General features: G+C 46.2%; 3 protein-coding genes across 4 annotated transcripts; all 3 read left to right on the forward strand.

Annotated features, from left to right (window-relative positions):
* Positions 1-212,799: 212,799 nt before the first annotated feature.
* On the forward strand, positions 212,800-813,279 carry TEX55 (testis expressed 55). 2 transcript variants are annotated; one of them, XM_086935533.1, is made up of 15 exons: positions 212,801-212,904; positions 262,816-263,397; positions 332,103-332,165; positions 365,764-365,826; positions 378,896-378,958; positions 381,131-381,187; positions 398,602-398,658; positions 423,818-423,874; positions 466,981-467,043; positions 574,871-574,930; positions 580,774-580,824; positions 675,928-675,972; positions 778,963-779,097; positions 785,587-785,649; positions 810,302-810,483. In XM_086935533.1, exons 2-15 carry the CDS (start codon positions 262,828-262,830, stop codon positions 810,332-810,334), a joined length of 1,380 nt encoding a protein of 459 aa, XP_086791659.1. In that variant the 5' UTR covers positions 212,801-212,904; positions 262,816-262,827; the 3' UTR covers positions 810,335-810,483. The 2 variants fall into 2 exon arrangements, with proteins under 2 accessions (XP_086791660.1, XP_086791659.1); XM_086935534.1 differs by lacking the exon at positions 423,818-423,874 and having other exon boundaries at positions 212,800-212,904; positions 810,302-813,279.
* Positions 443,190-452,450, forward strand: LOC147698925 (uncharacterized). Its single transcript, XM_086933598.1, is given in 3 exon segments — positions 443,190-444,075; positions 444,078-445,247; positions 451,963-452,450. Coding segments are annotated over 3 exon segments (2,544 nt in total).
* A 186,665-nt stretch (positions 813,280-999,944) lies between the features above and the next one.
* On the forward strand, positions 999,945-1,014,184 carry UPK1B (uroplakin 1B). Its single transcript, XM_086935535.1, has 8 exons — positions 999,945-1,000,020; positions 1,006,735-1,006,818; positions 1,007,114-1,007,314; positions 1,007,524-1,007,598; positions 1,008,646-1,008,768; positions 1,009,595-1,009,774; positions 1,013,125-1,013,208; positions 1,013,514-1,014,184. Exons 2-8 carry the CDS (start codon positions 1,006,753-1,006,755, stop codon positions 1,013,562-1,013,564), a joined length of 780 nt encoding a protein of 259 aa, XP_086791661.1. The 5' UTR covers positions 999,945-1,000,020; positions 1,006,735-1,006,752; the 3' UTR covers positions 1,013,565-1,014,184.
* The last annotated feature ends 139,249 nt before the right edge of the window (positions 1,014,185-1,153,433 follow it).

Raw genomic sequence — 1,153,433 nt, forward strand, 5'->3', positions numbered from 1 at the left:
TTCAATATGCATGGCATCTATAGGAGAGATGGTGTACATTTTACAGATGAGGGGAACAGAGTGTTTCTCATAAACTTAAGACTCTGCATTGGTACTTACTTGTAGGTACTAAAATCTTGCAATAAACACAAAGGCTCATTTTAGACCCACACAACACATAAATAAATACACTTCATAAATATCTAAAATTATTTTTAGTTTTCTTGGTTATGTATGCGTTTGTGACGACTTTCAACATTACAGCTATACGTCATCCATACGTGGTTGGTACACGTACAATAAATGAACCACCCCGTGAGCAACACTATAGGTTGAGAATGTTTCTATCGTGGTCCCTTTCCTTATTTCGTCTATACAAAGGTTGTCGTGCTGTTCCTCATGGAAGAAAAAAATTAATACAGTATGTGATGCAGGTGGATTAGAACAGGGTAGCCTGAGGGTAACCCTGGGAATCCATTTTGTTGGATTTAATGCCCTCACACACGGAGATCTTTTTCCAACTGCCGTATGGATGAAGTGCGGGTATGGGGCCAGAACTAAGGGTAGACGTGATTTAGTGGGTTAAAATAAAGCTAGTGCCCCTCCCACGCCCGCCCTGCCTGCCCCATCACAAGTCCCTCCACGGGCCGCGGCTGAAAGACGCGGTTGCGATCTATTCATTTACCACAGAGTTGTGGGGAATCCTTGGTGAGGCGCGCGCTCACTAACGAGTGCGCACTTCACCAAAGACGTTCCAGAGTTCAGACTCATTTTCAATTGCTCCGTAGACATTCTTGAAGAGAAAGTGGAAATATTTCTGTGCGAGTTAAAGATTGTTGGTTGACAAGTTAGTGAGTAAGTAAACTTACCTGACATTATAGTCTCTATTGAATGTAGTCAGTCGATGTATTTTCTCTAACTTAAAAGAAGAATCAATACAATTTGTGATAAGCAAGGTCTTAAGGGAAAAGAACACATTGAATTAGGAATAGATGAAAGACTTTTGAATTAAGAAGGTACATTATTGAAAAACACAAGATATTGAAGGATTGAGAGAATAGATAACAAGCAACTGCATAAAGAAAATTTAGTAGAAGAACACAAGGACATTTTTAATATAAAAATTAGACAATAAAGTGAGAGGCCAAGGTTAATGAATGTTACATAATTATAGGTTAAAAGCAGTGAGAAAAATAAAGAACTGTAAGTTACAAGGTTGCAGATAAATACTAGAGGAGAGGCTAGTTCTAAATTGGAAGGGGTCTGTAGTTAGTAGGGTTACACTAAGTTATAGATGAGGAATAGAGATAGAGTAAACACATGAAGCATTCAAAAAGTAGTGTGATAATGATGTCTAAATATACACAGATAGACAGTGTTGTTCAGGACAATGAATACTATCTTTTCCATTATAGTAAAACACATTTACTATTTTGGAAAGGGTAAGGTGAATAGACATATTCCAGATTTGTTAGTAGTGTATTTTACTATACCAGCCTGAGTCTTTTCCTATAGTCATAAGGAGGGATTGCTTTCAAAATTTAAGAAAAGCTAAGAACAGGATATTCTTATAAGTAATTATAGTTGTATACTTTTGGAAAGGAGTGCAACTGTACTAATGGAATGTTATTAGAAAATTGTATTTATATAGTATTTTTTGTAGGCCAAAATAGGTGAAAACTGTAGTTTTGTATTATATCTTACGAAAAGTGATAAGGAGCAAAAACATAAAGGAAAAATTATGGAAAGAGAACAGCCTCATACTCAGGAGATTTTGGATATTATTTTGAGTATAATTGAAGAACTAATCGTATCTGTCACAGGCAATGAGAGTGAAGAAGGGGAAATTAGTGCTGCAGACATCAATTGTGATTTTGAAGACGAAAGCTGTGATGCAGATTTCGTTGATGTTTTAAATTATATTGACATTTTAGAACACATTAAATCAGAACCTGCTGACGAGGAAATTGATCTGTATGACATATCTGATGAAGTTGTATTGGAATGTCTGTTAAATTATGAGATGTTAGAAGAATAAATGTATTGTTGAAAAATAATAAAGGTTTGAGCAGTATCTACTAATGTATTTATTGTACTAAAAGTGAAGCAGTTATGGATTCAGTTATATATTCTTTAAATGTTTGTATTGATTTAAAATTTGCAAAGTGGGTTTGAGGGTATCGATTTTTTAAAAATCCGTATGGAGTATACATGCTGTCTTGTATGCAGGTGCAAACTTGTGTTTTATGCCTTCAATTCCCCAGTTGGTATCCTTAGACTTCCACCAAACACCCTGCCACTGGCCCAAATCCATCGTTTTTTTAATTTATTTAATTTGCATATGGTCATGTCTGAACTGGGGTGGTGTGGAGTGCAAAAAAACTATGGATTTAGGCCCAGATCTCTGTACTGGGCCTACAGATCTCTGTACAGTGTCTGCATTCTGTCCATCAATTGTTGTTTTTGTATTTGTCACCCAGAGTGGGATGGGTATGCTCAGACGTGAGTCCCAGGCTCTCCACACTACTGGAGTCCAGCTATCCTGGCTGAAGACGGCTGATAGCCAGAAACCTGTCCTAGGATGCTTGATTCCGGTCCAGGAAAGACATGGCTTGGCAGTTCGGGCTGGACTGTTCTCATGAGGCACAGGGTCAAGGCTGATTTGCATATGGCCATGTCTGAACTGGGGTGGTGTGGAGTGCAAAAAAACAATGGATTTAGGCCCAGATCTCTGTACTGGGGTGAATGTATGACATTGTTCTGCATTCTGTCCATCAATTATTGTTTTTGCATTTGTCACCCCGAGTGGGATAGGAATGCTCAGACGTGAGTCCCATGCTCTCCACACCACTGGAGTCAAGCTATCTTGGTTGAAGACGGTTGATAGCCAGAAACTGGTCCTAGCATGCTTGATTCCGGTCCAGGAAAGACATGGCTTGGCAGTTCGGGCTGGACTGTTCCTATGAGGCACAGGGTCAAGGCTGATTTGCATATGGCAATGTCTGAACTGGGGGGGTGTGGAGTGCAAAAAAACAATGGATTTAGGCCCAGATCTCTGTACTGGGTGAATGTATGACATTGTTCTGCATTCTGTCCATCAATTGTTGTTTTTGCACATATACAATAACTGGCATATCCCCATGAATATGTCAGTTATTGTGCTCCGTGATACTATCACCATGGATGCGCCGTGTTTTCAATGCGGTGTACCATGGGATAAAAATGGCACATATATGTAATGTCTGTGCTGTAAACGTGGTGCATTGTTTGAGTTATGTTGGAAATGCAACGTATCTCCAGCAATGGTCTGGGGCCCCTATGCTCAGTGGCGGTTCGTCCATTGGGGGCGTTGGGGCGTTGCCCCACATGGACGACCGTCACTGCATACATACAATTACCGAGTGAGTCATCATAACGCATTTCCTGCTTGAGGTCGATCAGAGTCACTAACTATAGTGACGTCGCTCATCGCGGAGGTGTGGGGGGCGGTCCTGCACCGGCAGTGAGTGGCAGGTGATGGGCTGGCAGATAGCAGCAGCGTGACAGGGAGGGCAGGGGGCAGCAGCAGTGTGTGCGCATATAGGACAAGTCATTTTTTTGACTTGCCCACGCATGCGCACACACGCAGTAGCCCCTTCCCTCCTCCTCCTCTCCTTGCACTCAAACAGGCAGAGACCCGGGGGAGCCGGGTCTCATTATGGGCAGTATTAGCCCTGCTCGATGTAGTTAGTGATTGGCCGGCGCTGTTGGGACGTCACCACGCCCTGGCGTGGACAGCTTCAAGACGAAAACCAGAGTCACGAGGAGAGTGATGGCACGCGCTCCCCCTTCTTCTAGAAAAAGAGCGGTTAGTGATTTTACTGATGGCGCTCGCCCTGAACTGAGCATTTTGCTGCCCGGGCCTTTCAAGCTCTCGGTCCACCTGCCTCGGACTGAAGTGTCGGCCTGAGCTGCTCTGCCACCACGGGAGCTACAACAGATTACTAGCCTTCCGAATTCTACAAGAGGAGCCAATTGCAGAGTTGTGACTTGGCAAAAATCGCGCGCATTCCAGGCTTCCTACCCTCCCTGGCCTACCATGGTCTGCCGGTTGCCGCACTACAAGTGAGGTAGGCGGTAATGAATTAGTAATAATACAATGTATGGGGCATCCGCCGTCTAAATAATTCCTTTATTCAACCTAGTACTTTCACTGTTCCTTGTCACGCATGTTACACGATTACTCTCATTTATCCGTGAAACGATTTGCTCAAAAAACCCATTTGCACTTAGACAGACTGAACTCGATTGAGCAGCCTGATGTGTAATTCGCTAGCAGGGCGAATACAGTTTCTGTGTCATGACGCTATCGCTGTCTTCGCAGGTGCAATCAACACACGCCTTCATGCACTTCCTAGTTTCATCGTTATGGACTTTGCCGGTTTTATTCGCCGGTAATTGGAAGTAGTTCTAGCTTTAAACGTTTATATGCATGGTTCTCCATTTAAAAAAAAGCCAATATAAGTTTGTTGATTCTTTTTGATCCAGTTAGACATAGACGCTAGATTGGCTTCATAATGCAACCAGCGTCACGCTGATTGCATTGTGCATTCTGACAGCGTGCACCTCATGGGAATAGAAACTGTTTCTTGTTTTTTTTTTTGGAAGTCCGTGACACATTACTAAAGAGACATTTTAATACTATCCTTTCCTGTCAAGGCTGTAATAATATTCTTTCCGCCTAAAAAATGCTTACGAGGCGATGGATTAAATTTGAGCCAAAAAAGAGAATTATAAAACGTTGGGTTCCTCTTGAGGGAACCGTCATAACATTAATGTAGTGGCGCTGCCAACACTCGGAACAACAGTATTGATGTGGCATACCACAGTTTCAATTATGTTTTTAACAGACATGGTATCTGCACTTTTCTTTCTTGAGGCCTTGAGCCAAATAGAAAGAGGAGGTTAAGTTGAGCTCTTCACCTCGCTCTTTCACCGGAGTCACAGAAACAGAATGACAGATTTTCAATGGTGTGACGTAGTCAGACCCCATGTAGCAAACATCCGAATAAGAGACAACATGACCACATCCTTAGCTGTCAAACAAAAGCCAGGTTTATAACTAACTGGTTGCCACACCCGGAAGCTTTGGAGGCTTAGATTTGTTTTGCAAGCCATGCCTGTCTCTGTTTGAATAGGTGTCTGAGGCTTGGCTGAAAGGTGGAGTCTTTTTTTTCTCTCATATCTGGAGATGAATTAAAACCCATTAAGGAGCGGTGGAGGTGCAAATGATGGAATGAAATCCGGCAGCATTTTGTTTACCAAGATATAAGCGACGCTTAGTGTGAAACTCAAAGTAATGAGGAAATATGAATTACTCTGTAAAACTGCCTTTGTCTAAACGTTGTGGTTGCATGCCTGCATGGGGGAAATTACAGCCTCAATGGCAAGCATGCATGATTTACTTCCTCTGCGCTACTACATACTCGCGCTAGCCAGGCTTTAATTGAGAGGAGGTGCGAATGGGAAAGATCGACTGTGGTGGTGACTGCAGAAGTCTTAGAGTAGCGCGCGTGTACAGTACTTTCAGAAATTCCCGAATGTGGCTTGGGTGGTTTAATTTATAGATTTGTGCGCGTGCGGAGTTGAGCTTTGGCTGCCAAAAGGAGGCATCAGGCATTGTTTCTGTTTGGCAGAAGTCTGTTGAACCTTCCCGAGCCCCCCCCTCCCCCTCCTCCCACCACCGGGCACTCAACTCGGACGGACATCCACGCCCCACAACCTTCAAATGTCACCAGCCGCCACTGCCTATGCTCAGACTGCTGTGCCAATTCTTACACCTGTTTCAAGGTAGTTCAGGGTTTTGACACAGCATGAGCCCAAAAGTGACAAAGTGAAATCTTGTAGATTGTAGTCAGCCATTTTTAGGAGGTGTTTCTGCGCAGGAACGCCCCCCCACCCCCCATATAGGAATGTGTCCTTCTGGTACAGGGATTTACAATGTAACCTTCGCCCCAGATACGTCACATTCTAAATAGCACATATCGTGGTGCATCTTTTGCACCACTGCTTCGACAGAAAAGTGAAGCAACGGTGGTGTAAAAGAGGCACAAGGGTGTTGTAAATCTGCCTCTAACAAACACTTACAAATTCACCAAGGCGTTTCACTAGCACTGCATTCTTTTTGAATTTACTTTTGTTATTATTTTAGATTAAAAATATGAAATGTAATTTTAAAAATAAAATAAATATAAGTATTTATAATAAAAATGTAGGAAATTACCATAAAAAGAAAGAAATATAATAATTTGTATATTTCAAAATTATCATTTACAAATCCTTTGAAATTCCCTGCAAATACCATAGGTTTCACACACGTTATAGTTAGGAAAAAGCATTTAAGAAACCTTAGAAATTCACTGAAAAAAACCATAGGTTTCACACATATTATAGTTAGGAATTAGCATTTAAAAAACCTTAGACATTCACTGAAAAAACCATTGGTTCACCCATGTTATAGTTAGCTGGTCATTTCTCTCATACAAAACCATTGGAATTCCACCGTTATAGTTAGTTCAACTAACTATAACTTGCACGCCCGCAATGCACTGCTGATGATGTCACATATTACATCACTCATCACATGGTCAGATGACATCTCAAATGACATCATTGATGACATCACTGATGACATCATCCATGTAAAAGAGTGGCAGACCTCCTCTCACCCTAATATAATCTAAAATACACACATTCAAAAATAGATACTAATATTTTCAAAAAAATGGAGATACCAATACCAGTTACAACAACCTATTCAGTAATTCCAACATCTACATACACATACACTCATCCACCAACAGTTCTATGTAGTCAATTAAACATGTACTCACTCGTCATATGTATTCATACATCTATACATCCTGTTACACACCGATACTCATCCATACAGTTACTCACACACATACTCACACATGCAAATAAACTATTAAACATCCATTTGTTTGCTTATACAGTTATATACACACACCACTAAACTTAGTTTTACAGAAACGTACACATACTTACTCTCTTAAACAATCAGTTATAGAAACACATACTTATTTATACAGGAACTTTTTCAATCTGTCACTGTCATATATCCTTACTTATATACATCAATACTCACATATACTAGTTTAAAACATATGTACTTTCTCATAAAGACAAGTTTGAGGCAGCCATTCAGTTAGTAACACACCCATACAGACATTCATCCACCTTTACCGTCCTGCACACATGCTGTCTTCAAAACATATACAACACTGAGTCAGTCATTCATGCATCTGTGCCCTAAGTAATACCCGCCACAAACCATACAGATACTCATTCTGATAGTCAAAAAACCAACTAGTAACCCATATAGACACTCGTGTAGCTACTCACCAACCCATGCAGCCACTTATACAGAAAGTGGGACACTGACACAGATATTTATATATTTAAACATTACTCACTAATACATGTACTCACTAAGATACACTTAATAAGTCAGTTATACAATGAAATTTACAGCAAAAAAACATCCATTTAGATACTTATTTACCCATTTATTCTTCCATCGACCTTTAGATATACATATATAAAAATATTTATTTTTTAGAAAGACACACATTCACTGAATGATGTCATCAGTGATGTCATTTGAGATGTCATCAGTGATGAGTGAAGTAATATGTGACATCAGCAGCAGTGCATTGCGGGCGCGCAAGTTATAGTTAGCTGAACTAACTATAACGGTGAAATTTCAATGGTTTTGTATGAGAGAAATGTCCAGCTAACTATAACATGGGTGAAACCTCTGTTTTTTTCAGTGAATTTCTAAGGTTTTTTAAATGCTATTCCTAACTATAACGTGTGTAAAACCGATGGTTTTTTCAGTGAAAACAAATGGCGATTATGTTTCAACAGTAACTGACACTGACGAAGCTTTGATAGCGAAACGCGTCTGTCTAGGGTGAGGGGGGTTTGCAATTAAAATTCCATCAAATCGGACACCTGTGTGCTTGCCGTTTTTTCGACTTCATCAAGTTGATATGTTGATATGTGCTGCAATATATATATCTGTCCCCAGCAATCCACTTGGCAACAAAGGCGGTTTACTAACTGTAATAGCAGTAACCTTATCTATTTGATCACATGTCCTTGCCAGCTCAAATATGTTGGGATGACAACGAGAAAAATAAAAACACGGATCTCTGAACATAAGAGTACTATACGATGTAAAAAACAAGCAACCGGTTTGACTAATCACTTCCTGGAAGTAGGACACAAACCTACAGATTTTATCTGGACAGTATTAGAACAACCCTACATCCCTTCTCATGTGACAGACATCTCTAAACATCTATTTAAGATAGAACAGAAATGGGTCTATCGGCTCAACACGGACAAAGAAGGTCTTAACGAAGACATACCGTGGATGTCACTAGAACTTTAAACCTAACATACACTACACACTCTGAACACTGTCAAATGAAGGTTTTGTACTTTATGGATATGTACACTCAATAGAGGTGTCACTACAGTACACCGATCATCAATGCACTATATGCCTCCTGGTAATTAGCATGTCCATTACTTTGTTTTAAAAAAATGGAATACATGATGTTTATCTCTCATTAGATCATTATCTATAACTCGACCTGAACAACCTGTTGGTTACCTATTCTAAATCATAGACACTTTTCTAATCAATGAGGTGGCATCTGTCTCTTAGATTAAGATAGAGACTCTATGACAAAGACTCCTTGATTGGTCGTGCATTCTCATAGACACTTCCAGTCAATACCTCTTTAGTGGTAGGCAGTTACCAAGCCTGATCTTAATTATTGACCACCAAGCTAAATTTAATATCAAGATATATAAACATTGTGCTTGGCACCAGAACCAATTGAACACTTGCCATCAGAGCAATACCTTTATTGTTGCCGCAGACGATCGTTATGACAATATGTACACATGACATAAAAATACACCCACGATATGACGTTGCTGATATTCAATGGGGGTTTCTTTTTCCTTTAGATTTTGCTATGTTATACATTTTCGAATTTCCTTCGTAAAAGCAAATGACTTATAAACCGCTTTTGAGCGCGTTAATGTATATAACAAACAAGAAACTACATTCCCCGCGTTTCTCCTTGGTCGCGTCATTATGATGTGATACTTAGTAGTTTTTGTATCCCTCTTAAACTACATCTCCCATCACCCCAGACGACGCCCAGTGATGATTGCACATCTAACCAATGAATGAGCGTGCAGCCAAAAACAAATATGGCCGCAGGACCTGTTCCGGTACCTCCCCACCAGCTCAGATGCTGGTTTGCTGTACCGACGGACAGGTGAGCGCTTTCTACCCTTCCTTGTTTGTCTTGACCTCTGTACATACCGGATGTATCGAAGTTTTCCATGCTTTGCCTCATACGCTTCCAGAAAAATCATTCTGGGTAATATTATATATACTTTCTTCGAGTGTGTATTTCACTGTGCCTTGGCCGGACCTGGCGGCGCATGGTCGGCGCCCCTCGGTGCACCACCTCACTCCGTTAAAATATCCACTGTTTAAATATCCACTCTAATAGACACGTGCCTTGTAACTAGTCCGTGATATATGTGTGACTGTCTCTTCAGCAACCGGACCAAAAGAAAGTGTATGCTTACTTGATATATACGATACTCAATTAACCTAACGTTACTGAGGTTACTTGATTTTGCCTAGGACAAGTGTGATCTGTTTTCTTAGACTGAGTGCCAATGTTTATTCGAATACATCCGTCTTTAGACATGCGATGACAAGGTTTGCCTCCGTGTCTTAGAAGAATGAATGTATATTCTTGCTAAAACATAAATATGAATTGAATTTTTAAAGCTAGTCTAGTTAACATCTCAATACAACTAGACAAATCGCATTCACATTCCAGAGTGCTTTTCTATTCAAACAAAAAACTTAATCTCTTGTATTAGTGGTCGTGAAGCTTTATTTCTCCATCCTCCTTTTTCCCCCTTACCAAACAGAGCGGTGCTCCCTGATCCTGAGCTGTAGCCAGGTGAGGTGATGAATATGCCTCTCACACTTAAGGTGAGTTACAGCATGGTCCGTCAAATATGGACTAGGTTATTATAACTTTTGTAAAAATAACCTGGAAGGCGCTTAGAACAATTTAGCCTCCACAAGTTGGCTAACCATATCTAATATGTTATGTGTTATCTCTTGTCTGTTTTTTCTCTCCCTGCTTTCTATGGACTCCTTCTGTTCCTCTTGTTAATCTCCTGCCAACATAACATCCATCAACATGGACAAAGGAGTGAGAGGACTTGATGAGGTGATATAAAATTAATTGTTACTTCTCACCTTTTGTTTTTCTTTATGTACACTATATGTTAGCAGTAGCAAAGATAGTACACGGGCCTGAGGAAGCAGTAGATACCAGCTGGATCAATAAATCTGCAGAAACATGTCGACCTAATATCTTATACAGTAGATATTTGTTAGAAACTACTGTTTCTTTGCACACATTTATGTTTTAATATTTGGGAGTAGATGGCTCACGAATAAAGTTGTTGTTGCATCTATTACCTAAATTTTAATAGAGCACTTTTTTTCACTCATATTATTTTGAATCTTGCACTGCTTTTTCAGTTACTATACACACAGAAAGAGTCCCTTTTACAGCTAGCCAGACACTACATGAAGCAAAATCTGTTGGTGTCTGCGACGGGGACTCTTAGCTCTGTGCAGCTGACCCAAATGATGATAAAAGGGCGGCACAGTTCACGTAACTGATGGGAATCTTTTCGCACGGATGAGAGTCCTGTTGTAGCCTATACACACTACATAGAAGACACTAGTTAGCAGGTTAGAACGAACATATTAGTTCCATAGTTATCCTATAGTAGTACATTGTCAGTTTTGGGGATTATAACTGTGCTGGTCTTTAAACTTTCCCTAGGACCCCCCTTTCTTTTGAAATCTTAATGTGTTTGTGAAGAAATATGTGACATCAGCAGCAGTGTATTGCGGGCGCGCAAGTTATAGTTAGCTGAACTAAGTATAACGGTGGAATTTCAATGGTTTTGTATGAGAGAAATGTCCAGCTAACTATAACATGGGTGAAACCTCTGTTTTTTTCAGTGAATTTCTAAGGTTTTTTAAATGTTATTCCTAACTATAATGTGTGTAAAACTGATGGTTTTTTCAGTGAAAACAAATGGCGATTATGTTTCAACACTAACTGACACTGACGAAGCTTTGATAGCGAAGCGCGTCTGTCTGGGGTGAGGGGGGTTTGCAATTAAAATTCCATCAAATCGGACACCTGTGTGCTTGCCGTTTTTTCGACTTCATCAAGTTGATATGTTGATATGTGCTGCAATATATATATCTGTCCCCAGCAATCCAAGATGGGGGGACAGATTACTTTGGCTCCGTAGACTGGAGTCGAGATATATCATTGATATGCACACCAAGTATCCTTTGGGTTTAAATAGCAGTGAAGAACTTGTAATACACCTGGGAGAATAACTTGATGGAACTTATATCGACTGTTTAGGCTATGTATACAGTCCTGGATATGCTGTGAGAGGTGATTAATATGATCCCGGCACGTCAACTTACTGTATATGTAATTTCAGTTCTAGCCTGATTTCTGTAATGTATAGATGTATATATGTATATAGAAACCTTTATCTCTATTTTCTCCCCGTAAATCTTCCAGGTCGCCCTCTTTCTTGAGTGGTTCTGACATTCTCTTCCTTTCTTCTTGGTTGTATATATTTGTGAATATGATGTAGTGATGGTCTACATTAGACACAAGCCTTGTACCTTTATTGCATGCCCATACAGGGCAGGATTTGTGTGCTTTCACTGCATGCCCATACAGGGCAGGATTAGTATGCTTTGATTTATCACAGCTTTAATTGTATATACAACTGTTTTTGAACGCCGGGTATATATTATGCATATCCATAACGAGCCCATCTATGGGCATTATTGAACTTTATTTCATTGACTTGGCTGTTTAAAAATGGCGCTCCATTTGTAATGACTCTTTTTGTATTTCTGAGTCCTTCGTTGATTGCGATAATATGCACATGTGGTTAAAATTGTGTCTAAGATGGCGCTACGGTAAACATAGATGAAGGTTCTTTACCGAAACACGTCTGGTGATAAAGTGTCTGTTTGTTGGTGAAAAATAAATAAGCCAAACGACCCCAGTGAGTGCTTTTTTACCGTAGGATGGAAGTCCTAAGTCACGGAATTTGGAGCGAGCATTGATTTGTGGGTGCACCCAACATTGAAAAGCACCCGCCTGCGAGTGCCCTGCCCATGTGTTCTTGGAGCGTGATATATATACATATATATATATATATATATATATATATATATATATATATATATATATATATATATATATATATATATATATATATATATATATATATATATATATATATATATATATGTGTGTATATATACATATATATATATATATATATATATATACACACACACACACCTGCATGATGCATATATGTGGAATCTTTATGGTATGTAGATATAGAGTTATAATAGTAAATCTATACTTCCCTTTATGCACTAACCTTTTGATAGTTTGTATTCTGTTGTGGATATTCTTCCACCACAAGGTTCTGGGCATTGATATTTAGTAGTACAGTCCCATAGGAAGGGCTCTTCACTTGTTGGCAGGAGGGATTTTGCTCTGCTGGAGCCTGAAGCTGCACTTTGTACAAAGGGCCCAATCTATATTGGAGGAAGGCAGGATCGTCACACACATACTCTGTAGTAAGAACATCACGCTGTAAACATTGCTGCCTCTACTCTCAGGTAATTCCTGCATCTTTGAACTTGTGTTCACCAGGCATTGGGACTCTTTCGGCTTTAGGAAAAGCTATGGTGGGAGTTGGCAGCAACTGGGGCATTGAAGTAATGGTCTATAGGCTACAATGCAGAAGTCTGCTTATCGCTAATCAGAGTGACCCTGTACCAGTGAGAATATTCGAAGCCTAATATGTTTTTGCTTATTTACCCTGAAATATATGCTATGAACCCCTGAACCATTGGCCTATTCCTTGGTGTAGTATTTGCTTTGGTATGCTAAAGTACTTCTGTTTTATGAAGGAGAAGTACTGTATTGGATAATCAGTATTGCGTGTTTGTTGACCTCCCTGAGAAGCTCCGGACTGCTCGTCCCACTACCCTATGGGTCAAGTGATGAAAGAGTGTACTTCATGTTCAGGTTGCAGTGCCAAAGTAAATCAGGCACTGGGTGAGCAATGGTAATTGGCCTCAACTTCCATGGTTGAGGCCTAGGAACCCATGCTTACACGTGGACCCCTAAAGAGTTCTGACAATGTCTGAATGAATAAGGTACACGTATAGCTCAGAAATATGCAACAATATCTGATGTATTTTAAAAATGATACTTATGTATGATGATTTATGGAAAGTTACCACATAAAACTATTTGAATTAGCAAATTGTACTTGTATATATGAATTAGCAAATTGTACTTGTATATATGCATTGTTATAGTAAGGTCAGTATTTCTATAGGAAATGTGTTTTTTCTGTGGCTAATAACTTCAATTCAATTCAATTCAATTCAGTGATTTATATAGCGCGCTACATACCCAGAGGGTCTCAAGGCGCTTGGAGAAGGGTGGGGAGTTACTTGTCGAATATCCAGGTTTTAAGTTGTTTTCTGAATGCTAGGTGGTTCTGGGTGAGGCGAAGGTGAGTGGGAAGTGAGTTCCAGGTTTTAGCCGCCAGGTAGGAGAAGGATCTTCCTCCCATGGTGGTTTTGTTGATGCGAGGTACAGCAGCAAGGGCTTGGTGGGAGGAGCGTAGCTGGCGGGAGGGGGTGTAGAAGGAAAGTCGTGTGTTGAGGCATTCGGGTCCAAGTTCGTAAAGTGCTTTGTGTGCGTGGGTTAGAAGGCGGAATGCTCTCCTATTATTGATGGGAAGCCAGTTGAGGTTTTTCAGGTGACCAGAAATGTGATCTTTACGCGGAATGTCTAGAATGAGTCTGGCTGGTGCGTTCTGGATGCGTTGGAGTTTTTTCTGAAGTTTTGCGGTGGTACCGGCGTATAGGGTGTTTCCGTAGTCTAGGCGGCTTGTAACCAGTGCGTGGGTGACCGTTTTTCTAGTCTCAGTGGGGATCCAGCGAAATGTTTTTTTGAGCATGCGAAGAATATTGAAGCAAGATGATGAAACTGCGTTGACTTGTCTGGTCATCGAGAGTGAGGAATCCAGAATGACGTCCAGGTTTCGTGCATGGTCTGTTGGGATGGGTGCTTTTCCAAGGGATTCTGGCCACCACAAGTCATCCCAGGCGGAGGGGGAGGTACCTAAGATAAGGACTTCTGTTTTGTCGGAATTCAGTTTCAGGCGGCTATGCTTCATCCATTCGGCTACTTTGGCACTGTTTGACGAAACTTCCCAAAAAAGTGCTCTTTTTGCCTTGTTTGTGCATGGAAAGTTTAGAGGTGATCCGTCAAGAGGGGGCCGAGAACAGAGGGAGGTCCCAAAACACAATATCGCCAAGAATTTACCACAGTCTTTTTTAAGAAGTGGCACTGCAAAAAGTGCTGAACGGAATGACACCAAAATCTGCGGAAAGCTAGATGTTGGTCCACAGACTGTGCTTTTTGTAATTTGGTGTAAATCCATCCAGTAGTTTTTGAGACATTAAGGTTTAAAAATATTTATATATCTGGATGGTTGGGACTGCAAGAGTCTCGTGGGAGTGCCAGTTTGAAAATTAAAGCATTCTGATTTGCCTAAGAAGTTTTTCTTTTACGAGTCATCTTGCTCCTACAGGAGTCAGACTCCCACGGGAGCGGGTACTCTGATTAGGTGCCAGTAACATGAGAAACATGATGCTATACAGGATTCAGGGACTTTGTCCACTCCCTACCTGCCGCCCTATGCCCCGTTGGGGAGGGATTCAGAAAAGGGGGTGGTGATGAACAGAGTGTCTGAATTAGGCAGACCACTCTTACCCAGTCCAAAGATCAGGGCTTGATCCATCACCGTTATTTATCTCACTGCACCATCCCAGCTCAGAACCTGGCTATATGCAAATCAGTCTGTCCCTGGCCCAGTGCATCATGGGAACAGGGCAGACTAAACTACCAAGCCAATTCTTCACCAGAAAGGAGACAAGCTACCGGGGACCGGTTTCTGGGATTTCAACAGTCTTCGGCCCGGCTTGCATGAATCCTGATGGTGCAGTGAGAAGGGGACTCATGTCTGAGTATACCCTGCCACACCTATAGTGGCCAAAAACGATTCAGAAAAGGGGGTGGTGATGAACAGAGTGTCTGAATTAAGCAGACCACTCTTACCCAGTCCAAAGATCAGGGCTTGATCCATCACCGTTATTTATCTCAATGCACCATCCCAGCTCAGAACCTGGCTATATGCAAATCAGTCTGTCCCTGGCCCAGTGCATCATGGGAACAGGGCAGACTAAACTACCAAGCCAATTCTTCACCAGAAAGGAGACAAGCTACCGGGGACCGGTTTCTGGGATTTCAGCCGTCTTCGGCCCGGCTTGCTTGAATCCTGATGGTGCAGTGAGAAAGGGACTCATGTCTGAGTATACCCTGCCACACCTATAGTGGCCAAAAACGATTCAGAAAAGGGGGTGGTGATGAACAGAGTGTCTGAATTAAGCAGACCACTCTTACCCAGTCCAAAGATCAGGGCTTGATCCATCACCGTTATTTATCTCAATGCACCATCCCAGCTCAGAACCTGGCTATATGCAAATCAGTCTGTCCCTGGCCCAGTGCATCATGGGAACAGGGCAGACTAAACTACCAAGCCAATTCTTCACCAGAAAGGAGACAAGCTACCGGGGACCGGTTTCTGGCATTTCAGCCGTCTTCGGCCCGGCTTGCTTGAATCCTGATGGTGCAGTGAGAAAGGGACTCATGTCTGAGTATACCCTGCCACACCTATAGTCCCCATTGGGGAGGGGGCCAGAGGGACCCCTCCCGGGATCAAAATTGAAAAATATTGGCAATTTATGTTGTGATCCTATGGTATAGCGGCAAAAAAAAAAGAATGGTGGCCCCATTCTGCCCCCCCTACCCCCTTCACGAGCCGTGTTCGACCCAGGGGACCCAATCCACTAGGGCCTAATTTAAGTATTTTGGGGAAATGGGTGAGCGGCCCCCTCGGCAAGCCATATTTGGCCCCAGGAACCCCATCCCATGCAGTCTTGTGTATTTAAAGAGTAGGGGAACCAAGCTGCCTCCTTCCTGAGAAAGGGACTTGGGACCTCATTCCCCCAGGGCCGTCAATTTAGATGAAGGGGAGGGTGGTAGCGCTGCCTCCCTCTCTCTGGAACTCCATCCCCCAGGGCTGGTTTACTTACTGGGTTCCGGGGAGACCACTCATGGGACACCGTGGTTTCCTTTCACGTACCGGCATGGACAGGGAAACTTGAGTTTGCTCCTCTCTGTCGGGTGGATTTTCATATCTCCTGCCAAACTTGAGCAAACACAAAGTACGGTCTCAGCAGGCAGGAGATTTAAAATTGCTCCAGCCGCCTGGGAGCAGCCTTTTGTTCTGTTTCCTGCCCACAGATATGCTGGCAGGGAAACAGAACAGCAGCTTGCTGATGCCCGCTTGAGCAGCATAAATAGCTGCTCCTTCTGGGCTGGAGCCACGGGGCCTTGGGGCTCATTCCACGACCCCCAACGTGTGCTTGGTGGATGCCCTGGGTGAGAACCAGGGCACCCACCTATTACAGATGCAGGCACTGGGGTATGGAAACCCTGGGCAAAAATGTGCACGAGGACGGGGGCTGTGTGGCCCCCTCTGCTTTATTGCACATTTTGGCCTGGGGGATGAGCTCCACAGACCTAGAATGGCTAGGGGAGGAGGGACGCTTGCCCTTACCCCATAATTAGTAAATTGGGCTCTAGGGGAGTGGCTCCCTGGGGGCAAAAACTGCTTGAGGAGGGGGGACAAGCCCCCCATCTGTTTAGTAAATAGATTAGGTCCCGGAGGATGGGGTCACTGGAGCTGAAATCAGCTAAGGGAGGGTGGCCCGTGCCCCCTCCCCTTAAATATACCCACTCCCTTGGGCCCTAAATGGGCTGAGAAAGAGGGGTTCTACTGACGCCCACTCCCCAAATATATTTTATAAAATGGATACCCCCATGTTTGTTTTACATTCCTATCTTTTGGGGGCCCTATGAGAATTCCCTCCCTTTAGTCTGGGGGTCAGGGTGTGCTCATACGGCCCACTTATGTGGCCATGGCTGTTTATTGTTTTTTTAGTCATGGGGAACTGTGGGGCACAGAGAAGCACATTCAAATTTGAAAACAGACCAAAAGAGAGTCAGTCAGTTGCAGTTCACTGAAGTTACTTCCATATCTGCTGCATTAGTACTACATCCCAAACAGGCTCCAGTCGATACAATCAAAGTTTTGGAGTAAGTCACACACCACACACGGCCACTCACAGGTGCTACAAGGCAAGCACACAAAAAAAATCGATAAAGGCAGTACCAGCACAAAACCTAACTCCTAAATTAAAATTAAAATAAATAAATCAAAGAAACATGTAACTTTAACTGTCCAATGTTGCCTTAATTTCCAAGTTGGTATTTGTGGCCTCCATATGCGTTTTATTCCGAAGAGTTCCATTTCAGAATCTCTTGCATTCTTGTTCACTTTTGTCACTGCATTCCAAAAATGATTTAGGGCAGCACCAGTAGCCCACATATAACAAACAGCCTTGATTGCTCATACTTAGGACACATAATCAATGGAAAACTCATAAAAAGCTTCACTTATTTTGTATCCCCTTTCTCTGGTCCCCACTAATCACTGTATCACAAACCCAGCCTTGGTCCAAATTCTCTCTAGACAGGTGGGCTCAAGAACTTGAAAAGACCAAGCCGAACCCTGAATCTAACCCAGTTGCAATTAATGAAAGATTCTGCAACTGGATTGAGATATCACTGAACGTGGTGCTCCCCCAAAAATTGATTCAGAAGAAGGGTGGACGGAAAAAGACCGCCTGGTTTCCCCTAAATTACATACCCTAAAACAACAATGTAAAACAATAAGAAACTGGAATACAGGGCGGCCATTGGAATGTATAAGGCAGAAATAAAAAAAAGCCCAGGCCTCCTATTACGAGGAAAAGATCTCGCTAGCTGCTAATTCCCCTACACAAACCTTTCTCATTGCAAAACAGTTACTTAAAGTTCCCGCCCCTCCGGCTGTACCGAACAGCTTGGGTCATCGATGCAATGAACATGCAGAGTACTTCTTTACCAAAGTACAAAACATCCTCAAGTGTCTGCTCCATAAAGATAGTGACATTATAATAGAGCATGCAGATTCGGGTAAGCATAAAACTGAACATTCTTTCGATACCTTCACCCTGTTGACCCAAGAATCACTTCTAACCATCCTGTCATCGGTCAAAAGTGGGTCATCAATAGACCCTGCACCACCTAACATCCTGAAACTGGTAGCATTGACAGTTGCTGCCACTATTACTGGCCTGATCAATGCCTCACTTTCCACAGGTACGGTCCCCCCCGAGTGAAAAAGGGCAATGGTGAAAGCTGCTGAAAAAATCAATCTGGACCCTTCCAACTTGGGCAACTATCACCCTATTATACTCCTCCCTGGAGTCAGTAAGATTGCGGAGAAATATGTTAACCACACGCTCTCCACGTTCCTTGAGTCCCATGATCTGCTCCACCCTTCTCAAATGGACTTCTGCCCACACTAAGGTACTGAAACAGCATTGTTAGCGGTGGTGGAAGAATCTAGAAATAATCTTGATTCAGGAGGGTCATCAGCCATAATCCTTCTTGACTTGAGCGCGGCCTTCGATACAGTGGACCATTGAATTTTGGTTCACTGTCTCAGGAGCGCAGGAGTGACCGGCACAGCTTTACTATGGCTGCAATCTTTTCTTAAAGAAAGACTCTTCCAGGTATTTGAAGGTGACCCCGTCTCAAAACCTATCTCCTTACAGTGTGGAGTTCCTCAGGGTTCATCGTTGAGACGCACTCTTTTTAATGTCTATATGGCCCCATTGGCGGATATTGTATCCCATTCGGGATCCATATAGTAACATACGTTGATGATACACAGCTGGTTGTAGCATTGAACCATGCCGACCAGATGTCCAACGGCCTCCACTCCTGTCTCGAGGAAGTTGCCAAGTGGATGAGTCTGTCACACTCAAAACTTAATGGTGAAAAAAACGAACTCATGATTCTCAGCAACCCTTTAGGCTTTAAAGCAAGTACTATGTGGCCAGCATGTATGGGCCGGTGCCAGCCCCAAAAACCGAGTTAAAAAGTCTGGGCATCTGGCTCGATCAGGACCTCACCTTTAAAGCTCATGCCAGGAAGTCTGCTGCTTCATGCTACGGCCTGCTTAGAATGACCCGCAATGTGTTTCCCCTTCTACCCTTTGAAGCAAAAAGACTGTTGATTCAGGCACTAATTCTTTCGAGGATAGACTATGGCAATGCCCTATATTTTGGCGCCCCAAACCCAGTGGTTGCGAAACTGCAGACTGTACAAAATTGTGCTGCAAGATTGCTTACGGGGATCCCCAATCGTTGTTCAGCAAGGACTCCCTCCATTGGCTTCCAGTATAGGAGAGAATCAACTTTAAAGCCCTCTGTGTTGTGCATAAGTCTCTGGAAGGGAGCAGGCCACCTATCAATACAGTTAAGATTCGCCCTTATAGGTCGAACAGAAAACTCTGCTCAGATAATCTCCACCCAATAGTGGTTCTCAGGATCAAGAAAGCCAGAATTAGCGGCCAGTTTTTTCGTATAATACCGCCAGGTTTTGGAATACCCTACCTCTGTATCTTCGTAGGGAATCCAACCATCTTACCTTCCGAAAACAGCTAAAGACCCAGCTCTTCCCTTAGGATGTTTGTCTGCTCTACTTTCTGCTTCAGCATTGGGATGCTGCCGCGTAGCCAAGCGCTATATAAATGCCATTTCATTCATTCATTCACTTTGCCTTAGTTCAGTGCTTACTATTAACAAAGTGTTTCTGTTTTTCACTGATCCACTATTTTCCAGAGATTTCATGATTCTTAAAACTTGTCCACAAGTCACGCTTGATGAGGGTGACTGGTTATGGTCAGCCACCAATACGAAGCACACTGGGCTCGTAGGCCTGTACTCCTGAAGCTAAAATGATACTACATGTGTCGGCTTGTAGTTTAAAAGGGCGAGTAACAAAAAATAGAGACAAAACACTGAAACATAAATAGTTAGGCTAAAAAATCGAAACGTAGCAAACAATTCATGGTTAGGGAGAAGTTTAGTGTTAGGTTTAGATTACATTTAGTGCTTTTGGCTAGAGTAAGGTATAGTATGAGGGAAGAGAAATAGTACGATCTACTGGTTACAGTTTTGGTAGGATTAAGGGTTAGGTATGAGGTGAGGAATTTGGTTATGTTAACTTCAGGCGTTAGAGGAAGACTAATAGATGGTATAAGGGAACGTTGTATGGTTACGGTCGGAGTAAGGGTTGGTGATTGGCTTGAGGGAAGGGTTAGGGTTTAGGTTCAGGGCAGGGTAAAGGTCTAGTGAGAGGTTGGGTTAGTGTTTGTATAAAGAAAAAGTAAGGAAAGGTGTAAGTGCGCTATAAGTCTGGGCAGGTGAAGGGTGGCACTGGAGGTAGTATGGGATGCAGGATCCCCCCTCCTCAATACAGAGGCAATAGCTACAGGAACAAAAGGTTTGAGATAGAATTATGAGGCGAGAGTGATAGGGATTAGGTTGAAGTTTAACATGTAATGGAAAGTAAATATTGACATTTCTTGCTCCACATTATTGTATTTTCCACAGACATACATGTTATCCACAACATTATAGCCTCTTCCTTTTTACCTCTGCATTTGTGCGCTCTACTTTTTTACTCTGCTCCCAAGAGTCTATATCCCAGCTGGTCTAGTGCTATTAGCTGACATCCCTTTGGTCATGTGACCGGTAGACATCTAGTCATTGGTATTGCTACTTTCTGCGTCATGTCCGGGAAACATACTTTAGGATGAAGCGGGAATCACGCTGTGCCTTCACAGCGCCGGCAACAGATCGAATGCTTCTTCAGCACACATTCATTCTGCACCCAAGTTGTTACAACAACTTGCTCTAGGGGCCATGTTAGAACTGGGGGTCTCTAGGTAGGTACCTTAGACCAAATAGGGACCCTTGCTTCTACGTCAGAGTAAGAAAACATACACGCTGGTCCATAACCTCCACTCACTCCCTATGTAGCATGGCTCGAGCAGACAGGCTTATCTTCAAAGGCAATGCGTGAAGTATTTGTACAAACACTCACAGTAATATAGTGATGACGCCACAAACGGACTCCACACCGATTTAGAAAAATAAAGTATCTTTACTAAACTTTTACAAGACCAAAACGGTAAAAAGGTTTCACATAAATAAGGATACTTGGTTGAAAAAGGTTCTTCTTAGAATTTTTGTTGCAAATCAAGATTACGTAGTAGCCACCGGCATCTCCCCTGGGGCTACACCTGCGTCAACAACACCCACGAGTCCAAAGTTTAACATGGCCGGCAGTACTGTCAGTGGCTGGTGCAGTCTCACATGGACCCTCGACAACAGTACCTTGAACAGAGATGGTGATGAAGGTGCACGGCGTCAGGGGAGAGCGATGTCGTCTCCGGCCTCTTGCGACTTCGGCAGTTCCTTTGATAAAAAAAGAACGCGGATTCTGCTCCTCTTGTGCTTGCACAGCTCCTCGATGACAAAAAAGCCTCACTCTCAGCTTCAGACCCTCCGCATGACGGGAATTCCCAGCAAGGAAGTCCAGGGATCCCTTTTGGGCCTGGGACTTCGTAACAGGAGACCAGCTCTACTCTGGTCCTTGGAGACGCTTTTCCTTCAGCCGGACACTGCACTTCAGCAAAGTCCATCTTCACGTAGGGGGACACAACTCAAAGCTGAGTCCCTTCGTCCGCTCCTCAATGGCAACAACAAACTGCAGTCCAACCCCAGACACAGAGCAAGGGCAGTCTTCTCCTGAGTCTCTTCAGCTGTTCCTCTTCGGCAGGGATTGTCTAATTCTCGCGGGTTTCGGTTGATGTACTTATACCCCATAAAGGCTTTGATCTCTTTGTGTGAGGGGTCCATGACCCAGTTCGAACCAGTTTGGGGGGTGCCCTCGGCCATGGCCCATCAGTGTCTCTTTGTGCAGGTGTGCCAGGGTCCGCAGGAGGTGGAGCCAGCTCGGGGGGAGGTAGGCACAGACCTATTCAGTCCCGGGAGCTACTCCTCCCACCATTCTAGGTTTCGATTGGCCTGTTCAGCCCACCATCGGCTCGCCTGCCCTCCCAGGGGGTCACGCACTTCACAACAGACCCTGTCACTCACAAACCCAGACGGTCAACACACACAACAGGCCGAGGCACATGGAACGGCTGAACACGAGAACAACCACCTTCTAAAAATGTTGTCCTCAAACACAGAATTCAAAAAACATCCAGCCTAAAAGATGAGTTATTGAATTCAGGGGTACCAGACTCTGACTCTGTATCTTGCTTCTATGGGAAGATAGGCGGGTAACCATTATAGGCAGCCTTCCCCATTCTAACCTATTGGGCAAGATAGCCCCTCAATAGTGAAAAGATCGTTTTGGGGGCCTTTCACTATCAGGACACATCTCCCACACTTAGGACCGGTCCTGCCTTCCTCATGCACTGCACCCTGCCCAGGGGGGTATCTCGGGCCTACTATAAGGGCGACTAACCTGCACGAGAATGGAGGGTCATGCCTGGCGGGTGTGGACACTGGCCAGTTCATCTGTGCAGTCGACAGACTGCGCACTGGCACGGCGATGGCCAGCCCAAGACATTGTTTCCACGTTACTTGTGTGGGTGGCACAACCAGTGCTGCAAGCCCACTAGTAGCATTTGAGTTACCAGCCCTGGCATACGTAGCGCACTCTACTAGGGACCTATGGGTAACACAAATCAGCCAATCATGGATAATAAATCACATACAATTTCTCCAGGGAGCACTCGCACTTTGGCACTGATCAGCAGTTGCAAAGTATCCAAAGCATCTAAACCAGCAAAAACGTAATCCGGCACAGAGTCAGAAATACAGGAGTTAGGGGTAACCACGCCAAAAGATGTCAAGTCTAACAGGCCACATTGGTGGAGTGGTGTTGGAATTAAAGTCCAAAACCTTCCCTACTGTTGAGCAGAATGGAGTTGGAATAGTAAATTAAACTATTCCAATATCCAGGTCCCCCTAAGGCAAGTCGTTTAAACGACTTGCATGGAGAATAAATGCGTGCTAAAGATGCATTTGTTCAAACGACGGAGTTCCGAAAGCATGCCTGATAAACGTATTCAGAATTTTATCATGCATTCGGCATTTCCGTGTTCCCAAAGCGCTGTACAGTGATACTGTTGTAATAAAATGTAGTCCAGTCCATGTTGATTCTTATGTATATGTATTCCAGGTATGTTGGTACAGATCAGAGCCCCACCAGGTTGGTACAGATCAGAGCCCCACCGGGGGCAGCCTTACTGCTGCTCAGCCCCTCATCCAACTGACACTCTCACACACGAACATTCCAATCAGCAGCATTCTCACACACAGTCACCCAGGCTAAGCAGCAGCTGTACAACAGATACCCTACAGTTTTTGAGAGGTAGCACTGTTTAACTTCCGTACCAGTGACCCGTTAAAATGCTATGCAGTGACAGTGTAATAATGACCCTAAGGCTTTCATTTAGATTTGGGTGGATGAAAAAATGTTGCCCATGCTTTAACTCTGTCATCACCTTGCGGGGAACGGGATTTTGATATCAATTTATGAGTATGATAAATTTAATAAAGAATCCCATTCGTCTGTTTGGACCGCTTTTATCTGTCATTGAGGAAAGGACCACCCTCACATTGGTTAGACAAACCCCATTAACTGACGCCACTCTGAAGAACCACTTACAACTGATGAAGTTTTAAGAGTTTATATAAAGATTAATTTGAATGCGATACAATCCACTCAGGATAAAATCTCAAAGTATACAAAATACAAAATCAGTTAAAATCTCAGTTGCTTTAAGCTTCGGTGTGAAGTGGTTTCTTCTGCGTCATCTGCAGTAAGACAAAAACAATCATCAAGTTAATCTGTCCCTACTCTATGCTATGTGACAACCCTACTTCGCAAGTTCTTCCCTAAAAAGGTGTCAGCAGTTTGTCTCCCTAAGAAGTCAAACTCTTTTTAGCCTCTAAAGGAAATCTTAAGTTTCAGAAGCAGTACCCTATCTGCCTACCCATCTGCTCTCTAAGGGTCCTCGGCCTACTGCTCCCTTGCGCTTTGATGTCTCAGCGCATCTGCTCAAGGCATCTACCCTCGCCCTTGCTCTGAGCAATTCGCCCTTCTCTGATTGCCCTCTCCTGCTTGCCAATTGCTACCTCCTCCCCGGGGTGCTGTCCCTAAAGTACGCAATCAACGTGTGAGTGGAACGCCCCTTGACGCCCACCACGGACTTCCCCCGATGATGTCAACTTCCTGCTTCTTCCATTGGTCCACTCTTCACGTCGTCCGTTAAGTTGACCCTTCTCCTTTGGATGTCATCTTCATCATTTCATCGTTGACATTTATTGATTCTTTCAGATCATGTAACATAGAACCTTAGACAAGGCCTTAACTCCATATCTCTTAACTTGACCCTGCTAGGTCCTGTGAATGGTCTTGTCAAAACATAGTCTACATTCAGAGTGTCTTTCCTCACGTTCGAGCAATAAGCTCCGTCCGGCATTGTCACCTTAAATCTAACAAGTGCTAGACTTCTCGGCTCTCATGTCCACATCAAGCTATTTACGACCTTCACAAGACCACTAAATTTCATTTCATGTGACTATGCTCCTTTGAGCTCTTGGTCAGTCAGGTTAGAAACACAAATGACCTAAACTCTTCCAACATTCTTACAAAAAGCCCTTTACACAGCATAACCTTTGGCATACATTTCTATTCGTATTTTAGCAAAGCCCTAGTTATACTTAAACATTCTACATCAAATATATGAAATATATTGAATACGACTACATAGAACATAACTTATGCATTTTCCTTGGTTACATCTTTATGTGAGTTCTCTTTATACATTTTCCCACGTTTACGTCTTTCCACATTATTTTCTCTCCGCTTCTCCCAATGTAAAGTTACACATTTAAAGTTACACACGTACACGAACTCTACTGTGCACGCTCTACATTTCATAAGCATTGATACATATTTCTATATTTTTACCCTTCATATATACGGGGTTTCTAAACTTAATACATTTTAACGTGTGAATACATTTACATTTCCTATAACATGTTATCACATTCATTGGCCCTTATGCTATGGTTGCCAACTTTACATTACGATGTGCGTTTCATTCCTACGTTTATAACATATAAGTCTAAATATGGCTACTATATACTTTTCATTCAAATTGCGCTCTCTCAGTTCCCCCCTTTGATGACTTTTAGGAGTCATCACTAAAAGCAATTTGAATACATAGTTTATACTGAACTAGTTACATCAGTTCCTCTTTTTATTGATTCAAGTGTTCTCAGACTTTTATACTGCTGATCTTGTAAAACAGCTAGTCTCCTTTCTTGGTCTCTCATCGATCTTTGTAACTTGTTCGACCTATACCATTTATACAATTTTACTAATCCTAATAATATAATTATACAAATTACTACTATTAATACAGGCTTTAAAATGTACCAGACTATACTTTTGCCTATATTAGCAAACCAACTTCCAACCTTGCCTACTCCAGTTCCTACTTTTTCCCAAACATTTATTTTTGATAAATCTTCAATTTCTTGATGAATCTGTGTAATGTTCTGTATGACTTTCTCAAGTGGTTTTGAATTATCAGGAATATAAGTACAACATTCCTGAACTTTCAAAGCCTTACAAACTCCGCCTTCCTTTGCTAATATTACATCTAACGCAAGTCTGTTCTGTAATACCATTGCTCTAATCGACTGCATCTCACCTTCTACTAACATTAAAGATCTTGCAGTGCTGGCAGACAATCTATCCACGACTGTCGCTAACCTTCTAATCTTAACGTCGTTAAGAATCAAACCTAACAATGGAAACATCGCTCCAAATACATCTCCTACTACTTCTGCATCTCCTACTTCCCTTTTCGTTCTCCTCGAAGCCTTTCCTTCTATTATCGCCAAATCCTTTGCATGATATATTTTGGGGAAGACAATTGCCAAGTAACACGAACCATACCAATTATCTGGAAGTTTTACGTAGGCATTTCTCCCACATACAAAATATACATTCGGAATAGCTTGCATCCCTTTCATAAAATCCTTTGTGTAGTACTCTAACCTAAAAGAGTGCTCACAACTAACTTCACCTACAAATTCACTCTCATAATACGTTTTGCTTCGAGTTAAACATAACTTTCCTTTCTGCGTTCTATCCAATGCTATTGGACCATTGCTACCTTTCTTTTTATGTGCCTTCTCTTCTTCTGTCCAATCTACTTTCCATTGTCCTGACATCTTTAGAATCTTCTGCCGTCTGCATCGATCATCTACTTGTGCTATAAACCTTTTCTCTACTTCTGATACTTTGCAAGTCAGATTATTTCTACGTGCATATGATGTATCTAACGTATCCCAAGGAAGAAAGAATTTAGCCAGTCTATCCTCCTTTTTGTAATAGTCCCACTTATTCATTTGCTTATAATTCGGAACTTCAGGCAGTACCGAATCATAATTCGAAAAGTAGTACTCAAATCCCTCTCTACCATAAAATATACTAAGCAGTAAACTACATGTGATCCCATAAGTCAATGGGAGATGATGATACCTAATGCCTTCGTCTACAGAAGCCGGCAATTGCATACAAACGTAGCAATCTTTGGCCTCCATGGCATCGATATATTCGTACAATAACTTTGCATATGCATTTGACCTAAAGTTTCCCTGTGACTCGTCTATGTGCAATCTACGAGCTTCATCTGCAAGTAACGCCTTTTCACGTATAACATTGCTCTCCTCCTTCCTTCCCACAAGAGCAGGTTTCAAAGTCGTTACAATTTTTACATTCGCTATTCTTTTATCGTTTTCGTAGCCTGTCATGTAAGATATCGTTACTACTGTAATTATGAGAAATATCACTATCGCTATAAGTGTACCTACTATACATCTAGCTTTTCTGTTTAGGTTGCCGTTCTCCATGTTATCAAAACAGCGTCCCTCGTTCTCCAGCGAAAGTTCTCTTTCCAGTCTTTGGTTACTTGTTTGCGTTCACAGTCTTTAAAGTGCTTTTTATCAACAGGTATCTTTTTCACCACAATGTCTTTTCTCTTCTTAGCAGCAGACAACCCTAGCCCTTCTCCGTCCTCTAAATGTAATCCCTAATTTTATTCTTCTTTCCACTCGGCGCTAGGTTATCTTCTTCTTTACAACATACGTACAAAAAGTCTTTTATGCATCAACAATTATTGTCGGACCTGCAGCTTTCACAACAATAATTAACAGTTCAAAACGAATAACTTTTTCTTCTGCTTCCGTCATTTGCTGACCAACTGTTGGAAATTGTAGTCTTTTTAACACCAAATCTTGGATTTTACTCAAACGTGGGGGTCGGGGAAGTGTGAAAGTCAGTAACCCCTCAGTCTCAAGCCCAGGCGCCAACATCCATATCTCCACTGTCACGACTGGATCGAGAGTGGTTACCTTCACACTCTTCACTCTCCCAGATTTCTGTCCCCAATACATCTGCTAGATAAGTCCACTCTGGGGTGGCGTACCTTCTGCAGGGCACACGTACCCTTCTTGATCTTCGTGGACTCTCAGTTCCTGAATCTGTCGTTTCTTCCTCCTGATCCGACTCTTCAGCGATCGGGACAAGAGTTCTTTCTTGCTTTCCTTCTGAATTTGGCCTTTTTCTTCTTTCCGGCCAAACGGCTTTGTCGTTTCCCGTCTTTCTGCTCCTTGTTCCAGGACCCGTCTCTTGGTCACTCCCAGTTTGTTCAGTTTCCGATTCAGTCTCCCAGTTACTGTCTTCTCCTGAGACGGCTTCGGTCTCGCTAGTGTCCTGACCTTCGTCGTCCTGTTCCAACACAGTTTCAGCTTCTTCGATCACCTCCACAGCTTGGCTTTCCCCCTCTATGGCTTCTCCGCTTCCCGCCGGATTCTCATCCGAGAGAGGAGCTGTGTCTTCTGGAGGTGTTTGCACTCTTCGGGTGTGTGAAGCATGTATCCAGTTTGGCAGCCCTCCACACTTCACTGCAGTATTCGTTACAAGTATGACTTGAAACGGTCCTCGCCAACGCACGTCTAAGCAGTTCTTCCTGACGTGTTTCTTCACCAGGACCCAGTCTCCTGGACTCAGGTCATGGCACAAATCTTGTATTGACGGAACCTCTGCAGCCTGGACCTGGAGGGACACAGAATTTACGGCATCAGATAGTCCCTTGCAGTAGTCCAAAATCAAATCGTCTGTGATGTTCACTAGCGCTGCAGTTGGAACCGATGGCAACCTCATAGCTCTCCCCATTAGCACTTCATGTGGAGAGAGGCCTGTTCTTCTATCAGGTGTGCTACGTATGCTCATGAGAACTACTGGTAGTGCGTCTGGCCAACTCAGGGATGTCGATGAACAAACTTTAGCCAGTCTGGACTTGATAGTGCTGTTAATTTGCTCTACGATCCCTGAAGCTTCTGGTCGATAGCTGCAGTGTAACTTCTGATCGATGTTTAAAGCTGAACATAGCATCTTTACCACTTCGCTATTGAAATGAGTTCCTCTGTCCGATTCCAAAGAGGATGGCACCCCAAACCTCGGTATCAACTCTCTAAGTAACAATTTTGCTACTGTAAGTGTATCGCATCTACGTGTAGGGTAAGCCTCGACCCATCTAGAAAATATGCAAACGATCACTAGCACGTATCTAAGTCTGTTGCATGGAGGCATTTCTATGAAGTCAATCTGCATCCTATTGAAAGGCCCCCCAGACCTTCCTATATGACTCAAGGTAACTGGTGTTCTCTTACCCACATTTAGTTGCTGACAGATCGTACATCGCTGACACACTGCTTCTGCCGCTACTCTAAATTTAGGGTTAAACCACGTTTGTCTGAATACTCTCACCATAGCATCTCTTCCTATGTGAGCTGATCCATGCAATTTTCTTGCCATTGGACTAATGAGTTCATTTGGTAATACTGCCCTTCCGTCGGCAGACACCCAAAAATTCATTTCACTTTTCTCGCACCCAGCTGTTCCCCAGCCCTTTTTCTCCTCATCTGGTGCATTTTCCTGTACTGCTCTCAATTCGTCCCATGTATCTACGGTATCTAATAACATGGTCAATTCAGTCATTTCCTGGATTCCCCCCACTTTTGCATCAGTGTGAGAATATCCCTGCTCTGCGCAGTAACGCGCTACCTCATCGGCATATTTATTTCCTAATGATACAAAATCCGTATTCTTCGTATGAGCTACACATTTGACCACAGCTATGGCCATTGGTTTTTGCAAAGCTTCTAACAAAAGTTTCACGAATTCTCCATTCCTAATCGGAGAACCCGAGGAGGTCATGTAACCTCTTTGAGACCACAACTGCCCGTAATCATGAACTACGCCAACTCCATACTGACTATCGGTGTATATAGTGACTCGAAGTCTGTCGCCTGCTAGGCAAGCACGAGTCAAAGCCACAATTTCAGCTACCTGTGCGGAGTGTACTCCTTCCAGGCAAGCGGCTTCTATAACTCTGGTAATCGTGCATACTGCATAAGCTGCTCTCAGCTGACCGACATCGTTTCTTACGCATGAACCATCAACGAAGAAAATTTCGTCTGGGTCTGTCAATGGCTCATCTACGATATCAGGTCTCGGTTTGGTACATAGTTCAGTCACATCGAGGCAGTCATGTTCTGTACAGTTTTCGTCTTCCACTTCGTTCGGAAGTGGCATCAAGGTTGCAGGATTCAAGACAGAGCATCTTTTTAGGGTCACATTCTCGGCGGCCAATATGACCTGCTCGTAGCGTGTGAGCCTGCTATTCGTCAGATGCTGAGTCTTCGTCCTTGTCATTAACAGTTCTACAGAATGTGGTACATACACTTCTAACGGATGACCCATGACTACGCTCTCAGATCGTTCAATGCTGACACCCGTTGCAGCTACGGATTTCAGACATCCGGGCAACGCTGCGGCTACTGGATCTAATGTAGCCGAAAAGTACGCCACTGGCCTGCGCGCATCTCCATGGACCTGTGCTAATACCGCTAAAGCGCATCCCTCTCTCTCGCAGCAGTAAAGCAAAAAAGGTTTAGTGTAATCTGGCATCCCTAAAGCCGGGGCACGGCATAAGTCCTCCCTCAGCTGCAAAAATGCCATCAAACAATCTTTGTCCCATGGTACCGGATCACTTACTCCTTTGTGCGTCAGTTGTAATAAAGGTTTGGCCTTCAGTGAAAAGTTTGCTATCCACTGTCGACAATAACCAACCATGCCTAAAAACATCCTGACTTCTCTTTGTGTCGTAGGCGCGTTCATTTTCATAATCGCCTCAATTCTGTCTGGAGACACCTTCCGCTTTCCCTTCTCAATCCTGTGGCCCAAGTATTGCACCTCAGTCTTACAATATTGCAACTTACTTGGAGACACCTTGTGTCCGTTCTCAGCCAAGTGATTTAACAAGGTGATGGTGTCTTCTCTGCAAGCTTCCTCAGTTTCTGACGCAACAAGGAGGTCGTCTATGTACTGGACCAGAACTGAATTCTTGGGCAGTACTAGACTCTCAAGATTTTTCTTTAAAAGCTGGTTAAAAATCGATGGGCTTTCTGTATACCCCTGAGGGATACGACACCATGTTAAAACGCGATCTTCCAGCTTAAAAGCGAAAAGATACTGGCTCTCTTCGTCTAACGGTATCGAAAAGAAAGCCTGACACAAATCTATCACTGTGAACCATTCAGCTTGGAACGGTATCTGAAACAATATCACTGATGGATTCGGTACCACTGGACAACACGAGACAACAATGTTATTAATCTTTCGAAGATCCTGTACTATTCTGTATTTTCCACTAGGTTTCTGCAAACCCATGATCGGGGAGTTACATGGACTTCCCACGATCTCCTTCAGTATTCCCTGCTTAATCATGGATTCGATCACGGGCTTTATTCCTGCGATCGTCTCCGGTGTCAACTTGTATTGTGGTGTTCTTGGATACTCAGCATTGAGTCTTACCAAGATTTTTACCGGTTCTACTCCTTTGATCAATCCTATTTCTTCTCCAGTAAAATCCCACACCTCGGCTGACACTTTCTCCCTCAAGTCCTGTGGGAGCTCCTCCACTGTTAAGGTAGGATAAAGTTCCACGCATTCCTGCGACTTCATGACTTTAAAGTCAGCGTCCTCATCATTGGTCTGCACTTCTACTCCTTCTGGTGTGCAATGTATCGTGCAATTCAGTTTGCACAGCAGATCTCTCCCTAATAAGCACACGGGACTAGAATCGCAGATCACGAACTGATGTTCGTCACTGTAATTCCCTATCCTCACCGACACTGGTTCGGTCAAGGGATTTGTCATCCTTTTGTTCGCAACTCCTACCACCTGTACCGTTTCTCCTGACATTGGCAGACCCGGGACTACCGCAGATCTCAACGTAGATCGAGTGGCCCCTGTATCCACCAAAAAGGTTGTAGGACATCCCGCTATTTCAGCCTCTACGTATGGTCCTCTCTGATCTACTTCCAAGGCGGCTCCTAGAGTACAGTCTTCGTCCCTACTAGCCCGCTGCCCTGTAAGAGGATCAACGTAGTAACATTCCTCTCCCCCTACAAACAATGGCATCTGTCTGTAGGTTTTTCCTCCGTTCGTGATGCGAGGTGGTTGAGGAAACGGGGCTCGAGGAGTCTGAGTCCCCCCTTTGACAAACTTGCCCTTCGGGACTGTGGCTCCCTTAACCACGTTGTTCTGAACCTCTTCCTCCTCCTGCTCTAATTCCCCTGTCTCAACGTTGTAAGGACACTCGCGTCGCCAGTGTCCCACCTCGTTACACTGATGGCATCTTGTCTTCTTTTTCAGCGCCTCGATATCCATTCTCGGTCTCAGTCTTTCTTCCTCGTCTCTGCTCTGATTATTCTGTTTCTTTGCCTGCGTCCCTGTTCCCTGCTGTCGCTGTTTATCCTTTCCAGCAGCTTGCATTTGCACTAACATTAGCTTTTCTTTAAGCTTCTTCGCCTTCGAGTCTATCTCGTCACTACAATACCTTGCATACCTCAGAATCTCGTCTAAAGGTTTGTTCTGCCAACAGATCAGATGCTGTTGGATCATTAGGCATATTTCTGGTCTTAATCCTAAGACAAACTTTGAAACAAACTGTCCTATGTCCTTGGGATCCATCACATCTAACCCGCTGTATTGCTTGAATGCTTTCAGCAACCTCTCGTAAAACTCATGCACTGTCTCTTTCGGCTCTTGGGTAGTCCGATCTATCTTTACCCAGTCTATGTCTTGCACCGGCACTTTCTCTTTTAGCCACGTTATTACCCTCTCGTACTTTTCCATGACTCTATGAGATGGACCATTCGTCCTGGCTTCTCTCGTTGGCTCACAAGTGGGCCAATCAACACTAAGCTTGCACGCTGTCCATAAGTCTCCGGGTACCACGATGTCGAACAGAGTGTTCAAATCGACCCACAGTACCTTTGAGATCTTCACGAATCTTTCTACCTGCTTATACCATTCGACAGGATTATCTCTAAGCTTTGGGAAGGAATTGGTGAATGCCGCCAAATCCCCCCTAGTCCAGGGCACATGGACGTAGCTTCCATTCGCGACCTCTCGCAAAGGGAAGGCTTCCATTCGCATCAAATCTGTGTCCTGGGAACCCTCAAGTACACTCCGTCTAACGGAGCCCTTTCTGGACCATCTTTCCTCCCATCTATCTAGATCTCTCCATATTCTGATACTTACGATCAATTCCCTTATGTGTACTTTCAGCGCGATCGTTCTGCGATCATCCAAATCCTGATCGGTGCAAGTTAGCCTGTGGTTACTCTGTAAAGCCTTAGTTCGTGACAGGTCTACCATGTACCTGTTTGCTAAATTAGATAAGTTCTCATGAACTGACCTCGCTCTTCGAGTAATATCCTTGGATAGAAACAGTATCTCAGCTGGTGTATATGAGTTTAATCTCTCTAGTTGCACTGTACCATCAATCAATTCATCCAGATCTGCCTTCAAACTCATCACATCAAGCCGTTTCGCTTTTATTTCAGCTTTCAGCATCTCAGTTCTATGTTCTTCTCTCATATCCCTCTCACCTCCACTATGCGCCCTACGCCTGAGCACAGGTGAGTTATGAGGAGCTCTGCTTCCTTCTCTTCGTTCCCACCCTTCGAGATCCCAAGCCTTTCCATCTCCACGTGGGGTATGGTGGAATAACGCTCCGTCCCCCAACCCTACATTCCGATTTCTAAGCTCGGTTTCTCCAGATGTGAGATAGGATCCACCGTTCGATTCTAACCCATTATAACTTGTTTTTTGTCTGGTGTCACTTAATAGACGATAGGGTCCGTCACGGCCCTCCATGTTCCCGTGATCTCTTTCGTGATCACCGGAAGAATGGCGAGACGTTTCGCGACTTCCTATGTTTTCGTGACTCTGACCACTATCTCCGGACGTATGTCGAGATGCTTCGCGACTCTCCATATTTCCGTGACTCCAATGTCTTGCATTCTCACCTGGGGCATGGTGTGTGCACCTGAAGGTATTCCTATACTCCTGTGTCCTATGTTCCCCTTCACTAAAGGTGACACGAGGCACTTCGCCACACCCTGCACTTCTGTCTTCGCACATTTGCCTATTGCTGCTCTCAGTAGGATAGGTATCTCTTCTGCTCTCTTGGCTTCTTCCCTCCCACTCGGCGCTGCTTTCGCCAGCTCCACAATGAGAGAGAATCCTGTTATCCTGTTCTCTCCACTCGGATCCTGTTTCTAAACTTTTATTCCGAGCTTCTTCGGCAGCGTCCCATTCTCTCAGGTACTCCCTTAGTTCCTTATAGGTTTTCGGTTTAGGACCCCTCAAATCCATTGACCCTCTTCGACCTCGCTGTTCTACTCTGGGACCCGTTGCGGAATCAAATGGGGTACTCCGACTTATTGGTGCTCGTATCTGCCTGTGGGAATTCATTGTGGCATTCCTATTGTCCTCTTCTGCTCTTTCATTATCCCACCGTGCCTGTTCATCCTGCTGGACCCCTTCTGGGTTATAGATTGACACAATAGGACCTATGGTGACCGGAACCTGTAAAGCGTCCGGCATCTGGTATGACCTAGCGCATTGCGTCTCTGGCACGTTCTGGACCACAAGCCTTCCCACTACTCTCTGTTCCGGACTAGTTTGGGGTATCTCTACGGTCTTAGTAGCGTCCCACTCTGATACCGGGATCGACTTATACTCTCCCCACCTAGTTCCGTCTACTTGCGGTAATATGGGACTCGCAAGTTCCCCACTGTATGGAGGTGGTCTGTCTGTCAATAGCCTCTCTAGCAGTTCCTCCTCTGTCTCGCTTTCCTCATCTTCCTGTTCTAGAGGTTTCTTTTCTCCCGTAGCCTCTATCATGGTGAACAATTTGTCTGCTTCTATCTTTTGCACCCTCCATTTCTTGGCTTCATCGTCCCATTTAGCATCCTGCATTGCCTTTACCGATCTTCTCACCCTTTCTTGTCGCCTCTTTACGCCCCTTTCGTGTGCTGTTCTAAACCACACACCAAGAGCTTCAAATTGTGTTGGCCTCGGTAGAGGTCTCATTGAAAGCATCGTCGCCTTCAGTTGGTTCAACACTTCTAATTTAAACGTTCCAAATCTTGGAAACGCCAGCTCTTTTTGCCCTTCTGTTAGCCTATGCCACTCAGAAATCCACAGTATTGAATGTAAGCCTACATTTACTGCCATATGATATGCTGGTGTGCCTTCTGGTGGAGCTTCTTCTCCGGCATATAAATTTCTCCTTTTCTTTTTAAAGATTTTCCCTAAACCCTTAAAACACTTCATTTTGATCTTACTTATTTGCCCTTAATAACAACCACCAATCCCTGTGCGACTCTCGCTAATCAGCCTATCCCAGCACGGTTCTACGCTGACGTCACTTGTATCCTCTTCAGCAGCTTCCCTCGTTTCTTAACTCGTCTCACGATTTCGCCTGCGTTTTCATTCATACATTGAAAAATGACTACTTCCGTCCAAGCGATCACTTTTCTCTGACTGTACGGCCACAGTCTAACTGTAATTGCTACCTCAACTGGCACAGCGTCTTTCCTCTTACGGTCGGACACTTGCCTCAACTGATAGGTTACTTACGCACAGTAGACGTACGACCAGCGTTCGCTACTCATTCACTCACACATACACTCCCCCTATCATCGGTCTGTCGGGAAATCAACGGTACCTCATGACCCCCTTTCAATGGTAGACAAATTACTCTAGGTGTTCGATACACCCGAACCACTTAAGTCCTCTGGACATAAGATTTCATCCAGTTGCGCGCGCTCACAACCTTCCCTCAATCACACTACAGGCATTCAACTCCGCTTGACATTACAACACAGGAACAACATAAAACACCGCAATCTTACAACGCATGACCCTTATACTCACTCTCGACCGATTCTGCTGCTTTTCTCTCGACGCACCGTCAGCACCGTCTTCGGCTGCAATTCTTCTTCTGGTCGACGATGACTAGGGACCTTGGGGTAAACTAACCTGGCCTAGGTCGTCTTCCTCAAGAAGATAACCATCAAACTCTGCTACCAACTGCGGGGAACGGGATTTTGATATCAATTTATGAGTATGATAAATTTAATAAAGAATCCCATTCGTCTGTTTGGACCGCTTTTATCTGTCATTGAGGAAAGGACCACCCTCACATTGGTTAGACAAACCCCATTAACTGACGCCACTCTGAAGAACCACTTACAACTGATGAAGTTTTAAGAGTTTATATAAAGATTAATTTGAATGCGATACAATCCACTCAGGATAAAATCTCAAAGTATACAAAATACAAAATCAGTTAAAATCTCAGTTGCTTTAAGCTTCGGTGTGAAGTGGTTTCTTCTGCGTCATCTGCAGTAAGACAAAAACAATCATCAAGTTAATCTGTCCCTACTCTATGCTATGTGACAACCCTACTTCGCAAGTTCTTCCCTAAAAAGGTGTCAGCAGTTTGTCTCCCTAAGAAGTCAAACTCTTTTTAGCCTCTAAAGGAAATCTTAAGTTTCAGAAGCAGTACCCTATCTGCCTACCCATCTGCTCTCTAAGGGTCCTCGGCCTACTGCTCCCTTGCGCTTTGATGTCTCAGCGCATCTGCTCAAGGCATCTACCCTCGCCCTTGCTCTGAGCAATTCGCCCTTCTCTGATTGCCCTCTCCTGCTTGCCAATTGCTACCTCCTCCCCGGGGTGCTGTCCCTAAAGTACGCAATCAACGTGTGAGTGGAACGCCCCTTGACGCCCACCACGGACTTCCCCCGATGATGTCAACTTCCTGCTTCTTCCATTGGTCCACTCTTCACGTCGTCCGTTAAGTTGACCCTTCTCCTTTGGATGTCATCTTCATCATTTCATCGTTGACATTTATTGATTCTTTCAGATCATGTAACATAGAACCTTAGACAAGGCCTTAACTCCATATCTCTTAACTTGACCCTGCTAGGTCCTGTGAATGGTCTTGTCAAAACATAGTCTACATTCAGAGTGTCTTTCCTCACGTTCGAGCAATAAGCTCCGTCCGGCATTGTCACCTTAAATCTAACAAGTGCTAGACTTCTCGGCTCTCATGTCCACATCAAGCTATTTACGACCTTCACAAGACCACTAAATTTCATTTCATGTGACTATGCTCCTTTGAGCTCTTGGTCAGTCAGGTTAGAAACACAAATGACCTAAACTCTTCCAACATTCTTACAAAAAGCCCTTTACACAGCATAACCTTTGGCATACATTTCTATTCGTATTTTAGCAAAGCCCTAGTTATACTTAAACATTCTACATCAAATATATGAAATATATTGAATACGACTACATAGAACATAACTTATGCATTTTCCTTGGTTACATCTTTATGTGAGTTCTCTTTATACATTTTCCCACGTTTACGTCTTTCCACATTATTTTCTCTCCGCTTCTCCCAATGTAAAGTTACACATTTAAAGTTACACACGTACACGAACTCTACTGTGCACGCTCTACATTTCATAAGCATTGATACATATTTCTATATTTTTACCCTTCATATATACGGGGTTTCTAAACTTAATACATTTTAACGTGTGAATACATTTACATTTCCTATAACATGTTATCACATTCATTGGCCCTTATGCTATGGTTGCCAACTTTACATTACGATGTGCGTTTCATTCCTACGTTTATAACATATAAGTCTAAATATGGCTACTATATACTTTTCATTCAAATTGCGCTCTCTCAACCTCCACCACAGTCCCTGGCAATAATACCAGGGCAATAGAGGGGTGGGTCGGCCGTGGCAGAGCAGTGCCAGAAACCGGCACAGAAGGGCAAGAACCACCATGCTGATGTCAGTTATTTATGAAGCGCGACTACTCACCTGTAAGGGGCTCAAGGCTCTCTGGGATTCTTGTGCACGATGAACTGGGAGGAGTGGTTGTATTTACCTGGGGGTTCAAATGCACCATGGCATTAGGACTATGGTTCCCGGGGTGCACACATTTCACAGATAAAGGACTGTTTTTTGCTCGTGCCTGAGGTAGGCATTTGTGTGGATTCTCCATTTGGTGGGATTGTTGGTGCACAGAAGAAATATGCATGTGCTCGATTATTGGCAAAGGAATCTGTAGGATTTTCCTCTTTTCAGTGGCAGGAGTGATGCTTCTGTGCCCCAAAGAACGACATTTTTTAATGCACCCATGTACTTGCGATATTGGCATGCGAATTTGCAGGATTAGAGGTGCAATCATTGAAATATAATGCTTGGGATTATCAAGATGTCTTGAGTTGACAGGATGTCAGCAGACAACTCTCCTCCTTCCCTTGGTCTACGGATTCTCCCTCACTCAACACCCTCTCTCTTCGTTATACTGCATATGAGTGGAGTCATCCGCTGGGCCCAGGGAGTGACTGCCACCCGGAGGTGGTGGATCGCTAATGCCACCCAATCACCATTACCTGTCGACCATGTAAGGACTGCGTGGAGAATACTGCTACCTCATCATTACATGGCAGGGGTTACAGTACTTTTTGCTGTGCGGGAGGCAAGGGCTCTGTCATTTGACTGGTGTTGGAGGGCCCTGTGTTTGTACATGATGTTGGTTTTGGCGTTGCACAGTTCCTGTGATGGGGATATTCGTGGAGCAGGCAGCGGGGAGCATGAATTCTTTTACTATAGCAAGGATATCCTTTGCATTGGAGTGGTTTTCAATCAGTTCGGTGATTGCAGCACAGTTGTTATGTTTGTTATGTTATGTTATGCGTTCTTTTATAGCGCACAAATCACCTGGGGGCATCTCAGCGCTTGGCTAGAACTAATCCTGTGATTGGAAGAGGACCGAATGAATTAGAAAAGGAAGGCTTTTAGCTGTTTCCTAAATGTGCCATAATTGTCAATTTTACGCAAGGGATCTGGTAACTCATTCCAGTATCTTGGCGCTTCCTTTTCCTGGAACGCCGCAAAAGCCTGGAATTTCCTGCCTACTACCCTTCGCAGTGAACCCAACCTTCTGAAATTTCGGAAGGAACTAAAAACTCTCCTTTTTATCTAAACCTGTTTTCTCATCTCATACTAGTCTGACTATACACAGCGCTACGAGGCCTCCGGGTTGCTTACGCTTAACAAAACACAATTAATAATAATAATAATAATAAGAGAAAGCTTTTCCCCCCAAACGACTTACAGGTACATGCATCAATCTCGGCATTTGCGATTCCTTAATTGCGATTTTTAAGGAATCGCAATTAAGGAATTGCAAATGCCTATGCATTAAGAAATCGCTAAATAAATTGCGATTTCTTAGAATTCCTTAATTGCGATTAGCATTTTGCGAATCGCAATTAAGGAATCCCTTCCCATTCATTCCTATGGGCCTAGAGGCCCATAGGAATGAATGGGAAGACAATCTCAATTTACGATTCGCAATTAGCTAATCGCAAATTGAGATTGCGATTTCAAGGGTGCAGGGGTGTCCAAAGGACACCCTGTTGCACCCCTGAAATCAAACAATGCACATATGTTGTGTACACACATGCCCTAAGGGCATGTGTGTGCACAACATGAAAGTTAAAAAAATGCACAAAATTGCATATTTCTGACATTTCGCAAAATTACCATGAGGTCCAACATCATGGTAAGTTTTTCTCTCTAATTGCGAAATCGCAATTTTTTTCAGTTTCATGCATTGCTTTTAAGGAATCGCAAAATTGCGATTCCTTAAAAGCAATCGCACTTTAAAAAATCGCAAAAATAGCGATTTCTTCACTTTTAGGATAATGCATCCCAAATAGTGATTTGGGAATCGCAAACGGCCGAATTTTGCGATTCGCACCGTTTGCGATTCCTAAATCGCTTGATGCATGTGCCTGTTAGTCTTATACGTGTTATTTGTAGGAGACCACACATACCAGACCTCAAGTTCCTATTAGGGACATGTTTGATAAGTATTTTTTGAAGGTATTTAGGACCTCTTCCATTGAGTGCTGTGTATGTAAGACTAGAAAACAACTAGGGGTTGGCTCTAATCAGCAAGGCTGAGCCTCAATATCAAAAAACAAAAGTGGGTTGCCAGTACTGATGTGGATAAATTGAATAAACAACTAACCTAACAGAACTTGAAAGCATTCAAGAACGGGAATTGCTAATTAATAGCTTTTTATTTTAGCATTTTTTGGAAAAAATCATACTTTTTAATTTTTCATACGAAATTGCATATTCAAGAAGGACACATAATACATGAAAGAAGGGGGAAAGGGATTCATAAGTCATTCATTATATCATACATATCACATACATACAAAAGCATTCAACCAGTCAGGGGAAGGAGCTACAAAAACATATAAAACAAACTATGTACTTTATGTACAATCTATTACAAAAGAAGAAGAAGGAAGCCACCGTCTGCAGAACAATTTTACAGTAATATTAGAGAAAAATAGTTTTTACTAAGTACATTCCTATATATTAAATCAAATGATCAGGAAAATCTTTCTAAAATTATTAGCTATAGGTAATGTACACCAATGAGCGGCAAGGAAGATTTCATTTAATAGCTTGTCGCTCTTGCAGACACGATGTGGCAGGAGCCTACGCGTTTCGAATCCCACTATGTCTCTTGGGATTCTCTTTAGGGCCTCAAGTAGTATCTAAACCAGGAGAGAAGAAAAAGAAAAAAGAAAAAAAGACAAGTAAGAAACTGAGGTTAAGTAAGTTTAAAAAGGAAAATCACTGGACCAAACCATCAGGCAGCCTGTCACAGGACCCAATCCATCCCCCAACAGCTTACCGAAGAGCAAGAATGCCAGATGGACGGGAGGGCGTCAGAGTCTAAGACCAAGCGCTTGTGTCCGAATCTGAAGTTAAAAAGTATACAGCGGTGTCAATTTGAGATGGAATGCAAGTCAAAAAGAAGGTTTAAAGGGGAGAAGATCCCCCTTATTACTTACCTCGTATGTAGAGAATGGGAGTGGCTCCGTAACGGGTCAATGAACCAAAAAACAGGGGCAGTGCGTGCACGTCCCTGTTGGAAAGAAGAAATCTGTTTTAGACTAAAATGTATCTATGACCTCTTTTAAGGACTGGAAGGAAAATGGTTCTCACCCTAACAGTAGTACCCTCAGGTTTCGGTACACGTGGCAGAATGGAACGATTTTGACAGGGACGATCATCTGAACAACAATGAAAGGGATGGGTTACTGGGGAGCAGAGAAGGGCATATTTTGTAATGAGGCGAAGCAGCGTTTGGAAATCTTATCCGATTTATGCGTTTCCGGTTACCTGTAGTCTAATCACTTTCAGATATTGGGCTGCTTTTCAATTCTGAAATACGCAAAAGATAAAGGAAACCCATATCAACCAACAGCGGTAGTTTCGGGAGCCGCAGCATCGCAAAGAAACGTCTGGGGTTGCGCAAGGGAATTTACATCGGCTTACCGCATTTATAAACGTTTACACAGTGAAGACGAGCCAAGGATGATGCATCGTTCAAGGAACCTAGAACGACAAGTTAAAAATGTGTCTTAGCGATTTCAGTCTAAAGGGTGTCGGGGCTTCGTTAATGTTTCTAGTATTAAGGCTTACCGCCATTGGTGCGGGAGAGGAAAAACGAACTGTTAATTAGGGATGCCAAGCTGCGGACTGAAAAAATAAGGAGACAAACCTTGTCATACTGCTTTTCTTGGCAGACTTAATATATTACAAAAACGAGGCAGTGGTGGTTCGAAACCGTGCACTTACTTGCTGTTTACGGGCAGCTGTTCAACCGGTGGCGTTCTAGTCAGCACTACACCTGGGCGCATGCGTGGTTGCAGGCCAGGGCGAGGCTTATTCGGATCTTTTATCTAACTTGGTGAGCAAGGCGCCGCCTTCAATCGGACGGGGGAAAGGTGGAAACCGAAACTTGGGCCGGAGTGGGGGAGTGGAATGCCGAATATAGAGAGACAGTTGTTTACAAGTGATCTGGGGGTGATTACAAAATGATGAAACAGAGTTAGACACTTACAAACGGTAGTGTTAGTATGGAGATATATGTGACCACTTATAGATTAGTATACAAGTGGGGGTCACAACCATCTTTACAAACGGACTTGCGAGGAGATAGGCAGACTACTTTTGACTTGCATTGACAGCACAAATGAGGAATCACAGTGTAAAGATTTCGCTCAATTCATTGAGCCCTGATGTCGCCGTGTCGAATTTTACTATGAGAAATGCTTCTCTTTTGGACATTTGTAAATTCAAGTCGCCTCCTCGCGGGTCTTTTTCGACTCGTGATATCACTGTCCATCTGAGGTCACTTACTTCATGTTGCATGCGTGTCCAATGCTGCACCAGTGGGGCGTTTTCAACTTTCTTTTTCAATCTGGATTTGTGTTGGGAGATACGTTGACGTACCTCTTGATTGGTTTTACCTATATATAGGTGTTGGCATGGGCATATAATGCCATAAACAACGAACTTAGTTTTGCAATTGCTGAATGCATTGTGCTTCCAGGAGATACCATTATGTTGAAAAAGGGAACGCTCAAGAATCGACTCGCAACAAAGGCAAGTACCACATTTGTGGTGTCCTATTACGGGAGGCATTCCCATCATTTGACGTAACGTTGCAGGTTTGGGAGCTGGCATAGCCGCTCGGACAATGTGATTGGCATTATTATTTTCCTTTTTGAACGCGAACAAGGGTAATTCTGTAAGACTCTCATCTAAGTTCTTTACTAGGTGCCAATTTTGTCCTATGACCCGTTTGAGCTGGTTAGCATTGGGGCAAAAAGTGGTGACACATACTTGTCGCTTCAACTCAGGCTTATCTTTCCGTTCCAGGAGTGTCTCTCGTGGGGTCCACTGAGCTCTCTTCATACAGTTCTTTACTAGTTTTTTCGGGTACCCCCTATCACAAAGCTTCAATATCAAATTTCCAGAGTGGTAGTGGAAGTCTTCTTTATACGTGCAATTTCTGCATACCCGCAGAAACTGCCCGTACGGGAGATTTTCTTTAAGGCTTCTAGGGTGGTTGCTGTCAAACATCAGAGATTTATTTCGATCAGTAGGTTTGACAAACAAGGTGGTCGCTAGTTTACCTTCTTGTGGGAAGACCTCTACATCAAGGAATGCAATCATGGTTGTTGACTGAGTTAGGCTGAACTTTATATCAGCAGTCCTAGAGTTTAGCCATTGATGGAATTGGGACAAAGTATCACTGTCTCCTGTCCATACCATAAACACATCATCAATAAATCGGAGCCAAGCTCCGATGTATTGGTGGAATGGATTATTGTTGTGTATGTAAGTGTTCTCATACATTGACATAAAAAGTACTGCCAATTCCGGTGCAAAGGGGCAGCCCATGGCTACCCCTTTGACCTGGTAGTAGAACTCGTTGTTGAAACAGAAATAATTTTTCTTTAGTGCAAACGTCGCAAGGTCTACGAGAAATTTTGTGGTTACTCGCATTGGCCGGGGTCTGGAGTCTAAAAAATAGGATAGTACTGCTACAGCTTCATCTTGGGGGATCTGAGTATACAGAGACGTCACGTCTAAGGTAACTAGACAGTCCCTGTTCTCACAGAAGTTTATATTCTCCAATTTCTTGATAAAATCTGTAGTGTCCTGTAAGTAGGATGTCACCTGGCTCATGAATTCCTTGAGGAAACAATCCACGTATTTAGCAGCCGGCTCAAGCAAAGAACCACATCCTGCCACGATGGGTCTGCCTGGCGGATGGTCTGGGTTCTTATGAATTTTGGGTAATACATAGAACATCGGTATTTTGGGATGTTGGATTTTTAAGTATTCGAGTTCTTTAGGACCAACAAATCCTTGATCGAAACCTTCCTGTATTAGAACAAAAAGTTCATTCTGAAGTTCTGTAGTGGGATCCTTACCTATCTTTCGATAGCAACTAGGGTCATCTAGCTGCTTCATTACTTCCGTAGTGTAGTCATTAATGTCCCACACTACTATAGCACCGCCTTTATCGGCCTGCTTAATTATCACAGAGGTGTCATTTTTTAGATTATTTAACGCGGTCATCTGTTTTTTGGTGGTATTAAATTTTACAAATTTTCTCTCTTTTTCCATGGCCGAAATAGCAGACAAGACACTTTTTTCAAAGGTCACAAGTTCTTTTGGAATTTTACTGGCTGGGGGGCAAAAGGTGGATCTGTTTCTTAGGCCGGTAACTTCCACCGCGTGGTGGGTAGGGTTTTCACTAAAGAACAGAGTCAGTCTTAATTTTCTGCAGAATTCGATGAATTCAGATTTCATTTTGACAATGTCAATTCTTTTTGAAGGGACAAATGATAGGCCCTTTGCCAGGATACTATCTTCTTCTAGGGTGAGTACCTTTTTAGATAGGTTGAAGATTGGATCGCTTTCAATTTTTGTAATGCTGGCGTCGTGTTTTCATTTCCCATGGGGTTGTATATCTCACCCTGCCCCTGGGACGTGTCTGACCTCTCTCTAAAAAATGAGAATTGGATGGTTGATTTTGCTGTTGTTGATTGGTATTCCAATTCCGGGTCCTGTTAGGGCGATTATAATTGCCACTAGTGTCACTATCTGTCCCTGAAGATGACGTATCTGAGAAAGAGATGAACTGTTTCCGGGATCTCCCCTGATTACCTGGGAGAAAACGTCGTGATTCTGCTTTCGAGTAGAAGTCTACCTGTAGATATGGATATATATTATCTAGTGAGAAACCTTTTTTGTCTTTCTCGAATTGGTTGGTCTTCTGTGTTATAGTGTAGTCTTTAAACTCTTGTATCTCTTTAGCTACTTTTTCCAGCAGTGCCTTTGCATCAGCTATCGTAGGGTTGGTGCTTATTTCAGCCTCTAATTTTGCGATTTCTGCTAGTTCTTCCTTAGAGATTCTGACCGCTGTCTCGACTGTTAGGACCATAAAGTCTTTACTACATTTAGTTTCTATTAGAGAGAAACCTTTTTTAAAAATCGGGTCTTCTGTGAAAATTACTGGTATATTTTTGATTTGTAACCCACCTGGGATGGTGCCTTCTCGGAGGTGTTGCAACAAGAAATGCCCATGAAGATCGGTCCTAATTTGTTTCTTTTTTAGGCGAATCAGCTTATCAGATTCATTAGATGATGTCGCTGTCTCACTCAGGGTGACCGAAGAGAAAATGGGAGGGTCACTGAGCAAGCTCCTGATGTGGTCCTCAGTATAGGCAAAAGTGTCCTTTTCTGCCATTACTTAGAAGACAGGAAAGAAAGAGAGAAAAATTATAGCACTAAACGAAATTTAAATGACATCAACAAAGAAAAATGTGAATAAACACTTAATCAACGAAGGAAGAGTTAATTCAACCTTCACTTCAGAGTGAATGAAGTACAAGAAGAACCTCGCGGGCATTCGCCCGCTATATTAACTAGAAAACAACTAGGGGTTGGCTCTAATCAGCAAGGCTGAGCCTCAATATCAAAAAACAAAAGTGGGTTGCCAGTACTGATGTGGATAAATTGAATAAACAACTAACCTAACAGAACTTGAAGGAGCATTCAAGAACGGGAATTGCTAATTAATAGCTTTTTATTTTAGCATTTTTTTGAAAAAATCATACTTTTTAATTTTTCATACGAAATTGCATATTCAAGAAGGACACATAATACATGAAAGAAGGGGGAAAGGGATTCATAAGTCATTCATTATATCATACATATCACATACATACAAAAGCATTCAACCAGTCAGGGGAAGGAGCTACAAAAACATATAAAACAATCTATATACTCTATATACAATCTATTACAAAAGAAGAAGAAGGAAGCCACCGTCTGCAGAACAATTTTACAGTAAAATTTGAGACAAATAGTTTTTACTAAGTACATTCCTATATATTAAATCAAATGATCAGGAAAATCTTTCTAAAATTATTAGCTATAGGTAATGTACACCAATGAGCGGCAAGGGAGATTTCATTTAATAGCTTGTCGCTCTTGCAGACACGATGTGGCAGGAGCCTACGCGTTTCGAATCCCACTATGTCTCTTGGGATTCTCTTCAGGGCCTCAAGTAGTATCTAAACCAGGAGAGAAGAAAAAGAAAAAAGAAAAAAAGACAAGTAAGAAACTGAGGTTTAGTAAGTTCTAAAAGGAAAATCACTGGACCAAACCATCAGGCAGCCTGTCACAGGACCCAATCCATCCCCCAACAGCTTACCGAAGAGCAAGAATGCCAGATGGACGGGAGGGCGTCAGAGTCTAAGACCAAGCGCTTGTGTCCGAATCTGAAGTTAAAAAGTATACAGCGATGTCAATTTGAGATGGAATGCAAGTCAAAAAGAAGGTTTAAAGGGGAGAAGATCCCCCTTATTACTTACCTCGTATGTAGAGAATGGGAGTGTCTCCGTAACGGGTCAATGAACCAAAAAACGGGGGCAGTGCGTGCACGTGCCTCTTGGAAAGAAGAAATCTGTTTTAGACTAAAATTTATCTATGACCTCTTTTAAGGACTGGAAGGAAAATGGTTCTCACCCTAACAGTAGTACCCTCAGGTTTCGGTACACGTGGCAGAATGGAACGATTTTGACAGGGACGATCATCTGAACAACAATGAAAGGGATGGGTTACTGGGGAGCAGAGAAGGGCATATTTTGTAATGAGCCGAAGCAGCGTTTGGAAATCTTACCCGATTTATGCGTTTCCGGTTACCTGTAGTCTAATCACTTTCAGATATTGGGTTGCTTTTCAATTCTGAAATACGCAAAAGATAAAGGAAACCCATATCAACCAACAGCGGTAGTTTCGGGAGCCGCAGCATCGCAAAGAAACGTCTGGGGTTGCGCAAGAGAATTTACATTGGCTTACCGCATTTATAAAAATTTACACAGTGAAGACGAGCCAAAGATGATGCATCGTTCAAGGAACCTAGAACAACAAGTTAAAAATGTGTCTTAGCGATTTCGGTCTAAAGGGTGTAGGGCTTTGTTAATGTTTCTAGTATTAAGGCTTACCGCCATTGGTGCGGGAGAGGAAAAACGAACTGTTAATTAGGGATGCCAAGCTGCGGACTGAAAAAATAAGGAGACAAACCTTGTCATACTGCTTTTCTTGGCAGACTTAATATATTACAAAAACGAGGCGGGGGTGGTTCGAAACCGTGCACTTACTTTCTGTTTACGGGCAGCTGTTCAACCAGTGGCGTTCTAGTCAGCACTACACCTGGGCGCATGCGTGGTTGCAGGCCAGGGCGAGGCTTAGTCGGATCTTTTATCTAACTTGGTGAGCAAGGCGCCGCCTTCAATCGGACGGGGGAAAGGTGGAAACCGAAACCTGGGCCGGAGTGGGGGAGTGGAATGCCGAATATAGAGAGACAGTTGTTTACAAGTGATCTGGGGGTGATTACAAAATGATGAAACAGAGGTAAACACTAACAAACGGTGGTGTTAGTATGGAGATATATGTGACCACTTATAGATTAGTATACAAGTGGGGGTCACAACCATCTTTACAAACGGACTTGCGAGGAGATAGGCAGAGTACTTTTGACTTGCATTGACAGCACAAATGAGGAATCACAGTTTAAAGATTTTGCTCAATTCATTGAGCCCTGATGTCGCCGTATCGAATTTTACTATGAGAAATGCTTCTCTTTTGGACAGTTGTAAATTCAAGTCGCCTCCTCGCGGGTCTTTTTCGACTCGTGATATCACTGTCCATCTGAGGTCACTTACTTCATGTTGCATGCGTGTCCAATGCTGCACCAGTGGGGCATTTTCAACTTTCTTTTTTAATCTGGATTTGTGTTGGGAGATACGTTGACGTACCTCTTGATTGGTTTTACCTATATATAGGTGTTGGCATGGGCATATAATGCCATAAACAACAAACTTAGTTTTGCAATTGCTGAATGCATTGTGCTTCCAGGAGATACCATTATGTTGAAAAAGGGAACCCTCAAGAGTAGTACATAGAGTATATAGATTGTTTTATATGCTTTTGTATGTATGTGATATGTATGATATAATTAGGGCTCCCGGTTTTCCGTTTTTACGGATTTTTACATATAAATACAGACGGAAAACAAGTTTTCCTTTATCTGTGTTTATATATAAAAACGGGAAAATACTAGTGGGCTAAGAGGAGTCAGCCCGGGCTGAGACAGCTTCCGGGCACACACAGAGCTGCCAGCGCACCCGAGTACTTCACAGGTCTATAACAGACCATTTACTTGTTGATGAGTCCTTGTTGTTCTTTCACCCCTTCTAAGAGGCCCAGCCAGAGTCAGATTAGGAGCCTCTATTTACACCATTGTTGCGAGACTGAAGAAACGCAGCTCGCTCCAGGAAGTCTCTTGGAGGGAGTGCGTTATACCCTGGGACACCATGAACACCCGCGTGGAAAGCCTGAGACCACTGCGGTGGAGGATAAAGAATGCGTGACATCATGGATTGTAATAATGTGCTAAAAAATATTTTCTATTTACTTACCATTTTCTTACACTCTCCCTGTGTCCCATTAGAGTTTTTTCTGATCTCTCTCCTCTGGGGCTGCACAACGAAGTCTGTTAAAATGCTCTAGTCTGCACTTCACTCCCGTGGCTGGCAGCAGAGGTGTGATTAAACGGGAGGGCAGCAGAGGTGTGATTAAACGGGAGGGCAGCAGAGGTGTGATTATTAGCATCCTTCTCTGATCTTAGCAAGCCGAGGGACCACATAGAGAGGGGGCAGGGGGAGAGTGGGGCGGAGGAGGGGAGGGGGGCTATCTCTGGAATTACCTCACCACGAGGAGTCAGAGACAACACGCTGACACCTGGCACGTGACCTGCTTAGCAACTCGTGGCAATCTGGAAACATGATCACACCTGGCGTGCCCAATTTAATGCAGTTACGATTGGCAGAAGGCAGGACGATTGCAACGGGGCAAGCCCCCTTCAAGCTGGCCACACATTTTATCCGGGGAACAAGGTAAACCCTGTTGATGTAACCTCCAACCAGGCTACACATGGCAGTCAGACAACACGATCACACATGGCATGTGCCATACTAAGCAGCACCTAGTCCTCACGCAATAAGACGAACTTCCAGCTGGGGCAGCATAAAGCATAACATACAGGCATCTGCACTGTAACAGATCCTTTGTTGTTAAATTCAATTGCTTGAATCGACCTCACTCAGATGAAAGGCTGAGTGGACCAGCCAGAATAGGAACCCGTAATAGCAGTCTGAACATAGATTTCAGCAGCTGGCGCTTAACCGTATGAGCTATTTCAGCAGCAAGGACGTGAGGGAATCAGAGGATATTTTAATAATGTATTATCCTTGGCTGCAGATATCTGCATGGCAGCCGAAGAATTCAGCCATTTTTCACCACGACGTTCTCAATCCCCAGAACGGGCTGGGCAGGATAACAAGTGAACAAGATCACACCTGGCTAGGTTCAACTGGCTGCATCTGTCATCCACAGTTCAAAACCACACCTGGCCAGACTACGATTCTGTCACTTCACTTGCAGTCCAGCTATTTACTGCAACATATAACGTTGAAGGAAAACAAGCACTGGCAAAGTCAATAGGTCTGACTCTGGCAAACTGGTGCAACAGATTTTTTATTTTTTAATACAAATGTATATGCCACAAAAACTAAAAAAAAACAAAAAACTTGCTAACACTGAAGGATGATCAAATGCTTGTTACTATATTGGTGTTACTCAATTCTCTCCCTGTGTAGTAGTTAGAGTGCAGTGTCACTTTAAATAAATGTGGAAAAATACTAGCTGTACCGTTGTATTTTGCTTGTGGCAAAAATAAATGTGGATAAATACAGAAATAATGTCCCAAAAATAAATATGGATAAATACATACAGAAATGGCAAAAAAATAAATACCATAAAACCGGGAGCCCTAGATATAATGAATGACTTATGAATCCCTTTCCCCCTTTCCCCCTTCTTTCATGTATTATGTGTCCTTCTTGAATATGCAATTTCGTATGCAAAATTAAAAAGTATGATTTTTTCCAAAAAATGCTAAAATAAAAAGCTAATAATTAGCAATTCCCGTTCGTGTATGTAAGACAGCAGATCTTAAAAAAGGATCTTTTCCTCACCGGTAGCAAGGGGAGTTCTCCCAACAGGGGCGCCGATGCGGAGCCCGATGGGTGATTCAGAACCATCCAGGCTGCACTGTTCTGAATCACCTGCAACCTGTCTAACAGGGTCTCTCCTACTCCAGCCAGTAAAGTATTGCCGTAATCCAGTCGACTAATAACCATTGCTTGGATCAAGGTTTTGCGATGAGCGGTAGGCATGAAGGGGAGGATCTTTTGCAGCAGACGCATGCTATAGTAGCAAGAACGAGTCATGGTGGCGATATGGTCTTTCATTGCTAGGGACTGATCTAATTTTATCCCTAGGTTTTTCACACAATGAGTTGGCACTGGGGCTGCTCCCAACTGGGCGGGCCACCAGTCATCAGACCAGCTTACCGAGGCTTTGCCCATTAGCATTAATTCAGTTTTACCAGGGTTCAGCTGGAGACAATTTTGCGTCATCCAGCTGGAGATCTCAAGTGTGCCTCTGGGAAACCTTGCTTTCTCTGCAACTAGGTCTGTACCAAACGAGAACATGAGCTGAGTATCATCAGCATACAAGATGATCTCAAAGCCCAGTTTTCTGCTCTCCTAGCTAGTGGGGCCATATAAACATTAAACAGGGTAGGACTTAGGCAGGATCCCTGAGGAACACCTATGTCTAAATTATTTGCCTCAGACCTGTATGGGCCAAGCATGATTGTTTGTGTCCTATCGGACAAAAAATTAGGCAGCCACTTTAGGGCTGTTCCTTTGATGCCACTGGACTCCAGTCTCTCCGCTAGCATTTCATGAGAGATGGTATCAAATGCCGCGGAGAGTTCTAGTAGTATCAGGATTGCCAAGCCGCCCTTGTCTATTTGTAGCCTGAGTGAGTCAGTGACTGCTAAAATGGCTGTCTCCGTACTAAAGTCCTGTCGGAATCCAGATTGAGATGGATCTAATAGTTTGTTTTTCTCCAGATAGCGACTCAATTGTTTGTTAATCATGCTTTCCAGCGTCTTGCCCAATAGTGGTAGGAGGGAAATCGGACGGTAGTTACCCAATTCTCGTGGGTCGGCCGTAGGTTTCTTCAGAATCGGCCGTACAAAAGCTTCCTTCCACATTCTTGGGATTTCCCCCAATTGAATAGATGCATTAAACAGTTGGTGGATGGCTGGCACACAGCTATTGGCTAAAAGGGCCATCATCTTGGGGGGGGCACAGATCAGAGGGGGAGCCTGATTTAGCAGAGAGAAGAGCTTTTGCAACTTCTTCGAGGGTGATAGGATCAAAGTAATCTAAGGTGCTACCTATCCTTTTTTTGGGCTCCAAGGGCTAGATGTAGGTAAATCTAATTTACCGATTCATAAATACCGAATTTTACCGATTCGGTATTTATGAATCGGTAAATTAGAAGGAGGCAGATGTAGGTAATTTTTCAAACACAATTACCGAATCTGTAAGATTCGATATTTACCGATTCCGTAAATACCGAATCGGTATTTCCCATTGATTCCTATGGGCCTTGAAGCCCATAGGAATCAATGGGAAATACCGATTTGGTATTTACCGAATCAGTAAATACCGAATCCTGCAAGGGTGCAGGAGGTGTCACTTTGACACCCTCTAGCACCCCAAGTACAGGCTTATGTGACATGTGGCACACATGCATGCCCTAAGGGCATGTCTGTGTGTCACATGGCACAGGTGTGCATGCAGAGATGTGCATGCACACCTGAATTCGGTATTTTACCACACAATAGGATTGTGTGGTAAAATACCGACTCTTAAGGGCCTGTGGCACTCTTAGGAGTGCCAGCTACATATGGATTTACCGATTCGGTAAATATACCGATTCAGTATTTTACCGAATCGGTATATTTACCGAATCGGTAAAATTACCGAATAGGCCCCCTACATCTCAAAAGCCAAATACCGGTCGGTAACGGCCGAAATCGCCCGCTACCGGCCGGTATTAGGGCTCCTACATCTGGCCCCAAGTGTTTACTGAGATACTCAGCAACCTGTGCAGTGTTGGATGGAAAGTTGGCATAGATTCTGATGATCTTATACTGGAAATAGTTGGCTAGCTGGTTACAGAAATCTTGAGTTTCTAAGGGGGATTGTCTGCATGCGAGATGCGACACAAATTCATTTACTATGTTGAAGAGGGTTTTAGGAGCATTGGCGGTGTTCTCAATTTGATTAAAAATAAATTGGCGTCTTGCTAGTCTTAAATTTAGATGGTAGGTGGACAGGGTTTGTTTATACTGCGTTCTATCTAGTGCACATGCACGGCAATAAATTCGATCAGCTTATCCACAAAATAATTTTTGGGCCCGGAGGGCGGTATAATAATAATAATCCATTCCAACTATCAGTAGGAGAGTTTGTGACTTTAAAGATTCCTAATTCCATGCTGTCCTTACTTAGAGAGGAGATCCAGTTTACTGAGAGATGATTCTTAAAAGCGATCGCTATCCCCCCACCCGTGTTGCCCTCCCTGTCCAGATGTAAAAAGGAGTAGTTCTCAGGAATAGCCACTGCAATCAGGGGATGGTTAGTAGCTTTAACCCCTTCGACGCTGATGACGAGCTGGGCTCGTCATGGCGTAGCCTCCTCGCACGCTGATGACGAGCCCAGCTCGTCACGTAAAGTGCGTTTTTTAAAAACCCAGCGTGTGAGCAGAATAACGCTAGCGCGCATGCGGTTAAGCCATGTTTCTGTGAAGAAGCATATGTCTGGAGCATGCGAAGAAATCATATCCCAGATTCCGAAAGGGTGCCTAACAAGTGATCTGACATTAACTAATATGTACTTTACACTGCAAATATTTTGTTCCAAAAGGTAGTTTCTTGTCTCAGGACCGGCACACATCTGGGAGCTTTGGAATTTACATAGGCTACAAGCCACGTGGCCTTCCAATGCGCTTGGAAATTTTTGCTGGCAGCATAAGTGTTTGAGGTGATTACCTGGCTCCCTGGTTCTGAGCCTCAGTAATGCATTAGCCGAGTAGGAGATACGAGGAATGATGGAAGAATTTACCTCTAATCGGGCAGGGTTTATGGCCTCTGGGCTTGGTCGGGCGCGGACGGCCGCAGACGGGCTTGTCTTTGGCACGCCTTTGGCGCACCGACGGCGCGCCCGCTGCGCGCGTCAGCTGCGCGTGTGCCTAGGTACGCTCATTTTATAGCATGTAAATTGGTTCCACAACTAGCCCGCCACCCTTCCCTACCCGCAAGATGGCTGCTCGCTCCACCGGCCGCCTCTGGGGTAGTAGGGTGATTCTCACCGCCCAGCGCCTGGATCGGCTGAGTGGGGTGAGCGGGTGGGATAAATGAAAGTCAGCCTGCCGCTTGTGAAAGTTTTAAAAACAAATACCACAGAAACGAGTAAGGTGCAAATAAGTGAAAAGACACAATTAAAAGCACTTCTCCCGGCTTTCCGCCTCAGGAGTTTCTAGACAGCGCGTGCGCACTGACACAGCCTTTTATAGCATGTAAATTGGGTCTACAACTAGCCCGTCACCCTTCCCTACCCGCAAGATGGCTGCTCGCTCCACCGGCCGCCTCTGGGGTAGTAGGGTGATTCTCACCGCCCAGCGCCTGGATCGGCTGAGTGCGGTGAGTGAGGGGATAAATGAAAGTCAGCCTGCTGCTTGTGAAAGTTTTAAAAACAAATACCACAGAAACGAGTAAGGTGCAAATAAGTGAAAAGCAACAATTAAAAGCACTTCTCCCGGCTTTCCGCCTCAGGAGTTTCTGCTGTAGCTGACGTATTTCCTGTTGCTCCCTTTTATTGTATGATGTTCCAGTCATTATTAAAGTGCATATACATTTGAATGGACATGTTGACAATGTTTAGCTGTCACAAGGCCCTATTTCACTTGGTGGCCCCAGTTCATTGATGGTAGATCTAGAGGGCTGATCAGTGCATGTCTCTGTGGGTGTCTCCATCAGCGCTCCAGCTATTTGCAGCGGTGTTTAGAGAGAGGGAGAGCGATCTTCCCTGTTCCCGGATGTCTGTGGCTTGGTCCGTGCTATGGGCACGGTCTTGGGCACTGGCTCCAAGGGTGTCTATGTAGGAGGTGGTCTGGGTGTTTGAGATGGAGACTGTGCATTTGTTGTGGTGTGGTGGCTGTTGGAATCCGAGCTCTGGGATCCAGACTTCCTCTAGGATCTTGTTCCATTTGCGTCAGGAAGTCTTGTTGAGCGTCTTTCTGTGTTTATTAGGTAGGTGTGGGCTGAATCGGATGAGGGTGTGGCCAATCCTGGTGTTGGGACTCAATTTGTCGACTATGATGTCTGCAAAGTTGGTAACGAAAGGGTTGAGGGGGTTTCCAGCTGCCTGGGTGGGTTTGCTTACTCCTTGGCTAAGTCCCATTATGTTTAGTTCTTCCAGGAGGATGGTGTTGTTGGTGAGGTCCTCTTACTGAAAGTTGAGGTCGCTAAGGAGGATGAAGAAGCTGAGGTGAGCACCAGAGGGGTTATGAGGTCCGCAAGGTTGGTCCAAAGTTTGTTATGGATCAGGATGGTTGGTAGAATAGGGCCCTTGAGTAGGTGATATTGCCAGAGGTACTGATCTTGAAGGCCATGTGCTCGAGGTGGTCGCTGGCATTGGCTGGAAAGATGGAGCGGGAGCAGATGATGTTTTCTTCATGTGTGATGGCAAGTCCTCCTCCAGGTTTGCTAGTTCTGTCCTGTTTTGCCATCTTGTAATTGGGAGGAATGGCTACCATGATGTTCCCAGCAGAAGACTAATCCAGATTTCAGTGAGAAAGAAGAGGTTCGATGAGAGACTTTAATGGTGTGTTTGATGAGCGAAGAGGTGTTAAGGAGAGCACAGGCCAGGGCTAGTGAGTGTTGTGCATGGTGGTGACTTGTGAGGTATGGTTGTCTGTGTGGTGAGCGGGAGATGTGGTACGTGATGCAGGAAAATGCACATTCACTGCTGGTAGGGGAAGCCAGACTGCAACACGAGGATAAGCGTCTGCGTTTATGGTGCGGAGAGCTGTGGCAGAGTAGCGTTTCTGGCTGCGGTGGGTAGGTGGTGGACCAGGGGTCCTGGCACTGAGCATGGGTGGGGCATTGACAGCTGCAGATAGGATTACCTTTGCCATTCCCATGGCATAATTAAACAACAAGGGGTGGTGATGGACAGAGTTTCTGAATTAAGATTGGATTAAGCCCTGATCTCTTGACTGGGTGAGAGTATTCTGCTTAATTCAGAAACTCTGTCCATCACCACCCCCTGTTGTTTAATTATTCCCATGGCATGGCAGTGGTGCACCTCCAGTACGGCTGCCATTAAGAAGGTCCAGGAGGGAAGGAGGAGATCCTGAGACCGGTGGGCAGGGCAGAAGCGATACATATGAGTCAGATAATCGTACAGCACAAAAAGATGGCAAAAGAGAGCTAAAAAGCAGTAAATGGAGGTGCGAAAACAAGAAAAAAATGCAAAAGAGGCAAAAATGTGATGAAGCAGATGGCAAAAAGAAGAAAAGAGATGGCCACAGGGGTCAATGTAAAGAAGCGTGAAAGGCGGAAAAAAAGTGGAAAGAGAGACAGAAGGAAGCAGTGCTAAAGTCGAAGTGGGGTAAAGTGTGTGTTGAGTGGAAAAGAGAAAGCAAAGGAGGACTGAGTAGAGAGTCTATTGGGTGAGAGAACAAGCATTTACAATGCAATAGGTCTCGCACTGACATTATTTTGAGCTATTGACATTGTAAATTACGTTGTTTTTTTGTTTTGTTTTTCTTTTGTAAAACATAAATAAAATGCATTGTAATTTAATATGGCAATTGCTAAAAAAAAGATTAAATGAGAAACCTATTGCATTGCATTTACACTAGTGTGAGCTATTGGCATTGTAAACTGTACTGGCTTTTATTATTGTGATTGTAATATATGTAATATAGAGAGGAAAACAAACACCAACAGAAAACCAGTGAAACGTACATGACAAATGTGGAAACAGCAGCAAACGGAAGAACACATACACACAACAGTTTCTCCCTCTCTCACTCAGGCACGCCCAGATACACAGGCTAGCGCACATAGGTTCCTGCATGTATCAGCTGCGCAGGATCAGGAAGGTGGCCTATCTCCTGACTCCCGAAGCCCTGATCCAAGTCATCATGGCTCTTGTCCTCTCCCGCTTGGATTTCTCGAACTCTATCTATCATGGTCTGCCTAAATCCTTTCTCCTCAGACTACAAATTGTTCAGAACCAAGCGGCAAGACTGGCCTTCGGGATCCCGAAATGGCAATCCGCCAAACATCTCCTCACCAAATTGCATTGGCTTCCTGTCATCTCGAGGGCAGCCTTCAAGATCGGCTGCCTCACCTTCAAATCTTTAACCGGTCCCTGCCCTGCCTTCCTGAAATCCCTTATCAGTCCCTACTGCCCTTCACGTAACCTCAGATCTTCTCACCTCCACCTCCTGGTTGTCCCCTCTATCAAACTCTGTAGATCTGGAGGTCGGAGATTCGCACATTTGGCCCCTAAACTCTGGAATTCTCTCCCCACCCTGCTCAAATCCTCCAATTCCCTCATTCAATTTCGTAAATCTCTAAAAACATGGCTTTTCCCACAATCCAGCTAAATCCCTTTGCCCCCTCAGCATCAGATCAGCGCCAGGAAACCCACGGTGACAATGCGCTTTATAAGCCTACCTTAACATAACATAACATAACATAGGTAGGCCCACGGTAACTTCATTTTTTCGCCACACACATTACAGAGGGCCACAAAATTGTCAGTCAGGCCCCAGATAAACACTTCTACGCAGCTCAGACATGTTGTAGGCCTACTTTAGAAAAGTGGTGTTTGTGCTAGCCGGCGCTACAATAGAAGCAGTACTACAAATGAACTGCTGTGGAGGGAAGTGACAACTCGTTTCTTGAAAATAAAGCAGTGGCTGCGCTCACAAGATCACAGCCTGTGTTGGGGAGAGTAAATTGATAGCGTGGAAAAGGAAACAAACATCAAAGAAATCTGTGAGCGGCAGAGAAGAACAGCGAAGGTGTTCACCGGTATTGGGCTTGGGATACTTTTCTCACATATGAGTCAATGCAACTGATCCATGAAAAATTACCAAGTGCAATATAAAAACATTAAAAAAGTGACAGGGAACCCATGGAATGTAATTGGTGCCCGCGCAGAAATGATCTAACGGAAATAATACGGTCTGATAGTCAGGGGCGCATGGAAACTTACCGCGTATTATCAAACATAACGGATATGTTCAAGATTTGAACATCGGAATTCATATGAAACACTGCACCCAGCACATATTCGTTATGAGTTCAATAACTTATTTAAACTCTCTCCAGTGGGCTATTCTCAGGTCTTCCAGTAGCCACTTTGAGTCAAGCTGGGTTGGTTCATCTGTGCCTTCCCACAGATGCTTAGTTATAGAACTGCAGTCATTAGTTCATTGACTGAAATCTTTCGAGTTGGAATGTGGGATCCGCAGCTTGGCTCCAGATCTGATAAGCAGTTGTACTATATTTCCTAATATAGTAGTGTCTCTGCTGTACTGTAGGGCTGGGGCAGTGTCCGTCAACCGTGAGTGGACCCCATGTCAGAGAGAACCCTCCTGGTGGACCTACTGGAGGCACGCTGATGGAAGCGGTGTGAAACAGATACTTTGACCGCGGTCTCCTGACTGCATGATGCGGCAGGGCCCTGTCCCTCACCCAGTGCCCTTGAGTTGGCCAGCCCGGGCTGCTCTGAAATAAAATTGCCGGTGGGTGGCATTGCTGTTATTAGTTCCTCCAAGGGGTGGTGAGGGACAGAGTCTCTGAATTAAGCAGAATACTCTCACCCAGTCAAGAGATCAGGGCTAGGTCCAACACCGTTTTTTAGCTCACTGCACCATCCCAGTTTCAGAACCTGGCTGTATGCAAATTAGTCTGTTCCTGTCCCAGTGCATGATGGGAACAGGGCAAACCAAACTACAAAAGCCAATTCTTACACTGGGAAGGAAACAAGCTACCGGGGACCGGTTTCTGGCATTTCAGCCGTCTTCGGCCCGGCTTGCTTGAATCCTGATGGTGCAATGAGCAAGGGACTCACATCTGAGTATACCCTTCCACGCTTAGGGTGGACAAAAATATTTACAACAAGGGGTGGTGCGGGACAGAGTCTCTGAATTAAGCAGAATACTCTCACCCAGTCAAGAGATCAGGGCTAGGTCCAACACCGTTTTTTAGCTCACTGCACCATCCCAGTTTCAGAACCTGGCTGTATGCAAATTAGTCTGTTCCTGTCCCAGTGCATGATGGGAACAGGGCAAACCAAACTACAAAAGCCAATTCTTACACTGGGAAGGAAACAAGCTACCGGGGACCGGTTTCTGGCATTTCAGCCGTCTTCGGCCCGGCTTGCTTGAATCCTGATGGTGCAATGAGCAAGGGACTCACATCTGAGTATACCCTTCCACGCTTAGGGTGGACAAAAATATTTACAACAAGGGGTGGTGAGGGACAGAGTCTCTGAATTAAGCAGAATACTCTCACCCAGTCAAGAGATCAGGGCTAGGTCCAACACCGTTTTTTAGCTCACTGCACCATCCCAGTTTCAGAACCTGGCTGTATGCAAATTAGTCTGTTCCTGTCCCAGTGCATGATGGGAACAGGGCAAACCAAACTACAAAAGCCAATTCTTACACTGGGAAGGAAACAAGCTACCGGGGACCGGTTTCTGGCATTTCAGCCGTCTTCGGCCCGGCTTGCTTGAATCCTGATGGTGCAATGAGCAAGGGACTCACATCTGAGTATACCCTTCCCCGCTTAGGGTGGACAAAAATATTTACAACAAGGGGTGGTGAGGGACAGAGTCTCTGAATTAAGCAGAATACTCTCACCCAGTCAAGAGATCAGGGCTAGGTCCAACACCGTTTTTTAGCTGTGGCAGGGTATACTCAGACATCAGTCCCTTTCTCACTGCTCCATCAGGATTCAAGCAAGCCGGGCCGAAGAAGGCTGAAATGCCAGAAACCGGTCCCCGGTAGCTTGTCTCCTTTCTGGTGAAGAATTGGCTTGGTAGTTTAGTCTGCCCTGTTCCCATGATGCACTGGGCCAGGGACAGACTGATTTGCATATAGCCAGGTTCTGAGCTGGGATGGGGCAGTGAGATAAATAACGGTGATGGATCAAGCCCTGATCTTTGGACTGGGTAAGAGTGGTCTGTTTAACTCAGACACTCTGTTCATCACCACCCCCTTTTTGTAAATCGTTATTAGTTCCTCGGCCTGTCCTGTCCCAGCGTGGGCCGGGAAAGAAAATAGGAGCGGCATTGAATGAAAGTGGGAAAGTGAAAGAGCAAGCACGTCAAGCGCGTTGTCGTGCGGGTCATACGTGTGCACATCGTCTGTCCGGGCATGTGCGTGCACGCTTATCCAGGCGCATGCGTGCACGCCTGTCCGGGCGCGTGCACATCTCCTGTCCCCCTTCGCTAGTAAAATCGACGACAATAGGTCTCGCCAAGGCGAGCAACGCATGCGCTGCATCTCTAGGTGAGACCTAAAAACGGGTAGACAAAAGGAAGAAGGTGCACCAGACAATGGAATAGAAGCAGGGGAGAAGGCACAGAGAGCAAGCCAGGTCGAGGTAAAAGATGCTAGAGAGACAACAATGTGAAAAGGAAAGGGGTGAAAAGTAAGAGAAAAAGAGGCAAAAATAGTTTGGAAAGGGGAAAAACGGCGGGAGGCTGGGCTGACTCAAACTGGTGCAGCTGAGCGAAAGTAGGGTCCGACACGCCTGGTCGGAGGACCAAGACAGGATGGAGGTGGTCTCGCAAGGCCAGACAGCGCCTTCTTAATGGCTGCTCTGTTTTGAGGACGCCATTAAGAAGATTCAGAAGTGGGGTAGAGATCATGGGGGGGTGGGCAGCAGGGCAGGGCAGGAGGAGCAGCAGGTGGGTGGTGGGAGGTGGGAAGCAGCAGGTAAGTGCATGGCGCAAAAAGGTAGCAAAAGGCAGCAAGTAGAAAGGCGTCAAAGGGAAGCGCGGACACAGCCAAAAGAGGCAAAAAGGTGAAAAACACAAAAGGCAAAAACAGGAAAAGTGAAAGCCACGGAGGTTTACCTCCACTTGTAGAATATTTTGGAGACAGTGCAACTCTCCCCCAAACCGTCCAGGAAGCTTATTTAGTATTCTAATTCCACTCCTTTCCTTTAGGAAAAGTGAAAAATTACCCAAGTATTTTAATAAAGTGTTGTAAAGTAGTAATTTTGCATTTCAGAAAATGCAGCCTTGAGGTCGTCTAGAAAAGCAAAAAGCTAGAAATAATAGTCTGGTGAGAATTGCTATGCTCAGCTTAATTTCCTTAGCATACTGGGACTTGTAGTCCTCCAATTACAATCGGGAAACAAAAAAATTAGTACTAAAAAAAAGGACAAGAATTAAACCAGAGCTCTTTAATTTTTCATAAGCCTCTCTTAGTAGCGTATCCAGTTCAGACTGCTGCATCTAGTCCTGTTGATTCTATGTTGGAATAAACAGGACTACATGTTCCAGACTGAAAAAAGGGAAAACCTGGACTAGGTGATCTAATCACGATGTTACCTATGAACCTAAAGAGCTCTGCGATATGCTCTCACATCTTCCCATTTCCAGACCGTTCCACACAAATGCCAACAGTAACACTAGATGACATGGAACCTCTGTTCAATGCTCTGTCAGATCACTAATCGTTCTTTGCTGCCATCTTGCGGCAGCAACCCTAAATTGCATATTCCATTTCTGAGAAGTGTCAACAGACCTCATTGAAAGCGAAAACAGATACTTTACGCCTCAAGTCCCGTAGTAGTTTTACTATTACTCCTATCATCATTAATAATACTAAAATACATGGGATTCTGTAATCCCTGTATAACCGCCCGTATCTAATTTCTTTATAATCGGTGACTTGCAGAAGTGGTAATTTTAAGGGGGGGGGGGGGGGGGGCACACATACTCATCACTTACACACCCATGCGTTCACACATGCCCACACACCCATTCACAACACTCATTAACAAATACACATGCATTCATACATACACGCAAACATTAAAAAAAAAACTGAGTTCATCTTTCATGCATCTCCGAAAGGAAAGCCTCGAAAGTCCCAGGAGGTTTGGGAGGACAGCTGTCTTACCTTATTGGTCTATGAGGGAAGGCAGCAGTCCTAATCCTCGTAGGTCCCGGGAGGGTTGGGACAGCTGCCTTCCCTCATTGGCTCACCTTAGGGCAGCCAATGAGAGAAGGCAGCAGTCTCTCACTCATCACAGAGTTGGATGGGGTCACTGAGACCACTGACCCCACCCCACTCTGTGACGAGGTGTCACTGATTTCTGATTCAGAAATACTTTATTTCTAAGATATATATTCTTATAGAAAGATTACACACATTTCCAGTTCATACAAAAAAAATAAAAAAATAAAAAAATGTGTACCCAAAACAGAGCATTGTTATATTCTTCTGCCATGACTACTTATAGATGATACAGTTTCACCTATATTGACTGATTGACACTCTGCTCCCAGGTCTGAGGCAATGGGTGACACACACCCTTATCACAAGGGGGAGGGCCTTGAGGCATATTTGCCAGACTGATGAGGCCACAGGAAATCCTCAGCCTGGTGATCCAGCAGAAGCATTGCTAAAATGTTTCTTCCCACTATTTACTCTTTATTATTTAACCCTAATGGGCCATTTATAGTTAGACGAATTGTCGATTGCTTTTACCACAGAGGCGGATAGTCCTCTGATGGATCTTTCTCCGCAGACTAGAGGGATGGGAATTAGGGCTTCCAAAATTCAACATTAGCCACCCAATGAGGCTAACACCCAATGAGGTTGACTAAGTTACAAGTTCGAGATAAGGTTCAAATACACCACTCCCAGCACCATGCTATAGAAATAAAGTATTGTAATGGGAAGACCTAACCTCCTAAAGAAGTTAAGTCTAAGCAGAGTTATGCACACAATGTCTGCCACAGCAACACAGAATAAAAAGCAGAACTTGATACTCTGAAAAGATTCTCTGATTCTCTCTATTGCACATTTATAACTAAATAGAAAAATAGCACAGTTCAATGAAAGAACATCAGGGCACAATAATAGACTCAGACAAGTTAGATACTTTGGTTATTGTATTAATGATCCAAATTCAATAAATATAAGCAATCATTTAAGCATTTTGGCCAAGAAGGTTACAACATGCAGTATGAAACTACACATTTAGTCAAAGTTCAACCTCAGATACAAGGTTCTAACCATCATTGAAGGCAGAAGATGGTTTTCAGGAACTTACATCAGCTACAAGTTAGAAATTCCTACCACCATTAAAGGCAGAAGGATGGTTTGTTTCTCCGACAGCATCAAAAAGGTTCTAAAGCAAAAGGGGTAAATGAGGCAAGTTAAAGTCCACTAAGGGCGAGTCCATAAGCAAGGGCAAAGATGGGAAATAAGGCAAGATCAAGTAGTTCGACAAAGAAGGAATCCAGACCAACTGTCTATAGGCAGCAGTACCGGCAAAAGGCAGGCCAAAAATAGGAGATCAGAATCATAGGAAAGCGTTTAATACTTTCACAATGAAAAAAAAGCATGGTGTTACTCCATCTCTCAAGGAAAAGGAAAAAACATGGTGTTGCCCCTCCCTTGGGGTGTCTTCTTCTATAAGCTTTATGAGGCTATTGGTGATGTAGTATCACTCCACAATGGTAAGTCTATCACATGGTTAGTTTACGTATGATATCACCAGCTACATTTTAGTTATTCCTGCATGCTTTTCCAGGCAGATCATGAGAAAGAACTAGCTTTCCGGGCCTCACAGGTTTGTCAACAGTAAGAAGTATACAGTGCAGCAGTTCATGGCATCTGGCTATAGTTCACTTTCCCACTAGACCATTACACAGTGAACTCTAAAGGAATGTCCTTAAAGAGCAAGAAGTTACATGTACAGAACAAATAAAACAACATTTGCAGAAATGCAAAAGGTCCATTGTATTTGACTAAGGAAAAATTGCAGATTAGGAAAGAACATTTAAAGGTCTTAAAAAGCATATGTCAACGTTCAATTAATTGAACTCAATTAGAATCAAAGATAATGAATTAAATCAAGCATTTCATAATAAGGTAAAAATAGTAGTGCTTCACCAATGCAGTTTTACACAAAAGTGATTCACGTTAACTATGGCCTACTGCCACAAATGTTCAACACTCATACATGTAAATTATTCCTAAAAAACATTTTATTATTAATTCACATTAGTAGAGCACATACTTATCTCCCCTAAGGGTATCCAGGCACTGGAAGGCCGTGGGGGGGAAATGGGGGGGGGGGTGATTTTGAAATAAAAGAGCGGCTTCTCAGAGTCACATGATGCTAAGCTGAGCTACAGCCGAGAATCGAACCGTGCGTAACGCGCTACAGAGTCAGCCGCTCTGGCCAATGCGCCACACCTCTACCTTTTACTAAAATAATTTTTGGTTTTCTATAATCATCTACTATCATGATTGAAAGTTTCAGCTTCCTAACCAATTATATTGCACAATTGCACCATATTCTGTCATGATAGATTACAATGAAAGGCAATAAAAATGCTAAGCTACATCATTAGAGTCATTAGTATTTCATCAATAAATGAATAACAAAACTTTTTTTTCATAAGTAATCTTGTTATGGAAACCCACTAATAATCGTTATGATAATTTTGCATTTAATTTCGCTTTTCTTACACTTTTCAAGCACACATTTAGGGTGCTGTTACTTCACTTGTCTCAATTGCTGTGCCATTTCATTCAACATGTGCAATGTGCACATTCAGGTTTCTGTGTCTAAATCAGGAAATGTTTTGTGTAAAGTATTTTGAAATATTTTGCGTCGTCACATAAAGTTCAGCTCAGGCAGCCAGGAGCCTTCCGCATTTAGGGCATAGCTAGCTCCTGGCTGCCTGAACTGAACAAGAAGGGTGTCTGCTAGGCTGAACCTTGTTCTGCCTGACAAACACTCTTCCTGCCTGGATAAAGGTGGGGGGCGTGGTCCGTCAGCCCGATTGGATGGGCTGCTGCTGGTGACTTGTGACGGGAAACATCACTTACAACGCATTCATTACAACGCACTACCATTACAACGCAACCATTACAACGCAAACCATTACAACGCATTGCGCTGGGGGGCGCTCTAGGATAGGGAATATATTTAATTTACTATCCAACACCTTCCCTACTATCCACGGGGACTGGAGTTGGAATAGTAAATTAAATAATTCACTATCCAGCGCTTAAAAGCACTATGCGTTGTAATGGTATGCGATGTAAAAACTGCGTTGTAACAGCAGGCGTTGTAATAGCCGGCGTTGTAACGTCACCAATCCCTTGTGACGCACCCAGACTTCGATTAATAAAGAAAAGACTTCAGAACTCAACTATGATAAGTTGTTACAGTTGAGTTTTGATGTCACAATGCCTCCTGAACAAAGCAGCTGTTTAAAGCAACTAAAAGAAATGCTGCTTCTCTTTCTTCTGCTTTTAATAGTTTACAATGGCCAGCAGAGGTAATATGTTTATTTTTTGTATTTCTTAGATAGAGAAAATGTAGCATCTTTTCAGAGCTACTACAGCTTTTTTTTTAAAAACTGAGTTGTATTGAACTGTTTCTAATATATGTTTGCGGCAAATATCTAACAGGTTTTTGTTGTGTTTAATTTTGCACTAGAGGTTTTATGTTTATTCTTCCTGATCGCAAACTTGCCTGATCTTTCGTTTGAAAGAGCTACGCACCAACGTTTTAAGTGGATTGTGGGAAAGATGATGGTCTGACTATGTATTATATGGGATAAAGTAAGTCCTGGCATACTAAATAAGGATATTGCAGGGCACCTTGGAGTTCCATAACCTTCTAAAGAAACTCCTCAGTGACTTTCAATATCCATATAATGTCCGGCAGGGGGTACTTTATACCTTATATAATAAATGAGATTCTGTAATTCCTGTTTAAACATCTGTATCTAATTTATTTACAATCAGTGACTTGTGATACACAGAGTCACAGATTACAAAGAAAAGACGTTAGAGCTCGACTATTATAAGTTATGACAGTCAAGCTTTGACATCACAATGCCAGTCCTGCCAGACCCAGCAGCCCGGATGAAAGCAGCAGCGACCAGTGTAGGTAAGCACGGTGGAGCTGGCGGGAGGTTGGGGGAAGTCGACAGAAGACGTAATAGGGAAAATTAAATAAATTAATCTTATTCCATCGTCTGTCGACATCTCCCCACGCTGCCCCACTGCCCTTATCTGCACCAATCGCTGCTGGATGAAAGGCAGGTCAGGTCACGGAGCAAGCAACAATAAGGAAAAGTTGCTTTTTTTTGCTTCTGATCTTTTTTTAACTTACAATGACAAGCAGAGAACATTTTTTTTTGCATTCCTTAGTTAGAGAAAAGCTAGAATCTTCCTGCATGTTTCTACACATGTTGAGCTAATGGAGTTTTTTTTAACACTGACTTCTAGTGAACTGTTTCTAATTTCTCTTTTCAACAAATAGCGAACTGGTTTTTGATGGGTTTAATTTTGCACTAGAAGTTTTCTTTTTAAATTTGTATTTTCATTGTAGGAGGCTGGCTCTCTGTAAAGTGAAGTACACTATGTAGAGAGCCCAAGAATCCCCACAAATTGGTTCAGTGGTAAAATAGATAGTAATAACACTCTATTTTTGTGGTAGTGTGGGCGAGCATTTAGGCTTATCCCGGGGCATTGCTAATCATTTGTTGTTACGCACAAAGGCAATAAACAAGACACACACTCAAGAATAAATCTGAGGCCAATGATGTATACAAATAGCACAATCTTTATATATATTGGAAAAGCAAGACTTCAAAGTGGAATACACTTTTTTACAGTGGAGAATACTTCAATACATTCTTTGGACTGTATGAATTGGAAAAAAGACAATGCAGTTAATAGTATGCAGTACTGTCAGTATCTACACCTCGGGGATCGACACGGTCAAATATTTACCAATGCGGTTGGTGCAGAAAGCAAAGGAGAAGTATGGAAAGGGAAGACCACTCGGTCCCCCCGAACGTATGGATGGGTGCCCCGATCCCCCCGGGAAGCCGTTGTGGGCGGGGGCGTGTTTCGGCTGGTATGCCCAAAGCGGCGTAGCCGGAGCACGCCCTTCCCGCCCAGAAGGGGTTGTCCTAGATACCCGCCCGGAAGTCCGCGCTCGGAGGGGCGTACCTGAGGCGGGCCCCCGCCCTCCCGCAGATGGATAAATAGAGCGGGAATCCAACGAAGCTTCCTCTTGTTCTAGTGCTCTGAAGGCTGCACCACTCATCGCTCGTGAGCCCTCGAAGGAACAACCAGCAATTTTGAGAACTTGTAATCTTTGTTGTTTCTCTTTCAGTGTCAGGCGTGTAGAAGATCTAGTACCTTGTGGATCGAGTTGGACGGAGTAACCAAGATATGTCTGGCAAGAAAGCGGGAAAGAGCTCCGAGATGGAGAAGATGCTACGCACCCTGGTGAACCGAGTAGTGGTGATGGACCGAAAAATGGGTAAAGTGGATGCGATCGGTCGGGGCTTAGCGGATGTCAAGAAGCAGATAGCAGCGCAGAACAACCTCTCGGGCGGCCTAAAAAAGTCATATGGCCGGCCTTGCCGGATGTCGCCCCAGAGGGTATGGGGAAGAGGAATAAGAGGAGGGCAGGTTCCAGGGAGGGCCCAGCCCCAGAGGTGCCCCCAGTGAGCCCGGGCACAATCAACCCAGTCGCACCGGTGGATAGCCCGGTACCAGGTCCGGACGTGGGTTTACCAATCCCCGTGGTGATAACGCCAATTGAGGATGACCAGATGCCCCCAGAACTGGCCCTTCAGTTAGCTGCAGTGTTACCCTGGCTAAAGAAGAAAGCAGGGGGAGCAGTGGCTGCGGGGGATCCGGCCGAGGAAGCCAGACTAATAATTGAGCAGTTGCGGCAGTCAAGGGAGGCCGGGACAGCGAATGTTCCTTATATTCCCCCACAGGTAGCAACGGGGGTCACAACGGATGGTCGAGCGAAGACAACGGACACAGCGGCTGAACCCGGTAAGAGTCCATTACCATTAGTGGGGGAGAGTTCAGTGCCTTCAAGGCGGGAAAGGTTGTCTCAGCACATTCCGGCGGCCACGAAGGAAATTATATTGGGGGACAAATATATTAATATGTTTTCACTGTTGACCGACCATCGTGAGATAGAATATGCGAAGACCCAGAAAGATTTGTGGCACCCCAACGTATGGCGGGCCAAGATGGCGGAATTTAGGGTCGATGAGACCATGGTGAACTGGGTCAAGGCCTTTTCTATTTTTACAGCAGTAATGGGGGAGCGTAAACCTGAAGTGTTGCCCGACTTATCATGTTACCAGAACAGGATCATGAATTTTTATGCAATGTACGGGGGAAATGAATGGAAGGGTTATGACGTTAACTTTCGAAAAGCAAAAGAGTTTAACGAGGCTTTAACATGGGATTGTCTGGACACGGTGTCGTGGCATAATCAGCTTTTGCCGGGACCGGCGGGTACGTCGGCGCCAAGCACGAGCGGGTCTGGGACATTCCAGCAGAGACCGGCACAACCCTTTCAGGCGAGCGCCGGGGGGGAGTCACAACCCAAGTCCGGCGGAAATGGAGGCAAGCGTCGGGTTTGTTGGGGTTTAGACAAAGGAAACTGTAACAGGCCTCAAGGAACATGTAGGTTCCGGCATGCTTGTTCGGGCTGTGGGAACTCCTCACACCCAGAACTTAGCTGTAGATCCAAGTCCAATAGTGCGGGAGGAAAGGGGGGCTCCAAGCCGGATTGAAGTGGTGCCTTGGAAGCAAACATCTTCGCCCATCGATATCTTAGCTTTGACCCCCTGGCTGAACCAATACCCAGATCATGTATCCGCCAGGGTTTTGAGGAATGGCTTCCTGTATGGCTTCAACATCCCGGTGGGGAATTTTCGGGGGAGCCCCTTCTGTAAGAACCAACTATCTGTTCAGCATAACCCGGCGGTGGCCGCCAAGAAAATTGCCAAAGAGGTCAGCTTGGGACGGGTAGCGGGGCCGTTTGCCTGCCCGCCAGTTGCGGAATTTGTGTGTTCACCTCTAGGAGTGGTTCCGAAGAAGGACCCGGGGGAGTATAGACTCATTCACAATCTGTCGGCCCCGAAGGGGGCCTCGGTGAATGAGGCTATTGACCCTGAGGTATGTTCAGTTCGATACGCATCGTTCGACGATGCCGTCGATCTACTGAATCGCCTGGGCCCCGGTGCATTGATGGCGAAATCAGACATCGAGTCGGCATTCAGGTTGCTCCCGGTACACCCTTGGGACCAGCGCTTGCTGGGATTCACGTTCCAAGGGAAGTATTACATGGATAAATGCATGCCCATGGGTTGTTCAATTTCATGTGCCTATTTTGAAATGTTCAGCTCCTTTTTGGAATGGGAGTTCACCGAGGCCACTGGGCATAGACAGGTGATGCACTATTTAGATGGCTTCCTTTTCTTGGGTCCGGCAAACACTACGGAATGTGCACAAACACTGCAGGACTTCTGCACACTCATGCGGGAGTTTGGGGTCCCATCGGCCCCAGGTAAGACGGTGGGGCCATCTACCTCACTGGAGTTTCTGGGAATTGAGCTCGACTCAGTGGAGGGGTGTTTCCGTCTGCCAATGGAGAAGGTGGCCAAGTTCAGGGCTTCCTTAATACAATGTCTCGGTAGGGACAAGGTGACCCTACACCAGTTACAACAAACAGTGGGCCAGCTTAATTTTGCCCTAAAAGTGATACCGATGGCTCGCCCCTTCTCACGTTCCATTGCACAAGTGATGGTAGGCCTCAAGGAAGGACACCACCGCACGAGACTGTCGGCAGAGGTTCGCCAGGACATGCGCATTTGGTTGGCATTCCTGGCGGACTTCAACGGTCGAGTGGCGTGGAACAAACCCCCGGCATCGTCTGACGAACTGGGTTTGTGGACCGACTCAGCTGGGAGTGTGGGATTTGGCGCAATCTTTGGTAACCGATGGTCGGCGCAAGTATGGCCAATGTGGTGGCACTCCAGTGGCTTAACAGGTAACATTGGGTTATTGGAGCTATTTCCCATTTGGGTGGCTCTGTTGGCATGGCCGGAAGACTTTAGGGACCGCTCAGTGGTGTTTTGGTCAGACAACATGACGGTGGTCGAGTGCATTAATCACCAGGCAGCACGCTGCAAGTGGATCTTGAGACTGTTGAAAGAAATTGTATTGCGATGCATGAGATTGAATGTACAATTCAGGGCAAAACATATGCCAGGTGTACTGAATAATGCAGCTGATGCACTCTCTTGTTCACACATGCAGGCTTTCAGGGGTTATCTACCCACAGCGGAACTAGTGGCGGCACCGTTCCCCGAAGCACTATGGCAGATCGGTGCCCCGGATTACAAGACCTCGTGGCAGCCAGCTTAGCGCCCAGGACGAGGTAAGCTTATGAGGGAGCATTTCGTTCATACTGCGCCTTTTTAGGGCCGGTAGGGAGACATAGCTGGGGGCGGGAAGAATCCTTCCTAGGGTTCTTGGTGGCGCTTCATAAGGAAGGCCGATCAGCCGCAACTGCCAACAGACATAGGGCGGCCATATCATTCATGGCACAGCTCCACGGGATACGGGACCCGACGGGTTCCTTCTTAGTCAGGAAGGCGCTCCACGGTTGGCAGCGCCTGGAAGGTCGCAGACAAGATACAAGGCACCCAATTGGTTTAGAAAGATTGTCCTTGCTACTAGCAAAACTTGATGAGACATGCTCCTCCCCTTCCGAGGTAATTCTGTTCCGAGCGGCTTTCACATTGGCATTCCATGGGGCCATGCGGGTAAGTGAACTCGTAGCAAGAAACAAGAAGGATGTGGAGGGAGGTTTATGCAGGGATCATGTTCAAATATGGGGTGATTCTATGTTGATCTCGATAGCCAAGTCCAAGACAGACCAGGAAGCTTTGGGGAGTAGTGTTGTTTTGCAGCGCGCCCGAGGGAGCCCCAGTTGTCCCATAAGGTATTTGGAGGACTACCTGGCACAGAGGTCAGCGACATGGGGGGGGAGCCTACTTAGACACAAGGACAGCACCCCGTTGACGAAATTCCAGTTTCAGAGGGTACTGGCAATTACGATTGCTGCGGCGGGCTTGAACCCGTGCGATTTTGGGGCCCACTCATTCAGAATAGGGGCCGCTACTGAGGCTACGGCTCGGGGTCTGGGTGCGGAAGAAGTGAAACAGTTAGGCCGTTGGTCCTCGAACTGTTTCAAGAGGTATGTGCGTCTGCACATGTGGTAAAAGACTGATGAAATGCACTCACGCTTGTTGTCTTTTGTTTGGATTACATTTTCGCAAGCCTGTGATGCGGGGCGGAATTTGGGATCGACCCAACACCAGAGGACCAGCGGTCAAGGATCACCGACTGGAGATCAAGTGGTATGGGTCGTGGGCCACTCATGCGTGAGGCGCGCTGGGGACGTATTCATTACAAAAAACAATTTGATGGACAGAATGTAGATCAATGTCTTACATTCACCCCAGTCCAAGGATCTGGGCCTAAATCCATTGTTTTTTGCACTCCACACTACCCTGGGTTAGATACTGGCTTTATGCAAATCAGCTCTGACCCTATTGCCCCATGGGAACAGTCCAGTCCGAATTACACAGCCATATCTTTCCCAGACCGGAATCAAGCATCCAAGGACCGGTTTCTGGCTATCAGCCTTCTTCAGCCTGGATAGCTTGACTCCAGTGGTGTGAGAGGTGTTACCTCGAAACCGGTCCGGTCCTCGGATGCTTGATTCCGGTCTGGGAAAGATATGGCTGTGTAGTTCGGACTGGACTGTTCCCATGGGGCACAGGGTCAGAGCTGATTTGCATAAAGCTATTATCTAACCCAGGGTGGTGTGGAGTGGAAAAAACGATGGATTTAGGCCCAGATCCTTGTACTGGGGTGAATGTAAGACATTGATCTACATTCTGTCCATCAAATTGTTTTTTGTAATTTTCTCCCTGAGTGTACTGGGGTAGCTCAGACGTGGGTCCCAGAGCCTCCACACCACTGGAGTCAAGCTAGCCGGGCTGATGAGAGGTGTTACCTCGAAACCGGTCCGGTCCTCGGATGCTTGATTCCGGTCTGGGAAAGATATGGCTGTGTAGTTCGGACTGGACTGTTCCCATGGGGCACAGGCTCAGAGCTGATTTGCATAAAGCCATTATCTAACCCAGGGTGGTGTAGAGTGCAAAAAACGATGGATTTAGGCCCAGATCCTTGTACTGGGGTGAATGTAAGACATTGATCTACATTCTGTCCATCAAATTGTTTTTTGTAATTTTCTCCCTGAGTGTACTGGGGTAGCTCAGACGTGGGTCCCAGAGCCTCCACACCACTGGAGTCAAGCTAGCCGGGCTGATGAGAGGTGTTACCTCGAAACCGGTCCGGTCCTCGGATGCTTGATTCCGGTCTGGGAAAGATATGGCTGTGTAGTTCGGACTGGACTGTTCCCATGGGGCACAGGGTCAGAGCTGATTTGCATAAAGCCATTATCTAACCCAGGGTGGTGTGGAGTGCAAAAAACGATGGATTTAGGCCCAGATCCTTGTACTGGGGTGAATGTAAGACATTGATCTACATTCTGTCCATCAAATTGTTTTTTGTAATTTTCTCCCTGAGTGTACTGGGGTAGCTCAGACGTGGGTCCCAGAGCCTCCACACCACTGGAGTCAAGCTAGCCGGGCTGATTAGAGGTGTTACCTCGAAACCGGTCCGGTCCTCGGATGCTTGATTCCGGTCTGGGAAAGATATGGCTGTGTAGTTCGGACTGGACTGTTCCCATGGGGCACAGGGTAAGAGCTGATTTGTATAAAGCCATTATCTAACCCAGGGTGGTGTGGAGTGCAAAAAACGATGGATTTAGGCCCAGATCCTTGTACTGGGGTGAATGTAAGACATTGATCTACATTCTGTCTATCAAATTGTTTTTTGTAATTTTCTCCCTGAGTGTACTGGGGTAGCTCAGACGTGGGTCCCAGAGCCTCCACACCACTGGAGTCAAGCTAGCCGGGCTGATGAGAGGTGTTACCTCGAAACCGGTCCGGTCCTCGCATGCTTGATTCCGGTCTGGGAAAGATATGGCTGTGTAGTTCGGACTGGACTGTTCCCATGGGGCACAGGGTCAGAGCTGATTTGCATAAAGCCATTATCTAACCCAGGGTGGTGTGGAGTGCAAAAAACGATGGATTTAGGCCCAGATCCTTGTACTGTGGTGAATGTAAGACATTGATCTACATTCTGTCCATCAAATTGTTTTTTGTAATTTTCTCCCTGAGTGTACTGGGGTAGCTCAGACGTGGGTCCCAGAGCCTCCACACCACTGGAGTCAAGCTAGCCGGGCTGATGAGAAGTGTTACCTCGAAACCGGTCCGGTCCTCGGATGCTTGATTCCGGTCTGGGAAAGATATGGCTGTGTAGTTCGGACTGGACTGTTCCCATGGGGCACAGGGTCAGAGCTGATTTGCATAAAGCCATTATCTAACCCAGGGTGGTGTGGAGTGCAAAAAACGATGGATTTAGGCCCAGATCCTTGTACTGGGGTGAATGTAAGACATTGATCTACATTCTGTCCATCAAATTGTTTTTTGTAATTTTCTCCTTGGGACGTATTCATGGCAGGTGACGCGACTCACGCATCTGGGGAATACGGGTTCAGAGTGACCTTCCATGGGAAGGGAGGCCTCTGTTTTGACCAATTTCAAACCTTTGTGGAGGGACTCTTAGGGCGGCAAAGGTCACCGCCATCTGTAATCATAGTGCACCTGGGAGGCAATGACTTGGTAAGACTGGGAAGACGGGTGTTAGTTGAACACATATTGTCGGCAGTCAGCTGGTTGGCTAATAGGCTCCCGAGGTGTACGATTGCATGGTCCCACATGATCCCCAGGAGAATCTGGTGGGGGGGTATCTCGGTAACGGCGTGGAACCACTCAGTAAAGAGGGTCAACAACAAAATTGAGAAGTTGTTTCGCTCCGCGCATTTGCAAAGCATTCCCCATGGGTGTATTCGGGGCGAACACTGTTACTTGAATGATGGGGTTCACCTGTCCAGGGCTGGGAATGATTTACTCATAGGAGACTTCATAGCATGGCTGGTGGGATTAAGGAGACATGACCTTTAGGAGGTGTGGGGGGTCGGATAGTCGGTCAACTATCCGGCCTGTGGCGGTAAGGTCATGATCGGTGAGCAGTGATTTCAAGGTCCCTAGGGGGGCGCCACCCTGTACGGATGGGAGTGCCCGGGGGGAGGCGGCCATTGGCCCCTCCCACGGGGAGGCGGCACCCACTACGGATGGGTCGCCTAGGGGGAGACGGCCATAGGCCCCTCCCAGGGGGGAGACGGCTATATGCCCCTCCTACGAATTTCCCGGGGGCCGGATATCCGCTCCGGCGGAAGAGAGTGTGGGGAAGGGGGGGAGTCCACCCTGTCCTTCTTACGGATACCTCGCACGGGAACTCGGACGACCTTTAAGAAGGTGTCGAGTGAAAGGGGGCCCCCACGACAAGGGAAGTTACAGTTGGCAACGAGGGTAAAGTCCTCTGCGCATGCGCGACTCATACCGTGAGGGCGGGAATTTGGTAGTAGGGATCTGACACCGGTTAAGACCTTGCCGTTGGCCCTTAATGCTAGGATGTACAATTTTATTTTAGAATGTTATGCATTTTCAGGATGCTAGACTCGGCTAGGAAACCTTTGTATTAGAGATCTGTTAAGGTTAGCCAAAGAACTTGTCTTCATCAAAATGTAATGGAAGTAAAATTGTACATAATTCATGAAACGTTTTAATTTAAAGTTTTACATTTTGTTTCATATTTTAATAAATACGGCCGGGGGGGTAACTCCCCCCCGCCTTCCAAAAGCTCAAACTTGTGTCTGTCTCCTCCCATGGGGAATTGGTGTTGGGAGGGGGTGGCGGGCATCCCGGCCCATATAGACTTTATTGGAGTTCAGCAAACCACCAATACAGTCACCGTTGTGGTTGCCAGCAGCAGTTGCTGGAGTGAGGATGCAGGCTTGGTTGGTGGAGTACTGCCAATCCAGCGGTCGTGGTTCCTGGAATGAGGACTCCGCTAGGAAGTTTCGGATGACCACGTTACCTGGAAAGGCTGGATGTCTTCCTCATCGGCTGGATGAAGATGCTCCGAGGTCCAGGATTTGGGTACCACTGGAGAAGATGTGGGCCTGTTGCAAGAGCCCAGGAGTCAAGGAGGCTGGTTGTTATGGTTTCACCTGCAGGGGACAGGCCACAGGTGAGTTTATAGGGCAGTCCGTCACAGGGAAGAGGTGGTCGTGCTGGCGTTGTGGATGTAGGTCGTTGGGGCCACTGGAAGGGGGGTACAGGCTCACAGGGACCGGGATGTTATCAGCATCAGTCGTCATGCTGCGAGGATCCCTCAAGTTGATAAATGTCTTGGGCTGCAATATTTCATTGGCAGTGGGGAGTTGCATCTATACAAATGCCGGTCCTCAACCGCTACAGATTCTATACTGGCGGATGCCAAGGACTAGAGCCTGTAGCCCAAAGGGTGGTCCGGGACAACTGGCAGAGGCTGGAATAGGTCCGGGGGCTCTTGGACCTCAGAAAGGACAGCAGGTACAGTTGTTGAGCCTTTTACAGTTGGCAGGGTTGTCAACAGTTTCTTCTGCAGGTTCACTTCCTGGTCCGTCAGCGGTCTTCTTCCATTGTCTTCTTTGGTCCGTCGAATCTGAAGTCAAGTTCTCTGGGAGCCACCTAAATACTGCATTTAGGGGCATTTTAGGGAAGGCCAGGCAGTAACAAATGGGTTGCCTACATGTAGAGTGCCTACACCCTCTTTATGCTCACCCAATGTGGGGGTGGGCATACCCTGACGCCTAATAGGCTACTATCCCCATTCTCATAGTGAAAAGTGAAGTCTACCTCTCCTGTCGCACCTGAGGGGTGGTGTAGAGGGGCGGTAATTTACCTTACTTTCCCTCCAGTCCTCCCGCCAAAAGTGGAGCAGGACTGGGGGTCGCTATCCGCTTCCAACAGCAGAGGCCCTGCGGCAGCATGACCTTTGAAGCTCCCACTTCTGCTAAGGCAGAGCCAGCAGGGGGGAGTTGTGACCACCTCCACCCAGAGCAGGCATTGTTTCTGAATCCGGAGAGCTCTGGCTCTCCACCCAGGGGTCCAGAAACATGTCTGGACATGGCAGGCTGGCTACAACTAGACAGGAACTACACCAGTGGTCAGTCGGTTTCAGGGGACCCTCTAGAAGGATCTCCTGTTGTGAAATTAATAATAAATCCAACACTGGGGTCAGCTATGATTTATTAAGATGAGATGGTTGGTACCAAACATCCCTACTTACAGTGAAGCCATGATGAAGCTATGAGACTCATGTTGGCAGGTATCAAGCCCATGTAGTCCTTATGGCTTCACTGTGCACTTAATACCCCAGAATGGACTGGATTAGTAGGGGCACCCCTGCTCCTGCAGGTGTGTCCACACCTGAGATATAGTGAACCTTTCCTTAGGGCTATTAAGGCCTTCTATAGGGGTGACTTACCTATATTCAAGCAGTGTTTCGGAGGCATGGCACACAGGGCTGTGCGCCATGTTGACTCTTTGGTTTTTTCCTGCAACAGGACACACAGTCTGCGATGGCAGCTCTGCCTTATCGGGGTGAGGGGTCCCTAGGGGAACTTCTTTTGCCCCCCTGCCCTTGGTACAGGGGGACCATTTACTAGGGACTTATAGGGGAAGCAGATGCTGTGCCAATCATGTACATTTTAGGGAAAGAGATCCGGCGCTGGGGTTCTGGATGGCCGGGCCGCTGCACACGTACAGTTTGAAGTCACATTAACGTCAAGCAAAAAATGGGGACCAAACATGCAAAGAGAGGCACTTTTTTACATTCATGCTTGCAAAAAATGCTTGCTCTTTCACATGAAAGAGCAAAGCACCAAAGTTTTTGTAGTTTGTGGGAAAGTTGATGGTGTGATCATGTATCAAATGGGATAAAGTGCCCCCTGGCATACATGATAAGGTTATTGCAAGTCACCTCGGAATTCCATAATCTTGTAAAGGAGCTCGAACTACGGCCTCGTTCCCAGGGGTGTAGGTTAGAGAGGGGGTGCTTGGGGTGTGACCCCACCTAAATAAATGCATACTTGGCTTGGTAGTTGGGTTGTGGGTCCCAGAGTCTGGTCTGCCATGACTGTAAGGTTTTTCTTGCTATCCTTTTACTGAGACTTTTCAACTTCTTAATTATTTAGATCTGAAACTTAAATATATATATAGTAACTGGTTTACCAAAAAAGTAGGAAATCTGCACCCACAGTAGTGTTTGTTGAATGTGTGCAAGTATACTACTTTTTGGAATTCACCAACTTTTGTAGTAGTAGGCTTAAAAAGCCCTGCCATTACCAAGTTTAGCGCGGTAGCGCACTGGGACGCATTAGATTGAATTCATTGCCTAGTAAGCATACATCTCCATAGCTTCAGACGAAGTACGGCACTTCACTCTTGCATGGGAGTTTAAGGTTGCTATGTCTCACGCTTCATTTGTCATTTGTCCTCAGCTCATTATCACACCTAGGGGTCGCATGCACTATAACCACTTGTATTTCCATTCTTAACCTGTCATCCTTGGTGGTTGGACAGAACACATTAACCTACTTGTTTTCTAGAGAGCTTCGTTTCCTCTTACGTTGATTTACCATTTAAACACAAGTTGTTTTTCTCTTCCTTTTGTTTCTCTCTCTTTACCTGGCGGCACTCCTTAGTCTCTTGAATACAAGCATGTAATCATGTGAATACAAACATGTAATTTTTGATTCACATGTAAAATAGACCTTTTGTTGCTGTTTTTGTAGGTCCGGAATAATCTACATCATTGAAAGTCAACACCTGCAATGCACTAACTTTTTCCTTTTACTTATATATCCCCTGACGAAGGGTTGAGTTTAAACCCGAAATGCATTGGGATTGTTGAGATCATGTTATGAACTTTGGTCGCTAATTACATTGAAGCAAGAAATGTCATATTGAAACTGTGATTTCTAACAAGTGCCTTCAGTTAAATTGCGAATGTATGATTGATACATAACATTATGGATATTGTTTGAATGACTTATCGTTTCTGTTACCCTGAAGAATATTCTATGATAAACAAAATAATTATAGAATACTAGCACAAGCATTGATAAATACGTGTTTACATTAATAGAAGGCGGTTTGCCTCACAGCAGTGCCACCAGTAGCTCAGGGTTTTCCTTGGGCTCATACTTACTAAATTACCAGGTTTCCAGGCATACTACTGGCAATCAGATACCCAAAAGGTGATGGAACAAATGCTTGGAAATCGTGTAACCACTGGCAATCACGTTGTACACTTACAACTAGACCTGGCTTAATTTAAATTACATCACTTTAATTTCAAATTTTTTTAATTGCTCTTGTTACTGTAAAAGTCCCAATATTACATTATTACACTGCTTTGCGTAATCATGCGGCATTCTCTGTTAAAATGTGCAGCAAATTATTCAATTTGTGCTAACAATTGAATGCGAGTGATGTAATTAGCTTTAAAATGTACCAGGTAACGAATGGGTACAACAGAACATGAGTGGCTATGGTGCTCGATGCTCTTGTTTAAATGTATCCATGCGCCCAAATTTGACGCAAGGATGCATTTCCTACTAAAATATAGAGCAAAGCTACAGATTTGTGTCTCACATAATTACATATAATTTTGCTGTAATTTTACATAATTAGGCGAAAGCAAATTGAGTAGATTTTGCACACCCATTGTTTTCGCCCACTATGCCACTTTAGACAGAGGTCCACATAATGCAAGCCAGTACTGACTCTGTTCCTCATTTGAACAGTCCATCCTGAACCTTTGGCATCTCATCCCTCAGCACTTTGCATCTTATTTGCTGGGAAATTTGAGATTCACACTCCCCGAATCTCACTGACTTAGCTACGCCCCTGCTCGTTCCACTATATGATTATGGAACTCCTCTGTGACTTGCAGTATGCTTATAATGTACAGCAGTGGGTAATTTATCCCTTATTTAGTACAAGGGAGCCTGAAATATCTGTAAAAAACCTATCCCTAATTTTCTCATTATGGTCCATTTGTGGCATCACTAATGATCTGTAGTAAAATGGCATAGCTACTCCATTGTAATAAGTCATTACAGTAGAATTGTGGTTACAATGCTTGCTGCAAAATCCAGCAGACAATGTGAAAGGCAGGTGAAAGAGCAAAAGCATAAGCGCTTCTTAAAAGGAAGACTTATTCTGAACATTTCCCCTTAAAATCATGCTTAGCTGATAAGAAGACATTTATGATAGTTTGTTTACAACAGTGCAGGAGTGCATTACAATAAAGCAGGAATGTTATCAGCAAGTTACCATACATTTTGGAAAGTGAGGGCGGAATTCATGTGATTACAAACTATGTATTTTTTCACACCACAGATTTCATGTGGGCTATATTAACCTGATGCAGAGAAGGTCTTTCTTTAGAAGGAACAAGAAAGGAAGGGGCATATTCTCAAGGACTCATCGCTGAGTTGTCAGCACTTCAGTGCAGCAAAAGTGGCAAAAGAATTATCGCCTCATTCACAGGCTGGTGCAAACCGCCCATATCGCCAGTTTTCCAGCGATAGCTCCAGCAAAAAACATTGCCACTGATGAGAGCGACAACTAACGCTAATGATATGCAGAATAGGCGTTCCCGTGCAAAAAAACATGAAAACGCCACCATGCGACATTCTCAAGGACCAGCCAGATCTGCGATGCGACCCAAAACCAGGCGAGAAGGCGCAATAGCAGCAGGGATTTAACACCTGCCTTCTACTGGTGTTAAGCAGGACTACTACCTGCAGTATGAAAGGGAGCCCAGCCCAGAGCCACATCTGAAGACCAACACATGTCATGGAGCCAATGATCATGCAGCTTGGAGACACAAGAGTGCCACAACACCCACTGCCACCACCGCCAGGACCACCCCCACCCCCTGCCCTTCCACCCCCGGACTACCACCGAGGCAGCGTAGAACAGGACAGCGGACGTCCCGAAAATGGCATGGCCCCTCAGCCACACACTAGCAGAATGTGGGGAAAGGTGGGAACCAAGAATGTGTGAAGGAAGCAAGTCACCCATGAATAAGAATGCACACTATGCCAAGTGTGGCGGTGATGTGCTGGACAGACCTCAGTATGCAGAGCACAGACCTGTCCGTGTGGACATATACTGCTGGTGTTTGTAGTGTTGTGTACAGCGGACCCACCCATGTTACCTCAGGCAGTGGGGAAGAGCTTGGACATGTAGATAAGTCCCCCCTCTGTAAGCGAAAATGTTGCAATGTAGCATGCACCCGGATGGCGGGCTCGCACAAACGGAGTAATGAAGGAGCGCATGACAGCTGGGGGTCCTGGGTAATACATGCCAAGTGTTGTCTGTATCTGTAGTGCCGCAGCATGAGCCAAATGCCTAGATACATTAGCTGCACCAGTTCAGCCAGGCATGTACTATACATCTGTGTCCACCCTATCCTTACCATAGGCCTACACTCACGTGGCCCACCACCTACAACGGCCAACATCACAGTGTCGTTGTCAGGCTTGTGGACATGTGCAGACAGGTATGACAATGGTATGTCTTAGGAGTGCAAGTGATGCAACCGCGCAGCACACACAAGTTAATAGGCTTGGGAGGATTGGGGAGCAGCTGTGAGGCTAAGTAACACACAGTGATGCCGCTCATGTGCGATATGCAAGACATGTCAAACATGAATCCCAAAGTTGCACACATCCCAAACCCCACCCCCAACAAGCCACATTACATTTCCTGAATGCAAGCAGTTGACAAATTAGGGATGAAAGCTCCTTTAATTGAACTTTCAGGCGGGAGCACATCTGCACCTCTGACCTCGGTATTGCATGTGCCTGGCACCCCCTGACAGATACCGTAGCAGCTGATGCCGACTCCCACACTATGCACAGCCTAAAGAAGGAACAATGTTTACACACCCCACAGACAGAAGTCCTTGCTCAAAGTTATCTTGCATGGAATGGCCTTCACACTTACTCCCACACCATCCCAGTGATACAATCGGTGCACACTGACACAACTCATTGATCCGAGCTGTGGCATTTTATCGACAGGACTGGCACTGGTCAGATCAGTGCCTGCTACAACCAGAGCCACTGAATCAATGGCCGAACATCCGGAACACATGCATAACCCCTATCACGTGGAACTGTACCGTGCACGTATGCTGCATTTACTAGGAGCACTGGCATTGGCAGTGATGCAGATCAGTTAACAGCTAAGTTTCTGCCTTGCCAACGACACCTGCGTTCAGCCTGGGTTGCATTGTCGATCGTGCATATTAGAGTGGTGCATTGATGTCTGCCTATCCAATAGGACAGTGGATGAACTGGATTTTGACGTGTGTGTGCACCCCCTGTTGGCCCATGACCAGGAGTGTCACTGTGATACCCGTTTATGGGATGCCTTGATACGATGGCTTAAATGCTGACAGCTGGACCTGTGAGTTTGCACAAATCCTCATGTTCAGTGACCACATTGAACCGCTCCCCTATTGGGCTGTAGTACAAGTTGGTGAAAGGGGATGGACGCATCACATCTGTCCGAACCTGGTAATGGATGGACTTGCCGTCCAGTTTGATGAAGTCGACAATGACCTCATGTTGGAAATGTTAGCCTACTAAGCTGCAATCGCTTTCATGGACGAGTAACTACGTACCTGTTGCCACAATAGATTGGAACACATTGCACATGTCCTAACACCTTGTTGCATCTTGGTGATCTGGTCACATATCACACGAAAACAGTGGACATAGCTGCATTTGCCTGGACTCCAAATACATGAGCAGACAACAGCGCGGCTTAACACACACCTGTGAAAGGTGAGGCACTCCCCCGGAGTGGACAGCAGCGCTTGGCAACGTTCCTCATTCTGACATACTGCTGTATTGGTCTGCATGTTGTGGCACTTATCTTGCCCGTGCTGACACGCATATGCTAATAAAGTCTACGCACCTTCACTTGTATTCAACTGTGATGAGTGTTGATTTGAATGACAATGTGTGTCTCAATGCCTGTCTGGGTCATGGCTATACATGCGCATTGATAGCAGTACAGTGGGAGTACCTTTTTGTGGAATCACGTCCCCACATTCATCCATACTTTCATTCTTGATCGATCATGGTAATAACACATCTGTGTGCATTGGAAATGTTTTATTCACATTTAGTGGAGTGTTGTAGCTGGACCAGTACAGGGCCATGCAAACCCCACTTTACATTGTTGGCCCGTGGAGGGCCAGGCAGAGTCCTTTCGGGATTGACAAGTTCATAGGGTGTGGAAGACTACAGTCCGCAGTGTGATTGCTGTGTCATTGGTGACCAAATCAAATATGGCAGTCCATGCCGAGGTCCAAGGTGAGTGTCGCTCAGTGTATAGGGAACAGTGGGAGGTGTAATTGCAGGGCATGAGGCATAGGGCAGATCCAAGCTAAACGCTGCCATATGGCGGAGATGAATGCTACCACTTCATTCTAGCCACAAAGCAAGATTAATTATCAACTTCGTCCTCTGATGTGTCAGGTGCCTCACATGCGGGTGGTGGTGTTTTGTCTGCATCACTGTGTGGCACTGACACTTCAGGGGGAGGAGATGCGGATGTAGTAGAATCACCAGCATCCATCCGCGCCAGGCCTTGTGGTGGCAATGCCATGACGAGGATCAGCAGGGCAAGGAAGATCACAGCTACATCTCGCTAGTGTGCAGCCGTGGCAGCCATTTCTGAGGCTTGCATCCGCTTATTGTTCTCCATGATCATTTGCATGTGACGCAACTCCTTGCTGACATCACTGGGGCCACTCTGACTAGGCAGTTGTTCTTGGCACAGAGTCATGACTCCAGCGATGTCAGTCAGGGCTTGTTGTAGAGCAAGGAGCGGATAGTGGGTGTCCGTTTGGGACTGTGAGTTTTCCCTGATGGGACTTAGACACCCACGTATGGTATCTAGTTTGGCTGCCATGCAGTCGAACCCCACCCGCAGCTGGTCAGACATCTCCTTCTGGCACCCTAGCACACGGCGTTGGAATGCCATGGGTTGGTCATGGAGGTCCTGGGAGACAGCTGTGGTGGTGGGTGCTTTCAGCTGTGTGGTCTGTGCAGAGGGTGGGGTCTCATGGATACAGCTGGGCTGCCCTGCTCCTGGAGGTGGGGTGCCAGAGCTGTCCCTGAGCTGTTGGAGTGCGTCGGTCTAGATGTTGGGGAGGTCCTCTTCATCATCAGTGCTGGATATATATGTCTGCTCTACAGGTGGTGTTGATTCTCCCTCTGCAATGTGAAGTGGAAATGCAGATTGGCATTGTGTTCACATGTATGTTCACGCATTGAACAAGTTTACTGTGAGACTGCATGGCAATGTACATTGTGACTGCTTATGAGGAGATGTCTATTTGAAGCAGGACACTTGGCATTTCTATGCCATCAGGGATGTGAGGTTGTAGTTGTACATTGTCATCTCACAGTTTCCTGCTATGCCAAATGTGAATGACCATGTTCTGAACACAAGTGGCAGTAGTTGTGTCCTCTGTTCTGTTGTGAAAGTGTTGCAGTTTGTACTGCATTGTTGTGAATGTTGGGGTGATCTGCATCTTGTGTGTGTGCTGCATTGTGGGTGAGTTGCCCCTTCAGCTCTGATTTGGCTGGCCCCTATCCTTTCAGGTGGTGTTCCTTTCAGTTCTGTGCTTATGCAGTGCTGAGATGTTGCAGACTTGGGTAAATTGGGCTCTTGCTCATAGTTGTGACTCTTGGGCATGGTTTGTTCGCAGATGTGCTATACTTACTTGTGCATGTGTGCTATTGTGCCCATCTCCTCCCGTCCCTCCAGTCCATGGTTGTTACTCACCCAGTTGCTGTTGGCTCAGGTCATGGTATGCAGTGTCCGGTCCCCCTACTCCTGCCACCGTCTCCCCAATGATTGTCCCACATTGGTCCTCCATGGGGGTTCTGGTTGTCCTCTGTACTTTCTCCGGCTACGTCCATGGTGATTCACAGTTGTATGTGTTTTGTTTGTGTTTTTTGTTGCCGCTTTTATAGAGATTTTCGCCACCTGACTTGTGGGACTTGCAGGCGTGGAAATGCTTATCTCTGCATTTTGTATCGCAGTTGGGCCCATCGCAGATTTTTTCACGTTCAGGTGCAGAATTTTATCTCCATCCCTGTGATTTTATCACAGACATTTGACGCGTTATTGGGAGACTATCGCATGTTACAGCCGTGTTGTGAATAGGACGTTGACACAGAGTTATTTTCCTGCGATAGACTGAGATATGAGGGATTGCGATGACCGATTTTGGCGATGATTATCAAGCGTTCTTGGGAATATCCCCCGAAGTGTTTAAAGAAGAGGCAGGGAGGAGGTAGGAGTTGGGAGGGGAGTTCAGGGGGGGCGGGGTGTTGGAGCATGAGAGTGAGTGTGTGTGTAATATATATATATATATATATATATATATATATATATATATATATATATATATATATATATATATATATATATATATATATATATACACATACTAACAACGTTGTGGAGTTCTCTACCCTTACTATAGAATTCAGCCTTCATCGTTGTTCCTGTGTGACAGGGAACACCATTGTGACCTGCAATATCCATGCGACCACTGTGGCCTACAGCTTGCATGCATGTGCCCGGGCACGCGCTTCCGTCATGGCTCATTAAGTGCATCACGAGCAAGCTCCCTTCCAGCCTGCAATCGCGATCACTTTCACTTTGACGGCCGCGTCGCGTGCGCCCCCCCCAATCTCCCAGGCTTGTTTGCATTGCAGTCTGGTGCAATGGCTGTTTTCAATATAACGCACTTTATTTTTTTAATAAAGTAAACTCTTTTTAGAAACTCTACAACAGCCATTCCCACAGCACTGGTTCACTCCCTAGCTGACACTCTGAAAAGCAACAGAAGTGTCAAGTGTTTTCGAGTTAGGGCAGCATGACGACTGGCAAAGGTTTCCTCTTCCAAACAATTAAAAAAGCAGCAGCAAGAGACCTGCATCGGCTGCATAATTACAGGCCAATCAATTGTGATTTCCAATGATGCTTTGCGAAACCTTCAGTCCGACTCCAAGCACGCAACTCCGGATGGTGTCATCAGTGATGTCATGAGTGATGTCACTGACCATGTCGTGAATGATGTAATATGTGACGTCATCAGCAGTGCATTGCAGGCGCGCAAGTCATAGTGAGTTCAACTAACTATAACGTGGGAATTTCAATGGTTTTATGTCAGTTAAATTTCCAGCTAACTATAACTGGTGTGAAACCTATGGTTTTTTCAGTGAATTTAATAGGTTTTTTAAATGCTAATTCCTAACTATAACTGGTGTGAAACCTATGGTTTTTTCAGTGAATTTCATAGGGTTTTGAAAATGCTAATTCCTAACTATATATAGGGCCTCAAACCTATGCTTTTTTCAGTGAATTTCAAAGTTTTTTTAATAGCAAATTTCTATTGCTATCAAATATAATATTTTTTATAATAAATCCTATATTGTATATTTATGTAATACTATTTTTTATATGTATATATATATATATTTTTTTGCCCTTGAGCACTCCCAGTGCGCGTACTGGTGAGCGCACCGGTAAGCGCAGTCTTGCGGCGCGTCCCGGTGTGTGTACCGGTGAGCGTCCCGTTAGCGCTATTGCAGCGAACGAAAACATCATTGTGACGTATCGCGTAGCCGCGTCCGCGTGATATGCACGGCGTAAGCACACCCGGAAGCACCCGAGCGCATACGATCGCGCTACGTAAGCACCCCGGGGCGCGTAGCGTAAGCGCGTCGGGTCATGTGACCTAAAAATAACACTTTTTATTGGTTCAGGACAGTTTTGGTTTCCAAATGATGAAAGCCCTGGTCATGTGACCTGAAAATAACACTTTTCATTGGTCAGGACAGTTTTGTTTTCCTAATGATGAAAGCCCCCACCTTTTTTCCTCATTCTCACTTTGTACTTTGAGTGAGGAAGACCTGTTTCCAGACCTATTTGTACCTATTTGTACTGAGAAATGGCTACAGTAGCAGCAGCAGCAGGAGCATCTCAGCCACCACCACCACCACCACCACAAGGACCACCACAACACCACAGTGGTGGAGATGAAGAAGAGGAGGAGGAGGAGGAGGAGGAGGAGGAGGAGAGGCGCTACCTGCCAGAAGGTACTGCCCCCTACAACCCAAAGGAGCACATTGTCTGGGAGTTTTTTAAAATCCCAAGGGGCCTCAAGAAAGTTAATGCGCCAAAGGTTACTTGTCTGATCTGTGGCACTGTACTTTCCAGGGGGAACCCTGCCAAAAAATATTCTTTTGTCAACAACACCATGATTCGCCACAAGCAACGCCGGCACCCTAACAACTATAGTGCGGCAGAGGTCAGAGAACTGACCAGACACCCTCCCCAATCTTCTCCCAGCACCTCCCAAAGTACCCAACCCACTCCATCGGGACCAGAGACAAGGGAGATGGTCCCAAACATCCAAACCCAGTGTGGAAATTTCAAATTAGTTTGCATATTTTGTGGGCGTACAATTTGCTATGGTGAGCAAAGTGTTAAACTCATCAACCGTGCTGGTGACAACCACAAGTGCCCAAAGAAACCTTAATTTTTTCCTGATTTTTTTTGCTCCAGTTGAGCCGTTTACAATTCCCTGTTTTTTGTTTGTCCCCATAAAAATTCCCCAAAAAATATAAAATTGTTCATAAAAGCCAAAAAAAGTACAAAATGTTCCAAAAAACAATAAAAAATATAAAACAACAAAAATAGTAAAAAAACAGTTCTTTTTAGAACTACCTCCAATTTATAAAAAAATGCTACATTTTTTTTAAAATCCGTCATTATTTTTTCCCCATGGTACGCTCCCTGGTACGCTCCACGATGCGCGTACTGGGCGCTCCCCCCGCGCAAATCGAAAAAACCAAATTTCTTTTTTTTTTGCCCCGTGGGGCCCTTTTATGGCCCCTACATCAAACCTAGGAGGTCAGGGGGGGTCTAACCTGCCCCTTTTTGGTCATTTCCCCCTTTGTTTTTGCCACCTCTTGTGTCTCGATCCTACCGAGACACAAGATGGAGGCCGCTCCAGACTGTTTGGAATGTTGACAGACACCCGAGAGCCAATCAGCTTTCCGCTCGCAAACTGGAGCGCGTCCCGGGCGCGCTTATAGATATATATAATTTTTTGGAACCTAAATCACTCAAAATCCACTGGAGCACATATCTTGAGACATAGCAAAGGCACATTGGGCTACCAGTCCCTACAATTTTGCCAAGTTTGGAGGAAATCCATTCAGCCGTTCGGGCTAAAAGTGAGTCCAACCGCCCTAAGGAAATTCACATGGGGAAAACACGTTTTGGGACCCCCCTTTTATCTCGGCCCCCGCTTGACGAATCCCCCCCAAACTTTCAGGGAAGGAGCAGAGCGCAGCGAGGCAAATTTCAGGAAAATTACAGGCAGATCCCTCAATCGACGCCAAAGTTATTCCCAATAGAATGTTGCGGTTTCCCTATAGGAAATAATCCTAACTATAACTACCTACTGGCGACCGCCAGTAGGTAATATATATATATCTATACTACTATTATAAAGAGAGAACACAAACCTTTTGGCAAGGTAAACTTGGGAACCACAGCGCCAATCCACACACCCAATACATTGTTGTAATCCTCAGAGTGTGCAGATGGACATAGGCTATAGAAAATTTTAAAAAACGTAAATTTAAAAATATAACTTAAAAAAAAGTAGTGCCCTGAAAGTAGCGCCGGCCGCGACGCTGACGGCCACGACGTAGCGCTGGCCGCAACGTACGTGATGACGAGGAGGAGCAGCGGTGAAGTGCGGAGCTCGGTGTGGAGCGGCGGCTCAAGTAAGGCTCTGGGGGACGGGAGGGAGCCGGTGTGGGAGGTTGGCCCGGAACAACTGCGGTAAGCCTCAGGGTCTGGGGGCAGTATTTCAGGGACACGGGATGGGAGGGAGTCGGTGCGGGAGGTTGGCCCGGAACTGCGGTAAGGCTCAGGGTCAGTAAGGCTCAGGGTCTCGGGGCAGCATTTCAGGGACACGGGACGGGAGGGAGCCGGTGCGGGTGCCGGTGTGGGAGGTTGCCCCGGAACAACTGTGGTAAGGCTCAGGGTCTGGGGGCAGCATTTCAGGCTTGCGTGCACTCCCGCCCCGGACCCTGCCCACCACAACATTGTCCGGGACACAGACAATGTCGGGGCGGGAGGGGGCCAGGGCGGGAGTGCACGTAAGCCTGAAATGCTGCCCCCAGCCCCCTTCTGCCCCAGGCAATGCTGGGGCGGGCTGCTAGTATATATATATTCTTTCAATCCTTCTCCACAACATACAAAAAAGGCACCGACTCCGTGAGATAGGTATCAAGGATTATTGTTTATTCCATACCGTAGACGCGTTTCGTTGGCCACACCAAAAGGACGGCGGCTTGCTGCTTCGGCATCCTGCGCAATCTGCGCCCTGCCCTTAAATACTTCGATGCCGCAACTCGTCAATTGGTGGTGCAAGCAACGGTTTTGGCGCGGTTGGACTATGCCAGCTCCCTTTTTATAGGATTAAACCAGGCTGAGTTAACCCGACTTCAAAGAGTGCAGAAGGCTGCGGCCAGAGCGATCGTAGGTCTTCCTAGGTTTTGCTCGGCCGGTCCATCTTTGCGAGCCTTGCATTGGTTACCCGTTAGGCAGCGGATCCACTTTAAATTTTTGTGCCTTTCCTTCAAAATTCTGAAAGGCCTATCACCTCCCTTACTGCACCAACTCTTGCGCCCTTACATCCCGGGCCGCACTCTGCGCTCGCTAGACCAAGAATTAGCGGTAGCCCCTCGGTTCAAACTCAGTTGGGTGGGGGGTCGCTCTTTTAAGGTGCGGGCAGCCGCACTCTGGAACGCTCTCCCTTTGAAACTCCGGACCTTTGGTGACCTGCTCTCCTTCCGCAAGGCCGCTAAAACTCATTTATTTTCTGAGCTTTGTTAAATCCTTCACTCCCCATTTTCTTAATAATTATTTCTGTTCCCCAGTTGTGTTGTGTTCGCCACCTTGTCGGTGCGCCGGGACGCTCCTTCGCTGGAGCAGCCGTGCGCAATACAAATAGCACTAACATAACATAACATAACATAACCCAGCCGCCTTGGTCACTATATATATATATATACTAGCAGCCTGTCCCGACCTTGTCCGGGAGCAACAGGCTTTCCCGACCCCCGCCCGCCCCGACATTGTCCAGCAGCCCGGCCCCCACGTTTTATTTTTTTATTTATATAGCCTATAACCATCTACACACCCTGACGATTCTAACGGTGTATCGGGTGTGTGGATTGGCGCTGTGGTTCCCGAGTTTACCCACCTCAAAGGCTGAAAGTTCTACCTTTATTATAGTAGTATAGATTTAAATTGTTTATTCCAAATCAACACTACTTTTTTTTAAAGAAAAGACATGATTAATTTTACCCAGTTTTTGTAGTTCTCTCGCTTCTAAGACATTCATGTTGCCTGTTGCCTGACTGTCGGTCACAGTTGATGCCACCAGTCATGCATTTGAGGACAGCAGGAAACGTGTCTCATTGCTTGTTAAACATTTAATTTATTTTGTCCCTCTACTAGCATGTTTTCTCACCTTTAAGACTCCGTATTTTTGCATAATTCGGTTTCTGCTATTAATAGTTGAATAAATTGAACTGCCCTTGATTCGGTCAACATTTTGTTAGGTTCTGTTTATTTTCATATTATTGAGCTGAACGTCACATGAACCATTTCACCTTCAACGTCTTACCTTTGCACAGAACAGTACACTACAGAGAGAAGTATGTAAACTTAAAGCCAAGTGCATGAACTATCTAGTTTTTAAAGCGCTGTGTAAGTGTGGGAAGGGTTTACGTGAGTGTGGGATAAGTTTAGTGGATCCTAGGGTGGGGGTGGGGTACTTCAGATGTGAGCTTCAAGTTGTAAGTGATATGTGGGTGGACTGATGCATGCCAATGGTTTTCTTTGTGAATAAAGGGTTTAAATTAAACACGGGGTGGAAGTATCTCATATGTTGTGGAGTCCTGGGCACTGCTAGAGAATTCATAGCTTTGTCTTGATTTTGTTCGGCAACTAGCAATACTTGGGATTCTTCACTGTTGATCTGTGCTCTTGTATTTCAGCCTCAGTTGCCTTTAGTGTCCATGCAAAATATGTGCATTCAGACAGTGATCCGCCCCCCCTCCCTCCCCAATTGCATTGGTTTGACTTGTGTAACCTGTGGTTGCCTCGTGCTCAACCAGATTTCCATTTGTAGACCACATAAAAAAAAGAATCAAAGTTGTCCTCCTTCAGTGTTACATACATACGTAGAAACATCTTAACTACTGTAAAGGCTGTTAGTCTCCGGTAATATTGTTAAGTATTTAAGATGAACAAGCTAAAAACAGAAATGGCTAGAAAGGAGCCTCAATATATCAACAAGCATTGCCATAGCCAATAGATCTCGCCTTTGGGACCTTATAAGTGTTTAGCATGCAACAGTTGATGTTGTTGCACCAAGGATATTGTGCTGCATAACTAAATAATTATAAGGTCCAAAAGTGAGACCTATTGGCTATGGCAATTCTTGTTGTCCTTGTTTTCGCCAAACACCAACAACATATCTAGACACAAATCCACAAGTTGACTACATTCATCCATGTAATTGATGATCTAATGTAGACACCCAGGAGCCCTATTCTCAAGGCAGCGTTAAGCCATCTAACGTGGGGTTAACACTGCCTTGTGAATAGGACTCCCTATTTTTAAAATGTTAATGTTTGTTTACATCGTCTCTATGCGCTATTATAATAAATGTATTCACCTCACAATGTAATTGTATTGGTTGAATTGTGGTCAATGAGTTAAAGACTAGTTCCCTAATTCTGTACACCATATTTTTAGGTTTCGACTTGCCGAAAGCTGCGCAGCACCATTTCGCGCAAGGCGAAATCTTTTGAAAACAGTATGTTGGCTTAGTCCCGCCTCTGTCTTCCATTGGCTAGCTCCATAAACAGATCTGTCCGTCAATGCCGGAACAGATTCGGGGGCGTTCCGGCGATTTTTAGGCATTCAGCCCCTTTGGTAATGTCATTGCGGTGGTGGGCGGTTCCTATTTATTTTTTTGGGGGGGGAAGGTTTGTTTTGGTCATTGCAGGCCGACCGGCGCCGGAAGAAGTCCAGGTGAGTGCTTTTTCCAGCCTTCTGCTTTGCCTTTCTTGCCGTTTGCTGTTCCCGCCCCCCCTCCCGCTGTCAGTGCCTTTAACGCCCCCCCTCCCGCTGTCCGTGCCTTACCTTCCCCCCTCTCCCGCTGTCCGTGCCTTTCCTTGTCTAAAATAAGATTCTACATTTACTTTTGCATTACAACAAGAAGTGATCAAAGGCACACGGTGCAAGCATTTACGGTGCGAACATTTAGGTAGGTTTCAAAAGCTCAGTATCTGATCCGGGAAATGCTTACATGTGTTTAATTATTCAGACTGCGTGCTCAGATGGCTACAGTATACAAATGAAATATGCGTCTCTGCTGGAAAAACTGGCTTGCACAACCCTGCATGATCCAGAGTTACATGCAGCGTGATGCAGAAGCAAAGGATATTTCAATTTATTTTTAGGTAAAAGGAGGTTATTTTTTTCAATGGTCAGCGCCGGTGAGAGAGAATTCCTCTTAGCAGGATGAAGGTTTCCCCAACATCTGAGCAGCTGTGTCTGTGTAGGCCTGTCTAGTCTGTCCTTCCCTTGCGTGCCCTTCCACTGCCCGCTCCGAGCACTTTAAGCGGTCTCCAGTCACCTCTCTTTTCTATCAATGCTATTTCTTGTGCGTGAGACACTACACTTGTATCCCTAATGTGCTTGGTCTTCAGCTTTGGCCTCTCTTTCGGAATTCCCTCCTCTGTATTGCCCCCTCCTCACCTCCCCCTCTGTTTCTGCCCAAGGCCTTTTTGAAATCATTCCGATTGATAGAAAGCCAAGAGGCCCTCCGAGATTAATACATTATTCAAATTAAGAGCTGACCTTTCCCACGGAGTTTCCCGTGACCTGTGAAATATTTCTACCTGCTGCAGGGGATTGCTGTGGGGTGGGGGTGGTGGCCTCGGGGGTCGGGCCCGTTTTTCCTGTCGCCCTTTGGTCCGGGGGAGATTGTTGGCGCCTTGGCCAGGAGCCGGAGGGCACTCTGCTGGGTGCTGGCTGGCACGCCACTAATTCAGGGCACTCTGCTTGCCCTTGGGCTAGCCTCGGATTCTGGCTTCAGTTGAGCATACAAATTCACCAAGCCTGGGAAATCCTTGCTGGAAGGAAACAGCTTACCTGGAGATGTGCACGTAAAATCGTGGGTTATGAAGCTGAATGGAACAATGCACGTGCTGCACAAATCTATCTGCAAGCAGCAAATCACAGATTTAAATCTCACGGTAGTAGGGGGGGGGTAAGGCAGCAGCTTTGGGGGTTCGGGGGCACTATGTGAAAATGTCGAGCTAGGACTGGCCAGGAACCCGGAGTTTAGGCAGCTCTGGCTGTTACGCCACATCATCTCCCCTGTATGATTTGTGCCGGGGGACACAGGCATCTGCTGATCAGTAATGCCCTCTAGCTTTAAGAGAGGCTTATCGGGACGAACAGAAGGGTCTTCTTCGGAGAAAGGTGATGGTACAGCCATTTAATGAGAACGACGGGGGCAAAATCAAACGACCAAGACAGCCTTACAGCCTGAGACCAAAGACAGAGCTGGACACCAAGTAGGATTCTGTTTCAGAACATATTTTAACCATTCTTAAAACGGTCTGCCCAATGTTCCAAGCCCCTTATTTATGAGGCCTTGCGTCAGTTTTGCGCCGCCGGTGCGTCACTTTTTGGGACGCACCAGCGGCGTACAAAATGCGCCTTGTTGCGCCATATTTAAAAAGTGACGCATCTAGGTAGATGCGTCACTTTTTAAACCCCTGCGCCACATTATACCTGCGTCAGGTATAATGTATGCAGAGGGGGCGTTCCCCCGCAAAAAGCCTCGTAATAGTGACGCAGTGAAATCTATGAGATTTCACTGCGTCACTTTTAGGATGCTGTTGCGTCAAAATCTTGCGCCTGCCTCACAGCAGGCGTAAGACTGACGCAAGCCCTTTCACATGGGGCTTTCCCCATGTGAAAGGACGCATTGCTGGAGTTGCGTCACTTTTGTGACACACTCCAGCAATGCGTCACTTTTGCGCTTACAGATGCATCAGAAATACTGACGTATCTGTAAGTCCTTGCGACATGATGCGCCATACATTAAATATGACGCATCATTGGTGTCGCAAGGAGTGCGCAGTGAAAAGTGACGCATCGCTGTTTTCACGCAGCGATGCGTCACTTTTCATAAATGAGGCCCCAAGTCTTTTCAATTGTAAACCCTATAACATGATTATGTTGTGCAAATATGTGGCATTGTTTTATCAATTTTGAGGCTGTAAGTGTATATGCAACTCCAGTTTTACAAGCCATTGCATTTACGCAAGTTTGAGCTATTGCCGATGTAAATGACAATGCCATTTCTTTATCTGTTTTCAAAACCAACACATAAATACAAATGTTGTCATTTACAATGCCAATAGGTCTAACTTTTCCAAAGGCGAAACCGTTGCATTTTAAATGCTTGTTTCTTTTTTACTTTACATTTCTCTTTCCTGCATCTGATTTCACAACAATTGCTGCATTTTCTAACTTCATCGTTCTTTTTCTGGAAATAGTCACATATACCATTGTGTTATGATCCGATGCAGACCCTCGCAAACCAGTTCCTTATATAATCGCGGTTGTGAAATGACAGCAGCGGAGGCGCTACCTCTGAAGGACCCCTGCTGGTGAGTGCCTGGCGGTGTCTGCGCGTGATTAATTGGCTGAATCCGGGTGACGTGCGGGGGCCTTTAATTAAAGGCTCTGCTTGACAAGGTGGAGCAGGCATCTGATCGGCTAATTACCACGTTTGTACAAGGAACGGCCCCGATACTTGGAAACTAATTTGTATATCTGGCGCGGGGGCACCTGACGTGGGCTGACAGCTTCACCGCACGTCACACGAGGCATATTGACGAATCAGGCTTCAAGTATTCACTTTTAATACATACGTCCCCAGGCTACACATTTGGAATGGATTTTTCTGCTAATATCTTGTATCGCTGGCAGGTGGATTTCTGTCATGTATGACACCTCCAGCCAGTGCTGACTGTATAGACAAAGTTGCATTCTGGGCCTTGTAGTTTTGTTTTAGGTCAGCCTTGAAAGAAGCTGTGTGTGACCAGACCTTATGTGTTCAACAAATAAATTAGTTTATAGCAGCCATTCTGCGAGGGTGTCTATGGCTCCTCCAAAATGTTGGCTTTTCTGACAAAAATATTGATTGGGTGGAAGTTGAAAAGAGTTCCTGTACTTGCACTTTTTGACATGTGGAAAAGCCGATGATCAGGAGAGCAGGACTCAGTTGACTATAGTGACAAGCCGCTGATCAAGATTATAGGCCTAATCTGTTTATAATGATAAATTACAACAAAAAAAGGTGATAGCCCTGTCTTATTTATTGTGAAAGACATGAGTTAAAGCAAAAAGGCTATAAAGAGTGGACTTCCATTACACGGTTGTTAGCCTGAGTTGGTTATGGAGATGAGCCAATGAATGAGGGTGCACACCTTGCTGTTATTTTTTTTTTGGGGGGGGTTGGGGGATGAGGTGGGGGTTTATATGGCGCAAACTCGACCTGAAGGAATCAGTGCACGGTACATGAGCACCAGTTGCGTTGCAGACGGACACATTCATTTTGTTAGGTACAGAGAGATTCAGTGATTTGCCCAGAATCACAGGATGTTGAGCGTCCCCGCCGAGACTCTAACCTGGGGGCATATTACCAAGCAATAGCGATAATTATCGCTATTGCTTGGTTAGAGACAAAAATGTACCGCTGAACTGCGCCGATTTTTACCGCAAATAAACCTTGGTATTACCAAGGTTTATCGCAAATGCGATAAAAATCGCCGCAATGCATGAATATCGCTGAAAAGCCAGCGATATTCATGCATTACCGAGCTAATGCTCTTAGCCATGTTATCCACCTACCATTGGATGACATGGCTAAGAACTGCTCAGGGCAGGTGCTAGCTTTTGGAGATATTCGCGCTTAGCGCAAATATCTCCAAAAGTTGGTAGTAGGAGATAGCGATGTTAGCGACTGTTTTCAGTCGCTAACATCTTGGCACGCCCACTTTCCATGTCATTAGTGATAAATATCACTGACATGCAAAGTGGGGCCCAAGATGGTCGCTATCTCCTACTAGCTGTCGCTAACTGGTGTTAGCGACAGCTAGGTAATAGGGAGATAATTTTATCTCCGCTTTCTTGGCTTTTAAAGCCAAAAAAGCGGAGATAAACCCCCTTGATAATATGCCCCCTGGTTCCCCAGCTTTGATGTCGACAGGGTCTATGTATATCATATGCTATAGGTCTCATCTGGTTATTGTGAAAAATGTAAGCATAGGCAATAGGCCTGACTTATTTGTGAAAATCATATGTTAAAGCCACCAAAAGCCCTTCACGATAGACTGTTATAATACTTGGTTAGCGCCTGTAGACTGGTATTTACTTGTATGGAATGTCACAGATTACTGTAGTAAGCAGCAACTTTGGTGTCGGTTACCTCCATGGTAAAGCCCTGGGAATAGAAGACCTGCACTCTGATACTCTTTGCTTAGACCCTCTTAGGAGCTACAGTTAGGTGTGATTCTTTGCCTGACAGGGTTTATAAATACATGAATAAACTCTACATACACATACCCATATGCAGGGTCTTAGCTAATTGTCTGTACAGAGTGGTTGGGTCTGATCTACATTTTTATCTGTTCAAGTGTTCTGTTCCTCCCCATGATATTAAAGTGCATGTGGCAATATGTTAGCTGATTTCAGCCATTGGCTCTAGTGCCCTGTGAGAAAGGGCATTTTTGCCACATATTTTAACAGATCAACAAAATAATCATGAGAATGTATTTCTCCACATTGACTTCAATTGAAGCAGTGCAATTTCAGATGGGAGACAGCCAAAATAAAGCCTTTTTTTACCTCAAAAAACGCAATTCTCCCACCTGAATTGGGTCTATTGGCATGTATGCTGATTACATCTTGAAATCTGCCCGAAAATGAGTATGCTTCAGTGTTTCAATTTTTGACATTTTTTAGGTCACCTTTCATTTCTTCTTTTTTTTCAGCCCTCTGCAGTTTTCCACATATTTTTATTGGACTGCTCACTTGCTTCTCATTTCCTCCACTTACAGTGCAGCTGCTGCTTCTAAATGGGGAGCCATCTTGGAACTTCATTGTCCATTGTGTATCATAGTTCTACTGTTCAAAGATATCCTCCATGTTGAGAAGCATTATGTTGGTCACCTTGGATTAGAATAGCAGCGCCACACTATACACTTCTGCATTCAAAGATGAATGCCCAGTGCCCTGTATACCGAGTGGCCATTGAATGGTAATGTGCTTGTAATATCATTTTTTTTTGTTTTTGGCTTTAAGATGTCTAACGTTGCTTCTAAATGTGGTACCTATGTTCAAAATTTGGAAAATGATTGTTACAAAGTCATCCTGTGCCCTGGGCGCCCCCAACGTTTTGCTGACTGGAACTGGTGGTAACTGACTCTGACTGACCCTGGGCTCTGTTTAACCAGACCCAGGGCCAGGGCCAAGCTAAAAGGAACACATTAGAACACAGTTAAGACTTAACATACACTAGGGTACACTATAGTATGGTGGGGTACCCCTGTAGTTGGCATGACCCATCACCTAAGCCCCTAGTATGTAATAGGGCAGGGGACTGAAACTACCTAGAAGTCTCCAGTATCCTGGGGCATGGCAGTTTAGGGGCCAGCAGATTCTCTGCACCAGCATGTGTGCAGTGCTGAAGCCTGAGGTCAGTTTGAAAGCTGCACTGGTGGCCAGGACATCTTTTAAATCTTAAAGTGTGCCCAAACTCGCCTTTGGGGGTAGGGGCCCTTAAAAATTATAAACCTACCATGTTTTTGCATATTAGGGACCACCTGGGTCACCCCTAGGTATCCCAGGGGTGGGGGTCAGTTATCTTTAAGGAGCGCCCTTATAAAATGAGTTTTTAGAAGCCTGGGTAAAGTGACATTTTACATTTCACTCCCCACATTGTCTTAAAGAGGTGCTCAAATTAGACTTTGTTGCTGGAAGACTTGGGTAAGGGTGATCTGCAATATTTCTGCAGATTCAGAACCCCTGAAGTCTCCCCTAGTTGCACAGGGGGTGGGGGTCCGGTAGGAATTAGAGAAATACTTATAAAATATGGTTTTATAAGCCTGGGTGCTATAAAAGTGGCGCAAGTCATTTTCCCCATTGCAAACCCCATGGCCCATAGGTTAACATGGTAGGAAGTGATTGATTAATAAATATTGATAGGAGAGGACTAGCCGGACCATTCAAAGACTTCCCAGAATGGTTGTAGTAAATCCAACGATATTATATTGTTGAATTTCTCCTAAAGTGTACATACAATAAGTTATGAGACTTTCTTGTTTGTAAGTCCAAATTCAGCCTTTCATTGGTCTGCCCTGATTGGTCAGAGTTAAGTGGATTAGCCAGGCTGCTGGGAGGGCAGTGATCTGTTCTATAGGAATGCCAGGCCAGGAGGTGGCGTCGTAAACTACGCTCTTCAAAGGCAAGAGGGGAGGCCTGGGTTTTAGTCCACTATGACAGTCGTGACCCAGAGTCAGGACTAGGCTTAAGAAAGATATTTGCAGATGGTACGGGGATGGTCCATGGAAATGAGATATCCCAGGGGGTGTGTTTAGCCAGCTCTTACCTCCTTGCTGGAAAATCAGCCATTATGGATTTGGAAGGATGATGCACTCTGGGACAAACTAATGCCACACTCCACAGGATGTGGTCATAACTATAAGGAGTTGCCCTGCTCTCATTGGTCAGCAGTGACCTGGTGCTTGACCCAGAGAATTTTGAATAAGTATCTGAGAGAGGCAGAGCCCTCCAGATCTGCTGCTTGAAACTGAATGAAGCAAGAAGTGCCCTGCTGATGATTTTGCTGTCAAAGTCAAAGTCAAAGTCAAAAGATTTATATAGCGCACTACATACCCGGAGGGTCTCAAGGCGCTTGAAGAGGGTGGGGAATTACTTGTCGAATATCCAAGTTTTAAGTTGCTTTCTGAATGCTAGGTGGTTCTGAGTGAGACGAAGGTGAGTGGGGAGTGAGTTCCAGGTTTTAGCTGCTAGGTAGGAGAAGGATCTACCTCCCATGGTGGTTTTGTTGATGCGAGGTACGGTAGCAAGGGCTTGGTTGGAGGATCGTAGCTGGCGGGAGGGGGTGTAGAAGGAAAGTCGTGTGTTGAGGCATTCGGGTCCAAGTTCGTAGAGTGCTTTGTGTGCGTGGGTTAGGAGGCGGAAAGTGATCCTCTTATTGACGGGAAGCCAGTGAAGGTCTTTCAGGTGACTAGAGATGTGGTCTTTACGCGGGATGTCTAGTATGAGTCTGGCTGATGCGTTCTGGATGCGTTGGAGTTTTTTCTGGAGTTTAGCGGTGGTACCGGCATAAAGGGTGTTTCCGTAGTCCAGGCGGCTTGTAACCAGTGCATGGGTGACCGTTTTTCTGGTTTCGGTGGGGATCCAGCGAAATGTTTTTTTGAGCATGCGAAGAATGTTGAAGCAAGATGATGAAACGGCGTTGACTTGTCTGTTCATGGAGAGTGAGGAGTCGAGGATGACGCCCAGGTTCCGTGCGTGGTCCGTCGGGGTGGGTGCTTTTCCAAGGGCCTCAGGCCACCACGAGTCATCCCAGGAGGAGGGGGAGGTACCTAAGATAAGGACTTCTGTTTTGTCTGAGTTTAGTTTCAGACGGCTGTGCTTCATCCACTCGGCCACTTCTTTCATTCCTTCATGTAGGTTGGTTTTGGCAGTGTTAGGGTCTTTGGTGAGTGAGAGGATCAGTTGAGTGTCGTCGGCGTAGGAGATGATGTTGAGGTTATGTTGGCGTGCGATGGCCGCGAAGGGGCTCATGTATACGTTGAAGAGGGTGGGGCTGAGTGAGGATCCTTGTGGTACGCCGCAGATGACTTCAGTGGCCTCTGACTTGAATGGTGGGAGGCGGACACTCTGGGTTCTTCCGGTGAGGAACGAGGTGATCCATTCCAGTGCTTTTCCTTGGATTCCGATGTTTCTGAGGCGCTGTAGAAGGGTGCTATGGCAGACTGTGTCAAAGGCTGCAGAGAGGTCAAGGAGGATGAGGGCGACAGTGTCTCCGTTGTCCAGTAGAGTTCGAATGTCGTCTGTTGCTGCGATGAGGGCGGTCTCCGTGCTGTGTTTGGCTCGGAAGCCGGACTGTGAGGAGTCGAGGGATTTGTTGGTTTCGAGGAAGGCGGCGAGCTGGTTGTTGACAGCTTTCTCGATGACTTTGGCCGGGAATGGAAGGAGCGAGATGGGGCGGTAGTTTTTGAGTTCGGTGGGGTCCGCTGTGGGTTTTTTCAGAAGGGCGCTAAGTTCTGCGTGTTTCCAGCTTTCCGGGAAGGTGGCGGAGTTGAGGGAGCAGTTGATGACGTCTCGGAGGTGCGGTGCTATGATGGACTCAGCTTTGTTGAAGATGTGGTGAGGGCAAGGGTCTGTGGGGGATCCTGAGTGGATGGAGTTCATCAGGCGGATGGTGTCCTCAGTGGAGATTGGGTTCCAGCTATTAAGGATGTTCAATGGGGGTGAAGGTCCTGCAGAAGGTTGGGTGGGTTGGTCTCCGGGTCGGTTGTCGAAGCTGTTGTGGATGTCTGCGATTTTGTTGTGGAAGAACGAAGCTAGGGAGTCGCAGAGGGCTTGAGAGGGGGTGATGTCGTTGGAGTTGGCTGAGGGGTTGGTAAATTCTTTGACGATGTGGAACTCTAAGGCCTGACCTATGAAGACTGCACCATCTGAAACTACAGCACTGTGGATTACCTTGCTGCCAAAAGACTCAAGAGTGGAAACTCCCTGCAAGCTACAGGTTAACAGAGCTCACCTGAACAGCCCCACAAAGAATTCAAAGCCTGGAGTACCAGTGGATTTGTAAGGGTTTTGTTCAAGTGGATTGCGAAATTGAAGTTTCACACTTTCAAGGACCCTCTTGGAGATTCCAGAACCTTGGATTGTGTGTTGCATACTTTGGTACCTGCAAGCAGAACGCCAGGAAGGTGTTCTAACTGGAACCCGCTTGCTGAAGAAGGCAGCCCACTACAGTGGTGAGAATTCTTCAGAACAATTTATAAAGGTTTGTCCCTGACAGAGAAACCGAAATGACTTAAGTGGCACTGTTGGTTTCTAAGCACTAGAAAGTGACTAATCTTTAAAAATGTATATCTCTGGTTCCCTACAGCGGATTATTTTCGTTTTGGTGTCATTTAAAAGATAACAATATTACCTATTGTTATAAATTGGTGGTGGATTTTTATTTTGTGTTGTGTCTTAATTATTTACTGCAATGGTGTTTTTAAATGCTTTACATACCTGTCTTTGAAGTTAAGCCTGTTTGCTCGCAGCCACGTTACCAAGGGTTGAGCAAAGGAATACTTTTCTAAGACCTATGCTGAGTCCTAACATGTGTTAGTGGCCTTATTGCCAGTGGCAGACCTACATTTGCCCCTACCAATAACCCACTTTCCAACATTTGGTGTTCAGCGGTGTGGATGAGGACTTGCGTTTAAAAAGTACACCTTTCAGTGAATATTTTAAGATTATAAAAATCCTCTAAATTGCCTTAGAACAAAACTTTTAAGTGTGATTTTTGGAATTTGGACTAAACTGTTTTAATCAATTGTTTTGATTTTTCCAAATTGTTTTAAGTCCATTTTGCCTAGTTTTTTTGTGACCCAAAACTAGGGAACCATGGAGCGGGACCTGGCTAAACTGTCCCAGTTTAAGATGGCTGATCTTAGGGAGCAGTGTAGGCTTAGGGGGCTGCATGCTGCCAAGAAGATGAGGAAGGCAGGGTTGCTTGAGTCCCTAAAGGCCTGGGCCAGGGCAGCTGAGGAGAACCCAAGGAGGTGGGAAGATGTTCCCCCCAACCTCACCGAGAGGGGGGTGAGGATGAGACCTTTCCCATTGTTACTAGTGTTAGCCAGGTGAATCAAGGTGGTGGTGGGAGAGGGTTTAGGGTCCCTTACTCAGGTTGCACTTCTGTCCCTTGCAGAGAGACAGCTTCAGGCTCAATTAGAGTTGATTGCCTTGGAGAAGGAGAAATTCGAATTGGCTAAGAGAAAATGAGAGAGGGAGGAGAAAAGGAATGGTGCCAGCGAAAGTGAAGAAGATGCTGTGATGTCCAGGGGTGGTAGATTTGAACCTAAACTTCCCAAAGGCATAGTACCCAAGTACACTGAGGGGGATGACATTGAGAAGTGGCTAGCAGCTTTTGAGAGGGCCCTTAAAATGAGTAGGGTTCACTTTAGGTATTGGGGTGCACTCCTGTGGGAGTTGATTCCAGTAGCTGGGTGGGATAGGCTCCTGACCCTGAAGGGAGAGGATGCAGAATCCTACCAGCAGATGAAGGCATGCTTAGTCAAGAGATTTGGTCTGACTCCAGAACAGTACAGGGTGAAGTTTAGAGGCACACAGAAATTGAGTTCAAAGTCTTGGGTAGACTTTGTGGACGTTTCAGTAAAGGCACTGGAAGGCTGGATTGTCTGTAACAAAGTTGACACATATGAGGGATTGTATAATTTGTTTTTGAAAGAACACATTTTGACTCATTGTGCAGAAGAGAAGTTACACCAGTATCTAGTGGACTCTAAGCTGACAGACCCCAGAGAGCTGGGGGAATCAGCTGATGAGTGGGTGAGAACCCGGGTTTCAATTCAGCATCAGGGGGGTGACCAGAAGAAAGGAGGAAAGGTCCCTACCCAGGGGAAAGCCCAGGAAAATGAAGGTCAAAATCCTAAGGAGTCCTCCAAAGACCCACAACAACCTGCACAAGGAGGGGGGCCTGAGCCAACCCAAATTCAAAGGGAGGAGGTTTCAGGGAAAGCCTGGTAGGTTCTTTGACCCCTCAAAGGTGGGTACGTGCTTTGACTGTAACCAGCCAGGGCATAAGCAGGGAGATGCTGTCTGCACCAAGAAGCTCCCCCTAAGGGGCCATCCACAGGGATTGCCAGTGTCAGATCAGAGGACGAGCGTGGTGTGTAGAACAGGCAGGTGGTGGAAGCAACCTTAGTGTCCCTGGGTGAGTGAGTATGGCCATCCTTGCTGCCTTACCTCCAAACATGGACAAGTACAGGCAGAGGCCTAAAGTGAATGGGACTGAGATTGAGGCTTTCAGAGACACTGGGGCTAGTGTAACTATGGTCCTGGATAAACTGGTGGCGTCAGAGAGCTTGTTACCTGGTGAATTTCACCAGGTGACATATGCAGACAGCACTACCAAACTCCATCCCATGGCTGTGGTGGATTTGGAATGGGGAGGTGTGACAGGCCCTATGAAGGTAGCTGTGTCAAGGGTGCTCCCAGTTCAGTGTTTACGGGGCAATGATCTTGAAGCCTCTGCGTGGTCAGAGGTGGCGAGAGGGCTCCATATGAAAATATTGGAGCTCCCTGAGTGGGTATGTGCTGTGACTAGGTCACAGACTATCCAGAAGGGAGGGGCTGTACACTTGGACCCTGGAACAAAGGGCCAAGCATCCAAGGACAAGGGCACTGGGCCTGGTGAGCCAGCCCAGGGAACTCCAGAGGAACAGGAAGAATCTAACCCTGATGGGGAGGATTTGGCCTCTGGGGGAGGGACTCCATCCCTGCCAGAGCTGTCAGATTTAGCAAAACAAAAGGGGTTGATGGACGGAGCGTTTGAGCAAATCAAACACTCACCCCCAGTCAACTGATCTGGGTTTAATCCATCACCATTCTTTAGCTCACTCAGCCACCCCAGTTCAGACATGGCTATATGCAAATCAGTCTGACCCTGTGCCTCATGGGAACAGTCCAGCCCGAACTGCCAAGCCATGTCTTCCCTGGACTGGAAACAAGCATCCTGGGACCGGTTTCGGATTCATAGTCCTCATCAGCCAGGCTATCTTGAATCCAGTGGCCAAGTGAGCAAGGGACTCACGTCTGAGCATACCCTGCCAACTTAGGACGAACAAAGCGAAACAAAAGGGGATGATGGACGGAGCGTTTGAGCAAATCAAACACTCACCCCCAGTCAACTGATCTGGGTTTAATCCATCACCATTCTTTAGCTCACTCAGCCACCCCAGTTCAGACATGGCCATATGCAAATCAGTCTGACCCTGTGCCTCATGGGAACAGTCCAGCCCGAACTGCCAAGCCATGTCTTCCCTGGACCGGAAGCAAGCATCCTGGAACCGGTTTCGGATTCATAATTCTCATCAGCCAGGCTATCTTGAATCCAGTGGCCAAGTAAGCAAGGGACTCACGTCTGAGCATACCCTGCCAACTTAGGGCGAACAAAGCGAAACAAAAGGGGATGATGGACGGAGCGTTTGAGCAAATCAAACACTCACCCCCAGTCAACTGATCTGGGTTTAATCCATCACCATTCTTTAGCTCACTCTGCCACCCCAGTTCAGACATGGCCATATGCAAATCAGTCTGACCCTGTGCCTCATGGGAACAGTCCAGCCCGAACTGCCAAGCCATGCTCCGTCCATTTTTGTACTACTTTTGACCGCCATAAGTGTGGCAGGGTATGCTCAGATGTGAGTCCCTTGCTCAGTTTGCCACTGGATTCAAGCAAGCCTGGCTGAAGACGGCTGGAATGCCAGAAACTGGTCCTCGGAAGCTTGTTTCTGGTCCAGGGAAGACATTGCTTGGCAGTTCGGGCTGGACTGTTCCCATGAGGCCAGCCAGGAGCTCATGAAGCACTGGTATGATCAAAAGGCTACTATGCCTGAGTATACTCCAGGACAGTTGGTGTGGGTGTTGGAGCCTGTGGCTCCCAGGGCCCTCCATGACAAGTGGAGTGGGCCCTATCCAATCTTAGAAAAGAAGGGTGAGGTTACCTATTTGGTTGACCTTGGCACCCCAGGAACCCTCACAGGGTCCTGCATGTGAATAGATTGAAACCACACCATGACAGGGCAGACATGACCATGTTACTGGCCACTGATGAGGGTGTGGAGGAGGAAACTGAGCCTGTGCCCGACCTCCTCTCTACCAATGTGCAAGATGGGTCAGTGGAGGGAGTTGTGCTCTCTCCCAAGTTGACAGACCAGCAGCACAGAGACTGTAAGCAGGTGCTGGAGCAGTTTTCTGGCCTGTTCTCTCTGACCCCAGGCATCACTGAGTGGTGTGTGCACCACATTGACACTGGTGACAGCCGACCTGTCAAAAATAAAATGTACAGGTCGTCTGACCATGTCAGAGCCAGCAATAAAGCTGATGTTGCTAAGATGCTGCAGCTGGGGGTAATTGAACCATCTGAGAGACCATGGGCCAGTCCAGTGGTACTGGTACCTAAACCTAATCCTCAGGGTGGACCCAAGGAGTTGAGGTTTTGTGTGGACTACAGAGGTTTGAATAAAGTCACAAAGACGGACGCTCACCCTATACCTAGAGCTGATGAGCTCATTGATAGGTTAGGGGCTGCTAAGTACCTGAGTACTTTTGATTTGACTTCAGGTTACTGGCAGATTGCCCTCACTGATGGAGCAAAGGAGAGGTCAGCATTCTCCACACCAGAGGGACATTATCAGTTCAAGGAAATGCCCTTTGGATTAAAGAATGCACCTGCCACCTTCCAAAGGTTGGTGAACAGGGTCTTGTCTGGGTTTGAACAGTTCAGTGCAGCTTACCTGGATGATATAGCTGTATACATTTCTACCTGGGGGATCACTTAAACCACCTAAGGGAAGTGCTTCAGGCCATGCAGCAGGCAGGCCTGACTATTAAGGCAAGTAAGGGCCAAATAGGGCAGAGTTCTGTGGTGTACCTGGGCCACCTGATAGGTGGGGGGAATTTACAGCCTTTCCAAGCTAAAATCCAAACTATTTTTGATTGGACAGCTCCTGTTACCCAGACTCAGGTCAGGGCATTCCTTGGACTGACAAGGTACTATAGAAGGTTTTTTCAAAATTATGGGACCATTGTGGGGCCCCTAACAGAACTGACTTCTAAAAAGAGGACCAAAAAGGTGATTTGGACCCCAGAGTGTCAGAAGGCTTTTGACACTCTGAAAGCTGCTATATGTTCAGCCCCAGTGTTACTGGCCCCTGACTACACAAAATAATTTGTAGTTCATACTTATGCTTCAGAGCAAGGGATTGGTGCAGTTTTTTCACAGCTGAATGAAGGGAGCCTTGACCAGCCAGTTGCCTTTATTAGCAGGAGGCTTCTTCCCAGAGAGCAGAGGTGGAGTGCCATTGAGAGAGAGGCTTTTGCTGTGGTGTGGTCACTGAAAAAGTTGAGACCATATTTGTTTGGGACTCACTTTCGTGTTCAAACTGACCACAGGCCTCTCAGGTGGCTCATGCAGATGAGAGGGGAGAATCCCAAGCTGTTAAGGTGGTCAATTTCCCTACAGGGAATGGACTTTACAGTGGAACACAGACCTGGGGTTGCCCATGCCAATGCAGATGGACTTTCCAGGTTTTTCCACTTAGCCGATGAGGACTACCAGGGTGTAGGTTAGTAACCCATCACCTTTTGTTTTTTTGGGGGGGGGGGCTATGTTGCAAAGTCATCCTGTACCCTGGGTACCCTCAACTTTTTGCTGACTGGAACTGGTGGTAACTGACTCTGACTGACCCTGGGCTCTGTTTAACCAGACCCAGGGCCAGGGCCAAGCTAAAAGGAACACATTAGAACACAGTTAAGACTTAACATACACTAGGGTACACTATAGTATGGTGGGGTACCGCTGTAGTTGGCATGACCTACACCTAAGCCCCTAGTATGTAATAGGGCAGGGGACTGAAACTACCTAGAAGTCTCCAGTATCCTGGGGCATGGCAGTTTAGGGGCCAGCAGATTCTCTGCACCAGCATGTGTGCAGTGCTGAAGCCTGAGGTCAGTTTGAAAGCTGCACTGGTGGCCAGGACATCTTTTAAATCTTAAAGTGTGCCCAAACTCGCCTTTGGGGGTAGGGGCCCTTAAAAATTATAAACCTACCATGTTTTTGCATATTAGGGACCCCCAGGGTCACCCTAGGTATCCCAGGGGTGGGGGTCAGTTATCTTTAAGGAGCGCCCTTATAAAATGAGTTTTTAGAAGCCTGGGTAAAGTGACATTTTACATTTCACTCCCCACATTGTCTTAAAGAGGTGCTCAAATTCGACTTTGTTGCTGGAAGACTTGGGTAAGGGTGATCTGCAATATTTCTGCAGATTCAGAACCCCTGAGGTCTCCCCTAGTTGCACAGGGGGTGGGGGTCCGGTAGAAATGAGGGAAATACTTATAAAATATGGTTTTATAAGCCCTGGTGCTACAAAAGTGGCGCAAGTCATTTTCCCCATTGCAAACCCCATGGCCCATAGGTTAACATGGTAGGAAGTGATTGATTAATAAATATTGATAGGAGAGGACTAGCCGGACCATTCAAAGACTTCCCAGAATGGTTGTAGTAAATCCAACGATATTATATTGTTCAATTTCTCCTAAAGTGTACATAAAATAAGTTATGAGACTTTCTTGTTTGTAAGTCCAAATTCAGCCTTTCAGTGGTCTGCCCTGATTGGTCAGAGTTAAGTGGATTAGCCAGGCTGCTGGGAGGGCAGTGATCTGTTCTATAGGAATGCCAGGCCAGGAGGTGGCGTCGTAAACTACGCTCTTCAAAGGCAAGAGGGGATGCCTGGGTTTTAGTCCACTATGACAGTTGTGACCCAGAGTCAGGACTAGGCTTAAGAAAGGTATTTGCAGATGGTACGGGGATGGTCCATGGAAATGAGATATCCCAGGGGATGTATGTTTAGCCCTCCTTGCTGGAAAATCAGCCATTATGGATTTGGAAGGATGATGCACTCTGGGACAAACTAATGCCATACTCCACAGGATGTGGTCATAACTATGAGGAGTTGCCCTGCTCTCATTGGTCAGCAGTGACCTGGTGCTTGACCCACAGAATTTTGAATACGTATCTGAGAGGGGCAGAGCCCTCCAGATCTGCTGCTTGAAACTGAATGAAGCAAGAAGTGCCCTGCTGATGGTTTTGCTGTGTGCAAGGAACTCTAAGGCCTGACCTATGAAGACTGCACCATCTGAAACTACAGCCCTGTGGATTACCTTGCTGCCAAAAGACTCAAGAGTGGAAACTCCCTGCAAGCTACAGGTTAACAGAACTCACCTGAACAGCCCCACAAAGAATTCAAAGCCTGGAGAACCAGTGGATTTGTAAGGGGTTTGTTCAAGTGGATTGGGGAATTGAAGTTTCACATTTTCAAGGACCCTCTTGGAGATTCCAGAACCTTGGATTGTGTGTTGCATACTTTGGTACCTGCAAGCAGAACGCCAGGAAGGTGTTCTAACTGGACCCCGCTTACTGAAGAAGGCGGCTAACTACAGTGGTGAGAATTCTTCAGAACAATTTATAAAGGTGTGTCCCTGACAGAGAAACCGAAATGACTTAAGGGGCACTGTTGGTTTCTTAGCACTAGAAAGTGACTAATCTTTAACAATTCATATCTCTGGTTCCCTACAGTGGATTATTTTCGTTTTGGTGTCATTTAATTGATAAAAATATTACCAATTATTTTAAATTGGTGTTGGATTTTTATTTTGTGTTGTGTCTTAATTATTTTCTGAAATGGTGTTTTTAAATGCTTTACATACCTGTCTTTGAAGTTAAGCCTGTCTGCTCGCAGCCACGTTACCAAGGGTTGAGCAAAGAAATACTCTTCTAAGACCTATGCTGAGTCCTATCATGTGTTAGTGGCCTTATTGCCAGTGGCAGACCTACATTTGCCCCTACCAATAACCCACTTTCCAACAATGATACAATCTGTACAATATCATTCCAAAACGGGCACCCGCTCTTATATTTAAGTTTCTTTCTGTAGAACAAGCATATGCCCACCAAAGTAAAGTATCATATAAAAGTCAACATCCGCGAGCACTGAGGGACGGCCTGCCGTTCAGCCAATTTCTGAGAATTCGTCGGAATTGTGCCCGACGAGAGGACTACATGAAGGAATCAGAAGTTTTGAAAAATAAACTAATACTAAGAGGATATCCCAATAGATTAGTGCATAGATCACTCAAACGGGCATGGTATTGCCCACGAGAGGAACTACTGATCACTAGACCAAAGAAAGAGATGAATAAAATTGTGTGTGTTACAACTTTTGGGGTCAATACTAACAAGATTCGTAAAACAATTACAAAGAATTGGAAAATAATCCAAAGTATTGACCCCGAAATGGATGTACCTTTGTTCGCACATAAAAGGGCAAACAATCTAAAGGATCATTTAGTGAGGTCATCCACTGAAAAAACATCTCAGAAAATCAGCAGCCTTGAAACAGCCTGGAATCTCCCCCCTCTCCTTGGTCACTATCCATGTGGCAACTGTGTGATCTGCCCACTAACTTGCAAAACCACCAGCTTTAGACATGGTAATTGTGATCACAAATTAGATTTCTTTTCGAATTGCAATACACGGAATGTTGTGTATTGCATATGGTGTCCGTGCGGGCTACCCTACATTGGCCAAACTCAACAATTGATAAAAGCCAGAATAGGGCAACATCGTAGCCGCATAAGGAAGTCTGTCCTAACAGCGCCCCTCGTGGCACATTTCCAAGAATTCAAACATACAGCAGATGAAATGCGATGGCAAGTGATAGATATTGCAACATTACCTGAGAGAGGTGGCGATATTACTCAGATTTTACAGCGCTGAGAATGCCATTGGATAGATAAAATCAATTCAATTAATGAAGGTTTGAATTCTGCTGACGAATGGAGAGGTTTTGTATCGACATTGACCTAACTCATGATTGCTTAGACCTTCAATTTGGGGCATACTCTACTGTAATATCAGAACTGCATATTACCTCAGTTACAGAGAGAGAGGTTTTGTCTCCACATGGACTTATTTTATGATTGCTTAGATTTTCAATTTGGGGGCACACTGTACTGTAGTATCAGAAACTGCATATTACCTTGGTCACAGAGATCGAAGAGATGTTATATATGTTTGTTAATGATATTATAATGTGTATTAGCAGCACAGATTGTTCAGTTAATGTGTTGTAACATTCAAGTGATATGTACCCCATGTGATCACAATATTAATGTATAAATTAAGATGAAGTAGACAATGATGAAATGAGGTTATATTGTAAAAATCATGGATTATTTAACGTTGTTTTTCAACACAATAACGGTACAGGAAATATATGGAATTGTAAATAAGACTCCTCCAAACCCTGCCCCTATATTCCTTCTAGTACTTCCTTTATTCTGTATTAGGCGTGTACTTTGCTCTTTATGATAACGATACCCTTGCGTGAACAATACCAGGCTCCGCAAAACATAAACATTGGAACATAGTCCCCTTTCTATTGCAACCACGTGCGCTACGCCGGGCGTGTTATAACGCTGTGACGAATTGTAAATAAGACTCCTCCAAACCCTGTCCCTATATTCCTTCCTGTACTTCTTTTATTCTGTATTAGGCGTGTATTTTGCTCTGTAAGATAATGATAACCTTGCGTGAACAATACCAGGCTCCGCAAAACATAAACATTGGAACATAGTCCCCTTTCTATTGCAACCACGTGCGCTACGCCGGGCGTGTTATAACGCTGTGACGAATTGTAAATAAGACTCCTCCAAACCCTGTCCCTATATTCCTTCCTGTACTTCTTTTATTCTGTATTAGGCGTGTATTTTGCTCTGTAAGATAATGATAACCTTGCGTGAACAATACCAGGCTCCGCAAAACATAAACATTGGAACATAGTCCCCTTTCTATTGCAACCACGCACGCTACGCCGGGCGTGTTATAATGCTGTGACGTCACCCGCCAGCCACCACACTATTCCGGGAAGGCGGCGATCGAGCGAGTGGTTCCAGCGCCTAGGTAGGCATTGGGATTGCAAACCAAAATATATATCTAGTAGTGTTGGGCTACTACCAACCCATGCTAAACGTAGATTCCATTTACAATTGCAGATATCGTCTGGCTTATTCGCGCACTGACTGCACCGTCCGTTTGCACGGCAATCCCATTATTGAAACTAGCGATTGCGCTAGCATACATCGTGCTCAGGTAGGCATCACAATGTGATAAGTATTCAGCACTTACACATAATTAGATATTGCCTATTTACCAATTACTGAGACCCCAATTGTTACATTCACAGAACCTTGAGTGATTCTGCCAAACAGCGTCATCGTCCGTTTTTTGATACAGAAACACTACAACCACTAAAGTGTCTATGACAGTGGTAAGTTGTTGATTCTGTGTCACTCTAGATACGTATCCCTGTTGTTTCTTGGCTCAGTGGCTAACTCAATGCCTTTACTTGTCTGCCCCCTGACAGTGCCCGGCCGGGTTCACTGTAAGTAAAATCATTTACTTAAACACGCATGGGTTTTACATCTATTGGCCCTTTCTAAGGTAAATCACTTCACCTTTCCAAGAATATTTACTAATATTCAAGGCGACTACATATAATTATAATTCCACAATATATATTATGTTTTTTAGACGTCCCACACCCCTTGTCCTGATGAGACCCTCACTCTAAGGGTCGAAACGCCGTTGACGTACTGGAGGCGAATGTGACTCATACAGTGCTTATGATTGTGTAGCAACTGTTCTACGATTGATTTAAATAATCTTTTTTGAGTTATGCCTCTTTCCTTGTAAATAATCACAATTGTAACCTGTATAGCTCACCTGTATGTACACACGTTGTTTCTTTGGTTACTTCACAAGTCACTGGGGACACATTGCACTTTTTTTATATATTGTAGTATATGTTGTAGTCGAAAGCATTGTTGATTTTTTTCAAACAAAAATTTACATAAAAGAATGGTTTGATACGGACCCAATTGTGTCTTTTCTCTTTGCCACCCTATTTCTAATAGTGTGATAGGCATTAGGTGCCCAATTTATTATAAATTTATTTAGTGATATGCCACTGGAGCCATTGTTTTTCTGGATAAACACTTCACCCTGGTTCCGTTGTGAGTAGGGTCTCCCTTGTTCTTCCTTTTCGCACCAAAGTAAGGTGGCAGAACCTTTTTTTAAACGTGTATTCCTTTAATGTATCTTCCATATACTGGTTGAGTTTGAGTGTCTGTTTTATTTTGGATGGGTAAGTGGGTGAATGCATGAGTGAGTCAGTCACTTTCCAGGTTCTTTTCCCCCTTATTTAATTTTTCCTGATTCTTAACCTTGTTTTCTTTTGCAGGCTCCTTCACCCGTTTGCATCCATCGGCGCCTGAACTGTGCCTAGCAGCAGGGCCCCATGGCCCCTGCCTACCCACAGCTACACCAGCACCAAGCATGTAGCCCTTAATTCAGGCCCATGCAGCAACTACTACAACCGTGCATCTCCTTGATCAACAGCAGGACCTTTCTCCTGCCGTCACTGTTCCTTCCACTGTAATATAGAGGCACCTGCTCCTGAGCCCCCAGCTACCGCCACCAGGAATGGACAAGTCGACGGCCTGCTAATCAACACCCGATCACTCCAGAAACACACCATCGAGATCAGGGACACCATCAACCCCCTCACACTGGATGTTGCGTTTCTCATCAAAACTTGGCTCAACCCGTCATCAGCAGCAGACATCGTCACAGCCACATCAAACAGCATACAAGATGATTTACCGGGACAGCATCAACAAACACAGAGGTGGAATAGCCATCATCCACAAAGAATCCCTCAGCTGCACAGCCACCACATACAGCACTACCCCTATATTGGAACACCTCAACTTTCAAATCAACACCAATGGCAAAACAACAGTCTGAGGTAACTTGCCTGCAGACCCCCAGGACCATGCCCCGCTTTCTGGAAGGCCATCCCTGACTTTATCACCCCTCTGGCCTTCAACCCGAAATACTTCATCTTCCTTCTCTGGGACCTCAACGTTAACCTCAATGACCCCAACGATTCCAACACAACCAACCTCCTTGAGAGCATGGACATCCTTGGACTCTCGCAACTAGTCACCGACCCCACGCACATCGCTGGGCATACACTCGACCCCATATTTTCAGCAAGTGACAGAATCTGGTACAGCCACACCTCTGAAACCATCCGATCCAGCCATGCGATCATCCACTTCTACATCACAACCACCCTCGACATCACCACCAACCAGCCCAGCACCCCCCACAGGAGTTGGAGCAAAGTAACTGAAAACCATTGGACCAACGCCCTTAGTACCTCTCCCCTCCCTAGACACCACCTCCAACCTTGAGTTGGCCATCGAAAACTTCAACATATAGATCATCGAATGTGGGCACATAGTTAAACCCCTCAAACCTGCCAAATCAGACAGACCCTCCAAACACTCCAGTAGGTACACCTCAGAACGTAGATATACCAAACGCAACTCCAAACGACTGGAAAGGGTCAGGCACACTAGCAAATTACCCAATGACCGAGCCAACTTCAGACTAGCTCTCAACGAAACCCACCAACACCTGAAAAATGTCCAGAGCACTTGCCTCTAAGCCAGCTCCAGCTCCAACCACAACAAGGAACAAGGAACTCTTAGGCATCATCAAAGATTTCTTCAACCCTACAGCAACTGAGAACACAATACCCCAACTCATCCTTGAAGACCTCTTCTACAGCAAACTCACCACCATCTATGAACACTTCGACCCCAAGCTACCCATCGCCGCTTTTAACAGACTCCTCAACCTTACCGACTCCAACAAACATGCAAAAATAACTATGTGGTACCTACTTCTATGCAGACCACTGCCACAATCATGAGCTCCATCCACTCAGGAGCATCCAGAGACCCCTACCCCAAACCACATGTTCAACCTGGGGAACAGCACTATTAGCAAGGCACTTGTCCATTACCTCTGACTCCTTCCCAGAAGGAGGGGAACATGCAGAAGTCAAACCTCGCTTCAAAATACTCACCTTAGACCCGAAAGAACTCAAGAACTACTGGCCAATATCTCTACTCCTTTCCCGTGCTAAAGTTCTGGAGCAATAACCCACAAACTCACCAACCACTTAGAAAACAACCACCTCCTGGACCCATCCCAATCTGTGATCTGCTCTAATCACAGCACAGAAACCGCCCGAATTGCAGCCACCAATGGCATCAGGTCTCTCCTAGACAGGGTAGAAACCGCAGCCATAATCCTCCTCGACCTCTCTGAAGCCTTCAACATCATGTCCCACTACACCCTCCTACACAGACTCCATCAGATTGGTATCCATGGTAAAGCCCTCAAATGGATTACATCCTACCTCACCGGAAGTACCTAGAGGGCCCGCCTTCCACCCTATGCCTTGAGATCGAGCCGTAGATCATCATCTACGGCGTTCCCCAAGGGTCCTCACTGAACCCAACTCTGTTCAACACATATATGGCCCCTCTGGCATCCCTGGTCCGAGCCTATGGAATGAACATCATATCATGCACTGAAGATACTCCGCTCATCCTCCCCCTATCCTCAGACCCCACAAACACCAAAACCAACTTCTACAAGTATATGACTAGCATCGCCAGCTGAAGGCAGAATATGTGCCCCAAACTTAACATCGACAAACAAGAGATACTCATATTTGGAAGCAACCCATCCCAATGGGACAACTCCTGGTGGCCAGCTGAATTTGGCCCCTCACCCACACCCACAGAGCATGCAAGGATCATACTCGAAAGCAAGCTCACAATGAAGAAGCCGATAAACACATTTTCATCAATCTGCTTCCTCACTCCCCGCATGCTCTGGAATATCTTCAAGTGGCTCCCCATCAGCACCAGACGCATAGTCACCCAGGCCCTTATTACCAGCTGCCTGGACCATGGCATTTCCCTCTATGTGGGGATCACCTCACAAATGCTAAATGAACTTTAGACCATTCAGAACGCAGCAGCCAAGCTCATCCTCAACCTACCCAGAAGAGCCTACATCACCCCTCCCCTAAAATCACTACACTGGCTCATCAGCAAAAGGTGCCAGTTCAAAATGGTAACCCACACATACAAGGCCCTGCACAACATAGGACTTGCCTACCTTAACCGCAGAGGGAAATTCCACCAAACCGTCAAACAACTGTGCTCCGCCTCCCTCTCCCGCATGCCCCTCATCCACGCCTTCAAATACCTGGCCGCAAAACAGCCTTCCCCTCCTCCTGCAGGCATTCAGAAACGGCCTAAAAACCTGGCTGTTTGACCTATGACCCACAGCAGCATCACCCCTCCTCCCAGCACTTGGATACCCTCACAGGTGATAAGCAGCACTGTAAGAATCCGGATTGATTGAGTGGGTGGATGATTTATAAGTGCAAACATGAGTAAAGGTGCATGTATGCTGACTTATTGAGTACGTAAACTCTTCAGTGACTTCAGATAAAACTCAGACCTATTGGCATTGCGGATGCTTATTAACAATGTCTATGAAAGCTGAAATTCAAGCTTGCAAGGTGCCATTGACATAGCTTTAAAGTAGATACCATCAGTCACTTGTGTTTTGTTACCGCACCATATGTTGCACTCTGGAACTTGTAGCTCTGCCTTGAACATTGCAAGAACGAGCTCAAAAGACCCAGAAAGCATAGTGTTTTAATCTAAACAGCCAAAACTGGCTAATGGTGTCACACATGACACAGGGCTGCTTTGCTGCTATGTGTTCACTGTAGGTCCGGACAGCCTAAAGGTGCCCGGAAGGACATGGCCAGATACATCAGCAGCCCATCACTGATTGCTTAGGCGATGGGCAACCCTTGCAGTCCCATATGTTACCAATAATACCTCTTCCTCATCCTAAGAACAAGAAAAGTGATTTCCTAAATGCTTAAATTAATCTCAGACACTGGTAATTACTTGAAGCTGCATTCCATTCAATACAAAGTCACTCCAGACAGATACTACCCATATACAAATCAGTCTTGCTAAGCCTATGAGCAGTGCAGCTCCAATACCCAGGCAGGTCAGAACCACTTCAGATGTGAGCACAACCCAGACCAGTTTCAGTGTTGTCAGGCCTTGTCAGTGAGATGCCGCTTCCATCCTTTGGTACAGTAGTGCGGGACCCACGTCTGGACATACTTATCACTTAGCTTGCCTCACTGAGATAAATAAAAATGTTCTGATTTGAATTATTTAATTAATCTCAGCCACTGGTGATTACTTGGGGCCGCATACATTCTGACATTTCTTCTGTCCATTATGTCACTCTACAGAGGAGATACGTTACATTATTTCTTGGGAGAGGAACGTGGATCAACTGAGTAGAAACCAATTCAACAAATCTTTACCTCATATTCTGTGGGGACTTCAGCAAGTTGTTGACGTTTTTTTCTTTCATAAATTAGACTAGATTAACCCCAAATCAAAAGATCCAACTAGAAAACAGAGAAATAAAGCGCATATGCATCCTTCTGTTGTGTCGCCAATATTCTATTGTTTATTTATTTTAAAAAAATGAAGTCCAGTTAAACACACAACAATCTATTTTCGGAGTCCAAGCTGATGAAGTCTGTTTACTCTTTCTTTTTTTGAAGAAAGCTTAGTGGGTACAGTGTGCTTGCTACACCTCATTCCCTCTGGGCTTGCCTTGCTTTCCTCAGCCAGTCCTTTAGCTTCAGTTTCTTTAATTCAGGTGTGGACTTAGACAGCCATCAAATCAGCCTGGATGGGAAAGTATTTAATGAGCCATCTTGTCTCTGTGAAACCAGACACCTTTAATTGAACAATATTGTGACAAGAATTGCATCATCAGAGTGCAAGAATAACTTGCTTACTTCAGGATTCTGGTACGGTTTATTATTTTAAGAACATTCCAGTAACGTTGCAGATGACTGAAAATGCAGTCCTTTTTTGTCATGCTGTTCTGCCCATGCAGAACAGATAAAGGTATGTAGGCAGTGTATCTAATACAACAACCTCCTAGATTTTTAGAATGTGAATGATCAAGACATCAAGGGCCCGATTTTGGTATTCACAGAAGGCACTTACTCATTTCGGTATTCACAGAAGTTAGGAGTCCCACCTTTAGGACTCCTAAATGCCTTCTGTGAATACCGAAAGTCTTAAAGTTAGAATTTTTCTCAGTTTAGGAGTAGTAAAGTTAGGCCTCCTAACTTTAGGACTCCAAAATGCCTTCTGTGAATACCAAAATGTTTTTTGTCTTAAGTTAGTTCTCTGAATCCGGCCCCAAGACACCAACCGGTTTGAGTTGTCTAAACACCTGGAATGGCACCTCCCCAGCGCACTGAACCGTCCTGGGAGAAGACTACATTGGCACCTCCTTCTCAATTCCCACTCATCTGCTGCCTTGTTGTGTTATGTTATAAGGATCTTATGTTACACACAAAAGTGTCGGGATGCTGAAGCTAGAACACTACCATTATTGGAAAGCTCACTTACTAACACATGAAAAAAGTACAAGTTTGAGCCTTTTCTTAATCACTGAGAGTCAAGGTATTAATCTACGAAAAGTTGGTACTGGCTGATTCCATTCTTTAACCCCTTCGCTGCGGCGGCTATTCCGCCGCAGCGCTAGGGTGCAGGCGGGGCCGCGCGGCGCTCCCGTGCTCTGACGGAACCGTTCCGTCACCAGCTCAGCCCACCCGAGGCTCGTGACGGAACGGTTCCATCACGAGCATGGGAGGGGTTAAAAGCAAGCACTGAGAAGGATCTTCCGCCTCGTCTAGTTATTTTAAAACAAGGACTGTGTAAAGTATTTGAGTTAGAAGAGTGCAATCATTGTTGAGTAGGTTGAAATGTGATGTGCTTTTTCAAAGCGGCAGCAGGTGATCCATGTATACACATGAATAATGCACAATACTTTGAAAGTAATCATTTTGCTAATTGGAGGCCAGTGGAGCCTAGCAAGCAGTGCAGTGATGCCTAACTTTAATCAGTACCTTAAGAAATAGTGAGGGGTCACTTGAGAATCTATTTCAAGGTCCTTCTCTTGTCCAGTCCTACACTTAGATGAATACATGCAGGATTTTTAACTTCATGAGCGCAAGACTATATCTGGTGTTCGATAAAGACAAATGGTATGTTTAGCTATGCTATGCAGAGCTTTAGAGTGCACTATCACCTGTGCGGGTAGCCTGGCACTGAGCAGGTGTGCGTCTAGGTACACCTAGGACCTAGTGGGACTACTCAAAAAGCCAGATCTTCAGCTTCTTGTGAAATTCAAGAAGTGAGAAGGAGGCTCCTGTGTTTAGAGGCTGGTCATTCCATGCTTTAGAAGCAATGCAGGAGAAGACCTGAACACCAGATCTGGTTTTCTGTATGCGTGGGATTTGTGCAAGAAGGAGTCTGGATAGCGGAGGTGTCTGGAAAGTTTATGAAAACAGATGCAATTATTGGATGTTAGAAAGTAACCCTTTTTGGCCAGTTCCCCTCCATTTTTTGGTGCTGAGTGGAACTGGTGTTAGCTGACTTCGACTATATCTGGGCCCTGCTAGTCGGGCCCAGGGCCAGTGCTATGTTAAACACAAACACATACATTGATGTGCACTTATAATGGCCATGACCTACCCTATAAGTCCCTTGTAGATAATAGAGCCAGTGGATTAAAACTACCTATAAATCCTTAGTATATAATAGGGTGTGGCAGTTTAGAGGCCAGCAGCCTATGTAGCATTTGCATTTGTGTGCTGCTGCCTGAGGACATTTTAAAAGCAGCCCTGTGTTGAAGCACTATTTTTAAAAGTAAAATTCACTGCAAACTCTACTTTGGTGGTATGGGCACTTTAAAAGTGATAATCTAGCTTATTTTTTAATTGTGGGTATCCCCAAGGTCTCCCCTAGGCTGTTTCTTCAGGTAAGTGAACATCGCACCCCCTGCCCTATCACAGCATCTCAGAGCACTGCTATCAAACAGCTGAAGTCAGGTGAGTATCGGTCTATGGCGGGCAGTGCTAGAGCCAGGACATCCTGAATCAGGCGTTCTCCTGCATTTCACTTTCAGAATGAATTATTATTCTCTACAATTGATGGAATTGTGAGTCCCTGCAACAGAACATTTGAGTACATTTCACCTACTTGATGTCTGTGTTTATTAGGACAGTATATATACATATTAGTTTTCCACTTTCCCCGGCACATCTGGAAATGGTGAGTATTTTGGCCAAAAAAAGTATTTGTTGGATTGAAGTCGTTTGTATACCAGGCAATGAACCTTCAGCCTCTTTTTACCTTCAATTAGGAGCAATGGAGTTCTTTCAGACTGAAGGAGCTGGGTGTGGGCTTTTTGTGGAAGAGATGAGAATCACCAAGAGTGTAAAACAAGTTTGAAAAGGGAGAATATAACTTATTATGTAGGGCATTTTTTAAAAACAGACAGTAAATAAAGTTTGATTTGCTGGTCTCAAGTGGGCCGAAGAGAGATTTGTAAAAGTTTTGGAGAAAGTGAAGAAAGAAATCTGTTGATCTGGGCAATTGATATGGAGAATGAGTGAAAAGGTTTGATCCGAAAGACTTCAACTGGGAGGAGAGAGAGGATAAAAAATCTCCACATTGAGTTTGATAATCAATAATTATTTGAGCTGTTTTTTGTGCTGAGGAGTGGAAAGAAAGAATTCACTCTTTTGTGGATTGAGCACTCGTGAACGTTTTATATATTAAATGTTTACCTTACAACGACAGTAACACATAGACATGCTAATGCTTTTTGTAGAGCTATATTATGTTTATTCATGTTGAGATATAGTAATGCTAATGTATGCCTGGATTTCTTCAAATTTTCTAATGTTGTTTGCCATCTTATTTTGTGACACATGAACATTTTATTGCTAGGCAAACTGGAGTTCTAATTTTCTAACACAATGTTCTTTTTCCGTCTTTCCCATATGAAGAAATGTTGTTTTCTTTGTGATTATCGTGGAATGTTGTTTTACTGACTAGTGCATTCAAGGGAAACCTGAAGTATGAGTAGCCCATACATCTTATTTTGTGACGGATAGTGTACGTTTCAAGAGCACAGTAGAAGCTTGTATTTTGAGAAACCTTGAGAACCTATCAAGTATGTCATTGTATAATTTTGATTTAACCTGATTGTACAGTCCTTTGAGAACTGACTGTAGGTGTGCAAAATGTTATTTGTGTGTCTTCAGAAGAGATCAGAGCATAATAGAGCAGAGTAGAGCAGAGTAGGGGATTCTTGTAGTGCTCTCTCAGAGAGAGAACTAACTTTTCCTGTGCCTGGTGCTGATTTGGTCTCATTTGATTGCTTATTATTTGAAGCAAACACATTCTGATTATAGATTGCTGCTTGCCTAAGTTTTGTAATCTATAAAGAATTAAAGTGCAATAAACCTCCATGGGTTGATACTAAAATATTAGGGGATTAAGACTGCTAACAATCCATCTGATAGCGCTTTATAGTCTTTGAATTCATCACACAGAAAAGCGCTAACAGCATCAAGAAATGTAATAAGATCCAAGATTGTAATTTTGAAAGGCAATTATGGAGTCTTAGAATATCCTGGAGCAATAACATTTCAGTCAGAGTTGTGTGTCATCTCCATATTGGTGAATAGCATATGCTGTTCCTTCCATTAATGTGCTCAACAGACCCAGATGCAGGTTGGAAGGGTGGAGAAAGGTATGGAACTCCTTTATTCTAATGCACCTACCTACCAATGGAACTGTGCTAAAGCCTGCAGCTGGGCGTGGCTTGTGCTATACAAAAACACGAATAAATAAAAATAAAGAAACTGAACCTGGCGAATACCTGAGAGCAGTGTGTCCCAATAACAACCAACTGGGCTAGTTGAGAGAAATTGTTGTGCTTAACTCGTCTTGTCACTGCAAGCCACTGCACTGCACTGGAGTGTTTGTAAGTGCTCGGTGATCAACTGAATGAAAAGATGCTGAGAGATCAAGGAGTCAGGAGCACCTGGGAAAATGTACTGCACGTCATCAAAACACAGGGATACTGTTAGATGTCTGGGATGGGACGTGACCCCTCTCCTGGACAGGTCACCCCAAATATAAGCAGGGCAGCCACTAGCAGCGAAGCAGCCCTATATGATAGATATGTGGAGCACTTCGTGCCAATATATTTTTGAGCCTCCAGCTACAATGTGAAAGCGAAACTACAAGTCACAGAAGGGAAGCTTTGGGTTGCTATAACTCCAGGCAACTCCTCGGTGGCTGTACAGGAAAGGATAGCACTAGAAACGCTCGAAATGTCAAATACGAATAAATCAAAGTGAGATATGAATATTGTATCTGCGGGGAATGAAATGAATACACCATACCAGGTTTTGTAGATCGGCTCCTTTATTAGGTCTGGCCTTTAAGACCGCTTTAGCTGCCTTGCCACACTACTGTTCCTTCTAAAAAGGTCACAAATATTATACATACAAATAGCAGCTTTTGGCAAGTCTTCATCCATTGGTCTGCTAAATTGTAAATTGCATTTTGCTTCCGCTGACCACCGCATCCAGCCTGGGGCAGTGATCCGCCATGGGCTGAGCTCTGTGTGATTGCCTGCATTTTGTTTGTGTACAATGTGATCATCCGCGCAGAAAAGAGTGTACTTCAACGCCAAGTCTTTTGGGACAATGTTTAATATTATTTTATAATTGTTGTTATGCCACATCCATGACTGCTCTCCCAGAGTACGTCTTAACTTTAATCCCCAGCACTGATGAAATATAAGAATAGCAAGGCAAAACAGAGCACGTAGAATAGACAATAAAGAAGGTCCCCCATCACAAACTGCTGATTGCTTGGCCAGCTCTCAGGGCAATGAGGTCTGGTGCTACAAAAGTGAACAGTTTTCTGGCAGTGCGAGGGGTCTCTTCGCCAGCTCTGCTCAAAGACCTCACACTGTCAGGCGCAAGAGATGGTGCTTTAAATGGGCAGGTACTCACGAGTACTGAGTACTTGAACGTTTTAAATCTGAAGAGGGGGGGTCTGCAATTCTCTGCAAGGGTGCAGTACTTTTAGCGGGGGACTACTGGCACTTGTCAGTTGCAAACAAACACTTTACCACTTGCACTTTTATATTTCCATTTCAAGCGCTGGTAACAGACGTTGCCTTCCACCTTCTTCTATTATCTCTTGCTGGAATGCAATGGAAAGCCTTAGCATGAATGCCAGACATTGAATACCTCATAAATAGCTCATATTAGCAGGTCATAGTAACATCACTACTACAAGCATTGCAACCACCTCCACTTCTACGACTAGTACCAGAACCATAATCACCTCTATAAAATGACACCACTAACAACACATACATGCCAACATTTTGGAGCAGGCAAGTGGGAGATTTAAAATAAGATAGTCGGAGAATGTATTTTCCCCATTGACTTAGACTGACGCAGAGGTAATCTGTCTGAATCAGTCCATTGGCATGTATGGTGGCAGACAATCAGCATTTTGTTTTTGGCAGTTTAATAATATAGCACAAACAAAAACAGAGTTCTAAACCCATTCTTTTTGTATGTGCTATGTAAAACTGCCAAAAAACAAATGTCGATACCTGTCACATCCTCTTATCTCCCCCTCCAAGAATTAAGGGTAAAGCGTTCTGGCTCAGTACATATATTTCCAAGCTCAAGCAGCCTTGTTGCCTGCAGATCACGATTCTGCAATCGGATTCGGGTTGCTGCATGGAGGAACCAGGAGGCGGAAGACTAACCTTGAAATTGTTAGTCTACATCCTAAAGCGGGAGGGTTGGGATATGTGCTAGCACCATTGTGATCACTGCTTTCACTACTTCCGCTACGCATCCATCACCACTTATACCATCCCCACCATTATCATCATCACCTCTATTGCCATCACCACTAAAACACCATCACCATGACTACCACTACCATGAATACAATACCTACTAAGTACGACTATCACCTCCATTATCAATACTTTCATTGTCACTAGTACCACATTAACACCATCACCACTACATTATCATTTTTGTGTGTGTAATTGCAATGTGATTTTGATGGTGTTGTATGTGTGTGAGAAGGATGATATGGGCATTGTAGCTTCCTCCCCAGCCGGGGTACCCGCCAAAGACCATCCCACACACGGAGCTTAGTATTACACATCTTTATTCATCTGCCTGCAACTGCGATCTCCACATTCTAAGCCAGCCTTCATTGCATTCCACTCACACTTACATCACGGTTCTACAAAGTCCATCAGGAGATAAAAGGGTTCCATCATTTCTAATTCGCAAGACACTATATCTCCCTCTCTGTTAAATAAAAAAAGAAAAGTTATCAGAAATAAATAACTAGCTAGACCTATACAGTTAAATCTCTTCAATCAATCTTTTTTGTACTGTAATTGTTCAGTTCAACTGGATCTTGTTCTTGGAAACTGGGAACTGTCATCACCAATGTCCACTAACTCATTGTCAGTGAAATTGCTCTCCCTCCCTCGCAGCTCCACCATTAAGTGAGGCCCTCCTGCAGTATGTGTTGGTGTCTGAGGCCCTCCTTCACCCGTAGGTTATACCTGCGGGTCCAGTGGACCTCTGAGTCTTTCTCTTATTCCGATTTATCCTCTACTTTCTGCTCCGTTTTCCTCGTTTTTCACTCTTCATTTTTATGTTCACCCTTTCACTCTCTTTTATTTTCACACTTTCTTTCACTTTTCCTGTTTTCCCACTTTTACGCCAGTTTTTCTTCCCGCCGCTGCTGCCCCCGCTGCCCCTCCCCCCAGCGCGACCAGCCCAAGTCAGTTTCCTCTCCCCGCCTCCCAGCTGTTCAGCCTTCCCTCGCCGTCACGCGTATCACTGACCAGGCTGAGCGGTGGGTACGCCTGCCCCTCTCCCTGGCGGATAGAATAGCAGTCGTTAGGATGGACTTCCTACATAAACTGCTTTACTTTTTCATCAATATCCCTATCAAATTGAATAAAAAGCGCTATTCAAAACTCTTTAATCAGCATTGCAAACATTTGTTTGGGGTGGTAAGAGGCCCAGGTGTAGGTGGGATCTTTTGGTGCAGCCATTTGAACGGGGAGTGTTTGAGGCTCCGGATTTAAGATTGTAATACCTCTGTGCGCAGGCGCAGTTTGCGCATTATTGGCACTACCTGCAGAGATTTCAGCCACATATGGCGATAGAATCTGATGCGGTCCTCCCGTTGCCAGTGCAGGCGGCAACTCTGTCGGGGGGCACAGGTGGACCGCGGACTGAAATAAACCCTGTTCAATGTACAGCGTGGGCCTGGCGTATGCTGGCGGAGCAAGCCCAGCTACCCTACCTATATGTTCCATCATTGTCACTGCTATTGCATCCTGATATATCTGTGGCACGCGTGATGGAAGGTTCGTACTGAGCTGGATAAAGTGGGTATCTCGCGACTGGGAGATCTGTATACGAGTGGTTGTTTTAAAACCCTGCAAGAGCCACAGAAGGGCACAGACCGCAGCTTTATGTTTGGCTTCACCTATGTCCGAGTGCGACAAGCTGTTAGGAATGTTTATCCGGACTATCCTGCGGAACCTACTACTCTACGGACATTGCAGGCAATGCTGGCGGGAGAAGAGCGTCACAGACTAGTAACTTGGGGCCAGATGTAGATATCCAAATACCGGTCGGTAACGGCCGTAAATACCGATTTTCTGCCGTTACCGACCGGTATTTGGATACTGAGATGTAGGGCATCTTAAAATACAGATTCAGTAATTTTACCGAATCGGTACGTTTACTGATTCGGTAAAATTACAGATTCAGTAAACTTACCAAATTTGTATTTGAAGATGTAGGTGGCGCTGTAAACAGTGCCACAGGGCTTTAAGGATTCGTTATTTACCACCAACTATTAGTTAGTGGTAAATAACGAATACCTGTGTATATGCAAATCTGTGCATGTACACCTGTGCCCATGTGGCACACATACATGCCCTTAGGGGATGTATGTGTGACACATGGCACACAAGTCCTAATCAGGGGTGCAACAGTGTGTCAAAGTGCCACCCTGCCACCCTTGAATTATTCGGTATTTACCAAATCGGTAATTACCGATTCGGTAATAGACATTCATTCCTATGGGCCTACAAGGCCCATAGGAATGAATGGCAATTACCAAATCGGTAATTACCGATTCGGTAATTGACATTCATTCCTATGGGCCTACAAGGCCCATAGGAATGAATGGCAATTACCAAATCGGTAATTACCGATTCGGTAATTGACATTCATTCCTATGGGCCTACAAGGCCCATAGGAATGAATGGCAATTACCAAATCGGTAAATACCGATTCGGTAATTACCAAATCTTACAGATTTGGTCAAAAGTACCGAAAATTTACCTCCATCAGATTTACCGATTATAAAATTACGAATCGGTAAAATTCTGTATTTTAGAATCGGTAAAAATGATTTACCTACATCTAACCCTAAACTCTTTAATGCGTCCTTGCGAGAAAGGGAGCAGAGTAACCACCCCTCCTGTGCTGGATGGCAGGCGGCTCTAGGGACCATCCTCACTCCGGAAGTATGGACGGCGTGTTGCGACCTTACAGGTCGCCTCACGGCTAATGCCAACCTCAGAATAATTCATTTCAAATTTTTGCACCAACTATATTATACTCCTGCACAGTTACATAGATATGGCTTGCGTGAAACTGCTAATTATGTGAGGTGTGGAGTGGCAGACGCAGATTTTTTGCATGTGGAATGGCAGTGTACGGGCGTAATTGCCTTTTGGTCTGACTTGACGAAACTACCTACTGATATAATATTGGAACCTGTGCAGTGCGCCCCCGATATCTGTCTGTTGGGCTATGTAAAACGCCTCAAGCCCTGTAATAGACGTATAGCTGCTTTGTCTACCTTGTTTGCCAAGAGGCTGTGGCGCAATGTTGGGGTGCGAAACACACTCCGGCAATAAAGAAATGACTGCGTGAATTGTTGTATTGTAAAACTCAATTATTGACGTACGAGGAGGAGTTACCTGAAACTTCCTGCCCAAAGGACTTTTGGGCTCCGCTCACTGCATACTTGCTGACCAGGCTGGACTTGCAGTGAACTTATATATGAAATGCACTACCCCAAGTATTCACTGACCTGCTACCGATTGATTTAATTTGCTATCCAGGATGTATGGCTAATAATGGTGTCACCCGATGGGTTTTCACCGGTAGCTTATAATAGTAACCCTATTGGGGGGAATTTGTAAAATGCAGTCATTGCTATTATTTTTTGCATATGTGTAGTTGTTGAATCACATGTAATTTATCAATGCACCGAACCTCTGATTTTTCTGCCTGGGGGAGGTGGGAGGGGGGTTAGGGGAGGGGTTGGTTTCCTATTGTTCCATTGTGATAGAACTTGGATCTTTGATGTCATTGCTTTGACTGAAACTAATAAATAAAGTTTTAAAAAAAGAAAAAGATATACGGCAACAGCAGCTAGGTCTGGGTCAATGTCCTGTAGGAGGACAGGGTAAGCAAATTGTGCGATGTGGCGTGCCAATGTGTAGTGTCTTGCACAATAATGAAAGACACTTACTTATGTTTTATGGAGCTTTATTCAGTGCCTCCTTACTCGTCCCTGTCCCTACTTTAACTGCCCCTTTCCTGTCCTTGCTCCTTCTCTTCCTCCAACCCCTTAGCTCCACCCACGCCCAACTACTAGAATGCACACATCATTACACAAGGTATGAAACCTGATTGTTCAGGCCGCACCAAAAAAGTCATTAAGAGGCTGAGGCGATTTGCTGGTACCTTAGCGAGAATTTTGGCATCCCAGTTAATAAGAGATAGGGCCGGTAGAACTCACAATACTCCGCTGGTTTGCCTCGTTAGAGTAAGGCAATTATCATCGCCTCCCTCATTGAAGGTGGGAGCAGCTCTATGTCCTCAGCCTCATTGTAAACTGATTGAAAGAGTGGGACTAGTGTGCCAATATATGTCTTAAAAAAATCCTCCGGTAAGCCATCAGGGCCGGGTACCTAACCAGATTGTATCTGCATTATGGCCTCTCGGATTTCACCCCCTCTATATCTGTCGATAGAAATTCATTCAGCGCATCATTCAACCATCCCTACGCCAGATCTCCAAGGTATATCAACACTTTGCAGCCTGCGAGAAGCATGAAAATTGTTATAGAATTTCGAAAAGACCCTTAATATTTCCAACATATCACGAAAACAGTGTGCCACTTTTATCTCTAATCGCAAGAACAGCATTCGTGCACCAAGACGTGCATGTTATTGTGGCTAATGCATGTTCCGGTCTCTCCCTCTTTGTACTTCCTTGCTCTAAAATATTTGCACTGCAACAGACATTCGCGCTCTGCATTTTCCTGATAATCCGTGAGGGCCTCCACGATTCAGCCTTTAATACCAGGCCTGCTGGATCTCTGAGGCTTCCCTCTAATCTTTTGATATCTTCCTTTATTTCCTGAAGACGATCCCTGACAGAGAGCAGGATCCCACACTGTTGGCCAAACAAATCCACGAGCGGTAAACTTAAAGCCCTCCCATACTGTGCTACTCTCCTGGACCGAGTCCTTGTTCCTATCGAAAAATCCTCAATCTCCTTCTTCAGTTCCCCATGGAATGTGTCATCCAGGAGTAATGTAGGAGAGCGCCTCCAGGACGCATATAAGGAGGGGACATCAGGAGGGCACAGCACCAGCCCAGGGAGAAGTGTGGCTCAATGATTAGAGCAGCAGACCCTGATGCAGAGGTCTATCCTGGGACCAGGGTTCAATTCCCGCCTGATAATTCCACAGTCCTGATAATTCTCGCCTCGGTGCCTATTCCAATCATGGAGTCCCACTCTGCAACTCTGGGCAATAGCTTGCTTAATCTCCACATCAGCCTCCACAACGCTAAGGATGCCTGGCCTCCACCTTGGGGGTGCCCAGGAGTGGACGCCTCACAGGGAAAGCCAGGATGGGTTCCACAGCGGTATTCGTACAAGCGCCTTGAGACCCTTGTGGGTGAGTAGTGCGCTATACAAGTATCAATTTACATTTTGCACTTTACACCAGCAGTACTGGGGAATGATCTGAGTATGTGAACACTAGATGGTTACTCCATGTATCCAAGTACCCAATCTTCAAGATATGAGCCAGTATTCTAGTCTGGAACAGCTATTGTGCACTCCAGAGTGGAGGGTGCCCTCCCTCGCCCGTGGTTGCATTGGACTCCATGAATCTAATAAATTATGTTCTTCAATAACGGTCTGAATGTGTCAGCTTGCAGTGGCATGGAATGGAGATAGTGTGTGAGACCTGTCCCAATTAGCATTAAGCACAACATTGAAATCTCCTCCCCAAATATTGGGGCCGATTATGATCGCGGATGGACTTGCGTCCGTCCGCGATCACTGAGGAGGAGGGGACGTCCGCATGGGCTGCGGAGTCCCCTCCTGTGCGATTAGGATGTGACCGCCACCCTGGCGGTCACATCCTCTATTTGTAACATTGCGGCGGGTGCGGCTTCAAGCTGCACCCGCGGCAATGTTAAAAATGCAGTCATTGCATTTGCATGCGGAAAGAGGCAGGCACCTCGTGGTGCCTGCCGCTTTCTGCATAAAATGCAGGGGGGTACCATAGGTACCCCCCATGTGCACCCCCCACACCCCCTTCACCTAGGGGGCCCGCAACGGGCCCCCGCAGTGAAGTTACACATGCTTTTCCACGGCGGAAAAGCTGCCGCGGAAAAGCATGTTTTACATCCCATCCTAATCTGCCTGACGGTGTCTGAGAGACACCGTCACCAGATTAGAGCTTTTCCACCGCGGTTGTAAGCCAACCGCGGCGGAAAAGCTGCGGACGGAAACCAGGACCCACCAGCCATCCTAATGTGGCGGTGGGTCTTTGGTCAGTCCGCTGTGGTTTTTCCGCATCCTCTGGGCCGGTGGTGGTGGCTTCCGCCGGCCCGAGGATGCGGAAAAACCGCAATCCTAATGAGCCCCTAAGTGTGGTGCTGATGTCCAACATCTTCCCACACAGACTATAATAAAAACAGCATTGTCAGTGTTTGGGCCATAGCAATTAACAATAGTGATGGATGCAGAGGCCAACCTTCCCCACATCAGGGTGTTGAATCCCTGTGGGTTCTTAGGAAAGCCCTGCTGAGCAAATGGTGTGCCCTTACGGATAAGCCTTGCATATGTAGAGTATGTTGTGAAGTACCTGTGTGATGCCCAGCCGGTAGCAAAGGTAGTGCGCTCAGAATCTCATGTATATGCGTTTTTTGCAATAAGGTGCAATGAATGTTATGCCTGTCCAGGTATGCTAGTATGTGGTGACGTTTGCATGGATTACCAAGCCCTCTGACGTTCCAAGTTAGACAAATATATCTATCCAGTGCATTGACCTTTTGTGTCGTCTGGGGTTAGCCATACCGATTCAAGTGTTGCTTCTCCACTGTAGTGTTGTAATTTTCCCAATACCATGGTAGCAGGTTCAGCAGGTGCGACATTGGTATGATAAGTGGATGTGCACACAAAAACAAACATAACAATACCCATCCCACCCTCCTCCCAATCTGGCGGCCCAATCCTACCAAGAAGTAGTTTTATCCCCCTCAGCAAACAGCCGTGAAACTGACTTGGTATCATTCAATGGCTCTATGAGATGTTTCAGTATAAAAAATGAATAAAGAGAAAAACAAAAAAGCAACAGGCTATAGCAACTAACAGCCAGATTCATCAAGCGAAATGCGCTCGCAAAAGGGCCAGATCCTGAGAATCTGGCCCTTTGCGAGTGCAATTTTTGCATTTGGGATTCATCATCCCAAATGCAAAAATCGCTAATAAAGAATTCGCAAATTTGCGAGGATTAGCATTTAAGGAATCTCTATTAGAGATTCCTTAAATGCTATTCATGAAACATTTAAAAATTGCGAATTCGCAATTTAGGAGCGCTATTTACCACAAAGTCAAACCTCGTGGTAAATAGCGAAAACTTAGAAAAATGTATTTAAATGCATTTTTCAAAGTTGCATGTTACACACACACATGTCCTTAGGACATGTGTGTGCTCAACATCAGTGTAAATTCACATTTCAGGGGTGCTAAAGGGTGTCCTTTGGACACCCCTGGCACTCTTGAAATCGCATCCTTATTTGCGATTAGCAAATTGCTAATCGGAAATAAGGAATAGCTCCCCATTCATTCCTATAGGGATTCCTTTGGCCCATAGGAATGAATGAGGAGTCATTCCTTATTTGCGATTAGCAATTTGCTAATCGCAAATAAGGAGGCTGTAGGAATCGCAATTTATTTTGCGATTTCTACATGAATCCCGATTTGCAAGTCCTTAATAGCGATTCCTTAATAATCGCTATTAAGGACTCGCAAATCGGGACTTTGATGAATCTAGCTGTAAGAGAAAGAGTGATTAGAGGTCGCAAACCAGTGGGAGAACAGGAAGAAATCAGGAGACGGTGAAAAGGTAGGAGTAGACTTAGATAAGTCAGAGGTAAAGTGTTACAGTGAAAGACAATATACAAAAAGTAAAGTAAGCGGTGTATGCTGCTAAAATTGAACTGCAATCATTTTTATTGATTTTATTTTACCTTACTGCTGATAAACCTACTGTTGTGTGCTAGACCCCCCGGTCCACCGCGAGCGTTGCTCGTTTGATGTGGAGGGAGTCTTTCTTTTTAAAACTTTTTTCTTTGCTGCTATTGTCACTCATTTCCGGGGGAAGGAGGTTGGCGCTCGAGTGCTCCAACCTCCCCCATAGAAACCAGATGCTGCAAGCGACGCACAGCGGGCACGCCGGCAGCACGCCAAAGGCAAGCCCGTCTGCGTCCGTCCGTGCCAGGACAGCGCCAGAAGCCAGGACCCCTGGTCGAGCTGCTACAGCTGTGAATACCGTAAGCAGCATCAAGTGTTACTCTAGACAGGAATTTCTTGATTTTAGGAATACTAACTCATCATACTGCCAATATGATTTTTTACCACTAGTTGAAGGACCTTTTTCATGTAGAAATTGCCATTATCAGAGCAATGGTGTTGATATAAGGCAGACTTGGGTAACATCTGCCCACCAGTTATCAAATAAGGCACCCTACTATATAAATCCAAAGCCAGCGAAAATGGAAAACATACTTTTCAATGTCCGTTCCCTTCTCAAACACTCTATTGAAATTTGGGATTTATTTTCTTTAATACAGCCGGAGCTGGGGTTTCTCACGGAAACCTGGCTCAAACCCCATTCTACGCCTTCTATCACCTTGGCAATACCAGAGGGCTACAAGTTTATTCGAATGGATAGACCAGTTAAGATGGGGGGAGGGCTTGCCATCATACACAAAGATAGTATTAACCTTTGTGTTCTGGATGAATACTGAGACTCAAAGATGGAAGCTCTCATTTTCCGAATTGATTTATCAGCCCAAGTCAGATGGAAAGGGGCCTTGAAATATCGTCCTCCTGGCCCCATAGCAGAATTTTCAAACGTACTCACTGAACTTATAGCTCCTCACGTACTCGCCAGTACTAACTTTGTGTTGTCATATAGATGCTGCTTTTCTATATACTGTGTTAAGTTAGCATGAGTTTATTAAATGTTTAAACAACATATTTTCCTTTGGTTTCAGTTTGCACACGACACATAATTGTTATTGTAGCTTTCAACCTAGACGAAAGATGTGATTTATTTGAGAATAATATGTTATTGCTCTGATATCAGTCGTGCTTGGTACACTGTCTGAACAGTGAGTGCTGAACCCTCTAAGAATAACTTAACACAAGGTTGCTGGGAGCTCTGATCCTCGCACCACTAGACATAACACAAATACAGTTGCTGCCAACATTGGGCTCTAAGCGAGTTTAAGATAGAGTTACTGAGAATGCAAAAACACACTTGATGGTGCTTCGCATGCAGGGAGCTGGTAGCTGATGATGTGATCCTCTCCTCCTGACATTTAGAGGTATGGGCCCGCCCTGCTAAAACCCAAATGAGACCTTCTTAGATATAATATAGTATGCTAAATAGGGAGCGCGAAAAATAGGTGATACAAATTTCTATTGATTTTTGCATTATAATATGCTATCACCGTTTGCTTATTATGGATTAGTGACTATGCTGATAACTCTGATTTTTATAATATGTATTCTCGTTTGAGAACCTTGCATTGAATAACAAATATTTCAAAATTGCACGTGTCCTCTTTTACTCCACGTTCTGGTTTGAAATGATTATAGAGCGAAAGAGTGTTCATGTGTTCCACGATACCTGAGGTAACCTAATGTTCTATGTTCTGGTTTGTCTAAGTCATTGGTAGTTTGGTATGACCAATGAGACACTGTAGCTAGCTCGGTAAGGGGATTTTGGATACTGAGGTGAGTTTTGGGTCACCCTAATTCACTGAGGTTCCTGATCTCTATGCACAGTTCTGTAAGAGAACGGAATCCCTGCTACATGGCGCCCATACGTTGTTGGCCTTATATCATGACACTCGAGTAGTATATCATTCAAACCTTGACCCCTTCATTCCCGTTTCCGGAAAACGGTGGTGTCGGAAAAACCTACCTATTTTTGAAATAGGTCTTTTCAAGCTTGAATCTATCTAAAACGGTTTCCTTGAATTACTACCCAGTTGTGCTACATAGTAATCTTTGCTTTTTCACTTTCCTGTGCAGTCATGGCTCAAGCCATGGACATTCCGCTTCATAGTCGCATTGCGGTGCGTGATCATTTGCAGGCTTATAATGTTCCTTTGGAGGGCTTGGCTGTGATAATGGTGGTTAGTGCGGAACACGCTTATCCATACGAATTGTTTTATTCGTGGGTGACGTTTCCGGCGGTGGAAGCAAATTCTGGAGTGTTCCACACATACACTGCCACTCCTGTGTCTGCTGAGTATGCTCCGTTCAGGGCACAGGAAGTATCTATTGATGTTTGGCAGCATGGAGTTTGGTTTGGTGACGCCCTATCCCATTCTTTGACCGCTCCGAGATTAGGTCCTTTGTCCATTCCAGGCGCAAATTGGCCTGCTTTGGCTGGATTTACACCTCACCCTAATCACGGCAATTGTACTTAGCTGAAATTAGGCGACTTCATGTTGCCGCTATTGCCGTGATTAGAGCATTAGTACATTACATGAGCCGTAATGTTCAGGGTGCAGCCCCTGGAGGTGCGGCGCTTCCAGCAGGGCAGGCTGGTCTGAAAATCAGTCCTGTCATGGTTAATTCCGTAATGGGCAAAAAGCCCGAAGATAAGGATGATTTTCCTTTCTGGCTTGCGGAGAAATTTGACCAACTGGAAGCAGTGTTTCCTAATACAACTCCTGGTGAAAAACACCGGATTCTTACGCTTAGTTTGCCGAAAGATTTGGCCCCTGAGCTTGTTTACTGTGAGACCTGGGGTAAGACTTTTGCAGCGGTCTATTCGAGGTGCTTTGGCACCCCGTCTGTGTCCAATCTGTCTACGGGCCTTAAAAGTGTTCAAGATGATCACGGACCGGAGTCTGCGGTTGAGTTGGGTATGCGCCTGTGTGGCTCCTTTGATGTAGTTTGCGATCTGATCCTTGCGAATGTCAAGGGGGATGCAGTGAACTTTCAGGTGGCTAACGCTTTGGCGGTGGTTCCCAATGCAGAGAAACCCCGACAGTTACCGAGGATAATTGTGGCGGCTTATAAATCAGTTGGCCGCAATGCCAAGGGTCTTAAGCCTTTTTCTGATAAAGAGAAAAAGCAGCCCCAGGGACAGTCTTCGGTAGCGAGTGTTCAGCCCAGTTCCAATAAGAAACAAAATTGGCCTAAAAAACAGAAGCAGGGTAAGCAACAGCAACAACAACAAACACAGGTTTCTCGTCCTGAGTCTCCGTTGCCTGCGCAGTCAGAACGTGTTTATGATTTGTGCGACCGAGCGATGATTAAATCACCTGATCGGTTTCAGGTTTCTGACCAATGCTCTCCTCGTTCCTTTCAGGACTCATAGGCTCCGTCAACCAGTGGTGGAGGGGGCGGCAGGGGCCAGGGTGGCCAGCAAGGACGTGGTCAGCCCCGCCCGCGCAACGGTGCAGACAAGCAGGAGGGCTCTACGCTTCAGAGACCGCAGTTTGCCAAGAAGAAAGTCGCAGCCTTAACGGCGCATCAATATGCCCCAGATTATGAGAACGCGGCTTCGGAATCTGACGTGGGCTCTGACCTTGCTGGACAGCGCGGCGGAGATTACCATAGTGAGAGAGGCCCTCCGTCCACTACTGAAGGTGACAGCGACTGATACTTATGTTGTCATTGAAACAGCTGATACACAAGTTGCTCCCCCTGATAGACTTTTTGAAATTGTCCTGTTGATAGAAGGTGACATACAGCGTACCATAAAAGGGGTATTTTGGGAAAATCTTTCATCTACGTATGACATTTTGCTTTCGGAGGCTAACTGGCCCCCACCTTTTGTTCTCGCAGCTCCGAGAGGGGAGGAGGTAATCCTCCCCAGTTTCGCGAGCACTGTTTCGCGAGTGGAAGCGCTGCACTTTGCAGAAGAGTGGGCTCTTGCGCTTGCACCGGCTGTGTACCGCAATCAATGTGGCTGGGATAAATTGTCCCCAAGCCACGAGATTCCTTTACGATCTCAGCCGCAGCCGCAGCCTCAACCTCAATATCCCATACGACGTGAAGCCAAAGCTTCAGTCACAGCGATCCTTGAACAATTGGAATATCAAGGTGTGATTGAAACGTGTGTGTCACCGATGAATAACCCCCTCTTTACTGTTAACAAGCCGGACGGTTCATATCGTTTGGTTTTGGATTTCCGGCATTTAAACTCGCATTGCCGTAACTGTGCAGTACAGAATACTCACGGCTCTGCCCTTGTAAATAGTCTTGTGCGTAAGTGGTTCAAAACCACGCTTGACATTTCCAATGGTTTTTATGCCCATACATTGGACAGTCTAAGTTCCCAATGGACTTCCTTCACATGCGGCGGTGTCCAAAAAATGTTTCGGCGTCTCCCAATGGGCTATAAGAATAGTCCTGGAGTTTTTTCCGCCCGCATTGTCTCTCTGTTGGAGAGAATTGACCCGGATGCTTGTTCGTATGTGGATGACATTTATCTCACAGACGAGGAGCTTTGGGAGCATCTGTGTCGAGTGAATAGTATTATTTGTAACTTTGCAGACATGGGTTACAAGTTTAACTTTGCAAAATCGCACATTGCAGAGTACACAGTGTTGTTTCTAGGCTATGAACTCAACAATGAAGGAAAAGGCTTGGCTCCTCACTTCCTGGGGAAATGCGCACAGTTGCACTCTCCGACAACACTGAAAAAATTACAATCTTTACTGGGCTTTTTAAATTTCGGAAGAACATACATTCCGGAATATGCCCAGCGTATCAAGCCTTTGTATGCTTTGATACAACCATCTTTTTCCAAATCATGCTGGCTGCCAGAGCATTCAGCTATTCTGCAGTATTTGCAAGCTGATTTGCTCGCTTCTGAATATTTACAGACTCGTGATAACCAGACCAACCTGGTGATAAGAATTGTCCCTGGGACGGTAGGTTTCACGTACCTAACTTTTAATGAAGGAGATACAGTAACTATTGCTTACAAGTCACACTTGTACACTTCGGCTGAAATGCGCTTTTCCACTGTGGAGAAAGTTTTGACGGCTGTGCAGATGGCAATTCTCAAGGAACGTGCCCTGTCACAGGGAAAACGCATGTTGGTTGTTACCCCGTGTCCTGCCTTGGAGGCAGTTACGAAAGCCAGTGTACCAAATTCCGAAGCTTTGCACCCTCGGTGGATTCAATGGGCTGCATACTTGACATCCCAGGATGTCACGTTTATTTTTGACGCCACTTTACGGTCGCAGGAGTATTTACAGTATGAATTTGTTCATCCAGCTCCTTTAGCAATGCGGCCGTTGGAGGATTTCCATTGTATCATTTACACTGATGGTTCGGCGCAGGTGGAGCATGGCTCTAAACATGCCTACGTTTCCGCATGCGCCATTGTGGTCGGTGCCATGGTGAACGATGAGTTCAAGTCCAGTGTCGTGCACACGCAGACACTTGGGGACTGCACCGCACAATTAGCAGAGCTTCGTGCTCTGATGCTTGCATTGGAGTATGCAGATCCTAGTGTGACGACTTTGATCGTGACTCTTACTACTGTGTCCAGTATTACAATGAAAACTTGTTCTTTTGGATTCAGAATGAATTCCGTGATTCCAAGGGTAGCACAATAAAACATAAAATGATCTGGGTCCGAGTGGCGGAACTTAAAGAAAAGTTACCACTCGTGTTTGTGATTCATACTCTTGGCCATCAGCGCGTGGGAGTCCACGCTGTCGGTAATTCGCTTGCTGATGAAGCAGCGAAGTCAGCAGTATCAAAATATTTAGTTACAGCAGTTACACGGTCCAAAAGTAAGATAGATGATGACATCTTGGCAGCTGTTGCTGCCACTGAGAAGGGAGGTAAATATCCTGCGGGGTTCCCTTCGAAGTACACATACCACTTAAGTCCCGATAAGGTTCCTTATGTGAAAATACCTGATGTTGGCGAACGTTTAATTCCCAACTTGGATTGCAGAGCTACTTTGATTACAGCGGCTCATGAAGGTGTGGCGTCTGCGCATGCCGGTGTCTCAGCCACTGTAACTCAGCTACAACAGAGGTTCTGGTGGCGGGGACTGTACAAACAGACGCGCGATTATGTCCTTCAATGTGACATTTGCCAGCAGATTAAGCCTTCAACTGCTGCGCGTCCGCCTCAGACACAGTTGTACATTTCTAATAAACCACTTGGGTGCGTTTATTTAGATCACTGCGGTCCTTTTTCTTCTGATACTGCGTACAAGTACATCTTAGTAGCAGTTGATTCATGCACACGCTTTGTGTGGGTATGGCCCCATCGGAGCGCTGATTCACGGACTGTCATTAAGGATTTGCGAATCTTTGTAGGGATTTTTGCCTGTGGTACCTTCCATTCGGATCAGGGTCCTGCTTTCGCCTCTAAGGCGTATAAGGATGCTATGGTTTCGTTGGGGGTCCAAGTCAAGTTTTCGTCTCCATACAGACCTGAGGGTAACTTAAAGCAATCTTTGACAGCTCAAGTTATAGGCACTGGCAGAAACTGGTTGGACCATCTTAATGGCGTGCAGCGTGTGCTTAATAATCTCCCTAGAAGGTCTCTGGGTGGGTGGACCCCATACGAAATGCTCTTTGGTATCAAGATGTACGTCCCTGACCTCGACGGTCTAGACTGCAAGGCCCAGGCCGCGGCCTTTGACGTAGATGAACATTGCAATGTTTTACAGGATCTACAAAAGACCAGAGACAGTCTAGCTAAGGAACATTTGCCCTCCACATTGGATGATGCGTTGCAGATCCCGGTAGTTGGCTGGCTACCCCAAGTTGGAGAACTGGTTCGAGAGAAGATCGATAACAAGAAAGAGTTTGGTCCCTCATATCGTGCACCGGTTCGAATTCTTGGAGTGAAGGGCACGAGAACAGTCATATTACCACCACTTCCAGGTCGTAAGGAAAACAGATTTATCTAAATTGACAATGTCAAGACACACAGGGTGGCCGATTCTTCATAGCTTGACACCGGCGGTATCCTGTCCTTCCATGGTGAGGCACTCTGTGTTGGCCATTACTTCTGGTGGTGAGCCGGAGTTGTCCCTCGAGATGCCTGCTATTTCCAGTCCTTCATTACATACTATACCTGTTACTAACACTGAAGAGCTGAACTACACCTATCCAACTGATTTATCAATGCCGGATTTGCAGACTCATTTTGCCGGCCAGTCCAGATTCTCTTTTGACTCTGTTTCAGAACATTCAAAGAAACCCTCAACTATTGCAAAATATGCCACTTTATTTAAAAAAACATTTTTTAATTCCCCCTTGGACATACATTTGGATGATTTTAGTTTCATTTTATCTTTTTATGTCAATTGGTTTTGTGTTTTATTTTTTCCATCTGATCGATGGCCACTATGCCAAAGAAAGAACAGGAATTCAGCACCTTAATGGAACATTGGCCCCTCTTTCCTCTTCACATTCAGCATACAGACTGAAAAGAGATTTGAATACAGTTAACATTACTGCATGGCCTGTTCTTGATGGGATTGTGTGGGATGCGGTTAGGTTTCAAATACATGGCCCCACTGAAGTGATTAATGTTCCGAATGTGCTAGAGTGAACATGGGGGATGTTGTGGAAAAAGGTAGGGCCGATGACCTTTTTCTAAGTTGCCCGGCGTTAACCGCCTCTTTAACCACTCAAATTACCAAACAAAGAGGCAGGCGCTGGTGACTGGAAGGCAGGAAACAGAAGTTTTATTCCGACGGAGCAGAACACATCAAATCAGACAACAGGGTATCTTCTCGAGGTGCTCTAACCGCATCTCTGAGGCCTGGCCTCTTATACACGAGTTTATTGCTTTATTGTATGAAACACATCTCTGTCAATACTTTGATGTACGGAAAGACATCCTCGGAATCCCCCCTTCAGGCCCGTTCCCACACACATTTACAGTTGGAGTCCACACCCCGGTCACAACAGGTGATGATTATCGCGCAGCTGGATATTCCGCCGATTCACGGAATGTGTGGGGTTGATCGGATCTCATAGGGTGGGGGCTTTGATCAACTCGAGGGTCCTTTGATGGGGGAAGCTTCCTACTGTACAGGGGGGCAATAAACAGTATCCACAGGGCCAGGTGGCGGCCTGGGAACGAGTAAGACAAACGGGCACACAGGAAAAGGGGGTTTTATCAAAGGACCCGGGACCATGAAAGGAATGAAGGGAGGTGTCGCGCTGGGAACAGGATGGGGTTCCGAGGCAGAACTGCGCTGAAGAGGGGTTTATGACCCAAGGCATGTGAGAGCGGGGGCTGTCAGCGTGCGGGGGATGCTTGCGAGGTCAGGAGAGAGAGAGAGAGAGAGAGAGAGAGACGTGCTGGCTATCAGCGAGGGGCAGAGAGGCCATGGTACTCAAAATGGCTGCCGCTTACGCGCACGAATGGGCTCGAAAGGGGGCAAGATGGCGCCGATAATGTTGACGCTGCAGCCTAAGTTTTAACAGTCCTCCCTTTTCAACATATCTAGCCAGCTTGTCTACTCGATGTCGATCTTCATCAAATCCCTAACCTCGGCATCATATAATGCTCCCATGCGTTCATTTCCAAAGTCCACAGTCTTAGGGCAAATACAATTCATACATAAGGAACACAAAGGCGGCAGGCATTGAATTCCTAAGCACAACCCACATATAACAACTACAGGAATCAGGATAATGGTAAACAGTCTCCAGCCCCAGTTCTTAACGGTGTTCCAGAACCAACCACCAAGCGACCATTCTTCCTGTTCCTGGTGGACTTCTGAAGAGAGTCTGTGGAGGTGTTCGATGGCCTTGTATACTGAGGGTGAATTGTCCGGTATATATGTACAACAGCTGGACCCAATAATGCGGCATGCTCCACCACGGTCCGCAAGAACCACATCTAGAACCAGGCGGTTCTGGAGAGCCACCAGGCGGACCGCTTGAAGTTCGCCTGCGTTGTTAGCAAGAATACCAGCTGTGATGTTCATTGTTGTCTCGACTGCCTGAGTCAGATGTCGGATGGCACGGCTGTTTGTCATCGGGCCCCAGAGTGGAACAAGTCCCTTCATAGCATCGAGGAACTGTGCTCCTGTTGAGTGGGCTTGTTCAATATCCTTGGCTCGTTTTTGTCTATGGTGATTTGCTGGGGCCACATAGGTCGGAGGAAGGATGAAGGAGATGAAACAAGTGCCCCCCCAGCCTTTGGGGAGCCAGGTGTAAGCCTTTGTGCCACAAACGAAGTACATATTTGGAGAGGATACAAAGGAAGGTGGATCGGTAGAGTCCAAAGTTCTGGTGAAACGGCAAGCACTGCGGCCTACCAGCTGTGTCCCAAGACCTTCTATGCACAAGTGGCCTGTGACGTTGATGACAGACAGGGCCACAGTCAGAGTGGCAGCCGTTCGTTTCCGCAGGTAGGAGAAGGTGGGTCTGGTTGGATTGTTGAACACCTGCATTTCAATTCGTTCTTTAGCAGGGATGTCCATGTGGATAGAGTCGTTGGAGGTCTGCGGGCAGAAATGTGTCTTTGTTTTGTTTCGCCAGACCTCATGAAAGAAGTGCGTCATGGTTTTGCTGGAGGTGGCATTGTCCTTATAGCTTTCTTGCAGGAGGATCAGCCAAGCAAGGCAGGAGCCGTGAATTGAGAAGGGTGAAGGGATGAAAGGTATCGAATGTCCAGTGGCGTGGGGTAGCAACCCACAGATCCAGCAGTTGGTGGCATTGGTGGCGAGATTGTGCTGGTGGAGTAGCTGCACAAAAGAGTTGTTCCAGAACTCCTTTCGCCTTTCTCTGAGTTGAGGAGAGAGTGAGATCAAATAATGTTCTTTCATGGTGGTAGGCTGTGCAGTGGTTAACAGTATCTGATGAGCAGGTGTGCTTTCCTCCAAGATCCAGAAGGAAGTCATGAGGAGGAGGCAAAAGAGGAAGACAATGAAGAAGGCAATTGTCTTTGATTTGTGCATATTGTCAGTCTTTGGGTTCCTGTAGTGGGTATTTCCTGTTGCTTCCATCATCTTCTTATCTGGCGCTTCCATCATCTTCTTATCTGGCGCTTCCATCATCTTCAAGGTGCTCGGTAGCGGGCAGAACCACAGACTTTGTTTAGCTTCTCTCCGGGTAACCCTTGGTAGTGTTTAGGTCACCGTTCTGAGATTTAACTCAGTCCGTGGTCTACTTAGCCGAAGCTCCCTCCTTTCGACGCAGGAAATACCCTTCTCTGGTTGGCACAGTGGGATCAGAGAATTTGGCAAGTTCAAGTGCCTCGGTGTCAGGATAGCAGTTCAGTGATGGTCGATCCTTACTCAGGAGCTCTTCTTGGTTGTCGATGTTTTCTGTCGTGGCCAGGGTCGAGGAGACCTTCTTGCCGTGGTGTGCGTGCAGCCAGTGCCGTTTCCCCTCCACTCGAAGCGCCGTCCGGGTGGTGATCAGTACTTGCCAGGGGCCCGTCCACCGGGGTTCCAAACTCTTCGCCCGCTGAAAATTCCGGACTAGTACATAGTCCCCCGGTTGGATGTCTTGGCCCGGACCCCTGGAAGCATCGGGGATGGCCTGCTGGCTGCTGCACCTGCTGATGAATGACAGACAGAGTTTCAGTTAACTTGTACAAATAATCAGACATTAGGACGTCCGGGACGTCATGAATGGAGGTTGGTTTAGGTGCAGACCAGACGCTCATGGGCCGGCCGAAAACGACCTCGTATGGTGTCAGGTGGTGTTTGGTGGGGGTGGAACGCATTGATAGCAATGCCAGTGGGAGAGCGTCTGGCCATTTCAGTCCTGTGGTAGCCACTATCTTGGCTAATTTTAACTTCAGTGTGGCATTGTGTCGCTCGACTAGTCAAGCAGACTGGGGGTGGAAGACTGCGTGGAACTTTTGTGTGATACCCAGCCCCTTTAAGATGAGCTGGATGACTTCGGCCGTGAAGTGGGGGCCATTGTCGCTCCATAAAATTCGACAAAGGCCGTAGCGAGGGAAGAATTCTTTTAGCAGTACTTTTGCAGTGGCCATAGCAGTGTTATCACGGGTTGGGTATGCCTCCACCCACTTGCTAAATGCACACACCACTACAAGCACATATTTCAGGCCTTGGCATCTGTCTAGTTGGATGTAGTCCATCTGTAGGACTTCAAATGGGTGATTGGGAACCCCAAACCCTCCCCGGGGGACCACAGTTCCTTTCCCAGGGTTATGCTGCAGGCATATCAGGCATTGTTGGACCAGACGTTTGGCAGGGGCCGTGATTTTATCGTTGTGCCAAACTCTGGAGACAAGTTCAATCATGGGGGCTGATCCTATGTGAGCAGGGGAGTGTGCCATAGTCAGTATGGGAGTCAGGTATGAGTCAGGTAACAACCATTTGTTTGCGTCTTTTGTCCGCCAGCAGCCTTCATCGTCCTTTAATCCCACCCGTGCCCATTCAGTCAATTCGCGTTGTGTGCTAGCCATTTGAATGTCCCTAACAGTGTCCCTAGCGTCGGTCCATTTTTCTGCTTGTGACCTGGTCACGTACATGCGTTTTGTCGTCCTATTTTCAGCTGTCGTTCGAGCAGTGAGGTCCGCTAGCGCATTTCCCTGTCCGATAATGTCTGTCACTTTCTTGTGTGCCTGGCATTTGATGACCGCAAGTCTTTTGGGGAGAAGGACAGCTTCGATCAAGGCAGAGACTAAATCTCCATGCAAGATAGGGGTGCCGTGTGAGGTCAAGAATCCCCTTTCCTTCCAAAGGAGCCCAAAATGGTGAACCACCCCGAAGGCATACTGGCTGTCGGTGTAAATGTTCGCTGTGGTTCCTGCTGCTAGGATGCATGCTCGTGTCAGGGCAATCAGTTCCGCTGCCTGGGCAGATCGTTGTGTGATGCGGGCTGTCTCGACTACAGTTCGAGCCGTGGTGACTGCGTAGGCAGCTGAAGTGGTGCCATCGGGGAGTTTGATGCAAGAGCCGTCCACCCACAGCTCTCCGTCAGGGTCAGGAAAAGCTGTGTCTCTGAGGTCAACCCTACTTCTAGTCTGTTCGTCCTTGAGAGTCACACAGTCGTGTACAGGGGGCACATTGGGATCGTTCTCTGGTAGGGGTAGCAAAGTTGCCGGGTTCAGTGTGGTGCATCTTTTCAGGGTGATATGGGGTGCAAGCAAAGTCAGTTCGTATCCAGTCAGTCGTGCGCTCGTCAGGTGTTGCGTCTTGGTTTGGTTCAGGAGGGTGTCAACTGCATGGGGCACTAGTACCGTGAGGGAATTCGAAAGCACGATCCCCTCACTCTGTCGGATAGAGATAGCAGCGGCAGCTACGGCTCGAAGGCAGGCAGGTAAGGCTCTGGCTACAGGGTCAAGAGTGGCAGAGAAGTAAGCGCACGGTCGTTGCTTTGGGCCAATGGACTGGGTTAGGACAGATAAACCGCACCCCTCCCTTTCGTGAGTGTAGAGGGAGAAGGGCTTTGTGTAATCGGGGGTACCTAGGACAGGGCCGAACAAAGGGCATCTCGTAGTTCCGTGAAGGAGGTTTGGCACTCGGGGGTCCAAGGGAGTGGGAAGGGGACATCTTTAGCTAGCAGAGAAAGCAGCGGTTTCACAATGAGGCTGAAGTTTGGTAACCACTGTCGGCAGAAGGAGGTGAGGCCTAGTAGGGAGCGGACCTGTTTCTGAGTCTTAGGGACAGGGGTTTCAAGAATGGTTTGGATCCGGTCGGGAGTAAGTTTCCTTCTGTCTTTGGACAGGAGGTGGCCTAAGTAAGTGACCTGGGGTTGGCAGAATTGCGACTTCTTTTTGGAGACCTTGTGGCCATTTTCTGCAAGGAAGTGCAGGGGTTGAATGGTGGCTGTGGTGTCGGCCGCTAAAAGGATGTCATCGACGTATTGTACTAACACCACTCCATCGGGTAACTGGACCTGATCCAGTTGTCTCTTGAGGGCCTGACTGTAGATACTGGGGCTTTCAGTGTAGCCTTGGGGTGCTCGGCAGAACCTATATGAGCGGGCTTTTAGGGTGAAGCCGAAGAGATATCGGCTGTCTGGGTGGATGGGGATAGAGAAAAATGCGTTTTTGAGGTCAATGACAGTGAAGGTGGTGGCAGTGGAAGGAATCAAGGTCAGGATAGTGGTGATGTCTGAGACCACGGGGTACTGGGGTACAACCACTTTGTTGATCTCTCGAAGGTCGATGATAAAGCGGTATGCTTTCTCATCCCCCTCTCCTTGTTTCTTGATGATGGGCAAGATAGGACTGTTGCAAACGTTGCTAACCACTTCCTCTACCACTCCTGCGTCTATCAGTGACTGAATAATCTTTACCAATGCCTTCTCGCCCTCGGGCGATATCCGATATTGTGGAAGTTTTGGGAGTATTGCGTCTGGTCGGACAGTAATGTGCACTGGGTCAATCATCATGCGCCCTACGTCCGAATCCGTCTTGGCCCACAGATACGGAGGCAGAGTGTCAAGCAGGGATGTGTCAGCGTCATTGATAGAAAACATGCGTCGGGAAGGGCAATGTCTAAGCAGAATGGGGTTGTCGTACAGGAAAACTCGAACTCCGTCTTGGGAACATCTAATGGTCGCTCGGAAGTGTTTCAGTAAGTCAAGTCCCATAATGGCATTAGGAGTATTGGAGGAAAGCAAAAACGTCGTGTCAGTGGTATTGTTTTCTAAGTCAAAGGGGATCGGAGCGGACAAAGGGTTAGTGGAGGGCGTTCCATCGAAACCTATCGATGTCACAAGTGAGCCAGACAAGGGTGCCCTTGGAATCAGTCGTTTAGATAACGCACTACGTGTTGCGCCAGTGTCTACCAGAAATGGAGACTTCGTACCCAGGACCTTAGCAGTGACATAAGGACCTTGCTGGTCAACATAGAGCTCGACTGGATCCCTCCCTTGCCCTTGGCAGTCCTATGCAAAGTCGTGGGCATCGTCGCAGTCAGACTGTTGGTACTGATTCTGTCTGGGTCGGTCAAATGTATTCGGTCTGTTTGATCTATCGTTAGTCATGTCATTTGTGGGCCCTCGTTGCTGTCCTCTATTTCTTGGTCCACCCGCTACGTCCTTGGGGTCCCTATTTCTGTTCATCTCTGAAAGAACCGGGCACTGGGATGTCCAATGGCCGAATCCTTTACAGAAGGCGCACTGGTCCTCTCTAATGTCTGTACGTCCAATGTGGGGTGTCGAGGTGCGGTCTTTAGGAGGTGCGTTGTTAGGGACATTCGTCTGATAGTTTCCTTTGTATTGCTCTCGTCCTATAGTCACCCCTTGCAATTGCGCAATCATCACCCTCTCTTTTAAGTCTTTCTTCTTTTTCTCTGTCGCTCTATCATTTTCGTTTTTCTGGTGTTCGTAATATTGGGCCATCTGAAGGATAGCCGCAGGTTTGGAGGCTGCCCAACTATTCTCGCTGGCCTGTAGTTTCTGGGAGACCTCCGGTGACAAACCTTTAACATAATTTTGGACAAACAGATGGTGTCCGGTTGCAGTGGTCATGTCCTGGCCGCTGTAATCGGAGAACACCGTTTCAAACCGGGAGAAGTATTCCGATACATCCTCCTGGGGTTTCTGACGACAAGCCGTTACTATCGACCAGTCCACTTTCTTTTCTGGAATCAGGGTTTTCAATTTCTGTACGATTTTATCTGGGAGGTCTAAAATGGATTTCAAAGGTTTCTGTCCAGGTTCTCGTTGCCTATCTATGTCATCGAGTTGTGACCAGGTATGTCCGAACAGCTCAAGGTGGTCGACTTTCCGGATTTGCTTCCACACATCAGCTGGTAGACATAACCCGAAAAACAAATCGATGTCAGCCAGGGTCATAATCGTTGAACCTAGGGCTGTACCTAATTCAGTATAGAAGGCAGTGGGGTTTTTACGTAAATCAGGCAGAGATTTCCGGAACGTCAGAATATCCTGCCGATCCCATGGTTGGTAGACCCAGTTGTACACTACCCTCCCTCTTGCATTTTGTGGTTGACGTCATCGTGAGTTCCTAGACCTCGTGGAGGAACCCAGTAGAGGGCAGCCTCTCTTATTGGCATCATGGTGCAAGCTCGCTCAGTTTGGGGTTCGGTTGCTACAGGTGTCGGGGGTTTAGCTTCCGATTCCTGTTCAGTGAGGTGGCGGAAAACCTCAAGCGTACGCGCAAGGAGGTCCGTCACATCACACTCACCCTCATCCCCGATATCGACCTTCCTGTACAGAGTCGTTAGGCTCTCGGGACCTTTTTCTCGATATCGGTCCTCGTACGCATTCAAGATGTGGTAACACAGTTGTACGGTAAAATGTCGTCTGTGGCTCCCTGTATACGTGTTGAACATGTCCGTGACGTGCTCTTCACTTTCCTTTCTTTCTACCAATGTCCTCACTACCTTGTCAATCCCTGCTCGCTCATCCTTGCTTAATCTGTTTGTTCTTGCAGAATCAGCCTTCCGGGTCTCTGGGTCATTTAACACTGTCGCTTGTGCTGTACCTAATACAAGGGGTTCGGCCGGCACAGAGGCCACGGGGGCCGAAGCTCTGGTACTACTCTCGTCTGTGCTTGGGGGTGGTGGGTGCTGCGCTAAGGGTTGGGAGGGGGCATATGGAGGGGGCATGTAGATGATCGGAGGACCTAACAACAGATCATCGTTGGCTCGCTGTTTCAAGGGCAATTCAGGATAGAGCGTAGAGGGCGTTCTAACCGGACACTGGCTTGATGTTTCCACCTCTAGTTTCTGTTTGGCTTCCTCTCTTTCCTTAATCTCTTCTTCTAGTTTCTGAGCAGCTAGGTGGGCTGCCTTTCGCAGCTCTTTTCCCAACCTACTCTCAGTTCTCTTTTTACGTTGTTCGGTTTCTTTGCGCCACATGCCGAGACTATCAAGCATAGTGGGCGTTGTCTTTTGTTTACCAAGGGCTGTTTCTAGCGCGCTTATTTTATCCTCATCGAAGGATCCTATCAGTGGCCACTGACTTTCTCGATCCTTTTTCGTATATTTATGCCACAGCTTGCTATAAGCTATAGCGATCAATCCATGCTTCATGAACATGTCCTTATTAGGGGTGCCTTCCAGAGGAGCTGGATGGTTCATCTCTAATAAGCGGTCCGGGCTAAACAGGCTACCAATCAGTGGGGAGAAGACAGGCATGACGGATTACAACGGGGACAAAAGTCTGCACTACCTATCTTATCACTGCGTGCAAAGACTAGACAGAATATTTCTATTCTTCGTTGTTTGCAGGCGGTGAATACCTCAAAAAGAGCCAATATCGAACAGTCAATGTTCGGTCAATCAAACAATCAATGGGGAGAATAAGTAGGCACGACGGGTTACAACGGGGACAAAAGTCTGCGTTACCTACCCTTTCACTACCTGCAAAGAGAGAACCTGTTCTTCCCTGTTTGCAGACAGAGAATCTCCAGAGAACAATCCACGAACAGCAGTTCGGGTCAAACAATCAATCAGTGGGGGAGGAAGATAGGCACGACGGATTACAATGGGGACAAAAGTCTGCGTTACCTATCCTTCACTGCTTGCAAAGAGAGAGCCTGCTGTTTCTCCGTTTGCAGACAGTGAATCTCCAAACAAATCAACAAAAGAGAAATACTAGTATTTTCCAAACAATCAAACAATCCTTTCGCAATTCGTCGTGTTTACACGACCTTACCCGGACCGCATGGACAGTTTCTTGTCTTCCGAATCCAGCGCCCGATCGTCCTCTATTCTTCGTGATCCTCGCGGCACTCCTGATGGTTCCCAGTCAGGACCGTAGATCACTCGAGAGAGGTCTGTTCAGAACCGGTGAAGTTCGGATGATCGGCTGTCAGACGAGGGTCTATCGGACAGGAGCTCTCCCGATCGTTGCAGTCGTTCACTCTGTCATCGGAACCTCTCCCACTGGATCCACGAGTCGCTGATGGGCCCCACGTTTGGGACGCCAATTGTGGAAAAAGGTAGGGCCGATGACCTTTTTCTAAGTTGCCCGGCGTTAACCGCCTCTTTACCCACTCAAATTACCAAACAAAGAGGCAGGCGCTGGAGACTGGAAGGCAGGAAACAGAAGTTTTATTCCGACGGAGCAGAACACATCAAATCAGACAACAGGGTATCTTCTCGAGGTGCTCTAACCGCATCTCTGAGGCCTGGCCTCTTATACACAAGTTTATTGCTTTATTGTATGAAACACATCTCTGTCAATACTTTGATGTACGGAAAGACATCCTCGGAATCCCCCCTTCAGGCCCGTTCCTACACACATTTACAGTTGGAGTCCCCACCCCGGTCACAACAGGTGATGATTATCGCGCAGCTGGATATTCCGCCGATTCACGGAATGTGTGGGGTTGATCGGATCTCATAGGGTGGGGGCTTTGATCAACTCGAGGGTCCTTTGATGGGGGAAGCTTCCTACTGTACAGGGGGGCAATAAACAGTATCCGCAGGGCCAGGTGGTGGCCTGGGAACGAGTAAGACAAACGGGCACACAGGAAAAGGGGGTTTTGTCAAAGGACCCGGGACCATGAAAGGAATGAAGGGAGGTGTTGCGCTGGGAACAGGATGGGGTTCCGAGGCAGAGCTGCGCTGAAGAGGGCTTTATGACCCAAGGCATGTGAGAGCGGGGGCTGTCAGCGTGTGGGGGATGCTTGCGAGGTCAGGAGAGAGAGAGAGAGAGAGAGAGAGAGAGAGAGAGAGAGACGTGCTGGCTATCAGCGAGGGGCAGAGAGGCCATGGTACTCAAAATGGCTGCCGCTTACGAGCAACGAATGGGCTCGAAAGGGGGCAAGATGGCGCCGATAATGTTGATGCTGCAGCCTAAGTTTTAACAGGATGTGGTTAAACAAAATATACGTTCTGATGATTGGGATATTCAGGCCGTAGAAGCATTATTCTCTGATTTGAAATATTATGCTGCCTTTGATGCTGAGGATTTATACTTAGATTCTGTTAATTATGGTGATTTGTTTTGCTTCCAACATTATGGTAACCATTATCTGCATAAAACAAATTCCAGGAGGATTGCTGTAAATTACACACAGTGGGAACATTGCCCAGCTCCATTGGGAGGCAGCTCCAGTACATTTCTGAAAAAATTCACTTATTTTACAGACTTTAATCAATCAAATCCTGAGTCATTTTATTTCAAAATGACACAAAAGTCCATGTCCAAAGTTAGACTTACCGATACAAAATTGCTGTATTCGAAGTCCTTTCTAGACAAGTTAGCTGTAGATGGCTACGAGTTATGGAAAGGAACAATTGACCTTAAATCGGTTTGGGGTACCAAAGATTGGCAGGTACAAGGCACTGAGGCTTTGCACCGTGCATGTCTCATCCCGAATCACATGTTGTTTCTAAATTCTACTATTTCCCCAACAACATGCTTTGGATTGGCTACTTCTAAAAAATTAAATACACCAATTATCCCCGAATTGGAAGAATATTCAGGTTAGGGTAATTATACTGAATTGTCCATTCGTGAGTTACAAACTCTATTGCATAATTCATCCTTTAATGTATCCAGTTTGGATCCGAGGGTTGGCTGATGTGGCATAGAAGTGCTGATTCTTGCCAACGTTGTTTTCTGGGTTTGGCTGAAGGGTTTACACAAGTCAGACCTGATCCCCGTTTTGAAACTGATTATACTGTCACAACTTACTCTGTGGGGAAACTGTGCCAGAATTGGTTGCAACATTCCACGTTAGCTGCAGTTAAACTACATCTGTCTCAGTTAAATGATAATGTGAATTTAAATGATTTTATAAAAGCCCGGCTAATGGTAGATCTAAACGGTGGATTTATGCGGTTTACAATGAAATTTGGAAATTTTCACAAATTGAGGCTGCTAAGCGCCCAAGAGCGATTGACCAAGCAAATTTGGAAAAAGTGCTTGCAGTTGTCGATAACAGTATTAACATGCTTTCTTCCCGAATTTACACGTTGAATAATATTGTTTCTTCTGTAGTTGACATTGTGAATGATGAGGTGTCTGTATTGTACCATGGTCAAAATCAATTGCGTTCTGTAATGCAGTTTGCGTGGACACTACAGACTCTTAAGGCGGGCCGCGAGCCCTGGAGTTACATGAACGTGTCCTCCCTATTTGCCCCATTTAATTTGACTGACAAGCAGCGCATGCTTTCCATGCGAGATGCATCGTTTTCTATGTTACATATTGAAAAGTTAGAATCTTTACCGTTTTCTGTAGCTGAAGCTGCTGCTGCAACATGGCTTATCCATGGAGTTATTACGTTACCATTTGCTTTGTACAAATTTACTAATTGAATGCGGTATATTGCAATAGGGCGATATGAACCACTAGGCAGTGCATTTCTCCATGAGGCATGGTCTTTACCATACACGTACAGATGTCTGAAAGATGGAATGGAAGTGAATCTAAATGGTGAAGAATGCACACAGTCGCCTGACCGTTCACTGATATGCAGACACATCCAGTTGCATGGTTCTTGTAATCAGGAACGGCCTAATTTAGCTTGTGTTTTGAAAGGCACGCCAGTTCCAGCAATAGTTCCCACATTTACATTATTGACAAATGGTAGTTATTTGCTTTTGAATAACGAAGAGTGTTGTGGGTTAATGGTCGGTATCGCTTATGTGGTTACTGTATCAGAATGTGTGGTGTGTTGCAAAAATGTGCTATATCCTCCCACACATGGGAATTCTGATGTTTCCATCTGGCCGCGCATCCCAACCTTGAAAGCGGAGTTCAATGGTATGAGCAGAATAAGAGCTCTTTTGTCTCAAAAGGAAGTGCCCCTAAGCTCAGCCCGTGAAACTTATGTCCTTCACATAGCTAACACACGCACAGAGGTGCAGGCACTTTTAAATACTGACTTGCCATTTCATTTCTGCGAATTAGTTCATCAAATCTTTAATGCCTCCTCCACGTCTGGCTTAGCTCATTTTTTTAAATTGGTTAGCAGTGGTCTCGTGACTACATTTGAAAAGATTTTTGGTGTCATCCCCGCTTTCTTCCATTCTATATTTTCGAGTTTGTTTGGCGGATTCCATGTTTTGCTGGCTTTGGCTGCAGGCGTTTTGATATTATTCTGCTTCCTAAAATATGGATGCCCATCCTGCGCAAGAAGCCGCTCAGTTCCTTCTGACACTGTTTCGCAACCGGATGCTTGATTATTATGGCACCCTGCCGCTTGCGACTTTAAACACGGCATTTGGATTATCGTTTCGATTTTCCTATTTCACATGTGTCCAGCCTGTGTTTCATTGCCTGAGCTGCGATTTCGACTGGGCCATTGATTTGTGTCTCTGCTTGCCGATATCTCCTGAAGTCGATTTTAATCACCTGATGGGCCCGGTAGTTGCTCACGAGTTGGTTTGTTCTGGCGAAAGGATTATGGCCTTGGCAGCAATGCATGGACTAATGGGTCAGTGGGACATACCCGCAGCGGCGCATGAGTTTCTGGCACATAGCCTTCTTGAGAACCCACCGAGTTGTCCTCTGATGTTGCTAGAGGGTCCGGTGCTGGAGGAGCACGTATGTTCTTTCCCATTGCTTAATTGGATGGCTGAACTGTTTTCGGATGATGACAGTGATTTCATGTTGGAAGCTGTTGCTACCTATTTTGCATATTCTATCCACCCATGAGTTGCTTTGGAGACTTTCATTATAATGGCACGTGACTTTTTAGTAATTCTGAATGGTGCCTTTTTCTTACGAACATTCAACTTTATATGATCTAGGCCTATGATTTTATATTTGGCCTCGAGTTCAAGACTTGATATTTCATTTTTGTTTGGCCACTATAGGCATTCGTACATATTTTTATATATATTTTATATACACTTTTAGCTTGGCTCAATATTGTTGAACTCTGCTTTCATGTTATGCCTCTATTTTAGTATTGGCTTATGTTTTTTTTTACCGTCCTCGGATCAATGGGGGGGGTGTCATATAGATGCTGCTTTTCTATATACTGTGTTAAGTTAGCATGAGTTTATTAAATGTTTAAACGACATATTTTCCTTTGGTTTCAGTTTGCACACGACACATAATTGTTATTGTAGCTTTCAACCTAGACGAAAGATGTGATTTATTTGAGAATAATATGTTATTGCTCTGATATCAGTCGTGCTTGGTACACTGTCTGAACAGTGAGTGCTGAACCCTCTAAGAATAACCTAACACAAGGTTGCTGGAAGCTCTGATCCTCGCACCACTAGACATAACACAAATACAGTTGCTGCCAACATTGGGCTCTAAGCGAGTTTAAAATAGAGTTACTGAGAATGCAAAAACACACTTGATGGTGCTTCGCATGCAGAGAGCTGGTAGCTGATGATGTGATCCTCTCCTCCTGACATTTAGAGGTATGGGCCCGCCCTGCTAAAACCCAAATGAGACCTTCTTAGATATAATATAGTATGCTAAATAGGGAGGCGAAAAATAGGTGATACAAATTTCTATTGATTTTTGCATTATAATATGCTATCACCGTTTGCTTATTATGGATTAGTGACTATGCTGATAACTCTGATTTTTATAATATGTCTTCTCGTATTATATAAGATACTGCGTTTGAGAACCTTGCATTGAATAATAAATATTTCAAAATTGCACATGTCCTCTTTTACTCCACGTTCTGGTTTGAAATGATTATAGAGCGAAAGAGTGTTCATGTGTTCCACCATACCTGAGGTAACCTAAGTTCATGTTCTGGTTTGTCTAAGTCATTGGTAGTTTGTTATGACCAATGAGACACTGTAGCTAGCTCGGTAAGGGGATTTTGGATACTGAGGTGAGTTTTGGGTCACCCTAATTCACTGAGGTTCCTGATCTCTATGCACAGTTCTGTAAGAGAACGGAATCCCTGCTACACTGTTACTAGACGATTCTAACATTCACAGTGAATGTTCTAATAATATGGAGCCATTAGCCTTTCTGAATAATCTTGCACTTTTAGGCTGAAATAAATTGAATAAAGGTCTCATCCATATGACAGGCCACACATTGGATATTGTTCAGACCAACTCCCCTAACATACAGTGTGAGCAACCAGTGCAACTCACATGGACTGACCATGCCTTAATTGAATTTATCATTAAGAGCCATAAAGTTGAACACACTGGCATGACCCATAGGCAATGGCAGAAAGTCTCTTCGGAGAACTTCCAAGCTTCCTTGAAAGTACCACGAAACAAACCTTTAGATAACCTAGAAAAAGCGCTCACTAAGTACAACTCTGCATTAACTAAAACTATTGACCATCTTGCGCCAGCGAAACGCTTCTCTATGTACCCAAAACGTCAGCAAGCTGTCTGGTTTACCGCCCAGCTACTTACTCAAAAGACAATTATGTAGAAAACATGAGAGGAAATGGCGTACCACTCATGAGGAGAGCGATAAAATCCAGTTTCTAACCTCTCTGTCAAGCTATCACAGTAGTATTAAGCTCGCACAAAAGAATTACATCTCCACCCAATTTACATTGGCCGGTAATGCGCCGAAGGTTTTATATAACATCCTTCAGTCGTTTACGAAACCTAAGGCATATGAGAATGCAGAAGCACCCTCACAAACACTTTGTGATAACTTCGCATCTTATTTCTCACAAAAAAATTGAATCAATGTATGATAACATTGTTTCTTCGGGTAGTTCACATCTAAATCAAACTGTGACAAAAGATGCAGCAGGATTGACTTCTTCTATGATGCTTGAGAACTTCCCTCCGCTTACTACTACAGATGTAGAAGCTTTAATGCACCAAGCGAAGATCGGCTCTCCGTGGGAGTTGATCCCTGCAAGAATAGCTAACACTCTTATTCCTCAACTTGCCCCATTGATCGAACATCTTTTTAATCTTTCTCTAAAAGAAGGTTATGTTCCATCGGAATGGAAAGCAGCTCAGATAATGCCTATCCGAAAGAACACAAAGGCCCCTCTGACTGATCTGACCAATCTTCGTCCTATCTCACTCTTGCCATTTCTGAATAAAATACTAGAGAGGTATGTCAACAAACACCTCTCTAGTTATGTCGAATTGTCAGGCAACCTAGACCCTTCTCAGTCAGGTTTTAGGGCCAAATATAGCACTGAATCAGCCTTGCTAGTGGTCACAGATAACATCAGAATGACCCTAGACAAAGGCCACTCTATGATTCTGGTGCTATTGGACCTATCCGCACATTCAACACTGTTCATCAAATACTACTCAGAAGGCTGAAGGAGATAGGACTAAGAGATTCTGCCCTTCGTTGGATGGCATGTTTTCTATCTGGTCGGACTCAGGCAGTGAATCTGGGCCCGTATCGTTCGGCACCCATGGAACTTACCAAGGGAGTTCCACAGGTCTCTTGCCTGAGCTCTACCTTATTTAACATCTACGTGGCTCCCTTGGCTAATGTTCTAAGGACATATGGGTTTATTCCAATATCATATGCTGACAATACACAGCTACTCTTACCCTTCGATGAACTAACTCATACAATTCAGGAGACCTTCTCTTTGGGCATGAATGCCATTTCACAATGGATTAGGAATAACTTTCTTCAGTGCAATGTCGGGGAGACCGAGCTCCTACTTTTTGGGGAAGCCCCCATGTTCTGGTCCCCCAATTGGTGGCCCATTAATCTTGGAAAGCCTCCTAATCCCAAAACTTCTGTTAAAAACTTGGGAGTCCGGTTAGAGCATGCCCTTACTTTTAAAGAGCATGTTGGCCAGACAGTTGGTATATGCTTCCATACTTTGGGCTTACTTCGGCGAGTCTTTCTTTTACTTCCAGACTCTGGAAGAAAGACTCTGACTCCGGCTCTTATACTGAGTCGCCTAGACTATTGCAACAGTTTATTGCTTTCTGCTAATGAAGCATCAATCAATAAACTACAGGTGGTTCAGAACACTGCGGCGCGACTGGTTTTAAACATGCCGCCCAGAACTGCCTCCTGTCCTCTTCTCCTAAAACTACACTGGCTGCCAATACGCCAACGGTTAAAATTTAGGATTTGCTGTACCATCCACAAAGCACTATTCAATCTTGGTCCGTCCCAGCTATTTGTGAGAAAAATTCACTCTATATCACCCCCCGAGATCTTTGCGTTCTAGCACTAAACATCTACTAGCATTTACTGACACTGAAACGCTGCTTGCAGACGCGCTGCTGGACCACGCTAGCACGCTATTGCTTTTTACTTGCAATTTTCAAATTTTAAAATCGCCGCTTTACTGCTGTAAATGACCATTATTTGCACGGTATAATTTTAACTATTGTGGGCATATTAGCAAAGTCACCTTCCTGTGTAGATATCACCGCTTACCTCCCCGTTCCACCGCAGCTTGTGCTGTTTGTTGTGGAGGGAGTGTCTAACGCGGTACAGAGGGAGCCCTTTCACCCTCACTTCCGGGGGCCATCTTGGAGAGCTGACGGTCTAGTGGTTGTACTAGGACCATCAGCAGCCTCCTATTTAGGGCGAGCATTTCCTGCCGCGCTAGAATCTAGCATTTACTGACACTGAAACGCTGCTTGCAGACGCGCTGCTGGACCACGCTAGCACGCTATTGCTTTTTACTTGCAATTTTCAAATTTTAAAATCGCCGCTTTACTGCTGTAAATGACCATTATTTGCACGGTATAATTTTAACTATTGTGGGCATATTAGCAAAGTCACCTTCCTGTGTAGATATCACCGCTTACCTCCCCGTTCCACCGCAGCTTGTGCTGTTTGTTGTGGAGGGAGTGTCTAACGCGGTACAGAGGGAGCCCTTTCACCCTCACTTCCGGGGGCCATCTTGGAGAGCTGACGGTCTAGTGGTTGTACTAGGACCATCAGCAGCCTCCTATTTAGGGCGAGCATTTCCTGCCGCGCTAGAATCTAGCATTTACTGACACTGAAACGCTGCTTGCAGACGCGCTGCTGGACCACGCTAGCACGCTATTGCTTTTTACTTGCAATTTTCAAATTTTAAAATCGCCGCTTTACTGCTGTAAATGACCATTATTTGCACGGTATAATTTTAACTATTGTGGGCATATTAGCAAAGTCACCTTCCTGTGTAGATATCACCGCTTACCTCCCCGTTCCACCGCAGCTTGTGCTGTTTGTTGTGGAGGGAGTGACTAACGCGGTACAGAGGGAGCCCTTTCACCCTCACTTCCGGGGGCCATCTTGGAGAGCTGACGGTCTAGTGGTTGTACTAGGACCATCAGCAGCCTCCTATTTAAAGCTCACATGGAGCAAACGCGCAGCGGTTACGCGCAGCGGGCGCGCCATAGGTGCGCCGGAGGTTCGCCAGAGGTGAGCCCATCTTTGCCCATCCGTGACCATCCGGGGCCTGGGGCCAGAACCCCTGGCCAGAATGTGGTGTACTCAAGGGGTGACTTACTGCAGCTTAACCTGGGTAGGTCCCATCTGGAGCCGGCTACCATACATCGGCTGGGTTGTGAGGGCCTGCTAATCTCACCTAGGAGCATTAGAGGGCGACAGTGCACTTCCAACACACATACCCTGAGCTACGGTCTATTGAATACCCGCTCTCTGCAGAGCCATAGGTTGGAGGTCTTCACACTTCTGGAAGACGGGGAGTTAGACGTCCTCGCGCTCACCGAAACATGGCTGGAGGATTGCTCAGCACCAGATTTAGTGGCGGCCCTTCCAGATAACTATTTGGCAATTCATTTCAACAGGGAGGGAGCCAAGAGAGGAGGAGGAGTAGCCCTTCTATATCAGTCATGCCTCCGTGCCGATAGGTTCCTCTCTGAAACCCTTGGAGGAGCAGAGGTCATGGGGGTTAAGCTCAGGAGGGGAGCGGTCTGTGTGGTGTTCTTGGTGGTATATCGGCCACCTTGGGCGTCGCCAGACTTCCCCACTCTCTTCGTAAGATTGGTCCAGGACCTGTGCACAAGATATGATAAAATGGTGATCGTTGGGGACTTCAACTATCATTGGGAAAAATCCCCCAAAGAAGGACAAGCATTACAGATCGAGGAGGCGGTCTCCTCCTTAGGTCTTACTCAACAGGTCAAGGGACCGACACATGAGAAAGGTCATGTGCTCGACTTAGTCTGGACCACCATGCCAGCCCAGGGCATTACGGAAATTCTCCCCTGTGCTTGGTCTGACCATTCTCTAATAGAGGGTAGACTCATATTGAGGGGCCCCCTGTCCAAACCTGGGGAGGGCTGGAAAACGGCCCGCAAATGGAGAAATCTTGATGGGGAGAAATTGGTCCACCTCTTAGAACACCACCCTTCAGCAAAAGAGCAGGATGTCAACGTTGATGCTCTATGTGGACACCTCCAGCATAAACTGGGGAGTGCCATTGATGTGGTGGCACCTCTTCGCAGGGTGAAGAAGGTGGCGAGAGGAGCTGGGGCGCCTTGGTATAATGATTCCCTAAGGGAGATGAAACATGGGGTGAGGAAGAAAGAACGGGCATGGCGTAAAAAATATGACGCCATCTCCAAACAAGAATACGTCTCATCCTTAGCCCATTATAAACTAGCCATACAATCTAGGAAGGCTGCTTTCTTCGAGGAAAGAATAGCTGCCGCAAGAAATCCGCAAAAAGAAATCTTTCGGGTCCTGGCGGAGCTCAGGGTGAACAAAGAGCAAAGTCCCGAGTTCACTCAGGAGGACTGTCAGAGGTTTCAGGATTTCTTCGTAAAGAAGATATCCGATATCTTGGACGAAATTGCGGAAACCGCACCCCTCGAATGTCCTCGCCTACCGGACCTTATCGCCCCGTTAAACATCCCACCATTAGCTGAGTTCTCCTCTATCTCCAAACAGGAATTACTTAAAATCATAGGCCGAGTTAAATCGGGTTCCTTGGTGGACCCTTGCCCTCCTGACATATTCAAGGTGGCAATGCCAGGAATAGAGGTAGAGGTTCTGCATTTATTGAACACTTCTCTTCGCACAGGACAGATCCCTCTAGCTTTTAAAGAGGCTCGCCTGATCCCCTTACTGAAGAAACCTGGTGCAGACACAAAATGTCTGAAAATTTCCGGCCCATCTCTCAGTTGCCTTTTTTGGCTAAAGTGGTTGAGCAGCATGTGTTAGCTCTACTATCGGGCCATCTAGAGAGTAACAACCTGCTGGAAACCAATCAGGCAGGGTTCCGTGCTAATCATAGCACGGAACTAGTTATGTTATCCATTCTAGATGAGCTAAGAACGCGGGCTGATGTAAAAACACCGAGCGCCCTGATACTACTGGATCTCTCCGCGGCGTTTGATACCGTGTGTCACAAACAGCTTCTGTCGCGGTTGAGATCCTTTGGCGTCATGGGTACAGCACATGCATGGCTTACATCATTTTTGCAGGGTAGGACACAACGAGTGCAGCTGGGTGATCTACTTTCCACCCCTGCTCCGATCACCTGTGGGGTCCCACAGGGCTCTGCCTTGTCACCCCTACTCTTCAACATCTACCTGCAGCCACTAATTGCTCTCCTGAACAGGATGGATTGCCTAGTGTATAACTATGCCGATGACACCCAGATAATCATCCGGCTGGATGATGGTCCGGGAGCATCCACTAGGCTACAGGACATACTGAAAACCACAGTCAATTGGATGTCCGAGAACTCTTTGAAAGTCAATCCGGATAAGACGGAAGTGTTGCCCATCTCTATCGCGGGTAACCCTTGGAGCGAGAAATTTTGGCCTAGGGAGCTGGGCGCACCACCAAAACCGGCAGTCGCAGTCAAAAGCTTAGGCCTATATGTGGATAACAAATTATCCATGGAAAAACAAGTTACCACCGTAGTGGGCACCTGTATAGGCCTCCTAAGACAACTAAGGAAGATCTCTGCCCTACTTTCATTCCCTACTTTGAGACACGTGGTCTCAGCCACAATTTTGGCTAGGCTGGACTACGGGAACTCCCTATATTTAGGTTTGCCACAGCGGCTGCTGGACAAACTACAGGGAGTTATGAATGATGCAGCTGGGCTGATATTTAAAAAACCCAGGACTGCTCATGCCTCTCCCCTGATGCAGGAGCTGCACTGGCTCCCAATTCGTCAGAGAATTGTCTTCAAAGGACTGTGTATCGCTCACAAGGCTCTGTATGGCAAAGCACCAAAATACCTGAAATCCCGACTATCCCCCTACACACCGGGTAGGACTTTGCGTTCGTCGGACGCCACTCTTCTGTCCCAATCCCGCTTCAAATTGACCACGGTGGGGGGCCGTGCGTTTTCCAACACGCTCCCAGCTTTATGGAACAAATTGGATCCAGAGCTCAGGAAGGAAAGTAACTTACTTTTCTTCAGAAAAAAACTAAAAACTGTATTGTTTAAACAAGCATGGAGCAGATCTTAGGTGCACAGTTGGTTTCAAGTGAATGTAACATCTTATCACGTAAATCTGGACAGACAGCGCTTAGAGACCCCTGTGGTTATAACGCGCCATATAAATCAAATAAATAAATAAAATAAATACTGACGGTCACTACAATTAAGAGAGCGAGACTAGGAGGGAAATCTTTATCATACCTCGGACCGAAATACTGGAACAAACTTTCCTTTTCTCAAAGAGAATGCTCAAATCATCTAGCTTTTAGGAAATTGTTTAAAACCAATCTGTTTTACTTCTAATAAAAAATACCCCATAGACTCTGCTGCACAGTTGATATGCCTACACAAAAGCGCAGAGATACTCCTTGGAGTCGATTCTGGCGCTATACAAACCCTTAAATTAATAAATAAATAAAGTGAGTTAGGGATATTATTTTAGGTGGTCAATCAGAGTGTCAGACGGGGTCCTCCTTGAGCAAATAAGGGTGTCCAGGGTGAAGGCGTAAGTGTCCCAAATGCTTCATCATTGCTGCAGCGGACATCTTAGTATTGTTCAGTACACAAGCATGATCGCGTCCTCCAGGGCAGTGCTGATATGGAAATTCAGTTATAGTGCAAAAGATATATGGTTTTAACCAGCATTCTCCACTTATATCAATTTAAGACCCCTTGTGTCCCAGATTCAGATCAGTTAATCCACCAACCATCCACTTAAGGCAGGACTACCCCACCTCCGACAGTGGCAAGGAGGGTCTGGACATTTGTGACGTGCGGTCCGCCAGGGAACTACGACCCACGTTGTGCTTCAGAAATTTGCAAACCTGTTGTGGATTGTACAAAACTTGTACCTTGCCCTGGTGGGTAACACCAGGGCAAGGTAATTATAGGAAATACATTTCCTATAAGCTTCCTGAAAGAAGTGGTAAAGTCCGGATATAAGGCTACCACGTTACCTTTGAAATATAACATGCGGTTTTCCCTTGTCAGCCTGAGAGCAGGGTCCCTTTCTTGATAGTTAAGTAATCTGGCAATAATCGGTCGGGAAGGCGCAACTGGCAGTGGGCAGTTCATCAATGTGCGGTGGGCTACTCCACAATTAGCATCTTGGAGAAGGAATCAGCATCAAAGAACAAGGTAAGCAGGCATTCCGCAAACTCCTCCATTTTGTCCACATTGGCAGTTTCAGGGATCTCATTATTGCCAAGTTATTCCACGGGGATCTCGCCTCCAAATCCTCGTTCTTGGTAGAGATTATTGAGTACTTTTTCCATGTTAAGGAGTTGTTCACTGCTGTTTGAGACATTGTCCTCAACTGCAGATATCCTGTGCTCTGTTTCAGTGACGCAGCCATCATGTTTCACCAACTTTTGCATGATTGAGTCCATCCTGGTACACATGGTGTCCATTTTGGATTCAATGGAGGCAAGGCTCTGCCACATAGCAAAAAGTAACTAGTCTATTTCTTGTAAGCAGCTTCAGTCAAATCTTTCATATTAGAGTCTTCTGAGCCATTATGGTCCGTACTGCCACTTGGTGCCCGAGCGGATCTGCTGGTGTCACACTGCAATTTGGCCTGCATGCTGTCAGTTTTCCCCATACTGTTATCAAGTGGCGCCACCTGGTATCTTATACACAGGTGGGATGTAGCGTGGCAACAGTTTCAGATGGAGTAGCAGCTCCTGCACCAATCTATGTCAGTATTCACTTATATCTCAACCACTCAGCAGTGGCGGAGGTAGGCGCCCGTCTCCTCAGAGTCCCACCAGCTCTACTGAACAAGGTTTATTTTTCTTATGTGTATGGCAGACCAAGAGCTCGCAGTGAAGAGCAAAAAGTGTGCCCCCAGAGAGAGTGTGCTATTTTTTTAGGGCGGCACTAGAACAAAGCATCTGTAGAGGCATCTGGGGGGATCGCCAACACCATTGAGTGTGTGGGGGTAGTCTTTGTCCGCCACATCACACAACCCGCAACAGTGATCCATTTGCTCCAGGCCCTCACCCACGTCCCCAGGCAGGGGACCGATTATGCACTGCCCTTTTTGGGGCCGATTCGCCGCAGTCAGGGCCAAAGTCCAAAAAGCGGCGAACGCTTCTTAATCTTCATTAGCCTTCAGGTGGCAGATGACCCTCGTGACTTGTCCCTGTTCGCTCTAAGTAGGCTTCTCTCCTCACCAGAGGTCGCCGCCTACGACTGTCGGTCCGGGTTGGAGACAATACAGGGGAGAATCTAAAAGGAGCACGCACCCCAGTCCTCCATCAGGTGTCCGGGCCTCCAATCCCAGTTGCCGCCTCTCCCAGCCTGCACCACGGAAGGCCACCAGCAGTGTCATCCAGGCTCTCCCCAGCACCCCCTCCGCTCTGCTCTGTGTGAGGATTGCAATGGGGAGAAGTAGTCCCCCAATCAAGAAGGGGGGCGGTGAGCAAGCTTGCCGCGACAGGGCTCCCAGCGCCCATCAACTCTGTCAATCACCAGTCTACATTGTGGCCACCATGACAGTCATGTGGCCTCTGAGTTTGGCCAGCAGGACCACGAGTCTCTAACTGCAGTTAAGGTCCTCTTTTTTACTCAGAATCGGTGGCAAACAGCACTCCGCGGTGTCTAGGAGTCTCACAGCAGATATTATGGCATGATGTGGTCATTTGAGGTAGGATATTGTTGGATGAATGCCCCGGACAGCAGGAGCCTCACATCACTGCAGCTATTTTGCTTGCCGGCTCTCTAGCTCTCCCCTACAAATGTACCTTGACTTTTTAAGGGTGTCGATGCAGTTCATATATACACTTTGGTATTCGATGGAGTAAGTTGGGGCAATGGAAATAGTTCATCATTTTTCTCCTCCGGCATAATGTTTATCGAGGCACCACTGTCGATAATGAACGGGATCGAACACCCATTTACTTTCAGTGTAATCTTCGGACAAGGTTTGAATGACTTTAGATCTTTGGCATGTCGATCTTGCTTTGACTGACATTTTCTTTACAAGCGGCCAAACCAACAAGTGTACACTTTTCTGAGGTAAACATCAACATGGCACATCCATTTTCATCACTTTCACTTGATATGGATACATAAGAACTGAGAAGAATTGACGAAGATTTAGATGATGATCTACTTTGTTCAATGGCGATTTGTCTTAACTGATGTCACTCCTTGGTTTTGTGGGTGTGCGTCAAAACCTTGCTTCTGGAGCATTCTGACGGCCATTTTGTCTTCGGGCTGTGACACACTTACTTTTTCCTTCGCTTTGCAAACCATCATAAAATGGTTATCATTCCCACAGCCTTTACATATCTGTCCAAGAGCGGGACATTTACCTTTGTGTGGAAACACAAATCCACAACTACTTTTTACTTGTAGACATCACTTTGTGTCCCTCAGTCTTTTGTTTTGGCTTACTTTTCACACTCATGATGGATTCGTTCTGGGCACCCTGGCCTCCAGGTCAGCAGCTTGTCTAACAGCATGCTCTTCAGCTATGGAAGCCTTTAAAAGGTTTCTCTCAGCATTATTCTTCTGAATGAATCTTGCAAGCATCCATTACTAACTCTCAGTCGCAAAGCTACTTCAACATTAAATCCATTGAACTTACAATGTTTGATGAGTGTGTCGAGTCTCCACAAAAATTATCAATGCTTTCACCAAATTTCTGGAATTCTTGGTTGAAGATGTAGCGTTCATAATTAATATTTGGCACTGGATTAAATTTGAGATTCAACCCTTCTTTTATCTGACAATATGTGACTTCTTCATCAGTTCTCAGCATTTTCTTTATGACTTCTGTTACACCATCACCAGCAAGATTTTTAAGATATTTGATAATCTTTTTGTTGTCAGTCTCTTCAAGTGCATCAATAAAATCATCAAATGTCTCTATCCAAGCTGTCCATCTATCACTAATATTTTGCTTTTTTGGCGGTATGGAGCGGTGGTGGTGGTTTCAGGAAAGTGGCAGCATTGTAGCCATTCATGGAAGGTGGAGCTCTCTCCGGCTCACTCTGCTGTTCATTTTAAACCTGTTAGTTTGAACTTTCTCTAAGGCCTTGAGATGTGCTGGCCTTTGGATCATCCATGATGACTATTGGAAAAACTGCATCAGTTTTTGCCTTCATTCTCTCAGCCTTCCACAGTTCTGTAGACATCTACGGTCACTTTAGATTGTCACCAGCTTGGTAAGCACATTCCCTGTGCTTTGCCTGAGTTGCGGCACCTGGCACTGAGGTCGTACTGGCTCACTTTACTCAGGTTCTCGTGAGTAAATAACTGTTTTATTCTTTGGCGTCTCTTTGCGTGCGTGTTGTCTTTACCACTTTCTAATTGTAATGTTATGTTGAAATTGGTAATTGTCAATGGCTGCTCTTTGAAAATGCATTTGTATCTGCCTTCAGCCTTAAAAGCTCCTTATTATGTATGACAGAATATTGCTTGGCGGCGCGCTACTTTTATGCACAGTCTGAGCAGCAGGTTCTTGGTCACCATCATGTAGATTTCTCTGCAATGCTTTAGTGATTTTCAATTTCTTTACAGTGGCTGGAGTTGTGCCTTGACTACCTGTGTGTTAAGATTTGGTTCTGTACTTTGACTGCAACACACGTAGCAGGCACAAGGCAGTTTGTGTGGATCACAGCACACTCCCTGTGAGAGCACTGCCAAACTTTGAGTTACTTATCCCATCCTCGTCACCAGTTGTAGCGTCCTCCGCAGCCTAGGTATCCAGGATGGATATAGCCCTGCAGCAGGCCACCAGCAGTGTCATCCAGGCTCTCCCTAGCGCCCCCTCCACTCTGCTCCGTGCGAGGATTGGAATGGGGGAGAAGTAGTCCCCCAATCAAGCCGGGGGGCAGTCAGCAAGCCTGCCTCTACATGGTTCCCAGCGCCCATCAATTCTGTCAATCACCAGTCCGCATCGTGGCCACCATGACATTCACGTGGCCTCTGAGTCGGGCAACAGGGCCACGAGTCTTTAACTGCAGTTAAGGTAATCTTTTTCACTCAGGATCAGTGGCAAACAGCACTCCGCGGTGTCTTGGAGTCTCGCAGCAGATATTATGGCATGATGTGGTCATTTGAGGTAGGATGTTCTCGGATGTATGCCCCGGACAGCAGGAGCCTCACATCACTGCAGCTATCTTGCTTGCTGGCTCTCTAGCACTCCCCTACAAATGAACCTTGACTTTTTAAGGGTGTCGATGCAGCCCATATATACACTTTGGTTTTCGAAGGCGTAAGTTGCGGCAATGGAAATAGTTCATCATATTTCTCCTCAGACATTATGTTTATCGAGGCACCACTGTCGATAATGAAGGGTATCGAACACCCATTTACTTTCAGTGTAATCTTCGGACAATGTTTGAATGACTTTAGATCTTTGGCATGTCGATCTTGCTTTGACTGACATTTTTCTTTACAAGCGGCCAAACCAACACGTGCACACTTTTCTGATGTAAACATCAAAATGGCACAACCATTTTCATCACTTTCACTTGATATGGATACATAAGAACTGAGAAGAATTGATGAAGATTTAGATGATGATCTACTTTGTTCAATGGCGATTTGTCTTAACTGATGTAGCTCCATGGTTTTGTGGGTGTGCGTCAAAACGCTGCTTCTGGAGCGTTCTGACGTCCCTTTTGTCTTCGAACTGTGACACACTTATTTTTTTCTTCGCTTTGCAAACCATCATAAAATGGTTATTCTTCCCACAGCCTTTATATATCTGTCCAAGAGCGGGACGTTTATCTTTGTGTGGAGAAAAAACAACCCACAGCTACCTTTTACTTGTAGACATCACTGTGTCCTTCAGTCTTTTGTTTTGGCTTACTTTTCACACTCATGATGGATTCCTTCTGGGCACCCCTGGCCTCCATGTCAGCAACTTGTCTAACAGCATGCTCTTCAGCTATGGCAGCCATTAAAATGTGCTCCAGAATAAGAGTTTCCCTCAACTTTATGCTTCTGAATACATCTTGCAAGCATCCGTTAATAGGTCTCCGATGCATAGCTTCTTCATCATTAAATGCATTGAACTAACAATGTTTGACAAGTGTGTCGAGTCTCCATAAAAATTATCAATGCTTTCACTAAATTTCTGGTATTCCTGGTTGAAGATGTAGCGTTCATAATTAATATTTGGCACTGGATTAAACATGAGATTCAACACTTCTTTAATCTGACAATACGTGACTTCTTCATCAGTTCTCAGCATTTTCTTTATGACTTCTGTTACACCATCACCAGCAAGATTTTTAAGATACTTGATAATCTTTTTGTTATCAGTCATTTCAAGTGCATCAATGAAATCATCAAATGTCTCAATCCAAGCTGTCCATATATCACTAATATTTTGCTTTTTGGCGGTATGGAGCAGTGGTGGTGGTTTTAGGAAAGTGGCAGTATTGGAGCCATTTATGGAAGTGGTTGACATGGAAGGTGGAACTCTCTCTGGCTCCCTCAACTGCTCATTTTAAACCTGTTAGTGTGAGCCATCTCTAATGCCTTGAGATTTGCTGGCCTTTGGATTATCCATGATGACTATTGGAGAAACAACATCGGATTTTACCTTCATTCTCTCACCATTCAACAGTTCCGGAGACATCTTTGGTCACTTTGGATTGTCACCAGCTTGGTAAGCACATTCCCTGTACTATGCCTGAGTTGCGGCGCCTGGCACGGAGGTCGTACTGGCTCACTGTATTCAGGTTCCGGTGAGTAAATAACTGTTTTATTCTTTGGCATGTCTTTGCCAGCTTTTTGTCTTCACCACTTTCTAATTGTAATGTTATCTTGAAATTGGTGATTGTCAATAGCTGCTCTTTGAAAATCAGTTTGTATCTGCCTTCAGCCTTAAACGCTCCTTATTAAGTAAGACAGTATATTGCTTGGCGGCCCGCTACCTTTATGCGCGGTCTGGCCAGCAGGTTCTTGTTCACCAATATGTAGATTTCTTTGCAATGTTTTCTTTATTTTCAATTTCTTTATAGCGGATGGAGTTGTGCTTTGACTCTACATGGGTTAAGATTTGGTTCTGTACTTTGACTGCAACACACGTAGCAAGCACAAGGCAGTTTGTGTGGATCACAGCAAACTCTCTGTGAGAGGGCTGTCAATCTTTGAGTTACTTATCCCATCCTCATCACCAGTTGTAGCGTCCTCCGCAGCCTGGGTATCCACGATGACTACTGCCCTGCCAGGTAACACGCATCATGGGTTAGACGAACACATTTTTGTGCTCGTGGCCGCATCACCGGACTAAAATTCATTACTCACGCATTATTGCGCCCCTTGGCACCCTCCACAATGAGGCATATACTCATCGAGGCAGCTGCACTAATAAACAGCCAGTGCGCTAAAATTGCCTTAGTCTGCAGCCTTGGCAAAAATGGTCTCTGAGTCAATGTTATCACCACAAATCTGCATTGCATTAATTAAATGACAAGCGCGCTGGGATCTACCACTAATACTGAGAAGTATTAGTAAAGGTGGGCCTGGGCTTATGATTTATGAAGCTGAGCCCTGCCTGGCCTGGCTCCTAGTCCCTCTCCGACCATGTGGTCTCTCTCAGCTATGCTCTCTCAAACTACAGCAGGGAGAGGCTCTGCTGCAGCATGGGGATGACGCTGGGTGGCACCCTGCTTGCGTGTTGTAGTCTGGCAAAAGAACCACCTGCTATAAGGACTGGCCACAACACTAAACAAATGTTTGGAGCATCACTCGGACCCTCTTGGAGACCTTTCTAAACTGGCATTTACCTCTGCAGAGAGCCGACACGCTAGTCATTCACATTTAGCCGGCTGAGCCTATTGAGAATCTGCACTCATCATGTCCCTGCTTCTCCACCCCATGTTAAGCTGCAGCCACTCAGGTTACTTGAGAAAATATGTTTTGAACTGCTACGAGCTGTTATGCCCATGTGGAAAACATGTAATATTTTACTTGGCATAAGCTACAGCCGTTTTGGCTGTGGTATCCATTTAGATTTCCTTCATAATTCCTTCATCCTTTCACTCTGCTTGTGCTATCTATTTTAGTTGACTTTCCGACTCAGCTAAAAGCTATGTGCATTCTGAGAGTTGTAGCTGCCAGTACATCTGCTAAATGTCAATCATTTACTGCTGCCATAAGCACTCCTGTTCCCCTTCCCACTTTGCTGACCAGGTACTTTTCATCTGTCCCTGTTTGCTGATTTGTGAAGCCAGTGTACTACCTCATACAGCACTTGAGAGTGCTGTGTGGAAGTGGTCTCACTCATGAGTGTTTAATAAACTTGTTTTTTATTCCTACTCCATTGCTGATCTCTACTTTGTTGCTTTTTGAACCCTTGGACAAAAGGGTGACTCTGCACCAGTGTACCCCCAAAAAAGTGGTACATTTCCACACCCATTTTCAAAGGGGAAGAAAGTAGCTTTTTTAGCAGGTTCAAAACGTTTTAGAAAAAAAGCACATAATATATCAAGGATTCATCGTTCTCACAAAACTGTGAAGATGGCCTTTCACTTCTTCCATGCAGCTTTAGTCAGCAGCTGCTAGATAGAGTTTGGAATCCAATCCCTTCCTCTTTCCATGCTATACTTGATTACAGGAATCCAAGCCTACTACCCCAACCACACAGTGGATTTCCTCTGTCCATGATCTGGCTGGGCTGCAGTGAGCTCGGTTTCTGCTGGATCAAACACCTCTGCACACTGTCAGGATCCATAACTCTGCGGTCACACTCTCCAACCCTAGTCTTTCTCATGTTTTTGATAGCAGTGTTTAAAAACAGGTGCTCCTGGACATGTAAATTCTTCATGCTGCTCAGTATCTTCGTTGGGGATGTCGACTATCTCTTTCCCATTCAGAAAGTCCCATTCTGCCTTTATTTCGATTCTGCTAGAACTACCCAAACATGCACTATATCATCAGAGGTAGTCCATCACTGTCAGAATTTGTGAAGAATACCCTGGGAGGTCACACAAGCCCCTTAGGAGGTCAGCTAACCCCTGTCACAAAGCAAGGTTAGGTGTTTCATGTGTCATAGGTGCCAAGAGACAGTGTCACATTTGACTCATTTTGCCAGTTGTCAGCATAGCTTTTTAGCAAACATCAGTTTGCACATTTGGCATTTATACTGCAGCTCGAAAAATGAAACTGTGAATACCAAAATGCAACATGATGCAGGGCACAAAGTCAGAACTAGAAGAAGTGTAACACATGATAATGGGCTGTGTAGAAGCAACACCTTAAATTACAGGAATTCTTTCAAATTGAAAGAGGCAGGAACAATAAATGAGCACATGAGTCACCAGGATTTGGGAGAAGTGGGAGAGAGAAACTGGTGTAAGGTGTAAGGTGGAGGGGCGAAAGGCGGAGGGTGAGAACTTTGAAGGGTCAAGATGAGAAATGGGATTGAGAGAAGAGACAAAGCGTTGTAGGAGAGCTGGCCCTTTTTTCAGGGTTATTCCAAAATGTATTTTAGCTTTCCGCCTGTACTTTTTCTGACCTGTTTTTGTTGGTTTTCTGACTCTCTGCATTTTACCACTGCTGATCAGTGCTAACGTGCATGTGATCTCTCTTGCAAACTTGGTAAGATTGGCCTACGCCTATTTGGTATATTTAATTTATCTTTAAGTCCCTTGTACAGTGGTATCCTATATACCCAAGGCCTGTAAATTAAATGCTACAAGTGGACCTACAGAATATAATAGCTTTTGCCTAAGAATCTTGCTTTACCTTCTGTCCACTCTGCTAACCATGGCAATCTGTAAATGTTTGGGTACAGGCTTGTGCCCATCTCTAAGAAATTGTGGAAGGTATTCTTTCTGGAAATTATTGTTGAAAATTAAATATTGGACCGCTGCCCGGCTGGGCAAGTCAATATATATAATATAGCTTCCATTGTGTCTATATTGAATCTTGCTTTGAAATTCCTCTATGCATGGGACCACTGTTGCTCACACTACAAGTGGACCTGAAGCGCTGCTTGTACCACCTACCAAAGTAGCCTTTCAAACCATTCTAAGGCCTCTGCTGCTAAAGGGCCTGCCTGGATAGTTTACAGCAGCAGTCACCTGGCACTTAAAGTGTTTGCTATGTCTGAAACTCCCCTTTTACTGCATATAGATCACCCCAAAGGTACGCCCTAGGAAGCCCTCACGGGCAGGGTGCTGTGTAGGTAAAAGGTAGGAGATATGCCTTATTTATGTGGCATGGCCTGGTAGTGACAAACAGGACATTTCGATTCTCACTGCTGTGAGTCTGCCCTTGCATTGGATATTTCCTGATATGTGCTTCAGTGGTAACTTATGATATGAAAGGGGTAGCGTGGCCATATTTGGTATGTTTGGAATAGTAGTAATAAATCCTGCTTACTGGTGAAAGCGGATTTGTTATTACTATTTTAGAAATGCCCCTTTTAGAAGTAGGCATTTCTGTGTGCTTATAACACTTTGTCCCCTGCTTGGTTGTGTATTCACTGTCTGGTTTAAACTGACAGGAGGAAAAGGGGATGTGCATTCATTCTAGACAGTCACAAGGGGGGGGGGGCGAGGTGTGTCCTGCCTTTCCTGGGAGACTCTGCGCTGAGCTGAATAGACCTTGGCTGCATTCAGCGTGGTGGGGGGATCTTCCCTTGCACCTGAATAGGGCTGTGCCTGATTATCACAATGCTGTCTCCGCCCCCTGTAGTGTGTCTGCAGCCCAGGCTTGGGATTGAATGGGGGTGCTGTACCCTTCTGTTGCAAAGTCATCCCATGCCCTGGGCACACACCAACTTTTTGCTGACTGGTAATGGTGGTAACTGACTCTGACTGACCCTGGGCTCTGCCTAAACAGGCCCAGGGCCAGTGCCATGCTGAGACACCTAGAATACAGTGGAAACACCTACATACACTAGGGTACACTATGGGTTGGGGTACCCCTTTGATTGGCATGACCTACCCTATCAGACCCTAGTACATAATAGGGCAGGGGGTTGAAACTATCTATCAGACCCTAGTACATAACAGGGCATGGCAGTTTAGAGGCCAGCAGCCTTTTCTGCACTTGCATGTGTGTCCTGCTGAAACCTGAGGTCAGTTTGAAAGCAGCCCTGTGTGGCAGGATTGCTTTTAAAAAGTAAATTGTGCCCGATCTCGACTTTGGTGTTTGGGACACTTAAACATGGATAACTTACACTGTTTTGGCATATTAGGAACCCCTAAGGTATTCCCTAGGTGTCCCTGGGGTGGGGGCCAGGTATTTATAAGGTGGACCCTTATAAAATGAGTTTTATATGCCCTGGGTTAAGTGAAATTTCACATTTCACTCCCCACATTGTGGTAAAGTGCTCACCAAATTCGACTTTGATGCTAGGAGCACTGTGGAGGGAGGATCTATAATATTTCTACATATTCCGAACCCCTAAAGTTTCCCCTAGGTGTTCCTGGAGTGGGGGTAATGTAGATATATGTAGCTTACTTATAAAATATGTTTTTAAAAGCCCAGGTGCTGGAAAATGGCCTAAGTCACTTTTCCCATTGCAAATCCCATGCTATAGGTTAACATTGGAAAATATTATTAGTTAATAACGGGAGAAAAAAAGCCATAAAACTAGGTTTAAAGGACTCAGTAGAATGGTAATGATAAATCCAACAATATTGTATTGTTGATTTATTGTAAACAGACAAGAAGTTATAAGACTTTTTTTTGTCTGTAAGCCAAAATTCAACCCTGTGCTGCTTTGTCCTGATTTGTCAGAGATAGGTGGGCGAGCCTGGCTTCTTTCAAGAGGTGATAAATGACCCCTGGGATTAGGAAGCCTCTCAGGGATGTGAGGTTGCTGGCCAGAGGAATGCCAGAGTAGGGGGAGGAGTCGTAAACCATGGACTTCAAGAGTAAGGGGAGGACCCCAGTGTCATTTACAACTTTACCCTGTTCACCTACAGCCAGATGCTAGGCTTAAGAAAGGAATGAGCAGATGCAAGGTAGAGAGACTATGGAAACTATGTAGATTAGCCATCCTAGGTGTGTGTTTAGCCAGTTCTTCTCTACCTGCCGAAAATCCTGACATATTGAATTTTGGAAGAATAATGGTTTCTGGGTTAGCATTTTGTCACACTCTGCAGGAAGTGGTCAGACCTTTGGGTGTGACTCAGCAGCTCATTGGACAGAAATGCTGGACCCCAGAGAACACTGAATAAGTATCTGAGAGGGGTGCTGCCTCTCGGATCTGCTACTTGAAACTTAAGAAAGCAAGACAGGCCATGCTGGAAGTTTGATGTGCATTTCCAAAGGCCTACACTCTGAAGACCGCACCTTCTGCACCATCTACAACTACAGCATGTGGATTACTTTGCTGTAAAAGGACTAAAGAGTGGACTCTCTGTAAACTACAGGTTAACAGAGCTCACCTTGAACATCACTACAAGAATCCCCAGCCTGGCGTACTACCAGTGGATTTGTAAGGGTTTTGTTCAAGTAGATTGTGAAAATTGAAGTCTCACACTTTCAAGGACCCTCTTGGAGATTTCAGAACCTTGGGTTGTGTGTTGGATACTTTGTGACCCGCAAGAAGGACTTCGGGAAGGAGTTCTAACTAGACCGAGCCTGCTGGAGAGGGCTGCACAGGACTGGTGACCGATCCTCCTGAACAATTGCTAAAGGTGAATGGGTCCCTGTCAGAGTAAAAGAAATGAGTAAAGGGAGCACTGTTGGTTTCTAAGCACTAGAAAATGACTAATCCTAAAAAATGCATATCTCTGGTTCCCTACAGTAATTTATTTTCTTCTTGGTGTCATTTAAAAGTTAACAATATTTCCTATTTTTATAAATTGGTGTTGGATTTTTATTTTGTGTTATGTCTTAATTATTCACTGAATTTGGTATTTTTAAATGCTTTACATACCTGTCTTTGAAGTTAAGCCTGCCTGCTAGCAGCCACGTTACCAAGAGTTGAGCATAGGATTAATGTTCTAGTAGCTCGCGGAGACCCCGGGAGTAGCTCGTGTAGCCCTTCAGTAGTATTTAGTGGTATTTTGGGCTATTAGGCTTTCCGGCTCCATTTGCCCGCCCACACCCAAACCAGCCGCTCTGATTGGAGCCATGCTGGGGTGGGGGCGGGCGAAGAGGATGACACTCCTCTCTTGGAGCTGCAGACTCCTCTCGTGAGAGATGACTTTTGTGACATCATCGTCGGGTGCCAGCGCGGAGCAGTGGGAGACTTGACTTTCACCGCAGGTTAGCTCAATGGTGGAATTAGGGATCCCATGGGAGGGATGGCTGAAAAGGCGTCAGAGAGCGCCGGTTAGGAAGGAAAAACTAGTGGAACAGAGGGCAGAAAGGCACCAAAAACGAGTGGAACAGAGGGCAGAAGGGCACAAAAAACAGGAAAAAACGAGTGGTACAGATGGCAGACGGGCACATAAAACAAAGCAAAAACGAGTGGAACAGAGGGCAGAAAGGCACAAAAAACGAGTGGAACAGAGGGCAGAAAGGCACAAAAGACAAAAGGGAAAACGAGTGTAAAAGAGGGCAGGAGGGCACAAAAAACGAAGCAAAAACGAGTGGAACAGAGGGCAGAAAGGCACAAAAAACGAGTGGAACAGAGGGCAGAAAGGCACAAAAAACAAGCTGAAAACGAGTGGAACAGAGGCAGAAAGGCACAAAAGACAAAAGGGAAAACGAGTGTAAAAGATGGCAGGAGGGCAAAAAAAAACAAAGCAAAAACGAGTGGAACAGAGGGCAGAAAGGCACCAAAAATGAGTTGAACAGAGGGCAGAAGGGCACAAAAAACGAGTGGAACAGAGGGCAGAAAGGCACCAAATACGAGTGGAACAGAGGGCAGAAGGGCACAAAAAACGAAGCAAAAACGAGTGGAACAGAGGGCAGAAGGGCCCAAAAAACAGGGAAAAATGAGTGGCACAGAGGGCAGACGGGCACAAAAAACGAAGGAAAAATGAGTGGAACAGAGGGCAGAAAGGCACAAAAAATGAGTGGAACAGAGGGCAGAAGGGCACAAAAAACTAAGGAAAAACAAGTGGAACAGAGGGCAGAAAGGCACAAAAAACAGGCAAAAACAAGTTGCACAGAGGGCAGACGGGCACAAAAAACGAAGGAAAAAGAAGTGGAACAGAGGGCAGAAAGGCACAAAAAACGAGTGGAACACAGGGCAGAAGGGCACAAAAAACGAAGCAAAAACTAGTGGAACAGAGGGCAGAAGGGCACAAAAAACAGGAAAAAACAAGTGGTACAGATGGCAGACGGGCACATAAAACAAAGCAAAAACGAGTGGAACAGAGGGCAGAAAGGCACAAAAAACGAGTGGAACAGAGGGCAGAAAGGCACAAAAAACAAGGGGAAAACGAGTAGAACAGAGGGCAGAAAGGCACAAAAGATAAAAGTGAAAATGAGTGTAAAAGAGGGCAGGAGGGCACAAAAAACGAAGCAAAAACGAGTGGAACAGAGGGCAGAAAGGCACAAAAAACGAGTGGAACAGAGGGCAGAAAGGCAGAAAAAACAAGGGGAAAACGAGTGGAACAGAGGCAGAAAGGCACAAAAGACAAAAGGGAAAACGAGTGTAAAAGATGGCAGGAGGGCAAAAAAAAATGAAGCAAAAACGAGTGGAACAGAGGGCAGAAAGGCACCAAAAATGAGTTGAACAGAGGGCAGAAGGGCCCAAAAACGAAGCAAAAACGAGTGGAACAGAGGGCAGAAAGGCACAACAAAACGAGTGGAACAGAGGGTAGAAAGGCACAAAAAACGAGTAGCAGAAGGGCACAAAAACAGGGAAAAACGAGTGGCGCAGACGGGCACAAAAAATGAATTGCACTGAGGCAAAATACAGAATACAGAAATATAGGGGCAGCTAAGAACTGAAGGCAGAATGGGTACAGAGGCACGGGGTAGCGAGGGGAACAGAAGGGAAAACCGGGCAGAGACACGGGGCAGTGAGGGGTACAGAAGGAAAGACCGGGGCGAGAGAGCACGGGGAAAGCGAGGGGAACAGAGGGAAGAAAAAGGGGCACGGACCACGTACAGGCAGCGGGGGAAGACAGACAACAGCAGTCACAGACACAACAATGATAATACAGGCAATACAATAAAAGCAATAAAACGTTAAAAGGCACATGTGTATAGCTTACCGTTACTTGGCAGGCAGGTAAAAATAGATACAGCCAGGATCAGCAGTAGGATTTTCGTGCTGCTGTCTGATTGCTCACTTTCCACAAGCCCTTGGGTACCACTGCCTCTTACATCTCTGCAGTTATCTGTGTCCAGTAGTCAAGGCCAAGCTCATGATGAGGCGGGGGGAGTAGTGGGGTATGGGGGGCATGGGATTGAGGGGGCATGACTGTTAAGTCATGGTTCAGGGCCACTGGTATTATGTGGCACTGGGGGACCAAATTATGCAGCAAGTTTAACAAAATCATGCAGCAAAAAAGACAAATTATATGGTGTATTGCAGCTAATTTTGTGTTAGTACTACTTTATCGTTTTGTAATTTGTACACGTTAGCAGTGTCTCTGAAATTTTGGACCCTAATTTTGGACCTATTAATTGAAATGTCTTAAAGCGTCGCAAATCCAAAGTCATAGTACTGAAGTGAGTCTCCACTAATGTAGGGCTCAGCTTCCTCCAATCACTATCCACCATGTATGCCTTTCTTTCCATGACTGAGTTGCACTGTGCTCTCAGGGTCAACCTCTGGCTGCCTACAGCTGGAGACTGGGTCCCTTTTGTTGGACCACTGGAGAGACAGGTCAGGTTTGGGGCCACTAGGTCCCAGGTTTGCCTGTGCCCAACAGAGTCCATTTGGGGGACGCTCCTACCTAAGGGTATGGGAGATCCCTCAGAGGTTTGAGGAATTTTCACCTGGCTAGGGCTGCTAAACTGGGTGCCCCTAATCTGCTGATAGGGGGGTTCCTTTGGACAGCGGGCCCTTTGGGGTCTACTGGCTTCCCTGACCTCTACAGTCCTGGGCTGACTGAGGCAGGGTAGAGAGGGGCAGGTTACCTGCTCCCAACTGGGTACCACCTTGGAATGGTCCACTGACATCAGGGGTTCTGCCAGGCCAGGCCTGACTACCTCTGGGGCAGTTCCTTCACAAGGAGTAGGGTCAGTTTCCTGAGGAGGCTGACCCTCATTTAATGTCTGGTGGGAGAGAGACTTTTCTTCCTCCCCAATGCTCTCTGTCTGAGTGGAGTGATCCATAGTTTCAGGCTTCACAACACAAAAATCTGTTTGAGTTTGGGCTGTGACCATCATAGCCCTACCAACCTTTTCAGGAAGGCCTACCATTTTGGAATAGATTTCTTTTTCTATCTCAACCCAGGCTGAGATCTCTAGATCATTGCCCAGTTAACAATCCACAGGCAAGTTGTAGACACTGCCACCTCCCAAGCTGATATGTATTACTGCCATGGCATGATCTTTCTGCACTCCATCAATATTGCTCACCTGGTATGTGAACCCAGGTAAAAGCTGTTTTGAGGGGACTAGTCTCTCAGTCACCATAGTGATGCTAGCCCCTGTGTCCCTATAGGCCTCAGCTTTCTGACCATTGATGTGGGGCTCATGTCTGTACTTGCACAAGGTATTGGGATAAGCAGTAAAGTTGGCAAACCCCATGCAATTCTCAAAGACTAGAGTTGCTGTAGTAGGGGACCTGGTTAGGCCAGAGTCCACCTGAGTTCCCCAAGTAAACCCAGCCAAATTGTTGGGGGCGCTCCCACCACCTGGGGGTTTACTACTAGTAGTAACAGGAGGTTTTACTTGGAGGAATATTTTCCTTAATGTAGGCTTTTGGGAAACTATTGTTAGTTTTCCAATGGCCAGGTTGCTTACATATATGACAATAAGGTTTCTTAACATTAGAGGAAGGAGTTTGGGACACACCACCCTCAGAGGATTTTTGGGGCCCTATAGTGGATTTGTCCTTAGATTTATCCCCACCTTTCTCTTGAGGTTTGGTAGAATCTTTCTTCTGGTCACCACCCTGATTTTTAGGCCTCACTCTGGTTCTGACCCATTTGTCTGCCTTCTTTCCCAATTCTTGGGGAGAGGTCAGATCAGAGTCCACCAGGTGCTGATGTAGAAGCTGGTTTTGACAATTGTTAAGGATCTGCTCCCTCATAATCAAATTATACAGTCCTACATAGTCATGTACTTTGCTGCCCAGTAACCAGCCCTCCAGACCCTTAGTAGCACAATCTACAAAATCAGTCCAGTCCTGAGTCTGTGTCTTTTAGGTGTCTCTGAACAGCAACCTATACTGGTCAGTGGTTAAGCCAAGCCCATCTATTAGAGTACTCTTCAGGACAGTGTAGTTGTTAGCATCCTCATCACTAACTGTGAGGAGCTTATCTCTGCCGCTATCTGAAAAGGAGAGCCACAAGATTGCTGCCCACTGACTTTGGGGTACCTGCTGTACTTTGCAGGCCCTCTCCAAAGCAGTTATCCATGTGTGGATGTCATCCCCAATCTGATAAGGAGGGACAATCTTGCTCAGGTTTCTATGGTCATAAGACCTTTCCCTATCTCTAGAAATATTGCTGACACCAGTGGGTTCTAACTAAGCATGGGCTGAAAATTCGTTCCGCTCATGGAATTTGCGGATTTTCCGCGGTTTCACGATCCGCGAATCTCGCGAAATCGCGGTAAAATCTTGGAATCAGCGGGGACGAATTTTCAATCATGCACTGACAGGGTTACAGCAGCAGGTGCAAAATTTGAAGCTAATTTTTTGTAACCTTTTACAAAAGGGTTACAAAGAAATTAACTTCAACTTGGGCACCTGCTGCTGTAAGCCTGTAAGTGCTTCCTGGCGCCTCGTTGCGTCACGCATCTGGGCCGTAAAAGCAGCGCATTGCTGGAGCTGCGTCGCAAGCACGGTGCAGCTCCAGCAATGCTCCCGGGGGCCCTATCTCCCCAATGCTGCGTCAAGCCTTGCACCTGCTTCAAGCAGGCGCAGGGTTTTGATGCAGCATTGGCCTAAAAGTGACTGAGTGAAATCTTGGAGATTTCACTCAGCCACTTTTAGGACGCATTCCTGCGCAGGAACGCCCTCCCCTGCGCCGGAACGCCTCCTGATGGCGCAGGGCATTGATATACATGTAATGAACAAGCGGATAGTATCATTATTCGCGTTGTCATAATAATGATATGAATTTTTCTCTTTTAATAACGCTAAAACTGCATAAGATTATTTAACCTAAAAAAATGCGATCTGTCCCTTTAAGAGAGGGTGTTGCAAACCCTTGTGCACCAATCAAAAGACTGCATATATATACAGGCTGGGTTTGAATTCACAAACCTTTCCTTTTCGGACGATACCCCAGACGCCATCGACAACGCCTGTTCAGAATTTTTTAATAAGGTATGTGCGTGCGCAAGTGCAATCTCGCCTGTCAACTTAGAATGCCTAGAGTTAGTTCTGGCATATTTCCGTTTTTGGGTATATAAAGGTAAATGTGGTTGAAATGCCACGTTAGCCTGTAAGATACCGCCATATCGCAAAGACGTTTCTTTGATAGAGTCCCCGTTTTCATATGTATGCGAGTTAAAAACTTATGTCTGTCCTCAAAAGACGATCAGAGTTAGACCTGGCGCATTCCGCCTTTTGTGTGCACGAAAACAAAATGTGGTCGAAATGTTATGCTAGCCCGTAAAACAGTGCAACGCTGTATAGCCATTTTTTATAAAGTCCTTTTCGATAAAGTTTTTTACTTTCGTATGTATATTAGTTAAAATGTCTGTCCTTTACAAGATAAAGGCCGAAGAGTGTTGTAAACAATCTAACTAGAAAAGAATTAGTAATACTCGCATACTATCTTTATTGGCAGCATTTGCTCATCAGAAACACCTGTTAGGCGACTCAAGTGAAATTGATGCACCGCTGTGATTTAATCAGAAATCTACAAGCGGTTTACAGACGCATTCGTATATATCAGTCCAAGTTGTTAGGTAAGATTTCACAGAGAAATAGTAATAATCCAGAATACCGTAACTAATTATCACGCCGCTAAAACGTTTGATTTATTATTGTCAGCAGATCAACGAATCGGTGAATACTATTACCTACTCAACGCCGACAGGATCGTTTCAAGCAAATCTATTCCAACTGAAACTATGCCATATCGTCCTTTTGAATAACTTTTTCTTTTAAAAGGTAAGACTATTGAATTTAAGGACGGTTACATTTCAATCGTCATTCATCTTTGTGGATACCCACATGCAATATTGTTCTGTATACATTACTCTTTAGACTGTTTTTACGAAATTGGATGCGCGCCACCAATAAAGCTAGGTATAGTTGAATATCAGACACAAGGCCTCAAAATATCAAAGATAACGTGAAAATTATTATTATTATCCATCTAAATGGGATTAGAATGAAAAGACAAATAAGTAATTTAAATACCTTTACTAATTTCGTAACAGGTTTTAAAATAGAAATCCTGCTCTTGCTGGAGGAGAACGTGTCTTATCGCTTTATATTCTGAAAAAAGAATCATTTATGAAACATCTTAAAGGTGAGATTCAATATGCCTCCATGTTAGAAATCTTAGAGGAAGTTACATTAATTAATTAAGAAGTTTCATAGGAAATAGAAACCTTAGAGTTTAAGACTTCCACCCAATTTAGTATAAATCTATAGAAATGAGGAAATGGTTGCCGAATATAACAGATGTAGAACAAGTTCAATTCTGGTTTATAAAAAGTTTATTTGAGGCAAAGATAGGAAGCTACAGTAAATAAAAAGATTGTGGGGTATCCAGGATCCAAGAAACCCCAACCCCCCCCTTCCCCCCTCCCCCCTTCCTAACCCCCCCCCCCCAAAAAAAAGTACCATGGCACTAAGACCTATCTATCTCTTTTATCTTCTTCTTTTCCTTCATCTGTGATTAAATATTTTTCACTATGTCTAAAAAAAAATTCCATCTCACATTTTATAATTCCCTTGTACTGTGTTGTATATATTGCTTTATTGTACATAATATGCTTTCTCTTGAGTAATGATTGTCAATATTTTTTTCTCTCTTGGTAAAAAGAATTTGTGTTATTTGTCCTAATCTAGCGGTGTATCAGAGTGTTGTATCAGTTATCTGGCAAAAAGCTATGTAGAATGATCGCAATCTACTGTAAATGTTTATCATTAAAACACAAGATTAAGTAACCCAATATAATATACTCTTAATTTTTAGAATCATGATGAAATTGTCCTGATGAAGACACATTTTATGTGTCGAAACGCGTCGACAGTCAACAGCACTTTTAATAAGTTCTGGGAATCATCAATGCTTTGAAAAAATCTTTTTTCTCTCCCCGAACATTATATATTGTCATGATTGAATAATTTTTTCATTTTTTAACTTATTTTATAATACAATTTCTGTATGATGTACATGTCCATATCAACTTTTATCATTATAATTAATAAAATTTTCTATATTATCATAATATGTGGTTACTCTCATTACTTTTTTCTTGTGTATGTTTTATTATATCACACTATAATTTTTGCCAGATACTTATGTTGTTTTTGCCTGGGTATTTACCTTTGCCATAAACAGCATCCCCAGGGATGTGCCAGTTATTGTGCACCGCAGCTCCGCCACCCATGGTGCGCCGCATTTACAATGCGGCGCACCATGTGGCAAAAACGGCACAGATGCGTCACGCATCTGGGCCGTAAAAGCAGCGCATTGCAGAAGCTGCGTCGCAAGCGTGACGCAGCTCCAACAATGCTCTCGGGGGCCCTATCTCCCCAATGCTGCGTCAAGCCTTGCGCCTGCTTCAAGCAGGCACAGGGTTTTGACGCAGCATTGGCCTAAAAGTGACTGAGTGAAATCTTGTAGATTTCACTCAGCCACTTTTAGGAGGCATTCCTGCGCAGGAACGCCCTCCCCTGCGCCGGAACGCCTCCTGATGGCGCAGGGCATTGATATACATGTAATGAACAAGCGGATAGTATCATTATTCGCGTTGTCATAATAATGATATGAACTTTTCTCTTTTAATAACGCTAAAACTGCATAACATTATTTAACCTAAAAAAATACGATCTGTCCCGCAAGCGCGACGCAGCTCCAGCAATGCTCTCGGGGGCCCTATCTCCCCAATGCTGCGTCAAGCCTTGCGCCTGCTTCAAGCAGGCACAGGGTTTTGACGCAGCATTGGCCTAAAAGTGACTGAGTGAAATCTTGTACTCAGCCACTTTTAGGAGGCATTCCTGCTCAGGAACGCCCTCCCCTGCGCCGGAACGCCTCCTGATGGCGCAGGGCTTTACAATGTGATGCATCTCTCAGATGCGTCACGTTGTTAATACCCAGCAACTTGGCGCATCTTTTGTGCTGCCGCTGCGTCACAAAAGTGACGCAACTGCGGCGCAAAAGAGGCGCAAGCAGCTTGTAAATCTGCCCCATAGTGCTTTTACTACACTGTAGCTGCGAAAGGGCCAGAAGATGTGTCTCCAGTGACCATGTGTGCCTGTGCCTGTGTTACGGGCACACATGGTCACTGGAGACACATCTTCTGGCCCTTTACGTAGCTGCAGTGTAGTAAAAGCACTATACATTTACCCAATGAGGGAGCACTTACCTGATTAGCCAGTAGAAAGTACACCAGGGCAAATCGCAAAAAAATCTGCGATTTCGCAGGAAAATTCACGAATTCGCGGATTATTTTTGCGATTTTGCGGGGAAATCTACGAATTGGCGGAACGCGAATTCGCAAATTTCGCCCATGCTTAGTTCTAACCCACACAACTTTTTCTCTCTTTCAAGAGCCAGGGTCTCTTTTGCAAAGGCAACTTCTTGATCCTAAGATTTACTTCCTTCATCCTAGCGTTGTGCTCTCTCCTCTGAGGGGAAGTCATCCTCCTAGCAGAGGCACTGGACCCTACTGAGGAATCAGAATGACCAGAACCACTGGACAGTGATGTGTTCCTTCTGTTTCCACGGTTAGGCCTACTTGGGGGCCTACCATGGCCCTCTCCACCTCCAGATAGTCCTGTGTTGCCCAGGTCAGGTTCATCTACTGCATCCTGATCATCATCCCCATCAGAGACCACTGGATCTTCTCCAGTTGGATTTTCCTCTGTTGATGGATGGCCCCCCTCCCAACTACCTAAGTTCCCTGGGTCTGATGCATTCTCTACATCATGAGCCACTAAGAGAGCTATCAGGTGGGTAAGGGTTGGACTCTGTCCTTGTTTCAACTTTCTGACTGCACACAGGCTTCTAAGTTCATTAAAAGTGAATGAGTCATACTTAGAAGGCACCCTCTGGGTATCTTCTGGAAGAGGTTCACTAGGGCCTCCTTCAAAGGACATTTTCCAATGAGGTGTGGTGTGTGCACCTACCTACACTAAACGGTTTCCTACTAGAACCTCTCTAGGAGCTGTAGTCAGGGTGTGCTAAGCCCTTTCCTCTACAACTGCTAAGTTCAGTAGAACTTAAAGTATTATAAGAACTTGATTTATATTTACCTACAGGTACCTTAATGTGATCTTTCAAATGATATCTTAAGATTATATGGTAAAACAACAGCAAGCTCTTATCCCATCCACTGCACACCAATGTGAGAAGTTAGCCTGGCATATGATGTCCACTATTCTAGTGGGCACCTTGCACTAGTCTAAACTACCCTTATTGATGGTGGTTGTAAAGTCAACCTTATAGACAAGCTACCCTAGTGGTAGCATGGACCAGCAGTCTTAGGCTAAAACTTCAGAGAGCATGTGAAGCAAGCTGTTTTACCAATTATAATCCCTTGAATACCAAATGAAAGGACACCACACAAGGTATATATCAAATATATATGTATTTATTTCTAACACAACCCCTCTGAACTCTTTATGAGGTCAGAGATCGAAGTACATCACAAGTTACTCAATTAGCATACGATAAGTTGCACAAATACAGTTTTGCCCTAGGGGCCTCACAAACCATATACTAAGTAAGTGGTACAAGAACCACTTCAGAATTAGTGAATAGGCCTAGGGACTAGGGAATCGCTGGGGCTACACTAAACAACCAAAGGTTAGGAAGTAGGAGACCCATGGGAGACGCGTGCAGTGTCTAAACACAGCCGCTAGTTACCCATGACTTATAATGGAGAACGAAGAAGTTACAAAGTTACTGTTAAAGGGCACTTCCGGATGGACTACGACAAAACCCCTTTAAACTAGGACACTTGGAGAGTCAATATCCACGGGAGCACCAGAGTACTCGAGTTACCTCACCCAGGGAAGCCGGGTGCATAGGTGTCTTTTCGTGTCGGGTTTCATCGATTCTTTCAATGGAGATCTGCAAAAGAAGTGCTGCAGGCGGCCAGTGGAAAAGTGTCCGGGTGGATCCAAGGGTGGATCGAAGAAGGGAAGAACCTGAAAGTAGAGGGGACAGTGTCTGGGTCACTAGCCAGTGACCAGGAAGGAACCAAGCGATGTCGCGATGATCTTAGTTGAAAAGGTGAAGCTTGTCTCTGCAGCCACGAGGACCAAGAGGCGTCGACGGCGACCAGGACCTGGATTCGCGCTGTCCCACAAAGGATCTAGTTGACTGTGGTGTTGGTATCCATATTGGACCAACAAGCCTTGGCAAACGCAATCCACGCAGGAAGTGAAGGTTGGCTTCGGGTCAGACCAGCAAGGTCTGAGGAGCTTCTCCTTTACAGGGAAGCTGAAGCAAACTTGGAGCAACCAGGAAAGCAGCTTGGTTTCAAAGGTTTGTCTTCAGGGGGCTCACTAGCCAGCGGGCTAGCAACTGGGAAGACGCGTTGAGCTGAAATACAAGAGTGGGCCCCACGCGGCACTCGTGGAGTGTGGAGGGCTGAGCTTCAGTGCAAATGGAGCTCGGGTCTGGGGCTTCTCGCACCCCAATGCACAACTGCGAGGGTGCCTCAGTAGTTGCACTGTTAGCAAAATGCAGGATGTCCAGGGTGTCTAGTCCCACATTTCTCGTGTCCGCCACGGGTCTCAGCTTTGCTGTGGATGTAGGCCGGAGTCAGAGAAGTCTGAGAGTCCAGTTCCTGTGTCGCTGAGTCTTCGGGTTCTGGCGGGAGCGTCGACAAAGCAGACCGGCAAGTTACTGGTGGTGCCTGTTTGCACAGGGTGGTCACTCCTTGACCACAAGGGAGATGTCTTCAGTCTTCTAGTCAGAATAGAACGTCGAAGGTCCAAGAGTTTCGTATCAGAGTTTCGTTCCAGGATACTCTAAAATCTGTGGACACAGCTCCTATCTTTATACTAAGAAAATGGGCTGGATTACCGGCTAGGTCCCTCCTATGGGTGGACCGGGGAAGGGGGTGGTTACACCCCTTTCCCTTTGTCCAGTTTCACGCCAGAGCGGGGCTGGAGTGCCCCAGTAATTGGTTTGAACTGGGCTATGCATGGAGCACCTTGTGTGCCCCAGGCAGTGTCTGGAAAAGCACCTTTCCATTCAACCCGCCCTGCCCCAATACACTACAGGCTGTCTGGGGAGGTGCTTGCACCTCCCTCGACAGGAAACCTATTGTCCAGGCCTCCCTTGCTGGAGTTTCCCCCAGCAGAAGGAGGTCAGACTTGTGTCAGTGGCAGCAGCATCCATTTTGTGATGCTGAGGCTCTGTTTAACTTTAACCGGGTAAAGCTGTAACATACATGTCTTTTCCCTCCAGAAGGGTGGAATGCTACCCCCGCCGCCAGGACTGGCGGGGGGGGGGGGTAGTATTCCAAAGTGTTTGACACCTTACACGACATGTTTTGATAAAGGCAAACCAAAGTTAGCATTAACCGCGAGGATTATAAGGCACTTAAGAGTATATGGTATGGTTAGATCATAGAACAGTTATAAGGAGATGGTTCCGAAAGCTGCAGAGGGGCTCAGCTCATGCTAGGGCACCTTCTCACATAAAACCATGCACTCTGCCTCCAGGATTGTTAAGGCCTGCCATAGGAGTGACTTATAGGTTACTATGTGTCTATATATAAGGTAGATATAGATATGATATATCAGGGGTGATTACACCACCTTACCCAAGCTGAGTGATCAGCCTGTGGTGTAAGTTTGGATGGCCAGCCAGGGGTGACATAATACATGCTGCAGCCCCTGGTAGGCCTTGGATGCACCTATGCCCTGGGTACCTATGGTACACTATACAGGGGCTCACAGAGGTGACCCAATACCCAATCAGGTATGTACATGGAGTCCATTTTATAGGGAGAGAAGATAGCCTAAGTCAAAAACCAGCAAAACACTAGGCAAAAAGTTGGGGTAACCATATAGTCAGATATGCACCTTCCTACCCACACACCGAAAGACCTTTCTTGGGTCAGAGTCTCCTAATGAGACCCTACTCTCTAACTCATCCCCGCAGGCAGTGGCCTGATCATGTGGCTTGCTCCATTGGAAATGTGTTATTTATGGACACACTCAGTGAGTGGCTGGTAAACAAGAAGTAGTATTTTTAACTTACTGTTCTAATTCATTCAGCCAGGCAGCGCTGGATGACTGGTGCGCCGGTTACTCAAGGCAGGTGGCAATCCACCTTAGTCAGTCCAGGTGGCTACTAGCAGTAAGTCCTCCGTGAATCCTATAAGCCACTACAACTGTGACTCTGTGCGTTCCGTCCCACTGCACTTTCCTTCAGCCGGACCGGATTTAAATTATATTTGAAATCAATTCAGTTGCGGGTGGGCGGCCATTAAAGCCCACAGCCACCACAGGGACAGTGCGGGTGGCTGGGCCGGTGCGAACTGCAGCGCTGCGGACCTAGCACCATTTGTGGCCATCCCTGTCTGTAAACAGATGACCTCGCACCACTGTAGGACCCTCTCAGCAGACCCGGCAGCAAGAAAGCCCCCTGGTTCACCGACAAACTCAAGACCTCCAAGAAGAACTGCTGCACCCTCGAGAAAGCCTGGCGCCTCGACCAGACCACGGACAACATGACGGTCTTCAAGCACGCCATCCACAAACACCACAGGCTGATCCGCACCACCAAGAAGACACTTCAAAGAACGACTGGACAACAACGCCCACAACAGCAAGGAACTCTTCAGCATCGTCAAAAAGTTCTCTAACCCCAGCGCCAGAAACAACGATATCACTCCCTCGCAAGACCTCTGCGACTCACTCGCCTCGTTCTTCCACCGCAAGATCATCGATATACACAGCAGCTTCGGCGCACCAACCACACACCCAACAACCGAACCAACGCCCCCACCACCACCCTCTGCGCCTGGACCCCGATCAGCACCGAAGACACCACCTACACGATGAACACCATCCACTCCGGATCACCTACCGACTCCTGCCTCCACCCCGTCTTCAACAAGGCCGACTTCATCATCGCACTCCAACTCCGGGACATGATCAACACCTCCTTCAACACCGCCACCTTCCCGGAGACCTGGAAGCATGCCGAGCTCAGCGCCCTCCTGAAAAAACCAACAGCGGACCCCACCGACCTCAAGAACTACCGCCCCATCTCGCTCCTCCCTTTTCCTGCGAAAGTCATTGAGAAGACCGTCAACAAACAGCTTGCGGCCTTCCTCGAGAAAAACGGATCCCTCGACCCTTCGCAGTCCGGTTTCCGAGCCAACCACAGCACCGAGACTGCCCTCATCGCAGCCACTGACAACATCCGATCCCTGCTCGACAACGGGGAAACAGCGGCCCTCATCCTCCTGGACCTCTCTGCAGTGTTCGACACTGTCTGCCACCGCACCCTAGTACAGCGCCTCAGCAACATCGGAATCCGAGAGAAGGCACTGGAGTAGATCATCTCGTTCCTCGCCAGAAGATCCCAGAGAGTCCGCCTCCCCCCGTTCAGATCTGAAGCCACCGAAGTCATCTGCGGCGTACCACAAGGGTCATTACTCAGCCCAACCGTCTTCAACGTGTACATGAGCCCTCTCGCAGCCATCGCCCGCAAATACAACCTCAACATCATCTCCTATGCCGACGACACCCAGCTAATCCTCTCCCTCACCAACGACCCCTCCACCGCCAGAACCAGCCTACACGAAGGGATGAAAGACATCGCCAAATGGATGAAGAACAGCTGCCTGAAACTGAACTCAGACAAGACGGAAGTCCTCATCCTGGGACCATCGCCATCCGCCTGGGACTACTCCTGGTGGCCCCCTGCCCTGGGCACCACCCCCAAACCAACGGACCATGCTCGCAACCTGGGCTTCATCCTGGACTCCTCCCTATCGATGACCAGACAAGTCAACGCTGTCACGTCATCATGTTCAACACCCTGCGCATGCTCGTAAGATCTTCCGATGGATCCCCACCGAAACCAGGAAGACGGTCACCCAGGCACTCGTCACCAGCCGACTGGACTACGGAAACACCCTCTACGCCGGAACCACAGCCAAACTTCAGAAAAGACTCCAGCGCATCAAGAACGCCTCTGCACGACTCGTCCTGGACATCCCCCGACACAGCCACATCTCCGGCCATCTGCGAGACCTGCACTGGCTCCCCGTCAGCAAGAGGATCACGTTCAGGCTCCTCACCCACGTACACAAGGCCCTCCACGACCTGGGCCCCAAGTACCTCCTACTTTTATACCCAGTTTCTTTTGTTCTTACAGGCCAGGGGGGCCTTTGCATAACTGCTCTCAGTCCCTGAGCACTTGTGGTGGGTACTTCTGCTTCTGCATTCAGTGTGAGGGCAGGCACATCAGCCGCTCCCCAGGGGGGCGGAGCCAGCATTGTGAAGACAGGGGCAGCCTGAGCACTTTGTTGACAAGCTTCGGTCCTTCCTGGGCCAGGTGCAGGCTGAGTCATCAGTCGCTCCCCAGGAGGGCGGAGCCAGCATTGTGGAGGCAGAGCACAGCCTGATGCATCATTCAGGGAAACTCCCACCTCCCACTAAGGTGTCATCCTGCTATTCACCACCTGTCAACTCCCAGCCCTGTCACTCACACAACTCAGACAGTCAGATACCCACAAAAGCAGAGGCGGGCTGAAATGGTTAGACAAGCAAATGCTAGCTTTCTAAAAGTAGCATTTGCAAACCCAGGATATTAAAATAAACTTTACTAAAAGAAGTATTTTATTATTCTGAGTTCAGGCATACTAAACATTATTTTCTACCATGCTCCCTGAGCCTGCTGGGATTATAGAGTGTAATAATTCCAGCAGCCCATTCTGGCCTAAAGGGAGCAGGTAGCCTTGCAATAGTGAAAAACGAATTTGGCAGTAATTCACTATTAGAACATGCCACACACATCAGGGCATGTCCTACCTTACACTTACAATGCACCCTGCCCTCAGGCCTACCATAGGGGTGACTAATATGAAGTTAAGGGAAGGTTTAGGGGTGGGCAAGTGGGTGCACTTGCCCAGCCAGCATGACAGTACCAGACTGCACGCAGGTTCTGCAGTGGCAGACCCTAGACACATTTTAAGGCTGCTTCTGTGGGTGGCGCAACCAGCGCTGCAGGCCCACTAGCAGTATTGGCATTTACAAACCCTGGCACTCCTGGTGCACTCTACTGGGGACTGATAGTAAATCCAATGACCCAATCAGGAATATCAATTACAGATACACTTTGTACAGGGAGAGCATATGCACGTTAGCACTGGTCAGCAGTGGTAAAGTGCCCAGAGTCCTAAACCAACAAAAACAGGTCAGAGGAAATATAGGAGGAAAAAGGCAAAAAGTTTAGGGATGACCCAGCAGGAAGGGCCAAGTCCAACACATAGCCACCGCCGGTGGAAGATCCTTCTCCTACCTGGCAGCCAAGACATCCATCTCCGGCTGACCCAGGATCATCTCTCCTTCAGGAAGCTCTTCGAGCAGTAGCGAACCCCTCCACCCCAGCGCCTTCAGACCCTTCCGGGTGAGTAGCGCTCTATACAAATGCCCATGATTGATTGATTGATAAACCAGTGGGCTGTTTTCGTTAGTTCCTCACACAAATTCCCCATGCGCAGGGACGTGACGTTCCCCCATGGAGCCAATCCGGTCACACGTGTGTCTCAAGCAACCTGACTGGACCCTGGGCTGTCTTGGCAGTAGCTATTAATCACTACCCCGGCGGTGAGGTCAGGCAGGCTCGGCCACAAGGCGCAGCGGGAATTCTATTACAGGAAAGAAGGCTTCTGATTATGCTTCTCTTTCTTTTTATTTGGCACTCACAGCAGCTAATGAAAACGTTTTGTATGCAAATAAAAACTACATTTCCCATGATGCTTAGTATACATCACATCCTGCATGACCCTATAAGAGCCCCCATATCCTGTTGCCGAGCCTCTTTCTTTGCTGCACACGCAGGCGATAAGTTGATTACATTTATTAATACTTGAATTGTGATTGATTCAGAGCACTTGTTAATGCATGCATTTGATGTAATAGAGCATGACGCGCTATAGTCTTTGAAGGCCCGCACGGGCAGAGTGTATTTGAGTCTCCCACTGGGAATTTACGTGTGATACATATGCTCAAGCCTAATTGATTGCGCGCTTCCACTGGGAGCTTTACCACTGATGTTTGGCTCGGCCGCTTGGGCTTCATGGTGGTCTCTTGCTCCCGCTGGGAGCTTACAGGGATGTTAGGACGCCCGCTGGGGCTTAATTGAACTTCAAAGCTCCCGCTCGGGGCTCAGAGCACCGCGGTGCTCTTGGCAGCGTTTGCAGGCTGAATTACTGCGCGGACATTGCCCTGACCGTGGTGGCTTCCCTAATGTGCCGGGCGGATGAGAGCTTCACTCACTACGATGTGCGTAGCCCAATTAGGCTACTTTTTAGTAGATTTTGGGCTACGCACGTTGCGCACGCCCTTGGTAGCTTCGAGGCTCATTAGCCTTGAGATATTTGGTTTATTCTGATGCCTGAATGGACTGCAAGAGTTGTCTGTTCCTGGAGTGAGCACACTCTAAATTCTAGTTTTTGTTCTCCTTACGCCCTGTGGGCTGCAAGAATTTTATACAGCACCGCTGAGAAGCTAGGTACTTAGTTTATATTGTGTGCATTGGCTTAGCGCCCCCTCTACTCCTCTAAGCTATATATACCGCCTGTATAACATGGATGACTGGGTTAGGTATGAGGAGGATGGTTTGTATCAAGAAGAAACTTCTTTGGAGGACAATATTGTTGAGGCTCTGGATGCCTTCCTCCAATAGTCGGTCAATCGGGCCATTGAAAAGGCAGTACCTGGTACTGTGCAGCAGGTATAGGCCGCTGCGTTGAAACCCATCACTTAACAATTGGAGAAGTTTGGCAAGTGGCATGGGTTTAACGCAGAACCTCAGAAGGATGATGCATCTGGCGAGCCTAAAGCGAACGCATGGCCTCACTCCGGCACCCTAGCGACACTACCTATAGCTTCTACCCCGCACCGCATGGGTGAGAAGGCTAAGCGTCATGAGTGTAGGGACACTGACACTGATACTAGTACGGATACTACAGGGACAGACACCCCCGAGGAGGTGGCTCCCCCAAGAAACGGTCAAGGAAAACGAAACATGTGGAGCAAGACCTATCCCAGACTTTGAATACCCCCTTTACTTTTAATCCGGCCGACATTGTACACCCTAGGTCATTGGATTGGGCTCCGGCCCTGAAGGTGGCAGCATATCTCCACGACAACCTGTGCAAGAGCTTCGATAAAGACGTGAGTAATAGGTTGCGACCAGAATGCCCCAGGCCTGATATTCCAAATAAGGTGGCAGAGACTCCGGACATAGACATAAGCCTCCCTACATTCCTAAAGAAGTTTGCTAAAGATCAAAAGAAGGGAATAGATCGTGTAAGGACAAGCTCCTGGATGAGGCGGGCCACTGGCCAGGCCTTGGAGGCAAAAGAGTCTGGTGCTCCCTTAGATGCCGACGTCTTGGCTAGGTGGACCCAAAAAGCAATCGGCTTACTGGGAAACACCAATTGTGCTATTTCCACTGAGAGGCGCAAGTCACTCCTCATGAGAATGGATTCTAACTTGACAGAACTGGCTGCAGCGGAACCAGGTCATCTGGCAGAGGGTAACCTCTTCGGCGAACGCTTCATGAAAGACTTTTCCAAATATGTTGGTACATTCACGTCCCTTGACAAGGCCCAATCAGGCATCAATCGAGTTTTCCAAGCTGGCCTTTTTGATCAGGCCGGGCAAGGCAGAGGACGCTCGCCAGGCCGTCAGTACCATCAAGGTCCTCACCGAGGAGACTAAGGCCGTGGTCGAGGCGAGTGGGACTCCACTCATGGGGGTACCTTCTATCCCACCAGACAGCACTTAAACAGAAGGTGCTTCAACAGAGGTGGACATCGAGCGGGCTTCCAAGCTTCAGAGTCTGCAGGTAAGAGTTTCCGACAACTTTCAGTTACCCTTGGGGGGGTCGTACTCAATGTTTCTATCGCAATTGGGCTCTGATATCACTGGATGCGTGGGTCCTACAGACAATTCAGGGGTTTCACCTGGATTTCTATAAGGCTCCCTTTCAGGAGGTTCCACCCCAACAACTCTCTTTTTCCCAACTAGAGTTCGAGTTTTTAGATGCAGAACTCGACGCATTGCTGCAGAAACACGTGATTGCGTATTGCCACCATGGTCCTCGCGGTTTCTGCAGCAATATCTTCTTGGTTCCGAAGAAAGGCAGAGGTCACAGGTTGGTACTGAATTTAAGGGAATTCAACCATTTCATGACATACAACCATTTCAAGATGGAGGGTATCCATATTTTGGCAGATTTGCTGAAGGAAGGAGACTGGATGGTCCGGTTGGACCTGAAGGACGCCTACCTGACGATCCCTATATTTCCTCCTCACTGCTGTTTTCTGCAGTTCCAGTGGCGGAACAAGTGGTTCGAATATTTGGTCCTTCCTTTCAGACTTTTCTCGGCACCGTGGTGCTTCACCAAGGTGATGAAGCCAGTGATAGCGCACTTACGAGAACAGGGCGTCCGCACGATATTCTTAACATGGCTCACAACAGCATAACTTGCACATGACCATGTCTATTCTTCAAAACTTGGGGTTCGTCATCAACATATCCAAATAAGCCCTTTGCCCTGCTCAGACCATGGACTTTCTGGGGTTCGTCATCAATTCACAGATGGCCCAGTTGAGCCTTCCTTGCTCCAAATGGAAAGACATCAAGAAGGAGCTTTCCACACTGCTGTCCAAACAGACGGTTTCATTGAGGGTGATTGACAGAATAGTAGGTCTTCTAGCCTCCTTGATACAGGCGATATTTCCGGCTCCTCTTCACTACCGGGCCCTTCAGAGATTGGAGATTCAACACCTCCAGACGGGTCTGTCCTACACAGGCCGGGATCCCCTTTCTAACTAGGTGCGAGAGGAGATTCAATGGTGGCTGGCCCACGTGGATGCGTGGTACGGCAGAGACATCTTCAGCTCTCAACCAGAAGTTGTCATAGAGTCAGACGCCAGCCGTTGGGGCTGGGGAGCACGCTGCGGAGATATCCTCACCGGAGGTCGGTGGTCCCTGCGCGAGCTCGAGCTGCATACCGTTGGTCTAGAACTCTTAGCAGGGTCATTTGCGATACGTACGCTCTCTCCCAAACAGGTCTCATTCTGCATCCTTCTGCGAATGGACAATATCTCAGCAGTGAGGTATAGCAACAAGTTGGGATGCATGAAGTCGTCGTTACTAGCAGAGAGAGCGAAGGATTCCTGGCATTACTGCCTGAGTCATCAGATTTCGGTCATAGCAGAATACCTTCTCGGACAATCCAACGTAGTAACAGATTGGAACTCACGATACCTCAAGGATTACAGCGACTGTCAACTCCAGCCCCAGATATTCAGTTGGTTGCAAGCTGTATGGGGCACCTGCGAGATAGATCTCTTTGCATCCAGACTGAATCATCAAGTACAGGCGTTTTTCAGCTGTAGACCGGATCTGTTAGTGAGCGCGGTGGATGCCTTTTTTCCAGGACTGGCCTAAAGGTATGAACCATGCCTTTCCACCCTTCATCTTGATTCCGAGGGTGACAACGCTCATAACCTGGCAGCGTGCAGAGATTAATCTGATAACCCCACTGAGGAAGTCGCAGCCCTGGTTCCCAAAAGTATTGGAGATGAGCTGCGACTTCCCTAGGATGATTCCTTGGTCCTAGACGATGCTCCGAGGCCCTCATGGAGATGTGCATCCGATGGTAGTGTCAGGACATTTGTCCCTTATGGCCTGGAGGCTTTCAGGCAACAATGGAAAATGCCAGGATTTTCGGGCAAGGCTCCGGCCTTCATTAACCAGGCCTGGGCCCCTTCCACCAGGAAGCAATATTCTTCAGCCTGGAAGGGCTAGGTTCGTTGGTGCGTGGAACAAAATATGGATCCTGTGGGGGCCGAGTTATCCCATGTTGTGAATTTCTTATCGGAGAAAGCATCCAAGGGTTTGGCGTACTGTTCCGTTAATAATTTTAGGTCCGCTATTTCCGCTAGTCATTCCCAAATAGATGGCAAACCCGTGGGCATGCACCCGGTCATTTGTAAGTTTTTAAAAGGTATCCGCGTTGCGAATCTTCCCAAACCAAAATATTCTTCCTTGTGAGACGTTTCCTTAGTTCTTTCCCTATTTGATAGATGGTCAGATAATTGCATTACAAAAACCTCATAAACCTGTGTATGCAGCTACCATGGTTAAAATCAGTCATGCAAGAAGCTGGTATTGATACACAGGTGTTTAGGGCACAATCTGTTCATGTGTGCAATGGCATCAAAGACTTTTTTTTATGTTGGGTTCTACCATTCAAGATATTATGCGTTCTGCTGACTGGTCTTCTGAGTCTACATTTAAACAATTTTATTATAAACCGGTGGGTGATATAGCTTCAGTTGTGTTTGATAAGCGTTAAACTAGCATAATCAGAAGCCTTCGGTCCTGTAATAGAATAAAAAATTAGCTAGCATTCGCACCAAGAATTTTCACTTCTATTAAGGACACAGAGGTGAGGATTATCCCACCCGGTTATATTACAATGTTTGGAATGTTTGCCCACATGTATGTATTTTATATTCTGTTTAAGCAGAAGTTACAGGTTTTTCCTGTGTTTCCTTCCTTTCTGGTTCTGAAAAGAAGATGGGTTAGAAGTACTTCTGTTAAATATTGGAGGGGTTTGTTAGCATGAGCTGGCAGCTATTTTAGTTAGCCATGTGCTGACAGATGCTCGCCATGTGCTCTGTCCTCCCTCAGTGTTGACTGCTCTTGTAATCTGCCTAGAAACTAACTATATTCAGCACCTTCCAACTTCGCACATGCTCAGATGAGCTTGCAGCTGTCCTTGCAACTGTTTCTAGTCTGTAAATGTCAGGATGTATTTGCCAAAAACAGCCACTGTTAGCTCCTCCCACTTTGTTGAGCAAACAGATCTTGCATGCCCATATTAGTCATTTTGCATGCTTACATGAGCCAGGACTGCCCCTTGGTCTTATGCTGACTATGTAACCCTAAGCATATATAAGGCCCCAGTTTTCTGTACTCCTTAGACTGCCTCATTCATTTGCTGAGGCTTCTGTGTGACGTATTCTCCATCATCTGAGGTTTATTAAATATGTATTTTATATTACAGCTTCTGTGCCAATTTCTCCTTTGTTGGTTTAAAAGGACCAAGTATCAGTGGGACCCCTAAGAAGGTTTGTTGTTTTCTTCAAATGGCGCTCCAACCTGAACCTCATCAGAGAAGTGGCTATCTGAGGGAGTGATCTTGTCAGGAGACAGAAATCTACTGAGGAGGACAGGACAGGATTCTACTAGGGAGGGACTCTGTGCACGGAGATTCTGGGGATTCTCTGTCTCTGCAGTCCAGTATATTTCTGATCTTCCTGATTTTGATCCTCCACATGATGTCATCCCTGACTCAGAACCTTTTTCGCGTGAGTATTCTAAAAAGACCATTCGATTATTCAGAACTTGGCAGTTAGAATTTGGACAACCATTTGTTTGGTAAGAGTCGTTCTGCAGCACTTGCTGTTGGTTTGATGCCTTCAATCAATCAATCAATCATAGCATTTGTAAGGCGCACTCCATACCTGTGAGGGTCTCAAGGCGCTGGGGGAGAGGGTGCTGCTACTGTTCTAAGAGGCTGGTCTTGAGGAGTCTCCTGAAGGTTAGAAGGTCTTTGGTCTGCCGTAGGTGGATGGGGAGGGTGTTCCACATCTTGTCAGCGAGGTGGGAGAATGATCTGCCACTGGCGGTCATTCTTCGGATGTGGGAGACGGTGGCCAGGGCGTGGTCTGCGGAGCTGGTGGGCGGGGGTTTAGAGGCTGAGTCGTCTGTTGAGGTACGCTGGTCCGGTGTTGTGGAGACCCTTGTGTGCGTGGATGAGGAGCTTCAAGGTTATCCTCTTGTTGATGGGGAGCCAGTGCAGGTCTTTCAGATGGGGTGTGATGTGGCTGTGGCGGGAGATGTCGAGGATCAGGCGTGCTGAGGCGTTCTGGATACGTTGGAGTGTTTCAGGAGTTTGGCCGGGGCTCTTGCGTAGAGTGCATTGCCGTAGTCCAGTCTGCTGCTGACGAGGGCCTGGCTGACCGTCCTTCTAGTTTCGGTGGGGATGCCTTGGATTGGTAAGGTAGTTTAGTAACACTTACTGTGGCTTTGGAATTTTGGAATTTGTGTTGGCCAACTTTGGATTTGTATGGGATAGATATACGAATTGCAATTTGTGTAGGCAGGTAATGAGGAGATGTTTCCCTACTTTGTATAAGATTTGAATGGCGCAACGTATGAAGAGTACCTAAAGCACTACTTTGATTATAATACTGCATATTCTGCACTATTTTTGGCATGCCTGTTTCAAGCACACGTCGAAGAATATGTTGCTTTTTGGGGGTACCATAGTGAGATGTGAATTAAATTAGCCGGTTCCCCTGAGGGAATACCTAAATAGGTTTAGGTATAAAAATATATTTCTTCCTTGGTGATTCTGTATCCCCAGGGAATTAAAATATGACAAAATACAAACAAGGATCCGGTGTGCGAGACCTGTAGATGACCCTCAGCCGAGTCGGGTATAGCAGAGCGTATTGAAGCTTGAGGCCCCGGAGGCGTGCCTTCGCCACAAGGAAGGATTGTCGCTACTGCTGCACTAGGCGTGTATAGTCCGGGAAGATAAGGATGGTTGCGTTATCGCAAGTGAGGGAGACCTTGACCCTCGCCTGCCTCAGGATAGTGTCGCGATCCGAATAGTTCAGAAATTTGGCAATGATCGGCCGCGGGCATGCCCCGGGGGGCTTCTGCATCAGAGGCCTGTGGGCCCGCTCCACTATGAAGCTGCGAGAGTGCACATCTGGGAGGAGCCAACCCTCCAGCCACTGAGTAAGGAAGCGCTCCACATTATCTCCCTCACAGCCCTCTGGAAATCCCACGAAGCGTAGGTTATTCCCTCATCGGAGGTTTAATAAATATGTATTTTATATTACAGCTTCTGTGCCAATTTCTTCTTTGTTAGTTTAAAAAGACCAAGTATCAGTGGGACCCCTGAGGAGGTTTGTTGTTTTCTTCACTTCTGGTTAAGAAGACGTATGTTTCCAGTTTGGTTCTGGTTCTTCCACGTTGGAGGATGGTTGTTTGGACTTCAGTTCTAGTTCTTGATCTAAAATGTTATTGTTATTGCACTGAAATGTTCGAGAAAACAAAGAGGCTCAGCAACAGGATATGGTGGCTCTTATAGAGTCATGCAGGATGTGATGTATACTAAGCATCATGGGAAATGTCGTTTGTATTTGGCATACAAATGTTTTCATTGGCTGCTGTGAGTGGCAAATAAAAAGAAAGAGAAGCATAATCCTCGCCTCCGTGTCCTTAATAGAATTGAAAATTCTTGGCGCGAATGCTAGCTAATTTTTTATCCTTGGTGAAGAGATTCATTGTAGCTAACTAAGCCTGCAGGTCTTAGCTCAGCTAGTGATGCGGGAGCAGTGATGGAGCGCAGGTAGGCCACAGGCAGCGCACTGCCAGCCAGCTGAGTTGCCGCACACACACACACTTTGCAGCGATTCAGTCACAGTGATAGCTGAGACACTAAGCATTATGCATGACAATGCATTTCAGTACGGTGATGCGGAGCACCTCACTGAAATGCGTTTGTCTAACGCCCGATGCGTGATACTTGGCAGGACTGACGGCATGTCCTGGGCCCTGAGTTGCGCTGCCTGGACAGGAAAGCACGAGACCCGGCGAGGTCTCCTCATCAGCGGAGACCACTTTGGCCACAGCAGCAGCCCCTCGGTGCAATTGCAGGCTGCACGGCTGCAACCCAGTCTGGCACGTGGGGAGGACAAGGCGAGGCCCCCCTGCCAATTTGTCATATCTTTGGAGGCACAGTATCTTCTTGTAGAGAACTGGGTGCAACCTCGACAGAGGCCCCTGGTGCTTAGTTCCCACATTATCATTGTTCCCTAATATGAAGGTTATAGTGCCTGCACCCACATTAGGAACTGGAATTTCCATACAACCTGTAAGGGAAGCGCAAGTGCGCTATATCTAGGGGAGGACTTCACTAGTATGGTGATTTCCTGTGGTTCATGTTCTGCTTGTTATATTGAGTGATGTATGGCAACCCATGTGTTTCCTCTTTCTGATTAACATACTTCATGTTATTCCCTGATGTGATGATTTATGTCATGTATGCCTTACAATGAAAGGATAAAGAATACCAGAGTGCACATTACATGCACAGTGATGGTGTTATTTTTATAACGTGTACAGTATATAAATATTTATTTTATGCACTTACTGTGATGTTTTGATAATTGCCTGGTTGGCAAAATGATTTTATGATGTATGTGACGTCATGACAATTGCCTAGTTGACAAAGTGATTTATGTGATTATGGTCTAAAGTGTCTTATGGAGAATACAAAGGATATTTTATATGACCTTGTGTGGAGACCCTTTTTGTGGTGCGCCTAGTGTGTCACTGGTGTGTGTGTAGTACGTAAACGCTGTACACATTGCCTCTGGGATAAGCCTGACTGTTTTGACAAGCTACCAAGGGGGTGAGCAGGGGTTATCTTGTGGGTGTAACTCCCTTACCCTGACTAGAGTGGTGGGATCTGCCTGGCTTGGGTGCATACCCTAGGCAACCAGAAACCCCATTTCTAACAATGAGGTTGGAGACTTAGTGGGTAAGAGATAGACAATGGAGAAGAGTTAGCAGGGGGAAAGTACATCAAACTGGAACAGTGAGGCAAGAGACAGTAAGAGCTAGGAGGGATAGAAATCTGTGGAGAGAACAAAGAAAAGTAAAGGGTAAGATTGAACGAGGGAAATGGGTAGACAAATGAAGGAGGGGCAGGAGAAGAGAATGGGGAGGGTGGTTCAAGTGGAGGAAAGAATAAGACAAGAGGAGTGTGCACATGAGGGGGAGAGGGAAAGAAAAAGATGCATAAAAGGAATGAGGGGCAAGGAGGGGGAGACAATAGGAAGGAGAGAACGAGCAGCAACAGGAGAGACTCCCAGGTTCAACTTACAAATACTGTGTGGCTCATAGGATCAGATCTGATAAACCACTATCCATATCACCTGACTTTAATGGTTTTAGGCTGTTGTACACTATCACCTAATACAATAGGGTATAATTCACTGCTGATGTTATCGTAACTGTGCATATAACTAGAAGTATTGCCTTTGAAATAATTTTTTAATATCATGGTTGCACATTTGTTTAACAGTACGATCAGGTTACAACAGAGGTAGGTTAGTGCACTTCCATTTCTAGTGCTTTGCAGCAGTTTTAAGATCTTCGAGTTCCTCGTTGCTCAAATGGATGTAATTTCTGATATGTATATGTTTCCCCCATCTTCATTGCTTGATTTGGCTTGAGAGAAAGTTTCACTCATAGTTGTTCACTGTCAGTCATTTTTACACTGAAATTATGAAAATGTCACACATCAATCTGCAACCTTGGTAGTTCTGTGACAATGCCACATATGGAGCTTATTGGAGGCAGGGGAAACCCAATAGACCCTTGTAGGCTTGGCAATGAATATTTGAAAACACTGTGTGCTACAAGGGATTCATTTAAAGACACATTAAATCATAGTTGTGAGTCGTACATATGTATCGAACTCCGGTGCATCAAAAGACTATCACATTCAATCAAAAAAGGAGTTAATCAATGGGAGGAAGTACACGGAGATATCGACATATATTTATGGAATATGTTTCTATATATTTGATGATGAGAAAATCTATTAATATCTTGGGAGACAGATACATAAGAATAAATCTAAGCAAAAATCTAAGAACAGAGGTATAAATAATAATAATACTTTAGTTCGCAGCTAAACTGATGGAGCAAGGATTCGCATGTAAAGCGACTTGCTCTTAATCAAGAACCTCGCCTAACTTGTAATAATATTAATTCAACCTGTCCGTCATTTATTTAGCATTTTCCCCAACACGCGGGTGTTCCTAGGAGGCTTGCCTGTGTGTCTTTTCATCCTAACCATGCTTGCACTACGGAAATGGCTGCTTCGCAGAAATCCAGTCTGCGCATGCGTCGGTCATACCCATGTGATGTGACGCACTCGCATTTTGGAGGGATACTGTTGCACATGCGCATTGTTGCAAACATGGCCGCTTCTCTCTAACCATGCTCTCTGCTTGCCACCGCTGCTTCTGCCTATCTGTCTTTTTGCACTAAACCTTAATGCTATAGATATTATAAAGTAAGGGGTGCAGTGAAGCTTTTAACGGTATACAGTGTAATCATTTTTACGTATGATTCTAATTTGTTTTCGCTTACTTTTCATGTACCGCGTATCTATGGGCCTGGGGACGGGGAGCCGCACCATATTGAAGCTCTTCTAAACCCTGTCACGTGACATGGGAGAAACCCCACTGCGCAGAAGCTGAAACAAGCCAGCTGGCTCCCGAAGCTCGATGCGCCTGGGAACCCACCTAGAAGATGCTGCAGTTCACCTTGCTAAATGCAACAATGTTTCTATATACTGTACACTCTCATTGTCTTCTATATTCCTATGCCTGGGAACGTGAACCCCAGGGGCGGGTATGCAAAATTTAATATTCATGATGAGAACACTGAATTATAGGTGGTGACAATGACAAAGTCACCTCTCCTGACCAATCATAACGTGGGAATTTTGTCACTTGCAACATTTGTGGGTGGTCTAGGGGTCCCAAAACAGTATAACTAGCCTAGTTTAGCTTAGAGAAATTGTCCGACTTGTCCGAGTAGCAGACCTGTCACTGACCCTACGAACTCTATAGGTGATTGAAACTGAGTGCTGCGGAGCACTCTGTCCATACTTTCCACAAACTCCAAGGGGTGGAAATAGTCCTAAGTGCTGGCGGAGCACTTTGCTGGGGAAATTCGAAAACCCAATCGGGGTTACTGGCGGATTACTTGCAGAGAGGGGGTAACGCAGGCGTTGCATCCGAAGCTGTGGGTGTTGGTCGTACCTTGGTGAGCCCAGTCCTGATCCAAACCTGAGGGGTATCCTGTCCTGACTGTCCTCGAGCTGTACCTGCTCGCTTTCTGGTATTCCAATCCTTGAGGGTCTTTGTCCCCGTCTTGTCCCAACTGACCCGTGGCCAGGGTTAGTCATCATTTTCGTTCTAGGTAAATATCCTCTGGGGGTGTCTGACTGACTATACTCTTTCTTCTCTTCTTAATAAAGCTCTTTGCCTGTGATATTGCTCTATCACCTCTGAAAGTAAATTATATGCAGTTGTTTATTAGTGATGTTCCACTTTTCTCCCTACCTATAGGATATTATTGAACTGTCATATTATTTTAGTGTGTTCCATTTTACCCTTCCCTTTAGCATGATTGCCGTGAACTTAGTAAGAATAGCATAAGATCTAGGGATTAGGTTTAAGAATATTAGTGCACATATTAGGTCCTCCTCACGTCCCTTTTCTTTAGTTTAAAACTCGTGCTGCATAGCGTGTTTTCTAAATGCTCATACCCTGTAGTGTTCCCAAATACTCTAATGGTACTTGCCCTGATCCATAGTTACATTGTGGCTTTAATATTAATAATTGATGTGTTGATTTGTATTTGCCTCATTATTCTGGCATATTCCTTTTGACATCTTCTTTATATAAAGCTTTAAAACCCATCAGGTGTCTGTGGTCATTTTACAAAGTAAATGTCATTTAAAGTATTAAATGTGAAAGGTATTCTACTTTTTTAGTAATCTTGTTACCTGTCCACTGCTAGCTCCTGATCCATCAGGAGTAATGTGCCTGTGGTAAGTCAGGTACATGTATAGTATGTGGTGTAAGTGACACCCCCCGAATAGTAGCGTGGTAAAGGTTTCACCTGGTTCATGAAAAATCTCGGTCATTACATGCACACCAGGGCCCAGTGCGTGGAAATTGGTAATCTAATGATCCGGGTGACCTACGCGCTCTATCAGTAATTCTCTGGTAGCAGAGTTATGGTTAGGACTAGTTAAGATAGGTAGACAAGATAGTTAATAAACAAACCGTGAAAATAAAATGTGCTGCTAAAATCTTTTTATTGATTATATGTCTTCAAATATTGCGCAAATGTTTTAAAGGGTTTGATATATATATATATGAATTTTGCATTGCTGCTATAAGTGTTCTATGTTACACTAACAGAAATTGTTTGTAAGTGTTCAGTGTAGTCCGAATCCCCGGGGAAATCTATAGCTAACGGTGAGCAGAATCCGGTTAGCTGATGAGGTCGCATGTCGTGAGTTATTAGTGCATGGTTAGGAAGGACCGGAAGCACTAATTAGGGTCTTTATACCTGAGTAAATGATAGCAACGAGTCCTTTAGTGAAACTTTCATTGTGATATCTCCTAACAAGGGACACATACGGAAGGAGTAATAGGGTCTCCGAGGCTTGACTGGTAAGCAAGGTAGTCCGCTGGTGAAAGCCTGACTTAGTATATATCCCGGAAAGAAGTGGATGAGTCAGAGGAGTAGCAGGTTCTATATTACTCGTGTGAGAGGTTAGACAGAGGAGTCTATCCGGAGTGAATGAAAAGTAGACAGAAGAGGTTTACTTGTAGTGAGAGGAAAATGTTCTTTCTATTTAGAACGCTCAGACACTGTGGCGAACGTTGCGTGTTAGTAACTAAAATTTGCACTCGCACTTTAGGAAAAATTCAAAGTTTCCGTTACCTTGTGAAGGAGGGAGTCAGTCGGAAGACTGCCCTGACGTCACTCCGTGCCGCGCTGGTATTGGTCAAGACAGCGGGCGTGTAGTGGAACTGAAATTGTGAGGGAGGGGTGAGTGCCGGAGCGTGGGACCTCGTCTTGCGAAAGGCCGCGCACCCATTGGACAAGGATTTTTGTAGTCACAGGGTTGATTGGTTACAGCCCGACAGAAGTCGCATTAGCATTGGAAGCACAAAGGTAAACAAAATTAATCAACAGGAGCTTGAGAAGAGTTTGGAAAGGTGTATGTGGTATCCTGAGTTTATACCTAATCCACAGTACTTAGGCTTCTATAAGGAACAGATTTTACGAGGTAGACCAAACAAAATGTACGGAGTTAAGAGGAAGATGTCTCTTGCTGACAAAATTAAGAATTATTTCAAGAAAGACCAGCCTATTAGGACTAGGGAGGGAGTGATCATTCCTCCACCAGATACACCCGCCTCTTTCATGATGTTTGATAAGGGGTATCATACTTGCGTATGGTTAGAAAACTGGGTAAAGTATACTGCAGATGACGGAGTCCTAGCCTTTCCTATTAATGGTTCCTTAAATGGCAGAATCCTGTTCAACTTATGAAACCGGATGAATGAATTGCATCCTAGACCCAGATTAACACAGTACGAGGCACTAGAGGAATGGGAGATTGAGGCTCTGGAAAGAGACAGGCCCAGAATGGATAAGGGTTTGAGTAGATGGTATCCAAAATTGCCAAAAGAAACCAAAGAGCAGAAAATGAAACAGTGGAGGCAGAATATGATGGTTGAGGGATTGTTCCCAATGATGGGGGTACTCGAACAAGGGAAAGGGAAACGTACAGAGAAAACCCATCACTTAATGGCCGTGGGGGACTCTGAAGATGAACACCTAGAGGATTTGTTGATGAAAAACCCCCCTCCCTATGTTGCAGAGTCAGAGCCTTTGAGTTCAACAAACCCGTTTTTCTAAATATCCTAGATGTCGGAGGGATAGTGAAACAGATGGAACGGGTACGGATAGTAAAACCAGTGATGGGGACGGGTTTTGCAGACCTAGTTCTACAGTCCCGAATTACCGTCCGTTCGGAGAAGACCCACCTCGGTTGGTTACTCCAACAGCCCCAAATATTTACCCTCCCTTGGTACCCCAAGTGGTGCATGACAATTCCGCAGAAAGGGCTTTGCGTGAGCGAGAGAAGGAAGCCCTATCCAGACAGCGAGATGACTTAATTCGGACCATAGCCCAGATACATCCCCATCCAGATTCACTGACTATCCCAGTAACTATAGGTCCAGCTATTCCCCTTTACGGGGATAGACTGGCCAGTCCACGGACTCCTGTTATAACCCCGAATATGCCAACTCCTAGTGTTCCACTCCCGAGAAAAGAGACGCTCATAGATGATGATCAAGAAAGCGAATGTGAGTCAGTGGTCTTAATGGATCTGCCCATAAGGGAACCTAGAACCAGTGTGCCAAGGGCAAGAAGTCAGAGTAGGATAAAAGAGGTAATGATCGAAAGCACCTCTGGGGTCAGGAGTGCCACAGTAGTATCTCCAGAGGAATTGGACAGATGGACCAAAGAGTTGGAAAAGGAGACCACACCCCAACCGAAACCCTTAGAAATCTATAGACTAAGGATAGAAATAGAGGAACTAGTGGCTGGTAATGTAGGATTAGACCGGTTAAACTCCTTTAGTGAAGACGAGTTACTGTTTATCAGCAAAAACCTTACCCGAAGCACTAGATTGCTACATGAGAGACTGATGGACACAGCCACTGACATGGGAATCGATATTAGTCGATCCAAAGTCCTTAAGAAACCTTACAGAGCAGATTTTTCTGACAAAGACTTAGAGAATATGAATATGGCAGGAAAACAGACCCAGATAAAAGAATTACTGAAAGTCCTCCAGAATTGGGGAAATGTAGAAAAATGAAAAACCCGATGGGCGAAAAAGAAAGAAGAGAGTAAGGCAAATCCAAAGTGATCAGAATACTTACTGAAAGAGGTAGAGCCAGCAGAAAAATTATGTCCCAAGAGAGAGGTACCGGGGGGGAAATATGTCCATGTCCCTTGGTCCCGCCAAGACATTGTGTCATTTACTAATGACTTTCCAAAATTGAGGGAAAAACCAGTCGACTGGTACAGACAGGTTGAGCGCTTCATCAAAGTTCAGAAATGCCTTCTGAAGGACCTGGATGGGTTTTTCGACATTGTGGTGCCTGTAGATTTGTGGACCGATTGCAAAATTGAAATTGATTGCCCCAATGATGAATATGCGAGAGACCCTAGAACCGGAGCTCCCTCACCTGAAGTAATGAGGAAGTATGAGAAAACCATACAATACCTGAAGAAAAAGGTGCCCGCAAAAGAAACTGATTGGACCCGGATAGATAGGACTACCCAAGAGCGCGATGAAACTGTTCATTCCTTCTATGAAAGGTTACTACAGGTGTTCAAAACTTACAGTGGAATTGATAATGTGGACATGAAAGACATGACCCATTTCAGTTACAGATTCGTGTTAGGATTAAGGCCTGAAATATCCCAGTGGATTCGAGATAATAAAATCAGTTGGCAAGGCAAGCCCATAGATGAGGTCCTCAAGTACGCCAAGTACTGTGAGGATGAGATAGAAAATAAGAAAAAAGCCCTAAAGGAGAAGGTGATGTGGGCACAAGTGAAATTGGCTGAACAGCAAGAAAAACAGTTAAGTAAAATGAATAATGCTAATAATGCCCAAAATCCCAATGCTGGGGGAGGAGGGAAGCCCCGGGTAAAAATGAGTCGGGAAGAGGCTATGAAGAAGTTCCCCTGCCACGGGTGCGGTCAGATAGGGCATTGGAGAGACGAGTGTCCACATCTGCAGGCTGGTAATGCCCCTGTCAATGGTTTAAATTCACAGGTGCAGAAAGAGGGGATACGAAAGAACCAGCAACAGGTAAAGCTACCTCCAGTGCCTCGCGCTCCTAGACCGAATTATAAGAATCAGGGTCAGCAGAATGAAAGGGCCGAGATATGGGAGGGAGAGAATGAAAGAAATGCAGCGATTCCACAGTTTTTGTTAAATGACTCCTTCCTCTGTGAAGATCAAGATTGACGGGGCCTGAGAGGGGAGGACAAGGAGTGCGTGCTTGGCGCCTCCTTACCGGTAGACCAGACTGGACCATATATTGAAGGAAAGGTTGAGGGAAAAGACGTCACCTTTCTGTTGGACACTGGTGCTACCCGTTCTACTGTGAGAACAGTGGATGTTCCTAACCTACCCCTCTCAGGAGAAGCAATCCAAGTAGTGGGTGTTTCAAATCAGATAATCAGTACTCCGGTAACTGAACCAATGGAGATTTCCATAGGAAACTTCAAGGAAATGCACAGATTCGTGGTCTGTGACTCCAGTCCTGTGAACCTGTTAGGACGAGATTTGCTGTGCAAAATGAATTGCACCATATTTTGCACACCAAATGGCGTCGAAATTCAGACCCCTGAGGAAGATGGCCTGTACAAATTGATGCTGCTAAGGCCAGATACAGAAGTTAGACCCCTGTCCATTGAAGACCTTCCTGAAGAATTACAGTCAAAAGTGGTACCTGAAGTTTGGGATTTCACTGTAAGAGATGTCGGTTTAATGGCAAATGTAGACCCAGTTAAAATAGCAATAAAAGCAAATGCTGTTTATCCAAAAACCCGGCAGTACAAGATGAGTGCAGAAGTGAAGGCTGGAGTCGCAACTGAAGTAAAACGGTTGCTCGAAGCAAACATAATACAGGAAGTAATGAGCAGTCCCTGTAATTCACCCATAATTGGAATTAAGAAGCCTAGCGGAAAGTACCGGGTAGTGCAGGATCTGCGCAAGGTAAACCAAATTGTTGTACCTTGCTGTCCCATTGTGCCCAACCCCACAGTGATACTATATCAAATTCCTTGGGATGCAGAATGGTTCACTGTCATTGACCTGTGCCATGCATTCTTTTCCATCCCATTGCATCCAGAAAGCAAGTTCCTTTTTAGTTTTGAATTTGACAGCCATGTCTATGTCTGGAATCGTGTCCCCCAGGGGTACACCGAAAGTCCATCGATTTTCAACCAGATCCTAAAAAGATGCCTTGAGTCGTTAATACTGCCAAGAGAGTCTGTTCTGGTACAATACATAGACGACCTTCTGGTGGCGTCTAAAAATCAAACTGACTGCGTCACTGATACTATTGCCTTGTTAAATCACCTAGGAAAGGGAGGACATAAGGTCTCACCTGACAAATTGCAGTTCTGCAGAAACTCTGTAAAATATCTGGGGCACCAGATAGAGAAAGGGATTCGAAAAGTCACTACAGAAAGGATCAAGATAATTCAAAATATGGGCCTACCCGTGACCCAGAAAGAAGTGAGAATGTTCCTAGGAGTTGTAGGATACTGCAGACAATGGATTGTAGGATTCGCAGCTCTAGCCAAACCTTTGATAAAAATGACCAAGAAGGGGATGGATGATCCAGTGAAGTGGGATGATGAAAGCATGTCCGCTTGGGTAAAATTGCGAAATTGTCTGTGCTCAGCTCCTGCATTAGGAATGCCTGACTATTCCAAGAACTTCGAATTGTTCTGTGACAGAAGAGACAATTGTGCGCTCTCAGTCCTAACCCAGGAACATGGGCTGATCAGGCGTCCTGTGGCCTATTTTTCGGCCACTTTAGATCCAGTGGCTGCTGGATTACCAGGATGTCTGAAAGCAGTAGCTGCTACTTGTGTAAGTCTAGAACAGAGTGAGAACATTGTCATGGGACATCCTGTCACTGTATATGTTCCTCATTCTGTTGTGATCTTACTGACCCGAACAAAGACCCAGTATCTCACCCCTAGTCGGCTGACTAAATATGAGAGAATCCTAGTTGGTGCCGAGAATGTAATTATTTCCCGGTGCAATATCTTGAACCCTGCAACCCTGTTGCCTATTCCTCTGGATGTAGAAGCCGAGGATGAAATGGAGCATAACTGCGTAGACTTAACAGAGTATAGCACCAAGCCACGTCCTGATATCAGAGAAATAGCCTTACTTGATGAGGATATTATGATGTTTGTGGATGGCTCATGTTTAAGACATGAGGATGGAGGTCTGAGTGCTGCCTATGCCGTAGTCACATTGACCACAACCCTGGAAGCATCTTACCTATGCAAAGTGAAATCTGCCCAAGTAGCAGAACTAATCGCATTGACAAGAGCTTGTAAACGAGGGAAAAACAAAAGAGTAACTGTTTATACCGACAGCCAGTACTGTTATGGGGTTGTTCATGACTTCGGCCAACTATGGTTACAAAGAGAATTCATGACTTCCTCAGGTACCCCTATCAGAAATGGAAAGGTGGTACAGAACTTACTGGAAGCAATTCAATTGCCCCAAGAATTGGCTGTGGTCAAGTGTGCGGCTCACAGATCTGGAAATGATGATGTGACAGCCGGAAACCGATACGCTGACCAAATTGCCCAGTTTTGTGCCCGACACAAAATGTCCCTCCAAATTGGATTATGGGGTGGTGGAAACAGCTGCCAACTGATGTTGTTTGAAAGTTTGTCTACATGGGAGGAATTGAGAAACTTGCAACAGACAGGGAAGAAAAGGGCAGATGGAGGGCGAACGAATGCAGAATCAGGAATGATGGTGTGGTAGTGAGCCAAACTGGTATGCCTGTACTGCCAGACAGCCTGGTAGACCCCATGGTCAGGATGATACATGAACCAACACATATGGGAAGGGATGCAATGTGTCGTGTGTTTGACAAAGTGTTCTATAATTCAAAATTCAGGAACCAAGCAGAAAGACTTTGCCAGAGGTGCCTAGTGTGCCAGCAATTCAATGCAGGGAAGAGGACTGTAGTAGAACAAAGTACAATTGGAAAGGCAGAAGGTCCCTTTGTCAGGATGCAGGCGGACTTTATAACTTTGCCCAAGTGCAAGGGATATAGATATGTCCTGGTCATAGTTTGCCTGTTTTCCAGGTGGGTGGAGGCTTACCCAGCAAAGAAAAATGATGCCATAACTGTAGTTAAACTATTACTGAGGGAACTGATACCTAGGTATGGAATTCCAGAGACTATTGAAACAGACCAAGGTGGGCATTTCTCAAACGAAATCCTAAAGGAACTCTGTACAGCATTTAAAATGGAGCAAAGGCTGCACTGTGCCTATCATCCAGAGGCTTCTGGAATAGTTGAACAGATAAATGGTACGATCAAGTCCAGACTGGCGAAGATGTGTGATTCCACCAAAATGAACTGGATAGAAGCTTTGCCCCTAGTGCTGATGAGTCTGAGAAGCATTCCAAACCGAAAAACAGGCCTGAGCCCCCATGAAGTGCTAATGGGGAGAGTGATGCGACAGGCATGGGTACCTGGACACAAACTGCTAAGTATTTCTGATGATTTGGTACTAGAATACTGGAAGCAGCTGGGTGACCAAGTGCGTTCTATCTCTCACCAGACTGCTGACGATTGGCCCAAGACTCCAGCACATAAACTGCAACCAGGTGATTGGGTGGTGTTAAAGAAACACACCCGGAAGAGTTGCCTTGGACCAAAGTGGGGAAAGCCAAGACAAGTGATCCTTGTCACCACAACTGCTGTAAAGTGTGCTGGCATACCGAAGTGGATCCATGCCAGCCACACGAAGCGGGTAACCGGAGAAAACGCGACTGAAGCTGAAGGTAGTCCAGCTGAGGAGACTCCCGAAGAGGGTCCGGATCTCGCTGACATCGAACTACCGAGCACAAGTCAAGACGTTGATTGGTTCCCTGCCGACGACCAGGTTCTTGATCCAATACGAACCAGAAAATATTCCTACCTAGATAGTGAGTGGGATAGTGCAGATGAGACAGAATTAGAGGACGAAGGTCAGGTCATCGAGACTCACATCAAACCTGATCAGGAAATAGGCCAAGTAGGGACAGATCAAGTCATCGACACTCCTCCTGAAACTCCAGGATCTGGAAAGGGTCAGATAGTGATAAAAGTTGAATTTCATGCGGAAGAAAATGAAGGGGTTGAAGTGCATGAACAGGAACAGATAGATATAGACGAACGTGTTCAGGAAGCAGAATCCAGATCGCCTGAAAATAAAGAACAAATACAAATCCAACCTGAACAAGGCCAGCTTAGCAACCAGGCAGAAGAAATAGATGAAAGACCTGGAACTAGTCAGACAGGAAGGGAAATAGACACTGCCAAAACAAAAGTGCCACAACAAAGCGAAATCAAAAGAAGGCACGAGGAAGGCTAAGTTTCCTCGACCACTGAAAGCCACCAAAATAAGGGTGAACCCCGATACATCAAAAGACTGAGACTCCGAATAAAGACAGTTGAAGAAAAACTAAAAGACCGAAAAAGGGCTGAAAGTGAAAGGAAAGAAGCCCGAGGCAAGTCTCTCAGAAAAGGCGACAGAGTAAAGAAACAGAACAGATTGTATCGGAGCCCTGAATGGACTTACTTGGTGTTGGAAGAAATTGATGAGCCCAACCACAGTGGCAAAAGTGACGAAGAGTCCATTGCTGATCGGAGCTCTGACGAAGACCCTCCCTGAAACACACCCAAGTGAGCCTCTGGTGTAAAGTAACAAAGAGGGGTTGAAAAGCCACCTGTAAGCCATAATGTCTGATTCAAGTGTCAATGGAAGATCCAGATTTAGTTGTTGCAAAACCTGCTGTAAAATATGCTTATGTAGTGTAGCAATGTTGATAGTGATATGGATAGGACTAACAGTCTTTATACCTTTTATGATAAATAAAGATCCTAACTTGTCACCTACTGAACCAGAGACGCTAGACACAAACGTTGTACAGACTGAAGAAACACCACGAAGTTTAGAAAAACGTGACAATACAGTTAGTATGAGACATACACGACCTAAATTAGAAGCATCAGATGAGGGTGGACTTCATTTTCACAAGATGAGAAACAGGACACATTTAAATGTTTTCGCTAACCTTTTAGTGCATTATGTAGAGGCTATGGAAATAGAAGATTGTTATGTCTGCATGAAGCTACCCACTTCTGTAGCTGAAGGTGTGACATATCACCATTTACCCCTAACCTATGGAATTTCCTGTAGTATATTAGCTAGCTTGTTTTATAGAAGCACTTTACAGTACTACTACTCAAACACTGACGTAATCTTTTCCGAACTCCCTATTCGAGGAAACCTGAACCTTGTACATATTAGAAGTGAGGTGACCCGCTACATGGGAGAATATTTCCTGACCATAGGTGAAATAGACTTAAATGAAGCAAGACAAGCTAATCTGACCTGTTCCTTACAAGAGCAGGAAAAGATGTTTATAAAAATGGCAGATAGAAGGAGAGAAAAGTTTCAGAAAAAGGCAAATGACGAAAAGGAAAGAATCCCTAGGTGGGCAGAACATATGGACAACACCTCACAAGGCGAAGCTACTCCTGCATTGTTGCTGGATTTTGAACGGAAAGGGAAACTTTGTCTCCATAGAGAAAGGACAGATTACTATAACAATGTATTCATCGGTTCCAGCGAGTGTGAACATAATTACAAGGTAATTGGAGGTTGGGGTTTCAAAAATGGGTCAGAACCTGTGTTTCCCGGAATTTATTATATATGTGGAAACAAGGCTTATTTCAAATTGCCGGATCACTGGTATGGAAGCTGCTATTTTGGCATTGTTTTCCCGAAAATATACCATGTGAATAACGCTGCTGGAAACAATGAAGAAACGAATGGCTTAGCGCGTAGAAAACGTGAAAGTGTAGGAGAAATTGTAGGTGATATTTTTAGTGCACTGATACCTGGAATGGGGGTAGTTCTGAATACTCACAGAATCTGCAAATTGTCTACAGTAGTGGATCGGTTATCAACTGACACTGCTGCCGGATTTCTGCTGGTCAATACTGAAATGGTTGCGATCAGATCAATGGTTTTAAAGAATCGCCTTGCTCTTGACACCTTATTGGCAAAAGAGGGCGGAGTCTGTAGAATGCTGAAGGCGCAACATTGTTGCACCTACATACCTGACAAAAGTTTCGATCTTAAGAAATATGTAAGGAACATACCTAATTTGGAAAAAGAACTCAAACCATTAGAGGTTGACAGTGCCTGGACGAGACTGACTGGAGGTCTCTCCTCTATAGGTAGTTGGTTTTCTAACTTAGGTAAAAGTCTTCTGTGGAAAATACTGATGCCAATAGCTGGAATAGGTGTGGTTGTACTGATCATCTTTATCTGTTGTAAATGTCAAAAATGCAAAAAGTACAATGTGAATAAGAGAGGAGTGAAGCGAAATATTGATGAGTTAGAATTAGAAGAATTGAGGAACCAAATCTATAAAAAGGCTAAGAATCACCACTCTCATAGAGAAGCTGAAAGAAAATTAAACAATAAGTCTGTTGAAATTGAGATGGAAGATATGGAAGAATGAAGTTGGCATCTGTTTCCTTTTTAGTGATGATAGTAAATATCATCAAAGAGGGGATTGATGGAGCAAGGATTCGCATGTAAAGCGACTTGCTCTTAATCAAGAACCTCGCCTAACTTGTAATAATATTAATTCAACCTGTCTGTCATTTATTTAGCATTTTCCCCAACACGCGGGTGTCCCTAGGAGGCTTGCCTGTGTGTCTTTTCATCCTAACCATGCTTGCACTACGGAAATGGCTGCTTCGCAGAAATCCAGTCTGCGCATGCGTCGGTCATACCCATGTGATGTGACGCACTCGCATTTTGGAGGGATACTGTTGCACATGCGCATTGTTGCAAACATGGCCGCTTGTCTCTAACCATGCTCTCTGCTTGCCACCGCTGCTTCTGCCTATCTGTCTTTTTGCACTAAACCTTAATGCTATAGATATTATAAAGTAAGGGGTGCAGTGAAGCTTTTAACGGTATACAGTGTAATCATTTTTACGTATGATTCTAATTTGTTTTCGCTTACTTTTCATGTACCGCGTATCTATGGGCCTGGGGACGGGGAGCCGCACCATATTGAAGCTCTTCTAAACCCTGTCACGTGACATGGGAGAAACCCCACTGCGCAGAAGCTGAAACAAGCCAGCTGGCTCCCGAAGCTCGATGCGCCTGGGAACCCACCTAGAAGATGCTGCAGTTCACCTTGCTAAATGCAACAATGTTTCTATATACTGTACACTCTCATTGTCTTCTATATTCCTATGCCTGGGAACGTGAACCCCAGGGGCGGGTATGCAAAATTTAATATTCATGATGAGAACACTGAATTATAGGTGGTGACAATGACAAAGTCACCTCTCCTGACCAATCATAACGTGGGAATGTTGTCACTTGCAACATTTGTGGGTGGTCTAGGGGTCCCAAAACAGTATAACTAGCCTAGTTTAGCTTAGAGAAATTGTCCGACTTGTCCGAGTAGCAGACCTGTCACTGACCCTACGAACTCTATAGGTGATTGAAACTGAGTGCTGCGGAGCACTCTGTCCATACTTTCCACAAACTCCAAGGGGTGGAAATAGTCCTAAGTGCTGGCGGAGCACTTTGCTGGGGAAATTCGAAAACCCAATCGGGGTTACTGGCGGATTACTTGCAGAGAGGGGGTAACGCAGGCGTTGCATCCGAAGCTGTGGGTGTTGGTCGTACCTTGGTGAGCCCAGTCCTGATCCAAACCTGAGGGGTATCCTGTCCTGACTGTCATCGAGCTGTACCTGCTCGCTTTCTGGTATTCCAATCCTTGAGGGTCTTTGTCCCCGTCTTGTCCCAACTGACCCGTGGCCAGGGTTAGTCATCATTTTCGTTCTAGGTAAATATCCTCTGGGGGTGTCTGACTGACTATACTCTTTCTTCTCTTCTTAATAGAGCTCTCTTGCCTGTGATATTGCTCTATCACCTCTGAAAGTAAATTATATGCAGTTGTTTATTAGTGATGTTCCACTTTTCTCCCTACCTATAGGATATTATTGAACTGTCATATTATTTTAGTGTGTTCCATTTTACCCTTCCCTTTAGCATGATTGCCGTGAATTTAGTAAGAATAGCATAAGATCTAGGGATTAGGTTTAAGAATATTAGTGCACATATTAGGTCCTCCTCACGTCCCTTTTCTTTAGTTTAAAACTCGTGCTGCATAGCGTGTTTTCTAAATGCTCATACCCTGTAGTGTTCCCAACTACTCTAATGGTACTTGCCCTGATCCATAGTTACATTGTGGCTTTAATATTAATAATTGATGTGTTGATTTGTATTTGCCTCATTATTCTGGCATATTCCTTTTGACATCTTCTTTATATAAAGCTTTAAAACCCATCAGGTGTCTGTGGTCATTTTACAAAGTAAATGTCATTTAAAGTATTAAATGTGAAAGGTATTCTACTTTTTTAGGAATCTTGTTACCTGTCCACTGCTAGCTCCTGATCCATCAGGAGTAATGTGCCTGTGGTAAGTCAGGTACATGTATAGTATGTGGTGTAAGTGACACCCCCCGAATTACTCATAGTAGCGTGGTAAAGGTTTCACCTGGTTCATGAAAAATCTCGGCCATTACATGCACACCAGAGCCAGGGCCCAGTGCGTGGAAATTGGTAATCTAATGATACGGGTGACCTACGCGCTCTATCAAAACCATCAACTCCTGATAAGTATATCAAACAACCAAATATAATTAATAAACAAAGGTCGTCAGTTGGTAACAATGCAACGTTTTGGAGATGATGGGAGTGTCGACGTTTCGGTCTTTTAGGCAGTCGTCATGAAGACCATCTTCAGGACAGAGCATTTCATTGCTGTGACAAACTCCCTGAAATTTCAAGCAAAATAATTTCCAATCAGGATGAGCGGCAAGGGCATCAAGATGATTCAATCAAATATTTGGTGTATCACTATAGAGAGAGCCTTCCCCTGAACAGTTGTAAAATCAATTGGATCAACAGCGTAGCTTTATGTATTTCAATATCGAAGGTACAGGAATCGAGAATGTAGCGTCTCTGGTCAGCATGCCGGGTCACCAACTGACGACCTTTGTTTATTAATTATATTTGGTTGTTTGATATACTTATCAGGAGTTGATGGTTTAGCTGCGAACTGAAGTGTTATTATTATTTATACCTCTGTTCTTACTTTTTGCTTAGATTTATTCTTATGTATCTGTCTCCCAAGATATTAATTGATTTCCTCATCATCAAATATATATAAACATATTCCATAAATATATGTCGATATCTCCGTGTACTTCCTTCCATTGATTAACTCCTTTTTTGTTGAATGTGATAGTCTGTTGATACACGGGAGTTTGATACATATGTACGACTCACAACTATGATTTAATGTGTCTTTAAATGAATCCCTTGTAGCACACAGTGTTTTCAAACATATGGAACTTAGCATTATGTGTCTTTATTCGTCTGACTGTAAACAAAGTCCACCCAGAGCCAAAAGGGTTTCAACATTTCCAAACTGGAAAAGCACTACATCTGTGTGTGTGAAAGATATTTTTGCTACCAGCTTTATACATACACTAGCAGCCCGTCCCGACGTTGTCCGGGCACTTACATGCCACACACCACGTCAGTGTCTGCTCCCGCCTGTCCCGACGTTGTCCGGGCACTTACACACCACACACTGCGTCAGTGTCCGCTCCCGCCGACCCTAGACGCACACAAACATGCGGGGCACTTACACACCACACACCGCGTCAGTGTCCCTTCCCGCCGACGCCCCGACGTGATAGAACGCTATCCTGACGCCGATGCTGCAGGCGTGAGTATCAGACCACACGCCCACAACGCTAAACGACACGCCCAAAACGCTATTTCCGACGTGATAGAACGCTATCCTGACGCCGATGCTGCAGGCGTGAGTATCAGACCGCACACGCCCACAACGCTAAACGACACGCCAAAAACGTTATTTGCACGCTGTATAATGGCTTTTCACACGCCCACCTGAGCTGGTGCCACTCCTACGGACTACTTTGCCCCACAATGTTTTTTCCCCTTACAAAGTATATGTTGGGCTGCTGTATAGCCTATGTCCATCTGCTGCAACTCCCCTTTACAATGCTGTATTGGGTGTTGTGATTGGTGCTGTACTTCTTGAGCTTACCTGCCTCACAGGTTTCAGCTCTCTCTTAGTTATAATAGTAGTATATAATAATAATAGATAATAATGTATTGCCCTTGCCAATGCTTGTTGTAAATGTTTCTTACGCTAATTCAATCGTCACTCAGATATTTTCTTCTCTTTGTCTTTCCCGAACTGACCTTTTCTTTCCATTTACTGTGAGTCCCTGTCCCTCCAGAATGGGAAATGGTGTCCCACTGGTATGCTGGGTTTGCTGACCCTGCTAAGCGTCACTTGAGAAGCTGGGAATAAGAACAATCACGTCTGCATGACTAATATACACTGTCCAATGAAATGGTAGAAATGCTACGTAAAACCGCTTCGTAAAGGGCAATCGTGACGCCTTTTTAGAAGGGTAAATGTTTGCCCTTCACGAAAATAAAAGAAATGTATATGATGGCAATTTGTTTTATCACAAACTATCTTGAGGCTGGTCTCAGTTTTAATATACCTGCTAATTTCAAATGTATTGTAACAAATGACGATTTGCCAAAAATACCAATTTTAACAGAAAGCCTATTATTTTTCAAAATTTTTATTGTGGAACCCTGCAAGCATTCAATATTCTAAAACGAATAGCTACCTAACCTAAACGAACGTGAAATTATATTCTCTATCCGTATGGCCACTGGTTGTTTTCGGTTTCGATTCCCGGATGGTTATTCTGTTTTCTGTTTCCATTCAGTCGGCGTTCACCGCGTCCATGGTAACAATGCGTGGATCTCACACCCACTACGCTACTACATGACAGCACACTGTTTTCGTCGTATGGTACGCGGTTGCCATGGCGACTATTCTCAGCGTCCTATGGCGGCCTCTGGGGGACAGTGCTTGAAGAGTCACGCGGCTGTGGGAGCTGGGGAGCTTTGCTTTGCTGCTGCTGGAGGGAATTCCGAACATCTGCCGCCACCAGGTAAAAGCAGGGAGCGCCCCCACACCCACCTCAGAATGGAGATATCAGACTCCGCCCTCTCGGTAGGAGGACATCTATTGGTTTGACCATTCTGCCATCAATACTGTTATCCCCCCAGGGCAACACTCCACTGCATCTCTCGATACACCTAGGCTCTCCTTTCAAGTTCACAACGAGAAATAAAGTTTACCTTTAGGGTTCTGAGCTTTTGCCAATAATGGTACAATAGTAACACACTCCCACTGGAATTATATATCGTCTATAAATTGATGCATCTTATATTTATTTGATCCTATGCAGGAATCCAATCCCAGACAACTTTTACAGAGACAAACAGACATTTTTGTTCTACTGAACTAGATACGTTTTCCGTAAAAATCAGCAGTTTCTTAAAATATATTCCTTCTTTCTACCAAATGTGGTTTCAGATCTCCGCATTCTTCACATTCATTCCGAACGATTGATCAGTGATTGGTGAGAAGACTTATGCTAAGTCTATCAAACAAGCATTGGAAATGCAATAGGTCTCGCAGTAGGAAAGTTTGAGCTATAGGTGTTATTTTTTTATTTTTTTTATTTATGTGTTGTTTTTTTTTTTCTAAATAGCTAAATTAATAGCTTTCTTCTTTACAAAGCCAATAGTTATAATTTTTGTAAATGGGACACCTCTAGCATTTGTAAAGCAACATGTTTAGTATTTACGTGACTTATATGTATTGATATGAAAAAAATCAATGGCTTTAAATTTTTTTAATAATTAATACGTAAACAAAATCGATTTTATTTTATATTGCTAATAGCTTAAACTTTATTAAATATATTTAGTGAAGATGATGTTTATTTTATTGTTGCGAAAATCCAAGAACAGAAGTGAATTTTTAAGATTTAGTTTGACATTTTGAATACATTTTGAAACATTGAGAAAACATATTTGAACTAGTGATGCTGTATTGGCGCTGAGTGATGCTGTGGTGCTGAGTGATGCTGTGGCTCTGAGTGATGCTGTGGCGCTGAGTGATGCTGTGGCGCTGAGTGACGCTATAGCGCTTAGTGATGCTGTGGTGTTGGGTTACGCTGTGGCGCTGATTGATGCTGTTGCTCTGAGTGACGCTGAGTGATGCTGTTGCGCTGAGTGATGCTGTGGCGCTGTGTGATGCTGTGGCGCTGAGTGACGATGTGACGCTGAGTGTTGATGTGGTATTGAGTGTTGCTGTTGTATTTAATTGTTTTGTTGCGTTGACTGTTGCTGTGGCGTTGAGTGGTGCTGAGTGATGCTGTGGCGTTGTTTTTTTGTGGCATTGTTTGATGCTGTGCTATTGAGTGTTGCTGTGGCATAGAGTGATGCTGTTGTATTAAGTGATGCTGTGGCATTGAGTGATGTTGTAGCATTGAGTAATGCTGTGGCATTGTGTGGTGCAGTGTCATTTATTGTTGCTGTGGCATTTAGAGGTGCTGTGGCATTGAGTGGTGCTGTGGCGTTAGGTTGTGTTTGAGGGTGGAGTTGGAGGATGTAGTTGTTGGTGGGGAGTTGAGGAAATGAGTGTTTGTGTTGTTTAGGATGTGTAATGGTGAGTGTGCTAGAGCGTTTTTAGTGTGTGAGGGAGAGTGAGGATGTGTGAGGGTGAGTGTATATGGTGAGTGAGGGTGTGTGAGGATGAGGTGTTGAGGGTGTGAGGGTGTGAAGGTGTGAAGGTGTGAGGGTGTGAATGTGAGTGAGGGTGTGTGAGGGAGTTTGTGGGTGTGAAGGTAGGTGAGTGTGAGTGGTTGAGTGAGGTTTTGAGGAAATTAGTGTTTGTGTTGTTTAGGATGTGTGAGTGTGAGTGCGCTAGAGCGTTTTTAGTGTGTGAGGGTGAGTGAGGATGTGTGAGGGTGAGTGAGAATAGGTGAGGGTGTAAGGCTGAGGTGTTATGAGGATGTGAGGGTGAGGTGTTTGAGTGTTTGACGGTGTCTGAGTGATTGATGGTGTGTGAGGGTGACTGGTGTGTGAGGGTGATGGTGTGAGAGGGTGATGGTGTGAGAGTGTGATGGGGTGTTAGGCCGATGGTTTGATGGTGAGTGATGCTTTGTGTTTATGTGACTTAGATGTAGTGATATTTTAATTATCAATGGATTTTAAGTTTTTTAAAATAATTAATACTTAAATAAAAGTGATTGTAATTTATAATGCCAATAGCTTAAATTTTTGTAAATAACTTTAGTGAAGATTATGTTCAGTGTATTTTAGTGTGACGAAAATCCAAGAACAGAAGTGAAATATTAACATCTTTTTTGACATTTGTAATAAAGCTTGAAACATTGAGAGAACATATTTGAACCATTGACGCTCTGGTGATGCTGAGTTATGCTGTGGTTGCGCTGAGTGATGCTGTAGTTTGCGCTGAGTGATGCTGTGGTTGCACTGAGTGATGCTGTGGTTGTGCTGAGTGATGCTGTGTTTGCGCTGAGTGATGCTGTTGTTGCGCTGAGTGATGCTGTTGTTGCGCTGAGTGATGCTGTTGTTGCGCTGAGTGATGCTGTTGTTGCACTGAGTGATGCTGTGGTGGTGCTGAGTGGTGCTGTGGTGGTGCTGTTTGATGTTGTGGTGGTGCTGATTGATGCTGTGGTGGTGCTGAGTGATGCTCTGGTGGTGTTGAGTGATGCTCTGGTGGTGTTGAGTGATGCTGTGGTGGTGCTGAGTGATGCTGTGGTGGTGCTGAGTGATGCTGTGCCGTTGAGTGATGCTGTGTGTGGAGTGATGCTGTGGCTTTTGTTGTTTCTGTGTCGTTGATTGATGCTGTGGCATTTTTTTTTGGCGTTGATGGATGCTGTGCACTGAGTGGTGGTGTGGCGTTGAGTGGTGCAGTGGCGTTATGGGGTGCTGTGACATTTTGTGGTGCTGAGTGATTTTGTGGCGCTGAGTGATGCTGTGGCATTGAGTGGTTCTGTTGCGTTGAGTGTTGCTGTGGTGTTGAGTGGTGCTGTGGTGTTGAGTGACGCTGTGGCATTGAGTGAAGTGTGTGAGGGTGATGGGGTGTGAGGGTGATGGGGTGTGAGGGTGATGGGGTGATGGTGAGTGATGGTGTGTGAGGGTAATTGGGTGAGGGTAAGTGAGTGTGTGTGATGGTTATTGTGTGAGTGATTGATGGTGTGTGAGGGTGAGTGGTGTGTGAGGGTGATGGGGTGTGAGGGTGATGGGGTGTGAGGGTGATGGGGTGATGGTGAGTGATGGTGTGTGAGGGTAATTGTGTGAGGGTGAGTGAGGGTGTGAGTGTGAGTGAGTGGGGGTGACTGTAAGTGTGTTGTAAGTGTGTGTGTTGTTGTGTTGTTGTGAGCTTGTGTGTGTTTGGCTGTATGAGTTTGTATGTGTGTGCATTTTGAGTACGGAATTTGGCATAGTCCTATAATTAGTCCCTTTTCCCTTTTTTTTCGCGTAAAAATGGCGGACGCTACCCTGTGCCATAACGCTACCTATGTTTTTTAGGTTAGTGTTCTAGTTTATTTTGCTGATTTACCTTGCATTTTGATTGACGTGCATTCCGTCCAATCAAATTGCAACGTTTTCTTACGTAGCGTTGCAATTGCGTCACGTAAATTGGGAAACTTCCAGATCCTTCAGGAACCGGCGTATGTGTAAGGCGCGTCGTGCTTCCTGCGTTGTAGCCGCGTCGTTTGACAGGTAAGTTGTCAATCTAATATTTTTTTTGTGTTGTTTACCTAGTGTTTCTCTACTATATATATATTTAGTAAGTTTTGTAATGTTTAGTCATTTTTTTAAAGAATTTACTTTGCGATCGTACTTGGCTTGTGTATGTACCTATTGTACTTTTATGGAATGTTTCTAATTTTCTTTTTTAATGTATTTTTGCGTACTTTTATGTAATGTAAAAGTTTTGGGATGTACTCTTTCCACATGTTGCTATATTTGTTTAGTTGACAATGTGTTATTTAGACAGTACTTTATTTTATTTTTCCTTGTGTTTTTGTGTTGCTTAAATTGTATTTATGTTTTTTTTTTCCGTATACTTTATGAATTTCGACCGCCTTTAAATATTCTTATTTATTGTAATGGCACGTAAACGGTATATTTGCTGTATATTTTGAAACCTACATGTTTTGATGCTTTTGAGCAGCAATTCTTTATCTATGGTTTTTTAAGTACTATAACATTTTAAAGCAATACTTATGGAGTGTAAGCTTATACTTTTTAAAACATGTATTTTTTTATACAAAAGAAATGTTATGTTTTCAATCCCGTTTGAATGACTATAAAGTAGTATGTATGTTAATTAATGGCAAAGTATACGTATGAAGCCACCTTTATTAATTGTTTTGATTTTTTTGGTTAGTTTGAGTGGAATACTTTATTGTAGTTTTGGAAGAATTGCAATTAGGCTATGAAGTCTCGTGCTCTTGTGATTACGCACTTTCTTTGTTTTGTTGAAATTTTCCGCCATTGTTTAATGGTTTATTTATTTTCCCTTACTTTAGTAAGTGCGTTCTGTTGTGAATTTGTGTCCTTTAGATGGCTTTGTCCCTTTTAAATTGTTGTATTACTCGCTGTGTATTCAGATGTTTCCCTATTTTGTTTGCATTTATGTTTTTTAAAAAAAAATGTTTTATTTTACAACCCTTTCTGCATGTTTATGTATTAATTGCTGCACTCTCCTCGCGATGCATTAAGTTTTCATTTTTGAATACCTACAAGTGTGTAATTCGATTTTTAGTTATTGAAATAAATGTTGCCTACGCTATTTACGTGTGGAGTTGAAGGGTGGATTAGTAGTTTGAGGGTGGAGTTGTAGTTGGAGGGTGGAGTTGGAGGGTGAACTTGGACGTTGTGAGTGTGGGGGTGAGTGGATGTGAGGGTCCGGGGGTGTGAGGGTGTGTGATGGTGTGTGAGGGTGATCGAGGGTGACGGTCTGAGTATGAGTGAGGGTGTGAGGGTTGTGAGGGTGTGTGAGGATGAGGGGGTGAGTGTATGGGGGTGTGAGAGTGTATGATGATAGGTGTTGGTGAGTGAGGCTGAGAGTTTGAGGGTGAGTGTTGTGAGGGTGTGAAGGTGGGTGAGGGTGTGCGAGTTTGAAGGTTGAGTGTGTGACTGTGGGTGAGGGTGAGGGTGTGTGAGGGGGTGTGAGGGTGAGGGGGTGATGTTGAGTGATGGTGTGTGAGGGTGAGTGAGGGTGTGTGAGGGTGAGGGGGTTGAGGTTGTGAGTGAGGGTGAGGGTGTGTTGGTGAGTGATGGTGTGTGAGGGTGTGAGTGTGATTGAGGGTGTGAGGGTGTGTGAGGTTGTGAGAGTGTGTGAGGGTGTGATGTAGGGTGAGGATGAGTGAGGGTGTGTGAGGCTGAGGGTGAGGGTGGGTGAGGGTGTGAGTGGGTGTGAGTGTGAGTGGTTGTGATGATGCCTATAAGTGATCCTTTTTTCTCCGTGAATATTGTACACTTCATATGTTTTAATGTTGTGAAGCGTTGTTTCAGAAACTAATCGAGACCTATGTAATGTTGATTGATGCTGTTGTTAGCGCTGAATCAAAAAACAAACACATCAGTAACTTTTTTTATATTATGCATGTAAAAAGTTATCATTTTTTTGTAAGGTACACATCAATTCGCACTGCAAAAGCTTGGCTTGCATTAACATAGATGCACAGTCATTTTGTCTGTGTTTGCTCATTAGAGACAATGTTTACCTCCTTTTAAATTTTCGACTACAGATGCGTATTAATTGTGGCAAAGTATACGTATGAAGCCACCTTTAAATTTTTTTTTGTGTAGTTTGAGCGGAATACTTTATTGTACTTCTGGAAGAATTGCAATTAGGATGTGAGGTCTCGTGCTCTTGTGATTACACACTTTCTTTGTTTTGTGGATTCTTCCCGTCATTGTTTAATGGTTTTTTATTTTTCCTTACTTTAGTAACTGCTTTATGTTGTGAATTTGTGTCCTTTAGATGTCTTTGTACCCTTTTAAATTGGTCTATTACTCGCTGTGTATTCAGATGTTTCCCTATTCTGTTTGGATTTATTGTTTTAGTAAAAAAATGTTATATTTTACAATCCCTTTCTGCATTTTTATGTATTAATTTGCGCACTGTCCTCGCGATGCATTAAGTTTTCATTTTTGAATACCTACAAGTGTGTAATCCGATGTTTAGTTTTTGAATTAAATGTTGCCTAACGCTATTTATGTGTGGAGTTGGAGGGTGGATTAGTAGTTGGAGGGTGGAGTAGTAGTTGGAGGGTGGAGTTGTAGGGTGGTGTTGTAGGGAGGAGTTGGAGGGTGGACTTGGATGGTGTGAGTGTGAGGGTGAGTGGATGTGAGGATCAGGGGGTGTGAGGGTGTGTGATGGTGTGTGAGGGTGAGTGAGGGTGACGGTGTGAGTATGAGTGAGGGTGTGAGGGTTGTGAGGGTGAGGGGGTGAGGGTGTCTGAAGATTAGGGGGTGAGGGTAATGGGGTGTGGGTGAGTGAGGGTGAGAGTTTGAGGGTGAGTGAGGGTGAGTGTTGTGAGGGTGAGAGTGTGTGAAGGTGAGTGAGGGTGTGCGAGTTTGAAGATTGAGTGTGTGACTGTGGGTGAGGGTGTGTGAGGGTGGAGGTGTGTGAGGGGGTGTGAGGGTGAGGTGGTGATGTTGAGTGATGGTAAGTGAGGGTGAGTGGGTGAGGGGGTGAGGGTGATTGAGGGTGTGTGAGGGTGATTGAGGGTGTGTGAGGGTGAGGGTGTTGAGGTTGTGGGTGAGGGTGTGTTGGTGAGTGATGGTGTGTGAGGGTGTGAGGGAGGGTGAGGATGAGTGAGGGTGTTTGAGGCTGAGGGTGAAGTTGGGTGAGGGTGTGAGTGGGTGTGAGTGTGAGTTGTTGTGATGATGCCTATAAGTGTTCATTTTTTCTCCCTGAATATTGTACACTTCAAATGTATTAATGTTGTGAAGCGTTGTTTCAGAAGCTAATAGAGACCTATGTAATGTTGATTGATGCTGTTGTTAGCGCTGAATCAAAAAACAAACACATCAGTAAAAAAATTTTATATTCTCCATGTAAAAAGTTTTCATTTTTTTTGTAAGGTACACATCAATTTGCACTGCAAAAGCTTCGCTTGCATTAACATAGATGTGCAGTAATTTTGGAGGGTGGAGTTGTAGGGTGGTGGTGTAGGGTGGAGTTGGAGGGTGGACTTGGACGGTGTGAGTGTGAGGGTGAGTGGATGTGAGGGTCAGGGGTGTGAGGGTGTGTGATGGTGTGTGAGGGTGAGTGAAGGTGACGGTGTGAGTATGAGTGAGGGTGAGGGGGTGAGGGTGTGTGAAGATGAGGGGGTGAGGGTAATGGGGTGTGAGAGTGTGTGATGATAGGTGTGGGTGAGTGAGGGTGAGAGTTTGAGGGTGAGTGATGCTTTGTGTTTATGTGACTTAGATGTAGTGATATTTTAATTATCAATGGATTTTAAGTTTTTTAAAATAATTAATACTTAAATAAAAGTGATTGTAATTTATAATGCCAATAGCTTAAATTTTTGTAAATAACTTTAGTGAAGATTATGTTCAGTGTATTTTAGTGTGACGAAAATCCAAGAACAGAAGTGAAATATTAACATCTTTTTTGACATTTGTAATAAAGCTTGAAACATTGAGAGAACATATTTGAACCATTGACGCTCTGGTGATGCTGAGTTATGCTGTGGTTGCGCTGAGTGATGCTGTAGTTTGCGCTGAGTGATGCTGTGGTTGCACTGAGTGATGCTGTGGTTGTGCTGAGTGATGCTGTGTTTGGGCTGAGTGATGCTGTTGTTGCGCTGAGTGATGCTGTTGTTGCGCTGAGTGATGCTGTTGTTGCGCTGAGTGATGCTGTTGTTGCACTGAGTGATGCTGTGGTGGTGCTGAGTGGTGCTGTGGTGGTGCTGTTTGATGTTGTGGTGGTGCTGATTGATGCTGTGGTGGTGCTGAGTGATGCTCTGGTGGTGTTGAGTGATGCTCTGGTGGTGTTGAGTGATGCTGTGGTGGTGCTGAGTGATGCTGTGGTGGTGCTGAGTGATGCTGTGCCGTTGAGTGATGCTGTGTGTGGAGTGATGCTGTGGCTTTTGTTGTTTCTGTGTCGTTGATTGATGCTGTGGCATTTTTTTTGGGCGTTGATGGATGCTGTGCACTGAGTGGTGGTGTGGCGTTGAGTGGTGCAGTGGCGTTATGGGGTGCTGTGACATTTTGTGGTGCTGAGTGATTTTGTGGCGCTGAGTGATGCTGTGGCATTGAGTGGTTCTGTTGCGTTGAGTGTTGCTGTGGTGTTGAGTGGTGCTGTGGTGTTGAGTGACGCTGTGGCATTGAGTGAAGTGTGTGAGGGTGATGGGGTGTGAGGGTGATGGGGTGTGAGGGTGATGGGGTGATGGTGAGTGATGGTGTGTGAGGGTAATTGGGTGAGGGTAAGTGAGTGTGTGTGATGGTTATTGTGTGAGTGATTGATGGTGTGTGAGGGTGAGTGGTGTGTGAGGGTGATGGGGTGTGAGGGTGATGGGGTGTGAGGGTGATGGGGTGATGGTGAGTGATGGTGTGTGAGGGTAATTGTGTGAGGGTGAGTGAGGGTGTGAGTGTGAGTGAGTGGGGGTGACTGTAAGTGTGTTGTAAGTGTGTGTGTTGTTGTGTTGTTGTGAGCTTGTGTGTGTTTGGCTGTATGAGTTTGTATGTGTGTGCATTTTGAGTACGGAATTTGGCATAGTCCTATAATTAGTCCCTTTTCCCTTTTTTTTCGCGTAAAAATGGCGGACGCTACCCTGTGCCATAACGCTACCTATGTTTTTTAGGTTAGTGTTCTAGTTTATTTTGCTGATTTACCTTGCATTTTGATTGACGTGCATTCCGTCCAATCAAATTGCAACGTTTTCTTACGTAGCGTTGCAATTGCGTCACGTAAATTGGGAAACTTCCAGATCCTTCAGGAACCGGCGTATGTGTAAGGCGCGTCGTGCTTCCTGCGTTGTAGCCGCGTCGTTTGACAGGTAAGTTGTCAATCTAATATTTTTTTTGTGTTGTTTACCTAGTGTTTCTCTACTATATATATATTTAGTAAGTTTTGTAATGTTTAGTCATTTTTTTAAAGAATTTACTTTGCGATCGTACTTGGCTTGTGTATGTACCTATTGTACTTTTATGGAATGTTTCTAATTTTCTTTTTTAATGTATTTTTGCGTACTTTTATGTAATGTAAAAGTTTTGGGATGTACTCTTTCCACATGTTGCTATATTTGTTTAGTTGACAATGTGTTATTTAGACAGTACTTTATTTTATTTTTCCTTGTGTTTTTGTGTTGCTTAAATTGTATTTATGTTTTTTTTTTCCGTATACTTTATGAATTTCGGCCGCCTTTAAATATTCTTATTTATTGTAATGGCACGTAAACGGTATATTTGCTGTATATTTTGAAACCTACATGTTTTGATGCTTTTGAGCAGCAATTCTTTATCTATGGTTTTTTAAGTACTATAACATTTTAAAGCAATACTTATGGAGTGTAAGCTTATACTTTTTAAAACATGTATTTTTTTATACAAAAGAAATGTTATGTTTTCAATCCCGTTTGAATGACTATAAAGTAGTATGTATGTTAATTAATGGCAAAGTATACGTATGAAGCCACCTTTATTAATTGTTTTGATTTTTTTGGTTAGTTTGAGTGGAATACTTTATTGTAGTTTTGGAAGAATTGCAATTAGGCTATGAAGTCTCGTGCTCTTGTGATTACGCACTTTCTTTGTTTTGTTGAAATTTTCCGCCATTGTTTAATGGTTTATTTATTTTCCCTTACTTTAGTAAGTGCGTTCTGTTGTGAATTTGTGTCCTTTAGATGGCTTTGTCCCTTTTAAATTGTTGTATTACTCGCTGTGTATTCAGATGTTTCCCTATTTTGTTTGCATTTATGTTTTTTAAAAAAAAATGTTTTATTTTACAACCCTTTCTGCATGTTTATGTATTAATTGCTGCACTCTCCTCGCGATGCATTAAGTTTTCATTTTTGAATACCTACAAGTGTGTAATTCGATTTTTAGTTATTGAAATAAATGTTGCCTACGCTATTTACGTGTGGAGTTGAAGGGTGGATTAGTAGTTTGAGGGTGGAGTTGTAGTTGGAGGGTGGAGTTGGAGGGTGAACTTGGACGTTGTGAGTGTGGGGGTGAGTGGATGTGAGGGTCCGGGGGTGTGAGGGTGTGTGATGGTGTGTGAGGGTGATCGAGGGTGACGGTCTGAGTATGAGTGAGGGTGTGAGGGTTGTGAGGGTGTGTGAGGATGAGGGGGTGAGTGTATGGGGGTGTGAGAGTGTATGATGATAGGTGTTGGTGAGTGAGGCTGAGAGTTTGAGGGTGAGTGTTGTGAGGGTGTGAAGGTGGGTGAGGGTGTGCGAGTTTGAAGGTTGAGTGTGTGACTGTGGGTGAGGGTGAGGGTGTGTGAGGGGGTGTGAGGGTGAGGGGGTGATGTTGAGTGATGGTGTGTGAGGGTGAGTGAGGGTGTGTGAGGGTGAGGGGGTTGAGGTTGTGAGTGAGGGTGAGGGTGTGTTGGTGAGTGATGGTGTGTGAGGGTGTGAGTGTGATTGAGGGTGTGAGGGTGTGTGAGGTTGTGAGAGTGTGTGAGGGTGTGATGTAGGGTGAGGATGAGTGAGGGTGTGTGAGGCTGAGGGTGAGGGTGGGTGAGGGTGTGAGTGGGTGTGAGTGTGAGTGGTTGTGATGATGCCTATAAGTGATCCTTTTTTCTCCGTGAATATTGTACACTTCATATGTTTTAATGTTGTGAAGCGTTGTTTCAGAAACTAATCGAGACCTATGTAATGTTGATTGATGCTGTTGTTAGCGCTGAATCAAAAAACAAACACATCAGTAACTTTTTTTATATTATGCATGTAAAAAGTTATCATTTTTTTGTAAGGTACACATCAATTCGCACTGCAAAAGCTTGGCTTGCATTAACATAGATGCACAGTCATTTTGTCTGTGTTTGCTCATTAGAGACAATGTTTACCTCCTTTTAAATTTTCGACTACAGATGCGTATTAATTGTGGCAAAGTATACGTATGAAGCCACCTTTAAATTTTTTTTTGTGTAGTTTGAGCGGAATACTTTATTGTACTTCTGGAAGAATTGCAATTAGGATGTGAGGTCTCGTGCTCTTGTGATTACACACTTTCTTTGTTTTGTGGATTCTTCCCGTCATTGTTTAATGGTTTTTTATTTTTCCTTACTTTAGTAACTGCTTTATGTTGTGAATTTGTGTCCTTTAGATGTCTTTGTACCCTTTTAAATTGGTCTATTACTCGCTGTGTATTCAGATGTTTCCCTATTCTGTTTGGATTTATTGTTTTAGTAAAAAAATGTTATATTTTACAATCCCTTTCTGCATTTTTATGTATTAATTTGCGCACTGTCCTCGCGATGCATTAAGTTTTCATTTTTGAATACCTACAAGTGTGTAATCCGATGTTTAGTTTTTGAATTAAATGTTGCCTAACGCTATTTATGTGTGGAGTTGGAGGGTGGATTAGTAGTTGGAGGGTGGAGTAGTAGTTGGAGGGTGGAGTTGTAGGGTGGTGTTGTAGGGAGGAGTTGGAGGGTGGACTTGGATGGTGTGAGTGTGAGGGTGAGTGGATGTGAGGATCAGGGGGTGTGAGGGTGTGTGATGGTGTGTGAGGGTGAGTGAGGGTGATGGTGTGAGTATGAGTGAGGGTGTGAGGGTTGTGAGGGTGAGGGGGTGAGGGTGTCTGAAGATTAGGGGGTGAGGGTAATGGGGTGTGGGTGAGTGAGGGTGAGAGTTTGAGGGTGAGTGAGGGTGAGTGTTGTGAGGGTGAGAGTGTGTGAAGGTGAGTGAGGGTGTGCGAGTTTGAAGATTGAGTGTGTGACTGTGGGTGAGGGTGTGTGAGGGTGGAGGTGTGTGAGGGGGTGTGAGGGTGAGGTGGTGATGTTGAGTGATGGTAAGTGAGGGTGAGTGGGTGAGGGGGTGAGGGTGATTGAGGGTGTGTGAGGGTGATTGAGGGTGTGTGAGGGTGAGGGTGTTGAGGTTGTGGGTGAGGGTGTGTTGGTGAGTGATGGTGTGTGAGGGTGTGAGGGAGGGTGAGGATGAGTGAGGGTGTTTGAGGCTGAGGGTGAAGTTGGGTGAGGGTGTGAGTGGGTGTGAGTGTGAGTTGTTGTGATGATGCCTATAAGTGTTCATTTTTTCTCCCTGAATATTGTACACTTCAAATGTATTAATGTTGTGAAGCGTTGTTTCAGAAGCTAATAGAGACCTATGTAATGTTGATTGATGCTGTTGTTAGCGCTGAATCAAAAAACAAACACATCAGTAAAAAAATTTTATATTCTCCATGTAAAAAGTTTTCATTTTTTTTGTAAGGTACACATCAATTTGCACTGCAAAAGCTTCGCTTGCATTAACATAGATGCGCAGTCATTTTGGAGGGTGGAGTTGTAGGGTGGTGGTGTAGGGTGGAGTTGGAGGGTGGACTTGGACGGTGTGAGTGTGAGGGTGAGTGGATGTGAGGGTCAGGGGTGTGAGGGTGTGTGATGGTGTGTGAGGGTGAGTGAAGGTGACGGTGTGAGTATGAGTGAGGGTGAGGGGGTGAGGGTGTGTGAAGATGAGGGGGTGAGGGTAATGGGGTGTGAGAGTGTGTGATGATAGGTGTGGGTGAGTGAGGGTGAGAGTTTGAGGGTGAGTGATGCTTTGTGTTTATGTGACTTAGATGTAGTGATATTTTAATTATCAATGGATTTTAAGTTTTTAAAAATAATTAATACTTAAATAAAAGTGATTGTAATTTATAATGCCAATAGCTTAAATTTTTGTAAATAACTTTAGTGAAGATTATGTTCAGTGTATTTTAGTGTGACGAAAATCCAAGAACAGAAGTGAAATATTAACATCTTTTTTGACATTTGTAATAAAGCTTGAAACATTGAGAGAACATATTTGAACCATTGACGCTCTGGTGATGCTGAGTTATGCTGTGGTTGCGCTGAGTGATGCTGTAGTTTGCGCTGAGTGATGCTGTGGTTGCACTGAGTGATGCTGTGGTTGTGCTGAGTGATGCTGTGTTTGCGCTGAGTGATGCTGTTGTTGCGCTGAGTGATGCTGTTGTTGCGCTGAGTGATGCTGTTGTTGCGCTGAGTGATGCTGTTGTTGCACTGAGTGATGCTGTGGTGGTGCTGAGTGGTGCTGTGGTGGTGCTGTTTGATGTTGTGGTGGTGCTGATTGATGCTGTGGTGGTGCTGAGTGATGCTCTGGTGGTGTTGAGTGATGCTCTGGTGGTGTTGAGTGATGCTGTGGTGGTGCTGAGTGATGCTGTGGTGGTGCTGAGTGATGCTGTGCCGTTGAGTGATGCTGTGTGTGGAGTGATGCTGTGGCTTTTGTTGTTTCTGTGTCGTTGATTGATGCTGTGGCATTTTTTTTTGGCGTTGATGGATGCTGTGCACTGAGTGGTGGTGTGGCGTTGAGTGGTGCAGTGGCGTTATGGGGTGCTGTGACATTTTGTGGTGCTGAGTGATTTTGTGGCGCTGAGTGATGCTGTGGCATTGAGTGGTTCTGTTGCGTTGAGTGTTGCTGTGGTGTTGAGTGGTGCTGTGGTGTTGAGTGACGCTGTGGCATTGAGTGAAGTGTGTGAGGGTGATGGGGTGTGAGGGTGATGGGGTGTGAGGGTGATGGGGTGATGGTGAGTGATGGTGTGTGAGGGTAATTGGGTGAGGGTAAGTGAGTGTGTGTGATGGTTATTGTGTGAGTGATTGATGGTGTGTGAGGGTGAGTGGTGTGTGAGGGTGATGGGGTGTGAGGGTGATGGGGTGTGAGGGTGATGGGGTGATGGTGAGTGATGGTGTGTGAGGGTAATTGTGTGAGGGTGAGTGAGGGTGTGAGTGTGAGTGAGTGGGGGTGACTGTAAGTGTGTTGTAAGTGTGTGTGTTGTTGTGTTGTTGTGAGCTTGTGTGTGTTTGGCTGTATGAGTTTGTATGTGTGTGCATTTTGAGTACGGAATTTGGCATAGTCCTATAATTAGTCCCTTTTCCCTTTTTTTTCGCGTAAAAATGGCGGACGCTACCCTGTGCCATAACGCTACCTATGTTTTTTAGGTTAGTGTTCTAGTTTATTTTGCTGATTTACCTTGCATTTTGATTGACGTGCATTCCGTCCAATCAAATTGCAACGTTTTCTTACGTAGCGTTGCAATTGCGTCACGTAAATTGGGAAACTTCCAGATCCTTCAGGAACCGGCGTATGTGTAAGGCGCGTCGTGCTTCCTGCGTTGTAGCCGCGTCGTTTGACAGGTAAGTTGTCAATCTAATATTTTTTTTGTGTTGTTTACCTAGTGTTTCTCTACTATATATATATTTAGTAAGTTTTGTAATGTTTAGTCATTTTTTTAAAGAATTTACTTTGCGATCGTACTTGGCTTGTGTATGTACCTATTGTACTTTTATGGAATGTTTCTAATTTTCTTTTTTAATGTATTTTTGCGTACTTTTATGTAATGTAAAAGTTTTGGGATGTACTCTTTCCACATGTTGCTATATTTGTTTAGTTGACAATGTGTTATTTAGACAGTACTTTATTTTATTTTTCCTTGTGTTTTTGTGTTGCTTAAATTGTATTTATGTTTTTTTTTTCCGTATACTTTATGAATTTCGGCCGCCTTTAAATATTCTTATTTATTGTAATGGCACGTAAACGGTATATTTGCTGTATATTTTGAAACCTACATGTTTTGATGCTTTTGAGCAGCAATTCTTTATCTATGGTTTTTTAAGTACTATAACATTTTAAAGCAATACTTATGGAGTGTAAGCTTATACTTTTTAAAACATGTATTTTTTTATACAAAAGAAATGTTATGTTTTCAATCCCGTTTGAATGACTATAAAGTAGTATGTATGTTAATTAATGGCAAAGTATACGTATGAAGCCACCTTTATTAATTGTTTTGATTTTTTTGGTTAGTTTGAGTGGAATACTTTATTGTAGTTTTGGAAGAATTGCAATTAGGCTATGAAGTCTCGTGCTCTTGTGATTACGCACTTTCTTTGTTTTGTTGAAATTTTCCGCCATTGTTTAATGGTTTATTTATTTTCCCTTACTTTAGTAAGTGCGTTCTGTTGTGAATTTGTGTCCTTTAGATGGCTTTGTCCCTTTTAAATTGTTGTATTACTCGCTGTGTATTCAGATGTTTCCCTATTTTGTTTGCATTTATGTTTTTTAAAAAAAAATGTTTTATTTTACAACCCTTTCTGCATGTTTATGTATTAATTGCTGCACTCTCCTCGCGATGCATTAAGTTTTCATTTTTGAATACCTACAAGTGTGTAATTCGATTTTTAGTTATTGAAATAAATGTTGCCTACGCTATTTACGTGTGGAGTTGAAGGGTGGATTAGTAGTTTGAGGGTGGAGTTGTAGTTGGAGGGTGGAGTTGGAGGGTGAACTTGGACGTTGTGAGTGTGGGGGTGAGTGGATGTGAGGGTCCGGGGGTGTGAGGGTGTGTGATGGTGTGTGAGGGTGATCGAGGGTGACGGTCTGAGTATGAGTGAGGGTGTGAGGGTTGTGAGGGTGTGTGAGGATGAGGGGGTGAGTGTATGGGGGTGTGAGAGTGTATGATGATAGGTGTTGGTGAGTGAGGCTGAGAGTTTGAGGGTGAGTGTTGTGAGGGTGTGAAGGTGGGTGAGGGTGTGCGAGTTTGAAGGTTGAGTGTGTGACTGTGGGTGAAGGTGAGGGTGTGTGAGGGGGTGTGAGGGTGAGGGGGTGATGTTGAGTGATGGTGTGTGAGGGTGAGTGAGGGTGTGTGAGGGTGAGGGGGTTGAGGTTGTGAGTGAGGGTGAGGGTGTGTTGGTGAGTGATGGTGTGTGAGGGTGTGAGTGTGATTGAGGGTGTGAGGGTGTGTGAGGTTGTGAGAGTGTGTGAGGGTGTGATGTAGGGTGAGGATGAGTGAGGGTGTGTGAGGCTGAGGGTGAGGGTGGGTGAGGGTGTGAGTGGGTGTGAGTGTGAGTGGTTGTGATGATGCCTATAAGTGATCCTTTTTTCTCCGTGAATATTGTACACTTCATATGTTTTAATGTTGTGAAGCGTTGTTTCAGAAACTAATCGAGACCTATGTAATGTTGATTGATGCTGTTGTTAGCGCTGAATCAAAAAACAAACACATCAGTAACTTTTTTTATATTATGCATGTAAAAAGTTATCATTTTTTTGTAAGGTACACATCAATTCGCACTGCAAAAGCTTGGCTTGCATTAACATAGATGCACAGTCATTTTGTCTGTGTTTGCTCATTAGAGACAATGTTTACCTCCTTTTAAATTTTCGACTACAGATGCGTATTAATTGTGGCAAAGTATACGTATGAAGCCACCTTTAAATTTTTTTTTGTGTAGTTTGAGCGGAATACTTTATTGTACTTCTGGAAGAATTGCAATTAGGATGTGAGGTCTCGTGCTCTTGTGATTACACACTTTCTTTGTTTTGTGGATTCTTCCCGTCATTGTTTAATGGTTTTTTATTTTTCCTTACTTTAGTAACTGCTTTATGTTGTGAATTTGTGTCCTTTAGATGTCTTTGTACCCTTTTAAATTGGTCTATTACTCGCTGTGTATTCAGATGTTTCCCTATTCTGTTTGGATTTATTGTTTTAGTAAAAAAATGTTATATTTTACAATCCCTTTCTGCATTTTTATGTATTAATTTGCGCACTGTCCTCGCGATGCATTAAGTTTTCATTTTTGAATACCTACAAGTGTGTAATCCGATGTTTAGTTTTTGAATTAAATGTTGCCTAACGCTATTTATGTGTGGAGTTGGAGGGTGGATTAGTAGTTGGAGGGTGGAGTAGTAGTTGGAGGGTGGAGTTGTAGGGTGGTGTTGTAGGGAGGAGTTGGAGGGTGGACTTGGATGGTGTGAGTGTGAGGGTGAGTGGATGTGAGGATCAGGGGGTGTGAGGGTGTGTGATGGTGTGTGAGGGTGAGTGAGGGTGATGGTGTGAGTATGAGTGAGGGTGTGAGGGTTGTGAGGGTGAGGGGGTGAGGGTGTCTGAAGATTAGGGGGTGAGGGTAATGGGGTGTGGGTGAGTGAGGGTGAGAGTTTGAGGGTGAGTGAGGGTGAGTGTTGTGAGGGTGAGAGTGTGTGAAGGTGAGTGAGGGTGTGCGAGTTTGAAGATTGAGTGTGTGACTGTGGGTGAGGGTGTGTGAGGGTGGAGGTGTGTGAGGGGGTGTGAGGGTGAGGTGGTGATGTTGAGTGATGGTAAGTGAGGGTGAGTGGGTGAGGGGGTGAGGGTGATTGAGGGTGTGTGAGGGTGATTGAGGGTGTGTGAGGGTGAGGGTGTTGAGGTTGTGGGTGAGGGTGTGTTGGTGAGTGATGGTGTGTGAGGGTGTGAGGGAGGGTGAGGATGAGTGAGGGTGTTTGAGGCTGAGGGTGAAGTTGGGTGAGGGTGTGAGTGGGTGTGAGTGTGAGTTGTTGTGATGATGCCTATAAGTGTTCATTTTTTCTCCCTGAATATTGTACACTTCAAATGTATTAATGTTGTGAAGCGTTGTTTCAGAAGCTAATAGAGACCTATGTAATGTTGATTGATGCTGTTGTTAGCGCTGAATCAAAAAACAAACACATCAGTAAAAAAATTTTATATTCTCCATGTAAAAAGTTTTCATTTTTTTTGTAAGGTACACATCAATTTGCACTGCAAAAGCTTCGCTTGCATTAACATAGATGCGCAGTCATTTTGGAGGGTGGAGTTGTAGGGTGGTGGTGTAGGGTGGAGTTGGAGGGTGGACTTGGACGGTGTGAGTGTGAGGGTGAGTGGATGTGAGGGTCAGGGGTGTGAGGGTGTGTGATGGTGTGTGAGGGTGAGTGAAGGTGACGGTGTGAGTATGAGTGAGGGTGAGGGGGTGAGGGTGTGTGAAGATGAGGGGGTGAGGGTAATGGGGTGTGAGAGTGTGTGATGATAGGTGTGGGTGAGTGAGGGTGAGAGTTTGAGGGTGAGTGAGGGTGTGAAGGTGAGTGAGGGTGTGCGAGTTTGAAGGTTGAGTGTGCGACTGTGGGTGAGACTGAGGGTGTGTGAGGGGGTGTGAGGGTGAGGGGGTGAGGGGGTGATGTTGGGTGATGGTGTGTGAGGGTGAGTGGGTGAGGGGGTGAGGGTGTGAGGATGAGTGAGGGTGTGTGAGGGTGAGGGGGTGTGAGGGTGAGGGTGTGTTGGTGAGTGATGGTGTGTGAGGGAGGGTGAGGATGAGTGAGGGTGTGTGAGGCTGAGGGTGAGGGTGGGTGAGGGTGTGATTGGGTGTGAGTGTGAGTTGTTGTGATGATGCCTATAAGTGTTCATTTTTTCTCCATGAATATTGTACACTTCAAATGTATTAATGTTGTGAAGCGTTGTTTCCGAAGCTAAGAGACCTATGTAATGTTGATTGATGCTGTTGTTAGCGCTGAATCAAAAATCAAACACTTCAATAACTTTTTTATATTATCCATGTAAAAAGTTTTCATTTTTTTTGTAAGGTACACATTAATTCGCACTGCAAAAGCTTCGCTTGCATTAACATAGATGCGCAGTCATTTTGGAGGGTGGAGTTGTAGGGTGGTGTTGTAGGGTGGAGTTGGAGGGTGGACTTGGACGGTTCGAGTGTGAGGGTGAGTGGATGTGAGGGTCAGGGGGTGTGAGGGTGTGTGATGGTGTGTGAGGGTGAGTGAGGGTGACGGTGTGAGTATGAGTTAGGGTGTGAGGGTGGACTTGGACGGTGTGAGTGTGAGGGTGAGTGGATGTGAGGGTCAGGGGGTGTGAGGGTGTGTGAGGGTGAGTGAGGGTGACGGTGTGAGTATGAATGAGGGTGTGAGGGTTGTGAGGGTGAGGAGGTGAGGGTGTATGAAGATGAGGGGGTGAGGGTAATGGGGTGTGAGAGTGTGTGATGATAGGTGTGGGTGAGTGAGGGTGAGAGTTTGAGGGTGAGTGAGGGTGAGTGTTGTGAGGGTGTGAGGGTGTGAAGGTGAGTGAGGGTGTGCGAGTTTTAAGGTTGAGTGTGTGACTGTGGGTGAGGGTGTGTGAGGGGATGAGGGGGTGATGTTGAGTGATGGTGTGTGAGGGTGAGGGGGTGAGGGGATGAGGGGGTGAGGGTGATTGAGGGTGTGTGAGGGTGAGGGTGTTGAGGTTGTGGGTGAGGGTGTGTTGGTGAGTGATGGTGTGTGAGTGTGATTGAGGGTGTGAGGGTGTGTGAGGTTGTGAGAGTGTGTGAAGGCGGCTGAGGAGGGGGAGGAGAAATGCGAGCCTGGCTGTGTGCGTGGAGAGAGAGGGGAGGTGCTGTCGGCTGGGGGCTGGAAACAGATGGCGAAGGCTGGCGAATTGAGTTGTCCAGGCTCGCTTGGAGTCGTGGAGTTTTGCAAGTTGCAGCCCGTCCCTTTCTGCTGCTACTCCGTTTGTACTGATTGTCGAGGCTGCATAGTTAAGACCAGGGCTTCAAACTGAGCCTGCAAAGGGAAGCCGCATTCAAAGCCCCCTCAGCCCATCACCCTATCAAGGCACATGAAACAGATAGAGGGCTGCTGTTTTATTTTGATTTTGTTGGGCTCACCAGCATTGGAACGCTGCCGTTCACTACCACACATCTAGGGTAGTGTATTTATTGTTTTCGGTACAAGGCTAATTAATGTGTGTTAGTTATTAAAATTTCTTTTAAGAACATGAGGCTTCCAACATCTTTTAGTATTCAATGCGAAGATGTCAAATGCGGGTTTAAGACGAGACACGGCCGTGAAACTGCAGGGAGAGAGAGGGGAGGTGCTGGCGGCTGGGGAGTGGGAGGAGAAATGCGAGCCTGGCTTTGTGCAGGGAGAGAGAGGGGAGGTGCTGGCGTCTGGGGAGAGGGAGGAGAAATGCGAGCCTGGCTGTGTGCGGGGAGAGAGAGGGGAGGTGCTGGCGGCTGGGGAACAGATGGCGAAGGCAGGCGAATGTTGTTTAAAAAATAGTCTGTTTCACTGGGCAAAAAATGAGTGGTGCAGGATGAGGCGGTGGCGCTTGGAGTCGTGGAGTTTTGCAAGTTGCAGCCCGTTCCTTTCTGCTAAATGAGTTGTGCAGGCTGAGGCGGTGGTTTTAGTATTGAATGCGAAGATCTCAAATGCGGGTTTAAGACGAGACACAGCCGTGAAACTGCAGGGAGAGAGAGGGGAGGTGCTGGCGGCTGAGGAGGGGGAGGAGAAATGCGAGCCTGGCTGTGTGCAGGGAGAGAGAGGGGAGGTGCTGGCGGCTGGGGAGCGGGAGGAGAAATTCGAGCCTGGCTGTGTGCGGTAAGAGAGAGGGGAGATGCTGGCGGCTGGGGGTGGGGATAGCCATGGGAGGGAGACTTGTCGCTTTCATGTGCACGCGCTTTTAATGTCAATGCGCTTGCGCATTGAGCTTCAATTTGACGGGCACTGCAAGGAATCGCCATGGAATCGCAAGTTGGTTAAAGTCTGTTTAAGCCCCCATAGTCTCCCAAGCTCAATGCGCATGCGCATTGACAGGCGAGACCTAAAAAGGAGGTTTGGATGGTGGGGTGCCCGGATACTGACTAGTGGTGGGCATAAGTCACGTAATTCTGTCTAACGTAGTCACGCATAATTCCCCAAAAATTCGGAGATTTTAATTTCATATATTTTATTATATTTTATTAGCACAAAAATGTCCCCTCCATCCAAATGGACATGATGTTGCATTTTGCGTAAGAAATAGTGGCAAATGCAATACATAAATAGTGAGTGCGAGCAGACGCTCATGCTCGGTAAATATGCACTTGATGGAGGGATTCCCCCAATCACTCCTGGCATTTAGCGCTATTTTCTTGGTGCAAAATGCACCCTTGCATCTAAAATAGACACAAGCATGTGTTTTCCTCTAGGAAATAGCCCTAAATGCTACAGAACACAAAAAGTGAGCAGGCTCTTGCTTAATGTTCTCTCACAGTAGTATTTCCCCTCAAATTACTCTTAATTACGTGAGCATGTGATACCTTCCCCTTGATTCCCAGCTCACAAAGACTAAATGGGTTCATCTATTTCCTTATTTTTAGCACAGTTACACTAATCACATCATTATCAATAATTCCATGTCCAACAGTAATGCCGGACCAAAATTACTATGATTACTCCCGCCTAATTTAAATTCCGCCCATTCCTAACACTGACTCACCTTATGAGAATTTGCAGTCAACCCTTGAAGTCAGCCAGCCCCCAGCATGCCCTATGTAAACACTAGAGGTCAGTGGTCTTCAAACATTTTACTACCACACCCTCAAAGACCACCATCCAGTTTGAAGACCTCTGGTATATACATATTTGCCTTGAATGCAAATAAGCATGTATGTGCACACATCTTCACCAAAAAAGCTGTAATCCAACAGACAACAAAATAAAACAAATTAATGCTCAAGGAGCATTAGAAAACAGCACTATGGCAGTGTGGCAGGTTAAAGCATCCAAACACCCTCTGTTGCTGCCCTGCTGTTTCTGCCCCTGTTGTCTGGGGCTTGGAGCTCATTGCCATCATCACGCTGATCCTAACGGAGGACCGGAGCACCGCGGATCTACCCGGCCACAGCGCATCACAGCACCCACAGCGCTGCTTTATCGCAACGAGGACTACAAGTCCCAGCGTCCCCAGCCCCACGCTAGGTGCCGCCGGTTAGAGGGAGGAGGGGCCATCGCGCTTATAGCGCTGCCTCACCCACCGCGGTGCGGGGTGCGCCTGGGCGGCGCCCGTGCCCCTCCGTGGCAGGAAGAGGCAGGGCAGGGCCACCTCTCTTTCATTTTCTTTTTGTTTCGTTTACTTGGCCCAGCTGTGGAGTCGATGTTGAGACCTCGTGGAGACTATCACAAATTTCCAAGGTACTGTCTACACCCTACTGACTTTGTCTAAACGATCAAGCCTTGGACGATACTGTCTGTTTGAAATAGTTGGCCTTAACATTTATCTTGCAATATTTCCCCCTTCTGGTTGTTACACTAAAGACATTGCTCATAAGGCATCATCATTCTGAAATAGTTGGCCCTAATATTTGTTGTGCAATATTTCCCCCTTTTGGTTGCTACACTAGTGATAGTGCTTGTAAGGCATCATCATATTGAGGCGAAGTTGTAGTACTCACGCTAGGTGAATTGTTTGTCTGAAGGGGTTACACTATCTAACCTGTAACGACCAGCTATGGGGAAAAGAAAGTTACCTGGTGGAAGTGGGGATGGGGATGGAGGCAATGGAACAAATCAGGGCAGTAGGGGTAAAAAGGCAAGGATGCTCCAATTGCACACAGGAAGTAACTGCGTATTAGATCGGATTGATACTTTGATAGGAGAGTGCAAGGGTATTTTGGAGTCTGCGCCCATCACACAACCCACTTGTATTACAACTCCCCCTAGATTGTCCTCACGTACAAATTCCTCTACTCCCACCATCCCTGTAATGTCCCATAAAACTCTTAAAAAGAAATTGTCTAATAATAATGACAACAGAGATAGGGCTAATGAGAGTGCAGCTAATTTAGATCACATTGTTTCCTCTGTAGACTGTACTAACAGATTTCTGCCACTGTTAGACATATCCTATAACGAAAAAAGGGAAGAAGGAGGGTTACAGACAACACAGATGACACAGACTTCACCTGTGCAGAGAACGGACGTAGGGCCAGGCATGACTAAGGAGCACCAAGATTTGGTTCAGCAAGTGATTCGATTAAGACAGGAAATGGGATCAGTCAGAAGCGAGATAGAGGAGTTAACATCGATGGTTAAGCTATTAACATCTGCTCCATCACTAACTGCGGATGTAAGGGAGCGGAGCTGCCCTGGTTGCTTACAGGGTATAACTCCAGCCATCCAGGTAACATCTAAGGCTACACTAGTCAATGCCCCCCAAGTAACAAATACTCCTGTAGAAAAGGAACCATCCAGATTAGGATGGCCCAGGTTAGATAATGAGGCCACTTCCACCACAGCATAGACCCACTCCACACCCTACTGCTAGTTACATTGACAACTCCTATAAAGCAGCTCTTATGAGGGTTCCGACACACCATGCTGAAAATCTCGTAGTACATCCTATTCAGCCAGAGGCTGGGCAGAGACATAGGCAATCAGTTCATCATTTTGCAGACTCACGCAGCACTCATAGAATTTTTATGGTGAACGTACCAAAGCTTGATGTAAGTAAAAACCCAGAAATCGAGGACTCCTTAATATAGAAAACCATTCACTGGATACGGCATGTCAGGGGATGCGGATCGGTGATTAGGGAAGATATAGCAAAAGCTCGTAGGTTGCTTTTACCAGCTAATCATTTGGATTGTATCGAGCTCACCATGACTAGGGCAGATCTAGCAGATAATCTATTCGCTCTAGAGTTTCGTACAAGCCCGCCAGGACTGTCAGCCATTCAGTTTAGACACTCCCCTCTGAGTAGTGAAAATGCCTGCCCTCTCACCCACAAACTAGCTAGGATGCAGGGAAGCTCTACTTTAGAAAATATAGACTGACTAGAGGCAGATTTGCTAAGAAAGCAGCAGGAACATCAATTAGCTAATACCATCCAAAGGGACAGTCCATCAAGTATTGAACATTTACCTATAGAGCTAGGACAAACCTCAGAAGCTGAACCCCTCCTAACCAGACAAAACGATGGAGAATGGCAGGAGGATAGCCCAATTTTCTCTGCTCTAAGTGGTCATCTGGCTGCTTGCACAATACCCTTAAAGAAAACCCTGTTGTCCTGGAACATTGCAGGATTAGGTACTAAACTGGGATCCCCCGAGTGGCATGCTTTTATTGAGGGTTTTGAGATCTGTCTCTTTCAAGAGACTTGGGCAGAAGTCCCCCTCTTTTGCGTGGGATATTTAAATGTTTACATTCCGGCCACTAAAGGCGTAAAAGGGAGGCCATCAGGGGTCTTGGCAATCTGGGTGAGACAGGACCTAGGGCTAGACATCCACGCACTCTCAACTTTTAATCAGGATATCCAAGCTGTTAGATTGTCTAGGGCACCAGGGGGGAAAAGTCTGGAGTTTTAGCGGCTCTTGACGATATTCTTGATGTCAGCCAGATAGACACAAATGTCATTGTCGCGGGGGATTTGAAGGCGACGTTTGAGCCTCTAATGAGTGAGGAGGGCAATTTGTTAGAAGAGGAAGACCTTAAGTGGGGTATTCCAAAGCTGGATCTTGACCCAATAAAAAGATGGTCTGATGCGGTGATTCAAATTAATTCTATCTGCGTGGAGAAGGGATTGCAGGCAGATAATGGCCGTACATCGTCAGATAAAACGGGGTCCAACACCTTTGACAATGGCTATAGTGCAGTAGGATAGACTACGTATTGGTTAGCTTAGCACTATGTCATGCTGTAAAGGATATGAGGGTTCAAGACAGATTTGGAAAGTGACCATAATCCTTTATGTGGATTTGGTCCTGATACGGTTCAAGGTTCTGCATGAACCACGGAATACATACTCCACCGCCGATGTGGTTCCATCGAATGACTTGAGGCGGCTTAAATGGGCTTAGATAATCGAGCTACCCGAAGTTTTAGCTAACATCAAAAAGGATAAGGATCAGGCCATAAATGAGCTCCAGGCCAGTATAGTAAACCCGACGGCCTTAGAGCAACCTACTTGCATACACAACAACTTTTATGGCCCGTTACGTATGTATTTTATCAAAAAGTTTAGAACTAAAAAGGCAGCCTTTCCTTAAACACAGAAATGGTACAACAAAGAATGTAAAAAGGCACGTGCAGTCCTAGGAGAGGCTATTAAAGAAGGCGTCCCCACTGTGGTACAAGCAGCAAGCGCAAGCTATCGAGGGGCCCAAGCAAAGGCAAAGAAAGAATGGGATAATAAAAGGTGGGAGGAACTTAGGGAGGTATGTGTTAGGAAAAACTCCAAACAGTTCTGGAATGTACACAAATGGGGCAGGCCTGCCAGCCCCAAAACCATGTCTCACAGTGGGAGTGGGTAAACCATTTTAAGCCACAGTACTCCGCAAATGTGTACGAAATAGAGGGCGGCATTGCCGAACATTTTTTCCAGGAGGCAGTCTTTAGCACGGCAGGTGTCGAGGTGGCACTTGAATCCATTTTGGCTGAAAAGGCACCTGGCCCAGATGGAATACCGGGGGATGTATTCCTCTATGATAAAGAGAGATGGTGTATGTACATTCGCCTATTGACAAATGCCATTGCCCAGGGTGCTCCGGTACCAGACTCCTGGAAAGGAGCAGACATTATACCAGTCTTTAAGAAAGGGGACAAATCGTGCCTCTGGGAATTACAGGCCGATCAGCCTAATAGATTCTTTGCAAAAAGTAATGGGTAGGCTGCTGCTCAGCAAAGTTCAAGATTGTATTGATTAATTTAGCATTTTATTGTCATTACAAGCAGGGTTTTGAGCCTATACTAGCACTATTGACCAAGTGTTTAGGTTTATTTAGCTTTTTGGGAAAACGGTATCCCTGGGTAAGGGTAGTTTGTGCGCCGTGTTTGTTCAGCATTCGACCTTGTACCACAGGCTAAACTTTGGAAGACATTACAAGAAATGGGGTTACCACCTGACCTGTGACACTTATTATTAGGATGTACAAGGACAAGAAGGCTAATATCCGATGGGGCAAGCAGGGCGAAGTTACGGAATCGTTCCCTGTTGAGAAGGGAGCTCGACAAGGATGTGTGAAGGCTCCAACACTATTTTCCTTGTTTATTAATGGAATAGTGGATTGCATGAGGTAAACCCCTACGGATGCCCCTACACTAGCAGGTGAAAAAGTCCCCATACTAATGTTCGCAGATAACACATTGATTATTTCCAAGACACCCGAGTGGCCTCCAGAGAGCTTTAACAATCTTGAGGAGTTCTGCTCGAGGTGTGGATTGGAGGTCAATGTGTCAAAAATGAAACGGCTAGCCTTTAACCAATGTAGGGCCTTCAGGGAGGGCATTCAAATGAACAACCTTCTGCTAGAGAAAATCAAGGAGCTCACATATTTAGGGGTAAACCTCCAGAAGGGGCTAAATTGGACACACCATGTAAAACACCGACAACTGGCGAGGGTGCTGCACAAGGAATATAATACATCATTCTCTAAGACAATCAGCCCGGTAATCAAGATCTATAACATGAAAGTCATTAGCTCTCCCTTTTACGGCGCTGAGCTTTGGGGACATGAGAACTTAGCTAAACTCACACTTTCAAAAAATAAGTTCTTTAGAAATATTACCAACTTGCCACAGATCACCCCGACATGCCCGTTATTGAACGATCTTGGAGAAAGCCAATCGTAGACACTGCTAAACTACGTCTCCTTTTGTACTGGCGTAGACTCTGGTCTACCCCAGAGCTTACAGAGTATGTAGCTGGTTTTCTAGACATAATAAGGGTAGACATGTCGCACCATATAAAACGGCAAGCTCGGAGCTATCTTATCGAACATCAGCTTGAATTCACTGTGGGTGGATCCTAAAAATACTATCTTTCCCACAAAAACGTTTTTGAAAGCCAAATACTGGGAATCGATCCAGATTAATACTTTGAGAAGTTGTGAGTCCTCTTCTTTAACAGAGCTATTCATAGACTGTAAACCCATCCCTATGCTGGAACAATATTGGGATTTTATTACAAAGCGCCACAAGCGAAAATTATATTTCCAATTTAGGGTGGGTACATTGCCACTAAGAGTTTTTACTAGTAAATGGTTGAAACCCAGTAACGATTTGTGTCCGGTATGCCAGCATAGCAAAGAATCACTGGCCCACCTTTTGTTTGAATGTATTGGATACAATGCCCCACACCGTGTCTGGTTGTCACCTATTTGCAAGCTCTTGGGAACAAGAAGGACAAGTGAAGCTGAAAGAATCCTAAGAACCACACAGCAGAGGTGATTGTCATAGCAATGGCAAAATACCTGGGGTGGGCGTGGGCCATAAGAGTATGTTTCCTCAATTAAGCAGCAGATTAAATGAGATTATGTTACGCTGTAATTTGCTTTAGTGGAAACATTTGCCTGTTTCTATAACCACTTTGCTCTGAAACCTGTAGCTCGTTTTATGGAACAACTACAAAGTTTTTACCATTACATTTTTTTATTGTATTTTTGTACTTGTACATAGCGTTTTTAGGATATTTGTATTTATTCATCCATATGGGCGTGTATCATATTTGATAAGGTGTTTTATGAATTGTTTTAGATGTCTTATGAACTGATTTAGATGTACTTTTGTGTGCTTTTACGACTTAACACGTCGTATAAAGCTTTTTTGGAATAGAATGGCCTCCAAACAGCAGGCACTTTATTATAATAATAATAATAATAATACTGTCATTTCTAGAGCACGAACAGCTACCTCCTAAGAGGTGTACCGGCGCTGTAGCAACTAGTGGTGTGCTAGGCATCCTGCGTTACACAGAGCGTCCAAGGGATTACTCCTGGTTAAAAAGCCAGGTTTTGGCTGCCCTCCTAAAAATGGTTTCAGAGGTGATTTGTCACAAAGCGTTTGGCAAGGCATTCCAAAGCATGACAACCGTAAGCGAAAAGCATCTGCCCCCTAGCTGAGCTTTCCTAACTCGTGGGGTGCATAGCAGGTTCTGGGGAACCTGAATGGAGAGAGCGAGGCTGCTTATCTGCGCCAAGCCTCTGCTTCAAATAGCAGGAGCAGGATCGTTGGAATGCCCGAAAGGCTAGGGTTAGGGCCTTAAATTTAATTCTGTTTTTGACCGGCAGCCAATGCAGTTCCTTGAGATGCGGAGGTGATATGCTGCTTGAATGGAACCTGTTTAATCAATCTCGCAGCCGCATTGTATGTATGTATGTAAATGTATAGGCATTTATATAGCGCACTACTTACCCGTAGGGTCCCAAGGCGCTTCGACCGCTGCGAAACCCTTCCTGGCTTCCCTGAGAGATGGTCCCTTAATGGGTATCTCCAGGGTGAGACCAGGCATCCCCGGCGGTCTGGTGGGGCCGTTAGTGAAGATGAGGCAAGCTAATGCCCAGAGTTGCCGAGTGTGATCACTGATCAGAGTGGGCACCGAGGCGAGAGAATTATCGAGTCTCTGACCCTTGTCCAGAAACCTGCCGCGCCGGGAATCGAACCCTGGTCCCGGGCCGTCCTCTGCTCTCGGGTCTGCCGCCTCTATTTCTGGACCATCTGCAATTTTAACTGGTACGCCCAAATACAGGCCATTCGCGTAATCCAGACGGGAGGTTACTGAGGCATGGACGACAGACCGGCGACAGTACTCTGGCAGAAGATGTAAAATTTTACGCAGGTTTGTTAGACTGCCAAAGCATGCACCTGTCACCTGTTGAATTTGAGCCGAAAATGATAGGTCCGTCTGCCGCTTTACACCCAGGTTTTTTGCGCAGCCTGCGGGAGGGCAGCCCATTTCCTCAGGCCACCAAAGGTCTGCGGCAGGGGGTTGGCTGTTACGGAAGAGCAGCACCAACATTTTGTCGGCATTCAGCTTGAGTCTGCTGTTGTTCATCCATTGTGCTATATCTTTTAAGCAGATTTTAAAATTCTCAAAAGAGGAACTCAACACATCTTTAAAAGGAAATACCAACTGGGTATCATCAGTGTAGGAAATCGCCTCCCCCCCCAGTTGACAATCAATGAAAATAAAGGGGCCTAATAAATGTTGAAGAGCAATGGACTTAGGGCCGAACCCTGAGGAACCCCACACCATAGGAACTTGTGATTGGATGGATGTGGTTGAAGTGCCACTCTCTGCGTGCGCTTATGAAGAAAAGATTTAAACCATTGCAAAGCTGTGCCCTCGATCCCCATGTCCTGGAGGCACTGGATCAGGATGGAGTGCTCAACCGTATCAAATGCTACAGTTGGATACGGGAGCACCAGCCTGACTGATGCCCCTGAATCCAGCTCCAGCCTGACTGAGCCCGCCACCTCAATTAGCGCCGTTTCCGTGCTAATCCCCACACGGAACCCAGGTTGTGTATCGTGCAAGATATTGTGGCTCTCGATATAGTTGGCCAGTTGTTTCTGCACTATTTTTTCAAGCATCTTAGCTGGTGCTGGTAATAAAGAAATCTGTCTATAATTATCGAGTTCGCCTGAATCTACATCACAATCTGGATTTCTTCTTAAGAGGGAGGAGCGTTGGGGGCGTGGCTTGGATGCCGGGAAAATGGCGGCGTAACCCGATTGCTTCTCCAAGCAGGACCGGTTTATGAATGCTGGGAGCTGTATTTTGGATGTATTCCCCGACTTAAAAGGAAGAATCAAGAGCCGGAGTGTTCCCCCCAGCTACAGAGCAAGTTTGAACCGAATTCGAAGTCGGATGGAGAAGTGAGCGACCTTCTCGTCTTGACCGCTGGCGAGTACGGGAGAGACGGAGCTCGGCGGCGGCTAGAGCGACGTGATTCCTGGAGCGGCGGAACATCGGTCGCAGCTGACCTCCTCACTCAACCTGATGAATATGAGACCCTGAAACAACAACACGCAACGCAACCGCAAGTATATAATCCTGGCCAGCAAGAAATAAACTTGTTGTTATGCGGCGCTAAACTGTGAAACGGAATAAATGGCGCAAAATCTTATCTTTAAAATGGCGGCATGAGCGTTCTCCCCGTCTGATGTCCCTTTTGCAGCCAGTGCCCTCGCTCATGAAACCCTGGCTTGGGGGTGATTGTTGACCAAAACTTTGACCAAATATCTGCCGAAGGTCACTGCCACCCAGTAAGGTGAAACGCGAGTGTTGGGAATTGAATGTTCGCAAATAACACACAGGAGACGCTGAGAACATTTAGCTGCGGAAAGTTATAAAAGCAGTTGTGCAGGCGCCCGATCACTATATCCGGCAAGTGATGGCTTGGGGAGGCAACATAATGGTCGAAAAGTTTGCCAATACTATTATCTCATGGAACCAGTAACAGGACACTTGTAAATTGCAACGAATAGCTCAACACTGCACCGAGATCATGCCACGCAGTCAAGCATTCAAGGCAACGAGAGCAGGCTAGTAATTGAGACTCTGTCAACAAGTGAGCTAGTGAATAATGAAGACAACGCTGTATGTTCCTTGCGCTAGATCCTGACACGAGGCTCTTACAAAATGGCGGCTAATGTTGTAACACCCTCAAGGCTAAACACAAGAGCTGACTAACTGCGCAATACTAGTCACGTGTCTCCTGACCAGACTTGCCTGTCTGGTGCATAAAACGAGTACTTGGGGGCCTGATAACATATAAGAGTGATATAGAACCAAACTTCTTCCCATCGTCTTGTCCTTAAAATGGGGCATAAAGAAAACGGGAAGACTTCTAAGCGGCTGAAAGCAGAACCACCATTGCCGCTCTCACCTTTCAAAGGGAAGAAGGAATTTGGCGAGGCTATGGAACTCATTCTAAGCAGACTAGAGGAAGTCAAGGATCTGGCCAAATCCACTAAAGAGGAAGTAGTTGCGGTCAGACAAGACATTAGAGATATCAACTCTAGGCTGGCAGAAACTGAGAGTAGAATAAGTAAGTTACAGGATACTGAAAACAATACCTGCGGAGCCATTAAAAATCTCACCCTATGCTCTGACCACCTCTCCAGAAAACTGACGGAATTGGAAGATAGAAACAGGAGGGGGAACCTGAGAATTTTTGGTATTCCAGAGAATTCAGAAGACTCCCATGGCACATGCGTAGCCTTTCTCGAACAATGGTTTACACAGGCCACAAACCTTACTTTTGCCCAGCCACTGGAGTTCGACAGGGCGCACAGAGTTCCCGGGAGACTAACAAAAGATCAAAAAGGCCCAAGAGCGATTTATATGTAAACCCCTGAGGTTCCAGCACGTCGAACAAATTCTTACATTTGTCCGTAAACATAACCATGTTTTATGGAAAGGGCACAAAATATACATATCGCAAGACTATAGTAAAGAGACTATGGATATCAGGAAAGCATTCCTTGCGTTGAGACCGCAACTGAAATCATTGCGTCACCAATATGGGTTCATTGGCCCTGCGAAATTCAAAGTGACAATTAACGGTGCAACCCATGTTTTCTCTGACCCACAAAAACTCAGACACCTAATATATAACCAAGACGACGGAAGCATGGAAATTACCTCACCGGAGCTGGTGGGGGCGACTGCATCTGACTACAAGTGATCACCTGCCACTGGAACCTTAGAACTCATACTAACACTGACTCTACACTATCCTCATGCGCTCTGGTCTCCAGTTACCCGATAACAGTTGCATATATTCTACACACAGTTGTCTTCGTCCTGTGTTCTGGTCCTTTAACTCTGATCACTATTTGCTATGCCTAAGCTACTGTGTTCACATTGTGATTCTCCATTGCTAAACAGTATGCTCGGTTCTCCACTCGTTGCGTTATGCTCTAAGTTTATATGAACGTTGCAAATCTTGTTGACCTAAAGTATGGTTTGCCTGCAAGTTAGTACAGATATACCTGACACTTATAAGAGGTTTGTCTACGCAGTCTGTTGACAAGATTCATATGTTGGCTCCTTGATGAGGTATGGTTTGTCGGCAAGTTAGTACAGATATACCTGACACTTATTAGAGGTTTGTCTACGCAGTCTGTTGACAAGATTCAAATGTTGGCTCCTTGATGAGGCTGTTAAGGGTCCCTTTTGCTTCTCTAATGTTCAGAAATGTAAGTGCAGTTCCTAAAAATAATTTGATACAGTGAGTTGCTTGGAGGCGGTCTTGTGGTCGTTCCCGAGTCGCCATGTTCGTTTTCTACATTTGGGGTGGGAGGGGAGGGTTGAGGGAGAGGGTGGGGTTGGGGGGGAGGGCCCAGGGACAGGGGATGGGGGGGAATGTTGTGTATTGCTTTCGTTTACACTCTCTTTATTGTTTGCGATATTTTTTGCTGTGTTTCACGAATCTACTAGTGCTCTTTCATACTCTGATGCCAATATCTATGCATTGTTACAGGTGCTCTGCGCACAAACAATCCACCTACTAATACAGTTCGGACTACCTCACGTAGCTATTGTTGTTGTGGTCTTGTCTACGGAAATCAAGTTCGGAACCCTACTCCTACTATGGGGCTCCTTAGTTGTAATGTATCGTAGGCTGCTGGGTTCAATCTGTTCTCCTAAATGATCTGCCTGTGCTACATGATGGCAGCCCCCATTGACACACCTATAGGGACAACGAGAGTGGGAAATCTTAAAATTCTCTCATTAAATGTGAAAGGCTTAAATCAACCGATTAAAAGACAGAAAATATTAGACTACCTACGCAGACAGAAAGGAGACATAGCCTTACTACAGGAAACGAAGCTAGAGGCTAAACACTTCCATACACTACATAACAAATTCTACACAGAAGTTGTGGAATCTGATGCCATTGCTAAGAAAAACAGGGATTCTAAGTGTAATTTCCGACCCAACAAAGCCCATAAAGACTTTACCAGATTTAACATGATAGATACATGGAGACTACAAAACCCCGCTGGTAGGGACTATTCTTTTTACTCCCCACCACATGATTCTTTCTCTCAATTCGATTACTTATTCATTACCAAAAATGCTATAGCCAGGATCGAGGACACAAGTATTGAACCAAGGGTGGTCTCAGACCACTCATGTATCTCGCTCACTATAACAAATGTAAAACCAATGTTACGTCAGTCAATGTGGCGACTTAATGACGCCATCCTTAATGATGGGAAAAACAGGGACACCATAGAAACGGCCATTAAAGAATACTTGATAGTCAATAAAAAGGGTGACACCACTGATTCCATTAGATGGGAGGCTCTTAAGAGTACCATTAGGGGCCTCATAATAAAAATAACGTCTGCCGCAAATAGGAATCACAATGCTGCTCTACTAAAACTGGAAGAAGACATCTCACAATTCCAAACTGAGTATCTAAAAGATAGATCTGCTGCAACGCTTAATAAATTAACAAACCAAAAGTATACTTACAATAAACTGATAAGTGAAAGAGCAGGAGTCTGGTTGATAGAAGAAAGAGGCTTAAAAACTGCGAGTCTAGCAAGGCAGGGAAGGGGTTAGCAGTATACCTTCAATTTAAAATACAAAAAAACATAATCAACTCCCTGATGGACGACAAAGGAGTGCCCAATTCAGACCCCCTCAAAATTGCGGAATTGTTTAAAGAATTCTATGAGAAACTTTATGCCAAAAATAACAATGTAGGGAAAGAGAAGGTGGGACACTACCTCACGAAGTGTGATTTACCATCACTTTCTACGGTGGAGCGAGAGACCCTTAATAAGCCGATTTCTGAATCTGATGTCTCAAGTGCGATCAGATCACTTAAATGTGGGAAAGCTTCAGGACCTGACGGGTTTACAGCAAGGATTTATAAATGTTTCTCTGACTCACTCACGTCACCAATATTAAACATGTTCCATGAAATAGGCGAGACAGGGGAAGCGACAGGAACACTAGCTGAAGCAGTCATAGCCGTTATCCCTAAAGAAGGGAAAGATCCTAAGCTCCCAAAGAACTATAGACCTATCTCGCTAATTAACCTAGACTGTAAGCTTCTGGCCTCAATATTGGCTCAACGGATACAGAAAATCCTTCCTACACTAATACACCCCTCACAAGCCGGTTTCCTTAAAAACAGGCTATCAAGTGACAATACTAGAATCCTAGCACATGTTATTGAAAAGGCAAAATTTCTATCTACACCTACTACAGCGGTAACACTTGATGCAGAGAAAGCATTTGATAAAGTAGACTGGTCATATCTAGAGGCTGTCCTGCACAAGTTTGGCTTGGGTCCCTTTTTCATCAAAATGGTAATGTTAATATATGCCTGCCCTATGGCGAAGGTAAGAGCAGGAGGGGCCTTTTCATCACCATTCAAACTACAACAAGGGACTAGGCAAGGCTGCCCCTTGTCTCCTTCTCTGTTCCTATTGGCGATTGAGCCTTTTCTTTATCAAATCCGCAACAATGATAACATTCCAGGGATTCTCTTTAATGACTGCTTTATAAAACTCACAGCTTATGCTGATGAAGTCTTAGTGCTCACTGAAAGAGCTGAAGAAGCGATACCTGCCCTGCTATCCACCATACAGGAATTTTCCGATGTGTCTGGCTACTCCTTGAATAAAGACAAGACTGAGGTCAAGTTATTGAATAATATGGGTAGTAAAGACATATTAGGCGATTCCGGGCTTACCTGGCAACCCAAGAGTTTTAAGTACTTGGGCTTAGACTTTGAAAAAGACCTAATCACGACCCTAAAAATTAATGAAGAGCAACTTCTTAAGAAAATAAACAAACTTCTCGATGGATGGTCTCCAAAATATTTATTGTGGTGGGGAAGGGCGGAAACACTAAAAATGATGATTACTCCCCTAATTAATTACTTAGCAAGTATGCTCCCAATGACTTTTTCAGAAGATTTCCTACAAAAGATAAACAAATTATTTAGTTTGTTCTTATGGCAAGGGAAGAAACACAGGGTGGCTATGAAAAAACTACAATTGGCTAAGTTACAAGGTGGCCTAGGCCTTCCCAATTTTAAGAACTACCAAACCGCCTTTTTGTGCTAACAGGGGGTATACTAGTTTGTTGAAAACTCAAGTTACACACCACTTTGGATTGAAATAGAGAAATCCATCATAGGCAATGCCCCTCTCCCGACGATACTCACCATGGACCTGTCACACCGTACACATTCCAAGTACATTATTCTTAACACTAGAAGAGCACTCCTTAGATTAGACCAAACACATAAAACTGGCCTGCAGATAAAAAAAGACGACCTCTTCATTCCTTACGGCATAACCATACATCCGGATCAATGGGAAATCACCCTTCTGGAATCACTGGTCAGATAGCGGCATCAACATGGTCTCAGACTTGTACGAGGGCCAACTACCACTACTGTACTCCATGATCCAAGCTAAATATAGCCTTCAACCAATAGACTTTTACGCCTTTCTGAAATTAAAATCGGCCTTGTCCACCCGATCGTTTGCACCCTCAGACCCTTGGCTGAAATCAACACTCCCACGCCTACAATATACAGGTCACTTTGTCTCGAAAGCTTATAAAATGCTTTTACCAACGCTAGGCAAAGCCCATAGAAGGAACGAAGTTAAATGGGAAGAGGAACCTAATAATACGGGGATAGACCTTGACTGAGATAAAATTAATGCTTCAGCTCTTACACATAAAGTCTCTCTGATTCTCTCACAAACAAAGTACATGCTGATCAACAGAGTTTTCTGGACCCCCCAAAGACTATTCAGATTGAAACTGAGAGACACCCCTACATGCTGGAATTGTTCCCGAGCTGACGGGGATCTACCACACATGCTCTTCCACTGCCCCTTACTACAAAAATATTGGTCCAACGTCTTTGACTGCATTGAACACATATTTAAGATTAAACCAACGAGAGAATTTCTTTATGTTCTACTAGGTGCCATAGAGCCAACACTTGCAAGGGATCATGACCGCCAACTTCTTGACCTACTACTCACTCTAGCGTGCAAAGTTGTCCTGTGCAATTGGAAAAGTACCTCAGAGGTCTCATTCAAACAATGGAAAGAATGGGTGTCTTGCATCAGAGGGTCTGATAACCCTGCTTTACACTCTTCCCCATGGCGTGTATCCACCAAAAAATTGTGGAATGCACTTGACGCTTCTTCCTTCTCGTTTGAACCACTGTGATAAGCTTACTATACTGTCTGTATGCCTGACAATCTCCTCAATACTGATCTACGTAACAAGAGCACTACTGTAACTTCCTATTGTAACTTTATACAGTAAACCGGACTGACACCTATGGCATCAACACCTGAAGTAGAGGCACCTTGCAACGCCGTATGCATTGCATTATCATATGTTACTCACTAAGACTACACCTGATGAAACTCAGTGTATGTTATGTTATGCTACTGTTATCATTTTCCTTTTCCTTAGCCCGCATATGCTTGTCCTAATGACTCCCATGAGGTCGCTCCTCACGCTCCCTGGTCTCTTGGGTATCGTAGTGCTACATTGCTCATTGCTCACTGCTGCCAAGAACTAATTGCACATTGCACGCATTGCTTTAAAAAACTATTTGTGCCAGTTTAATATCGTAGCGCTCTATCACTCGCATTGCTCTTTAAATCATTTGTGCCTGCTCAGTATCGTATCGCTCTATCACTCGCATTGCTCACATTGCTTTTTAAATCATTTGTGCCTGCTCAGTATCGTAACGCTCTATTGCTCGCATTGCTAGGTAAAAAATAATTAGTGCCTGAATGTGCCAGTGCCACTGCCCATAGCGATATTACACATTGTGCCCCAATCTCGTCCTGTTTCGCTTTTGCTTTTGCTGCCATTTTGTTGTTGTGCCTCCTAGCCCGTCTCTCCACCCCGCTCCCGCCTCCCAGCTGCTCCTCCCTCGCTCCGCCCCCCTACACTATCCACTTACGACGAAGGCTTTTTCGCGCAGCGTTGACGCGCAGCGAACGCGCCCTATGCGCGCCAAATGTGCGCCAAAGGTAAGCCCGTCTACGCCCGTCCGCGCCTGGACCGCGCCCAGCGCCAGACCCTCTGAACCCCGCAATACCAAGTCCACCCGCATAACGTACGACGCCGCTTCCCTCTTTGCACTCAACACAAGACGTCTCCCAAATTGCCACCAAGCCGCCCCAGGACACACCCATGGACCTTTCACCTGCCACTCCTGCAAGTTCGACTGCATCAGGTCCCTCACTAAACCCACAAGCGCCAAACATAGTCCAGACACTAACCACCTGAAATGCATCTTGCTCAACACCCGCTCGGTCCACAAATACGCCATTGAACTATGGAACCTATTAGACACCACACTGCCGGACGTTGCCTTTCTTACAGAAACCTGGATGAACGCCTCATCAGCGCCCGACATCGCCATAGCTATCCCAGACGGCTACAAAATCATCTGAAAGGACCGCATCAACCAAACAGGAGGAGGCATCGCCATCGTCCACAAGAACTCCATCCGCATCACGACCAATTCCGACGACAACCTTGCATCCGCCGAACACCTTCACTTCCAGATTCACACCGACCCTAAGACCACACTCAGAGGCACCCTCATCTATAGACCACCAGTCAATTTAGCGAAGACATCACAGACTTCATCAGCCCACACGCCCTTCCCTCCAAGGACGACATTCTATTAGGAGACCTCAACTTCCACCTGGAGAAGAACAACAACAGCAACACCACCACCCTTCTGGACAACCTCGCCAATCTCGGACTCAAACAACTAGTAAACACCCCCACCCACTACGCCGGACACACACTCGACCCAGTCTTCTCCTCCAGCAAGTACATCTCCTTCAATCACCCCACAGGACTACATTGGACGGACCACAGCTGCATCCACTTCAACTACCGAAAAGCCACGACCCACCACCACCCACAACAAATGCCCCGTAGAAACTGGAACAAAATTACCACCGACCAGCTCACCACATCGCTAAACCAAAACCCCCCCACCAAATCATTGGGCCCAAATCAAGCAGCCATCCACCTATCACAATGGATCACCCACAGCGCTGACGAATTAGCACCCTTGAAAAACCATCAAAACAAGGCAGGTAACAAAAAAGCCCCCTGGTTCAATAACGACCTTAAAATCTCCAAAAAGAACTGCCGCACCCTCGAAGGCCTGGCGAAAAAACCCAACCACAAACAACATGACCACCCTCATGGACGCTACCCGCAAACACCACCAGCTGATCAGATCCTCCAAGAAATCATCATTTAAGGATCGACTCGACAAAAATGCCCACAACAGCAAGGAACTCTTCAGCATCGTCAAAGAGTTTACCAATCCCAGCGCCGACATCACTCTCTCTCAAGACCTCTGCGACTCCCTAGCCTCGTTCGTCCACAGCAAAATAGCCGACATACATAACAGCTTCGGCGACCAGTCCAGCCCCTTACCTCAGAAATGAAGCCACCCACCGCCTTCCTTGACGCCTGGAACCCAATCAGCACTGAAGAAACCATCCGCTTAATGAACTCCATCCACTCCAGATCGCCAACCGACCCATGCCCCCACCACATCTACAATAAAGCCAATTCCATCATCGCACCCCATCTCCGAGATATCATCAACTGCTCCCTCAACACCGCTACCTTCCTGGAAAGCTGGAAACATGCCGAACTCAGCGCCCTCCTGAAGAAACCGACAGCAGACCACACCGAACTCAAGAACTACCGCCCCATTTCGCTCTTCCCATTCCCTGCCAAAGTCATTGAGAAAACAGTCAACAGTCAGCTCGCCGCCTTCCTCGAGTCCAACGGCTCCCTCGACCCTTCACAGTCCGGCTTCCGAGCTAAACACAGCACCGAGACCGCCCTCATCACAGCCACAGACGACATTCGAACACTACTCGACAACGGAGAAACAGCTGCCCTCATCCTACTACGCCTCTTTGCAGCGTTCGACGCAGTCTGCCATACCACTCTTATACAACGCCTCAGCAACGTCGGGATACATGGAAAAGCATTGGACTGGATAATTTCGTTCCTCGCCGGAAGAACCCAGAGAGTCCGCCTCCCCCCTTTCAGATCAGAGGCCACCAAAGTCATCTGTGGCGTACCACAAGGATCATCGCTCAGCCCCACCCTCTTCAACGTCTACATGAGCCCCCTCGCATCCATCGTGCGCCAACACAACCTCAACATCATTTCCTACGCTGACGACACACAGCTGATCCTCTCCCTCACCAAAGACCCAAACACCGCCAAAACAAACCTACACGAAGGGATGAAAGACGTTGCCGAATGGATGAAGAACAGTTGTCTAAAACTGAATTCAGACAAAACGGAAGTCCTTATCCTAGGATCATCCCCCTCAGCTTGGGACGACTCATGGTGGCCACCGGCCTTGGGCAGCGCAGCCGAACCAACGGACCACGCACGCAATTTGGGCTTCATCCTGGACTCCTCCCTCTCAATGACCAGACAAGTCAACGTCATCTCATCATCATGCTTTAACATCCTACGTATGCTCAAAAAGATCTTCCGCTGGATCCCCACCGAAACAAGAAAGACGGTCACCCAAGCACTTGTCACTAGTCGATTGGACTACGGAAACACCCTTTACGCAGGAACCACAGCCAAATTGCAGAAAAAACTCCAACACATTCAGAACGCCTCAGCCAGACTCATCTTAGACATCCCCCGCCACAATCACATATCCTGTCACCTGAGAGACCTCCACTGGCTCCCCGTCAACAAGAGAATAACGTTCCGTCTCCTCACCCACGCACACAAAGCCCTCTACGACCTAGGACCCAAATACCTCAACACACGCCTGACCTTTTACACCCCCACACGCCAACTACGATCGTCCAATCAAGCCCTCGCCGCGATCCCACGCATCCAAAGATCCACCATGGGAGGAAGATCTTTCTCCTACTTAGCAGCCAAAACCTGGAATTCTCTCCCCACCCACCTCCGCCTCACACAGAACCACCTCTCCTTCAGAAAACAACTCAAAACTCGGTTATTTGATAAGTAACTAACAACCCCTCCCCCAAGCGCCTTGAGACCCTCTGGGTGAGTAGCGCGCTATATAAATCTTAACTTGACTTGACTTGACTTATACTAGATACTGCCACTCTGATTGCAGACGTTCTACATGTATAGTTCATTGTACTTTTAATGCTAGATCATATATGTACTTTATTCATAATTATGCCATCTGTCTTATATGCGCTATGTGGACTCGACTTTAATCCTTTGTGTCTTACATATGTATTGTGTATTTCGTATTGTGCCACATTACTTTACTTACTTGAATATGGAATGACCAATGTATGTATGTTTCATTGTTTGTACCTAATTTTATTTTTTCCTTTTTTACATTCCTTGTTTAATAAAAAACGATTTGAACACAAAAAAGAGGGAGGAGCGTTGCATGCTTCCATAAATCTGGAAAGATGCCTGTAGACAGGGAGGTGTTCCATATTTCAGACAGCACTTGAGAGGCGGAGTTAGCTAACTCCTTCCATAATTTCGGAGGGCACGGGTCTTCTGGTGAACCTGATTTGCAGAACTTGATAGCCGTCAGAGCCTCCTTCTGTGAGATCAGAGTGAAATTTGAGAGGAGGGGTCTGGAGTTTTTCTTTTTTCTTCATTGATTTATGCATTTCTTTTAAAGATTTTTATATGCAGCTTTCGCTAGGCTTTCATAATCCACTCTCCACAGCCTCTCAAGCTGCTTACATCTGCTTTTCATGTTCATCAGCTTCTCCGAGAACCATAGGGTGGAGGGTGATTTTCTAAAAGATTTAATAATTTTGCTGGAGCAGTGGACTCCACAGCCTCCGCAATCCACTTATGAAAAGACGCGGAGTCAGCATTGAGGTCCCTAGAAAGAGCAGCTTGGCTGTCCACCAGCACAGGGCTTTTTCCAGGTTCTTTTCACAAAATAGCGAGAGTTATCTGAAGAAGGGGATATGGCCAGATCCAAGGAGAAGGGCACAAGAAAGTGGTCAGACCACACCAGCTGTCTTGGGGTTTTGCTTTTTAGAGACGGTATGTTAGAAAAGACATGGTCCAAGATATGTCCTGCTTTGTCAGTGGGAATGCGTCCATAACTTAGCAATTAGTATGAGAAATACTTTTTTTCAGGCTATAGGCCATTAAAGTAGCACAATAAAACAATTTAAAAAACAGTACATTAACTTTGCAAAAACAGTACATTGATCTTACATAAAAGTGTTCATAGAGCACTCCACTATTGGCCTGAATACACAAAGAATACACAAACACAGACGATAGACAAAAACCTAAAGTGGTCCGCCATGTCAAGAGGTACAGTTGATACATATTGCAGTATAGTAATAACTGGGGTTGGATGCACTGAGTACAGAGGGGCTGTTACTTCAACTATTTGAGCATTTCAGGAGGCCAGTCCGGGGCAGAATTTATATTAAATAGGATTATTTTGTTTAGAGACTTGGCAAATACTTTTATTACAGAGCGTCTTGAACCTTCACTATCGCATACAAGAGCTCCTTCATATATGACATCAGGTTGTCTGTTGATCAAGTCTGGTTTTAGAGTTGTGCTGTGTGTTCAGCAGTTTTAAGGCAACAGTAAAATGTCAAAAGCTCTCTAAGTGGTAGCTGTGGAGAGCAGCCTTCAGGCTTAGTCCAGAAGGAGTATTAAACAGCTTGTTTTACCAGAATGTAATCTTATAGGATAGATTAAGTGAAAAAGAACCACACAAGGTATTTATAAGACTATGTATTTATTATATAATAATCTCCAAAACGTTTAGATATCTCCTACACGGACATAAATACAATGCACACTATACTTTGCATAGAAATACAGTAAATTGTGCAAAATACACAGTGGGCCCCAGGGGGGGAGACAAAACCATAAACTAAGAAAGTGGTGTAAGAACTACAACTCAGGTCAAGACAATGTCTAGAGGTCGTAGAAGTGCTGGGGACCCAAGGAAGCACCCAAGGTGAGTGACTGGAAACCCCACGGAGAGCGTGTGCAGTGTGGGAACACAACTGCGTGCTCCGGACAACTCTACGTGTAAGTCGCAGTTGGATTTTTAAAGATTAAGGACCCTTCCCAGTGGACCCTGAAGAAACTCTGTGGAAGACAGAAGGTTGGAGAGCCACCCCACCATGGATACCCCTGAACCCACGTTACCTACACCAGGGAAGCCGGGTGCATACGTGTGAAGTGGTGTCGGAAACCACTGTCGAACCCAATGGAGGACTTCAGTAAAGGGCTGCTGCTAAAGATGGAGAAAGTCTCTGGTGGAATCCGAAGGTGGATTTTAGTTGAGAGGTACCTGCAAGCAGAGGGGACAGAGTCTATGTCACTCAGGGGTGACCAGGAGACTTGGAAGACGAATGCCCTCCGATGTCGAGTTTTGCAGGATGGGTGACAATGACATTGACCCAGCAGCTGTGAGGGCCAGGCAATGCTGAGGAGGACCAGGAGCCGTGCACAAGCTGCCCACGAAGGATGTTGAGTGCTGAGGGGTCGGTGTCCGGTGGGAGCACCAACAAGCCTTGGCAAATGCAACCAATGCAGGAAGTGAAGAAGGAGCAACGTCGGGACCAGGAATGTAAAGGGAACTGAACAACATGCAGGAGAGTCAGGGCAGGCCCGAGTAATCAAGGGAGCCCAAAAAACAAGTGTGCCCCTCAAATGGACTCAAAGGCTGTAGACAATGGAGTAACGAGAGGACCTCAAGCAGCTCACTAAAAGATGCAAGTCACGATGCACATGATGCACTGTGGCTGAAGATTCTGGTCACTGGTTGTGCTCGAGGTTGGAGCTACTTAGAGCCTGAAGATCTTCTTGGAAGGAAGCCAACACTCCTTTGCAATTACAAATTAATGTAGTCACAGGGGTTTGGTTATTGCAACCCCCACAAGGGATACTGGCCTCCAAATTGATGAGAAAGCAGGGCAGGCCTCGGAAGCTGTGGAAAACCACCACCTGTGTTGCTGCCATACGAAGTCCAGAAGACCTCAGGATCAGCAGACCGGTCGACTTAGTTGCGGTGCCTGCAAATGAAGAGGAGTGCCTCCTTCACTCCAAGGGAGATCCCTTCTGGTGTCTTTGATGACCACAGGCCTTGGAAGGTTCCTGTATGGTGCACAGGCACAGATTATGTAGCAGACTGAAAGGGAGACGAAGTCGAGCCCAAATGAAGTCCAGCGAAGTCCAGTGTGCCCAGACGGTAGAATAAGTGGTGTCTGATCTGAATCTTGTCCCACAACAAATCTAGGGACCTACACCCATGCAAGCCCTTAAGTACCCTAGGGAAGGGGTTTGGAAGATTTAGGGGACCCTTGCCGGGGATGGTCTGGACAGGGGGGAGGTTACTCCCATGTCCGTTGTCCAGTTTCGCGCCAGAGTGGGAGCCAAAGGCTCCCAGGACTAGGTTGAACTGGACTAACCACTGGGACTCTCCAAAAAAGAGAGAGGGATCCTACTCTCCAAAAGGATAGGACACCAAGTTGACACAATGTCTAAAATAAATTCCCTTTGGGAAACAACAATAGCATACCCAACTATTCACTCATCACCTTCAAAATCAATCACCTAGAGAATATAACAGTAGCCAAAAAGTCCAATTTAGGAATGTTTATTCATTGAGTCAATACAATTGTTAAAAATAATTTTAAAAGAATTTATCCACTCTGATATGAAAACCACAATTTCATCAACATTTTTCCAAATACAGAGCAAAAAATAAAACAAAGTGCAAATCAAATGTATAATTCCAAAACCAACAATGATGGTCAATTCAATGTGTTAGTAATATTCTTTTCTTATTATGTCTTGAAGAACACCATATGGTATATACAAAATTTATTTTTAAAGAAGACCAAGAAGCAACGTGTTTTGGTGGTATCAGCAGGTCCAACCGCCTTCTTTGGGCTTTAAGTTAAAAAGTATCCCAGCACTTTAACTTTATATGAAAAAGATATATGTATATATATATATAAAAACAGACACATTTCAAATGTGTTCACTTTTATGTACTATTAAAACATATTTTGTTTATTTTTAACAAAACATACACATTTTTCACCTTAATAAAAACATCCATATTAAACTATTGGCTCTGTCAAATAATTCTCTCCTTTATTGCAACCGATGCACATTCATTCTTCATGAAAAGAAGTTTACAAAAGATATCTATGCTCATACCCACTCATTCAGCGAAAGGGCATATCTCGCATTCATCCCCAGGCTATATAAATAGCTCTGATCAAATAGTTAAATGTAGTGCATAAAAATACGCACACGTTGTATAATAGTTTAAATACATTCTTAGAGGACCAAATCTCTTCAATAATAACTCTGCTATAAAAATAGCTCATGGTCAAACGTTATCTCTCAATAATAACTCTGCTATAAAGATAGCCTATGGCCAAATCGTTATCACTAGTGCATTATATGCTCGCACTTGTTATTTTAGACTTAGACTAAGCACAGGGACACCAAATGTGCCCTTCATGCAGAGTTTGTGGCGCTGGCAAGTGCACCCACCCGGTCCCAATACACTAAATTCTGTCTGTGAGGTGGTCACACCTCCATGTGACAGGATACCTATTGTGCCGCCTTCCTCTGTTCGAGCTTGGCTCAGTAGCAGGAGGGCAGAAATGTGTCTCTGATCAGCAGCAACCATTTTGTGCTGTCCAGGTCAAGAAGGCTAGTACGGAACACTGAGAGCCTTACGGAGGGCTCTTCCAATGCTTGGAATCATACCTCCCACACTGTTTAAGGTGTGGGAGGTATGATTCCAACACGTTTGATACCAAACATGATAGGATTTGTTGCAGTCAGTTTCAAGATGATCCTCATGTCATTACGCGGTTCCATTCTATATAGTATATGGCTGCTTCACTGACAACCTGGGCGAATGGACGCCGTAGGCTGTAAGGGTGTTCTGCTCATGCAGGAACACCCTATCACTTAGAACCAAGCACCCTGCCTTCAGGATTGCAAAGGCCTGCTATAGGGTGACTTATAGGTTTTAAGTGCAGTGACTCTAGATATAGGAAACCTATATCTTTAGTAAGTGGTGCAAGCACCAACTTACACAGGCTGCAATTGCAGGCCTGTAGTTCTATTTTGAATGGTCTCTATCATGGGTGGTATAATGCATGCTTTAGCCCATAGGGGGCCTTTGGTGTATCTATGCCATGGGTACATTGGAACTATATACTAGAGACTTATAAGGGTACGCCAGTATCCAATCTGGGGTGTACCTAAGTATTGAGCATAACAATTTAGGGAGAAAGCAGATAGACTAGGGTCATGGTTAGCAGGATCCCAGTCAGACTAGTCAAATACAGCTTAGCACTGGGCATAAAGTGGGGGTAACCAAAGAAGCAGATTGTACTTTCCTACATGCGCCACTGCAGGTGCTATGAAAGTACCGTGTTTCTCATTGTAGAGACATGCCATATACACTATGTGCGCTATTTTTGACAGTGCTGCTGTTTAAGGATTTGCCTAGTCTCATTTCCATTAATAAGTCAGTAGGCGTTTTAAAAAAAACAAAATGTACTTAAACACTTTGCAAAGGTTCTAATTGTTCCCCAATAATTGATAGCTGAATTCTTCAAATATATGATTTTTTTAATCAAAAAATATAATTTTTTAAATATTGAATAACTGTTTTTATTTTAAATGTAAAATTATCACTGTAATTGGTGTTGATCCAGGTTGGGCCCTGCACTTCTCTCAGCAGCCGCAGCTAGGGCTGGAAAAGCACAGCTCCAATACCTGTTTGTGCTGTGGGCCTCTGTTTGGAAGGGGCCGGGAGGTGTGATCAGTTAATGTTGAAAAATGAGTGTTTTGCCTGAAATCTAAATCATGTTTCCAAAAACAGTCGCCCAGAGGAACAGGAGTCTAGTCCATGTCAGTCAAGAATTCCAGATTCCTTCCCTAGTACTATTTTTAGCTGATATCACCGAAGAGGGAATAAATACAGCTGTGCAGTATTTAACACCTTGGCTGCTAGGCGTTTTCCCCCTCCTGTGCTGGACATTGATATAGTACACTATTCATGACTAGCTCAGCTCGTCATCAGCACACGACACCCGTGGGTGATGACGAGCTGAGCTCGTCATCAGCATCGAAAGGGTTAAAACAATGGTTTTAAATACTGCACAGCTGTATTGTATTGTATATTGTATAGTATATTTGATTTATATAGCGCTTATCACCCAGGGGTCTCTAAGCGCTTGCCTTGGGAACCCGTCCTGGCTTTTCCCTGTGAGATAGCCCCTACAGGGCATCCCCAAGGTGAAAGCCAGGCATCCCGCCGCGGGGGGCCGTTGTGGAGATTACGCAAGCTTAATGCCCAGAGTTGCAGAGTGTGAACCCATGATTAGGTCAGGCACCGAAGCGAGAATTATCGAGTCCGTGGACATTTGAGCTCAAGACCCTGCCGCGTCGGGAATTGAACCCTGGTCCCGGGTCTGACCTCTGCTTCAGGGTCTGCCTGCTCTAACCAGTGAGCCACACTTCTCCACTTTATTAATGGAATTGATTTTGGAAAAAGATATAAAGACTACCGGAAGTTGGTAGAATAAAATTGTTTATTCTCCACTATAACAATCTGGGTTGTTGCATGTTTAGTTTACATGTTTGTATTGAATACTTTGAGCAAGTAAAGTTAGCTCACATCTAGGAACTCATAATTTTGAGCTTGATTGAATCAAAAACTATCTCTGGTCAGGGACCATTGTTTTTGATACCGTACTATACCCAGGTCCAGGACTACTTTGGGTCAACCCATTTTTGATAATGGTGCAGTATTTAAGGCCACAAGGCAATAGTTGAGTAGGGCTGATTTGGCAGGCCCAGCTTAGAGTACCCCTAATATTTCTAATCCACTGATGAGGCTCCAGTCTCAGCCTCTCTCCTAAGGGTGCCTCGGTTGAGCCCCGCCTCACTCTCTTACCCCTTTCCCCCTGTCAGCAGCATCTCGCTCGTGCACTACCTTTCCTCCACTCCTCGGAGTCCGTCATACTCAAGGGCATCATGGAGGGGCTAGGGAGAGGATACATGGGTGTGGCATTGGAAAGAGTTTCAGCCTCCAGAACCAGGCCTGCAGAGAGCAGGTTGGGGAGAGCTCTATTCTTGGGATAGTGAGCTGGATTAAGAAGAATTATGGGCTCAGGATGTAAGGCAAGTCTTTCATCCTTCTGAGGTTGATAGACTGAGCACCAATGAGTTGGGTGACAGTTCCTCAAGGTGTAGCTTTTAGCTGTATGCTTTTGCTAGTGTCATGAGAATGGATGGCCTAACATTCCCATGTGAAATTGAGTTCAGAGAATCAGTCTACTCTTACTAGCGGGCGGGTGTCAGCACTGGAGGTAGAGGTTTGAAGACTGAGTCTCAGAGAGGGGCATGTCAGCACATGGGGAGAGGTGAAGGACTTATAGATTGACTTGCAGGGTTGGCAGATAAGAAGCGTGTCAGTTCTGTGGAGCACTCTGAGTGACTGGGGACATCAGCACTGGGCTCTGGTGGGCCCAGTGAAGGAACATTATCACAGTTGGATGGAGTTAGAGCTCTGTGACAAGGGGAATCTCTGTACATGGGTCCTGACGGCTGCTTTGCACTCTTACACACAGCCTTTCATGTATTCCATCTCATGAAATGCAGGGCTTGCATATGCCTGCAGTGAGGCCTACTCAGGTAGAGGTACCTTCCGAGGCTTGGCACATGCTGAGGGTGGCCGCAGATGCATTGTGGCCAACGGGAGCCATCTTGCAACCTAGTCCCTATATTCCTAGAATAGTTGGAAGCAGGCAACCTGGGGTCAGAAGGTGCAAGAGTGTGGGCCATGCCATGTAAGAGTGGCTACCCATCAGAAACGTTCCCTCACTGGGTTTGTGTAGGAGCTTGTCATGAGGTAGAAAACAAAAGAGGACAAGCAGACAGGGTGGAACTTGACAGATGAGGTGAAAAGGCAATGGAAATCAAGAAAAACAGTAGTATGGAACGGAATAGAACTGGATAGAAAGAGGTTGGGAGGAGGAGTGGGCAACTATGGAGGAGAGGAATGTTGGAGGGACATAGAAGAGTAGGTGAGAATGGGACACGAAGTAGAGGGAGAATTAAGGCAGGGGAGTCACTGCATTATAAAATTCACAAAGGATGTAGGAGAGACATAATGAAAGTAAAGATGGGACAGTAGAGAAAAGGAGAGAAGATAAGAATGGGGACTGGAAAGAAAATAAAGGTGCAGGATAGAAAAACAGAATAATAGGAAAGACAGAAATAATAGAAAGATGAATAGAGAAGATTTGGAGGAGAGGGCGAGGGGAAAGGGGAGATTTGAGTGTAGAGAGAAAAGGGGGCATGAATGGAGGTGATAAACTAAGGGAGTGAGACAGTAAAAAGGAAGAAATTAATAAGCAAGAAATGCTGAGGAAAAAAGAGGAAAAAAGGGTTGTGAAACATAGAAAGAAGAGAAAAAAGGAAGGAAGGTGATAAGAATAAACAAAAGGCGATAGGTCTCAAGAGGGGAGGGAAAAGGATTAAAAGAGACAATTAGAATACTGTTGGGACAACACCAGACACACTTGGTCAATGGGTTAATCTAGGGAATGAATTTCATTAGCACAGTAGCCAAGTGGCTTTACACATGATTGCTGGGTAATAGCTGTCATCAGAATGAGGGTGGTTTGTTTTGTAGTTGTGTTCTTTAAATGCAACAAATTGAAAATTTGAATAAAACAAATGTAAAAAAAAAATGGGATCGGTAGAGAAAGGTGACAATTGAGGTCTGAAATAATAAACGAGCCGAATAGTAGAGAAGCATAGGGCCAGATGTATCAAGATACACTTTTGCGATTCTCAAATAGAGATTTTTAAGGAATCGCTATTTGAGAATTGCAAAATGATATGTATGTAGAAATTTGCTATTTTTTAGCGATTTCTTAAAATTCCTTAATTGCGATTAGCAAATTGCTAATCTCAATTAAGGAATAATTTCCCATTCATTTCTATGGGCCAGGAGACCCATAGGAATGAATGTGAAATTATTCTCAATTTGCGATTCGCAATTTGCTAATCGCAAATTGAGAATAATTTCAAGGCTGCTACCGTGTCCAAATGACACCCTGTTGCACCCCTGAAATAAGCATGGGTGCACATGTGGTGCACATACATGCCCTAAGGGCATGTATGTGCATCGGTAAACAACCTTTACCACAAAGTTTTTACCATGCGGTACCTTTACCACGCGGCCGTTACAACGCAAGTCGTTACCACGACTTGCGCTGGAGGGCGCTGTGGGATAAGGAATTTTATAAATTTATATTCCAACACCTTCCCTACTGTTACGGGGACTGGTGTTGGAATATAAAATTATAAAAATCCTAAATCCGCGCCCTCCAACGCAAGTCGTGGTAACGACTTGCGATGTAGCGGCTGCGTGGTAAAGGTATGCGTTGTTACAACCTGCGTTGAAACTACGTACATCGATGTACATCAAATGAAACTTTAAAAAATGCAAAAATTAGCATTTTTCAAGAAATTCGCAAATTACCACCAACTTGAAGCTGGTGGTAATTTGCGATTCCTTACATGCAATCGTAAAATAAGGAATCGCAAGTTTGCGATTCCTTATTTTGCAGTGAAATTTGCTACATACACACCATTTTGCTCAAATGAGTGCAAATTTCGGCGTTTGCAAACCCATTTGAGCTTCATACATTTGGCCCATAGTGATGACATAGATTTGATAGAGAAAGGGTAGAATTAGAGAGAGGAAAGGGAGATTAGACAGACAGAGACTCCTGTTCCTAGTGTGCACAATAAAAGCATCTCATGGGCCCGCTCACTGCCCGAGTAGCTCTTCCATAAGTTAAACCCCTGGACAAAAACCGTCCTCTGTGCTCGTCCAACCTAAACATAGTAAGAACTCTTACTACAAATATGTTAAAAATTGAGAGTAATTGCACCATTCAGCCCTTCAAATACTTGAATAGACTCCATGCACTTAAGGGAGAGTCTTTTGCTAATGTCCTTCACAAAAGCTGAAAATGTTCTAAAAAACACAGATCTGACTACCCATCCCTGCTCTGATGTTCACCTACTCTAGACCATGTCAAATGCTGCTTCTCATCACCTGCTGGTAGCCCCAACTTTTTGCAGTCAACCGAGAGTTGTGACAAGAAATACCAACCCATCCACCCCACTATTGCTTCAGTGTACGAGAACATTTCAGGGTATATGTAGCGAGCCTTGTTGATTGTCATAGTAGCAATCTAAAATGCCTTGAGACTTTTTTGTTCCTAGCGTGCACAATAAAAGTGTAATAAATCAGAAATGTTGATAGCCCTATTCAATACTGAGTAAACAAAGTTTTGGTAGCGCGTCTGTGTTTTGTATGTGTACCTAAAGATTACGCTGCAAGACTCTTTTATACTTAGTAATTTTCTCTCACTTTGTCACAGGTGGTTTAAAATATGGATAAACCAGAGCATACCGGTGATCAATCATCATCACCATCACCATCTAAATCTAAATCTAATGTAGTGAAAACAAGCAGTGATCCTGCAACATCCCAAGAGGAAGAGGTGAAAACTAATGAAGAGCCAGCGCTGATTGAGGAAGGAGTGAGAGCCGGAGATGAACCAGCAGAGGAAGCAGTTGAAAGCAGCGATGAACCAGCAGTGCCTCAAGGTGAACCAACAGTATCTCAAGAGGAGCCCCATGAGCCGGAGGCACTCAGTGAGCCTCCACCACCCCAGAATGAGGATACTCAACCATCCCAGGAGGAAGGGGACATGACCAGCAGGCACGATCAGCCAGCTCCCCACGAGGAAGGTGACACAACCAGCAGAGACGATCAACCGGCACCTGAGGAGGAAGGGGTCATAACCAGCAGTGACCATCGGCCAGCATCTCTGGAGGAGCTACGAGCAAGTGATCATCCACTTGAGGTAGAGGGGCTTACAACCAGTGAAGACCAAACACCAGGCCAGGAGGAGCAGGAGAAGTTAAGAAGCGAATCCACACTCTTTCAAGAAGAGAAGGTATTTCATGGCTTATAAACACTTGTAATATGCTACAATAGTCAGAGTCTTCAGGTATATGGTCAAATAGTCCAAAACTGCTCCCATGACCCATACATTCAGGGATCTACTTACCGAGAGGCTGTTGATTTTTGTGCTATATTTGGTCAGAAATGTTTTTAGTGGAAAACCCTGTATTTTGCAGAGCATCAGCAGTATTTAAGTTTAAAAAATGTAATTTTCTTAAGGCTAGAATATACAGTATTGTCACTGAGGTGACTCTGGCCCGCAGTGTTACGTTTGCCTCCCGATCTCGGCTGACACTAAGAGGTGCTGCTGGTACTAATTTGGCCCTGTGCTTAGTATGGACCTTTACTCCAGCTACAAATAGATGAGAATGTTAGTGACACAAAATACAAGCACTAGCCAAGCCAATTGGTCTTGATTGCTATTTATGCTGTACGTAGTAATTGTTAATTTTGTTAAAACAATTACTAAAACAGAAGGATCTGATTTGTATTTATTTGTACAACATATTTGAATTGTAATTTATATACGCACTTAAAACATTAGAATATACATAATACAAAAGAATTGCAAGACTTTTAAAAGGAATTGAAAGCAAATTAAGATTTATTTTTAATTATATACTATGTAGGTATATACTTGTTATCTTTCATTGTACCCATATTCATGTATGATAAGGGGGCTAGTAAGATATGTATGGTAGGTAGGTATGGTTTGTTTTCTATAGTAAGATGTTTGTTATGGTGGGTTAGGTAGTTATGGTAAGTAGGAATTGCAGGTAGTTCGGCAGGTTTGGTATGGTAAGTAAAATATGGATGGTGGGTTGGGTAGGTGTGGTAGGGAGGCATACGTAAGTGTGGTAGGTATGTTAGGTTAGGTATGGTGGGTTGAAGTGGTAGGTGGAAGGGATGGTATGGTAGGGAGCTAGGTATGATAAATATGTAGACAGGTAGGTGAGCATTGTCAGATAGGGTTGGTATTTTTTGTAGGTTAGATATGGTAGGTTATGTTCAGTACTAGGATAGGTATTCATTTCATTTATTTAGTTAGTGTTTTTCTATAATGCTTCTTCTTGACCAAGTGGTATTAGATCCCTGTAAAATGTAACAAGGATACATAGTACCTAAGATAATATGTGTACAAGTAGCTTCATACTAAACAGCAGGCAGAACATACAGTGAGGGAATGGGTTTGGAGGTACTGGGAGCGGTACAAGTGAGTGGGTAACTGATGCAACAATATAGTGGTTCACTGTTGTACATACGGAGAAGAGGAACACTGGCAAAGTTTGAGAAAGGGGCAGATCAACTGAAACAGTGATAGACATTTTATTTTTATAGCAAAGCCTTGAAAAGCTTTCTGAAGGAGACAATGTGAGGAGCTAATTGTAATTTCTAATATCAAAGACAAAAAAAGAGAGGGAGAGGAGAGAGAGAGTGTATGCTTTTGTTTTGATGATGATGTTGACGATCATGATGATTTGAGAATGGTCCACGAATGCTGGAAGTCTCTCACAAAATCTATGAGTGAGTTCTTAGGGGCCGATTGGGATAGTGGAAGGACCACCACCGCCGGGCCGGCGATGGCGGTCCTTCCGCCATCACACAGTGATATTCCCACCGCCAAATTAGGATGGCAGTGGGAATCCCAATCAGTCCGCGGCTGACGGAAAGTCAGTCCGCCACTGGTCCATCAGAAGCAATCAGTCTGATTGCTTGGTGGATGGACAATGGGGCATGAAATGGCGGTGGAGCCTAGCAGGCAGATTACAATGCTGGCGTCAGCCAGCCTTTCCATGGTGGTGGAACTGCCATGGAAAGGCTGGCGGAGGCTGGATTCGGGGGCCCGTTGTGGGCCCCCTCTGTGTTGGGTGTGGTGCACTGGGGGGGGTACCCATGGTACCCCCTCTGCATTTCCATGCACTAAGTGCAAGAAACCACCTGGTGCCTGCCACGTAGTACAGGGAAATGCAGTGCATGCCATATTAACATTACGTACTGTGCTGCAGCCAGCAGCACCAGCCGTAATGATAAATACCCTGGATGCGCATGCCAGTATGGCGGGCACATCCTAATTGCAGTAGTGCGACCGCTGCATGTCTGGCGGGCAGTCCCGAACAATGCAACGATGGCGGGCGGACTTGCAATGAGCCCCTTAGTCAATCCAATCAATCAATCAAAGAATTTGTACTGCGTGCAGCTTACCCGTGAGGGTCTCAAGGCGCTGGGGGGAGGGGGGGGGTGAAGGGGGGCGGTGCTGCTACTGCTCGAAGGGCCAGGTCTTGAGGAGCCTCCTGAAGGTGAGCAGGTCTTGGGTCTGCTGCAGATGGGTGGGGAGGGTATTCCAGGTCTTGGCGGCGAGGAAAGAGAAGGATCTGCCGCCGGAGTTTGTATGTTGGATGCGTGGGACAGCGGCAAGGGCGAGCTAGTGGAGCGGAGCTGGCGGGCAGGGGTGTAGAAGTTGAGTCTGTTGTTCAGGTAGGCTGGTCCGGTGTTGTGGAGCGCTTTGTGTGCGTGTGTGAGGATCTTGAAGGTGATCCTCTTGTTGACGGGGAGCCAGTACAGGTCTCTTAGGTGGGAGGTGGTGTGGCTGTGGCAGGGGACGTTGAGGATCGGTCGGGCGGAGGCATTTTGGATGCTCTGTAGTCGTCGCAGGTGTTTGGCCGGGATCCCTGCGTAGAGTGCATTGCCGTAGTCCAGTCTGCTTTTGACAGGGGCTTTGGTCACTGTTCTTCTTGTTTCGGTCAGGATCCACTTGTAAATCCTGTGAAGCATGCAGAGGGTGTTGTAGCAGGAGGAGGAGATGGAGTTGACCTGCTTTGACATGGAGAGGGAGGAGTCGAGGGTGAATCCTAGGTTGCGTGCGTGGTACGCGGGGTTTGGAGCTGCTCCCAGTGAAGTCCGCCACCTGGAATCGTCCCACGCAGATCGGGTGGGACCTATGATGAGGACCTCAGTCTTGTCCGAGTTCAGCTTCAGATGGCTGCTCCTCATCTACTCAGCGACAGCCTTCATTCCCTCATGGAGGTTGGGTTTGGCGATGTGCAGGTTCTTGTTGAGGGAGAGGATGAGCTGGGTGTCGTCGGCGTATGAGATGATGTTCAGGTCATACTTGCGGGCCACTTGTGCGAGGGGGGCCATGTAGACGTGGAACAGGGTCGGGCTGAGGGATGAGCCCAGAAGGACGCCACAGATGATGTCGGAGGCTTCAGATCGGAAGGGTGGGAGGCGGACTCTCTGGGTTATGCCGGAGAGGAAGGACGTGGTCCAGTCCAGGGCCTTTTGCTGGATTCCGGCTTCTTGGAGGCGTGTTTTAGTGTGCGGTGGCAGACCGTGTTGAAAGCGGCTGACAGGTCCAGGAGGATGAGGGCTGAGGTCTCGCCGTTGTCTAGCTGGCGCCTGATGTCGTCTGTGGCGACAATGAGGGCAGTCTCGGTGCTGTGGTTGCGTCTGAATCCAGATTGGGATGGGTCTAGGATGTTGTTGTCCTCGAGGTGGTGGGTCAGCTGCATGTTGGCGATTTTCTCGATGACCTTTGCCGGGAAGGGCAGCAGGGAGATGGGCCAGAAGTTCTTGAGGTCTTTGGGGTCCACCATGGGATTCTTGAGAAGGGCGTTTAATTTGGCGGGCTTCCAGCTTTCTGGGAATGTCGCTGTGTCGAAGGAGATGTTGATGACCTTCCGTAGTTGGGGTGCGATGGTTGCGTCAGCTTTGTTGAAAATGTGAAGTGGGCAGGGGTCTGACAGGGATCCTGAGTGGATGGAGTTCATGACCTTGCGTGTCTCTTCGTCGTTGACATTGGACCAGGAGGTCAGCTGGTTGGTGCAGGTGTCGTTCGGGGTAGGGTCTGTTGCAGTTCGGGAGTTGAAGCTGTCGTGGATGTCGGCGTCAGGTTTCTATTCGTCCAAACTTCTCTCCTACTAATGTGTAAACTCCACAGGGAGTTTTTTTTAGAGGTACCTGTTTGTCTTTCTCCACAGGGGGGTGGCTATATTGACAACTCTGGGTGGCAGGTAAACCTAACTCCCAAATCAGGGTACACAACACAACTTTCAGGAATGCCAATATATTTATTAGGAAACAAATAACCACTCTGCAGGCTATTTTGAAACCCAAATATTTATGAGGTGAATCTCTGGAACCATCTTGCATAATAATGTCTCTGAGTCGCTATTCATACGAGGTGGGAAAGCAGCAGGGAGATCTAGTAGAATGAGGATGGAACATTACAAACAGATTAGCCTACTCTTCAGTTTGTGGGCAAAGCCATCCAGTCAGAAAGCTGGCTAAGTGGTACAGTCTCCTGAAATACATCACTAAGGCCAACTTGAAGCCCCCAAAGGTCAGGCAGGAATATGTTCATACACTGGAGAGCTGAGATATCTGACCTATATAATCACTGGCCACATTGGAATTTGCAGCCTATTTTGGTGAATTTTAGGAAGGCTTGAGTAATAGCATGCCCTATGTAAATTTCAAGCCGCAGATCACGAAAGGGGAAAGAAACCTCAAAGTAAGATTTGAATCAAAAAGTTATAACGCCCTTAAGAAGCTAAAGAGAATTTATAGGGGCCAGAAAACAGCCTATAGAGACCAGTGTTGGGGACAATAGCTAGAAGCAATAGAAACGAAAAACTCAAAATGTTTTAGGAAATTAGTACAAGAAGGGTCAGGAAGAAAGTGTGGTGGAAGAAGAGGCTTGAAAGAAATATCTGGAGGAGATATATGGTAAAAAAGAGGAGTCAGTAAGAAGAAGACCAATTCTCTGGGAGAAAGTGGATGAGGTCCCAATTTTCATATGCAATATTAGAAGTATCATTGTAGGTTTAACCTTGACTTGCGCAGCCAGTCCCGATAAGCTCCCTGCAATAATTATGAAAAACCCACCCAGAGTGGTGGGCAGACCTTCTGTATAAGATGTTTTCTGAGATTTTATATACAGGGGAGATCCCTGAAATTTGGAGAGGTGCAATTATTAGACTCATCCAAAAAAGGGAGATATACACCCTCGCCCCTCCACCCTCCCCACCCCCCCAAGTTATTGGTTTTTCAATCTTTTAGAATAATAACAATAATTATCTTGGGGATGTTGAAAGAATGGGTTGATTTGAATCATGTTGTGCCCCCAGAACAGGGGGGGTTCAAGGAATATTAACCATTGTTTTGCGCTCTGGACTATAGTGCGGAAGTCTGTCGAATATAGGGGGAATTTATTCTGCTGTTTTGAAGACTTCCATGCAGCCTTTGATTTGGTAGACCGGGATTGTCTGTGGGAAGCATTGGTATAATACAATATTCCAAAGTACCTCTTATGGCTAATTCAGGAGCTACACAAGAGTAATTGGGCTCAGGTCATTATGGATATGGAGGGGACATTGACACACAAAATAAACATTTATAACAGGCTGAGGCAGGTGTTTGTATTAGCCCCCTTACTCTTTTCTTTATTTGTGGCGGATCTGTCCACTGTACTATCGAATGCCAAAGGGTTTAGCCCCAGAGTAAATTGTAAACACATGGCATGCCTCCTGTATGCAGATCATCTTGTAATTCTAGATCAGACAGAAATAGGTCTGAAAAGGAAACTGGACGCGTTTAGGTAATAGTGTCACTATAAAAATCTAATGGTAACTATGGACAAAACCAGTGTGCTGTGCGTTGGTAAGCAAGAAAGTAATTCAGATGCTATTTAGGACCTACTAAGCTAGAACCAGTTAATGAATATATGTTTCTTGGGGCCTGGTTAGAGAGGTCCCTGGAATGGAAGACACATATGAAATCCTAGAGGTCAGGGCAGGGGCCTCGTGAGTGGCCTGAAACAAAATTCAATAAGGACTTTGGAGAAATGTCATATTGACCCATTCTAAAAGCCTGTGTAACTGCAATATTGATCCAAGCTGCTATATATTAGTGGCAAGAAGAGGTGGGAAGTTGAGGAGGGGAAATGTTTGAAGACATTTCTGTCCCTTCCCAGCTCCGCCATGATTCAAGTGGTAAGAATGGAAACCGGTATGATATCATTGATTATACTAGCCCAAGTGGCTCTTATAAGATTCTCAAAAAGATTGGGTGCGGGTAGGAACAGAATGTTTCTTAGAGATGTAAAAACGAAATTCTGCAAAGTGATCTGAATTGGGAAAAAGTGTCAGAATTCATTTTTGAGGTAGTCTGTGAGGATATGAAGGTGAAGTATTTAAGTGGGGAATAATCGGTACAATTTATGTTAAAATCTTGGCAGAATAAATAACCATTTGATAAAAAGTTAATTATTGAGAATGAGGATCTGAATCAATCCCTGTCATATAAACGACATGATAAAACTCAAGATGTTCCGACCAGGAGGTAACTGCACCTGTGATCTAATACCAAATGCAATATTGTGCACATTTTATTGGCCTATTTAAAGATTACACAGCAGCAAAGACAATTTTTACGCCCAATATTTTTTAAATATGGAATTATGTGCCATTAGCAAGCTGTAGAACTTGTAAATGATATGCGTTTTCTGGATATAGCTTGTGCCATAGGGAGGTTTATGATGGCAGTTAAAAATGTTATGTTATGTTAGTGTTCTAAGCACCATATAAGATTGTATAATAAGGTTCAGCATTTTATTTGAAAGCATATTTTAATGAATGGGCCTTAATAAGATTTTATTAGATGAAATTTAATGATGGATATTAATGTCTTTTAAAATGAAAGGAATATATATACAGTGATTATGGTTATAAAGTTGTGATTCGTTTAAAGACCTTCGATCTAAAGTAACATGAATTTCGACTGACTGACTGACTAATAGCATGCTTAATGTGCAACGAACAGGTGCCAGTTAGCTGCATATATTTTGCAATCTACAGCTCCCCATACTTTCTGACAAACTGAAGTACTAGTATTGCCAACATAGTTAGTGTGGCTACAGATGTAGGCAGCCCTTTTGTATTTTTTGGTATACTGAGTCGGTATTTGTATTTGGCAGTCAGTAAATACAATTTGGACCCAGTGTAGGTGGCTCATTACCGGTCGGTAAACCCAAAATTCTGTAAATTTCAGGCTTACCGACCGGTATTGAGGCATTTGCCATGTAGGTGATGATTCGGTAAATACCGAATCGGTATTTACCGATTCTGTATTTACCGAATCATTATTTACCAATTCGGTATTGTAAATGGCACATAAGCACTTTTAAGAGTGCTTATGTGCTTTAAGGATTCGTTATTTACCACCAACTATAAGTTGGTGGTAAATTCTGAATACCTTTGAAAATGCAGTTCTGTGCATTTTCAACAGTGCATTGTGGCAGACATACATGCCCTTAGGGCATGTATGTGTGCCACTTGTGCACACAAGCACTATTCAGGGGTGCAACATTGTTTCAATGTGACACCCTGCGACCCTTGAATGAGTTCCCCCTATTACCGATTAGGTATTTACCGAGTCAGTAATAGTGAATGGCTTCCCATTCATTCCTACGGGCCTCCAGGCCCTTAGGAATGAATGGGAATTACCGAATCGGTAAATACTGATTCTAAAATACCGAATCCTACCGATTCGGTAACATTTTCCAAATTATTATCTACATTCCATTTACCGATTCTAAAATACCGAATCGGTAAAATTCGGTATTTTAGAATAGGTAAAAATGGATTACCTACATACGGCCCTTAGTATTTTATTTAATACTAAAAGCTTGACAATAAATCTACAGGTATTAGATAAAAAAAGCCGCAGCCGAGCGATGAGAGCAGACCGCCGGGACAGACTAGTCTAAATAATAATTTTGCGCTGAGAACTGTGGACTAATAGAGAAGCACTTGAAGGTGCACTGGGGATCCCGGAGCCATGGCGCTGGTCGCCCGTGAATAAGTAGGCTCCTGCCGGACATTGCCCATAAATACGGGTCCCCTAACAGATCTTCACTATCCTTCTTCACATCGCACCGCTACACAGAACCCTGAACAGCGTGAGGCCATCTATTTTACTGCAACTACGTATCAGTGATATTCACCTGCCGTGCCCAGTTACGGCTCCATCCAGTCCGTGTCCTGAGGAGAACCCATACTAACGTTGTGGTTCGAAACTCGTTGACCCTAAGCCTTGGAAAAAAGAACAAGGGTGCCACTAGGGCCGTTTAAATCTATACAGTGTTATCCCTAGTTTTGTAACCCCCTAATTAATTTCTGTATCCTTGGTTTAGTAAGACAGGCAGGCAGTGCCATTGAACGGTTAGTCCGCCTGTCTTCTTGTGTTTAATACAAAGGACTGGTTCCCAATGTCAATTTACTGTTAGGTATTTGATTCATGATTTTTGGTGTTGCCTGTATAAACTGACTATATGTATATATATATTTTATTACTTGTATAGCACTTGTACATTACTGCACACTTCACTTGTCTGTATGTATTTTTTCACTGCTCGCTGACTGTTCGTTTGATGACATATATAATCAAATGGTTCAATGTTTTTCTAAAAATACTAAAAAACTAAAATAAAATAGATGACCGTCCAGAAATAAATCGCTGGGTGGGATCAGAAATCTTCTAAAAAACAAATCTGTCTGGCCCCTTTGTTTGTTGAGCATATTAGAGTGGTCCAAGCCAGTTCAGATACAGGACCCAAACCTTTGTTCTTGCCCTACTTGTGCACACAAGCACTATTCAGGGGTGCAACATTGTTTCAATGTGACACCATGCGACCCTTGAATGAGTTCCCCTTATTACCGATTCGGTATTTACTGAATCGGTAATAGTGAATGGCTTCCCATTCATTCCTATGGGCCTCCAGGCCCTTAGGAATGAATGGGAATTACCGAATCGGTAAATACTGATTCTAAAATACCGAATCCTACCGATTCGGTAAAATTTTCCGAATTATTATCTACATTCCATTTACCGATTCTAAAATACCGAATCGGTAAAATTCGGTATTTTAGAATAGGTAAAAATGGATTACCTACATACGGCCCTTAGTATTTTATTTAATACTAAAAGCTTGACAATAAATCTACAGGCATTAGATAAAAAAAGCTCTGCCCTAGGTGAGACACTGGGTACAGGCTAATAAAATACGTCCAATTTCGATACTAGTTCAAGACAATGCAATGTTCAAACGTTAACAACCATGGTGAATGGTTATAACCACTCTATTTTGGCAAAAAGAATGGCTACAAATATAATTTAATTATGCCTCATTTATAGATAAATCTCTTGGGACTATACCATAAAACAACTTTCCATTCAACGAAGTGGCTCAGGAATCTGGACGGTTGATAGATTACGATTCCATAGAGAGCATCTGAAATTCATATGAGGACCCCCCAAAAATTCCTACACACTAAGGGGCTTTTACTCCCAGATGATAATAATGTCCATACAATCAAGTCCAAGGCTGTGTCAACAGCTTAAACACTACATGCTTGGCTGGATCTGATCTGAAAAGTATAGATGGGACTGGTGCATTTTGGGTAACCACGTTGGAGCGAAGACCAAGATTGGTGAGACCATGCTTGGAGATATTTTTGATTATGCCACATAGACTGGCTGCCCGTACCTCAGCTGTTACACGATTCCCTTCCACTACATGGCAAAATAAAGGGCTATAATATGCTGTGGGTGCACAGTCCCTGTTTGTGCCAAAGCACACCTTTAACTAGGTGCACCAGGCACAACAGGAACAGTGCACCTTAATGCTGATAATGTGTTCACCCCAAGGCATCCGCAAACTTGCACCTACGCTGAGGGCAGCTCATAAGTGAAAGGCAGATAGGATGTTTGAAGAAGCCAGTCCTTAAGCCAGTCCTTACGTCTCAGTACAGGTGGCATCCGACCTACACTTTCAAGGAGGACAGTGATCCTACTGCTGGTCGATCCAGTGAGTAATTGCACCCAACCACAGAAGGATGTTTGATGGTCTTCTTAGAATCACTTTTGCCACTTTCAGAGAGCGACATCAGAGAGGGACAGATTGACTGTGCGCCTCCTCTTTGTGACGCACAGTCATTGCCCATTCTTACAACCTCTTTGCCTCTTTGTTTGCGTCTGAATATAGCATGGGTGAAGATAGGCAAAGTGTTTCTCTCTTTTGCATGAGGCCAAACCCTCACACAAATGAGGAAATACTGCTTTAGGACTTCGTCAAAAGTATATGTGCTTTAGCTCTATCTGTATTATAGAAGGGCCTGCAGAAGTGTTGGCACGGCTGCTTCTCTGATACCAAAGTGCCATTGTGGTGCAGAAAGCATCCAAACACACCCTTTGCACCCACTGGGCACTTTATATCATACAGTTCCAATTCAACAGCTTAACTAAGATCATCTAAACATTTTTATGTGAGATGTGGATTTGGTTTCTAATTAAATTAAATTGGCGGAGAAACTTCTTTCGCTCACTTACGAGGAGCTTGACCTACTGCCATTGTTCTCTAATTCTTGCCCCATTTGTACATGCAGTTTAGAGCATTCATCTTCTGGGGTATACGTGGCCTGCTTTGTAAATTCGCCATAGAGACATAGCACTAATGAAAGTGTACGCGGCCAGGGGCCTGACATTAGTGATCTGATTGTCAGGGTTGGAGGGAATGTCAAGGACTATGGAAATGTATTCAATGCCCTCCCCTGGATCTTAATCTTGAGGCAGGTCCTGTGGTCAAACGCAGTAAAAAGTCCCAAAAATCCAAACCCTTGGAGCCGGAGTCTAAACCTGTAACACGTATGAGGGCGAAGGCAGTTATTACGACTGTGAATGAAATTGTACTTCCTTTTGACCTCTGGAATAGTATGAGTACTCACCTAAGTGAGCTGTTGGATGCCAAACTATGACAGGTATATGACCGGCTTGCCAACATTGAAGCTACCTTGGCAAAGTTGGTCATAAGTAGGAAAGTGGATCTGTCAGCGCCCAGAAGTCTCAGTTTACCTTAGCTACGGGGCCCAACCCTCCACTCAATCCTGTGACATGGACCTTGTTACATCTGGCTGGTAATTCAGGGGATAGAGCTGTCATTAATACTCATCACCTGGTTACAGCTACTGGATCAGATTTAGCCATGACTGCGCAGATTAAAGGCAATCACGTTCTTCCAGCTCCCCCTTTTACAGGTAGGAAGGAGAAATTGCAGATTAGACTGATTGATCAACCCCAAGCATCATGCCCTTATGTTGTTGTGTTTGCCAACGTAGCAAGGAAACTAGCTGATAGACCGGAATCTACAAGGTCTCTCATGAACAAAGTTATTCTCTGGTTGAACATAAACTGTGTGCGTTCATTGACACTTTTGTCAAGAGATCTTTTTTTCCCAACTGGCATAGGGTATTGGCCATTAAGAAAATTAATTTAATGATGATGTTATAGTGATACATTTTCAGAATCTTATGGTTGTGGGGAAAGTATTGTGTTTAGCCTGGGCAGGAATGATAAAATAAAGCCAGATTAAGAATTTGAAATTGGGTTTCTTTTACAGACACATGTCATTAGCCTCTCCTAGGCCTGGTGGGCCCCAGGTCTCGAACCAGTCCCCTAACATGCCTCTTTTACAACCATCGATTTCTCTACAAAATAGATTTGCAGTCCTTGAAAGATTGGAAGATATTGATTGACAGCCCGGTAGGGAGAGTGTCTGTTTAGTTGATGATATAGTTTGAAGAGCCTCTTGGGAGGCTCTCACTGTCTGTAGCCCCTGGTCTAATGCTTCTAGAATCTGTTCTAGATCAGGGAGTGAAGTCTGTTTCAAGTGTTACCTATGTTGTGTTTATATTTAGTACCCTAATTCAATATTTCCGATTTATGCCCTTGTGCGGTTGTAATCAATAATATCCTGATAAAGGCATAAGAATCAGATCCATATTCAGTAATAGCCCATGCAGTCCAAAGCACAGCACGGCTACTCCCATCGACTCCTAGAAAGCACAACGCGTTCTTTAAACAAACCAAGCCTACAGCAGCCCGGGAAAATCCCCCCTGCTTTTGTTTTGATTTGAAAAAGAACTCCTGAAGTCCAGAAAGAACTGTTAGTTCTTAGTGACGTCTTATGTCCAACCTTACGTCAAACCCGGCACCTTCCAGGTATAAAAAACCAACAGTTGCCTTAAGCAAAGACACAGTGGTTTGGAGCAGAGCGGCCATCTACTTGCCCGAGAGCCCAGCTGATGCGAGAGCCCACGGAAGCCGCCCCTCCCGTTTGACGCACTGAGAGAGACGCTGTCTTTTTCTCCAGCCGAGAAAATCCAGCTCCGGTGTTTCCAGCCTACCCTTGCGGGTTGCTGGGGGATCGAGTCCTGAGGAAAGAGATACCAGACCTCCCACATTCTATTACCAAGGTACAGAGATGACTAAACCCTTAAGAGAATTCTTGATGCAGATTCTTGGCAAAACAATCTTAACCAACTTAACTTAAACTGCTACTTACCCATCCCTTCTCAAGTATTAGACTTAGGTCAGGTACACCGGGGTAGGCTTAGTTAGAAGCACCAGTTGAGTACGTTAGTCAATGTATTTATGTATGTATATATTTTATCCATTTTAAAGTATCATATGGCTAAGAAACCATATCAATGCTTTTACAGTATTATTTACTAATACTACTTTTACTGTACGCACTTTACTTTACTTTAAGTATTGCAATTGTGGCAATTAATTTCTCTTGCATGAGAAAGAAGACTGCTCAATAAATAACACCTTTTATTGAAAACGCCCGTCTCTCTATTTCTCTGCACTCTGGTGAAACTAAGTATGCACGGGTGACTGTCTATTGTTTTCACACGACTCTAGAGATACACTCTTATTCTGAGGGAGCAAAGTTGTCATGTTTATGCGGTTGTCGGAAACTGAATCCCTACTTGTCTGAGCCAGGGAAGTTCATCCCTCCCTATTCATTCAAGAAAGTTTCCAGTGACCTCTGAGCTAGCGGGCGCAAACCTAAATTAAGTGTAACTAGTCAGTAGAGACCTAGATGACCTCAGTCCTACGTCTGTCTACACTGCTGTTGATGTTATTCCAATGCGCAGAGCCTATTGGGAAAATAGGAACTACACTACACCTACAGGGGCTCGTTACCTGTAAGAGTTCTCAGGGTTATGTCCTGGAACATCAGGTTTACAGGAGAAACTTTCTGATTCTGATTGTTCCAAGACCCCTGCCATGTATAATATTACATCATTACAGGAGAGTTGGGACACAAGGAGGAGGGCTTTACTTGGATGGTTCTGTCTCATTCTCCATCAAGGCTTCCTCTTCACCCAGTGGAAGAGTTAGTGGGGGCTTTGTGACTCTTGTTAAATTGGATTTGGCCTATAAAGTGAAAGAGATTATGGATTTTTCTGCTGATATTATTGGCATCTTCTATCTTTTAATAACAGCACCAGAATTCTGTGTATACATGTTTATAGCGCAGTTCACAGGAGGGGTTCTGAGAATGTGATGTTTTCACTTAGTAACTTTCTGTGCTCCTTTGCTTTGGGTTGTTGAAGTTTCCACATTAATTTGCTGATCCATGGGTGTCTTAATGTACACCACTGTAGTGGCTGTTCTTTATATAGGGGATGGAATTTTAATGAAGATGATCACCAGGACCAAATTCATCTTAAGCATACTCCACAGGGAGATATAATGAATGATTTGTCTTTGGAATTTTATGAGCTTAGAGAGCCTGAGCACAGGGGATAGTGCCCCTACTTCCAAGGGTTCTGGCAAGGGATCTTATATTGATCATATCTATGTATCAGCGGGGCTGTTCTCATCTCTTAACTTTTTCTCACTATACTGGAATGTAGCCAGCGACCGTAACCCACTTCTTGCTAGCTTCCACTGGAAAGCAGGGCTGATAGAATCCTATTCTTACTTTAAATCTCAGGTTAAGGCAGTTGATCAGGAGCGCAGACTACCAAAAATGATCCCAGAGACTTTCCTCACTCAGTTAGTTACACCTGCCTGTTAAAAATTCAGACCTGCTTGTATACAAAGGCCTCCTGTCATAGTAGCCTTCTAGTATAGGATAAGATTGGGTCTTGTATTGATACTGCCCATTCAAGGCCAGCTGAGAAGAACATGTTGGCACCTTGTCACTGGCTTGATAATAACTGTACTCATGCACGTAAGGCACTTTTAGCAAAGCTAAAACACAATCCTAGGGATAGTGGGGAGGTAAGAGAACACTGGGCATTGTATAAATCAGCTGTTAATACCAGAAAGAAGGAACTAAATACAGAGCTGGGGGAGGACCTTCTCTTGGCAAGCACCTCCAAAGATAGCACCCAGTTCTGGAAAGTGGTCAACCACCCTTTTGCTAGGGAGGATAAGGTGCTTGACAATATATTATTGATGCTATCAGTTGTTCCCTCCTAGAGTCATAGCGTAATTCTGTCATTATACCCATGTTCTAAAAAGAGAATGGGACTGACCCTCCCTATTATAGACCCATTTCTCTAATCGAGATAGATAGTACGCAACTTTAAACTTAAAACTAGGGGTGGGAAGAGATTGGCGGTCCGATGGACCAAAGCCTGGAACTCCTTGCCAACACAAATTAGACACACACAAACAGAACTCAATTTTAGGAAGTTCTTAAAAACCTGGATCTTTGAGATCCCAGATAACGCTGTTTTGTCTCTTATCTAAAGCTCTGACATCTTAGTCTGCGCCAGCTCTTCTCCTATCAGGTGCCCTTTTCTCTGCATACAGCGCCAAGATACTCCTTGGAGTGAACGTTATGCTATATAAATGCTCTTCATTATTTTTTTTTAATAGTTAAGATCATAGGTAGGGTCATACTGAAACGCTTTAGCCAGTGGGCTGAGGAATCGCACATACTGACTGACATTCTATATAGGTTTCGCCTGGGGAGGGGCACTGTGGAGCAGAAACGTAATATCTATCTTTTAACCAACAAATATGATCGGTCAAAAAAGGGATCCCTCCATTTATCGTTCATGGACCTCAGTTCTCCGTTCGATATGGTTAACAGAGAGAATGTCTGGGCAGAGCTGGGGGCCATTCTGGTGGATGTGACACGGGTAAGCTTTCTCAGGGATCTCCATCGTGGGCTGATGGCTTTGGTCTGCTATGGTAGCAACGGGGACTGCACTAAGCACTTTGCTCTTAGAAGGGGGTCCGGTAAGGTTGTATTTTGGCTCCCTTTCTTTTTATCCTGTACGTTAATCGGCTAGTGAATGCACTCCTTGTCCCGGGCATAGACCTGCCAAGAGCCAGAGGCAGATTGCTCCTGGATCTTTTGTATGCTGATGATTCTGTTTTATTCGCTTGCACTGCTAGAAGCCTGCAACGGCTTTTGGATGCTTTTGATGATTTTATGAGTAGCATGGATTTGCGTACTAATTTTAACAAATCACATGTGATGATCCTGTGGCTTAAAAGCACAAAAAGTGCTACACTTTCTGCTCAAGGATGTACTATAAGCAAGTTTGATAACTATACATGTTTAGATATTTTAACCCCTTGGGCGCGGCCGCGATTCTGCTCCTGTGCGGCGCTTTTAATGAGTGGGCAGGTTCATGACGGCCCCCAGCTGTCATCAGCAGACGAGCACTGGGATGCATGATGGCTGGGGGCCGTCATCAGCACTGAAGGGGTTAATAGACTCAAGATTGAGCTGGCAACCCCTAATAAAAAAAACTGTAATCTCAAGAGAGCTTGTGCCGGAGTAAATAACTGGCACAAGCTTTTAATGGCTTATGACAACGGGTCTTAAGCCATTAAAAATCATGCTGGAGGTTTATGAAGCCAAATGTATGCCCATCTCTACCTTTGGGTGTGAGATTTGGGGATATGTGATGCTAGATCCTCTAAGGTTAGCAGAGAATAAATACCTTAGGAGTCTTTTAGGGCTGGAACAATACACCCCAAGTGAAATGATACATGAAGAGCTAGGTATGCGTTATTGTAAATAACATCCAGCTGCGACCTCTCTTGTTATGGTGTGCTGTTGGCAAAAGGTTGCTGTACATCTGAACAGGGTACTTATTTTAGATTGTATGAAATTGGACAGCATGTATAACTTTGCCTGGTTGGTATACATTAGGGAGAATTTTAGAGTTTTGGGGAGGCCAGAGTTATATTATAATCCTCTAATTATTACTAAGAAAGATGTTGCATGATTAAAAGAATCAGCGGAATAACAGCGGAAAGAAAATCTTTAGCATTATCCAAGCCTCTTTACCAAAAATTTGTTTTGGTCAAAACAGTACCTAGGAAAGAGCTAAATCTTCTTTTTGAAATGCCTACCCATCAGCGTTGTCGCTTGACTTTTTTCAGATTGGGTTTGTTTTATCAGCTGTTCTATCCCAAGAGTAATTGCTATAAGTATTCTGATCCACCTACATGTATTTGTGATCTTTTTTCTAAATGTGACAACTTGCACATTGTATTGATATGTCCTTTTTATAAATTTCTTCAGCACTAGTTTTTAAAACCTCTTTTTTATCCTTGGACTTTTATCAGGCTAGGCCTGCTCTTCTATATCAACAATTTGTTGGTTCTCATGAATCTGTTATAGTGTATCAATGTTTCTCATGGGGGTTTATAGATCAGCTCAACAGGGGTAGTTATTAGTGATCAGGCTCTTGATGTTTTTATATAATTTTATGTCAATATTTACATTTCTTGTATGCTTTGTTGTATAATTGTAATATTTTCCATTTTTCTGCTGTACTTATATGATTTTATTTTTAAAATCAAATAAAGTTTTGATTAGGATGATGACTACATCTAATACAGCAAATAGTCACCTTCATGGTATGAAGAAAAAATACCCCATTCCTCGCAAAGAATGGCAAGTGGCTAGATATTGCTGCTTTATATGATGATGGTTAAGCTCTGTAATTACATTTTATTTGTGCCTTCTTCCCTATATTCTGCATGAAATACAATCAATTGAACACCAGGCAGCCAGACGTGAAATGCTCTTCAAATTCTGTAATGCCAAGCCTCTGTAAGCCTCATGTCAGTGTCTCCACAGCACAGGAATGAATGTTGTTCAAATAGAAGAACGGGGAGACTGGGGCAAGATGGCGGATGCGTGCGCATCCGAGTGAGAAGTTCGTGGAGTGTTTTACCTCTGTTCACTCCTCTCCTACCTGACGGCGTTTTTGCTTTCTCACGAGAATCGAAAGGCGAAAGGGTCAAGTAACCGGGGATGATTTTGGATTGGGTTCGCTTTCATCAGCAATCTCTCCGCAGCGTATGGTGTTTCTCGCACCTCACCGTTAGGAGCTCCACAGGTGTGCGTAGCGGAGGATCGAGGCAGGCTGTATCCGGACTAAACGTCTTGTTGAAGGCGGCGCCCTGCCATGACTGTTCGAACGCCGAGAGTTTTGCAAGCGCTGGGAGCGCTGTGAATGCTGAGAAAAGCCGTGAAACGAATTAATCGGCGTGTTGGTCGTGTGCTGGTCGGCGGGGAGGAAATTTAAATATGCCACCAAAGAATACCAATTCAAATGTACAACCTAAAGGGGGGATACCACAGACACAAGCAGTTGTAGCCGCAACAGAGATCACAACGGAGAGCGCGGGTGAAAATACTTCTGCGCAAGAAAGCATAACACAGCATAAGACCACTGGAGCGGCTGTGGAGTCTATTAACCCTCAAATGAAGCTTCCAATGTCTGAGACAGACTCCAGAAGAACGGGGACGGGAGAAGGGGCCACCCCGAAAATCCTGAGGATGTTTAAAAAGAAAAACTTACCCAAAGGTAAGCAACAATTGCCTGATAATTTAAAAATATCTAAGAACTTAAATGGGGAGGCAAGTGCCAAAACTGATGCAGCCTTAGCTCCTCAAACAATTCAAGTTGCAGCATTACATTCTAGAGCTGTGGACCCTCCAGGCTCGGAAATGGCTTTATATATAAGTAATACACGGGACATTTCAGATTCTCATGATGGAAATTTGCGTTCTGTTGGATCTGAGGAGCAGATAACTCCTGCAGAAACCGTGGTAGAATGTATTGGAGACACAGAGTCCATTGATTCTGCAGGTAATTTCTATTCAATGTCAGACCTCTCTAATGCTCTAGAGACGGAGAGAATAGAGGGGGAAGAAGAATGGAGGGATGATAGAAGCTTGGTTAGTACTACGGGTTCTATACAAGAAGAAGAGGATGATGAGGACGTTACATCATCAAAGAGGGAGGAATGGCCCTTCGAGGAAGGCACAGTGCGTAAAATTGTGAGTGATCATCTTCCTACTACGTTGCCTGATAGTGCTGAAAATGCAGGATCACCAATACAGAATCACACCACAGAAACCACTAAAAACGTTGATGTCACATTAGAAACCATCTACCAAGTAATGCTACAGCACCGCGAAGATACTAAGCTGGAAAATCTGCGAACACAAGGTGCGGTTCGTTGGCTTCAAAACACGGTGCGAAGAGTAGCCAAAACCTGTAATGAATTGGTTTCTAGAGTGGTAGAGGCAGAAGGAAGGATCTCATCAATTGAAGATGAAATGATTCAGCATAAAATGCAGATTTCTTCTCTAATGACCCTACGGGAAGATATTGATTGGAAACTTGTCGACTTGGTGAACAGGTCCAGAAGAAACAACTTCCGTGTCCTGGGTATCCCGGAGGGAAGTGAGGGAAAAAATATACGCCAGTATATTACGACCTTTTCAAAGTTCAAAGTTAACCCAGTGGCAGTGGGACGTAGAAGTCCAAAGGGCTCATAGATTTCCATTTCATCTGAAAGACCCTAGAGGAACTATGAATGCAAAGCTAATAGCTATATTGATATGCTTGAATAACTTTCTTGCACGTGAAGCATTGTACGACCTAGCTAGACGTGATCGAAAGCGGAAGGGGAAAGGAATAGAATTTTTCGTGAGACCTGACTATTGTCAAGTGACAGTACAGCAGAGATGGCAATTGTGCCAGCTCATTCCTCTCTTTCAGGCCAAAGGGGCACAGGCATTTTTGCTTAAGCCTGCTAAGCTTAAGATCATATATAAGGAGAAAACACAATTTCTTACTTCTGAGAGTAGGGCTAAGGAGTACCTGGCTTCTCTGTAATTGTTAGATAGTTTAATATAGTTATAAAATTAATTATACACACCCATCCCCTATATATTAGTCCCTATTTTAGAGGGAAACAGGCTTTTATTATCCATGGAGGCCCCCTAATTGTCTTTTTCTTTGCTAAATGCCTGTGTCTTATTCATGATATAACACAGGGGGATTGGGTATGTATAGAATGGGAATGCAGGAGTCAGGGACGTCATGTTTGTCTTTTTTTTCTAGTTATGGCAATTGCTTCTACTTTCTGTTTCTCCTGCTTTTTTTTTTTCTTTTGCTGTCAGGGGACCGGATGTGAACAGAGAGACACACACCATGCCTATCTACCCATCACATACAGGGACTATTTTGTCCCTTTGCCTTTTGTGGGAGGGAATCTGGGTGGGTGAGAGTGATTTATGGGTTGAGGGTGGGGGGAAGAACAAGAGCAGAGCAGAATCTATATTAACAAACAGATGTATCAAGATGATGATCAAATATATATGCATTTTGGAGAATAGCAGTGTGATTTTTAGAAGAAACTTTATATGTTACTAGCAGCCCGTCCCGACATTGTCCGGGAGCAAAAGGCTGCTTCTAGGCCCCCGCCCGCCCCGACGTTAAGGCTGCTTCTGGGCCCCTGCCCACCCCGACGTTAAGGCTGCTTCAAGGCCCTGCCCGCCCGACGTTAAGGCTGCTTCAGGCCCCTGAGCAGTGGGAGTCTTTCTTACCTGCTCCTGAGTTCTCCGCTCTGCCGCTCCTCGCCGGTCGTCACCCCACCCGCTCCGACGTTAAGGCTGCTTCAGGGCCCCGCCCGCCCGCCCCGACGTTAAGCCTGCTTCAGGGCTCCTGAGCAGTGGGAGTCTTTCTTATCTGCTCCTGAGTTCCCCGCTCTGCCGCTCCTCACCGGTCGTCACCTCTCCTCCCCGCTTGTCCGCCAGTCCTCTCCGCGCTCACATCCCCCGCTCTTCCTCTTGCTCCTGTACTCCGCTCCTCCCCGCGCTCGTGATGTCAGCACGCATGTCGCGGCCGGCGCTTCTTCCTAGGGACTACTTTTTTTTATATTAATTTTTTAAAGAACTTATTTTTTTTTAATATAGCCTATGTCCATCTGCTTGCCCTGACGTTTTCAAGGATGTTTTGGGTGTTTGGATTGGTGGTGTAGTTTTCGAGTTTACCTGGCTCAAAGGACACACTTCTCTCTTTATAATAGTAGTATATATGGATATATACTGTCAAATTATATGATTTTTGATAATGATTAAGTTAAGTATTTGTTCGTGGAAAGTCTGTGGATTAAATGACAGGAAAAAAAGGAATAGCGGCACAAATTATACAGGTCTTGAAATGTGATGTTCTATGCCTACAAGAAACCCACTTGCCATGGAGTAATAGACATCTGCTCATGGACTTAGGTATGGCTTGGTAGGGTCCTCCAGACAAGGCTCTACAACTAGAGGAGTAGTAATATTGAAGAAGTAAACGACTAAAAACTGATCCCTTTGGAAGGTGGGTGATTACGGAATTTTGGATAGGGGATAAATCTTGGACTATTTGTGCTATTTATGGCTCAAACTAGGGCGATCCGGAAATATTAAACTTTCTTAGTATCAAGCTTGCCGGATGGTCTTCCCCGCTTATACTATGTGGAGACTTTAATATTCATCTGGAGGGACAATTTGACGTAACTAGTGATGTAGGATATTCAGGCAGGAACGTTAAAGTTTATGAAGTTTTAAGAGGACTGGTTAGGGAATTCGGTCTGGTAGATGTCGGCTATGCTAAAAATATGGGTGCCCCTGGATATATGTTTATTTCGGCTCCCCATCAGAAATTTGTACGTTTAGATTATTTTTTTATAACTCCTAGAGTTATCACGGACCTTAATTATTATATTCATCCTAAAATAATATTGGATCATAATCCTAATATGATAGAATTGGTGATAGACGGTATAGGTACTGTTGCACGAAATTCATGGACATTTGAACGGAAACTACTAGCAGACAAGCGCTATATAGAACACATGGGGAATGGATAAACGATTTTTTAGAATATAATCGCGGTTCCACTTCACCGCAAATGGTCTGGAATGCATTTAAGTTGGGGGTACGGGGTGAGACATTGTCATATTCCGTAAATAATCAAAAACAATCCCGAGATCATATGGCTTTACAATTTAAAAAGCTACAGGAATGCGTATTTAAGTTCATAACAGCTATGAGACTCTCTCAAGACACTGAAGATATAATGTCCGACTTAGCCATTTATAAATCAAGATTATATGAGAATTTTGCGGAGAAAATTGCAGAACCGATAGCCGTTAATCAGGCGAAAGTCTATGAGGTGGGAGAAAACATAGGCCGAATCTTAGCTAAGAAAATTTGTCAAAAGGAGGCTACTAACTTAATAAAATGTATTAAGGATCCGACAGGACAAAGTTTTGAAAAAATAGATGAGATATTGGAGGTCTTTAGACAGTATTATAGTAACTTATACAAGGAGGAAACAACTAATTACTCATCAGAATGCTTCTTGAACTTTAATAATAATAGAACTATGACTAAGCTAACAACAGAGCAGATCGTATCCCTTGAGAAAGATATAACCTGGGAGGGAACAGAAGCTGCAATTCTATCCCTTGCACTAGGAAAGGTTACGGGACCTGATGGCATCCCATTAGAGTTTTATAGGATGTTTCGACATATATTGAAACAAGATATACTGCTCACATTCTCAGAAGCACAGAAAGGCAGAGCACCAGAGTCATGGAGACACTCAATAATTATGGCATTCCTGAAGAAAGATAAACCACCCACTTTACCGGCCTTTTATAGGCCAATATCTTTTATTTATGCCGATAGTAAGATCTGTTTGAAGATTCTAGCTTCTAGGATATTGGCATAATACCATCTATTGTCTCAAATTTTCAACATGGATTCATCCCTAATAGGGATACTACAGATCATATTCATCGGCTTATCCCTCTTATGGACTGGGCCCAGGTGACTAAGACGACCATGAGAATTACCCTATAGGATGCTGAAAAGGCATTCGACAGGGTAGCATGGCCGTATCTGTGGGATGTGTTAAGCCAGAATGGTTTTGGCCCAAAGATGATTTTGGCGCTGAAAGCGCTATATATTTCTCCAACAGCATCCATTAAATTAGCAGGGCAGGAGTCTGTCTCCTTTTCGATACTTCGAGGAACCCGGCATGTTACCCACTATTATTTGTCCTGTATATTGATGTATTTTTAAATAAATTGAATAGCGCTGATAACATAAAGCCAGTTCAAGTTTCCCGGATGGATTATAGAGCATTGGCATATGCTGACGATATTGTAGTAGTAACAACAGATATCCATAGGACAATCCCGACAATTGAAGATTTAGCAACTAAATTTGGACCTTTTTCAGGCTATAAACTGAACATTTCAAAAACACAAACACTATATTTAGCACAAGATCTCCCGCCCCCCCCCCCACACACACACACATAACAACAATGACAGAGGCCATATATTTAGGTATTAAAATAGGAATCCCATTATCTAAATTACAGACTTAAATTTTAATGCAGTTCTAAAAAAGACAAATTCAATGTTGGAAAGAATAGATCATCTTCATTTCTCACTAACAGGTCGGGCTAATATTTTAAAAATGGCGGTTCTCCCCAAGTTCTTATACATGTTTCGCGCTTTACCGCTTGAATTTCCTCTTAGTTAGACAGAATGTCTGCAAGGTTCTTATGGAGCTACAAGCGACATAGACGTGCGTATAAAAAATGATATTGTCTAAAGAAAGAGGAGGTTGGGGCATACCCTATTTTTTGTATTATTATTTGGCCTCTGTCTTACAAAATTTCTCCCCTTAAGTGATTGGTGAAAAGGCAAGATTATTTACGAATCACTCGCCTTCTACTTATGAATTTGCTTTGGGAGCGGACTGTAGGGGCTGCCTGATCAAAATAATTGAGCCTAGCTATTTAAAAAAACTAGATTCAAGATATTAAAATCAGCGTATACTGCATGGAGATTAAGTAAACGGCATATAGGAATCCCAAAAGTAACACTGTATACACCTTTTAATGCACCAGATATTCTACCATCAATTTGTTGCGATAAAGTGATATATAGATGGCGTATGAAGGGTATTTACTGCTTAGGTGATTTAATTTGCGATGGATCTCTTCTTTCCTTTTGTGCCCTTCAAGAAAAAATGTATTTATCTGGCTCTGATTATTTCAAGTACTTACAGATCCATAGCTATATTAATAAATTAGAATCACACTTAAAGAGAATCCCTATTATTGATTCTATGTTTAGGAAAACGTCAATTGGAATATATTACAAAATTTTGTTGGCATCATGTCAGGACGATATGGAGATATATCAAAGTAAATGGGCAGCAAAACTAGACCGGGATTTAGTTAATATACAGGAATCAATTAGATTAGCTAATGAAATTTTAACGACCGGTCGCTCAAGAGCACAACACTATATGGCAATATTTGATCTTTATTATACCCCCGGTTAAATCTCGAAGTGGGGGACAATGGTGGGCTCAACTTGCAGCAGATGTGGGGAGTACTCTGCAGATCCGTACATATGTTTTTCTCATGCCCAAAATTGAAGGAAATATTCTCCTCTATTGAAAATTTTTTGACCATCTTGCTGCAGACGGTAGTATGAATTACTGGGGAAATGGTACTGATCGGGGTAACATCAGATGCAGCTCCTGAAAAGAGGAAACAGTTTTTGTTTATCTGTATGGCGGTTACACGCTCTTGTATTACGCGTGATTGGATCAGCATTGCCCCCCCCCCCTTTTTTGAGACCTGGTGGGCGGGGTTACTTGCTAAATACAATCTTGAGCTGGCTATAAACCGGACCAAGGGTAGTAGGAAAAGGAACATGGGAATGAAAATATGGGCACCTGTGATGGAATGGTGTAAAGCGTAAAACTTGTTATCGCTTCTTTCTTTTTAGGTTTCGCCTGGCGTCCACTACGCAGCAGTGTTCGCGCAGATGAAATCTTTTGTTAGGCAGTACGGGGCTTTGTCCCGCCTGTCTCTTCCATTGGCTAGCTCCATAAATGGAGGCTAGCCATTGGAAAAGAGATCTGTCCGTTATTCTCTGACCAGATTCGTGGGAGTTCCGTAGATATTTTCTCATCCCGCCCCTTTTAGAACGTCATGCGGCGGTGGGCGGTGTTTTTTAAATTTTTGTTAAAGGTTTGTTTTGGTCATTTCTCCGAAGATGGCGCCCGGGCAGTAGCTTACTTGCGAAGCTGCTCTGCAGTGCCGGCTTTTTTTTGGTGCGTGCGGTTTTATCATTGTTGCCTCGTTCTCCTTGCTGGGCTCGCGTTTTTTTTCACCCCGCGTTTTGTTTCACCCCGCCCCCCTGTTGCTTGTTTTCTCACCCCCGCCCCCCTGTTGCTTGTTTTCCCTAGCTGCGCTTGTCTTTTTCGTGTTGGTTTATTTGTGCACTGTTTTGAGAAAAGTGCGTCATGAAGGACGTGGTAACTATGAGCTAATAGATTAGCAGCCTGCAAAAAAGACGAGAGGTCCAGCAAAGTGTGATGTGACCCGTGCAGGAAAGGTTTCAGCGTGGAAGTGTGGGGAGGCGGGATACCACTATTTACATATTATGAGGAGAGGCCGTCGCCCGAGTGAAGAAAGCTTTGCAGCGTCAGTCTCCCCCGCTGTCCTCCTGTCGTCTCCTATCACCAGCCTTTGTTTCTGGTCAGGATCACCCCTCCCCTTGCTGCCTCATCATTACTGGTCTGGGGACAGGCGGTGTGGAGTGGGGGCTTCCCTTTTGGGTTCCTGAGAGCTCCAAGCTGATTTTTCTGTCCCTCGTATCATACTGTCTCCGCATCGGCAGCCTACTTCCGGTTCAGGGCCCAGTACAGTATCCCTGATACCAGAGATGTGTGTGCATGTTATGTGCAGGTCATGGTTGTGTTATGGGGCAGGGCTGTGCATGCACTAGGTATACGCAGGTGAGTGTTGAAGCACACTAGCACTGTGTGCAGTGTTTAAACAGTTTGTTAATTACCCTAGCAGAACTGTATAGGCACAGGGCATGGGCAAGCGATGGTTGGCGTGCATTGATACACTATGTGCACAGGTGGCACGCAGATCCTGGTTCTTGTATCCTGGCAGAGCTGTGCACCCACTGGGTATGTATATATCAGGGTTCACGCAAATGACAAATAATAAAATGCTAAGAAAACTTCCTATAATAAAACACTGGATACATTAAGGTTTTAGTTTCTGATAATAAAAACGAAATGTGACATAAAAAGAAAAAGAGATTAAGGTAATGTTTAGGACTAGGTAGTAAGAGGCTTCTGAGTCCAGTAAGGTTACTGTGGATTGATAGACTTCTCTAATGTGACATACGTGGCCTTTGTGGGAAATGAGGCCTCTTTGTTGGGGGTGAAAGGCTTTTCAATGGGAAAGGAGCAGCCTTTCTGCAAAAAGTGAGAGGGTGCGATATGGGAAGTGAGAGGCTGTTCTTTTCTCCGCCTGTGAGATGGCTGCTACCTTACCTATTGTTATGCTACACTTAGCTGAAGCTCAGGAGAGGCCTGCACTGTGGGGGATGAATGAAACACCAGAAATTCCTCGCTGACCACCTTCGTCTCTCACCAGTCCTCACCACAGACCTTGCCTGTCCTCATCCATTTACCCTTTCCTCCCCCGACCAGGGCTACTTTCTGATCTGTTAGGTTATTTCAATAAATGACCTCTCTGAGGCGTACCTGAGGGGCTAGGGGTGGTAGTGTTTGTGTGCCTCATATTGTGGCAGGTTTGGAAGACCTATTGCCATTTTAAGCATGACAATGAGCTGTTTAGCTTTGTGTTGTTCGGACTAACACTCTGTCTCAATGGGTACTCCTCACCCTGAAAGGCAGTGACATTTTAGGTTGTGTACCAGAAATCCGCCAGCCCTGGCTGGTGGAGGCACTTCATCAATGGGAATCTAACCAGCCCTCTTTTTCTCCTTCTCCGCCCTCTCCCTGGCTCTCTGCCCCCGTTGTTCCATCCTCTTAACTCGCCTTCTACCCAGTGACTACCTGTCCCCGCCTCACCGCCTGCTGTCCCACCCCCTTCTAGCCTCCCCTCCGTCTCACGCCTCTGTCCTCCTATTTGCCTGCTATCCACTTTCAATACACCACATCACTTTCTCGCTCTAGGTCTCATCTGCCAGCCACTCCATCAGCGTGTCGGTGCACGTAACTGGTTGCAGTTTTTTTTTACCGTTCTAGTGCACGTTTTTTGGGAATTCTATGGGTTTTCCTCTGATTGCAGACCTACCTGCACATAGTAAACTCCCATTTGCTACATGCCTCTTGCTTTTGAAGCACGGTGTTTCAGCTGTTGGTGGCTCTGCAGAAACTCAGTTGAAGAGATGAGCACGCACGCGAGGTAGTCGCCCAGGGAGCTGGAGTGAGAGGCGGCTTGTGCAATGTGTGGGGTGACCACTCAGACCCACGCAGGTGGGCAGCTGGAGGGCCCAGGGAACGGCCATGTCGCCTGCGCCGTGAAAGTTGTGCATGCACGCGCCGAGAATCACAGGGTTACCTCAAGAGATTCTGCAACAAGGCTGGAAGCTCCTGAGCACAGCAGCTCTACCGAGAAGCCGCAGAGGTAGGACAGAGTGCAACATTAGCATGTCTGGGGGGTTGGAATCTTTATTAGACTTTAATTACCTTACTCTAGTGAAGTTATTCAGTGCTTCTTTCACATTAACCTAAAATTGTACTATAGCAAACAAGGTTTAATTTTGGAATTTCACTCTGGTTTGCGTGTCAAAATGGCTCACCCGTCTATATTAGAATGATTATTTTACATGTTTTGTCCCGTCACTCAAAGACAAAGGCCACAAGGCTCCAGTGAGTAGACCTGATAAGGCAGTCCTACCTTACAGAACTTTGTTTTTTCTTAGCTATATTTACTGAATACACTTCCATGAGCTGCATCTCCACCCATCTGATCGTTTTATGAAACCAAGGGATTGGTTCAGTGGCGCAAATCCAAGAAGCCATCTCAAAGTCCCCCGTTCTGGTTGTTTGTTGTTAATGACACTGACACATCCCTGCAAACCCATCAAGGCCCCATTTTTCGTAAATACAAGCCCACGGCCTGCTTTCGCCTCCACTTCCTTCTATGTGTTTTATACCATCATCACAAGTCCTGTGTTCAGGAGCAAAGCTATTAATGAGCGGCAGGTTCAGTGGCACCGGGGTCGAGACTGTCCTTTTTTTGCACCAGGGTCCCACTAGTTTGTGTTTTTACCCACGCCTTTGACCCTGCACCCACTCCCTCCCCCCCACACTTCCCGTACTTTTCAATGCACTTCGACCTTTGATTACATGGTAGGCGCATCCTTCGTCACATGGCTTCTCAGTGCTAGCACATCCCGCTGGTCTGCTCTCCCACGAAGCAGACGCGTTCCTGCATGTTTATCAATCCCCGGAGGCGGTGCCTGTGAGAGCCGGGATGAGCTGGAAACAACCCACACCTGCAGTGTGAGAGACAGTGTGTATGAGAGACAGCAGTGTGTGTATGAAAGACAGCAGTGTGTGAGAAACAGCAGTGTGTGTGAGAGAGACAGCAGTGGGTGTTTTCAAGGCAGAGTCAGCAGTGCGAGAGAGACAGCAGTGTGAGACCTTTTATTTATGTTTTGGTTTTTAAAACATAAATAAAACAAATTATTTGCAATGTCAATAGTACAAACTTGCGTAAATACGTGACCTATTGCATTGAAAATGCAATAGGTCTCGCATTTGCGAGAGATTAGGCTATTGCCATTGTAAATGACAATGCTATTTATTTATCTGTTTTCAAAACCAACACATAAATAAAAAGTTTGTCATTTACAATGCCAATAGCTCAAACTTTTGCAAAGGCAAAGGCGAAACCGTTGCATTGTAAATGCTTGTTATTTCTCCTCTCAATTCCTCTTACTTACTTTAGGGTCTTTTTTTATCCTGATTGATCTCTTAATATTCCACATCATGTAAATATATCGAATTTCTTGTTTTGTTATAATGTATAATATGCTGCTCTGGTTCTTCTTTTTTTTCTTCTGTTTCTCCTGTGTATGCTTATGTCATAAGCTGCTCTGCCTGTTAGTTGTCTGCATAAAATCAGAAAATTACTCAATAAAAATATTTTAAAAAATGAATGTTGGTCAAGGTGTAGTCTACTTGTAGAGCTTTTATCCATTTTGTTCACCTGTAGAGCTTTTATCCATTTTGTTCACCTTAGGACCATTTTGACTTGGCAAAGTAAACCTTTTGCCCAGCCTAAACCTTCATTTTTAGGTCTCGCCTGTCAATGCGCATGCGCATTGAGCTTGCGAGACTATGGGGGCTTAAACAGACTTTAACCAACTTGCAAGGAATCGATGGCGATCTCTCTCATTGTCACCCAGTTCGTAGTCATCTACTCCATTTTATGGCTTATCTCTCGGGTTGTTAACCAGATAGCACGTCAGTGGAGCCCATCTATAATTAGGTCTAGAAGATACTGGTAGTAATTCCGCATATACAGCTAGCCTCTCCTGACACATTATTAGGGCGTCCAGCCACGTCTTGGCGCCCTTCCTCTACCCCACTTGCTGGCCAACCTCCTTTTGGCCATTAAAAGCGCTATCGCCATGAATCTACGGTGTTCAGCTCTTATTGGTTTAACATATCCTAGTAAGGCCAGCAGTGGGTCAGGTTCCAAAGGGGCATATATTATTTTCTGCAATGCATTAAACACTTAAGACCAGTATCACTTAACACTCGGGCAATCCCACGCTAAATGCAGAAAATCAGCTCCCTCAGCTTTACATCTATCACATCTATCCTCCGTTCTAAGCTTGTATCCATACATCTTAGCTGGCGTGTAATATATCCTGTGCGAAAACTTATAGTGTATAATTCGGAGTCTGCTACTCGCTGATACTTTCTCCATCTGTAAGCAACATGTCTCCCATTGATCATTGGTCGGGGCAGTCCCTAGTTCCTCCCCCCATTTCTCACGAGCCCGTGCAGCGGGCAGCTCTCTCTGTGCATGCACTGTTTTGTATATCAGGGAGACTAACCTCATGGGTTTGGCCTTTTCCAGTATAAGGTGTAAGGGAGACAGTACCTCAGGTTCCTGCTTGAACCCTGGAATTAGTGATCTTATACTTTGTCTTAGTCTAATGTACAGAAAGACATCCAGCGGGGTCCTCTGTGTTGACGGTAACATATGGTCAATGGCTCAAAATTTGTTCTCATAATACAGGTCTCCCCAAGTGGCTATATTAGCCTTCCATTTAAAATTATGAAATATCTCTTCCTGCAGCAGTGGGATGTCAGGGTGATATGTTAATGGCAATAGCGGTGAATACAACCATGGCACCTCCAGCATGTGTGCAATACTCTGCCAGGCTTTGATCTCATGTATAGTGCTCCATCTATAGGTATAGGGTGTGCCAACCAATGTTCTGCTGTCAATTGCGGCATATAGCGTGGTTGCTTAATCCAATACCATACAAAGTGCCTTGCGCTGCGTTAAAGTAGAGTTCAAAATCTGGGATTCCGAACCCACCCTGTGAGTAAGGTCTTGTCATTACTTCCCATTGCTGTCTGGGCTGTTTGCCACCCCATACAAGTCGTATCATCTCTGACTTGAGTGTTTTAAAAAAAATGCGAACCTGGGTAGTATGGGATATTCAGAAAAAGATATAGAAGCTGTGGCAGAATCACCATTTTTATTAAAGACGCGCGTCCAGCCATGGACAAAGGTAAAGCCACCCACCTTGTCACATTCTCCGCCATTTTAGCCATGGTCGTGCCATAATTCAATCTCAGAAGTTCCCCTATGTCTTTTGTGATCCTGATCCCTAAGTATTTTAAGTCGTCTGCACACCATTCCAATGGGTAATCCAACACGAAGCGCTGTGTGGCGTCCGTGAGTGGGAAGAGGCTAGACTTCCCCCAGTTAATCTGTACCCCAGAGTCTCCCAAAGACTACGAATTCCCTCAATATCGGGTTCAGGTTCTGTTGTGGGTATCTGACATACAAAGTGATGTCATCTGCATATAGGGATAAGAGGATTTGGCGCTGATAACACTGCAGTGCCTTTGTGCCATTGCCGCAGTTTCACCGTAAGCGGTTCCACAGCCAGTGCAAATAATAAAGATGACAATGGGCACCCCTCTCTAGTGCCTCTCGTTATATATCGAATGTTTGTGACACGTGTCCATTAATAAGGATTTTTGCTACCGGTTCAGTATGAAGCAATCTGATCCATGATAAAAACAAAGGCGGGAACCCCATTCTCTTCATAACTCCAAAGATATACCTCCATTCCACGGAGTCGAACGCCTTGGTGGCATCTAGGAAAATCGCCGCCATAGGGAGGTCCGGAGACACCATTTTCAAGATAGCAAAAAGCGTTCTCAGATTTTAAGATGTGGCCCTTCCAGGGACAAAGCCTGATTGGTCTGGTAAAACCAGGTTTTCCATGAGGAGGCTCGGTCTCGTTGCAATGAGTTTGGCCAATATTTTAACATCGTAATTAAGAAGCGATAGCGGCCTATAAGAATTGCAGAGGTCCGGTGCCTTACCCGGTTTCAACGGCGATATTATGAGGGCCTCTTTCATAGTAGGGGGTAGATGTCCCACTTCCAGCGCCTCTTCATATACTTCCCTAAGCACGGGTGCCATGATGTCAATGTAGGTCTTATAGAATTCATCTGGTATCCCATCCGTACCCGTAGCCTTGCCTGACTGCATACTCATGATCGCCTCTCGCACCTCATCCAGTTCGAATGGCGCACATAAAAAAGCCCTCTGCCCATCACTAAGCCAACCCAGGGCCACATCTCCAAGAAAGTCATCCAATTCCATATTTTCTTGCCCTGTTGTGGTATATAGTGTGCTGTAATGCTCCAGGAATGCATTTAGTATAGTGTGCGTATCCCGGCAGACCTCCCCACACGCGCTTCTCCCTTCTGTTATGTACGTGGTGCAGCGTAGCTGCCTCACCTTTTGTGCTAGTATCCGGTCAGGTCTATCTCCCTCCCCAAAATTCCTAGCCACCCAGTGTTTACTTTTAAATCTCGCTTCCCTCTGCGCTTCCTCCATGTACAGAGTAAGTTTTTCTCGGAAGGCCGCCTGTGCCATTCCGCTTGGTGTCACTGTGAGTTCAGCTTCCAGCCATTTCAGATCCTCACCCAGCGTACATATTGTGGACTTATATATCCTTAAGAACACCTGACCCTTTCGCTATCCAGTACCCTCGCATCGTCACCTTAATTGCCTCCCAGACCACTTCCACACTGGCAACCGAGTCCTTATTGTGCCTAAAAAAATCACTGATCTCCTCTCTTAATTCCTCCTGGAAGACTGTATCAAGTAGGATAGGACCATAAAGCCTCCAGGGGCTACGGGGTATATTAGAATCCGCCGAGGAGAGCGTCAGTAGCACTGGTGCATGATCTGAATACGTTCTAGCTAGGTGTCGTGTGTCAGCTATTGCAGGGGCAAGACCCCTAGTTACCAAGAAATAGTCCAGCCTAGCCCATGTTTGTGCGTGTGCAGTGAAGTGTGTACCCTCTCATTGTTGTGGATGTACATGTCTCCATGCGTCTATCAACCGATATATCGTCTTAATTTCCTTCACCACTGCCTGAGCTTTAGTGTAGTGGTGCGGTGATGAATGGGATCTGTCCATGCTGGGACCATATGTGACATTGAAATATCCTCCCCAAATGACATGTGTAGATTCTGTCTCAAAAATCTTAGCCCAAAATACATCAAAGAACCCTGGTACGTCCAGGTTTGGCCCATAACAACAGGCCAATGTGACTGATCCCAGCTGCCCCCACGCTATACCTGCCTTCCGAGTCCCATGAAGCACCTGCCATCTGAAAGGGGGACTGTTTCTTAATCAATATCGCAGTTCCTCTAGCATATGTAGAGTAGGAAGAGAAGATTCTAGTCTTCACCCATTTACTAGCAAAGGTTATTGGCGCATTTCGCGGACAGTGTGTCTCCTGTAGCATAGCGATGTGCACATTATGCCTATCTAGATAAGACAAGACCTGCCTTCTCTTTCTGGGATCCCCCAGGTCCCGCACATTCCGTGTAAGGATGTTTAGCGTATGCACCGCTGTATCAGCCATATTTTCCAATTGTATGCCTTGTAAGGAGTATCATCTTGGGATGACATCCCTTCCCTATTGCATGTTTACCTTTCTGAGCTGTAGTGCAATGTATAGGCTGTACATATTGTCTTTTCCGAACCCCATCATCGTTACTAATGTGTACCATGAACTCAACACAACTCCACCAAACAACACCCCCCTTACCCCTCCCCTTACCCACCTCCCACTGAAGCAACCCAATCTTGCCAGTATCCCTCGCCCTCCCCCCCTCCCACCACCCTTACAAACTGAACAAAAAAGTCTCTGGTTTCACAGCAGTTCCAGTTCAGGGGTACGCCCTCTGGGGGGCATATCTAGAGGCCTACTCAGACAAGCCTCCCCTATTAGGCCCTCTTTGATGTAACTCGCTAGGACCTTGTTTCAGGGGGGAGACGGGCCTGGCTCTCAACTACTTTATACAACTGGTGTATCTTATAGAGTCTCACCTACGCATCTCTACAATACTCATATGTGCTCTCCATGTCCAGAACAACATCTGTTCCTTGCTCTCATCGCTGTCATTGCAGGTTTTCCTCATCTCGTGCAGGGGAGGATCTTTGAGAATTGCTACGACCTTCTCCATCTCTTTGCATTCTTTTTACAGTGCTAAGAAATTCCTCCACTTGGTGAGGGTTAGCGAAGAATCTTTGTTTGCCTTTGTGCGTGACCCTTAACTTCGTCGGGTATAGTAGGGCGTAGTTTTTTTGCGCCACGCGCAGCTATTTCTTTACTTCAATACATTTCCTATGTTCCTCCTGCACTATGGGTGTAAAGTCCGGATAGACCGAAAATGTATTACCTTCAAAGTTCATGGACTGTTGGATCCTGGCTGCCCCTAGTGCCACATCTCTGTCACGGTAGTTCAATAATCGCACGATTATGGGCCTAGGTGGAGCTCCAGGTGCTTGTCTTGGTCCAAGTGATCTGTGGGCCCGTTCAACAAGAAACTGCGATGAAAACGCCTCTGCCCCTACAGTAGCCTTCAACAGTTTCTCCACGTATTCCTCCATTTCACCAGTGTTGGTTGTCTCCGGAATTCCTACTACCTGTATGTTGTTTCGGCGGCTGTGGGCTTCCAAATCCTCATTCTTTGCTGCTATTATTCTCAGAATTTTATCCATCCGCGTGAGTTGTGCTGTGTGGCCTGCCGCGGTGTCATCATTGTCGGATATTCGCCTTTCCGTATCTGCTATACGCTCCTCATGCGCATCCAGTTTGTGTGCTATGTCGTCCATTCTGGAGGACATGCGATCAACTTTTCCCACCACGGTCGCAAAGCCCTTCCTCATTTCTTGCAATATGTTAAGCATGTCAACGTTTTGCTATGTGTTGCCGCCATTGCCACAATCTTCCGCCTCAGGCTCCTGTTCACTTTGCTTGTGCGTGTTTACATACTTGGCTGACTCAAAGTTGAGCTTCGGCTGTCGAGTATCAGGTTTCCACATTCTGCCACCAGGTTTCCTGCTACTATGGGGTACAACGTGGTCCCTCCTTCGTAGTCGCCCCTCGCTAGTGTCGCAGGAGTTTACAACGGTCTAAAAATGGCACTGCCCAGCGGAATCCGACTCTGTCTCCAGTCCCACTCCGCAGGGCGCCGCAGGAAAGTCCTATAACAAACAACAGGAGCATAACCCATCAACCCTGTTGGGATTGGGGTCAGAAGTAATATAAACAACAGATATCCCAACTGGTATCATTCATAGGCAAATATTAAGGATATGCAAGCAACATTATCCACAAGGAAAAACAAGGAGCCTCTATTTAGGTCTAGTATGTGCTCTTGGCATCATTTATAGAAACAATTTAAGGTAAATTGGTAAGGAAACAAGGTGGATAATACAGTTATAACAGCACTGTAGTACATAAATGAAAGTAATTGGATTAACCCAAGTGGCACAAGGTGCTCGTGGTTTGTGAGTGAAAACCAAGGTAGCAGTTCTGGTGACAGTGTGAGCAGCGTGAACGGCGCAACGTGACTAGTGTAGAGATATATACAGTGAGTAGTTATCACAGTGTGGTTCTGATAGATTGAGCAGGTCCGGTTATATCACAATTCTATTTCATTGTTCATGAACCACTTTGTGAAGAAGCGCCTATGATTGCGCTGGTGTGTCGACTGCGTTTCGATCCACAAAACTCAGGATCATCTTCAGGACAAGGATGGATTGAAGACGGTGCGGTGGCAACAATGGTCCACTGTGGAGTCCAATGGCAGCGGAGGTTCGCTGTGGACAATCCGGTGCGTATCTCAAAGGCCCGTTGTGGCTGGCCGGTAGAGGATGATCGCGGTCCGGCGCTTGGAGGAAGTCGATCCCGAAGTGATCGGTCTCAGGGGAGTGAATCTCTCCTCTGCTTGTAATCGGCTGAAAGTCCTAAGCAGGCCTCTGCACCACCACGTGTATCCTGAGTCTGACGCTGCCCGTCATCTAAATGTTATGGAGACCGGCTTTAACCGCTGTCACCAAGGTCATCCTTCACCATATCATCAATACTTCGCCTGGCCAGTCATGTTACAGTGCAATTTTTGTAGTGCAAGCGGCCCAGGTCCCACTGCGTACTGCACCCCTCCGCATGGACCTCACACTTCTGGCTTCCGCTATGCAGGACACCACCGGTCATGTAGCACTATTGCCTCCGAATGGGCAAGCAATCCTCTTGTCTGTGGGGGGCCTTCACTTCTACCCTGTCTCTAATACAGGTCTGTCACCATCTCCTTTGCCGCACGTTTCAATATCACATGCACCCTCTGACTCGGGGAGGCTGTACGTGGTTTTTCGCCCCCAAATTCAGGCCCACAGCACACATTCCAGATTCCCACAGACTATGGGCTGCCTCTCCAGTTCATGGCCCACTCAGCACGCTCTTGTGAGCACCCTTGTTGTTGTGCACCTCCACTATCATGTAGCGCTGCTGCAGATCGTCTCTCTGGGTGGGCGAGGGGGGACAGTGGGGGGGGGGGAAGCAGGGTCTACCTCCACCAGCTGGGCCAGCGGAGCCCGCCTTTTCTCTATGCTGCCACTGTCCCCGTAGTCACCAATGTGGCGGACTAAGACCACCGCCTCAGTTGGGCCCCTGGCTCACCGCACGTTATGTCCCGGTTTTCGTGTTGCGCAGCGTTCTTCACCACAATGTCCCGCTATTTGTCCTCTGCCCCTCCGATACACTCCCGGATACCAGCGCTGCTTTCACGCTCCGTTGCTGCTGACTGTTGACACAGTCCGCTACACTTCTCACGCGATGGGGCTCTTGTTCATACTGCTGCCTCCACTCACTGCCTTCACGGCGGAACCTGCCCACTTTATGGACTCTGGATACTGATTTGCCCGCCTTAGTGGCTCCGCAGTGCAGTGCCTCCGTGGACCGAGCCGCCGCAGCTGTCTCTTCTCGTGTGCTGCACCCTCCCGTTTCCTCCACAGCTCAGTCCCCGGCCTTGCCTGGAATGCTTCCCCGCACTCCGCCGCCACCGCTCAGCAGGGCAGTCACCGGGCTGAATTTGACCCGGTCGGCGATTGCACACACCTCCTCCTTTCAATCTCAAAGTTGCACCGAGTGTGTATCATACCTAATAGGGCAGCTTAGCGGTGTTACAGACTCTCGGCACACCAGTTGTAAAGGATAATTAAAGGATTAATGGTCCAGGCAGCAGGAGCCTCACTTACAAGCGGCCATACTTTGTGTGCGACCCTAGCGCCCCCCTCGTAAATTAGGATTTTAATTCGCAATTCTGAAAATACCACTTTTAGGGCCAGATGTAGGTCGCCTAATACCGGTCGATAACGGCCGAAATTACCAAATTTCGTCCGTTACCGACCAGTATTTGGCTACTGAGATGTAGGTGGCCTAAATAGCAAATTCAGTAATTTACCGTTTCGGTATTTTAAGGAATTGGTAAATTACCGATTCTTTAAAATACCGAATCGGCAAATTACTGAATTTGCAATGTAGGGAGCACTCAAATGAGTGCTTTTCCCGTTTTAGGATTCGTTATTTACCACCAACTATAAGTTGGTGGTAAATAACGAATACCTTTAAAAATGCAAATCTGTGCATTTTCAACTGTGCCATGTGGCAGAAATACATGCCCTTAGGGCATGTATGTGTGCCACATCTGCACACAAGCACGATTCAGGGGTGCAACAGGGTGTCAAAGTGACACCCTGGCACCCTTGAATGTTTCCCCCATTTTACCGAATCGGAATTTACCGATTCGGTAATTGCCATTCATTCCTATGGGCCTCCTGATTCTAATTTCTAATTTCTAATTTAGGTTTAAAGCATTTTTATTAAAACAAAAGAAACATGGGGAAGGGAAGTAGGAGGTCAAGGTTACATACAATACAGTGTAAAGAAAAAAGACGAGTGGCTGCAGTGCTGGTCAAAAAGGGGAGGTCGGCGGTCCAGGAGGGGAAGGGAAGACATCAATTGTAAGGCAATAAGGCAGTGCGCACAACCCTCCCATATTCCCCAACCCCCCAACCAAAGCTAAGCGCAAGTAGCTTCCAGCAATACAGTAAGACACAACGCAGTCCCTCCGAACCCCCGGTCCCCAGAAAAAAGGAAAAAGAAGGAAACAATACCCCAACAACCCCATCCAATAGCCCGTAATAGAAAAATCCGCCCCAAACAGCCTACCCCCATCCCCAATCCCCCCATCCCCATTCATCCTAATCCGCCGGGGCCATTGGTGGCGTCAGCCTAAGAAGGCGCAGGTACCTCGGGCATGTGAGCTCCCGGAATTCTGTGGACAGTAGTGCCAGGAAGGGGTGCCATAGCTCCTCGAACTGATCTACATTTCCAGCGACTGTAAGCGACATCTTCTCCATACCCAGTACCTGCCAGAGTCTATGTAACCAACCAGTGATAGAGGGGGCAGTGGAGGTGCGCCAGTGGACAAGGATATTTTGGACCGCTGAGCCTAGCGCAATAGCAATCTGTCTACCCCTGCGGGACTTCAGCGGGTACATTAGGTCGTTGGGAAGGCCTAGCAAAACATACGCCGGGAAGCGCGGCAGTTCAATCTCAAAATGTCTGTCCACCTCATCCAAGACCTCTTTCCAGTAAGCAGTCAGTACCGGGCAATCCCAAAGAATGTGCGATAGAGTACCCTCCTGTCCGCAGCCCCGCCAACATCCCTTGTCGGTGAGCTTGTGCATTTCGTAGAGCCTCTCCGGGGTGTAATACCAGTAGGTGGACACCTTAGTAAAGGTCTCCGTTAGCCCAGTGTGGTACGCAGAGTGCCTCGCCCGATATGCGATCTTGTCCCACTCCTTGTGACTCAGGGTCCTGCCCAACTCTCTATGCCAGCGCTCCCTCCCCGGGTTATGATAGTGAAACGTCGGGGGTTGGAGAAATTTGTACAGATCGGTAATGAGCTTGGCGTCCGAGGTCCGGGTCACTAGCCACCGCTCATAAGGTGTGATTTGACGGGCCGCAAAGTCGCGCACTTAGGGTTGGAGAGCCCAGTGGCGGACCTGCATGTAGCGCAATCTGTCTGCCTCCGTCAAGCCAAACTCCTGTCGGAGTTGCTGGAAAGGAAGCACGCCTTCCGGCCCGTAAATCTGAAAAAGTGCCCTGCAACCTGCACTCACCCAGTGGGAAAAAGCTCCCGGCTCTAAGCCCGGAGTAAAGTCCGGGTTACCAACTATGGGCGTAAACGGTGATGGGAAGGTAGTTAATTCGCGGGGCTCGCAAACCGCATCCCACACCCGCAGGGGGACCCGGGTGACAAAGGAGGCGTAAAGATTAGCTGGGCGATGCGCGCGCCGCAGGAATGGAACCTCCTGAAGGGTACGGCCCGCCTCCGCCTGATCCTGAAAGAGCCAGTGCTTATCAGATTCCCACCTGCTCCATTCCACCAAATATCGGAGTTGCGCTGCCTGAAAATACTTCCGGAGATCCGGGATACCAAGACCCCCCGCCTCCGGAGCAAGCGTGGAGAGAACCCTCTTCATCCGAGGCCTGCGGCCTTGCCAAACAAAACGGGAGATGTCAGCCTGCGCTTGCTGTATCCAACCCACAGGGGGCTGGAGAGGTAGGGCGCGAAAAAGGTATAGGATCTGAGGCAGCACCGTCATCTTCACCGCTGCGATACAGCCCAGCCACGAAAGCAGGCCCTTGCTCCATCGGCCGAGTTCCTCCTTAATCTTCTTGCTAAGGGAAGAATAGTTAGCATTAACCATTTCAGGCAGCGAAGGCGCTAGCAGGATCCCCAGGTATGGCACCGTGGACGAGGACCACTGCATGGGGAAGAGACGCTGGAGGTCTCTCCTGGTGTCCGCGGCGAGCGACACGTCCAGGGCAGCCGATTTGGCCATATTCATTTTAAAGCCGGCCACGTGTGCAAAGGCGTTCAGTTCCTGGACGCAAGCAGGGAGTGACCTCCTGGGGTCGTCCAGGGTCAGCAGGACATCGTCCGCATAAAGGCTAACAGTATGGGTATACTGACCCATCTTAACCCCAATAGCGTCCGGATTATCGCGAATCCTCTGGGCGAACGGCTCCATGTAGAGGGCGAACAAAAGCGGCGAGAGGGGGCAGCCCTGTCTCGTGCCGCGCTCAATGACAAAACTACCAGAGCTGTGCCCATTGACCCGTACCGATGCTGATGGTCTTTTATAACAATTGAAGACCATGGTGCGGAACTTCTCGCCGATTCCCAGTTTCCTGAGAACCAGCTCAAGGTACGGCCAATGAACTCTATCAAAGGCCTTCTCCGCATCGACCGACAGCAACATCCGCTCCCCCGGGACGCGCGAGGCCTTTTCTAATATGTGCGTCACTCTCTTGGTGTTGTCAACTGTCTGTCTACCGGGTACAAAGCCAGCCTGGTCCGCCTCCACCAGGCCCGGTAGGTGCAGTCCAAGCCTGGACGCCAGAATCCCCGTATAGAGCTTAAGATCCACATTCAGAAGCGAAATAGGCCTATACGAACCACACAAGGTCCGATCCTTTCCGGGTTTCGGAATAACCGACACAGTCGCGGAAAGAAGGTCCGGCGGGATAGCGCCCGGTTCGGAGAAGGAGTTGAACAGGCGAGCCAGGATTGGTGCCACAGTGGAGCAGAAGGTCTTGTAGAACAAGGCCGTGTAACCATCCGGGCCCGGGGCCTTACCATGTTTCAATCGCGCTATAGCGGAGATGACTTCTTCCACATGGATATACCTCTCCAGGTGGTCCTCCTGGGCGGGCTCTAGCAATGGGAGGGTCACAGACTCCAGATAGTCCTCAGCGTCCCTCGGCGAGGAGGGCTCCGCGGCATATAACGCTTCGTAGAAGCTACGGAAGGAGTCCGCCACCTCCGCGTCACCGGAAACAGTAACCCCGTCTGCCCCCACTAGCTCCTTCACCACATTGCGTTGCTGTGCAGCCCTGAGCCGATGGGCCAGGAGCCTACCACATCTGTCCCCGCCCGTGTAAAAGGCATGCTTCAGACGCAACGCAGCATATTCCGCCCGATCTAGGTCCAGCGCAGAAAGGAGTTTCCTCGCCGCCTTCAGCTGCCTCCAAACTCGAGGAGCCCCTGTACGGCGGTGAACCTGCTCAAGTTCCCTGACCTGCGCAGTCAGTTCGTCCCTCTTACTTTGCCGCTCCCTGTTCTCGGCCGAGGAAATGGAGATAAATTCCCCCCTGAGGACCGCCTTCAAGGCTGCCCACTGCGTCGCTTGAGACGTGTCGGAGTTGCCATTGTGGACCAAATAATCCTGAATGACCTCCCCCACTCGCCTCACAACCAACTTCTTATGTAGAAGAGTATCACGAAGCCGCCACATCCCTCGAGAGGGGGAGGCCGCCGGCCATGCAAAGACGCCAGAAACCGGCGCATGATCGGACAGAGACAGGACCCCGATGTCCGCCGCCGTGGCGGCTGTGCGTAGCGGGCCACTCACCAGGAGGTAGTCCAACCGCGAATAAGTGCGGTGCGCATGGGAGAAATAGGAATAGTCCCTATCGGTAGGGTGCATAGCGCGCCAGAGGTCGTGCAGATCCATCTCTGCAATCCGGTCTTGTACCGCGCGGGAAAGCTCCCCCGCCTGTGGGGAGCGCTGTCCAGACCTATCCATAGCCGAGTCAAAGACAATGTTCAGGTCTCCCCCCAAGACAATATGGCGATCGGGCGAGGCAGTGACGTCCACCAACACTGAATCCAGGAAGCGATCCTGGTGATCATTCGGACTATAAACGGAGCCAACCGTGAAGGCAATACCCCCCAGTCGCATGCGATATGCTAGGAGCCTCCCCTTTTGTTCGGCATATTTGTACAACACCTCGCCCCTGAAGGAGCTAGCTAAAAGAATGGCTACGCCTGCAGTCTTGGACGCTGCCGAAGAGAAGAATTGGGTGGGGAACTTGGCAGAGCGCAGCCTATGACAATCTTTGGGTAGCAGATGAGTTTCCTGCAGAAGGCATATGTCCGCTTGCGTCCCCTCTAACAGGGATAGGATCGCTCTGCGCTTCACAGGGTTGTTCAGTTCACTTGTTCAGAGTGTAGCAAGCGAGGGATCAGCGGAGGGGGCGCGTGGGGCAGGCGCGCGGGGAAGGCCAAGACAGGCCACGCGTGTGCTTGGGCAATGTCGGACGGGACCCCACCAACAGCAAAACAACTCTCAAGCCCACCCAAAACCAACCCCTGGCAACTAGCCAAAACCACAAACAAATAAAAACACCCCATTGTCTCAGTCCAGCCCGAACGGGCAAGTCCGTAGAAACCAATCAAGTGGACGTTCAGCCACTCACCTCCAGCCGCTCCCTCCCAACCCCCAGCCCCAACCCAGCATCGTAGAGGCTAAGAATCTCTCCCCCCGGAGTGAAGTTAGGCCGTCATGGCCACACCGTTGGAGTCAGGCAAGGTCCTGGCCGCCGTTCTCAGAGCTTCCGCCATATCCGCCCTGATGGTAGGGGAATCAGGGCGACTCGCATTCGCCGGTGATTGTCTCCTGGTCGATCTCCGCCGGCTCCGTCTCTCTGAGCGTCTCCATGTGGGCGTCGCGCCGTCTTCTTCCGTGGCCGTGAGTCCCAACACTCCGCAGATGTCTTGGAGGGAGCGCAGCTGGTGTAGCACTCCATTCCATCTAAAGATCAGACGGAAGGGGTGTCCCCAGGAGTAGGGCGTCTCATGTTCCCGCAGAAAGTCTGTGGCGATCCTGAAGGACCTGCGCTTCTGCAGCGTGATGGCGGACAGGTCCTGGTAGAGCGCCACAGGCCGCTCTCTGAAAGTTAAAGGCTGCTTCCTGCGGGCCTCTGCCATGATGCGCTCCTTCAAGGGAGAGTCGGGCAAGAACGCCAGAATGTCCGGAGGGGGTGCTGATGACTGGCGCTGTCGGCCCACTCTATGCGCTCTGTCTATGCGGATCGGGAAATCTGCATCTTCCCCCAAAATCTCCCGGAACAACTCCTGTAGATAGGCCACTAAATCTGTCCCCTCGTCTGCGGACGGGACACCCCGCACCCGGATGTTGTTCCGTCTGGACCTGTTCTCGAGATCCTCAGAGTGGGCCTGGAGCTCGACACACTGCTCCCGGAGGCGGAGAACGTCCTGTTGGAGATGCACTATCTCCTCATCTCGGCGCTGGCCCGCTGTTTCCACCGTATCAACACGCTCGCCAAGGCCCTCCACTTCCCTGCGCACTTCTCGGACCTCGCTGGCCACTTCCTTCTTTAGTGTCTGGAAGTCTTCCTTGAGGGAGCTAAATAAGTCCTCCATAAAGGACCTCATGACCGGCGGTTCGCCTCCAGGTGCGTCCGCCGAGGCCCGGGAGGATCCCGGCGACGGTTGTGTTCTGTACCGCAGCTGCTGGGCCCTGCTGAGCATGTCCGGCAGGGTGCGATCTCCCCTCTTCGAGCCTCCCCTCCCCGTCATCGTGGCCGCTGCAGTGGGCAAGGCTCGGGGCCGGCCGCCGCAGATGCGTCCAGTCGTCCGTGGGCACCAGATGTGGAGACCCCGCCGAAGACAAGGGTGCTGCGTCACAGGCGACAAAATGGCGGCCCAGGCCGGGGCGAGACAGTCGTGGTTCCGACCAGGGTGGCGACCGGGGGCCAAAGGCAGGGTCTCTCAGCAGTGCACCCCTCGGGGAATTAGTTCAGAAGTCAAGGCGAAAGTAGGCACCCGCCCGCAAGAGGCACGGGTGGAGGTCGCCAACTCCAGCTCTTCAGGGATAAGATGGCGGCAGGGCGGGGCCAGGGAGAGCGGCCCGGGCCGGCGACACCACCGGCGGTCCCCGGGGCACAATAATCAAGGAAAGTCCGCAGCCAGTGTCCCACAGTTGCACCGGAGGGCCCACTCAGGCCGGCTGCCGTGTGGATGCCTCCGGCCTTCGCCACCAGATCCGGGGTCCGCGCCGCACCATCGTCGGTAGTGAAGGGCCAAAGCGACAGCTAAGGTCCAAAGTCCGCTGTGTATCGGCGACACCGGTCGCGTAGGCTTCGGCCGGAGGGCTCCGGTATTCCTCGGAGCGCGGCAGGTCCGATCCCTCGGGATCGCAAGCTTTCAGCACCAGGCCCAGCCGAGGCGCCTGGACAGCACTGCAATTCGCTCCGCCTCCTAGGCTCTCCTCCGTGCTCCGATCTTTGAGCAAACTTTCGAGGTACTTCCTCCGGGGCGATAGGAGTCAAAGTAGGATCAAACGGGGCTCGAGCTGAGCCGGGCCGGAGGAGCTACGGGAGGAAGCGTCCGCTCACCCCGCCATCTTGGCCACGCCCCCCTAATTTCTAATTTAAAACATTTCTAGAGCGCAGCGTACACCTTGCGGTTTCTTGGCGCTAGTGGGGGTTCGGCAGCTGAGGGAAAAGACCAGAGGGAAAGGTATGGAAAATTAAGCGGGGAAGGCCTATTTGAAGAGGAAAGTTTTCAGGTCTTTGCGAAAGGAGAGATACTGGGTAGCAGAATGGAGATGGTCAGGGAGGGAGTTCCAAAATGTTGGAGCCAGGGTGGAAAAGTTGGACCCACCCCACTTTTTGCGTGTAAAGCGTGGGATCTGAAGAAGGGACTTAGAGGAAGACCGGAGCTCTCTTGTGGGAACATAAGGTTTTATTAATGAAGAGATGAAGGCGGGGGCAGTGCCCTGGCGGGCCTGGAAGACCATGCAGCCGGTCTTGAAAAGGGAGCGTTCTTTTACGGGAAGCCAGTGAAGCTCCCTGAGAAGGGGGGTGGAGTGGTGATAACGTGGGAGGCCATAGACCAGCCGGGCCGCCTGGTTCTGGATCGTCTGGAGTCTTCGCAGGCTGTAAGCTGGGATGCCATGATAGAGAGCGTTGGCGTAGTCCAGCCGCGATATCACCAAGGCGGCCATGATAATCTTAAGTGCCTGAGGGGAGAAGAAGCGGGAGACAGAGCGGATGGTTCGGAGAATGAGGAAACAGGAGGAGACCACGGAACTGATTTGTGAATGGAGGGTGAGCTGATTATTCATTTTGACACCCAGTGTTTTGACCGTGGTTGCGGGGGAGGGTGCAGGACCAAGAGAAGGGGGCCAGAAGAGGGAGTTCCAGGGGCTGGATGAACCACCGGTGAGAACCAATTCGGTTTTATCCGGGTTCAGCTTAAGGTGGTTGTGGTTCATCCAGTCCCTGATGAATGTCATTGTTGACTGGAAGTTAGAGACAGAGAGGGAAGAAGAGGACAGATCAAAGATGAGCTGGAGATCATCCGCGTAGTTGTACACGGTGACCTCCAGCTGCTGGAGTGCGAAGATAAGAGGAAAGATATAAAGATTGAAAAGTAAGGGAGAGAGAGAGGATCCCTGGGGAACACCACAAGTGACAGGGAGAGGAGTGGTAGTGAAGTCGCCTAGCCGGACCGCCTGGGTGCGGTCCCTCAGAAAGGAGGAGAGCCAAACCAGAGCTGATCCCCCGATTCCGGCCGCCTTGACACGGGAAAGTAAGATGGTATGGTCCACCGTGTCAAAGGCGGCGGAAAGATCAAGGAGGACCAGTGCCTGGTATTTGTTATCATCCATACCCTTTCTGAGGTTGTCTAAGACTGAGACCACAACCGATTCGGTCGAATGCCTGGGACGGAAGCCGGCCTGGCGGGATGCCAGCCCCCCGTTCGCCTCAATATGGGCGCTGAGTACCGCGGTGACGTGACGTTCCATCACCTTGCCCAGAAAGGGCAGCAGGGAGATGGGGCGGTAGTTGGCCGAGATGGAAGGGTCCGCGCCAGGTTTCTTCAAGATGGGCACTATGGTGGCTGCCTTTAGCACAGGGGTCACTACACCCTGTGCTAGGGCACTATTGAGGAAAGCGATGGGGGGTTCAGGACAGCCGGAGTAAATTTGCTGCAGGATTCGTGCCGGGCAGACGTCCGCCGGAGACCCCGACTTCACTTTGGGGAGTATCTCCAGAAATGATTCCTGAGTGAGGGGGGAATGGAGGTGAGAAGGCATTGAACGGTGGGGGGGGGGGATCAACAAAAGCAGACGAGGGTGGTGGGATGTTGGCCTTGATGGTCACGATCTTGTCCAAGAAATAGGTGTTGAGTTGATCACAAAGAGGCTGGGATGGAGGGATTTGGGGTGAGGTTCGATCTGAGAATGCCAGGTCATTCACTATGCCAAAGATTTCCCTGGGTTTGTTTACAGCAGACGTTATTTTTGTTGAGAAGTAGGTGGTTTTTGCGGCGAGGATTGCTGTTTTGTATTTGGCCAGTGATGTGAGAAAGTGGGTTTTTGATAAGGGACAGTAATGTTTCCTCCATTGCCTCTCCGCTCGTCGGGCGCTCAGTTTAAGCTCTTTCAGGTGGTCGTTAAACCATCGGTAATGTTTACTGATTTTTTTGCTACATGGCATATACCGATTCTAAAATACCAAATCGGTAAAATTCAGTATTTTAGAATCCGTAAATTTACTTTACCTACATCTGGCCCTTAGAAAGGTAGCATTTGCTTGACCTAACCATCTGTTCCTTCTGCAAATGTCCTGGGTCACATGGCTGTGAACGGCTCTCTGTTGGGGTTTGCATATTCTTCCTGACAGTAACATAAAGGGGGCTTGGGTGTTGACAGGATGGGCCATTCTGACGGGAGGACTGGGAAGAGGTTTTTCCCAGTCCCACTTACACTTCAAAGAGCTTTAACTCCTGCACACTAAGAAATGTGACACGAGGCGTGCCCTACCTTTTGTCTCCCACTGATAGTTTGGAGCCTTGACTGGGGACACGGAAGAACATTCTATAACCAGATGAGGGATAGAACAGGGAGTCCACCTACACAAAAGCTGGAAACAGGTATAAATATTGGCATAAAGTAACAGATCTGCTGAAGTTACAGAAGAAGTACTGTCCTGCTGCTTTAAGAACTGCCTTGCTGTCTGAAAAAGAAGACAGGACCTGCTGCCTTCATCCCAGGCTACCCAGAGTCACTCCAAGGGTCCAAGGCTGAACTTCTGTGTGAGCTACAGGGTCACAACAAGCTTCAGAGGCCTCCCTGCAACTGCCTAGTTGACCTCGATACTATTGCAACTGAACCTGCTTTGACCTCCAACTGGACCTGCCTGAGCCCTGCTGCTGGCCTCTCCCGGAGTGAGTCCTGATCCCGAAGAAGTGCCTTCCAGGTCCTGGGCTCTTGACTTGCATTAGTTGAAGCTCCTCCTGAACAAAAAGGTGACATTCCTAAAGTTTGGGCTCCTTGTCATGCAAACGTACCTGTTCTCGAAGACTCCGCCACCTGTGACGATATTCAACGTGCAGCTACAGCAACGATTGTCCACAAAGCTCGACCAGCTCTTTGCACTACAACACTGACCATCCCTGACACTGAGCCTGCTCCTCGTGGCCTCCTGCAAAGAGAACAGAAACCTTTGTGCCGGACTTATAAGGTAACTTTTCAGCATGGCTAACCTTGCCCCTGTATCTGACACGCGCTCCATCAGGGATGGCCGGAACCTATGACTTTCCCCCATTTTAGTGCAAACCGTTAACCACAAGAAGTGCTTTGTGCTTTTAGGCACTGTTTTCACTGAAAACTTCTAAAGGAAATATCTCTGGTTCTGCTGATTGGATTTTTGTCATTGTGGGACCAGTTTATGTATTAAAATTTAGTCTATTTTCTTAATTGGTTTGGGATTTTTCTTGTACTGTGTTTTCACTTTATTACTTTTGATGTGCTGCATGAATACTATATAGTTTGCCTACAAGTTAAACCTGACTTCTTATGTAGCAAGCTACTAAAGGGTTAACCACAGGTTAATTTAGTCACTATTTGTGGTTCACCCTGACAAGGATTGTGGTTTTAGCCTTAATAGTGCATCCACCCCCCTCAACCAATAACCCAATTTCTTTACTACCATACCTACCAATCCCTCCTAACCTGCTTACCACACCTAACCCACGAACCACATCTAGCGATCTACCATATCTAGCTAAGCTACAATACATAACCTACTATCGGTACTTAACGTGACATCTATAAAATCTCGCAACAAGTTTCCCTACAGCTAGAATTTCCTATTTTCAAAACATCACTTACTCAAAGGCAATCATTCTCCGGTTTTGCTCCCACAATCTGGAACTCTTTTCTCAGCCAATTATCCTTAACATTAGAATGTTGGAAGCTCTACTGAAAACAATGACGCGACTCAGGGCATATAATCGCTGGTATAAGACTTCTGCTCCAATGTTCCAGTGTTCGTCTTTATGTGTCTCCCTTTTTAATTTTTGAATATTATACCCTCAGTGAGTGGAACATTCTAATCACCTTATAGGTCTTCTGCCACGGGCTGTGAAGGCTCCATCCGTCGTTATAAGCCCTCACTTACGGCTTTGGCCTATAATATGGGTTGAGGACCTTTAACAATCAATATATAACTCTCAGCGCAGACTATAAATATATATTTATTATATTGTATTTTAGTGTAGCACATCTAGATTAGAGGTGACGGACATAAGCAAAAACATGAATATACTACACTTAATAACAAATCCGAAAACCCTATCCTACATATTTCTCATTCGCTTCCAGGCTTAGTAATGAAAAATATTTCGAGGCCAAAATGGGTGATAAGACCGAAGATTTCGATCAAGTGTTTAACTAAAGACTGTTCATTGACTAGTGCAAATTCAATCTATTTTCACAGTCGTTATATTTTTTTCTTGTAATGTCTAATCGCAATTAGTTATTTTCTTCTGGAGGATTATATTGATGGATGTAATAGCATGGTAGATTTGGTTCTGATGTTTCCAGTGGTTTAGTTTATTAATTTAAGGCCGGGGGAGAGTGGGGATGCGATAGCTCCTCTACAGTCGATTGTCAGTGGATTAATTGTTTCTTTATGCAATCTTATTTAAACTAATGATATGATATTTTATTGATGTTTATTTGATTAAAACCATTACACAACATACCACATAAATATGAGTTAAAAATCAGTCCATCAGGCAGAATATCTTATCAGTAATCTTCAATCACTCAAAATCATTACATTAATGTACCTATAATTATGCTTAAATTCATTACCCCAGGGTGAATCTGATAATCCCCGTAAATTATATTCTTCTGCCTTCCCTGCAGCTAAACCCCTAAATGCGCATTACTACCTACATCTTACTGTGCCCCAGTGGGTCACAGTTTCTCAGTAGCCACCAAGGCCGAAAGTGCTACATGGCGAAAGTGCTTTGTGAGAGTGGACAATGATTCAGGATGTTGCCCGACTTCCCTTACAAAGTCCAACAGTAAAGTACTTTCCATGCCAATACCCTATGGTAGTAGTAGTTTAAAAATTAGGAAATAAAACCATAAATAGTTGAATCTGTGATTATTGAAACCTCTTACAATCTGTACAAATACTATAGACAATAAATAAAGCAAATAGTTTGTAGCAGCTGTTGCTCAAGAGTAGGATCTAACAATGTGGTTCCGGGATTGGGGGTGTGCAATTGCTGCATTACGCACATGTACGGTATCCGCTGGCAAGCCCACTTCCTAACTTCGATGAAATTGGCTCCAAACAATGTCCTTCAATGGAAAGCAAGGAGAGATACCCATTTTGTAAATTTATTCTTAGTAGTTGCCCATGCGTGCGATCAATTGCATTTGCAGGAGAAAGGCACTGCCTAAGTATACTGGCAAATTTGGCCCAACTTGCTAGAACCCACTGGCCAATGCTCTTGAGACAGATAAAAGATACCACCTGGTAGGTTTTCGCCCCAAAAGCCAGGAAGACTAGTCTAATTAGTAGTCTCCTCTCCAGGTCTAACACAAGATAACAGCATAACAGATACATCCATGATTCTGATTGGCAAGAACAAAATCCGCATTTATTTTTATCACCCCCTCGGCCGGATTAAAGTCTTTTATGGGCATTACCAGTAATTTCATGTACCATATCTGCCGTTGAGTAAAACCATTTATGGCTTCATTGAGGTACATTTATGGTTTTCCTGGAAGATGATAGTTATTTAGGGGTTGGACCAATGCTGAGTTGTCTACGGATAGTAAGTCGTGCTCCCTTGAGGCCTCTTTTTACTTGCTGGTTAATGGCCTTCTTCCAGGTGTTAAATGGGACATCCCTAGTTTGGAGCACTGTTTCTTCGATCTTGTGTGACTTAATTGCATCTCTTGTTTGGGATTGCCAAAGGTTGCCAGGAATTTTAAAGATACATTTTAGGCGACTTTTTAATGATTCAGACTGTGCCCTCGTGATCCTGCTGCAATATTTCAACATGGAGGCTTGGCAGTCCAGTTTTTTGATCGCCTGGCCCAGTTCCAGCCTTTGCCTGGACCAACGAGCATAACATGGTTGTTGAAAGATGTTTCTATATGCTCTACCGTTCTACTGTTCCAAAGTTGAATCTAGGGCACCCTGGTAGGCATGATGACCATATTGTGCAGCTGGCAAAAGAGTCACCTTAATTACACTTAATATTGCTTCTGTAATACATCCCTCTGTTTCGATAGGTCATTAGCCTGGGCCAGTGAGATGCTGTTTTCGCTGAACCTCACACCCAGGTAATTATACTTTCTTGCTGTGATGATCGTGTTGCTGACCAGATGCCAGAATGCATTTTTTTTGTTCTTGTGCCTGCCAAATATTAAGACCTTTGTTTTGTCCAGGTTCACCTCGAGATAGTTGGGCAGGTTAAAGGAGTTCAGAGCATTTAATACCTGTTTCAGCCCAGTTTTCATGCAATCCATGATCACTATATTGTCTGTGTATTGAATTATTTGGAGCTTGATGTTACTTTGTTGGGCAGAACCAGGCTGCAAATGCCAAGGTTTTACCTATTTCGCCTGTGTACAGATTGAAAAGCAATTGGGCCAAGACACAATCCTGCTTTAGGCCACGATTTGTGCTAATTTTGCAAGGACCAAGCAAAGGGCCTCTTCGCACTTGGACCCATGGGTCAGTATACAGCCAGAATATGGCTCTCAGCAGCATGGGGGTAAACCCCATTCGTCCAGCTTCCTCCATAAGGTTGCTTATGAACTCTATCAATGCCGCACTGTAATTGATAGAGCAACAAATTAGCGGGAGGTTGTTCTTTTGAGCGGCCTGATTCCTTAGATAAGATACAGCAATGATATTGTCCTCAGTAGAGGCCCCGGCCCTAAAGCCCGTTTGAAAAAATGATAACATTTCCTGCTCTAGCACCCACATATCTAGCTACTCCAACAGAATACAGGTGTAGGCTTTAGCTTCCACGTCGAGGAGTGCAACTAGACTGTAATTTGCAGCCAGCCACTGGTCTCCCTTTTTAGGTCTCGTCTGAGCTAGCGCATGGGCTGCTCTGGCAAGACTTTTAGTCAGGGGGCAGTTACGCGCACAGGCTCCATCTGGCTTTCCTCTCTTGTCATGGCTCATTAAGCGCATCGCTCACGGGCACCTTTACAGCGCGCACACATCGCACACCACTCGCCAGACGTGCCTCCTTGTTTGTTTTTGTTCTGTATATTAGTGCCCAACATGACCCTGTAGTCTCCACAATACCTTGGTACAGCATAATCCCCACTCAATAGCATTCCGTAAACATTGTGCAATTTGTTATAACTGCTGCCAAGGTCCGTCGACGCGTGTGCATACTAGTTACCAACATGCCAGGGACGAATAAATAAAGGCATTACAATAACCAAGCATTGTGTTGAACGTGTACATGAGGGTTTGGCACAAAAGCTGGTTGCACACATCCCTGTTATGGCTGGAAGCGCTGTTGCATCCGTGAAGGTGGGGAGATGTGTGGTCGGCAGAGCACAGCCTTTGCCTCCCTGAATCAGAGCTGACGGCCTGCATTTCAGTACCATCTAGCTGCCTGCCAGAGGATTCTCGACATGGAGCAGTGCTGTGAAGAGAGGGTGGGGGAGTCCAGGCTCATTTAACAAGTCCTACTGGTAGGGTTCGTCTGATGCCTTGTTTGTTTCACACACGTTCTAATCGACCTTGGTCCGTGGGTCGGTTGTTGTCTGATTTGTGAATAATGGGTCAATTTCAGTCTGGTTCAAGCTTGAAGTGTTCTTGCAAATCACTACCAGTTCTCTTTATTACATACCCCTTGTTTGTTTTATTTAGCATTTGAGCCGATCAAAAATCACTCAGGTGCCTGTAGACTTAACCAATGCTGCCAGTTTATCTCAAACCTAGGCCCTGCTTCTATCCGTCGCACTCATTTAATTCACAACACTCTGCTAAGCACTGCGTCATACCCAGTGCTAACGCAACACTTCCAACCTCACATCCTGCACGATGTATAGCAGCATGCTACCTGCATGCCAGCACGTCAGCAACCCACCTGTGGTTTAAGTACTATATAAATACTACAGTAACTTACATTTATGGTACAACCTGCTTTGTTCTTGTTTATGAGGTTGAGAACGCCACTAACAGTTGTGTTTTATTTAAACTACCGTGCAGTGTCAAATAATAAATCTCATCTGTTGTCTGGCAGTTATGTAAAAAGACAATGACCGTGGCTGAATAACTCATTGGACTGTCCATGTCTCGAATATTCCAGAACAAGCAGGAGATGAGGTGGCGATATGATGGTTAACATATCAAAGGTCATCTGATAATGGTATTTACTGACCCTCTCTGACAAGCGAACGCGATTGTTGGGTCAGCAGAGAACGTGTGTGCGGAGGAGCACTTAAGGGTGGTCATTGTTTTTTATCGCCCTCATTTGTTTGCGCTTCCAATAATTGAGTCAATGGGCTCTTTTTTACAGCAGCGGTGACGTCAGCTCAGAGGGGTTCAGCTGTAATCTCCTCGCCTTCTGAAGGCCCTCCTTTGCCCATCTTTCCATCCATGAGCAGGACTTCTTTGTATATGTATTTAAACTCCATACGTGTCACATGTATGCATCTACTTAGACTTCCTTATTGCCTCTCCTGTTTATTTACACCCCTCCCAAACAGGGCCGGACTGGGATCCACAACCGGCCCTGAAAAATGTGCTCGGCCGGCCCCCCCTCCCCACTCGGGAGGGGGGGGGGGGAGGATAATTGGAGGTGCTGCCGAGCTCTTTGCCGGGGCGGTTGTCGGCCGATTTTGGTACAGGGCCGATTTTGCAGCTATGCTGCAAAAACGGTTCTGTAACAAAAACGGCCCCCAGGGGCCCAATACCACCCCTACCTGTGTGGCGCACCAGGGGATTGCCCGTGCCCCCTATGGCCAGTCCGGCCCTGCTCCCAGAGGCCGTACATTGTAAATAGTCATATCTTGAAAGGACTGCATGGGTGCATCAGTCCCGCCCCTCCGCTGCGACTGAAACAAGCATTGACATAGCCAATAGGTCTCGCCTTTGGGACCTTATAACTGTTTAGCCATGCAATAGTTAATTTTGTTGCACCAAGGATATTATGCTGCATAACTAAATACTTATAAGGTCCCAAAGGCGAGACCTATTGGCTATGCCAATGCTTGATGAATATAGGGCAGACAATCGAACCTCTCCAGGCTTCTGGAACCGTCACTGTTTGTAAAGTGCAGTTTTCAGGTATCTGGTGCACATGTGAACACGCTTGCAATTAGATAATTTGGACCAGGGGCTCCATCTTTTCTCAATTGCCTGATGATAGTTAGTTTGACCTTCTTGTAGCTTATTTGACCCGCAACTGTGCACTTGTCCTCCTCGGAGTGAGATATTGATGGCATCCTTATATTGGCACTTCTCAGCGTGCCGGTGGATGACTCTTAAGTAGGTATTATCTCTGTAAAGATTTGCCTATCAACTGGTGCTTCATGGTGGATGATTACCAGCTGGGCTGCCTGATTACCTATCTAAAGTTCTAATTACTGTCTTATCTAGGCTGTTTCTGGAATGCCATTCACTCTAGTTCCCTTGCTGTTCTTCATATGGCTAACATACTCCCAGAATCCTGCTTCATTCTGATCTCCTAACAGATGGAATAAGATTGTCTATTCCTTTTGATTTCTTGCCCGCTAATGGTCCCAGTTTTTTGTGGATTGAGCGCATTTGTTTTCACGTCACGCCTGCGAGTGCTGTTAGGTTTTCCTTGTAGGACCGCTCGGCTCTGCGGAGGTCCTTCCTAGAGGCCCTCGTGGCTTTATCAAATTGAGTCCCTGAACGTCTGCCGCCTCCTAGTTGCTTTGCGGCAGGCCTGAATCCATCCTGCATGAAGAGCAATATGAGCTTATCCACACAGCCCTTCCACCACTGGTATACTGAGACTAGATGCCCGCTTTTAAAGCCAGCTCTTGTTTGCTTATCCAAGCTCTGATTGATGTTGTGTACCCTACTTCTGACTAGTTCAACCTTTTCTTCCCCTGTCGACCTGCCCGTGTGTCTGCATTCCATGCACAATTGAAATAGCAAGTTAAGGAAGGGCACACTTTAGGGGATTGTGATTGCTTTCAGGCCTTTCAGGCCTTTCTTCCATGTCAAAGATAGCTAGCTGCGAGGCTAGGCACTTGGAAAGAAAGACTTGGTTGATTGTTGAGTGGCCTTTGCAGGTGGGGGGAAACCAAGTTTATAAGTTGACATCAATTCCTGAATTAGGTGCCCTGCTTGCTCCTGATTGCCACTATCAGGCAGTGCCCCCTGTCACGAGTGTGAAAACCCCCACTATTACGAAGACGTGGCCGGTGTGGTCTAACATAAGTGATTCCAAGCTGTCCAGCAGCTCGCTGGCTGTTGACATCTTGGCATTCTAGGCAAACCTGAGATAACAGTTAACCAGTATTAGATTGGCAGTTCTCTGATTGAGTTTCAAGCCGGTGATAGAGGCCGATTGGGTAGTGAGGCTGGTAATGACCGGTGGTGCAGCCAATAAATTGCTTGAGTCATAGCCCACCTGAAGGGCGACCAGACTTGGTCGTAATGCTTCTTTAAAAATCTCAAAGCCTGACAGAGTGATGGGGGCGAGTTTCCTGGAGACACAGGATGTCACATGATTCCAAATACATAATTGCTTCCTTATTCGGTATGATACTTCTGAGAACTACTACATTCTAAGAGATGACTGTTAGCAAAGACTTGGAACCTGAGACTGAATCTTTAAGGCATCGCATGATGTTATGGGTGATAGCACTGTCTGTTGGGCTTGACCAGCAGCTGCCGCCCCTGAATGCCGTGTACCTTCCTGTTATGTCAGAACATACCTCCCTCTGGCCATGCCTTAAGTGAATTGTAAGGGCGCTATGGCACCTAGTGCAGAGGCCCAGGCGTGGTTACCCCCAAATGTCGCCATTCTACACGCCGGTTGGTGTTTCAGCCTAATGTGGTATTGAGAGAACAAACAGATATTTCACTGGAGCGGGGATGTGACATTCGATACCCCATTCTTCAAAAGTGGCTATTTTGGCCCATACACCGTTCCGATGTCCCATTCTTTTCCAGATTATCATAGTAACATCCCCAGTTGAATTTAACAGAGGTGGCCCGAATTTAACTCAGTCCAAGTCATCTGAGGTTATGCTCTTTAATGCAGAGATATGAGTAAACAGCCACAACAAGTTCCCTCTGTTTAGGGTGTCCTTGGGGCCCTACTGGTGTATCGGGGAATAAAGAGCAGTTTTAGCTTTGTACGCTCCTACTCCTCACACTTATGCTAGCTGGTGACTTGCTGCTCCTCCAGCTGGGCTGTAGAGAGGCCTCTTTGGAATCCCTGGGCTGAGCTGATAGGCAAGCACAAAAGTACTGTAGGTAATAGCCAATCTGCTGCTGACAAAATAAGACTTCCCAGCAAGTGGAGTCCAATTGGGGCCCTATGTTTTCCATGTACCATTGTGGTCTCTTACGTCCGACCACTGGGGGTGTAGCTATGCTCCAGCACGGTTGTGGTCTCTCCCTTCTGACCACTTGGAGTTCTGCTGTGCTCCTGCAAGTTGATGGGCTCCTTTTAGGACCCAGTGGATTGGAATCTGGTATTTCCTGGGACTCCTATTAGGATTGGATACCTTGGTCCATTCTTACACTCTGTGTGCCTGGCATCCCACCCGCTCCTATTGGATCACCTCCCCGGTTAAGGGTGGAGGCCCTTGTCCCACCTCTTCACACTCCAAAGAGTTCAACTTTTCGAATTGTATTTTGCACCATCTGGCTGGCAATTTCCGGGGCTCCACTGTTTGGGAGTATCTCGTCCCCTTCGGAGAGTGCAGGTACGGCTATAGAACCAGCGGTGGATGTACTAATGGAGAATGGGGACTGAGATTTTGTCTGTATCGGAGCTGCCAATAGATTGGAAAGAGTTTGCCAGGATTCTTGGCTTCTTCCTCTTTATTGCTCTTGGCTGGCTTATGTGATGGTGTAACTTTGTTTACTAAACAGTGCTGTTTTGTTTGTTTTTTTAACCTATTTTTGTCCTTCTTGTCAGGCTGGATTTTGAGAGAGGCTCGGTAGCTGTTCCGATTTCGGATGACATGTGTGGCCCTTCTTGCTTTTTCCGCCATGTCTCATGTCAAAGTGGTCTTCCTATGTTGATCCATTGGCTTGGTAACTGGAGAAATACAGATAGCCTGTTTCTGTATGTTGGGTGGTTGATGAGAAACTTCTGAGGGGGTAGCTGTTTTAGTTATGCCATAATTCATTTGATACTTTGGAAATTGGGATTGATGCACAGCTCCTGTATGTGAATAATTTTGTTGTAGTTCATAGGTTAAGGTGCTGCTGTTGGGTGACGCTCTCCCTTCCGTGGCGCCCTTTAACAATAACTAAACGTGTAGCCAATGGGTCATTGGTTACATCCCCTCCAGGCATACTTGTGTTGGTTCCTCTCAAATGAGGGGCGAGGGAACATTTCAACCGAAACACAGGTCAGTGATAACCTCCCAGCATTGGGACACATTAGCATGCCAGCAGTCAGTACGAACATTGAACTGACAGACATCTAATTTTTTTACAGCGTTCGGAGTCTTTACATTCAGCAGCTCACACGTAAGTGCGTCGCTCATAATACATTGCTATACCGACACGGGACTAATCACAGGTTATATACACTGCACATTGCGCTGCATCCACCCCGACTAACACAAGCACAATGATGAGATTTATGCATGGTTTGAACCCCACCATATGATGTTATTATGTAATACATGTACACAATGATTGTAGATTGTGATTATGGTTATATTTTACGTTCTCAACAGATTTTGCTCCCTGAGGAAGGGCAAACAATGCCCGAAATGCATTGGAGCTCACAAAGCAAAATGTACCTGTGAATGAATTATGTTTAAACAAACACCTGAAGAATATACGTAAATAATGAAAGAGAAATCACGATGAGAATAATCGTTAAAAAGCAAAAGCAAAAGCACAACTAATAAAAGTACAGAATTAAGAAACACAGTTGGAGTCTTCATTTGAGAGGAACCAACACAAGTGTGCCTGGAGGGGATGTAACCAATGACCCATTGGCTACACGTTTAGGCATAATTCATTTGATAGACATCCTCCACTGTAGTGGCATTTAATATCTTAGCCTGTGGTACTTTACTTATTGTGTGTTCCTTGATTGCACCCACAAGTGTTCCCAACATCTCAGGTCCCCAGTCATCAATAGGTTAAGCACCTTAACTTGTTGATGACTGGGGACTATGGGCAGGGTTTGTCTTTCTCAAGGAGTTTTACCTCAGATACCAGAAGGTTAAATTTGGATCCAATTTTTGCCTGGTGAGTTGCCAGTGATTGAAACAGGTCTAATTGTAGTTCCATTTTGCTTGACTGCCTGAAATCAGTCAAGCCTTGTTCGAAAGCATGCAAACACTATTCAAAAAAGATTTCCATGAAGAGTCCTTGTTTAGAAAAATCCATAGATAATTCTTCAGGGTGTTCAGAACAGCTACCTTTAGGTTTGCACAGTAAGTTAAATAGCTTGCTTTTAGCATAAGGTTTTGTCTCCTTAGAGTAAATTCTGTACTTAGGTGTGATTGGCCAGTGGAATCTGAGAGCATAAAAGGAGCCGGTACGTATTGTACTGGACTTTATTAAGCCATTTGCTAAGGCGGTTGCTAAACGTTACCATTCCATATGGCAGTGTCGGCATTCATTTGCATCCTATAACTTTACTTATCAATAACATGTCTGGTCCCATCACATTCCTCAAAAGGCAGAGGAACGCAATATTTGAAGACTGTATGGTATTCTTGAGATGCTTTTATGCGCCCCAATGTGTGCCATCTTTCATCAAATCAAACTCCTAGATATTTGTGGGAGGTTACCCTTTCTATTTCCACATTGTGAATGTGCCATCTTCCTTTTTTGTTTATTTTGTGGCCAAAGATCATGATCTTAGATTTTTCTATATTTATTTGGATGGAATTGATGTGGCTGTATGTAGCCAGTACATTCAATGACCTTTGCAATCTGATTGCTATTTGTTCAATAAGATGGTGTTATCAGCATATGCCTTTGTTGGTGTGGATTTTTTGTCTTTGATGTTAGTTTGATTTTGACCCAGGTGTGTTGGGATCTATGCTTCTTGGAATTGTGGGCATGTTGCTAGGAGGTTGGACTGTTGTGATATGAATAGCAGACAGTACAGAGGAAGCTGTGGAAGGAGCTGGAGGTCTCTTTACTTCTAACTAATAAAGATCAACTTTATCTATCTATCCTGCATTGAATTTATCTTTACATTGGCGACGAGGATGGGATCCAACACTCTGGCAGGGGCAGAGACTGAAATTGACCTCCACCCCTGGATGATACTACTACTGGAATTGACTGTAGTATACAATTTACTCCTCCAACTTGGTTTCATACTTTTCTTCCCAAGGCGGCAGCAACCTTGTGGTATGTACATTTTATTTTAATTACTGCTCTCTATCTGAATTCTGGAGAAGATAGAGCTTTATTCGAATTTCGGATTCTTTGCCTGCCATCTGTGCGACAGGAATTTACATTTTGTTATTCTTGCCACATTTGCGCTTTATTCCTCACCATTTCTGAGGCGTTTTAACTTAAAATCGCTGACGCTGGGCATTTTATACTGGATTTGACAATTTGATGTAATCATCTACATCCTTCCAAAAATCGCATCTTTTGAATTAGCCTTGCTTACTTGCTCGCGCGATCCTTTGGATTTTGAAACCGCCGCCTTGGAAGCCGCCGCCTCGGAACCTTTGGACATCACCAGCGGGATTGCGCACCTGCGTGATGTTAAAAACGTCACTTGCGTGATCCAATGTGGGGGCCATCTTGGCTTGGGATCATTCACGTTTTGGTTAAGCATCAACGTGAGAGCGTCACTTGCGTGATCCAACGTGGGGGCCATCTTGGTTGTCCGGAAAACTTCATTCACGTAATTCGATGTGGGAGACCATCCTTCTTGTGGTTCTTTGCCGATTGTAGTTTGGTTACCGCGTTATCGTTTTGAAGGTCCTTCTTCAACAGTCAACTGCTGAACACTCACCTCAACTGCTGAACACTCACCTCAACTGCTGAACACTTCAGATTCGTTTCTTGCGTGTAGGATTGGAATGCTGCAACGTTTTTGCCTCTGACTTGAGTAATTTTACAATAGACATTTTTCTTTTATTTACATATATGCTATATTAATTTTGACTGTTCTACAAAAGTGTGTTATTGATACAATGGGTGATCAAACCTTTTCTACTCCTCCTTCCTTCCTACCTACTCCTGGTGAACCTGCAATACCTTGGAAAGAATGGAAAAAGTTATTCCTCACTTATATTGTAGCATCTGGTGCGGACAAATATTGTCCTGTTTGCAAACAAGCCATTCTTCTTCATAATTTGGGAGTGGAAGGTAGAAGGTTGTACGAAGATTTGCCTGATATATCTTTAGGTGTGGGAGACGGTCATGCTGCAAATGTCTTTGATATGAGTATGTTAATGTTGGAGAAAAGGTTCATTACAAAAATTAATACTCTTTTAGAGAGGCATAAGTTTTTCTGTCACGTTCAAAAGGTTGATGAGGATGTTGCAACTTATGTGCCAGCCTTACGGGGATTGTCACTTAATTGTCAATTTAAGGATTTGACAGATTCTCTGATTCGTGATCAAATCGTCAGGTGCACTAATAATAAAAGAGTGCGAGAGAAGTTACTTAGTAAGGATTGTAATTTAGAAGAGGCTATTGAGATTGTTAAAGCTATAGAAAATACTGACTTATGGATAAAAGAGATGGATACATGCTCTGGTTCTATAATATCAAAAGATAATGTAGTAAAAGAATCGGAGTCTAGTATAAAATCCCAAACACAAGCATGTGGATTTTTCATGAGAAGGTTGCGTTGTTTAGACCACAGGCCAATGGCCTTGTGGAAAGGATCAATAGATTGTTGATGGAGAACATTCAGTTATCCTTAGCGAATGGTTTGGTGTGGGCTGAGGAGCTTAAGAAGATGGTCTGGTCTTATAGAATAACTCCACATTCGGTCACTGGTATCTCTCCATTTGTTTCTCTTAAAGGGCGTGAGCCAGGTTTGAAGGAAGTTCCGGGTTGGCTGAAGAATAAGGAATGTGTGTGGGTTGACCGATCGAGTGTGAAAGATAGTGTTGTCAGTAGACAGCGTGATTCTACACATTTGTACAATCTAAGGATGAGGGTGAAAGATTCGAATATACATGTTGGTGATTGGGTTGTGACAAAGAAATGTGGTATTGTAACTAAGGGAGAAAGTAAATATTCTCAGCCTAAACAAGTAAAGTTTGTGAAGAAAAATTTTCTTATCCTAAATGATGGTTCTGCTTGGAGCTGTGGCAATGTTGCAAAGTGTAATGCTCCATAGATTGTATTTGCTCCTGTTTGTTTCATTTTTATTTGCTTCATTTGCATATATTCTTGTGATATTGTAATGGGGGGAGATGTGTTGGGATCTATGATTCTTGGAATTGTGGGCATGTTGCTAGGAGGTTGGAATGTTGTGATATGAATAGCAGACAGTACAGAGGAAGCTGTGGAAGGAGCTGGAGGTCTCTTTACTTCTAACTAATAAAGATCAACTTTATCTTTCTATCCTGCATTAAATTCATCTTTACAAGGTGCCAATGTAGACACTCCTAATAGCTCCTAATGGGAGAAGAGGAATGTCACAATGTGGTGATGCTGTATAGGTTGACGCATGCATATATAGGAACTAAATTTGGCACTCAGCCAAACTACCTAAAGACATGATATTAATATGTCTAAGCATTATTTCAATCTATAACGCCTTATGTTAATTGGATATTGACGTACTAAACACCAATCTAATGCACATATCAAGGTTAAATCCTTGGGTCAACATCCTAAAATAAAATAATGCAAAGCGCCAAACAGCGACATTACTACACAGTGACCATGCTAACAACATTAACAAGTAATCAATTTGCCTACTGTTCCCACAATGCATCATAATGTGCTCACTGGGTTAAACAGTATAAATATGCAACATAAACAAAGGACAAATGTTTGTAAACAGTGATTAGGGACTTGTAACAATCCGAAACGCGTAGGTGGGGTAAAACCTACAGGAGAATAAACAAATCAACGTAATCCAAAGTGGTGTGCGGCGTCTTCTTTACTGAAGAATTATTTGCTCCAGCAAGTAACAGCGAGGATGTCCCGATCCTCACGCGCAAGCACAGGCTTCAAGTTGCTCCCCCCGCTTTGTGACATTTGCTCGTGAGTTTTACTACACGGGGGAGAGTCTGGCATCACCAACATTGACAGCGAGACAGCGCGAACGTGTTTTGAAATTTGGAGCACGTATTTTGAAAAGCCCCGAGAGAAGCGGCAAAACGGAACTGTTCTTAAATGCAAGCCGCCATCTGTGACACACCCGGACGATTCGCAGCTTGATGTTGAAACAACAATTGGAGGTGTAATTGACTTCGAACCTGCCGGTCGAGCGCCGACTGAAAGTGCCGGAGGGCACGAACAGTGACGGGAGTCTCCCGGTAAGTTAATACGACGCAGCTTTCGTTTCTCATTCACCTCCTCTTTTGTGTAATGCTGCAGCAAGTGTCTTTCAAACCTTTGTTTTTCACAATACCAATCAAATGGTAGGAAAGGGACTCTGTTCGCAGCTCGCGCCCTTGCGCTGGCATCAATTCCTACCTGTAAGTGCTTCCCCACCTAGCGGCAACTTTTTCTTTCCATTTTTTGCGGCCTGCCCGGTCGCGGGGTTGCACTACCGCTTACAACTGCGGGTCCACAGCTGCCTTACTTGGGCAGCTTTCTGTGGTACAGGAGGTACCTTTACTTGCGGGGTGCTTGCGGGGACATTGGCAATCCCTTTAACAACATTTTTTTTTTGCATGCGAATGGCGGCGGTGACCCATTTGGGTTTTACGGAATCACCAGTCCCAGAGCGCATTGCTTCAGGTTTTACACCGGTGCATAATTACTGAGGGTATTTACTGGTGCCTGCAGCTTGCCGTCATGTCACATGTGCTGCCACTGAAGAGGGCGTTGGCCTGAAACGCATCTGGTAGGAAAGGGACTCTGTTCGCAGCTCGCGCCCTTGCGCTGGCATCAATTCCTACCTGTAAGTGCTTCCCCACCTAGCGGCAACTTTTTCTTTCCATTTTTTGCGGCCTTGTAAAGGCTCTGGGGTTGCACTACCGCTTACAACTGCGGGTCCACGGCTGCCTTACTTGGGCAGCTTTCTGTGGTACAGGAGGTGCCTTTACTTGCGGGGTGCTTGCGGGGACATTGGCAATCCCTTTAACAACATTTTTTTTTTGCATGCGAATGGCGGCGGCGACCCACTTGGGTTTTACGGAACCACCAGTCCCAGAGAGCATTGCTTCAGGTTTTACACCGGTGCATAATTACTGAGGGTATTTACTGGTGCCTGCAGCTTGCCGTCATGTCACATGTGCTGCCACTGAAGAGGGCGTTGGCCCGAAACGCGTCCGGTAGGAAAGGGACTCTGTTCGCAGCTAGTGCCCTTGCGCTGCCATCAATTCCTACCTGTAAGTGCTTCCCCACCTAGCGGCAACTTTTTCTTTCCATTTTTTGCGGCCTGCCTGGTCGCGGGGTTGCACTACCGCTTACAACTGCGGGTCCACAGCTGCCTTACTTGGGCAGCTTTCTGTGGTACAGGAGGTGCCTTTACTTGTGGGGTGCTTGCGGGGACATTGGCAATTCCTTTAACAACATTTGTTTTTTGCATGCGAATGGCGGCGGTGACCCACTTGGGTTTTACGGAACCACCAGTCCCAGAGAGCATTGCTTCAGGTTTTACACCGGTGCATAATTACTGAGGGTATTTACTGGTGCCTGCAGCTTGCTGTCATGTCAAATGTGCTGCCACTGAAGAGGGCGTTGGCCTGAAACGCGTCTGGTAGGAAAGGGACTCTGTTCGCAGCTCGCGCCCTTGCGCGGCAACTTTTTCTTTCCATATATATATATATATATATGTATATGGAAAGAAAAAGTTGCCGCTAGGTGGGGAAGCACTTACAGGTAGGAATTGATGCCAGCGCAAGGGCGTGAGCTGCGAATATATATATATATTTGGTGACCAAGGCCTCTGTGAAGGCCGAAACGTTATGCTGAGGTGCGCCTTCATCACGATTGAATAAACTACTGCTCACCTGCACCTGGGTCTCCTCTCTATTTCTGCGCCGTCGGTATCCGTGATTGGGCTCCAGGCGAGAGAAAGCTGAGATTGTTTTATATATATATATATATATATATATATATATATATATATATATATATATATATATATATATATTTCAACAAAAGTGCCCGCTGCTTAAGGACGCCACTCCACGAAAAATAAGTTCACAGAACCATTTATTTTCTGAAACCAGCTCAGCTTTCCAATTGTTCACTACCTTCCCTGACGCGTTTCAAAGCAACATGCTTCTTTTTCAAAGGGAAAACACAGTCTGTCAGCCACAGATCAGCACAGCACACCCTCCAGCCTTCAGTTCGTTTTTTTCTTTTTCAATTAACCTCTCCAGAGGCCTCACTTAAACAGGTGTGGAAATTCGTGTGCATTCTGGGGTTTGAAGTTTTTGTGCTGTGCCCAATTCTTCCCCTCCAGTGGGGTCTGTGTAATTTGCTTGCAGATGAAATATTTTAAAACCGTGTTCATTTTCCGGTTATTTTAAGCCCTCCATTGGGCCTCAGAAAGACATGCCAGTTCCTTTTCTTTATTTTATTCCTCACCGTGGAGGATGCACCGCCATTAAATGATGGGTCTGCAAGGTTTGGAACTGTGCTTAACCTGTCTGCAGCACGAGGAATAAAATAAAGAAAAGGAACTGGCATGTCTTTCTGAGGCCCAATGGAGGGCTTAAAATAACCGGAAAATGAACACTGTTTTAAAATATTTCATCTGCAAGCACATTACACGGACCCCACTGGAGTGGAAGAATTGGGCACAGCACAAAAACTTCAAACCCCAGAATGCACACGAATTTCCACACCTGTTTAAGTGAGGCCTCTGGAGAGGTTAATTGAAAAAGAAAAAAACGAACTGAAGGCTGGAGGGTGTGCTGTGCTGATCTGTGGCTGACAGACTGTGTTTTCCCTTTGAAAAAGAAGCATGTTGCTTTGAAACGCATCAGGGAAGGTAGTGAACAATTGGAAAGCTGAGCTGGTTTCAGAAAATAAATGGTTCTGTGAACTTATTTTTCGTGGAGTGGCGTCCTTAAGCAGCGGGCACTTTTGTTGGAATATATATATATATATTCACTGAAAAAACCATAGGTTATAGACCATATATAGTTAGGAATTCACATTTACAAAACCTTATTTTACTCACACAAAACCATTGAAATTCCATATATAGTTAGTTGCACTAACTATATATCGCGCACCCGCAGTCCACTGCTGATGATGTCACATATTACATCATTCATGACATGGTCAGTGACATCACTGATGACATCACTGATGACATCTCAAATGACATCACTGATGACATCTCAAATGACATCACTGATGACATCACTGATGACATCTCATTTGACATTACTGATCACATCACTGATGATATCATTCATGTGATAATACGATGAACCTCTTCAGACTCTAATATAACCTTAGATACAATCAGTGTAAACAGACACTCACAGACTGTCACTCATCCATGGAGTTACTCACACACCTAGTCAGTCATGCAAAGAATCAATCACACCTCCATTTCCTCAACTATACAGTTATACAAACTTTACTTATTCAAACATATACTAACACATATTTACTCTCTTATACAATCCCTGATACAAGTTCACAATGATCCATACAGCCACTCACACATTCACTGGCTCTTATGCACAGTTATTTATATATGTCAACTCTCACATGTACTGTGTTTTACATATGTACTTACTTTGACATGTAGCACTGAGATATCCATTCACTCACCAATACACTCATGCACACAGTCAACCGCCCATACAGCTGTTTCCACATGCACTTTTGAAACCATACATCTAGTGAATCAACTGCTCACACATCTATGCACAGAGTCATACACCTCCCAGCCACCCACACACACACTCAGTCTCCCATACAAATACTTGGGCAACCAATCAATAACCCATATAGTTACTCATATAGCTACTTATCAACACATGCAACAGTTTACAGAACAACAGACATAATGATGCACAAATTAAGACAGTTTAGTCACTAACCCATGCACTCAGTGAGACACATTTAATCACTCACTCATACAGTCAGTCATGCACCTACTAAATCCTTCATCCAGACACTTATACATCCACTCATTCTTCAATATGTAAGACATATTTTAACTTTACAGAAACATACAGTCACTGGATGTTGTCATCAGTGATGTCATCAGTGATGTCATTTGAGATGTCATCAGTGATGTCATCAGTGATGTCACTGACCATCTCATGAATGATGTAATATGTGACATCATCAGCAGTGGATTGCGGGTGCGCGATATATAGTTAGTACAACTAACTATATATGGACTTTCAATGGTTTTGTGTGAGTAAAATAAGGTTTTGTAAATGCGAATTCCTAACTATATATGGTCTATAACCTATGGTTTTTTCAGTGAATTTTCAAGGTTTTGTAAATGCTAATTCCTAACTATATATGGTCTATAACCTATGGTTTTTTCAGTGAATTTTCAAGGTTTTGTAAAAGCTAATTCCTAACTATATATGGTCTATAGCCTATGGTTTTTTCAGTGAATATATATATATTCATACATATATAAACATATATCATCTGTATATCTATATAAATACAAACATAAATGCATGCATACATATACTTATATGCATACAGATGCATGTTATTTACATGAAAGTTGAAAAAACACTAATAAAAGCAAAGCTAAAAAGCCACCTCATTACAAACAGAATGGCTTTAACTTAAACGAGGGCGAGATCTATTGCATTTTCAATGCTTGTTTACTTTGGTTCCATCAAGAAGGCATTCAGATGTGTCACACATTTGCCATAAATTCTGAATGTTAGCACTCTAGTTGCACATTAGATCACTGTAGTAAAGCTACTGCTCACCAGGGACGTCTGCTGCTGGTATTCAAAGTGCATGTTTCAGTCTGCATGTCAGAATTTTTTTAATGAAATAGAAGAGGATTTGAGAAGTCACTCAAAATGATCCCTAATTTTTCTTTCTGAAGCACTAATCATACTTTCTATGGCAAAATTAACCCCCTCATGTTGTTCCTTTTTAAATTGAGTGTTTTCAGACTTACCACTTCATTCCAATCAAGATGGCTTCTGGTGTGCCATACTTTTGTCATAAGTAAGACTGTTAGCGCTCTAGTTGTTCTTTAGAACACTCTGGGACATTCTGTCATTGGGCTATACTTGGGGTACATCTGGGTGATATTTGGGCTACATTTAGGCTCTTTTGTCTCTGGTGGCCATCTTGGGAGACTGTATGTCAGAATTTTTTTATGAAATTGAAGAGGGTTTGAGAAGTCACTCAAAATGTGCCCTAATTTTTCTTTCTGCAGCACTAATCATAATTCATATGGCAAAATATACCCCCTCATTTTGTTCCTTTTTAAATTAAATGTTTTAAGAGTTACCACTTTATTCCAATCAAGATGGCTTCAGGTGTGCCATACCTTTGTAATAAGTAGGACTGTTAGCGCTCTAGTTGTTCTTTAGAACACTCTGGGACATTCTGTCATTGGGCTATACTTGGGCTACATCTGGGTGATATTTGGGCTACATTTGGGCTCTTTTGTCTCTGGTGGCCATTTTGGGAGACTGCATGTCAGAATTTTTTAATGAAATAGAAGAGGATTTGAATAGTCACTCAAAATGTGCCCTAATTTTTCTTTCTGCAGCACTAATAATACCTTCTATTGCATAATATACCCCCTCATTTTGTTCCTTTTTAAATTAAATGTTTTAGGAGTTACCACTTTATTCCCATCACGATGGCTCCAGGTGTGCTATACCTTTGTAATAAGTAGGACTGTTAGCGCTCTAGTTGTTCTTTAGAACACTCTGGGACATTCTGTCATTGGGCTATACTTGGGCTACATCTGGGTGATATTTGGGCTACATTTGGGCTCTTTTGTCTCTGGTGGCCATTTTGGGAGACTGCATGTCAGAATGTTTTAATGAAATAGAAAAGGATTTGAGAAGTCACTCAAAATGTGCCCTAATTTTTCATTCTGCAGCACTAATCATACTTTCTATGGCAAAATATACCCCCTCATGTTGTTTCTTTTTAAATTAAATGTTTTAAGAGTTACTACTTTATTCCAATCAAGATGGCTTCAGGTGTGCCATACCTTTGTAATAAGTAGGACTGTTAGCGCTCTAGTTGTTCTTTAGAATACTCTGGGACATTCTGTCATTGGGCTATACTTGGGCTGCATCTGGGTGATATTTGGGCTACATTTGGGCTCTTTTGTCTCTGGTGGCCATTTTGGAAGACTGCATGTCAGAATGTTTTAATGAAATAGAAAAGGATTTGAGAAGTCACTCAAAATGTGCCCTAATTTTTCATTCTGCAGCACTAATCATACTTTCTATGGCAAAATATACCCCCTCATGTTGTTTCTTTTTAAATTAAATGTTTTAAGAGTTACCACTTTATTCCAATCAAGATGGCTTCAGGTGTGCCATACCTTTGTAATAAGTAGGACTGTTAGCGCTCTAATTGTTCTTTAGAACACTCTAGGAGGCTGCAGTAGAACACAAAGGAATCAACTGACAGTCTCTGTCCTTGTTGGATGTACATGTTTTACTGAGAATGTCAGACTTCATTTTCACATGACTGAGAAAGATAATGTGAATTTACAGAAAATATGCTTTCAGTTTAGCTTATAGATCCCCTTCCAAACCACTGTGGGAAAATCATGAGATATTAGTTTTCTTTCAAACAATATTCATGATATCACAGCAGAAGGTTTTTTCACATGGTAAAATCACCTTAGAACCCACCACAATTCCTAAAACGAGTATGGTACCATCAACAAATGATTTATAATGTAACTAAAGTCCTAAAACCCTCTATTAACTACAATGCTTTTTAATGAGGTGCTATCATGTATATTGGTCCCAAGATGGCTGCCAACACTTCTTGGATGAAGTGCTGACAGCCAATCAGATCAGATGTGTGGTTAGGCTCCGCCCAGATATATATCTTTTTTTGAACCTAAATTACTCAAAATCCACTGGAGCACATATATTGAGACCTAGCAAAGGCACATCGGGCTAACAGTCCCTACAATTTTGCCAAGTTTCGTGCAAATCCATTCAGCCGTTCGAGCTAAAAGTGAGGCCAACCGCCCTATGGAAATTAACATGGGAAAAACGCGTATTGGGACCCCCCTTTTTTCTCGCCCCCCCCTTGATGAAACCCCCCCAAACTGTCAGGGGCTGCTCAGAAACAAAATGTTCCATTTTCCTGAAAATTTCAGCCAATTCCGTCCACAAACGCCAAAGTTATTAGACATAGAATTTTCAAAAATCCCATAGAGAAAAAATCCTAACTATATATGCCTACTGGCGACCGCCAGTAGGTAATATATATATATATATATATATATATATATATATATATATATATATATATATATATATATATATATATATATATATATATATATATATGATGAAACTGATTTAGGAGTCCTGAATTTTCTGTTGAGTGTCCATTTTCAAGCACCTAACGAGAATTAAGTGTTCCAATTAAATTGTGCTATAGAATTTATTCTAAGTAATTGCATAACATTCAGATTTATAAGCGTAGAGCTCGAAACAAGTGAGGCCCGCGATACACTTGTGATGTACTGATCCTGGACCTTCCCTGGCAGTTAGGCTCTGTGCAGCTTCAAGCCTTTCACACTTCACCAGGGATTGTTAGAGCATGGTTCTATCGGGGCATCAGGTCATGGTGTGTCTCTAGACACTGCTCATTTAATGCCTTTTTCTGTCTGCCTGTAACCAACCCCTCATTCTCTAGCTTGGTCATATTCTGTGTGGAAGATGTCCAAAACCAATCATAACACATTGTCTCTCTACACCCCAATGAGCAGCTGCAAACATTAACTCTTTCTGTAGTCACCTGAATCCTTACTGCTTAGAATGTATCTAATTGATTTTAAAAAGTATGTGAAACTGGAGCAGGGTAAAGGGACAATAGCTCATTTCTATATTTCACATTTAAACTTTTTTGACTACTAATGGTTGTAGTCCAGTGTTGACACACTAGATACTGAAAGTCTGAGACAATATCTCTGCTAAGCTAGGTTGATGATGACACTGACAAAAGAGTAGAGTGAAAAATGTGATGCCCCAGCTAAAGGGAAGACCACTGATCTGCTAGCCTTCTTGCAGAATTGCATCAAACTTATATGGACCTATTGGAACCCTGAATGCAGGAGTTGTTTTCAGCTGCCAAACAGAAAGGCTATCTTCCACAGGTACATCATTCATAAGGTACAGTGGGTAATCCTTGAACAGAGTCCACTTTAGGAGGCCAGATCTTGCATCTCAGATGATTTTTCAGATTTCATGATCTTTATATTGCTACTTAAACCGGCATGTATTACAAGCTGAGGGTGGTTACTGTGAAGTGCTGTGAATTAAACGTGATCAACTACTAAATTCACACGCATCTTTACCATATGAGAGTATATGACATATGTCTTATGGTTTCTTAAGTAATATTTGTCTCCTTCCTTTTCTCAGGCCTCTGACTTCGACACTATTGTAAAGGAAGACTCTGTACCGCTAGTAACTGCATACGAACAGGTGAGTAGCACGTTTGCAAAACTACCATGGTGGATGCAATACATGTGACTCTTGGAACATAGAGAGAATTTTGTAAAGTAAATGCATTACCTTTCTGTATAAAATAGGGTATCAATTAAAACATCATCAGCGGTGGCAAAATCCTTTAATGCAAGTTAAGCACAATTCTGAACACCTTATTCCTAGTACTCTGTGTCATTGTCTGTCTCTTGGTAGTGGTACTCCAATCAAAGCAAAACCAAAGCCCTGTGCTTGGCGCATAAAGCACTGCACAGAATCGGTCCTGTGTACCTAATAAACAAATTTAGTTGGTACTCCCCAAAAAGACCTTTGCGAGCCGCAATTGTAAGACCAGTGATTATCCCCAGAATAAAGAAAGCATCTTGGGGAGGTCGCAGCTTTGTTTACAATGCTAGTCAATTCTGCAACAAAATACCCAAACATCTCAGAAGCCAGTTGAATTTGTTATGCTTCACAAGCAGCTAAAATCCTGGCTGTTTTCACTTTCCTTATAGGCCTTTGCAGCATTTTGGACTAGAATGAGGCTTGACAGGTGGATTCACTAGCACCAAGATGCCTTTGGGCATTCACAAGATGCACAAGATTCACACATTTAGCAACACCTTCTGTTTTTCACTATAAAGACGTTAACTGTTGGTCTATAAAGGATGATGCTAGAACATATGGATAGAGCATATTCGAAGACTTGTCTCCAATTGTTTCATACCGGTGGTCCTTCATAATCAACCCTCGTGATAAAACACTGTCCAACTGACTCCACATTGGAGCATCATGTTTTAGAGGTACAAGGTTTATGATCTAATAGGCTGTCTCTTTCAAATTGGTCTACTTCCTAGGCCTTACCCACCCATTTCTCTCTTTTTCTCTCTCTCTCACATGCTGTTTCTCTCTTAAATTTTAGCAATGACTGACCAACGTTACTCCGGGCTAAAAACATGACAGTAAAGAATGTGGTAAAATAAGGCTTGAGCATTGTTTTGGTAATTACCTCTTTACCATCGTTTCTAATGCAGCGAGGGAGGCAATGAAGTTACTCCTTCAATAGATGGATAGAAGAGTGCTTAGCCACAGTACAATATATTTAATAATTGCAAGAAACCAGTCCCTGAATAGCCATGCCTGATGCACACTGCCGTTTAAGGATAGCATAGGAACATTGAGACTAGAATGAGAGAGGGGGCCTGAGCCATGGTTGTCTATTCTAGAGTGAATCCCTGGACCCTTGGCTGGCAGAAGAATTCAGTCCTCTAGAAACAAAGGTGAAATCCTGAAGTTTTGGGCCCTTTGCAATTGCAAACAGGCCCATATACTCCAAGATTCTGCCGCACAGGATGACCTCCACCGCAAAACTCCGGTGAGCACGACTCTTTGAGATATGTGAACTGCCAGCGAGGACCGTCAACACAAGATAAGCACTTCACGGTTGAGCAATAGCAGCTTCAGTGACCATCAACTCGAAGCACCAACAATGACTGTTGTGATGCCCGACTAGATCTTTGAGCAACAGCAACAACCATCTGCCACAATCTCCCTGCTCCTTGCTGCCTCCTACATTGTGAACAGAACTCTTCGTGCCATACTATGAAAAGGTAACTTTTTCAGTGGGACTAATCTGTTGCCTAAATGCCATGCTCCATCGCAGTTGGACAGAACCTGTGTTTTTTCCCTGGTCTAGCATGATTAGATGACTGCCAGTGGGCTTTGTACTTTTACGCGCTATACTCACCTAAAAGTTTGAAATTGCATTTCTCCGGTGCTAATGATTGGACCTTTTTTGCTCTGGTATTGTTTTTTTAATTTAAATGTACTCTATTCTTCTAAATTGGTGTGGGATTTTTGGAGTGTTGTGTTTTAACTTTATTACTGTTTGCTTGCTGCATAAATACTTTACACATTGCCTCTAAGTAAAGCCTGAAAAACTTTGTGTCAAGCTACCAGAGATTTAAGCACAGGTTCATTTGGTGACTTTTGTGGTTCACCCTGACAGGGATCGTGGATGCTGCTTGAAAAGAGTCTTCACCCTCCTCTACCAAAAACCCAATATCCTACAAATGTATCTCAGGTACTTTGTTAAGACCTCAATCAAAACCCATTCACAGTGCCATTTGAGTGTTGTAGGAAAGTGCCCCTTTTTTTACATGGTCACCTCTTTTTGCCTGGTATTTAATGTAATTTCGACTGGGAGTGCACTGGGTTACTGATAACCAGGTTCCCAGTGCTAGACCTCTTTCCCAAAACTGTACAATTGTTTCCCCAATCGGCAATATCTTTAACACCCACTGTAAATCCCTAGTAAATGGTACCCCTTGTACCTTTGGCCTGAGGTACTAAAGAGGGTCCCCTGAGGGCTGCAGCACGAATTGTGCCACCCTAAGGGACCCCTCACCAAACGCATGCAGCTTGACATCGCAGGCTGCGTGTTTTGGTGCAGACAAAAGTGAAACCACAACATGACACACATCCCTGTGTGCCATGTCCCCATACCCTGTAATAATTGTAAGCCACCCCTACACCAGGCTTTACAGCCCTAAGCTTTATATGACATGTAAGGACATAGATATGCCCCTGTGCTGGTCAGTTCCATTACTGCCATTGCAAGTGAACAGGGAAGCCACTTTAGAACATGTGCTGGATAATGGTGAAAACGAGTTTGTCAGCAACAAGATGGCCTCACTGAGAATAGGGATGTTTAATATCAAACATCTCATATTAATAAACCCACATTGATTCCAATGATGGATTTATTAATACCTGCACCCAGAGGGCACATTAGAGGTGCCCCCTGAAAACCTACCAGCCTCTGATGTGTTGGCTGGCCACCCAAGACAAGTTTCTGACCTCCCTAGGATGAGAGCCTTTTGATCTCAGGAGGTCAGGAACCAAGCCTGTCCGGGAAGAGGCTGTCACACCCCCTCCCACTGGATGGCCTTCCTAGGCCGGCTAGCTTCAAAGAAGTGCCAACTTTGAAATGTGAATCTCGCTCCCTTCACTGGAGAGGAAGCTGACTCCCTTTGTCCAGAGCCCTTTAGCACCTGCACAGGTGGGAAAAACTAGCTAGTTAGGTAGGCGTGCCCACCCCCAGGCTAGTACCTCTCCTAAGGTGGCCTAAACTGATGTGGGTGTGAATCTTCAGAGGTGGCCATCTCTGTGTTGGCACACTTAGGAACTCTGGGACAGGGTATGCCTACTTCTCACAGGAAGTGGTCATATAGGGGGCGTAGTGACCCCAGAAGTAGGTAGCTCATTGGCTACAACACTACACTCCCCTAACTTCAGCATTTAGGGGAGTATTTGACACCAGAAAATCATCCCCTACCAACCTGAAAGAAGAAAATGGGTGTGAAGAGTCACAACAGCAAGAACAGATGATCCAGCAACTGACTTGGCACCAACCTTGCCGGCCTGTCTACTGACTTTGACAATAGCCCAGAAAGACAACTTGCCCTTCAGCTGCTGAGTCCTCAGAGTCTGGGAGACCTGCCAGCACTTCACCCAGACACCAAGAACTCCTGAGGACTAGTGGACCTGCTTCGCTTCATCCTGCAGGCATCCAAAGACTCCTGAGAGGACTTTGTAACAGCAGAAACCAGATGCCTGAAGACATCACTGCACCTGTCACTCCAAGCCTTAGTTGAAGTAGGCCTACTGTGTCAGCGTGGTCCACCACCTCTCCAGAGACCGAGAACATTGTGGTGTCATCTCTTGTGGACTCCCGGACAGCGCCTGCAGCCTCTGCACGCAGGCCCCATCCACTACGACTGCTCCCAGTAAAGAAACCCCAACACCTAAGGACACTTCTGCACCCGTCACCCCAGGACCATGGAGAAGAGGACCAAAGGTGTTCCTACACCCCCAGGCATCATGAGGCCTGAGCCCCCCTGTTGGTTAATCCCGACTGGCCTGCCAGTGCGAGCCCGCAGCCTCTTTATGCAAAGACTGATCCAGATAGAGTAACATTTGGCACCCGATGCTGTTTTGCACCCTTGCTCCCGGCCGCCCCAGTGCAGTTGGGTGTGTTCTACTGGTGCTGCCTTGGGCCTTGCCTACCACTCATCTTGACTCCTGGAGATTGGTTCCGTAAGTCTCTGTACTGTACCTGAATGCCACATTTTCTTTTTCTCCCACAGGATAACATGGCCGCTTCTAGAAATTGCACTGTGCTGACTTTTTTAACCAAAAGTATTTCTTTTGAAAAACATACTTGGCTGAATGAATTGATTCTGGCGCCTAACATATATAACGATACTGGTTATTTTTAATAAGTGGTAAGGATCTCCTTCTTGAGTCGTATGTATCATTTATTGACTATTGTGTGTATTTGCAAAGTCCTGCACTCCTCTATGATAAGCCTAAGGCTGCTCGACCACACTATCCCCTAGAAGAGTACCTTTGGTTTGCTAGAGCGAGCCCCTGTCCACTTATACGGGAACCCCTGGACTTTTTACATGATATATCTCATTTTGATACTTCATATAAAGAGCTAGCCTTCTACACGTGTGTGTTCAACATATATGTGCAAATGGATGAATTTACAGATGCTGATTCACATTTTGTATTAACATTCATAGATCCATCTACTGTCTTGTGATATTGCACCAGAATGGTGGCCCTCCAACCAGTAGCTCGTGAGCTACCTCTGAGTAGCTCACCTGTGTGCAGCCTAGTTGATTAAATTAGAAATCTTTTGCTTGGTTGAATTAAAATACATATTACAAAATTGAAATTATACAACGCTAGTATTATAAGTAGCTTTCAATGCGTTTCAGTGAACATAAGAATCTCTCAGTACAGAAAAGGTTGGAGGCCCCTTATGTGAGAGTGCATCGGGTTCAGTGGGCTGGAAGGGGGCGTTTTAAGGTTTTAAGGTTAGCACCCTCACAAACATGTGAGTTTGTGGGCAATCACACTCTATTTCTCTGCCCATTCCCTCCTTGAAAACAAATGGAAAATTACTCATGCTAAGGATAGTAATTAATCCATTTCCAGAGTCTATGGGCGGGAGTACCCTCAAAATTGGCTGGTGTGTAGGGGAAGAGGTTTTCCATAGGGAAGCATAATTCTTCTGAGGAGGAAAATATAGCATGTAAAAGGCTCTTTTGATAAGCATTTACACATACCTAAATGACACCACTTGCACTTACCCAACACATGTGGAACCACTTCGTGATTGTGAGTATTCCTGAAAATCTGTGACTGTTGCAGCATCCCAGATGCAGTCCTGGAATTGTTTCACAATACATACAAATTATAACCTTAAACCAAAACGTAGGTATAGATAGGTGTATATTTACAATTACTTTTTTGATTCATGCTCACAAGTGAAAAGCTTTCTATTGCTATATGTATTAGAGTGCACATAAAGTATTATGTACAGTATGTTGGCACATTTTCTGATTGGTTTTGGGGATGCAACATTTAAATCCCTCCTTCAGCCAGTAGAAATAGGCATCATGGGAGAACCAAAGTATGTGACAGTGCTTTCTAAATTCTCCAACATTAGATCATTTATATATTCACATGCTTAAATCGTCGTCAGGCTGGGAAACCACTTTATATTAAAATAGCATATACTGTGTGAAAATATACAACATATTGTATATAATGCAAAAAGGCCATAGGCCTGAAACAACACAGTATCTTTAGTAACATATACCCCTCATTTGAAGGAACCCAAATTTCATACAAAGGGGTGACAGCCTAAGCACCCCTACTCCCACTAGAGGCCACCATAGCTCAGATTTCTACTAATTTGGTCTGCCTTGGATTTGAACCAGACCTTTTTTTTTTAGCTCTACTGTACTGTGCGTTGTTTTTAGGGAAAGAGTGTTGCAATTTCTGAACCATGGAGATCTTTGGTCTGACAAGCAACTGTCCCCATGGTTGACAAAGGGAAGAGATCTCTTTTTAAAACCTGTTTATCTTGTAGCAGTAAAAGAAGATTTACACTGATAATCCAAACTCTGTGTATTTATTGCCTTTATCCTAAACATAAATCAGCAAATTTCAAGATGTGTCAGTCTTTCTCCACTAAGACTCTTAAGGACAGAGTACTGAGCTTGGCATTATTTCTGATGAATAAAGAGAATTTTCCTCCTTCGAAAGGTGATGCCCCCTCTTCAGGGGAAGATTCCATGAGAAGTGTCCTCCCATGCACTTCCATGAAGGCAGCGCACTAGAGGAGACTTCTACAGTTTCCTGAGCATGATTTATTTGGTATAGCTCTTGCAGCCACCTCCTCTGCTGACAAACCTGAGTCTAAGCGCTCCGCAGGAAATATAGTCTACTTCCAGACCACCAACAGCAAAGTCTTTGGCTTCATCATCAACGTCGGAGATGTCGATGATGGGTTCACCGTCGACGCCAACAACACTGTCGACGTCGAGCCTTCATTCGATAAAGGCACAGTTGACGGCGAAGACCATGCCATCAACGACCACTATTTCAGCGACTGCTAAGACCATTTTGTGGATGACAACCATATCGTTGAATACAACCATTCCGTCGACGACAACCATAGCGTCGATGATGACGACCCTGCTTTTGAGGATGATGACTATACTGTCCACAACAATGGCCATACCGTCGAGGACCATAATATTAATTGCGATGAGCATACCGTCAAAGAAACTCAGTTGGGAAGGCTTTTCCATCAGCAGATAGAATAAGAAAGTTACCGTCAATGTCAAAGACTTGCTGGAAAGCAATCAATCAAAGTGATGCAATATAAGTCCCTAATAGGTCTGATGCCATCTTGTTTAGGTCTCATTCCATATTGCAGGCTTCATATGAGACCTGTTCAGCAAGAGCTGGAATTACAATGGAGGCAGGTGGAAAGCTCATGGGAAGATATGATCGGCGCCACAAGGAAACAAGTTCTGATCTGGTAGAGAATTCTAGAAAACATAACTGCAAGTCTCTCTTTTCTTCCAATAACAGAAAGGCTATTTATTACTCACCACGGATGCATCCATGGACGGAGGGGGAGCCCACCTGCAAGAGCTTTCAACAAGAGGCCTTTGGTCAAATGCAGAGAAGAAAAGCTCCTCAACAATCTGTTGGAACTCCATGCCATAAGAATGGGTTTACAAGTGTTCCTTCCCAGATTAGCAGGTCAGCTGGTCCTAGTCAGAACAGACAATACAACATCCATGTTCTACATAGCCAAGCAAGGAGGAACCCGGTTTAGGATCATTTTAGAAGAATCTCAACTGTAGTAAAACTGGGCCATTTCTCACAGTATAGACATTGCTGTGGAACATCTGACGGACTGCCAGAACAATCAGGTGGATGACCTTAGCCTGGAAATGACAGATTGCCACGTGTGGAGAATGGAACAGAAACAGGTGGATTACATTTTCAACCAGTGAGGTCACCCCACAATCAACCTGTTTGCCACTAGGAACAACAAAAAAATGACCATGATTCTGGCATCCAGAAATTATGGGCAATGCTCTTTCGATCTTTTGGTCCAATCATTTTTTTTTAACTTTATTTTGTAAAAGGACACAAAAGAGAAGAAAACATGCGACATTCCCGCTCAACTTCCCACGCAGGGGGCAATCATAGAGGCAGGAAACAGGAAGGCAGAAGGTTAGAGAGCTATCACAATCTAGCCCGAAAGAGCAGTCCAAATAAGCAGTAAGACATTCCCAGTTCATGGTTGAAGAGGAGCCACAGATCAAGAGTCAAGGTTGGGTGGGTAGCTCATTGAGGCCAGAATTAGCAAAACGGACACGTATCGCATGTTGCGTTGGGTCTCTTTGTGCCTCAGCTATTGTTTAGGAAGTCACTAGAACACAAATCAAAGAAGAAAAAATAACACCCTCCTCCCATCCCTCCCCCCAGTGGTGGTGACAACATCCTCTCAGTCAATCTTCCAGATCGCAACACTCAAACCTGAAATAGATGGAGAGCTCGCACCTTGGATGGGTAAACTGCGGACGGTAGAACCCTGGAAAGGAAGCGGACCAAAGGGCCCCAGCGGAACATAAAGTTTTTGAAATTGCCCAAAAAAATGTCCTCCATGCGTTCCATGCTCAACAGTTTCCACAGTCTCGCATGCCACAGGGAGATCGCTGGAGCCTCTGGTTTCCTCCAAGCTGCAGCTAGAGTGAGTTTGGCCGCTCCGATACACAGCCACCAGATCTTTTTGTCCGATCGAGTCTGGTGCTCAAGCTCTGGGTCCCGAAGACCCAGCAGGACATGGGCCATTGAGTCAGCTATCGGGTATCCCAAAATCTCTTTGATATGGGACAGGATCTCCTCCCAATATGGGCGGATGACCGGGCAGTCCTACCAGATGTGGCGGAAATCCCCCAGCAGGCCACAGCCCCTCCAGCATCTATCAGAGGAGGTCGGGAAGATTCGATGTAATTTGGCAGGGTACAAGTACCAGTCCATGAGGGTCTTAAGATGGGCCTCCCGTAGCTCCACCGAGTGATTATGCGCAGCGATGTCCCGCCACAGGTGCGACCACTCCACATCCGAAATGTCTCGCCCGAGGAACTCCTCCCAGATACCCATATAACGAGGACGCGGTTACACAGCGGAATCAAGTAGGAGGTTATAAATGAAGGAGATAGCACCCCTCATGGTGGAGGTCCGCAAGAGGAAGGCCTCGAAGGGGGCGGGAGGCCTCGTGGCCGCATCGCCGACCGCGGGCGATAAGGCCCAATGGAGCAGTTGTACGTGGTGGAATCGTTCAGACAGTGGGACTCCGTAGTCCCGCATACAGTTGTCAAAGGTGAGCGGGGTATGGCCATGAAACAAGTGTGTGAGGGCACGGCAACCCCCTTCTCTCCAGACATCGAAAGGGCCCTCCTGTAGCGCCGGCGGAAAGGCTGGGTTAAAGTAGATTGGCGAAAAGGGAGACGGGAACGAAGTCCATCACTCATCACCAGACACCGAGTCCCAGACCTTCAGGGTAGTGCCGGTGGGGGTACTAATGTACGCGTTCCGGGACCTGTCTCCCTTAGGTTTCCACGGCAAATCCCATATCGTTCTCCCCGCCACACTTCTGTCCATATGCAGCCAGTGTTTCTCCGAGGTCTGTTGGGACCACTCCACCAAGACCCGTAACTGTGCGGCTTTGTAGTATAGATGCATGTTGGGGAGGCCCACTCCCCCCTCCCTCCGCGGCCGAAGGAGAGTAGTAAAGGAAAAACGCGCCCGACCCCCCTGTCAGACGTAATGAAGTAGCTGTGTTTTGAGACGCCGGAAGAAGTCCATCTCCAAGTGTATAGGGAGCGCCTGGAAGAGGTATAAGAACTTGGGGAGAAGAACCATTTTAAGCGCATGAATTCTACCCAGCCACGATATGTACTTTGGCTTCCAGCGCTCCAGGTCTCCCCGAATCTTCCCCAGTAATGGGGGGAAGTTCGCGGAGTACAATTTCCCTATCGTAGGGGTCAGATGGATCCCCAGGTACAGGATGGAGTTGGAGGTCCATGGCAGGGGAGTGAGCGGCCGCAGTCGGTTCACCTCCGCCGAAGAGAGCGTGAGGTTGAGAACGTAAGATTTATCATAGTTAACCCTGAAGCCGGCCACCTTCTCGAAGCGCAACAGGACCTCCTGGACGTGAGGGAGAGAGTGAGCTGGATCCGTAATAGAGTCATCAGTAAATAGGGTAATCTTGTGCTGCTCCCCCATAAAGGGAAGACCATGAATCCCCTCGTGCTCCCGTGCAGCCAGCACCAATGGCTCAATACTCAGAGCGAAGAGCAGGGGGGAGAGGGGGCAGCCCTGTCTGGTGCCTCGGGAATGCGAGAAAAATGCTGACAGGTGGCCATTAATCGTCACTCTAGATCGGGGGCTGCTGTAGTTCGCTCTCACCATCGATAGAAATTTAGCCGAGAAGCCAAAGGCGGCCAAGGTATGAAACTGGAAGCCCCAGTCCACCCGGTCAAAGGCTTTTTCTGCATCAAGGCCCACCAGGACTGCCGGGATTCTGAATCTATTAGCCTTCTCTAATAAATGTATGACTCTCCTGGTATTATCATGGGTCTGACGCCCCTTAATGAACCCAGATTGGTCTGGATGAATGAGCGCCGGCTTGAGGTCTTGGAGCCTGCCTGCAATGATGAAGGAATACAGCTTGGCGTCTATATTGAGGTCTATATGAGGAGCATTTGGACGGGTCTTTCCCCGACTTGGGGATAATCGAAATCACGGCCTCGGCCATTGAACCCGACGTTATCCCGGATTCTGCCATGTCATTAAAAAGGCAAACCAGATAGTCGCTCACCTCGGTCGCGAAGGTCTGGTAGAAAAGAGCTGTATAGCCATCCGGCCCAGGAGCCTTATGGGGCTTCAGAGCTCTAATGGCGTCCAAGACTTCAGCTCTGGTAAATGGGGCAGCGAGTAACTTATTCCACTCCTTCTTAGAGACCTGGGGCAGAGGAAGGCCGCCTAGGTAGTCTCGTTGTTTCTCAGGATCAAGGGCCTCTCCTGCATAGAGTGCGGCATAGAAACGTCCAAAGAGATCAGTTTTGGCCTTGTTCCGATGCTGAATAGACCCCATTCCATCTCGAATACCCCCTATATATTCCTTCTCCCTCTTGTGCCGGAGATGTTGAGCTAGGTGTCTTCCCACTTTGTTCCCCTGGGAGTAGGATAGGTGCCGCAGTTTCAGCAGAGTAAATTCCGCTCTGTTGTTATAGTGGGCCCTAAGCTTCCCCCTAACCACTGTCAATGGGCGAAGGGTTAATCTGGTAGGGTTCTGTTTATGCGCTTGCTCAAGAGTGGCGAGCTGCCCTTCCAGCTCCTCCCGCTCCCTCCGCCGCAGCTTATTGAGGTTAGCATTGAGGGCTAAGCAGGTGCCCCTCACCGATGCCTTAAAAGCGTCCCATGTTGTGAATACCGACGTATCGGTTATTGGGTTGAGATCAAAAAATTCCCGGACGGCCTTACGCAGCTCCTTACATGAGGGCTCATCCCGGATCAGTGAGGCCGGGAAGTACCACTTGCGCTGGCCGTCTCCCCTCGCCGACCAGCGTAGACAGAGCACGAGTAGGCTATGATCAGAAACAGAGAGCGGGAATATACTGGCATCACGGACATCTCCTCTAAGGGCTTGACTTAAAAATATGTGGTCCAGGCGGGAATAGGAGTGATGGACATGGGAGAAGAAGGTAAAGTCACCACCCATCCACCAGACCCAAGTCTCCCACCAGTCGCTGTGTCTCAGCGGAGAACAAACCAGTATTGGATCTCTGATGATGAGAGCTATCCTGCTCCCTATGCTATACCAAGTTAAAATCCCCCATCAAAAACAGGACACCCTCAACAAAGTCCTCCACCTTCCGCAGCAGGTCCTGGATGTAGCTATTTTGGCCTGCATTCGGGGCATAGAGAACTACAAAGGTGCACAGTTTACCATGCATCAGACCCTTGACCATCAACCGACGACCTTCCTTGTCGCTTCGCATACCCATGGGCTGGAAGTGGAGGGCAGAGCGAAAGAGAAGGGCCAACCCACTATGCTTCGTGGAAGTGGACGATCTATAGATAAGGGGGAAGTGCTTATGTTTTAGGCGAGTCTCATCCCTGTGCGCCAAATGAGTCTCCTGAAGACCCACCACATCCAGTTGGTGGTCGTTTATATACTTCCAAACTTTCTGGCGTTTCTGCGGTGAGTTTAAACCTTTCACATTCCATGTCCCTATGCTGAGTGGCATTACGAAGTAGAGACCCTCCCCTCTGCTACTGGCATACCGTCAAGAAACCTTTCAATCTCCCCCACCATAAATTGCCAATGTTCAAGTCGTGTCAGTGTACCACAGTGAATATTGCCATAGGAAACAGTTGCCCGGAGAACGCACCCCAGCCAACATCTCGTAGTTCCCCCTCCCTGGACCCCAAGCCTCACACCCCTCCCCTCACACCCTCCCCGACCCAACCCCGAGCATTCGAGAGTCCCACCCCGCCTCCCCGCCTCCAAGCGTACCAGGACTCCAACCCCGCACTGCCATCAACACAGCGAAGTCATCATTGCAGGCACACAGTTCCCCAGCGCTCAGCCCTGACCAGCCAGAAGGCAAAGATACATCGCCCCACATGCCGGAAGCTGCACAGAACCATACAACTTGGTCACCACCACTGCCCCCCCCACTCCCCAACTCCCCCAACCCCCCATTAGACCACCCAGACCCCCTCCCCTCTCAGGACCCAAGAACTTTACCAAAACGCCAACAGAATCAAAAGCAACAGATAGAAAAAAACACACAATAAAGAATATAGGGTCTGACAGTCCCAATATGTGGACGGCTGAAGGCACCCCCAGGGGACGAGGGTCGTGGCAACAGTTAACGTCTCCCCAGAGGTCAGGTCTGGGGTGTCTTCCCAAAAGTACATAAGAACCCACGCTACCTGAAAGGGAGGTGTCCCTCCGACGCCAACTAACCGTCCTCCCAGGACTTAAGCCGCTCCAGAGCTATCCTGCGACGGTGCATCTGTCACTGATGTGACAGAGGCAACTGCAGCACCTCTCTCCTGCAGGCTAGTCGCAGGGTCCGGCCTTCTCGATGCAGTCGCCTGGCCCACTCTTTGCCAAGACGGGGAGCGCTGTCTCCTCCTCGACGGGGAGCTCCCGCCTCTCGGAGAGGGGGCAGCGTCATCCATGCCCAGGAGATCTTTGGCGGCTTGCAGGGATCTGACCTGAACCAACTTGTTTTGCCATCTGAAGATAAGGCGAAAGTGATGGCCCCAGGAGTAGGCCACATTCTGGTCACGCAAGAAGGCGGTCACAGGCCGAAACTCACGCCTCTTCTGGAGTGTCGAAGTCGCCAGGTCCTGGAACAGCTGGGGATGATGGCCCCGAAATTGCAGGGAGGAAATCCTTTGGGCTTTTCGAAGTATGCGTTCCTTCAGCTGGAAATCATGGACGCAAACCAGGATATCAGGGGGTGGATCCCCACCGCATCTTGGCAGACCAACTCTATGGACCCTATCCATACGGATCTCGCTGAGGTCCTCCTTTCCCAGGATCTGCAGGAAGAGGGCCTCCACGTAGCCCCTCAAGTCTCCAGGCTCCCCGTCCCAGGGCACGGCTCGGATGCGGATATTGTTCCGGCGGGATCTGTCTTCCAAGTCCTCTGCGTGGGCCTGGAGATCTAAGTTCTGCTCCGTGAGCCGGATCACATCTTGTTGGAGCTGGTGCACCTCGTCCGCCATACCCAAGCCATGTTCTTCCAGTGTGGCCACTCGCTCTCCGATGCCATCCACGTCTCTCCTCACCTCGCGGAGATCCGAAGCAAGCTGGTAGCGGAGCTCCGAAATGTCCTCCTTAATGGCCGAGAAAAGTTCCAGCATGAAGGCCTTAGCGGCGGGCGCCTCATCATCTCTCAATTTGGGTGAGACACTGGGACCGGGGGATGTCGCCTGCTGGGCCCCCTCGAAGGGCCATCTTTGCCCTGCTTGTCTTTACGGAGTTTGGTGATCATTGCGCCTTCCTTAACCGCCCCCCTGCACCTGATGGAGCGTCAGAGTCGAGCCTACACTGCAGGCGTGGGTCGCCAAGGGCCACCCCGGAGCTTCGCGCTGGGGCTGGTGTGGTGCAGGCCACCTCAGGCGGTGGGGCCAGCCAACCCCCGCCTAGACGTGCTCTGGAAGCAGGGAGTCCTAGTGCGCCATCAATGTTGTGTCGAAGCCAGTGCGGTGTGGGCCCAGCCGATGCGGAGCCAGGGTGGACCCCACAGGGTGATCTAGGGATCGGCTCAGCTCCCCCATGACCTAGAAGACTCCAGTCGCGGCCGGCAACACCGCCAGAGCCCACCGGACCCAAAGTCCACTGGAGCGCTGTCTTCCGGCCTCAACCGCCACCCCTCAAAGTAAATGCCGCACAGCCAGACCGGCCAGCACGGCCAGGGTCGTGGCGGCAGCAGACACAGGCAGCAAAGATGGCGGTAGCAGCCTCACCCGTCCACCCGGAGGTCTCGGTGCGCGGCGCCGCAGTCCAGGGTGTCGGCGCCTCAGGCCCAATGTCCTTTCAAGGCGAAGAAGGGGGTGGGTCAGGAGACCGGAGCTGATGCTGGGCACTCTGGCAGCGAGGAGGGGGGGGGATACGGCCAATAAAGGCACTCCAATCGCCTCACCTAGCAGAAGTCGGCACCGTCGTTGCAGGCTCAACTGCAGGAAAGGGGTCCCACTCCGAAACACCCAGGCCCACAGGCCTCACCTTACAGATGCCAACGCCGTGCAGGGTCACCGACTCGCTCTTTCCCAAGGCAACACTGTGGCTCCCACGAGGCAATGTGCTGTGGCCAGTCAATTTGCCTCACTCTAGCTCTGAAGGTCGCCGGGGACACCCCTCTCGTAGAATGCGCCAAGAGCGCTTAGATCAGGGCGCTGCCACACCTCTCCAACGGCTGCTAGGGCGCCTCTGCTCAGCGTCCTTCACTACCAGTTCTTGCTGCCGCAAGTCATGTGGGGCCGACGTCCCCGTCCCACTGCCTCAGGCCAGATCCTCCACAGGAGAAAAACGCCCGACAGGCTCACCACGTGTCACGGGGCTCTTGTCTTACCGGCCCGTCTCCGCCTCTGTACACTCGGCAGTCTGGAGCGGAGGTCCCGTCAGGCGATCGCCGGGGAACCGTTGCTGTCTTGTCCGCAAGAGCTCCGTAGGCCCCGGAGCCTCTGGCTCACCTAGGCCCCGCCGCCGCTCCTCCTCCACGCTGACTCGGGCCGTTGTCCGCACCCCGCCTGGTGCACCTTCTCCCCACGGGTCACCTCCGTCACGGGCGCTGCTGTGCTGCAGGAACTTTATCGCCGCGGGGCACCAAGGGTGTGTGCACCTCTGCAGGGAGACCCAGCTCGGCCTTCGTCACAGCTCTCCGCCCGCCCAGCCGCGACCAGGCCTCCGTTAGCAAGGCCGGTCGTTTCTCCGATCTCGGTGCCCCGGGCCCGGGGAGTCACACAAAGCCACCGGAAGGACGCCCACAGTAACGGTGAGCTATCGGCAGGGTTTACCGTGCTGGTCACGTCCCGGCGATGGTGCAAGGCAACGCTATATAAAACGTGGCACCGTAGGGACTCGGAGACACGTCCTAGTCCGCCGCCATCTTGGGCACGCCCCCTGGTCCAATAATTTTGCCTAGGCCTTTCCTCCTTTGCCCCTGATCTGCAAGCTGTTGAAGAAAGCAAAGATAGACCATTGCAATCTGATCCTCATTTCTCCGGTGTGGCCTCGCCAGAATTGGTATAGCGAGGCGTTTCTGAGCACATCCAGCCATTCCCATGAAGTTGCCTCCCAGGATATTGTCCCGGCATCAAGGAGAGATTTTTACCACAATCCCAAGTCTCTGACATTGACAGCATGGTACCTGACCACCAGAATTTGTCCATCTGGATCTTCCACAAGAATGTAACCACATTCTGGTGCAGACTTGTGCTCCACCTACCAATAAGACTTACAACTCTAAGTGGAAGTGTTTTTGTGTCTGGTGCAGGAATGAAGGTCATCATCTGCTTCAATAAAGCCTTCTCGGATCCTGCCATATTTGTTAAGCTTTGCCAAAAGAGGTCTCAAATATTCTTCAGTTAGAGTTCATCTGGCTTCTATCTCCAGATTTAGTTGAACTGACAGTTCGAGGTCTACTCTTTTTTTCCAAAGGATCATTAAACAATTTATAAGAGGTCTCTTCTGAGTGTTTCCACCGCTTTGACTTCCTCAGGTTCCCTGGCAACACTAAGACAGTCCTCAGTCAATTGATGTTACCTCATTTTGAGCCTATCCATAAAGCAGACTTAAACCTTGTTTCTTGGAAAGCAGCTCTTCTCCTGGCTCTAACATCTGCCAGGAGAATGTGAGAGATTCAAGTATTCACCATCAGGGAACATTTTCTTCGGTTCATGGAGGACAGGGAGATTCTCAAAACCAACCCTAAATTTATTTCAAAGGTTCCAACTGATTTTTCGCTGATTGAGCCTGTCATTCTAATATGTTTCTTTCCAAACCCATCTACATCTGCAGAAGGATTGTTACATTCTTTAGACTCATGGAGATATCTCAAATTACATCTAGACAAGCCAATGGTCATACACACATCAGACCAGCTGTTTGTGTTGTTTCGTCAACCAAGAAAAGGTCCAGCCCTGCACAAACTGGGTGTAACCCACTGACTCTCAGCCTGCATCGCTTTCTGTCATGCCAAGGCCAACCGTCCTCTCCATGGAAAGGTGAGAGTGTAGTCCACCAGGGGTTTGGCTTCAACTGCAGCCCTCTATGCTGAGGGGATGTATGTCGTTACAACGCATACTTTTACTCCGCATACCATTACAACACGGTATTTACAACGCATACCGCTACAACGCATAGCGCTTTGGGGTGCTGGATAGTGGTAAGTATAATTTACTATTCTAACTCCAGTCCCCGTGGACCCTAGGGAAGGTGTTGGATAGTAAATTAAACTTACCTCTTATCCTAGAGCGCCCCCCAGCGCAATGCGTTGTAACGGTATGCGTTGTAATGCCTGCGTTGTAGTGGTAGTGCGGAGTAAAAAATGCGTTGTAACAGGTGCATACCATGCTGAGGTGCCCTTGAAGGACATCTGCCATGCAGCCAGTTGGAGGATCAGGCATACGTTCACAAACCACTACTGTCTATATATGGACACAGAGGCTGACGCAGCAATGAGACAGGCAGTCATAAGGAACCTGTTTCATTTAATGGTGAGCCTACTTCTCGCTTTGTTGTATTTCATAATTTATACTGCTTGCTAGGCTGATTCAAGCATGCAAATGTATAAAAGATCCAATGTTGGAGAGGAAATTCGTTACTTACCTGTAACTCCAGTTCTCCAAAACTGGTATCTTTTAAATATTCATGTTAATGGTCAAAAGGGTTCTAGGATACACACCTGTTTTATCCAAAGTATTCTAATCTTTTCATCACAAGAATGCGTGCGTAGCTGGAGTAAGTGCCTTGCCCAATCAACACTGCGACTTTTAACACATATTTCAAAATGTGGGGTGCATGTCGCCCCACCCCAGCCGCACTGCTGACATGCGCTACTTATTTTACGCGCTTATGTATTCCAACTTTCTTCTGTTAATCCATATATTCAAGTTTCATAATGTTTCACTTTTTAATCACTTTTAGTTCAATCCGGATGTCAGCAGTGCGGCTGGGGGTGGGGCGACATGCGCCCCACATTTTGAAATATCTTTTAGATATTCACATGCAACCCTCCCTCCTCCCGGTTAGACGCTCATTGTATTTTATTCTCACATTTATGGTGGTCTCTAGGTAGAGGAGGGGTGCTTAAGCATTATACACTACAAGTTGTCTATTTTTACACTGTATACTGCTATTTTAGTGCACCAGGGATGACCAGTCTGACGACAGGGAATGATTGAAGGATTTGAATATATAAAAGATGCCAGTGTTGGAAAACTGGGGTTACAGTAAGTAAACAATTTCTTATGTGGCTAGAAAAGTAAAGTTTGGCTGCATAATGTAGGAGATTTTGAGATAGTATTACTTCCTTATTCCTTATTCCTTAAGAATTCGCCTCATTAGTAGAAGCATAACACTCAAATACTCAAATACAGCTATAAACAACAGATTACCAGGCTATCAGGCAACCTATGTGAATAAACTTACACTGTGCCACAACGACTGCTCCGTTTTTAGTAACTTTTGATCCATGTGAGCAAGAATAATTTTTTTCCCAAAGTCTGCAGATTACGCAGAAGATGATGGATGGTGTGGAAAATGCAGAACATCCATAATTATGTGGAAAAACGCTGTGGCAGTGTTAGAACCGGCTGTCTCTAGTTGGCAAAGGTATACACTTCTGACAAATAGGGACACACCTTTTCTAGTCAGGGCAAGGGGATCACACCCTTTGATAACCCCTGCTCACCCCCTTGGTAGCTTGGCAGAGCAGACAGGCTTATCTCAGAGGCTGTGCGTTAAGCATTTATGACCACATACAGTAATAAAGTGAATACACTACAAATGGACACGACACAGTAGTATTATAAAAATAAGGATTTTTATATAAGGCTTAGCACAAGACCAAATAACGACAAAAATATACACAATCTTAATAAATACTCTTGGAAGGGAAAATAATAGTTCAAAGGTAGTTTCTTCTTAGCCCAAAAGTTTTTCGTATCAAAAGCAACTCTTCTTCCTGGGAACACAGTTCTTGGCAACAATGTAACCCACACGGGAGTCACACGACGTCGAGGCAAAGTTAATCCAAAAGGTTCGGCGTCGACCGCGAGGAGCGCTACGTCGAGCCCAGAGTCACACTGACCCCCCAACAACACAGTACCTTAGGAAAATGAAGCACACGATGATCAGCGGCGTCGAGCAATCCGGCGTCGCGTCGTCGGTGTCGATCAGGCCTCAGTAGTCGTCGATGTCGATGATGCTGTTGCAAGAGTGAGCAGCACTCACGGCGCCGAGAGGGCTTCGAAGTCGATGCGATCAGCAGCGGTGCAGACATGAGGTCCCTTGGAGCTGGAGCCGAACTCACTACTCACTGGCGTTGCTGCTGGCGTCGATCGGGCACGGCGGCCGCGTCGAGGAAGCGGGACACTGGAGCTGTTACTCACGATGTCGAGCTGGATTCGGCGACGTCCGTCGGCGTCGAGATTGCTGGTTCTTTCAGAGGTGCTGGATTCACAGGTTCCAGCAAATAGCACTTTAAGCAGATGAAGTCCTTTAGCCCTGTGACTTCAACAGGAGACTGGCACTCTTCCAGTCCTTGGAGATTTTCTTAGCAAAGCGTGAGAGTACACACACAGTTCCTCTCTCCTGGTTACTTGGCAAAAATAAAGAAGCAATGCAGGATTCCCCCCAGCAAACAGCACACTGGCAGAAGGGGTAGGCAAGTCCTTGCATCAGCAGGCTTCTTGTCCTTGGTTTCAGGGTTCCTTGTCAGAAGTGATCTAAATTCTTGGTTCAGGGGTCCTTCTCTTATACCCCTTTTTGGCTTTGATCCCCTTTGTCCATGCAGGGGGATTTCCCAACATCCTGGGTCTGTTGTGGGTGGAGCCAGGCAGAGGCACCTGGCCTATTCACTGAGCAGGGCTGGGTCCTCAGATGCCCAGCAGGAGGTGGAGCCAGCATTGTCACTGGCAGGAGCAGAGCTATCGGCCTCCTGGTAGGAGGTGGGGCCAGGATCGTCCATGGCAGGCACAGAGCCATCAGTCGCCCGGCAGGAGGTGGAGCCAGCATTGTATCAGGCAGGGCAGGCTATCAGCAACTACTCTCCCCCTACTCTCAACGCAATGTCCCACTCATCCCACACTGACTCATCAGATCTCTGGAGCCACCCAGCTCCTGTCACACACACACCAAAGCAGCAGAAACCAGAAATAGTTAGACAAGAAAATAGCCACTTTCTAAAAGTGCTATTTTCAAACCCAGAGCCCAAAAACCATCCACACAAACGGATGCGTAATTAAACTCCGAGTTCAGGGATGCCAAACTCGACATTGCACCATGCTCCCCGAGCCAGCTAGGATTATAGCATTAATAATCCCGGCAGCCCATTCTACCTAATGGAGAGCAGGTTACCTCGCAATAGTGAAAACGTATATGGCGGTGATTCACTATTAGGACATGCCAACTTGGTCAGGCCTGTCCTACCTTATACTTACAACGCACCCTGCCCGTGGGCCTACCATTGGGGTGACTAACGTGAAGTTAAGGGAAGGTTTAGGGACTGGCAAGTAGGTGTATTTGCGCAGTCAGCGTGACAGTACTAGACTGCACGTGGGTCTGGCAACGGCAGACCCTCAGACATACTTTTACTAGGCCGCTCTTGTGGGTGGCACAACATGTGCTGCAAGCCCACGAGCGGCATTTGCATTTACACGCCCTGGCACTCCTGGTGCACTAGACTAGGGACTGACAGTAAACCAAATAAGCCAAACATGGAATTCAATCAATACAGTAATTTAACATAGGGAGCACTTGCACTGTGGCACTGATCAGCAGTGGCACAGTGCCCAAAGCATTTACCAGCAAAACATTGTAAAACAGTGGAGGCAAACAGAAAAAATGGAGGAGAGACTCAAGCCAATGATGTCAGGTCTAACACGTGTCCCCTCCAGCTGAAATGGGGGGAGAACTACCCTTGACCTAGGGAGTCCTCATCACTAAGGCGGAAAAATCTGGACAGACCATCAGCATTGGCGTGATCTGTACCAGGGCGGTGTTCCACCGTAAAGTCCATCCCCTGTAGGGAAATGGACCACCTCAACAGTTTTGGATTCTCACCCCTCATCTGCATCAACCATCTGAGGGGCCTGTGGTCTGTCTGAACCCGGAAGTGAGTCCCAAACAGGTAGGGTCTTAGCTTCTTCAGCGCCCAGACCACAGCAAATGCTTTTCGCTCTATCGCACTCCACCTCGTTTCCCTGGGAAGTAACCTCCGGCTGATGAAGGCTACAGGCAAGTCTCGGCCCTCTTCATTCACCTGAGCTAGAACAGCCCCCACGCCATGCTCTGAAGCGTCCGTCTGGACAATACATTCTTTAGAAAAGTCAGGTGCCTGGAGTATAGGTGCTGTGCACATTGCAGTTTTCAGGGTGTCAAAGGCCGTTTGACAGGCGTCAGTCCAGATCACATTTCGTGGCTGCTTCCTGGAAGTCAGCGAAGTCAAGGGGTGCACAATGTTACCATAATCCTTGACAAACCTCCTGTAGTAACCCGTGAGACCTAAGAAGGCTCTCACCTGAGTTTGGGTCTTGGGCGGCGCCCAAGCCAGGATGGTATCAATCTTGGGTTGCAGGGGGGCAACCTTGCCGCTCCCTACTTGGTGCCCCAAGTACACCACAGAACCCTGCCCAATCTGGCACTTACTGGCTTTGATTGTGAGGCCTGCTCTGCGCAGGGCCAACAACACCTCCTGGAGGTGGCGCAAGTGTTCCTCCCAGCTGGCGCTGAACACTGCGATATCGTCCAGGTAGGCGGCACTGAAATCCTCCAGCCCAGCCAAGACCTGGTTGACCAACCTCTGGAAGGTGGCAGGGGCATTCTTCATCCCAAAGGGCATCACCCGGAACTGGTATAGCCCATCTGGTGTGGAGAATGCTGACCTCTCCTTTGCCCCATCAGTTAAGGCGATCTGCCAGTACCCAGGCGTTAGATCAAACGTGCTAAGGTACCGAGCAGCCCCCAACCGATCGATGAGCTCATCCGCTCTGGGGATGGGGTGCGCGTCAGTCTTGGTGACTGAATTGAGTCCTCGGTAATCCACACAGAACCGAAGCTCTGGTGAAGCACCAGGCGCTGCAGCCTTCGGGACCAAGACCACTGGGCTGGCCCAAGGACTGCTAGAGGACTCAACCACCCCTAAGGCAAACATTTTGGAGACCTCCTCCTTAATGTATGCTCTGACCTTGTCAGTCACCCTGTAAGCCTTGTGCTTCACAGGAGGGCTGTCTCCGGTGTCAACATCATGGACACACCAATGAGTGACACCCGGAACCAAGGAAAACAGATCAGGGAATTGTCCCAACAGTTGGCGACAATCCTGCTTCTGCTCAAGGGTCAGTGTGTCAGAGAGGACAACACCATCCACTGACCCATCTTGCTCTTTAGCACACAGGAGGTCAGGAAGAGGCTCACTCTCCTCCTCCATTCCAGCATCTGTAGCTAGGAGCATGCCCACTTCGGACCTTTCTAAGTGGGGCTTCAACCGGTTGACATGCAGGACCCTCAAGGGGTTTCTGGGAGATTTCAAGTCCACCAAGTAGGTGACATCGCTCTTCTTCTCCACAACCTTAAACGGTCCAGTCCACCTGTCCTTGAGCGCACAAGGTTCCACAGGGGACATGACCCAAACTTCCTGACCAGGCTGAAGCTCTACCAGAGTGGCATTCCGGTCGTACCAACGCTTCATCTCTTCCTGGCTGGCCTCCAGATTTGCCTGAGCAAGATCTCTGAAGCGCCTAGTCTGGTTCCTGAAGGCCAGCATGTAACTGTATACATCCTGGGGAGGTTTCCTGGGAGATTGCTCCCAGCCTTCTTTGACCAGACTCAAAGGTCCTCTTACCGGGTGACCATACAAAAGCTCAAAGGGGCTGAACCCTAGAGATTTCTGCGGCACCTCTCGGTAAGCAAACAGCAGGCATGGCAAGAGGACGTCCCATTTACGCCTCATTGGTTCTTCAAGACCCATGATCATGCCTTTAAGGGTCCGGTTGAATCTCTCAACCAGCCCATTACCTTGAGGGTGGTAAGGAGTGGTGAACTTGTAGGTTACCCCACACTCCTTCCACAGAGACTTCATGTAATTGGAAATGAAGTTGGTGCCCCGGTCTGACACCACCTCTCTGGGGAACCCCATCCGGGAGAAAACAACCATCAGTGCCCGTCCCACCACGGGGGCCGTCACTGTTCGGAGAGGGATGGCTTCCGGGTACCGTGTGGCATGGTCCACCAAGACCAGGATAAACCTGTTGCCCAGGGCTGTCTTGGGGTCCAGGGGCCCAACAATGTCAATCCCCACCCGGTCAAAGGGGGTACTGACCACTGGAAAAGGTTGGAGGGGAGCCTTCTGCTTCCTTCCGCTTTTCCCACTTGCCTGGCAAGTGTGACAAGTCTTACAATCGATGTCTACATCCCTTCGCATCTGGGGCCAATAAAAATGGGTGACAAGCCTGTCATAGGTCTTGTCCTGCCCCAGATGTCCAGCTAACGGAACGTCATGAGCCAAACCCAGTAGGAAGGCTCTGAAGCGCTGGGGTACCACCAGCACACGGGCTGACCCAGGCTCAGCAGCCTTAGGCTCGCTATACAGGAGGTCGTTCTCCCAGTAAACAAAATGTGACCCTGACTGATCACCTGAAATTTGGGCTGAGGCCTGCTGCCTCATACCCACAAGAGAAGGGCACACTTTCTGTTCCGCACAGAATTCCTCCCTGGAGGGACCACCAGCCTGCTGCCAGTGGGTCAGCTCGGGCAGGTCTCCCAGTTCGGCCACTTGTTCCCCTGTGGGCTCCAGGGCATCCCCCTCAGGGTCTACCTCCTCCTGGACCACGGGAACTATGGAGGCCGGTTTCCCGCGCCTCCTGCCTCTTCTCTTCACAGCTGGGTCCTGGGCCATACTTTCAGGCTCCGGGACCCCATCAACACCCTTACTTGCTGTCATGGATCAAGTGGTTGCACACACCCACTCTGGCACACCCAACATTTTCACGTGGGTCTCCCTCTCCACCTTAGCCCAAGGGGAGTCTTCTAAATCATTGCCCAGGAGACAATCAACAGGCATGGCGGGCCTTACAGCAACTTGAAGAGTACCTGAAACTCCCCCCCCATTCAAAGGAAACCTGAGCTACCTCACACTCTTTCTGGGAGTTGTCAGCAGCTATCACAGGGTAGAATGCGTGGGGAACCACCTGCTCTCTGGACACCAAGTGACACTTGACAGCTGTCACACTCGCTCCGGTGTCTCTGAGAGCTTCCACTCTATGGCCATTAATGGTCACCCACTGCCTATATTTCTTAATGTTACTAGGCAGAGGGGGTGGAGGGACCATTTCCATGTCTCCTAGGGAGACCAGGGACATTTCTGCGGGACCCCTCCCACCAGGTACAACCATCTCCTCCCCACCCAGGGCTACACTCGCCAACTGACGGGGGGTGCACGCGGCGGTGCATTTGAATTCTTGGTGGGACACTGGGGGTCATAATACCGGTGTCCCACCTGCCCACAAACGTAGCAGGTCAGGGGGCCCATATGAACAGGTTTACCCGTCGGGGCCCCTGGCTTCTTCTCAAGTTGAGGCTGGGAACCCTTCCCTTGGTTCCCTTGGGGATTACTTTGGGGCCCTTTCTGGGACTCCTTCTGTTTACCCTTGTCCCCCCCACTCTTCTGCTGGGGACCCTGCCCACCTTTGGCTGAGTCTCCCACTGGACCCTTGTGGACCCTTGTACTGACCCAGCGGTCCGCCTCCTCAGCAAGTTTTCTAGGGTTAGATATCTTGCTATCGATAAGGTGCTGGCGCAGCTCTGGAAAACAGTTATTAGACAAATGCTCCCAAGCAAACAAATCATAAAGAGCATCATAACTTTCCACTTTGCTGCCCTTTACCCAACCATCCATGGCTCTGCAAAAATAAGACACATATTCAACCCACGTCGTACCAGGCAACTTCTTACATTCTCTAAAAGCTTGTCTGTACTTCTCGGGGGTTAGGCCATACCGCAACATTAAAGCATCTTTCATATGAGCATAAGACATCCTATCCTCAAAAGGCATGTCTAACAGGGTATCTCTCCCTTCATTCACAAAGCGACCCCACAACCCCGCTCCCCAATCCTTCTCAGGGACCCGGTGGGCCAACAATGCTAACTCATATGCTTTAAACCATTGACCAATATCTTCATTCCTATGATAATCTTTTATCACATCTTTAGGGAAATTAAACCTACTTTCTGCAGGCTCAGAGGGGATGCTGCCACCAGAGGGATTCAATTCTAACTTCTTAGCTTGGATCTCCAACTCCCTCAACTTGGTATCACGCTCCAAAGCTAACTTCTCTCTTTCAAAATCCAACCTTTTGGTCTCCAAATCAGCTTCTCTCCTACCTCTTGCATTTTCTAACTCCAACTGCCCATTTATCTTAAGCCTTGCCATTTCCATGTTGTATGCTCGCTCTCTCGCCCTTTCTTCTCTTTCTTCAGGGGAAAGACCTTTGGAGGAAACACTGCTACCAGGAGAGGACACAGGCCCATTCACTGGCATCTCCTCAGCCCCTTCCACTGGCGGTACCACCACCGGATCAGTGGGATCTCTAGACTCCAACCAGGCCTTCAATGCTTTGAGATAGTTTTCCTTAATCTTGAGGCATTTGGTAGGAACTTTAAACTGCTTGCAAAAGGATTTCAGCTGATTTAACGTGTAATCCTCGATCTTGCTTCTATCGAATTCCTCCACAACAACAACAGGGGCAGTGACTCCGGTGTCACTCATGGTCAAAACTGGCAGTGTTCAAAAAATCAAGTTTCAGAAAAGCGGAGAACAAAAATAGGATCCTTCCAAATTAGATTGTGGCTGCGCTATGGTCTGCTTTCACTATGTAGTGCACACTAACCACTGCACATGGGTCATAAATGCAAAGTTCAAATCCCACCGCTGCCACCAGTGTTAGAACCAGCTGTCTCTAGTTGGCAGAGGTATACACTTCTGACAAATAGGGACACACCTTTTCTAGTCAGGGCAAGGGGGTCACACCCTTTGATAACCCCTGCTCACCCCCTTGGTAGCTTGGCAGAGCAGACAGGCTTATCTCAGAGGCTGTGCGTTAAGCATTTATGACCACATACAGTAATAAAGTGAATACACTACAAATGGACACGACAAAGTAGTATTATAAAAATAAGGATTTTTATATAAGGCTTAGCACAAGACCAAATAACGACAAAAATATACACAATCTTAATAAATACTCTTGGAAGGGAAAATATTAGTTCAAAGGTAGTTTCTTCTTAGCACAAAAGTTTTTCGAATCAAAAGCAACTCTTCTTCCTGGGAACACAGTTCTTGGCAACAATGTAACCCACACGGGAGTCACACGACGTCGAGGCAAAGTTAATCCAAAAGGTTCGGCGTCGACCGCGAGGAGCGCTACGTCGAGCCCAGAGTCACACGGACCCCCCAACAACACAGTACCTTAGGAAAATGAAGCACACGATGATCAGCGGCGTCGAGCAATCCGGTGTCGCGTCGTCGGTGTCGATCAGGCCTCAGTAGTCGTCGATGTCGATGATGCTGTTGCAAGAGTGAGCAGCGCTCACGGCGTCGAGAGGGCTTCGAAGTCGATGCGATCAGCAGCGGTGCAGACACGAGGTCCCTTGGAGCTGGAGCCGAACTCACTACTCACTGGCGTTGCTGCTGGCGTCGATCGGGCCCGGCGGCCGGCATCGAGGAAGCGGGACACTGGAGCCGTTACTCACGATGTCGAGTTGGATTCGGCGACGTCCGTCGGCGTCGAGATTGCTGGTTCTTTCAGAGGTGCTGGATTCACAGGTTCCAGCAAATAGCACTTTAAGCAGATGAAGTCCTTTAGCCCTGTGACTTCAACAGGAGACTGGCACTCTTCCAGTCCTTGGAGATTTTCTTAGCAAAGCGTGAGAGTACACACACAGTTCCTCTCTCCTGGTTCCTTGGCAAAAATAAAGAAGCAATGCAGGATTCCCCCCAGCAAACAGCAAACTGGCAGAAGGGGTAGGCAAGTCCTTGGATCAGCAGGCTTCTTGTCCTTGGTTTCAGGGTTCCTTGTCAGAAGTGATCTAAATTCTTGGTTCAGGGGTCCTTCTCTTATACCCCTTTTTGGCTTTGATCCCCTTTGTCCATGCAGGGGGATTTCCCAACATCCTGGGTCTGTTGTGGGTGGAGCCAGGCAGAGGCACCTGGCCTATTCACTGAGCAGGGCTGGGTCCTCAGACGCCCAGCAGGAGGTGGAGCCAGCATTGTCACTGGCAGGAACAGAGCTATCGGCCTCCTGGTAGGAGGTGGGGCCAGGATCGTCCATGGCAGGCACAGAGCCATCAGTCGCCCGGCAGGAGGTGGAGCCAGCATTGTATCAGGCAGGGCAGGCTATCAGCAACTTCTCTCCCCCTACTCTCAACGCAATGTCCCACTCATCCCACACTGACTCATCAGATCTCTGGAGCCACCCAGCTCCTGTCACACACACACACACCAAACCAGCAGAAACCAGAAATAGTTAGACAAGAAAATAGCCACTTTCTAAAAGTGCTATTTTCAAACCCAGAGTCCAAAAACCATCCACACAAACGGATGTGTAATTAAACTCCGAGTTCAGGGATACCAAACTCGACATTGCACCATGCTCCCCGAGCCAGCTAGGATTATAGCATAAAAAATCCCGGCAGCCCATTCTAACTAATGGAGAGCAGGTTACCTCGCAATAGTGAAAACTAATATGGCGGTGATTCACTATTAGGACATGCCAACTTGGTCAGGCCTGTCCTACCTTATACTTACAATGCACCCTGCCCGTAGGCCTACCATAGGGGTGACTAACGTGAAGTTAAGGGAAGGTTTAGGGACTGGCAAGTAGGTGTATTTGCGCAGTCAGCGTGACAGTACTAGACTGCACGTGGGTCTGGCAACGGCAGACGCTCAGACATACTTTTACTAGGCCGCTCTTGTGGGTGGCACAACATGTGCTGCAAGCCCACGAGCGGCATTTGCATTTACACGCCCTGGCACTCCTGGTGCACTAGACTAGGGACTGACAGTAAACCAAATAAGCCAAACATGGAATTCAATCAATACAGTAATTTAACATAGGGAGCACTTGCACTGTGGCACTGATCAGCAGTGGCACAGTGCCCAAAGCATTTACCAGCAAAACATCGTAAAACAGTGGAGGCAAACAGAAAAAATGGAGGAGAGACTCAAGCCAATGATGTCAGGTCTAACACGCAGCAAAATCACATAATTCCAGTGGCCCTGTTCATAGGTGGAGTAAAAACGCTTTGCAATAATATTTAGCAGTTGATGGAATAGAACTCCCCCCCTTTCCCACCTCTTGAGAATCATCGGGAACTGTTACGAGGGAAGTTCCTGAAAGATTGTTTATGGAGGACAACTCATGGAAGCCTTGGAAGGGAGGACAGGAGTCACGGGTTTGTCTGCTCTCGCCTTTTCTCTTTCTGCTGGCCATTGACAGGATCATGAAGAAATTGCCAACAAGGAAAAGAAATGCGATCCAGTGGATACCTTTGACGCAGCTTGATGACTTGGACTTTGCAGACGACCTGGCCCTACTTTCTCATACCCATCTGCAGATGCAAGAGAAGACTGTGAAAGTGAACGTAGAGGCCTTAGAAAAACACACATTTCACTAGACTGGAACTCGATACTGATGGAGTTTGAAACATACGCCAAAGCACACTTTGAGTGAGTATCTAAGGTAGAAAAAGGTATCTGGAACTTTGCACCCAAGCTCAATACCCTATGGCATCTTTGTATTGGTAACGAAGAACACGTACCCGGTTCACTTACAGGACGGGATGCGGAACCTGTTAGCATGATAAATAACATACGTAATGTAAGGAGAGGAAGGTTGTCAGTTATGAAAATTGTACGGATATAAAGACATGGGACATTGCCTGAAAGACTAAGAATTGTGTGCTCAGTAAGTGCTGAGGAGGGAGGGTGGGAGGGAGTTAATATAAGTTTTAGTTATGAGAAGAAAAGAAGATAAAAGTGAAAATTGCACTGTTCTGCTTTTTCTGTTCAAACCAAAGAAATGACACGTTGTACAATAATGTGGTACTGTTTATATGTCTATATTTGGAACAACAATGCAACAATAAAAACAATAAAAAAAAAACAAGCATGTTAGAAGAAAAAAAAAGAGAAGACTGTGAAAGTGGCAGTCTCATCAGCACAAGTTGGCCTCAAAATCCACAGGGGAAAAACTAAGATCATGAAGGCTAACACGGGCAGCACAACTGCAGTCATTCGTGAAAGCCATGCACTAGAAGAGGTTGAGACCTTCTTCTACCTGGCCAGTGTCATAGATAAGTAGGGCGGCACAGATGCTGACGTCAAGGCAGGAATTGGCAAAGCAAGGGCTGCCTTCAATCAGCTAAAGAAGATATGGAGCTCCAAGGACCTAAGGCAACAAAAACACCATGGTAAAATCGGTCCTTCTCTATGAAGAAGAACATTGCAAGACAACAGTGACCTCCACTAAAAAAGCCCAAACTGTCAAACACTATTAGCAACAACAACCTATGACAGCAGACTTTCCAACTCCCTGCTCAGGAAGAAATCATGAAAAGATGCTAGGGTGGATATGTAACCTCCGCAAGGTCACATCAAACAACACCATGCATACCCTCACCTGGAACCCTCAAGGGAAAAGGAAAAGAGGAATCCCAAGAAACACCTGGCATCGAGGACCCCTGGCTGACTGCAAGGATATGGGTTACACCTTGAGTCAGACTGAAATAAAATCCAGGACAGATATGGCTGGAGAGCCCTAGTTGATGGCCCATACCCCAGGAGGGGTAGTAGGCGTAATCAAGTAAAAACTCAGAATGAAACCCAAGCTATGAGCTCTATTCAAGAGAGTACTTTCAGAGCAGCTGCTGCTACTGAGAGGTGCTGGTGCCCTTTTTCATAACATGGTTGTTACAAATACCTGGAAGAGATGCAGAGCCTTCTGTTTATTGTTCATTTTTTTAATGGAATATCATTTGATACAGTACCAAAATGTAAAAAACTTTGTAGCACATAGTCAAGACAAAAACACATTGCACCGGGACCGATCCAGTGAATGGGTTCCCTCAGGGATTTCCATCTCCTCAATTCTGGAGCTGCTCCATAGCACAGTCCACCAGCCCAGACACAGTTGCTTACAGCTAAGCCGCCCCCAGCGGAGAAGGGAGTAAAACATTATATTATCACTGCAATTTCCTCTCATTGCCGCCCTCCAGCAGCCCCCGCCACTCTAGTTTGCCAAGCGCTCCATCCTTCTCGTGTTACAGTTATGTGAAAAGACTTCAGGAGTCCCCAAATGTGTTTGATGCTAGCTATATGTTTCATTCTTTACGTAAAACCCTAAACTGTAGGCAGTGGTTCATTTGTAAATAAATTAATGCCCGTGCCCAAAGCTGTGCTTAGAAGCCCGCAGTTGGCGTAGTTTTATGTTGATACACAAGTTACCAAGGCTGCAAAGTCTTGAAAGCTTCTTGGGCCTCTTTAATCCTCCACCAGACACTTATTGCCCCTTTGTGTCACTCTTGCAGGTTACTGCTTTCTCCCTTTATGATGGTTTTCCCATCTTTCTCTTCCTCTGTCTTTTCACTTTGTGTTTTTCCCTCTCTTGTTATCAGTAGATGTCTAGTCCCCAAAAATAAGTGATGATGCCCCACACCAGCAACCACCGGCACAAATTACGCACTATCTGTAGGGTGATGATCTTATGTATTCTTGTCCATCTGGGACTGTTTAGGATGCTAGTGAATTCACATTGAAGGCATAAGTAGAAACAACTGCATTCGTAGGGCATAAGGAAAAGTCTTACATGTGGAAGTCAGGTGAGGCAAACGTCCCTTGAAATGCATGCTCCTGTTTTATTGATGATCAGCCTGTACTACACTTTAAATTAATATTTATGGGCTTTAAAGTAACCTTGGAATAGTTAGAAGCCACAAACTAGGTCATGAAGGAAGACAACTGCAACTGGTGCCACAAAGATCTGCTATGCCATGAAAGCCACTTATCTGTGGAATTCACTGAACTTCTCAAAGGCATGAACCTCTCACAACACATTCACTCCCCCACCCATCTGAAAGGTCACACGCTAGACCAACTCTGGACTTCCAACCTCGACATCTCACCCCCCTCAGTCTCCCCATGCTCTTGGTCAGATCACCATTTCATCTCTTTTCACCTTCATCTTCACACCCTGTGTCCTCTCACCCGCACTAAGAACAAGATGGCTCGCAATTGGAAAAGGGCTAACCTTCTCGACTTTCACACCTCACTGGCAGCCTCGGCACCATTGCCGCTATTTTCAGTAGAGAATCAGGCTGAGAAACTCAATGAATGGCTACGCCGGGCCAGCGATACAGCTGCCCCCCTGAAAAAAATCAAAACAATGCGCCCCCACGATGCTCAACGCTGGTATACGGACCAACTTAAAGCAGACAAACTCGCCTTGCGGCAAACCGAGCGCCGCTGGCGTCGCCACTACGACCCTCAACTCAAACTCATATACACTGAGTCCTTAAAAACCTATAAAAAATCTATTCTGGAAGCCAAGACAGCTTATTTCTCACAAAAAATTCTAAATTCAAATAACAAAACAAAAGACATCTTCTCTATCGTAAATGAGCTCTCCCTCCCTGATCGAGTCACTCCTCAACCTTTGCCGTCACAAGCTTTATGCGACTCACTCAATTCCTATTTTACAGAAAAAATAATAACCATAAAGCATAACATCCCTACCCCTGCATCTCCTATGCCTCCCCCTCTGCCTCCCCCCAACACCAGTACCTTGACCACATTCCCACCGATTTCTCTACAAGAATTCTCATCACTCCTCCACAAAGTAAGTTCGGGATCCCCTAATGACTGCTGCCCCCCGCAGGTCCTCAAAGGAGCCTTTCTTGCTTGCCCAGGTCCCCCGCTTGCACTACTTAATAACTCTCTTGCTACCGGAGTGGTACCATCTTCCTTCAAGCAAGCTGCCGTTCTACCTATTTTGAAGAAACCTAATGCTGACCCTACCATCCTCAGCAATTATAGACCCATTTCCCTCCTTCCCTACCTAGGCAAGATTCTGGAAACTTATGTGACCCGCTGTCTGAGCTCCTTCATAGAACAATCACTGTTCCTAGACCCTCAACAAGCTGGATTTAGACCCCTCCACTCCACTGAGGCGGTCATAGTGGCAGTCATGGACACCCTCAGGAAAGGAGCTGACAAGAACATCGCCCAAGCCCTTGTCCTTTTGGATCTCTCTGCGGCATTCGACACGGTCGATCACTCCATCTTGATCGACCGTGTCGCCAACGCCGGGATCCAAGGAGTGGCCCTTGACTGGCTCAAATCCTTCTTATACCAGCGCTCACAGTCCGTCCACCTTTCCACCTTCTCTGCGCCCTATTCTCCCCTTCACTGTGGTGTCCCTCAAGGCTCGGCACTATCCCCTCTTCTTTTTAATTTATATCTCCAACCATTGCTTGTCACTCTCCGCAACTTCCCGGTCACAACTTACAATTATGCTGATGATCTGCAGTTAATTTTCCCTGTCGACTCCCTCCCCTCCTCCTGCACTAACTTTCAGTCCACCATGCTAACCATAGCTGAGTGGATGTACCATAGTCACCTAAAACTAAACCCCACCAAAACTGAGCTCGTCTTGGTGGGTGGCCCCAATCACCCATGGAACGCTTCCTTTTGGCCTGCATCTCTGGGGACGGCACCAACTCCCGTGAGCTCTGTCAAAAGCCTGGGGGTGACCATTTCTCAAGATCTCTCTATGAGACCCCACATCAACGCGGTAACTTCTGCCTGCTTCTTCCATCTTAGGCGTATTCGCAAGATCAATAGGTTTCTGAATAAAGAAGCCCTGACCCAAGTAGTCATTGCCCTCATCACCTCCAGGCTCGACTACGCCAACATCTTGTATGCAGGTATTCCCGCATGTCACCTTCATCGACTTCAGTTGGTGCAGAATCAAGCTGCTCGCTTGATCTTCTGCCAGCCCAGACACCAACATGTCTCTCCCCTACTCCGCAGTTTACACTGGCTCCCTGTCTCAAAACGGTGTATTTTTAAACTGGCATGCACCACCTTTAAGGCCTTAGAAGACGCAGCCCCTAAGTTCATTACATCAGCTGTGTCCCGTCATGTTCCTGCCAGAGCTCTGCGCTCGGCATCTCTGAACCTTCTTGAGGTCCCCAGATTTAAAAGGAAAAAGCACGGAGGCCTGAGCTTCTCTGTTTTGGCTCCCTCTACTTGGAACTCCCTGCCCCTATCTCTCCGTCTGTGTTCTAAGTACGATAGTTTCCGTACTCTCCTGAAAACTCTGCTCTTTCAAGATGCATACGACTAATCCACCCCTGGACCTCCGCTATCTTTATCAAGAGCGCCAAGAAACCGACGGTGATAGTGCGCTGTATAAATATTTTTAATAGAATAGAATAGAATATGCTCATTCAAAACACAATTAAATATACTGAGATCCCTGGCTTGAGGAAGCAAGCTATCCAGCATCAAAGAAGTGACCTGTTAGCTTATCTACAGAGATGCTCCTCTTTATTTAAAGGAATATAAAATGATAATGCAAACTAAGGTTACAGTTAGTTTGGAAATCAATGAAATGTTTTAAATTTCTGCTTAGGTTTCAAGATTTCTGCCAGACTGGCTTCATTTTATTCCACTGAAACAACCTTCTTTTAGGGCACACCTTCTTATGTACAGGTCTGCTGTGCCATTTCTGTTACTTTTATTTTCCGATGTATTATGTTGGACTCTTCAGTCTGGCATTAACCAAGATTTGTTTGCATGCTAGGGGGTGGTGTGGGGTAAAACTGCTTGTGCAGACAGTACATGTATCACTCATAATACATGTAGGGTGCAAAGCATGTTTCAAGATTTGTATTATTAGTAAGACAGTATACTTAGTTACTTTAAGAAGTTTTATTAAACAATTATTTGTGTCCTCAAGGTGTGTGTGTAAATATACTACAATATCTGGGCCCATAGACATGCAAATGAATTCTACAGAGGTACATGAGTTACCCCTGATGCCTTTTGTAAATATAGACATTTCAAATGAAGCGCGGATATCCTTGCTGAAGACCAAATGCTAGGTGGGGCCCTGCAGGACAGCACGGCGGAGGCAGCCACAATGTCACCAGTGCAGGTCCATTGCTGGCTGTTTACAGACAGGAACCTTACACTCTCCACTAACGTTCATGACCAAAGACTACAGAAAAATATAATAGCCTGCAGTGTCACAAGAGAATCAGACAAGAAACTGATGTGTGGTGGTCACTGTGAGAACATTGTCGCAGGCAGCTTCTCTGTTCTTGCATTTAACTTTAAACTTTTACTTTCAGACTGGGGAAGTTACAGCAGAAGAAAATGTAGATGGTTTGCCTTGGCTGCCCCTGGAGGTTGAAGTGAGTATAATTAACAATTTACTACTTTCCTAAAAAGATTGTCTTACTGAGTTTATCTTTGCTGTGCTTAACGTTGAAGCAGAGTTTTGAAGAGTACAGATGAGTTTTCCTTATATTGGTTTCCAGGATAATTCCCCTTCAGGGATACCCTTGGCACAATAGAAATGCAGATTGATGTCAGAAACTTTCAAACCATTATATTTGATATCCTGTACAAATTTAACAATCAAATACATGTGAAATATCCATCTATTTGGTAGCACACACCAATCAATCAATCAATCAAAGACATTTATAGAGCGCACTACTTACCCGTAGGGTCTCAAGGCGCTGGGGGGAGGGGGGTGCCGTTACTCCTCGAACAGCCAGGTATTCAGCTTCTTCCTGAAGGAGAGGTGGTCTTGGGTCAGGCGCAGGTCGGTCGGGAGGGAGTTCCAGGTCTTGGCGGCCAGGTAGGAGAAGGACCTTCCTCCTGTTGTCGCTCTTCGGATGCGGGGGATGGCGGCGAGGGCGTGGTTGGCTGATCGGAGGTGGCGTTTGGGACCGTAGAAGTTGATTCGGTTGTTGAGGTAGCTCGGGCCTTGGTCGTGTAGGGCTTTGTGTGCGTGGGTGAGGAGGCGGAAGGTGATTCTTTTGTTGACGGGGAGCCAATGCAGGTCTCTCAGATGTCCGGAGATGTGGCTGGTTTGTGGGATGTCGAGGATGAGTCTGGCTGAGGCGTTCTGGATCCGCTGGAGTCTCTTCTGGAGCTTGGCGGTGGTACCGGCGTAGAGGGCGTTGCCGTAGTCCAGTCGGCTGGTGACGAGGGCCTGGGTGACGGTCTTCCTGGTCTCGGTGGGGATCCACCAGAAGATCTTCCGTAGCATGCGTAGGATGTTGAAGCATGCCGAGGAGACGTTGTTGACTTGCCTGGTCATGGAGAGGGAGGAGTCCAGGATGAAGCCCAGGTTGCGTGCGTGGTCTGTCGGTTTGGGTGCGGTGCCCAGGGCGGGAGGCCACCAGGAGTCGTCCCAGGCGGAGGGTGAAGAGCCCAGGATGAGGACCTCCGTCTTGTCTGAGTTCAGTTTCAGGCGGCTGGTCGTCATCCACTCGGCTACCTCTTTCATCCCTTCGTGCAGGTTGGCTCTGGCGGCGGCGGGGTCGTTGGTCAGGGAGAGGATCAGCTGGGTGTCGTCGGCGTAGGAGATTATGTTGAGGTTGTGTTGGTGTGCGATGGCCGCGAGGGGGCTCATGTAGACGTTGAAGAGGGTGGGGCTCAGCGAGGATCCTTGAGGGACGCCGCAGATGACTTCGGTGGCCTCTGACTTGTACGGTGGTAGGCGGACTCTCTGTGTTCTTCCGTCGAGGAAGGAGATGATCCATTCCAGAGCCTTCTCCTGGATTCCGACGTTGCTGAGGCGCTGTACTAGGGTGCGGTGGCAGACAGTGTCGAATGCCGCGGAGAGGTCTAGGAGGATGAGGGCCGCTGTTTCTCCGTTGTCCATCAGGGCTCGGATGTCATCGGTGGCGGCGATGAGGGCGGTCTCGGTGCTGTGGTTGGCTCGGAAGCCAGACTGTGATGGGTCGAGGGATCCATTCGTCTCAAGGAAGGCGGCCAGCTGCTTGTTGACGGTCTTCTCGATGACTTTGGCTGGAAACGGGAGGAGCGAGATGGGGCGGTAATTCTTGAGTTCGGTGGGGTCCGCTGTGGGTTTCTTGAGAAGAGCGCTGAGTTCGGCGTGCTTCCAGCTCTCAGGGAAGGTGGCGGTGTCGAAGGAGGTGTTGATGATGTCTCGCAGGTGGGGTGCGATGACAGCGTCGGCCTTGTTGAATAATGTAACCCTAGTATACTAGGGTCAGAACACCATTTGTTTTCCCAAGGAAGCAGCAAGTTAAATTTGAAAATACATTTCAAATGTACATGCAAAATTCAGATTGCCAAAGGCAGAATATGCAGATTTTTATATGTCCAAATATCTGCTACAGGATAATTATGCTATAGTAAGATACAAAAGTGTGAGTAATTGAGTGTTCCACCGGAGGTTCGGGGGAGTAGAGTGCAAGCAGTGTGAGCACCCACAATGTTGCAATTTGGAGCCTTAGTTACTTCATGGAAGGCTCTACTCCAATCCCCTAAAGCAACGAAAGGATGTACTCAGTTGTCCTGGTGCACTACAGCCTGTCATATTTAGAGACTTCCGCTTGCCTGATGAAGATCTTTGAGCAGAAGATGCCACTACAGCTGCTCTGCGGAAGGCACTGTACTTTACTGTGCTGACCCCATGTTAGATGCACCTGCGTAGCAAAGTTTTCTATTTTACAAACAAAGACTCCCAGAGAGAGAATGTGTTGTTGTAAAACAAAATAGAGTATCCCTTACAATCTGGTACATGTTTCTTAGCATGTTGGGGACACCGCCGCTTGGTGGGCTTGGTTCCCGGGGTGGGCGCCATACTTGTTAGGGGCAGAGCAGCTTCCTTTGCCAGCGCGTGACTGCGCATGTGTGTGTGAGGGGACGCCTACTAAAGGCGAGTCCCTGGCGTTTCCCTGCTGACAAGGTAGCGAGCGCTGTGTTGCTGAAGCACGCTGCGTGTTTTACCGCGTTTTTAAAAATTTGCTAGCTGTAAATTGTTTTGTGTTGCGCGCAGACAGGTGGGTAGTTTAAAATCAGTCCTCTTACCCTCACCGTAAATTGTGCCCCCCACCGCGGCTTGGCGGGCTTGGTTCCCGGGGTGGGCGCCATACTTGTTAGGGGCAGAGCAGCTTCCTTTGCCAGCGCGTGACTGCGCATGTGTGTGTGAGGGGACGCCTACTAAAGGCGAGTCCCTGGCGTTTCCCTGCTGACAAGGTAGCGAGCGCTGTGTTGCTGAAGCGCGCTGCGTGTTTTACAGCGTTTTACCGCGTTTTAAAAAATTTGCTAGCTGTAAATTGTTTTGTGTTGCGCGCAGACAGGTGGGTAGTTTAAAATCAGTCCTCTTACCCTCACCGTAAATTGTGCCCCCCACCGCCGCTTGGCGGGCTTGGTTCCCGGGGTGGGCGCCATACTTGTTAGGGGCAGAGCAGCTTCCTTTGCCAGCGCGTGACTGCGCATGTGTGTGTGAGGGGACGCCTACTAAAGGCGAGTCCCTGGCGTTTCCCTGCTGACAAGGTAGCGAGCGCTGTGTTGCTGAAGCGCGCTGCGTGTTTTACCGCGTTTTTAAAAATTTGCTAGCTGTAAATTGTTTTGTGTTGCGCGCAGACAGGTGGGTAGTTTAAAATCAGTCCTCTTACCCTCACCGTAAATTGTGCCCCCCACCGCCGCTTGGCGGGCTTGGTTCCCGGGGTGGGCGCCATACTTGTTAGGGGCAGAGCAGCTTCCTTTGCCAGCGCGTGACTGCGCATGTGTGTGTGAGGGGACGCCTACTAAAGGCGAGTCTCTGGCGTTTCCCTGCTGACAAGGTAGCGAGCGCTGTGTTGCTGAAGCGCGCTGCGTGTTTTACCGCGTTTTTAAAAATTTGCTAGCTGTAAATTGTTTTGTGTTGCGCGCAGACAGGTGGGTAGTTTAAAATCAGTCCTCTTACCCTCACCGTAAATTGTGCCCCCCACCGCCGCTTGGCGGGCTTGGTTCCCGGGGTGGGCGCCATACTTGTTAGGGGCAGAGCAGCTTCCTTTGCCAGCGCGTGACTGCGCATGTGTGTGTGAGGGGACGCCTACTAAATGCTCTTCCCTTCCGGAGCGGGATCGCGGAGCGGGCGCGTCCTCGCGTGGCCGGAGTCGTGCCAGAGTCCTGCCCGTCTGCGCCCGTCCGCGACAGGACGTGCTGGACGTGGCTGGGCTCTGACCCCCTTCCTGGCCGTACTATTTTACATCATGCGGTGCTATACCAGAGACAGTCTGGTTGCCATTAACAGGTCCTGGTCGACCTGTACTACATCCAGGGTGGACCCCCTATGCGGCCCGTTTTCGTGTGGTTGCGGATGCTTCACCTTGTCCGCCCCCGTAAGCAGGAGCTGCAGGGATGCCCCTCGTGCGCCCCCAAGCCCACTGCCTAGTATTTGTGTATGGAATCTTAATGCTAGGTCGCTTGTTAAGCACCATCTTGACATTTACGATCTGCTAGGTGGGGAGTTGCCTGACCTATTCTGTGTGACAGAGACCAGGCTGCAGGATGCCGACTCGGCCATTGTCAATCTGGCCTTCCCGCCGGAATACTCGGTATTCACCTTGAACCGTACTTCAAGAGGCGGTGGGATAGCTCTCGCTGTCAAATCCTGCTATTCCTGCACGTGGCATGGGCAAAAAATCCCGGGTTGCGAAAGCGCTTTGTTTAAGGTTGCCATTACATCTAACTTCACCCTGTCGGGACTACTGATCTATCGGCCCCCGGGGAGCGAAGTGGCCTTTAGAGCAGCGCTACCTGACGCCATTAGTGAATTGGCTACGGGGTGCTCCAATTTTTCCATCATTGGAGACTTAAATCTGCATTTTGACAACTCCATCAGTCCCTCAGTATCCAGTTTCTTGGCAGACCTCGAGGCGCTCCAGCTGAATCAGCTGGTGGCACAGCCCACCCATTCAGGGGGTCATACCCTTGATCCGTTTTTCACTAATCTTACGGAAGCCTGCGTCACCAGCTACACACCTCTGGCATGGACTGATCATTATTTGATACAGATCCACTGCCCTATTGTGGCTATTCAACCTAAGCCAGTGGTGTGCTCGGTTCCAAGACGACGCTGGAACAAACTTAAGCTGGATGAGTTTTTCCACCTCCTATCGGCTGACCCGCTTGACATCTTGGGATCGCCTGATCAGGTCTATGACAGGTTTTGCAACTGGGTCTCCAGGGCTTTGGACACCCTTATTCCCTTGGTAACCTGTAAAACTGGAGCTGGTAAGGCCAGCCCCTGGTACGACGACTCACTGCGAGCTCTGAAGGTCTCCTGCAGGCGCGCAGAGCGGGCGTGGCGTAAAGCCTATAACAGCACGAAGAAAGTTCTATATCTGTCGACTGTGAAAGTGTACCATCGGGCGGTATGTAGAACTCGTGCCGCATTTTATGCTGCACAATTCAGGAATAGCTCGAACCCATCTAAGGCTATTTTCAAGGTACTGAAAGACCTCACTGCCAAAAAAGTCACAACGTCACACCAGAGCTCTGTTGAGCATTGTGAAAAATTGGCAGAGTTTTTCTTGGAAAAGGTGAATGCCATCTATCGGGCCTTTCCTTCGGTCACTCCCTCGGCTAATCCATCTTCTAAGCCGTTACCATCTGAGGGACTACACTCCTTACCTATGCTAACATCTGATAGCCTAGACACATTGGCCCACAGAGTGAAGTCTGGGTCCCCAGAGGATCCACTTTGCCCTGATGTGTTCAAGGACCTAGCGGTACACGATATCTCACCGCTATGTTCCTTGATCAATTTGTCACTAACATCTGGCAAAGTCCCACTGAAGTGGAAGCGAGCCATGGTTCGGCCTATTCTCAAGAAACCCAGCCTGGACGGGAGCAAGCCGGAGAGCTACCGGCCGATTTCACTCCTGCCGTGGCCGGCTAAGGTTATGGAGGCACACTTAAATGCCGTCCTCTCGGAACATCTTTACCGCGCAGATATCCTCGACGCTACGCAGAATGGGTTTAGGGCTGGTCACAGCACGGAGACGGCTCTGCTTTACATGGTGGAGCATCTTCGCTCCGTGCTTGACGCGGGACAAACGGCAGCGCTTGTGTTATTAGATATAAGCGCTGCCTTTGACACCGTCTCGCACCCTATCCTTCTGCTGCGCCTAGAGGAGGCTGGTGTCACCGGCACCGCTCTCGAGTGGTTCCGGTCGTTCTTAACCAACCGGGCCTTTAGCGTGACCGTCCCACCTTATCAGTCCAAATTCCATCCGTTAAACCTGGGGGTCCCCCAAGGCTCCTCGCTGAGCCCTACGTTGTTTAATCTGTACGTAAGGCCGCTAGCTGAGGTTGTCAAACAATGGGGTATGACCATGGTGTCATATGCCGATGACACCCAGCTGGCGGTCACGATCAGCGGGGATGCCGAAGTCGATGCCCCCAGGTTTCAACAAGGACTGCGGGCGGTCGCCAGCTGGATGACGTCCAACTGTCTCCAGCTGAACGCTAGCAAGACCGAGGTCATGGTTTTTGGCAGACAGCCGGAACTGTGGGGAGAGAGATGGTGGCCGGGGGATTTGGGTCCTGCTCCCATCCCAGTCGCCGAGCTTAAGAACCTCGGGGTCTGGCTGGACCCCTCCCTCACGTTTGTGTGCCATACCAAACGCACGGCTGCATGCTGCTTTGGCATCCTGCGCGGGCTCCGTCCTGTGCTTAAGTTCTTCGATGCCCCTACCAGGCAACTCATGATCCAAGCTACTGTCATCTCCAGGCTGGATTATGCGAGTTCCTTGTTGGCCGGTCTGAATCTGGCAGAGATCGGGCGCTTACAGAGGATTCAGAACGCCGCAGCTTGAGCGGTGGTAGGCCTCCCAAGATTCTGTCCTACTTCCAGTACCCTGCGGTCACTGCATTGGCATCCGGTGGCCCAGCGGATCCAGTTTAAGGTCCTCTGCGTCGCCTATAAAATTCTGAAGGGGTCCCCAGCAACGATCCTTACGGCCCTCCTGGCCAATTACATCCCAGCGCGACCCTTAAGATCTGCAGACCTTGAACTGGCCGTTGTGCCGCGCTTCAAGCGGAGTAGGGCCGGTGGACGCTCGTTTCGAGTGCGCGCAGCTGCTCTGTGGAACTCCTTGCCCCCGGCAATTCGCGCTATGAGCGATTTGCTTTCCTTTCGCCGTGCGGTGAAAACCTTTTTATTTCCTTAGTTTGTATATATATGTTGGTTTTTTATTGTTTAGTTGTGTTGTGCAGCTGCCTTGTCGGGCGCCAGGACGCTCCTTAGCTGGAGCATCTGTGCGCCAAATAAAAACGCATAACATAACATAACATAACATAACATTTATTCATCGTCATATTAGAGACCACCACGTTTTTGCACCTATCACTTCCTTACTGTGTGCCCCTCTCACCACCACCCTAAACACCTCCCATTCTGTACTCCTGTTTCCTGATGGTATCTCAAATAAAGATGGTCCTTGACTATGATTTAAGCAAACACTTAAATGAATTTCATTTGTTTTTCGGTTATGCAGTTAAATTCGCATACATTGATTCAATCAAAACAGTGGGAGAGATGTATTCAGTAGTAGACAAAACCCAAAAAGTTTGACACAATTGACTTGGAAGAACCGGGTAATTGAAAAAGCAATCAAAGTATAACCACACTATGTATATTTGTTATATCAAAAATTCAATTATTTATTTACAATGAGATAAAACAGTTGTCTAAACGGCGCAGTGGACTATCAAGAGTATAGTCAGTGAGGAAGGGAAAGGGGTGCTCAAGTGATGAGGAGAATGGAGAAAAAGACAAAGGTGATAAACAGTTATATTATTTACACAATACAAAGCGGGATAGCTTCCACTATCTAGTAGGCCTGTCCCCTATGGTTGTCAATTGGGGGGTAGGGGGGGAAAAGAAAACTAAGAGGGATACAGGCAGGTCAATTGGTAAGCGTCGACGTTTCGACCATGATGCTCTTGGGATATTGAGGACCTCAGCTGCGGGTCTTCTTCAGGACAGTGGGAGGGGGGGGGGAAGGAGAAGCGGCGAAGTAGCTGGGCCGTTATCCAACAGATCGTCTGGATTATACACCTATAGTACACGAATGAGATAGGTTTTAGAAACTAGGTGCAACATATTTACAAGTGTGGTTAATGGTGGGTATGGGTACATTACCAGTGAAGTAGTATGAGTATGGACCTCCGTCCACGCTTCTAATGGATGGGTCACCTATTGGGCAGAAAAAGAGTACTGGGTCAGGAACCCTCTCCCAAGGGTAAATGACTCCAGGTAGTTCTTAAATCTGCATGTCATTGGACTCACCTAGTGTCTTGTGGTGGTCAGAAGTAGTATTGGCTGTCTATCAGGCTGGTGTTCTGAGTAGGGCCTGTGGAGGATGGAAAAACAATAAGCTCCCCATTTCTATATATACTAAACTATGTCTATTAAGTAAGTTCGCTGGGGGCTTACCGCTAAAAAGAAATTTGGCGCGGTCCTACCAGTGCCCCCTCGGGCGTTCCGTGTTGTAGGTATCCGCACTTAGTCCGGTGTTATATTTCTCTGACAGGTACTCTTGTCACCTGGTAAAGAGAATTGGGCACAGTAAGGGAATTGCTCCGTTTACCCGTTTTGATCAAATATATATATATATATATATATTTATATATATATATATATATACAGTCTTCTTTTTCCCTCTATTGGAATTGTATTATATTCCCTGACGATATAAGGAATACACTTTCTTGGGGAACCCAACTTGGGTGATAATCCCCCAGTTATTGGGTTTAATAAAGGGAGTCAATTATGTGTAAGTTACAGGGACAGGCTCTATGCATGCCTTACCACATTCCTGCTGTGAGACAACTTCAGTTTGGGGGCGGGGGTTTAATAAACAAAGATGTTTTTGCTGATATGCTTGTTTGCCCTAACCCACTCCCGCCAATGGCCCCAGCAGAACCTTGGCTGACATGCATGTACTAATCTACCAATGTCTTCAATTCTCAGATTTAGCAAACCGGGTCACAAACAGAAGCAATTCTGCTCTTAGTGTTTGGTGCGTAGGAGCCCCTGGAGTAGGTATCCCCGTGCTTTAAAAACAAAAACAAAAAAGTGAATCTGCCGGTGTGTATTGTATTTTGGTGCTCTAATGCCCTTAGTCTGTTTGTGCTATATAAAACTGTGAAAATAATACCAAACAATACCCACAGTTGCCATGTCAGACACATATAAGTGGATTTCCTCATTTCCGAGTAAGCAGCAAGGATTTATGATCAGAAATAGTTCTGCACGCATAGTCAACATTCTTTGTAACCCCCCCTGTTCCAGTAATAATTAGGAGATCCTGTAGTCTTTTGCTTATGTTGTGAACAGACAACTAAAAAGAATATTGATGAGTCAGTGGATAGATCTGACATCACATGTACACCAATGAATAGGCTAGTCTACAAATTACACCTTCGAAGCTGTCAAAGGATGAGTAGGCTATAAAATGTAAGTCGCCTCCTCATACGGTTGTGAAGCTATTAAATTCATCAATTGTCGGAAGAAGCCCATTAGATGTAATATATATATATATATATATATATATATATATATATATATATATGTATATATATATATATATATATATATATATATATATATATATGTGTAAGTTACAGGGACAGGCTCTATGCATGCCTTACCACATTCCTGCTGTGAGACAACTTCAGTTTGGGGGCGGGGGTTTAATAAACAAAGATGTTTTTGCTGATATGCTTGTTTGCCCTAACCCACTCCCGCCAATGTCCCCAGCAGAACCTTGGCTGACATGCATGTACTAATCTACCAATGTCTTCAATTCTCAGATTTAGCAAACCGGGTCACAAACAGAAGCAATTCTGCTCTTAGTGTTTGGTGCATAGGAGCCCCTGGTGTAGGTATCAGGTGATCCTCTTTTCGAATTATGTATTGCGGCCAGCCTCGGTCGCGGAGGAGCCCAGCTGTAAAGTGCAGCATCCTGTTGGTGAAGTTCACAGACATCGCCAGTGAGGACGGTGGTTCTTCTACACGGAGGAGCGAACATGCAGCAGGGCGCTTTGAAGGTGTGCATCCCCCCCACTGTGGCTAATCATGAATTAATTTTGCCCCACATCAACGGACTCACTGGAGTTTAACAAGTACAACTACAGAGACCAGAAAGCCTGTGAAGAGGCCACGCCCATATGGGCGGAGAGTGTCGAATAAAGTAGTTTGCACAAAACCGGCAATGTGATGCATTTTCAAACTGCTGCCATTGAGAAAGGGTCCAACGGACTTGAAACGCGTCTGGCATTTCAGCAGTGCAATTTAGGATGTGACTTTCATCTCCTGTATGCAGCCTTCGTGTACAATAAAGAAGCGATTTTTAACCTACCTGAAGCGGCTCTTCCCTAAGAGGTGACTCTTTTCGAATTATGTATTGCGGCCTGCCTCGGTCGCGGAGGAGCCCAGCTGTAAAGTGCAGCATCCTGTTGGTGAAGTTCACAGACATCGCCAGTGAGGACGGTGGTTCTTCTACATGGAGGAGCGAACATGCAGCAGGGCGCTTTGAAGGTGTGCATCCCCCCCACTGTGGCTAATCATGAATTAATTTTGCCCCACATCAACGGACTCACTGGAGTTTAACAAGTACAACTACAGAGACCAGAAAGCCTGTGAAGAGGCCACGCCCATATGGGTGGAGAGTGTCGAATAAAGTAGTTTGCACAAAACCGGCAATGTGATGCATTTTCAAACTGCTGCCATTGAGAAAGGGTCCAACGGACTTGAAACGCGTCTGGCATTTCAGCAGTGCAATTTAGGATGTGACTTTCATCTCCTGTATGCAGCCTTCGTGTACAATAAAGAAGCGATTTTTAACCTACCTGAAGCGGCTCTTCCCTAAGAGGTGACTCTTTTCGAATTATGTATTGCGGCCTGCCTCGGTCGCGGAGGAGCCCAGCTGTAAAGTGCAGCATCCTGTTGGTGAAGTTCACAGACATCGCCAGTGAGGACGGTGGTTCTTCTACACGGAGGAGCGAACATGCAGCAGGGCGCTTTGAAGGTGTGCATCCCCCCCACTGTGGCTAATCATGAATTAATTATGCCCCACATCAACGGACTCACTGGAGTTTAACAAGTACAACTACAGAGACCAGAAAGCCTGTGAAGAGGCCACGCCCATATGGGCGGAGAGTGTCGAATAAAGTAGTTTGCACAAAACCGGCAATGTGATGCATTTTCAAACTGCTGCCATTGAGAAAGGGTCCAACGGACTTGAAACGCGTCTGGCATTTCAGCAGTGCAATTTAGGATGTGACTTTCATCTCCTGTATGCAGCCTTCGTGTACAATAAAGAAGCGATTTTTAACCTACCTGAAGCGGCTCTTCCCTAAGAGGTGACTCTTTTCGAATTATGTATTGCGGCCTGCCTCGGTCGCGGAGGAGCCCAGCTGTAAAGTGCAGCATCCTGTTGGTGAAGTTCACAGACATCGCCAGTGAGGACGGTGGTTCTTCTACACGGAGGAGCGAACATGCAGCAGGGCGCTTTGAAGGTGTGCATCCCCCCCACTGTGGCTAATCATGAATTAATTATGCCCCACATCAACGGACTCACTGGAGTTTAACAAGTACAACTACAGAGACCAGAAAGCCTGTGAAGAGGCCACGCCCATATGGGCGGAGAGTGTCGAATAAAGTAGTTTGCACAAAACCGGCAATGTGATGCATTTTCAAACTGCTGCCATTGAGAAAGGGTCCAACGGACTTGAAACGCGTCTGGCATTTCAGCAGTGCAATTTAGGATGTGACTTTCATCTCCTGTATGCAGCCTTCGTGTACAATAAAGAAGCGATTTTTAACCTACCTGAAGCGGCTCTTCCCTAAGAGGTGACTCTTTTCGAATTATGTATTGCGGCCTGCCTCGGTCGCGGAGGAGCCCAGCTGTAAAGTGCAGCATCCTGTTGGTGAAGTTCACAGACATCGCCAGTGAGGACGGTGGTTCTTCTACACGGAGGAGCGAACATGCAGCAGGGCGCTTTGAAGGTGTGCATCCCCCCCACTGTGGCTAATCATGAATTAATTATGCCCCACATCAACGGACTCACTGGAGTTTAACAAGTACAACTAAAGAGACCAGAAAGCCTGTGAAGAGGCCACGCCCATATGGGCGGAGAGTGTCGAATAAAGTAGTTTGCACAAAACCGGCAATGTGATGCATTTTCAAACTGCTGCCATTGAGAAAGGGTCCAACGGACTTGAAACGCGTCTGGCATTTCAGCAGTGCAATTTAGGATGTGACTTTCATCTCCTGTATGCAGCCTTCGTGTACAATAAAGAAGCGATTTTTAACCTACCTGAAGCGGCTCTTCCCTAAGAGGTGACTCTTTTCGAATTATGTATTGCGGCCTGCCTCGGTCGCGGAGGAGCCCAGCTGTAAAGTGCAGCATCCTGTTGGTGAAGTTCACAGACATCGCCAGTGAGGACGGTGGTTCTTCTACACGGAGGAGCGAACATGCAGCAGGGCGCTTTGAAGGTGTGCATCCCCCCCACTGTGGCTAATCATGAATTAATTATGCCCCACATCAACGGACTCACTGGAGTTTAACAAGTACAACTACAGAGACCAGAAAGCCTGTGAAGAGGCCACGCCCATATGGGCGGAGAGTGTCGAATAAAGTAGTTTGCACAAAACCGGCAATGTGATGCATTTTCAAACTGCTGCCATTGAGAAAGGGTCCAACGGACTTGAAACGCGTCTGGCATTTCAGCAGTGCAATTTAGGATGTGACTTTCATCTCCTGTATGCAGCCTTCGTGTACAATAAAGAAGCGATTTTTAACCTACCTGAAGCGGCTCTTCCCTAAGAGGTGACTCTTTTCGAATTATATATATATATATATATATATATATATATATATATATATATATATATATATATATATATATATATATATATATATATATATATATATACAGTCTTCTTTTTCCCTCTATTGGAATTGTATTATATTCCCTGACGATATAAGGAATACACTTTCTTGGGGAACCCAACCTGGGTGATAATCCCCCAGTTATTGGGTTTAATAAAGGGAGTCAAGTATGTGTAAGTTACAGGGACAGGCTCTATGCATGCCTTACCACATTCCTGCTGTGAGACAACTTCAGTTTGGGGGCAGGGGTTTAATAAACAAAGATGTTTTTGCTGATATGCTTGTTTGCCCTAACCCACTCCCGCCAATGTCCCCAGCGGAACCTTGGCTGACATGCATGTACTAATCTACCAATGTCTTCAATTCTCAGATTTAGCAAACCGGGTCACAAACAGAAGCAATTCTGCTCTTAGTGTTTGGTGCATAGGAGCCCCTGGTGTAGGTATCAGGTGATCCTCCATTGCTTGGCTACATCAGGGAAGTGTTTATTGTAACTGGTAACTCATTATACTGTGTGGAGTTTGATACTCATGTTTTATTTTTCAGACTCAAGAAGTCGAAGGTGAAGGCAGGACGGATAGCTTACTTCAACAACCACAGGTGGAGGAGGTGAATACAGTTAACTAGAGTGTTCTCTATACAAAGCTCAAGTGCAGTGACATTAACACAGATGTAGACTCCCAAAAGTAAAAGATCAGTGTTTCTGGAATTTGATTTTTCAGATGTAAATGGAATAAATTTCCTCCTAGCTTACTTGGATTTCCTTCTTGATGGCGAATGGGACCAGAGCCTTTCAATTGGCAGATTGAATCTAACTGATCTTTGGATCTTGTAATCTTTAAGGATTTTAGCAAAGGACAAACACGTATGGCAATGTTTCTTTACATAGAAACTAGCATAATAGAAACTTGACTGCATACACCTTATAGACAAAGGTAGTGCCCCTAAGTAAAGATGTAGAAATTAATCATAAAGTCTTCCACATGAGTGGAGTGATGGGTGCCTTTCCTTCCAAAAAGCCACCAATCACGAGATCTCTCACCACTAATTTGATTCTTCAAAGTCATGGTGTCTACAATTCTTGACTCTGGGGGGGTGAGGGTCTAGCCAGACTTCCATGTGTACCTGGTCTTCCAGATCTCTGGCACAACCCTATCTTTTGGGGCCCTGATCGGCAGCTGAAATGGAGTTGAGGAGATGGCTGGACATCCTGGAATCAGGGAGGCCTCCCTGCTGGACTGGGGAAGCTTTCTGTGGCCGTCTGTGATGCCCCGTCCACGCCAAAGGAGAGAAGGTTAGTGCCCCCTGGAACTGCTGATTTTCAAACTCCCGCCGGCCTGCGAGGTGTGCCTAGTGAAGCAAAGCTCCAGCCGGGAAGACTTCAAAGAAAGGACTCAGTGTGGCAAGCTTTGCCAGGAGGGAACTCCCTAAAGTGGAAAGCCAAAAGAGGCAGAGTGGAGAAATTAAAAACTTTTTTGCCCACAACTTGCAACCCCAGCCTGGTATGGTTGACAAAGTGCAGCAAACAAGTAGTGGAGATCTGAAGACGGAGGTGGGGGATTTGGACACTGAACCCCTCACTTTATTGACACTGCAGGACCATCCGAAAATGACTGCAAACATTGATCGAAAGGTGACCTCAATAGTTGCTACAATAATTTCACTTCAAAAGAGTCTCTTGAAGGCTGAGGGAGAACTTCAAGGGGTGACAGCACAAGTGTCACAGAAGGAGTCTATGGTACATGAAATGGAAGCAGGCAAGGAAGCCCAGTTCAGTTTCAAAAACAGGATGGCTTCTGACCCTGCATGAAACTATAGGAAATACTTTGAGAGTAGCCAATATTTGAATGCTAAGAGAAGCGAACAGTTTTCAGTAGGCCAGACTTCTTTTGACCCCGTGCCACAATGTCCTGGAGAAGAATATCTTGGCAGGCGCAACACATGCGGTAGTAATGGTCCAAAAGGCCTACAAGCTTCCCAACGAAAGCTTGGGAAAGCATGGTGATTGTGGAATTGAATAGCCCTCTATAGTGTCATGTACACATGCAGTGGCTTAACAAAGAATCAGCATTAATACAGTATTAATCCACAGGGATATGTATTTCCAGATTATAATTGGCCAACCATTGCCAGTGTATAAAGAAGGACCTGTTATGTTAGTAAATGGAGGCATCCCTTTGGCAGCCAGCAATAACTGAAGGCCAGAAATAAAGAACCTCAATTTGTGTTCACACAGGTCGGAGCAGCAGAAGCCTTTCTGGAGACAAAACAACATGACCAGGCAGGATTACCTGAGACCTAACGCTCTTGGAGTGCATTGCTGAAGACTGAGTTTTCTCCTCCTTTGGGTTCTCCAAGTAGTAATAAGCAAGACTGGGTAACTCCCTTGCGCCTAGGAGGATCTTGTGTGTAATTTGCATTCCCGTATCTACTCTACCTTGTGAGTAGCGTTTTATGTGCTTTTATAGACATTAAAGGTTGGAGTAATAGCTGATGATGCCCCTTATACCTTCACCTTTCCCTCTCCCCTTGCACAGTAGTGCATTTGGTCAGAAATAGGCTAGTGGTAGTTTTGGAGATGATACATTTCTTTTATTCAAAAGATAAAAAAGAGGTCTCCTGGCTGGGTTGTGGGCAGAGTTCCTGTATTCCTTATCTGTAATAAAAAATATTTGACTATAAAATGAGTGACAACTAGAGAAGACCAACTTTAAAAGCGTAAAAATGTACTAGACTGCTCTTCTCAATGTTGACGCACACAATTCTTGTTTTTTTATTCAGGGAGTGATACACGTTCACAAGGTGCCCAGTTTGACCACCCTGGCTGATGAGGAAGGGGTGAGTTCATTTAATGAAATAAAATACATTATCAGTGGTATGTTTACTATTCGAGCAAAGGTTGTTGCATTTATAGGCAGACATCGGCAGCTCCTCTGGTTTCTTCTCTACTTATTGTCACCAAACAATATTAATTTATGAATATATATATATATATCCATTCATTCAATTCAAATCAAACTTTGGGGTTCATTAGGATGGCGGACAGACTGGAGTCCGTCTGCCATCCTGGGGTAAACCGGGACCGTCCGCCATGCATGCGGTGGTCCCGCACACCGTTTCAGGATGCGACCGCCACCGTGTTAACATTGCGGCGGTTGCTGTTGACAGCAGCACCCTCTGCGATGCTAAAATGCCACGTTGTGCATTTCACAGCACTAGGTGGCAGGCACCACACAGTGGCTGCCACGTAGTGCTGTGAAATGTAGGGGGTACCCAAGTGCACCCTCGCCTCCCCCAACACAAGAGGGGCCCGCAACAGGCCCCAAAATCCAATCCCGCCAGCCTTTCCATGGCGGTTCTGATGATGGCTGTCACCAGCCATCATCGTAATTTGGCGGACGGTGCCTGCTAGGCTCCGCCACCATTTTACGGGTGTAGACCGCTCCGCCAGGCAGTTGTAAGGATTGCCTCTGGAAGTTTTGTGGTGAGATTCCCCCCCGCCATTCTTATTTGGCGGGGCAAACTCTCGGTCGGCGTATGGGAGGACCACCACTGCATGGCTGGCAGTCCTTCCACCATCGTAATCAACCCCTATATTCAGATTTTAGCAAGAAATCCATAAAAGTACAACAAACCAAATGCAGAAATTAAAAACTCTCACCCATAGCCAGCATAAAATATTACGATGTCATAAAAAACAATATAAAACAAAATCAACATAAAATTATACGAAACATACATATATATCAATTGCTTTAAAAATCCTACTCCTAATGCCATATGAAGCTTGTAGGCGTGAGAAATATTATATAGTACATATGAGCTAATTTGTGGTAATATAGTCGTTAGAGCACAACTAAAATAAAATGAAATAATCAAAACTCTTAAATAAATAATAAAAATAATTGTTAAAGGCACAGCAGAGAGAAATAATTAAAAACTCTCCAGCTAAAAAGAGCTTATTGTAAACTCAGTATTTGATTTGGGGCTACACAAAGGGCTTTACATGTTAGTTTGTCTGAGGAAGTAGGCATAAAGATCTTGGCCCATTATTTAAACTGCCTCATAACACAGCCCATCTAGGTGCCCTAAGGTTTTGCGTCTCCTGATTGCGTTCTGAATAAAGGGTACAATGGAGTGACAGGTGTAAACATCTGGCAATTTCCTAAGAAAATCAAAGGCCATCCTATAATAAATAAGACCCTGGGCTAAAAATAACGGATGGAATACTCTTAATCTTATGACTTTATAAAATGTACAGAACAGCATGAAGTTCATAGTGGATTGACCAGCTTTTTCATCGCTTGGGCACTTGGGTAAATTTGAGGACCATGCCTTTGATTTAGGAAATGCAGCAATATGGTGGATTAATTGGAAGCCTGGCCAGGTAAAATCTGTCCTTATTATTATTCACGATAGTCAAGTAACCTTGTTATATTGGTCCCTTGCAATAACTTATTACTGAATTGTAGAATGCCTGCAGGGACCCGAACACAACAATTTTCTTCCACTTCCTTAAAAATCTCTAATCTTACTGACTCATTTCGCCCTTACCATATAATTTCCTGTCACATACAGTGGCCCACTATCCCCCTCTACAATCGTACTCACAGACCAGTCCGTGCTACTAGCTATCTCTCCACTTCTGACATTACCAACCTAGTTATCTCCTACCTTCGTAAGCCTTTAACAACTGACCTCCCTCTCCCCTACTCCAACAACCCAGTGATTATGAGCATAAACAGAACACCGTCCTCTCCCATCTCTCCTTGACCTCCAGCCCAACTTTCCTGCATCCACCCTAGCAAAACTGCCAGTGTCCCAGTGATTATGGGCATTAAACGAATCCCTTCCTCTACCATCTTTCCTCGACCCGCAGCCCAACTTACCTCCATCCGCTCTTACAAACCTAAAAATTACAACCCCAAATTCCTATCTTGCATGCTTGTTTATTGCCGATCTGCAGTCCGTCATGTGATGGAAATATTTGAAGCCATCCTCTCTGAGGCTAATGACATTGCCTTCCTGGCAGAAACCTGGCTAAATGAACACCCAATGGCTATCCTCTCCAACCTTCAAGAGATTAAAGACCTTAAGCAACTTTCTCGCAAACCAACCCACAACAAAGGGGCCATACTTGATGCTATAATTTCCAGCACTGACCTTTTCTCCGTTTCCGACATCATCCCCATAGACTGATCTGACCATCACCTCATTCTTTTTCTGATTACTTTCATTGCCCTACTACTCCCTACCAGTAATACCAAACACTTGAAGTGGACCAGAAACCTCAAACAAATCCCCCCTGGTGTTCTTGAATCTAAACTCCAAGCACAACTTCTCTCGCCTCCCACCCAAAATGTTAATGAACTCACAGAGCACTTTAATTAAACCATTAGCGACGCCCTGGACCAAATATTCCCTCTTAAACTTAAGCACCAAATAAAAATTCTGTCCAAATCTTGGTTCAAGCCGGAACTCCATCTCAAAAGACGACAACTTAGACTGGCTGAAAGATCATGGAGAAAACACCCCTTTGCCCCTCACCTTTCCCTCTTCAGATCAGGCAGATCAATTTACAAGAAACAAATTTTCTCGGAAAAGGCAACCTTTTTACGAGCTCAACTTGAGCGTACCAAAAAACAGCCCGGCGAACTGTTCATATTGTTAGAAAACAAACACCTTCCTCCCCTCCTGAGTTGTAGACCGGGTAATAAACTACAGAATAGGGCCGAATGGAGGTATGTAAACAAATAAATAAATAAAACTTATTTCGCTGCACGCGCGTCATCGCATTTGGCAACTCAGCGCGCGCATTGAAATTTGTTTTATTTATTTATTTGTTTACTTACCTCTCTTTGCCCGTATTCTGTAGTTTACTACCCCACACCCTACCCCTCCTCCTCTCCGCCCACCGCCCCGCGGAACTCCATCCACGGGCCGCTACTGACAAACACATAGGGAATTTCAATTTACTTGACTCCCTTCAAGCTGGCTTCAGAAAACGTTGTAGCACTGAAACTGCTATGCTAAACATCGTGGATGACATTCAATGTTCCCTCGATAATGATGAATCCTGCCTTCCTATACTCCTTGAGCTCTCTGCAGCCTTTGATACTGTTAACCATTCTGCCTTACTGAACTCACTTAAAGCTTGATTTGGCCTTAATGGTCTGATCCTCAAATGGTTCTCCTCCTTCCTTCAGCACAGAACACAACAAATCAAAATCAAAGACTGCCTCTCCAGCCCTACACCTGTCTCCCTGGGTGTTCCCTAGGGCTCTATCCTCTCCCCTCCCTCTTTAACCTCTTCATGGAACCCCTTACCCTCATTTTGAAACAAGCTGGAATCAATTAACACCTCTATGCTGATGATACACAACTCTACTACAAGATTAGATCCCACTATGACATGCTTCATCTCAATAACGCCCTGAGTAAGATCTAGGACTGGTTCTTCTCTAACCATCTCAAAGTGAACCTGAAAAAACAGACATCATTCTCTTCTCCCCAAAAAATAACTGACTCCCCATCCAAAGCTGGATCTCTGACCTCAATGCCCTTAATTGCTCACTCTCCTTATCCCACTCAGCCAAATCACTTGGTTTCGCCCTAGACAAAAACCCTACCCTGAATGACCATATAAAAAATTCTGCTAAAGGAGCTCTTTTTACTCTCCGACACCTTAAGAAAATTAAACCCTTCATTCCTTTAGAAGACTTCAAATGTGTTGTCCAATCTCTTGTTCTCTCCAAACTTGACTGTTGCAACGCTATCCTCACCGGAACCCCTAAAGCACACCTAGCTCTCCTTAGATCCGTGCTCCACTTTTATCACTGATTGCAAACGATTTGAACACATCTCAACGACCCTCAAAGTCCTCAACTGGCTACCCATTGAAGGCAGATGTCTCTACAAGACTGCTTGCATTACACACAAAGCTCTTCAACAACAAACCCCGCTTTGCCTTACCTATAAACTCAACAAAGCAGGGTGCTCCTGACCGACGAGAAGCACCAACACTCTTCTCCTCATACCCCCTTTGTTCAATAAGAAATGTACCCAATCTCGCTCCTCCTCTGGGAATGCCCCGAACATCTGGAACTCTATCTCTAAGGACCTGCGCTGCAACCCATCCTACTTCAGCTTTAAAAAAGACCTTAAATTCCACCTCCTTAACAAATACCTTGGTTCACAATCCCTCCTCTGACCCTACTCTCTATTCTCCTCCTGTATTAATGATCCTGTTTGCCTTTATCCCTTATCTCTCCTGCCCCCCCCCCCACTTTATTAGTCAGCAGCCAATTTTTCTGGTACCTGTCACCCACTCCACCCTCTCCCCATTTCCCCATCTCTCACCTCCCATCACTACCCTTCTTTTCCCTACTATTCCTAACTAGTTCTCCCCCCATTTATTTTATTTAGTCGTTCATATCATGTTAATCTTCCGTATTGTAGGCCCACCACCTCACTATATTGCTGAGCCCTTCTTGTGGTCTCTTATTACCTTTGTAAAAATGCGCATCCCGCCTCCCATGTTAATTACCCTGTCCCTCCCTTTTTATTTCCATACCACTTGCTGTGTTTTAATCTGACTGTTTTCGTTTTTCCCTTTTGCCCCCTCTCATGTATTTTGCTTGTACCTGTCCATTTTTATATCTAAATCAAGTTATTGTGTTGTATTTGTCTGTTTATGCTTCTCCCTGAACAATTGTTTATACCTATTGTACTGTTTTTGCTCTTGTAAAGCGCACTGATACCCATAGGTCTAGCCAGCCCTATATTAAACCTTTCAAATAAATAAATATATACCTAAACCAAGGTGTGGGAGTGCGGGCCGGATAAACAGACGTGGAGGCTGAATGTACTTTCCAAAAGAATGTGTTTTATTGTCAGGATGTAGGGTATTCGAAATCACTGTGGATGTTTCTCCTTCCTCGTCTCCCTGGTCTGTCTTCTCGATTCTCGGGTGGGGTTTAGATGTTGCTCTTCCGTCTTGTTGGTGTTACCCCGGAGGCTTATGAAAAAGGGAGAAAAAAGAAGCCGTCAGTTATCGTGGGACTGTGGGGTGGGGAATAAGGCTCTACCCATCACCACACTAGAAGGGCTGTTGTCTGGACGTTCAAAGGGAAATAAAAAAAAGACTTATTAATTTTCCTGAGCACTCAAATTGTACAGTTCAATATCAGAAATAAAAAAGTTCCACTGGATTTATCTGAAGCAGTTCCAGGTTGGTAATCCACAATAATTTATCAACGAAAGTCCTTCAAATCATGGATTTTTCTTTTTCTTTTTTCCAAATTCAAATCCTCCACATTCCACATACAGAAGTCATTAGATTATTCAGCCAACACGTGTTTCGTCTTGTTAATTATTTACACATCGACTTCGTCAGGGCTGAAATCATAATACAAATAAGCATCACTATTATTCATTAACATATAAATCTAATAATTTCCAGAATCCCGTGATGAGCAGAAAAGAACCAGGCAAGAAAATACCAGGAAAAACATACACCCGATATGTGCACGTCTTCAGCAAGCCACCACCAAATAATACAATTAAATTTCAAGCATTCAGTCCAAAGTATTAATTATATGCAACCCAAAATCCTCTTGCTCGTATCGAATAAACATATATAGATTGGAAAATGCCCCATTGGGGATCAGCTATCTCATACTCCTATATTTTAGATGGTCGGCCCACATCTTGAGTAATGCCTAATCTCAAAATACTTAATCACGTATTGTTCTATCTCATGTTTTCTGGAGTATATATAAACTCTTAGTCACCACCCAAAGCAAAGGTCAACTAGGGTGCTTAAACGCTATTTTCAAAAAATTATTATAAGGGGTTCTTCACCGTAATCCACATGTATTGATAAGTTTCCTGTTGAACTACTCAATATCTTCGTACTTCGAATATGAAGTATAAGACCCTGCAATTTAAGGAATCCCAAAGACTTCAATTAGAAAAGTATCTCAAGTTATTATGTAAACAAACTAAAACATCTGTGACTCTCAATCGTACACTTACCCTTCTTCTTTAAATTTATTCTCTACAGGAGTCTTTACATATCTTCCAACGTAATCGGTTTACCATATTCTCGATCTGTAATAATGATCGAGTATAAGATCAAATGTTCCTATTATAATTGTATACTTAAAACTATTCAGTTCTAACTTTTAGCTTTCACAGGTAGAATACTCCTCGTACATACCTCTATCTCGTTTCGTGTTCGTCTATCCACGAACGCGTTCCCCTATCTGGCTTTCTGCACCAGCGCCATATTGGAATTCCTATTTATATCCTACCAAAACACGCGCCATCTTGTAGTGGCTTAATGGGTTAGTATGCAAACGTATTATCCAACCGGCGTCCTATTCGGGCGCCATGTAGGACTCCTGTAAGTATACTTATATCTAAAGCGCCATCATGTAATAGGTTCATTTCTATGTTATTTAAACCACGCGCCATCTTGTAGTGGCTTAGTGGGTTAGTATGCAAACGTTTTTTCGACCGGCGTCCCATTCGGGCGCCATGTTGGACTCCTGTAGGTATACTTATATCTAAAGCGCCATCATGTAGTAGGTTCATTTCTATATTATTCAAATGGATATTAATCCTACAATATGTAAATTTATCAGTTCAATTTAATTAATAATTACTAAAGTCTATCTACACCAATGTTTTAGTTCTCATCTTGGGTTCGTATAGATTACATGGTCTCATTCATTCCACAGTATAGTAGTAGATGGAGATGAGAAAGTCGGAGTTAAGGTGAGACAAATAATTACATCCTCATGTTTTCATTTCTCTTAATTCATGTGAAACAGTTATTTACACACAGTTTCAAGTGTGAACAAAGACCTTCATCAATTATTTAAATACAGGTAGATTCACGAAATGGAGAGTTTCAAATTAATTCACAGTTAAATAAATTATTCGTATAAACAGTTCACAGCATAGTATACTGTTTGGGAGATGATTAATAGGCAAACTGTCGTGATATTATTACCGACTGAATTTGGCTGTTATAAGTGGTAAATAACTATGAATCATGATTATTGCATGCTGTGAACTGTTTATACGAATAATTTATAATAATAATTAATACTAATTAATAATAATTAATAATAATTTATACTGGGCGGGCATTTCTGTTATTTATTTCCTCTCCCACGCTTAATTCAATAAATATCCACAGTCCAGTCAGTCTGTCATCATAGGACGGCCCTGCCCAGGACTCACAGGAGTCAGGAGGGGGTCGCGTGAACGTGCCCAGCAAGACCGGTGGTGAAGCGTGAACCTGAACAACCCTTTGGAGCAGCTGCCCTGAGGAAGGTGCCGTCCAATCATTGCACACCATCCCAGTGCCCAGGGAAGAAAGCAGGTGAGCTAAGGCAATAATATATTTTTTTTAAACGACGTATGAGTCACTGTAATCTGCCCCCTCTCCGCAAGAACTGCGGCGCAACCACGAAGCAGTTCACACACAATGCAGACGTCATGTCACCTGCACAGCGTCTGCTCAAGTGTTATGCGTTATTTAATGAATGCACCTTGGCACCCCGCTCTGGTAGCTCCGTCTGCAAGCAAGTAATGTCTCCGTTCCAGGTCCGTAGAGAGCACTCAAAGGCCGCCAAAGGTGCTCACTTTGTGCAGCCTGCCCTTCCTGACTACTTCTTTAATACTCCTGCTCAGATAAGGATGGATGTGTGAAAGATGAATGCAGGGCTCGTGTCGAGGGTAGACAGGGCGTGCCAAGACGTTGGGCCCCACAGAAATGTGCAGAACTGGTCATGTTGTATTTTTCCTGACACTTTCAGCAGCGCCTGCACGTTCTGCTTTTGTCCTCAGCAGCAAGGTGCAGGGTGGGAGAGGGTTTATCAGATTACTGCTTTGCCCATAACAAAATCGTAAATTAAGGGGGCATTAGGTCTCTTTTTTCCTGGCGTATCCTGGCTGGGCCACATTTTAAATCGTCCAGGTATTTATCAAGGAAATGCTTTTGATTTTGTTAGGTCCCAGTTTATATGAGATATGCATACACTGTAAGAATGCCAGATGTGTTGGTCGCCCCAGTATTTACACAAAATAACAATTTAAATACCACTATTTTTTTTATTTCTTTAAAGCACTTTAGCAATACTCATTCCTCTGCAGGTTGTCAGAGTGCTTTACATCACATTTACATTGGCAATAAATCAGGTGTGTACATCAAGATAAAGAATGCGTTACATAAGACAGTGAGGGTTATGAGGGGTAGGAGCCACATGCCCCGGCATCAGCGCTACAATTAAGGTAGACTGACTGGCCTACGCCATTCTGCATGCACAAGTGCTCTCTACTTTCAGCAAAACCCAGCAGCACCCTTTTCAAGGTAACGTTTCCTACTTTATTTTATTTATGTAAAGGGTAGTTTCACTGTCTTTGTGTAACCTCTTCCAAATCATCTCCCCTGAAGCTACAGGATTATCTCTTGGACACATTTCTAAATGTTTCTTATTGCTTCTGATTGTCTACACAAGCAGTTTATTCAAATTTATTTTCGAACAACAATATTCCTTGCACAAAATACAGAAATGTACAGTCTAACATGTACAATTTTAACCCTACGTGGCGATAACCAGGTTGAAAGAAAGGCAAACAAAATATACCCAAATATCCCACCAACTGAACTTTTCACAAGCATACATCCTACATCCACGGGGTCAGGCGGGCCAGCCATGCAAGAATGTTCCTGGCACAATAATTAAGCTCAAGAACAGTGCAAGAATCATGAGGCCTCCGCCCAGGGACCTGGCTGCAGCCCCTAAGGGAGTTTGAGGGGTGGTGGGGGTGAAAGGTTTGTTGGCAAGCATGCTCTGTACATGTTTGACGTATTTTACTTTTATTTGGCTAGGCTCAAAAGAAATTAAACCCATGAAAGGAATAAACGGTGTGAAAATATTCTTTTTGTTAAGGTGATTTGCACGGTGTGGGAGGTGTGAAGAACACTGCAAGAATCACGAGGCCTCAGTCCACGGACCTGGCTGCGGCCTTCCAGGGGAGTTTGAGGGTCGGTGGGGGTGAAAGGCTTGTTGGCAGGTGGTGAGTGGTTAGTCTGTAGACTGAGGCGGTGAGTTGACGTCACATTGGGGCACCTCCCTGTAGGGAGGTATGCAGTGCATTCCTAGAGATGGTTAAACAGCGGGGTGGGGCTGTCCTGGAAATCCCTCCCAGTATGGACAGAGGAGAGAGCGGGAGAGATGGTGGATTGGAGGCCTGCCTGGAGAGGGCTGAGGAGGGCAGGTGATGTCAGGAGACTGGAGACCAGAAGGGGGGCAGGACAGCCTTGCAGGAGAGAGCACGAAAGAGGGGCGAGTCTATGTTTAGAAAGCAGAAGAGAGGAGCAAGTGTGCAGGCCTGCGGGAGGGAGGGGTTCAGAAGGGCGTGTAAGATGGGGAGGTGTCAGGCATAGCGAAAAGACCCAAGGAAAGTAGGGGACAACCAGGCGAGAACTTGACATGGGGAAGGGGAGTCATGATCAGGGCTGAGGGGGGAGGAGGCCTCAAGTAGATATCTGAAGAGATGGGGACACGCCGCAGAAGACGGTGAGTTTACAGGCCTTGGAGCCATCAGAAGGGGATGGGGGGGTTAGAGCTTGCCTAGATAGTGGCTGAGCGCAAGAGGGGAAAATTTGCAGGTGTGTGGAGACAGCAGGAGGGAGGGAGCTGTAAGGGCGTTTGCAGGTCTGGTGGAGGGAACAGAGGGGCTATGGGGAGGAAAGGGCCCACTGTGGAGGAAGTGGGCGGAGCCAGGGGAAAAGTGGGTGTGGCCTCTGACAAATATTTGAGCACCTGGACTTCATATTTTACAAATTAAGCACTGACAACGACCCACCACCGCCCGCGTCTAACCCCCCCGTAGATGCTGGAGTAAGATCACCACCGACCGACTCACCACCTCCTTGCGCCATAACCCTCCCACCAACACCACGGACTCCAACGAAGGAGCCCGCAACCTCACACAGTGGATCACCGACTGCGCCAATGCCCTTGCTCCACTAAAAACCCTCCTAGCAACCTGGACAGCAGGAAAGCCGCATGGTTCACCAACGATCTCAAAGACTCCAAGAAGTCCTGCCGTGACCTCGAGAAAGCCTGGCACCACAACCAGTCAACGGAAAACATAACCGCTCTCTAGAACACCACCCGCAAACGCCACCAGCTGATCCGCATCACCAAAAGGTCATCCTTCAGAGAACGACTGGCCAACAATACCCATAACAGCAAGGAACTCTTCAACATTGTGAAAGAGCTCTCCAACCCCAACGCCAGCAACAACGACATCACGCCTTCACAAGACCTCTGCAACTCTCTCGCCACCTTCTTTCACCGTAAGATCGTCGACATACACGACAGCTTTGGCGCCCAGAACTCGTACCCTGCCGCCGAACCTACGCCCCCCACCACCACCCTGCGCGCCTGGATCCCGGTCAGCACGGAAGACACCATCCACACGTTGAACACCATCCACTCGGGCTCCCCAGCCGATCCCTGCCCACACCACATCTTCAACAAAGCCGACTCCATCATCGCACCCAAACTTCGGGACATCATCAACAACTCCTTCGAGTCCGCCACCTTCCCAGAGAGCTGGAAGCACGCAGAGATCAGCGCCCTCCTGAAGAAACCCACCGCAGACCCCTCAGACCTCAAGAACTTCCGCCCCATCTCGCTCCTCCCCTTCCCCGCAAAAGTCATCGAGAAAAGCGTCAACAAACAGCTGACAGCCTTCCTCGAGACGAACGGCTCCCTCGACACATCACAGTCCGGATTCTGAGCGAACCACAGCACTGAGACCGCCCTCATCGCAGCCACCGACGACATCAGGACCTTGCACGACAACGGAGAAACCACCGCCCTCATCCTGCTCGACCTTTCGGCTGCGTTCGACACGGTCTGCCACCGCACCCTGACAACCCACCTCCGCCACGCCGGGATCCAAGGAAAGGCCCTGGAATGGATCACTTTCTTCCTCTCTGACAGAACCCAAAGAGTGCGTCTCCCGCCCTTCCTCGCAGAAGCCTCCAAGATCATCTGCGGCGTCGCACGCAAGCACAACCTCAACATCATCTCCTATGCCGACGATACCCAACTGATCCTTTCCCTCACCAATGACCCCTCCTCCGCCAAAGCCAGCTTCCAGGACGGAATGAAAGACATCGCGGACTGGATGATGCTCAGCCGCCTGAAACTGAAACAGACAAGACGGAAGTCCTCATCCTCGGCCCATCCATCTCCGCCTGGGACGACTCCTGGTGGCCCCCTGCTCTGGGCTCCCCTCCCAAGCCCACGGACCACGCAACCTGGGCTTCATCCTTGACTCCTCCCTCACGATGACCAGTCAAGTTAACGCCGTTACTTCCTCCTGCTTCAACACCCTCCGTATCTGCTACTGTGACTGCAGTGTTCTGAAAAGCTATTATCATAGTTCACTTACCATTTTGTACAGATGTCAAATCTTCAATGTTCTCCGTAACTACGGATTATAATAGCCTATTTCCATTAATTCCTGCCCATTTTAAACTGACCCCTTTTCTATCCACTGGTCTAATGGATATTGCTTATTTAGTACACTTTGTCTTGCGGAAGAATATATTAAGTGTAAGCTTAAGCACCGAATGGTCACTATGTACTGATGGTTTTATCTTAAGTGATCTGATCAAATAGGGCTTGGTTTCAGAGATGAGCATATGGTCTATGGTGGAACAGTGCCCATTCCAGGGGAAAGTACGTATCAGAACTACATTTGGCTCCCCTTCTTGCTCTAACAATTCCATGTCTAAGCTATACAGTAGTTCATTTAAGGATTCCCCTTACAAATCATGAGGAACATGGGGTTGGTTGTTCCCATAACATTCTGTGTAGCCACATACTAAGCTGTAGGGGTGCTGACATTTACTCTTGTTGAAATCCCCAGCTCAAACAAACATGTAATCAGTTCCTTTTTTATTCACAAAAGACCTAATGTCCTTACCCAATTCTAATACAACCATATTCCACAAGTTATTAAAAATATTGTTATAGAAGTTGAAACCTCAAGATTCTGCTCTAATGCTAGGTGCACCAGCTGATAATACGGGGAACTATTACATTGTTTTCTAATTACAATAGGAGCTAAAATTGAAATAAATGTTGCCAATCCGCCCTTTTCTCACTCGCTTCCAGAGGGAATAGCTAGGGTTACGATTGATACAAAACGTTTAACTGAACATCTTCCCTATGTAAGGCCGACGCTGTCATCGCACCCCACCTGCGGGACATCATCAACACCTCCTTCGACACCGCCACCTTCCCTGAGAGCTGGAAGCACGCCGAACTCAGCGCTCTACTAAAGAAACCAACATCGGACCCCACCGAACTCAAGAATTACCGCCCCATCTCGCTCCTCCCGTTTCCAGCCAAAGTCATCGAGAAGACCGTCAACAAACAGCTGGCCGCCTTCCTCGAGACGAATGGATCCCTCGACCCCTCACAGTCTGGCTTCCGAGCCAACCACAGCACCGAGACCGCCCTCATCGCTGCCACCGATGACATCCGAGCCCTGCTGGACAACGGAGAAACAGCGGCCCTCATCCTCCTAGACCTCTCCGCGGCATTCGACACTGTCTGCCACCGCACCCTAGCGCAGCGCCTCAGCAACGTCGGAGTCCAGGAGAAGGCACTGGAATGGATCATCTCCTTCCTCGACGGAAGAACACAGAGAGTCCGCCTACCACCGTACAAGTCAGAGGCCACCGAAGTCATCTGCGGCGTCCCTCAAGGATCCTCGCTCAGCCCCACCCTCTTCAACGTCTACATGAGCCCCCTCGCGGCCATCGCACGCCAACACAACCTCAACATCATCTCCTACGCTGACGACACCCAGCTGATCCTCTCCCTGACCAACGACCCCGCCGCCGCCAGAGCCAACCTTCACGAAGGGATGAAAGACGTAGCCGAGTGGATGACGACCAGCCGCCTGAAACTGAACTCTGATAAGACGGAAGTCCTCATCCTGGGCTCCTCGCCCTCCGCCTGGGACGACTCCTGGTGGCCCCCCGCCCTGGGCACCGCACCCAAACCGATAGACCACGCACGCAACCTAGGCTTCATCCTGGACTCCTCCCTCTCCATGACCAGACAAGTCAACGCCGTCTCCTCGTCGTGCTTCAACATCCTGCGCATGCTACGGAAGATCTTCCGGTGGATCCCCACCGAGACCAGGAAGACGGTCACCCAGGCCCTCGTCACCAGCCGGCTGGACTACGGCAACGCCCTCTACGCCGGAACCACCGCCAAGCTCCAGAAGAGATTCCAGCGGATCCAGAACGCCTCAGCCAGACTCATCCTCGACATCCCCCGACGCAGCCACATCTCCGGACATCTGAGAAACCTGCACTGGCTCCCCGTCAACACCTTCCGTCTCCTCACCCACGCACACAAAGCCCTACACGACCAAGGCCCGAGCTACCTCAACAACCGCCTCAACTTCTACGCTCCCAAACGCCACCTCCGATCTACCAGCCACGCCCTCGCCGCTGTCCCCTGCATCCGAAGAGCGACAACAGGAGGAAGGTCCTTCTCCTACTTGGCCGCCAAGACCTGGAACTCCCTCCCGACTGACCTGCTCCTGACCCAAGACCACCTCTCCTTCAGAAAGAAGCTCAAGACCTGGCTGTTCGAGCAGTAGCGGCACCCCCCCCCCCCCCCCCCCCCCCATGCGCCTTGAGACCCTCCGGGTGAGTAGTGCGCTTTATAAATGTCTTTGATTGATTGATTGATTGGTTTCTTGTGAACAAATAATGTGAGTTGAGTCTATGAGGTTCAGCCAATCAGGATTCCCTGTTTTGCTTTTTATCCCTGCAATACTCCAGGATTTGATAACCATGTGATCTGTGGTAATATCCATTCATTCCAATCGAGCTGACTCATTTTGTGTACAATCCTGGCATACTCGGGCCTTCCTACAAGGACTCTGCACTTTTGACTCCTTTCGTCAGTCCTGCTCATCAAGATGGCATAATGTGGTAAATCTATTTGATGTTGCGAAGGGAGAGTAAAAATAACCATCCTGGAGAAGGAGTCTGTAGGAACTTAGGTCATCAGTTCCCCGCGAGTAGCCTGGCTCGAGCGGGTAGGCACCCGAAGCTTAGGTGTAAAGTGACTACACAGCACACTCATCCGTTGAAACAATGAATGCACGCAAAGACTGAGACCACACCAGTATGGTTGATTCAAATAAATAAGTTTTATCTAAGATCAAGATCAGGGCAATCAAAAATCACAGCAGTATTGACTTATTCCCTTCCCTTAGAAGCACATGTTTTACATTACCCGGCCATAAATACTTAAATAAATAAATATTAAATATTAAATAACGGTAGGCCTGGCAACAGCCCTGCTCTTAGTCAGCACCTGCAAGAAATTTCCTTAGAAAGACATTTAAATAACATTCCATGAATTAGGAATAGTCGGATCTCTACATACCAGGCCACATCTTGTTAGACGAGAGGAAACATTTCACCAAGTAATTATAAACATTGCATCAGGGATGAATAACCTTCCAATAAGTAGAAGTGAACCATTGCCTTAGGTAAAATTAATCAGGAATAAACATTTCATCAGGCCAGAAATAATCATAACCTTCTTGGCCAGCACAAGGCAAGCGTGAACAATCCATTCCCCAACAGGGGCTATTTCCAACAAACGCAGGCCTCAAGGGAGTCCTGCAGGGCTCTGGCCCAGGTCCAGTACATTATAGGCCAATTAGGGCCAACGGGGCCCAGCAACAGTCTTCCCCAGGGGAGGGGCGAACTCGGGCCTCCTCCGGCCTTCCGCCCTCCTCCCCGGGGGGGTGGGGGGGGTGGGGTTACCTTGGTCTTCGGGCCTCTCCGGGCCCCTTACGACGATGTCTCGTAGTGGGGAGGGCCCTCGGGTCTTCCCCGAGCCCTCCGGTGAGGTGGTGACCTGTTCCCGGGTCAGTGATGACGCGGGCGGCCCGGGAACCAATCAGGTGCGTGGCGCGAATGGAGGCTCTGCCACAGCGGCCAATCAGCAGGCAGTACTGGAGGGCGCGGCAGCTTCAGCCTATCGCTGCGCGGCGCCTGATAGGGGCGTGGTCTGAGCCCCCCCGTCACGTGGGGTTGGTTGTCGGCTTCGTCAGGCCTAGGGCGGCACGCTCTGTAGTAGCGGCGGCTTGACTGCAATTCACGGCGGCGACTTGCTGTTCGCGGCGGCCTTCCCCAAGGCTCCGGGGGCCGCCGCGGGGACACTTCACGCTCGGGCCGGGCACGGCCCACAACAGCACGGCGGCGGCCCTCTCCTGGCATCGGGGGCCGCCGGAGCAGATGCCAGTCGGGAGGGGGGTTTCACAGTGCCCACAGCGCTCGATCTTTTCAGCGCCTCGCGGGAAAGAGGAGCGCTAGAAAGTTCCTCACGGGTTTGTCCCTACCAGCGCTCCACAGGACCCAGCAGGTGAGCGCTTGAGGCCAATTTACAGCGCCTCGGGGGACACAGCGCTCCAATGGGCAATAGCGCTTCAGCAGGCAATGGCGCTTCAGCAGGCAGCAGGCTGCAGGGGTCCAGCGCTTCTCCAAGGCACAGTGGGAAGCAACAATTCGGTTGCGCAGGACAAGCAGTACAGCTGGCTAGGCAGTTCAGGATGCTAGCGCTAGAGAATGAGAGCGCGTAGCAGACAGTTCAGGCAAGACAGCAGAGGAGATGGGCAGGACAGCGCTGGGGCCACAGGGCAGACAGAGGGGCAGAATTGGCACAGCACAGTACCTGGCTGATCCCCAGTAGTCCTGGTTAGCACAGGGGAGTTCCTTCTTGGCGCTTGTTGGTTCTGGCGCCCTTTGGTTGAAGTTACTTGAAGAGAGGGGGGGTTTGAGTTGAAGGCTTGTCAAGTTTCTTCAGAGATCTCTTCAGGTGGTCCCTGGGCTCCCCTCCCGCCGGGCCAGATCAGTGAGCTAGTTCAGTGTTCCTCACACAGCTTGGTGGGCAGCGCCTAAACCCTGTCACCCCCAGTGGTATAAGTTCCTGACTAGGCCCTGCCGCCTAAGTCTCCTGCGTAGGGTCCCCCAGGTCAGTGATGCCCCAACTGACTAGAAAGTTTCCCTCTCTTTTCTTTTATAGTGGCAGTTGGCAGTGGGCAGTTGGTGACCACTCCCCTATTCTGGAAGGTTCCAGGAGCTTCCTCCCTCTCGCTATGGGCAGGCAGGGAGGCTGGTATTGCTACAATGTTTAGGGGTTCCAGCCAGCTCTTGGCTACTAGAGTGCGTCTAACAAGACCACGCTGCGGTAGCAGGGGTCAGTGGCAGCCATGTTGGGGGAAGAGAGCACCTGCACCTTAGCATTGATTAGCAATGGGAAGGTGCCCAGAGACCTAAGGCCAACCAAAAAGAAGGTGGGGAAAATGAGGCAAAGGCGAAAAAAAATAGGGAAAGACCACCCTAAGGCTGACAGGTCTAACAGGGTCCATCATATTGTCTGGCATGTGGGTGTTGGGCTTGCTCTTGAGACGGTCAGAGCCGTGGGAGTGTTTGTCTAAGGGAGGGTCTTTGTCTATAAAGAACCCTAATGGGAGGGCTTTGATCTTACACGAGGGAGATGTCATCTGGACATGGTCATGTAACAACATTACTACTAAAGGGGGACTCCTTAAGTTGATAATAATACAGTCCCCTGTTCTATCCTTTGGGTGTATGCCAAGCCCAGCCACCCTTCTTACATGTCTCATTCATCCAGAGTTCATTTTCAGCCAATACATTGCCTTATTTTTCCATGTCATGTAATCTTCTTTGACCCCCATAGATAGTTCTGGAAGATTTGTTTAGATGATAATGTACGTTGCACATTCATTAAGTAGTTGTGGATAACACGAGGACTCATGAACAACAATTGACGATTGCGTGTGAGTGGAAAAATGGGCCAGTCCAGGGACCTTACTTTTTAATTGTGTTGCTGGTGCTTGGAGTCAGAAATAAGCTAGAGGTCGCTTTAGAGATGATACATTTCTTTTAATCAAAAAATAAAAAAGTGTTCTCCTTGCCAATCCGACTGGGTTGTGGGATGAGTACCTGTATTCATTATCTGTAATAAAACATATTTGACTTTAAAATGAGCGACATCCAGAGAAGATCAACATTAAAAGCTGCAAAATGTACAAGAATGCTTATTTTCCTTTCTCAATGTTGACACACACAATTCTTGTTGTTTAATCAGGGAATAACACCCAAAGACAAGGCGTACAGCTTGACTAGTCTGCCAGATGAAGAAGGGGTGAGTTCATTTAATGAAATAAAATACATTATCAGTGGTATGTTTACTATTCGAAACAAAGCCTGTTGCATTTATAGGCAGAGAGCAGCAGCTCCTTTGGTTTTTGTCTCTACTTTCAAGTCAGTTCTGGGCTGTTGTTCATTGTTACCAAATAATTTTAATTCATGATTTTATACATATATATATATGTATATATATGCACACGCACAGGCATATGTATCCAAAACCATACTGGATTAAAAGAAGACGCGCTAATAAACACACTGATAATCCCAGGAATCTGTCTAGCAGGGATGCACTTTCACCAAAACCTAAGCAGATCTCAGACAGCATACCCACCACAGAACTCCAACCTAGGATTATACTCATCTATAATAGTCAACACCAGGCACTTAGAAAAATCTTCTATCGAAATTGGAACCTGGTACAAGGTGACCCAGTTCTTGGTAGGCTTGTACCAGCTAAGCCGGCCCTGACTTTTAGGAAATCTAAGTCAATGAGTAATACCCTAGTTAGGAGCAGTCCAGAAGTGCTTTCACCGACTACCTGGATGGCACTGTGCAAGGGGTTTAGAAAATGTCCTAGCTGTAAAGCTTGTAAGATTGGGTGCAATAAAACACATTACAGCAGCCCATTCAAATCCAAACCCATTCCGTTCAACAAAAAACTGACCTACAAAACTGAATTTGCGGTGTATGTGCTGGAGTGTCCTTGTGGGCTAAGATACATCGGCGGCACTAAGCTGCTGGCCCAAAAACAGATACTCCAGCACATAAGAGTATTCAGTGGTAAAGATCAAGCCTATCCAGTTGCTAGGCATTTTGAGCAAAAACATGAGAGCAATACATCTACAGTATTTTGTAATAGATACAATCTTACCACTCAAAAGAGGAGGAAACCGGGAGGCGAAATTGCGCCTCCTGGAAACACGTTACATATTGGAGTTGGACACCAAGTTTCCATCAGGGTTGAATGCCAGCGTAGATTTTTACACCTGTCTCTGAAGTAATGAATTTTGGATAATTGGTCAGGAAGTGTACTTTGTGGAAAAATCAGCTGCTATGTATATAAGAAATGTGTTTTTTATCTACGAATGTGTTATGTAGGGCACATCTCCTCGTGTATATATGAAACTAAGAAGATAACTGTTTTTTATAATTTCTTTTGTATTTTACACCTTTTTCAGCACTATTTTGCACTGATTAATGATCGACTGAGTGATTTTATGCAGGGTATTTATTGATTAAAGTATACTTTACGATGGCCCACTTGGGCTTCATTGCAATTGCATTTTGCGGCAAAGAGTATAATACCATGAATTCATGTGCATATTATGAATTGTTAAATACAATGGACTGTACACCAGTTTGGCAAATTTATTAAATCAGAGTAGGCATGTTTAGCTTTGCATAATTCCATTGGGTTGTTTTATTAAGATTTTAAATGCCATTTGCCATCCTGAGTGTTATCAACATTGGTTTTCATCAAATATGACTTCCATTGCTTTTACGCATTATTTATCAAATTATTTATGTTATATACATTTGTGAATTAATGATAGTATTTGTGAATATATTGATATACTTATATATTTATTGTCATTTTTATTTCCAACGCGTAAAGTTTTGCACATGTATTGATAACCATTGCTTCTGTTAGTAACTCTTTAGTTACTATGCACTTTGAACTGATTATGTCATTTCCTGCATGTATCACTTTAAATGTCGACCAAACTATAGGCAACGCGTCATGTGATCAAGACCCGAGTTGGGGTCGAAACGCGTAATGGCGGTCTTGCTGGGCACGCAATAAAAGTCACTTGATTTGCACAAGAAACCTTGGGTCCGCTCTTCGTCCTTTTTCTGCATGAAGCAGCTGTTGGCTGCGAATCCTGTTCATATATATGTATATATATATGCACACACACACGCACACATATGTATCAAAAAGCATACCGGATTAAAAGAAGACACGCTAATAAACACACTGATAATCCCATTCATTCTCTGATGGACAGTATTTTGTTTATTTATTTGCAAAGTTTTATATAGTGCTAGCTAGACCCGGAGGTGTTGGAGCGCTTTATATGAGGATCAGTGATTAACAGGTTCCATAATTACATAGACAAGTATAGACATAAGAGAAAAGAAGAAACATGAGATTACACAGTAATGTGAGATTATTAGCGCAAACACACGTCTTATGGCGACTGAAGAGGTAGAGGGGGAATGGTAAAAGGGGGTAGGGAATGCAGGTAGAAAAACACAATGGGGAGGCGAGGAAAACGATGTCCGATGTCTGGCTGGGTAGGTGCCAGTGAGGGATGAACCAGAGCCAAGCTCCTCTATAGCTGCATATGACAGCTCCACCGGGCATCAGCCAAAGTTGTTCGGGCACCTCAGCTTTACATGAGGATCATCGAGTTACAGGTTACAAAATTACATCAGTTACAGGAGCCAAGAATAAACGTAAGGAGAAAAACAGTGATTACTCAGTAACAAGAGATATTAACGTATCAGCTGGAAAGGGGAGGTAGCCACAGGATCACGGATAGAGGAGGTGGTGGAGGGAAGGAAACACAACATGGAGACGTAGAAAAACTTGTCCAATGTCCGGCTGGGTAGGTGACGGCCGAGGGGGTGAACTAGAGCCAAACTCTAGTAAGGGCCAAATGCCAAAATCAGATGATCTGGAGCGTCTGCCGCTGGGGCCGCCGATATTTCCAGCGGCTGCTCTGCCGTGATATGGGCAATATCCACCCCTGGCGATAACACCTCAAGATGGCGCCCGAGGTGAAACAGAGGTAGAAGTCGGGGGGGGCTGTGGTGAAACTGACCCACGTTATGAGGTAACAATGCGCCAGCAGAGGGCCGCGACATCAGGAGCAGGCCCCCTGCTGCGCTTTCATCTTCCCCAGCGGGCTCCCGCAGCTGGTGCAGCCCGTGATTGCCGGATCTGCAGCCTCCATCCGCCTGTGTGGACCGACCGCAGTGTGTGGATGGGGGCCCGTGGCCACAGCGGACGGGCGGGACAGGTTACTCGACCGGGAGTGGATTTTAATTACAACGCTCACCCCCTACATATGACGAAGCCGCTAACGCCCCCCTGAGTGAGCCAAGATAGACATCAGCTTTTTGTCGAGCATGAAAGCTGAGTGGAGACCTGGGGACTTGTTTTAACACCCCTCCAGCTAATGACACGGGTGGACTGTGGTGCCCAGTACAGGAGTATGGGAGCATTTAGACCAGGGATCATGTGTGTGCAGCAGTGGTGAAAGGAGGTGCAAATACTGAAGATGCTCCTCCTTTTGACTGTCTGGATCCTTTTCCCCTCTTGTTCTTCCTCTGTTAGGTCGGCTCCCTGGTTTTCTTTGGACTTTGCCTTCGTAACTTTTGGACTGGAACTCGTGTGCGCCCGCCATTTTGGGACCCTCTCCTGTTGTCGCTCTTGCCCTGGGTGCATCTTGCCATGTTGAGATTGTTTCCATCGATGCCCACCACCCAGGTCCGCCATTTTGTTGAGTCTTGTCCCTTCCTTTGGTCCCTTAGATTCCATCCTGCTGACCTTCAGACATTTCTCTTACGCTGGGCTGCCTTTCTTCCCCTCAGGTCCCCCCCTCACCTCTCACCAATCTCATCCTCCAACTCTTCTCCCCCACATACCGCACTCTACCCCTTTTTATTTTAATTATTTTATTTTTTTATTTTTTTTATTTCTCTTTTCACTCTGTAAATATGTGATATATACTTGTCCAAGCCAAATCGCTGGTAGAATGGAATCCTAAGAAAATCCACTATTTGTATATATATATATATATTTATATAGAGATAACTCTTACCACTAGTATATGTAGTAGACCTTTGTACTGACTACCATTCCTATGTGGTTCTTAGAGTTTATACATTTGTATCTCTTCCTTGAGTCACTTTACAACTTGTACATTTGCAATCTTTTCTATTTGTATCTCTTCCCTGTGTGACTTTACAACTTGCACATTTGCAATTTTTTTTCCTGTTTGTATCTTTTATGTAACTCATGTAATCCTAAGTCCTTATGTATCACAACTGGTTCTTTTGTAAAGCGCTCTGACACCTTTGGGTATTGTTTGCGCTATAGAAAATTGTATTAAATACATTAAAAATAAATAAATAAATAAATAAACATCCCCACCGGGCATCGGCCATATTGCTCAGTCTCCAAGATAAGTACAATATTCATGGTTTCTGCCCGGGGGCCTCGTCATGGCTCCATCAGCCGCACCAGTCCCATTGTTACTGGGAAACCCTTAGTGTGATTCAAACATCCAGCGGTGCTTGCCTCATGGTGCTTTTCCAGCTGGTTCCTCAGACCATGCTGCAGCGCGTTCCATGCCCCCCTCAAAAGTTCTTGTATTCCAGCGCGATCAAACAGTGAAGTGGGGAGATATTTGGCAGGCTGCCTCTCTTTCAAGGCAGGCTGTTTCTGGCAGAATATGGTAGGGTCTGAGTCTCAATGACCTCAGCCTCTCCAATACGTTAAAGCTGTGCACTCTTCATTAAGGCTAGGCGTGCAGCAACATCAGGAAATGCGGGGCCCGGGCCTTTCATCAGGAGGTAATAGTAGATCACTGTTCTCAGGGCTCTGTCCCAGGCAGCCGCCATCTTAGAGTCAGGCAGCACCGATCTCCGTTGTTCACGGCTCGCCCGCTCTCAAGACCATCAGTTTAATTACCCGGTGAGTTTCTGCTGCGCTTACCCTTTTACAAAGGCTCACAGGTATGGCAGCTGTTTTTCCTAAATTGGACTCGGGCTGCTCCATTCGGTCTCACGTGGGCTTCAGGAATCGCGGCCGAGTACCGCCCTCAAACTACTCCGATCTCTGCAGAGGGCATCTTCTCCTCGGATTCCAGTACTGCGGCCTCACGTCCTGCTGCATCCTAGTACTGCTGCTGGGCTTGGGCTCGTGTTCGCTAAACAGCAAGCGCCGCCGAGGAGCACTCCGCCATCTCGTCTCTCCATGGAAGTCCACCAGACAGGAAAAGAGTCGGAAAGGATCCGCCGGTTACCAGTTGCCAAAACAGAACAACCGGCACAACAAGTGCTGTATTCACTAGGACTCACAAAAATGCTGCAAATGTGGTCAGTGATATGCGCACAGTCTCAGGCTTGTGAACCTTAAGGCTGACCGAGGGACAGCGGATGTAAAACAACGAAACACGTGCAGCCTCTGGCCCGCGTACACTCAGGTAGACCGGGAGGCAGTGGTTGTAGCTATCGAAGTGGTCAGCCCTCTCCCGCGCCGGTAAAGCGGAAGGGAGCGAGCGGCTGCTCACTTGGAACCGCTGCAATGCCAATCTGAGGAAATAGATGCTCGCGTGTCCACCAGCAAGCACCAGGAACTCCCTTGCCGATAGCTCAATCCGCCGTCCCTCGAAGAGTGCAGACAAGCCTCCCCCAGCACTCCTGCCGGCAGCCAGCTCCGATTCGCACCCTCCGATCCGGACCGCACCAGCGAGGCAGATACCGGGCAAACTCCAGGCGCATCGACCGAATCCGTTCGGTAAGACTCTCTTAATGGCCCTCGATCAGGCCTCTGAGAAGGGGGATCCACATCCTTTGATCCCCGTAAGGGTAGAGGGGGCTTTGAAACGGCACCCACTGTACATCCTAGCCTCCCTATCTGAAATGAGACAGGAGTAAAGGGTTGATGGGGGGGCAAAACAGGGATATTCACTTACAAGTGATCCCAAGCCCCGGAGCCTCAGCAGGGAGCTCCAGCTCGTCGGCCATCTTGACAGCCATAGTAATATAATTTTATTTGGAATGTTCCTGACTGTTTTTTGTTTATCCGCTACCTACATTATTAAGTTGTATAGTTGAGTAGCACATCTAAGACCCTAAATCATTTTGATAAAATGTTTATGTGAAATAGGATCTGGTTATGGGTGATGTAGTCCATTAGTTGTTCTGTGAAGTTGAGCTTGAGTTTTGGTGGGCTGTGAATGAGCTGCAGATAGGTTCTAATGTATGGTGCTACTAAGATAAATACTTATTCACATTCAAAAAGTTGGGTAGTTCCTCGTTGGCATTTGTAGCAGATTTTTGGTTAATCTTGTTTCCTATTTGCTCCTATGGTCATACTGATTCTATATCGGTTTACATCTGTGCTTTTTGCACTATGCACTTTATAGTATGATCTCTATATGGCTATGTTCTAGGTCTTAACATTTGCTGGTACTGTGGGGGGAGGTATCTATAGAAGATCTGTCAAAACAGAAGTGCTGTATAAAGGTCACCATATAATATCCTGAATATGGAGAGGCCTAAATGTTGTGTTCTTCATCTGCTGCTGTAGTTAATTAGTTTTATAATCAGTTTTAAGGCTCTGATTGTATTATTTTACTTCTTATATGGCCAAGCAACTAGTGAACACCCCCACCCACTACGCCGGCCACACGCTGGACCCCATCTTCTCCGCCAGCAACCACGTCTCCTTCAGCCACTCCACCGGACTACACTGGACCGACCACAGCTGCATCCATTTCACCTACAAGAAGACTACAACACACCACCACACGGTACAGATCCCCCGCAGATGCTGGAGCAAAGTCACCACAGACCAGCTCACCACATCACTGAGCCAGAACCCACCAGCCGACACCAACGACGCAGCTCACAATTTCGCACAGTGGATCACCAACTGCACCGACAACCTCGCTCCGCTGAAGAACCCCCCAGGCAAGACCAGCAACAGGAAAACTACATGGTTCACCGACACCCTCAAAGACTCAAAGAAATCATGCCGCACGCTCGAAAAAACCAGGCGCCACGAACGGATGACAGAAAACATGACAGCCCTCAAGAACGCCACTCGCAAACACCACCAGCTGATCCGCACCACCAAAAGGACATCGTTCAAAGAGCGGCTGGACAACAACACCCACAACAGCAAGGAACTCTTCAGCATCATTAAAGGGCTCTCCAACCCCAACGCCAGCAACAACAACATCACACCATCACAAGACCTCTGCAACTCCCTCGCCACGTTCTTCTACCGCAAGATTGCAGACATACACAACAGCTTTGACGCCCAGACCCCGCCTCCAGTCTCCAAACCAACAACCCCCACCACCACCCTAAGCGACTGGACCCCCATCAGCACAGAAAACACCACCCATGTCATGAACACCATCCACTCCGGCTCCCCCTCTGACCCATGCCCCCACCACATCTACAAAAAAGCAGACGCCATCATCGCACCCCACCTCCGGAACGTCATAAACAACTCCTTCGCATCAGCCACCTTCCCAGAGAGCTGGAAGCCCGCAGAGATCAACGCCCTTCTGAAAAAACCCACAGCTGATCCTAAAGACTTCCGCCCCATCTCTCTTCTTCCCTTCCCGGCCAAAGTCATTGAGAAGACCGTCAATAAACAGCTGACTGCATTCCTCGAGGCAAACAACTCGCTCGACCCATCCCAGTCCGGATTTCGAGCCAACCACAACACTGAGACAACTCTCATCGCAGCCACCGACGACATCAGGACCCTGATGGACAACAGGGAGACAACTGCCCTCATCCACGAAATCTACAGAGAGTAAATCGTGGTGAAAAATGATATTTCCCATCAGATTCCCGTCCTGTACCGCCCTACATCATTTGGGATCCTTCACCCTGAAGGAAAGTGGTGTTATCCACTATAGATTAGGTAGGTTGTAGCCTAATCTAATGGAAGAAATTTCTGATGTAGGTGCGAAATTAGATGGCATCAGGGGGTAAACTGACTAGCAGTGCAAAAAATGTGAGAGAGTAACAGTGCTAAGTGCAAAAAAAATGTTGGTTAAGATTGGGTTGTGGAAATGGAAGGGACAATTTTAATAGAATCCTATCCACACCCAAGGCTAAAAACAGTGCATAGTAGTGTTGAACAAATAACTACTAAGATTGGTTGTAGGTCGACATGTTTCTGCAGTGGATATCTTTAATGTCTGTTTGTCTTTTTAGTTTTTTTTCGTTCACTGATATTGGGTGATCAATGGACCATCTTCACAGGCGAATCCCAGGTGATATTGTTTATTTTACTTCACCGTCATTCATACTATGCAGTAGCATTATATTAAGGTCCTGAGGAAGCAGGAGGAGATCTTTTGACTCTATATCCACTGCAGAAACATGTCGACCTACAATGCCCACAATGCTTTGGATTGTTGTTGACTACTCTTCAGCTAGGATGAGTCACATATTGAATTCTAGTTGTACCTTAGTGAAAACAGGACGTTTTTGTCAAGGACCCCAACCCCTAATTTTAATACAATGCTGCTTTTGGTAACATGCGGTCCAATGTTAGTAGTTGAACTAACTGCTTCAATAGATCCCCCGAAGTGTATACTGGATCCACCGAAGAGGTCCACATTGTGCTTGGTAGCTGCTACTGTAGTGTGGCTTGTATGATGCTTCCTCCAAAGATACCCACGAAGAGCCAGGACAATACAATGAATTATGATGCTGCTTCTCTGAAACCAGGAGTATGTGCAGCTCCCATCTAACATCTACCAACACACCTAACATCTGCCAACGCATCTAACATCTACCAACACACCTTACATCTACCAACACACCTAACATCTACCAACACACCTAACATCTGCCAACGCATCTAACATCTACCAACACACCTAACATCTACCAACACACCTAACATCTACCAACACACCTAACATCTACCAACACACCTAACATCTACCAACACACCTAACATCTGCCAACGCATCTAACATCTACCAAGACACCTAACATCTACCAACACATCTAACATCTACCAACACATCTAACATCTACCAACACACCTAACATCTGCCAATTTCTTCCTGCAACCATTGTGAGGTGCAACTTTGTAGATCTTGACTGCCAACTGGTGAGTCATGATTCTGTGACAATTTGAACAAACATGCTGTTGAGTGTGTGTGCAAGTTGCTCGAGGCTTCTTGAACATGGACTATTTTGTGGGGGCAAGAAACGGATTATTTGCCACTAATTACCATACTACCCTCAGACTCACCTTAAAATTGAGGAACTACAGTGAAGAATTGGTAATGCCGGCCCGTTGTCCCCAGTAATTGCTCATTTCCCTCAGAAACCTTGGCCTCAGAAATGCCTGGATGTAGAACACCAGCGGCACAATTCACAAAAAGGTAGTACATTTGCACAGATACTTATGCCTTTGTATGGGTACAGGTTTACTACTTTTGGGCCAGTTTTCAGGCATGGTACTGGGAATGTAATGTTACATCTGCCTTATTCCCCCTTTGCGGAAATGTGCACAGCAAAGATTTTAGCACAGAAAGCAAGGAGCCATCTGTGCAGACGCACTTGTCGCACTCAATGAAGACGACATTTGTACCCAGGGAGAAAGGCCTCCTCCTAGACTCTCAGTTAATCTGCCATTGACTGCAAGAACTTTTGGACATTTTGAAGATGGGCCAGTGTCGGGTTAGACTTATAAAGTGCACATAGATGAACATTTGTAGGAAGTCACAAACTCACTCTAAGTTACGTCCTCTTCATAGTCCTTTCTCGAGATTTACTCCTGCAGATTTCTCTGCACTCATCATGGCAGAGACCTGTGGCTGTAATTGCATTCCCACCTGATAGAAAACTTTGTTGAATTCATGGCAGTCATAAATGTAGGTATTTTCAGACATAAGCGTTTGTTTAGCTCGTGGGTGAAAATACCTTGGTGGATGGAGCCTCAGGTCTACAGATTTACCGCAGGCCTTGTAGAGAGGATGTGGCGTAAAAACAAGCGCAGTCAAGTTTGGAACTAGGGAGCTTGGTTCGAGTCTCGGCATTGGCTCAACATCCTCAGATTCTGGTCAAACCCCTTAATCTCCCCGTTACTAAAAAAAAATGAATGTGTCCTTGTGTTATGTAACTGGTGCTCCTGTAAAGCTCTCCAATAGCTTCGGACCGCGTTTGCGCTATATAAAACCACAAAACAATAATTATGAGGAACCTGTTAACTCTGATTACTGGCTCCATCTGAATTAAGAAGGCGTTCGTAATCGAGGCTTAGATGTGCAATAAACTTGTTTACCGCAAATTAAAATCTTCTGGAATACTTTTCCACCTGCGAAGAAGGCACACCAAAGGAGACAATCAACCTATCTCTGAGTACATGATGCAGGTCGTTTCTACCGTCTATGTATTGTTTCTTCTGATTCTGGAGCAAACAGCCCAATCTGGTTACTGCATGGAAGTATGGAGTCACCCTGTGTTCCTCACAATCTGGGCTAAATACAGTACATAGCCATAGGTTTGGTCATGCCAGAAATACTCAAAACGGTAATTAAATATTTACAGGTAGTTTGCTTCCAAACAGTCCTTCCCAAACACAGTAATTGATACAAATATATTTGAAAGCAGTGGTTCTTAACCTTTTGACTTCTGTTGGCCCTCAGTTAATCATTAATACTCCCACACATGCTGCAGGACATCTTTTGGGCCCAAACTTTTCTAAGCCGTCTGACTTGGTTACCACTACCCTTGCCCTCAACTTTGGTCGGACCACTCTGCAGTGCCTTTTAAGCTGAGAATTGCATCTTCTTGTGTACCCTCTTATCCGACCTGTAAGGAGCTGGTCGAAGCTGAACCTTCTGGCTTTTAATAATTGACTTCACGATGCCGAACCAGACATTAAACAACTGTCGATCCTAGACCACAACCATATCCATCATTGGCCTGGGGACCGTGGATAAATGTTAACGGGCCACTGTAAAATGTTGTGCCAGTCTTTGCCTCCTGCTCCTTGGTGTAATGAAATGCCCACATTTATGAAAACACAATGTCAAGTCCTTGAAAGGCTCTGGAGACACCAAAACCAACTACAAAGTAGCACTAAGAAAATATCATGGACTTTGTAAAGCTGGTTGAGCTGATTTCTAATCCAGTAAAGTCTTAGGCGCTCAAAATTGTGCAATAACACTCTTTAAGGTGGTGAAGGAAATATCTGATAACTGTACATCACCAACTTCTCCCTCTCTCCCATACTTATCCCCAATTGGCTAGCGACCATTTACAGAGAGTACACTCGAATGATGCCAAGATATTGGCCGTCATTCAGAATTCCTCTCCTGGTGATGGACATAACCCTGAGCCTATTTCTAGGCATTCACCTGCACTTAATAATTGGTACCCTCTGTACATTACATCTCTTAATTGTATTCTCCAGTCCATTAAAACAGGCTCCCCTCTAGTTCCTCTTCCTCCTCATTTGCTTTGTCAACTTGACCCCAGCTTACTATCCATGGTTATGGACCATCTTAAGGTCTCTCTGAATGAAGAGGTGGTTCCCTAGTAGTGCAAACATGCGATGGTCTTTCCTCTCCTAAAAAAACCTAATTTAGATCCCACTAATCTGTCTAATTTCCGCCCTATTACTTTGCTGCTTATCTTCTCTAAAATCATGGGTAAACATGTTAATGACCAGCTAATCTCTTTTGTGAAAGCCCAGAACTTCCTTTATTCTTCTCAGTCCGGCTATAGGGCGGGTTACTCAATTGATTCCACTCTTCTGTGGGTAACCGAGTTGTTAAGGCAGCGCTTGGATGAGGGAGAAACAGCAGCACTCATCCTATTACATCTCAGTACTGCCCTCGACAGCGTGTCTCATTCCATCCTATTGGATGGAATGATGGAACTCGGTCTTGATGGTGTGGCCCTAGAGTGGTTCCGTTCCTTCCTTAAAGACCGATCCTTTGAGGTTTTTTTCTTCATCTGCTAGTGTAGCAGGGATTCCGTTCTCCTACAGAACTGTGCATAGAGATCTAGAACCTCAGTGACTTAGGGTGACCCAAAACTCACCTCAGTATCCAAAATCCCCTTACCGAGCTAGCTACAGTGTCTCATTGGTCATAACAAACTCCCAATGACTTAGACAAACCAGAACATGAACTTAGGTTACCTCAGGTATCGTGGAACACATGAACACTCTTTCGCTCTTTAATAATTTCAAACCAGAACTTGGAGTAAATGAGGACATGTGCATATTTGAAATATTTATTAATCAATGCAATGTTCTCAAACGCAGTATCTTGTATAATACTAACAAACTGATTATAAGAATCAAAGTTATCAGCATAGTTACTAGTCCATAGTAAGCAAACGGTGATAGCATGTTATAATGCTGAAATGAATAGGAATTAACAACACCTATTTCTCACCTAACTATTTAGCATATTATATTATATCTATGAAGATCTCTTTTGGGTTTTAGCAGGGCGGGCCCGTACCTCTAAATGTCAGGAGGAGAGGATCACGTCATCTGCCACCAGCTCTATGCATGCGAAGCATCATCAAGTGGGTTCTTGCATTCCCTGTAACTCTATCTTAAACCCGCTTAGAGCCCAATGTTGGCAGCAACTGTATTTATGTTATGTCTAATGTGGTGCGAAGATCAGACCTCCCAGCAACCTTGTATCGAGTTATTCTTAGAGGGTTCAGCACTCACTGTTCAGACAGTGTACCAAGCAAAACTGATATCAGAGTAATAACATATTATTCTCAAATAAATCACATTGCTCTTCTAGGTTGAAAGCTACAACAACAAGTATGTGTCGTGTCCAAACTGAAGCCGAAGGAAAAATGGTGTTTAAACTTGTAATAAGCTCATGCTAACTTAGCACAGTATATATAAAGAAGTATCTATATGACACCCCCCCAATGATCCGAGCACGGTCAAAAAAGGAAAGCCAACACTAGAATCGAGACATAACATGAAAGCAGAGTTCAACAATATTGAGCTAAGCTAAATATAAAAATACGTATGAATCCTATAGTGGCCAAACAAATTTTATCAAAAGACTGCAAAGCAAGGCCTCTGAAGTACAAGGATATAGGACTAGGCTGCATAAATCCAAATGTTTATAAGAAAAAAGGGCACTTAAAAATACAAAAGTCACGTGCCACAATATTGAAAGTCTCCAAGGCATCTCATGATTGGACAGAATATGCAAAATATGCAGCAACAGCTTCCAACATGAAATCACTGTCATCATCCGAAAACAGTTCAGCCATCCAATTAAGTAATGGGAAAGAACATACGTGCTCCTCCAGCACCGGATCCTCTAGCAACATCAGAGGACAACTCGGTGGGTTCTCAAGAACGCTATGTGCCAGAAACTCATGCGCCGCTGCGGGTATGTCCCACTGACCCATTAGTCCATGCATCGCTGCCAAGGCCATAATCCTTTCGCCAGAACAAACCAACTTGTGAGCAACTACGGGGCTCATCAGGTGATTAAAATCGACGTCAGGAGATATCGTCAAGCAGAGACACAAATCAATGGCCCAGTCGAAATCGCAGCTCTGGCAATGAAACACAGGCTGGACACATGTGAAATAGGAAAATCGAAACGATAATCCAAAAGCCGTGCTTAAAGTTGCAAGTGGCAGGGTGCCATAGTAATCAAGCATCCGGTTACGAAACAGTGTCAGGAGCAGTTGAACGGCTTCTTGCGCAGGACGGGCATCCATGTTTTATAAAGCAAAACAATATCAAAATGCCTGCAGCCAAAGCCAGCAAAACAGGGAATCCGCCAAACAAACTTGAAAATATAGAATGAAAGAACGCGGGGATGACACCAAATATTTTTTCAAAGGTAGTCACGAGACCACTGCTAACTAATTTAAAAAAATTAGCGAGACCAGACGTGGAGGAGGCATTAAAGATTTGATGAACCAGCTCGCAGAAATGAAACGGCAAGTCAGTTTTTAAAAGTGCCTGCACCTCTGTGCGTGTGTTTGCTATGTGAAGGACATAAGTTTCACGGGCCGAGCTCAGGGCCACTTCTTTTTTGAGACAAAAGGGCTCTTATTCTACTTATACCATTGAACTCCGCTTTCAAGGTTGGGATGCGCGGCCAGATGGAAACATCTGAATTCCCATGTGTGGGAGGATATAGAACATTTTTGCAACACACCACACGTTCCGATACAGTTACCACATAAGCGATACCGATAATTAAACCACAACATTCCTCGTTATTCAAAAGCAAATAACTACCATTTGTCAATAATGTAAATGTGGGAACTATCGCTGGAACTGGTGTGCCTTTCAAAACACAAGCTAAATTAGGCCGGTCCTGATTACAAGAACCGTGTAACTGGATGTGTCGGCATATTAATGAACGGTCAGGCGACTGCGTGCATTCTTCACCATTAAGATTCACCTCCTTTCCATCCTTTAGACATCTGTATGTGTATGGCAAAGACCATGCCTCATGGAGGAATGCGCTGCCTAGTGGTTCATATCGCCCTATTGCAATATACCGCATACAATTTGTGAACTTGTACAAAGCAAATGGTAATGTAATTAATCCATGGATAAGCCACGTTGCAGCAGTGGCTTCAGCTACAGAAAACGGTAAAGATTCTAACCTTTCAATATGTAACATAGAAAATGATGCATCACGCATTGAAAGCATGCGCTGCTTTTCAGTCAAATTAAATGGGGCAAAGAGGGAAGACACGTTCATGTAACTCTAGGGCACACGGCGCGCCTTAAGAGTCTGTAGTGTCCATGCAAACTGCATTACGGAACGCAATTGATTTTGACCATGGTATAATACAGACACCTCATCATGCACAATGTCAACAACAGAAGAAACAATATTATTCAACGTGTAAATTCGGGAAGAAAGCATGTTAATACTGTTATCGACCACTGAAAGCACTTTTTCCAAATTAGCTTGGTCAATAGCCCTTAGTCGTTTAGCAGCTTCAATTTGTGAAAATTTCCAAATCTCATTGTAAATCGCATAAATCCACCGTTTAGTTCTACCCTTAGCTGGGCCTTTTATAAAATCATTTAGATCTACATTATCACTCAACTGGGACAGATGTAGTTTAACAGCAGCTAATGTGGAATGTTGTAGCCAATTCTGACACAATTTGCCCACTGAGTAAGTAGTAACAATATGATCAGCCTCAAAACGGGGATCAGGTCTGACTTGTGTAAAACCTTCAGACAAACTCAGAAAACGACGTTGGCAAGAATCAGAGCTTCTATGCCACATCAGGCAACCTTTTGGATCCAAACTGGATACATTAAAGGATGAATTGTGCAATAGTGCTTGTAAATCACGAATGGACAATTTAGTGTAATTACTCCAACCTGAATATTCTTCCAATTCGGGGATAGTTGGTGTATTTAATTTTTTAGAAGTTGCCAATCCAAAGCATGTTGTTTGTGAAATGGTAGAATTTAGAAACAACATGTGAATTGGGATGAGACATGCACGGTGCAAAGCCTCAGTGCCTTGTACCTGCCAATTTTTGGTACCCCTAACCAATTTAAGGTCAATTATTTCCTTCCATAGCTCGTAGCCATCTACAGCTAACTTGTCTAGAAAGGACTTCGAATACAGCAATTTAGTATCGGTAAGTCTAACTTTGGACATGGACTTTTGTGTCATTTTAAAATAAAACGACTCAGGATTTGATTGATTAAAGTCTGTAAAATAAGTGTATTTTTCCAGAAATGTACTGGAGCTGCCTTGTAATGGAGCTGGGCAATGTTCCCACTGTGTGTAATTCACATTACCCCTCCTGGAACTTGTTTTATGCAGAAAATGATTACCATAATGTTGAAAGCAAAACAAATCACCATAATTAATAGAATCTAAGTATAAATCCTCAGCATCAAAGGCAGCATAATATTTCAAATCAGAGAATAATGCTTCCATGGCCTGAATATCCCAATCATCAGAACGGATGTTTTGTTTCACTACATCCCCATATTCACTCTAAGCACATTCGGAACATTAATCACTTCAGTGGGGCCATGGATTTGAAATCTAACCGCATCCCACACAATCCCATCAAGGACAGGCCAAGCAGTGATGATAACTGTATTCAACTCTCTTTTTAGTCTGTGTGCTGAATGTGACGAGGAAAGTGGGGCCAATGTTCCATTAAGGTGTCGAATTCCTGTTCTCTCTTTGACATAGTGTCCATCGATCAGACGGAAAAAATAAAACACAAAACCAATTGACATAAAAAGATAAATCGAAAAAAGCACCAGCCAAATATATGTCCAAGGGGGAATCAAAAAATGTTTTTTAAATAAGGTGACATATGTTGCTAAACGTGATGGTTTTTTCGAATGTGTTGAAGTAGAGTCAAAGGAGAATCTGGATTCTGTGGCCAAACGAGTCTGTAAATCGGGCATTGATAAATCAGTTGGATAGGTATAATTCAGGTCATCATTGTCATTAATAGGAAAAGTGTTCAATAAAGGACTGGAAACAACAGGCATCTCGAGGGTCACCGCTGGCTCAGCACTAGAAGTAATGGCCAACACAGAATGTCTCACCATGGAAGGACAGGATACTGCCGGTGTCATGCTATGAAGAATCGGCCACCCTGTGTGTCTTGACATTGTCAATTGAGATAAATCTGTTTTCCTTACGACCTGGAAGTGGTGGTAATATGACTGTTCTCGTGCCCTTCACTCCAAGTACCCGAACCGGTGCAAGATATGAAGGACCAAATTCTTTATTGTTATCGATCTTCTCTCGAACCAGTTCTCCAACTTGTGGTAGCCAGCCAACTACCGGGATCTGCAATGTAACATCCGAGGTGGAGGGCAAATATTCCTTAGCTAGACTGTCTCTGGTCTTTTGAGATCCTGTAAAACATTGCAATGTTCATCCACGTCAAAGGCCGTGGCCTGGGCCTTGCAGTCTAGACCGTCGAGGTCAGGAACATACATCTTGATACCAAAGAGCATTTCGTATGGGGACCGCCACCCAGAGACCTTCTAGGGAGATTATTAAGAGCACGCTGCACGCCATTGAGATGGGCCAACCAGTTTCTGCCAGTGCCTATAACTCGAGCTGTCAAAGATTGCTTTAAGTCACGGTTCATCCGTTCCACTATACTATTACCCTCAGGTCTGTATGGAGACGAAAACTTGACTTGGACCCCCAACGAAACCATAGCATCCTTATACGCCTTAGAGGCGAAAGCCGGACCCTGATCCGAATGGAAGGTACCACAGGCAAAAATCCCTACAAAGACACACAAATCTCTTATGACAGTCCGTGAATCAGCGCTGCGATGGGGCCATACCCACACAAAGCGTGTGCATGAATCAACTACTACTAAGATGTACTTATACGCAGTATCAGAAGAAAAAGGGCCGCAGTGATCTAAATAAACGCAACCTAGCGGTTTATTAGATATGTACAACTGTGTCTGAGGCGGACGCGTAGCAGTCGAAGGCTTAATCTGCTGGCAAATGTCACATTGAAGGACATAATCGCGCGTCTGTTTGTACAGTCCCCGCCACCAGAACCTTTGTTGTAGCTGAGTTACAGTGGCTGAGACGCCCGCATGCGCAGACGCCACACCTTCATGCGCCGCTGTAATCAAAGTAGCTCTGTGAACCATGTTGGAAATCAAACGTTCACCAGCACCAGGAATTTTCACGTAAGGAACCTTATCAGGACTTAAGTGGTATGTGTACTTCGAAGGGAACCCCGCAGGATATTTACCTCCCTTCTCAGTGGCAGCTACAGCCGCCAAGATGTCATCATCTATTTTACTTTTGGACCGTGTAACAGCTGCAACTAAGTATTTTGATACTGCTGACTTCGCTGCCTCATCAGCAAGCGAATTACCGACAGCGTGGACTCCCATACGCTGGTGGCCAAGAGTATGAATCACAAACACGAGTGGTAACTTTTCTTTAAGTTCAGCCACTCGGACCCAGATCATTTTATGTTTTATTGTGCTACCTTTGGAACACAAAATTCATTCTGAATCCAAAAGAACAAGTTCTCATTGTAAGACTGGACACAGTAGTAAGAATCACTTACGATCAAAGTAGTCACACAAGGATCAGCGTACTCCAATGCAAGCATAAGAGCACGTAGTTCCGCTAATTGTGCGGTGCAGTCCCCAAGTGTCTGCGTGTGCACGACACTGGACTTGAACTCATCGTTCACCATGGCACCGACCACAATGGCGCACGCGGAAACGTAGGCATGTTTAGAGCCATGCGCAACCTGCGCCGAACCATCAGTGTAAAGGATGCAATGGAAATCCTCCAACGGCCGCATTGCTAAAAGAGCAGGATGAAAAATTCATACTGTAAGTACTCTTGCGACCGTAAAGTGGCGTCAAAAATAAACGTGACATCCTGGGATGTAACGGATGCAGCCCATTGAATCCACTGAGGGTGTAAAGCTTTGGAATTTGGTACACTGGCTTTTGTAACTGCCTCCAAGGCAGGACACGGGGTAACAACCAACATGCGTTTTCCCTGTGACAGGGCACGTTCCTTAAGGATTGCCATCTGTACAGCCGTCAAAACTTTCTCCATAGTTGAAAGTAGCAATTCAGCCAAAGTGTACAAGTGTGACTTGTAAGCAATAGGTACTGTATCTCCTTCATTAAAAGTTAGGTATGTGAAACCCACCGTCCCAGGGATAATTCTTATCACCAGGTTGGTTTGGTTATCACGAGTCTGTAAATACTCAGAAGCGAGCAGATCAGCTTGCAAAGATTGCAGAATAGCTGAATGCTCAGGCAGCCAGCATGATCTGGAAAAAGATGGTTGTATCAAAGCATACAAAGGCTTGATACGCTGGGCGTATTCCGGAATGTATGTTCTCCCGAAATTTAAGAAGCCCAGCAAAGATTGTAATTTTTTCAGTGTTGTCGGAGAGCGCAACTGTGCGCATTTCTCCAGAAAATGAGGAGCTAGCCCCTTTCCTTCATTGTTAAGCTCGTAGCCCAGAAACAACACTGTGTACTCCGCAATGTGCGATTTTGCAAAGTTAAACTTGTAACCCATGTCTGCAAAGTTACAAATTATGCTATTAACTCGACACAGATGCTCCCAAAGTTCGTCGTCTGTGAGATAAATGTCATCCACATACGAACAAGCAACCGGGTCGATTCTCTCCAAAAGAGAGACAATGCGGGCGGAAAAAACTCCAGGACTGTTCTTATAGCCCATAGGGAGACGCCGAAACATTTTTTGCACACCGCCGCATGTGAAGGAGGTCCATTGGGAACTTAGACCATCCAATCTATGGGCATAAAAACCATTGGAAATGTCTAGCGTGGTTTTGAAACGCTTACGCACAAGACTATTCACTGGGGCAGAGCCGTGAGTATTCTGTACTGCACAGTTACGGCAATGCGAGTTTAAATGCTGGTAATCCAAAACCAAACGATATTAACGGTCAGGCTTGTTTACAGTAAAAAGAGGGTTATTCATCGGTGACACACACGTTTCAATCACACCTTGATATTCCAATTGTTCAAGGATTGCCGCGACGGAAGCTTTCGCTTCACGTCGTATAGGATATTGAGGTTGAGGCTGCGGCTGAGACCGGAAAGGAATTTCGTGGCTCGGGGACAATTTATCCCAACCACACTGATTGCGGTACACAGCCAGCGCCAGAGCTAGAGCCCACTCTTTTGCAAAATGCAGCGCATCCTCTTTCGAGACTGTGTTCGCGAAACTGGGGAGGATCACCTCTTCCCCTCGCGGAGGTGCGAGCACAAAAGGTGGGGGCCAGTCAGCCTCCGAAAGCAAAATGTCATATGTAGACGAAAGATTTTCCCAAAATACCCTTTTTATGGTTCGCTGTATGTCACCTTCAATCAACAGGACAATTTCAAAAAGTCTATCAGGGGGAGCAACTCTGGTGTCAGCTGTTTCAATGACAACATAAGTTTCAGTCGCAGTCACCTTCAGTAGTGGAGGGAGCGCCTCTCTCACTATGGTAATCTCCGCCGCGCTGTCGAGCAAGGTCAGAGCCCACGTCAGATTCCGAAGCCGCGTTCTCACTATCTGGGGCATATCGATACGCTGTTAAGGCTGCGACTTTCTTCTTGGCAAACTGCGGTCTCCTAGGCGTAGAGCCTTCCTGCTTTTCTGCACCGTTCCTTGGGCGGGGCTGGTCACGTCCTTGCTGGCCACCCCGACCTCTGCCGCCCCCTCCACCACCGGTCGACGGAGCCGATGAGTCCTGAAAGGAACGAGGAGAGCGTTCGATCAGGAGTCTTAATCGTCGCGCGGTCGCGCAAGTCATAAACACGTTCCGACTGCGTAGGTAACGGAGACGCAGGGCGAGAAACCTGTGTTTGTTGTTGTTGAGGTTGCTTTCCCTGTTTCTGTTTTTTAGGCCAATTTTGTTTTTTGGACCTGGGCAGAACATCAGTTTCCGAAGTTTGTCCCTGGGGCTGCTTTTTATCTTTAACAGAAAAAGGCTTAACACCCTTACAATTGCGACCCACGGTCTTATAAGCCGCCACAATAATCTTCGCTAACTGTCGGGGTTTCTCTGCCTCGGGAAGCACCGCCAAAGCGTTAGCAACCTGAAAGTTCACCGCATCCCCCTTGACATTCGCAAGGATCAGATCGCAAACCACATCAAAGGTGCCACACAGGTGCATACCCAACTCTACCGCAGACTCCGGTCCGTAATCATCTTGAACACGCTTAAGGACCGAAGACAGCACGGACATAGACGGGGTGCCGTAGCACCGCGCATAGACCGCGGCAAACGTCTTACCCCAGGTCTCACAGTCAACAAGCTCAGGGGCAAAATCTTTTGGCAAACTAAGTGTAAGAATACGGTGTTTTTCACCAGGAGTCGTATTAGGAAACACAGCTTCCAGCTGGTCAAATTTCTCGGCAAGCCAGAAAGGAAAATCATCCTTATCCTGGGGCTTCTTGCCCATTACGGAATTTACCATGACAGGACTGATTTTCAAACCAGCCTGCCCTGCCAGAAGTGCCGCACCTCCAGGGGCTGCATCCTGAACATTACGGCTTGTGTAATGCACTAGCGCTCTAATCACGGCAATAGCGACAACATGAAGTCGCCTAAGTTCACCTAAGTTACAATTGCAGTGATTAGGGTGAGGTGTAAATCCAGCCAAAGCAGGCCAATTTACGCCTGGAATGGACAAAGGACCTAATCTCGGAGCGGTCAAAGAATGGGGTAGGGCGCCACCAAACCAAACTCCATGCTGCCAAACATCAATAGGAACTTCCTGTGCCCTGTACTGAGTATACTCAGCAGGTACAGGAGAGGCAGTGTATGAGTGGAACACTCCAGAATGTGCGTCCACTGCCGGAAACGTCACCCAAGAATAAAACAATTCGTAAGGATAAGCATGTTCCGCACTAACCATCATTATCACCGCCAAGCCATCCAAAGGAACATTATAAGCCCGCAAATGATCACGCACCGCAATGCGACTATGCTGCGGAATGTCCACGGCTTGAGCCATGACCGCACAGGAACTTGAAGAGACAAAGAGTACTTTGTAGCACAACTGGGTAGTAATTCAAGGAAACCGTTTTAGATAGATTCAAGCTTGAAAAGTTCTATTTTAAAAAATAGGTAGGTTTTTCCGACACCACCGTTTACCGGAAATGGCAATGAAGGGGTTAAGGTTTGAATAATATACTACTCGAGTGTCATGATATAAGACCACCAACGTATGGGCGCCATGTAGCAGGGATTCTGTTCTCCTACAGAACTGTGCATAGAGATCTAGAACCTCAGTGACTTAGGGTGACCCAAAACTCACCTCAATATCCAAAATCCCCTTAAAGAGCTAGCTACAGTGTCTCATTGGTCATAACAAACTCCCAATGACTTAGACAAACCAGAACATGAACTTAGGTTACCTCAGGTATCGTGGAACACATGAACATTCTTTCGCTCTTTAATCATTTCAAACCAGAACTTGGAGTAAATGAGGACACGTGCATATTTGAAATATTTAATAATCAATGCAATGTTCTCAAACGCAGTATCTTGTATAATACTAACAAACTGATTATAAGAATCAAAGTTATCAGCATAGTTACTAGTCCATAGTAAGCAAACGGTGATAGCATATTATAATGCTGAAATGAATAGGAATTAACAACACCTATTTCTCACCTCCCTATTTAGCATATTATATTATATCTATGAAGGACTCTTTTGGGTTTTAGCAGGGCGGGCCCATACCTCTAAATGTCAGGAGGAGAGGATCACATCATCTGCCACCAGCTCTATGCATGCGAAGCATCATCAAGTGTGTTCTTGCATTCCCTGTAACTCTATCTTAAACCCGCTTAGAGCCCAATGTTGGCAGCAACTGTATTTATGTTATGTCTAATGTGGTGCGAAGATCAGACCTCCCAGCAACCTTGTATCGAGTTATTCTTAGAGGGTTTAGCACTCACTGTTCAGACAGTGTACCAAGCAAAACTGATATCAGAGTAATAACATATTATTCTCAAATAAATCACATCGCTCTTCTAGGTTGAAAGCTACAACAACAAGTATGTGTCGTGTGCAAACTGAAGCCGAAGGAAAAATGGCGTTTAAACATGTAATAAGCTCATGCTAACTTAACACAGTATATATAAAGAAGTATCTATATGACACTAGGGCTAATTCCTAAGCCCTTTCTTCTGCAGTTCCGCTGGGGCTCTGTGCTGAGTCCAATGGTATTTAACATTTATATCCACCCCTCATCCGAGGTGGTCGAAAGCTGTGGGCTGTCTCTCTTTTCCCATGCCGATGACACACAGATTATCTCCTCTTTGTCATCTGCTCAGGGGCATGGGTCTTCTGATCTTAGCTTGGGCTTGAGTAAGATTTCCTTTTGGACGTTTAACACCTACTCAAACTCAACGGTGATAAAACAGAGGTCATGATATTGGGCAAGAAGCTCAATGTTTGGGTACCTCGTCACTGGCCTGTCGCTTTAGATGTTCCACCTACACCTTCGGACAAGGTTAAGAACCTGAGCTTTAGTGTGGGCAAATCATTATCTATGAAACCACAAGTGGGTAGGGCGATGGCCACCTGCTTTGCAGTACTTAAATGGCTAAAAAGATCCTTTGGCTGATCCCCTTCTCTGCACAAAGGAAAGCAATTCAAGCTCTCATTATCTCTAGATTGGATTACGGCAATGTGTTATACCTGGGAGCTGATAAAACCACTATCCAGCAATTTCGGCTTGGGAAGAATGCTGCCGCTAGGCTTCCTTATCGGTTACCCAAATTTGCCTCCGTTTCTAACCTTCTCCGTGAGCTGCACTCGCTTACTGTCTCATATTGCATAAAGTTTAAATCTCTATGTAGGCAAAAGCCGGAGTTGGTCCCAAATACATTTTGGATTTGGTTAATCCATATCACCCATCCTGTCCTCTCTGATCTTCGCAACAGACCCAGTTTATTGTACTGAGATTTCACCTGTCCAGTATGAAAGACTGTTTTTTTGCCTGTCTAGGCCCTCAACTTTGGAGCTCCCTTCCAGTTCCATTGAGGGACTGTGTGTCTCTTCCTGCTTTTTCCACGGGCTTAAAGACCTGGCTCTTCTAACCAACTTACTTAGCTCTCTGCATTCCCCCTATCTGCCTTGCGCAGGAAACCCTGCGAATATAGCTATGCGCACTAAAAGTTCATAATATTAATAATAATAATTCACGGAACCCAGGGACTTCCATTGAAACATTATTGGGACCCCCTATTGAGTCATTACTGGAAGCTGAGGACCCCAGCATAAGCACTTTCAATGATTTGAACCGCAAAACAATACACAGGAGCTACTTATCGCTCATACTGTATTCTGTTTGATGCACTTGCATTGCTCCCATGAATCAAACTGAGGATACTAACTTAATTTTTAGCCTCCAGTTTCAAATGTCTTCACATTTACAGAACATTTTTAACATTTTCAATTGTACATTTCTTCTCTATTTGTATTCACTTTATAGTCTCTGACACCCTGAGAAAGCTTTGCAGATCACCGAGTGTCCCCGGATCACAGGTGAAGAACCACTGTTCTAAGGTGCGCAATAACCATGTAGTATAGTTTTCTCTTAGCAGTAGTAGTTCAATTCACTACATAGGTGAAAATTCATCAAAACAAGGTGCTCGTCAGTCAACCCCAATATGTGGATCCATTGATGCCTGATAGGTTTTTAAGACTCCATTACTTTATCCAGCCCTTATTCCTCCACGTGTCCTCAAATTGCTTGCTCATGCTGTACGTGTCTGAGTGAGAAATGTGTGTGCACATTGTCGATGCAATGTTAAGTTACTGGATCTAATTTAGTTAGTCTCCAAAACACCACCACGATCCTAGCATTGGCGACTATTTGGGGCGTTTTTGGAGGAGGTTATGACAACTTTTTGAGGCGATTATCTGCTTTGAGTACACTCATATGACTAGGGTGTTTCCGTATGCTGTTCTGAGGAAGATCCCATTTGAGGATAAAGTATCACACTGAATCTTTGGGGCCGAAACGTCAATGCTATTTAAGTGGGTACAACTCTAAGGGGGCTGGATAAACTAATGGACTCTTGAAAACTAGCATCCATCACCAACGGAACTACATATTGAGATGGACCGATGAGTTCCAATAAGAACAAATCGATGTTATGTATTTTAAGCCTTCCACTGTCATTCACTGCTTCCCGAGTACTTGTTACACTGCACACAGAGCACCTTGTTTTGATAATTTCAGTCCATGTAGTGAATTATCTACCGCTAAACAAATATATTACTTGCAAAGAGAAACCATACTCCATGGTTCTTGTGTGCTGCTTTTGAATATATGTTCTCAATTAATGTGTTTGTAGATGGGCGGTTTCGAAGTAGACTGTCTGTAAATATATAGATATTATTTTCAGTATTTCCGACAGAAGCAGATATTTGGCTGTGGTGTTCTGGTTACTGTGCTTGCTCACTGCTTACATTAAAGATAGAAAGATCAGTTTGCCAAACTGTCTAGCGCTAATGACAATTTGGACCAGTGTGAAATCAAAACAGGAAACGGGTTGACATGACAAAGGCTAACTAGATACGACAGGGGTCTGTAAAGAAAGGAAGATCTGGGAATCCAATAAATAAAGATGACAAAAATGGTCATAAAATCCCCATAAGAGTGATGGGTGCCTCATCCTCTACAGAACCATAAACACCACACCCTCCCTGCTCAGGTGGCCACTAATTCACCATACTCCTCAATGTCTAAAACTAGTGACACGTTGAACCAACCAGCATTGAATGCTGAGCTTCTTTGGATGCTTCTAGAAAGTTGTGCTTAGCTCTTTTTCATTTTTAATGTTCTCTCCTCTTCTTTATATTCAGGAAGGACTACTTGACGACGAACTATGCAGCGTATCTTCTCTGTTCAAGATTACGGGGGTGAGTGCAGTTAGTGAGATAGAATAACTGTGGGTTCAAAGTTATAAAAGTATACACAAGTGATGCTAAGATCAAACCACTTCCTTTGAATGTTCCTAAAAAAACTGTAAAAAGCTGATGTAGTGTTCAGAGTTGTCCTGTTATACATATTAATGTGTTAGAAAGTCTAATATTATTCTTAGAAACCACAAGGTATACAATAAGACAACTGAGAAATAAATTGATGATACTGTTTGTCCTTGTAAGGACAGTAGTAATACTAGAAAATAGAAGTGGTTTGTCTAAAGTAGAGAAGGAGAGGAGAGGAAACAAACCAAGGACAAGAAAACCAAATACTGAGACGGAACAACATTTCGTAAGTTCATGTGACCACTAGGTAACAGGAAATATTGTCTACAAGAGTTTTTCAAAGTTGTCAGAAGCTCTTTAGCTGTTTTGTGGATCACAGCTGTGATTTTGTATTCCTGAATAAAGGTAACTTTGCACTTACTTGTCACTTAGGTGTGAAAATACTTTTGGAATCTGGCTTGTAACAAAGCCTGACCATTCACCTGAACAGCAAATATTGATGGCTTGATTAACTTCCTCAAGGGTCCTTCCATTACTCATTCTGTTTTAGATTATTCTTTTATCAATGCCAGGTGGTTCTTTCATAGGCTTGAGGATCATGCAGTAAGCATAAGTATTCACATGTTTCTAGGTTATTATGTAATTCTGCACATTCCTCCCCAAAGTGATAAACATGTCTACATCTCCAGCTGTTTCGAATCTTGGAGTTGAAAATGGATGTACTGATTTTCTGCAGGGAGGTTTGCTTGGTGCTTAAGTTACACTAACTTATTTCTCATTTACTCCAAAGAGTAGATATTTGAAGCTTTTCACTTTAGTAACTGCTTTCCTTACAAGACTGTAATGTGTGATACTGGTCGTGCCAGGCTACAGCATCTTGGGTTGCTAATGATATGAAGTAGAAGACCAAGCTGATGGAGGAGTAGGAGGGCAACCATCGGGCCTTGTTTGTCGGTCCGGTCCGCCATATTACAAGTGTTATTGGCTGTAAAGCACTTGTAATAAGGCGTCATGTTTGTCACGGAGTATCCTCTCTGGCAAGCTCTAAATAAGGCCCATTGACCATTGTTGTTTGGGTTGCCTGTCCAATTCACTGCTTAAAACACCCTCTACCAGGTAACTAGATCAAGCTTTCTGTCTGAGAGTGGCTGATCCCGTAATTTGGCGTGCCCTCTGGCGATATTCTTAGCACAAAGACTTTCTCCGAATCAATAGTCAAATTCTGGACTTTACATAGGCTTCTTCCACTGATTTTATCTTGTTTTTACAAAATAAAATGAGGCTCGGAGACTTGTAGTTCTTAACAGACTAAGCTATCAGGACCCAAAATGCCCCACCTCTGTCTACATGTTGATTTCCAAGTGGCCATCATTAAAACTTTGAGATCTGAATCGGGAAGGACCATACTAGAATTGTGGCGCCTGTCGTTGCAGATAATAAACAAGAAGTGAGATAGACCTTCACACATTAGGCTAAAGATATGCAGTCGAGAAATTGAAAAACAGGCTAACTTTACTAAAATTGAGTCTGTTACAGTGTTCATGACATCCCCACTTAGGGGTAGAGGTTACTCATTTAGAGGCTTGTGAATCCTAAAGATGACACTACACATAAACAGTGTATACATGATAATCATTAAGAGGAAAAATGCATATAAAACTGAATAAAACCTGATTTTTGTTGAAGTATATGGGTCTCTGACAAATGAATGATGGGTGCAGGCATAAATGCATATAAAACATGCTAAAACTTAATATATACAAAAATATATTGTGCATAATGTAAGATGTGTTTTCATGATAAGCAAACCAAGTATTATATTGGGTTTTTAACAAATACATCTAGGGAAAAAGATAAAAACCAGAAAGGTACAGAAACTGTCCCACGGTACTTTCCTGCATCTAGTTTCAGGAAAGCAGAAACTGTCTTTTCCCTATAGGTTGAAGATAGATCAGGGGCCATATTACATAAAGTGCCCTGGGGGCGCCACGGGCATGTATGCCCGCTTTGTGTGTCTGCGGGGGCGCGAACATGAAAATCACTTTGCCTCTGTGCCCGCTCCGTATTATGGACATGGGTACAAAGGCAAAGAAGCTGTCAGGAGGCGCACTGAAAGTGCACCACAACAAGTTGGTGCACTATCACTCCCCCCTCCGATGGCAGCCCTCTGAAGTGGAGAAAAGTGCTCCATGGACCCTCAAGACTTCCCCCTGGCGGCGGGTGCAGTCAATCACTGTTGCCGCCTGCACATTGAAACTCGTAGCAGCTTTGAAGCAGCCGCTCCGTATTTCACTTGAATGCACTGCGCCTAGGTCAGCACATGTTTGTGGCTGCCCTGGGGGTAGCACATTCACTTTAATACGGTACACTCTGCCTGTTTGCGCACAGCGCACTTATTAAAAAGTGTGTCGTGGCCCAAACAGGGAAAGTGCACCATAAATGTAATATGGCCCCAAATATTTTTTTTTCCAATCAATAATGGTGGTATATAGTTTCCATAGTTTCCTGGAGCCTTTGTAGCAACATGTGAGGTATTGTCAATGCGATGATGTAGCTCTTTTGACTTGGCGGTGCTAGTGACGGAGATGTATAAACACATTGGAACAGATGCTGTAGAAGTGGTGATATTGCTTTGTTCATTAATTCAATAGCTGTAGATGATTTGAGTGTTGAGAAAAATCCATCATATTGAGCATATTCGGTAATTGGTAGGTGCATTGCTTTGCAGTAGGTTTAAAGCAACTTCTGCAGTTGTAGGAGTTGTTTTCTGTTGATGCCCATGAAGGCATCTCCAAAGGCATCTCCAAAATGATTTCTTGCACACAGCTCATGCACCAAATCACGGCTCTCACTTGCAGAGCATTCATTTCACGAAAATACAAAGCCCAGTACTCACTCAGTACCAAGAGGCAAGAGCCACATAAAATGCTGGGGGCTTTCTGCATATCTGCTCAGCTGGGTAAGTGGACTCCATGTTGTTGAGGGAACTGATACATGTTCTTTCCTATAAAGAGAATGTCATAGTCAGTGATGAAAGGACTGCAGGGCATCTGCCAAAGAGACTTGAAAACAAGGAGTGAAAAAATAATGGAATCAGTCCAAAAAAGCTTTAAATCTAGTTACCAGATCAGATCCAATGGTTATGAAGAAGTGCACATTACCCGTTGTGCCTGAGGACTTGAAGGTGCACCGTCTGTGAAATGAATAAGATACTGTGTCTGCAAACGTCTCTGAATCTCTGAAGCAAAGCAGGCTGTCTGTAAGTCAAATGTTTGTTTTTGTATCAAAATGTCAAAAAGCTTGCTTAGTTTATCAAAGCGCATATTGCCTGTGTCTATTCGAGGCCAAGGGACATTTTTTAGCACACTACAGGGTGGGGGATACAAGGCTATTCTAAGAACTTTTTATCACTTTTGATACATTTATCAAATAGGGTTGGCCATGTGCCATTCTGCAACAGCTTTCATTAGCTGTTATTAGATATGAACCATTATACAAGAGTATATGATGAGTCAGGAAGTATAGAACAGGTGCAATTGATAATGTACAACCTGACCTGGCTTTAAAGTTTTACAAATTACATGCAAAGTAATGGGATCACACAGGAGTGAATGACCTAGAGGGTTTGTGCAAGCAGATATGAATATGAATGTGGGACTGTCTTGAGTTAGGCATGAGAGCTCGAAAAGTAACTCACACTCATGATGTAGGAAGTAGTTGTGCATTTTTCATACCTACTCATGCACTTATACTTCTGCTAATGATTGTTTGGCGCACTTACCTCATTTGGGTATTGCATCAAGCCTCATGAAAACAAGCAGAGGTAATGCCCAATAAGCGTCCTAAATAGTTGAGTCAGCAGCAGGTCTTGTCAGTACCAAGCAGGTCTTACCATTGTTTTGTATGCTTCGGTTAGAGCCCTCATACTTACTCAGACGCGTGGCAGCGTCCATCGCAAGACCTAACCCGGCTTTGCTGTATCTAAGAGAGCAGAGTCGGGTAGGCGTGGTGTTTATGAATGCAGCATCGACATGCATGCATTGGACGCTAACCCCAGTCGGGATTTTTTTTTAGAGTACTGAGACTTCGCATTGAGGTAAAGGAAGTACTATCCATACCTCCTTACATTGGTACATGATGTGCATTTATTAATTTATCTTAAACTCGTTTTAGGGCAAAGCATAATAATAAAACAGGTAGAAGCAACCTCTTACTAAATTTTATCCTGTTCCCTAGGGACTGAATGGCTTGCACGAATAAGTGTCATTCAGTTGGGAAAGTGATTGTTAATAATAGAAATAACCCATGGGCATATGTGCACTGATGTCTTGATTTTGTAATTCAGATTGACAGACACTGTTAAAATTTATAATGGGATTCATTGTTGTTACTGTTATTATCCATGACCAGTATCACTTTGGTCCATATGTGATACCAACATATAAAATCTGATGTGTGTACTACATGTTTAATCCCACCCATGGAATGTCATCATTCAGGCCAATTGTATGTGTCGACAGCCGAAAGATCCAATTTTGCTCTTTTCTAGAAAGGATCACTTGACTTGTGTGCTGGTGGGCTTTCAATCAGTCCATTTCAGGTCATCCGCAAAATGGCCCGCAGTTACAAAGTATGTGCTAATTTTTGTGGTTAGTTTTTTGCACCATATATTGCTGGGGTGCTCAGTGATCCTCACCTTCACTGCACTTGTCGTCATGCCTATCTATATCATTTTGCACAGGCACGTGATAATGTAATACAGTTTTTTTTAATTACTGTTAGTGTGTTTGTTCTGTGACCATATGGAAGTGTTATTTAGCTGAATGGTTTTGCTAGCTTCTATTAGGCCACATACATTACACTGCCTACATGGATAGTGGACCACTACCGGAGGTAGGTTCCATAGTTGTTTTTGTATAGTACCAGCAGGTTTTTAGGTCTAGTATGGGCAAGCATGTCCTTGAGATCGGCCGTTCTTTTAAATGCAAAGCTTTTGAGGGGTATTGCCGGGTTACCAATCTGCAGAATCTTCCAACATTTTATTATGATTTTCTGAATTGTGTTGGATTCAGGGGTAAAAGTAGTAACACCTGAGAATGTCAGATTTGGGCCTTTCCCTGGATTTTAGTAGAGCTTCCCTATTGTTATGTTGTGTGCGTTTCTGCGCAGTTGAAATACATTTCACACGATGGTGACATGCCTAAGGTGGTCGGTAAGCTCCTTGGCTTGTTCTATGTAGTCCCTTATCCCACTACAGTTCTGGCAAAGTCACAGGAATTGCCCATATGAAAGGTTTTACTTAGGGCCTAAAGGTGATGGCTGTCATATGTAAGCAAGCTATGGCTGTCAGTAGTTTTTTAAAAAAAATATCTTCGCATGCAGCTTTCCACCTGTCAATTGGATCATGAGATCCACAAATGGCAATCCTGTATCAGAAGTGTTGCCCGTGAAGTGTAGGAAGGGATTTAGTGTATTCACCCATTCTATAAAAAGACTGCATGTATCTCAGCTTCCCTGCCAAAAGATCAGGATATCGTCAATCTATCGATGCCAGAATAAAATATTCTCCTGATAGGGATTGTTCGAAATCAAGACAATTTCCGGCATGAAATCTGTTGGCCTGATGTTTTAAATCACTAAATTCACAATGCCTATTAGGTTAATTATTTCCTAAATTAGCACATTATTCTTTTAATTAGGCTAGTCATCTCAATCATTAAATAGTTCTGACACTGAGTATCACATCACCTATTTTTAAATCACACTTTAGAACACCTTACACATATCATAAAGCCCACCCACCCCCACTTTACCATACAGCTATAAAAAAGACCTCCGGCAAAGAGCCCCCTAGTAAGTGCCATTCCAGCACCGGTCTGATTAGGAGCGAGCCCAGTGATGAAGCGTGACACCCTTTTGGGTGTGTGAGGGTCTGTGCACCTATTGGAGCACATTCCTTTCCCTGGAACTGTAGTACTGTCTCTTACGTCTTTAGGAACTGCAGACCCATATACCTGAATCGTAATGATTTAGAAGCATGTGTGCTGGACCTGAAAAGCTCCTGGTTGTTCTTATAGAGTGATTAAATCAAGGACCAGGAGTGTGGGAAAGAAACCGTTTCATGCATCTGTCTGCATCAAGAGGTCATAAGGCTATTACTTTAGGATACAAGTTAGCGGATGTTGGACAGGCCTCGTGGCCGGCCGTCCCCTCCCCGCATGGCGGGTCTCGGACCCCTGCTCTTCCTGTTCCCCGGACAAGAACCCCTCCTGCCACCTGCCGGGGCAACCCCCGGCCCTTCCCCGACGGAACCCTGGCTCCTGAACACCACCGCATCGGCTGGCCCGGGTCCCTTCCAGAACCCCGGTCGCCGGCCCAGCCGCCATTTTGGACACTACACGACTCGTGGCCTCGGGTCGAACCCGGCCTCGGGCCCAGCCAGGCCCCGACATCGAGGCACCACCATCCACCCAGGGGGTGAAGAGACCACTTGGCAGGTCAATGGGAGAAGGAGTGTCGAGGGCTCCCCTCCACCAGGTGTCGATCGCCCCCAGCCTCCCCGGGCGCTGGCTCCACCCCCCTGCTGGGTGTCTGGACTCTCTCATCCCGGACCTCCCGACCTCCAAGTGCGAGGGTCCGGACATCAAAGGGCGCCAGACCTATAACTGAGGCAGCTCCAGAGCAGGAAGGCAGTTGTATCCTGGAGTCGAGAGACACCGAGACAAACTCCTCCTTGGAGGCCTGCTGGCGTTGCCGCAGCTCCTCTTCGTGAACCATCTTCAAGGCCTGCTGGCGCTGCCGCGGCCCTCCTCTTCGTGAACCATCTTCAAGGCCTGCTGGCGCTGCCGCGGCCCTCCTCGTCGTGAACCATCTTCAAGGCCTGCTGGCGCTGCCGCGGCTCTCCTCGTCGTAAACTATCTTCAAGGCCTGCTGGCGCTGCCGCAGCCCTCCTCGTCGTAAACCATCTTCAAGGCCTGCTGGCGCTGCCGCGGCCCTCCTTGCGAACCACACAGCTCGAGGATTGTGAGCTCGCCCTCTGCTGCTTCGGTACCGGACCGGTACTCAGACTGTCCCACTACCCTTTTCCCTAAAGAGACTAGAATTGACAGGACCCTCGCATCCTGGTCCTACTGTATCGTCAGTTACCTTGCCTAAAAGAGATACATAAAAGTGTGCAGAACTCATCTCTGCGTGGTGTCTATCTGTGGGGGGGAAGTTACTTGTCTGTACGGTTCCCGGAGAGGGCCCTCACCGGAGGCCTCTCCCCCTGTACTCGCCCGACCCTCCGGGTCCCGGTCTAACAGCGGAGCTATGCGTTCCACTCCGAAACATACTATTTAATTTAATGTCAGTCTTGTTTGCTTTCATTTGCTAATTCGGGAATTGTGTTAACTCATCTTTTCTGTTGGAAAGCGTTTTAAATCTTCCATGGTTCCTAATCCCAGAAAAGTTGTCTGTTGGAATGGTTTGTACAGGAAAATCCTTTCTCTGGGTATTATACATCCTCTAAACAAGGATTCTTTACCTTGTACCTGCCAAATGTTTGCTACCCAAACTCTTTTCTCTTCAATATTTTCTTTCCAAAACTCATAGCCTTGTATGGAGATGTTCTTAGCAAACCCATGAGAATATATTTACTTATTATCAGTGATCAAGTTTTATCAGGAACTTAATGTCCAATCAATAATAGCAAAAAAAACAGTTAACTGATGAGCCACATAAACAAGGAAAAAACCTGTGTAGCAATCCAGAATTAGGCCCATGGTCGTATTAAATGCCTGTCATGAGCCAAAGATAAGCAAGGAGAAATCAATTCTGTTGAGGGACTGTGGAGTGTTTTGGTAAATCATCTGTTTGAAATTCACAGTCATTATCATAAAGCTTTCTTGCAAATGCATTGTTTCAACTGATGTCAGCACTATCGTCGGTTTATAGTCAGACAAAGTATTGGTTGGAATTGTTGCAACTGTAGACATGACAGCATCAGACCCCCCTGTGTTATCTGTTACTTGGTGTGAACCGGGAGGCACAGCAGACTTGACAATTTCAGGATTGGGACTCAAGCTTTCATTGTCGCTGCACTCTTTCTGGGATAGCTCCTTCAGAGTAGGGAGGGGTAGAAAGCTCTATTCTGAAGACTCCTTGGTGTTAGAGGGGGTCTGCTGTACAGAATTGGCTGCAACGTGTTTTTTAACGTGATCTTTGGACATCTTCATGATTATTGTTGAACCAGGCACCAGAAGCAGGATTTCGGTACAGTGTCTTCTACCCAAAGAACAAAAATGGCCCAAATATTCTTCTTGAACTTTATCACCTACTTTGGGATCCTCCCAGCAGCAGCTCGAAAAACCTTTTCTTTGCCTGTGGCAGACTCTAAACGCTTCAAATTAGATAGCTTGTCTCTGGCTTCTTGGACTCTCTATAAAATATGGGAATGTTGGTCGGGTCAAACTATTTCTCTTCCACCACCTTTCCAGGATAATCTAGGTCAGGTCCATACATAAATATTCCAAAGAGCATACAGCAAAACGCCCTCAAGTGGATCCCCTCCTTTCTCACAGGACACACTCAAAGCATCCAGCTGCCTGCCTTTACGTCCGAACCCAAAGACGCACTTGCGGCGTTCCCCGAGGATCTTCATTCAGCCCACCTTGTTCAACACCTACATGACCCACCTCACAGACATTGTCAGATCCCATGGCCTCAACATACTCTCATATGCAAATGACACACAACTCATCTTCTCACTCACCGAAGACGGCTCCACCACCAGAACCAACTTTGTGATGCCATGACCAATGTAGACAACTGGATGAGAGACAACTACCTTAAACTCAACTCTGACAAAACAGAAGTACTCATCTTTGCGAAGAACACTTCCATATGGGACCACAGCTGATGGCCAGCAGAACTTGGACCAAAACACACGCCAAAAGACCTAGGCATCGTCCTCGACAGCAAACTGACCATGAAATGACCAGTCAAATCAGTTGCCCCCTTCTGCTACCACACCCTTCGCATGCTCTGCAAATACCTCAAATGGATCCCAATCAACACTAGAAAAATCATCCCTCAGGTCCTCGTCACCAGCCACCTCAACTGCGGCAATGCTCTCTATGTTGGCATTGCAACCCAGCTCCTCCGAAGACTCCAGACCACACAGAACACAGCAGCCAGAGTCATCCTTGACCTCCCCATATGGACCCACATAACCCCACTACAGAAATCTCCACTGATTCCCCAGCCAGAAGAGATGCCAATTCAAGATCCTCATGCAGGTCTACAAAGCTCTATACAACCAAGGACTGGCTTACATCAACCCGCGACTGACTTTCCATCAACCCGCAAGACACCTTTGTTCTTATTCACTAGCCCGTGCGCATCCCACACATCTGTCCCAGCCGCAGCGGGCCGCTTCTTCTCTTACATTGCCGCCAAGACCTGGAGCGACCCGCCCCTTCATCTTCCAACTGCACCGCCCATGGCAGACTTAAAAAAGCAACGTAAGACCTGGCTTTTCGACTGAGGCATTGCATCCAGAGTACCCAGATACCCCCAAGGGGTAACAGTGTAGCGCTTTACAAATGCTGATTGATTGATTATCTGAAGGAGGTTACCACAATTACAATGGACGTCTCTGTGTATTTCTAATTTTCAGTTCTTTTACCTGTGTTTATTCAAAAACGACTCAAATGTTCATAAAAATCTAAAAGCTGGCGTTAGGCACCAAATTATAAAAATTCTATGATTTTCCAGACTTTCAGGGGTCACACTTTTATGCCAGGAGTGCAAGGGCTTAGTTGAATGCACTACACTAAGAAAAAAATACACTTTGGACCGCAGCCCTATCACTAGCCTACTAAGTAGTGCTGTGCGGGCAGCGTTTTCAGGTTACCTATGAGTCCTGTTCAACTTTCCAGGACACAGTGGTGATCCAAACAATCTTTCACTCTTGAACAAAACATTTAAGCAGAATACTAGGACCAAAGGGATTTGTTCAAAACGTTTATTGTAAAAGTCTTAAAAGTCTTATGGCCGGACTTAGATCTTGGCGTACCGGTTACTCCGTGACAACGGTGACGGATATCCTGTCCGGCGGAAATATAAATCCCATAAGATATAATGGGATTTATATTTTGGTGGACGGAATATCCAACAACGTTGTGACAGATTAAGCTGTCCGCCAAGATCTAAATCAGGCTCTTAGAGTGGTACTTAAAGTGTGCATAGTAACCACACAGCATGACAATCTAAAAGCAGTCATGCATGTCAAGCAGCAAGAGTAAAATGGACATCTCTAATATGTTTAGGAAGTTCCTAGCATCCTAATACCCCTTATCTATTTCCAAGCGCCACACTATATTTTTAGCATGTGATATCAAACTTTTTTAGCATGTGATATCAAACTTGCCTCGTGAATTTCCTAAGGATGATCACAAGTCAGTCCTTTTGAGAGCTAATGCAGCTGTCATTCTTCAGAGTCCTGCTGGGGAAGGAAATGTCCTCAAGGCAAAAGAGCCCCCTCTGCTAGAATTCCAGACCAAAATCTCCAACTGGGAGTGGGTGATTGGCAATCTGGAGTGCTCTCTGGTGATAATCTTAGCATGAAGCCTTTCCTAATCAGTGGTCAAATCCTGCACTCTATATAGGGTTTGATCACTGATTTCATCTTGTATTTACCAAAATAAAATGAGGTTCAGAGATATATGAGCCCGCAGGACACAGAACGTGCCAGCCTTGTCCACATGTTGACTTTTATGGAGACATTACTAAAACTTTGAGATCTATTCAATGAGGGGTCTTATTAGAATTGTTGCACCTTTCGTTGAAGATAATAACCAACCGCCCGATTCATCACAGGAAATTGCGCTCGCAAAGGGCCGGATTCTGAGAATCCGGCCCTTAGCGAGTGCGATTTTTGCATTTGGGATTCAGCATCCCAAATGCAAAAATCGCTAATTGCGATGTCGCAAATGTGCGAGGAATTACATTTGAGGAATCTCTATTAGAGATTCCTTAAATGCAATTCAACATCCAATTTAAATTTGCGAATTCGCAATTTCTTGCCGCAATTTACCGCGAGGTCAGACCTCGCGGTAAATTGCGAAAACTCAGAAAAAAGCATTTAAATGCATTTTTCTGAGTTGCATGTTACACACACACATGTCCTTTGGACACGTGTGTGTGCAACACCTGTGTGAAATTTCCTTTGAGGGGTGCTACAGGGTGTCCTGTGGACACCCCTGGCACCCTACAAATCGCAATCTTATTTGCGATTAGCTAATTGCTAATCGCAAATAAGGAATACTCCCCATTCATTCCTATGGGCCTTTTGGCCCAAAGGAATGAATGGCGAGTTATTCCTTATTTGCGATTAGCAATTTGCTAATCGCAAATAAGGAATCAGTAGGAATCGCATTTTATTATGCGATTCCTACATGATTACCGTTTTGCGAGTCCTTAGTAGCGAATCACTATGATTCGCTATTAGGGGCTCGCAAAACGGCCCGTTGATGAATCAGGCTGTTAGAATTGTGCAGACATGAACATGACCTTCACACATTCGGCTAAAGATATGTAGGCGAGAAATTGTGAAAGAAGCTCACTTAACTTAACTAAAATGGAGTCTGTCACCGCATTCACAAATGCGGGTTTGGCCGCCTGTGGCAGGCCATGCGTAGGGGCTGGTTGGAGGTCAGACAATGCGGCCACCACCCCTGCACCTGATTGAAGGCTATGCACAGGCGTATTGACTACCAGTGGCAGGCAGGGTGCAAGGTACGGTAGGGGTTTGAGGCCTGTGGAGGTTGAGCCCTGTAGCCAAACCCATGGAGGCTGTGCGCAGTCTGGGCTGGCCACTCACAGAGTGCTGGGTTTAGAGTTTGGCAGCCAACTCCAGATGCGTTTAGCCAAAGGCCTTGAATTGGATTGTACAGGGCCTTCCTTCTGCTGTCAAATGAAAAGGATATTATTGATGTTATGTTATGTTATATGACTTTTATATAGCGCAAATCACCATCAGGTCTCTAAGCGCTTCTAGAGAAGAGTGAGCAAGTTACTGGGGTAGAAATGTCAAGTTACATCCGATCTCGTGATCCCAAAGTTCAGAAGAAATCACTTTGTTGGCATCTTTACGAAATTAGTCAATTTCTGGATAAAACTGATCAGACCATTTCTACTTTTGCCTCTGGCAAATGTTTGAATATACAGAGGCTGTGTGGGGGAAGAGATGAATCAGTTTTGCAAAAGTTTCTCACATTTTAGTAAATAAAACAACTCCAGCAATTGTGCCTAAATACTAAATTGCCTCTACGGTGCACTGTCTTTATGTTAGATTACTTCCATGTCAAATTGCTTTCCACCAAAGGTAACATTTTGCTAACATTTTATTCCGTATGTGCCAATCTATGCAATATCCACCTTAGTCAATCCTATACCCCTATCAACTCGGCAAGTGTTAGCATTCGAGCTCTGTAAACGAAGGAGTGACCGATCACCCAAACGAGAAGCATGCTGCTGGAGGCCTTCTCGGCCTTAGAGAATGAGAACTTATCACCATGAGGCAGTAGTTTGTATAACACAAAACTCTGATTGTTAAGTTCATTTTGGTGAGTTTGGGTGCTTTCTGTCAAGAAAGAAAAATAAGTAGATTGCAAATAAAGGTACAACGAGCTGTAACCGTAAATTGTGGCTCTCTCTTCTTGGATAAAAAGCCTTTCTCTTTTCATTTTTAGAACTGGATACCATACAACTCAAAGTAGAGTCTATGCTTTAGTTGGTTCAAAATTATAAGGAGATACCACGAGCTACCAATAATTTTACAGTTGTAGTCTGCTCTTTAACAGACTATGCATTGTAAACACTTGACCTGACACGATACTAGAAACATGATGAGATCAGGTAACCTTAGAAACTATTGTACAACAGAACGGGGCCTTTCAGTTTTGGATAAAGACAATAAGGTTATGCCAAGTTCAACTGATGCCTTTGTTTACAACAGCAACTTTAAAAAGCAAATGTTGATTTACATTTTACATCCTTACCCATGGGATTCATATGAGAGTACTAGCACAAATGGGCAAAAAAAAGAAGATGTTAAGTCACACGAAAAAGCAGAGGAAGGTTACCTCAGTTATAACAGGGAGTAATAAGCCTGGTAGAGTGAGCACCCCAAGGATCGAGGAGCAACCACACACTCAAGTCCCCCCCAGGTGGGCTGCTCAAATGATTTCAGACCTTCAGGCCCACTTTGAAAGTGTCATTAATACTCAAATGAAACTAATTATTAGCAGATTGGACAAGGTGGTGTCCATGGTAAAAGCAAAGGGGCTGGGCGCTGGGAGTAACCACCCTATTCCAAATAGTATTTCAGTAGGGGAGACTATCCCCACAAATTTGACGAAGGTGACAGATAGTAACCCTACATTAGGACTAGTTACCTTCACTACATCCCCGCCCATGCCGTTTGGTCCACAGGGGCCACTCATAACCCAGGTTGTGAAGGAGAATACGGCCAGCGCGAGGGAGGAAAAACGGGTGGGGCCTAAGATCATGCATCAGGCTATAGTCCATAGGCAGACCGCCATAGACGCCCCGCCAAGGCACCAGGCAGTAAGATCCCAACTAGGGCAACCAAGAATATACTACCTTGTCTAAATCTGCCCCCGCAAGCTGGCACATATGTAATCATCCTTACAGGGGTGCCGGAGCTAAGGCCACAACAGACTGAGACCCACGAGGAGCTTAAAAATAAAGTCATGTTTTGGCTAAATAAGTTTAGACCCCGTGAAGAGAACGAGCAGGGGGAAGTTTTGTTAGTACGCAGGGTGAACTGGGTGGGGAATAGGTGTAAAGACATCAGTGGGGATTCTGTGGTGGTGAACTTTAGGAACCCACGTATTGTTGACAAAATTGTACATTGGGAGTCACCCACACAATACACCAATATTAGAGCCATGCCCTTACATTTTTTCTATCCAAGGGGTACGCTTAGCTCAGACTATGACTCAGCAGTGCAAAGTAGGAGTGAGTGGAACAGGGTGGGACCATGACGATCTGCACCTTATGCCCCGGTCAGGAATCAAGGAGCTGTATACCTGATGAATAGATTTGACCCACTGATGTCTCTGGAAGAACTAGATTGACTAGGGAAGAACAGCTCGGTCCAAGAGAGTCCCCAGTATAGCCCATCAAATGTATTATTAGACTCCCCCTGCGACCAGGTGGGCGAACCTAGAGCGGTGATACAAGAAGGGCTTCCGGCAGACCCCCAAATAAAAAGTCAGGGTAGCAATGATATATCTTCCCAGTATTCGATATCAGTGGGTAAGGGCGCCTCGGAAGGGAACATGGTAAAAAATAGTATCCAGACACATACGATGAGTACGTCCTCTACCAAGACGGGGCTAAAGCTCCTGTCAGGGAATATAGCGTGACTGGCTGTGAAATTTAACAACAAGGGCTGGAGGGATTATATTATGAGGTTTCAGATAATATGCCTACAAGAAACCTGGGTGACTGATTATAGCCCTTTTTTTCTATCGGGTTATAAGTGTTTTACTATCCCTGCCCAGAAGTCACAATCAGGAAGAGCCATGGGAGGCTTGATCACTTATGTGGATTTGCAGATTGAAGGGGTGTGGGCGGACCGCAATTGGCCTTCACATAACTTACAGGCCCTGGGGCTACACATGAAAGGGTTAAACCTCACTATAATTAATCTTTATAATGCAGTGGGGAGTAATGGGAAGGGAACCATAATTAAAGAACTTGATAACTTCCTTAACACCGAGCCCGTTCAAGGGAAAAGGGCAGTGGCTCCATTCCGGATAATTGCGGGTGACTTTAACTGTCACATTTGTCCATCTCTTAGACCTATTACTAGAGACTGGTCCCGCTGCACGTTGGAGAACGGGCCACACTTTCTGCATACAACAGATGGGATGGGAATGGACAGGTTGATGAAAGGCCAAAACCTGATACATACTATTGATCTAGTGAAAGCTGAAGAAGGAGAGGAGATCGCACCCACCTTTAAGGGTAGAGGTTGCCGTTCCTTTATCGATTTTACTGTGGTTTCTAGACTGTTTAGATCTTGGGTGAAGGGTGCGGACATTGAGTGGAATGTACATAGTGACCACAATCCCCTAGTGCTGGAGCTAATATGCCCGCCCACCAAAAGTGCTCCCCTGGTTATGGAAAATATTGAAAGAGCTACGGACAAGGGGCGGCGCCTGAGGTGGGCTAAAATAGATGGGGCAAGGTTCTAAAATTGTTAATGGATAAAGGGGGAGACGCCTTTAAAGTGTGCCTTGACCTTTCCCTAGAAGGTGTGGCTGTGGTAAATGCTTTTGAGGAAATAGCGCACCTGATTGAGGGCTTAGTAACGAACACCAAAAAGGCAAGTCCAGTTAGTGCCCCAAGATGGTTTGACAAAGCATGTTCACAGGCCCACAAGAACCTGAAAGACAGCTTGAAAGCACTCCCGAGGGACAAGCTACACATCGCCCAACGTGGAAGCACCTATAAGAAAGTATTATACACTAGGAAACAATCGCTCCAATTGCAAGTCTGGGAGGATTTAAGGGAGGCGGCGGAGAATAGAGATCTCAAAGCATTCTGGAAAATTATTAATAAACCATATTTTCAGGATACAAACGCCCCCAAGATATGTAATACAATTCTTCCTGAACAATGGCACACTTATTTTAAAGACTTGTATAACCACACAGGAGCGTCCAACGAGGTCACTAAGCCAGGCAACCAGTAAGTTGCCAGGTCGGAATTCACACTGGAAGAAATTGCAGGGGCAATACAGGGCCTATCTAAAAACAAGGCCCCAGGTCCAGATGGAATACCACCTGACCTATACTTAAGTAAGGTGGAACTATGGGGCCCCATATTAACAAGGGTTTTGAACGCAGCAGCAGAGACAGGCCTCCCACGCTCGTGGTCAACAGCAGTAATAGTTCCCATATTCAAAAAAGGGAATAGGGACGACCCTCAATGTTATCACCCGATATCCTTAATCGATGTAACGGCGAAGGTACTAGGGCGTGTGGTGCTGAATCGCCTTAAGGTCTGGGCTGACACACATAATATTATCACTGAGACTCAATATGGGTTCAGGGAAGGAAGGTCCACGACGGATCAATGCCTAAATCTTTACCTTTTGGTTGCCAAGTACACAATAGCAAGTAACGAGGCAGTGTACCTGGGGTTTATGGACTTATCCGCCGCCTTCGATCATGTAAACAGAGAAAAATTGTGGGCCCTGATGATAAAGCTTGGGGTCGAACCTGACCTGGTGAATATATTAAAAGCCTTGCACTGGAATACAACAGCTAAAGTGCGGTTTAGTGCAGAAGGAGATTTTACATTGCCTTTCCTGTGTAACAGCGGGGTTAGGCAAGGTTGTATTTTAGCCCCCTTCTTGTTTTCTTTATACATTAACAATCTGGATATGGAATTAGGCAAATTAAAAGCGGACTCCCCTCAGATAGGTTCTTGCCCTGTTCCCGTTCTGCTGTACGCGGACGATGCGGTGCTGTTAGCCCGCACCCCAAAGGCCCTGCAGAAGCTGATTGATGGGTTCCTAAGTTTCATGTCCTCACTTGATTTATACGCAAACTTGGATAAATCCTATGTAATGGTAGCAGGGGCCAAAGCCTGCACAAATTTTACGTATAGGATAGGTACTCATAAAATAGACCGGGTTCAGTCTTTTACTTATCTGGGCTTATTGTTTGACGGGCTATTAAACTTCAATTTGTTAGTCGAAAAACACTGCTCTAAATTGGTGGCTGCTACAGGGGCGATAATGAATTATGGGCGGAGGCTGGGACGGTGGTCGCCCGAACAAGTGATGAATCTCTATAGATCAATCTGGTGCTCTAAAGTGACTTATGGGGCAGAAGTATGGGGGTTTGTGAACACTGAAAAGATACAAGTGGAAGAAAACAAATACCTCAGAAAGGTATTAAAAACGCCACAGAGCACATCGGCCCTCATCGCACTCGATGAATTAGGTGCTGAGTTCATTGAAGATTTAATAAAGATTAGACCGCTCTTAGCCTGGGTGAAGATTTGGATCAATGGGGAGGCAGCTCTTAGCAGGCAAATTAGTTTAGATTGCCTGAAAAGGGATAAGGGGATGAACATCCCCTGGCTTAGATATGTAAAGATATGTGTAGTCTTTACATATCTAAGCCAGGGGATGTTCATGGGCTGTCTGAACCTCTTTGTCAACCCCGAAAAAATTACTACCTTTGATAAAGCAAGAGTGAAAAATATATTTAGGGAGCAGGCTGTTGCACACAGGGTGGTTAGAGAAGAATCAAAAGTTACAGTCTTTGCCTATAGAGCACTAAAAACAGAAGTGGGGATGGAACCCTATTTAGCACTATTTTATAATGCCCAAGAAAGATTTTATATGACGCGTTTTAGGCTCAACCTTTTACATCACATCCTGGCAAATCCAGCAGGTTTTACACATACGGTTGAGCAGAAGGGTACCTACGGCTGCGACAATAGGTCTCCGCAGGATACCCTTAATTTTGTATTGTTATGTTCATTTTATTCTGTACCTAGGCGCAAGTTTTTAGTGGGTATTTTAAAACAGTCAAAGTTTAAACGTGCTAAGTTGGCACTGCTGTTTCTGCAAAGGGCCAATGATTCCCACACGCTGTTTTGCATAATGAATTTTATTAGGATTGCTGTAAGGTTGAGGATCACGAGGGGACAGTGTTGACATCTGTATAAATTGTATATTTATGGGGTTTTTGGATTGTATTTTTAATGAATGAACTGTTTTATGCACTTTTATGGTATTTTTTAAATACCGAATAAAGATTGATTGAATTGAATTGAATATGAGAGTAGCATTCCATAAATAGGCTGACTACAACTCACAGAGAGGATGAGGAGGAGGCTGTAGCGCATAGAAGATGGACAGTCTTGTCCATAGATTTGAGGGATCACAGAAGCAGAACTTTTCAAAGAGGTTATTTAGTGTGCTATTATCCAGCAATTGGGAATAAGTTCTCGGTCCTACTGATATGGCCAGGTGGTTTCTAATGCTGCCTGTTATGTAGTCAGCAGTCTAGTAGTTGGGTGGGTGGAGCTAGCCGGGGACCAAGGGAAGAGGAGGAGCGTAGATAGGATGAAGTTAGTTAGAGTAGGGACAGGGACGCAGAAGGAGGCAACTAATAAAGCTCCTATAAATATACATACTTGTCTGTCATAATTGAGTCACGACACGACAACTGGCGACAAGGATGGGATTGGTATGTCTACCACCCACAGAACCCTGCTGGAGCGTCCCGTCCTGAGCAGCGTCCAGAAAGAGAAGTGCTGCTGTGGAGAGTGAAGCTGCCGCCTGATGAGAGAGGCCAGCAGCAGGTGACCCTATTCCCCAGTCAGGCGACTGTGAGGAGGCCAAGAGGGACCGAAGGAGTAAGCGCCGAGACGCTCGAGAAAGGAAGAGCTCGTTCGCGACAAAAACGCGTCTCACGCCGGATGCGTGCAAGTTGGCACGCACTGAAAAAGCAGAAGTCGGGAGCCCACTCCGACTCTGCCTGCCACCCAAAGCAGCAACGAATTGCCCCTGCCAGTGGGTACTGCCCCAAGAAGGACTGCTGTTCACTGCCGTCGAGCGTAGTGGAAGGCGGAGCTCGAGTGGCGCGCGACATCGGGATCTCACCCCCGATGCGTGAGACTCGGCAAGCTGTCGCTGAGTGAGCGCGGAACATAAAGAAGCAAGGTCGGAGCCCACCCCAACCTTACCTGAACGTGCTAGCTGTTGGACAAGTGTGGAGACCTGGAGAAGTGCTGGTGTCCCTGGGACCGGCGGCCGGTGAGTCCTGTTTGAATCAGCCCGGGTCTGAATGAACAGAGAGAAAGTCTCGTGTAAACTGGGATTTCAGGGATGGTGGCCATTTTGAAGTCAGGCGGCCATAAGGACAGACCCCTGTGCAGTGTGAGAGCGGCCATTTTAGAGTCAGGCGTGTCAGTTGGCAAGCAGGCAATGATACATGGAGACTGCACAGAAATAAAACAAACCCGAGCTAACGCAGGACATTACTATTAAACAAGCACGAGCAACTATAACTGCATAAACAAGCACGAGTTAAAGTAAAGCAATATTAACCAAAGGGGCAGCGATCGATCAGCTGGAACGCCTGTGAGAAGGACGCAACAGGTCAATCAGAGTCGGGTGGAAGAGTGAAAAGAAGCATGTGATATCACTATGGTGACTCCGAATACATCCCCGCAGCGAAATGAAGTCAAACCACTCATCACGGGAGTGTTGCATCTGCGGGCCCCGGAGCCTTTGACACTGACCACAGAAGGAAGCATGGGCCCTAGATGGCAAGAATGGCTTGAGGATTTTGAAGACTACATTAAGGGGTCCAAGGTAACAGTTGATGAAGAAAAGTTGATTGCCCTTCGCAACCTAGCAGGTCAAGAAATAAGCAAGATAATCAAAGATCTTCCCCCTGCAGATGTCGGAACCTATGACAAGGTGCGTGAGGCCCTGAACAAGAAATTCCTCCATAAAAGGAATGTTGATTATGAACGACATGCGTTTCATCAAGCGGGTCAAGGAAAAGACGAAGCAATGAGCGCGTTCATCACCCGACTGCAGCGACTATCGAGACACTGCGAATTTGACACCTTTTCGACAGATGCTGCCATAAAATCACAGATCATAGATGGATGCCACTCGGAAACCCTCAGGAGGCGGTTGATAAGAAAACCTCATGAACTAGATGACATTGAAGAAATGACTCGCGTCTATGACCAGGCAGAGGAACACGCCACCAGCATTGAAACGGGACGCAAAGTAAGTCATGAACAAGCGTGCCGTGTCCAAGCCCGTGGAAGCAGCCGTCGAAACTCAAAAGAAAGGCAATGGAGACCCAGGGCGTCATCTCGTCAACAACACACTGAACACAGGAGGCATGACCCTGGGCGAAGAGAAAGGAGACCGGAAAGGACAAAAAGATGTTATAGATGTGGGTATGACTACCCGCATGTCGATGCCTGTCCTGCAATGGGCCAGAGATGCAGAAAATGTGGGCAGACGAACTACTTTGAAGCGATGTGTGGGGACTATCAAAAGGAGAGGCGAAGCGAATGAACAGGTCATCTCGTTCTGACACCAGAAAATATCACGTAAGGGCAGTCCAAGACAAGTCTACATTGTCCTCAGGATCGCCACACTCCAGCCGAGAGTCACGCAGATCTCGATGGGAGCGGAGGTCACCATCCCGAGGCTCCAGATCATCATCCAGAGACTCTGAGTACACAGTGGAATACAGGAATATGATTGCAGATCCCGATCAACTCAAGAAATATCCACGCCTGGATATAAAAGTAGGAAACCATGATACCAAATTTGTGATGGACAGCGGAGCTTCGCTAAACTACATTCCAGTCACGGAATATGAGAGAATGAAGCCTAAACCGTCATTGACTCATGCATCCGTCCGAGTTTTCACCTGGATGTCCAAGAAACCACTCACTTGCTTGGGAAAATTCTCAACGACACTCAGGCATGACACCGTGACCATACCAGCAGTCATACATGTCATCAAAGGTCCAGAGGCAGATTGCCTAATCAGTCTACCGACTGCAGAGCGTCTCCGTCTTGTAGCGATTCTATTTAAAGTCAGTGATGACCAGGACATCGCCAGTAAGTTTCCCAGGCTGTTTCAGGGACTAGGGAAATTGAAGGGGTGTCAAATCCATCTTCACATTAACAAACAGATCAGACCTGTGGCACAGCACCCTCAACGTGTACCATTTCACCTCCAAAAAGCTGTGGAGGATGAACTTCAGGAACTCCTATCAGCAGACATCATCGAACAGACTGATGGTCCGACCCCGTGGGTGTCGCCAGTGGTCATCGTACCAAAGAAGGGCACCGCGGGCAAGGTAAGGCTGTGTGTTGACATGCGATTACCCAACACGGCAATAGAAAGGGAGCGCCACCCTGGGCCACATCTCAGCGACATGATTTCTGCATTAAATGGGGCGAGGGTGTTCTCGAAACTGGACTTAAACAAGGGCTACCACCAGTTGGAGCTGGATGTCAAGTCTCCCTACATTACGACGTTTGCGACCCACCTTGGACTCTTCAGATACAAGCGATTGAGTTTTGGCGTATCCTCAGCCGCAGAAATCTTTCAAGAGGCAATTCGACAAATCATTCAGCATATTCCCAACGCTCTGAATTACAGCGACGACATTCTTGTATATGGTTCAGACGTTCATGAGCATGACTGTCAAGAATTCCTGTCATGCGAGGGGAGGAAAACGGTAACCAGCGCGGTTGAGAGGTTATGTAAACAGGAGAGCCGTTACATAACTCAAGGAAAACACGCCCTTATGTAAACAGGAGAGCTGTTACATAACTCAAGGAAGACACGCCCTTATGTAAACGGGAGAGCCGTTACATAACTCAAGGAAAACACACCCTTATGTAAACAGGAGAGCTGTTACATAACTCAAGGAAAACACGCCCTTATGTAAACGGGAGAGCCGTTACATAACTCAAGGAAAACACGCCCTATAAAGGGAGGAACCTGGAGGTACAACGCTGTCGGATATTGTGTTTACACCGACGTACCTGCTTCGTGAAGAGCAGCGTTCCGGAGTGGTGCTCCAGTAAGGCAAGAAAGGAGGTAGGTCGAGTCGTTACTCCCTGGGCCGTGTCTTGCCCCATCGTCACCTGTGAAGGACCCGGAAGCTCTACCGGTCAACCATTGAGCTTCGCTTTAGACTCGGCTGAGTCAAGGCGCAGTGGCGCTTATGCTGGTTGGAGTCGTAACTCCCAGCCCGACCAGAGATACAGGGACTGCCAGCTGTAACGCACACCAGGAGGTGTTTGCCGCGTTACAGACTCGGAAGTCCACAGGATCGATCGAGCGGCTGCTCTCGGTTCAGTCTTCTTGCTTTTGATTGGGGTATCGGTGACGCATCACCAGGAGGTGACTCCGCGTCCCGGTGCAGTCTGAGGAAGAGGTTGAGCGGCTACTCCCTTCAGGTAGAGACCCCGGCTGGGTGTTTCCCTGACTCCTCGATTCTCCCCAACACTCTTCGTGCCCCTCACAGCCTACCGATTGGCATTGTCGGCCATTTCATTTCTGCCCTCTGTTGGCATACGCCGGGATCGGCGTATATGCAGAGGACGGTTAGGACCATCCGTGCTGTGGGCTGGTAACGTACTTAGCCTGGAGGATTCCAGTGACTATAACTTTTGTTTACTCTTTGTATTATTTGTGCCTTCATTAAAATAACTAACCCTTCACGAGTGGTTGCGTCCTCATTATCTTGTCTGTTAAACAATCCTGAGACGTTCAGGGCGTTACAAAATATCCGACCTTAATAACACTAACTGTCTCCCGGTTGATAACAGACATGGCAACACTTGATGATGTGCTGGCTGCTTTAGCGACCGTGCAAGTTGAAGTGGCTGCCTCTAGGCAAGAAACAGCCGATGTAAAAGCCAGACTGGATGCTATCCAATTGGACCCGCTCACGCCCAGCACCTCCCTCACGAACCAGACCCCTGCGGTAGTAGTGGAAATGCCGGTAGCCATCCCCTTGGCAACACCAGAGAGGTACAGTGGGGATCCTAACACAGTGCAGGTATTCCTCACACAAGTGGCGCTACATTTATCGTGCAAACCAAAGGCGTTCCCCACGAGTCAGGCTCGTGTGGCTTTCCTTATTTCCTATTTGGCAGGAAACGCGGCACAGTGGGCCGTACCTCTGGTGAGCAGGGACGACCCCATCTTATGTGATTGGGGTGCTTTTCGCGAGGAATTCCTGAAGGTATTCGACAGAAGGGCTGACTCGTACACGGCGGACCGTGAAATGCTTGAGTTGAGACAGGGGTCCAACGACCTGGTGCAGTATCTCAACGCTTTCCGAAGGCTGGTTGCGGAAACCAAGTGGCCTGTTGCTAAACAGACGGCGCTCTTCCATCAAGGGCTGTGCGATGAGCTCAAGGACGCCGTGGCTCATATTGACCCTCAACCCAAGACATGTGAAGGCCTTATCAACCTGGTATTACGGCTGGAACATAGGCTAAGTGAAAGAAAGGGGGATCATGGGAGAAAAGGAAAATCCCTTCCAAGTCCTGAAACTTCCACCGCATCCAAGGGAGAACCCATGGACATCGGCGCAATACGAGCGAGCCTCACAGCCACGGAGAAAGAGTCACGCCGTAAACAAGGATTGTGCCTATATTGTGGCAAAAAATGCCACTACGTACGTGAATGCCCTGCCAAACCGAAGACGTCACGTTATCGGGCCAACCGGTCGGTAACAGCCGTGGTGGACATACCGGCGGAAAACTAGAGGACTCCCAGACCAAAGAAGGGGCATCTCGGAGTCACTCATCCATCCCTTCACTTTCCAACTCGGTCACTAAGGGACAACAACACCTGTTTCTCACGGTGCACGTGGGAGTGCATGACCAGTGGATACCCGTTGTGGCCATGGTGGATTCAGGGGCCACTGGCATGTTTATGGACCACAACGAGGCATGCAGGCTAGGGCTAGTGCTTCTTCCCAAAGCTGTACCCGAAGACGTCTATGCTGTAGACGGAAGGCGATTGGTGACGGGGCCCATCGGGCAGCACACGGGGGTTCTTCCGGTGAGATATGGGAGGAACCATATGGAACAAATCGATTTTAACATCATCCGAGCGCCCCAATATGGTGTCATATTGGGATTGCCATGGCTACAGAAACACAACCCCTCTGTGGATTGGCCAACACATCGAAATGACGTCACCGTATTGCACCCTGCATTGTGGAATACGACCGGAATCCCTTGACGCAGATGAGAGCAGGAGTCAGACGGTGGCTACAGCGGCAGAAAAAGATGTGGCTCTCCCCCAGGCTTATCACAGTTTTGAGGACGTATTTGATGAGGTGAAGGCGGAAGTGCTACCACCACATAGACAGTTTGACTGCCAGATCGACCTGGTGCCAGGGGCCAGCGTTCCCAGCGGCAGGCTGTATGCCCTGACGGAGCCTGAAAACGTGCATCTCCGGGGGTACCTGGATAAACTCCTCAAGCTAGGATTCATCCGCCCGTCCAAGTCTCCGGCCGCCTCGCCACTCTTCTTCATCCCGAAGGCTAATGGGGAGCTGAGAGCCTGTGTGGACTTTAGGGCATTGAATGCGATAACCATAAAAAATCGGTATCCCTTGCCTCTCATCAGTGTACTTCTGGAACAGGTCAAGAAAGCTCGTATCTACACCAAGTTGGATTTGAAAGGGGCATACCATCTGGTGCGCATGAGGGACGGAGACGAGTGGAAGACCGCCTTTAAGACCAGGTTCGGCCTTTTTGAGTACCTCGTCATGCCGTTCGGTCTGTGCAACGCCCCGGCAGCCTTTCAGTACTTTCTGAATGAGGTATTCAGAGAGGAGTTGGATATCTACGTGGTCGTATATATCGACGACATCCTCATCTATTCGTCCAGTGTGGAGGAGCACGTACACCACGTCAAAGCTGTGCTCCAAAAGCTGAGGGAAAACATGCTGTTTTGTAAACTCAGCAAGTGTGACTTCCACGTCACATCCGTGGAATTCCTCGGAGTGATGCTGAGTCCAGAGGGACAGGAGATGGCAGAACGAAAGATCAAGGCGGTGAAAGAATGGCCGGTGCCCCAAAGCGTGAAGGACGTCCAAAGTTTCATTGGCTTTGCCAACTTTTACAGGCGGTTTATAGATGGATTTTCAGGATTGGTGGCCCCAATCACACAGCTACTGAGGAAGTCCAAGGAGTTTGTCTGGTCCCCTGAAGCGAACGCATCCTTTGAGGCCCTGAAAAGCGCCTTTGGTAAGGCGCCGGTGTTGGCTCACCCCGATCCGGATCTCCCCTACGTGGTGGAAGCGGACGCATCGGATGTGGCGCTGGGGGCTATCTTGTCCCAACGCAACCACGACACAGGGGTGCTTCATCCCGTTGCGTACATGTCCCGCAAACTCAACGACGCCGAACGCAACTACCATATTGCGGAGAAGGAGCTTCTCGCAATCAAGGACGCCTTCACCGAATGGAGGCATTGGTTGATGGGGGCAAGACATGTGGTATCGGTGTACACGGACCATCGGAACCTTCAGTTCATGACGGCCACAAGACACCTTTCTCCCAGGCAGCTGCGGTGGATGATCTTCTTTGCTGGGTTCAACTTCCGCATCACATATCGGCCGGGGACGGAAAACCGGAAGGCGGACGCCCTGTCCCGTCAATCTGCAGTTAAGGAACCATTGCCTGCGACCGAGCATTCCTTCATTTCCCTGAGGATGGTATTGGGGGTTATCCAACCGGATACTTTCCTGAGGGGAATAAAGAGAGGGATCAGGTCATTCGCATGGCGGAGGTGGCTCCTCAGTCACAGAGAATGGCAGCTGAAGGACGGGATACCCCTGAAGGGCAGGTGCCTATTGATACCCACGCCTAGGCTAAGGAAACAAGCATTCTTCTGGTGCCATGACTCTCCATGCGCAGGTCATTTGGGCTTTGAAAAAACGGTGGCTAGCATGGGACGGCATTTCTGGTGGCCAACCATGAGAGTGGATGTCAGGAGGTGGGGACAGGAGTGTCCTACGTGTGCTACCATGAAGGCCGACCATGGCCGAACCCAAGGGCTCTTACATCCACTTCCAATCCCGGATAGACCATGGGATAGCATATCACTGGACTTCGTGGTGGGCCTACCGGTGGACCAGGGGATGACGGCAATACTGGTGTTGGTGGACTACTTGACGAAAATGGGGCACTTCATCCCCTGCAAGAGAGTCCCTACGGCCGGGGAATTGGCGTCACTACTCCTAAAGAATGTGGTACGACTGCATGGATTACCTGGGGTGATCGTGTCAGACCGGGGGTCGCAGTTTACTGCGCAATTCTGGAAGACTTGGTGCACTGCGCTGCACGTTAAGACCGCCCTGTCCACCAGCTACCACCCTCAAACGGACGGCCAAACCGAGCGCCTGAACCAAACGCTCAAACAGTATCTGCGATGTTTTGTGGACCAGGGCAGGGAAGAATGGGTCGACTTGCTATGGGTTGCAGAGATAGCCTACAACAACGCCACTCACAGCTCCACACAGTCATCTCCGTTCTATAGCAACTATGGCGAACATCCAAGGTTCTTGCCATTTCTACATCCGTTCAGAGAGGACAGGATTCCTGCCACAGCGGACAGGGTGGCACACATAAAAGACACGTTGATGCGCTCAAGGGCTGTCCTGATAGAGGCCAAGAGAAGATACAAGGCTGCGGCAGACAGGAAGAGAAGGCCCGGGCCACTGTACCGCACTGGAGACTACGTCTGGATATCCACAAGAAACATGAGGTTTCGAAAGAACAGTGTGTTCCATCCCAAGTACATGGGCCCCTATCGAATTACCAAGTGTATGGGTCCCCTGAACGTGAAGGTGTGCTTGCCCCAGTCATTGCGGATACACCCTGTCTTTCATGTATCATTGCTCAAACCAGCACCCTCCAAGCCGTCTGGGACACCTAGGCCGGTATGCGTGGAGTCGGAGGTGGAGTATGAAGTGTCGGGCATACTGGCGTCCAAATGGCGCAGGGGGAAGCTATGGTACCTGGTTGCGTGGAAAGGCTATGGCCCGGAGGAGCAATCATGGGAACCGGCTGAAGGGGTTCATGCTCCGCGCTTGGTCTCCTTGTTCCATCGGCATTTTCCTGCCAGCGCTGGCCCCGTGGGGAGCCGCTGAGAGGGAGGATGTACTGTCAAGAATTCCTGTCATGCGAGGGGAGGAAAACGGTAACCAGCGAAAACGGACTACATCTCCCAGGATGCTTAGCGGTTGAGAGGTTATGTAAACAGGAGAGCCGTTACATAACTCAAGGAAAACACGCCCTTATGTAAACAGGAGAGCTGTTACATAACTCAAGGAAAACACGCCCTTATGTAAACGGGAGAGCCGTTACATAACTCAAGGAAAACACGCCCTTATGTAAACAGGAGAGCTGTTACATAACTCAAGGAAAACACGCCCTTATGTAAACGGGAGAGCCGTTACATAACTCAAGGAAAACACGCCCTATAAAGGGAGGAACCTGGAGGTACAACGCTGTCGGATATTGTGTTTACACCGACGTACCTGCTTCGTCAAGAGCAGCGTTCCGGAGTGGTGCTCCAGTAAGGCAAGAACGGAGGTAGGTCGAGTTGTTACTCCCTGGGCCGTGTCTTGCCCCATCGTCACCTGTGAAGGACCCGGAAGCTCTACCGGTCAACCATTGAGCTTCGCTTTAGACTCGGCTGAGTCAAGGCGCAGTGGCGCTTATGCTGGTTGGAGTCGTAACTCCCAGCCCGACCAGAGATACAGGGACTGCCAGCTGTAACGCACACCAGGAGGTGTTTGCCGCGTTACAGACTCGGAAGTCCACAGGATCGATCGAGCGGCTGCTCTCGGTTCAGTCTTCTTGCTTTTGATTGGGGTATCGGTGACGCATCACCAGGAGGTGACTCCGCGTCCCGGTGCAGTCTGAGGAAGAGGTTGAGCGGCTGCTCCCTTCAGGTAGAGACCCCGGCTGGGTGTTTCCCTGACTCCTCGATTCTCCCCAACACTCTTCGTGCCCCTCACAGCCTACCGATTGGCATTGTCGGCCATTTCATTTCTGCCCTCTGTTGGCATACGCCGGGATTGGCGTATATGCAGAGGACGGTTAGGACCATCCGTGCTGTGGGCTGGTAACGTACTTAGCCTGGAGGATTCCAGTGACTATAACTTTTGTTTACTCTTTGTATTATTTGTGCCTTCATTAAAATACCTAACCCTTCACAAGTGGTTGCGTCCTCATTATCGTGTCTGTTAAACGATCCTGAGACGTTCAGGGCGTTACAATGACATTGCCCTTGATCGCGTCTGTCACGCCCTGCTGGCAGCCAACCTGACATTGAACAAAGATAAGTGTGAGTTCCACCAGTCCACTTTGAAATTCTTTGGTCACATTTTCTCAGGTGCCGGGATGAAACCTGATCTGGACAAGATAGCTGCTCTGAACAACACCAAGAGCCCGCAAGATGTCAGTGAATTGAGGTCGTTTCTAGGGATGGCCAGCTATTGTGCTCGATATATCAGAGACTATGCGACCATCAGCCATCCTCTTCGAGCTCTCACAAAACAAGGCCAACCATTTGACTGGTCGCCCCCGTGTGAACAAGCGTTCAGGGAGATCAAGCTGGCGGTGGAGTCTGCTGACAACCTCTCATATTTTAATCCTCGGCGGAAGACTGAAATTACAGTGGATGCCAGCTCTGTGGGTTTAGGGGTGATTCTGGCACAATATGACAATGACTCAGATCAGAGACGCATCGTTGCGTATGCCAGTCGCAGTCTGTCTGATCCCGAAAAGGCATATTCGCAACCTGAAAAGGAGAGTCTTGCGGTGGTTTGGGCATGTGAACATTTTCATGTCTTTATTTACGGCAAGCACTTTACCCTGTGATCACCGATCATCAGGCGCTAGTCACCATCTACGGCAACCCCAGATCCAAAATGCCACCGAGGATTGAGAGATGGGGCCTAAGGCTCCAGGAATACACTTTCACTATTGTCCACAAACCCGGGAAGGCTGAGAACCTGGCGGATTACATGTCACGACACCCACAAGCATCGTCGGAATCCAAGCCTTCCATCGCTGAGGAGTACATCCACTTCGTGGCTGATCAAGCACTACCACCTGCCATTCCCATGGAAGCCATCCGAGAGGCCACTGCGCAAGACGTCGTCTTGCAAAAGGTACTATGTCGGATTCAGACCAACCAGTGGAGACATGAATCTGAAGGAGACGTCAATGATCCGGCTACCAAGCAGGAAATGCAAGCATTCCGACACGTCTGTGACGAACTGTCTGTCACCACAGATGGAGTGATATTGCGAGGTCAACGGATTGTTATTCCCAGACAATTACGGCAAGGTGTCATCAGCCTTGCCCATGAAGGCCACAGAGGGGTAGTGTCAACGAAACGGGCGCTTAGGGAACGGGTATGGTTTCCTCTCCTTGATCAGATGGTGGAGTCAACTCTGGAGGATTGCCATCTGTGTCAGCTGACCAGCAAAGAGGATCCACCGGCGCCATTACAAATGACCCCTCTACCCAGCGGAGTGTGGCAAGAACTTGCCATGGATTTCTACGGACCACTGCAATCCGGTAAATACGTGGTAGCCATAATCGATGAGAACTCACGATTTCCCATTGCGAAATTTGTGTCATCCACAAGTGCCTCCAGCACTCTCAAAGTATTGGATGAAGTGTTTGCAGCGTGGGGTGTCCCCAGAGAGGTGAAAACAGACAATGGACCTCCTTTCAATGGACATGAGTTCAGTGCGTTTGCAAAGCACCTGGACTTTAAACATAGGAGAGTCACACCTCTCTGGCCGCAGGCTAATGGCACCATTGAAAGGTTCATGGCCACGCTTAAGAAGACATTCCAACAAGCCACTGCTGAAATGAAGGATTTGCAAACAGACCTAAATGAAGTCCTCAGGGCATACCGGACGACACCTCACACGACCACCGGAAAGTGTCCTGCAACACTGATGCTAGGGCGACCCATGAGAACTCACATCCAAACGTGGGAAGGAGCCTTGCGGGCGGTGTCGCCCCTCCGCAATCATCAAGAAGTGGTGGCGACTGATAGCCGCAACAAGGACAAAATGAAATCATACGCCAATGCAAAGAGGAGAGCGAGATCACCGTCTCTGCATGAGGGAGATTGCGTCATCGTCAAACAAGACCAACAAAGAAAGACTGACTGTCGTTTCCGAGATGAACCTTTGCTAGTCACGCAGCAGAAGGGCACCATGTTGACAGCAGAGTCTGATCAACGATGAGTCACTCGGAATCTGTCACACTTTAAGAAGTGCTCTTCGGACATGAGAGGAACCCTAACGAATGTGACTGGAGCATCCGCTCCTGAAGGGTCTGACCGAGTTGACCAAGAGAGCGTGAGTCAGACAAGAGACCCTCTGACAGACGATACGACTGGAGCCGTGTCTATGCGACCCCGCCGAGATATTCAACGGCTGAAAAGACTCATTGAAGAAATATGAACTGGTATATTGTTCTGTTGTTTTGTTAAGAAAGGGGGAGATGTTATGTAGTCAGCAGTCTAGTAGTTGGGTGGGTGGAGCTAGCCGGGGACCAAGGGAAGAGGAGGAGCGTAGACAGGATGAAGTTAGTTAGAGTAGGGACAGGGACGCAGAAGGAGGCAACTAATAAAGCTCCTATAAATATACATACTTGTCTGTCATAATTGAGTCACGACACGACACTGCCAACAGAGCAAAGCTCTACTGCATGTGCATTGACCATGCTAATATAGCTTACACACAAAATATCAGTCAACACTAGTTTTATTCCAATGTCCTAGCAAGAATGATGCACTGTTATGCATGGAAAAGCGAAAGTCTCGATCACTCATTACGTCATTGATTTTCTACTCTCTTACAGCATCATGCACTTTGACGACTTCACATCCTTTCTCACACCGTCCTTTACTTTTGCTTAGTATCATACTCACTCACTGACCTGCTTACTCTCTGTCATACTTACTCATCCACTCCTTCTCATTCATAACTTCGTTTTTAGTCACTCATGTTTTCATTCCTTGACCCCCTTACATTTCCTCAATTTTCCGAACTTTCTGTCACTCTCACTCTTTCACTAACTTTCTCACCTGTCTGCTCTTTCATGCACTGTCTCCCTCACAGTCTCCCTTGCACCTTCCCTTACTCTCACTCACTCTTCTAACTTTCACACTAACCCACTTACTCCTTCTTGCTCACTTTTATTCGTTAACTACCTCACTTTTACTCACTCACTCTTTACTTTCCACCTCTCATTGTCTCTGACCCACATTTTCAGTCATCCTTGCCCATGCACTCACTCGTCCCCATACCCTCCTCACACTCATTAATTTTCACTTGCTGCCCTACTCCCTGTAGCTCTTACTTTCACCAAAACCCACTCAGTCCCCCTCACATACTTGCTCCCTTTTCCACACTCCCTCACTTACAAAACAAGCACCATATATTTGTATCTTTTTTAACTTTAAAATTCGTTCTGAAAGAACTACTTTTTGTAGACTTTTTTTCTTTAGAGTGAAAACAAAAACAGCCCGTATTTCACAACACTAGCATTATATATTTTTTTAAAGTAGGAAAAGAAATGAGAAAACTTTGATAACTGAAGAAAAAATATTTTTTGACAAATCTTATGAAGTTTTTTTTGTATTTTCTTCAGCCGAGCAGCCTGGTTTTGCTCACCACAGCCGAGGTGCTTGTCACACACTAGATGAAGCACTGTTGTTATAACTGGAATCTCTGGCTTTCTGCTTCTTCTGTAGGATTTCTTCGGATGATCGATCCCCTCACCTGCTTGGTGTCCCTCTTTCTTTTCTTTTTTCTGCTGTTCATGCCATGCATTATGATGCTTGTGCAGCGATGTGCTTCCAAGGGTGTACTTCTCAGGGTTGTTCCTTCTGAGCTTCTATTCATAAACACGTCATGTTACATACTTAGAAGAAAGTTTTTATTTACCAGGTGGAATTCTGAAAAACATCCATACAGTAGATTCCCATGGGGATCTGGAACCTTCAGTCTTATTAAATTCCAGTTCTTCTTGTTCCCTCTCTTGTCTGGATTTCATCTGATCTGATCTTCTAGTCCACTAGCCATGTTTTCAAAGAGCAAAAAGTATTGGGGCATATTAGCAAGAAGCTCATTAAAATTATCGCTGTTTTAGCGGCAGGAAACTGCCGCTAAAACGGCGATAATGGGCTTCCTAATATGCGTTATAGAATTCTAATAAAAGCCCAGGTTAGATGTGCAGGACATCTAACCTGGGATTCAATTGGAATTCCATAGAGCATATTATCAAGCCTATTATCGCAGTTTTAGCGGCAGTTTGCTGCCGCTAAAGCGGCGATAATTTTATCACCTGTCTTGATAATATGTCCCAAAGTTCAGCAAAAAGCTCCTTTGCTGCAGGAATGTCCAACATCGAAGAGCCAGTGACTGTGCCAGATACCCAAGAACTATTTGAAAAGGCATCTATACATGCCGAGGAATGCACCAGCCCTGTGCAATGTTCCATAAATGTTTGCAAACCTTCCAGGAACCTGGAAGAATAGGCGTGGGTGGGATCAGCATGCCCTGGTCTTTTCATACTTGTACAGCGAAGCTTGCTGGCCTTGAAAAGTGCTAAAATTAACATTAGGGTTCCTGGTTATATAGTATTTATTTATTAGCCATTTCCATGTGCAGTTATACATATTTATCTGTGTTTATCCATGCTTATCTTGTGTTTTGAAAAACATGAATCTGCAACTAGCATCTTTCCACTTTTATTTAATTGACAAGTGTCTGCTTCCATTTGGATGCTCCATGGGTTTTAGTGTTATAAGAAGGCATATACAAAGCATCACTCATATGCAATCATCTCACATGAAAATATTCACAATGTGGTATAAAAACATGCACATCTGCAGCTCGTTACTTCTTCATTTGAAAACACAGTTTTTTTTAATCTCCGTTTGTCAGACTATACAGCTATTGGACTGGCAGTAATGACTGGAAGCATTGAAAATACATATTTTCTATTTTTCCCTCATCTAAAAATAAATAAAGCTAGGGAAACAGATGGTTTCTGTCTGTATTCATCTGTGAGAACTGTAAAAATGGAAAACTGAGAGCCTTACTTAACATCTAAGCATAGACATTATGTTTACATTCAGAGTACTTAAAACAATAGGTTTTCCAATCGAACTCAACTTAAAAACAAGCATTTACAATGCAACGGTTTCGCCTTTGACAAAGTTAGAGCTATGCAAGCTGGGTATGATAGTGAGAAAAAAAAGAGAAAAAATCATGAACATATATGCTTTAAAATACACACGTTTCCACTGGTGAATTAAAAGGCACCAGCGCACATCAGTTTTGTTTTTATTTGCTAGAGGGTGTGCCCTCAAGCCTCAACGTAATTCTTCAGCTCGCTTACAGTATTTATCATTTTATGGAATAAAGGTGAGCATTTAGGCCTTACAATTTGTTGTTACACTTTGCTTAGAGATCCCAGGTACAAGGTGGATTGACGTTGGCCAGGCAACCTGTACCATGACTACCAGTCGTCCTGGAGACGACTCGTAGCCACCGCCTGGTCATTCAGCCAACAAGAAGCGTGCTGGGACTTGTATGCCCGAACCTGTCATGGAAAAAGCGAAACTACAAATTCTCTTATAGTAGGTGGTGATGGCTGTAAAGACAGGCCATGATAAAAGTCGCGCTCACTACAGCTAAGAGAAACAAATAATTAACACAAAACAACGAACAGCATTACTGCAATGCGTGTGCCCCGCAAACTGGCCATGGGGTAAGAAGAGAACACGGGAATAAAGGCATGGGAACCAGCTCAAATAAAGCACGACTGGGAAGGGTGAACAAAACAACCGAAGCCTCCATTTGGTGTGAAGGAGCGGGATTCAGATGCGAGCAGCTCCGAGTGAGAACCGCAGCTCGATGCCCTCCGGCCTCGAACTGCTACACCGAGGGAACTTCAATGGATTTAAACCAGCCAATTCCGTGAATAATAAATATATGAACTACTTTGTAAATGTACACAAAGCAGCCAGCACTGTTTTTTCCACCTTCTCTGCCCCGCATGTACCCTTAAGTGCGGGTGTGCACCGAGTGAACACCGCCGACAACGGCAGTGGTTTCAGTTCCCATCCAAGGTGCAGTTGCCCTCCCCACAGGCAATCTACAAGAACATCTGCAGGCTGCGAAGTCTGCCGACATCCAATGAGCTGCGATTCTAAGCGGGCCTTTAATGACTACTGTAAACAAGCAAATAGAGCACTTTTCTTAACTTGTGGTACACGCAAAGAGAACCGATCCTGTCGTAAGCAGCAGCCGACAACGCGATTCTTGGAGAAAACGTCATGCCCCATGTCACCAGGAGGCAGCGTAATTCACCGGGGCTACTAAATAAATGCATGTCATAGGGATTTGTGCGTTAATTTGTTACTGCACAATAACCACAAAGCGCGGCAGCACCTTAAAACTACTCACAACTCCGCCTCTCGGACAGCAATATCTGGAACACCTTACAGACAGCAACGGCAGGCGCGTGCCTGCCAGCCGCAGCCCGGGCACAGATGTGGGAAAACCGCAACACCGATGACATCTGAGATGGTGACAGCTGCCAGAACACATTAGACAGTGCCCGCCGCCCGCCTGCCTATAGACTGGCAGAGTGCACGGCCAGGACTGCGGTCTCCACCAGCCCTGCGTGCCCACAAAGAGTGTGAGGCCGCGTGCATGGCAAGAACCCATTAGACAGTGCCCGCCGCCCGCGTGCCCATAGACTGGCAGATTGCACTGTCAGGACTGAAGTCCCGACGAGCCCCGGGTGCCCACAGACAGGGTGTATGTAAGGCAGCGTGCATGGAGCCAGCACTGTAGACAGTGCCCGCGTGCCCATAGACTGGCAGAGTGCAGGGCCAAAACTGTGGTCTCATGAGCCCCGGGTGCCCACAGACAGGGTGTAAGGCAGCGTGCATAGAGCCAGCACTGTAGACAGTGCCCACCGCCTCGCGTACCCATAGACTGGCAGAGTACACAGCCAGGACTGTGGTGCCCACCAGCCCCGCGTGCTCACAGTGTAACGCCGGGACTGTACTCACCCAGTGAAGTTGCCAGGGAGGCTGCCCTCGACGCCCTCTCGCTTCCTCTGATCTCAGCTCGGACTCCAACTTTCCCTCTCGTGGAAACAACTCGCCTTCACGTGAAGCAGTCTCCGCAGGAGGACAAGCGACAGTTCCTCTGAGGGGAAGTCCTGCTGGCGAGGGGGTGGAAAACAGAGCTCCACGGGAGCCGGGGCGGCTGCCTCCCGGCGTGCAGCGGCGCTTCAGCCTCGGCTCCGGGCGCGGCGCCACACCCCCGGGTGACTCAACCCGCCGTCCCGAACCGACACGTGACGTCAGGCAGCGCGAGCCGAACTCGGGCTCCAAACGCTCCTGCTGCCTGCCAAAAACCAGAAAACTATTCCTTGTAGGGCGCCGTGGTCCACCAGAGACGTTCTGCTCTTGGGCCGCTGGGCGGCGCTGCTCCGGAAGCCGCCTGGGGGCGGTGCATGCCCTCCGCCTGCCCCGAGGCCGCGAGAGACGCGTGCGTGCGGCTCCAAGCATGTTCGCAGGTCACAGGGCCGTGTCTCGTTAAACTGGTCTTCACGCAGAAAATTAACAATTACGCACTTTAGCAATTAGCCGGAGCCTCTGAGCGATGCCTCTTTATGAAGAACATCATAGACTGTGAGAAGTAACTGCTTGGATTACTTCCGGTAATCCACGATCTGCATATATGACAAAGCATTGTCTGTGCTCAAAAGGACTCTCACGGGTTCAAGACATCTGAAACATGACACACTGTGGATGAAAGACACTCGCCGTGCTGTGATTGGCTGACGTCACGGGGTGTCCCGGGCCGGCAGCCAATCACAGCGCGGCCCGGGAAATGACGTCACTGGGGTGTCCCGGGCCTGCAGCCAATCACAGCGCGGCCCGGGACACATGCCAACAAGGGGCGGGGCTTAAAAAAAGACCCAGAAACGCCCCCGAATCGCGTTTTCTCTGGAAAACGTGATTGACGGCCAATGTCTTCCAATGGCTAGCCTCCATTTATGGAGCTAGCCAATGGAAGAAGGGGCGGTGTCAAGTCCCCTCTATAGAGATAACAATAGATTTCGCCTGGGCGGAGCAACTGCTACGCAGTTGCAACGCCAGGCTGAAACCTAAAAATATATATATAGCGGGTTTTTGGTATATGTTTTTGTATTGCAGTTCTCAGAACGGAAGTCCTGCCTCAGTGGTCGTGTAGAAGCTGTGAATCCAAATTTAATATTGCGAACCTTTATTGGCATAGAAAGTGAAGAAAATTAAGAAACAAACAGTAGATATTTTCAAACTACATCCCCAGAGTACGTTTTCTTAACAAATGCAACATTTTAAACAATTTACAGGGAATTACAATACTCATAATGGAACTTCTTGAATCCTAAGCCCCCCAAAAAATTAAAGGAGACATCTTATTGGCTACATACTGAACTGGTTTTGAAAAATACAAAATTGACTCATTTAGAACAAGGTTCCCATGCTTCTACAGACATCATTTTGAGTCCAACTCTCAAAACAGAAGACATAAGAAACAAGCATTTGCAATGCAATAGGTATCGCATTGACGAGAGTTTGAGCTATTGGCATTGTAAATGACAGGAGCTTAAATTTTTGCAAATGCAAGATCTAATTCATTGCAAATATTCTTTGTTGTCTACAAGCGCCCCATGCTGCACTTTCACGTTAATAGAGGCCGAGCCCCCTCCTTTAGATGAACTGCGTCCAAAGAAAATGGCACGGCCGCCATTAAAGTAAAAGCGCGGTATGGGGCGCTTTTACAAAAAAAAAGGATTTGTTTGTCAAGTTGACAAAAAATGCTTTTTATTTTAAGTGCCCCTTGCCACAGTTTCACTTTAATAGCTGCCACAGGCCTTTCTCTAGATGCGTACTGGCCAAAGAAGGTGGTGTGGCCTCTCCTAACGTGAAACCCAAACTGTGGCGTGCTGTGCTATCTCCTTAGGAGAGAGCGTGTCTTGCCTGCTACAGCAGGCAGGTGAAAACAAATCAAGGAAATTGTGCTCGGAGGCTGTAATTCAAGCCTACTGAGTAACAACACACGAAAGAGGGTTACAAGATGAGACAAGGCGGTACTAAGAGACTACTAAGCCTGTTGACCAATGAAGAGCTACAGTTTACAAAGGACATTGAAAAATATGGGCGGAGCGTGGGCGGAGCTTCAAGTCCCTACCTGAATACAGCATTCCTCACAGAGGCTCGACCTAAAAAGACAGCAGTAATAGGAGCCCTAAAAGAATGTCACAGGACCAAAACTAGCAGACTCAGAAGACAGAACGCTCCAAACAGCTACAGATATCTTCAAGCCATTAAGAAGAGGAAGAAGCATAAGTGCCTACAACTTTTACATCAGTTGAGCTCCCACCCAAGAAGATTGTGGCATGGACATTTTTTACGCATTCTTGAGGAGAGGGAACAGTGAATGATTGCAAAGTATCTTGCACAGTTTGCAACCAAGGCCTGCAAAGAGGCCATCCTGGCATATATTCTTTTGAGGCTTTCGAGATGATCAGTCTCTGCACCTACTTCAGGTCCAATGAATTCTGCATGCTACTGATGCAGGATTTACAGGACATGCCGTAGATGCAGAGGCCAAGGGGGCCCTAGGAAGTAAATTTGACGAAAGGGGTCTGGCTGCCCGTCACTACCTATGGAGCGGATATAGCTCCTAACAAAAGTTTGAATTAGAAGTGCAACCGAATTCCTTTCCTTTAGAAGAGGGCTGAAAACCTGGCTTTTTCGTGAAATCAGTTTCCTTTCCAGTAACCAAGTAGGCAGCTCCCAGCGCCAGGACACCTTTGGGTAGCAGTGCGCTTTGCAAGCTTTATTAACATTAACATTAACCAATTAAAGAGCTTTATATGCGTGATTTCCAAGACACAATTCCCGTCGCCAATCTCAGTGCTGAACCTGAAGAAACCTACAGTGGATGAAGGTGGAGAGGTAAGACAGGATTGCATGAAGCATTACCCGAGTAAGAAGACTTAGGATGGAGGTGATAGGAGAGTAGGTGCTCATCAATGTGGTGAGAGGTGGGAGGGTATGCAAGCTTCTGCAAGCATAAATGTGGGTGGGAAAGGACAAAAACAGTACAATTATTGGAGGGAGAACCTCAAGGTGAGTAGGAGGGAGGTTGGAGAGCAGAGGAGTTGTGAAAAGTTTGAGGCTGGGTTGACGGAAAAGAACGATTCCTTCGACTTGGAATGGTGGTGATAAAACCATTGAGCATTAAACAGTACCACGGAAAGTATATTTGAGTGAGCTGCCTATGTGATTCTGGAGAGTGAAGGGACTGTGTGTGGTTATGGCATGTGAAGATAACAGATATCTCTGGGGTCAGTCTTCACAACACATATGGGCTTATCAAGTCAAGTCAAGTCAAGTCAGGAAATTTATATAGCGCGCTACATACCCATAGGGTCTCAAGGCGCTAGAGGGAGGGTGGGGAATTATTTGTCGAATATCCAAGTTTTAAGTTGCTTTCTGAATGCTAGGTGGTTCTGAGTAAGGCGAAGGTGAGTGGGAAGTGAGTTCCAGGTTTTAGCTGCCAGGTAGGAGAAGGATCTACCTCCCATAGTGGTTTTGTTGATGCGAGGTACCGTGGCAAGGGCTTGGTTGGAGGATCGCAGCTGACGGGAGGGGGTGTAGAAGGACAATCGTGTGCTGAGGCATTCGGGCCCAAGTTCGTAAAGTGCTTTGTGTGCGTGGGTTAGGAGTCGGAAAGTAATCCTCTTATTGACGGGGAGCCAGTGGAGGTTTTTCTGGTGACCAGAGATGTGTTCTTTACGCGGGATGTCTAGTATGAGCCTGGCTGAAGCGTTCTGGATGCGTTGGAGTTTATTCTGGAGTTTTGCGGTGGTACCGGCGTATAGTGTGTTTCCGTAGTCCAGGCGGCTTGTGACCAGTGCGTGGGTGACCGTTCTTCTAGTTTCGGTGGGGATCCAGCTGAATGTTTTTTTGAGCATGCGAAGAATGTTGAAGCAAGATGATGAAACGGCGTTGACTTGTCTGGTCATCGAGAGTGAGGAGTCCAGGATGACGCCCAGGTTCCATGCGTGGTCCGTCGGGATGGGGGCTTTTCCAAGGGCTTCTGGCCACCAAGAGTCATCCCAGGCGGAGGGGGAGGTGCCTAAGATGAGGATTTCTGTTTTGTCTGTGTTCAGTTTCAGACGGCTGTGCTTCATCCACTTGGCTACTTCTTTCATTCCTTCGTGTAAGTTGGTTTTGGCGGTCTTAGGGTCTTTGGTGAGTGAGAGGATCAGTTGAGTGTCATCCGCGTAGGAGATGATGTTGAGATTGTGTTGGCGAGCGATGGCCGCAAGGGGGCTCATGTATACGTTGAAGAGGGTGGGGCTGAGTGACGATCCTTGTGGCACGCCGCAGATGACTTCAGAGGACTTTGACTTGAATGGTGGGAGGCGGACTCTCTGTGTTCTTCCGGTGAGGAACGAGGTGATCCATTCCAGTGCTTTTCCTTGGATTCCTACGTCTCTGAGGCGCTGTAGAAGGGTGCTGTGACAGACTGTGTCGAAGGCAGCGGAGAGGTCGAGGAGGATGAGGGCGACTGTGTCTCCATTGTCCAGTAGAGTTCGAATGTCGTCTGTTGCTGCGATGAGGGCGGTCTCAGTGCTGTGTTTGGCTCGGAAACCGGACTGTGAGGAGTCAAGGGATTTGTTGGTTTCGAGGAAGGCGGCGAGCTGGTTGTTGACAGCTTTCTCAATGACTTTGGCCGGGAACGGAAGAAGCGAGATGGGGCGGTAGTTTTTGAGTTCGGTGGGGTCAGCTGTGGGTTTTTCAGAAGGGTGCTGAGTTCAGCGTGTTTCCAGCTTTCCGGGAAGGTGGCGGAGTTGAGGGAGCAGTTGATGACATCTCGGAGGTGTGGTGCTATGATGGAGTCTGCTTTGTTGAAGATGTGGTGAGGGCATGGGTCAGTTGGGGATCCTGAGTGGATGGAGTTCATCAGGCGGATGGTGTCCTCAGTGGAGATTGGGTTCCAGTCATTAAGGATGTTCAGGGGGGGTGAGGGTCCTGCAGAAGATTGGGTGGATTGGTCTTCGGGTCGGTTGTCGAAGCTGTTGTGGATGTCTGCGATTTTGTTGTGGAAGAAGGAAGCTAGGGAGTCGCAGAGGGCTTGGGAGGGGGTGATGTCGTTGGAGTTGGCTGATGGGTTGGTAAATTCTTTGACGATGTTGAATAATTCCTTGCTGTTGTGGGTGTTGTTATCTAGACGGTCTTTGAATGCGGCTTTCTTGGCAGATCGGATTAGTTGGTGGTGTATGCGGGTGGCGTTTTTGAAGGCGTCCCTGGTGCTGGTGTTCGGATCTTTTTTCCAGGCCTTTTCGAGGGAGCGACAGTGTTTCTTTGATTTCTTAAGATCATCGTTGAACCAGGATGCGTTTTTGCTGCCTAGCTTGATTTGGCGGTTTTTCAACGGTGCTAGGATGTCGGCTCTGTTGGCTAGCCATTGGGTGAGGTTGATGGCTGCTTGGTCGGGGTTTGAGGTGTGGGCGGGGGGGGGTTTAGTAGAAGCGATGAGGAGATCTGGTCGCTGGTGATTTTGTTCCAGTTTCTTCGCAGGGTGGGTTGAGGATGGTTGTGGATTGTGGTCTTATTGTAGGTGAAGTGAACGCAGCTGTGGTCCGTCCAGTGATGAGCTGTGGTGTGACTGAATGAGACATGTTTGCTGGAGGTGAAGATAGGGTCGAGAGTGTGACCTGCAATGTGGGTGGGGGTAGTGACGAGTTGTTTGAGTCCGAGGTTGGCGAGATTGTCCAGAAGGGTGGTGGCGTTGCTGTCGTTGTTCTTTTCCAGGTGGAAGTTGAGGTCTCCCAAAAGAATGTATTCCTTGGAGGGGAGGGCGTGTGGGGTGATAAAGTCAGTGATGTCGTCACTGAATTGTGTACGGGGTCCTGGAGGCCGGTAGAGGAGGGTGCCTCTGAGTGTGGTCTTGGGGTCGGTGTGGATCTGGAAGTGAAGGTGTTCGGCGCTAGCGAGGTTGACGTCTGAGCTGGTTGAGATGCGGATGGAGTTCTTATGGACAATAGCGATGCCTCCTCCTGTATGCTTGATGCGGTCCTTTCGGATGATCTTGTATCCTTCCGGAATGGCAATGGTGATGTCTGGGGCAGAAGAAGCATTCATCCATGTTTCTGTTAGGAAGGCTAAGTCCGGTGAAAAGGTGTCTAGTAGATTCCAGAGGTCGATGGCGTGCCTGTGGACCGAGCGGGTGTTGAGCAGGATGCATTTAAGGTGGTTGGTGTCCGGTCTCTGTATGGTGTTGGTGGATGAGGAGTTGTTCTTGGTGCCGTCGAACTTGCAGGAGTTGCAAGAGAAGGGGCCATGGGTGTGTCCAGGAGCGGCTTGGACGCAGTTGGGGGAGCGGCCGGGGTTAAGGGCTAGGAGGGTGGTGGCATCGTAAGTGATGCGAGTGGGCTGGACATTACGGGGACCAGGGGGTCAGGCGCTGGGCGCGATCCAGGCACGGACGGGCATAGACGGGCTTACCTTTGGCGCACCTTCGGCGCGAATGGGGCGCGATCGCTGCGCGTGAACGCTGCGCGCGGGGGCAATGGTCATAAATGGATGGTGGAGGGGGCGGAGCGTGGGAGGGGCAGCAGCTGGGAGGCGGTAGCGGGGAGGAGGGGCGGCCCAGGGAGCACAAATACAAACAAAATGGAGGGTCAAAGTGAAAGTGAGGCAGGGGCAGCAAATGGCATCAAAGCGCCTACAACAATGCGGAGCGGAGCGAGCAGCGCCAAAGGCCAATCCAGGTCAGTTAAAGTCTCTTCAAAACGAGCCACAATGTGATGCACAACACTGCGCCACCACAGACAAACACAGCGCTACACAGAGAGAGTTAGGGTGAGATGCACACACAGCGCTATCACAGTAATACACAGCGCTATACAGAGCGAGCTAGGGTGAAATGCACACACAGCGCTATCACAGTAATACACAGCGCTAGCAACGATACCCAAATGCGGTCAGTAGCAGTCTCAAAGCGTGGGACCAGGGAGTGGGAGAGGGAGCGACCGTTCTGGAGCAAGTCCGGGCGGTTTGGGGAATAGTGAGATGTTTGACAAGGAAGGCCTTCAGCTCATTCTGGAATATAATGAGAGAAGATACAGCTTGAAGACTTATGTGAAGTTAGTTACAGATTCTCAAGAAGAAATTGCTGTAGGTTTGTTCTTCTTAAGTCTGGCCTAAACAAAGCTTTAGCTGTCTTGCCAGCCTCATATTTTCCAAACAGTATCAGGCAAAAAATACATATATAGGTTCTCCTAATCAACACCCTTTCACCATTGGTCTGTTGACATGTCATTCAAAATATACTCCCTCCCACCCCAGCAGAAGGTATAGATCAATAGACCATCCCTCTCCTGGCAGTATTTTCTCTGGTTCCTGGATTGAGCTGCACTTTTCGCCTTGTGTGCGCCGATGTCTAATGTTTCTGGGCAGGCCGAGGGAGGGGTGCGGACTGGTGTTAGCCTGTTTCCTGCTACCAACAGGCCATTGTTTTGCCCGCATTCTTGCCACACTTGCTCCACTGTTCTGTGTTCTATCCCCCCACCACACAGCGCCTTGAAACCCTAATGGGTAAGTCGTCGTGCTGTGCAAGAAACCTGATTGAATCTGATATGTAGGTGCAGGAGTATTATAGTATTAGAGTATGCTGCCATGTCAGGGCTGGCCCAGCAGCACAAGACGCCCTGTGTGCATTTATAATACATTATCACTGGTGACTAGTAACATACTTTTCTTATTATAAGTGTATTCTGACAACAGAAACAATTAACAGACTTATAGGGTGATTGCTGTCTCTCTGTTCCTCTTCCTTACGATTAAATGCCAAGCATTTGCAAATTGGCAGTTGGAACACTTTTTAGGTTAGGCAGGCCTATTTGAGGCTGCGTGAACTTCAATTGGAAGCAAGTGGGCTGATTTCATGAAACCATTTGTGCAAGTAAGTTCACCTTACACTCGGAAATGGTTTGATTTGCAAGCGTAAAGAATTCACCAGAATACAATTTGCACTTGTAAATCGATTTATCCCATGCACTATATTATCCTAGTACAGAAAAGTCAAACATATTCACACCAGTATTTTGTGACCAGCTTCCCCTCAGAAAAGCAGAAAATGACCTTCCAGCGTCATTCACTTTGACATGTGATCCCAGTAGAGTAAAGTAATCTACAGTGTCTGATATTGGGGATAAGGATAGAAAGTTTATTGGACTCTAGTTTGTGGCAGGCTGCTCATTCTTTCTTTGTTCGTCTTTCTTGTTCTAGAGTGAAGAATATATATTTCCGTACCGTTTAGAAGATTTGCCTCCACTGCCTGAGCCTGATGAGGTGAGTACAATTAATCAGATAAAATATGTTATAAAGATTAGGTTTACTGTGTCTAACCAATAGAGCAGATTTGAAATTGAAGGACTAGTAACATCTGCAGTGGGTATGTCTTCAAACGAGAAAGAGTCGGGTGTCTCTAACCATAAGCCCCAGACTTCCACAGCGGACTCACTATGAAGAACTATTAACAAAATGAAATGTAACTTATATTTAACTTATAGTTATTCAAAAGTCTGTTCATTACCTTTTTGAAAATGTTTACATATGCTGGTGTCATGTCTGGGTATCATCACTGTAACATAATAGGGTGTCTCATGGAACACCTGCAATTCCTGCCCCAACACACCCCTCGCCCCACCACCCACATAGTCAGCCCCAAGCTGCTTCATAAAATCGAAACACAGTCAAGCCCCATATCGTCACCTGTTATTGCAAACTTCGAGTACCTCCACTAGCCCACCGTTGCTCCTTCCCATGAAGAGTTTAACGAGTTCACTGTCTATCAAGCAATACTACCACATTTCCTCACTCATCATTTAAGTACCCTCCAGGTTACTTGTCAGGCGTGCAAGCACCAGTTTCGACCATAATCGATGGTGCCATTGGGCCTTTTTCCAACCGTCAGGGCTCTTCTCGCTGCTCCCAGCACTCCAAGACCACATGCCATTCATGTTTAGGTAGACCCTTGTATTTTGTCATTCTCAGACCCAATGTCATGACCCCTGGATCTAGTAAAATGGGGAATCCTAAAAAACCTCTCCATCCCTGACCTTCATTACATTTGGACACCCACGCCAAACTTGTAAGGCATCTGCTTGTCCCTCACATCCCGCCAACATTTATGGCTACCATTAGTGCACATGCTATGAAGGCACGCTTGCATGTAAAACCCACCGTGGAGCAGTGTATAACCTCTCTCCCTGCAGTTGGCGCATGTGGACCTTCCATGTATATCCCCCCTCAATAGTTTCCACTGTATCTGAGAAATATGTTTGCCCAAGGATTTCATTTCGACATGGGTGCCCAGGAGAAATGGGAGAAGGCTTCAGGAAGCACTGCATAATTATGGGCTATGGCACATTGAGCACCCGCCCATTTTCATGAACTCAAAGAGTGTATTGTCTTTAGTGGCAACCTGGTTAACCATTGGGCTGAGGACCCAGTGTCTTAATTGAACAAGTCTCTCCCTTTCATTTTACTGGAATTAAACCCTACATTGCATACAAGACAATATCCTGTCTCCATGAAACAGGTCTGCAATCACCTTGCAGCCTACAATATCATGGTCCATAAGCACCCCTACTTTACCCAACTATGGCTTAGACCATAAATGTGTGTGGCATACTACATGTACAGGTCTGGCAGTTCCATGTCTGGTCTCTATCTAGTCCACTGGAGTAAGTGCAAATGAATTTTTGCTGGGAAGCCAATTCTGGGGGAACCTTGTTATTGATTTGCGTACGTTTTCAAGAAAGGTATTCTCCGTTTGAACTATAAAACCTTGAAATAGTTACATGAGTCTCAGTAATAAATACATTTTTACAGCATCGAGTCTCCCTGACCATGATTTGTAAAGAAGGGGACCATGGAGCTAAATTCTTCTGTAGGTCCATTATTACAGAGAGGAAATTGGCTCCATACATGTCCACCACCCATGAATGGTATCTAAGTTGATAAATGCATTTGCATATGAGAAGGAGTATCTAATTTCCATCAGTTGTGCCGTGTGTGGGGTCGGGGAACATTTGTAAATTCCTGACATGTCTCCGTTTCTCTTGTACCCTGCTACCACTTTAAAGTTAATCAAATATCGGACCACCTCAGGGAGTGAGATGTCAGGTAAGCGTAAAGTGAGGAGGACGTTGTCACCATACAGGATTGTTTTCTATTCAGTGGGATCAAAAGGAATCCTCGTATAACCAGGAAGCTCCTAATCGGACAAGCAAGAGGTTCTATATTGAGGCTCAGTAAGTACACAGGTCCATCAATTTTGAGGTCAACTGGGTAGTGTCGGTCTTATTTAGTCCCCAGAACATCCATCAGGCCATGGCACTTTATTATCCTTAAGTTCCCCTATTGCCCTCCTGACCACTTCTTCCTCTCCAATGAGGATCATCCAGTGCCTCTATTTGCTACTCTGTGAGTGTTGGTAAGTTTGTTCTTTCCGATATATCAAGGTTGCTGTGGAAGTGAGTGACTGCCCCGTGTATATAAAGAGGAATAGGAATCTCTGAAATCTAACTTATCCTCTTTTACCAAGATGGCACCATTGCAGATCTTCATTTGTTAATATAATCCCCTACCCTCCTTCTTTACAGTAGTTTAGCCAGGTGCATGCCAACCTTGTGTACTGCAACACAAGAGTGTTGCTTCAAAGGAAAAAAGGAATGTCATGTTCTGCTCTATTAATAGAGATAACTCCTGCTGTTCCTTTATGGGGTCAGCTTTTGGGAAGCTGCACAGTTGGACTGTCCCTGTATGCAGCCTAAATCTAGTTTCTGTGGTTTGGCCTTATGTCCTCAACCTCTGTATGCGTGACCTAAGCAATTTGCACTCCCCCTTCACCTCTTCTTTAAAGTGTTCCTATGCTCCACCTAGGGATATACTGGTACACTTTTTCAGGAAGCCTAATAATCACTGAACTAGGTGTAATCTCCATATTGTCACTTTGGGACCTTCCCTCCCAAATGTAATTTGAATCAGGACTTGGTCAGAAACCGATATTAAGCCAATCTCTGCTGTGGCAACCACTGGAATAGGTGCACTGCTCACTATTGTATAATCAACATGTGAGCATAAGCCCATTTCTTTCAGAGTTCCCTTGAGATTAGTAGAAAAAGTGCTCATGTGCCTCCTTCCCCTGGGACACAGATCTCTCTAGGCATCCCACACTGCACTGAAATTTGAAATCCCCACTTATTATAATGTCACCCATTGCAAACCCTAATAGTATCTCCAAAAAGCCCCTCAAAAACATGTATTGGGCATTCAAACAGAAATCCTGTCAGAATCCGACGCCGTCCTTCACTGTCGGATTTCCTGCTTATCACAACACGTGGTAAGTCCCTGCTCTAGAAGATGGCTACAGCAGAGTGTTTTGACACTGCTGATGAGTAGTAGGCTGTTGGGTACACCCATTTTTTCATTCGCTCATGGACCTTCTTCAGCCAGTGCATTGCTTGTACGCAAGTAATATCTGGCTGAGAGACCCTGAGAAATTTCCAAACTGCTCTCCTTTACACCAAAGCATTGAGCTCTTTCACATCAAAAGAGACAATTTTCACCATGGTTTGATGCTGTGATGCGTACATCGCTTGTCTTCAAGGCATCTAATAGCAATTCCTCTATACCTCCCGATGTCCCGGCTAGTACATCGTGGTCCAGTTATTTCTTCTCCCCAACGAGTGCCCCTCAACAGGACCCCAAGACACACCATATTCCCAACCCCACTCCAACTACCCTGTATAACAAAACGTCCTAAGCAAACCCAAAACAACTTTCAGGGAAACTAGTATTGCCAATAGCAACAAAATTACCTCGTCTTGAAAAGTGCTGTTGCTCTGCCAGAGCGTTAAGAGGTTCTCAGTGCTCCCACACAGTATAGACCACATCTTTGTTGTAGCTGGATTATTGGGGTGGACCGGACCCTCCCAAACCACTCATTCAAATTAACTTCATGTGCCTATCCGCCCCCTTAGAATTCAGCGAAGCGATCCAACCCAGTTAGAAGATCCCAACCTGTTCTATGAGGTGTTCACCACCACTGCCCCTAGGGGTGCTGTGAACCCTCCCTGTACTATATTATTGAAAGCCCCTTCTCAAGCCTCTCAATAGTACTTGGTAGGTTTACCAATTTGTTAGATTCTTAAATTGTTGATCAAAATCAATGACTAGTCACCATCCTCTCTGCCCCTAACTGATTTTGTTGCCCTTGCCAGTATCTGCTTTGCCAGATCCCAGTCTTTGATTCCAGTCTTCAGTTTGAATCAGGGTTCTCAGATACACTCAGAGGTTGCATCCTGTCTGCAAAGGGATGGGCTATGCCTCCGTGTTGAAATGTAATCCCAAAAGGAGAAGTCTATCTGTAATGCCCGTTCCAGAGTGTAATTTCTCCTTTATTGACTTGAAGGCCTCTTGTCTGGAGGCTTAACTGGGAGACATCTGAGAATATTGTGGAGGAGCAAATTCGGAAGTGCACCTTCCTTACTTCCTTGATGCTTTCAATAACTCCTCTTTCAGGGAATAGTAATGACATTTGGCGAGAACATCACAAGGTATCTGAGAGTGCTGCGGCCTGCCTGGTCTGACTTAGTGCACCCTGTCTATCCCAACAACTTTATACCACTCTCCCAGAAAGGATAAGAAGATTCCCACTGTGTAGTCGCTAAGACCAGGACCCTCTGCATCTTCCTCCAGGCCTCCTATGTTTAGGCTGTCCCACCCACCTAGACTTATTTACCAGTTCCTCTGGTTGCGTTAACTCTGAGCCTAATATATGGCTTCCATTTCTCTCACCTTTTGTTTGGCTTCTGTTTTGTATTTAGAAGATCCACCCTGTTCTCGCGTGCCACCTTTCTCGCCCCTAATGTGTGAACATTCTTTGTCACCTCCCCAGTTTTAGAAACCCATTCAGAGCGGAGATCTTGCAGGTTTCTCTCCATATCCATATAGTGGAGTGGTGTGGCTCACTGGTTAGAGGCGGCAGACCCGGAAGCAGAGGACGGCCTGGGACCAGGGTTCAATTCCCGACGCGGCAGGGTCGTGGACCAGGGTCAGCGGACTCGATAATTCTCGCCTACTCTAACCAGGGATCACACTCGGCAACTCTGGGCATTAGTTTGCCTCATCTCCTCAACGGCCCCCCACATACGCCGGGGATGCCAGGTTTCACCTTGGAGATACCCAGTTGGGACCATCTCACAGGGAAAGCCAGGACGGGTTCCCCAGCGGTCTACAGCGCGGAGATACCCCATGTGGGGTGATTCATGCGCTTTACAAGACATCATTACATTACATATCACTTTTAAGTTCCTCTTGCAAATCTTATTTAAATGGTAGCAGGCTTTCCAACAAGTATGCTTTCGTGATAGACATGTCAGGATTTTGTGATGGCTCTGCACCTTCTTTTCTCTCTTTTTGGGAGACATTCATTCATTGAATCACAGCTCCATTACACTTCTAGTGGGCATGAGATAAAGCTTGTATGGTTATTTTGAGGAGGCTTTCTGCTGCTGATCAACTATCTGAATAGTGTGCTTATTGTGTTTCCAGTCGTCAAGGCCATATACCTGTCTTCCAATCTGAAGAAAGGTTCTCATCCTTGTAGCCTTCAGTCGTCAAGAAATAATTCATCCAGACCATATCGCTAGTCTAGTCTGCATTGTTGTATTTGTCCCTCACTCACTACTGTAATGGGGATGATCCTTACATTCACACAGTGTTAAGTTAGCATGAGCTTATTAGAAGTTTAAATGCCATTTTACCTTTCTGCTGCCTTTTGCACACAGCACACACTGTATTAATTGTTCGAAGCTAGGCTGCGTGTTTTGCTTCACATTTGCTCCACTCCTGAGGCACAGCCGGGAGATTCTAACTGTTGGGATAATTGATTTTAATTGTTGTATACTGTGTTTTTACTTGCTGCTTGCACTAAAACGCTGCTAAAAACTTAGGCACTTACTCGGACTTGACCCCCCCGCGCAGCCGAGGTCAGCGCTGACGCGGGAGAGGGAATCCCGGTGCAGGACACGCCCTCACTCCTGAGGCCACTCCCTCCAGTCTTCCCATATTACCATGTGTTTTCACCTGACGCGCAGCGGACGGGCGCAGCGGGCGTGCCGTCTGTGCGCCGAAGGCGCGCCTAAGGCAAGCCCGTCTGGGCCCGTCCGGGCCCAGACGGCCCTAGGCCCAAGCACTATGCCCGATTCTCAAAGTCGTATAACATACACCCAAGACAGGCTTCGAGCACTGAACTTGAATAAACATCCCAATTGTAAATACATCTTCACTGGAAACAACCCATTTACGGGCTGCATCCTCTGCAACCCGCCGGGTGCTGAGGCACACACACAAGTCCTCCAACTTGGCCTTCTCAATTGCAGGTCTCTCGTCAAGCACGCTCACGAGATAAATATCCTCGTTCAAAACTCTGCGCTGGATATACTATTTCTCACAGAAACATGGCTGACGCCGAACAACGACTGTGACATCGTCAATGCCGTTCCCCCTGGCTACCAAATACGCTTCCTGAACAGACATCTCGGCAGAGGAGGCGGGTTAGCCATCCTATACAAGGATCATCTCACCTGCAGGATTGACAATGGCAACATCAAAGATTGTGAAAGCTGCCACTTCACTCTGCAGATTTCGCCTGCAATCTCTCTCTCCGGACTCTTAGTCTACCGGCCACCTGGCCCACTCGGTGAGTTCCCCAGCACACTCATGGACTACGTCACCCTGAAAGCAACCAGAGCCTCTAATTTCCTTCTCCTAGGGGATCTCAATCTCCATTTCCTTGATCCCACCGATAACGCCGCAGCTGATTTACTGACGGACCTCTCTTCGGTTGGCCTGCATCTCATGAACTCACAAGCCACCCACGAAAAAGGCCAGCTTTTGGACCCTATTTTTACGAATATTCGAAATTTTAAAACCCGGGCGCCCCTTCTTTTTCCATGGACAGACCACTCCTTGATCCCCATGGATTGGCATCTCAAAATTACTCAGATTCAACCACCTAAAGCTAGGACCCTCGTTAGATGCTGGCACAAGCTTGTACCGGAAGACTGGGCAGCTAAGCTAAGGGAATCCACCCCCCTCCCCTCCCTGGATCCTAAAACGGCGGATATAGAATTCAATGACTGGCTTACCCAATCTTTAGACAGCCTCATACCCCGAACCAGCACCCTCAAACATGCCAAGAGGATCAATCCTGCCCCATGGTACACCCCTGAACTGAATGCTCTACGGAAGAAATGCAAAAGGTCGGAACGCATTTGGAGGAAGGACAAGTCCGCTAACAAAAAAGACGCATTCCGGACATCCATAAGAGCATACAAACTAGCACTCCGTAACTCCAAAAGTGCATTTTATGAGGGAAAGAAAAAAAGTTCCTCCTGCTCTGCTAGGGAAACCTTCCTCATCCTGAAAGAACTCCTCCATGTCCTGACCCTCCAGTGAAATACCTGGACTCCAATGCAGCGGAGGACAAATGTAACAAACTAGCAACCTTCTTTGATGAAAAAATCAAAAAAATTCTCGCCTCTCTACCCTCCACCGAATCTGATTTCATTGAAGGTGATAAAGGTAACTCTCCTCTGCAGATGAATTCCTCCCCGAAACTACCTGCTCCGCACCTTGTCTCCTTCGGCCCAGTCACCACGGAGGAGGTAGCCGCCACATTTGCCTCAATCAAGAGTGGCTCCCCCAGTGACCCTGTCCCCATACGGTTTCTCAAAAAAGTCACCCACACCATAGTGCCCCCGCTTACCGCTCTCATCAACACCTCCTTATCCCAAGGTGAAGTCCCTCCTAGCTGGAAAGCGGCGGTCGTTAAAGGACTTCTCAAAAAACCCTCCTTAGACCCTGAGGACCTAGCAAACTATAGACCCATTTCTCTCCTCCCATGGATTGGCAAGGTCACTGAGAAATTAGTGAACAAAAAACTGTCATTTTTCTTAGAATCTAACCATCTGCTCAAGAGCTCCCAAACGGGCTTCCGTCCAGGTCAAGGCACGGACACCGCCCTCCTGGCGGCAGTGGAGAAAGCCAGAGACATTCTAGACACAGGAGGATCAGTGGCAGTGATCCTCCTGGATCTCAGCGCGGCCTTCGACACTGTCAGCCACCAGGTTTTAACACAACGCCTGGGAAACATCGGAGTGAAGGGCAAGGCTCTGAAATGGCTCTCATCATTTCTCTGCCAACGTTCCTTCCAAGTCTGGGAGAATGACAGCCGCTCCTCTGCTATCCCCCTCCGGTGTGGAGTGCCTCAGGGCTCGTCACTGAGCCCCACGTTATTTAACGTGTACATGGCCCCACTGGAGGAGGTGGTCACCCCATTTGGAGTGACGATCATCAGTTACGCTGATGATACCCAGCTGGTGGTAACCCTTTCTCACCCCAAGCAAGAACCCTCCAACCTGCATGGCTGTCTCTCCAAAATACACCGATGGATGAACGACTCAGCACTCAAACTTAATGGGTCCAAAACCGAAATTCTGCTCCTAGGACAAAAAGGGCTCTCCCTGCCTCCCAACATCTGGCCCGCCTGTCTGGGTGAACCCCCGATCCCCAAGACGGAGGTCAAGAGTCTGGGAATATGGTTAGAAAAATACCTTACCTTTAGAACGCAGGCAAAGAAAACGGCTGGCATCTGTTTCGGCCTTCTTAGGTCATGTAGGAAAGTGCTCCCCCTGCTTCCTTCCAACTCCCGCAAGCTGTTGATCCAAGGCCTTATTATGTCCAGGTTGGACTACAGTAACGCTATTTACCTGGGAGCCCCTGAAGCCACTTTTCACACCCTGCAGAAAATCCAGAATGCCGCTGCCCGGCTGCTCATGGACACCCCGGCCAGAACTTCAGCAAAACCTGCCTTGAAGAAACTGCACTGGCTACCTGTCAGAGAAAGAGTGGTATTCAAGGCCCTCTGCCTGGCACAGAAACTATTCCATAATGAAGGCCCTCCCATCCTTAAAAGTTGTATCACCCCCTATAGACCTACCAGAGCACTCCGATCAGACCACGAGAACCTCATCGTAGTACCCAGAGTGAAAAAAACCCGTGCAGGAGGACGTCGCTTTTCGGTGAACACAGCGAAGCACTGGAACTCGCTACCTCTGAAATTGAGAACAGAACCCAGCCTCCTCCATTTCAGAAAATCGCTGAAAACCCTTCTCTTCCCCTGACTTCTCTGCATATCCCTGAACTCCGTCTCCTCTTGACTTACTAGGCATAGCGCTGGGATACTCACGGGTTACTACGCGCTCTATAAAAACCTTAAATAAATAATAAATAAATAAGAATAACTTGTTTTTCTATATTGACAGACTTGTTTTGTAAGCTTAGTCTGTACAGTGAGTGCCGAGGCCTTCAAGGTTATTTCAACACTGTGGCTGTTGTTCGAACTGATCAGCGCACGTTCTAGACATAACAGATATGCAGCTGTGGACACCTCAGATACTGGCGCCTTTAATAATGCACTGTGTAAGCATGATTGAACACACTTGGAGAACATTCGTATGCTGAGAGCTTGTGCAGAACCCGATGTGATTCACTCCTGCTAAAGTTTTGAGGTTTGGGGTCACCTATGCAAGTCCAAGATACCTTCTGTAGTTATAAAATAACCTACTAGCAAGGGAGGGTGAAATATAGGTATATATTTAACCTGTTTCCATTTAGCATTATAACATGCATTCTCCCTTTGTATTTTATGGAGTAGTAACTATGCTGACAATCTTATTTCTTATTATATGTCTGCTTGTATTAGCTAAGATCCTGCACTTGAGATCACAGCGTTAAAAAGAAACATTTTAAACTTGCTCGTGTCTCCCTTTACTTCCTGTTCTGGACTGGTATGAGAGTATAACGAAAGAGTGTCTATGTTTACGACTTAACCTGAGGTAACCAAAGTCACATGTTCTTGGTTGTCTAATCATTGGTTACTTTGCTATAGGACGAAGAGCTAATGAGACACTGATGCTAGTCAGGTAGGGGATTCTAGGTACTAAGGTGAGTTTTTGGCACACCCTTATTCACTGAGGTCCTGGGTCTCTGTGCACAGTTCTGTGTCTGAGCAGAATCCCTGCAACACTACATATAGGTCACTTCTCTGTACTTCTCTGGTCTGGCTGTGAAAGTTTTCTGGGAATGGATTTCAGCATCCCCTTCTATTGCTACTCTGGGTGGTAAATCACGGGTGAGCCTTGCAGCTCCAAACCTACTAATGTAGGCTAACCCCTTTGGCAAGGAAGCTGCACTCATAGATGGTGGCCACCATGCTGCTGTCAAGCCTGGTTTTCTCCTCATCGCAGGCAAAATGTAGATTTTCCCCAAGCCTTGAGGGTCAGAAAATTTGGATTTTATTAAAGACATGGAGGCTAATATTATTGCAATCTTCATTTTATTGCTACCGCTCAGCCACTTTAAAGAATTTAGAACCCCTTCAACAAAGAATTATTTTCCAATAAAAGGCCAGAATCCTCCGACCTCATCCTTCCTTTTTTCTATCTTCATACATCCCATATGATCATAAACATGTTTTCCAAAATGTTCCAAAACAAGTAACCATGATCAAGTTCATAATCTTCCTCCATGAAAGAAGTCAATAACACCAAGAACACCAATGCTCCAAAAGATCCCCATCATTGGTGCTTTCGTTCCACCTCATCCTCTTCGTTTATTGTTGACCACATCCTACAAATTGATACAAACACATGAATAAACAGGGTTGGGTGTAGGGTGAGAATAATATTAGCCTCTGTGTCTTTAATAAAATCCAGATTTTCGGACCATCAAGGCAGGGGAAATCTACATTTTATGTCAAGGACGGAGGCTAACATGTTCAAAGCCTTTTAACAAACAACATGCTACATTTTCAACAGGCTTGAAGTAATACTTGTGAAATGTTGTATCGTTTGACCAATAAGCACATTTCAAAATATCTTGTAAAGCACCACTTAGCATAAATGCTAGTGAAGCAGATGCATCTCTCAGAGAATGTGCTCCAAATAAACTCACATCCACTCCTGAATTCCTCATCACCTCTTTCACCCATCTCGCTACAGTTGGAGATGACACACTCCTATGAGGACTTTTAAAATAAATCAACAATTGTTTCACATCTGATGCTTTCAAATGTAACGTTCTCTCTTCGTACTCCCTCACACAGCGCACCACACATAAGTTTTCATGGCCATCAAAATATGGGTAAAATATAGCATGTGAATTTGTCTTTGCTCTTTTGTTTAAATAAAAAGAGGCACCCTCTGGAGAAAATATCCTGTTTAAAACCTCTAGTGTTTTAACGTCTGATACTCTTCTAAATGAAACTAAGCATAATAAAACTTAACTTTAGGGATAAAGACTTTAGGCTTTATAAATCATTAGACCCCAATCCATCCAAATACCTCAACCCTTTCATCTGAAAGAGACACGTTAGTGATAGATTCCTTACCTTAGAATATCCCCAGGCGTCAGACTGGATCCGGAAACCTTTGCGTAGCAATACCCCTGCGCTTCGGTAGGCGTCGTCCGCGGCTCCGCGTCCGTCTTCGGCGTCGTTAGCGCCGGAATGACGTCGCCGGAGTACTTAGACGCCGCCCTCGCGGGCTGACGTCAGTTGTTCTTTTTTCCGCGCCAGCTAGCGCAGATCCGGAGAAGTTCTACCTCTTAGTCACTTTTTGACTAAACTTTTTTGATCTTTTGATCTGTTTTTCGTCGGGTGCTTCGGCCCCGGCGACGCCGGCGACTTCGGTCCCCTGCGCTGCAGGCCCTCACTGGATCCGGTTCCGGATCCGGGTTGTCGCCGGTCGACCTCACCGACGCCGGCCCCTAGGGTGTCGCCCCCAGCGACGCCGTCCCCGATCCTGCCCTTGATTCGGTTCCAGCGCCGCTCTCGACGTCGTATGGAGACTTTTACTTCCACGAACCGGCCCCATCCGTTGACCCTGAATTTCAGGTGATGGGTGATGAGGGAGATTGGGAGGGGTCTGTGGACCCTCTGGCACAGGAGTGCCAGTCTCAACAGGACTGGACATATGAGCTTGGGGATGCCAGTGGACTTAACTTCATGTGCCTATCCGCCCCCTTAGAATTCAGCGAAGCGATCCAACCCAGTTAGAAGATCCCAACCTGTTCTATGAGGTGTTCACCACCACTGCCCCTAGGGGTGCTGTGAACCCTCCCTGTACTATATTATTGAAAGCCCCTTCTCAAGCCTCTCAATAGTACTTGGTAGGTTTACCAATTTGTTAGATTCTTAAATTGTTGATCAAAATCAATGACTAGTCACCATCCTCTCTGCCCCTAACTGATTTTGTTGCCCTTGCCAGTATCTGCTTTGCCAGATCCCAGTTTTTGATTCCAGTCTTCAGTTTGAATCAGGGTTCTCAGATACACTCAGAGGTTGCATCCTGTCTGCAAAGGGATGGGCTATGCCTCCGTGTTGAAATGTAATCCCAAAAGGAGAAGTCTATCTGTAATGCCCGTTCCAGAGTGTAATTTCTCCTTTATTGACTTGAAGGCCTCTTGTCTGGAGGCTTAACTGGGAGACATCTGAGAATATTGTGGAGGAGCAAATTCGGAAGTGCACCTTCCTTACTTCCTTGATGCTTTCAATAACTCCTCTTTCAGGGAATAGTAATGACATTTGGCGAGAACATCACAAGGTATCTGAGAGTGCTGCGGCCTGCCTGGTCTGACTTAGTGCACCCTGTCTATCCCAACAACTTTATACCACTCTCCCAGAAAGGATAAGAAGATTCCCACTGTGTAGTCGCTAAGACCAGGACCCTCTGCATCTTCCTCCAGGCCTCCTATGTTTAGGCTGTCCCACCCACCTAGACTTATTTACCAGTTCCTCTGGTTGCGTTAACTCTGAGCCTAATATATGGCTTCCATTTCTCTCACCTTTTGTTTGGCTTCTGTTTTGTATTTAGAAGATCCACCCTGTTCTCGCGTGCCACCTTTCTCGCCCCTAATGTGTGAACATTCTTTGTCACCTCCCCAGTTTTAGAAACCCATTCAGAGTGGAGATCTTGCAGGTTTCTCTCCATATCCATATAGTGGAGTGGTGTGGCTCACTGGTTAGAGGCGGCAGACCCGGAAGCAGAGGACGGCCTGGGACCAGGGTTCAATTCCCGACGCGGCAGGGTCGTGGACCAGGGTCAGCGGACTCGATAATTCTCGCCTACTCTAACCAGGGATCACACTCGGCAACTCTGGGCATTAGCTTGCCTCATCTCCTCAACGGCCCCCCACATACGCCGGGGATGCCAGGTTTCACCTTGGAGATACCCAGTTGGGACCATCTCACAGGGAAAGCCAGGACGGGTTCCCCAGCGGTCTACAGCGCGGAGATACCCCATGTGGGGTGATTCATGCGCTTTACAAGACATCATTACATTACATATCACTTTTAAGTTCCTCTTGCAAATCTTATTTAAATGGTAGCAGGCTTTCCAACAAGTATGCTTTCGTGATAGACATGTCAGGATTTTGTGATGGCTCTGCACCTTCTTTTCTCTCTTTTTGGGAGACATTCATTCATTGAATCACAGCTCCATTACACTTCTAGTGGGCATGAGATAAAGCTTGTATGGTTATTTTGAGGAGGCTTTCTGCTGCTGATCAACTATCTGAATAGTGTGCTTATTGTGTTTCCAGTCGTCAAGGCCATATACCTGTCTTCCAATCTGAAGAAAGGTTCTCATCCTTGTAGCCTTCAGTCGTCAAGAAATAATTCATCCAGACCATATCGCTAGTCTAGTCTGCATTGTTGTATTTGTCCCTCACTCACTACTGTAATGGGGATGATCCTTACATTCACACAGTGTTAAGTTAGCATGAGCTTATTAGAAGTTTAAATGCCATTTTACCTTTCTGCTGCCTTTTGCACACAGCACACACTGTATTAATTGTTCGAAGCTAGGCTGCGTGTTTTGCTTCACATTTGCTCCACTCCTGAGGCACAGCCGGGAGATTCTAACTGTTGGGATAATTGATTTTAATTGTTGTATACTGTGTTTTTACTTGCTGCTTGCACTAAAACGCTGCTAAAAACTTAGGCACTTACTCGGACTTGACCCCCCCGCGCAGCCGAGGTCAGCGCTGACGCGGGAGAGGGAATCCCGGTGCAGGACACGCCCTCACTCCTGAGGCCACTCCCTCCAGTCTTCCCATATTACCATGTGTTTTCACCTGACGCGCAGCGGACGGGCGCAGCGGGCGTGCCGTCTGCGCGCCGAAGGCGCGCCTAAGGCAAGCCCGTCTGGGCCCGGATGGGCCCAGACGGCCCTAGGCCCAAGCACTATGCCCGATTCTCAAAGTCGTATAACATACACCCAAGACAGGCTTCGAGCACTGAACTTGAATAAACATCCCAATTGTAAATACATCTTCACTGGAAACAACCCATTTACGGGCTGCATCCTCTGCAACCCGCCGGGTGCTGAGGCACACACACAAGTCCTCCAACTTGGCCTTCTCAATTGCAGGTCTCTCGTCAAGCACGCTCACGAGATAAATATCCTCGTTCAAAACTCTGCGCTGGATATACTATTTCTCACAGAAACATGGCTGACGCCGAACAACGACTGTGACATCGTCAATGCCGTTCCCTCTGGCTACCAAATACGCTTCCTGAACAGACATCTCGGCAGAGGAGGCGGGTTAGCCATCCTATACAAGGATCATCTCACCTGCAGGATTGACAATGGCAACATCAAAGATTGTGAAAGCTGCCACTTCACTCTGCAGATTTCGCCTGCAATCTCTCTCTCCGGACTCTTAGTCTACCGGCCACCTGGCCCACTCGGTGAGTTCCCCAGCACACTCATGGACTACGTCACCCTGAAAGCAACCAGAGCCTCTAATTTCCTTCTCCTAGGGGATCTCAATCTCCATTTCCTTGATCCCACCGATAACGCCGCCGCTGATTTACTGACAGACCTCTCTTCGGTTGGCCTGCATCTCATGAACTCACAAGCCACCCACGAAAAAGGCCAGCTTTTGGACCCTATTTTTACGAATATTCGAAATTTTAAAACCCGGGCGCCCCTTCTTTTTCCATGGACAGACCACTCCTTGATCCCCATGGATTGGCATCTCAAAATTACTCAGATTCAACCACCTAAAGCTAGGACCCTCGTTAGATGCTGGCACAAGCTTGTACCGGAAGACTGGGCAGCTAAGCTAAGGGAATCCACCCCCCTCCCCTCCCTGGATCCTAAAACGGCGGATATAGAATTCAATGACTGGCTTACCCAATCTTTAGACAGCCTCATACCCCGAACCAGCACCCTCAAACATGCCAAGAGGATCAATCCTGCCCCATGGTACACCCCTGAACTGAATGCTCTACGGAAGAAATGCAAAAGGTCGGAACGCATTTGGAGGACGGACAAGTCCGCTAACAAAAAAGACGCATTCCGGACATCCATAAGAGCATACAAACTAGCACTCCGTAACTCCAAAAGTGCATTTTATGAGGGAAAGAAAAAAAGTTCCTCCTGCTCTGCTAGGGAAACCTTCCTCATCCTGAAATAACTCCTCCATGTCCTGACCCTCCAGTGAAATACCTGGACTCCAATGCAGCGGAGGACAAATGTAACAAACTAGCAACCTTCTTTGATGAAAAAATCAAAAAAATTCTCGCCTCTCTACCCTCCACCGAATCTGATTTCATTGAAGGTGATAAAGGTAACTCTCCTCTGCAGATGAATTCCTCCCCGAAACTACCTGCTCCGCACCTTGTCTCCTTCGGCCCAGTCACCACGGAGGAGGTAGCCGCCACATTTGCCTCAATCAAGAGTGGCTCCCCCAGTGACCCTGTCCCCATACGGTTTCTCAAAAAAGTCACCCACACCATAGTGCCCCCGCTTACCGCTCTCATCAACACCTCCTTATCCCAAGGTGAAGTCCCTCCTAGCTGGAAAGCGGCGGTCGTTAAAGGACTTCTCAAAAAACCCTCCTTAGACCCTGAGGACCTAGCAAACTATAGACCCATTTCTCTCCTCCCATGGATTGGCAAGGTCACTGAGAAATTAGTGAACAAAAAACTGTCATTTTTCTTAGAATCTAACCATCTGCTCAAGAGCTCCCAAACGGGCTTCCGTCCAGGTCAAGGCACGGACACCGCCCTCCTGGCGGCAGTGGAGAAAGCCAGAGACATTCTAGACACAGGAGGATCAGTGGCAGTGATCCTCCTGGATCTCAGCGCGGCCTTCGACACTGTCAGCCACCAGGTTTTAACACAACGCCTGGGAAACATCGGAGTGAAGGGCAAGGCTCTGAAATGGCTCTCATCATTTCTCTGCCAACGTTCCTTCCAAGTCTGGGAGAATGACAGCCGCTCCTCTGCTATCCCCCTCCGGTGTGGAGTGCCTCAGGGCTCGTCACTGAGCCCCACGTTATTTAACGTGTACATGGCCCCACTGGAGGAGGTGGTCACCCCATTTGGAGTGACGATCATCAGTTACGCTGATGATACCCAGCTGGTGGTAACCCTTTCTCACCCCAAGCAAGAACCCTCCAACCTGCATGGCTGTCTCTCCAAAATACACCGATGGATGAACGACTCAGCACTCAAACTTAATGGGTCCAAAACCGAAATTCTGCTCCTAGGACAAAAAGGGCTCTCCCTGCCTCCCAACATCTGGCCCGCCTGTCTGGGTGAACCCCCGATCCCCAAGACGGAGGTCAAGAGTCTGGGAATATGGTTAGAAAAATACCTTACCTTTAGAACGCAGGCAAAGAAAACGGCTGGCATCTGTTTCGGCCTTCTTAGGTCATGTAGGAAAGTGCTCCCCCTGCTTCCTTCCAACTCCCGCAAGCTGTTGATCCAAGGCCTTATTATGTCCAGGTTGGACTACAGTAACGCTATTTACCTGGGAGCCCCTGAAGCCACTTTTCACACCCTGCAGAAAATCCAGAATGCCGCTGCCCGGCTGCTCATGGACACCCCGGCCAGAACTTCAGCAAAACCTGCCTTGAAGAAACTGCACTGGCTACCTGTCAGAGAAAGAGTGGTATTCAAGGCCCTCTGCCTGGCACAGAAACTATTCCATAATGAAGGCCCTCCCATCCTTAAAAGTTGTATCACCCCCTATAGACCTACCAGAGCACTCCGATCAGACCACGAGAACCTCATCGTAGTACCCAGAGTGAAAAAAACCCGTGCAGGAGGACGTCGCTTTTCGGTGAACACAGCGAAGCACTGGAACTCGCTACCTCTGAAATTGAGAACAGAACCCAGCCTCCTCCATTTCAGAAAATCGCTGAAAACCCTTCTCTTCCCCTGACTTCTCTGCATATCCCTGAACTCCGTCTCCTCTTGACTTACTAGGCATAGCGCTGGGATACTCACGGGTTACTACGCGCTCTATAAAAACCTTAAATAAATAATAAATAAATAAGAATAACTTGTTTTTCTATATTGACAGACTTGTTTTGTAAGCTTAGTCTGTACAGTGAGTGCCGAGGCCTTCAAGGTTATTTCAACACTGTGGCTGTTGTTCGAACTGATCAGCGCACGTTCTAGACATAACAGATATGCAGCTGTGGACACCTCAGATACTGGCGCCTTTAATAATGCACTGTGTAAGCATGATTGAACACACTTGGAGAACATTCGTATGCTGAGAGCTTGTGCAGAACCCGATGTGATTCACTCCTGCTAAAGTTTTGAGGTTTGGGGTCACCTATGCAAGTCCAAGATACCTTCTGTAGTTATAAAATAACCTACTAGCAAGGGAGGGTGAAATATAGGTATATATTTAACCTGTTTCCATTTAGCATTATAACATGCATTCTCCCTTTGTATTTTATGGAGTAGTAACTATGCTGACAATCTTATTTCTTATTATATGTCTGCTTGTATTAGCTAAGATCCTGCACTTGAGATCACAGCGTTAAAAAGAAACATTTTAAACTTGCTCGTGTCTCCCTTTACTTCCTGTTCTGGACTGGTATGAGAGTATAACGAAAGAGTGTCTATGTTTACGACTTAACCTGAGGTAACCAAAGTCACATGTTCTTGGTTGTCTAATCATTGGTTACTTTGCTATAGGACGAAGAGCTAATGAGACACTGATGCTAGTCAGGTAGGGGATTCTAGGTACTAAGGTGAGTTTTTGGCACACCCTTATTCACTGAGGTCCTGGGTCTCTGTGCACAGTTCTGGGTCTGAGCAGAATCCCTGCAACACTACATATAGGTCACTTCTCTGTACTTCTCTGGTCTGGCTGTGAAAGTTTTCTGGGAATGGATTTCAGCATCCCCTTCTATTGCTACTCTGGGTGGTAAATCACGGGTGAGCCTTGCAGCTCCAAACCTACTAATGTAGGCTAACCCCTTTGGCAAGGAAGCTGCACTCATAGATGGTGGCCACCATGCTGCTGTCAAGCCTGGTTCTCTCCTCATCGCAGGCAAAATGTAGATTTTCCCCAAGCCTTGAGGGTCAGAAAATTTGGATTTTATTAAAGACATGGAGGCTAATATTATTGCAATCTTCATTTTATTGCTACCGCTCAGCCACTTTAAAGAATTTAGAACCCCTTCAACAAAGAATTATTTTCCAATAAAAGGCCAGAATCCTCCGACCTCATCCTTCCTTTTTTCTATCTTCATACATCCCATATGATCATAAACATGTTTTCCAAAATGTTCCAAAACAAGTAACCATGATCAAGTTCATAATCTTCCTCCATGAAAGAAGTCAATAACACCAAGAACACCAATGCTCCAAAAGATCCCCATCATTGGTGCTTTCGTTCCACCTCATCCTCTTCGTTTATTGTTGACCACATCCTACAAATTGATACAAACACATGAATAAACAGGGTTGGGTGTAGGGTGAGAATAATATTAGCCTCTGTGTCTTTAATAAAATCCAGATTTTCGGACCATCAAGGCAGGGGAAATCTACATTTTATGTCAAGGACGGAGGCTAACATGTTCAAAGCCTTTTAACAAACAACATGCTACATTTTCAACAGGCTTGAAGTAATACTTGTGAAATGTTGTATCGTTTGACCAATAAGCACATTTCAAAATATCTTGTAAAGCACCACTTAGCATAAATGCTAGTGAAGCAGATGCATCTCTCAGAGAATGTGCTCCAAATAAACTCACATCCACTCCTGAATTCCTCATCACCTCTTTCACCCATCTCGCTACAGTTGGAGATGACACACTCCTATGAGGACTTTTAAAAGAAATCAACAATTGTTTCACATCTGATGCTTTCAAATGTAACGTTCTCTCTTCGTACTCCCTCACACAGCGCACCACACATAAGTTTTCATGGCCATCAAAATATGGGTAAAATATAGCATGTGAATTTGTCTTTGCTCTTTTGTTTAAATAAAAAGAGGCACCCTCTGGAGAAAATATCCTGTTTAAAACCTCTAGTGTTTTAACGTCTGATACTCTTCTAAATGAAACTAAGCATAATAAAACTTAACTTTAGGGATAAAGACTTTAGGCTTTATAAATCATTAGACCCCAATCCATCCAAATACCTCAACCCTTTCATCTGAAAGAGACACGTTAGTGATAGATTCCTTACCTTAGAATATCCCCAGGCGTCAGACTGGATCCGGAAACCTTTGCGTAGCAATACCCCTGCGCTTCGGTAGGCGTCGTCCGCGGCTCCGCGTCCGTCTTCGGCGTCGTTAGCGCCGGAATGACGTCGCCGGAGTACTTAGACGCCGCCCTCGCGGGCTGACGTCAGTTGTTCTTTTTTCCGCGCCAGCTAGCGCAGATCCGGAGAAGTTCTACCTCTTAGTCACTTTTTGACTAAACTTTTTTGATCTTTTGATCTGTTTTTCGTCGGGTGCTTCGGCCCCGGCGACGCCGGCGACTTCGGTCCCCTGCGCTGCAGGCCCTCACTGGATCCGGTTCCGGATCCGGGTTGTCGCCGGTCGACCTCACCGACGCCGGCCCCTAGGGTGTCGCCCCCAGCGACGCCGTCCCCGATCCTGCCCTTGATTCGGTTCCAGCGCCGCTCTCGACGTCGTATGGAGACTTTTACTTCCACGAACCGGCCCCATCCGTTGACCCTGAATTTCAGGTGATGGGTGATGAGGGAGATTGGGAGGGGTCTGTGGACCCTCTGGCACAGGAGTGCCAGTCTCAACAGGACTGGACATATGAGCTTGGGGATGCCAGTGGACTTAACTTCATGTGCCTATCCGCCCCCTTAGAATTCAGCGAAGCGATCCAACCCAGTTAGAAGATCCCAACCTGTTCTATGAGGTGTTCACCACCACTGCCCCTAGGGGTGCTGTGAACCCTCCCTGTACTATATTATTGAAAGCCCCTTCTCAAGCCTCTCAATAGTACTTGGTAGGTTTACCAATTTGTTAGATTCTTAAATTGTTGATCAAAATCAATGACTAGTCACCATCCTCTCTGCCCCTAACTGATTTTGTTGCCCTTGCCAGTATCTGCTTTGCCAGATCCCAGTTTTTGATTCCAGTCTTCAGTTTGAATCAGGGTTCTCAGATACACTCAGAGGTTGCATCCTGTCTGCAAAGGGATGGGCTATGCCTCCGTGTTGAAATGTAATCCCAAAAGGAGAAGTCTATCTGTAATGCCCGTTCCAGAGTGTAATTTCTCCTTTATTGACTTGAAGGCCTCTTGTCTGGAGGCTTAACTGGGAGACATCTGAGAATATTGTGGAGGAGCAAATTCGGAAGTGCACCTTCCTTACTTCCTTGATGCTTTCAATAACTCCTCTTTCAGGGAATAGTAATGACATTTGGCGAGAACATCACAAGGTATCTGAGAGTGCTGCGGCCTGCCTGGTCTGACTTAGTGCACCCTGTCTATCCCAACAACTTTATACCACTCTCCCAGAAAGGATAAGAAGATTCCCACTGTGTAGTCGCTAAGACCAGGACCCTCTGCATCTTCCTCCAGGCCTCCTATGTTTAGGCTGTCCCACCCACCTAGACTTATTTACCAGTTCCTCTGGTTGCGTTAACTCTGAGCCTAATATATGGCTTCCATTTCTCTCACCTTTTGTTTGGCTTCTGTTTTGTATTTAGAAGATCCACCCTGTTCTCGCGTGCCACCTTTCTCGCCCCTAATGTGTGAACATTCTTTGTCACCTCCCCAGTTTTAGAAACCCATTCAGAGTGGAGATCTTGCAGGTTTCTCTCCATATCCATATAGTGGAGTGGTGTGGCTCACTGGTTAGAGGCGGCAGACCCGGAAGCAGAGGACGGCCTGGGACCAGGGTTCAATTCCCGACGCGGCAGGGTCGTGGACCAGGGTCAGCGGACTCGATAATTCTCGCCTACTCTAACCAGGGATCACACTCGGCAACTCTGGGCATTAGCTTGCCTCATCTCCTCAACGGCCCCCCACATACGCCGGGGATGCCAGGTTTCACCTTGGAGATACCCAGTTGGGACCATCTCACAGGGAAAGCCAGGACGGGTTCCCCAGCGGTCTACAGCGCGGAGATACCCCATGTGGGGTGATTCATGCGCTTTACAAGACATCATTACATTACATATCACTTTTAAGTTCCTCTTGCAAATCTTATTTAAATGGTAGCAGGCTTTCCAACAAGTATGCTTTCGTGATAGACATGTCAGGATTTTGTGATGGCTCTGCACCTTCTTTTCTCTCTTTTTGGGAGACATTCATTCATTGAATCACAGCTCCATTACACTTCTAGTGGGCATGAGATAAAGCTTGTATGGTTATTTTGAGGAGGCTTTCTGCTGCTGATCAACTATCTGAATAGTGTGCTTATTGTGTTTCCAGTCGTCAAGGCCATATACCTGTCTTCCAATCTGAAGAAAGGTTCTCATCCTTGTAGCCTTCAGTCGTCAAGAAATAATTCATCCAGACCATATCGCTAGTCTAGTCTGCATTGTTGTATTTGTCCCTCACTCACTACTGTAATGGGGATGATCCTTACATTCACACAGTGTTAAGTTAGCATGAGCTTATTAGAAGTTTAAATGCCATTTTACCTTTCTGCTGCCTTTTGCACACAGCACACACTGTATTAATTGTTCGAAGCTAGGCTGCGTGTTTTGCTTCACATTTGCTCCACTCCTGAGGCACAGCCGGGAGATTCTAACTGTTGGGATAATTGATTTTAATTGTTGTATACTGTGTTTTTACTTGCTGCTTGCACTAAAACGCTGCTAAAAACTTAGGCACTTACTCGGACTTGACCCCCCCGCGCAGCCGAGGTCAGCGCTGACGCGGGAGAGGGAATCCCGGTGCAGGACACGCCCTCACTCCTGAGGCCACTCCCTCCAGTCTTCCCATATTACCATGTGTTTTCACCTGACGCGCAGCGGACGGGCGCAGCGGGCGTGCCGTCTGCGCGCCGAAGGCGCGCCTAAGGCAAGCCCGTCTGGGCCCGGATGGGCCCAGACGGCCCTAGGCCCAAGCACTATGCCCGATTCTCAAAGTCGTATAACATACACCCAAGACAGGCTTCGAGCACTGAACTTGAATAAACATCCCAATTGTAAATACATCTTCACTGGAAACAACCCATTTACGGGCTGCATCCTCTGCAACCCGCCGGGTGCTGAGGCACACACACAAGTCCTCCAACTTGGCCTTCTCAATTGCAGGTCTCTCGTCAAGCACGCTCACGAGATAAATATCCTCGTTCAAAACTCTGCGCTGGATATACTATTTCTCACAGAAACATGGCTGACGCCGAACAACGACTGTGACATCGTCAATGCCGTTCCCTCTGGCTACCAAATACGCTTCCTGAACAGACATCTCGGCAGAGGAGGCGGGTTAGCCATCCTATACAAGGATCATCTCACCTGCAGGATTGACAATGGCAACATCAAAGATTGTGAAAGCTGCCACTTCACTCTGCAGATTTCGCCTGCAATCTCTCTCTCCGGACTCTTAGTCTACCGGCCACCTGGCCCACTCGGTGAGTTCCCCAGCACACTCATGGACTACGTCACCCTGAAAGCAACCAGAGCCTCTAATTTCCTTCTCCTAGGGGATCTCAATCTCCATTTCCTTGATCCCACCGATAACGCCGCAGCTGATTTACTGACGGACCTCTCTTCGGTTGGCCTGCATCTCATGAACTCACAAGCCACCCACGAAAAAGGCCAGCTTTTGGACCCTATTTTTACGAATATTCGAAATTTTAAAACCCGGGCGCCCCTTCTTTTTCCATGGACAGACCACTCCTTGATCCCCATGGATTGGCATCTCAAAATTACTCAGATTCAACCACCTAAAGCTAGGACCCTCGTTAGATGCTGGCACAAGCTTGTACCGGAAGACTGGGCAGCTAAGCTAAGGGAATCCACCCCCCTCCCCTCCCTGGATCCTAAAACGGCGGATATAGAATTCAATGACTGGCTTACCCAATCTTTAGACAGCCTCATACCCCGAACCAGCACCCTCAAACATGCCAAGAGGATCAATCCTGCCCCATGGTACACCCCTGAACTGAATGCTCTACGGAAGAAATGCAAAAGGTCGGAACGCATTTGGAGGACGGACAAGTCCGCTAACAAAAAAGACGCATTCCGGACATCCATAAGAGCATACAAACTAGCACTCCGTAACTCCAAAAGTGCATTTTATGAGGGAAAGAAAAAAAGTTCCTCCTGCTCTGCTAGGGAAACCTTCCTCATCCTGAAAGAACTCCTCCATGTCCTGACCCTCCAGTGAAATACCTGGACTCCAATGCAGCGGAGGACAAATGTAACAAACTAGCAACCTTCTTTGATGAAAAAATCAAAAAAATTCTCGCCTCTCTACCCTCCACCGAATCTGATTTCATTGAAGGTGATAAAGGTAACTCTCCTCTGCAGATGAATTCCTCCCCGAAACTACCTGCTCCGCACCTTGTCTCCTTCGGCCCAGTCACCACGGAGGAGGTAGCCGCCACATTTGCCTCAATCAAGAGTGGCTCCCCCAGTGACCCTGTCCCCATACGGTTTCTCAAAAAAGTCACCCACACCATAGTGCCCCCGCTTACCGCTCTCATCAACACCTCCTTATCCCAAGGTGAAGTCCCTCCTAGCTGGAAAGCGGCGGTCGTTAAAGGACTTCTCAAAAAACCCTCCTTAGACCCTGAGGACCTAGCAAACTATAGACCCATTTCTCTCCTCCCATGGATTGGCAAGGTCACTGAGAAATTAGTGAACAAAAAACTGTCATTTTTCTTAGAATCTAACCATCTGCTCAAGAGCTCCCAAACGGGCTTCCGTCCAGGTCAAGGCACGGACACCGCCCTCCTGGCGGCAGTGGAGAAAGCCAGAGACATTCTAGACACAGGAGGATCAGTGGCAGTGATCCTCCTGGATCTCAGCGCGGCCTTCGACACTGTCAGCCACCAGGTTTTAACACAACGCCTGGGAAACATCGGAGTGAAGGGCAAGGCTCTGAAATGGCTCTCATCATTTCTCTGCCAACGTTCCTTCCAAGTCTGGGAGAATGACAGCCGCTCCTCTGCTATCCCCCTCCGGTGTGGAGTGCCTCAGGGCTCGTCACTGAGCCCCACGTTATTTAACGTGTACATGGCCCCACTGGAGGAGGTGGTCACCCCATTTGGAGTGACGATCATCAGTTACGCTGATGATACCCAGCTGGTGGTAACCCTTTCTCACCCCAAGCAAGAACCCTCCAACCTGCATGGCTGTCTCTCCAAAATACACCGATGGATGAACGACTCAGCACTCAAACTTAATGGGTCCAAAACCGAAATTCTGCTCCTAGGACAAAAAGGGCTCTCCCTGCCTCCCAACATCTGGCCCGCCTGTCTGGGTGAACCCCCGATCCCCAAGACGGAGGTCAAGAGTCTGGGAATATGGTTAGAAAAATACCTTACCTTTAGAACGCAGGCAAAGAAAACGGCTGGCATCTGTTTCGGCCTTCTTAGGTCATGTAGGAAAGTGCTCCCCCTGCTTCCTTCCAACTCCCGCAAGCTGTTGATCCAAGGCCTTATTATGTCCAGGTTGGACTACAGTAACGCTATTTACCTAGGAGCCCCTGAAGCCACTTTTCACACCCTGCAGAAAATCCAGAATGCCGCTGCCCGGCTGCTCATGGACACCCCGGCCAGAACTTCAGCAAAACCTGCCTTGAAGAAACTGCACTGGCTACCTGTCAGAGAAAGAGTGGTATTCAAGGCCCTCTGCCTGGCACAGAAACTATTCCATAATGAAGGCCCTCCCATCCTTAAAAGTTGTATCACCCCCTATAGACCTGCCAGAGCACTCCGATCAGACCACGAGAACCTCATCGTAGTACCCAGAGTGAAAAAAGCCTGTGCAGGAGGACGTCGCTTTTCGGTGAACACAGCGAAGCACTGGAACTCGCTACCTCTGAAATTGAGAACAGAACCCAGCCTCCTCCATTTCAGAAAATCGCTGAAAACCCTTCTCTTCCCCTGACTTCTCTGCATATCCCTGAACTCCGTCTCCTCTTGACTTACTAGGCATAGCGCTGGGATACTCACGGGTTACTACGCGCTCTATAAAAACCTTAAATAAATAATAAATAAATAAGAATAACTTGTTTTTCTATATTGACAGACTTGTTTTGTAAGCTTAGTCTGTACAGTGAGTGCCGAGGCCTTCAAGGTTATTTCAACACTGTGGCTGTTGTTCGAACTGATCAGCGCACGTTCTAGACATAACAGATATGCAGCTGTGGACACCTCAGATACTGGCGCCTTTAATAATGCACTGTGTAAGCATGATTGAACACACTTGGAGAACATTCGTATGCTGAGAGCTTGTGCAGAACCCGATGTGATTCACTCCTGCTAAAGTTTTGAGGTTTGGGGTCACCTATGCAAGTCCAAGATACCTTCTGTAGTTATAAAATAACCTACTAGCAAGGGAGGGTGAAATATAGGTATATATTTAACCTGTTTCCATTTAGCATTATAACATGCATTCTCCCTTTGTATTTTATGGAGTAGTAACTATGCTGACAATCTTATTTCTTATTATATGTCTGCTTGTATTAGCTAAGATCCTGCACTTGAGATCACAGCGTTAAAAAGAAACATTTTAAACTTGCTCGTGTCTCCCTTTACTTCCTGTTCTGGACTGGTATGAGAGTATAACGAAAGAGTGTCTATGTTTACGACTTAACCTGAGGTAACCAAAGTCACATGTTCTTGGTTGTCTAATCATTGGTTACTTTGCTATAGGACGAAGAGCTAATGAGACACTGATGCTAGTCAGGTAGGGGATTCTAGGTACTAAGGTGAGTTTTTGGCACACCCTTATTCACTGAGGTCCTGGGTCTCTGTGCACAGTTCTGGGTCTGAGCAGAATCCCTGCAACACTACATATAGGTCACTTCTCTGTACTTCTCTGGTCTGGCTGTGAAAGTTTTCTGGGAATGGATTTCAGCATCCCCTTCTATTGCTACTCTGGGTGGTAAATCACGGGTGAGCCTTGCAGCTCCAAACCTACTAATGTAGGCTAACCCCTTTGGCAAGGAAGCTGCACTCATAGATGGTGGCCACCATGCTGCTGTCAAGCCTGGTTCTCTCCTCATCGCAGGCAAAATGTAGATTTTCCCCAAGCCTTGAGGGTCAGAAAATTTGGATTTTATTAAAGACATGGAGGCTAATATTATTGCAATCTTCATTTTATTGCTACCGCTCAGCCACTTTAAAGAATTTAGAACCCCTTCAACAAAGAATTATTTTCCAATAAAAGGCCAGAATCCTCCGACCTCATCCTTCCTTTTTTCTATCTTCATACATCCCATATGATCATAAACATGTTTTCCAAAATGTTCCAAAACAAGTAACCATGATCAAGTTCATAATCTTCCTCCATGAAAGAAGTCAATAACACCAAGAACACCAATGCTCCAAAAGATCCCCATCATTGGTGCTTTCGTTCCACCTCATCCTCTTCGTTTATTGTTGACCACATCCTACAAATTGATACAAACACATGAATAAACAGGGTTGGGTGTAGGGTGAGAATAATATTAGCCTCTGTGTCTTTAATAAAATCCAGATTTTCGGACCATCAAGGCAGGGGAAATCTACATTTTATGTCAAGGACGGAGGCTAACATGTTCAAAGCCTTTTAACAAACAACATGCTACATTTTCAACAGGCTTGAAGTAATACTTGTGAAATGTTGTATCGTTTGACCAATAAGCACATTTCAAAATATCTTGTAAAGCACCACTTAGCATAAATGCTAGTGAAGCAGATGCATCTCTCAGAGAATGTGCTCCAAATAAACTCACATCCACTCCTGAATTCCTCATCACCTCTTTCACCCATCTCGCTACAGTTGGAGATGACACACTCCTATGAGGACTTTTAAAAGAAATCAACAATTGTTTCACATCTGATGCTTTCAAATGTAACGTTCTCTCTTCGTACTCCCTCACACAGCGCACCACACATAAGTTTTCATGGCCATCAAAATATGGGTAAAATATAGCATGTGAATTTGTCTTTGCTCTTTTGTTTAAATAAAAAGAGGCACCCTCTGGAGAAAATATCCTGTTTAAAACCTCTAGTGTTTTAACGTCTGATACTCTTCTAAATGAAACTAAGCATAATAAAACTTAACTTTAGGGATAAAGACTTTAGGCTTTATAAATCATTAGACCCCAATCCATCCAAATACCTCAACCCTTTCATCTGAAAGAGACACGTTAGTGATAGATTCCTTACCTTAGAATATCCCCAGGCGTCAGACTGGATCCGGAAACCTTTGCGTAGCAATACCCCTGCGCTTCGGTAGGCGTCGTCCGCGGCTCCGCGTCCGTCTTCGGCGTCGTTAGCGCCGGAATGACGTCGCCGGAGTACTTAGACGCCGCCCTCGCGGGCTGACGTCAGTTGTTCTTTTTTCCGCGCCAGCTAGCGCAGATCCGGAGAAGTTCTACCTCTTAGTCACTTTTTGACTAAACTTTTTTGATCTTTTGATCTGTTTTTCGTCGGGTGCTTCGGCCCCGGCGACGCCGGCGACTTCGGTCCCCTGCGCTGCAGGCCCTCACTGGATCCGGTTCCGGATCCGGGTTGTCGCCGGTCGACCTCACCGACGCCGGCCCCTAGGGTGTCGCCCCCAGCGACGCCGTCCCCGATCCTGCCCTTGATTCGGTTCCAGCGCCGCTCTCGACGTCGTATGGAGACTTTTACTTCCACGAACCGGCCCCATCCGTTGACCCTGAATTTCAGGTGATGGGTGATGAGGGAGATTGGGAGGGGTCTGTGGACCCTCTGGCACAGGAGTGCCAGTCTCAACAGGACTGGACATATGAGCTTGGGGATGCCAGTGGACTGGACACTTCACCAGACACTGGTTCTGTCTCCCCTCCAACCGTGGCTATGGAGGAGGGGGCTGCCTACAGTGTAGTGTTGACGCGGGCAGCCAGTGCATTGGGCCTAGAGCTCCCCGTCGCGGCCTTGAGGACTAACCTCCTCACTGTGGTCCTTAAACCGCAGGCAAGCTCGGCTGAGCCTCTGCTGCCATTTAATGAGGCCTTGTGTGATGTTCTTTTGGGCACTTGGTCCAAGCCCGCTACAGGTCAGCCTGTAGATAGGAACGTGGCCAGACACTACCGCCCGGCTCCGGGCGACCCTTGCTTCTTGTCCACCCACCCCACCCCCGAGTGCCTGGTCATCCAGGCCTCTACTTCCCAGACCGCATTCCCAACGGCTCCGCCCGATCGGGAATCCAAGAGGTACGAACAGTTCGGTAAGAAGGTGTTCTCGTCCCTGACTTTGGGACTGCGGTCACTCAATACCGCATGCCTCTTGGGCTGCTACACCCGCACTCTGTGGGACACGGTCGCGGACGTGCTGCCACAATGTCCGGAGGAGGCCCGGACTAAACTCACCCAAGCCCTTGCGGAGGGGCGAGATGCAGCACGCTATTCCATCCGGTGTGGGCTGGATACCACAAACTCACTGGGCACAGCGATGGCAACGACGGTGGCGGTTCGACGCCACGCCTGGTTGAGGACCGCCAACTTTTCGGCTGATGTCCAGGCCACCCTTCTGGACATGCCCTTTGATGGCCGTCGCCTCTTTGGCGACAAGGCATACCATGCGCTTGAGCGTTTTAAGGACTCCAGGGCTACCGCCAAGTCCTTGGACCTCTCCGCCCCACGCCAGCAAATGGGTGCCTTTCGCTCCTTTCATGGCCAAGGAAGGGGCGCTCCCACACGTGCTGCCAGCCACGCACCGCAGGCTAATACACAGCGCGGTGGCGCCCGTGGAAACCGCTGTGGCGGCGCTCGGGGACAACGGCGAGGCCAGTCCACACCTTCCCCTGTAGCATCCACCTCAAAACCCTCCTAGTCCGTGCTTTCAGGCCCATGTGACGCCAGTGGGGGGCAGGATTCGCCATAACCACTTCCACTGGCGCACTGTCACGTCGGACATGTGGGTGCTGCAAATCGTCCGAAGGGGCTACTCCCTCCCCTTCGAGGCGACCCCTCCAGCAATGGCACCGCAATACCACTTGCAACTTCTGCCAGAGGAAGTTATGGCCCTCTTGGCCAAGGGGGCCATCAAGCGCGTTCCTGGGCCAGAAGTAGGGTGTAGTTGTTACTCTCACTACTTTCTGGTACCCATGAAGGGCGAAGGGGGCCTACGCCCTATCTTGGACCTACGGAACGTCAACGGCTTCCTCCGGAAGGAGAAGTTCAAGATGCTGACTTTGGCTCAGGTCTTAGCTGCCCTAGACCGAGGAGACTGAATGGTAGCGTTCGACTTGCAGGATGCCTATTTCCACCCCCCCGTCCTGCCGGCCCACCGGCGTTACCTGCGGTTCACGGTAGGCCACGAGCACTTTCAGTTTACCGTGCTCCCCTTCGGCCTTACCAGAGCCCCACGGGTGTTCACGAAAGTGATGGCGGTGGTCGCAGCTCATCTGCGCAGATTAGGGGTTTCATTCTTCCCCTACCTCGACGACTGGTTGTTGAAGGCGGGCTCGCCCCAGACAGTCGTCAGCCACCTCCAGACTACGGTCGACCTCCTGCACCTGCTGGGGTTCTCCATCAATGTGCCGAAGTCACACCTGTGTTCCTCTCAGAAGCTCCTCCTCATCGGAGCGGTTCTAGACTCGGTGCAGTTTCGGGCTTATCCTCCAGAACAGCGGGTTTGGGATATTCAGGCTCTGATTCCGATCTTTCTGCCTTTATCCCGAGTCTCGGTCAGGTTGACGCTGCGGTTTCTGGGGCTGATGGCCTCCTGCATCCTTCTGGTGCATCACGCCCGGTGGCGGATGCGGGCTCTGCAATGGGACCTGAAGTTTCAGTGGGCCCAGCATCAGGGCAACTTCTCCGACCATGTCTTGATCTCGGAGGGTACTGCAAGACCGTTGCAGTGGTGGCTCACGGACCGCGATTGGGTCAGCGGCAGATCCCTCTCCCTACCCCAACCGGAGCACGTAGTTGTGACAGACGCGTCCCTCCAGGGCTGGTGGGCCACATGGGAGAGGCGGAGATCAGAGGCCTCTGGTCTCCGGCGGAGTCCCAGCTCCACATCAACCTTCTGGAGCTGCGGGCGATCCGACTTGCACTGAAGGCATTCCTCCCCTCTGTCCGGGGGAGTGTTGTGCAGGTGTTCACGGACAACACCACCGCCATGTGGTACTGCAACAAACAGGGCGGGGTGGGGTTGTGGACCCTATGCCAGGAGGCTCTGCGCCTCTGGCAGTGGCTGGAACATCAGGGCGTGACCCTGGTGGTTCAACACCTGGCAGGTTCCCTGAACGCCAGGGTGGACGAACTCAGCCGTCGGTGCATGATGGATCACGAATGGCGTCTGCACTCGGACATGGCGCAAGGCCTCTTTCAGCAGTGGGGAGAGCCTTGGTTAGATCTATTCGCCACAGAAGAGAACGCGCAACGTCATCAGTTCTGCGCGTTGGAATTTCCAAGGCGGCACTCGCTCGGAGACGCTTTTCGTCGCGAGTGTAGTTGCGGTCTATTGTACGTCTTTCCGCCTATACCACTTCTGCCCAGAGTGCTGAAGAAGATCAGGCGCGACCGGGCCCAGGTTATCCTTGTTGCTCCGGACTAGGCACGAAGATATTGGTATCCAGAGCTACTCAGCATGTCTGTCGATCCCCCGATTCGTCTGCCTCTTCAGGAGGACCTTCTGTCGCAGCAGCAGGGGACGGTCCTCCACCCGAACCTGTCCAGTCTCCACCTCCAAGCTTGGAGATTGAGCGGCGACAGTTGAGGCCATTTGACTTGCCTCCTGAAGTCTGTAATGTCATTCTGGCAGCCAGGCATCCCTCCACAAAGTCGGTATACGCCTGCAGGTGGAACAGATTTGTGGCATGGTGCACAGCAAAGCCTGTGGATCCTCTCTCTGCCCCCCTTTCTGAGGTTCTCCTCTTCCTTCTTTCTCTTGCCCAGCACTAGCAAGGGCTACCTTTCTGCCCTTTCCGCCTTCTTAAGGCTACCTGATCAGCCATCTTTGTTCAAGTACCCAATTGTAAATAGGTTTTTGAAGGGCATCACACACATGTTTCCTCCTGTTCCATTCGTGATGCCTTTTTTTTTTTTTGATTTTTCAAAACCTTTATTGTTCTCATCAATGTGTACACTGCTATTCAGCCAACAACCCGGAGGCAGGCAGCTTATTTACGTAGCGTTACTCCGTCTATGCGGATTCATGACGTACACTTGTGCAAGTCCTTATCATTTGTACATAACTTAGTACCCAACAAAAACAACTGTAAGTGAGTGTCGTAAAACAGCGAGCATTACTAGAATGTACATAAATACATCTCCCTTTGTCCGCTTTTCAGTATGGCTGGTCGCGCACTGTGGTCCACACACTCACATTTCTCAGTCTAACCCCCTCTGCACTCCTCAGTCACTGTCATTCCCCTCCGCCCCAGCCAGCCAGTCCACCATTGGTTGCCATATGTCCGCCGGCCTTGAACGCTGCAGCATCATGTCCCAGTAGGCAGTCAGTTGGTCCTTACAGTACATCGCAGATTTTACCCAACTTGATATTTTCAGCGGAGCCCCTTGCTTCCAGTGAATCGCTACCTGCCGCTTGGCCAGCAACAACAAAAGGGCTACTAGCCCCCGGGATGCACTTGGTACTTGCATTACAAATCCCAGGAGTGCCACTAGCGGGTCTGGGCCCATAGGTGTATCTATTATCTGCCCTATGTCACGGAAGACTATCTCCCAATATTTGTGTATTGGTCCACATACCCAAGCCAGATGATAGAACGTAGCCTCTCTCTCGCCACATCTCCAGCAAGATGCATCCGCCTGCAGACCCATTCTAAAAAGCAGTTTGGGCGTGCGGTACGTTCTGTGTAAGTAGTTGAAATGTATAAGCCGCAATCTATAGTTGGGCGAGAGGTGTTCAAGTTGTGTGCAGCAAAATGTCCATTGTTTTCTGTAATACTAATGCCTGCTTCTGCCTCCCATTGCAACCTTGAGTCAGTGTGCGGAACAGGTGTTGCATTCTGTGTAGCCCTATAGATGCGTGTTATCAGCTTATGCGAGGAGTTATTCAAGAGTATGTCCTCCAGAGCCGCCAGCCATGGTGGGACCTCAGGGAACATAGGGTACCTGTGTTTGCATGTCGCCCTCAGTTGATAGTATAGTAGCAGTTCTGAGGCCGTCGGCTCTGGCGACGTAAACATATTTTGTAGTGTAATGAAAATGTCGTCTGGGTACAGGTCGCCTGCTACTTTCAGGCCACATTCATGCGACCTCCGTACTACTGCAGCGTCCGTCAGAGGCCCCAGCAGTCGATTACCCTCCAATGGCATGCTCGGGGCATATAGTTCATTGACACCAGCTCTTTTTGCGATGCTCAACCACGCCCATCGCATCACCTCTACAGTATCTATGTCCTCTTGTGACCGTTTGTACTTCTGGTACGCCGCTGCTTTTAGGGGGCAGGGTGACGCCACATCAGTCTCTATTGCCACGTGAGGTTGGTATGGGATCGGGTGTTGCCAGTAATGCAAGTATTGGGCCTGCGCACTATATGCATACAGCTCAAAATCCGGGGCTGCCAGACCTCCTTAGTGGAAGGGAAGTGGAAGGAGATTCCAGGCCACTCTAGGCTGCCTGCCCGCCCAAACCAGTTCGATTATAGCAGACCTAAGGCGGCGAAAAAACGCCATTGTTAAGGGCAAGGGTATGTTTAGAAATAAAGAAAGAAATTTGGGGACCACCACCATCTTTGTGATAGGTATGCGGCCCGTCAGTGACAGCGGCAGTGTCTTCCATTTCTTCACTTTGCTCTCAAGCCAGTCCATTGCCACCCCAAAATTCGACAGCCAAATATCCTGGATAGAGCGGCTTATTTTAATTCCTAGGTATTTGACTTCATCTGCAAACCAATCTATTGGGAATTCTGTGTGACATTTATTTGTACCGTCCGTTAATGGCAGCATCGTTGATTTCGACCAGTTTATGTTTATACCAGTGAGTCCACTGTAGCGCACCACCTCTCTCATCAGCGGGTCAAAGTTCTCTGCCGGGTTCACCATGTATATGGTGATGTCGTCGGCGTACATGGATATGAGCAGGCCGTGCAAAGTAAAGCCAATGCTTCGCTGAGTATGATGTTGTTGCATGCGTGCTGCAAGTGGTTCGGCCGCAATAGCAAACAATAATGGTGACAGTGGACACCCTTGTCTAGTCCCTCTGGTAATAGGGATAGGAGCAGAGATCTGTCCATTTACCCACACTCTAGCGGTCGGGTTGTTATATAGTATGCTGATTCACTTAGCGAACAGCGGACTGAATCCCATATGGGTAAAAAGAGTAAGCAGAAACTTCCACTCAAGGGATTCAAATGCCTTTGTCGCATCCAATAATGCGGCTGCAGCCTGCATCTTGGGGTCCAGGTAGTGCAGGAGCCCAAACAGTACCCTTAAATTATGCGAAGTGGATCTCTCCAGTACAAATCCTGATTGATCGGAGAGCGCTATGTGCGGCAACATGTATTTAAGGCGGTCTGCAAGCAACTTCGCATATATTTTGGCATCTATATTTATTAGCAAAAGTGGGCGATAAGAATCCGGGTTAGTGGGGTCCTTATCAGGTTTAAGTAGCCTGATTATCATCGCTTCGCGCATCGACTGTGGCAGTATGCCTGATTCAACTGCTTCTTCAAAGACACTGTGCAGCCTGGGGACCAGTATGTCCGCATATTCTTTACAGAAGTCCGCCGTTAACCCATCGGGGCCTGGTGCTTTGCCTGGTGGCAGGCTAGCTATTATCGCTCTTATGTCATCTTGTGTGAACGGTAAATCCATATATTGTCTGGCCCCATCGTTAAACCACGCTAAGACTATAGTGTCCAGATAGTCTGTTAGAACCTGGTCATCCGGCGTCACCCTGGAAGTGTATAATGTCCTGTAGTAATTAGTCATGGCATGAAGTATGGCCTGGGGCTCCCTGACCGTATCGCCTCCCTCATCCCTGAGTTCCAAGACATAGTCCATCCCTCTTGGCGCTCGAAGCATGTTCACCAGTGTGCGCCCAGCTCAGTCACCCTCACCATATCGTCTAGCCTGACTATCTTTGGCCAGATACGCCACTTCCCTGTCCGCCTCTTCCTGATATTGAGTAAGTTTCACTCTGAAATCAGCACAAACCCTATCTGTTGGTGCTTCTGTTAGTGTAGATTCGAGCACAGCTAGTTCCGCCTCTAATTTACTTAAGGTGTCTCTTATTGATCTGAGTACCCCAGTTTTCAGTGACATGCAGTACCCTCTCGTCACCACCTTGCAAACCTCCCATAGTGTGCCTGGGGAGTCCACTGAACCTACGTTGAGCTCAAAGTACTCCTCCAACTTTTCTCTCAGCTCTTGCTTGAATACCTGATCTCGCATTGCCCGGCAAGGGAACCTCCAACTGAACGGTTGGACATATTGTGATGGAGTAGACAGTGTCAGACAGACCGGGCGTGATCGGACAATGACCGTGGCAGGTGTGTTACCTCAATTGTCAAGGCGTGGATGTCCCTGGACAGCAGCCAATAGTCCAGTCTGGACCACGCAGCTCTATGTAACGTTAAGCATGTACCTTCCCGATTTCCGGGGTGTAGTGCCCTCCATGAATCTACCAATTGTGCATCTGTTATGATATCACCTAGCGCTTCTGCTGCCCTTGGGTGGTGTTCTCTGGATGCCCCCTGTCTGTCCATGGTGTCCGACAGCACAACATTATAATCGCCCCCCACATAATTGCGGTCGGGCCACGAGCCTGGATCTTATGCCATAGATCACAGTAAAAATCAGGATTGTCGTCATTAGGGCCATAGACATTCACCAAAACTATTCTCATGCCACACAACGTCCCCACCAACAGTGAGGTTCCGTGACAATTGTAAGTGGTGTTTTCGACTCGCCCGAATATGGTCGAGTCTGGTATCTATGAACCGCAAATGACGAGTTTAGTGGGTGTACGTGTTTTCGCTGTGCTAACCTAAATTGTTTGTTTGTTTCGTGGGTTTCTCTATCTGAACCCACGGGTTCCATTTTAGATACGGCATCCATTTTGTTTCTTGCCCTCAAGTAGCCAGCGAACGGACTTCGTCCGTTTCGTGACCCTGGGATTCCCAAGCTCCTGCGGAAGACACGTGTTCCTTTGAGGGTTTCTTTATGACAAGGGAGATGGCACTTCAAGGCAGATGGCCCCGCTCAAGGCTCATCTTGCACTCTGGTCTATTATCTCAGTTGTGCATTCATTAGGCACGCCTCCTTTGATCCCTGCAATCGTGTTTCCGATAGCACCCCCCTTACACTCTTTTCATTCTGTTCGCTATCTTTGTTTTCCTCTGCACCTGTTTCTGCCTCTTCCTTGATTCGTTTATTGCTGGAATGGAATGCACTGATGGTGGGAAGATGTACTTTTACAGTTGGGAACCGGCGATGCTACTGTAATTATGTTCCGGGACCTTGAATACAGGAAAGCGACCCCCTATGAAATTTACTGTGTGAACCAAGTTGTAACCTTTGTTCATCATGTTGTTCTATGACGTTTTTACTGTATAAAAGGAGCGATCCACAGAGACAAGTTGAAGCAGTCTCCGTGAATATACATACTATGTACTTCCCGTGACTTCTGTGTTCCCTGCAGTAAATAAACCTCGAAATCTTTGATGCCGAAGGAAGTGTCCCGTGTCTCTGTTATTTGTACGCCGGAACAGGTAACCCACGGAGGTTTCAGGTGTTGTCCCTGGCACCGCTGGGTCTTAGAATAACCCAGTCCTTCAGTTGGTGCCCAACGTAGGGCGGCATCAGCGGTACCGGTCCAAAGCCTGACGATCGTGAGGAACTTCGTGTGAAATCTCCGAGGGAAGGTGCACCCCGCTTCATCGATCCTGTTGTCGAAATAAGTGGCCCGAAGACTTTTCCCGCGAAGATTCCCACCTGCTGACGGCTGCGACGGACTGATGCCCTGACTGTCGACCTGTTTTGGCGCCTGGCGTAGATCTTTGTACAGCGAGATGATAGACGGGCCTTCCTTGTGACGCCATTGATCTTTGAGTTAAGTATTTGTGGGCCGCTCCCCAAGAATCCTTAGTTGTTGTGGGTGCTTAGTTGATTGCAAGGTTCCATTGCATTTGTGGTCCTTCGTATTTTGTTCTTAGTTGTTCTATTTGACGTCTGCAGTCGCCAAAAACCGAGGGTTTTTGCACTTTTGTAGGGATCTTGCGATCCTATAACCCTTGACGCTTGTGAAACTCGGTTAGTGTGCACGTTGCCTGGCTGTAGTACTTTGTTCAGTTGCTTTAGAGGTTGTGGTACGGATTCCCGATTGGAGGACTCATGTCCGATACCTCCAGTTGGAACTCCAATTTATGAATTATATAGTCGACATGGTATGGGTCCTATTACGTTCAATGATTATTGGGTTCGTTATACTAAAAAGGACGGTGTTCTTAGTTGGCCACTTCATGGTAGCTTTGAGACCCCAATTCTAGACAATCTTGAAGCTAAATTGTTCGAAAGAAAAGCAAGGCCGGCCATGTTTGATTCCTTTCGGTTATGGCGCAAAGAGTCAAGACAGAAAGAAATCAAGCAGCTTACACGTAATAAGAGAGAAGGTATCGTTACAACGATGAAAAATGCAGAACAGTTTCTGCGAGACAAAGAGGAGAAGGAAAAGGAAGTTTTTGATAGATTACAACGTATGACGGTGGATAAATGTTATCCCGTTTTACCGACGGGTACGGACAAGAAGGGAGAGGACGCAGTCGAGGACCCTTTGTTATCCTATCTACTGAAGTCGCCACCTCCTTATGCACAGGATACCACAGCTCCCGTGGTTCCCCCTGTTCCTCAACCTGCTGTTCCACCAGCTGTTAATCCGCCTGTTGTTGGTCCTGTCTTTGCGAATCCTTCTGTACCTATTCCTCTGCCTGCTGCTATTCCTACTGCTCCACCATCCATACCTTCTCAAGCTACTGTTCCCGCTACTTCTACCCTTGTGGCTACTCCTGCTGCTCCTGCTCCTCCTGTACTTGGTTCTTCTATTGTTACCCCTTTACTTCTCTCTTCTTCCCCGTCTGTGCGACGGCGTATCCCTAATATTGTTGCCAACTTCTACTCCCCTCTTGGACCGATCCTTGGGTCTGCTGATTCTGATGCTCCCCAAAGACGAAGTCAACTTCCTGGTGGTAGGGAACGTGATACGCTATTTAAAATGGCGAAAAATTGGATTAGATATCCCCTTAGGAATCCTCCACATATAATTGTTGACACTTTCTCTCAATTCAATGAGCCAACACAGAGATTTGTGTTTGAAGAAATGTGCAAACTCTTACGTGACGAGGTATCAGTTGATGCGGCAGACGATGTACTTGCTGCTTTAACTGACCTTCAGCTTCAGTTTTCGAATGGTATGATTGTGGGCAGCAATGTTCGACGTGCTGTCGAGCATCTTTTATCTTTTCGTCCCACTGTGATGCCTCGTGCATTGTTTAAAGACGAACACGAGGAATGGATGGCAACGCCTGGTCAGTATCCCATGCGTGAAGTTCCACCAGTGTGGATGCCAGGTGATGCTGCTCAAGTTCCACCGATTTTGCCACACTTCCAGAGAGTGTGGATACACCTTCCATGGAAACGATCGGAAGTTTTGCAGGTGAAACAATCGCTACCTGACCCTCGCAAAAATCCAGCAGGGTACTATAAAGAGTTGTCTCAATTAGTAGATGCTACCATTATGAATCTCGCCGACATTGACATGTTGTTTGGCAATATAGTATCTCAACAGGTTTGGGCGAAAATACGCCGTGAAGATCACGCAGTTGAGTTAGGCGGTGATTGGGCTGCACTTGCGGCGGCTGACGTGCGACAAATTGGTGGGGCTAAGCCTGAACAACTTATTACTGATTTGCCTCAAAGAATTATTACATTAATGAAGACACTTATGCCAGCGATGAAAGTTAACTGGGATAAACTGTCTGCCTGTAAGCAAAAGAAAGATGAGAGCGTCTCAGATTTCTTTACGAGATTTGAGGAGGCATTCATCGATCACAGTGGTCAAGACATGAGTACTGAGGGAGGTCAGAGATTGTTTGTGGATAAATTCGTATCAAATTTGTTGCCTGACCTTAGCAATAAGTTGAAAAATTCAGAAAGTGCGTTGGCTGTCTCTACCTCTGCGCAGATATTGGCCACAGCACAATATTACGAAAATAGGGAAAAGGAGGAAAATGATCGTGCTGATAAAAAGACGAAAGAGCTCAAAACGAAAGTTTTATTGCAACAAGCGTATCCTCCGCGCTCCAATCACAATGATTCTCAACAGCGAAATAGATCGCAATCGCAGCCCGCTAGGTCACAGTCGCGGAATGACTCTTCTTCGCAGAGATCTATGCTTGGGTACAATCAATGTGCTTATTGTAGGGGAGAGGGTCATTTGAAATTTGATTGTCAAATTTTACGTGACCGAAATAATGGTAATTCATCTAGAGGAGGTCGTAGTGGTCCGCAACAGGCTTCACGAGGTAGAGGTCGTGGTGCTACTCAAAATCAAATTGAGCGTTCTAATAATTCATCTGACTCCAATAATTGTTTTGATCAGCGTGGTTCTTCGATGGGTAGATCTGCACAATATCATGTGGAAGATTGTTACATCGACAACGATATTGATGATGGTAATTACTAGGACAGCCATAGACAAAGAGAGGGAGTAGTATCAGTTCCGGTTGATCAGAGAGGGCCTTACGTCGCAGTTGCCACATCGGGCGTAGTTGAGCCTGTTCTGTTGGACACTGGTGCGACAAAAAGTTCCATCATGCATTCGAAACTCCCTGGCGCACCTTTGTCTGGCTTAACAAATGTTTCCGTTGGATTCTCTGGCGCCCCCGTTAGCAATCCAGTTTCCAGCCCTTTGCCCCTTACAATTGGGCCTTGCGAGCTGAAAGCCCCTTTGATTTTGACTACTGGCTGTGGTGAAAATCTTTTGGGTCTGGATTTGCTTAAACGTTTGTATGCGACTCTGTATTGTTCTCCTGCGGGAGTGGAACTTACACTAGGTCGGAGAGTGACCTCTCCTATGTACTTGTCAACTGATAAATTTCCACCGGAATTGAGTTCTCTTCCTGCATCTTTGTGGGCAACGGGTCCGAATGATGTGGGCCTGCTTGACATTCCCCCTTATATTGTCCAATTTAAATCAAATGTGCGGTTACCACGTATTCCCCAGTATCGTATCTCCCTTGATGGTGAGCGAGCGCTGTTGGCGATCATCTATGATTTGATCGAGAAAGATGTTATCGAGGAGACTCGGGGAAACGTGTGTAACAGTCCTGTGCTACCTATTTTGAAACGCACTGATCCAACTAAGCCTCCTGTTTATCGTTTTGTTATCGATTTACGGGAAGTCAATAAAATTGTTGTTCCCCAGTTCCCTGTGGTGCCTGACATTACGGCTTTACTGACTCTGATTCCAGCATCTGCGTCCTGGTTCTCAGTGATCGATCTGAAGAATGCTTTCTTTAGCATTCCGATTGCTGAGGAGAGCAGGGACTTATTCGGCTTCTCATTAGGAGGTCGAAGCTTTAGGTTTAAACGTGCTCCTCAGGGCTACTGTGAGAGTCCATCGATCTACAGTCAAGCTCTGAAAAGCCAACTTGATGCGTTTGTGTTACCGACTGGTGCGGCTTTAATCCAGTACGTCGACGACTTATTGGTGGCTGCGGACACACAAGAGGTTTGCCAAACTGCCACGGTGTCTTTGTTACGGCATCTGTGTGACTTACATCACAAGGTGTCTCCCTCTAAATTGCAATATTGTTGCCAAGAAGTAACCTATCTAGGTCACTTGTTGTCAAAGGAGGGAAGGCGGTTGACCCCAGAAAGAATTGCAGCGATCGCTCGAATGACTGTGCCAACAACTCAGAGAGATGTGCGTGCCTTTCTAGGTATCACGTCATACTGCAGGCAATGGATTCCAAATTTTTCATTGTTAGCGAAACCATTGGTAGCTCTTACGTGCAAGGATGTTCCGACTCCTTTGCCATGGACGGAAGTTTTTCTGAACTACGTGATGCGTTGTGTTCGGCTCCTGTGTTAGGTACCCCTGACTACAGCAAGCCGTTTACATTATACGTTCACGAGAGAGAGGGTTGTGCGTTGAGTGTCTTGACGCAACCATTTGGTGGTAAGCAGCGTCCATGTGCATATTTTTCCTCGACCTTGGACCCAGTAGCCAGAGCTTTGCCGAGTTGTCTGAGAGCGACAGCGGCGGCTGCGGTGTCCATTCGACAATCTGCAGGATTGGTCATGAATAATATGCTTACGGTGATGGTTCCGCACGCAGTTGACACTCTCTTGAATCGTACGAAAACTCAACACTTGACGAGTGCAAGGTTGTCTGGTTATGAGTTGACGCTTTTGGCAAGTCACATCCAAATAAAGCGCTGCAATGTCCTAAACCCGGCGACTTTGTTGTCAATTAATATGGAATCAGACGAGGTACCACCACATGACTGCTATTTGCGGACTGAAGAGGAAACGAAGGGTCGTGTGGACCTGAAAAACACCCCATTGGAAAAACCTGATGGTACTTTGTATGTGGACGGTTCGTGTTTTAAGTTGCCGAATGGTGATGTGACGACTGCGTATGCTGTGGTAACGTTGAGTACAATTGTAGAAACAGCAAGATTGGATCAGAACCTTTTGTTATGCAGGGTAAATAATTTTAAACTTACTCTCCCAAGGTAAGCTGCTGGCTGGGGGTTGCCTGGAACCGCCGGTTCCCAGCGCTCGCGGGCGCCATCTTGGATTGGGCTTCCTTGTTCCCTCGGAGTGTAGCCCTGACACTCCACCCTCGTCCCGCCCCTATATATACGGCCCTTATGTGTCAGCGCAGCGGACGAGCGCAGCGGGCGCGACGTAGGCGCGCCGGAGTTGCGCCTGAGTTAAGCCCGTCTGCGCCCGTCCGCGGCCGGCCGGGGCTAGGGGCATGTTACTCTGCTCCCCCTCTTACCTACACTCGCACAGCTCTTGTCTCTGCCCACGATCCCGCCCTTCCTCCCCCCCCATCCGCCCCTAAACTGCTACTCCACAACCTGTTCACGACCAGAACTACTTTTCCGGAAATCCTTCCCTCCTTTCCCGACCAATGTACTTCCCCTCCGCAATCTTTGGCCCGGACCCCATCACCCCCTGGCCCCTCTTCCCCCCCATTGTCCTTGGTGTATCTCAACACCCGTTCCTTGGTGCGGCACCAATCAGAAATATTCCATCTTCTGGATTCAGAACAGCCAGACGTTTTGCTCTTGACCGAGACCTGGCTCACAGACGATTCGTCCCCAGACATCTTGGCAGCCATCCCCCCAGGTTACTACATTCTTCAGACCAATCGTCCTGCTGGTAAGACGGGTGGCGGGGTTGCAGCCATCATCAGACACCCTCTCAGGTTCTCCCCAGTACCTTTTCTCAGCATCTCTTTTACAGACTGCCTCGTACTAAGATTGGAGCAGCCCGGGTGCTCGCTCATATGTGTGCTGATCTACCGCCCCCCTCAATCCATGCCTGACTTTTCTATTCAGTTCGGCAATTTGATCACCCAGCTTACCATCAGTAATTCCAACGTGCTGGTCCTAGGCGACTTTAATTACTGGCCGGCAGACACTCACGAAACTCCTGACTCACGCGCTTTCTCTGACCTTATGCTGAGTCTCAACTGCACCCAACACATACATGTACCTACGCATGTTAAAGGCCATACTTTAGATCAAGTCTGGACCACCTCTCTTGTCATTTCTGCTCCCCTTGTCTCTCCCTGTCTTTGGTCAGATCATCACCTCATTACCTTCTCCTTAGCTTTGTCCCTCCCTCCCACTGTTGCCTGCCAATCCAATTTCCTGGCACGTAATTGGAATAAAGCTGACCTCAACAAATTTACAGCTCTTCTCAGCTCCTCGTCCCCACCCATCACTGGACCCAACACTCCCACCGACCTCCAGTCCAAAACCCTCACACTTTGGCTTACTAATGCGGCCGACTCTGTGGCACCTTTAAAACTCATCAAGACTAGGCGTAGACATGATGCCCAAAAGTGGTTTACCGCTGAGCTTAGCGCACTTAAACTTAGTCTTCGCCAAGCAGAGAGACACTGGCGTCGGGATTATTCTCCTGCATCTAAAGAGCTTTTTTCACTTCGGCTGAAGGAGTACAAGAAATCAATCACTGCGGCCAAATCTTGCTACTTTTCTAGCAAAATTATGACCTCCTCCAACAAATCTAAAGATATCTTTTCCATAGTGGACGAACTATCTAACCCGGAAAGAGTTGCCCTAGCCCTCCTCCCTTCCCAATCCCTGTGCGACTCCCTTAACCAATTTTTTGTTGAGAAAATTATCAAAATTAAAACCAGCATTTCCACTTCTCCACCGGCTCCCACATCCTTTTGTGTTCCTAGTCACTCTCACACCCACACTCTCACTCACATCCCTCTCATTTCAAAGGATAACTTTTTGTCACTCCTACATAAAGTTTCCGCTGGCTCTCCCAGCGATTGTTGCCCTCCCCCGGTCCTCCGAGAAGCCTTCACCTCTTGCCCGGACCCCCCCCTCGCTCTTTTGAACAACTTGTTGACCAGGGGGGAGGTTCCTGGTCCCTTTAAACAGGCTGAGGTGGTCGCCATTTTGAAGAAACCCTCGGCAGACCCCTCCATCATGAGCAACTATCGCCCAATCTCCCTTCTCCCCTTCCTTAGCAAAGTTCTAGAATCGCACGTCACTCAGATTCTCAGTTCCTTTGTGGAAGACTCCGGTGTCTTGGACCCCCAGCAGGCTGGATTTAGACCCGCGCACTCAACAGAAGCCGTCATTCTTTCTGTTATGGAGGAATTGCGCAGGGGAGCGGACGGAAACATCTGTCAGGCCCTGGTTCTCCTGGATCTGTCGGCCGCCTTTGACACGGTCGACCATGATATTTTGGTCGACCGTGTCAGGGAGGCTGGCATCCAGGATTCCGCCCTGGACTGGGTCCGCTCCTTTCTGACTCAACGCCATCAAGCTGTCAGACTATCCCAGTTCTCTGCCTCCCAGGTCAAACTTACCTGTGGTGTCCCGCAGGGTTCTTCCCTGTCCCCCCTCCTTTTTAATTTGTATCTCTCCCCACTTATCCGTGCCCTCCGGCAGTTCAATGTCACAGCGTTCAACTACGCTGATGACATACAACTTATTTTTAACATCGATTCCTCTGCTGACTCCATTTCTACCTTCCAAAACACCCTCTGCTTTATCAGCAATTGGATGAGCTCAAACCATCTGAAGCTCAACCCCGACAAGCCCGAGCTGGTTCTTGTCGGGGGCCCTTCCAACCCCTGGGACTCCTCCTTCTGGCCGGTCAGCCTCGGCAGCCCACCTCGCCCCGCCAACTGTGCCAAAAGTCTGGGAGTCGTCATTAGTAGCGACCTTTCTATGACGCCCCAGATCAGCACGGTAGTCTCCTCCTGCCATTTCCAACTGAGGAAAATTAGGAAAATCTCCCGGCTACTTACTTTCGAGGCCCTTACCCTAGCTTTGCTAGCGTTAGTAATATCGAGGCTTGATTATGCCAACGCACTTTATGTTGGCATTCCAGCCTACCAGCTTAGGCGGCTCCAGCTCATTCAGAATCAGGCTGCCCGCCTGACACACTCTCTCCCAAGAGATCAGCATGTTCGTCCCCTTCTGAAGAGCCTCCATTGGCTCCCGGTGGCCGCCCGCTGCAGGTTCAAGCTAGGCTGCACCATTTTCAAAGCCCTTGCCGGTCAGGGCCCTCACTTCATTTCTTCCCTCCTCCAACCCTATGTTCCCCCTCGCACTCTCCGGTCTTCCCAACTGGCCCTGTTATCCATTCCCAGATACAAGAGGAAGAAACACGGTGGGCTTAAGTTCTCCTATCTGGCCCCCACTCTTTGGAATTCTCTCCCTCTGCCCCTCAGACTGTCCACTCTGTACCCCAAATTTAGATCTTCTCTCAAAACTTTTCTTTTTACCGAATCCTACCAATAAAACGTCCTCTGTTGCTTCTTCATCTGCTCTCTTCATTTTGGCGCCAAGAAACCTAGTGGTGTTAGCTGCGCCCTACAAATTTCTTTAACATAACATAACATAACATAACTCTGCTCAGGCGGCGGAGCTGATTGCATTGATTAGAGCGTGTGTTTTGTCGAAAGGGAAACGGGTGAATGTGATTACGGACAGCCAGTATGCGTTCGGTGTTGCGCATAGCTTTGGACGACTGTGGAGAGAGAGAGGTTTCATGACGTCGCATGGTACAAAGATCCAGCATGGACAACTTGTAAATGAGCTTTTAGACGCACTTACATTGCCCACACAGGTGGCGATCATTAAATGTAGTGCACACCGTAAGGTGACGGATGATGTTGGTCGTGGCAATGCGTTTGCTGATGAAGTTGCTAAGGAGACCGCAAGGAATCTTACAACTAGAATGTATGTGACGAGTCCGGTAAGGTGGCCTGCAGACACTGGTATGTGTGAAGACACTTTGGAGAGTGTGAAAGCGATTCAGAATGAGGCCACCGAAACTGAAAAGGCAAAATGGAAAGAGAGCACAGGAAAGTTGGATGCGAATGGATGTTGGATTGATTTGTCGGAGAATCAAAGATGGATGTTGCCGGATGCATTGTAGACCTCTTTTTACCATTATCGCCACCCCACGTGAGTAGTTAGAATATGATGCATGTACAATCTCACCCCATCTATTGTGTCTGAGCAAGTGTGTGGCATGGGCAGTCAGGTGAGTCTCTTGCAGGAAGCATATGTCTATATCCTTTATGAGTAAGAAAGCTTGCACCAATCTGGCCTTTCATCTGTCATTTATGCCCCTCACATTCCAGGTTAGACATTTTATTTGCCTCACGTCTGCATTAGTGAGATATATGTTCCCCAAATCGTATCATAGCCATGCAACTTCCCATACTCCTGTCTCCATGTGATTAGTGGGGCACATCCCAACGATTTTCCCGGTTTCAACATGTCTAACCAACCATAGTACCTTGCATGATGTCGTTGCCGACCAGGCAACCCGGGTTTTCCAGCATCCATCGCAGTGCAATCACTCGCTTTATGTGACTTGTCGCTTAAAAACAAACATAAAACATCATAACACCCCAACCTTGAATCATCGCAGTCCCCACCCGCTCCAACCCCCCAATTAGGTTGTGCAATTACCCCCTACACTCCCCCCCGATTACCAGAACATTATCAAAAGTCTTCTTCTGTAACAAAGTAATGGGAATCATCCCCTGGGGTACGCAGGTTGGTCTCCTACTAACCCTGTACTTTTGCCAGGGTGGTCGAGCGCTGGCCTGGGTGTGACCGCTCAAGGACCCCCCACCCCCCATGCGCATACATTCGCTTGTTCACTTATCTGCACATGGTGAACCCTCAGTACTCCAGTCAGGCATTCTGGACACTTTCAGGCAGTCACAGTTTAGTCACAGTGCAATTCCTGAATCGAACCTCCAGTATTTCCTCTATGTCACTTAGTCTCTCCTGCGACTCCGGTTCCTCAGAGTGTGCCTGGTTCTTTTGGTCTCTTGCCAGTTGTTTCGCATATTGCAAAGCCGCTTTTGCGTCCACATAGAAAGATGGTCTGCCTGGGCCCTGTACTCTAAGCTTCGCAGGATAGATTAGCGAATATTTAGTGCCTATTTGCTGGAATATCTTCTTCGCTGGCATGAATTCCCTCCTAGCTGCCTGTACCTGCATGGTGAAATCCGGGTATATTGCGATGCGATTGCCCTTATATTGCAGATCTTTCATATCTCTTGCCATGCACAATATCGTGTCTCGGTCTCTATAGTTCAAGACGCGCGCTATAATGGGCCTGGGCGGTGCACCTGGTTTGGGTTTGGGTCCAAGTGTTCTGTGTGCCCTTTCCACCAGGAACATCTGTGACAGACCCGATCCAAAAAGATTTTTCTTCATCTCCTCGACATACAGTTCCATGCTGGTAATATCTGTCGATTCCGCAACGCCCGTGACTCGGACGTTGTTGCACCTCGAGCGCGCTTCCAAATCCTCATTCTTTTGTTGGATTAGCGCCAGCACTTTGTCCATGCCACGTATTTTTTTGTCCATGTCAGTTTGACTTTCTTCCGTTTCGGTCACTCGCGTTTCTAGCACCCCTACTCTCCCCTCCTGTTTGTCCATTCTTTTGGTGATGCTGTCCATGCGTGCGGCCAGGTCGTCCATCTTGTGGTCTATGCCCTGCAAGCTAGTTTTTAATTCCTGGAACATGGATTTTATGTCCGCTGCCTGCGAGCCTGTCTGGTCTTCCTTTGACGTTTCATCCTCATGTTGTTCTTGTCCAGCAGTTTTCTGTTTGGATTTGTCAAAGGTGAGTCTCGGTTGCCTCGTGTCCGGCTTGCCCATTGTCGCTTACTGACGCAGCTTTTAGGTAGGTGTGACGATGCCCCAACAGTGTACAGCCAGGATCTCGCCTTTTCGAAGGTCTCTGAACACAATGTTAGATTCCAACAGCCATGGCTTGTGCACCCTTCCGCCAGCAGGGCTATTCTCCACTTTGTCCGCGGAACACGGCTCCTCCACCTGTTTACACATGTCTGCTGCGTGCCCCCGGGGCAGCCTCCTTTCTCAGGCGGTCCTCTTCGTAGTAGCTCGTATCAGTTCCCACCGCACCCAATGTTGCTGCCCTCTATTGCGCCAAATGTCTCACATTCCTTCCCAGTACATTTCCGCGTCGGCACGGGTGAAGGACAAAATGGACGTTCGCGCCTTCTTTTGTTTTTTGTTTTTTGTTTTTGGTTTGTTCCCCCAGGCGCCATGAGCAAGTGCTCCGCCTAGGGTCCGGTTCAGTCGCGATGCCCCAGCGCATATGCAGTGTTTCGGTCAGTGCAGGGCTATACAACAGATAGCGCCCACCTGCGTGGTTCCAGCCCCGGCCGCACGCCAGCAGCCACCACAATCCGCAGCTTGGGTTCTTACAGCGTATCCTCAGCGGCGCGCCCGGTTCCACGGAGCGCGGTGCAGCGCAGGGTCTTCTCCGCTTGTTTCAGCTCTCCTTTTGCATGTCAATTGTAGAGCTGCATATGCCTCAGACCGCCAGTATCTCCGACGGTGGGATTCGACCCGTTAGTCCGTGGCCGCAGGACCAACCGTCTGGCAGACCGCCCGTCCGCGGCGCAGCGCAGCCCCTCCCCGGGCCGTGGACTCACGCCAGCTCCCGGCTTCTGCCCGTTCGCCAGGCCTCTGCACCGCTCGCGTCCAGCCTGTGATTTCTGCTTGCTGGCTCACACTACGGATCCCAAATTTCCGCCAGGCAGTCCTTATGTCTTCGCGCTTACTCCTGGGGTCTTAGGGTCCGAGACTCCACACCAGAATCGCCGATAAATGACGGATTAATTAGCTCGATCGGCGGAGCTGCGGTTTCAGGCAGCCATTCCGCTCTGCAGCCAAGCCACGCCCCTCCATTCGTGATGCCTCAGTGGAACTTGAAACTTGTACTTACTTATCTGATGTGCGCTCCCTTTGAGCCACTTCATAACTGTCCTCTTCGCCTTCTTACTCTGAAGACTGCTTTCCTGGTTGCCATCACCTCTGCCAGGAGAGTGAGTGAGCTCCAGGCTCTTTCTTCCAAACCTCCTTTCCTTTCTGTCCATCTGGACAAGGTTGTGTTGCGGACAAGACCCTCTTTCCTGCCCAAGGTAGTCACAGCCTTCCACATCGGGAAGTCCATCACCTTGCCCATCTTCTTTCCGCCTCCGCATCCCTCGAAAGAGGAAGAGAGGCTCCACCACTGTCTGGGCCCAAAACATACGCTCTCTTACTATCTGGATCGCACACGCCAGTTCCGGGTGGATGACCAACTCTTTGTTGGTTACGTGGGCGCTAAGAAAGGACGGGCGGTGCACAAGCGGACCATCTCTCGGTGGATCGTACTGTGCATCCAGGCGTGTTACTCTTTGGCTGAAAAGGAACCTCCTGTTGGGCTGAGGGCCCACTCCACTCGGGCCATGGCGACTACTACTGCCCTGGGCCGAGGAGTCCCCTTGCAGGACATTTGTCAGGCAGCTACGTGGGCCTCGCTGCACATGTTCGCAAGACACTACTGCCTGGAAAGTCAAGTCCGGAGGGATGGCTTCTTTGGCCGTTCCGTCCTCCAGGACTTTCTGGTGTGATTATTGGTTCGCAGACCCACCACCGGGGTTGGTATTGCTGGGGTATCTATTCTAAGGTAAGGAATCTATCACTAACGTGTCTCTTTCAGATGCACAAGTTACTACTTGTGTAACATATATATCTGTAAGAGACATTAGTTAGTGATAGATTCCTTACCGACTCACCCACCCTCCCCGTTCTGCGAACCGATATCTAGGGTTAAGGTCATCCCCTTTCAGGGCCCTAGTTTCATGGCACCAGTGTTGGTTCTATCATGGCTCTGCGTATCTGGCGCGGAAAAGCTGTGTATCAGAATTGACGTCAACGCAGCGAGGGCGGCGTCTAAGTACTCCGGCGACGTCATTCCGGCGCTAACGATGCCGACGACGGACGCGGAGCCGCGACCGACGCCTACTGACGCGCAGGGGTATTGCTACGCAAAAGTTTCCGGATCCAGTCTGATGCCTGGGGATATTCTAAGGAAAGGAATCTATCACTAACTAATGTCTCTTACAGATATATCGTTACACAAGTAGTAACTTGTGCGTCACACCCCAAACAGAGTTATATCTTCAAACCTGCGGTTTTGATATTCTTATAGTCCTCAAAAGTCTCTTCCCCAAGACATCCTGCCCCGCAGAAATTTCCATTTATAAGATTGTGACCCGAAGTGATTGCTGATCTGTAAACATTAATTGTCCTATAAGACAACTCTCTTGCACACATCTCAGAAAAGTAGTTCACTACCTCAACAATATCCACTGAAACTGGATCAAAACCTTTCTCCACACACCAGCAAATCAATTTTTTCCATGCCAATCTATATATTTTATGTGTTCCCTGCAACCAAGTTTCCTTGATAGGATTTGATGCTGCTTGTGAAAGTCCTGGCACCTCCCAAACTCTCCTAAAATTCTCCATGCCATCAGTCTCAACTGTCCCTCTGATATCAGATTGTGTAATTTCCCTGTTGGTCCTAAAAGGATCCCTGGAAACATAGGCAGCAGAATTGGATAATCTATCATAATTTCTTAGGAAAATTGGGTACCACACTTACGCCTTCCACAGTGGTGTCACCAGCAACACCGTCTCTTTCCACCTGCAAACCATCATAGCTACTCGAATTATTATTGAAAATGGTGGAAAAGCATAACCCTTCAGACCCCTCCACTTCTGACTGAAAGCATTAATCCCAGCTGACTCCGGATCTGGTCACCAGCTGTAAAACATCTTCAACTGGGTATTCAACCTGTCTGCAAACAGATCCACCTGAAAAGGGCCCTAAATTTCCATAAATTTCAAGAAAACTGCTCTGTCTAAAGTCCAGTTGATTGAGTCTCTGTGATTTCTTGAGAGCCAGTCTGACTCAAACAATAAACCCAAAACACCTTTGCCAGATCTGCCAAATCTTTTGACTTTGGACTACTTATAATGCGTTTTAATGGCATGCATTGTAGTGACATGCATTGTAATGGCATGCGTTGTAGTGACATGTGTTGTAATGGCTGCGTTGTAATGGCATGTAATATAAAGGCAGTTGCGTTGTAATGACTGCATTGTAAATGTAGTGCGTTGTAATGACTGCGTTGTAATGGTTGTTTCCCATAAAAAGGATGTCGTCTAGATATATGATCAGGCGTACACCACTTTCCCTCACGTATGCTGCCATGGGCCGAAGTACCTTGGTGAAGCATCAAGGGGCAGAGGATAGACCGAAAGGCAGACAGACAAACTTCCACATTTTTCCACACCACCTGAATTGCAGATATTTCTAATGGGGTTTCCAAATTGGAATTGTTAGGTAAGCGTCTTTTAAATCCAATCTGGTTAACCAATCCCCGACTGCAGAACATCCAGTTAAAGATGTAAACCTTCCATTTTTAAATGGTGATATTCCACCCAATCGTTCAAACTCTACAGATTTATGACTGGTCTCATACCTTTGTCTTTTTTCTCTACTAAAAATATATTGCTCACACAACCCTCTTGAGTATTTTTCACCTCAACAATAGCTCCTTTCTCTTCGAAATATTTTACTTCTCTGTCCACCAATTTTGAGAGTTCCATACTGAACCTTATTATTTCTGGTACTTGATTCTGAGCCGGTTCTTCCACAAAATCTATGTGGTATCCCCTCCCAGTTTCTAACACCCACAGATCTCTTGTTACCTTTATCCAATTGTTGAAAAAATTGAGCAAGTCTGCGGCCCAGTTTTTGGGGGTTAACAGTAAGGTCTATACTTACCCGATCCACGAGCACGACGTTCTCCTCGTGTTCCTCTGCCTCAAGTCCTTTGTCTCTGTGAGTAAAATCCCACTGAATGATGTGCGGTTAGCTATAGCTTAGGTGTAAACCCTTTTGAAAATGAGGCCCTTGAAATACTTTGATCCCGGCCGGGAAACCGACCCCTCATTCGCCCAGCCAAAACACGCTTGTCAAAAACTTTTTTGATCTCCCTTTGAGACTTTTGTATTGAACTAAACACACCCACATATCTTGATATGGCTTCAATGAATGCCTCTCCAAACAATAAACCATTCGCCGCTAGCCCTTCCTCATTATTGTTTAGTTCAACCAATTTAGAATCTATTTTTAGGAGGATGCTCTTCCACCACTTAATAGAAATTGCGGTATTCGCGTAACCTAAAAGGCAAATTGCTTTTTGTATCCATTCTGTTAGTTCCTCCACATTAAGGGGGTCTTATCCACAAAAGCCTCTTCCGTTATATCATATTTTTTTGTTACTGGACCCGTTAAATCCAGTAATCTAGGCACATCTGTAACCTTTATCTAATCCATTTCTGGGATCTCATTTTCCTTTTCCAATAAAGGCTATATTTTTTGGGTCCACATCAGGGGGTCTGCATTACTTTGTTGGCCAACATAGGTCTAGGGCACTCTGACCTTAGATGTAATCTAACGTATTTGTATTTGTATTTGTAATAGTTTGTATAGCGCTAGAATCGACCCCCTAAGGGGTATCTCTGCGCTTTACGGAGCTGTGAGGGGATGACTATATATTCAGGGAGATAAAAAGGAGGACAGCTCAGTCATGGTGGAATAGGAATGTTTTGAGCATTTTCCTGAACTGTAGATGTTGGTTGCATTGTCTCAGGTGCACCGGGAGTTCATTCCAAAGACGGGGTCCACAGTAGGAAAGGGCTTTTCCACCTTGTCTGGTCTTTCTGATTCGTGGTACCACCAAAAGGTGGTTGTCCCCAGAGCGTAGGGATCTTCGGGGAGTGTAAGGCACAAATTTCTCGGCGAGATATGAGGGACCCAGATTGACCAATGCCTTATGGATAATACAGCATGTCTTGAACTGAATACGTTGCTGAATAGGAAGCCAGTGTAATTCCGTAACAAGGGGAAGAGAAGGGGTACGGGGTGGGGCATTTAGAACCAGCCGAGCCGCCGTGTTCTGCACCACCTGCAATCTATTGAGGATAGCCTCATTAGCTGACAACAGTAGGCCATTGCAATAGTCTAGGCGACTAAGGACCATCGCCTGAACTATGGTTTTTCTTGTGGAATCCGGGAGTAGAGGGAAAACTCGGTGTAGCATGCTAATGACGTGAAAGCAGGAGCCAGCAGTTTGGTTGACGTGGTCTTTCATGTTCAGGTCGCAATCAAGGTGGACCCCCAGACTTTTAACCGAGGATTTAGGCAGAGGGGGGAGTCCCAAGTCTGTAGGCCACCAGTCCGGTGTCCATAGGAGGGGGGCTTCTCCCATAAGCATGACCTCTGTTTTGTCTACGTTGCACTGTAGATAGTTGTTCCGCATCCAGTGCGAAATGGCTCTCATTCCATTGGAGAAAGCCAGTTGTACCTGGGATGCGAATTTAGCAAAAGGGAAGAGGAGCTGAGTATCGTCTGCGTAAGAGATGGGGATGAACCCAAACGACCTCATGAGGCTGGCCAAGGGAGCAACGTAGATGTTAAAGAGAGTAGGGCTCAAACATGAGAGCCCTGAGATACTCTCTTGGTCATATCCAGTGGCTCAGACTGATAGGGGCCTAGCTTGACAATTTGGAAGCGATCCGTTAGAAAGCTCTTCTTTCATGTCAGAGCTGAATCTCGTAGTCCTCCAGTCTTCTTAGCAAAACCTTGTGGGAGATCGTGTTGAACGCTGCGGAGAGGTCCAACAGCACCAGAATCGCCGAATGACCCTTATCTAGGGTCATTCTGATGTTATCAGTTACAGTAAGTAACGCTGATTCGGTGCTGTATTTGGGCCTAAAGCCGGACTGGGAGAGGTCTAGACATCCAGATAGTTCGACGTGATTGGACAGATGGGTGTTCACGTGTTTCTCCATTATTTTGCTCCAGAAAGGGAGAAGTGAGATGGGACAGAGATTGGGGATTGGTATAACTGCAGTTTAGAAAACAAGAGACCCCCTCCCTCGCCTGGCGCGCGCTTAAGTGCGTCTCGCGCGCGCCTTCCCCTCTAGTATTGCTTCAATGGGATGTTTGGTTTCTTGCAGATGGGTCTGACCTGGGCAAGTTTCCATTCTCGTGACACGTGTCCCTCTAAAAGGGAGATGTTGATGATGGACCGTGCCACGGGAGATAGCTGGTTCTCCAAGGATGGAATCAGCTTAGCTGGGATGAGATCCATAGGGGATCCAGATTTTATTCTATGGATCAGAGTTTTTGTTTCTGCTAAGGTGATAGGAGGAAAACAATTTAATTTGGTGTGATTGATCACATCCGAGTGGTTCGGGGTCATAGGAATCTGTGATGATAAGTTATCATCTGTAATTATTTTCTTATCTATACGTTCAATCTTTTGGGAAAAAAATGTGGAAATGTTGTCACACAATTCTAGGGATGAGGTCTCCAGGCTTTCGCAGGCTTCTGGATTAGTGAATGAATGAAGGATTTGGTATAATGTTTTTGAGGAATTGCCTGCTTGCGTTAATTGAGACAGGAGGTGCGTTTTACGTGCTGATCTTATGTTTTTGTGGTAGCTCGTCATAGTGGCACAGTACTTTCCTATGTCTGTCTCATTATGTGTGGTGCGCCAGGTTTTTTCAAGCTTCCTGCAGAGTTGTTTCTTTTCCCGTAGGAGAGTAGTGAACGAAGCAGCTTGTGGGCGATTGGGTCGGTTCCAGAAGGATTTGAGCAGTGCGAGATGGTCAATGGTTATGGTCACTGCTGTCTTTAGAGATTTGTTTTCTTAACCAAACTTGCACATACTCTGCAACATCAGCAACTGGTGCCCATTCAGGGGAAAGCAGGTGTTTTATTAGCATGGGATCAAACATGAATCCCCCAAAGGGGTCAATTAACACCCCTTCTTGCTCATCAGCACTCTTTTCAGTTTCTAGTTTCTGTGTCACTACCTCATCATCATTGTCTGTATTAAAGTCCGATGAGCTGCTTAGCTCCACCCAGAGGAGTCATAACAATGCACAACTGAATGTTTGCGTGCTGTCAAATTTTCCTTACATTTACTTGGACCCTTATGTTGGTCCTCTTGTTTGTCCTCGACACCACCAATTTTTATTCATACTGAAATGTTATTTGTAGATTTGTTAAATTTCCCTTCTCTTAGATTGTGACACAGAATAATCTATGTTTTTACGCTTACTATTCACCTTACCTCCTTTTTTAGATCTCGTGGCGATTACCGCGCGAAAGCGCGGTCTCGCCAGAGACCTATAGTCACCGGCTCAGCTTCCCAGGAGACAAGAAATGGCTACGCGCATCCACAAGAATCGGATCGGAGTGGGCCGCGCGCACGTGTGCCCATCTCCTGTCTCCTGGGAAGCTTCAACACACACAGCCACACCTCCCCCTGCTTTCGCACACGCATGCGCACACAGAGACACACACACACGAGCACACATATACAGAGACAAACACACCACCCACCCCCTCCCCCCCGCACACACACACACACGTGCACAGAGACACCCCCCCCCCGGCGCCCCTCTCCAACTAAGCCCCACTCACCGCATCGGCGCCACTCCTCCCGGCACAGGTGGGGCATCGGATTCTGACCCACCTGCCACATCGCCTAGGTCCCCGCGCCCCACCAGCGTTAGTCCGGCTTCTTCCGTGGAGACTGCTGGTCACACTGGCATTTCCTACCCAGGGGAGGGGCATCACAGGGGCGATACGGGCACCATGAGCGTCAAGGCCGCGGGAGAGAAGCAATACTAGAGGGGAAGGCGCGCGCGAGACGCACTTAAGCGCGCGCCAGGCGAGGGAGGGGGTCTCTTGTTTTCTAAACTGCAGTTATACCAATACCGAATAAAAATTGTTGGTAGGTTGTAAAAGTAAACAATAATCCTGTCATTCGGGAATGGCGGACAAGAATGACAGACACCGAGACCCACCCCCAAAGCTGCTCCATTGACAACCCTAGGCAGGCAGCTATGAAGTTAGACTGGGCAACCGTACTAAAAGCGAAAGCAGACAGTGAATATGGTACGAAGGACATATTCATATTACTGTGAACTGGACTAAAACATCCTCGGAGCTCTGACGCAGCAGTTTCCCATTGAGCGACGTTCACCCTGGAACCTGTTTGCCCCCGGAATCTTCCAGCACACTGCTCGTTCTCCTTGCCAAAGCTATGCATTGCAAGCGCCGTCACGAGCCTCTTGTGTGCAAATGAGTAAGACCCGCCTCCCGCAGAAGAGCAGCGCTGCAGTACCACAAGCGGCTGTGCCTATGGCTACGGAGGTACCACATTATCAGAACCCGGACCACATCCTCCCTATACCATGGCGAGCGGGCAGAGTTCGAATATCTTTCCCGCAGGGGCAGGAATTCTGAAGCCAATATTTCTGCTTCTAGCCTGCTGCTGGCTGAGCCTTGAGGGGGCCCACCCTTCCCGGAACACTGAGCCCAAGCCCTGCCTCGCACCGCTGCAGTGGGAGGGCAGGACAGTGCAATACGATCACACTACGGGCAGGAACATCAGAGCGTCCGTAACGTACGACACGGTTAATCGTCGCATCAGGGTCCTCGAGGAGAAGAAGAGGCTTGTGCCCTGCAAAAAGTAGGTAGTTGGTAATCGTTGATGTGTTGTTGCTGGACTGGAGGCGGGGATGCTGTATCTAGCACGGAAGTCGCGTTAAGGCCGCCCTCTGCTGCCCTTGAGGGACGAACGTCATGTTAATCGTGCTTGATACGGGCACCGTGCTTTAAGTGGCATTAAAAAGCTGTGGTGGGCGATATAATTATGGGTGTGGCTTTATAAAACATCAACTGAAAATCTGTGCTTAGCATAACGTGCCACCCGACTGGTATTTTGCAGCTTCTGTCATTGCTTTTAGATATATAATGCAACCACAACAAGCCATTCCACCTGTAAGCCAGGGCTGTTGGACTTGTCAATGAATGTTAGATGTATAAGATAAATCAGCAACAACTATGGATACGTTAATGCTTCATTTATGAAATGAGATTGTGAAAGAACTATAAAGATTATCTTTGAAGTTACATCAAAGGCAGTGCAGGTTGGCACTGCTGCAGAGTTGAGATGTCTTTTTTCACCCTGAGGGCGAGGGCATAAATGGAGAGCTAGATTTGGACCCATCTCAGCACTGAGCACCAGGAGGACCCAGCCCATTTAAAGCCCTGCGCAAACATATATACGTTAAATGTAAATAGTGAATTGAATGAGTAGGGTGACCAGCAGTCTCAGATTTCCCAGGACAGTCCTGGTTTTCAGAGGACTGTCCCAGCTTTTGGATTCTTTTCTTCACTTTAATTACATACCAAAGTTTTTGAGAAAATTGCCAGCTCATTGTGCAAAGCAGAAATGAAGCGTATGCCCTCCTAACTGTGCATCTGAAGGGAAAAAAAGTACCTAATTTCTCATTTTCTTTCATGGATTACCGGAGGAGGTCAGCTAGTGTTTGCAGTAGGGAGGCAACAGACGGGAGGGGGGCACTGGTGCTCAGGACGGCGGTCCTTTCATAGCTAATTTAATGTAAACCTAGTCTTGTAAAATGTGTGACAATATATAGACACATTCAGGAGGCTACATTTACATCTGACCTCCTGTGCTACTTCAAAAAAAAAGTTACATTATGTCTAAGTTATTTTTCTGTGTGTTGGTATATATATATTTATATATACACAAAACTCCATTACTCCAGCTGGAAAAAAGGCTCGTACACAAAGCTTGTAAGATTACGGCTTCTTTTAATGAAAAGGGTCTCTCGTGACCCAGCAGATGAAAGAGAGAACGTTTTCGGCTGTTCAGCAGCCTTTATCAATCTGATGGACGCCATTTTTATCCGACATATATAGTGCTTAGTGCAAAGAAGTGGTAAAAATACTGCACGAGCTGCAGACACTTAAAAATCAGATTATACATTTAAATAACTGTTCAAATAAACAAGAATACCTTGCAATATTGTGCAATTGTACAAATCCTGAAAATAAATGAGACATAAAATCGAAGATTAGCTCTTAATACAATACATCCATTACTAATAAATATCACATGGCGTCAACCACCTCTCATTAATTTAAAAAAGTACACTGAGGATTAAGTGCGTACGTGAAGAAACTCCGTCTCCGTGCTGAAGCATATTAAGCAATATTTTTATTTTCATGTAGCTTATTACCCTTTAGTGTAGTCGGTAAGGTTCTCCTGCGGTAAATAATTTTTTTAATCAGCATGCTTATAACAAGCAAGACTAGCACTCTATATTACTACCAACTTTGCTTAGCATAAGCAACAGCTAACCATTCACAAACAATGTTTATATACCAATTGCAAATTAAAAAAAAAAATGAATGCAAGGCATTGTCATTTACAATGCCGGTAACTCAAACTTTAATGCTGCGAGACCTATTGCATTGTAAATGCTTGTTAATGTAGGACCCTTCCCCAGCTGACCAAAACCTTTCCTCTTCAGCTACAACCCTCTTTTCCTGCAACAAATCCTGTAACTTTCTATCTATTTTTGAATCCAAATCCTGAGAGAAATTTTCTAGCATTTCCTTTAATTTCTCTTCCAGGGGTGAGGCAAAACTATCTGAACTGCTTCCCCAGTCATCTCATGAAATTATCCACACACTTTCAAATCCTTTTCAAATATAAAAACTGCAAAAATAGTAAGATAACCCCAATAAATGTCTTCCTAGCGATTGCTGTGTAACTGACAAGCTCTGAAGAATGGTTGAAAAGTAACCAATAAGTCCGAGCTGTCAAAAAGTATTAAAGTGTAAGTAAACCAGAGGTTTCCCAAACTTCTAAAATGGCCGACCGATCTTCACTTAAACGTGAGATGACCTGCCATACTTTTGTCTTTTCTTTTTTTCTATGTTTGCCTAGCTCTGATCCGGACAGACTCCCCGTTTAATTAGGAGTATAAATTATAGTTGTGCATGTACTGTCGAGATCAGTGGTCGAAGTGGGCAGGAATGGCAGGGTACGGCGTGCCCCTACTTCTTTAATTCTGTAGATTATGTTCCCCTGCTTTTTTATTATGAACATGTGTCCCTGGACGTCAGAAATATTCTGTTCGTGGACGGGCGGGGAGCAGAGAAAGAAAAGGTCTCTGTCTCTTACTTCCTGCCCAGACAAGAAAAGGAAGGTGTCCGCTTCTGCTCTGCCGCTGCCCCCTCTTTCTTACTCCTATTCCCTCTCGTTCTGTCTAACTCCTTCTCACTTTTTCGAAAACCATGAATCATGAAATGGTTCTCACCGTCTCTTCCTGTCGTCCATTTGTACCCCTGTGAAATGGATGCAAAAAAGAAAACCACTTATGCTGGAAATGCCGTTTTGACCTTTTTCTATTGCAAAGTGCAGCCTCGGAAATAAAATGTTCAAACTCTGAAAAATAATTAAATAAAGCAAGATGGAGTGTTCTTAAAGTGGCCAGATATTTTTTTTCAAACCCCTACACATTAGTGCCACGTACAGAGTTTGCCAGTAAAGCGCTACTTTTGTTTTCTTGTCTTTCAATTAACACCCCACTTCTCCTCGTGTATGTCTGCCGATCAGAGTGAAAGAAATGCTTCACAAACGGGCTCATGGGAGAGGGCCCCCCTCCTGGGGCCTCTAAGGGATGGTGTGGGAAGGCCTCGGGGAGGGTACACCTCTCAGGCAGCCAGTTCAGAGACTCAGCAGGGTGCCCATTGTCAGCACTTTAGCCCACACAAGTTTAACTCAGCCCCCAAGCAATTCTCACACCTTCAGTTCTAAATTGATTGTCTCTGTGTATATTGCTGACAACAGAAACTCCATGGCTCGGAAACAAATGGCTTGTGCTTCCACTTTTAAGCAATTTTGGGACATTCTGTGTTAATCGTTAAATAATCATGTGTATCCATTGGTTGAATTACATAACATAATAAGCTGTAACTGGTCAGTGAAATGCCAAACAAATACTAAAGATTGGTTTGTTTTGCGCATCCTGGCCACACCTCTAACTCCGCCCACTGATCCAATCCTGAGGTTATTCCCGCCCTCTATTTCTCCGCCCACAGTTCCCCTACTTTTTTTCCCCACTTCGACCACTGGTCGAGATACAATCCACGAAGTCGCCACTATGAACACCGCGCGTTCGGAATGAGAGAAAACGCCAGCGCACAAAACGCCAGCGCACAAAACGCACAGCACGCTCAGGATCACAGCTTCATCGTCTCGAGTTCAAGACCCTTTCCCCGCTCCCAACCGCCGCCTGGGTAAGCAATGCGCAAATTAATCAAAATGTTTTAAAAATATATATCCTTATCACTCCCTAGCCTTCATGGGTGGAGTTAAGCACCCGTTTATTCTTAATTATTTTCAGGCGTTAAGCGAAAATATGGTCAGCAAGTCAAATAAATAAGCTCTGTAACCAATCATTCAAGTTTAGATATCTCAAATAAATAAAAACTAATTTAACCATGTTACTTTAACGCAAAGCATTCAAATGAAAGTATTCTATCCACAACCACAAGAACGAGATCAATGAAATACGTATCTGCTCAGTGGCAGCCAAAAAAGAAGGATGAGGTCAGAGGATTATGTCCTTTTATAGGAAATAATTCTTTGTTGAAGGTGTTCTAAATTCTTTAAAGTGGCTGAGCAGTAGTAATAAAAGGAAGATTGCAATAATGTTAGCCTCCGGTCTTGACGTAACATTTGGGTCTGTTCTGCTTTTCCAGTGTAATTTCTTTCCCTTCCCAGGCAGGTCACCTTATTTCGGACCATCGATGGGGCTGGAGAGAGAGCAGGGAACTAGCATGTCAGTTTATGCTGCCGCCACTGCCTGCACCAACCTAACTCATTTTTCCTTTGTTCTCATTCAAACTCTAAGCGTTACCATCAAGCTAATTAATTATTATTAAATTAAATGTATGTTAATATGCATCCCTTCCCTCGCTGTGATATTAACCATAAGCTTTAGAAACAGTTTAATTATTTTTCTTTTTTTTATTATCATTAATTCAAACTTTATACTTATCCTAACACATTATTTTTTATAAGTCATTAAATGTGTTTATAATATCTAACCTAAACCTTACACTATTTGGAATGAATTTGCACCTTACTCTAATTGTAATCCTTACATTGTAACTCATTTTTATATAACACTTCACTTTAATGTATTTGTATTGAGTACATTAATCGATGTAGCGTACACTGATGTAGTTGCTACGTTGATGTAGTGTCACATCAAAGTATTGACATTGTTATATGGTGGGGATAGACGCTTCTTTCATCTCCCTAACCACAGATGGTAAGCTTGATGAACCAGACCTCTCAGGTGACTACCCAAGTCATCATCATCATAATAACTTTATTCAGAGTCTTTTTATCGATCCATAAAAGTACATATTATTCACAAAAACACATTAAATAAAACATACAACATACATGTGAATAAAACTCATTCAATAAATTGTGAAAACATCATTAATAGAAACCATCTTATTTTCTTGAAATGTAAAAAACGTTAACAGTCTAAAATTACCTATCAATCAGCTTTGTAGGATAAATTGTCTAAAAATGCAAGGGTTTTCATTCTTTTTATAGCCCGGCTTATAAATCCTACAGCTCAACATGCTAATTTATTATCAAGGGTACATATAAAGTTCATGGCATCCTTATAAAAGAAAAGTTTCATTGTCATAAAAATTGGCCGTAAACATATTCCCCTTAAATCTCTATAAACGTTACAGACCAGCGTAAAGTGCATTGTGGACTGACTGGTTTTCCCATCACATGGGCACATTTGAACTATTTTCTGCCATCCTTCATATCTTGGAAAAGTCACCAGTTCATGGATGGTACTCAGTCGTAACCTTGTCAGATCAAATCTGCCCTGGGTATCTGTAACTTTGACTAGATATTCAGGTAGGCCAGACAGCGTTATACAAGCCAAATATCTTATCACACTTGATTTTTTTCTCTTCTCTATTATCTCTTTCTTGGCTTTGTTTCTCCGTAAAGATTTTTTTTCTTTTATTTTTACCATATTGCATTATTCCTGCAGGTTTTATCACTGATAGGTCTATATCGATTTCATTCAGAAGCTTATCCATATACGCTAACCATGGGATGTTATTAAAGTGTTCCAGTGCTAAGCAATCCTTAATTATATCCCTGGTAAACTTTGTTCCCTGCTTGCACCATGTGTTATACCAAGAGCACAAAGCTCTGGCTTGTATTAGATCGGCTACGTACGGTGCATCCAATTCTTTGTTTAGGAGATATACGGAAGTGCGCTTTGGTACTGCCATCATACAACAGAAAAAATAATTTTCACAGGATTGTAGTATGTTTACACTGGTATTATCCCATACTGCAGATCCATAAGTTGATACTGGTAAGCATTTGCTGCCATATGATTTATGCATATACTGCCTATCTTATTTCTAAATCTACAAATAGACTCCAAAGATCGGATTAATTTGAATCTAGTCTGATCTATATGGGGGCCCAAGTGCCATTTTGGGAGAATAGAATGCCTAAGTAGGGGAAACTTTGAACTTCTGTTAGCTTGTGTTCCCCCACACAGGGGATCTTTTTCTTAGCCCTAACCAGTTCGCAGACCATCACAAACGTCTTGGTTAGATTTAATTTTAAATCTCTTTGCTCCATGTATGAGGCGAAAGTTTCAACCAATTGTTGCAGTCCATTTGCGGTTCTAGATATTAAAACTGCATCGTCTGCATACAAGGGCAATGGGATTGGATGTGAACCTACTTTCGGGGCATCAGTATTCAATTCTTGGAGGGTTTTGTCTATCCGATTAATATATAATGAGAAAAGGAGGGGTGAAATAACACAGCCTTGTCTTAGTCCCCTGGACACATTAAAGTTTGGGGTTCACTCTCCTTCCCTCTCGTACCTTACTCTATATGTTAATTTTGTGTAAAGCTGTGATAGAAATGAAACAGTGTTATCTGGGGCACCCATATTAATCATTGTTTCCCACAATTTAGCATGGTTTACACAATCGAAGGCGGAGCTTAGGTCTAGTAATTACTGGAAGTCATCTCACACAGTTTGCCTGGTGTCGGCTGAGACATTGCAGTCATTACTAGCCATTGGGGCAAACTGCAGATGAAATCAGATTGACACAAAGCGGTGTTTCAAACCTCAAACTCACAAATAACATTGGTAAAAATGATGTTCGAGGCATATGGGCTGCAGATGGTACATTATGAATAGATCGCCATCTGGTGTTGGGCTCGGATGATTGCACTTTGTTTTTCTCTTGGAGAGTCTTTTGTATCTTGGTGACTCCTCCCTTAGTTGGTAGTGCGCATGGGCATCGGCTCCATCCTTAGATTGTTTTTTTCCGCCATCGGGTTCGGATGAAGATCGAGACGCTCCAGATCAACTTCTGAAGAAAGTGATTTTTCGGCACGTATTCCCTTTCCAATTCGACGGTATTGTTAGCGAACACGTTCTTTTCCATTCCGACGCGTTACAAATTCAAAATAGAAGAGAAAAACTTGGATCTACGTCGAGGAACAAGAGACCTTTCTCGGCGCAGTCAAGCCCGGAGTCCATGGAAAGGACTCCATTCAAAAAATGTCCATCGTGTGGTGCTAAGTTCCCACACAAGGACCTACACGAGGTGTGCAACCTCTGCCTATCGCCTGAACACGAATCCAGGGACTGCGAAGCCTGCGCAGCATTCTCCTCCAAGCTAACGATCAGAAATCGTCGAGCTCGAAGGCACGAGGCTTCCAGAATGCAGGCGGAGGCGATCCCGGAGCTGTTCGGAGACGAACAAATCGAGGAAGAAGAGGACCAGTCGGGGTCGGAAGGGGACCAGTCGGAGGTTGAAGAACTCTTCGAGCAACAAACCGTGAGTGACGACGTCCCCTTACCGAAAAACCGACCCCGTGCGGTAACGACCCCGCCCTCGGGCCCGGTCAAATCGCTGAAAAAAGTTTCCGACGCCCCGCCTTCGGGCCCGGCAACGAAACCGAAACTGAAACCGAAACACTCGGAATCCCACCACGTCGGATCCGAGAAAAGGGCGTCATCGACTTCGACACCGAGGCGGCATATAAAGGAGAGCTCGGTATCGAAACATTCCATGTCGAAAAAGAAATATGATGTATCGCCCAAAAGACACTCGATACCCAAAAAGTCGGAATCGAGCAGACATTCGGTGTCGAAACCAGAAAGATCTGAGGATCGAAAACAAAAACAGCTCTCGGAACCAGGACCCTCGGTACCGATTCAAGAGCAACAAACAGATCCCAAGCAAAAGATCTTGTTTATTGACCCACAAACTGGGAAAGTGGTCACGAAGAAGAGAAAGAGTGAACAGTCAGAAGATAAACCTCTTCCTCCAAAAAAGAGAACAATGGGGACGAACATAACTCCTCCTGCTTCTCCTCGTCCTAAAGACACACCCTCTTCTCCTATTCCTCACAATAGGCCACATATTCCTACACCCTCCACACCAAGACCAGCTACACCTCAGTCAGATGTAGACAGTGATATAGGGGAGGGAGAACCTCAAGGGGATGACGAATCTATCCAGGATGAGGAAGATCCATGGGAAAATTACGATGTAGGGTCAGATGAGGACAACGACCCAGAGCTATACCCCTCAAAGCCTTCACCACCTGATGATAACACAGGTTTTGTGCAGCTCATTAATAGGGCAGCAAAATATCACAAATTAGATATGCACACAGAACCTCAGATAGAGGATTTCTTGTTAGAGACTCTACCTAGTGCACAGAGAACATCAGGTACTCTTCCTATGCTAAAGGGTCTTCTCACTCACACAGAAGAAATATTCGAAAACCCAGTGAGAGCCAGGGTGTTAAACCCAAGAATCGATAAAAAATATAAAGCGGCTCCAAAGGACCCAATATTTATTAGAGGGCATGTACCTCTAGACTCGCTGGTGGTCTCAACCGCTCGTAAGAGAGCAAACTCATTATCTACAGGAGAGGCTCCTCCACCAGATAAAGAGTCGAAGTTAATAGATGCATCAGGCAAGAGAGTAGCATCACAGGCAGCAAATAGCTGGCGTATAGCTAATACACAAGCTCTACTCGCACGTTACGACAGGGCACATTACGATGAGTTAGAAAAACTTCTCACACATCTTCCAAAAGAACATCAAAAGAAGGCAGACCAATTAATTCAGGAAGGTAAAATAATAACTAATACTTCCATTAAGTGTGCGTTAGACGCAGCAGACACGGCAGCAAGGTCTATTAACACTAGTGTCATGCTAAGAAGGCACGCATGGCTCAGAATCTCAGGATTCAAACAAGAAGTTCAAACAGCCCTACTGAACAGACCATTTGATCAGAAGACATTGTTCGGTTCAAGTACAGACGAGACATTAGAAAAGATGAAAAAGGATACAGAAACGGCTAAGTCAATGGGAGCATTGCAACAGCCAACGCACAGAGGTTCCTTTCGTAGATCCACCTATAGAGGGGGCTCAAAAAACACAGGAACAAATCAGCAATCCACATCTTTCACACCAACATCACCCAGAGGTAATTCAAGAGGTAATTACAGAGGTAACAACAATAAGGGTAGAGGCCGCGGAAATAATAACAACCGCAACGCCTCAACACCAAAACAGTGACTTCATAGATCTCCCCCCAGACCACATAACACCGGTCGGGGGACGTCTATCACAGTTCCTACCTGTCTGGGAAGACATCACGTCAGACAAGTGGGTGAGACAAATTATCCAACATGGTTATTGCCTAGAACTCACAGCTACCCCGCCAAACATCCCCCCCAAACAGCGCCCAATGAGTCAGGATCATTTGACATTGTTAAGAGAAGAAGTGATAGCACTTCTACAAAAGCATGCAATAGAGAAGGTCCCAAAGGATCAACAAGGAACAGGAGTATACTCTCTATACTTCCTGATCCCCAAAAAGGACGGGTCCCTACGACCAATATTAGACCTCAGACCTCTCAATGCTTACATAAATTCGGAGCACTTCCACATGGTCACGCTCCAACAAGTACTCCCTTTACTGAAGCAAGGGGACTTTCTTTCTACACTGGATCTAAAAGACGCTTACTTTCATATCCCAATTCACAAAGCCCACAGAAAATACCTAAGGTTTGTGTTAGAAGGACAACACTACCAGTTCAAGGTCCTTCCATTCGGTGTCACAACAGCACCGAGAGTTTTCACAAAATGCCTAGCTGTGGTGGCAGCACACCTAAGAAGACAACAAATACATGTCTTCCCATACTTGGACGATTGGCTAATAAAGGCCAAATCCAAGGAAGAATGTCTTCACAACACACAGAAGACAATTCAACTGCTGCACCACCTAGGGTTTACGGTGAACTACAAAAAATCACACCTGCAACCAAACCAGATCCAGCAATACCTGGGGGCTACAGTAGACACAGAAAAGGCAATAGCATACCCCAACCCAATCAGAGTACAGACAATGGTCGGGTTAATACAAAAATTTCAACCACAACACTCACTACCAGCACGAGTGTTTATGCAACTATTAGGCATGATGTCCTCTTGCATACTGCTAATACCACATGCCAGACTACAAATGCGCCCACTACAAGAGTGTCTAGCGACACAGTGGAATCAGGCTCAAGGTCAGATTACAGATCTGGTGTTGGTAAACGACCGGACGTATCGCTCTCTGAAGTGGTGGAACACAGAAAACATTTCCAAAGGACGGTCGTTCCTAGAGCCAGTTCCACAAGTAATAATAACAGCGGACGCATCGCTCTCCGGATGGGGAGCGCATATGGACAAATACACAGTACAGGGGAAGTGGAGTGCGCAGCAAAAGAAGCTGCACATCAACTACCTAGAACTGTTAGCAATATTTCTAGCACTAAAAGCTTTCCAAATGCAAATAACAAACAAGGCAGTCCTGATCAGAACAGACAACATGACTGCAATGTATTATATCCAAAAACAGGGGGGGACACACTCTCTCCAACTGTCCAAACTAGCACAGGACATATGGAGATGGGCCATTCCTCAAAAAATCTACCTGTTAGCGGAACACCTACCAGGAATTCAAAATCAAATAGCAGACATCCTAAGCAGGCAGTCAGAACAAGTTCACGAATGGGAACTGCACGACCAAATACTACAGCCATTCTTCCAAAAATGGGGGCAACCAGAGATAGATCTGTTTGCAAATCATCAAAACGCAAAATGCAAACAATTCGCATCCAGGTACCCACACCAAAGGTCCCAGGGCAATGCACTGTGGATAAATTGGTCCAACAAATTTGCTTACGCGTTCCCTCCTCTACCACTAATTCCACTACTGGTGAGGAAACTGCAGCAGCACTCAATGACAATGATACTAGTGGCACCCACGTGGGCAAGACAGCCGTGGTTCACCACGCTGCTACAAATCTCACAAGTACCACATCAAAAGCTAAAATTATTACCCATGCATCTTACACAGAACCATGGAGAAATAATGCACCCAGATCCCAAACAACTGAACCTAGCGATCTGGCTCCTGAGGTCATAGAGTTTGGGTATTTAGATTTACCACCAGAATGCATGGAAATCATTAAACAGGCAAGACGTCCTACCACCAGAGCATGCTATGCAGCAAAATGGAAGAGGTTTGCTATACACTGTAACAGTAAGCACATCAACCCTCTGGACGCATCCACTAAACAAATCATTTGCTACTTATTACACTTACAACAATGTAATCTAGCATATACATCTATTAGGGTTCATCTAGCAGCCATAGCGGCGTACCTACAAAACAGACAACACCTGTCATTGTTTAAAGTACCAGCAATTAAAGCTTTCATGGAAGGACTCAAAAGAGTCATTCCACCAAGAAGACCACCTTCCCCAGTCTGGAATCTCAACATAGTGCTTACCAGACTAATGGGGCCACCCTTTGAACCTATGCATAGGTGTGAAATACAATTCCTCACATGGAAGGTGGCCTTCCTCATAGCTATCACGTCACTTAGAAGAGTAAGTGAACTGCAGGCTTTTACGATTCAGGAACCATTTATGCAGCTACACCAAAATAAAGTGGTTCTTAGAACAAACCCAAAATTCTTACCAAAGGTTATTTCAGCATTCCACATCAATCAGTCAGTGGAATTACCGGTTTTCTTTCCAAAACCACAAACAGTAGCGGAAAGAGCCCTACATACACTGGATGTTAGGAGGGCCATATTGTACTATATAGAGAGAACACAAACTTTCAGAAAGACAAAACAGCTATTTGTTGCGTTTTCTCCCACACATAAAGGCAATCCCATCTCCAAAGCGGGCATTGCCAGGTGGATTGTAAAATGCATTCAAATATGCTACTTAAAAGCAAAGAGAACATTAACTGTTCCTCCTAGAGCTCACTCTACACGTAAACTAGGAGCATCTATGGCATTTCTGGGAAACATTCCACTAGATGACATATGCAAAGCGGCTACCTGGGTTACACCGCACACTTTCACAAAACACTATTGTGTAGATGTGCACACAACACAACAAGCTAGAGTGGGACAAGCAGTATTAAAAACATTGTTTCAGACAGTTGCAACAGACACGGGCGACCACCGCTAGGGAGAGAACTGCTGTATAGTCTATTCATAATGTACCATCTGCAGCCCATATGCCTCGAATGGAATATGCTACTTACCAGTATGCATCTGTTCTTGGCATAGAGGGCTGCAGAGTGGTACATGCCCTCCCAGCCTCCCCGGAAACCTGTGTCTGTTCCAACACTATCTTATTTAGATACACTTACATGGGCACTCTTATCTGTATTCTACTATACTACTCCATCTAACCCTACTATGGCAAAACAATCTAAGGATGGAGCCGATGCCCATGCGCACTACCAACTAAGGGAGGAGTCACCAAGATACAAAAGACTCTCCAAGAGAAAAACAAAGTGCAATCATCCGAGCCCAACACCAGATGGCGATCTATTCATAATGTACCACTCTGCAGCCCTCTATGCCAAGAACAGATGCATACTGGTAAGTAGCATATTCCATATTGTTCATAAAGCGCTTAACATGACATTTTTTGACTTGTTTAAGTGTTGTTAACAACTAGAGTAACTGTTACTCATGATAGTAGTTTCATGATGCTCAGCGGCCTTGTAAGGACAAGAGACAGTGTTGGCCTTCCCAAATCTCAAACGAATACCCTTCAATTTACACCATCGGCCTTAGTGTTACTACCAGGTAATTCCCTTTGCCTCTGATAGTTTTCAGTATTCGGGTGCTGTAGATGTAGCCTCTTAATTTGTAAAAGAGGTGCTCTAAGACTAAGTTAAACATTTTTGATACACAACGCTTTGCATATAGGCAGCACTGCTAACCTTGAAAAAACGTTCATTGTGGGAGGTGGTCCTTGGAGAGGCCACTTCACTACATGAGCAAATGCGTATTGCCAATGCCAATAGGTCTGGCTTATGAAAGTGCTCACATTATCATGCACGCTGCCATTCTTTTCTCCACTTCTACATCCATTCATCCACCCCACGACTTATTCTTTTATCTTATTTTATTTGTTATACTTGCATACACCCACTTACCCATCTGCAATAGAAAAAACATGCTGACAACTAAACCTGGGGCATGTGCTTGCAATACAAAAACAAGCATTTGCAATGCAATAGGTCTCGCATTAGGACATTTTGAGCTATTGATATTGTAAATGACAAATTTGTTATTTATGTGTTGGTTTGGAAAATAGTGAAATTAATAGCTTTGTTATTTACAATACCAATAGTTATAACTTTCGCAAATGTGACACCTATCGCATTTGTAATGCAACATGTGTTGTATTTACGTGACGTAGATGTATTGATATTACAAATAACAATGGCTTTTAATTTTTTTTAAATAATTAATACTTTAATAAAAGTTATTGTAATTTATAATGGCAATAGCTTAAACTTTTGTAAATAACTTTTGTGAAGATTATGTTCAGTGTATTTTATTGTGACGAAAATCGAATAACAGAAGTGAAATATTAACATCTTTTTGTGACATTTGTAATAAAGCTTGAAACATTGAGAGAACATATTTGAACCAGTTGTTGTTGAATGGTTGCACAGATTGATATTGTGGTGGCACCGAGTGATGCGGTGGCGTTCAGTAGTGCCCCTCAAAGATGATCAGTACGACCTTTGAAGAGCAATTATTTGCAAATTTACTGAATTACATTTTTGGCTCTAAAGTCAGGGTAGAAATGTAACTCTGTGCTCCACTCAGGCCCGGACTGGCCGTTGCCGGCACCGGGCAATCCCCCGGTCGGCCGCAAGGGTGGGGGCCGGTTTTGGGCCCCAGGGGGCCATTTTTGTTACAGGGCCGTTTTTTGCAGCATAGCTGCAAAAACGGCCCTGTAACAAAATCGGCCGAAAACCGGCCCTGGCAGTGAGTGCGGTCGCACCCACAACACCCCCCGGGGGGAGGGGAGCCGGCCGAGCACTTTGCCAGGGCCGGTTTCGGTTCCCAGTCCGGCCCTGGCTCCACTGCTCGTGGCATACCAGAGCAGCGAAGTGCATGGGGCTTGCAATACGAGCAGTGGATGTTTCTCTCCCCTCTCAAGTATGTGATTTCTCGGAGCCAGCCTACACTAGGCAGGCGCACCGGTGGTGGTTGTGTGGCAGGCCAAATCTTGCTGGGTTCCTTTGTGAAAAAGGAATGCAGCAAGATGTGCACCAGCCACACTGCTTGACATGCATCTGAGCTCACATTTTACACCAGGGTCTTAAATCTGTTAAAAATGCAAACGGCACTCACACTGCTCGTTTTGCGAATTAACTGATTTGGTTTGGGCATCCATGCTGGACACAATATGCGCATATAGACACCATCTGTTATGGCACAGGAGGAGAAAATATTTTTTTGAATATATTATAGGCCACACTTTGTAAGTGCTGTGCAAAAAGTTATTTTCTTTAAGTTGTAGGTAAAGTTGCCAAATATGGATAGAAAATAGTTCGGCATTAATTGTCTTGAGAATTATAAATCCCAGTGACAGAATGACCACCAAATTGAGGAAGGCCCCTGTTGCAATGAATTTTCTGTTGTGGTGTGACTTAAAACAACCAAATGGGGCATTTAATGTTCTCTCGAGGAAGCCTTTCGCTCAACATAGCTCTTTTATATGTAAGCTGGACAAGTCACCAGGTTTTTTCCCCACATAGTTGAAATTATAACTTTAAGGCTGGCGTTATTACCATACCAAACCTAGCAGTGAAATGAAGGGTCGGTTCACATTACATCTGTTCTTCCGTGTGTTTACTTTTCCACACTGCTGTAACCTCACTGTATATTCTAAGAATAAACATCTGAATTTAAAGGCACGTGCATGTCAGGTCACTGTGTTGTGCACTTCAGTGCTGTTTAAAAGATGGTAACAATCTGTCAGGGTCTTTTTTAAATGGGAACGGGCATAATTACACCATCTTTTATAAGACTGAAAAGCACTCTACCTCGACTTCACCAAGGCTGCAACATTATCCCTTTTGTTTTGAGCACTGGTAGTTGCCTAATTGAGTCGTGCGGATTACCATGTTTTTTTCCATTTGCGCGTTTCAGACCTACCATGTAATTTATCGTCAAATGTGGAACAAAAAGACAACTTCGCTTAAATTACTACAGTTGCTACCGTCAGCACCCTGCTTTTTTTCTTCAAAACGATAATTACTTCATCTCCTCTACAAGCTGCAGGGGCTTCCAGGACATTCTCTGTCGGTTTGTCTGCTTTACAAACTGCTGGGTGGGAGTCGTGGTATGATGCTACCCGTAAGCCAGCCATCACTGTGACTGCCAGACTACACTGCACAGCCGGTGTAATCACCTGGGGCCAATAACACGTCTTGTTTGTGTGACAGGCTTAAAACATGTGGAAACAGGACTGAGCACGTCACTTCACGGCTCCTTGCAAATGAAACATGGCACGGACGCTCCCAGGAAGAGCGCACACCTCCCTGCATCGCAAAAATCGTGTACCCCCACCAGCCCGCCCGTTCTACCTGCCCCATGCTATACATGTTAATGGACAGTTCGGAAAACCCAACACCCACGTAAGTATAATTCTTCTAGACACACATAAGAACTCAAAATCACTGAAGTAAACTTTGCACAAAAAACACGTCGGAAAGCAACATCTGTGTTATGATTTGCCCGCACATGTCCAATATCAATCATCATTCTTACTCGCCACAATTTAAAAATAAAACAGAAAGACAAATGTTATTGGCTTCACAAAAACAACTGCATGCTTCACCCAGACACCGGAAACTATAACAACACTGACATTTTAAAAAGTCCCTTGGCCCGGAATTCCTATTTTTCACCTCACAACTGCTTCAGTTATGCTTCAACTACGCACAAGGCCGTGATCCCGGCACTGCACGTTACAGAATCCAAGTGGCCTCACAGTACCTTTCTCGTGCCCGGCCCTCCATGGTGCGGCACAGGGCCGTAAAGCTCTTCGGTGTTTTCGTCTCCTCGCCTGAGAGGTGATCTTTCAGCTCCATTGCAGCGTTTTAGTTTGGTAAACAGAGTTCAGCTCTGTAAAACGTGCAGCACGAGTCGAACAAAAGTGCAAAAGAATACAAGCCGTGAGCGTGCGCATCCCAAAACCGGAAGTTCGGGAGCGTCACGCCTGTAGTGGGGCTGGACTTCCGTCTTCCGCGAAGCCCGCGCCCACGGAGTGGATGGCCCAGGAGCAGTCGTGACGCATCGGTCCTTCCCCTGAAGCTGGGCCCGCCTTCCCACCACTGCCTCCTCCACCCGGAGCCTCCGGAGCTGCAGAGGAGCCTGACTCTCTAGACGGCCGGAGTACGAGGAGGAAGAGGCGGAGATTCCGCTGACCACTCCGGCACCTAACCAGTAAGTACCGATTCGGGGGTATGGCAGATCTCCCGGTGCATGGGGCGGGGGTGTGTGTGTGTGTGTGTGTGCAGGGGGGGGGGGGGGCGGCAGCGTGTGTATGTGTGCGCGCGCCTGTGTGTGTGTGTGTGTGTGTGCAGGGGTGTGGGGGCTGGCTGTGTGTGTGTGTGTGCGTCGTTAGTGCATGCGAGCCAAGCAAAAGCAGGGGCTGTGTGTGCGTCTGCGCAAGCGCGTCTCAGAAGCGCGCTCCCGCGGTCAAATCTGAGAATGGAAAAGCGAGCGTCTGACTCGTGTCTACATTCCCAGAAACGGGTGACAATAGTTGTCGAGCAGACTAAGCAAATGCTTCGCATTTGATTACGTCAATTAAATGTAGTGACAGGTGGTTGTCTTTCAGTGGAATTGTACATAGTGTACTGTTCTTTTAAGGTCCCAACATAGCTTCCCCACATAGAAGCTGTGTGTTGGCCATCTTGGAACAGTAAAAACAATGATATTCTATTCACAATACCATTCCAAGATGGCTGCGTAGTAAACATCGCACCGAGCGGCTATCTTTGAATGCTAAGGTATACACTGTATCACTGATGTACTAATCAAAGGTGGCAACACAATGCTCTTAAACATGGCTGCCGTCTTCGAACAGTAAAACAGTGATCCACTATGGATATGTCAGTCTAAGATTGCCTATTTATTTTAATAATAGTGGCTTCCAAGGATACAGCACACTTCAGTTGAAATAAGCAATATTTGAGTGGCCCAGTAGGACTGCCTGAAGGACTAAAAAGCAGAAGAAAAAGAAGGAAGGAAATTTCACAGAACCTAGAAAAAGGAAATAGGAAATCTAAAGGACCAGTCGCAAGCCTGATCATTGAAGCACACTCAGTTCAATTCAATTAAACAAATGTTATTTTGGTTACATATTCAACCTTAAAAGTGCATCACAAAGATAACCTCGGTTCAATCCATTAGCCAGGATGCATTGTAAGAGCCAGTATATTACAAGCTACAAAAAAGTGCCAGGGCATGGTTACTTAAACAACTGACTAAAATTGTGAGATCACATGAGATTTAATTAGGACAATTGCACCTTTAACCCCATTCCATTATACAAAATACGTCATAAAAACAGTTCTAATTGAAAGCTGCAAAAATAACATGGTTTTCCTTTTAGCAGCAGCACATTTTAAAAAAGAGCATATATTTACACATAGGAAAGCGGAATTTAACTGTTGCAGAAAGGCAAAGGCCAAAGCAGTTCTACATCTTTTAAATCTACTCTCCCTAATAGCTGGAATTAAAAACCTTTTGGTAAAGGCAGAATACCTGACAGAAATAAAGTACAATTGAACAGGCTCTGGGGAGAAGATTCATTGCATGGGCATATTAAAACTTTAGATGAATTGACCAAGGGGGAAACCGAGGTGCCATCTCACAACACCGAGCCTAAAACTTGCTAAAAGCAATGCATCCCAGCTGTTGTCCACCCACTCAAGGTACAGCTCCAAGGCTGATGTTGTTTGGAGCTTCACATATTCCCTGACTGTGATTTTGACAGTTTGGCAATGCCTCAATGGTTCGAAGGTTTTCTTAACCCAGACCACATCAGACTTGGTCATCGATACAGAACTCGAAAAAGGGGCTGACCTACTCAGAGTCGCTAATTCTGATTTAATATATTTTAGCCAGGGGATTTCCATGCCACTGTTATCGCAATCATTACCAAACACAGGGGCAGCCCAACAAACCTGAACCAGGGGAAGTCAGTATATAATCCTAACAACGGTATAAGAAGGAGTTTACTTAAAAATACAATATCTACACATAAATCCAGACTGCAAGCAAAACAATTAAGCAACAATATAGCAAAAGGAAAGACAAAACCTCTCAAGACAAAATGCTGGTATACAAACAATACATATCACGAAAAAATACACGTTACAATAAAGGAACAACAGGTACAAAATGAATGTGTCCTCCGTTAGTTTTTTGGCCACATAAGCATCTACGGCGTCCACTGTAGAATTACACGGTCATCATCAGGACTAAGAGTTCCATTGAGCGTCACAAACAATTCCGTATATGAAGAAATGCATATGGGTCGAAATTATTAAATGTAGCCTCCTTTGAGAGAATAGGCCTACTCAGAATAAATAATAAAGAAATAGAGGGAAGCATGTGCTGTGAAGTAAAGCATCCAAAGATACCCAAGAAAAAAACTTTCTAAAAACTCAATTTTGCGCACCCAGTGAGCCATGAAAAAATAAAAAGAATTGCCATCACCAAAGTCTGAAATGATCTCCGTATTGAATGAGGCGTGAGGGTTTGTCCAGAAAGCGCACCACCGGGTAAGGAGGGCCAATTTAATCCTCCATGTACTCAACCCCAAGCTCTAATGAGCGATGAAAGTTGCATAGGCAGGAGGGACTCTCGGGAGCAGCCTAAGCACCCTAGTTTTCTCACCCTGAAGGGAGTTGATACAGGAGTATACCCAAATGCCCGCCCCATAGGTAGTAATAGGAAGGCATTTACCCCTGTATACCTCCAATACATGAGGCAAAATTATACATATACCCAGGCCACACTCACAAATCAGTTGCACACCTTAGTGGTGCAGGGTCCCCAATTCCCCCTGGCATCAAAAACAACTCCCAGATATGAAACATCATGTAGAAACTACAGGATGACCTTGCAGATCTACATTGTAAATCTATTGATGCCTGGTTCCACAGGCCATGGTGAATGGCTTAGTCCGATTAGTGGCAAGGCCAAGTGAACCCATAAAGGTAGCAAACTCCTGAAACAGAGTAATGAGGCCATTGAAGGTTTTGGCGATAAGTACAGCGTCATCGGCATTCAATAACACCGGGATCTTTTACTTACAGATGAGTGGGACAGCCAAAGTTTTTATTTGAAAGGACTGTGCCTATTCCATTAATATACAAAAGGAATTAAATTGGGGTCAAGATATAGCCCTGACCCACCTCCTTCGCTAGCATAAAAAACTATTGGTGCGCTCGCGTGCTGGGCCAAACCTTAATGAGGCTGAAAGATCATAATGTAGGGATAGCAGAAATTCCACTAGGCCACCTTCCACCCCCAAAATAATTAATATCTCCCAAAGTTTTGATCTTGCCACACTATCGAAGGTGCCGGACAGGTCCATGAAGGCCAGGCAGATGGAGCCCTGCTTAGTTATGGTATATTTGCTTATCAGCAAGTGCAGTTTCAAACATTGCTCCACTGGGCCAAGCCCCTCATTGAATCCATACTGGACCTCCAAACGTGCGTGTAAGTCCCTGACCCATGTTAAGAGACGCTCATGGACAACTCTTCCTGCAATCTTGACAGCTGAGTCCAGCAATGATATCGGCCAGTAACAACCAGGTGATTAGAGATTGTCCTTTTTCAACATGGCAACTACAGTAGGGGTATGCCAAATTACTAGAAGACCACTTTAACAAAAGCATTACAAAAGTTGCACAGCAAGGGGGGGCCCAAATCTCAGGTATGGATTTATACAAGTCGATAGGGACCCTAGTAGCCTTAGACCTTATTTGATTCAGACTTAACAATAGCCTCCCAGACTTCTTCAACAGTAAATTCTGGGGCTACAGAGAAAGCCACCTCTTCCTCACTCGACTGGACTAGGGTGCCAGTTACCATAAAGTGCTTTAAAGTGGTTAACCCAGACCTCGCGTCTAATGGAATTAATGACGGAGTTACTTTTAGTCCCTTTAATTTAAAATTGTTGACAATTGCCCAGAAGGCCCTGGTGTCTTTCAGTCTGCATGCTGACACCAGCTTCACCAGGATTCATTTTGAAGTTCCTTGCATCTACAATGCTGGGGCTGCCTTATACACTGGTCTAAACTATTGCATTTTACACTGATCCCTGGGCTTCTCCCTCAGCACCTATGGGGAATTTGCTGAGGCCTTCCGGCAAAATTGGTCAGACCATTTCACCTCATGGTTCCCAGATCTAATCGGCTTCTTGAGTGAATCGCTTACTATCTGCCCCTGCTGGACAAATTGGTTGGCCAGATCCAAATAGTCATTAGAGGGTGTAAGATAATTAAAAACCGTATTAAGATGGTTGACACACAGATAAGACATCGACATTTCTCCATGCCAGCCGGAGACCTTGCATCTTAACAACTATGGAGGATGAGGCCACACCCTCCACGCCACTACCCTGCTGGCAAATACATAAACTAACACTCAAAGGATTGTGATCGCTATATATCCCTTCTATGATCCACCCAAAGAAGCCCAGCCCAGTAAATCTCTAGATACAAAAATGTAAACGATGACTGAGCACTTTGGAAGGGTAGGGGGGTTCAGCAATTCACAGGTATTATTATTAAGGCCAAATTAATTAATAAAGTGGATGATTGCTTGGGCTCCATGGTCCTTACACCCTGAACTGATGGTGTCAAACAGAGTGTGGATGTTATTCTCTGGGTAAGCCCCAGTTTTATGTTAAAATCCCCAACTAAAATATTCTGATACCCTTTGTGCAAAGAAGGGTATTTGCTGTCTAGGCCTTAAATTAAATCGGAGAGCAATTTAATGTTCACACTAAAATCAGATCCATCATTCCCATTATAAAAATTTATAAAAACAATAGTCGGGGCGCTGGGCCAAGTAGATAAAAAAGCTTGAACTAAAGCGTTGTCGATGCCCACCAGGCTAATTGTGTACTTTAAGGTTACTCTAAACACCCCTACCCTAGCCCTCCTAAAGGGGATGGAATCGCTGGGACCGAGTAGGAAACATAACCGTCCAGGCTAAAATCATCAGTGGTATGAAGTATAACTAGAAATTTCAAACACAATGTGTTTAAATTCCAGGGTGCACTGTTCAAGAAGATGCCCTATGAGGTGCTATCAATCGTTATCATAAGTGTGTACTGCTACATGCAGGAATTCACTTTTTAACTAACTCTTTTCTACTCTGATAATCCTAATTCATCACGAGTTCTGTCATTTGCATAACAGTCAATCAACAAGAAAAACATTGTGAATTCTCACAAGTCATACCCATCTTCAACAGAATATATAATGTTATCAGCATGAAAGCAAAAATTACATTAAAGAACAAGAGGGAAAACAACTCGAAAACAGAAGTTCATTCTCTGTATTAAATTTTCATAAGAGTATAATTTCCAAATTTTCAATTGTACAGATTTGCACTTTCTCAAGTTCCAATCTTTCAGTAGTGCGCCCAACATTTCCCAACGCATTTCGGTGCGGGCACCTTCATCAGGGGAACACTGCAAAATCATAATCACATATGTAACCAATGCTTTACACAAAGCAAAACAAAATTTTGATTTGAACATTTTCTTTTCTCGACATTTACATTAAAGAGTTGTGTTTCTATATACATTATATTACATTATTTCTCATGAATTGGTTTCACCAGCTCAAACATGTTCCCCATGCTCTATAAACAACATAAAAACCTAGTCAAGATGTGCGCACAGCCAGAGTGCTATGAACCTCTTTCCTGCCCATTTAACCATAGGTGAAGTTGGCTAAACGAAATGGGGTGTATCCGATTCTAATGAAAAACTGATACTGTTGCCTCAGTGTAAAAAACTGTGAAACGTGCCCACGTTTTCACCTCTTTCTTTCCTCCACTCATGTATGCTCCATGTAAATATATATTTTTTTATATACAATAAAAAATTACAGAAATTAAAAAAACCCAACCACTAGGGAAAATAGATTTAGCCTTGATCTTACCTACTGCCATGGACAAAACTACCAACTGAGTTTGTACCAGAATAATAAGAGAATTCTGCGAAGGAAGTTTCCAAAAAATGTAATCAATATGCGCGTTTACCAATTTACTTATACTTACATGAGGTACTGGTGTCAAAAAGACTCACGTGTTTCTTCAGCGCCACAACCAAAACTCGATACTGTCTGATCGCTCTTAATTTTGAAAAGTCACGTGTTGTCCGTATGAACTGCAAAAAGGATAAACACATTACTCTAATGCTCTATCGGCCGAAGCGGGTACGCTGCTCCACTCTGCCCCAGGGCCTTAAACGCTGCCTACCTTCTTCTTTTTTTCAGCACCTATGTTGTAAAATACTGATGAACACTGAATCAGTGAGTCAAAATCTTTGCAACAACTTCTTTGTAAATTTGAAAAATTTAAGGTGTGCAGGTTACCATTAGCAATTTGTTAAAATCATCAGTGGCCCATGTGACATCTGGTGCATTCGTTGTGGTGCCCAATGGTAAGCTGGGCTTTCCCCGAGACGGCACAGAAGAAGCGGTGCCTATCCTGACCGCCATCTGTGAGTGAGGGCTGGCAGAGATAAACAAAGTGGAAGAGAAGCACAGAAATCCACGTGGCATTATCAGTGATGTCGGCCATGTACCTGCTAATGCTGCTGGGGGTATACTGAGAAGGGCAGGCCACCTGTGTGGCTGAAGGCAAGGCTGGTTTAGCTAAGGAGATGACACACCCCCAGACAAAGACCACACCCTGCAAAACCGGTGCATATCCTGCAAATCAAACTATCACAGTGTGAAGGAATAAATATAATTGGGTGGAGATCAATATGTCCTCATCGTCAAGTGATGGCTCAGGCTCGTCACACCTACAAAATGCACCACCATCCAAGGTGTGTAGCAGCGCTCCTGCCTTTTAGCCAGCTAACAGACCTGGTGACAGTGCATCTCTGTAGCAACAGTCAATAGGGTGTCTGGGCACCTAAGAAACTGACGGGGCTGTCAAGCGCTCAATGATGCTTCACATGGGGAGGCTCTGAACTATATGACTTATTTCAAGACCTCCCCAACACTGGTGGCTCCACAGATTTTTACGTGGCAGTCTCTATCGTCACCCGCTACTTCGACCCTCAGCTGAACCCGGACTAAGAGAAGTTTAAGCTACGGCAGGCCCGGCAGAATGAGGGTGAATCTGTGGATGTCTCCTATGCGCGCCTTTGCCGGCACCTGCACCACCATTGACCTGGTAGATAAAATCTGTGCCCAGATCATTCAGGGGTGCCGATCATCGAACTTGGTAAAGCTGATTCTCAGACAACCCGGGATCTCGCTTGATGAGATACTAATTCTGGCCTGATCTCATGAGATAGTGGATTGTCGTTCGGAAGACATGGAAGCGGCCCTGGCCTGGGGAACAACACTCACACCAAATCCAAAAGGAGTGATGGTCAAAGAGGAAAAAGTGGAGGCTATTCGGCGCAAAACAACACAGGCCTGGCAGAGGGGCAACAGGAGGCGGAGGAGAAGGTGTGGAAACTGTGGGTCTGTCCATCGTGCACCCAATACATGCCCTGCACGGGGGAAACACTGTCTCAAGTGTGGCAGGCTGAACCATTTCACCAGAGCATGCCATAGTGCCAGTCAGGTGTTCGGGACCCGCCCTCAGGCGCTTGTCTGTGGTTGATGATAATGAGTCGCAGTGGGAATGCAACGCCCAGGCATTGGATGAAGTGGTACGAAAGGGGGTGGTGATGGAAGGGGCATCTGAACCAATCAACCACTCACACCCAGTCAACAGATCTGGGTTTAAACCATCACCATTCTTTAGCCCACTCTGCCACCCCAGTTCAGACATGGCCATATGCAAATCAGTCTGACCCTGTGCCTCATGGGAACATTCAAGCCCGAACTGCCAAGCCTTGCCTTCCCTGGACCGGAAACAAGCTTCCGAGGACCGGTTTCTGGCATTTCAGTCGTCTTCAGAACGGATTGCTGGAGTCCAGTGGCAAAGTGAGCAAGGGACTCTCGTCTGAGCATACCCTGCCAATTTATGGCAAACAAAGTGGTACAAAAGGGGGTGGTGATGGACGGAGCATCTGAACCAATCAGACACTCACACCCAGGGAAGGCATGGCTTGGCAGTTCTGTTGACTGGGTGTGAGTGTTTGATTAGTTCGGATGCTCCGTCCATCACCACCCCTTTTGTACCGCTTTGGCCGCCATAAGTTGGCAGGGTATGCTCAGACGTGAGTTCCTTGCTCACTTTGCCACTGGATTCAAGCAAGCCTGGCTGAAGACGGCTGTAATTCCAGAAACCGGTCCTAGGAAGCTTGAATCCGGTCCAGGGAAGGCATGGCTTGGCAGTTCGGGCTGGACTGTTCCCATGAGGCACAGGGTCAGACTGATTTGCATATGGCCATGTCTGAACTGGGGTGGCAGAGAGGGCTAAAGAACGGTGATGGATTAAACCCAGATTTGTTGACTGGGTGTGAGTATTTGATTAGTTCGAATGCTCCGTCCATCATCACCCCTTTTGTACCGCTCAGGCATTGGATGAGGCAGGAGAGAATGAAGATGAAGAAATCTTCACATCGAGAGTATCCAGGTCACTGTCTTAATTGATAAAGGGGTATCTGTAAATGTAATGGATGATGTTCAATTTAGCAAGCTATTTCTATGCCCCACTTTGGCGGCAACCCAGACGAAGATCTACAGGCACAATGGGAATGTCCCGATTCCCTTTAAGAGTGGTGATCAAAGTGCTTGTGGAGAGTGGAAACAAGATGGCTATAAACAAATTCCAAGTGTCAGAAGGAGAGACTGGAATGGCGCTAGGGTGCCTCATGGTTGAAGATTTAGACCTGTGTTTTTTGCTCGTCGGATGCATCTGTCTCACTCCGACGCCGTCTTGGAGGATTTCCCTGAGCGGTTCAAGGGCCTTAGATGTTTAAAAGGTGTTAAAGTCAAACTACACATTGACAAGGAGGTTCGCCATGTGGACCTGTGGCATAGAAGGGTGCCTGCCATTCCACCTACGTCCACTCGTAGAGAAGAATCTCAAGCAGCTTGAGCAATTGGGAGTGATTGAGAAGGTATCAGGGCCCCCTTCATGGGTATCTCCGCATGTGATTGCCCCTAAGCCAAAACAACCAGGACCAATAATGAGGAAAATCAGCCCAGATTACAACCGATGCCCAGGCTGCTGGCACAAGACGCCTCTTAGTTCCCATCTTGAACAGTTACCAAATAAAGAGACGGGCGCTGCAAGCAGGAACACAAGAACAGAGTTTTATTTCTCATGAGGAGAGCCTGTCATATCGGACACGCACATAGTGTCGTCAGGAGGTGCTCTAACAAGTTTCTCTGAGGTTTCATCTTTTATACACAGGTTTATGATGCACAAACATTCCTTATTGCAATAAAGACACTTTGAACTTGCTTTTTCAAAAACCTTTAATAAAAATGTTGGTGCACAAATACGGGCCTACAACCCCGTGGGCCGGCCACGGAGCAGTCTGGAACTGTACATGAGGGGATATTTATTAGTGGAAAACCTAATGGAGTCGGTGGTCGTCGATTTCATAATAAAAGTGCGACAAGTGCAATAAAATCATATCGAAACTTCAGTGTGAGCAAGTATCATAAGTGTTGAAATTCGAACTTTCAATAATCATGATGGGCCAAAACTTAACATCAATTCATTGTCCGAATGTTCAATCACAATCAGTACCCATCTCATATCAATTCATTGTCCGACCACATAATCAGTACCCATCCCATATCAATTCATTGTCCGAACACATAATCAGTACCCATCCCATATCAATTCATTGTCCAAACACATAATCAGTACCCATCCCCTCCCGCCATGTGCTAAAAACTGCATACATATCTCATGACATGAAGGCTGAGCAATCGGGGCTCAACAAGGAGTTGAAAGTTTCATTTGTACCGGCGCCATTTTTGGGTGAGGTCAGGCAGATCCAAGTATAGTCGAAATGTCTCCACCAACTCGTGGTTGGCCCAGAGCCTCTTTCGGCAGTCCAAAAAGTTCAGTTAAAGGGCAACAGAAAGGACCGGCGATATGAACCATCAGTCAAAGGGGGGAGGGAGGCAACAATTTTCCTACCGGGTCATACTGGTGTTCCGCCGGAACTAATCAAATTTGTAGTCTGCAGGATTTTAGTCATTCAAACTGAGGCTGGCGCCAGCGTGGGAGCGCCGACGTCTCGTGGCTACGTCTTCATCGTTCCGCGGGCAATCATGGCAATCATTCCCCATCGGGGGCCCGCGGTAGAGGTCGGGGGGCCCCTGCGGCTCTCATAGAATCTTCAAAGCTGGGGAGAACGTTTCTGGACGGGGGCTCATTTTCTTGCTGGCAAGCGACCAGGCCATTCTTGCACGTCAGGCCCAATCCTGCAGGGTCGACCGCCATTTTATGAGTTCCGGCTGTCACTGCATCGCAAGAGTGGACGAACCCTTGTCGGGTGAGTGGAGCGTTGGGGGTGCCGCTGGGGGCCTCCACCTGGGGAGGTGGGAGAGGCTCGTTCGCGCCGCCTCTCCCTCCTAGCGCACCCCACGCCGTTTCCCGGCTCTGACATTCGTGAAGGCCGGACCAGGCGATGAGAGAGGGGGGGGGGGTCGGAGGCATAAGCAAGACATCCCCCCCTTGGCCTGCAAGGCGGCAGAAGAAGAGGATGGGAGGACCAGTACATTCCGGGCCATCCATCCCATGGCCTCTCGTGAGGGCCGGACCAGGCGATTAAGAGGGGGGGGGGTCTGTGGCATAAGCAAGACATCCCCCCCCGTGACCTGCAAGGCGGCAGAAGAAGAGAATGGGAAGACCAGTACATCCCGAGCCATCCGTCCCACGACCTCTCCGGCCGATGGCGGCCAGCCGGGCCCCGCCCTGCACGTGTCGAGGCCTCGTCTTCCGGATGGGCGTAACCGTGGGCCTGTTGCACTTCGGGAGTTTCCGGAATGGGGGTAGGTATCTGCTGACTTGTATCTATCTCATGTTACCGTTATTGGGCGTGGCGGGCGGCGGGACAGACATGTTTGGAGCAGTGAGGGGGTGGCGGAGCCTAGTTACCTCGTGGCTGCCGTGATGTCAAGCTTGGCTTCTCTCACCACTTTCATGTTTCTTATTGCGGGCTATTTCTAACGTTTCTTATTTCTAGCGAAGTCATGTATTTTATCGTGAGCTATTTCTAACGTTTTCCTATTTCTAGCGGAATCAAAAACTCATCAGTGGCCTACTGATTTTGCTTTCTTATTTCCTTTTTTCTTCCTTTTCTAGCGTGTTTCATGCTAAAGTTTCTGTTAACAGGATACGGTGATTACTTCGTATTTTTACATATGTCCTTTTTATTAGGCGTGCCCTCCGGTTGAGCCAGGTGATCTACCTCTAATAAATGGTCAGTGGGGAGTAGATAGGCACGACAGATTACAACGGGGGACAAAGGTCCGCATTACCTATCCTTCACTACTTGCAAAGATTAGACAGAATATTTCTTTTCTACGTTATTTGCAAACAGGGAATGCCTCGAACGAACTATTCCTTGAACAATAAAATGTCCAGACAATCAATCAATCAGTGGGGAGAAAAATAGGCATGACGGATTACAATAGGGGACAAAAGTCTGCATTACCTACCCTTCACTATCTGCAAAGGGAGACAGAATATTTCTATTCTTCCCCGTTTGTAGACAGGGAATATCTCAAAGAGCAATAATCGATAAAAATCGATAACAAACAATCAGTGGGGAGAAAGATAGGCATGACGGATTACAATAGGGGACAAAAGTCTGCATTACCTATCCTTCACTATTTGCAAAGAGAGAGGAACATTCCTATTCGTCGCTGTTTGCAAACAGAGAATGTCTCAAAGAGAACCAATACGTCAAGTAGCAACCAAGGCTAAATGAACAATACCAGTATTTAAATACCGATTCCAATACAAACAATCAATCAATCAATCAGATGGATAAAGCCATCCTACCAATCAGACGTAAAGACGTCCTACTTAACCTTACCCGGACAGGACCGTGTGGTCAGTTCTTCGCCTTCCCTTTTCCAGCGCCCGATCGTTCTCTTACTCCATGTTTTTACCGCAGCATTCCTGTGGGATTCCAGTCAGGACAGTAGGTCACTTGAGAGAGGTTCGTTCGGAATCAGTAAAGTTCATTCAATCGGCAGCCGGACGAGGGCCCTCTCAAGGCAGGTATACTCCAATCGTTTAGATGTTCACCCCATCGCCTGGACCTCTCTTACCGGACCTTATGTCTCTGATGGACCCCGCGTTGGGACGCCAATTGAGAAAAATCAGCCCAGATTACAACCGATGCCCAGGCTGCTGGCACAAGACGCCTCTTAGTTCCCATCTTGAACAGTTACCAAATAAAGAGAAGGGCGCTGGAAGCAGGAACACAAGAACAGAGTTTTATTTCTCATGAGGAGAGCCTGTCATTTCGGACACGCACATAGTGTCGTCAGGAGGTGCTCTAACAAGTTTCTCTGAGGTTTCATCTTTTATACACAGGTTTATGATGCACAAACATTCCTTATTGCAATAAAGACACTTTGAAGTAGGCAAAGGCATGTTTGGAATCCCAGCTTCAGGCCTATTCCTATACCAGTCGCTCGGATGTCATCCCCCCTCCCGAATGTAACAAGAGATTGTGATCTCTGAGCCGGTCATTCCTACAGGACACGAGGGCAGGAGGGGATGATCAGATCCAAGGTTGGGCAGGCGCTAAGATCGGGCACTTCGGTTGGTGTATCACGGTTTTGTTATGCTGGGCAAAAAGGGGGGGGGGTGTACATCCACGAGGCTTGGTCTTATGACTTGGGACCGGGTCGAGAGGCCAGGTGAAGCTGGGGGGGTTCGTCAGCAGAGGGGAAGGGTGTTCCTGGGAGGAAATGGGGGGGGTGGGTCAAGCAGGAGTGTTACTTCTAGAGCAGGGTCACGCAGAGGGAGAGGGTTTTATGGCTGGTGCATGAGCAGTGCGCGCGGGAGGGGTGCCGGGGGTTTAACAAACGGGCAGAGAGGCCATGGTGCCTAAAATGGCTGTTGTGTACGTGCGTGCATGGGTCTATGTTGGCGGGATAATGCAGTCAGTGTTTCGCGGTATTCGTTCTGCTTACAACAAGGGGCATGGTGAACACAAATGAACGCCGCTTATGTACATATACATTGCCATTTTCAACAATAAGAGTATGGGCCCAATTACGGTGGCGGTCAGACGAGTGTTTGACCGTCATTATAGCGCCCTAAACAGCTCCCTCGCACCCATTGGCATAAGCCCATTGTGCATATAGTTAAAACTCGAGGGAGGCAGGCAGGCTACTGAAAGCTTGAGCCAGATGCTTGGATCTGGCTCGGCTGAAGGTTTTCTTGAACGCTTGAGCCCAAAGGGAGCAGAGTTTTCACAAAACTTCAGCCCTCCACCCACGCTATAACCGAATGCGGCAAGAAATAAAGACAAAGCAGTAAACGTTATGTAAAACCGAGGAGAAACAGATACCATTTAGTTCTAGAACAGCACAATTTGAAACAAGAAAACCTGTGATCCGTCCTGGCTGCCCTTTTCGATAATTGTGCAAGCCTAGGCAAATATTACATGTTGCCAAGAATGCTTTTTCTTCGTTATATCACATAAGAGCGCCTTCAAGTATATGATGTTTGCATAATTGACTTCCTGGCTGCTACACACTCGCTAAGAATAGAGTCACACATGGGCTATACATGACAACCGGAGTGCCCTTGAGTTCAGCAATGCCGGTGTCGTCTGGGCGTGGGCGGGGTAGTAATAATTCTAACCATTTTAACTAATACCTCTTAATGCGGTGATATAATCTGATGCAATACATTCCACATGGGCTTTTTTTTTGTAGATACGTCTTCCGCAAAATGCAAAACACCGATAATTGTTAGTAAATGAGTTAACACTGTTTAATAATTAATTTATTTGATTGTGCATGTACGAGTCCGGGTAATCAAAAGCATGATCTGGTCTAATGGCAGGTGTTCTCTTGCAATTATTTGCATTAACTTTCTGCCATCTAGCGGCTGACGGTAAGAAGGCAGGTTTGTTTTTCAAGCCTAAACTGCAGGAAGCCCTTCATTATTTCTACCATTGTCCCTCATTACATTGTGAATTTCATGCAGATTAAGGGAGCATCAATGCCGCAGTAGATAGATATATATTTCATCGTTAGGAAAAAGAGTGAAGCACAGAGTCTTGGCCACCAAGCTCGTCCAGTGTGGCAGCACTTAGTGGCGGCTGCTGACATTTGGAAAGTGGTACGACGTAAACTTTTGGTCAGACTTTTATGTAGTGAGCGACAGAGGCAAGCTTTAATGGACAAACGTTCGGTCGTGGTTGGATCCTCTATCAGAGAAAAAATAAATAAAAAAAGATTGGCAAATGGTGCATTATAAAACAAATTAATTTATTAATAAAGCAAGGCTTATAAAGCAGTGGGAATATATCGTTTTGAAATATTGAACATATAAAAAACTGCCCTATATCTTACTGCATTGATATGTTCAACAGTTTCTGTAATGTGCAATTGTACAACTCGACAACTTCAGCCTTCTAAAGTATGTGCTTGCCCAGTGTCTTGCACTGCTGAACCCCCCATCCCGATGGTTTGGACCGACCACTGTTTGGTGATTATGACCATCCCTTTTGCTAGTGACACTAACTCAAAACCCACTCAACAAGTCCTGAAAAGACCCTGGAGGAAGTTTCGCCTTGAAGACTTCCATGCACTCCTTACTATGAATTCCCCCCAATTAAGCGAAGACCTTGATCAAAACTATGAGCAGTTTTGTGAGTGGATCAAAAAGGCCTTGGATTCTCTGATACCAGCTAAATGGATCAAAGCGCGTACACATGAATCTAGTCCCTAGTTCAATGAAGTACTTTCCCTGCAAAAGAAGGAATGCAAAAAAGCGGAACGAAGATGGAGGAGAGACTATGATCCCTCACTTAAAACCCTCTACATTCAAATTCAAAAAAGCTATCATCGGAACATTTGCAGGACTAGAACGGATTATTACACCACGGAAATCCAGAACAGTGATAATGCCTCCCAAACTATCTTCAGGATATTGAAAGAGCTTAGTGCTAAGAAAGCGACATACAACCCTAATATATCTTCTGCATTTTGTGACACTATGGCGTCTTTTTTTATCGACAAAATTAAGAAAATCTATAGCACCTTCCCAACAAACACTGTCCTCGCTCCTCAAGCTGACTTGAATGGGCCCAACCTATCTGAAATTCCAGCACTTAATCAAGTCGACTTCCTCAAACTATGCAATAAAATCAAATCAGGCTCACCTGCAGATCCCCTGAAACTAGAACTATTCAGAAACTCCGACTGGACGGTCTTAGGCCCTCTTAGAGACATAATAAATCTTTCCTTCACGACAGCCAACATACCCATTAAATGGAAGCAAGCCTGGGTGACTCCCATCATCAAAAAACCCACACTAGATCCTGCCCTACCCGAAAGCTTCAGACCCATTTCTCTCCTCCCCTGGCCGGCAAAAATCGCAGAAGCCCACGTCAACTCCATTCTGACCAACTATTTGATATCCAATGCCATTCTGGATAGATCTCAACACGGCTTCCGCGCGGGCCACAGCACTGAAACAGCTCTTCTTAGTGTGACAGAACAACTCCGTACCATATTAGACTCTGGGGGGACGGCAGCACTGATTCTTTTAGATCTCAGTGCTGCCTTCGATACGGTGTCACGTGAGATCTTGCTATCAAGGCTTGAGGGGATAGGAATAACAGGGCTTGCCCTCAAATGGTTCAAAGCTTTCCTTTCGGTCAGATCCTTTAGAGTCTCTACCCCTCCTTTTTTGTCTAAAGAACACCCCATTGAACAGGGTGTGCCCCAAGGGTCAGCTCTGAGCCCTACCCTGTTCAATGTATATGTCCAACCCTTGGCAGAAATAGCTAGAAAACATGGTCTCTCACTAGTGACATATGCCGATGATACCCAGCTGGTGGTGTCACTGGACAATGAAAACGGCCTTAGTGCACAACATTTTAAGCAGACACTTATTGACATCACCAGCCGGATGACAACAAACTGTCTCCAGCTGAACGCTGGAAAAACGGAAGTGTTACTGGTGGGAAAAGAAACAACGACCTGGGGAAACAATTGGTGGCCAGAAACTCTCGACCAACCTCCCGAATGTAGAGACCACGTAAGAAACTTGGGAGTCTGGATGGACACCGAGCTGTCTTTCACTCTCCATACCAAAAGGGTAGCAGCTACCTGTTTTGGTATCTTACGCAACCTTAGACCCATCCTTAAGTTCTTTGACCACCAAACCCGCCAAATTGTGGTGCAGTCAGCAATCCTGTCAAGACTAGACTACGCCAGCTCTCTCTTGTTAGGGGCAAACATAGCAGAGAAAGCGAGGCTCCAGCGAGTTCAGAACGCTGCAGCGAGAGCGCTAACCGGTATCCCACGCTACAAGTCAGTGTCTACTGTCCTTTTGAAACTTCATTGGCTTCCTGTTGAAAAAAGGATCCATTACAAAACCCTTTGTTTGGCGTTCAAAATCCTTAAAACTGCCTCTCCCCCCATGCTAAGTTCCCTCCTCACATCGTATGTTCCCCGACGTACGCTGCGTTCAGAAGGACAGAACCTGGCAGTAGTACCCTGCTTCAAACTGGCAAGAATGGGCGGTAGGTCATTTAGACACCTCGCCGCAAGACTTTGGAATGGACTCCCTATCCATATTCGAAAAATTGAAGAACTTCTACCTTTCAGGAAAGCGATAAAAACCCACCTTTTCTGCTAATGTTCAACAACCTCACTGTGACAGAACTATCACTCTTTACTGACACACTTCTTACAGCAAGCGCCGGGACGCCCCTTGGCTGGGGCAGCTGTGCGCGGTACAAGTTCATTTAACATTAACATTAACATTAACTGTATACGGCATCAGCTTTGGAAGAAAAGGCTCAAAGCAGGCTTTGGGAAGGACCCGCAACTGCGGATTGCAATCAGTTGTATAGAAATATGTGAACACAGGTCTTTTAAGTGGGATGAAAAATGCGTGGACTCTCTAAGAGGGAACACATAAAATACATTTCTGTGATTCCCATAGTGTGCTACAGACCGTTATGTTGGTTTCTCTCTGAGATGTAACACAATAGCTGACCTACACCTAAAACCTGTCAGTGCTATTGGCTTTGTCAATGGTTGTTAGCTGTTTAACATAAATGAGTAACAACAATGATTTGTTATAAATAATTAACCTTCAAATTGTTTCAATTCTGAAATTTCAATAGCATTGATTCCAGTGTAAGGGGTTTTGGCTTTCAGTTGTATGCACTTTATGTTAGCTATACATATGTCATTTTTCTCTGCACATCTCATCCATCTGCACATCTTCAACCACCCCTCTTTCCTCTTCAGCACCCTCTTTTCACCGTTCCCCAAATGCACTTCTTTGCATCTACCTCACTTCACCACCTCCAAACATACACTGCACTCACTCGCATTTAAGACATGTATTTACTTTTGCTCTGTAAAAATTAAGCCACCTGTGCACTCCCTTCATATACATTTATAACTGCAATACATGACCAATGTTCTGTGTGCTCTGCAGAGAGGCAACCCACTGACAGGCACTTTGCTTTGGCTTCAGCATCAGAGCTCTCAATCAAAGCCCCTCATAAATACCTGCACAGCTTAAAGTACACATGGAAAAATACAGAAAGAAACACACCATGATTAAATATGTAACTCTTGAGGAAGGCAAGAGTAAGTAAAACCTGAAATGAGAGGGGAACTAATTCACAAAACTGCATTGCCTTAAAGTGTTTAACATTCATTGTTCATAAATCAATCCATGTTTTTGGCATCAGTGTTAACTTAGGGGCATAAAGACAGGGCCAGTTTTAACATCATACATCAGAGAACTGTCCACTGTAATAACATATCTCTTGCTTTGTGCTTTACTCAGATATTTGGATCAACTTCACAAGGGAACAAGTATCCTGGCCTGCTCATCTTTTCTATCCATTTCGCAGGAGAACAATTGCAGCAGCTCCACTTCTAATGGGGTCAGCAAGGTGCAGCCAGGGCAAGGATAGCGTGGCGAGGGGGTCTCAGAAAAATATACATTACAGAAGATTAGCATTCTAACACTTACCATTACAGAGGACAAGGCACCAAAACATGGTAGAGGCCTGTGAATAACGAATGGCTGCTCTCACACGGGGACGGGGACTCCAGCGCCCCAAACCATGACGCTGACAGCGTCACTGGCCTATAGTGGACACTGCCATAGATTACAATAGCAATGATTCATTATGAAGGGCTTTAGAACAGTAAGCCCTGCGTCGTGCATCACAGTTCAGAAATGTTATTTACATGCCTGGCTTCTGTCTCCTGCTTCAGAGCGAGGTGGGGCAGGCAGCTTGGGCCAGACAGCCCAGACCATTAGAGGTACGATTGTATCTCTAAATAAATGGATCTATGTAATATCTGTACAGGAATGTGATGGAATGAATTTCAGGGTGGCGCAGCCCTAGAGCCCTAATGGAGAATCCGCCCTGCAAGGCATCCTCCCAGAAATCTTCTACCTTCCATGCAGAGGCCATCCTTGACTGAAAGTGCTACAGATAACCCGCTTCTTTCCGCCAGATACAGTTTTCATGGTCCATGAAGGGTCATGAACCAATTGCAAGTCAAGGGCATTCCAGGTAAGCATGGGCGGAAAATCCGTTTCGCTCGCGGATTTTGCGGATTTTCGGGAAATTCGCAATCCGCGAGATTCGCGAATCTCCCGCAAAATCCGCAAATCCGCGAGCAGCGGATTTTGCTCGCACTGCTCGCACTGTTCGCGTGAGTTCGCGGCTTCCCAGTACAACTTCGCGCCCCGCGAATAAGTGCTAAATTGCAGAAATACGATCTTAGCAAAACTGAAACTACTTACCAGGTTCAAAAGTTCAGGCTCATCATTAGTAGCCATTTCCTGTAGTGCTTCCTGAGGGGCCCCTCCAGAGTTCAGTTGCCAGTTGCAACTATTATGTGACCCTGCTCTGAACCTCAGAATAGTTACACATATGCCACAAAGGTCCTGAATTACAGCTAAGGGAGACAAGCAGGAGCCAGGCTGGAAGTTAAAATCCATTAATCAGCCCCTAATTCATTATTGTCAGTTGGGGCAGGGCAGGTGTTGTAACTAATTTTGCAACAATGAAAGCACTTAGCAAGTGCAAAAGATCACTAATCAGGGCGCACTAAGGAAGCAGGTGCCAGCTAAAAAAATATTCTGTGACACATTAATCAGCCCCAAATTAATTCAGGTCACTTGAGGCAGGGAAGGTGTGCTTTGCTTTGCCGAAAATAATGTACACTGGACAACCAGAGGGTGTGGTGATGAAACAGAGGGTGGCATGGGTGGGCCAGAGGGTGGCAGTGGTGGCAGAGAGTGGCAGAGAGTGGCAGTGATGAAGAAGAGTGTCCCAAACAGGCTGGACACGTAGAAACAACAAGTTCGCAAAACTTGCGACCCGACAGGTAAGTTCGCAAATTGCGAAATTGTAAAAACCCTCGCGAACTGGCAGAAACACGGGCGAACACAAAAAAAAAAATCCGCAAATTCGCGGGAATTCGCGGATTTTGCGAATTGCGAGTTCGCAAATCCGCAAAATTCGCGAACGCGAGATTCGCAAAATTCGCCCATGCTTAATTCCAGGTTCTTTAGACTCTGTTGCACCATTGACCGAGGCACCCAGTTTCCAAGCTTGAGTCAGTCTGTCCTTTTGAGCATGGTATTCATGCATGGTCTTCCTTAGGAGACTCTCTGCCATCGTAATCTCAAATGCACATAAAGGTATAAAATCCCACTTTACTGTCATGGGTTCAGAGACTCGAAGTGGGTCAAGCCAGCTCTTCATTTGTGCATTCTGTGTCTCAGTGCCCGTCTTGGCAGGCAAGCCCATTGCCTGGTTTCTTCTTTGCCCCAGGAGTGGAGCCTCTCTGTGCAGGTGGCAACACTAGCAAAGGTAGAATCACCTGCAGGCACCTGTCATGCTGACCTTCTAAGATGTGTAACCATCATCAGTCTTATTGGGATGCCACTCTAATCGAAAAGTGCATCGCACTAGCCAGCCACAACCTTTCTTCTCAGTACATCCAATGGACTCTCAAGAGTCTGTTCCTGTTACAGTTCCAGCGGTCTATTGCTTCAGGATTCAGACCCTTTGGACTCTTTCTTACCTGGTTGCTCCTTGATCAGGGGAAGTAGGATCTGAGACTGATAGCTCTGACTGTGATCAATCCGTCTCAAGCCCATGTTCAACTTCTGCCTACTGCAGGACAACTTCCACCATCTCCTGTGCAACATCTGCTGACTCTATTCACCTCCCACCATCTCCAGTGCAGTTCTACTAAGGCTAACGGACTGGCTCCACCATCAGTCTTCCTACCCATCCAGCATTGCCTGTCAATGAGTGGAAGAGAGAGATAAAGAAATGGGATGTGCAGGGTCTTGTAAGAAGAGACCTGAGGTGGAATCAAGACAAGGCAGTCTTGGTATTCGGCAGCCGTGGCATTTGGCATCACCAGCTCTGCGCTTGCAAGAAAAACATTGGACTATTGCATGAAGCACTTATTTTTATTGTTATTATTTTCTACAAAATGAGCACTGGATGATAGATGTGCAGTGCGACAGTAGTGTTAGCATTACCAAAAAGGAATGCTCTAATAACCGAAGGCTCCTCTTGGAAAAACGTGCCTCTCTTGTAGGTGTGCCTAAAAAGGAAACAGCCACACTTGAATTATCTCTATATTATACACAGGCAAGGCAAAGAAAATGAATGTACCACGATCATGAATTCTAGCTCTCTCACACATATATGCCTCTATTGGGGCCCAATGACTGCAGCAGTTCTGAATCAGAAAGCAGTGTCCTGATTTCTGAGAGAAAAGGAGATGTCTTATGGAAGTGCCCCTGTCATTTAACGTACCTCCTTGTACTGAATGCAGACCAGTAATGTCCCTTATCAGTTGTACCACTTGCTGCTATCACCTGATTGCCTGCTGTGACAGACAAAAGTGCCCTGCAGGCCAAGAAGAACTTGCCTGTGCAGCCAAACAGCCCTTGCCTGCCACCTGGCCTGATACCTGCTTTGATGGTGATTTTGACTCATTTGCTGAGGTCTTTCTCCTAATGTCCAGTACCTCTGAGGTTAAACTTGTGGCCTTAGCTTGTTTTCAACTGTTGTGATGAATCGGTTATTTTTAATATGTATAGGCAAGCAGTCGCATCCCTACCAGAAGGAATAGAGCAGCCCATTAGACCATGATCAAGAGAGTATTGTAATTAACTCTGACTGTCCCCTCCTGTCTCAATGTAGATACAGAAATTGTGTTTATGCATTATCAAAACCCACAGTGGAGTAGAACCACAATAGAGGAGCTAGTATGTGCTGATGTGAATGCCGAGCTGGCGAGCATGAAGCTAGATGTGGTGAGAGCAAACCCCTATCCAGGGAGCAGACAGCAAGATAGCCAAGAATATGCCTATGAGGAGTTGCAAGTGAGTTATGTAAAGGGCACACTTCTGCTGGATCTGGATAATAAGGGGGCTTGCTGGCAGTGGTGGTGGCTCTGGCTAAACCAAGGCTAGAACAGATGACTGTTGTTCTGGCTCTGCGTCTGTGACCAGGATGAGTGTGGAGGAACTTCAAGGGACAGCATCAGGAACTTTTAGTCCAAAGAGGGTCCTGCCATGTACTGATGGTTGTGCGGTCTAAAACAAAACAATAGTAGAGCAATCCACTAAGAAAGGCAAACATGACTTCTTCACGACCAGGAGAAGAATTGTGAAAAAACTGGATAAGGTGGAAACACAGTTTGAGCTGCAATAGGAGAACTGAGACTTACAAAGGTAGATCAAAAGATGTTTGAAATGGAGGGTGGCAAAAAAGTGGCAGGCTCAAAAATGCAACAGATGGAGGATAGGATGAACCAGTCAGAAGAGGAATTAAAGATGTTTGCTGAATTTGGTGGTCAAGTTTCCAGGGCATTCCTGACTCGGGACAGTAGAGTCAGAGCACTAGAAAACATAAAAGTCATGCCCACATTAGAGTGTGATGGGATTCCCAAAAACCCCTCCAGAAGCCAGAGTGGTGAAGCGCCTGGCCCTTCCCAATCATGACAACGGCAAATGTGTGAGATCTATTTACAGGCTCCCAACCAGGAAGAACAAATTCCTCTGGAAACAATAAGGGGGAGCTCTTAGTGTAGTCATCAGGGACCTAGATTTGTGTGGCCCTATTCTTTGTACAGTAGCACTGCTGAAGCTGAGCCTTTATATTGATGGAAGGCAGACTCTCTTATTCCAAACCTCTGGCCAACTGCTCAATCCTGGAGAGGGTGAAAGTCCAGATGATGTGCCAGGAACTATTGGCTTTGGGTATAGCTGCTTCCAACTGGTAGATATCACACTTGTAGGTGGAAAAAGATAGCAAGACTTTCATCTTCTTACTGTTGTAAGCAGCTTGGGCATTTCTCAAAAAGGCCAAAACAATGGTGCCCCCCCTGTGCATGGTGGGATGAAGTAACTTAAGTTTGCAGCTCGATGACCTTTCCTGTGCGGCTTGAGTCCGAGGCCCACCTAGAAGACACAAGTTTTTCATGTTGGTTTGTTTACATCAGTATTAATGCTGGTGAATCTCAGTAATGCATATATGAAAATAGTGGTTCACTAGATGTCTATTTAAGTCATTTGAACAATACTGGCTAGACTATACCAGTGTTCAATAAACGTGGAGCATTGTAAAGCACTGAGAAGGAACGGCAGTGTGACTCACCGTCTCCTGTGGGAGCGGACAGTGACAGTCACGCTGTCATTTTCTCGCTCAGATGAAATATCCCGCAGCTATTTTCATGCCATGCCTTCCACTACGAGATATTTTTCAAGCCATTAACATACCCTGGTGCCAGTAATCCATTACCAAGTACATGACTAACTTGCGGCTACTTTACAACTCAGTGAGTTATATCTGTACTTACCCCTAAGTATGATTCATACCGACACTAGGATCTGCTTCTGGCCCAGTCTTTCCAAGGATTTTAATGTTTTGCATACAGTGTGCTAACAACATCCTGTGCACTATTTATGTGCTCCTCCAGTTTTATTTGTCCTGATGATGACCTCCAGTTGATGTGAGGCCGAAACATCACTGACTCACAAATGTATCAGCCCCTTTATCTTTGTCGTCTGTTTTGCTCTCCTAATCTTTTGTCTTTCTACTGCTTTCCCTTTCCTCCTCCTGCTTTTCGCTAACCCCTCCCTGGTTCCACACTGTCTCCTCTTCTCTGCTGTCTTCTTTCACTATTGAGCTTCTCACTTTGATGCTATGCCTGGAGGGAAATATTCACATGGACCTTGTGCAGCTACTTCCTTTGTTTAGGTCGAACAACAGTATTGATTTTGATTTGCAATAACTAAACCCTATCGGGGATGTTTTTTGTTGTTGTTGTAATCAAGTTTACTCAGTTCAGTCTATGTGATTTTATGTATTCTGTCGATGGCCTTCAGTTCACATGAGGTCAAAACACCACTGACTCATGCGGGCAATTTTCCATAGGCTAGTGTAATTTATAAAATACTTGGAACTGACAAATTCATCAGCCCCTTTACCTTTGTTGTCTTATTTGTTCTCCTTATATTTTAGAGTTTGGTTTGTTCTAGTCACTCTTCATGTACATATATGAATTACCCTGAGTTCACTTGCATTAACCGATGACCTTTGTATTGTATAAGGATTATTCTCAGTAAGGCACCTCCTGCATACCATTGTGCCTTCTCCTTTTGTCTTTCTATTGCTTTCCCTTTGTTCCTTCTGCTTTTCACTTGCCCCTCTCTGGTTCCACATTATCTTCCCTTTTCTTCTTTCACTATTGAACTTCTCACATTGAATGTATGCTTGGAGGAAAGTATTCACATGGAACTTAAGCCACTACTTCTTTTTTATCAAATTTGATAATAGTATTGATTTTGATTTGCGATTACTTAACCATATCTGGGATGTTGTTCTTTAGTGGGATCAATTTCACCCTGTTAAGTCGATGTGATTTACTGTTAACAAAAAAAGATTTGGACTAACTAATTATGTGTGGTTTTGGCCCATTTTACTGGCCCAAAGTACTCAGAAATGTCCCAATTGTCTGACAGTTTCCTAGAATGTTTTATGGAAGCTGTCATCTTTCCCACAAAATCTTGCTTCAATTAAATCCTGTTCCAAATAATTCTGCTTGGCCAGCGTGCTTTAAAGTGGTCACTTGACACTAATGATCTCCAAACATTGTTTAGGGAGACATTCAAAAGACTTCTGTAAAATTATTGCTAAGTCCCTCCTCGTTTAGACTAATGTCTAAGGTCCAGTGGGTTTAAAGTGCTGCGTTTACCACTAATTTTCCCAATATCCTGAAAATACACTGTAAAGTTGTGTTTAAATTATTTTCACTTTTGACCAATATTACTGGCTCGCTGTACACATTGCCAAAATTTTACTCCAAATTCTAGGACGAAGAGCACCAAAAGCCTCCCCTCCTTTTTTACAACCGTCTTTAACCTCTACCAGGGTCTAAGTACCAGTGGTACAGGACATGATGCCTAAAATAGTCACTAACCCTCACTTTCCAGACACAGTCCTTGGGGAGATCACTCTTGTCTCTCAGAAAACATAGATGCCAAGAGGCTTGTATCATATCTGACACTTCGAACCAGTCAAGGTTTTTTGCACATTGTGTTTCAGAAGAAAGGGCAGGGTGCACTGGGACAGGTATAATAGTTTCCCTCCCTCCTTCCTTTTCACTCTTCTAAGGGACTTTGCCCATCCCTCAGTTTCAGGGCAATGAGGTGTGGCAAACAGTAGTGGTTCACTTGCTATTTCTACCGGGACTGTAGAAAAACCCTCCAGAGTTCCGTTTGTGGTGGTCCTCACTATACAGCCACTGGCCACTTGGCACCCAAAAACCTGATTTGAAAGCAACCTTCACAGTTTCCAACAGTGCTCCCTATGCATTTGGTCTCTGAAGTTTCTAAAACATTTATATTCCCAATGGAAACATTTTGAGTCTCCTTTGTGTATTTCCAAAATATCTCATTCCCAAAGACTTGATCAGTCATGAGTAATGCCCATCAGAAATACTGTTCCAGATCAAACACTGGCCATCAACATTAGTGTGTTATTTTAAAGTGAAAACCATAGGAAGCCCTCAATGCTGCCATCAAAACACTGTGTGCCCGGTAGAAATACCACCTCAAGGTGCTTTTCTGCTGTGGAATAATGCCCCACACTAATGTCTTACTGGAGTGTACTTTTTTGGATACTGGCCCAAGATCAAGTACAGAAAATGTTGTGTCTGAGGCCAATTCCATAGTATGAATGTATGTGTAAATGAACACAATGGAACCATTTGATTACTAAATATGTGCTGCTTTACTTTGGAACTGGAATATATGGTCTATGCCATGTCATGCTCCTGAACTAGGGATGTCACTTTGGTGTTTGTCAGCAGGGCACCTTGCTACAGTTCTTCATCGTCAAATTCACTAGTTCAGCCCGTTCCATTGAAAGCACTTGAATAATCCAACTGATGGAAAGCCCTTAACTTGGAAAAATTAGTCCTGCCCACTGTAAACCCTCAGGCAGTCAAATACCTAACACTGGAAATTGTGCAAATTGGTTGCATGGCCGAGCCCTGCAGTGTTGACCGCAAGCAGGGCAATATCATTGGCTAATTGCTTCCACTGCACCCTTATAAAACTTAATGATTGAAAATGTGAGTGTGAGTTTACAGGCTGTTGCTCAACCCCACATGTGGAAGAGAAGCTGAAGCCAGCCTGCCACTTATCCCATAGAGATGTCTTAGGGTGGTGCTCAACCCCACATGTGGAAGAGAAGCTGAAGCCAGCCTGCTACTTATCCCATAGAGACGTCTTAGGGTGGTGCTCAACCCCACATGTGGAAGAGGAGCTGAAGTCAGCCTGCCACTTATCCCATAGAGATGTCTTAGGGTGGTGCTCAACCCCACATGTGGAAGGGAAGCTGAAGCCAGCCTGCTACTTATCCCATAGAGACGTCTTAGGGTGGTGCTCAACCCCACATGTGGAAGAGGAGTTGAAGTCAGCCTGCCACTTATGCCATAGAGATGTCTTAGGGTGGTGCTCAACCCCACATGTGGAAGAGGAGCTGAAGTCAGCCTGCCACTTATCCCATAGAGACGTCTTAGGGTGGTGCTCAACCCCACATGTGGAAGAGGAGCTGAAGTCAGCCTGCCACTTATCCCATAGAGAGGTCTTAGGGTGGTGCTCAACCCCACATGTGGAAGAGGAGCTGAAGCCAGCCTGCCACTTATCCCATAGATACGTCTTAGGGTGGTGCTCAACTCCACATGTGGAAGAGGAGCTGAAGTCAGCCTGCCACTTATCCCATAGAGACGTCTTAGGGTGGTGCTCAACCCCACATGTGGAAGAGGAGCTGAAGTCAGCCTGCCACTTAACCCATAGAGAAGTTTTAGGGTGGTGCTCAACCCCACATGTGGAAGAGGAGCTGAAGTCAGCCTGCCACTTATCCCATAGAGACGTCTTAGGGTGGTGCTCAACCCCACATGTGGAAGAGGAGCTGAAGTCAGCCTGCCACTTATCCCATAGAGAAGTTTTAGGGTGGTGCTCAACCCCACATGTGGAAGAGGAGCTGAAGTCAGCCTGCCACTTATCCCATAGAGAGGTCTTAGGTGGTGCTCAACCCCACATGTGGAAGAGGAGCTGAAGTCAGCCTGCCACTTATCCCATAGAGAAGTTTTAGGGTGGTGCTCAACCCCACATGTGGAAGAGGAGCTGAAGTCAGCCTGCCACTTATCCCATAGAGAGGTCTTAGGTGGTGCTCAACCCCACATGTGGAAGAGGAGCTGAAGTCAGCCTGCCACTTATCCCATAGAGAAGTTTTAGGGTGGTGCTCAACCCCACATGTGGAAGAGGAGCTGAAGTCAGCCTGCCACTTATCCCATAGAGATGTCTTAGGGTGGTGCTCAACCCCACATGTGGAAGAGGAGCCGAAGTCAGCCTGCCACTTATCCCATAGAGACGTCTTAGCGTGGTGCTCAACCCCACATGTGGAAGAGGAGCTGAAGACAACCTGCCACTTATCCCATAGAGACGTCTTAGGGTGGAGCTGAACCCCAAATGTGGAAGAGGAGCTGAAGTCAGCCTGCCACTTATCCCATAGAGAAGTTTTAGGGTGGTGCTCAACCCCACATGTGGAAGAGGAGCTGAAGTCAGCCTGCCACTTATCCCATAGAGATGTCTTAGGGTGGTGCTCAACCCCACATGTGGAAGAGGAGCCGAAGTCAGCCTGCCACTTATCCCATAGAGACGTCTTAGCGTGGTGCTCAACCCCACATGTGGAAGAGGAGCTGAAGACAACCTGCCACTTATCCCATAGAGACGTCTTAGGGTGGAGCTGAACCCCAAATGTGGAAGGGGAGCTGAAGCCAGCCTGCCACTTATCTTAGGGTGGTGCTCAAACCCAACACAGGGCCGGACTGGGAACCAAAACCGGCCCAGGCAAAGTGCTTGGCCGGGCCCCCCTTCCACCCCGGGGGTTGGGAGTGCCGCCGAGCTCTTTGCCAGGGCCGGTTTTCGACCTATTTTGTTACAGGGCCGATTTTGCAGCTATGCTGCAAAAACAGCCCTGTAACAAAACCAGCCCCCACCCGTGCGGCGCACCGGGGGATTGCCCAGTGCCCACTACGGCCCTGACTCCACATGTGGAAGAGGAGCTGAAGCCAGCCTGCCACCTATTCCATTGAGACGTCTTAGGGTGGTGCTTAACCCGGCACGTGGAAGAGGAGCGCATTCATCCTACCGCTTAAACAAATAGAGACGTTGTAGGCTGGTGCTTAACCCCTCATGTGGAAGACGAGCTGAAGTCATCCTGCTGCTTAACCTTTAGAGACGTCGTAGGCTGGTGCTTAACCCCTCACATGGAAGATGAGCTGAAGTCATACAGACGCTTAACCCTTAGAGACGTCATAGGCTGGTGCTTAACCCCTCATGTGGAAGATGAGCGGAAGTCAGCCTACCTCTTAACCCTTAGAGACGTCGTAGGCTGGTGCTTAACCCAGCATGTGGAAGACGAGCTGAAGTCATCCTTCTGTTCAACCCTTAGAGATGTCTTAGGCTGGTGCTTTACCCGGCATGTGGAAGATGAGCTGAAGTTATCCTTCTGTTCAACCCTTAGAGATGTCTTAGGCTGGTGCTTTACCTGGCATGTGGAAGATGATCTGAATTCAGCCTGCATCTTAACCCACAGAGTTGTCTTAGGCTGGTGCTTATCCCCACATGTGGAAGATGAGCAGAAGTCATCCTGCCGCTTAACCCAAAGAGGCGTTGTAGACTGTGCTTAACCCCTCAAGTGGAAGATGAGCTGAAGTCAGCCTGCCGCTTAACACACAGAGTCGTCCAATCTCCCAAGTGAGTTTTGATACATATAGGTTAATTCAACCTGCCATCTACTTTTCGTCTATTTATTTATAATCAAATTGGGAAGGTATGATCATCTAGTGTTGTGTAAGAGCGTTCCTTAATAAAGAGTATGGTTTAGGCAAGTTTTAAACCACTCATTGTAGCACCTAATGGTGGATAGAGTTTGGCCAGCACTATAATTCTGACACCATAGATATGTGAAAGCCATCTTAACAAAGGTGTGAAGTCCAAGGAACCAACTTAACAAGGCATTGATCATCAGTTGGGGCCTCATTCCACTCATTTTTCAAGCCATTACTACAGGACATTTTGTTGTGATCCCCTCCCTAGACCCACCTCATTGAAGATACGGCATCAGTATTAATTCACAAGCTGACGATTCTGTGGATCATGACCAGAAGGAAACGTTACTTATCTTTGGTAGCAATCTTTTTAGTGGACACTCATCCCCTCACACATTCTTCATCGTTACTTATTTTTGGTAGCAATCTTTTTAGTGGATACTCACTCCCCTCACACATTCTTCATCGTTACTTATCTTTGGTAGCAATCATTTTAGTGGATACTCACTCTCACACATTCTTCATCGTTACTCATCTTTGGTAGCAATCTTTTTAGTGGATACTCACTCCCCTCACACATTCTTCAATGTTACTTATCTTTGGTAGCAATCTTTTTAGTGGATACTCACTCTCACACATTCTTCATCGTTACTCATCTTTGGTAACAATCTTTTTAGTGGATACTCACTCCCCTCACACATTCTTCATCGTTACTTATCTTTGGTAGCAATCTTTTCAGTAGATACTCACTCTCACACATTCTTCGTTACTCATCTTTGGTAACAATCTTTTTAGTGGATACTCCCTCCTCTCACATTCTTCATCGTAACTTATCTTTGGTAGCAATCTTTTTAGTGGATGCTCACTCCCCTCACATTCATCATTGTTACTCATCTTTGGTAGCAATCTTTTTAATGGATACTCACTCACTCACACATTCTTCATCGTTACTCATCTTTAGTAGCAATCTTTTCAGTGGGTACTCACTCCCCTCACACATTTGTAATCGTTACTCATCTTTGGTAGCAATCTTTTTAGTGGATACTCACTCCCCTCACACATTCTTCATCGTTACTCCTCTTTAGTAGCAATCTTTTTAGTGGATACTCACTCCCCTCACACATTCTTCATCGTTGCTCATCTTTGGTAGCAATATTTTTTGTGGATACTCACTCCCCTCACACATTCTTCATCATTGCTCATCTTTGGTAACAATCTTTTTTAGTGAATACTCACTCTCCTCACACATTCTTCATCTTTACTCATCTTTGGTAGCAATCTTTTTAGTGGATACTCACTCCCCTCACACATTTTTCATCGTTACTCATCTTTGGTAGCAATCTTTTTAGTGGATACTCACTCTCCTCACACATTTTTCATTGTTACTCATCTTTGGTAGCAATCTTTTTAGTGGATACTCACTCCCTCACACATTCTTCATCGTTACTCATCTTTGGTAACAATCTTTTTTTAGTGAATACTAACTCTCCTCACACATTCTTCGTGGGGCTGCACGCCTCCTGTTCTGAGGAGTGGTCTTGCAGCTCTTAGTAATACAATTCCAGGTTATATCCGTCCTGTACCATCTGTCATTCTGTCTTTCTTGTCAGTCTCGTCTCCGCCTCTAAACAGAAACTGACTTCAGCTCAAATTAATTAATTGCTTAATTCATTCAATCAATCAATCAATCAATCAGAGTACTTGTAGAGCGCACTACTTACCCATGAGGGTCCCAAGGCGCTGAGGGGAGGGAGGGGAGTGCTGCTACTGCTCGAAGAGCCAGGTCTTGAGGAGCCTTCTGAAGGTGAGTAGGTATTGGGTCTGCCGTATGTGGGTAGGGAGGGTGTTCCTGGTCTTGGAGGCGAGGTAGGAGAAGCATCTGCCGCCGGAGGTCGTCCGTTGGATGCGGGGGACAGCGGTGAGGGCGAGGCTGGCAGAGCGGAGCTGGCGGATGGGGGTGTGGAAGCTGAGTCTGCGGTTCAGGTAGGCTGGTCCGGCATTGTGGAGTGCTTTGTGTGCGTGGGTCAGGAGTTTGAAGGTGATCCTCTTGTCGACGGGAAGCCAGTGTAGGTCTCTCAGGTGGGGGGTGATGTGGTTGCGGCGGGGGACGTTGACGATCAGTCGGGTGGAGGCGTTTTGGATGTGTTGTAGTCGTCGTAGGCGTTTGGCTGGGATTCCTGCATAGAGTGCGTTGCCGTAGTCCAGTCTGCTGCTGACGAGGGCCTGTGTCACCGTTCTTCTTGTTTCGGTCAGGATCCACTTGTAGATCCTACGGAGCATGCGGAGGGTGTTGTAGCAGGAGGAGGAGACGGCGCTGACCTGCTTAGACATGGAGAGGGAGGAGTCGAGGATGAAACCTAGGTTGCGTGCGTGGTCGGTGGGTGTTTGTGCTGTTCCCAGTGTGGTCGGCCACCAGGGGTCATCCCAGGCTGAGGGGGTGGGTCCGAGGATGAGGACCTCCGTCTTGTCCGAGTTCACCTTCAGACGGCTGCTCCTCATCCAGTAGGCAACGGCCTTCATTCCCTCGTTGAGGTTGGTTTTGGCATTGTGTGGGTCCTTGGTGAGGGAGAGGATGAGCTGGGTGTCGTCGGCATAGGAGATGATGTTGAGGTTTTGATGGCGGGCCACTTGAGCAAGGGGGGCCATGTAGACGTTGAACAGCGTCGAGCTGAGAGATGAGCCCTGGGGGAGCCGCAGATGATGTCGGTGGCTTCGGATCAGAAGGGTGGGAGGCGGACGCTCTGGGTTCTGCTGGCGAGGAAGGACGTGGTCCAGTCGAGAGCCTTCTCTTGGATTCAGGCTTCTAGGAGGCGTGTCTTTAGAGTGCGATGGCAGACCGTGTCGAAGGCGGCTGACAGGTCCAGGAGGATGAGGGCTGATGTTTCGCCGTTGTCTAGTTGGCGCCTGATGTCGTCTGTGGCGGCGATGAGGGCTGTCTCGGTGCTGTGGTTTCGTCTGAATCCGGACTGGAACGGGTCCAAGATGTAGTTGTCTTCCAGGTGGCAGGTTGACGATTTTCTCAATGACCTTTGCCGAGAAGGGGAGCAGGGAGATGGGCCGGAAGTTCTTGAGGTCCTTGGAGTCCGCTTTGGGCTTCTTGAGGAGGGCGTTGATTTCGGCGTGCTTCCAGCTTTCGGGTAAAGTCGCTGTTTCGAAGGAGATGTTGATGACCTTTCGTAGTTGGGGTGCGATGGCTGCGTCTGCTTTGTTCAATACGTGGTGAGGGCACGGGTCAGACGGAGTTCCCGAGTGGATGGAGTTCATGACCTTGCATGTCTCGTCGTCGTTGACGTTGGACCAGGAGGTCAGGCGGTTAATGCTGGTGGTGTTCACAGGGGGGGTGGAGTCTGGCGTAGTCGGGGCGATCATGGTGTTGAAGCTGTTGTGGATGTCAGCGATCTTGCGGTGGAAGAAGATGGCTAGTGAGTCGCACAGTTCTTGTGAGGGTGGGATGTCGTTGGCGTTGGCGCTGGGGTTGGAGAGATCCTTTATGATGCAGAAGAGCTCCTTGCTGTTGTGTGCATTGTTATCCAAGCGGTCTTTGAAGGAGGATCTCTTGGCTAATCTGATGAGGTTGTGGTGTCTGCGGGTGGCGTCCTTGTGGGCTGCGTGGTTGTCCGGTGTGCGTTCGTGGAGCCATATCTTCTCCAGTTTCCGGCATGCGTGTTTGGAGGTCTGGAGCTTGTCGGTGAACCAGGTGGCTCTCTTGTTGGCGTGGCTTTTGGAGGGTTTCTTGAGCGGGGCGAGAATGTTGGCGCAGTCGTTGATCCACTGTCTGAGGTTGCGGGCTGAGACGTCTGGGTTGGAGGGGTCGGTGGGTGGGTTCTTGGCAAGGGAGGTGATCAGCTGGTCTTCGGTGACTTTGCTCCAGCAGCGGCGAGGCAGCTGTTGAGTGCTGTGGTGCGTGGTTGGTTTTTTGAAGGTGAAATGGATGCAGCGGTGGTCGGTCCAGTGCAGTTCGGTGGTGTGGTCGAAGGCGACGTGGGAGCCTGTGGAAAAGACAGGATCCAGCGTGTGGCCGGCGGCGTGGGTGGGTGCAGTGACGAGTTGTCTGAGGCCGAGGTTGTCGATCAGGGTGGCGGAGTTGGCGTTGTTGTTGTTCTCGAGGTGGAACTTCAGGTCCCCGAGGAGGATGTAGTCCGTGGAGGCGAGTGCGTGGGTGCTGGCGACATTCCTTTTTAAATGATCGCTTGTTGGCCTTTTACCTCGACTTTGTCAAATACCCCAGCTCACAAGTGTTTGTTTGGGTCGCGGTCTTCTACCCCTTACAATGCTCTGTGACGTCACTTCCAGAACAGAGCCAAGAGCCCTTCGGTGCCCCTTGTTTTTCGGATCCCCTCTGGATCTCGGAGGGGCTCTTGAGTTTACAATCTGCTGGTAGAAAGAATACCCATAAGCAAATGAGTTACCAGAAGAATAGATGTTTTTATTTGTTCACAGTTGAGACATTTCCCAAAAACTTAAAAATACATTTTCCATGAGGCTTTTTTTCCAGATTTTAGTCCGAAGCACAAGAAAACTACATCTGTGCTCGTAAACTATGCAAAGTGGTTATATTTGTTTTGAAATGTAAGAGTCCTGAAACATCGAGGTGCATGTTGGCTTAGTTAATGCAATGATAGTATTTAATGAAAGCAGCAAAGGACAGGGGATGGAAGAGGACCAGGCAAGCTTATGGTAAGTATTTTGTGTAGTTGTGGCATATTGAATAATAGAGGAAAGAAACATACAATTGGATAGACTGACAAAAAAAAGAAACCACTTGAAAGGAACCAATAAAATGACCTGACTTCACCGTGGCCACCATCAATACCTCCATCATCTATATCACCCCCACACTACAAATACTGACACCACCGCCAATACCAACAATGTCACTCCGCCGCCAACAACAGGCCTATCAGAGAGAGGGAAGGAGCTCTTCTTCACCAGACTCATGCCTTTCCACGGACCGTCGTTGGTGCTGTAACATGTATAGATTTTAATGCAGGCCTGGTGTATTTCTTAGCATCTAACATGGTAATGCCAGTAGATTGCACAGATGCTGTGAGTGTGCTGACTCGGGACCTGCAAACCTTTCCGACGTGACTTACCACCAATGCCACACCACAACCAAGTAACACTGCTAATACCAGCACCACCACCAATACTAATACCACCACTATATACAACCATCAGTGCCAGCAACACTATTACAGTAGCCACTACCAAGCACTGGAAAGGCCATAGGTCTGGCTTTTACATACTTTTACATGGAAACCACATTCTGTGTGCCTGTGCTTGCATGTGTTGTCACATTAAAGTCAGACCTAGTGGCATGCTAAAGCGTGTTTGACTTGCACCCTGAACTACATTGACTGGGCTCATTGCCATTTTTAATGAGCCTCTGTGCACCCTGAACACAGCTCTGCATACCCCCAACCACACAACCCATCACCTTCAGCTATTACCATTACAAAAGAGGCAGCAGTGGAAAAACTAACAGCCACACAGAAACCTCCCTATAGGCCAGTAATGCAAAACAATGCTGCTGCAAAGTGCAAATGAGCCAACTGCAAAAGCGAGTGGCTTCTACAGTGCTCCATTAATGCCTGGAGCAAACAAATATTTGAAATGAGATAATTTGTGATGCAAAGAGAAAGGGAAAACTCATGTATATATAGCATTAGCCCAATGCATTGGTTTATGACAATGTCATCATTGTATGGAGCTTTAACATCGAGCAGAAAATATTCACAATCCTTCTATGTTACTATTTATTAACAAGATGTAATTGATTTTTTATGAAATCAGCACAGCCAACACGTCTTTCTTCTAAAAGACTCCCTCTGGGCTGCTGTCACGTAGTACCATAGGGCTGCTAACACATATGCTATGCACCCTGTGCGCCCTCAACCACAGCCTGCCACCCCCTCATCCACATTCTGCTGACTTCAGCAACACTATGTGCACCCTCAACCACAGCCTACAACCCCCTCAACCACATCCTACTACCACCTCAACCACATCCTGCTGACGTCAGTGACACTACGTGCACCCTCAACCACATCCTACCACCCCTTTAACCACATTCTACCACCCCTTCATCCACATCCTACCACCCCTTCAACCACATCCTACCACCCCCTCAACCACATCCTACCACCACCTCAGTCACATCCTGCTGACGTCAGTGGCACTATGTGCACCCTCAACCACATCCTACCACCCCCTTCAACCACATCCTACCACCCCCTCAACCACATCCTACCACCCCCTCAACCACATCCTACCACCACCTCAGTCACATCCTGCTGACGTCAGTGGCGCTATGTGCACCCTCAACCACATCCTACCACCCCCTCAACGACATCCTACCACCCCCTAAACTACATCCTACCACCTCCTCAGCCACATCCTACCACCCCCTCAGCCACATACTACCACCACCCAACCATATCCTACCACTCCCTCAACCACATCCTACCACCCCCTCAGCCACATCCTACCACCCCCCAACCACATCCTACCACTCCCTCAACCACATCCTACCACTCCCTCAGCCACATACTACCACCCCCCAACCACATCCTACCACCCCCTCAGCCACATACTACCACCCCCCCAACCACATCCTACCACCCCTCAACCACATCCTACTACCACCTCAACCACATCCTGCTGACGTCAGTGACACTACGTGCACCCTCAACCATATCCTCCCACCCCTTCAACCACATCCTACCACCCCTTCAACCACATCCTACCACCCCCTCAACCACATCCTACCACCACCTCAGTCACATCCTGCTGACGTCAGTGGCACTATGTGCACCCTCAACCACATCCTACCACCCCCTCAACCACATCCTACCACCCCCTCAGCCACATCCTACCACCCCCTCAGCCACATACTACCACCCCCATCCATATCCTACCACTCCCTCAACCACATCCTACCACCCCCTCAGCCACATGCTGCACTCCATGAGAAACACTCTTTGTGCTCTGAGGCTTTTCAGCATAACCTGAGCCACCCTCATCTGCATGCCAGGGGTGGAAGGGCTTTGCACATTGGTGTGGATGCTGCAGAGGAAAAGGTACTGGACACATACAACAGGTTTAGGGGACCTGGGGTGGAGAGCTGCAGTGGAAGTAAAAGGGTCTCAGGAACACTGTACACATCCACCACAGGGACAAATTGTACTCTATACTTTGCTGTCTCCCGGTAGTTGCTTGAAGCCCCTGTAGGTTTCAGGCTGCTTTTAACCCTACAGACATCTTCAGCTGTGCAGAAATGACCAAGGTTGCACTGATGACATTCATGAGCAGTGCAGTCAGACACTCTGGCCTTGGGAAGGCTCCAGGGCTTCTTCAGGTCTTGTAGAACCGACCAAATAGGAAATGCACAGTGCCTGACAGGCCATCTGGTCTCTGCTGGGACCATGAGCAGTCACTGCTGAGCCTGGCTGCCCCCCAACACTACTGCTGATTCCAAACTTTGCACCTGCAGCCTCAGATACACCAGAAAGATGTACAGCCTCATCCTTCCAATAAAGCGAGCATGTCCTCTATGCCTGGGAGCATCTCCAGCTGTGTGTACACATCCCAGGGGAGGGGGTGAGGACGAATGGGGGGTGTTCTGTTAATCTCTCTTGTAGACCGGGACGCTTTTGAAAGACTCAGTGAAAGATACATATTTAATTTGCAGAGAGGAGTTCTTCTCAAAAAAGTACGAATTTTAGACAGACTTATTAATAGACACCCACATATTCGCAAAATAGCAGATGATAATGACTATTTGCAACAGATGATTAGTACATTTTGAATTTCATTCTTGTAATATTCCTCACTTTTTTACATTTAAGGAAGAAATACGTTTCCTGGAAGGAGAGCTCCTTGCTGATGAAGTTGTTTGTGAAGAATACGTAAGTACCTGTTCCTGAAATGCCATGGGTCTGTTGGAGTTAAGTGGAGTAAGTGTTGTGTTCTTGCTCATGGCCTGAGCTGTAATGAGACTGCAAAAACATCAGTCATGTGTCTGGCTACTGTACTAACAATGCATGGCCCAAATTAATCTTCTGAAAAGGAAAACATTTAATATAGTGGTAGTGACCCCTGATTTTTGGAGTCCTAGGAAATAGTTAAAGTTCGGTAGAAAACGCGATTTAAAAACAAGCATTGGCAAACTCAGTTGGTTTCGGCTTGGCCAATCTATTTTGCAGCCACATATGTCAGTCGCCAACCAGGCCAGAGCAGCAGAAGCGTGGGGAGCCACTTCGGGCTGCCTATCAGTTCTTTATCTGACTCCCAGGACTAGGGTGGACCCATCACTCATACTCACTGTGTGGAGTCAGTACTGTTTCAAACTACCAATGCCTGTACAGTTGCACTGCCCACTCTCTTAGCCCTTCTCTTATCTAGAAAGGTGAATGGCAGCAGCGGGAGCTGCCAGTGCCAAGACCGGCTATAACCTCCCAGCTTAAGTTTACTGCCCACTCCATGACTGACAGAACTATCAACAAAAGACTTGGGTCCTATCACTACCTGGCCTGGACCACTCTAGTATCTGAAACAAACAACTGACCAGATACGATCTTGCAAATTGATATAATGCACCTAGACAATCAATTCTAAGTACATGTGATTTATTTCACTTCATTTCAAGACTTTTTTCACAATTTTTTCAAAAAACATTTCATCATGGCATGTCAAGTCAAGTCAAGTCAAATGATTTATATAGCGCGCTACATACCCAGAGGGTCTCAAGGCGCTTGAAGAAGGGTGGGGAATTACACACCAATTTTCAGTATAACCTAAATACATACAAAAACATGAATTACTAACAAATCACGAAAACATAAAAAAGTGAAAGAACTTGAATATCAAAAATATGTACAACATGACCACCATTCATATTCTCACTGTCCTACACAAATTTAGAGGGTGCCAGTCCTTCTAGAAGGTACACAAAGCAGGCGGACTTCATACAATTCAGGAAAGGTCCTGCCTGTATGTTAGGCTGAAGGCAACAACATCATCACATAGATCCTATCACTAGTGGGTGTTAATTACTTTGTCCAATTCCCATATATGGCCCACCAAGCTGGTTAGCTTCAGCCAAAATGCCAGTCCATGACTGAGTCACGTTAGGTCACCCATCAAATCAGTCCTGCCCACTCCAAGCTGCGAGCTGCCTGTCAACCAACTCAGACAGTGTTTATACACCGGAGAGACACGTGCAAACTCACAGCCAATGAACTCTTCAAAGCTCTTTGCAGGACACTGACATTGGCTGAAGTTCTTTGCAGACAAAACAGGTGATGGACTCCAGTGGTGTGGAGTGCCTGGGACCCACGTCTGAGCATCCCCAGCGCACTTAGGGTGAAATTGCAAACAAAACAGGTGATGGACCGAATGTGGATCAATGTCACACATTCATCCCAGTCCAAAGATCTGGGCCCAAATCCATCGTTTTTTTGCACTCCACACCACCCTGGGTTAGACAATGGCGATATGCAAATCAGCTCTGACCCTGTGCCCCATGGGAACAGTCCAGTCCGAACTACAAAAGCCATGTCCTTCCCAGAACGGAATCAAGCATCCGAGGACCGGACCGGTTTCGAGGTAACACCTCTCATCAGCCCGGCTAGCTTGACTCCAGTGGTGTGGAGTGCCTGGGACCCACGTCTGAGCATCCCCAGCGCACTTAGGGCGAAATTGCAAACAAAACAGGTGATGGACCGAATGTGGATCAATGTCACACATTCATCCCAGTCCAAAGATCTGGGCCCAAATCCATCGTTTTTTTGCACTCCACACCACCCTGGGTTAGACAATGGCGATATGCAAATCAGCTCTGACCCTGTGCCCCATGGGAACAGTCCAGCCCGAACTACAAAAGCCATGTCCTTCCCAGAACGGAATCAAGCATCCGAGGACCGGACCGGTTTCGAGGTAACACCTCTCATCAGCCTGGCTAGCTTGACTCCAGTGGTGTGGAGTGCCTGGGACCCACGTCTGAGCATCCCCAGCGCACTTAGGGCGAAATTGCAAACAAAACAGGTGATGGACTGAATGTGGATCAATGTCACACATTCATCCCAGTCCAAAGATCTGGGCCCAAATCCATCGTTTTTTTGCACTCCACACCACCCTGGGTTAGACAATGGCGATATGCAAATCAGCTCTGACCCTGTGCCCCATGGGAACAGTCCAGTCCGAACTACAAAAGCCATGTCCTTCCCAGAACGGAATCAAGCATCCGAGGACCGGACCGGTTTCGAGGTAACACCTCTCATCAGCCCGGCTAGCTTGACTCCAGTGGTGTGGAGTGCCTGGGACCCACATCTGAGCATCCCCAGCGCACTTAGGGCGAAATTGCAAACAAAACAGGTGATGGACCGAATGTGGATCAATGTCACACATTCATCCAGTCCAAAGATCTGGGCCCAAATCCATCGTTTTTTTGCACTCCACACCACCCTGGGTTAGACAATGGCAATATGCAAATCAGCTCTGACCCTGTGCCCCATGGGAACAGTCCAGTCCGAACTACAAAAGCCATGTCCTTCCCAGAACGGAATCAAGCATCCGAGGACCGGACCGGTTTCGAGGTAACACCTCTCATCAGCCCGGCTAGCTTGACTCCAGTGGTGTGGAGTGCCTGGGACCCACGTCTGAGCATCCCCAGCGCACTTAGGGCGAAATTGCAAACAAAACAGGTGATGGACCGAATGTGGATCAATGTCACACATTCATCCCAGTCCAAAGATCTGGGCCCAAATCCATCGTTTTTTTGCACTCCACACCACCCTGGGTTAGACAATGGCGATATGCAAATCAGCTCTGACCCTGTGCCCCATGGGAAAAGTCCAGTCCGAACTACAAAAGCCATGTCCTTCCCAGAACGGAATCAAGCATCCGAGGACCGGACCGGTTTCGAGGTAACACCTCTCATCAGCCCGGCTAGCTTGACTCCAGTGGTGTGGAGTGCCTGGGACCCACGTCTGAGCATCCCCAGCGCACTTAGGGCGAAATTGCAAACAAAACAGGTGATGGACCGAATGTGGATCAATGTCACACATTCATCCCAGTCCAAAGATCTGGGCCAAAATCCATCGTTTTTTTGCACTCCACACCACCCTGGGTTAGACAATGGCGATATGCAAATCAGCTCTGACCCTGTGCCCCATGGGAAAAGTCCAGTCCGAACTACAAAAGCCATGTCCTTCCCAGAACGGAATCAAGCATCCGAGGACCGGACCGGTTTCGAGGTAACACCTCTCATCAGCCCGGCTAGCTTGACTCCAGTGGTGTGGAGTGCCTGGGACCCACGTCTGAGCATCCCCAGCGCACTTAGGGCGAAATTGCAAACAAAACAGGTGATGGACCGAATGTGGATCAATGTCACACATTCATCCCAGTCCAAAGATCTGGGCCCAAATCCATCGTTTTTTTGCACTCCACACCACCCTGGGTTAGACAATGGCGATATGCAAATCAGCTCTGACCCTGTGCCCCATGGGAAAAGTCCAGTCCGAACTACAAAAGCCATGTCCTTCCCAGAACGGAATCAAGCATCCGAGGACCGGACCGGTTTCAAGGTAACACCTCTCATCAGCCCGGCTAGCTTGACTCCAGTGGTGTGGAGTGCCTGGGACCCACGTCTGAGCATCCCAAGCGCACTTAGGGCGAAATTGCAAACAAAACAGGTGATGGACCGAATGTGGATCAATGTCACACATTCATCCCAGTCCAAAGATCTGGGCCCAAATCCATCGTTTTTTTGCACTCCACACCACCCTGGGTTAGACAATGGCGATATGCAAATCAGCTCTGACCCTGTGCCCCATGGGAACAGTCCAGTCCGAACTACAAAAGCCATGTCCTTCCCAGAACGGAATCAAGCATCCGAGGACCGGACCGGTTTCGAGGTAACACCTCTCATCAGCCCGGCTAGCTTGACTCCAGTGGTGTAGAGTGCCTGGGACCCACGTCTGAGCATCCCCAGCGCACTTAGGGCGAAATTGCAAACAAAACAGGTGATGGACCGAATGTAGATCAATGTCACACATTCATCCCAGTCCAAAGATCTGGGCCCAAATCCATCGTTTTTTTGCACTCCACACCACCATGAGAGGTGTTACCTCGAAACCGGTCCGGTCCTCGGATGCTTGATTCCGTTCTGGGAAGGACATGGCTTTTGTAGTTCGGACTGGACTGTTCCCATGGGGCACAGGGTCAGAGCTGATTTGCATATCGCCGTTGTCTAACCCAGGGTGGTGTGGAGTGCAAAAAAACGATGGATTTGGGCCCAGATCTTTGGACTGGGGTGAATGTGTGACATTGATCCACATTCGGTCCATCACCTGTTTTGTTTGCAAATTCGCCATAAGTGCGCTGGGGATGCTCAGACGTGGGTCCCAGGCACTCCACACCACTGGAGTCAAGCTAGCCGGGCTGATGAGAGGTGTTACCTCGAAACCGGTCCGGTCCTCGGATGCTTGATTCCGTTCTGGGAAGGACATTGCTTTTGTAGTTCGGACTGGACTGTTCCCCATGGGCACAGGGTCAGAGCTGATTTGCATATCGCCGTTGTCTAACCCAGGGTGGTGTGGAGTGCAAAAAAACGATGGATTTGGGCCCAGATCTTTGGACTCGGGTGAATGTGTGACATTGATCCACATTCGGTCCATCACCTGTTTTGTTTGCAAATTCGCCATAAGTGCGCTGGAGATGCTCAGACGTGGGTCCCAGGCACTCCACACCACTGGAGTCAAGCTAGCCGGGCTGATGAGAGGTGTTACCTCGAAACCGGTCCGGTCCTCGGATGCTTGATTCCGTTCTGGGAAGGACATGGCTTTTGTAGTTCGGACTGGACTGTTCCCCATGGGCACAGGGTTAGAGCTGATTTGCATATCGCCGTTGTCTAACCCAGGGTGGTGTGGAGTGCAAAAAAACGATGGATTTGGGCCCAGATCTTTGGACTGGGGTGAATGTGTGACATTGATCCACATTCGGTCCATCACCTGTTTTGTGTGAAGTTCTTTGCAGCACAACAGCATTGGCTGAAGTTCTTTGCAGCACACTAGCATTGGCTGAAGTGCTGTCAGTGCTCCAACCTTAGGTCACCTTATACATGAAGAGTCCCTCCCACTTATGTGACTCCCAGAATAGCCTTCATGCGATCCAGAAGTACTTATATTACAGACTAATGTCATAATTTAAAAAATCAACAACGGACAACCAGCAGTGGGCTGAATTCACAGACGGTCCATCTACATACCCAACACATGGTTTGGTCACCTTAGGCTTTGTCTGCCTCTGAAAGTAGGAGGACTTCACAGCATTAGGAGTTTATTGGTATGCGATAGCATGAATGAACAAGATTCCACAACTGTGCCATTCATCCATAATTTATAAAGATGGGAGTTTCATTTCCAGCCATGAAGGTCAGCGGATTCCATGTCAGTCTGGATTTTGGGCATGATGCCCATATTGCTTTTCTACTCTCCTACACACTTATGCTGAACGTAGGTGTGCAAACTGAGTTGTGGTTTCGGTTTGCACCCTCCATCTTTTCCCAACTTCCTCGCTGTGAGATTTACAAATGCTGTCTGGCGTCATGTGACCATTGTATAAATCGCACATATACCTTTAAAAAAAGACATGCTGTCATTCAATTAAATATTATGATTGTGTTCTGTTCAGCCTTTCCACCCACACTGTTTCATTGTTATGTGTTTTCTTTGCAATTTCTCCCTTTTAGCAAGTGCAGTTTCCTGATGCAGAATGTCCCACCCTGCCCAAGGAGGAAGAGGTAAGTGGAGGTTCAGTCATTCTCCTTTCTGTAAGGGAATGCATAAAGGGTCGGTGGGTTAGTCATGCATGTGCAATCAAGACGTGCAAAGCGGAAACTATTGTTGGTTAAAGTCATTGCTGGAGAGACTAAAATAGGGGGGCACAGTTCATGATCTAGTGAAGTGGTATTCCTGTAGTACTAATTAACATACTCATAAATGCCATGGTGAACTGGACCTATAATCTGTAAGCTTACCTTCATTAAATGTTTCAGTTTTGATGGCTTCCTTTTTGAATGTGTTACAGCAAACAAATGATGGACGGAATGCTGACAATGCAAACATTCTCCCCCAGTCAAAAGATCTGGGTTAAATCAATCGTTCTTTTGCCCACTACGCCACCCCAGTTTGGACCCAGCCATATGCAAATCAGTCTTGACCCTGTGCCCCATGGGAACAGTCCAGACCGAACTGCCAGGCCAGGTCCTCCCTGGACCGGAAACAAGCATCCTGGGACCGGTTTCAGGGTGTGTCACCCTTCTTCAGCCAGGCTAACTTGAATCTAGTGGCACAGTGAGCAAGGGACCCACCTCCGGGCATACCCGTCCCACTTAGGGCGAAGTGTTACAGCAAACAAATGATGGACGGAATGCTGACAATGCAAACGTTCTCCCCCAGTTAAAATATATGGGTTAAATTCTTCATCCTTTTGCCCACTACGCCACCCCAGTTTGGACCCAGCCATATGCAGATCATTCTTGACCCTGTGCCCCGTGGGAACAGTCCAGACTGAACTGCCAGACCAGGTCCTCCCTGGACAGGAAACAAGCATCCTGGGACAGGTTTCAGGGTATGTTACCCTTCTTCAGCCAGGCTAGCTTGAATCCAGTGGCACAGTGAGCAAGGGACCCACGTCTGGGCATACCCGTCGCACGTAGGGCAAAAAGTGTTACAGCAAACAAATGATGGACAGAATGCTGACAATGCAAACATTCTCCCCCAGTCAAAAGATCTGGTTTAAATCCATTGTTCTTTTGCCCACTACGCCACTCCAGTTTGGACCCACCCATATGCAAATAAGTCTTGACCCTGTGCCTCATGGGAACAGTCCCGACCGAATTGCCAGGCCTGGCTGAAAAAGGGTGACATACCCTTAAACCAGTCCTAGGATGCTTGTTTCCAGTCCAGGGAGGACCTGGCCTCGCAATTTGGTCGGGACTGTTCCCATGAGGCACAGGGTCAAGACTGATTTGCATATGGCTGGGTCCAAACTGGGGTGGTGTAATCGGCAAAAGAACGATGGATTTAACCCAAATCTTTTGACTGGGGGAGAATGTTTGCATTGTCAGCATTCCGTCCATCATTTGTTTGCTGTAACACATTCCTTTTTGACTGAGCACTCTTTTGCCACGCAAACACCTATTTATCAAATGTTTGTATTTCAAACTAGGCATCTAGTTCACTTAGGCATTTATGAGGGTGTGAAAGAATACTATTTGAGACTGGAGTACTTCTTCATGTGATGGTAGGAGTCATAGAATGTGTTTCGAGGCAATTCTGATTTGTGGTAAGAGTGATAAATTTGCTGGAAAACCCACTTGTGGAATTTCCTCCACCACTGTGATAATATGAATGAGAAACGTATACTATTATATCAGTATTAAGTGCTCCCTCCTCAAATCAGAGGATTTACTCTTACTGGCCAACTCTAAACCAGATCAGATGTCAAATTGTGGATATGATTCAACTTTGTAATATGAGGGTTCCATAGAGACTTAGTTCTGACTTGGCATGATGTTGGTATGCAACCTTTACAACGCAACTTTTACCACGCAGTGCTGTTACAACGCATGTATTACAACGAAAACCATTACAGCGCATTACACTGGGGGGCGCTCTAGGATAAGGAATAGTTTTAATTTACTATCCAACACCTTCCCTAGTGTCCACGGGGACTGGAATTGGAATAGTAAATTAAACTATTCACTATCCAGCACCCCCAAGTGTAATGCGTTGTAAAGGTTTTCGTTGTAATACTTGCGTTGTAACAGCATGCGTGGTAAAAGCAAGTACATCCCATGATGTTTTATGCCACCTAATTAAGCTACAACCTTTGGTTTTTACCCATAAGCTTCTCATTGAGCTAGTCTAGCAGAATATTACGTTTGTTTTTGTTACTGGCGGTGGATGTAAGACGCGCCTAAAATAATTAGTGTCGCTTTATTCTTTTGTATATTTACAGCAGTATTGGAACTTTGGCCCTAATGTATCAAGACATGGCCCAACCAACATACATTGGTTGAACCCCTTTGATACATCAGACCCTTTTTAGCGACTTTGACTCACATTTTCATTCATGACACTTTGGGTTAGTTTGCTAGAAATACTGACCTTGCTTAAACTATTGAACTTGCAAGAACATTATCACATTATCACATTGCCATTACCATGTGTACAAGGCCTACACGTACGTTGTGGAAGTGTTTTTGTTATTTACTCATTTTAGTCCATATGGTGACACAGCTATCAGTAACATGAAAATAATGGCAGCCTATAATGTTCTTCTCCAGAAATCACAGCTACGCGTGGTGAGTGAATAAGATGGGTTTATTGGAGATAAGGGCAAAACAGCCTGGGCTAACTGACGTTGCCTGGAATATGGGCTACCATGAGGTTCTAGCCCCAGATTCTACTCAACATCATTGGCCAGGATACAAGACATCCCCTATCATTAACACATTACAATGTAGATAACATTCACAAAAATGACGTAATGAATTTAGAGGTACTGCAGAAAACAAGATTTGCAAAAAGCAAAAAATCTTCATGTGTAAAGTAAAATCCAAAACAATAAAATATATCCAATGTTACTTATATATAATAACAATCAGAAAACACTGTGTTCACACGGAGATGTGTAAACTCATGACCTTAACTTTGCACTAAGCTGTTTTAATTTTCAAATTTGTTCCTAGACCCTTATTTAACGCGTCGCTGCTTTGCTGTTTATCCGCAACATCTCTTGGTTCAGAAAAATTGTCAGCACCATTACACTCTTTAGGCCATAAATATTTAGGTACTCTGACAACCTTGCTCATGCTCCACACATTTCCATCAGACAACTCTACTACCTGGTGTCCCACTCTGAGAATTTTCAAACGGAAAACCTGGATTCTTCAGATTTAATTACTCTCTCCTTCTTCACACGAACCCATTCACCAATATCAAATTGAAGTGTGAGACCCTTATGCCTCTGAGGAAACTCTTGTTTATTATTTGATAACCATCGATGATCAAACTTTGCTACTTTGGTACCACTTGCCACTTAGGAACGATCTACTCTATTTCTCATTTCCATCATCCACATCTGGTTTAAATTACACACAGCCTTCCTTCCCCTCATTTTCTCAAACAGAGATATATCTCCCACTGTTCTGGGTGTTACTCTATAAGCCTTTGAGTACCTGAGAACAATTTTTCCCACTAACTGAAGCCAACTGTATACCTTCCTTCAAAACTCTTATCCACCTTTCCACAATTCCATTGCTTTGTGGATTATACACTGAGGTTCGTAAATGACTAATGCTGTGTTATCTAAATAATCTTTTATCTCAGTTTTACCCTTATCTTCAATAAACCCATCTTATTCACTCACCAGGCGTAGCTGTGATTTCTGGAGAAGAACATTATAGGCTGCCATTATTTTCATGTTACTGATAGCTGTGTCACCATATGGACTGGAGAAAGAAGAACGTTATACTGGCGACGAGGAGGGGAACCAAAGTAATGAGCAAATCTCTTTGTTGTGGCCATCTGATTCCCAACAAGCAAGATCCCTCCTTAGCTACATACACATTGGCAGTTATGGTCTTACCTTTAAAACTAATACCGGCAACAAAATAACCTAAAACATCAATGGGTTTATTGCAATAGCCAACCAATTTAATGTCAGAAGATAACAATTGTATGTGGGGAAATTTTTGCAACCATTGATCACCAATTAAAGTATGGCGAGCACCAGAGTCAGCCATAACTTCAATATCTTTACCATCAATGTTAACAACACAGAATGAGGAATCCTTGTTTTTATCATTAACTTCATGGTTACAAAGGAAAAATTCTTCTACTAGGTCATCTGACTCTTAATGTACTTTCTTGATATGAGCAGGTATGTTATATACTTGTTTTTATTTCCATACATTCTGGCATAGTGACCTTTGTTTTTACAATACCTACACACCTGTCTGATTGCTGGTCATAATCTGTCATTTGCTAAATGAGCAGATGACCCACATTTGAAACAAACATAATTATTCTTTTCTAAACCTTGGAGACTCATTCTAGTTTTTTCCTTGCAACTATCATTTGTTGATTTATCATCACTCACATTCTTTTTCACTACTTGTACCTCAGAAGTCAGTTTTGCGGCCAGCTCTTTCATACCTAACTTCATTTCTTGAAATCTATGACTAATATCAATAGCTTTCTCTAAAGTAAGGTCTTCCGCAACTAACAGTTTCTCTTGTAATTTTGTGTCACCAATTTTGTGTACTATTTGGTCACGTAACATCTGGTCAGGGAATTCTCCATACTTACATTTTGCAGCAAGAACCCTTAAACCATTAACAAATGAATCAATGGATTCATTGGTCAATTGAGCTCTAGTCAAAAATGTATGTCTAGCAACTACCTCATTATTATTTTTTTAAAGTGTATCCAATTGTGAAATCGCCATGTCATATACATCAAATTTATCTTTGTAATCTTCATCAACCACAATGGGTGGTAAATGACTTAAAACACGTCTCCCTGCCGCTCCCAAACAATGTTTAAGAATAGTAAGTTTTTGTTTATCAGTATACACATCACCTCCAATAGCTTCTAAATAGGCTTCAAATCCATCTTTTCATTGTCTCCACTCTAAAACTGGATCACCTGGATTGGGTAAAAAGTATAACGGTGCAACAATGCCTTCCATTTTAACCTAAACTTATAATATAGTTATATTTTGTCCAGTGTGTCTGTTTCACTGTATGATGTTCACACTTTTGCTGGTGCACACAATGCTGAAGCGCATACAAATGGTGCATAGTTGTCTTCAATAAAGTTATTTTGTCGAAAATGTCCAATAGTACAGCTGGTGTCTGCTGTCATACAAACTTTCCAAAAGTTAAGTATAAGGCAGAAAAAATGTATTGTACTGAATTGTATGCCAATTGTTCAGGTGTGCGGATCACCGCAATGATTATTTAAAAGGACCTCCGGTAAAGTTTTTGCTGATTTTCACAACTGGTTGACTTTGTTTTATGTTTGATAAGGAAATCACTGCAGCGTTGAACCTCAAAGGTTATTCAAAATGACCTCTGGTAACAATTTGACTGATTTCAATAGTTAGTTGGCCTTGTTTTATGCCTGACCGTTTAAGAGACACGTCAGACCAATTACGCTGGTACTCGACGTACGTGATTGCATCACCACACAGCTGTTTGAGCATGTACATGGCAACCACCTCTTTTCTGTTGTGCGAGGAAATGCGCGCAGTAACAATCTCCAGCTGGTAGCATGAGGAAGTGCGCACGTTGGTACTCAGCGTTCACCACAAGAGCCCAAAATAAATGTGTTCACCTCTGGTACTCACAACTGTTACTGATGATTGAGTCCTCCCTTTATCAACAATGGAGGCTCTTTTTTTTGCACACACGGAACGTGGTGTGCGCCTCACAAAAATTTCTGATCTGCCGCAATGTCACTTCTTTACATCAGCAGCACTCCAGGCCTTCCCTCAACTCAGAACTGCTCGTCTTCAGTATAACGTTCTTCTCCAGAAATCACAGCTATGCGTGGGGATTGAATAGGATGGGTTTATTGGAGATAAGGGTAAAACAGCTCTCCAAGGAAAAAGCCTAGGCTAACTGATGTTGGCTGGAATCTGGACCCCTGCCCCCACCACTCCCCCAGCACCTTGAGACCCTCACGGTTGTGTAGTGCGCTTTACAAGTGTTATGATTGAGTGATTGGGCTACCATGAGGTTCTAGACCCAGAGTCCACTCAACACCATTGGCCAGGATACAACACAGCCTCAACACAACCAGCCCAAAGCAAGGATGATTCTTTCTATAAATAAACATCTGTTTCTGGATATAATCAGAGGAAACACTTCTGCTGACATTTAGAGGTCCCAGCATGCTGACGGTCTGCCCTGCAGCTGACTAACATATCTGTGAGGGTTGTCTAGCTCGTGACCAAGACGGGGACCTACATTCTTAGCTGCGAGGTAATTTGGTTGGATCATCGAGTAAGGGGCTTTTTGGCAGAACTACACACGTAGGTTAGGCTCTGCATAGTAGGAGTATGCCAGATTGTTATTGTATATTATTTTCCATATGTTTGCATATATATACTGTTTCAAGAAAAGATGGTATGAAGGAGAAAATACACAGCAGTTTAAGAGTAGAGCACATTTAATTACTCTCTCCGAAATTTTAGTTATTCTTAATATATGTATACCAATGTCTCTACAATACACATAAACAATGGTACCTAATCAATGAAGAAGACAGAAAATAACATACAGCACAACATTATATACATCAACATAGACACAGTTATACATTACAAAAACCCTAAAATATATATTCTCACTAGTGTCCACCCAAAGATTCTGGGTGAACCACTCAGAGATACATCTTCCATGAAGAGTCCCAATTCAAAGATCATATATTGGAATGGGTATGCTTCATCGATGATGTGTTCTTGATATATAAGGGTACACAGGAAGAACTGGAACAATTCCATCTATGGCTTAACGCCCGGACGACTGACCTGAAATTCTCTAAAACATGTAGTAATACATGTATTAATTTCTTAGATGTGTGGATCATTGATAAAGATGGTAGACTGGAGGTAGACTTGTATACCAAGTTGACTGACCAAATACTCTTCTGGACATCCGCGTAACCTCAAGGACAATTTGCCCTACAGGCAGTTTTTGAGAGTGTGCCGTAACTGTACTGATAAAAGTGATTATTTAAAAAATGCAAAGATTCTACAAGAGAAATTATTCACAAGAGGGTATCCTAAAAAATTGGTGCGGGGAGCACTAAAAAGAGCGTGGTACACTTCACGGGAAAATCTACTTACTCCTAAAACCAAACAGGAATCAGAACAATTGAGATGTGTACTCACTTTTAACCCCAAGGCGCATAAAGTGAAACAAATCATTTTAAGGAATCTGCGGCTAATAGAGCATCTGAATATCCTTAAGCCCTTATTCACTTTTCGACGAGGGAGGAATTTGAGAAACCATCTGGTCAAAGTTACGTGCAACATATCTACGCCAACAGACCTGAGAGGTTACTGGGTTTGCCACCGGTAACTGGGCATTACAGTTGCAATAATTGCGCCGTATGTCCCCAGACAAATGACTCTAAATCTGTAGAGATAAATAATAAGCAACATAAACAATTAAGTTTCTCTAATTGCAACACTAAAAATGTAGTGTATGCCGTGACCTGCCCATGTGGTAAGACATACATTGGGCAGACGACGCAAGCAGCCAAGATGAGAATACTACAGCATAAGTCACGTATACGCTGTAAGACACAATGAGCTCCTTTATTCCAACACTACATGGAACAGGGTCATGATGAGAACGATTTGAAATGGTCAATTCTGGTGGTGGTGAAAGCAGCCAATAAAACAGCATTGCAAAGTAACCTAAATCGCTTAGAAGCACGTATGATAGAAAGATATCATACGTCAACTGAAAGACTAAATGACTGCGATGAGGTTTGGGCGTTAATCTAATACTATCAGATTGACTGGATACATGAAACAGGATACATATAGCCATATTATTATTATAAGGCATGAGGAGAGATTTGTGCCTGAGCCAGGCACGATAGTTTATAGGTTTTTTCCATTTTTTATTTCTCAAGTTTTTTCACCATGCATTAAATATTGCCAAATGGTGAATATATGTATATAGAATATATGTTTATTTGGGAATGGTTTAGAATGTTAAAACCCGCTTTTGTGTCTAGTAAGCTGGCATGATATTTTAAATGATTTTGATTGCCATACCACTTTTATTTTTAATCTCCCCCTTCTTCTTCTCCCCCCTTTTTTCCCTCCTACAGCCCCCTTCCCTGTTTCATATCTTGATTAAAAATGTTTGCATGAGAGTGTCTTTGTAGTCTATCAGTAATATTGGGTGGAGTTCTATGAGCATTGGCCTGGTATCCACTTGTAGGGTATAACTTGTATCATGGCCGAGGCGAGAGCCTCGGATAGTGGCAACCCTGATCTAGTGACTGTGGTAGTTACCCAGTCCAATTTTTATGTCTTTGGTCGGGCTGACGCGCTCACGCTACGCGAGAGGAGTGCCTTCCCGATTATTAGCCCACATAGCTTTGCTGAAATTGATGCACGTTGGCGGCTGTGGTAAACGTAGGAAACTGCGACCCGGGCGCAATGAGGAGGTCTTTTCCCTTGCGAGATATAGAAGACAAGAAGAATAGTTAGTTATGGGACTCTTCAGACAAGGGGACTATGGTGTTAGGACCATGGGCATCGTTCCTGTAACGATATAGTGTAATGTGATATTTCCTTGCAGGGAGACTGGTTTCGATTGTGGCAGACAAATACCACTTAAGATAGATCACCACACGGAGAGGGAGGTAAGCGCCCACCCACTTTTTGCTATAAACGACTGAGCTTGATTTTGGCGATGTTACGAGCACATTCATAAACTTGGATTGTAATACTTGGCAAGCCATGACCATATTTTGATATATATGATCGTTTCACATCGTCCCTTTAAGGTAATTGTGCCTCGAGCTCAGATACAGTATCTTGGTGCCACAAGCTTTTGGTCCCGCTCGCGCTCTTATAATGTAAGTAACCATCATTGACTCCTCAGCATGTGTCAACCGTCACTGGGGCCCGGTACCAGGGTTTTCACACATGTATTATGCCTGGGATTAGTGGTTTTTGATTAATATTTATTCCCTTCTCTCTTTTGCCACTCTGAATTAGGCATACACTATTGCTTGTTAGTTTGTGTGCATATCAGATCACAGTAGCACTTGTTTTCCTTCATTGGTTTGCTGGAATGGTCACTTTTATCAGCCAGCTTGCGACACACAAATTAGAAGGTTGGAGTAATGTCATATTGTTTTGTTTATTTTTTGTACAATAATGTATTACCCTTGTCCTGCGGAGGCCAATGAAAGAAAAGGCTGAAACGTGGTCACGACAACACTTCTAAGGAAGAGTCCTTGGAACTATAGTTATCATTGGAATTGTGTGGTGTTACACGAGAGCTAGGAAAATGATTCCCAGGGCCTTAGGTGTTTCACCTGGACTATATAGGCACGTATGGGTACTGGAGAGATCCAGATGCCCAAAAGGGTTTGAGAGGTAGTGGTAACCGAAGTATATCCTCCCTAAGTAAATACAAAACACAAAAAGATACTCCAATTGACCGCGTAGTGGTCAGTTGTGTGAGAAATTAAACTGTACCTGAGGTAGAGAACAAAGAGGTAGAGAGGGACTGCCTAGTGTAAGGTTGTACCTAACCCAACCATGAATGTGGGGAAAAAACTGTTTTGTTTATATTTCCCTCACACACACTAGTGGTGTCATGCTTCATCATCGGGTCACCCCGACCCCTAGAAGTCGAGGTGGGCTCAACCACAGTATTGGGAAGCTCTTTTGATAGATAAGAGGAGAGGGGGCTCTAAAGATAAAATACCTCAGGCAGATCCCCGGTTTCCCTTTATTTTTGGGTCTGTCTGGGTAATTAAAAAAATCTAAAAGGGGGTTCATATCAGGATATTATGGTCCTAAGACCCTAGTGCCGACATGTTTCGGTCCACAGTGTCCATAAAGGTCCAGGACTTTCTTCAGGGCAATTGGACCCCCAATGCGAGGCAATTAAGGAGAGGAGTTCCCTATCCTATCAGTAATGTGAGGGCAGAGTAGCTGCTCCTCATGGTGTGTAAAATGTAGTGTGTGTCAACTGCCAGGCTCCATCCAATTAGGGAAGTTGACCTTTTTCACACAGGACCGGTATGATAATGTGGGTGGTCTTCAATTAAAGGTCTCACCCAGCATTTCAACCTCAGTAGGTCCCGTTCCTCTGCTCTTCAAAGAGGCGAGGACCGGAACCTACTGAGGTTGAAATGCGTAAACACAACAGTGTGTTTACGTCGACCTCGTCCCAGAATCAGTAAAACATTCCTACACAGTAGGCCCAAGCTCTAGCTCCTGCGTTATACTGCAACCAATTTGGTTGGGATGACAGTTCACCTTATCATGATATTCACTTGAGGACAACCCCATAACCTCAAAGACAATACCCAATAAATATTTAAGCTAAACAGCAAATTAGGGAAATCCTGGATGTGATAGAAAGTTGCACATCTTCAATGAACAGTCCATTGTTTCTGGTCATGAACCCAGATAAATCTTATCGTCTAGTATTGGATTACTGACATTTAAACTCAGCTACCCTTAACTTTGCATTAAAAAATGCACACAGTGCCACACTAATGAACAACATTGTGTAGAAAAAAATACAAGACAACACTAGATATCTCAAATAGATTTTTCTGCTAAAATATAGCACCTGGATGCAGATATCTGACCACATTTTCAGCGCTAGGCTCTCGAACAGTTCTGCTGTTTGCCCCAGGGTGTATAAGAATAGCCCAATGCTGTTTTCACCCGGAGTTACAAAACTACTAGAAAATGTTGATGACTAGGGATTGTTCTATGTCGGTGATATATATTTGACGGATGATAATTTTATGGAACACTTGACTAGAGTAGACCACATAATGCTGTGGTTTACTCATATGGGCTAAACATTTACATTTAAAAATCAAAAATTGCCCAACTCAATGTGCTGTTTTTAGGATACAAGTTGTTAAGTGAAGGTAAAAGCCTGGTGACCCATTTTGTAGGAAAATGTGCATTGCTCCAACCTCCAACTACAATCCATATTAGGATTTCTAATTGTTGGCAGAACATTCATTAAAGAGTATGATGAACTGGATAAACCATTCTACGACTTCATACGTCCAGATTTTTCAAACACACACTGGACCAAGAAAAATACAGAAATTCTACGTTCCGTATAAGCGGACATGAAGCTCTCAAATATCTACACACATGTGTAAACACAACAAACCTGGTGGTCTGTGTCATTGTGGGTGCATCAGGATACACATATATCACTTTCAATGAAGGTGACATAGTGCCAATTGCATATAAATTCCATTTATGTACAAATGCAGAAATGCGTTTTTATTTATTTATTTATTTGCTTCTATAGCGCCGGACTCGACTCCCTGAGGGGTATCTCCGCACTTCGCACGCTGTAGATATCAGAGAAATAGTGTCTTGGGTGCTGAACGATTGGGTGTCTAAGCTTCCCTAAAGAGGTAGATTTTTAGTGCCTTCCTAAAGGAGAGAAGATTGGTGTTATGACGCATGTCCAAAGGGAGTTTATTCCAGAGGGAAGGACCTACATAAGAGAGAACACGGCCTCCCTGCCTTGCCTTTTTAATAAATGGAATTTTTAGTAGGAATTGGCTGTTGGAGCGCAAAAGGCGTTCCGATTTGTAAATTTGAAATTTCTGAGTCAGGTAATGGGGACCTGATCCAAAGAGACTTTTGTGAATGATACAACAAATTTTAAATTTGATTCGCTGGCGTACAGGCAGCCAGTGAAGCTCTTCCAAAAGGGGCCTAGATGGAGTTCTTGAGGGAACATTGAGAACCAGTCTGGCCGCAGTGTTTAGGGCCACTTGGAGTCAGTTGATTACATGTTCATTTGCCGAAATAAGGAGGCCATTGCAGTAATCCAACCGACTTATTACAAGCGCCTGGACTAAGGTCTTTCTGTAAACATCTGAAAGGTAGGGAAAGACCCTTCTCAAAAGGCCAATTGTCCGGAAACAGGATCCAGTCACCAGATTCACATGTTCTTTTAGGACCAGGTTCTGGTCTAGTCTGACTCCCAAGTTTTAACTGATTGTTTTGGACAAGGAATAGGTCCCAATTCCAGAGGCCACCAATCTGGTGACCACAGGAGATTTGCGTTCCCAAATGCATGACTTCTGTCTTGCCCACGTTACACTGGAGGCAATTAGAAGCCATCCAGTGTGATACCACTCTCATACCTTCAGCAAAGGAGTTCTTAATTTCTGGGGTTCAAGTCTGAAAAGGGAACAAGAGCTGGGTGTCGTCGGCGTACGACACAGGGGTAAACCCATATTGTCTCACAATGTCAGCAAGGGGGGCCACATACACATTAAATAATGCGGGGCTTAGGCATGAGCCCTGCGGAACCCCCTTGGTGAGCTCCCTAGAGATGGAATGATAGGAGCCCAAGCTGACGCTTTGTGAGCGGCCTGTGAGAAAGCTCTCCAGCCAGATCTTCAATCCCCACCTGCTACAACCGGCCGAGGAGAATCTCATGTGACACGGTGTCAAAGGCTGCAGACAGGTCTAACAGCACCAGAATCATGGAGCCTCCTCTATCCTGTGTCATTTTGATGTTATCTGACACGGAGAGGAGTGCAGATTCGGTGCTGTAGTTGGGTCTGAACCCAGATTGAGAGTGGTCCAGACCCCCTGTAGCCTCAACAAACCGTGACACATGAGTGTTTACATGTTTTTCGGCAAGTTTGCTTAAGAATGGTAGTAGGGAAATGGGGCGTAAGTTGGATATTTCTGACCAAGGCAAGGCCCTGTTTTTACGGATGGGGTTTACTACCGCCTTTTTCCAGTCTTGGGGGATTCGTCCCTCTTTGAGAGATAGATTGATGATCGTCTGTATCATAGGGCACAGAAGGTTGCTCATTAAGGCCGGTGTTTTTGCTGGAATGAGATCTAATGGGGAGCCGGTTTTAATGCTACTGATCAAGGATAAGATTTCTGTTTGACTGTTGTGTACCTACTAAAAAGATACTGACAGCAGTACACACTGCTGTAGTGAGAGAGCAAGCCCTGGCTCAAGGGAAACACAAGATTGTTGTGACCCTGGTAACGACTTTAGGGGTGGTTAACAGAGCTAGCGTTCCAAACGCTAAGGCTCTATATCCAGGATGGATACAATGGGCAAACTCATTCACTGCAACAGATGTAGATTACAGATTTGACTCTACAATACAAACACAAGCCTTTCTGTAATACGAACTAGAATATCTCTGCCTAATGAAATACTACCTCTTGATCGCTATGACTAAATCATTTTCACTGACGGTGCTTCTCAGCCAGCTGTAGGAACTAAACAACTATACTCAGCAGCATGCGCAATAGTAAAATAGCGTATGCATGATGGAGAATTCCATCTTGAGAAAATCTACACGCAGTCACTAGGTGATTGCACAGCACAGCAGGCAGAATTAAAGGCTCTGCTACTAGCACTACTAAATATGGATGCTGTATTCTCCACACTTATTGTCTGCAATTCGAAATACTGGGTGCAGTCATATAATGAATAATTGCATTATTGGAGCCAGAATGGATTCAGGAATTCTAAGGGCAACACAGTAAAGCACAAGCTGCTTTGGGAACAGGTGGTAAAGCTGAAAGACTTGACACAGGCTCATGTTATTCACACACTGAGCCACCAACATGTTGATGTTCATGTTGCAGGGGATTCAATGGCTGATGAAGCTGCAAAAGCGACAGTTCGTACTGATGTGGTTGCAGCAATCACTCGTTCTAGTACGAGGATAGACAGAGACATCATGGTGGCCATCAACGCTGTTCGCAATGACACACACCTGCCGAAAGGTTTTCCATTCAAGTACTCCTACAAGTTATATGTACAGAATACACTGTATGCTTAGATTTCAGGGGTGGGAGATAGAGTAATTCCAAACAGTGATCGCAGGCTGGGGTTAATTATAGCTGCCCAGAAGGGTCTTTTTTCTGCACATGCAGACCCATTCATTATTGCAGCAACACTATTGGGTGCGGGTCTTTACAAACAGACCAAAGTCTTTGTCCTCAGATGTGACATCTGCCAGCAGATGAAGGGTTCTGCCGTGGCGCGTCCAACACAGACGCCTCTACTGATTTCAAACAAGCCATTGGCTGTGTTTATCTAGACGGTTCCCCTCACACACCAGAGGTGTCATGCTTCATCATGGGGGTGCCTCCTCACACAAAAGACCTAGTCTTTGTGTGGGCTACAACCACTTCTCTACGAGGGAGGAGCTCAGGGATGTTTTTATTTTGGTAGGCAGGGTGTACTAAACACCAAAGTGAGCCGGTGTGTGTATGTGGGACAAGAAAGTGCAGTGCTGTGGTGTGAAAGTTTAAAATTGGCTACAGGGTTAGCTATATTGTAACTTTATTCAGCTACCCGGTGTCAGGATTTAAAACAAAGCGGAGCTGATGATACAAGTGCTGACATTAGAGACACATGCTTAGCTAGACCAACATGTTTCAGCCAGGAGGACCTAAAAAGTGTTGCAGCCTTCTTCAGGGTCAATTTGTTCAGCTACTGCATTTATAAAGTATGTGTACGTGAAAAAACATGAAAAAAACACGTGAATAAATCCAATCAGAGAAATATTTATACTAAACCAGTAATCTGACTGTTCAGTATTGACTGCATACAACCTATATTGAAGACATAAAGGCATGTATGTCAACAGAATGCATAACCAATATATATATAGCAAAAAATCTCATATATAGTTACTAACCTCCTACATTTCAATATGTAGCAAACACATATACATTTCAAATCAATGTGTTGACTCAAAAGACGTGTGACTCACCGCAATGGGTTGTATAGTTCACTGCAACTGTCCCGGCGTATTAGCCATACGGGTACGTGCACTACAGCCTGTAAAGAGAAGTATATAGTGTTCTTAAAAACAAGAAGCTCCGAGGGGGGATTAGAGATAGAGCAAAAAGAGCAACTTTAAAATATGTCATATGACGTTGTTACTGTCCGTGGACGTCATCAGTGTAGCTGAAGGAGCACAAGTAAGTATAAGCCAAACAGGTATAAGCCAAAAACAGAACCCGGGCAACTATCATGCATAAACTAGTAAGATAGATATATCAGAGATGAACGGAAACCGCAGCTGTTGTGCGGACGTGCCGTCAGGCGAGGCTTGGTGAGGCAAGGTGTGGTGGGCGGAGCTGAACGGCGTTCGCGTAGCTGCAGCAAGGTAGAGGTGAGGCAAGCCGTTGCGGTTCTCCGCCCGGGGATTGTCGGCACTGACGGGACCAGGGACCAGGAGCCCGAAGGCAGTGGCGGTGCATCGGCAAGCGGACAAGGAAAGCGCGGGAGGTGGAGAGGGTGAGGAAGGGTGTTTACCACCCCCCTGCCGCTGCCGCTGCCGTGCTTGTAGTGGGCGAAGTACTAGGCGGGGGTATTCGGCGGGTCGGTTGAATTGGTGAGGCCGTGTCCCCTAGCTCTGCCACCCCCCCCTCTCCCCTGAACCGCAAGTTGCCGTACGCCAACTTGCTCCCCCTGTTGGGTATCCCCTGTGTTTGCCCTGTGTCCGCCGTGTCTGCCTCCAACGGCTCCACAGGCGCCTCCCTCTTGCTCCCTCTTGCTCGGGCCAGCGTCCGGTCGGCGTCCACTCTCGCGCTGCCTGTTTAGCCAGCCGGCCGTGCGGTGCAGCCATCTGCCCTTTCCAGCTCTGGTGCTGCTCCCCCTGCCCCCCCCTCGTGCCTGCTGAGTGGCAGCCGGCCTCACCGCCTGTTCGGGCAGGCCGACTGGCAGATTGGTTGAGTCGACTGACCCTCCACAATCTGGGCGACCCCATCAGATGGGGTCAACACAGAGGCGAGGTCTTGACCCCCAGTCCGGCTCAGTCTGGTCCAGGCTGGAGTGGGGCTGGGGAGGTGTGCGCGGGCTGTCGCGATCAAGCAGATAGGGGTCGGGAACAGTCAAAGTGCGGGGGGTGCCACATCTCAGTGAACGACGAGGCTTATGCGGCGTACGCCAACACAAGAGAAAAAGAGCCAAAAGTGCATCTTAGACAGCCGTCAGCCGTCAGCCATCAACTAATCAGCAGTCCCTCGAAGGCAGGACATCTTAACACCTATTGACAGTCCAGAGCTCAAATCAACAGTATAACACTACCTAACCATCCAGCGACGTCAGTACTGGCAATATTCCCAGCTTTACAAGGCCTTCAAACCCATTTGAGCCATTACAATAATTGAACTAATCGGAGCCCTAAGGCACTGCAGCTGTTCTCAGATTCTCAATAGCCTATAATAGCTCTGGTAGTGCCACCTCTTTGACTTTAGCTACCACAGCCACTCCAGCACAGTATAGCACAGCAGAGTATCGGCCTCAATAAATCAACCAATTAATTAACTAAAGCTATGAGATCCGGGAAAGTAAGGAAGACCATAGCGGCGACAAAACGGCGGAAATCAAAACAGCGGAAATCAAAACAGCCAGCACCCAAGGAAGAGCGCCACCTGAGTAATCACAAGCCCTCTTGGGCCTATCAGAAAACAGCGATTGTGGCAAAATCTCCACCAGACGGAGGCTGTAACTCCAGCCTTAAAAGCAGGAGTATGGACACGCAAAATGCCTTAAAACCTTCGAATTTGCTAGATTACTTTAAAACAAATTCCAACTACGTCCAACGTTCTTTTAAAGCACCAGCCCCAGGAGTCAACCAACCCTGTAGCATCGGACCAGCAGGCCGAAATAAGTACACCCCCCCCACAATTACTATCCCTACAACCGTGGCCAACGAAAACCAAAGAGTCAGCTCAACCCTCGGGAGTTTACATTCTTGGCTCAGCACACAACGACCTGATCCCGGCCCGGCTGGGGGGGTGCAAGCTTCAAACAAAATCCTTTCAGTTACCATTCAGAGGCGCAATCTGGCCAGCAATTTGGTCAGCAACTCTCACCCATCGTAGAGGATATGCATGGAGTATGCCCACCGCAACCCTCCCCGGCGAGCTTACAGCATAATCCAAGATCATCTACAGAGCAAATTCCGAAATTAGAAACATTAACAATATCCCCCCGACAAGTTCTTGCTGCGCCAAAGGAAACCACAATGGATCCCCATTGTCTACTAACTCTTGCACAAATCCATGTGCAAAACATGCAGGCGCACAATTCCATTTCCCATCCGTCCGATTTGCTCCAAACCAAAAGTACACCCAAGGTGCTATCGGACGTGCCAAGTCCCCAGCATAATTTATTTTCTCCTCCAGCAGCAACAATTACAACACCACATAAAACGCCAAAAAATCCGACCCAAACGACCAGTATTTAGCGGACTTGTCATTTTTCTTTAAAGATAATCAAAACTCCGCTAACCACACGTCAAATCTAAAGCCCAAACAAGAAGAACCTGCAGTACCTGGGGTACGGCTTCAACTCCTTAAAACCTTCCAAAAAACAGTCAACGCACTAAACTATCATTCGGATAAACTGGATGTGCAGGTCGATCTCCTGAACACCTTAGCGTTGTTCACGGCAGGGATTGACAACAAACTCGGCAAACTGAACAACTTAATAATCGGTGCGCAAGCCTCGACAAAGCTCATACAGTCGGTCTGTTGTTGCTCCCCAATTATTGACTCACTCTCTCCAAGCGGGCCTACAACCAATATGGACCATCAAGTCGCAGAGCCTATGTCTAGGCTAGTGACTCCGGCCCCCTCCAAACTGGAAGAGCCACCAGCCCCCCACCAACTCGTAGCAAGAGAGAGCGCAAACGCTTGCGCAAACAGAGGAATAAAACAAGGGCAAAAACAACCGCTGTCCACCCGGGATTCTTTCCTCTCTTTAAAATGGGGGGTAACAACAAAGCTCTAAGTGAGTCAGTTGCTCCATCATCCCCAGCAAACGCTAGTGTCAACAATCCAAAAGGGGACCAAATTGCATCTACCATCCAACTAATCGCGGGGAGTTCCCATGACCCAACCGAATGTGTGGCGCGAACAATTACTGACGAGCCTAGCACTGTCATAGAAAAGCCAAGGATGAAAACAGATGAACTAAGCTTACCTGGGTCTACAGTGTCCCAAGTAAAACCAGAATCTGTGCCAGCCCCAATTTCGTCTCTGGTGGACCACAAAATAACAAGAATGAACTTCACAAAAACAATTTTTAATCAAAAAACAACTTCCCTCGAAAATAGTCAACATTCGTGGAAAGCCCCTCATTGCCCGATGCAACAGGAGCAAGAACAAGACGCAGGCCTGTTACCTAATAAAATCAATAAGACAGCCTCAAGTTCAAAAAATTATAAGTATAAAAACGATCTACCATTTTCTTACATTCTGCTGGCTCCTGAATACAAATCAAAGGGCCGGCAAGACAACCTTAACAGGTCGAACATAATAAAACTAGCGGACGGCATCCCGGGGCTCGCAGGTCTGGCATCGGATGACATCGAATCCATCGAATTCCTTCCTCCAAGAGGCACCCAACCATCTGAGGTAACCCTGGTGTCCTTTAAGTCGGCCAGCTGGGTAGGAGCTTTTTTGGACCATAAGGTCACCTTACGAGACTGGGGCATCCGAGTGTACCTATACTCCACCCCAGGCTACCCCACAGCCTTACTAAACCAGCCAAGTCCACCCCGAAAAATTGGAACCACTAGACTGGAGGAACATCCCAGACCGTATTCGATTCTAAAAAACGCATCACGTCCTGAAGAACAGTATAAAACCCCCCCAACAGTGGTTTTCCACGTCGACACAAGTCAAGGATGGGAGTGGCTTCCAGGCATCCTGTCAACCAAAACCGCAGAATGACCGTTCGAAGCTGAATGCAAGGGCCCCAAGCACAAAATTCTGGAAAAGCTAACCCCCTTAGTGGCCACACCAACAACTATGCTTAATCCACAAGTAGATTCCACCTTTTTAATGTGTTCCTGGAATATAAGCGGACTCCATCAGAAAATCATGAACCCTGAAACTTTTTCCTTTCTATGTGAGCACGCAGTAATAGCCATGCAGGAAACCTGGGCCTTACAAGGATGCCCCGTAATTGGCTTCACTGAATTATGGAAACCAGCACTCAGGGATAGTCATTACGGTCACGCTAAAGGGGGCCTGTCAATATATATATCAAACAACTTAAAAGGCCTAATCTAACGACTACCCATCGAGGAAGACTGGCTACTTGGGGCAAAAATCAGTTCATGGCGGAAACAGCGTTCTCTTTTCCTTCTAAATGTGTACATCAACCCAAGCACGCGCACAAAAAGAGATCATCTGGCTCGTTTAACGGAAATTATGAGTGACGTAGCAGCGGAACACCCTAACTCTGACTGTATAGTTACGGGAGACTTTAACACCAACCTATTCCAAGGTAAACTAGCAGACGCTGAAGGTCCTTTTTTATTTCCGATCACAGAGGCCGTGACACAGACCAAACCGCCCAATCAACCTTACTGCGGACTGGGGGAACTCTGAGTGATGCGATTTTATAGTGCAGGTTATTTGATAATCAACGGCAGGTCAGCGGGTGACACCCCTCCAAACTGGTCTTGGACAAATGGCAGCAAGCAAACCTATTTGGACTATACCATCTGTAACTCAGCTCTGCTACACTGTCTGGCCAGCTTTCGTATCCATCCACGAACCGAAAGCGACCATAGGCCTCAGGTTATATCCTTCACCTCAAAACCACTGAATCACAAACATGCTCCTTTAAGTTCTCGGTGTATGTTCCCCGGCAGGTTAAAGCGCCTCAAGTGGAGTGAAGACATTAGTCCGAACATCCTACATGAAAGCATGGACATCATTAGAGACGGAATTGACCAAGATGCCTCACCGATTGTGACATGGTCAATGCTCTGCTCTCACCTGACCAACCTTTTTCCAGTAAATCAGCGGGCCAAAGGCCAATCCAGCATCGCAAGTTCTCATTGTCATCACAGGCGAAGCTACTCAAGAAAGCCAGAAACAACGCTCTGCGACTAACAGCTAAAAACCCGGGGAACAAAGAATGCTTAAACCAATATCAAGCTGCTGAAAAGTCCTTTAGGCTGGCGGTGATTAAAGTCAAACAGTTGCACGAAAACCAATTCTGGTGCAAATTGGTGTTGGACAGCAAGAACAAAAATTCAAGAAAATTCTGGGCTTTAATTAACCACACAAACTCGAGCACACCGAGCTTTGGAACAGCTAATATTCAAGAATCGGACAGGGTAACATTCCTCACCAATCACCTCAGGTCCTCAGAACACCAAGGATCAACAGGATACAGCCCTCCAAGAGAGATTGAGTGTTTACACCCAGTCAACGAGGTCCTTGAGGTGACTCAAGAAAGGGTTACTACAGCAGTGACAAAAGCAAGATCAGACGGAGCGCCGGGCCCAAATGGCCTGCCATAGAGCCTCTTTAAATCCGACACAGTCTTCTGGTCAGGAATCCTAACAACCCTTTTTAATTATGCTTTGAACACTGCTATAATCCCTGAGTCATGGCGGGGAGCCATAATCCATCCAATTTATAAATCAGGATCCCGCGCCGCGCCTAACAACTATAGACTCATAGCCCTTCTGGACATCGAGGCTAAGCATTATGCAGGTCTCCTCCTAGAGGACCTGAGGATATGGGCAAAGGAACACAACTTGATACCGATGAACCAGACAGGGTTTGTTGCTAACTCAGGGACAACGACTAACCTATTAGCAGTGTCAACCATCGTCGACAAAGCACTTTTAACATCTAGGTCAGTGTTTTGTTGCTTTGTCGATTTCAAAGCAGCATTTGATAGGGTCCCCAGGGCGGCTTTATGGGAAAAACTAAGAAACTGGGGGATTCCCGATAAACTACTAGAGGCAATCATTCAACTACACTCCCGCACCTGGGTTCGGGTGAAGTTGGGGTTCGGCACACACCTCTCGCGGAAAATTATGACAACTAGAGGTGTGAAGCAGGGATGTGTGCTGGCTCCACTTCTCTTTAACCTGTTTATATCAGATCTGTCAAGAACTCTGGACGATACAAACAGTCACCCCCAAAGGTGGGAGGCACGGCCTTAAGTAACCTTCTGTATACCGACGACCTGGTCCTCTTTAGCCTCACTAGGGTCGGGCTGCAAAGGCTCCTTGATAAACTGCTTAGTTATACAACTACGAACCAACTAGAGGTTAACCTTAAGAAAACGCAAGTTGTCCTCTTTGGTAAAAAACGACACGCAGGTAGTGGGTGGTCATTTAACAACATAAGACTCGCCATTGGCCAGTCAGACAAATATCTAGGTGTCCATCTGGACTCCAGATGCAATCTCATAAATCAGCGCAATGAAATCAAGCTACGACCCTTGCGGTGTCACTATGTAAGCTCTCCAAAAACCTCTCAGGCCCAACACTAATGCCTCTTTTGGAGGTCATGAGAGCGAAAATTGGGCCCACCCTATCATATGGCATAGAGATATGCAGGGGGAAACTGAACACTGTCTTAAACAAACATACAACCAGAATATATAAAAGAGTTCTCCAGCTGCCAAATTCTGCATCCGCAACACAGATAAGATTAGAGATGGGGTTATTAAACTATGAGGCCTCCAACGATGGCACTTACCTAAACCTCTGTCATAAACTGAGACAAGCGGACCCAGGCACATTAGAATCCTTAGTCTGGTTAGAAATTTCCCAGAAAAAGCCGGGTGGAACGTTTGGTCGCCTTTTTAAGAACGCCATTCACCATCTGTCAGCGAGCGACCTATGGGTCCTTAATCCCAGTCAGACAGCATTTAAAATGGCCATTAAAAAAGGGGTGAGAATGAGATCACTCATCATGGATAAAGCACTTTTTGCGAAACGTAGCCATGCTTGGGCTCTCATAAATTCGTACAGACGGCTAGCCCCAGCCATCTACCTGTCTTGTACATACTCACTGTACCTAAAATGCAGCCTCATAGCCATTAGATTGGGTGACTGGCGATTTTTGCAAGATCTGCCTGCCTGGCGTCGTACGGTGGAAGATTCAACCTGTAGAGGGTGTGGTAAAATGGCTGAAACTCTGTTGCATGTGGTCTGCCTTTGCCCACTCTTCAACTTCCAATGCAGGTGCAAATTAAAAGCAGAATGGAACAAGTTGGGCGTCCGTACCTGTAGGCAAGCAATCATCGCGGCTTTAAACCCTGAAAATACAGCCCGAAATATAAGACTAGTAAACCTCATTCAGCAAGCATACCGCAATTTTAAGCAAAAGAGACCCCGTTAAGCTACCCTTTTATCCTTTTTTAATCATTTAACACACCTTATAATATACCCCAAACACCCAAGGAGGACAAACGAAAAGAACATGAGCAGTATCCTTAAGAATGTTGTGTTGTTTTTACATGCATGATACCACAGACTGTGAGAATAACACAAATGGGGTGAACAGTTTTGCATATCATGTGTTAATCTACCTTCCCTTGGTTTATTTATATCTGTGTTTTTATCTTTTATTTTAAAAATGTTATGGAAGAAGGAGGCTTAAGATGTGGATGATCCCTATTTTTATCATGATTGTAATAATAACCGGCCGTCTTTTTGTATTTACTTTTTGCACACAACGCGAATATGTATTCTTCTTTTAAAGATATCTGTGTTATATCTAAATAAAGATATTTGATTTGATTTGATTTGATTCGGTGAGTAGTGCGGGTGTGTATAAAACCAGCCTAGCGTGGGTTAAGGGAACTATGATAAAAATGGGCCAATGCTGACCGGCAAGGTGCGGTGCCTAATAGGCGGTACCTCCTGGAATGGCAAGTGGCTAAGCAGGCCAGAATGGGCATGATAGCGGGGAGGAAGGGAATACCATGCAGGGCCTGCTGGGCGCCCGGCGAGTGTCATGGAGTGCAGGAGTAGCGGGAAGGAAGTGACTCCATTGGGGGGGGGGGGGGGGGGCAAGTGCGGCTATGAAAAGTCAAAACCGGCGTGACGGCAAGGAAACAACATCAGCTGTGGGGGCTGGGGGGCCTCAATGCTGAATGTAGTACAGCGGTCTCACTTACCACAATGGGTGAAGCATGACACCTCTGGTGTGTGAGGGGAACCGTCCTGAAAAGGGAATCCCCCCTCCTGCATGACATACTAACAATCTCCTATTTTGGACCCGTGGCTTGTTTTGTGTGCTATATTATTTGGTGGGGAGTCAGCTCACGCAGGTGCTTAAAACTCCTCAAGCCCTCAAGTGTATTGATTGTGTTTATCTAGACCATTGCGGCCCCCTATAATCGGACTTGGCTTACAAGTATATCTTGCTGGCAGTGGATTCATGCTCTCGATTCCTATGGGTCTGGCCACTGTGGTCGGCTGACACCCAAACTGTTATAAAGGATCTGCGAGTCTTCATCTGGACATATACATTTGGCACATTACATTCCGACCTGGGTCCGGCGTTTAGCTCTAAAGCTTACAAAGAGGCCAATGGAACTTTGGATGTGACCCTGCGTTTCTTGTCTCCATACCATCCCAAGGGAAACATGGTTGTGGAGAGGAATAAATGTGACTTAAAGCAGTCCGTAACAGCAAGGGTCTTAGTTAGGTTCAGGTCGCAGTTGGGTCAATCCCCTACATGGGAACCAGAGGATTTTCAATAACATGGCAAGAAAATCCCTGGGTGGTCAGACTCCTTATGAGATGTTGTTTGGGGTTAAGATGTAGGTCCCAGATCTCGACAATGCCAGCACAGTGGCAGCAGAAACATAGTTTGACATCAAGGAACGCTTGGCTGTTTTACAGGAACTGAATGACTTCTGGGACGAACAAAGCAATGTCCAATTAAACGCACCGCCACTGGAGAAATTAAGGTAATTCTGGCAAGGCCCAGCTGGATCCCGGAGGTTGGGGATCTGGTCAGGGAAAACATTATAGGCAAGAAATAGTTTGGGCCATCTAATAGAATGCCTGTGCCTGTCCTGGCTGTTGAAGGTACAAGAACCGTACTGGTTCTGCCCCTCGCCAGCCGTCGAGACAAAAGGTTTGGAATCTTTAATTACATATGAGATTTGTTCTCTCCAACGGGAGTCTACACTGAATAAACAACAAAGTATGGCTTCTACCTGTTGCAAAAACAACAACAACTGTACAGTCAACAAGTACAGAAATACAGATTTCAATTCATAATCCAGAAAAGAACAAGGTCTATGTCAATGTACCACAGATCGATCCTTCATTGAGTTCCAGCACAACCTGCTGAGCTGCCAAGGATAGACCGGACAGCTTCTGGCTACTTCATCGACTATGATTTCTTCTCCAACAAAACCTCAGCGCAACCTATACCTCCACAATTCCTGCCTTTTAAACTGAAGGCATTTGTTTTCTGTTTTTGGCTGAAAAGAACACACGTTTTTTTTCCTTTTTTTTTTTTTTTTTTTTTTTAAATATCTTTATTAGGTTTTTTCCCAAATTTACAAACCCCTCTCTTCCCCCCCCCCCCCAGTCAGACAAGTTCAACAATAATATTTCAAATATAAACACAGAGAAATTATGAATTTTAGGTAAGTTCATAAATCATACATTAATAGCTAAATAGGTAAATAGGTTAATCAACCAGCCAAAACATTTCCAGTCTGTTTGGGTAGATACAAACAGCATCTAAATAATTATTATTTACAAAAAGAAAAAAATTACGTTTTTTTTCCATGGTTACATCTTTGGATTTCAATTGCATTACCTTTCCTTGCCCTTTGAATTGATTTTTTGACTGCATTCTTTCTTCTGGTAAATGGAAATTTCATCCCAGAAAGCTCTGCAGTACAAATACTTAATTTGATTATAAGACCACACGCATCATCACACCGGTGAACATTTTGGCTGTTCCAGTTCTGGCTGGGATTGTATGGGATAAGATATATTTTGATGTGTATTACAATACAAATTACAACTTTTACAAATTCTACACTTGTTTAAACTTTCTTTAAATGACATTATCACCCCTAGTACTGTTCCTGATGATTTGGATATTGATACAGTGCATGAAATGCTAGAAGATCTAGACCATTCAACTGTGTTGTCTTCTGATGAGTTATATGATGGTAGAGCTAACTTTGATGAGATGTTTTGTTTTCAACATTACAGCATCATTTTCTACACAAAGCTAGTATTCCTTGTGAGGTTTTTAACTTTAGACAATGGAAACATTGCTCTACACCACCACTGGGTAGTTCTAAAGCATTTGCACAGAGCACAGAAGTTTGACTATTTTTCTGGGTATGACATCTGTGACCCAGCCTCATTCTGTTGTGTGGCGTTTTAGGCTTGAAGTGAATTTCCTGATTCATGCCCTTATATAGGTACAATTCACATTGCCCTAAAATAGGCATAGAAATCAAACCCTTATTTAGACATAGCCCATGCAGACCAAATACAGGCATGGCTACTTCCACCCGTATCAAACATCACAACGATTTCTTGGAAAATCGGCTTAAGCAGTTAGGGAACTTCCCTTGCTCGAATATTGATTTGTCCAAGAACTCATGTCCTTTGCAAAGAACATCTATTCCCTAGGGGTTCTTTCCTGGCGTTATTATGCCCGACTTTACGCCAAACTATGGCATTCCTAGACACCTTCAAGGTATAAATATACCTTCACTTGCTCTAGCAAGACACAATGTTTCGGAGCAGTTCGACTATCTACTTGCCCGACGCAGCTCGCTACAGCAAGTGCTGAAGGAAGCCGACTCTCTAGCTGACGCACTGATCAAGAGGCTGCCCTTCTCTCACCGAGAATCCAGCTCCAGTGTTTCCAAGCTCCCCTTGTGGGGTTTTGGGAAATCAAGTTCCGAGACAGAGATACCAGACCTCCTTCAGTCTAACTAAGGTATGGAGTTGATTAGAACCTAGAGAAATCTTGGATAGTTTCTTGGCAAAGAAAAACTAAACTATGCTACACAATACTTACATCTTCCCTCATACTAGACTTAGGTTAGGTACATTGGGGTAGGCGTATTTTAGAAGCACCTGTTGAGTAATTTTAGCCTGTGTATTTATGTATGTATTCTTATATGGCTTAGAAACCATACCATGCTCTTACAGCATTATTTCATATTACTGTTTACGCTGTACGCATTATGCTTTTCAGTCTGCATAACAATTGTAGCAGTTCACTTCTCTTGCATGAGAAAGAAGACTGTTCAATAAATCCTTTTTATTGAAAACGCCTGTCTCTCTATTTCTCTGCAACTCTGTAGAAATGAAGCATGCACAATTGACTGAATGAAATATTTATCTATTGTTTCCGCGACTCTAGAGATATATTTCTTATTCTTCGGAAACCAAGTTGTCATGTTTATGTGGTTGTCAGAAACTAATCCCTTCTTGTGAATTCGAGAAAGTTTCTAGTGACCTCTCAGCTAGCTGGCACTCACTATTAAGTTTAGTATATTAGATAGAGACCTAGTCGACCTCAGACCTACGTCTAACCTATAGGATATATTATTCCAATGTGCAGAGCCTATTGGGAATATAGGAACTACAATACAATTCTATTATAGGTTGCACCGTCACCTGCAAAGAAAAATATATTGACAGACACCAAACTGATTTACTCTGCCACTTTCCTTTCCCAACTCTCTGTACAAGGTTTTGACTTTTGGAGGGACACAATAGATGTGAAATCTATCTGGGGGACTAGAGCCTGGCATGTTCAGAGATCTGAGGATTTATTTAGAGCCTGCTTAATACAGCAACAAATGATTTTCCTGAACAAAACTGTGCAACAGATAACGTGCCTTGGATTAGCTAAGATAAAAGACTTGAACAAACCACATGAGGATACTACAGACATCATGCTGCATAAAAGTAGGCATAACTCATCAGATCCCAATTGGAAGGGATGGTTAGTCTAGCCATTAGACACAAACAAATGTCATGCTGGAATCCTAGGTAACAGCATGGTAAGTAAGTAAATTTTATTTGCATAGTTAATTAAAACCATTGCAATTCCTCATTTAAAACATTTTCTACATACAATACATTTTTCACCGCAACCATAAAATTACATCTATTTGTATTAAAACATATATTCCATTTTACGTCTCCTATTTAAAATCTTAAAGTTAATACATTTTACAAACATTGTTAAATAAGATTCAATTTAATTTTAATATCCTCTAAGGGCTTAGCGAGGGGTCGAGTTCCAACATTCTCATTTCTACCATCTTCAAAAATGTAATACGTTTTAGGCAACGTTGATAGTTCAGTTGGATTTAATAAACTCTAAAAGCATAATGAAGGGTCAAGTTTCTGCATCCTTTTTTCTACCTCCTTCGTAAACTTCACCAAGCTACAGTTCAACTGCGGGTCGTTTGGTGCAAAACAGGCAAGGACTGCATGTCTTCGTGAGCGTATTCCTCGCTGATTAAATTGGAATTTCAACAAACGTTTCCTTTCCTCCACCAATTTGTCGCAAGAACACAACAAGTGTGGCATGTCCTCAGACGCCATGCCACATAACCGACAAAGGGATCCCCCATTATCCCTGAGCCAGTGAGGGAGATGACATATGCAAGGTAACAGGCCCAATCTATACTTTAAAAACTTTAATTTTGTGGTTCTTGAGTACCCGAGGTCAAGGTAACTCTGATGTCCTTTTTTAGAATAGGAGTTTAGGATAATCCACCCATGTGACCTTTTGGCAACACACGCTTTATCTTCAATCCATGAGAGGTATTTTATTGTTTTCTTTACCAATCTTTTGATTGTAGTATGATTGGTAGGGGCTCCTGTAGCCCTAGATTCGCCAGGCTGTTTTTCAAATACTTAGCGGATGGCGAGGCTGGATTTCGCTCTAGTTCTGACCACAGGTAGCTGTTTAAGGTGCCCTTTTTTCCCTTCCGAACTTCGTCCCACGTATTTATAAAGGCCCCCTGTCTTGCCAGAGACTGCTTCTGACCACCAAATTCTAGCCTAATTTAAGCCGGGGAGGTGTTTTTTGGCAAGCTGAAGATAATCCTATATGCGGCTGCTACAGTTCTATCCAGAATCGCTGCATCTCTTCCTCTCTGTACTTCACTCCCATAAGTAATTGTGGGCAGCAGTTTGGCTCTTATAACTTGTACCAGGGGCAGAGGAGATGGACTGGAAAGCTTGCTATTCAATCTTTTTAGACAAATTGCTATTGCAATGCCTGTTCCTCTTATGCTGGCTTTCTGAGTGGTAAACTGGCCACTATTGTCGATTTTAACTCCAAGATACTTATGCACATTTGTGTCTTCTATTCGGATGTTGTTCCAGAACCAGCCATGTGGAGTTTTCCCTTTTTTGTTAATTGACATTGTTTGGTACTAGTATGGGATTCATAAAAAATAGGCCTGGCATGCGATATGCGCAGAGTGATCATTCAAGGGTGGTGACAACTTATAGTGTTGGGAAGTTGTGCCTTGACTGACTAAAAACCTCAAGACTATCTCAGGTGCAACAGCACTTGTCCCTTTTATCTGATGACCTGGATCTACCAGACTTTTTGTTAGTTCCTCGAAAGCCACGTCAAAAACGCTTTCTTCATTCTGTCTATAACTTGTTACGGAAAATATCTCACCAGGAGGCTGTTGAAAGACTGCACGAGATTGATAGGGCCAATTTAAAAAAGGTTCTTGCAGTATTAGACAACGGCATGCTTTGTTACCATCTAGAATATCAACAATAGACAGCATGGGAGGAGCTACCCTAAGCACCAAGATGGCCGCGTAAGCTCCCGGCTCCGCCGAACTCCGCCAGAAGCTCATGAATCCTGATATTTATCCTGAATTCGAACCAGACTCCCGTATGGCTGATGGGTTGCTGAGATTGAAGACGCAATCCCGAGATTTCATCCTCTCGACAGACGAAGTTATGCCGTGTTTTTATTCTCGGCCTAACCCAGTGTGGAAGCCGGGGCCTCGCTTTCTAACCCACCGGGGTTGGAGTTGAACAACATGGGCTGCGAGACCTGGCCGGCGTCCGGTCGCCCGGAGTGGAAGAATATCCCGACCGGATTGGATGGTGGTGCGGTGGTCGGGTTGACTGCACGGACACTGCGGCGAGACGCACCGGTAGCTGCGGGCGGGGGTCCGTTGCCCGGTGGCCCTGTTGGGCGCCCGGGGCTGGCGGGCTTGGATCCTCGCTGGCGGCGATGGTGTTGAGACCGCAACATTAACGAGTGCCCACTGTTAACGTCGGCCCTGCTTGTGCCTGTTACACCGGAGTAGTCGACCTCCGGGGTCAAAAAGATCTGCTTTGTCGCTTTGTGAGAGGAGATGGAGCGAGAGAAAGGTACGCCGTCGCTGCAGACCGTAATGACCGCCATTGGGGCGCTTCACTCGCAAGTCACCGCCGCCATTCATAAAATGGTCGTAACAGTCGAAACTATGTGTTTGAGACCGGACGCCGATCCCTCGATGGATTTGAAACATGTTGTTTTAACCGCGAAGCAGGACATGCCTGATACAGAGGGCCCCGTGCGGAAACCAGACCTGGTGTGTTTTGTCGGCCCCCGAACAACAGACAGCGAGCCCGGAACTACCGAAAACTCACTATACTCTATCCCGATGCCGCCCAAGACCGACACAGCCAACCTCATACTCCAGGACAATTTTCACAGCGATCTCCGGAGTGCTTTCTTACTCTTTTCTCCCCAGTTTGTTCCTATACGTTTTTGTAATTTATTGTCGGTGGACAGACATCTCCGTCTGATTCGTGGTCTTCGAACATCATTACTTTGGACTCGACCCTACTGTACTGACTTTGACTCTTTTGAACGCTTTGACTTTCCTCTTGAGATGGCGGCCCGAGCGGTGGGAACTCGCACGAAAAATCGTAGTGGCCAGGGCTGAGTGTAATCGTCTGGGTCTGAAACAAAGGCTTTATTTGACACTGGACTTGTAGCCAAAATGATGCGGGAGTCGGACGTTCTCTTAAACCCCCCCCCCCCCTGTTTGGTTATTAATTGCGGCTTCACATTGTCTGACTATATCCAGGGGGGGATCTGCTTCTGGCGGGGAATAAAGGGGACCAGGAGCCTGTATGACATCTCCTCCTCCACTCTTTTCCTTCCTTTAGGTTTTAGTTGTTGGGCGACAGGCACGCTGCTAGTGGGGTTAGGCCGTAGCCATTGCAGGGTGGGGGATTGGGGGGGGGGTTAATTTTGTCTTTATTTAGTTCTATGGCCCTTTTTTCTTTCCTTCCCCTTTTATGAGAGGCGATATGTTTATTCTGAGTCTATTTTTCACATGTCTGGGTGTCTACTCTGGTTCTATTTATCCTGTATACGTGGGTGGACGGACCTTGCTAGTACAAGCTCAACGGGGTTGTTGATTATATTGATTTTCCGTTCTAGGTATACCTGCTCATGTTGACGCCCCACGCTCCTTGTATTGATTATTTCACATTGGCCTATTCACCTACGCACCGTTGCAATGTATCCTATTGTATGCCACCTGATATGTGTAATATTTCCTCTAGTTTTTCTTCTTTAAATAAAAAGATACAAAAAAAACAAACAATAGACAGCATACAGCCAGACATTGCAACCCATTACCACCAGAACTCAGTTTAACCATACCACCTTACAGAACAACAGAGACTTATGGCACGGAAGGATGCAAAATATACTATGTTACATATTGGGAAACTGGAGAAATTACCTCTTACAGTTGCTGAAATTGCAACTTTGTAAAGGATAATCCATGGGTAAATTACACTCCCGATCTCAACTTTCAATTTTCAGTGCTGTCTACAAGACAATCAAGTGAACAGATATGAGGCATTAGTTAAGGGTTCATACATGAACATTGGGAGGTTACTTTCAAATTTCGGTGTTGGAATAAGGATACTGAAGTTTTTTTAGCGACTCGGACTGCGAGAACACTTTGAGTAGGTCACTAGTATGCAAAGATGTTTTATCATATGGAGCATGCAATGCCTCCATGAAGAACTTGTCTTGCTGCTTGAAAGGCTCCCTGGCAGTTGTGACACTTCCAACTTTCAGATTTCTCTCGAATGGTAGTTACCTGATGTTGAACAGTCACAGTTGCTGTTGGATGAAACCAGGGGTTGCCTATGTGGTGACCGTGTCTTCAATTGTTATTTGTTCTACACAAGTCCTGTGTCCACCTTCCCATACAGTTAGGGAGGATGCACTGTGGCCTTCACTCAATCTTACCAATGTGCTCTTTGATGCCCTGAGAAAACTGAAAGCCAAAGGATGTGGCCTTACCTTCTGCCAAGGAGACGTTTGATCTTCTGGTGGTGATGTCTTCATCCGAGATAAAGGCGCTACTCTGTACTGATTTCCCATGCCATTTTGGAGAATTCTTACATTGTAGTTGTAACATGTCTAGTGCGAGTGGAACAGCAGGTTTTTTCAAGAGTGTAGGCTCAGTGTTGGTCAGTACCTTCCAGATGGTATTTGGAGTAATTCCATCTTTTATCCACTCCGTCCTCTGAAGCATCTTTGGAGGCCTCCTGCTGGTCCTGCTCCAAATTGGAGGAATATTTCTTTTAATATTTTGTTTCCACAATAGATGTCCCATATCAATATCAAATGTAGCTGGCACTGCCTCATATTCTGTTGTGCCATGAATGCATGGTCACACAAGTTATCTTCTCATTGGAGGGAATGCTTAGGAGCAATGAGTCCTCTCGGAATAAGTCCCCTGGCCCTGATGGGATTCGCCCAGATCTTTTTCATGTCAACATTGAAGTTTGGACTTCGGTTCTGATACTGGTGTTAAATGCAGTTGCGCTGAAAGGGACGTTGCCCTCCTGGTCTACTGCCACCATCATTCCAATTTTAAAAAAGGGGAATAAAGACAACCCACAATGCTATCGCCCTATGTACCTCATGGATGCCATAGTTAAGGTTCTGGGTCGGGTCCTTTTAACCAGAGTCTCTATGTTGGTTTAAGCCAATCAAATATTATCAAAGGTTCATATTGACTTTCGCCTGGGAAATTCAACTACCGATCAATGCCTTAAACCCTACCTTTTAATAAATAAATATACTGTTGCACAATTGTGAGTGGTGTTTTCAGCATTTATGGACCTTACGTCCGCTTTTGATCTAGTTAATTGGAAGAAGCATTTTGACCTCTCTGGGCGTTGATCCCTCTATTGTGAGGGACTCTTCCTGCCCACACAACAGTGGTGATTAGAGGGGGGCTTAACTGAACATTTTAATTGCACCTAGGGGGTTTGCCAAGGTTGCATTTAGCCCCTTTTTTATTTTCAATTTATAATAATGGTCTAGAAGCTGCCCTCTTCGCCTTACAGTCTGATTCGCCCAGAGTCGGCAGGAGATCACCAATGCAAGTTTTACTATATGCAGACGATGCTATGCTTATGGCCCGCACGGCCCTGGGATTGCAAGTTTTAATTGACAGGTTTGTGGCTTTTATGGATAGGTTGGACCTGTCAGTCAATTTCACAAACTCGCACATCTTGGAAGTGGGTCCCCGGGGTCACCGATCGAAAACCTTTAAAGCAGGCTCTCACACTAAAACAAAGGTCCCAGCTTTCCCGTATTTGGGAATTCTGTTTGATGACCAATTACACTGGAAACTTTACTGGAGGGCAAGCTGAGTGATCTGAACAAATCTATAGGTGCCATTACCAGCTAAGCCTATAGATTGGGCACCAGAGGGCATCCTACAATTGTACCAGTCCATGGCACCTCAAAGGCACTATATGGTAGCAAAGTATGAGGGTATATTGCTGCACATAAGCTACAGGTGGCTGAGAATAAGTTTTTACATTGGATCGTGCGGGTCCCTCAGAGTTTGCCAACCTATATAGTGCACGAAGAATTGGGGGTTAACTTCCTTGTGGGTCAGGTGGCAGTTAAGCCTCTATTGTGTTGGGTAAAAATGTGGTTGAGGGAAAATAAGGACCTCAATTGCTTGATCCTCTCAGATTGCCTATCACTTGAGCATGCTTTTAAAATCCCTTGGTTGCATTATGTAAAGGAGTCTTTCTTTGCTCTAGGCAGGCCAGATATTTTTGTCTCATGCGATACTGTACAGCCCCAGGATCTTAATATTACGAAAGATCTATATTTTAAATAAACTAAAGCCCACTGCGAAAACATTTAGCTTAGGAAACCAACAGCGAGGGCTCACACCTAGTTAAACTTTGTCCAGGGAATGGAACATTACCTTTTTGCCCTTACTAGTGCACTCAACAGAATTTATATCACCGGTTGCAGGTTCAACCTTCTTCATTTCCTTCTGGCATCCCCGTTGGGCTGTGTCCCGCTAACTGTAAGATGACCCTGTGGCTGCGACTCTAGGTCTCCACAGGATACGTTACATTTTGTAGTCCTATGTAAAAAAAAAACCCTCCCAAGAAGGCAATTGGTGTGTCCTCTTTTGAAAAGCATGAAGTTTAGTGCAGCCAGGGTGGCACTTAGGTATTTACAGCTGTTGCCTAAAGAACTCATACTCTGTGCAGTGACAAGTTTCCTGTGGGCCGCGTACAGATCCAGACTTTCCAGACCTGATTAAACTTTGACTGGCCTCTGTGCTTAAGTTGTGCTTTTTTTACCCTTAATTATCAGCAATGACAAGGAGTGGCTTTTTAATCCTTTCTTTTAAATTGGATGTGCTGTATTTTTATCTGATATTTTAATTATGTTATCCTTTATAATATATGCTTGTATATTTTATGGTTGCGTTTGCTTTTGAATAAAGATTTGCTATTATTACTATTATTACTACGAATTTATGTTGTCACAATATTGAAAAGATTTCACATAAGTCATAATATACATTTTCTTCTGACTCCCCTAGTTGTCTGTTGTGAACATCTTATGAATTTGCCTTAGTACCAATCATTTCCGGCTTCTAATTAATTCAGGACTCTTGGAGACATTACACACTCTCTCACTCCCTTCACCTTCCTCAGTAATACTTTGTAGGATGGTGCACCCATGAACATACATTACCCTCAGACCAGGTGAGCCAAAGGGCAGGGCAGGATTAGCTGATGCTTTCCCTGGCAACCTCTCTTTGGCATCCATGTGTGCATCAAGCACTAGAGCCAAGTTGCCTGCTGCACAAGACATTCATTGTCCTATCCTTACTTTCCCCCTTTCCACTCCTACTTTTGCTGTACCACCCACTGTAAAACTCCTACCATGTACACTGCTCAAGTGTTTTGTACGTAGGTCTGCACTTTATAAGTTACGTTTTTATTTACATGGTAAACATGTATCTTTCGTACAACACAAAATCATTACAAATGATATGGAACAACCATGTTTCATCAACACTGCAGAGCATAGTCAAGGATGGAGCATGGTGGGGCTTAGTTAAGATTAGGGTTGCAAACCACTCGCCACATCTCCACACAACCTAGGATGTAAGAGCTGTAGTGCACTGTAATATATGCCACAAAATTGGATTGCAAACTTTTTCTGTAGATTCAAGGACCCTAGTATTGCAGGCATGAAACAAGAGAACCAGCACCTTCAAATAAGTCCACGTAACTACGTCAGCTGTTCTATGTAGGTGTGTGGAAATACCTGCTGTAGATCCATGAAACTGGCTTTGCTGATGCATTTACATAGACATGAAGATGTCCATGCCCTTCCTTGCACAAATTACTAGCTCCCAAGAACAGGTATGTAATATACAAGCGGGTGGCTGTTCCTAAGACAATAGAGGGGTGAATTCAGAAAGGATGTTAGAATTGAGGGGAGGGGGAGCTTCCTTATTAGGAAGTGCTGCCCTCACACACCTGTGAGGGTGTCTTGCTTCATCATTGGGCATTTTTGCTCTTCGTGGGGTCGGCGCTTCAATACCCCATGGGCCCCTGTGAGAGGGCTCTTAGGCGGAGATCTTTTAAAGTAAATACACACCGTAATTGTAAGTGCAAGTGTGTGGAGCTGGTGAGACTGTGAATTAAAAATACCTCAGTGATATCCAAAAGGGAGAGATTTGTATTCCTGGGTCCACCTGATCAGGTTAAAAACAGAAGCCAAACTATTTCTTCCCAACAATGAGGATGCACAGTTTAGTCATAAATGCGGGTGAAGGGAGTCGGGTCCAGGAGGGATCCATGGCTTTCATCAGGACCGAGTATTGGTGTAATAAAAGTAAAAACTAATATCTGTCTCTCAGGAATGGAAAACTCAAAGGGTGGGTATCTATATATTAAACAGCTGTGTACTAGTCTGGGTGTCACTAGTAAATTAGGTACAAGGAAAAGCGTAGATGGTCAGTCACCTAAAAATATATATATCCAACCTGAAAAAGAGGGAAGAAAAAAATGGGGTAGGAGTACAGCCACCAGAAATAATGTCGCTACAAAAGTGTCGGCAACAGAGGCACCACACCAATTGCAATACAAAGAATTGCATATACCTCATTACATGCCCCTGCAGACTTAGGTATGTAAGTATGACCACTAAAATGGTAAAAATACGAATTATGGAACACTGAAGTACCATATGCTGCAGGAAGGCCAGTACAAAAATGTCTTCCCACTTCTTGGAACTGAATCATACTGCAGATAGTCCGAGGTGGACTATAATTGAGGCTAACAATAAATGGAACACAAATTCCCTTTTCTCCAGAGAGCAGCGGTGGGTCTTCCGCCGCAAGACACACACTCACGGGCTGAATAACGATATCCCCTAGGCTGAATGCACCATCTAACGTTTACATCTCCGATGAGAATTAGGACACATATATACCCCGTGGATATACCGCTCTGGGGCACCATCTAACGTGTATATCACCGGTGAGATCTAGCACACATATATACCCCTATAATATACCTCTGGGGTACCCTTTTCCCTACCACTTATGCAACTATTATGATATCTTTCTCTGACACATCTTTATACACAGGCTCCATATCTCGCCTTTTTCTCTATTTAAGACGCTACTTTAGTGCATATACAGCAGGATTTACCACACCCTGTAAACTTTTCATTGACACCTCCTGATACCACTGTTATGCGCCCATTACCCATGCACATCTACAGGAACATTAAGGCAACTACCTTTTTACCATAGCACTCTGCCCTTCCTGTCAATTTTATATGGGTCAAAAAAGTTTTTTAAAATCTGTATGGCTGTCTACACCTGTACGACTGTTCCCTGTTTGCTCTGTCATGTTCTGTATTTTTCACTTCCTTCCTCCTCTGGAGGCTACTACCACAAGCTCCATCGGTAGAGCGAGTACATATACTCTCAGATGGCTGCCATGGGATCAGGCAAGTTGCCCTGATTTCTTAGACAACGCCCCTCCTCCCCGCCCCATGCACGGATTTCCGGGTCATGTGGAACGCGGCCTGGCGGCTCCCTGGAAAGCAGCTTCCCGGGCCATTTAACCAGCCCTGTTTTGAGTAGCCGGTCCTTTCAGGTGAGCAGACTTGACGTAGGTGATTATACCAACCACTACAGAGATAATTGTGAGTACGTTATGCCAAGCAGCCAGGTTTTCCTCAACCGCCCGGTTTCCTTGTTTAACCTTTGAGTCTCTTCTGTTACCCTATGCTGCAGGTCTCACACAGCGAGCGCCTGCTCTTACCCAAGGGGCTATATCGTATACAAAAGAGGGTAAGCAACATATCCCTCTTAAATCATGGACGCTTATCAATAGGCAAAATCTACTTAGGATTCTATGTGTGTGTTTTGTTTGTTGTGTACTTGTGGTCCTTCTAATGATACAACATTTTTCTAAAAGCACGTGCTTGCATGTAACCCACTCAAGATTTTGGAATGAGTGACACCCAGCAATGATATAATCTTCCTATTTCACCTCTATCATGTCTTTTACATGACCCGTTGACACTTTTGAGTCACTGCACATTATTTCTGGTGGCTGCACTTTTACCCCATTTTTTTCTCCCCCCTTTTCCAGGTTGGATATATATTTAGTTTTTAGGTGACTGAACATATATGGTTTTCTTTGCACCTAATTTACTTCTCCCAGACTAGTACATAGGTGGGTAATCTATAGATACCCACCTCTTGACTTTCCCATTCCTGAATCTGGGTAGGGACAGGTATACGTTTTTACTTTTAGTACACCAATTCTCTTTCCTGATGAAACAACATGAATCCCTCCTGGACCAATAGGACATGAAACCCACTTCACTCGCACTTGTGTTTCCTCATTGTTGGGAAGTAACAGTTTGGCTTTTGTTTTTATCCCTACCAGGTGGACCCAGGAATAAAAATCACTCCCTTACGGAAATGCTTTTGGGCAGTTGTTCTTTTCAGTCACCCTGGTCAATTGACAGATGTCCTGTCACCATAGACCGGCTACAGGTGACCCAGATTTTTTTTAACTCCACATTCACCTCCTGAGAGTTTGGTGGTTCAGGAATCCACCAGCAGAGTCAACACTAACACCTTTCCAACGACGCATGGTCCAAACATACGGAAACATTTGGCAAGAGAATATTCTCCTCAGCCATCCTTGCTTTGAGGTCAGCCAACAACGGCTGCCTCCATAGTTGTGACACCCACACATTTTCAGACATGCTTGGTGAGATCTTACCGGCAGTTCTGGAAAACTTAAGAGCTTCCTTGCCCAAACCAGTCAGGATGGCCTGAATGTGACCAAGTTCATCACCCACTTGAGACTAGACATCTCTGATTGCCTAGGAGGGGCTATTGGGACAGGTGTGGTTCTCTGGTGCCATGCATGGATGAGATCCACAGGCCCCTCCAGGGTCATCCAGGCATCCTTAATGTTAATGCTTTTCAACTGTACCCTCCTGTTAGGCAAAAAAATGGACTCCACTGTGAACTTTTTATGGGGATAGGCCATGGGCTTGGAGTATCCACAGTCGCAGGTCCTGTTATGTAGTTCCTATAAACCTATATAGGATCTGCGCATTTAGACGACATACACTGTAGGATTGGTGTCCAGACTGATTCTAGACACTCCTACCGAGTAGGATAGCCTGTATGCCAGCTAGCTTACAGTGCCACAGGAAACCCCAATTACCAAGGAGTGAATAGTTCTTGGCAACTATCGAACATGACAACCCTGTCCCATCAGAGATCGTGGAAACAGTGTGATACTTTTCGCTCAGTCACTCGTGCTCACTTGGTTTCAGAGAGATACTCAGAATAAACGGTGGGGATGTTTTTCAATAAGTATTTATTGAACCAGCATCCTTCTAGTGTAAAATAGGTGTACTGAAACAACCATTACACAGTAACAGATAAAAATGATTATAAGCACTAACAGAGTAAAAGGATGGTACATTTCTACCATTGTGCTAAAACAATGACTACAAGCAAGTATATAAAACACATGACAGTAACAAATGTGTACTGATACGCTGCGACCCTAACTAGATGTATCTAAGTGTACCTACCATGTATGTGGGTGTAAAGGCCAAGAATCCCTCTAGGATAAAATCAACCACATTACCTGAAGTGAGAGACTGTGGGACCCCGTCTTGGTCTTGAGATGGACACCCCACAAGGGATGTCAGACCACTGTGAGCTGGAGTGACTGCGTACAAAAACCTCAGCGTCTCGCGCCAGTGTCAGGATGGAAGTCCTTTTCTCCTCTGACTACCTCAGCAAGATATAGTGTGTATATACCCAGAATGGTACCCCCTAAGGATATACCTCGCTGTGTCATGTCGAACTAGGATGACGGAAGGAATGATTCTTACGCATAGTTATTATGCAGGAGATGCTAGGCCTGCTGTCCTGCTGTCATTCCAAGAATCCTCATGCATAATAAATAAGGCTTAAGCTTTTCGGAGAAAACCCCATGTCATCTTTAAGCATTACGGTAACTAGGTAAAAGGTCAGTACTAAGGACTGTTATGCAGTGTTATATCAAAGGAATGTAGGTAAAAGGTGCATTCCGTACTTGAGCCGATATTGGGGTACCTATATGGAACATAACAGCCCTGCCGCTTTCCTAACAAGCCTACCAGCCCTTTTGTGGTCAGAGCAATGACCAAGCCAACAGGCGCAGCATACAGCCCAATTCTTCTGGCAACTTTCTCAAAGCATCTGTATTACGCCTTTAGCAGCACACACCCATCTGATAGGAGGCAGTGTCTGCTACTCCCCTATAGGACGGCTGAGCTTTACATCCTACAGGTGGGTCCTTCAAATTGTCCAACAGGGCTACGTCCTGCGATTGCTTTTGGGCACCTACATCAGAGCAGCTTTTGGAGGACCATCTGTCCATTTTGCAACTGGAGGTGCAGCCTCTATTAGCCAAAGGTGCCATAGAGAGGGTACTGCCCTTGGAAGAAGAGACCCGCATGTTACTCATGCTACTTCCTTGTGTCAAAGAAGGACAAAGGACTTTGTCCTATTTTGGATCTTCGCCCTCCCAACTCTTTTCTGCACAAGGACACATTCAAGATGCAATGCTGGCCCAGGTTCTTTTGTGAAGACTGTGACAGTTGGCATTTTGGCTGAGTTCGTTCTTTGACTGTGGTTAGCCGTTTCTTTCTCAATATTAGAAAGTGTGAAGTTCCTAGAGCACATGTGAAATTTGTTGATTTCATCATGACCGACATCTCTGCAGGGTGACATGTTTTTTATTTTTGTCATTGGGCGCAGCCATTACAATATGGCTCCATGCATTGTAAGCTTACAAAGATGGAGGCTTAATGTCAACATGTAGATAGAGCTGGCGTATTTTTGCGCCATGTTCGTTTCGTCTGACAGTAGTCTTAGAGTCTTCAAACCCTGTTTTTGTTTTGTAATTATGAGATAAAACCAGTATTCAAATGGTTTATAAACCCCAGTATTTGACCATTGTTTAGAAGAGGCCTTTGCACTATAATTAATGCCAGAGGTCATGCCAGAATGCAGAGCCGTACACTTTTATTAGGAGAGTTTATTTACAGAAGATGTGCCGAAGGTGTCCATCACCCATAGCACATATTCTGCCTCATCGGCAGAGCTCGGATAAGCAATGGCTGAAGCCAGCTATTCAAAGGATTTTTGTGCCAATAGTCCTAGGAAACTCTAAAATTCCAAATGCAAGTTTGCTGTTTAATACTTATGCTAAGTGTTAGCATAGCTCTTAAAAATAGCTTTATGGTGTTAGGATGTCAGAAATTCGCAAACAATGTTAGAAAATGTATCTTGTTTTCACTGACCATTGCACGCTTAACTGCTTTTATTTTTGTATTTTGTATGGTTACCATACATATTTTATGCATTAGGCTGAGGATTTAAAAAAAAACATTTTAAACTGCATGCCCCTGCTTCTTACTGCTTTCTTTGAGTCTGTTATTCGTAAGCAAAAGACTGTTGCATTGCAAATGCATCCCGGAAGTCATCTGAAGTACTGATAGTAACCGGAAAACATGCCCTGAGCAAGGCTGCACAATGAGCTCTTGCTAGAGCTGTGATCTGTCCAGCTTTCTAATTTATTATTGTTGGGGCCTCAAACGTAGTCCTTGCACCAGAGGATAGAGCTCGGATCCTGGTGGCTCTGGATACCTCCAAGTTTTTTATTAGTTCAATCTACCCTGGATCCTGGCGATTGGATACTGGGGTTGGTCCTGCAGGGCACCTATTTTCACATTCTTATCCTGCAGACCCACATACGCTGTCAGTTGTTCAGGGAGGTCCATGAGCTCTTTCCATTTGCTGTGCTCTATTCTGGGCCCATCAGGACCCTATATTGGGGTAAGATGGTGAGCTGGTCTCACAAACTCATGAATAATTGATACTTTTGATATTTTGCTCCACGTTTGCAGTGTCATGTGATTTCACACTCACATAAAATTTTGCATGTGCATGGTTTGTATGATGTTTCTTATCCCTTTTCTGCCAAAAGATACAACATATCAAATAAGAACATGTATGTTTATTTTACAAGAATATAAAAACACCAGTTTTAGTTGAAGGATAACACAGGTAACTCTAACATAGTGGCAATATCTGTAACCAATCTGGTATGATAGGAGCCCGAATCTCATCCTGATGAATGCCGCGGGCTCACTTGAGCCAACGGCAGAAACATGTTGACGACAAGAGTGGTGATGGGGTAAAAGTTCCCTTAATCCCCACATTCTAGTTTGTAACACCAAGTAATAACCTACAATTGAATGTAATTTGGGTGATACATTGGTTTTTAAATCACTTTTGCACGGGCCCCTACTAATATTATTAGAGGTGCCTTCCTGTCTCCAGGTGTGGGCCCGCTCTTTTTCAACCCGGGTTTTTAGAGAGCGACGACTACCTATGATGAAGCATGACACCTGGTGGTGTGTGAGAACAGTCCCTAACATTTTTGAGATGCCCAGCACTCAACCAATTTAGTGTTTTGTAGGAATATGGTTACATTATGTAAGTGACCATTATTTCAGGGTAGGGTGTGTGCATTTGATAGGGTTGGAGCCCAGCTCACCCTGAAAACCCCGTAGCCTTGAGTTCCCTGCCTCAGATAATTCAAGAGGTTTGTGTTTAGATGGGGTTTTTAACTCATGTTTGGAGGTCGGGGTACTAGCCTTCCCCTACCTCGACGACTGGTTTTGAAAGTGGGCTTGCAACAGTCAGTCCGGACCACCTCCAGGCAACGGTGAATCTCTTGGCATCATTTGGTTTCTCAATCATTGTGCCAAAGACACAACATACTCCTTCTCAGAGACTCCCTTTCATTTGAGCCATCATGGATATGGTGCACTTTCAGGCCTTTACTTAAGACCAATGAGTTTAGGACATTCATGCTATGATCCTGATATTTCAGCCTCTGTCCTGGGTCGCAGTGAGGGTGGCTCTGAGACTTCTTGCCTCCCGCATTCTGTTCTAGCCTCCCGCATTCTGTTCGCCAACATTGCTAAATGGCACATGCAGGCTCTCCAGTGGGACCTGAAATGTCAGTGAGTACAGCACCAGGGGAACCTATCAGATGCCAACCAGTTGTCGGTGGAGACTGAGAAAGGTATGCAGAGGTGGCAACTTAACCAAAAGTGGACCAGCAGAAGATCCTTATCCCAACCCCATTCAGTTGATGGTGGGGACAGCTGAGTCACTACTGTGTGTGGGAGGCCAACTAGTAGAGGTGGAGATCAAAAGACTGTGGTCTCTTGTGGACACCAGCCTCCACATCAGTTTGTTATAAATGCAGGCGATTCTATTTGCATTGAATGCCTCCATGCCTACCATCGACTTTCAACCCACTTGGTAAGCTCCGCCTTTATTTAATCCTTTATTCGAGTCTTGGCTTAAACTACCCCATTCTAAGTGATGTTCCCCCTTTTGTATAGATTGTTCGAGTGGCTCTCCCCGTCCAGCAGTTGGATCAACCCCGGAAAATCCGGACTTTACTTTATTAGTAAGTCCCTTGGTGTTTTCCTTTATTTGGTAGATTTAATCGGAATAACTATGGGCCTGATTCACAGAATTAACTTAGGACAAAATCCTAAACTTACTACTTTTGGTATTCACAGAAGTTAGGATTTTGTCTTAAGTTTGTCTTAAGACAGACTTAAGACAGACTTAAGTTAGGATTTTGTCTTAAGTCTGACTTAAGTCTGTCTTAAGACAAACTTAAGACAAAATCCTAACTTCTCTGAATACCGAAAGTAGTAAGTTTAGGATTTTGTCTTAAGTTAGTTCTGTGAATCGGGCCCTATATTTCTAATGGATATAATTTTTTGATTTTTCTTAAGGTTTCTAAACAAATGTCATGGACCCTTTTCTGGAATAATTTCATTCCCAAACTGATGTACTCAGGTACGTCTCTTGCTTACCCTACCTACCTAGATCAGATTGTAGACTTGTCCATTATACAATTATTTAACTAATCCCTCTTTAATGCTAGGTTGGCTGCCCCTACTATTCTGCCCGTCCTGAAGAAGACCCACGTGCAAGGAATCCCACTAATCCTGCGTTCCTAGGGTCGAAACGTCGACATACGTCCCTGCTTTTCAACAGCCCCGTCCAACCCACCATTCTTGTATAAGATGGACATTGGGGCATGTGTTTTTTTGAAATTTTAGCATTGATTAACAGTTTATTTTGCTTATTATTGAACATTGGAATCTCATTATTATTGGATCTATATCGTGTTTTTACTGTCACAAACCCCCCCCCCACCTTACCTTCACTATATCACGTCCCTTCCATCCCCAGGGGCACCTGTACCATTACAATTATGTATGCTTTGTGAATGCTTAATATCGCTCGTTTCCTATAATGTGATTAAAACATTATAGAGGTACTTTTTTGTTGTCTAGAATTATTCTAATGATTCTTAAATAACATGTTCTTCTCTTCACTGGGACCCCTTTACTCTTAACGTTTACCATCGAAGGGAGGCTGCTGCAAGTTCTCACAAATATCACCACCAACCCATTAGGTCGGGCATGGGGTAGAGATCGGGCGCGGGTACAAGCAGTCCGTTCCAGATGCGTCTGTCTCACATAGGACTATTAGGTGCCTTGGGAGCTGCTTGCGCCACCTTCGAGCTGCATTGTTGCTGTGATCAACCCCACTCCGAAACAATTCCAGTTCCTACTGGAGGATGTGAGGGGCCTCAGGCAAGCAGTGCGCTGGTTGTCTGTCCTTACTGAGGCCCAATAGCCGATCAAGACTTAGTCAGCTCCCCCCAGGTGCATCTGATGCCTACTCTGCTCTAGTAAGTGTGTCACTGGATGCTACTGGGAATCGGAACAGATCCTACCGTTCTCACCGCTGATCCTCCCAGTCCACACCCACCACCAGGTTGTCAGCTCCAGTCGCCATGCCGGAGATCGCACAAAGAAACAGCACTAGCAGGACACCAGTTGGGTCACATCCTCCCCATGGACTGCCTCAGACATCTCCCCTAATGCAGAGCTGTTTCATCATCCACTGATCTTACTACCTTACTGCAGAATACCATCAGCCATTGACTGTCTTGGGATCTCTGGCCACCCCAAGGTGGCAGCGATAATCTTCAAGCAATGGGGAAAACCCTGGCTAGATCTTTTCTCCACGCAATGTCAAAATATTTGTACGCCAGAGTTTCTAAAAAGGTTGCCTCTAGGAGACATATTACCCCTTTAAAGTGGAGCATTTAACTTCTGTATGCCTTTGCACCACTGCCATTCCTGCCTTGAGCCCTGAAGAAGAAGATTAGAAGCAACACAATCTAAGTCATCCTTTTGGCTCTGGATTGTGCAAGGAGCGTATAGTGCTCAGAACTTCTGGGCACAAGCATCTGTCTACGGCTCAGACTATCGCTTCAGGAAGATCGGGTGCATCAGCAGGTCAGGGTCCTGCACGTCAGCCTGCACAATCTTTACCTCCATGCGTCGAGATTGAGAGGTGGCAAATAACAGCACTCACTCTTTCTCCCGAATTTGTGTATGCCATCCTGGCTACAAGGCGTCCTTCTACTAAGTCTATCTATGCTTGGCGCTAGGAAAGGTTTGTAGCCTAGCGTGGCTCCCGCAAGATTGATCAATTACAGGCTAAACCACCAGATGTCCTCTTGTTCGTTTTATCCCTGACTCTCCAAGGACTTGCACTGGGCACTGATAAAGATTTTCTGTTGGCCCTTTGGGCTAGTTACGTTTCCGGCCCAATCTTTCCTGGTCAAATCCAAGATTTTTTATATCAATAGCATTGGAGATCCGGCATCTCTCAACAACAGTTCCGGCTTTGTTTCAGCTACTGGAGTCCAATTGGCATGACCTCAAATCGGCCTGCTAAAGATTTTTTTGATTGGCAGACGTACAATCTTTTATTCTGTTTTGTCCTTGCTTATGTATTCTCTTGTCCGGTTCCCCAGATCAGAAAGGCAATTTATTAGCTGTCTCACCATGTATTTATTGCCAGTGTACATTTATAAAGGGCTGTCTGGTTTGGCCCTTTGAGCTGTCAAACCAGGCATGGAATCGACGGGAAAGTCCCATCTCTGTAGCTTGTATCCGTTCCCTTCCAGAGATCTTGATGGTCTCTGCTATCACAATTTTTCTGATGTGGTCCATTGTTGTTCTTTGTCTCAATTTCATTACACAGCCTACTTTGTTCCCACTCTTGGGTTCATCCTGAATTCCTTTCTCAAAGTGAACCAGCCTCACACATGGTCAGGGATGTTGTAACAGTAAGACTTTGATTGAAAAAGTACCTTAAATGTACCTTATTGGCAGGTCCACTGGAATTATGTAGTTCTGCAACGTTTTCCGCCTAATTATGGATTGACTGCATTTGCCATATAATCCAGCGTCTGCTATATAAAAAAATTTGGTTCTAGCTCAAACTGATCAAAAGTTACTAAAAACACAGCAACATGTGTTGCCGCGCGGTGGAAGGCCCTTCGTAAAGGTAAACTGGTCACCTTTCTGTTGCATATTACTATTTATGAATGTTAAACTGATGCTAGAGAGGTGAAACCTCTGCCCGGACAGTGCTAACGTGCAAACATTGCAAAGTAATGAAGTTATACTATTACAAAATGTGGCGCATTACGCAGCATAATTTTCCTTTTCTTGCTTCATAGCGTAGTGAATCCAGTGCTGCATAAGTTGGTCCTCCCCTGCCGCATATTGCCAGTGGCCCTGCCCACAGTCCAAGGACATTGCTTGCATCTTTTGCTTTACTCCTGCACACTGTATCCTCGACTGCTGCACAAGCTTTGTGTATAACCTGGAAATATGAATAATCACACCACCAGAGTATTTAATTGTCTCTTTCATCTGAGATTGTATTTAGATATTTAAGACTGAGTATACGAGGGATGTGTGGGCAGATAGGGACCCCCAGAGGAGGCATAAGTGCTATTCCTATGACAATGCAAATCGCAAGGTTATTTTGTCGCACTCTCTCCCCTGCGTCCTCTACTCGCCTTTGCAGGGTTTTCAATAGGTGACGTACATGAATATACTTGACTGTATAACTAATGCGTACATCCACATTTCCTCTACAGATTATTCATGACTATCATAGTCCCTTATTGGTGGCCACTCAAGAAATGTAAATGTGCTGGACTTGTAAAGCGCACAGCTGCCCGTAAGCGTCCCGGCGCTTGCTTAGGGAACCCGTCCTGGTATTCCCCAGTGAGAAACCACGGCAGGGTGTCCACAAGGTGAAAGCCAGGCATCCCGCCGCGAGGGGCCGTAGTGGAGATTAAGCAAGCTATTGCCCAGAGTCGCAGAGTGTGACCCCGTGAGTTGAGTAGGCACCAGAGCGAGAATTGTCGAGTCCGTGGAATTTTGAGCCCGAGACCCGCCGAGGCAGGGAATCAAACCCTGGTCCATGTCGATCTCAGCTTCCGGGTCTGCCGCCTCTAACCACTGAGCCACGCTTCTCCTTGTCTTATTCCAGCTGCTGATGGAAATGCTTGAGACCCACAATGCAAAAGGCTGAAGGAGATCATTATATACTTGGAGTTGTCATTCTAATGATGTCATTGGAGCCCTTGTGTGCTCCTTGTTATTTCAGTCGTTGACCAAGCCGTCGCTGGTAGATAGAAAACACTGATGTAAAATATTCGTAAGATATGGAAAACATAATTACTTTAAGTAATGTTGTCTCATGTATACAAAAATCAGTTTAAATGATGATGTAGAAGGACTGTTAATTAAAAATGAAACATTATATAAACAAGCACTGGCGTTGCCAATAGGTCTCGCAGTAGGAAAGTTGGAGCTATTGGTTTTGTAAATGACATTTTATATTTATATATCGTTATTGGCATTGTCAATAACAATATATAAATATAAAATGTCATTTACAAAACCAATAGCTCCAACTTTCCAAATGCGAAACCTATTGGCAACGCCAGTGCTTGTTTGGATTAGACGTGATGCACCAGTGCCTCCATCTTCCAAAGGCGTATTAAAGATGCGAATCAGTATTAAGAAGGATGCAAAAGCAAATTCCCAAATACAGGTCAAGATGATAGCGCCTACTGTACACACAGAAAGGGGCAGCGGGACTCACGAAACCCAGTCTTGAATGAAAGATAAGAACTTAACACCTAAAAATCTAGGCTTATAAAGTGACCACAACAGCTATTCCCTTTTTTCCTACTGATCTCACTGTACAACGGACATCATACACCCTTCAAACAAACAAAGCCTACTGTGTGCTTATGCATTATACCCCTTCGTGGCATCCGATTCAAGCAGGCATCCCAACGTGCTTGTTCACCTTTAAACTACCTACATGTGAACCACTTCCTACAATTGGTACAAACATTATTCAGGTATTTATTTTAATACAAAATATCATTTATTTAAGATAAAAGTCAAGTCATTACAGCAGAGTAAAGCAAGGTCGACAAGAATATATGCATCTTAAATATCAGATATTGTAGATCAATAAACTGAGGCAGAACTGGGCTCAGAAATTGTATGGTTCATCCAACCATTTTATACTACTGAATATGCACTTTATGATCACAACAGAAACATACAAAATTATCTGTCCATAGTTCAGAGCCGCGAGAACATACATTTTTGATATTTTTTGTTGCTGCACAGGCATACACGAGCACCATCTTTACCAGACTAAACTATAGGTGGGCCGATAGTTGGTAAGCAAAGGTGGCCCCTTGCTTGCCAACTGATGGAGAATTGTTAGGTGGTCTCATTATTACTCACTGGTCTTATACATTATGCTTTAATACAAATGAACACGAAATAGCTTTTTATTCACCGTCTCAGCAAGAGGCCAATAATTGAATGAGCAGAGTGTGAACCCTGCAGTGAACAGCACCAGTGTAAGTTCTGGATGGCTTGAGGATTGTCGCTCATATTTGCACAGATTCGTAACTATTTCACATACATTTTTTTTAGTAGGAAAGATTCGCTGCTTTTATTTTCTCATCTCTGATGCATTTTACTTCTTTCTTTTAATTCCTGCATAAATCATAGAGCCAACTCGGCACAAACGTGTTATAGTGTGGCCAGAAGGGAGGGGCACAAGTTGACAAATTGTGGACTACCGCCACATTACACAAGCTTGCCTGAGCCTCTGTGCCTTGTGGTAAACTACAGCTGTTCTTGAAGTGCTCAGAGCTGCTTCTTCGTTCAATGTAAGCCACCGCTTCACTCCAATGAGCGCATCTGAGCATCCTGAAATTGATGGCCTTTGCACAATAAAAGTGTTTAGTCAAGTCAAGTCAAGTCATAAAATTTGTATAGCGCACTACATACCCAGAGGGTTTCAAGGCGCTTAGGAAGGGGAGGAGGATTATTTTTCAAATATCCACGTTTTTAGCTGCTTTCTGAACGCTAGGTGGTTCTGGGTGAGGCGAAGGTAGGCGGGGAGAGAGTTCCATGTTTTGGCAGCCAGGTATGAAAAGGATCTGCCTCCCATGGTGGTCTTGTTGATGTGAGGTACAGTGGCGAAGGCTTGGCTGGAAGAACGAAGTTGGCGGGAGGGGGTGTAGAAGGACAGTCGAGAGTTGAGGCAATCTGGTCCGATGTCGTAGAGTGATTTGTGTGCGTGGGTAAGCAGTCGGAAAGTGATCCTCTTATTGACGGGTAGCCAGTGGAGGTCTTTAAGGTGACCGGAGATGTGTTCGTTGCGTGGGATGTCTAATATGAGTCTGGCTGAGGCGTTTTGGATTCGTTGGAGTTTCTTCTGGAGTTTAGCGGTGGTACCTGCGTAGAGGGTGTTTCCGTAGTCCAGTCGGCTCGTGACCAGAGCGTGGGTGACTGTTTTCCTTGTTTCGGAGGGGATCCAGCGAAATGTTTTTCTGAGCATGCGAAGAATGTTGAAGCAGGAAGAGGATACGGCGTTGACTTGTCTGTTCATTGAGAGTGAAGAATCCAGGATGACGCCAAGGTTCCGTGCGTGGTCTGTCGGGATGGGTGCTTTTCCGAGGGCTTCCGGCCACCAGGAGTCGTCCCAAGCAGAGGGGGATGTGCCTAAGATGAGGACTTCTGTTTTATCTGAGTTGAGTTTCAGACGGCTTTGTTTCATCCATTCGGCGACTTCTTTCATTCCTTCGTGTAGGTTAGTTTTGGCGGTGCTGGGGTCCTTGGTGAGAGAAAGGATCAGTTGAGTGTCGTCCGCGTAAGAGATGATGTTGAGGTTGTGTTGGCGGGCAATGGCCGCGAGGGGGCTCATGTATACGTTGAAGAGGGTGGGGCTGAGTGATGATCCTTGAGGCACGCCGCAGATGACTTCAGAGGCCTCGGACTTGAATGGTGGTAGGCGGACTCTCTGGGTTCTTCCGGTGAGGAACGAGGTGATCCATTCAAGTGCTTTTCCTTGGATTCCGATGTTATTGAGGCGTTGTAGAAGGGTGCTGTGGCAGACTGTGTCGAATGCTGCAGAGAGGTCGAGGAGGATGAGGGCGACTGTGTCTCCATTGTCCAGTAGAGTTCGAATGTCGTCTGTTGCTGCGATGAGGGCGGTCTCAGTGCTGTGTTTTGCTCGGAAGCCAGATTGTGAGGGGTCGAGTGATTTGTTGGCTTCGAGGAAGGCGGCGAGCTGGTTGTTGACGGCTTTCTCGATGACTTTGGCCGGGAATGGAAGAAGCGAGATGGGGCGGTAATTTTTGAGTTCGGTGGGGTCCGCTGTTGGTTTTTTCAGAAGGGCGGTGAGTTCAGCGTGTTTCCAGTCTTCTGGGAAGGTCGCGGATATCAAGGAGCAGTTGATGACGTCTCGGAGGTGCGGTGCTATGACGGAGTCTGCTTTGTTGAAGATGTGGTGAGGGCATGGGTCTGTGGGGGATCCAGAGTGGATGGAATTCATCAGGCGGATGGTTTCCTCAGTGGAGATTGGGTTCCAGGCGTTAAGGGTGTTTACGGGGGGAAGATGGTCAGCAGATGGTGGGGTGGGTTGGTTTCCGGGTTGGTTGTCAAAGCTGTTGTGGATGTCTGCAATCTTGTTGTGGAAAAAGGAGGCTAGAGAGTCGCAGAGGGTTTGAGAGGGGGTGATGTCGTTGGAGTTGGCCGAGGGATTGGAAAATTCCTTGACGATGTTGAAAAGTTCCTTGCTGTTGTGGGCGTTGTTGTCAAGTCGATCCTTGAATGCTGTTTTCTTGGCTTTTCGGATCAGTTGGTGGTGAGTGCGGGTGGCGCTTTTGAAGGCGTCCTTGGTGCTGGTGGATGGGTCTTTTTTCCAGGCTTTTTCAAGGGAGCGGCAGAGTTTCTTGGATTTCTTAAGATCATCGTTGAACCAAGAGGCCTTCTTGCTGCCAGGTTTGCTTTGACGTTTTTTCAGTGGTGCTAAGGTGTCGGCGGTGTTGGATAGCCATAGGGTGAGGTTGGCTGCGGCTTCGTTGGCGTTAGAAGAGAGGGCTGGGGAGTTTCGAAGGAGCGATGCGGAGATTTGTTCCGTGGTGATTTTCTTCCAGTTTCTTTGCAGGGTAGGTTGGGGGTGGTTGATGGGTTTCGGCTTGTTGTAGGTGAAGTGAACGCAGCTGTGGTCGGTCCATAGGAGGTCCGTAGTGTGGCTGAAGGAGACATGATTGCTGGAAGAGAAGATGGGGTCGAGTGTGTGGCCTGCGATGTGGGTGGGGGAAGTGACTAGTTGTTTAAGTCCAAGGTTGGCGAGGTTGTCCACGAGGGTGGCGGTGTTGTGGTCGTTTATCTTTTCAAGGTGAAAGTTGAGGTCTCCCAGAAGAATATAGTCTTTGGAGGGGAGCGCGTGTGGAGAGATGAAGTCCGTGATGTCTTCACTGAATTTTGCGCGGGGTCCTGGTGGTCTGTAGAGGAGAGTGCCTCTGAGAGTGGTTTTGGGGTCGATGTGGATCTGGAAGTGAAGGTGTTCGGAGTTGGCGAGGTTGGTGTCAGAGCTGGTTGAGATGCGGATAGATTTCTTGTGGACGATAGCGATTCCTCCTCCTGTGTGGCTGGTACGGTCTTTGCGGGTGATCTTATAGTCTTCAGGGATGGCAATGGTGATGTCTGGGGCGGAGGAAGCGTTCATCCATGTTTCCGTAAGGAAGGCGACGTCTGGAGAGAGGGTGTCTAGAAGGTTCCATAGGTCAATGGCGTGTCTGTGCACCGAGCGGGTGTTGAGAAGGATGCATTGTAGGTGGTTGGGGTCGAGAGTCTGTGGTGTAGTCGTAGCGGAGATGTTGTCGGTGCCGCTGAATTTGCAGGAGTAGCAGGAGAAAGGTCCATGGGTGTGTCCAGGAGCGGCTTGGACGCAGTTGGGGGCGCGACCGGGGTTAAGGGCTAGGAGGGTGGCGGCATCGTAGGTAATGCGGGAGGGTTTACATACCTCAAGGTTATTTTTCTCCTCCTTGCCTTCTGTAGGATTTCCTTCTGTTTCCTGGTTAATGGTTTTTTCAATTAAATGTTCTTAATTGCTTGTTTCTTTGCTCATTTTTTTTAGAGCAGAACTAGAGCACAGCTTGTGGCTACTCATTTCAGTCTTTCGTCATATTTCAGTTACTGGCGCGGGTCCTGCATCACTGAGGCACACTGCCCTGATGCTGGGTGTGCAGCGGCGATTTTTACATTGACACAATCATTGGAAATAACTGATGTAAATTGAAATTATACTGCTTTTGTGCATGCTATTTAGAAAACAAAAATATGCTATTCCCTCAAAGTTATTACTAGCAAAATACTGGTAGTACGTGTGAGTGAAAACCGCAAGTGTAGTTTGCACAAAGCTCTAAAATAGCACTGGAAACAAAGAAAACAAGTGAAAGCAAGTTGCGGTACCATAAAGCTGGTTTGAACTTTCATTTAATGTTCTTCCCGAAATGTGCTCCAGGCAACACGTTAATCTCTTTGTACGCCGTGTTTGTGCTGCACATTTGGAGGCTTAACAAAACAAGCATTTACAATGCAATGGTCTCGGCATTGTTAAAGTTAGAGCTATTGGCATTGCTCATGACATTTTTATTAATGTTTTTGTTTTTAAAACATATAAATAAATGGCATTGTCATTTACAATGCCAATAGCTTAATCTTTTGCAAATGCGAGACCTATTGCATTTGCACCCGCACACACAAAGCCACCCACTCACACATACAGAGCCACCCTCACAGAGCCACCCACACAGAGTCACCCACACAGTCATTCACATAGAGCCACCCAAACACACACAGAGCCACCCACACAGATCCACCTACACACACACACAGCCCAACACACACACACAGAGCCCAACACACACACACACAGACATCCCTCAGTCTAGGTCAGCCACACGCCCATCTCTGTCCAGTAACGCCCCAGGGAACAGAGGCAAGAAAAAAACCGATCAGAAGCAGGGAACGATCAGAAGCAGGGAACAGAGGCAAGAAAATCGAGCAAAAGCAGGGAACAGAGGCCACAGAGCCCCACACACAGAGCCCCACACACAGACACACAGAGTCCCACACACAGAGGCCCACACAGACACACAGAGCCCCACACAGACACGCAGAGCCCCCCACACACAGAGCCCCCCACACACACAGAGCCGCACACACACACACACAGAGCCCCAACCCACACACGCACACAGAGCCCCCCACACACACAGAGCCCAACACACACACAGAGCCCAACACACACACACAGAGCCCAACACACACACACAGAGCCCAACACACACACACACAGAGCCCAACACACACACACACACAGAGCCCAACACACACACACACAGAGCCCAACACATACACACACAGAGCCCACACACACACACAGACATCCCTCAGTCTAGGTCAGCCACAGGCCGATCTCTGCCCAGTAACGCCCAAGGTAACAGAGGCAAGAAAAAACAAGCAGCTCCCTCAAAAATAACAAGTTTTACAAAAAACAAGAAAAAACTAAATTCAACAAAGGCAAAAGGCAACTAGCCAGCGCCTGACCCACACACAGAGCCCAACACACACACACACACAGAGCCCAACACACACACACACAGAGCCCAACACACACACACACACAGACATCCCTCAGTCTAGGTCAGCCACAGGCCCATCTCTGCCCAGTAACGCCCCAGGTAACAGAGGCAAGAAAATACAAGCAGCTCCCCCCAAAATAAAAGTTTTACAAAAAAACAAGAAAAAACAAAATTCAACAAAGGCAAAAGGCAACTAGCCAGCGCCGGAACAACTGGTTTTTCCAATGCCTACTATAGAGTGATACAAGTCTAAGAGTAGCTTTATCCGGACTTGTACAACTGCCTTGGACACCAATCAACCTCCACACTGATGGCAATTTGTAACAGGCCTAATTGTGAAAAGTAAACATACCAATCCAGATATGACTGTTTCCACAACACATCAAAGGATAAGAGATACCACTAAATAATGGAATAGTTGGAATCAGCCCAAGGGAGACCTCCGTTCTTGGCCTGCATGATGCGCAACATGCTATTGATCACTGCGAGGGGTCTCTAACACTGGGGACTTCCATTATGGGGGATGTGGTAGTCAGGGTTCACCAGAGGAGCAATCAATGAGGCTGATTAAAGACTGCCAAACAATAGGAGGAAAAGGAAACTGGGAATAACAAAGCATCAGGTAAGCACAGAATCGTTAAAAAAAAAGCAAGCACTACGAGGGAACGGGGGGGCAGAAAAGCAAGCACAACGGGGGGCAGAAAAGCAAGCACAACGAGGGAAAAGGGGGGGGCAGAAAAGCAAGCGCAGAAAAGCAAGCACAACGAGGGAAAAGGGGGGGCAGAAAAGCAAGCACAACGAGGGAACAGGGGGGGCAGAAAAGCAAGCACAACGATGGGAACAGGGGGGCAGAAAAAGCAAGCACAACGAGGGAAAAGGGGGGCAGAAAAGGGCCTCTCACCTGCATTGTAGAAGCGGTCCAGCACGCCGGTCTCCCCGAAGTCCAGCTTGCCGAAGGGCAGCATCTCCAGGCGGACGCCGGCCCCCTCGCACGCCTCCCGTAGATCTCCAGCGCGGCGCCCTTGCAGGCCTGCACCCCAGGGCTGGCCTCCTTCACCACGTACTCCACGGAGGTGCTCATGCACCCGGGCGAGCGCAGGCAGGGAACAGAGGCAAGAGTTTCACTGCAAAATCAGGGCCAATGGAAAACGTGTGCCCCGTATCACCTCTCCATTGAAGCAGTGGATACGTGTGGGATTAATGAAAAGGACTTTAAGGCTCAGCATATCATCACCCTGAGTATACGACACCTAGTCCAAGCTCTCCACACCAACTTCCTACTGACCCACCAGTGAATCGTGTAGAGCAACCATGCATGGTTCAGAGAAAGCCAGTGAAGCATTTTGCATCCAGGGTCTCCTACCATGGGATTTAAAGTAGTTTATAAAGTAATCCTTCAAGGATAGCGGAGCAGGAACTACCGTTCCATATTAGCAATAAATAAATAAATAAATGAACAGCATTTCAAAAAGTGAATCAACAAAAAAAGCAGCCTTTAAGGTCTCCTTTTGATCTCACGAACACAGCCCGGTTTTTGCGAGTCGTCCAGGCAGGACGGGTACTTTAAAGGAGGAACCTGCTTTAAATGCACTAATTACTGAGGCATATTGCCTGCCTTCCAAAGTGAAATGTATTAGGGAGGCCTGCGCCTGAGGATTACAGAGGCGTAAATCACCCAGATAGGACAGCTCACTCCGGCAATTTCCAATTTAAGGGGCCGGGGATGTGTCCGGGCCTCAGAAGTGACATTTTCCGCCCCAACTTCGCGTTTTTAATCTTCCGAAGGACAAATTGGGCCGAGATTCAGGCTGCGAAAGCTGAGAGTGAGACCTGTTTAAAAGGGGCAAATAACTCTCCCCAAACGAGCCTGGCAGCGTGTGCATAGGGAGGCCATTAACTGTCTTTAGTGGCCCGCAACTGATTAGGATGTGACCACGGGCCACAGTGCAAGGGGGGAGGGGTTAGCTGGAATTTATCGTACAATAAGAACAGGCACAAGATTAAAGATGGCACGTGGGTAGGAGCGGTTTGTCCACTCCAGTCTTTTTATTATTTGTACTCTTTTAGGTGCCTAACACCATTCCGAACTACAAGCCCCAGAATGCAAAGTTAAAACACAGACCTTGGTGAGATACTCAGCCCTGGCATAGGAACTTAAGCTGCCTGGTGAACTTGTTGCAGATATCTAACAATCCTCCAGCTCAGTTGTGTGTAGGGACTCAAAATATGCGGTCCTTGAAGAGATGTAAAGAAGTGTCAGCGCAGCGCTTGTTGTCGCTGCTCACACCTAGCCAGGGGCCACTTGTGATGTTCAATGTTAGACGGAGTCTGCATCGAATGGAGGCCGGGTATGGCATAATGAAACAGTAACTTGACCGCCCCCTGCCCTCTCCGGACAGTGCTTAAGTGCCTTTCACAAACACATTCGCTATCCACAGTGCCATGAAGCAATTCAGTTCAAGTGGGCGCTATTTAAAAAAGTAAAATGTAGATAAGGCAAGACACATACTGTTTGATGTGTGCTTTCTGCTGCATCTGCCACACACCGGTGTCCAGCGCACTCGTCTGTAAAGTCACATTGTGATGCATTGCAGAAGTGATCGTCTAGTTCTTACGTCTTGTTTCGACACTGTCGATTTTATCAAACACGGGATAGGCAGATTATGTGATTTGGCCAGGATCACACTTTGCTGCTAAGAGAGAAAGCGCACAATTATTGAGCAGGGTTCTCGGATACCTTTTTCTCCCTCGACACTACTGGTCTTATTGCTATATTAGATAGCGCTGTTTGTGTATAATTAGATGGCCCTAGTTGTGCAGTATTAGATAGAGGTGTTGTGCAGTATTAGCATTGGTTGTGTAGTCGTAGCGCTGGTTGTGTAGTATTAGATAGCACTAGTTGTGTAGTATTACATAGCTCTGGTTGTCTAGTAGTAGCGCTGGTTGTGTAGTATTAGATGGCGCTGGATGTGTCATCGATGGCGCTTGTGTATTATATAGCGCTGGTTATGTAGTATTAGCTAGTACTCCACATACATTTCTGAGCGCCACACTGACCAGCTCCAGACGCCGCACACAATGTCCGTGTGTGATAAATATCTTTCAAACCTTTTTGTCTATACTGAATGCCATGTCTGGAGTGGGCAGCCCTTTAAAAAGAGTCATTGTGCTTTTGTTTAGCATTCTGCAGAGCAGACCGTGTGAGGCCGTGTGAGTTTGGCTGCTTCTTCCAGCGCCTCGAGGCGGGGGAGCTCGGTGAATAGTGCAGTGCAAAGGACGTGTGCAGTGTCCAGTGGCGTAACGAAACATGAGGGGGCCCCTCTGCAAACTACATGGAGGGGGCCCCCCTCCCATCCTCCATGCCTGTCTAGAGCTCTCAGGCCAGCGACCCGCCATACAGCAGGGGATGCGGGCGATTGTTACGCCACTGTCACCAATGCGTTATAGCAAACAGGGTTATACCCAATGCAGTCAGTAGGGACCTGGGTAGCAAATGAAAAGAAGGGAAGGGGTCCCGAGACCAGAAAGAAATTACAAATTCATAGCATTTGTATTCATAAATTCAAAAACAACGTTTTTTGATGCAAAAAAGATTTTACTTCAAGATTGCATACATCCTAATCAATGGATACAGTGTTCATTATACATTTGCTTTATATACAGTGTACGTGCCCACATTCACAATGGGGAGGGGGTGACGTGAGGGAAAGTGTAGGGGGTAGGATATGTGTGAACTGATTCATTCAGTGACAAGTCTTATTGAATTTGCTAAGACAGTGTACATGTGGTCCCTTGACCTCAGGGCCACATTTGAAGGCTCCACGGGAGTCCAAAATTATAAATGTCAAGAGAGGCCTAACTCCGTTATAGCCGTGAGTGTCTGAATGGGGACTTAGCCTGGACTAAGACTATCCACCTTTCGAGTCTACTCCTATCGCCCCTTGCGAAAGGAGATTGCCCACCCACAACAATGCTTGTCCTGATGAAGACCCTTTCGTAAGGAAAAGACTCCTACTGATATTGGGTCGAAACGTAGACCACTACGTAACCAAAGACCAGCTCCGGTCCCCATTCAGACACTCACGGCTATAACGGAGTTAGGCCTCTCTTGACAATTATAATTTTGGACTCCCGTGGAGCCTTCAAATGTGGCCCTGAGGTCAAGGGACCACATGTCTTAGTAAATTCAATAAGACTTGTCACTGAATGAATCAGTTCACACATATCCTACCCCCTACACTTTCCCTCACGTCACCCCCTCCCCGTTGTGAATGTGGGCGCGTACACTGTATATAAAGCAAATGTATAATGAACACTGTCACTAATGCAGCCGTTAATAGTAACACTGGATGGTGGAGTTAAAGGTTGGGCTTAGTCTGCCAGCAGGCTGTCATAGGTGGTGGTCCATTCATTACAGGGTCCCTGCCATCAGTAGGCCGGGTAAGTTTGCCCAATTTTAGGTGGGTTTCCTGATGCAGACTCCTGTCATGATATACAACATCGGGCCCACTCATCATTTAGTTTTGACAAAAGTGCATTCACTGCTCCTTCCCGTTTCCATTTTAAAACATTGGGCAAAGCGACAATGCAGTATTTCAAAAGCAGATATAACTACAAAGAGCACATTTTGATACTACATTTTTATTTTTATTAGACAATAGCAATCTTAAGAGGCATTGCATAGCTTCATACACACTTTGACCCCAATTCCATCACAGTCTCTCTCTCTCTCTGTCAGTCAGTATCTCTCTTTCAGTCAGTCAGTCTATCTCTCTCTGTCATTCAGTCTCTCTTAGTCAGTCACTCTCAGTCAGTCAGTCTCTCTCTCTCTCTGTCTCTCTCTGTCAGTCTGTCAGTCAGTCCCTCTCTGTCAGTCAGTCTCTCTCTGTCAGTCAGTCTATCACTCTCTGTCATTCAGTCTCTCTCAGTCAGTCAGTCAGTCTCTCGCTCTCTATCTGTCTGTCAGTCAGTCTCTCTCTGTCAGTCTCTGTCAGTCTCTCTCAGTCAGTCTCTCTTAGTCAGTCTCTCTCAGTCAGTCTCTCTCAGTCAGTCTCTCTCAGTCAGTCTCTCTCAGTCAGTCTCTCTTAGTCAGTCTCTCTCTCTGTCAGTCAGTCTCTCTCTCTCTGTCAGTCTCAGTCTCTGTCAGTCAGTCTCTCTCTCTCAGTCAGTCTCTCTCAATCAGTCTCTCTCAGTCAGTTTCTCTCTCTTAGTCAGTCTCTCGCTCTGTCAGTCAGTCTCTCTCTCTGTCAGTCAGTCTCTCTCTCTCTCTCTGTTAGTCAGTCTCTCTTTCTCTGTCAGTCTCTCAGTCTCTTTCTCTCTCTGTCAGTCTTTGTCAGTCAGTCTCCCTCTTTGTCAGTCAATCTCTCTCTCAGTCAGCCAGTCTCTCTCTCCCAGTCAGTCTCTCTCTCTCCCAGTCAGTCAGTCTCTCTCAGTCAGTCATTCTCTCTTTACCCCAGTCAGTCAGTCTGTCTCTCTCTCTGTCAGTCAGTCTCTGTCAGTCAGACTCTCTCACTCAGTCAGTCTCTCTCTCAGTCAGTCTCTCTCCAAGTCAGTCTCTCTCTGTCAGTCAGTCTCTCTCACAGTCAATCAGTCTATCTCTCTGTCAGTCAGTCTCTGCCCCTCTCTCTCAGTCTCTCTTTCTCAGTCAGTTTTTCTCTACCTTAGTCAGTCTCTGTCACTCAGTCAGTCTCACTCTCAATCAGTCTCTCTCTCTCTGTCAGTCAGTCACTCTCTCTCTCAGTCAGTTTCTCAGTCAGTCAGTCTCTACTCTCTCTCCATTCTCTCTCTCAACTCTGTCCACTCTATCTCTACTGTCTCTCTCTCCACAGTCTCTCCTCTGTCTCGCTCTCCACTTTCTCTCTCCACTCTCTCACTATCTCTCTCTCCACTGTCTTCCTCCACTGTCTCCCTCCACTGTCTCCTTCCACTGTCTCCCTCTACTCCCTCTCTCTCCACCCTCTCCCCCTTCTCTCTCTCCACTCTCTCTCCACTCACTCTCTCCACTCACTCTCTCCACTCACTCTCTCCTCTCACTCTCTCCACTCACTCTCTCTCCACTCACTCTCTCTCCACTCACTCTCTCTCCACTCACTCTCTCCACTCACTCTCTCTCCACTCACTCTCTCTCCACTCACTCTCTCTCTCTCTCCACCCACTCTCTCTCTGCTGTCTCCCTCCACTGTCGCTCCCTCCACTGTCTCTCCCTCCACTGTCTCTCTCTCTACTCTCCACTCTCTCTCCACTCTCTCTCCACTCTCTCGCTCTCTCTCCACTCTCTCTCTCTCTCCACTCTCCACTCTATCTCTCTCCACTCTCTCTCCCCTCTCGCTCTCTCTCCACTCGCTCTCTCCACTCGCTCCCTCCACTCGCTCCCTCCACTCGCTCTCTCCACTTGCTCTCTCCACTGTCTCTCCACTGTCTCTCTCTCCACTCTCTCTCCACTCTCTCTCTCTCCACTCTATCTTTCTCTCCACTCTATCTTTCTCTCCACTCTCTCTCTCTCCACTCTCTCTCTCCACTCTCTCTCTCTCTCTCTCCACTCTCTCTCTCCACTCTCTCTTTCTCCACTCTATCCAGTGTCTCTCCATGCTCTCTCCACTCTCTTTCTCTCCACTGTCTATCTCCAATCTCTCCACTGTCTACTCTCTCTCCACTGTCTCTCTCAACTCTCTCTCTCTCTCTCTCTAGCCACTCTCTCTCTCCACTGTTTCTCTCCACTGTTTCTCTCCACTCTCTCTCTCTCCACTCTCTCCCACTCTCCCTCACAAAGTAGTGTGCGTTCCATGGGTGTCCGCAGAAATGTTTCCGGGGGGTCACATTTTTAACTTCATCACCATCCCCCTTGCACCCTTCTCTCCTCTGCCTTGCACCCTTCTTGCCCTCCCTCTTGCACCTTTCCCCCCTCCCCCTTGTATCCTTCTCCCCCTCCCCTTGTACCCTAGTCCACCTCCACCTTGAACCCTTTTCTACCTTGCACCATTCTCCCTCTGCCTTGCACCCTTCTCCCCTCTGCCTTGCACCCTTCTCCCCCTCCACCTTGCACCCTTCTCCCCCTCCGCCTTGCACCCTTCTCTACCTTGCATCCTTTTCCTCTCTGCCTTGCAGCCTTCTGCCCCTCCGCCTTGCACCCTTCTCCTCTCTGCCTTGCACCCTTCTCCCCTCTGTCTTGCACCCTTCTCCCCTTTGCCTTGCACCCTTCTCCCCTTTGCCTTGCACCCTTCTCCCCTCTGCCTTGCACCCTTCTCCCCTCTGCCTTGCACCCTTCTCCCCCTCCGCCTTGCACCCTTCTCCTCTCTTCCTTGTACCCTTCTCCTCTCTTCCTTGCACCCTTCTCCCCTCTGCCATGCACCCTTCTCCCCCTCTACCTTGCACCCTTCTCTACCTTGCACCCTTCTCCTCTCTTCCTTGCACCCTTCTCCTCTCTGCCTTGCACCCTTCTCCCCTCTGCCTTGCACCCTTCTCCCCTCTGCCTTGCACCATTCTCCCCTCCGCCTTCACCCTTCTCCCCTCCGCCTTGCACCCTTCTCCCCTCCGCCTTGCACCCTTCTCCCCTTTGCCTTGCACCCTTCTCCCCTTTGCCTTGCACCCTTCTCCCCTTTGCCTTGCACCCTTCTCCCCTCTGCCTTGCACCCGTCTCCCCTCTGCCTTGCACCCGTCTCCCCTCCGCCTTGCACCCTTCTCTACCTTGCACCCTTCTCCTCTCTTCCTTGCACCCTTCTCCCCTCTGCCATGCACTCTTCCCCCCCTCCGCCTTGCACCCTTCTCCTCTCTTCCTTGCACCCTTCTCCTCTCTGCCTTGCACCCTTCTCCCCTCTGCCTTGCACCCTTCTCCCCTCTGCCTTGCACCCTTCTCCCCCTCCACCTTGCACCCTTCTCCCCCTCCGCCTTGCACCCTTCTCTACCTTGCACCCTTCTCCTCTCTTCCTTGCACCCTTCTCCTCTCTGCCTTGCACCCTTCTCCCCTCTGCCTTGCACCCTTCTCCCCTCTGCCTTGCACCCTTCTCCCCTCTGCCTTGCACCCTCCTCCCCTCCGCCTTGCACCCTTCTCCCCTCCGCCTTGCACCCTTCTCTTCTCTGCCTTGCACCCTTCTCCCCTCTACCCTGCACCCTTCTCCCCCTCCGCCTTGCACCCTTCTCTACCTTGCACCCTTCTCCTCTCTTCCTTGCACCCTTCTCCTCTTTGCCTTGCACCCTTCTCTTCTCTGCCTTGCACACTTCACCCCTCTGCCTTGCACCCTTCTCCCCTCCACCTTGCACCCTTCTCCCCTCTGCCTTGCACCCTTCTCCCCTCTGCCTTACACCCTTCTCCCCTCCGCCTTGCACCCTTCTCTACCTTGCATCCTTCTCCCCCTCTGCCTTGCACCCTTTTCCCCTCTGCCTTGCACCCTTCTCGGCCCCCCTTCCCCTCCTGCGGATGCCCATGGTGTGTTCTAACAAGAGGGCTTACCTGAGGGCACCATTTTGCTGCCTCGTCCCTTCTCATGTGAGCTTTGCCCTGGAGAATGCTCTCTCTGGGGGCCCCCACTCCCACCCTTGTCAGGGTCCCGAGCACTGCTCTGTGCTGTCTCCTGCTCTTGCTCTCTGAGGCCCCCACCCCATCCTTGTCCCTGTCTCTTCTCTTCTCTTGTGGGGTGGGCTTTGCTTATGGAGAGGAGAGCGTTGGGGCCGGGCTCTGAGCTGTCTCAGAGGGGAAGTGGAGAGTGCTGTCTCTGGGGGCCCCACCCCATCCTTGTCCCTGTCTCTTCTCTTCTCTTGTGGGATGGGGCCCCCAGCCCATCCTTGTCCCTGTCTCTTCTCGGGTGGGGCCTGTCCCTGTCTCTTCTCTTGTGGGATGGGGCCCCCACCCCATCCTTGTCCCTGTCTCTTCTTTTCTCTTGTGGGGTGGGGCCCCCGCCCAATCCTTGTCCCTGTCTCTTCTCGGTGGGGGCCTGTAATCTTGGAAGGAACTTACATTAAAGGAACCTTTATCTACAGTGGACTCCTGTACTTCCTTTACTACACCTGTCCCTGTCTCTTCTCTTGTGGGATGGGGCCCCCACCCCATCCTTGTCCCTGTCTCTTCTCTTCTCTTGTGGAGTGGGGCCCCCACCCAATCCTTGTCCCTGTCTCTTCTCGGTGGGGGCCTGTCCCTGTCTCTTCTCTTGTGGGATGGGGCCCCCACCCCATCCTTGTCCCTGTCTCTTCTCTTCTCTTGTGGGGCGGGCCCCCACCCAATCCTTGTCCCTGTCTCTTCTCGGTGGGGGCCTGTCCCTGTCTCTTCTCTTGTGGGATGGGGCACCCACCCCATCTTGTCCCTGTCTCTTCTCTTCTCTTGTGGGGTGGGCCGGGCCCCCACCCAATCCTTGTCCTTGTCTCTTCTCTTCTCTTGTGGGGTGGGGCCCCCACCCCCTCCGTGTCCCTGTCTCTTCTCTTGTGGGGTGGGCTTTGCTTATCGAGAGGAGAGAGTGGGGGGCCGGGCTCTGTGCTGCCTCAGAGGAGCAGTGGACTGCTGTCTCGGGGCCCCGTCCTTGTCCCGGGCCTGCCTCCGGCTCTGACTGAAGAGAAACAATGTTGATACTTTGTTTCTCTTTAGTCAGAGGGAGGGGGTGAGGGGAACGGAGCAGGCTGCACCTGCTTCAGACACAGAGGGAGAGAGGCTTGCTTCAGCGCAGGCCTCTCTCACAGCCCTAAGAAGAGCTGAGGGGGCCGGGCCCCCTGGGGGCCCCCTTCATTAACTGTAGAGAGTGAGGCCCCCCCGCACTGCGGGGGCTGCGGGGGCGTTTGTTACGCCCCTGGCAGTGTTCACCTAATGTGTTTGCAATATTTATTCACTTCTGCTCTTCTGCTGCATGCACAGTGCTGTTTGCACAGCCCTAATGACCCTCGGCACCACCACCAACTAGAGAGGCAGAGCCAGCCGGACACCCAGAACGCGCCGGCCGGACATGCAGCGAGCCGTCTCCAAGGAGGGGAGGGGGTGCAAAGAGGTGGCAGGGCCCCGCCGTGATTGAACCTGTGCACTGAAATACTATAATGTTACTCCTCGTCCCTCCCCTCCCCCGGATTCCTGGCAGCAGAGTGACCCGCACGTATCCACCCTGACCCCCACGGCCAGGTGCGGGTGGAGGCGAGGCCTGGAAGGGACAACTTCCGTGCACCCTCTCTAAAACCTGCATGATTAGTTTTGAAACTAAGGACAACAGTACCTCCTGCACCACTATAGTGAACAGTGATAATAGTAACAACGAAAATAACATCTCTAAAAATAACAGAACAAGAGATCAGCTTCCGTGAGAAACCATGTCTGGCTCCGTGAACGTCACTATGTCCTACGGTAACGCATGCATCCCTGAGATGAGCTTGCTCTGTTTCCATTCACTGTACTGGTCATTTTCTGTCGGAAGGCACGGGGAAAGGATGTTGAGTTCCCCAGTGGTTAATCTATGGCTCTGCTCCACTTTCCTAATTGCATAGGATGCATCCCCTCTAAAGGGAGAGAAATGCCGGTGTAAAAGAAAACATCCAACAAACAAAAAATCTCATGCATATAACGGAATAGGCTGATGCGGCTCTGAGCAAGCTTCAAAACCGAGTTAAAAATCTTTAAAGAGCGCATTTATAAAACATGCGTCCAAGGCGCTTCTACACACGCGGCAATACAAATAAAAACAAACACGGCAATCCAAGCATATGACAGTTATAAAAACGTATACAAACTGTTTCCGAGGCACGATCTGAAAGAACGACTCCACACAAACTCGGTCTAAAAAACAAAAAACAAGGTCATTTTGGGATTCGGGGGCGGGATTCGGGGGCGTGTTTGCGTGCTCTCCCCTTCCCATTGGCTGGAAGGTAAAATTCCAGCCAATGGGAAGAGGAGAGGGCGGGACTTAAAAAAAGACCCAGAAACGCCCCCGAATCGCGTCAAGGCGGGCCCTGAACTGAGTGACGCTCCTCTCCTCCAATGGCTGGCCAGCATTTACGAGGCCAGCCAATGGGGAAGAGGGGCGTGTTCAGGCCCCAATACTACACACATAAGATTTCGGCTCCGCCCACTGCTTACGCAGTGTGACGGTAGCCGAAACCTAAACATGCTAGTTGGGGCAGAGCAACTCCATCGCTGCCGTACCAAAATGGTTAAAGGGACTGTAAGAAGGGGCGGTGCAAGGAAAACAAACTGCGACGGGCTGAAGGAAGGAGACACTGTAAATAAAAAAAATTCTAATGAAAAGAAGCGGGACAGGTAAATTACAACAAACTGTTGTCCAGCACCACAGCATTTATATTGGAAATACTGTGCTTCTGTCAGGCGGTGGTCAGAGGGCGGAAACAGCAAGGGACCCGGACAAAAAAACAAGCGTTAAGAGCGGCCGGGAAACTGAAAGTACGGCCGGCCAGCCATGATTAATTAGGGGAGGAGAAGCCGCAGAGCGCACGCTGGGCGAAGCCCTTTGATGTGCTGGCGGCAAGAAAGTGCATCATTTTCGAAGAACTGCCGCTTTAAATATGTGACTGCATAAAGGATGAAGGCGGAAAAGAAAGTTCTCTCTTTCTGACTTCGGCTCTAGGTGGCGTTAGAGTCTTACACTTGTATATGTAACTGTTAAACTAAATGGCAGAAATAAAAAATTATCTCGCATCTATACAGCGCTGAACTTTCTAATTTGCGAAAAGTCTCCTAGAAGCCAGACGTGCCGTGTAGTACAGATACTTGGAGAGGTCGCTGTCATTGGGAGATAAGAAAAGCTGACTGTATTTATAGAGTACAGTGCAGATGATAGCTAGTGCTTAGCTCAAAATAAATGTTTTATTTTTCAAAAAGATCTTTTAAAACTTAGAATGTTCGGATTTACATGGTAATTACGCAGCGCCGCTTATCCATGCTTGAAGTTCAAAATGTATTACGGAAAAGTCACGATTTTTATTGTTTATTGAATCAAAAGTTCCACTTTCTGCTCCGTGGCCTGAATGATAAAAGGCACGAGACGAGTCGACCTCGCAAGCGTTTTACACTCTGTGAACTCCAGGTTATATAAAAGTTACCAGCATACACCGCGGTTTCTCAGGATAAACAAACATCAAAACTGTTGTCTGAACATCCAGCCACTGCAGAACTCATGAATAAACCTTCCCTCGAAAGCCGCATATCTCAGACATACAACTATTCCAGACCTTTCCGTTAAAATGGAGGGGATTTGTTGAGACAAATATATATTTTCCCTTCACTAAACAACAGAGACCGAGTGATGCAAACAGTGCTGTGGGATTGATCCTCCTTTGCTAGCATTCGATTTCGGGCAGATGTGTTGTACTGGGCAGCTCTACAACAACCAGACTTGGTTATTAGATACGTTGCTGGCAGAGCAGATAAGGACGCAGGCTGGAACACGATGTTTGAAACAATTCTCCGGAGCGTTTTCGGAAATCACAGCAGGAAAGCAGGCGAGATAAGCCTGTTAATGAGGGGAAAAAGAAGGTCTGATGCTCCGATGCGAGGCACAGCAAATGGTGGTGTGTGACATGGCTAGTAAGCAATTAGGGGGGAGAAGTGAGGCCAGCGCTGGGTGCAGCAGGGGGCGGAGCGGATCGCTTTGAAGCAGCTCACGGCCTTGCGAACGTGAAAAAAAAGCAATTAGGGGGGAGGAGAAGGGAGCTGGGGGAAGCTGTGGGAGGGAGGCTGATGGCTTTGAGGTGGGGAAATGCTTGTGCTTGTGGTCACGAGATTTCATGTGAACTGTTAAAAAACCGCATTGCAATCCGGATGGTTTAACTTTGTGGTTTCACCACTAGAGGTCTCTCTACGAGACCTAAAAAAAAATGTTGCTAGAATATGCAAGTCTTATAAACTATGACCTTGCTTTACTAACTTTCTTTGTTCGCCCTAAGTTGGCAGGGTATGCTCAGACGTGAGTCCCTTGCTCACTTTGCCACTGGAGTCAAGCAAGCCCGGCTGAAGACGGCTATAATGCCAGAAACCCGTCCTGGGAAGCTTGATTCAGGTCCAGGGAAGACATGGCTTGGCAGTTTGGGCTGGACTGTTCCCATGAGGCACAGGGTCAGACTGATTTGCATATGGCCATGTCTGAACTAGGGTGGCGGAGTGAGCTAAAGAACGGTGATGGATTAAACCCAGATCAGTTGACTGGGGGTGAGTGTATTGTCAACGCTCCGTCCATCACCACCTTTGGTTTTTCTTTGTTCGCCCTAAGTTGGCAGGGTATGCTCAGACGTGAGTCCCTTGCTCACTTTGCCACTGGAGTCAAGCAAGCCCGGCTGAAGACGGCTGTAATGCCAGAAACCGGTCCTGGGAAGCTTGATCCCGGTCCAGGGAAGACATGGCTTGGCAGTTTGGGCTGGACTGTTCCCATGAGGCACAGGGTCAGACTGATTTGCATATGGCCATGTCTGAACTGGGGTGGCGGAGTGAGCTAAAGAACGGTGATGGATTAACCCCAGATCAGTTGACTGGGGGTGAGTGTTTGTATTGTCAACGCTCCGTCCATCACCACCTTTTGTTTTTCTTTGTTCGCCCTAAGTTGGCAGGGTATGCTCAGACGTGAGTCCCTTGCTCACTTAGCCACTGGAGTCAAGCAAGCCCGGCTGAAGGCGGCTGTAATGCCAGAAACCGGTCCTGGGAAGCTTGATTCTGGTCCGAGCTGGACTGTTCCCATGAGGCACAGGGTTAGACTGATTTGCATATGGCCATGTCTGAAATGGGGTGGCGGAGTGAGCTAAAGAACGGTGATGGATTAAACCCAGATCATTTGACTGGGGGTGAGTGTTTGTATTGTCAACGCTCCGTCCATCACCACCTTTGGTTTTTCATCTGGGGAGGCCAGGGATGAGTCTGGCTGCTGCGTTATGAATGGTCTGTAGTCTCTTCAGGAGGTGAGTGGCGATTCCTGCGTAGAGTGCATTTCCGTACTCCAAGTGGCTGTTGAAAAGGGCTTGAGTGAGAGTGCGTCTGGGGGAGACTTGTGAGCCATTTAAAGATCTTTTAGAGCATGTGTAAAGTGAGGAAGCAGGTGGAGGAGACTTTGTTGATCTGATTATTCATGGTAAATTTGCTGTCCAAGATGATGTCATGGGTCCATGGGGACGGAAGAGGGTCCCATTGCAGCATGCCACCAGGAATCCTCCCACGGTGAGGTGTTGGTCCTGAAAATCAGTCCTTCAGTCTTGTCTGTGTCCAGCCAAAGGCAGTTGTTTTGCATCCAGTCAATGGCATTGGTTATGCACAGGTGGAAGTTGGCCCTTGATGGGTCTTTGGAATGAGAGAGAATGACCTTGGTGTTGTCTGCTTAGTAGATAATGATCATCAGTGGTTTCTAACTATGTTGGCCAGGGGCAGGGGTGTCATGTAGGCATTGAACAGAGTAGGGCTGCGGGATGAATCTTGTGGGACACGGCAGATGATGCTCTTTGGCTCCAAGGTGAAAGATGGCAGGCAGATTATCTATGTTCTCCCGGTGAGGAAGGATGCGATCCGTTTTAGGGCGTCCTCTTGAATTCCGATGTGATGAAGACTCTTGATCAAGGTGTGGTGAGACATGGTGTCTAAGGCCAATGAGAGGTAGAGGAGGATCAGGGTGGCTGCTTCTTCCTGGGCTGGGAGGGTACTGATGTTGTCAGTGGTTGCGATCAGGATGTTTTCAGTTAAGTGGTTGGAGCGGAACCCTGAATGGATGCATCCAGTAGATTATTGTTCTCGAGGTATTCCATGAGTTGGAGTTTGATGGACTTTTCAAGCACTTTGGTGGGGAAAGGGGAACAGGGAGATGTTAGTTATGAATTTTCAACGTTTTAAGTAAAATTTGGGCTAAAAAGTAATTATTAAAGCCGACCACAATGAAGTGCAGGTCGGATAAAAGATCCTGGCTGGTCCCAGTCAAAGAGTTACTGCAAGAAATTGGATTATTAGTTAAGGGGAGAGTGAGCCCCACTCAGGTAATAAACATAATCTTGTTATGATGACTACAAATTTCACTAAATAAACCTGTGCTTAACCCTCTAGTAGCTTGGCATAAAAGCAGTCAGGTTTAACTTAGAGACAATGTGTAAAGTATTTATACCGCACTCAAACAGTAATAAGTTGAAAACGCACAACAAGAGAAATCTCAAAACAATTCAGAAAAAAACAGAGTACATTTTAATAAATAAAAGAAATCCAATATAGCAAAAATCTAATCAGGGGAACTGTAGCAAACGGGAGATATTTGTTTCTAAAGTTTTACGTGAAAATAGCATCAAAAATCACAAAGCACCATTTGCGGATATCTGGTCATGCTGGACTGGGATAAAGTCACAAGTTCAGGCCAACCTTAATGGAAAGCAAGTTGGATATAGCGACCAGTCTTGGCCTGGTGAAAGTTTATCTTCTTAAGAATCCAAGCGAAGAGCTGCAGGTGGAGGTTTGTGTTTGCTGTGTGCCGCGTAAAGATCGTTGTCAGCGTGAAGAGCAGGTCAGGCATCGCAGGCGGTCACTGTTGTAGTGCAAAGAGGCAGTCATCAGTCAAACTTTGCATTGGCTGTCGATACAGACTGTCGCTGCTGATGCAGATGTTTGGAGTGACCCGAAGTGCAGTAGTCACTGGAGACTTGCTTTGCTGCAGTCACCAAAATTTGTTTTCAATACGAAGAACAGGTTGTTGGCTGGTGATGCGGACTGCTAAGTTATGGCAAGAAGGTGCCCCTTCATGGTTGCACAGAGCCCAAAACCTTGGTATCTTAACCTTTTCTTCCAGAAGAGAACACTCTGTTGCCACCCAAGGGTCCTGGACCTGGGGGCATTTTTGGGGGATCAAGACTAACTTCAGCAGAGGCCAGGAGTCAGGACACTGATGTCCATTTGGTGCTGGGCAGTTGCAGGGTGGCCTCTGAAATCTTGTTGTCTTGTTGTGTCCCTATATATCAAACAGGAGGTCTGACAACTGACCCTTAGTCACTCTGGAGTGCCTGGTTTCAAATCAAGCAGATCCAATCTTCCTTCTTCAGACAACTGGGCAGTCGTCCTTCTGAATCTTCCTTAGGCCCAGCAGTGTAGTGATGAGAGATTCTGAAGGTGCCACTTTAATACATTGTGCCAGCGGTTGTTTGGGGTAATTTCCTGCCCTACCCGAAACCTGGTTCTGGTCAGTTCTTTCCCTACCACTCGTCGAAGCCCCAAACTGTCTAGGATGAAAAAGGCAAGAGTAGGCCTGGTGTCAGGTTCATTTGTTCGCAAGGGCGTCAAGTTGCCACTCAAGATCCCTGATCAAGGATCTGATGCCATAATTGACCCTGATGCACACATCGAAACCTTTTAGGAGGCCATGTTGCACATTTTTGCCACTCTCCGGGCTGTCTGTGGCATGCATTCAGCCCAAAGGATCCACAGGGGCTTGTAGTTGTGTTACTGCCAGTGGATCCGTCCTCAGAGCCATCTAAGCCCCTAGAAGACCACACCAACTCCAGTGACAACTTACATTCTGGCTTCAAGACCTGTGCTTTCATTGACACCACACCTGATGTTGCTGGGGACAGAGACTCTGATACATGTTCTGAGACAACCCCATCTTGAGTGAATCCGAACTCAAGCTCCGATCCACTCAAGCGCACTAAGTTACCCTACTGCCTGATTCCTGCAATATACCTCCACTTCTATGGAGCCATCCATCATCTTTTTGGTTCTGATTATGACGAGAGTTTAACTCCACCTGGAGATGACAAATAAGATGATAGGTTTGATTTACTCCCTCAGTATGATGATCACAGTGTATGCATGGGCATTCAGGAGGTCAGTGGGATTGACACCTTCTCTGATAAAGGGCTGGTTTCCGTAACCTGGGCCTGCTTCTTCAGAGCCCTTACTTCCATTCAATGAAGCCCTAACTGAGACTCTTATAGGTAATTGGTCTAAGCCTTTTTCTTGCCCAAGGGAAAACAGGCAGGTGGCCAGAGGCCACAGACCGGTGCCTTGTGACCCTGATTTTCTAATGCAGCATCTTACTCCTGAGAGTTTGGTAGTGCAATCTTCCCTCAGCAAGGTGAATCTTTGTTCATTCCCCACAATCTCCCTGGATAGGTGGTTGAAAAGGATTGAAGTATTCAGAAAACAATAGTTCTCTTTGGCCTACCTAGCCTTGAAATCGATCAACGTGGTTTGCCTATTAATCTAATATACGCTTACCATTTGGGACATGGCCATCGAGTATTTGCAAATGATCCCTAAAGAATGTAGGGCCTCCCTGGCTCAAGGAGTCCAAGATGGTCAAGATGCAGTCAAATATGCATTTGAGCTGGCTTGGATACTTTTGACTGCTTGGGGGAAGCAGTTGTCATAGTGTGGTGCTTTGGTACCATGCTATATACGATCCACAGGTTTTTCAGGAGATGTATGAGCATCCCTTTAAGATATGACTTTCAAAGGATCTCGCCTTTTCAGCGAGAAAGCCGACTCTGCCTTTGAACACTTGAAGTAAAGTTGTGTTCTTTGGACCATTCAACCCCTGTTAGACAGTGTCCTAATTAGTTTCAGCCCTTCCGGGGCTACTCCAGAGAGTTGTCATACAGGCATAGCCAGGTTTCCCCCACTTCCACTGCCGTCACCCCAGTCCTTTTGTGGATGGGGACGGGGATCAAGCAGAGAGGTGCAGGTCACTGTGGGCATCAATCTTCCCATTTCCCCTCCCCTGCAGCATCAGCATCAAAGCCTCTTAAGTTTGCCCTTAGCGGCGCACAACTGCCCTGAGGGAGGCAGGAACAAACACTACTTCCAGGGTGGCAATCTATCGCATCTAACAAATGGGTCTTCCAGATCATTCCGTCCTTTCCAACCCGCCACAGCTTCCTCCCATATTAGAGCTACTCTCAGAGGAGCACCTATCCATCTCGCTGCAAGAGGTCTGAGTTCTATTGTCCAAAGAAGCCATAGAGAGGGTCTGGGCTCGGAAATAGGGAGATATTGTTGCTCTTGCTATTTCCTTGTGCTGAAAATTAATGGAGGCCTTCATTTTATTTTCAATCCTATAGATCACTCTCTGATTGCCTTCCTGTGGAAGGAGCAATTCGGAATGCCCATATTGGCCCATATTCTGTATGCCTTGAATCTGTGTGACTGGATGATAGCCTCGGACCTGCAGGACACATCATTTCATTTGCCAATCCTGCAGCCCTATAGACTTTTCCTGCAGTTCAAGGTTGGTCAAGAGAATGTTCGGTTTGCCATGCTTCGGCCTTACCAGTGCCCCTCAGATCTTCATGAAAGTAATGGAGGTGGTCACTGCCCATCTTTGAGGGTTATAGATTCCAGTTTTCCCAATCTTCTGAAGTTATAGATTCCAGTTTTCCCCTACTTGGATAACTGGCTTTTGAAGATGGGCTCACCACTGTCAGTTGTAGAGCACTGTAATATGACAATGAATCTTTGGGGTTCTCGATCAGCGAGCTGAGATCACAACGGACACCTTTGCAGAGACTTCCTTTATAGGAGCTGTTTAAACCTGGTGCAATGTAGGGTCTTTTTTCTACGACAATGAGTCCAGGACATTCGGGTTGTGATCCAGATGTTTCAGCCTCTGGTCCTAGATTTCGGTGAGAGCAGCTCTGGGGCATCTTAGACTGTTAACCTCATTTATCCTGCTTTTCCACTTCACCAGGTGTCAAATGAAGGCTCTGGAATGTGATATGAAGTCTCAGTGGACCCAGCTTAAAGGAAGCCAGTCAGATGTCCTACAGATTTTGGACAAGACTGCACAATATCTGCAGTGGTGACTACAACCTGACTGGTGACAGACCCCTCTCCCTTCCCCACCAAGAGCTGATGGAGATGACGGATGCATCACTGCTGGGTTGGCAAGGTCATGTAGGAGTGGTGGAGATCAGAGGACTTTGGCCCAGATGTAGGTAATAGCAAATACTATAAACAAGAAGGGTATGTGGGGGTCAAGGGGAAAGTTTTGTGACCTGACTGCTCACTCCCCAATTACAAGATACAAAACACAAAAGAGCAGATCAAGTCTAAGACAAAATGTGTGCCTACAACAGTAGCCGTGTGGTACTGGTGGTGCATGCGTGAGACAAGGGTTGCCAAAACCATTGGTTGGAAGTCGAGGGAGGCTGACACGATTCCCATCAGACCACCCATGCGGTGGAGTTTGCGTCATGTGGGAAAAGTTTTGTCATGCCGTCCCACAACCGACCATATAGTGCCGGTGCAGGGATGGATGTAAAAGATATCATCATAGGCATGCATCCTAAAGTGATGGAAAACTGAGAAGAGTGCAGTGCTCAAATAATAGTGAAGATGAAGTTAAAAAATTTAACAGTCCGGACTCCTGGAGGCATTGCGACAGAAGTGCGGGTGTCAAAGATTAAAAAGGCACGCTGGGTAGCATGGCTACCCTCTAGCGCAGTGCGATATGGTCGACATGTTTCTGCTAAAGGGCATCTCGCCCAGCTTTCTTCAGGACCGATGACAAGAAGTCAGCTACTGCAACTACATACAGAGTGTATAGATGATGAATAATAAACCTGTACTGACAGAGTTACTTTTATATCGAGGGTATAAATACTTAAGTGTCCACTGTAGGGAGAGAAATGAATCTTCTTCCTGTTAACAAACAAAAGACACTGTATCAGACAACGCCAAGTTAGACACACACAACACGGAGTCAAGTTAGACACACATAACTGGCTTTTGAAGATGGGCTCACCACTGTCAGTTGTAGAGCACTGTAATATGACAATGAATCTTTGGGGTTCTCGATCAGCGAGCTGAGATCACAACGGACACCTTTGCAGAGACTTCCTTTATAGGAGCTGTTTAAACCTGGTGCAATGTAGGGTCTTTTTTCTACGACAATGAGTCCAGGACATTCGGGTTATGATCCAGATGTTTCAGCCTCTGGTCCTAGATTTCGGTGAGAGCAGCTCTGGGGCATCTTAGACTGTTAACCTCATTTATCCTGCTTTTCCACTTCACCAGGTGTCAAATGAAGGCTCTGGAATGTGATATGAAGTCTCAGTGGACCCAGCTTAAAGGAAGCCAGTCAGATGTCCTACAGATTTTGGACAAGACTGCACAATATCTGCAGTGGTGACTACAACCTGACTGGTGACAGACCCCTCTCCCTTCCCCACCAAGAGCTGATGGAGATGACGGATGCATCACTGCTGGGTTGGCAAGGTCATGTAGGAGTGGTGGAGATCAGAGGACTTTGGCCCAGATGTAGGTAATAGCAAATACCCAATGATAAATACAGAATTTTACCGATTCGGTATTTACTATTCGGTAATTGCTATGTAGGTAAACAAATTGGTAAAAATACCGAATCGGTAAGATTCGGTAATTACCGAATCTGTAATTACCGATTCGGTATTTGCTATGGAATCCTATGGGCCTTGAACCCCAAAGGATTCCATAGCAAATACCGAATCGGTAAGTACCGAATCGGTAAATTTACCAATTTTACAAGGGGGACAGGGTGTCACTTTGACACCCAGTTGCACCCCTGTTTCAGGCTTGTGTGCCATGTGACACACATACATGCCCTTAGGGCATGTCTGTGTGCCGCATGGCACAAGTGTACATGCACAGATGTGCATGTACACAGGAATTCGTTATTTACCATGTAATAGTATTACATGGTAAATACCGAATCCTGAATGGCCTGTAGCACTGTTAACAGTGCTACCTACATAGCAAATTACAGATTTGGTATTTTTACCGATCGGTAATTTTACCGAATCAGTAAAATTTCCAGAACCGGTAAATATACAGATTCTGTAATTTTACAGATTCAGTAAAATTACCCATTCGGTAAAATTACCGAATCTGTAGGTTTTTCAAACCCCTACATACCAATGTCCAAATACCGGTCGGAAATGGCCGAAAATCGGTATTTTCAGCCGTTTCCGACCGGTATTTGGACACCTACATCTGGCCCTTTGTTCTCTAGTGGAAACCCAAATTCATATCAATCTTTTAAAATTGTGGACCATTCATATGGCATTGTAGTCCTTCCTATCTTCTATCAACTGGAGGCTGGTTCAGATTCTGACAGACAATGCCACTGTCATGTGGTACTGCAGCAAGCAGGGTGGTGTGGGTTTCCGAGTCCTGTGCTAGGAGGCTTTGAGCCTTTGAGGATTTCTCCCAAGCTGTGAACTAGTTGAAGGGATCCTTGAACGCCAGGGCACACAAGCTCGGCTCGCAGTCCCTGACTCATGATGAATGGCAGCTGCACCCTGTGGTGGCACAGGGAGTCTTTCAACAGGAGAGTGTGCTACCCGCCACTTCTGAGCATGTGCATCTGTCCTCCGGTCAGGCTACCACTTCGGAAGAGTCTTCTGTCACGGCAGTAGGACAGGGTTCTCCACCTGAATCTGAGCAATTCACACTCCAGTACTTGGAGATTGACTGGTGATAGTTGACTGCATTTGATTTTCCAACCAAAGTTATGAATGTCATCCTGGCTGCCAGGCATCCTTCCACGAAGCCTATTCACGATGAGCGTTGGGACAAATGTGTGGCCTACTGTGGTCCTGCAGGACAGACCCTTTGCAAGTCAAGTAGTCAGATGTTTTATTTTTTGTTTTGTCTTTGGCCCAGCAATGCCTTGCGGTTGACACTATTAAAGGTTATTTATTTGCACTTTTGACATTTCTGCATTTACCAGACCAACCGTTCTAATTTAAATCACCTGTTGTAAGGCTTTTTCTTAAAGGTGTGACACACATGTTTTTATCTAAAACTATTTGTGATGCCACAGTGGGACCCTAATTTGGTCCTGACATTTCCCATGTGTACTCTCCTCAAGCCGAATCATAGCTGCTCATAGCATCTACTTCCTTGATGTGATCACTTCAGCTCTTCGCATGAGTGAGCTCCAGACTCTCTCGTTGCAAACTCCCTCCCCCACATTTTATCCGGACAAACTGGTGCCGAGTAGCGTAGTGGTCTTCTTGCCGAAAGTCATGACTGCTTTTCATGTTGGGCAAACTATTACCTTCCCAACGGTCTTTGCCCCACCTCACCCCTTGAAGAAATCAGATACACACCTCTTTTGGACTCTAGAGAAGAACTTCAAGTTTTTACTGTGATCACACCGAGGAGCACTGGGTGGACAATTGGCGTGTAGTAGGGTTCTCTGGGCAAAGGTAAGGCTTTACAGAAAAGGATGCTGTCAAAGTGGCTAATCCCTTGCATGAAGATCTGCTATACTGTGGCAGAAAGCAGCCTCCGGTAGGAATGAGAGCACATTGCACCAGGGCTAAGGCTGCCACCACTGCGTTGGTATGCAGAGTGCCTGTCCACAACTTTCATGATGTTCGACTGCCTTAGCAGCCAGGTCTGATGGGAAGAGTATTTCACCTTTTTGGTCCTGCAGGATTTGTTCGCCTGTGCCCTCTCCGCAGACACTCCAGGGTCTGCTTTGGTGTCTATTCCAAAGGTGAGGAATCTGTGGTTAGAGGTATCCATCAGAAGAACAAATCCTCCGCTTGCCTTCAGTAACGCTGTTTCTGGTGGATACTCTATCTTCCTCACTGACCTCCCATCTCCCCGTCAGACATCTGTGTAACAGGAGCTTCATTTGTTTTATGCTCTAGGTTCAAGGGTGTGGAATGAATCAAGCAAGAAACTGATAGTGCTTAGGGGTGGCGTTTATATATGCGGCTCTGCTCCGTCAATTCAAGGGCGGAATGAAGTCAGCGCGGAGCTGCTAGGCGTTACCCAGCAGCACGCGAAAGCTTTTCGGATCCATCCTGGTCCATGGGGAATATTCTGACAGTGAGGAATCTTTAGTCAAATAGAGTATCTGCCTGTAAGAACTTGTTGTTTTGTTATTTACTAAGCCAATTGGTGTATGCTATCTTGGATCTGTAAATAAAAGGCAAAGCAAATGGTGCCTGCATCATTACTCTTGCATGCATGCCTACGCTAGCGGAACGCACCTGCATTATTGTGCCTTAAATTTCCTTTCTTTTCAAGGCTGCACTTTAACATTTTGGTTTTATTTACTGTTCCATCTTGAATCAGTAAACAAGTAAAATGGTGCTCACATATGTTTGTATGGTTCATTGCTAAGCACTGTGGTTCATTAGGGCTAGGCAGCACTACACAAAAATTGTCAACCAATAAACTACCCGTGTTGTAGGTTTCTTCTGCCTCACCTGACAGGTTTAGCCCATCTCTTTCTTTTCCTCTGCTGTAATCACATGAGTGGCTGTCAGCTGACACAGTGGGAAGGGTATGCCCATACGTGGGTCCTGTGCTCTCTATGCCATTAGATTCAAGTTACCTGGCTGATGAGGGGCGTTAGCCTGAAACTGGTCCCAGGATGCTTGTTTCCGGTCCGGTGAAGGCCTGGCTTGGCAATGCGGGCTGTGCTGTTTCCATGAGGAACAGGGTCAAGACTGATTTGCATATGGCTGGGTCTGAACTAGGCTGGAGAAGTGAGCTGAAGAATTATGATGGATTCAACCCAGCTCTGTGACTGGGGGTGAGTGTCTTACGCGACACCCCTCCTGAACTTCAACGGAAACCCCGGCAAACAGAGAATAAGTCAGTGAATGATCCTTTTGGAACGCAAGCGTTATTCTTAGATAAGTTTGCGTGTTGAGAATTTAGCCTTCCTATGAAAATGATGCAGTTGGTTGGTTCTGACATGCCTACGTGAGAAGTGCCACGCTGGCAAACGTGAACTATGTTGCATCTATTCAGATGTTCCAGTAGTTTCTCTCGTGTAATTGCGTGTCTGCTGTTTGAACATTATTGTTGTATTTACCATGTGTTAATATTATTGTTTGTGTAGACATCGCTTGCATCCTTCTAAAAGTTTGCTGACAACCTCCTTGGCAATGTAGAAACACAATACATACATTAAAACTGTTAACTGAGGGGTGTGAGTCTCGTGGGAGGGTGACACTCAGGCGCTCGTGGGAGGGTGACAGGGTGACACTCAGGTGCGTCCATTGGGGCGTAGGGGCGTAGCCCCACTAAGCCTGCCCTGGACGCACCGAGGCATTGTCAATGTCTTGAAACAATCAATTATTTATTTATTTATTTTATTTATAAAGTTTTATATAGCGCGAACAAGATCCCGAAGGATATCAGAGCGCTTTAAAATATGTTGGAAGAGGTGAAAAAATTTAATATACACAGCAATTGTGGAAAGAAAAAACACACAAAAAAACAATGCTAAGCAGTAAACATTGGTACACATATAATGTATCATTTTATGCAGATGATACGATCCATGAATGTTAGTTGTGCCATGGACAAAGTGTTTGCTGCATGTAGATTTGTGGAGGCATAATACATGATGATAACAGTTCTGTATAGTTAGTGTGCTGTAGATGTACACTGAGTGCAAGCGTTCTTGCACTGAGTGCAAGTGTGCCTGACTGGTACACTACATGGAAGACCCTGGGCTCCATTTTGGAAAGTCTAGGCCTGCCTGGTGAAAACATGAGGAGTTGAGGAATCCCCCCCCCCCCCCCCCCCCCCCCAAGACAGAACCGTGCATTGCTGCATTCCTCTGAGCTGGGAGGGACATGCAGTAGAGGATGGGAGAGCCAGGCTCTCTCAGTATTTCAAAGGGCTCTTTGATTCAATGATAGATCACAAGGAAGGGGCCTGTACACATCACAGGAAGAGAGAATTGGGGCTGATAAGGAAATCACAACGTTTTGGACTGGGAGTCTAGGATCAACCCCTTGAAGCACACACCACTGTGCCCGAAATCCAGGTGAACTATTGTCACCCCCATGAATCTTGATGTGGGCTAATCAGTTCTTGAGTCCTGCCTGCTGTCACAGACACCATTCAGGAGGAAGAAGAAAGGGAAGAAATGGGAAAGATGTCCATTACAAAGAAGCAGAACATCAAAATAAAACGTCAAAGATTCAGACACCAAATCACATTTTGAGCCTGGAAAAGTAATACAAGAAGGGTGGGGGGGAGCGGGGGTTTGCGACCCAAACCTTTGCCATCTACCGAGCAGCCAGACAACCTGTGTGATGATGAGGAGGGGAAGCTCTCCAAGACCTCTGTCCGTAACCAGGACTGGGGTCCCAGGACCGCCAGTCTCCCTGCTGGGTCAGGGGACACCACCCAGGAAAACAAGACCACCTGCTCTGGATCCTGGAGCACCAAGCACCTGCTCCCTTACCAACACCAGTGTTACCTGTGAGGAAAACAAGAGCATTGGATTCAAGGTGGGAAGCCTCATCTTGAGGACTCCCTGTGTCCTATATGATGTGTGGGGAATCCGCTCTTGCACCGATCTGGAGTAAGAGTTGTGAGGAGGCCCCCATTAACATTAATGCCAGGTCAGCATGACAGGACTTGTGAGTGCCATGGTGGCGACCCCTATGCCAGGAGCATCATAAAGCAGGGTTATGGCCATATACTCCATTAATTTCTGAATCCTCACATACTTCTGTGGGTGGCGTCTTTAAAGTCCATCAGGTTAACCCTTTTTTGTGGATTGTTCAAGTCAAGTCAAGTCAAATGGATTTATATAGCGCGCTACATACCCAGAGGGTCTCAAGGCGCTTGAGGAAGGGTGGGGGGATTACTTGTCAAATATCCAAGTTTTAAGTTGCTTTCTGAATGCTAGATGGTTCTGAGTGAGACGAAGGTGAGTGGGGAGTGAGTTCCAGGTTTTAGCAGCCAGGTAGGAGAAGGATCTACCTCCCATGGTGGTTTTATTGATGCGAGGCACGGTAGCAAGGGCTTGGCTGGAGGAACGTAGCTGGCGGGGGGGTGTAGAAGGAAAGTCAAGTGTTGAGGCAATCGGGTCCGAGTTCGTAAAGTGATTTGTGTGCGCGGGTTAGGAGGCGGAAAGTAATCCTCTTATTGACGGGGAGCCAGTGGAGTTTTTTCAGGTGGCTGGAGATGTGGTCTTTACGTGGGATGTCAAGTATGAGTCTGGCTGATCCGTTCTGTATGCGTTGGAGTTTTTTCTGGAGTTTTGCGGTGGTGCCGGCGTATAGGGTGTTTCCGTAGTCCAGGCGGCTTGTAACCAGTGCATGAGTGACCGTTTTTCTGGTTTCGGTGGGGATCCAGCGAAATGTTTTTTTGAGCATGCAAAGAATGTTGAAGCAGGATGATGAGACGGCGCTGACCTGTCTGGACATCGAGAGTGAGGAGTCTAAAATGACGCCCAGGTCCCGTGCGGGATCCGTCGGTATGGGTGCTTTTCCAAGAGCCTCTGGCCACCAGGAGTCATCCCAGGCGGAGGGGGAGGTTCCTAAGATAAGGACTTCTGTTTTATCTGAGTTAAGTTTTAGACGGCTATGCTTCATCCATTCGGCTACTTCTTTCATTCCTTCATGAAGGTTGGTTTTGGCGGCATTAGGGTCTTTGGTGAGTGAGAGGATCAGTTGGGTGTCATCTGCGTAGAAGATGATGTTGAGGTTGTGTTGGCGTGCGATGGCCGCGAGGGGGCTCATGTATACGTTGAAGAGGGTGGGGCTGAGTGAGGATCCTTGCGGTACGCCGCAGATGACTTCAGTGGCCTCTGAATTGAATGGTGGGAGGCGGACTCTCTGGGTTCTTCCGGTGAGGAACGAAGTGATCCATTCCAGTACTTTTCCTTGGATTCCGATGTTTCTGAGGCGCTGTAGAAGGATGCTATGGCAGACTGTGTCGAAGGCTGCGGAGAGGTCGAGGAGGATGAGGGCGACTGTGTCTCCATTGTCCAGTAGAGTTCGAATGTCGTCTGTTGCGGCGATGAGGGCGGTCTCCGTGCTGTGTTTGGCTCGGAAGCCGGACTGTGAAGGGTCGAGGGATTTGTTAGTTTCGAGGAAGGCGGCGAGCTGGTTGTTGACGGCTTTCTCGATGACTTTGGCCGGGAATGGTAGGAGCGAGATGGGTCGGTAGTTTTTGAGTTCGGTGGGGTCAGCTGTGGGTTTTTTCAGAAGGGCGCTGAGTTCGGCGTGTTTCCAGATTTCTGGGAAGGTGCCGGAGTTGAGGGAGCAGTGATGACGTCTCGGAGGTGTGGTGCTATGATGGAGTCTGCTTTGTTGAAGATGTGGTGAGGGCATGGGTCTGTTGGGGATCCTGAGTGGATGGAGTTCATCAGACGGATGGTGTCCTCAGTGGAGATTCAGTCAAGTCAAGTCAAGTCAAAAAGATTTATATAGCGCACTACATACCCGGAGGGTCTCAAGGCGCTTGAAGAAGGGTGGGGAGTTACTTGTCGAATATCCAAGTTTTAAGTTGCTTTCTGAATGCTAGATGGTTCTGAGTGAGACGAAGGTGAGTGGGGAGTGAGTTCCAGGTTTTAGCTGCGAGGTAGGAGAAGGATCTACCGCCCATGGTGGTTTTATTGATGCGAGGTACGGTAGCAAGGGCTTGGTTGGAGGATCGTACCTGGCGGGAGGGGGTGTAGAAGGAAAGTCGTGTGTTGAGGCATTCGGGTCCAAGTTCGTAAAGTGCTTTGTGTGCGTGGGTTAGGAGTCGGAAAGTAATCCTCTTATTGACGGGGAGCCAGTGAAGGTTTTTCAGGTGACTAGAGATGTGGTCTTTACATCAATAAGCACATTGCTCGTCCTTCTGCATCATTTTGATATAACTCCACATAATGTTTAGCATTTTGTTATTATTTAGTTACCCCACATTGTTTTTTGTGAAAATTCTCCTTTGCTTTTCTACTTTCATCCTCCTCACAATTGTGGCTTTTGAAGGTTCTTCAGCCTTCTATAGTGATGAGAATGAAAGTCAAGAACATAGAGACAATATTTATTCAGTCATCTGTGAAAGAAAAAATGACTCACTATGAAAGACATTTACAAATACATCTAAAGGACCTACAATCCGTCTAATGTTATGTTATGTTATGTTATGTTATATTTACTTTTATATAGCGCGCGGCTACTCAAAAAGAGTGTCCCGGCGCTTTGAGTAAGGAGGGCCACAGCACAATAACATAACACGGTTAAAAGAAGAAAAAGACCACAGGCAGAGAGGACACACAACAGCAAGGCGGCCTGCTGGGTAAACAACCAGGTTTTGAGACCTTTTCTAAAAGCAAGAAGGCTGGTGGCTCCCCGGAGTGTGAGCGGCAGAGAGTTCCACAACTGTGGCGCCAGTAGTCCAAAGGAGCGACCTCCTAGGCGAGCTCTCTTCACTCGTGGGACAACCGCCAAAAACAGGGATTCCGACCTCAGAGAACGAGCCGGATGGTAAAAGGCAAGTCTCTTTTGGAGGTACTTTGCTCCCACCGCATGGAGGGCCTTATAGGCCAGGGTCAAAGCCTTAAAGGCGATCCGTTTGCGGATTGGAAGCCAATGCAAAGTCTGCAGCAAGCCCGCTGCACTGGCACGTCTATTCAAACCAAAAATAGCTCTCGCAGCAGCATTCTGCACAACTTGGAGCCGCTGTAGCAGATACTCTGGCAGGCCCAGGTACAGAACGTTCGAATAATCTAGACTAGAGCCTATCAGGGCCTGCACAGTCAGCTTCCTGTGCTCCTCAGACAAAAGGGGAAGAAACCTTCGCAGCATCCTAAGGAGGCCGAAGCAAGTGCCCTACACCCCCAGGATCTGGGACTTCAACGTTAGCCCCTTGTCCATCTTGACCCCCAGGTTCTTAGCAATTTGGGATGAACAAGACGGAGGGAACATATTGATAGGCCACCAAGCCTGCCAGTCTGGCTCCGTGTCACACCCAAAGAAGAGTACCTCGGACTTATCGGAATTGCACTTGAGGCTGTTCAGTTGGAACCATTGAAAAACAGCCCCAAGGCAATCCCGGATACTCTCCCCATCAAAGTCTCCTCCTCTCTTGCACGAGAAGAGGGGCTGGGTGTCGTCTGCGTAAGATACGATCTGGGCCCCAAACGACTCCGCCATCGCCGCCAAAGGGGTCATGAAGATGTTAAAAAGGGTCGGGCTCAAAATAGAGCCCTGTGGGACCCCGACTCCCAGAGGCGGCATCACGGCGGAATCTGGCGAGGCCCAGACCGTTTGCCGGCGGCCAGCTAGAAAGGAGGAAAACCAGCTGAGCACCGTCCCCCGCAGTCCTATCTCATAGAGTCTTGCGAGAAGGCCATCATGGGGGCCTTTGGGAACAAATACAGGAACACTTAATAATAACCGTGAATCTATTAATCCTCAGAATAGATCTCTGGTAACGACTCTTTGGCTGGCAAGGAATCGCTCCTCCTGGAACACCTAATTGTAAGGGTAATAACTCGAAAAAGATATGTATTTAACTGATCATAGTTTAAGACTTGACTGACACAGATGACAATTATTTTTGCCATACAGATGATGCTCCCTGTCTCTATATAGATGGTAACAATTTCTAAAATTGTCCTCCCGAAAAGAATCGTAAAATTCTTGGAAATGTTCGGGTGGAGATTCTAAATCTGCCTTTGTTCACGATGCAGAAGACCAGTCCTGTATCAATACATCACCACAATTGTATGCAGTGGGTTCCATTTGACCATGTAGGTCAGTATGTATCCAACAGGTTGTGCAAACAGTTCCAGGGCCCTTCCCTAATTTGCCAAATAATTACACTACTTTCCCAGTTATTCATCCCAACATGTTAACTTTCATTCTCCAAGTTTGGGAAATATCGTAGAAAAGGTGTGTATGAAGCTCGATCTAATTGCCAAGATAAACTATTGGATGTTACTGTGCCCCTCACACAAATTCTGGAAAGATTTGAGCAAATAGGTTACCACTTTTGCTTCTCTGGATAAAGCTTAGCATTCCTTAAGGGATTTTGGAGGTGACGGCAGAGGTAAGAGTCGCTTTGCTGGCCATTACACTGCAAGATCACAATCTTGCTAAATGGGCTCCACTTTCTCCACTCAGAATTACTGTGCCCACGTTTACCCTCAGAAGAGCTGGAATTATAGACACTGAGGCTCCTTTGTTTACTGATGAGTTTCTGCTAAAAGTAAGTCCACCTTCTCGTTAGACTAACAGAAGGAGGAGTTTGACCAATTTCTAGCCAGCAAGGCAAATAATAATGCGGACCAGTCGCGGCTGCTGGATTTTAGAAGTGGTTGGGCTGGGTGTTCAGCAACAAATGCCTTAAAGCTCAAAACCACTCTCTAGCACCAGGCCTCGGGCCTTGCCAATCCCTGGACCGAATACCTTCACAGGCTTTCAATCACAAGTACACAAACACATACTCTTTAACACACTCCCAGGCATACAAGGAAACATAAAAACAGAAACAGTTGCAGGCACACACACAAAGTAAGTCATACAGACAATACACATGAAGACAGACAAACACACACTGAGGCTGCTAAACCCATAAACGTACCTGAGGCAGTCTTTGACATGAGCGTACATGCTCTTTGTTTGCAGGGCGGGCCCACGATTTCAGATTTCCCTGGTACGTCTGTAGCATATCAGAGGTAGTTCCACGAGGTACAGACTGAGGTAGATCTTTTTTCTCTATTCCAGCTTCTGATAGGGCAAGACGGTGTGTGGTTGACACGCTTGAATCTCCCTTATCTGACGTGTTGCACTGCCTGATGCTATTACAGCACATCAGACTTTTGTGTCCTTGTATGGCCAGGCTGCAACAGCTCCCGCCCCTCAATTGCGCAATACAGCTAGTGGAGTTCTCTTCTGCTGGCAAGGTAATATCACAGCTCTTATTTACAAACAAACTATCCATGAAATTGTTTGTTTACATGTAAAAGTTGTAACATGCCAAGCAATAGTGACAGAGCGAGGCAATGGGGCGATTCCCTGGTGCCCCCTGTGAGCAGCTGCCACTGCTGCAGACCCTTGGTTCTAAACACGCTGAGGATTATTTTATATAGCTTTACTAAACTTCTTTTCAAACGTCCCTTCCCCAACTGCTTCTATAGACCCAGGATCTAGCTGGCCTAGAGCCTCAGGAGGTTTAGTCCATTTTACAAAAAGTTGCAATTTAGAAAACTCTTTAACACCTTTCTGGCTTTATTTATTTATAATGTTTTATATAGCGCCACGCCACACACAGGAGGACTAGGAGGAGGCAGAGGCAGCGATAATTTATTATGGTGCGGCCCGGTCCGGACTCGGAGTGCGCAGGGGGTGGGGGCGGGTCTGCTGCTGTGAATGACAGTCTCTGACTGCAGCAGGCAGGCACTTTGCCCATGAGAAATATTGGGCTGTGACTTGCCCGAGCATGCGCAGCAGATGTGACAAACAATGAGGCATTACCTGGCATAGTAGGGAGGGTCAAAAGGGGCCGGGGTGCTGTTTCAGCCGGGCCCCGGGTTTTGCAAGGGCCGCCAGGGGGAGTACACAATGTGCCCCCCTAGCCAATCCTGGTGCTGCATGCAGCACCACGATTGGCTGGTCCACCGTGCAACATCCATTATTGGATGCCGCGCGTGGGTGGGGGCAGATGCTCAGCACTGTGGAGATCTGTGGCAAATCACTGTGTGACTTCAGCATGAAGCCAGCAATGATTGGCCATTCATTCGGGAGAGTCGCGCGCGCCGTCGTGACGTTGTTGTTTCTATTCTGACTGAGTGAAGAATAGAAACTAAACTACTGTCGCCGCCGCCACGTGCAGACTGCAGAGTGACTAGAGCGAGCCACTGAGCCAGCAGCCACCTGAGCCCAGCAGCAGACGTGGTTCACCGTTCACCTGACCTCACCTTTGAGTCACGTCGTCCGACTAGTCCGTCGACTCGTCGTCACAGGTGGGAGCAGACTCTTGCACATCTCCTTATGGAATACATTTTGTGCTGGTGCCACATGTGCACTGGCATGAGGTCTACAGGTGTGTCCTTATTGCATGGGGGTGTGAGTGTGACCCCATGAAAATTAGTGAGCCATTACATTTGTGCCTGCAAGGCACCACTGATGCAGGGGCAGAGACAAATAGTCCATCAGGAAGCATACTGGCTGCGCCACACAAGTGTGGTGGAGAGTCAGTATGTAATCTCATCCCAAAGCCACCCCATCGGGAGGAGTGCACACAAGGGCCCCACGGATCCTACAGGCATAGCCCTGCAGGCAGGTGCAGTCATTCCTGCAGTGGAAATATGTGCCCACCTTTGAAACACTGACAGTGATGCTGCCTGCAGTGAACTTTGGATCGGCGGCTTCAAAAACCCAGTACACATTTCATTAATGCACTGTTCCTAGTGTAGGTTCGTGTCTGCACTGGGAATGTGCATTTACTGTAATAGGGCTCATTGTCCGAGCCTGGGCCCAGCGCACCAAGCTAAAGGTGCGCTGCAGCGCAGTGCGCAGACAAGGCCAGCGTGCGCTAATATGAAATATGGGCCCAAAATACTGTGGGTTTGAGAAATCACACCTTCTAGTGTTTTATTTGTACTGTTGTAGCTCTGTCATTGCTAGGCTGCACTACAAAAATAACTCAATAAACATGCATACATACATGCACACATGCATACATACATACATACATGCACAACTACACACAGGCATGCACACATATATGGATACATATACACACACGCATACATAAATGCATACTTGCATACATACATGCACACCTATACACACAAGCATGCAGACACACACACATACATGCACACCTATACACAGGCATGCACACCTATACATATACATGCACACCTACACACAGGCATGTCCGCATACATATATATACATACATGCACACTTACACACAGGCATGTCCACATAGATATATATGCACACACTCATACATAAATCCATACTTCCATACATACATACATACATACATACATACATATATGCCTCACACATTCATAAACACGTTTACATGCACCCATACTTATATACACACACAAAGGCATACTACTGCTGCATCTAGCTTTTAAGTCTGCTTGAAACAGTTGTCTACAACAACACCATGGGGAGTGTGTGTGTGTGTTTGTGTATTTTATAAAATGTGTGTGTGTTTAGAATGAGATCTCAACGGGCAGCACAAAAGCTGAGATTTCCATGAAAGTCTTATAGTCTGAATTCAGCACCTGAGCATAATAGGACAGAATGTATTAAGCTCTGTGGTTATACTGAATAAGCAGCTACCTATGTTATGCCATCTATTAATGTAATAACTGCACTTTCACAATTGCTTTATTAACCTTCCTGCTTTCTCAAATTTGCTTGAAAATGCCCGATTTTTCTTCTTTTTTTTCAAAATTTTCTTGGGGGGGGGGGTAACACCCCCAAACCCCCCTTTTGGGGTTCGGGCTCGCTTGCTGCGCTCGCTCGCTACGGTGCAGGATGCAAATCACTTTGCGCCCACCACTTTCAAATGTCACCAACCGCCCCTGGGTGACAGTCAGGCTGCTGCACAAGTCATAGCCATTCCTGAGTCAAAGACTGACAAGTGACTTAGGACTTGTGTGATAACTTCAGCCAGTCCTGGCTCCCAGGGATGTTACAATCGACCGCTTTTAGTTACGCTGTTTACTTTTTAAGCATGGTTTTAGAAAAAAAACGTGCCAACTGTTGTTGACTTGCTGTATGGCCTCGCTTAAAGACTTCGGCAAAACCAGTAGGTCCCAGAGGACAGACCTATCTCTGTCAATAGTTGTTTTTCTTACCTTCCTCTTCGTTGTACCCTCTGCTTACTGCTCTCTTTTTGGAGTTTTATACATCTCTTTCTTTTTTTTCCACTGAACTGAAGAAGCAGCGGATGATATTAATGTGACTTGGACAATTTCACTTTGGTTTTACTTGCGCTTTGCTGAAATAATAGCAGAGGCGCGTTTTAACTTAGGAACATTCTTCTTTGCCCTGACCAACTTCCCGGAACTCTAAAAGCTCAACAGGACACTCACCTGCTTTTCACCCCAGAGAGCACCGGCGGCCGGCTGGGGGCTGATCGTCTCGGCGGGCTCTCAGCAGCCGGGGGCGCCATCTTGGGTTGGGTTGGTCAGGCGAGTGACATCATCGCCACACCCCCCGAGATCCTCCCCTACTTAAACGGTCCTCATGTGTCAGCGCAGCGGACGAGCGCAGCGGGCGTGACGAATGCGCGCCGGAGTTGCGCCTGAGTTAAGCCCGTCTGGGCCCGTCCGCGGCCGACCGGGGCTCGGGCATGCCATTCTGCCCGTCCTCTCACATACACCCGCTCTGCCCTTATTCACCTCCACGATCTCACGTTCCCCCTCCTCCCCCCCTCGAGTCCTCATCCAGGCTTGCTTCATTGGGTTTGCTTACGGCTAGAAAGGTCTTTCCTGAGACAATACCTCTCTCGGGCGCTTCCAGACTGGCTGGCCTGGTTTCCAAGTCTAGCTCTCCTCCACCTGTAAGGGCTCGCAAACCCAAACTATCAGTGATTTATCTCAACACTCGCTCCCTGGTTGCCATCAGCTGGATATTTTCCATCTCCTGGGGTCCGAGCAACCTGATATTTTATTTCTTACCGAGACCTGGCTCACTGAAGACTCATCTCCCGACATTTTGGCTGCAATCCCGCAGGGGTATTACATACTTCAGGTAAATCGCCCTTCTGGCAAATCAGGCGGTGGCGTTGCAGCCATCATTAGGCACCCAATTCGATTTTCCCCAGTGGTCACTACTACTATTCCTATGACCGACTGCTTGGTGCTTAGGTTGGAGCAGCCAGGCTCGTCCCTTATATGTGTTCTGGTTTATCGTCCTCCCCAGCCTATGCCCAGCTTCTCGGCCCAGTTTGGTGACCTCATCTCCCAACTAGCCATTAATAACACTAACATCTTGGTCCTAGGTGACTTTAACTATTGGCCTTCCGACGCCCATGAAACCCCATGTTCTTTTGCCTTTTCTGACCTCATGTTGGGTCTGAACTGCACCCAGCACATATTTTCACCCACCCACATTAAGGGCCACATCTTGGACCAGGTCTGGACCTCTTGTCTGGACATTTCTACTCCTCTTGTTCTCCCTTGCCTTTGGTCAGACCACTCCATGATCACTTTCACTTTAGCCATGCCTTCCCCTGTTATCAATGTCTTAGAAACCAACTTTTCCGCTCGCAACTGGAACAGGGCTGACCTGAGCAAATTCACCTCCCTTCTTAGCACATCTGTCCCCCCCAGCACTGGATCTATTGACTCTCAAGCCCAGGGCTTGACTTGCAGGCTCACTTCTGCCTCCGACTCCGTGGCACCTCTAAAACTGGTCAGAGCCAGGCGCCGCCATGACGCCCAAAGTTGGTTCACTGAGGATCTTAAAGCCCTGAAACTCAGGCTCCGACAGGCCGAACGGCGTTGGCGCCGGGGCTATTCTCCTGATACCAAATTGACATTTTCTACTCTGCTCAAAGAGTATAAGCTAGCCATATCCTCAGCTAAGTCTCTTTACACTTCCAATAAAATTCTGGATTCAGCCAATAAATCCAAGGACATCTTCTCTATAGTTGAGGAGCTATCCAATCCTGAAAGAGTTACTATTGCCCCTCTCCCTTCCCAGTCACTTTGTGACTCTCTCAATCAATTCTTCGTTGATAAAATAATTAAGATTAAAAACAGTATCCCCGCTCAAGCCTCGCCTGCCCCCCTTCAACCTGTTGTTCTTTGTCCCTTACCAGACTCCCACACTTTAACCCAGATCCCCCCATCTCGAAGGAAGGCTTTCTTGCCCTCCTACACAAAGTCTCCTCTGGTTCACCCAGCGACTGTTGCCCCCCTACAGTTCTCCGCGAAGCCTTCACTGCCTGCCCCGAACCCCCCCTGGCCCTTTTGAACAATTCTCTTGCCATGGGTGAGGTCCCTTGCTCTTTTAAGCAGGCAGAGGTGGTGGCCATTTTAAAGAAACCCTCGGCAGACCCTTCCATTATGAGCAACTTTCGCCCCATATCTCTCCTCCCTTTCCTCAGTAAGGTTCTGGAGTCACATGTTACTCATATCCTCAGCTCTTTTATCGAGGAATCTTGTTTTCTGGACTCCCAGCAGGCTGGGTTCAGACCTGCGCACTCCACAGAGGCAGTCATACTCTCTGTTATGGAGGAACTGCGCAGAGGGGCCGACGCTAACATCTGTCAGGCCCTGGTGCTTCTGGATTTGTCGGCCGCCTTTGACACGGTCGACCATGGTATCCTTGTCGACCGTGTCGGAGAGGCCGGCATCCGGGGCACCGCTCTTGACTGGGTTCACTCTTTCCTGTCTAACCGCCAACAAGCAGTCAGACTGTCCCAGTTCTCAGCAGACCAAGTCGGGCTGACTTGCGGTGTCCCGCAGGGTTCCTCCTTGTCCCCACTCCTTTTTAATTTATACCTGGCTCCCTTGATCCGCTCTCTCCGTAGGTTGAATGTACCGCGTTTAATTACGCGGATGACATTCAACTGGTCTTCACCATCGACCCCTCGGATGAATCAATCTCCACTTTTCAAACTACCCTCTGTCTCATTAGTGACTGGATGAGCTCAAATCACCTTAAGCTCAACCCTGACAAGACCGAGCTGGTTCTTGTCGGGGGTCCCTCTAATCCCTGGCAACCCTCTTTCTGGCCGGCAAGTCTGGGCAGTCCCCCTTGCCCAGTGAATTCAGCTAAAAGTCTGGGGGTTATCATTAGCAGTGACCTTTCAATGAAACCCCAGATAAGCGCGGTAGTGTCTTCTAGCCACTTTCAGCTCAAGAAGATTCGTAAAATCTCCCGCCTCCTCACCACTGAGGCCCTCACCCTGGCCCTGTTAGCGCTAGTCATTTCAAGACTTGACTATGCAAACGCGCTTTACGTAGGCATCCCTGACTACCAAGCCAAGAGACTCCAGCAGATTCAAAATCAGGCCGCCTGTCTCATCTTCCGCCAACCCAGACATCAATATGTTCGATCTCTTTTAAAAAGTCTTCATTGGCTTCCGGTCACCACGCACTGCAAGTTTAAACTAGGCTGCATAATCTTCAAATCCCTTGCAGGCGGAGGGCCCTCTTTTATTTCTTCCCTCCTTCACCCATATGTCCCCTCACACAACCTTTGCTCGTCTCAGTTGGCTTTACTGTCAGTCCCAAGATTCAAGAGGAAGAAACACGGCGGCCTTAGGTTCTCATTTTTAGCTCCTTCTTTTTGGAACGCCCTCCCCCACCCTCTAAGGCTGTCCTACCCTTACACTAGGTTCAGATCCCTCCTCAAAACCTTTTTGTTTACTGAGGCCTACAATTAGTCCTGTCCCTCACTTTTCTCCGCTCCCTCAGCACAAGCGCCAAGAAACCTTCAGGTGTTAGTCGCGCTATATAAATTTTTTTAACATAACATAACATTGGCTCCCTTATTAGCCCTTGACCTCAACCTCTTAGCCATGCCACTACCCTTTATGGCCTTTTGGCAGCAACCTGCAGACAGAAAAGGCCAGTATACAACTAATCAACTTTCCGTAGGACCCAGATTACCAGGCCACCAGGTTCAGAGGCTACCCCCCAATGTAGCTGCTAAAGCAGGTGGTTCTCAACTCCACTGATCCCAGTCCATCGTGTTTTGCCCACTATGTCACCTCAGGCAGAACCAGCCATATGCAAATCAGCCTTGGTCTTGCTCCAGAAGGAATGGTCCCCCCGAACTGCCAAGCGAAGATCCCTCTGTTTCGGAACACATGCAACAGTACACCTAGTTAGGCCTCATCAGTGAGGACTGTAATCCAATCAGACCTGAAAAAATACCTGAATTTACAGACTACGAAAAATAACTGAAAGAGGGACTAACAATGGTCTTACTGTTTGTTCATAATTTAGGGAGCAGGGCCCACATGTTCAAATACTTTTTGCGGTCTGAAACGTCTCGATCATGCCGTTTCTGAAAACAAAAGTGCCTTTACAAATGTTCAAAATACATGTTACCAAATTTCAATTTTAAAGGGGCGTGTTTCGGGAATCCCTTCCAAATACGAAATCTGAATGGATGCAACCGAATTACAGTTGCAAAACATTTATATTTTACTGACCCTCCTGAAGGAGGTGGAACCCCATTCGCAAATGGACTCTTCCCCTTTGGGAATGTGAAAAAAATATTTTTGTGCAGGTAGTGATCCCATGAACCACATCCTACTCTTAGAATATGAAACTTCAAACTTTCAGTTTTTCCTTTCTAAATGTCTCCTCTTTTCCTTTAAGAAAAACAGGCTGCATATAGAAACAAGCATTTACAATGCAACGGTTTCGCCTTTGAAAAAGTTAGAGATATTGGCATTGTAAATGACAACATTTTTATTTATTTGTTGATTTTCAAAACAGATAAATAAATGGCACTGTCATTTACAATGCCAATAGCTTAATCTCTCGCAAATGCCACACACAAACACACAGACCCACAGAGTTACACACACATACATACCTGCAGAGCCACACGCAGAGCCACACACACACATACACAGAGCCACAGACAAACACAGCCCCCCTGCCCCCCACCCCCTGTCGGGATGCACCCTCCAGGGCCAGCATGGACGGGAAGTCCTTGTAGTTGGAGATGCCGGTGGAGTTGGTGATGCAGGTCTTCCACAAGTTGGACCAGAAGGTGGCCGTGTTAATGACCGTGCCGTCGATGCTCGACACCTTCCAGTAGTCGTGGGCAGCGTGGAGCAACAGTTTTCATAAATAAGGCCCAAAGTTTCTATTAAGAGGAAGGCATAGTGCAAGGATTTTTGGACCCACTGGCAAACGTTTTGTGGATGTGGACTCCTCAAGAGGGGTATATTTTCAGCTTCCTGCTGCAATATGGGACTGTTTGAGCCCTATTCCTGGTAGTGCAGTAAGACAGTAGCACACCACTTAAGGTGCATTTGAATAAACACATTTCAGATGAAAATTCACAACAAGTAACATGACATCATACATTATTTAGGAAAAGTTATGGTTTGTATAGCTCTAGGTCTTTAAAATAAAAAAGCATTTTAAAAATTGTTTCAGTGCTTTTTAACCTTTTTGTCTCAAAATTGTATCATTAACACTTTTTTTGATGGAACAAATGTATTGTATTGCATTTATATAGCGCCTACTACCCCTGACTACCCCTGATGAGGCCTTCAGCTGAATTACGCAGTTCTACTGGAAACCAAGGTTGTTGGTTAGCCGAGTACATTATTGGTCATTAGGATTAGCCTTGTGCGTTCAAGGAAGTAATCAGGTCTTTAAGTAGCCCGGGTCTCACCGGTGCTGATTACCGGCAGTTTTTTTTTTGAAGGGGGCCTCGAAACGGGTCTCTATCGGGCATCATGTTGTGCCCTAGCACAGGCGGTCCGTTTTTTCCCGGACTGCAGTGACAGTAGGCACATAGATGTGCGCGTGCTCACACTGCTCATTTCTCACTAGTGTAGAAGCTACGGCATGACCTCATGCCAGGTGAGCGTTGTAGGGGAAGGGAAGTCCTTTCCCTTCTCTTTTTGAAAGTCAAGAGCAGCAATATTGTCACGAGGGCTTTAAGTGGAAGCTTTTTCAATATTATATACAAGCCATAGTTGCTGCTTATTCATCGTAGGCAACAAACAAGCATTGACAAAACCAATAGTCCTGACTTGTTGTAGATCTGTTGGTAATTGTTGTATCATATATCTGGATGCAATGACAGAAACAGCAAAATTCAAGTCGGGCGGCACACTAGGCTAAGCACAGAATTTTAGCTTACGTGTTTTAAGCCATGCCCTTAATTACATTGGTCACGCGCCTTTGAGAGACCCCCCCCCCCCCCAAACACACACACTCCCCCAGTTTTGTCATCCCACGTAAAGCCCTGGAAGTAATTATATGCTTTTTCTTCTGTTTTCTTGAGATAAATGAAAAGTAATTATATGACAGTAGGGGCCTTATGGCATCATACAGGTTTATGAAGAGATGAACGGAGGGGCTAAATGGACTAGGTATTATTAGATTTCAGAGTGAAAAGTTATTTTTTTTCAGTTTTAGACAGCGTGAACTCGACGCTAAGGCCAGTTACATTGCACAAGGACACATTTTTTTTTAGGCGGGGGAAGGGGGAGGTGGGGGGGGGGGGTGATGGAGAGAGAGTAAGTGAGTTTCCCAGATTCACAGGCTGAGGATCCTGTTACTCAGATCCAATGTCAGCAGCTTCATCTGTTAAAGTGGGTGTACTTAACACCTTACTTTGTTTTACTGTAATGCAGATTTACAACGAGGCAGAAAGGCCAGGAGCAGCAGGGGGGAAGGGGAGACAACAAACGTTAGATAGTTTGGTTAGGGTGAAGGATCAGTAAAGGAGGAAGAGAGGGCAGGAAAGCAGGGGATTTGCCCTGCAATGTGAATATTTGCCTTGGTTTACAATCTACTCACCGTGCGTTGGAAGTGGTATGTCGGCGCTGAATGGCCCTTTACTAAAACATACATAAATAAACTGACAAATGCAAACAGACGAAGGATTCAAGGAAACAGAGTCAACATTCCGTAGACGAGTGGGGAAAAGACACCACACCTCCTCCCATGACTTGAAGCGTTAACAAACATAACAAGCATTTACAAGGGGCCGGAGACACGGACAGCGGGAGGGGGGGCGGGAACGGGCACACGGACAGCGGGAGGGGGGCGGGAACTGGCACAGGGACAGCAGGAGGGGGGCGGGAACTTGGTTTACAATCTACTCACTGTGTGTTGGAAGTGGTATGTCAGCGCTGAATAGTCCTTTACTGAAACATACATAAATAAACTGACGAATGCAAACAGATGAAGGATTCAAGGAAACAGAGACAACATTCCGTAGACGAGTGGGGAAAAGACACCACACCTCCTCCCATGACTTGAAGCGTCAACAAACATAACAAGCATTTAAAAGGGGCCGGAGACACGGACAGCGGGGGGGGGGCGGGAACGGGCACACGGACAGCGGGAGGGGGGCGGCGGGAACGGGCACAGGGACAGCGGGACGGGCGGCAGGAACTTGGTTTACAATCTACTCACCGTGCGCTGGAAGTGGTAGGTCGGCGCTGAATGGCCCTTTACTAAAACATACATAAATAAACTGACGAATGCAAACAGACGAAGGATTCAAGGAAACAGAGACAACATTCCGTAGACGAGTGGGGAAAAGACACCACACCTCCTCCCATGACTTGAAGCGTTAACAAACATAACAAGCATTTACAAGGGGCCGGAGACACGGACAGCGGGAGGGGGGGCGGGAACGGGCACACGGACAGCGGGAGGGGGGGCGGGAACGGGCACAGGGACAGCGGGACGGGCGGCAGGAACTTGGTTTACAATCTACTCACCGTGCGCTGGAAGTGGTATGTCGGCGCTGAATGGCCGTTTACTAAAACATACATAAATAAACTGATGAATGCAAACAGACGAAGGATTCAAGGAAACAGAGACAACATTCCATAGACGAGTGGGGAAAAGACACCACACCTCCTCCCATGACTTGAAGCGTCAACAAACATAACAAGCATTTACAAGGGGCCGGAGACACGGACAGCGGGAGGGGAGCTGGAACGGGCACACGGACAGCGGGAGGGGGGGCGGGAACGGGCACAATCAAAAGGCAGCACTCACCTGAACTTCTTCCGGCGGCGGTCGGCCTGGAGGAATGACAAAAAGAAACCTTTGCAGAAAAAAAAATAAACCACCGCCCACCGCCGCAATGACGTTCTCAAAGGGGCGGAGAGGGAAAAAAATTGCCGGAACGCCCACGAATCACCTCGCACAATGACGGACAGATCTCTCTTCCAATGGCTAGCCTCCATTTATGGAGCTAGCCAATGGAAGAGAGAGGCAGGACTAAACAACATACTGTTCTAACATAAGATTTCGCCTGCGCGAACGCTGCTGCACATTTGACGCCAGGCGAAACTTAAAAAATTCAAAATCACAGGCATGGTGGTCTAGCAGGCCACCATTCTTGTGTTGGTGCTAACTGAGACCTACCTCAAAGTATAAGGAACTGTTTCCTACCTGTTTTAGTTGCTAATCCTACGCGTTACCATCACTCAACCTTATGCCTGCATTCTGCCTTGAGCTTGGTTTTCTCGTCTGATTGACTACCAGTATTGAGAGGTGGGAGTAACACAACGGATGTAGTATGTATGGAGAAGGCCAATAGTAAATGTTCCAATCTTGCACAACTTAATAGAAGAATGTCATGGCTCTTAGCATATTTCTGATTCATGCAAACCTCACTTATTACCAAATTCTGGGAGCGCATTGGGTAAAAAGACTAGAATTTTCTATTTGAAATATTGCAAAAGATTTTTTATTAAATTACTTTTTGCACCTCTGATTAGATCTCTTTGTTTAAAATATATTTCTATTTTTATTCCAGCTTCTTTCTACTTTGTGGGTGTTTAGTGTTTTTTATATTCTCATTCCTCTGTAAACCAGCAGTTCATTAATCAACAATTCACTAATTCAACAACTGGCCTTTACCATTGTTTGAATGTGGAATAACCAATAGTAGACATAAATGTATTAATGAGTATATTCTCTTCATTATAAGATAGCCCACGATTGAAGCACCATATAGAAATATTTTGTCCAATGGACATTAAATTGCTATTACCATCCTTATTAGAACTCAGTTTATCATCTTCCATTTAATCCTATTTCTGACTGTAGGCTGGCGGAGCGGAAGATGGTCTCTCTTTGGCTGAGCTAGACAGAGTGAGTACAAGCTCAATGAATCTAAAATGAAAGCATGTATTGTTGAAACCATGATGAGTTTGTAAGAACAGTATGTAATTATTGCAATAAATATTTTTATCTAGGCACAGTGCTTCATTTATGCACCTTTTCCTTAAAATTGAAGACAGTGAAATATAATGTGTGTGGCATATTCTCTCTGGTCCACAACCATGTGTCTCTTCAGTGGAAAATCACAAAATCCAGTTCTTCTTATTTCAAATAGATTCACCTTCACCCAGATTCCATCCCATTCCCGAGAATAAATTCTAGGGTTATAATAGCAATTAGGCAGACGGTCAAGTGACCCACACCTCCACTGTGATACTCTCTGCAAAGTCAGCCCTGGAAAAAAGAGACCAACTCTGCAGCCTCATTGATGAGCTAAACATGGTACAATATGTCACACAACCAACCCACTATTAACGCCACACACTCAACTAGTATGCTCAGCAGCACAGATCACCCAATGCGGACCATGCATGGCCCTAGAAAGGAAGGCAAATTTGCCATGCAAGCCCTACATAGAGAGAAACCCAAAACATGCATGATCCTTCAATGAATTCTTCATCTACAGTCACCATCTAAAATGTATCTCTCGCCCAATCACCAAAACCACCGCCGACGTCTGAAGTCAAGATCTATATAAACACTTCGCCTCATGCCTGCAAAACCATGTAAATAACCGTGCAGCTACAAAAACACTAATGTACATGCCTAAGCATTACCATCCCGGTCTCCACAAACCTCATGAATAATAAGAGCATCATTAGCAGACAGGGAAAAAATTTATGAAATCAGATTCTCTTGAAGACAAGAAAGAAAATGGAAGCAATCAGATCCTCATCATCACAACACAACACAAAGGCAACTTATCACTTCAGGTGAAACCAAATCATACTCCAACACCATCAATGCACACTCTTCAAGACAATCAAGCATTGCATTAACCTCCTCCCACACTGTCCAATCCGGTATCCAACTTGTCTGTTAAAAAAATGAAACAATCTGACAGCATATCGACAATACCAAGCTTGCCTTCCTTTACCTACTCCTCCATGCAACCTCTCTGTGGTTGTCCTTCAACCTTGTCTCCCTCATAGACCTCACAACATTCTAAACACCCTCAAAGCCACCTTCTATGACGACAGTGCCTTACCACCGTCCTTCAGCAAAGGCCGCCGTTTTCAACACCTTTGACACAGGCGGCACTTCTTAGAAGTCCTCAACAAGTGCCAGATCATTCCACTCCTGAAATAGGTTCATTTGGACCCCACCAGATATTAGCCCTTGTTACAGCTACCCCTTCTTTGGCAAGATCACTGAAAGGCAGTCTAGACCCAACTACAACGTCACATTAGCACCAGATGTATCCTACCCGCCTACCAATCTGTCTTCAGATCACAATGGCCACTGAAATATCCACCTTACAAATTATAGGTGGCATCATCCTAATTACAGATAAAGATAACACCTGCCTACTGGTTCTTCTGAGCCTATCAGCTTCCTTTGATTCCATTATCACACCCTCATCCACACTCAGATGAGAATTGTCCACTGGTTGCTTTCCTTCCAGCCCAAGCAAACCTAGTTTGTTCTAAAGGATATTTCCAGATCCCAGACACCCAGAACCTGTGGAGTACCCATAGACCCATCTTTTCCCCTGTCATTTTCAACTTGTACATGGAGACCATTATCTACTTACTGACAACAGCATGAACATTCACCAATAAGCTGACAGCACACAAGTGTACCTGACAGTGACGCTTGACACATCTGCAGCCAGGGCACCTCTAGACTGCAGATGAAGAAATGTAAAACAATTGAAAGAAACCGAACACAAACCTTCTCCATCTATACACCCAGGATTTTGAACAATATCCCTGTAACCATCAGAACCATCCTCGCCCTCCTTCAGTTCTAAAAAGAGACAGAGACATGCCTCTTCGAAAAAACAGTACTGCTCAAACCATCTCCCCTAAGCTCCCTTCCATCAGCCCTGGAATTGTCCCTTTATTTTACTTGTTACTTTCAGCCCTCTACAGTGCTTTGCTGCTTCCGGCTGGGTTTGACACTATATACGTACCACTTACATGCAATACCTCGCGCTCACATGTTTTTGGCTCGTAGGTCACCATGACCATAGCTCAGCAGAAACTCTACGGGGAAAACCCAGCATCCAGCACAACATCTCTCTTGCTGTACTCAGCTCCACATGCAAACCTCTGTGGCCAGGCATCCACTGCTAACACAGTGTCTGCAAGGAAAAGTGCTAATTGGGCTAAGTAATTGGTGGATGTGTGCTGTTTAAAAACTGCGCAAAATGATATACCAATTCTTGTTCACCAGCTGGGACTGTTGCAGTGACAGCCCCTGATCCACAGGAAGTCATTGCCAGAAATGATTCATTGGGTGCATAAATGCAGTAAACTGTGCTGAAGACATCAGTTCCTTCTTGTGTTCCATGTCAGCATCTGGAGCTCAGTTGTTTCTTCATTTTTCATGATTTGGATTCATCATTCCCTCTTGAAGTAGGGAGGATTTCAGTTCTGCTCACTCGGTTAGACACATGTCAGTGAAAGGGGTCCTATTAGTGTTTAGGTTTGGAACATGAGACTGGCATGTGTGACCCCTGCGCTGTCATGCTATGATACTCTCATATAATCTTAAAACAAAAAAATCTTCTCAAAGAGTCATATCCGTTGGGCCAATTCTGAATACTGTCCAGGAAATGACTGGTGACTGACACCATGGATTACATACTGGGGCTCTCTCCTTTGTAAGGGGTAGAGGGTTGGAAGAGATGAGAAGGCACATATGAAGAGGCTTATTTTCAGTTTTTCTTCTGGAGGCTTTCTAGTTTGAGTGATTTTTTGGATCAGAAAAGAGTTATTTCAATTTGGGCACCAGGAGCCATTTGTTTTCTATTCAAATCTTGATTGCACATTAATGTTTGCTCTGCTTGACATTGAATTCCAGTTAGGAATGCAATGCAGTGTCAATTTATGAAAGTAGTGTGGTTTAATCATTTGGTGCATTATTGACTACTCTGCACAGGTGTTTCAACTGTAGTCTAAGTGTGTCTGGTAAGCAGTGAATCTTTTTGAGTGCTGGGTGATGTGCAATGATTTCATACAGATATAAGCAAAGTCTGGCTGCTTCATTATTATATATATATATATATATATATATATATATATATATATATATATATATATATATATATATATATATATATATATATATATATATATATATATATATATATATATATATATATATATATATATATATATATATATATATATTTGTTTATTGGTGAAAATAAACAATTAGAATAGCTGACTGGACAAAGCACATTACTTTTGTACAACATCACTGATTACATCTTACTATTCAATCGTTTTACAGTATGACATAAAGGTCTTGCTTTGTTGGTTTAGTATAATGCACTATATACATATCGTTGCACCCACTTAAACAGTGCTCTCTTCTTGGTACAGTACACCGAGCTTAGTCCCACCTCCCCTTGCATCCTCGCCTACATGGCGAGAGCCGTAAATCTGCATCTGCCTTAATTCACGTGTTCAGTGGGTGATTGCTGACTTTGTGGCAGTGTCGCCGTATGTTGTGTCTTGAGTGTTTGCTCTCACAGGTTCATGTGTCTTATTCCTCATTAAGTATATACAGTAGCTCCCCATATGTTTTTGGGTCGACTATGTAGGTGAAGCAAATCGTTATATACCTCAGACTGAATTTTGCAGTAGGTCATGTCTGTGTGCCATAGTTCAGTTGTGGGCACTGGGCCTTTGGCCCATCGCATTGCTACACAACGTTTGGCCAATAATATCCCCACTGCTATCAATTTACGGTGCGTTTTCCCAATATCCTTTGTGTATCCCATTAGAGCTATAAGTGGATCTACCTCTAATGTGATACCTGTTATCTGCTCTAGCTCTAGAAAAATAGCCTCCCAGAAGGTAAACACTTCAGCACAGTGCCAGGCAACATGTATAAAGTTAGCTGTTGGGTCTGCAAACCAATGGAACACCAATGGCACGGCACTGTACTCAGGAGTCCATATCTGTGTAGTCTCTCAGAGGTGTAGTAGATCCTGTTAATGTACTTGAATTGTATTAGCCTGTGAACACCATTTTGTGACACGCCCTGTTCAAAGGAGTTGGCTCCCGCTGCAGTAGAGTGCGTGGAGCGCTTCAGGATTCCCTTTAGTGCCCCATGTATGTGAGCCTCTGGCGTGGGCTTGTGCCACGCCAAGCTACCAAGGGGGTGAGCAGGGGATATCTTCAATGTGTAACTCCCTTACCCTGACTAGAGTGGTGGTTTCTGTTTGGCTTAGGTGTATGCCCTATCCAACCAGAAATCCCATTTCTAACAATATGGCAAAGAGAGAATTTCCCTTTTTGCTCGTGGTTGTTTCCAACAGCGTTTCCAACAGTGTAATGTTGTAAAGAATGCCCTCGTCAACAGGATTGGGATGTTTATACGCCCTGCTAGGGATAGTGGAAGTTTTATCCAACAGTCAGTGTCTTTCTTTAGTGTGTGTATTGCTTTCCTGTAGTTGTCTCTGACTACTATTGCTGGGTCCGTATGAATCTGTATGCCCAGGTATCCCACCGAATCAGTGGACCAATTTAAGGGATACTCAAGTGGAACCGGCTGCATTACTGGGGCAAGAGGAAATACTATGGATTTTCCCCAGTTGACGTGCGGCCCGATTCACAGAATGAACTTAAGACTCAATCCTAAACTTACTACTATTTTGGTATTCACAGAATGCACTTACTACTTTTGGCATTCGCAGAATGAACTTACTACTTTTGGTATTCACAGATATTAGGATTTTATCTTAAGTTTGTCTTAAGATACTTAAGATAAACTTAAGACAGACTTAAGACAGACTTAATACAAAATCCTAACTTAAGTCTGTCTTAAGTCTGTCTTAAGTTTGTCTTAAGACAAATTTAAGACAAAATCCTAACTTCTGTGAATACCAAAAGTAGTAAGTTCATTCTGTGAATGCTAAAAGTAGTAAGTGCATTTTGTGAATACCAAAATAGTAGTAAGTTTAGGATTGAGTCTTAAGTTCATTCTGTGAATCGGGCCCGTGGAGTCCAGATAGGGCTCCGTATCGCTCCTACCTCTCTAAGTACCGGGGCAAGATTCTTTTCCAGATCACAATTGTATATTAGTGTATTATCCGCATATGCAGAGACAATAAGAATGTAGCCGGGGAATGGAATCCCCCTATGGCCATTGTATTCTCATATAAGTCTGTCTGCTTAATTCTGTATTTTTGTAAGCATTTATGTCTCTTTCAGCGGTGGCCTGTTGTACATTGTTCTACAATAATGTAGTCTTGGCAACATCAAACCCATGGTGAATTCAGTGTAGTTTTAAATGGAGACGAGCTAGACCCCATGAACCAATATCTTTTGCAACCAACTGATAGGGCTGTGTTGCCATTATGGGCAGAAAACGAACTAGGGGGGGGCCTGAGATTAATTTGAGCATGCCTTCCATCACTTTTTTGTATTCTTCTTTTGAATGAAAGTGAGTCCCATGCTCACTGTGTCACTAGTATCAACCGGAACCCGACTCAAAAAAAGGCTCAACAGCCTGAAATATGTCTTTGGTTGCTTGTGTTCTGGTACTGTAGAGCGCCTTGCTCTCCAAGAAGAATCGAGTTCATTTAAAATCTAAACTTGAACTGGTGGTGGAGCGAGGGCAGCTCATTATAGTCACACTTTCATCAAGGTGATCTGCCCTCACAACGTTTACTTAGTTGGTAGTTTTATTTAAAAGACCCCACTGTCGATGGATTGTCTCTTGACTCTGATCATTCTCTGTAACAAAAGGAAGGTAGACCTTGCAGAGCAGACTGAACCTCACAATATTTAAGAAGTATTAGAAAATGGGGCTCTAGTTGCTAGATAATCAAGGTAGCATCCATGGCCAAAGCATCAGGAGAAACCTTGGGCTGCCTGCAGACTGACAAAGTATTTGCTATGCTTTCTTCTGATATGACCAAGCTGATAAAGGTCTTGCTAACAATGGCCACCGTTCCAATCCAACTGAAACAAGTAATAATCTCTCCACTCACAAAGAAACCCAGTGCAGACACTCAAATACCTTCTATTGTCTGATTTCTAACTTATGATACTCCAGCAGTCTCCTTGAAAGAGTAGTAAGAGCTCAACTCTAGGGCTACATTGAGCAGAACTGGCTGCTTCATGAACGCTTGTCAGGCTTCTTACCTTTGAGCGGGTCGGACATCAGATCTCGCCGTACTCAATTAAAGCCAGGCGCAGCCTTGATTCTCTCTGGTGCCGATGGCACAGTTGATCATTACATTACACTTTACAGATTGAGAGATTCGTTCTGGAAATCCAATATTGCTTCAAAATGGACCGGCTTATTTTTTTTGTGACAGTACTTAGCAAGCACAACTGGTATTTTCAGAATGGTCCTCCTGGGGATCTGTATGCGATGGCTCTAGTGGTTGGGCTGTCTCCTTGCGCCTTTTCAATTGCTACATGTGACCCCTTCTCAGCTACTACATCCATACTAAACTTCACTTACAGATGTATGTTGAAGACACTCAAACCTTCATCTGCTTGGATGAGAATTCTTAGGATCACAAAAACTAACCAATTGCCTACATTATCAGCTTCATTTGCCTAAATGGACTCAAAACAAAAATTCTAATTTTAGGTGTTAATACACCGCTTGTAGGTTCAGTAAGTGGACCTGATCCATTTGTTAATCTAAAAGATAAAAACCTGGGAATCGACTTTGACTTGAGCCTCTTATTCATCCTTCAAATCAACTTACTTTGCAAAATCCTATATTGAATTCAACTTGTTTGGTGATGGCTTGACTATTGAAATGTAATTGAAACAGGACTATTAAAGAATTTGGTTGATCGACTGCTGACATCAAGTCACTAAAATGTGTCAAATTTAGACAAAACTGGCTCTGAAAGTGCTCACCTTGCTCTGGCATGATAGCAGCATTGAATTCAAATCAATCTGCATCATCAAGAAGGTCTGTTGGAATAGAGGCCCAACATATTTACAATAATTGGGCCCAGATTACCTCTCCTCTAGAAACCTCTAGTCACCATCATCACTCCTGATACCAGGACACCCCCTTAACCATCAAACGCGACCCCTGGGTTCAAAATGTTGAAATGCTCTAGACTCAAAACTCAGATCCCAACATCCTCAAATTATAAAGAAAAAAATTTTTTTAAGGAAGCTTTTATCTAGCACTTATCCCAAGCTCCTGGGTTTAATAATAGCTGAAGTGAATACAGACTCATCCGACTCGATTCTAAGGGCCGGATTATTTTTGTTATTACACTATGCTCTTATTTTCTATATGCACTAGAACCCCAACATTATTGTAAGATGATACTCAGTACTTTACAAGACACCTGAATATATAACTAACATGGCTGCCTACAAACAAGAGACTCCATCTTGTTGCCTGGATAGTACTTCTTTAGCAGTTCCCCAGGTGATGCAAGTGGTACAAAGAGGTGTCTGTGGTTTTTTGAGTTGATATTTATGTTCCTGTCATTTTGGTAACACATAAAAAGTGGTTCAAAAGTAAAAACATTTGCTTATGAGATCCAACAAAGAAAGAGCGGGAAGAGGATATATGCTTCTACAATTGCAGGTGAAGCAGCTGCATTTTTGACTTTCTGGAGTCCACTGATAATGAAGTTGGTAAAGTTGGGCATGAGGCAAATAAGATAACCATTGCTTGAACTGGATTGTTTCATTCTTGACGCTATGATACTAACGACCTGATTACACGTCCCCTTATAATTCCAAGGGGGCTGATACTAAACTCCACATTGGAAGTTCGGGTTCTGCAGTAACTCTGTATTTCCTTATATTTCACCCAGATACTTCACCTGCTAAAAGCAAGTGGAGTCTTTGGATCAAATAAATACCAGTAACGAAATTAGGAATCAGGGCCGGATGTACTGATTCCCTGGCAATACCTTATTTATCAGGCCCCCTAAAAGTCCCACTTGCAAGAATTTGACTGGTATTTTCTTCTCCTCTGGGCTTACCAGTACTCCCAGTATCGGTAACTGCAGGGAGAATGGATAACTGTCAGCATAACTAGGGTACTTGTAATAAAGCCCAATGTGTATTTATGCAAAACAAATGCTAGAATTTAAATCGTCAATAACGGATCCCTGATTTTCCCAAAGAAAGCATATCAAGACTACAAATTTAGGAAGCATCACATATTTAGGAAGCAGAAATGTCTTTAAATGTCTTCTGAATTATAGGTTTCTCTTGGTCTCCAAAATAAATGTTCTCAAAATGGATGTTTAGGCAGAAAATATTTCTTACAGTGATTTTCTTGTTCTGTTGACATTAAACAATACATCCCAGATAATGTCAAAGACCTGATAGAAAAGTAGTGAATCTGAGTTTCTTGTAGAAACAAAGGGCCCTCTTATATAGAAACATTATGAGTCATAGATATAACAAACAGCTTAACTCCATGACTTGAGATGGTGCTCTTCTCAGAATCCATTGGTGGAGTCTTCTTAGTTTCTGTTATTGCCTAGAGAGAAGAGACTTAACTCCATGACCTGAGATGCTGTTCTTCACATAGTCCAGCACTTGAGTCTTTCAACAAGTTATCTTCTTGCCTATATGGCACCAGATTTGACTTCATATCATGAGGTTTTCTGATTCTCTGTTCCTGGTGTCTCATCCTCTGTGTTGGAGTTCTGTATTTTGTCTTAGGCAAGCATCTCGTCCATCCACCCCCTGATTTGTCTTTTTAAAATTAATTTGCTTAACCCCTTGGCCGCGGCTGCAATTCCGCCGTGGCGCTGGGGGGAGGAGGGCTGTGCAGGTCCACCATGCTCGTGACGGAACCACTCCGTCACGAGCCACGGGTGCGCTGTACTTGTGACGGAATGGTTCTGTCACGGCCCCGCCCGCTCAATAGAACACGCCGCACAGGCGCAAAATCACTGCAGCGAAGGCGTGCCGGGCGGGCCGTGACGTAACCACTCCATCACCAGCACAGCGCGTCCCTGGCTGGTGACGGAGTGGTTCCGTCACCAGCATGGATGTGGTTAAGACCAATCTATCTGCATGGAGATGAGAAGGTCCACCAGAAACAGCAGGAAAATCCTTGAGATACCTGAACTGCGTAAGAGGGGTCCATGCTCCCGTTGCGACTGACTAAGTCTGAGGACATATTAGAAAAAAATAACTGCAACACCTGTCCCAAGAAAAACACTTGTTGATAAGCTATTGTGTTAGAGAATTAGGACATAGTAGTATACTTTCAGTGAAGTGGTGAAATTCATGATGTTATGTTATGTTATGTTATGTTATATTGTGTTTATATAGCGCACGGCTACTCTAAAAGAGTGTCCCGGCGCTTTCCACATGCAGCTCAGTGTAAATAACACATAAATGATGTAATATACATAGTTTAGAGGGACATTCTATATATTCTCTCGGTGAATTTCAGATATTTTAAACAGGAGATATCCTCTACGTATCTATTTATTTTAAAATATTTTAAATGTTAAAGTATAAAAGTCTCTGAGAGACGCTTGATTATACCTAGGTATCTAGGAATCTACACTTCAATATCTGACTGTAACTTTTTGGAGACCCACCCCTTATATCCTTTTATGCTTTTGATCAATGTTCCCTCTATGTTATTATCGGTAACCTCACGTTTTGTGATATGAAGCAATATTTTTGGTAGTTCATTCTAAAAAGAACTGATGTTTGATATCTGTAATAAAAAATTGACTGCTTTGACTATTCTAGAAAAAACTAATAAAAATGGCACAAAAAAAGATGCTCTAGCATTCTACCATATATATATATATATATATATATATATATATATATATATATATATATGTATATATATATATATATATATATTCACAGAAAAAAACCATAGGTTATAGACCATATATAGTTAGGAATTTGCATTTACAAAACCTTGAAAATTCACTGAAAAAACCATAGGTTATAGACCATATATAGTTAGGGATTAGCATTTAAAAAACCTTATTTTATTTGCACAAAACCATTGAAATTCCATATATAGTTAGTTGCACTAACTATATATCGCGGACCCGCAATCCACTGCTAATGATGTCACATATTACATCATTCATGACATGGTCAGTGACATCACTGATGACATCTCAAATGACATCACTGATGACATCACTGATGACAACACCCAGTGACTGTATGTTTCTGTAAAGTTAAAATATGTCTTACATATTGAAGAATGAGTGGATGTATAAGTGTCTGGATGAAGGATTTAGTAGGTGGATGACTGACTGTATGAGTGAGTGTTTAAATGTGTCTCACTGAGTGCATGGGTTAGTGATTAAAGTGTCTTAATTTGGCAATCATTATTTATGTTCTTCTGTAAACTGCTGCATGTTTAAATCAGTAGCTATATCAGTAACTATATGGGTTATTGAATGGTTGCCCAAGTATTTGTATGGGAGACTGAGTATGTGTGTGGGTGGCTGGGAGGTGTATGACTCTGTGCATAGATGTGTGAGCAGTTGATTCACTAGATGTATGGATTCAAAAGTGCATGTGGAAACAGCTGTATGGACAGTTGACTGTGTGCATGAGTGTATTGGTGAGTGAATGGATATCTCAGTGCTACATATCAAAGTAAGTACATATGTAAAACACACTCCATGTGAGAGTTGACATATATAAATAACTGAACATAAGAGCCAGTGAATGTGAGAGTGGCTGTATGAATCATTGTGAACTTGTATCAAGGATTGTATAAGAGAGTAAATATGTGTTAGTATATGTTTGAATAAGTAAGGTGTGTATAACTGTATAGTTGAGGAAATGGAGGTGTGATTGATTCTTTGCATGACTGACTAGGTGTGTGGGTAACTCCATGGATGTGTGACAGTCTGTGAGTGCCTGTTTACACTGAGTGTATCTAAGGTTATATTAGAGTCTGAAGATGTATTATCACATAAATGATATCATCAGTGATGTAATCAGTAATGTCAAATGAGATGTCAGTGATGTCATCAGTGATGTCATTTGAGATGTCATCAGTGATGTCATCAGTGATGTCATTTGAGATGTCATCAGTGATGTCATCAGTGATGTCACTGACCATGTCATGAATGATGTAATATGTGACATCATTAGCAGTGGATTGCGGGTCCGCGATATATAGTTAGTGCAACTAACTATATATGGAATTTCAATGGTTTTGTGCAAATAAAATAAGGTTTTTTAAATGCTAATCCCTAACTATATATGGTCTATAACCTATGGTTTTTTCAGTGAATTTTCAAGGTTTTGTAAATGCAAATTCCTAACTATATATGGTCTATAACCTATGGTTTTTTCTGTGAATTTCATTGGTTTTTTAAAAGCTAATATCTATAGCTGTAAAATATATTCTTTATTAAGTGACGTATCACATAGCCCGTGAGACGCCTAATGATGCATCGCATAACCGTGACGTATTGTCTCTGCAGCGCAAACCAAACCCAAAACGTAAGCGCGCCAGAACACGCTTAAAGATATATATATTTTTTTTTTAACCTTAATTAGACAAAATCCACACGTGCACATATCACAAATGTTCAAAAAACACAATATGTCGGACTCCCGTTACGCTGCCGGTTAGCTGCCCGGTTAACGTACCAGGAAGCACCTTTACCGCGAAAAATCACAATTTTTTTTTCCACCCCCCAGGGAACTTTAATAGCCCCCTCATCAATCCTAGGGGTTCAGGAGGGGTTTGCCTTACCCCTTTCATTCATTTACACCTTTTTTTTTTCCACCTCTTGTCTCTCGATCCCACAGAGAGACAAGATGGCGGCCGCTCCAGACTGTTTACAATGATAACAGCCAATCAGCTTCTCCTCAGACTCCCGTTACACTGCCGGTTAGCTTCCCGGTTAGCTGCCCGGTTCGCGTACCAAGACGCGTCTCTACGGCGAAAAAATCTGAATTTTTTTTTTTTTTTTGGGCCCAGCGTGGCTCTATAATATCCCCTCATCAATCCTAGGGGGTCAGAAGGGGTCTACCTTGCCCTCTTTCCTTCATTTCCCCCTTTGTTTTGGCCTCCTCTTGTCTCTCGATCCTACCGAGAGACAAGATGGCGGCCGCTCCGGACTGTTTACAATGTTGACAGCCAATCAGCTACTCGTCAGACTCCCGTTACACTGCCGGTTAGCTTCCCGGTTAGCTGCCCGGTTCGCGTACCAAGACGCGTCTCTACGGCGAAAAAATCGGAATATTTTTTTTTTTTTTTTTTTGGGCCCAGCGTGGCTCTATAATATCCCCTCATCAATCCTAGGGGGTCAGAAGGGGTCTACCTTGCCCCCTTTCCTTCATTTCCCCCTTTGTTTTGGCCTCCTCTTGTCTCTCGATCCTACCGAGAGACAAGATGGCGGCCGCACCGGACTGTTTAGAATGTTGACAGACACCGGAGAGCCAATCAGCTTCGCTTCGCAAAGTTCCGATACGCGAAAAGTACGCGAACCGGAGCGCTGCCCGGAGCGCTGTTACAGATATATATCTTGTTTTAAACGTTAATTTCTCAAAATTCACTGAAGCACATATATTGAGACCTAGCAAAGGCACATCGGGCTAACAGTCCCTACAATTTTGCCAAGTTTCGTGGAAATCCATTCAGCCGTTCGGGCTAAAAGTGAGTCCAACCGCCCTATGGAAATTAACATGGGAAAAACGCGTTTTGGGACCCCCCTTTTTTCTCAGCCCCCCCTTGACGAACCCCCCCCAAATTTCCAGGAGCTGCTCAGAAACAAAATGTGCCATTTTCCTGAAAATTTCTGCCAATTCCGTCCACAAACGCCAAAGTTATTAGGCATAAAATTTTCAAAAGTTCCATAGAGAAAAAATCCTAATATATATACCTACTGGCTATCGCCAGTAGGTAATATATATATATATATATATATATATATATATATATATATATATATATATATATATTCAGAAACACTCCTCCATTTTACCGGGGGCCTCCGGTCCTGCAGGGCAGACTCCAGTCAGGAATGGAGATCCTGAAAGAAAGCGATTCTGCCACACAAACAAAAGGAGTCCAACAGCATCTTGGGAGGCAGCAGACTTTATTCGTCTATACCGAGTGGAACAGAGCTCAATTGTCCTTACGCGTTTCGGCGTTCCATGACGCCTTGATCACAGGTGAGCTGTATTAACAATCCTAGTGGTCACGTGCCTGAAGCAGGGATACTACCTCAGGTTCCATAATGCACCATTCTGTTACTATCAACGTGCATTGAAAATTCCATCTGTGCTTGATAGCGTTAATTTACTTCTTTCTGCACTGTTTTTACTGTTGGTGCTGAGTTTATTTGCATAGTGCATGAAAGTTGCTCCACGGTATTTCAATTCGCGCTGACCTCTGCGTTGTTACCCGAGAGAAGGGTAGTTTCTCTCATCTCCCTTTCTCGCCATTGCTGCCAAATAACTGCGGTTAGTCCATTTCGCTGGCAGACAATGACGAGTGGTCCATGCCCCCTCAGTTAATATTCAGAAACACTCCTCCATTTTACCGGGGGCCTCCGGTCCTGCAGGGCGGACTCCAGTCAGGAATGGAGATCCTGAAAGAAAGCGGTTCTGCCACACAAACAAAAGGAGTCCAACAGCGTCTTGGGAGGCAGCAGACTTTATTTGTCTATACTGAGTGCAATAGAGCTCAATTGTCCTTACGCGTTTCGGCGTCCCATATATATATATATATTTTTTTTGTTCAAATCTGTTTTTATTGTGAACACAGCGATAAGCCTACAACCCCGTGCTGAGGCCGGCCGCGCATAGAAGAACTTGTAAGTGCATACCACCCGGCGGGGAAAAGCGGAGCATTAACACAGCGCCCTGCCTACAACCCCGCTGGGGGGCCGACTGCGTGGCTTATGGATAACGATTGCAAGAGTGGCCACACGCGGCTGCTGTATCACTGTGCGGGGGAGGCGCATTGGAAGTCGATAACTGCAGTGTCACATTTCCAAAAGGCCCAACGGGGCACAAACTGCCCCATAAGGGGGCGAAGGCCAGAGTGGCAAGTAGGAAGGAAGAAGAAGTCAGGTGAGGGCTAATCAGAGGTGAGAGGGAGGGAGCCAGGGAGAGATAGCAATAGTATCGCAGCTGTTGGTAGGAGGGCAAAACCAGGCGGGCTTGCGGGTCGTAGCAGTGCCTGCATTGGGGAGAACAGTCAGGGGCATAGTCTGCTTGGGTCGGCAGGGATAAGGGCGTCCTCAAATAGGTGCAGCGCACGGAGTCTAGGGGGCATGTGACGCGCATAGCTGATAGAGCACAGGTGGCGCACAAGGGGTTCCCACACTGCTTTGAAGCGCGCGCCCCTCATTTGGATCCGCGCCGTAAGCATTTCCATAGCCAGGACCTGCCAAAGGCGCACAAACCAGGAGGCTATCGGCGGCGCTTCAGCCCGTTTCCAGTATAAAGCGATGAGTTGCTTGGCAGCGCCTAGCATTTGAAGCGTAAGGATCCAGTCGCTGCGCGTGAGGGCCCTAAGCGCAGGGGGTCGAATGCCCAGCAGAAGCGTGCAGACCTCTTCAGGCAGGGGAAAGCCCAACACCCTCTTGATGTGACTGAGTACCTACTTCCAGAAGACAGCTAGGGTAGGGCACGTCCACCAGATATGCACGAAGTCTCCAGTCGCAGTGCCACACCTCCAGCACAGCGGCGAGGCAGTGGGGAACATTTTGCTAAGTCTCAAGGGAGTGTAGTACCATTGCGTGATATATATATATTTTTAGGTCTCGCCTTTTCCATTCCGAAGGAATGGGAAATGGCGAGAATTCAAGTGCTCAAAATACTCGTGAAACCACTGGTTTTTTCGTACGGTTTTCTTCGAGTTCACGTGGCCACAGGCACGCGCTTTTGGGCCATAAACTTTCACGGCAATCTGTTCCCCAGCTCCAACACCTCCACTCTCTCTCCCCGCGCACAGCCTTACTTGGATTTCTCCTCCCCCTCCCCAGCCAGCTTCCCCCAGGCCGTGTTTCCTCCCCTGCTACCTATTCACAACTTGTTTTTCTTCTTATTTCAGCACTGCATGGGAGACCATTTGTTTTCTTGCTCCCTCGTTTATATACCGCTTTCCACTCACAACCACCAGTATTGTATTTGATTTTTTTATTAACCATGCTTTCTTTGCATTTGTAGAAATCTCTACTTATAACCTTTTTTAAAAACTCCAATAATTATAGGGAGCCTTCTAGAAGCACATCACAGCTGATTTCACTGCGTGAGCCTGTGATCTTGTGCATGCTGTAGAATGCCAGTGTTCTCTTTTTTTCATTATTAATTTCTGTATGGGGTGTTTTCCAAACAGCAGAGTAAATCATGGAAGAGCCCTGCTTATCTGGTGATTTCTCTTCTTTACTCCTTTGTGAGGTCTTTGAGGCCTTGCATCGACTGCAAGGCGCTGTGTAAATTCACACTGCAGCTTCAAGAGGGTAGTGTTGTGCTATTACTAAACTCGTTATTTCATTGTCCACTTTTGAGTAATGTATAACATTTACACAATAGTACACTGCACCGCGTTTCTTTGTCGTACACTATTTTTTTAGTATATCCTGTTGGTGCTGAATTTATCATATAAAATCATGCATTTTCCCTATGTACAGGGGTTCCAACAGGATGATTTTTAAACTTAACGAGTAACTGACCGTGCGAACCTGCTGTACTCACTTGTAAGGAAAGTGGTGAAATTGCCCCGGTGCCTTAGATACATCTTGAAATCGAAGGAATGGCTGTGGAGAGCTGCAGGGGTTTGTGCAACAGGAAAGGGTCTTATGGCTTAAAGCCCAATTGTGACTTGATTTCAGGGTGGCTTTGTTTTTTAAAAAAAAGGTAAAGTCATGGTGTAGCACCATTAATATTGCCAGGCTATCGGTCGGGGGTTGTGTACAATGATCAGTGCTGCAGCTACCCTGCACGCGTGTCCGTGTTCTGTCTCCGGCCGCATCTGTTTCACAGCTGGAATTTGGCAAGGCCGGGTGACTGTAACTGTAGAACGGTTCGTTTACTTTTTTTCTCTAATTTGAAGAGTAGCCCACCCTTTGAGCCTTTTTTTCTTTTGTAGCTTTTGAAACTATCTTAATGTGTAGCTGAATGAATAGAAAATATGACAGGTTAGTAGCCGTGCGAGTGCCTCGTTGGTGATATTTGACACAAGGCGCTTAATAGATGGAAAGCTACAGTTTTTTTTATCAGCAAAGACCGTAAAGTGCCATAGATAAAAAAATAAATAATTCAAATTACTGAGACTTCAAAGTCATATTCATGTTCACCAAACATTTTTGCAATTCTCAAACCCTCCCCCTCCTGCCCCGTGGCTATCCAAGACACCCCACATGTGAAACTTCTAGCCCACCTTCCTGCCCCACCCCCACGCCCTCGCCATCCCTTCCAAGGAAGGCAGGAACAAATGGCAGGGTTTAGAAAGAGAAGTATATGGCTTTACTGCCCTAGAAGGCACCTCTGGTCAAAGGTTCACCAGAGGCCAATGACAGCGAGGGGGGTCGGGGTGGAGAGGTTAGGGGGGTGCTGGGGAGTTCTTCCCGGGGTTACATCTTCTGTAGATTCACGCAAAAAAAATAATAAAAACATGAACTCCGTACAGGCACTGGCAGAACTAAAACCCGACCCAAGACCAACGCTGCAGGTTTTTTTTGTGCCTGTCAGCGAAATGGCACTGCCTGATTTAAAGGGAGACCTGTTTTGGCTAAAATGCTTGTGTCTTTACACTGCTTTATGTCCTCCCTTCGTCCATATCACACGGTGATAAATGACGTCAAGGAATAAGTAGAGCACTCAGCGCTACTGATATTAAAATTGTCCCTCCTAGAAGCTTCCACTTTGGGCATCTGGGAGCAGTACCGAATTTGCAATCCAGTTCAGCCTGCAAGCTGCTTAAACTTATTTGTTATTTCCCAGTGGAGTATTTAAGATACTACTTTCTACTGTAGGCGTGACCCCTGAGCCCTGATCTACACACATGCCTGCCTCATGTGGACTCAGCCATTCAGCTTTTTGAGGTTCATTTTCACATGAATGTCCCCCTTTGAAATGCATGGGGCTCCGGTGGCGAGCCCACCTCTGCAGCTCTTTGTCCCCTTAATGAAGGGGCTCTGGTTATCATGTGCAGCGCTTTGAATCTTTAAGGCGCTTTGCCATGTGAATTGGTCGCATGCAGTTCAACTTGCATCAGGAAAGGAGGCTCTGGGGGCAAACAAAACATTCTTAAGCCCCATTGGTTACACCTAGGGACTCAAAGGGACGCTGTGCAGGGAGGCTAGAGAGCCCCTTGCTGCAGCTCCATTTTACCCTCACTTCACTTCTGCTCCTGCAAGAAGCAAAATGGACGGAGGGAGGACGTCGGGGCAGGGGCTGCCCACAGCAAGAGCACTAATTAGCTAATAGCTGTGAATGGTCTTGTGACATCACACCCCCAGTCTCTCCTGGTTGTGCAGAGAGCAGCAATCCTGAGTTTAAAGGTTTTAATTTACCTTTATAAGCATTGTGGGAAAAAAAACAGCTTGAAGAGTACTTTCAGGTAAAAATCCAGGGCTTGAAGGAATCACAAATGACCCGGGGCTTCTTGGCAGGGATTTATCCAATGACTTTACTAACACAACTCTACGTGTTGCAAGCATATCCAGGTCCTTTGAAGTTCGTGTCAGTGCTCATCACACAGCAGGAGCAGAGGCTGGGATCAGTCCTTGGGACTGCCTGCTGCTGGGCAACGAGAAGGCACTCAAATATCAATAAAGACTATTAGATGGCAATCAGCAGTTGAACTAAGCCAGAACACAATTTGCAGTTTTTTAGAGGTTTCTCACTTCAGAAGGTTTGCTGGTTTGTGGCCAACTAATTATGTCATTTGTATAGCTTATTTTTGGGCCATTTATTAAAGTCGTTTTTCCATCACTAAAACTTTCACATAGTCATTTTGGCTAGCCTCCACACAACCACACACCCAACCACACACACAACCACACACCCAACCACACACACAACCACACCACACACACAATCTCACACACAACCACAGACAATCTCACACACAACCACACACAACCACACACACAACTACACGCACGCAACCCCACACACACAACCCCACACACAAACCCAAACACCCACACACACACCCAAACACCCACACACAACCCCACACACAGCCCCACCACCATACACCCACACAACCACTCACACATACAACCACTCACACATACAACCACTCACACATATAACCACCCACACGTACAACCACTCACACATACAACCACCCACACATACAACCACTCACAAATACAACCACTCACACATACAACCACTCAAACAACTACACACACAACCACACACACCCGCACACACACAAACACACACATCTGTCGCCCTCACTCTATCTATTCCCCTCACTCTATCTATCTATTGTCCTCACTCTATCTCTCTATCGTCCTCACTCTCTATCAATCTATCTATCTATCGCCCTCTATCTATCTCTCGCTCCACCACAGCATCACTCAGGGGCACCACAGCATCACTCAGCACCACCACAGCATCACTCAGCACTACCACAGCATCACTGGTTCAAATATGTTCTCTCAATGTTTGAAGCTTTATTGCAAATGTCACAAAAAAATGTTAATATTTCACTTCTGTTCTTGGATTTTAGTCACTGAGCATAATCTTCACAACAGTTATTTACAAAAGTTTAAGCTATTGCCATTAAAAATTACAATCACTTTTATTTAAGTATTAATTATTTAAAAAAATTAAAAGCCAATGTTAATTGTAATATCAATACATCTAAGTAAAGGCAATACAAAACATGTGACATTACAAATACTAAAAGTGTCACATATGCTAAAGTTAAAAGTATTGGCATTGTAAATCACAAAACATAAATATAAAATGTCATTTACAAAACCAATCCAACTTTCCAACTGCGAGACCTATTGGCAACGCCAGTGCTTGTTTAAATAGTGGTTCCTGTGGAATGATATACTATGAAATTATGATACATAAGCACAATCGTAATATAGAGGGTTAAATAATGGCAGAGCGCGAAGGAACTACTAACACACTGATTCCAGTGTAGTGTATTTTATGGATTTTTTTAACAATAAAGTTAGGAGTAAACATTATACATCAAAACAACATTTGTGCACAGTGTCCCAAGTGACAAAGCGAACCCAAACGTAAGTGACAATGTTAATATTATATGCAAGGTTTCCACAGTTTGTACAAGTCGACCATTATCAAAATAATTCCATGTAAACAGTAACTAGATACAATGATATGTGCTGGGAAAATGTTTTGCTTCTTCTGTTTGTCGACGGCGTTTCGAACCTCAAAACAATTTGGGGTCTCTCCAGGACTATTGGTGCAGGGACATCTGAATTTATGATTGCGCAGCCTTGTGAAAATGATGTGCCACATGTGAAGAATAGAGGAAAAGGGTTTACTCACATGAGGACCCTTCCGTGTACTCAATGTGAGGACAGGCAGTCAATTCAATGGGGTATGTAGGTAGGCCAGAGGGGCTCAATTAATTTTACGCCACAGCTGTAGTGTTTAGAATCCCTTTGTGGATTAACAGTGACAATGCATTGGACGTTTCTCTCGGTAGAAGATTAGAAAAGCGGAACAGCGCTCTACGTGTAGATTCAGAAAAAGCCGCGTCAGTCAGCTTGATCGGGTACAATCACCAAGTTCCTTCGCGCTCTGCCATTATTTAACCCTCTGTATTACGATTGTGCTTATGTATCATAACCTCATAGTATATCATTCCACAGGAACCTCTGTTTTTCCCATATAACTATTACCCTGGTTCCTTAGTGAGTAGGGTTCCCCTGTTTCTCTTGGACTAGCATTCTACCAGGCATCCCCTTGCTTACAAGCTCTGAAGATTTAAGAAGGAGAGGTTTGCCAGCTCTTAAAACATATAGGTAGCTGATATCAATAAATCCTCACACTAGCAGCATAGCATTCCCTGTATATGAGTAGGCTTGGATAACATAAAATTACAATGGCATAGTTTACATTATTTTGGGAATTTCTTGGTACGCACAATTATAGCATAGGAGCGCAAGAAGAATAAGAACAAAAAGAAAGCAAATGGTTGTTGTTCACAGAAATGATGTTCTTGGTGCCTTTTTTTCCGCATGAAATGCATCCTTGATGTAAGGACACATTTTGGGCAAAAATATAGCACTGAACGGCAGATTCGCATTTTGTATAATTATGCATTATTGCAGAATTTTCTTGAAATTTTCTATAATTACACAAAAGCAAATTATGTGAATATTGCACATTCCTTTATATTAGTAAACAAGATTCGCTCTCATACATCTGGTGCTTCTCTGACGCTTGCATCACGTCCTATGATCCAACCAGTAGGTGTACTTCCCAGGCTTGTTTGCCCTCCAGATTAATTTACCCACCAGACCCATGCACTGCGGAGATAAATTAACCCTCTGGACATATGCATGTACTGGACTTAGGTAGCCATCACTGTGCACATCAGTCAGATACATTAACACCTCCAGCCATTGTCCTAGTTATACAGCCATCCCTGGTATGCTGTGTCCTGGAAATACTGAGTCCCTTGGATACCACGCCCTTTAAATGCTGAGTTACTTCAATGCCAAGTCCATCGAATATTAAGTTCCCTCACACTGGTGCCCCTCTGAGGCTGCGTTTCTCATTAGTTGTGTCCTTTGGAGGGTGTGTCCCTTTTTCAAAGGTTTTTTTTTCCTTCAATGCTATATCTTTCAGAGGCACTCTCTTGGAGATGTCATCTTCAAGCTATTTCCTCTAAATCTGTGCACTTGGAGACTGTTTTAATAGGAGGATGGGTAGTGTTGATAAATACGCATCTCTGATGCATTTACTGCCTCTGAATGCAAGACCCCCTTAAGATGCATGTACCTTGCTGCTTGTGTTTTGCATTTTTCTTTCTGACTAAGGGTTTGTCTTCCTACAGAGCGCTTGAAACAACTTGGCACAACCTGAGCAAAGCATGCTGATCAGTCTTGAATAAAGATGTTTTGATCTGAAGACCTGTAATTTTAGACCCAATCAGATCACAAGGATTGATCATTTAGCTGAACAAATAGAGGCAGGGTCATAACGCGATTGATTGTGAAATCTGTGTCTTGTCAATTGAGACTCACCAAGCCTTCTGCAGATAGAATCATAGAAAGGTTAACTTCTCATTTGGGACCTCTGAACCTCCATTGCATTGTCCTTGACGGTGTATTGGTAAATGTAGCAAATGTTTTCCACCCATTTTATTCTCCTGGATTTATTTGCATTTGACTGTCCGGTGTTTGGACTTGTACAGTGAGTGAACCTTACTATATCGGAGTCTCATTCAGTAATTGGACTGAGAGTGGTAGCTGCCAGTGTCTGCCTTTTGATTTAAGGCTGATGATGTGCTGCTAGGTTTAGAGACTTTGGGCTGGTTACACATGAACACATGCACACATGCGTGTGGACACGTGTGCGGGCTGTGAGCGTGAGACTTCGGTCTTGTACAGCCCGGTATCTGTGCCCAGGTAGTGTGACGCAGAAGGTACACTTCAAGGATTGGTGTTGCTCTAGGGTAGGCCTTATATTGAGTGGGGATTCATAATGTAGATCTATACTGCCTAATTAAGGTTTGGGTTGCTTACACCGTGTTACACATTACAGGCGACATTTGCACAGAAGTATGGATTCACCCCACTTCAGCCTACAAGTTCCAGTGAGGTATCAATCTAGGGTAAACATGCACTCTGAGTGTACATTTACGGTCCCTGACACCATACTTACTCTCCTTATGGCACTTTAAGAATGATCATATTTCCCTGGCTTAGACCATAATCAGATTCCACTCCTTTGTCCCCATACTGGGCCAAGTTACTTACTCTTTTCTCCAGCAGAATGATGAAAGCCCCCCCCCCACACACAATTGGAACATTAATAGTGTTTGACCATTTCCGGGGAAAGGAAGGGGTAGGGGGAACTCGGCACCTGTTAACTAGCTTGTCACACTGTGCCTGTGCCAGGACAGCCCAGCAGCCCAGAAACAAAAGAGGAGAGCCAGAGCTCTGTGGCCAACACCGGAGGACCGCGCCTTTGACGTTTTGGTGGGAAGAGATCAGGCATCTGTGTCAGCTAGGGTGGAGTTGAGGCTCTCAGGGAAACTCATTCGACTCACAACAGCATCAGCTAGGGATGGGGTTGAGGCTGTCAGGGAAGCTCGTTACCCAGACAACTTTAAGTTGCCATATTGGATTGTCTTAGAATGCTGTGCAGGAGGGTTGGGACTGGAATGCCTGGTTTATAGAACTTTCCACCTTCACATAAAAACTCCTGCACAAGGGAGAGGCAGATGAGAAGACTGGACCTGGGAGCAACAATGTCAAAAGAATGCCCCGATGGAAGCAGAAGTCACCTCATGAACCGACAGGGATGGACTTCGAGAGTTTGTGCGTGATTCACAAATTGCACTTTGTTGTTTATTTTGTAGTACTGTAAAAGTCACTACAAAGTGTATGTTTCGCCTATACTTCTATGTTCAGAGATCTCTATTCCAACTGTGAAGTCTCGGCACATTTAACAATAGATTATGTTGATAAAGGTGGGCGGGACACAGGGGAGTGAGAGGGAAAATGGGCAGCGCTTGACCTGCCTAGAACAGCTAATGCTCATGAGCCCAGCGTCCCTGCAGCCCACTTCTCCGAAATCTATGTTAACTCCCTGGTGTTGCCTCCCACATGCAATCAACAACTGCACTTTCAAACAGATCAACATGGAATCCTATGTGGCACACCAGTCGCACGTAGTGGCATTTTTGCCACTTGATTTCAAGCTGCAAAAACTTACGGAAAAAATGAATGATGCAGTGCTGCCGAGAGGCATTACTGAGACTGTATATATGGCATGCTTCTTTGGAGCTATATGGATCTTATTCCAGCTCTGGTGTTATTTGAAATTGTGAATGAGTGAACTTTTAATGGAATTTAGAATAGCCAAAAAGTCAGACCCTCCATCTACTATTTCTGTTATGAGGTACATATGATGCCTTGAGGCATTACCATAGGGTGAAATGTATTTATTATTTGTTTATTTGTGTTTTTATATAGTGCAAGCTTTACCCGAAAGTGTCAGAGCGCTTTACAATAGAGCCAGTTACATTGCATAAGGACTTTAGAGTACATACATTACATAAAAGATACAAAACAGATGAATTTGAACCTCACACAAGAATGGCAGTAAGTACATATGTCTACTACAGATACTAGTGGTTAGAGGTACATATATACAAGTTGCAAATTCACTCAAGATTACATTCTAAGAAAAGTTGAAGCGATTATGGTTGGACAAATATATGTTACATATTTACTGGGCAGGATCTTTTCACCATTGCTGGGGGTTTTGCTGCGCTCATTCAGCCAGGTATTCAGGGTGCTGATGCACTCATGGGCGGTGATCTAGGTCCTGGAGGGATCCCCGAGCTGGTGGTGGCCTTAGGGGTAGAAGGCTGGATGGGTGTGGGTGAATACGGCGAGCTGGAGACTGAGGCTATTCTTCTACTCCTGCTGGACGCCAACTATGGTTGGGGGTAGCGTGGTGCTGTAGGGCATGATGAAGGCTCCGTAGCCGGTGTAGGGGAGTTCGTAAACGACGGAAAGGCAGTCATTGGTTCCTTGCTGTGGGAGAGAGGCTGGATAAGTGGGAGCCGGCCAGTCTGTGGTGTGCCCTTGACTGCGTTAATGCAGAGAGACTTTGGCAGCGCCAACAGGTGCGGCGGGCAGGTGATAGTATCAGAGAAAAGAGAGATAGCCTGATAAATTAGCCCAATCGATCGTAGGGTCATCATGGGGAGCACTGTTGGCTCCTTCAGTCGAGATACGTCAGTCTCCAAGATGGAGGTGGGCAGCGTCGGGCTCACCTCTTGATTATCCACTTTACCACTTGCTCGCCGTCTTGTTGAGGCGGGCGCTCTGAATAGAGTCAGATGCCCTCCATGTCTACCACCCCGGTTGCCTCACCGCTCCTGGCACCACGAGAATGGTCTGCAAAGCCAGGATCATCCCAATGCCGCGGGAGTCTGGCAGCTGAGGAGTGCAGCGGTGTGAACACCAAGGCCGCCCCACTCAACCGTCACACACTCCGGCAAGTCGCAGGCGGGCAGGGGAACAACCTGTGCAGCGTCAAGGACTCAGGCAAGGCATATTCCTCGAGAGGGAAAGGGCTGAAAGGGCACAGCAAGGCGGCTGTCTGCAGGCATCCATCAAATGCAGTATGTCCACTTTGCTAGCATGGGTAAAAGTAAACATGTTATTATTAGTTTAATGCCGCTCAGAGCCTTTTCTTTTTGTTTGCAGTTTTTTAGATATGTTCAACTCAACTTGAAGGTACTGGAGGACTTTACATGAGCACCAGTTCCATTACAGATGGGCTCATTCAACTCACCACCCCATTCTGTCTCAGAATGTTTGTGCACATGATTAACACATTGTCTTCTCTTTTCAACCGATGATCCTACTACAGGTTTTAGGTATTAACTGGTGCAGTGAACATGGGCAAAAAAATCAGCGGTGCAGTAGGTACTGCTGCAAAACTCTTGAATGTCTGACACAAAGAAAATGGACGTCGGCTCCTGTACCCCGGGCCTGTCAGTCGTTAGAGTGCTGTCGCGAAAGAATGATTTCTTGCCGCCGGTCCTAACAACCTTCAGTTTAGGCAGCAACTGATGGCTCTGAGTTCAGTAGTTTATTCACAGGATGTGACGTCAGGGCAGGGGGCAGGGCAGGGCTGTAATACAAAACGAGTGTCGCTATGACAATCTGTAAACAGTCCCTGGGCCGGAGGTGTGACCCGTGCTGCCTCGTTCATTCGCCCGGTGACCCGGAGGCGCAGGGACGGACGGTGACCCCCGGGAGCGGCCCAGGTCGCTGCGGCCATTGGTCGGAGATCAGTACCGTCCAGCGGTGACATGAAGGTCGTCACCGGCCAGGTGTGTATGCTCCTCTGCAACGTGGGCGGTTTTAATATCCTAAATGCTGATGGTTTGTTGATGCAATTGCTGTTTTTGGGCTCTGGTTTGAACTGGAATCAGCCCCCCAGCCGCTGTTTCATTCTTTTGGCTGAAGTCTGCCTCGTCTGTGCGCAATAAACGGAGTCGAGCTGAGCTGAGCCGGGGGCTTCTGTGCCAGAGTTGACTTGTTCTCGACTTGGGCTGAATGCAATTAGTAGTGAGACTGTAACTATCATGTGTAGGTATCGGAGGAGGGCAGACGTCCGCGTGTTCAGTGTGCGCAGTTTTAGTCTAATCTTTTTATTGATTTTTAACAAATATTGAGATGACATCTTTTCAGACACATCCCGTGATACTGTAGTGGGATTTCTTACAGCATTCTTTCCGGTCTTGAGAAGAAAAGTTGGACCGAGAAATGGTTCTTTTGGCGCCGTCATTTTTGACAAATGCGAAGAGAATGGTCACCAGAGCGAAGATGCGAGCAGTAACCTCGGCTTTTATAAATTAAGCAGGAAATATTACAGTTTTGCAGTTTCTCCTCTAACCTGCACCCTCGGATCTCTTGAGATCGCATTGTTTCTACAAAAGCCAACGAAGTAAAATCCTGCTGGAATTATGATAATAAACCCGTCTCGTGCCCACGCAGATAACTACAAAGGCAAGAAATACCGATGGTGGAAACTGCGTATCTGTCAGATTAGCCACGCGCAGGCGAAGAATGGAATTGAAGCAGAAGGGTGCAAACACGAAGGATAACTGGGAAAGGATGGAAGAGCAGCACCCCAGTAGGAAGGGGGCAGCAGGGGGTGAGGTGTTTAAACAACTTCTGACAGGGTCGAGCCAGTAAATCTGGCTTACACCTGTATTACTTGAGCTTTACACCTTCATACCCTGGACTAATTCAATGCTTTTTCAACGGGTAGCCGTGTTTCCCCCTCAACCTGGCTTGCTGTGTGTCACGCAGATATGGTTTAAGAAGCTGCCCTGAGCCTGCCCAGATTTCGGTCAGCGTTTAGCAAGTAGCACAGTTCTCTTACACCCAGGGCACCTGTTGGGTTGTGCATTGCACTTAATTAAAGTTTGTTCATATTTGCAATATCATTAATGCTGATATTTACATCTAAATAAGTAAGGCACAATTTCCCCCAGTGATGTGGTAATCACAGGCTTGCACTTGTTTTCTTTTTGCTTTAAAAGCCTATTTTTGGTTAACCAGATTGTTCAACAGTATTTCAGTAGAATGGGTCTATTTCATGGCCAGCAGGGGGAGAAGTAATCTGAACGACTTGATACTTTGCACCAGTATTTCATATGTACTATTTCTGTGTTAGCACATTTCCCATGAGGTGCAACCATGTTCTCACTATAGCGTCCCTTTACCATCTCGCCCGGGTGTACCATTATTATCCTCTCCTACACCCTATCCACAACCCTTTGAACATTGAATGGTCATTTCCTTCCATCCTGTTGAACCTCTTAAATACATTGCCCAAAGTTTTACAGTTTGCTTTCAGTTTCATAAAGAGTGCTGTATGCCTTCTGTAGGAGCCTGTGCTCACCTCTTTGGTCTACCATAAATTCTTCTGTTTAGAAGAAATTTGCCATAATTCGCAATCCTGAATTCACTCGTCACTGGCTGTCCTTTAAATGCCTCTAGAAACTGTGGAAAGAGTCCCTGCTAATCTGGAGTACTGATTGCTTGTCAAAGCCCCTGAATTCCCATCTTGCTGCCAGTTTACCCAGAAGGTTCACATCAACCTGACACCTGGTCAGTGTGGTGCAGATCCTAATTATGTACCCCCGTTCCAATCCCAGGCGCAGCTCAACAACCCTTAGTGATTCTGATCTGCAACAATCACAAACAGGACAATCGCGGTCATTACGTCTCTACTGCTCAACTCTTCAGAGGTCCCTCGGTTTACCCCTTGATTTGATTTGGCTGGTTTGATTTATTTCATAGAGCGCTCAATCATCAACAAAGGCATCTTGGCTCTATGGAACAAGAACTTAATAATAAGAATAAAAAGCCCCTGTAACAAGGTAGTGAGGCAAAGGGAGATCTAGCAGTGTAAGACTTTTTAAGGGCTTTTCTGATTGTAAAGTGTTGCATGCATGTTTTTAAGATTCATGGGACGCTAGTTCAAGAGCTGGGGCCCTAGCAGATAAAGAATTCGTCCTCATAGCCCAGATCATTTAAAACAAGGAACAGTGAACAGAATCCAAGACGGGAGCCTCTCTGATGGTGCAGGCCGTACGTTGTTTTGCTTCCACTCACTGTTGTTGCCTACTACCAAAATCTCAGTTCCATTGATATTAATTTGAGCACAATCAGATCCCTCTTTCCAGATCCCCTTGCGTCTGATGAAAAGTTTAATGAATTACCTGCATGCTACAATCAGTAGTCTTCTAAAGTATTTCAAAGATGGTCCTAATCGCCTTTGCTTCTGCAGCACGTGAAGATAGATATAGGTCGTCTTTATGACTCTCCCATGGCTTGAGGTTGGAATTTTCGGACATCGAGCAGTTTTGGATATTCTGCAGTTTTTGATGAACAATGTTTGGAGTCTGCCATGAGGTCATTGCTGAAGTCTAGCTCAACGCGGGTGACCACCCTGATGAGTGAGATCTGTGATTGGTGTTGGCGAAAGGAGTGATGTTCCATATGAGGGTAATAGTTGTAGGTCTTGACGATCTGGCTGTTTTGTAAATTAAAGATAAGTTTAAGGTTGAAAGCAACTCCAGGACTACTGACGGACTTAGCTGAATCAAGCGTAACAGTAGTTGTGAAGGTGTTGAACATACCATGATCTCACAATGAGGATTTCTGTTTTATACCTATTTTATGTTGACCAACTGAGTTTCATTCATACATGAATTTCTTGGGCTCAGGGATGAATGGACTCGCTAGACTCCCCTGTCGAGCTTCAGGAACTGCTATGTGTTGGAATACATATAACAGTGGAGGAAAAAATCCAAGATGATGAAGTGAGTGGAATCATGTAAATGGAGAAAGATACAGTTGTGGACACCAGAAGATAAGTAGGTTTAGTAGGAGGAGAAAGAGTAAACTTTTACTTGTTATTGCCGATAAAGAAAGGAAGTGAACCAATCTAGTATATACCAGAGACACCTGTATATACTGTCAAATGCTTTGACAGCACTTCATGATTGATAATATTAAAGTACTTTCTCTAGATTGGGCTGGTACCGTTAACCTAGTCTAACTAAAGTAAACTTGTGAGGTCCTCAAAACTACAGGTAGTAGAAACTTCACCCATAATTCATAAATTAATTCATATGATTTACAATTTGTATCTCCTTCATGTTCATCTATTAATAAATCTTAAACCAAAGTACAACCTAACCTTCATCAAGAAAATTGTTTACAGTCTCTTATCAAGCCAGGCTCTATCACTCTTATCAATGCTTCTGTGGACTTCAATCTCTTGGTTGACATACCAAACAACAAACAGGCTTTTATAGTTGTCGAAAATCTAGAGTCCCCAGATTTCCCTCAGATTATCTAATTTTTTATTCATTTAGCAGACCAAATATTTGGCCTGGTGTTAACTTGTGTCATGTCCAGTCTAATCTTGAAAGGATCATTTGGTGATCACATTGTCTACAATATCTGAATGTGAACATTAACCACATATGCAACATAATTCTCTTCAGATCCGACAATGAATTATATTTCTAACTGACAAAATTCCAAAATTGAACAATATGTGTCCCCTGCCCCCAACAAGTGCCATTCCAAATATTCCGTACAAAAATCTGTACTATGTAATCTGAAAACTGCTAAATATAGTGACCCCCGGACTCAAAACGGCAAAATAATGAAGAATTCAGACAGTAATTAGTTCAATTCAGTTCTGACCACCAGGAATAGAGTGCTCCAGAAATTGGAATATTAAATAACTAAGAGAGATATTTGGAAATTGCAAATGAGGAAATACCACAGAGAAATACAAAAGTGTAAAAATTAGAGCTGTTCAAATTAAACAGGTAGCACATCAAACTATGGAGCTCCTTAAATATTTGGAGACGTAACAGGACAAGGGTAAAAAGGAAGATCTTGTAATTTTTAACCCCTACTCTCATAATTTGATGTCTGTCTTTAAAAACAAGATTCTTAAGATATGAATCAACATCTCAGAAAGATAAGAGGTCCCATCTAACGACCCAATCAAAATAATGAACATCCAAAATTCCTATTGATCCTTTACTACTGTGAGCCTCAAGCAAATATTCAAAAAGCAGATAAATTGAAGGCTGTAGATATCTCTGTTAAGCCTTTCTGAGATGCCTCAGCAAAACATCAAAATACTTCACTGGGTCCAGAAATGGTGGTATTTATTAATGCTTCAATCCATTAATAAATTAACCACACAGTTATCACTCCCTTACTGAAGAATCCATTGTTGAACCAACAGGATCCAGAAATTACATACTCTTCTTGAACCATCCCTTCATCAGCAAACTCTTCAATCTGTGCACCACTGCAAGCATTTGTTGAAGCAAACAATCTAATTGCTAGAATATCAGGTTGAGCACTGGCATGTGGAACAGAGACTGTTGTTGCTGAAATAAGAGAAGATTTGATGAGCCGCCTTATGCAAGGCAATCAGAATCCTGGCCCTTCTCAAATTGCTGGAAGCACATGTTACGGTGAATCATAAAACACTTCTAGAGCATCTTAAGACGTATCTGTATCACTAATGTAAGTCTCCTACAGCTCCAATTATTCATGTGAAACAGAAGCCAGCCAAATAGAATTGATTAGTGTTCCTTGACTTTGAAACTGCCCTTGTGTGTGGTCAAGCACTGCTCTCCTTTATCAGCTACTTAATATTTACATAAGACCCCAGGCCCAAATATTATCACAGCACCACAGAGAAGGCTGCTGCGGGAAAGCTGCTGCAGGAGAGCTGAGTTCTGCGGTGCTCAGGGACAGTGTGAAAACAGTGTGAAAACGGAGCGCGAAGCGGAGCACCACTTGCTCAGGAGAGAGCCGCTGCGGGAGAGCTGCTTACCGCATCGGTCAGAGACAGTCAGAAAAGGAGCCTGAAATGGTGCGTCAACGTTAGGCTCACCTGCTAAGGAGAAAGCTGCCACGGGAGAGTTGCATTCCGCGGTGGAGACAACAGGAGGCGGGGCACCAGCACTAGGTCTGCCGCACAGGAGAAGGCTGCCGCGGACAGACTAGCTGATCATCTGGGCACTGCTCTCACTCGTGAGCACCTGAGGTGACTACAGGCTGGGGCAGATCACCGGCACAGCTGCAGGAGAATCGCTTCTCACGAGTTGAGGGCAGAGTCTGGCTTCTACGAGAAATTCTGTATCCTGTTTGTATCCTGTTTGCTTGGCATAAGGTAGTTTCTTGATTAATAAGACACTGCCGGGAGCTTCACCAAATCTATACAAAACGTCACAAAACCTCACAAAAACTCTGCAGGTGATTGGAGGGCAGAGAACTCTGAGAATATTCGATGAATTCTTGAACGACTTAAACGTCTAAGAACTGAGGGTACTGCTGATCCCTGATGCGGCTTCTGCTCGTAAGCAGCAGAAGAAATCACGGGGCTGGCCCGGCAATTGGATATTCACGCTGGGCTCATTGGACCCTCTTGACCTGGCTTGGCTCTTCAGACCTGGGAACTGGTGTACTAACCAGCGTAAGGTGTGCTACTAGCGCTCTTTGCGGTTTGGATCAAGAGTCAAAAGGCTCCCTAACTCTGAGACGTTTGTCCTGCACAGAGGCTTGCACAGAGGCCTTAAAGACGGTTATGGCTCCGAAGAACCAACCACGGAATACTAGGACCACGAAGGTGGTCTCAGGTCCTGAGGATAATGCGGTTGAAAAAGTGAAAACCCCAGTCAAGCTTCAAGGGAAGGATGGATCTACAGGATTGCAAGATCCGACTACTACAGGTAGACAAGATAAAGATAAAGCCGCCACAACAACAACTGGTAAGCAGCAGCAGTTACCTGCACCTGTAGTATTGACCGCTATTACTAAAAATATTGACACTCAAGCTAAAGGGGCCGATATAGATCTAATCAAAGTAGCCTTAGAAAAACGTACTAATATTAAGGCTACCACGCAGATAAACAAGGGGAGCAATGGGGTTGCGGCGTCTGATCCACAGAGTGCCTGTAGAACCGGTAATAACAATATTAAGACTATTGAGACTATTGAGACTGATGTGGTGGCCACAGTACCAGCTGTACTACTTGCTGATACAGATACAGATATTAGAGTCTCTCGAAACTACACTGAGAAAGATAATGATATAGCTAGAGAAAAGGTAAAAGACAAGGCTAAGCAACATGGTCAATCCTTACTTTCAACAGACACAAATTCAATAGAAAGTTCAGATATTGCCAAAGAAGTACAGCAAAGCAACGACCCGACTTTCACCCACTTAGTCAGTCGACATGCGATACATTGATGGAGAATCCGCTGGATGACACGACCGTTGCAATCAACTTAGATATGTCTACTGAGCAACAAACAGAGTCCAATAATGAATATGAGGAACTGATCGACGAGGAGGGGGGCAATGAGGAGAGTCACCCACAGGACAAATGGAAAATCGTGGCATGGAAAAAAGGAAAGGGGAAAGCTAAAAGTAAACTTAACAATAAGAAGACTATTAATCCCCCTACTCTTTCCTCTGCCATTAATCAGGCCAATAGAAAAGGCAAAATAGTTTTTGAGGACAGCCCACTATGTAAGTGGATACGAGCTAAGGGGGGGGGGGGGGGGCAAAAACAAAGGCTCTATGTCTTTCTGGAACCAGTTCCACAGGGCCAACAACTCCACTAAAGGGTACCCAAGAGAACCAAGATTTGAACCAAGATGTGGATAAAGCAACTTTAGTTACACCCCCAAATCCATCAAACCAAGACTCTCAAGTAGGAGAAGTAGGAGAAGAGACTAATGAACTGGCCCCCGGTTTAACTGATAGCGTATGCCCTGTAGACAAAGAAATGGAATGTGCCAAGCAGGATACTAATGATCTATACCAGGAAGCGCCATTCTCTGACGCCTCATTGGGGGCCCCTTCTCTTGCACTAATTTTGAACATGCTTACCGAACAGAGACAAGAAGCACAACAACATTTTATGCAACTGAAGGAGGACAACACCAAAATCCAGACGTACTTATGCGAAGTTAATAGCAATATGACTTCAATAACGCAAGAAGTTGAAGAACTACAGCAACGAGTTGCACACTTAGAAGAGGCCTCAGTTAAAAATGACCAGAAAAATTCCACTCATGGGGATGAGATTAGAGCGCTACAATCAAAGATTGAAGACATGGAGAACAGACAGAGAAGACAAAATCTCTGACTCTTTGGGGTCCCGGAAGGAGCAGAAAGGGCAGATCCAAGAGCATACATAGTAAAATTATTTCAACGTGCATTTCCGGATCTCGCAGACTGGGATTGGGACTCACAGCTCCAAAGAGTCCACAGGCTACCAATAGCTAACAGAAACAGAAACAATAAGTTCCCTCGCCCATTTTTGATTTATTTCCGAAACTTTTTACTTAGACAAGCTGTTTCTTTAAAAGCTAGACCTAATGCCCCTATTGCCACAGAAGATGTTACTTTTTTTGTTCGGTCTGATTTCTGCAAAACTACAATGGAGAGACGCTGGAATTTGCGCCAATTAATAGATCCACTTAAAGCGGTGGGGGTTCAGGTCTTCCTCCAGGAACCTGCATGCTTAAAAGTTATTAAAGCCGGGCATACATATTATTGCAATCAGGTTAAGGAGGCCGAACTTGTCTTAGACAAACTTACAAATGTATAAGTTATTAGGTACATATTTCTATAATGGTTAGTAGTAAGTGATTGTTATCCAGAAGGATCTGTCTACGTCGGACAAGCTGCTACAAATTGCTGTATACTGAAGTGGAGAATGATATACTTATAGAGGTAGAGGGGAGGCAGGCAGAGGGCTACACCTTCGAGAGGCTGTCCTTTCAACGACAGCAGGTATAAAGGGGGGTGTTTTCCTATGGTACGGGGGGAGGGTGTCAAGAGTCGGGGAGGGAGGGAGGAAGGGAGGGGAGGGAGAAAGCTAAAACTGGCATGGCAAGTCGAAATAAAGTAAGAATATTTTTTGCAAGGAAGGAAACTTTGAAGAGTGATAAGGAGGGGAGAATGTTTTTTGATTGGTCCTACATAAAATGATGCATTATAGACGTCTCGCCTGGAACGTATCAGGCTTGAATAATAAGACTAAGAGAAATTTAGTTTTTCAAGAATTAAAAATATATGATGCACAGTTGGTCCTGCTAACAGAAACACACATCTGCTATAAAGATAAGGAATTTTTGAAACAACTTGTATACGATCTGGTAGTTTGTACCACCTTAAATTCGCCTATAAGAGGGGTGGCAATTTTAAAGAGAAAACACTGGCAAGGGGAGGTAACTAGAACTGCAGCAGATAAAGCTGGACGCTGGGCAATAATGCAAATTCGACTAGAAGATAGTCTGTATGTTTTCTGTGCGGTATATGGCTCCAATAAGGATGAACCACAGTTATTTGATTGGCTGAATATCAAATTATTATCTTGGGAAGGAGAGCTCATATTAATGGGGGATTTTAATTGTGTATTAAACTATTCACAGGATGAAACAAAGAAAGGGACAGGGATACGTATGCGTAAAACTAGAGCTGCAATACTGGAGTTGGCAAAAATACACAATATTAAAGACATCTGGCGTAGTCTCTACCCAGGTATACCGGGCTATACTTATTATTCATCCCCACATAAACTGTTCTAGGATAGATCTGGCCTGGGCTTCAGATGATTTAATGACTCGGGGATCTATGCAGGTTATGCCAAAAATTTCTTCTGACCATAATCCCATAATGTTTACATTTGGTCTAACAGGAAGAGCAAAGGAAGGGCGCCTTTTTACTTTTCCAAGATACTTATTAATGGATGAGGTTTTCGTGACAACTCTTAAAAAACATATAAAGGAATTTATAACACACAATTTGGATACGGCCAGCATTCTTACAGTCTGGGATGCATGTAAGGCTTTTATTAGAGGAATAGCACAACAATATATTTTTAAACAAAATGCAATGAAGAAAAAAGAAACAAAACTAATGACTAGTAATATCATAAATATAGAGGAACAACTAGCTGACTATTTAAGAGATGGGGCCAGGAATCGACCCGATATTGGCTGAAGATAGGGCATCAACACTGATCAAGTCTATAAAAGGCCCCAATGATACCTTGTATATAAAACCTCTACATATTATGGAGCAATTTGCTTCTTATTATGAGGAACTATATACTCCAGAAACTAAGGCTAGCCTAACTCAGATCCAGTCATACTTAAATGATAATCTCCCCGTAAAACAATTTGTAGAACAGGCCACATTAGACAATTTAGAAGAGGAATATACAATTGAAGAACTACGTCTAGCAGTATTCTCTCTCCCATCTAACAAAGCGGCAGGGGAGGATACGCTTCCTATTGAGCTGTACAAAATATGTGCTGAAGAATTACTTCCCCTTTTATGCTCAGTCATGAACTCGATAGCCATAACAGGCAAGGCTCCGGATTCTTGGAGAACGGCGAAAATTATGTTGTTTTTTTTAAAAAAAAGAAACCTCCGACACAATGCGGGTCATATAGGCCCATTTCCCTAATAAATACTGATGCTAAGGCTTACTCCAAATTGATTTCTTTACGACTGGCACCCCTTATGCCTCATTTAGTAAACGCACAACAACATGGCTTTGTAGCTGGCAGGGACACTACAGCACATGTCAATATGGCAATTACGGCATTTGACATAGCATCTATTAATCGCACCCCACTCGGCATGATACTCCTGGACGCAGAAAAAGCGTTCGACCGGGTGGGGTGGGATTACTTATGGAAGGTGTTGACTCAGTATGGGTTCAAAGATCGGTTTCTTAGAGGCATACAAGCTATTTATAGGGAACCCAATGCTAAAATAAGCTATGCAGGGCTACTATCACCAACATTTGGAATTCTAAGGGGGACAAGGCAGGGGTGTCCTCTTTCACCCCTGCTGTTTGCTCTCTCAATGGAACCTTTTATTAATGCCCTGCAGAATCAGGATAAGATAAAACCAGTAGCTCATGAACATAAAATACTCAAAATTACTGCATACGCAGATGATTTAGCCATATACACTACAAATGTAATAGAAGCACTAACTGGAATCGAAGACGAAGCGAAAACATTTGGGGATATTTCTGGCTACAAACTAAATTTTAATAAAACTCAAACTTTAATGAATTACCAAGTCAACCAACCAGTTATAGGTCTATGCAATTCAGCGGTATATTTAGGGGTGAAAATTTCTTCTAAAACTAGTGAAATAAATAAATTCAACTATGACCCTTTACTCAAACACACTTCAATGGTTCTTAAAAAATGGCACAAAATTCCACTTAATATCTTAGGCCGAATTAACTTGATTAAAATGAATATTCTACCAAATTTTTTATATCTTTTCCGTTCTATCCCCCTTCGAGTTAATAATATATTCTTTAAGAAACTGGAGGGCATCTGCAGCAGTTTCGTTTGGAGCTACAAAACCCCTAGGAGATCAATGATGATACTCAAATTATCTTTAGATAAAGGCGGATTGGAATTTCCAGACTTTAAGGCTTACTTTTATGCATCTTTTCTAGGACGGCTTAGGAGTTTATTAAATATAAACGGAAGCCATTTCTTTTTTTATAAATTTATGTTAGGCACTAATTCATCTCAATTTCTAGCAAGAGTACAAGATCCTAACTTTTTTAAAAGAGTCAAATTTAAGATAGCAAGAGATTCGGTAGCAATTTACAATCAGATCTTAAAAATGTTGGATACTTCTTTTTTTCATAGAGATTTACCATTATGGGACAATCCAGGACTACCAGGCATTTTCAATGATAAAGGTGGTAGAGATTGGGCCATTATGGGGATTAAGACACTGGGAGACCTTTATGGTTCCGATGGTTTATTGCAGTTCTCAACCTTACAACGGCTTTATAAGTTGCCAGGGGAAATGTTATACAAATATTTACAAGTTAGGGACTACTTAATACGAAAGATGAAGCTAAGTAAAATTACTAGCTCAGAGCTGTGGGACCTCTTGTATAGCACAAAAAAGAAACCTCTAATTAGTTCTGGATATAAACTCTTAAGTCAACATAATGGAGATGACTGTCCGAGATTGGCACAAAAATGGACTATAGAATTGGGAACAAATGTGACACCACAGAACATATCTAGCGCTTTGGTAAATATTAACAAAATAGTCCACTCTCCGAGCCTAAAGCTTCAATTATATAGGACGGTCAGCCAACTTTATTATACCCCGCAGAGAATCTCTAAATGGTCACAAAATAGTGATCGTATTAAATGCCCTAAATGCGATCTGGTGGCAGCAGATCTTACTCACATGATCTATTTGTGCCCTATGTTGGCTTCATTCTGGCAAGAAATAGAAAATGTTCTAATTGAAAAACAATTAATTAACCAACCACTCACGGCACCTATGGTATTACTTGCTTTAAATACGAGAAGTAACAATCATACCGGCTGGCTAAACATAGCACTGTCTTGCGCTAGATTGGTGGTTGCCAGAGCATGGATCTCACCAAACCCACCATGTAGGACAGAATGGTTAACTTTAATACATGAAATATACTCTATGGAAAAAGCTCTTGCTAAGAATAACAGTCAAAAGGCAGCAGAAAGAATGGAGAGGATATGGACTAATTTTGTATAACCTTTTTTTTTTATTTGGAAATAAGATGTATGGCTAGGGTCTTTGTACTTTGCAGATTGAATGCTTGTGATTTACTACTGATTCATTATATACTGTATATATTCTGCTACTCTGCATTAGTACTATTTTTTGTTAGGCTGAGGTGCTTTCATGTGTAGGAATATGATGTTTTACTTTGCATAATCGGTATACTGAACTTCTCCCTGAAATCACTCCAAAATTTGTACTGAAATAATGCTGTTTTTTCTGGTATGACATGCTTGCCAAAATAAAAAAAAATTAAAAAAAAAAATATCACAGCACCACAGTTCTAACCTGAGAGATTCATCAGGTAACAGCCTGCCATTTATCTGGATGACCAAAGTCGGAGCCAGCTCATCTTCTACTCATATATTCAAGAACGTGAGGGGTCTGGTTTGAAAAAAATGTTTCTTTTGATCGCCAAATCATAACAGTAGTTTCATATGTTGGCTTCTATCTTGTGTTTCTAGGGAGGTATCCTCCCCGCTGCTCCAGTTGAACTGACCAGGGCCATTGTGTTGTCGGGACTTGACTATTGCAACATTGCCTGTGCCCGGAGCCCTGCAGAAAGAAATTACAGAGTCTCTGAAATCAAGTGGCCAGACTTTGCTTCAACATAAACTTGACAGATCACATCTTTTCAGCCCCAGAGATCTTCATTGGCTTTCAATGCCACAGAGAATGCGAGTCAGATTTCTAATTTAAAGTATTGGAGGGCCTTCCTCACAAATACTTGTAGGCTATATTTCACCTCATACACCAACCCATAACTTAAGATCTATGAAGGCACACAACATCCTACATGCAAATTTCTACGAGAAGCATGGAGGGAGGTTGATCAGACCTCAACTCTGGAACGCTTTGCCAATGGCGTCAGGATATGTTCTAATCTGATTTTATTTATAGTTAGGAATATAGGGTCTACGTACAAATGCGTCAATGTCTCGTCCTCTATATTTAGAATGCAGTTGACTATAATACACTTGTAATATGGAGGACAGGACATCTGCTATATTTTTGACAGAGTACCTTGTACGTTAAGACCTGATTTATATTTAAGTAGTAACTAAAAATCCTCCAGTTTCTGGACGATGCTCTAAATACAGAGTAGAATCTACTATTTGCATTTCGAATTTCCTCCAGAAAATAGAAGAATTTCAGTTGCAATTCATCTCCAAACTAGTTAGTCTCAGGTATGCTCAGTGCCCATTGACTATAAAAGCAACCTGGAATAAACTTTAAAAAAACAAGGCCATTGTGCTGGTATGTACATTCCCACTAGCTGGTATGTACATTCGTTGTATATGTATATTTGTTGTATTATTGATTTATTTTGTTTACTATCTTGGTAACAAGATGTCAATCTTATTAGATTTCCTTTTTTGGATGTTCTGTATCTGTTCACCTATTTTGAATTGTTGTGCTTTGTCCTTAATCATCCATCACCTTCTTCAGGGTGTAAGGCTTGAGTTTAGCCACATTAGCTGAATGTGACTATTGAAGTCTAACTTGAGGAGACTCCGTTCCTGGGTGTAAATAAACAGAGTGTGTGAATAGCCGTTGGGCCTTTAACTACCAGGCCAGTGAATTCCTCCTGCAAACATAAGACCTAGACTATGTACCACTGCCATAGCAGCAAAGGGGGCTGTAATTGAGAAGCCCCATCTGTATAGCTATAGAAATAGGGTCTTACATGTGCAGTTGATCTTAATTTTCTACTTGATTTATATTGCTTGAAGAACATTGTATGACCTATTCTGCTCCTGTTTTTTGTTATTTTTTTCTTGCAATTAGTCAATAAAGTGAGTTGCATCATGCTTACAAATATACTTCCTTGTTAAGCATTTGTATGTTTCTGAGATAATGGAGTGATGAACAATCATTTGACCTGAACCATGTGCCTCTGTTGTCCTCCAGTTACCCTGAAAGTTTGAGTGACATCTATTTTTCCATTTCCCTTAAAGGATGCCAATATACCCGTCATAAGAAAGGGTCAATATGACAACAGAAAGACAAGTAAAACAGGCCATGCCCCAGTGTGTAAACCATTAAGATTGGGAGTCGGGGAGGCCACTGGCAGCCCTCCTAATCGCTTTAGTGAGAGCGAAACTAGGCAGTAGATTAGTGCCTGATTTGGTTTCATAAATATAGGTGTAGGCTATATCTTGGCAGGATGAATTGTTGTCCCCTTTACCAGTTAGACCTTATATCAGGTTTTAAGACCTTAATAGGAACTGGCGTCTTTGTTCCAGACAAACTGTTAATGCCCGTGTTTTCTTTTACATTCAGGAATCCACTGAAGACCTGCCGACGGAAACCCCGCTCTTGACTCCAACATCACAAGCCTCTATAGTTTCCATTTTTGCTTGTGCTGTTGCTGTTTACGCTCTTGGTTTCATATAACTCTAGGACAAGGCCCTGTCCCACTTTAAAGCCCAATAAATAAGGCGTGCTTGCATTAGAACAATCCTGCCTCCAGTGCCTCTTTCAGTGCTGCTCTTTAGTCTCTTTTAAAAAACTCATAAGTGGGTTTTTGTTACAGATGCTGTGAATTTGTATTTTTATATATTGAAGGTAATTGTGAAAAACAGGAACAGTTACCTGTGGTAACTCCAGTAATTTTAATTGAAAGGCGATATTCTGTTACCAACTTTTGGAAAATATGGGCCGCATTGTGGCGGGAGTGAGAATTGCGACTAAGCAGTTGAGTCAGGAATTGGCATTTTCTTTATTTCTATTGGTCTAATCAGACAGTGTGTAAGATTTCAAAGTAACCCAGAAGGTTTAGAAGCCTGGAGATGAGCCACATTGCATCTCTCTTTTATATCTATTGTTCAGCCGTCCTTAGACCCTCCCTATTGACCGTACGCCTCTATCCTATATGTAGTGATGAGGCCAAACGTAATTGTCCTAGCCAAGCTGTGTAACAGAAGGAAGTCAGATGGACTAAGAATACTGGAGTTATTGTAAACGAGTAACTATTCCTTACTCTTATAACCAGTTCTGTTACATTTCCATCTGTTGTGAACATTGTCAAGAAGAAAATACTATCAGGACAGGACAGTGACATCTTGTGTTAGATTAGGCATCAGGGAAATTGATTATGTAAAACTATCTGTCCCAGCTACCTTTGAAGAACCCCTCCCAGAATCCATTTGGAATGGCCCAGGGTGAGCCTCCTACAAATCTCAGAAATAGTGAAAAGATTCTGGAAAGCCAACAGAATACCTTTGCTATTTGTAGCAATCATAACCCATTTTCTACTTTGTAGTGTTTAGAAATGCAGAGTAACATGCAATAGAGGACACATTCCATTGTGAAAAATAGGAATAGAAAACATTTCTTGCCACGCACATTCACAGCATAATCCTCAAATTGGCAAGGAGAATCGCTAAACCAAAAGGTATGGCCTTTATAGGTTACAAAACATTACTTGTCCCATACCATCTTGATGGCTGTAGCATAAGTATCTTCAGGTTAGTACAGAAATCTGAAAAATGAATTCCCCTGCAGAAAGAATACATATGGATAACAAATTATTCAGATAGCAAAGGCTGTATTTTAACTTCGCAACTTCAATTTACTTATATTCAGAAAGACCCAAGTGATTCGAAAAGAATTCTCAGAATTCTCCTTGAGGATATGTTTCCCGTTATGTCTTTTGATAATCAGGTTTGGTAAAAGAGGAGGACTAGAGCAGAATTGTTCTTTAGGGACTAAAGCTAGCAAGTAGCTCTTGTCAGAGTGTACATCAAACCAAGTAGTGCGTGGAGCAACCCCCAAAACAGGGCAACTAAAATAAATCTCTGAAGCTGAACCACTCACTTTGCAAGGCTGTCTAAGACATTCTTTGTTTATGAAGGAAAACATTATGTATCTGAATGTGAGTTATTCAGAAAATGGAAATTGTAGCTTAGTGGGAAGAGAGATTAGAGGGAATTACCTTGAATTTGAAGTAGGAAATTGAGCTCTTGCATAAGGTTGTAGATACTATCCCTCATCAGGGGCAGGAAGCCTAAGAACTACATCTAGTGCGCCTGATATGGTACGATTTGAGTTAGTGTATATCTGTTCAACAGAATATCTGTGCGATTTGTCAATTATTAGAATCAGAGGAAATGCATACATTAAATTATCTTTCCAGTCTATGAGCAGTGCATTGTCGAACACACCCCGATATCTCTTTACCCAGAAGGCATCTTGCTGCCATTTGGACTTACAGTTGGTGGTGAGAAGTTAAGCTACACGTGTACCTTGACCACAAACAGTAAAGATTTAGTGTGAGGCTAAGGTATTGCATCCCCCTTCCTATGGGAAATTGTGGTGACTGCTGATTCTGTCCGCCTTCATTGTACACTCCTACTGAGTTCACTCCCTCTCTTACTTGGCTAGCCATCAAAAGTGTTGTCATTGGATGTCAAGTGTCCTGTTGAACCTGGTCAAGGCTGAGGTGTTAGTGTATGGTCCATTGTAGAAGCTGACCTAATGAATTTGAGATTGAATGATAGCTTTCAGCTATGGCCCTTGTATTGAAGTTTGTTGTCCTCTTATGACTAAAAAGCCTAAAAGAGTTCACAGAGACTCCTTTGCTAAGCACAGTGACATCAGTCGGTATGAATGTCCATAGATTTAGGATCTTGGATTAAACTCTGTAAAAAATGATCTACTTATTTGCCCTCAAAGAAATAACTGGGAGGAGTACTAGGGCTATTTGCTGGTCTATTGATTGAAGATGTTTTTTAACACACTCTGTGGAACATTATAACTGCTTTGCAGTCCTTAAAGTTTCACATGCAGGTTTAAGTGTATGTGCAAGGTCATCCGTATGTGGGCCCTCTGAATCCACAATTTTTAAGTGGTGCTGTAAGTTTGTCAGGTTAACATAGTCTTGTTCATCATTTCATTTCTCTCTGTTGGAGCAAAAGCAGTAAACTTCTTGGACTCCAGGATATCTGCTATGAGCATTTTTTTCTGAAATGATTACGCGAAAGACGTTGACCGATTGATAAAGGCCCACAAGTGGCGGAGGGAGCTTAGAATGGAATGGAGACTGGACATGGTCAAAAGTGAAGTGGGTAGACTCAGCCATATATGCTATGGAAGTGAAAACGTAGTGCCAGCAACAGGACTTTGTGAACACTATTGGGGTTGCATGTAGACTATGTACTAGGTGAAATATTTAGTGGGTCCTCCATAAAGACATGCAAATCGATATCCCATGGACCCACTAATCCAAATTGTCTTCCATTTGAACCAAGGGCAGATTTTATATCAGACAACATCTTGAATGGTTATAGGTGACAGAATTGATTTAGCAGAGTAAAGATCAGATGGGGTCATTTTTATTTTTCTGGCACTGTACAGTGACAGCAATAGCCTTGATTCTCTTCTAGCATGTTTTGGACATAGGTCGTTTCAAGTGATTTGGGATAATGAGAGAATTCTTCATGAAACAGGCTTACCAGAAAAAATTACCCATTCATCCTTGTCTTGAGCACATACATGATCACTGCGGGACCTAGATAGTGAAATAGGCAGGTTCAAAAGAATCAAAGCGCCTGTGCAAATCCTATTTATGCCTAGAGCAGCAGTGGCACAACTGTGTCCAGTGCTTTAAATGGGCCGGTACTCACCGGTACTGAGTACCGGCACCTCTCATGTTTACCGCTCTGAGTACCGGCACTTCTCAGCTACCAAGTTAGAGTACCGGTACTCATCAAAGACAGGCTCATAGTTGCTTTGGCTCACGCGGACGAACAAGGCTGTCTGACAGCCAAAGCGCCTCTGTAGCCCAAGTGGAGCCACCTTCAAACTATTTAGCAGGGCGTATCTACATAATGTCCGGTGTTCACAACCACGCTGTGTTTGACAGCGCAGGGCCCGTTCAGCCCCTGTGCTATAAATCACATTCACACCATGGTGCGCATTTGTGCACACACTGAATCCCGGCATCCCGCCGACAGCAACAATTAAGAAAGGCACGGGAGACAATGGGTGTAAAATGGCCGTTATCCCACTTGAGTGTTTTGTGTGACTGTCTGTCTGCTTGTTTTCGGAGGCTTTCTTACTATAGTATGCTTTAGTGAGCACGTTTGTTTCGGAAGTTCAAATTACTTTTTAACAATTTTGGGAAAGTTGCCACTGTTTTTGTAAAGCTTGTGTCCCTACTCTTTACTCGTAGGCAAACACAAGACCATGCAGCCAGCAAACGTGTCCCTTATTTACACCTTTTGAATCTCAATAAAATGACAAAAGACACAAAATTGTTAGGCGAAAAGTGCCGGCATTAGTTGCCACAAGCCAGACCTGTTTAGCTGTATTTAAGTGCTTTTGGAAGACTAATAGACTTGTTTACTCCACCACTTTCCCTCAATGAGGTGCAGTTTGCCCCTAAAGTACATAGTAAAAGGTCTCTCACTGGCTCTCTCTCCCTCTCTTTCATGCACAAACACACTTTTACCTCACATGCACGTTCCATTATCTCTCTTCCTCCTCTCTCTCACACACACACACATATCTCTGTTTCTGCCTCCCCCTCACACTAACACACTTACACACTTGACCTCTCTTTCTAATCTTCATTGGGCACAGACCACACTCCCAGTTTCTTTCTTTCTCTTCCTCTCACATACACACACATCTTTTTTCTCTCTCGCTCTCTCTAAAGTGCAAGTTGTCTCTCTCTATCAAAAGACTGACTATTCTTTCTCTCTAAGGCCCATCACACCTATCTCAGCCACCGTATATTCTCTCAAGGCAGAGTGCATGCTCTCTTCCTCTCTAAGGTACAAACCACAGGCTCCCTCTCTTATCTCTCTCAAATACTGGCTCTCTCTGGAGTGCTGTTCCTGGGCCTCATTTATGAGGCCATGTGTCACACGTTCTCTCTCTCTCTCTCTTTAGTTTAGCAACTCGTACTATCTGTGTGTCCCAGTGTCTGTTATTCACATAATACTTCTCCACTGCACACCCTGCCACATAATTCCACTACAAAAATCCACCACACACAATTCCACAACTAACAATTCAAATACAAACCACATAATTCCATTCCACACCACATTCATCCACTACACTAAAAACTAAAACGCATAAGTAAAAGACATTGTAATTTACGTCAGTAGCTCTAACTCTAAAATGATGAAAGACTTATTGCATTGAAAATGCATTATTTGCTGTAAACTCTCTGGATTCCTTATTTCTGGAGCTCTAATTTCTTGATATTTACCTTATTTGGGGTGTTTGGTGTTTAAGGTTTGCCCATTGCCTCATGTTGATTTGAGGTTTACCACTGGCCGATCCTGCTTCAATATCATACTAGATCGCAAACATAGCATTGACCACACCTGATGCCAACCTGGGTACCCTCTTAAATACAGTAATGAGACTGAAAACATGCAGGTATTAAACAACACTAAGAGCATGCTCAATTTAACACCTTAGATGCGCGCAAATATCCCTCCCAGTGCTGCGCTGTCCATTGGAACTAGTGCTGAATGGACGTCCAATGGTCGTGCGCAGCACTGGGGAGGTAGTGCTGCTGTCGGCCAACGCCCTGACGCAGCACTTAAGAGGTTAAGAAATCAAGTCTTTTGGTACTGTGTGATTGTGTATCATCCCCGAAGCCCTATCGGTTATGGGCACTGCTGAACAGCTAAAGGGCCTGTATGGACACATGAAACAGAATTTGGGATTGGTTATCCCTTTTTCCTTGTCTACTGCTTGTTGCTGGAGTGCGCAATCAAGAATATATAAGTATTCGGCTACATAGTAGAAGTGCCTTATATGTCTTGTCTTTAGCCCCGCCCCTAGCCCCGCCCACTTGCTACACTCATAGTTCGTTTTAAGAGTACCTGCACTTATTTTTTCCCATTTAAAGCACTGACTGTGTCTGATGTTCTTTGGTGACCTGTGGCTCTGACGACAGCCGTTAGAGTAAAGTTCCTTTCTTTAGGATTGATGACTCAATATGTGCCTGCCATAGGCCCTCTACTCACTGGCAACCTTTCCGTCATTGAATAAACAGTGGGGCACCGTCCCTTCCGTGCTTCTAGAAACAGAAAAAAAATCTGGTCTAAGTAAACGAACAATAGCCGTTACAACCTCTCGGTCCGAGTGCTTGACTTGGAGACCTGGATAAGAAGGGATACCCCTCGCTTCAGTGATCAGTTGATGAGAGTGGCTATCACACATTAGAAGTCATGTTGATGGCAGTTGGAACAGAACATACCCAATTTTTAAGAGCCACACTTAATTTCTGTACTCTTCATTTGAATCCCTCAGTTTACTAGCAAAAACAAAGGTACCCCTTGTTAAAAATGTGTGTGGTCTGGGAGAGAACGGGGAAACAAAATCTGTAATTGTATGAACCTCCCACTTGACCACTCACTGATACACTATGGCCACTCTTGGCTCTATGGGGCTATCCCTCAAGAATACATGAAAAAAAGTTAATTTCATAAACAGTGTAAACGTTTACTTTCTCATAATAGAAATTTAATATTTATTTTCTTTTATGACTTTTTAAAACCTTTTTTACAAAAGCATTTCAATAATCAAACCATCATGATTTCATTTTTTTTAAACAATCCTAAAAATTTACAAAGGCATTATGGGCTAGATGTAGGTAGAATAGATTTACCGATTTTTAATTACCGAATTTTACCGATACGGTAATTAAAAATCGGTAAATCTAAGGGGTGGGTATGTAGGTATTCCAGATGTGCTGGAATACCGGATCGGAAGAATTCGGTATTTACCGATTCGGTAAATACCGAATCGGTAATGCCCATTCATTCCTATGGGCTTTGAAGCCCATAGGAATGAATGGGCATTACCGATTCGGTATTTACCGAATCGGTAAATACCGAATTTCACAAGGGTGCAGGGGGTGTCACTTTGACACCCTCTGGCACCCCAAAAATAGGCATGTGCGCAATGTGGCACACAGACATGCCCTAAGGGCATGTCTGTCTGTCACATGGCTAGGTGTGCATGCACACCTGAATTCGGTATTTTAACACCCTATTGGATTGGGTGGTAAAATACCGAATTTGTAGGGCCTTTGGGACTCAGAAGAGTCCCACCTACATCTGGGAATTACCGAATCGGTAAAAATAGCGATTCAGTATTTTACAGATTCTGTAAATTTACCGATTCAGTAAATTTACAGAATCTGTAAAATCTGACCCCCTACATTTCAAGATGCCAAATACCGGTCGGAAACGGCCGTTTCCGACCGGTATTTGCCACCTACATCGGGCCCCATATTACCTATATTCAGTCAACAAGTCATGAAAAATAACAGATTGAATGTATGGAAAATTACAAAGTGCTTCAGATATATCCCCACACCAATTTCACAGTCATACCAACCTCACATGCAATCAAAACATACCAACCACTCTCATTCATACATCACAAACATTCATTTGTTTTCAGCTGAAAAATGGCTTGCAAGTCTAAACTCGTGGCAAATAAATCTTTTTAGTTGTCCACGGTTTTGCAGCCCTCTGAAAAAACCAGGCCAACGCATGTTTCGGTGGTAAACCTATTCTATCGACCTTCTTCAGGACCGCTCATTCGTTTGTATTTCAAAAATAGCGGAGGTAGGGTATAGGATCCTTTTGGTCACAATCCTGCTTGTTTCCCTTTTTATTATAACTCTAGCACATCAAATGTGCATTTATTCTTTGGGTTCCATTGTGGCAGGCGATTGTCTCGTGTCAATAGTTTTTTTGGCAGCTGTGGTCACGTTAGGGCACTATATAGACAGTTTGTTGGCTGATGGGTAACCGAAAAGCGAGCACAACTAAATAGGAGGACGTGTTAGCCAAAGGACAATATAGTGCCCTAACTTGACCACAGCTGCCGAAAAAAACTATTGACACGAGACAGCCGCCTGCCACAATGGAACCCAAAGAATAAATGCACATTTGATGTGCCAGAGTTATAATAAAAAGGAAAACAAGACAGATTATGACTAAAAGGATCCTCTACACTACCTCAGCTATTTTTGAAATACAAGAGAATAAGCGTCCCTGAAGAAGGTGGATAGAATAGGTTTACCACCGAAATGTGCGTTGGCCTGGTTTTTTTCAGCGGGCTGTAACACCGTGGACACTAAGAAGATTTGTTCACCACGAGTTTAGACTTGCAAGCCATTTTGCAGCTGAAAACTGATGAATGTTTGTGATGTATGTATGAGAGTGGTTGGTATGTTTTGATTGCATGTGAGGTTGGTATGACTGTGAATTTGGTGTGGGGATATTTCTGAAGCACTTTGTAATTTTGCATATATTCAATCTGTTATTTTTCTTGACCTTTTGACTGATTAAAGGTAATATAATGCCTTTGTAAATTTGTATGATTGTTTAAAAAAATGAAATTATGATGGTTTGATTATTGAAATGCTTTTGTAAAAAAAGGGAAAAAAGACAGGAAAGAAACTAAATATCACATTTCTACTAAGAGAAAATAAAAGTTTACACTTTTTATGAAATTAACTTTTTTTCTTGTATTCTTGAGGGATAGCCCTATAGAGCCAAGAGTGACCATAGTGAATCAGTGAGTGGTCAAGTGGGAGGTTCATACAATTACAGAATCCCTCAGTTTATTCTGTTCTATTATATGTGGCAGTTATATAGCCCGCAGTTACCCTTAGACATCCAACGCTGATAGTGCAGCACAGGACGGAAAGAGTAACCTATAGTGAGCTGTTTTGGATGAGACTGGTCTTTAATGATTTTCGAAAGGAAAGTGGCTTACTTTCTGATCACAATGAATCTGGAAGGTTGTTCCAGAGTTTAGCTGCATTAAAAGCAAAGTAGGGGCCTCCATATTTTGCCTTTTGAAAGTAGGGCCCTGTGACCAGTATTGGAAGAGTGCCGAGTTCTTCTGAGATGGTAGGGCAATACCAAGGGACAAGTGATCGAAGGCCCTTTACCACATAGTTCCTTATGACCGCTGCAGAGGGATTTAAATGTGATTGCCCCCAGGAGCCAATGAAGGGTGCTAAGGGCAAGTCTGGCTGCCTGATGTTTTGGAAGTTTGTGTAAAATCCAGGCAGTCGAATTCTGTACGACCTAAAACTTCCTTATTGTAGCTTTTGGCACTCCCAGACAAAGAGAACTGCTAAAGTACAAGCTCGAGAGAATCAGAGAATAGACAGCCAGTCTCTTTCAGGTAAAGGAAGGAGAAGGAGGATTTTTTGGGGCATCCTAAGCATACCATAGCAACCACCTGGTAACTTTGATGCTTGGATGTCCAGTTTAAAGGAATTGTACAGCCACATTCCTAAACTCTTATGACTGTTTTTGAGGTAGGAGGGGAGCCCAGAAAACTTGCCCACTCCGAACTCAAGGGGACATTGATGTTATTGCCGGAATCGTAGTCTCTGTTTTAACTCTGTTTAACTTGCGGCAAGAACCACTCATCAGTACCAACTTTCTCAAGACAGGGACCTAGCGGAGAAGGGATGAAAATTTGGGTCTGGGTGAGGTTAAAAACCAATTGTGCGTCGTCAGCATAGGAAACAATTGACATCCTAAACGGCAAGACAATGGGCCCGATCCACAGAATGAACTTAAGACTCAATCCTAAACTTACTACTATTTTGGTATTCACAGAATGCACTTACTACTTTTGGCATTCACAGAATGAACTTGCTACTTTTGGTATTCACAGAAGTTAGGATTTTGTCTTAGGTTTATCTTAAGACAAACTTAAGACAAACTTAAGACAGACTTAAGACAAAATCCTAACTTAAGTCTGTCTTAAGTTCGTCTTAATTTATTTTATTTATTTATTTGTGGATTTGTAGAGCGCTAGCGAATCATCACTGAAAGGATCTCTCGGCGCTATGCAGGAGAAATTCCAGGAGGGGGTGAGTTTAAAAGAGCCGTGTCTTCAACAATTTTTTTAATTGGTTAGGTCCCTGCAGGACCTGAGATTTTGTGGGAGAGTGTTCCAGTAGTTGGCTGCCAGGTAGGAGAAGGCCCTGCCTCCCATACGTGCCTTCCGTATTTTCTGGGTACACAGAAAGTTGGAGTTGCTGGATCTCAATTGTCTGACCGGCCTATACCATCTGATTTGTTCCTGAGGTAGGCCGGTCCCTTTCCCAGTAGAGATCTGAAGGTTACGCAGGGCATCTTAAAGATAGCTCTCTTCCTCACCGGGAGCCAGTGTAGCTGATGCAACAGAGGAGCTGACGGAGTTCTTGGCGGTTTGTTGAGAGCAAGCCGGGCCGCGGTGTTCTGCACTGCCTGGAGTTGAGATAGAAGGTCCTCCCTTGCTCCTACCAGCAGCAAGTTTCCATAATCCAGCCGGCTCACAATGAGTGACTGGATGAGGGTCTTCCTAGCAGACAAAGGAATCCATGGAAAGACCTTTCTGAGCATTCTCATGGTGTCGAAGCAGGCCCCTGAAACCGACTTGACCTGTTCCTCCATGGATAGTCTATTGTCTATCTTGATGCCCAAGTTCTTCGCACAGCTCCTGGGTGCGAGGGCGTTCCCAAGTTCAGTGGGCCACCATTCCGAGGACCAAATGTCCTCCGCCTTCCCGAACAGAAGTATTTCGGTTTTCGATGAGTTTAGCTGTAGAAAATGTTTCCTCATCCAGGTGGCAATGCTAGACATGCAGCTTCTGAACCTGGATTGGGTGGAGATGACATCCTCCCAAATCGGGACGATTAGCTGCGTGTTGTCTGCATGTGATATGGTATGAAAACCATGGCCCCTGATGATGTCGGCCAGAGGAGTTAAGTATACATTGAACATGGTCGGACTGAGCACCGATCCCTGTGGTACACCCTTGTCTACATTGATATGAACATATCTAGCTGGATGCTCTGGGTACGCCCTGCAAGGAAGCTCTGGATCCACTTGAGTGCCCTACCCTGCACTCCTATCCTCCCCAGTCTGCCTAGCAGTGTCGTGTGTGAGATGGTGTCAAACGCTGCTGACAGATCGAGGAGGATTAGGATTACCGGGGTCCCACTATCCAGGGTCATTCTTAGAGTAGCTGTCACCTCCAACAGTGCCGCTTCAGTGCTGTGTGATGCACAAAATCCCGATTGGGAGGGGTCCAGGAGGTTGTGCTGTTCCAGATAGTTGGAAAGTTGTTGGTTAACCAGAGTTTCAAGAACCTTCGAGCAGCAAGGGAGGAGAGAGATTGGCCTATAGTTCTGTAGGTCATTCGGGTCTGCTGCCACTTTTTTCAGGATTGGCTTTACCCGTGCACTCTTCCATTCATTGGGAACGACCGCCACCTCCAGTGAGATGTTATATATTTTGACCAGAGCCTCTGCCAGGACCGTACTGAGCGCTGCCATAACGGCTGGGGGGGCCGGATCTAATGGCGAAACCGATTTTGCACGGCTTAATAGGGGCGCCACTTGCTCTCTAGTTACCTTGGTAAAGGCATCCAACCCATAGGGCAGGGCTGGTTCTTGTGATCTATTTCCAGGCAGATATTCCTCCTCTGGGTCTTGGGATGTTGTTCCAAAGGATTGGTAAATTAGATCAATCGTACTGGAAAAATACCTGGCGATGTCATAACACCTTTCCTGCGTGGTGGGGGGGGGGGCTTCCTTACTAGCCTTGGGATTTGTGAATTCCTTCAGGATCCTATAGAGTTCCCTGGAGGAGTTGTCCGCCTCCGTAATGCTTGCGCCAAGATATGTCCTTCTTGCTGTATTACAGCTGTTTAAGTAGGATCTGTGGGAAGTCCGATATGTTAATCTATCTGACATCTCCTTAGTTTTCCTCCACCTCCTCTCTAAAGCCCTGCATAGAGACTTTTCCTTCCTGAGGGTATCCGAATACCAGGGGGCAGGGGCTGACCTCTCCTGCGTTGTGGCTCTTTTCAGCGGGGCTATAATGTCTAGAGCTCCCTGAATGGCTCCCACTAGTCCTTCCCATGCAGAGTTGGGGTCTACGTCTTTGTCTAGTGTGGGGGCGATAAACGCCTGCTCAAAGGCTAGTGGGGTTACTCTTGCCCATGGTCGCCGCACGTTTTTCTGGGTACACATCCGTATTGCTTGGTGGGAGGATGATAAAGAGAAACGTAATGCCATGTGGTCGGACCAATGAAGGAGTTGGGGAGGTTCGACCACCATATCGCCCACGTTGGAAAAGATGGCATCTAGCGTATGACCTGCTAAATGAGTGGAGTTGGTGACCTTTAGCAATAGTTCTAAGGATTCCATTGCGGCGATAAGACAAACTTAAGACAAAATCCTAACTTCTGTGAATACCAAAAGTACTAAGTTCATTCTGTGAATGCCAAAAGTAGTAAGTGCATTCTGTGAATACCAAAATAGTAGTAAGTTTAGGATTGAGTCTTAAGTTCATTCTGTGAATCAGGCCCCAAATCTGCCAATGGCCTCATATATACATTAAAAAGAGTAGTGTTTAGAGAGGAGCCCTGGGGTTCCCCACAGTTTAGTGGAAAAGCGTCTGATGGACATGCTCCATCAAAAACCTAGAACGACCTATCTTTGAGGAAAGACCCAAACTAGGAAAGAGCTATGCCCGATATTCCCACGCTCTGCAGTCTTTCTAAAAGAATATCATGGTTTACTGTAGCAAATGCAGAATTAAGATCGAGGAGGATGATAACCGGAAATCCTCCCTGGTCTAGCAAACTTGTGGCTTCTTCTACTACTGTCAGAAGGGCAGTCTCTGTGCCATGGTAAGGTCTAAATCCAGCCTGTGTGGGATGCAAAATGTCATGGTTCTCTAAGAATCCAGCCATTAGATGTTCTAAAAGGCTAAAGGCTGGCGTGTTTGCCAACTCTTCCAAGTTGATATTAAAATCTCGCAAGAGTGAGAAATTAGCTTTAATACTGGCTAAATTAGCCATTACTTCTGGAAGAGATTGGCAACATTTGCCATTTTTTCCTGACGGTCTATAAAGTAAGACTCCAGAGAAAGTGATAGTGGAGCAGATGGAAATAGCAAAGGTTAAACTTTCAACGTAAGCAATTTGTGTAGGCTCAATGATACACCTATATTCTTCTCTAGGAATAATAGCCATCCCTCCTCCTCTCTTATTGTCTCGATCTCGAAGTACGTAGTAGCCAGGGGTAGAGCTAAAGCAATATCTGGCCCAGATTCATTATGGAGCCAGGGTTCTGTTAAAATGATTGTGCCTGGTTTTTTCCTCTAGGAGGTCCAAAGTTCTAATCTATGACAAAGAAGCGACCTGGAGTTAATCAAAAACATATGTCGGCTGTTTTTTTTTGGGGGCAGGGGATTTACGATCACTCACCTGAAGAAGCGACCTAGAGCAATGCCTACAGCTGGTTTCTCCTGTGGAGGGCTCAATAGAATGATGACAGCTGTCATTTAGGGCTACAAGTTGATAGGGAGAATACATTGTCTTATTTAGTTCTAAAGAACTAGGGTCCCTGGCCCATGGCCTCTTTCGGACGCATGCAGGTGGGCTTGCATTTGACGCGCCGGCAGCGTGCCCGCTGCACGCGTCTGCACATCGTAAGTCATTTTATACCAAATCCCCCAACGAACGCTGGGGCGCTGACTCTACTGCCATCTGACAGCTTGAAAGTGCAACTTCAACAATTCTCAAGCTTCGTTGTATTTAAAAGAATGTTCGAGTAAAAGCAACATAAAATCAATCCTCTATTTTCCCCCAGTGGCAGCAACATCTTGATTCCCTCAATCTGGTCAGTGCCAGACGCTAACAGTTTCTAGTTTATTTGCGGAGACCCAATTTCTTTGGGCTAGCCCATTGCGTACTGTTCTTTAACGTTGTTTTCCAGCCACTATGCTCCCTGTCCCCCCATATATTGATGTCAATGCTACCATATAATAAAAAATACATTTCTATGAGTTGTGAAATCTTTTTGTGGCCAAAGTGCGTTGTATTGAAGTCCATAGCAATTGTGTAGCTCCCTGTCAGACTTTCCACGACTTGTGTACAACATACGTCACCGCTGCCACAGCTGATAGGGCTCATTCAAGAACCTTGCCCCTGGCTCTTGGTTACTAATTAGCGGTTTGCTATGGCGTGAATGGTTCTAAAGCATTAATGCATTCCGTTGTGAGTCACAAAGAGAGGAATGAAGCTTCGCCCATGGCCACCCCGTCCTTTGAGATGTCCAAGGACGAGTAAATACTGGGTTCATTTCCCTTCATGATAATACTGAATTGCAATATGAACTGCAAAACAACCTTTGTACATTTCAAATGAGGACTTTGCTGTCCCCAAGTCAGGGTTTTGTGAATATGAAATTCTTTTGTGAATCTGACCGCTTGTCAGTTTTGATAAAATAGAGGTGTTTGTCATGAAATGGCAGGCAAAGCCTTTTCTGTGGGGCTCCTGTTGAAGAGCTGAGGTCTTTATTGAATTCCTTAAAAAATACTGTGGTACCTGATAACTTGTGGAGAGTCGCTTGCTTGCGGGATTGGGGTACTAATAGAGAACCAGGTGTGAAAGAGATTGCCAACATTACTTTAGTCGCCTTTTCTCATGGAGGTTACATGTGGTTGGACTCCGTTCCCACTTCTTATGGTGACTTTTTGGATAAAAAATGGCAACCCCTTTCAGGGGTGCCTTAGTAAGAGAAGAACTGCAAGAACTACAGGGAACGTAAGATCATGGACTGCGTCTTATCCACACTGGGACAGTGGTACAGAGGCAGCACCAGGAGGGAGGGAGGGAAACTGGCTGAAAAGCAACCAAACTTGAGGTTACTTTTTGCTGAAATGCTGTGACCTGTGGAAAGGGGTTCCATAGGAGTTATGTGTACTAAGGAGAGGTTCTGGTACTACCACAAGAAGGCCGCGAGAAAATTGGTAATAGATGTATACGTAACTAGCATGCCAAACATGCTTTCCTATGGAATCGTTATTCAAAATGCATTATGTTACTGTTAGCAAATAATTTGTCATAATACCCTGCAGGTTACCAGTATATGAAAAGTGGAGTGCTGGCTTCACTCTTTTGATTGCAGTCAGGAGTAGGCAATAACATCAGTCTGTGAGACTAGTTTAATAAATAAGCATTGACATCCACAGCAGAGCATGCCTTGTAGGAGACAATACTGACATAGCCTCACATCCAATGGAGAAAAACTGTACTCTTTAGCAATGGACCATTTAGCTAACAAACCAGTCACCTGTTATGTTATGTTATGTTATGTTATGTTATGTTATGTTATGTTATGTTATGTTATGTTAAGGGTCTCTTATAATGCGCATGACTCACCCAGGGGCATCTCCGCGCTAGCTAGACAAGAACCTGAAAGAAGGAAAGATCGGATACCAGAGCTTATTGAGGAATATTAAAACAAAAAGGCTTTCAATAATTTCCTGAAGACAAGGTAAGATATGGACTTACACAAAGCTTCTGGCAGGGAATTCCAATACTTGGAGGCGACATAAAAGAAGGCTTTGCCACCTAAAAGTGTCCGCCTAATACGTGGAATCTTCATCAGAGCCTTTCCATTCGATCTTAAGTTGCGACAAGCAAGTAGCAATACTGTCACCAACCATGTGATAGTTTGAAATCAAGTAATGTCTCCTACAAATTAACCCCATGCATGCGGTGCACTTTCCCGCTGTGTGCTAAGGAATGCAGAATCCCATTGTTCATGACAAGCTCAGTTCGTCATGAGCACACGACCAGTGTGCTGCATGACGAGCTGAGCTCGTCATGAGCATGGAAGGGGTTAATTGAACAGCATCCAACACAAATAATGTTATCACCCATTTAAACCTAGTACGATGGAATCAAAGATGTCCTCTGTCATGTGACTTGTTAGAAGTGTCGCTAACCATGAGACCAACTGGCTTAACCAATTAACCGGTCCTTAAAATAAGCATTTATTGTATTAAACAATAATCTTGTTGTGGTAAGCTCCTGAAAAGGCGAGGGTCCCATCACTTTAAGACTTATTTATTTTATTTTAGAAGTTTTATATAGCGCTGGCTGGACCCGGAGGTATCAGAGCGCTTTGCATGGGTAAGAAGGATGTCACAGCATTGAACAATCAAACAAACAGCATGAAAAATTAACAAGTAAAAAAATTAAAAACAGCTTAAGCTAACATACATCACAAGACATATAGAGAGAGAGCAAGGGCAATATACATCATTAAAGCCAGGAAGTGGGAGATCAGATTTTGAATGGTGGTATGAGAAGGGGAAAGGCAAGTGGGCAGCGGGGGGTGGGAGGTAAGACGAGCAACAGGAAGGAGGAAGGCAAAAGGGGAAACAGGTGGGTGGGACAGTAGTGTAAAAGTACTGAGAGAGTTAGAGGAAGAGAGAGGCGGGGAAGAGTGATATCAGCGCCAGCAGAATGTGGCGGCAGGGGATGGGGGGAGGGGGAACGTTGGAAATGAAGGGGGGCCAGAGTGACTGGAAGGGGAAAAGGTCGAGCTTGGGTCTATTAGGCGTTGGGTTATGGCGCAGGTTAGACACCCCAAAATGTTTTGAGGAGGTGCATTTTGAGTTCTTTTTTGAAGCTGGAGTAGGAGGGGTTACATCGTAGGTCTTTTGGGAGGGCATTCCAAATGATTGGAGCATTGCCAGAAAAGGAGCGGGACTGAGTGAGCCTGCTCAGTTCCACGTGCAACCGAACGGCCAGACTCATGCAGATACCTCTACTATAACCAGTTAAAGTGCCAATCTAGTGCTGGGTCCCGCAAGATACTCCTAGTCTGTGCAACGTTATTGCGATCTAGCAACAGACCTCTTCAGTTGTCTGTAGCGTTGTAACCGATACTTCACCATATTCCTACAGGCGTTTTTGGGTCTGTCCTTGCTCTTGATTGGATGGTATTCTTGCCTCTTTCAGCTCCGCACCGGTGAATCAATGAGTTTCCTCCCTATTCATGCGTTTGTCCTGCCCAGAGGAGCATTTTGTTGTCACTATGTTTTGATTGAATAAGTTGTAATCTTCCACTGCTGATGTCATTAGGCTATGTTTCCTTTTTCATGTTTCATGAACATTTTCATTTTAGCTCTTAATGTCAGCACATGTCCAGCCCTTTCCACTAGAAAGTCGAATCTCATTGGTAGCTTCGCCCTTTAATCTCCCACCTCTGAATGCCCATTTGTTGGTTTGATGGAATGGTTTCAATGGATAGTTGTTCCCCTCCAGGCACTGTCTTTCTTTGCTGCGCTTTTAGTATTGTTGATAAATGTGCTCCAGACAGTAAGGCAAATATGTTGGTAAAATTAGTAATTCGGCTTCTTCAGTCTTTGGCTGAAACATTGTTTGAAGAAATTTCGAGTGTCTGGGTGAAATGTTAGGGGAATGTATATTTTCCTAGCTGGTAGAAAAGGAAAGTCTTGATTTTGTTAAATAAACGGAGGCGGGTTTTATGCTTACGTTTCTTTCTTTATTGTACACAACACCCAGTACTTAACAAAAGCTGTGGCTTCCCAGAAGCAGAGCAAAACAGGCCCATGAGTCAATGAAGTAGAGCAATGTGAGGCCCCCACTGGGTTTAGTGAAAAAACTATTTGAAGAGCTCCAATATGATTGAAGATAGTTGGAAAATAACATCTTCTCAAGTGTTAATGGCAGCTCGATTGGTAGCAGCAGAAATATAGAAGACAGGGTACAATTATTCATGATAATATACGTCTCTAATAAAAACAAGACTTTACTAACAGCTAGGAAAATCTGCAACTAATGGCAATGCTTGAAGCTCAAAATATGCTTATTTAAAGTATAATAACTATTGAAGCATTATGAGGCACTGTCTTATGCACTCACGGAACACTAATGCTAAGACCCCTCAAGATTCACGTACTCCAAAAGCATTTTACTTACCTACTCTTACAATAAAAGGCAAGAAACAATGTATCAATAGTCCAGACTGCCAATCTGAGAATGTCCTCTAGTCTACACCCTGCCCTGAAAACCTAAGATGCCACAGCACCATTTTGTAAATGGGAACCAAAAGAGGAAATGTCAATATGAGCAAGGTGTGAGAAGTTGGCCGGATATGCAGCGTTCGCTATTCTAGCGACCACTATGCATCGGTCCAAACGACCCTTATGGTGATTGGTTGTAAGTCAACCTTAGACCAGCTATCCTAGTAGCGTGGATATGAGCAGTCTTCGGGCTAAACTCTAGAGGGCGTGTTAAGCCAGCTGTTATACCATCACATACCCCTTGAACACCAAGTGAAAGGACACCACACAAGTGTTATGAAAATAAACAGTGTCTTTATTAGAATCACAACAGCCCTGTACTCTTTATGAGGACAGGGTACTAAGCACACAACGAAACTCTTAGGAAAATACTTCAAGTGCACAATCAATACAAGTGCCCGAGGGCACGGAAAGTTTTAGTGGTCTCGGGCGGACCCGATAAGGCAAGTCGGAAGCGAGGGACTCGGGACCCTTAACTAAGGAGGCTATGCGGGCACCGAAATGCCGAAGTTACCTAGCCCCAAGGGCTGTGGCTGCATAAGTCTTTGCGGACGTCGAGAGTCTTCGCTAACGAGCCAGGAGCCGGGAGGAAAGAGTTGCTGGCTGGCGACCAGTGGAAATAGTTCGTAGAGATCCAAGCCTAGATCAGAGATGGATGACACCTGAAAGCAGAGGGGACCAAGTTTGTACTACTAGCCAGTAGTCAGAGGGTACCAGGAGGGCACCGGATGATCGTCACCTCGACTAGGTGAGTGGGCGACGCTAGGCTCTGCAGTCTCATGGACCCGGAGGCATTGTCGGCGACCAGGATGGAGGTGCGAGCTGTCCCACGAAGGTTGATGCTGTCGGCGTCGCTGGGCCCAGGATTGGGGCAACAAGCCTTGGCAAATTTCAGGGCCACGTGGTGGGCCTAAAATGGCGTCTTGAGTGGACCAGGAGGGTCCGGGGTGCTCCTCTCGCAGAAGGGAGCAAAGGCCGGTCTGGAGCAACCAGACCAGCAGCGTTGGTTGTCGGGTGTCGTCAAGAAGGGCACAAGCCAGCGGCTAGTGACCAGACAACGTGCTGAGCAGCGGAAAGCAGAAGGGCCCCACGCAGATCGTGAGATGCAGGGAGGCTGAGCTTCGGTGCTGGAGCTGCTCAGGGTCGGGGCTTCTCGGACCCCAGAGACCTCACCAGAGGATCCCTCGGCGGTGATACTGTTTTAAGAAAGCGTGCAGGTTTTGATGATGGCCGGTCCCTCGAGGTCTCGTCGCACCCACAGATCTCAGCTGAGCTGACGATGTGGGTAGAGGTCAGAGGTGCCAGGGAAGCCGGTTCTCGTCGAGCTGGTCCGTCGGATTCCTGAGGAAGGACTTGCAGCAAACCGCAGAGTTCTTAGTTGGTGCCTGCGGATGCAGGGTGACTACTCCTTAGCCACAAGGGAGAATCTTGAGAAGAGTCTTGAATGTCCTTTCGAAGAAAGTAGTTCTTGATTCAAAGATGATCTAATTTGGAAGGGTCCCCGCTCCTGCCTTTATCCTAAAGAAAGGGGTGGGTACATGACTAGGTCCTGCCCTAGGGGTGGGACCAGGAAGGGGGGTAGTTACACCCCTCTCCCCTGCTGGACTTTACCCATGTCAGGGGCTGCGCGCCCCTGGAACTGGTTCTAGCCAGCAGATGCGTAGTGAGCACCGGGGTGCCACTCCGCAGTCACCTTCTTGTAAAGCCCTGCCTACCCAGGATACACAAAACCCTGTCTGGGATGGTGCGAACACCGCCCTGGACAGGAAACCCTTTGTCCAAGCTCTCCCCGTGGAAGGACTCCCAGCAGCAGGAGGTCAGACTCGTGTCTGTGGTGGCAGCATCCATTTTGTGGAGCTGAGCCTTCAGTTAACTTTAACCGGGGTTCACAGTTACGTACATGTCGTGTCCCTCTAGAAGGGCGGAATGCTAACTTCGTCGCCAGCATTGGTGAGGGGTCAGCATCCCGATTCGTATGACACCTTACTCGACATGTCTTGATAACGCGATACCGAAGTTACCGATATGGTACGCGTTATCATGGAACAGCCATTGGGTCTTGGTTCCGCGAGCTGCAACCGGGCTCGGCTCGGGCCAGAGCTTAGTTCACACGAGCCCATGCACTCTGCCTTCAGGGTTGTCAAGGCCTGCCATAGGAGTGACTGATAGGAATTCGGGTGTCCATTTTAGGGTTAGATATAGGGATACTATACCTAAAGCAATGGGCGAGTACGCCACGTTGCCCCAGCTGTCGCACAGCCAGTTGTGTCAGATTTAGATGGCCATCCGGGGGTGGCATAATACATGCTTCAGCCCCTGGTAGGCCCTGGGTACACCTATGCCCTGAGTTACAGGGTCTGATAAGGTGGCCCAGTTCCAATTGGGTAATGCACCTAAGGTACATACATCCATTTAGCGAGAGAACAGCTAGGCTGTGGGTCTGATTGGCAGGCCCACAGCCAGAGAAAGTCGTAAACCAGTGAAACAAAAGCAAAAAATCTGGGTGATCATAGGATTGCAGACCCTACTCTCCTACACAAGGGACTTAATCTATCTAAGTAGATAGCTAAATAAAGTAGGAGAAGAAGTCAGTAACTGGGAGGAAGAAGACATTGTTAGATGTTCAGTTTTTTATTCATAAACATTAATGGCTGATTTAGGAAGGAAGAATAAAACACTGTTGCTAAGGTAGAGACAGTTTTTTTTCTCTAAATTAAAAAGAAAACCCTTTGGTGTATATTTTGTGGAAGAATTATCCAGTGCTTCAAGATCTGAAAGATATTTCATTGAAAATAAACAGGTGTTTGATAGAAAATAAACAGTGCATCATCTTTAGTGTTGCAGATAGTAGTTTTAAGGATAAAAGATAATTATCAGATCAGTAAAGCAACACGTTGAAAACTGACTTAATATGCCACAAAAAACTGTTCCGAGGCCCAGGTGGATTATAAAATTTGCTTAAAAGACAACAAATCAGAATTTGTTCTTTGACAGGTTTCCCATCCACTTGACCAGGTTTTTTGAAATTCCTATACAATAGATACCCACATTTCTGTAGGTCTTCCTTTGGCTAGCCAAAGAGGCTAGAAAGTTCATGATCAGAGTTACATCGACTGAAACGGGATCAACAGATGTTTGCAAACTCTTGTTGACCATGTTGAAATGTACGCTTCATAGCAATCTGGGTCCCAGGATCTACTTCTGCTTTTTCTAATGAAATACATGGGGTTCTCTAGGCCACCACAAAACGTTTGAAGATGTGAGCAGTAAGATTTGGTTCAAGATAATCTCATGTATATGTCCCTGAGAACTCTGAAGTAGTTTGGAAAATGGGGCAATGTGAATTGAGTATTCCAATGCTAGTTTCAACAGTCTGGAACCAAACATGATATGCCCAGACAAGAATTTCTAAGATCAAACTTCTCCTTAATGGGTGACCTGAGCCAGGATTCTGGCAGTCACTACAAAGGTACCGAAGGCATATCTGACCCCTAACAGTCAATCTTTTTAAAAAAGCATCTTTTTCAGAGGTCAGGGGATTTTGTCTCCAACTGAAAAAAGAGGGAATTTGGATATTCAGCTGAGCTGCAAAGAAGACGTCTATCAAAACAGAACCCAACCAGGGAAAAAAGTCTTTGGAATACAGATGGGTGAAGACACCAATCCCTGGAATGAGGATACCCTTGAGGGTACCTGTAATGCCAGTACAGTACAGTTTTGGGAGTACCACAAAGAAATTATGCTTGGACTGAAACATTTGTTGGAGACAGCTTCCAAAACTCTTTTCTATTTCTACGAAGGACTTGAATTACTTTCCCCTCAATGGTTTATTTAAATGAATGAAGAGAGAGAGTCAATCCCAAGAAGAAATTGACTGTTATATGTAAAACTATGGATGGCAAAGGAGCAAACAAGCATCTCTAAACAATTTGTATGCAGAGATTACTCCTGTTTGGACAATATACCTCCCTTTAAGAACTGGAGACATCTTGCTCTGCAACTTGCCAGACTTGCATCTCACTGTAGTACTAGTTTTCAGGTGGAAGCAAAGAAAGTCCCTTTTTTCCAGGTACGTAAATCCAAGACAAACTCTTGATGTTTTGAATTTACATCACTTTTGAATTTCCTTTTCCAAGGTGACAAATGTTTGCCTTTGGAGGTCTTGATGATGAAATATAGATCTGGGAAGACTGCTTGAATCGACCAGAGTAGCTAAAGCTGTATCATGATGGGATTTTCTGCCGGAGAGCCAAGTGACAGTTTTATGCGCCTGTAGTGTGTAAAGTGGATTATTTAACCTGATATTGCTGTGAGTTATTGCTTTAATTTCAGACAAAGCTCTGTAACAGAAAAAGGCAAACCTTACTCAGTTTCCGAGCTCTACGATATGGAAAAAAACAATAACTTAGAAAAATATTGGGTTAAAGGAATTCACTTTATGTAATACAGTGCATAAAACAGGCGCTCGGTTCTGGAGAGAAGCCCATCATAAATGGGCAACATGTTCCCCGGTCTTCCCAGAAGCCTGTGGGGAAACTGTGGCTCACTCATTATAGCCAAGACTTTGAACTGTATAAATCACAGAATGGATTTCTCTGAATTGATTACAAACCCTAAATATGCCATCTGCTTTGAAATGGTGAGTCTCGAATTTGTGTGTTTGTGTATGAAATAAAAACCTATATTCTGCAGCAACTAAATTGTTATATTAAGATGTTGATGAAGGAGCAGAGGATCTTTGGCCATAAATAACATATTATCTAGCTATACTATTAGTCTTATACCATACGTTCTTAGAACTTCCACCACCAAATTCATGAGTTTTGTCATACACCTGGGTGCTGATGTAAGGTGGAGCAGGAGGCAAGTAAACTGATACATTTGGTTGTTCCATTGGAATTGCAGAAACGTCCTGCAGCTGCAGCGAATATGAGCTGTCGAATAAGCGTCCTAGAGATCTAGATGAGCCATTCAGTCTTCCCTTCCTGCAACAGAGAATCCCTGAAATTAATAAGTGTCTCCATTTTGAAGTGGTGGTAGACTACAAAATGGTTGGACTGTCTGAGGTTTATCATAGGAAACATTTGTTGTTCTTTTGTAGAACTAGAAATAAGGTTAAATGAAATGCACCGAAAGTTCTTTTTCACGATAATTAATGTGGCATCTGGCGGGTACTGCAGTCTAAATCTTCAGTCTTCAACAGTAAAGAAGCTATCGGCCTTGGTATTAGCGTGAGCCATAGTCAGGAAAATCGTGAGCTGCATTGCCATTACAGGAAGCCAGCTATCATGGCATGAGCCATGAAGTCATTGAGGAAAACACCTATGGATGTTGTCTGCATTATTTCCATTGCGACTGCCAAGCAATGATATAACTAAATATGTTACCAATGTACAAAATCAGCAGTGGAGTCATAACCTCCATCTTCAGACAGTTTCTATTAACCATTCCAGAAGAACAAAAAGAAAGCTATCCTTAAGTGGATTGAATGATGGGAATAAATGATGGACACATCGCCAAGAAACATTGATTCCATCATATAGGTGACCAGTAGCTGAAATCAACGTTGATCATCGCAAGGTTGTAAGCAGCACAGAAAGAGGCACTGGTTCAATCAGAGATGTGACCAGCAGCTTCATCAATCAATGATTCCATCACCCAGTGAACTGAGGCATCACTAGCAGATGCCACAGGCCACAAGTTCAGTGTATATTGTAGGCCAAGTCCTCAGACAAGAGACTACTGGAGGTAACAAGCTACATCTCAGCAGCCCCAAATCTGGTACAGAAGAGAAGTGTTTTGATCAGTCCCCTGGCAATTGTCACAAATTGGCGTAATGTCATCAGCCATGTGGCCTGTGCTGAATTCAGCCCAGGATATCATTAGCAATTTAATCTGCCTTGCAATCGAATGAGGAAATATCCATTGTAGGAACAAGATTAAAAGCAAGCAATGTTTTTAAACACGACAAGCATTTCAAGCAACAAGTTCATCACACAATTGACCAAGATTCACTTCAAGCAACAAATCCATCTAACAATCTGCCATAGGCACTTCAACCAACAAGTCAATCGAACAGTTGATGAAGAAGCACTTCAACCAACAAGCCCATCAAACAATCGACCAAGAGGCACTTCAGGAAAAAAGTCCATCAAACATTCAAGTTGACGAAGAAGCCCTTAAAACAACACGTTCATCAAAGAAGGCACTTTCAGCAACAAGTCCATCAAACAATCGACCAGGAGACACTTCAAGCAGTGAGTCCCTCAAACTATCAACAATTGTCGGCATAAGCTATGCCAGTCCATATTGGGACCTGTAGTCCTGTTTTCTAATTAAATAACAAAGACTACAAGTCCCACAATTCAAAGAAAAACAGTTTCCATGGCAGCATAGCCAATGCCTGTTGTGGTGTGGGGAAACCCCTGGCAGCAGGCTCGATGATGGAGGAATGACTTTAGAGTGACTGCCCCATGCAGCTCCTGCTCCATTCTCGCTAACATCTGTTGTTTCCGGTCCACTTCGTCAACCATGGTAATCCCAGACATAAAAAGCTAAAAATGACTACCAGTGCTCTTAAGCCGCTAATTATATTATTTCAGTAGATAGACCTTCAGCGTATGGACTTGTCGTTTGAATAATATATATGAAGGCAGGGCCAGCATGTGGTCATTGCCTTACAGACCTGCTGTTACTTTTTATCCCTGGATGAGGCTCCTGCCATAGACCAAGGAGCTGCTTTGGGTAAACAATGTCAGCTCAAAGTGAGAACAGGTTCAAAATAGATGGGCCGGCCATGGGTGGGTCAATGGATGGACTGCCTCTGATGTAGTGTGATCAGTTCACAGAGAACTACAACATCTCCAAGTCTTTTCTATGGATGCAAAACAGTAGATTTATATATCTCAACATTTATCTCCACCCTTTTTTTTCATTCCACTACCTAAAATGACTGTACTTCTTGTTCAGTTATATTTTTGTACATTTATGGAAGTTACTGCTTTTATGGAATATATTGTGGAGTTAAAGGGCTCTGTTGGCAAACGAGCACTGACCTACCTTGTCTGATGCTGTAATCAGTCTGCGAGTACCTTTAGGACACTCTGCTATGGCTCTATAATGCTAGTTGTATTAGACTGTATTTGTAGGTTGTTATTAATGCAACGCCTCTCATGCTGGGCTGGTTATGAAACAAACACTGCATAGCTGCAACAATGTTCTGTTTAAAGGAACAATGTGTCTGCCGTGCTGAAGGACAAGGCTCTTTAGTCACTTGTGTACTACATTGGCACCCAGGCTAGACTCTGTCGCCACACAAAATGATTCCAGTTTAATAAGAAAGAAAAGGCTAGAAAAGGACAGCATTTCTAGTCAGTCTTCCTGAGAAAGATCCATTAAGACAGTAAATGCGCCTCCAAAAGAACTGTTCACACAGACGGCTGATAAACTCACCCAGGCGGTGACACTTGGCCCTGTAAATTGGCTCAGTCAACATTTCCAAGCTTTACAGGTCACAGCTGAATACCTACCCATTTCAGTGTGAGTTCTAGACATCACAGCTCAACACCCACCAATTTCAGTATGAATTCTGTCTGCAAGCCACAGCTCAATAACCACCTATTTCAGTATGAGTTCTACAAGCCACAGCTCAATATCTACCTATTCCGTTATCAGTTCTACAATCCACAGCTCAATACCCACCTATTTCAGAATGAGTTGCACATATCGCAGATCAATGCCGAACTGTTTCATTATCAGTTCTACATGTCACTGATCAGTACACATCGTCTTAGGTTTCCATTCTTTGTTACAGATCAACACCCATTTTCTTAGGTGTCTGCTTACCTTTCACAGTTCAATACCCAGCTACTTCGATACAGAGTCTTTAGGTCACAAATCAATATCCCCCACTTGTGTATCTTTTCTCTCGGTCACAGATCGACAACCGCTTTCGTTGGTATCTTTTCTACAAGTTACAAATCAATACACACCTACTTCGGTATCCATTCTAAGAGTCACATGTCATTCTGAAGGATACTTCGACCAATCTGGAAAACTTCAAAGCTATTAAGTCGCTGATAGAGGCTCCTGGAGCCGCTTAACACTAGAAGTGATATTAGCCGACATCACAGAGGGAATTAAGTACCATCCCAGGTGCACCAATGTCAGTTCCTTTTTTTCTGCGCCTTCAACGCTGATCACGAATTTCCTTCTCTCTGAGGCGATTTCCTCACAAAATCTATCATGCTTACAGCACTGTGTTTCCTCCCAAAACAAACAGCATCTAAGAGAGACTTCTAGCCACAGATTCCTTAACTTAGAATTATCCCTAGACATCAGACTGGATCCAGAATTTCTTTTGCAGAACCCCTGTGGGCCGGTAGGTGCCATTGTTTGGTTCCTAGTCAATGATGTAAGCGCTGGTTGTGACGTACTTGGTGCCTATATAATCACCGCCTCGGCACACTGACGTTAGTTTTTGCCTTTCCGCACCTGATAGCACAGATCCGTGAGGAGCTACCCCTCAGTCATTTTTTGATTGGCTTATTTCAAAGTTTGGTCGATCATTTTGCAGAAACCATAATTTCTTCTGGTGTGACAGAGAGGTCTACCAAGATACCAGCTGGTTTCAAACCATGTGGCGCCTTTCACAGACAGATGTCTGTCTATGGTGCCTCGAGAAAGACCATGACTCAAAGGCCTGCAATTTTCACTTTCCTTTGCTCAGAGGGGTTGATCTGTTGGCACTGTGAAGGGATATTTAGCTGCCTTGTCTGCTTTCCTGTCTGCCGGATCAGATGTCCCTGTTGAAAACCCCTGTTTGATGCATTTCGTAAAGGGTCTGACTAACTTCTTTCCTATAACAACTTTAGTGGTTCTCAATGGGACTTAAGTCTGGTTCTTGCCTTTTTAATGGGCCCTCCATTTGAGCCTCTTTCCCTCAGTACCCTTCATATGTTAACCCTCAAAACTGTGTTTTTGGTTATCACTTCTGCTACAAGTGTCCGTGAGCTGCATACCCTTATCTGTTGCTCTCCCTTCATTTCCTTTTTTCACTGTAAGTTGGTGTTGCATACCAGGACTGCTTTCCTCCCTAATGTGGTCACCTCTTTTCATCATGCTCAGTCCATCACTCGGTTGGATCCGAAGCAGGCGGTTAACTACTAGCTGGAGTTCACCATATATTTCCGTTCAGATGAGCAGCTCTTTGTTGGCTACTGCCAAAAAAAACAGTAAGGGGGTATAGAAGAGGACTCTATATCAGTGGATTATCCACAAGATAAAGATCAGCTATGCCGTAGCCAAGAAAGAGCCTCCTGAAGTGATCAGAGCCCATTCCATAAGTGCTAAATCAACCACTTCTGCACTTGCTAAAGGAGTCCCAGTTGCAGAAATCTGTAAGGCAGCAACATGGGCTTCCTTGCACTCCTTTGCAAAACATCGTTGTTTGGATTCAGAAGTGCACAGGGATGGGAATTTTGCCAGATCCATCTTACAAGATTTCCTTGTCTAATCATCTGTCAACCCTTCTCCCTCTACCTGTAAAATCTGTTCTACTGGTGACAAATCTGGAGGTAGAAGTATCCATCTGAAGAAAAAGTTATTTACCTGCGGTAATGATCTTTCTGGTGGATACTCTATCTACCTGCAGATTCCTCACTGGCCTGCCCGTCTCCCCTTTTGATGGATGGATAGATGGGAAAGGTAATGGGATCCCATGATATATATATTGGTATGGTAATTCTTTCATTGATGCTATTTTGAACTCTCGCCTCAAAGGCTTGGGGAAGAAATTAACCACTTCGGTGCTCATGACGAGCTCAGCTCGTCATGAGGCACAGTGCTCGTGTGCTCATGACGAGCTGAGCTCGTCATGACCACACCCATTAACATTATGGCCCAGCGCAGCTGGGGAATATCTTCAGCAACCAAGGTGTTAAGGGAAACTGATGTCTATGTACTGGGATACGGCAGCGTTTATGGCCTTGATGGCGTCGCCTGATGCTAGTGTCAACCAGGTCCAGCCCTCTCTACTGGTGACTTATTAGCTTTGAAGTTTTCCAGATCTAGTCTGACGCCTGGGGTTTGTTCTACAGGTGATAAATTTGCAGATAGATATAGTATCCAACTGAAATATTGTTACCGCAGGTAAGTTAACTTTTCATAATAACCTACTTCAGATTTTGACTTTGACAAGGAAAATTGGTCCAGGCACCATACATAAGAATGCTCACATTTCCAAATCAAGACTTGTTATAACACCCTGTTGTGGTAGCACCTGTGTTGTGAATACTTAGGAACATTATTGGAAGTGTTGCATTTTAAATATTATGGAGCCAGTAGCAGTGTGTAATACGGGAAGGTTTGGGGGTTCAATGTTGGTAAATCATTAATTTAAAGGTGCATCAATGAGCTTGCCCAGCCTGAGAGGAGGTTTTCAGTCACTTCCTTTCAACCTGCCTGCCTACATGCAGGCATTCCTGCAAACAGCTGGACTAGCCATTTTGCCTTTCTGGCATTTCTACGATAACCTACGAGCTTGGTGGCTGATTTCAGGGAGAGATGAGCTGGCATGACCCAACTCTGTCTCCATTCTAGTCGCATCCTGTGTGGTGTCTGTTACCACATTGCCTGTCTGGCACAATGCCAGCCCTTGGGGTAGAGAGTTATCAGCTTACCAGAACTACTAAACTCATTTTAATCTCCTTACATTTCGATGGTCTTACAAAGGTGTCATAGGAAGCCCAGAGATCTGTCAGGAGAACTGCACCAAGAGGCATATTTACAAGAGCTTATGGCCACAGAACATAACTTTTTGTGGCATTCTGGTGGCGATAAACTCTTTGCCTTATTTACAAGGCGGCGTTAAGCCACTTAATGTGGCTTAACGCCGCCTTGTGAATAAGGCCCCCTTTCACACAGCATTTAGCGTGAAAGGGGAGTGCAATGGATGTTGTGGTGGGAATTCTGCCTCAACACCCATTCCTTTTTGATGCTGCCCCCTATTTACAAGGGTTGCAGCACCAAAAAATAAGACCAGGGAAAACCAGGTCTTAACCTGGCGAAATGAGGAGAAATGATTAATTTCTCCTCGTTTTTGCTGTTTCTATGTGTGCTGCATTATGTGATTGTTCAAGTGCAGGAAGGGGCCGTTCCTGCACGTAAACAATCATTTAAAAATGACGAGTTGCAACTTCTATGTGTGCTGCACAAAGCAGCACACATAGAAGGTGCAAATCGCCATTACTGATTGTTTATGTGTAGGAAGGGACACCTTCCTACCCATGAACAGTCATCACCCACAATACAGGCACCCTTGCACTGGTGCAAAGGTGCCCGTGTTGGCGCTAGGCAGCTTTTTTTTTGCACATGTAAGCACTCCAAACAGGGCAGACGAGACACCTGCCAAAGTTTGGTGGATGCCCTACATCTGCCAGACTCTAAATAACGATTCAAAAAAGGGGGTGGTGATGAACAGAGTGTCTGAATTAAGCAGACCACTCTTACCCAGTCCAAAGATCAGGGCTTGATCCATCACCGTTATTTAGCTCACTGCACCATCCCAGCTCAGAACCTGGCTATATGCAAATTAGTCTGTCCCTGGCCCAGTGCATCATGGGAACAGGGCAGACCAAACTACCAAGCCAATTCTTCACCGGAAAGGAGACAAGCTCCCGGGGACCGGTTTCTGGCATTTCAGCCGTCGTCGGCCCGGCTTGCTTGAATCCTGATGGTGCAGCGAGCAAGGGACTCATGTCTGAGTATACCCTGCCACACCTGTAGTGGCCAAAAACGATTCAAAAAAGGGGGTGGTGATGAACAGAGTGTCTGAATTAAGGAATCCTGATGGTGCAGTGAGCAAGGGACTCCCTTCCCAGGGTTTCCTTCCCAGTATAAGAATTGGCTTGGTAGTTTGGTTTGCCCTGTTCCCACCATGCACTGGGACAGGAACAGACTAATTTGCATGTAGCCAGGTTCTGAGCTGGGATGGTGCAGTGAGCTAAAAAAACGGTGATGGATCAAGCCCTGATCTTTGGACTGGGTAAGAGTGGTCTGCTTAATTCAGACACTCTGTTCATCACCACCCCCTTTTCTGAATCATTTTGTCCACCATAAGCGTGGAAGGGTATACTCAGATGTGAGTCCCTTGCTCATTGCACCATCAGGATTCAAGCAAGCCAGGCCGACGAGGGCTGAAATGCCAGAAACCGGTCCCCGGAAGCTTGTTTCCTTCCCAGTATAAGAATTGGCTTGGTAGTTTGGTTTGCCCTGTTCCCACCATGCACTGGGACAAGAACAGACTAATTTGCATGTAGCCAGGTTCTGAGCTGGGATGGTGCAGTGAGCTAAAAAACGGTGATGGATCAAGCCCTGATCTTTGGACTGGGTAAGAGTGGTCTGCTTAATTCAGACACTCTGTTCATCACCACCCCCTTTTCTGAATCATTTTGTCCACCATAAGCGTGGAAGGGTAAACTCAGATGTGAGTCCCTTGCTCATTGCACCATCAGGATTCAAGCAAGCCAGGCCAACGAGGGCTGAAATGCCAGAAACCGGTCCCCGGAAGCTTGTTTCCTTCCCAGTATAAGAATTGGCTTGGTAGTTTGGTTTGCCCTGTCCCCACCATGCACTGGGACAGGAACAGACTAATTTGCATGTAGCCAGGTTCTGAGCTGGGATGGTGCAGTGAGCTAAAAATTGGTGATGGATCAAGCCCTGATCTTTGGACTGGGTAAGAGTGGTCTGCTTAATTCAGACACTCTGTCCATCACCACCCCCTTTTCTGAATCAGACTCTAAATAACAGCAGATGTTTAACATTTTTTAAGAAGGATACAAACCGTGCTCAACTTGAGCTGGTGGTTGCCAGTGGGGGGCATCAACACTTATTTTTGGGGACCAGCACGTACTTTTCTGTATCAGATATTTCCTGAGTGCAAGATGAGGCGAGACACACTGATCGTGAAGACGGAGGAAGAAAAAGACAGAAAACCAATCACAAACAGAAAGCAGGAACCTGTAAGAGCAAGAAAAAGCGATATTGAGTAGTAGATTAAAGACTATCATCTTTGGTTTTCGGCACACTGATGTTTAATTGCACCGGCCGCCTGCTTTTCAGCAGAGCTTCGGAGACCTGCACTCTCTTTCACAAATTAAGGACTGGCTACAACATAGATGCTTGATGAAGGAACTCGGAAAAAAAGGACTGCTTGTTGGGTGGAGAATCTTCCTGAATTTTCAGTCTCAGCAATCCTTCTTATTCTTAAGTAAATGTTTTCTGCATGCCCACAGAGACATTATGGGAATAGGTTATGTTTGAATTGCCAGTCGAATGACAGGATACAGAACTATCTAGCCGAAACCAAGTTAATAACTGTGGGGCATATTATCAAGGGATTTATCTCCGCTTTTTTGGCTTTAAAAGCCAAGAAAGCGGAGATAAAATTAACTCCCTATCAGCAACAGGGTGCTAACACGCAAATTTGCATGTTAACACCCTTTTTCTCTACGCTTCCCCTTGCATCTCTAATGAGATGCAAAGGGGCCGTTCCAGAGAAAAATAATAGGAGAAATGTTGTTAAGCGACATTTCTCCTATTATCAAGGATTTCCCTAACCCTATTAGTGATAAAAAAAAGCAGCGCTAACCGGTGGTTAGCACTGCTTTTTTTACACCTGGTATTTTCCTGATTTAGCCATGATATCCTATGGAAGGTGGATATCATGGCTAAGTTTGTGAACCCCTATCATCAAGCTAACGCCAAACTTTGAGAGATTATCGTTGGTTTTCCAGCGATAATCTCTCAATTGGCAGTTAGCGCGAAGATTTTTATCACTTCTGAGATAAACCTTGCTAATAGCAAGTTATCGCTGCGATAATTTCCGGCAATGCTTAGCGTTAAAAAATTCGTTGCTAAGCCTCGTTAGCGATAAATATCGCTTAACGTTGGTAATATGCCCCTTTGTTTTGAACATGGACCTCGGCAATTGAGATGTTTCCACAGTTGGGCTCCCCTTCTGTCGTGTTTTGATTTACCTTATTAACTTTAATGTTGCTAGAAGATTGGGAGGACAAAGGGACTTGACCTGGAAAGTCATATCCCGGTAGTACTACTTCATTATTCCAGAACAACTATTCTCTACTTTTAAACCTAGATTGTTTGAGCAGAAATGGAAACCTGTTCTAGAAATGTATTTTCCTGAGTGTATATAAGTTATGATTTCAGGATGGATCCACTTAATCATGGGATATCCAGAATCAAAGAAAAAGGCAAATAATTAGCAAACCAAATAAAATGGAAATGCAGATAGTTGCACTTCTTTATTTTTGGTGTTTGGGTGAAAATACGGTCTTGAGTTCGACAGTAGAGAAGGTTATGCTACATGTGTAAACACCAGGCTCTCTATCACTGTGGGCATCGCCATAGAGGATGTATTCACAACATCAGTCTTAGGCTGATGTTGCCAGTACAGTCAGACTTTGTGGTGATGTGGTAGTGGATAGAATACAGATGAAGGTTAAAATTAGTGGTCCTATCTACAGTTGTTAGAGTTTTTATAAGGCAATACGAGGCTGACACCCTGTGGTATAACCAGTGGGTTATGTGTTCGTGACTCCATGGGACATCACCTTTATTATATGAGTAAAACCAGTCTTCGACTCCTGGACGATGACTTAGAGGGACAAGTATTTACCTTTAGTGCCACTTAACTGGTCACGGTTTCTGAGGTCAATTATTAGGCCAGGAGAAGGGGTAGTCTTCCAAATTATGTGGTTTGTGTGTTTTATTTCATTCAGATTCGGTGGGAATGTAATGCGTTGCTGGTCCTAAATTCCTGGTTGGGGTACAAGTCTTGAATCGCTGCATTTGGTGTAAAACAAGGATTTGATTGAATAAATCAATGCATTGTACCTGCCATGTTAAGTTGGATTCAGGCTGTCACAAGCACCCTGGGGTGATGATAAAAAGTGGAGGCGATATTTATTTATTTATAAAGTTTTATATAGCGCGAACATGATCCCGAAGGATATCAGAGCGCTTTAGGGAAAGGAGGTAACAGTCGCAGTACAGGCATCAAAAGGGATACGACAAGACTTTCAACTGATTTTGATTGCCCCTTTTGCCATATTTTGGATTTTCAGGATATAGCGATGACTAGCTTCATTAGTACTCGATTAAGGATATTCCGTAATCCAATTTGACCCGAAGAATGGGCATTAATATGACTGTTTTCTCTCACCTAAAAGGACTAGTTGGAGCTTTCCTAGCAAGTTTAAGTTAATGTTGATGCTTTTACTCCACAGTCCCAAAGTCTTTACTTTTGAATGAGGTGGTTTGCTGTGTCCCATATGGAAATAGTCCTGTACATCGGAGAGCGAGTAAGAGCAGCTGCATGGAGCCCAGCTCCTATCTTTGTAGTCTGTGCCAGTTGGCAAGTATTTTGTTCTCTGCTTTCCCACCCACTGTTCCCATTACAATTCACTCTCTGGCCCTACCTAGAAGGTAGTGTTGTAGTAACAATAAAGGTATCGCATAGGAAGGTGACCAACAGGGGCAGAACTACATGGAGGTACTCTAACACTACATACAAAAAATAATGTACGGCTTTGGCCCTAATTCTGAGTGGCGTGGTTATTCCAACTCTGGCACACCTGGGTATTGTATCTTATTCTAACTGACAAGTTATACAAAATTAATGCACATCCGGGGGGATATTCCCGTGCAGATTTCATTGAGAAAAACAAACAGTATTGTATGTGAAAGACGCATTGGCAAGCTGCATCTGCTGTAATCGGGTGTGCAGACTCTGCTACAGCAGGCTAATCTAAATTACAAGGGGAGAAACTCTAAATGGGGAGGTAACAGCACCCAAGGGAAGATTGCATTCTGTGTTATCGCTATTTTGAATGGGTGGACGTGCCATAACCAGATACTGGACAACTCACAATGTAAGCCTAAAAAGAATGGTTACAATGGGTAATACGTAAGTAAATTGAAAGAAGATAGGGATCCAGAACGCCTCAGCACGCCGGATCCTCTACATCCCTCACTGTAGCCACATCACACCCCACCTAAGAGACCTGCACTGGCTCCCCGTCAACAAAAGGATAACCTTCAAGCTCCTCACCCAGGCACACAAGGCACTCCACAACACCGGACCAGCATACCTCAACAGCCGACTCAGCTTCTACACCCTGCCTGCCAGCTCCGCTCTGCCGACCACACCCTCACCGCTGTCCCCCGCATCCGAAGAGTGACCGCCGGCAGCAGATCATTCTCCCACCTCGTTGCCAAGACATGGAGCACCTTCCCCATCTGCCTACGGCTGACCCAAGACCTACTGACCTTCAGACCTCAAGACCTGGCTCTTCGAACAGTAGCAGCATCTCCCCCGCCCCTTAGCGCCTTCAGACCCTCACGGGTAAGTAGTGCGCTTTACAAATGCTTGATTGATTGATTGACTATACGGGTATAAAATAGAAAAGTCAAATAGAAAGGTCAGAAAATAAAAAGAATACTGGGCTAAAAATTGGAGAAACAGTGAGTCCGCGGAAAGTAGAATATTGTGCCTCCAAAATAGCTAGTGTAAATCACTTTCAAGATGTGTGCAGATGGGAAAGGCTTAAGTGTGCCGGAAAATAACGTAACATCCCGGAACACTCTGAGTGAGGGACTCCAAATCAACAAAATAGCTTTTCATGGCAACAGGCCATGGTTTTTTGATAGAGCAAGTGTTTGGTAAAGTTGGGGGACTTTTTGTGTGCTGCTCCGAGCGGTCCTAGAAAGATAATCCAATAATGAAGCAACATCTCAGACTACAACATTTTAGAAGCTAGGAGAAGGGCCCCTTTGCAGAACAGACTGCTTTAGCAGTAAAGCTGAACCCTCAAGAAGGACTGTGTTGAAAAGGAGTAAGAAGAATACGTTTGTGGTGTAAGTGATTGTTAGTAATAAACGTAAATGGCATGTAATGCCACTTTTGCATGCTAGATGCTTTTGACAAAGGACTAGTACTTTCTTTGCACACTCTTCTTTGCTGTGTGAGCTATATAGGCTCTAAATCCAAAACATGTTATCACCATGAGACCAAAGTAAAACAAATGAAGAGGCATGAGTAATTAGTGAATAGCACTGGATGGGACAAAGAGCACGCACTTCTAAACAGAACAAGCATTGGCATAGCCAATAGGTCTCGCCTTTGGGACCTTATAAGTGCTTAGCCATGCAACAGTTGATGTTGTTGCACCAAGGATATTGTGCTGCATAACTAAATACTTATAAGGTCCAAAAGCGAGACCTATTGGCTATGCCAATGCTTGTTTTATCTCTGTTTTGCTTCCTCGCCGCCTTCCTACTATGTAATGCAATTTTCTTCTGTATTTACAGTGTGTATGTAAAGCGCTCTGATACCCATGGGTCAAGCTAGCGCTATATAAAACTTAAAATAAATAAAATAGATAAACATGACAAGTGATGTGCCCTTTGGTTTATAATGGCCCTGCCATCAAGAGGGTGGGGGGAGGGGCAAGAATGTTTCTAAATTTTTGTGTAGAAATTATCACTCTGAATAAATGCCACTCAAAGGAGCCATGCAGTCCAATGTGCTAAAGGGAAACGCACGTGTGAGAGAAATGCAATTTTGTTTATTTTTTTTTATTTGACTTCTTTTCCACGATGTATATGTTAAAGACGTTGATGGCTCGGCTTGTCTTGTGGCTGCAAGATTAAAGAGCCAGACGCAGGTCGGCTGTGGCAGGCCTACTTAATTTGTATGACTTCCAATTTCTACCTTATCATGACTGTCAATATAAAAGGATGAGGCTGTTTCTGATTGGCTGCCGGGGGAGCCTGCCTGGAACAGACATTAGCTGCCGTGTGGACTGACTGTGTTTATTCAGTAAATAGAAACACAATTGTAACGTGTAACAAAAAAACCCTCACAAGCTAGGATCGGGCGGAATCCACTTAAAGGACGGGGTTGTCAGTAAAGCTGTGTGGGTAAACATTGTTGAGCGAGGCCGCTTAACACGACACAGTCTCCTTAACAACGCCTCCGAGCCGCAGATGAAAGAGAGTGGTGTTTATTGTAAATCACAGAGTAAACGGCCTCTGAGACCCACCTGTGATCTCTGGGGGAGACGTGTCTCTGGCTGAGAGGCTGGGGGAGGGGAGCGGAGCGCAGACCTCGTGATCTTTCAGGGCAAGCGTTTGCAATTCCTTCAATTAAAGCTAACCTTTTAAAACAAGCAGAGATAAGAAAGGCAAATGCGGCCGGGAAGGGGAGCGGAGCGCAGACCTCGTGATCTTTCAGGGCAAGCGTTTGCAATTCCTTAAATTAAAGCTAACCTTTTAAAACAAGCAGAGATAAGAAAGGCAGATGGCGCCTGCGCTCGTGCATGCAAGCTTGAGGCCAGCAAAAGCTTGTGGGTAGCACTTTGAAAACCCCTTTACTAAAAGTCGAGAAATCAGCGCATGCGCTGCTCTAGGCTCGACCTAAAAAGCATAAACCAGCAAGTAAAATGGCATTGTGCCAGTTAATAGGCCAAAGAAGACACAGTGACTCAGTAATAAGCTACACTTCATGTTACATCCTACTGCGTCAAAAGGACTTTTTGAGAACCATTGGCAAAACCCTAATGGGAACACAAACGGACCAATGCAGTGGGTGTGATGGACACCCAATCAAAGCAATGCCAAACCATGAAAAACACGTGGAAGCCAATGGCAGATGGTATTAGCCCAAATCTCATCTTCTCTCTCTAGTTATACTTTTTTGAAAAATTGATTACATGAGGAGGCAGCCAAATCTGTCAGTAGTAAAACCTAGAAATTGTAGGGAAAATACACAAAGAGGATATTGAAGTTTTAAACTATTTTAAAGAAATTATTGCATTTCACCGCTAAGCCGATAATCCATCTGCCTCTGTGTTATCGCGGCACAGTCTGCCATTTGGGTATATTTGATACCAGGCGCGTTTGCTTCTGATCAATGTGCATGCTGCAGGTAATGTGACATTTGTGATTTATTCTGCATTTTTTCTCTATAACAATTTAGGTAGAAAGAATGAAAATAAAGCTTTGGGATGTATAAATAAGATAGAAGTGGTTGCCCTTGTAAGACTCTGGAATGTAAATACTGCACTGGCTGCCTGCCACCGCCTGCTTGTCCATTTAAGTTCCTGAAACGCCCCCTCCCGCTGAGATTAGGTTATGTTGCTAAACTGATATCTTCATCCGTAGAACCTGCTGCCATGTCCAGCTGTCAATAGTAGGGGGAGCTACGAAAAAGAATCCTTCACAGTGGTGAATGAGGTGTGACAAACACTGCTGGTTGCTACGTACTAGCCTCTTATCTTTTTCTAATTCCACATTCACTGAAGTGAGTAAGTGAGTGAGTTATTTATATAGCATAAACATATGCCCATAGGCTTCACAGGGCTCAAGAACTGCGCTAAGACATAACCAAACCCAACAGGTCTTATTTTTATAGGCCTGTTAGGTTTCAGCTCTTTTCTGAAGAATCTTAGTAGGACCAGTAGCGGCTGCTATCGGATGGGAGAGGTTGGGTGGTGGGGAGTTGGTGATGTAAAAAAAATAAAAAGGACTTACCTGAAACGGACGGATGGATGCCTCTCCTCCATCCTCTTCATCTTCCGGTCCCAGTCCTGGCCGTCAGCAGCAGCAGGAAGCACCAGGGCAGCAGGCTCTCCTGAGACAGTTACAACGAAGCACAGCAGCGTTGTGATTGGTCTGAGCGCCATGGTTTGGCATTCAGACGAGTACAGGGAGGCTTTGCATGTTCCTCACCAGGCTGTGTAATGCAGCCTGGTGGGGAGCATGCAAAGTGCGCAGAACTGCTTGGCCGGCCCAAGTAGTCATGCGCACTTAGGGAGTACAAACCACTCCTCCTATTGCACTGCCCAGCCCGCACCGTCCCACGAGCCACTGACTTCCGTAGGAAAAATACAATGATAATAACAATTCATTATTACCATTGTATTTTTCCTCTGGAGCAGTGAGGCGATGCTCCACTGCTTTAGCGGAGGAGCCGCCACTGGGTAAGACACACCAAATTCTGTCATCAAAACAGAAAATGATGTACCATCTGATCCAGATTTCTTCACCGCGGTGTAACCTGTAGAAAAGAACGTTTTCCGATGTCAGTGATCAAAAGTGTTGTTTGTTGGGAGCCTCTGTGAGAAAGAATCATGTTGCATATAAGCAGATTATAGCAGAAGCAAAAGGCTTTAAACGTGATCTGTCTCTCCACAGGGGGCCAATGAAGGGATCATCACACATCACTGATTTAAAAGGATTTATGCATATGGGATGAGGTTCATTTAGTTTGTATTAGAGTCAAATATTTTTATTAGAAGTTACATTTGATGTGAGTTCCATTCTTAAAATGAGAAACATACATTTGTATGTACAATTATGTATTTGGAATAGATTCATATTTCGCTTCCAGGTCATCCCCATGAATAGTCATGAACACTGTTTCTGCTCCTCAGCTAGACCCGCGTTGAGTGCTCTGCATTGGCTTCCGGTAAGGGAGCGGGTTCACTTCAAGACCCTCTGTACGGTCCACAAAACACTCTATGGCAGAGGTTCCCCCATCCTGGATGACATGATAAGGCCTTATAAACCATCTAGGAACCTTCATTCCAATCAGCAAAATCTATTAGCAATTCCCAGGATTAATAGGGCCCGCACAGGGAGCCGTCTTTTTTCATATAATGCGGCTAAGTTATGGAATGCCCTTCCTCCATCCCTCCGACAAGAGCCTAACTTACTTGCATTTCGAAAGAAGCTGAAAACTGTTTTGTTTCCCAGGATCTAGAGTCTGGGCTTCCGCATTCCTTGCAATCCACTTCCCTTTGGTCAGTCCTAAGCGATGGGATGCTCCCGAGTAGCCATGCGCTATAGAAGAGCCTTTACATTACATTACACATTACATTACATTACTGAACTTTCCCACCCACATGCAGAAGCCTGGAGCATTCTACAGAAATATATGTGAAAATGTACATATGTGCACGATTTTTCAGTAGAAAAGTGTGCTTGAATAAAGAACACACTGTCTTAGGAATCTATTAAAAGGCTAAAATTGTCACATTTCATGTATTTTTCAATAAAGAATCTATTTAGACCAATTAGTCACTACATTAGCAAAATGTGACTAGAAACTTCTTTCACAAACTTTTTTAAAAGGGAAAGCAAGTGAAATGAGGGGCAGTGTTAGCATAAAGACTGTCATAACAATGAAAGTAAAAGCTGGCACTGTGATTCTAAGGGCCTCCTCCTTCCCCCCATGGCTTTCCAAAACAAGATTCTTCATTAAACCAAAATCAACTACCCTCCCTACATAATCTGGGAGATGTGCTCAGTCTTAAAATATTAAGCATTTGAGGTAAACGTAGAAAGTTGTTCGAAAATCACGTGGTTGTGACGTGAGTAGAGGGTAGGTGCGACACTTGTATGAAGGAATGCCTTCATTGTGTTTGAAGATGATGAACTCTTGTTTCCTGCACACTGAGGGCTTCTTGATATATCCAAGACTGATGAATGTGGCTCGAATGGCATGGAACGTCCTCCTGGGGTACCACCTGACTCTGCAAACTTAAACATTTTTTGACTCTTGCCATGGGTGCAGATCAATACCCACAAATTCATGGACCTCTTAGAAAATGTTGAGAGGAAATGGTGTTAAAGATGAGGGCAGATATAAGCTCTGGACTCGACTGGTGGCTGTGAATCCTCATTTTGATGCCCGAATGGGAAGACCTGACACAAATTGGCTGCCATATACGTGCATTTCCCTATAGGAGATATTTCTATCCTTTGATTAGTATTGGAAGGGCTTTGTTCCAGGGAGACTCCACACCTTTTAATGTCAATACAATTGCCTAATATTACCCAAGTGGGGTGTTTACAAAACTAAAATTGCGGTGCGTTGACTGATTTGTCTCAAAGAACATTGTCTCAGGCGCCCAGTTTTTTGAGCAGTCTCGTCACAATGTTTTCTGAAAAAGTGAAAAACCCCAGATGGAGCCAGAGTAACTTCTTATAGATAGCGATTTTACTCTTGCTTACTCCAGTTCACTCGCTAGTTCTGTGGACGCCTACTTCAGGGTATTGATGGCTGATCCTAGTGAAAATGGCCCTATCTATGTTCTGTGATGACCAACACCCACTTAGACTGACGTGGATGTGTGATACTAGTGAAAATTACAACATCGAGGAGGAGCTTCGCTCGCAACCAAGATGGCCGCGTGAGCAAAGGGCTCCCAAGACCCTCGCCACCTCCCGCATCTATCCTGTATTTTATCCTGACTACGACAACGGGTCATTGAAAACGCAACCCAGCTGATATAATAGCTGCTTTCAAAAATCGATTTGGACCTCGGTAACCAATACTACGATACTTTGAACTTTTGTGGCCTGCACCATGGAACTGCCTGGGGCTCGAGTCACTGTGGTGCCCAGGTGGTAGTTGAACAACGGCCTGCGGGGTCCTGTCCAAGACCTTGGAGTTAACTTTCGGTTTCGTTTTTGGTTCTTCTGCCTTCCTCCTATCTCAACACCGCTCTGGCAGACCGGGAGCCGGACCCCGCAACCTCACCGTGTGCCAGCCGCCGAGTGTTCCTGGTCGTGTGATTCCCTGCTGAGACTCACACTTGGAGATCCCCGTGGGTGAATCGTGAGGAGTCATTTGTACCAGGTCTCAAAGGCCCCTCCGGGGCGCAACATCTAATATGGCGGGCAAACCCGATAGCGAGAAATGGAAGACCAAGACCGTTCACCGAGGGGGTACTATTCAATCGAACATTATGGATCGCTATACCCACCCTAAAGGGTCCCCCGGTGTTGCGAGTAGGTCTCTGGAAGATGCGGGTGACGGCTCAGCCACAGTGGATGATTTGACCCTGCGTGATGTCATGGGCGCCATTGCTAGCATGAAGACCTCCATTGGCCAACCATATGAGGCTCTGGCTCTAAAGCTTGACACTGTGGCAATCGACGTCAACTTGATCAGGGCGGACTTATCAAAGACTAACGAAAAGGTCAAATCCTTAGATTTGAAGACCTCCAGCCTTACGACCGATGTGTCTGATCTACAGACGGAGGTTCGCAACCTACGACCCTCCAATGATCTCTTTACTTGCCGGCTGGAGGATTTTGAAAGTCGGGCTGGACGCAATAACGTGCGTATCATTGGGGTCCCTGAAAAATCGGAAGAGTTAACCGCAGATCTCCCTATGGAAGACCTCATCTTAAACCATCTTGCCCCCAAAGGCCTGTGCAACTTTTTCGCGGTGGAACGTGCACACAGAGTGCCGGGTGGGAAGCCGAAGCCGGGTGCCCACCCACGGCCTATAATCTCCAGAATTTTCAACTTCAGAGATAGAGACGCTATCCTGCAGGCATCACGGGTGGGTGGCCCCACGAAGTTTGAAAACACAACAGTGAGCTTCTACCCTGATTTCACCCAGTTTGTTCAGAAACAAAGGATGGGGTTCCAGGGGGTGAAGCGGCGACTGAGAGACATGGGTATGAAATACGCGATGCTTCTTCCAACTCCGCTACGTGTTGAACACAACGATCGGACGTTCTTCTTTGACCGCCCTGAGAGAGTGAGTGACTGGCTTGATACATTGCCTACAGAGCGTGATCGCTCGAACATTCTGGAGGTGCTGAGGGTGGCCCGTCGGAAGAAGAATGAGAAGTGGTCACTGGTTTCCGGACAATGTACAGAACTGGCAGCTGTGGACTTTTCTATTAGCGATACTTATGGTGTTATACCCAGAGGTGGCGAGGGGGGTGGGACTCTCCCTCCTCCGGGTTTCTTTTTGTAGACTAGTTTAATGTTAGGGCGACAGGCACACTGAAAGTTGGGGTGGCTTTTGAGTCTAACGCAGGGGTGCAGGGTGGAGGGTGGAGGAGCGTGTTTCGGGTATTTGTTGGGGGGTGTTGGGGGGGTTGGGTGTGTTTCATTTTGTTTCAAGGCAACGCATTATCTTACTTCTTGATCTGGGTGTTGTGTTCGCTGTGGGGTGGAGTCTGCACTTACTTTCCGGGATGGGGGGTAGGGGGTTGAAGTTACTGTGTTGGAATGTTAACGGGTTGGGAGATAGGATAAAACGTGGGGTAGTGTTGCAGCTATTGAGACGCCTCTCCCCTGATGTAGATTTACTGCAAGATACACATCTGATCGGAAACACATGCCATGCTATGAATCGGCGAGGATATCGTCTAATTGCACATTCTGGATTTACCACTGGATCTAGAGGGGTGGGTATCCTAGTTAGAAGTTCCCTCCCCCTGGAGTTGGACGACATAATCCTTGACGATAGGGGACGCTATGTTGCGCTCACTGGTAGGTGGGAGGGGAAGACTATCTCATTGCTTTCTGTGCTTTCTGCAGACTACGACCTTTGCTGATTTGGGGAGAGTAGTGTTGGGGCTCCCTGAGGGCACTCTGGTGATGGGTGGAGATTTCAATTCTGTCGTTTCCGGTAGGGAGGACCGCAGCCCCCCCAGGGACCTCACGAGATCACAGTCTTGGTTGAGTGGTTTTTTGGAGACGTTGGGACTGGTAGATTGTTGGAGGCTACTGCATCCGGGACAGGCGCAATACACCTTTCACTCTGGTGCTCACGGTAGTCTCTCTAGGCTTGACTATGTCTTGATGCCAGCAGCACAGGCCTCTTCGGTTAGGGAAGTCAGACACCTAGCCAGGGGTATTTCAGATCAATCCCCATTGTGGCTTTTGATGGACACGAAGATGGGTGCTGAGGGTTGAGTGGCTCCGATCAATCCTTGGTATCTCCGTAACCCCAAAACCCAGACAGAGTTGGTTAAGTCTTTGGATCACTATTTTGTTGAAAATGTGGGGTCTGTGTCCTCTCTGTTTCACTGTGGGAGGCTTTCAAGACAGTTATCCGTGGTCAGGCGCTATCGTTAATCGCTGGCGCCAAGAAAAGCAAAAATGAGGCGGTGGTTCGCCTCGAGACCGAAATAGCTGAGCTGGAAGGGGATTTGGAGTCAAGTATCACTCATGATAAGGTTCATGTCCTCAGTCTCAAACAACTTGATTATAGGACCCTGGTAACGGACGCTGCTAGAGCTATGAATAGAGAGCAGCAGGGACGGCTGTATGATGTTGGAGACAAGGCTGGGAAGCTGATTGCTTGGTTGGACAGGAAGGAGAGGGCGAGTCGTGTGGTTCCTGTGGTTGTGAGAGCTGATGGAGTGCGTGTGACTGACCCGGTTGAGATTGTGGAGTGTTTCGCTGAACATTTTCGAAATGTATATTCCCCAGTCTCCGATAGACCAGAGGAAGACTCACATCTGCTGTTAAGGGACATTGCGTTGCCTCGCCTATCGGACCCAGATAGGGATCTGATGGACGCAGCATTTTCTGATGATGAGGTGGCAATTGCTATTCGTTCCGTCCGCTCGAGAAAAGCTATGGGCCCTAAAGGTCTCCCCATCGAGCTTTATAAGCTGCGTCCTGACAAAATGGCGCCGTATCTTCATGATATGTTCTTGGAATCGCGAGACATCGGCTCCCTTCCGCGTGATCAGCGAGTTGCGACCATCGTGGTGATTCAGAAGGAGGGGAAACCGCGGGATCGCTGCGCATCATACAGGCCTATATCGCTCCTGAACGCGGAGCCCAAGATCCTCGCAAAATTGTTGGCAAACCGATTGATGAAGGTGATCGGTGATCTGATCCATCCGGATCAATCTGATTTCATTCTACATCGTAATACAACATTGAACTTGCGGCGCCTGCATGGCATCCTGGCGAGAGCGGCGTCGCTGCGTGAACCAGGCCATCTTGGTTTCCTTGGATGCTACAATGGCCTTTGATACAGTGGAATGGCCATATCTCTGGGCTGCTCTTGCAAAGTTTGGTTTCGGTCCTGGTTTCATCGGCTGGGTAAAACTTCTGTATGAGGAACCATTGGCTCAGATTGTGGTGAATGGTCGGGTTTCTAAGTCCTTTGTTCTGGGGAGGGGCACGCGACAGGGGTGCCCGTTGTCCCCACTTCTTTTCGCCCTCGCTTTGGAACCCCTGGCTGCTTGGCTGCGGTGGGAACCATTGATTAAGGGTATTCAGTGGACCCCTGATTTTGAGGATCGAATATCACTCTATGCAGATGACATCCTGCTGTATCTCACGTCGCCTCGGAAGTCGTTGATAGTATTGTTTGATGTGCTGAACTCGTTCGGGAAGAACTCCAGCCTTGTGATTAATTGGACCAAGTCCTGTGTTTATGTACTCTCGGGGGACACTCCCTCTTTGCCGCGCGGCTGCCCCATACAGGTGACACAGATGGGATTTAAGTATTTGGGGGTCTATATCACATTAGACCCCGTTGTCCGTTATGAACGTAATCTGCTTTCTCCGCTCCAGTGGGTAAAATCTGACGTTGCGGCCTGGTGTGGTCTGCCATTGTCCCCCCTCTGGCGTGCAGCTCTTTTCAAAATGATGTATTTGCCTCAATTTTTGTACGCCCTACAGAACACGTTGGATGTCATTCTGGTGAGTTACTTCCGGGAGGTGGAGAGTCTGCAGCGGCGGTTGATATGGGGTGGACGTCCGCGTATCGCCCTCGCCAAACTGACGCTTCCCTGGTATGACCGCGGTATCGCACTTCCGGATATCAAGCGATACTACTGGGCCTCCCAGCTGGGAGCGATTAATCATGGAATGTACAGCCCTGCGTTAAACCCTGCGTTTGAGATGGATAAGTGGCAGCTGCCGGGTGGAGATTATAATAGGGCGCATTACTCCAAATCTGTTGTAGGGAAACTTTCAGGACCCACTAAGATAGCGGTGCGAGTATGGTAGTGTGCGAATGCGGCAATGGGGTGGACGGACCGATTGACCCGGGCGACTCCGCTCTATGTGTCTGAAAGACTGGGCAGCTTGTGGAGGACGAAAGTCTTTAAAAAGTGGGATATGATTGGTATTTGTAAGGTCGGGGACCTCTGGGCCAAAGATAGGATTAAGACCTTTGAGGAGTTGAAGGTAGAATATGAACTTAGTGACAAGCAGTTCTTCCGCTATGTACAGATCCGCCACGCGTTGAGTTCGGTTTTTCCTGCAGGTGTTGCTATCCCGGAATCATCCCCACTCGAAGATCGGGTGCTCGACGGATACGTTCCAGACAGCACTATCTCTTTGATATATAAGAAACTGATTAACGATCGTACTGACCTGTTGGTGCTCCTCAGAGAGGTTTGGACCAGTGACGGTTTAGAGCTAGAGGATGAGGACTGGCAATCCGCGATATCCTTACCCAAGGAGGTAGCGATTCCGGCCCGTCTCCGACTCGTGCAGCTCAAGATCCTGCATCAGATTTACGTGACTGGCCCTCGCCTGATTCGTATGGGTTATTCTGTGGATGGATTGTGTAGCGTGGATGCAGCTTAACTGGTACTTTCCTCCACATAATTTGGGAGTGCCCGGAGGTGGTAGTGTTTTGGAATCGAGTGCATGCAGTGATGGAGGAGGTCAAGGGTGTTACACTGCTGCCCAAAGCCAGGCGTTGGTTGCTGAACCGACTGATTATGATGTGGCGCTGTCTCGGTGGGCGACCCTTGGGAATATGGTTGCCAAGAGAGATATAGCACAGTTGTGGGGGTCCCAGAGGCCGCCGACTGTTTCGGCTTGGAAGGAGAACATGGATTGGTGTATGTTTCGGGAGAAAACGATGTATGTGGCGCGCGGCAGACCGAGCAAGTGGGGTAAAATTTGGGGCCAGTGGAACTTTTTACCGGGGTGATATTTGTACACCTCCCCTCTCCGATAATCCGGATGTAACTCTTTCCCCCTGACCCGACATTCTAAGTGTTGTCTAGTCCTAATGTATTATGACTCTGTTTCCCCCCTGCCCCCCCCTTTTCTGCACTGATGATTTGTATTAAATTGTAATGCACTTTCCTCCCCCCTTGAACATGTATCGCCTTCTATTGCCTTGTGTGTTTATGTTTTATTGTTAATAAAAAGAGTTACAAAAAAAAGAAAATGACAACATCTGTGTTCAGTGATCACCATGGGAATGAAAGCTCAAATATTGGCCTTAAGATAGATATACTTGGCCAAAATACCTTTCATTTAGTGATTCACAGTAAGTCTGTTCTGTACTTTATTGTCAGCACCACTACTGTATTTTAAGCTAACAAAGAAGATAAAGTCCACTTTGGATCTTTTTAAAGGTGTTTATATTCATCAAGACTTGAGCCTCCATTCTGCGTTGTATCTGGTATTCTCCAACCTCACCCACCACCCTGTAGTTGTTGATAACAGGGACATTGATGAGTCTAGGATTGTGGTGGCATAAATACTCCCAATTACAGGTGTAGAGGAAAACATGGTGAGAATTGATATTAACTCACTGATTTTGCCTCTTTTTGTCCAGTATTTCACCAGGTGGTGTTGGCTGCTTGCAGCAGTCAAATTCTCTTGGTGAAATTCTGCAACTCATAATCCCGATGTGGCTGAAACTCCATTCATCATCTCCATCTAGATTACCTGACCCCTCAGAGTAAGAACATTGATGCTAGAGTATTAGGAGGCCCATTGAATTGTTCATCTGGCTGGGAAGTGAAGCCTTTGGGGTCTATATGAGTCTCTGGACTCAAGCGCCCCATCAGTAGGCGATCAAAGAGATTGAGTGATCGAATGAGAAAATGTGTAACATGGGTATGTTATGTTAACTACAATTTATATAGTGCATAATCACCTGCGGGTCTCTTAGTGCTTCTAGAGAAAACCCAAAATACATCTGCCATCCCCAATATGGCACCTAAGCGGACTGTGTCCAGTGCCTGCCTAAACAGATGAGTCTTGAGGCGTTTCCAAAAAGGAAGAAAAGTGGGTTCCTTGTGAAGGTTCTCAGGCAATTGGTTCCAGAGTTGGGGAATTAAAACAGAGAAAGAAAAGACATAGCAAACCTCCAGGCAAAGTAAAAAGACGACAGCTGTTTCTGGAATTACAGATTAAGCTGTTTTATGAACACATTTGTATAAATGGAAAGTGGTTTTCGTATTTCGGACCACTTTCTCTGTAGGAGCATGGATCTAGAACTGATAATCATCTAAATCCCTTGAAACATAGCAAACCCATAGCCAGATGGTATGATCTATTGGGGGCAGATTTATCCATCTTTCAAGCAGCGCAACGCAGCAAGCCACCTTGCTGTACTGTGCTACGTGAAAGGGCATGTGATATATATTCAACATTATACTACACATTCTTGCCCTTTCCTAGGGCTGGCAAACTTTTGGCTCATAGTTCCAACGCAGGCACCCTTGTGTCAAGGTGCATGGTTCAAGGGTGCCTGCATTGTTGGCAGGAAGGGGCACCTTCCTGCACAAAAAGAACTATGAGTGGCAAAATGCAGCACACATAAAAAGAGAAGAAAAGGAGGACAAATAAAGATATTTCTCTTTCTAACGCCTGACCTGTGGAGGCGTAGCATTGTGGCGCATAACCAGATCTCCCCTGAAACAACGGCACTGCTAGGTGCTGTTGCATAGTTTAAACTCAATCAACATTTTTATCCATTTTTAATTTCTTAATTTTTCTTGTTATTTTTCTCACTTATATCAATTTTACAAGATTTCTGTATTCTTCCACACGTCAGACCACATGCCAATTTTCTCAGTTTTCTCATGTTCAGGTTTGTCCATCCGGACCTTATTCCCAAAACAAGTACAAACGCCGAGATCCATCCAAAACAGTATTTTATTAGACCAATGCATTTCGGGCCTTTCCAGCCCTTCGTCAGGGAAAACTGAAAATGTTAAATAAACATGCATTAACATCAGATACAATGTTATGTGAGCTAGACAATCAATGAAAATCAATATTTTACAATTTCTGTTCAAAGACGCACATTTGCTAAATTCCTTTCCTTTATGCCAGTGCAATTCAAAGCAAACATTAGTTTCATTTATAAAAGTATGGTTTAGTCCCAGTCATCTCTGCCTGTTGTTGCTTCAAACCTGTACTCCCAAAGACTCGTGCATTCACTACAGAGTGTTACTTAGAGCGTCTTAAGTTCCCTCCTCTATCTGGACGTATTGTCTTGTTTGCATTATCACTCAAATGAAATGCCCATCTTACATCACTCTGATAAAAAACGCCTCAAGCGGAACAACACATCACCTCCCTTTATCCCAAAATTCACATCCTCTCTTTTGCATGTTACCGCGCTACCCTCCTCGCGCTAATCACCTTTCTCCTTTGTAAGTTACTTGTATCATGTCTCAACAACACCTCACTTCTCCCCATAATATCTTTCATTTCGTTACCACCCTCGGTGTTACAAACCAAACTATTTCTCCGTTAGCGTACCTGTCTCTGATGGAAACCATTCTCCTCCTCCGCTCTCTGTTCTAAACAAGGTGCATTGCGTGTGTTTCGCTAACCGCTCAATTTAAACACCCCCATGTGACCTTTGCTCCTCCTTCATGACTAGTATCTGATTAACCTTCTGATTCGTGTCTTTGGTACGTAACAGGACTACACTTCCCATACTCCTCTATAATTTGCCTGTTATTTATAGTAACGCATTCCAACCCTACTTTATACTAAGAATGTCAGTGAATCACCAAGCAAATATGTCGTGCCATTCGGATTGATTACATGATGTCCTTGGTCATATCAGTCCTCATTAACTGACCCCTTTCCTCTTTAAAAGAGTCAATCTGTAAAACGTTGTTTAGATGAACCGGATCTTCCGTCGTCCGTGTGGAAACAGCATTTCTTCGAGAATGTAGTTTCTTTATATCATTGGGTGCAGACCCCTTTTAGGGCAACATCTTGAAAACTGCACTGTAAGGGTAGGGGATGCACACCAGTTTTTATCCGTTTCTCCTTTGTTTATGTTCATTTTTGTCCTCAAAATTCATTCGGTTTTGCGTGCTCGCTGAGTACGGTGCCTTGCCCTCTTGACACCTGGGTAATACGTCACTGTATGAGGGGCGTGTTATCGCCCCTGAAACAACGGCACTGCTAGGTGCTGTTGCATAGTTTAAACTCAATCAACATTTTTATCCATTTTTAATTTCTTAATTTTTCTTGTTATTTTTCTCACTTATATCAATTTTACAAGATTTCTGTATTCTTCCACACGTCAGACCACATGCCAATTTTCTCAGTTTTCTCATGTTCAGGTTTGTCCATCCGGACCTTATTCCCAAAACAAGTACAAACGCCGAGATCCATCCAAAACAGTATTTTATTAGACCAATGCATTTCGGGCCTTTCCAGCCCTTCGTCAGGGAAAACTGAAAATGTTAAATAAACATGCATTAACATCAGATACAATGTTATGTGAGCTAGACAATCAATGAAAATCAATATTTTACAATTTCTGTTCAAAGACGCACATTTGCTAAGCAACAACAGGCAGAGATGACTGGGACTAAACCATACTTTTATAAATGAAACTAATGTTTGCTTTGAATTGCACTGGCATAAAGGAAAGGAATTTAGCAAATGTGCGTCTTTGAACAGAAATTGTAAAATATTGATTTTCATTGATTGTCTAGCTCACATAACATTGTATCTGATGTTAATGCATGTTTATTTAACATTTTCAGTTTTCCCTGACGAAGGGCTGGAAAGGCCCGAAATGCATTGGTCTAATAAAATACTGTTTTGGATGGATCTCGGCGTTTGTACTTGTTTTGGGAATAAGGTCCGGATGGACAAACCTGAACATGAGAAAACTGAGAAAATTGGCATGTGGTCTGACGTGTGGAAGAATACAGAAATCTTGTAAAATTGATATAAGTGAGAAAAATAACAAGAAAAATTAAGAAATTAAAAATGGATAAAAATGTTGATTGAGTTTAAACTATGCAACAGCACCTAGCAGTGCCGTTGTTTCAGGGGCGATAACACGCCCCTCATACAGTGACGTATTACCCAGGTGTCAAGAGGGCAAGGCACCGTACTCAGCGAGCACGCAAAACCGAATGAATTTTGAGGACAAAAATGAACATAAACAAAGGAGAAACGGATAAAAACTGGTGTGCATGCCCTACCCTTACAGTGCATACCCAGATCTACCACTAATGGTAGATATGGAAATGAGCCAAAATCCATGGGTGGATACATGGGAACACTTTTCTGGGGCAGAATAACGCAAGACAGCGATTTGTGCTGGATCGTGTTACTCTAGTTTTATCAAGCCATGCAGGCCCATGCGTGGTTTGATAAATCTCACGTAGGTTTTGCGTTGTCTTTGCCTGGTGCAAGCGCGATGCAAAACCTTGATAAATATGGGCCTAGATTTGTAGATACAGGCCCAATATGGAGGTGTGGAGAAAGTTTAGATGAAAGTATAAGCTTGCAATGTAGTGCGTTTTTTATATATGTGGTCAGTTAACCATAGCATCTTCACCACTGATGAATCTCCTGCATAACATCAAATACTACCAGTTTTGGGGCAGAGCAAAAGGGAAACTGGGCAGAAAGACAGAAGAAAGGAAGTCCAGACACTACAGCAGGAACAGAGTAGGCAGGCAAGAGGGAAATGGCAGCCGGTGCAGTAGGAACAGAACAGGCAGACAAGGGTGCATGACATTAATATTATTGTAAACATATCCTTGCATACAAATATCATGCCATAAATATTGGGATGTCTAGAATATCATAGAACAGAATATCACATTTATATGTTATTTTAAATGGTTCATATGGTTTTTGTTCTTTTAGAGTTGTATAAATAATACATTCTTCATTAAAATGTACATTTATGTAGAGCTTACTACCCCTGACGAGGCATTGAAAATTAGTTGTTTTCTTACTTTTTTGTGCTTTAGGTTAATATAATTATTTTAATATACTTTTGTTCTTGCTTTGATAATATATATATCAAGATTTTTTTATTTGCACTTATTTATTGGTGGGTTGTTGGGTTTGGAATGGTGTAGGGTGGGAAGAGTTTTTAATATATAAATTTACTTCATATAATGAATTTAATATGTTGATGTAATTAATGTAAACAAAATTATTTATGAATTATGTAATATATCATTTAAAAATAGTAATTTAACTGTTAATTGGTTAATTATATTATTGATTATGTAAATTAAATAATTGTTTACACTTTTTTGCATATTCATTAAATGTAATCTGTTTATTTTTATATAATAATGATATAGTATTTTGGAATTGTTGTGTGCCTGTAATTGATTTCTAGTATTTTTCTTTTCTCCTTGTAGGTGTTTGGTTTTTTAGGGTAGTGGTGGGAAGTTCTTTAGATATATACATATATTTATAATGTTTTTAATTGGTACATTTCATTTTTAAATATTTTATTTTGGGATTTCATGTTGTGATCTTAATTTCAAATTATCATTTATATTATAATGTTAAAAATAGTATATATTTTTAGTATAATTGTTGAAATATATTTATTTGTATTTTTATTCTACATTTTATATTTCGTTTTTTTATTTAGGAGTGTGAAAAGTCAATCTCACCTGTCCAAAGTCAAACACTTTCTCTACTGTTGTTTATGTTGCAGTTGAAATAGTAAATCTGCCCTCTCCAAAGTCCAACCCACTCCCTATTGTTATTGAAGTTGGGGTGAAAATCAAAACTTTGACCCCACCAAAGTCCAACACTTTACCTACTGTTGCTTACATTGTAGTGGAAATACTAAATCTGCCCTTTCCTAAGTTCAATACCTTCCTTCCTGTTGCTCAGGTTGGAGAAGCAAAAGTAAATGGAATCCCGCAAATGTTTCCCTGCTGCTGCTCAGATTGTAGTGAGACTAGTAAATGTGACCCACCAATGTTCAACACTAGTGTTGCTTAGTTTGGAACAGGACTTCCTAATTTAAGCCCTCCAAATCTAAATATTTTCTATTAGAATTTTCTGTATCGTTATTTTAAACATATGTTTTTTGTCATTTAATTTTAATAATTGTATTTTTTATTGTGTATATATATTTTTTTTTTCGTAATATTTTATTATTTCTTTGTATTTTATTGTGTTATAATTTCTAATGTGTACTTTAATAATATATTTTCCTATTATTCATTTTATTTAATAATTTTAATTTACATGTTTGTTTCTTACATCAATTTTAAAGTTTATATTATGTTTTATATTTATACAAATATTTTTATATTTTCTAGATTATATTCATATATTTTTCATGTAATATTTTTAAAGGTACAATATTCTAATAATTAATAGAATATTAACTGTTTTACATTTTCTATATTTTACATAGAGTAGATATTTGTGCCCCCTTAATGTTTTGGCAATATTTATTATTGAAATATTTTTGTCAATGATGTTATGTCATAGAAGCCAGGCAAGGAAGCTGGTGAGCTGTACTGTGCAGCATGGTAGAAGTGGGAATATTGGCATTTAACTGAGATGGACCTAGAGGTGGTATGCACTTGATAATGGGATGCCATAAGTAGACCTGCTTGCAGGTTTGCTTCCAGATCAGAAAGGCGGGAAGGGCCCCCAGACCAAGATAGACAGAACCACAAAGGTTAGGTAGATACAGGGGACCCCATAATGCAATATGGCTGAAATTATGGGCAGCCAGTGGAAAAGCAGAATACAACACAAAGATAAGGAAGAAATAGCAAAAATACAGCTAAGCTGTGATAGTGCAGCACTGATATGGTGGTCATGAGGGATCTATCCCCTGCAAAAGGGGCCAATTAAAAGATGAGATGTGCAGTAAAGCGCTGAGGACTAGCTTAAGCAGAAAACCTGCGCAGGATGTGCCACAATGAATTATCTGTACCAACGTTACTTAGAAGTAACTAATTGCAAGTGTTACTGCCCTTCTCTTGCCCCCCACCAGTCCAGGTCTGACTCTACTGTCCTTAATTTTATGCATGCTGGTTTAAGAATGTTTTGTCGAGTTGCAGCGCATTGGCACCAGGGGGTCAACAGAGACCAATGCCACACTGCCCTGAAGAGGAATTAAGGTGATGTATGAGCAATAATGTAAAGATCCAATTTCCAGTCAATTTGATGAAGATCAAATAGCTTTATTTGAGAATCAAGGCAGATACCTCCAGCACAGCTTCACAGCTCAAAGATCAACTCCTATGATCAAAAGCTAACATTCTATCCTAGCAGCATAGCTAACATTCTAATGATGACATGCAGATGCACTCAACTCTACACATCTCCCTACTTAACATACACTAAATAAATTATACATTTCATATAAATCATATTTAAGGAATATAATACATTTCCATTTTTTATATTCAAAAGACATCAATCTTCAGAAACATGAACCAGAGCACGGCATTTGCATATGTTTCCAGTACTCCAAGCTGATCCATCGGATAGGATAACAACATTTCTTTTTATATACTTCACTTGAATAGGTGCAGAAAATTTGCTGTCACCCTTTGCAGTTACACCACCACGTTTTATAGTCACCCAATCACCAATCACAAATGTAATATCTTTCACACACTTCCTATCATTATAATATCCAGTAGATTCAGCTTGCATTTTAAATACTTTATCTTTCACAGCAGTTCTGTCCACCCACACACAATCTTTCACTTTCAACCAACAAGGAACCTCTTTGACACCAGGTTCACGTCCCTTTTAAAGATATAAATGGAGAAACTCATGTTATTGAATGCGGCGTAATCCTGTAAGACTACACCAATTTTTTTAATTCATCACGCCAAGACAATCCATTAGACAGGGACAACTCAATATTATCCATAATCAATCTGTTAATCCGTTCCACTAAACCATTAGCTTGTGGCCTAAATAGAGCAACCCTCTCATGAATGATCCCAAATTTAGAAAGGAATTCCTGCATTTCTTTCGACACCAATTGCACACCATTATCTGACACTAGTGTCTTGGATATCTCTTCATTCATAAACACCCTTTCCATAAAATCAACAGTCTTTGAGTATTTATAAATTCTGTGCTTTCCACCACAAACCATTTAGAATGGTAGTCAGCAATGACCATCAAAAACTTGCTACGAGTACCAAGCTTAACAATTGGCCCAAGAAAATCAATTGCCACTTTCCCATGGACGTTAAGGAAACGTTGTAGACACCAATGAAGGCTGCCTTACAACTTTCGTTTTATCTGCTTGAGCACAAGCGTAACACTCTCTTACTGCATCCTCAATCTCTCTATCCTTTTCAGGCCACTAATACGATTGTCGGACCCTTCTCTTAGTCATATTCCTGCCTAAGTGTCCCTCGTGAGCAATATTTATAATTTTCCCTCTCAGACTTGCTGGTGGTACAAATAGATATCTCCTCAACAGTTTTCCTTCACTTATACTCAGTTCAGCCCCAACATGGTAGAAACTTCTGAATCTTACATCTTTAATAATGTTTTGATGCCACCCATGAGAAACACAAGTAATCACTTGTTGTAAAAGTTCATCATTTGACATTGCATTTGTCCATTCCTGAATTTGAATTTAAAAGCATTTATTAAGCGCACGTATACCAGGCGGTTTCTTGGCGCTGGAGGATACAAGAACCTGGGGCAAGAGGTATGGTGGATTTAGCGTGAGAAAGCTTGCAAGAAAAGGAAAGTTTTTAGCGCCTTGCGAAATTCAGAATACGATGGTATAGATCTGATGGTGGGGGGAGGGAGTTCCAGAAGGTGGGGCCGAGAACGGCGAATTTCATCCCGCCCATTCTGTTCTTCCTGAACCGCTGTACAGAAAGAAGAGACTGGGCGGAAGAGCGGAGTTGTCTGATAGGCCTATAATTTTTGATTTTAGAGTTTATAAAAGCAGGAGCAGTTCCAGCTCGGGCCTGAAACGTAGTGCATCCCAGCTTGAAGAGGGCACGCTCTCTGATAGGGAGCCAATGCAAGGTCTTTAGTAGAGGGGTGGCATGGTGTGATTTGGAAAGACCATGGATGAGGCGGGCAGCTTGGTTCTGGACCAACTGGAGGCACCGGAGGGCATAGCCGGAACGCTATTATATAGGATGTTACCATAATCTAGGCGTGATAACACCATTGCCATCAGGATGAGTTTTAGGGCAGAGAAGGAAAAGAATCTGGAGAGCGAAGGGTAAAAAAAATAGGAGGATACTACCGTGCTGATCTGGGAGTGAAGGGTGAGGTGTTGATTCAGTGTTGCTAAAAGCATGTTCAACTCCTTTAACATCATGTACTACATAAATCATGTTGTCCATGTTATTTTCCACACCCTCAACTGGCATTCTAGATAAATAGTCTGCTACTACATTCCTGAGACCCTTAACATATTCAACAACAAAATTGAAATCAAGTACAGACAAGATCCACCTTGAAATCCTAAGGGTAACATTTCCTTCTAATCCTCTGCCTCCTTTGAAAAGATAAACTAACGGTTTGTGATCAGTTCGCACATGAAAAGGAAGACCCCATACAAAGTACTTAAAGTGCCTGATCCCTCAACAACACGCTAAGGCCTCCATCTCTATCACAGAAAATTATAGTTCCGCATCTCGCAATCTTCTGGAAGCAAATCCAATGATCTTTTCCTCACCATTACTCAAATGAGTCAAAACAGCTCCAACCCCTACTGCACTTGCATCAGTAGTAACAAATGTCTTATCCTTAACATTAAAATGCCCAAGAGTAGGAGCACTAATGATGCTTCTTTTAATGTTATTAAATGCCTTGTCACAACTCTCATTCCAAGTAAAAATAACTCCTTTCTTCATCTGCAGTCTCAGTGGTTCAACAATTTCTGTAAAACCCTTGACAAATTTTGAGCAATACTCAGCAAGTCCTAAAAACGACTTAAGCTGATCCTTAGTTTTTTGAATGGGAGAGTCTCTAACTGCAGCAATGATACATTTTTTAGGCTTAATACCATCTTTGTAAATTTTGTGTCCAAGATACGTCACACTATCTTTTCTTAACTGACATTTTTCTTTCTTTATGGTCAGTCCATTATCATCCATTCTTTTCAATACCTCATTCAGAACAATATCATGGTGTACACTATCTTTTCCTACAATTAAAACATCATCCTGAAAACACAAAACATCATTCATGTCTCCAAAAATCCTCTCCATCACTCTCTGAAATACCGCAGAGGCGGATTCTAAGCCAAAAGGCATCCTACAATACCGATATGCCCCTAACGGCGTCACAAAAGAGGTTAGATGTCTTGATCCACTTTCCAAATCTATCTGATGATACGCCGAAGACATATCGATCACACTGAAAACAGTACCACCACAGCATTTCAGAAATATTTGGCAAAGGTTGTCTATCTACCCAAATATTTCTGTTTAAATCGCGTAAGTCCACACACAAATAAATTTTGTTTCCATCCTTTGGCGCTACGACCATCGGGGCCAACCACTCGGAGGCCTCGATTGGTTCAATAAATCCTTGAGTAAGGAGTTTTTTAAGTTCACATCGCAATGGTTCTCTCATTAAATGGGGTACATTTCTAACTTTGTGTACTACTGGAATAGTATTTCTCTTTAAAATAATTTTGTGCCAGAAGTTTTTCAATTTCCCAAGGTCATCAGAGAACACTCTTGAGTACTTTTCAAATAAATAATTTTGATAGATAGAATTAATATCGTGCACAACAGCAGACATAACAGGTTCTTCAGCATTAGGGTTGAGAATAATATTTAAAGCCTTTTGATGGCACCAGCCCAACAAATTCGAACCTTGTTTGGTTAAATACACCCTTCCATTTACTTTCTTTCCTTTAAAGAATATTAACATCCATTTGAGGCCAATTATATCAATAGTTTTTCCTCCATACCCGACAGCTCTGATGTCAGGCTTATTCCATGAGTTAACATCAGCTTTACTTTTCCACCCTTCATTATACGTTTCCATGGATAACAAAGTGTAAAGACTCCCTGAATCAACTAGCATATTAACATCATATGAGTCTAATTTTATGATGCAGTGAGGCTTGGTCAACAATTCTGTGCTTTCTCTAACCACATCACAATCCAAAACTGAATTTTCAAAATGTAATTCTAAATCATTATTGTACACTTGATCATATTTAGTAGAGTCACTGTAACCATCAACACATAACATAAGCTCCCGCATATTATCAGTAACATCGCCCACTTCATGTACTTGATCTGATTGCGTCTGTCCCGACTGGATCTTGGTCCTACACGCTTTGGCAAGATGTCCCCTTTTTCCACGAATTCTACACAATCCTCGATGCACAATTTGGACTAGAAGCAATGTGACCAGGTGCCCCACAATGGTAACACTGAACAGTCCTCATGTCAAATTTTTGAATATTATTATTACCTACAGATCTATAAATTTTGACAGGATTTTTTATAGGATATTTCTCTATTTGCTTTACTAATTTAGTTTGATCAACATAGGCTTTTCTTATTATTCTGATCTCTACTTAATGAATCACTACAAACTTCCATTTCCTTAATCCATATCGGAGTATGTTCTAGACTTTTAGCGATTTGAATTGCCTCATCTAGAGACGGATCTTTAATGAGAAGTTTTTCTTGTATTCTCTTATTGTTAGTACATCTTACTATCTGGTCTTGAATAAGAGAATCTCCTAGGCTTTCAAATTGGCATGTAAGAGATAGACCCCTAATGCAGCAACATAGGTACCAATATCCTCATCAACTTTCTGTTTGCGACTAAAAAATGTATGCCTCTCAAGGACCACATTCACTTTAGTAGTAAAGCGTAACTCTAACATTTTCATTGACATTTCATATAGATTAATGGGTTGACCATCTCACATTCCTAGAGAGATCTCAGGTAGTTCTTGATATAATCAACGCCCTTCAACTCCAAGATGATTGTGTAATATAGCTTGTTTTCTTATGGGTCCATATTTATTTGCCCCAGTAGCCAAATTGTAAGTCAAAAATAGTTTTTTCCAATCCTTCCAAGGGATCGCCGGATCACCTGAAGTTGGAAGGAAACTTGGAGGAGCAGACATGGATTGATCACTCATAATGATAAAAAAAAAGATTAGAATATATATAATACAATGTACCTGGAAGGAAAGTGTTGGTTAAGAAAACAACAAATCAAAACAATAAGTTAATATAAAAAGATAAAACAATAGTTTAACCCCTTGTATGCTGATGACGAACCCCAGCCGTCATGCACTACGGTGCTCGTGTGCTGATGACGGCTGGGGTTCGTCATGGCCCGCCCCTGTTCTTTTGTTTACCGCACAGAGGCGGAAACGGGCCAGCAGCGAAGGGGTTAAAATAACAAACCAGAATATTTGATGTCTTCTATTTATAATTCCTTTCCAGTCCTTCTATTTATAATTCCAAAGACTCCTAAACTGTTGTAGTCTTTTCCAGTTCAATACTTCCAAACTGCAGAAAACTGTTCTCCTCTTTTCTTCAAATTGAAATATTCCTGAAGATAGATGCAGTTTTCTAAAGTCGCAATCGTATTTTGATAAAAATGATCGTAAAGTAATGTTTTTCTAATGAAAATCCGCCCAATCTCTTAAAATGGCCGCCGAAAGAAACGCTCGGTCCTTTTTTCAAGGGAAATAGGGCTCAAAGAAAATCCAATATGGCTGCAAAAAAAAAAAACACTTGGTCCTCTTTTCAAGGAAGGTGGAGCTTGCTTCGAAGAAAATCCAATATGGTCGCCGAAAGAAACACTCAGTCCTCTTTTCAAGGGAGGTAGAGCTTGCTTCGAAGAAAATCAAATATGGCCGCCGAAAGAAACACTCGTCCTCTTTTCAAGGGAGGTAGGGCTTGCTTCAATGAAAATCCAATATGGCCGCAATCTCCATATACCAGTTAGGAAGCAGTTCAAAGAATGCAGTCTTTAACACTCTTGATATTTCTCAGGCAAGCATGTAAATCCTTAAAGTTTCAGTTTTAAAACATCCAGGTTCTACATTTAAACAAATCTTCAGAAGTTTTAGTAAATATTAAGGAAAATAAACGTTTCTTTTCCTTATTGGAGAATCCTGATTTTCCAATTTCGAATTAAATCTTGGAAAGTGTAGTAAATATTCTTTCATCCAACAAATGTTACTCACAATATATCCAAAGGAGGTAGGACACGATTTCAGCAGTTGTAGGTTCCAACTAAATCTCAACAGGTAGATAAATCTCCAATAAGTCCATAAATCCAGGGGTGAAGTTATCAATGTCTCTGCCCCCTGCGCAGAGAAGACCACCTCGTTGCCAATGCAATGATCCAATTTCCAGTCAATTAGATGAAGATCAAATAGCTTTATTTGAGAATCAAGGCAGATACCTCCAGCACCGCTTCACGGCTCAAAGATCAACTCCTATAATCAAAAGCTAACATTCTATCCTAGCAACATAGCTAACATTCTAATGATGACATGCAGATGCACTCAACTCTACACATAGCTTATTCTAACTGGGTGTGGTAATAACTAATACATTTATTAAAGGCTCCGTTGGGAAATACTAGTAAAAGCAGGCCACCATGTTTTGCCTTTTATGCAATAGAAATCTGATTTTGGAAAGCGTCACAATTAATTCAGTAATGTCAAGATACAGTTTAGATCTAGCTGGAGACAGCTGTAGTTGTTTCCTGCACGAGCAAATTTAAGCAAATCTCAAAACAATACAAAAAGACGAAGGGTGAGCGAGAGGGCGGGGGCTTTGGTTCTGCCCCCTTCCCTCCTTACGCCATTTGATTTTGCTTGAATATCCTGTCAATCAAAGTGACCTCATTTCATGGATGCTTCTACTGTGGATTTGGCTTTACATACCAGCTTTGGTGATGGGGCATAAAGTAGTTCCTTACTGTACAGGAAGAGTTGTTGCACTGCTTTGTCGTTCTATGAATGGGCATATGGATTCCAAGCAGCCGCTCACTGCCTCTTCAAGCACCCCTGGCCCTGCTTCACCCAGTGATGCTGTCATTGTGCGACTTCAGAGCCTCATCCCTCATTGCTCCAACACTGCCTTGCATGGCTTCATGACCCAAAGGCATGCTCCAGCCAGGCCTCTCTTTCATGGTTGGGGTGTCTGGTGGCTCTACTGCTGCGGATCTCGTTGGACCTTTTTGCATGAGATCTTCAGTTGTCTCCCAGTCCTGCACCAGCGTTAGCCTCTCTCTCCATCACACACTCTCCTCTCTACTTATGCAGGATATTGAGGCATCCATGCCAGCCAGCACTCCTCCATCCTGTTGGTGTTGTTGCACTGGTAAACTGCATGACCCAGACCCACTGCTGCCCACCAAGGGGACATCCCATCCCTAGGTGCCATCTCCAGCACCCACCTCTCTGTAGACAGCAGAGTGGGGCACTCTCAGGCTGCTCAGATTCAGTCTAAGAGGAGATCATAGACTGTTGGTGCATTAAATACTCAGATGAGCAGAATTCTGTTCTGCTTATTGTTTTTAATTTATTACCCCATTATTCCTTGACTTCCAGCCATATCCTAGCCCTGCTTCAGTCTGCTGGTTTACTGCACCTCATAATATATAGGATCGTAGTCAGCTTACAAATCTCTTTGGATTTACAAGAAGATCCGCTGTGTGTCCCGCTAACTTTCAGCCCTGCCCAGTCCCGCTGCTGGCCTTTCACTAGCAGGTTCTTCCTCCTCCCAAGGCCCCTTCTCCAGCACAAAGACCACAACGATAATGACATCAACAAATTAATCTAGCCTGGCCAAACCCAATAGATCTGGATTTAATCAGCTAATGCGAATGCATGGGAATCGCATTTGTTCATGCTGGCATATGCATGCATTACCACCTTAAAGCCAGATCCTTGGCTTGCCGGTGGTTAGTTGGAAACATAAACTTTATTTTGAGCTAATAAAGAACCTCAGTATTTTTTTACAAACTAACAGCCAAAGTGCCTGAGAAGTAGAGAGTTGTAGCAGGTTATTTCATGCAAATTGTGCAATAAGCTGGGATAATTTCAGGGTTTCTGGATATGTTAGAGGGGGCATGGCAGGGGAGAGAGTCCGAGGGTCTCCACTCAAAGGCCCCAATAAAATACAAGACTCTTCGGCTGGTCCTTGCCTGACCCATAACCGAGATATATGTGAAGGGGAGGAATTCAAAATGGTGGCACCAAACATCCCTGTAGGAAGGTGAATGTCTGTGTTCCATAGAGATCCCTGAAGCTTACTTGCTTGTGAGGTGCTTGAGAAGAGGGGAGAGCAGTCAGTCCCCGACCTTCACCAGTCCATCGGTTTCCTGCATCTTCATCAAGTATGCAGACATCCATGGTTACATGTTGAGCCTCTGTTTCATCGTGGACCTTGTGTGATCGAGGTCTGCAAGCGACCGGTCGGACCGCCTAGCACCTTCACTAGCGCCTTCACTAGCTGCCATCCAACAGTATCCTCAAGATCAGTTTTTGTTCCCATAGGAACAATATGCTGCACATAATCAATGTTTCTCCTAGCCAGAAGATGTGATATAATCAGTTTCATTCTAGATGAACACTTTTGCACAAGAAAGCTTTCTCTCGCTGAAGATGTTAAAAGCCCAAAAAGAACAATTGATGGACAGCAGGCAGAACAGTGTCATACATTCACCCCAGTACAGAGATCAGGGCCTAAATCCATCGTTTTTTTGCTCACCATGCCATTCCAGTTTGGACACAGCCATATGCAAATCAGTCTTGACCATGCGCCCAATGGAAACAGTCCAGCCCGAACTGACATTCCAGGTCGACCTTGGACTGGAAACAAGCATCCTAGGACCGGTTTCGGGCTTTCAGACTTCATCAGCCAGAATAGCTTGACTCCAGTGGCATGGATGTTAAAAGTCCTACAGCGCTGAATGCCATCTTGTACCTTTCCTTGTCCATTGTTACTTTGTGCTCACCTCAGCATGAGGAGCGTGCACAATCATCTGGATACACTGAGGTTTTGTGTGCATGGAATCACCTGGTGACAGTGTCTCCTCGAAAAGCTCGAGACTTCCACTGGGAACATGCCAGGAAGTCCAAATTTAAGTCCGCAGGGTCTCACCTACAAAGGATTTTTCTTGCGGATACAGTGAATCTCAAATGCACTGGGTTTGAGACTGAAAAATATATCTGTGAAGTACAGGCCCCATTTTGCTAGTCAGACAAGCTTTTTTCTGACTCACATAGGTTTTTGTGACCCATACCAATCAAAACATTTGAAGTATTATGAAAAGGCAGGCCCACCTAATGGAAATGCATAGTCAAAGGTATCAGGATACCCGATTTGGGGTGGGGTCTGATTTGAAAAGGGGATGGTGGTCCCAGGGGACAGCCTCTCTTTGGGAATCGTGTCAAAGGAAGTAGCCAGAGGTCTGGAGACGATTGGAAGCCCCCACCCCCTGCTTCTGGTTGCTTTCACTTACAGGAACCCTATGTTTTTTTCAAAAGCATAACCTGTCCCTCTAAAGGTGACGGGCTGCTTAAAGAAAATGTGTTTGTGAATGCAAATTGCTATTACTCAAAAGACGTACTGTAGTGTGGGCACCCTCTATAAATGTATGACTTTACCCTCCCAATCTCCCATCAATGAAACATGGACCCATGCCTTGCTGTCCTTGATACAGAACAAAGAGAAAGATGGCCGCCAGAGTGGGAGGCCTAGGATTCTGTACACTTGATTAGGCCACAGAGAACAGGCTTCTTCCGTCATGAATTCATACCTACCAACTAACACGGTGCCACTGTGTGACACACAATATCGGATCGACTCCCATCACATGGTCTCCCAGTGATGAATCAATATCACATGGTGGCAGGGAACACAAGCAGAAAACCACTGTAAATAGTGGTTTTCCAGCTTGTTTTCGGAGGCTTTGAATTGCCGAATTCCATTAAGGGGTGTGAAAACACCCCAGGACATCGGCACCAGCCTCAGCAGCTTTTATTGTGTTTGGGAGGAAGGGCTTTGGGGGAGTGGTGGGGTTCAAAAGTGCCTTGTAGGTACTTCTCGGCAAGAGGCGCCGCCCCTTTCAAGGCCCCGCCCACCTCCTTACACAGTGAGACTGTTCTTCAAGTTGGCAGGTATGTAAATTTCTTGCAATCAAAAGAGACTATGGCCCTAATTCTGAGTTGGTCAGAGTTGTAGGTGCTATTTATCGCACCCGATAACCTTTGACATTTGTACTTGGGTACTTTAGGCACCAAATCCACATGCTCCGGTAAATACTGTATTGTTTTCCCCTGTTAAATTCCTGTAACTCTGGCCTGCTGAGAGTTATTGAAGGGTGAGGTATTTGGCACATGGTAATTACTGGGTACAGTAAATACTGCACAGCTTGGAATTCCAACATCTGTGCAATCAGCATTAGCATTAGGGTCAGAAATCAACTAGTAACTGAGAATTAGGCCCTCGTGGCCACAGCTCCTCAATGATGAGTTACATCTAAGTTTGTGGTGCTACAGATGGTTGGGAGTTTGAGAACCATGGTTCCAGGTAAGAAAGTCTTCTAGGTGCAGTTGGCATCATGTCCAGTCTTAGTGAACAGTAGAGCAGGGCTGATGCTGTAGTCCTACTTAGGAGGAGCTTGCTGTACAAATGTCTTTCTCTTTAAGCCTAAGTCGGTGTTGGAGGTTATACAGTCGGAATGTGGAGTCCATGTCTGCTTTGCCCTGAGCAGTGCGCTGGCGAGTGCCGGCACTGGTGGATCTCAAGCTGCTGTAAGCTCTACATCCACATTAAATGCTGGAGTAATGGCTTTGACGAACCCTGACCTAGTATGTACCTGCCTGAACAAGTAAAGGCAGTACAGAGAACAAGTGTTGGTTCTGTGTAGTTCACAGTCCATCAGAAGACCACCTCTACCTGAAGGGCACGGCTTATGCTCGTTCGCACAAATGCAAATGTCAGTGGATTTTGATGTGGGACTGAAAGGGTCGTTGGTCAGCCCCCGGTAAAGAGTTATCCTGTCTGATGATCCTGTCTGATGATGGGATACGAGAGGTTCTGGTCGAAGCGCACTTGTTACACAGAAGTCTTCAAGTTATCCGCTTAACGGAGTATATGCAGGGCCACTTCCTGAAGTTTCAGCTGCATTTATAGTAATGATTTTGGGCTCCAGACCAGCATTTCATTGAGGATTTACTGTATGGTTGCCGATCTTTGTAAATAATTGTGATTTTTTTTTCCCCTAGTGTGAAATCAGAAAGACTCTGATCACAGAATTGGAGCCTGGGGAGTCCTCAGAGCGGCTGACTGCCACCTTCGAGGAGCCGTACGAGGTGTCATTGAAGTACATGGAGAAGCACAACATCCTGCAGATATTCCAGGTGACGCACACACATCCCTTGGCCGGAGTCTGCTGAGGCAACGCGTAGTGGTTGAGCCATGGTGATTGGTAGAGACACTGTAACTAACATGTGGTCCTAGTGCCATCCATCTGCTGAAACCTTTACACTGATACATGCTAGAAATGGGCAAGGGCTTGCCGACTGCGGGCCAACTCAAGACCCGTTGGCTTCATAAGACCTACCTGGGAGATCGACATCTCAATCCTGTGAAGAAGGCGGGCGGTCTGCATTACTTGGCCACCTACGAGATGATCCAAAATCAATGCAATGCAAATTGTTTGTGGAACAGTGAGTGCAAGGGTTTATAGGGAATGGCGAACGGCTTCCTTGCGTTAGTGTGGTTTCTGTGATCCTGGGTCCAAAGTCTATGTGGTTCTTCGTTCCCAGGGTGGTTGGTTCGTATCTGCATAACTGCCCCATCTTTTCATTTAAGCATCTGTGACCCGGATACCGTCTGTGTGTTCTGAAGCTGTGCAGTTCTACTTTTATTTGACAGTCACATGCAAAGTGACTGGGCACTGCTGCATGCAATAATGGCAGTTAATTGCCTTCCCGTGCACAACGGGTCAGAGGCGAAAGGATTTTGCCTATTGTCTAGAGAAATGTGTCTATTTAGCACCCTCTTCACCTCCTCCTTGTCTCTTCTTCTTAGACTCCCTGCTTGTTCCTGCTCCTGCTTGTGCTCTCCTTCTGTCCCACTACACCACATCACACAAGACAAAGAACCATTCGGCCAAGTTCTGACAACCTGCTCTTACATGCCAGCATGGCAGCCTGTCTCTTGTCAGCATGGAAACACCCATCCCTTCCTGGTGCAGTGTCAGCTTAAGGACTTTGGAGGCAAGAAATATTTTGAAGGCTCGTGTTTAGAACAACTTCGGATTTTTTTACCCATTTTCTGCTCATCCAAGCCCCATGATGCCAAATAATATAGAATTGTACATTAAAGGTGGAGATAGAGAGGTAGACAAAAGTGGGCTAGAGAGAGAAAGTTCACTTCTCCTAAGGAGCCGCTAGAAAGGCGGAGGTCCCACGATAATTGCCCACGTTGCCCATGCCTTAAAACATCTCTGACCTGATGTCTTCCGCAGCACAGCAGATGCAGTCACCAGCTTGTTCGTGCTGCACACCTACCGTTCTACTACAGAGTCAACACCCACAGACTCATTGTGAGTGCAGGGCTGAGGACAGGGAGGGTGAACCTGCACATGCAAATACCATTACACTACTCACAGCGCTTCCTTAAGCACTTTTGGCGCCTGATTCCGGGGGTTTTTGGGCTGGAATCGGCAAAACCATGCAAGACTTCGAATCTGGTGTCATCGCATGTTATTTTACTGTCTCCAAAATATCAGCGGCAACAGTTTCTCCAGGTACGAAGGACGTTCCATGACCAGTAACCTAGGACTGAATGTGGTCTGTACTCTGTTTACACATGTGTCCTCTTGGTTTCACCACTCCTGTAGCTGTGATAGTGAGGCGGTGACACAGTGATGGCAGCAGTGGAGCCAAGCTGCTCCCACCAGAGGTGCAGGCTGCCACTGAGGGCTCTCTGAAGTGCCTTCTAACCTGCTCCCATGCTGCGAACCGCTGGATCTGCGGAATGACTACGAAGTCCAGTTTTAATCTGCAGGCACACAAAATGCACTCCTCAGCTTTGACACGACTGTAAAACCTAAAAGAGAGTTGACTGAACATGCAGTGTGGGCTCTAGGGTGGTGCAGCCGCACCTGGCACTGACTGGTGGAGGAGGGACGCTGTGTTTAGAAAGAATACTAACAAGCATTTGCAATGCAATAGGCGTCGCATTTACGAGAGTTTGAGCTATTGGCTCAATGCCAATAGCTTAAACTCTTGCAAACGCAAAACCTATTGCATTGTAAATACAGTTTTTGGGAAAGCGCCCAAATGCCTCGCTTTCACGTTAATGTCTGCCACGCCCCTTTCTTTATACGAGCCGCATCTAATGAACGCTGCCGCCATTATAGTTAAAACGCTTTATGAGGCGCTCATAAAAAAAAGCATGTGTTTGTCAAGTTGACAAATGCTTTATTTTTTTGTAAAAGCACCCAATGCACCGGTTTCACTTTAACAGTGACCACCCACCTTTCTTTAGATGCGGATCATAGAAAGAAAGGGGCGTGTCCGACATTAAAGTGAAAACATCTTATGAGCCGCTTTTACAAAACAATATTTGCAATGCCATAGGTCTTGCATTTGCGAGAGTTTGAGCTATTGTCATTTATAATGACAATTGCTCAAACTCTTATAATGCGAGACCTATTTAATTGCAAAGAAGCAGCAATGAGTGTCCCAGGCTGCTTTGAAAGTCAAAGCGCGCTTGGCCCGCTGAATGCTGCTGGAAAGCATGTTGTGCCTGCTGTACCAGAAACTCATTAAAGAAAATACTGCTTACAGACTAAAATAAAGATACCATGTAACAATAGTAGTAAAAGGGCAAATCCTCATGGGAGGTTACAAATGAAGACAAGGCAGTACTAAGGAGGGACTAACAAGCCTATTCATGAATCAGAAGCCAGCATTTACGAAGGACAATGTCACAAGCCAATGAAAAATATTGGCGGAGAGTGGACGGGACTTCAAGTCCATACTCAAATTCATCATGCCTCACAGAGCAGCGCATGCGCTGCCCAGGCTCGACCTAAAAACCACCTTCTGTAGAATTTCTTGTATATCCAGGTTTCAAGCAACAATAAAAATGTCAAGATAACATGTTTATTGTTCATGCTGGAGAGAGAGCAGAATTTTGTCTAGGGCATCCCTGCCTAGTTATTTTTCATGAACCCGTTCTTCTTCTGAACACTTGGCTAAAGTCCTACGTATCTGCCGGCATGGAGCCAGCCGCAGATCTTTTTCTTATTTAGGGACAGTTAAGTGGAACAAACTCCCTAGGGAGCTGCGCTCAATACGGGTTCTTCCCGTCTGTAAGAAAAAACGAAAGATGTGGCTTTTCTGACAATCTACATAGGCCTTATCTGTAGGTGCCATTATGTCTGTTTAGCGCCAGGATACTCTTGGGAGTAGCTGTGCACTGTATAAATCTATTTAACATAACATATAACTAGACAGCCGTGGATATTAACTACTCCAACCTTCGCGCACATATCCGTAAGGTACTCAATAGATGGAAACATTGCACAATGTCCTAGCTAGGACGGATTGCAGCTGTCAAGATGATTGTCCTCCCCCAAATCTTGTACCTCTTTCAGACCCTTCCCCTTCGGCCCCCACGGGGCTGGATTCAACAAACGCAGGCGGACCTGTCGCGCTTTATATGGCATGGATGTAAGCCACGTTTCCGACATCAAGTTGCGGCTCTACCGCCAGAGAAAGGAGGAGTGGGAGTCCCCGACATCGAGCTTTATTTCCACGCTGCCCAACTCGGATACCTGGTAGAGTGGCACCGCCTGGAATCAGAAAAGCACTGGCTGTTCCAGGACCAGGCGGTGGCAGGCAGGCCATTGCAAGGGGTGCCCTTTCTTAATAGAAACCATAGACCTCCAAACCTATATGCCTCATACATCATGAGTACAATAATGGACTCCTGGGACCATATGAATGTCTCTAACCAGCTTACCACCTTCTCGTCACCCCTCACACCACTATCTGATAACCCCGAGTTTCATCCTGGCACAATTGCTTCTGCCTTTAGGGCATGGTGCTCTTCTCCCTGTAGGTCACTGGGTCATATCTTCGACATGAATGGTAACATCCCTTTCTCACAGCTCAGGGAGGATTACGGCCTCCTGGAACTGTAGCAGTTACCATATTTACAAGTCCGACACTGGGGACTGCTTCCAACAGTTAGGCTGCAAGCACAACGTCTACTGACACCATACGAAAAGTGGCTAGTAACGTGCACCTCCAATAAGAAAATTATCTCTGACATCTACAAAATACTACTAACCACTACTACACACACATACAATGCAGGCCGCTGCAGATGGGAAAAGGACCTGGGGAGAACGCTGAGCCGTAAAGAGTGGGAGGGCATTTACCATGGAGCAAGGCACTCAGCGTACCATATGGGCCTCACAGAGACCCTGACCAGAGTAGCCACCTACTGGTACTACACACCTGAGCGCATCCACCACTTTGACCGTCGCCGGAGCGACCGGTGTTGGAGGGAATGTGGGGAGGCGGGTACCCTAGAACACATCCTCTGGAGCTGTCCAGTTATACAACCGTACTTGACCCAAGTCCTCGATAAAGTAGACTTACACCTTGAAACACACTCCCACGTTTCCCCTCATACATTCTCTTGGGTTGCCCAACCCGCTGACATATCCACTTAAGTCGCGGAGGGGCCGATTGATTACTAATGTTTCAGGAGCGGATTGATTACTATTGCTTTAGGAGTGGCAATACGAAACATCCTGATCCACTGGCGCTCTACCCAGCTCCCGACACATGCCGGTTGGCTCCAGCAACTATGGTCGGTGCTGGGCATGGAGAAACTCACTCTAACGTTGTCTGGCAGACGGTCTGAATTCCCTGAGTTGTGGTGACCTTTCTTCACTTTGTTGGTGTCGGAGTTCCGGGAACTAACGTGCCCTCGGTACCTACGACTCCTTCGCCTTCCAGATGCACAAATTCCAGATGCCGCTCCTAAAGGGACACGTAAACCTAGACGATAAGCATTAGCCTATTTCCTCTACCGCTTTTTTTCCCCTTTCCTTTTATGGTTCAAGGTGGATGAGGAGGGAGGGGGGTGGACTGGGAAGGGGTGGTTTTTTTTTGTAAATGTTCCTGTTGTTTATTAAGTATGAGGGCCCGCTCCATGCTTATTACCCCTGGTAACGATACTTATTACGACCCAGTGGTCTCATATGCATGGATTTGAAGGAGCCAAGAGCCTTGTCTTTTTCTTTCTGTCTGTTTACAAATCAATAAAGAGATTTAAACCATAACATTAACAGATACAGTTCTGAGACATTTGCGACCTATGAGTTCATAGATCGCATCGCAAAATCAGAGACAAGTCATAAATATTCCCGGATCTTCCCCCGAGTGCGGACATAATGATAGTACTCGTGAATGTCCTTTGTGAATTCCCAAAGTCATAAACGTAGACGTTTGGTCTAAGTTTAGACCAAACATCTAATTTTACCTTTGTGAATCAGACCCTCAGTGTGCAGTTTGCCACTACTTTTTGTGATCAGTCTGTTAATGCATCTGGCCCCAAACAGTATGTCATTTTTTGTCTACTGTATATCTCTCAGTCTCCTTTAAAACATCATAAGGTATTTTGCAACATTGTATATCCTGTCTAGCCTTTCTCTCTGGGTGTCACCTATAGAACCGTCATATTTTCTGTCTAGCATGTCTGTCTAGTCTATTCTACATACCACCAGGTAGCATCTAAAATATTCTGTCCATCTGTTTGTCTCATTCAAAAACAACCCAAAGTATTATAGAAAATAACAGTGTCTGCCTGTCGTCTTTCAACAAGGAACTGAACATATGAAAACTGAATATAAATTGTACTCGATGAACCTGATGAACAATTAATACTCTTTTCTTCCTCCCTCTGCCTTATCCCTCTCTCCTCATTCCCGTCTGTTGTACTCTTTTCTTCCCTTCCTCTGTCCCTTCCGTGACTTGTTATTCCTGCCTCTCACACTCTCTTCTTCCCTTTCCTTCTGTCCTGTCCGTATCTCTTCATTCACATCTTTAACATTCTTTTCTTCCCTTCCCCTCTCTCCTCTCTCTCACACTTTATTCCCATCTCCCCTCTCACCTGTCCCTTGTTCTTTAAACCTGTCTCTTGCGCTCTTGTCTTTCCTTCGTCTGTCCTGTCCCTTGTTCTTTATTCCCATTCCTTGTGCTCTTTACGTCCCTTCCTCTATCCTGTCCCTCGCTCTTTATTTTCGTCTCTTGCACTCTTTTCTTCCCTTTCCCTCGATCCTGTCCCTCACTTCTCATTCCCATCTCTTGCGCTCTTTTCTTCCCCTCCTCTATGTCCTGTCCCTTGTTCTAAAAACCTGTCTCCTGCCCTCTTTTCTTCCCTTTGTGTGTTCTGTCCCTTGTTCTTTATTCCCATCTCCTGCACTCTTTTCTTCCCTTCCTCTGCCCCATCCCTCACTTTTTTTCCCGTCTCTTGCACTCTCTTCTTCCCTTCCCCTCTATCCTGTCCCTCGCTTCTTATTCCCATTTCTTACACTCTCTTCTTCCCTTCCTCTGTCCCAACCTTCACTCTTTATTCCCATCTCATGCACTCTTTTCTTCCCTTCCTCTGCCCCATCCCTCACTTTATTCCCGTCTCTTGCACTCTTTTCTTCCCTTCCCCTCTATCCTGTCCCTCGCTTCTTATTCCCATTTCTTACACTCTCTTCTTCCCTTCCTCTGTCCCAACCTTCACTCTTTATTCCCATCTCATGCACTCTTTTCTTTCCTCCCCTCTGTCCTGTTCCTCCCTCTTCGTTCCCATCTCTGTTCCACTCCCAGGAGATCACAGAGAACATAGTGTACCAGAAGCCCGAAGACCCCCTGCAGTTTATGCTGGAGCAGGTATGGTACGCAGAGTGCAAAGGGGGAATATGGGGGTCTTTCTTCAAGTGTGTGGAATCCTCTGGGACCCCTGCTCCTCTTCCAGATCACAGGAGATGCTGTGCTTCAAAGAAGTTATAACACTGTCCCATTAAAAGTTGGGATGTGAGAGGTTGTGGATTCGAAAGGTTGTGCATGTTCTCCTCTGCAAACTCAGAAAATCGAAAAGTTGGTAACCTTCACAATTCCCGTTGCAGTTCTCATTTTACCCACATCTTATTACAAGTAGTTGTGGTGGTAACATGGAAGGAATCTAGCAGGTGAAATATTGCATCAAGTTAAGAAAATAGTTCTCTTTGGCCAGTTCTGAGTCACTAACAATCACCACCATCAAGAATCCCAAGATGTTCTTTTGTGTACAAATGTCAGCTTGGGTTTTGAGACAAATTGTGACATCATTCACCAGATGGCACCTTTGAGCTAAATATCTCTTGTTGCCGGGTTACATCAGTTATTAAGGCTTGCAACATGGCAAGGTCCAAGCGTAAGGTAGACATGGGCTGATTCTGGTACAAACACTAGTTGGCCGGTTACAAATGGGTTATAAAGGATAATGGATCCAATTGTGGCCTACGTATGTTTTGTATATTTGGCTGCATGCCCCCAAAGGAAATTTGTTTATCCATTTAAGGTTTTTGTGTAGTGCTCCATGGTGGGTTTTGCTGCTTCAGAGTGCTTTCAACTGGCAGTGGGGTAGGTGGAAGAAAGCAACGAGTATTGTGCAATTTGTCTGTATAAATACTGCTGTCGGGTCACTGGTAAGTCCGGCATGGAAACTTTGAGTTGTCCACAATCCCATGGAGATGCGGGAACTAAAAGCACCTGCGATCCACTCCATTGCAGTTCATTCCAAAATACCTGCATCGGAGTGGTTGGATCCAGTGCCTTGAGACCTTTGCGGGTGAGTAGCCGTGCTTTACAAACCTGATTGATTGATTGATGGATCCAGTAGACACCACTTATTAGTTATCTATTGGAATTTAAACCAGAGGAGTAGCAAGCTGAAGGATGGTCGTAAGAATTCCACATTTGTAAATGACAACTTATCACCCCTAAGAGTTTCCAGGCCCTGGGGCCGTTGGGGAGATGAAGTGAGCTATTGCCCAGACTCGCGTGATGCTGAGCTGGCGCTGGGCATCGAACCGTGAGCCCCGCACTCCGGAGACAGACCGCTCTGGCCCCTGTGCCACACTTCTCTCTGGTCACCAGCTCTCCCCTTTCCCACTGGATATGTTCCCACATTAGTTATTGTAAGTAATTTAGCTTTTTTGCCTACTGCCATCTTGTCACTTTCCTTCAACTTTATAGTGCGAGGTCCTCCTTTTGGCCTACTGGTGGAAAAAGAGACTGACGGCGAGAGTGCCTTGTGGGGGTAATACCTGAAAAATATGTGTTCTGCTTCCTCTTGACGGGATGGTCGGTTGTGATGGGATGTATCATCATAAATTGGGAATCAGTATTGTCAGCCATGTGCAAGCGTATTACAATGAATCGTTAGCGACATGGAATACATTGTATTCTGGCGATCCAACCTGTGATAGGCACACCCTAAGAAAGAATTGGCAAACTGAGTTGATATAAATAAAAGTTAAGTTAACTAAGGGGAAGCGGAGTTTCTGTTGCGAGATTAATGAAAAGTCCCAGCCCCGCTGAAATCTACTAGCGCTGAATGGATTCAGCTTTTTTCGATGCGTTCAGTAGATTACGCCAATTACCTGGCCAAAGTTGGGCCTTTTAGCTTTACTAAATCCACAATAAAATGAGCAATTACAAGAGTAATACCAGCGATCAGACCTCAGGCCTCTGGTACAATGTAAGGTAATCATTGGAATAAGGTCCGTATATCAAGCATTCATTGTACTCGCCTGGTAATGTGGCATTACAGCAAGATGGTAATAATCTGTTATGTGCTTAATGGCGGACATCCGTGGTGCTTTCTGCTCAATAAAATGCAGGACAATGGCTCCCTGGTCATCTTCATTCTTGATTACTAATGGTAATGTTCTGGCGCAGCTGACGTATCTCCCAGGACGTTTCGCACGCGCAGCTAGCGATTGCCGCCATTTTGGTGTCGGAGCTACTAAGGTGTCTATTAGCAGAGGTTTTATTTCTCTTTCTGCTAGCGGTGTTGATGTCTGCATTAGCTTTGAATGGCCATGATTCTCTGTCTGCTCGAACGCCGAGCTCATTAGGAGTGCGCAGCAGTCATAGCTGTGTCAGAAAAAAGAGGATTAACAGCAGCCAATGCCTTCATTGCATCAAAGGCTCCGAGTGTACCAGTAATGAGAGTGGCCGGGCTCTATTTAACACCTTTAATTCAGACAGGCTGCCAGCTCCCTGCACAAAGACGCATGTGCATGGGTTCAGTATTGTTTGAAGGAAATGTGCTCAGTGGCCTGCAGGGGCAGTAGCTCGCGCGATGGGAGTAGCACTTTTCCTTTATCACTTGTATATTTTGATAACATATTCAACTGTGTAGATTTCACACCACCCTTTTTTGTATTTTTGATAAGACTGACTAATACCTTGTTTTAGGTCCTTTATTCTGGCCAGTTTGAGGACGCTGACCTTATTTGACACATTGGTGGTGCCCCTCTTTGCAGAGTTTCCCCACAGTTTCACTTTCAACTTGCTTAATTTTGCAGCCTAGCACCCACTTCTGCGGACCTGTGTCCAATGGCTCTCTGACGGCTCTACGAAAGGTTCCTACATCCTAGACTCTTCATCTCTACGAGGGATAATGGAAGGCTGCTGCAATAGAGACTGCCAGTGAAGAGGTGGTGGTAAAGACCGAGGGGCCGATTCACAAAACTAACTTAAGACAAAATCTTAAACTTACTACTTTTGGTATTCACAGAAGGCATTTAGTGGTAGTAAAGTTAGGATTTTGTCTTAAGTTTGTTTGACTTAAGACAAACTTAAGACAGACTTAAGGCAGACTTGAGACAGGCTTAAGACAAAATCCTAACTTAAGTCTGTCTTAAGTCTGTCTTAAGTCAAACTTAAGAAAAAATCCTAACTTTACTACTACTAAATGCCTTCTGTGAATACCAAAAGTAGTAAGTTTAGGATTTTGTCTTAAGTTAGTACTATGAATTGGACCCAGAGGGCTCAGAGAATGGAAATTAATAGAGAACAATTATGCTCTGTTAAGGAACCAATCAATTGGTTTTGTCATTGAGGTATTTGGGTCCACTGTTGTGTAGGCATTTGTAGGCGTGAGTGAGGACTTTGAGGGTGACTCTTCTCCACGGGCAGCCAGTGGAGTCACCGTAGGTGTTGGCTGATGTGTTCTTGCTGGGGGATGCAGAGGACGAGTCTGGCCGCCGTGTTCTGGATTCTCTGGAACTTGCGGAGTAGAGCCTTGTTTATGCCGGCATAGAGTGCATTTCCAGAGTCCAGTCTGCTGGTGATTAGTACGTGGGTGACTGTCTTTCTTGATTCGGGGGGGATCCATTTGAAGGTTTTGCGGAGGGTGTTGAAGCAGCTGGAGGTGACGGCGTTGATCTGTTGGTTCATGGTGAGCGATGCATTGAGTATGATGCCGAGCTTTTTGGTGTGGTCTGAGGGGTAGGTGGACTTCCGAGGGCAGTGGGCCACTAGGTGTTGTCCTGTCTTCTCGGCGTTGAATTTGAGGCAGCTGTTGGTCATCCAGACAGCGACGTCTTGCATTCCTTTCTGGAAATTGAGTGTTGCCGGGGTGGGGTCTCTGGTGAGGGAGAGGATGAGCTGGGTGTCGTCGGCATAGGATATGATGTTGAGGCTTTGTTGTCAGACGATGGCTGTGAGGGGGACCCTGTAGATGTTGAAGAGGGTTGGGCTCAGTTATGAACCCTGTGCCTATGTATCTTTGTATGTCATTGCCTAATTGTAGTGTCAGGAAATTGAAACATTTCTAGAGAAGTAATTAGTATCTTATTATTTTTCAGGCTTCAAAAGCACTGTTTTAGGGGCAATACACTTAGGAAGGAACATATATTCTTCTCACACGAAACACCTCTTGTGTTTTCTACAGGGACTCTTTGCTGTACCATGTGTGCAGGACCATTTGCTCAAGCTAGGGTACATTAAGGAGCTGTGTTTGCGAGAAGAATCAGAATCCAAAATTATCACAGCCTAATATAAATTTAGATTACATATGATCACATTAGCTTACATATGGCGGCAAGCCCACAGTTCAGGTTGTTAGCAAAGGAGGAGCATAGGGTTCTTCTTTGTCGCTCCCAGAGCCAGACTTGACTTCCAAAATTCATCTGTGCAAAAAAGCACGCACTGCGTCTGATGCAAGGGATGTTAATGTGGAATATTAATCACAAATGGGGCCGCTCCCAGCTGGATGTCCTAAATGCTACAGTGTCTTATAGTGTGAGTGCAGGCATCTCACAAAAAGTGAAGAACTGGTCTCACACACCACCTGGTGTCATGCTTCATCATTGACCAGTCCTCTCCCTCTAAAAACTTGGTTTGATAGAGGGCGGGCATACCTGACGACAGGGATGCACTTCTAAACTAAGTGGGGGCCTTTGCATGCAGAAAGTGAGTTAAACGGCCATTATAGATGTCCAATTAATTTTAATGTGGCTGGCATCTATATGGTGTTTAAAAAAAGGGTGGTCTGTGTTTTGGGGATTCTATTGTCCCCCCCACCGAATTCAATGTGGTCAACATGTTTCTGCCATGTGGCCCAGTGGGGTCCTCGGCATTCAGCAGGACCTAGAGGAATAATTGGCGGGCTAAACTCTTACCAGTCTATGGTGAAAGAGTTCCCACTGTGTGGGGTGGAAGATCACACTTTACTGAAAACGGCTTGGTTCTTAAGCCTGTAGGAAAAAACATATAATGAACAGCGTACAGTATAAAGTAGCATCTATGTACAATGTCCAAGCGATTTTCAGTCAGCCACATGCATCAATCAGTAACGTGGGTGGCTATAAGTGCAGCACTTGTGTCAATCGTAGGTGCACTTGGTAGTTTTATGTGGAGAAAATACTCTCCAACATGCTTTCCCAAATGCTGGGACAAGGTGCCCCATAGGAGGGTAAGTGCAGCGGACCTCTTTGGTCGAGCTATAAGTAATGAGGAGAAAAAGAAGAAATAGCGCTATGTGCTCTATCAAGGTAAGTAAATCCCAGTAAAAATCGCAGAGGTTTTTCTATGTTACCTCTAGGGGGAGCGGGGTAAATATAGTGAACAAAACGTACTAGTCATACATTCATACATTCATTCACACCCTTACTGTTCCATGGTATGTCCTCCACGTTTTCACCTATGTCTGATCTCCTTCCCTCCTCGGCGATAAATGAGTGGAGCCAACATCGGCTATTTATAGTGCCCGCGGCTGAAATCGTTCTTGGCAAGGGTGTAATTAGCCTCAAGTGTCTGCAGTGGCTACCGGATCCGGTGTCACAAACTAGCGATGTCTATACCTTAATCGCTGTGCCTGACCTGCCTGAGAGGCTGATGGAGATAGTATGCCTTAATAAGGACATCCGGTGTCCTGGTCGGAGACTGCCTGTATGTCCTGCTGATTGAAGCCGGGCTGGTGATGAATAGTAGAGCTTCGGCTGGCGCTCCGAAATGCCCATGCGCATAGAGGGAGTGTTATTGTAATGTGCATGCGCCCGGGAGGCCAAGAAGCTGCGCATGCCCAGAGCGGGAAGTCTTTCGTAAGCGCATCTGTGGAACAGACTAAGCGCTGTGCAGGGATTAAGCACTAAAGTAGTCATAACTCTGTGTTTAAGAAGAATCTTATTTTACGAGAGAAGAGAGTGACATGGACACGGGGGGCTTGTGCTCTCTTCTCTAAAGAAGGTAGAAATGGCTAACAACCAATTCGCATATTTAATTTACTTGTAAGTCCCTAGTAAAGTGTTTATACGTGTACCCAGGGCCTCAGAATTAAATGCTACTAGTGGGCCTGCAGCACTGATTGTGCCACCCACTTGGCCCTTTAAACATGTCTCAGCCCTGCCACTGTAGCTTGTGAATGTAGTTTTTAAATTGCAATTTATTACATATAAATCACCCCCAGAGTAGGCCCTGGACAGCCCAGAGGGCAGAGGGCCATGTATTTAAAAGGGTTCACCTGTACTTATACGTTTTACATGTCCTGGCAATGACAATCTTTTAAATCAATTTTTCACTACTGCAGGGCCTATATCTCTCACACAGTAACACAGGGTTACATTATTACAATTAATAGGTGATAACTTTCAATTGGGAGCAGGTGAACAGTTCAAGTTTAGTGTCTATGGAATTGTAGTTAAATGCCTTCTTTAAAGTGTGATTTTAATTGCAGTTGAGAAAATGGCACTTTTAGAAAGTTAGATCATGGGTAAGAATGCCCGAAAATGTATTTACTCAAATGTATTTATACATTTTTTTAAATTCAATATGTCATATTTTGACATCAATAATTACATTCACATTTATTCAAAATTTCAAATGTAAAAAAAATCATTACTTGGAGAGAAAAAAAATTTAAAGCAGGTGTGTAGATTAATATTTCTATATTAAAAACATTATGTTGTATATACAAACGGGGTTCACAGAAGATCAATCTCAAAACACATTGATAACATTTCTTCTTGAATTACACATATCTTAAGGGACCACATGTCAATGTATTAAAAGTCCAAATACTATATCCAGTATTTGATCCTGTCCAGCAAATAGACCTTAGTTACAAATAACACATTTGGCAATAACTTTTTAGAGGAGATTGACCACTACTTCGACGTTTCGGTGTCTGTCTCTGTAAGTCAATGAGACCATCTCCAGGACTAGATTTTTCAAGAGGATGGAGGACCCCTTGTAAGAATTATTCAAGAAATATAATGACTGACCGATTTCTAATAAACTCAAACTGAAATAAGCTACAACACCTGTAGTGACAAAAAAGGGTAAACAAACATGCTTAAAAAGTGTTACAGTGCCCTGAACCCTTTGGGCGCGGCCGGAATTTCTCCGCCATGCAGGTGAATTCCACAGGTGCTCAATTCAAATAGCCCCGGCCGTCCGACACACATGCCCACCGTTACATCCGACGTACGCCGGGGGTTAATCTGCTCCTAGAATGAACCATTGAAGGGAAGAAAGGTTTTACTTATAGCAATTTCTATCTTACCATGAATTCAGCTGGCACCGCAATGAGATTAGGTCTAGTTTCCAAAACCTAAAAGATGCTGATGAACAATGGTGTATAGATCACTATGTCCACTGTCAACCAAATATCTGATTCCAAGTAAATGAGTATTTTCTGATTGAGTTGGTGAACATAGTAATAACATCTGTCAAGTATGATAAAGTGTATGGTAGACATAGAGAAAAAAATAAAATCCATATTTTGGGCTAAGTGTTCCGGTCTCTAATGGTATCTAGATACAATGGAGAGTTGTTGATACTCTAATGTATTTTTGGGATACTACATGATAAGAGTGGCTCAAATCCACCTGAGCGACTTGCCTCACTCATCTATCATTCTCATATAATAAGCCAGCCAGGCAGTGGAGAAGAATTAGAAATATATTTTATTGGCCATAATATTCATCTGCAGATGGGCCCCGTCAGGTCTACACCCCAGGGAGTGCACCGAGAGGACTGCCTCCTCTCCTCACAGCAATACATTATCACATAGCATGGCAGAGTAAAACCACGCCCAAACTGGAAAAGTACTGGGCTCAGCAGAGGGTGAACAATGAACTCATACATGAGGCATCTGCACCTGCGAAGGCAACAGATTGTTATCACTCCTCAAGGCCACAGAGCCGAAGCTCTGCTACTCCAGGGCATGGAAACATTTCTGCAAAACTAGCTCGAGGCAAGAAATGCTGAAACAGGGATTTTCTGCTCATAAGGGAGCGGGAAAACTGTACCATGAGACATTGGAGCAAATGTCAGCATCAGAAATCTGTCTGCCATAGACTTGAAGGATTGCAGAGAGGATTGCTTGGCACATCAGTGTTCCCTGGCAGTGCTGGGTCCCTGAGGCTGTCTGTTCACCCGCCGCCGAGTAGTTTCCATCACTCGGCCGCGGACAGGGAAGAACTACAGCTCCCAGCCTGCCCTGAGGCAGAACCACGCCCACTTACGGCGGAGCGCGAACGGAGGCGCAGAAAAGGAGAGAGCTCCCACTGAGGAGCGGGAGGCTTTCCAGCACTTGAAGGATTGCAGAGAGGATTGCTTGGCACATCAGTGTTCCCTGGCAGCGCTGGGTCCCTGAGGCTGTCTGTTCACCCGCCGCCGAGTAGTTTCCATCACTCGGCCGCGGACAGGGAAGAACTACAGCTCCCAGCCTGCCCTGAGGCAGAACCACGCCCACTTCCGGCGGAGCGCGAACGGAGGCGCAGAAAAGGAGAGAGCTCCCACTGAGGAGCGGGAGGCTTTCCAGCACTTGAAGGATTGCAGAGAGGATTGCTTGGCACATCAGTGTTCCCTGGCAGCGCTGGGTCCCTGAGGCTGTCTGTTCACCCGCCGCCGAGTAGTTTCCATCACTCGGCCGCGGACAGGGAAGAACTACAGCTCCCAGCCTGCCCTGAGGCAGAACCACGCCCACTTCCGGCGGAGCGCGAACGGAGGCGCAGAAAAGGAGAGAGCTCCCACTGAGGAGCGGGAGGCTTTCCAGCACTTGAAGGATTGCAGAGAGGATTGCTTGGCACATCAGTGTTCCCTGGCAGCGCTGGGTCCCTGAGGCTGTCTGTTCACCCGCCGCCGAGTAGTTTCCATCACTCGGCCGCGGACAGGGAAGAACTACAGCTCCCAGCCTGCCCTGAGGCAGAACCACGCCCACTTCCGGCGGAGCGCGAACGGAGGCGCAGAAAAGGAGAGAGCTCCCTCCGTGTCGCGGACGCGCGCGGACGGCGCCCGGGCAGAGGGCGGGCCGTCTGTGGCCGTCCGGGGCCGGCAGAGGCTGGGCTGGGCCACCCCCCTTCCATCAACTTCTACGGCTCCAATCCCTTTGAGCCCAACTGTAGCTCCTGAATCCATTATGTCCACCAGATCCGGTAAAGCCCTGAGGGGCGGTGGAGCAAGTGCTCTAGGGGGCTCCACGATGATTGGCACAATGGACAAATTTATCACCCGGGTGGCTAACGTCATTGAAAAGGAGATCGCAATGACGGAACGCCGCCTCTCACTTGACCTCCTTCCATCCAAGCGCTCATCCTTGGGAGCTGCGGCACATGCCTTGTCGCCGCCTACCTCCATCTCCAACCTACCCCCGCCTGGGCCCCCATCTGACGAGCATCACATTGTAGCGCTAGAGGCAGGACTAGATAGGATAGAAAGCCTCATATCACTCCCTTCCCCAGGCAGTCGCTGTACTGAGGCTATTGCTTCTGGACCATCTCACTGCTTAGTCAGCTTTCCCGACAACAGGTCTCATTCGGATCCTATTGTCCCCTCACCTGACCCACAACCATTTCCCCAGACTAGACCTTCACGGGTACATAGGAAAAGGAAAAGGGGGATTAACATTCGGAGGGGAAATCACTCCATGCTCTACAAGCGCTCTAGGACACAGCTCCATAGGGGCACCTCATACCCAGACGCTGGAGAGCTGGAACTCCTCAGGATTTCTAGCTCCCCCCAGCACGCAGTTGAGTCCCAGACACCATCCACCCTGCCTCCAGTAACACCGGCCCTAACAAAACAGGGTACCTCTCTCGAGTCTCTCGAGAAATTGGTAAAGTCTCTGTTTAATCCACTACTCGACCAAGTTAAGAGCCTGGGGGTCAGACTGGACAATTTTGAACAGGCCACTAGGGACAACTTTTTCTCCCTGAAAACCCTGATGAAAGTGCATCCTAAGCCTAGTGAGATCAACCCAGATAGGAATGTTGCTAAAGAGGTCCCAGTAAGCCAAACAACCAGAGTCCAGTCGTCACTGCCGGCCAAAACACTGGCTACAGGGAAAGCTCCTACCCCAGTCCCTCTAGCCAGTGCGAAGCAGGCAATGCCGAGTGATTCCACTCACGTAGTTCAGGTGCACGGCACTCCCCACACAGCAGCGACGGCACTTGCGCCGAACCCTGCTCAAAAGATCTCTCAGAAGAAAGTGGCTGGTCCAAATGTGCATTCGGCTTCCGCTGCGCCTGCTAAAACCAATGGAGCAGCACTAATGTCTAGGGTTACCCATTCCATCTCTTTGCCTAAAAATCCCCCTCTGTCTAAAAATCCCTCCTTGCCAAAAAATCCTCCCCCAGTGGCCACTCAGCAGATTCCGCCACGCAAGTGCCCCCCGGTAAATCTCCCTCCCGAATGCCACCCGTATGTTGTTGTCCTCATCAAAGTCCCCCCCCCTAAAAGAATCACAGCAGGAAACACATCAGGCGCTAAAAAACAAAGTCATCCACTGGATGAAAACCAATAGACCACTTCCATTGGGTGTAGATGGCCTGATCCTTGGGGTGCGTAGGGTGGGTTGGATTGGCCATGGGAAGAAACCTTTTGAGGGAGATTGCATGGTGGTCAATTTTCAAGATATAAGAGCCGCCCACTCAATATGCTCCCAAGGCCGAACGGCCGGCACGGGGGTCGATGCTGTCGACCTAACTTTTTTCTACCCGAGGCCGGACCTGACCACCCCGCTCTGCCCTGTCGGGCCCCCTCCCCAAAACATTGTCCATGGTCATCCCTCCCCGGGAATCTTCCCACAGCAGCTATACCCAGCTCCAGTGATGCAGAATTGGGGTTCCTGGGGTTGCTGACTCTGTGACGCTCCCGGGGAAGCCCTTGTGGTTTTGAGTCCTGCTGCCGAGCCTACCCCCTTCCTTAAAATCCGGAGCCCCTCGACTATACCACAAAGCCAGGCTACTGCCGAGCTTGTAAAAGAGCAAGGGGAGACCAGGGCATCTTCTGACCTACTGGTTAGCTTCCCTGTTGTAGGTGTTGTGGACACGCTGCCTCCTGTCGAGAACTGTAGCATTGCGGCTGTGACGGACCCCCCGTTTAGGGTTTTCAGCTGGAATGTGGCGGGCCTCGAGAGGAAGCTAGCGCTGCCGGACTGGAACTCGCTAGTGGAGCAACACTCCATATGCCTGTTCCAGGAAACCTGGAGCGGGGTGCCCCTGCACAAGGCAGGATACTCCACCCATTTTTTGCCAGCAGTCCATAGTGTAACTGGCAGGGGCCGCCCTTCGGGTGGCCTCTTAATTTGGGTGGCTTCAGAACTCAACTGCAGGGTGGTGGAGCGGGATACCAAATGCCCGGATCTCCTTAACATATTGTTGAAAAACTCCCAGGGCCGAGTCATTCTAAATATTTTTAACATTTACGCCCGAGGCACAAGGGGGGGTAGAGAATCCCCAGTAATATCTTGTCTTGAAGCCCAGCTTCGCTCGTCACCTCACAGGTCTTGTACCTTGGTGGCGGGCGATCTCAATTGTACCTTTGAGCCCCTGGACCTCGAAATCCTAACTGATCAAGAGGAACACGACACTAGGTGGGGGATTCCGTCCCTTGAACTCCGTCCCATTAAAAAGTGGACAGAAGTGGCCCTCCAGATCAACTCAATAGCTATGGAGTTTGGTCTGAGGGCTGCCAATGGCAGGACTAGGTCCGACAAAGCAGGGGCCCATACCTACAACAGGCCAGGGCACACGTCACGGATTGATTACTTCCTCCTTGACGTACACCTGTGGAGTATGGTGGAGGACATGGTGATTATACCATCTGTCGAGAGTGACCACAACCTCCTCTCTCTCACCTTGTCTCACAGGTGGTTAACTAGCACTGTGACCAGAACTTCTCGTAACCCCGCCCGGACCTGTCAGTAGTCTCCAACTGTGGACGGCGGCTAAAGTGGGCGAAGTTGGCACTTTCAGAGGAGAAAACCTCTGCCATTAGGCAGCTTCTTGCCTCAGCCCTAGTCAATCTTGACCCCCAAAAGGATGGGTTGCTGGAGGTGGCCTCAAGGTTCTGCACCATAACCCAGGCTATTAGTGACCTCTTTGTAGTTCCAGCTAACACGATCAGAAGGAAACCAAGCTCACGAGCTAGACATGGCTGGTACAATCAGAAGTGCAGGGAGGCGAAGTCACTTCTCATTGAAGCAGTCAAGTCCAAATTACCATCCAGGACTAGGGTGGCCAGGAGGCACTATGCACTTTGCCAAAAAAACGCCAAGATGGAGTGGGAGGACAACTTCTGGCAGGACCTCCTGGCCGCCAGTCGTGGGAAAGATGCCAAAGGTTTTTGGGATTTGGTGGGCAACAGGAACCGTCCTAACGACACTCTGAGGACCTGTACCATCAATGCCCAGACATGGTCCTCCCACTTCCAAAAACTCTATTCTGCCGCTGAAGGCCCACTAAACGACCCTTTTAACCTCCCGCCCTTTACCCTAGTTCAAGACCTGGAATTTTTTTCTGTTTTGGATGTCACAAAGCAGATTAAAACCTTGGTACCATTAAAAGCAGCTGGTCCGGATGGCCTACCAGGCGATATCCTCCGAGCATATCCGGAAGAATGGGGGGTATTAATCTCTGCACTCCTCAATGCAATCGTTGTGGGAGGCCCTGTGCCAGATTCCTGGAGAGGTGCTGAGGTAGTCCCCATCTACAAAAAGGGCAGCCGGGATCTACCTGGGAACTATAGGCCCATAAGCCTAATAGACTCGAGCCAGAAACTGGCGGGGAAAGCCATTTTGGGGAGGATCTCACAATGGGTGGACGAAAACCACATCCTGTCCGATATGCAAGCCGGGTTCCGTTCAGGCACCGGAACTATCGAACAGGTCTTTAGGCTCCTGCTACTACACTGGAAGGTGGTGGAGCTAGGCAAAGGCAGTCTCTACTTGGCCTTTATTGACCTAAAGACTGCCTTTGACCTGGTTCCTAGGGAGGAACTTTGGAGGGTGCTACATGGTCTAGGGATGCCCCCGTACATACTAAACCTCCTTATCAAACTGCATAACAACACCTATGCCCAGGTCAGATGGGGGTTGAATGGGGAAAAGACCGACAAGATCAGGGTCGAGAGGGGAGTAAGGCAGGGCTGTGTCCTGGCCCCCACCCTATTCTCCCTCTATATCAATGGGGTGGTAGATCATCTACTCGGCGAACCAGCAGAAGCTCCCACTCTGGGAGGCGTAAAAATTCCAACTTTGCTGTTCGCCGACGACACCCTCCTCATCTCTAAAACCCCCCAAGGTCTCCAGACATTACTGAATCGCTTCCAGGACTTTTGCAACTCCAGGGGTCTTGTTATCAACGTGGAAAAAACCAAGTACTTAGTTATGCACCCACCCCGCAAACTTGGCCGCCCTCCCATTCTGAACTCTATACCCCTTGAAAGAGTGGCAGAATTCGACTACTTGGGAATTCGACTTAACGACGCGATGAGCTGGACCGCCCACATCAATAAAATGACAATGGCCCACAAAAGGGTGGGGGGCCCTCCTTAAGGAGTTCAACAACTCAACAAAACATTGTGTTGCCCCTCTACTAGATATATATAAAGCACGTGCGGTCCCTGCGTCACTATATGGAGCCGAACTGTGGGGCCTGGGCAAAGTGGATTTACTGAGCAAGGCTGAAAACAAATTCATTAAAGATCTCCTTGCCATTCCATCGAGTAGTCCGACTATCCCAGTGCTCATGGATGCTCGCTGTAAAGCAATAGGGGATCAGGCCCGTCTTCGACCCCTCTTGCTCTGGGCTCGCCTGTGGAGGGTACCGGAGCTAAAACCTTATGCCGATGGCCTAGCTGAGGTGATGCACTCCGACGGTTGGCACAGCATTAAATGGCTGAAGGACATTAAACATCTTTTAGGGGACCTAGGCCTGGACTCCTGCTGGCATAGTCACTCCGCTCCCCCGAAGGAGACCTTAAAAAAACTTTTTTGGGAGTGGGTCCGTGTGAAGCGCATCAGTAATCAGCAGAACTGCAAAACCACCGCAGCTTTTCTGCTGATAAAAGATGTCGTCGCCTACGAGCCGTACATGGACATAATAACAATCGCCATGGACCGGTCCTTGTACATCAAATTCCGGCTAGGAACCCTACCCTTGGCCGACCTCTGCTCCAGGTGGAATAAATCCCAGTCCTCATCACGCTATTGTGCTCTTTGTCCCGATAAACCTGAGACGGTGCCACACTTTCTTTTCGAATGCCCGGACTATGGTCGCCCCAGATCACGTTGGCTTGGACCTATCTGCAGAGAATTGGGTACCCGCCAGTACTCTGTCGCCCTTCGGATTCTTTTAACCAATACAGCCCCTCCTATTGTTTGTGCCGTTGCCAAGTTTTTAAAATGGGCTTGGTTGATTAGACTTAGAAGACTGTCCATATCAATGTAATCCTTTTTTTAACTAATTTATGCTGATCAAATGTGTTTTACTCTTTTATCTAATGTACAGTCATACTTTTTTCGACATGCTGTTTTTATCTTTTGTACCGCTTTTATGATATATGCATATCGAAATAAAGCAATCAACCAACCTATGTCCACTGTCAACCAAATATCTGATTCCAAGTAAATGAGTATTTTCTGATCGAGTTGGTGAACATAGTAATAACATCTGTCAAGTATGATAAAGTGTATGGTAGACATAGAGAAAAAAATAAAATCCATATTTTGGGCTAAGTGTTCCGGTCTCTAATGGTATCTAGATACAATGGAGAGTTGTTGATACTCTAATGTATTTTTGGGATACTACATGATAAGAGTGGCTCAAATCCACCTAAGCGACTTGCCTCACTCATCTATCATTCTCATATAATAAGCCAGCCAGGCAGTGGAGAAGAATTAGAAATATATTTTATTGGCCATAATATTCATCTGCAGATGGGCCCCGTCAGGTCTACACCCCAGGGAGTGCACCGAGAGGACTGCCTCCTCTCATCACAGCAATACATTATCACATAGCATGGCAGAGTAAAACCACGCCCAGACTGGAAAAGTACTGGGCTCAGCAGAGGGTGAACAATGAACTCATACATGAGGCATCTGCACCTGCGAAGGCAACAGATTGTTATCACTCCTCAAGGCCACAGAGCCGAAGCTCTGCTACTCCAGGGCATGGAAACATTTCTGCAAAACTAGCTCGAGGCAAGAAATGCTGAAACAGGGATTTTCTGCTCATAAGGGAGCGGGAAAACTGTACCATGAGACATTGGAGCAAATGTCAGCATCAGAAATCTGTCTGCCATAGACAAGCTTCTCTCTCTTATAGGAAAGTATACAAAAATATCAATAATGGGAACCTAACGGATGGAAGGCAATGTACTACAACAAGTCTTCTAACTTAGAAGGCAAAAATAAGACAAAAGCTTAACCATTACAGAAACAATTCTATCCAACTGAAGCTTGCATATTACAAAAATAGCTCAGTGGGTTGCAGCACATGAATAATAGGCTGTAACTGCATATTGGTTAGACACATTAGGCTAACATATTCACATCATTAGGACATTCTGTAACAGGAAAATTACAATCTATCAGACCCTCCTTTTAGCCTAATGTGGCTAACATAAGTGCAGCCTTTATTGCTCAAAGGAGGGACTGTACAATTCTAAAGGAGAGAACGGGGACGGCATCACTCATCAATCAAAGGTCAGGAAATGAAATACTAGGATGAGCATGATCATAGAAGTAGTGCAGCATACTATAGGACAGGAAGTGCAGAGGCAACAAGTAAAAGAACAACCCCTGCAATACCTACTAAAACAATTATTATTCTCTGGGTGTGAGGCACCCTCCTTTTTGACTAATCTAAGCATATGTTCTCGGGGTACCATTTGCTCTATAACACTATGTCATGATCGGACAACTTAAAAAGACATCACAGTTCTAGTCATGAGCAGGAATTAATGCAAATAATATCAAACTATCATCATCAGAGAAAACACCCTATTGAAATATATACTTAGTGTTCACTTGCATTATCAGCGAGGACCTGTATCTAACATCCATGAAGTAGATCTTTATCGGGCTGAGAAATGTTTTTTACTAGACTACTCAAAGTATACTAACCCTCACAGCTACTTCCATAGGGCAAGAATAGAAGCAACATTTTTTCACCCTTGTGTGTGTTTGAAGGCAATGACCCACACACCCAATAATCTGCAGTACTATAAGTAACATGTGTCTTGTGCAACAATGGAATACTACATCATCCTAATGAACTTCCCAGGGCTCCTCCTCGTGAGGAACTAGGGTCACTCTCATGTGGTGTTGGAATAGTACTCATGAGGGTATGCGCCAAGCAACAAGAAACTAATTCTCTAAAGAGAAATATGAAAGCAATAGTTAGGATACAAACAAACACAATATAAAATTTGTAGACCATGTGAACCAAATATGGGCAGGGGCATCTAGATAAGGAGCCGCAGAGGCTGCTTCTTCTGGGGAATAGGAACATTCAAAGGGACTCATTTTCCTAGCTAAAAGTCCAAAGTAAACTAGGGGAAAAACAGTTCACACTGAGGCCAACCAGAGGGGATCTTCTCCCTTCAAGGGATCTTCTCCCTGTGTCCGTTAAAGCCTCACAGGCAGACTTCTATTGTTCATGCCCTAACTCCCACGACGGAGTCGCACAGCTTCACGACTCAGAGGAGCACTTAATCTGGGCCCAGGCACAATCCTAGTGTCCCACCTGACAATGTCTCGACAGTGCACCAGGGCTCTTCCAGCAGTCCATCCCTAACACTTTCTTTAGTCCTTCCCTACTTCCCTTACTCAGCCCTTCTTCCGGTGCCCTGCTCTCCCTTCCTGGGCCACAGATTGTATCGAGTGCTCCCTCGCACCTCTGGATCTGTGAACAGAATGGGGGGCTCAATGGCAGGGGACTTATCCGCTGATGTTTGCTCACTGTGATCAAGAGAGACCTCACCACTAGGCTCCTCACCTCTCAATAAAGCATCTGAGAAGCGTATTTGTCATCAGCGACGCCCTTTCTCACCCACTCATCATAGGGCAACATAAGCGAGACCCTCTTTACGCGGCTAGCATGGGTGCCAGACTTATGGCCCCGGATCCTGAGTGCGGTTTGGGTGGCAAGCAGCGCCTGCCTCGGCTCACTTCACCTCGGCTCCAAGCAAGACTTCCGCTGGTATCTACGGATGACGACTCAGTCCCCATGTTGGATGGTGTGTCCAGGCCCCTCCGGTTGCGGCTTCAGTGTGTCTGCTACCTGCTGATGAAGGGAACGAAGATCTTTAGTCAAAGCATACAAATAGTCTGTCAACAAAGGGTATTCAATATCAGCAAAACAATTTGGGACACCCCAAACATTTGCTAGGCGGTGTGAATTGGAATGAAAAAAAAACATCTCAGGCCTATCAATACATTTGTGCTAACAATAGGTAATACATTACATATCTGACTTTTCCACTGTATTACCTGTGGACGGACGTATGTGTTAATTCTAAGAGAAGAGAAAAAATAAAACAAAACAAACATGTTGTATTCCCGCATTTTCACTTGAGAACCCTCAAAAAGAGAATTTCAAACTGCTATTCCTATAGCATGCACACAGCGTCTACTTTGTGAACCTTCACTGTTGTGCAAAACTACAAACACTTCTAATATTCTCTTTTTTTTACTCAAAACAACTATATTTTGCTCATGACCATGCTCACATACTATGGGAAGCAGCAGGAAACTAACTTCTACAAAGCTATAATTTCAACAGAAAAAAATATTTTGCTGAGGATCACACAAGCATCTTTCACCTTTCTCACTATTTAGACCATGTAACATTTTTTTTTTTAGGGGTTAGGGGAAAACCTGTTCACCAGCTCTAATAGGGATTGTCAGCTCAACTATACAGGCTAACTGATAAGAGACTTGTGATACCTGTGCACCTTTACTTAGTGCTGCACAATAATGATGTTGTTACCTAGAAATGTGAAACAAAAAACAGTACAGAACTATTGTTCCCTTCAAAGGTCAAATAAGGAAACATTAGTCTGGGGCGTCTTCTCTAATAAAGACTATCAGTTTATTTTCACAGACTAGCTAATAAAGAACTAGCAATGTACTTGCACGACTACAATAATGGTGTTATTACCCAACACTTGTAGAACAAAACTACCCACATCTAATTCCCCTTTTAGAGCAAAGCAGGACAGGCTAATAAAAATTTGAGAAGAGGAGGGAGCAATATACATGTTACCTAGTCCTAATTTATAGGAGAGCAAGCGGGGAGCTAGCATCCTCCCCCATTTTTGACAGAAGGAAATCTGAAACATATTTCACTTCAGTCAAAACCATCAACCCCCGGGTGTAGCACTGGGCATAAACACAATTGTAGGAGATACAAAACACACTACTTCTTTGAGGCCTTTTATCCCCATGAAGGAGTAAGGAAAGGGAAATGGTACTGGGACATACACTGCCTTTTATTCCCATGAAGGAGTAAGGAAAAGAAAAATGGCACTGGGACACAGCTAAAATCCCCCATAACCAGGCACTATGCGACATTCATTAGGGAAATGGCGGCAAAAGGGAAATCTATAAAAGAACAAAAATTACTTATGTAATAGTCAGGCTTGTGACACAACACCATGAGTACACCGTAGAACTCTTCTTTTTTTTTCTTCTATACCATTTAACAAAATAGACATACACTGCTGAAGTGTTGTCTGTAAAATTTAGGGACCAGAACAAATTCCCCACAGAGGAGCTTGTACTAGTATCAAAAATAGAATTGTCATAACAATACAAAACAGAAATATACATAAAATAAGAACAAGCATATCAAGGCAGCAGGTATACTGGCTGTGCTAAGCACAGAAAGCATAGACAAATACCAGCAACACATGCAAAGGAGCTGTGACACACAACACAATGCCATGCATTTCATGCACAGTGAAACTGCAGCCCAAAACCCAGTATGCTGGTCTCCTTAATTTGTCAGCCTTAAGATCGATCAGCATACCTACCACAATGCACAATAAGCCAAAGAAAACATAAAAACACACAATATTTACATGCGTATAACATAAAATAATACGCAATAATACATATACCAAACACAAGGGCCACAAAAAGGAAAACACAATATTAGTTACTCAAAGGACTATATTTTTCTCATGCCTGTCATGCATCATGCGGTGTCAGTGCACACATAATCTGTCTAACACAAGGTTGCATCAATACTCACCATAACACAGAGATAAAAATATTTCCCATTGCACTGAAACAAAATTAATCAAACCACAAAAAAAAACAACAACACACAAAATATTGGACAGAAAGGCAACCACTTAGTAAAAATGCCTTCTACAAATACTTACTTTAAAACCTATGCTTGGAGCTCATTCACACCCTTCCATCCTTTCAATGTAAAAAGAACCCCAAGTTCTCTTCTAAAAAAAAACCCTGTCTGCTGTCTTAGACAGGACGAGCCCCCAACCTCCAGCCAAAAAGACAAAACATTTAGCAGCATTAAAAGAGAAAAAGATATACAGTTACTTTCACAGCTATCAATTGTCATGAACCAGGAATTTCCATATTGTGCGTAAACCTTTTATTCTTGTTATTAAAGGTACCAAATCTATTTCTGCACAGACATCTGTCCCTGTCTAAATGGGCCTTTTTTTTTAATAACCAATGCACTTTCTCATCTTTAGACAAAAATGCATCTTACTTCGGGGTAAAATCACAGCTCTAACTGTGTTATGTTAACATTATGACATTTGCACAAAACACACTCTGCACTTCTACTCAGCGGATGGGGCACTGGGCCCACTGCAATGGTGTCCCATGGACAAACTGCATACAAAGACTGTTATACAAATGCAATATATACACACATATATACATTCCAGCGCACACAATCAATATTAGATACCTACCCTCGCATGATCAGTTCTCTCCACTAGGGATCCACTAGCAAAAACACTAATCAGTATACCAATCAGAGACCCCCCTCCCCCAACTCAATATTTATTTAAATAGAAAACCTGTATACTATGACATGGACCAACAGTGAAACAAAAAAAAATCAACAACAAAAATGGACACAACAGACAACCAATAAATCTCTTTTTCTTCTTGCCTTTAAACTGCACACAAATCAATCTCTTATTCTGAATACTATTCAAACAATAGGAGTAACATGTTCTTATACTATTGCATCTGAAACACTCACTAACATATCTAGTAAATAAATTTTTCTCAAAACAATCCTTCTTTTCTCAGACTAGGCCATTTTAAAGTGTAATTCTCTATGTCCAAATGGAATAACCTGTTGAAAATTATTCATAAGTTTGTTCCTGATACTAAATCACATGTGTTCTGAACAACTGCATTATACTTTAGTCTAAACCAGCAGTTTGCACTAATAATTATGCAGACTCGCTCCAAATTCACAATTCACATGGCTCCAACTGTGTATCTCTGCCTGTCCGTGCCAATAGCTGGGCCTCCTAGACCCCCCCCCGCCCCCCATAATCTTCTGTCTGTGCTCTGCGAACCCATTGGAATGCTGTTATCACACAAGGTCACCACTGCTCTGCTCGTCTATCCCCCCTCCCTTCTCCCTCTCTTATTGGGAGGGGTAGGGAAGTTGCCCTGCTTTGCAAGCATCTATATTTCCATTCTACATAATCTTCCACAATAGCCCTGCTCACATTCTCTCTTTTTCTATTTAACCCTTCCAGAACGGAATAGAATTCACACACTGTCATTCTAAACCTTCCCAGCCCAGAGTTCTACAACCCCTTTTACTTTATTGTGGACTGAAACACATCCACTCAACAGGTCATTTTAAAACTAACTAAACAACTCCAGCTCTCCACCCCCTTTGGAGGCCTCTTTTGCCGTTCAGAAAATGTATTTCACTCTTACCATCTTCCAAGAGCTAAGAATACTGGGCTGCTAGCCAGCCTCCCTGGCCCCCCTGGCATCCATCACCAAGGCCAAATCTGCCTCGCACTCTGTGCTCGTCATTCTGGCGCTGACAAAGCCAATAAGCCTTTCCTAACTCGTTCTAACATGCCCTATTTAAAAAATACATTTCTCTTTTTTTCACTTCCTTCTAACTTTACACTCTTTCTACATTCTTATTAATATACATTCTAATTACTGGTAATCAAATCCTTATTCTTTTCTTCATCTTCTACTGTTCACAAATTAAGGGGATGAAAGAAACCAAATTCTTTTCCATAGAGCACAGCCCTGCATGCACTTTTAAACTACATGAGAAACACACTGATAGCCAGGCACAACCATCTCAGGTAGCTCACGAGGACCAGACAATCTAACTCATGCAAAAATATGCACTCACTTCATTCAAACAAACATTTACACAAACAAAAGGCAACCCACAGACTGCTCTCAAACCAACCCAATTATACCCAAATCAAACCTATTACATGAAATACATACCCCATCCTCTTAATCACTGCTCACATTGGCCCCCTGTGCCATTACAAGCAAATTTAAATGGGAACACCCTGCAAATTCCAAATGTACACATTTTGTCTTCCTTTAAAACTAAACTGTTGATCTGTCCATATTCTGGGCTATCATAAGTCCTCTCATCTGTCTTTGCTGAACCTCTTTCTGCCACAACCTTAGGGAATTAAACATGCTCTGACAGCTGTGCATAGCAAACAGTCTCTCCTGCAAGTAATCTGTCTTAACTGCATCAAAAATATTAAACAAAATCAGGATAAATCCATATTCACATACATCTCAGAATTAAAAGAGTCTTTTACAGGAGCGGGTTGGCTCTCGGCCAATCTGACATCAGTTGAACTGCAGCAACACCTAAAACATTGCAACTTACTGAAACGCGGCATCTTGCACACTCAATCAAACACCACCAAACTCACCCAATCAGATAAAGATCCCACACATACCCGGACACAAAAACCAAGCAACTATATCCACACACAACCACTTACATTCACCCACGCACATACATCCTATGCATTAAGTCACTGCCAAACACGTGTTATAATGGGACAAGGCCCGTCGACCAAGTCCTGGAGAACCTGGACCCTACCGCAGACCGAACAGTACACTAATTGTTCTGAGGATGGAGGACACATCCGCCACCCGGATGGCACTACAGATCGCTGCGCACTTTACCACAGGAGACCCAGGACCCACTCCCGCCGAACCGCCAACCTAGGGGTTCGGGGTGAGTTCCGGAGCCTACCCGCAATGAGCCACACCTCCACCACAGTACCACCCGGTCGGATGACCACAAACAAATGTCCTCCCAACCTCCATTAACTCTGTCAGAGCACCACTCGCACTCTGAGTTCCCCGGAGCACACTAGCCCCAAGAGCGCACCGGCGCCTTTACCACTGGAGACACACCGGTCTCTTAACCACTGGGGACACACTAGTCCCTGGAGCACCCTAGCTCCTTCAATCACCAGTCGGACCACTCACCTCCTGTTCGCGGAACCCGACATCCACTGTTCTCCACTGCCGGCTGCTGGGATCAACACGGTCAGCTCCAAAGTTCCGCCTTCTGGACCCCGGCGCAGGATCATGAACCGGGACTTCTCCTAATCAGCAGGGTAGGGCAGCGCTGCGAGAACAAAGCTCGGCATCAAAGTGGGTACCCAGACCCACCGTGCTGACCAGAGGACCCCCGGCCTTCTGCTACCCACCTACGGGTGAGAAAGATCCTTATCGCGGGGTCCCTATTCGGGCGCCATCTGATAAGAGTGGCTCAAATCCACCTGAGCGACTTACCTCACTCATCTATCATTCTCATATAATAAGCCGCCAGGCAGTGGAGAAGAATTAGAAATATATTTTATTGGCCATAATATTCATCTGCAGATGGGCCCCGTCAGGTCTACACCCCAGGGAGTGCACCGAGAGGACTGCCTCCTCTCATCACAGCAATACATTATCACATAGCATGGCAGAGTAAAACCACGCCCAGACTGGAAAAGTACTGGGCTCAGCAGAGGGTGAACAATGAACTCATACATGAGGCATCTGCACCTGCGAAGGCAACACTGTTATCACCCCTCAAGGCCACAGAGCCGAAGCTCTGCTACTCCAGGGCATGGAAACATTTCTGCAAAACTAGCTCGAGGCAAGAAATGCTGAAACAGGGATTTTCTGCTCATAAGGGAGGGGGGAAAACTGTACCATGAGACATTGGAGCTGCAGAGCAAATGTCAGCATCAGAAATCTGTCTGCCATAGACAAGCTTCTCTCTCTTATAGGAAAGTATACAAAAATATCAATAATGGGAACCTAACGGATGGAAGGCAATGTACTACAACAAGTCTTCTAACTTAGAAGGCAAAAATAAGACAAAAGCTTAACCATTACAGAAACAATTCTATCCAACTGAAGCTTGCATATTACAAAAATAGCTCAGTGGGTTGCAGCACATGAATAATAGGCTGTAACTGCATATTGGTTAGACACATTAGGCTAACATATTCACAACATCATTAGGACATTCTGTAACAGGAAAATTACAATCTATCACTACAGAACATGGATGTCACAAGATACGGTTCAATCAAACAGCATTTGTGTAGCGCAGCACTGTCAGTCCTAGGGATATCTGAGCGATGTGCCTCTGTCGAAGAGCCAGATTTTGAATCTCTTTGTGAAGTCTGCTAGAGAGTGGGCTGAATGAAGCTGGAGTGGAAGGTCGTTTCAGGTCCTGTCTGTGATGTAGGATGAGCGGCTGCTGCTGCGACGTATGTGGGGGGTGTGCAAGTGCAAATGAAGAGGAGTGTAGTGTCTAGAGGGCTTGTGGAAGTTCTGTCGGATCCTTTGTTGAGGAACACGTGTTCTTTTTCACTTGACAACGAAGCCTCCATGTCATTTATTTGTATGATAATCCATTAGGTCTCTTTTGGGGGGGTGAGGGGGTTGTGTTATTGAACCAGTGCAGTATCTCATTCTCAAGAAAGCATATGAGCCCCAAGAGGGTGCATACAGAGATGATCTAGAGCAAATTAAATGGAAAATATATGGTTGTACTTTTAACCAAAAGTAGAAATTGATAATTTTAAAAAGGTGGCAAATGATAACCAACGAAGAGAAAGGCATGTACAGAGAGGTCTAAAATGAAATAGGAAATGAAACCTGAATAAATGAGTCACAGATTCACAAGAGAGAGGTGTAGATTGGATGACAAACTAAAAGAGGAAGACCGTAATCAATGTGAAAGATGTAGTAATCCGAGTCTGGTGAAAGGAAAAGATAGAAAGTAGCACATTTCACTAAGCAGCCGACCCTGGTTCTGATACACGTGCAGTTTACATCATATGTTAGTCTCTGTCCATTTGTTGTTCCAGCAGGTGCAGAGATTGTGTCATGAGAAAGAGCTTTGCCATCTGATGTTTTTTATTTTAAAAATATGTACAAACTTTGACTAAGCATCTGTGTCCGACAGATGTGCAATAAAAGGTTTTGGTGCCATTGAAGTCAAAGTGACTTTGAAAATGACGGAGTTACTTACACATTATTTGCCCTACCAAATATTGGATTAAAATCACCATGTGTAACAGAGAATTCTCTGCAACTATAATGTCAATTTAAATAGAAGAGCCAATCCTCTGTTTTACTATTGTAAGCGTGGACAGATAAGAGAGGCAATTTGTTTGTAAAACATGTGATCATCCTAACAGAATCACAATTGCTAAGCATTATTGTTGTGTCTGTTCTTCCCAGGTGCAGGATATGATCCAGAACAAAAAGGCATAGAAGTGGTTTGTCGGTGGGGAGGAATGCATCAGCACAGCGCTTTCCAGTCGTGTCCACTCGAAATACCCATAGCAATCGAACATGTCGGTCTCTTTCTGCAAGGGCGTCAACTGTCAATACACCACTGCTGTGGCAGTGACGGCCATTGTGAACGCCAGCCTGGAGTGCTTCCTTGTGTTTATGCAAAGTACCACAGTGCCTATGACGCATGCCCTATCCTTGTATTAATGCAAAGGTCCCTTGGAGTTTGACACCCACTAAACCCTCTACCTCTAGCAAATACCCTGTTTGGTGGGACATCTTCCGTCATTACTGTTGCACCAGTTGATTTGTTTGCTGGTGAATGTCTATGCAAACCTCTACAGTATTCTATCCTCTGTCCCTGGGATGCTTTTTCTCCACTGCAGCTCAGGTCCTCCACTGGTTTCGTTCTAGGTATGGCTTCCTGACAATGTTTTTTGCACCATATATTCAGAATCCACTAGAAATGAAGCTTCTTGGGGAAATATTCCAAACTAGATTTCATTTTTTGTTTATCATGGAAAGACATGAGTCTTCCAGGCAGTTACCATCACCCCCACCGTCCCCTGTTGACATGGGACATGTCGGGGGGCAGTGTGTGGTGGTATGTGGACCTGGCTCTCAATCGAAATCAAAGTGACAAAACAATCGGCTTCTGTTTAAAATTAGGCTGAAAACGTGGCTCTTGAATAATGAAGTTTGACTATCAATCTCCCATATGTTTTTTTAGTCGCTGTAATACGCTTCCTGGTTGGCGACTACTAGGAAACCCTAGGCGTAGCCGTGCACTTTAGAAGAGTGTTTAAGGTTGATGAACTGAGCTGGTTGCATCCTTTGTTACTGTCTTCAGTGGAATAGATCTCTTGTGATGTGTCAGCCTCAATATATTCTTGTAAAGACAATATCGTTCCGAACTCGAAGTATGACCCTTTATTTGATTTTCAACTCAAACCAAGACCCCTTACTTGTTTTGCTACAGAAGAGAAACGGTTTGCATTTTAGTCAAACCTAACCAGCTGTCACAAAGACCACAGTCTGACAATCATGTCTTACGTCTTCCGAAAACTGGGATAAGTTCTCCCTTTCATTTTCATTCCTATGTTCTGTGCCCCTTCAATGGCTTTTGTTTTGGTTATAACTCATTAACCTAATTGTTCCTGATTTTAATGTCCTGTTTTTCATTGTCTATATCTCTCTGCAGCGGCGCTTTATGTTGTTGTCTCCACCTTTGTGCTGATTCTTCCTCTCCATTACCGCTTTCCGCCTGCCGCCTTAAGGATCCCACTCTAGTTTTCCTTTTTTGTCACCCTTCACCTGAAAGGCGGCTACAAAAGCTCAGTCTTTCCTATAGTCCACATCCGATGAGTTGTCAGGCAGAAGGATGTGGTGGAGCTTCAGAAACAAACTTCTGGCTCTTGGTCAGAGGACCGCTGGTGGAACAAAGGCGGGCTCCGGCCATCTGCAGAGTTCACGGGTTCCTTCAAGTCACTTGGATTTCTTGGTAATTTGCATGAGTAATGTCTTGATCCAGTCTTTCCTCAAACCGATGGAAATGTTGAGTCTGAGAATGTTCATTTTCTGACTTGTTATATCAGCCACATGCATCGGTGCATTCTTTAAACGGGGTGATACTCCTCCTAAACCATGGTCTCCCTAAAATCATTTCCCATAAGGGTGTGGTCTAAAATCTGCCCACTGTACACATGATGTGGTGCAGTGTTGTTTCTTCCCAGTATCCTTCTGCACTGATTAAATGATAACTGACCAGGCTTCGCCTACCTTCTGTTTACAGTTCTTACCTTACTCTGTTTTAGTTGATTGTGGGATCGGAGTTTCATCTGATCTTCATGTATGGTTTTTGATTTACGATAGCATGACCCGGGTTTTATCCTCCAGCTGTCCACACTCCATGTTCTCTTCTATTCATTGCTGTCTGCTGAGGATGCCTTGGCTTCCCATCAGCAGGTAAAGAGGATGAGACCTTGTACTTTGACTCCCAACCAATGAGCAGCGAAGAGGAAGTCACAGGGCACATCCCTTGTTCCATCTCCTTGCCAGATGAAGACCTGTCCCATAGGTCAAAGAAGAGAATGTGGCAATGCACTTCCCATCCTCACCTGGCCAGGTGAGGAGACTGTGGTAGGACTCTTCTCCTCCCATACCATGCTTACGTGCAAAGGAACTGACTGTGCACCCTTCCTTCTCCTATCCTGTCGCCAGGCGAAGTGGAAAAGACAATGCTCTTCCCTTTCTCCTATGGCGAGGTGCAGAGAATGTGACTTCTCACTGTCCCATTGCCGGGCGGAGAACCGACAGCGCATGTCTTCATCTCCAAGAAGCCTATACGCCACATGGTTGGCTGAAGGGGGCAATGCACTTATCCTATCCCAGGGTCATGTAAAATGGAAGAGCGGATGCATGTTGTGTCCCCATCCCGTAGTTAGGTGAAGAATAAGCGACAATGCACCTCTTCTGCCATGGTCTGCGAAGAAGAAGGAGTGACAATAGACTTTTCTTCTACCCTTTGATTGGCAAGATGCAGAGATGATGCCAGTGACCATTCCTTCCATCCATGCCTGGATGAAGAGGAAGTGGCAATGCACTTCCTGTAGCCCACGGATGTAGGCCTGTGCCTGTTGAATGACCAGATGCGGCAATGTTCTTGGACTTGTGCCTTTTCAGCGCCTAGAACAGCAATGAAATTCACTTTCCCGCTGCAAACCTGCGCAGTCTGCAGGCAGTGTACTGCATTCCATGAGGTTTATGGCTGTCATAGGGATCTGCTTCCACGCACACTGCTTCAGTGCTGCTCACCAGCTCTTAATGAGGTCCAGTGTGAGTCTAGGCGCTTCATTTTTAATGATGGAATCATGAATCATTTCTTTATTACGTTTTTGTCTAAATAAAATTATATTTTAAACTTATATGGGTGTTGGTTATTTATTTTGAGTAAAAGAGGAGAACAAGTTGGAAAATATACTTTTGCAAGGGAGTAGATTGCCTCCTCCAGGGGGAAGGTTCCCTCAGCTGGGAAGACCCCACATCTGCACCACTATCAAGCTGCTTCAGTTCTGCTTTGTTTAATCTTCGTTACTGTAGAATAGTAGAATGTGATGGAGTCGACCATAGATGAAAAATTGCACCACTTTTGCGCATTAATTGTGCCACTTTTTGTGACGCAGTGGCGCCATGATGCGTCATATTTACAAAGTAACACATCTAGGCAGATGCATTCCCTTGTAAACCTCTGCGCCACATTACACATAGGTCCAGTATAATGTATGCAGGGGGGTGTTCCGACATAAAAAGGGTTGTAGAAGTGTTGCGGTGAAATCTATGGGATTTCGCTGCTACACTTCTAAGACTCCACTGCACCAAAACCTTACACCTGCCTCATGGCTGGCATAAGGGTCACACAGTGCCATAGGGACAGGCCTGCCCCATGCATTGCTGGAGTTGCATCATGCTTGCGACACAACTCCAGCAATGTGTGACTTTTGCGCCAACAGATTCATCAGGATTCCTGACATATCTGTCTCTCTTTGCGACATAGAGAGCCGTACATTTAATACAGAGTATCCATTGTGTAGCCACGAGGGTGCAGTGAAAACGGTTGCATTGCTGTTTTGTTGCAACGATGCAACAGCTTTCATAAATGAGGCCCTTACTATTTAATCACATCACATCACACCACAGGATGGAAGATACCATCAAGAATTGTGATGTGGGATGATCATAGAAAGTTAATGCAATAAGGTTGCAGAAAACTCAAATGACCTGCTTGTTTACCTGTTTGGACCTGCTTCTGTATTCATCGCTTCCAGCAGCCCTTCAGTCCTCACTGTTCTTGAAGATTACCTGTTCATTAGTATGTCCTTCTGTGCTGTTATCACTCCTCTTAACACTAACTCCGATCCCATATGGAAATACCTCCAATGCGGTCCATATCTCTCAAGAGAGCTACGGAGAAGGTTCCTGGCAGATAATCATCTTAAACTGCTTGAAAAATGTTCCCCAAAGATTAGGTAAGTTAAAGCAGGACCATATTAAATTTCCCAAATCCTGAAAAATCCTGAAAAATGTTCCCCAAAGATTAGGTAAATTAAAGCAGGACCATATTAAATTTCCCAAATCCTTCAAGCAAGTATTTATTTCACATATCCATGCTTTATAATTTTCTTCTGTTGCCCTGTAGACACTTAACAGCTTTTAATGATGGATCCTCATAAGATTAAGATTTGTAGGCAGGATCTTCAGCCAATGAGTTAACATTCTCCACTCTTCTTCTCACAGTTCAGAACTCCAAGGAGAAATTATCGATGTCATTGCATCGCCTCTGTCACATTATTACCATTTAATAAGTACATTTACGCTGATGGCTTCATGGCACTGAGGACCAGTCTGACGGACAAAAAAGAAACAAAGCGAAAACTCCTGAGAAACAAAAAAATGTTCATCTTGGTAAGATTGACCGCACCCCAAACAGGTGCGGTCAATTGCGGTGCGGTTATATTTCTCGATGTGAGGATTCATGAGAACATATTTGATCCTACATACCTCTGATGATCTTTTCTAGAAAGATTTTCTCTTTTGAGGTAGAAAATAGCACCCTTCCACACCTGCCCTATTTTCAATATTCTTAGTTTTATTTAGGTAAACACATTTCTCACTACTAAGGAGATACACCATTTGCCTACTTCATCATGGTTTACAGGATGATAATCCCTGCAAGTATCGAGTACAATAGACCACACCAGATTAGCAGGCACACAGGTGTGAAGGACCTTTTACTTGTCAGTGACATTCCCAGTTACAATGGTCATAGATGTACAGCAAAAACAATCATCCATTCTATTTAAACATTTCCCTTAGTTGATCCATAAATGTTATTACAGGACCAATGCAATTAAGCTGCCCCATGATAATTTCAACAAGCATTGGCAAATCCAATATATCTCTTCTATGGGTGGGGGTGGAGGATAGTGGAATGGTTAAAAAAGTGGTATGAAGATCCAGTGCTGGCCGCTGTATAGCGTTTTTTGCTTGTTTGTTTTTTTACTTCTGGAAGTGGGAGGGAGGCAAGAAACAGGGATGGGAGGGATAGAAAAAGCAGGATGGTTTAAGAAACAGGATGAGGCAGAGGGGGAATTAAAAAGAAATAGCACTATGACACAGCCAGCATTGACAGAGTCATCGTTTTTCCCCCAACTTTTTTGAGTTCACCTTGCAGAAGCCTGTAAAATGAGTGTTCTGGTCACATGTTAAAGGTGCCGGGTCTTTAAAATAAAATCTTGAGAAAAGAAGCTTGTTTGTTGTAGGTGTTCAAAACAGTTCTGTATAGAATGGAAGGCTATATTGACAGGGATTTCCTCTTTCTCCCTATTCGCAAACAGCTATAAGATGTTTAAAAAAGCCACAAGGTAGTCCGCCCAACAAAAATGTTAAATCTCTTCAAGGACCGCTTGGCATGCGATGAAAATGTCCCAATTTGGATTTGTAGCGTAATCTACTTTACTCATGGAAGCGTGTGATGGAGCACCTTAATATGGTACAAAGATTCTAATGTAGGTGTCTCCAACCGGTGTATTGCGAGCTACCAGTAGCTCAAATACACATTCAGAGTAGCTCACAGCCTTGAGTTCATTTTCAAGTAAGCACAGGATCACATTTTACTTTTACATTTTAAGGATGGCTGTGTTTATTTTACATTTTAATCTTCAGGCTGCAGTTAGCAGGGCCTGAAACTGAATAGTGCTACAGTTGGATTTATAACCCAGGGTGCAGAGGTGAAGAACTGAAGCACTGATGTATTTACATCTTAGATAAAAGTCCTTGTGGACACAGTATTGGTGCATAACAACAAAATGACGTTTCTGAATGCTTTTAAATAGGAGAAAATGAAAATGAAAGTTAACCTAATGATTAAGTTAACTCTTCATTGTAATTGTATCCCATTTAAAAGTGTTGCATTCACGCACAGCAGGCCTCTTGCTCCCAGAGGCCAGCAGACACTGTTGCATATATATGTTATGTTAGGAAGTATTTATAGAGCGCATCTGTCACTCCGAGGAGCATCATACATATAACTGAAAAATCTTTAAATTTTTTTCAAATGGGAGAAATTTAACGTGGATAGAGATATTTCTACGAAGCACTGAGTCAATGTTTTTCTCCACTTTCAATTAATCCAATTCTGTCTTAATATTTTTATAAAGCATGTTTCTTCACTTTAAATACCTCCTGTTTAAAGAAATGGCAATATTTTTCTGACCATGGCTACAGGCTACTGGGTGCAAGATGCCTGCTGTTTGTAAATGCAACACTTTCAAATGGGAGAAAATTTAAATGTTGAGTTTTATGGAATCCATGTAAACATAAAGTTAACTCTTCAGTTTAATTCTCTCCAATTTCAAACTGTCGCCTTTACACACAGCAGGCATCTTGCTCCTTGTGGCTGGTAGACATGGTATCATGTTTATAACTGGGAGAAATTTAAGGTGCAGAAAAAATCAAATCTTACATATTATCAACATTTTTTGCAGAACACTTTTCTGCACTTTAAATTTCTCCCATTAAAATAATGATTGTATGTTTGTGTTACACATATAACCGTGCCACAAGTACCTACAACACAGGCTCTCCTTCGCAAATACACATGTATACCATTCATATGCACATATGTTCATACTTCCCTAAAGACTACCCTCTCACTGACCCACATGGCAGCCCTGTCATAGTGCCCCTACTCAAAGCATTTTGCTCAAACCATAGTTTTTGTCTCTATGGAAATTAGTCTTAAATGTAATGAAACTGGGCATTGGGGTGTCTAGTAACATTGCGCAAGTGGATTGGCCTTCAGTAGCTCAAAATGATTTTCACTGATCAGAAGTATCTCTCACTACAGAAAAGGTTGGAGACCCCTGTTATAAAGTTAACTGGCTTTTATAATCAACATAATATAGTAGGAGTAAGAAGAAAGTTTGAAAGCTGGAACCCCTATTGGGTGAAGATGTGACTTAGGTCAAAGTTGCCGACTTTGGAACTGGGGAACAGGGTTTGAATCTCGGCGTCAGCTTAACAATTTGTGATTCTGGACAAATCACTTAATCGCCATGTACTTAAAAAATTAATAAAAGAATAACTGACCTTGTGAAACATAACTGTTGTTCATATAAAGTGCTCCAATTTTGCAATAGTACCTGAACTAGATCTTCAGCAGAGGAACACTAATAAAAATTAAATTAATCTGCCCTTGGTCCATGTGCCACTAGGAGAAAAGGAAATTACGCATGGGCAAGCGCTACCCAATTAGAAGGCAGCAAAAAAGAGTGAAAAAGCTGCAGACTAATGGTAAGCAATGGGCTGGTTCCAAGTCCAATACAGAAAACAAAAGTCTTGCAAGCAAGAGCGCAGTGTGGAGAAGTGTGGCTCAGGGGTTAGAGGCGGCAGACCTGGAAGCTGAGATCGGCCCTGGACCAGGGTTCAATTCCCCGCCTCGGCGGGTCTTGGGCCAAAAATTCCACAGACTCGATAATTCTCGCTCCGGTGCCTCCTCGACTCACGGGTTCACACTCTGCGACTCTGGGCAATAGCTTGCTTAATCTCCACAACGGCCCCTCGCGGCGGGATGCCTGGCTTTCACCTTGTGGATACCCTGCCGGGATATCTCACAGGGGAATACCAGGACGGGTTCCCTAAGCAAGGGCCGGGACACCCACTGCGGGTAGCTGTGCGCTATATAAGCTCAAATACATTTACATTTACATGCGGGCAAGTCCTAAAAAGGTGGCAACCCGGAACCATCTTCGGATTAATTAATGTACATCATAAGCTTATTTTCCTTTTTTGACCTGAAAAAAACGAGGTGATAATTTTGTTAGAAATACAGTATAAAGGTTAATTGGCAATCACCTACAAATATACAGCATTCTCTATATCCGCACTATCCTACACTACTACTGAAGAAAAAAAATAATCTTTCAGTAAAATCGCCAACTATAACTCCACTCAGGGCGATACTCTCTTCTAAGAAGACAGCAACTAAGACTAACCTCCCGCCAACCCCCAGCAAATCATCTCCACATACAATCGTGGCAATTAAACTGTTCCTAAGCAATAAAGTTTATCAATTAAAATTAGTTGATGAAAACCAGATAAGAAACAGAAATATGATAAAACGATATCATTACTATGTCCTCTACCTGAGTTAACATGCTTCTTGTTAGCATAATGGTCACACATATTCCTGACAATATATATGCAAACTTTACCAAAGGATTGATATTGCTTATCAAATGTATATAATATAATATAGAATATATCTTACTTGTGGCCCTTCCAATGATTCACTAGATTAACCATATGTTTAATATGGCGTCTATCTGCATCCTTTGACCACACATCCATCACCCAGAAAAAAATCATCCATTCATATATTTACCCTTTAGACCACATGTTTACTAACGTTTAAGGAATTGTGTAGAGGTTGTGTCTGTTTTCTCATCCTTAGCCTAAAGGTTTTGGATATAAATGCCATTATCCTCTGGATCCCCAAAATGTCTATCACACCTCCTCTATTACGCACACATCATCCTTTGTTACGCACACTCTAGCATACCATCCTCTATTACACACACCACAGAGTGATGTTAGATGCCATATTTAATATTCAGTGGTTGGCAGCCAGTGTAATGTAATGTAATAATGTTTTTATATAGTGCAGCTATCACTCCAGGGAGCATCTTGGGGCTGAGAACCCAGGCGGAAGGAGAGCGCTGGTTTAAAACTGCTCATCTAGGTGGACTCAACACATCAGATTAAACCTTTACACAGTGTGTCTGGCAGGCTATAGATCCAGGTTTTTAGGGATTTCCTAAAGACTGATTCAAGGGTGATTTGACGAAGAGGTGGAGGAAGTTGATTCCATGCCCTTGAACCCAAAACCGCCAAAGCTTTCCCTCCTCTAGTGATTAGTCTAAAGGTAGGAATGGTCAGCAGGTTTGTGTTCAAAAATCTCGGATTTCGCGATGGGAGGTATCGCTCAAAGCTCCTCTGAAGGTATTTGGGCCCTCGTAAATGAAAGGCCCTAAAAGTGATCAGTAGGACCTTGAACAGTGCATGGAATGGAACTGCTGGTTAGTCAAACCGATCCAATGAATCTCTTTGGAAGTGCCTGTGTTCCATACAAAGTGACCCTAGTTTCTAGTAGTGCACGCATATTTTTGAAGGAACAAGATTGTAACTCCCCCTATTGTTTAAGGAAACTGAAGAATTATTCAAGGTAAACTAAGGTTCATGATTCTGTAGTAAACATTTTTATTTGATATTAGTACTGTCCAAAGGAGGATTTATTTTTTGCTTGGCTCATAACGTGATTACAGGTAGGCTGTACTTCTACAGGATCCCTCCGACACATAACATGAGGCCATCTGATAGAGGAGCCCAACAATAAATCTAGAAGGACCGGATTTCGCTTGTCTTGCCCTGTCCAAAATGACGAAACCATCAGAACTTCTTACTCCTTGTAGCATATCAAAAACGGGAAAGCTTAGCTTGTGACCAACCAGCACTGCTTTAGATTTAGCCTGGCCTCCTTCGGCTGGGTCATTTGCTCCGTATATCAATGGGTAAATATGGGATGAAAGATCTTCCTGCTTTGAAGAGACGTCTATACTATAGATACCTCTGGAAGAGGTTCTTCAATCAGTGCAGCTAGAAGATGACTTTACAGTTCGGGCTGGACTGTTCCCATTGGAGTAGGTTCAAGACTCATTTGCATATAGCTGGGTCCACACTGAGGTAACATAGTGGGAAAAACGGATGGATCGGAATGCGGCTCGAGCGATTGCCAGTGGCTCAGATTAATTTGAGCATTCCATCCATCACCTAGTTGTTGCCGTTGATGCCCTTTCAGGAATATTATGATTATCTGTTGTGACCTCTCAGTTTCCAAGATGTTCTCTGTTATCTTAGCTCCCACGATTCAGGGATATCCATCTCCATGCCTATGGTGAACTCCAGGAAGTGCATTCTTCTTTGCAGAGTCTTGTCTGAGTTGGTCTTGTGGCTCACAAAGCCTAAGTGTTCTACAAGAGACAATAACATGACTTAAACATTCATATTTACCCATTGTGCTTAATGGGTACCACTGGTTTTGGCAGTTTTGTGGAAAACATGTTTTCTTAAAAAGACCAAAGTCCTTTTACTTTGACTTGTCCCTGTGAGAAAAAAAACTGGAGGAACCTCCTATTCAGCGGAGAAATTGCAATCTTTAAGATCCATTCTAAGTCTCTGATTCACTTGTACAAAAGAAACCCTTCCATCTTGAATTAGCAATATGCCATCCAGTCAATGAAATCTCTTAATATGGGGCATAGGCTGATATGCTGTTCCCCTTCTTCTGGACCAAGAACAGGTTGCTGACAAATCTGACAGCATACCAACCTGTGAGAGCAGGTTGGAAAATACATTCTTGGACTAGGGATCCCAGAAGCTCTGTCTGAATTCTAAAACATTTGGCACCACCATGCTTCTGATATCTTTTTTGTGTTGTGGATAAACAAAACCAACCATCTCCGCACTCTGGAGACTCACTTCTAGTGGCAGCTATGGTACTTATGACTCTTCCTCTAGAGCCTTCTTGTTTTGGTTTGGAAGAATGTTACTCTTCCTGTTACACTGTCATGACATACATCGTCTTTAGTCAAACAGAAGGCTTGGAAGCCTTGAAAATAGATCTGGCAGGACAATCTCCTCCTGCACAAGCAATTTCCAAAATTCTGGGTACCAGCATCCTTAGGATGAAATTAGATTTTTGTCTGATGCTGTGAATGTGCTCACATATTTGCAGAGTTTCTTGATAGTCCTTGTGCTACATACTCTGCCTTTATGTCAGCTTCAATAGTTTTGGGTCTACTTTTATAAGTAGATTCCTGTGTCTCTCCCCTCAAATTGTGCTTTTGGGTCCAGCCTTGCAGGATAGGTGGATCTGTATATAGCGTTAAACTTTCTCCTCTAGCAGGATAACCAATGTTTCTGTTAAGTGTGGATATAGTTGTGTGCAGTGGGGGAGTAGCGAGATCTGGCATTATTAATCTTGGGGCATCCCGATGGTTCCCATACACCAAGCTTTCTCCCCAGACAGACCTAGGCAGTGTTGCATCTCGCCTCCGCAGTCCCCCATTGACAGATGTTTTCAGCCATTCCCACTCAATGTGTGTCGGTCCTCAGGGCCTCTGGTGTGCCTCTCGTTTATCCCTCAGGTCCTGAGGTGTCTGGGGAATCCCGGGCACAGCCTTGGTTCCTCCAAGAACGTGATCGCTTGGCCACTCAGAACAGCAGATCAAAATAGAGGAGCTTGGTTGATGGCTCTTGAGATTTACGTTCTAAACTTTCCACTCTGTGCATAGGGGTTTCAACAAGTCAGAGCAACGGTCATGGATCACTTTAATTTTCGCTTGGAATATGAGAAGGTTATTAGGATTGATTACTTAGAGTTTCGGCTTTACTTCCTCAAAGGATTTCTATCTATTCTTGATCGCTTGGATGCAATATGGAAAGTTCATAATACGAAATTATTGGTAAAACAAGTTTCCCTTTATGCGAGCTTCTAGTAGGATAGCATCCCAGTGGTTAACTATGTGAGAGGTCAGTGGGCACGGAGGCACCCGGGTAGTGGGGGAGTAAGCCAGGGACCTGTGAAATCATGAGCCACTGTGACATCTCCTTCTGCATCCAGGGCATCAGCCAGGTTTCCAAGAAGGTGACAAGATATGTGCATTCGGCATCTTCTGGGAGCCTAATACAATGGTGATTGTTATACCGCAACGTATTCTCTGTGTCTTCAGTCCGTTGTTCCAGAGTGGTTGCTGTGGATAATAGTCGTGTCACAGTTTGCCTGCCCTCAGTGACCTCTTATTCCATCTTCGAGATCCTGCTCTCAGCCTCAGTGACCCTGCCACAATATTGTAGAGATCTTGGCGCAGGAGGGATACATCTACTCTCACCTCTCCAATTTTTGACTCCACTGCATCCATGAAGGCCTGGATGGCTTGGAGTGTGGTGATTACCTTGGAAGAGTCAAGGTGTGCAGGGCATGTGGGCCCAGTCCTCCGAGGTACTCACACCGAGGGGGCACATAGTGAACCTGTCAATTTATGTTTGGGCTTAACTCTCTGAGCATTTGAGATTCCCATCAGCATTGTCATTGTAGTTTACGTAGACCCAGTAAGTGCTGTTGAGTGGAGGGGTGCTGTCAGCTCAGCACCCTCCCACCCCCGATATACCCAGGTCATCTTCAGGGTCTCTGTGGTGATCCGGTCTGTGGCAAGTGGTGACACTTTCCACCTGGGTATGTACTCATTCCAGCTCCCTTACCACCTCAAGAAAGAAAGGCAATACAAGCAGCCATAGGCTAGCAGGAACTCAGTGATGGAGTGGCAGAGGGCCAATAGTCACTGTGGCCCAATGCAATGGAGTCCCAGGCTGTTTGACAAGGTAGTCGCCTCCCCAGCTCGCTTGCTGCCCCAACAAGGGAAGGCAGCATGAGCAGCCGGGGCTGGGGGAAGAGGACAGGTGCAGTGGCTACAGTGTCTCTCCACGTCATAGGTATAAGCACCTAGACCTCCCAAAGCAGTGGGCAGTTCACCTGCCCTCTGTCAAATCTTCCTTGACTGGGGCTGATTGGGTGAAACCGGGTAGTTTCCCACACCAGGAGGCTGCAGATGCTGTGCATCCCTGCCCCTCAGCTATTCATCGAGGGTTCGCCATCGCCAGAGAGCGTCCCCGCCATGAGGGGGCCAGGATGTCTCAACCTGGCGACAACTCTCCCAGCGCTGCACCAGAGGGCAGGCAGCTCCAGGGCCATCCCGCAGCTGCGCCCAGGCCCTCTCCTGACCCTCGTCTCCAGGGCCCTGGACGAGAACAGCAATGGCAGCCGCATGGCAGCCGTCAGCTCTCCCTCAGGGTGATCAGTCCGGCCACCTCATTGTGGCCCCAGGAGCTCGGGCGCCATACTGTGTACCAGTCTCCCAGGCCTGAAAGGATCAGCATGCGTCCCTCCTCACCACGGAGCCTGAAAATCAGGGGTCTTGGAGCTACAGGGCCCTGTTGGACTGGCGCACGGTTCTTGGGTCTAGACTGGATTGTTAGCAGAGAGGATGGCAGAGGAGGTCCAGGAGCACTTTTACATTTTGTCTGCCTTCTTTAGCAGTCAGACCACATACCCCCAATCATAACTAAACAGTAGGGAAATTATTGGACTTTGGAGGAGTAAAATGTAATATTCCCACTCCAAATTATGCAAAAGCAAGTAAGGTGTTTGGCTTTGGGGGTGTAAGATTGACTATTCCTACTGCAACTTAAGCAAAAACATGGAAAGTGATGTTCTATGGAGGGGTCTCATTTACTATTGCTATTCCAATGTAAGCAACAGTAGAGAAAGTGTTGGACTTTAGAGGGGTTAGATTTTTTTTATTTTTTTTTATTGCATTTTAGTGAAAAACATCAGATAAAATCACAATCCCTCTCAAAAACCCCCCTCCCTCCGATCTGACATTGTAGATGACCTCCGCACACACAGTTCCATTGCATCTTCATGTAATAACAAAGAAAAAAGATAAAAAGAATAAGGGGTATACACAGCCATTTAGCCAACAACCCATTATAGGGCAGGCGGCGCTCCACCACATCTATCAGTCGCATGATTGTTAAAAGACACTCTGCTAGGTTCGTGACCATAATACCAAGGTAACTCTATGCGTTCTATCCCAGCCACCCCCGTCTGCCCATCACCCCATAGCCTATGTTTCCACTGACACTTCGGTGCCTTCTTTGTTCGCCAAGTATGTATGGTACAAGCCCCAGGCATTTTTAGGCCTACTAGTGGGGGGTTGCAGTTCGCTATAATTTTCAGATTGAGTACAGCAGTAGAGCATGTCGTGCGCCCAGCGTTTTGTCGTTGGCAGCGGGCCTCTCATCCAGCAACAAGCCAACACTCGGCGGGCTATTAACAGGCCCATGTCTTCCAGTCGACTAACCGCCCTCGGCAGTTTTTTAGTGTACTCTAACAGAGCTACCATGGGGTCAGGCGCGATCACAACCTCCGCCAGCTCGCTTATGTCAGCGAATACCTTTTCCCAAAAGTCCCAAATACCGGGGCACTGCCAGGCAAGATGGAAAAAATCTGCCTCTGGGGCGCTACATCTCTCGCAGCGAGCAGAGTCTCGCAAACCATATCTGCAGAGTCTAGCAGGGGTAAGAGGGGTTAGATTTACTATCCCCCATCCAATCTTACTAACAGTAGGGAAAGTGTTGGTCTTTGAAGGGAGTTCAATTTACTGTTTCCCCTCTAAGGTAAGCAAAAGAAGGAAACATGGTGGAGTTTGGATGGGTCAGATTTACTGTTTCAACTCCTAAATTTAAAAAAAATATATATATATATAGAATAAAATAAACATATTTAAAATTTGAAATGCAATTGTCTAATATAAATCAAACTACAATAGATTCTAAACATGCTATTTTGTATTGCAAATAAATTAAATTAAAAAATATGAAAAAAAAAATATTTAAATAAATACACTTCCCTTCTATGCCTAAAAAAACAAACACAAATGATATTAATGTAGAAAATTATACAAATGACACATTATTACATGAATTATTAACTAAAACAATTACATTTAAAACAAATACGCAATTCACCTAGACAATTTTATAACTAAACTAGCAGCCCGTCCCGACGTTGTCCGGGTATGAATTGCTGCCGGTCAGTAGTATATTGTTTTGTAGGATTTCGTTTTGATAGCATTTCTTATCTGTGACAGGCCTGTGAAACACTCCGATTCACAGTGCACTGCTGATGCACTTAAGAGTGCGCGTTCAGTAGTGTGTGAACTCGAGTTTCCCTACTTTATTTTTCCTTGCAATATTATATAGCGCGAACTCGACAACATGGCATGAGCACAATTTACATTACAGAAAAACACATTCATTTGTGGTAGGCACGGGGAGACAAAGCGATTTGCCTGGAATCACAGGATGTTGAGCTGATGCAGAGATTCGAACGTAGCTCCCCAGCTCTAAAGTTCGCAATTCTAGTACTTGCGGCGGGAGATGTGTCTAAAAGTGTATGTCGGTGCTGGCCATCAATGAGAGAGACCTGTGCATTTTTCAAATGGGTGGTGAAAAATATGAGTATGTTGCTGGAGATGTGGGTACCGTGCCACCAATATACTTACCGGGGGAGGGTAAACACCCATTATTCCGCAACTTTCTTTCCGCATACCATCACTTCGCATACTTTCATTACGAAAGTACCATGACCCCGCAATGCCATTAAAACGAATGGCATTACATTTTATATGCTTTTACCACGCATACATTTACAACGAAATTCGTTGTAAATGCATGAATGGTAAAAGCATGTTTTTTTTAATGTTTGGATAAGGTAAGTATGGGTATAGGGGTATATGTTTTGGGGTACTGAGGTATATGTTTTGGGGTGTTTGGGTATTTTAAGGGTTCAGATATAGTTTTGGGTTATGGGGTACAGGGGTAGTTTTAGGGTTTATGGATAGGTATGGGTTTTGGGGTACAGGGGTATTTTTAGGATTCAGGGCTGGGTTTTGGGTTATAGGGGTATTTTTAGGGTTCAGGGGTAGGTTTGAGTTTTGGGGTACAGGGGTATTTTAAGGGTTCAGGGCTAGGTTTGGGTTTTGGGGTACAGGGGTATTTTTAGGGTTCAGGGCTAGGTTTGGGTTTTGGGGTACAGGGGTATTTTAGGGTTCAGGGGTAGGTTTGGGTTTTGGGGTACAGGGTTATTTTTAGGGTTCAGGGCTTGGTTTGGGTTTTGGGGTACAGGGGTATTTTAGGGTTCAGGGTAGGTTTGGGTTTTGGGGTACAGGGTTATTTTTAGGGTTCAGGGCTAGGTTTGGGTTTTGGGGCACAGGGGTATTTTTAGGGTTTAGGGATAGGTTTGGGTTTTGGGGTACAGGGTATATTTATAGGGTTAAGATGGGTTAGTGTTTAAGGGTGTTGGGGTATTTTAAGGAGTAAGGGTGGGTTATGATTATGGGGTGCAGGGGTATTTAAAGGGAACAGGATGGGATTAGCACACAATATGAGACATGGCATGAAGGGCGGAACGTACCACACGCCCCCAGCGTTTGTCACGCCCCCAGCACATTTGGAATTTTAGTTTACGAGCTGAACATCATCTGCGCCAGCTTGTCACCCACGTACAACGTGCACGACAGCCATTTTAGGTATCATGGTCTCCCTGTCCACGATCGATCGCCAGCGCGCTCCTCTGACCCTGCAAGCATCCTCCGCGCACCCTGGCTCCCCCCTCCCTCCCTCACATGAGCATAACCCTTCTCCTCCTGCATGACCCTGTCCTTGGGAGTCACGCTCGCGCCTGACCAACACCCCCTCTCCTTCCATGAATACCCCTCTGTTGATAAACCATCCCTCCGCGCTTGATTGTCCACGCGGCATGAATACCACTCCTTTGATGACCCCTTCCCCCGAGTCCGACTGTCCACACAGGTCCGAGGCCATCGCCTAAGCCGGGAGATACCATTTACTGCCCCTTATTGTATGGAGTCGCTCCTCTTCAAAGGACCCACTATTGATCATGGCCTCCCCACCCCATGGGATACGATCAGGCGCACACATCCTAAGAATCGGCGGAACACTCAGCCTCGTGATAGCCCCCTCCTGTTATCAGCAGGGTGAGGACCTCTATTGTGGATGTATGTGGGGGTGGGTTTGACACGAGGATTATGGGGATGTCATTTCATAAGTTTAAAGAGTCCTTTATGCAATAAAGAATGCTCACATGTCATAAACCAGGGTATAAGAGGCCAGGCCTCAGAGAGGCTGTTAGAGCACCTCGAGACGATACCTTGTTGTCTGATCTGATGTGTTCTGCTCCGTCGGAATAAAACTTCTGTTTCCTGCCTTCTGGTCTCCGGCGTCTGCCTCATTGCTTGGTAATTTGAATGGTACAAAGGCGGTTAGCGCCGGGCAAATCTTGAAGAAGGTCATAGCCCTACCCTTTTTCTACAATTGGTGTCCCAAAGCGTGGGGCCCATCAGCGACACGTGGATCCAGTGGGAGAGGTCCCGATGACAGAGTGAACGACTGCAACGATCGGGAGAGCTCGTGTCCGATAGACCCTCGTCTGACAGCCGATCATCCGACCTTCACTAGTTCCGAACAGACCTCTCTCGAGTGATCTACGGTCCTGACTGGGAACCATCAGGAGTGCCACGAACATCGCGAAGAATAGAGGACGATCGGGCGCTGGATTCAGAAGACAGGAAACGGTCCATGCGGTCCGGGTAAGGTCGTGTAAATACGACAAATTGAGAAATGATTGTTTGATTTGGATAATACTAGTATTACGCTTTGTTGATCCCTCTGGAGATTCACCGTCTGCAAACGGAGAAACAACAGGCTCTCTCTTTGCAAACAGTGAAGGATAGGTAACGCAGACTTTTGTCCCCATTGTAATCCGTCGTGCCTATCTTCCTCCCCCACTGTTTTCCCGAACTATCGTTCGTGGATTGTTGTCTGGAGATTCTCTGTCTGCAAACAGGGAAGAACAAGGTCTCTCTTTGCAGGTAGAGAAAGAGTGGGTAACGCAAACCTTTAACACGTCGTACCCACTTATTCTCCCCACTGATTGTTTGATTGACCGAACATTGATTGTTCGATATTGGTTCTTTTGAGGTATTCACCGCCTGCAAACAACGGAGAATAGAAATATTCTGTCTAGTCTTTGCCCGCCGTGATAAGATAGGTAGTGCAGACCTTTGTCCCCGTTGTAACCCGTCATGCCTATCTTCTCCCCACTGATTGGTAGCCTGTTCAGCCCGGACCGCTTATTAGAGATGAACCATCCAGCTCCACTGGAAGGCACCCCTAATAAGGACATGTTCACCAAGCATGGACTAGTCGCTATTGCCTATACTAGGTTATGGCATAAATACACAAAAACGGACCTCAAAAGTCAGTGGCCACTGATAGGTTCCTTTGATGAGCATAAAACAAAACATTAGAAATAGCGCTCCAGAAAAATAAGACTACGCCCACTATGCTCGATAGTATCGGCATCTGGCGCAAAGAAACGGAACAACGAAGAAAAAGAGAAGAAGCAAAAATAGGGAAAGAATTACGAAAGGCAGCCCACCTAGCCGCTAAGCAATTAGAAGAAGAAATAAAGGAAAGAAAGGAAGCTACACAAAACCAAGAATCAGGGTCGACAGGTCAATGTCCTGTTAGGACCCCCTCTGCGCTCTACCCTGAATTGCCCTCCAAACAACGGGCGAACGATGAGTTACTGCTAGGTCCCCCAATCATCTACATGCCCCCTCCATATGCCCCCTGCCAACAACACCTGCAGGCCCTGAGTGCGAACGAGAACGGCCTTAGCGCTAGTGCACCAGCCCTCATGGCCTCCGCACCAGCCACATTAGCAGCACCACCAGATGCCCCCGAGGTTAGCAAGCACCCACCAGCCAGACCAAACAGGTTGAGCAAAGATGAGCGGGATGGGATTGACAAAATAGCAAAGACACTAGTGGAACGAAGGGAGAGTGAAGAATACACAATGAACATGTATAACTCGCATGCCGACAGCCACAGACGGCATTTCATTTTGCGATTCAGCTACCACACCCTGAACGCATATGAGGATAGGTATCAAAGTAAGGGCCCCGCTAAACTGACAACGCTGTATAGGAAGATTGATGTTGGAGATGGGACTGAATGTGAGGCGACAGAGCTCTTCATGCAGACGCTTGAGGTCTTCCGCCACCTCACGGAACAAAAACCAGAAGCCAAGGTTACAGTCCCTGAAACGACCTCCGTAGAAGTAGCCAACACTATGATGCCCATCAGAGAAGCGGCCCCTTACTGGATTCCGCCACGTGGTCTGGGAACAAACGATGATATTAATCACGCAGATGCAAAAGGGAGGGTTGTGTACAATTGGGTTTACCAACCATGGGACCGACAAGATATCCTAACTTTTAGACAAACTCTTCCCGATTTAAGAAAGAACCCGACAGCATTCTATACCGAATTGGGCACAGCCTTGGGTTCGACGATAATGACTTTAGCGGACATTGACTTGTTTTTCGGGTTATGCCTGCCAGCTGACGTGTGGAAGCAAATCCGGAAGGCTGACCACACGGATCTGTTTGGACATACCTGGAACCAACTCAGTGAACTAGATAGACAGCGAGAGCCTGGAAGGAAACCAGTAAAGGACATATTAGAACTCCCAGACAAATTAGTTCAGAAGTTAAAGACACTGAGCCCAGAGAAAAAGGTAGATTGGTCGATAGTCACGGCCTGTCGTTAGAAACCCCAGGAAGATGTATCAGAATACTTCTCCCGATTCGAGACAGTGTTCTCCGACTACAGTGGCCAGGACATGACCACCGCAACCGGACAACACCTGTTCGTACAAAACTATGTGAAGGGCCTATCACAGGAGGTCTGCCAAAAACTGCAGACGAGTGAGAGTAGTTGGGGGCCTCCAAACCCGCAGCTATCCTTCAGATGGCTCAGTATTACGAGCACCAGAAGAATGAGAATGATAGGGCGTCCGAGAAAAAGAAGAAAGATTTGAAAGAAAGGGTGATGATAGCCCAGATACAAGGTATAGCGGTCGGACGGGAACCCCAAAGGGGGAACTATCAATCGACCATCCCTAGAAATCCACCTCCTAAAGATCACACCCCAACACCCCACACTGGACGTAGAGACATTAGCGATGACCAATGTGCCTTCTGCAAAGGATTCGGCCATTGGAAATCCCAGTGTCCGGTTCTGCTAGAGATGAACAGAAATAGGGACCCCAAGGATGTAGCGGGTGGATCGAGAAATAGGGGACAAGGACGAGGGCACACAAACGACACCAACAATGACAGATCAGGGAGATCGAACACATTTGACCGCCCCCGACAGAACCAGTATCAACTATCCGACGGTGAGAATGCCCCCGATTTTGCATAGGACGGCCAGGGGCAAGGGAGGGATCCAGTCGAGCTCTGTGTTGACCAGCAAGGTCCTTATGTCACTGCTAAGGTCCTGGGTACAGAGTCTCCATTTTTGGTAGACACTGGGGCGACACGTAGTGTGTTATCAAAACGACTGATTCCAAGGGCACCCTTGTCTGGCTCACACATTACGTCGATAGGTTTCGATGGGACGCCCTCCACTAACCCCCTGTCCGTACCTGTCACCTTTGACCTAGAAAGCAACACCACTGACACAACATTTCTGCTCTCCTCCAACTCCCCCGACGCTATTATGGGCATTGACTTACTGAAGCATTTTCGAGCTACCATTAGGTGTTCCCCGAATGGAGTCCGAGTCATCCTGTACGACAACCCAGACATACCCAAATCCTGCCCTGCACGGCACATGTGCTCCATAACTGATGCTGACCTGTCCTTGCTTGATACCCTGCCTCCGTACCTATGGGCCAAAAATGACTCTGATGTGGGACGAATGATGATTGACCCCATTCATATAACTGTGAGACAGGACGCTATGCTCCCGAAACTCCCGCAGTATCGGATATCGCCCGAGGTTGAGAAGGCACTGGTAGCGATCATTCATTCTCTGGTAGATGCAGGAGTGGTCGAAGAAGTGGTTAGCAATGTCTGCAACAGCCCTATCCTACCCATTGTCAAGAAGCAAGGCGAGGGAGATGAGAAAGCGTACCGCTTCATCATCGACCTGCGAGAGATCAACAAAGTGGTTGTACCCCAATACCCCGTAGTCTCAGATATCACCACCATTCTGACCCTCATCCCGTCCACTGCCACCACCTTCACTGTTATCGACCTCAAGAATGCATTTTTCTCTATCCCCATCCATCCAGACAGCCGTTATCTCTTCGGCTTCACCCTGAAATCCCGCTCGTACCGATTTTGTAGAGCTCCCCAGGGGTACACTGAAAGTCCCAGTATTTACAGCCAGGCCCTCAAAAGACAGCTGGATGCCGTCCAGCTACCAGATGGAGTGGTGTTGATCCAATATGTCGATGATATCCTTTTGGCGGCCGACACCACCCCACTTGCAATCACAGCCACTGTTCAACTCCTACACTTTCTTGCAGAAAATGGCCACAAAGTTTCCAAAGAGAAATTGCAGTTCTGCCAGCCACAAGTGACATACCTAGGCCATCTCCTGTCCAAAGAAGGGAGGAAACTCACACCCGACCGAATCCAAACCATCCTAGACACCCCCGTCCCAAAAACACAAAAGCAAGTCTGCTCTTTGGTTGGCCTAACCTCTTTTTGCAGACAATGGTTACCCAATTTCAGCCTCATTGTAAAACCCCTACTAGCCCTGTTGGCCAAAGATGCCCCCTTCCCGCTCCCTTGGACCCCTGAGTGTCAAGCATCCTTTAAGGAATTACGAGATGCCCTCTGTTCAGCGCCCGTCCTGGGAACCCCGGATTACTCCAAACCCTTCTCCCTTTTCACCCACGAAAGGGAGGGGTGTGCATTGTCTGTCCTGACTCAGTCTATAGGTCCAAAGCAGCACCCTTGTGCCTACTTCTCCGCCACTCTTGATCCTGTAGCCAGAGCTTTGCCTGCCTGCCTTCGAGCAGTAGCTGCCGCTGCTGTCTCTATCCGTCAGAGCGAGGGAATCGTACTTTCCAACTCCCTCACTGTGTTAGTACCCCATGCAGTCGACACCCTTCTGAACCAAACCAAGACTCAACATCTGACTAGCGCACGACTGACAGGGTATGAATTGACGCTACTTGCACCCCACATCACATTAAAGAGATGCACGACTTTGAACCCTGCCACATTGTTGCCCCTGCCTGAAAATGACCCCGACGTTCCTCCCATACACGACTGTGTGACCCTCACGGACGAACAAACTAGGAGTAGAGTTGACCTCAGAGACACTGCTTTCACCGACCCCGATGGAGAGCTATGGGTAGACGGCTCATGCATCAAACTCCCAGATGGCACCACTTCAGCTGCCTATGCAGTAACGACAGCCCGAACAGTAGTTGAGACAGCCCGCATCACACAACGATCTGCCCAGGCAGCAGAGCTGATAGCCCTCACACGAGCATGCATCATAGCCACGGGGACCACCGCAAACGTATATACAGACAGCCAGTATGCCTTCGGGGTGGTTCACCATTTTGGGCTCCTGTGGAGGGAAAGGGGATTCCTGACGTCCCACGGCACCCCCATCCTTCACGGAGATCTGGTTTCTGCCCTGATTGAAGCGGTTCTTCTCCCCAAACGACTAGCAGTGATCAAATGCCAGGCACACAAGAAGGTGACAGACTTAGTCGGACAAGGGAATGCACTGGCCGACATCACTGCACGAACCACAGCTGAGAATAGGACGGTGACACGCATGTATGTGACCAGGTCACAAGCAGAGAAATGGACTGACGCAAGAGAAATGATCAGAGACATCAAGTCGGCCAGCACCCCTCACGAACTGACTAAGTGGGCAGGGGTGGGTTTGAAGGACGATGAGGGCTGCTGGCGAACAAAAGATGCAAACAAATGGTTGCTACCTGACTCATACCTGATCCCCATACTGACGATGGCTCATTCCCCCGCACACATAGGATCTGCACCCATGATCGAACTCATTTCCAAAGTCTGGCACAACGACAAAATCCCCGACCCAGCCAGACGCCTAGTCCAGCAGTGCCTTATCTGTCTGCAACACAACCCCGGGAAAGGAACTGTGGTACCCCGGGGAGGGTTTGGGACCCCCAATCACCCCTTTGAGGTCCTCCAGATGGATTACATCCAGCTGGAGAGATGTCAGGGCTTGAAGTATGTACTAGTCATTGTATGTGCCTTCAGCAAATGGGTAGAGGCCTATCCAACCCGTGACAACACTGCCATGACTACTGCCAAAGTACTACTGAAAGAATTCTTTCCTCGCTATGGCCTTTGTCGAATTTTATGGACCGACAATGGCCCCCACTTCATAGCTGAGGTTATCCAACTAATCCTAAAGGGATTGGGGGTGAAACAGAGATTTCACGCAGTCTTCCACCCCCAATCCGCCGGCCTGGTGGAACGCCATAATGCCACACTGAAGTTGAAATTGTCAAAAATAGTGGCCACCACCGGACTTAAATGGCCAGATGCTCTCCCACTGGCCTTGCTATCGATGCGCTCCACTCCCACCAAACACCATTTGACCCCCTACGAGGTTGTATTCGGGCGACCGATGAACCTCTGGACTGCTCCCAAACCAACCTCCATTCATGACGTCCCGGACGTCCTACTGTCTGATTATTTGTGCAAGTTAACTAAAACGTTGTCTGTCATTCATCAACAGGTGCAGCAGGCCATCCCCGATGCTTCCAGGGGCCCAGGCCACGACATCCAACCGGGGGACTTCGTTCTAATCCGAAACTTCCAACGGACCAAGAGCCTGGAACCCCGGTGGACGGGCCCCTGGCAAGTGCTGATCACCACACGGACGGCGCTTCGAGTGGAGGGGAAGAGGCACTGGCTGCACGCACACCACTGCCGGAAGGTCTCCGCGACCCTGGCCACGACAGAAAACGTCAACACCCAAGAAGAGCTCCTGAACAAAGATCGACCAACATTGAACTGTTATCCCGATACTGAGGCACTTGAACTTGCAAAATTCTCTGATCCCACTGTGCCAACCAGAGAAGGGTATTTCCTGCGTCGAAAGGAGGGAGCTTCGGCTAAGTAGGCCACGGACTAAGTTGAATCTCAGAACGGTGACCTAAACACAACCAAGGGTTACCGGGAGAGAAGCTAAACGAAGTCTGTGGTTCTGCCCGCTACCGAGCACCTTGAAGATGATGGAAGCGCCAGATAAGAAGATGATGGAAGCAACAGGAAATACCCACTATAGGAACCCAAAGACTGACAATTTGCACAAATCGAAGACAATCGCCCTCTTTATTGTCTTCCTCTTTTGCCTCCTCCTCATGACCTCCTTCTGGATCCTGGAAGAAAGCACACCGGCTCATCAAGCATTGCTGCCCACTGCACGACCAACCCCCATGAAAGAGCACCACCTGATCTCCCTGTCACCTCAGCTCCGAGAGAGACGCAGGGAGTTCTGGAACAATTCCTTCGTGCAACTGTTGCACCAACACAACCTTGCTGCAAATGCCACGAACTGCTGGATCTGCGGGTTGCTCCCGCATGCCACTGGACACTCCATTCCCTTCATCCCTTCTCCTTTCTCAGTTCACGGCTCCTGCCTCGCCTGGTTGATCCTCATGCAAGAGAGCCACAAGGATAACGCCACTTCCAGTCAGACAGTGTCGCACTTCTACTCTGGGTTCTGGCTGAACAAAACCGGAAAGACCTCTGCTCCCCTGTGTCCTGCGCTCACAGGCGCCACCTTCCTTAAAGACATTCCAGCCAAAGAACGCGTCGAAGTACAGGTGCTCCACAATCCAGCTAGATCCACCTTCTCTCATCTGCGAAAACAAACTACCGCCACTCTGACTGTGGCTCTGTCTGTTATCAATGTCACAGGTCTTGTGTGTCTCGAAGGCCAGGGAACACAGCTGGTGGGTCGCAGTTCCTGCCGAATCATCAGAACATTGGACTCAGTTGATCCCCCTTCCTTTGTTGCTTCTCCAAACATGTACTTTGTGTGTGGCACCAAAGCTTACACCTGGCTCCCGAAAGGTTGGAAGGGTATCTGCTACATTGCCTTCGTTCTCCCCCCCACGTATGTAGCCCCTGCTAACCATCACCGGCAGAGGCGTGCAGATGACATTGGACAAGCCGACTCCACTGGAGCACAGTTCCTGGATGCAGCAAAGGGACTCGTTCCCCTGTGGGGCCCAATGGCAAACACCCGCGCTATCCGACACCTGACCCAGGCAATAGAAACAACGATCAACATCACGGCTGGCATCCTCGCTAACAACACGGCTGAGCTTCAGGCGGTCCGCCTTGTGGCCCTTCAAAACCGCCTTGTTCTTGATGTGGTTCTAGCCAATCGAGGGGGAGCGTGCCGCATCATCGGATCTAGCTGCTGCACCTACATGCCAGATAACTCGCCTTCAGTCTACAAAGCAATTGAACACCTCCACAGACTTTCCTCAGAGGTTCACCAAGAACAAGAAGGATGGTCGCTTGGGAGCTGGTTTTGGGACACTTTGAAGGACTGGGGTTGGAGGTTGTTTTCCTTCGTACTGATACCTGTTGTGATATTATGTGGGTGTTGTTTAGGTATCCAATGTCTGCCATCTTTGTGCAGCTTCGTTTCTAACTGTATGTGCCCAAAGACTTTGGACTTCCGAAATGAGCACATGAGTCCCCTCTATGAAGTAGAAATACGTGGCCTTATGGGGATAAATCCGAACTGACAAGTTGGCGAGACATGTTAAAAGGGAGGACTGTGGAATTTTAGTTTACGAGCTGAACATCATCTGCGCCAGCTTGTCACCCACGTACAACGTGCACGACAGCCATTTTAGGTATCATGGTCTCCCTGTCCACGATCGATCGCCAGCGCGCTCCTCTGACCCTGCAAGCATCCTCCGCGCACCCTGGCTCCCCCCTCCCTCCCTCACATGAGCATAACCCTTCTCCTCCTGCATGACCCTGTCCTTGGGAGTCACGCTCGCGCCTGACCAACACCCCCTCTCCTTCCATGAATACCCCTCTGTTGATAAACCATCCCTCCGCGCTTGATTGTCCACGCGGCATGAATACCACTCCTTTGATGACCCCTTCCCCCGAGTCCGACTGTTCACACAGGTCCGAGGCCATCGCCTAAGCCGGGAGATACCATTTACTGCCCCTTATTGTATGGAGTCGCTCCTCTTCAAAGGACCCACTATTGATCATGGCCTCCCCACCCCATGGGATACGATCAGGCGCACACATCCTAAGAATTGGCGGAACACTCAGCCGCGTGATAGCCCCCTCCTGTTATCAGCAGGGTGAGGACCTCTATTGTGGATGTATGTGGGGGTGGGTTTGACACGAGAATTATGGGGATGTCATTTCATAAGTTTAAAGAGTCCTTTATGCAATAAAGAATGCTCACATGTCATAAACCAGGGTATAAGAGGCCAGGCCTCAGAGAGGCTGTTAGAGCACCTCGAGACGATACCTTGTTGTCTGATCTGATGTGTTCTGCTCCGTCGGAATAAAACTTCTGTTTCCTGCCTTCTGGTCTCCGGCACCTGCCTCATTGCTTGGTAATTTGAATGGTACAAAGGCGGTTAGCGCCGGGCAAATCTTGAAGAAAGTCATAGCCCTACCCTTTTTCTACACACACGCCCACAGCACAAGGCAGACACGCCCACAAGGGACTACTTTGCTGGCACGGTTCTTTTACCTTTTAAATGTATATGGTGGGTGTCTGCATAGCCTATGTCCTTCTGCTGCAACTGCCCTTTCCAACGCTGTATTGGGTGTTGTGATTGGTGCTGTGGTTCCTGAGATTACCCGCCTCAAAGGTTTGGGCTCTCTCTTTATTATATTAACTAGAACTAGCAGCCCGTCCCGACCTTGTCCGGGAGCATTCAGGCTTCCCCTACGCCCGCCTGCCCCGACATTGCCCAGCAGCCCGTGCCCCCGCCCGCCCCGTCCCCCGCCTGCCCCAGTGTAAGGTGCATTCACCTGTCTTCATGGTGGGGTCTACTACCAAGTAGATTCTGACAGTGAATAGGAAGACAGATGAGGTGATGATTGTTATGCCCCCGAGACTCTGACTTTCGCGTCTGTGCTCCATAAAGACACACATGCATCTATTCATTATTAAAGCGTGTTGCAGTAACCCCAAATGGTAGCAGGAGTATCTGTGCATCCCAACATCTCGTTTCCCGCCTGTCCCGACATACTACAGCGTGTTGCAGTAACCCCAAATGGTAGCAGGAGTATCTGTGCATCTTGTGAACTTTCCTCAGCCGATTCCCGTCCCCCGCCTGGCCCGACACCCGCCTGCCCCGACATTGTCCCCGGAGGCTTACCTGATCCGCTGCTCCTCAGTTTACCGCTCCTCGCCTCTCTGCTCCTCACCGCGGCCCGACACCCACCTGCCCCGACATTGTCCCCGGAGGCTTACCTGATCCGCCGCTCCTCAGTTTACCGCTCCTCGCCTCTCTGCTCCTCACCGCCTGTCCGCCGCCGCTCCTCCCCCGCGCCATGTCCGCCTCTCCGCTGCTCGCACCGCCGCTGGCCTGTCCGCTGCTCCTCAGGTCACCGCTCCTCCCCCGCGCCATGTCCGCCGCTCCTCGGACGCCGCTCCTCCCAGTGCTCCTGACGTGAGCACGCACGTCGCGGCCGGCGCTACTTTGGAGGGACTACTTTTTTTTTTTTAATATACATTTTCTAAATAACGTTTATTTTTTAAATTTATATAGCCTATGTCCTTCTGCTTGACCTGACGTTTTCAAACATGTATTGAGTGTTTGGATTGGTGGTGTACTTTTCGAGTTTACCTGGCTCAAAGGACACAGTTCTCTCTTTATAATAGTAGTATAGATAATAATAACTAGCAGCCCGTCCCGACCTTGTCCGGGAGCATTCAGGCTTCCCTACCCCCGCCTGCCCTGACATTGCCCAGCAGCCTGTGCCCCCGCCCGCCCCGTTCCCCGCCTGCCCCGCCCCCGGCTGCCCCAGTGTAAGGTGCATTCACCTGTCTTCGTGGTGGGGTCTACTACCAAGTAGATTCTGACAGTGAATGGGAAGACAGATGAGGTGGTGATTGTTATGCCCCCGAGACTCTGACTTTCGCCTCTGTGCTCCATAAAGACACACATGCATCTATTCCTTATTAAACCGTGTTGCAGTAACCCCAAATTGTAGCAGGATTATCTGTGCATCCCATCATCTCGTCCCCCGCCTGGCCCGACATACTACAGCGTGTTGCAGTAACCCCAAATGGTAGCAGGAGTATCTGTGCATCTTGTGAACTTTCCTCAGCCGATCCTTGTCCCCCGCCTGGCCCGACACCCGCCTGCCCCGACATTGTCCCCGGAGGCTTACCTGATCCGCCGCTCCTCAGTTTACCGCTCCTCGCCTCTCTGCTCCTCACCACGGCCCGACACCCGCCTGCCCCGACATTGTCCCCAGAGGCTTACCTCATCCGCCGCTCCTCAGTTTACCGCTCCTCGCCTCTCTGCTCCTCACCGCCTGTTTGCCGCCACTCCTCCCCTGCGCCATGTCCGCCTCTCCGCTGCTCCCACCGCCGATGGCCTCATGTCACCGCTCCGCCCCCGCGCCATGTCCGCCGCTCCTCGGACGCCTCTCCTCCCCGTGGTGACGTGAGCACACACGTCGCTGCTTTGGGGGGGGACTACTTTTTAAAAATATATAAATATTGTAAATAACATTTTATTTTGACATTTATATAGCCTATAACCATCTACACACCCTGACGATTTCAACAGTGTATCGGGTGTGTAGATTGGCGCAGTGGTTCCCGAGTTTACCCGCCTCAAAGCCTGAAAGTTCTTACTTTATTATAGTAGTATAGATTAATTAATAGTGTAGATAATATGATCAAACCAATTAACAGTTAATCAAAAGAAAATAAATAACAAGCAATTCATTTACACAATTATTAATGGATAAATTAAATCACATAAAAACAAAAGTATACAAATATTATTGCAATGTTAATACCTTATAGTATCAATAACTAATGTTTAGCACATTCATTTAAAAACAATACTTTATACAATTATGTAGTATAAAACAATATTTTTTAAAAACTGTAATTTATACCCAAAAAAACCCAATATTCTTACCTTCTATATTCTGTCCCACAACATGACAGAGTTGATAATATTTTTTACACGATATTCGTGTATCACAATATTTCTTCCACTGTATTTTGGTAACTCACCAATGTTGTTTCTGTGCTTGCTTATACTTGAGAGTGAGCAGAATTTCTCTTGACATCTGCCCATAACGTTTTTATAATTGTATTTATTTTCTAACAAACATAACTGCAGAGCGATTTCCAGTGCTATGAGTATTTCCACATATTGTGGGCGCTGGCAATGTTCGAGGCAGCATCGCCCTCACAACACGCTTCCTTGAGCGATTTTTCCAACATGTAGATCCCTGTTACCAGTGGACGGGTGCACACAGCATGGTTGGAAGTGATTTACATTGACTCTCATTTAAGCCCAATACAGATTGACCATTCCTCAGAGGAACACAGTGATTGGCTGAAAGCTTAAGAGCCCCCTTGCTACCTAATGAAGCATTCCCCCTGCACCAGGCTGGGGCAAACCTCTCCACTTACCTAAGCTCCAGGGGGATAGGCATCAGACATGATTCTCCTCTCCTAGAGTTGAGCTCATCCCCTGTTGGAAGAACCTCTTGGGTGTAGTAACTGAGTCACATGGGCCCTGCCAGTGCATACTAAAACAAGTGTTTCCCTTGCTGCCAATATCTAGTCTGCTTGTAAAGCCAACAACCCAGGGAATGGTTTGAATTAAATTACAGGTCTTTCCATCGTCCTCCCATGATGATGCAGCAGAAATCCCCACATCTCTGCACTGCCCATGTGTTAGACCTGGCATCCTTAAGGTGGGTTTCTCCCAAACGTTTGGCTTTTTACCTCCACCTTTTGCTTTATCTTTTTTGGGGCCTTAGGGCTCTGAGCACTTTCTCCGTGCTAATCAGTCCTCAAGTAAATGTGCTTCTTCCATAAACATGTGTTTAATTTGTGCGTACCCGATTGACCTATTTAATTTACTTGTAAGTCCCTTGTAAAATGGTATACCATAACCAGTGCCTGTAAATGTAATGTTACTAGTGGGATCCATCACTGATTGTATCACCCACAGAAGTAGGCTTTCAACCCTATCTCAGGCCTGCCACTGCAGTGTCTGGGTGTGCAGTTTACTGCCTCTTTGACTTGGCATTTAAAACTACTTGCCAAGCCTTAAACTTCCCTTTTATTACTTATAAGTCACCCCTCAGGTAGGCCCTAAGGGCAGGGTGCTATGTAAGTAAAAGGTAAGACAAGTACTGTTGTGGTTTGCATGTATTGGTAGCCCATTTAGTTTTTCGCTGCTGTGAGGCCCACCCCTTTCATATGCTACCATTGGGAATTCCCTCATACCTTTTTAAGTGGAGATTCCTGATCAGAGAGGAGTAGCGTGTTCATGTTTTATATCTTTAGATTAGTAATGATAAATACTCCTTACTGGTGAAGTTGGATTTTACCTGACTGTTTTAGAAATGCCACTTTTAGTAAGTGGACAATTCTCTGCACTTACTGCTCTGTGTGCCTGACAGCCTGTCTCCAATACACGTCCGGAGTAGGCTGGGTGACAGCTACATTTTTGCATTCCCATTAGACAGCCACAACACAGGACACTCAACTGCGTATGCATTTATCTGCATTCTAATGTGCCTTCCTGGGCAGGGAGGGATGGGAAGGGCTCACACTCCACTTGAATAGGCAGTGTCCTGCCCACACACAAAGTGCTGATCACACCCCCTGAGATAGCTTGGCAGACAGGACTGGTTTGAAAGGGGAAAGGGATCCTTGCACACTTCAGAGAGTTGCTTTGAAGTAACCCCCTACATCAAATACACTTTTTGGTAACAGTACTGGGGTTCTAACCCCTTCAAATCAGACACTCTTTGGACCTGTAACCAGACACTTCTGGCTCTACATCTGCACATTGTCAGTAGGACTGCTGTGCTGCCAGGAGGGACTGTCATTCTGCTACTTTTTGCTATATTCAACTCTGAGCATTCTCCAAGGGCTTGTTGGCTTACCCCCTGTTCTTGAAGACCAGGCCAACCAAAGACGTCATGTTTGTTGTTTTTACACTGCTCTGTGAACTGTTCTGCGAGATCCAGTGCATCGCCCTTCATAAAATAAGGCTCCCATGCTGTGAATGCCATCGCTCCGCTCTGCACCTGAGAAAACCTCAGTTTTGTGACAATCTGCGTTTTAATCCTAGTCAGATAAAGTTCCCCATGCTTGTTTCACCGAAGGAGCCGCATTAAATTTGCCAAACTACAGAGGAGTCCTGACAAATGACAGCGCGTCTCCTCCGATCCCCGCCTTCCTGTTGCCAGGGCGTCAAAGTGCCTTGCCTCCCATTCCAACGGAGGGAAGTCACCACAGCAACTCACTGCCAACAGCGTCACACGATGAAAGGCTCAGTGCTGCCATTGCTGCACAACTCTAATATCAAGGTACTGTGCCTCCTGAGACCTGTGGGGTCTCTGCAGCCAAGCTCCGCGTTATCGCAGGCAGTCGAGTTTGCATAAAGCGTACCGGTCTCAAGGTTCTGACTGGAGAATTATCTGTAAAGGACTTTCAGAGCCCTGTTTTGGGTGCTCCAACATTCAGCACGTCTATTTCTTAATCCCCAACTGGGATCTTTAAAACTGCACTCAATTTACCGTAACGAATTTCATTGAAGTTTATGTGTTCAGTCCTGCATTTACCTGTTTACAATGTGCATAAGTCTCAAAAAATGTAATGAGATCTTTATCATTTTTGTTCTTTTGTTGGTTATAATATTCTAAGGTATTTTTTATAAACCCTGTGTGGAGTCTTTTTCTGGTCTATTCATTGTGTTACTGTGTGTGTATTGCAGACATACTTTGCACATTGCCTCTTTAGATAAGCCTGCCTGCTCTGTGCCAAGCTACCAGAGGGTGAGCACAAGTTATCTTAGTGGTGTAGCTACCTTACCCTGACTACAATAATGGGTTCTGCCTAGCCTGGGTGCAAAAGTCTGCCAACCAGAAACCCCATTTCTAACACCAAGCCATTCATAATATTGTCTGAGGTTGTACCTTCACCAGTGAAATGACCCACAAAAGCCTTCATACAAATTCTGAAGAGCACCATACACTCACTCCTCAGGGTGTACCTCTTAAACACCTCTAAACTGACAAACCATGCCGCAGAGCAGGAATTGGTGACCAAGTGTGCTTTCACCAGTCTCTGTAGAGAAAATGCTTAAACCAAACATTGTATCCGATGTCTGACTCATGCTTCCCTGGCTGAAAGTCTAGTTCAGCTGTTTCAAGTGTGTTTTTAACTTGCTCTTTTTCCAGCATAAAGGGTCCTCAACATGTTTAGAGCTGCTATGGAGAGCATTCCAGTTGGATCCAGTTGCATGTTGGACATGATTATTGTTATCTAACAGTGTCTATTGTGACACTTTTGAGCCACTGTTGCGTCACTTTTTGTGATGCAGCGGTTGCGTAAACAATGCGCCAGGTTGTGCCCTACTTACAAAGTGATGCATGTAGGCAGATACATCACCTTGTAAACCCCTGCGCCACATTATACCTGCATAATGTGGCGTGGGCGTTCCCAAGCCTGAAAGCCTTGTAGAAGTGACGCCGTGAAATCTTCAAGATTTCACTGCTCTACTTCATGGACGCCTCTGCGTCAAAACCTTACGCCAGCTTGGAGCAAGCATTAGGAGTGACGCAGTGCAATCAGAATAGACCTCTTCATGCATTGCAGGAGTAGCGTCAGGCTTACGACTGTCAATCCTTGCGCCATGGTGCGTTGTATTGTAAATACGGTGCATCCATGGTGGCGCAAGGCTTACTCTCGCAGACTCAAGGAAACTAGCACATCGCTGCTTGAACTCAGCGATACCTCAGTTTGTTGTAAATAAGCCCCTCAGTATTTCATGCTGAAGAGGTACACAACATAAGTACTATTCAGTTGGGTAATACTGGAGTATTGTTGCCCTAAGTATAACTTATGATCATTAAATGCTCATTATTCAGTCGTGAACGTAATCCAAAGGGAAGTAAGCAGCTAAAGAGATTATAATCATAAAAATATCATGAAGGGCCCGGCAGAGCTGATCAAAGCTGCAAGCCTGCTGGAAAGCCACAAGCTGTGTGCCGGTCTCTCACACTTCTTCATCCATCACACTTCTAAGCGCTGCATCCTATACCATGATCACCACATCACAGGGTCCTCGCGCGCAACATGGGAACACTTCCCACACAGGATCAAAACAAAGACATGACACTTCCCACCCACACCCCTACAGGGGTGTGTGAGAGGTGTGGTGCAGCGGCCAGGGCAGCTGACTTCGTAGCACAGGGTTCACGGTTTGATCCCCCGGCGACAGCTCACTTCAGCACCATGTGACTCTGGGCAATAGCTCACTTTATTTCCACGACGGCCCCCAGCTCCTTGAGACCTGGAAGGGTGAGTAGTTTGCGCTTTACAAATACGTATTTATTTATTTATTTATTTAAGTGTGCTACCCATGTTGGTAAGCACTTCAGCGCCCCACATAGCGGTAGTAAGCACTATACAAATGTTGCAATACAATAAAAACAGAGGAGTTAAACCATATATTCACATGCATTTGAAAAAAAAGTGATAGTTTGCCCATATTTCTTATTTCAGGGGTCATTATAAATGTTTCCAGACTGTATATGGAAATTAATATAAAATATAGATTTATATTTGCACTCATGTGTGCATACTGTCATTGTTCTGGCGGTCATCCTACATGATTTAGTTTTATATCCATGTATTAGCACCAGTGCCTTTTTCTAATTTATCAAAAGTATTTATTTCCTAGTGTAGACGTCACCCCCCCCCTCCTTACGCCCCCCCCCCCCCCCTAACTTGTGACTCATGAAATATGAAGGGGAACAGATTAGTAAACATGTTTGTAATACCCACAAAGATCAGACCCTGTGGGTGTTTCAAGCATTTTCGCCGCACCTATTTTCAGTGCACAAAAGTATTGTGAATCCGACCCTCACGGTGGACGTGCCCGCAGACTTGAACAACGGAAAAGAATTCCTTTTGCAAAGGAGGGAAGCAGTACGTCTAGGATATTATTTTACCACTTTCACGCGCCTTTGTGAATCGGCCTGAAAAATCCATCTCCCTATAAGTAAAATTACAAAGAGCGCACAGTCCTGTTTGTAGTAATTGTATATGAACATTCCCTGAATATACCTATTTTCGATGTTTTCGGACTAGTTCACAAATACATATAAGAGTATGGAGAAGAGTACTACAGGATTGTAATTAGTCACTCCGGAATACCTTCGTATGAGCGCTTTTGCTGATAATGCAGATTTGTCCACTAGAGGGCAGCAGGCACCTAAATGTGCTGGTGACATTTTTTTAATTATTTTTTTTGCAGATTTATATAGCGCGAACTCGAACCGATGCTATTGGAGCGCTTTACATGAGCACCAGTTACATTACACAAGGACACATTCGTTTTTTATTTTCCGGAACCAAGATAACAGAGTCTGTGTTCAGTAAAACGTTTGTATTTACTATGTCTCTATTGCTGCACTATCGTCTTTTCTGTTGTTTTTGTTTGTTTGTTTAAGGCGAGGCTGGGACAGGCATGTCAAAGTTTACTTTGAGCTCTGGGCCCTTATAACGTGATCTATAATAATGAACTATTAAATGTCAAAAATGTTAATACTTGTTTGATATGCGTCACTACTTGTGTCAGATCAGATACAGCGCTTCATGAGTGCAAGTCAGTCTAGCGCCCCTTAGATCATTAAATAAGGAACCTCTGGGAGATATCAACTGGGCCACGGCCCTAAACTGTCCCCGCAAACGTCCTATGTGATTACACGTACACACTTGAGTGCGGTGAAACTAAACCACAGAGTTACAAGCCCCTTGCGCCACTTTTGCGTCACTTTTTCCAAGTTAAAAGTGGCGCAAAAGTGGCGCAAATGGCTTGTAAATCTTCCCCTAAGTACTTAATGACAGGGGATTAACTGAGACCTTCTAATGTGAGTCTTCGATGTTAAAAAAAAAGATAATATAAAGACATAAATGTCTTGTTATGTAACTTTAGGACCAGAGCTGCCGACTTAGTAACCCGGCAACCAGGTCTGAGTTTCTGCGACCACTCAACATCCTTTTATTCTGAGCAAATCACTCATCTCCCTGCGCCTTAAAAATAAGTTTCCTTATAGCTGGTGCTAGTCAGAAGCACTCCATACCTTCGGGTAGAGTTCATGCTATATAAAAATTGCAATAAATAAATAAAAATAAATATCTGTGGACCGGCCTGTCCTCTGCACTCATTAGTCTGTTCTAAGATCACAATTTTCTACCAAAGACATTCTGCAGAATGCTTAGAAAGATGAAACTATTGTGATTGCTTTTGAGCAGAAAAGTGTTACTTCCTGCACAAACCAAAACAATCATCCCCACAACCACCATGGACACCCTGCACAATGGTGCAAGGGGGCCTGCGTTGGCACATGCCAAGTAATTGTGCGCCAGTGCAGGGGAAAGCAGAGGAATGCAACATATTGTTGTAAATATGACGCATCTCTGTACTTTGAAAGTGGCTCATTGCTGCGCAGCCAAAGGACTTGCAGTGCCGCGTGGAGTCACTTTCGTGTAAATTTGGCCTGGAGTACTTTATTCCGTTCATCCCAACAATATTATGAAATCTCTGTCCTGGAGCTCTAGGACGGATTTTATTCTTCGTTCACACCTAGAAGCGCCTTGAGGCATCCGTTTCCGAACAACTCCCGGTGAGAACAGCTTTGTACATTACCCGGTTGTGTATGTCTCTTTAGGAGGCGCTTTAAGTCCTTAACAAAAGATGCGATCCTGGTTTGGTTCCCAGGCCCCCCCCTCCCTGTTTGAAATGCCTTCAAATGTGCACGGGTTTTGTTTCCACGGTACTCAAAAGCACCTCTCCCAACCTCCCGCTGGGGATGTTAACACCAGAAAGTCGACATTCCCAGCTTTTTAGCGCCTGATTAAAGGAAACCAATTTGTGAAAGGTGACCAGCTAATGTTTGCAAAGTTCAGACACACATTGCGCAGAGTAAACCGGAGCCTAGCTACACACAGGGCAGTAACAACAGGTGGAACTAGGACAGGAGCCCTACCTGTCCCAACATTCAGCAGGGAGGTGGGACAGGCATCCCGCACAGACCCCTTCTCGCCGACGGCGTGAATCGGACATACTCCGCCACCACAGGTACAAATTATTCCCATCCCAGCGTCAATCGCATCCAATGATCCGCTGCTCCCCCACCCCCACTTTCTTGATTTAATCTATCAAGTGGAGCCGCCCTGGCCTTTAAGGCTCCTGCCTTACAATGTCCCATCCACTCATCCCGCTGGCTTTGAATGCAGACATTGTTTGCCGAATCTGTAGATTATGGAAGAGATGATGTATTATGTGGGAAGTGGGAAAATTCAGAATTGTGTAGAAAATACAATAACCTCAGGATTGCCTGATTCCAGTGCCCTGATCACGAGGAAGCAGCAACAGCCCGTTTTGGCAGACAGCCCAGTGGCAGTGGGCTCGTTTCCTAACATTGAGAGAGTCGAGAGAGAGAGAGAGAGCACCTCTCTGTATTTTTAGCATTTTGCCCCGCTGAATGCGAGCGGTGGCGTTTTCACGCAGCGCACTGTTTTTAAAACTGCATCTTTAACCTCACCTTTTGTTGTGCAGGGCTCTAACTTTATTTTCTGGTTCCAGAGGCGGGCGGCTGGCTGGGGGCTGTCTGTAATCTCGGGCTCCCAGTGGCAGCGGGCGCCATCTTTGCTTGGGCTTCAATCGGCATGAAGCTTCCCTGAGACTCCACCCTCGTCCCGCCCCTATTTAAACGGCCATAATGTGTCAGCGCAGCGGACGAGCGCAGCGGGCGCGACGGAGGCGCGCCGGAGTTAAGCCCGTCTGCGCCCGTCCGCGGCAGGCCGGGGCACGGGGCATGTCCCTCTGCTCCCCGCCTCATTTATCCCCGTTCAGCCATTATTTCACTGCACAAGCCCGTACTCCCTCCCCCGAGGCCTGTGTCAAGCTCGCTGTATGCGGCCTGCCCGCCCCCAGGAAATTTTTTCCTGAGATCATTCTTCCACCCCCCATTCACAGGCCCCCAGACCTGGCAGGCAAATCTCGCACTTCTACCTCGGGACCTGCCCCTAACTCCCCCTTATCTGTGATGTACCTTAACACTCGGTCTCTGGTCAACCATAAAACTGACATCTTCTATCTCTTAGGATCGGAACAGCCTGACATCTTGTTCCTGTCCGAGACCTGGCTCACAGATGATTCCTCCCCTGATATCCTGGCGGCCATCCCCCCGGGATATTACATACTGCAAGCCAATCGCCCCTCTGGCAAAGCGGGCAGCGGGGTCGCAGCCATCATCAGTCACTCAATTAGGTTCTCCCCTGTGTCCACCCCCAGCATCCCTTTGACCGACTGTCTCGCTCTCAGGCTGGAGCAACCTGGGTCCTCTCTTATATGTGTCCTAATTTACCGTCCCCCCAACCTATGCCAAACTTTTCAGTTCAGTTTGGGGAGCTTATCTCGCAGCTGACTATCAACAACACCAATGTTTTGGTTCTCGGTGACTTCAATTATTGGCCATGGGACCCTCACGAAACCCCTGATTCATTCGCCTTTTCTGACCTCATGCAGGGCCTCAATTGTACTCAACATATACACACACCCACGCACGTTAAAGGTCATATTCTGGACCAGGTATGGACTTCCTCTTTAGACATCTCCACTCCCCTTGTTCTTCCCTGCCTCTGGTCAGATCATCTACTTATCACTTTTTCCCTTGCCAAGCCCCCCCCCCGGCCAATATCATCCGAGAATCTAACTTTCTGGCACGTAATTGGAACAAGGCCGACCTCAATAAATTTACCTCCCTCCTGAGCTCATCGGCCCCCTCCATCACGGGACCCACCATTTCCATCGACTCTCAGTCTGATAACCTCACCCAATGGCTTGTCTCCGCCGCTGACTCGGTGGCACCTCTAAAACCTGTTAAGACGCGGCGTAGTCACGACGCCCATAGGTGGTTCACCGAGGAACTCAAGGCTCTGAAACTTAGTCTCCGTCAGGCCGAAAGACTCTGGCGTCGAGGATTTACCCCCGAGACAAAAGCCGTCTTTTCTTCTCAGCTGAGGGAATACAAGGCCGCTATAGCCCGGGCTAAATCCAGCTACTTTTCCAACAAGATCTTGAACTCTACTAATAAGTCCAAAGATATTTTCTCTATTGTTGAGGAATTATCTAACCCGGCGAGAGTCACCATTGCCCCGCTCCCCTCCCAGCCTCTGTGTGATTCCCTGAATCAATTCTTTGTGGAAAAAATTGTTAAAATCAAAACCAGCATCTCTGCTCACGCCTCATCTGCCTCTTCCCCCCCCAGTACTCCCCCTCACCACAACACCCATACCTTAACCCAGCTTCCCCTCATTTCAAAAGATAATTTTCTCCCCCTTCTGCTCAAAGTCTCTTCTGGCTCTCCCAGCGACTGTTGCCCCCCCCCTCGGCCCTGCGAGAAGCTTTCACTTCCTGCCCGGACCCCCCTCTAGCCCTTTTAAACAACTTCTTAACCACGGGGTGGTCCCGGGATCCTTCAAACGGGCAGAGGTGGTCGCCATTCTGAAAAAACCTACGGCTGATCCGTCCATCATGAGCAACTATTATTAAGGGGCATTTATAGAGCGCCTGGTTACGCAAAATGCGTGTCCCCGCGCTGAACTGAAGCACTCTGAAGGAGAAGTAGGGGAGGAGCCCACTATTTTGAGAAGAGGTAAGTTTTTAATTTCCTCCGGAAACTAGATTCGGAGGGGTCCAGTCGGAGGTTGAGAGGTAAATTATTCCAGCTTTTTGCCGCCAGATATCGGAAGGATCTACCTCCCATACGGGCCTTTTTCACCCTAGGGACCTTAAGCAAGCCACCCAATTCTATGTCTCGGGAATAGTGGTCCCCTTGACGGACCTGGAAACTTCTCCCCGTAAGGAAGGATTGGATCCATTGGAGTGCGGCTCCAGTTATACCTCCATCATTCAGACACTGTAGCAAGGTGGAGTGAGCTACAGTGTCGAATGCCGCACTCAGGTCCAATAGGATAAGGGCCATAGTGTGACCTTCATCCACCCCCTGTCGTAGGGATTCCACAGCCGTCAGTAGTGCCGATTCCGTAGAATGGCGGGGGCGGAAGCCAAATTGGGTGTCATGCAGTAAGGCAGCTTTGTCTATGAAATCCATAAGTTGGATATTGACCGTTTTTTCTGCTACCTTGGCCAGATATGGTAAGAGAGAGATGGGCCGTAAATTGTCTAATTTATCAAAGCTGATGGTAGGTTTTTTCCTGAGAGGAAGGACCACCGCTTTTTTCCATTCTTTAGGCACCGTTTTTGTCATAAAAGACACATCCAGTAGGTGCCTAATGTAGGGCTCCAAGGCCCCCAGGCTGTCTTTTAGGCGTTTAGGAGTGGTAGGGTCCTGCGGGGAACCGGACTTTACAGATCTGCAGATTTTTAGGAGAGTTTCTGTGGGTGGAGTAACAAAGTTGGTAAGGGTGGGTGAGTTTCCCCTATCCCTAGGGTTTTCCACAAACTCTATCCCATTCGTGGGTTGAGTTGGGAAAGCCGAGTAAATTTTTGATATTTTCTCAGCAAAGAAGTCTGCGATTCTGTCACAAGATTCAGGCGAACAGTCATCAGGGACAGTGGCGGATTTACCACTAGAGAGAGTTTTGTAAAGTAGAAATAACTCCTTCGTCGAGTTACCAGCTTCGTTGATCTTAGTCTCATAGTGTGTAGTTTTAGCCTTTCTAATCAGTCCATGGTAGACTCGCCTCTCTGACAGGTAGACCTCTCTAGTGTCTTTGGAGAAAGCCCGACGCCATTGCCTTTCAGCTCTCTTCAATAAGGTTTTAGCATTCCGCAGTTCAGTAGTAAACCAGGGTGCGGTTTTTTGAGCACGGTCACCGGGTTTAGTTTTGGATAGCGGGGCTGTGAGATCTAGTGCATCGTTGATGCGTTTGCAGAGATTGGAGTTAGCTGTGTCTGCATCATCTCCCCCTGGGTCGCCTCCTTTTGTTAGTTCCTCGCAGAACTTAGACTGGGAGAAGGAGGCCCATTTTCGCCTTAGGTGGTACAATGCGGTGGGTAACTATCGCCCTATCTCCCTCCTCCCCTTCCTTAGCAAAGTCCTGGAGTCCCATGTTACTCAAACCCTTACTTCTTTTGTAGAAGACTCTTGTGTTCTGGACCCCCAGCAGGCTGGGTTTAGACCTGCGCATTCCACAGAAGCAGTCATCCTCTCTGTGATGGACGAAATACGCAAAGGGCGCTGACTTAACACCTGTCAGGCCCTGGTTCTTCTAGACCTGTCGGCCGCCTTTGACACGGTCGACCACGACATTTTGGTCGACCGTGTCAGAGAGGCTGGCATCCAGGGCACTGCCCTGGACTGGGTGCGCTCTTTCCTGACCCATCGCCATCAAGCTGTCAGGCTGTCCCAGTTTTCTGCTTCTCAAGTCGAGTTGACCTGTGGTGTCCCGCAAGGCTCCTCCTTATCCCCTCTCCTTTTTAATTTATACCTGGTCCCGCTAATCCGCTCCCTCCGTCGATTCAATGTCTCCGCGTTCAAATACGCGGACGACATTCAACTGGTCTTCACTATTGACTCCAGTGATGAATCCATTTCCACTTTCCAAAACACCCTTTGTTTCATCAGTGATTGGATGGGCACAAACCATCTGAAACTTAACCCCGACAAGACTGAGTTGGTGCTTGTCGGGGGGCCCTCCAATCCCTGGCACTCTTCCTTTTGGCCTGCCAGTCTTGGCAGCCCCCCCTGTCCCGTCAACTCAGCTAAAAGTCTGGGAGTTGTCATAAGTAACGATCTATCTATGACACCCCAGATCAGCGCTGTAGTTCCCTCCAGCCATTTCCAGCTCAGGAAAATACGCAAAATCTCCCACCTACTTACCACCGATGCCCTTACTTTGGCCCTGCTTGCGTTAGTCATGTCCAGGCTTGACTACGCAAATGCACTATACGTAGGCATTCCTGCATAGACTCCAGTTGATCCAAAATCAGGCTGCCCGCCTGATTTACCATCAACCCAGAGATCAACATGTTCAACCTCTTCTAAAAAGTCTCCACTGGCTTCCGGTTTCTGCCCGCTGTAAATTTAAGCTTGGTTGCATCATTTCCAAATCCCTCACTGGTCACGGCCCCTCCTTCATCTCTTCTTTGCTTCATCCGTATGCTCCCTCCCGCACCCTTCGGTCATCTCAAATGGCCCTACTTTCTGTCCCTAGATTCAAGCGGAAGAAACACGGTGGCCTTAGGTTTTCTTTCTTAGCCCCGTCTTTTTGGAACTCCTTACCCCTTTCTCTTAGGTTGTCCTCCCCCTACTCCAGATTCAGATCTTCCCTTAAAACGCACCTTTTCACTGAAGCATACTATTAGCTGTCATCTCTGTTATGTTATTTTCTGTCTCTCCTCTCTGCTCCCTCTGTATAGCGCCAAGGAACCTAATGGTGTTAGTGCGATCAATAAATTAATTTAACATAACATAACATAACAGTGCTGGTGCTTGTGTGATTTGTGGCAGCAATAAAGGTGTGAGCAACATGGCGCATTTCCAATGTAACCCTAAAGTGACGAGTCCCCAAAGAGCCTTTTAGCATTAAATCATGATACATGCTAATCTCCCTCCCTGCACGAGCCAACAATGTGATCTAACGCCATTATAAGGTGTCACCTACACCTTGCATCACTGCTGGCTGAGGTCTGGGACCCCCCCTGAGTACCTGACGTCAATGGTCTCTCTGTACACTAATCCAAAGTCTGGAACCAAGTTTCTCTGCTCACAAGTCCCTTGGTGGCCCATGGCAGACTAGGCTCTTTCGCAGCGGCTGCATAAGAATTACCCTCACAGGACAAGATCTCACTATGCAGCTGACCAGCCAGCCCTACGGATGTGTCAGCAGGAGATTAAGGGCATAATTTCTGTTTTTTTGCCGTAGGGCAGCACAGCCCTACCTCAAAAGAAAAGGGTAGGAATGCACAATATTTATTAGATACAGAACATTCCTGTCCTTTTCCCCTGCGCTGGCGCAAAATGGGCTGCTTTGCGCCAACGTAGGTGCCTTTGCACCATGGTGCAGGGTGACTGCAATGCGGGGATGATTATTTTTGTACAGGAAGGTAAACCTTCCTGCACAAAAACAATCACTAGAGGCGTTTTCCTCTTTCTATGTGTGCTGCAGAATGCAGCTCATAAAACTACAAAAGGTCCAAAATGCAGCAGCCAGACTGGTCCTCAACATCCCCGCCGTAGCCACATAAAACTAGACCCACAACAACTCCACTGGCTCTCAGTCAACAAGAGAATCACCTTCAAGCTCCTCACACGTGCCTACAAAGCTCTCCATGATGCAGGACCAGCATAACTCAACCACCGCCTCAACTCCCATACACCCGCCAGACAACGCCGCTCTGCCCAACTCACCCTGGCCTCTGTCCCACAAGACCAGACTGGAGGAAGATCCGTCTCCTACCTCACCACTAGGACCTGAAACACCCTGCCCCTCCGCCTCAGGCAATCCATGTCATTGACAATGTTCAGGAAGGACCTCAAGACCTGGGTCTTCAATTGTACCTCCACACCCAGACGGACCAGCAGCCTCCTCCCCCTCAGCAGTTTGAAACAAACCCTCACGGGTGGATAGCTGCACTATACAAACATCTTATTGCTTGATTAGAGTGGAGTGGCAACATGTGGGGTGGTGTGGAGTGGAGTAGAGTGTCAGGAGAATGGAGTAGAGTATAGTAGAGTGGCAGTGTAAAGTGTGTAGTAGAGTGGTGTTAAGTGGGGTGGAGTGGTGTCGAGTGGAGTGGCATAGAATGGAGCAGAGTGTTGTAGACTGAAGTGTTGTAGACCTGGGTGGCGTAGAGAGAAGTAGCGTGATAGGGTAGAGTGGCGTAGAGTGGATTAGAGAGGAGGTGTAAGAGTGGATTAGAGTGGAGTAGAGTGATGTGGAGTGTCATAGAGGGGTGTAGAGTGGAGTAAGGTGGTGTAGAATAGAGTAGAGTAGTGCAGAGTGTCATGGAATGCAGTTGATAGAATTCACTTTTCGATGCCCCAATCATCCCCGTTCTTATATGTGAGTTAGCATCATATGGCTAACTGATGATATACGTACTGTGATTAATTCCCGTTGCTACCTTATTATTCAAATGTATGTGTGATGATATTAGTTTCTTAGCTCAGCTTGTGTGCCACCATTTTGTGTATCCCTCTGTGTCCGCGAGCCTAACTCGCTCATCTGCCCCTCCCGCAGGAATAGAGAATTTCACTAAGACAGCAGTTTTCGTTTCTCAGCTTACTGTGGCCGAAACTAACAAGTCTCTTTATCAGTAATGTTCTCATGCCCCGGAAACGCTGAAGCCTAGCTCCATGGCCTTGAGTACAGATAGCGATGTATCCTTTGCAGGTGCAGATGCCTGCTGCATGATGGCATTGTTCACTGGTCTGGGTTTCAGTAATTTTCCAGAAGGGGCGTACCCTAATGAACTATGTTGCATTATAATGTATTGCTGTGATGCAGAGAGTCAGTCCTCTCGTTCGCACTCCTAGGAGTGAGGTCGGACAGGGCCCTCTCATATGAGTGTTGTTTGGCCTAATAAAGACTATTGTTTATTCTTCTCCACTGTCCGGCTGACTTCCTATATAGTTACTATAGGTGAGTGCGGTAAGTCACTCGGGTGGATTTGAGCCACGCTTATCAGATGGCGCCCGAATAGGAACCCCGCGATAAGGATCTTTCTCACCCGTAGGTGGGTAGCAGAAGACCGGGGACCCGCTGGTCGGCACGGTGGGCCCGGGTACCCATCTGATGCCGAGCTTGGTTCTCGCAGCACTGCCCCATCCTGCTGATCGGGAGAGGTCCCGGTTCGGATCTTACGCCGGGGTCCAGAAGGCGGAACTCGAAGCTGACCGTGTTGGTCCTGGCAGCCGGAGGTGGAGAACGGTAGAGGTCGGTGCCGCCTACGGAAGGTGAGTGCTCCACCTGTGATTGTTTCAGGAACTGGAGTGTTCCGGGAGACTAGGGTGTCTCCAGTGGTTTGAGGAGCCGGTGTGCTCCTGGGGCTAGTGTGCTCCGGGGAACTCAGAGTGCGAGCAGGCGCTCTGACAAACTTGACGAGGTTGGGAGAATATCTAGATATATTGTTTGTAGTGATCCGACCGGGTGGTACTGTGGTGAAGGCGTGGCTCATTGCGGGTGGACTCCGGTACTTACCCTGAACTCCTAGAGTGGTGGTTCAGTGGAGGTGAGTCCTGGGTCTCCCGTGGTAAAGTGCGCAGTGATCCGTAGTGCCGCACGGGGAGCGGATTTGTTCCCCATCCTCAGAACAGTTAGTGTACTGTTCGGTCTGCGGTAGGGTCCAGGTTCCCCAGGACTTGGTCGACGGGCCTTGTCCCATTTGGTAACACGTGTTTGGAGGTATTGTATATGTGTGTGTGATTTCCTAACGTATAATTATATGTGTGTATGAATGAGCTCGAGCTAGTGATTCAAGGTAACGAAGTTTGTGGAGAAGTGTTTCTTTCACACCAAGGTAGAGATGCCGTGTTTCAGTAAGTTACGATGTTTTGGATGTTGTTGTCGACCCTTAGATATCAGACTGGCTGAGAGCCAACCTGCACCCCCTGAGGGCACTCCAAGCTTTGATATGTATATCAAGCATGGATTGCCCCCGATTTTATTTGGCACTTTATGGCACCGGTACACCGCTGACAATGTGGATTTACAATGGCCCTTGACAGGTTCTTTCGAAGAAGCTAAATTGGATTATTTGCAGGACAAATTGTTTGCTAGACGTAGCCGTCAAAGCATGTTTGATTCTTTAAGAGTGTGGCAGAAAGAAGCCAGGAAACGTAAGATGAGAGAAGAGAAAGAGGCTTTTAAAAAGTCAGCGCAGACTATGGCACAGAAAGCGAGAGAACATACTAAGAATGAGAATGAGCAGCGTTTAGAGCGCGCAGATAGGCTTTGCAGGTTGAAAGAAAATAAAAGTTATGTAGTGCGAGAGGATGACCAAGATGAGATGGAGGACATTTTGAGTACTCGACCCCCTCCCCCTTATGCCCTGAAGTCCTTGTACCCCTCCTTGCCAGCTCCGGCCTCCACTAGTGGGGTTCCGGGTCCATCGGCAAGTGCTCCTCAACATGGCGCAGCGATTTCTGCTTCCCCGCCCTCGACACCCCTCGTTTCTTTACTCCAGACCACTTCACCTGCACCCTCCCAATTCTCTTTAGCACTCCCTACTGTTTCAGCTAGTACTACCCCCAGTCAGGAGATGTTAACGCTGAGTCGAGGCGCAGGTAACGGACTGCTCTCACAGGTACGGAAGTTGCTTACACGTTCTACAGTTGGTTTAGATGAGAAGAGTATAGTGGCTAATCAGGCATGCCAGTGGGCTAGGAATAATATTTATTCGTTTGAAGATATTTGGTCCACGATGAAAGATTTTGAGCCCTTGATGCAACAGCACGCTTTGTGGCATATGTCAAATGTATTGATACCGCTATGGGAACAGGGGTATGGAGGTGTGGCTCCGGCGACTTTGCGAGATATACAGAGCGGAGCCTTCAGAACGAATACTGGGGTGAAGGAGGTGATGCGTAGCTTACGCGCTTTATTACAGTACAGAAATGAATTGCCCTCTGCAGGTACGCCCCATTTTCCAGGTATACATCCAATGCGTGAGGTGCACCCTATCTTTCATCCCGAAATCCCCGAGATAGTAGATCCAGTCACGAGGGCTGTCACCAGGAACAGGGTAGATGCGCATTTTCAGGAGCAATGGGTGTATACTCCATGGAAGAGAAGTGAGGTACTGGCCTTAAAGGCTCAGTTGCCAGATTCTAGAAAGAACCCTACTGCATATTACAAGAAGCTAACGGAAGCTGCGTCTTCCACTGTAATGACTTTAGCCGATGTTGAATTGTTTTTTGGGCTTTTAGTCCCAGTCGATGTATGGCGGCAGGTGAAAGGTACAGATCATTCGGAAGAGTTGGGAGGTACGTGGCAGGAGTTGCAGGATTGGGATAAAGAACGTAAGCCAGGAGAAAAGCCGAAAGCTGAGATTTTGGCCTTGCCGGGGCGCATTATAAAATACATGCACTCCCTCATTCCCCCGAAGAAGGTAGACTGGGACAAGTTGACGGCTTGTAAGCAGAAAAAGGATGAGGCGGTCTCGGACTTCTTCACGAGGTTCGAAGAGACGTTTATGGATTTCAGTGGGCAGGATGTGTCACAGGATGGAGGGTTGCGACTTTTTGTTAATAGGTTTGTTATGAACTTATTGCCCGAAATTTCAGCGAGATTGCAAGCGTCGGAGAGCACGTGGACAACGTCCTCTCCTTCTGGTATCCTCAGTATGGCACAGTATTATGAACACAGAGAAAATGAGAGTAAGGACAAGCAAGAAAAGAAGGCTAAGGATTTGAAGACTAGGGTTTTGTTGCAGCAAGTGTCGAGGGGCCGAGGAAGAGGTGCGGCGCCAGGACGTGGTGGTGGCGGCTATGGGAGAGGTGAAAGTAGAGAAAGATTGGGACCGAATCAGTGTGCGAAGTATAAGCAGGAGGGACATTGGTGGAGGGATTGCCCTCTGTTTCAGTTGAATGCCGGTACAGGGCGAGGACGAGGAAGAGGTAGTGGTGACTCTGGGAGGCAGAATGCACGGTTAGATAGGGCAGGGAGGCCAGGAGGTAATTATTTCGACAATGGCGCAGACAGACAACAACTGCAAAGGGGTGGTGGTCAGTACTATAATGATGATTACTCAGTGGACGATCTGACCGGGTTCTCCCACAACTAGGACAGCGTAGGACAGAGCAAGGGACCAGTGCCTGTGGAAGTTGATCAAAGGGGACCCTATGTCGAGGCAGACTTATTGGGGTCTCAACAAAAATTTCTAGTGGATACGGGTGCAACGAAAAGTTCGGTGGCTCATTCTCGGGTCCCAGGGGCGGCTCTGTCTGGCAAGAATAATATCTCTGTGGGTTTTTCAGGTACCCCGGTGATTAGCCCCATTTCTAAACCCCTTACGTTAACGATTGGTCCTTTCACTGTTGATTCACCGTTCCTATTGACATCGAATTGTGGAGAAAATTTGCTGGGCTTAGACTTACTGAAGAGGTTGCACGCCACCATCTATTGTTCCCCGGACGGCGTGTACCTTACGTTAGGCCCGACTGTCGCTCGCCCACTACAATGTTTTTCTAAAGATGACCCATTACCACCTGAATTTCAAGGGATACCCGACAGTTTGTGGGCTGTCAATGATACAGATGTAGGTAAAATGGATATCGCCCCGGTAACAATAAGGGTAAAGGTGGGAGCGAAACTACCCAGAGTTCCACAGTACAGGATTCCTAGGGAGGGAGAAAAAGCTCTGTTACAAATAATACAAGATTTGATTAGGTCTGGTGTAGTGGAAGAGACGGATTCGAACATATGTAACAGCCCTATACTACCGATCCTTAAAAGACGGTCGCCTGAAGCTACAGATAATACTCCTGATGTATATAGGTTTGTGATTGATCTGCGCCACGTGAATAGAGTAGTGGAGCCACAATACCCGGTGGTCTCGGACATCACTACGATATTGACGATGATACCCCCCTCTGCTAAATATTTCTCTGTTCTGGATTTGAAGAATGCTTTCTTCAGTATTCCAGTACATGAAGACAGCCGTTATCTATTCGGATTCTCATTGGCTGGCCGAAGCTTCAGGTTTAAGAGAATTCCCCAGGGGTACACTGAAAGTCCGAGCATATATAGTCAGGCACTGAAGGCGCAATTGGATGAACTGGAACTTCCACCTGGCAACGTCATGTTGCAGTATGTGGATGATGTCCTGATAGCGTCGGACGACGAGAAGGGTTGTCGGGATGCTACTATTAAATTACTGCACCATTTGGCAAAAAGGGGGCATAAAGTGTCCCTTCCAAAGTTTCAATACTGTCGAACGGAGGTTACCTACCTCGGTCACCTCCTTTCGAAAGTGGGGAGGAGATTGACGCCAGAGCGCATAAAAGCTATTACTAACATGAAGGTACCTAACACGCAGCGAGAGGTGCGTGCATTTCTGGGCATAACATCGTATTGTCGCCAGTGGATACCTAACTATGCGTTACTAACAAAACCCCTATTGTACCTGACTACCAAAGAAGTGCGCGAACCCCTACCCTGGACCCCTGCATGTCAGGAAGCGTTTGAGTCACTAAAAACTGCTTTATGTTCTGCGCCCGTTCTTGGAACACCTGATTACCAGAAGCCTTTTGTTCTTTACGTACATGAGGCGGAAGGTTGCGTGTTGTCTGTTTTAACACAATGTTTTGGAGGGAAACAGAGACCCTGCGCTTACTTCTCTGCAATGCTTGACAATGTGGCAAGAGCGCTGCCGAGTTGTCTGAGAGCCACGGCGGCTGCTGCGGTCTCTATAAGACAATCGGCAGGGCTTGTATTGGGTTCAGACCTCACAGTAATGGTACCGCATGCTGTGGATATTTTGCTAAACAGAACACAGACGCAGCATTTAACTAGTGCTCGTCTTACTGGTTATGAGATGGCCCTCTTTGCACCTCATGTGACAATAAAAAGGTGTGCTACACTGAATCCTGCCACATTGTTACCTATCCCCACAGATACAAAGGACGATGACATACATGACATACATGACTGTCTATTTAGGACAGAGGAGGAGACAAAGGGGAGGGTGGATCTGATGGACAAGCCCTTAGACGAACCGGACGGGGAGTTATATGTGGACGGGTCTTGTTTCAAACTGCTAGATGGTACATCGACAGCAGCGTATGCAATAACGACATTACAGACGGTAGTGGAGACCTCTAGGATACCTTACAATTCGGCCCAAGCTGCGGAAATAATAGCCCTGCTGAGAGCATGTGAATTGAGTGAAGGACTGGATGTGAACATTTATACTGACAGCCAATACGCCTTTGGCGTGGCTCATAATTATGGGCGACTGTGGGCAGAACGGGGATTTCTGACTTCTCATACAGCATGGTCCACTGATATTACGACTGTTAGCAGCACTGACGTTACCCAAGCGATTGGCTGTGATAAAGTGTAGCGCACATAAGACAATAGTGGATGATATGGGACGAGGCAATGCCTTTGCAGACGAAACAGCAAAAGAGACTGCTCGGACAAAATTACCACAGATGTTTGTGGCAGGACCAGCTAGATGGGTCCCAGATGTTAACATGTTTGCAGATACTGTACAGAGTGTAAAAAATATACAGGAGAAAGCGACTGAAGACGAATTGAGGGCATGGAAGGATGGGCAGGGGCGATTGGATGCGGATGAATGTTGGACAGATGTGACCGATAAGAGACGATGGTTACTCCCGAATGCATATGTTCTTCCAGTGGTGACTATGGCTCATGGGCCTGGACATATTAGCGCTAAAGGAATATGCAAACTGTTGGACCCAGTGTGGAGCAATAAAAATATCTCCAGAGTGGCGACTCACTTGGCCCGACAGTGCATGGTGTGTTTGAGACACAATCCTGGAAAGGGTACCCCTGTCCCGGTGGGAAATTTTGCACCTCCCTCTTTCCCTTTTGAGTTGATTCAGATGGACTACATTGAGATGGAAAGGGTCAACAATCTTAAATATGTCCTGGTGGTTGTATGTGCTTTTAGTAGATGGGTGGAGGCCTTCCCAACGAAGGACTGTACAGCCATTTCTACTGCAAAGATGTTAATAAAGGAGTACTTTTCTCGCTTCGGATTACCTAGGGTGATCTGGAGTGATAATGGCACGTCCTTTAACGCAGAATTAATGAAGCAGATATGTAAAGGCTTACAGATTTCCCAAAAGTTCCACGCGGCTCAACACCCTCAGGCCGCAGGACTTGTGGAGCGGTTTAACGGAACGCTCAAACTAAAGATGGCCAAAATACAGGAGACCACAGGACTCCGATGGCCAGATGCCCTTCCTTTAGCCTTGCTTTCCACGAAAGTAACAGTCAATTCAAAAACGGGCATCTCTCCTCATGAAGTGATATTTGGCCGCCTGGCCAATATCTGGGGAGTGTCCAGGCCTAAATGCTTCTCTGAAATTCAGTATCCTTTGTTGACAGACTACTTGTATGCTTTGACTAAAGATCTTCGTTCTATTCATCAGCAGGTAGCAGACACCCTGAAGCCGTTGCCGGAGGGGCCTGGACATTCTATCAACCCAGGGGACTGGGTTTTCGTAAGAAGATATCAACGGAAGTCCTGTCTGGAGCCCAGGTGGTCGGAGCCGCTACAGGTGCTCCTCACCACGCGTACGGCGCTTCGTGTGGAAGGCAGGAAGGCGTGGACCCACGCCTCGCACGTGAAGAGAGTCCCGCTGCCGTTACCCTATGATCAATGGGTAAAGGAAGGCATTGCTGATGAGGAACATGAGCAAATACCCAGATATGTTCCCTTCTCGGATGCTTCACTGATGGGAGAAGAGCAAAGTGGCAAAGAGAATTCACAGTCACGTGCAGAAAAAAGTGTTTCAGTGAGCTCTACTACTCCCGTTGCTACTAGTGAAGAGACATCAGAGAGTCCAGCACCTGCCATAGATACACCTGTTTCGTTCACTGATCCCGAAGTGCGAGGGAGCACTCGCTATAATCTGCGGCCCCGAAGAAACTAAAAAAAAAAAAAGAGTGACAAGTGTGATGGACTAAACACTGGAAGAAGGGCTTAGTGAACTTTCTAATAACGAAGATTTAGTGGTAGGGATGGACTTGTAAGAGCCCTGGTGTTTAGCCGAAGATTGTGTTCTATGAGACTATAGAGTGGTGTGGGGCCCAGATTAAGTGCTCCTCTGTTTCAATTGCTGTGTGTTGAGCAACGTGGGAATAAGGTATGGACGGTAAAAGCCTGCCTGTGAGGCTTTGAAGGACACAGGGAGAAGATCCCTTCTTTTAGGGTTGAAGAACCCCTCTGGCCGGCTTTGTGGATTGTCTGGGACTATTTTTTTTAGTAGAAGTTTTTTTTTCTTTCCTTTTTTTCATTTTTTGAACAATATTAAAAATGTACCCTTTTGGTCGCCCCATCCCTGATGAGGAGCAGCCCTTTGCAGCTCCTCCGAGACCCGTGCCTGATTCCCCCTGGTTGGCCCTTTCCCGAAAAGGAAAAATAGTGCTCCTTATTATCGTACTAATTGCCTTTATAGTGACTCTTGGTATATTGTTCTTTTTGGATAAAGCCTACCCCGTTCATGTGTTTGCACCCACACCTACTGCCGTTTGAAGGACTGGGTTTTTCTAAGACCCAGCGGTGCCAGGGGACAACACCTGAAACCTTCGTGGGTAACCTGTTCCAGCGTACAAATGACAGAGACACGGGACACTTCCTTCGGCGTCAAAGATTCGAGGTTTATTACTGCAGGGAACACAGAAGTCACGAGAAGTACATCACATGTAGGTTCGCGGAGCCTGCTTCGAATTGCTACTGTGGGTCGCTCCTTTTATACACATTTCTCTCATAGGTTAACATGGTACACAAAGGTTTACAACTTGGTTCCCATCATAATCACCAGGAGGGGTTGCTTTCATGTATTCAGGGCCCAGAACATAAGTACGGAAACATTTGGTGGTTCCCAACTGTAAAAACCCATCTTCCCACTATTAGTACATTCCAATTGGCAGTAAACAGATCGAAGAAGGAACAGAAACAGGTGCAGAGGAAGGCAGAAACAGTGGGGAGATTGGAAAGGGTGTAAAAGAGGCGATATCGGGAAACGCGAGCTGCAGGCATCAAAGGGACATGCCTAATGAGATGCACAACTAAGACAATAGACCGGCACGGCAAGATGAGCCTCGAGCGGGGCCATCTGCCTTACAGTGCCATCTCCCTCATCATAAAGACACTTTCAAAGGAAACGTGTCTTCCGCAAAAGTCTTGGGAATCCCAGGGTCGCGAAGCGGACAACGTCCGTTCGCTGGCTACTTGAGGGCAAGAGACAAAATGGATGCCGTATCTAAGATGGAACCCGTGGGTACAGATAGAGAAACCCACGAAACAGACGAACGGTTTAGGCTAGCACAGCGAAACTGCGTACACCCACTAAACTCGTCATTTGCGGTTCATAGATACCAGACTCGACCATATTCGTGCGAGTCAAAAACACCACTTACGATCGTCACGGAACCTCAGACGCTCCTTTTGCCCTCATGTAGGCAAGCACTAGTCGGAATCATATTCGATATTCATCAGACCATCTAGATGTTGCTGCAACATAATTCTATCCATCAAAGCTCCTTTGGTAACAGGCGGCTGTCTCATACAAGTGTTAGCACAGAGGCCACATAAGGCAGGACCACACTGCACACAAAGGCAACACGTGAACAGAAATGCTACGACAACTCCGATGATCATCAGAATTTTCCAACCCCAAGTCGACATTAGGCCCCAAAACCACCCAAGTAGCGTCCAATCCCCTACGTCCACGTGTATGGACTCAGAGATCTTATGCAACTTTGAGATGGCTTGATAGACAGTCGGAGCGTTATCTGGAATGAAAATACAGCAGCTCGAATGGATCACCTTACATACTCCACCTCGATCTGCTAAAACAACGTCTAAAACCATACGGTTTTGTAGCGTCATAAGCCTGTCCGCCTGAAGTTCTGCGGTGATATTACCAAGGGCACTGGCAGTGATATTAGCTGTCGATTCCACCACTCGGGTCAACTGTCTCAGGTTCCTACTATTGACCATAGGCCCCCAAAACGGAAAGAAACCCTTGAAAAAGTCTCCTGCCTCTTGACCGGCAGTGTCCTCTTCGCTAATCACGCCCCTCACAACTCTAGTCTTGTGGTAGTCTGCATCAACGGTAAACGTCGGAGGCAACAAATTTGCAATATAACATGTGCCCGCAAAGTCGGAGGGCAACCACGTATACGCACGATCATGACAGACAAAGTACGTACCCTTGGCAGTCAGAAACACAGGGGAAGAGAGCATCGGCAAGACATACGTCTCGGAGCAAGCACTCTCTCCAAGATGAGCTCTCGGGCTTCGGCCACGACCTTTGAGACAGAAATTACCAAGGTGGGGTACGATCCATATTGGAGACGAGCTTTTGAGCTGTCTTTCACCCACGAGCGCACTATACTCAGCCTCACTCAGATCCCTATAGGCTCGCACCTCTTCCTCTGGGATGAGCGACGGCTCATAGATATCCCTATCTAAATCAGCGATCGCTATAGCCAAAGGCTTGTGGTACGGACCAGGACCAAAGTGCGGAAGACGTGGCTCTCGATTGGGGTAGGAATCTAGTGCACTTCAAAACATTGTTTGCAATGCTTGAGCTGAACCCTGGGAACTATAAGGAAGGACCAGGTACAGAATTCCCTTATCCGTGGTATGTGGCATTAACCCACACACCCAACAGTTAGTAGTGTTAACCACTAATTGATGCTGATGAAGGAGCTGAATAAAGGAATTATTTCTGAATTCCGCACGTCTAGCCTGTTTGTGTTGGGGTAGGATATGGAAGGAATGAGGGGACACAGTGGAGGTAGTTTTAGGTTCAAAAGTAGGCGTAGGTATGGCAGAAGGTAGGAAGTACTGTATCATATAATACACCCCACCCGCCAATAACGATGAAACAATTAGAAACAGAAGGAACACCTGAAACATAAAACATTTTGTACGAGTAATCTGTTGCAGTTTGAATCTTTGCGCCTGAGCTTTTTCCAAGTCCATCAGCTTTGAAAACGCCATCCTCTAAAACCGTCCGCAACGTTTCTTGACGCACTTCGTTCTGTGTAGCAGTAGTCAATCCCCAGGAGTTCCCAGGAACCGACGGTCTTTGACCTAGTGTCAAGACCTACTAACCAGAAGGAAGTACACGCGCGGCCCTACGGCTCACCTGGATGCAAGGTATTCTAATTCACGAATATATACAAAGTCTCTCAGCTGTGGAAGCAAAAACACATATGTGGAAAAACTCAATATTTACAAAAATCTCAGTTGTACATGTGTTTAGACTGATCGTGGAAAAGGGGTAACGTAGATGTCAAAGGACGAAAACAAGCTTTTATTAGTCCTTGGTATTAGATCGCAAGAAGTAGCGACTTCTCCCAGAACGTGTCTGTTCATCAAACAATGGATCCGATGAGGGAACAGAGTTCTGTCGATCAGTCAATTGTTCAGATCTCGAGTTTTGTGGTGACAAATGTTCAACAATGTCGTTCTGCTGCACTGAGGATTCTCCGAAAGGCTGAGCGTCGCTAAAAGGTACAAAGGTCTGCGATGCTTCTGTTTCAGACGAGGCAATGGCCTTCTTCACCCACGAGTCCGCTGATAAAGGTATAGGTACCTTTTTAGTATGGGTGGCATGCACCCAGTGCTTTCGACCTTCCAAACGGACAGCAGTCCTCGTGGCGAGAAGAACTTGGTAGGGTCCAGTAAAGCGGGGCTCAAGGTTTCTTTTACGTCCAAAATTCCGCGTCACCACCCAGTCTCCGGGCTGGAGCTGGTGGCCTGGACCCTCCGTCTGCGTCGGCAGTGCTTCAAAGACCTGTTGGTGAATTAACCTCAGTTTAGCAGTCAGATCATGAAGATAATCAATCAACATTGGGTACTCAAGATCAGAAAACACACTCGGTCTAGGGACCCCCCAAACATTCGCAGGACGGCCGAATACTATTTCATAGGGACTGAGCCCTTCACGGGAGTGCACAGTCGCCCTTGTTGACAACAAAGCTAAAGGCAAAGCGTCAGGCCACGAAAGACCAGTCGTAGCCTGAATCTTCGCTAGTTTTAGTTTAAGGGTGCCATTATACCCTTCAACTAAACCTGCTGACTGGGGATGATTGGCGCTATGGAATTTTTGAGTAATTCCAAGGCCCTTACACACATTCTTCATCACACTCCCCACAAACTCACTTCCGTTATCAGACCATACAATCCGTGGCATTCCATACCGAGGGAAGTATTCCTTCAGTAGGATTTTCGCAGTGGACAGAGCAGTATTGTCTTTGAGAGGGTAGGCTTCAATCCATCGGGAGAATGCGCAAACCACCACTAAAACGTATTTCAGGTTATTGCATCTCTCCATATGGATGAAGTCTAGCTGGATGACCTCAAAGGTGCATGAAGGGGGAGCAAAATGGCCAGGAGGTGTAGGGGTTCCCTTACCAGGATTATACATCATACATATCATGCAGTTCTTAACCAATCTCTCAGCACATTTAGTAATACCATCATTCTTCCACACAGGGGACAACAACTTGCAGATACCTCCCGCACTAATATGTGCTAAACCGTGTGCCATCGTCACGACAGCTAGCACATACGCATCCGGCAACATCCATCTCTTATGCTCCGACAGATCAATCCAACAACCGTTCGCATCCAACTTTCCCGTACTCTCTTTCCACTTCCTCTTTTCAGTCTCAGTAGCCTCATTCTGTATCGCTTTCACACTCTCGATAGTATCCTCACACATACCAGTTTCTGCAGGCCACCTAACCGAACTCGTCACATACATTCTAGTGCTAAGGTTCCGGGCAGTCTCCTTAGCAGTCTTATCCGCAAACGCATTTCCACGACCAACATCATCCGTCACCTTACGATGCGCACTACATTTGACAATCGCTACTTGCTTAGGCAATGTGAGTGCATCCAAAAGATCATTCACAAGCTGTCCATGCTGAATCTTAGTGCCATGCGACGTCATAAAACCTCTCTCTCTCCACAACCGTCCAAAACTATGCGCGACGCCAAAAGCGTATTGGCTGTCGGTAAACACATTCACCCGTTTCCCTTTCGACAACACACACGCTCTAGTCAAAGCGATCAGTTCTGCAGCATGCGCAGAATTCTGATTCAATCTCGCAGTCTCCACAACAGTATTCAAAGTTACCACAGCATACGCAGTCGTCACATCACCATTCGGCAGTTTAAAACATGAACCATCCACATACAAAGTCCCATCGGGATCTTCCAAAGGAGTGTTTTTAAGGTCCACATGACCTTTTGTTTCCTCTTCCGTTCGTAAGTAGCAATCATGAGGTGCTACTTCATCTGATTCCATACTAATTGGCAACAAAGTCGCCGGGTTCAGGACATTACAACGTTTTATCTGAATGTGACTTGCCAACAGCGTCAACTCGTACCCAGACAACCTTGCACTCGTCAAGTGTTGGGTTTTTGTACGATTCAAAAGAGTGTCAACTGCATGCGGAACCATCACCGTAAGCATATTATCCATGACCAATCCTGCAGATTGTCGGATGGACACCGCAGCTGCCGCTGTTGCTCTCAAACAACTCGGCAATGCTCTAGCTACCGGGTCCAAGGTCGAAGAAAAATATGCACATGGACGCTGCTTACCGCCAAAAGGTTGCGTCAAAACGCTCAACGCACAACCTTCCCTCTTGTGAACGTATAATGTGAACGGCTTACTGTAGTCAGGGGTACCTAACACAGGAGCCGAACACAACGCGTCACGCAATTCAGAAAAACTTTTCTGACATTCTTCCGTCCATGGTAAAGGAGTTGGAACATCCTTGCACGTAAGAGCTACCAATGGTTTCGCGAGCAATGAAAATTTGGAATCCACTGCCTGCAGTATGACGTGATACCTAAAAAGGCACGCACATCTCTCTGAGTCGTTGGCACAGTCATTCGCGCAATCGCTGCAATTCTCTCTGGGGTCAACCGTCTTCCCTCCTTTGACAATAAGTGACCTAGATAGGTTACTTCTTGACAACAATATTGTAATTTAGAAGGTCACACCTTATGATGTAAGTCACAGAGATGTTGCAACAACGACACCGTAGCAAGTTTGCAAATGTCCTGAGTGTCTGCGGCCACCAATAGGTCGTCGACGTATTGGATAAAGGCTGCACCAGCCAGCAACACAAATGCATCAAGTTGACCTTTCAAGGCTTGACTGTATATCGATGGACTCTCACAGTAGCCCTGAGGAGCACGTTTAAACCTAAAGCTGCGGCCACCAAGACAGAAACCGAAAAGGTCTCTACTCGCTTCAGCAATCGGAATGCTGAAGAACGCATTCTTCAGATCGATCACTGAAAACCAAGATGCAGAAGCTGGAATCAGAGTCAGTAGAGCCGTAATGTCAGGCACCACAGGGAACTGAGGAATCACAATTTTATTCACCTCCCGTAAATCGATAACAAGACGATAAACAGGTGGCTTCAAATGGATCAGTTCGTTTCAAAATGGGCAGTACAGGACTGTTGCACACGTTTCCCCGAGTCTCCTCAATGACATCTTTCTCGATCAAATCATAGATGATCGCTAACAATGCTCGTTCACCATCAAGGGAGATACGGTACTGGGGAATACGCGGCAATCGCACATTAGATTTCAAGTGAACAACATAAGGGGAGATATCAAGCAGGCCCACGTCATTGGGACCTGTTGCCCACAAAGATGCAGGAAGAGAACTCAATTCCGGTGGAAGCTTATCGAGAGACAAGTACATTGGAGAGATAACTCTCTCACCCAAAGTAATCTTTACTCCCGCAGGAGAACAATACAAAGTCGCATACAGACGTTTTAGCAAATCCAGGCCCAAAAGATTTTCACCACAACCAGTGGTCAAAATCAATGGAGCTTTCAGCTCACGAGGCCCAATGGTAAGAGGCAAAGGGCGCGAAACTGGATTGCGAACAGGGGCGCCAGAGAATCCAACGGAAACATTTGTTTCGAATGCATGATGGAACTTTTCGCTGCACCAGTGTCCAACAGAAAAGGCTCAACGACGCCCGAGGTGGCAACTGCGACGTAAGGCCCTCTCTGATCAACCGGAACTGATACTACTCCCTCTCCTTGTCTATGGCTGTCCTAGTAATTACCGTCATCAGTGCTCTGATCGACGTAATAATCATCTACATTATACTGCGCAGATCTTCCTTGCGATGATCCACGTTGATCAAAACAATTGTTTGAATCTGACGAATTATCTGAACGATCATTTTGAGCACCGCGACCCCTACCACGTGATGCCTGTTGGGGACCACTACGACCTCCTCTAGATGCACTACCACTATTTCGATCACGTAAGACTGGACAATCGAATTTCAGATGACCCTCATGTCTACAATAGGCACACTGATTGTACCCCAACGAAAACCTCTGCGAAGAGGAGTCATTTCGAGATTGCGATCTATTAGACTGAGACTGCGATCGATTACGCTGTTGTGAATCATTCTGATTCGAACGCGGAGGATACGCCTGCTGCAACAACACTTTTTGAGTTCTTTCGTCTTTTTATCGGCGCGATCATTCTCTTCTTTCTCCCTATTCTCATAATACTGTGCCGTAGCCAATATTTGAGCAGAAGTAGAAACAGCCCACGCACTCTCAGAGTTTTTCAATTTGTTGCTCAAGTCAGGCAGCAAGTTAGAGACAAATTTGTCCACGAACAATCTCTGACCACCCTCGGTACCCATATCCTGACCACTGTGATCGATGAATGCCTCCTCAAATCTCGTAAAGAAATCAGAGACACTCTCGTCCTTCTTCTGTTTGCAAGCGGACAACTTGTCCCAATTCACCTTCATAGCTGGCATAAGCATTTTCATTAGGGTAATGATTCTCTGAGGGAGATCAGTTATTAACTGTTCAGGTTTAGCACCACCAACTTGCAAACCATCAGCCGCTATGATAGCAGCCCAATCACCACCTAATTCGTTTGCATGATTTTCCTGACGAATCTTTGCCCATAGCGGTTGCGGTACGACATTGCCAAACAGCATATCGATGTCGGCAAGATTCATTATCGTAGCATCTACGAGCTGCGATAATTCTTTATAATACCCTGCAGGATTTTTGCGAGGGTCAGGCAAAGATTGCTTCACTTGCAGAACTTCTGACCGCTTCCACGGGAGGTGTATCCACACTCTCTGGAAGAACGGCAGTATTGGAGGATTAGCACCAGGGTTACCAGGCATATACACCGGTGGTACTTCGCGCATGGGATACTGACCAGGCGCTTCTAGCGGTCCCTCAATGTCTTCTACGAACAATGCTCGAGGCATTATAGAGGGACGAAGAGATAACAACTGCTCGACAGCACGTCGAACATTGGTGCCTACTAACATTCCGCTCGAAAACTGAAGCTGAAGATCAGTCAAAGCAGTCAAAACCTCGTCAGAAGCATCAGCCGATATTTGGTCACGTAGAACCTTACACATTTCTTCAAAAACGTATCTTTGTGTCGGTATATTGAATGGACAAAACGTATCTAACACTGAACATGGAGGATTCCTAATGGGGTATTTCATCCAAGCCATCGCCATATTATACAGTGCGGCACGTTCCCGATTACCGGGAAGCTGACTACGTCTTTGAGGACCGTCCGAACCAGCGGACTCAAGAATAGGTCCAAGAGAATTGAAAAAGTTAGCAGCAACAGAAGGAGTACGACGTCGAACAGACGGAGAAGTATAACATAAGGGATTAACAAGAGAAGTGTCAGAAACAGAAGAAACAGCAGGAGTAAGTAAAACAGGAGCAGCAGCAGGAGTATGAGGAAGTACAAGCGGAGGAGCAGTAGGGACAGAAGTAGGCAAGGGAACAGGAACAACCGGAAGAGCGGGTACAGGTTGAGGAACAGGCACAGGAGCAGGTACAGGGGGAACCACAGGAGCTGCGGTACCCTGTGCGTACGGAGGTGGTGACTTCAGAAGATAGGACAGTAAAGGGTCCTCAACTGATTCCTCTTTCTTATCCGTACCCGTCGGTAAAGCGGGATAACATTTATCTACAGACATACGCTGAAGTCTATCGAAAACTTCCTTTTCCTTTTCCTCCTTATCTCGCTGAAATTGCTCTGCTTTTCTTACTGTGGTATCAATTCCCTCTCTCTGATTACGTTTGAACAGTCTGATTTCTCTTTGTTTGGCTTCTTTACGCCACAACCGAAAAGAATCAAACATGGCCGGCCTTGCTTTTCTCTTAAACAATTTAGTTTCAAGATTATCTAAGATCGGGGTCTCGAAGCTACCATGAGGTGGCCAACTAAGGTCACCATCCTTTTTAGTATAGCGAATCCAATATTCATTAAAGGTAATCGGACCTAACCCGTGCTTACTATAGAGCTCATAAGTTGGAGTTCCAACCGGAGGTATCGGACACGAGTCCTCCAGTCGGGAATCCGTACCACAACGTCGAAAACAACTGAACAAAATACTGCGACCAGGCATCTTGCACACTAGCCGAGTTTCACAAACTTCAAGGGTTACGGGATTTACCAAGTCCCTGCAAAGAGCAAAAACCCTCGGTTTTTGGCGACTGCAGACGTCAAATATCACAACAAAGAACCAAGTACTAAGAACCACAAATGCAATGGAACCATGCAACAACTAAGCAACCACAACTAAGGACTCTGGGAGCGACCCACAAATACTTAACTCAAAGATCGATGGCGTCACCAGGAAGGCCCGTCAATCGTCTCGCTATACCAAGGTCTACGCCAGGCGCCAAAACAGGTCTACAGTCAGGGCAGCAGTCCGTCGCAGCCGTCAGGAGGCGGGAATCTTCGCAGGAAAAGTCGTCGGGCCACTTGTTTCGACAACAGGATCGGTGAAGCGGGGTGCACCTTCCCTCGGAGATTTCACACGAAGTTCCTCACGATCGTCGGGCTTGGACCGGTACCACTGATGCAGCCCGACGTTGGGCGCCAACTGAAGGACTGGGTTTTTCTAAGACCCAGCGGTGCCAGGGGACAACACCTGAAACCTTCGTGGGTAACCTGTTTCGGCGTACAAATGACAGAGACACGGGACACTTCCTTCGGCGTCAAAGATTCGAGGTTTATTACTGCAGGGAACACAGAAGTCACGAGAAGTACATCACAAGCAGGTTCGCGGAGCCTGCTTCGAATTGCTACTGTGGGTCGCTCCTTTTATACACATTTCTCTCATAGGTTAACATGGTACACAAAGGTTTACAACTTGGTTCCCATCATAATCACCAGGAGGGGTTGCTTTCATGTATTCAGGGCCCAGAACATAAGTACGGAAACATTTGGTGGTTCCCAACTGTAAAAACCCATCTTCCCACTATTAGTACATTCCAATTGGCAGTAAACAGATCGAAGAAGGAACAGAAGCAGGTGCAGAGGAAGGCAGAAACAGTGGGGAGATTGGAAAGGGTGTAAAAGAGGTGATATCGGGAAACACGAGCTGCAGGCATCAAAGGGACGTGCCTAATGAGATGCACAACTAAGACAATAGACCGGCACGGCAAGATGAGCCTCGAGCGGGGCCATCTGCCTTACAGTGCCATCTCCCTCATCATAAAGACACTTTCAAAGGAAACGTGTCTTCCGCAAAAGTCTTGGGAATCCCAGGGTCGCAAAGCGGACAACGTCCGTTCGCTGGCTACTTGAGGGCAAGAGACAAAATGGATGCCGTATCTAAGATGGAACCCGTGGGTACAGATAGAGAAACCCACGAAACAGACGAACGGTTTAGGCTAGCACAGCGAAACTGCGTACACCCACTAAACTCGTCATTTGCGGTTCATAGATACCAGACTCGACCATATTCGTGCGAGTCAAACACACCACTTACGATCGTCACGGAACCTCACGTTCCTGAACATAACATGATTACTGTGGATTATGGTGAGCGAATGTTGAGGAGGGGTTACAAAGAAAATGTTTTTATAAAGACTTTGCACCATGCACATGTCACCACCAATTTGACCGACTGTTGGGTCTGTGGGCTCCTACCTTCTGCTGCCTACAAGAAAGATAGATTTTTAGCACTCCCTTTGACACCTGTGAATAGTTGTGTGGGGTGGTATACTCTCATAGGTCTTGTCAAATATTTTCAGCAGCCAGATTTTCTGACTCCTCGACTGCAGAATAGGGGATCGACAATGACAATGCGAGTACGTCCCCTGCCTCCCTCATCCCTTGGACGGATATATACTGACGGACGTTTTGATCAGACATTTATAGAGACGTGTGAGAAAAAGGTGGGCCGGTTTTTGATTCCAAATAACACTGACAAAGTTAGGGAAAGTTTTCTGCAATTAAATTCCTCCTTGTCTTACAGACACCCCCCAAAGGGAAACGACAGTGTTAAGTCTCTGATACCCCTGGCTGTGGTGGGTCCCCCACCATTTTTCTGTATTGAGGGCAGGGGCCCTATCAAGGTTGGTAATAGTTCTTGTAATGTGACAGCATTAATACGTTTGCCTTTCAGTCCCTCTTTGGTTACTCCTCCTAGCATCTATTTTGTGTGTGGAGATAATGGATATTTATGGTTGCCCGAAGGTTGGGGTGGGGTATGCTACTTAGCCTATATGATTCCTCCTGTATATGTGGCACCCTCCGACTATCATAAGACTCATCGTAGGTTTCCTAGTCCACAAGAGCAGCGCAAAAGGAGGGAACTTCAGGTAGATGACGTTGACCAGACAGACACCTCCTCACAACAATGGACTGATTTTTCTAAGGGCTTACTGCCTTTCTGGGGTCCGATATTTAATAGTAGGGCCATTCGACGACTGTCCAGGGTAATGGAAAAGGTTGTCCTTACTGAAGCTGACATTGCGACTAACATGTTTGTTGAGATTCAGGCTATGAGATTGTTTACGATTCAAAATAGGATGGTGCTTGACGTCATCCTTGCAGATAGGGGCGGAGCCTGTCGCGTCATCGGGACGTCTTGTTGCGTGTATATTCCAGACTCAGCTCCGACTGTTAACTTGGCAGTACAGAAATTACATAGATTAGCGACTGAACTACATCAGGATAATGGGACATGGTCCCTACAGGGGTGGCTCTGGGGTGTTTTCTCCTCTTGGGGTTGGAAAATTGTAATGGGTCTGGTTGGTGTGGTGAGCGTAATACTGACATGTTGCCTTTGTGTATATTGCCTCCCTCCATGTTGCTCAATGTGTGCTACGAACATGCGACCACGAAAGAAGGTGTCAGGCCAATATACTGCTTCGCTAATTACTGATATTCCTGACGCAAATTGTTTGATGTTTATTTCAGATGATGTTTTTGAATAAAAAATGATGCTATGCCCATAGAATGGATGTGTCGGCGCTACCTTTTGGCAAATAAATATGGCTGCAGTTAGCCAATGATGCTAAAAGGAGGGTCTGATAGAATTCACTTTTCAATGCCCCAATCATCCCCGTTCTTATATGTGAGTTAGCATCATATGGCTAACTGATGATATACGTACTGTGATTAATTCCCGTTGCTACCTTATTATTCAAATGTATGTGTGATGATATTAGTTTCTTAGCTTAGCTTGTGTGCCACCATTTTGTGTATCCCTCTGTGTCCGCGAGCCTAACTCGCTCATCTGCCCCTCCCGCAGGAATATAGAATTTCACTAAGACAGCAGTTTTCGTTTCTCAGCTTACTGTGGCCGAAACTAACAAGTCTCTTTATCAGTAATGTTCTCATGCCCCAGAGACGCTGAAACCTAGCTCCATGGCCTTGAGTACAGATAGCGATGTATCCTTTGCAGGTGCGGATGCCTGCTGCATGATGGCATTGTTCACTGGTCTGGGTTTCAGTAATTTTCCAGAAGGGGCGTACCCTAATGAACTGTGTTGCATTATAATGTATTGCTGTGATGCAGAGAGTCAGTCCTCTCGTTCGCACTCCTAGGAGTGAGGTCGGACAGGGCCCTCTCATATGAGTGTTGTTTGGCCTAATAAAGACTATTGTTTATTCTTCTCCACTGTCCGGCTGACTTCCTATATAGTTACTATAGGTGAGTGCGGTAAGTCACTCGGGTGGATTTGAGCCACGCTTATCACAGTGTTGTAAAGTGGAGCAGAGTAGAGTGGTGTAGTGTAGAGAAGAGTACACCACTGTCAGAGTGGAGTAGAATGGAATGGTTGAAGAGTAGAGTATAGTAAAGTGGAGTAGAGTGGCGTGAAGTGGGGTGGAGTGGTGTCGAGTGGAGTGGCATAGAATGGAGCTGAGTGTTGTAGACTGAAGTGTCGTAGAGTTGGGTGGCGTAGAGAGAAGTAGCGTGATAGGCTAGAGTGGCGTAGAGTGGATTAGAGAGGAGGTGCAAGAGTGGATTAGAGTAGAGTGATGTGGAGTGTCATAGAGGGATGTACAGTGGAGAGTCATGGAGTGGAGTTTTGTAGAGTTCAGTACAGTGTCATGGAGTGGAGTGGTGTAGAGTGGAGTGGCATATAGTGCAGTAAAATGATAGGGAGTGTTGTAGAGTGTCACAGAGTAAAGTGTCTGAGTGCGGAGTATCATAGAGTGGAGTGGAGGGCCATAGAGTGGACTAAGGTGGCATAGAGTAGAGTAGTGCAGAGTGTCATGGAATGCAGTGTTGTAAAGTGGAGCAGAGTAGAGTGGTGTAGTGTAGAGAAGAGTACACCACTGTCAGAGTGGAGTAGAATGGAATGGTTGAAGAGTAGAGTATAGTAAAGTGGAGTAGAGTGGCGTGAAGTGGCATGGAGTGGAGAATGACAGAGTGAAGTGGCATAGAGTGGAGTAGTGTAGAGTGGTATAGAGTGTCTTAGAGTGGAGTGGCATATAGTGGAGTGGGTGGTGGAGTGTTGGAGTGCAGTGTAGTAGAGTAGAGTGGCATAGAGTTAAGTGGCATAAATTGAAGTGACAGGGCGGAGTAGAGTGTCAGAGCAGAAGGGTACACTACAGTAGAGTGGGGTGGAATGGAGTGGCATAGATTGAAGTGGTATTTAGTGGAGTTCTGTAGAATAGAGTAGTGTTGTAGAGTGTAGTGGCATAGAGTGGATTAGAGTGATGTGTAGTGGTGTAGAGTAGAGTGGAGTAAAGTGGCGTAGATTGGAGTAGAGTGTCGTAGAATGGAGTGTCGTAGAAGAAAGTGACAGAGTGGAGTAGCGTAGAGTGGAGTAGAGTATCATAAAGGGGAGTGGTGTAGAGTGTTGTGTCATGGAGTAGAGTAGAATGGAGTGTCACAGAGTGGAGTGTCGTAGAGTGGTGTGGAGTGCTGTAGAGTGTAGTGGCACGGAGTGGAGTGAAGCAGAGTGTTGTAGTGTGGAGTGGCATAGGGTGGATTGACGGGGAGTTGAATGGATTAGAGTGGAGTGGTGTAGAGTGCCATTGAGTGGAGTGGCACAGAGTGGAAGAAAGTGTTGTAGAGAGGAGTGGCATAGAGAGTTGTAGAGTGAAGTGGTGTAGAGTGGAGTATGCATGGTGTGGTAGCGCACTACCATTTTAGACAACACATTTTCAGTTGAAATAACCATTACATTTGTACAAACATATAGTTTTACTGATAAGATTAAACAGTGCACAAATGATAATGTGTGTAAATCGGTATCACCTAGTGTATTGATTTGTTAAATGTGCTTTATTTGTGCTTTCCTTATTCTGATATATTCTGAAATATTTGTACAGTTAATTTACTTGAATTTACATTTTTCTGTGAACTAGAAAAAAGTAACACCCTACAGCCTCTCCTTTGACACCCCATGCAACTGGCAAAATTGTCATATAAATCCTCTCACTTTGCAGTCAAAGAAAGAAAAGTAAACACCAACCTCCCTCAGAAGACAGAGCCTAACATTTGAGTTCTGTCTTTGAATGCACAGCAAATGTGACAAGGTAAAAATAAAATGTAAAGCCTGTTTATTTCTCGATCACTTCTGAACTCCAAGATGCTTATTTTGGGGTTGTTTCAGCAGCCCCCACTTCCAGCGCCCATGGAATGGGCACGAAATTGAGGAAGAGGATTGTTTAAGTTATGGAATTAGGAAATAGCACTGACCAAAATAAACAAGCTCATAGTGGTAACATTGTTCCTCACAGGCTTGCAAAATCGATGAATTGTTTTAAAAAAAAAAATTTTAATTGATGAATTGTTAGTGGTAGAGCCATGTAGAATCAGTCAAACAGAAAGATATGAGGAAGGAAGCATTTTCAAAGAAATACAGTACCTTTACTGCTGTGAACAGGAGACAACTCTCCTGGGGCCGTATTACATAAAGTGCCCCGGGTGCGCAACAGGCGTGTGTGCCTGCTTTGTGCACCCCCAGGGCACTTTGGAATTACAGAAGGGGCTGCAGACCCTTGGCCTCTGCACCTGTGCCGTATTACAGATGCGGGTGCAGAGGTAAGTAGCCCTCATGAGGTTCACTGACAGTGTGCCACCTACAAGGTGGAACAAAAGGGGGTGGTGATGGACGGAGCATCTGAACCAATCAAACACTCACACCCAGTCAACAGATCTGGATTTAATCTATCACCGTTCTTTAGCCCACTCTGCCACCCAAGTTCAGACATGGCCATATGCAAATCAGTCTGACCCTGTGCCTCATGGGAACAGTCCAGCCCGAACTGCCAAGCCATGCCTTCCCTGGACCGGAAACAAGCTTGCATATCGCCATGTCTGAACTGCGGTGGCAGAGTGGGCTAAAGAACGGTGATGGATTAAACCCAGATCTGTTGACTGGGTGTGAGTGTTTGATTGGTTCAGATGCTCACCCTTGTGGATTTTTCTTTTTACTAATATGCCGATTAAAATCAGGATGACCTATTTTAAAGAATTAGAAGCACCTCTTTGACGCTTTATTTGGAATAAAAAGGAGTTAAATTTTTAGTGCTTCAACTTGATACCAATCAGGGCGAATTGGCACTGCCTCAGGTATGCACATATTATGAAGCCTCTCTTATAGACATATTAGTTCGGTCAATAGATGCAAATGGGTTTCTGCATTGTTTTTTAGAGGATGGTGCAGGATGCCGATCCCAGCTGCCCGGTATTTACAAGGACAGCCAAAATTAAAAAAGACAAGATATAAAACAGTGCGGGAATATTGTGGGAGACTTCAAGCATTCTGTTCTTCAAATGCTCAGTTTGCAGGGTATGAATATTTGCAGCTTAGGAAATGCAAAGTTCTGGGCCTACAAATACCAAATAGCCATATCAGTTATTTGAACACAAACCGCTTTAAAGAACAAGGCCATTTTTTGGAAGGGGGTAAATGCAGGGCTTTAAGTGGGATTAAAAAACTGGGAGTCTCTCAAAGGGGCGTGGCCAATGTAATTAAGGGGGGTTAGCTAAAAATCTGTGCTTAGCATAGTGTGCCGCCCAACTTGTACTATGCTGTTTCTGTCATTGCATACAGATATATGATACAACAAGTAACATCATGGGGACTACCAGTAGTACAGTTGCCTTGCGTATTTTATGCACTAGCACTGCGACATGGATATCAATAGCCACTGCCAAGTATCTTGGATGGGCATGGTCGATTAGACAGAGACTGCTAGTCACTTGACTATTCTCTCTCTGGATAATCTGTCTGCGTGTTATATCTACGGTTTTTATCACAAAACTGTTTTTATCCAGGTGTTTTTTAACTTTTGTATTATTTTTAAATAATTGCTAATTTTGCACTGTATGAAATTTTTCAAAATTGGTACTGTACATCGAGTCATAAACTAAATATTATGCTTTAGTTCTCAATATAATTGATTGTAAATTTAATTGTACTTTAAAATTTTAGAATGTTCTTGCTTTTATGAGCGAAATCTCGAATAAAGCATACTTTTGACTTTGACTTTGTAACATCATACCTACAACAAGTCAGGACTATTGGCTTTGACAATGGTTGTTAGTTGCATAAGATAATAAGCAGCATATATGGCTTGTATATAATATTGAAAAAGCTTCCACTTAAAGTCCTGGTGACAAATGACAGTGCTGCTGCTCCTGAGTTTCAAAAAGAGAAGGGAAATTCGGAGAGAAAATGACTCTCTTTAAAGGATTTCCCTTCCCCTAAAACGCTCACCTGGCATGACATTATGGCGTAACTTCTCCACTAGTGAGAAGTGAGCAGTGCGAGCAACACACATCGATGTGCCTGCTGTCACTGCAATCCGAAGACAAACGGACTGACTGTTCCAGGGTACAGAACAGAGCCCGATAGAGACCCGTTTCGATACCCCCTTCAAACAAGCATTGGCATAGCAAATAGGTCTCGTCTTTAGGACCTTGTAAGTGTTTAGCCATGCAGCACATTATCCTAGGTGCTACAACATCTACTGTTACTTTGCGTGTCACTGGTGAATGGCCACACACAATCATTTAGTGGAAGAAGTAATGCCTGATTTTGGATCACCCCTGTTTGCGCTCAAGAAAAATCGGAGTAGGGGGCGTGGCCAGCAGCATGGCCGACTAGACGTGCCTGCACGGAGCTCCGGCCGAGCCAAACACTTATCCGACTAAACATATCCCCCAAGGCTCAGAATCAACACCACACGGATGTCCTGACACCCGAGTACCTGGCACGGACGGCTGCAGTGGCGATCCGACGCGGAACTCGCCTGTGAGCCGGTGAAAACGACAGCTCCGAGATCTGCCAGCGTCCATGATGGCGGCCGCGGCGCGTGGCGGAGAGATGCGCGCCTGAAGACTCGGCGGCGCCCGGTACAGCTGATCCTGACTGACGGTGGCTCTACAGCCTGCCTGGCCGTCTGATCGCCCCACATAGTCTCCCCCGGGAAGCAGGAGTCAGACCGCGGTGCTCGCCGGCCGCCTGTTCCCAAGATGGCGACCGGCACGATCGGCGGAGGCTGGTGAAGACGAGGTGCCCCCTGCGACCCCTACCCGAGACAGGGTGGGATCGGGCCCTGCAACAGAGGCGGCGCGGCGGACGGGCCGAGGTGAAGGAGGCGAGACCGGGACCTGTACAGCGCCAGGAGCGGGGCACACCATCAGACACGGCGGCCGCCTTTACCAACATGGCGGCCGCGAGGTAGTTCACCCGGGGGGACGGCGGCACATTGGAGGGCCGCAGCGGAGCGTTGAAGCCTGCCCGGCCTCGCGGTACTGGAAGCCCTGAAAACCGCAGGGGGGCGGAGGCGGCTGAGTGGCGCCTCGCAGCCGGCCATACACAACGCTGCAGCACGCATGCCTGCACCTGGGGCCTGAGACGTCAAGACTCTCGGTGGGGGTTATCTGAAGACGCCGGCGGCGGGACCCCACCGGCTGCCCTCCCCCCCGAGCCGGGAAGTGAACAGGCCCGAACCAAGTGGCGGTGGGGACACTGGAATAAACCGCCCAAGGGCCACAGGCAGTAGAAGGCCCTCTGCAAACTACAACTGTCCCCAACGCACGACCGAGCCCCGCTGCTACACAGAGGAAGGGGGCATATCAAGGAGACCCTTCCCCTGGGCTGTGCAACCATGGGAAAGAGAGACGTGGTGCCCAAGACCACGAGACAGGGCTCAATGGACAACTTTGCGGCCCCGCGTCCTATGGTGGAACAACAGTCCGTACAGCCGGGCGCCCGCAATGACACGGCCATGTTGCTGGAGGCCATACAGGCGTCTAGAACGGACATCCAAGCATCATGAGCAGCTTTGGAAACCAAAATTGGCGAGGTAGGGTCTGAGGTAACGCTACTGCGGCAGGACTTCAGGAACTTGACCGACAGGGTCACGGCGGCCGAAGCGTAACTGACCGACAACGAGGAATCGATCACGTCTCTTAAGAAAGACATGGCGGAGATGCAGGCCTCTCACCGTCAATTACTCTGGAAGGTGGATGATGCCGAAAATAGGTCAAGGCGGAACAACCTACGCTTTGTGGGCTTTAGGGAAGGAATTGAGGAAAAGAGTATGACCGTCTTCCTTCTCGACTGGCTGAAAACCACCTTCCCGACGGCACGGTTCTCTCCGTGCTTCATCATCAAGAGGGCACATAGGGCACTCCTGGCAAGACCACCGGAGGGTGCCAGACCGAGACCAGTGATAGCGCGGTTCCTAAACTTTGCAGATCGTGATCTGATCCTGCGTGAAGCCAGGAAGATGGGAGAGATCCGCTTTGAAAATACTACCATAATGATCTTCCCGGACTACAGCCAGGAAGTCTCGAAACAGCGCCGCTCCTTTGACGCCGTAAAGGCAAAACTGAGGTCCCTAAAGATTCAGTACATGCTCCTCTGCCCGGCCAAACTCAAGGTCATCTATCAGGACAAATCCGTTTTTTTTCCACACCCAGATGATGCGTGGCAGTGGCTCGAGGAGCGCCCCATCCTAAATAGCAGAGAAGCAGCGGGCCGCGAGGCACAGGACAGGTTGCTGCGAGAAAGACCGAGATGGGAGAGACCGAAACCTAAGCGACGGAGAACGCAAAAGACTCAGCAGAAGACACCGGCAACACCCTATAGACCACAAGGCGTGCACGACAGGGGAAGGGGCAGATCGACGTCCCCGGGCAACGACTCGGTGACAGGCTCGAGGTTCAGTAGCCTGAGACATGGAATCCGTTCTGAAGGAGAAGATGTGGAGGAATCGGAGAGCCGCGCGTCCGGTGGAGAGGAGGAGGACAGCAGAAATGATTCACTGCACCCGCTGGCCAAAGAAATACAGCAGCTAGAGCAAGACTCAACAGGTCAAGGGACTCATATGGACACACAAGACTCGCTATCATGAACAATGGTGCACTGAGACTGGGAAGAGATGGAGGCTCGGCGATGCAGAGCACGCAAGTTGACACACCCCCTCTACTGTTCTTTGTGTTTTTAGTGCTGGTTATTGGTTAATACGGGTGGGATGTGTGGGAGGGCGACAGGCCTTCTCCCGTGGATAGTTCATTCCCATATGGGGCTGCGACTGGAAGGGGAGGGAGGTGGGGAGGGGGGTGGGGGGGGTGAGCGAGATTACTTTTTACCTCATGTTGGGGTTGTTGAGGGGGACGGGGGGGAGGGGGGAGTCTAGCAGAAAACAGCGGGACTATGCCAGCCCATACCTGGGGTCCATCCTACTCGAAGGTCCCGCTCGGGGGGGACGCTGCGATGCAAGATGGCAAGTACACTAGATATCCCACACAGCACCGACTCAGGGGTCACGGTGCTGACATGGAATGTGAACGGCTTAAGGTCCAAAATCAAGAGAGGTTTGGTTACAGCCTACCTCAAGAGACTGGCACCTGATATTATCCTCCTCCAGGAAACCCACCTAAAGGGGAATCACTGCGCATTCATAGCAAGGGGGCGATACACGGTCCTGGCGCATGCAGGCTACACAACGGACTCCAGGGGGGTTGCGATTCTCATAAACAAAGCAGTGCCATTCACGATTACACGCACCTGGCTAGACCCGCAGGGCACATATGTGGGGGTCCAGGGGATGTGGAATAGACGTAGATACACGATATTGTCAGTGTACGCCCCACCCAAGTTGCAGCCACGCACACTGAAGGCAGTCTCCGCCATCTTGCTCGACACGGCTGACACCACGCAAGTGGTGGGAGGGGACTTTAATGATATGATGTGCACCATGCAAGATAGATCGGGGCCACCGCACACAAGGGGACACACAACAGCCTTGGCACGGCTCATGACCACCATAGGCCTCACTGATGTGTGGAGGTGGCTTCATCCCACACAAGAAGCATATTCATTTTACTCCGGGGCACACAAGGTTTTCTCCAGGTTAGACTATGTTTTTGTATCCCGACAGGAGATTGCGGCGGGTGACCTAGCGGAATACAAGGCGAGAGGGATCTCCGATCACTCCCCGCTATATGTCCACTTGGGGCGGGTGAAGGGAGTCAGGAGACCGCAATGGAGATTAACGGCATGGGACATTCAAACGCCGGAAATACTCGGGGGCGTACGGGCGGACATTAGGGTCTACATGGCTGAGAACGAGGGTTCTGTGGAATCAGGCGCCACCCTCTGGGAGGCGATGAAACCAGTGCTCCGTGACCGCATCCAGAGTAGGCTGGGAGAGGCCAGACGTGCACAACAGGGCAAGCTAGCGAGTGAGGAGGCGAATGTCCTGGCCTTGGAAACGGAGTACCTCCAGCAGAAAGAAGAGGTGCGCCTTAGAAGGCTGCTTGACACGCAGAGACACTATAGGGAGTTGGCCACAGACGAAGCACGCACCCAGGCTCTGGTGACGCTACACAGGCTGTACGACGTGGGCGACAAGTCGGGTAAACTTTTGGCTTGGCTGAGCAGGAAGGAGCGAACGTCGCGCTGGGTGGATCAGGTCCAGTTGACTGGGGACAGGAGGGTGACCACTGATGAGAGTATAGCGGAAGCCTTTGCATCCTATTATGAGGACTTCTACAGGGCCAGGGACCTGGGGGACAGTGGGGACGCCCAACAATACATGGGTGACATGGAGGTGCCTACCCTGTCCACAGAAGCTAGTGCGACCTTAGAGGCGGACTTAACCCTTGAGGAGTTAACGGAGGCCGTAGCAGCGATGAAGCCAGGGAAGGCTCCGGGGCCGAATGGCTTCCTGGCGGAATTCTTTAAACGAACTGCGGACTTATTGCAGCGGCACATGAAAGCCCTCTTTACCGAATCATACCAGGCGGGGAGCCTCCCTCCAGACCTAGACCTGGCCATCATTGTGCCAATCTACAAAGAGGGGAAACCTAGAGATGACTGCTCATCCTACCGCCCAATCTCATTACTAAATATAGAGACAAAAATTCTGGCCACAGTCCTGGCTCGCCGCATGCGACAGGTCATCACTGAGTTAGTGCATATGGACCAATCCGGCTTGCTCCCAGATAGGGCGACTAAACTAAACCTCCGTCGCACCCACAATTGGCTGCAGGAGGTCTCCGAGAGAAGTGAACCCCACTGGTTCCTCTCCCTGGATGCGGAGAAGGCATTCGACGCAGTCCACTGGCCTTTCCTGATGGAGACCCTCCGAAGGTTTGGGTTTGGACCCAAGTACTTGAAATGGGTACAGCTCCTCTACTCGAACCCGAGAGCGAGAGTACGAGTCAATGGGAGGCTGTCCCGTGAGTTCCCTATCGGGCGGGGCACGCGACCGGGCTGTCCACTGTCCCCCCTCCTATTCACCCTCACCATCGAGATCCTCGCGATACGAATCAGACAGAACCAGACGGTCAAAGGGTTTACGTGGGGGGACTCAGTTGCCACACAGGAAAAAATATCCCTGTATGCCGACGACGTACTACTGTTCATGACAGACCCAGACACGACTATCCCAGCACTATTCGGAGAGCTCGACGACTTTGGGGCGCGAGCAGGACACAAAATAAACTGGCACAAATCAATCCTCTACGATCCACAAGGCATGGAGAGGGGAGCCTGCCTGCCAGAGTCACTTATACACACTAACGACGGCTTCCAATACCTGGAAGTCTTTATAACACTGGAAAGGACGCGCTCTTTCACTACCAATTTGTCCCGCATTATGCTGGAGGCCGCGGCTGAGATGGACAGGTGGAGGCAGCTCCCGCTCACCTTGCTGGGGCGTGCTGCACTATATAAAATGATCATCCTCCCTAAGTTCCTCTACGTGCTCCAGAATGAGTACTATCCACTGCCGAATAAGACCCTGGACACAATCCACGCTGACCTGCGAGCCTTCCTGTGGCTGGGGAAACAGCCGAGAGTGGCGCTCTCCACCCTGCAGCGACATCAATACAGTGGGGGGATTTCGCTCCCCAACCTAGAGGCCTACTACTGGGTGGAACATCTCGCCCCAATTAACGAATGGCTGCACCCTGCAGCCGACCACCCTACCTACGCCTTGGAAAGGTCTAAATGGTCAAGTAAAACTATACTACACTATCTGTATGGGGAAGCGGTGGGAAAGCAGTTTCTCCCTGCCACCAGGATTACGTTAATGGCCTGGAATAGGGCATCCAAAAGAATGGGCTGGGAAAAAAGGCCCACTAGACAGACACCCCTCTGGTGCTGCAAATGGTTGGGAGAGCTTCGTAAACTGAAAGGCTTTAGAAGGTGGGACGACATTGGCATCTCCACAGTGGGGGACGTGATAGCAAGGGGAGACCTGAAAACATTCCAAGCACTCAAAAACGAATTTGGCCTGCTCAACACCCAATACTACAAATACGCTCAACTAAAACACGCATGTAGGGCACAAAACATTACACTTTCGGACCTTCCTGAATATGCTCCATTAGAGGGTAGGCTGCTGCAGGAACAGATAGGGAGGGGGGCGGTATCCCTCACATATAAAACCTTGACCAACAACATGCTAGGGGATCTGCAGGGGCTACGAGCTAAATGGGAGGCAGATGTGGGGGACATGGAGGATCTAGACTGGGAACTCGTCCTCATGCATCCCCGGGAGGTGGCAATCAAGTCGAGGCTCCGTCTCATCCAATTTAAGGTGCTACACAGATCATATTTTGACAGGGTGAGGCTATTTAAGATGGGCAGAGTACCTGACACGACATGCCTTAGGTGCCGCCAGCAGAGTGCGGACTTCTTCCACGTAATCTGGGGTTGTGCAGTCATCCAAGAATACTGGGAGGGTGTGTTCCTGGAACTGGGAGAGGTGCTGGGGGCGGACCTTCCACGGGACCCTAAATTGGCACTGTTGGGCACGACCACGGAAGTAGACCTACCCCGCCCCTTGATCATCTTTCTGGTATTAGCACTAGTGGTGGCAAAACGGGATATCGCACGGCGCTGGGGGGCGTCTGAAAAACCAGACTTAGAGGAATGGAGGCGTGGATTGGATCTGTACATGGCGGCGGAGAGAGTGACCTACAAAGCCAGGGGTTGCCCCAAAAAGTTCCGGAGGGTGTGGGCCAAGTGGAGGCAATACCACGGACTAGAATGAGACATTGTGAACTGGTAACGTGCAGCCAATGGAACCCTAGTCAGGAGAGTCTAGACGCCGGGATTGCATGCTAGATAACTGTATACCGTACTGCCCAGTTCCTATGCTAGGGACGGACAGGAACACTTGAGCGGGGGGAGAGGAGACCGGGAAGGGGGCGATGGGAGGGAGAGGGTAGAGACCTGCTGTTTTACGGGACGTTTCTAGTTTATTGTTTTCTTTTCTGTGGCTGTTTCAAAAGCAAGAGTTCTAATAAGGGGTAATATGTCTAATAACACCAGAAAAGTTGCGAGGCTGTCGGCTAGAGCGGAATGTTGACGCTCTACCGTGTGCTGATCCTTTGCATGTGTGATCCTTCTGATGCAACAATAAAAAGAATTTAAAAAAAAAAAAAATCGGAGTATAGGGCAGCAAATTACATCTACACGCCCTCCAGGGAAAAGAGAAACTCAGAGCACTATCTTTGGAATGAGCCCTATTAAAGGACATCGGAAATGTGGCACCTGTTCTGTGTGTAATCTCACAATGGAAGGCTCATTGTTCACGGACGGAAAGAGATTCTGGCGTCATGAGGCACACACTAACTGCAAGACGAAGTACGCAGTGTATGCGATTCAGTGTCCATGCAAAAAAGTCTACATTGGAAAGACAACAGAGGATTATTCAACATCACTCTCGAATTAACAATAAAACCCTGACCGCACCATAGGTGTCTCATTTTCTAAATCATAACCACTCGGTGAACGATTTGAAATGGACTGTGTTGGCAGTGATAAAAGTCGGCGGTGGTGGTGACCCAGAAACAGGCTTGTCACAAAAAGAAGCATATCTGATACTGAAATTCGATACAGCTACCTCTAGGCTGAATGAACTGTCAGAATTATCAGCCTGATTCATGAACGGGCCATTTTGCGAGCCCCTAATAGCGAATCATAGCGATTCGCTATTAAGGACTCGCAAAACGGTAATCATGTAGGAATCGCATAATAAAATGCGATTCCTACTGATTCCTTATTTGCGATTAGCAAATTGCTAATCGCAAATAAGGAATAACTCGCCATTCATTCCTATGGGACAAAAGGCCCATAGGAATGAATGGGGAGTATTCCTTATTTGCGATTAGCAATTAGCTAATCGCAAATAAGATTGCGATTTGAAGGGTGCCAGGGGTGTCCACAGGACACCCTGTAGCACCCCTCAAATGAAATTTCACACAGGTGTTGCACACACACATGTCCAAAGGACATGTGTGTGTGTAACATGCAACTCAGAAAAATGCTTTTAAATGCATTTTTCTGAGTTTTCGCAATTTACCGCGAGGTCTGACCTCGCGGTAAATTGCGGCAAGAAATTGCGAATTCGCAAATTTAAATTGGATGTTGAATTGCATTTAAGGAATCTCTAATAGAGATTCCTTAAATGTAATTCCTCGCACATTTGCGACATCGCAATTAGCGATTTTTGCATTTGGGATGCTGAATCCCAAATGCAAAAATCGCACTCGCAAAGGGACGGATTCTCAGAATCCGGCCCTTTGCGAGCCGATTTAGCCTTCATGAATCGGGCGGTAAGCAACCTATGACCAGTGAAGCATTCTTGAAGATTATGTGTGAGAAAAATGCCTTTGACTGACATCGGCAATGGCTGTGATGGTTCTAGTTCGTTATAAAAGCAATTAACTTCTTGTGAGAAACTGTCTGTGACGGCCTTCTGCTATAGCCTTGCTAGCTCGTTGTAAGGGTGAATGCACTACAAGTACCATCTTTCCCTACCGTGCTGCATGCACGTTTCAAAAACATGTGGTCCCTTTAAAAGATCTAAGCTTGCTCGCGGCGTGTAAACGCCAGACGCCGTGCGAACAAGCGGAGAAAGTAGCTGAACGAACAAGTAAGTAGAATCCTTTAATATAGCTTACATTTAGCATAACTTAAAATGATAGACTGGATATCTAACGTAATCTCTGATATCTCCGGTTGGGCAGAAAACAAATTGAATTGAAAATGTGTTCAAAAGAGTCCCGGACCGAAGAGCGGCCGGCGCCCCTCCCTCCAACACGCCACTCCGCCAAGGTCTAAGGTAGGCTCCATGTTCGTGGGGGTTAGTAGCCACAATTGCAGCAGGGTGTGGAGAGAGCCTCAGTGACAGGTCTTTATTTATATTTATGTCTATCTGCAGAATCTGTTTACTTGAGCAGCAGTTTTCCAACAGAAGTGGTCTTGAGTGCTACATACATGTATTTATACATACCACCTATAGATTCTGAGAATGTATTAAAAATGTGAACACAATACTGACACCAAATCCTATTATTATTATTATTTTCAGTCTTGGCAACCTCCAGTCCGTGTCCTGAGGAGAACCCATAACTACATTGTGGTTCGAAACGCGTTGACCCCGAGCCTGGGAAAAAGAAGAAGGGTGCAACTAGGGTTAACAAATAGTACCACACTTTCCATCCCTAGGAGTGCAATCCCAGAAGCATTTATCTAGTCTCTGGCTTAGTAAGACAGGCAGGCAGTATCTATGAACTGTGTAGTCCGCCTGTCTTCTTGTACATAATATGAAGGACTGGTGCCCAGTGAAGAAACCATTTGAGGCATTGTATTAGTGGGTTTTTGGTGTTCCTTAACTCACAGTATTGATTTTGTGCATATTGAACACTTGTATATATTGTACATTTTTTGTCTGTATGTATTCTTTATTGTTTGATGACTGTTCTTTTGATGACATATGAAAATTTAATGGAAAAAGTTTTTCTATAAAAAAAGACAAAAAGACTAAAATAAAATAGTCGATCACCCAGAACTGTTTGGCTGGATGTGATAAAACTTAAAAAAGTAAACCTGTCTGGTTCTTTGTTCTGTTTTAGTATATTGGAGTGGTCCAAGCCAGTCAGAGATAGGACCCAAACCTTTCTGTCGCCCCACACACAATCATGGTCAGGCTTTCGTGCTACTTAATAAACACTGGAAGTGCAATTCATGCCCAAATACGGCAAGTCTGAAACCTAAATGAATTTAAACAATGAATTAAAATAATATTATTCCAATAACTCCTTCACTAACTGCACCAGTCGGTGATGGAATAAAAACAAACCGTTATTGATAATGGCAGGAGTGACGCGATGCACGTTATTTGACAATTTTTACATCTTCTTTCTGAAATGTGCAAGTAAATGCGAGATGGTTTGCAGTTTCAACAAGCTTACTGTAATTCTGCATTGTGTTTAATAGTTGTTATCCACCAGGTTTTGCCATGTGCAGTGCCTAGACGGAGTCTAACAGGGCACTTTTCAATGCATAGCGTTCAATGGAAGAGAACTTAATGAATTAATCAGACTACTCAATGTGTCACAAAACCTAAAATAAGTACATGAAAATGGTCTGATAATCATTAACTACCTTCCGTAGACCGCCTAGAGCACAACATATGCTCGTGGGGCACTCGAAAACAGCGCCTGACATTTGATCTCATTCTTGAAAAGCAACCTAGATAGGTTTAGACTCACTTTTTTGACACTGCTGGCAGCCCGTTTCACACGTGCATTATGTGTTAAAAAAGTGTAGTGCAACGTAACATCACATTAAATGCGTGTGACAATTTATGCAACTAATGGGCGTGCGGGCGAGGTCATGGGGCTTAAATATAGCAATCAAGTAAATTAAGTGGATACATTAACTTGTTTTCTACCAAACTATGTGGAAAGTAGAATGAAATCTAGTTAACTTTGATGGTACTGAATATTAAATAGCATTTAAGACTCCCTTGTGAATCGTTGTCTGTGCTTTATTTGTTGATCCACACTGTCAGTTAATGAGTCAGGATGTGTGTTACGCAGATACAGGTTTCCAAGTGCAGCACGTACCAAATACTGTGCATGTATATAGCTGTCACCTCCAGCATAGTGAAGCTACGCGGATAACGTATTCCCTAATTATGATTCGTGGTGTACTTAATCCACTACAATCTTGTCCAAACAATTGAATCAGCAAATATATATTAGGAATACAAGAACTACAACAATACTCTTTCCAACCACAGATACAATTATATAAAATACATGCATTGCATGTATTGCTTGCGCTCAACTGTTCCAATTTAAAGAACTGTCCTGTGAAGTGCTGTTAGAACAAGCATTGGCCACACCTGGGCCGCAAAGAACAAGAAAAAAAAAGCGAGAAAAAAAAATGCGAGTGGTGACGTGGGTGGTGAGCACGTGCGTCACCCCAAATGGTACTTTGCCGGCGATCAGCTTTCTAGAACGCGCATGCTCGCGCATTCCAGAAAGCTGATCGCTGGCAAAGTAGCATTTCTGAGAGCCCAAAATGTCTCGTCCGAGACCAGCGCATGCGCGCATGCGCTGGATCAGGCTGAGACCTAAAAACTGCTGGTGCTCAGCACCGGTGAGACCCGGCCTTCTTAAAGCCCTGAGTAAATGAATTACTTGGCAAGAAATTCAAACTAGATGCGGTTATTTGCAAGCTCTTCTACTTTGGATACCCGCAGATTGCGCTCCTACTGAAAAATCTTTGTCGTTCCTCAAGTACAGTTCCCCCCCCCAATAATGGCTTCTCTGCTTAAGGAAAAAGTTAAGTGTGGTAGGAAATTGGTACAGATTACTACAGAACCAAGGATAGTGTCAACTGGTGAATAGTTTTTTTCGGTAAGATCACTCTGGCAACTCTATGCACTTTTTCCTGGGTCGAATGGCGGGCGATCTCGCAAGTAGGGAATATAAGACCTTAAGATCTGCCAATTTTAAGAAAATGCCTTTTTATTGTGCTAGATGGCCTACTACACTCCCAAATCCCTCCATAGAATGGTTGCAGAATTGGAAGATCGCTACTTTCGGTGCCAGCAGCTGGGAGCGGGGGGGCGACTGGGTACATACTTTTTTTACCTGCCCACTGGTTGTACTGTTCTGGCATGAAGGATTGACTGGAGGTAGGTGTGCCACCTTTTGGCTTTTTAAGGCAGAGGCAGAATTTGCCATTGGTTAAAGGGACTGCAACATTTATCGCCTCTTTAGTTGCTCGATCCTTGATCTTGCACAATTGGAAGACAACTAGAGTACCAAGAGTGGCATCATAAGATGAACCGAACACAAAGGCTTGAGGAAGCCTTCGCAAAAACGGTTGTGGGTATCAAAATATTAATTGCTTCATGGCAGTTCATGGAGGGAATAGAACATGCAACACAGTGGTAGAAGTGGGCGGGAATGGAAGGGAACGGAAGGGCACGGCGTGCCCCTACTTCTAAAAAGTATTTCAGTCCGTTCCCCTACTTCTTACTTTCAAAAAAGCATCTTGGGACGGCAAGAATAGTCCTACTTTAAAAATTATAACTTTTTGCATTCAGATTCCAGGGGCTGCTCGCACTTCTCTGTTGAACTCGAATGACAATGCGCCCGCCCTCTGCCTTTAGCATATCAAGTGCCAGTGAGATCAGAGTTGGGGATTACCAGGGCCGGACTGGGTACAGAAACCGGCCCTGGCAAACTGCTCAGCCGGCCTCCCCTGGGGTGAGGGGGAGCGCAGCCCAGCAGCTTGAGCATATGTGCTTTCTGTTTTGGGCAAGAAATCTGCCTTCTACCAAGTGAACTCACAAATAAGAATTAGTGGTCGTATTTCAGAGACCAGTTTCACCCAGACCTATAACGAAAAGCTTCATTGCACTAATGTCGTAATGCTTCGTACCTTCCTGTACTTTACTACAGACTTCTTGCCACCACCCATTGCCACTTGTGTTCAGCGGTCCTTATTGTCCGGAGTTGAGAGACATTTCTTGATTTTCTCATCATCAGTCATTTGCAAATCAATAGGATTACCTCCCTTTTGATATTAGTACTTATCACCGTCAACCCTATCCCTGTGTTATATTTGTTTATTTATGTACTATGCATTTATTTTGATCGTTTTATATAGTGCAAACTTAACATAATAGGTATAAGAGCACTTTACATTAAAACAGTTTCATACATACATTTTTCATTTCATTTCGGCGAAATTCACAAAGTACCAGTATCCGGTCACAGATAATATTTCCAGTTACATTTCGGTTTTGGCCGATTTTGTAACAGGGGGCCGATATTGCTGACCCCCAGTAACAAAATCAGAATCCCAGGTGCCCAAAACTGGCCCCCTCCCTACCAGCCTACCGGGGAAACGCCCGGTGCCTGCTATGGCCATTCCGGGCCAGGTGATTATAGAGGAACTTTCCCCAGACAAAGTACTGTGGGGAACTTGACACCTTGTGTAATTTGTCAATGTTGTACACGGATTGAACTGAGTGGGAGCAGTGACTGGACAGAAGACGCAACAGGAAAGGAGAGGTACTAGGGCAGGAGAGGTGGCCGGGCAGGAGAGGTGACAGGTAGGAGAAGTAACGGATAGGAGAAGCGACGGGGCAGGGGACTTGACGTGTCAGGAGCAGTGACGGCACAGGAGAGGTGACAGGAAAGAAGCAGTGACTGGACAGGAGAGGTGATAGGAAAGGAGATGTGACAGGGCAGGAGAAGTGACGGGCAGGAGATGTGAAAGAGCAGGAGAAGTGATGGGGCAGGAGCAGTGATTAGGCATGGGCAGGAGCGGTAACCGGCAGGAGCAGTGTACGGATAGGGGCAGTGAATGGATAAGAGAAGTGAACGGGGCAGGAGAAGTGATGGGGCTGGAGAAGTGATGGGGCTGGAGCTGTGATCGGGCAAGAGTGCTGACCGGACAGGAGCAGTGAACGGGCAAGAGCAGTGAACGGGCAGGAGCGGTGACGGGGCAGGAATAGTGACGGGGTAGGAAATGTGACGAGGCAGGAAAAGTGACAGGCCAGGAGCAGTGACGGGGCAGGAGCAGTGACGGGGCAGGAGAGGCAACAGGAAAGGAGAGGTGACTGGGCAGGAGAGGTAACTCGGCAGGAGAAGTGACGGGGCAGGAGAAGTGACGGGGCAGGAGAAGTGACGGGGCAGGAGAAGTGACGGGGCAGGAGAAGTGACGGGGCAGGAGAGGTAATGGGGCAGGAGAGGTAATGGGGCAGGAGAGGTAATGGGGCAGGGGAGGTGATGGGCAGGAGAGGTGACGGGGCAGGAGAGGTGACGGGGCATGAGCTAGAGCGGTAACCGGGCGGGAGCGGTCAAAGGACAGGAGCGGTCAAAGGACAGGAGCGGTGAACGGGGCAGGAGAGGTGAACGGGGCAGGAGCAGTGAACAGGACAAGAGCAGTGACCAGGGCAGGAGCAGTGAACGGGGCAGGAGCAGTGAACGGGGCAGGAGCAGTGAACGGGGCAGGAGCAGTGAACGGGGCAGGAGCAGTGAACGGGGCAGGAGCAGTGAACGGGGCAGGAGCAGTGCTGGGGCAGGAAAAGTGATGGGGCAGGAGAGGCAACAGGGCAGGAGAGGTGACGTGGAAGGGGAGGCAACAGGGCAGGAGAGGTGACCGGGCATAAGAAGTGATGGGCAGGGGACATGACAGGCAGGTGATGTGATGGCCAGGAGATGTGATGGGCAGGAGAGGTGACGGGGCAGGAGAGGTGACGGGGCAGGAGAGGTGACAAAGCAGTAGAAGTAATGGGGAAGGAGCGGTAATTAGGCATGAGCAGGAGTAGTGAACAGGGCAGGAGCAGTGAACGGGGCAGGAGCAGTGAACGGGGCAGGAGCAGTGAATGGGGCAGGAGCAGTGAATGGGGCAGGAGCAATGAACGGGGCAGAAGTGACAATGCAGGAAAAGGGACAGGACAGGAGAAGTGATGGCACAGGAGAAGTGATGGGACAGGAGAAGTGAGGGGACAGGAGAAGTGACGGGACAGGAGTAGTGACGGGACAGGAGAAGTGACGGGACAGGAGAAGTGACGGGGAAGGGGAACTGATGGGGAAGGAGAATTGACAGGGAAGGAGAGGCAATAGGGCAGGAGAGGTGACCGGGCAGGAGAAGTGACCGGGCAGGAGAAGTGACCGGGCAGGAGAAGTGACCGGGCAGGAGAAGTGACCGGGCAGAAGAAGTGACGGGCAGGTGATGGGCAGGTGACGTGACAGGGCAGGAGAGAAGTGACTGGGCAGGAGAAGTGACCGGGCAGGAGAAGTGACGGGCAGGTGACTTGACGGGGCAGGAGAGGTGACGGGGAGGAGAGGTGGTGAGCAAAAAACGAATGTATGACCTTGTTCTGCATTCTGTTCATCAATTGTTCTTTTGCATTTGTCACCCCGAGTAGGACAGGTATGCTCAGACATGAGTCCCGTGCTCTCCATGCCACTGGAATCAAGCTATCCTGGCTGATGAGGGCTGAAAGCCCAAAACCGGTCCTGGGATGCTTGTTTCCAGTCCAGGGAGGACCTGGCCTGGCAGTTCGGGCTGGACTGTTCCCATTGGGTGCAGGTTCAAGACTGATTTGCATATGGCTGGGTCCAAACTGGAATGGCATGGTGAGCAAAGAAACAATGGATTTAAGCCAAGATCTCTGTACTGGGGTGAATGTATGACATTGTTCTGCATTCTGTCCACCAGTTGCTCTTTTTGCTATATTATGATTGAGCAGCCAGCTGGCTGACATGAATATGAAGGAGCCTTTGTGGGTTTCCGTGAGTCTAGATTCTCCTGAAGAGTCCCTTTCTCTTCTGAGCCCTGCTTAACACATGTGTACAGGAGGAGCCCTGTATTCATGACCTCAATGTTTGAGACAAAAAATAATCATTGATTTATGAACAATGCGAGTAAAAGCATTAAGGTAACATGTTGTTCCTGCTTATATTTCACACGCTTTACATAAACCTGAATTCCCTTTGAGTGTTTGCTTTTTTTCTGAAATAATCCTCAAATAGGCATGTTTATCCATTGTTTTAATTAAATAACGTTATAAGCTGTAACTGGTCAGTGAAATGCTAAACCTACTAAAAATGTGTATGTTTTGCTATTTCTAGCCACACCGCCCACTGATTCAATCTTTGGTTATTCCTGCTCCCTGATTCTCCACCCACAGTTCCCCTACTTTTTTTCCCCACTTCGACCACTGATGCAACATCATAAGATCCTGCATTGTCGGCAGTATCTAGAATGAAGTAAATTATTAAGGCACAGTTGCACTTGTAGATCTAATTATACCATCTTTTACTAAAGGGCAGTCTTGGAATTAATAGTATATATATCTAAGGCTTGTTATTCACTTTGTAAAAGGTTTCCATAAGCTGTTAGAATGATGCCCTCTATTTACCTGCTGAAAAAATATTGTTTACATGAACATCAAAATATGCATATCTTAGGCACGTTTGCACTTTGTTGAAATGTATTAATGTATTGCACTTTACTTTAAGTATTGAACAACATGGTTTATAAGAATATCAGAATATGTGTATTTCTAGGCACGTCTGCACTTTGTTGAAATCTTTTAATGAAGTTCCGACATGATGTACTTTATTGATGTCTAAAGTAATAATTTAGATTAATGTCCATATGAAACAACATTAGATCCCAATGTTCTAATCTATAATGTCCATTGTTGATGAAATAATGGTTATTAACTCTGTGTATTATTGACTACCCTACGTATCTGCTTTACAAAAATAAAAATATTAACTGTATCATGCTTTCAAAGGATCGCCTGACCAGCACGTAGACAGAGATCACAGGCGCTCAACCCACTGAGCTAATAGAGATCAGAGGTGTCAACCTGCAAATTACCAGCTTGTGTAGCAGGTTACACAACTCACTGATGTATCACTAGATTACCATTTTATCTAAAACACTCACATACTCAATGTTTATAAAGACTGGGTGGGGGTGGAGGGGGTCTTTTTCAACCCATGTTGTATAATGGTTAATAGAAGCGCTCAGGGGTACACTTGGAATAAACATTTCAATTCCATATAAAGTCAATTCAATGACGTGTAATTACTCATGGATGCCAATGTTATCAAGCACTGCCAAGTGGCCACGTGCCATGTGTGACACCTTCAGTGAGCCCCCTGGCTGTTTGCCAGTGCACGAGCAGCCGAGCAGACACACCTGCCTTCTCCAAAAGCACAAAGGCACCTAAGGCGCGCTCCCGTGTGCGGGGAGGGTGCAAAACCCGCAGTGGATTCAAACTCTGCAGGGTCTCCCGCACACACGGGTGGGAAACCGACCCTGGGCAAAGGTTTCCATCTCATGTGAGTGTTCACTGTGTGACAACGTCTCCTCACTGGGTACATGATGGTTTCTGCAAGACTTCTGTTTTAAGTCTACTGCACTCTGCATGCTGGGACATGTAGTCACATACCTAGCATGAGAACAATAAAGCTGCAAAGCCCACAATGCACAGTAGTATTGGCCTACACACCAAGACTGGCAGAGCCCACAGCCCTAGTGCCACGAGGCACACTGTACGACAGCTTGCATCTAGGAGCTTCACGGACATCTTCCATACAAGTGGCATTTAAATCTGCACAGATAGGAAAGATCAGGGCTAGGAAACGTCCTGTCTATGAGCACAGAGATGACAGTACTGGAAAGGATTGTTAATATATCGGTCCATCTTTATCTGCTCCTTCTTACGCGTCTATGGATATGTCACTAATCTACTATTAGCTAAATATTACCAGGGCTCTCGAGTTTTCCAGATCCACGCGTGAGTAGCTAATCAAGTCCAGATTTGTATTTCATTGCATGGTGGCACTTGCAGTCCTACTCATCCTATTGTAAAATCAGGACTACAATTTCAAGAACGATGTCGTGACCCGACAGATAGGATGACAGGACTGGAGACTAGAGGTCACTAGGACCCTGTGGGTCATGAGGGAGGTGACCAGGTCACCGGACACCACATCCGGTCAGGGGACAGGAAGGACAGCAGATTGACCAGGACGAGCAACAGGACGGACGGACATGTAACCTGCTCACAGAATACCTAATAAACGAAGCACGATATAACTAACCTGTGTCCTGAGTATATTGTGCTGCTTGGCGCCTATTGCGGAGAACACGACAACTGGCGACGAAGGTTAGAAACGAACCGACGCGTGGAACGTCGCGTGTCCGGGCTGGACAGCATCGAAGAAAACCAGGTGCCCACCCTGGATGCGCTAGGACGACGAGGGACGAAGTCAGGAAGCAACGCGGGTGCCCACCCCGACAGACAAGACAGCGTGTAGCCGATCGCAGTAAGAACGCGACCCTTGCAATCAAGGCGCAAGCTCTTTGAAATTGACGCGCGAGCTCTCGCGAGAGCTCAGAAGTCTCTGCGGTCATCTTTAAACCAGGCGGCCGGACCAATCAAGGTGCAGCATCAGCAGGGAGGCCATTTTAGGGTCAGGAAAGGCGAGATTTTCGATTGTGAAATCTCGCGAGAGCGACGGCAGCCATTTTGAGTGGGACAACAAGGAAAAAGGGCACCAGAAATAACAGGGCGGCCATCACAAGACCAGGCGAGAAAGGAGAGGCCAAAATTCACAGAGGAAAGAGACAACAAAAAGAAGAGAAAGAGCAACAATAACAAACCAGCATTGGAAATGCAATAGGTCTCGCATTAGAAAAGTTGGAGCTATTGATTTTGTAAATGACAATTTTTTTTATGTGTTGGTCTTGAAAATAGCAAAATTAATAGCTTTGTCATTTACAATGCCAATACTTTTAACTTTTTCAAATGTGACACCTATAGCATTTGTAATGCAACATGTTTTGTATGTACGTGATGTACAGGAGGAAAAACTCAAGCAACCCCAGGTGGGTGACTAGGAACCAACTGGCTACAAAAGGCCTGAAAGAACACATGGCAGAGGTACACATGACTGGATAAAAAAGTCAGAGACTTGCAGTTTAGCAGCCTCGATTTTCAAGTCTAATGAACGTGTGGCGTTCAGCTCTGTGCTTAATGAATGCGTGATGCTGACGCCAGTAAGACGCCCAATTTTTAGTGTATTTATTTTTTACAATGGCAGCACGAATAGCTTGTAAGGTATTACCTTACAATAATACAGAGGTGTTTGGCAGCGTCCAAACAGCAGCCTCCTGCTTCGCGCCTAATGAACGCATGGCCTTTAATATATCCTAAGAAAATAAATGTTAAAACACTTGTTACATATGGCACTGTAGAATCACGTATTTTAATGCAGAAAGAATAGAACAAAAATCTGAAAGCATGGCGCCAATAAGACGGCTGCTCACGGATGACCACCATGGTAGTGGACAAATAACAATAACCTTGCGTATTAATAATGCACGAGCAGCTTTGGTTTCTCCGAGACTCTAAAAGTATCCGATTGCAGGCGAGGAGCCCTTAACGCCGGGGGCCCGGAGCCCCTCCGGGTTCTCATAATAATCAGCCACGGATCAAAGCAGCCCCTGGGCGGGAAACGAAGAGAACCCCCCGCGTGGAGACCTCCAAGCGCCTTTCATTTCAAGCAATGCCTGCTGCAGGGGTGGGCCCGTTGCGAACAGCATGGCGGAATTATTAATTCAATTCAATGGTGTGGCCAACAGTGGAGGGGAGGGGCAGGGAGGGAAGGGGAGGGGGGCGAAGGGGGCAAGGGTAAATATGGACATGGAGGGGGTCGGATGAGGGAAAGAAGAGAGGATATTGAAGGCAGGGACGAATGACGAGTTTAGAAGAGAGAGGAAACGAGAAGGAGGGCTGAAGTGAGGGGGAGGAGGAAGGGGATGAAAGGATGCTGAAAGGCGGAGTAGAAGGAGAGGTTACGAAAAGAATGAAGGAAAAGAGGTCAAGCAAAGGCATGAAGCAACTGAAGAAGGAAGAATGTAAGGATGGCAAAAGGGATGTGTAAGAGAGAAAGAAGGGAGAGAAGAAAGTCACGAGATTTACGAGAAGGAAAAAAGAAGAAGGAAATAGGTAGGGAGGGATGGATGGAGAATCGATTGCAGGCGAGGAGCCCTTAACGCCGGGGGCCTGGAGCCCCTCCGGGGTCTCATAATAATCAGCCACGGATCAAAGCAGCGCCTGGGCGGGAAACGAAGAGAACCCCCCGCGTGGAGACCTCCAAGCGCCTTTCATTTCAAGCAATGCCTGCTGCAGGGGTGGGCCCTTTGCGAACAGCATGGCGGAATTCATTCAATTCAATGATGTGGCCAACAGTGGAGGGGAGGGGCAGGGAGGGGCAGGGAGGGAAGGGGAGGGGGCGAAGGGGGCAAGGGTAAATATGGACATGGAGGGGGTCGGATGAGGGAAAGAAGAGAGGATATTGAAGGCAGGGACGAATGACGAGTTTAGAAGAGAGAGGAAACGAGAAGGGAGGGCTGAAGTGAGGGGGAGGAGGAAGGGGATGAAAGGATGCTGAAAGGCAGAGTAGGAGGAGAGGTTGCGAAAAGAATGAAGGAAAAGAGGTCAAGCAAAGGCATGAAGCAACTGAAGGACGGAGGGAAGGCAGAGAAGGGGAGGGGGGAGGAGAAATGCGACACGGCGTGCAGGGGAGGTGGCGGAGCGGGTAAAAAAATAAAAAAAAGACAGAGGGAAAGCAGAGAAGGGGAGGGGAAATGCGACACGGCGGGCAGGGGAAGGGGCCGAGCGGGGAGAGCGGCGATGAGGGTGTGAAGCAGCAGGGGCCTTTGAAGTGAAGCTAAGCTTCACTTCAAAGGTGTGGGAGGAGTGCTGCTGGGGAACAGATGGCGATTTGATGATGTGCACCCGCATTTTAGGTCAATGCGCGGGCACAGCATCAAATCGCCAGTCTAAGTAAAGCTTATTTAAGCCCCTATAGTCTCGCATGCGCATTGAGAGGCGAGACCTAAAAAGAAGTGGAAAGACAGAAAGAGGCAGTAAAAAGAAAAGAATAAAGAAGGAAAAGACAAAGAAATACAAACAACAAGGAAAAGAAGCATAAAGACCATACAAAGGCAACAAAGGCAAAGACAAGTGAAAAGAATGAAAGGATCAAATTAACAGAAAAACAGACAATAAAAGAAGATAAAGAGCAACAAAGGAAAAAGAATAAAGAAGGAAAAGACAAAGAAATACACACAGCAAGGAAAAGAGGGACAAAGACCTCACAAAGGCCAAAGTGAGGAAAAAAAAAAAGAACATAAAAGGAAAGAAAACAAGAGGAAACATAGAACATTACAAAAAGAAACGACAGAACAAAAAGAGAAAGAACACATAAAGGCAAGAAGGCAAGGATGGCAGACCCAAAGCCCAGTGCACAATACAGGAGGCCACTGCCGTTCAACTTATCGGAGCCCCAAACAAGAGTAAGGTGGGAGAAGTGGATCAGACGGTTTGAAAGATATATGGAGGCAACCGATGTAACAGAAGGAAAGAGATTAGAGTTACTGCTGAACTTAGCAGGGGATGACGTAGAAGAACTTCTGGTGACACTGCCAACCGAAGAAACAAAGTCATATGAGAAACTAAAGAAATGCCTAACAGCCAAATTTGACCCACAACGTAATATTGACTTCGAACGATATACATTTACAATTGCGTGTCAACAAGTCGACGAAACGCTAGACGACTTCGCGACAAGGCTAAGAAAACTGGTGACACATTGTGAGTTCGACAAATTCGATAACGAGCAAGCAATAAGGCTACGGATCATAGAGGGCTGTCGTGACACAGGATTCAGGGCAAGAATACTAAAAGAACCAACCTCACTGGAGAACATCCTGTCACTAGCGAGAGCAGAAGCGAGAGCAACGGAACATGCCAAAGAAATGGAAAGAGGAAAAAACGTCGAAATAGAAAGTGCACACCTCATGACAAATAAATACCGCACAGGCCGGTGGAAGAATGACTGGAGGGAGCAAAAAGAGAGGAGACAACCTGAAGGAACATGCTACAAGTGCGGAATGGAATTTCCACACAGAGGCCCGTGCCCAGCGTTTGGCCAGACGTGTAAAAGATGTAATGGAAGAAATCACTACGCCAGTATGTGCCAAGGCGTACGATTCAGAGATGACAGAGGAGCAGCAGGCAGACAACAAGAGTCGACAACAAGGCACGTCAGGTATGTCGACAGAGAAAGGAGAAGCTCATCACGAGGGTCAGGCGAAGAAGAGGAAGAAGAAAAGTGGAGAGACTATACCACATGTCGGAGGTTCACACAGAATTGAGTGGGGGAGACGAAAAAGGAGAAACAACACACCGTACAGGCAGAAGCACCCAGGAAAAAGACGGACTTGGCAAAGATAGGAGTAGGAGCACATGAAGCGGAATTTGTACTGGACAGTGGTGCAACATGCAATGTCATGTGTGCATCAGAGTACGAGAAGATGGAAGCCAAGCCGACACTGAGGGCGTCCAAAGTGAAGATCTACACCTGGGGGTCAAAGAAACAGGTAACAAACCTGGGAAAATTCCCAGAGGAACTGAGGTACAAAGATCAAAAGAACAAAGAGGACATCCATGTGTTGAAAGGCGATGTCCCAGGACTCTGCCTGCTGAGCAACAGCACCGCCCAAGCAATGGGACTCATAACTATGACATATGACAAGGAAAAAAGTAAAAGACACACTGAGAGCAATCAAAGAGAAGACGCAGGGACCATAGAAAGAGGAAGAGAACGAAAAAGAATCTCTGAGGGAACAAACAAAACAAAGGGCGCTCTCTCTCTCTCTCTCTCTCTCTCTCTCTCTCTCTCTCTCTCTCTCTCTCTCTATCTCTCTCTCTCTCTTTCTTTCTTTCTTTCTCACCATAACACTCAGCAAATGCTGTCAAGGGCTGAGGGGGCGAAAATGATCAGAAGAACTGTACCATGAACATTTGTTTGCAACAAAGGGGGAGATGTAGTCACCCGACAGATAGGATGCCAGGACTGGAGACTAGAGGACACTAGGACCCTGTGGGTCATGAGGGAGGTGACCAGGTCACCGGACACCACATCCGGTCAGGGGACAGGAAGGAGAGCAGATTGACCAGGACGAGCAACAGGACGGACGGACATGTAACCAGCTCACAGAATACCTAATAAACGAAGCATTATATAACTAACCTGTGTCCTGAATATACTGTGCTGCTTGGCGCCTACTGCGGAGAACACGACAAACACGAAGCAAAACACCTGGGCAGTATGAGCTTCTCATGCACGGAGCAGGGAAACTGGAGAGCTTGGGAATATCAGGCAGACATTCCTGGCTGTCTTTGTACTTATTGGATTACTCCGTGTATTCCAGCCTTCTATTCGATTTCAGTTCAATGCTTCTTCTACAACTGGGACTAAAAACACTGTGTCAAGTGTTTCTGGCATTGCTGCATTAGATGCTCTTCGACTCCAGTTGTAGCAAACACTGTTGTACGGTGCTCTGACATTGGTCCACTCGATGTTTCTCGTAATTATATATATATATATATATATATATATATATATATATATATATATATATATATATATATATATATATATATTTATTTTTTTGGTGCAAACGCCCTATAGGAAGCTTTGAAAGATTTACAACACCATCTATAGCACACTGAAGCCACTCTACAGAAAACAATAACTAAATATTGATGTGACAGGACTGGCCAAATATGACATGTGTTGTGTAGCTGTCAAATGGTCCAATTTACTGATACTCACTTTTAAGCAACCGAGGGGCATATTATCTAGGAAGTGGCGATGAGAGGCGTTAGCCTCCTTGGCTTAACGCCTCCCATTGCCACTTCGGAACGCCAGGCTGCACCATATTACCAAGAATATGGTGCAGCCTGGTGTTACCCCCTGCGATGGCGGTAAGTCTTACGACTTAACGCCAACGCAGGCACCCTTGCACCAGAGTACAAGGTGACTGCGAGCAGGGGTGTTTGTTTATGTACAGGAAGGTACCCCTACCTGTACATAAACAAACCTAAAATGCCATTTTGTAACTTACATGTGTGCTGCTTCATGTAGCACACATGTAAGTTACAAAATGCCATTTAAAAAAAATGTTTTTTATGTGCAGGAAGGGACACCTTCCTTTACATGAACAAACATTGGCATTTTGTTTTTCCATGTGTGCTGCACAAAGCAGCACACGTGGAAAAAGCAAAAACGAGGAGAAATTAAGCATTTCTCCTCGTTTCGCCACCTTAAGACCAGATTTTCCTGGTTTTAAGTTTGGCGCTGACACCTATTATCGCCTCTCTTTATAATAGGTGGCAGCGTCGAAGTAAATGGGTGTTTGTGGTGGAACGCCCACTGCAACACCCACAGCACGCCCCTTTCACGCTAAGCATTAAGCCACTTATCGTGGCTTTTAGCCATGGTATGTGGTTTAACGCTGCCTTGGTAATAGGGCACTGACCCTATTGGCACCACAATGTCACAAAAAGTGACGTTGTGGTGGCGATAGGGGCTTGGTAATATGCCCCCTTGTTTTTTCAGCAAACAACCCTAAACATTCTGGGACTTCCTGTTTCACGTTTCTGAAGTGTATGAGTCTACAAGTCACCTTGAAGTTGGAGGCAGCGTCTTCCCACAAGAGTCTGGAGCCCTTCGGGTAGGAGGCAAGTTCTTTATTTCATGTTAGGTCCTTAGGATACAGTTGCAGCAGGTAAGTCCTGTTACGGCTCCCTGTGATCGGCTACCTGGCTTCACCCGGGTACACAGACACCAACATCCCATGCAGCAACACATGCTCATAGCATCCAGACTCAACATTCTACAGCATGCCCACCTCAGTCCCTGGTCACAGATACATTGCGTCACTACATCGTCTTCTTTCCCTCCACAGAGGACAAACTTAGAAGAAGTAAGCAGTGACTTTGAAACAAGACGAACACTCACACGTTCTCCATCTTCCTCAAGCAACGCACACATGTCCACAAGAATACTCTCTTGTGCACACACAATAGTCCGACCAGCACTTCCCATGCTATCAGGATAGGAAGGTTTTTGATCAGTTGGAACCGAGTGCACAGCCCGTATGTACGCACATTAGTGTAAAATTCTTAATTATTTTGGTGCAAGACGGCGAGCGGAAAAACCTTGAACCACTCAGTTGAGTAGAAAACAAAGAGAACTACCCATGTATGAACAGAATTGGTTGCCGTTGCACTCAAGACAGTGTATATGGTGTTAAGTAACACAATGAAGCAGACATATATCAAAATGACAGAATATCAAAACAAAAGAACTCTCAATGAGTAGATCTTGGAGTCTTTAATGTGATGAACAGCCAGCCGACACGTGTTTCGTCGCACTCGCGACTCCTCAGGGCTAAATGGCTGTAATCCAGTCAGAAGGTCGCTCAGCTGGTGATACTTCCAACCCAGCCGGGCCCTTGACCATAGATACTCCGGTCGAGTATCCAATATGAGAATAATTATTATTCAAGGTGTATCATAGAGTTTCCCCTTGTCGATATCAGAATTCTGTGGTATTCTATTTATTTTGCCCACGGCGAGTAGGATAATGCTCCAATAGTAAAGGATAAGTTCAATTGCCGTGGTCTCTGTCGATATATTCAGCGTTCCCAGCTATGTCAAGCGGAGAAGCGGCACGGAGAACGTCCAGATCCGACGGCCGTGTTCCCATGCCTAGCACTAAGCCAGGTAGAACCAACATACTACAACCTACACTCGTTTCCTGCGGATCCAGAGTGTATAGTCCCATCCATGTGCCATGACGACAAAATCCAGTACACACAATCACAAACACGACAATCACCAGTGCCTCTCGTACCAGCCATGTGACAAATCCTCCCATTCGCACAAAAGGACTTGCCCAAGAGTGCATCTAGGCGAAACAAAAACACACTAGACGACAAAGACACACACAACACGTCACACTGACGTACTCTTCCTCCAGCATACCACGCACCGGTCAAAACTTCCCATTCGTATGCAGTGAGGACAAGTTGCGGCCGGTGCAGGTAAACACGGTGGGGCGGGAAGTCAACAGACTACAGAATAGGGAAGATTAAATAAATCTCATTCCGTCATCTGTCGACTTCCCGCCGCGCCCCACCGACCCAACGCATTTACCTGCATCGACCGTGTCTGGGGAGGACAGGTCCCAGCCCACACTCATGTGGAACTGGTGGTCATCAGCCACAACACCACAGTGTACCACTCTTCCCCACGTTTCCTCGCATGACAGGGCACTCCTCTACTTCACCTTTGCATCATATTACAAAAACCGTGCAACACGGTACTCCCCTTCTCCATGTTTATGTACATCATCCTACACAAGTGGGCTACACTTTCCCACACTAAAAAAAAGTTGAATCTCTTGTGGCATAGCAATACTTTTCCCCACAACAAGAAACACTGAAGTACTAACTGCAACCCAAACCCCATATGCTCCATGTGCACATGTGACTGGATACTTCTGTTCCTCACTAGCGCAGCATCATAGTGAAATCCTCACAGCAGAGCACACCTCTTCCCCGTCTTTGCACAAAACTAAGGACCAACCAATACCTGAACTCACAACATCTCACAGGTGGGCACCAGCCTCCTCTATTTCATTCTGCTTACCAGATCCGCAAATACTGTACAAGCAGGCCCGGACTGGCCGTTGAGGGCACCGGGCAATCCCCCGGTGGGCCGCATGGTTGGGGGCCGGTTTTGGGCCCCTGGGGCCGTTTTTGTTACAGGGCCGTTATGCTGCAAAAACGGCCCTGTAACAAAAACGGCCGAAAACCGGCCCTGTCATAGAGCGCGGTCGCACCTCTCCCCCCTCCCCTCTCCTCCCGGAGGGGGGGGGGGGAAGGGGGGCCGGCCGAGCACTTTGCCAGGGCCGGTTCTGGTTCCCAGTCCGGCCCTGTGTACAAGCATATAAAACTGTAAATGCCTAAACCAAAAACAAAGCATTAGAAATATTTGCACCCCCCTCCACCCACATTGGCATCATTGTCCCAGTTCTCCCATATTTTAACTCTGGAGGAATTCTCCAACCTTAAAAAAGTAATTTCCAATACATATTTCTACTATACAAGTCACCCTCATCTAACTGTACTAAAGCATGAAGGTTAGAGACGAGTGAATGGCATTGTCCATGTCAAGGGCTTGCTTATGGACGCTGCTCCCCGGTCCGAACTCAACTTCCGTCATGATACAGGAATACCTCAAGTTTTCTGTTATGGCTACTGCCATGCCCTCTTCACAGTAGCCGGCGAAAGGAAGGGCCCCAGCGTCCTAGTTGCTGCATGTAGTGCCAAGCCCCTTAATCATGGTGGAGAGGATGTGGCCAGAGCTGCCGACTTTGGAACTGGGGTACCAGGTTCGAATCTCGGCGTTGGCTCAATTCGCCATATGTACGATATTGAGGGTTTGCGATTACCTAATAATGGATTTTAGTAATTTGCCATTAGGTACTTGCAAACAGCGATGTACAAATGTGTCTTAAACACAATTAGCGATTCCCTCGGTTGTAAAAAAGACCTACCTCATTAATATTGATGAGGTAGGTCTCGTTTGCGTCCCATAGGGAATCGCTAAAATCACAAGGATGGTGGCCTGCCAGGGTCAGCAGCCCACCATGTCTGTGATTACTTTTAAATCACGCAATGTTTTTTTTAAGTTTTTTTTTATAAATGCAGCCTGTTTTCCTTAAAGAAAAACAGGATGCGTTTCAAAATGAAAAATGAAAATTTTTCTTTTCATTTTTAAAGAGCAGGCAGTGGTCCGTGGGACCACTGCCTGCTCTTAAAAAAATGTTTCTGGATACATTCACAAAGGGGAAGGGGTCCATTAGGGATCACTTCCTGTTTGTGAATGGGTTACCACCAACTCGGAGTTGGCGGTAAAATGTGGATAGTTTGCGCCTGCATTTCGGTCCCAAAACATTCACACTTACCACTGCGAGTCGCTATCTGGAAGGGGCACCAAAAACACACCCCTACCTAATACCGAATCACAAACCCATGTTGTGATTCGGTAATAGGTTACCGAATCACAAAATAGGATTTTTTACATATAAAAACGTATATCTGACCCAACATGATGTGATTCTGGGCAAATCACAATCTCCCTGTGCTTACAAAAAAAAAAAAATGTATCCTTGTGTAATGTAACTGGTGGTCATGTAAAGCTCTCCAAAACCTTTGAGTCAAGTTTGCGCTCCATTAAACTTAAAAAAAAAAAAACATTAAATAATACCAGTGGTCTTATAAGGTAACTGTGGTAAATGGAAGATCCTTGAGCCATACGTTTATTTGAGCTGAGCTCCAGGTTAGGTTTATTATAAGAGAGTAGATAGATGGAATAGAAACCCCACCAGGAGCAGCCTCACTGCCGCTCAGCCTGCCTGCCACCAACTGCCACTCCCCACACAAGCCAGGCACCAAACATTGCATGATGTCACCAGGCATTCTACCACTCACACTAGCTGAGCAACAGGGAAGTCCCAGCCAGGGAAATGAAAAACACAAGTCAATTCCTGACCCAGTCCTGAGGCGGAAGCCGGGAGCTGGAGGTACGAAAAACCTTTGCTATCTCGTGATTTTAAACATTTGTGTGGTGTCACTCAACCTGTAATCACTGTGTTATTTTAAAAACTAATCTCTGCCAAACAGCAAATCTTCATCTAGCACACAGCCGATCTAAACGCTGTCGCGCTATTCTCTTTGTTGAGCGGCCGCCATCAGCCCAGGCGTGCTCGCCGACCACGCCCACTATAGGCCACGCCCCCCCACCCGCCTACTTAACCGCTGATCACTAGCGTCCTGCATAAATCCCTAACCAAGTCCTGAGGCGGAAGCCGGGAGCTGGAGGTACGAAAAACCTTTGCTATCTCGTGATTTTAAACATTTGTGTGGTGTCACTCAACCTGTAATCACTGTGTTATTTTAAAAACTAATCTCTGCCAAACAGCAAATCTTCATCTAGCACACAGCCGATCTAAACGCTGTCGCGCTATTCTCTTTGTTGAGCGGCCGCCATCAGCCCAGGCGTGCTCGCCGACCACGCCCACTATAGGCCACGCCCCCCCACCCGCCTACTTAAACGCTGATCACTAGCATCCTGCATAAATCCCTGACCCAGTCCTGAGGCGGAAGCCAAGAGCTGGAGGTACGAAAAACCTTTGCTATCTCGTGATATTAAACATTTGTGTGGTGTCACTCAACCTGTAATCAATGTGTTATTTTAAAAACTAATCTCTGCCAAACAGCAAATCTTCATCTAGCACACAGCCGATCTAAACGCTGTCGCGCTATTCTCTTTGTTGAGCGGCCGCCATCAGCCCAGGCGTGCTCACCGACCACGCCCACTATAGGCCACGCCCCCCCACCCGCCTACTTAAACGCTGATCACTAGCGTCCTGTATAAATCCCTGACCCAGTCCTGAGGCGGAAGCCGGGAGCTGGAGGTACGAAAAACCTTTGCTATCTCGTGATTTTAAACATTTGTGTGGTGTCACTCAACCTGTAATCACTGTGTTATTTTAAAAACTAATCTCTGTCAAACAGCAAATCTTCATCTAGCAGACAGCCGATCTAAACGCTGTCGCGCTATTCTCTTTGTTGAGCGGCCGCCATCAGCCCAGGCGTGCTCGCCGACCACGCCCACTATAGGCCACGCCCCCCAACCCGCCTACTTAAACGCTGAGCACTAGCGTCCTGCATAAATCCCTGACCCAGTCCTGAGGCGGAAGCCGGGAGCTGGAGGTACGAAAAACCTTTGCTATCTCGTGATTTTAAACATTTGTGTGGTGTCACTCAACCTGTAATCACTGTGTTATTTTAAAAACTAATCTCTGCCAAACAGCAAATCTTCATCTAGCACACAGCCGATCTAAATGCTGTCGCGCTATTCTCTTTGTTGAGCGGCCGCCATCAGCCCAGGCGTGCTCGTCGACCACGCCCACTATAGGCCACGCCCCCCCACCCGCCTACTTAAACGCTGATCACTAGCGTCCTGCATAAATCCTTGACCCAGTCCTGAGGCGGAAGCCGGGAGCTTGAGTTACGAAAAACCTTTGCTATCTCGTGATTTTAAACATTTGTGTGGTGTCACTCAACCTAAAAACCTTTGCTATGTCGTGATTTTAAACATTTGTGTGGTGTCACTCAATCTGTAATCACTGTGTCATTTTAAAAACTAATCTCTGCCAAACAGCAAATCTTCATCTAGCACACAGCTGATCTAAACGCTGTCGCGCTATTTTCTTTGTTGAGCGGCCTCCATCAGCCCAGGCGTGCTCGCCGACCACGCCCACTATAGGCCACGCCCCCCACCCACCTACTTAAACGCTGATCACTAGCGTCCTGTATAAATCCCTGACCCAGTCCTGAGGCGGAAGCCGGGAGCTGGAGGTACGAAAAACCTTTGCTATCTCGTGATTTTAAACATTTGTGTGGTGTCACTCAACCTGTAATCACTGTGTTATTTTAAAAACTAATCTCTGCCAAACAGCAAATCTTCATCTAGCACACAGCCGATCTAAACGCTGTCGCGCTATTCTCTTTGTTGAGCGGCCGCCATCAGCCCAGGCGTGCTCGCCGACCACGCCCACTATAGGCCACGCCCCCCCACCCGCCTACTTAACCGCTGATCACTAGCGTCCTGCATAAATCCCTGACCCAGTCCTGAGGCGGAAGCCGGGAGCTGGAGGTACGAAAAACCTTTGCTATCTCGTGATTTTAAACATTTGTGTGGTGTCACTCAACCTGTAATCACTGTGTTATTTTAAAAACTAATCTCTGCCAAACAGCAAATCTTCATCTAGCACACAGCCGATCTAAACGCTGTCGCGCTATTCTCTTTGTTGAGCGGCCGCCATCAGCCCAGGCGTGCTCGCCGACCACGCCCACTATAGGCCACGCCCCCCCACCCGCCTACTTAAACGCTGATCACTAGCATCCTGCATAAATCCCTGACCCAGTCCTGAGGCGGAAGCCAAGAGCTGGAGGTACGAAAAACCTTTGCTATCTCGTGATATTAAACATTTGTGTGGTGTCACTCAACCTGTAATCACTGTGTTATTTTAAAAACTAATCTCTGCCAAACAGCAAATCTTCATCTAGCACACAGCCGATCTAAACGCTGTCGCGCTATTCTCTTTGTTGAGCGGCCGCCATCAGCCCAGGCGTGCTCGCCGACCACGCCCACTATAGGCCACACCCCCCCACCCGCCTACTTAAACGCAGATCACTAGCGTCCTGCATAAATCCCTGACCCAGTCCTGAGGTGGAATCCGGGAGCTGGAGGTACCAAAAATCTTTGCTATCTCGTGATTTTAAACATTTGTGTGGTGTCACTCAACCTGTAATCACTGTGTTATTTTAAAAACTAATCTCTGCCAAACAGCAAATCTTCATCTAGCACACAGCCGATCTAATCGCTGTCGCGCTATTCTCTTTGTTGAGCGGCCGCCATCAGCCCAGGCGTGCTCGCCGACCACGCCCACTATAGGCCACGCCCCCCCACCCGCCTACTTAAACGCTGATCACTAGCGTCCTGCATAAATCCTTGACCCAGTCCTGAGGCGGAAGCCGGGAGCTTGAGTTACGAAAAACCTTTTCTATCTCGTGATTTTAAACATTTGTGTGGTGTCACTCAACCTGTAATCACTGTGTTATTTTAAAAACTAATCTCTGCCAAACAGCAAATCTTCATCTAGCACACAGCCGATCTAAACGCTGTTGCGCTATTCTCTTTGCTGAGCGGCCGCCATCAGCCCAGGCGTGCTCGCCGACCACGCCCACTATAGGCCACGCCCCCCCCACCCGCCTACTTAAACGCTGATCACTAGCGTCCTGCATGAATCCCTGACCCAGTCCTGAGGCGGAAGCCGGGAGCTGGAGGTACGAAAAACCTTTGCTATCTCGTGATTTTAAACATTTGTGTGGTGTCACTCAATCTGTAATCACTGTGTTATTTTAAAAACTAATCTCTGCCAAACAGCAAATCTTCATCTAGCACACAGCCGATCTAAACGCTGTTGCGCTATTCTCTTTGTTGAGCGGCCGCCATCAGCCCAGGCGTGCTCGTCGACCACGCCCACTATAGGCCACGCCCCCCCACCCGCCTACTTAAACGCTGATCACTAGCGTCCTGCATAAATCCTTGACCCAGTCCTGAGGCCGAAGCCGGGAGCTGGAGGTACGAAAAACCTTTGCTATCTCGTGATTTTAAACATTTGTGTGGTGTCACTCAACCTGTAATCACTGTGTTATTTTAAAAACTAATCTCTGCCAAACAGCAAATCTTCATCTAGCACACAGCCGATCTAAACGCTGTCGCGCTATTCTCTTTGTTGAGCGCCTGCCATCAGCCCAGGCGTGCTCGCCGACCACGCCCACTATAGGCCACGCCCCCGCGCTAGAAATGTGCATGCACAGGAAGCACAGCGGACGAGCGCAGCGGGAGCGCCGTTTGCGCACCTAAGGCAAGCCCGTCTGCGCCCGTCCGCACCAAGACCGCGACAAGCGCAGGAAACTCTGCCCAAACTTCCCCGTGCATCAGGTACCTTCCTAGCGACCTTCACCTATTACGGGGTACTAACTATTGCTCCTGCAAACTCGACTTATCAAACCTCTCCGGCTCGTTCAGCTGCAAGCATTGCCGCTGGTCCTCCATCAAAAACCCAGCCCATATACTCACTCCCCTATCCCTCCCCAAGGATTCCCCGCCGCCCTTTAAAGGTGGTCTGATCAATGCCCGTTCTATGTGTAAGCATAGCCAAGACATACACGACCTCATCCTTGACTCTGATTTTGACTGTCTCATGATAACAGAAACCTGGCTAACGGAAGACAGCAATCCGGACATAGCCATTGCCCTCCCCCAGGGTTTTTCCTTCTTCAGACAAGACAGACTGAAAGGGAGAGGCGGAGGTGTTGCCATTATACTGAAAAATACCTTCACTTGTCACACGTTCAATTTAGACCCCTTAAAAGACACAGAAGGCCTAGGACATACCCTCGACGGTGTCTGCACTAATTTCCCCCCCCTAACTACCCTACCCCCTGTCCCCCAAATATGGACAGATCATAGCTTGATCCCGTTCCATATCAAAAACGTACGCCCACTAACCTTCAGTAAAACGAACCCTCACCGTGACAAACCCGTCAACTGGAAAAAGGTTCAAGAAAATCTTACTCTTAACCCCATCCTCCAATCTCAGTCCCCCACTTTATCTGGTAACGTCGAACTTGACGCTAACCTTTTTCATAACTGGATTTCACAAGAAATTAAAACTCGGAACCCCTCCAAACGTCTCTGCACAACTCATAAACAAACTAAAACCAACTCCCCTTGGTTCACCTCTGATCTAGCTACTTCTTATCTACTGTGTAGAAAAGCAGAGCGAAAATGGCGCAGAACATATGACAATGACGACAGTCTCTCTTACATCCAACTAAGGAAAAATTACCTCTCCAACATTGAATCTGCTAAAAAAATCTTCTACGTCAACGCCATCAAGGAGTCCAGTCAAAAACAAAAAACATTGTTCTCAATAGTAAAATCGTTCACCCAGCCCAAAGCACTTCAATCTGAAATCCCCCCGTCCCAAGACTTTTGCGACAAAATATCAGACTACTTTGAGGACAAAATCGTCTCCATCCAAAGAAATTTCCCCCCTTCACAAACAACTCCAGGTGCTCTTATCCCCTCTCAACTGGAATCCCTAGCTGGTAGCCTTAAGAATGTCTCCCCTGTCACCTTGGCTCAAACCAGAGAAGTCATCCTGGCGTGCAAGTCTGGTTCTCCGTCTGACGCCTGTCCTCCCAAAATCCTCCACCAACTCATCGATGCGGTGAACCCAATCATTAACGATATAGTCAACTCGTCGCTTTGCACCGGATCTGTCCCCCGCCTGTGGAAAAAGGGTATAGTCAAACCTCTCATGAAAAAGGCCAACAAATCCCCGTCGGACCTGACCAATCTTCGCCCGATCTCACTCCTCCCGGCTCTGGGAAAATAACCAAACAGATGGTCTACAGAGAACTTAAACGTTATCTGGAAGCTCATAATATACTCCATCCGCAACAATCTGGTTTTCGCCCCAATCACTCAACCGAAACAGCTCTGATTGAACTGTCAGACACAATCAAGACGCTACAAGACCAGAGGAAGAACGCAATTCTCATTCTTCTCGACCTCACTGCGGCGTTCGACACCATCTCCCACTCCATCCTAATCAGCAGATTGACGGACATAGGAATTTCGGAAATCGCCCTATCCTGGATAAAATCATTTCTTACCGACAGGTCCCAAACTGTCGCTCTTGGCCCTTTCCACTCCAAAGAGAAGAAGATTTCCTCCGGGGTTCCTCAGGGGTCCATCTTGAGTCCCCTTCTTTTTAATATCTACCTTATCCCACTCTTATCCCTGATTGAATCATTCGGCATACCGGTAACATCGTATGCCGATGATCCGCAACTCATTGTACCCCTAGAGGATAATTCAACCAAGGCTGAGCTCAACCTCAAAAACTGTTTGACAGCGGTCTTCCAATGGATGGACACTAACCATCTCAAATGTAACTCCAGCAAAACGGAGATCCTCCCCACCGGAAAGAACACCTCCTTCTGCCCAGCCCTCTGGTGGCTGGATGACTCAGTTGCACCTCCCCAGACTGTAACAACAGCTAGGAATCTCGGCGTCCTATTCGACTCAGACCTATCATTCGACCAACATGCCAGGACTGTAGCTGGTCGATGCTTTGGAATAATAAAATCGCTAAAAACGTTTTTCGACTTCCTTCCACTTGACGCCAGAAAAACAGTAACAGTAGCCCTCATAATTTCACGCTTAGATTACTGTAACGGTCTCCTTGCGGGGGCGAAAAAGACTACTCTGACCAAGCTTCAAAGTGTTCTTCACACGGCCGCCCGAATGGTCCTAAAGCTGCCCCGAAAATCATCTATCTCCGCAGCTCTAAGATCCCTGCATTGGCTCCCCCTCCATAAAAGAATACTTTTTAAAATATTGATTGTTGCCTTTCGAGCTTTTAACAAATCTGGTCCAAAATATCTCACCAGACGCTTCCCCCACTACAACCCTAGTCGATCCCTCCGTTCGTCCCAGGACAACCTCATCCTCCCCTCTAGGTACAACTTGAAGACTAAGGGTGGTAAAACCCTAAGCTTCCTGGCCACCAAAGCCTGGTACAACTTGCCCAAATATCTGAGACAACAAACTCACGAAAAACCTTTCAGAAAACTTCTAAAGACTTGGATCTTTAACCTTCCTGATAACTACACAAAAGCAGCCATCTAAACTCGTACTGCTACCATGACTGGTCTACCAGGAATTTCAGCGCCAAGATGCTCCCTCCGGAGCGAACGCTGCGCTTTAGAAATACCCCCACAAATATCACAAATTATAACAGTAACCCTCACTCAATGACCCAAAATGTTCAGCCTCTCGAGGGACATGCCACTTTTTCTTATGTCTCGCCCTGGGCGCCATCATATCAGGACACTCAGCAGCTGAGCATCTGAGACTCAAATGAGGCGCCTAGTGCCTTTAACTCAGCATTAAAGGGCCTCGTGCTGTCTTGCTGAATCGGACAGGCCTCCAGCCCTGCTGAGCATTCTGGCCTGTTATTAATCTTTCTAGTGATTAAGCAAGAATGAGTACATGTGTACCTCTTCACAGGACAATGATGGGGCTCGTGAGGGTGTGAAGCTCAAATTCAAATGGTGACAACTGCCACTCTTACAGGCAATCCATAAAACATAGAGCAGATGTCTTTAAACTATACGGTGCACTACCACCACAAGGGTATCCGGTGCTGAGTAGGTGTGTGAGCCTAGTCGCCGCCTACGGTAGGTTGGTGAATTGAAAAGCCACGTCTTCAGCTTCTTGCAAAATTCAAGAAGAGAGGAGAAGGCTGTGATGTGGAGTGGGAGGTCGTTCCATTATTTTATATAAACAAAGTATAATGATAAAATATAAAAGTAGGCTAGTGTGTACCATTGCATACATTGACAGTTCTATTTATAAAGTTGAATGATTTTTCTTTAAAGTTATTTTTTCTTTTTCACAATGACACTGAGGAAAACCATGAGCAAGAAGCCCATTAAACTGCATAAGTGACAACAGACAAACATGGCAAGGAAGTCACCGATGTCCCATGGGATACTTACCAATCCCAACAAACCTCAATGTCCGTGACAATTTTCTTTTTTGGGTTATGAGTTGTAAGACCCCGGCCGTATTTAATTTTACACACACATAAAACTTTTTTGCCATCATAAATTTGCACAGTAACAGGAGCAAAGAGACCTGTTTGCCACAGTGCAACCCCTTAAATATGGGCAGAGTTTGGGCCACGCTACCCTGGAAACACTTTAATGCATCTGTTACTCAATATGGTGGTACTTTGGTTACTGATCTGAAAAGGATGCAGGGCTCAGTTACCCAGGCCAGGATTCAAGCTCGAGACATGCATTTTCCAAATGATATCAGTGATGAGTGTTATTTCAGCATATAGACTCACCCGTTATCAGCCTTCCAGAACACTGCGGTCAGGCTCCAAATCGCTACATTTGGTGCCCTGTGTTAAGAAATCCCGCATAGGTGGGAAAGCTTTCTACTACCTGGCCCCCTCCTACTGGAATCAACTACCAGCCACCTCTGGAAATGCCCTGACTATCTACTCTTCCAAAAGCTCCTCAAAACTGAGCTTTTCTGATAACCTCGTCTTTTCTTAACTGTAGCACTTCCATAGCGCGGAGATACCCCTTCGGGGGCGATTCAGGTGCTTTATAAGACAAAATAAATAAATAAACTACCTGCAGTACGGAATGGGAGCCTAGTCGAGTGGTGTGGAGGTCCCAAAATACAGGCTCAATAGAATGTCATGGAAAAAGAGTCTCAGGCACAACACAGGGAAGTTTTCCTCAGAGACAATAGGTAATGCATGGAACCATCAGACTTTGCTGGGGTGTGGCAAGGCCCCTTTATAATCATTTTCTCTGTTGTGCTACATACAGCATGCCATTTTTAAATCTAAGCACTGAAAGTAACAAGTGGAGTGCCATACAAAGAGTGCTAAGGGCCATACATTAAGCAAGGAAAATGGGAACTGCATTCCCCGGGATTGGAAGAATAACTAGCCACAATTGGTGTTCAGCATGCCCTTTCTACTCTTGAGCCCAGGCACCACTGCACCATGCTACACTAGTGATACCTATGCCCCTGAACAGATATTAAAAAGAGCCCCTGTACCTTTTACTCTCCCCTACGTCAGCAGACTGAAGATAGACTGCCCTGCCCCTTTAGAATCCTGTTCCACATAGTGCTTACACGCTTCCCACCATTTTCAAGCACTGATAATGACATGTTGAAAAAGAGCTTTTTGTGGTTTCTCTATCCCGTAGGCCATTATTCTAAAGCTCCCAGCAGGCTGGCCATCTGCCCTTCCTTCGAGTTACATACGCGCCGGGAAACCCATGGGTAGCTGAGCGCTTAAGAAATGTAATAATAAATAAATAAATAAATAAATACTATCCATCATTTTGTTCCATCATCCATCTACACAGGAAGTGACATAATTGGATTTCCCTTCATCCATCTGCACAGGAAGTGGATTCCCCATTGTCTATCTGCACATGAAGTGACACCACTGGTTTCACGGCAAAACTGTCTTCAAAAGAAGAAGCCAAGCAAGAGGACTTATTTCCATTATCCATCTGCTCAGGAAGGGACATCACTGGATTTCCCATTATCCATCAGCACAGGAAGTGACAGCACTGGATTTCCCATCATCCATTTGTGCAGGAAGTGACAGCACTGGTTTCCTATCAAAAGTGTCTTTAAAAGAAGAAACCGAGTACGAGGACTTATTTCCATCATCCATCTATACAGAAAATGACATCACTTGACTTCTCATAATCCATCTACACAGGAAGTGGCATCACTGGAGTTTTCATCATCCATATGCACAGAAAGTGGCATCACTGGATTTTCCATCATCCATATACACAGGAAGTGATATTACTTCTTCCCCTCCCAGGACCGACTTAATGGTGGATGCAATGTGTGCATGCAGCAAATACATCAATGGCAAGCCCGTCTGCGTCCATTCGCGCCTGAACCACACCCAGCCCCAGGAACCCTGGTCCTCCAGCAACTGCCCTGTTGTGATCCTCCATGGCCTTGGTCCTAGCCGCCCTTCCATACCTTGCTGCCTCACTGCATTACACAACACTAAGGGGGTGTTCTCCTGAGCTTCCTGTGAGTTTTCATGCACTCACTGCATCCACACCGACAGCACCCAGCACCCCCACTCACTTGCACTAATAGAGTCCTGCAACCACTCACTCAACACTCACCAAGCACGCCACAGTTATCTGAGACCTGCTGCATGACAATTCCCAGGTGCTACTTTTCCCTCACGGAAACCAGGCTGAACCTTTCATCAGCACCTGACATTGCCACAGCACTCCACTCCGGGCACAAGATCACCAGGCAAAACAGACTTCACAAGCCTGGAGGTGGAATCTCCATTGTTCACTAGAACACCATTAGCTGGACCACCTCAACGAACATCCTCCATCATGGAACACCTCCATAATGGAACACCTGTTGTTTAAGCTCCATGTCACAGCCAACTTCACCCTAAGCTGCATTCTCATCTATAGACCCCTGAGACTGTGCACCACCTTCACTGACTTTATCACGGACATTGTCGCATCACCTGCCCTCGATGCTAGCAATTACATCCTACTTGGAGAGCTGAACTTCCATCTGAAAGACCATGCCGACCCCAATTCAAAAGCAATCATTGAAGACCTTGGAAGTGACAAAAAGCATAGCGATCTACCCACATCAGTGGACACCCCTGTACCGTATTTTCACAACCTTCAACAACATCTGAGTCGAGGAGATCACAAGTCTCCTGGACAGGCCATGGCCTCATCAACTTCAGCATCCTTGTCCAGGTCCAAAGCACATGCACCACCTCCAAACCAGCCCACAGATATTGCAACAGCAGCACAGGCAAGAACTTGAACACCACTCTCAAAACCCAGCGACCTGAACACAGTAACAGCCTCCCCAGAGCCATCAGGAATTCCAACAACTGGCTCAACTCCTGTTCTGACTCCCTAGCTCTGCTTAAACATCACAATACAAATAGATCTAGACCACAGTCCACATGGTACATGGAGGAAATCTGATTAAATGCCACTGCAAACAACTGGAGCACAAATGGAGAATGAGGCAGAACAATACAGACAGGAGCACATTGAGATCCACCCTGAGACAATGCCATCAAATGATCCGGACCACAAGACGTGCTGCTCCGGCAGACTGTATTGATGTCAGCACCAACAGAAGAAAAGCAATCTTCACCATTGGGAAGGATTTTACCTCCCCAGTGGCTGCCTTCAACTCGATCAGCTCCACGCAGGACATCTGCAACAATTTATCTCAATTTTTTAGCAACAATATCATTGCTGTTTACAGCAATTTCATCCCGCAACCGGACGTGACAGACCTAGCCAAATGCCTTCCGATCTTATCCAAAGAGCCAATGCTAACCACACAGCCTGTCATCTCCTCAGAAGAAACCACTGCCACCTTGAAGTCTATCCACTCAGGAGCCCCATCAGACTCCTGCCCCCACTACACCTACTCCAAAGGACTGCAACCCATCAGCGTCATGCTCACACCCATTAGGAATGCCTCATCCTCTTTCACTACCTTTTCAGATTCTTGGAAACACACAACTGTCTTCCCACTGCTGAAGAAACCCTCTGCGGTCCCTCTTACGCTCACCAACTACAGGTTGATCTCCTTGCTTACATTCCCCACCACGGTCTTACAGAAAATCATTAACAGACACCTCACGATATACCTCAACAGAACTCACAGCATGGAAACTGCCCTCATCGCCGCAATGTTTGACATCTGCATGGCGAAGGACAGCAGAGACATGGTGGCCCTCATCCTCCTGAACCTCTCTGCCGTATTTGTCATGGTCTCCTACCCCATCCACATCCAACACTTACACAACACTGGAGTCCAAGGAGACGCACTCTGATGGGTCTGCTCCTGCCTGAATGGAAGGACCCAGCCAGTCACCCTGGCACTAAACACCTTGGATGCCCGCAACTTCATCTGTAGAGTTCTGCAAGGATCTTCCCTGAGCCCGACCTTCTTCAAAGCATACATGATCCCTCTAGCCAACATCATTCGCTCTTGTAACATCAATGTCCTCTCCTATGCTGAGGACACACAACTCGATCAAGTTCAATACCTGTATGACTGAGATCACCTACAGGATGAAGACCAACCGTCTAAAGCTGAACTCCGACAAGACCGAAATTATGACCTTGGGAAGAGCACTTCACTGTGAGACTTCACCGCGTGGTCAACAGAGCTAGGACTGACAACCAACACCAAAAACCTTGGGGTCTTCATCAACAGTAAACTCGGCATGACCATTCAAGTCAACTTTGTCACTGCCTCATGCTTCCATACTCAGAAGATGCTGAAGAAGATTTTCAAATGGCTCCCAATCAGTACCATCATGCATGTCCTGGTCACAAGCAAGCTGGAAACACCCTCTATGTTGATCAGCAAAAAACTTTCCAGAAGGCTGTAGACCATTCAGAATCATTCTGAACCTCTCATGCTGCACTCACATCGTACCAGACCTGAAGAAACTAAATGAAATTTTATAAAGAGCACTAAACCTGAGGGTATCAAAGTGCTCGTGCAGAGATAAGAGCCAGGTTTGCAGATGCTTGCGAAATATGGAGGACTCCAGAGCTGCAAATGTGTACAGGTAAAGTATTCCACAATTTAGCTGCCGCCACAGAGAAGGAGCAGCCACCCCATCTGGTTTTGTGGAATCTGGGGACAATCACCTTCCTGTGAGAGGATGATCTGAACAGTCTTTTAGGCGTATACCACTGGAAGGATGTTCTGAAAGGCGCAGGTCCTTGATGGTGGACAGCCAGGAAGACCATGCAGATGGCTTTATATACTATCCTCTTTCTTAGTGGCAGCCAGCGTAGGGAGCAAATGCCATCCTTCACTGAGAGATGTTTAGGCAAATGTAAAACAAGGCAGGCTGCCACATTCTGAATAACCTGAAGTCTATTCAGCGAGGACTTGTTGATATTCAGATATAAAGCATTGCAGTAGCCTAAGCAAGATATTATCAAGGTGATGACTACTGTAACTCTGAATTCAGGAAGTATTAAAGAGAAACTTTTCTTCAATGTCATGATGATGAAGAAACAGGGGCTGGAGGTCCGAATGACCTGAAAAGCGGAGTAAAGTAAGTTATCAAAACCAACACCCATGTTTTTTTGCAGATTCAGCTGGAGATGGTAAAGGACCACATGTTTCCGGCCACCAAAGCTTGGGCCACACCGAGAGCTGAGCCCCAAAGACCAGGATCTCCCTTTTTCAGCATTCAATTGTAAACAGTTATCGTTCTTCCAAACACTGATACCGTTCATATACAGTGTAAACCTATCTCCTACTGGTGGCAGGCTGACCAATATAGAAACAATAATTTGAGTGTCCTCCAAAAAGGATAACACTTGGAAACCGAACGAGTGCACTAACTCAGCAAATGGGGAGATGAAAAGATTGCAAAGTGTGGGGCTGATGGAGACCCCCGTAAAAGACCCCACAGGGGACATTGAAAACCTCCACTCTAAAAATGGCCACATTGCCAGTTAGAAATGTGATTCCTGGTTGGCTGAGGTATGCACCCAGGCCAGGCAGGGACCACCATTCTAGTCATGGTAAGCTAAGTACACACTAAAAGATAACATGTGCTCACCCTCTGGTAGCTTGGCACAGAGCAGTCAGGCTTATCTTAAAAGGCAAAGTGCAAAGTTTTTATGCAACACACATGCACAGTAACACAATGAATACACCACAAAAAGAGTCAACACAGGTTTACAAAAATAGATGATTGTATTATAACCAAAACAACAAAAATCCAATACATGGAAGTTGAGATATTGAATTTTAAAGGAATAAATGCAGTAAAGCGCTTAGAAGCAAGTAGCACTGGTTGACTACAGGACCCACGCAGGCACCGGTGTACAAAGTACCTTTCTTGGTCGCACACAGCAAGATGCATAGATGCGATTCCCGAAAGGGCAGTATGCGTTGACCTTCTCCGTCCAGTGATGGCGAGGTGTCAGTTCCGAAGCCAGGTGGCAGAGAAGAGAGGTGTCAAGCGATGCATCCGATTCCATCACACAGTCAAGGAGATGTGTCAATCTCACCAAGCTGCAGTGGCAGCAATATGTGTTAGATGCATTGAGCTCTGGAGGCAACGTGTTGCTTCCGAGGCGACGCACCGGTTTTACTCCTGCAACCAGGTTGATGTGCTGGTTCTGCTGCACGCTGACAGGCGATGTGTCAAAATCCGTGTTTTAAGTATCTGGGCCACTTCCAGTGAGCCAGGCACAGGAGCAGGGGTAGAAACTTTGATTTTCCTGAGTCTCAAGCAACAGGAGGCAATACAACTGGCACTTGGAGATGACTTGAAGTACTGGCAGAGTCCAGCTCTCCTTCAGAAGAGTCAGAGAGCAGAAGGACAACAAACAGAAAAGGAGGCCTTCCAGATCAGCAGTCCTGTTGAGTCCTTTAAGCAGCACAGTAGTTCTTCTGGCAGAGCTTCGGTTACAGGTCCAGTAGTGTCTGATTAGATGGGGTCAGAGTGTGAGTACTTTTACACAAAAGTGCCTTTGTTGTGGGGGCGTTTCAAATTAACTCTGAATGAGAACAGAGCAATCCCAAGTGACACAGCCTCCCCCCTCAGAACAAATGTACATAAAACTGATAAAGTGCAAAATATTTTTTTTTAAAGCAGCAAGGAACTTTTATTGTAAAAACCTTAAATTTATTTCAGCAAGAGAGTTTTCTTTTTAAAGGGCAGCAGTTAAAGAAAAGTGCAGTCTCTACCTCAAAATAGCAGCAAACGAGTGTGAGGTGAACTCAGAAGCACCTGAGTTCCACGGGCTCCCCATTCACAAATGACCACAATTCAAACTCCTCACCCACACTTTCAAGAAACTACATAACACTGGTAGTGGTGGGTAAGCCAAAGTAGAGCCCAGAATCTGGCTCGGATCTTAGAGCCTGTGCACGAGCTGAGCCTTCAAAATTTTTGCTATGTAAATCATAAAACAAACATCGCGCAAAACATTGTAAATTCTTTTCAAAATTCAAAAAAGTGCATTTCTTGAATATGTGAATGCTTTAACATTAATAAGGCACCTTACACCACTGTACTTAGTAGTACTTATATAAGGGGATAGTTTTGTACAACTGGTAGTCAGGACTCACATATTTGAAAGTGCTTTCATATGGAACAAGCATTGGAAATGCAATAGGGCTCGCATTAGGAAAGTTTGAGCTATTGGTCTTATAAATTAATTTTTTTTATTTATGTGTTTTTTTTTAAATAGCTAAATTAATAGCTTTGTCATTTACAATGCCAATAGTTATAACTTTCGCAAATGTGACATATATAGCATTTGTAATGCAACATGTTTTGTATTTACGTGACTTAGATGTATTGATATTACAAATAACAATGGCTTTTAATTTTTTTAAATAATTAATACTTAAATAATTTATTTATTTTGTAATGGCAATAGCTTAAACTTTTGTAAATAACTTTTGTGAAGATTACGTTCAGTGTTTTTTACTGTGACGAAAATCCAAGAACAGAAGTGAAATATTAACGTCTTTTTGTGATTTGTAATAAAGCGTGAAAGCTTGAAAACAGCTTGAAACATTGAAAGAACGTATTTGAACCAGTGATGCTGTGGTTGCGCTGAGTGATGCTGTGGTGGTGCTGAGTGATGCTGTAGTTGCGCTGAGTGATGCTGTGGTTGCGCTGAGTGGTGTGTGCATTGGTGGAGCTTAGTGGGTGCATTGGTGGAGCTGTTTGGTGGGTGCATTGGTGGAGCTTAGTTGGAGCATCGGTGGAGCTGTGTGGTGGGTGCATCGGTGGAGCTGTGTGGTGGGTGCCTCGGTGGACATGTGTGGATCGGCGGAGCTGTGTGGTGGGTGCATCGGCGGAGCTGTGTGGTGGGTGCATCGGCGGAGCGGTGTGGTGGGTGAATCGGCAGAGGTGTATGGTGGGTGCATTGGTGGAACTGTGTGGTGGGTGCTTCGGTGGAGCTGTGTGGTGGGTGCATCTGTGGAGCTGTGTGGTGGGTGCATCTGTGGAGCTGTGTGGTGGGTGCCTCGGTGGAGCTGTGTGCATCGGTGTAGCTTTGTGGTGGGTGCCTTGGTGGATCTATATGGTGGGTGCCTCAGTGGAGCTGTGTGGTGGGTGCATCGGTGGAGCTGTGTGGTGGGTGCATCGGTGGAGCTGTGTAGTGGGAGCTGTGTGGTGGCTGCATCGGTGGAGCTGTGTGGTGGGTGCATCGGTGGAGCTGTGTGGTGGGTGCATTGGTGGAGCTGTGTCGGTGGAGCTGTGTGGTGGCTGCATCGGTGGAGCTGTGTGGTGGGTGCATCGGTGGAGCTGTGTGGTGGGTGCAGTGGTGAAGCTGTGTGGTGGGTGCATCAGTGGAGCTGTGTGGTGGGTGCATCGGTGTAGCTGTGTGGTGGGTGCATCGGTGAAGCTGTGTGGTGGGTGCATCGGTGGAGCTGTGTCGGTGGAGCTGTGTGGTGGGTGCATCAGTGGAGCTGTGTGGTGGGTGCATCGGTGGAGCTGTGTCGTGGAGCTGTGTGGTGGCTGCATCACTGGAGCTGTGTGGTGGGTGCATCGGTGGAGCTGTGTGGTGGGTGCCTGGGTGGAGCTGTGTGGTGGGTGCATCGGTGGAACTGTGTGGTGGGTGCATCAGTCGAGCTGTGTGGTGGGTGCATCTGTTGAGCTGTGTGGTGGGTGCCTCGGTGGAGCTGTGTCGTGGGTGCATAGGTGGAGCTGTGTGGTGGGTGCATCGGTGGAGCCGTGTGGTAGGTGCCTCAGTGGAGCTGTGTGGTGGGTGCCTCGGTGGAGCTGTGTGGTGGGTGCATCGGTGGAGCTGTGTGGTGGGGGCATCTGTGGAGCTCTGTGGTGGTAGCATTGGTGGAGCTGTGTTGGTGGAAAGGTGTGGTGGTTGCATCAATGGAGCTGTGTGGTGGGTGCATCGGTGAAGCTGTGTCGGTGGAGCTGTGTGGTGGTTGCATCAGTGGAGCTGTGTGGTGGTTGCATCAGTGAAGTTGTGTGGTGAGTGTATTGGTGGAGCTGTGTAGGTGGAGCTGTGTGGTGGGTGCATCAGTGGAGCTGTGTCGGTGGGGCTGTGTGGTGGGTGCATCGGTGGAGCTGGGTGGTAGATGCATTGGTGGAGCTGTGTCAGTGGAACTGTGTGGTGGGTGCATCTGTGGAGCTGTGTCAGTGGAGCTGTGTGGTGGTTGCATCAGTGGAGCTGTGTGGTGGGTGCCTCAGTGGAGCTGTGTGGTGGGTGCCTCGGTGGAGCTGTGTGGTGGTTGCCTCGGTGGAGCTGTGTGGTGGGTGTATCGGTGGAGCTGTGTAGGTGGAGCTGTGTGGTGGGTGCATCAGTGGAGCTGTGTCGGTGGAGCTGTGTGGTGGGTGCATCGGTGGAGCTGGGTGGTATATGTATTGGTGGAGCTTTGTCAGTGGAGCTGTGTGGTGGCTGCATCGGTGGAGCTGTGTGGTGGGTGCACAAGTGGAGCTGTGTGGTGGGTGCCTCGGTGGAGCTGTGTGGGTGGTGCATCGGTGAAGCTGTGTGGTGAGTGCATTGGTGGAGCTCTGTGGTGGGTGCATCAGTGGAGCTGTATGGTGGGTGCCTCGGTGGAGCTGTGTGGTGGGTGCATCGGTGGAGCTGTGTGGTGGGTGCCTCGGTGGAGCTGTGTGGTGGGTGCATCGGTGGTGCTGTGTGGTGGGTGCATCGGTGGAGCTGTGTGGTGGGTGCATCGGTTGAGCTGTGTGGTGGGGGCATCTCTGGAGCTGTGTGGTGGGTGCATCTGTGGAGCTGTGTGGTGGGTGCATCGGTGGAGCTCTGTGGTGAGTGCATCGGTGGAGCTGTATGGTGGGTGCCTCGGTGGAGCTGTGTGCTGGGTGCATCGGTGGAGCTGTGTGGTGGGTGCATCGGTTGAGCTGTGTGGTGGGGCATCTGTGGAGCTGTGTGGTGGGTGAATCTGTGGAGCTGTGTGGTGGGTGAATCTGTGGAGCTGTGTGGTGGGTGCATCGGTGGAGCTCTGTGGTGGGTGCCTCGGTGGAGCTGTATGGTGGGTGCCTCGGTGGAGCTGTGTGGTGGGTGCAACGGTGGAGCTGTGTGGTGGGTAGGGTGACCAACTGGCATAGGTGCAAATTCAGAACGGTGAGTGTAAAAATTCAGGACAAAGGGTCAAAATTCAGGACAATAATTCAGGACAAAAGGTCAAAATTCAGGACAAAACTTTAGGACAAAAGGTAAGCTTTACAGACCCGTCAGAGGTGGTCGCGCAATAGTATATATGTAAGTAAATAGACAACCATCTAAGTACAAGTCAAAATAGGTTTATATTAGGTTGAGACAATCGTGCACTTCACAGTTTTTCAGTTTGACTGCAGCTTGCTGCCTTAGACAATTCCAAAATTCGCATCTCGCTCCAGCAGGTACATTAATCACCAGACAATGGTGAACCACACCTGAATATCAGTGAAGCCGCTTTTATTGTTCATTGAAAACTACTGAATATATAAGGAACTTTGCAGAGCCAGCCCCCAGTAATAAAACCGCCCCCCCCCCCTTTCCAGCCTCCCAGGGAAACACCCGATGCCCGGTCCGGCCAGTCCTGCCTTGCTATCACCCTTCAATGGTGCCCCTCATCTTCACTTAGACCGTCTCTCATGTGTATTTAATTTCTCTTATAGTGTTACTCATTCCAATCATGTAGGGCAGGGTGTCTGAGTGCGTTACATCACACACATTATGTAGAGACAATGACTCATATTAATGTGAAAGTCAATGTATAGGAAATGCTACTTAAGATAATGGGTGCTACAAGGTGTAATCATTCTTTTATCTATTATCCAGTCTTTCACCATTCATTCTCTCCTTTCATCTATGTGCCCATTTATATCCAAACATATTCAACCATTTGCAAACCTATCCACCATATATCCTTCCATCCATCATTACACTCATCCATCCCTCCATCCACCCTTTCAGTCATCCATCCATTATTCATTTATCTACCCTTTCACCCCATCCATCCACTCTTTCACCCATCCATCTATTCACTCATCCATCCAGCCATTTACCCTTTCACCCATCCAGCCATTCAATCATTCACTTACTCATCCATCCACCCAGTCACTTATCCTTTCACCCATTCACCCTTGCAGTCATTCATCCTCCCTTTCTCTCTCCATCCCCCATTCACTTATCTGTCCATCCATCCATCATCCACCCATCCATCTACTCATCCATTCATTTATTCCATCTATTGATCCTATTACTCATCCATCCTTTCACTCATCCATCCATCCACCCTTTCACTTCTTCACTCATCTATTCTTCCTTTTGTCCATCTACCCCTTTCACTCATCCATCCATACATTCACAATTTCACTTATCAATTCAATCAATCCATCCTTTCACTCATCTATCCACCCATTCACTCGCCCATCATCTAAGCTTTCACTCATCCATCCTTTCATACACCCATCCACCCTTTTACCCATCCATCTACCCTTCCACCCATACATCCATCTATTTACCTTTTCCCTCATCCATACTTCCACTCATCCATCCATCCTTTCTTTTATCTATCCATTCACCCTTTCATCCACCCATTAAGTCATCCATCAAGCCATTCACAAATTCCTTCACTTATTTACCCACCCACCTTTTCACATTATGAGCTGAGCCTTTGTCTACAGAGTTGCAGACAGAAGAGGCCCATGAAGAACTTCACCCTCGCTGTAGTTCCTAAAGCAAGGGGTGGGGTGCGGAAAAGTTCACTATGCCCCTGCACATAGGCAGTCTGAAAACATAGTAGTCATGCATGATGCACAGTGTAAGGAAGTGAGGTGACTGTGACATGGTGTTGTTTCCAGGGCTTGAAGTGGTGTAAAAAAACTGGGGGTCGCTTCAAAGTGGGTGTTCGATGTAATTAAGGGCGTAGTTTAAAACACCTAGGCTAAAAATCAGCGCTAGCGTAGTGTTCCGTCCGACTGGTATTATGTTGTTTCTGTCATTGCATTCAGATATATAATACAGCAAGTATCATTACACCAACAAAAACCAGGACTATTGGCTTTGTCAGTTGTGGTAAGTTGCTTAAAATAAAAAAAGCAGCAACCATGGCTTTGTTGGATATAATATTGAAAATACTTCAGTTTAAAAATTATGAGACAGTGAAAGAACGATAACCCGTTCTTTTTAACTTATTTTACAGGCTTCTTTATATAAACTGTCTTCTTACGTTGCTAAAGTTGCAGCATTAGCGTTTTGCCTTTTATTTTACAGAATGCCCTGCTGTACACCGAGGCATGAGGAAGCCGCCACATGCTTAACCAGCCCAGACTGCCCCATTGGCCTTCTGTATGTGGCAATCATCAGCCCCATACAGAATGACAATGGGCAGGGAGGGGCAGCTCTTGTGCTCGAGGAGGAGCGCGAGGCGCTCCATCAGGAAGGTGAGGCCTCTCACAGGGAGCAGCCCTGCTCCCTGTGACGGCCAAAATTACGGACAAAAGGCGTCCGTAAAAGGTTTCCTTACGGACAATGGACGTGAGGTCCAAATTACGGACTGTCCGTGAAATTTACGGACGGTTGGTCACCCTAGTGGTGGGTGCCTCCGTGGAGCTGTGTGGTGGGTGCATCGGTGGAGCTGTGTGGTGGGTGCATTGGTGGAGCTCTGTGGTGGGTGCATCGGTGGAGCTGTATGGTGGGTGCCTCGGTGGAGCTGTGTGGTGGGTGCATCGGTGGAGCTGTGTGGTGGGTGCATCTGTGGTGCTTTTTGGTGGGTGCATCGATGGAGCTGTGTGGTGGGTGCATTGGTTGAGCTGTGTGGTGGGGGCATCTGTGGAGCTGTGTGGTGGGTGCATCTGTGGAGCTGTGTGGTGGGTGCATCGGTGGAGCTCTGTGGTGGGTGCATCCGTGGAGCTGTATGGTGGGTGCCTCGGTGGAGCTGTGTGCTGGGTGCATCGGTAGAGCTGTGTGGTGGGTGCATCGGTTGAGCTGTGTGGTGGGGCATCTGTGGAGCTGTGTGGTGGGTGCATCTGTGGAGTTGTGTGGTGGGTGCATTGGTGGAGCTCTGTGGTGGGTGCATCGGTGGAGCTGTATGGTGGGTGCCTCGGTGGAGCTGTGTGGTGGGTGCATCGGTGGAGCTGTGTGGTGGGTGCCTCTTTGGAGCTGTGTGGTGGGTGCATCGGTGGAGCTCTGTGGTGGGTGCATCGGTGGAGCTGTATGGTGGGTGCCTCGGTGGAGCTGTGTGGTGGGTGCATCGGTGGAGCTGTGTTGTGGGTGCATCAGTGGAACTGTGTGTTGGGTGCATCGGTGGAGCTGTGTCGGTGGAGTTGTGTGGTGGGTGCATCATTGGAGCTGTGTGGTGGGTGCATCAGTGGAGCTGTGTTGGTGGAGCTGTGTGGTGGCTGTGTCACTGGAGCTGTGTTGTGGGTGCATCGGTGGAGCTGTGTGGTGGGTGCATTGGTGGAGCTGTGTGGTGGGTGCCTCGGTGGAGCTGTGTGGTGGGTGCATTGGTGGAGCTGTGTGGTGGGTGCATTGGTGGAGCTGTGTGGTGGGTGCATCGGTGGAACTGTGTGGTAGGTGCATCGGTGGAGCTGTGTGGAGGGTGCATCTGTGGAGCTGTGTGGTGGGTGCCTCTCTGGAGCTGTGTTGTGGGTGCATCTGTTGAGCTGTGTGGTGGGTGCCTCGGTGGAGCTGTGTGGTGGGTGCATAGGTGGAGCTGTGTGGTGGGTGCATAGGTGGAGCTGTGTGGTGGGTGCATCGGTAGAGCTGTGTGGTAGGTGCCTCAGTGGAGCTGTGTGGTGGGTGCCTCGGTGGAGCTGTGTGGTGGGTGCATCGGTGGAGCTATGTGGTGGGGGCATCTGTGGAGCTCTGTGGTGGGTGCATCGGTGGAGCTGTGTCGGTGAAACGGTGTGGTGGTTGCATCAATGGAGCTGTGTGGTGGGTGCATCGGTGGAGCTGTGTCGGTGGAGCTGTGTGGTGGTTGCATCAGTGGAGCTGTGTGGTGGGTGCATCGGTGGAGCTGTGTGGTGGGTGCATTGGTGGAGCTCTGTGGTGGGTGCATCGGTGGAGCTGTATGGTGGGTGCCTCGGTGGAGCTGTGTGGTGGGTGCATCGGTGGAGCTGTGTGGTGGGTGCATCTGTGGTGCTTTTTGGTGGGTGCATCGATGGAGCTGTGTGGTGGGTGCATTGGTTGAGCTGTGTGGTGGGGGCATCTGTGGAGCTGTGTGGTGGGTGCATCTGTGGAGCTGTGTGGTGGGTGCATCGGTGGAGCTCTGTGGTGGGTGCATCCGTGGAGCTGTATGGTGGGTGCCTCGGTGGAGCTGTGTGCTGGGTGCATCGGTAGAGCTGTGTGGTGGGTGCATCGGTTGAGCTGTGTGGTGGGGCATCTGTGGAGCTGTGTGGTGGGTGCATCTGTGGAGTTGTGTGGTGGGTGCATTGGTGGAGCTCTGTGGTGGGTGCATCGGTGGAGCTGTATGGTGGGTGCCTCGGTGGAGCTGTGTGGTGGGTGCATCGGTGGAGCTGTGTGGTGGGTGCATCTGTGGTGCTTTTTGGTGGGTGCATCGATGGAGCTGTGTGGTGGGTGCATTGGTTGAGCTGTGTGGTGGGGGCATCTGTGGAGCTGTGTGGTGGGTGCATCTGTGGAGCTGTGTGGTGGGTGCATCGGTGGAGCTCTGTGGTGGGTGCATCCGTGGAGCTGTATGGTGGGTGCCTCGGTGGAGCTGTGTGCTGGGTGCATCGGTAGAGCTGTGTGGTGGGTGCATCGGTTGAGCTGTGTGGTGGGGCATCTGTGGAGCTGTGTGGTGGGTGCATTGGTGGAGCTCTGTGGTGGGTGCATCGGTGGAGCTGTATGGTGGGTGCCTCGGTGGAGCTGTGTGGTGGGTGCATCGGTGGAGCTGTGTGGTGGGTGCATCTGTGGTGCTTTTTGGTGGGTGCATCGATGGAGCTGTGTGGTGGGTGCATTGGTTGAGCTGTGTGGTGGGGGCATCTGTGGAGCTGTGTGGTGGGTGCATCTGTGGAGCTGTGTGGTGGGTGCATCGGTGGAGCTCTGTGGTGGGTGCATCCGTGGAGCTGTATGGTGGGTGCCTCGGTGGAGCTGTGTGCTGGGTGCATCGGTAGAGCTGTGTGGTGGGTGCATCGGTTGAGCTGTGTGGTGGGGCATCTGTGGAGCTGTGTGGTGGGTGCATCTGTGGAGTTGTGTGGTGGGTGCATTGGTGGAGCTCTGTGGTGGGTGCATCGGTGGAGCTGTATGGTGGGTGCCTCGGTGGAGCTGTGTGGTGGGTGCATCGGTGGAGCTGTGTGGTGGGTGCCTCTTTGGAGCTGTGTGGTGGGTGCATCGGTGGAGCTCTGTGGTGGGTGCATCGGTGGAGCTGTATGGTGGGTGCCTCGGTGGAGCTGTGTGGTGGGTGCATCGGTGGAGCTGTGTGGTGGGTGCATTGGTGGAGCTGTGTGGTGGGTGCCTCTGTGGAGCTGTGTGGTGGGTGCATCGGTGGAGCTGTGTTGTGGGTGCATCAGTGGAACTGTGTGTTGGGTGCATCGGTGGAGCTGTGTCGGTGGAGTTGTGTGGTGGGTGCATCATTGGAGCTGTGTGGTGGGTGCATCAGTGGAGCTGTGTTGGTGGAGCTGTGTGGTGGCTGTGTCACTGGAGCTGTGTTGTGGGTGCATCGGTGGAGCTGTGTGGTGGGTGCATTGGTGGAGCTGTGTGGTGGGTGCCTCGGTGGAGCTGTGTGGTGGGTGCATCGGTGGAACTGTGTGGTAGGTGCATCGGTGGAGCTGTGTGGAGGGTGCATCTGTGGAGCTGTGTGGTGGGTGCCTCTCTGGAGCTGTGTTGTGGGTGCATCTGTTGAGCTGTGTGGTGGGTGCCTCGGTGGAGCTGTGTGGTGGGTGCATAGGTGGAGCTGTGTGGTGGGTGCATCGGTGGAGCTGTGTGGTAGGTGCCTCAGTGGAGCTGTGTGGTGGGTGCCTCGGTGGAGCTGTGTGGTGGGTGCATCGGTGAAGCTATGTGGTGGGGGCATCTGTGGAGCTCTGTGGTGGGTGCATCGGTGGAGCTGTGTCGGTGAAACGGTGTGGTGGTTGCATCAATGGAGCTGTGTGGTGGGTGCATCGGTGGAGCTGTGTCGGTGGAGCTGTGTGGTGGTTGCATCAGTGGAGCTGTGTGGTGGGTGCATCGGTGGAGCTGTGTCGGTGGAGCTGTGTGGTGGTTGCATCAGTGGAGTTGTGTGGTGGGTGTATCGGTGAAGCTGTGTAAGTGGAGCTGTGTGGTGGGTGCATCAGTGGAGCTGTGTCAGTGGGGCTGTGTGGTGGGTGCATCGGTGGAGCTGGGTGGTAGATGCATTGGTGGAGCTGTGTCAGTGGAACTGTGTTGGGTGCATCTGTGGAGCTGTGTCGGTGGAGCTGTGTGGTGGTTGCATCAGTGGAGCTGTGTGGTGGGTGCCTCAGTGGAGCTGTGTGATGGGTGCCTCGGTGGAGCTGTGTGGTGGTTGCCTCGGTGGAGCTGTGTGGTGGGTATATCGGTGGAGCTGTGTAGGTGGAGCTGTGTGGTGGGTGCATCAGTGGAGCTGTGTCGGTGGAGCTGTGTGGTGGGTGCATCGGTGGAGCTGGGCGGTTATGTATTGGTGGAGCTTAGTCAGTGGAGCTGTGTGGTGGCTGCATCAGTGGAGCTGTGTGGTGGGTGCATAAGTGGAGCTATGTGGTGGGTGCCTCGGTGGAGCTGTGTGGTGGGTGCATCGGTGGAGCTGTGTGGTGGGTGCATTGGTGGAGCTGTGTAGGTGGAGCTGTGTAGGTGCAGCTGTGTGGTGGGTGCATCGGTGGAGCTGTGTGGTGGGTGCATTGGTGGAGCTGTGTGGTGGGTGCCTCGGTGGAACTGTGCGATGGGTGCATCGGTGGAGCTGTGTGGTGGGTGCATCGGTGGAGCTGTGTAGGTGGAGCTGTGTGGTGGGTGCATCGGTGGAGCTGTGTGGTGGGTGCATTGGTGGAGCTGTGTGGTGAGTGCCTCATTGGAGCTCTATGGTGGGTGTATCGGTGAAGCTGTGTGGTGGGTGCATCAGTGGAGCTTGGTGGGTGCATCGGTGGAGCTTAGTTGGGGCATCAGTGGAGCTGTGTCAGTGGAGCTGTGTGGTGGTTGCATCAGTGGAGCTGTGTGGTGGGTGCATCGGTGGAGCTGTGTCGGTGGAGCTGTGTGGTGGTTGCATCAGTGGAGCTGTGTGGTGGGAGCATCGGTGGAGCTGTGTCGGTGGAGCCGTGTGGTGGGTGCATCGGTTGAGCTGTGTGGTGGGGGCATCTGTGGAGCTGTCTAGTGGGTGCATCTGTGGAGCTGTGTGGTGGGTGCATCGGTGGAGCTATGTCATGGGTGCATCAGTGGAACTGTGTGTTGGGTGCATCGGTGGAGCTGTGTCGGTGGAGCTGTGTGGTGGGTGCATCAGTGGAGCTGTGTGGTTGGTGCATCGGTGGAGCTGTGTCGGTGGAGCTGTGTGGTGGCTGCATCGCTGGAGCTGTGGTGAGTGCATCGGTGGAGCTGTGTGGTGGGTGCATCAGTGGAGCTGTGTGGTGGGTGCCTCATGGAGCTGTGTGGTGGGTGCATTGGTGGAGCTGTGTGGTGGGTGCTTCGGTGGAGCTGTGTGGTGGGTGCTTTGGTGGAGCTGTGTGGTGGGTGCGTCTGTGGAGCTGTGTGGTGGGTGGCCTCTGTGGAGCTGTGTGGTGGGGGCCTCTGTGGAGCTGTGTGGTGGGTGCATCTGTTGAGCTGTGTGGTGGGTGCCTCGGTGGAGCTGTGTGGGGTGCATCAGTGGAGCTGTGAGGTGGGTGCATCGGTGGAGCTGTGTGGTAGGTGCCTCAGTGGAGCTGTGTGGTGGGTGCCTCGGTGGAGCTGTGTGGTGGGTGCATCGGTGGAGCTGTGGGGTGGGGGCATCTGTGGAGCTCTGTGGTGGGTACATCGGTGGAGCTGTGTCGGTGGAGCGGTGTGGTGGTTGCATCAATGGAGCTGTGTGGTGGGTGCATCGGTGGAGCTGTGTCGGTGGAGTTGTGTGGTGGTTGCATCAGTGGAGCAGTGTGGTGGGTGCATCGGTAGAGCTGTGTCGGTGGAGCTGTGTGGTGGGTGCATCGTTGGAGCTGGGTGGTGGGTGCCTCGGTGGAGCTGTGTGGTGGGTGCCTCGGTGGAGCTGTGTGGTGGGTGCATTGGTGGAGCTGTGTGGTGGGTGAATCGGTGGAGCTGTGTGGTGGGGGCATCTGTGGAGCTGTGTGGTGGGTTCATCTACGGAGCTGTATGGTGGGTGCATCGGTGGAGCTGTGTGGTGGGTGCATCGGTGGAGCTGTGTGGTGGGTGCATCGGTGGAGCTTTATGGTGTGTGCATTGGTGGAGCTGTGTGGTGGGTGCCTCGGTGGAGCTGTGTGGTGGGTGCATCGGTGGAGCTGTGTGGTGGGTGCATTGGTGGAGCTGTGTCGGTGGAGCTGTGTGGTGGCTGCATCGCTGGAGCTGTGTGGTGGGTGCATCGGTGGAGCTGTGTGGTGGGTGCATTGGTGGAGCTGTGTAGGTGGAGCTGTGTAGGTGGAGCTGTGTGGTGGGTGCATCGGTGGAGCTGTGTGGTGGGTGCATTGGTGGAGCTGTGTGGTGGGTGCCTCGGTGGAACTGTGCGATGGGTGCATCGGTGGAGCTGTGTGGTGGGTGCATCGGTGGAGCTGTGTAGGTGGAGCTGTGTGCATCAGTGGAGCTGTGTGGTGGGTGCCTCGTGGAGCTGTGTGGTAGGTTCATTGGTGGAGCTGTGTGGTGGGTGCTTTGGTGGAGCTGTGTGGTGGGTGCTTTGGTGGAGCTGTGTGGTGGGTGCGTCTGTGGAGCTGTGTGGTGGGGGCCTCTGTGGAGCTGTGTGGTGGGGGCCTCTGTGGAGCTGTGTGGAGGTTGCATCTGTTGAGCTGTGTGGTGGGTGCCTCGGTGGAGCTGTGTGGGGTGCATCGGTGGAGCTGTGTGGTGGGTGCATCGGTGGAGCTGTGTGGTAGGTGCCTCAGTGGAGCTGTGTGGTGGGTGCCTCGGTGGAGCTGTGTGGTGGGTGCATCGGTGGAGCTGTGGGGTGGGGGCATCTGTGGAGCTCTGTGGTGGGTACATCGGTGGAGCTGTGTCGGTGGAGCGGTGTGGTGGTTGCATCAATGGAGCTGTGTGGTGGGTGCATCGGTGGAGCTGTGTCGGTGGAGTTGTGTGGTGGTTGCATCAGTGGAGCAGTGTGGTGGGTGCGTCGGTGGAGCTGTGTGGTGGGTGCATCGTTGGAGCTGGGTGGTGGGTGCCTCGGTGGAGCTGTGTGGTGGGTGCCTCGGTGGAGCTGTGTGGTGGGTGCATTGGTGGAGCTGTGTGGTGGGTGCATCGGTGGAGCTGTGTGGTGGGGGCATCTGTGGAGCTGTGTGGTGGGGGCATCTGTGGAGCTGTGTGGTGGGTTCATCTACGGAGCTGTATGGTGGGTGCATCAGTGGAGCTGTGTGGTGGGTGCATCGGTGGAGCTGTGTGGTGGGTGCCTCGGTGGAGCTGTGTGGTGGGTGCCTCGGTGGAGCTGTGTGGTGGGTGCATCGGTGGAGCTGTGTGGTGGGTGCATTGGTGGAGCTGTGTCGGTGGAGCTGTGTGGTGGCTGCATCGCTGGAGCTGTGTGGTGAGTGCATCGGTGGAGCTGTGTGGTGGGGGCATCGGTGGAGCTGTGTGGTGGGGGCATCGGTGGAGCTGTGTGGTGGGTGCATTGGTGGAGCTGTGTAGGTGGAGCTGTGTAGGTGGAGCTGTGTGGTGGGTGCATCGGTGGAGCTGTGTGGTGGGTGCATTGTTGGAGCTGTGTGGTGGGTGCCTCGGTGGAACTGTGCGATGGGTGCATCGGTGGAGCTGTGTGGTGGGTGCATCGGTGGAGCTGTGTAGGTGGAGCTGTGTGGTGGGTGCATCAGTGGAGCTGTGTGGTGGGTGCCTCGTGGAGCTGTGTGGTGGGTGCATTGGTGGAGCTGTGTGGTGGGTGCTTCGGTGGAGCTGTGTGGTGGGTGCTTTGGTGGAGCTGTGTGGTGGGTGCGTCTGTGGAGCTGTGTGGTGGGGGCCTCTGTGGAGCTGTGTGGTGGGGGCCTCTGTGGAGCTGTGTGGTGGGTGCATCTGTTGAGCTGTGTGGTGGGTGCCTCGGTGGAGCTGTGTGGGGTGCATCGGTGGAGCGGTGTGGTGGGTGCATCGGTGGAGCTGTGTGGTAGGTGCCTCAGTGGAGCTGTGTGGTGAGTGCCTCGGTGGAGCTGTTTGTTGGCAGCATCGGTGGAGCTGTGGGGTGGGGGCATCTGTGGAGCTCTGTGGTGGGTACATCAGTGGAGCTGTGTCGGTGGAGCGGTGTGGTGGTTGCATCAATGGAGCTGTGTGGTGGGTGCATCGGTGGAGCTGTGTCGGTGGAGTTGTGTGGTGGTTGCATCAGTGGAGCAGTGTGGTGGGTGCATCGGTAGAGCTGTGTCGGTGGAGCTGTGTGGTGGGTGCATCGTTGGAGCTGGGTGGTGGGTGCCTCGGTGGAGCTGTGTGGTGGGTGCCTCGGTGGAGCTGTGTGGTGGGTGCATTGGTGGAGCTGTGTGGTGGGTGCATCAGTGGAGCTGTGTGGTGGGGGCATCTGTGGAGCAGTGTGGTGGGTTCATCTACGGAGCTGTATGGTGGGTGCATCGGTGGAGCTGTGTGGTGGGTGCATCGGTGGAGCTGTGTGGTGGGTGCATCGGTGGAGCTTTATGGTGGGTGCATCGGTGGAGCTGTGTGGTGGGTGCCTCGGTGGAGCTGTGTGGTGGGTGCATCGGTGGAGCTGTGTGGTGGGTGCATTGGTGGAGCTGTGTCGGTGGAGCTGTGTGGTGGCTGCATCGCTGGAGCTGTGTGGTGAGTGCATCGGTGGAGCTGTGTGGTGGGTGCATCGGTGGAGCTGTGTGGTGGGTGCATTGGTGGAGCTGTGTAGGTGGAGCTGTGTAGGTGGAGCTGTGTGGTGGGTGCATCGGTGGAGCTGTGTGGTGGGTGCATTGGTGGAGCTGTGTGGTGGGTGCCTCGGTGGAACTGTGCGATGGGTGCATCGGTGGAGCTGTGTGGTGGGTGCATCGGTGGAGCTGTGTAGGTGGAGCTGTGTGGTGGGTGCATCAGTGGAGCTGTGTGGTGGGTGCATTGGTGGAGCTGTTTGGTGGGTGCCTCATTGGAGCTCTATGGTGGGTGCATCGGTGAATCTGTGTGGTGGGTGCATCAGTGGAGCTTGGTGGGTGCATCGGTGGAGCTTAGTTGGTGCATCAGTGGAGCTGTGTCAGTGGAGCTGTGTGGTGGTTGCATCAGTGGAGCTGTGTGGTGGGTGCATCGGTGGAGCTGTGTCGGTGGAGCTGTGTGGTGGTTGCATCAGTGGAGCTGTGTGGTGGGAGCATCGGTGGAGCTGTGTCGGTGGAGCCGTGTGGTGGGTGCATCGGTTGAGCTGTGTGGTGGGGGCATCTGTGGAGCTGTCTGGTGGGTGCATCTGTGGAGCTGTGTGGTGGGTGCATCGGTGGAGCTCTGTGGTGGGTGCATCGGTGGAGCTGTATGGTGGGTGCCTCGGTGGAGCTGTGTGGTGGGTGCATCGGTGGAGCTGTGTGGTGGGTGCATCGGTGGGGCCGAGTGGTGGGTGCCTCTGTGGAGCTGTGTGGTGGGATCATCGGTGGAGCTCTGTGGTGGGAGCATCGGTGGAGCTGTATGGTGGGTGCCTCGGGGGAGCTGTGTGGTGGGTGCATCCGTGGAGGTGTGTGGTGGCTGCTTAGGTGGAGCGGTGTGGTGGTTGCATCAATGGAGCTGTGTGGTGGGTGCATCGGTGGAGCTGTGTCGGTGGAGTTGTGTGGTGGTTGTATCAGTGGAGCAGTGTGGTGGGTGCATCGGTAGAGCTGTGTCGGTGGAGCTGTGTGGTGGGTGCATCGTTGGAGCTGGGTGGTGGGTGCCTCGGTGGAGCTGTGTGGTGGGTGCCTCGGTGGAGCTGTGTGGTGGGTGCATTGGTGGAGCTGTGTGGTGGGTGCATCGGTGGAGCTGTGTGGTGGGGGCATCTGTGGAGCTGTGTGGTGGGTTCATCTACGGAGCTGTATGGTGGGTGCATCGGTGGAGCTGTGTGGTGGGTGCATCGGTGGAGCTGTGTGGTTGGTGCATCGTGGAGCTTTATTGTGGGTGCATCGGTGGAGCTGTGTGGTGGGTGCCTCGGTGGAGCTGTGTGGTGGGTGCCTCGTGGAGCTGTGTGGTGGGTGCATCGGTGGAGCTGTGTGGTGGGTGCATTGGTGGAGCTGTGTCGGTGGAGCTGTGTGGTCGCTGCATCGCTGGAGCTGTGTGGTGAGTGCATCGGTGGAGCTGTGTGGTGGGTGCATCGGTGGAGCTGTGTGGTGGGTGCCTCGGTGGAGCTGTGTGGTGGGTGCATCGGTGGAGCTGTGTGGTGGGTGCATCGGTGGAGCTGTGTGGTGGGTGCTTCGGTGGAGCTGTGTGGTGGGTGCATCGGTGGAGCTGTGTGGTGGGTTCTTAGGTGGAGCTGTGTGGTGGCTGCATCTGTGGAGCTGTGTGGTGGATTCCTCTGTGGAGCTGTGTGGTGGGTGCATCTGTTGAGCTGTGTGGTGGGTGCCTCGGAGGAGCTGTGTGGTGGCTGCATAGGTGGAGCTCTGTGGTGGGTGCATCGGTGGAGCTGTGCGGTAGGTGCCTCGGTGGAGCTGTGTGGTGGGTGCCTCAGTGGAGCTGTGTGGTGGGTGCATCGGTGGAGCTGTGTGGTGGGGCATCTGTGGAGCTCTGTGGTGGGTGCATCGGTGGAGCTGTGTCAGTGGAGGTGTGTGGTGGTTGCATCAATGGAGCTGTAGGGTGGGTGCATCGGCGGAGCTGTGTCGGTGGAACTGTGTGGTGGTTGCATCGGTGGAGCTGTGTGGTGGTTGCATCAGTGGAGCTGTGTGGTGGGTGCACTGGTGGAGCTTTGTTGGTGGAGCTGTGTGGTGGGTGCATCGTTGGAGCTAGTTGGTGGGTGCCTCGGTGGAGCTGTGTGGTGGGTGCCTTGGTTGGAGCTGTGTGGTGGGTGCATCGGTGGAGCTGTGTGGTGGGTGCATCAGTGGAGCTGTGTGGTGGGTGTATCGGTGGAGCTGTGTGGTGGGGGAATCTGTGGAGCTGTGTGGTGGGTGCATCTGTGGAGCTGTATGGTGGGTGCATCGGTGGAGCTGTGTGGTGGGTGCATCGGTAGAGCTTTGTGGTGGGTGAATCAGTGGAGCTTTATGGTGGGTGCATCGGTGGAGCTGGGTGGTGGGTGCATCAGTGGAGCTGTGTGGTGGGTGCATCGGTGGAGCTGTGTGGTGGGTGCATTGGTGGAGCTGTGTCGGTGGAGCTGTGTGGTGACTGCATCGGTGGAGCTGTGTGGTGACTGCATCGCTGGAGCTGTGTGGTGAGTCCATTGGTGAAGCTGTGTGGTGGGTGCATCGGTGGAGCTGTGTGGTGGGTGCATCGGTGGAGCTGTGTGGTGGGTGCATCGGTGGAGCTGTGTGGTGGGTGCTTCGGTGGAGCTGTGTGGTGGGTGCATCTGTGGAGCTGTGTGGTGGGTGCCTCTGTGGAGCTGTGTGGTGGGTGCATCTGTTGAGCTGTGTGATGGGTGCCTCGGTGGAGCTGTGTGGTGGGTGCATAGGTGGAGCTGTGTGGTGGGTGCATCAGTGGAGCTGTGTGGTAGGTGCCTCGGTGGAGCTGTGTGTTGGGTGCCTCGGTGGAGCTGTGTCTTGGGTGCCTCGGTGGAGCTGTGTCTTGGGTGCATCAGTGGAGCTGTGTGGTGGGGTCATCTGTGGAGCTCTGTGGTGGGTGCATCGGTGGAGCTGTGTCGGTGGAGCTGTGTGATGGTTGCATCAATGGAGCTGTGTGGTGGGTGTATCGGTGGAGCTGTGTGGTGGTTGCATCAGAGGAGCTGTGTGGTGGGCGCATTGGTGGAGCTGTGTTGGTGGAGCTGTGTGGTGGGTGCATCGGTGGAGCTGGGTGGTGGGTGCATCAGTGGAGCTGTGTGGTGGGTGCATCGGTGGAGCTGGGTGGTGGGTGCATCTGTGGAGCTGTGTGGTGGGTGCATCTCTGGAGCTGTGTGGTGGGTGCCTCGGTGGAGCTGTGTGGTAGGTGCCTCGGTGGAGCTGTGTGTTGGGTGCCTCGGTGGAGCTATGTCTTGGGTGCATCGGTGGAGCTGTGTGGTAGGGTCATCTGTGGAGCTCTGTGGTGGGTGCATCGGTGGAGCTGTGTCGGTGGAGCTGTGTGATGGTTGCAGGGGGCCTGGACCAATCACAATCTGGGTTCAGGCCCAACCACAGCACTGAATCAGCCCTTCTTTCTGTGACGGATCAGATCAAAATGTCACAGGATAGAGGAGGCTCCATGATTCTAGTGCTGTTGGACCTGTCTGCAGCCTTCGATACCGTGGATCATAACATCCTTCTCGGCCGGTTGCAAGGAGTAGGAATCGGAGGCCTAGTACTATCATGGTTGGAGAGTTTCCTTTCCGGGAGATCACAATCTGTCAGCCTGGGCCCCTTCCGTTCCATCTCCAGGGGGCTCACGAAGGGGGTGCCACAAGGCTCCTGCCTTAGCCCTACATTGTTCAATGTATATGTGGCCCCCCTTGCTGAGATTGTGCGGAAGTATGGGTTCACACCGATCTCCTATGCTGATGACACCCAGCTCCTCTACCCTTTCAGCTCCCTTGACTCTAAAGTCAAAGAGAACTTTGCTGAGGGTATGAGGGCGGTGTCACATTGGATGGCGAAGAACTGCCTCCAATGTAATGTCACAAAAACTGAGGTCATGCTTTTTGGCAAAGCAAGCATCCTTTGGTCCCCTGACTGGTCGCCAATAGATCTTGGCCCAGTACCTTCATCTAAACACCATGTGAAGAATCTGGGGGTGAAACTGGACCAAAAGCTGACCTTGAAGGAGCACACCAATTACATCGCAGGATTGTGCTTTCACACTATTGGCCTGCTTAGACGTGTCTTTCCGTATCTTCCTGCTTCTTACAGGAAGACACTTGTGCAGGCATTAGTGACCAGCCGTCTGGACTACTGCAACGGCCTGCTGACGTTAGCAAATGCTGACGCAGTAGGTCGTTTGCAGGTGGTCCAGAACACGGCAGCAAGACTGGTTATGGGGGCACCAGCTACGACCCCCTCCAAACCCCTGCTCAGAGAGCTGCACTGGCTCCCAATAAGACAGCGCGTCGATTTTAAGATCTGCTGCACGGTCCATAGATGCATCTATGGCATAGGTCCTAAATACCTGTCTCAATCTTTGGTGCCATATCAGCCCAGTAGGTCCCTTCGCTCAAGTAGTCAAGCCTTGCTAAAACCCCCGTCCACAAAGAAGTCCAGACAAGGAGACCGGGCCTTCTCCTCAGTCGGACCTGCCCTATGGAACAAACTGCCCCTTGAAGCCAGAACAACTACTAATTACTTATCCTTTAGGAAAATACTAAAAACTATCCTCTATCAAGAGGCATTTCTGTCCATCTAATCTAATGTTCCTTATTCACTGACTGAGTTTCCTACTGCTGGCACAGCGCGGAGATACCCTTACGGGATTGATTCCTGCGCTTTAGAAGAATTTAAAATAAAAAAATAAATAAATAAATAAAATAAAATAAATAAATCAATGGAGCTGTGTGGTGGGTGTATCGGTGGAGCTGTGTGGTGGTTGCATCAGAGGAGCTGTGTGGTGGGTGCATTGGTGGAGCTGTGTTGGTGGAGCTGTGTGGTGGGTGCATCGGTGGAGCTGGGTGGTGGGTGCATCAGTGGAGCTGTGTGGTGGGTGCATCGGTGGAGCTGGGTGGTGGGTGCATCTGTGGAGCTGTATGGTGGGTGCATCTCTGGAGCTGTGTGGTGGGTGCCTCTGTGGAGCTGTGTGGTGGGTGCATCAGTGGAGCTGTGTGGTGGGTGCATCGGTGGAACTGTGTGGTGGGTGCATCGGTGGAACTGTGTGGTGGGTGCATCGGTGGAGCTGTGTAGGTGGAGCTGTGTTATGGCTATGCTCTCACCTGCTCAGCGCCAGGATACCCTCCTGGGTAAAAGTGCGCTCCACAAATCTGCATAACATTTCTAAGCACTGGAAAGAATATAAATTGGAAAAAAATGATCTTGCCTCACAGTCCTCCAGGAGTTTCTAAAACACTCCGCTGGCCCATGCTGCAGCTAGGGTTGTCAAGATGTCAATATTTAAGAGGCATAACTACAGGCACTTTTTATAAATCATTAGTAAAAGAGATCAATGAAATTAAACTAAAACCCATATATAGCAGAAGATGAGAAATCTCTAGTAACAGGATTCAGGATGAATGTATTCCTTTGAAGCAAATCGCCAGCATGTGAAAGGTGTAAAAATAGCAATCCCCATAAAACGAAAATGCCAGCAAAAGACTTCATAAAATTCTGTGTGGCCCTGATAAAATAATTAGAGCGTTTAATTATACCATGACCAACCACGGTTATTGTTTCAAGAGCAGTATGCGAGATGGTTAGGCTGCAATGTAAACAAGCCCTCACATTGCTGTGGTGGGAAGGGGGGGCGGGGAGAGGCAAGAAGGGAAGAATAGGGGCCGGGAGCAGCAGCCTTTAATGTGCCGGCCGTGCAGTGAATCATTAGGGGAGGAGAAATGCCGGCTGGGGGAAGCTTGAGATGCCTGAGGAGTCTGGTGGCTTTGATGTGCACGCGCTCTCGGGCACTGCAACAAATCGCCGAGACGGTTAAGCTCTGTTTAAGCCACAATATAGCTCGCCAGCTATGCGCATGCGCATCAGCAGGCGAGCCCTAAAAATGAAGAAAAAAAGAGGTCTTGGTGAAATAAAGTATTTGCTTAAGATTACACAATTTAATTGGGGAAGCCGTGATTTACTACGAGACATAACCAACATTGTTTGCTCTATGTGGGACCCTCAAAAGTGAAGGTTCATATTTCGAACACCATCCTCATAAGATGATAATTTCCATGGAGACAAGCCGATTGTAAAATAAACAAACCAGGTTGGAGACCTGATGTGAGCTCTCTCTAGTGCTTGGAAATAGTTCAGAATGGATTGCAGTGGCCACTATCTATAGAGTATAGAAAGCGCCTTGCTGAAGATTGCACTATTTTCATCAAGTGTTCTTTAATTTCCAAAATGTGCGTTGGCGCAATTCTGTTCATATATATTCTGTCTCACAAATAAGAGCAAGGACACATAAAACTCTGAAGGTGTGCGACAACCATTTTAGAACTTCAATAACAAAATGGAACAATCATTACTACATTGTGATATATTTGTCCTTAGTGGTTGATGTGTATGTTTCTGTAGAGTATGATTGGGTGTGATTGCTTTTCGAATCATGCTATGTGGTAGTGTTTTTGTCTTCTTCTTTTATGTATGTTCTAACCTTATGTTGAGCTCACAAAATTAATGTATATATTACCCAAAACTTTTTTTATTGTAAAGTACAAATACATTAATATTAATGAAAAATGTATTATAAACCACACTGGTCTGATCCATGGCTATTAAATATTGTAAGCTAATTGCTTTTGTTTCGATCTAATTGGAGAAGATAATGTTTGGTTCTCTTTCTAGTTTCCTTCTCTGGATTCTTCTCCACATTTTTACTTCCGAGACCCTCTTCTGTCATTTCGAAGCCGCAATTTTTCCAGGTTTTTTGGTTTCTCTTGGTACAACTTAGCCAGGAAATGTGTCTCTGGTTGCGGGTCCTTAATTGTATTAGGGCTTTGTTTTTACCTCTTATTTCATTTTCTGCAGTTTTAAATACAGCACAAACTCGACCTGATAGTTGAGCTATTTACACGAGCACCACTTATATTGCACATGGTAAAATGCATTTTTTACAGGCACGGGGATATCAAGTGATATTCCCAGAATCACAGGATGTTGAGCCGACACCAAGACTCGAACCTGGCTCCCCAGTCAGCAGCTCTAACAGTAATGCCACATCCTGGGTAGCGAGAAGGAAGGAGTAAGGCGGTGAGAAGCCACATGAAAGCTCGGCTCGATACAGGCTAGAGGTTCCAACAGGACATCGAGATGAGCCAGAAGCAGGCTTCAGGCCCGCCCCTTCGCTGGCTCTAGCTTTCAGTGGCTCGCCCACCTCTAAACACTGGCCAAGCATACCTCAACAATTGCATCTGCTTTCACAAGCCTTCCAGACACCTCTTCTCTTGCGGACTCTTACTAGTACACATCCCACGCACGAAGAACCAGATCTAGCGGGCGAGCCTTTCACATCTCTCCTAAAGCGTGGAACGACCCGCCCCTTCACTTCTTGAATTCCACAAGGAGCTGCAGACCTGGCTTTTCAGGCAGCCCCACCAGGCCCTAGGCTTGGCTATGCTCCCACCTGCTCAGCGCCAGGATACCCTCCTGGGTAAGAGTGCGCTCCACAAATCTGCATAACATTTTGAAGCACTGGAAAGAATATAAATTGGAAAAAAATGATCTTGCCTCACAGTCTTCCAGGAGTTTCTAAACCACTCTGCTGGCCCATGCTGCAGCTAGGGTTGTCAAGTTGTCAATATTTAAGAGGCATAACTAGTATGCCTACAAATGTAAAAAAAAAAAAGGCACAAAAAGTGCGTAGTGAAAAGCCCGCATGTTGTAAACTTTCCAGCCAAGAAACTTAAGAGAGGAAATACAAGTAAGTATATTTTTCTCTGCCATGGCTGCAACCCGGGAGTCTCCCCCACCCCACCACTCTTGAACAGACCCATGAGTGATTAAAGACAGCCTGGAACGCGTCAGGCAGGGGTGCGCGTCAAGGCTATTTTAATGGACAAGCACCAGGCGCTAATAATCCTGACCCCTAACTACCCTGACCTTACGGCCCAACAATGGTGTGGAACTTAATGCCCCTCAGGAGATGACGCCAGGCCCGCACTCCTAGTTTGAAGAAGTCTGACATAAGACTTGCACGACAGTATGAATAAAATAAAAAGTTAAGCGCGGTTTCCAAATGTTGCGCTTAATTCAACTGTGTGCATCACCTTTGCTGCATTTATCAAAATCAATTTATAAAAAGCATTGCGATAATAGGTACACTTCGGGTTTACTTGTGTGCACATTACGTCACCACATCATCCCCTCTCGCTGCACACAGCACTACACCCTTCACGCTGAGCGTTTTTGGCTACAAACACAAGACTACGTGGAAATAATACACGCGCCAAGGGGTTAGTTGACAGCTACGGTACTTTTATTGATTTGTGGGCGCCCCACTGAAAACTTTGAAATCATAAATAGTCTGAATATTATTCCAAGGTTCTCACGGGCCTAGTGTCTTATCACACGTTCAGTCGATACTGGATTTGTGGACAGAAGAAGCAACTTGCCTGGTGAATTATTATAACCCAAATTTACTTGGCTATGGAAAAAGTAAAAATACTGCAACGTGTTTTCCTGTCTAAAAGGCCAGGACTGGGACGGGTGCTGCGCGTGATACGGTTCCTTTGCAGCCACGTTAGGCCATAATATGATCGCGCCGGCCTGCGCTCTCGGTTAAAACAGGTGGTGTGAGGGGGCGCCATGTTCCTGCTCGGAGGCACGTAGCATTAATGAGCCTGAGTGCCACAGCCGATACCAATCTCGAGGCCCCTGCGGCTCAGAGGGCAGGCCTTTAATAGGACAGGGTGGGGCTGGGCACCACAGTGCTGCATCCCTTTCATATTCGGAGTGTAAACACTGCTCCGAGAGGGGGCGTCGAGGCACTGTGTGAGACCCTCGAGTCGCCCCTCCCCTGAGGCTAGCCCAGCTCTTGGGTACCGTGAGCTGAATAGAGTTAACGCCTGCTTCCCCAGGGGGGTAAATGTCCGTGTTGTTTTTTAAGGGTCCCCTCGCGGGTACTAATTTACATACCTATTCACAAGAATCGATCACCAATCACCTGCAGGTGAGACTGGAGTCCACAGTAAAACGTTGGCTATTTAAAGGTTGAAATGCGTGACATCAGGGCTGATGGGAAACCATTTCTTTTCACTCACCGACTCCTCCCGTTTCTTTTCGGAGCGGTTAATAATTTCGATAGAGAACATTCACACCTGCGCGCGCTAAGAGGCGCTTTCAGCATCAGTTAACACTTTATCGGCCGCCCAAGAGGGCTTACACGTTTGCACAAGTTACTTGTGAAAAAACAGAACATGACATACGTTAGACGTGAAGGGCAAAAACAGGTGAAAAAAGCATTATTTTTATGTCGCCACAGAACGAAATACATTTGGCAGCCACCGCACCCAGTCCATGCCAGCCGGCAACCGTGCACACATCCAGTCCTGGGACTTGTCTTTACAAACTTGTGCCCTTCGGCATTTTCTGAAGAAATGTTTTTCCAATGAACTCACAGGAATAAGACACCAGATAAAAGCGATTTGGAAATAAAAACCACCAACTGTCTGCCCGGCGCCTGAGAAATGCAGCGATACAATGGAAAGATTAACCAACTTTGTCTTTAATTTAGTTTTACCAACAGATAGCTCTAAAATGTCCTAGCTTCAGGTGCGAGCTGTTCACCCAGTGCACGTTTCCTCTTTGCATTATTGGAATTATAGCCCAACGCCTACGATCGTGTTGTAAAATTGGACTACATTTCCCAAAATGCAAAGAAAAAACGTAGACTGGACGAGTTACTCACGCATGGGCGACGTAATAACTCCTCCTCTGCCAGTGACACTTTCCCATGAATGACTCATCCAATCACATACAATAAAGTAATAATCCAGGTTCAGTGGACCCCTCGGGCCTCTGGGCCCCGGTGCCACTGCACTCGCTGCACCAGTGGAAGCAAGGCCCCTGTGCATCGGTCTGGTGTGTTAACAGTAGTTAGAGTAAACTTGTAAAGTTATGTTAGACTCAATAAGGCAGTTTGTAGTTACTGCCACATTCTGTAGTGTCTGAATAAGGGTGCCTACTCCCTCGGTTATCCGTCAAATCTCCAAGAAATAAGAAATGTTATCTTATAAAATGGGAGAGGCACCCCGACCATTATTCTAAGTCCAAAATTATTGCATAATCAGAATTGCAGTACCGTATTCAGTTCAAGTCCCGATTCATGACTTTTCTAAACAATGAATAAAGTCCACCCACGTTGTTGTATTTGTGGTAGAAGTGGTTCTTTATTACATATTCTAATTAAGTGATTTCAAAATACAGCCAATGCTCTTCATTCAGAAACACAGAGCTTCCTCAGGGGAGTGGTTTATAGCTATTGCTTATACTCACAAACAGCAAGTGCATTCATTGTATTCCCATGACAGCGCTGTTGCGATCACAGTGCATCTAATTCCTGCACTCCATGTTGTACTCAGTGTCCTAGGAAGGGTTGCCATGGCACCCGAGCCACAAATACTCCAGGGGATGGACTTTACTAATTGTTTGGAAGACTCATTAGGAATGAAGGCAACAGGATGCTGATGGCCTTTACTGCTAGCTCACACATGCAGGTGCCTTAATGCTGGTAGTTAGCATGATAAGGAGATGGGCACCTTGCAGCAGCAGCATGGCGGCTGCATTCCCAGTTTCTTGGAGTAAAACAAAAAAAAAATACTTGTACAGCGCACTACTCACCCACAAGGGTCTGAAGGCGCTTGTACGAATTCCGCTGTGGAACCCATCCTGGCTTTCCCTGTGAGCCGTCCACTCCTGGGCACCCCCAAGGTGGAGGCCAAGCATCCTTAGCATTGTGGGGGCCGTTGTGGAGATTAAGCAAGCTATTGCCCAGAGTTGCAGAGTGGGACTCCATGGTTGGCATAGGCACCAAGGCGAGAATTATCAGGTCCGTGGAATTTTGAGCCCAAGACCCGAGGCCGAGGCGGAGAATTGACCCCCGGTCCCGGGCTAGACCTCTGCATCAGGGTCTGCCGCTCTAACCATTGAGCCACACTTCTCCATTCCCTGAATATGGGATTTGAGACATTCCTTCAAGCATCTTGTATCAACTGGGAATTCCAAGTTAAACACCACTCCAGTGAAGGATTAGAAGGTAAAGTTGAAATCTGTGTGTGCCGGCTTTTTTTACTTTTATTTTTTTAATAGGTCAGTGTTCAGGTGTTTGTTTTATTTTGTAAGCAGGGATTTTAAGTTTCTACTACAGTTGGTTTTCTTACTCGTTTGTGTGCTTTTCATTTGCCCCAGATCATTTGTGAAGAGGGGTTGGGGGGAGGGTGGGTGGGGCATGATCATCATTTTGTTTGATGATCAAATTGTACTTGTGACTCCGGAAACTCTTTTCCAAAAGAGCATGCTTCTAACAGCTGTGTACTGGAGAAATAGACCTAGCTCTTGGAAAGCTCACCCTCACAACAGGAAAAGCTCAGAATAATGAATCATGACTTTGTTAGAGTACAGTACCACAATGTTGATTAAACAATACATTTAAACTTAAAAATATGTTTGGAGTGACTCTCCCCTTCTAACAGTAAAACAACTAAAAAAGGCTTCCGGGTGACCCCCTCTCACAAGGGACATCATTCTACCGTCTCGGGCCTTCCATAATCAACCTGGTGCATCTGGGAGATGTAGTCTTGGCTTATTTCAAGTGATCCAAATGGAGTCACACAGCTTGGAAACCAGGCCTTGTTGAACTAGTGCCCAGGGCTGTATCTTGGTGCCCCTGGTGGCATGGAGCCATCTGGTAGCTCATTCTCAACAGCCGAAAAGCGGCGCTCAGACTGAAAGTCAACCTGCATCAACTCCAGAGCCTCTGGTTAAGCGAAGTAATTTGTGCCAAACATGCCATGAATGTTTTTGTGTGTATGTGCATAAAAATCTCAGTCTACTGACCACTCAACTCAGGGCAAGCTACCAAGCAACTCCCTGAATGTGATTCTTTCAGATCACTACAGACTCAGGGTGTAGACGAGCAACAGCTGGCTGTGAAAGGTTCTGTTGTGCTGTCTCCAGCAGGGCAGCCACCCAGCCCCTGACAGAAAGAATATGAAGAATGCGGCTAAACTGGTCTGTAAAGGTTCATTCTTCTGGCCCGTGAAATACCATCGAGACGAGTACCCATGAGAAGGAACGTCCTCGGGGCAGGGTCTACGTGGGAAACAGGCACTGAGAGTTACAGGACCGGAAACACAAGGAGCTGCACTGGACAGCCAGCTCCAGGTCACACGGAGTATGACCCGGAAGTGAACTAAAGAACCGGTATACCTGCCTGAAACAAAGAGAGCAGTCTAACAAGCTGACAGCTTTGGCACTCCATAACAAGCTTTGACAAAAGCAACAGAGATCGAGGCTCACCCTCAAGGTCTGAGGACAGTAATAGAAACGTCTTCTGCAATTAACGTTGCTTTAGGAGTACAATACAATAATCAAATAAATATTTCAGTGGGCGATAAGAGACTGTACTTTTCAGTGTAAAATAGGCCATCACATATCCCAGTAAAGGCAAAAGGATGAATCTTAACATCCAACGGAAAGAAGGTGAAACTTAAATACTCTATTGGGCTGATCCAAGATGGGATTGACAATGGTGCAAACCAATGGCTGAAGGCTGCTGAGCCAAAGAAGCCAATGGCTGAAGAAAGCGGAATCAAAGCCCTTTCGAGTACGTATAGAGAACAATATCTGCACCCCGAACGGAACAAATGCCCTTACATGTTAAATCCATTTATATAAACAAAAAATGTAGGTTAGTAGAAACATAATTGGAAGCCAGAATAAGAGAAATGACCATGTAGTTCAGAGGTGAAATATAATGAGATGAATGCAGCTAAAGGATTTTTAGTAGAGAAAATAAAGATCTAAAAAATATAGACTCAAATAATGTAGAACAAGAAGCATGTACTACACAATGTTGACCATGCCATAACATCAAACACAACAGAACGTACATGCAACCAGTCCCTTCAGTCACTTTCCAACCACCAATCACTGTACTGGAGCTAGAACAATAAGACGGCACAGCCATACTCAAATAAAAAGTCTGGGATTTGGATCTTTTAACATGTTAATGTTTTGAAGGGAGATTATTGTAGCCATATCTTTTTGTCTATATTTTTACACGCAATTGCTAGCCCAATCTGGATACCATTAGCCAACTACATTAAAAAGCATCAAATGGTTGTACAACCGCAGGCAGGTCGGTTCAAATGGACGCCATCATGATCTGAAGGTCAGGAGTTTGAATTCCAGTAAAGTTGACACTACCTTCCTGTGAATCAGGTAATATTCACATCTGTTAGTTACATCTAGGTTTGCACTTTAGAAGACTAACATTCATCCGTTCATTCATCTACATCTCCTAGAAGTACTACAAGTGTTGTATGAAGCAAAGTATATGCAAACATCAGCTATTATTATTACCCTATACAAACACCTAATGAAACATTCAGGTTTCTTGTTACCAGTTGTATTTGATCAATAACAAGTGTATGTTCAGTCTGAAAAGGTAGAGTATACCACCCATTTTAAGAGCGAAAATGGTGCAGAAAAGAATAGTGTTTGCTAAACTAGTTTAGCCTGGTTTTTAATGCATAACAGCCTTTTTAGGTCTTGCCTACGCACAGCTTTTAGCTGCTGGTTGTCCAAAAACTCTTTGTGGACTATACCAAATCTTATAGTTACTTTGTTGCAGTCCATTGATTACCATTGGTTGTCCTTATGGTCACTCATTGGCTAACTTCTCTTTCAATGGTAACTGTATTGCTTCCGCTTCTTGCGTTTGTCCCTCCACTGGAGCGCATATTCTTTACCACCCTTTAGACTGACTGATTTGCATCTTTCCACTGCTCACATTCAGGAAAATAATTTTTTCCTTTTCTCTCAGCACAATGAGAGGCACCCCCGCGCATAGGGGCGGGTGGCTTTGGTGGGATTTCGGGCAAGAGGGAACAGTTTTGTTTCCTAGGAATTGGTCATGGGGAGGGTCGCCAGGAAATGTGAGAAGGCAGGAAGGTGCGCTGGTGATCCCTCCCCAAAGTCAATAGTAGTTCTGGACTCAAGGGAGTTGCCCTCCTTGTCCTTTCGCCTCGGTGTTGCCGGAGGATCGCAGCTGGAGCAATTTGCCCACCCACCCATCCCTAAGTATATTGGTAGAATTGGCGGGGTCCCGGGCAAGAGAAAAAGGGCGGATACTCCTTTTGGCGGAGACTGAACTGTCTGATCAGGCAACAGGGAGGCAGTCATTATGGCTCTGGGCTGGTGGGAGAGGGGGCCATCCTGCTGGTGGTCCTGGACTCTACGGCCCTACCCTAGTAGCCGGTGCTTGGAGGAAGCAAGATGGGGAGAGCGGATGTGCCAGGAAGGCGCTAAGCAGTGCTATGATGGCAGCATCTAATGGGTAGATGATGGATAGTTACCTCAAATGGAAGTAGTGGAGAGGGGTTGGGTTGTGGCCTGCTGGTACAACACGCCCCAAGAGTGGATCTGTAGATGCCGAATTGTATATCAGACCATCCAGGATTTCGCGATTTCACGGTTTGCAGCAAAATCGGCACTTATGTAAAAATGCTGCGATTTTACAAAAGTGCCCGCGAAATCGGAAGGTGATGTGTGCCTGCCTCAGGTCAGACTTAGGTTGGTAAAGGTCAGTATATAGGGGAGAGACCAGACGTGAGTCCCTTGCTCACTTTGCCACTGGATTCAAGCAAAGCTGAAGACGGCTGGAATGCCAGAAACCGGTCCTCGGAAGCTTGTTTCCGGTCCAGGAAAGACATGGCTTGGCAGTTCGGGCTGGACTGTTCCCATGAGGCACAGGGTCAGACTGATTTGTATATAGCCATGTCTGAACTGGGGTGGCAGAATGGGCTAAAGAATGGTGATGGATTAAACCCAGATCTTTTGACTGGGTGTGAGTGTTTGATTGATTCAGATGCTCCGTCCATCACCACCCCCTTTTGTACCGCTTTTGGCCGCCATAAGTGTGGCAGGGTATGCTCAGACGTGAGTCCCTTGCTCACTTTGCCACTGGATTCAAGCAAGCCAGGCTGAAGACGGCTGGAATGCCAGAAACCGGTCCTCGGAAGCTTTTTTCATGTCCAGGGAAGACATGGCTTGGCAGTTCGGGCTGGACTGTTCCCATGAGGCACAGGGTCAGACTGATTTGCATAAAGCCATGTCTGAACTGGGGTGGCAGAGTGGGCTAAAGAACGGTGATGGATTAAACCCAGATCTTTTGACTGGGTGCGAGTGTTTGATTGATTCAGATGCTCCGTCCATCACCACCCCCTTTTGTACCGCTTTTGGCCGCCATAAGTGTGGCAGGGTATGCTCAGACGTGAGTCCCTTGCTCACTTTGCCACTGGATTCAAGCAAGCCAGGCTGAAGACGGCTGGAATGCCAGAAACCGGTCCTCGGAAGCTTGTTTCCGGTCCAGGGAAGACATGGTTTGGCAGTTCGGGCTTGGCTGTTCCCATGAGGCACAGGGTCAGACTGATTTGCATAATGCCATGTCTGAACTGGGGTGGCAGAGTGGGCTAAAGAACGATGATGGATTAAACCCAGATCTTTTGATTGGGTGTGATTGTTTGATTGATTCAGATGCTCCGTCCATCACCACCCCCTTTTGTACCGCTTTATTTAAAAGCAATCACGGAAATGGTGGTCTGCTGACCCCAGCATACCACCTTCCCCGTGATTTTTGCGATTCCTAGGGGATCGCAAATTGTGACCTACATCATTAATATTCATGAGGTTGGTCCTTTGCGATCCACTAGGAATCGCATAAAGTGTTAAACACACTTTCATGAATTCCATTTTGCGATTTTCTAATTGCGAATCGCAAGAATTCTCAACTAGGAAAACACAAAATGGATTGTGCATGCATCTGGCCTGTAATTGTTTATTGTGGCTGGCATACAGATGGCAAAATTCTGGTACCTGCTTAGTGCATGTCATTTTTGGCCTAGAGGGGCACCCATGGCATAGAGGGTAGGGCGGCCATGACATAATGCTGTAATTGGAACATTGGAGGTCATTTTTGTCAAACTGGTACACCCTTAGCACATTTTGAAAATATGGGTTCAATTCATGGGGAACGACAGGTTTCATTTGGCTCGGCACCTCATAATTGGACGGGAATATGTAATGAGTGCCCTTTCAGAGCTTATGGCTTTTTATCAAATTTATATGAAATTATGTTTTAAAAAGCACCACTAGACCCCATTTGCACAATTTTCTAGGGGTGGGGGCTTAAACCTGCTACAGAAGAGGTTCACATGCTTAGCTTCTTTGCTACAGTTCATGAATAATTTAAGCCACTAATATATTTCATATTCAATATTTGGCCAGTACTAATTAATGCGTGTGGACATAACTACTATCTCTTTTTTCCTCTCCCTATGAATTATCAATGTATTTGACGTTGCGGTTTACACTGTGGAATTTGTTAAATCAAGACAGTTTTGTGGTATAAATAATTTAGGTTCACAGCACTGTCATGTGGCACTATATACTGTGCAGAGAAACACATTTTTCATGTAATGAAAAGAAAAATTAGTAATGCCCCTCACCGGCATTCAGCGTCAACACTGTAATATAAGTGGCATCTAAATATACATTTGTCTGCGTTTTTATATTAATTATGCTGTTATTTTTGAACTTCAGTAATGCCAATTCTTTTGAAGTGAGGAGGGTTGACGTTATGTGAGATCACTTCCTGGGAATATTCAGGGTTAAAGATGTTATGAAGTCCTTAAGGACAAAGTGAGTGATGTCACTATCGCTACCCCATCACTGGCACACAGATTGTGATACATGTTACTGCAGCACTTTCCTATATGTAACCAGTTGCAGTAGTTGTAGGTTTTATGCTGAACTAGTTATAGCCGTCTGGGCATCTTTAAAAGGTAGCACTTAGGATTGTTTACATGGAACAACACAAGAGGGTGGAAGTGTGCTAAGTGGCTAATTTGTAAAAAAAAATAAGTGTGGGGTCCCTCATCAGGTAGCATTGCACCAGCCCATTTCTCATGATAGCGCCTCCTAAAACAGAACCAACTACTAACCATGAAAGCAGGGAGTGGATGTGGAATAACAGCCAGAGCTGCCGACTTTGGAGCTGGGAAACCAGGTTAGAGTCTTGGTGTCAGGCTCAACATCCTGTGATTCTGGGGAAATCACTCAGTCTCCCTGTGCACTGTGTCCTTAACTGGTGCTCATGAAAAGCGCCGGTGTTAATGATTAAGTGCATGGAAACCACAGACTCAATTTAAGCACTGAGTGCGCTACAGCTGTAACCCACCAGTGATACAATGCACCGGTTGGATACATTTCTCTAAAGACACAAGTACACTATTTTAAGAAGCTCAAGACAGTCACTTAGGGGCATATTATCAAGGGGGTTTATCTCTGCTTTTTTGGCATTAAAAGCCAAGAAAGCGGAGATAAAATGATATCCCTATTACCTAGCTGTCGCTAACACCAGTTAGCGACAGCTAGTAGGAGATAGCGACCACCTTGGGCCCGACTTTGCATGTCAGTGATATTTATCACTAATGACATGCAAAGTGGGCGTGCCAAGAGGTTAGCGACTGAAAACTGTCGCTAACAGCGCTATCTCCTATTACCAACTTTTGGAGATATTCGTACTAAGCGCGAATATCTCCAAAAGCTAACACCTGCCCCTGAGCAGTTCTTAGCCATGTTATCCAATGGGAGGTGGATAACATGGCTAAGAACATTAGCTCAGTAATGCATGAATATCGCTGACTTTTCTGCGATATTCATGCATTGCGGCCGATTTTTATCGCATTTGCGATAAACCTTGGTAATGCCAAGGTTTATTTGCGGTAAAAATCGCCGCAGCTCAGCGGTACATTTTTGTCTGTAACCAAGCAATAGCGATAATTATCGCTATTGCTTGGTAATATGCCCCATAATTCTTAATGTGTCATAAAGAGGGTCTCTTGTTACCTCTGCTGGAGAGTGCTGCACGTCCAAGACAGCCCCAGAGTATGAAAGGCACTGCTGTGATCCACGTCACTCCTACCATTTCTGGCTGTTTACCACACTCTCTACTAGACAAGCTCAACAAGGCATTTTTGGTATGCAAATGTCTGTTAGTGAAAGGTATGCTCAGTGTCTCATTGGAGCCCTTCTGAAAGTTTCTAAGCCCAGGAAAAGCCCACAAGAACTTTAAGACGAATTGCCAAGAAGTCAATGGCTCCCATCGATTGCATTGCATCTGTATCACAACTTATCCCCTTGTCTCCCTAACTCCTAAATTCACTTTCTGTGCCAAGTTCGAAGCAGCTACTGTCTGTCCTGTCCACCATCCCGCCTTGCACTTGCTCTTAGAAGGGAAAGACCTTTACTCACAAAATGTGATGCACAGAATTATTTGCACTCCATAAAAAAGCCGAACGACTTCCACAAAATTTTAGGCATGACATTTATGACATCTTATCTGCTTCACTGCCAGTGATCTGTGGTAGGTGCTGCTTTTAGGGATACTGAGGTGCCAAACATGTAGTGTGGCATGCCGCTAGTGCCTGTGACATGGCACTATGGCAGATGTGCATTTCTACGGCTCGACTGTAGTGTCTGGTAATACCATGGGTAGAACCTTGAGAATGCTCCTAGGTGAGTCTAAACCTATATACTGTCATTTTAGGCCTTGACTACCGACAAGGTGGTCCTCTGCTGCTCCTGGGTGGACTCTGGTGATCCTCGCTGATGCACTTCGCTGGCCGCGTCTGCTTAGGGTACAGTCCCCTACTAAAGCTGGGCAGTACCTGCCTGGTCAATTCCTTCTGTTCTCAAACTGTGCTACACTTCTACCACATCTTCAAGCCTCACACACCTCACCAACCAGTTCCGCATGGGCAAACTTGATTTATTTCATTGACGAGTACAGCATGGGAGGCAAAGGCCACTACATTATACTGGGTCTTTTGAAAATTCCTGGGTGTATTTCCAGGACATTCTCTGCTGAAACCACAAAGGTTGAGTGGTCAACAGTTCTAGGGAGTTCCTCCAATGTGCATAAGTTGGTGAGCAGCCAGGAAGAAAGTCCGGTCTTTTTATGCGGCCCGGTCCTATAAGAAGGGAGGAGTGGTCCATTTGATATGTGGGAAGGTACAAAACACATCTTTGTAAAGATTGATATCAATTTCTATTAAATCGTGTTAAATTTGGTTGGTTTCTTAGGTTCAGGCTAGGACAGAACTCAAGTTGGGCACCTACAGTTCTGATCGTTCATCCTTTGCGTATTTTCTATGTAAATCTGGATTGAGTAACCTGGCTTTCTTTGCTAGATCTGAAACTGGGCATGTACGGTTGTGTTAACTTTTGTGCAGAGCTCCACTTATGATTTGAAAATCATACAGATGGAGAGTAACCCTATGGGTTATAAGGGCTAGTAATGATTTTTTTTATTTTTAAAAATTTTTTAAACCTTTATTTAGAAAAGTGCACACAGCTATTCAGCCTAACATCCCGGAGGCAAGGCAGCACAGTGAATCAGGAGAGCAATAGTGCAATAACGATTGTCGCAGTACAATGAAGGTTGATTTTATTTTATATCATAGAAGGAACATAGAGCAAGAAAAAGAAGAAAACGCCAGAAGGCGCTAAAGAGTGGCAATGGAATAGAAGAAGCCTTCGAGGTGTTGGCAGCGGGGCAGGGGGAGCAGCGGGTACACAAACACGGATACAGGAGAATGGATCAGGATAGAAGGGGGGAAGAAGAGGAAACAGGATTCAGCATTACAGCGTGTCACAGTTGGTGTCACAGGTTATGGTGACAGATGTTCCTCCAAAGAGACAGGTTCCGGGGGCAAGCAAATATCTCCCCTGTAAGCATTCCAGGCCCCCCACACTTTCAACCACTTTTTGGGCTTACCCCTGGCAACATAGACCGTCTTTTCCCTAAACATACACCAATCCATGTTGGCTTTCCATTACACCACCAGGGGAGCCGTCGAAGCCCCCCATTTCTGCGCTATATCGCGTTTGGCCACCATGCTGCCAAGGGTCACCCACTGCGTCTGAGCCACATTGTGATCGGACGGTTCCCAGATGTTGAGGAGACATCTCCTAGCCTCCGCAGTCGCCACCACCCCAGTCACCTCATCCATAATCCGGTGCACACGTCTCCAGTAGGAGGCTATGGCGGGGCATTCCCAAAGAATGTGCATAAAAGTAGCAGAGGCGCCGCAGCCGCGGCGACAAAGCCCATCGATCGAGTAGCCCATATGCACAAGCCGGGGGCCAGTCACGTACACCCTGTGCAGGATTTTGAGCTGCACCAGCCGGAGACGAGAGGAAATGGCGACTTCCTTAGGGGAAGAAACAGCACTCTGCCAATCCTCATCGTCGATCTCCAGTCCATCACGCACCCACTGGTCCCGCACGCCCAGGAGGAGGTCAGTGCGAACATTAATTAGTTTCTTATACGACAGTGAGATGGCACTGTCAGGCATATGGCCATCCAATACCCTGTCCTCCAACGGGGAGCTTTCTTGAATCGCCCCCTCAGCCGGTTTAGCAGAGAGCAGTGCGCGTCGCAACTGGGCATATCGGAAGGACTCCGAGCCGCCCAGCTGATACTCAGCCTGCAGCTGGGAGAAGGTCTTGATCTCACCCTTCGAGATCATATCGTCCACCCTGGAAATACCTATGAGGTCCCATTTATCAAATCCCTTGGTGTGCCATAACTTGCCCAAAATGTCTGAGTCATACAATGGGGTGAATCTAGTCAGCCTGTCTTGCCAGCCCTGCGCCTTGGTAATCGTCCGCCAAATATGGACCGCAGTTTTTGTTGGACCCGACATCCGCCTGTCCAGAGACCTCGAATACAGCGCCCTGTAGTAATTGCCGCCACTCAAGAGCCACTTATCCATTGCATAGCCAGGGTTATTTTCCGGACCATAGAAGCCATGATTAATAGCCGCCAACTGGGAGGCCCAGTAATATCTGCGCACATCTGGTAGTGCTATACCCCCGTCGTACCACGGAAGCGCGAGCTTCACGATAGCGACGCGGGGACGGCCGTCCCAGAGTAAGGCACGCTGAAGGCCCTCAATCTCTCGAAAGTAACGGGCGGGGACCGGATCTTGGGTGTTCTGCAGGGCGTACAGGAACCTGGGCAAAGACATCATCTTAAATAATGCCGCACGTCCGAGTAAAGAAAGTGGAAGCTTGCGCCAACCCTCCACATCACGCCGGAGGCGCAGAAGAGGGGGAAGCAAGTTGTGTTCGTATCGCGCCTTCGCATTACCAGAGATATAAATCCCCAAGTATTTAAAGCCCTGGCTGGCCACCTGGATGTTACAGCCTCTAGGGAGGCGCGGTGTGTCCCCTTTCAGTACGTATAGGGAGGACTTGGCCCAGTTAATAACAAGGCCAGAGTACCGTCCAAAAAAGTCTAAGTACATCGCATGCCACAATAAGTGACTTGCAGGGGGAGGTAAGGTAGAGCAGAATATCATCGGCATAGAGAGAGATTCTGTCCTCGAAACCAGGGGCCCAGCTTATGCCGTGCAGATCCGGGTGTGTACGCAACATGGCCGCAAGCGGCTCAAGAGCGAGCGCAAACAAAAGAGGCGACAAGGGGCAGCCCTGTCTGGTGCCTCTATGAAGGGAAAAAGATGCCGAGATGCGGCCATTGACGGCAACGTTAGCCAGTGGGTCGGCATATAATAGCTTCACCCATCCCACAAACACCGGGCCAAAACCGAGCTTCGTCAACACCGCCCAAAGGTAACTCCACTCGAGAGAGTCAAAAGCCATCGTGGCATCCAAGGAAGCAAGGACTGCCGGCTCCTCCAGGGTGTGGGCCCTGGCCAGGGCGCCGTGGAGTCTACGCAAGTTAAGGGCAGTGTTGCGGTGGGGAATAAAGCCTGACTGGTCCGGGTGCACTAAGTCGCCGATAACTCCAATCAGTCGATTAGCGAGTAGCTTGGCGAGAATCTTAGGCTCAGCATTAAGGAGAGAAATGGGACGATAAGAGCGACACAAGTCTCTCGGCTTCCCTTCCTTATGGATGACCACAATGGTGGCCAACCTCGGGTCCAGGGGAAGTAGGCCGGCGTCCCGCGCTTCCAGAAACATGTTACGCAGGTGTGGGGAAACCACATCCGGCCTGATCTTATATAGCTCAACCGGGATGCCATTGGGACCAGGTGCCTTGCCCGATCGCAGTGAGCGGATCGCAAGGGCGATCTCATCAACAGAGACGTCCCTGTCCAGGTCGTCGCGCTCCTCGTCCGAAAGACAGGGGAGATCGACAGTCGAAAGAAGCACTGTCGAATCGGTCTCAGACCGGTCCGAAACAGATGTGTAGACGCCTCGGAAATAATCAGCGAAGGACTCGGCAATGGCACTGGGATCAGAGACGACAACTCCGTCCTCCCACATTATCTCGGGTACAACACGGCTAGCCGTCTCTCTCCTGTCCAGCCAGGCCAGCAACTTCCCAGCCTTATCGCCGACGTCGTATATCCGACCCTGCTGTTCTTTAGCTAAAACAAGGGCAGCGCTTGTGGCAAGGTCGCGGTATTCCGACTGTTTGAGGGAGAGGTCGTGCAGGAGAGCGGGATCGGGTTCTGTCTCCAACTGGGAGTCAAGCTCCATGATCTCCTCCTCAATGCGCACCAAATCAGCGTCTCTGACTCTACGGGCCTCCGCTATAAGAGCGAAAGCCTCACCCCTCAAGACTGCCTTAAACGCCTCCCATAGAGTCGCGGCCGACGCAACCGATCCATCATTTTCAGCAAAATAGAGGTCGATGGCCTTGGCTAGGAGATTGCGAGTCTTGGGATTGCGGAAATACCACGGGTTAACAACCGCTGGCCGATCCGACATGACAACGTCAAAGTCAAAGGAGACCCACAGCGGGGAATGGTCGGAAATACCCCGTGCAAAAAAACGGGCCTCAGAAACGGCAGGCGCGTGTGCAGCCAATGCAAGAACATAGTCTATCCTAGAAAGACTACCATGGGCGCCGGAATGGAAGGAAAAATGACGGAGCGTGGGATGTAAGAGCCGCCAGCTATCCACTAGACCCATGGTCCCGAGGAAAGATGGCAACCACAATTGGGAGCCTCGGAGGTCTCTGGGCGGATGGCGGTCCAAGGAGCCGGAGCAAACCGAATTGAAATCACCCCCCACTATCAGCAAACCAGCAGGCAAATTTAAAATGGCGCCACCAAGGTCCTGGAAGGTGCTAGACTGTAAGCCCGGGGGAACGTAAACTGAAAGTAATGTCAGGGCACGCCCTTCCCATCGTCCCGCCACTGCGGCGTACCGCCCCCTCTCATCGATCACAGTGACGTCGACCTCAAGCGGAAGGGACGTACGAACATCCCGAGGAGAACCCCGAGTGGGCCACCATTTTGTACCCTTTAGGGTTAAGTGCTTTGCATGTGTTTCCAACCAGATGCGTCTCCTGAAGGAGAACGACATCAGGCATATGGCGTTTAATCAGTTGAATCACTACCCCTCTCTTGATACGGTCACCCAACCCGTTAACATTCCAACTGAGGACTCGTAGTTTCCTACCCCCCATCATCGTGTCCCCGGCTCCACCCAACCCCAACAAGCCTCAACAACAACTGAAACCGAACAGTGTATATAACCCATTGCCTAAGAGATAGAAGGAGAGAAAAATGAACAAACAAACAAACTTTCCCATCACCACCCCCCACCCTGCACCCCTGCAGCAGACTAAAAAGCCCCCCCAACCAGCAGTGTGCCTGTCGCCCCATAAACTAGTCTACAAAAAGTCCCTAGAGGAGTAAGGAATCTCCACAAACCCCTCCCGCCACCCTCCATGTAAACAACAGGAGAACTATCAAAATCGGAATAGTATTGGTATTAGCAGTCACAGACATCAGGGACACCAACCGCCACAATCAGCTCAGCAGAACCCAGTCCTAGAGATCAGAACCACCAGTTGCGCCTCCGGAATGTTCGTCGTGTTCTTCCCGGCGTTGTGGCAAAGTGTCCAGCCAGTCGCTCACATTTTCCGGCACATCGAAAAACAGGGCACGGCCCTCGTACTCAATCCGAAGTTTAGCAGGGAATAGCATCGAGTACTTAAAGCCCATGTCTCTCAGGCGTCGTTTCACCCCTGCGAAACTCTGACGCTGCCTCTGAACGGCCCTGGTGAAGTCCGGGTAAAAGTGCACCTCAGAGTTCTGAAATTTGAGTGGCCCATGCCGCCTGGACGCTTGAAGGATCACATCCCGGTCTCTAAAGTTGAAGAGCCGAGCAATGATGGGTCTAGGCGCAACACCCGTCTTCGGCGGGCCGCCCGGTATCCGATGGGCACGCTCCACAGAGAAGAAATTGCTCAGGCCAGAAGGTGCGAGATTCGTCTGTACCAAATCCTCCACAAAAAGGTCCACTGCCGCCTCCTCCGCTCCCTCAGGAACACCAATAATACGGACATTCTGCCGCCTGGCACGTCCTTCAAAGTCCTCCAGCCTCCTAGAAAATTGGTCGTTGGTCAACCTTAGGGTCCGGACCTCCGTCTGCAGGTCCGAAACGTCGGTAGTTAGGCTGGAGGTCTTGAGATCAAGAGATTTCACCCGATCATTGGTCTTTCCCAAGTCAGCCCTGATCAGGTTGAGATCCACGGCCAGAGTGTCCACCTTATGAGTCAGGACCTCGTGTTGTTTTTGCATTTCAGACCGAATGCCCGCGATGGCCCCCATAACGTCACTCAGAGTAGGCTCAGAGCCTTCAGGCGAGCCCGCACGTTGAAGGTCTTTGGATGAGACCACCACCGTGGGTGAGGTCCGCTGCTGAGCGTATCGGTCAATTTTGTTCAGCTGCGTCTGAGTCGTCCTACGAACACCTCTGTTCGACGTCTTGTCGGGGTCCCCTCAGCCTGCCATGATGGATCCAAGGAGAACAAAGGGCTACGCCGCCCGAGCAAGGAAGCAGATGAATAGAACAGAGGCAAAGTCAGTAAACACACCAGGCCGGTAGTAGGCAACTCCGCAGCTACAAGCACTTCGCCAGCAGGGACCACAGATATCCGCTTCGCATTCCAGTCATGCGGAGCGTCGGTACAAGCAGCAGCCACCCACGAGACAATGGCGCATCCCTGGCACGGAGTTCAGCTTGACGTAATTTCGCCTAGGAACCACCAATTTAGAAGCGGAAAGCAGCTCACGTGTCCGCGACCATCCACCAAGCAGAATCTACTAACGTGGATCAGGATTTTCAGCAGGATATTTGCGGAGGGTCGGAGGGTCCGCGGGGCTCCGAGCTTACGCGGCCATCTTGGTTGCCCGCGAAGCTCCTCCCCCTGCTAGTAATGATTTTTGACAGCTGGCGGGATTTGATCAGACATCATCAGACAGCCACAAATGCCAGCCCTTTAGTTTTGTATCTCATGTAAATTGACAATTAGCCCTAGGTGCAGTTCGGCAAAAAACCTCTGCTGCGCTACGTGGAGTCCTGCAAGCAGTGAAGTGCATTAGGTCGCACTGTTCGCATTGATTTTTAGCACCGGGTGTTTGTCCAGCACTGGAAAAATCAGCATGAACAAAACCTTGAGCAGCGCAAGAGGGGGTAGTTCTACTCTAGCAGCAGCTTCCTCAACAAATACGGAAGGTTTCTCAATGTGAGCGGTAGCAGCCATCCGCTACCGGGAGATGGTCTGGAGTAAGATTTTCCGCACTCGTGCTCGCAAACTTAACATGTGAGTGAGGAAAAAACTCCCACGCTATGCGGAGTGGGAAAAACTACACAAACTCCATGAGCAGAGCAAATTTTCATTTCTTGCCCTATTGAAGATATCCTTCTGATGTGCCTCCACATGAGCCATAGCAAACACAAGGGGATGATGGATGGAGCGCTGAAACTTTTCAGACACTCACCCGAGTCACAGATCTAGGTTGAGTCCATCATCGTTCTTTAAATCACTTCACCACTCCAGTTCAGACACAGCTATATGCAAATCAGTCTTGACCCTGTGCCTCCTGGGAACAGTCCAGCCCGAACTGCCAAGCCAGGTCTTCTCTGGACCAGAAACAAGCATCCTGGGACTGGTTTCGGGCTACCCGCCCTCATCAGCCAGGCTAGCTTGAATCGAGTGGCAAAGTGAATGTTTGACATTGTTTAACATTCTGTCCATCAATTGTTCTTTTTGCATCCTCATGAACTATGTCAAGCCATAATAGTTTCAGGGTCCCTTAACTGGAAGAAGGAGGATCTTCCAAAGAATCAGCAGCCGTGGACGAAATGCCAATTACGGTGGAGTAATTTCTGTAATTATATGTTACTCTTTGACATGGAATTACCACTAATAATTCAATTACGCCTGCTTGTTTAATTATGAGTAATTTGAGGGAAAAGCTCCCACTGGAGAGCACATTTGGAGAGTGCCAGTGGCTGCTTGCGCTGCTGTGTGTCTTCTGTTGCATTTAACACTATTTTGTTAGCACAAAAAGCATCTTTGCATCCATTTTGGACGCTAGGGTTCATTTTGTGGGAAGAATTTGTGCTAAACGCCCGGAGTAAATTGGGAGATAATCCTCCCCCTAAGAGCCCAATTAGCGAGAGCGAGCATTTTTTCGCTATTCAAGTTCTGTTGCATTAGGCGATATTTCTTAGCCCAAAATGCTTCTTTGTGTCCATTTTGGACTCAAGGGGCACTTTTGCGTCAAGAATATAGCACTAAATTCAGATTTACTCTTCTCGTGTGATTTTGCGTAATCTCGAGGAATATTGGGGAATGCTGAGTGATTACACTACACAAAAATATAAGAGTTACGCCCACCCCTGATCATCAGTTGGTGAATGATCACAGCTGTGATCTGATATGAGAATGAGAGAGGTTTTATCTAAACAACCTCCTGATATTTTTTCTGTTTGGGCTGGGGATAGAGGAGCTCCTACATCCCTCAGTCACTCGATGCAGGACTATTTGTTGGATTGTTGCTAGTTTCTGTTTTTATTTCGTTCAAGTGCAGGAAGATTTCCTTCATCCATTGGTGGAAGCAATTTGAGCAACTTGTTCTATGTGTTTCCTTTAACTAGAGGTAGATGAATTTGTTGAACATGTTCATGTATTTGGAAGCATAGATGATGGTCTGAGCAAGTGGCCTTATGTGGATACTAATAAGAAGCAAGGAAAGGGGACAGCCCCAGATACAAAAGTTTCAGAACCAATATGATCATGCTATTTTGTTTTTTCTGGCTGCAATCTGAGAAGAATGGCTGGCACCATTGAAATGCTACCACAAGTACCTCATCCAATTTTCCAATTGGTCGAAAACAATCTTTTGGTTTGCTTTGTCATAAGCCACAGAAAGGTCAAGTAAAGTCAAAATCTTAATTTGCCCAGAAGTGTTGTCAGCAAGCATGATTTCTATACCTCCAAAAGGTCATACATGTGATTGTCTGATATGTAATAAGTTACTTGGCATGATGAGCTATATAAATGACACAAATGGAGGAGCTATTTACTCGACTGCCCATAAGGCACTTTAGATCTCGCAAGGCGCAGGAGAACATTATGCAGATGGATTCGCTACACAACACAATACACTGATCCCTCTGATACATGTGAGGAAATGCACTTTTTTTACAGAGTTTTACATGCAAACTTGACCCGAAGGTATCGGGTATCCGAGCGCTTTACATAGCACCAGTCGCGTTACATGAGGACACACATTCATTTTTGTTAGGCACCGGAAGATTAAGTGATTTGCCCAGAATCACAGGATGTTCATCATCATTGCTGAGACTCGAACCCAGTTCCCCGGATTCTTGGTCGAGTGCCCAAGCTCTTAGGCAAACTCCTCTCCCCAAAATTGCTTTGAATCCTCCGATTAGATGATACCTTGCTGATTCATTTACTGACATTGTGTTCACCATGTTGGGTATTCTCATGCTTGGCACTCCTAAGTGAGGATGCACAGAAGACCAGCTCACCATCTGGAAATGTACTTGTGACTTTTTTGAAGTTCTTTTTCGTTCTTCTCATGAAAAAGATGTGTACTCTTGCTTGAAGTATCTATGAGCAAAACCTATAAAAAGTTGTGTAAATTGAAGAGGAGTTAGTAATAGATTCTCACTGTGAAATGCTGTGACTTTGCTTAGCGATGTCACACTTTGCTTGTTTTGTTAAATAAACATGGAAAGACTTTACATAGGTGTACAAGTATTATGCGTTATCATTGACAATCTAGTGCCTTGGCCGTGTACCACCTGGGGAGGAGAGGAAGTTAGACCATGATCTGTGCTTGTTTATTTTCTTGATTTTCGGTGCACTAAGAAAAAGTGAAATTTTGCCTGGATAGGAGACGACGGGTCCAGCTGGGCTGGGCAGGTAGGTTGAGGAGTTCTAGGAGTAGCACTGGCCTAGGGTAGCTAGGGAGAAGAGCCAGAACCCTAATGGAGATCCTAATAGGATTCATGTACATACCACAGAGGCCCACTAATCCTGCTGTCCAGAAGTTTCCTCAAGCCTCACGCAGGAGACTGGATCATTTCTGAAAGCAAGGCTGTCAGTGGCCCTGAATGCATGATATTTTCTATCCTTCATCCACGAGAACAGTTATAACTCTAAGGCCCAACCTTTCCCCTTTTCCCTACTACACTACCCCCCTCCACAGATTGAGCTGAAACACAAGGCTGGCAGACACCTTGATGTGTTCTTAAGTTTTAGTGTGTGAAAGAGGACGAAAGGGGCATAGAACGTCTGGATCTGAAGAGCCCACTGCAAAAGGTGCTCCTGCTGTGCACCACTAGTGTGGAAAAACCACATGCACATATTTGAAGTGTTGGTGGGACTTATGAGCGAAGACACAAAGAAGTCCTTTCTGGAGGAAGGTACCTTTGATCTAAAATGCTTAAACAACCATAAGAGATGCCTGAAGGATCCTATTAATAAGATAGATAAAAGACAATGACCAGTTTTCCTGAATTAGTGCAAAGAAGCAAATTAGAGAAAGCGTGAGTCACAAATGTGTGGGATAAAACAGACCCACATACGTTTCCACTACTAAATTAGCCACTTGAGAGACAGAGTGTTGTGTGTCGATTTAGATGCCCTTACATAGGTTTACTGAATCATGTCCTTATATAGGCACAATTCGCATTGCCCTTATTTAGGCATAGAATCCCAGTCCTTATTTAGGCATTTGCCATGCAATCCAAATACAGGCATGGTCACCTACAGCCGCCATCCCACGTCACAACGAGTTCTTAGAAACCAGATCCTTAAGCCATTGGGATTTTCCCTGCTTGGATTATTGATTTCTCCAAGAACTCATTTATTATGCATGAACCGCTATACTCTAAGGGTTCATTCATGACGTCTTCCTCTGCCCGACTTGAAGTCAATGCTAGCATTTCTAAGTGCCTTCCAGGTATAAATATACCTTCACTTGCCATGGCAAGACACGGGTGCATACTTGCACGGCTCGGCACGGCTGCATACTTGCACGGCTTGGCACGGCTGCATACTTGCATGGCTTGGCTTGGCTACACAGCTCGATACGGCTCGCAACAGCAAGTTCGGAAGGAATTCGAGTCCCCACCTGATGCACTGACCAGTCGCTGTCACCCTGCTCGCAGAGACTCCAGCTTCCAGTGTCCTGACTCCCTTCGCGGGGTGTTATGGATTGACGTCCGGAAAGAGATTCCCACCTCTCTCATTCTAAGGTGTGGAGCAGACTAGAACCTAGAGGGACTCTTGGCAATACAAAACTATAGCTAACTATACTATAGAAAACAGCACCTACTTCTTACCTCGTACTACACTTAGGTTAGGTACACTGGGGTAGAACTATTAAGAAGCACCAGACGAGTATTCACATTTTAGCCTGTGTTATGTATATATGTTGATATGAATATATGTCATAGCTAAAAGATCATGCTATTGCAGTATTATTTGTTCTTACTGCTCACGCTGTACGTATTATTATTTTGCATACTGTCTTGCGATTGTAACAGCTCATATCTCTTGCATGAGAAATAAGACTGTTCAATAAATCCTTTTATTGAAACGCCTGTCTATCTATTTCTGTGTAACTCTGAAGAAACTAAGCATGCGCGATTGACTGAGTGAAACTGTTATCTATTGTTTCCACAATTCTGAGAACTGTTCCGATTCTAAGGGAAACAAAGTTGTCATGTTTATGCGGTTGTCAGAAACTACTCCCTTCTTGTTTATTCGAGAAGTTTCTAGTGACCTTTGAGATAGCTGGCACACAAGTAATTAAGTTTAATATACTCGATAGAGGCATACTGCCCTCCGTCTGTCCTATGCAAAAAACGATAGTGTATATTATTCCAATGCACAGAGCCTATAAGGGAAATAGGAACTACGCTACAAGGGGTAGGGCTGGTGGCCCTAATGCCCCATCTGCTCGTTATTTATTCTCTCAAATTTCTGCTGACAAATCGGAGTCTGAAGAAGTAAAGTATGAGGATATATTACATCTTAAAAATATTCCCATGCCAGTGGGTGGTTCTGCTCAGCCAGAACCAGGGGCTCCAGGGGGCAATGAGCAAGTGGGTGCAGCAAGACCAGTGATTGTCATTGCAACGGGTGATGAAGCATTAGAGGACAGCATTTGGCACAAACTCGACAACATCACATTACCAATCTAGACCTTGTATCTGTTTAGTCCCTTCTCGGCTCTAACTAAACAGGACTCACACTCTGACTATTACCAGGGATAGTCTGAGATGTGCTGAGAACAGACTAGCAAGATAATCACTACACATTGCCTGTGAGGTTCCACCCACACATCTTCCTCTAGTGATGATAAAGAGGATGATTCCTCCAAAAGCCCTCTCACCACCTAAGAAAATACCTAGGCCCAGAAGGCAGAATGAGCATACTTGTTCCATTGGTCCCCTGCGGTTTAGTTGGATTAACATTAAAAACAGTGTCCAAAAAGAGTTACAGCAGGTACATCTAGTTGGGCAGATGTGAATCAGTTGCTAAGATTGGTAGTGCAGAGTAAGTTGCAAGATCAGTTGGCGGGAAAAGGCAATTGGCCAGAACATGCAACTTCTGAAGATGCTGCTTTTGATGTTGCTAAAGATTAATTATTAAATGCTGTGATGGAAGTGTGTCCAGTCAAGGCTGACTGGACTAAGAATTCAAAATATAAACAGAATAAAGGGGAGTCTCCTGCAGATTACCGAGATAGATTAAAGAATTTGTTTGAATGGTATTCATTGATCAACGTGCAGAATCTGTCAGGAAGCCGTCGGTGCTGCTTTTGTGCAGTGATTATTGACAAAGGAAAAGGGGTTATTATGTACTGTCCATACTGGGTGCCAATAGAAGGACTTGGCCGAGTCAGTCATCGTCGCCAATCGCTGTATGATGGTACAAGAAAGAAAGATTCGAATAAAGCTAAATCGAAGACTATACAGATACAGTTGTTTCATTAAACTATTAAAGCGAGGGGAAGGGGACTGATGAACTGAATGGAAGATCGGGTGGGCATGGAGGAGGGTGAGAGGGGCAAAAGAGTGGAAGGGGAGAAGCGATGCAGCCTCTCAAAGTGGGTCATGCTTCAATGGTGGTCAAAAGGCACATTAGAAACAAGAATGGCCAAATTTAATATCTACTGAAAATGAAACCCTGTGGTTTGTATTAGAAAAAAGTCAAAGTGCTGACTGTGGGGAGACGTGTGAGGGAAGTTAGCCTAAGGAGAATCCCTAATATTGACCAAGCTATGGTGGCAAAGAGATATTGAACACTTATGGCACTGTATATCAAAACATTACTCAATAAACAAATCCAACAAAGATATAAAAACAATTTGCACAATTTATTGTGGTACCTCCCTTTAGGGTTACACTCTAGATTTTAAAAACATTACTAAAAAGGTATCTTCATGCTAAGAAAAACAAACAATGATAAAAACAGTCAAAAGAAACAGTCAAAAGAAATTTAATATCTAGGCTTTGACACAAGGGAATTTACCTAAATAACCCAAACCCAGTGACCCATCATTTAGGCCAGCCCGACCTGCACCAACTGCCCCTGAATACCCTGATCCCGGTTGATCAAAATTGTAAACTAACCCCATGTCTTACCGAATCTGGTGCAAGCAAGTCAGCTCTCAAAACCACTGAATTCCCTTCCTTGCCTCTCTGGCTAGTCCAATGGTGCAGTTGCATTTCCAATACGAAGGTTCCCCATCACATTACTAACCACAATTCTATCACTTTAGGATCGATAGCTGATCGAAATGCTTCCCGTTGAGTCCAACTTCACCAGTCAATCTGTTAGGGGAAGATTTGTTATGTAAAGGACATTGACCATATACTGAACGAGGAAAGGAGTGTGTCTCAATGCGCCTAAAACAAAAATGAAAATGGAGTATTGGCTGTTTTGTGCAACTCTGAGAGTTTGCATACAATGCTAAACATGTGTGATACAAAGTTTCATTATGAAGTGCATGAACAAGTGCCTTCTTCCTTATGGTCTGACAATAAAAATGATATCAGGTGAGCACTTTCTGCTGACCCCTTAAATTAAGATTAATACCATCAAGAGCTCACATGAGTTAATAGAACAAGAGTTGTCTGTTTTCCATCTCTATGACGATTGGGGTGTTTGATACATACAATTGGTACGTCCGCAACACGTTTTTTCTACTTCAGGATATGTTTAAATATAGGCACCGTGGGTATATACAACAGGGTACTCACTCAAAACTTTTTAAAGCACTTGGATGCTCATACAAGTTAATAGGAAAAGAATTGTCCCTTTTCTATCTCTATGACGATCGTTTCTGATATACATAATTAATATGTCCACAGCACGTTTTGTTGCTAATTCAGAATATAGGTATTGTGCGCGCATACAATAGGGGAACTACTGGATTATATTAATCCGTTTTGTTTCCTCTAAAATCGCAACTTCCTATCGCGGCTAAATTTCACCAAAAACACAAATTTTATAAACGGGAAATTAGTACCACCTCTATTAATTTATTGATTAATATTTACGTTTGAAAATATCATTAGAATTGAAGCCCTTGACTCGGTATCCAAAAATCAAAGAGCCAGTCCTCTCTCTACTACCAATCGTAAGAGGTGGGCTGAATATATCCAAACGCGGAAGCGCGGCTCGTTTACCGGCGGCGTCCTCACTAAACTGAGGCTTGGCTATGCGTATGGGCTGATATTTCGGCAATAAGGTAAGCATTCTAAGCAATATGCGGTAATATTCTGCACGAGCTTTTAGAAAGAAATTCGCTCCGTTTATCGGATCGAGCGACAGTCCTTATTTGCAATTCAAGTGAGACCTTATTTTTATGTCTCCCATTAACAGCTACCTGAATTTATTAGTAGGAGCTTACCCCGTACGGCGTACAAGCAATAAACTAAGGCTTGCTCATCTATACGTCTTGGAATTCCTTCAAGAAGGTACCTTATATGCACTGATTACCACTAATTCATTTAATATTGAATTGTTAAATTGCACTGAATTCTGACTGAGTAATCTAAGTGAGACTTCAATTTGTGTCTCCAATAACAGCTACCTGACATCATCAGCAGGAGCTCTCCAATAAGAATTCGAATAGTGCAAATTGACCAAGGTAAATCTTTGAAAATTAATCCCTTACCCCTTATGTTATACCTTGGGTGAATTGTGTAATGATATTACCATAAATTATTTGTAGGTATCACTTCGTCTTGATACAGACATGAAGTATTGTGCCCTCCCAATATAAGTGAGGAGAGAACTTTACACCAAGGTACACAATTCCATCCTTAACACTAGTAAGGTTAAACAAATGCCATTCATTAGATCTAGAATTTTATGGAACAATTTGTTTTATAGGAGACTTGATTGGAAGTGGGTGGTCCGCCCACGCTAAGGAGCGTCCTGCCCTAGTTCAATTTAGAGATCGTAAATAGGGATCTCGTGCAAAAAGGTGCGTTTTTCACTTTTGAAAAAACGCTTGAAAGCGAAACTCTCGCTTCATAGGCACCAGCGTTACCAAGTGGACAGGATTCCGTTCTCTTGTCGCTTCTGTTCATCAGACCGATTAACCTACTTGGTTCTTGCTCGGCGTGCCCCGTGGGGCACGCCGAGCAAGAACCAAGTAGGTTAGCGTGGGCGGACCACCCAGTTCAAATCACCTACGGTCCTGACGAAAACCCTTGAATCCATGTTTGGGTTGAAACATGTAGACCTTTTTAAACAATAGTTTTGTACATTCACATTCACATAGCACACTTTCGCTATTTTTATATATTTTAACACGACTTTTTGACACCAAAGCCTTCCTAATTGGGCAAAGGTGCCACACTTTATTTTTACTAAGGGTTCAAGCGCTCAAGAATAAATACTTGAAGTGAGTAGTGTTGGCCCTTTTTAATACACAATTTTGATAGTCTTGTACACATAAAACGAAACCAGCTCCACTGTAATCAGGTGTCGCAGCACACCCTGTAGGCACTCGGCCTATGGGGTGGGACCCCGATGATGAAGCATGTCACCAACTAGGTTGGTGAGTGAGGGTCTTCTATAAGGATATGCTTTATCCAGTAACAGGTTGGGGCAAAATGTGCTAACCAGAGCACTAGTGCTCATTGTAAGAGAGTTACCTTTCTCTCTACCCACGAGGGGTTACTCCTTTATTGTTTTTTCAGATTAATTGGGGGACCAGGAGTTCCCACCTCACATAGTGCCTAGCATTATTATTTTCCCTCTCTCTCTCCATTGTTGTGAAAAAAATGTTTTTTGTCTACCATTGTGAATTTCCCTTCTGCTCACTTATTTCACACTTCAATCACCCCCTTTTCTTTGCACGCTCCTCTTGGGCAACCACTTTGTTTTTATCTATTTTGAAATAATATACTGCGTATAAAAATGAACTGCCAAAATTGAACTAATGAATTAAAAGCATTTTCTTTACCGTGGTGGAGATTTATCACTCTGTACTAAGAAAACTGAGTATAGTAGAGCAGACTTGTTGTTGTTGTTCTATACTAAAAACGCTGGAGATTATAATTGACTAAGTGAATCAGTATAATCAATAGGTTCAGGGCCATTGTTGTTCTATATCACACATTCCTAGTAGCCATGACAATGATGAAATCTATTTTTCACAATTATATATAGCGTAGGCATATGCATCAGCCTATGCTATTTAGAACTGAAGTTTAAAAAAATGATACGGAAACAAGCAACACCTGAGGGAAATGATACATACCTGACACCCAGAAGAAGAGGAAGCACAAATTAAGAAATATAGCGATAGCCACACCCTCTGCAATGTTCCTCTTCGGGCCCTTGTGTTTTGAGAGGTTATGAAGTCATACTCGAGCTACAGTCGTGGGTGTGGGTGGCAGAGGGTGTGTGTGTGTTCGAGAGAGAGAGAGTGACACAGAGAGATGCAATGTGTTTTGATGCGTTTTTTAATTTGTCTAGGATACTGTTATATGTGAGATGCATATATGTTATGTTAACATTTTTAGAATGTGATTTGTATGGGTGTCCGCAGTGTCCTAAATTATATGAGCATTTTTTGTAATACTTTTTATTATATACATATATCATTTATATTATATACATTACAACAAAAGCAAACTTTATTTTATTGCCTTTCATATTCTTTTATTTTTTGGGTATGTTGTTTGCTACATGGTTTGTAAAGGTCTCTGCAATGGTTAAATTTTTATGACTATTTTTATTTTTATTTATTAATGTTTGTGTAGCTCTTTATACTTATAGTGTCATTCCCTGCCTCCAATTTTTCAGTGTTTGCCTTGCAGTGCTTGTGAGTAGCCATGAGTGTGTTTGACTTACGCCAGGATTTGGATGGAGTAGGTTTGGGTCTGTTTGGGCTTTAGTACCACTAAAGTAGATTTTGGCGTAAGTTTTCTAAATTGCAACTGACTTGCCCTTTCAGAGGAGTGTTTTTGTATGTACACTGCCCTCCATTTGCCCTCCTAAATTTTACTATTCCTCCTCTCAATATGCAGTAGATTGTTGAAGTGCAATGTGTTTTGTTTGTTTACGTTTTACTTTCATCAAGAGTCGCCCCACGCTTCCTGCATTTATTACTTAACATAGATTGTTCCAATTCCAGCCGCTACTCCAGGCCACTCTTGCATTTACACCTTACAAGTAGAACCACATGTACATAATTGTATGCATTAGCACATAAGAAATGTTACCAGCGTTGGTGTAACTCTATGCCTATACCTTCAGAATTGCTTTGATGAGCATGTGAGACAGTATTTCAAGATTACCACTACGCATGTCCATAAATGCCTTTGTGAACTAGCCAAAATGTTTCTACAGATTGAAGGAGTGGTGTCAGCCCATTCCTGTACATGAGATACAGTGCCTAGATGACCCTGGTAAGGCCTCACATGGAAGGGAAGCAGGAAAGAGAAGGGGAGCGAAGTCCCTCTGAATACCCCCCCCCCCCCCCCCCGCTTTGCGCTCTGCTCTGAATTCATTTTCTGAAACCACCACAGCCACACTTCACATATTCGAAATACAGTCTACATTACAGCAAATTGTTTACACCAGGGTAATAATACTTTTGTGTGTGCAGCAGAAATAATAGCAAACAAATCTACGCCAAGAATAACTTTTGTACAAAAAACATGGAGAAAAGTGAGTTGCTTTCTTTTTGGTCAAATATGTTTTACAAACGGGAGCAAATGGTATTGCTCAAAGCGTCCATATTTGAGAAGGGGGGGATTGTTTTATTTCTCTATTCCTTATTAAAAACATACATGGAATTTAATCTGAAATCTGCCTGGTCCATCTTTTGCCCTCGTTCAAATATCTCTCCCTGTTACATGTGTATCTATTCTGGTGATTTCCATTTCTTGTGACTGGACACACAACAAACTACCTTTCTTGTTCGCTCAAACTTGGACTGTTGTCGTCCAGTAAGACAACAGCTAGAGCTGTGGAAAATAATGGTACAGGGGCCAGTAAAAGTCCTTCGGCACACCCACACATGCACATAAAATCGCAACATTCTTTGTAATCAAAATCGCTCGACTTTCACACTAGCTGACACAAACCCAGAGCTCCATGTTTGGGAGTAACAACTTTAAAAAGCATTTGCTGCGGAGTTTCTTGAGTGTCCAGCAGTTTTCACGGAGCAGTAAAAATGTCAAGGAAACTCTGCTGGTTAATGTTCCTTCTAGTTTTGTCTAGTGTCAGTTTTGACTCATCATCATCAAGTAGAACAGAAGGTGAATGTGCCTACTGCAAAGAACATATACTAATCACTGAACTGTATTTTCTGTGGATAGCTCAGTGAGCTATTGCTTTTCTCACATAGGTCCTTTTGTGCAGTTCATAAGTTAAAACGCAGTGACCTATAAACTGTCATCAAAGAGCTGCATGCAAATTGCATGGTATAGATTAGAATGTTATCCTTTCCTCAAATGTTGAAAGTATTCCACCTACTAAGATGGATGACGTGCTTCCTACGCATTGTCGCCCTCATTGTTTTATGTAACATTTCGTACAGACTGATTTACACGTGTGATTCTTCGTCTCTGTATAATGTTTTTGCTCTGTAAAGTGCATGTGAGAGAGGGGCTATGGAGAGGAGGGGCTCTGGTGGAGCATGGTAGTGAGGGAACTTGTAGGGAAAAGAGGTTTTTAGGGGGGTGCGAACAAAGATTGTCACACTGGGCCCCACCAGCGCTCAAGCTCGCCCTGCAAATTCCATCCGAATCTAAACCCGCTACAGGCTGTTTACAAGCCACAGACAATCAAACAACAACTAAACACCAGGCACCATGAAAGAAGGTCTCCTTCAGACCAACTGTGTCCTCCACATATCCGCACAAATCAGTGCTCAGATGCAGAACGTACTGTGATACCGTAAGAGTGGTCGCTGGCGAAACACATTAGGGAATAAGATTAATTGGTTGAATTGCATTTATATAGCGCTCACTACCCCTGACGAGGCGCAACATGAAGAGATAATTAAATTCCTCATTCACTAAATTTTTTGATGCTGTAAATTACAATTACAAAAAGATCAATTTAGGGTCACATTCACAAATCCAGTTTCACAGAATTTAAAGAATTTTATCTTACTAAATTAAATGTACAGGAGTGGAAAATTAGCCAGTATGGACTGTCTCTGTTACAAATTTTCCATATCTCTTTTGTGATCGATCTAAGGTCAAGATCCACCCTAAAGGCCACTAACGCAACCTCCCCCTGTCCTGGTTTCTCCCCATAACAATGAGAGAACTGTTAACAGTAAATCAGTAGAAACCAGTAAGAGTGTAAAGCCACATTCTCTGAATGCCAGTGCTAAAATTCCTTCAGAAACCAAGCGAGCAGGTTTCTGGACACCTTTCCCACCTCCAAACCTCCACTGCACACACCACTGAGGCAGTGGGTTCTGCAACGCTGCCCTTCACAAATTGTCTGCTTGCAGTCACCCCTGGAAATCCATTTAGAAAAACAGGACGGGTATCTTAAGAAGGAAATCTTGCTGTGAAGTTGTCCTGGTAGCTGTGACATTCAGGAGATTAGCTTCACTCTATCGTTGTATTTTAACATTTTATTAGTGTAGAATGCTCGAGTGGTGCAGAGAGTGTGCCCTGGAATAGAGTATAAGGAAGTGTAGGGCTGTGGTGTAGGACCAGTCAGTAGGATGTAGGTAGCGGTGCAGGTGGCACTGGTGTATGTGGTTGGGATGTAACATTGACAATGCATGCACCCCTACAACCACTGTCGTGCCAGAGGTTCACCATCTTTCAGGGGCCTCTGTTCACCTCCAAGACCTCCACAATTTGTAGGGGTGGGGCTATCATTTCTGGTAGTCCATTGATTATAGATGCTGTCTGGGGTGTAGATTGTAGAATGGAAGTAGGTGAGCTTAGAAGCCAGGCCAGAAGAGGACTGTTGCTTGTTCTCCTCTTCTTAGAGAACAGAGTGCCTCCTCTTTTAGCCCAGGGCAGAGGAGGGACACTAAGAGAGAGAGAGTTCAGTAGTAGCACCACCTGGTGCCACATCATCAATAGATGTTTACTTGTGTAATCACCAGTGCACTTTCAGTGTGGCACAAATCCTTTTCAACAACCTACCACAAAAGAGGGTGGGCAGACAATTCAGCTCCATGGCGGAGTTTTGCTAACTCTGCCTTCTGCTTGGAACACGGAGTTACAGCAAAACATAGGTTAAGGTAAGAGAGAGGACCCCTCGTGTTCCAGGGAACAGGGTACTATGTGACCAAGAAAGTCTAGAGAAAATCCCTGGAGTAGTATAAGAGATTGCGGCGTGCAGGGGACAGATGCTCTTTTTTGTCCGCAAAACCCATAGACCTATTGTCAGGGGACACTCCAGGAACCAAAGTATGACGTTTACAATCTTTTATTAAAAATGAAAATCTGGTATTAAAATTTCAGAAAAAATCAATCAGTTTTTCTGAAAACATACAATTCTTTTGAAAAAATACAATGTCAACAATGTAAATTACATTTCATACAAATGAAAATTGTTAAAAAGACACAAATAACATATTCTGAATTTAAAAAGGAAAGTTACATAAGAATCTAAACGTGAGACATATACAGTACAGTACAGTAATATCAGTAACACAAAATATACAAAACAAAACCCCACTTGTAATACTCGCTCGAATGTTGTATCAACTGATCTATGGGATCCAATAGCCTTACTAGGTTTGCATTTTTACACCACAGTTTGTTAAATTTGCATACAGTTGGTATCTTCTAGGCTTTGTTGGATTCTCTATCTTTTCCGGGCATCAACGCGTTTCGGTGTTAGTACCCTTGATACGGTCACACCATCCTCAGGACAATTAATACTGGGGTCCTCAGTTTCACAAAGAAAAAGTTTCTTTCTGTGTATTAAAGAGATATCTATAATTATGGTACACCAGAGATTTTAAATGTATAAACTGATAGCATTTATGTCTACATTTCCATCCTGACACGCATTTTTTCTTTACATGTCATAAGAAAACTGATATATATAAGTGGTTTCACTATGGATGTCTATACTCCTCACAGAATGTCAGTTTTGCACCTCAAATGAATCACTATGGTTTATTTAATAATCCGATTTGAAACGGGGACCAGAAAATACAAGGGGGTTATATGGACAGAAGGGAAGGAAGTATCATACCCAACTAAACCTGAAGGTAACGTTGCAAGCTTAGAACTGAGTAGAAGGACGAGGTTATGCTATGAGGGAGTTTTATGACTCAAACATTAGTATATAGGTGTCGAGTCTAAATCCAGGGAGCACAAGTAAATTAACTAGTAAATAGGCAAATATGAGAGAAGCTTTCTGGCGCATTCCTTTAAGTGTATAGGAAATATTGTGTACATCGTCAAAATGAGTAGAGCTATCATTACCTTGCTCTTCTCCTTATAACATATCTGGTTTTGGAACCGCTGATAAACGCCCAAAACAGCCGCCCCCTGTAACCAAGGACAACTGTGGGAAATCATCTTGAAATTTAAGAGAAGGTAAGCTACCCAGCAGAATGCTAAGAACCCTGGGGGGTTGGTATAATACATATGAACAGAAATTAAGCCAGATTTATACCCACTTCTAAACAACAGATACCCACGAAGTATCTATACGTGGAATCCGAAGAGCGGAAGGTACCACGAGAATATCTACCAATATATGGAATAAATGAAAAGGCTTAACTCACTGGTAGAAGGTAAGCTAGACATTAGGCATAAGTACTAATGAGTAGAATAAAAAGCAAGATAAGGCTGAAATGTAACTGGCATAATAATTATGTTTGATAGATAAAAATGATCCATAAATGCGCAACGTAAAGATACATCTCAAGAACCCAGGGAAACTGGCTGCTAAGGGAGACCTTAAGTACACTATCGTGCCTTTTTGTCAAGATCCATACAGGTTAGTAATTGATATGATCTAACCAAAGAATCAGAAAACAAAAAATCAAATATCATGCTAAATGTTGTTCTATCATAGGGTAAGATGATTCTGGTTGTTTACATCAATTATTAATTATTAACTAAAACCAGATTAGACCAGAAATGGAGCCCCATTTACCCTTCTACCATCCAGAACGACACTAGGAACCAAAAGGTTTCCTCACACATACCCATCCCAAAAATGCCATTGACCAAAGTATTACGGAGGCTTGGAGGCTCACAAAGTTATGGTATATTGTAAGGTTGTACAAATTTATCAGCACGACACATGTCGGTAATGCCTGTATGAAAATGGTTGGCATTCTCGTGATTTCGCTTTTACTAATGGCGATATTCAGATAATAAAATGTGGAGACCATAGTGATTCATTTGAGGTGCAAAACTGACATTCTGTGAGGAGTATAGACATCCATAGTGAAACCACTTATATATATCAGTTTTCTTATGACATGTAAAGAAAAAATGCGTGTCAGGATGGAAATGTAGACGTAAATGCTATCAGTTTATAAATTTAAAATCTCTCGTGTACCATAATGATAGATATCTCTTTAATACACAGAAAGAAACTTTTTCTTTGTGAAACTGAGGACCCCAGTATTAATTGTCCTGAGGAAGGTGTGACCGTATCAAGGGTACTAACACCGAAACGCGTCGACGCCCGGAAAAGATAGAGAATCCAACAAAGCCTAGAAGATACCAACTGTATGCAAATTTAACAAACTGTGGTATAAAAATGCAAACCTAGTAAGGCTATTGGATACCATAGATCAGTTGATACAACATTCGAGCGAGTATTACAAGTTGGGTTTTGTTCTGTATATTTTGTGTTACTGATATTACTGTACTGTATATGTCTCACGTTTAGATTCTTATGTAACTTTCCTTTTTAAATTCAGAATATGTTATTTATGTGTCTTTTTAACAATTTTTATTTGTATGAAATGTAATTTACATTGTTGACATTGTATTTTTTCAAAAGAATTGTATGTTTTCAGAAAAACTGATTGATTTTTTCTGAAATTTTAATACCGGATTTTCATTTTTAATAAAAGATTGTAAACGTCATACTTTGGTTTCTGGTGTGTCCCCTGACAATAGGTCTATGGGTTTTGCGGACAAAAAAGAACATCTGTCCCCTGCACGCCGCAATCTCTTATACTACTCCAGGGATTTTCTCTAGACTTTCTCACAGCAAAACATAGCCAACTGCTGCATTGCGGAGTTTTTTCTCGTTTGCCAATGCTAAGTTGGCGAATGATAATTTGCGTCCCTAAGTGCCATTTTTTGGAGCTAGGAGGGCATCCGGTGAGAATTCTGAGCGCTGGCGTTTGCGGCAGGTCGTTACTGTTCACGTTGAGAAAGTTGCTGTTTCTGTAGAAAATGTACTCGAGTGGCAGAAAGAAGCAGCGCCCTGGGGATGGCGTCACTTGGCGCAGTTTGCACAGATTTCACATCGTAGTGCTAAAAATCAGCGCAAGCAGAATTTCGAGGAGTTTTTATGTAACTTCGCAGAATTCAGCAGAGTGAAACCCTGCGAGTCCTGCCCACCTCTGTGCAGGGGGCCTGTGGAGGGCTGCATTTTCTGTAGAGAGAAGTGCACAGCCCTCACCCTATAGTCTACGGATTTCGCTGCATTTTGGTCTCCAAGAGCTGTGCAGAATTCCAGTCGGGTGTGGGTTTTGAACTTCGATTGAACTAAAAAACATACCTGTGCAGCAGAGACATACCAAGGTGTGCTCTTCATGTAAAGCTTTTACCGCAGCCCTGTAAATGGAATAATCTATCTATTCACTTGTTATTACACAGTCTAAGCTAATACACGTGTTCGTGGGTTCGGAAGGATTAAAGTCGATCTTGGCCAAATCGGATCCGAGCTCGTGATTTTAAGGTAATGGACAGATATCAGCAGCGAGCGCTTAATCCAATCATCTTTATTAAAACATACAAGTAGGGTTTCAATGCAAAGATCTAACATATACTGGGGCTAAGGAAAATACAAGCTACATAAATCTGTTCCTTCCTACGGCATGCGAGAGAATGCTTCAACATTGAACGTTAGACTGTCATAGATTTGAAAACAGACCAAATCCCATTAGAGTTATGGTAAGAAAGGCTGCTACGTCATATGATGTCCCTTCCCATGACGTCATTGAGGATAGCACTTGCTAATTAGTTCCTTCATTTCATGTTTAAAGAGTTCTGCTTTGTTTGAAGACAAACATTAACTCGCTTTAAAGGTAAAGAGTGTGAAGATGACTGCAAAAGAGGAAGCCCTTTTTATTTGTTTTTTTCACAGCGCCACAACACGCTGTGGAGTCACAGCGCTTGACAAGTGAAGCGTGTGATCCTGAAATTGGCAGTCCCGGTGCCTGGGGCCGCATTCCAAAGGTGGGCGTGTGTGTGCCAGGGAACGTGCTCTTCGTACATAAAAGGTGCCCGCCTGGTAAGATTAGAGGGGGGGGGGGGGGGGGGGGGTCTGCTGTAGATTGGTGAGGTGAGGGGGTGGGATGGCCCGAACGGACAGGTTGTAATGCTTGGGAGGTAGAGCACGTACAGCATGTGTGTGTGTTTTTTTAACAATAGTTCTGGAATAAGCGGCCAGGGTATTTCAGGAAAGCAGGAATTGGAGGGGGGGATAAAAGTAAAGTTTTTTTTTTAACATACATACTGGTTACTCAGTCAAAGAAACTTTATTCGATTTAGTTAAAAATCATACAAAGAAAATAAAAACATTTTTATACAAGTAAAACACGATTAAACAATTTCATATCAATCGAATTCATGTGGCGAAATATTTAGGCTAAAAACAGGATTATAAAAAGGTGTTAGAATACAATTCATACGGGGAAATCTTATAATATCTTGCGTGATCTCGATCTAACCGCCGCCACTAAAAACGTGATACGGATGTTACACAAAGATTGAAGATAAAACATGGCTGGTCTCATACTGGTTACTCTCTTTCCAGGCGTGCAACGCCCATTGGGCTAAAAGGAAGCCCCCCCCCCACCTCATCCTCCGGGTGGAGACAGCTTCCCGGGCACACACACAGCCACACCCAAGTACTTCACAGGTCTTTAAAAGACCATTTGCTTGTTAATGTTAATTCTTTTTCATCCCTTCTTAGACCCCTTGCTTCTCCACTTTGCCAATGCTGGAAGAATTAGCCTCCCCAACATTTTTTCTAAGCCCCCCCACCCCAAAAAAATTGCCTCTAGTTGCACCTCTGTATCTTTCTAATAATGGTTATTCTCTTCTCTGACATCGTCACAGCACTCACAAGACCACTCACTGCTAATAGAAGATCCCCTACGTCACAAAGAATCAAAAAATATACTTTTAGAAACTAGAGACATCAATGCATGGCACTATATAAGACAAAGCAATGCCAGTTTCTGGAGGAGGCACTGAGCCCCCTAAAACGGAGACAACTAATTATAGAAACCCTTCTGATAGGAAACTCTACTATCCTGGTGTTACACGTGACCCGTGTGCTTTAGAAAACCTACTAATAGAAGACATGAGAAATATGGCGAGTTTGAAAAGGGGAGAAGGCGCCCGGCCGCACGTCCTGCTATCTGATGCTTTCTTGTCACATTTATAAGGATGGCTCTCGGTCCTGTCAATGATTGTAAGTGCCCTAATTAAAGCAGGCAGAGTTTACACTCCGTGAGGTTGGGGTGTAATCATTAAAATGGTATATTAAAATAAGCACTGTCAAGTGCAAGTGATTATTCGAAGAATGGCAAGTTTGTATAGTTGTGACTCGGGGATGCCTCAACAGCTGGATGGATGAGTGCATGGATAATTAATGGAAGAGTTCATCTTTGAACAACTCATGAATGAATAACTGAGTGAATGGCAGGGGCGTAAAGCAGGCCCCTGCAGCCTCCGCGGTGCAGGGGGACCACAGCCCCCCCAGGGGGGTCCCTAACCCTCTGATGGAGCCTCATTCACCCAAGGTCAGTGAACATTTGTGAGGTGTGGGAGTCTCGGGCCTCCTAATTACATTCTGCAGGGGTCCCCATCATTTTGTGTTGCACAACTGGTGAATGAGTGGATGTCTGGATGTATGAGTGGGTGAATGGTTACAGATTACTTCCATCCGACCAGTGGGTGGATCAGATAGTAGTAGTAAGGTTATAAAATGTCAAGATATACCACTATTGTGCTATTGCAGGCAACACACCGGGCTGGCGTTCTGTGTTATGCTGCATGATATTTTCTGCATTGCTCGTTTTGGTTGGACTATATAGTATTTTGCATTGCATAAGATTGCCTTGCGCCCTACTGTTGCAATACATAGTACTTTGTGGTGTATAACTCTGAATAGTATAGTTATATTGCACTGTAGAGTAGTGGACTATGTAATATTTGGCTTCTTTCATTATATTGGTTGCGCAGAGCTCTGCGGTACATGGAAAAAGTGGACACACTAACAAGAGGGACCGTTATTAGTGTACAGTGGCCTGAGCCAGAGGTTTAAAGTCAGTGCTTACTTTGTAGAAACAATAAGTGCCTGGGCCCTCGACAGGAGGCCACAGCAACCAGCATCACTCCATTGATCCTGGCAGCACTGCCAATGATAGTACCAACACAACTACTAACCATCAAATTCCTATAAATGTGACAATTCAGACTAGTCCACGCCCCTAAAGCTTTAAGGACGGCTTGGGTGGCAGGCAGTCATTTTTAATGTATACTGAAGTAATAAATAATTAGGCTTAGATAAACAGCGCCACCATATGAGAGACTGTCATTAGAGCCGGTGTTGACAATTAAGTGCTGGTACTGAGCAACAGAAACTACCAGCTCAAATTAAGCACTGGCTTAAAGTTCAAATCAATCAATCAATCAATCAATCAATCAGAGTACTTGTAGAGCGCGCTACTTACCCGTGAGGGTCCCAAGGTGCTGAGGGGAGTGGGGGTACCACTACTGCTCGAAGTGGCAGGTCTTGAGGAGTCTTCTGAAGGCGAGTAGGTCTTGGGTCTGCTGTATGTGGGTAGGGAGGGTGTTCCAGGTCTTGGTGGCGAGGTAGGAGAAGGATCTGCCGCTGGAGGTTTTCGTTGGATGCGGGGGACATCGGCGAGGGCGAGGTTGGCGGAGCGGAGCTGGCGCATGGGGGTGTAGAAGCGGAGTCTGCTGTTCAGGTAGGCTGGTCCAGCGTTGTGGAGTGCTTTGTGTGCGTGGGTGAGGAGCTTGAAGGTGATCCTCTTGTCGACGGGAAGCCAGTGTAGCTCTCTCAGGAGGGGGGTGATGTGGCTGCGGCGGGGGACGTTGACGATTAGTCGGGCGGAGGCGTTTTGGATGCGTTGTAGTCGTTGTAGGTGTTTGGCTGGGATTCCTGCATAGAGTGCGTTGCCGTCGTCCAGTCTGCTGCTGACGAGGACTTGTGTCACCGTTCTTCTTGTTTCGGTCGGGATCCACTTGTAGATCCTGCGGAACATGCAGAGGGTGTTGTAGCAGGAGGAGGAGACGGCGTTGACCTGCTTAGCCATGGAGAGGGAGGAGTCGAGGATGAATCCTAGGTTGCGTGCATGATTGGTGGGTGTTGGTGCTGTTCCCAGTGTGGTCGGCCACCAGGGTCGTCCCAGGCTGAGGGAGAGGGTCCGAGGAGGAGTACCTACGTCTTGTCCGAGTTCAGCTTCAGACGGTTGCTCCTCATCCAGTCAGCGACGGCCTTCATTCCCTCGTGGGGGTTGATTTTGGTGGTGTGTGGGTCCTTGGTGAGGGAGATTTACTACACGGTGATATCAGGATATCTGGGCTCAAGAAAGTTTATGAAAATTCTAATCTTCTTTGCTGCATCAGAACAAGGTGCAATTCAATACACTCTGGCTTGTGGCATGCTGTACTTGAATAATAAGCATTGGCAAAGCCAATAGGTCTCACTTATGCAGGAGCTACTGGCTTTGCCAATGTCTTTTAGCCATGCTGTAGAGCAACCCAGCTGCTGTGCAGCATGGCTGAAAGTTAGGAAACAGCATTATGACTCTGCCAAGGCCGGCCACGCCATAGATTTTTTAAATGTATTTTCTTATGGCGGGTGGGAGTGCACAGCACGGACAACAGAAGGCAGTGTAAGAGGGAACGGGCAACACAAACTATAGGAGGGAGGTACTGACCTATGGAACAGTAAAAAGAAAGTGCTATGATATGGCCTGTGGCAACTATGTCATAGTGTTTATTTTTCTTATGGTGGGTGAGGTTGGCAACAAAGACAACAGGAAGGTGGGGGGTGCTAGGGAAGAAGCAACACTGACAATGGAAGGGGAAAAAGAAACACAGACAACCGGGGAAGGGAGAGGAGGAAGAAACAATACAGATAACCGGGGGAGGGTAGAGGAGGAAAAAGCAACACAGACAACTGAGTGGAGTGGGAGAAGAAGAAGCAACACAGACCAGGGGGGTGGGAGAAGATGCAACACGGACAAATGAGATGGCAAGGCAAAGAAGCAAAATGGACAATGGTGAAGGGAGGGGGTAGAAGCAACACAGGAAGAAGCACCACGGGGAAGAACAAAGAAAATAGTACCTCAATAACAGTGAAAGGACAGTAATCAAAATAAAGCAATCAGTACTTGCTAGACTCTCCACATGAATGAAGAGGAAGTGAAGCCAGCACACATTAGCCAATTAGGAGGCAGCAAATACGAATGACAATGAAGCAACTGAATGGTAAAGGTGTTACTGGTTCCAAGTCCCTTGGTGTATACACTATCAATTGCAAGCGCCAGTGCATGCGTGCTATCGTAGGTGATCCCTAAAAAAGGACATGGGAGGAGACAAAACACTGGAACGTCACAGTCCGGAAGCAGCCTTACCACAGTCACACAAAGGGGGTGGAAGTATGGTTGTGGAGGTGCAGTAGCATCCAAAAATTAACACTTTGGGGTTCAGAAGATGAATGAGCAATACAGAGACCTATACATTTTGTTTTTATCTTGTGTCATTTTGTGGCGTGTTCAAAGTCAGAGGTCAAACATCAGGCTGTGTCTTCAGACAAATTGCAGCTTATTCTTTCAACATAGATATTGATTTTTTACTTCCCTTTTCTTTCTCTGACTGCAAGGTGAAAGAATTTCGTGATGTGAACTATGTGACAACCTTGCTAAGGTACAGGGAGTGGCAAAGAAAAGTCGTAGAATGTCAAATGCATTGTAGGCCACAAAAAACATTTAAATACCTTTAAATCAGTTGTACAAATATATCAAAAGGTATCAACCAATAGCAAAGAACACAGGCATATTTTTTATAATTCTAAATTGTGAGCAAAACCAAGATTTTAATAGGACCAAAACAAATCAAGGCACTTTTCTTGGTAATGCGCAAATGAGTATTTGTTGATACCCCATTTCCACAAACTATTGTTTGTGCACCGTATCGTTTTATCATTAAAACTGTAGGTCTGTGCCGATTTCTGGGCCATTTAAATGGAGAATGTGCTGTCTGTTAACAGCACTGCGTTACCCCACCATGCTTCATTCATATATTTGCAACAGTGTGCTTCGAAAAGCAGTACGAGCTACCTACTGCATCTGTACTATTCTCCTGCTGAATGGCCATGGTTAAATGTAAATGTAAATGACCGCTGTGGAACCCATCCTGGCTTTCCCTGTGAGGCGTCCACTCCTGGACACCCCCAAGGTGAAGCCAGGAATCCTTAGCGTTGTGGGGGCCGTTGTGGAGATTAAGCAAGCTATTGCCCAGAGTTGCAGAGTGGGATCCATGATTGGAATAGACACTGAGGCGAGAATTATCAGGTCTGTGGAATTTTTGAGCCCAAGACCCGCCGAGGCGGGGAATTTAACCCTGGTCCCTGGCTAGACCTCTGCATCAGGGTCTGCCACTCCAACCATTGAGCCACACTTCTCACACTTTATTTGCTACACTTGTTCCCTGTGTGGCAATATCACCTTTCACAGTCCCTGTGACTTCAGTGATGTAACATTGATGGCAGCACCCCCGCTCTGAAGATTGTTCCAGTACCGGTTGTTCTCCAATAGATCTCGAAGATGATTGTGGCGATAGGCAAGTAAGAGACAATGCATGGTTCACGTGACACCAGTGAAGCTCGCAGCAAATCACACGACAATAACAAAATATTAAGATTTTCTCTTATCTATCAGCTAACCAAGCAGCAAGGGAGGAATGTGGAAGATGACCAGGTACTAACTCAGTGTTCAGGGAAACAGGCGAAACGCACAACCGCAACAGATCTGCATTCACATAGGGTAAGACAAACATCAGATGCACCTGTAGAAGAGAGCAAAATGGATACTAATGTGGAATAATCTATGGCTCTTGTACCACCCAAAGAGAAACAAAAACAAACAAGAAAGAGTGGAAAATCTGTGTGCGAACTGGACGGGTCAGCGGCAAAGCTCAGCAAACATGCAGTTTCCCAGATACTTGGTTAATACCACAGCCCCTTCTTGTGTTGCCCTAGCATCACACAACCTGGAATGGTCTCTTCTAACCTTGCATTACCCTGCGCAACTAGAATGCTAACCTCCACTGCCATGTTTTCCATAAACCTCATTAACACCTTGAGAGTATCTCAAGCCTTGTCTCGAGGTTCTGAGAGTGTGGATTGGGCAACCCTTTTGGGTTATGCATAAATGGATATATACGATCACCAGAAAGATTTACATGAGATTTTCTACATGTACTGCTACAACATTCCCACCAAGGTTTGCTTGTGCTGATGGCCATGGAGTTTACATGTAGACAATCGGTATTGCTGTGCATTGTGATACGAGATTACTGCTTTTCTCCACATAAAACTATATGCACAGCAACCCAACATCTGAACATTTACAACAACTTTATACACCTTCAGATATAAAATAACATAACACATGTATTTTTAAAGGGCACATTCAACTCAAAGGGTATTTTGGCACTAAATAACAGATGTTTCTTGTTACCCAACTCAATGGTGCTAATTTTATCGACTTCAGAAGGATGAAAGGCGGAGTGGACATACTGGGATTTTAACCTGGGACCATGAGGTCAAACAAAGGCCCCTAAAGTTGACACATTAGTCCACTAATTCACCAGACCCCGGCACTATAAACTCTAATTATCCCTAAATTTTCCAATATGACAAAACACACTAGATCAGTTTAGGTTCAGTTAACAATCAGTTTATAATGAGTAGTTTGGCTTTTCATCTGTTTCTACAGTAGAAAGTTTTGCACAGTTGTGGATTGTTCTGGCTTCCTGTGTTTTTAGACATTCGGACAGTGGAGAGAGAAGGGCTGGTCCTGCCTGGTTTTGTGTATGGATCCTAACTGGAAAAGGCTTGGTATTTTGTCTACCCGGGACTTCTTGAATCTTGTGGGTCCAACCACCAAAATGAAGAGCAATCTTTGGCCTCATAGAGAGGTAAATATGAACCCCAAAATCTACACCCAAATGTTCAGTCAATACCTAGATAGTCTACTTTGACTACATAGATAGAAATAAGGGATTTTCTTGAGAACAAAAGTTTCATAACAAAGTTTTAAAAGGGCCAAGTTTACCTGGTCAAAATCACAAAAGAAGCAGAACTTTATTGATCAATCATGGCATAAGCTTAATTTGTCATGAAGGCGGCAGTGTAAACCTCAACTTCCACAGTAACCTAGTGAATAATCATCAGTAGATTGGTTCTACTAGACACAATACATTTTACTTGATTAGTCAACATATGGAATCTTAAGAAGACAAACTCATTTTGCTCTGTTAATATATACATTCACAATTAGAGCGGTGTTCCCAAACGATGCAACAACACAGTGAAAGTGAGACAAGTGAGTAAGAAGTGCGCTAGTGCTATACAATATATAGATAAATAGTGACAGTGGAGGATGCACAGTTGTTTGATCTGAAATCTAACAGAGTTGCAGGTTCCTGGATTACATAAAAAGCACAATGCACTATAATTGTGTCAACGTTTCGACTACTTGAAGTTATTTGTAGAGGGTCGTCATCAGGACGAGGAATGGGGAAAAACCAATTGGGTAGTACTCATGCAGTAAATGGCAAACAGTACATTCAGGAATGAATCCACAAATCAGAGGTCTTGAAATCTAGAGGAATTTACTAACCTCCCCCTACGGATATTAGAGGACTATATAGAAGAGGGGTCCACAAACTGCACCCCGATTACCGGAGTCAATCTCTTATTTTGAATGTATATATTAACAGAGCTAAATGAGTTTGTCTTCTTAAGATTCCAAATGTTGAATAATCAAATAAAACATATTCTTTCTAGTAAAACCATTCTACTGATGGTTATTCACTATGTTAAAGTGGAAGTTCAGGTTGAGGTTTACATTTTCCTCTTCAGGTACCATTGTTTCCTATTGTACTGTACTACCCAGATACCAGGGTTACTGGGTTGCCCCTTGTTTTACTATATATTAGCTTAGATTGGGCAGGTGCTTTTGATTCTCATTGTTCTTTGAGTATGAGAGAGGATCATTTGATTATGCGTCACCTGAGAATTCAGATCAAAAGCTACATGGTCTCTGTTAACTTTTGACGCATAAACAAATAAGGAATAGGAGATTTGCGCATTCTTCATAACAGATACTATAAGGTAGCCATATTAAAATGAGATCCGAAAATAGTGAACACAACATGCTCAAGAACTAACAGGTTTATGCTCACAGATCATTGAAACAAACACTTTCAATGCATTGTTTTATCAGTGGATTTTCTAATGCTAAATTGTGCTTTCAAACCCTTTTTGGGATGTTCTGTGATGAAACTGCAATAGGATTTGGCCTGTAATTGGTTTTATTTATCTAGAACATTTAGAAATTGAATGCTGGTTCATTTTCAAGCTAACAAGGACTCCTAAGACACAAAAGAAGAAGTACCTAGAAATATGATGCTAAAATTTGGAAATATCTTTTTGAAAATCAGGTTGTTGGTCTGTGTGTTGTCATGTCCTTTAGGCTAGTCCTGTCACATATATCCCTATTATCATACATTGTCCTAGCCACACAACAATAACGATTCCAAACAAGGTGACCTTTTACCTAGTAGTTTGCTCCTGTCTCTTCGACACCAGGTTCTTAGTATTCTATCATAATCAATGTACCTGACATACATCAACATGTCCCCAGGCACAGCAGAATTATTCTGTATACGGGTCACCACTTTTTTCATACTTGGCCAAAAGCCAGCTGTGCATGATTGCATTTGTTTGGAAAAACATTTAAGAGTGTTTTCAAAATATTTATGATTGTTTTTAAAACATTTATGATTTTTTGTAAAAACATATTGATTCTAGAAGAAACCCTGGTGTGTCCACTCTAGTATATAAGATCCTCATTCCCTCTAGAAATCAGAGGAGAATTTATTTTAAGCTGAGACGGGGTCCTTTATGCTGAATCTTCCACACGCAGCGGTCTGACATCCCTTGCAGGGTGTCATCCTCGGAGCAGAGACGGGTCCTTCGTTCTCAACCATCAGGTGAGGGGCTGGTTCTTCCCTAGGGGTTACTTGGCTACACACACACACACGCACATATACATGCTACACCTACATATATGGGCTAGGTACATTTGGGCAAAGTACATAGCGTGCACATTTTAGGAGTACGCAAACACTACTATTTTATCTGAACTATATATGTTCATCCTTTTGGCACTATGGTAGAAATGAATCTACTGTTTACCATATTAGCATTTGTAATTTCTTTCGTATACTGCGGTCTTCTGATTGTCGCAGCAAATATGTTTTACACAAGACTGTTGCTGAACCAATAAATACTTATTTTAAATGTCCCAAACGCCATCTTGTGTATTTCTTGAGAATAAGCAAGCATGTGTGACTGAGCGAAAAGTACTGCACTGTTTTTCACCATCCCTGAGGAATCAGGGTTGTCTTGTTCATTGGTTGCAAAAAACTGCCTAAACCACAGTAAGATACAGGGTGATGGTAGGGACACTGTAGAGCTAGCTGGTCTAATGGCTGACATAACCTGTGGGGGTGCCAGAGTCGGTTTGTATACCAAGCCCTCGGTTTAGGTCTTCCAAAATGCACAAGTCCTCTGGGGATTTCTAGGAACTACACAACATGGCACCACCAACATTGGTTTGGTTCTTATATTAATCTTAGTATTGCTGTTGTGCTTTCTCAGGATGCCCTACACACACCTTTCAGAGACATCTGAAGTGGGAAGGGAGATCTACCTCAGCTGAGCAGATATACCCTGTGTATTGGCTGGAGGTTTAAACAAGCTTGTAAGGAAAAAAGGTTCCCCACATTGTGCAAACCCCCTAATTACTAACAATTCTTTCTTCTTTTCCTTGTAAGAATGCCTGACAACGCAAGTGGTTTGGGCTCGAAGGAAGACGAGGTTGCAAACACCCTTAACATTACAGAGAACTCCAGACTTGCAGTAACAATAAAATTGTTAGAACACGGTGTACCCTTAACAGGTGGCTGTGTTACCTTCGTGATTGAGGCACACGAGGTGTTCAGATCAGAGGTATTCTATTCTTGGTTTCAGTTCCAAACTGCAGATCTGGAGACTAAATTGTTTCACACATACATTGTAGTTGAACTACCAGAAGAATACATTCCATATGAAGACATTGAAGTCCCATTAACTTATCAGCAACACAAAAACTGGTTTAAAGGCGCCCTCCCACACACATCTGTCGTGAGACTCAGTCCACTCGGCATAGAAGAAGCGACCTGGACAGTTTTAGCGACATATACTTCACATCGACAGATTGATACACCACCAGTAGATGAAGTCCGGACGATATATAAAGAAATAGTCAGGCTATACAGACACATTGCCCAGTTTGTCATGCGAACATTAACTGTCCAACCTGCAAGAAAAGCTCCAGTCGGTCCACATCAGGCCACACCTACAACTAACCTACAGACACTGAATTCAGTATTTGGTACAATCCCATCCAAAACAGGAGCAGATTCCGTTCTGGATGGCACTGAAAATTGCACAGCCGGAAGCATTATTTCCCCAAGCAGGCCTGCAGGAAAAACCTAGAATGCTAACCATTTGCTTGCCAATGGGGATGGTTTCCTCGATTGAGGATTGTACCTCATGGGGAACAATCTTTGCTGCCATATACATTAACATACTCAGTACCTGATCAATATCAGTAGTTCCAGAGGTATTGAAACAGATACAGAATAAGTACGAGGCAGGACCTGCCCTGGACTTCGAAATGAAACTAATGGGAAATTTTTACCAAATCTCTTCAATTATGCTGAGCAACAAAAAAGGGGAGGCAGCAGCAGTGACCGTACATAATCGCCTGAGGGATGTAGCTCCTATAAATAAGAAATGAGAGTTACCAAAAATTATCGAAGAAACCTATGCTACATTGGGTAGAGATAGTTTAGGGCCGAACCAAGGAAACCACAAATGGCGGGTAGTTCTGACAAGGATCACTTGAAGCAAGCACCATTTTCTTCTAAGAAGAAATGGGATAACAAGCAACCTAAATTTAATAATGAAATTCATGATCAAGGGGTGAGTCTCCCCAAAGGGAGTCCTCTGAAAAAACATATAACCTTAGGAATAGTGAACAGATTTGAAAACTTGATAGGTATCAGGGCACTGATACACGTTCCTTTCGTTCCTTTCAGGGTTCATCAAAAAACTTGGAGAGGGAATGGGGATCTGAACAAAAAAACAGAAGATTGACCAAGAGAGAAATGGGAAACACAACGTAATTTAGATTACATAATTAAAACAGGAAGATCAACCTAAAGCAAAACCTCAATTCAAAAAGAAAAAAGTAGCTGGCTTAAAAGTTAGACATGCCCAGGTTACTGAGGACTCAGCTTCTGAATGGGGAATGAGCTCTGAAGATGCTAAACAGCGCGGCAGAAGTAACAATAGCTCACCAGAGCCTGAAGGATTTTCTGGTGACAACCGTTTTGAATGAACATATCATGGTGGAAACACCTGATACCAGAGCGAGTTTCCCGCATAGACTATACAAAAATGCACTCCAAATAGAGGGGGACATCTCAAGAAAAATTAAGGGTCTCTTTTGGGAGTATTTGACATTTGGATATGACATTCTGTTAGCAGAAAAAGATTGGCGCCTGAATTTGTGATGGATTGCAAAAAAGGGGAAAGCATCATTACAAGCGCTAGCTCCGGCATTGCTGAAGGGAATTCACTGGATGATGAAGCCACCAAGGCAACAGTGCGAAAGACTGCTGTTGCTGCAAAGACATACTGATAGCTGTCAACACCTCAAAGAACGTCTCTGCCATCCCGAAAGGATTTTCACTCAAACATTCCTATAAATTAGATGTACAAAACACACCGTATGCTCAAATTCCATGAGTGGGGGATAGAGTAATACCTAATATGGATTGCAGACTAGGTTTAATCACAGCTGTGCACGAGGGTCTGGACTGAGCACACGTAGGAGTCACTACAACAATTTCATTGCTGAAGCGGCGATTCTGTTGGCCAAGTTTGTCTAAACAAATAAAGGCTTATGTCTTAAAGTGCGACATCTGCAAGCAGATGAAAGGTTCCACCATAGCACGGCCACCACAAACACCATTACTCATTTCAGAAAGACCTCTTGCATGTGTCTATTTGGATCACTACAGCCCCTTACATTCAGACGTGGCTTACAATTACAAATTGGTGGCAGTGGATTCATGCTCTAGATTTCTATGGGGTTGGCCTCAGCGCTCGGCTGACGCTCAAACTGTTATAAAGGATTTGAGAGTCTTCAGCGGGACATATGCAATTGGCACATTACGTTCCGACCGTGGCCCTGCGTTTAGCTAATGGGCTTACTAGGAAGCCATGGAAGGTATGGGCGTGGTTTGGATAACTCCTCCCCCTACCATCCAGAGAGAAATTTGGTGGTGGAGAGGAAAAACTGGGAACTAAAGCAATCCTGAAAGGCAAGGGCATTAGGTGCGGGCGGTACTTGGGTCAATCACCTATATGGGGTCCAGAGGGCACTAAACAATATGCCAAGAAAATGATTGGGAGGATGTACCACATATGAGATCCTATTTGGGACAAGAATGTGGGTACCTGACCTCGATTGTGCCAGCACAGTGATGAATGTGAAACCATTTGATTTGAATGATCATTTGACTGTGTTTACAGGAACTCAATGAATTCCCGGCATTAAAAAGCAACGTTCAAGTAACACGCACTACCACTGGGGAAGTGAAAGCTGTTCTGGCAAGACCTGCCTGGGTTCCGAAGGTTGGGGACCTGGTCAGAGAAAATATTGTGGACCATCTTGCAGAACACCTGTACCTGTCCTGGCGGTTGAAGGAACAAGAACAGTATTTCTTCCGCCTCTTGCATTAGAACAGACAAAAAGATTCATCTCCATTGATCTAGTCAAACCACACTATGTGGCCGGTTTTCAACAGTAGGGCACCCTGGTTCCTGAGTAGCTGCAGATCTCCTCTCACTACTCTACAGGAAGTTCATATGGAAAGACTAATAACGTTTCAAGACTCCTCTGAGCAAGATGCAGGTGTAGCAAATAATGGAGTACGGATCACACCAGTTGAAACTGAACATCATTCAAATGCATCTGAAAAGCAAATTGCAATTCAGCCCAATAATGAAATCTACATTAAGGTGCGTTCACAAGAAGGGACTGCCAGTTCTACAAATACTGCTGAGCACCCAAAGATAGATCAAACTGCTTCTGGCTACTTCATCCACTTCAACGACTTTGCTTCAGATCCAAGTGAACCCGAGCAAATGCCACCTATTTCCAAAAAAGAAAGACTTCGACAATTTTATCTCTAGCTGAAAAAAACTTACATTGTGTCCCCTTGGTTGCATCTTTGGTTTGCATTAGGGATCCTGTTCCTGTTAATTTGGATTGAGATATAAACTGTCTTTTTCCTACTACTGAATGGACATTACCTTCCACAATGCTCTGCAGTACAACCTGTGAACTTGGTCTTGAAACAACATAAGTCATCACACCACGAACATAGAGACGTTCTCGCTGGGAGCGCTGCGTGCAATGCATGGTGGATTTGCATGTATCTAAAGTGTTCTGTTTTGGCCAAGTCATAATCTTGTTGCAGTGAAGCAAAGGATTTTGTGTCCCCCTTTACCCAAAAGTCACCCACCTTTGAGATACTTACGAGGTCCCATTTGTTGAAACCTTTCGACTGCCACAGGTTCCCAAGTTGTTCTGAATCCCATAGGGGGTTGCAAGCGTCAGTCTGTGGTCCCACCCCATACTTCTGTTGGCTGCTTTCCAGATCTGTACCGAGGTTGGGCCCATCAGAAGTGCCCGTCCACTCTTCGAGTACAGTGCTCTATTATAATGTCCCCCAGGTAGTATCCATCGATCCATGGCATAGCCTGGGTCGTCCAGTCGGCGATAGATGCCATGATTAATGGTGGCAAGGTGCGCTGCCAGTACTACTTCCTGAGGTCAGGAAGACCAATACCTCCATCATACCAGCCGAGGTTAAGTTTGGTGAGTGCAATATGGGGCATCCTGTTCCATAGTAAGTTCCTTTGCAGGTTCTCAATATCTCTAAAATAGCTGGCAGGCACTAGGTCAAGGGAGTTTTGCAATACATATAAAAAGCGGGGTAGGGACATTTTGAACAGCGATGCCCTACCCAACAATGAGAGCGGGAGGGCCCTCATACTCACTGTGTCGGTAACAGACACTTTAATGAAAGAAAACGCTCAGAAGATAAATATTGATGGAAACAAAATGTTCACACATTCTTGTTTGTGCTCTGTACAGAAGTCAGTAAAACTTCATGTCTGTGCAAATTTAGTGACCATTTCAATTGAAAATATGCAATCTGTAAATGATAGTGCACTGCCACACCATGCTTTAGTGTAATATTTTGGTGACATTGTGCTCCAAAATGCACCATCAGCTGCTAACCACACCCTTCCCACTCTCCTGCCTAATCGGCGTGGTTCATTTGCAGTGTCACATTTGTTCTTTGTGCAACGTTTGTATCTTTCACAATCCATATGACTTCCATGATGTAACATTGATGGCAGTGTCCCCGCCCTGAAAATTATTCCCGCTTCAAAGACCACTGTGGTGTACTTTTGTACGCACAAGGAGAGTGGAGAGGTGCTATCCAACCACTGGGACAATCCTGCTGCAGGCAGGCAATGAAGGGCAGTCACTACCTCTAGCTTACGCCAGCTATCCACATATTAGCTCTTCTCACAAACAGAAAAGGAAGTAAATCGACATATTCTCTAGTCATCACCATTTTCAGATATATCTCTTGTGGCCTCCGATTGACAGTATTTATGGATCAGAAGTCACCACTGTTGCTCTTCCTTGAAAGATCAACAGATCTGACCCACATCCACTTCTACGTGAAGAAAATGGGTTTGCAAGCGTCTAGAGAACTGGTTCACTATTGTAAGGCATCCTGATCCTCTTCACTCTACATATTACCTCTCTAGACAACGTCACCCTTTTTCTCATGCCCATGGGTGCTCTTTGGCCCTAGTTGAATGGCCATCTATAAAGTGAATGTGTTTGTGTCAGGGGATGCCGAGGACGAGTCTGGCGGCGATGTTCTTTATTGTCTGGAGTTTGCGGATTAGGGACTTGTTAATGCCGGCGCTGAGTGTGTTTCCATAGTCCAGACTGCTGGTGGTGAGTACATGGGTGACTGCCTTCCTTGACTCAGGGGGGATCCATTTGAAGGTCTTGTGGAGGATGCAGAGGGTGTTGAAGCAGCTTGAGGTAATGGCGTTGACCTGTCGGTTCATGGTGAGTGATGAGTCAAGTACGATGCCGAGGTTCTTGGCGTGGTCTGAGGGGGTAGGTGGGCTTCCGAGGATGGTCTTCCACCAGGTATTGTCCCATGCAGAAGGGGTGGTACTGAGGATGAGGCCTTATGTCTTCAATCAATCAATCAATCAATCAATCAATACACTTATAAAGCGCACTACATACCCGTTAGGGTCTCAAGGCGCTGGGGGGGGGGGGGGAGGGGTGCAGCTACTGATCGAAGAGCCAGGTCCTGAGGAGTCTTCTGAAGGCCAGTAGATCTTGGGTCTGCCGTAGTTTTGTCGGGAGGTTGTTCCAAGTCTTGGCGGCGAGATGGGAGAAGGATCTGCCGCCGGCGGTCGCTCTTCGGATGCGAGGGACTGTGGCGAGGGCGAGTCAGTGTCAGTGTTCTTCTCAGAGGTCTTCTCGGGGTTGAGCTTCAGGCAGCTGTTGGTCATCCAGACTGCAATGTCTTGCATTCCTTCATGGAAGTTGAGTTTGGCAGTGCTGGGGTCTTTGGTGAGGGAGAGGATGAGCTGGGTGTCGTCAAGACTATGTGGGTGACTCTGTGAAGTCTGCAGACACGTTTCCATTATTACTATTCTGTGATCATACTAGATCTGCTGCTGGAGAAATGTTTGCACAGTCTGGGAAGGGCCAGGCAGCCCCTGGGTGTTTGTCGGCGCGCGCCAGCAGCAACAGACCTGGCCCTATATAAAAGTCTTCTACACTTGGACTGACAGCATGTGTACAGGTAGACAATCTATGTTTACATCTCTGTTCCTTTTATGTCACTAAACAGCTGAGGGGATGGCCAACCCCATGGAGCTACAAGAAGTGAAATCAGTACAAGTACCTCTATGTTTAGGACTATTTTCTGGTATATTAACTGCCAGTTTTGCTAGGTTGATGAGTTGGTATACTTATTTTTTATTCTGGTCCATTTATTACATTTACCTCTCAATCAGTATTAAAAGGTGTGAACCTCTTATTGCAACTATCCCTCTATTTGTAGAACGCTCTCTTGGTTAGAGTGAGCTCATTGGGCCATGGACTTACTGGGCAGACACCAGCACGTCCCCGCAGGTGAGGGGCCCTGCACGGCTCCACCAGCCACGGCTGTTGCTTTAGCAGCAGCTCTAACACGCTGAAACTTTTGTTTCATGTTCCAAAGTGTGGAATTTCAAGTTTAGGTTGTTTGGCGCTGTGAAACCGGACTGACTGAAAGTCGGCATCATGCTAGGTGGCCAGTTGACAGCTAAGCAAAAACGGTGGAAACAAAATAAACAGTTTCAACAAGCAGGGGCAAAGCCAATAGGCTTTATTTTTCCTAAACGTGCAATGGGGAAATAGGTCTGGCTTTCTGTCAAACTGCATGCAAAGTGTGAAGCTGTACCCTCAAAGAAGAGTGTTACCTAAAGAAGTGGGAAGATGAAATTTCGTTGTGTCTTAAAAGCCATATTTGTGACAATGGGCCCGTATTTTTAGTGCAGACTAAAAAAGCTTGTGTGTATGCACATCTTTCTTTATGTTGTGAACAAAAAAGCTGAAAATCAAACAATATGTAATTAACACAGTAAAGTAAAGCAAATTAACTTGCAATAGTGATTATTGAATATCATTAAAGTGCCAAAAAGAAACAGGACTTGCCGCCCAAACAAACAAGCATTGGTAAAGTCAATAGGACGCACTTTGGGATATATTTTCTTTGCCAGTTCCCTTTGGCAATGATGTACAGCATTTGCCGAATGTTGTGCAGCATGGCCAAAAGTAAAAAAAACAACAACATTAAAATTGTGAGGACAGGTCCAAGGCATTTTTTGGTGCATGAATGTGTCAATACGTATGTGTAAAAAAATGTGTCTGTTTAAACTAAACTGTGCATTAATATAACTTACACTGCACCTTAGTCCACATGTGTATACTGACATAGAACTATTGCAGCTTAAACTAAATTATTACAATGTGTTAAAGTGTGTTTTTCCTGCTTAATTAAGCTTCACGTAGACCATGACGCCATCTTGTCTAAAATGGATGTGGCTTCATGATGTTCATTCTGTGTTTATACTTCTCGCCCGCTACTACATGCAGCAAGACGTGGATTGTTTATTTCTGTATGACACTGTTCTCGGAGTGCTAGCTAGAGGAAATCCCTTTTCTACATTCTCCAATATTGCTTGTACACTGAAGTGCGTTCATTTTCAAGGGTTCTATGTTAATTATGTAACTAGTTTGTTCTAAAACCTCAAACGACATTAGATCAGAAGAGGTAAATCCAGATTGATGTAGTGCTCACACTACCCAAATTTCTCTTCGTCATGCAAAATGAGTACTACCCCTTACCACAAAAGGTATTTGACAGGATTAACGCAGAACTTAGGTCCTTCCTGTGGCTGGGTAAACAACCAAGGGTGGCGTTGAAAACACTACAACGCCATCAATACAGCTGAGGGCTGTAACTGCCGAACCTGGAGGCGTATTACTGGGCGGAACAAATAGCTCCGATCAACGACTGGCTACATATACAGGCGGACCACCCCACATATGCCCTCGAGCGGTACCGCATGTCTGCGCAGACACTGATGTATTACCTATACGGCGGAAGAAGGAATAGGAAGCTTCTCTCGGCCACTTACAGCTTATTGGTTTCCTCAGTCGTCTCTGAAGGACTGGAACCAGGAAGCGAGCAGGCTCCCTCCCCTAAGCCAATCAGAACTGATGGCAAACCATAAAAAAAACATAAAAGCCAATGACTGAAGAGGGCCGAGCCAAGGCCCACTCTTTCTTGATGACATGAGGCAAGCCATACAGCAGATGTTTTCTAGAGCTAGACCTAAAGAATGGAGGAGACAGAAATACAGGCCCAATAGTCGAGCCTAGTAGAAAGGTGAAATGAGCAAGCCTGGTGGGCCTGAAGATCAGGGTTAACACATGTCTCAAGAGCACGATTTCCAGTTCTGGTTTTGTTCTTTAATTAAACAACCTATTGTCTTATGATGGATGCAGTTGTGGTCCTGCTCAATAAACCCAATAGAGATTAACTAGAATGCACAGTGATTTGCTTTATGGAAAGCACAGGGCAAGTGTGCAATCCAGTCACCATTATAGGACAATTATACCCACCATTGAAATCAAATGTCCTGTGTTCATAGGTCCCATGTTTCCGAGGCTGTTCAGCTAATCAGGACTGCCAGGTTTCCTATGTCCATTTGTGAGGAGCTGCTCCAGGTCAGCTTTTGGATTGGAATTTTGAAACTTGCATTCATGGTTTTAGCATGAAATAAAGAAGACTACAAGTGCCAAATTTCAATTTTAAAAACCTTGGGCCCTGTGAGCCACTTTCGCACCGCTGTTGCGTCACTTCTGTGACGCAGCGGCAGCGTAAAGCTAGCGCCATGCTGCGACGGATTTACAATGTGATGCATCTAGGGAGATGTGTCATGTTGTAAAGCCTTGGGCGTTCCGTCGCAGTGTGGGCGTTCCCTCAGAGGAAAGCCTCGGAAAAGTGACGCAGTAAATGTAAATGTAAATGTATAGGCATTTATATAGCGCACTACTTACCCGGAGGGTCCCAAGGCGCTTCGACCGCTGCGAAACCCTTCCTGGCTTCCCTGAGAGATGGTCCCTTAATGGGTATCTCCAGGGTGAGACCAGGCATCCCCGGCGGTCTGGTGGGGCCGTTAGTGAGGATGAGGCAAGCTAATGCCCAGAGTTGCCGAGTGTGATCGCTGATCAGAGTGGGCACCGAGGCGAGAGAATTATCGAGTCCGCTGACCCTGGTCCAGAAACCTGCCGCGCAGGGAATCGAACCCTGGTCCCGGGCCGTCCTCTGCTCTCGGGTCTGCCGCCTCTAACCAGTGAGCCACACTACCTCACTGAGTGAAATCCACAAGAATTCACTCAGTCACTTTTCCGACGTCGCTGCGTCAAAATCTTACGCCTGCTTGAAGCAGTCGTGAGGCTTGACGCACCATGATGCAGATTGACTGGGTTGGAACAGTGCTGGAGTTGCGTCGCGCCCGCGACACGACTCCAGCACTGTGCGAACCTGACGCTGGCAGATGCGACACGCATCTGCATTTCCTTGCGCCATGGCACGCCGCATTGTAAATGTGGCGCATCAGTGGTGGCGCAAAGATTGTGATGCGTGTCGCAAGTTTCCTGGCGCATCTTTGCTGATTTGCAGGGATGCGCCATGAATTGTAAATCTGCCCCCCAGACTGGAACAGTTTGCCACACATGGAACTGTTAGACTTAGCCGGATTGGTTAATCTAGTTTTTTTTGTTTTCATTCATGGCTGTGCAGTCCTGTTTATACCATTATAAAATCAGGCTTAAAATCCTAGAATGCAAAGGAAAAAAAACACTGGGCTGGATGAGTGATGTATATATTGACCTTGAAAAATGAACTGCGCCCACTGGGCAGCAGCGGGCGTGGCAAACACTGGATGGTCAACATTCCTATTCTGACTCCCGTCCCAGAATATTTAAGGAAAGAACTACTACCATCCGCCCCCCACCCCCAAATATCCCAGCAGGCTTATTTGGTATTCCAACTCCAGTCCTGAAATATTATGGGGAAAGTTATACATCCACCAAGTATTTCAGGAATGGTTGAAAAGCGGTAATTTTGAATGGCAGAAAGTGATGCGGTGAGGGCACAACTCAGGGCGGAAAAACGAGTAATACCTTTATGCTTCCAGTCATCTCAACCCTCGTGGAGTGACGTCATGTTCATTGCCATGGCACTCTTTCAGTTCTAAATTTGTTGACAATAAGGAGTCTTGGGTCAAAGGGAAGGGTAGATTTGGAATTGACACTCCATTTCATGTCAAGGCACACAATGTATACCCGCCTGAGATTTTCTGATGCAAAAACCGCTGCTTTCAGACGTCTTTGCCCAAATGTCTTAGGATACTAAAACCGAGAAGACTACAACTCCCAGAATGCAACATGTCAGGTGTGGTTACGTCGCTTTTTTTTCCGACCTGCTCAGAATAACACCTCAAACCCAATGTCAGTGTTGGGGAGTTTAAATCCCGACACCTGCACTGCGCGCGATTCCTCATTACACTCATTATGGACCCTGGCGACACTTCACGCGTCCCTCCCCCACCTAACCGCCAATCCTATCCGGTGCGGATGAAACCGGTTTCCGACGCGTCGGGCCCACAAACGAGCATGTAAAATGGGGCCTTTTGAGCGAACGCCTTCGTGCTAAGGCATGATGTTTACTTTTAACCTACGGCATTCCAGAAGTCGAGAAGTACATATTCTTCATTTTTCATGACCAATTAAGTTATCAGCATTTTTACATTGGAAAAAAAATGAAAATTGTCATTTACCCTCCGGTCAGAGAAGACATGTCAGGTCTCTACTGGTTCTGTAGCGTGACGGTCCCCTTCCGCCAGGAGTGCCTTAACAAGTACCACTGTGGATTCTGGGACTTGTAGTTTTATTATAATAACGACTACATTGCATAATAAATGCAGGACCGCGAGTACCAGAGCTCTGGAGTTTATACCGTTCATACTTAAATATCTTTTCACCCAGGTGTGTTTTCTTGCGTTCTGACACTTGCAATCTTCCCTTTACGGGGATTTAAGAAGACTACAAGTACCAGAATGCAAAGGCAAATAATGGCATGGGTACCTGGGAAATTTGAGCTCTCTGTGGTAACAAAATTCAAAGTAATTGCTGGATGTGACAGAACTGTGCCCACCTGACAAGGCTATCATATGCTCTGCCCATACTCGTAATGTCGCATAAATACCTAATTTCATTATTTTTCCATCATGCGTAGTTTAATTGGGGAAAAGCCCTTGGCAGCAAGTTTGATAGTTACATGACACCCCTTGTCACCTGGGGGACCGGTTAAGTCGTGTTTGTACTTGGGGCCGCAAAAAAATAAAAATAAAGACAGGCATCCATGTAACACTTTCTAAACTAACAACAACTTTCGGGAAATTATGAAAGTGTTGGGCATTTCTAGAAGACGGAGTTTGCAAAGAGTTATAATAATCTGCCCTCAACTGGTGTTGGAGGGGTGGGGTGATGTACCTTTCTCTACCCTCCACAAGGCAGGTTTTTTTATACTGCCCCCTGTTAAACATCCCAACTACATAAGTGCACAGCTTGCCCTATGGAGACAAGAATAGTTCATTGTAGGCTGCCTTTCCCGTTGCATTCTGGTACTTGTAGTCAGCTACATTGCACAAAATAAGGGGAATACTCTCCAGAATTCGGTGAAAGGATCCTGAAATGTCTTCGAGGCTGGTGTGTGCACAGAGGGCCTCCTGGTATATTGGGGAATATAAAAAATACAAGTACCAGAATACATATGAAAAACAGGAGCTACTATCACTTACAGCACAGCCTAGAATGTATCCGACTCTGCATATGTGTATCACTTGGACAGTGGTTCGATTGGCCACTTACCTATCGGCTCAGAGACTCACCTGACTTTGGTGTCTGCCTCCAACCCGCACAGAGGAATGCCGCCATTGGGAGACACATTCCTGCATAACGAAGGCACAGTGAGGGCCAGTCGCCGTGACCCCACCCCGAAAACACAAGGGGAACTGGTTCAGCCAGGTATTGCGTCACGTGACACTCTCCCGCCAATCCCAGCGCGCCGTCGGCAGTGGCCGGGGCAGCTTTAAAGAGTTTGCACAGGGCCTGTTGAGCAGGTGCGCGTGTCTCAGTCCAGGGCGAGCTGCTGGTGGAGGAGAGGCGTCTGGAGAGCAGCAGGTGAGCCGGGGCGGGCGACTGGAGCGGTTTGGGGGTCGCCTCTATGGCACAGTTGTATTCTTGCGACTAGCTGAGCTGCAGTTTATACATTTCGGCGTGTAGCTTTGCTTAACTGTTTAATTAGTCTACTTTATTTAGCCTTTTTTATTAAAACCCTCCTTCTTGAGTCTTGTCAGACTCTAGCGTGTTCTATCAGTAGTGTTTCGGGTGCGGCTTGTTGTGCTGTGCCCCCTCTCCCTTGCTCAGGTTTTGAGGACCCAGTCCTTACTTTCATTTTAGTAAAGTTCGGCGATGTAACAGTTGGCCAATCCACCTTTTTGTACGAGTTCGCCCCCTGGGTCCCACAAGCACATGTTTGAAGCCTAGGCGTTATATTTTACGAAAATGTTTTAGTAGCGACATATTTAGTTCGATTGGGGGGTGACGTACGCCCGGCACATAGCGCCTGGGATGAGTTGTCCAAAGCACTAGAGGCCTTGTTCGATGTTAAAGACGGACGAACCCCCCTCTCCCCGAGGGGGGCTTCCTTTTGGAAGCCCATACCTGGCGTCTTGCGCTGGGGTGTGCTTCTTGGATTTTACGGCTGTTCTGCGGGTTGTCGTGACGTACATGGGTTGGGCGTCCGTAGCTATGGGCGATTAACGCCTGGTTACTTTTTCGATGCGCTATAAACTAAAGAACTAGCTGGATTGGTGTATTTTTACGTCTTCTAATTGCACATCTCGGGCTGGCCGTGGCTTGTAGTTTACACTCACGCTTGCCCGCACACCTGCACTGTGGCGCTGGGTGTGGTGCGTGTCCGGGCAAAGGGAGGGGATCCCTGCGGGCCCCTCCCGAGGCTGATCTGGGGGTACTAGTATCGAATTCTAGGTTTCCAGGCGGATTGTGCTTCCCAAAAATAAATATTCGTGTTAGGCGCTGATGTTGCATTACCGCGTGCACGCACACGGGTTTGAACGTAAAGTGCAACTCAAAAGAACGTGGTGTGCGTGTCTGTTCCTTCTTCTCCGCAACAAGTAGTATTTAACTGAATTGAGGCGCCGGATTATGTGAACCTGACCTACGTGGAGGGTCACTTGCCGCCCCCCACCCTCTGTCTGCAAGTGAATGTCGGGCAAATGAGATTGGTAGCTGCCAATAGTGGTGGGGCGGCACCTGAACTAGGGTCACGTAGGAACCGATGAATTTTTATGCCATTTGCGTATTTTTTTGGTCTGGGGATGGGGTTTACGGAGATAACAGTCTGGGAGAAATAAAAAACGCATTCTAACACAATTTCAGACATGTTGCTAATAACAACGTGTGGCAAGTTTATGAAAGGTGCGTAATCTGTAGATGCAACGGCCCATCGCGCGCTTGAAAAATCTTCCTCCTGTCGGCTCGTGGGGTAGCAGGACACCGCCAGTTTCGGCATGCAACCGGCCCCGTTCCCTCTTCTACTAATGGTACCTACGGCCCTGGTCGTAATACCCACCTTTCTGTCGCATTGTGGTAGGACCCACCCCCGAGAACCAGTAAGGGGCGCTAAAGAGGATAATTGCATCCACACTTGCATTCTGGGACTGGGAGGCCAAATTTATGCATGACCCGGCTTCCTGCGGCATTTATAGGCCGAGGCAAGCCACCCATGACCGATGCGGAAGCCCTGGTGGGCCTGGCATGAGGACACGGCCAGGGCTGGTGCCACACGCCAGGGGCCTTTGTGACGAACCTCGCAGGGTTGGTGGGCATGTCGCGGTGGCTTGCCGTCTGCCAGTGTCCTGGCTGGGCTGCCAGCGGGCTCCTTAAAGTCATGCCCACTTTTGGCTGTTTCTGGGTGCAGGAAGTTTGGGTGTGGCTGGAGCGATGTTACAGGATTCTGCGCGGTAATAAAAACGTGGCCAAAGCCTAGGCCTTATCTCAGCAGGTGTACACCAAAAACATCAGAACTCGCTATTTTATTTTCTTTCGAACGATATCTATTTAGTCAAAGGAAAGCTAATCAATTCACATACTGGATTCGAGAATTATTTAATAGAAGCAATTTGAGTCCACAAGTTCAACTCGTTCAGACATGCAGTCTGTTGAATTCTTTATTGGCAATGTACAGAATATTCACACCAGCGTAGCCAACGAGTTTAGTCTTTCCCGAGACTCCTTCTGGCCTCTTCTTCCAGAGAAACGTTTCTCAAACAATCTGTTCGCAGCCCAGACATGTTTATGCAGCATTTCCTGTCTCTCATGGGTAACGTCGTAGCCTATTTCTCAGCAGGTGTTGTAAATATGGGCTGTAGCCTAGTGCGAGGTATGTTTGTAGAGTGGGTTCTGATCTGACTGCACTAAACCTAAAGTCGCCATCCAGCTCAGCGCACAGTGTGTCCTGGGGCGCCTGTTAGGCGCTGCGGGTGGAAACTGCTGTAGGGTGCCGAGTGGCTGCAGCAACCTGTACTTGGCGGACTCTTGTTACACTCCCTGGGTGGGGTGTCTGTATGCATTATTTTATTTTTTATTTATTTTTTTTTTTTTTTTGCTGTATCAGCTCTGTGTACGGTCCAGCAAGTGTAGAGAGAACTTTTTCCGTTTCTACCCAGTTGAAGGCTACAGGGGAGTGCTCGCCCACGCCCTGGGCTCTGTCATGGTCCCTGGGCTGGCATTCCCTCATTGCTAGGAATGTAGCTCTGGTGTTGCGGCATTCCTTGGTGACGTTCATAGATTCCATTGGCTTGCAGTCGCATGTTTGTTCCTTCCCCTGTGATGGAATTTGATTATTGCTGTTCTTACTATGCGAGTTCTGCCGTGGGGGTGCAGCGGAGGAAGTCACCTTGCGTAAGGGGGGGGGGGGCGCAGGAGTATTTGTAACTAAGAAAAGGGAGCGGAGATACCGGTGGCGGCGCTTGCCTGAGCGGTTTCAACAAGGGTTGGTTATTTTTGTTGTAGTTGCATCTGTCACCTAGTGTTCCTGGTATGAATCGCCTTGCAGATGAAATGTGCTGGGCACTGGCATTGCCACCTACTCAGCTGTCCCAAACGTAGGTGTCCTTGTCTGAGCAATGCATCTGTGACGCTGCACCGGAGGTTCGGGTCTTGCTGTGGCAGCCGCACCTGGGCTGCTTTGTTTCGCACGAGCGTATTTTTGGCTACATGGCGACCCTTTTGGCAATCTTCTCCCACATCCTGTGAGCAGCCAGACGCTGATTGGCTGCCATTCCGCGTCTTTGGACCTGGTGCAGGTTTTAGGGGTACACTTCTCTAGTATCCCATCAACGCCGGTTCGAGCCGTGAATGCAGCTTCTGCCCTAACCTGGCTCGCACCCGCCTAGAAGACTGCTTCAGCTTCCTGGCCACCACCTTCTACAAGATGGTCGTTTTTTTTTGGGGTCTAAACTGACTTGTGTTTTAATCCAGTTTATGAATGTATATCAAACTGATCGTATAGCGGAATGAAGGCGACAATTAAGTATGTAAAGAGAGCTCTGGTGTTCAGACCAAAGTGACGTCAAATCATACCGGTAAACACGAGTTGTACCAATGTCGTTTTTAGGAAATGTCAGGATAAAAAGTCCCACTGCAATGGACGGGGGTTTCTTTTGTGCAGCGTATGTTTCACGGGTCTGCTATCTGAGATGGCCTGCACGAGAGCAACTTCAGCACCACCTCGTCAATATTTATATTTCACCACTGCTGGGTGGAACTCTGAGGAACATTGTCAACAACACCTTATAGAGAAGTCACCGAAGAAACAACTTGAGCAGGAGTATCACTGCCTTAGACTAAACTGCTTCCTATTACTGCTGGCCCAGTCCCTACAATCTTTTGTTAGTGTGGCTTGGACGGGACTTAAACATGGTGGGCTGTCAGGGCAATCAGACAACTTAAATTGGTTGCTAGGACATTTGCTATGTATGCAAATCTGGCATTCCTGCCCCACAACTGACCAGTTGAGTAGAAGAGGGAACCACAAGGTCAACTCAAGACCAGGCTGTGCATTGGGACCCAGCCTATGGGCAAGTAGTGGCTATAACCAGTCATTTCTTTCTCTAATCCGGACCGGATTAAAGGCATCAAGCCCAGAATTCGGAGACGGGTGTAAGGGTTGGGTAAACACCTTGGTGGCATAGGGGCGTGAATATGGTGCACGGCCAAGGGGGTGACTGGGGTGTTGAGTACCCAAGGGAAGGTGTCGCACACCTGGAGGTGTCCTGGTTCTGAACTAGTTGGGTCTCTGTAGGGTGAAATGTAAGTACATGATTGGGCTCCTTTTCATTCATGGGTAATGATGGGCGTCCTTTAGTAATCCACTCCACCATCTCCTGAGCACAAAGGGTGGGGTTCTATTAGGTGGGGTCTTTACAGTAAAGATGTGGTAAAATCATCTTCCAAGTTTACCTGGTCGGTTCTCTGCAGCATTATCACGGAGAAGGGATTTGTGGCCTGTATCTGACCAGTTACTGCTGGCTCCTTCCTCCTTTAATTCTTGTCTGGCTGTGTTTACTGTAGAATTTGCAGTCTTCAAAGACCCCGCAGAGGAGCTGAATCCAGGGAGGAGTGAACCTGGATGCTCTTAAACGCTCCAGTTCTTATGAGCAGGTCTACCTCATCTGTAATTCTACTAGTTTCTTGTGCCAAGTACCAGAAACCTAAAAGGGTGTTCCTGGGGCTATGCTTTCTCTGTTCCAGGCTACGTGGGTGACAGTGGCTCTTCCAGGTGAGACATGACCTCAACCAGAACCTGCTCAAGATTGTATCACTTGCTCCTCGTGGACTGGTGACGCTTGTGAGCTGGTGCAGAGCATTTCTAGGTCCACTACATATGGCGATGATTGGATCCAATAGGGCAGGCCAATGCGCCACTAAACACTGGCCAGAGGTCTGCTCCTCATTCATGATGGGGTGGGGGGTTTGTCTCCTGTGGACTCATCTGGGAGTGTTTCTTGGTGGGTCGTCAGACAAGACCACTGCAGTGTACTCCAGTCACTCAAACATAGTGTTGGGTGTGGGAGACTGGCGGCTTTAAGTTTCTAGAGGAGTGCTTTTTTCCCTTTTTTTCCCCCTCCCCCTCATTGGAGTGCCAGATGTGTCTGTCATTAGAACCTCCATCACTACAGCTACAGAGTATTGATTTATCTGTAAATCCACAGGTGACTATTAGCCTGATTTGTATATAGAGGCCCCACCAAAGGGGGTTCCAGTGCTGAGGCAAACCTCTTGATCTGAGTGCATTGTGGAGTTAGATGTGATTGGTCCGTGGTCCCAAGCTTACCTGTATTTTGGCAAGCAGCATTTGAAGCTGTTACTGGATTGCATGGGGGGGGGGGGGGGTTGAGACCACGCCCATCTCAAACTACCAAGTTAGTCTTATGGAAAATAATTATTGGCTTTATCCTGAGGAAGGTGGAAAATATACTGTCAACCCACCACCGAAACATGTCTACTAATTGCCATACAATCTACCTACACTGTACATTTACCCAGGGCTTTAAGTGGGATGAAAAAACAGGGCGTGGCCGAGGTCATTAAGGGCGTAGGTTAAACGCATAAGCTAGATATCTGCTTTGCCTAGTGTGCCTCCCGACTTGTATTTTGTTTGTCATTGCATCCGATATAAGATGCAACAAGTAACATTCATACCTACCACACGTCGGAACTATTGGCGTTTTCAATGGTTATTAGTTGCATGCGATAAATAAACTGCAAATATGGCTTGTTGTACATAATATTGAGAGCTTCCACTTAAAGCCCTGCTGACGCAACAACGAAGTTGCTGCTCCTGCGTTTGAAAAAGAGAAGGGAAATCCAGAGAGAAAATGACTCTTTAAAGGATTTCCCCTTCCCCATCAACGCTCACCTGGCATGACGTCATGTCGTAATTTATCCACTAGTGTGAAGTGAGCGCACGCGCACATCGATGTGCCTGCTGTCACTGCAGCATGGAAAAAACGGACCGCCTGGGCCAGGCCACAAAACAGAGCCCCCTTTAAAAAACTGCCAGTGCTCAGCACCGATGAGACCCGGCCCACTTAAAAGCCCTGCATTTACCTAAGATTGAACTGTATTAATGTCCCATGGTGTACATAGTCACGAAGACATAGTTTGATCGTAGGCTGTAGCTTATCTATCTTTAAATATTTGTGGATTCATTTTTGGTATGTAATGCGATTACAGAAGTATTTCTCTAGACCTTTTGGTAATTGCTTTCTTTTGCACACTTTAATGTGTATTTGAAAGTGTGACTAGGGGAAATAACTAGTATTTTGTCTGTACCTAGATGTCGTAAATTATACTTCACCCCCATTTTTCTTAAAACTTCTCTAAATCCGTCTTCTGGAGAATGGGTGGGTCTGCTCGGCTCTCGCCGTGAAGTAGACTAAGTAAGCAAAGTGTGCAGAGAAGCTGTACATGTCTGGCGGCAAAATGTACATTATTTTCTGTTGGAATTCCAGTTTTCGTCTAGGCCGAGGAAGTGCGGTGCATGTAAACAAAGGCCTAGCAATCCCCTGGGGTTTGCAGGACTCAGAACTTGGCATTTTATTTCATGTGACTGGCCTGGCACTGTTTCATTCTTTGTATCTGACGCGGGCGCTGTAATCTTCCATTCCTCTGTGTGTAGGTAGTTTGGGGGTGCTTCTTAGATCTGCGAACGTTTACCATTGGGGATTGGGCCTCCCCTCCCGTTCCCTCCCCGCAAACAGCGGTTGTACCGTTTATGGTCTTAACTTGCTGTATCTTGTTTTGCAGTATTAGCGGTGCTTGAAGATGGCGAAAGACAGCGGCGTGCAAGTGTTCCAAGGCATTCTCATCTTTGGAAATGTGATCATTGCGGTAAGTCCAACTTTGGTTTCTGATGCTTCAGAGGCCTTTTTTGCGCACATGCTGTGCTTGATTGGTGCAAAGAACCTTTATTTGGTGTTCTGTCCCTTGTATTGTAATGCTACAGTTGCTTGGCAGTTTAAGTGCTAGAAGCAGTGATGGACTCCTCATCGCTGAGGTCCATGACACCAAAGCCTCTTGATCACTTGTGGTCTGCAGAGGTCCCTGACCTTTAATGCTGGAGGCTTTCAGTGTGTCCTCTTGTCTTTTTTTGCACTAATGCCTGTTGGTTTCTTGTGGTTTGCAGATGGCTGGGATGGCGCTGACCGCAGAGTGCATATTCTTTGTGTCGGACCAGAGCCAACTTTACCCCCTTCTTGAAGCTACAGATAATGACGACATCTTCGGCGCAGCCTGGATCGGACTCTTTGTTGGCATCTGCCTCTTTGTCTTGTCCATAGTGGGCATAATGGGAGTTATGAAGTCTAACCGTAGGATGCTGTTGGTGGTAAGGCACATTTTACTCTTGCATGCATTTCTCCTGCGGTTCAGTGTGAATGTTCACCTGCTCTTGGGGCAGGGGTGGTGGCAGGGGACATTGTTTTTCTTCTTTCTGATAGACATACTACTTCTGCGAGTGGGCAATAGCCGCCTGATGTAATGGTTGGCTGGCTGAAAAAAGAAGGTATTAAGTGATTGTCTGTCCTTTCTTTTCAGTATCTGATTCTCATGTTCATCGTCTACTGTTTCGAAGTGGCCTCTTCCATTACTGCTGCAACACAACGTGACTTTGTGAGTATGATCTTGGGAGGGTGGGTGGGTGTATGGCATGTTAGGGTGCAGCCAGTTGTGGTACGTTAAAAAAATAAAGCTGTGAGCTGAGTGGACCGATGCAGACTGGTTCTGTTTTCTTGGATCATCCGAGTGCATGTCTATCTCGACAACCCTGAGCAAGTGTTGGCCCTGCGTTAACTACCAACACTTCCTACTGAAGAGCTAATGCAGTCATTAGCTTGTGGCATATACTAGCCATCTCCTGGGTTTGTTTACCTGTTTTAACTCTACACCTCTTATTGACTTCGTGCATCCGAGTATAGGCACTCAATTTGCCTATGTAGTGCACGGCTGCTTCTCAATAGTGTATATAATACATAAGGGGGTCCAAATCTTTCAGTTTGTTTGGCTACGGCACCAGCTTTTGTTAAAAAGTGTGCACTTCGTGTGTGCATTGTTTATTTTTGCACCTTAGTCCACATGCGAGCTCCCTTGCAAGACCTTTCGTTTACTATATGGGGCGTGCTTTCATTGACTGACATCATCCCTTTTTAGCTTGCCTTCATGTTGGTCAGCAGATAACATCCCCACTTACCCTTGTGTGTGGCCTTCCCCTGGAGCATTGTCTCTGTACTATTGTCATTGCTCTGCTCACGCTTTTTGGGAGGTAGAAGAACTCTACACTTGCTCGTTCCTGTGGTGTTTGGTGGTTCTGCTTATTCCCCACCCACTGTAAGTGATGACTTTGACAATGCTCTTTAGCCATGCTTTCAAGCAAAGTCAGTAGCGCCCAAATCGGGGAGACCTTTGGCTTAGATAATGCTTGTTGATCCTGGGGGGGGGGGGGGGTCATACACCACTCTGAGAATTCGGGGGCAGGGATGGAGTGTATTCAGTGTTCTAGAAGCCAGGGAATGATTGATTCGATGGCATGACTGCCTGGTGTTCCTCCATTTTACAGGTTGATTCAGAGATATGGGAATGTGGGGAAATTGGCATACAGATGGTGCCTTGAAGTAAGACCAGCCCATTTCTGACCCCTGACATGCTTCCTCCTTCTTGCAGTTCACTCAGAACCTCTTCCTGAAGCAGATGTTGGAGATGTACCAGAATCCCAACCCAATCAACAATGACCAGGCCATTAAATCAGATGGCGTCACAAGGACTTGGAATCGTCTTATGCTATTTGTGAGTACTTGGCCATCTCTGGCCTTTCTTCTCATCCTGTTGGGCACCAGTCTAGCTAATCTCTGCAGGTCCTGGGCTGCAAACCTCTTCATTTGATTGGGGAGATGGTGAGCTGTTGGGATGTGGTGGCTTGTCTGAGACACCCTGCAGCCTGTTTAGATTAAACTCCCAAATGCTGCCATGTCCTGTTGCAATATTGGATGCCCCTTGATGATCCATAAACCTATCAATAGATGTTGCAATACAAAGGGGTTTCAGCACTCTATACAATATTATTCATGTTTCAGATCACAGTCCACAAAGAGTATCCAAGTCCAGGGTATGGATTTCTTGTTGCAGTGTTCATTTTATTTTTCATAAAGTGAAAACTGCAACAAGAAATCCGTACCCTGGACGTGGATACTCTTTATTTATCTGCTATATTTTGTGGACGGTGATAATGAAACATCAATAATATTGTATAGAGTAATGAAACCCCTTTGTATTGCCAAGTGTGTAGGACTTCTTCCTATTTTGTGGGGAGGATATTGGGGGGGGGGGGGGGCAAAGTACTCCTGGTTTCGTGCACCACTAGCTACTCAGTGACACTATTTATGTTTGGTGTGGATCTGCCCTCAGTTTTGTTCTTCCTATTAATAGATGAGCAGCTTCATGAGGGTAGCACAAGAAATGTATGGGGGGGATTACTTGTAGTAAAAATACTTTGTTCTATCTGCCAAAGAGGAGGGTGGTAGATTGCTCATGGGCTTTGTGGCCCATTTACAGAGGTCTGTTTCGGGGAGGCTGCTGTGCAACTTGTTTCTACATGGATGTTTGTTTCCCACAGAATCAGTGCTGTGGTGTGAACGGCCCTTCGGACTGGCAGATGTACTCGTCTGCTTTTAGGACGGTGAACAGTGATGCGGACTTCCCTTGGCCAAGACAGTGTTGCGTGATGAATGCTTTGCAACAGCCATCGGATTTGAATGGCTGCAAGCTGGGGATTCCAAGTCTTTACAACAGTATGGTACGTTTTACTACTCCCGCAGTCCCACACCACACCCATATTGGCATGGTTGTACAGGGTAGAGTTTGAAGTGCCATGGAAGTGCTATGGTGGAGTAACTTGATCAAGTTTCTAACTTATTTGTAAAGTATACCACTGTAATAGCACTCAACAACATTGTAATTTTAAATCCTCTTTGCAGTGTTAAGATGCTTTGTAGAAGCTGTTAAATGAATGTTTCAATGCATTGTTTACACTACCCTGGCTTCTGTGGTCTAGCTACTTTCAGAATGGATGCATCCAGTAGTATGTAGGCCAAGAAGTGCATCAAACAGCTGTTGCCAACGTGCCATATGCTTTGCTTCCTCTCCTGGGGTTTGTGTTGCTCTGAAAAGTGGTGACTGGTGTGGATTATAAAATGTTCATCTCTGAACATGTATTTGGGGCACCCAATCATCTCATGATGGGAGCCCTCTACATGTGTTCACCTTGGAGGAAAGGCGGTGGAGAGTCACTTGGAAGGGTTTTTCTGGAAAGTGCTAAGACTTTTTATCCTCAAAGCCCAGGGTTGGTGGGTGCATGGCGAGGTAATTCTATTAATACACACAAGTGCACCTGGTGTTATGATAGGAAGTGAGCTTGATGCTGGTACGCTGGCATAAGATATGCCCTATCAAAAACTATAAGTAGGTGTGTGCTGTAATGAAATTGTTTCTGCCAGGACTCCAAAGAACTAAGCACCCCATCACTGGGGCTACTCCTGGATGTACCTAGTGGCTTGAAGGTGGATACCACGGACTCCTCGGAGAACAATGGTGGACCTGCTACTTATTCGGGACACTACTTTGGCCATTCTGATCCTTTAACATTTTTTTTGCATTGTTTGTGCACATTTAACAGGACTAATCAAAGGTCCTGATGAATACCCTGGAACCCCTTTTTGGGCCCACTAATGGGCATTAACATGTTGACCACTGAGGGGGTGCGGGGGGTATATTTGTTGAAAATAAGCCCAGTCCCCTTTTTAACTCTACCCATTTGGACCTTCAGAATCAAAGATTCAGGCCCCCTGGAGGTAGTTTTAACAAACCCCACATAATATAATTTCACATGCACTCTGTCCCTCACGGACTCTATTTTCAGCACCTATCAAAATATCTCTGCTCCTCCCATTTTGGGAGTTGTAGCCCACACCACAGACCTTGCAGTCGGGGTGTGAGAAGGGGACGCATGAAGCATGTCACCCATAGTTGAGGTTTCTCGCCCTTAAGATTCCTTCCACTGAGACAATTTCGTTACATTACACACCTTATCATTTTTGATAGGAATTTCTTTAGTCGGTGTACTAGCCTCTAGCCCTCTTGGTATCGTAACACACTGTGTCTTTGAGTGTGAATTAATGTAATGGTGGGATTAGTACATAGCTGGTTCGACTGATCCTTTAATTCCCTAGTGCCGGCCAGCCATGAAAGATACTCAAGGGCACTCGTGAACCGGATTACCGTATCAGTGTTTATCCCTGGTAAACGCCGCCAGCTGCCCTTCTTTCCCCTGCATTGGGTGCCCTGTAGCACTGGATCGGTCGAACACATTTACAACTTGTCTCGACATTCTGCAGCCCCTCTGCTTCCTCCGGTGCTGCTATGCCCATGCAGTAATGGTCTCCTGGTGAGCCTGGGTGGCAGATGCAAGGGACACATCTCCTGAAGATCCTAGGGCTGAGTGCTGCTGCTCCCCTGCACTTCCTGACGGGACAGTGCTGAGACGGTCTCTGGAACCCCAGGTGTACATGGGTGGTGGAGCACCTCGTTGCTCCCCTCTGCAGGTCCCGATGCCGAAGACTGTGCTCACCGGGTTGCTGGTCAGCAATTCACCGTGCCAGAGAAAGCGTTGCAGCTGGACGTAACCTTCCGCCTCCAGGTACTCTTGGGTGGCTGGCTCAGTGCAGGTGTGTTTGTGACCGGTGACCTATTTCATCACAAATATCCTCTAGCGGGAGTTGCTGCGGACGAATCCAATCGGGAAAGCACCTGACTTGATGCAAACTACTTCCAGGGGAATGGGGAAAACTGTGGTGCCCAACGGCCCGGTGAGTGATATCGGCGAGAATCAGGCAAAGATGCGGCCGCCATTTTCCCCCCTCTATGCTGCACACAGTGGAGAGAGGTGCAGGCCACCCAGGAAGGCATTGGAATGGCTATCTGGGTGCTGCGGCAGGCACAAATAAAGGTGTGAATTGCCAGGGCAATGGATGTATTCCATGATCTGATTAAAACTGGAATCGGCGCTGCCTGACTTCAAAAGGGTGCCTGTGACTGACATAATGCCTCTAACTCCGGACCCTCTCACCATCCAGTCCCTCTACAGTAGCAGCGGGAGGCGTCTCCTATTCTCCGGGCGATCCATTTGAGACTTCAGCAGCCCATAGCCCTTTCACACTACAGAAAACATTCCAGCTTTGAGAACCGTGGAAAGATGCAGATGTCCACATGAGACTGGGGACCGGCCAAATGGAACACCAGGGGCAGAATCTCTTGCCTGACCCCATGTTGGCCCCCATGAGATCAATCTGACTAAACTGCCTGACTATAACATGGCAGCTTATCCTCATTCCCTTTCCTATCCTGCCACCCTCGTCTTCTACACTCGCCTGTCTTTGGACTCAATGAACTTCAGTCACTTCCTGGTCTTCACACTAATCTGGCTGAGCACAAATCACCTAGCCGATTCCTGGTGGAGCTGCTCCGACAGCTATAGGGGAGATTGGCTCTGGCACACCGCTATGGCCATCACCTACCCAGCCGGACTTCGGACATTTGCCTCATCAGTTTCTCAGCTGCGGTCTCCTTCCTGTGGTCTCCCAACTCTCCTTGGTGTTTTTTGTGTCTTGATTTTCTTGTTCACTAGTAACTGATCTTCACTCTAATCTGGCTGAGCACGAATCACATGTCTGGTTCCCGGTGGAGCTGCACCGACAGCTATAGGTGAGATTGGCTCTGGCACACTGCTATGGCCGTCGCCTATTGAGCCGGACTTCAGACGTTTGTCTTGTTAGTTTCTCTGCTGCTGTCTCCGACCTGTGGTCGCAAAGCTCTCCTTGGTCTTTTGTTGGGTCTGGATTTTCTTTCTCACTAGTAACTACTGTCTTGACTACGTGATCATGCTGTACCTGATGTGAAAGATTTGTAACTTGTAACACGCTGTTTCCTTATGTAAAGCGCTCTGATACCTCCGGGTCTAGCCAGCGCTATATAAAACTCAAAAATAAGTGTTTCGCCTATGCACAAAGACCTATCTTAGAACCATTACAACTTCCATTTGTGTCCGTTTCTTTTGGTTACCATTCTTAAACTAGATTGTCTCTTTCGCAGGGATGTTACGATCAAATCGCTGGTCCTCTGATGCGCCATGCCTGGGGTGTTGCCTGGTTTGGATTTGCTATTCTGTGCTGGACAGTAAGTACTCTGGCCTCATTTTCTCAAAGTGAAAGCATGATTGTATGGTGTAGTAAAAATTTCTAACTGCTGAACAGACTATCCTGTTAGTGGGGTGAGCTAGCCTCCCAACATACATATTAAATTCAAACTACTGCTGTAACTTGATAACTTGGGGGTTAGTAGTGGAGACTACTGTTTCAAACCGTAAGCGATCATGCACAAATATGGAGAACTGAATAGTTGCTAAGGTAGTCTTTGCACTACCATGTCCATAATTTCCTACACGAGTTTGCTCCTAACATTTGTTAATCTTGTTCTTTCAGTTCTGGGTACTTCTTGGAAGCATGTTCTACTGGAGCAGGATTGAATACTAGAAGCTTTGGACCAGTTTCTTTTTTCTCAAAGACTATTAAGACTGCCTTTTTGTCTTGGATGCCTTAACCAATATGGAGGACATGCCCTAACCAATATGGAGGAGAATGGCGGTTCACACCAGTGAAATATTGGTCCTTGGGACACTTCTGGGAAGGAAAGCTACCCTTGCGAGTACCTCTTCAGGATGCATAGCTAATGTCTTCTACCCAGTCTTTGTATAGCATGCCCCATCCTGTGACTTGTATGAAGGAGCGCTTGTATGTAACGCAGTTGTTTTGTAAGTAACCCACATATAGTTTAGTTATGCAATCCTGAAATGAGGTACATCTGATCAGACTGTTGCTCTCACCAAAGATTGTATAGTATTAGAGATTTTAGAACTCCACAAATCTCCTGTGAAGCACAGATTGCAGCCAGATTGTAGCTATGTTTCTTTGGAGAACTCTATTTTTCATATTAAAACACCTTGGTGGTAGTGGCACATGACACTACCTGTATAATATCTGCATGATTGTTTTAACGCGTGTGTATTGACTCACTGGTTGATTCACGCAGTCACTTGGTAAACTTTTTATATATATTTTTAATTGTGCATTAAAGTATATTGTTTAACATGGAAGGAGTCTACCTAATGTTGAGTGTTGCTTCAATGATTCTCTAAATACAGTACTGTCGTGGGGTAACACCGGATCTACCCACTGTCCCTACACCATTTTGTCTATTGTCTTAGCTTGGCCTGTATGTCCTAAGAGCAGTGGTATAAGCTAGTGGAAGGTAGGGCCTGTTGTGAACAGCGGTGCAACTAAATCCTCCCCATGGAAGGCCTATGTCTTACTTTTAGCTTGAGGGATTTTCTCAGTCAAAATTTGAAACCTTATGTTTGGGAATAGCAGTGGTTGGAAGATGAGAATGTTTTGATATCATGTATTTAACTTTTTGGGGTTGAGATTCACGCTCTTAATTTTAGAGCGTGAACCAAGCCTCCTTTCACCCAGCTGGGAAGTGAATGTCAAATTAGTGATTTGGAGTCATTTGGGTCACTGTTACCAGGTCTGAATTGGTCTATCTGGCATGGTTTGCTTATTCTTAAATATTTGGAAAGGTTTCTCGGTTCATGCTGTGAAATCGTTGTAAATTCAGCAAATGTTTGTCGGCTACTGCAGTTGCTCCTCATGGTTCCGTTTAGATTCTAAACTTGCATAGATTGTGTACCAAATGCCTTATTTTGGGGATGCCACGGGTCATATGGTAGCGGATGTGTTCTTTTGTCCCTCACCCACCTGAATAGTAACCCCCCAGGCATTTGTCCTATTGGGGATAAATGGACCATTATTTTGTACGGTCTTGGCGTTCCCCCATGGGACTGGTCATGTGGTAAATCCTCTTCTGTGAACATGTTGGGTCTTGCTTTAGCTGAGTGCTTCTGTTAATTATGAATACGACTGAATAACATGGACACTTGGTCCTTTCTCCACTGATCGGCCCATTTCTGAATTCTGTTCTTGCATGCTGTGCAAATCTGCACAAGAAGTACCCACCCCCTCCCCAGGTGGTAAGGACTACTAATGGAGTGGAGCAAGGGAAGGATGAGGTAGTGCGTAATGATAGACTGAGATGGGAGGACCGCTAAGGCTGGGCTGTAAAATGAATCGAGTATTCATTTTAGCAGTATTCGTGACAGTATAGGAGATTCCCCCCTCCCCCGCAAGAATGGAAGTCAGTTCCAAAATAAAAGATTGTAGGTAAAGCCCAGGTTTTTTTTCCCTCCAAGAGTGGGGCCCAAAACCAGTGGGCCACCAGGATTAAGACTGGATTGCTAATGCTGCCTTTTCGCTGAGTTGGAGGCAGTTCTTTGCCATGCGTGATAAGAGGAGCGTTCTATACAATGCAGAGTACATTGGACTCTGTTGGCGGGAGGATGAGTGGGGTTTCCAAACCACAGGTGTGAGCAAAACCGAATTAAGGACCTGCTTAAATAGGTTTCCTGCTATTTGGGTATTGCTTTTGAAATTGTTCCTTATGTGAAAGTCAACTGCTGCTCCCAACTCTTCCACTCACCTTGAATTTGGTGTAAGGGTTGACAGTGACAACTGGCAGCCCTGAAGTCGTCTTTCCAGCTATTTTTTGGGGATTGGGACCTCCATCTTTGCCTCTGGCTGACATGAAAATGAACCCCTGGTTGTTTATCAATGAGTGATGCTCCTAGTAGTCGCAGGCTTTTTTTTCTTTGCATCCAATGGGTACTCTAAGGATTTTTTTTACATTTTTGAGCAACCAGATTATCCGACGCACTCCAATAATTAAGCTGGGTGACTAGAATATTCGGATACTAAAAGGCCGAGCATGAAAGGACTGCTCTTGTGGCCTCGACTGAAGTTTCAGTCCATACCGGTGTGACCAGAATGTGGCACCGAACAATCCCTTTTATTTATAAAGTTCATATAGCACGAACATGATCTGAAGGATATCAGAGCGCTTCACAATTGGAGGGAAAGGATGGTAACAATTACAGTACCGGCATCAAATAAGAATAGCAAACAACCGTTGCAAGGCAAAGGGGTCAACAGTGAACAATACAGTAACTGGTACATAGTGAACTAGGAGGGGAGCAAATTATTCATAAAAAGCATCCAGCACAGCTTAAAGGTCCAATGCATTCGAGCAGATAACTAGTACAAATTGAACACAATTACAATATACATTAGCACCTTTGTTTGAAAGGCTACTTTTAAATTGTGTGAACCTCCATTAAATTCTCTTCTGTACTTTTAATAGGTAACAATCTTGTCTAACAATATTGCTTGCCATTAAATCATACTAAATATGTGCAGTGCTCCGACACAATAGCCAATTCCTGATATTGCTGGGTCATCGACTCACTAGGCTGCCTGTCAACTGGTTTCAATCACTCATACAATGCACGCACGGAGTCTTCTGTAATTTGCGTTGCTCTAATATTCGAACAATTCACTTGTTTCTAGGGGACCTTTCCTTTCAAATGCTCCCTTGCCTGGTCATATTTATCCATGACAATCAGACATTTTATAAGTAGTTCCAACTCTCTGCAGTTCTTCTGGCCACTGTGCTATTGTCTTTCATTAGCTCCACAAATATTTAGGTACCGCAATCGAAAACCACCCATCTAGGTTTTTCCAAGATTCAATATTGTTACCATTCTGTTCACCTCAATGTACCAATTTTCCGGCTCCTCTAAGCTTTTGAAAATTCCTTTTTATCTGTCCGTTAGTTCTGCAATGTCCAGGGTACATAAACGTATGCTCACCAGGCGCTTCTTGAGATGGGACTTTTATTTTTCCCAACAATCGCCTCACATTTAGTCAATTGCACTCACATCTTTTCTTGATATAGACGTTTTCGGCGTTTCAAACTTGTTAGATATCCCATTCGCCTCTAAACCGGTCTAAATTCATATGAAGTCATTTTCTAACATGGTCTTGCACGTTATAACTTTTTTTGCAATTCAAATTTGGGCAGTTTAAAGTTTCATGCAATATCTTTTAGGATAAATCTACATTCAATTCTCCAGTATATTTCTCAAGCTTTCCATATGCATAAAGCATACACGTTTCTGTAATCAAAAATACCAATTCATTATTATATCTTGAAATTTTATCATTAGTCCCGTTTCTGCCATTTACATCCAAATCCTCATTAAATTAAACAAAATATAAATCTCCACCACTTTTAGCTTCGGCGACTGGTTCATCACTAACACTCCTCTCTTGCTACCACATCTTCCACCTGGACAGGAGTCTCATTCTTCAACAAATGAGCCATTAACTTATACTCTCCCCTTGAATTCACTCGTTCTATTCTTGTTTTATCCTTGTCTGAATCGGCAGCGATTGCAGAAAATAAACTCGGATCCTCTGATACATTCTCACTTTTTTCCATAAACGCAATATCACTTTGATAAACAGTCTAACCACTCTGACCTTGTAGCATGGTCTGATGTCCTTTCTCATAGGCTGCTGTGTAGGTCTCGGCTGCAGTCTCTGCTCATACATGACCCACCTCAAATGGTTTCCCACTAAACATTCCATTCTCAGGAAATTGCAAGTTTTCCTAAATTGTGGTAATTTTATGCCATTCTGCAAGACACAAAGATGTCTGCATACCCTGCTTAACATGCATTTCAAATGTGGTGCTTCCAATTGGAGGCAAAACTTCTGCTCCATAGAATGATTTTTGCCATCAGCACATCCATTGTAGACTACAATAGTTCACAATATACGTTATTTGCGCACAACCCCCAATCCAGAAGAGACACTGAGAGGCTCGACTGAATCGAAACGAAGGGCGAAAATAACGAGACCCGCTTCGCAAAACATTCTATCATTGTGCTGAGACTTTTGCAGCACTGCTTCCCGAAACACTTAACAAATTAAATAGTGCCTCTTCAACTCAACATTACATGTATTGGTGACTGAATTCCACATTAAGAAGAGACTGTTGGTCCTGAGGAGAACCCCGCAAATTGGGGGTTCGAAACACGTAGACCTGGTTTTGGTCCATTTGGTCAACCACAATATAGCGAGATTTATCTTCCTAGCAGGGCTCTGCTTCTAAATATGTTTCTGACCAAATGAAACAGATGAAAAATCATTTATATGGACAATCTATTATTGACATTGGGACCAAAGTATGTTTGTACGAGTGAAGAATGAATGGATTGGCCAGTGTGCGAGTTGGATGTGTTGGGAATTTGTAAATTGTATTGTATATAGCTATTTTTGATGTAATGTTTTATATGTGTATGTTAGACCTGGCACCTTGGCGTGAGTCTCCCTTCCCCTTTTTGCTGATGTGCCTCCGATGTTTTGCTGGTTTTCCGATACTCAGGGCACTGCGCCACGGCTGATCCGTGCCGCAGTGCAAGTGCTCCCTACTGTAAACTGTACATATGATTGGTATCCCTGATTGGTACATTGGATTTACTGTTAGTCCCCAGTAAAGCGCACGAGAGAGTGCCGGGGCGTGTAGATGCCGATACTGCTGGTGGGCTTGCAGCGCTGGTTGCGCCACCCACCCGAGCAGCCGTAAACTTGTGTCTGGGAACTGCGACCGCAGAACCCGCGTGCGGTCTCGTACTGTCACGCTAGCTGGGCAAGTGTCCCCACTTGCCAGCCCCGACCCTTCCCTTGACTACATATTAGACACCCCTATGGTAGGCCTGCGGGCAGGGTGCATTGTAGGTGCGAGGTAGGACAAGCCCTGATGTGCGTGGCATGTCCTGGTAGTGACCTACAACTAAGACCGTATTTCACTACTGAAGGCTACCTGCTCCATTAGGCCAGACTGAGCTGCGAGGATTATTATACCCTATAATCCCCGCAGGCTCAAGGAGCATGGTAGTGAGTCATGTTTAGTATGCCTGGACTCAGGACGATGAGATATTTCTTGTAGTCAAGTTTATTTTATTATCCTGGGTTTGCAAATGCTACTTTTAGAAAGTCAGCATTTGCTTGCCTAACCATTTCAGTTGCCTCTGCCAGTATGTGTATCCGACTGTCTGGGATGTGTGAGTGACAGGGCTGGAGGGATGACAGGTGGTGAATGCGCAGATTACCCCTTAGTGGGAGGTAGGAGTGCCTCTTGACTCGAACTGTCACTGTGCTCGGCCACCACAATGCTGGCTCCACCCTCCTGGGGAGCGGCGGATGACTCTGCCGGCACCTGGCCCAGGAAGGGCGAAGCCCCCATCAACAAGGTACTCTGGCCACTCCTGTCCGGACAATGCTGGCTCCACCTCCTGTGGGGCGTCTGATGCGCCTGCCCCTCACACTGAAAGCAGAAGCCGGAGTACACCCGCCGGGGTACTCCAGAACTGAGAGTGGCTATGCAAAGGCCCCCCTGGCCTGCGAGAACAAAAGATTTGGCCTATAAAAGATGGAGCCCTGCTCCTTGAAAGTTAGATCCAGTTTGGGCCACAGAACGACTCTGCCCTACGAGAAGGACCGCGAGAAGACAAAGAAGGGTGCTGACTCTTGCTTGTGTCTGGTGCCTTGCTGCTGAAGGAGAGGAAGACAAAACGACGAAACGACTTTTTGTGCTACTTGTGCCAAACTCTGCCAAGAGATCTCCAAGGGCTTGGAACTGAACTTGCCCCCTGACCAGCGTCCCAGGACCAGTGGACGCTAAACCCCCCCTTGGGAGAAAGCGACTGCGGGTGCTGACCACCGCCGCAGTACCGACAAAGAGGAAGCTCCTCTAAGGCATCCACTCCCTCCCGACCACCGTGACCGGGGCCCAAAGCTACAGCGGAAGCACAGTGAGGACCAGCCGCCGCTGGCCCGAACATCGTGACCGCACCTGCGCTGGGAGCCCGAGAGCAAAGTGAAGGAGGACCCGTCCGGGCCGAGCTATCGAGGCGACTGCATAGCGAGCCGTCCCTCACCTGCAAGGACAGACTATTGCCCTACGAGAATCCACAAGGTCGGTAGCCTGCCCGACAGCCCAGTTGTGAGCCCACAGCTGCACCGGCATTTGGCTGGGTACGTCCTGCACTTGGGGACCGTACTGTCACTTGTCACCGCCACAGCCGCCGACTACAAGGTCGGAGCAGACGACGAGAAGAGGACCGTGCCGCCACAGAGCACCGCTGCCCCGGACGACCAGTGACCTGCTCGGCCGAAGAGCCGCAACGATCAGCGACACCGGGAAGGCAACGCGACGTGGGACAGATCCCCTGGAAGCCGCTGGCTCCACAAAGAACTTTGTTTAACACCGGCCTACGGGCCTCACAAGAACTACGATAAGAACTGTGGTAATTTAAAGCTGATATCCTGCAACCGTATCCGTAAAAGTTATTGACTGTATTCACAAGCCTGCGTAAAGTTTATATAAAGAGATATATTTTTACAAGAATACAGTCTGGTCTCGTTGTGTGGTGGGTTGGTTGTAAAGGTGTACTGTTGCAAGTGTTTAACCCTATGTGCCCCAAAGATTAGCCTAAGACTGCTTAAGCCACACTACCTAGAGGGTAAGCAGAGGTTGTCTGGAAGGTAACCCTCAGCCCTGACGAGGAAGAGAGAGTCCCTGCTTGTCGCTAGTGCTCGCACTGCGCCAACTAGAGTCTCCCCCTTCCTACATTGGACGCAGCGGTGAGGATTTTCGAATTTACACTTGCGATAGTTATACCTGAGCTTCTGACCGCTACACAAGGATTACGGTACAGTTACTAAAACCACAGACTTTGCTTTTTGAAAGAAGATTCCGAGCACCGAAACCATGCCGGGCACCAAGAGCCTGGATGGAGCGGAGTCCACGACCTCCGAGGTTTTGGAGATAGAATGGGACGCCGCAAAGCTAGACAAGTACTCAAAGCTGGAGCTGAAGTTTTTTTGTAGGAAACTAAAGGTTCCGCACGCTGGTTGCAAAAACAAACCGGAGTTCTACAAGGCCCTGAAAGCCTGGGTGGAATCAAGAAAGACCCCGGAAGAGCAAGACGACCTCGCCGAGCAGAATGCAACGGAGGAGCAGAATGCACTTGGGGATCTGATCGATCTCGAGCGACAAGACAGCGAGCACAGCTTGGGTAAAGGCCTGTCGCCAGAGGAGCTGGCGGACAGGAAGGAAACCCGGAATCATGAAAGAAAGTTGGCAGAATTAAAAATCCAGCTGGAGCTTGAAACGAAAAGAATGGCGCTGGAAGAGCGAAAGCACCAGATGGATTATGAGGTGAAAATGAGGGAGATAAGTCTCAAGGAAAGAGGCTTGGATCGTCCTCCCTCTGGTGGCAGCACATCGCCAGTGCAGGTAGAGTCAAGAGTGCATATCCCGAAGGACGTAGTCAAGGAGTTCTTTAAGGGGGATGACATAGGACAATGGTTTAGGGCATATGAGGTAGCCATGTCCTCCCACCGGGTCCCTGAGAAGGATTGGGGAGCAGGGTTGTGGGGAAGGTTCCTTAGCGAAGGGAGAGATACCTTGCTAGATTTGCCCGTCGAGAATCAGAGGTCCTATACCCACATGAAAGAAGCTTTGTTGAGCAGGTACGGGCTTACCCCTGAGATGTATAGACAGAAGTTTAGGGGGTGTACTAAGCGGCCTGGGAATACGTATGTGGAATATGTGACTTACTTTTGCAGAGCACTGGATGGTTGGGTAAAAGGTAACAAAGTGAATGATTTTCAAGGTCTCTTTGATTTAATTGCATGGGAGCACTTGTCTGATCACTGTTTTCCTGAGTTACGCCAACATCTGATCGATAGCAAGCTGTCCAACCCGCGGAAGCTTGCTGAGGAGGCGGACCGCTGGCTCAGCACCAGGGTCCACAAGGGTCCCGTGGGAGATTCCGCCAAGAGTGGGCAGGGTCCCCAGCAGAAGAGTGGGGGGGACAAAGGGGGAAAACAGAAAGGGTTCCAAAAAGGCCCCCAAAGTAGTTCCCAAGGGAATCCGCAGCAGGGTTCTCAGCCTCCCCCACCCCCGAAGCAGAATGGGGCCCCGACAGGTAAACCTGTTCCAAAGGGGCCCTTCAATTGTTTCAAATGTGGCGAGCCTGGGCACATATCCAGTGACCCCAAGTGTCGCCTATTTGGAAAACCCGCACCCACCGGTGCTCCGCCCCGACAAGTGACTAGCGTTCACCTGGGAGAAGAAATGATGGCCCCGGGGGGTGGAGATCCCGTTCACATGACCCTGGTCTCGTTAGGAGACAGCGAGATGATCCCTACGAACTACCTGCCCTCTAACACTAAAAAATATGGGCAGGTGATCATCAATGGTAAGGAAGCCGAGGCTCTTAGAGACACAGGAGCCAGTGTGACTGCAGTGAGGCAGCACCTGGTGTCTCAAGAGCAGGTTGTACCCCATGCCTACTGTAGGGTTATCAATGCTGATAATTCCGAGAGCCAGTGTCCGATGGCTCAAGTTCCCTTTGAGTGGGGGGGGTCTCTGGTACTCTGCAGGTCTGTGTGAGGAAAACCATGCCTGTTGACTGTTTGCTAGGGAACGACTTGGAGCACTCCCCTTGGGAAAAGGTGGAGAAAACGACTCACCTGCGGATGGTGGGTCTGCCTGACTGGGCGTGCGTGACCACACGGTCGATGGCAGCCCGTAAGGGTGATCGAGAGGTCCTGGGGCCTGATGGAGAGGCCCAGGAACCGGTCTTAGGGAGAAGGCGCAGGGGGCGCGGGAAACCGGCCCCTGAAGTTCCTACGGTCCAGGAGGAGGCAGACCTTGAGGGGGATGCCCTGGAGCCTACAGGGGAACAGATCGCTGAACTGGGGGACCTGCCTGAGCTGACCCATTGGCAGCAAGAAGGAGGACCCTCCAGGGAGGAATTCTGCAGGGAGCAGAAAGAATGCCCTTCTCTCGTGGGTATGCGGCAGCAGGCTGCAGACCAGGCCAATGGTGTTCAGGCCAAAACACATTACGTGTACTGGGAGAACGACCTCCTGTATTCGGAGCCTAAGGCTGCTGAACCTGGGTCAGCCCGTGTGCTGGTGGTACCCCAGAAGTTCAGAGCCTTCCTACTGGGTTTGGCTCATGATGTGCCTTTAGCAGGACATCTAGGGATGGACAAGACCTATGACAGGCTTGTCACCCACTTTTACTGGCCCCAGATGCATAAAAGTTCCGACACTTATTGCAGAACCTGTCCGACTTGCCAGGCAAGTGGGAAGACGGGAGGGAAGAACAAGGCTCCCCTCCAACCCTTCCCTGTAGTCGGTACGCCATTCCAGCGAGTGGGTATTGACATCGTCGGGCCTCTGGACCCCAAGACAGCCATGGGCAACAGGTTCATCCTGGTCTTGGTGGACCATGCCACCCGGTACCCTGAAGCCATACCTCTGAGGACAGTGACGGCTCCCGTGGTGGGGCGTGCACTGATGGGAATTTTCTCACGAGTAGGATTCCCTCTAGAGGTAGTGAGCGACAGGGGGACCAATTTCATATCGAAATATATGAAATCCCTTTGGCAGGAGTGTGGCGTAACGTACAAGTTCACCACGCCCTACCACCCCCAAGGTAACGGGTTGGTTGAAAGATTCAACCGAACCCTCAAAGGCATGATCATGGGCCTGGAAGGTCCGATGAGGCGTAAGTGGGACGTCCTCTTACCATGCCTACTATTTGCATATCGCGAGGTGCCACAGAAGTCCCTAGGGTTCAGTCCCTTTGAACTGCTGTACGGTCACCCCGTGAGAGGACCGCTGAGTTTGGTAAAAGAAGGCTGGGAGCAATCTCCCAGGAAACCTCCCCAGAGTGTATATAGCTACATGCTGGCCTTCAGAAACCAGACCAGGCGCTTCAGACAACTTGCCGAGGCAAATCTGGAAGCGAGCCAGGAAGAGATGAAGCGGTGGTACGATCAGAATGCCACTCTGGTCGAGCTTCAGCCTGGACAAGAGGTGTATGTCTTAGCCCCGGTGGAGCCCTGTGCCCTTCAAGATAAGTGGACAGGACCATTCGAGGTTGTGGAACGGAAGAGCCCCGTGACATACTTGGTGGACATGAAGACGGCCAGGAACCCTTTGCGGGTCCTACATGTCAACCGCCTCAAGCCCCACTTGCGAAGGTCCGAAGTGGGCATGTTGTTGGCAACCGATGACGGAATGGAGGAGGAGTCAGAGCCTCTACCGGACCTCTTGGTGGCCTGTGAGAAGGATGGGTCAGTGGATGGAGTTAACCTCTCACCCTCCCTGACCGCCGAACAACAGGAGGATTGCCGCCAGTTGCTGGGGCAGTTTCCAGACCTGTTTTCCCTGGTTCCGAGTGTCACAGATTGGTGCGTCCATGATGTGGACACGGGAGACAGCTTGCCGGTGAAGCATAAGGCTTACCGGGTGACTGACAGGGTGCGGGCCTGCATCAAGGAGGAGGTCTCCAAGATGCTTGCCCTCGGGGTGGTTGAGTCTTCCAGCAGTCCTTGGTCCAGCCCCGTGGTCTTGGTTCCGAAGGCTGCTGCGCCGGGAGCCACACCCGAACTCCGGTTCTGTGTGGACTACAGAGGACTCAATTCAGTCACGAAGACTGACGCGCACCCCATCCCCAGAGCTGACGAGCTCATTGATCGGCTAGGGGCTGCCCGGTTTCTCAGCACGTTTGATCTGACGTCTGGGTACTGGCAGATCGCCTTGACCGATGGGGCAAAGGAGAGGTCGGCATTCTCTACACCAGATGGGCACTTCCAGTTCCGGGTCATGCCATTTGGAATGAAGAATGCCCCTGCCACCTTTCAGAGATTGGTCAACCAGGTGTTGGCTGGACTGGACGAGTTCAGTGCCGCCTACCTGGATGACATCGCGGTGTTCAGCGGCACCTGGCCCGAACACCTGCGACACCTCTGGGAAGTGTTGATGGCTCTGCGCAGAGCAGGCCTCACAATCAAGGCAAGCAAGTGCCAGATTGGGCAGGGTTCCGTGGTGTACTTGGGACACCAAGTTGGGAGTGGCAAGGTAGCCCCCTTGCAGCCCAAAATCGAAACCATCCTGGCTTGGGAACCCCCCAAGACCCAGACTGCAGTGAGAGCCTTCCTGGGGCTCACTGGGTATTACAGGAGGTTTGTCAAGGGCTATGGCACGATCGTGACCCCCTTGACAGAGCTGACTTCGAAGAAGCAGCCCAGGAATGTGATTTGGACTGACACCTGTCAGAAAGCTTTCGACACCCTGAAGACTGCCATGTGCACGGCGCCCGTGCTCCTGGCCCCTGATTTCTCCAAAGAGTTCATTGTGCAAACAGACGCTTCAGAGCATGGTGTAGGGGCTGTTCTTTCACAGATGACTGAGGAGGGCTTTGACCAACCCGTAGCCTTCATAAGTCGGAGGTTACTTCCACGGGAAAGTAGGTGGAGTGCAATAGAGCGTGAAGCATTTGCTGTGGTCTGGGCGCTGAAGAAGCTAAGACCCTACTTGTTTGGGTCTCACTTCCGAGTTCAGACGGACCACAGGCCCCTCAGATGGTTGATGCAAATGAGGGGTGAGAACCCGAAACTGTTGAGGTGGTCCATTTCTCTACAGAGTATGGACTTTACGGTGGAACACCGCCCTGGCACCGATCACGCCAACGCTGACGGTCTGTCCAGATTTTTCCGCCTTAGTGATGTGGAACTCCCTGGGGAAGGGTAGTTCCCCCCACATTTCAGCTGGAGGGGACACGTGTTAGACCTGGCACCTTGGCGTGAGTCTCCCTTCCCCTTTTTGCTGATGTGCCTCCGATGTTTTGCTGGTTTTCCGATACTCAGGGCACTGCGCCACGGCTGATCCGTGCCGCAGTGCAAGTGCTCCCTACTGTAAACTGTACATATGATTGGTATCCCTGATTGGTACATTGGATTTACTGTTAGTCCCCAGTAAAGCGCACGAGAGAGTGCCGGGGCGTGTAGATGCCGATACTGCTGGTGGGCTTGCAGCGCTGGTTGCGCCACCCACCCGAGCAGCCGTAAACTTGTGTCTGGGAACTGCGACCGCAGAACCCGCGTGCGGTCTCGTACTGTCACGCTAGCTGGGCAAGTGTCCCCACTTGCCAGCCCCGACCCTTCCCTTGACTACATATTAGACACCCCTATGGTAGGCCTGCGGGCAGGGTGCATTGTAGGTGTGAGGTAGGACAAGCCCTGATGTGCGTGGCATGTCCTGGTAGTGACCTACAACGAAGACCGTATTTCACTACTGAAGGCTACCTGCTCCATTAGGCCAGACTGAGCTGCGAGGATTATTATACCCTATAATCCCCGCAGGCTCAAGGAGCATGGTAGTGAGTCATGTTTAGTATGCCTGGACTCAGGACGATGAGATATTTCTTGTAGTCAAGTTTATTTTATTATCCTGGGTTTGCAAATGCTACTTTTAGAAAGTCAGCATTTGCTTGCCTAACCATTTCAGTTGCCTCTGCCAGTATGTGTATCCGACTGTCTGGGATGTGTGAGTGACAGGGCTGGAGGGATGACAGGTGGTGAATGCGCAGATTACCCCTTAGTGGGAGGTAGGAGTGCCTCTTGACTCGAACTGTCACTGTGCTCGGCCACCACAATGCTGGCTCCACCCTCCTGGGGAGCGGCGGATGACTCTGCCGGCACCTGGCCCAGGAAGGGCGAAGCCCCCATCAACAAGGTACTCTGGCCACTCCTGTCCGGACAATGCTGGCTCCACCTCCTGTGGGGCGTCTGATGCGCCTGCCCCTCACACTGAAAGCAGAAGCCGGAGTACACCCGCCGGGGTACTCCAGAACTGAGAGTGGCTATGCAAAGGCCCCCCTGGCCTGCGAGAACAAAAGATTTGGCCTATAAAAGATGGAGCCCTGCTCCTTGAAAGTTAGATCCAGTTTGGGCCACAGAACGACTCTGCCCTACGAGAAGGACCGCGAGAAGACAAAGAAGGGTGCTGACTCTTGCTTGTGTCTGGTGCCTTGCTGCTGAAGGAGAGGAAGACAAAACGACGAAACGACTTTTTGTGCTACTTGTGCCAAACTCTGCCAAGAGATCTCCAAGGGCTTGGAACTGAACTTGCCCCCTGACCAGCGTCCCAGGACCAGTGGACGCTAAACCCCCCCTTGGGAGAAAGCGACTGCGGGTGCTGACCACCGCCGCAGTACCGACAAAGAGGAAGCTCCTCTAAGGCATCCACTCCCTCCCGACCACCGTGACCGGGGCCCAAAGCTACAGCGGAAGCACAGTGAGGACCAGCCGCCGCTGGCCCGAACATCGTGACCGCACCTGCGCTGGGAGCCCGAGAGCAAAGTGAAGGAGGACCCGTCCGGGCCGAGCTATCGAGGCGACTGCATAGCGAGCCGTCCCTCACCTGCAAGGACAGACTATTGCCCTACGAGAATCCACAAGGTCGGTAGCCTGCCCGACAGCCCAGTTGTGAGCCCACAGCTGCACCGGCATTTGGCTGGGTACGTCCTGCACTTGGGGACCGTACTGCCACTTGTCACCGCCACAGCCGCCGACTACAAGGTCGGAGCAGACGACGAGAAGAGGACCGTGCCGCCACAGAGCACCGCTGCCCCGGACGACCAGTGACCTGCTCGGCCGAAGAGCCGCAACGATCAGCGACACCGGGAAGGCAACGCGACGTGGGACAGATCCCCTGGAAGCCGCTGGCTCCACAAAGAACTTTGTTTAACACCGGCCTACGGGCCTCACAAGAACTACGATAAGAACTGTGGTAATTTAAAGCTGATATCCTGCAACCGTATCCGTAAAAGTTATTGACTGTATTCACAAGCCTGCGTAAAGTTTATATAAAGAGATATATTTTTACAAGAATACAGTCTGGTCTCGTTGTGTGGTGGGTTGGTTGTAAAGGTGTATTGTTGCAAGTGTTTAACCCTATGTGCCCCAAAGATTAGCCTAAGACTGCTTAAGCCACACTACCTAGAGGGTAAGCAGAGGTTGTCTGGAAGGTAACCCTCAGCCCTGACGAGGAAGAGAGAGTCCCTGCTTGTCGCTAGTGCTCGCACTGCGCCAACTAGAGTCTCCCCCTTCCTACAGTGTACATGCAAAAAATCCCTGATTTGCTTATGAAAAAATAATGCTAGACTAGTGAAATAAACTAGTGACGAAAGTGAAAAACGGACCGGTATGTTTTACTCAAAGGTCGACCTCAGTATTTGAAAGTAACTTCCAGTACTGGCAGTTGTGGTGTTTAATAGGTATATTGGGCTTAGCCTTGCTGGTTTATGGCCACGACCCTGTTGTTTTTCCTTTTTTGATGCGAAGCAGCGCGGCACAAGGCAGCCAGTTCGTGTTGAATGTACAGGCCGAACTCGTTCGGGGCTGCCAGGGGATCTCACTAGCGCAGCGCGGCTGGTACGCTGCGGGCGTACGGGCCATACTTAGCCTTGCGGTGTGCTCCGATCCCAGAGTCCAGCGGCTGGGGTGCGGCACGAAGGGGGGAGGGTGCAGCGGGGTGTGGGCGCCCCTTCTTGGATGGTGCGAGCTACGGCTCGAATGTGGAGCGGAGTCACATGGTGCGGGCGGCCAGACACAGACTTCAAAGTGGACACGGGGGTACAAGTTGCACTCTGATGGCGGCAGGGCAAATGTAGGGAATGTCCAGCGGCTCGGTTTGAGGCAGTAGGAGTCCAATATTCCTGGGACTCTGTTTAGGGGGCAAGCTAACCCACACGCCCTTGGACATTGTTGAAAACACAAGTTGATAAAAGTCTCTAGTCTTGACCTTTACCTCGCAGCAAGGCAACCACTGCAAGCCAATCTCCCAGGTCAGGGACAGTACTCCTCCTTGCATCTTTCCTAGTGCCTTCTCGTTGGGCAGAGGTTCGTCTTGGTTCAAGCAGGATCTGATTTCTTGGGAGCAGGGCCCCCATATTTATACCACAATTCTTTTGTTCTTCAGGCCAGGGGGCCTTTGCCTAGTTCAGTCCAGTGTTTGATTACTTTGTTGTCTCTGGCTTGTCTTTTCAGTGTGCAGGGCAGAGACATCAGACGATCCACAGGAGGTGGAGCCAGCATTGTGGTGGCAGAGCACAGCCCTATTCAGAGTCTAGGTGTACTCTTCCCACCCAACTGGATGTAATCTTCCTATTCACCACCTAGCTGCCCAACCTGTCTCCTGGAATTCCCCAGCCCTGTTACTCCCAGAAACCAGACTGCAGATGCACATCAGAGCAGAGGCGGGCTGAAATGGTTAGGCAAGAAAAAACCAACATTCTAAAAGTGGTATTTGCAAACACAGAACATTAAAATAAACTTTACTGAAAGATGTATTTTATTATTCTGAGTTCAGGCACACTAAACTCGAATTTCTTACATGTTCCCTGAATCTGTTAGGATCATAGCATGTAACCATACTTACAGCCCATTCTGGCCTATGAGAACAGGTAGCCTTGCAATAGTGAAAAACGAAAATGGCTTAATTCACTATTGGGGCATGCCACACACATCTGGCCTTGTCCTACCTTACAATGCACCCTGCCCCGGGGCCTACCATGGGGGTGACTAATATGAAGTTATGGGAAGCTTTAGGGACTGGCAAGTAGGTGCACTTGCCCAGTCAGCATGACCGTACCAGAGTGCACCCAGGTTCTGCAATGGCAGGCCTTGGGCACATTTTACAAGGCTGCTTCTGTGGGTGGCACAACCAGTGCTGCAAGCCCACTAGCAGCATTTGGATTTACAAGCACTGGCACTCCTAGTGCACTTTACTGGGGTCTGACAGTAAACCAAATAAGCCAATCATGGAAACCAATCCACATATACAGGGAGCACTTGCACTGTGGCACTGATTGACAGTGGCACAGTGCTCTGAGCAGCTAACACCAGCAAAACACATGAGGCAACAGCAACAAAAATGGAAGGGAGACCCACACCAATGGTGCCTGGTCTAACACCCAGCATCACAAAATGGATGCTGCTGCCACAGACATGAGTCTGCCCTCCTGCTGCTTGACGAAACTCCAGCAGGGGAGGCCTGGACAATAGGTTTCCTGTCCAGGGAGGTGCCAGCACCTCCCCAGACAGGCTTTAGTGTATTGGGGGCAGGGAGGGCTGCATTCAGTAAATGCTTTCCAGACACTGCCTGGAGCACACAAGGTGCTCCATGCATTTCCCAGTTCAAACCGGTTGCTGGGGTGCTCAGCCCCAGCTCTGGTGTGAAACGGGACAAAGGGAAATGGGTGTAACCACCCACTCCCCAGGTCCACCCATAGGAAGGACCTTAGAGTTAGTCCAACCCCTAAATTTACTATAAGTATATAACCCCAGTCCCTGGAACTTGATTACCCTGGATGAAACTCTGCAACATATATCCTTCGACATTCAATATCCACTGGAAGATGGAAGAAATCTCCCTTGTGGTCAATGAGTGATCACCCTGTTCAAACGGGCACCAACAGCATCTTTGTTTGCCAGTATTTTAGAGGCTCCCACTGGACCCTGTAGAATCTGTAACACAGGACACAGACTTCCAGTCATCTCTGACCCGACCTTTGTTTCCAGCAAAGCTGAGACCCTTGGCGGACAGGAGAGACGTGGGACTGGAACTCCTGGACATCATGCATCGACTTCCTGAGGTATCCCGAAGTTGTGCATTTGGGTGCTTGAAGCCCCATCTCCGAGCAGCTTTTGCACTGAAGCTGAGGCCCACACTCCATGAGTGTCCCGTGGGCCTGCTTTGTGCATTTCAGCTTTACGCATCTTTGAGGTTCCTAGTCTGTTGGCTAGTGAGCCCCCTGAAGACTTTCCTTTACATCTAACTTGCTTTCTTGGTTGCTCTGTGCTTGCTCCAGCTTCCTTACAAAGGAGAAGCACCACAGACCTTGCTGGTCTGCACCACATTCAATCTTGTGTGTTGCGTTTGCCGAGGCTTGTTGGGTCCAATCCGGATACCGACACCGCAGTCAACTAGATCCTTTGTAGGACAGCTTAAATCCAGCTCCTGGTTGTCATCGACTCCTGGATCTCGTGGCTGAAGAGACAAACTTTACCTTTTCACCTGAAATACCCGGACATTGGCTGGCAGCTTCCCATCACCATCCTGGTCACTGGCAAGTGACCCAGACTCTGTCCCTTCTTTCAGGTTCTTCAGATCTTTGATCCACTCGGACACTTTTCCTCTGGCCGCCTGCAGCACATCTTTGCAGATCTCCATTGACATAGATGACGAAACCAGACACCAAAAGACACCTATGCACCCAGCTTCTGTGGGTGAGGTAACATGAGTACTCTGGTAGACACTAGGAGGGCCAATACCCTCGAGACTAATTCTAAAAGGGTTCCCGTTCCATCGTAGTTCATTTAGAAGTGTCCTTAAGTTGTACATTTGTAATTTGTTCGTTTACCATAAAAAGTAAACAGTAACCCACAGCTGTTTTTAGACACTGCATGCTTCTCCCATGGGCCTCCTACTGCCTAACCTTTGGTTGTTCCTAGAAGCCCCAGCGATTCCACAGGCCCATGGCCTGCTTTCTATCCCAGACGTGGTTCTTCTACTACTATTTCAGTATATGGTTGAGGTCCCTAGGGCATAACTTATACTGTGCAACGTATCGTATGCTAATTAAGTTCCATGTATTGTACTTTTACCTCTGACCTTAAAGAGTGCAGAGAGGTTGTGTTTAGAATAAATACATATATATTTGATATATACCTTGTGTGGTGTGCTTTCATTTGGTACTGAAGAGATTATAATTGGTTAAACAACTGTCTTAGTTGTCTCTCTTAAGTCTTAGCCTGAATACGGCTCGCCATTGCTACCCCTAGTATAGCTTTCTATAAGGTTGACTTTATATCCACCATCAGTAAGGGTCAATTGGACTGGTGCAAGGTGTCTCACTAGAATAGTGGACATCATATACCAGGCCAACTTCTCACACTTTTGACCAATTGGGGACCCTTCCTTCTAAGTCGGGGGATGGGAATTACACTCCTGGATATACTCTGCTCACCCCCTTGGTAGATTGGCATGAGCAGACCGGTTTATCTCGGAGGCAGTGTTAAGCATTTGTGAACACATACAGTAATACAGTGAAAACACTACACAGGTTTTCTAAAAATAATAAAAATTCACAATATTATAATCAATAGGAATTCTTCAAGATGGTAGAAATCGTTCAAAAATAGGTTATTCACTTAGAAAGCAGTCTTTAGCAACAGATAACCCCCAACTGGAGTTAACATGAAGCCTTGGTCAAAGAAATCCCAAAGTACAGTGCAGACTGCGAGGTGTTCAGCGTCAGACCCACAGAGAACTGTACCATGGAAATGTGAAAACAAAGGCAGCTCATGGCATCAGGGAGGTGCAGAGTTGTTGGCGCATTGCAGTGTCTGTTCCTTGCTTCGGGGGGAGATGATGCGTCGGTGTCCTGGATGCCTGCGCAGGCATCTGTTCCTGACCCGAGAGGAGGTGATGCCAAAACCACAGTTCCGTGTGATGTCGCTGGATTCTTGACCACCCATGTCAAGGATCTGCTCCACGATTGTCAGCTTCAGAGTCCATGTGGTACAGCAGCAGGGGAAACAGCGCTCACGGCTATGGCAGGCTTACGATGTTTGCTGGCGCGAATGTGGCATGGCGGCCGGCATCGGGTCTATGTTGCAAGTCGGAGCAGCGCTCACCGCTTCGATGCAGAGGACTGCATCGCTCGCAGGCTTCCATCTGTAGCTGCTAGAACAACAAGTTCCTGATGCAGGCATACAGAAGGGGTGACGTCTGGTATCCCTGAGACTTTGTCAGGAGGCAAGCTCCATTCAAGCCCTTGGAGTAATATTCTGCAAGTTGATGGTAAATTCTTTAAAAGTTCCTTCTCCTTTCCTTGGCAATGAAGAGACCACTGCAGGCCAACCCAGCAAACAGCACACTGAGTGGTAGTCCAAACTCCTGCAGCTTCCTTGGTGGTTCTCCTTGGCAAAGGTTTGTCTTGTTTTCCCAGAAGTGATCTAAAGTCCTGGGGTCTGGGCCCCAATATTTCTACTACTATTCTTTGTTCTCCGAAGGCAGAGAGTGCCTGTGCCTAGTTCAAACCAGTTCTGTGCAGTCCTGGAGTACTTTGTTTACAGGACTCCTTTCCTTTGTCAGAGTGGGCGAGGGTCTTCAGACGCACCACAGGAGGTGGAGCTAGCATTGTGGAAGGCAGGCACAGCCCTATTCAGACCCAGGTGCTTCTCCTCTCACCACTCTACATGCAGGCAGGTCTATTCAGCCCTGTGCTGACTAACCCAGTCTAATGGAGTCTCCCCAGCCACTCTCAAACCAGACATACAATGCACAAGCTAGCAGCGGCCAGCTGGATGGTTAGGTAAGAAAACATCTACTTTCTAAAAGTGGTATTTTCAAGCATAGAATGTTAAAACCAACTTCACTAAAATATGTATTTTATCATTCTAAGTTCAGGCATACTAAACTCTAATTTCTACCATGTTCCCTGGTTCAGTTAGGATTACAAGGTTTTGTAATCAAACTTCCCATTCTGGCCTGTGGGGACAGGTAACCTTGCAAGAGTGAAAAACGAAAATGGCTGTAATTCACTATCTGGATATGCCACGCACATCAGGGCATGTCTTACCTTTTATATACATCTCAACCTGCCCGTAGGGGTGATTGAATTGCAGAAAGGGGAAGGTTTAAGGACTGTTGTGTAGGTGCACTTACCAAGTTGACATGGCAGTACTAGACTGCACACAGGCTTTGCAATGGCAGGCCTGAGACGCACTTTACAGGCTGCTACTGTGGGTGCCACAATCAGTGCTGAAAGCCCACCAGCGGCATTTGATTTTCAGGCCCTGGGCACACGTGGTGCACTGTACTGGGGTCTGACAAGTAATTCAAATAAGCCAATCATGGAGTCACTAATTCAGTACACCAATTTAACATAGAGAGCATATACACTTTAGCACTGATCAGAAGTGGTAAAGTGCCCAATGTCATAAACACCCAATAGGTCAGAAAAAATACAGGAGGAAGGCAAAAAGTTCAGGGATGACACTGCAAAAACGGGCAAGTCCAACAGTTCCCCATATTTTTAATCTGAGATGGAATCTGAGGGATCCCCGACTAATTTTGCAGCTCGTCCCGCTATACATAGTAGATCCAAGACCATGATCCAAGTTTGAATGGAGATTAAATGGACAAACACCCCCATCTAGGACCTCTTTGAACCCCAATAGCACCCTTCCTACCCATCTCAACCAATACCAAGAGTACCACCTGTCCCACCATCACCACGCAATAATTCACCTCAATCCAACAGTCCATACACTTAAGAGCATCATCTGACCTTTGCCATCCCCCACTTCTTCAAAGGACTTGTCCCAATCTATGCAACCTCACCCCGAACCTGAATGACTTTAACACAAGCTATCTACTGGATGCCCCCTCCTGAAACCCTCAGCAGACCTGAAGATGCTAGACATCTACTTGCCTAGCTTTCTGCTACCCTTCCCAGGACGTCATGGAAAAGATGATGAACACCTAACCAACCACCTCCTCATTATCAATTGTGATTCTGGCCCAACTACAGTTCAGAGACCACCCTCATCACCACTATGGATGACATCTGGATGATCATGAACTGAGGAGAGGAGACAGACCTCAACCTTGCAGCCTTTGACAGTCTCCCTCCCCAAAGACTGCATGAGGCCGGCATTCAGGGGCCTACACTTTGCTTCGTCCTGACAGGCACACTCAGCCAGCCAGGCCCTTTTTATGTGAAAATGTGGAGATGCTATCAACCTCCTATGGTCTTCGACAAGGATTCCCATTCAGACCCTCCCTTCAACGTCTACATGACCCCACTCACCAGCATCCTGTTCTCTCATGGAATCAAAATTGTATCCTACGCTGATGACACCAGCTCCTACTCCCTCTTCCCAAGAAGGCAAACCACCACAGCAATTTTTCTGCCTGCATGACTGAAGTTGCCATATGGATGAAAACCAACTTCCTCCAGAACAAGCGAGTAGTAATCTTCAGCAAAGACCCCTTACTTTGGGATATTACTTGGAGGCCTGCCTAACTCTGACTCGCACGACTCATGGAGGCCGATCCAAAGAACCTCTGAATAGTAATTGATAACCAACTCACCATGACTGGACAAATGAATGGAGTCTTCCTCTCTGGCTTCCACACACAAGATGCTCAAGAAAATCTTTAAAGGGCTCTCCATCAGCACTTGACCTGTCACCCGAGCCCTCACCACCAGTAATGCTCAACAGACCAGAAGACCCCACATCTTTGCAAAATTCAGTAGTGAGGCTGGCCCTCCACCTACCACCCTGCACTCGCATCACCTGCACCTCAAAGAGCTAAACTGGCTCTCAATCCACAAGCGAGCACTCTTCACTATCCTCACGCACACATACAAAACCTTACATCACCATGGCCCCTTGTAGTGCCTCACCAACCGCATATGTTTTCACAAACCTAACACACCTGCCCTGCCGGATTCTTACTTCCGCGCACACATCCTTTGCATAGCCAGAACCTGGTCTGGCAGTCATACACTCTCCTAAATCCTGTAACAACCTGCTCCTGTACATCCAAATGGTTTCCTTGGTTCTTGGATTCTACAAGAACCTGACGGCCTGGCTCTCCGCCTAGCCCTGGCTCGGCACATACGGCTCCGGCTGCAACACCAGGATACCCTCCCAGGAGACTCGTGTGCTATACAAAGTAAAATAAGATGGACCAAATTATGCGCTAGGTTTGACTAATTATGCGGCAAGAAAAAGCACATTATGCAGTGGAATGTGCCAAATTTTGATGCATTACTTCACTCTTTGCCACCCCCCGTTAACACTGTATGGGCAAAGGTTTCACCTCGTTAATATCAGTTTAACACGTACATACAGCAATCAGAAACCGTGGTTGGCTGCCTCTGCGCCAATGTGCAGGAGACATACTAGTAGTGTTGTTACAACCTTTTGGTCAGTTGCAGCTAGAAATCTTTTTTGTTGTTAAAATCTGCAGGTTATGCCAAAAATGGATTATGTGGCAAGAGTGACCTAACTATTTTTTGTTGAAAACTTTGGGGCTGAAGAACCTCCTAATCCTAGCGGCACTGGATACAGTCCCCTGCACTTGCCATGGCAAGCTCATGACTGAGAGCATTCAGAGGGCTCTCAGTTGATGGAAAGAAGTCCTGAAAACGGTGATTGGCAGGATAATGTCCCGACGGGGCTCTTCCTGTGGTGGACGTGCAGTGCGAGATCCCATTGACAACCAGTGTGCGGGTGTCTTATCTTTCTGAAACCTGCATAATAGAACTTCTGGCATTTAGTTTTACATTGTTTCTAATTCTTCCTCTGAGTTCCAGTGTCCTTGAGACACTTAAGGTGGAAGACATGATGAACTTTAACAAAATGAGCTGACGAGTTCTCCTGAAACCTAGAAAGGACAGCCGCATTCTTGTATACTTTTGTCTTGAAGTCCTTCCATTCTGACCAGCAGCTGGGCCAGAATATTGGAGAAGACCTTTACCAGCCATTATTGGCCCTGAGCCACTCCGCTGTCCTGAACAGAGCTCCCGATAATCTAATCCAGTTTCCATACCCCCAAACACTGCGACCAGGTCTAGTAAAAACCATGTGAAATTGGTCAACGGGAATTCGCCTCTTAGATAATGTCTTATGCAGATCCCCATTGTGGCGTGGATTAGCACATTTAGCCGCACATTATTGTTTGTTTCGGGGAACATGATGAAAACTTCTCTCCCCCCCTCACCCCCCCCCCCCCTCCTTGGCCCCATGCCGTTTGCGGGCCCGGTGGGTGGCAGGCCCTAATCATTAAAAAACATGCATGCCTGCCGTGTGCCCTGTGATCAGTGGGCCCTAAACATATTGAGGTAGAGCCTGCACTGCTCTGCCAGACTTGTAGTCGGGTAGCGAATAGAAGCCCCGCCCACCCTCAACCCATATTTGCCATTGCCTTGTGTCCTTGTCTGTCCTAAATGCTGGCTTCTGATTTGTCAAAAGTCTTGTTAGTCACTCCTTAGTACCGCCTCCTCTTCATTTGTCACCTCCCATGGCGACTGGCCCCTTTACTTTGGTTGTTACGTGGTACGTGTTCGTTAGCCTTTGAGCACTATTTTTTTTAATGAGGTTCACCTACTGCAGACAAAGCATTCTTTGGTGCCTTCTTTATCCCCCCTCACCCCACCTCCTGATGTTTGTACCCAGGGCCGGAGTGGGAACTAGGGTGACCAACTGGCATTGATGTAAATTCAGGACGGTGAGTGTAAAAATTCAGGACAAAGGGTCACAATTCAGGACACAAATTCAGGACAGGAGGTCAAAATTCAGGACAATTGGATAAGTTCTACAGACACATCAGAGGTCGCGCAATTGTCTATAAGTAAGCCCAGCCATATCTTGACATATTCAGCCATTTGCAAACCTATCCATCATGTATCCTCCCATCTTTCATTTCACTCATCCATCCCTACATTCATCCTTTCACTCATCCATCCATTATCCATCCATCTGCCCTTTCACCCTATCCATCTATACACTCAGCCATTCACTCTTCTACCCATCCATTCATTCACTCATCCATCTAGCGAATTACCCTTTCACCTTTCCAGCCATCCTTTCACCTACTCATCCACCCACCCAGTCACTGATCCTTCCACTCATCCACCCTTTCAGTCATCCATCGTCCTCCCTTTCTCTCTCCATCGACTCTTTCACTTAGCAATCCTTCTATCCATCCATCCACCCACCCTTCCATCCATCCATCCACCCACCCATCCATCCATCTACTCATCCGCTCATGAATCCATCCATTGACCCTATCACTCATTCATCCTTTCTCTCATCCATTTATCCTTTCACTCCTTCACTGGCCTATTCATGATTTTGTCCATCTACCTTCTCTTTCACTCACTCATCCTTACATACACCCTTTCACTCATCCGTCCATCCATTCGCCCTTGCACTTATCAATTCATCAATCCATCCATCATTTCACTCATCCATCCTCCCACTCACTCATCATCCACCTTTTCACTCATCCATCCACCCTTTTACCCACCCAGCTACCCTTCCACCCATCCAGCTACCCTTCAACCCATACATCCAGCTATTTCCGTTTTCTCTCTTCCATCCTTCCACTCACTCATCAATCCATCCATCCCCTCCCATTATCCATCTATTCAATCTTTCATTCATCCATTCCCCCTTTCACTAATTCATCCAGCCATCCCTTCACTTACTCACTCGCCCACCTTTTCATATTAATTTTGAGCTGAGCTTTTTTTAAAAGAGGCCCATCAAGAACTTCACCATCGCTGTAGGAGACATTCCAGGACTGGGACAGAAGCCACCCAGGGCAGAGACAGGATCCACTACAGGAGGGGACAGGAGCCATCACAGGCGGGGAGGGGGGAAGGGGGGCAGGAGCCACCACATGGGGGGACAAGAGCCATCACTGGAGGGGGAACAGGATCCACCAGGGTGGACACAGGGGTGGGTATGCAGTATTCTAGTATCATCTTGGTCTCTTCCAGGGTGGGGAAGGGCTCCTTACCCCCTCCTGGATAAGACAACGAGAAGACAGGCTCTGTTTCCAAAATATTAGTTTTGCCCCCCTTCCCACCACACTGATGTACAGTACTGAAAGGAGATACGCCAAGAGAACTGATTTAACTGATTGTCCTCCATACTTTGTTAATCAGTGTGAGTGTGCTATTTCTCTATTTTATTACAATATAGACTGCATGTTTGAAGAATCGAGGTTTGTTTACAATTTAGTGACAGTAATTAAGCTCTGTGAAGTGAACCACGTGCTGCCTCTGTGTAATCAGGGCCGTTTCTAGGATGTTTGGAACCCTGGGCAGAAAGGAAATGTCTCACACCAATTGAAAATACAAGACGCATTCAGTGCAGTTTGCATCTGAACAGATGCCCCTGCTCCGAAGCTGCCGCCCCTCCCTCTGTCACCTTCAAGCACCTCTTAACAGCTCATCAAGGGCTGAAGGTGTGAGGGTTGCCATCCCGCTGTGCCTCGCCAATGCTGATACTATCTGAGCTTTTGTACTGCCTCGAAATCTGTTATACCCGACCTCAGCAGCATCGCAGTCAAGAAGGGAGGTGGGGGCCAGCTGTGTCGGTTGTGTGACTAGTTAAAATTACGGACAAATGGCGTCCGTTAAACAATCCTTCACGGACAACGGACAGACGGCCGAAATTACGGACTGTCATTGAAATTTACGGACGGTTGGTCACCCTAGTGGGAACCACAACTGGCACGGGCAAAGTGCTCGGCCGGTCCACCCCTCCTCACTCAGGGGGGTTGGAGGTGCCACCGAGCTCTTTTCTGGGGCCGGTTTTCGGGCTAATTTGGTACAGGGACGATGTTGCAGCTATGCTGCAAAAACGGCCCTGTAACAAAAAGGGCCCCCACCCGTGCAGCGCACCGGGGGAATGCCCGGTGCCCGCTATGGCCAATCTGGCCCTATCTGTACCTTCTCCCCCCCACCCGACCTTCCTCTTCTTGTCCATGCTTTCTCCCTCCACCCTCCCGTTGTCCATACCTTCTCCCCAATTGTAAAATGTGTGTCCATACTAGTATCGATGCCCGGATGGCTGGCGCAATTCGCCTCTTAGTTCCCATTCTGAATAGTTACCAAAATAAAGAGACGGGCGCTGGGAGTAGGGACACAAGAACAGGGTTTATTTCTCATGAGGAGAGCCTGTCATTTCAGACACGAAACAAGGTGTCATCGGGAGGTGCTCTAACAAGTGAGCTGAGAGATCGTCTTTTATACTTTACAGAACACTTTAGCATTACAATCATGACATTGTGAAACACGGAAAAGACATCCCCATAATCCTCGTGTCAATCCTACCCCACATATGTTCACAATAGGGACCCTTGACCTGCTGATAAGAGGGGAGGGTAATCATGCAGCTGAGTGTTCCGCCAACTTTTAGGATGTGTGCGCCTGATCATAGCCCAGGGGGTGGGGTGGCCAGGATCAATAGTGGGTCCTTTGAAGAGGGGTGATTCCATACAATAAGCAGTAAACAGTATCTCCTGGCTTAGGAGATGGCCTCAGACATGTGTGGACAGTCAATCGCGGAGGGAGGGTTTACTAACAGAGGGGTTATTCATGAAAGGAGAGGAGGTGCTGGTCAGGCGCGGCCGTGACTCCCAAGGACAGGGTCTTGCAGAAGAAGAAGGTTTATGACTTGCCCTTGTGAGGGAGAAGGGAGGGGGAACCAGGGTGTGTACAGGGACAGAGTCGCACAGAGAGAGAGATCTTATGACTTATGCGTGAGAGAGTGGGGGCAGTCAGGCGCAGCTGGGGAGGGCTATGTCAGTTAAGGCGAAGGATGCCTCTTCAAGAGGGAATGGGGGGTCTGCGTGGGTCAAGCAGGAGGGTTGCCTTTCAGGGCAGGGTCGCGCCGAGGGAGAGGGTTTCATAATCCCTGCATGTGATAGAGAGGGAGGGGGGTCCAGATACGCGCAGAAGGGAAGCCGGTGATTCTAATGAGCAGGAAAAAGGCCAGGGTGCCTAAAATGGCTGTCATGTACATATGGGTGCGGGCTTTTACTGGCCGAGTGATGCAGTCAATATTTCACGGTATTCATGGTGCTTACAGGGAGAGGAGCGGGAAAAATGGAATAATGAACACTGTTTATGTACATCAATTTCTCACACACCCCCTTGAACGCTCTCCCTCCCGTTGTCCGTGATGCTAACCATTTGCAATGCAGTAGGTCTCGAGTAAATGAGAGACCTATTGCGTTGTAAATGCTCATGTTTAAATGCCACCAGGGCCCACAGTGTGACCCAGGCCCTAAATATAAAAAAAACATGCATGCTCCCCCTGGTCCTGCCGTGAGTCCTTTGGGTGGTGGGCCCTAAACCTTAAAAAAAAAAGTAAAAAATACCTCCTGGCCCATGGCTTCCCTGTGGGTGGCGGACCCTAATCATGGAAAAAAATAGCTGTAGCAATATAGCCGGCCCATCTGACCTGCGCACTGCAGGGGCAGCTTTACTTGTACGCCTAAAGCACTCGCAACAGGCGGGGGGACAATGGAAGGAGACAGCAACCTGCCCATATCTGCTTCTGCGGATCATTTCAGTTTGTCAATTTCCTTGTTACTAACAAAAATAAATTGCGAACAAAAATCAAATGAAAGCTTGTATTTCATCTTTTCAGAAGTGCTGTGTTGCTGTAACACCCCAGGGAAAGACTAAAGTCATGTTTTCTGTTCTCGTACCCAGTGTCGGCTGACATTGCGGAGGGAGGTGAGGTGGGTGAGACATTATAAAAATAAAAATAAATTACATTAAAGGCACTTATCTGCAAGCATGACATTCTCCTCAATGGTCTTCTCTCTTTGAGGCTTTGGTGAGAGGGGCCTCTATCAGCGCTCACCAGAGCACTGGAGGTTTTTGCTTTTTAGAGAGGTTACAAATGTGCATGTTTGGATGGCCGGCTAATGAGACCTGCTCATTTTAAACTTAAGCACACAGCTCCCTGCTGCCACTCAGCAAAAATGGCTCTGCCCTGTCTTGATGCTCAGTTTGGGACCGGTTGGTTACCGAAAACTAAAATGGTAATAAATAAACTTTATTTACCATTTTTTTCCATGTTTGGCCTGGGGCTTTTCGTTGTGGGAGCAATGGTCCTCTGCTTAAATGGAGGAGCCGCCCCTGCTCTTTCCTGACCCTACCTCCAGCAGAACAGCACAGTTTTCTCATTTGATGACACTACATTACGTTTATTGCAGTCAATGGTTGGGATTCATTTTTATGTCTCGCCTACACAGCGCGCATGCGCTGTGTAGGAGGGCCTTTAACCGCCGCTCTCCCACCTTGCAGGAGCGAGCAGCGGCGCACATGCTAATTGGCCGCTGCTTGCTCCCGCAAGGCGGATGCAGCCACAAGCACGAGTATGCTTGAAAACAGCTGCTGCTTGTTTCCAGTCATTAAGCACACTTGTTTATTTTGTGCGCGTTGGGAAGCATTCCCAGGGCGTCTCTTCTATTCTGTGCACCCCCCCCACCCCTCCCACTTGTTTATCTTTGAATCACTGTGGGTTACCTTGAGGTTACTGATTTCCCCAGTTTATTGATAAGCGTATAGTTTATAGGGTGTACAAATGTTTTGTAGAAGAAAGACATAGAACATTCAAAACGTGCATTTGTGATCTTGCAATATGACAGAGCAAGTCTTGCCACAAGAAGTTTTGTAAATTACACATTTTACTCTTGAAGCATACAGAAAGTTGTCTTAATGTTCATGTAGAGCAAACATGATGGCAGGATAATTTTGTAGTCTTTATCTAGTGCTATTTTTTAAAACCTGCTTTTCGGAAACGCTGCATAGTGAAGCACTGTGCTCGACATTAGTGTTTCCTGCTCAGGTTCTGGTGTTTGCTTTACCCGGAGTGCACATTATAAAAAGAAGAATGCAATACATTAGGAGCATAGATTCTCCTAATGCTAGATGACGCTGATGTAATCATCGGGTGTGTTTTTTTGTTCATTCAGATAAGATGTCCTACTGCATCATGGGGTTAAAAAAACCTATTCTATTATGTGTTCAATTGAATGGTTAACAAGAAATATATTCCCCCTTGACCTCAAAAATTGTAATGGTATATATCCAACACTGTGACTCAAATACTTTAGTGCAATAGGGCAAACAACAAGAAAAAGTTTTTTTTATAACTTTATCATTTTATTCTTTTTTTCTTTTTAGTTGTATTTCTTAGTACAAAAATAGTTTTTCCATTTGTCGATTTATCACATCAGTTCATATGTTTTATCAAAAAACACATAATATAAAACACATCATTTTGTAATCTCATCTATAAAATACTGATTTTATGCAGGGAAAACAATATACAAAACAGTCAACACTCTCACAAAAACAACCATTCCTTATTCATCATACATACTACATTCATTCTTAGATTCTGCGTCTGAGGGATCGCAGATGGACGTGCAATTGATACGCAAGGTCGACGCGTTTCGGCAGTATGGACCGCCTTCCTCAGGACCTGTATTGCAGAATGCTCAGACATAAACAATATTTCTATGGCCCCTGCATAATTAGATATCTGAAAAGAAAAACAACATACATTGTTTCATTTGTTCTTTAGCTTATTCACATTGTGCTCAGTTACGCTGCCCTATGTATCAACAGAAAAACATTTTCATTTGTGCAGTGTTTATTTTGGTTACTCTAATACTCTTGTGGTTAGTCATGGCCTAAGCTGCAGGATTAACATTCACACACCTTTCACTGTGAGCACAAAACTTTAGCTTTGTAGATTATCCTAAGGCTGTGGAGGCATACTTTGTGGAGAAGACTTTTATAACAAAAAAGGGTTCAAAAGAAGCCACAATTTCAAAGTGTATAACTGGTCGAAGACCTATATCGATAGCAACCTGAGCTAGTATCAACCAAAGGGTATGAATATATTGTATTCGGAATTGTAGATTGCTAATAATCACATGACAGGGTGACACTGTTGTAACTAGGATTGCTAATAATCACATAACAAAGTGACACTGTTGTAACTGGCGTCACCAACTAAGTACCTTTTGTTTAAAGGAGAGGATTCCTTGTCCGATTTGCAGCAGTGGTCGTCAAAATTTTATTTTTCTAGTACTGCCTAGATAGAAATAAGGACAGATACTATCACTGTTCTATGCTGGTATCTGTATACAACCGAAGTTTATTAAGAGAAATAGCTTACCTATTTTATCAGAAATTATCTTTTTCCTTTTTTATCTTGTTGGTGCAAAGGTTTGTTTTTTATGTGTGTTTTGGATCCGGCTTTATACTGTAAGGACCACAAAAACAGGTGCACTAAGAAAAAGACACATATTAACTGATGCTAAGTATAGATGGAAGACTAGCGGAATCTCTATGTTACTGACCTTGTTATCGCAAATTCTGGGACTTGGAATGTAGGGTTATTCTCTTGATGAATACAAGCGCTAATAGTCGCTATGTTGCTATAGTGGAAACGATCAAAGTCTGTAAGGATGTTAAAAAAGGGAAGTATAAGAATCTAATTTTGTTCGTTCTAAACATATATAAAGATAGTAGAAGAAATGTCAGATTTACCTCCTTTCTAAGTCTGACATATTTTCTCATTGGAAACAGTATTTGGCGGTGAAGGACACAAGCGATACGAAGCAGAGCTCCTCCTTTGACGATTTCAGAGAGACTTTGTTTGATTGTACTGGGGACACGAAGAGAAGAAAAGAATAGAGTTCCCTCGTCAAGATTAGAACGTTGTTATTGACTATGCTATGACATGTAAGATGCTAATTACGCTACGCTTAGTACTTACTTCGGATACACTGTCGTCCGGTCCAGAACTTCCTACTACCGCTGCCAAGGACGCCTAAATTAAAGGTGTAATGCGTGTAATATATATACGTTGTTTTGGCGCCTACCGCCACCAATACCCTATACGGTGAGAGATGTATAGCAACCAACCGGCATGAGAGTTGTTGGCGGTCACGTGATCGGGAAAACCGCGGCGGCCATTTCTAAGTGGTAATAGGATTGTATTGTTACGGGGAAGTGTGTGAGGTATTCTATCCTTGTTTCGTGACTGGACTAAGTTTTGGGATCTCTACATATGATCTCTCAATGTGATTTAAGAACGAACCGACCGGCATAAAAGTTCAAAAAAACTTACTTGCGGTCACGTGATAAACAGACATTGGCGGCCATTTCTAAATGGTGAAATTGTCTATCAGCGTAATGTACACAGGAACTTGTATAATGGTTTCCTGAATAGACTAGGAGTGTGGCATCTCTGCTTTCGTTATCTTGTCAGATGCCCATATTAAGATGGAGCAGAAAGAAAGGGGGAATAGACCCTACTTAAAATATGGGTCTGTTTTGACATGGACATGTGCATGTAATAACGTGGCGGTCTTTACTAGATGGTGCTATAATAGCATGGCTTCTATTCTCTAAGCCAATGCCCATAGTTAGTAGGGAAATCAACCCATCTATGTATATGGGTATGATGGACATGTGTATATATATACACAGAGGCCTGTACTAAGTGGTGATACGGTTTAAAAATAACGCAATATATGGAAGATAATATCTTCTGAATGAAATGGATTATCAGTATTTATTGTGTCACATACCACGAGATATTTTCATTTAGGCCTCTTTTAACACTGTCAAAATAAAAAATCCAGAAACATTCTCGTTTTTTCCTTGTTATCTCTGGTGATTCTCCTTTCTTACATTGGATTTTCTCCAAGATACACCACTTGAGTTCTAACTCATTGTGGTTTTGATCCATACAGTGTTGAGTTAGCGGTGATGTCAGTTTGTTGGTACGCACCGAGGATTTGTGTTCGCTGAATCTTAGCCTAAATTCGCGTCCAGTCTCTCCTATATATGGTAATCCGCAAGGACATACAATATAGTATATGATGTTTTTACTGCGACAGTTTGTAAATGACCTAAGAATAATAGTTTTGTCATTGTGGGACAGAGAATTACCTGTGATTGCAGCATCACACGCATGGCAGTTGCCACACTTGTGGTTGCCACGAATCGTGTCTCCACTTGTCAGGGTCATTTGTTTCTCTATTGTGACCGTTTTGTTCCTCGTATGGACCAAACGATCTCTGAGATTTTGGTTTCGCCGATATGTTACCAATGGTTTTTCTAGGTTTGTTTCGCCTTCAACTTCCAGTATTTTCCAGTTTTTATTAATTATATTTTTGATTTTATAATTGAGTGTGGAGTGATTTATGACACACACAATTTTATCTTGGCTCTTGATTCTCTTGTTTTTGAGTAGGGCGTCTCGATCATAGAATCTCGCCCTTTTGAAAGCCTGGCGGACTAAGCGATGGGGATATCCTCTTTCTATTAGTCTTCTACTTAGGTGTTTACTGTGATAATCATAGTTCGAAAGGGAGGTGCAATTTCGCCGAATGCGAAGAAACTCCCCAAAGGGGATGGAATCCTTCTGGCAATGAGGATGAAAACTTTCAAATTGCAAAATGGTATTCTTGGCCGTTGGCTTGCGAAAAAGGCTTACCATTAGTGCCCCATCTTTTCCTTCTATTGTTATGTCCAAGTATTCAACTTTTTCATGGCTAAGGTTGGAGGTGAATTTAAGATTTGCGTCGCTGGCATTCAGCCAGAGAATGAATTCTTGTAGTTCTGTGAGTTCACCATGCCATATAAAGAAGATATCATCGATGAAACGTCTCCAAACAGAGACGTTCTCGAAAAAAGGGGCATTGGAATTAAAGATATTTTTTATCTCCCACTCTCCCATGTAAGTATTTGCCACCGAAGGCGCACAAGAAGCACCCATACTTGTACCCTTTACTTGTTTAAAGAGGGTTCCCTCAAACTCAAAAAAATTGTTCATGAGTACAATTTCTAGGCATTGAATGATAAATTCGTCCGGTCTATTTTGGGGATATCTCTGCAGTAAATCAGAGACTGCCTGTAACGCTTGACATTGAGGTATGTTGGTGTACAACGCCTCAATGTCAAGCGTTACCAGAATGTCTACGTTGGGATCAAAAGCCAGGCCCTCGATTTTATTTATCATATCGCCTGTGTCTTTCACAAAAGACTCATATTTCTGAGTTAGGGGGCATAAAAAGGTGTCTACGTATTTTGATAGCGGTTCGGTATTAGATCCGATTGTAGATATGATGGGACGTAAGGGAGGGTTGGTTTCATTTTTGTGGGTCTTTGGAAGACCGTACATAGTGGGTGTGATCGGACAGGTTTTATTAAGAAATTGAAGTTCCTTCTCACAGATATATCCGTTGGTAAATGCTACCTGTGTCATTTCCTGAATTTGCCCACTTAACCTGTTTAGTTCCCTAGCAGTTGCTGGTCTATAGTGGTCTTTGTTGGATAGCATTTCTCTCATTCTGTTGTTATAGTCTACTTTATCAAATACTAAGATCCCTCCACCTTTGTCACAAGGTTTTATTACCAGATTAGTGTTATTTCCAAGTTCTCTTAGCGCACAATTTTCTTGTTTTGTGAGGTTATATTTGTATTTCTCTGGCCTGGTTAACAGTCTGTTTACATCTGCTAGGACTTGTCTTTCGAAAATCTGGACTTACGGTCCCACCATATCTAGTGTTGGCGAGAAAATCGAGGGGGGTTTGCAATTAGACAAATTTACCTCTTCATCACATAATTCTCTGTCTTGGAAAATTTTTTTTAATCTTACCTTTCGGAAGAAGGCATGGAGGTCAACATGTAGTTTAAATTTGTTCAACGCGGTAAACGGAACAAATGAAAGACCTTTACTTAAAACTGACGATTCCTCGTCTTTTAGTTGGCTGGAAGAGAGATTGTAAATAGGCAGAGTGCTTGACATAGGCCCATCTTTTAAGATGTCCTCTACCACCAGTATTGGTGATTCCTGGTTTTTACATACCGTTGTTGTTGAGGTTGTGGGGTCGAGGTCTGTGCATTCCCTCTGTGTTGTTGCCAATGTACTTGCCTGCCCCTGTAGGGGCCCCTCGATAAAAAACCCCTGTTATGGAAGTTACGTTGTCCTTGTCTTCCTTGAAATGGTCCCGGGTTGTAACTCCCTCCCCCACTGGGACCGGGGTTGCCAAAGTTGTCGCTGTCAGATCCTGATGAGCCTGTATCGGAAAAATTCGTATAATTTCTCCTCGGTGGATAGTTTGGTGGGTAGTTTGGTGGAAACTCATTAGAATTACTTTGGTAATACCCTGGGTTTAAAAAGGGATAGATTTTTTCTTTGGAGAACCACCTAATGTCTTTTTTCAATTTTTCTGTTTTCTTATTTGTTAAGTATATATCAAAGTCTTTCATTTCCGTTTGTATCTTTTCCAATTTATCTTTGGCTTCTTCAACTGCATCTGATGTTTTAAGTTTTTCCTCTAGTTTTCCAATCTCTTCATTTAGTGTAATGAGGATGTCTCTCGCCGTCTCTATAATAAGTAACATCCAATCCCTGGAACAGCGGTTGGATATCAGAGACCATCTTTCCAAGAATTTCCGTATTTCGATGAATAGTGCTGGGGCATTCCTCACTCGGAGACCGGTTGGAATGACTCCTGCCACTAAGTATTCTCGCATGTAATGCGCATGCGATTCAATGCGTTTAGCTCTTTTTCTAAGATTAAGCAGGTTTTGCCATTCACTGTTATCACTTAGGGTGTTACTAGGGGTATTATTTGTATCTACTACATGGCCTAGTAGTGAATTAAAATCATCTTCTGAGAACCCAAAGGTTTCCATATTTTGATTTCTACAGGTGAGGCTTAGATACAAATAATCTCTGATATCCAACCGCTTCAAGGAAGACAAGGACAACGTAACTTCCATAACAGGGGTTTTTTATCGAGGGGCCCCTACAGGGGCAGGCAAGTACATTGGCAACAACACAGAGGGAATGCACAGACCTCGACCCCACAACCTCAACAACAACGGTATGTAAAAACCAGGAATCACCAATACTGGTGGTAGAGGACATCTTAAAAGATGGGCCTATGTCAAGCACTCTGCCTATTTACAATCTCTCTTCCAGCCAACTAAAAGACGAGGAATCGTCAGTTTTAAGTAAAGGTCTTTCATTTGTTCCGTTTACCGCGTTGAACAAATTTAAACTACATGTTGACCTCCATGCCTTCTTCCGAAAGGTAAGATTAAAAAATTTTTTCCAAGACAGAGAATTATGTGATGAAGAGGTAAATTTGTCTAATTGCAAACCCCCCTCGATTTTCTCGCCAACACTAGATATGGTGGGACCGGAAGTCCAGATTTTCGAAAGACAAGTCCTAGCAGATGTAAACAGACTGTTAACCAGGCCAGAGAAATACAAATATAACCTCACAAAACAAGAAAATTGTGCGCTAAGAGAACTTGGAAATAACACTAATCTGGTAATAAAACCTTGTGACAAAGGTGGAGGGATCTTAGTATTTGATAAAGTAGACTATAACAACAGAATGAGAGAAATGCTATCCAACAAAGACCACTATAGACCAGCAACTGCTAGGGAACTAAACAGGTTAAGTGGGCAAATTCAGGAAATGACACAGGTAGCATTTACCAACGGATATATCTGTGAGAAGGAACTTCAATTTCTTAATAAAACCTGTCCGATCACACCCACTATGTACGGTCTTCCAAAGACCCACAAAAATGAAACCAACCCTCCCTTACGTCCCATCATATCTACAATCGGATCTAATACCGAACCGCTATCAAAATACGTAGACACCTTTTTATGCCCCCTAACTCAGAAATATGAGTCTTTTGTGAAAGACACAGGCGATATGATAAATAAAATCGAGGGCCTGGCTTTTGATCCCAACGTAGACATTCTGGTAACGCTTGACATTGAGGCGTTGTACACCAACATACCTCAATGTCAAGCGTTACAGGCAGTCTCTGATTTACTGCAGAGATATCCCCAAAATAGACCGGACGAATTTATCATTCAATGCCTAGAAATTGTACTCATGAACAATTTTTTTGAGTTTGAGGGAACCCTCTTTAAACAAGTAAAGGGTACAAGTATGGGTGCTTCTTGTGCGCCTTCGGTGGCAAATACTTACATGGGAGAGTGGGAGATAAAAAATATCTTTAATTCCAATGCCCCTTTTTTCGAGAACGTCTCTGTTTGGAGACGTTTCATCGATGATATCTTCTTTATATGGCATGGTGAACTCACAGAACTACAAGAATTCATTCTCTGGCTGAATGCCAGCGACGCAAATCTTAAATTCACCTCCAACCTTAGCCATGAAAAAGTTGAATACTTGGACATAACAATAGAAGGAAAAGATGGGGCACTAATGGTAAGCCTTTTTCGCAAGCCAACGGCCAAGAATACCATTTTGCAATTTGAAAGTTTTCATCCTCATTGCCAGAAGGATTCCATCCCCTTTGGGGAGTTTCTTCGCATTCGGCGAAATTGCACCTCCCTTTCAAACTATGATTATCACAGTAAACACCTAAGTAGAAGACTAATAGAAAGAGGATATCCCCATCGCTTAGTCCGCCAGGCTTTCAAAAGGGCGAGATTCTATGATCGAGACGCCCTACTCAAAAACAAGAGAATCAAGAGCCAAGATAAAATTGTGTGTGTCATAAATCACTCCACACTCAATTATAAAATCAAAAATATAATTAATAAAAACTGGAAAATACTGGAAGTTGAAGGCGAAACAAACCTAGAAAAACCATTGGTAACATATCGGCGAAACCAAAATCTCAGAGATCGTTTGGTCCATACGAGGAACAAAACGGTCACAATAGAGAAACAAATGACCCTGACAAGTGGAGACACGATTCGTGGCAACCACAAGTGTGGCAACTGCCATGCGTGTGATGCTGCAATCACAGGTAATTCTCTGTCCCACAATGACAAAACTATTATTCTTAGGTCATTTACAAACTGTCGCAGTAAAAACATCATATACTATATTGTATGTCCTTGCGGATTACCATATATAGGAGAGACTGGACGCGAATTTAGGCTAAGATTCAGCGAACACAAATCCTCGGTGCGTACCAACAAACTGACATCACCGCTAACTCAACACTGTATGGATCAAAACCACAATGAGTTAGAACTCAAGTGGTGTATCTTGGAGAAAATCCAATGTAAGAAAGGAGAATCACCAGAGATAACAAGGAAAAAACGAGAATGTTTCTGGATTTTTTATTTTGACAGTGTTAAAAGAGGCCTAAATGAAAATATCTCGTGGTATGTGACACAATAAATACTGATAATCCATTTCATTCAGAAGATATTATCTTCCATATATTGCGTTATTTTTAAACCGTATCACCACTTAGTACAGGCCTCTGTGTATATATATACACATGTCCATCATACCCATATACATAGATGGGTTGATTTCCCTACTAACTATGGGCATTGGCTTAGAGAATAGAAGCCATGCTATTATAGCACCATCTAGTAAAGACCGCCACGTTATTACATGCACATGTCCATGTCAAAACAGACCCATATTTTAAGTAGGGTCTATTCCCCCTTTCTTTCTGCTCCATCTTAATATGGGCATCTGACAAGATAACGAAAGCAGAGATGCCACACTCCTAGTCTATTCAGGAAACCATTATACAAGTTCCTGTGTACATTACGCTGATAGACAATTTCACCATTTAGAAATGGCCGCCAATGTCTGTTTATCACGTGACCGCAAGTAAGTTTTTTTGAACTTTTATGCCGGTCGGTTCGTTCTTAAATCACATTGAGAGATCATATGTAGAGATCCCAAAACTTAGTCCAGTCACGAAACAAGGATAGAATACCTCACACACTTCCCCGTAACAATACAATCCTATTACCACTTAGAAATGGCCGCCGCGGTTTTCCCGATCACGTGACCGCCAACAACTCTCATGCCGGTTGGTTGCTATACATCTCTCACCGTATAGGGTATTGGTGGCGGTAGGCGCCAAAACAACGTATATATATTACACGCATTACACCTTTAATTTAGGCGTCCTTGGCAGCGGTAGTAGGAAGTTCTGGACCGGACGACAGTGTATCCGAAGTAAGTACTAAGCGTAGCGTAATTAGCATCTTACATGTCATAGCATAGTCAATAACAACGTTCTAATCTTGACGAGGGAACTCTATTCTTTTCTTCTCTTCGTGTCCCCAGTACAATCAAACAAAGTCTCTCTGAAATCGTCAAAGGAGGAGCTCTGCTTCGTATCGCTTGTGTCCTTCACCGCCAAATACTGTTTCCAATGAGAAAATATGTCAGACTTAGAAAGGAGGTAAATCTGACATTTCTTCTACTATCTTTATATATGTTTAGAACGAACAAAATTAGATTCTTATACTTCCCTTTTTTAACATCCTTACAGACTTTGATCGTTTCCACTATAGCAACATAGCGACTATTAGCGCTTGTATTCATCAAGAGAATAACCCTACATTCCAAGTCCCAGAATTTGCGATAACAAGGTCAGTAACATAGAGATTCCGCTAGTCTTCCATCTATACTTAGCATCAGTTAATATGTGTCTTTTTCTTAGTGCACCTGTTTTTGTGGTCCTTACAGTATAAAGCCGGATCCAAAACACACATAAAAAACAAACCTTTGCACCAACAAGATAAAAAAGGAAAAAGATAATTTCTGATAAAATAGGTAAGCTATTTCTCTTAATAAACTTCGGTTGTATACAGATACCAGCATAGAACAGTGATAGTATCTGTCCTTATTTCTATCTAGGCAGTACTAGAAAAATAAAATTTTGACGACCACTGCTGCAAATCGGACAAGGAATCCTCTCCTTTAAACAAAAGGTACTTAGTTGGTGACGCCAGTTACAACAGTGTCACTTTGTTATGTGATTATTAGCAATCCTAGTTACAACAGTGTCACCCTGTCATGTGATTATTAGCAATCTACAATTCCGAATACAATATATTCATACCCTTTGGTTGATACTAGCTCAGGTTGCTATCGATATAGGTCTTCGACCAGTTATACACTTTGAAATTGTGGCTTCTTTTGAACCCTTTTTTGTTATAAAAGTCTTCTCCACAAAGTATGCCTCCACAGCCTTAGGATAATCTACAAAGCTAAAGTTTTGTGCTCACAGTGAAAGGTGTGTGAATGTTAATCCTGCAGCTTAGGCCATGACTAATCACAAGAGTATTAGAGTAACCAAAATAAACACTGCACAAATGAAAATGTTTTTCTGTTGATACATAGGGCAGCGTAACTGAGCACAATGTGAATAAGCTAAAGAACAAATGAAACAATGTATGTTGTTTTTCTTTTCAGATATCTAATTATGCAGGGGCCATAGAAATATTGTTTATGTCTGAGCATTCTGCAATACAGGTCCTGAGGAAGGCGGTCCATACTGCCGAAACGCGTCGACCTTGCGTATCAATTGCACGTCCATCTGCGATCCCTCAGACGCAGAATCTAAGAATGAATGTAGTATGTATGATGAATAAGGAATGGTTGTTTTTGTGAGAGTGTTGACTGTTTTGTATATTGTTTTCCCTGCATAAAATCAGTATTTTATAGATGAGATTACAAAATGATGTGTTTTATATTATGTGTTTTTTGATAAAACATATGAACTGATGTGATAAATCGACAAATGGAAAAACTATTTTTGTACTAAGAAATACAACTAAAAAGAAAAAAAGAATAAAATGATAAAGTTATAAAAAAAACTTTTTCTTGTTGTTTGCCCTATTGCACTAAAGTATTTGAGTCACAGTGTTGGATATATACCATTACAATTTTTGAGGTCAAGGGGGAATATATTTCTTGTTAGTATTTTGCTTTTCCCCTCTTTCCCCGACCATTAAAGTAACATTAGAGGGGGTCCCAACTTTCATGCCAATTCAATTGAATGGTTTACTTTCTATGTGGCTTTTAAATACCTTTAACATACATACATGTATGCCCTTCCTATTCCCCTTTAGTTTTATATTTTTTCCCTTTAAGTTTAACAGTGCACCAGCTTTTCTGTGATAGAATGCTAAAACCCTAAACACAAAACCTTTTGATCAGTTTGCGTAAAGGCTTTATTTTCTAACACATGCAAATTCAATTTCTTCTGAATTGTGTTCCATATAGTTTGAGAGAGTGTGGCATGGCTGCGCCTTAGACAGATGCTACCCATGCTAATTAATCATGTTTGACATTAAGGAATCAGAAGGAAGTGACAAGGCCTCTATGGTATTTTGTGTGTGGGGCCAAATGTGAGTCATACAGCAAGTTGTTTTTCATAACAAAACATTTACAGGAGCCATTTGTATGATCAATGGCATCATCTTCTGCTGTGAACATGGGCCACCGTCTTCTGTGTTGACAGCTTACACCTCTCCTTATATCTGTGCACTATAGTTGAAATAATATCTGCCGTTGCTGTCAGTTTGGGAGATTCAAGCCATATGCAGCCTTGAACAGAGTTGTGTCAAAATAATTCAGAGGATGTGGTATTTGTCTGAGGGCTTCTAGGCTCTGCAAGACCTTACTTTGTACAAGGGTTCCCTTTAAAGGACAATTTGTCCCAAGAAGGTTTTTTCAGAAGCATCTAATTTCATTAGGCATCCCCCAGTTGCACTGTCAACAAGAAATAAAGTTTAAAACAAATGAGAGGATTTGTTGAAGAGAGCATTTGTTGCCTGTTTGTGTCTTGGGGTGTGTTGGTTTTATTCCCTTTGTGGGATGACCAAACCATGGTATTTACATTGTTGCTGTTCTTCCTATTTGTTTTGAATGGTTTTGGAGCTAAGAACACACCTAATATAGCTTCCGGCAAGTTGGCATCCAATGGTCCACTGTACTTTTTTTGTAGTTTTTATTTTGAACTCTAGATTTAATAATTTTAAGGTCGCCTTGTGGAAATAATAATTTGTCTTTATACTCATCGCTTGGAAACATAACAAGCATTTGCAATGCAACAGGTCTTGCATTTACACGAATTTGAGCTATAGGCATTGTAAATGACAATGCCTTTTATTTATATTTTGTTTAATAAACATAAATAAAAGGCGTTGTCATTTACATTGCCAATAGCTTAAACGCGCGTAAATGCGAGACCTATTGCATTGCAAATGCTTGTTTAGTTTATTTGTTATTGCTGATTAATTGATTCATGAAAACCATTTTAGGTTGCATTTTGTGTAGTAAAAGTGCGGCAGCCCGTCCAAACAGACACCAGTCCTCTTAAGACCTTCGTGGAGCTGTACCGCTGGGAAGCACTTTAATGGGCAATGGCCCATCTGTGCATGAACAGTTCGTTGACCAGGTGGTACAGAGTGAGCGGTTGGGAATATTTAAACCTGACTTTTCCAATAGGCCCTCCTCAGACGGATGTCTGGTGGCAGCATGCAGTCAGGGGTGCGATGCATGGCCTACACATCTGTACAACATTACAGTCTCAATGTGTAATGCCTCACGCCTCTCCCCTACGTGCTGTGATCTTGTGCCTATCACTTGTGTCTATGGTTAAATTACTATACTCACATGCACATTTGTGTTCTTTCGTGGCCGAAGGACGCGATGTCCCAGCGGAGTCATGGTGGAAGCATGATTTGTGTCAGAGATGGCAGGTAGTATGCTTTTGTTTCTTGTTTTTTTTGTCCAGTGTCGTCCTACAAGTAAATGTGTGCTTGTCTACTGTTCTGCATAACTTGTCATGAAATCCAAGTTATACAACATATCTTCACTGCGAAGAAGGTCAGGCACGTTTTAGCCTTGCAGGGAGCGTACATTGTAAATAACTCAGCCAGTCATAATTATAGGTGTGAAAGCCAGTGCACCCTGCTTACTGTGAAGAAGAAGAATATTATTTAGAGTCTGAATTGGTGAGACAGGAAAAAACCATTCCTCTTCGGTTGCAGCAGTGAGTGGTGTAACTGTTGCCTTCTTATATCTGAATGAATGAATTATTACTTTATTGGATGATTACCTAAAATCATTTACAAATACAATGCATGTTACTTCCATAATTAAAACAATTGATTAGTAAAAAGCATCTAAAATAATGTTGTATTTAAAAGAAGAAACATCTAATAACATATACATCTGTTGATCAATCAATGCCCTAATATTAGTTCATTTTAGCTGTTTGGTCCTAGTGCAAGATCACTAATGGCCATAAAGTGCAGTGATATTATTGGTCGCGAAAATAGCAAGGATCTTAACCATTGGACTTAGTACAAGATCACTGATGGTGGTATTAATACTCATCGACAGTCGGCATATAGATGGATTATTAAGCTGTTATTTTTTGTTCATTGAGTTTGACATACAGTCTTTCCAGCAACAGCAAAGAACTTCCCGGCACGGCAAGCTCCATAGGTACTGTTGTAGTATATATGTAGGGTAATGCCTCCTTGCATGTTCTTACTTTATTTTGGTTGAACATTGTCCTTAAGTATTTACGCCTCAGGCTTACCAAGGCTGGACAACAACAAATGACATGCTCTGCTGATTCGGTGTGATATTGACACATGCGACATCCTCTGTTTCCAGCGGGTGTGGATTTCCAATGTGCCCTGCAGTCCTTTATAGGTACAGTTAGTAGCCTGGTCTTCAGAACGTCTTGAAGAGCTTGTCTGCCCAGACTGGCTTTCAGGTATGGTTGGCATAGCGTGGCTTCATGGGATTTGGCAAGGCCCTCTGCGCCAAGGATGGCTCTGATCGTTTCTATTTCCTGGTTCCTTGAGATGATCTTTCCCTGTTTTTTTAGCAGTTTTTTTAGGCTAGCCGTTGGCAGTTGAAATACCGTTGTGTGGTCAGCTGACAGGCACAGTGTGTTGTTAGCTGAATCAAGGTACCTTAGCCCATCGACTAGTTTTGTCCGTGAAGAGTATTTGAATTGCTTCCCTCAAGGTACCCCGGACTAGCCTTGATCATGTGGTGATACTGCTTCACTATATCTTTTTTGCATTCTATGTCCATTGATGTTAAATTAAACTCAAGTCGGATCAGTGTACACCTTGTCAAGAATGGCAGCCTGAAGACCTTTCTGAAAGCCATGATATACAAGTGCTCCAATTTATCAGACAATAAGCCCGGGAAGACCAGATGGCCATAGCTAATTGTTGAAAATAGCTTGGCTTTTATTACTCTTCGGAATCCCTCCATTGAGTGGCTCACAAACTTCTGGTGTATTTTGCATAGGGCGTGTGTGACCTTGGCCACTTTTGTCTCCAGTGTTTTGGCATGGAGTGTTGTTCTACCAGTATCTGAGAATTGTACTCCCAGGTAGGTATACTTGTTTGCAGTTGCAATTCTTAGTGGTTCGATGTTCCAGCCCAGCAAGGATTTTTTCGGTTTATATCCAAAAACCAATACTATTTGCATTGGTTAGCCTTCTTATAGAGCAGGGCCATTACATTTTCTCTTGGTTATACAAAGACATTGTGGTAATCAAAGATACTTTCTTGTAGGTCAGAAGTCGAGCAGCCAGCCATGTAGATATACAATGTAGATTTATTGTAGAAGTTATGTCTTAGGTTACAGGTTACAAGTAAGATGGTAAATGCACCACCTGGAACAGCATCCTTGCCGCTCGGCCCACTCTCTCCAACTGACATTCATACCAACCAGGCACTCATTAGCATTCTATTCCATCACATTCACACTAGCGGAGCAGCAGGGATCTGCAAACTATTGAGAGGATGCAGAGCAACAACCACAGGTCACAAAACATCTCTCCCCACCCCCCCTTAGAGAAACAATTGGAAATGGTATGCAGACAAAATATCGAATCAAAAATATAGAATAGCACTAATATCGAAGTGAAAATATAGAATGGACAAAATATCGAATAGACAGAATATAGTCAACAAAAATATCGAATTTAAGGTAAGTAATTTAATATCGATTTTCATAAATATAGAAAGTCAAAATATCGAAGTATATAATATAGGCATTAAATATATATCAAATGTTTAATAATATCAATTTTTTAAAGTGTTTTGTATGTTAGTATATGTGTGAAAAGTGTATATTTCTTTTATAATTTATTTTAAGTAATGAATTTTATGTTATTTAATTTTTGAGTAATTTAATTCTGTAGCGGGTTGTGGGTTTATAGGGGAATAGGGTGGGAAGTAATTTAATTATAATTAATTAAATAATTAAATTTATTTATTGGTATTTATTTCGAATTAATTGTTAATTAATGTTTAATTGGTAATTAATTACATTTTAATTGGCAATTAATTTTACTTAATTGATTAATTGATAATTGTGTTAATTTATTTTCCGTAGTGGGTTGTGGGTTTATAGGGGAATAGGGTTGGAAGTAATTTAATTGTAATTGATTAGATATTTTAATTTATTTATTGGTATTTATTTTGAATTGTTAATTTTTAATTGCTAATTAATTAAGTGTTGGTAATTAATTTGTATTAATAGGTCATTAATTTTAATAATTATTCTTTATTTTTATTTTTAATGTATTAATTAGTATATTATATTAAATTGGTAATTACTTTTAATTATTTTTTTATTGGTATTAATATTTAATTTATTTTTATTAATATATGAAGTATTTACTTTCCCTACTGTTGCACTCACTGGAGTGGGAATAGTCATTTTTACCCCTACGCTACCCAACGCTTTCCCTATTATTGCACTCTCTGGAGTGGGAATAGTAATTTTTACCCCTACGCTATCCAACACTTTCCCTACTGTTCACTGTCTGGAGTGGGAATAGTAACTTTTACCCTTACGCTATCCAATGTTTTCCCTACTGTTGCACTCTCTGGAGTGGGAATACTCATTTTTACCCCTACGCTATCCAACGCTTTCCCTACTGTTGCACTCACTGGAGGGGGAATAGTAATTTTTACCCCTACGCTATACAACGCTTTCCCTACTATTGCACTCACTGGAGTGGGAATAGTAATTTTTATCCCTACGCTATCCAACGTTTTCCCTACTGTTGCAATCACTGGAGTGGGAATAGTAATTTTTACCCCTACGCTATCCAACGTTTACCCTACTGTTGCAGTTGCTGGAGTGGTAATAGTAAATGTTACCCTCCCGCTATCCTACAGTAAAAATATTGTATATTATTAATTAATATTATGTTAATATATATATATATATATATATATATATATATATATATATATATATATATATATATATATATATATATATATGTGTGTTAAAAAATGTAATTGTATGTTTATTTTTTAACTTAAATTAATTATTTGATACTTTTAAAGTTATTTACGTATTTTTAAGTATGTTTTATTTAATTATAGTTATGTCATTAATTTTAAATTACTTTTTAAGACATTTAAAAAACATTCGACATTTTGACTAACTATATATATTTTTTCGATATTTTTGATTCAATATTTTTGTACTTACCTGTTTGTAGATAGGACTTTGATATTTTAGCTTTCTACGATATTTTTAGTATTCTATATTTTTGTATTCTATATTTTGTCAGTGATCCTACAAATGGACAAAAAATGGAAGCAAGTGATAAGTATTCAACTCCTAAATAAACAAAACAGGAAACTCCTCGGCAGGACTTGGGGAACTAACAACACCTCCTGCTCCCCACAGTTAATCCTAAACTCACAGGAAGCACACTCAGTCAATCCAACGTAGTGCAATGTTTCTTTTATTCAAAAGCACTGTTCCTTGAATTTCATAGATTTCAAGCAGTGCGGGTTACAAATTCACGAGTGACAAATCCCCGAAATGAATCGGGATTTGTCACTCGTGAATTTGTTTCATAGAAACTGCATTGATTGTGTACATGTTAAATGTTATCTCTTATTGTTTAAATTGTGTTAACAAGTTTCCTCACTCGGGCAGGTAGTGCATATTCTGTCTAGGGCAGGCTGCCCTAGTTCCTTCCTTCTTTCAGAATCAGTGGTTTGGTAGACCCACTTCAGAATAAGCACACCAATTAGGAGTACTTTGAGTACCTGAATAATAGAGTATTGTTGAAATTCGAGTGCATTACAGCTGTGATACTACACATTCATACCAACCAGGCAGTCATTGGCATTCTATTCCATCACATTCACCCTGGAAGAGCAGCAGGGAACTGGGAACTATTGAGAGGATGCATAGCAACAACCACAAGTTACAACACATTAACTTCTCAACGCAGAGGTAGACACTTCATCAATCAATCAATCACGTCATTTGTATAGCGCACTACTCACCCGGAAGGGTCTCAAGGCGCTGGGGGAGGGGAACTTTATGCACTTTATGAACCTGTAAAGGATAAAAGGTAGATTTGCCAGCCATGGCCTGCATGTTCCACTGAGATCTTTTGCACTGGGTGCTGCATGCACCAGGTTAGCTTGGGTATATCTTGAGGCTCTGTTGTGGCCAGACAGTGATCTGCAGGTCCTGGACTGTGGTTCGCTGAGAACGCGTTTACCAATAAATGCATTTTAGTTAGAGAGTGGTTAGTGTGCAAGGGAACAACATATATTGTAGGGTTAGAGATAAAGGAGATGGAGGAAGGTGGCAGCAGTGAAACAACTAGTACCTCAGTCACTCTGCAAGCAGGAGATGTGCACTAATGAAATCGAACCAATCTGTGCTTGGTCCATGCGACACAGAATAAAGGAGAAGTGACGTCAAACAATTGCTGGCCAATCACAATGTGGCCAAGAGGAGAGAAAATGATGCTAAGGAATGGCAAGTAACGGGTGTGCTTTTAACTGTAAACAACACCCTCGCTGCGCTGTACTGGTGATACCTGATATCACAGAATGAACGCTGAAGTCAGTGTTGCCAGATTGAGCTATTTCCAGCCCAAATGGGCGATATTTTTCCCATTTGTACGGAAAATAACTCTCCAGGCAGAGGGCAAAAATTCGAATGGTGTGTCGCCACAAATCAAAATACTGCAGAGCTCCCGAACTCAGCAGAGCAGGGCCGTCGATCCTTCACAGCACAAAAGCGCTACCTATCAGGCATGCAACACCCATTGGACTCACCGGGCTTCAGCCCCCCTCTTCCCCCCAGCCCCCCCCCCTCCCCGTCGTGTGTGGCAGCCCGGGATGAAACAGATCCCGGGCACACACAGAGCCGCACCCGAACGTTTCACAGGTCTTTAAAAGCCCATTTGAATGGTAATTAGGCCTTGAAGTTGTTTCACCCCTTCTAAGAGCCTCTGCAGCTCCACTCTGCCTACCAATTGAAGGTTCAGCCCCCCCACCCCCGAAATGTAGTTCTAGTTGCGCCTCTGCTACCTATGGTGCCCTGCTAAATGCTCCTGGCCTGCCCCCAGAGTGACTGGACGGTGGACCAATGGGGCAGGCCTCTTGTATGGATTTCTTCATAGTGTGGGCAGGTCTTGGCTTTCTCCGCTTGCAGCGGTGCTGACAGCATGTGTGTGTCACCAAATTTGCAAAGGATTAAAGTCTGGTAAGATAACTTGTGGTTATATAAACTCCAATCTATTCATTTTTGTTATGGGGAAAATGACTGGCTTTTGGCGATTTTGCAAACTTTTCTACAGACTGTGTTGTGTTGCTTACTTTTGTACTGCTCCTTTAATCATACACATTCTTTCTTATGTCATTACTGAATGTGGAATATTACATATGTCATGTTGATGTGCATCCTTTGTAAGAGTCAGTTATTCATTGATGCTGATCTATGCTGGATTACTTGTACTGTGCTCTTCGATTAAATAAGCATCTACCTTAATCTTCCTTGGATTCATCTTCATTTCACTGGCGACGGGATTCGAAGAGCAGAACCCACGTGGGATACCTGATCTGATTTTAACATTTTTTTTTTGTTTACCTCATTTAACTGAGAAGGACGTTAAACAACTCTTGGACATGGTAAATATACAAAGTATTATTACTATTTACTTTTGGATTAACCTTAGGTGCTTGAGCATATTTTAATTTCGTGCATTTTTTAAATACGAGCTGTTTTGATCGAAAACAAAAACAAGAAGATTGACATTAACTTCTTCGTCTTAATTTAAACTATGCGCCTAACAGAAATGACAATTTTATTCGTGTGATCGAAAATTAAAAGAAAGAGCTCTTTACCGTTTTTGTAAAGAAGTGTTTTGTTGCTAAGAAGCGTTTTGCCGTTTGTGAGAAGTTGGCCCGATATGCAGCGTTCGCTATTCTAGCGACCGCTATGTATCGTTCCAAACGACCCTTATGATGATTGGTTGTAAGTCAACCTATAGACCAGCTATCCTAGTAGCGTGGATACGAGCAGTCTAAGGCTAAAGACTCGAGAGGGCGTGTTAAGCCAGCTGTTTACCACACATGTACCCCTTGAACACCCAGTGAAAGGACACCACACCAGTGTTATGAAAATAAACAGGATATTTATTAAGATTCACAACAGCCCTATACTCTTTATGAGGACAGGGTACTAAGCACAAACCAAATCTCTTAGGAAAATACTTCAAGTGCACAATTAAAACAAGTGTCCGAAGACACGGAAAGTTTAGAGGTCTCGGGCGGACCCGATAAGGCAAATCGGAAGCGAGGGACTCAGGACCCTAGAGTAAAGAGGCTATGCAGGCACCGAAATGCCGAGTTACCTAGCCACGAGGGCTGCGGCTGCACAAGTCTTACAGGCGTCGGGGCCTTCGCTGACGAGCCAGGAGCCGGAAGAAAAGGAGTTGCTGGCCGGCGACCAGTGATGAATAGTTCGTAGAGATCCAAGCCTGGATCAGAGATCGATGACACCTGAAAGCAGAGGGGACCAAGTTCGTACTACTAGCCAGTAGTCAAAGGGTACCAGGAGGGCACCGGTTGGCCGTCACCTCGACCAGGTGAGTGGGCGACGCTAGGCTCTGCAGTCTCACGGACCAGGAGGCGTTGTCGGCGACCAGGATGGAGGTGCGAGCTGTCCCACGAAGGATGATGCTGTCGGCGTCGCTGGGCCCAGGATTGGGGCAACAAGCCTTGGCAGATCTCAGGGCCACGTGGTAGGCCTAAGATGGCGTCTTGAATGGACCAGGAGGGTCCGGGGTGCTCCTCTCGGAAAAGGGAGCAGGGGCCGGTCTGGGGCAACCAGACCAGCAGCGTTGTTTGTCGGTTGTCGTTAAGGAAGGGCACAAGCCAGCGGCTTGTGACCAGACAACGTGCTGAGCAGTGAGCAGAAGGGCCCCACGCAGATCGTGGAGATGCTGGGAGACTGCACTTCGGTGCTGGAGCGGCTCAGGGTCGGGGCTTCTCGGACCCCAGAGCACTCACCAGAGAATTGCTTCGATGGTCGTGCTGATTAAGAAAGCGTGCAGGTTTTGATGATGGCCGGTCCCTCGAGGTCTCGTCGCACCCACAGATCACAGCTGAGCTGATGACGTGGGTAGAGGTCAGAGGTGCCAGGGAAGCCGGTTCTCGTCGAGCTGGGCCGTCGGATCCTTGAGGAAGGACTTGCAGCAAACCGCAGAGTTCTTAGATGGTGCCCGCTGATGCAGGGTGACTACTCCTTAGTCACAAGGGAGAAATCTTGAGAAGAGTCTCGAATGTCCTTTCGTAGAAAGTAGTTCTTGATTCAAAGATGATCTAATTTGGAAGGGTCCCCGCTCCGGCCTTTATCCTAAAGAAAGGGGTGGGTACATGACTAGGTCCTGCCCTAAGGGTGGGACCAGGAAGGGGGGTAGTTACACCCCTCTCCCCTGCCGGACTTTCCCCAGGCCAGGGCTGGCGCCCCTGGAACTGGTTCTGACCGGCAGATGCGTAGTGAGCACCGGGGTGCCACTCCGCAGTCACCTTCTCGCAAAAGCCCTACCTACCCAGAATACACAAACCCTGTCTGGGACGGTGCGAACACCGCCCTCGACAGGAAACCCTTTGTCCAAGCGCTCCTCGCTGGAAGGACTCCCAGCAGCAGGAGGTCAGACTCGTGTCTGTGGTGGCAGCATCCATTTTGTGGAGCTGAGGCTTTAGTTAACTTTAACCGGGGTTCACAGTTACGTACATGTCGTGTCCCTCTAGAAGGGCGGAATGCTAACCTCGTCGCCAGAATTGGTGAGAGGGCAGCATCCCGATTCGTATGACACCTTACTCGACATGCCTTGATAACGCGACACCGAAGTTACCGATGTGGTACGCGTGATCATGGAACAGCCATTGGGTCTTGATTCCGCAAGCTGCAACCGGGCTCGGCTCGGGCCAGAACCTAGTTCACACGAGCCCACGCACTCTGCCTTCAGGATTTTCAAGGCCTGCCATAGGAGTGACTGATAGGAACTCGGGTGTCCATTGTATGGTTAGATATAGAGCTACTATACCTAAAGCAAAGGGTGATTACACGACTTTGCCCCAGCTGTCATGCAGCCAGTTGTGTCAAATTTAGGAGGCCAGCCAGGGGTGGCATAATACATGCTGCAGCCCCTGGCGGCCCTGGGTACACCTATGCCCTGCGTTACGGGGTCTGATAAGGTGGCCCAGTACCAATTGGTAAATGCACCTAGGGTACATGTCGTAATTTAGAAAGAGAACAGCCAGGCTGTGGGTCTGATTGGCAGGCCCACAGCCAGAGAAAGTCGTAAACCAGTGAAACAAAAGCAAAAAATCTGGGTGATCATAGGATTGCAGACCCTACTCTCCTACACCGTTATTACCATTACGCATTGCAACTCGCATCACAGCTCGCTCCAAGGCTCGCACCATTTCCAAAAGTAAACAAATTCTTTCTGTCAGTGACGAACTTGGCGCATTGCTGTTCTACTGCTACGACGTTCCGCATTGAATGCTGGGAGATTGCGTGTGACGTAACACGTTGCAGCGTCACAGCGGCCATTTTGGTAAAACCTGAAGTCGCGGACACATTCGTTTTAAGGAGTATCGAACTAATTACATTAGCGCTTGAAGAAACGGAGAGATGATTTAATTATTTCAACAGCGGGTTACCATTAACGGTGATTCGCACACCTTGTCCTACCTTATCAGCGCGTTACCATCGACGGTGACTCGCACACCTTGTGATTTTGGAGAAAAGATTACATTATTTCAGCAGCGAGTTACCATTAACGGTGATTCACACACCTTCTCCTACCTTATCAGCGCGTTGCCATCGACGGTGATTCGCACACCTTGTGATTTTTATATATAATTATTTATTTTACGGTATCTTTGTTTATTGATTGTTAACTCTGTGTGATATTATTTTACCAGCATAACTTCTTATAAATTGTGTTCTAGCACAGTTAGTGATAAAATTTAAAGTACTTAGTCCAGCATTTTTTCTCATTTTTAATTTTAAATTATTGTGGCATTAGGTTTAATTTAGGATGACTCAACCTAACTACAATATTAGCCCTCCTCAGGCATTTTGGGTTTCTGGTAATGAACCAACACTTAAGTGGTTGGAATGGAAGCCTTATTTTTGCAATTACATAGATGCATTAGATGAGGATGGAAAAATGTCTCATGCTCAGAAAAAGAGACTTCTTCTCCATTCCTTATGTCCTGTTGGATTAAAAGTATATGAAACTATGACTAAACCCTCCTTTCCAGGTGATTTAAATGCTTATATGTTAGCACTTTTACATTTAGACACATACTTTGCTCCTAAAGTGTGTATTGGCGTAACAAGATTCAATTTTTTTTCAAGAAAACAGACTAAAGATGAGAACATTGATCATTTTCTCGCTGACCTTAAAAAACTATCTTTAGACTGTAAATTTGGTGTTCTACAAGAAGAATTAATTAGAGACCAAATTGTTATGCATTCTTATAATGCTTCCATACAAGACAGACTATGGATAAATGGAGATTCTCCTTTAGATGATATTCTTGCAATTGCACGCAAAGCTGAGATGTCTGGCAGGTGCGCAAATGTGATTAAGAATGATAATGTTGCTCTGACTAATGAGGTAGTCGGGAAAATAAATGCCACTGATAAAAAGAGGTTTAGCTATAACTCTAGGCAATCTTTTAGTTCTAATAACAAGTCTTTTTCAACTAAACATCCTCAATCTTCTTCGAATTTTAAACCTAAGTGTTACAGATGCAACAGTTTAGAGCATTTGGCTGATTTCAGAGGGTGTCCTGGCATGAAAGCTAAATGTTCTAGTTGTGGTTTAAAAGGTAATTTAACAAAAGCATGCAACAGGAAAAAGAAGAGTAAAGTAAATTTTGTGAATGACATTGATGAGGAAGAAAACTTGGAGAATGACGTAGAGGATAATCTAGTAATGAATGTTCATGATAAGCTTGTTTTAAGAATAAGAGATGAAGACATGATTAACAAACCTATTTGTACAATGAGTATTGGTGGAGTAGTTGTCAAAATCTATGCTGATTCGGGCTCACCTTATACCATTGTTAATGAAGAAATGTGAAAATCTTCTTTTATCCAACATGTTGGTGAAAAGTTATTGCCATCAGATATCCACCCAGAAGGTTATATGGGAGACCCTATTTCTATCCTGCGTTTCCGCTGGTTTGTTTTCAGGTTCAAGGATAGAGAGTGTAGAGGAAAGCTTTATATTTCCAAGAAAGGACCACCTGTTTTAGGGTGGTTCGACCAAAAACAACTTCACATTATCTTAGATCCAAATAGTAAAGAACACGTTTTAGTAGTGGATGATTGTTCTGTTGTTACTGATAGCATTTTAAAGAAATTTCCGAAAGTTTTTAGTAAAACTTTGGGAAATTTAATTGGTTTTGAACGGAAGATTATATTAAAAGATGATGCTTGTCCTAAGGTCCACAAGTGTAGGAATGTACCTATCTTAGTGAGAGATGAAGTCAGTAAAGAACTGGATAAACTTGTTTCTACTGACATTATTGAACCAATTGAGGCAAGTGAATGGGTTTCGCCAATTGTCGTCGCGAGACGAAGCAATGGTAAAATCAGATTGTGTGTAGACCTGAGATATTTGAACAACAATATTGTGGTTGACAAGTTCCCACTTCCTAAAATCAATGAGATGGTCTCTAGTATTGGTAATGCACAATGGTTTTCTACTATTGACCTCTCGTCTGCATACCACCAGATTTCTCTGTGTCCTGAATCAATGAAGTTTACATCCTTTGTGACACCTTTTGGTTGCTTCCGTTATAAACGCATGCCGTTTGGCTTAGCTTCAGCAGCTGCGGTTTTCCAACGGCTAATGTATCAATTATTTAAGGGAGAAAAAGGTGTCAGATTTTTTCAGGACGACATTCTTGTTTTTGGAGATGATGAAAATGAGCATTTATCAAGGTTGCATAAGGTTTTGAATATTCTTGAAGGCAAGGGTCTTACAGTTGAACATTCTAAATGTAAATTTGCTCAGAAGAGTGTAACTTACCTAGGCCATATCATCGATGCTGAGGGGGTTAAACCTAAACCTTCATTGGTTTCAGCTATCTCTGAGGCTCCTGTGCCTACAAGTAAGGATGACATTAAGTCATTCTTAGGAATGGCTGGGTTTTGCTCTAAATATGTTCCTAATTTTGCGAGTGTTTCATACAATATTCGACAACTTTTAAAGAAGGGGGTGAAGTTTGAATGGTCTAAATCTTGTGATGAAGACTTCATGAATATTAAAAATGCTATTGCCCAAACCACTGCTCTACACAGTTTCGATCCACCTTTAGCGAATGTTATTACTACTGACGCTAGTAATAAGGGTCTTGGAGCTGTTTTGGTGCAAATAGATGAGAAAGGGAAGGAAAATGTAATAGCCTATGCCTCTAGATCTCTTTCTCCTTGTGAAGAAAAGTACCCTATAATAGAAAGGGAGGCTTTAGCTTGTGCCTGGGCGCTTGATCATTTTAAGTCCTTCGTGTGGGGCAAAATGTGTTTATTACGCAGCGACCACAAACCATTGGTAAAGATTTTGACTACCGAAGGAGTTATCAATGCTTCTGCTCGCCTTGCTAGGATTTCCATGAGGTTACAGAATTTCATTTACAAGATTGTTTATGTACCAGGTAAAAGCAACGTTCTTGCCGATTTTCTGTCAAGGATGCCCGTAATGTTAGAGGAAGTTGATAGTAATGATTGGAATGAATTGCAAATAGCATATGTTCATGATGAAGGACTTTCAGCCTTCAGCAAGGAAGAATGGAATAAGGAGTACTTAGCTGATGAATGCTTACAGAAGGTGATTTCCTACACAGTTGAGGGTTGGCCAGATAAAAAAGATGTTTTGGATGATATTTTAAGACCTTTTTGGGAGATTAGGTCTGAACTCTCTGTTACTCATGAGACCTTATTAAGGGGTGAAAGAATTGTTCCTCCTGGTGGGTTGCGTGAAGGAATCATTGAACTTTGCCATGAAGGTCACCCTGGGATCGTAAGATCTAAATCCTTAGTAAAGAATTTGTTCTGGTGGCCTGGTTGTGATTCTCAAATAGAAAAGATTGTTAGAGACTTTTCGTCCTCCTATGTTGGAGTGTTCTCCTCCTGAATCTACTTGGGAATCTGTTGCTGTGGACATTATGGGTCCTATTCAAGATCAGGATGGTTCTCATCGGTATTTAATTGTTATCATTGATTTGTTTTCTAAATGGCCGGTTGTTAAGGTAGTAGAGAGAGCAGATACTGATTCTGTTTTAAGTTTTCTGGATGAAACTTTTGTTACTGAGGGTATTCCTTCTTGCATTCTCACCGATAAGGGTGTTCAGTTCTTATCTGTAAAAGCGAAAAGATATTTCAGCAAACTTGGTATTAGGCATAGAACTACGTCTCTTTATAATCCTGGTGGCAACGGTGTAGTAGAACGTTTTAACAGGGTACTGAAAAATACTATTCAACTTTCTATTAGTAATAATTTGGATTGTTCAACTCAAGTTGGGAAAGTTGTTTGGAATTATCGTATTACTGTAAATGATTCTACTGGTATTTCTCCTTTTGTCCTAATGAAGGGTAGGAACCCACGTTCTAAAACCATTCCTACTTGGTTATTTTCAGGTGAAATTGATCCCTATTCAAAGGATTTAGTTAAGGCACGGTTAGTTCAGGTCCATGACAAAAGTAAAAAATATCATGATTTGAAGCATGGATCAAAAGAGGTTATAATAAATGTCGGTGATTGGGTTAGAATTAAAAAACCTTTTAAGGTACAGAAAGGTGAGTCTACCTTTTCTGAACCTTTTCAAGTAATGGAAATTTTAAAGAATTCTGTTAAACTTAGTAATGGGAAAGTTTGCAATTTAAGTAGAGTTGCCAGATGTAATCTGAGTTGCTCTCCTAGGCTTGAAGTTCCTAACCACATGTGGAAACCTGAAGATTTGGATGTTGATGATTCTAATGGCAACGAGAATTTTCTTAACAAATCTGGAGTGGTTAGTTGTTCAAGTTCGAGTGAGGTCCCTGATTCTAGTGTGGTTGTCACTGAAAGCGATAACTTAAATTCTTCTAGCAATATCTCTGAAGATTCGGTTGTCACTCCTATGGAAGATTGTTTTGTTTCTGGTGAGGATTCTACTCTCCGCCATTCCTCAAGGAAGAGGGTGGTTCCTTTGTGGCTTAAAGATTATATCACTAACAATAGTTAAGGGTTTATCACAAATTTTTGGTAGTAGTTTTTTTTCACTTATTGTATGTTTTCTTATTCTTTTTTTATTTTTTTTATTTTATTATTAGATAGGGGGATGTGTTGTGTTGCTTACTTTTGTACTGCTCCTTTAATCATACACATTCTTTCTTATGTCATTACTGAATGTGGAATGTTACATATGTCATGTTGATGTGCATCCTTTGTAAGAGTCAGTTATTCATTGATGCTGATCTATGCTGGATTACTTGTACTGTGCTCTTCGATTAAATAAGCATCTACCTTAATCTTCCTTGGATTCATCTTCATTTCAGACTGGGACATGGGATGCCACGCTTTCATCCTGCTTATGTGTGACATGTACATGTTTGGAGAATGCCGATGTGTGACATTTGTATGTCTTATATGTCACACTTGGAGGGACACTTTACTGAAAGTTAAATTATTAACTTGAAGCAGATAAACTGCCAAAGCAGTACAACACAGTGCCATCCACATTGCAAAACTCCGTGCAGTACCAGCAGTATTCCCATGAGTACATACTGACGGAGACTGATGGAGATGGTTGATTGCTCCAAAGCTGTTGTTTACTCTTTCCATGTGCAAGAATCTCACCCAGGAAAGAACTTTCCTTTGCACTATCATAACTGGAGTCCTGCATTTATAATAAAATAAAAAAACACTACCAGCACCAAATTAAAAATTAAAAGCCTGGACTGGTCTTGGTACTCACGTGAAATCAGAACACTTCAGAACAGTGACTGAGTACAGTGCATGGCCAGACTGGGAACCGAAACAGGCCCTGGCAAACTGCTCGTCTGGCCCCCAGGGGAGGAAGGGGTTGCGGCTGAGCTGTTTGCGAGGGCCGGTTTCGGCCAATTTTGTTACACCGGTGGCCGATATTGCAGGTCCCTGGTAACAAAAATGGCCCCAGAGGTCCAAAACGAACCCCCACCCTTGCGGCCCACTGGGGAAGCGCCCAGTGCCCGCTACAGCCAGTCCGGGCTTGATGACAGACCTGACACCAATGCTGCTTTTGAACAGCTGATACAGCAGTCTCTCGCCCATCCTCCAAATACCTGCAGCACCTGGTCTTCCCAGGCATCCGAAGCACACCATCCCACATGCAGGCGGCCCATGGGGTTTGGTGGCCCTGTGCAGGTGCACAGCTTGCACATGCCTAAGGCCGCCCCTGCTTCACTCGTCGTACTGCAGGTCTCCCTCCCTCCCTTTCAACTCCAGCAGAAGGACTCTCTCTACCACAGGACCCTGCAGGGGTATTCCCTCCAAACCATGCCACACAGGTGTGTTCTCTCCTCTCTTCCCTCCATGATCTTGTAGCAGTCCCGCCTTTCAGGCTCCAACAGCCTGAACTCACTGACCCCATGTACCTCCTTGCTTCCACAGTACACCCACTCTTGTATCAGTTCACGCTTCACTTCCCTTTTCTCAGGATGCAGCAACACACCTGGCTGGCGTCCTCCGGTATGGCCAGTGGTGGTACAGAACCACTCTGGGTCTGCAGCACTCACTTTTTTCATTATAATGGTCAATCATTCGCAGAGGCCTCTGGCCTTAAAGTCAATTGGGACAAATCCACGATCTTTCCACTTAGCCCTCACTTACCTCTCTTAGACATATCAATAGGATCCCAGAGACTCATTTGGAGTGTTACGGCACCCCGGTTCCTAGGGGTGAGATTATATCACTCACCCGAGGACCTGTATGAGGGGAACCATCGCAAGACATTGGCGGGGCTCAGTGCGGCGGTCACCTTCTGGAAGACCCTACCCCTGACCCCCATTGGGCGCATAGCCATAGCAAAGATGACTATGGTTCCCAGACTACTTTACTCTTTCACCAATCTACCTGTAATACCACCACGCTCCTTTTTTCGGGAGCTAGATACATTACTCACAACATTAGTATGGGGGTGGTAGACACAGTGTAGCCCTAAACACACTGTACTTACCCACAGCTCAGGGGGGACAGAGGGCTCCTTCCTTCAAAGCATATTTCTTGGCAGCTCAACTTCAGTGGTTGTCCCACTGGATGGCCGAACGCCAGATAGGGGAGACGTTCACCAACGACGGTCGAGTACCTCTCCCAGCCATCCTCAGAATACTAATGCTGGGTACCAAACCTATCCACACACACCCCCTACATTTATCAATAGCCCGCACGTGCATGATGCAAATACATCGTATGTCTAGGAGAAAGCCCCTATACTCCTCACTACTCCCATTGGTAGGATTTCCCCAATGGGGGAAATATTACAGGTATGGACCGATCACGCAGTGACGGAGGTCAAGTCCCTGTTTGAGGATGGGCAGCTGTGAACATATGCCCAAATGATGGAATGCTATGACCTCCCACCGGAACATTTTCTGATGCATAGATAATTATTAGATAGCGATCGACACTACTGGGATCTTAATGTGGGGGAACCACCGACGCACTCGGTACTGCACACTATCCTACGCATGGATACGGGGAGACACTTAGTCACCTGGCACTACAAAGTGGTCCGGGAACTGATAACCGCTCCATTGCACAGGTTACAACAGAAATGGGAAGGCTAGGTGGGATGGGTGTTACATGACTGAGAATGGGAAAAGGCGCTGGAGTATCCCAAAAAGGTTTCCTGGAATGTACCCTTCAAAAACATTCAATTCAATATATTGCACCGTGCATACCTAACACCACACCGGCTCCACCGTTTTTATTACGATTAGCATTTCGCATGCCCCAGATGCCAGACTCCTGATGCAAATTTTAAACATATGTTTTGGGACTGTCCCACAATCCACCAGTATTGCGATAGGGTGCACCAGACACTCTGAGTGACGGTCATCTGTGGTGTTTTCCACATATATATAAAACGACTGGATGCAGAGGTGAAGAAGACACGCTGGATTTAATAAACCTCATCCACAAACTGCCACAGGTCAACTGACTCTTCAGAACTTCACAGTACAATTCTAAATGGAACACCTAGAACTGGAACATTAAGTAAGTACATTCTCAGTTCTCCTATAACTACGTGTGTGTATTTACTACTAAAAGAAACACATTATCACAATATCTACATGGGAGGCATGTGCCCTGGGGGTCTTCCACAGGCGGAGGAGTGAAAAGGTACAGTGCCGGTTTGCAACCCATAGCCATTCTCTTCGCGAAACGAGGAATAGCCAAGCAGGACCCCCAGAAGCAGCCTGGATAGGTGCCATGAAAAAATGGGGGGCGGCGGAGGAAGAAGCACTGAGGGACAAAGAAGTGAGAGGGATACGTAAACATCCCATATCTATGGAATGAGCGCAACTAATATTTACATTTCTACAGGAGGCAACTCTAAAGGAATCTCCCTTGGCCAGTCAATCTCAATCCCAAACTCCATCCCTATCCCCCATAGAACAATCAATAACTGACACCAGACAGCCGTGTGACACATTTGATCAGCAATACACTCAGGCACTACCAGACAAGCTCCCCCGCCCCGAGGGAAGGTGCCTCCCTGACCCCTCCCCCACCACAACCACCACAGCATACTAAAAGCAAATCAGAATTAGCCACGTGACTGACAGTTACCAAGATCCATTCCGTCGGCTCCCCAACCTTCCCATACGCCCCGGTTCCCCCCATAGTTAACAGTTCTATGTTTTCCCCGACACCCCCAAAATCGACCTACCCCAATTGGGAACACAGTCATGGAACCTACAAGAAGATTCACGGGGATAGAGATGGAGACTATACACCAACCCACACCTCTGGGAAACCCATATAAGCAGGCGCCAAGAAACGCACAAGTATAAATAGAAGTCCAAATGAAGGGTAATCCCCATTTAATCTCACTATATCCTACACGTGATATATGATGGGATTGTTGGCCCACACTGCAATAGAACCATCCAAAGGCCTGCAATCGCCTGTCAACATGTGTTAATGAAGATGTATAACTATGTGCCATGAAATGTAAAATCCCAATAAACAAATCAATTGACCCAAAGTAATGGCACATTTCAGCCAGGGCTGTTTTAGTCAATATCACTGTGACATATATGCTGAAACTACAAATCCCAGGATGCTTAGTGTTATTAACTAAAACAGTCCCTGCTGAAAGTGTCCCTTATTAGTCAACTAACCACTATGTTGGGAGTTCTTTGAGCACACCCATCCTTCTGGCTCTCATGCGTCCTGAATTAGTGCACTTTTTCCCTCCAGGCTATTGCTGAACTTCACTGCCACACTTGTGTAATGTGGGTGTGTTGCCTTTGTAGCTCTTGGTGCTTTAATCAAACAGCCCTGCAGCTGAACACGATGACAGGATACATTTAAATTACTGCCAAGCTTTTGCATAGTCTCAAACACCCATCATTTCCACACACAGGCCTGTACTTCGTAGCATTAAACGTTTGTAAGCTGTCTTATCTAACTTATGATGGCTGCTTTGTTTCTCTTTTCCTGGGTTCACTAGCTTGTGCTTTTTCTGAGAGCTAATCTACTGAAGGCAGAGATTAATCGACAGACCCCCTCCTTGATGGAATGGAACCTGCACCCCCCCAACCCCCCACCCCTAGCGCCTTGAGACCCTTACGGGTGAGTAGTCGCGCTTTAACAAACTCCTGATTGATTGATTGATTAGTCCAGTGCAGCCTGCCAAGACTCTCAAGACACAGTGCATCAGCCCAACACATTTAGGGTGAAGTGGGCTCCACGCAACCCTGGGCCCTGGTGCCACTGCACCTACTGCATCATTTGTAGTGACACTCCTGGGCAGACCCCATGCTGTGACAAAGTCTGTTCACCTATGTCTGGCCTGACTTGGACATGCAATGAAGCCGCTTCCACTCGTCCTTGAAAAATAAGCTGCAAAGTGCACGATTATCTATCCGATCGAAGTGGGAACGGCAAATAACACGCGCTGGTTAGAAGATGTATTCCATCCGTGTGGGTGAGGCACTTCAAGTACCCGTTGCAGAGATAGGATCACAGCTGTGTGGTTAATACTCACGTTCAACTAATCAAACTGTATCCTAGGACAGAACAAAGTAATCTCAGCTCCAGGAGCAAGAAAGGCAAACTGTTAATTAATGCACTATCTTCTCAGATCTATTATTAAGCGTGACAAATTGGTGACCCTGCTGTAATACAGGGTGACACGTAGGGCCCGATTCACAGAACTAACTTAAAACAAAATCCTACACTTACTACCATTTTGGTACTCACAGACGTTAGGAGTCCTAACTTTAGGACTCCTAAATGCCTTCTGTGAATACCAAAAGTCTTAAAATTAGGATTTTTCTCAATTTAGTAGTAGTAAAGTTAGGACTCCTAACTTTCGGACTCCTAAATGCCTTCTGTGAATACCAAAAAGCTTAAAATTAGGATTTTTCTCAGTTTAGTAGTAGTAAAGTTAGGACTCCTAACTTTCGGACTCCTAAATGCCTTCTGTAAATACCGAAAGTCTTAAAATTAGGATTTTTGGAGGAGCTTAGCGCGCATCCAAGATGGTCGCGTGAGCACAGAGCTCCCCGGACCCTCGCCACTCTCCGCAAACTATCCTGATGATATCCTGAATTCTTGGACGGATTCTTGAAGATGAACCCCGACTGAGTCCATAACTCTTTTCAGAATTTAAATCGGACTTAAGCAACCGAAACTACATCGCTCTGAACTTTTGGGGCCCACCTGGAGGCGAGCCGGGGACTTGGGGACTTGTGGATCCGGGATGAAGTTGAACAACAACGGCAGTGGGGTCTCCTTGGTAGCCCTATCACAACTTTCGGTTTCGTTTCTGGATCCTGGCATGGTCTGATTGAGAGACCGTTGCGCTCGGTTGGGGCCCAATGCAGCCTCCATTTAATGTAAGCACTGCTTCAACATCACAGCCTTTTGGGTCAATTTGTGACTTTGTCTTGGCCGTACGAGCCATCTTTTGTGGTTTGTTGGTGCCTGGCCTGCCGGCGGCCATTTTCACCAGGTCTCGCGGGCCCCTCCGGGGCGCATCTTCCAACTAGGCGGGCAGGGGTGAAGCCGAGAAGCGGAAGACTAAGACGCCTCTTAGTGGGGGACCGGTCCAGACAAATGTTATGGACCGGTACACTCAGGCCAAAGGATCCCCCGGGCTCTCCAGCCGTACCCCGGAGGACGCCAAAGAGGACCCGTTGGCTCCTGTTGATCTGTCCCTGCAAGACATTATGGGTGCCATCACCAACATGAAGGAGACCATCGGCCAGCAATATGGGGGTCTGGCTCGTAAAATTGTCACGGTCGCCATTGAAGTCACTCTGATCAGGGCCGACCTGTCCAAGACCAATGAGAAAGTGAAGTCATTGGATCTGAAGACTTCCAGCCTCACGGCCGATGTGTCGGAACTCCAAATCGAACTTGGCAACTTGAAATCGGCCAATGACTTGATGTCCCATCGGCTGGAGGATTTTGAGAATAGGGCGAGACGCAACAACATTCGCGTCATAGGTGTTCCAAAAACTCCCGAGACTCACTCGGTGGACCTCCTGGTCGAGGATCTTGTTCTGAACCCTCTTGCCCCCTCTGGATTGAGCACGTTTTTCGCAGTGGAGTGTGCACATCGTGTTCTGGGTGGTAAGCCCAAGCCGGGCGCTCCTCCGAGGCCTATCATCGCAAAACTTTTCCACTTCAGAGACCGTGATGCGATCCTGCAGGCATCGAGAGTGCACGGCCCGGTAAAATTTGAAAACTCCTCTGTCAATTTTTTCCCGGACTTCACTCAACTTGTCCAGAGACAAAGGATGGGTTTTCAGGGGGTTAAACGACGTCTTCAGGACCTAGGACTAAAGTACGCAATGCTTTTCCCTACTAGGCTTCGAGTGGAGTATGAGGAATGGACCTTCTTTTTCGATCGGCCGGACAATGTGAGTGACTGGTTGGATTCCCTGCCTGGCCGAGGCGATCGGACGGAGCACCCAGGCGGTGCCGAGGGTGGTAAGCCTACACAGAAGTGACTTTTCGGTCCCTGACCTCCGAACATCGGACATTTCTCAGCTGGGTGCTATTTCTTTTGTATAGTATGTCTTATTGTTGTCCACATCTGGGTGGCAGGTGGTGGCAGGCCTCTTTCCTCCTCCGGGGTCTTTTTGTAGAATGGGACTGTTAGGGCGACAGGCACACTGCATGTTGGGGTGGCTTCTTAGTCTACTGCAGGGGTGCAGGGAGGGGGGAGTTTTAACGGGTGTTGGTTGGAGGGTGGGATGGTGTGTTTGTGTGTGTGTTTTTCTTTCTCAAGGCGGCATATTGTTTTTTTCTTTGCTTCAGTTGTCCTGCTCTTTGTGGGGTGACTTATGCATCACTTGTGGGGATGGGGGGTAGTGGGTTGAGGTTGATATCTTGGAACATCATGGATTGGGGGATCGTATAAAACGGGGTGTTGTACTGCAATATTTGCGTTGTTTGTCTCCTGATGTGGTACTCTTGCAGGAGACGCATTTGGTGGGAAATATGTGTCATGCTATGAATAGGTGGGGTTACCACTTGGTTGCTCACTCTGGGTTCACCACTGGTTCCAGAGGGGTTGGTATTCTGGTCCGGTCTTCTCTCCCTCTAGAGATTGATAATGTAATCCTTGACGACAGAGGGCGTTACGCCGCCCTCACTGGTAGGTGGGAGGGTAAGACTCTTTGATTGGTTACTGTATACGTTCCCCCGGGTCTCTAGACCTCTACTTTCTCGGATGTTGGCCGGATGATGCTGGAGCTCCCTGATAGTCTTCTCCTCATGGGTGGGGATTTTAATTCTGTGCTTTCAGGCGGTTTGGATCGCCACCCCCCCAGGGATCTTCCCACTTCCCAATCATGGCTCGGTTGGTTCTTAGACACCTTTGGTCTGGTGGACTGCTGGAGGTTAATGCATCCGACGCAATGTCAATACACCTTCTACTCCGGGGCTCATGGGAGTCTCTCCAGGCTTGATTACATCCTTATGCCTGCTGTCAAGTCTTCCTATATTAGGGAGATCAGACACTTGGCCCGAGGCATTTCAGATCATTCTCCTTTGTGGCTTAGTTTTGATCTGTGGATACACGCTGCGGGGCGGATCGCCCCTATCAATCCTTGGTACCTGCGCAATCCCAAGACCCATAACAGCCTGATAAAGTCCCTAGATCACTACTTCCTGGAGAACGAGGGGTCCGTTTTGTCCTCAGTGTCCCCGTTGGAAGCCTTCAAAACTGTTATTCGTGGACAGGCCCTATCTTTAATAGCTGAGACCAAGAAGGCTAGAAATAAGGAGGTCGTGAGTCTGGAGGCCGAAATACTGGAGTTGGAGGCTGATCTAGACTTAGGTGTCACCCAGGATAGACTCCACGCCCTTAGTTTGAAGCAGTTTGACTATAAATCCCTTGTTACAGATGCTGCCAAGACAATGTACAGGGATCAGCAAGGTAGACTGTATGATGTTGGGGATAAGGCAGGTAAATTGATCGCCTGGCTTGATAAGAAGGAAAGAGCGAATCGTGTGGTCCCTGTGATTCAGACTTCGGATGGTGTGAATGTGACTGACCCTGGTGAGATGGTGGAGTGTTTTGCTGACTTTTTTCGTGTGGTCTACTCCCCGGTGTCCGATATAGACGAGGATGACTCTTGTTTATTGCTGAGGGACATCGCGCTGCCCTGCCTGTCTGAGGAGGATCGAGAGTGCATGGAGGCCCCGTTGTCGGTCGACAAGATTGCAACCGCAATCCGTTCCCTCCGTTCTCGCAAGGCTATGGGCCCTAATGGCTTGCCTATCGAACTGTACAAACTGCGCCCGGACAAAGTCGCGCATTATCTTCATGCTATGTTCATGGAGTCACGTGAGCTTGGCACCCTCCCTTGTGACCAGCGTCTGGCAACTATAGTTGTAATTCCTAAGGAGGGCAAGACTCGTGATCGCTGTGCGTCATATAGGCCTATCTCTCTATTGAATGCTGAGCCGAAGATTCTCGCCACGGTCCTCGCTAATCGTCTACTCACTGTAATTTGTGACCTGATCCATCCGGATCAATCCGGTTGTATTCCGCACCGGAACACTGCTCTTAATTTGCGGCGCTTACACGGCGTTCTCATTAGGGCGGAGTCTCTTCCGGAGCCGGCCATCTTGGCTTCCTTGGACGCCACGATGGCCTTTGACACGATTAAATGGCCATATCTTTGGGCCACTCTGGCGAAGTTTGGTTTCGGTGCGGAATTTATCAGTTGGGTTAGACTTTTATATACGGATCCGCTAGCTCAGGTTGTCGTTAATGGTAGAGTGTCCCAGTCCTTTGCTCTTGGGAGGGGTACTAGGCAGGGATGCCTGCTGTCCCCCCTGCTCTTTGCTCTTGCTCTAGAACCGCTCGCAGCCTGGCTCCGATGGGAGCCGTCGATAAAGGGCATTCAGTGGGTCCCTGATTTTGAAGATCGTGTCTCGTTGTAAGCCGACGATATCCTCCTGTACCTCACCTCCCCTCGTAAATCCCTTAACGTCCTATTCGACGTTCTCACTTCTTTCGATAAGAACTCCGGCTTGATCATTAATTGGTCTAAATCGTGTGTGTATGTCATCTCGGGCGGCCTTACCCCCTTACCGAGTAGGTTTCCCATTCAAATTTCACAATCCGGCTTCAAGTATTTGGGAGTCTATATATCGTTAGAACTAGTGTCCCGCTACGAACATAATCTCCTTCCTCCTCTCCGACGATTGAAGTTGGATGTGGCTCGGTGGCGCAGATTGTCGCTGTCGCCACTCGGTTGAGCGGCACTCTTTAAAATGATGTCTCTGCCTCGATTTCTCTACGCACTTCAGAACTCTTTTGACATTATTCTGGCGGCCTACTTTCGGGAGGTGGAAGGTTTGAAGAGGAAGCTTGTTTGCGACGGTCACGCACGCATCGCTCTTGCAAAACTAACTCTCCCCTGGTATGACGGGGGCATCGCGCTCCCGGACATCAGGAGGTATTATTGGGCCTCCCAGTTGTCCGCCATCAAACATGCTACGTATGCACCCGGTCCGACTCCGGCTTTCGAGATGGATAAATATCAGTTGCCCGGCGGTAACTTCAATAGAGCGCTCTACTCTCGGACGGCGGGGAGGAACCTAACGGGACCCACCAAGATTGTAGTGCGTGTGTGGAAAGATGCCAATGCGGCCATGGGATGGAATGATCGATTGACACGAGCGACCCCTTTGTATGCTTCTGAAAAATTGGGATGCCTCTGGACAACGAAAGGTTTTGAGAACTGGGATATGATTGGCATTAGCAGAGTGGGTGATCTCTGGGTGAAAGGCACGGTGAAGACCTTTGCGATGATTCAAAGTGAGTACGAGCTGGGTGATCGGGGGTTCTTCAGGTATGCACAGGTTCGCCACACTTTGCTGTCTGTCTTCACAGCCGGGGTTACTGTTCCTGAATCTTCCCCACTCGAGGACCGTTTACTTGACGGTCATCTGCCCGATAATGCGATCTCCTTGATTTATAAGAAACTAATTAACAATCGGGCAGATCTCCTTGTGTGTCTCAGGGAGGCCTGGACCGGAGACGGGTTGGAGTTGGATGACGAGGACTGGCAGTCCGCACTATCCTCCCCGAAAGAGGTCGCCATTCCTGCCCATCTCCGTCTCGTCCAGCTCAAAATTCTCCATTGTGTGTATGTTACGGGTCCTCGTTTGGTTGCTATGGGTTTTTCCTCGGATGGGTTGTGTAAGCTCGGATGTGGAATGAGTGCCACCTTTCTTCATATCCTTTGGGAGTGTTGTGAGGTGGCGGCGTATTGGCAGCGTGTGCATGCGGTAATGGAGTGTGTCACCGGGGTCGCTCTGCTGCCTGAGGCTCGTAGATGTTTGTTGAATGTGTGGGAGCCGAATGATTACAACGTTGCTCAGGCCCGGTGGGTGGCACTTGGGAACATGATCGCAAAGAGAGATATTGCGCAGCTGTAGGGTTCCCAACGGCCTCCCACCGTGTCGGTATGAAAGGAGAATATGGACTGGTGCATGTTTAGAGAGAAGACAGTATATTTGGCTAGGGGCAAGCCTAGGGCGTGGAGTAACATTTGGGGTCAATGGAACGCCTACCGAGGGAACATCTGTACACCCCCCTTTGAAGACACTCCGGACATTTCTCTGTCCCCCTGATCCTGAGGTTCCTGAAACGATTTACTCCTTTTTTCTGATTGTCTGACTTCCCCACTGCCTCCCCCCCCGATCATCTCTATTGCCCTCCTGATTCGTTATCCGGTACTGCAGGTCCCCCCCATCGGAGCTCGACATTTTCTAGAACGCTTTTCGCCTTGAGTTTTGTTTCTTTGTTTTTCTTTCTGTTCTTTTTCTAAAAAATTAAAAACATCTATATCCTGACTACATCCTGTGTTGCCGAACAATGTATCCTGTACTCTGCTGGACCTCTAAGGGATCGGTCGCTGCTTTGTGAGTTCATACAATTGCTTTACATGTCCTAGCAGCCGGCCCCTGTGGTTGTAGGCCCATACTTGTAATGGTATTTTTTTGCACAATAAAGTTTTTCAAAAAAAATAAAATAGGATTTTTCTCAATTTAGTAGTAGTAAAGTTAGGACTCCTAACTTTCGGACTCCTAAATGCCTTCTGTGAATACCGAAAGTCCTAATATTTGGATTTTTCTCAGTTTAGTAGTAGTAAAGTTAGGACTCCTAACTTTAGAATTTCTAAATGCCTTCTGTGAATACCGAAAGTCTTAAAAAGTAGTATTTTTCTCAATTTAGTAGTAGTAAAGTTAGGACTACTAACTTTAGGACTCCTAAATGTCTTCTGTGAATACCGAAAGTCTTAAAATTAGGATTTTTCTCAACTTTACTACGAGTAAACTTGTATGATTCATTGTCTATGTATATGTTTGTAGTAAAGTAATTTGACACCCTACATTAGGATTACTAGAGCTATAAAATAAATTGATTACAAAAATAAATTAGTAAGTGGTATTTATATCATTGATGTAATTACTCATACAGACATACATTGGACATTCTTACAGTGCCCGCATCATGTAAAGTCCGTTGTAGGTGATCAGTATAAAGCCGCTGCACAGGCTCATGAGATTGCCCAGGTCAGCAGTGGTATCACAGCTGGACAGCCCGAATGATGAAGTGGAATGGATTGGGGCGGAACAAGAGGAGTGATGACAGTGTCAGCAGAATTGAGCGAGTGTTTGGATGTTGTGGCGAGGATGGCGTCTTTCTGAGGCACCGGGAGGCTTGGATATGTGAAAAGTCGAATTATTGACTATCGGGAAATAATTGGGATTCTGTTTTGTACCACTGGCTTACCTATGAATTAGTTGATTAGAATCAGAGTCATGGTAATCCAGGAGTAGGAGCTCGGAAATTAGGACCCTCCTAATTGTGGTGCAGAGTACCACTTGGAAACATCTATGAGGAATTCAGTCACCTATATCAAGGTATCATTTCGCCATCAAATAGCGAATGAAGTATCGCCTTCCCCACTTGATTGAGGACACAGGCTTAAGGATATCTATTGGGAAGTGTTGATTGGGATCTCCTTCCACCGCTTGCTCTATTCTGAAGGGGTAAATTAAAAATCCCTTGGTTGTCCCTGTTTGTTTCTACAGTCCTGATGAAGACTCGCATCCCCAGGTTTAAATCACCGTTGGGTTAAGTCGAGTCGAAACGTCGACACCTTCTTTATTTCACCTTGGACCAATCTGTGCAACACCATTGTTGATAGTGCAAATAGGTTTATGTATTACAATGCTGTGATTGCAATAATACAAATGAGTTTTGGTCAGGTTCTCAATACGGTGAATTATATGGCCGATATTGCTTGTAAATAATGAGAATAATTTTGTGCTCACTTCTGTGTATTTCTTTTCCTTTTCTTGATTCAATTCTCTGAACACACTTTTCCTTGCACGCTCCCTTTGGGGCAACCTATCTGTTTTTACTCATTTTTTGAATCATGTATGGTAACAATATGAGCATAACAAATGAAATTTGAATGAAATAGAATAAATATTTTTCTTTAACCGTGGTGTTAGGTCTTTTTGCTGTACAATAAGTATTGGAGTACTATAGAGCAGACTGTACATTGTTGCTCAGATACAAGGATTGATTCATCATTGATTAAGTCAATTACTTTAATCTATAGGTTTAGGACCATTGTTTGTTTATATCCTCGTGGGGAGGATGTTGGCAGACGTTCTGGGAAATGGGGTCTTTCAGACCCCAAGCAAACACATCCCGAGACCAGGAGCTTTAGTCTAGTTTTTGCCGCAACCCAAAGCCAACAGCACTGGTGCTGTATTACTTGGACATGGTGAAGGACTTTGGAGTGGAGAGCAGAGAAGGGAATTGGTCACAGTAAGTGCCTGTCTCTTTCCTTGCATCTACCTGACATTTTAACTGAAGGGTGTGAGCCCCTTATCTTACTGTGGTGACCCTCGCAGCCGTCAAAGAAGTTTTTACCCCGTCACTTCATATTTAAGAGCAATTGTTAAGTCTGCCCCAATGTTTTTTTTTATTCTTGTCCCATGCTGCCATGAATACCTTATAAGAGACTTTTTGTTCAAATATCTTCAGGCAAATCGATATAATGGAAACCTTGCAATACAAGTCCTACTGGAATTACTTTAACACAAGGGTTGTTTCATAAAACATATCTAATTTTCATACATGCCAACATTTTAGAAGAGTAAAGTGGGAACAAAATTCAGGAGTCAATTTCAGGCAGAAGACAGCCAAAATAAACCCAATTTTGGCTTAAAAAATACAGTCTCCCACCTGAGTCGGGTCTATTGGCATGTATTGATTGTGTGGAGTTACTTCTGCAAGATCCATTCTGTGTTATGTTTTTTGGAGCCACGCCGCTGAAACAGCTTTCATGTTCCAGTTCTTAAATTTAATTAAGACTGGTTAATATCTGCTCTTGTAGAGTCCTCAATGCCAGGCTAAGTGTGGATTTGTGGTTACAGAAGTGCCAATTCAAGGTCGCAGTGTGGAGTGGTCTTCAAAATGAGTGTTTTAAATAGAGTTTGTGTATGATTGCAGAGGTCCATTGGAGTGCAATGTACCTCCTCCAACTATATGTTTATTGAATGGGGCGCTAGGTGGCGCCAAACCAAGATGGCAGCACCCGAGTGAAGCTCTCGCCGGGCCGAGCCGCATTCCTATCCTTCATCGCATCCTGACCGGAGTTAGCCCCTCATAACCGCCACAACTGGATCCACAGTACCGTGAGGCACACAGCGGTACCAAGATCTCCTGCGGGACCCTAACGAGGACGGAGTAATCTGCCCCGGCATCTGGGAGCGGAACACGGCATGGTCCTGCTGCTGCCTCCAAGTGCGGACTGCTTCTCAGGATAGCCCGGGGCTTTGAGGCCTAAACGGCGAGGGGGTAAAAAAGCGCGCCCTGCTGAGGCAAACACAGACAATCGGAGCACCCCAGATCGGAGACCTTGGCTAAAACGAGCCGGCAATTGAGGTGAGCGCTCAATACTCCCTCGCACCTCTGTCCCCCCCCGAAAAACTCTGGAAGCCCGGCCGCAGACCCGAGAGGCCTAGCGGAGGAGACCGACCTTCCCTGCAAAGCACAGCCGGGGGATCCACTGCCTGTGCCCGGACTATCGGGACCCCCGCTCCATTATACCTGCCAAAGGGGGCTTGCATACCCCCCTTTCCCAGCCTCCACCGGACCTCAAATTAGTGCCATATCGGAGACCGGAGCTGCCGCCCTGACCCTGCATACGGCGCCAGGCCTGGATACCGGGTGCTCCTGGGGCCTTCCTCACCCAACGGCCTTTGCTCACAAACGTGCCTCCGGGGCTCCCACGCACCTCTACCCCCGAAGAACTCTGCGAGCCCTGATGACGTCCCGGGAGGCCTAGCTGCAGAGTCCGGCCCTTACCACAAAGCAACACCGGGGACCCACTACTTGTGTCCGGAGGACCGGAACCACCGCTCCTCTACAACTGCTGAAGGGGGCTTGTTAACGCCCCCCTTTCCCCACCCCCCCGGGCCTCACAACAGTGCCTTATTGGAGACCGGAGCTGCCACCTTGACTCTTGATACGGCACTTGGCCTGGGTGCCTTGTGCTCCAGGGGCCTACCACTCCTAACGGCCATTGCACACCACTGCACCCTCGGAGCTTCTATGTAACAGCACCCCGGGAAAGTCCCTGCTGATCACCCTGGTGGATTTTTCCTGGCCCTGTGCGAAGCTGCCCTGGCTTGCTGTCCGGATTGCTTGCAGCGACGCGGGCCCTATATACGTACACCGTCGCCCTCAGAACAACAAAAGGAGACACGTGGGTAGCCGTGGAGCCATCTGCCACATCCACAAGCTGTGGCGAAGACCGTCTTCCCTAGCCAACTCTTATTCTCACGGTGCTCCTATACCCAGCTGCCACTGCCCTCAACTGTCCAGCACTCCACCATCAAAGCCTCCTGAGCGGCCCTCGTGAACACGGCCTTGGCCTACTCTCAAGCATAGGAAGAGGACAACGCAGACTGACACCCACTCTGGGACCCCCCTTCCTTAAATATTTTTTGTTAATCCCGCTGTAGGAAGGGGGAGGCTCTAGTTGGCGCAGTGCAACACTAGCGACAAGCAGGGACTCTCTCTTCCTCGTCAGGGCTGAGGGTTACCTTCCAGACAACCTCTGCTTACCCTCTAGGTAGTGTGGCTTAAGCAGTCGTAGGCTAATCTTTGGGGCACATAGGGTTAAACACTTGCAACAGTACACCTTCACAACCAACCCACCACACAACGAGACCAGACTGTATTCTTGTAAAAATATATCTCTTTATATAGACTTTACGCAGGCTTGTGAATACAGTCAATAACTTTATGGATACGGTTGCAGGATATTAGCTTTAGGTTACCACAGTTCTTATCGTAGTTCTTGTGAGGCCCGTAGGCCGGCGTTAAGCAAAGTTCTTTGTGGAGCCAGCGGCTTCCAGGGGATCTGTCCCACGTCGCGTTGCCTTCCCGGTGTCGCTGATCGTTGCGGCTCTTCGGCCGAGCAGGTCACTGGTCGTCCGGGGCAGCGGTGCTCTGTGGCGGCACGGTCCTCTCTTCGTCGTCTGCTCCGACCTTGGAGACGGCGGCTGTGCGGCGGTGACAAGTGGCAGTACGGTCCCCAAGTGCAGGACGTACCCAGCCAAATGTCGATGCAGCTGTGGGCTCACAGCTGGGCTGTCGGGCAGGCTACCGACCTTGTGGATTCTCGTAGGGCAATGGTCTGTCCTTGCAGGTGAGGGACGGCTCGCTATGCAGTCGCCTCGATAGCTCGGACCGGACGGGTCCTCCTTTGCTTTGCTCTCGGGCTCCCAGCGCAGTTGTGGTCACGATGTTCGGGCCAGCGGCGGCTGGTCCTCACTGTGCTTCCGCTGTTGCTTTGGGCCCCGTTCACGGTGGTCGGGAGGGTGTGGATGCCTTAGAGGAGCTTCCTCTTTGTCGGTGCTGCGGCGATGGTCAGCACCCGCAGTCGCTTTCTTCCAAGGGGGTTAGCGTCCACTGGTCCTGGGACGCTGGTCAGGGGGCAAGTTCAATTCCAAGCCCTTGGAGATCTCTTCGCAGAGTTTGGCACAAGTAGCACAAAAGTCTTTTCGTAGTCTTTTTGTCTTCCTCTCCTTCAGCAGCAAGGCACCAGACACAGGCAAGAGTCAGCACCCTTCCTTGTCTTCTCGCGGTCCTTCTCGTAGGGCAGAGTCGTTCTGTGGCCCAAACTGGATCTAATTTTCAAGGAGCAGGGCTCCGTCTTTTATAGGCCAATTCTTTTGTTCTCGCAGGCCAGGGGGGCCTTTGCATAGCCACTCTCAGTTCTGGAGTACCCCGGCGGGTGTACTCCGGCTCCTGCTTTCAGTGTGAGGGGCAGGCGCATCAGACGCCCCACAGGAGGTGGAGCCAGCATTGTCCTGACAGGGGTGGCCAGAGTACCTTGTTGATGGGGGCTTCGCCCTTCCCGGGCCAGGTGCCGGCAGAGTCATCCGCCGCTCCCCAGGAGGGTGGAGCCAGCATTGTGGTGGCCGAGCACAGTGACAGTTCGAGTCAAGAGGCACTCCTATCTCCCACTAAGGTGTAATCTGCGCATTCACCACCTGTCATCCCTCCAGCCCTGTCACTCACACATCCCAGACAGTCGGATACACATACTGGCAGAGGCAACTGAAATGGTTAGGCAAGCAAATGCTAACTTTCTAAAAGTAGCATTTGCAAACCCAGGATATTTAAATAAACTTGCCTACAAGAAATATCTCATCATCCTGAGTCCAGGCATACTAAACATGACTCCCTACCATGCTCCTTGAGCCTGCGGGGATTATAGGGTGTAATAATCCTCGCAGCTCAGTCTGGCCTAATGGAGCAGGTAGCCTTCAGTAGTGAAATACGGTCTTCGTTGTAAGTCACTACCAGGACATGCCACGCACATCAGGGCTTGTCCTACCTTACACCTACAACGCACCCTGCCCGCAGGCCTACCATAGGGGTGACTAATATGCAGTCAAGGGAAGGGTCGGTGCGGGCAAGTGGGGACACTTGCCCAGCTAGCGTGACAGTACGAGACCGCACGCGGGTTCTGCGGTCGCAGTTCCCAGACACATCTTTACGGCTGCTTCGGTGGGTGGCGCAACCAGCGCTGCAGGCCCACCAGCAGTATTGGCATCTACAAGCCCCGGCACTCTCTCGTGCCCTTTACTAGGGACTGACAGCAAATCCAATGCACCAATCAGGAATACCAATCGTATATACACTTTACAGTAGGGAGCACTTGCACTGCGGCACGGATCAGCCGTGGCGCAGTGCCCTGAGTATCGGAAAACCAGCAAAACATCGGAGGCACATCAGCAAAAAGTGGAAGGGAGACTCACGCCAAGGTGCCAGGTCTAACATGTGTCCCCTCCAGCTGAAATGTGGGGGGAACTACCCTTCCCCAGGGAGTTCCACATCACTAAGGCGGAAAAATCTGGACAGACCGTCAGCGTTGGCGTGATCGGTGCCAGGGCGGTGTTCCACCGTAAAGTCCATACTCTGTAGAGAAATGGACCACCTCAACAGTTTCGGGTTCTCACCCCTCATTTGCATCAACCATCTGAGGGGCCTGCGGTCCGTCTGAACTCGGAAGTGAGACCCAAACAAGTAGGGTCTTAGCTTCTTCAGCGCCCAGACCACAGCAAATGCTTCACGCTCTATTGCACTCCACCTACTTTCCCGTGGAAGTAACCTCCGACTTATGAAGGCTACGGGTTGGTCAAAGCCCTCCTCAGTCATCTGTGAAAGAACAGCCCCTACACCATGCTCTGAAGCGTCTGTTTGCACAATGAACTCTTTGGAGAAATCAGGGGCCAGGAGCACGGGCGCCGTGCACATGGCAGTCTTCAGGGTGTCGAAAGCTTTCTGACAGGTGTCAGTCCAAATCACATTCCTGGGCTGCTTTTTCGAAGTCAGCTCTGTCAAGGGGGTCACGATCGTGCCATAGCCCTTGACAAACCTCCTGTAATACCCAGTGAGCCCCAGGAAGGCTCTCACTGCAGTCTGGGTCTTGGGGGGTTCCCAAGCCAGGATGGTTTCGATTTTGGGCTGCAAGGGGGCTACCTTGCCACTCCCAACTTGGTGTCCCAAGTACACCACTGAACCCTGCCCAATCTGGCACTTGCTTGCCTTGATTGTGAGGCCTGCTCTGCGCAGGGCCATCAACACTTCCCAGAGGTGTCGCAGGTGTTCGGGCCAGGTGCCGCTGAACACCGCGATGTCATCCAGGTAGGCGGCACTGAACTCGTCCAGTCCAGCCAACACCTGGTTGACCAATCTCCGAAAGCTGGCAGGGGCATTCTTCATTCCAAATGGCATAACCCGGAACTGGAAATGCCCATCTGGTGTAGAGAATGCCGACCTCTCCTTTGCCCCATCGGTCAAGGCGATCTGCCAGTACCCAGACGTCAAATCAAACGTGCTGAGAAACCGGGCAGCCCCCAGCCGATCAATGAGCTCGTCAGCTCTGGGGATGGGGTGCGCGTCAGTCTTCGTGACTGAATTGAGTCCTCTGTAGTCCACACAGAACCGGAGTTCGGGTGTGGCTCCCGGCGCAGCAGCCTTCGGAACCAAGACCACGGGGCTGGACCAAGGACTGCTGGAAGACTCAACCACTCCGAGGGCAAGCATCTTGGAGACCTCCTCCTTGATGCAGGCCCGTACCCTGTCAGTCACCCGGTAAGCCTTATGCTTCACCGGTAAGCTGTCTCCAGTGTCCACATCATGGACGCACCAATCTGTGACACTCGGAACCAGGGAAAACAGGTCTGGAAACTGCCCCAGCAACTGGCGGCAATCCTCCTGTTGTTCGGCGGTCAGGGAGGGTGAGAGGTTAACTCCATCCACTGACCCATCCTTCTCACAGGCCACCAAGAGGTCCGGTAGAGGCTCTGACTCCTCCTCCATTCCGTCATCGGTTGCCAACAACATGCCCACTTCGGACCTTCGCAAGTGGGGCTTGAGGCGGTTGACATGTAGGACCCGCAAAGGGTTCCTGGGCGTCTTCATGTCCACCAAGTATGTCACGGGGCTCTTCCGCTCCACAACCTCGAATGGTCCTGTCCACTTATCTTGAAGGGCACAGGGCTCCACCGGGGCTAAGACATACACCTCTTGTCCAGGCTGAAGCTCGACCAGAGTGGCATTCTGATCGTACCACCGCTTCATTTCCTCCTGGCTCGCTTCCAGATTTGCCTCGGCAAGTTGTCTGAAGCGCCTGGTTTGGTTTCTGAAGGCCAGCATGTAGCTATATACATTCTGGGGAGGTTTCCTGGGAGATTGCTCCCAGCCTTCCTTTACCAAACTCAGTGGTCCTCTCACGGGGTGACCGTACAGCAGTTCAAAGTGGCTGAACCCTAGGGACTTCTGTGGTACCTCGCGATATGGAACCAGTAGGCATGGTAAGAGGACGTCCCACTTACGCCTCATCGGGCCTTCCAGGCCCATGATCATGCCTTTGAGGGTTCGGTTGAATCTTTCAACCAACCCGTTACCTTGGGGATGGTAGGGTGTGGTGAACTTGTACGTTACGCCACACTCCTGCCAAAGGGATTTCATATATTTCGATATGAAATTGGTCCCCCTGTCGCTCACTACCTCTAGAGGGAATCCTACTCGTGAGAAAATTCCCATCAGTGCCCGCCCCACCACGGGAGCCGTCACTGTCCTCAGAGGTATGGCTTCAGGGTACCGGGTGGCATGGTCCACCAAGACCAGGATGAACCTGTTGCCCATGGCTGTCTTGGGGTCCAGAGGCCCAACGATGTCAATACCCACTCGCTGGAATGGCGTACCGACCACAGGGAAGGGTTGGAGGGGAGCCTTGTTCTTCCCTCCCTTCTTCCCACTTGCCTGGCAAGTCGGACAGGTTCTGCAATAGGCATCTGAACTCTTATGCATTTGGGGCCAGTAAAAGTGGGTGACAAGCCTGTCATAGGTCTTGTCCATCCCCAAATGTCCTGCTAAAGGCACATCATGAGCCAGACCCAGTAGGAAGGCTCTGAACTTCTGGGGTACCACCAGCACACGGGCTGACCCAGGTTCAGCAGCCTTAGGCTCCGAATACAGGAGGTCGTTCTCCCAGTACACGTAATGTGTTTTGGCCTGAACACCATTGGCCTGGTCTGCAGCCTGCTGCCGCATACCTACGAGAGAAGGGCATTCTTTCTGCTCCCTGCAGAATTCCTCCCTGGAGGGTCCTCCTTCTTGCTGCCAATGGGTCAGCTCAGGCAGGTCCCCCAGTTCAGCGATCTGTTCCCCTGTAGGCTCCAGGGCATCCCCCTCAAGGTCTGCCTCCTCCTGGACCATAGGAACTTCAGGGGCCGGTTTCCCGCGCCCCCTGCGCCTTCTCCCTAAGGCCGGTTCCTGGGCCTCTCCACCAGGCCCCAGGACCTCTCGATCACCCTTACTGGCTGCCATAGACCGTGTGGTCACGCACGCCCAGTCAGGCAGACCCACCATCCGCAGGTGAGTCGTTTTCTCCACCTTTTCCCAAGGGGAGTGCTCCAAGTCGTTCCCTAGCAAACAGTCAACAGGCATGGTTTTTCTCACACAGACCTGCAGAGTACCAGAGACCCCCCCCCACTCGAAGGGAACTTGAGCCATCGGACACTGGCTCTCGGAATTATCAGCATTGATAACCCTACAGTAGGCATGGGGTACAACCTGCTCTTGAGACACCAGGTGCTGCCTCACTGCAGTCACACTGGCTCCTGTGTCTCTAAGAGCCTCGGCTTCCTTAATGTTAATGTTAATGTGGGATACTTGTATAGCGCACAGTTACTCTACCCGAGTGTCCCGGCGCTGTAGACTGCTGGGGAACCCGTCCAGGTTTTCCCTGTGAGATGGTCCCTTTTGGGTATCTCCAGGGTGAAACCAGGCATCCCTGGCGTCTGTCTGTGGGGGCCGTTGCCATTGATGATCACCACCTGCCCATATTTTTTAGTGTTAGAGGGCAGGTAGTTCGTAGGGATCATCTCGCTGTCTCCTAACGAGACCAGGGTCATGTGAACGGGATCTCCACCCCCCGGGACCATCATTTCTTCTCCCAGGTGAACGCTAGTCACCTGTCGGGGCGGAGCACCAGTGGGTGCGGGTTTTCCAAATAGGCGACACTTGGGGTCACTGGATATGTGCCCAGGCTCGCCACATTTGAAACAATTGAAGGGCCCCTTTGGAACAGGTTTACCTGTCGGGCCCCATTCTGCTTTGGGGGTGGGGGAGGCTGAGAACCCTGCTGCGGATTCCCTTGGGAACTACTTTGGGGGCCTTTTTGGAACCCTTTCTGTTTTCCCCCCTTGTCCCCCCCACTCTTCTGCTGGGGACCCTGCCCACTCTTGGCGGAATCTCCCACGGGACCCTTGTGGACCCTGGTGCTCAGCCAGCGGTCCGCCTCCTCAGCAAGCTTCCTCGGGTTGGACAGCTTGCTATCGATCAGGTGTTGGCGTAACTCAGGAAAACAGTGATCAGACAAGTGCTCCCATGCAATTAAATCAAAGAGACCTTGAAAATCATTCACTTTGTTACCTTTCACCCAACCATCCAGTGCTCTGCAAAAGTAAGTCACATACTCCACATACGTATTCCCAGGCCGCTTAGTACATCCCCTAAACTTCTGTCTATACATTTCAGGGGTAAGCCCGTACCTGTTCAACAAAGCTTCTTTCATGTGGATATAGGACCTCTGATTCTCAACGGGCAAATCTAGCAAGGTATCTCTCCCTTCGCTAAGGAACCTTCCCCACAACCCCGCTCCCCAATCCTTTTCAGGGACCCGGTGGGAGGACATGGCTACCTCATATGCCCTAAACCATTGTCCTATGTCATCCCCCTTAAAGAACTCCTTGACTACGTCCTTCGGGATATGCACTCTTGACTCTACCTGCACTGGCGATGTGCTGCCACCAGAGGGAGGACGATCCAAGTCTCTCTCCTTGAGACTCATCTCCCTCATCTTGATTTCGTAATTCATTTGGTGCTTTCGTTCTTCCAGCGCCATTCTTTTTGTTTCCAGTTCCAGCTGGATTTTCAATTCTGCCAATTTCCTTTCGTGATTCCGGGTTTCCTTCCTGTCCGCCAGCTCCTCTGGCGACAGGCCTTTACCCAAGCTGTGCTCGCTGTCTTGTCGCTCGAGATCGATCAGATCCCCAAGTGCATTCTGCTCCTCCGTTGCATTCTGCTCCTCTGTTGCATTCTGCTCGGCGAGGACGTCTTGCTCTTCCGGGGTCTTTCTGGACTCCACCCAGGCTTTCAGGGCCTTGTAGAGCTCCGGCTTGTTTTTGCAACCAGCGTGCGGAACCTTTAGTTTCCTACAAAAAAACTTCAGCTCCATCTTTGAGTATTTGTCCAGCTTCGCGGCGTCCCATTCTATCTCCAAGACCTCGGAGGTCGTGGACTCCGCTCCATCCAGGCTCTTTGTGCCCGGCATGGTTTCGGCACTCGGAATCTTCTTTCAAAAGGCAAAGTCTGTGGTTTAGTAACTGTACCGTAATCCTTGTGTAGCGGTCAGAAGCTCAGGTATAACTATCGCAAGTGTAAATTCGAAATCCTCACCGCTGCGTCCAATGTAGGAAGGGGGAGGCTCTAGTTGGCGCAGTGCAACACTAGCGACAAGCAGGGACTCTCTCTTCCTCGTCAGGGCTGAGGGTTACCTTCCAGACAACCTCTGCTTACCCTCTAGGTAGTGTGGCTTAAGCAGTCGTAGGCTAATCTTTGGGGCACATAGGGTTAAACACTTGCAACAGTACACCTTCACAACCAACCCACCACACAACGAGACCAGACTGTATTCTTGTAAAAATATATCTCTTTATATAGACTTTACGCAGGCTTGTGAATACAGTCAATAACTTTATGGATACGGTTGCAGGATATTAGCTTTAGGTTACCACAGTTCTTATCGTAGTTCTTGTGAGGCCCGTAGGCCGGCGTTAAGCAAAGTTCTTTGTGGAGCCAGCGGCTTCCAGGGGATCTGTCCCACGTCGCGTTGCCTTCCCGGTGTCGCTGATCGTTGCGGCTCTTCGGCCGAGCAGGTCACTGGTCGTCCGGGGCAGCGGTGCTCTGTGGCGGCACGGTCCTCTCTTCGTCGTCTGCTCCGACCTTGGAGACGGCGGCTGTGCGGCGGTGACAAGTGGCAGTACGGTCCCCAAGTGCAGGACGTACCCAGCCAAATGTCGATGCAGCTGTGGGCTCACAGCTGGGCTGTCGGGCAGGCTACCGACCTTGTGGATTCTCGTAGGGCAATGGTCTGTCCTTGCAGGTGAGGGACGGCTCGCTATGCAGTCGCCTCGATAGCTCGGACCGGACGGGTCCTCCTTTGCTTTGCTCTCAGGCTCCCAGCGCAGTTGTGGTCACGATGTTCGGGCCAGCGGCGGCTGGTCCTCACTGTGCTTCCGCTGTTGCTTTGGGCCCCGGTCACGGTGGTCGGGAGGGTGTGGATGCCTTAGAGGAGCTTCCTCTTTGTCGGTGCTGCGGCGATGGTCAGCACCCGCAGTCGCTTTCTTCCAAGGGGGTTAGCGTCCACTGGTCCTGGGACGCTGGTCAGGGGGCAAGTTCAATTCCAAGCCCTTGGAGATCTCTTCGCAGAGTTTGGCACAAGTAGCACAAAAGTCTTTTCGTAGTCTTTTTGTCTTCCTCTCCTTCAGCAGCAAGGCACCAGACACAGGCAAGAGTCAGCACCCTTCCTTGTCTTCTCGCGGTCCTTCTCGTAGGGCAGAGTCGTTCTGTGGCCCAAACTGGATCTAATTTTCAAGGAGCAGGGCTCCGTCTTTTATAGGCCAATTCTTTTGTTCTCGCAGGCCAGGGGGGCCTTTGCATAGCCACTCTCAGTTCGGGAGTACCCCGGCGGGTGTACTCCGGCTCCTGCTTTCAGTGTGAGGGGCAGGCGCATCAGACGCCCCACAGGAGGTGGAGCCAGCATTGTCCTGACAGGGGTGGCCAGAGTACCTTGTTGATGGGGGCTTCGCCCTTCCCGGGCCAGGTGCCGGCAGAGTCATCCGCCGCTCCCCAGGAGGGTGGAGCCAGCATTGTGGTGGCCGAGCACAGTGACAGTTCGAGTCAAGAGGCACTCCTACCTCCCACTAAGGTGTAATCTGCGCATTCACCACCTGTCATCCCTCCAGCCCTGTCACTCACACATCCCAGACAGTCGGATACACATACTGGCAGAGGCAACTGAAATGGTTAGGCAAGCAAATGCTAACTTTCTAAAAGTAGCATTTGCAAACCCAGGATATTGAAATAAACTTGCCTACAAGAAATATCTCATCATCCTGAGTCCAGGCATACTAAACATGACTCCCTACCATGCTCCTTGAGCCTGCGGGGATTATAGGGTGTAATAATCCTCGCAGCTCAGTCTGGCCTAATGGAGCAGGTAGCCTTCAGTAGTGAAATACGGTCTTCGTTGTAAGTCACTACCAGGACATGCCACGCACATCAGGGCTTGTCCTACCTTACACCTACAACGCACCCTGCCCGCAGGCCTACCATAGGGGTGACTAATATGCAGTCAAGGGAAGGGTCGGTGCGGGCAAGTGGGGACACTTGCCCAGCTAGCGTGACAGTACGAGACCGCACGCGGGTTCTGCGGTCGCAGTTCCCAGACACATCTTTACGGCTGCTTCGGTGGGTGGCGCAACCAGCGCTGCAGGCCCACCAGCAGTATTGGCATCTACAAGCCCCGGCACTCTCTTGTGCCCTTTACTAGGGACTGACAGCAAATCCAATGCACCAATCAGGAATACCAATCGTATATACACTTTACAGTAGGGAGCACTTGCACTGCGGCACGGATCAGCCGTGGCGCAGTGCCCTGAGTATCGGAAAACCAGCAAAACATCGGAGGCACATCAGCAAAAAGTGGAAGGGAGACTCACGCCAAGGTGCCAGGTCTAACACCCGCATTGCACCCTAGAGGGTGGCTTACTGGGCCACCGCGACCAAGGAGGGACTGCTGGAAGATCTCCCCTCTCCCAGGCCGGGGGCGTCCCTCCCCACGACTAACACGGTCCTGGCAGCACTCCAATCTGCGAAACCGCGGACCCCTAGAGCAGACATGGCCCGCAACGACACAAGGCAGTCTAAGAAACCATTCGAAGCCAGGAAGACCTCTAGATCGACACCAGAAGCAGAGGGAGGCCCCGCCACGGCTGTGCCTCAGGAGGAGGACTGGAAGACACTACTCCTAGAAAGGAAACAGAGCCTATCGACAATAGACTCCAAGATTGACACCATCAACACGCGTATGGACAGCGTGGTCGCTACGCTGGACCAACATGACACCCGCATCAAGGAGGCGGAAAGCAGGATTTCCGAGCTACAAGATGGTGCCTCCTCTGCTCACCGCCAAGTCACACAAATGGACAGGCTCCTAAAAATCATTGCCGACAAGAATGAAGATTTGGAGGCTCGGTCTCGCAGAAATAACGTTCGTATCCTAGGCCTGGCGGAATCAACCAACACGGATAAAATGGAGGTCTTCGTAGAGAACCTGGTGGTTGAACTGTTCGGAAAAAGAATCCTTCTCCGCCCACCTCATCGTGGAGAGAGCTTACAGATCCCTTGCTGCTCGACCACCCCCTGGGGCACAGCCAAGACCTATCGTCGATCGGTTTCTTAACTACAGAGACCGCGACGCAGTACTAAGAAGGGCACGCGAGATTGGAACTGTCGGCTACTGCAACACAACGCTGTTGTTTTTCCCTGATTTCACCCCTTCTGTGCAGGAAGCCAGACGTAAATTCGGAGGCGTAAAAAGGAAACTACAGGCCCAGGAGATCCCCTATGCGATGCTCTACCCTGCAAAGTTAAAAAATCTCTCTTCAGGGCAGACAACACTTTTTCCAAAACCCACAACAAGCAGAAGACTTCCTCAAGCAGCACAAGAAGGACATGGCCAAGGACGACACGGTGAGACGTCGCTCTAGATCACAATCGCCGATGTCACAGCAGGATTGAAAATGGCCTATTGCTGACAGGTCATACATGCTTCTCAGTGCTGAATAACAGAGGTCGAGATATGCTGCAATCCCGGTGAGGTACTTTTATTGACTTACTAACTCATTGGTCGTTAATGCACTCTATGCTTGGCCACCCGCCTCCGCCCCAAGCAGGACCACCCGGTAATTACCAGGGGTCATATGGGTGTAAGTAAGGAGGTGGAGGGCAGGTCGGGCGCCCCTAGAGACTGTCCCCCTACGGGCGAACCCCTACACAACCCCTCCCTTCGAAGGATGGAGATCTTCTTTGTATGTATTTTGTTTAAGTTATGGTTTATTGTGGGGGTGGGGATTATGTACCCGGTGGGTTGGGGTTGCCGGCGTGGGAGGGGGGAAGATTCGACTTACTAGTATTACTGCGGAGACAGCATAAACCCCTAAATGGGTGTGGATAGTTCGAATGACAGAGGTAATGTGTTGTTGTTTCCGTGAAAATACTTGCCATGTTGACTCTGAAGCCATATTTATACACCACAGCGCTTTATACTCCTGGGAATGGGTGACGTAACTGACACACGAATGGCTCAACAGTTCAGGCTGATCTCGTGGAATGTACAGGGGCTGAATAACCCAAGGAAAAGACGACAGATCTTGGGATACCTGGACAGGCAGGGAGTTTCCATTGCTATGCTCCAAGAGACACACTTAATGCTGGGCAGCTCCCCCTTATTTGCATCCCGCTGGGCTTCATATAGAGTGTTCTCTTCATATTCGAATTACTCTAAGGGAGTGACTGTACTAATTAGACGTGGAGTACGCTTCACACCACTAGGGACTGATGAAGAGTGGTAGATTCTGCATGGTATGGGGAAGGCTCCTTTCACATACAGTTCTGTTCTCATGTTATTATGGCCCCAATACAAATGATCCTAATACACTACTTCGATTGTGGGACAAAATTCAAACTCTGGGCGTTGACCACGTCATAATGGGAGGCGATTTTAATACAGCATTGCGACCTAATCTAGATAGATCCCACCCACATGCGTCACATTATACTCACACACAGCGTACTCTTCTAGACATTGTGGAGGAGCACCATCTGACTGACTCATGGAGGCACATTCATCCCACCCTCAGGCAAGGCACACATCATTCCGCAGTGCACTCCACATGGGCACGCATTGACTATGTATTCCTGTCGGTCGGTCTTACTTCCTGGCTAACTAAAGCTGTACACCTGGCCCGTACGTTTTCAGATCACCTACCGGTGCTCCTGACCTTGCAAATGCCTGTGGATGAATCCCCTTATTTAAGCTGGCGTCTCAACCCTGCCCACCTTACTGACTAAGCCTACAAGGCTGAACTGGAACAGGACATAAGAGACTTCTTTGACCGTAACATATTGTCGGTGTCCAGCCTCACAACAGTCTGGGAAGCCCTTAAGGTCACCGTGAGGGGATGGTGCATAGCCAAAGGGGGGGGTACTTAAATCCCTCCGGGGAGAATTGCAAAAGGTGGAAACTGAGCTGCGTACCTTGGAATGCGATATGGAACAAAACACACGTGGACACGCTGTCAAGGCCCAACTCAGGGGAAAATTGAACGAATACGAGGAAGCGGCGGATAGGGAATGCAAATTCCTGAGGAAACAATACACTTCACACAGATACGGAGAAGGAGACTGCCCAGGGAAAGCCCTGGCGGCCTCAGTTAAACCCCCTCAATATCATAATTATGTTTCCACCCTATTAGACGAGCAGAACTGTCCACAACAGGGCCTTCCTGAACAGCTCCGCGTTCTCACCGACCATTATACCAAGCGCTATTCCTCCCACAGAACCATGCCGATAGATTTTAACACATATTTGAACGATACGGCCATTGCTTGGCTAGGTCCCACCCAACAGAAATTCCTTCATCATGATGGAATGGCTGGTCCTACCGGATCAAGCTGGATTCGTCCCAAACCGTGCGACTTCCCATACCCTACGCACGCTTCAGGCCGTACTGCAAGATATTGACCCCAGATGCGAAGCGACCGCCATTTTCCTCGACGCCACGAAAGTGTTCGATTCATTGGAGTGGGACTACCTGCTTGCGTTGTTGGAACGCATGGGGACACCCTTCAGCTTTCTTGATTGGATCCGACTGCTGTACCGTAAGCCTCAGGCGACGGTCTTGTTAAACGGCTCCCGCTCGGCTCCCTTTGAGATCCCTAGGGGAACTCGGCAGGGATGCCCATTATCCCCGGTCCTATTTGCCATAGCTATAGAACCCCTAGTGGCTAAACTCGGGCAACACCACAATCACCGCTCCCTTATATATCCGGAAAGGCAATTACTTATCGCACTCTATGCAGACGACATGACTCTCTATGTGCACAAACCCCAGGACAATCTTAACCCTATCTTACGTGAGATCACAAGATTCAGAGGAATCGCAGACATACAAATAAATTGGGCCAAGTCGGCCCTGTTCCCCCTTACTGACCGAACCCGACAATTCCCACTGGACTATCCTCTCGTGTGGGAGTCAGATGAAGTAAAGTACCTAGGCATCAAGGTGACGAGAGACCGAGAGGCCCTCATTAGGGAAAACTATGGTACCGCCTTGGACAAACTGACCGACATTGTGACTAAGTGGATGCACCTCCCGTTGTCAATGGCGGGGCATATCTCCCTGATTAAGATGGTGGTACTCCCCAAGATGCTGTATCTCTTTACCAACATCCCGTACAGCCCTGGTCCTCTTTTCTTCCGTGCCTTGAACTCCCAATTGTCGAGGTTAATATGGGGCGGGAAGCAGGCCAGGATTGGACTGCCGACCCTTATGCTTCCATACCATCAGGGTGGTTTCGAAGTCCCCAACTTTGAGCGCTATTACGATTGCGCCCAGGGCCACTTTGCAGTCTACTGGCTTCATCCTCCGCCCTTCATGGCACACCTAGCAGTGGAGGATGGCTATATGAGACCCGAACAACCCTCGGGCTATCTTTATACTGAGGTCCGACTGTCAGACCGAGATCCTACCACAGTGGACTGCACAGTACGCGCATGGAAGCGCTTGGCTACTGCCATGGGGGCTCCGCTCTTATATTCCCCCTGCATGCCACTGCCACATGACCCTCGCGTGAGTGTTACCCGGGAGGAACTTGGACGTAAAATGTTGGCGAGACTAACATTCCATACATGGGGAGACTTATATCTCCATGGCCGTTACCGCACACTAGCTCAATTTTTTGGGGACAATACCCCCTCCTTTATGGACACATTCCTCTATACGCGACTTAGGCAGAATGTTAAGGCGGTCACGCCCAATTTCGCGGACAAGCCTGACATTTTGGCACCGCTACACACCCTACTCCAGACCGACGCTCCACAGCATGTAGTGTCCCTACTTTACAAACATGTACAGAACGCTCCAACGCCTCTTTCCCTGAAGGCTCAGAGAGACTGGGACAGAGATTTAGACGCCCCATTGACAGACGACCAATGTGACTAAGTTGCTCACACACAAATGCAGTAACAGGTAATACACGCCTCAGACTAGTCCATTTCAAATTTCTACACCGACCCTATTGTACTCTATATAGATTTCACCTCCGGGATAATGACCAATGTCTCCGATGTGGGAGCGAGGGGGCCGATTTCCTGCATTTAGCATGGACCTGCCCGGCAGTGTCAGTGTACTGGGGGGGAGTGTTTGCAGCCCTATCCGACATGATTGGCGCTACCGTCGTGTCATGCCCAAAAGTGGCTCTGCTGAGCCATGTATGCACGTGGTGAAATCTCACAGGAAATTCCTAGCGCTAGGCCTGTTGCTCGCGAAACGACAGGTGGCATGTAGGTGGATACGAGGAAGAGCACCCAAATTCAAGACTTGGCTGAATACTATGACCACCTGGCAAGACCAACTACATAACTATGCCGAACTACTGCCGCTCAAGTCACGGCCCCTCACTGCATACCTCCTTCGAATACAGGAGGAAACGCCGACTGACGGGGGCGTCACTGGGGAGACAATCCTAAGGGTTCCCACTGCGACACCTTGCCCTGAACGAAACTCCCAGGTAGATCCACCGTACTGATTCCCCACCTTGTGGATGCCCTACTACCTTCTCGAGACGGCAACGTGCGATAATCTAACTGCAGTCGAGGAGTGGTGGAGATCTTATTGCAGTCTGCAGCAGCCCTAGCACACACGAGTGACATAAACGCAGTCCATACACGAGCTACATCAGTTAGGTTTGTGGAGAATGAGTCGTTCTATTTTCCCGGGTCACACAAAACATTAAATTCCAGAGTAGTACACATGGCATAACATATGGGGAGGGTGGGTTTTAGTTGGGGTTAAATGTTACGTTTATAGAATATAGCCCCCCTCATGCTACCCGTTTAATCAAGTGGATGCAGAGTATTTTCCATCAATATCAGTTCCCTATTTTTGACTGTGCATTACTGAACTCCTGCATCGGACGCTCCTTTACCTCCACATACTTTGTATGGTGGACATACTGTGAGGGGGAGCAGCTTGTTTTAGGATATTACATCAAGGAAGATTGGAAAAGTTGAAAATGAAACCTCAAGCACCCACTGGTCTGTTACACCTTCTTAAGTTAGTAGTTATACAGTGCATACTTACATAGCTCCCATCAGAATACATTGAGGCTGGCTCTACTGGGTTGTAGGCGACCTGCTGTATTAGCTAAAAAATCCTTCAGTAAGAACAGTGGGCCCGATTCACAGAACTAACTTAAGACAAAATCCTAAACTTACTACTTTTGGTATTCACAGAAGTTAGGATTTTGTCTTAAGTTTGTCTTAAGACAGACTTAAGACAGACTTAAGTTAGGATTTTGTCTTAAGTCTGTCTTAAGTCTGTATTAGGACAAACTTAAGACAAAATCCTAACTTCTGTGAATACCAAAAGTAGTAAGTTTAGGATTTTGTCTTAAGTTAGTTCTGTGAATCGGGCCCGTAATATTCATGACCCTGCACCCTACGAAGCTGCCGGCTTGTTTCAGGTTGTAGGCAATGAGCTGTGTATTCCTACTGTATCAACAATAAAGGTTTTAGGGAAAAAAAATATATATATATGTTTATTGAATATACTTTAGGCTTATCCGTAAAATGTTTTCTGAACGCTATGTATGCATATCTTGAGAGTTGCGTGTTTGGGCTGTTTTTTGGGCTGATACTGCTCCGTGTTGGGCTGAATTTGGGCATGTACTTGGACAGCTTTGGGCCTCAGACGGGGCTCAAAATCTGGCAACACTGGCGGAAATCCATGATGCAGATTCTATTGAGGCATCCATAGTAATTGCATTTTAAATTAATAGCACAGCTGGAACTGAAAATATGTCTGTGGACAGCAGCCGGGTTGGACGTCAGGAGGACCATGTCACCTCGGTGACCAGACTGACTGGTCGGTCTGTTCGGCTACCTCGGTTGAGGTGCAGGAAGAGTTTGCTTCTTAAATGAGGGGAGGCCAAGGATTCCAGTCAAGTGCTCTGCTTTCCAAATACATCTTTTACTCTGTAATATGGATTACAGTGCAGGTACACGTTCTGATATTTCGTTTGCTGCAAGTTCTTGCTCTGTTTTGTGCACTTGCCCCTGTGTGACTGAGCTGAGCTGTGTTTGTATAATGTGCTTCTAGCAAGTTCCTTACATAGGCTGTCAGGTTCCTTTGTCATGTGATTTGCATGGTCTGGGTGTCTGCTTTGTGACGTCGAGTGTACTGATTGGCTCTTGAAAAACAGCCCTACACCAACACAATTGTTTTTCCCGTATAAATTGAACTGGAGTCAGGGTACGGTAGATTCTGTGGCTGAATTACACACGGCATGATTGGAAAACAGGGGTAAAATCTCAGCCCCCTCCCCTCTCAACCCCATCTCCCCACCGTGGCATAATTAAATGATGTTTGTTGCGCCAATTTAGCATATTGTCCCTTAATGGAATAAATGCAAAGTGTGTAAGCTCCTAGAAGCCATTTTGTTCAAATGTGCTTTAGAGCAAATTACTTTCATAGGTGGTTTTATAAACTACAGTTGTGAGTGACACTGGAATTATGCAGCAGGTAAATACATTTACAGAATGAATTTAAGACTCAATCCTAAACTTACTACTTTTGGTATTCACAGAAGTTAGGATTTTGCCTTAAGTCTGTCTTAAGTTTGTCTTAAGTTTGCCTCAAGACAATCTTAAGACAAAATCCTTACTTCTGTGAATGCCAAAAGTATTAAGTGCATTCTGTGAATACCAAAATAGTAGTAAGTTTAGGATTGAGTCTTAAGTTCATTATCTGAATCGGGTCTTATATTATGCGGCAAGAAAAGGCAAATGATGTGGCATAATATAACAGCACATTTTGTGGCAGTATTACTTCACTTTCTTCCCCTTATACCATGTAAGCACTGCCTGAGTCAAGCGTTCACCCTATAGGTATCAGTTTAAAACCTAAATTCAGCAATCAGCAACTGTCTCACGAAAAAAGCCAAGGCAGGTCTTCGCGCATTCTTTAACCTTAATGGTTAGTTATTGTAATTTTTTATATTTGTCACATATTCCAGTAATGCCATTTACTTGTCCATGTTAAACCGAAAGACATCAGAAATAATACTATTTTAAAAGGTGTGTCCCACGACACATGTCACCGGTTGCATGGTTTCTCAGGGAGCCTCTCGTGGTCTCGGCTCGTGCTTGTTCGAGCTGAAGGCCCGGCTCTGTTCTCCTTGTGAATTTCAGTTGCCTGCCCACCTCCAGGGATGGTTGCGCACTGTCATCATGGCAGAGGCTATTTTAAGCCCCACTGGTGTCGTCTTCGGAAAGACTGATGCAAAACAAGGAAGTCAAGGCCCCGAGGAAGCCAGGCCTCTTCCCCCTGCCCTAGAGAGGAGTTTCGCCTCAGCCAGTCCGACTGGTTTGGCCCGACAGCGCCTTGCTGTTCAGCTCGAGGCGCTTGATTTATGCACCGAGCCGCATTCCTCGCCAGACGACGTGCCAGGGTGCTGGTCACGTACGACACAGGGGAAAGGATGAGGCAGTTTTGCATTGGTGCGCGACAGTGCATTATTAAAAACAAATATAAAAGTCAACATCCCAAAGTTGCTGTCTTGCAATGAAATGTCGGGGTGCTTAATACCAAGATTTCCAGCTTTGCTTCCACCTCATGCATCTGTTTTCACTTCGCTACACTTCCTGTCGTTATTTGTTTCTTTAAAAACAAGGGGGCATATTACCAAGCAATAGCGATAATTATCGCTATTGCTTGGTTAGAGACAAAAATTTACCGCTGAGCTGCGGCGATGTTTACCGCAAATAAACCTTGGTATTACCAAGATTTAACGCAAATGCGGTAAAAATCGGCTGCAAAGCATGAATATCGCTGAAAAGTCAGCGATATTCATGCATTAGCGAGCTAATGCTCTTAGCCATGTTATCCACCTCCCATTGGATAACATGGCTAAGAACTGCTCAGGGCAGGTGTTAGCTTTTGGAGATATTCCCGCTTAGCGCGAATATCTCCAAAAGTTGGTAATAGGAGATAGCGATGTTAGCGACTGTTTTCAGTCTCTAACATCTTGGCACGCCCACTTTGCATTTCATTAGTGATAAATATCACTGACATGCAAAGCGGGGCCCAAGATGTTCACTATCTCCTACTAGCTGTCGCTAACTGGTGTTAGCAACAGCTAGGTAATAGGGAGATCATTTTATCTCCGCTTTCTTGGCTTTTAAAGCCAAAAAAGCGGAGATAAACCCCCTTGATAATATGCCCCAAGATCTCAAAGTGGGATTTTGTTTTTGAATAGACAAAAACGAATTACCCCCACACCGTGGAAGCTTTCTCTCATCTTGTGGGGGTCTTTTAAATGCTTTAACTGTCCTTTAATGCATACATGGCAACATCTTAGGACAGGGACGTGGGAGATTTAAAGTAAAAAATTGGGAGAATGAAAATTCCCCATTGACTTCGATTGTAGAAAATGCAATTTCAGGCGGGAGACCGCTGAAATAAAGCCATTTTTGGCTTGAAAATTCGATAGTCTCCCGCCTGAATCGGGTCTATTGGCATGTATGTTACTGCCAAATTTTTTACGGCAGAAAAGGAGAGTAAAAACTCTCCATTCGACCGCCCTCTTTAAGGGGCATATTATCAAGAAACGGCGTTAAAATTCTCGCCCGCTTTAACGGCAGGAAACTGCCGCTAAAGCGGCGATAATGGGCTTGATAATACGCCCTTGTGAATTCCCATAGAAGCCCATGTTCTGGTGTGAACCTGGGCTGCTATGGGAATTCACAAGGGCGTATTATCAAGCCCATTATCACCGCTTTATCAGCAGTTTCCTGCCGCTAAAGCGGCGAGAATTTTAACGCCCTTCTTGATAATATGTCCCTGAATCGGGTGAGCAGGCCAAACTTCCGACTGCCCTTACTCCGTCAGTGTTGGAATATGTCATCAACGGGGAAGGAGTACTCTTGTCGTCGACATACTTAACAATAAATCAGGTGGGTGGACCTTCAGTTTGGCAGAGATATCACTCCATCGACGTTGTGACCAAATACCCTTTTTGCCAAACTCTACATCAGCCCGAAAGTCATCCAATCACGAGCAAGAAGCTGACCCGAATCCTGCACTAAATATGTGCTATGTATTTGAAGCAACAAGTTGACAATGGAAGTTATCTTTAGGGGAGATCTACAAATGAATGCTGCTGCCACCACCTGCAACCACCAGTATAAGTTCAGCTGAGAGCAAGAAGGGAGGAATAATGTCATGACATAAGGCAACATAGCATAATAGAACCAACACGACATACAGTATATAACCTAACACATAAAATGTTTACAAAGGGGTACTGCCATGGCCTGTGTTACAGCAATTCTATGAAGAACAAGAGGGTATAATATGCTGGTTTGAACTTGAAGCCAGGTTTAAAAACAAATTATGGCTCGCTAGAGTACAACACAGTGAAAGTTCACAGTAGGTTCCAGTGAATGATTATTTTTAGCACATGAAAGTGTAAACTGAGTTAATGTCCTGTTTAGGTCTGGGCTTAGAGAAAAAGCTTTACATTGATCCCAAGGATTCGAAAAGATCATAATACAATACTTAAATATATACCTCCATACGGGGGCTTTTGGTCAGTCCTTTTCACCCATTGGCACATTTTGCTTCCACCCACCACAGTTTGTATGAAGGATACCAGCGAAGAGGGGGGTGTTAATTTTCACGGGATATAAAATTGCGCTTGCCGAGTAGCGTGAAGTTGACACAAAAGAACACAGTAAATGCTGTGCTACAGGTGAGGGACATACCCCTAAACCCTCAGTTATGGACCATAGGGTCTGACTATATACAACAACAGGTCCTATGCACAAGCATGTGAATAAATAGACAGTACAGCACAGTTTTCGTTGATCAAGGATGAAGACACTGATGCCCATTCTTTGAAATGTTCACTTTTAATGGTGTATTGCTTAGTGAGCCAGCCAACACATGTTTCGTCAGTGGGGTGTAAATCCTTGACTTCTTCAGGGCTGTTTAGAGAAGATCTAGGATGTTTGAAGGGATATAAACATCAAATAAGGAGCTGTGCCAACTAAACTAAGGTGAGATGCATTCATGTAGCCTTTAAAGAAAGGTTGATCAAACATGTATGAAGGATGTTGCGATGGATCAGCCCTCTTTATCCAGTGGGTGTCTTGCATTGTGAATGGCAGCATTTTGCCTGACCACAAGTTCACAGGAAAGGTGTACACTTCAGTGCAAGGTCTGGGGGCTTTGTTGGCCACTTCTTTATTTTTACATTTTTTATATTTTTGCCAATTGTTTTGCATGTTGCATAAGTTTGCACAAATAGATAAATATCAACATGGGAAGCTTGTTGAGGGCAGAGCTATTGGCTTTGCTAATACACACAGAGTGTTATAGTGTTATAGGCAAGCTCTTTGGTAACACTGACCTTCGGCCTGCCCAAACGGGCCCACATCACCCAACACCTGAGGAACCTCCACTAGGTCCCTGTCCAGAACAGATGCCATTTCAAACTCCTGGCACATGCCTACAGAGCCCCCCACGATCGACGACCAGGGTACTTGAACCACCGACTGAACTTCCACCAACCATCCAGAAACCTGGGCTCCGCCTCCCTTGCCCTTGCACGGACACCATGCATCCGCCGGAGCCGCAGCAGAGGCCGCTCCTTCTCCGAACTTGCAGCCAAGCCCTAGAACGCCCTCCCTATCCAACTCCGAACATCACCCTCACTGACAGACTTTAGGAAGAGACTCAAGACCTGGCTTTTCGACTAAGCCCAGCAGCCCAGTGCCTGGATACCCTCATGGATGGTAAGCCGAGCTCTACAAGTATTGTTTGATTGATTGATTGACATAATTTTAAAGTTTCTCTCTGGAACAGATTAAAGATCTAGCAGCTGTTACTACTTGAGATAGCCCTGTTCATGAAACCATATGCGCACAAATAAGTTGACAAAAAGTTCTTGTAAGTGTGTGCCTGCTGGTCTCCATTCAGGAGCAGGGCCTGAAGGCAGGAGGGGGCCAGGCAGCAACAGAACATAATGAGATTGTAGTTTTGGAGCAGCCCTCAATGCATATCAAGGCAGCAGTCATGCACCCACTGCTTCATTATGCATTGGCTTCTGTGTGCCATGTGCTCCTAGTGATAGAGGCCTGCTGCTACCAGCACACTCACACCATTGTCACCATTGAAGCATACTGACATGTACTTGCTATAAAGCACGGGTACACATAGTACGGCCCGCGGGCCTCCAGCAGCCTGGCAAGCCTCCCCTGGCGGTCTGCGGACCATGAGACATCGTACCCGTGTTTTACATTTTTTTTGGGAAGATTGTCAGCAAACACCCCGGCAGCGCGACTCAATGGGCCCGATTCACAGAATGAACTTAAGACTCAATCCTAAACGTACTACTATTTTGGTATTCACAGAATGCACTTACAACTTTCGGCATTCACAGAATGAACTTACTACGTTTGGTATTCAGTTAGGATTTTGTCTTAAGTTTGTCTTAAGACAAACTTAAGACAAACTTAAGACAAAATCCTAACTTCTGTGAATACGAAAAGTAGTAAGTTCATTCTGTGAATGAACTCACGAAATTGGTCTCTGATGGGATGGTTTTGGGGACTACTGTCCACATGGGGATGGAAGGTATTGACTTTTGTTGGAGTAGTTTTGGCCATCATCTTTTCGTGTTGCCTGTGTTTGCAATGTGGCCCCGCAATCTGTGGTCTTTGTGCTACTATGTGTGTCCCAAAACCCATGTCACAAAAAACAGAGAATATGAAGATGATGTTGCAGCAACAGCTTGACGACCTCATGACCATCGACATTGATTCAGATTAGCGTGAGTCTTTGTGAATTGCCTGCGTAATAGCAAAAGGAGGGTCTGAGGTTCTTTAATTTCGACTCCATCTTACATTCGCCGCCATTTTGTGTTGCCTTTACACAGGCTGCTCGATGACCAAAGTGTCTCTGCCCTTTTGGACTGCAACATGTCGAAAACCCCCTCCGTCCTTGTTTTGAAACCAATCTCAGACACCAGCCGGCCTAGCTAATCCTTGTCTGGATTACCTAATCCCCGTATCAACTATCTGTTAGCCTTTAGTATTCTTCTCTTGCCGTATCTTATCGGCCTTTGCTATTCTCTCCCTGTGTTTACCTATTTCACAACCTTTCTTTTGAAGCATACAGACATGGCCTGCCATTGCAACACTGAACCATGGGTACCAGTATTGATTAACTCTGGGGGCTGGATAACACACAACATTATTATTATTATTATTATGTTTCTTATATAGCGCCTGAATTAACCCCCAAAGGGGTATCTCCGCGCTTGCCTTGGGAACCCGTCCTGGCTTTTCCCTGTGAGATAGCCCCTACAGGGCATTCCCAAGGTGAAAGCCAGGCATCCCGCCGCGGGGGGCCGTTGTGGAGATTAAGCAAGCCTAATGCCCAGAGTTGCAGAGTGTGAACCCATGATTAGGTCAGGCACTGAAGCGAGAATTATCGAGTCCATGGACATTTGAGCTCAACACCCTGCCGCGTCGGGAATCGAACCTTGGTCCCGGGTCTGACCTCTGCTTCAGGGTCTGCCTGCTCTAACCAGTGAGCCACACTTCTCCACTTGTAACTTCAACATGTAAGCAGAGAGCATTCTGGTTGCACAACACCTTGTTTTAAAACTCTTCTGATTGGCTAAAACTTTGTGCATTGGGTGTATATTTGTACAGATGTATTTTGGCTATAAAAGTTTGTGAGCCACGGAGTAAAGTGGTAGTCTCCTGAGAACCTACTTGGTGTACTTCTTGGACAACTGTGCTTAGCTGCAGCTAATAAACTTGGTCTGTCTACGCCAACAGAGTATTCCGTGTCTCTGTGCAACAAGGCAGGTGAATTCGAAGATTTCAGGCGTGCCCTGCGCCGCCAGGCCCAAAGGCCTGGTTCTTCATCCCGATTGTTGTGAAGGGAGGAGCGGAAGTGCAATACACTACCGGGCTAGAGGGGAGGAGGGTGCAACGCCACTGGATGACTACTCTGGCCACACCCATATAACCAGATGTGCTTCACCATGCGCAGCAGACGCGCACAGTGGGCGCGCCAGCGACGTGCCGAAGGCGCGCCAAAGGCAAGCCTGTCTGCGCCCGTCCGCGACCGGCTGGGACCAGGGGCCATAAACCCTCCCTGTCCACCATCCAACCCCAGTGGATATACCCCAAACTCACTTCGCAAGCTAAGAGTAGAGACCCCCGCATCTTGTCACTCTTCCTGGGACCCTGGGGTCAAGCAAACCAGGTGTTTACTCTGTGGCTTTCAATTTCTCTCCCCCTCCCCACCTAAGAAGGTACAACACAACATGTAACTCTTAAACTGCAGGTCCCTTTCCAAACATTCCTCAGAAATCTCCATCCTACTAGAAGATCTAAAACCTGATGCCCTGTTTTTGACGGAGACTTGAATGCACACCGACTCAGAACCTGACATCATCCGTGCTCTCCCCCGAGGCTTTCAAATCCTTCGTAGCGACCGCAACAACGGGAAGGGGGGGCCTAGCAGTCATTTATAAGGACTGCTATGGATGTCGTAGCATCCCCTCGTCCATACCAGACTGTGAAACTCTCCCCTTCTTTCTAGACCTCTTCCCCACCAGTACTTTCTCGGGAGTACTCCTATATCGCCCACCTGGATATCCGGGACAATTCTCCAACACTCTCCCACCCAGCATAGCCAGTCTAGCACTCAGCCCATCCAATTTTACCCTACTAGGGCATCTCAATATACATTTTGACGACCCTACAGACCCTATTGTCATAGAACTCACCTCTAGCCTGTCAGCTCTCCAGCTTAACCAGCTAGTATCCCAACCAACTTACATCAAAGGTCATCTCCTTGACCCTATCTTTAGCAATAGCACAGATCTTTAGGTTGGGAACCCCCTGCCCCTCCCTTGGACTGTTCACTTCCTCATCTCTCTGTCATGGCTCACCCATGAGTATCAGTACCCCCAACTTCCGGAGACGCGCAAGTGCCGCAACTGGACAAACTCTCCATACCCAAATGGGTGGCAAACCTGGAAAACACGAAACCACCCAGCAACCTTAATCCCACTTTGGCCAATCAGAACTTCAACAAATGGATATCTGATTCACTTGACTCTCTGCTTCCTCTCACTTGCACTGAACCCAAATGCATTAATGCTACCGCTCCCTGGTACTCAATGGAACTAAGGGAACTGAATCGGTCCTGTAAAAAGACGGAACGGAAATGGCGTCTTGATTGTTCCTCGTCCAAAAAATCAGAATATAGAGCAGCCATCAAAGCCTATAAAGATAGAATCAAATGCACGCAGGCTTCCTTTTATGATGAGAAAATCACCTTGGCCGCTTCAAAGCCCAAGGAGATTTACTGCATTGCAAAAACCCTCCTGCAACTCCCAGAAAAACCTTGAGACCCCACGAATGCTAAAACTAAATGTAACGCCCTGGCCAACTTCTTTTTTCAAAAAATCAAAACAATCTACACCTCCTTCCCCCACCCTGGGATTCAATCCCATACACCCCCCAACCCAGTGCCTCAGGCTCTAGCTACACTCAACAATTTCCTGCTTATAGACCCCTCCAGACTCGCAACCATCATGCGTCAGGTTAAATCCGTCTCCCCCAACGACCCTGCACCGCCTGCACTCTCCTACCAGTCACCAGTCACATTCTACCCACCATCCTGGAACTACTGAACGCTTCGCTATCCACTGGCACTGTTCCACCTCTATGGAAACGAGCCATGGTCAGGGCTCTCCTTAAAAAACCCAACCTGGACCCAAACAACCCCGCCAACTATCGACTCATCTCTCTACTCCCCTGGCTGGGCAAAATTCTAGAGAAACATGCCAACACAGTGTTGACAGAGTTTTTGGAAACCAACAATCTCCTAGATCCCACGCAGACAGGCTTCCGCCCCCTACACGGGACAGAAACCGCCTTGCTCACAGTGACGGAGGAGGAAAGGAGAATCTTGGACCAGGGAGGTTCTGTAGCCATCATTCTCCTTGACCTAAATGCCGCCTTCGCCACTGTGAGCTATGACATCCTACTACACCGACTCAGCAGCACAGGAATATCAGGGACAGCACTCAACTGGCTGAGGTCTTTTTTCTCTGACTCCTCCTTCCAGGTCTTTGAGGGTGACGTCGTCTACTCTAGCAAGCCCCTTGACTGTGGGGTGCCGCAGGGCTCTTCCCTGAGCCCTACGCTATTTAATCTTTACATGAGCCCCCTAGCTGAGATCGTCCGCCCCTTTGGAGTGAAGATTGTCACCTACGCGGACGACACCCAGCTAGTGGTGGCACTCAACCCCCTGCAATCCCCATCCAGCGATCTGAAAAATTGCCTGGAGGCAGTCGCTGAGTGGATGACATCTTCCTGTCTCAAAATGAATGGGGACAAGACAGAGCTTATGCTCCTTGGCAACCCCATCTACAACACCATTGGCCCTTTTTGGCCCACATGCCTCGGTCCTGCCCCATTACACAAGGACACGATCAAAAGCCTAGGCATCTGTTTTGACAAGTCCCTCAATTTTAAATTCCACGCAATAAGTTGTCAGCCATCTGCTTTGGGCTGCTAGGGATCCTGCGAAAAATTCTCCCCCTCCTGCCTTTTCAGGCCAGACAGATAATGGTCCAGGGGTTGATTTTATCTCGTCTGGACTTTGGAAAATCCCTCTACCTAGGCGCACCACAGGTGACCCTAAATAAGTTGCAGATCATCCAAAACTGTGCAGCAAGAACTCTCCTTCAAATCCCCCGCCGACTCTCAGTCAAACCCAGACTAAAGGACCTCCACTGGCTCACAGTGAGGAAAAGGGTTGAATTCAAGGCTATGTGCATTGCCCACCAAGCCTACTAGAAGAAAGGCGCTGCAATCAACCAGTCCCTGGTAATAGCCTATCACCCATCCAGACAGCTCAGATCCAAATCTGCTTTTCGGGTCATAACACCAACGGTCAAAAGAGCATGATGTGAAAGCCGTTCGTTCTCCTTCAACTCGGCCAGACTCTGGAACTCCCTTCCCATCCAACTCAGATCAGAAGGAACCTAAACTACTTACTTTTCGCAAACTGCTAAAAAGCCTGCTCTTAAACAAACCAGAATAGCCCGAATGTTTGCTCATTAGGCCTGCTGTCTGTAGCGCTGGGACGCCCGAGGGTAGCTACCGCGCTTTATAAATGTTCTTTTCATTTCATTTCATTTAATTAAAAAAAACAATTGGTTTGCCATTGGCTGTCAGCCTCTTGCCATGGCTAATGCTTCTTTGTGATATTTTGTAAGACCTTTTTGCACAGACAGAATGAGGCCTACACAGACAGTCTGGGGCCTATACAGACAGACAGAGAGGCTTACACATACAGAGAGGCTTGCATAGAGAGGTGAAGAGGCTTGCACAGACAGACAGAGAGGCTTGCACAGATACAAAGACTGAGAGTTTTAGACAGGCAGACAGGAAAAGAGGCTTGCACAGACAGACAGATCTGCACAGGCAAACAGACAGAGATGCTGAGACAAGCAGACAGAAAGGCGTGCACAGACAGACAGACAGGCAGACAGACAGATGTTTGCACAGACAGGAAGACAAGCTTGCACAGACAGACAGAGCCTTGCACAGACAGGCAGACAATCTTGCACAGACAGACAGAGGCATGCACAGAGAGACAGTGAGACTTGCACAGACAGAGGCTTGATCAGAGAGATAGACAAAGGCTTGCATAGACAGACAGATAGGGTTGGAAAGGTACATTGACAGAGCTGGATAGATAGATAGGATAGATAGGATAGATAGGATAGATAGATAGATAGGATAGATATGATAGATAGGATAGATAGGATAGATTGGATAGATAGGATAGATAGGATAGATTGGATAGATTGGATAGATTAGATAGATAGATAGACTGGAATCAGTGACAGAATTAAAATGTATTCTATAATAATCAAATGTCTATGTAAACAGGGCATAGAAGAGCACTGAAAGCTTACCAGATAGCCATATGAAAGGATGCCAGTCGGTAAACTCACTAAAGATATTTTATTTGCCAAACAAGACAGGAGTAGCCAACACCGAACCGTCCGGCTACAGTATCCAACTGTTTCTGCTCTCACACCTCTCGTTCTAGAACCCCACATCAATGGAGTTCACTGACGCCATGAGAGGCACAGAGAGCAATACACAACCCAACACATCTTCCCCCTATACAAATGAAACAAAATAAAATGGAGGACTAAAATTAAATTTAACATTAAACATAAAGTCATAGCTATGAAAAACATGGCAGAGATATGCAAAGTACAAACATATTAATGCATAACATAGTCACAAAACTTATTGGGTAATTTTGTTGACCTGGTGGAAGGAACACAAATAATAGTGTCATGACATAACACACCCTGATTGGCACGAGACTCAAGATGACCAGGTGTCAAATCAAAATGTGAGTTAGGAACTGAAATCTTGTTTTTGTTCCACCATCTGCCATCCTCCAGTGTCACCGCACTTTTGTTGACTCTTACAACAGTCTTAAAATCAGAAAACTTGGGCTCACCCGTGGGCAAAATCCGTGGACCCTTGACCCTGACCCGATCTCCAACTTCCACCCTCAACTCCTTCGTTCTTGGCTGAACATATTTATTCCGAGCTTCCACCCTTTTCTTGCTTACCTCCTTCATCTTAGCTTCTGGTAACTCAAACACACCAATCCTGCTTCTCCTGAATATCATTGGGAAAAATGGAAAGAAAGTTTTGAGGCATACTTAGATGCCCTTGATGGTGATTCCTTGACACACAAAAAGAAATTTGCCATTTTAAGGCATTGTTTAGGTTCAGAAGGCCGCAGTATTCTTAAACATGTTCCAAAAGTCTTAGGTCTGTTCATTGAAGGGGAAGGCGGCGGCGTTGAAGACGAATGTGCTACAGCCCTTAAATCTCTTCACACTAGATTCAAAGCATGTAAAAATGTTACATTAGAAAGACACAAATTCTACAAAAGGGCGCAGCTACCTGGAGAGTCTGCATCCAGCTATGTAGGTGCTTTACGCGTTTTGGCAGTTTTATGCAAATATAAAGCATTTGAGGATGAGATGATGAGAGATCAACTTGTTGAGAAAACGAATAATAAAAAAGTCCAAGAGGCTCAATTGTCCAAACCTCATTTGACTTTACAAAAAGCGTTGGAGATAGCCACCAGGATTGAAAGCACCACTTCCTATCTGGAACAAATGTCAATTTCTAGTACTAGTTCTCCAACACCAGATGTTTTAGCTGTCAAAAGCAAAATACAAAACTTTAATAGACAAGCCCCACCAAGAAAGAACTGGTGGATATGTGAGAACAAGTACCAGACACTCTAATAAACGTTGCGAGTGCTACCGTTGTGGCAGCACTTCTCACCTTGGGAATGTTAGATTCTGTCCTGCCATTGACAAAACCTGTGCCAACTGTTTTAAAAAAAGACATTTTGCCAAAGTTTGTGAATCTGTTGGCAGATCATCATTCAATACAGATTCATCATCAAAGTAAGTCCTCAACGTTGAGCAACTCACAGGAGAGTCATCCCCAAGTGAAGAAGACAAAATTTGCATAATAACAGAATCTTAATTTACTGATGTTATCTCTGCTATTTCACAAGAAGTAAGACAACCCTTGTGTATCCTGAATGTCAAGGGCATGGACATTATCAGCCTGATTCATCAAGCGAAATTGCGCTCGCAAAGGGCCAGATTCTGAGAATCTGGCCCTTTGCAAGTGCAATTTTTGCATTTGGGATTCATCACACACGCCAAGAGCTTACCGGCGTTTCCTTGTGGTTGCTGTTGCTACTTTCGTCTACAACTAGCCGCACCCGCTACGCGGGTGCCGCGTCGCAGTTTTGGGCTTGTGTGGCTGTTGGGAGCACGTTTGCTCACAGCCTTCAGGAAGGACTCGAGGGAGCAGAGATCACGCTCGCACCATCAGCGCCGCTGCAGGGACTCACCTAACCAGGAGTCCCTGCTTTCCGGCACACCTGCTGACCTGTTGCCCCTCCCACCCCTCGCCCAGAGGGTGAAAAGCGTTTGAGCTCCTCACTTCAGCGGGATACACACACGCCGAGGGCTTACCGGCGTTTCCTTGTGGTTGCTGTTGCTACTTTCGCCTACAACTAGCAGCACCCGCTCCGCGGGTGCCGCGTCGCAGTTTTGGGCTTGTGTGGCTGTTGGGAGCACGTTTGCTCACAGCCTTCAGGAAGGACTCGAGGGAGCAGGGATCACGCTCGCACCATCAGCGCCACTGCAGGGACTCACCTAACCAGGAGTCCCTGCTTTCCGGCACACCTGCTGACCTGTTGCCCCTCCCACCCCTCGCTTCACGCCCCCATAAAGGGACGCCCCTTCCCCGCTGTGCGGGAGCACGCGGGAGCATCGCGGGAGAAGGCCGGGACAAGGGCGGGACCATCTTTGGCCATCAGGGGCCAGAAGAGGCCGGGCCGGGCCACATCTCTTGGCTCTGCTAATTGGGCACGGGAAAAACGGGAGCATGGCCACAGGCACTAGAGCTAGTAAATCTAGAAAAGCTGCGGGAGACACAGTCACAGGTACAATGGATCAATTCATAACTCGGGCTGTCTCCATTGTAGAAAAGGAGATAGTCCTAGCTGAACGAAGACTATCCCGGGACTCCAAGGGCCTGTCACATAAGCGCTCATCTCTGGGCGCCCTTGCTCTAGCCCCTAGTCCAGTAAATGTACCTTCTACACCATTTGTGGTAGTTGACTCACCGGACATTGACGAGAGGGTGAGTCGGATTAGGGCAAGCTTAGAAAGGGTATCGACCATTCCACTGGACATTGCTCATGATTCAACACACCCTAACCCACCTGATTCACTTAATCCCTTGCTGGGGGTCCAAAATCATGATCTTGATCTTGAGATCAACAACGCCCAAAGTCCTTCTGTTACATCCAACGAGGCTTTACACCTTCCCCCCACAGCCGCACCTATTGAAGCTAGCAGCTCCCTAGTAGCGGCTCTAGTAACTGCTCCATCTGGGAAACCAGCATCAGGATTTGCTGCACCCAGGAAAAGAAAGCGCCCTGTTAGCCCTCGCAGGGGGGTTCTCTAAAACCATACAGCAAATTAAGTAGGCACAATGTGACCAAAGGGGGTATCTCTTCAAACCACATTCTACACCCAAAAACTACTAACACTCACACTAGAGTCACACTACCCAAGGGCCCTGTTTGCCCGCTAGGCACATCAGGCCCGCCAGCGTCTCCTAGCACCACCCCAGTTCCTCAGGCTGTGCATACTGATACTGTCCCTCCACCCCTAGACGTTGAGGGCCTAATTAGGTCTGTGGTGATGCCCCTTGCAGACAAGATTGATTGTCTCACACGGAAATTAGCCACCCTTGAGCAATCAATGTTGGATAATTTCTATGCAGTGAAGTCATTGGTTAAATTTCACTCTAAGATGCAGGGAGAAGACAATGGAGGGTCAAGGAGTGGTGCAGTAACACTAGTACCCTCGGAGCCAATGTCTCGTCATATAGTGCCTGTACTTGGGAAGGCCCCACAGATAATACAACCTAATATAGGAATTAGTCCCGCTCCACAAACCTCTAATCTTAGACCCAGTTTGGTCCCCCCAAGGAAAAAATCCAACACTCAAGCACCGAAGGCCCCCAAGGTTAACTTTGCTCCCAATCCAGAGCCTACAGCGTCAACCTCAAAAGTAGCTGAAAATACGCCAACCACGCCAAATGGAAATGTAATTCCACCTATTCCCATCTCCGTCAGTCAGGTTGCGCCTAAATCTCTAGCTAAACCTCCAGCTAAATTACCATTGGGCAGGGCAAAAACAAGCACACCTAATGCTAGCCTCCCCCCTGGGTGTCAACCGTATGTGGTAATCCTCACGGGGGTCCCGGAGCTTGAAGAGGGTTCTTGTGAGTTGTACTCTGACCTCAAACACAAGACCCTCTCCTGGCTTAGATCAAACAGACCTCTCCCAGGGCATATCGATGGCAGAATAGCCCATGTCCGTCGTGTGGGGTGGATTGGCAATAGACGCAAGGATTTAACCGGGGACTGCGTGCTGATTAATTTCAGCGATCCCAGAGCAGCAGGTATGATCTGCAGTCAGCAGTCGCCACACAACTTCTGCGACATACAAACTAGGGACTTGGGGTACTTCTATCGTCCTCTTCCATTACCTGGGTTTAAGAAGTTTTTGCCGGATGGGGGTAGAGGTGCATGGTATCCCCACTATCCAACCCTGGATGCTAGAGTAAGGGCATGGACGCCGACCCAAGCGGCTCCACCCCAGGGATGGGGTTGGTGACTTGGTGATCAAGTTGTATTAAATGCCCCTCCACCTAAGGTTAATGTGTCGTGCACAGCTGAGAGGGTTCCCTCGATATTAGTTACCCCCCCAGTGTCCCAGCCCACGCCCATCCCCCCCACCTCCTCTCCCTCAGGCTGTCGGACCGAGTTCACTGAGTCCATGGAAGGAGTAGAAAACTCGGGGGCCCCGAGTAGGGTTGCTGGATGTGCTGGGTCACCGATTCGTCCTACCCTGAAGGCTATCAGTTGGAATGTGGCAGGCTTGAATAACAAGTTGGACGCCCCGGATAGGGTGGCGCTTACAGAGCCCCACGCCGTCTGTGCCTTCCAAGAAACGTGGTGTGTGGAACCAAGGCACAGAGTAGGATATGCTACCTTCTTTGTCCCGGCAGGTATCCCAGTATCAGGAAGAGGGCGTCCATTTGGAGGTCTTTTAGTCTGGGTCGACATATCATTAGGATGGCGAGTGCACCACCATCCCCAAAAATCACCAGATTTGATGTGGCTCACTGTAAAATGCCCAAATAAAGCTGAGCAGCTGGAGATTTTTAATATTTACACACGAGGGGCTTCTGGGAGGGCCTCGTCACCAACCATCCTGGCTCTAGAAGCAGTCTTGGGGGAGTGTCGTGGCGACTCACTAATTTTGGTGATGGGGGACTTTAACTGCACATTCGAGCCTTTGATGGCCGATGAATCCTTGGACCTGTTTGACGAAGATTCGAGGAGAGGCGTCCCGTCCCTCGATCTTCCAATTGTCAAAAGGTGGACACCCAGAATCGTCCAATTGAATTCCCTCACACTAGAGTTTGGCTTGAGAGCAGCCAACGGGAGAACACGGTCAGACCTAGAGGGGGCACACACGTATAACAGGGAGGGTCACTCATCTAGGATAGATTATATCCTTTTAAATTGTTCTTTGTGGGCCCACATGGAGGATATGATAGTTTTGCCTTCCTTGGAAAGTGATCACAATGCACTCTCATTATCCCTAATACATTGGTGGAGGGCCAGTGGCTCATTACTTGGAGCCCCTGCCGCATCTGAGCAGAGGTCATTGGGGGGGGTGGTCCCTTCCAACTGCCTCAGACGTTTAAAATGGGACAAAGTGGCTATTGATGAAGTAAAACTATCCTGCATCAGAGCCGTTATCGCCGCAGCTTCTGATATTCTGGAAAGTCACCCTCCTAGCCCGCACAAGATATCAGCTATGTTTAGCGAGGTTTCGACAGCGATAGGGGACTTGTTCATGGTTAAACCAAATTCCAAGGGAAACAAAAACCATGATAAGCGACAGGGCAAATCAGGCTGGTATTCATCGGCGTGCCGTGCTGGAAAAAGAGCTCTAATTATGGCAGTAAAGAGCGGTGATGCATTAGCAATAGCTGCTAAACGCAAGTCCTACAAATCTGTAATTAATACAGCCAGGAGAGACTGGGAAGATGCCTTCTGGCAGGAGCTCGGTGCAGCAAGCGCAGAAAAAAATGCAAAAGGCTTTTGGCACTTGTTACGAAAGAAACACAGACCCTTGGACACCGTCATTACATGCAATATAACCGAAGATCAGTGGTACTCACACTTCTCAAAGCTGTATACTGCACCTGCTGTAGAAGTGATTGACTTCCCACTACCTCAGATTCATCAAGGTGTTGGCAGCTATGAGGAGAGCTTATTTTCCTGGAAAGAGGCTGAAACTGCCATAAAATCTCTGGTACCCCGCAAAGCAGCTGGACCTGATGGCCTACCTGGCGACCTTCTCCGCATGGACATAAGCGAATGGGGTACGCTGATTGCCTCGCTACTGAACGCAGCTATGGCAGGCGCCCCCCTCCCTGCTTCCTGGATGGCAGCTGAGGTGGTCCCCCTGCACAAGAAAGGCTCAAGAGATGACCCAGCTAATTATAGACCGATTAGCTTAATAGACTGTTCCCAAAAAGTGGCGGACAAGGTCCTCTTATCTAGGGTCCAGCAGTGGGCAGACGAGAATAAGATACTCTCGGACTTTCAGGCTGGGTTTAGATCCGGGACAGGGACAATAGAACAATCGCTAAGGCTACTTATGATTTACTGGAAGGTCGTCACGATTGGGAAGGGTACCTTATATCTGGCCTTCATCGACCTCCGGACGGCCTTCGATTTGGTGCCTAGAAACAATTTGTGGAAGGTGTTGTGTGACCTTGGTATGCCACCCTACTTGCTCCATCTGATCATGAGGTTCCACGAAAATAACTACGCCCAAATACGTTGGGGGACAAATGGACAAAAGACCCCAAGAATAGAGGTGAATAGAGGTGTACGGCAAGGTTGCGTACTTGCCCCAACCCTGTTCTCCTTATATGTAAATGGGGTGGTGGACTTCTTGACCCAGATTCCAGCAGATGCTCCCCGTCTGGCAGGTCGCCTAATCCCTACCTTGCTCTTTGCTGACGATACTTTACTTTTGTCAAAATCTCCAATGGGCCTCCAGCAGCTTCTTTCTGGATTTGACAACTTCTGCAAGCAGAGAGGTCTTTGTATTAACACAGACAAAACCAAGTATCTCATTTTGAACCCCCCACACAAGTCCGGCCCCCCTCCAACATTGGGGCCTGTTGCACTAGAAAGAACCAAGATGTTTGACTATCTGGGCATTCGCTTGGTGGATTCTATGAAATGGGACTGCCATTTGACCAAAATGTTGCTGAGCTTAAAAAGAGTGACTGGGGCCCTGTTGAAAGAGCAGAGAGCAGCATCTACAAGACCAATAGCGGCAGTAATGGACATTTACTCCGCCAGAGGAGTGAGTGCAGCACTTTACGGGGCGGAGCTCTGGGGGATGTCAAACATGAAAGAGCTAACCCGAGCTGAGAATGCCTTCCTGAGAAGCCTAATGTCTCTTGGTCCCTCTGTCCCTATTCTACCCTTGCAACTGGACATGGGTTGCCGGGCGATTGAAGATCAAGCAAAATTACGCCCCCTGCTACTGTGGGCCCGCATCTGGAGAGTGCCAGAGCTCTCAAGCTATGCGGATGGCCTACGGGAGATAATTAATTGCCCTGGTTGGGCAAAAATAAAATGGCTAAGGGACGTTAAGGCTCTACTTACCAATCTGGGGCTGGAAGAAGCATGGCACCAACAGTCAGCCCCGCCTAAATCCATGCTGAAACAACTCTATTGGTCATGGGTGGCAAGCAAAAGAAATTCTTCCTCAACGATTCGTAAATCCACCAGAAATTTTGTGGAGTTTAAAGATGCCCCCATCAGAGAATTGTACCTGGACATTGTTACTGCCCCATGGGATAGATCCCTGTACTTTAAATTTAGAATAGGTCTTCTCCCGGTTATGGAGCTCACATGCCACTGGAAAATTCCATACCAGACTGCGCCATGGTGCCCATTTTGCCCTCAGCGTCGTGAATCTGTCCCCCATTTGTTATTCGAGTGCCCTGCCTATAAGGTTCCCCGCATGAAATGGATAAAACCAATGTGCCTCACCTTGGGCACTAGACATTGTAATGTGGCACTACGAATTTTACTCACAGACACTCGTTCATTCTTCGCATGCGCCACCTCGAAGTACTTAGGTTGGGCATGGCGAATACGGTCAAAAAGACTTAGGCAAATTGTTTAATTATGATTTTAATATATGGTCTGTTTCTGGCCTATTTTTTTAGCTAATTTAAATAATTTTCCCTTTAGATATTGCAGAAAAAATGTTGAGTCTTAGTATATCAAGGGCTTTTTATGTCTTTTACCTAGTAATGTTTTAAATGAATTTATCATGTATGTATGCTTTTTAAGATATTTTTTATGTCGAAATAAAGCCTACTTGACTTGACTTGTAAATTTCGCTATTTAAGAATTCGCACATTTGCGAAGAATTGAATTTAAGGAATCTCTATTTGAGATTCCTTAAATGCAATTCATGAAGCATTTTAAAATTGCGAAATGGCAATTTTGGGCCGTTATTTACCGAGAGGTCAGACCTCTCGGTAAATAGCAAAAACTTAGAAAAATGCATTTAAATGCATTTTTCTAAGTTGCATGTTACACACACACATGTCCTTTGGACATGTGTGTGCGCAACACCAATGCAGATTACATTTCAGGGGCGCTACAGGGTGTCCTTTGGACACCCCTGCACCCTTGAAATCGCATCCTTATTTGCGATTAGCTAATTGCTAATCGCAAATAAGGAATAACTCCCCATGCATTCCTATGGGCCTGCAGGCCCATAGGAATGCATGGGGAGTTATTCCTTATTAGCGATTAGCAATTAGCTAATCGCAAATAAGGAACATGTAGGAATCGCAATAATTATTGCAATTCCTACATGAATCCCGTTTTGCAAGTCCTTAATAGCGATTCGTTATGAATCGCTATTAGGGGCTCGCAAAACGGGAGAATGATGAATCTGGCTGTAAGATGTTGGTGGAGTCTGGATCCCCATTTACACTTACAAGTGACAAAATATGGGAGGATTTGTTTCAGTCACAAGGGTATTCTTTAAAGCATTAAACAGTACAACCTGTTGGCTATGGTGGTAAAATTATTGAGGTGCTAGGTGAATTTCATGCCAATTTATGTTTCAAAAGCAGTAAATCTCAAGGTGTTGTGTATGTAGCCAAGGATGATACGTGTTTACTGGGGTGTCATGATCAAGGTAATTTGGGGATTGTAAATAATGCACCCTAATGACCCTCACCAAGTTATATTAAAAAAAGATTTCGCCTGTATACAAACCATCAAGGAAGAAGCATGGGAGTCTGTGTACCCTGAAATTTTTAATGACAAGTTAGGCCTATTCAAAGGATTCAAACACAAGATTAGATTGTTTGACGGTGCAAAATCAGTAGTGCACAAGTTCGCAGGGTACACCTAGCTTTGCGCGATGCATTAAAAAAGTATTGGACAAATTGTGTTCTAGTGATGTCATAGTAACCATTGAGTCTTCCGATTGGGTTTCCCCCATTGTTTTAGCCCGAAAAGCCAATGGGGCATTGCACATGTGTGTTGATCTTCGCGATTTGAATCGCCACATTTGGGTTAATCAACACCCATTGCCCAACATAACAGAAATGAAACTACCCTGAAGGATGGTAAGTGGTTTAGTCTACAAGATATCACATCCGCTTATCATCAAATTGATTTGCATCCCGAGTTGAGGCACTACACTGCGTTCATTACCCCGAAAGGTTTATTACAATATAAACGCATGCCTTTCGGACTTACTTCCGTAGTCTTTCAGAGGATTGTAGAGAGTATGTTCAAAGGCATTCCCGGGGTGATGGCGTTTCAAGATGATGTGTTGGTGTATGGTTCTGATCGGAATTAACACAACAAAAGAGTACATACTGTTTTTTCTATTCTACAGAACAAAGGTGTTACACTGAGCCTTGAAAAATGTACATTAGATGTGAATTCTGTGGAATATTTGGGATACAAACTCTCCTTGAGCACAGGAGTGGTCCCTTTGCAGTGGAAACAAGCCCTGATTTTGCCTCTTTTAAAGAAACCTAATCTCGATCCCAAAGCCCACGCCAATTACAGACCCATTTCCCTCCTGCCGGCCTTAGCAAAAGTGGTCAAAAAGCACGTCCATCATACTCTTGCTAACTTTCTGGAGTCTCATAACATCTTACATGTGTCGCAGTCAGGGTTTCGATCCAACATGAGTACCGAGACAGCACTGCTTGAAGTCACTGAGGCCGTAAGGGAAACGTTGGATGCTGGGGGAAAAGCCATGTTGGTGATGCTCGATCTTTCGGCGGCCTTCAACACCATCCCCCACGACCGTCTCCTTTCTAGACTCTGGGAGATCGGTCTCAGAGGGTCGGTGTTTAACTGGTTTAAATCTTTCCTTGCCAATCGCCAACAAACGGTCTGGGCTCCCCCTTTCTCTATATGAAACAACAATCCCTATTCAGCCTGCATGATTTAATTCTCAAACTCTGTAACTAATGGGGCCACACATCATATTGGCTCACCGAGAAAAATTTCAATGTATATAGTACCATGTTACAGGTCCGGATATGCCTTAGAATATGAACATAGATGTGTACAGACTCACCCACATAGAGAAAATATGTGAGAAAACAAGGAAAGTACCTCACTGACGTAACACCCGAGGGGGTTCCCGGTTTGTTAATCACCGGTATACCCAATTCTCATCATCGGTTACTTTCTTTGCTAGGAGGGTGAGATAGGTGCAGAAGAGATATGCACCAGAAAGAATAGAGAAGGAAACAGACAAGGAGTGTACAAATACACTTCCTGGTGGGACAGAAAAAAGTGCTTAAAGAAGAAGTACCCACACCCAACAATCAACAAAAATAAAATGTGAGGTTTGGCTGGCTGAGTCGATTTTATTCTGGTGCTGCCAAACTCCACGTTTAAAAATGGTTCAATTAATACCATAAGTTTTTATGACTGGAACGACATGTTTCATTGCCCTGTCATTGGCAACTTCGTCAGGGCAAATAGTTGGGTCTCTATTCACAATCCTCCATTTGTCATATGAGGACCTTATGCTCGAATATGATGGTTGTACCGTCGAGCATCAAAAGACGGCGTGTCAAAGATCACGAGTCCGTCATGGAAACTCCTAGGTGTGAGTTACCGCTGCCGAGTCCCTCTGGCGCTTCCGACGTCTCGCCCTTTCTCTGCCAGGATGCCGCCATTGGAGGTGGGAGTGCCCCAGGGCTCTATATTGAGCCCCTCCCTTTTTAACATCTACATGTCCCCTCTGGCGGTTCTGGCAGAGGCCTATGGAGCTCAGATCGTATCGTACGCTGATGACACCCAACTTCTTTTCACGTGCGACAAGGGCTCCGACTTTGATGGTGAGAGCATCAGGGATTGCCTTGGGGCCGTTTTTAGCTGGTTTCAGCGGAACGGCCTCAAGTGCAATTCCGATAAGTCGGAAGTACTTTTTTTTGGCTGCCTCTCAGATCCCAGGTGGAAGGCCTGACTCTGCGGTCGCTAAAAATTTCGGGATACAAATAGATCATGGCCTCACGCTTAAACCCCAGGTATCAGCGCTGGTGGGCAAATGTTTTGCCATCCTCAAGATGATTCGGAAATTTCTGTCCCTACTGTCGTTTTACCATCGAAGAGTCACGGTACAGGCACTGATTGGCTCCCGCCTAGATTATGCTAATGTGCTGTACCTGGGCCTCCCTGAAATTCTCCTCTCCCGTCTGCAAGTTGTCCAGAACTCAGCAGCACGCCCAATTTTTGGTCTCACTAGGAGGACCAGAGCCAGTGCTCTTCTTACTACTCTACACTGGCTCCCGATTAAAAAGCGGATTGTTTTCAAAACATTAACAATGACCTTTAAGGCATTACACGGCCATGGTGCCATGTATCTCCAGAAACCGATAAAGTTCTATCTGCCTTCCAGATCACTTAGATCTGCCACCCTGGCCTTGGCCGTGGTTCCTGCTACGCGGCAAGCGAGGTGCAGTGGACGCTTGTTTAAGCTCCCTCCTTGCACCTCAGCTCTGGAACGCCCTTCCTCTGTCCCTGAGATCCACCAGCAATTTGCTTACTTTTAGGAAGAATCTTAAAATGAATGAATGAATGAACCCTGCTTTTTACTCAGTAAAGTACTTCCGCTCTTCGACCCTTGTGTACAGTGCTGGATCTTAAGTGCCGGGACATTCCTCGGAGTAGCTGAGCGCTATAGAAATCCCCCATATAACATAACATAACATAACATAACATAACAAACTAATTGCCAAGGGTGTTGAACATAAGGCCAGCCTAGTCAAAGCAAGATGATTTTAGTGCACCTGATGATAAGGCTCAATTGAGATCCTTCATAGGACTCATTGAGTTTTATGCTAGATTCGTTCCAAATTGTTCTCCCAAAACCTTTCACGAAAAAATCTTCTAAAAAAGAATTTGTAGTCTTCAAGTGGAGTGTTGAGTGCACAGAGGAATTTAAGTTGATCAAAAAAGAAATTACACATGCCATTCCTCTTAAGCCTTTTGACATTAATGATCACACAATAATTCTGACTGATGTCAGTCAGAAAGGGAATGGTTCTGTTCTCCTGCAACATAGAAATGGCAAGGATGAGATGGTAGCTTTTGCTTCCAGAGGTCTTAGTGGTGCCGAAGCAAAGTACTCAGTGGTGGAGCGTGAAGCTCTAGCTTGCTGGTGGGGCATTGTTCATTTTAAATAATATTTATGGGGTTCCAAATTTACTGAAAGAGTGGACCACAAACCTTTAGTTCAGCTTTTTACCACCAAGGGGGAGACAAAGCAACCCCTCGGATTGCCAAATGGCAATATAGACTTTTAGAGCACAATTTCAGTGTTGAGTACGTTCTGGTAAAAAAAAACATTTCAGCTGATTGTTTGTCCAGGTTGCTCAGTTGTATAGATGATGTTTGTGATTATGAAGATAAGAATTTTGATTCTGAGACTTTTTATTATGCTGTGTCTCATCCGGATGGTGCCATTTTGGAGAGCGAATGGAGAGATGCTAGACATTAAGAGACTTATGGATGTGGTGTACACAGGTTGGACGATAGAATGTTCACAAGATGATGTTATCAGCAAATTCAAACATGTCTTTGATTAACTTTCTGTTGCGAAATTGATGGAGGTCTTACAATGCGGGTAGAAGCACATGAAATCAAGGCCAGGCAAAGTCAGGTATAAACTTAATTTGGCCGCTAACGTTACGCGCGTAGATGCGAACGATATCTTGAAATGAACATGCAACGTATCAAGGCCAGGCAAAGTCAGGCAGACACCTAATATGGCTGTTAATGTTGCGTGCGTAGATGCACACGTTATCCTGAAGGGAAATAGGCAAAGTCAGCTAATTGATGCACGTACATGCGCATTGATTCAAAATAAGTCAGGTAGAATTCATACCGCACAAAATGGACAATGAAGACGTGCGTGCGTGCGCACGTTGGACCAATAGCAGAGCAGGATGGTCAGGCAAGGATCAGGCAACATACGACAGAGCTTGCAATAGTAACGTAATCGCAAAGGCTATGAGAAAAACTGGACAGTACCTCAAAGCACGGCGAAACTTCAAGAATGTGCCGGCAGGACAGAAAATCATGCTCCCTTCGAATTCGTTACTCGAGACTACTTAAACCTCACTTTAATATGCGTGGAACAAGGACATGTAGACAGGCATTGAAAGTCTGTCTACATTCGAATGATATAGTCATGAATGCTGCCTTTGTAAAGTTCCTAAAGATTGCATCAACAAAACTGGGAGATTAAATTAGAAAAAATGCTTTTATAAATATTTTTTGAAGAATTTTTTTTATGATATAGTTGCTTTTACCTCTATTGTATTTATTGAATATGTTTTTGTACTGGAAAAATTGTAAGATTTTAAATAATCAAACAATAAAGAATTTACCTTACCTTACTCGAGACCAGTTGCTCCGCACCCTGACCAGGTGCCGCGAGCGTGAGGGGTAGGTGTTCCGCCCTCCCAGCGCTTGTTTTAAGGTGCATTCACCGACAGAGCTGGCCTCACGGGAGCATGCTGCGAGGCCTGAGTTACTCTCCCCTAGGGTCGCCTAATTAGAGCAGGACCCCTTGGCCCTCTTTGTACCCGACCCAGAGAGGTTGTATTTGCTTTTTATGATTTGAATGAGCATTTAGATTTTTTTCTTTCTGTGTAGTACCTTGTTTAGGTCCTGATGAATCGCCGGTTGGCGAGAAACATGTTGACCACACCAGGGGGTTGAGTTAGTCTGCTGTACACCCTCACAGGTTCTAGCTCCCCTCCCACCCCTTTTAACCAGGGAATCAGCCACGTTAATAAAACTCAGTGTGGACTGACTACCCTTTTTAATCCTCACTCGCTTCCGCACCGACTACACTCTCTTTCATCCTCACTCACACTCACCATCGGCAAGGAACAAAAGAACTCCGCCAAAAGAGTGCCTTTGGGTACTCCGTCAGACATTGCAGCGCCGGTCTGACGAGGGGCAGTGAGCCGATGATGACACAGGCCATCCTTCAGTCAGGGTGTGTTTCACACCTAACGCTCTGGGTGTGTGAGGCTCTCTAGTTCCGATAAGGGAACCCTTCCAACTTCTTGACTTCTAATCACTCTCTTCTCCACACATTAATACCCTCCCCGGGGAACTTTGTATTCTTCTGTGTGCTCTAAAAACTGGACAGTACCTCAAAGCACGGCGAAACTTCAAGAATGTGCCGGCAGGACAGAAAATCATGCTCCCTTCGAATTTGTTACTCGAGACTACTTAAACCTCACTTTAATATGCGTGGAACAAGGACATGTAGACAGGCATTGAAAGTCTGTCTACATTCGAATGATATAGTCATGAACGCTGCCTTTGTAAAGTTCCTAAAGATTGCATCAACAAAACTGGGAGTTTAAATTAGAAAAAATGCTTTTATAAATATTTTTTAAAGATTTTTTTTTATGATATAATTGCTTTTACCTCTATTGTATTTATTGAATATGTTTTTGTACTGGAAAAATTGTAAGATTTTAAATAATCAAACAATAAAGAATTTACCTTACCTTACTCGAGACTCGTCTTCATGAGGAACGGGGCTGCCTCACTCCTTCTTGATGCTGCTGGATCTGCACACGTGGACGTCTTGATGGCAAGCAGGCAACTCGTCGCCAGTGAAAGGATGCCAGTCGGTAAGTTCATTAAAGATATTTTATTTGCCAAACAAGACAGGAGTAGCCAGAACCGACCTGTCCGGCTACAGGATCCAACCGTTTCTGCTTCCGCACCTCCCGTTCTAGAACTCAACATCAATGGAGTTCACTGACGCCACGAGAGGCACAGAGAGCAATACACAACCCAACACCATACAAACAGCACATTTGGACTAAATCGACTTACAAGTATAACTGTAGCCCTCAATTAAAATAAATACCAGAATAAGGTATAGGACTGTGTGGAAAAAGGTAGGGCTAGAACCTTTCTCAAGATTTGCCCGGCGCTAACCGCCCTTGTACCATTCAAATTACCAAGCAATGAGGCAGGCGCCGGAGACCAGAAGGCAGGAAAACAGAAGTTTATTCCGACGGAGCAGAACACATCAGATCAGACAACAAGGTATCGTCTCGAGGTGCTCTAACAGCCTCTCGGAGGCCTGGCCTCTTATACACTGGTTTATGGCATGTGACCTTTCTTTATTACAATCAGAACTTTGTAAAGCAAGGAAAAGACATCCCCGTAATCCTTGTGTCAATCCCACCCCCATATACCTTCACAATAGAGGTCCTCAACCTGCTGATAAGAGGAGGGGGTCGTCACGCAGCTTGAGTGTTCTGTCGAGTCTTAGGGTGTGTGCGCCTGATCATATCACAGGGGGTGGGGAGGCCTGGATGAATAGAGGGTCCTTTGAAGGAGAGCGACCTCGTACAATAAGGGGCAGTAAATGATATCTGCCGGCTTAGGCGATGGCCTCAGACCTGTGTGGACAGCTGGACACGGGGCAAGGGGTCATCAAAGGAGTGGTATTCATGCCGCGTGGACAATCGAGCTGAGGGAAGGTTTATCAACAGAGGGGCATTCATGGGAGGAGAGGAGGTGTTGGTCAGGCGCTGGCGTGACTCCAAAGGACAGGGTCATGCAGAAGGGTCATGCTCATGAGGGGGAGGGAGGGGGAGCCAGGGTGCGCGGAGAATACTTGCTGGGTCAGAGGGGCGCGCTGGCGATTGATCGTGGACAGGGAGACCATGATATCTAAAATGGCTGCCGTGCACGTAGTACATAGGTGACAAGCTGGCGCAGATGATGTTCAGATCGCAAACTAAAATTCCACAGTCCTCCCTTTTAACATGTCTCGCCAACTTGTCAGTTTGGATTTATCCCCATAAGGCCACATATTTCTACTTCATAGAGGGGGCTCATGTGCTCATTTCGGAAGTCCAAAGTCTTTGGGCACATGCAGTTAGAAACAAGGCCGCACAAAGGTGGCAGACATTGGATACCTAAGCAACACCCACATAATATCACAACAGGTATCAGCACGAAGGAAAACAACTTCCAACCCCAATTCTTCAAAGTGTCCCAAAACCAGCTCCCGAGCGACCATCCTTCTTGTTCTTGGTGAACCTCCGAGGAAAGTCTGTGGAGGTGCTCAATGGCTTTATAGACTGAAGGTGAGTTATCTGGCACGTAGGTGCAGCAGCTAGATCCGATGATGCGGCATGCTCCTCCTCGGTCGGCTAGGACCACATCCAGGACAAGACGATTTTGGAGGGTCACAAGGCGGACCGCCTGAAGCTCCGCCGTGTTGTTGGCGAGGATGCCGGCCGTGATGTTGATCGTTGTTTCCACTGCCTGGGTCAGGTGTCGGATAGCACGGCTGTTTGCCATTGGGCCCCACAGGGGAACAAGTCCCTTTGCTGCATCAAGGAACTGTGCTCCGGTGGAGTCGGCTTGTCCAATGTCGTCTGCACGCCTCTGCCGGTGGTGGTTGGCAGGGGCTACATACGTGGGTGGAAGAACGAAGGCAATGTAACAGGCGCCTTTCCAACCTCTCGGGAGCCAGGTGTAAGCTTTGGTGCCACACACAAAGTACATATTCGGAGAAGCAACAAAGGAAGGGGGGTCAGCTGAGTCCAATGTTCTGGTGATTCGGCAGGCGCTGTGACCCACCAGCTGCGTTCCATGGCCTTCGAGACACACGAGACCTGTGACATTGATAACAGACAGGGCCACAGTCAGGGTGTCAGTAGTTTGTTTTTGCAGATGAGAGAAGGCGGTTCTGGCTGGATTGTGGAGCACCTGTACTTCGACTCGTTCTTTGGCTGGAATGTCTTTGAGGAAGGTGGCGCCTGCGAGCGCAGGACACAGGGCAGTAGGGGCCTTTCCAGTTCTGTTCAGCCAGAACCCAGAGTAGAAGTGTGACACTGTCCGGCTGGAGGTGGCGTTGTCCTTGTGGCTCTCTTGCATGAGGATCAAGCAGGCGAGGCAGGAGCCGTGAACTGAGAAAGGAGAAGGGATGAAGGGGATGGAGTGTCCTGTGGCATGCGGGAGCAACCCGCAGATCCAGCAGTTCGTAGCATTTGCAGCAAGGTTGTGTTGGTGCAACAGTTGCACGAAGCAATTGTTCCAGAATTCCCTGCGCCTTTCTCGGAGCTGAGGCGACAGAGAGATTAGGTGATGCTCTCTCAGGGGTGTTGGTTGTGCAGTAGGTAGCAATGCCTCATGAGCCGGTGTGCTTTCCTCCAGAATCCAGAAGGAGGTCATGAGGAGGAGGCAGAAGAGGAAGACAATGAAGAGTGCGATTGTCTTTGATTTGTGCAAGTTGTTAGTCTTTGGATTTCTATACTGGGTATTTCCTGTTGCTTCCATCATCTTCTTATCTGGCGCTTCCATCATCTTCCTATCTGGCGCTTCCATCACCTTCAAGGGGCTCGGTAGTGGGCAGAACCACAGACTTCGTTTAGCTTCTCTCCCGGTAACCCTTGATTGTGTTTAGGTCACCGTTCTGAGATTTAACTTAGTCCGTGGCCTACTTAGCCGAAACTCCCTCCTTTCGACGCAGGAAATACCCTTCTCTGGATGGCACAGTGGGATCAGAGAATTTTGCAAGTTCGAGTGCCTCAGTATCGGGATAACAGTCCAATATCGGTCGGTCTTTGCTCAGGAGCTCTTCTTGGGCGCTGACGTTTTCTGTCGTGGCCAGGTTTGCAGAGACCTTCCGGCAATGATGCGCGTGCAGCCAGTGCTTCTTCCCCTCCACTCGGAGCGCCGTTCGGGTGGTAATCAGCACTTGCCAGGGGCCCGTCCACCGCGGTTCCAGACTCTTGGTCCGCTGGAAATTTCGTATCAACACGAAATCTCCCGGTTGGATGTCATGGCCGGGGCCCCTGGAAGCATCGGGGATGGCCTGCTGCACCTGTTGATGAATGACAGACAATGTTTTAGTTAACTTGCACAAATAATCAGATAGTAGGACGTCTGGGACGTCATGAATGGAGGTCGGTTTGGGAGCAGTCCAGAGATTCATCGGTCGCCCAAACACGACCTCGTAGGGGGTCAAATGGTGCTTGGTGGGAGTGGAGCGCATCGATAACAAGGCCAGTGGGAGGGCATCCGGCCAGTTAAGTCCAGTGGTGGCCACTATTTTCGACAATTTCAGCTTCAGTGTGGCATTATGGCGTTCCACTAGACCGGCGGATTGGGGGTGGAAGACCGCATGAAACCTTTGCTTCACCCCCAACCCCTTTAGGATTAGTTGGATAACCTCAGCTATGAAGTGGGGGCCATTGTCGCTCCATAAAATTCGACAAAGGCCATAGCGAGGGAAGAATTCCTTCAGTAGTACTTTGGCAGTAGTCATGGCAGTGTTGTCACGGGTTGGATAGGCCTCTACCCATTTGCTGAAGGCACACACGATGACTAGTACATACTTCAGGCTTTGGCATCTCTCTAGTTGGATGTAGTCCATCTGAAGGACCTCAAAGGGGTGATTGGGGGTCCCAAACCCTCCCCGGGGTACCACAGTCCCTTTCCCGGGGTTGTGTTGCAGACAGATGAGGCACTGTTGAACTAGGCGTCTGGCTGAGTCAGGGATTTTGTCGTTGTGCCAGACTTTGGAAATGAGTTCGATCATGGGTGCAGATCCTATGTGTGCGGGGAGTGTGCCATCGTCAGTATGGGGACCAGATATGAGTCGGGCAGCAACCATTTGCTTGCATCCTTCGTTCGCCAGCAGTCCTCCTCATCCTTCAAACCCACCCTTGCCCACTCAGTCAGCTCGTGAGGGGTGCTGGCCGACTGTATGTCTCTGATCATTATCCTTGTGTCACTCCATTTTTCTGCTTGTGACCTGGTCATGTACATGCGTGTCACCGTCCTATTCTCAGCTGTGGTTCGTGCAGTGATGTCCGCCAATGCATTCCATTGTCCGACTAAGTCTGTCACCCTTTTGTGTGCCTGACATTTCTTTTTTTTTTTTTTTTTTTTTTTTGGAAAACCTTTATTCGTAGGAAAAAGTACACCGCTATTCAGCCATACATCCCGGAGGCCAGGCAGCATTAAGGCAGCAGGATGGGTCATGTACCATACCAGAAGCAGGAGCAATCAGGTTTAATTTTTAAATAACATCAAAATCTGAAACAAGTAAACCATAAGGTAAAAGGGCCCAGAAGGCCAAGAAAAAGAAGTGTGCAATAAGCACGAGAGAAAAAGAAGGGAAGAGAGGGTAGGCTGAGGACAATACAAATACAGCGGACTTGCGTGGCGGTAGGAGGTCGGGGGCTGCACACCCAAGGTAACACACTGATAATGGCAACAATGAGGCATGTGGGAAGTAGTGCCGCGGGATAGACAATCTGGAACCACAGGTAGGGGGCACTACGAGGAAAGCTGGATCTCGGGATCAAGTTCAACGGGGGGGTCGCAAATATCACCTCTATAAGAGTTCCAGGCACCCCAAACAGATCTCCACATTTTAGGTTTACCCCTGGCTACATACACCGTCTTTTCACGCAGCATGCACCAGTCCATATTAGTTTCCCATAGGCTGAGCGAGGGAGGAGCAGGCGCACCCCATTTCTGAGCGATGTCTCTCTTAGCCACCATATTGCCCAGGGTGATCCAGCGGGTCTGTGCAACATTGTAATCGGTCGGGCCCCAGATGTTGAGGAGGCATCTCCGGGCCTCTGCCGGCAGGGCCACACCAGTCACTTCTTCCATAACCTCATGCACACGCTTCCAATAGCGGGCCACATCCGGACACTCCCATATGATGTGCAGGAAGGTCCCAAGCATACCACACCCCCGCCGGCACACGCCATCCATAGAAAGCCCCATACGTAGAAGTCTGGGGCCGGTGACATACACTCTGTGCAGTATCTTCAGCTGCACCAGGCGGAGCCGTGCCGATATGGCCACCTCCCTGGGGGAGGAGACCGCCGATTGCCACTCTTCGTCATCCACCTCTATACCGTCATGCACCCACAGCTCTCTCAGTCGCACCAGCAAATCCACTCTTACATTAATGAGTTTTTTATACGTTAGAGAGATAGCGCTGTCTGGCATATGGCCGTCCAGCACCCGATCTTCCAGGGGAGATGATTCAGGGATAGACTCCCCTTCCGCTACATAGGGAGAGAGGGCATGACTAAGCTGGGCGTGTCGGAAGTATTCCGTCGCCGCCAGTTGGTATTCAGACTGCAGCACCTCAAACGACTTGACCCGTCCTCTGGCTACCATGTCCCCAACCTTGGAAATCCCAATGGTGTCCCACCTATCGAAGCCCTTAGTATGCCACAGCTTCCCCAGTATATCCGAATCAAACAGCGGAGTGGCCATAGTAACCTTATTATGCCAGCCCAGAGTTTTAGTAATTGTGCGCCATATACGCACAATCGTCATAGTGAGACCTGTCAGCTTCCGATCCAGAGACCCGGAGTACAACGCTCTGTAGTAATTCCCATCTCCCACTAGCCACCGATCCATAGCGTAGCCCGGGTTGACCGCCGGGCCGTAGAGGCCATGATTAATCGCCGCCAGCTGAGACGCCCAATAGTAGCGCCTCACGTCAGGCAGGGCAATGCCCCCATCATAACTTGGTATAGTCAACTTAGCCAACGAGATTCTAATGTGTGCCTGACATTTGATCACCGCTAATCGTTTGGGGAGGAGAACTGCTTCAATCAGAGCGGAAACTAGGTCTCCGTGGAGGATTGGGGTGCCGTGGGACGTCAGGAATCCCCTCTCCCTCCACAGGAGCCCAAAATGGTGGACCACTCCGAAGGCATACTGGCTGTCCGTATATACGTTCGCGGTGGTCCCTGCGGCTATGATGCATGCTCGGGTGAGGGCTATCAGCTGTGCTGCCTGGGCAGATCGCTGTGTGATGCAGGCTGTCTCAACTACTGTTCGGGCTGTCGTTACTGCATAGGCGGCTGAAGTGGTGCCATCTGGGAGTTTGATGCATGAGCCGTCTACCCATAGCTTTCCATCGGGCTCAGTAAAAGCAGTGTCTCGGAGGTCAACCCTACTCCTAGTTTGTTCGTCCGTGAGGGTCACACAGTCGTGGATGGGAGGAATGTCGGGGTCATTTTCAGGCAGGGGTAACAATGTGGCGGGATTCAAAGTCGTGCATCTCTTTAGTGTGATGTGGGGTGCAAGCAGAGTCAACTCGTACCCTGTCAGTCGTGCGCTAGTCAGGTGTTGGGTCTTTGTCTGGTTCAAGAGGGTGTCGACTGCATGGGGTACTAGCACTGTGAGGGAGTTGGAAAGTACGATTCCCTCGCTCTGACGGATAGAGACAGCAGCGGCAGCTACCGCTCGAAGGCAGGCAGGTAAGGCCCTGGCAACAGGATCAAGAGTGGCGGAGAAGTAGGCACAAGGGCGCTGCTTAGGACCAATTGATTGAGTTAGGACAGACAATGCACACCCCTCCCTTTCGTGGGTGAAGAGGGAGAAGGGTTTGGAGTAATCCGGGGTTCCGAGGACGGGTGCTGAGCAGAGTGCATCCCGTAATTCCTTAAAGGAGGCTTGACACTCAGTGGTCCAAGGAAGCGGGGAGGGGACATCTTTGGTCAGCAGGGCAAGTAATGGTTTCACAATGAGGCTGTAATTAGGCAACCACTGTCTGCAAAAAGAGGTTAGGCCAACCAAAGAGCGGACCTGCTTTTGTGTTTTTGGGATGGGGGTGTCTAGGATGGTTTGGATTCGGTCGGGTGTAAGTTTCCTCCCTTCTTTGGACAGAAGATGGCCTAGGTAAGTCACTTGTGGCTGGCAGAACTGTAACTTCTTTTTGGAGACTTTATGGCCATTTTCTGCAAGAAAGTGTAGGAGTTGGACAGTGGCTGTCGTGGCAAGTGGGGTGGTGTCGGCCGCCAAAAGGATATCGTCAACATATTGGATCAACACCACTCCATCTGGTAGCTGGAAGGCATCCAGCTGCTTTTTGAGGGCCTGGCTGTAAATGCTGGGACTTTCAGTGTACCCCTGGGGGGCTCTACAAAATCGGTACGAGCGGGATTTTAAAGTGAAGCCGAAGAGATAACGGCTGTCTGGATGGATGGGGATAGAGAAAAACGCATTCTTAAGGTCGATAACAGTGAAGATGGTGGCAGTGGACGGGATGAGGGTCAGAATGGTGGTGATATCGGAGACTACAGGATATTGGGGTACAACCACTTTGTTGATCTCTCGTAAGTCGATGATGAAGCGGTACGCTTTCTCATCTCCTTCACCTTGCTTCTTAACAATAGGTAGGATTGGGCTGTTGCAGACGTTGCTAACCACCTCTTCAACCACTCCTGCATCTACCAGAGACTGAATGATCGCTACCAGTGCCTTCTCACCCTCTGGCGATATCCGATATTGCGGGAGTTTCGGGAGCATAGCGTCCTGTCGTACAGTTATGTGAATAGGATCAATCATCATTCGCCCCACATCAGAGTCATTCTTGGCCCATAGGTACGGAGGCAGGGTGTCAAGCAAGGACATGTCAGCGTCAGTTATGGAGCACATGTGTCGTGGGGGACGGGATCTGGGCAGGTCTGGGTTGTCGTACAGGATGACTCGTATTCCATCTGGGGAACACCTAATGGTAGCTCGAAAATGTTTCAGTAAGTCAATGCCCATAATGGCGTCAGGGGAGTTGGAGGAAAGCAGGAATGTCGCGTCAGTGGTGTTGTTTTCTAGGTCAAAGGTAATAGGTACGGACAGGGGGTTAGTGGAGGGCGTTCCATCGAAACCTATCGACGTTATGTGTGAGCCAGACAAGGGTGCCCTTGGAATCAGTCGTTTTGATAACACACTACGTGTCGCCCCAGTGTCTACCAAGAATGGAGACTCTGTACCCAGGACCTTAGCGGTGACATAAGTACCTTGCTGGTCAACACAGAGCTCGACTGGATCCCTCCCTTGCCCCTGGCAGTCCTATGCAAAGTCGGGGGCATTTTCACCTTCGGTCAGCTGATATTGGTTCTGTCGGGGACGGTCAAAGGTGTTCAGTCTCCCTGATCTGTCATTGCTGGTGTCGTTGGTGCTCCCTCGTCCTTGTACTCTATTTCTCGGACCACCTGCCACATCCCTGGAGTCCCTATTTCTATTCACTTCTAGCAAAACCGGACACTGGGATTTCCAATGGCCGAACCCTTTGCAGAAGGCGCATTGGTCATTGCTAATGTCTCTACGTCCAGTGTGGGATGTTGGGGTGTGATCTTTAGGAGGTAGATCTCTGGGGGTGGTTGATTGGTAGTTCCCCCTTTGGTGTTCCCGTCCTACCGCTATACCCTGTATCTGGGCTATCATTACCCTTTCCTTTAAATCTTTCTTCTTTTTCTCGGATGCCCTATCATTCTCATTCTTTTGGTGTTCGTAATACTGAGCCATCTGAAGGATAGCTGCGGGTTTGGAGGCCCCCCAACTACTCTCACTCGTCTGCAGTTTTTGGGAGACTTCTTGTGTTAGGCCCTTTACATAATTTTGTACAAACAGGTGCTGTCCGGTTGCGGTGGTCATGTCTTGGCCACTGTAGTCGGAGAACACTGTCTCGAATCGGGAGAAGTATTCTGACACATCTTCCTGGGGTTTCTGTCGACAGGCCGTGACTATCGACCAGTCTACCTTTCTTTCCGGGACCAGTGTTTTTAACTTCTGAACTAGTTTGTCTGGGAGTTCCAGTATGTCTTTCACTGGTTTCCTTCCTGGCTCTCGCTGTCTATCTAGTTTACCGAGTTGGTCCCAGGTATGTCCAAACAGGTCCGTGTGGTCAGCCTTCCGGATTTGCTTCCACACGTCAGCTGGCAGGCATAACCCAAAGAACAAGTCAATGTCCGCTAAAGTCATTATGGTCGAACCCAAGGCTGTGCCTAATTCGGTATAAAATGCCGTCGGGTTCTTTCTTAAATCGGGCAGGGTTTGCTTAAAGGTTAGGATATCTTGTCGGTCCCATGGTTGGTAAACCCAATTGTACACAACCCTCCCTTTTGCATTTTCATTATTGATATCATCGCTCGTTCCCTGGCCCCGTGGCGGGATCCAGTAAGGGGCCGCTTCTCTGATAGGCATCATAGTATTGGCTACTTCTACCGAGGTTGTTTCAGGGACCGTAATCTTGGCTTCTGGTTTCTGTTCCGTGAGGTGGCGGAAGACCTCAAGCATTTGCATGAAGAGTTCCGTCGCCTCACGCCCAGTCCCATCTCCAACATCAATCTTCCTATACAGCGTTGTTAGTTTAGCGGGACCCTTACTTTGATACCTATCTTCATATGCGTTCAGGGTGTAGTAGCTGAATCGCAAGATGAAATGCCGTCTGTGGCTGTCGGCATGTGAATTATATACGCTCATTGTATAATCTTCGCTCTCCCTTCGTTCTACTAATGCCTTTGCTATTTTGTCGATCCCATCCCGTTCATCTTTGCTCAACCTGTTTAGTCTGGCTGGTGATTGTTTGCTAGCCTCGGGATCGTCTGATGAAGTTGTTAATGTGGCTGGTGCGGAGGCCGTGAGGGCCGGTGCACTAGCGCCAAGGTCGTTCTCGTTTACACTTAGGGCCCGCGGGTGTTGCTGGCAGGGGGCATACGGAGGGGGCATGTAGATGATTGGGGGACATAGTAGTAACTCATCGTTCGCCCGCTGTTTGGAGGGTAATTCAGGGTAGAGCGTAGAGGGGGTCCTAACAGGACATTGGCCTGTTGACCCTGATTCTTGGTTTTGTGTAGCTTCCTTTCTTTCGTTTATTTCCTCTTCTAGTTGCTTTGCTGCCAGGTGGGCTGCCTTTCGTAATTCTTTCCCTATTTTTGCTTCTTCTCTTTTCTTTCGTTGTTCCGTTTCTTTGCGCCACATGCCGATACTGTCGAGCATAGTGGGCGTGGTCTTATTCTTCTGGAGCGCTATTTCTAATGTTTTTATTTTATTTTCATTAAAGGAACCTATCAGTGGCCACTGACTTTCAGGGTTCTTTTTCGTATATTTACGCCATAGTTTAGTGTAAGCTATAGCGACTAGTCCATACTTAGTGAACATGTCCTTATTAGGGGTGCCCTCCAGTGGAGCTGGATGGTTCATCTCTAATAAGCGGTCCGGGCTAAACAGGCTACCAACCAGTGGGGAGAAGATAGGCATGACGGATTACAACGGGGACAAAAGTCTGCACTACCTATCTTATCACGGCGGGCAAAGACTAGACAGAATATTTCTATTCTCCGTTGTTTGCCGGCGGTGAATACCTCAAACGAACCAATACCGAATAATCGGTCAACCAAAACAATTCAGTGGGGAGAATAAGTGGGCACGAAAAGTTGTCGTTACCCACTCTTTCTCTACCTGCAAAGAGAGACCTTGTTCTTCCCTGTTTGCAGACAAAGAATCTCCAGACAATAATCCACAAACGACAGTTCGGGAAACAGTGGGGGAGGAAGATAGGCACGACGGATTACAACGGGGACAAAAGTCTGCGTTACCTATCCTTCACTGTTTGCAAAGAGAGAGCCTGTTGTTTTCTCCGTTTGCAGACAGCGAATCTCCAGAGGTTTTCAACAAAGCGTAATACTAGTATTATCCAAACAAAACAATCTTTTCTCAGTTCGTCGTGTTTACACGACCTTACCCGGACCGCATGGACGGTTTCCTGTCCTCTGGATCCAGCGCCCGATCGTCCTCTCTCCTTCGTGATGCCCGTGGCACTCCTGATGGTTCCCAGTCAGGACCGTAGATCACTCGAGAGAGGTCTGTTCAGAACTAGTGAAGGTCGGATGATCGGCTGTCAGACGAGGGTCTATCGGACACAAGCTCTTCCCGATCGTTGCAGTCGTTCACTCTGTCGTCGGGACCTCTCCCACTGGATCCACGTGTCGCTGATGGGCCCCATGCTTTGGGACGCCAATTGTGGAAAAAGGTAGGGCTAGAACCTTTCTCAAGATTTGCCCGGCGCTAACCGCCCTTGTACCATTCAAATTACCAAGCAATGAGGCAGGCGCCGGAGACCAGAAGGCAGGAAAACAGAAGTTTATTCCGACGGAGCAGAACACATCAGATCAGACAACAAGGTATTGTCTCGAGGTGCTCTAACAGCCTCTCGGAGGCCTGGCCTCTTATACACTGGTTTATGGCATGTGACCTTTCTTTATTACAATCAGAACTTTGTAAAGCAAGGAAAAGACATCCCCGTAATCCTTGTGTCAATCCCACCCCCATATACCTTCACAATAGAGGTCCTCAACCTGCTGATAAGAGGAGGGGGTCGTCACGCAGCTTGAGTGTTCTGTCGAGTCTTAGGGTGTGTGCGCCTGATCATATCACAGGGGGTGGGGAGGCCTGGATGAATAGAGGGTCCTTTGAAGGAGAGCGACCTCGTACAATAAGGGGCAGTAAATGATATCTGCCGGCTTAGGCGATGGCCTCAGACCTGTGTGGACAGCTGGACACGGGGGAAGGGGTCATCAAAGGAGTGGTATTCATGCCGCGTGGACAATCGAGCTGAGGGAAGGTTTATCAACAGAGGGGCATTCATGGGAGGAGAGGAGGTGTTGGTCAGGCGCTGGCGTGACTCCAAAGGACAGGGTCATGCAGAAGGGTCATGCTCATGAGGGGGAGGGAGGGGGAGCCAGGGTGCGCGGAGAATACTTGCTGGGTCAGAGGGGCGCGCTGGCGATTGATCGTGGACAGGGAGACCATGATATCTAAAATGGCTGCCGTGCACGTAGTACATAGGTGACAAGCTGGCGCAGATGATGTTCAGATCGCAAACTAAAATTCCACAACTGGGAAATACACTTCACATACTAAAATATGACAACTTCTTGAAAACAGGTTCAAATGGAATTTTGCATGTTGAGAAATAGAAACCGTCAGAAAAGCAGGGGCGGCTCCTCCATTGGATCGTAGGAGCGTCGCTCCAAAGACTTCTGAGTTGAAAAATAAAGTGGTAATTCATTCCCATTTTATTTTTCATCGTCCCATCCTGAACCGGGTGTCTGGACAGGTCCTGCTGACGGCAGGGAAGAGTGGTGGGCAGAGGGCTGTCTTTGCACTGTTTAAAGTGTGCATGTCTCTTTGGCTGGCTGTCTTGGGGCAGCCAGCCAGACATGCGCAATTTAAACCTCTCAACCCGACTGTCTTTTGACAGCTGGGGCTGAGAGTAAGGACAGGCCTCTGGTGCGATGTGAAGCACCGAGTGAGGCCACTCCCTTCAATCAGGGGGCTGCTCCCATGCTGCATGTGAGCAGCGGCAGGATTGGGCAAGGAAGTTTGCTCGTGCCCGCAGCCCCGCTCTCGATCATGAAGAGGCTCGGAGCGCAGGACATGCAAGGTGCTTCTTTTTTTCTTTTATTTGCCTGTGCCCTGTCCTCCCTGAGCACCCGCACCCCTATTTCCCCCTTCCCAATAGATGCCAGCCACCCCTGCAGAAAAAAACAAAGGCCACTCCAAAAGGAATTTAGAACACTAATAGCAGAAGAGTGGAACAGATAAAGCTGTAAAGTGCCGTGTCCACAAGGAAGAGCTGGTAGAAAGTGTCCTGCTCTCAGAATCTAAACAAAAAAGCAACACTAGAGCAATAAAGTAAAAATGAAAAGACTGGCACTGAAGAGAACTACATTGTGTGTGGATGTGAACATTGTGAAAGAACAAATGCAGTCAGTCAAAGTTAAGTTACCCTTTGGCTGAAATTGGCGGCCCCCCTGTCCCATGCTGTATGCTGTAACGGGCGGATGCAAAATGTGAATGACACAACAACAGACCAATAATTAAAGACAGTACTTTTGGATAAGTGTATTAAACATATAGGGGCAGATTTACAAGCCCCCTGCGCCACCAATACGTTACTTTTTGTGATGTACTGGAGGCGCATTTCACTTCTCCATATTTACAAGGAGAGGAAAAGCCAACCTGTGTGACTTTTCCTCTCCTTGTAAATATAGCCCCTTCACACGCAGCACTTTGGAAGGGGCGTTCCATCGGTGTTGCTGTGGGTGTTCCCACGCAACACACATTGAATGAGACATATTTTCAGATTTACGAGGAATCGTAAATCTGGAAAAGCGTGCCAATGCTACAATATCCCCAAGAAGCAGGCATCCTTGCACCATGGTGTAAGGGTGCCTGCGCCAGCGCAGGCTGCAGTTTGTGCGCCAGCTCAGGGGAGAGCACAGAAAAAGGACATACTATTGTAAATATGTTGCATTCCTGGGCTTCGGAAGTGCCGCAGCCAAAGGGCTTGCGTTGCTGCACTGTGGCACTTCCTTGTAGATCTGCCCTATAGTTAAAAAAAAGGCCAATGTCAGCCCCAAAATTGTTTACTGGACCAATTTCTGATACCATTGCACTGTAGACAAACACTAAAAGATTTTTTGTACAATACTTTTTTTTCATGTGAAGGAGAATCAAATTGCCAAGTTAAACTTCTAAACACATGATCGTACTTAATATATGGTCTTTATACAAGTGGTGACCATATTCTAATTAAAAAGCAGAAAATGATAAACAGAGTAACGCATGACCTGAGTTTTGTTCCTCGAAAGCTTCATAGAATTGCACTGGGAGTGTCAGTAAAGTTCGGAGGAAAAGGCACAACCACTAATCCAAAATAGACTGGGCGGGGCATTGGTGTGACTAGGCCAGCAGATGACGCCACAAGGGGAGGGCGTGGCCAGAAGCAACCTCTGGGCTCGGCTATTATCAGCTAAAGTGAGCCTGCTTGTGTTGTGTTGGTTGGACATGTCGCGCTTGTTTCAGGTGAAGTTGTAGGTTTTATATGTCATTCATCATGGTGTGTGCTGGCAAAGAATTTGCGTTTTTATGATGACTTCGGTGAATCCCACAACACAGCGCACAGCCGTTGTAGCCCCGCCCATAATGTGGACAGCGTGCCATGGAAGCTGTTCTTCTGCATCAGAGGCCCAAGGGAGCGAGAGACTAGCCCGGGTGAGACGGAGAGAGCAGCAGGAAGGGCACGAGACAGGCTCAGGTCATAATTAGGAAGGGATGTCCCCTGCTGACGCGTTCCAGGCTATAGAACGCTCTGATGTGTGCATTTAACACAGATAATAACACACCCTGCATTTATTAGGCTGTCAAAAAGGGGAGGAGGCATGTTAAGCAGGAGCAGCCTATTAATACGTGTTAACAACTCCCTGCAGCGTGTTGTAAATAAAGTTATTAGTATCAGTACTCGCAGCCTCAGTGCCTGGAGGCAGAGAAACCAAGGCACTTGATCCCATGTCTGTGTCTCATGCCTCTGCTTCAGGCTTGCATTGTACTTAGATTGCAGGAAGCAACAGTGGTAAATTTTTATATTTTGCACCAATTACATGCAATTTATATATTTAGCGTGTATTTAACAGTATTAAACCGTTCCTATATGTGTGATCATTTTTTAACCCAAGAATAGTAGGTGGCTGCATTCACCTTTCAATATTTTATTCAGAATAGGGAAGCTCCTTTTTGGAGCATTTATATCTGGGGCCTCATTTATGAGGCTGTGCGTCACTTTTACGCCGCCGGTGTGACGCACCAGTGGCGTAAAAAATGCGCCTTGTTGCGGCATATTTACAAAGTGACGCATTAGGTATATGCGTCACTTTGTAAACCCCTGCGCCACATTATACCTGTGCCAGGTATAATGGGGGCGTATTGACACAAGGAAGGGTCGTAGAAGTGACGCAGTGAAATCTATGAGATTTCACTGCGTCACTTTTAGGACGCCGTTGCGTCAAAATCTTGCGCCTGCCTCACAGCAGGCGTAAGACTGACGCAGGCCCTTTCACATGGGGCTTGCCCCATGTGAAAGGGTGCATTGCTGGAGTTGCGTCACTTTTGTGACACACTCCAGCAATGCGTCACATTTGCGCTTACAGATACGTAAGAAATACTGACGTATCTGTAACTCCTTGCAACATGATGCGTCATACATTAAATATGATGCATCAGGAATGTCGCAAGGAGTGCGCACTGAGAAGTGACGCATCGCTGCTTTCACGCAGCGGTGCGTCATTTCCAATAAATGAGGCCCCTGGTATTTTTCCTCTCCTAAGTGATTATATTTTGCATCTTTTTCCTCATAATACACAAATTCAGACTGCAGGATCACTTTAATATCTACTCTCTTATGATATTTCTACTGAACGTCTACTATTCGATTTGGATTGTGATTTTGACTAAATTTGCAAATAAACCCCGTACGGTTTGGTCACCATCCTCTATGTCATTTTTGTGGAGCCACATTGGGTTCACTGTACCTGAGTTATATCTCTGAGGCTAGCTCCTTTCTTACGCTTCAAGTCGATGAGCAAAGGACGACCAGTGGAGGGTCCTATCAGAAGATTTTACTAAGGCATTGAGATACAAGGATCTCCGCGCCGTCATTCTAAGCCGTCTGATTGGATGAACTGCATAATATTTTGCATCAGTGTGGGTCAGTGCTGGAACTGAAACATATGTACTCCGGGAACCCATACATTGGGGGTCAAGGTGTGGCAGACGAATCAGGGTGGAGTCACCAGTGGGCGGAGCTTGAAAAGCGGAGTCTGACAGTCAACATACATTTATTTAAAAAAAATATATACAACTACGAAATTGGCAGTAAGGACATATTTGAGAGTAAATCTGTTCTAAGTTACATAATTGGGTACAAAGAGGTTGCTTACAGGTTAAGACACCTGCTGCAGACATCATTGTATGCCCAGCAATTTTGAGGGGATTATACTAAGTGGTAAGACAACTCTAGTGGTAAACACAGTTCTGAGAGAGTTCTGTGATCTTCCAGTCACATCTTTGGCTCATAAAATAGAATGTAGGGTTAGTTTGCCTGCTACGAAGCACATTAAGCAACATGCAGATCACATATTTGTTATTTATTTAGATAGATAGGTAGGTGTTGTGACCGTATTTTTGGCTCTATTTCTGAGTGATGGTGACTTTAAGCTTCCTACCATCCTGAATCTCTATTCTTGCCTTGTGTTGGTCCTTTTCAGGCCTTTTTCAGAACCTAGAAGCATAAATTAGAGGATAGCTGCTTAATATGATGATAGATCCCTTATTCTTGACTCTAATCCATCTATTGCCTATTGGCTTTGACATATTATGTGTCCTTTCATCATTCTACCTATAGTAGAGGGTGGATCCTGTAGTCCTGACTTTATATTATGGTTTGTGTATGTACTCTGACAGAGCTAAGTGTTATTTCATCCTTCTCAGGCCTACAAGGCCCAGAACTAGAGAGACTCCATTTTGCTTTCTGTCCCTGCAGACTGAGATGCTTGCAGGGTAAAGGTGATGTTTTAGTTATGAGGTGTTGTTCACTTGGCGAGAGCCGATCTGGGCCAGCCCTTATCGGTAGGCTGTATTATTCTTTGTGTCGAAGACACCACAAAAGGCCAGCCGGCTGGGTGTGTGTCCTTGACGCGGAGTGGTGCAGAGATCTGATGGGCGGCAGGCTGATGGCTGGAACTTTCCATGAGGAAAGAGCATTCCATATTAGTGAAGTGCAGAGGCGGAGTCAGTTAGAAGGAGTTGAGTTGGAGCAGAGGAGAGAAGAAGACAGTTGATGCTTGGAATAGAGAGAAGTCAGTTAGTCAATTTGTCAGTGAGACAGTTGGAGCCAGAGAAAGAAGAAGATGCTTGGAACAGAGAGAAGACAGACAGACAGTCAGTGAGCTGGAACCAGAGAGAGAAGTCAGAAGCAGTTGTGAGCAGATGGTGTTTTGAACAGAGAGAAGTGAGATGATGTTTGGAACTGAAGGAAGCAGTCAGAAGCAGTTACTTATCAGAAGGAGTTGTGATCAGCTGGAGTCTGAAGTGATGCCTTTTGGAAGAGACTGAAGTTATATCGTGGATTAATCTGTGGGAGCAGCTGGAGTGAATTGGACATTGGAACTGAGATAATCAGACAGAGTGAAGAAGCTAGTGGAGCGAACGGTTATCAGAGCGGCAGAAACAATTAGGCTGAAGCTGGAAGGTGGAGAGAGTTTGTGGGGGAGAGGAATCCAGTGCAGAGTGATCAGCGCAGATGCGTGTCCAAGAGTACAGGGGAGGATCTAAGACGAGCTAAGGCACAGACGAGAGAGGAACCCAGATGACAGCAGAGCAAGACTTCATACTAATCAGGTGAAACCCTTCCTGTACTATAGTTTGCTTTACATTTAAACATTAACCTTGTCCCTATTGTGTTGCTAATCCTTTTTCTTTCAGCGGCGTGCAGTCTATTTACAGTCCCTGTTAGTTTTATGTGGATGTGGTATAGTAATAAAGCTTACAGAGACCCCGCAGATCTGTGTATGTGTCTATTCCCATTTTCCTTTGCAGGCTATATGTTATAGTATAGTGTTATATTGTTATTGTAATAAAGGAACCCCAGTTCTTAGTGTACCAGTGTGCATGTGTTATTCTTATGATAAAGCTAACCTTTCTTCTAACCAGATGCTGTATGGTAACTGATGGATCAAAAGGAAGGAGGAGCGCTTAAATCAGGGAATAACTTTTGCATATAGTGTGTACCTCTTGTTTTTATACAGTATAGGTAACCTTTTCTTCTAGTCAGGTGTCATTGCACGAACGGAAGCGACCCCCGATCAGGTAAGTGGTACCTGAATAATTAGGGAGAGAGGAGCCCTTGAAATAGAGAATAAGTTGTACACCGTGTAATTCGGCCATTCCATAATATTATTGTACCTCTAGTGAATAGTGAGAGAAACTTCCCAACATAGAGAGAGAGAGCTTAAGGTATTCATAGGAAAGTGATCGTCGTGGTAAGGCGGCGTTAATGAGAACACCAGGGGGGATACTGGTGTGGATACCCACAGGATTGTGGCTTGTGATATAAGTAAGAGAGCACCAGGGGGGATACTGGTGTTTATACCCACAAGATTGTGGCTTGTAAGGAAATAGAGAGAGTACCAGGGTGGATACTGGTATTTATACCCACAAGATTGTGGCTTGAGCGAGCACTGGTTGCGGCCAGTGTGTAATGGTATATAATCAGAACTGCCCAGGGTAGATTAGTCTGGGCCCATGTGGTCGCGGGACTTTATTGTGTGAGTGTGGTGTAGGGCATGGACGTCCTTAGTAACTGTGAGTATTCCTAGTAATCCCTATAGATTTAGTGGTGTTTCTGATGATATGAGCTTGTATATTTCTAATTCCCCATCCTCAGGTAGGTACCCAGGTGCCTGGATAGATGGGTCCTGAGGAGGGAGGTGGTTGCGTTTCAGCTGGGTTGGTGGTGCTCTGGTGAGCTGATTCTATCTGGTCCGAAAATCTGGTCGTTACATCTGGCGTCACAAATTGTTTACTTAGCCTGTGTGCGCTGTATTGTTTTTATCTTGCTGGTTTGCACTCGGCACGAAATTGACCTATGGGCTTGAACAGTTGCACTGTAAGGAGATTGCAGTACATCATGGCATTTGACTTATGCAGGGTGGAAGAAATGCTTTTCATCTTGGTGTTTGAACTGTCAGGCTTGAAGGGTGACAGTACGAGAGGGAGCCAATTACATCTTGGTGTTGATGCAGTTGTACATATGTGTGTGAAAATGCCTGTAAATTGCCCATTAAATGGCTTGCTGCATTTCCTTATGCTGTGCAATGTGAAATGTATTCAGTGTAATATGACTTGTGGAGTTCCTTGTAAATAGCTCCTTGTAAATATGGCTTGTGAAGTGCATGTTCTCATTTTGACTTGCTGAGTTCCTTGTGAATTGCGCCTTGTATGTATGCCTTGTGAAGAGCATGTCATCATTATGATTTTTTGAGTTTCTTGTAAATATGACTTGTGAATAACGCCATGTGAATATGGCTTCTACATAGCATGCTATCATTACGTTAGGCAGGAGAGAGCTGGATCTCTTTCAAGTGCTTGGAGAAAATGTTTTGAAGATGTGCGCAAGTGTTATATGAAAACGTGGAGAGATGAGTTCATGACTTTCCCATGTATCTGCAGACATTGGGGAATGATTGTGTTTGAGCTGCCAAAGGGTTAATATCTTGGACTGAGACAGCAGTATTTATTTTAACATGCTGTTTAACATGCATGGTTACAAAAGCTGACGCTAAAAGTCAGTGACTGTTTGGATTAATGATGGTTTGATTTGACTTTTTAATTATTTGCAGGATTCGCCTATGTGCGTTGTCAGCTAGCTGACGGATGGTTAACATCTTGCACGGAGAAAAAAAAGGCAGTGTTCATTTAACATTCTGTTTGAAGTCCATGATATAATGTGTCTGACTCGGAGGTCGGAAAGTTGTAAATCAACCAGTCGGATTGAGAAAAGGGTTTTCAGCTCAGCTGTGGATGGTACAGACAGATACACGGACCAGCATTTTAGAATTAGTGTTTATCGGAAAAAAAATAAAACAGACCCATCATAGAATGTGCTTTAATTAGTGTAATGCAACCGTGTGCTTTTAAAAATAAATGCTCTGTAGTGTATTGTGCACATCTAGAAAATATAAATGATTTTTTTTTCCTAATGCAAGCTGCCCCTTTTGTTTAAAGTTCAAATGCAAATGTTTCTGTATTTTGCGCTACCATGAAGCAGACCAGCGTGAAATAAAATCACTCAGTTGAAAAAAAATGAGGCTTTCTGAAAAAATAAATCTGACACTTTTAATAATTAGAATAGAAAGGCTTGCGCACCAAATTATGAAATTGATGGTGTTTCACATGTTATTTTAAGAAATATGTCGTGATTTCCTATGTTGCTGCATGAAATGTTGTTTTAATATTTTCCTTTTCAGCTTGTAGCAGTACATTATGACAGAATTATTTTGCTTCTTATTTTAGAATGCTAGCATGTGTCTAGGTGACAAAAAAAATGTCTTTATTAATTCCTGTTTTTAGGATGCTTTTTACCACGTCTAAATCTGCTTAAATTAGTTAGAAATAATGGTGCAGTGTTTCGAATTGAAGAGTGTTTGAAGCCTGGGAACAAAGTATGTTTTAAGTTAGAAAGAATTTGCTTTGACCTTGACTGATATGAGCCAGGCTCCCATAAGTGTTTTGAAAGGAGAGGCTTTTTTTTTTTTTTTTTGGAGCGTCCCTTTGAAGCAGACTTGCCTGTCCTTGTTTTTTTTTATTTTTGGCAAATAGTTAGCAGTTCTCAGCGGCTCAGAGTTTTGAAAGGCTGGAGCCCTGTGGGTGATTTATGAGAGCAGAGACACCCAGTTTGTTATTCTTGGCTATGATTCAGTTCTTTCCGCAGAGAAATGTTTATATAAGGGGGGGTCAAGTTGCTCTTCCTTACAGTCGGCCCAGAAAGCTTCATTGACTTCAGATAAAGGATGTTTGCAAATGCAGAATAATTGGCAGACGCTTGGCCCTTGGAGTTAGATAAATACAGTAGGCACAGAAAGCTTCTCTGACTAGAGATATGAGATGCTTGAACAGAATAATGGGCAGGAGCTTTGCTCCTGCAATGAGATCAGCATTTGGCAGTGATTCAATATTACATCACAGTGTAGCCCGGCTCCTGCTTATTATGGTTGGAGCTGATTCAAAACTCTGAGCGCGGACCTCTTTCTGGAGGGAGGGGCTGTTTCTCAGAGGAGTGAGGAGTAGCTAGGCCCCAGCCCTTCCGGCTGTGTATGACAAAATTAGATTTTACCCAAACAAATTTAAAGAATATGGTATAGGTAGAATGTTTAAATCATTCCTTGGATTTAGAAGAGTTCTTTTCAGGAATTAGGAGGTTTCTTACGAAAATGAAAAGCAATTGGGGTGCTTTTTGAATGGAAAATGTGTTTTTGCAAGATTGATGATGCGTGTTTCTCGTTTCAGATGGCTGACGTGTGGGGGCCCTGTATGAGTGTGACTTTCTTATTTTGGAGTGATGTGTTTTTGTTATTTTTGGAGTGAGTGCCCCTACCCCCAAAAACCCCCGAGCCTGGACCCAGACCAGAAGCGGGCGTACCAGGAGGACCGGAGTGGAGGATGTGCTTCCTGGGCACAGGTTACAGATGAAGATGGAGGATCACGGCCTATACGAATGAACTGTTTTCCTAAGGAGAAACCAACTACAGAAGAGAACTTTTTATAGTGACTGAACTTTTCAATTTACATTACAATCTGCAGTTGGCTACCTTAGCAGTCAGGTTAAAATTTTAGAATTCCACTTAAAAAAAAATTCTTGACAAAGCCAATAGTTCTATTTTTGAAAATATTTTAATTGACCCGAAATGTAATTCCTTGGCCTGCATTTTTGAGTCTTGCATTTTTCTCATGTTTCTATTTCAGATATACACTATGCCACTTTTGCAGTTACCATACACAGGCCCCACTTAAAAAAAATATTTTCTGAGTCCTGTTCATGGTTTTGATATTTCAGTTTAAAAGATGCAGTGCCACATCAATGCAATGATGCAAATGATACTATTTGAATGTCACAGGGTGATTAATGAGCTGCTTAAATAATCTGATGCCCTGTGATACATGATATTTTGATTTTAGTATGCTACGCGATTTCATTATTGATACAGATTGATTTTACACTTGTTTATCTTTCACCTATTTCATAGTTTTCCTGTTTTCTCTAAAACTGTTTTTCCAACTGAAAAGAAAGCAATGTTTTAAATGATGGTGCACACATGTGTTCCACAGATTGATACAGAGGGATTAGGTGCAAACTGTTTCTTGAGTTAGATGACTTGTGACCTTTACCTATTGCCTTTGGCATGGTCTGCTATTACTCAATTTCCCAAGTTTAAGTCTATAATCTTTTAGAAGAATATATACACCACACTTAGATAACTTTCTTTGATTTATTGCTTGATACGCATAGTGCTACAGCAGCTATTTTGTAGGAGTTGTCCTTGTTTTCCTGTTATTACACTTTCACTTTGATCCATCAACTCTTATTTAGAACAGTGGGATTAGTTCCAAGGGTGGTCATCTTAGACTTTAAGTTGTCCTGGGAGGTGTGTCTTTTAGTCAGGTTATGTCCTACATCTATTAGTTATAGTTGCCCAGACCTTGAAGACCCTTTGTCATGTTTATTTGTCAGAATTTACCAAATCCTTTCTTAAGTTGACCGAAATAGGTAGGCCTCATTTAGGCCCTTTGTTGTTTTCATTTCACAAACATGTCCCTACATCAAAAGACTTCATGAGTTATCACTAGAAGTTGAGGCACATTTAGTTCAAGGGTGCTTTGGTTAGTTTATGTTGTTATCAGATCAATCTTAGTTACATTTCAACATTCAGGTCAAGGGTGCTTCTACTTGTTTTCAATTGGTTGTCAGATTTATATTCCCTATATCAAGTTTTAGGTGGTATTTCCTTAAGTTGCCATTTATTTTAGGGAGTCTTTTGGTTTTTGGTTTTGTTGATAGATTATGTTGATGTTTGTTTATTTGTTTGTTGTTGTTTACGGATGTTAGCAAGTTAAATTCAAGGGTGGAGTGTTGTGACCATATTTTTGGCTCTATTTCTGAGTGATGGTGACTTTAAGCTTGCTACCATCCTGAATCTCTATTCTTGCCTTGTGTTGGTCCTTTTCAGGCCTTTTTCAGAACCTAGAAGCATAAATTAGAGGATAGCTGCTTAATATGATAATAGATCCCTTATTCTTGACTCTAATCCATCTATTGCCTATTGGCTTTGACATAATTATGTGTCCTTTCATCATTCTACCTATAGTAGAGGGTGGATCCTGTAGTCCTGACTTTATATTATGGTTTGTGTATGTACTCTGACAGAGCTAAGTGTTATTTCATTCTTCTCAGGCCTACAAGGCCCAGAACTAGAGAGACTCCATTTTGCTTTCTGTCCCTGCAGACTGAGATGCTTGCAGGGTAAAGGTGATGTGTTAGTTATGAGGTGTTGTTCACTTGGAGAGAACCGGTCTGGGCCAGCCCTTATCGGTAGGCTGTATTATTCTTTGTGTCGAAGATACCACAAAAGGCTGGCCGGCTGGGTGTGTGTCCTTGACGTGGAGTGGTGCAGAGATCTGATGGGCGGCAGGCTGATGGCTGGAACTTTCCATGAGGAGAGAGCATTCCATATTAGTGAAGTGCAGAGGCGGAGTCAGTTAGAAGGAGTTGAGTTGGAGCAGAGGAGAGAAGAAGACAGTCGATGCTTGGAACAGAGAGAAGTCAGTTAGTCAATTTGTCAGTGAGACAGTTGGAGTCAGAGAAAGAAGAAGATGCTTGGAACAGAGAGAAGACAGACAGACAGTCAGTGAGCTGGAACCAGAGAGAGAAGTCAGAAGCAGTTGTGAGCAGATGCTGTTTTGAACAGAGAGAAGTGAGATGATGTTTGGAACTGAAGGAAGCAGTCAGAAGCAGTTACTTATCAGAAGGAGTTGTGATCAGCTGGAGTCTGAAGTGATGCCTTTTGGAAGAAACTGAAGTTATATCGTGGATTAGTCTGTGGGAGCAGCTGGAGTGAATTGGACATTGGAACTGAGATAATCAGAAAGAGTGAAGAAGCTAGTGAAGTGAACGGTTATCAGAGCGGCAGAAACTATTAGGCTGAAGCTGGAAGGTGGAGCGAGAGAGAGTGGGGGAGAGGAATCCAGTGCAGAGTGATCAGCGCAGATGCGTGTCCAAGAGTGCAGGGGAGGATCTAAGACGAGCTAGGGCACAGACGAGAGAGGAACCCAGATGACAGCTAGAGCAAGACTTCATACTAATCAGGTGAAACCCTTCCTGTACTATAGTTTGCTTTATATTTAAACATTAACCTTGTCCCTATTGTGTTGCTAATCCTTTTTCTTTCAGCGGTGTGCAGTCTATTTACAGTCCCTGTTAGTTACATATGGATGTGGTATAGTAATAAAGCTTTACAGAGACCCCGCAGATCTGTGTATGTGTCTATTCCCATTTTCCTTTGCAGGCTATATGTTATAGTATAGTGTTATATTGTTATTGTTATTGTAATAAAGGAACCCCAGTTCTTAGTGAACCAGTGTGCATGTGTTATTCTTATGATAAAGCTAACCTTTCTTCTAACCAGATGCTGTATGGTAACTGATGGATCAAAAGGAAGGAGGAGCGCTTAAATCAGGGAATAACTTTTGCATATAGTATGTACCTCTTGTTTTTATACAGTATAGGTAACCTTTTCTTCTAGTCAGGTGTCAATGCACGAACGGAAGAGACCCCCGATCAGGTAAGTGGTACCTGAATAATTAGGGAGAGAGGAGCCCTTGAACTAGAGAATAAGTTGTACACAGTGTAATTCAGCCATTCCATAATATTATTGTACCTCTAGTGAATAGTGAGAGAAACTTCCCAACATAGAGAGAGAGAGCTGAAGGTATTCATAGGAAAGTGATCGTCGTGTTAAGGCGGCGTTAATGAGAACACCAGGGGGGATACTGGTGTGGATACCCACAGGATTGTGGCTTGTGATGTAAGTAAGAGAGTACCAGGGGGATACTGGTGTTTATACCCACAAGATTGTGGCTTGTAAGGAAATAGAGAGAGTACCAGGGGGATACTGGTATTTATACCCACAAGATGGTGGCTTGAGCGAGCACTGGTTGCGGCCAGTGTGTAATGGTATATAATCAGAACTGCCAACGCGTAGACTAGTCTGGGCCCATGTGGTCTCGAGACTATATTGTGTGAGTGTGGTGTAGGGCATGGACGTCCTTAGTAACCAGTGAGTATTCCTAGCAATCCCTATAGATTTAGTGGTGTTTCTGATGAGATGAGCTTGTATATTGCTAATTCCCCATCCTCAGGTAGGTACCCAGGTGCCTGGATAGATGGGTCCTGAGGAGGGAGGTGGTTACGTTTCGGCTGGGTTTGTAAAAAAGGGTTCCAAAGACAACCGGTAACCAAAGACCCTTTTATGTTGCCCGGCGGTATCGCCTCTATGACCCACCAATATTAATCAATGAAGAAGCAGGCGCTGGAGACTGGAAGGCAGGAAACGAGGATTTATTCTCTCCGGAGGAGAACACATCAATTCAGACAGCAAGTATCGTCACGAGGTGCTCTAACCACATCTCTGAGGCCTGGCCTCTTATACTAGGGTTTATGACCTTTATTGCACATAACACATTCTCGCAACACGTTGATAGTTGAAAGAACATCCTCGGAATCTCCCCTTCAGGCCCGTTCCCACATACATTTACAGTTGGATTCCCCACCCCGGTCACAACAGGTGATGGTTGCCGCACAGCAGGGCATTCCGCCGATTCACGGAATGCATGGGGTTGATCGGATCTCATAGGGTGGGGGCTTTGATCGGTTCGAGGGTCTTTTGATGGGGAGGGGAAGCTTCCTACTGTACGGGGTAATAAACAGTATCCGCAGGGCCAGGTGGCGGCCTGGGAACAAGGAAGACAAACGGGGACACAGGAAAAGGGGGTTTGCATCAAAAGGATCTGAGGCCATGAAAGGAATGAGGGGAGGTGCCGCGCTGGGAACAGGATGGGATTCCGTGGTGAAGCTGCGCTGAAGGGGGGTTTATGACCCAAGGCATGAGAGAGCGGGGGTTGTCAGTGTGCGGGGGGATGCTTGCGAGGTTAAGAGAGAGAGAGAGACGCGCTGGCTATCAGCGAGGGGCAGGGAGGCCATGGTGCTCAAAATGGCTGCCGCTTACGCGCACGAATGGGCTTGGAAAGGGGCAAGATGGCGCCGATAATGTTGACGTTTTGCAGTCTAATCTTTAACAGTCCTCCCTTTTCAACATATCTTAGCCAACTTGCTTACTCAATGTCAATCTTCATCAAATTCCTAACCTCGGCATCATATATTGCTCTCATATGTTCGTTTCCAAAGTCCATAGTCTTAGGGCAAATACAATTTACACATAATGTACACAGGGGTGGTAGACATTGAATTCCTAAACATAAACCGCATATTACAACCACAGGAATCAGGATAATGGTGAATAGTCTCCAGCCCCAGTTCTTAACGGTGCTCCAGAACCACCCACCCAGCGACCATTCTTCTTGTTCTTGGTGGACTTCTGAAGAGAGTCTATGAAGATGTTCGATGGCCTTGTACACTGAGGGTGAGTTGTCTGGTATGTACGTACAGCAGCTGGACCCAATAATGCGGCATGCCCCACCACGATCCGCAAGAACCACATCCAGGACAAGGCGGTTCTGGAGGGCCACCAAGCGGACCGCTTGAAGTTCAGCGGTGTTGTTAGCAAGGATACCAGCCGTGATGTTCATTGTTGTCTCAACTGCTTGAGTCAGGTGTCGGATGGCACGGCTGTTTGCCATCGGGCCCCAGAGGGGGACAAGTC

This window comes from Lissotriton vulgaris, chromosome 8 (genome assembly GCF_964263255.1).
Source record: "Lissotriton vulgaris chromosome 8, aLisVul1.2, whole genome shotgun sequence".
In the NCBI taxonomy this organism is placed as follows: domain Eukaryota; kingdom Metazoa; phylum Chordata; class Amphibia; order Caudata; family Salamandridae; genus Lissotriton; species Lissotriton vulgaris.

What these genes read in the sequence shown, in the direction of transcription:
- TEX55 (XM_086935533.1), top strand. Translation starts at nt 262,828, where the DNA reads ATGGATAAACCAGAGCATACCGGTGATCAATCATCATCACCATCACCA. An exon ending in GGCTGCCCCTGGAGGTTGAA is followed by an intron (nt 365,827 to 378,895) that starts GTGAGTATAATT and finishes TTTATTTTTCAG; the next exon opens with ACTCAAGAAGTCGAAGGTGA. An exon ending in CTTTGGCTGAGCTAGACAGA is followed by an intron (nt 675,973 to 778,962) that starts GTGAGTACAAGC and finishes TTTTTCCCCTAG; the next exon opens with TGTGAAATCAGAAAGACTCT.
- UPK1B (XM_086935535.1), top strand. Translation starts at nt 1,006,753, where the DNA reads ATGGCGAAAGACAGCGGCGTGCAAGTGTTCCAAGGCATTCTCATCTTT. An exon ending in TTGGAAATGTGATCATTGCG is followed by an intron (nt 1,006,819 to 1,007,113) that starts GTAAGTCCAACT and finishes TGTGGTTTGCAG; the next exon opens with ATGGCTGGGATGGCGCTGAC. An exon ending in CTGCAACACAACGTGACTTT is followed by an intron (nt 1,007,599 to 1,008,645) that starts GTGAGTATGATC and finishes TCCTTCTTGCAG; the next exon opens with TTCACTCAGAACCTCTTCCT.